A 1153433-nucleotide genomic window follows, 5' to 3' on the forward strand; every position below is an offset into this window, starting at 1 on the left:
CTGCGTGGGGGGCTGGCGAAGGAGGGAGGAGGGAAACCGGGGGAGGAGGCTGCAAGGCTGCACGGGGGGGGGCTGGCGAAGGAGAGAGGAGGAAAATGGGGGCAGAAGGAGGCTGCAAGGCTGTAGGGGGGGCGGTGAGGCTGCGCCAGGGGCTGGCAAAGGAGGGAGGAGAAAACCGGGGGAGGTACCATGGGGGGCGGGGGGAGGCCGAATTGGGTGCCCCCACCCTGCCGGCTGTGGTGCCGTGGTTGGCAGGCTGGCCCTGGGGCTGGTCCCGGGGCTGGTCCCTGGGGTGAAAAAGGTTGGGGATCACTACTTTAGATGCCTGCAGATTGATCCCTTTAAAATCGGCTCCAGTGTCTTCTCTGGGACAGAGGTCAGAGTGACTGGCCTGTAGTTTCCTCGGTCATCCCTCCTCTTTCTGAAATTGAGATAACATCTGCCCTCCTCCAGTCTTGTGGCACATCTACTGTCTTCCAAGAGGTCTAGAGAAGGGAAAAGGCTCTGCAAGCTCTCTAGAAAGCAAGTGGCTAGATTGTCCTCCTAAAACAGCATGAGTTATTACCATGAGTTATTTTGTCTTGCACTGAGTGTCACATGTATGACTATTTGCCCACAGGACAGAAGTCTTGGGTGTGTGATCGATGCAAGGAGCTCCTGGTCCTCAGGGAATGAGTTCATACCCTTGAGGCCGAGGTGACTGACCTGGAGAAGCAGAGACAGTCAGTTAGGCACTCGGGGAAGACTCTTGGGGACGTATTAGATGAGCCCTGCTCTGAACGTGGCAGCCCCGTTGCTGCCAGGGAGCTTGAGGGTCGAGAGGGAACACGGCACCGTGCTGAGGATAAGGGGAATGTGCCCTCAGAAGGGACCTTTCACGCCAAGGAACCATCCCTGGGCAGGGAGGGGGGGGCGGTCTTGGTAGTTTGTGATTCGATCCTTAGGCAAGTAGACAGCTGGGTGGCAAAACCGTGCATTGACCATATGGTGACTTGCCTGCCTGGTGCGAAGGTAGCAGACATTACGCGTGTAGTAGATAGGCTGATAGACAGTGCTGGGGAGGAGCCAGTGGTCGTGGTGCATGTTGGAACCAACGATGTGGGGAAATGCAGTCGTGAGGTCCTGGAGGAAAAATTTAGGCTGCTAGGCAGGAGACTTAAGGTCAGGACCTCCAAGGATGCAAGCCAGAGAATAGACTTGTTGCTTCCACAAGGTTACCAGGTTCTCAGAAGTGCTACCTGTTCCACGTGCAGGGCTGGAGAGAGAGGCACAAATTAGAAGTCTCAATGTATGGATGAGAGGATGATGTAAGGAGGAAGGGTTTAAGTTTGTTAGTCACCGGGATGCTTTCTGGAACAAGCGAGAGCTGTACAAAAGAGATGGTCTCCACTTGTCCTCAGATGGAACCAGGCTGCTGGTGCTTAAAATCAAAAAGGTGGCAGAGCAGTTTTTAAACTAAATCTTGGGGGAAAGCCGACAGGAGATGAAATGTTCAGGAGGACTCATCTCAAAGAGATGAAGGGTTAGCTGTTACTTTTCTACCAGGTAATGGATCAGAGTTATCCACTGAGATGGTGACAAACAGTATGGAGTGTCTGCCAAAGTCTCGAGGTGACAGGAGGAAGGCCACAGGCCTAACTTGCCCGGGAAATTATAGATGTTTGTATACAAATGCTAGAAGTGTTCAAAGTAAAATTGGTGAGTTGGAATGTTTAGTGTTGGGGGAAAACATAGACATTGTGGGAATTTCAGAAACTTTGTGGAATGAGGAGAATCAGTGGGACACAGTGATTCCTGGATATAAATTATATCGGAAGGATAGGGAGGGAAGGGTTGGAGGTGGGGGAGGTGGTTGGAGATGGGGTGGCTCTGTATGTCAGAGAGGGTTTACAGTCCAGTAAAACTGAGGTCAAAGAATTAGATTCCCTTCTAGAAATGCTTTGGGTCGAAATAGAGGGCCCAAAAGTAAATTTAACTATGGGAGTTTGTTATTGCCCACCAAATAAAAAGATAGAGAACGATTATAATATGATGGAAGGATTAAAGATAGTGGCTAAGTGTAAAAACTGTGTCATAATAGGTGATTTTAACTACCCGCAGATTGATTGGTTCAATATGTGTTCAGGTCGAGAGAAAGAGATTTCGTTTCTAGATGCTCTCAATGACTGTGCTATGGAGCAGATGGTAACAGAACCTACCAGGGGTGGGGCGATCCTGGATTTGGTCCTAAGTAATGCCCAAGACTTGGTGAGAGATGTAAAAGTGATCGCACCGCTTGGGAGCAGTGACCATAACGTTATTGATTTCACCATTTGAATAAATAGAAAGTTGCCCCAAAAGACCAGCACAACCACATTTAACTTTAAAAGGGGTAAATTCTCTGAGATGAGGAGGCATGTGAAGAGGAAACTGAAAGGAATAGTAAATACAGTCAAAACTACAATCCTGGAAGCTCAGATAAAATATATACCACAAGTTAGGAAGGGCACAAACAGGTATAAGAAAAGGCCTTCATAGTTAACAAACAAAGTAATGGAAGCTGTAAAAGGTAAGAAGGACTCCTTTAAGCGGTGGAAAGCTAGTCCAAGTGAGATTAATAAAAGGGAACACAGGCTGTGGCAAATCAAATGCAAGACTGTGATCAGGCAGGCAAAAAGGGACTATGAGGAGCATATTGCAAAAAACAAACAATAAAAATGTCTTCAAATATATTAGAAGCAGGAAACCAGCCAGGGAGGCAGTGGGGCCCTTGGATGACCAAGGGGTCAAAGGATTACTGAAGAAAGATAGGGAAATGGCTGAGAAGCTGAATGCATTTTTTGCCTCCGTCTTCACTGTGGAAGATGAGAAGTGTTTGCCTGCTTGGAAGGGGTGTTGAAAGACCTGAGTCAGAATGAGGTGATGAGAGAGGAGGTCCTACATCTGATTGACGAATTAAAAACTTCTAAGTCACCAGGTCCGGATGGCATACATCCAAGAGTTCTGAAAGAACTCAAAGTTGAACTTGTGGCTCTCCTGACAAAAATATGTAATCTTTCACTGAAATCTGCCTCTGTTCCTGAGAACTAGGAGGTAGCAAATGTCACCCCCATCTTTAAAAAGGGTTCCAGAGGAGATCCGGGAAATTACAGGCCAGTCAGTTTGACTTCAATACCGGGAAAGTTCGTAGAAACCATTATCAAGGACAGAATGAGTAGGCACATTGATGAACACAAATTATTGAGGAAGACTCAGCATGGGTTCTGTAAGGGAAGATCTTGCCTCACTAACCTGTTACATTTCTTTGAGGGGGTGAACAAACATGTGGACAAAGGAGACACAATAGATGTTGTTTACTTTGACTTCCAGAAAGCTTTTGATAAAGTTCCTCATCAAAGGCTCCTTTGTAAGCTCGAGAGTCATGAAGTAAAAGGACAGGTCCTCTTGTGGATCAAAAACTGGCTAATTAATAGGAAACAGAGAGTGAGTATAAATGGGCAGTCTTCACTGTGAAGGACGGTAAGCAGTGGGGTGCCACAGGGCTCAGTACTGGGTCCCATGCTCTTTAACTTATTCATAAATTATTTGGAGTTGGGAGTAAGCAGTGAAGTGGTCAAGTTTGCAGATGACACTAAATTGTTCAGGGTGGTGAGAACCAGAGAGGATTGTGAGGAACTCCAAAGGGATCTGTTGAGGCTGGGTGAGTGAGCGTCAACGTGGCAGATGAGGTTCAATGTGGCCAAGTGCAAAGTAATGCACATTGGGGCCAAAAATTCCAGCTACAAATACAAGTTGATGGGGTGTGAACTGGCAGAGACTGACCAAGAGAGAGATCTTGGGGTTGTGGTAGATAACTCGCTGAAAATGTCAAGACAGTGTGCGATTGCAATAAAAAAGGCCAATGTGGAGTTACATCCTTGAGGAAAGGAAAGGTCCCCTGTGCAAGCACCAGTCGTTTCCGACTCTGGGGTGATGTTGCTTTCACAACGTTTTCACGGCAGACTTTTTTTTATTTTATTTTTTTTTATTTATATTTACATTTATATCCCGCCCTCCCCGCCTAGGCGGCTCAGGGCGGCTAACAACATTTCACATATTTAACAAAGGATAAAACTTTAAAATTTAACAATTAAAGAAATTAAAAATAAAAACCAGTTAATTAAGTTAAAATATTTAAAATACATAATTCATTACATAGAATAAATCTGGCAGCAGTAAACTTGTTTGGCGCTGGTTCTGCCAGTTTAGATGGTTCCATAATCGTATAGTAGATGGCGGCTCCTTATTCTTAGCAACTCAGCAGATATCAGCATAGGCTTGCCTAAAAAGAACAGTCTTGCAGGCCCCGCGGAACTGGTCAAGGTTCCGCAGGGCCCGCACTTCCTCCGGGAGCTGATTCCACAATACAGGAGCCGCGGCTGAGAAGGCCCGAGTTCTGATATTTTGAAGTTTGACCTCTCTCGGCCCAGGGATAGTCAATTTATTTTTGCCCATCGACCTCAGTGCCCTCTGGGGTTCATATGGGGAGAGACGGTCCCTTAGGTAGGCTGGTCCTCGGCCATATAGGGCTTTAAAGGTAATAACCAACACTTTGTACTGGACTCGGTAGGTAATTGGCAGCCAGTGCAGTTCGCGCAGTCCCGGCCGTATGTGCTCCCATTTTGGGAGCCCCAATAATAGCCTGGCCGACGCGTTCTGCACCAGCTGCAGCTTCCGAGTCCGGCACAGAGGTAGCCCCAAGTAGAGGGCATTACAGTAGTCCAGTCTTGAGGTGACCGTTGCATGGATCACTGTTGCGAGGTCGCGACGCTCCAGGAAGGGGGCCAACTGCCTTGCCCGCTTCAGATGGAAGAATGCTGACTTGGCAGTGGCTGCTATCTGGGCCTCCATTGACAATGAAGGCTCCAGTAAAATGCCCAAACTCTTTACCTGGCGCGCGGGTTTCAATAGCGCGCCGTCGAAGGTTGGGAGAGCTATTTCCCCTCCTAGAGCGCCGCGATCCACGCAAAGGACCTCTGTCTTCGCTGGATTCAACTTCAGCCCACTCAACCTGAGCCACGTCGCTACAGCCTGTAAAGCCCGATCCAGATTCCCCGGGGCGGAGTCGGGCCGGCCGTCCATTAGCAGATAGAGCTGGGTGTCATCAGCATATTGATGGCAACCCAGCCCAAACCTCCGGACAATCTGGGCAAGGGGGCGCATATAAATGTTAAATAACATTGGGGAGAGAACTGCCCCCTGAGGCACCCCACAATCAAGTGTGCGCCTCTGGGATCGCTCCCCCCCAATAGCCACCCTTTGTCCCCGACCGGAGAGGAAGGAGGAAAGCCATTGCAAGGCCAACCCCCCAACCCCTATGTCGGCGAGGCGGCACTTTAGCAACTGATGGTCGACTGTATCAAATGCCGCCGACAGGTCTAGTAGCATCAGTACCGCAGTGCCGCCCCGATCCAGATGTCGCTGGAGGTCATCTACCAAGGCGACCAGCACCGTCTCCGTCCCATGGCCCGGTCGGAACCCAGACTGGCACGGGTCAAGGGGTGGTTTGCCTTTGCCTTCCCCAGTCATCTACACTTTCCCCCCAGCAAGTTGGGTCCTCATTTTACTGGCCTCGGAAGGATGGAAGGCTGAGTCAACCTTGAGCCGGCTACCTGAAATCCCAGCTTCCGTCGGGGATTGAACTCAGGTTGTGAGCAGAGCTTAGGACTGCAGTACTGCAGCTTTAACACTCTGTGCCACGGCGCTCTTGAAGCCATAGTCAAAAGAAAAAATTCTGGCCTTCATAATGAAGAATGATTTATACCCAGACCTTCTCTTTGAATCAGAGACTCAGAGTGGTTTACAATCACCTATATGGCTAATCGAAGGCCATTCCAGCAGGTGTAGGTGGAGGTGTGGGGAATCAAACCCAGTTCTCCCAGATAAGAGTTTTCACACTTAACCACTACACTAAACTGTGGCAAGAAGCTTGAATGAAAACACTGATATTTCAAAGCTACAGAAGCTAACAACAGGACTGAGGCAATTCAGGGTTTTAAATCAAACACATTTCCAGACTGGCTCATCCCAATAGCTCTTGGCTTTGTATTGAAGCTGGGATCATAACGATATCTACACCCCGATCCTCCACATACTTACTCACAGATAACCATACTTGGCTCATTGGGACTTATTCCTTAGTTCAGTACACTCAGGAAATGTCCCGTGAAAATTAGTGAACTTATTCTTAAGCAACCTGAGTGGGAGGGGCTGCTCCAAAGCAGACAGGACAACCTAGCAGAAACCCCTAGCCACCAACTCTTCCCTCTTCGCTGATTTACTTATACGGCGGACGACTGCCCTCTTCTGACTTCCGCGGGCCGTTTCACGTTGCTCTCAGTGCCCACCGTTGGCTCCGCCCCGCTGGTCTAGGATTGGTTGGAGGTTCCGCCCTGCTGTTATTCAGCTGTCAGTCACGCGTCGCCTGGTTCTTCCCGGTGGGGGGTGCGGGGCGTGAGCTGCTGGGGGTGCAGGTGAGATGGCTTGCTCAGAGGTACCAGGGTGCGGGATGAGAACTGCGATAATTGAAACAATGGGCTAACCGGCTAAGGACGTAGAGAATCCCGGGAGGCGTAGGCGTGGAGCATCATAGCTTCTATCTGCCTCCTGCTTCTTGCTCAGATTCGGGTAAAGATGTGTGGCCTGGCGGGAGGAGAATGGCTCCATCTGGGAAGTGATTCTGCGGGGAGCGGCTGTTGCAGTCCTTGAAAGCGCCGAAGGGTAAGCTAGGCTTGTGCTTGGAGCAGGAGAGCAGGTTTCAAATCCCGACTGGACTGGATTGGCAAGGATGGCAACCTTTAGCTTTCCCGGCGTCATATGATAATTCAGGCTAAACGCGGTTTTCTGATGCGTAGCTCAATCATGGGCATATTTACTTGGAAGACAAACTGCTGAACTAAGCAAGGCTTATTCACAGATCCGCGTCCATAGAACTGGAGCCTTACAGCCTGCTTCTGTTGAATGCTTATCCAGAAGTAAACCCGATTTTAATGGAAATTACTTCAGTGCAGCCCTAATTTGTTAAGGATCACGCTGCCCAAGACAATAATAGGCCTGGAAATAAGGGGGTGAGTTAACATTTTTCAATTGCACTTGCAGTTGCTTTTAAAAGGGGTTCAGTTAATGATGGCTGGATTTGATGCAGCTTTAAAACCCAGTCCTGCCATAAGGAGTCACGGGGGGGAGGGGGGGCCCTGCCTTGATGAATAGTAGTGGGGGGGGCCCCTGCCTTGATGAATAGCAGTGGGCTCCTTTTAGCATAAACTGCTGAAGTAGTTCTTTATGGGAGCAGGGAAAGGGTAGTGTTTTTCTATCACAGCAACGTAGGAGGATGAAGTTCCTCCTTTCATTATTTATGCTTGTGCTGGTAGCTGGTTTGTCTTGGTGCTCAGTGACTCTGTGATGCAGATATTGTATGGTTCTTACATGGCAAGAGGAGAGGGTGTCCACTAATCAGGGGCTGGGTTCCTTAATTGTCACAAACATTCTGGGGAGAGTGGGATCCAAGTGAAAATTGTGATGTAAGAGAGGCTTGTAAAATTGCCAAACTGCTAAACAAATACAAATTTGTGTTTGAGAAGTATGCATTGACATTCTTAGTACCTCATGGGAACTTTTTTTGAGTTAATCCCAGAGGGCTTGTGGGTAGAGTGGTGGAAAGGCACTGTGGTATGCTGAGTAATGGAATGGGGCTGAGGAGACCTTAATTTAAAGCTATGCTCAGCCAGCAAGCAACTTGCAGGGTTGTTGTGTGAGCAAAACAGGGTAACCCTGGGTGTACCATCCTGAGCTCCTTAAAAAGCTATTGGCTTTCAAAGAGCCCTGTTTATTTCGTGTATTTTAATCAGTAGCTATCTGTAAAATTGTGTTTGGCCTTCCCCTAACCAGCTGCAGTCCAAATGTAAGGTTTCCATGACTACTCTGCATTAGTTCTGCAGTCCTGCTCCTGTTTTTCCCTACTTTGTCTCCTTTAACGGCATACAGTAAGGGCAATCTGTGGAAGAGTGTTCTTTTTCTCAACTTTGGGCATGGTCCTCTGATCCTTGCAGCCACAGTTTGTCAAAAGAAACAAGCTAGTAGTGAGAAACTGCTTGGTGTTACTTTTTTATATCAGTCTCATCAAGTTACCTGTTGTACAGGTAGAAGGTTACAATAACATGCAGACTTCACATAGGCATATACAAGATACTGCTCTTAGCAACTCGTCTAATTGTTTAGGGTGACTAGCCCTTTCTTCTGGATGGGGAGTAACTCATGAGACATCCTGTCCAATGCTAATCCTGTGATGCACAAGTACATACAGACGAGCAGATCGAAAGTTTTTACAATCAGATAAGATTTTGTTAATTGTTCTATCCTTACCTAGACTGTCGTTTAGTAGCAGTTTTGTACAACTGTCTCATGAAGATGTACAGAAAAAATTGGCTCCAGATCCCTGCCTCTAGCTCTTAGGTTTTAGAATAGCTGAAAAGGCTGAAAGAAAGTATTGCCTTAGGAGGTCTGTGTGGGACTTGAGCTAGCAGACTTCCTTGTTTTGCTGCTGCACATTAAAATGTCATACTCTTCTTTTGGTCTGACACAAGCCTGTATCTGAAGAAGTGAGCAATGACTCACTAAAGCTCATACCCTACCTCAAATATTGTTAGTCTTTAAGATGCTAATGGACTCTTACTCTTTTCTATAAGCCAGGGGTGGCCAAACTTGCTTAATGAAAGAGCCACATAGAATAAACTTAAACTGTGATGTTTGAGGGCTGCAAGACATGAATGTTAGATGTTTGCGGGAAGGCAGACAGGCAAATAGATGGGGGTAGGGAGAAAGAGGTGGAAAGAAAGCAACTTTAAATGCATTCTCCAAGCCCCCTTGGCTTGGTTTGGAAAAGTGATTTAAAGAGACAAATGATTTCTGCAAACAGCCGATGGGATGGTGGGGGTTTCGAGAGCCACACAATATGTGTGAAAGAGCCCCATGTGGCTCCTGAGCCACAGTTTGGCCACCCCTGCTATAAGCCTTCCAGTTTAGATTAGTAGGGATACTATCACTAGGATAATAAGGTTTCAAAGAACCAAGCTTTGGGAAAAAAATCCATGTAGATGTTGGGGTTACTGCTTTTGCACCTTAGGAAACCACTTAGGAATGATATAGAGGAGCAGCTTGAACAGCCTGGACTAGTTGGAAGCTAACCAGGGTGAACCATGGTGGGTACTTGGATGGGAGATCACTAAAGAGGATGGGGTTGCTATGCAGAGGAAGGCAATAGCAAACCACCTCTTCTCATCTTTTGCCTCAAAAACCCTGTGGGCTGAGGGTCTCCGTCAGTTGCAACTTCACAGCAGTTAACTGGAACAGAATGTCAGGACTGCTGTCTTAACTCTTTTCTCCTTGCTTCTTGTGCTACTTTGTGTTAGAACTTCTTGTTCAGAATTAGCATGTTTATTTGGAGAATGGTAAAAAAATCTTTTTTTTCTCACTTACTAAGCCTTATCTTGCAATGCAAGATCTGCAAGATCTGGCCTTGTGGCTAAATAAATACCATTGAAATGAGTTTTGTTCCCTGGAATTGTAACACTGAATCCAGTGTGAGGACATGTGACTAGTTTATGCTTCATGTGCCTGTGATTTCTCTTGCCCTGTCATGCACAACTGTAGTTAGTGGAGGAGAGGGGAGAGTGCGGAAGGGGGAGTGGATTATGGGAACTGGTTGAAACAAAGAATATGTGTTTTAATTTTAATGTTTGTTTGTTGTAAGGCAGGCTTCCTGATGAAGACAGAAGCTCCGTATCTGGTCCTGTGTGAGCGACAGTTTCCTATGCCATGAATAACACCACCCTGCCCACCTCCCCTGAACCAACCAGCGACTATTTGGTGGGCTATGTTCTGGTGCCGTTTTTCCTTATCACTGTGGTTGGGATCATCTTGGCTGTGGTGAGTGGCTTATTTTAGGTTGGAGCTTAACCTTTGCACCTTGGTACAATAAGAGAATATGTGGCACTAACATTTTCTTGGCCAGAGATTTCCATAGGAATCCCTGGTGGTCTGCTGAGGTAGAACTTGCTGATTTTGGTTAAGGTGTTGGACCAGTTTCTGCTGTTGCAATAGTTGATGCTTGGTTATAGCTGTATGTCTGTTTTTAGATTTGTTCCAGACAAGAACAATCCCTGTATGGAATAGTATGACACCTGCAATTAAGATTTCTGAGTTGCTTGACTTGTTGCTGCCTCTTTTGTGGCTAGAGGAACAGTTCAGAGGAGGTTAGGAGTTCCATGAAGAGAGATGGGAGAATGGCAAATTATTGTTTTAAGGAGACATGTTTGGTTGGTTGCTGGGGTCTGATTAGGCTTGTCTTAATTACATTCCCTGTTCCTTTACTTCTAGGAGCACTTTCTTCCCAAATAATTTCTCTTCTGTTATGCAAGAGGGGCCTAGCTGAGCATCTCCTCTTCTATCTCTCCCACTCCCTGCATTGCAAATATTTTCTGTTTACGCTAAAGGGGAATTCAGGTGGGATAACTGGCTAGAACTGAATTTGATAGCAGAAGATGCATAGTAATAGCTTATGAAAACTTCACCAGTACTAGCATCTGTGAGAGGGTTATAATGAATATTAAGCTGGCTCTGGAAAGTTATCATGTACCTTTTTGTTTGAAATCTGATACTGAGATCTTAGTGTTGCTTCTAAAGATTTTGTAATGAAGCTGAGACTGTTGCAGTGGTTAGTGTCAGGTTAGGATCTGGAGGGCCTGGGTTCAAATCCTGTCTGCTGTGAAGCTTGCTGGGTGACCTTAAGTTAGTCGCTGTCAGCCTAGTCTTGAGTCTGTATCAAGGGATTGTTAGGGTGAAAGGAGAACTATGTATGCCATCCTGAGCTCCCTGGAGAGAGCGAGAGAGAGAGCACAAGATGGAGTACACAGATTTTTGTAGTGGGTTTGCCGCCCAAGTAAAACTTTTATTACTGTTCTGCTTGCAAGAGCTAATGCAGTTGTAATGATTAAATGTTGGCCTACATCTGGGGAAACCTGTGTTCAAATCCACACTCAGTTCATGAAGCTTGCTATCTTTGAATAGTCCTTCTTTCTGCCCAGCTTACACAAAGATAACATCAAAGGAAGAGAGACTCTCATACACCACCCTGAGCTCCTTGGGAGGAAGAATGGCAGAAAAATGTATAGATAGGTTGTGTGTACTTTAATTGTGGTTTTTTTTCTTTAAAGTATGTGGAAGTAACAAGTGAGTAAGTCTTGGACCTTTTTTCCTGTGTACTTCAAAGAGGGCAGTTCTACTTGATTGTAGTGTCTATAAGTGCATTTAGTATTTGGATGTCTGTAGCAGACTACATAAATGCTCGTGAGGAGTATGCCTGATTGCTGGCAGTTTTTCTTCACAGAGGGAATTTGAAATATGTTTCTGTTGCAGGTTATATCGTGGGCCACAGACAAACTCACCCTTTTACTGCATTTAATCTGTCTCTTGTGACTGCCATTACTTCCAGAAACAGTGCATCTAAAATGATCAAATGTCCTGTTAGACTAATGCCTAGTTCACGACATTGATGCCAAAATTGGACCTTGATTCCAATGGAAAGGCCAAGGAAATGATACCCACAGATTTATCAAGACTGGACAATTGTAATTCCTTTTACATCAGTCTGCTTTCAAAGTTAGCTTAGAGAATTCAGTTGGTACAGAATGCCTCAGATTTGGCTGCTATTAGGAGCTAGGTGAAACTTCCGTATTCTATTTTACAGTCACTTCCTTTGCTGCCCATCAGTTACTGGGTTCAGTTCAAGCTATAGCATGTAAAGCCCTTCATAACCTTGAACTGCAGGACAGCTTCTCACCCTATGCTCCACCATGACGGCTTTGCTCATTTGAACAGGGCCTGCTCCTGCAATTGGGCAAAATTCAAAACTGCTTGTATGTGTGCATTATCTGTTGTGGCCCCGGCATTGTGGAATGCCCTGCCAGAGGAGGTCTGGAAGGTTCCAGCTCTCCTGGCATTCTGCAAACTATGAAAAACTGAATTTTCTGGAATGGAATCTTACATAGGTAATAGGGCTGAACTGTAATGGATTGATTCAGAAAGACGCTTCAAAAAAGGGAACATAAGGTTCCCAGGCCCCTGTTGGGGCAGCGGCCCCTCCTCCTGGACTCTGATTAGCTGGCTGGTGAGAGGACTTATTGGCAGCAAGAGGAGGCCTAGGCCAGTGTCACTAGTAATGTGATGATGTCACTTCTGGTATGCACCAGAAGTGACGGCATTGCATCACCAACTGTGTGCGGATGTTCTCATATTTAGGCAAAAACTCTATGGTAAAAACAGCTTCTACCATAGAAATTTTGCTCAAATACCAGAGCAGCTCCATGTTGCCAGTGATGTGATGCCAACACTTCTGTGCATGCAAGAAGTGATGTTGCTGGCTGTGTAGGTCTAGGCCTGTTTGCTTCCAGTAAGCCCCCCATTGCCTGGAAGTACCTGACAACCCCAAGGGAAAGGGACTGTGGACTATACCACTGTATATATGTAGATACTATCTTTTGCTGTATGTATTCTCCTACTATATAATTTCTGCACTGAACACAGTATGTTAATACTTATGGTTTGTCTCAGATTTCTACTTGATTTCGGATTTCTGTAGTCCTAATCCTATGTCCCATCCTATTAATTGTAGTGATTTATGTTGTGCAATCCACCTTGAGTCTCAGTGAGAAAGGCAGACTATAGATAACAGAATATAACCCATAGACAGTATCATTTTTGTTGCTCACAGATGTTTTCTTCTTTTCATACTGCAGATGATGTATATTCAGAAGAAGAGGAGGTAAGAGACTGTGAAGGGAGAAAAGTTGCATGTGGTTGAAAAGGGAGTTCTGGTCACATGGCTCTTCAGAACTAACTTCATTGATAGAGAATAGCTTTTGAGTCATCATAAGAACACTGGAGTTTTTGTAGCTTGTTGTCAGCTGTGTACTTAGACTGTTTCATCTGTGTCTATGCTTTGTGCAATCCATTAGGTAATCTGAGGCAGAATAATAGGAATTATTATTAGGGCAAGGGGGCAGGAATATGGCAATTCTAATGAGCATACAGTAACTTCCTGCCTATTTTGCTTTTGGCCATTGAATAGTCCTGGAAAATCACTTTTAGTAGTGTGGGGTTGCTTTCACTAGGTAGGAAAGCATTTTCCTACCATACTAGCCTGTATTTCCCTTCTTTATATTAAAGGTAATCTTTTATCTAGGTGTCAGGATTTATTTTTTACCAAAAAGTTTAAAAGCAAATTCTCAAATGAGCTTTATCTCTACCAGGTTTGTAAATAGCCACTCATCTAGTTGTTGGATGAGTAAAATTCTCTTTGGAACAAACAGGGGAAGTGTTCAAAAATTTGTTGTGCGGAGTCCTCTTTTTTAGGCTGGGGATTATTTGAAAGGAAGACAGCTCTGAAGTAAGATGATCCCCCTATGAAATTTAACAAAAGATTTATTACTGTAGATAATTAGCTTGTGTGCAAATTTAAGATACCTCCCTCCCATTTGTCCTGTAAAACAGAGCTCTAAACCAGAGCTCCAAGCAATGGCTTGTTCCTAGTTTGGAATTCTGATTTTCAGGGCAAGTATAAATTAGTTGGGATTTAATGGCGAACTAGGGTCTGCCATGAAACGAAAAGTAACAAATTATCTTGCCAGATATGGGGAAGGGAGAAGCAAAAAGGCTTTTCAGGGCTTATGCACATACCAGCTGGTAATGGTTATCTGAACCAAGCCAGTTTGTATGGACACTTGTGATGGTTGGGAGATAAACTGTGCTATCTGATCCATTGAGGTAGAAATAAGAAAGTCTGAACATTCTGTGACTAGCTCATGATAGCTAAAAGATCAAAGCCCCAGCATGAGTACTTGGTGGATAAACTGGGACTTTAGTGTGTCTCTATGTCATTTATATGCAGTGGATGTAATGAAATCTAAGCAATGTCTTGAGTGGGAAACAAAAAGTTGCAGGAACTTGCACAGTTAAAAGTGCAGAAGGACTTGCAAATGTTTCAAAAGCCATCAGCCTTAACAGTGTAGTACAAAGCCAACACTACAAAGCAAATATGTTGTAGATTCTCATAGGATATCAGAGTTCTTGGGATGGATTCACACAATTGTGTTTTGTGCATAATCTCACCCATCTTTAAAAAGCTTAGTTAAAGACTCAATTATGCTGTCATCTATCAGACTACAGAACTATATCCATCAGTGGAGTGATTTCGCAAGATTCCACCAATATTTAATAGCTGTGAAGCAAAGATCTTTCAGGTCTTTGCTGAGAGATTTGAGGGTGTCTTAGAGAAGTGGCTTCTGTTTACAAGAAAGCAAACCTAGTTTATAACCTAACAGTTGTGTGTCAGAAGGGTGACATCTGCCATTCTGTCTCTCAGGTATGACCGGCTACGTCATCACTTGCTGCCTATGTATAGCTATGATCCTGCAGAGGAATTGCATGAAGCAGAACAAGAGCTCTTGGTGGAGCCAGAGGACACAAAGGTGAGTTTTCCTGGGACCTGTCCCCCATTCTACAAAACAAAGCCTGGGATTAAGTTGTAAGGGGAGGTACTTTTTGAGTTAAGTATGAAAGATCCAAGGAAAGGGACAAACATGAGCCAAAGCCTTTAAACCAGGGGTGTTGAACTCATTTGTTATGAGGGCCAGATCTGACATAAATGAGATCTTGTTGGGCTGGGCATGTTGGGCCAGGCCATCTGTATACCTATTTAAGATTAGATAGCAGAGATATAAACTTTATAAAAGACACAGACAAACACACACACATATATATTTTAAAAACTTTAAATATGCTTAAAACATTAGCACTCATTGGTCTTAAAGGTGCTTTCTTTGTATTTCTCCCATGGGATCTAGGGAATGGGGCAAAGAAAGCTTTGTTTCTTTCCTTCTTTTCCCAGGGGACCAGGAAGAGGAGGAGCCACCAGCAATAGAAGAAAGAGAGGCTTGGTTCAGTAACTCTACTGTGCAATTGAGAGAGCCTCGCAAAGCAAGCTCTGCCTTCCCCCTTACTCCCCAAGGGAGGAGCCTCAGCCAATGAAGAAAATAGGTTTTGCTCTGTAGCTCCTACGCTATTGAGCAAGCCTTGCAAATAAGCTGTTAAGCAGAAGGAAGCAAGGGAGAGGGAGAAGGAAGCAGATGACAGCCAGTTGCTCGAGGGCCTGATAGACCTCCAGTGGCCTGATTTGGCCCCTGGGCCACATGTTTGATGCCCCTGCTTTAAACAGTCTCTGTTTTGTTTGATCCAGGTGGGCAGCCATGTTGATCTGAAGCAACAGAACAAAGTCAGAGTCCAGTAGCACCTTTAAGACTAACTTGCCTTTAAGACCAACAAAGTTTTATTCAGTAGCACCTTTAAGACCAACTTTGTTGGTCTTAAAGGTGCTACTGGACTACAGTTTTGTTCTGTTTGGTTTGCTCAATTTGGCAGTTCTTTGTGTCTAGCTATATTAAACAAGAAATATGTAGGCTTGGACTGATTCCCTCCCCCCAAACCCATTAGGTTTGCAGTAAGTCCTAGCTCATAACTTTGTGCCATGTCTGCTGAGCACAGGAATTCAAAACCTGCTCAAAGGATTCTAGGCAAAATCATGGCTGATTTCTTTAGTCCACAAGGGCCAGACCTTCCCTTTCCATGCTGTATGTTAGATTATATTTAGCCATGCTCGATCCAGTGAACAGGAGCAACTGATATGAGTTGAAATTCCTTTAAGCTGGATCCTGCAGTGTTTCTCCTGACCGAAGGATATTAGTAGAGCATTACTTTCTCACCTCCACCCTGCTGCTGCTGATTCCTGGGGGGTTTCCCCTTCTCCCAGGAGCAGTACAAGAAGGGCTTGCAAGGTGATCATGCTGTGCTGACAAATTCTTCCATCAGTGGGAGAGCTGCATGAGATTCAATCCCTTGATTTCCTTCTCTGACCAGTTTCAGTGAGTGTTTGATCGTCCGTTCCCGCTGCTGTACTCTTGACAGGGCAATTGAGCTGTGGAGGAGGAGGCCACTTCCATCATAATTACATAAAGCCAGAAAACTAGAGCATGCAGCCAATCGCTGTCTATGTGTGTTGCGCTTAATTCCACTCTATATTGATTGAGTTTAATTAATTTCTGACACAGGGCTGCTTCCACATGGAGGTGTTTTGCTCCATGACATGCTCCAATTGTCCTTGCCTCATCCAAATATTTTTTCTCCACAATGTTATGGTTTTTGCCCTTCCTGCTATATAATAGATTCCATCCATTCAATCCTCAGCAAGTTTTAGGAAGTACAGCAGTATATAGCAAGGACAGCAGCACTGGGAAGCAAAAGGTTAATTTCTTCTTTGTTGGTCACTTTTACTGGTGATATAGAGGGCAATGACCAGCACAGAGATTAGCACAGTTTCTGTGTTGCTTTTGTTTGTCAGGTGTTGTGTCCCTTGCAAAGGCTGCTCTGCCTGGAAATGTTCTAAGTTTTGCTCTGTTCTTGTATATTCTTGTATGTTCAAGTTATTTTGTTTTGTTAGGTGCCTGGGTGACCCTATGGGGGCAAAAAGTTCTGTTAAATAAAAAAAAGTTACAAAAATAGCTTAAGGAAGCTTACAGTAAGATACAACCATTCGTTTTCTCTTTACCTGGAGTGCAAGAAATGTGCCCTTGAAAATGGATGGGAGGGCAGTTTTCAGAAATTTGAGAACTCCTTGCAATCCCAAAGATGAATGCTGATATCTAGTATTGTAAGTGTCATGTAAGGAGTGTGATCAAGGCAAATTGATAGGAAGCCAAGCATTTTTTATGTTGATGGACCACACGCAGGTTGGTTGAAACCTGGGAAAATGTTTTTGGGGATTGTTAGTAAAGAAACATAATGTGCATAGCTTTTATTGGTGTGATCAGTGTATATGCAGCATGCATTAACCGTGAGCCTGATTCAAATGACTCCTACTGGGCGCTTAAACTCTGAAAAAAGGGCCTAGTTTGCCCTTTTGAGGATTATGTAATAGACAGTGACTTTTTAAAAAAACCACAAACATGCTTTACGCAACAAGCTTTTTAAAAACTATGTTAATCTACCGCAGTTGGAGAAATCCCAGATAACAGGCACTACAAAACAGGCAGCAGCTTCTGATTGAAAGGTTTGGTTTCCCCCCTGCTGCTGTTAGGTCTTAGATGAGTTGACTGAATCAAAACTGAACTGGAAGGAAAATACTGGCCCTGATGGTTATGGTAAATGACAACATACATATATGTTTGTTGCATGCTACAGGTGATGGGAGGTTGGGGAAGATACCAGCCCTACCGTGCTTCACTTACGGATGTGAAGGCTTAATACAACTTCAAGAGATCGAAAACGCGGCTTGGGGCAGATGATTTCACCTATTTGGTATGCGTGTCAAATTGAAGTGCTCCTGTTGATTCTGTGGTTGTTTTCCACTTCAATACTGTATCCCCTTTGTCTTGGCTCCTGGTGAAAGAACGCAAGTGGGTGCCTGCTCTGGGTTCTAACACAAGTATCAACCACTGAGTAGTTGGCACACAGAGAGCAGCCTATAAAGCTGGAGCCTTGCATGCTTGTGTTTGGAAGAGTTTTAAGAGGTATGAGAACACCTCCTCTTGGCTTGCATTTGGGATGGCTGCAGGATAGAAGCTGCCACTTCAGGGAGAATACCTCTGAATGGCTCTTATAGTAAGGGCTGTAAGTCCTCAAAGGCTCAGCTCCCTCCCTCCTTGTGCAAAGATGCAGCTGCAAAGACAGTGTAATGCATTTGCTAGTTGGCCCCACTCCTCATCTTGCTGCCTGTTTAGTTATGTTCATAATGAGCGTTGCCACTTTGCTGTTGGGTTCCCATGATGTGCCCCTTTGTTGATCCAGGGAAAGCAAAAACAAATGGTGAAATTGCCAGCTCAAACACTTGTCCTTTCCCCCGTGATGCAGATCAGTGATGGTGGAGGGAGAGGGCCAAGATGTACATGCAGCAGTGAGCATTAAACACATGCCCACCTGCCTGGAGGGGCCTTAAGGTATTTGTGAGGAGGAGTTTCCTCCAGCAAGGTGCTTCTTTCTATGATGATGACTTTTGTATTTGATGGGAACTTACCTGTACATTTTGTAAATAAAATGAGTCATGAACAGGAGCGGCTCTGGTGAAAGCTTGAGCTCTTTTATGTACAATGCCTGCCTTTGTAAGTCCAGCTGCCTATGCATAACCCAGTTGTGGGAAACCAAGGCCTTGCTGAAGTAGGGGCAAAAACTGCTGGACTGGTGATTTGGGCAAAAACACATACTGGATCTGTTTGGCATGTCCTTGACTCACCTACTTTTCTTCCTAATGTGAGAAAGCTTCTCAAAGAGCAGGCTTACTGCTTTGTGTCTTACAAGACCTGTCTGATTCATTGTTTATTCTAGGTAATGGCTGATTGCCATAAAACAAAGGCCTGGATGTGGAAATAAGATGACTTCAATTTGAATGCCTCAAAGAGATTACTGAAGAAACACTCATAAGACAGGCTGCAGCAGTTGCTTCTCTGCCTTGCTGGAGAACACAAAAGGCCAAATACATTTAAACCAGTGTAGTAGATATGTAGGTTGAATTCAGCTGGGCTGAGGTCATTGTACAGGGAAGTAATGATCTCATTCCGTTGGGCAAGCTGCTTGTAATTCAACTGGTTTTCTAGAATACAATGACTTTTTTTGTCTAAGCTATCCTACCTTTATTTTTGTGGTATACAGGCTGGCATTTCAGGCAGGATTAAACACTACTGAATGGGCTGTCCAGTTCTTCAGCAGCCTGCCATTGGTTCAGCTGCTCCGTACCAGTCACATGTGCATATCAAAGCATAAGACCATAATTGCAAATAATTTTTTTAAAAGGGGAGTCCCCAAAATGGTATCCATGCTATCTTCACCTGTAAAGCTACAGCAAAAAGCTCCAGTGCTATATTAGATTGCTGTAGTAAATCAGGATGCTATGTGAGGGGTGCCTACAAGCAAGAACAACTGAAGTTAGATTGACCCCCCCTCACCATGCTGGTGAATATGCAGGGATGAGGGAACAGGTGAGAGTAGAGCCAGAGGAGACCAAAGGTGAGGGGGGGAGCAGGAAAACTAACCTTTAACAATATGCCCAAAAGACCAAAGGGGTTCTAGTAGGGAGTCAGATTATCATCCTGCCTTTCAAGCATGCTGTTTATATGTAGTTACAGAACTTAGTTTAAAATACTAGCACAAGGTAGCTCAATAGCAGCTTCCTATTTAGTTACAATACAAACTGAAGGTTTGTATCTCGTTACCTCATCATTGGTATATAATGCCGCCTTGAAAAAACTGAGCAGACATTTTGGCTTTTGCCAGTTTACTCTGTCTTGCTCCCCAGTGGGGATCTAAAGTGGCAGATATTTCCTTATCTTCACAAATAGCCCTGTGAGGTAGACTGAGTGGCCTCCATCAAGTGAAATATACTCAGCAGAGCATGAATTTGAACCAGATTCTAGTCTGACACTCTCAGCTCTCCTGGTTCTGCCATTTAGGCCTTTGTGTATTTGTTACAAATCAGTGCTGGTGACTTGATTGTCCTTCCCTGTTGACAAGTTAGGTTCCACTGAGCTAACTAAACATCTAAAGCTAGCTGTTGGTCTTTCTCCATTTTGCTATTACAGATAATAGAGTCATAGGAAAATGTCAGGGTAGGTAGGTTCCTTAACTAGTAGTTACTTTTCTTAAAACGAAGTATTAAAAATATCCAAGGGCAACACTAGGCTTTTTTTTTTTTGGCACTGTGTTCTGCTCCCTTTCCCAACAAATGTAAACGGTATAGAAGTGAAAACAGGCCAGCCAATCTTTCTCTTTCATCCTGTCCAGAATCCAGTGGCAAAGGCTAAATAAAAGAGTGAAGAAGTGATCTTGTTCCCTCTACAGAACTGTATCAGAGGACTCTACACCATTTAGAGTGGCATAAGTTTCCAGCATTCAGGCTTCTTTACACCTTCAATACCAGTATGGGAAAAAAACGTAGCAACTACATCTTATGTCACAGTGATGCAACAGTAAAAAAAGATGCCACTTCAGATGTCTTCTGTGGAACTACTGAAGATGCTGGATCCAGAGGTTGACTCCAGTAGTTAAGTCTACAACTGCTCTTCTATGCCACTTTGAGATAAAGGAAAATACTAACTTTTGTGTGAATTTAGAGTGTTGTAAAACTGAATTTTATGGGACAGTATTCCCAAACAAAATGGAGTGTTCGTAATAGTACAATACAATATCCAAACCAAAATCACACAGACACTAGGCAATCAAAAAAAGGAAATAAAGTCCCACGTAGATAATGTCTTAGCCCAAGTTCTCCAAACGAAGACCCAGGTGCTTTAATTTCTCCATTTCAATTTCTTTTACAAATCTTCAACAGTGGTTAGGCTAAGGAAATTAATATTAATAATCAATTATTAAAATTATACAGAAATTAATTCAGAAATTTAGTAATATAATTATTAATCCAGGCTGACCTTACAATGATGTTGTAATTCACATCACAATGTGTAAATAATCAATTCTTCATCTTAATTTTAGATTTGTATTATATTTATGGTACAGACATCCCTATTTTTTTAAAAAATTGAGACTTCTTTAAATCTAGATTTTTAATTTAATTTTTCTAGTTTAAACAGGAACTGGTTCTCACCTTCCTTATTTAAAGGAGCTCAGGGACAATCACACATTCCTGTATGGCAGGGGTGGCCAACGGTAGCTCTCCAGAAGTTTTTTGTCTACAACTCCCATCAGCCCCAGCCATTGGCCATGCTGGCTGGGGCTGATGGGAGTTGTAGGCAAAAACATCTGGAGAGCTACCGTTGGCCACCCCTGCTGTATGGATTTGACAGTCCAGACTACTTTGGAAACAAGTAAAAACAATCACCAACTCCACTACCATCAAGCCACACAAGCGCAGCTCCTAAAGTCTAAATGTTTGCAGCTTCCATAGGATCTCCATAATGTCAGCCAGAGTTGTTCAGACTCTAACACCCACAGAGCAGTAATATTTGGTTGCTGTCAGATGTTGAGATCATAGAAGATGATCATCAGAACCAAGCTATTATCTAGATCCAATTTAAAGTGCTGGTTTTGGCCTCAAGCTGGCTCAAGGTTGACTCAGCCTTCCATCCTTCTGAGGTCAGTGAAATGAGTACTCAGCTTGCTGGAGGTAAAGCATAGATGACTGGGGAAGGCAATGGCAAACCACCTTGTAATGTCTGTCAAGAAAATGTCATGATGTTACATCACCCCATGGTTCAGTAATGACTCAGTGCTTGCACAGGGTACCTTTTACCTTTGGCCTCAATATATTGGTACCTAGTTAATTTGCTTTAGAGCACATATAAGGATTCTTATTTATACCTATCAAGCAAGCAGTGGTACTCTGGATCACTTTCAACTAAGTTTAAACATATTGTCCTTCACCTGTTTCTTATGATTTCAGACCCTGATGTGGGGATGTTACCATCCACTTGTATATGATGAAGAAAAACAGAATTTTAATATGCATTTACAAGCACAGATGTTAGGTATGAAGGAAAAGGATTTTTTTTTTTTAGATAGCATGGTTAGATATTCTGCCTCATGCCTTTTGAGTCTGAGCTTACCCATTTGGCTTGCTGTATACCAAACCACTAACCTGTAAGCTGCAGTCTCTGAATGCTAGCACAGAAGTAACATTCCCAAATGTTCCTTAAACAAACTTGAAATATCTTGAAATATCAATTAAGCTTGAAATATCAATTAAGTATTTTATTCAAGTAAACTGCTTGAAATATCAGTTAAGTATTTTATTCAAGTAAAATGCAAATACGGAGCAAAGAAGGCTTTAGCATGGACCAGAGATTCACATCAACCTATAAAAGCACTGGATACCCCCACCCTTTCCCTACTATTGCTTGTTCTTACACAGTTGCCTTCCCCTGGTCATACTATTGACAAACTACTTTTGGATCCATGGCCTTCCCTGTAATTCATAGCCCTTAGGTAGCTGAAAGATCAGGTTTAAGAGGCAGAAAGAAGAGCAGTCCCCCTCACCAATATGCATTGATTGTAACATTTGAACCAAACCCACAACTAGTTAATGTCAAAACAATGAAGTTTGTTTTCATACCAACATATTCACTCTCAACCTCAAAACTGAAAGGATTTGTTTAGCACTGTGCAAGACATGCCATCCTGGATTAGAAAGAGATCAAATCAATCTGAGCAAGAGAATCTCTGCTGCACATTTTTAGGGTACTTGGACAAATATACTCAGGGCTTTTTTTATAGCAGGAACTCCTTTACATATTACGTTGCACACCCCTGATGTAGCTATTCCTCCTGAAGCTTACAGTACGCTCTGTAAGCTTTTGGAGGATTGGCTACATCAGGGATGCATGGCCTAATATGCAAAGGAGTTCCTGCTACAAAAAAAGCCCTGAATATACTAGAAGACCCACTGGTCTTCACAGATGGAGAACCACTTTGTCCAGCAATCTTTAGGAGTTAGGCAGCAGTTTAACAGAAGGACTCTCTTAATGTTATGCTGGTTTTGGTTTTTAGAAGTTAGGATTGGATGGAAAGCCTCCCCCTTGCCCCCTAACTATGATGGTGTTGAGGACTGGGCTGCAACGAGTATCAGCTTTTTGGAAAAACTAATTTAAAAAGAGTAAATGTGTGTCAAGGATAATCAAGCTAAGCACTGCTATTGGGGGTGGTTACTCCCAAGCCTCTAATTTAGTGAAAATTAAACTGAGAGCAATCAGCAGAGATTGACACAATCCTTTGTGTGGCCTGAGGCTGTCAAGCATTGCTATGGTTCTGCCCAATACTACTTGTGCAGATTTGGGTGTTGTTTTGCGCACAGGGCCTACAGGAGCTCAGACCTGTTCTTCCAGAAGTAATGCATCATTGTGGGCATCATGGCAAGAACCCCAATATCCTCAATGTCTGGACTGTTGACGCTTAGAAATAATGATGGCTATGAACACAAAGCACCTCCCCTCTTCCCCGATCACTCAGTCTGACAACTGTAAGCTTTATCCCTTTTTAATAGCACAATAGTTTTAAAGTCAACTCAAACTAAATTATCTATAGTGTACAGTTTGTCAGTTCCAGAGAAAAGAAACCAGACAGAACCTGTTGGAATAATAAAACTTTGTAACCAGTACAGCAGCAGCAACAACAGCAGCAACTCCATGTTTAAGAGAATGAAATTTAAATTATCCAGAGGTAGTTGTGAATGAGGGGGAAAAAAAACCTGAAAAGAGGCCTGGTTTGGAAAGACAACTGCAGCTAAAAAATACTAACTGTGCTATTCCCAGTGGGGAAAACACCGAACTAGATGAGACATGAGAGGGCAGGAAGGGAGGGGGAAATTCTGCCATCCTGCTTTCCTTGGTCATGGCAATGTCTTCTTTGGATTCAAAGAAGATCCTTCTGTTTTTCTGTGCAGAATAAGCAGGCACCAAGGGAAAAGCTTTCAGATCTCCCTGCCCTGGGAACTGGCAGCTAAGATCATGATGGGTGAGTGGGACAGGACTCTTACACAATCACTGACACTCATCTGCCACTGGGAGAACTTTCCCAAACAATGCCACTGAGCAGCAATGAAAATACACTGCAAAGCCTATCTTGTCCTTAGTAACTCTACATGCTTCAATTCCAAGAAAGCTGGTTGAGGCTAGACTGCATGCTGGTCAACCAGAACAAACAGGCCTACTACAAGGAACCATATTACACCTGAACCATAGGAAGTGGAGGGAATGTGGCAAAGGAACAACCTCTAAAATCAGCCCTGGTACCCAGGCAAGTAGTACACAATAGGAAATCTCACAAGTTCCCCTTTCCATTGCTTTGGCTCTTTCTACTAAACTTGGTTTCTAGGAGGGGGAAATACAGTGCTCCCCTTTCTCCTCTGTGACATAACCTTTTTGCCACTGCCAGGTATCATCCTTTGGGAGGGTGGTATGCTCTCTCGAAAGGGGAGATCAGGGTTGGTAAAGGAACACTAGGCTGCCCACTCTTTTCAACATGAATAAGTGGTTAATAGAACATTTTATATACACACCTCTCTCTACAAGGAGTGTATTGAAAAGACAGGCCAAGAAACTGATGATAATATAGAACTACATAAACTGGTAGGCTAAAGTTTTAACCCTGTCGCATGAGAGGGGAAAACAAAGTACACTGTTCTCCCTTTAAACATTACACATCAACAAACGTGATGGCTGATTTGTTTTACACCGTATTCCAGTGTTGCTGTTATTTTAACTGTGAGAACATTGGGGATGTGGGGGGAGGGGCAGGAAAGGAAAGAGGATTCTTTGTTCCTTCTTCTGTCCCAAACTTTGACAAGAAATAGGAAACTGAGTTGTGAGGTAGAATCAGTTGACCATCTTCACTGCTCCTCTTCCGATGACTCTTGGGAAATGTTGACTTCCTCTTCCTCCTTCTCCTGCACAGTATGAAAAAAGGGCTGAAAAACTTGTCATGTTTTGCTTGGCTTGACTGACCCCACTCTATAGCATCATCAACAAAACCTACAAAGGACTCAGTTACTAGAAAGTAGGAAGGTACAGAAGTTTAGCCTATCTACAAGCCAAATCCTCTGATGTGGAATCCCACCACCTAGCTCCGATGCATGAGAATGTGTCAGATACATTCACTTTCTTTGGGAAACCAAGCAGTGGTATTAAAAACTGTTGCTCTGATGGAAATGAAGCACCAAGGCCATGTTCACAGGGGAAACCTACACTGAGATAGGAAGCAGATGAACAAGGGATTACATCCTTTAATCAAAGATATCACAATATTTAGTCAATTCACTGTGATCCCTGGTCTACCTTGCTTCAAAAGAAGGGTGTATGAGCACAGTGTACTTTCAGATATTATAATTTCTTACTCCTGCTTCCTTTGCAATAAACTTCAGTCCCCAAAAATATGACAGCTATCCTGCTAGCACTGGTGGAATAGTCTGTGAAAATGGGTACACATAAACTGCCTGCCCCCCAATCACATGCTGAGGATTTGGATTTGAGGTAGCAGAAATCCTTTACTAAAGGAGGAGTAAACCCTGTAGATATAGTGCAGAATCTATATCACCCTGCCCCCATCTAATCAATTGGAGGCAATGATCCTGTAGCATAAAAGCTACACAAAGTGAGCTCAACAGCCAGCACAATCAAGCTGCATGTGTTCTGGCTGTCCTACATCCATAATGCCACAAGAGGGACTCCAGTGTTAAAAACTCTCCTCCCAATTTAACCTCAAAACTAAAACCTTTTCTCTGTATCCCTGCACAACCACAATATGTTCACACAGTTAATAAGTGCACTTCCAACATCCACACCCTTCCATACTTGAAAAGCAATCCTGTGTATATGAGGGGGGACATATTTTTTGAAGAGGTCTCTCCCGTCCACTCTCTCCAAAGAAACACAAATGCTGTCAGAATTAGATGAGTCACGGCTGAGTGTGTGCATGAGTCAGCAACCTCCACTTCCTTGCATTTCATTCATAAAAACATATATTTAAGCCACTTTGGAATGTGCCTGCCAAGTCCGTACAGCGAGTTCCAGGATTACAGATCTCATTTAGTGGAGGAAGGAAATGACTGATACTACTCACTTAACCTTTTCCACTTTTAGGGGAGTGGACAGCAAGTAAGCCAGCTTGCTAGTAAAAGAAGAAATGGTCTGGCAAGCTAATTTAAAGACAACCAGGATGGCTGCATGCATGGTAATTTAAATGGAAGTCAGTTCACAGCAATGTTGAAGCGAATGAACATCTCTTCCTAGGTACAACAACAACAACAAAATTTTATTTGTATCCCGCCCTCCCCGCCAGAGCAGGCTCAGGTACTATTACAGAAGAACACACAGCACTTCAAAGCTGATAGTTGATGGTCACAGCCAGACATAACTCAATACTATCGTAAACATGATTGTTATGGCAAATATTGGCTGCTTTCTTCTGCCATTCTGCTGAAAAAATGTTGCTACAAAGCTGGCATGCTTTTTGCCCTGCCAAACTGGGTCTCACCTGTAACTCTGCTGAAGCCCCCTTCCCCCATCCTGCTGCTATTAGCCTCAACTTTCAAGCAAGGTTTGGGGGGGGGGGGAGGCAAGAAAAAAAGGCAGCGGCAGCAGAGAATGCATATACACTCAGCCATTACTGCTGACAGTCGTATTTGGGCAGAGACAGGAAAATGCTGCAAGCCTAACAGTTCAGTGATAGCCATCATCACTGCAGAAACAGCAGAAGTGGCCAAGGCTCTTATTCCCCTTGTCAGAAAAACCTCATTTTCTGAGAAATTAAAGGCCAAATGCGTCGGTTTGGGTGGATTGTTCTGTGTCAGGATTGCAAGGAGGAAAACAACAAACAACCAAAGCCTCATGCAACAAGGCTGCTGGCACATTTTGGAATGCTGCCTCTGCCGATTACACATTCTTCCAGTCAGCTGCTTCTGGCAGGGCTGTACTACATTTGGGACTACATGATTTCTTCTGTGGTGCCATCAGCAACATAGGGATGCTCTGGGTCTGTACAGAGTGGAGAGCATGGCTTATTTTGCCCTCAGCAACACACTTGGCCCGGTAGGTTTGTTTCAGGAATGGCAGTGCCTCCCATACCAAAGCTGGATTTAAAATACTCCTAGGGTGATAGTCCTGATTTTACACAAAAACTTCTCATTAGCCCTAGCAGAACAAGAACTACACAGCTAGGACCAAGGCTTTAAAAAAAAAGTGAGCTGTACTTAATAGGCAAGAATGATAAGGCCAAAGAAGTCCCTTTATAACATATCCCATGTTCTTGTATGTATTCCATTACAGGCAGAGACTACATGGGAAGAGTAAAGACTGCAGCTATCATAAGAAACATAGGTATTGTAATAAAGAAGTCTTTCGCAGCTGTAAGCAAACCCTTCCAAAGCAAGCCCTATACAACGTAATGCAAGATCTGTCCTGGTGTGAACTGAAAAGCTTGCATCCTTATGGAATGAGGATTTCCTATCAGAACAGCCAGTATAACCAGCAAGTATAGCTAGCAAGAGCACCTTTAATAGTATGAAATTAAGGGGCTCCTCTAAAAGAATGAGGCCAGATTAAGCTCCCAGAGTCTCACTCTGCAGGAATGCTCAAATGCCGCACTGGTAACACCAAGTCTGTGCCAGGTAACTACAGAGATCAAGCCACTTCCTGTTACTCACTTCTAGGCAAGTGAAAGACAAAACATTTTCACTATACTGTGGGGAGGGAATCTAAATGACTGCTTTGTTTCAATCAACTATGTAAGAAAGAAAATCACCAAAGACCCGTGACAGCACTTTGGACTTCAAGAATACACCCAATAACCTCTCATGTGCTGTATAACACCTTCAAGAAGTACTAGAATTTGCCACGTACTATGCAGCATTGGTTGTATCTTACAACACAGTACCCTGGCCTCAGTAGGAACCCTTACTGATGCAATACACTGGGGCCTATGGCATTTGAATTAAGGTTTTAGCAAACTGAGGTTAAAATACTTAACATGGACACATCTAGAAATAATGGGAAGGAAATGAGTCATTTGCACCAAAATTCAGGCTTCTGGTTAAACTGAGAAGTTACTAAGTAGGAACAAGGCTTTAGCTTGGATCCTACACCCTTTTTCTGCTTGTGTCCTCTTTGTCCATTATGGAAGTGGTCTTCTGCCATGAAGCATGTTCTTCTCACACTAGGTACATTTCAACTCCTTGAAAGACATTAGCCTTGCATGTGCAGAAGTGCCTAGCACTTGATGAAAGAGTGTTCTGCAAAGGAGGATAACTGCTGCAATGGACAAAGAAGAGAACAAGCAGGAAAATGTACAGGAGCCAAGCCTATGCTTTGTCATCGGAGATGTAGATAACCTAAAATTGACCTCTGAGAATGCAACCAGTTAGTTCAAAACACAGAATCATCTCTTCTCACTACCTTCATTCGGGCATGACCATTCCATGCCTAGACAGAAATAATCTTGTGCAGTTACTTCTTGGATGGGGAAGGAAGAAGAGTGCTCTTTTATTTCAACAATGCAACATCAAGTTTGGTTCACTTGTTTATTTTAAACAGTAGATTATACCAGTGATGCTGATATGATGGGCGTCTTCCAGTTTCTCAGCCTGTTGTGCAACCATTGTGCAGATGGATTATTGTATGTTCTCCAAATTAGTTGCAGCATCGCTTGCATTTACTTCTCCTGAAGCAAGAGGATCAGACTCCACATAGGAAGGCATAACTGGCTTTATCCTATGTCAGCATCTGAAGCCAACATCCGTAACCATGTCCTAGAGGCACAGTTCAGCATGCATGGCAGCCAATGACAAAGACTGAGATTGCAGCATTATAGCTCTAGGGTGACAATTTCAGAACAAAGTATCAGATTGATGATCAACTGTCAAAAATGTATTTGACCCTGACTAGAATGGATTCACATGAGGTTCAATACATTCATGACCTCTTTTATCAATTTTGTTTTTTATCCACTATGGCTTTAAAACAAAAACAAAAGGAACAATACATACTGATTTTTTAGGGCGGCCTCGAGGTTTCCTCCCAGGTGTTGCAGAAGTTTTCTGAACAGAAAAAGAAGAGGAAAGATTATCAACCATACCAAATCCAGAAATATTTCAGACCCTTCCTAGTTTCTATATCTTTTATCTCTTTATTATACTTTCTCAAGAGTTGTCCAGTTTATCACACTCTTCCTTACTACAACTATCACAGTTTCATTAAAACTAGTGGCAGCCTGTCACAAAATATTAGGAAAACTGAAGCAGCCTGGTTTTGGCTTAAGCAGACAAAGTACTTAGGGACCCATTCCTGAATTATTGCTCCAGGAAATTCAATGTGCCTTTAAGAAAGCCAGGAAAAGCATTATTCAGTTTTATTTAACAGACATCACATCCTTTGGAAGCGTGTTGCTTGAAATGGCCTGCAGGACACTTATCTGTAAATATTCTTCAGAGAAGAAAGTCTTGTTTCATTCTGAGACCCTGAACACACAGACTCTCTACAAGTGACATCATGTGTGTTGAAATAAACATACATAGTGGGACAGAGCATGAATTCACTGGCCCTGCCTATGTGCTACTGTCAGCATATATAGAAATGTTACACCTGTAAGCTTAGCTTGCATTACTGGAAATACTGCTTTTTCAAATGTTCCTAATCACCGGGACACAACACCTATGCACAGGTGTCCATGAGCTAGTGATTCTGTGTAGGTGAAGTGCAGGGCTAGCCTGCTCTCCCTCACACATTTTGATTTCAGTATGCATCATACTGTCTGTTGAGGTCTACAGTAGCATTGTAATCAAAAAAGGGTTAATGAAAGTTTTTTTTTAAAAAAATTAAATGCAATTAAATGCTGTGTTACTGATACAACCTTAAGTGATGTTCTTGCAGGGGGGTATGTGAATGTGAACCTTTAGAGAACAGCGATGAATGAAAGAAACCAAATTATGTCATCTGCCAAGAAAAACACACTTTAGTTTCTCAAATGTTCTCAATAGGAGAAAAAAGTAATAAAGTCTCATGAAGTCTAAGCCAGATCAGAGGATGTGACTCATGTGTCCTTTGGACACTTGGGGTTGGCAACAATGCCTCTTTCATCTGGCCTTCTGGGGGTCAATGCCACAAGACCTTCCCTTGTCATCCCTCCCCATCATAGCCTTTTCCAACTGAAGCCATCTGGGATCCCAACCCCATGACTCAGAAATGCAGGATATGAGTCGCATATTTTCAAAACAGGTTTGAAACAAACACACCCCATCCTCAGAGCCTTGTGTGCCTCCCCCTGAACATCTTCCCAAGTTGTTTTCACTTGTGTCTTTGAGGACAGGCCTTTAAGGACCACAGCCCAAATCTCAGCCTTCATCCAGAACTCCCTCTAGGCCCCCAAGACAGCAGGTGCTCTACCTGAACCCAGATTCCAGCTATAGCCATTACTACCCCAAAGGGGAGCAAAATCCTGTTAGCAGTAACGGGGGGTGGCATCACAGAGGCTGGGTGCTACACAACAGAATGTACAGTCTTTGTGTCCAAAACCTGCAGAATTTGGGGTGGGGGATGGGGACAGAATCTAATCTCAGCTAATCCAAACAGCAAACAAGGGGCTAGCATACAGAAAAGGTTTTTCAGATCTTGTGTGTACATCATTTTCATGGCATCTGTGTTCCATTCTGGCTTAATGAAAAATGAATGCATAAGGAAAACTGGCCAAGCAACAAAAACAACCTGCTGCCTTAATGTAGAGAAGGCCTGGAAGGTAAACCTAACTCAATTACCTGCTGTTCCTTTGGATCCACAGTACCCAAAGAATGCTGCCTAAGGGCTATGGATGAAATGCTGACCCCCACCCTTCCTATCCATAACATAGCTGTATAAGTAGCCTTACAAGTGCCAGTACGAAGATGATGATGATATTGGGTTTATATCCCTTCCTATACTCTGAATCTCAGAGTGGTCACAATCTCCTTTACCTTCCCCCCACAACAGACACCCCGTGAGGTAGGCGGGGCTGAGAGAGCTCTTACAGCAGCTGCCCTTTCAAGGATGACTCCTGCAAGAGCTATGGCTGACCCAAGGCCATTCCAGCAGGTGCAAGTGAAGGAGTGGGGAATCACACTTAACCACTACACCAAACTGGCTCTACACTACACCAAACTGGAAGCTACTAAACCCACGGTAACAACTGCTGCTATGTTCGATAGGGAGTATAGGCAGGAAGGCAGTTATCCAAGTAGATATCACAGGGAACACCATGTGAGTATGCCAAACACTTTTTCTAAAGTCCCTTTTCCAGAGCAGAGAACACAGCTTTAGGTCCCCAACTCTTATGTGAACATATTCAGCCAAGTCAATTCAGTATGACAGACTCCTGTTCTCGGCCTTTATACAGGTGGAAGAGCAGCTGTAAGGAGCCAGGTGCAAAACAGGCAGAAGCAACTATCCTCCACCACTTGTTGGGTGCTCTCTTCCCTTCACATTTCTAAGGACTGAACAGATGGTCAAAAGCTAGGGCTAAGCCAAGGTGTCCACTGAAATAACCCCAGCAGCCTGGCTGCCAATTCGAGAGGCGGCATCTGTTGCTCTAAAAGCAGCTGGACACTTAAAGATCCTTGTCTATATAATGGGGGAGGGAGTGGTGAAGAGTGTGCCGAATATGCTCAGCATGAATTAGTTCTGTGTTTTGCATTTAAAAAAACAAAAACAAGAAAGTCACAACAGCTGCCAAGTTACCAACTGTGGGGTTATTTATTTACTCACTTGTCGCCTTTCCAATCCCCACCTACTTCTGACTGCATGGCACCAGATGGCATCAAGGCTTCACTCACCACCAGCCTGGAGAAATGATATGGGTGGGCAGCTGCTATACAGGATGAAAGACTGGGGAAAAAAGGGGGCCAGGAATTTAAGAGCCCTGGAGCTGGGGAGGGGTTCATGCCACTCTACTCCCCTACATGAATTTCATATCTTCCTTTTACACAAATGAGCGGGACGTGTATTTCCTCCCCTTAAAGACACATGTAGGCCAGCTGCCAGGACACACTCTCACAAAAAGCAAATGTCACCAGCTGTCTGGCTAATTCAAATACCTTCCACACAAAACAAGTTAGGTTTCAATGTCTGTGAGACTCCTCTATTCCTTCTTTGCCCTCAAGATCAAAATGTAGACAAAATTCATACCCAATTCTCTTTTGAAATATGGCATTTTTCAGATGGAGACAGAGCCAAACTTGACACCATTTTAGATCTATGGTCTGCAGCCACGTTTGCTTAACAGAGAAGGCAGAAATAGAGGGTACATTTGGGACAAAGATCTGGGGTATATTTGGGAAAGATCTGGGTGGGAGCTTAATCCCTTCAGTACCTGCTCATTCTACCCTCTTCAGGCAATGCTGTGCCTGCATCCAGGCTCATTTTGGCCCATCAGAAGCATCTGTAGAAGAATATTGTGATAACACCATTATTAAGGCCAAAGACCAAAATTCATAGCTTTGTGCTTTTTAGTCAGTCATAACTGGAAAAAAATGCCTATGCACTATCCAAATTGCAGTTATTGCTGAGAGAATGCCTTTCACTCTTCATGTGGATTATTCATTTTTTCCATGGGAAGGGATTTTTTTTTTTTTTGCTAAGGGCATCAATCTAGATGCAGCCTTAGAGTTATTTCCAGGTAGTGTGCACACAGAAATGCAGACCAGAGATTAAGGCCCCACTCCCCCACTCCACTTACCCTTCCCTTTGAAGCAGCCTTGTTTTTGCTCCCCTTTGGTCTGCCACGTGGTCTCTTGGGGACTGGTGCCTCGCTGGGTTCCTGCTACAAAGAAAGCACATCACAGTCAAAAATAGGGGAACGAAGATCAACATGCCTGTTGCTTTGTCCCTACCTGCCTCAGTCTAAGCTCCTTCTGCTTCCCATTCACAGATGTGACAGAAGTACCCCATCAATCTGTGGTAGAGGAAAGACAGGTTGCTTACCTGTAACTGTAGATCTTTGAGTGGTCATCTGTGCATTCACACTCATGGGATAGAGTGCCTGCGCCGATTGGTACCTAAAAAGCCCGGGATTTTTTGCACTCGGCACCAGTGGGCATGCGCAGGCGTCCCAGTACGCATGCTCACCGGAGCTAGTGCGCGGATCCCGCCAGTTCCTTCTTGACCGCTGGAAGCCCCTAACATAGGGAGACCGTCAGCAGTGGGGAAGGAGGGCGGGTAGTGTGAATGCAAAGATGACCACTCGAAGATCTACAGTTACAGGTAAGCAACCTGTCTATCTTCTTTGTGGTCTCTGTGCTTCACACTCATGGGAGATTAGCAAGCAAGACATACCTGGAGGCAGCACCACAGCTCCCAGATGAGTCCTCTGCTTAGCATGCACATCCAGAGCATGCGGAGAGGACCAGGTGGCGGCCTTGCACACATCCGTCAAGGAAACCCTTCAGGAACGCCACTGACGTCGCCATCGCTCTAGTAGAGTGTCCACAAATGGGCCCAGGCAATGGCTTCTTTGCCAGCAAGTAACACAGTTTAATAGTCTTAGTGAGCCACTTCGAAAGTCGCTGAGATGAAATTCTGGAGCCCAACTTAGGAGCAGCATAAGAAACAAAAAGATGCTGGTCCTGGCAAAAACTCTTAGAACGACTCAAATAAAACAGTAATGCACGCTCAACATCCAAAGCGTGCCACTGACGTTCCTCATCCAAGGAAGGCGTGGGATAAAATGTGGGTAACCAAACGTCCAACTTAAGGTGAAACTGGGAAGCCACCTTAGGAAGAAAGAAACATCAGGAGCCAATGACACCCCAGACTCATGAAAAACTAAATATGGGTGGTCACAACATATAGCCATGAGTTCCCCTACACGGTGTGCCGACGTGATAGCCATCCAAAAGGCAGTCTTCCATGACAGAAGTTGAAGAGAACAGGTTGCCATTGGTTCGAAGAGACGCCAAGTCAACCTGTCCAATACTAAAGGCAAGTCCCACAACTGTGGAGATGATCTTGATGGAGGATGCAATCTGAGCAGTCCTTTTAGAAACCTCTTTGAATGAGGATGAGTAAAACCTGAATGCCCCTCAACAGGCTCATGGTATGCCTGATATTGCTGATAAATAAACTTTAACAGAAGAAAAGGAAAGTCCAGCATCCACCAAAGATAACAGAAAATCAAAAATCACTGACAGACCCACCCGTTGGGGTGAGACTGTAGGGTCAGCCAAAAACTGAAGAAACTTCCCCCACTTCCTGTCATAGGAAGCACGGGTAGCCAACTTTCTACTATTTAGAAAGACGTGTTGGACTCTGCTGGAGAACTCACAGGGTCAATGAACCATGCCATCAACTTTAGATGAGGCACATTGCGATGAAACACGTGTCCGTCCTGGGCCGACAGACGGTCCGGTTCCACCGGAAACTGATAGACAACCCCCCTCGCTAATTGAAGCAAGATTGGGAACCAGTTCTGCTGAGACCACCACGGCGTCACTAGAATGCACCGCGGTCTCTCCCTCGCAATTTTGTTGACAACTCTTGTCAGCAGTGGCAGAGGTAGAAACATATATAGGAACCAATCGTTCCACGGGAACATCAAGCCGTCTCCCAATGACTCTGGATCCATGCCCCCCCCGGAACAGAACAGAGGACACTTCCAATTCCTGGCTGTGGCAAACACATCCACCTGAGGATACCCCCAGAGCTGAAACGCAGGTTGAAGGAAGCACCACTGCATCTCCCACTCGTGTGGAGATGCTGCTCCTCTGCTCAACGAGTCCGCCTGCAGACTGAGCACCCCCGGAAGGTGCGCAACCTTTACATAGATGCCATGCTCCAGGCACTCCATTCACAGTTCTATTGCTAGCGCACAGAGCCGTCGAGAGACTGTCCCACCCTGCCTGTTGACATAACAAAGGGCTGTAGTATTGTCTGTCAACAGGGCCACAGCCTTCCCCCCCTACCATGGGACGGAAAGACCGAAGGGCGAAATGAATTCCCAACAGTTCCAGATAGTTTATGTGGCAATGAGTCAGCTGTGTAGGCCAAGGGCCCCCTACACACAGATAGTCTATGTGAGCACCCCAGCCCCACAAAGACGCATCTGTGGTGATCATAACTGTCGTCACAGGTAGATGGAAGGGAGCTCCCTGACAGATGTTATTTCTGGATTTCCACCATTTCAGGGTCCAGAGAATCGAGGGTGGAATTGTAAACCTCTTCCGAGGTGAGTCCCGTAAAGGCTGAAACTGTCTGAGGAACCACAGTTGAAGACCTCTCATTCTCAATTTTGCAAACAGCAGCACACTTGTAGTCGCCACCATCAGCCCCAGCATCCACTGCAGTGCTGTGCCATGCCCCATTTCTGACTTTGGAAGAGATGGATGAGATTGATAATGTCCATCGCTCTCTGCTGAGGCAGAAAAGTGCGGTGAGGGCTTGTGTCCAGCAAGGCCCCTATAAACTGAACTGTCCGTGATGGTGTAAGATGAGACTTTGTCATGTTGACCTGCAGACCTAAGGTGTGAAGAAAATGAAGAGTAGTTGCAATATGGCCGGAAAGACGTTCTTTTGACTCCGCCACAAGGAGCCAGTCATTGATATATGGAAAGACGACTATGCCTTGAAGCCGAAGATGCGCAGCTACAACACTCATCATCTTGGTGAACACCCGTGGTGCAGTGCACAGGCCGAATGGAAGGGCTTTGTATTGAAAATGGTTGAAACCTATTGCAAAACAAAGCCTGTATGAAGGATGGATGCTGACATGGAAGTAGGCATCCTTGAGATCCAACGTTGCCATCCAGTCCCCTTGGTTGATGAGGGGAAGGATTGTTTGCAGGGTTGACATCCTGAACTTCTGGTACACGATAAACTTGTTCAGATTTCAAAGGTCCATAATTGGTCTCAATCCCCCATCCCATTTGGGAACCAGGAAATAACGAGAGTAGAACCCGCCTGTTCTGGCCTCCACTGGGACTGCTTCTATGGCTTGTTTCTGCAAGAGGTTGCTCACCTCCGCCAGCAGAGGTGGGGAGGGATGTGTGGTGACAATCACTGACTGAGTCGGAACCTGAACAAAGTCTATCTTGTATCCTTCTGCTATGATGGAAGGAGCCCACCTGTCTGTGGAGAGGGAGTCCCAAGCCAGAAGATATTGACGGAGGCAGATATGTGACAAAGGAGGGGCGGCAATGCGTGCTGCAGAAAAGTCAAAGGCCCTGCTTCTGTGGGCAGGCACCCTTAGATTTGCCAGTAGTTTGAGATGCTGAAGCAAATCTGTTTTTGTTATTTCCCCTATAGGGGGACCTACTCTCTGGTTGCAAAGAGCGAGGTCTCCACTGCTGGTCGGGGGAGAATTTCCAGTAGGGCCTCTTGGGTCAAGATTTATGCCATTGCTTCGGCTTGCCAGCCCTGGAGGAAGCCGGGACACCCAGGTTTCTTGAGGTCTTAATACTTTTGTCCATCTCTTGAAGGACACTGTCGGTGGTTGAACTAAGCAGACCTTCACCTTCGAAAGACAGCTCTTCCACATAGGCCCTGGTGTCAGGCTGAAGAGCTGTAGACCTTAGCCAAGAGTGACGAAGCAGGGAAACGGCAGAGGTGATGGTTTTAGCCGATACATCCACCATGTGCTTTGCTGCAACCAGTTGTTGCTTAGTCACAGCAAAGCCCTCCTTTTGCAGCTTCTTAAACGAAGATCACTTCTCCTTGCTCAAGGAAGACAATAGCGGTGTGAGCTACTCCCAAATGGAGTATTGGTAGCGAGCCATGCACGCTGCATAACTGGAGACCTTTACTCCCAATGCTCCAGCTGAATAGAATTTTCTGCCTGCATTGTCTAATTTCTTGCCGTCTTTGTCAGGTGGAGAAGAATGGGTCTTGCGTGCCTTAGAGGACGAAAAAACCACCACCGAGTTGGGCTTGGGGTGGGCAAACAAACTCAGCACCAGCCTCCTGGACCCGATACATATGGTCCAGTCTCCGCGTAGAGATCGGCTTTACCCAGGGCTCCTTTACCGCCTGCAGGATGACTTTGGTCACTGGAAGGGTCACAGCTGTCTATGTGTCTCTCTGCATTATATCGAAGACGGTATCATCGATGTGAGGGAGAGGGAGTGTGAGGGAGAGGGAGTGTGCCATCCGCTTCACCAGGTCCCCATAAGTCTTCAGATCTTCCGATGGAAATATGGGAAGGTCCTCAGCAATATGTTACTCTGGCGAAGGTTCCACTGCCCAGTCAGGATCATCGGTATCGACCTCAGAGTCCGATGACGAGGAGTCTTTTCTCACCGAGTGCTCAGACAGTATTGGGGTCGAAGCTCGCTCAGGTGACCGCAGCGACACCGATGAACGCGCTTGCACTTCCTCCACTCGCTCTCTGCGTTGCTCGGGAGGGATCGACACCGATGCACGATGGAGTGATGTGAAACCCTCGAGAGATGCGAGGCTTCCGACCGCTGGTCCCATTCAGGGAAGTCACGTGGAGGGTACCGCTGGTATGGCGGGTATGGGTAACCATAGGAACAAGGCCACTGACGTTGATACCACAGCGGAGGTGGCGGGAAACGTCTAACCATAGCAGCTGGTTCAAGCTCTCTCCGTCCCACCGTCGGTGGAAGAGGTGCCAGAGGTTCGTTCGGCGCCGAAGCCTCTATCTCCGATACCAAACAACTGTCACTCCGACGACGCGATCCTGATCTCGATGAATGGGTGCACTGGGTCAGATCTATCTCCTGCTCAGATCCCGACAGATGGATCGGCTGCGAACTTCTGCTTCTCAACACTGAAGGACTCCGTGGACGCGGAGACGCCAGGATCTTCCCAGGTGAAGCAGCTTGCGTCAATACCGAAGCATCCCAAGAAGGAGAAGGAGTGTGGGAAAGTCTGTTCTTCCGCTTCTCTTTCGACGTTTCTTGGCCGGGGTCGCCACTAACCCTTCAGAGGGTCGCTTTGTGGGTCAGCCTCGCTCGGTCGGCATATCGGTCTGCACCGGTGATGATAGATTGACCGATGTAACCATCGGGCCTCTTCTCCCATTGATACCGACGGGCCCGTTGCCATTTTCAGTGGACGGAGAGCCGATTCTATGAGTGCTGCCGATAGCCTTGCCGCCCGGTTTTTGCAAGTTTGTTTAGAGAAACGCTAGCAATGCAGGCACGAGTCGACTCGGTGTCCCTTGCCCAGACACAATAAGCAGAGGGAGTGACAGGAGGTGCAATTTTGCTACCACACTTGCAATGTTTAAAAACCCCCCAATGGCTTTCCATTGGCGCCAGAACCCACACAGAACGATCTCTGAGGGAATGGGGGAAAAATAAAGCCTCAAAGAGCAATTCCAACAAGAGTCTCTCTCTTTTTTTTTTAAACAATAACTCTAACACTTTACTATACTATGAAAAAACAAACGGGCTATATAACAAGGAGAAAATCCAAAGAATTACCAAATACTGACCGCAGCAACTGAAAGGAGATCCTAACAACGCGGCGGACAAAAAGGAACTGGCAGGATTCACGTGCTGGCTCCAGTGAGCATGCATACTGGGATGCCTGCGCATGCCCACTGGTGCCGAGCGCGAAAAATCCCAGGCTTTTTAGGTACCGATTCGGGGGATTGGCGCAGGCGCTATATCCCATGAGTGTGAAGTACAGAGACCACGAAGAAGATCACAATTTACAGTTATGTCATCTGCCCCATGGCACAGAGTGTGAAAGCTGCAGTACTGCAGTCCTAAGCTCTGCTCACGACCTGAGTTTGATCCCTGGTGGAAGCTGGGTTTTCAGGTAGCCAGCTCAAGGTTGACTCAGCCTTCCATCCTTCCGAGGTCGGTAAAATGAGTACCCAGCTTGCTGGGGGGAAAGTGTAGATGACTGGGGAAGGCAATGTTAAACCACCCTATAAAAAGTCTGCTTTGAAAACGTTGTGAAAGCAACGTCACCCCAGAGTCGGAAACAACTGGTGCTTGTATAGGGGACCTTTCCTTTCCTTCCACCAAAATCATTATTAGGAATAATCTGTGGTACTATACTCTTGTTTCCAACTACTAATATCAAGAGCTAAGAAACCAAAAGACTTTGCTGCCCAGACATTTACCTATATCTCTCTCTCTCTCGGCTTGGCTTCGTGAACGAAGATTTAAGAAGGGTGCAATAGTCCACGTTTGCTGCAGGCTCGCTGGTGGCTGACAAGACCAATGTGGGACAGGCAGGTCCGGCCACAGCGGCTGCAGGGAAAAGTCTGATTTAGGGTTGGTCCGGTAGCAGTGCGATTCTTCCTCAATCTCCTTTTGTCCTCAAGACCAGCTATGCGTGCGTTCTCAAAGGAAGAGACAGCCTGGTGGATGGTGTGCCACCATGCTTTGCGATCTGAGGCTAGGTCAGACCACTGGTGATGGTTGATGTGACAGGTGCTAAGGGATTTCTTCAAGGAGTCCTTGTACCTCTTCTTTGGTGCCCCTCTATTTCGATGACCGGTGGAGAGTTCGCCATACAGGGCAATCTTGGGAAGGCGGTGGTTTTCCATCCTAGAAATATGCCCTGCCCAGCGCAGCTGCGTCTTCAACAGCAGTGCCTCAATGCTGGTAACCTCCGCCCGCTTGAGGACTTCAGTGTTGGTCACAAAGTCACTCCAGTGGATGTTGAGGATGGTGCGAAGGCAGCGCTGATGAAAGCGCTCAAGGAGTCGCAGGTGATGACGGTATAAAACCCACGATTCAGAGCCGTAGATGAGGGTTGTCATCACAACCGCTTTGTAAACATTGATCTTTGTGCCTTTTTTCAGATGCTTGTTGCTCCACACTCTTTTGTGCAGTCGGCCAAATGCACGGTTTGCCTTTGCCAGCCTGTTGTCAATCTCCTTGTCGATCTTGGCATCTGAGGAGATGATGCACCCCAGGTAGCTGAACTGCTGGACTGTCTTCAGAACTGATTCACCCACAGTGATGCAGGGGGGGTGATAATCTTCCTGGGGTGCAGGCTGGTGGAGAACTTCTGTCTTCTTCAGACTAACTTCTAGGCCGAATAGCTTGGCAGCCTCTGCAAAGCAGGACGTCATATGCTGCAGAGCTGATACCGAGTGGGAGACGAGTGCAGCATCATCAGCAAACAGTAGCTCTCGGATGAGTTTTTCCATTGTCTTGGAGTGTGCCTTTAGTCGCCTCAGGTTGAACAGGCTGCCATCGGTACGATAGCAGATGTATACACCATTGTCATCATTTAGATCTACTGCGGCTCTTTGAAGCATCATGCTAAAGAAGATCGTAAAGGAGTTGGCGCGAGAACGCAGCCTTGCTTTACACCTGTGCCTATTGGGAAGGGCTCCGAGAGGTCGTTGCAGTGTCTGACTTGGCCTCGCTGGTCTTCGTGTAGCTGGATGATCATGCTGAGGAACCTTGGGGGACATCCTAAACGTTCCAAGATTTGCCACAGGCCTTTCCTGCTAACGGTATCGAAAGCTTTGGTAAGGTCGACAAAAGTCACATACAGAGCCTTGTTCTGTTCCCTGCATTTCTCTTGGAGCTGCCTGAGAACAAATACCATGTCGGTGGTGCTCCTGTTAGCTCTGAAGCCGCACTGGCTCTCAGGGAGGAGTTCTTCTGCAATGGTGGGCACCAGTCTGTTCAGGAGTATTCTGGCAAGGATTTTGCCTGCGATGGAGAGCAGGGTTATCCCCCGGTAGTTGGAGCAGTCTGACTTTTCCCCTTTGTTCTTGTATAGGGTGATGATGATTGCATCGCGAAAGTCCTGTGGTAATTTGCCTTGTTCCCAGCAGGTGACAAGTACTTTGTGAAGTGAGCTATGCAGTACTGTGCCCCCATGCTTCCAGATCTCTGGTGGAATTCCATCAACTCCCGCTGCCTTGCCACTTTTCAGTTGCTTGATGGCTTTAACAGTCTCTTCTAGGGTGGGGATCTCATCCAACTCTGTTTTCACCGGTTGAAGTGGGGTGAGGTGGATTGCTGAATCTTGAACTACGCGGTTGGCACTGAAGAGAACCTGAAAATACTCTGACCACCGGTTCAGTATGGATGCCTTGTCTGTGAGGAGCACTTGGCCGTCTACACTATGCAAGGGACTCTGAGCCTGATATGATGGGCCATATACTGCCTTCAGGGCTTCGTAGAACCCTCTTAAATCACCAGTGTCTGCACACAGCTGGGTTCTCTCTGCAAGCTTGGTCCACCACTCGTTCTGAATGTCTCGAAGCTTGCGCTGGAGGTTGCTACATGCAGCGCGAAAGGTTGCTTTTTTCCCAGGACAGGAGGGCTGAGCAAGATGTGCTTGGTAGGCAGATCTCTTTTTTGCCAGTAATTCTTGGAGCTCTTGATTGTTCTCATCAAACCAGTCCTTGTTCTTCCTTGTGGAGAACCCGAGGACTTCTTCAGAGATCTGCAGGACGGTAGTTTTTAGGTGTTCCCAGAGTGCTTCTGGAGAAGGGTCTGTGGGGCAACTGGGGTCCTCAATTCTTGACTGGAGTTTTGCCTGGAAGGCAGCTTTAACTTCGGCTGACTGGAGGCTGCCAACCTGAAACTTCCTCCGAGGGATACCTCCTCTCCTGGGTGTGGGTTTAAAGTGAAGACGGAGATTGCAGCGTACAAGACGATGATCCGTATGACATTCTGCGCTGGGCATTACTCGGGTGTGTAAGACATCTCGAAGGTCTCTCTGGCGCACCAGAATGTAGTCGATAAGGTGCCAATGCTTGGACCGTGGGTGCATCCAGGTTGTCTTCAGACTGTTCTTCTGCTGGAAGATAGTGTTGGTGATGGTGAGCTGGTGCTCCATGCAGAATTCTAGTAGGGGGCGCCCGTTGTCATTGCAGTTGCCAATGCCGTGTTTGCCAAGTACTCCTTTCCAGGCTTCCGAGTCTTTACCTACTCTGGCATTGAAGTCGCCAAGGATGATCACCTTGTCCTCTGTAGGGGTCTTCCGTACGAGGTTGCGTAGATCAGCATAGAACTTGTTCTTTTCTGCAGGATCTGCTTGAAGGGTTGGGGCATACACACTGAAGAGTGTTGCATGCTGCTTGTTTTGAAGTGGGAGGCGCATGGACATGATGCGATCTGAGTGACCTGTTGGCAGGTTTTCGAGTTTGGAGGCAATGGAGTTCCTGACCATGAAGCCAACGCCAGAAAGGCGGCTCTCAGCCTTTGACTTACCCGACCAGTAGAGGGTATAGCCAGCACCGTGTTCTTGAAGACTACCTTCCTCAGGGAAACGGACCTCACTGAGAGCTGCTATGTCGATATTCAACCTGAGAAGTTCGTGGGCAACTAGAGCAGAGCGTCGTTCAGGGCGACCACTGCCTACTGTGTCAAGCATGGTTCTGATGTTCCAACACGCAAGCTTTAGTCTTTGCACACTTTGTGAGGCAGGTGCATGCCTTTTCTTTGTTGTTATTTTTCGACCGCAAGTAAGGATGCCCGTTGACCGCGGCTAGCCAACTGGGGTGGGGGAGACGAGCTTTGTTTAGGCCACCTTTTCTAGGCCCCTCTCCGTGTGGAGCAAGCAGTGCTGTCCCTAGATAAGGCTGCTTGGTCGTTCAGGGTGCTGCCGAAAAATGCTTTCGTCTCCGGGTTAGCATCAGGCGACCAATACCCTGAACCGCCTACATGCAGGATCGGGACTGCGGCTTCCAGTGGCACCTTCCACCTGCCGTTTCGCCCCTTGCCCATCACTGCAGGACTTGATGCGTTGTGTGTTGTGTGTGTGGATATGCCCTTCAGGCCTGCGCAGAGGAATTTTTTAGGTGAAGCGCAGTGTGCGCGGTACTGGCTCCACCCTTTCACCTGGGGGTCATCTGCCATGGCTCAGTAAGCCGGGACGCCGGCAGCGAGTCCTCCAGGTGGTAGGTGTTACATTAACGAGCTCTATCTGCCCGGGTTTGATGTTAGAGTTTTCCTTCTCTTAGGCTGGCGAGGTTGGTGGGCCCAGCCTGCCCATCCGGTTATACCGCCGGACATTTGGTCGCACCATGACGTAGCAAACTCTGTGAAAATGGGGGGGACCAGCGAGAAGGTGTTGCTACGGATGCAGTAATGCAGGAGAGGCCATTGCAGTGACCATCTGCCAGGCATAGCCAGACAGTGACCACGCGGTGTTCACTACACCGGGAGAGGAGAGGCTATGTATTGCGCATGCACTTTCCCTGGGGGGGTAGGATTCCCAGAGGGAGCCCACCCCCCACCCCTCCCCCTTATATCACAGTGTACAAAAATGCACTATCCAAGACACTTCTCAACAGACAACATGCTTTCTGACCCTTTATGGAAACCGACCTCTGAATAGGGAACATAAATATGAGTGTTTCTACTCTGGATCCTGTAGTTGCCCCAGAAAGGCAATTCCACCAAGTGCAAGGAAAGAAGCAAAAGGATCCACTCTAAAGTGATGGCTGAATGCATCTCAGTTTACAAAATCTTGAACAGCATAGAGAGTGAAACTCAGAGTTTTGACAGAATGTTTATTTTGAAAAAAGTGCAGAGATAAGATGAAAGTGTGCTTTTCAATAGAAATATGGAAACACTGGACAATGCTGTTAAAATGATATGTGAAAAAAAGCTTGGAGGGGGATGCTTGAAATTCTCCACCTAAGAAACTACAACCCTACATCCTAGCACTGACCTAAATATTTGATTCCTGGAAATTTTTTTAAAACGCTTGATTATATTATTGTTGAGTGTCAGTCAGTTTCTACTTCTTTGTCATATTCCATTTATAGTTTGTTATTAACCAGTCAACAATATAACACCATCAGGTCTGTCCCCACCTCCTCCAAAACAGGTGCCTCAATTTTTCAGCCCAGGGAAATGGAAGACAGTGGTAGCTGCAGTCTTTGGTTAGATAAGAGGTACCGAGATCCTGAATGTTCTTTTTTCACAGACAAATTGGAGTAAATCTACTATCAGAGGTCAGTAACTAGGGCCCAAAATGATGAACGATACCTTAGAAGAGAGTCATTTTATTTATTTATTTTATTGCATTTATATCCCGCCGTCCCCAAACGGGCTCAAGGCAGCTAACAACAGTCAAAATAGGGAGTGTTAAAATCAAAGTACAATAAAATCATTAAAACATTTCAACAGTTCATGCAATTTAAAATATGTAGTACAGTTCCAGGTTCACGCACCAGGATCCAGATGGTGGGTTTTAATTTTTATAGCGCGCCCCATGTAATGATATTATAAGATATTACTTGGCACTCTGGATTTGTACTGGGATGGCTCATGTGTCAGTGCTGTGGGATGGTGGAATAGTGGTCACCTCCCCGTTATTTGTTAAATGCTAGTTTAAACAATTCTGTCTTACAGGCTCCACAGAATTGTGGAAAGTCCCACAGGGCCCTGATGTTTTCGGGGAGGGCGTTCTACATAGCAGGGGCTGCCACTGAAAAAGCTCTTGCTCTGGTGGTGGCCAGCCATGCTTCTTTTGGCTCGGGGGTCATAAGGAGATTTTGAGTACTTGATCAAAGTGTTCTGAGGCTCGTATGGGGAGAGGCAGTCCTGGAGGTAGTCCAGGCCATACAGTGCTTTAAAGGTCATAACCAGCACCCTGAAGTGAATTCGGAATGCCACAGACAACCAATGCAACACTTCCAGCATTGAATGTGTTCCCGTAAAGGTAGCTCCATTAGCAACCTAGCTGCTGCATTTTGGGAAAAGCTGGAACCTATATGGATCCAGAAGCAGCATATTAAGTCTTCTGGTCCTATATTGGACTGTTCAGCGGGTTCTTACCAGAGGATGTGGACAGGATCCTGGCTGAAGTGAAGCCTACCACTTGCCCCCTGGATCTCTGTCCATCCTGGCTGGTGAAAGCCAGCCAGGATGGTATCAGGGACTCCCTGGGTGATATTGTCAACTTGTCCCTTTCAACAGGGATCTTCTCAGAGAAATTGAAGGAGGCAGTGGTTCATCCGCTTTTGAAAAAACCATCACTAGACCCTGGGGTCTTGGCCAACTACCGCCCAGTTTCAAATTTACCATTTCTGGGTGAGGTAGTTGAGAAAGCAGTGGCGGCGCAGTTACAGGTTTTCCTGGGTGAGACATCCGCCTTGGACCCATTCCAGTCCAGCTTTTGCCCAGGCCATGGGATGGAGACTATCCTAGTCGCTCTCACAGATGACCTAAGACGGCACCTGGATCAAGGCGGGTCAGCGCTACTGATACTTCTTGATCTCTCAGCAGCATTTGACATGGTCGATCATGACCTTATGACCCACCGCCTCGCTGTTGCCGGAATTCGGGGGATGGCCTTACAATGGTTTTCCTCCTTTCTCCAGGGATGGGGACAAAGGGTGGTGCTTGGCAAGCAGACTTCCTCACAGCATCCACTTATATGTGAAGTGCTGTGGGGAGCCATTCTCTTGCTAATATTATTTAACATCTATATTCGCCCCCTTGCCCAGATTGCCCGAGGTTCTGGGCTGGGTTGCCACCAGTACACTGATGACACCCAGCTCTATCAGTTGATGAATGGCCAGCCAGTCGCCGCCCCTGACCAGTTGTCTGGAGCATTGAGAGCTGTGGCTGGGTGGTTACAACAGTTGGCTGAAATTGAATCATAGCTAAGACGGAGGTCCTGTACCTGGGGTGGGGTGGGTATGGGCATCAAGCTCCCAGCTTTGGATGGTGCCACAATGGTGCCAACCCAACAGGTGAAGAACTTAGGAGTGACTCTGGATGCCTCCCTTTCCATGGAGGCCCAGATCACAATGGTTGCCAGGTCCGCCTTTTGTTATCTTCAGCAGATCAGGCAGCTAGTACCATAGCTATCTCCCCAGGACCTGGCTACAGTGATCCATGTAATGGTCACTTCCAGACTAGACTCCTGTAACTCGCTCTATGCTGGCTTACCCTTGAGACTGATCCGGAAACTGCAGCAGGTGCAAAATGCGGCGGCTTGCCTGTTGACTGCACCACCTTTACGGGTGGGCATTCGGTCGGCGCTCCGCAGTGTACACTGGCTGCCCATTGAGTACCGGATCCGCTTCAAGGTTTTAGTTCTAGCATTTAAAGCCTTACGTGGCCTGGGACCAACATACCTGTGGGACTGTCTCCTTCTATATATGCCCATGAGGTCATTACGTTCGGCTTCCCAACATCTGTTGGCCGTCCCCGGCCCACGAGATGCCCGTCTCACCTCAACTAGGGCCAGGGCTTTTTCAGTCCTGGCCCCAACCTGGTGGAATCAGCTCCCTATTGAGATCCAGGCCCTACCTGGCTTATTAGTCTTCCGTAGGGCCTGTAAAACGGCTGTTCCACCAGGCTTTTAGTTGAGGCCGCGGGCATCTATTCTTGATCTGGTTGGCCTCTCCAGTCAGCACTGTCATCTGTGCTAGGAAATGGAATAAAAACTGCCATGATGTGAGATGGCTAGGCTGGGCAATATGTGATGACATGGTAATCTGAGTGCTGTTGAGTTGACTGTTTATAGAATGTTTTATTGTATTTTATTGTTTTATCATATGTTGTAATCCGCCCTGAGCCCTACGGGGAATGGGCAGAATAGAAATATACTAAAATAAATAAATAAATAAAAATATTGTCAGACGAAGTCAGATCTATGGCTTATACTCCTAGCAGCCCTAAGCCCTAGCAAAAGGAAATCCAAGAGCAACTAAGCAGACAACTCAGTTTCTACTTTGTCTTTCAATATGAGCATTTGGAACAGTTTATAATAAAATCATGACTTGTAACAGGGCAAATACTTTAGCAGTCAGAACTGACTTTTTTCCTGAAATAGCATTACAGGTGACAATGTGGAGCACTTAAGTTCCAGAGCTAAGGCGTTTTTTCTAACTTGGGAGAGTTCTTTCTCCTTGGGACCAGAGTAGCTGCCTTTTAGGAACTCTACTGCAGTTCTAACGGCTGAGACAGTAATGAGTTCTACCTGCACCCAGAACCGGATCTACATGTTTTTTGAGGGGGGGCAAAATTAAAAAATGGTGCTCCCTTATGGGCCCATTCTACTTTATGGGCCCATAGAATAGACTCCATACCCAATTTGGTGCCCTCCCTCCGGTGGCGCCCGGGACAAGCACCCCCCTCTGCCCCCTCCCCTAGATCTGGCCCTGCCTACACCTGACATTCCTAGGTATGCTTTTGTAGGTTAAAGGCCTTCAGAGACAATGAGTTTCTGATGCTTACAGAATATCAGAGGGTACCCTGAGATTTTAGGCTGCTTTCACATATCATTGGATAATGCACTATGGCAATCAGTTGCAAATGGATTTTCATGTTTCACACAAAAAAACCAGTTTCAAACAATTGCTATAGTCATAATTTATTTAGCCCTTGTGACCAAAGGTCTCAAGCATAACTAAAACCAAGATTGCAAATAACCTTACATCAAATAATGGTACATAAAAATTATACAGCAAATGACAAAACAATTGAACAAAATCTAGACAGCAAGGAACCATAAAATCACAAGTATTGGAAGATTAAAATTGATTGCAAAAGGATTTTAAAAGTTTTAAAAATTGAAATTTATAAAAATCAAAGCCTAACGAAACAGGTAAAAATATCATTTTGTGAATAATTTTAGAACAATTTGCTGATGTTTCATGGAAATTACAATTCCTAAGCATTTTGCTTCCAAGCTGGTTATTTCAGGATCAACATCCACCAATAAATGAGAAATCACCCATGACTCCAGAGGAAGGTGGTATTTTGAAAAGATTGGACAAATCCAGTAAGACTGATTAGCTATCCATAGGGGGGCAAAATAGCAAAAAAAATGTGCCAGCATCTCAAATCACACCAGACGCATAACTGGTCTGAGTAGGAGGGCTGTGCAATTGACATATTAGCTCTGTGGACAGGAAAGCATTTATTCTAGGGGTTGTTAGAAAATATGCTGGAAGGGTCATAGGGGAAGGGATACCTAAAGCAAAAGAAGAACCGACATGCCTAGTGCGCAAAACTGTACTAGCTCTATCCAGATTAGATGCCCTCATCCTGATTAATCTCAAGACTTCTTGATAAATTGTAGCATTAAGTATCAGAGGAGGGAGGTCAAGCAATTAAAGCTTCTGTCTATCAGTCTTTCCCAGGTATTTCTATAATTGCCCTCCTTCAATAGGTGTAGAAGACTCCCAGACACTGATGCTGGATAAAAGGCCTTCAATCTTAATTTAAAAGCAGCCAACCAAACTCTCAATTCAATTAAACATTGCACTAACTCCAATCTGAGTGCACTTCCTGAAATACATTTAGGGACTCCTACTAGCCAGCATAAAAACGGGACCAGTATATTATCCATGAGTTCTGAAACTTCATTTATTCAGATGGCTACTCCATATAAAATCTGGTAAATTATTTTTGCATTAAAAACTCTAATGGTTATCAGTATGTAGAGCCCACTCATTGAATACAAGGACCTTAGAAGCGCATTGGAATTTGTTCTAGCAATGGTCCTTTGCTGATTGAAGATATGATATCCAAGATAAATTATGACTAGAAGTCATTCCCAGGTATTTGAATTGGGGCATTAGTTCTATTTTCCCACCCTTGGTAGTCCATATTTTCTGGCTATAAAAAACCCAAGTTGATTTAGTGCACTGAGAGAACATTACTCAATGATATGTGAAAGCAGCCTTAGAATCCATATAATGCAAGTACTCTGTTCTTTTCATCATTACTCATGTTCGTGTTTAATTCTGAACAGACAACTTTGGTGTGAAACAGGGTACTTCCCTTTCCCTGTACTCTCACTGTCATGTCAATGACAATGGTTATCAATAACCAAGGTGTTGGTATTAACCTTCAAGGCCTCGAGTGGCCAGGGACCAGCATATCTACAAGGACTGCCTCTCCTCCCCATATGTGCCCCATTGAGCCTTGCGCTCATTAGACCAGCCTGGCCCAAAAGACATCCGTCTAGCCTCAACCAGAAGACGACAACTTCAGATTTATACCCCACCCTTCTCTCTGAATCAGAGACTCAGAGCAGCTTACAATCTCCTGTATCTTCTCCCCCCACAACAGACACCCTGTGAGGTGGGTGAGGCTGAGAGGGTTCTCACAGTAGCTGCCCTTTCAAGGATAACTCCTGCAATTATGGCTAACCCAAAGCCATTCCAGCAGCTATAAGTGGAGGAGTGGGAAATCAAACCCAGTTCTCCAAGATAAGAGTCCACACACTTAACCACTACACCAACCTACACTACCTAGTGGAATGAGCTTCCACTAGAGAGCTTGGCCCCAACCTAGTGGAATGAGCTTCCACTAGAGAGCTTGGCCCCAACCTAGTGGAATGAGCTTCCACTAGAGAGCATGCCCCTGTGGGGACCTTTTACAGTTTCGCAGGGTTTGCAAGTTGGAGTTATTCCATCAGGCTTCTGGGTGAGGCAGCAGATGTCAAATACTACCTGGCCCCTCCTGCTATCACCAACTAGGAGGTCTTCAATTTTTGAGGACTTTGGATGACAACCTCTGCCAGAATCCCTCATGGGATTTAACCCTCTCTGTTCTCAATTGACTAATACCAAGACACCATGGAAACAGTCTGTAATAATTTGAACACCATAATTTTTAGGAGTTGAAGATTATACAGTTTTTAAAGTCTAATTTTATTGTTTTATAACCAGTGTTGTAACCTGCCCTGAGCCTGCACACAGGTAAGGGTGGGATAGAAATTGAACCACCAATATAAATATTGCTTTATGAAATTGCATTCATATGGGGGAGTGGTTCAGAGCATCATAATTGTTGTAACTGACATAATTGTCAATGACACTTTCCCCTCTAAGAGGCTTGCTTGCAATTAACAATGTCCTTTTCCTCCTTACTCATCTTCATGTTTCATTCTGAACAGACAACTTTGGTGTGTAAAAGGGTACTGCCCTTCCCTGTTCTCTCACTGTCATGTCAATGACATCGGCTATCAACAGCCAAGGCAATTATTATGGTTGCAAAAGCTTCCCCAGCAACATGAGTTGTCCACAAACCTTAGGTTGCTTCCTGGGCCGCCCTCGTCCTCTCTTCTCAGAGACATCCTTGTCTTGTTTGGCAGCCAGAGGTTGGCCGGATTTTGCACTGGATTCACTCATCTTTCCTTGCCTAAAAGCAGAACAAAAAACCCAAATTCACTATGTTCATCCCAAATGATGTAGAGGCCAAGGTGTGTGCTTGAAGACCACTGTCTTCTAGATATCTGTTGAGGTATTAAGCAAATTTTGCCACAATTGACCACCCCAAGGTAGTCAGGCTCTGTAATAAAGTAGATGCCTTCTAACCACAATGGGCTCACAGGTTTGGAACATGTACGTGCATGTTGCTGTACCATATAATGGTCAGATAGCTGGAATAGAAGGGAGGAGCTAGAGTCCAAATCACCATTCAGCCATGAAAAACTCACTGGCTGAAGAGAACCACCACATCTCCCCTTTCTGTCAGGGCAACACTGGCTATCTATCAAGGAACACAAGTTATTAATGTTATTTGCAGAAACCCATCCATGAATTACAGGTCAATGCATGTTATGGAACAAGAGAATGAAGTGGGGCCTCACAATGCTTTTTTCGAGTACTGATTGTCCTCTTGTGCCTACCCTCTCTTAAAAGTTCTGAAGTAATTGTTATATAATGACCCACCCAGGAGAAACAGAATAAAAGCCCACTGCATGAAGTGAAAACCTTTGACTCAAAGGAAATCTTAAGGTTTAACAATAATGCTGTTATTGTAGTTCAAACAGCAGAATTACTTCGTTCATGAAGGATTATGTCTCTAAGAAAACAGAATTTTGACCTTTTTTTTTTGTAAGGGACAGCTTACAGATGCAGCAGCTGATAACAGTTTTTTGCTATCTGCATTGCCCTAAGAACTTGGGTTTTTTCCTGCAAGAAAGCACTCTCAAGTGAAAGTCAATTTTGTATACCGTACTTGCATCCTTCATTATATGATAATCACCATGAGTTCCAGTCCCAAGATAATGAGAAAAGAGAATGAGAATTATCTTTTTCAATGTCTATGACAAATTCTTAATCCAATTTAACTTTTTAGCCAACCACATATTTGGTTTGCATTTTTACTGAAGAGATCCATCACACCTGGTAGTCCTTAGAAAAGCTCTGAAATTTAACACTATGTTGGTCTATTTCAGAGGTGGCCAAAGTGCGGCTCGGGAACCACATGTGGCTCTTACATACACTGTGTGGCTCCCAGAGGCTGAGGAGGAACTTAATGCAGGCTTACTCTCAAGTAAGCATGCTTAGTATCAGGACCTCAGTCAGCCCCATAGGTAGCTGATTATTTACGCTGTGTTTGAAGCAGGGAAGGAGGGGGAAATAGGAGGTCTGCAAGCTCTTTTCCTTCACCACAAAGGTTGCTCAGAGACCCACTAGCCTTATTCCACTCTTCTCTCCTCTTCTCCATGGGGGGCGGGGGGAGCTTCTGTCAGATTTTACACTATCTGCCCTGGCGCTGCAACTCGCTCTGCTTTTTTCGTGCAGCAAATAAGATCCTCTAAAAACCGGTTTCTGTTTGCTGCACGAAAAAGGTGGAGCGAGTTGCAACCCCAGGGCAGATAGTGTGAAATTCGATGGAAGCCCCATGGAGAAGAGCTACGTGAGAGCGGCATAAGGCCTAGAGTGGGAAAAGAGAGCACAAGAGCCAAGGGAGCCACTGGAAGAAGGGACAGACTTAAAGAGGGCAGTACAGGGTTCCCCCTTAGTTTCATTGCTCTTGTAGGTGCTGTATTTGCTAACCTTGGATTCAAGACAAAGACAGATGCATAATGATACAAAAGGTGGTCAAGTGATTTATACGGTACATGTGTGTTTCCTTCTGCCACTAGTGCCAAAATATAATTCCCTAACCTTTCCCTATGCTGGTCTTATGGGGACTGTTATTCCCAGCTTTTAAAAAATCTCATTCTAGCACAGTCATGTTGTAAAATGCATACATATGTATTTTATCCTTCTGTGCAAATAAAGTATTGAGTTTTATTAAAGATGTGTAATATTTGTTCATGTCTTACAGCTCTCAAACACCTGATATTTATTCTATGTGGCTCTTACATTAAGCAAGTTTGGCCACCCCTGGTCTATTTCATTTTGGGCACCCAAAATAAATTACAGAGTTATCAACAGCATCTGATGAAAGGCACTGCATGATAGAAACCTCACGTTGTTTTCAGTTCATAGTATTTCCACACATCATGTGGCTTCTTTAAAGCAGCCTGTCTTGTCCTGGAAACATACCCACAATACCAAAACCACTGGTGCAGATGTAAAAATTTTCAGACCACGTGGATCACAATGATCCCAGCACTGTCCTATGTGGCCTGGGTTAGCATTCTCTGAGCCATATTCTGTGGGTCTCTGATGCCAGAAGAGCCAGTGCCATGAGGCAAAAAAAACATTGCAAAGAATTGTGTTGGGGGGGGGGGTGAAGTAAGGGGAGTACTTCTGTTAGCAGAATGTCTATCAGCTACAACCCTGTGAGTTTTACTTCAAATATCCTGTGAACAAGCGATGCATTAACAAAACATGACCTTAGTCTGAGAACCAATGGAAATTTTGTCTATATGGTCACCAGAATCAGTTATCTGGGCCAGTTGTTTCAGCACTATGGGTTTTTAATGCTGCTTGAGAAAAATTTTCATGGAACATCCTTCTCCTTAACTTTCATTTTGACAGTGATGCATAAGGAATGCAAAAGAGATGTCATACAATATACAGGTCAGGGGTGTCATAAATGAGACCTTGTTGGACCATGCCATGCGTGTCATAAAATGTAATGCCAAGTAGCAAAGATATAAACTTTACAAGGGACACAAAAGATTTTTTTAAAACTTACAATAAAAACATGCTTAAGCGCTCTTGCAATATTTTGTTTCTTTAACAGTCTCTGATAACTGACACCTCTTGCTCTGAATTATTGCTTTAAATGTCTGTGCTGAAGCAACCCTGAATATGCTGTTTAGATACACACCTATTTTTGATTTACTGACAATCATTACAGAAATCTCATGGTTAGTGCTCTGAGCCTAGAAGGCCTCAGGAAAAAAAAAACATTAAATGGCAGGCATTGCAAGCTTTTATACACAGACTGCTTTGTGTACTGGTCAAGAACAAGTGAAGACATCATTATGTAGAATGAGGGCTGTGTGTCTATCTACAAAACTATAGTTTCCCCAGAAAAATAAATGCAACTCCTATGGCAGTGCAAGAATAGAGACAGCCATGTACAGTGGTCAGTATGAGCCTGCTATTTGGGAAGCCTAGGTTAAAAATCCCCAGTCCACAAAGGAAATGTGCTGGATGAACTTGGTCTGGAAACACACTCTCAGCCTAATCCACCTCACTGGCCTGTTATTCCTCATCTAAACACTGCTTTCCTATTGAGAAAGACTGGATCATGAGGACATGAATACAGTGAAAAAGGAGAGGCAAACCCAGTTACGTCCAGGAGATCCATAGCATAATTAGCCCAACAACACACACATATTCAGCATAAGGAGCCCAACAAAATACACACACATTATAGGAAGGCACACAAAAGCCCATACCTTGCATAAAGCTCCGTTGTCTTTCAGGTGCTTTGTATTTCTCCAGTGCAACTGAGGCATCCAAGCAAAAGTGAGGAAAGGGATGAGCCTCAGTCAATGGAAGGGAAGAAAGGCTTGTTTTTGTCTCCCATATGAATGAGGCAGCCTAGCCAGGAAGCAAGCTCTGGCTCGTTCTCTCCCTCCCCAGGGAGGAGGAGGAGGAAAAACCCCAGCCAATGCAGAAAACAGGCTTGCCTAGCTGTCTCTCCTGTACAACTGAAAGAGTCTGGTAAAGCAAGCTGCAATGCAGAGAAAGGAGGAACCAGCCAATTGCTCAAGAGATGGACAGGAGCCCTGTACAGGTCAGATGTAGCCCACAAGCTGCATGTTTGACATCCCTGCACTAGGTAGTACTTTACACCAACTTTTTCTACTTGGTGCTTTTGCACTTTCTTCGTCAAGTCTAAATTGCTACGATAATTAAAGGAGCTGTACCATATACAATTAACTTTTTTTTTGAATGGTCTATATTCTCGTAGGTACTCAGTGTCTGGATCTGTATTAAAGGTATATTTCCTTTAATTATTGTCACCAAATACAGAAGTTGGCATAATGTACTACCTGGTACATTGTATGACATCTCTTGCATTCCCTGTATGCCAGAGAGAGAACTGCCTGAAATATCAAGTGAAAACACCTGCAACACTGAGGTGAAAAATCCCCCCCCCCCCCCTACATTTGTTGCTGCAAAAAGAGGACAAGCTGGTTTATACACTGTAACCTGGAAAGGGAGACTTCATCCTTCTGGTATCTGTTGACATCCACAGCTGAAGCTCCCCAGCAACTGGGGGGGGGGGGGAGAGATATATTTACAGTGTGTGGGTTCACCAAGAGGTCAGGACTGGAGCCAAGCCCTTCTCCAGGTGGGATTGGGGGGGATTTAAGGGCTTCTGAAATGGGCTCAAGGGCCAGCAACAAGGAAGACAAGGAGTAACCAGTGGTCGGTCATGTGGAATCCAGATGCAAGAAGGGATAAACAGAGGGCTGCTCCATGTGGTCCAACTGCTACGCTGGATGTGAGGCTTGTTGGAACGTTTTAGGGGGAGCACGCCATACCATTAGCAAAAATAAATCACTCTTCAGCAGAAGCCCCCAGACGTTGCTTGATTTCTTGCCACATACAGATACAGTGGTGAGCAACTGAAAAATGTTCCTGGGCCACGATCTACACTGGGCCCTTAAAGCGGCCCCACCCTATTATATTGGCTAACAGTGAGAGGACTTGTCCTAATACTCATCCAGTCAAGGACTGTAGTTTCAGTGATTACAGTGATCCAACTCAGCAGAGAGGTACCGATTTCTGCTTGAGAATAGCCATTGCCTCTCAGTTCAGGCACAGGTATTATAGTTTCTACTAAACTGCAGTGTGTGTGGAAGGCCAAGTGTCTTGCAAGAGGAAAGATTCTCCCAAAAGCCATCCAGGCCTTTTCAGTAGCTGGCTATATTCTGCAACAGGAGCAAAGATTGCAGAACCAGGGATCAGCCTTTGGGCGGATACTGGCTGGGACTGTGGGCTATGGCAAAACAGACAAGGAGGAACCACAGTGTTGATAAACAGAAAAAAAGACTGCAGCAAAGACTGACTATATTAAGAATGGAACAAAGTTTGAGTCCAGTGGCACCTTTAAGACCAAGTTCAATTCTGGACACCAGCTTCTGTGTGCATGTACACAGAAGCTTATACCCAGAATTAAACTTTATTGGTCTTAAAGGAACCACTGGATTCAAATTTTGTTCTGTTGCTTCAGATTAACACAGCTACCCACATGAATCTATATTAAGAATGATTACAGTACTTGCAGAATAATATACGATAAGAAGAAACATAGTTCAAAGATTACAGTGGACTCACTGTATATCTGCTTGCAAGTATCACAATAATTGCAATAATCATTCTTAATATACGGTATTCAAATTTTTGTTGGAGCATTTTTGGTTTGCTATGGACCATCCCCCCACACCAGGTCAGACAGCATGCAGTAAGCATTCATGCAGCAGCAGGACCATCTGAAGTGAAGATTTGACAGATTTGATCCTGTCGGATCATTTAGCAATGCTCAAAGATTAATCTTAAAAAAAAAAAAACCATGCAATTATTTTGTTTTAACTTTTTGGAAAAATAGCAGAGTAGGCTGCCTTGGGCACCACTGTCATTAGAAAGGTGGGTATAAGCAAAGCCAAGTCTTACAACATATCAAGCAGAAGAACTACTGGGATATTCATAACACTAAGAGAACAGCATAAATACAGTATGTCACAGAAGTGAGTACACTCCCTCACATTTTGTAAATATTTAAGTATATCTTTTCATGTGACAACCCTGAAGAAATGACACTTGGCTACAATGTAAAGTAGTGAGTCTACAGCTTGTATAACAGTGTAAATGTGCTGTCCCCTCAGAATTACACAACACACAGCCATTAATGTCTAAACTGCTGGCAACAAAAGTGAGTACACCCCTAAGTGATAATGTCCAAATGGGGCCCAAAGTGTCAATATTTTGTGTGGCCACCATTATTTTCCAGCACTGCCTTAACCCTCTTGGGCATAGAGTTCGCCAGAGCTTCACAAGTTGCCACTGAAGTCCTCTTCCACTCCTCCATGATGTCACGTAGCTGGTGGATGTTAGAGACCTTGCACGCCTCCGTTTCAAGATGCCCCACAGATGCTCAATAGGGTTTAGGTCTGGAGACATGCTTGGCCAGTCCATCACCTTTACCCTCAGCTTCTTTAGCAAGGCAGTGGTCATTTTGGAGGTGTGTTTGGGGTCGTTATGTTGGAATACTGTCCTGTGGTCCAGTCTCCGAAGGGAGGAGATCAGTATGTCACAGTACATGTTGGCATTCATAGTTCCTTCAATGAACTGTAGCTCCCCAGTGCCGGAAGCACTCATGCAGCCTCAGACCATGACATTCCCACCACCATGCTTGCCTGTAGGCAAGACACACTTGTCTTTGTACTCCTCTCCAGGTTGCTGCCACACACGCTTGACACCATCTAAACCAAATAAGTTTATCTTGGTCTCATCGGACCACAGGACATGGTTCCAGAAATCCATGTCCTTAATCTGCTTGTCTGCAGCAAACCGTTTGCGGGCTTTCTTGTGCATCATCTTTAGAAGAGGCTTCCTTCTGGGATGACAGCCGTACAGACCAATTTGATGCAGCATGTGACGTATGGTCTGAGCACTGGCAGGCTGACCCCCTACCCCTTCAACCTCTGTAGCAATGCTGGCAGCACTCATACATCTATTCCCCAAAGCCAATCTCTGGATATGATGCTAACATGGACACTCAACTTCTTTGGTTGACCATGGCGAGGCCTGTTCTGAATGGAACCTGTCCTGTTAAACTGCTGTATGGTCTTGGCCACCATGCTGCAGCTCAGTTTCAGGGTCTTGGCAATCTTCTTACAGCCTAGGCCATCTTTATGTAGAGCAACAATTTGTTTTTTCAGATCCTCAGAGAGTTCATTGCCATGAGGCACCTTCCCAATATTCTACTGGGAAGGTATATTTAAAACAATTAAATTATCCATGTATTAATTCAAACATTTGTACCCTGCCTTTCCTTCTGGTTCAAGTGACCTACCTAAAGTTGTCTAGCTTCCTTTTTACATGTAGACAATTTCTATGCTACCTCTCCATACAGCCCACAAAGACAGCTTACAAAGTAAAACCTAAGAACAAATTACCTCTTAAAAGTCAGCTGAACTAGTCACTATCACATCAGGTGTCAGTGAGTTCCACAGGTTGTTTTACAATCTATTCTTTCATTTGTACTTAGAGACCAGTCTCTTTAGCCTAAGAAAACTAGACTAGGGGTGTCATACATGTGGCCCGGGGTCCGAATCAGGCCTCTGGAGGGTTCCTATCAGGCCCCTGAGCAACTGGCTGTCATATGCTTCCTTCTCCCTTTCTTTTGCTTCCCTCTGCATCACAGCTTGCTTTGCAAGGCTTGCTCAAACACACAGGGGCTACAGAGCAAAGTCTCTATTTTCTCCATTGGCTAAGGCTCCTCTCTTGGGGGGAAGGGAGGAGGGAGAGTTTGCTTAGCTAGGCTCTCTCAATTGCAAAGCAGAGCTACTGAGCCAAGCATCTCTTCCTTTTATTGGATGAGGCTCCTCTTCCTCCTGTTTCCAGCTTTGAACACAAGGACTGCCTAGTCTTTTACAAATATGTAAATTGACTCATGTTCACTTGTGGAAGTGACTCAGAGGTTTTAAAAAAAACATCCCCAAAATTTTTTTGAAAAGAAACCACAGACTCCTATAAACGCTCTTTAAATATTACTCACAACTTTAAGACCCTTTAAATATTTTCTTTTGGGAGCTGTCATATGAAACATGGTTTCAGTGGTATTGATTTCAGTACAGAGGAGCAAGTATGTTTATCTACAATTAAAACACCACCAGAGAAAACTGTTCCAGAAGTCAAAGTATATCTAATAGGACTATACACAGAGTTCCTAAAAGTCCAGGAGACACACCAGGGTGGGCTTTGGAAATACTGGTTTCATAAAGCCTTTTTCCTACACTACATTTGCCTAAGCAGGCTTAACACCTATAGCAAGTACAAATCTCAAGTCCTTGTTGATCAGTGGGAGCAGGAGGTCAGCTGTGGAGGATATAGTTTTCCAGACAGATGCCCAGTTGCTTCCATTTATTAGATGTACATCACTTCTCTGGATTTGCTTGGTAGCAAAATTAGCCTCACTCACATCTCACAATAACGTTCTTAGATCACTTGCTTTTTTATAACCCAGACTAGTATCAGCAATATCAAAACTGGGAATCCTGTGGCTTGTATAGAACAGAAGAGAAAAAAAAGCAACCTCTTTTAGGTACCTATATTCAAGACAAATTATAAAAGATAATTTCAATTCAAACACATCATATTATGCATGTTACTACCCACACTAAGGCAATTTAGATATCTTTTTGCTTGGTTTGTATTTTTTATCCAGTCTAATTAAGTTCATACTAAAGGGGGTGCGCTTTCAAGTATTTAAGAATATTTAATTAAAACATATGGTGATATAAATGTGTTATGTCACGCTTAGGAAAAGGATCTGGAATCAAACAGAAATTGAGGCTTGGAAGCTATTTGGAAGACACATCCCTCCCCAAATCAATTTCAGCTAGTGTAAGAGAGCATTCCTTGAAGCGATTTTATACAGGGCGCTTTACACCACTAAAACCTAAGCACATCTATAAAACATCTTCACATCATAATAATATAGGTACTTACTTCCATATGTGAGAAGCTGCTAAAATACATTTATATAAACTGATATATGATGGGATTAACAAAGCCACTTTTGAATCAACTATTAACTTTTAATTTCATATTTGTTAAAGAAGGGAATCTACTGGATAGATTATTAATGTCTCTTTGATAGCAAGAGACTTACCCTTATCTTTGAAAGAGGCAGTGATTTGTCTGGTAATAAAGACGCCTTCACAGGACAAGGGGATTCTGGCCAATTATGGGCTGATTGCTAATCCTCTTTTTGTGGAGAAAGTAACTGAGCATACAATAGCAAAGCAATGTCAGGGTTTTCTGGATGACTATCTGCCCTTGACGCTTTTTACTCTGTTTTAAGGTCTGGCTATGGCACAGAGACTGCTTTAGTTGCTCTGGTGGACAATCTCAGTTTTCAAGTAGATGGAGACAATGATTCTTTGTTAGTCACACTGGATTCTCCTTCAGGCAGGAGAATGGTGACTTTAAAAGCAGCAGCAGAATGCTCCAGAAATGTTCTTCAATGGTACCTGGATATTATGATTTTAATGTCAGTTACTTTCAAGTTACCATATAAAAACATACTACAAGCCATCAGGAATAGGATCTCTGATAGATTCAGGTGGGTAGCCATGTTGATCTGAAATGCAATACAACAAAATAAACCTGTGTATCTGTACATCTTCAGTCGAGACGCGTCTGGAGGAATTTTTTGGTGAAATATTCAAGACTGGCTTCTCTTTAGAGACGTTTTTCACTGGTTTGCGTTTTGTTAAAACGGTTTATACATGTAATTGATACTTTTTGATATGGCACTAACTGCTCATGGAGAAATCCTTTTTATCTATATAAATCATACATACCACTGATTTCTTGGAAATTGAAGGCCATTAGATTGATTTATATGCACAGATTTATTTTGTTGAACTGCAGTTTTTCTGTCTTCTCACTTTTGTTCTGTACCTTTTGGGTTGATCTGAAGTAGCAGAACAAAGTCTGAGTTCAGTTGCATCTTTAAGACCAACCAAGTTTTAATTCAAGATATAAGCTTTCATGTGAATGCACACTTGTTCAGATAACTGGAAATTACCAGTCCATACATATAGGTAGAGGGTGAGCAGTAAATTAGCATACAGCATAATGAAAACGTTTAACAGATTCAAGGACCAAACAGGAATAACAAGTTTAGTTCATATGGTTATCGTTTGGGTTTAATTCCAGAGGAAAACATAGTAAAATAAACAAACATGTCAAAATTGGAGATTAATGGGCAGATGTATCCTTAATTAAGGAACGCTGAGATTAATTAACTGAGACCTTGCCATTATGTTCCATCTGTCTCCTCTCAAGCATGGAGGTGACCTTACAGCATCTTCTTCTTTGAGGTGGGACTACTGGTTATGTAAGCAGGGGTGTCAAACTTTTGACACACAGGTCATAACCGTCCTACCCATGGCTTTCATCAGGCCTGCAGTTTTTTCTCCCCCTCTCCTCTCCCCTGCCTGTCCTCACCCTTTAAAGCTCCAGACTGCAAAAGTTCCCGGATCCCTTGGCTTTTTTTTTTTTTTTTTTGCTGCTTCTGCAAGAAGCTCTTCAGGGCTTGCAAAGGTGCAAAGAAAATGCAGAATGGATTTTCCATGAAGGTCTCTATGCCCAGATAGACTAGAAACAGTACTCTGGGACTGGAATGAGAGACCCCAGGGTAGAATGATGGACCCTAACAATAGAATCTGTGTTCTGGGACTGACAGCCCCTGGGAGTAGCAGCAGTGTTCTGGAAATGCATTTCCAATTCCAGAACGTTTCTGCTACTCCCAGAGACTGTCACTGCACTCTGGGGCTGTCATTCTAGCCCCAGAGTAGTCTATCTAGGCTCAGATACTTTAATGGAAAATCCATTCTGCATTTCCCTTGCAACCTTATCTGTGCCATGTGTATATTTCAATGGAGTCAAGCTCAAGTGGTTTCACTTTCCAGAGTTTGCTGAAGTTGTCTACTTGCAAATAAATGACTGATGTTTTGAGCCAGCTTGTCTCTACTGAATGGACATGAGACCATCTGTCTGACTGAGCACTCTAACTTGGGAACCCACAGCCAAAGGGGGACATTACACTGTAGAGTCACTGCCAGTCTGAGTGGGGGGAGTGGAGAAGCTTGCAATGCCTAGCCACTTCATGTTTTCCTAGGCTCAGAGCATTTTATATTTTTAGTTTCTGCTTTGATCATTGTTTTATTTTGAAAATTGCATTGCCAAATTCCATCATTCCCCCACACTTCAATTTTAAACAACATCTTGCAAAAGGTTTAAGCATCTTTGTATTTTAAGTTTTAAAAAATGTATATTTAATCGTGTTTGTATCCTTTGTAAAGTTTATATCTCTACTACCTGGCACTGCATTTTATGACATGTATGGCCCAGCTTCGCAAAGTCCCATTTATGGCCCTCGTAACTAATGAGTTCAACATCCCTGACGTAGAGTATCTCCCTCTCCCAAAACCAGAGAAATACATTCCAATGTACTGTTCCAAATTACATTACATGCTACTTTCATTATATTACATTACAACCTACTATTCTAACCTACTATTTTAATTATTTTAAATAAAGAGGACATATGGTCCTTCTGGGGGATTGGTGAGAATACAGATGTAAAGGCTGATGAATGAGGTTAGCATATATAGTGTGATAAGAAACTGAAATCCCTGAAGTCCTGGGGATTCCATTTGTTCTGAGTGTTGTAATAACTTGCAACTCAGTAATTTCTCTTTCTAGTCTGTTCCTGAAGTTCCTTTGCAATAAAACACCTACTTTTTACTCACAATGTCCTGGAAGGCTGAAGTGTTCTCCTACTGGCTTCTCAGTCTTGTGATTCTTGATGTCAGATATGTGTTCCTGATAATTCCACAGCACACCTTGCTACCAAGCTTTGTCACTCTGTCCTCACCAGAAGCAAAGACCCATATAGAAAACTTTTTCCAGAGGACTTTTTTTGAATTGTTTTTTTGAATGTGAAAAACTGGAAGAGCACTTCAATAAAACACCCATTAAATATTTTATTTAGAATGAGTAAAATGCTTCTTGAGGCGAGGTTTTCCCACAATGAACATGTATAACATGAAGAGTTTCAAGTAGGCTTCTCAATCTCCAGGTCCCAGTGGAGGATCCCCTGGTTTTATAGGCTTCCCCCCGCCCCAAGCAAGCTGGCCAGCAGGGGAAAGCTCTGCCCCCACAGCCACCATGTACCTCTAGAGCTTTGGCAGGTTTAGAAACCTGCAAACAGGTCCCCTTTTTAAAATGTGTGCCTTTAAAGTTGAGCAGGAAGCAGGAAACATGGGGAAGGGTCAGCAGCAGCTTCCGTTTGTTTTGCTTTCATTTTCAGAGCAAGTAACCAGACCCAGTAAGTGTGTGTGTGTGTGAGTGAGGGTTGCCAATTTCCAGGTGGGGGCAGGGGATTCCCAGGTTTGGAGGCCCTCCCCCCACTTTAGAAAGGGGGGGAGGGAAATATCTACTGGGCACTCTATTATTCCCTATGGAGAACAATTGCCATAGGAAATAATGGGAAATTGATCCGCGGGTGTCTGGGGCTCTGTGGGGGGGGGGGGGTTCTTTGAGGTAGAAGCACCAAATCTGCAGCATAGCATCTGATGCCTTTCTTGAAAATACCTTCCAAGTTTCAAAAGGATTGGACGGGGGAGGGGGCAATTCTATGAGCCCCCAAAGAAGGTGCCCCTATCCTTCATTATTTCTAATGGAAGGAAGGCATTGAAACGGTGGGCAGTCCCTTTCAATTTGATGGCCAAAATCCCCAGGTTTGGAGGCCCTCCCCCCACTTTAGAAAGGGGGGGAGGGAAATATCTACCGGGCACTCTATTATTCCCTATGGAGAACAATTGCCATAGGAAATAATGGGAAATTGATCCGCGGGTGTCTGGGGCTCTGTGGGGGGGGGGGCGTTTCTTTGAGGTAGAAGCACCAAATTTGCAGCATAGCATCTGATGCCTTTCTTCAAAATACCCTCCAAGTTTCAAAAGGATTGGACGGGGGAGGGGGCAATTCTATGAGCCCCCAAAGAAGGTGCCCCTATCCTTCATTATTTCTAATGGAAGGAAGGCATTGAAACGGTGGGCAGTCCCTTTCAATTTGATGGCCAAAATCCCCTTTGGAGTTCAATTGTACTTGTTCCAACCTTGCTCCTGGCCCCACCCCCAATGTCTCCTGGCTCCACTCCCAAAGTCTCCTGGACCCACCCCTAAAGTCCCCAGATATTTCTTGAATTGGACTTGGCAACCCTAGTTTCAAGACTTTATTTTTTTCCAATGAAAAAACTAGGAAATTTGGGGGGAGCACTAAAAAGCATACTGTAGACGTATACTGATTTTATAATGTTTTTGTTTAAATGTAAAAATAATTTGTTTAATAATAATACATTAAAGAGTTCAATCTTTTCAGGGTTATAGGTTAATAGCCAAAGGTGCTGGCAATCCTACCTACTGTGACTATGAGAGAGTTTCTGTCCAAATAACACACCCTTTGTTTACTACAGAATGTGTTTTATGCCATCAACTCCCCCCCGCCTTCTCAGATGGCAATAATTTATGGGTACAGCAGTTTGGAATTCTTTTCAAAATGGATATTAATACTTCTATCAATATATAAATAGTATTTTATACACTAACCAAATAGTTCAAAAAGTAATTAAGGTTTGATAAAAAAAGTATTAAACATACTACAACTTCTCAAACTTGTTTCTTTCCAAAAGAAAGAACATAACAGGTTTCCCCCTGTGGCTTCAGAATTTCCAGAAATTTTACATCTCTAGTCCTTGACCATAACTACATTTGGAAACAGCTTGAGTCTTTTTAAAATTTACTTTATTTATAGCTTGCCTTTCTCACTTCAACTTGAGGCATACTACAATTTTTTTTAATCAGTCTCAATATACTCACACAATCGTAGATCATTTACAACTTCATGGCTATTTACAACAATACTTCTGTAGCTTCTAACCAATAACACATTTCCTGAAGGTCATGGATCACATTTTCAGCATCTTGGAAGAAGGTTGAGATATCTACCATGACTTCAAGAGCTTTAACCTCACTATCAACCTGAGCCTGTCATGCTTCTGTCTTTCTCACCAAAAATACAGCTGGAACACATTATCACAAAGTCTACTCAGTCCAAACAGATATTTGCTGGATGTAAAACTACTTGATGGACACAAATTAAGCACTACATTACAACTGCATTTGCTTCAATTCCTTGGATAGGGACTCACACCAAAATGATTTACTAGTAGTGTTCCTGGAACTACAGTACCAAGACAGTGAAATGAAGAAACAGATAAAAAAAACTATCTAGAAACAGCCTATCACAAGGTAGACCCAAACAAGATAACATAACAATATTGGTTATAACTTACAGCTTTCAGCTCAGACCAGTACAGTGCATGAGTAATGTACAACCCAGCATGAATATGTCATACATTTTTATCTCTGCCTTCTTCAAAGGAGCTCAAGGCAGAATACTACATTCCTCTTTCCTCCATTTTATTCTCACAACAACCCTGTAAGGTAGGTAGGGCTGAAAGAATGTGACTGGATGAAGTTCACAAAGCAAGCTTCAGCATAGAGTGGGGAAATAAAATTGGGTTCCCAGATCTTAGTCCAACACTAACCATGCTAGCTAAAATATGCTATTTCTCCCATTTATCACTTGAATAATAGGCCTATCCTTGCTTACAAGACAACTTCCTAACCTCAAACATCTCAATTACAAGCAAGAATGGGAAACCCCTGACAAATACAAATCTAAGAATCAAACCCTTTAACAAACCAAGATACTAACTTGGTCTCTACATAAACTCAAATATTATCACAGGACCTAACAAAATCAGTCATATCCTCTTGAATTTATCTGGTCTCACATGCATCAATGTACTATATGACATCATAGAACAGAATCATAGATTTGGAAGGGACCTCTAGGGTCATCTAATCCAACCCCCTGCACAACATCAACCCCCATCACAAACCCCTTCTAAGATCTCTACATAAGATATGCAGGTCAATCTCTACAGAAAAGAATAAATGGACACCAAGAACCCTAACAGAAACCAGTGAGAACATTTCAGTCTTCCAGGATATTCTATTGCCACTTCAACATCAACATTTTCCTGCCCAAGGGAGAATTCAGCATGAATTAAGGGGAGCACACAGTGACTTGGGATTTCCTACACACAAAAGGCATTGATTATTTCAGCAAATTCCAGAATTCCCCACCCATTGCAGGTGTTAACTAGTGGCCTTACTTTTCCCAATCAAGTTTTCCCAATCACCACTCTGCCATGGAAACTTGCTGTAACCTTGGGCCAATTGCACACACTCAGTCTAGCCTATTTTATAGGGCTGTTGTGAAGATAAAATGGCTGTCTGTTTTCTGTAATCCTTCCAAGGAGCTGGTCATTGTACATGAAGAAATGGACTCTAGTCAACCAAAGTTTCTGCTAGAATAAAAAGCTGTTTGCCTTTAAGGAGCCACCAGACCCCCCCCCCCCTTTTACTGTCAACAGACTGTAAGTAAAGGACAATGAAATATTTCAGTTAACATTTTGGGGGCATAGGAGAATATAGATATAGATGTAACAGAGCTGTGTCTTTGAATATCTTCACTGTTGCAGTGTCTTGTGCCTCCCTTTGTAGAGAATCCACAGAGTTTATGTGCTGAAGAGCTTACTAGCAATGAAAATGCACATGAACACCATAGCTATATTGTGACTGGCTATGTAGAACAGGGCCTCATTAGTGTTTTGCTATTAGAGTATACTTTTGTTTGTAGTGAAAGGGCCAAGTGATATGCACAACAGATGCTAACAGCACCAAGATGGCAGATCAAATAGCTGCAGTTTGCTTAGAATCCATTACATGCATGCATGTATACACAACACCATTATTCAGTGATGCTACCAATTACAACTAAGCCAGTAAAGAATACTGCAGTAAAGACTCCAGAGAGAGAACAAAAATAACCCACTGTCTTGAAGCACCTTAACAGCCAACAGACCTGCATTCCAGCAAAAGCTTTCATGTGTTCTAGTGAACTGGCCTTTAATCCACAAAAAATCATATAGCGATGTATTTGTCTGTTTATAGTGCAGTGAGGACTGAAAGTTAAATTTCTAGCATAACAAGCTCAGATCTCAGTTATCTAGCCAAGCTGTAAAGTGTGGTCATGGTGTATTTATAAACAGCTGGTCCTCCTTTCTGTAAACCAAGAAGCAAAGCTTCAGATATGACACATAACTATATGCTTTCTGAGACACAGGGAATTCCTCTTATTATGGAATTGAGAACCTTATGGAATTTATTAGGTGTGCAAGATTAACTGGCTGAACCATACTTGAATGTGCGCATGTATAGAATACTACCTAGTAGATATCAGCTCTTACGACTGAGCCATGCAACAACAATTTCCTGACGTCTGACTAAGAACCTCCATTGAAATAATGTTATTTTCATTTTAACTTGAATCCACTTTCAAGCTGCATGGATTGATCTATCCCCAACACTGACTGTTTTCTACAATACTGATATTGATAATTAATGGTTAGCGATGATGCTTCTTCAGTGTGTATTTGTCACTGGGTTGATCTACTGGGTTGTTGCTCTAATACCAGGCTATATCCTCTTGTGAACAGATTTCAACATCCCAAGAAGTTAGAGAGCTATCTCAGTGCTCCAAAAGAAGTTAAATGCTAGAAACCACAACCTGCCACTCTGAAAAACAGCACTCCTCTGTCTTCTTTCAACATAAGAACTTGCTGGTTGCACTCACAGGTTCCCACACCCTTTAGATGTGCTAACAATTTACTTGTGCCATAACTTCTATTCCTCTGATTAACAAAAAAGTTTAGGAGACACAAGGTTCCTTAAGTCTAGTTCTCTTCAACCAAAGATAGCTGGCCTTTTTCCAAACTGCATAGTGTCCCAAGGGCCCCTCCCTGGATCAGTTTCTTACATGTGGTGTGGGAGGGGGGGGGAACACACACAAAACAAAATCAGAAACTTAAAGAGCCTGTTTGATTTAGAAGAATAAGACCAGCTGTGGCAGAGGAGATCCATTAATGGGTGCATTCCAAGGGGATTCTTGAACCCCATTAAAGCAACAAACCCCTTAAAAGCCAGGATAATAAGAGGAAGTGATAAAAGGAGAGCTGGTGGGGGAGCCACACAGGAAGAACAATAACCGAGGACCTCTGAAGCACTCTGTCCTGCAGGGGATATACATTCAACCCTAGGAGGCCTGGATTTCATGGGTGAAGTGTGGTCCCCTTGTCAAGAGGAAACAGCTAGTAAAGAATTCCTTTAAAGTGTACAGTGGGAGGGGGCATCTGCAAAGGCAGGAGGGGGGGTCTTTCTTCCCAGATTTGCTTGCTAACAACTAAAATTAAGCATACTTAAAACAAAAGGACAACACTTGGGAGGAAATACAACCACAAAAATTCCCTCCTTACCAGATAAAGCATGAAGGTCCTCCACCACTCAGCCACACCTAAACTACAAGTTAAGCACCAACCTTCATTTTTAATTTCAGCTCCGCAACATTTCCAAAGTGAACACAATCCATCTACCATTCCACACACATCCAACAAGACTTAACAAGAACTTGTAATTAAAAAGCGAGATACACGCCACATTCCATCGAGCTGAATTCACACACACATTTCATAATCAAATGTGACTCCCGACAAACACCCTAAATCCGAATCTATACCGGTTTTTCAAGTGCCTCGGAAAAGCTAATCCATAAAACCGAATACATATCTTTGAAGCCTACCAATCTCTAGACATCCCTAAAATCATAGCATCGATATACATCGATGTTCTTTAAAGGGAAACCCATGCTCTGAGACCTTCCCCTTTAAAAGAGCGGAAGGGGGTGTTTCTAGTAAGCCCAATGCACTACCTGCTATTTGCAAAAAAAATTCCAGATCTACATGTCTATTGGAAGACATATATTACCAAAAAAATTAATAAGTGGAGGAAAGTCGTGTCGCGCGATTTGAAATTGAAACAGCCCCGGCATGCATTTATTTCTAGACACCTCGGGAAAAAAGCTGGGGGGGGGGGCAGGGAACCCTGAAACATCAGCCTCCACAAGCACTAGCATTACCGAAGCCTTACCAACCACGGACGATTTACAGGAGGCGAGCCGGAGCTGATTCCAACCTTTCAGGCACAGCAATTCCAGCCCTTCCCACAGACTGTTCTTCCTCCTCCCCTCTTTCAGTGTTCGACAGCCGGGGAGAGGAATCCCAGCCATCGGAGCTGAGACCTGCTGCAGAATTGCGCCCGGCACGCCACCACCTCATCGAAGGAAACGGGATCAAGTGCCTTGGAATTTATCGTTAAAGAAGTGCCTGGCAGAACCACCTTTACAATTGCAAGGCCACTTCCCCCCCCCCCGGCCATTACAACAAGCAACTCCCCCCGAGGCTTTTAAACACACATACATACACCTCCCCTCCTTCCAATGTTCAATGAGAATAAAAGCTAAGAGGATGGATTATTCCGCATGCCTTGTTCGCTTCCAAATTCCAAACCCAGACAGAAGCCTCTTTTTTAAAATTTAAAATGACTTTGCAAAACGTATTTCTATATTTTGTAAAATTCAAATAAACGCTAAACTTTAAAAAAAGAAATCCGAAACTTACAATTGCTCTTACTCGCGAATTTCTGTTTTTTTTTTTCCTTGTGTGTTGTGATGAAATTAAAATAAACCCCCCTTCTGGTTGCTGATGGTTGCAAATGCAGATCAGTAATAAGAAGGCAGAGAGAGAGGTTCGCGCTGGAAAAAGAGAGAACAGGAGCACGCAGGCCCTCTCTTATTTATATAAATTTAAAAAAAATGCTCCAAGAGGAAGGAAGCTGGGTCAAAATCATTTGCAGAATTAAAAAAAAAATTAGGAAGGAAAAAATCCTTCGCCAAGTCTTTCTGGAAGGGATCCAGAAGCTAAAAATAGCAAAATCACACTCCAAATTAAATAAGGGCAGGCTGACTAAGGGGAGCTAAGCCCTTCCAATGGAAGAGAGCGAGCGCGAGAGGGTAAAGGGGAGAGGGGCGGAGTCAAACAGAAACTGCATCATCACCTGTGGGTGGAGGAAACGCAAAAAAGCCAGCAAGGGTGATTTAAAAGGACTGCTTCGTTTTACAGCAAGCACGGAAAAGGAAAGTGGCTGAAAACTGGCAAGAGTAGGACAATACCACTTCTCAGAAACAGCAGCGGCTATCTTTCTCCCAAAACTTTATGCATCAAGGAAAATGTCCACTTTCTTTGCAGGAAGACAGTTCAGTCTTCTGTAGTCTGGGAGAGCCTGGGTTGAAAGCATATGATCCTGAAGTTTTACTCCATAGTAAATTACACAATAGATGAACTTGCTAATAAGCAATATTTTTGGTGATTGCACTTGGTGCTGTGAAGTTGACAGACACACATGCCTGTCAATTCAATAATCAGTTTGCATTGCTGTCATGCAAATAAGAAAATATTTTCACAGTAAATAATACTCAATATAGTTAAGAGGAAGGACAGCTACTTCAATTTTCAACATTTATTCATATTCTGAAGCTTAACCAGTAACGAAAAGACAATGTCAATTTCCCCATTCTTCTTTAAATCCAGACACAGTCCCTTCAAAATCCCATTGATTTTGGCAGGAGAATTACAGTGTAGTCCTAAAAATCCTGGGAGTAAACCCCATTGAATAAACCTGAGTAGGATTCTAATCTGTTCAGGATTGCAATCTTAAATATGGTCTCAGCTCTCTCTCCTGAAAATCAAAAGTACTGCTTCAGGTGGATTGTGCCCTTTTAATATGTGATTGTTTTGATTGTCAGAACTGTGCTTAATTTGTACCTGTGTACCTATGTGAAACTCTGAGCCAAAACAGCTTTCTTGGAATCAGTCTGCCAATAACCAGGAGAGAAATGTTCTGTCTCTTTAACAGAAGCTTACTTATAGTTCCAAGTGGGCAGCCAGTGTTAGTCTGAAGCAGTAGAACAAAGTAGGAGAAAAGTGTATCTTTAAGACCAACAATTTTTTCCCCAGAATGTAAGCTTTTGTGTGCTCTATGCACACCTCATCAGACGAGGAATCAAGTGCAGTGAGCAGAACTACATATAGCTGGTAGGCAGTAGTTTAGAATGCAAAATGGTACAAATTTAAGATCCAATGACAGAATGTTATTTATCTCCATGCTATGAACAGTTTCAGCCACCCATTTTCACAATTTAAATCTCTGTTATAAAGGGCCAGGACATTGTTCTCTCTAGGTTGTTGGCACTCTTGCTTGGAAGTCTCAATGTAATTACATGTGAGCATGCATAGATTGCACCTTTTCTTTAAAAAAAAAGACATCAGGAGAAAAAGGGAAACAGCTTCCTTGATCCACTGAAGACAGGACAAGAGCAATAGATTTAAATTACAGGAAGGCAAATTTGGTTTGAACATTGGGAAGCTTAATAATTATAGATAGGACAGTAATAGAATAAACACAGCATGGGACTTGTGTGAAATATGCTTCTTTGAAAGTTCTCATGACAAAACTGGGTGGATGCTCTTTGGAGATACTGTACATATAGAATATGTTGCCTTGGAGAAGAGCTGTACTTTTATTTACACATTGGCCCCTTCCAGGGCCACAATCATCCCAAGCAAATTTGAAGTCCACCAGTGGCTTTTTTTTTTCCCTGTAAAAAGAGGTGCCAGAACTCTCAAGAGGGAAATGAAGGAGAAACACACGGGTGCGCCTCATTAATTTTTAAACACTTTTTAAGAATTCTGTTTCCACAAAGAGGTTCTGTAACTCCACTCTGTCACTTTCCCCCATAAGTAACTGTTATTAAACTTACTGGGAATTAATTCCAAGCAGGTATGATGAGAAATACACTGTGGTATATGGGGAGGGGGAGGGGGCAGAAGCAAAGAAAGTGTGAGGAAGACTAAGTGGGGAGGGGGAAGTGTGCGGAAGACTATAATGTAGCTGCTCTATTGTTGCTGCAGATGCCTCACCATTAGGACCTCTGTTACAGTGTGGAAGCAACCCTACTCAATGAAGTTAGTAAGACTGCTTCTGAGCAGATATGAGTAAGACTAAGCTGTCATATTTATACTGTGAACCTACACATATATATTTATAAGTAAGCCCCATTTATTTCCATAAGACTTGCTTCCAGGCAAGTGTGCTCCAAGTAGAAGCTATCATGATGTATGAAAATGCCAGACATCCAAACCTCTTTTAATGTGCTATTTGTCATGAGAACACACCTGTCCTTGGGGTGGTTTTACATACATGCTTTCTTTTATATATGTTCCATTTTATAGCATCCTGGTGGTAGCAGCAGCAGTTGTTTCCATAGAAAAGTAACATTGCAAATGTCTTTCATGAATTGTGGGTCTATATTTGAATGTGATTTTAGCAGCTGGAAATTAAGAGAAGTCAGTTCTACATGTCCAGCTGTTTCCCCATGGAATACCAACCCATGCTGTGAGGAATGGTTCTTGTAAAGAAATCTATGTGTTTTACCTGTGTTACTCTAATGTCAGAAATCTGTTGCAAGGGGTAGCATTTTTAGAACTGAGGCTGTGACCTACAATTTAGTTATGCTGGACAATTTGGATCTAGACATTTATACTAGCTTACAGCCTGTATACATCCATGCTACAATAGCCCAAATAATCATCTGGTACATATGGTGAGGTCCGGTATCTTACAAGTAGGGCAGAGCTGCCTCACTTTGCACCCTGTCTCACTTTGCACCATCCTACATCATCTCTTATTCTAGCTCTACTCAACATAAGTTTCATAGACCAATTATAGCCCCCTCCCTGATTATTTGCATATCCTAGAGGAATTTCAAATGCCTATTGTTTGTGATCTGTTCCCATCTATCAATGCCCTACACAAATTGATTGACAATGAAGGGAGAAGAATTCTTGCATTACGTTTTTTGCTTTCTTGTTCTCTGGAATCTTAAATGTATAATGGAGTTAGCTAGTTTTCCAGTTGTTGAAACTGGCCAGTAACATTTTGCTTGTATCTGAAGCTCTGTTAGGTGAATTTATATGGTCCTTTTCCCTAGGTGTATATTTAGAAGTTTTGAAAGATTACATCTCAGTTTTGTAATTTGTGAATGAGACAATGTTTGGAGATACATTAAATATATTGGTGAACTTGGCAGATAATCAAGGTTACAGTTCCTTGTCATGTATATGCAGGTTGCATTTCAATAAGTGCAATTCCCTGTTTTGCTGCCATTGCTGCAAATGCAAAGATATTTGCAGCATACATGGAGCTCCATCTTCCCTGTTTTTTCCCCTAATGCTTGCAATTTTCTCCCCTCACTGTTATAATAATAATAATAATAATAATAATAAATTTATTCTTATATCCCGCCCTCCCCCGCCAAAGGCGGGCTCAGGGCGGCTCACAAGCATGTTGGTGGGGTTTTGCCTATTGTAAAGTTGCCACTTTTTTTTTTAAATTGACAAGTAGTCCACCAATGGTGTGAGAGGAGATATGTGGAAATCTACCACTTTCCAGTCATACATTGCCTAAACCAAGGTTGTCACCCTCCCGGTGGGACCTGAAGATCTCCTGGAATTACGATTGATTTCTGGACTACATAGAACATGGAGGAAATGTCAGCTTTGGAGTATGGACTATATGGCAGTATACCTCTCTGAGTTCCCTCCCCAAACTCCAGCCCCTCCAGGGAGGGCGGCACTGTCTGTCCTCCTATCTCCTCCTCCTCCACCTGGGGAACAGTGCAGCATATTCTTTTTGACACCCTCCCTGCTGCCCACTTTAAATATCACACAGCAAGGTACACAAGTCCCATCAGGCATCCTAAACTCTCCCAAGATTACTTCCTTTTGCAAAAGTTTGACCATCATCTTCCTTTTAGAGGGAGAGCCAGTTTGGTGTAGTGGTTAAGTGTGCGGACTCTTATCTGGGAGAACCGGGTTTGATTCCCCACTCCTCCACTTACAGCTGCTGGAATGGCCTTGAGTTAGCCATAGCTATCTCAGGAGTTGTCCTTGAAAGGGCAGCTGCCGTGAGAGCTCTCTCAGCCCCACCCACCTCACAGGGTGTCTGTTGTGGGGGGAGAAGATATAGGTGATTGTAAGCCGCTCTGAGTCTCTGATTCAGAGAGAAGGGTGGGGTATAAATCTACTTCTTCTTCTCCTCCTCCTCCTGGTGGTTGAACTCTCACAAGAGGAAGGAATCTCATGAGAATTCAGGAAGCCCGACAGGGCATGTGTGTTTTGCTGTGCTATTTTTAAAGAAGGCTGTGGGAGAAAGGGAGTTTAGTTGCTGGGGGCCCCATAAGTAGGGTTGCCAACCACCCTGGAATCAGGAGTTTGGAATCAGAACTAATCTCTAGATTTCAGAGATCAACCCCCCTGGAGAAAATGACAGTTCCAGAAGACAAACTCTATGGTATACCATATATTCTAGATGAAATCCTGCCCCAGATTTCCTCCTCCCCAGGCACTGCCCTCCAAATCTCTAGGAATATTCCAGACTGGACTTGGCAACCCTGAGAGGCAAAGGTGACAGAAGTGGTAGTGAGTGAAATTGTTCTCAAGTGGCAAGATGTGTTGAGCAAGCAATATACCCACACCATTCCTACCTTGATAATTTGCTTCACAGCCTATGTGGAGAACCTATTCCCCACCCCTGAGAGGGTACCAATGTAGGAACAAAGCTGCAAGCTGCCTGGTGGTATCAAAACGAACACAAAGGGGAAGGGGCATGTTCTGGTGAAGGAGAATGGCCATTTCCCCAAGGATGTTCAGGGAAGGAAGCCAAGACAACCTGGCATAGACAGCAATGCTTCCGGCAAGCAGACTGCTGGGAATGGAGGCTTCAGAATGGGGATGCCAAGATGAAATCTTCCACAGTTGGGGGGTGGTAGAGAGTACTGTTACACAACTCGGGCTGGCAGGAAGCTGCAATTGAGGCAATCCAGGCCAGGCAAGCCCAGTCATGGCAACCACAGCATCTGCAGCAGCAAGCAACCCACAAAAGACAATGCTGAGAAGTGCTCAGGAACAGAACATAGATACACCCAGGACTTGGAGTGGGAAAACAGCATGCTGCAAACAGGGTCACTTGGTACAATGGAGTGAGGCCCCCTTCCATAGCACAAGAAAACAAAGATGTGTCCTTTTCAGGTTCTGAGATCATCACTGGAGGAATGGGAAGGTGATGCTGTGTCTGCCATAAATGGTCTCAGAGACTGAGGAAAGCCTATACAACAATGGGGCAGAAAATAATGTACTGGTAAGTCCAGGGTGAGAAGCATCCCAAGAGATGGCTTTGCCCCCATTGAGGTGTACTGCCTATAGATCCCACAAACAGGCAGTAGCTATGGAATAGGATAATGCAATGATCCCCAGCCTTTTCAGCCTGCAGACACCTTTGGAATTCTGACACGGGATGGTGGAAACAAGATGGCTGATGCAAGAGGCAGAGCCAGCCACAAAATGATTGCCATAACTTTACTTCAGTCACACAGTTAAGATATTTGTGCTGTGGTGGCAACTGGTTACAAAGCAACCTTTAACAAATCTGCTTAGTCAATCAAATCTCCAATAGCCATTCAGAGCTCTTGCTGGGCAAAAGCCTTATTTGTCCCCATCCACTTCCTAAAAAAAAAAAACACTTAGCAGGCTCTAAAGGTGTTAGCGAGTACCATGGTGTTGGCGAGTACCATGAGCACCACATTAGGAACCCCTTGGGTAATGGATAATTATTTGCATAAGAGGCCAGCTACACATACATACACCTTTGCTACCCACATTATGGGTAGTGAGTTTCCATGTCTGAAATTTCTAAAAGGACCTCCTGGCATGCCAACAATGTGTAAGCCAAATTGCCCTAAAATTAGGTTTGGGGAATTAGTTTGGTGGGCAACTATAGCTCACTATAGCAGGATCTAAACCTGTGTATAGAGAAGGACGTCTCCCAATAATTTCCCTTTAAATAATAGGAGATTTTGAGTAAACTAAAAGATATTTATTAAGAAATCACACATACAAACAGAGTAAATAATTCATACGACAATCATATAGTTCCTAAGAAAATTAGAGATGAAATTGATAGAGGTTACATGAGGGTAACAGACAGGGAAATACAACCTGATCCAGATGTGGTGAGGTCCAGTTACAACTTGAAGATGTAGACATGCACTACCATGTGCCATGTCTGAGCCCCCCCCCCCTTACTTAGAGTAATGGGGGACACCAATTACATGTTACATGTGCTCAGACTGAAGAGAGCAAGAGAAGAAGCCTTCTCTCATGTTGCAATCTTTTGGAAAGGAAAAGGTCCTCCCCAAAAGGGGCTGGCTTGTTGGTGGGCAGTGATTAGTCTTTTCTGGATACCTGATTGGTTGCTCACCTCAAGCCAATGAGTACAGCTGACTCTGGTCATCTGAATGGATCTCCAGGTAACAATAGATAGTGCTGGTTTAGTAATGTCTGCCCAATAGGTTACAAAAGATCAGGATATGTGTTAATTGTTTTGGAGGTTTAGCGAAGATACCCCTGGGGAGAGGCAAGCATAGAGATAGGGTTGCCAAGTCCAATTCAAGAAATATCTGGGGTCTTTCAGGGTGAAGCCAAGAGACATTGGGGGTGGAGCCATAAGCAAAGCTGTGACAAGCACAATTAAACTCCAAAGGGAGTTCTGGCCATCACATTTAAGGGGACAACATATTTTTAATAATGAAGGATAGGGGTACCTTCTTTTTGGGCTCATAGAAGTGGACCCCCTGGTCCAATCTTTTTGAAACTTGGAAAGCATTTTTAGGAGACCTATCAGATGCTATGGTGAAAATTTGGTACCTCTACCTCAAAAAACCGCCCCTCCAGAGCCCCAGATACCCCAGGATTAATTCTTCATTATAGCCTATGGTCCAGCAGACATTTCCCTCTCCCCCCCCCCCATTTCTGATGACCCTGAAGCTCCGGAGGGCCTCCAAACCAGGCCTCCTCTGTCCCCACATGGGGATTGGCACTTCTGCTTATGAGTTGCTGACCTTTCAAGTTTTTCACAGTAACACAGGGCACCAAAGGTTCAAGTTTACCTTCACACTATGCAAACGACCTCTGCAAAGATTGTGCAACAAACTGAGGGTCTGGGCTCCTTTCAGAGCCATGTTGTTCTGCCTCCCCTCCCCCCCCCCCGCTCCCCTTCAGCCTTAAAGATGCAAACACACCAAAGAGGAAGGTTTTCCAATAGAGATTGAAGCCTCTGGAGGTGGAAAGTCACATGATGGCTGTGGGGGCAGGGCTTTCCCCTGTCGACCAGCTGAATGGGGGCAGGAAGGAGCCTGAGAAAGTGGGAGAACCCCCGCTGGGACCTGGGGATTGGCAAGCCTACAAAGAGAGCAAAGAATTTGTCTAGGTATCATACATTACCATAGCATTAAACAAAGAAAAGCTGAGTTGCCGCAAAGAGCCAGGGAGGTGGCTGATTAATCAGTAGCTGAGGATTAGGGTGTGAACAATACTTACCAGTAGTCCCCATTGTTATTATGCACTCTGTTTGGGCGGGGAGGAGAGCCATTTAGGTGGGACTAGAACATAGGCTTCCCAATCCCCAGGTCCCAGCGAGGGATCCCCCCGGTTTTACAGGCTTCCCCCCTCCCCCAGCCAGCTGGCTGGCGGGGGAAGCTCCACCCCCACAGCTATTATGCACCTCCAGGAACGATTCCCATAGGGAATGATGGGGAATTGATCTGTGGGTGTCAGGGCCTCTGGGGGGGCTGTTTTTTGAGGTAGAGGTGCCAAATTTTCTGTATAGCATCTAGTGCATCTCCCCAAAATACCTCCCAAGTTTCAAAAGGATTGGACCAGGGGGTCCAATTCTATGAGGCCCAAAAGAAGGTGCCCCTATCCTTCATTATTTTCTATGGAAGGAAGGCATTCTAAAAGGTGTGCTGTCCCTTTAAATGTGATGGCCAGAACTCCCTTGGAGTTCAATTATGCTTGCCACACCCTTGCTCCTGGCTCCGCCCCAATGTCTCCTGGCCCCACCCCCAAAGTCTCCTGGCTCCACCCCCAAAGTCCCCAGATATTTCTTGAATTGGACTTGGCAACCCTACTAGAACAAGCTCTCTGCTTCACTCCATTTTGAATGGAATATTTCCTTGGCCTGTTTCTGGTCAGACTCCATTTTGTATAGCTTGAGGTCCTCTTAGCTCAAGTGGGGTACTCCTACAGGCAGGCAGTGTCTCCTGGCAACAAATGCTTTAAGTTTAATCTTAGCTACAACCATGCCTGCAGTCTTATTTGACAATAACATAAAGATATTTTGAAAAATGATCAACAGCTATAAGATAGGGCTGTTTATTGAGCTCAAAAATATCAGCTGCCATTTTGAATGAGGGCAAGTCTAGGATCTCACATGAGATCACTGGCTTTCTGCAGTTGCTAGGCTGATGTTTCTGGCATGGTGCCTAGTATGCAAACCATTGCTTTATGTGAGCTTAATGTTGATCTGCCAAAATGTGATTTTACGAACCCATGCTTTTGACCTCTGCATGCCTTGACCAAGGAAGAGAAGTAGGGTCAGGATGTGAGACTGTGTCCCTTTAGGAATAATTGTTTTAGGACCCATCATAAGCAAGTCACCTAATTTAGTCTCTGAGGGGTCAGTAAGGTCTAAGATCTGGTTTAATCTGCTTCTTTTTGTGTGGCCATCCTTGGAAATGCAGGGCTCTGAGGGTTTTGACCTTGTGTGGTTTTGCAGCTGTTTTAACAGTGAATCACTGAAATACTCCATGTCCACCAGACTGTAAATTAAAGGTAAAGGTAGTCCCCTGTGCAAGCGCCAGTCGTTTTCGACTCTGGGGTGACGTTGCTTTCACAACGTTTTCACGGCAGACTTTTTACGGGGTGGTTTGCCATTGCCTTCCCCAGTCACCTACACTTTCCCCCCAGCAAGCTGGGTACTCATTTTACTGACCTTGGAAGGATGGAAGGCTGAGTCAACCTGGAGCTGGCTACCTGAACCAGCTTTCGCTGGAATTGGACTCAGGTTGTGAGCAGAGGGCTCTGACTGCAGTACTGCAGCTTTACCACTCTGCGCCACGGGGCTCTTATAGACTGTAAATTACTTTCCCCTCTTTTTTAGGATCTGGTGCAGAGGGCAGAGGGGTTGTGGTAGCTCTGACAAGTATGTCTGCCATTAGTGTATGCTTGTCCTTAGTGTAAACAACCTGGATGTCATATTTTTGAAGCTGTAGGAGCATCTTTGGTAGGTAAAGAAGAGCTTTACCCATGTGCTTATAGAAGGTTGGCTGTAAAGGTTTATTATCTGACTGGATTAACACTTGGGTGCCAAAAATAGTCTGGTGGAAATTAGTAACAGCAAATACAATTGCCAGAAGTTCCTTTTAGATCTGTGCATAGTTTTGCTCATACTTTGTCAGTGCTCTAGCAGCACAGGCAATAGGTTGTTTCTCCTGAAACAAGCATGGTCCTAAGCCATCTGCTTGTACTCCCAGCTGCTGTCTTGGATCAAAGTATTAGAGTGCAGTGGCAGTTGTGATGGCCAGCCTGAGGTTGTCCAAAGTTCTGTGCTGGTCATGTTCTCATTGCCAGACAGCACCATTTCTTAACAGGCTGCATCAGGGTACAGTCAAACTTGAGTCATTGATAATGTCATCTGCAATGATATGAACACCTGTGACGTCACTGGTGATTCTTTTGTTGAAGTAGTTCACTTGCTGACTACATGCCAAAAGGAAGTGTGTTAAAATTATGTTTGCCCCAAGGGATGTTAAGGTACATACTTCTGCTGGTTCTTTATCCAGTTGTACCTGCCAATAAACATCTTTTTCATTGAGGATGGTAAACAACTTCTTCCCTGCCAAACTCTTTCTGACCTCAGTAAAGGGGATAGAGAAATGTTGCTTCATCACTGCTTTATTAAGATTATGTGGATAAAGGCAAATTCATAGTTATCCATTTCCCCACCCCTGAGAGGGTACCAATGTAGGAACAAGACTTGTATTAGTAATGCAAGCTGCCTGGCAGTATCAAAAAGAACCCAAGGGGAAAGGGCTGCTAAACCAAGGAGTGGGGTTAGTTATCTTTGTGATGATGCCCTGAGATTCCAGTTGTTGAAATATTGCCTTTAACTTTTCTAGTACAGTAACGCAGGGGTGGCCAACGGTAGCTCTCCAGATATTTTTTGCCTACAACTCCCATCAGCCCCAGCCACTGGCCATGCTGACTGGGGCTGATGGGAGTTGTAGACAAAAACATCTGGAGAGCTACCGTTGGCTACCCCTGCAGTAGGGAATTTTTCTACACCTGGACAACTGGAGCTATTGCTGTGCTCAAACAAATACGGCAAGCACCAGAAAATTGATCCAGTCCTTCAAAACATCTGGGCAGTCTTTGAAAACTGAATCTCTTGGTGCAGGTTCTATGTGAGGAACCATATGAATTTGCTGAAACAAATCTAAAGCAATGCACATATCTCTACACGCATGATGCTCAGTCCTCAGTTTGGTGTAGTGGTTAAAAGAGGTGGACTCTAATCTGGAGGACTGGGTTTGATTCCCCACTCCTCCACATAAAGCCAACTAGGTGACCTTGGGTCAGTCGTGGCTCTCTCAGAGCTCTCTCAGCCCCACCTGCCTCATAGATTGTCTGTTGTGGGGAGAGGAGGGGAAGGAGACTGGCAGCTGCTCCAGGACTCCTTTGAGTAGTGAAGTGTGGGATATAAAACCAATTCTTCTTCTTCTTTGTGTCACTTGTGTCTAAGTATGGTGCACTTGACTTGGCCCTTAACAGTTTGGGCTCTAGAAGTTGGGATGGTGTTTGTTTTTGTTCCACATAGTTGTGTTGTACCCTGCATTAGAATGATCACTGTCCTTTAAAAGTAGTTGATTGGACACAGCTGTTGATTGGACACAGGCCCTTTTCTAGCTGTTCATTGTTTTCCTTTGGCCTACATGCTTTTGCAAAATGATTTTTCCTGGAGCATTTATAAAAATTGTTCCAAAGCTGGATACTGCCTAGGGCTGTGTGCAGTTCCACTCTTCTTTTTTTTTTTTTTGCAAACCTTGTTTGTGCTTGCTTCGGTAGTTGCTTTCATTGGAAATGTTGCTGGGAGTTTGCATTCCCATGCAGGGAGCTGAACTGCATGCAGTGTTGCTTCTGCAGACAAAGCTCTAGCCTGGACAATGGTAAGAGATTTCCTTCTGCAAATATCCCTAGCCTGTTCAAGGATAAGTGCAAGTTTTACTTAAAAGTTTATTCTCATACTTACAATCAGGTAGACTGAACTCAGTCGTGTCCCTTAACAGGTAGGACAACACTGAAACTTGTGGACAAACTGAAACTTGTGGACAACACTAAAACTCAGTCGTGTTTTGCTTAGCTCAGTGACAAAATCATCAATTCCAGCAGCCTCATTTTATTGTAAGTGTCATAACTGGTCTTTCTTCAACACAGGATATCCCCAGGCTTCACAGTAAGAGCTGAAGACTGTTAAAGACTGCTAAAGTTTTATGATCAGGGTCTTCAAACACCCCTTGCATATTCTAAATCTCAAGGGCTTTTTCTCCTGTGCAGTGAAGCAAGACTGCAATTTTATAATCTTCACCAGCCTTTGTGACCGGTAGGTACATTTTAAATTTCTGTTCCCATCATCTCTAGTTCTCCACTAAATTCCCCTCAAAGAACAAATCTGATAGAAGTTCGAAATGCTCTATTATTGAATAAAGGGTATAATCAGATATCTTCTTTTGCAGTGCTTGAAGATCCAAAAGAAGCAACAGGACCACTTCTAACACAGTTTGGCTTGCAACTCAGAAATAGGATACTCCCTCAAGTTCCTGGTCTTGGTCTCACGTAGCAGAGACAGGTGTGTTTAAAACAACATGAGTTCATTAACAAGAAGATCCAGGGATAGGAGGACCAACTGGTTTCATTACAAGGGAACTCATTCAATCTACAATTCTAATAAACAGAACCCAGCAGGGACTCCATCCCATGAAACTAAACCAGCTCACACAAATATCAGAGGGGGAAAGCAGACAATTCCTTTGTAACATAAACAATATATTGACCCCAGTAGTATCCTTTTGTAGAGGCTGGCTGGGCAGGGAGTAGTAGTGTTCTTGCTTGATGGGCCAGTTCCAGAAGCTGGTGCTGGGGTTGCTGCTTCTGAGTCCTGGGAACATTTATGCTATGTGGTCTCACAGAGATCTGTCTTGTCCCTCATGCTGTTTTATATCTATATGAACCCACAAGAACAGATAATCAGGAATGTGGAATAAGCTGCCAGCAATATATGGATGCCACCCAGCTCTATTTTTCCTTAACAGCTTAATCAGGTGAGTTGTGTGGAGTCCTGAACAGGTTCCTGGAGAAGGCAATGGGATAGATACTGGCCAGTAAACTGAAGCTTAATCAACACAAGACTGAGGTACTCATGGTCAATGACAAAACTGTTTGAAGACAGAGTAGAGATGCCAGGCTGCTTCCTGGCACCCTGGAAGGAATTGAGGGGGGGCAAGGGCAGGCACACTGGCATCGTGCTGGCATACAATGTCACTTCTGGTGAAAAACTGAAACTTGTGGACAACACTAAAATTCTATGGTTAAACCATAGACTTTGGGGTACATCCTCAAGCATTGGGTAAATCCTGAGGACTTCCACTCTCAGCACCTCTCGGCTTGACTTCGCGAACGAAGATTTAAGAAAGGTGCAGTAGTCCACGTCTGCTGCAGGCTCGCTGGTGGCTGACAAGACCAATGCGGGACAGGCATGTCCGGCCACAGTGGCTGCAGGGAAAAGTCTGATTTGGGGTTGGTGCTGTAGCAGTACGATTCTTCCTCAATCTCCTTTTGTCCTCAAGACCAGCTATGCATGCGTTCTCAAAGGAAGAGACAGCCTGGTGGATGATGTGCCTCCATGCTTTGCGATCTGAGGCTAGGTCAGACCACTGGTGATGGTTAATGCAACAGGTACCAAGGGATTTCTTCAAGGAATCCTTGTACCTCTTCTTTGGTGCCCCTCTATTTCGATAGCTGGTGGAAAGTTCGCTATACAGGGCAATCTTGGGAAGGTGGTGGTTTTCCATCCTGGAGATATGCCCTGCCCAGCGCAGCTGTGTCTTCAACAGCAATGCCTCGATGCTTGTAACCTCCGCCCACTTGAGGACTTCAGTGTTGGTCACAAAGTCACTCCAGTGGATGTTGAGGATGGTGCGAAGGCAGCGCTGATGAAAGCGCTCAAGGAGTTGCAGGTGATGACGGTATAAAACCCACGATTCGGAGCCGTAGATGAGGGTTGTCATCACAACCACTTTGTAAACATTGATCTTTGTGCCTTTTTTCAGATGCTTGTTGCTCCACACCCTTTATGCAGTCGGCCAAATGCACGGTTTGCCTTTGCCAGTCTATTGTCAATCTCCTTGTCGATCTTGGCGTCTGAGGAGATGATGCACCACAAATAGCTGAACTGCTGGACTGTCTTCAAAACTGATTCACCCACAGTGATGCAGGGAGGGTGATAATCTTCCTGGGGTGCAGGCTGGTGGAGAACTTCTGTCTTCTTCAGACTAACTTCTAGGTCGAATAGCTTGGCAGCCTCTGCAAAGCAGGATGTCATATGCTGCAGAGCTGATACCGAGTGGGAGACAAGTGCAGCATCATCAGCAAACAGTAGCTCTCGGATAAGTTTTTCCATTGTCTTGGAGTGGGCCTTTAGTCACCTCAGGTTGAACAGGCTGCCATCGGTACGATAGCGGATGTAGACACCATCGTCATCATCTAAATCTACTGCGGCTCTTTGAAGCATCATGCTGAAGAAGATCGTAAAGAGAGTTGGCGCGAGAACACAGCCTTGCTTTACACCTGTGCCTATTGGGAAGGGCTCCGAGAGATCGTTGCAGTGTTTAACTTGGCCTCGCTGGTCTTCATGTAGTTGGATGACCATACTGATGAACCTTGGGGGACATCCTAGATGTTCCAAGATTTGCCACAGGCCATTCCTGCTAACGGTATCAAAAGCTTTGGTAAGGTTGACAAAAGTCACATATAGACCCTTGTTCTGTTCCCTGCATTTCTCTTGGAGCTGCCTGAGAACAAATACCATATCGGTGGTGCTCCTGTTAGCTCTGAAGCCACACTGGCTCTCTGGGAGGAGTTCTTCTGCAATGGTGGGCACCAGTCTGTTCAGGAGTATTCTAGCAAGGATTTTGCCTGTGGTGGAGAGCAGGGTTATCCCCCGGTATTTGCAGCAATCTGACTTTTCCCCTTTGTTCTTATGTAGAGTAATGATGATTGCATCGCGAAAGTCCTGTGGTAGTTTGCCTTGTTCCCAGCAATTTCCGTTCTACCCATCACCTATAAGCAACACAAAAAGACAGCATCCCTATCTTCCCCGGACTCCTTCGCCAAATCTCCAGGAGTTGATAATTCATATCATCAATACAAACAGATAATTCATATAGTTGAGCAAAAACCATCTAACAAGTGAGCAGATACAAAAATGTATCTGAACATCAATGATGGGACATGGAGAAGATGTCATGGAATGTGGGGTTTGGTAAGGTCATAGTTTAGGGAGTGGCCAGGAGGGGGACAGCAACAAATAGATTTCAAGCAGCGGTGTCCTAAGCAGACTCACACCCTTCTAAGTCTATCAAAGTCAATTGGCTTAAAACAGTGTGATAACTCTGTAAGGGGACAAAGTTATTGGGGGTGCTACTTAATATGGAAGCCCTGTAGGACCCTGATCTGTGTCTGTAGTTGCACACAGACCCAGCATGCGGAACTCTCCACTGTATTGTATTGTCATACTGGTATTGTATGACATTGGCTAGGGAAACTGAGCACTTGTTTTGCCTGGTTTTGCTTATCATTGTAAGTTTCTAAACCATCTTACAATACTAGCATAGAAACAAGTCTAAGTCAATATAATATCAATTATAAAATAACATACAGCACTTAAAAAACACTGAAAACATAGTAAGGTTCACAACAGCATGAAGAAGAAGAAGATATTGGATTTATATCCCACCCTCCACTCCGAAGAGTCTCAGAGCGGCTCACAATTACCTTCCTCCCCCACAACAGACACCCTGTGAGGTGAGTGGGGCTGGAGAGGGCTCTCACAGTAGCTGCCCTTTCAAGGATTACCTCTGTTAGAGCTATGGTTGACCTAAGGCCATGCTAGCAGGTGCAAGTGGAGGAGTGGGGAATCAAACCCGATTCTCCCAGATAAGAGTCCACACACTTAACCACTACACCAAACTGGCTCTCCTTTTTAAGGAAAAAAACACAGTGAACAAAAACCCCTGGCAAATGAAAGGTCTTAACCCAGTAGCTGAAGACCAGGGGTCAGCAGTAGAGAGGAAGTTTATTAATTCTTTTAAAATATTTATACATCACTGCCAGGGTCGGCCCTAGACTGTCTGGCACCCTAGGCAAGGCTAACTTCTGGTGCCCCCCCTTGCACTGATAACATCACTGAGTCATGTGGAGGGCGCCCAATTCAGTGCCCCCAGAAGGCTGGTGCCCCAGGCAATTGCCTAGTTTGCCTAGTGACAGGGTTGGCCCTGATCACCATCTCCCCAACAACAAGGGGACTGAAGTTGTTTTATAATCTGTTTCCAGTATACCAGCTGAACAGCATAAAAACATTAAAACAACCAAACTAAATGCTTGCAGATGGGATGGATTGGAATGGGATGAGATGCTGGAGCGATTACTTATGCACCCATGTACACTAGGATGGGATGCTAGTTTGGAAAAAGAAGTGAATGTTCTAGGGTTGCCAGGTCCGCCTTGGCCACTGACAGGAGATGAGGGGATAAGATTGCCCTGTTGAGACAATAATGTTAAACTTTGCCTTTTCTGAAAATGCTGCCCCAATAGTCTACCTGAATCCCTGTAGAAGCCTGACTTGCCTCACTCTGACCAAGAAACAAAGAAAAGAAAGAGAGAACCTACTGGGCTACGAATTGTGCTAATAAGTGAGATTCACAGTTTCCCCTTTCTCAATCCAGAGTGGGGTTCCCATTTTTAATTTTAATAAAGTATTTTATAATAAAACAATATAATAAAACAAAAAGTCTAGGTCCAGCTAACCAGATGAATACATCTCTAATTGTTCAAATGGTGGTGGCAGTTCACAGGAATCTGATACATGTAACAACAGGGTCAGGGCGTGTTCTTGAGTGTGTGTGTGTGTGGTAAAGCTGAAGAGTTCAGGGGCTTGGGAGCTGGACCAGCTCAAATGCCTGTGGGGCATTTCACCACATAGGCATCTCCAAGGCCACAAAGAGCTGGCAATCAGACCAGCGGGAGGCACACTGCTCTCTGCTGTTGGTCATACATGGCTTTTGGCTAAGAAGCTGCAACTGAAATTCTTGAAACTAGGAAGTTGCTAAGCATAGTGTGAGTAATGGCAGAAGGGTGCTGCTACCTTTGTGCTTTCCCTTTCTGCACATATATGCCTGAGCTTACTGGTCTGACCTGCGTCATGCTCATGTGTTGCAATCACTGAAACAGAATGTTCAAGAAATTGTTTAGCCTGGGACTTCCGGGTTCCATTGCCTTGAGCTCAGCGGGGGTCCGTGGAGCTTGTCTCTTGCGGCCCCCCTGAATCGGGCTTTTGGAGATGTTTTTTGCCTACAGCTCCCATCAGCCCCAGCCAGCATGGCCAATGGCTGGGGCTGATGGGAGTTGTAAGCAAAAAACATCTGGAGAGCTACCATTAGCCATCCCTGGCTTACATAATTCTTCTCTCCTTCATTTTATCCTCTCAGCAAGCCTGTGAAGTAGCTTAGGCTGAGAGTGTGTGACAAGCCCAAGGTCCCCAACAGGCTTCTATGTAGGGTTGCCAAGTTCCTTGGCTAGGCGGGGGTTCCCCCACCCCGGAGGTTCCCAACCAACCTGCCCACATTTATGTCATCATGCCAGCGACGTCGTGTGCTGGCCTCTCTAGGAGCTTCCAGGAAAACTCTATGGCTTTCCCAAATTGCTAGAGCATCTGGGAAAACCATAGAGTTTTCCTAGAAGCTCCTAGAGTGACTGGTGTGTGACATCACCGGCATAATGACGTCATGCAAAAACAGTCCCCCACCAGAGGCTGCAGGGGACTTGGCAACCCTATTTCTATAGCACAAATGGGGATTTGAACCTGGTTCTCTTAGATCCTAGTCTAGTACTCTAAACACTACACTACACTAGCAAGTGCATGCTGCTACCATGTCATTGATATAAATTTATTTTAACATTGAAAATAAGTGGCTTCTTTTCTTTCAGATTTATTGGTTTGTTCTAAGGTGCCTTTTTAGTTTAAGAGAGATGCCAACATCCTTAAACCACCAATTATCATGCAATGTGTTAGGTGCAGGTAATTTAAATGATGCTTCTTAGTGATCTGGCCACTGGTGCATGCTGTGGTTGCATCTACAATAGATTACTGCAATGCACTCTGTGTGGGGCTGCCCTTGGAAAGAGTTTGAAAACTTCTAGTAGCACAGAATGCTGCAGCCAGAATGCTGACTAGAGTTGGTCATAGAGACTATATCAATCTTGGCCCATGTACACTGGGCACTATTCAAGGAGATGGTGCTGATCTTTAAAGCCCTGTATGTCTTGGGACCAGCATACCTTAAGGATCACATAACCTTAACAAACCTTGTTTTGTAGAAAAAGCCAATCAGGAATTCATTTGCATATTAGGACACACCCTCTGATGTCAAGCTAGCTGGAACTGCATTCCTGTGCATTCCTACTCAGAAAAATTCCTGATTATGGTCATCTTTTTATTATGAGAAGAGCCCTGTGGTGCAGAGTGCTAAAGCTGCAGTACTGCAGTCGGAGCCCTCTGCTCACGACCTGAGTTCGATTCCAGCAAAAGCTGGTTTAGGCAGCTGGCTCCAGGTTTACTCAGACTTCCATCCTTCCGAGGTCGGTAAAATGAGTGCCAGCTTTCTGGGGGGAAAGTGTAGATGACGGGGGAAGGCAATGGCAAACCACCCTGTAAAAAAAAGTCTGCCGTGAAAATGTTGCGAAAGCAACGTCACCCCAGAGTTGAAAATGGCTGGTGCTTGCACAGGGGACTACCTTTACCTTTTTACCTTTTATTATGTATGTTTTTAATCTGCTAGCTGCCTTGGTGGCCCTCATGAGGGCAAAAAGATGGTGAATAAATTTTGTAAATCAATCAGTAAATACTGTGGAGGTTTAGAAAAGAAGCAAATTGAAAGGTCTGTGTACTTTACTATCTTGACTCAAGGATGACTCTGGGTGGAGGTTGATTTCATTTACTATCCAGAGGCAAAAGTGTCCTGGTTCAGTGCTTGAGTAGACAGTAATCAGTGAGGGCAGTAAACTGATCTGATGCTTGATTCACAAGCATGTTGGGGCAGTTATACCTGGTGAGCGTGTTCACTGCAAAGTTTGCAACATGCCTAATTCTTCATGCCTCCCACTGACATGCCATTCATATCTACCTGCCTGCTATTTCTGCTGATATTGCCTGTTAAATGTTTATCTGCGTAGATGTAACATTGCTGCCAAGACCATCTGCATCCACCCACTGGATTGCAGCCTCCTGCTGTTGCAGTATGACTTTTGCATGTGATCCTATGTTTTGGAGGCACATGCTTGGCCACCAGTAGTTATGTATACTCTCTGGAGAGGTAGTGTAACCAGTGGTCAATATTCACATATCCACTGCAGGAAGTTATATGGGAACTCTGTCTGCAGTTTGTTTGTACAACTCCATAGAGGCAGGCTCTGATCATGCAAAGCAAAAGTGATCACAAGGGTTTGGCTAGCAGGAGTGTCTCATGCTGCTTCCCCATAAAGATGGTTGTGCTCCCTTTGCCTTTGTCAGGTCTATATGTGGTGTCTTCCTATTTTTCCTTTGCACCAACAAATTAGTTGTTGGGGGAGGAAGGTATTGTTATGGGTTTGACCTAAGGAGACTTCATCCGTGCTCTACAGCTAATGAATGCCTTAACTATTGTCGATGCTTCTTGATGGGGGAAAAAGTGTTGGACGGTCCATTGCTAGCTTTGATAAAGCATCAGAACTTGGAGGAGGTGGTTACTCCGTGCTGATGGAAGGGGGATAATGTGTGTCTCTGTCTGTGAACAAGCAGCAGTTTAGACTCTGGAAGAGAAAGACAGATGGTAGACAATGCTGTGGTCCCTCTCTACCTCCTAGAGAATCTGATGTGGGTAGCAGACCTGCTGTACAAAGGAGTGTCTATGTTGTTCTCTTCTCCACTATTCTGTTGAGTAGGGCTGCCAGTTGCAGCTTGGGAAATACCCAAGGCTGAATTAACAATTAGGCCAATTAGGCACTGGCCTATGGGCCCCCACACCTTTAGGGGCCCCAGGCTGCCCCCCCTATTTTTCCCCTGCTTGCAGCCCTCCCACCCTACACATGCAGCCAGCAACTGAGCTGCTCTTTGCCTGACTTGCCTGGTGCAGCTGCTGCTGGTGTTGTTGCCAAGTTTGCCTCTTTCTGCCTCTCCCCCACAGCTTTGTCAAAGGGGCTTTTGGAAAAGTGCCTGCAAGCTGCAGTGGGGGCCAACAGGTGGTGGGGTGGGCGCTCCGACTCTGAGTTAATTTGCAAGGAGGCCCACAAGATTTTGACTGCCTATGGGCCTCCACAGGGTTTAATCCAGCACTGGAAATACCTGGAAATTTTGGGGGTGGCGCCTGAGAGCAGGCTTGGGTGGGGAGGGACTTCAGTGGGGTATAATGACAGAGTCTACCTTCCAAAGTGGTCATTTTCTCCAGGTGAACTTATCAGTTGTAATTGCAGGAGATCAGTTGTAATAGCAGGAGATCTTCAGCTACCACCTGGAGATTGGCAATAATATCTTTGAGGTTGGTTAGGCTGAGAGTGAAGTAGTATACCTCTGAATTTCAGTGCCAGGAGGATCAGGGGAAAGTCTTGGCTTCTATGCCCTGTTGTTCACCCTCTAAAGGAATTGGCTGGCCACTGTGTGAGACAGGATGCTGGACTAGATGGACCACTGGTCTGATCCAGAAGGGCTTTTCTTACATCTCAAGATGACCCAGTGGGGATTTGAAACTGGGTTTCCCTGAGCCTAGTCTGGCACTCTAACCACTACATTGTACTATATATAAGCCTTCCTTCCTAACTAGCTGAGATATATAAAGCATATTTAATTAAAATGAAGCATCTGATTTTTGTTTTGTTTTCTGTCACTGAACCTAATCTATTTTATGCATTTTTACTGAATGCTTCAGCTACTTTTTTACAGGTATACTGGACGGAATGGGACTGGACTGGCTTCCTTTCACACCTACTCCCCTGCAGAGGAAACCAACTCAGGTAAATGCTAATCCTTGAAATTTCTCACTGCTCTCAGAAGTGGGGAATACATAATAGGATAGATGCATGCATGATGGCTTACCTCAGCCCATTTCAGGGCATGAATTTTAGGAATCACTTCCCCAAAGGAACTGTAGATGGGGGAAGACTGATGCATTAATATTAATTAGCTAAATATGGGGTAGCGCTGCCAAGTCCCTGGGCTGGGTGGGGGTTCTCCCACCCTGGAGGTTCTAAACCCGCTGGCCCACATTGGGCCAATGAGGGGAACCTCCCCCAATGTCGCGGATGCAATGACATCACCCACAAGTGATGTCATCACGTCAGCGATGTCACACACTGGCTGCTCTAGGCGTTTCCAGGAAAACTCTATGGTTTTCCCAGACGCTCTAGCAATTTGGGAGGGAAAACTCTATGGTACAATAGGTACCATAGAGTTTTCCCTCCCAAATTGCTAGAGCATCCGAGAAAACCATAGAGTTTTCCTTGAAACACCTAGAGCAGCTGGCTTGCAACATCACCGCTTAGTGCATGCAGAAAAGCAACCCTGCCAGAGGACACGGGGGACTTGGCAACCCTAATATGGGGCAATGGTTAGCTACAGTTGAAACAAAAAAAGACAAGCAGCTAGGATATATGCTGTGAAATAAGGGCTCCATGGAGATAGAACTGCCAGGTTTATCTTGGCAAATTACAGATGGCTCATCCAGCCTTTCAAAAGGTCACTGAAGCAAAACAAGGCACATTATTTTAATTATTAAATGTTGAACTGGAGAACAGGGCACTAATACTTAATGATCATTATAGGTTTTATTATCCCACACAGCAATTTTTACTTGTCAGCTTCCAGAAGACAAATAAAACACTCTGTATTTCTAATTCTATATAAGAACTGATTTTATCAGTCCTCCGATATTTTTTTTAGAAGTGTGCTTACTATAGTTTCCTTCCCATTAAAGCTAGTTTTCTCCATCTCACAGGCTGGTATATGAAGCCAAAGGCACATCTTGTTGAAATTTGTTCAGATGTGTAATACTGTTTTTAGCAACATATTCCATACATTTTTGGTTATTTATAGTCAAATCTCATGAAATATGCACAATCCATAGTGATTATGAACGAATAAATGTCAAATGAAGAAGGTTCACAGTAAGGGAAAGAAAGATCTCTGTATATTTGTACATCTGAAAATTTCATTATCTCAGTAAAATGTGCTCCCAGTGAGGATGCACTGGGAGGCCAAATTGGAAAGGGGTGGGTGGGGAAATAGGGTTGCCAAGTCCAATTCAAGAAATATCTGGGGACTTTGGGGGTGGAGTCAGGAGACTTTGGGGGTGGAGTCAGGAGACTTTGGGGGTGGAGCCAGGAGACATTGGGGGCGGAGCCAAAAGCAAGGGTGTGACAAGCATAATTGAACTCCAAGGGAGTTCTGGCCATCACATTTAAAGGGACTGCACATCTTTTTAAATGCCTTCCTTCCATAGGAAATAATGAAGGCTAGGGGCACCTTCTTTTGGGGTTCATAGAATTGGACCCCCTGGTCCAATCTTTTTGAAACTTGGGGGGTATTTTGGGGAGAGGCACTAGATGCTATACTGAAAATTTGGTGCCTCTATCTCAAAAAACATCCCCCCCGGAGCCCCCGATACCCGCGAATCAATTCCCCATCATTCCCTATGGGAATCGTTCATGGAGGTGCATGATGGTTGTGGGGGCGGGGCTTCCCCCGCCGGCCAGCTGGCTGGGGGAGGGGGGAAGCCTGTAAAACCGGGGGATCCCCCTCTGGGACCTGGGGATTGGGAAGCCTAGGGGGAAAGAGTTCAGACTAAAACTGGGTTTCTACTTATGATGAATACTCCATAGGTTTATAAGAAAATAATTGAGGTCGAAGTACTCTCCTACCTTCTCCAAAACCAGCGAGGACAAAGTCCACACATATGCACCACCCTCATATTGCCTAGGAACATGTGCTATAGAAAACTGTGGCTGCCAGGCCTGGAAATTAGGCTTTCCTATTGCATCAGTCCTGGGCCAGAGGGATGAGGTTGAACTTGGGGATGTGTAAACTGAATTTCTGCCCTAAATTGCAAAAGGGATTTCCTATCCACATTTTAAAGGACTGTGGATCATATTTGTAAGACTGATTAAACTTGAACGCTATAATTCCTTTTAGGCTAATTCTATCTGTGACATTATTTTGTGTGGCACCACTCAGACATGCATATTTGTGTTTACCCAGGAATGGTGAACATTTCTACTTGTGGGAGGCTTGCATGAACTTCAGATAGGTTCAAGGATTCTCATGAGGCTGGATTGTTCCTATGGTGTGGTTACAGGAGGATATCAAGGCGAAAGCAATTGCTTTATAATAGGAGTGTCTTTATAGTCAATTGCTCATGATACAAGCATTTATTACCTTCATGTTCATCTAGCGAGTGAGTCATGTTAAGTGGCAATGACCATGGGGCAGCAGTGAAGATGCAACCTGGTGAGTCAACAGGCACAGAATAAAATGTGTGCAAGCCAAGCAAGGAGTGGGAAGTGTGTATTCCACAGCAGATACTTGTCTTTTATTAAATGGTCTGTCAAATGAAAAACTGGAAAACCACAAGAAAGCTCCATGTTGCCACATTGCTTTGCCTTCATTCCTTAGGCTTTAAACTTCCTTGGATATGTTTGTGTTTATAATGTGAGGTGAATGTAATACTGATCTAGTAAAGATGAAAACTTAGGGAAGGAGAAAAATTCTCAAAATAGAGTAGATCAAGAGGGAAGTTTAAGCAGGGCTTTCTTTTGATAGAAAAAGCCCAGTAGGAACTAATTTCCACACCCCTAACCTCACCATTGTTTCATACAGGACTTTTTTTGTAGAAAAAGCCCAGCAGGAACTCATTTGCATATTAGGCCACACCCTCTGATGCCAATCCAACCAGAACTGTGTTCCTGTGTGTTCCTGCTCAAAAAAGGCCCTGAGTTTAAGTCTCACTGATGAGTTCTAACATCCCTAATCTGTCTTTAACACTATTGTTAATTTTTGTTTTTTAAAGGTGTTCCAATCCTACTGGGGCAAAACTGTGTGGTTTGTCTCTCCATTTGTCTGACTGACAGCTTTCATGAAAGTATTCAAGCCTGGATCATGCAAAATTTGCATGTGCATATTTTTACACTGCTTTGCCTTTTCTGTCCCCTCCCCCATCTCTCTGTCCAAAGCACTCAACAGAAAAGGGAAAAATAAATCTTTAGATTGTTTGGATCCTGATTGGTTATTTCTCAGTTAGGTTACTTAATTAACTTCCAAAGATGAGCATGCTTGTCTTCAGGGCTTTTTAAAAAATTATTTAAATAATAGCAGGAACGAACAGGAATGCAGTTCTAGCGGGCTTGGTGTTAGGGGTGTGTGTCCTAATATGCAAATAAGTTCCTGCTGGGCTTTTTCCGCAAAAAAGTACTGTGTGAAACAATGGTGACATCAGGGTGTGTGGCCTAATATGTTAATAAGTTCCTGATAGGCTTTTTCTACAAAAGTCCTGCTTGTTTTAATCCAGTGTTCTAAACTGTATCAAAATACTTCATGCATTTCCCCAGCAATGCAATGAATACCCCCAACTGAATACCCCCAACTTTTTGCACAGGTGCAAAAAGAACACACATACTCAAAATGTAGCTGTTTTTGCCCTGACCTGGATATCCAGGGCTTTTTTTGAGCAGGAATGCACAGGAACACAGTTCTGGTTGGCTTGGCATTAGGAGGTGTGGCCTAATATGCAAATAAGTTCCTGCTGGGCTTTTTCTACAAACAAGCCCTGTGGATACCCCAGGCAAGCCCACTCTCATTAGATCTTGGAAGCTAAGCAGACGCAACCCTGACAAGTTCTTGGAAGAGAGACCTCCAAGGAATACCAGGGCTGAGACAAAGAGGCAGGTGATACAAGCCACCTCTCTGAAAAATGTCCTAGCCCCACTAGGGGTTGCCAGAAGTCACCATGACTTCCATGCGTGGAAGCATGCACACACACAAAAATGCTTTAATTTTTTTTCAAACTGGAGCTGTTTTTAAATTCTGCATTATCTGCCCATGATCCTGGAACAAACATAATCCAGTAAAGGCAAATTCTGCAACAGCTGTTTGGGCAATGTGCATGCTGAAGGCTACCAGTGCACAGATGCAAAATTACTCAAAATGCTGCTCATTTGTTATGTGCAAAATCATCAATATCAAGATGTTCAACTGAGTAGAAAAGGGGCATGAAGTAAGTTTGGTCAATAGGGATCTGTGCCCATTCCCTGTTTTTACTAACCCCAGCTGACTTCAGCATGAGGTTCATTTTCTCTGAGGTGCAACAAGGCTTTCCCCCACCCCACTAGGAACGTGCATAAACACAGTTCCGCCTGGCATGGCCAGGGCTCTGGCTCGGCCAGGGCTCTGGCTCAAAAAAAGGTCTCCAGCAGAGAGAAGGCATTAGGCAGCCATGCACTCCCAACCATGTGCTCCGTCCTCTCTGCTGCCGCAAGCCTCCAGAGGGCTTGAAAGAGAGTGAGAGATGTGGAGCCGCCCATGAGCATCCCCTCCTGGGAGAAGCTGCACCTGCTGATGCCTGCTCCACTGCATGTGGCTTTCTCTCTCTGGCTGTGTTGGGTGTGTGTGTGTGAACCAAGGTTTCTCATTGGGCTGTGTGAGAACACACATCAATGAAATGCAGCTGATAGCACTGTACTGTTCTGTGTCAATATGTGGAAAGTAACATACTGAATGGGTGATGTCACTTCTAGTGATGTCAGGAGTGTGGCCTATTTATTTATTTATTTATTTGTTCGATTTATATCCTGCCCTACCCCACCAAAGCGGGCTCAGGGCGGCTTACAATACAGAATGCTAACAGTAAATCAGTTTAAAATACATTAATGATGATACAATAAAATACATAAAACTCATATATGCAAATGAGTTCCTGCTGGGCTTTTTCTTCAAAAAAGGCCTTGGTCAATGTGTCATCTTCCTGCAGTCCCCTACACAAGGGGGTGTAAATAACTCCCTGTGGGAAAACTGCATGGGGTAGGGAAGAGAGGCTTATCCTCTTGCTGCACTGTAGTCCCAAACCAAACTGGGCTCTTTGGCAATTTGTCCTCCCAAGGAATTGGGGTATTTTTGACCCTGGAGTAATGGGGGAAAATTGGTTTACCCATTTAAAGCTTTCTACAGGCACCAACCTCCTGTTATGCCTTCTCAGTGAAGTGCAGCGCCCTGAAGTCCTTCTTCCCCCTCCCCACTACTTTTCTTTTTTAAATTTTGAGTTTCAACAACAGGGAAAATTGGGCCAATCTGGCCCCAATAGATTTGGCTTGAAAATGAAAGCACTATGCATAATTATAATTCGGGGTATTATTGACCCCAAATAATTGATTTTTTTTTAGCACTGTTCCCATGTTTAAATAGATGGACCAACACCTATTGTCTCCATTTTATAGAAAGCTGGAGCAAACTGAAAACAAAACCATTTCTCATAATTTATATATTTTTTTGGCTTTGAGGATTTAGAACACTTTTGGAATTGGGGGTTACAATGACCCCAAGGGAAAGCAGTCTTTGCAACCTGAATTGTTGAGTATATAGTGGTAGGAGATAAAAGCCCTGTGTTTGTGCTCTGTCAAAGCTTCCCTCATGCTCACAGCCTCATGGAAAAGCTAAAATTGAACCACCCGTCACTTTTGGAAATGGAGTCATTCCATACCCCATTGCAAGACAAGTCAGGACATGTTTGAACACATCCTCTAAACCTTGCATTTTCCAGACTTGAGGAGCTATGAAGCCTGGAACTCTAGATGACCCCTGGCCACCTGTTTTCTTAGCTCAGGAGTGGGGAACATCAGGCCCGAGGGCTGTTTATGGCCCTTGAGATCACTTGATCTGGCCCTCAGGGATTGCTGGTCCAAGCCGAGCCACATGGCAGCCTCCCTGGAGCCTGGCTGGCTGACGAGGATCATGGGACCCAGCCACATTGTGCAGCAGCCTTCCTGGGGCCCAGCTGGCCGGCAGGGATTGTGGGGCCCACCCACGCTGCGTAGCAGCCTCCTCGGGGCCTGGCTGGCCAGCCAGGATTGCTGTGGGGCCTGGAAAAGTCACTGTCATAGTTCAGGTAAGTTTCCCCCTTATTTCTTTATTTCCCATTCGTTCTATTTCTTCCCCCATTTCTTTGTTTCCCTTAATTCTCCTTTCTTCCCCCCATTTCTTTATTTCCCTATATTTCCCTTCCCCCTTTCTTTATTATTCTTTATTACCTTTTCTTCCCCCATTTTTATTTTCCTTTCTTCCCCATTTCTTTATTTTCCTTTCTTTCCCCCATTTCTTTATTTCTGTTTATTTCCCCTTCTTCCTCCATTATTTTCCTTTATTACCCTTTCTTCTCTCCATTTCATTTCTCTTTCTTCCCCCCATTTCTGTATTTCCATTCCTTCCTTCCTTGCTCTCTCTCTTCCTCTCTCTCTTTTTCTCTGTGGAATCTGAGTGGTGGGCATTGTGAAGGTCTGCTGCTGAGGTATGTGGGTGCCTTTAAAGGTCTGCTGGGAGCAGCTGCAGTTTCTGCATGAAGGGAAGGAGGGGTGGCAGGGGTGGGGGGTGGGAGCCAGCTACCACCAGTTCAATTTGCACTTGATTATATCAGATGGTGTGGCCTAATATGTTAATGTGTGTGACCTAATATATTAATATTAGGGGATGTGGTCTAATATGCTAATAAGTTCCTGCTGGACTTTTTCTACTAAAAAAGCCCTGGACCTAGGTATTTGACTAGGGTGGCATGCTAGGGGAGCAGTGCGCCAAATTAGGCTCGCCCCACATGACTTCAAATAGAAAAACAATTATTTGCATTAATTTTGCTGGCCTGAATCATTGTTCCTTAGCAGAGTACTGTTTTTTAAGTTGATAATTTTGTATGGCCCGCGAATGATGTTATAAATATCCAAATGGCCCTTAGCAGAAAAAAGGCTCCCAACCTTTGTCTTAGCTAATTGAAAGGGCAGCTGCTGTAATAGCTCTCTCAGCTCCACCTACCTCAGAGGTTTCTGTTGTGAAGGAGAAAAATAAAGGAGATTGTGAGCCACTCTGAGATTTGGAGTGGAAGGCAGGATATAAATCCAATGTCGTCGTCTTCTTCTTATTATTACTACATTGTAATATATAATTAAATAATTATACAACTCATGGCCTGGTGGCTAACAGGCCATGGACTGGTCCCGGGGGTTAGATGACCCAGCCACAACTGAGCTGATTGGCTTCCTTTGTCCTTCGTATTTTCCAAACCTCTGATTTGATCATCTCAGCTTTACAGGGGGAAGTTAGTCTAGATGACCCATAGCCAGCTATGCACTTAACTGTTCACCTTCAAACTTCCCAAACCTCTGAGTGTGTGTGTGTGAAAGGCTACAATGACTGCTTTCTTTAAAATAAACAGCTTTATAGATTCCCAACTGTGTCTTCTTTAAAAATGGTGAGGTCATTTACAGTTTTGTGGGATTTTGATATTTTCAATGAAGGATATTTTTGACCCCAATTCCAAATTTATTTCTCCTTTGTCCTGCATTTCTGAAGAAAGTTTTTCTTGAGGCCTGATTTTTTTCTTAGTAGCTAATGGCATGACTGAGAGAACTAACAGGTTTCCATTGCTTTTTGCTGTAATGTGGGGTCACTTTGACCCCTATGCCAAAGTAGTATAGCTGTTTTTTTTTAAACTTTGGGAGGGTTAGGGAAATAAGCTGTCTGCAGCTACTGTCTGGCAAGTCCAATTGAGTGAACCCTGACCTCACTCTTGGACTAATGCTGTAAGGAAAGCCCCCTACTTTCCATACATATGGACATCGTGATCACCAGTATGGTTGCCAGGGTGCCTGGAGTTTTGACTCTCACACATCTGCTCTAAGAAGTGGACTTTGCCCACAGTTTCTAAGGCTTATGTGGATACTATAAGCCTCAGCTTTGCAGCAGCATTCTACACCTCTGGATGGGTGTTAGCCAGAACTCTGCTCCTTGTGTGCCCAGTCTTGGCCGCTGCAGTGGAAGAAGCCAGGCCACCATGTTTCCAGCCTGTTTCCATGAACCAAAGGCTAACAACACCAGAATCCATCTTGCTTTCCTGACTCCATATCCAACAGCTGCTTCAGCTTTTGCATAAGGCAATCAAGCATATCCTGCCAGACCACTCAAGCCTTTGTCTAATGAAACCCAGGACAAAGACTAGTGCCAGGAAGAAGACAGAAAAAGAGGAAGACCATCTCCTGCCAGAGCCAAGTCTTTTGTCTAATCCGGGGGATACCTAGGTCAATATTTGATTCTCTATTGTCACCTTTTCAGATAAGTCCATCTAATCTTAAGTGTTCCCCACTCAGTAATCACTTCTATTCTTCTCAACTGTCACTTTGGAGCCTGCCCCACGGCCTGTTTCAATCTGAAAGTTCTTTCAGGTACACAGGACCCAGGCAAGTTCATTGGTCAAGACAGGTACCCAATTAGGTGTCACCAAGGAACTTTCTATTGGCTCTGCAATAGTCCAGCCCTCCTGGTCATTGCAGAGCCTCCCCTCCCTTGTACCTCCCATACCCTAAGGGTCTAAGGTAGCCTATTTAACCTCTGACCCAACTCCACTCATGTGTGCATCTAGCAGTACCCCAGTTCCGCTGTCTAGATCCATCCCCAATTCTGGCCACAGTTTTGGGTCCATTTCCCCTGTCCTCTTATGTCGCCATTGGAGCCTTCCTCGAAGACTACGATAGGTAATATTACCCTGTGTGTCTACCCTTATATGTTCCCCTATCGATCTATCTATATTTCTAGGACTGTATGTGTGATTGGATGTGTATTTTTATCTTGTATGGAAGACTATATTTTTCTTAATAAATTATAATTGGTTTTACTAAATTACAGTCCCATTATTTAAGCATCACTCTCTGGTTGGTTAATCTTGTATACATAGGTGAAAAGATTCCGAGTGAGCCAGGTGCCCACCTGACTAATTCCCCAACCTCGTTTTGAGGGCATTTCGGCTTACAATGCTTAGTTTGAGTCTCAGTCTAATCTGTATCACAGTTTGCTATGAGTGTAATGTGGAAGAGACAAGAGCTAGGTGTGCTGCCTTGAACTCTTTGAGGGAAGCGTAGGATAAAAATTAGACAAAGGAAGTTCAGTTTTTTGGGGGGGTTTCTGTATGGTCAAAGTGCATATGAAACTTCTGAGTGGAGATGAAACTGAGTCCCAGGCTCAGCTGTCAGTTCAAATTCATTCTTCTCTTTCCTATAGCATGAATTTTGCTATACTATATCACTACATCATTGCTTAGAAGGCTGAACACTCCATTATTTTGCTTTTTAGATCTTACTCCCAAAGCTTATTCACATGAGAATGAACTCTTGCCAGTTGTTACAACTGTGCATTTGACTGTTTGCTATAAAAGCAGCTGCCAGCTATTAATCTTTATGCTTTCATTGCAAATGAGGCTTACTCTACTGAGACAGTAATTTCATATGGAGCTTTAAAGTCCCATCAGGTTTAGACTGATATGCCACCCCATAGTAATTTTCCAGATTGTATTGACAATGTAATATTATGCTTATTCAAAATACCATCCAGATGTTAACAACTGTGGCAAAGAATAACTATCTATTGCTAATATTAAAGTAGCACCTTGTTATCATAGCCCTTGTGTACTAGGTAAAAGAAGAACATGAAATAAAGCCACAGATGCTATGCCAAGAGGCTCACAATGTATCTGTGTGAGATGGAATACATCAGGTGGGAGTGAGAAATGAGAGGGTAACAAGGAGAAGACACTGGCCAGTCTGATAAACAGGAGGCATGCTTCTACTGGCAGTGGAGCAGAGGCCTTGGGAGATATAAATAAATAGCAGCTTCCAATTCAACAGAATCTTACTAGTGATTCAAGAGGTAGTCAAAATGAAAACAAGAAGTGAAACCTCCCAGCTCATTTGCAAAGTAGCCAATACTATTTTTATTTCCACTGGGCCAATGGTAAAAACAACAAGAAGAGGTCCACAGAAAAAGACTGACACTGCTCTTGCTTCACTCCTTGTTTTGGAAGTCCAAATGCCTTCTAAGCACTGAATGGCATGACATACATTTTTAGGGTTGCTAGGTCTGAATCAAGAAATATCTGGGGACTTTGGAGGTGGAGCCAGGAGCAAAGCTGTGACAAGCATGATTGAACTCCAAAGGGAGTTCTGGCCATCACATTTTTAGGGACTGCACAGCTTTAAAATGCTTTTCCTCCATTGGAAATAATAGAGGATAGGGGCACCTTTGTTTAGGCTCATAGAATTGGACCCCCTGACCCAATCTTTTTGAAACTGAGAGAGGGGGAGGGGTTGAGGAGAGGCACTAGAAGCTATGCTGAAAATGTGGTGATTCTACCTTAAAAAAAACAGCCCTCTCCAGAGCCCCAGATACCTACAGTTCAAATTCTCCATTATACCCTAGGGGAATTGGTCTCTATAGGGTATAATGGAGTACCCAGCAGACATTTCCCTCCTCCTCTGCTTTCTGATAATCCTGAAGTGGGGTGGGAGGGTCTCCAGACTGGGGGATCCCCTGCCCCCATCTGGGGATTGGCAACCCTGTGTGACATTTTGTGTCTCTTGACCCAGGGCCACTGCCAGAGTTCCTGGCACCCTAGGCCACACCTGTGCCCTGAGCAGACCCAAGAAGGCAAGAGTGGTGGTGTCAGACACTGGAAAGCTTTACTGTTATGATATAACGCTGTGTTCAAACTGCAGTGATTTGCTTGACCAAACTGACTCCATTTTCTAGCATTTGCTACTAACCCCAAATAGAAGCCTTGCATATCAAAGTAGAAATGAAGCTGTTACTAACCCCTCTGTAAGTTCCTGTCCTTGGTACTAACAAAGGCAACAATCCTTTGAAGATAAAATGCCTCAGGAGCAGCTAGGAGAGCTATTCCTGTGAGAAAGGGAACCACAATAAGATAAGAGAAAACAAACATGTGAAATGTATCACTATAGTGTGGGAATGTAGTTTTGTTTAGAAAAGCCTTTGATGTGCTCCTAGTTAAAGTATCTATGCTCCAAGGGAAGAGTATCAGTTCCAATGTATCTATGCTCAGAACCTTTGGATTATCAAATAAAATCTTAACGTTGTAACCAATGGAAGTCTGCTTACTTTGAAGTTCCACTGTCTGACATTTTGGAACTGATCCAATATGGATTTATCTGAACCGGCAACTTTTGAGCTGGATGGCTGCCAAATTTCTGGATAATGGAGAACCCACTGAACTTGTAGAGGAGTCGAAGATCCTGCTGGGAGTCAACGTTGACAGACGGAGAGGGGGGTCCCCGCTGCACTTCTCGACCCTACTCTTCACCCCGCAAAAGTGGAAGCCCCACACCTCAACCACGCTCATGGACGAGAAGAAGAAGAAGAAGAAGATATTGGATTTATATCCCGCCCTCCACTCCGAAGAGTCTCAGAGCGGCTCACAATCTCCTTTACCTTCCTCCCCCACAACAAACACCCTGTGAGGTGGGTGGGGCTGGAGAGGGCTCTCACAGGAGCTGCCCTTTCAAGGACAACTTCTGCCAGAGCTATGGCTGACCCAAGGCCATTCCAGCAGGTGCAAGTGGAGGAGTGGGGAATCAAACCCGGTTCTCCCAGATAAGAGTCCACACACTTAACCACTACACCAAACTGGCACTACACCGCAGCAGGACGCTACGGAAACCTATTTACCGGGTCGGGGAATGGGGGAGAGGACGTCCTGGTCAGAGAGGACCGAAACGGCGGTCAGGGCAAAGATGAGGGCCGGACCCCACGGGGGGAAGAGGACGTCCAACTGCTGAGGAACGAGATGCGAATCTGGATACAAGAGATCCGAAATGAGATCCAAGTGAACACGGTGCACATTGTCCGTGAGGTGCAAAGGCAGCTGGACCAGATGTGGGAGCAACTGTGACCCCCGCCTGCCCATCCAGCACCCTGGTCCGACCCGGCAGTACCACAAACGGACCTGCCAGCGCTGCGACCGGACGAGCCAGCCGAGCCGCCAGCCCCGGTGGGGCCACCAGTGATCCTGGGACCCACCGTCCCGCCGATGCCGGCACTCCCACCCGCATGGCCGATGGCACCGCTCGGCCTACAACCCCTGATGCTCTGGGGCAGGGGCCGGGGGCTAGACATCACGTTTGATGGCGACCCGGAGGAAGCGGAGTACTTCACCATCCAGTGCAACAGCTACATGACCCACTGGGGAAACACCTTCCCGAACGAACTCAGCCAAGTGGATTACTTAGGGTCGAAGCTGAAGGGAGCGGCCAGGCGATGGTATGTTAGCCTATACGAGAGTCGGTCCCCTGAACTGACCGACGTGGCAGGCTTCTTGCAAGCAATGCTGTAGCAGTATGGGGATCCGCTGCAGGAAGTGAGAGCCCTGACCGCCCTATGTGAGTTGCAACAAGGATTGAAGACGGTGAGGGAATACACCACCGACTTTAGAGCTCATTGCTCTAAAGTCTGAGGTTGGAACGAGAGGATGAAGGTCAAAGCCTACCAGCGGGGCCTCAATGCAAGCATCCTTGATCGGGCTTTCCAGCAGGCCCGACCAACTACCCTAGTGGGATGGATACAATTGGCGGGGGAGGTCGAGACCAACATGAAGCACGTAGCCCTGCAACGACAACAGCAGCAGGGGGCGAAGGGGGGACGCGAGGCCAAGTCAGGGCCCAAAGCCGAGCCCAAGAAGGCGATGGCCCAAGGGGGGGCTTCTAAGCTGACCCTTGGCCGGAGGTGCTTCCGGTGTGGCGACCCAGGGCACCTGGCCGCCAACTGCCCGGAGAAGCCCCGGGGTCCCCCCTGACTCCGAAAACGACCGCCACGGGGCCAAAGAAGACGTCGGGAAAGCCCAAAGAGTCCAGTCGGGGCAATGCCGCCACATCCATGGCGCTTCACGAGGATTCTATAATCATCGAGGAATCGTGGGAGCTGGAGCCGGCGGGAAATGAGAGCTACCTGCACTGAAGGGTGCCAGACGGCAGGTCGTGGATTTGACGGCACTGCTACGGTCTTCTTCGGAAAGACCCTGGAGTTACGTCTTGGCACCCCCGCCCTCCAGAGCCCACTCCTATTCAAGTGAAGGGTCAGAGTCACCATGAGGTGCAGGAGGTGCTGGACTCAAAAGTGCAAGGGGGGTGTGGTACTATCTAGTCCGCTGGAAATACTTCCCTCCAAGCTGCGATGAATGGGTCAAGTCATCAGACCTGCGGGCCCCCTCCCTACTAAAGAAATTTTACCTACTGCACCCAGACAAACCCCGAGCAAGAGCTTAGGGGGGGCAGTATGTCAGACACTGGAAAGCTTTACTGTTATGATATAACGCTGTGTTCAAACTGCAGTGATTTGCTTGACCTAACTGACTCCATTTTCTAGCATTTGCTACTAACCCCAAATAGAAGCCTTGCATATCAAAGTAGAAATGAAGCTATTACTAACCCCGCTGTGAGTTCCTGTCCTTGGTACTAACAAAGGCAACAATCCATTGAAGATAAAATGCCTCAGGGGCAACTAGCAGAGCTGTTCCTGTGAGAAAGGGAACCACAATAAGATAAGAGAAAGCAAACGTGTGAAATGTATCACTATAGTGTGGGAATGTAGTTTTGTTTAGAAAAGCCTTTGATGTGCTCCTAGTTAAAATATCTATGCTTCAAGGGAAGAGTATCAGTTCCAGTGTATCTATGCTCAGAACCTTTGGATTATCAAATAAAGTCTTAATATTGTAACCAATGGAAGTCTGCTTACTTTGAAGTTCCACTGTCTGACAGGTGGGGGCAGTGCATGCTCTCCTTAGAGCCCACCTTTCCTTCCAAGGGAAGGTGGGCTTGGAGGAAAGCACATGCTGACTCCTCGCCCTGCTTCTCTTGCCTTCCTGGGTCTGCATAGACCTGGGAAGGAAAGAGCAGTGGGGTGGTGTGAGGGGGCACCCAGAGGCACCCCTGTAGGCCAGGTGGCACCCTAGGTGGCCACCTACCTGACATACTCCTATGTAATGGCTGTGCCTTGACTGTTTGGTCATTTTGAATGTTGCCTCTGATCCAATTACATGGGGAATATAAAGTTGCCAACTTTTTTCTGGCTGGGCTCTTGTGCCCTTAATGAGTATTTTTCTGTCACTTCAAGTCCCTGCTGGGAAAAGCTTCACTTGCTGAATGTCTGCCTATATAAAACTGTTAAAGGCACAGGACTTCTGTCAGCAAACTAAGTAGCACCTTGCTTGACTATGAGTTCCCAACTGCAAAAATTTGTTCAAGGTCATGAATTTGTTCAAGGCCACTATGAATGCTTTCGCCCAAAGTTTATTTTGATGTAGGTCTAGCAATGTATAGAAATATTCATGTTCCTGAGCACAATCCCCTTTTATTTTCCATCTAAGATGACAATTTCAAGTCCATGAAAAAGCACTCGGGCAAGTACTTCAGCAGGAACATATCTGTCTCTACACTGATGTTTGCAAAAAAGCAGTTGCCTGTATGGCCACAGATCATATAATTCCTCTAAGCTTGCTGGTTTGTTTTATAGGTTATTACACGGAAACATGACTTTGTGCCTATAGCTGGGATATGATACCTTAAGGACTGTGAGGGCTGACTGACACAGTTGAGCACCAACAAAGCGAAGAGATCCCCATGAGCGTAGTAGGCAATAATTTCCCTCAATGGGCATGGAGTGTGTAGGAGGACTAAGAAATAGCAGCTGATGACTAATAAGGTCTGTTTGCTGGGCAAATAGGGAATTTGTAGAGGCATAACCTTGATACCACACCTTAAAACATCTGCCTGTTTGTCTTCCTTTTTTCCTTCATCCTCCCTCTCATGCACAAACATGCTAGGTAAATCACCTGTTTCAGGTGCTGGCCCTGCTGAGATCTGCTGCTGGCACAGAAGCTTGTTTACTCAGGAGCTCTGCTTTGCTCTTCAACACCTGTGCACTCCTTGATAGGAATTTCCCCTGGGAAAGAGGAGAGTAAAGTTTCTGGAGGTGGTGCTGGGAAGAGTACCTGAGCTCTTGTGGACCAGATGTTGCCATTCTTTCCTTATTCCATGTTGTAACCTACTGGGGTGGCTAATCAGTGTATGGATAGGGTTGCCTCTAACAGAAACTTAATGTATGGAAATAGGCAGCTGAAGCTTTTAATTGCATCACCTGGTGAATAACATCCCATCAAGGCTCTGTTAAAGAGGGAGGACATTTTATGCCTCCAAGTTGTTGGTAAAGGTAGTCCCTTGTGCAAGCACCAGTCATTTCTGACTCTGGGGTGATATCGCATCATGACGTTTTCATAGCAGACTTTTCTACGGGGTGGTTTGCCATTGCCTTCCCCAGTCATCTACACTTTACCCCCAGCTAGCTGGGTACTCATTTTACCTATCTCATAAGGATGGAAGGCTGAGTCAACCTGGAGCCAGTTACCCGAACTCAGCTTCCACCAGAATTGAACTCAGGTTGTGAGCAGAGTTTAGGACTGCAATACTACAGCTTTACCACTCTGCACCATGGCGCTGTTAAGTTGTCGGTAAGTCTACATAATATCTGGTATGCTTTCCTCTCCAAGCCTCATCCCCAACAGCAGGGTGGTGGCAGCAGGTGAGGCTTGGAACCACAAGATTACTCCTACCCCCAATTTCTCCCAGGACAACTAGCAGGCTGCTGTGTGAAACACAATGCTGGACTAGGTGGATCACTGATTTGACTCAGCAGGGGTCTTTTTATGTTCTTATTTATACTGTATAATCTATAGTAATAATCAGAGCTTTTTTGTAGAAAAGCCCAGCCAGAACTCATTTGCATATTAGGCCACACCCCCTGACACAACAACACTGGGCTTTTGAGCAGGAATGTGTTCCCGTGCATTCCTGCTCAAAAGCTCTGGTAATAATTCTCTTCTTTCCAGGGCCAAACCAAGGATGGCCATTCACTAATATTTTGAGAACAAACAATTGGCCCATCACAAGTCAGTTAGTGTCTCTGGCATCCCATTGGCTGACTTCCTTGCCCTTCCTACTCAGGCCCAGGAATGTAGAACAAGCTGCCAGAAGCAGTCTTACCTCAGTAAGAAACACAAACATCTCTTAGCTCCTCTCTGTCAACCAGCTTCAAAAAGAGCTGCAGAGCTCCTGCGGTCTCACAAAAGACCCCATACAGACGGCCTCCCAGCACACTAGGGTTGCCAAGTCCAATTCAAGAAATATCTGGGGACTTTGGGGGTGGAGCCAGGAGACATTGGGGTGGAGCCAAGATCAAGGTTGTGACAAGCATAATTGAACTCCAAAGGAAGTTCTGGCCATCACATTTAAAGAGACGGCACACCTTTTCAATTCCTTCCATAGGAAATAATGAAGGATAGGGGCACCTTCTTTTGGGGCTCATAGAATTGAACCCCCTGGTCCAATCTTTTTGAAACTTGGGAGGTATTTTGGGGAGAGCCACTAGATGCTATACTAAAAATTTGGTGCCTCTACCCAAAAAAACAGCCCCCCTCAGAGCCCCAGATACCCGCGGATCAATTCTCCATGATTTTCTATGGGAATAAATCTCCATAGGGAATAACAGAGTTCCCAGCAGACATTTCCCTCCCCTCCTCTCCCCCCCCTGCTTTCTAATGACCTTGAAGCAGGGGGAGGGCCTCCAAACCGGGGGATCCCCTGCCTCCACCTGGGGATTGGCAACCCTACAGCACACACGGTCTCAGAAGGCCACTGCAATAGCCAGGGAGCCTGGCACCGCCTCAGAGGGCATGGCTGTCCCACCTTTACTGTCTTTCACTCCCTATCTCTCCCTCCTCAGCCTTGCCCCAAGATGGTTGTCTGAGAAGGAGGTAGGGAAGCTTTCACAGGGTTGTTCAGATCAAAGAGGGGGGGAGGGAAGAGAAATTAGGAGAATGATATCAGATGCTTTGGTCCCCCCCCCCCCCCACTGAAGAAAGACTGTCCTTTTCCTTAGAGGCTACAGGGGTGCCAACTGCAGGTCAAGAAATTGTACATGGCAGAGATCATCTCCCCTTGAGGTGGCAGGAGGGAGTGAATACCTTCACCTGGGTGGGTGGGAAGTCAGCCAGGCTGTGGGGGGGGGCACTCACCCAGAGAACTTTAGTAGTACCTTTCCAGGTTGGTGGGAAATTCCTAAGGGATCACTACAGGCCTCTGAGGGAAAGGCCTTTCCTCCTGGGGAACCACTGTTGCCAATCTCCAGGTGGGTAACACATCTCTGGATGGGTGTGCTTCCAGCTGCTCCTTGTGTGCCCAGTCTTGGCCGCTGCAGTGGAAGAAGCCATGCCACCATGTTTCCAGCCTGTTTCCATGAACCAAAGGCTAACATCACCAGAATCCATCTTGTTTTCCTGAATCCATATCCAACAGCTGCTTCAGCTTCTGCATAAGGCAATCAAGCTTATCCAGGCATGGATCCTGCCAGACCACTCAAGCCTTTGTCTAATGAAACCCAGGACAAAGACTGGTGCCAGGAAGAAGACTAAAGAAGAGGAAGACCATCTCCTGCCAGAGTCAAGTCTTTTGTCTAAATCCGGGTGTTACCTAGGCCAACATTTGATTCTCTATTGTCACCTTTTTAGATAAGTCAATTTAATCTTAAGTGTTCCCCACCCAGTAATCACTTCTATTCTTCTTCCCAACTGTCACTTTGGAGCCTCCCCCTGGTCCGTTTCAATCTGAAAGTTCTCTCAGGTATCCAGGATCCAGGCAAGTCCATTGGTCAAGAGCAAGCACCCAATTAGGTGCCACCAATGAACTTTCTATTGGCTACTGCAGTAGTCTAGCCCTATGGTCACTGCAGAGCCTCCCCTTTCTCCTCCCTCATACCTTCCAGCCCCGAGGGTCTAAGGTAGTCTATTTAAACTCTGACCCAACTCCACTCATGTGTACATCTAGCAGTACCCCAGTTCCACTGTCTAGATCCATCCCCAATTCTGGCCACAGTTTTGGGTCCATTTCCCCCGTTTTCTTTTGTCGCCATTGGAGGCTTCCTTGAAGACTACGATAGGTAAATATCACCCTGTTTGTCTACCCATGTGTTCCTCTATATCTCTCTCTATATTTCCTAGGACTGTATGTATGATTGTATGAGTATTCTATCTTATATGTATGCCTATATTTTCTAGAATAAATTGTAATTGTTTTACTTAATTAGAGTCCCCATTATTTAAGCATTACTCTCTGGTTGGTTAATCTTGTATACATTGGGAAAAGATCCCGAGTGAGCCAGGTGCCCACCTGACTAATTCCCCAACCTCGTTTTGAGGGCATTTTGGCTTACAATATATAGAAACCAGTCCAAATGTCCAAAACATGTACATTCAAGTGTGGTGACAAGAGAAGCCTCATACTGAGCTGTAGCCGATGTGAAATTGCTGTTGGAGATGCTCTGCATTCCCTTTAAAAAAAATTATGTAAAGAACCTATATAATTGAATCAATATTGGTCCCAGGTCTGATGAAGACTGGAAAGAAACAAGTCCTTAATCGATTGGCTTGTCACCACACTACTTTGGGACTTGAATGTACATGTTTTGGACATTTGGACTGGTGTCTATATATTTCTTAGTAAATTGGTCACTAGTTTGTATTTTTTGTTGTGTTATCCATTATAGTGACCTCTCTCGGTTTGTATTCAATCTCCAGGTGGGGGCTGGAGATCTCTCAGAATTACAACTGCTCTCCAGATAGATGGCAGAGTTCAGCTCCCCTTGAGGTGGCAGGAGGGAGGGAATACCTTCACCTGGGTGGGTGGGAAGTCAGCCAGGCTGTGGAGGGGGGGGGCACTTGCCCAGAGAACTTCAGTGGTATCTTTCCAAGTTGGTGGGAAATTCCTAAGGGATCACTACAGGCCTCGGAGGGAAAGGCCTTTCCTCCTGGGGAACCACTGTTGCCAGTCTCAAATGGGGGCTGGAGATCTCTCAGAATTACAACTGCTATTCAACTAGATGGCAGAGATCAGCTCCCCTTGAGGTGTGGGGTGGGTGTGGGTGAATTCCTTCACTTAGGTGGGTGGGAAGACAGCAAGGCATTCACCCAGAGGCCTTTAGTGGTACCTTTCCAAGTTTGTGGGAAATTCCTGGAGATTCTGTGGTGGAATTCGAGGAGGACATATGAGTTAGGGTTTCAGAGTGGGATCTGCCGGATTCAGGTTCTTGCTGTAGAAGCTGACTGGGTGATTTTGGACCAGGCGTAGACTTCCAGCCTAACCTGCCTCACAAGGTTGTTGTTCATATCACATGGGGGGAGAGGAGAATGATTCAAACTGCTTTGCCCGCTCCACACACTGTGAAGAAAGACTGTCATTTGCCTATGTAGAAGATGCAGGGAGGGGGAAGACAAAGCTGAAGTCAGAGGGGCAGAAAAAGGAAAGGCGATAGGGTTGCCAACTCCAGGTTAGGGGTGGGGCTTGGAGAGGGTAGGGTTTGAGAAGGGATAGGACCTCAGACAACTACAATGCCATTTCCTTCTGGGGAGGCACTAGAGATCACTCAGATTTACAACTGCTCTCTAAATGGCAGAGGTTAGCTCCACTTGGGGGGGCGGGTCAAAGCCTTCACTTGGATGGGTAGAAAGACAGCAAGGGTGGCAGGCACTCAGAGCCTCCTTCTAGAGCCCATATTTTTCTTCACGATGGGCCTATTACTCCTTTATAATACTCAACATTAGTATGTCCATGATAACGGGCAGCCGTGTTGGCCTGAAGCAGTTGAACAAAGCAGGAGTCAAGTTGGACCTTTAAGACCAATCAATTTTTATTAGAACATAAGCTTTTGTGTGCACATGAAAGCTTACATTCTAAATAAAAATTGGTTGGTCTTAAAGATCCAACTTGACTCCTGCTTTGTTCATGATAAAATACATCTACTACAAATGTCCACTATAGAGTGTGCACCATGTACCACTCAACAAGAGTAAGAGATTACAGGTAACACAAAGGATTAAACGGGAATATAGTTAACCATCTATAAAAGTTTCTATTAGAAACTCAAATCCTCAAGTAATGGTTCCAAGCATCTTAATCTAAAATGTAAACGTAAGAGGAGAAAGAGGTAGGGAGGAGGAGGCACTGAAGGGAAGCATGAGGTCATGATAGGATTTTGGGGGAAATTCCTGTTGGCCGGTATTGGGTCAGAACTTTTCTGCTGAGTATATTAGCGAACAGCATGAATGTTAACACAGCAGAATTCATTGTGTCTAAATGCATCTTGATCAGTTACTAAGAGGCCCTCATTAATGGTCTAGAGCTGGGAGACTGAGAGGTTTGTTTCCTAATAAGGCTGCCTTTGTTTCTAGTGCGTGCAATGAAATTATGTAGAATTATTATTGCTTTCCCCCTCATCACTGTTGGCTCTCAGCCTTTTTATTGTGGATGGCCCCAAACTCATTTTCTGGGTCTCTTATGACTGACAGAGAAGGACTGGTCTCTGTTGCAGGATGAAGGAGGAGGGAGGAAGCTTGATGGCAAGAAAGTTCTGTAAATATTGGAACCTTGTTGCACACAATATATTGTTGGGCTGGGACAATTACTTTATTTTTTTGTCTTACCTTATCCTTACTCTACTATCTTGACTTTTATGGTGGTTCTTTCATGATTCCATTGCCATTTTCAATATTTTATTTGTTAAAAGTGCAAAATTGTCCCACAGTGCAAGTGTTGGTTATCACCTTTAAAGCCCTATATGGCCGAGGACCAGCCTACCTAAGGGACCGTCTCTCCCCATATGAACCCCAGAGGGCACTGAGGTCAGTGGGTAAAAACAAAATGACCATCCCTGGGCCGAGAGAGGTCAAACTCCAACATACTAGAGTACGGGCCTTTTCAGCGGCTGCACCGGCATTGTGGAACCAGCTTCCGGAGGAGGTGCGGGCCCTGCGGGACCTCGGCCAGTTCCGCAGGGCCTGCAAGACCGCCCTTTTTAGGCAAGCTTATAACGACACTGACTGCTGAGTTGCCTGGTGTAAGAACCGCCATCTATAAGACTACCTAAACTGGCAGAACCAGCGCCATAACAGCTCAATCGCTGCCAGATACACTCATATATATCTAGGCTAACGAAAATCATGTATTTTAACTTAACTGACTGGTTTTTATGCTTAATTTTAATTGTTAAATTTAAAGTTTTATTATTTATGTTAATGTCTAAGTTGTTGTTAGCCGCCCTGAGCCGCCTAGGCGGGGAGGGCGGGATAGAAATAAAAGTTATTATTATTTTATTTATTATGAATGCTTTGATGCAGGATCTACCCACACACAGGAATATAGTAACTGCATTGATAGTGCAGCAGTGTCTCCATTTCCCCTGGTACCATGCAAACTCAGAATGAAGGTCCATGTATATTGTACCCAATGGCTTGCTGAAGTACCATCCACCACTAGAATGCCCCCTTTTAACCTCATCTGACTTGCAATGGCTTCTTGGTAGGTTCTTTCTAAACCTGGTATATAGGAAAACTAAGCATCTGGAGGAGCATGTTTGCAGGCATGACAGGGACTCAGTCTATACATGCCATATGACATTAGTGGACTGATGAGTTTTATCAGAATGATCACGAGGGGCCATACAAACAGCTGGAAACCGTCCTGTAAAGAGGAAATGCTGTTACTGATCAACTAGAGACGGAATAATGATTCTCAATGAGAGATGTGAAGGGCAATTACTAGGCACTGAGGCTGCAGGGAGTCTGCCTGCCTTGCTAGTGGATGAGACAGTTTGTCTTTCCACTACAAGGCAGTAGTAGCAAATACTTGATAGAAGAGCACTGACCACCTAAGTCATGGCAGCTGTCATTAGGGATCCTCCCCAAATAGATAAGGAAGCTTGGTGATAAGTTGTGGGGTGAGGATTTTGTACCTACTACTCTTATCTCATATTTTTAAAGCATAAAATAGATTACAATAAATAGTAAAATTGCAATGATTTGTTACAAATCAATACACATAATAATAAAACACCCCCCCCCCCCAAAAAAACCCCCTATGAAAGTACCTAGTAAAGGAAAAAAATCGTTCCCGTCAATTCAGTCAAATAGTCAAGCTCAACATAAACCCAGTCAATCCCTACAGAGAAGGTGGTGCTTACTGCAAAGCCCTTTAGCATTTAGGGGCTTCATTCTTGGGACTATCTTTCCCAATTTTAACATGTATTGCAGCTGTACTCCTTACAAGAAGGTCTCCTAGCAACCCTCTTCCTCTTGAGGATATGATCTGTTTTCCCTTGCTGTGGAACAGCCCCCAGAAGGGCTGAATCAGGCATTTATCCTTGGGGTCTTTTGGCAAGGCTGTTAAGATGTAACTATTTAAAAGACTTTATGGGACAGCTTGAACAGGCTATGGATCATTTGTTTAAATTCTCTGTTTTAGTTACTTGCTTTAACGATTTTAATAGATTATTTTTGTGTTTTATTTATCACTGTGACCCACCTTGGGGCCTGACTTTGTCAAGAGGAAGGTATGGTTTATTTATTTATTTATTTTATTTGTATCCCACCCTCTCCTCCGAAGCAGGCTCAGGGCAGCTATATAAGTACTTTAAATAAATAAATAGTCTTAAAACAAAACCTACCCTGGCTATAAGAAATCAAAAGCCAAAAAATCAGCTTTCCAAAGCTCCCTGGAACAAAATAGCTTTTCAAAACTTCCTAAATCTCTCTGGAGATGGCATCCCTACATAGCTCCTCTGGAAGGCAGCTCCAAAAGGCAAGGAATTGCTGTATGTAGAGGAAGTTGTATCTCTACAGATATCTTATGGACCTCCTGAAAGAAGGGCACATCTAACAAAGTGGACTGACTTAATCAAAACTGGCAAACATGTCTATATTAGAATGTACTTATATCAGGACCAGTGGTCCTTCAGTCACCCCCGCCCTTTAAAGTTGAAACCAGTGCCTTGAACTGAGCCTGTCAGAGGAAAAACATCAGCAGTGAATGGCAGTGTATTACCAAGTTTACAGTGTGCATCACTCATCATCTTCCATCATCATATTGTGCCACTTTTGCTACTGGGATCAGGGCCAGACTAACCCAGCAAGCAAAGATAGGTATGTACTAGTGAGTCGGTGTGAGCTAGCTAACAGATTTTTAGCCTCCGGCTCACCTATTTTTGTCTTAGCTCAGGAAGGATGCCCCCAGAGCAAACTAGTTTATGCAGTAGCTCACAGCTTTAATGCTAATAGCTCACAAAGTAGAATTTTTGCTCACACGACTCTACAGCTTAGAGGGAGCATTGGTGTGTACTACTTTGGCATTTCTAATGATCATTTCCATAGTCTGTATCTGAATCCTGCTCCAAACCACAGAGCGCTCTCTGATTGCTTGGTAGCCTACTCTTAAGGAACCACACGGAGACACAGAGTTCTGAAAAAAAGGCAGATCAATGGCCAGCACTTTGTTCCAGCATAGCCTGTGTGATTTACAAGTTACACTGACAGATGGCAGAATGACGGAGCCAGAACAAACATCTTGGGTTCCTATGGGGCAAAATGTAGCTTGAGAATAATTGTGAACGAAAAAGATGCAGATGGGAAGAGGAAGATGCAATTCTGGCTTTGTTAATCTGTTTCCTGACTTCATCAGTGGATACCTTAGTTCCAGAAAGGTTTGTTGTAGATCCCTCAGGTGGAATCCCTGTCTGTAGGATTGGAGCATGAGAAAAATTCAGGCAAACTGCAGGGAAAAGTCATGATAAAGTGAACAGGTTGAGAAGACTTGTGTAAGCTGACTGCTATATGGCAAAATTTTTCCCAGTATCTCATATGGAAATCTGTCAGACCCTAATGTCTCCCCATAAAGCAATTTCAAGAGAAATTTAAACTTCACATAATTGAGCAGTTTCTTCTTGATACTGGCAGTTCTTTGTTCCTCAGAGGACGTGGAAATAAGGAACTGGAAGGTGTCCAAGGATTTGAATGGGGAATCCATGCTGGCCTGTCAACTGCTGAACAGCAATACTGTTGCAGATGACAACTTCCAATACTGTCCCCTTTGGCTTTGTGAACACAGAATAAGACTCCTTAGTCTGAGCAATTCACTGCCAGGAGCAGATTCTGCCTGTCTCCTTTGCCTGCCCGACTGCTTGTGGATCTTTTTGTTGGCTACCAAGCCACCATGCCTGTCAAGATGCCTAAGATTACCATAATGACCTACAACTTGTGACCAAGGAATTTCTTTATCTACATGAAAATCTGAAGCTGCTTGCACTAAGTCAGACTGTTGGTTCATCTAGCTCAATATCATCTGACTGGCTGTGCCTCTTTAGTATACTGGACAGAGAAAGATCTTTCCCAATACTTGCTGTGTGATATCCTTTCTAACTGGAGATGCAAGGGACTGAACCAGGGTTTTCTATATGCTGAGCATGTACTCTGCTGCTTAGCAATGGCCCCTCCCCCTTAACCATATGTGTTTTCAGAGTACTGTAGAAGTCTTAGTGATATAATTGAGCTTCTAGGTACAATAATATAATGTTTTGCTCTATAAAAATGCCTTGTTTGCTTTCAAGCTGTCTCAGAATCTTGTTTCCTGGTCAGCTACTGATTTGTAATAAGGGCCATATTTTGAATTGTCAGCATGTTTATTGCAAATGGAAACCAACAGGCAAGCTACATGGGAGAAAATTCTCACAGATTGTGTGCTGCTGTCTGTATATGTATGTACCTGTGTGTGCTACACAACTGGCTTGTTTAGTGTTTGAGGGCTAGTGACCGAGGTACATAAAAGAGGGGAATGTCTGCTGCTGTTTGGGGCCAAAAGAAGCCTGTGGCCAAGAGGAATGCTATAAATATTTTAGGCAGAGAGTTTTGCCTGTATTCTGGGCCCTCATTAAATCCCATCAAGAGAAATATCCTTGGGAGCAGGGTCCTTGCTAGAGATCAGATAGGAATCAACTGGGAGCTGGACTAGTCCCCCTGGCCACTAGTTGCCTGCCCCTCTCAGCCCTAGATATCAGTGACCCATGTTAGACCAGCCCCCCCAAGGCAGCCTGAGCCTTCATTTTAGTAACCATATGAATACTAAGACTGGAAAAAAAAACTATCATCAATGTATTTGTAGAGTAATTCTGAACCTATCAATTGTCCATAAAAACTCTGAAAGCTTCCTCAGCTACATTTCTCCAGCTGTTCAGTCCTAGGCCTGCTGTTTTTCCTTGAGGATTAGAATATCATCAGTGGCAGAAGTTCACTGTGGCAAAGGGAAATAACTTGAGGATAGCAGAAAGCTTGTCCCTGCTCCAAGGAAACATTCTTCTGTGCCAAATTCCTTGATAACTTTCCCTTTTACTCAGCTCCGGTTTGAAAAGTACCCAGAGGAAGGGACTTCCCTCTCATGACTCATAGGCTGGTCATATGCAGCAGTGATTCAGCAATCTTGGCACAAGGCCAGAAGCTCTCACGGAATCATAGCAAGGAGACTAAGGGGAGGGGAAGGCAAAATCAAGGGCAAATGCCACAGGGGGAGCATCAGGAGAAAGAAAAAGAAAGGGACACAGACAAAAAAGCCTGTAACAGAGCATATATCCCCCCCCCCACTGCTTTTGTCTATTTCCAGTTTTCCCAGAACTCCTGGTGCCTATCCTCCGAGAGGCCCTAGTTATTTTAGTGCTCTGGTTACAGGGCTATGTCAAGCCCACCTCCCTCCCTAGCCATTGCCACATTGAGCTTCAGCCATCAGTGCTGCTGGTTCTAAACAGAAAATAGCTCATGGTTGCTTAGAAAGACTGGTCATTCTCCATATGGTGTTCAGCATCCCCGAGTGTGTGGTCTGGTTAACAGGGATAGCTCTGCACACAGAGCTACCAAGCTCAAGGTGGAGCCTAGAGTTCTCTTCGAATTATAACTGATCTCCATTACAGAGATCAATTCAATTGGAGGAAATATCATCTTTGGATGGGCATGTCTATGGCATCAGTCCTTCTAAATTAGCTCACCAAGCACTGCCCCCAAATATCAAGGTATTTCACACCCTGGAGTTGGCAACTCTCCTTCTTTGGAGGTTTTTAAACAGGCTAAATGGCCATCTGACAGCAATGCTGATTCTGTGAATTTAGGGGGAAGTATTTGTGAATTTCCCACATTGTACAGGGGGCTGGAATAGATGACCCTGGAGGTCCCTTCCAATTCTATGATTCTATGAACTATGTGTCCTCACTATGAATCACTTTAGTCTGCATTACACCATTCCTCCACTTATTCTCAGGGCCTCAAGATGCTTGCTGGTCTACTTTAAATTGCAAACACTAATGTGAACTAATCCTGCCAACTCCATGTATGTAAGTGCTGTCAAGTTGTAACTGATGATCTCAGCAAGTGGCTTTCATAGCAAGTGAGGTGCAGAGGTAGTTTTCTGTTACCTTCCTCTGCAGAGTCTTCCTTGATGGTCTCCCATCAACAACAAAAAATGATGTGACCAGTCCCCAGGATTGGGCCTATTTACCATTGTAAAGCAATGTAAAGCAGGTCAAAAAAGGCCAGGGAATTAACTGACTGAGAGAAATCCCTCAGACTCCTACTCAGACCTGTAGTGATTGATTAATCTGCATACATATAGCTCAGAATGTGGAAAAACAGGACAAATTTCACTTTGCAGAAATGTTTTCAGTGTTGATGGCAGCCAAGTGAGTAGGCCAGAAGTTCTACAGCTAGAAACTACCAGAGAGAAGTCCAGCATTCTGGTAGCCACTTGCCTGATTTTAGAAAGTGGGGACAACCCAGAGAAGAACTTCTGTTGACTATCATAAACAGGGCAGATTCACGTGGGACTAAATGATCCTTGAGACTGTTTTTTATATTTTTAACCATTAAGAATGAAAATATATTTTGTCATTGAATATGTTATTCTATGAAAGGAAGAAAGCTTGAACAAAGAGTTTCCTTTAAGTTCTTCAGATGATGGATAGAGTCTGCATGGGGGAAAACAAACAGAATCACAATCTTTTATACCAATTAGAATCTAACTCATTTGTTTCAAGAGAGCTATATTGATTTTACAGGGACTAGAGTTCTTGTCCATTGACAGAAATGGAGCTGTGCCGGTCTGAAAATTGAGAATATGGCCAGTATGTATGGCCGGTACAACTCCAGAAATTTTGGATTTTTTTTAAATAAACAATTTCTCTTTAGCCTTTCCCTCTATAGTCCACGAGAGTCCTTTCACACAAACATGCACATACTCTTCATATACCATGTTAAGTATCTCAGACTTTACAGTATTCTTTTGCATGCATCTGCTCCCTCCACAACACTTTCAAGTTACAGATTTCCCAGAGGGGAAGACGATTTTGTGAGGGAAGCCAGGTTGGTTCCCTCTGCCAGCAAAATTGCTTTGGCAGTTGGAAGGTGGGGCAGAGTATGAGAAAAAAGTGTCTATGGAGCGAAGCAGTTGTGTGTGTGTGTGTGTGTGAGAGAGAGACAGAGATGGGGTACAGAGACCATACAGCGTCCAGCTGCAGAAATGCTGGAATAGCCATATTTGTTACAAGAAAAATAAACAGGAGTCTTAAATCCTAACAAATTTCTATATACCACCATGAGATTTCATAGACTAGAGCCTAGTCACATATTATCACATATATAATCATCACTTGGTGCACATTTATATTTGAGGTGAAGGGGAAAAGTCATAAGCAGCAGGGTCAAATGGTTACAAAATATAGGGAGTACAGGGTAAGACATAATTGTGTAAAATCAAGTACAATAAAGTAAAAAACACAGACCATTCACAACAGTGGTAATTGCTGGTCACACAGTGCCCTTATTTGTGCTTAGCTACTTAGCACCTGTAATGGCTGAGGAATCTCAGGTCCTTGTTGAATCCTTGGGAGATGCTGTCAGTTTTCTTGATAAATTTTAATCCAGCAGTTTCATGCTGGAGTTTCCTTTGAAGTTCTCTCACTGGACAATGGTGACTTAAATCAGCAACAGTGTGTCCTAGGAAAACAGAGAGAATGAAAGAAGAAGGCATTTTGTTATTGCAGAGCTCACTGTGTTGGCTTTAACTTCTGCATATGATGCAGTGTTTGTGAAACCAAGTTTGTTCATCAAATAGTGGCAAATTATAGTGGTATTACTCTCACCAGTCCTACAGAGAACTCAGTTTATGAACAAAATGTAGGGTTGTTTCTAAACTGGCAATTTCTGCCCATTTTCTCTTTCTGCTGCATTCTTGAAATTCCTTGGCGCAGGAGCATCAGTTTTTCAAGAGGTCAGTGGACTGCAGAAGGAGGGGTAAATCAGAAAATTTGGAACTGCTAATAGAGAAAAGTTAGTCAGGATTCAGCCCATATGTATTTACAAACCTCCATGATGTAAGTTTGCTTCAGCACTGACTCAACTGACTGCAACCACATGTAGTGCTTGATCTGCACAACGCTTGGAAGATGTACTGTCATAATATTAAAGAAAAAGCTGGCCCTGACCTGGATAGTCCAGGCAAGCCCAAACTTATCAGGTCTTGGAAGCTAAGCAGAGTCAACTCTGACAGTACTTGAATGGGAGACCTCCTTGAAATACAAGCATTCGGAAGGACAGAGGCAGGTTTATTCAGCTACCTCTCTGAATATCCTGCATATCCCCCATAGAGGGTCAGTCACCAGAGGTTGCCAAAACTTCAAAGTGCACTCACACATGCACGCACACACAGATACCTAAAAATACAAAAAAACCTTTCTGCCCCCTCCCCCAAAAGGAAAAGTTAGAAATTGATGCTGCCATGCAATGACTGGGAGAGGTAGAGTAGTCAATGTTTAAAATGTATCTGTGCATTGTGACTTGCTGATGGAGAAGATGGTAGTGAGTTCTGGGAGCATATGAACACACGGAGATACTTTCAGAGGGTAGCTGAGTTGGTTTGCACTGCAGTAGTACACCTAAGAGACCAAAAAGATTTTCAGGGTTATAAGCGTTTGAGAATCAAAGCTCCCTTCACTAGGTACCATCCATTGGTCCATCAAGGTCACTGCTGTCTTCTGTTACTGGCAATGGCTCTCCAGAATCTCAGGGAGAAGACTTTCAGATCACCAATTTCCTTGTCCTTTTAACTGGATATACCAAGGATTAATTCTGTGACCTTCTGCATGCAAAGCGAATGCTCTACCAATGAGCCACAGTCCCTCCCCTGCTATCACTTCTGCTCAGCCTTGGTCCTGCACAGCTACTTCCCTTTACCTTCATTTCAGAGCAAATCCTTTTCTAGATATGACAGCTTTTCTGTTGTCAGTGTTAGCAATTAATCCTTTTTTAAAAAACAAAACCAATCTTTGTACTTTTTAGGAAGGTGTTACCCAAACTGGACCCTAGAAGGAAAAATAAGCTTATTACAGGGTTCTCCAAGGAATAATGCAGGCCCTTATAAATCTGTTTAGACCAGGGAGAATCTTGGTAATGGTACCCAAAATAAAGCTATGAAGGAAGACAGTGAGAAAATGACTGTGAACACAAACACATAGCTTTATTTTGTAGAAAATAAGCTTAAACCAATAAACATGTAAAGAAACTACTCTAGGCATCTGAGAACTGTTTCCTTAAGCAATCACACATACACACACCCCCATCCCAATGGAAGAAATTGGGAAATTTTAGGGAAGGGACATACAACATTTAGGGAAGGCAAACACAGTGAGGTCCAGGAGCAAATACAGAAAGGTCCAAAGAGAAGCATCAAGGGAGAAAAGGGGAGAAAGCCTGAAGAGCGTAGCAGGGGTTCTTGGGGACCAGAGTTCTAACCAGCAGGGATCTGGACCAGGGATCTGAGAAACAATTTACAATGGCATGGGGTCCTTCTTTTATGGACAGAAGACCCCTTGGGTAGGTGTGGTTTTGGTCATCCAATGGTCAAGATAAAAAGGTTTGAACCTCATTGACTGGTTTGACACTAACTGCTGTCAGAATTCGGTTGGGAAAATATGGCTATTGTGAGCCAAATCTTCATGGACAGAAAGAGCCTCGGTAAGGCAAGATGATTGCAATACTTTAATTAGGTTGTAGTGAGCCAGATCTGCATGGACGCAAAAGTTTGAGTGGGTAGCTCCTGAAACAGGGTGGAGTGCACATTAATGACTTGCGAGTACTTGATTTGGTAAAAAAGAAAAAGAAAAGGAATTAAGTGTTGGTTAATGAAATAGCAACTTCTTTGGGCTTGGCAGTCACCTCTGGGGCGTGTCAGGCTATTGGATGATGTCTCCAGCATTGAAAAGTCTTTTGTTATTGGGAGCAATATTCCTCTGAGCTGGAGGAGTTTGCACTTAATCAGTTTCTAATTCCAGCACATCTTTCCTCACATCTCCTGCCAGTTTACAATGTCATGGCTGTACCCAAGTGGTACCCAAACTCCCCAAATTTCAAATCTCTTTGGCACTTAGACTGTTGAAAGGATGCCTATTAAGTAAGTTCAAAATAAGAAGGGGACCCTACTATCCAAGGGGGTCTCAGCTGGAGGATGGGGTGCGGTCTTCACAAAGGCCTTTCATTTTCTGACAGCCTGTGACCCTCTTGCTTAGAATGAAGACAGATATAACGTTTTCAGAGCAGAGGCCAGGGTTTGAAACTGCCCATGCAGTGTTCAGACCAAAGACACCCTGAAGTTAAGCTATGAAGAATCTCATTCTGGAGGTTTTTTTAAAAAGTTGTTGCATCTGAATGGGAAAAAGCTGGCTGTGCATGTCACTGACTGGCTAATGCTTATAATCATCAACACACAATCCTCGCGACAGTTTCTGAAGTAGTTTCGCAATTGTTTTGGAAATATAATCCAGAAAATAGAGGAAACAAGGGCTTTTCTGGTGAATGAATTTATGCCAAACAACCACAAAGTGCCAAGGAAATGTAAGCTCTATAAACCACTTGTTAATGACTCAACAAAACACTATATTAGTTCATTACAACATCAAAATAACCCACACATATCAATAGTAACAACATGAAATTCCAACTCCAAAATGGAGGCAAATGTAATTCTTTCTCCAGGACTGAAATCACAATTTCCAAGAACACTGCACCCAAGAAGACCAGGAGATGGATGCAGATAACACTGAGGTCCCTTTGCCTGATGATCGTTTCAGTGTTCGAAGTAAGGATCTTTTTCAAGGGCTGGAAACCTGAATATACAAGCAATAATAACTACCTACCTATCTGGTCAAATACACATACACCCAAGTTAAGAAAATTTGGAAGAGATAACTTACATTGTGCTTTAAAGATTTATCACTTGAAACAATAAAGCCTTCATAATTACAAACAGGTTGAAGTCTACACCTTATACAGTCATAACAGGCTTGACGTTCTAATTCACCCAGTCATCTACAGACAATTATATACACAATGCCCACACAATTAGAAATACAAATTTAAAGGCACAATGCATCATGCTTAGACTATATTTTATCAGAAGCAGCTAAGGTCATTGTGTTGATTAAGACCTTCTGGTTCCGAGGAATTATATTTAAAAATAAAACATGCTTCAATCTGACATAACCTTTTCCTTACATCAGTTCTATTATAGGAATGAGTTTTTAAGTCATACAGAACCACCACCCTCATATCTTCAATAGTGAATAGCGTGCTTATATTTGCAAAATGAGAAGAAAGAGATGCATCTAAGTATCTGGCTTTAATATGGGACTTGTGTTCCAAGATACAGGCTCTTAAAGTATGTGATGTATTCCCAATGCACGCCTTCTGACGTGGGCAAAATATGTAGTGGATTAGTTTAGCATTTGAACAAGTATCAAAATATTTAATATTATGGGTCTGGCCACCTAGAAAAGATACAGTGGTAGTTTTCAAAGCATAGCAGCAGACGGCATAATGCCCACGTTTATGCATGCCAGTAAGGGAACACTCCTTTTATGGCCAGTTTTCAATGTATCTAACCTTATGAGTAAATTTTGTAAATTATCAATCCTTCTATATGCTACAATAGGAGCTCTCTGACAGGCTAGGAGATCTGCTACCATATGCCAATGTTGGTTCATTATACACTTTATAGAATCTGCCAGTTCTGTGTATTCCATACTCCAAAAGATGCCCTGGGTGTCAATTCTATTAGGAGTGGATAGTAATAAATCACTATGTTCTACATTCATGGCTCTGCTCTTAGATTGTGATAGCGTGTGTCTAGGGTAACCCGTGTTTCTTAATTGGCACTCAGGTCTATCTGATCCCCTTGAAAAGGAGCTGGAGCTGGTGGAATTTCCTTTAATTCTTAAAAATTGCCCATATGGGAAATTATTCGTAATGTGTGTCAGATGAAAAGATGCATAATATAAATAGGCATTACAATCTGTGGTCTTTCTATATAGTTTAAATGCAAGCCTATTTTCAGAAGATCTATACATTATTGTATCCAAATAAGGATTGACTGTGAATTCCATTGTCCCTCAAATTTTATGTCTCATTAAGCCATTCCACAAAAGCACCCATTTTTGTAGCATTTTTGAATACAAATACAAATAATCAATGTATCTCCTATACAATAATATGTTCATAAAAAGGATTATTGGTGTTCATAATCCACTGCTGCTCAAAGTTTTTCTTAAAAAGATCGGCAATCTCTGGAGCACAAGGGCAACCCATAGCTGTTCCTTTAATCTAGATGTAAAAGCTGTCCCTGTATCTGAAATAGTTCTGTTCCAGGACTATATCAGCTAAATCCAAGAGGAAATGTGTTGTAGGCTATAAAATATTCCTTTTATTAAATATTTTCTCTAAGCCCCTTCTTACTTCATCATGTAGTATATTGGAATAAAGGGACCTAACATCAAAGTTGGCCAGAACAGCATCAGTTGGCAATGGAGTGGCCTCCAGTTTGTTAATTAAATATCTGGTATCCTTAAGTTACAAATCCATTTGCTCCACAAAGGGCTTTAATATGGTGTCCAGGTACTGAGCCGGTGCCTCTAGTACTGAGCTACAACTTGAAACAATTGAGTGGTTGGGAAGCAATATGGATCTTTGGGACCATGTAAAAAATTGGGAAGGTGTTAAATAGAAAGCTAAATTGCTTCTCTGATATATACCCTAATGAAAACCCGTCCTGAAGAGTAATTTCCAAGATGTTTTTAATATGATCCTTAGGGTCCTGTGTCATCTTTCAATAATACATCTCATCCTCTAGCTGCCTGCAATTCTTCTTATCATAATAATCAATATTAAGAACAACTATACCTCTGCCTTTGTCAGTGGGGTAAATAATTTCAGTGTCAGAAGCCAACTTCTCTATAATCATTTTTTATGCAACAGTCAAATTATGGTGGTGTCTGTAGGGGGTCATCAAATGTTTAAGGTCTTGTAGGACTATTTTTTCAAACACTGAAATACACTGATTTATAATGGGGGAACAAAAGTGGATTTGGGATGTATGAAGGACAAGTTGTTAGGTGGCTCATTGTAAAAAAACACTCTTAGCTTCAAAAATCTAATTAACGTGATCAAATCCACTCTAGAGTGATAGGGATAAACATTTTTTAATCTATCCTGAGCAGGAAACAAGCCAATGAATTAGTGGGGTTTTTGGATGACAAAGGAATAAATTTATTGCTAAAGCAGGATGGGGAGATGGCAGAGAACCTTAATGATTCTTTCTTCATTGTGGAAGGTGTGGGGCATGTATCCATGCCACAGTCCCCATTTCAGGAAGGGAGTCTAAAGAACTGAGAATTGAGGTGACCAGAGATTACATTCTAAACTTACTGGGGAAATTAAAAATCAATAAATCTCCAGGTTCTTTTCAGAACAGAAAACAGTTGCCTAAGGGACAACATGAAGGAGTTTTGTAAAATTATGCATGGGTTGGAGAAAGCTAATAAAGAGAATTTTTTTCTCCCTGTTCCAAAATACTAGAACTTGAGGGCATCCAATGAGGCTGATGGGCAGTCCGTTCAGGATGGACAAAGGAAATACTACTTTACAGAGAGAGTGATTAAAATGTGGAATTCGCTGATGGAGTATGCAGTGCTAGCCACAAAAATAAACAGTTTTAAAAAGGAATTAGATTGATTCATGGAGGATAAGTCTATCAACGGCTACTAGCTATGGTGACTGAGGGGAAACTCCACATTAAGGACGGGCATTTTTATGGTTTGGTTAGGTTCATGGTTTGTGGCTGAACTACAAACTAAACCGCAAACTAATATGTCAGTTTGTGAACCAAATCAATTTATATTGGTTAATGACCCAGCTTTCTGCTCCCTGCTGCTCAGCTGTTTTTCATGAAGAGTGGAAAGATTTAAACTCCTACTTTCTGCTCTTCACAAACTGCCATGAATTGCCTTAAAATTGGTGGAAGAAGTTCATGGAAGCTCTTCAGTTCATGAATATGAACTGGTCAAAATTTGTGATTAACTTTAGTTTATGAAGTGGTTCATGTCCAGAGGCACCAAACCTCTGAATCCCAGAGCAAGGAGACAACATCAGGGGAAGGCCTAAGCTTCTATGCCCTGTTGTTGGGCATCCAGAAGACCTGGTTGGCTATTGTGTGAGACAGGATGCTGGACTAGATGGAAAACTGGTCTGATCCAGCAGGGACTCTTCTTAAGTTCTTATGTCTTTTCTACATACCAGTCCATAATGCTGCATTTTGGAAAAGTTCTTGGAGCGAGCAAACTTCATATCATGGAATCAACTTTTTGCACTTTAATGTGACTAGTCCTTCTGTGCCAAAAGCAGCTGATTTCTGGGCTGAATTCTGTTGAGTTTTTAATAATTGACTCATCCCAAGGTAGTACAGGTTAACAATAGTCATAGGTTGACTGAGAATTTCAGCTCCAGGAACTAAGTAACAATGTGTGCCTCTCTGGATATGGATGGCATGGCATTCATGTTTTGATCAATATATCAATATGACATAGTGGTTGGAGTGTTGGACTAGGGCCTGGGAGACCCAGGTTAAAATTCCCACTGGTAATGAAACTCACAGGGTGACCTGAGATTCTCTCTCAGTATAATCCATTTCACAGGTTATTGTGAGAATAAAAGGGTGGGGGCAGTGGTGGCCCAGCCTGGGGTGTGCGCATGCACGTGCGCCTAGGACCCCCAGGGGTGGGGGGTGGCAAATAGTGAGTCTGCCTGGGATGCCAAGCACCTTTGGGTCTGTCTGTCTAGACAAATTAAAATAATTTTAAACAGTAGATAAAACAACAATTTCAGAATGGCACTTAAATAAACCGCATTATAACTACTCCATGGGGGTGAGGAGAGAAAGGAGAGGCCAGGCAAGATGGAAGCCATTATCATCCTTAACCGTAAGCCTGGTGGAACATTTTGGCCTTACAAGCATTGCTAGGGTTGCCAAGTCCAATTTAAGAAATATCTGGGGACTTTGGGGGTGGAGCCAGGAGACATTGGGGGTGAAGCCAAGAGCAAGGGTGTGACAAGCATAATTGAACTTCAAGGGAGTTCTGGCCATCACATTTAAGGGGACGGCACAAATTTTTAAATGCCTTCCTTCCATAGGAAATAATGAAGGATAGGGGCACCTTCTTTTGGGGCTCATAGAATTGGACCCCCTGGTCCAATCTTTTTGAAACTTGGGAGGTATTTTGGGGAGAGGCACTAGATGCTATACTGAAAATTTGGTGCCTCTGTCTCAAAAAACAGCCCCCCCCCAGAGCCCCCGATACCCACGGATCAATTCCCCATCATTCCCTATGGGAATCGTTCATGGAGGTGCATGATGGCTCTGGGGGCGGGGCTTCCCCCGCCGGCCAGCTGGCTGGGGGAGGGGGGAAGCCTGTAAAACCGGGGGATCCCCCGCTGGGACCTGGGGATTGGGAAGCCTAAGCATTGCAGAACTGCATTAGCTCACACAACACATGGATGTCACTCAGCAGAGAGTTCTACCAGGTTGAGGACAGCCAGATATTTTTTAGGCCAGGGATCACCAGTAGGTTCTTCTCTCCAGAGTGTAATGCTCTCTGGGAGGATATCAGGAGAGATGGTCCTGTAGGTATGTTGATCCCAGACCATTTAGGGTCTTAAAGATTAATACAAAACCTTTGAACCCAATCTGGTATTCAACCTGGAACCATTGCTGCTGGAGGAGTGGTGGTTGAATGTGCATTACCCAGTAAGAACCTGCACCACTGCATACTCAGCCAATTGTAATTTTTCAGGTCAGTCTCAAGGATAGCCCTGCATAGAGCGAGTTACAGTAATCTAGCCTGGAGGTGACTGTTGGGTGGATTACTGTGCCTAGGTCAGGACAAGACAGGAAGGGGGCCAGTTGCCAGACCTGGCATAGTGAGTAATGTGGCTGTAAAGGGATATGAACCAATTTTTCTGATGGAGAAGGGTCTCCTGTGATGGAGAAAGGACTTTCTTTGTTGAAGGACGAAGACTTGGTGGAAGGGAATAATATCAATGTGATATTTGTATCATTATGATAATTCTTATTTATGCATTCAGGTTCCATACTTTACAGGTTTTTATGCACTATATTAATCTGTCTGTTTCCCCTACTCACTTACTGTTGCATTCTGTTAAAAAGGTCTATGGCTGATTACAAAGACTGATACATCTTCAAAGAACTTCAGACAGTACAAATATGCAAAGCAGCATCATTCAGTGACAGACCACAGTGACTGGTTTCTATTTTGGGTCTTGTGACAGGCTTGCAAAATGTCATTGGGCAACCAATTTCCCCTTCCTCCTCTTTTCAGAAATTCTGTGGGTCGTCAAAACAGACTCTCATGTCTCTGTCTTTAGAGCTCAGGAAAGATTCTTCAAAAATCCTGCTACCCATATTGTGAGAGTTTGCTGCCATCTACTGTACAGATGGATCATAGCAGCCAGGAGTGGGAGGATTGTATGTGTGATGGGGCAGAGTACAAATACAGCTGAATGATGGTTAATTTGAGTGTGCTTATTCTGTATTGTGCTTTTTTGTTTTTAAACTTGGAAGGGGGGTTCTTTTGTTGGTCTGCTCAGTGAAAGGTCATTTCACCACCAAAGCTGAAGAATGGAGAAATTTTGCAAATCCATTAAAAAAAATTGCAGCCAACTTTTAAATTTAAAACCCCAAGCAAAACCCTCTAGCCCAGAAAACAATTCTAATGTCTTTATTTATTTTGAAATGTGTCATTTTAGGTTGCATGTTTTCTGGTAAGTTACATGTGGAACTATACTCAAGCTTACAAAATGGTAGCATGTTGATGCATTTTCAGTGATGTACATGATCGTATCTTGTATAAACCAATGGAACAATCTAGGACATCAAATATGTTCAACAAATGACCATATTTATCCACAAGTTAGTTAACCAACATCTTTATGTTCAGATGAAATGCCTTAACAACTGTCTTCTTCAAGTGTATGAATTCATGTATACACATTTGAGGGCCACCAGTCTTCTTGTTTCTCTAAATAATATATCTTAATTCCACTCTTCCTCCAAGGAGCTCAAGGCAGTACATGTTGTTCTCCCATCCTATGTTTTTATCCTCACAATAACCATGAGAGGTAACTTAGCTTAAAAGAGAGTGTGCAAGAGACAGCCCATATGAATGTTAGAGCAGAAAGGAGATTTAAAGCTGGGCATCACCAGTTGTCTAACCACTACACCACAAATGCCCTTTCCACAGCATACCAGCCATCTCCTTTTAGAGACTGGAAAACTCAAAACAGTGCAGGCCTAAGCAGAGGTATACACTTTTATGTTCACTGACTTCACTGGTGTAAGCAAAACTGAACTGTTTCGACAGGCCTTCAACACCTGAACCGGGAAAGAACTGCCACCTCACGTCTCCAAGGAGCTATGAATATCATAGGATCATCAACAGAAAAAAGAAAGATCCCACCATATTCAAGTTGTATAGTACCACAAAATGTTTTAAAATGTATTTTATTGGTTTTAAATTGTATTATATAACTGATTGTTAGCTGCCCTGAGTCCACTTGCGGAAAGGGTGGGATAGAAATTTAAAGTAATTTAAAGTAAATAATAATGAATAAATAAATTCTGATTAAGATTATACTATACACTTTTATGTATAGGTACACTTTTATGTATGGGTATTATTGTGATGAAGTCTGTTATCTTTACTATATTGCCTACAAATTAAAACTTTATGTGCACACTCATCTTCCTTTTTTGAATAATCGTCTTTTATTTCAAAATTAACAAGTTACAAAGGACAAATGACACCACTGAATTTTACAATAATCCGTACAACAAAAAAGGCAAAATTTATCACAAACCTCATTGTTCCAAAACATACTAATTAACATCTACTGTTCATCAAATTTTGCTCAGTTTTGCCAATTATTTCTTGTGGATCTCTGATAATATGTCAATGTTGTCAACAGTGCACCATGCCAAATATGATTAAGCCAATCATTACCAGATGAATAATAATCTTAAGTGGAACAGTTATAGTCAAGTCCAGTACTACCTTAGAGACCAACAAGATTCCCCAGAGTATAAGCTTTGGAGAGTCATATGTCTCTTTGTCAGACACAAAGTGATATTCTTGGTCTACTGGACTCAAATTTAATTGTTCTTTGGCAGACCAAGTGGCCACCCTCTGAAACCATCTTAAGTAGGAATCCAGAACTATTGTTCCTAGGATATGATTAATTGTTTGTACAGCAGTTGATCATCTGTGTGTATGATGTTAACTGATAAAGCAGACAGGAGGGTTTGAAAGAAACATATTGTCTTATCTGGCGCAGGAGTGTAATGATTTGGCTAGACTTAGGAAGCATGATCTACAACGGGTTAAGGTTTTGGGATGGGAATAAACTGGGAAAGTGTGGTTTGGTTTGGGGTTTGTGGCATGCCCAATTCACAAACCAAGAACCATCATGGATTTTTAGGGGCTAAATGAATTGGTTTGGTTTGTGAGGTCTGTGACATGGTAGAATGGCCACTGGTGTGCTGAAAACACCAAATTTGCAGGAGATCTCCAGCTGACTACCTGCCCTCCAAGTCTAGTGAGTATTGGATTTATGGGGTCTGAATTACGTCCCCTCCAAAGAAGGGCCCCACAATCCTCCATTGTTTCCAACAGTGGGGGAAAAAGAGCAAAAAAAGGCAAGGGCAATAGAAGGCACACAGAACAATATCAAAGTTCCAGAGCATCTCTGCAGTAGAAACTGAAGGTGGGGCATTTTGCAAGCCCAACAGAACCCTGTGCCTCTGTGGCAATGCAAGCAAAAGAAGGACTAATATCAAACTAGAGAATACCCATAGTTACAATGTGTAGAATGCCCAGCAGAACCCAGTGCCACTGGCATTGCAAACTCAAAATGACTGCTCTCAGAGTCACAGCAAATCCAAGCAAGTGGGGGGTGGATTTTGTAAGCTCTATGCAAGAGAATGGGAAAGGAACACAGCAAAAGGGATAAAACCTTCTTGAAACTGACATGACTAGTTTGAAACTGACCACAGTGTTTTCAAGGCTGGAGAATTTCACCTCTCCTGTTGCTTTGAAGTTTGGTAAACTTTTTAATTCAAGGGAAACAGTCTGTCTGGAAATGTATCAATTGTGTAGTTTTCAAGATGAGATCCCCAAAGATAATATCACACTGACTAGATGACAACAAAAAAATAATAAAAAATTAACAAATTAATTTCAAAAAGAGGTGGTATTGTGGTCATTTTGAGCTGAGCCACTTTTCATCAGGGTGTATCTTTTAAAAACATGATTATACAAAGCTCAAACATGATGGCAGAACGTCATCCCACTCAGTTCTAGTTGGGCACTTGAATTCGTGAAAGGGATGCCCATATTTTCCCATGGATTACTCCACTCACCATGCTGCATTCCACACAGTCCAGATGGTCCCCTGACCATTGGGAGTGCTTTTCAATGGCCAAAAGGAACTGCAATAGAACTACTGTAACATGAAGGCTGCCTTTGAATATAATCTGGAAACTCAACTGGTTCAAAACACAGCAGCCAGAATAGTGGAATGCCACAATGTGCTTATTTTGATATTTAATGATGTTTTGATATTTAAGTCCCTAGAAACCTGTAGACTTTGTTGAGGGTGGTACTGCCTTCTTCTTTGTTGTTAGGCCAGAAAGCAGTGTCTGTTTCCTACCACGAGATGGTATCATCTATCTATCTATCTATCTATCTATCTATCTATCTATCTATCTATCTATCTATCTATCTATCTATCTATCTATCTATCTATCTATCTATCTATCTATCTATCTATCTTCCATCCATCCATCCATCCATCCATCCATCCATCCATCCATCCATCCATCCCTGTCTGTCTGTCTGTCTGTCTGTCTGTTGATTCCGGGTTTGATTCCCCCCTCCTCCACTTGCAGCTGCTGGAATGGCCTTGGGTCAGCCATAGCTTTTGCAGGAGTTGTCCTTGAAAGGGCAGCTGCTGTAAAAGCTCTCTCAGCCCTACCTACCTCACAGGTGTCTGTTGTGTGTGGGGGAAGGTAAAGGAGATTGTGACTGCTCTGAGACTCTGAGATTCAGAGTATAGGGCAGAATATAAATCCAAAATCATCATCACCATCTAAATAATTTTTGCTTAAAGCATCAGGGCTTCCTCCAACTGTGTATGCCTGCCTGTATCCTAAGAAAGTCTGTTTGGGCCACAACGTCCTGGCCCCTCTTGGTGCCATGGCAACCTTCAACCCGGCCTGCTCTTCCCCCGGCATGCTGGCAACACCCGCCTGACCAAGCCCTGGGGCCCAACACCCGCACTCCCAACACAAGGGCCGCCCCATACAGACTCTGCTGGAGGTGGGCTCAGTGGGGTCCTGCTGCGACCATGGGGGACAAAGACAGAGGCAGTTTCCCCTGGCAGGGATCTCCAGCATGGCCTGATTGGTTGGCTTTTGCAGTAGACCTCTGTCGTGGATCAAAGAGGCTTCAGGTGGCAACGTGGCTGCTGGCGGCAGGAGAGGAGGGAGGGGTCAGCTGGCTGGATGTGAGGATGAGGCGAAGGGAGGCAGAAGCAGGCATGACACAGGGGTGGGACAAACAGAAGGGGCCAGGGAAGCAGACCACTGAGGAAGCAGGGAAACGGAGGGACAGGAAGCTGGGTGAATGGGAGTGGGGAAACGCCCTAGGGACGGAGGTGTAAGGGTGATAAAAGAGGAAATATGCTGACGGCTGGGGAGGAAGAGGTAGAGAGGGTGTCAAACAGAGAGAGAGAGTGAACGCGATTCCACAGGAGGTGCCTGAGGGGTGCAGTTAACCCTGGGCCTCCATTTCTGAGGCCACAAGCACATCTGCCGCTCCTGGTGTCACAGAAACTGCAACCCTTGAGGGGGATGCAGAGGGGCTTCACACAGTCTCCGGAAATTCCACACACTCCGGGAATGCACAAATTGAGGCACATTTGGTGAAGACCCATCCCAGGGCCTCCTTGGGCAGCTCCATTGTAAAAATAATGTTCCTTTGGTGGCTGCATGTGAGTTTAACAATGGGGCCAATAGTGGCTCTGAGGAGCTGTTTAAGGATGGAAACACAGCAGGAGTGGGGATGGAGCTGTGGTTGCAAGCAGAAAAAAAGTTGGTGTGCATCTGGGAGGCACAAAACTTCCATGGCATGTTTACGAAGTCCTCATGTTGTTAAACACAACGAGGTTGCAATGTGTAGAAAGAGCCTTAAACATATTGCAACCATCTTGTGGTAGGAAACAGACACTGCTTTCTGGATTAACTGCAAAGAAGAAGGCAGTACCACCCTCAACAAAGTTACAGTCATCTAACCCTATTAGCTTCAATGGACTTAGGAAGCAAGCTTAAGCAGGTCATTTAAGAAATGAGTCCCAAGTTATTCAATGGGGTTTCAGGCAAGTAGGATTGCAGCCTTACAGCACAATGTTAAGGGGAGGGGTGTGTGAAAGGGCTGTAGACACCCTTATGTTGCCGTAAATTCCAGTTATGCGCATGTAAGTCGAGTTACACTAGTGCAAATGGGACATATGTTGGCACAGGGATGCCCAAGTGCTGGCCACCCATGGCTGGTGGCATAGGGGCACAGTGCCCAAGTGTTGGCCCAGCTGAGGCATAGACGGCCACACCAGCATAGGTGGGGGCAGTGTTGGGGTTGTGGCCAGAGTTAGTTTGCTTCCTAAGACCTTTCAGCCTGGAAACACCTCCCACAAGAGGTGTAAAGTTATGACAAGGAAAAAGTCATTGGCATACTCATTGGCACCCATAGCTCAAGAAAATAAAGTCTTCCGCTGCTGCTGGATTAGCCTCAAAGCTTTTCAGGGAGCTGACTACAGGCTGCAACAATCCCCTTGCACCCTGGACTGGCCAAGCCCCTTCTCCAGTGCAACACCCAGTCACAGCCCCCCCTTTCTGCAAAAACTTCCGCTCGGGCCTCGCACAACTCTTTAGGTAGGGCACATGGCATGGGACTCTGTCTCAGAGCTCTTTGCCATGGAGACTTAGAGCAAAGGGCAAGGCACTTTGGTGGTTGGCAATGCACAGAGAGGGCACTCAGCCAGTACGGGACAAGCTCTTTCACATGCAAGGAGGAGAGCGAGGTCTCTATTCTGTGGCTAACCTTTCCCATTTCAAAGTCCCGACAGATACCCGACCTCCGGAGGTTCAGCACACAAGGGCGGTCGCACATAAGCAAGTACATGCGAGCAAAACTTGCCTCCCCCCTCCCTCCCTGAAGGCTGGGTGGAGTGAAAGCATCTCTGGCACTCAAGCCTGGCAGTGAGTTCAGTCAGGGGGCAGCACAGGCCATGCTGCCCATCATCATGGCCCTTACATGCCACTGGAATGTTTTCAAGAACAGTTTTCAAGGGCAGGCAGTTTTCAAGAAGATGGTTTGTCCTTTGTCCAGTTCCCTCCTTCAGCAGGACACAGGGTGTGTGTGTGTGTGTGTGTGTGGTCTGGCAGCTGCTCTGCTGCCTGTGCTGAGCGACTGTCTCTTTAAAGCGACTGTCCTTTTAAAGCATTCCCTTGACAAAACACAGCCTCCTGCAAGCAATCCAGGAACACTTTACCTCAGGACAGGTATGATGTGCATTGGCTGGTTCCTTCATGTGCTGGGGGGAGGTATTGTGTTAAACTCCCCCCTTCCAGTGCTGCCTTTGCTAACCCAAGACATCCATGGCTACGGCTGGCATGGCACTCCTCCCTGGGCACTGTGGATCTGTTTCTGGTTCACAGGTGGTGATTGATCAGTGAGGATTCCTGATGTGGTGAGTCCTGCCCCCCCCCCCCACTCTACTCAGCCGGCTGTTCCAGCCCTCCTCTCAGAATGGAGCCTTGTGCCCTGCAAGCCTTTCCAAGTTCCACCTGCGATACTGTCCCACTTGATTCCATTGCAAAAAAGTCTTTGATGTGCCCCAACTTTGTCTCTCCTGCTTGGTTTTTGTTTCATGCTCCTCCCTGCCACCCATCTGCCACTCCCCCTGCGGGTTCCTCAAGGGAATGTCTAAGAGGGTGAGCTCACTCACCTCTCTCTGTGTGCAGAGGGTAGGGCCCAGAGGATGGTCGGAACAAATGAGGCACCTCTGTGCGCTGGACAGAGCTCAAGGCTGGACAGGGGAGCCTGAGGGTCTTTTCTCCACTCATACTATAGGAAGGACGGTGGTCCAGATGCATCCTCTTAGTCTGCATGACCCCATAGGGCTGTTGTGCTTGTGGCACGGAGAGGAGGGGTCTGATGCAACCGGGGGGGGGGTCGCTAATGGAATGGGTGCATGGCTGGGGCTTCAAGCTCTGTGTTCCTTTGGCACTGGTGGGGGGGTCTGTGCACAAAGCAAGGGGTGGCACTGAGTCACAGGGATTCCTGGAGTCAGTGTTGGAGGGAACCATAGCAGGGGGCAGACTCTAAGTATTTGCCGGGGGATTGCCCATGTAACATATTGGCATATAGAGAAAGCAGATGTCTTTGACATTATGCCTGGCATTGGCACAGTTCTCTATCAGAGGGCGACGTGGGAAAGGTGATAGGCTTCTCCAGAGCTGCCTCTCCTCACCCCCGACTGTCATGTGTGATGGCACCTGCCCCAGGACTGGCTAATTCCATGGGTCTGTGGTGCCCCTTCTCTCTACCACCCCCATCTTGGCAGTATACCAGGAGTCTGTGCTCCAGTGGAATTGCCATGGCAACAGCCTTGCAAGCAGCAAGCTACACTTTCTCCCCCACTCCGCCCCAGCATAACTTGCCCTTAGGAAGCTGACTAGCGCCACCTGAGTTACGTGGTGGCTAAGTGCTCAAATGTAGGTGTAACTCAGGATTGCTCTGCCTGAAACTTTGCTTAAGATTGTACAGTGAACCTGTGTGCTGGGTGTTTCACGTTCTTACTTGTAGAAATTTCAATAATGAAGAAAAAAATCTACCTTTGTTATATTTGTGGCAGTGACTTCACTATCAGACTACCAGATGAAGAGCTGGTTTATTATTCTGGCATCTTTTGTAGCAACGTTGAATTGAACTAGAAAGGTGGAGATACAAGAGTCTAGAATTCTACTTATGTTTTTAAAGAGTTTGCTTGATTGTGTATTGACACAAGTTTTGTCTGAAATTATTGTTCATTAGCATAATTATTCTGGAGTAGACGTTGCTGCTAAACTGTATTTTCTGTGCCTTCCTGCTTTGTGCCAATAGTTTTGGCTTTAAACAACATTTTAGTGCTAGACTGTCCCGGTAAACTGAAAAAGCGCTATTAATGCTTTTGGAAGTTGATGATGTGGTTGATAATGCCCTGCCATTTCCTGATTGCATTATCATTCTGAAATGTCTTTCCACATTATTTTTAAACGATTTTAATTGTGAAGAAATCAGGAAATGTTTAATTAAAAGCCAGGTTACAACAAGGAAGAAGGGGAACACAAGTTTGTAGATTTTTTATTTGTTTTTGCATGTGTGAATTTAAAAAAAATTATTTTCAGTTCCAGTAGTACACACTAAAAAACCTGGAACAAATAGTAAAATTATTATTATTATTATTTTGCTTTTATTTATTTATTTATTTATATTAAGATTTATACCCCGCCCTTCTCACCTAAGTGTCTCAGGGCGGCTTACAACATAATAATTAAAACAACTTCAGTTTAAAACATTTAAAAATACAATTAAACCATAAATTAGTAAAAAACAAGATAGAATAAAACCGGCGGCCTATAGATACATTTTGTTCCATCCAAGATGTTTTACATTGTCAGCTAATGTCATAGGCCTGCCGGAAGAGGACTGTCTTGCAGGCCCTGCGGAATTGCCCTAGATCCCGCAGGGCCCGCACCTCTTCCGGCAGCTGGTTCCACCAATAAGGTGCCGTTATTGAGTAGGCCCGATCCCTGGTGGATTTTAGACGGGCCTCCTTTGGCCCGGGGACTACCAACAGGTTTTGTGAACCTGAGCGTAGTACTCTCTGGGGAACGTGTGGGGAGAGACGGTCCCTAAGGTAGGCAGGTCCTAGGCCATATAGGGCTTTAAAGGTAATAACCAACACCTTGTACCGGACTCGGAATATTACTGGCAGCCAGTGCAGACCCTGGAGCCCCGGCCGAATGTGCTCCCATCTTGGGAGCCCTAATAACAGCCGGGCAGCAGCGTTCTGCACTAACTGCAGTTTCCGGGTCCAGCACAAGGGTAGCCCCATGTAGAGGGCATTACAGTAGTCCAGCCTCGAGGTGACCGTAGCATGAATCACTGTTGCCAGGTCGTCACGTTCCAGGAAGGGGGCCAACTGCCTCGCCCGCCTAAGATGAAAAAAAGCGGACTTGGCAGTGGCTGCTATCTGAGCCTCCATCGTCAATGAAGGCTCCAACAGCACCCCCAGGCTCTTAACCCTGCCCGACGCTGTTAATGGAGCGCCGTCAAAAACTGGCAGGGGGAGTTCCCTTCCCGGGCCGCAGCGACCCAAGCAAAGGACCTCTGTCTTCACCGGGTTCAGCTTCAGCCCACTCAGCCTAAGCCACCTAACCACTGCCTGTAACGCCCGGTCCAGATTTTCTGGGGCGCAGGCAGGCCGTCCGTCCATAAGCAGATAGAGCTGGGTGTCATCAGCATATTGATGGCAGCCCAGCCCATACCCTCGGGCCATCTGGGCAAGGGGGCGCATATAGATGTTAAATAACATCGGGGAAAGCACCGCCCCTTGAGGCACCCCACAATCAAGCGTGTGTCTCCGGGACAGTTCCTCCCCGATCGCCACCCTTTGTCCCCGACCGTCAAGGAAAGAGGAAAGCCATTGCAAGGCCAACCCCTGAATCCCTGCGTCGGCAAGGCGGCACGCCAGAAGCCGATGGTCGACCATATCGAACGCTGCCGATAGGTCCAGCAACATCAGCACCGCCGAGCCGCCTTGATCCAGATGTCGCCGAAGGTCATCTACCAGGGCGACCAGCACCGCCTCCGTCCCGTGGCCCGGGCGGAAACCAGACTGGTAGGGGTCAAGGACAGAAGCATCCTCCAGGAAGCTCTGTAGCTGCAATGCCGCTGCCCTCTCTATAAGTTTGCCCAAAAAGGGCAAATTCGATACCGGCCGATAGTGTGCCAATTCGGTCGGATCTAACGTTGTTTTCTTCAAGAGGGGACGGACCACCGCCTCTTTAAGCGCTGATGGAAAATGTCCCTCCAATAGGGATCTATTTATGATATCCCGTATAGGATATCTTAGCTCCCTCTGGCAGGTCTTAATAAGCCAGGAGGGGCATGGGTCCAATTTACAAGTTGTTGGGCGTGCAGATAGGAGGATCCTGTCAACTTCTTCCAGGCTGAGCGCGCCGAAGCCGTCCAGAACACAATCCGAAGACAGGCACGGAGCCTCAGGTTCACTAGCTGTATCTAATGTGGCAGGGAAGTCGGAACGGAGCGATGCGATTTTATCCGCAAAAGCCTCACAGCCAATTTCCAATTCATTAAAATTTGGTCTGCCCTGTGGCAGCGTTGTAAGGGTCCGAATTGTGTTGAACAGTTGTGCCGGGCGCGAAATTGCGGACGCAATCTCTGCCGCAAAGTAAGTTTTCTTTGCGGCCTTGACTGCCATCTCATAGGACTTCATAACCTCTCTATAAGATGTTCGAGTCGCTTCATCTCGGGTACGCCGCCATTGCCTCTCTAGTCGTCTGAGTCCTCGTTTCAACCGCCGCAACCCCTGGTTATACCAGGGTGTCGGCCTTGAACGAGGGCGCAGAGGATGCCTAGGCGCGATCTCATCGATGGCCCCGGTGAGCCTACTATTCCAAGACTCCACCAGGTCATCGAGGGAATCGCCAGGGGGCCAGGGATCCCACAGAGCCGTCAGGAACCGTTCCGGGTCCATCAGGCTCCGCGGGCGAGCTAAAATAAGCTCGCCGCCCAAACGGGGTTGGGGTGGGACGTCCACACGAGCCTTGAGGGCATAGTGATCCGACCATGGCACTGCTATGGAAGCAGGATCGTTCACTAAAACTCCCGACGCGAAGATCAAGTCTAACATGTGACCGGCCTGGTGAGTGGGTGTCGTAACTACTTGGGAGAGTCCTAGTGTCGCCATGGAAGACACTAGGTCCATCGCCTGATTGGAGGTCACGTCATCGGCATGAACATTGAAGTCACCCAGAATCAAAAGCCTCGGGTGCTCCAATGCCCATCCTGCTGCGGCCTCCATCAGTGATAGTAAGGCGCTGGCCGGTGCGTTAGGCGGTCGGTACACCAGCCAGATCGCCAACCCCTCCCCAACATCCCACGCCAGGCCGGCACATTCAATGCCCTTGATCTCCGGAGCCGGGAGGGCCCGGAAGGAGTAAACCTCTCGAATGAACAGGGCCACCCCTCCCCCCCGCCCGCTAGTCCGTGACTGGTGAAAGACCGAGTATCCCGGGGGTGCCATCTGGGAGAGAGCTACGGTCTCCCCATCGCGGACCCAGGTCTCGGTCACGCATGCCAGGTCCATATCCTGTTCAAGCAGGAATTCCCGGAGGATAGAGGTCTTATTATTAATGGACCTGGCATTACATAACACCAGTGACGGAGGCGAGTAATTTCGCCTTGCCCCACTACCTGTCACCATCGGGATGGGACGCAGGCTGGAAGGTGGTCGAGCACTATGTTGTCTCGATCTCCTTCCCTTCCATTTCTGCCTGTTCCCACCGTCATACCTTCCCCTCCCCAGGAGTACCGGAATCCCCAGGCCAATCATCTCTCACTGGTGCCACCAACCCTTCCACTGACAGGTGTTTGGATTTGTCTCTTCTCAGCCCTCCCACCTCCGATTGGCCTATCAATAAATACCCACTAATATCTGATAGTTACTTAATCTAATAGTTATTTAATCTACCCCCACCCAACCGATCCAATTCACCAGCTAACAATAATACTTTATAATTCCAATTGGCTTCTTAATTAAAAACTCTACCGTCATTATCCCTTTTTCTCCAGTTAATTTGCCATAAATAATTCCATTAAATTAGCTAGTCAATAACCAATTTTAAATAACCAATAATCAGTCCAGTCTTAACAATTTAAATAACCAATAAATTACACCAATCTTAATAATTTGGGAGATAGGATCCAATGGGTAGGAGGGAACAGTTTGTACCAGCTAAAGTGCCGGGAGCAGTAAAGTGCAAATGATCTTAATAGTCTTATTTGGCTAAAGTGCTGCTGTTTTAAATCCAGATGTTTTAAGGTGCTGATGACAATGGAGTGCAAATGGTCTTGATTTAAAGTGCGGTAGTGTCTTATAGAGTGCAGGTGACTTGGTCTGAGTCTTAGGCGCTGATCTCACATGAGGGTCAGCACGCCACCCAATAGGCCCGGATGCCTTCAGTCCTGACGATGGAAGGAGGGAGGGAGGGAAGGGGGGGGAAGAAACCAGGGCCGTCGTCCCGCCGGCAGACCCGCTGCCTCGGTACCTCGCCCCGTCCCACAGTTCTTTTACGCCGTCGCCGCTACCTCTAGGCTCTCGTCGGCGTCCTCTCATTCCGCTTCCCAACACTCCAGTCCACAGGCCTCCGGTCTACGTAGTGGGGGGGGGGGGGAAGCAGGGCCGTCGTCCTGCCGGTAGCCAAGCCGCTTGCTGGTAAGCTTCAGTGCTTGCTGGTAAGCTTCAGTGCTTGCTGGTAAGCTTCAGTTCCATTACTGTGCAACAGTGAAACAGCAGATGACTTTCCATACTGAAAAAATGTTTGGGGAAATCCACCATTATTAATCTGCTGCTGGCTGCGCGTCTTGTGGCTGGCAGGTATGTGTCTTGGTAACAAATCCTAAAGTGGTAATAATATTCCCCTCCACACACACTTTTGCCCAGTGGTGGTTGTAACTTATTGGAGCTGGTGGGGTGGAGGAAAGGAAAAGGAAAGGTCCCCTGTGCAAGCACCAGTCGTTTCTGACTCTGGGGTGACATTGCTTTCACGTTTTTCACGGAAGACTTTTTTACGGGGTGGTTTGCCATTGCCTTCCCCAGTCATCTACACTTTCCCCCCAGCAAGCTGGGTACTCATTTTACCGACCTCAGAAGGATGGAAGGCTGAGTCAACCTCAAGCCAGCTACCTGAAAACCCAGCTTGGGAATCGAACTCAGGTTGTAAGCAGAGCTTAGGACTGCAATACTGCAGCTTTAACACTCTGTGACATGTGGAAGAGTGCTCAATGGTAGCAAAGCTGGAACAAATTGTAGGGACAGCCAACTATTTCTGTTTTGGCCAAATCCTCCTCCTTTGCAGTGGCCCTTAAAAATAGCAATGATGCAGTACAGTTCCTTATCATTCTGCAAGTGCCAGCCTAGTGCCACCTCTCCTTTGACTACTGTGTTTGATGTAAGGGGAGGAACTGCCAGTACAGGAGAGCAAGTCTGCCCATGTCCTCCTTTCCTAAAACACACTACTCATCAGTCTCTTGACAACAAGCAGTCCAGTAGTCAGAAAATTTTGGGTGGAGGGATCCCATAGCTAAAAAAAAATGGTGGTGGTGGGGTCTGCAGGGCTTGGCTGCTGCTTCTCTCCAGCGGCCAGTTCACCCACCCCAGCTCTCTCTTGCATTCTCTCTGTGTCTGTAGCTCTCTCCCCCATCACTGGCGCTCTCCCGCTTTCTCTCTCACTGCTGGTCTCCCCCCCTCTCTCCCTGTCATTCTCTCTCTTGCTACCATTCTCCCTCTCGCTGTCTTGTCTCATGCTCTCTCTCTCTTTCACTGTCGCTCTCTCTAAGAAGAAGATATTGGATTTATATCCTGCCCTATACTCTGAATCTCAGAGTCTCAGTGGCTCACAATCGTCTTTACCTTCCCCCCAAAAAACAGATACTCTGTGAGGTAAGTGGGGCTGAGAGAACTCTTACAGCAGCTGCCCTTTCAAGGACAACTCCTATGAGAGCTATGGCTGACCCAAGACCAATCCAGCAGGCATATATGGAGGAGTGGGGAAGAGTACACGCACTTAGCCTCTACACCAAACTGGCTTTCTTGCGATACCGCTGTCTTGCACTCTCTCTCTTGCTTGCTCTCTCTCTCTTTCCCCCTTCCTTACACCACAGATACACCTTGTGGCTAGTGTGAAAGTCGGGCTGCTACTCAAGCAGCAGGGAGGGAGGGGTGAGGGGCAGCGGTAGAGCAGGAGGTTGCTGGTGCTGCCCCCAGAGCCCAAGTTCCTTGGCTTCTATCTTGGTGTGAGAGGGAGGGACATGCCTGTAGCCAACGGAGGGGCCCTACAGAGGGAAGGGTTTTTTAAAAACAGAGTGGCCTTCCCCCTGGCCTCCCATAGCTACAGGCCTGATAAGTTAATCAGATGAGTAAAGTTTATGAGATAAAGAAGGGTATGACCACTGCAAGTCTCAGTCCTACTGAATTCAGTAGAATTTCTACTCAGGGAAATCTGTATAGGATTAGAACTGCATCCCAGAGAAAGTTTGGTTTTCTTTGTTATTTCTTTGGTGGTGGTGGTGGGAGAAGAGCAGCTTTTTGTCTGTTCAGCAACCAAAGGAGTTACCTTCTGTTACCCTTCTTCAATTTTACATAGCTAGGGAAAGATTGAACAGCAATATTTTCCCACTCACACTAAGAGAGAAATTGCTATAACTGCAAAGTTAATTACGAGATGGATTCCTGAACCCTCTTCTCCAGGTTTCCCCCTCTTTCTTACATAAGATTTCTGCCTTCTAGGTCTACTTAAAAGGTGCAGGGTAAGATGACCTTAGTGAAATGGGCATGTGTAAAAAAATGCACCCTGGATTCATTCTGTTGTATACCCCAGATTTTGAAAAAGGTGGGGGGATGGAGGCTTTAAAGAGAAAGTACATTTGTTCATTTCAGCCTTGGTAGCCATAGCAATCCTCTATCTGAAAGAGTCCCTGATTGGTTACTTTTTTCTTCCTTCTCCCTGGGAAAAAGAAAGACTGACAGTCCTGGTCAATGGATTCATATGGGTCCATTGACCAATCAGGGACTCAGGTGGAGCCATAAGGATGGCACACTGCTCAATGAATCAGAATAGTTATGTGAATGGGCCAGGTTTAAAGAACATAATCTCTCCCTATATGTACCAGATGAGCCTTATAGTCCACCCATCAAGACTTGCTTTCCATTTTGTCTTTGAAAAGGTCAAAGCAACTGTAGTCTGGATGTGAATATACTCTGTGGTAGCCTCCTCATTATGGAATGGGCTGCCCAAGCAATTGAGGAACACATAATCTATTTTAGCATTCAAAAAGATTTAGTGTGATTGTATCCTGGAATCTGATTTATGTAAGCTGTTCTTAGGGGTTTTTTAATTTTAGGAAAAGCAATATAATGTTAAATAAATGCAACAAAATGTTAAAATATCTTTGTATGGAAAGGATCATAGATAGCTCACTGTAATTTGAAACTAAATCTTTGTTCTAAGGCTTGGACATAAGAATGCTACTAAAGGAATAAGAGTTGACCATTTGTGATTTAAACAAAACCCCCCAACAATTTGGGGTACTAAGAATTTCACTGTGATGGTGCTCACGTTCCAAACATATCATTGTTGATTGCTACAGTCCAACATACAGGGAACAACTTAAGCAACTGCAAAACAGGCTCATGGCTGCCCTTGTCAGAACTTGAAGAACTTCAAACGAGGCCCAGTATAGGTGTTTATTGAGAACTAAGTTCATGAAGGCACAGAATAACTCTGATAACGGGGTTAGCAATGGTTACAACTTTATGCGGTTGTTACAGAAACAATAAAGCCAGTTCTCACACTCCCAGAGACACTTGTCTGTTCCCAGAGTCTGTTATCAGGAAAGGGAGGAAGGAGTCCTGCTGTGATGTCCCGAGCGGCTGTCTTCAAAGGGCACCTGCAAATGACTCCCAGAGGCTATCTGTCATTCCTTCAGTGGTTACAGTTTGTTTGAAATGCACAGCACTTTGATTAGTGGCCTAGCTAAGAGTACATAGGGTTAGTATCAACTTACAAGATGGAGTCAGTTAGGCTAACATTGTTCAGCTTAGCAAGCATGAAAAGCACAAGTTCTGACAGCCCTATTGCTTCCTTTTAAAGCTGACTCTTAGATTATCCCTCAATTAGCTGAGAGGCAGCATTGATCCTTGCCAGACTTCTCCCTGCAAAGTGGAGATGCAGCAAGAAGTTTCTTGTTCCTGCTGTGAACAGGCCTAAGCAGCCTGTTGTTAAATTGGCTTCCTGATTGTGACTGGCAATCAGAACATGAGCTAAACTGGTGGATGCTCAAGCATCCCTAGCTGCAATACATGTTTGTCATTTTCCTGATATGATTATTGTCAAGGGGGTATTCTGTGTTTGTGTAAAGTGCTGTCAAGTTGCAGCTGACTTAAGGTGATCCCAGCAAGGGGCTTTCAAGGCAAGTGAGAAGCAGAGGTGGTTTGCCATTGCCTTTCTCTGCACCAGCCAAGTATTAACCAGGGAGGACCCTGCTTAACATCTGAGATCTGACAAGATTGTACTATATCATGCCACCTTCCCTCCCAAAGGGAGTATTGCTATCATATTATTACATTATTTCTTTCCATTAAATTCCTGATCAAAAATTCTTACAGGGGACGGGATAATTAGTCTTTCCCTTCGTTGAGGTAATTTACTGGGGAGGATGGTTGCCATGGCATCAGTTGGTCATGAAAGAAGAAGCTAACTGTGCCAAGCTTACTTTGCACTTGGATGTCCCTGCAGAATTTGAGTACACAGGACATTCTGAAACAACTACACCAATGGAGAACTGTGGACTGAATACATAGGCCGTTTTCGCACTAGCGTTTACTCCGGCGTAGCGCCCCATTTACCTCTGGATCTTTTCCTGGTTTTCGCACCTGTTGCTCCGGCGCTGCGGTTTGCTCCGGCGCTGCAGGGGTTTCACGCTGGAGTATCTTGATCCACCTGCTTCCGGAGTTTTTGAAAACCTCCGGATCCACTCTGCGGAGTTTGCTGTGGGAAATCCATCCACGCCGGATCGACTGCTGTGTGGGCGGCACCCTCTCCCTTTCCGTCCTCCCACCCCATCCACCCCCTTGGCCAATCATCAGCCTTTCGCGGCGCTTCCCCAAAGTGCCGGCACGGCCATTTTTTTTTTAAACTTCACAGTTTTGCGTAATAGCGATATTTCGAAATTAAAAAAAAAAATAATAGACCCCCCCCTCCCTCCTGGAATAGCCTCAATTGCAACTTTTTTTGTAGTTTTACGCTGTCCCTGCACTGTTACGCCATTTCAAAGGTGGATGCATTAGAATTTTTTTTATTTTTAACTTTAGTTGCGTTATTTCGCTAAACCGACGGGTCCGTTCGAGGGACGTTTCGGGTTCCTTTGCCGCAGCTGCATTATTTCGCAGTTGCATCACACATAACACATTTCGGCTGATACATGATTATTGATAATATGCATTATTATTGATAGGGTGTTAGGTTCGCGAGACTCTGATGGGTGCTATGGCGAGGGTCTCGCGAGATTTGCGACTGCTGGACGAGGATTAGGGAATTGCCCACACTTTGGTTGATTTAACTTTAGTTGCGTTATTTCGCTGAAGCGGCGGTCAATTTATTTAATTGAGGGACGTTGTTTGGATTGCTTTTACACTGTTGCGTTATTTCGCTGTTGCATTATACGTAATACATTACGGCTGATACATTATAGTTGAGGGTGTTGGGTCTTGCGAGAATTGCGACTGCTGACCTAGAATCAGGGAATCGCCCACATCACTAATGCTTGGAGGCTGCCAATGCTAGTGGCCAATCATGAGGCGAGAAGCAGCTATCGTCACAATTTGCATGAGCCGAACAGAACACTGGGAGGAAGAAGGGACAGATATTGCTGGCCGCCATTGAGCATCTTACTCCCGCCACCGCACAGCAGCTACATGCAATGGCATCCATCAGCAGGCCAATGGGGGCTCGTGGTGTTTCGTGGCGGGATAGCGAAACAGAAGCCTTGCTGTCCATTTGGGTTGAGGAAAAGATCCAGAAGGCGCTGGCCTCTAACCGCAAAAACATCTATGTCTACGAGGATATATCTAAGGCAATGCATGCCATGGGGCACAAGAGGTCGGCGCTTGAGTGCCGCACAAAGACCAAGGGCTTGCGTGCGGACTATCGAAGATGCGTTAGCCACAATGAAAAGACTGGAGCATCCCCAGTTTACTGCCCTCACTTTGATGTGCTGCACCGCATACTTAAGAACGATAAGTCCGCGCGTCCCCCCCTCATGAAGAGAAGCTGGACGGCGCGGTATTACAAGGCAAATAAGGAAAACATCCCGATTCAAGGATCAGATAGCATCTCTTCAGCTGACCTCCAAACAATCAACGCTGCTGATCTCCGGACGCACACCACTGAATCACCTCCTGGTGAGTATCCAGGCGATGCAGTGCCCCTCAGCCGTGTAATTTTTATGGTTTGGGGTCCCTTCTCACCCATAAGGAAACCCACGTAAAGGGTTCCTTAGTTTTTTCAAACTTTTATCGCAATAGCGATACTTCGAACTAACGAAACTACAAAACGTAAGTGGTTGCTGTGGGTTGGCCGGTGATAGGGAGCCATGGGGAAAACCTTAATAAAACCGCCCCTTAATGAAGGGAGACGTGGATGTTTGGCACTTATTATACTCGCAACACTCCTCTGCCTTCTGCCTCCCCCCCCCCCAGCTAGCGTAATACTGTTGATTTTTCTGCATTGCTATAGGCTCAAGCGCTGTGAACCCAAGCAATGCGTTACAGGAACAGGAACAGAGCCAGGATTTTACTGATGAACATCCAGGCGAGGAGTCATTTCGGGGTAAGTGCGGCCTGCAGTGCTTCTGATAAGTCTTATGTGGAATGTGAAAGCTTTCAGTGGAACTTAGATGCATTGCCCAGCTTACAATTGCTGAACCATTGACCCTGCGTTTCCTGCTTCATGTATGAGCAGAACTGCTCCTGAAGACATGTTATAGTATAGATTTTTAAGGTAAGCATGGGCTTTGCAGCACTAACCAGGTTGAGGAATGAGTGTTGTGTCAATTTCAATTCCAGGTGACTTTGAGGAGGAAGAAGGGTGCAGTATCCAAAGGGGAGGACCTGGAGATGCTGTCCTCTCAGAACAGGAAGCAGAGGAAGGAGGTATGCTCGTGGGCTTTCTGCTTAATCTACAGCAGCGATGCCAATGCCTGCAGTAGAGTAGTGCATGTCAGTAATGGGAGCTTGTACCCTAGCTCAAACAAGGGGTGTATTGCCAGAGTTTTCCAGGGAATGTAATCTTTCCATCCTTCTTCTTTGAGGAGATGCTTCAGGAGATCAGCTGCTGGTATCATCAGCACAGCAAATAAAGGAGGCGAGTGTGCAGAACGAAGCTCAACGTCAGCGAAGGCTTGCCATGCTGAATAATGTAGCTGAAAAGATGATGAATCAAAGCTGTCTGGATCATGAAGACGCAATGGAGCACTTTAACCGAATGCTAGCTTCTGAAGAACGCAGGTTCACTTTGCAGGGAGAGCGTGACACAGGCTTGGTAAAGGCTTTCGAACAGGCCACAAGGGAGACTGTGGATGTTATGAGGGCAGCTGTTGATATGCTAGGCAGCATTGCCCAAATTTTTAGGGAAGGTCGGGCACAGGGAAGGGTGGGTGAGGTACCAGCCACTACAACATCTCCACCATATGCAGCATCTCCACCATCTATACAGTAATAAAGAAGGAAGGGGTGTGTGTGGCGTTTGTGTGTTGTGTGTGTGTGTGGTGTTACTCACAATCATGATGACGGTCCTCCCAACGGGGCCGCCCCGCCAACTCCCAAAGACGCACCATGGTGTCATGGTAGGTCGTCCTTCCTGAGGCCCTGGGGATACCGCCCCACGCTTGCAGGCTAGCCATGAAGCTGCAGCGGAGGCGTTTGATTTTTGACCGGCACTGCGCAGCAGTCCGGTCAAACCCCCTCCGCTGCAGCCTCCTGGCTATCGCCTCGTAAATGTGGGTGCTCCTGAGGTGGGTGCTGGCCATAACCTCACGAGCGTGCCCGCTCCTCTCAGCAATCTCAAGCATTGCCAGCACCTCCTCCCGCTGCCAGAACGTCCCTCTCCTTCCCCTGGCCGCCATTTCGAAATAACGCTCTTTCGATTTTGCGAAATAGCAGCCTCCCCTTTCTGCTTTGATTTATCCAATCATGGGGAAGGCATATCCTGATCGACAAGGCAAAAACAGACCCAGGCCAGAAGCACGTGTAAGACCCCCTGGTGCACCAAAATATTACTCCCCCCCCCAACCACCACCAAAGTAAATGAAAGCAATGCAGTTTATAATGCTCAAAACTTTATTCGCTGTAACGGGAAGCAGCCTAAACAAACGCAGGCATAATGTTAAGAAATATGCAGTATTACTGGGTGGAAGCTGAAAAGAGGTTAAAAAAGGCAGACAGGGAACGTTTGTAATAGCGTAAGATCGTAATAACGAAACAGCAGTCTTTCAGTCGCAGGCGGCGGCAGCGAGAGACATGGTGGACAGGAAGCCGCAGAATCATCTTCTCCTTTGATAAATGTATTCTGCGACAGCATCCCGCACAATCCTCCCCCTCTCTAACTGCCTCCTGTTGATCACCCTAAAGTCTGGCTCTTCTGGGTCCGGGAGGAGTGTTATCCCCTTATCAGGAATATCCAGCGTGACCGCATGTCCCTTTTCCTCACAAATATTGTGCAGAGTCACAGATGCAGTCACGATGGAGAACACACTCCGGTACTGCGAGTTCATTCGCGGTAGCAGGACACGCCAGCGAGCCTTAAGCCGCCCAAAAGCACGCTCCACCACGTTCCTGGCCCTGGCGTGCTTCTTGTTAAAGTGCTTCTGCACGGGCCCGATGGGTTTCCTGTACGGGGACAACAGCCACGGCCTAAGGGGGTACGCTTCGTCGCCCAATACAAGCGCAGGGATGGTCACATTTCCAAAAGTCACCGTAGGGTTCCCTGGAACCCAGAGCCCTGCATCATTGCCGGTGCAGAGATGGCTGTTTGCAAAAACGAAGGCATCGTTGGTCCTCCCGGTGTAGCCAAACTCTGCATCCAGGAAGCGTCCTGTGTGATCAACCGTGCCTTGGAGGATCACCGAACAGAACATCTTCCGGTTGCAAAACTCCTCAGTTCTTCCCCCAGGCGCCCGTATCGGTATGTGCGATCCGTCCACAGCAGCCACCGTATGCGGCATACCGAGTTTACCGAAACCATCCATAATCTGTTGAGAAATGGAGTACAATGGATCAGGTCAAGGTTAATGCAGCGTCCACTGTATTAGCAATGGAGAATCGCATCATGGTCTTATATATCGATATTGCGTTATAACGCAAAACTAGGGAAGGGGGAAAAAATATATACACACCGTTCCAATGTCGTCACCGAGGCAGACGACCTTTGAAAACAGACGGGTCTCGATGGCTTCGCAGACCTCCATCACAATCCCATGGACGGTGGAAAGGCCGATTCCGAACTGCCAGCTGACTTCCCGATAGGCGCTTCTGGTTGCGAGGTACCATAGCGCTACCGCGAGCCGCTTCTCAGGGTGGACAGGAGACCTCATCCGTGTGGTTTGCCTTTCCAGCTTGTCCTTCACAGCGGCATAAATCTCCAGGAAGGTCCCTCTGGTCATCCGGAAGTTGTGAAGCCATTGCTCGTCACCCCAGTACACAAGCACAAAGTTCTCCCACCAGAGCAGTTCACAGGGGAACACCCAATACCTGGGCGAAAACCGCATTCCGGCAAGATAGTGCCATCTACGTTCCTGGCGGCGAGTGCCACCTCTAATCAGCCGAAGCCGGGCGTCAGACTTTCTAGAGGAGATCAGAGGATTCCGGGATCTAAATGCACGATGAGTGAGGAGTTTTCCTCCGGTGCAGAGGACTTGGCGCCCGGCGCAGAGGCACAGAAGCAGAAGCTCCAATGCTGAATAAAGCAGCGCCATAGTCTCGTCATCTGGATTCTCCATGCTTCTGACGATACAAGGCAGTGTGGATGATGCTGCTGCAGCAGCCAATACTTAACCAGAAGCGTCACGTGATGGTTTGCCCGCGAAAAGGGGATTCTCTTGTTACGTTGTTACGTTGTTACGCAACTGGAATTGCGCTTAAAAAAAAAAAGATTGACATGGCATCGAAGTCAATTCGATGCCAGTGCGAAAACGATTTGAGCCGGGGCTTCAGGGAACGCGACTCCGCAAAAGAGTCACTAGTGCGAAAACAAGGAAAATGAGCCGGACATAATTGCGCCGCGGAATAAGGGGAGCAAACGCTAAGTGCGAAAACGGCCATAGATTTTCAGCAGTATACCTAGAGTTAGGGGTACTGTTTTGCTGGATTTTTGGGATACCATTGTTTGTTTAACAAAGCAGCCAGTTTGTCATGTTAAGCATTTACTCAGACATACAGATTAATGCCCTAGGTTTTGTACATGGGAGGGGGGGTGGTTAAGCTAAAGGGGTTAGAAGCAAGAAGGTATTACAGTCACTGATTGTAGTATAAGGATTACAGGCAAGTCTAGTGCTTTAGGAGACATCCTCAGGATCTTCAAAAGCAGGAAATTCTTCAAGAGTACTAAACTTCATTTATTACAGTCCTCAAACTCCAAATCTCTAAAGCACATAACAATGACAAAAAGGGGAGAAAAACAAGTTAGTGGGGAATTGTAAGAAAAATGTATGGACCTGAAAGAATGAAGAACTTTGCAAGCTGTCTAAAGAACCAAATAACACAGCAAAAAAATTAAATTGGGGAGATTAAGATGGACTGGCCACATTTTAGGAATGCCTGCCAAAAGAAAACTGTTACAGATTTTAAATGCATCAAGAGAAGGTACAATGCCTCCAGGATTATCTTGACTAAGATACATTGATAGTATACCTCATGTTCTTAAAATGTCTGGTGGATTTATAAACTGGAAAAGAATACATCTAGAAAAAGAAGTGTTGGATGAAGAAGGTTGCTGCAGTAGCCAAGAGCCCATATGGCATATAAGACTTAAAATACATATAGCAGGAGGAAAGCAGTGAGAGTTGATTCTTATACAGACGAGTTCGTATAATCTCTTATAGAGACACGTGGCACCCTGTCACTTGTGCGTTACAAAAAAAAAGAAAAAAAGAAATGAGGAAATTCCCAGTTTTCATTTTTTTTAAAAAGTAAGACTCAAGCTAATTTCATTGTGGCGATATATGCCTTTCTCTGCAATTCATCTCTGCAATGAAAGAGGCTAGAGACTTTTTTTTTAAAAAAAATGAAAACTGGCAATTCAGAGCTCTTGATACACAGATCGTTATATTGTTATAATGATATTCAATTGCCAATTTACAAAAGGGCCCTTTACCACTGAACAAGAATATTTACAAAAAGCTCTTCCATCACTGGACAGGGAAAATCTAAACTTTTCCAGCCATGTGAAAGCCATATGTGCTGTGCTGTGACATTTCCTAGAACTCTGCACAAAGCAGGTTTGGGAAACTTTGGAAATAGCTGGGGAAACACCAATCATTGCACAAAAGCACCATGATGCTTTTTGGGAAGTGAAAAAAATCCACTTCCCAAAGCATCAAGCCTGGGGCAAATAACCTTGCAGAAATGGACTCTGTCTGAGCAGCCAAATCCCCTGATAATATAAAAGCCCAGATATATTGATCATAATTCACTGCATCAGCCATTGGCCCGTCTGTTGCATTCCATTAGCTGAGTCCACTCCTCTCTCCTGCCCACTGTCACCTACCCACTCTCTGTGGCATTCAGAAGAGAAAGTAGGCAGCAGTAGTGGGGAGACAGCAAAGAGACAGGGAATGAAGGTGGTAATGTGACTAGGTGGCAAGGCCTGGCCCAGCTGGGAGTGTTTCCTGAGAGGCCATGGCAGCCGCCTCATTCCTGTCACTCCCTCCCTCCCAATGAAGATTGGTTCTGTCAGTAAAAGGCAACCAAACTCGGTTCCATCAGTAAAAGGTGGAAGGAGGAGGCCCTTTCCAGGCTTATTTTATCCTTTGAGAGAGAACTCATCGGGGGCAGTCCTGACTAGGGTTGCCAGTTCCAGGTTGGTGGGAAATTCCTGGAGATTTTTTGGTGGAGTCTACAGAAGCCAGAGTTTCAGGAGCAGAAAGGCCTGAGCTGCATGTAATGCCATAGAGTTCACGCTTCAAAGCAGTTATTTTCTCCAGGGGCAGAGAGATCTGTTGTATAGAGTTCAGCTGTGATACCAGGAGATCTTCAGGCTCCACCTGGAGGTTGTCTACACTAGGTCTAGCTGCTTGCTAGTATTCATCAGCAGCTTCCCTTTGACAGTCAGTGTGGTGTAGCAGTTAGTGCTTCAGAGCAGGGTCTGCCAGACCCAGGTTCTTGCTGTGGAAGCTTATTAGGTGATTTTGGATTAGTCACAGACTTTCAGCCTAACCTACCTCACAGGGTTGTTGTGCATACCACAGGGGGGAGAGGTTGTTGTGCAGATCAAAACAGGGAGAGGAGAATGCTGTAAGATGCTTTGGTCCTGTCTGTGAAGAAAGACTGTCCTTTTCCTAGATAGAGGCTGCAGGGAGGGGGGAAGAGATGGAAGGCTGAAGTCAGAGGGGCAGATAAAGGTAGGCTGATGGTTGGCTGGGAAAGAGATAGGGTTGCCAACTGCAGGTTGTGAAATTCCTGGAGATTTGAGGGGTGGAGCTTGGAGAGAGTGGGGTTTGAGGAGGGATGGGACCTCAGACAGGTACAGTGCCATAAACTCCACCCTCCAGACCAGCCTCTTCCTCCTGGAGAACCACTGTTGCCAATTTCCAGGTGAGGGCTGGAGATCATTCAAAATTACAACTGCTCTCAGATGACAGAGATCACTTCCCATGAAGAAAATAACTGCTTTACAGGATGGATTGTGTGTCATTATACCCTGCTGAGGTCGCTTCCCTCCTGTTTTGGTTCCCACTGTGGAGAAAGATTGTATTTTTCCTAGGTAGAGGCTGCAGGGAGTTGGGAGGAGATGGAAAGCTGAAGTAAGATCAGTCCCCCTACAGAAAATGGCCACTGAGATGCATACTCTATGGTGTACCATAACACAACCATGCCAGGCCAAAAAACCCAGATGATGCCACAAGCTCATGCTGATGCTAAATGCTGCAAAGCTGAAAATGATAGGAAAAGGTGGCAATAATGTTCTGCAAAGAAAAGGAATGCAGATCTTCAGTGTCTCTGTGACAGTCATCATGCTCCCCCCATAACTATTCTTCCTTATCTCCATTCTGAGCCTCTTTCAGGGCTTTGAGCCACCACAAACACAGGGACACACACACGTGTGTGGGGGGAGCTGTGGGAAAACAGCATTGGTGGGGAGCAGGTGAATGCCAGTGGTTGACGGTGGGTGGAAAGACAGCAAGGGTGGGAGGTGAGTGAATGTCATGGGGGGGAGTAGTGGAGTGCCAAGGGTGCCAGGGTAGTTGAGAGGGAGGTGGTGGGTGGGTGGATGACAGTTGCAGTGTGGATGGGAAGACAGCAAGGGTGGGGGGGCACTCACCCAGAGTCTATTTCTATATTTTCCCTCACAATGGGCCTTATTCCTGGTTCATGAATTGTTGTTTTTCATGTTTTTGTATGTATTTTAGCTCTGGTTTTAATTTTTACAATGATTTTTAGTGATTTTAAAATATGATTTCATTATGCATGTTTTAATTTGTTAGTTGCCTTGGTGCTCCTTATGAAGGCAGAAAGAAAGGATAAAAAATTTGTAAAATAAAACTAATTAAAATTATCCTGGGAAGAAGACAATTAGTGTTGCTGTAAAGATGAAGGTTTCCTCTAGAAGGAGCTGCTGTTCTTTCCAACAACAGCTAGGAAATGTGATCTTTCCTAGTGAAAGATTTATAAAAAAAATGTGGTTATTAGAAGGACTAAAGGTAAAGAATATAGTATAAGATATTGGTATTTGGGATTGGCTTTGTGGTATTGCTCAAGGTGTTTGCAGATCGGTTGTCAAAGTCAAACATTTCAGATTCGCAGCATAAAACAGATTTTGAGAAAGGTATAAGTAATCTCCCCTTAAAAATCCTTTGCTTGAAATGTATTTACCTTATAAGAACTGTAAATGGCATTGATAAAAATTAATAGCTTTCAATTAAAATGAGTAAACTTCATCCTGTAGGACTCGATTTGTAAAAGCTCAAGATAACATAATCAGGTAGTGATACCATGAAGTTTGGAATAAATTTAATTGACTCAGTGAGAATTACTTCTGAATTAAAAGTTATAGATTTGTGCTGCAGAACTCTTTTCAGTGCTATGACTGGATGTTTGACCACTAATGTTTGTATTATTGTTTTATAATTGATAAAAATAGAGTGGAAAAGCACATTTTTAAGCCATAAAATAGAAAGGTTGAAAACAGAGACAGAGGTTAAAAATAATGAAAAAATTATTCATTAATTTGTTATTACAAGTGGGGACCTGAAAGACTTGCAGGGGGGATCCCATCTTCTAGAGAGCCAGTTTGGTGTAGTGGTTAAGTGTGTGGACTCTTATCTGGGAGAACTGGGTTTGATTCCCCACTCCTCCACTTGCACCTGCTGGAATGGCCTTGGGTCAGCCATAGCTCTGGCAGAAGTTGTCCTTGAAAGGGCAGCTGCTGTGAGAGCCCTCTCCAGCCCCACCCACCTCACAGGGTGTTTGTTGTGGGGGAGGAAGGTAAAGGAGATTGTGAGCCGCTCTGAGACTCTTTGGAGTGGAGGGCGGGATATAAATCCAATTTCTTCTTCTTCTTCTTCTTCTTCTTCTTCTTCTTCTTCTTCTTCTTCTTCTTCTTCTTCTTCTTCTTCTTCTTCTTCTTCTTCTTCTTCTTCTTCTTCTTCTTCTTCTTCTTCTTTTCCTGCTCCCTGGGCCATCCTGTGCCTCTGTCAGCCTGGCTGTGCCTCTGTCAGCCTGGGTGGGATGGTGGTGGGCAATAAATAAATTGGGATCATGGCAGATCACAATGTAAAATAATACAAAAAATGTCAAGTGCAAATTAACTGTACTTGTCCAAATAAATACATGACAAAAGTGTTTGAGCAAATCCTATGTTTTTATCCAATTTTTTTCAAATTATTCACATATCAAATATCACAATTATATATATATATATATATATATATATATATATATATATATATAGATGTGGAGTCCTCTGCAGTTCATACAATCATATTCATGTCAAGAAGGATGACACCATACAAAATATGAAGTCCATATGAATCCAGCTTCACTGAAGACAACCTCCTGGAGCTTGCAAAGTTGCTGTAAGAGGACATCTCACTATCATAAAAGTTCAAAAATATCTGCAAAATCACATCCCATTTTGAGTTATCTCTTTTTCAATAGCTGATAATCCTTGTATACAAGTAGACAAACTCCACTAATTACGGGATCTCTCTCTCTATAAAAGCCAAACCGTGTTTCCAGCTTCACCTTCCATTGGCTGAGCTGTGTGTTGCTCAGTCTTGACAGAGAGCAATCCAGCCCCAAGACAGATGAGGAATGGACCACTGGGGAAGCTGCTTTTGCCAACAACTCATTTTTCCTTTAGTCGCTGTTGCTAGGCTTCCACAGTATTCCAAGCTTGGTTCTGTCAGCAAAATGGGGAGGAGGCCCTTGCTGTCTTCCCCACCCCCCCACACTTGGCTCACCATCCCACCCTTGCTGTCTTCCCATCCACCTTGCAGCTGAAACAGATGCCAGCTCTCACCTTCCTTGTGTGTGTGTGTGTATCCCTGTGTCTGTGGTGGTTCAAAGCCCTGAAAGAGGCCTAGAATGGAGATAAATAATTATGCAGGGAGCATATGATGATGGTGACACAGATGCTGAAGCTCAGCATTCCTTTTGTTTGCAGTACATTGTTGCCACCTTTTCCTGTCATATTCAGCCTTGTGGTTGCTTTGGTCTTTACTATGGAGAAAGACTGTACTTTTCCAAGGGAAAGGCTGCAGGGAGGGGGGAGGAGATAGAATGCTGATGTCAGAGGGGCAGATAAAGCTAGGTTGATGGTTGGCTGGGAAGGAGATAGGGTTGCCAACTCCAGTTTGTGGCATGATCTGTTTTTTTTTGGCCTGGCATGGTTGTGCTATGGTATACCATAGAGTATGTGTCTAAAGGCAGCCATTTTCTGTAGGGGAACTGATCTGACTTCAGCTTTCTATCTCCTCCCCTGTCCCTGCAGCCCCTACCTAGGAAAAATACAGTCTTTCTCCACAATGGGGACCAAAGCAGAATGGAAGTGACCTCAGCATGGTATATTGACACATATAGTTGTATCTCCACTCCTCCAAACAGAAAACAGAAAAACAGCCTCTGCCTAGCAGTTTCCCCAGTGGCCAAATCCTCGTCTGTCCTAGGGCTGGAGGGTGGGGTTGTTCTTTCAGCAACACATGGCTCAGTCAAAGGAAAGGTGGGTGAGTCATCACCAATATTGCTAGTATTTTATATATATAGCAGGGATGGCCAATGGTAGCTCTCCAGATGTTTTTTCCTACAACTCCCATCAGCCCCAGTCATTGGCCATGCTGGCTGGGGCTGGTGGGAGTTGTAGGCAAAAAACATCTGGAGAGCTACCGTTGACCACCCCTGATATATAGGATTAAATAGCTTGAGGGATAAGATGGAACTCTATAGCACCTCACAAATCAGTGGCTATGGAGCAAAGCAAGAATCTCCCAACACTCCCCCCCCCAGGTCTAGTCCTTGACTAATGACTATCTGGCACCCTAGGCAATGTTAACTTCTGGCACACACCCCCTCCTGGCACTAATAACTAATGTTCGCAAACAGATGGATTGTCACCATGACTTCCAGGTGCTCTTATGGTGGAAGAGGCAGCCTCTAGTAGAATTCTTTGCAACCAGTCCCCCTCCATTAAAAACACCAAGGCGGGCAAAAGATGGGAAAAGCCAGGGGGATTCTGTTGCTAAGGCTTAAAAACACCTGTATAATTGTACTTAAAGTTAAAATGAAATAATGATTTGACAATTGCTGTACATTTTCATGATTTCATCACCTGGCATCTGAAAAAGTAAGCGAACTATTCCACTTGATAAATTCTTAATTTAAACCAATTATTTTTCATTGCACTGGAGTTAATCCCATTATCAGTATAACTGGAGAGCCAGTTTGGTGTAGTGGTTAAGTGTGTGGACTCTTATCTGGGAGAACCGGGTTTGATTCCCCACTCCTCCACTTGCACATGCTGGAATGGCCTTGGGTTAGCCAAAGCTATCACAGGAGTTGTCCTTGAAAGGGCAGCTGCTGTGAGAGCCCCTCAGCCCCATCCACCTCACAGGGTGTCTGTTGTGGGGGGAGAAGATATAGGAGATTGTAAGCTGCTCTGAGTCTCTGATTTGGAGAGAAGGGCGGTGTATAAATCTGCAGTCTTCTTCATTATCTATTGTATTCTGAGCCTGCTTCGGCGGGGAGGGCGGGATATAAATTTAATAAATAAATAAATATTCTACCTTGATGAAAGGCACCTTGAGCCCTGCTCAGATCCTCACTCTGCCATGAAGTTTACTGGCTGACCTTAGATCAGTCATTGTCTCATACTAATATAATTTACAGTGATAAGAACATAAGAGAAGCCATGTTGGATCAGGCCAATGGCTCATCCAGTCCAACAATCTGTCACACAGTGGCCAAAAATCTAGGTGCCATCAGGAGATCCACTAGTGGGGCCAGAACACTAGAAGCCCTCCCCTCTTGCCCCCACAAGCACCAAGAATACAGACCATCACTGCCAGGTAGAGAGTTCCATCTATCTCTCTCTCGGCTTGGCTTCGCGAACGAAGATTTAAGAAGGGTGCAATAGTCCACGTTTGCTGCAGGCTCGCTGGTGGCTGACAAGGCCAATGTGGGACAGGCAGGTCCGGCCACAGCGGCTGCAGGGAAAAGTCTGATTTAGGGTTGGTCCTGTAGCAGTGCGATTCTTCCTCAATCTCCTTTTGTCCTCAAGACCAGCTATGCGTGCGTTCTCAAAGGAAGAGACAGCCTGGTGGATAGTGTGCCTCCATGCTTCTGAGGCTAGGTCAGACCACTGGTGATGGTTGATGTGACAGGTGCTAAGGGATTTCTTCAAGGAGTCCTTGTACCTCTTCTTTGGTGCCCCTCTATTTCGATGGCCGGTGGAGAGTTCACCATACAGGGCAATCTTGGGAAGGCGGTGGTTTTCCATCCTAGAAATATGCCCTGCCCAGCGCAGCTGCGTCTTCAACAGCAGTGCCTCGATGCTAGTAACCTCCGCCCTCTTGAGGACTTCAGTGTTGGTCACAAAGTCACTCCAGTGGATGTTGAGGATGGTGCAAAGGCAGCGCTGATGAAAGCGCTCAAGGAGTCGCAGGTGATGACAGTATAAAACCCACGATTCGGAGCCGTAGATGAGGGTTGTCATCACAACCGCTTTGTAAACATTGATCTTTGTAAACATTGATCATTGATCTTTGTTCCATCTATACCCTGTAACTAATAGCCACTGATGGACCTCTGCTCCAATTCCGTCTTGAAGCCATCTATGCTTGTAGCCAACGCCACCTCCTGTGGTAGTGAATTCCATGTGTTAATCACCCTTTGGGTGAAGAAGTACTTCCTTTTATCTGTTCTAACCTGACTGCTCAGCAATTTCATTGAGTGTCCATGAGTGCTTGTATTGTGAGAAAAGGAGAAAAGTACTTCTTTCTCTTCCTTCTCTATCTCATGCATAATTTTGTAAACCTCTATCATGTCACCCCTCAGTCAACGTTTCTCCAAGCTAAACAGCCCCAAGCGCTTTAACCTTTCTTCATAGGGAAAGTGTTCCAACCTGTTAAATATATATGTATATATATCTTTTTTGAGGTGTGGTGACCAGAATTGTACATAATATTCCAAATGAGACCACACCATCAATTTATACAGGGGCATTATGACACTGGCTGATTTATTTTCAATTTCCTTCCTAATAATATCCAGCATAGCATTGACCTTTTTTATTGCAATTGCACACTGCCTTGACATTTTCAGTGAGTTATCTACTATGACTCCAAGATCTTTCTCTTGGTGAGTCTCCACCAGTTCGGACCCCATCAACTTGTATTTATATTTAGGATTTTTGGCCCCAATGTGCATTACTTTGCACGTGGTCACATTGAACCTCATTTGCCATGTTGACACCCATTTGCCCAGCCTCAACAGATCCCTTTGGAGTGCCTCACAATCCTCCCTGGTTTTCACCATCTGGTTGTTTTGAAGATAAAATGGAAGAGAGAAGAACCATGTAATCCACCTTGAACACCTTGGAGGAAGAGTGGGATAAAAATGTACGAAATAAAAATGTACTTAAACATTTATTAATTTGCCACATTGGCTCAGATTTCTTTTCCCCAATAAAGTCTCTATGGTGGTTAGATCTTGATCAGTGAACACTTTCGATTTACCAATAATCACAAGAGACAGTAAATGCTGCTCATTTCTGATTAATTCAAGTCAGCCTGAATCATTTGAATCTGTGGAGAACAGAACATAGGGTTGCCATGTCCAACTCAGAAAATATCTGGGGACTTTGGGGGTGGAGCCTGGAGACTTTCCGTTCCCTAAAATAAATAAAAATACAGCAGGGAAGTTCCCCTGAATACAATTCATTTCCTCATCCCCCCCCCCCCACAATAAAGAGTTTGCAAGCCCACATATTTGTGATTTCATTGGGGCAATTCTTTTTTTTATGTTAAAACAATTTTATTGGTAACATATGGTAATAAATCTATATCTATAACTTACAACTTTAAAAAAATTATTTACCCCATATATAACTTTCCACCCACCTCTCCCCCCATTACTTGACCCCCGCCAGTGTTATTTACTTAAAAAAACAAATATTAAAGGTACCCTTAACTATTAAACCAAAAACTTATATTCTTCTTTTTAAAACTTAATCATTATCAAAAATTGTCCAGTGCCCTTTTATTTTCCACTCTTTTTCTACATATCGTCTAAACTTTTTCCACTCCGCCTTAAAAGCTTCTAAATCATAGTCTTTTAATATTCTTGTTAATTTGTCCATTTCACTCCATGTCATAACTTTTATAATCCAATCCCATTTCTCTGGTATTTTTTCTTGCTTCCACAACTGCGCATACAATGTCCAAGCAGCTGAAAGCAAGTACTAGATTAAAGTTCTGTCTTCTTTTGGAAATTTTTCCATTTGTAATCCCAATAAGAAAGTCTCTGCAACTTTCATTACTTCATATCCCAATATCTTAGAAATTTCTTGTTGAATCATTTGCCAATACTGTTTTGCTCTTTCACAAGTCCACCACATATGGTAGAAAGAACCTTCATGCTTTTTACATTTCCAACATCTGTCTGGCATCTCGTTATTCATCTTTGCTAATTTTTAAGGAGTCATATACCATCTATACATCATCTTAAAACAATTTTCTTTAATACTTTGACATGTTGAGAATTTTATAAATTTCTTCCACAGATATTCCCAAGATTCCATCTTTATTTCTTTATTTACATTAATTGCCCATTTGATCATTTGAGATTTTACTACTTCATCTTCTGTAGACCATTGTAGAAGTAATTTATATACTTTTGAAATTAATTTATCATTGTCACCAAGCAGAACTTTTTCTATTTCTGTTTGCTCTTTCCTTATTCCTTCAGTTTTAATATCATTCTCCACCAAGCTCTTTATTTGTTGCATTTGAAACCAATCATATTTATGATTCAACTCTTCAGCAGTTTTCAGTTCTATTTTTCCACTTTGTATTTTTAATAATTGATTATATGGCAGCCACTTTTCTTCACCTATCTCAGCCGTTATTTTTATTACTTCAGCTGGCACTATCCATAATGGTCTTCTCTCATCTCCATATTTCTTGTATTTTATCCATGTATTCAATAAAGTACTTCTTATATAATGGTGAGAGAAAAAACCGTCCATCTTCTTTTTTCCTTAATACAAATATGCGTGCCAGCCAAATTTATTTCCGTGACCTTCCAGCACTAAAAGTTTTTTGTTTAACAGCGTTATCCATTCTTTCATCCACACTAAACAAACTGCTTCATGATATAATTTTAAATCTGGTAATTGAAATCTGCCTCTCTCTTTTGCATCTGTCAAAATTTTCATTTTAATCCTTGGTTTCTTCCCAGCCCACACAAATTCTGAAATTTTTCTTCACCATTTATCAAATTGTTTGCCATCCTTCACAATAGGAATAGTTTGAAACAAATACATTATTCTTGATAAGATATTCATTTTAATTGCAGCTATTCTGCCCAGCAATGACAAATTAAGTTTGTTCCATTTTAGCATATCTTCATCCATTTTACACCATAACTTCTCATAATTATTTTTAAACAGATCAATATTTTTCATTGTTATCTCCACCCCTAGGTACTTTACCTTAGAAGTGACTTCACAGCCCGTTAGTCTCTGTAATTCTTGTTGCTTGTTCATCTGCATATTTTTACATAGAATTTTTGATTTTTCTCTATTTATACAAAGTCCCGCCAACTCCCCATATTCTTGTATTTTAGCTAACAGCAAAGCTGTAACTTGTATGGGGTTTTCATTTATAAACATTATATCATCAGCAAAAGCTCTGTATTTGTAAGTAAATCCTTTTATTCTTAAACCTTCTATATCTTTTTCTTCTTGGATCTGCATCAGTAATATTTCAAGAGTCATTATAAACAACATTGGTGAAAATGGACAACCTTGTCTAGTACCTTTGCTAATTTTCATACCTTCTGTAAGATCTGCATTTATACACAACCTTGGACTTTGTTCAGAATATATTGTTTTTATCATTCTTATAAAACTTTCTCCCAGCTCCATTTTTTTCCATTACTGCAAACATAAAGTCCCAACTTAAATTGTCAAATGCTTTCTCTGCATCTGCAAAGAATAATGCTACTTCTTTTTCCGGGTGTCTTTCATAATATTCTACAATATTTACAACAGTTCTAATATTGTCTCTTATTTGTCTTTTGGGAAGAAACCCTGCTTGATCTTCCTTTATAAAGTTTATCAAATGTTTTTTAAGCCGTTCTGCCAAGATTCTTGTAAATATTTTATAGTCATTATTTAATAGCGAAATTGGTCTATAATTTTTTACATTCGTGACATCTCTATCTTCCTTGGGTATCAACGAAATGACAGCTTCTTTCCATGTGTTTGGTACATTCCCTTTTATTCTTTATCATATTCATCAACTTCTGCAATTTTGGTATTAATTCATCTTTAAAGGTTTTAAAATATTTAGCTGTATATCCATCTGGCCCAGGAGCTTTTCCATTTTTCATTGTGTTAATTGCTGCTTCAATTTCTATTTTTTTCAATTGGATCATTCAAAACTTTTCGCATATTTTCAGTTAAGGGTTCTATTTTTATCTTTTGTAAATACTCATCCATCTTCTCTTTCTTTATTTTAACACCTTTAAACAATTTGGCATAGTACTTAAAAATTCTCTTTTTATCCCCTCTTGAGTAACCACTTCTCTTCCATCTACCACAATTCTATTAATAATTCTATTTTCTCTCTTTTTCAATTGCCAAGCCAAATACTTTCCTCGTTTATTTGCTCCTTCAAAGGATTTCTGCTGAAGTCTTTTCAAACTCCATTCCACTTCTTTATTTAACAAATGTCTCAATTGAGTTTGTGATATTGTAATTTCCCTTAAAATTTTCTTTTTCCTTGGTCTTTTTCTCAACTCCCCTTCCTTTTTCTTTATTTCATTTTGAATGTCCAACAACTGTTTTTCTTTCATTCTCTTATCTTTATTATTCAAAGTAATCAACACTCCTCTCATTACTGCTTTATAAGCATCCCAGACCGTCTGAAAATCAATATCCTCTTTATCATTCACTTGGAAAAAAGCTTTAGTTTCATTTTCTAGGTATGTCACTTTTTCTTTATTCTGTAGCAAATCTTCATTCAATCTCCATCTTCTCAATTTCTTGGACAATTTTGTAATCCACATTATTGGGTTATGATCAGCCCCAATTTTAGGTAAAATCTCTATCTTCCTTGTTATAAGACCTAAATCTTTGGTTCCCCACTGCATGTCAATTCTAGAAAAAGTTTTGTGTCTTGCCTAAAAAAAAAGTATAGTCCCGCACTTCAGGGTTGAATTTCCTCCATATATCTTCCAAATTTTCTTGTATAACCAATTCAAAAAAAGACTTTGGCAAATTCCCTTCTTTATAGTTATTTTTTTCCCTCCAGATCTATCCAATGAGTTCTTAACTGTTCCATTAAAATCTCCCATTAACAATACTTGGTCATAGGTCAGTTCATCAAGCTGTTGTGTAATGTCTTTAAAAAAAGCATCCTTTGCACCATTGGGTGCATACAGTCCCAATAACAACGTTTTTTTCCCATTTAATATTGTCTCTACTGCTACAAATCTTCCATCTTTATCTTTAAACATTAATTTTGGCTCCAATTCTTGTTTAATATATAAAACCACTCCCCTTTTCTTCTGTTCAGCTAATGAAAAAAATTCTACTCCCAATTGTTTGTTCCATAAAAATTTATAATCCTTTTGTTTAATATGCACTTCTTGTAAACAAATTATATTACAGTTTTGTTTCTTAATCCAATGAAATGTTGCCCTTCTATTTTGTGGTGAATTTAGTCCATTAATGTTCCAAGACAATAATTTGTAATCCATCATGGTGCAAATTCTTTGTTTTCTTCAAAAAATCTGCGTAGCTCCTGGGCATTTGTAATTGTGATTCTTTTCCCCTGGAGTTCAAAGCTCAAGCCTTTAGGTATTATCCATCTAAACCTCATTCCATTGTGGCAATTTTCGCAGGAATTGGTGAATGTAACCATCTGTTATTTCCACCAACTCCTCCAGACTAACAGGAAAACAGAGAGCAGCCTAAGGGGGTGGAGTTTTACTCCAAACAAATGCTTTTCCTCCTTTTTCACACATGCTTCACAGGGCCATGTCACTCTTTGCTGCTTGCCTGGGCCATACAGCTCTTGTCAGTGAGATTTAAAGGCACACATACACCTTCCTAAACAACAAGCAGTTCCCAATTGTCTTCTAAGCCTTTCGAGTTTGAAAGGCACATGGGGGCTGTTGTGGCAGGGCTTCTCTCCACCCCAAAGACAGAGATGAGCAGTCAGGGCCGGTGCGTAGAAGTAGGCCAAGTAGGCAGCTGCCTCGGGTGCCACTTGACCTGGGGGCACCATGAGGCACCCCCTCTCTCTGCAGCCACTTGCCTGCCACTGTTTGCCTCCCCACGGTGGCCTGCAGCCCACTTCTGTTTGCCTCCTCATGGCTGCCCGCCACCATCCCCTCTCCACACCTGCCTGCCGCCACCCCCCTCCCCATGGCTGCCCACTGCCATTTGCCTCCCCAGCCACAGCCATTCGTCTCCCTGCAGCTGCCTGCCTGCCCTCTGGTCGCCCGCTGTCTGCCATCATTTACTTCCTCTCGCCTGCTGCCGTCCCCTGCCAGCTGCCGCCATCCCAGCCCACCCTCCTCTCTGGCAGCTGGCTCAGCAAAGTCCTGGGGGCACGTGGCAGTGACTTAATAATGACAACACTGCCACGTGCCCCCTGGACTTTGCTGAGCCGGCAGCCCGTGCAGGGGGTGGGCGGGGACAATGGCGGTTGCAGGCAGGGGACAGCGGCAGGCAAGGGGAAGTAAATGATGGCGGCTGGCAGGTGGGTGACTGGCGGGCAGGTGGGCGGCCGTGGGGAGGGCAGTGAAGTCATTATGATGTCATTGGTGTGCACTGTGCGCATGCAAAAAAAACCCCCTGGGGGGTGGAGCTTGGGGATTCGGCCTAGGGGCGCAGGCACCCCTAGCCCGAGGCCTGTGAGCAGTGTTAAGGTGCAAGCGAGTTTTTTCAACCTCCTGGGCTTTTGCATGGCAACAGACAGTCTGATCTCCTTTGGCTTCTCCCTACATGCCCTCTGCCTCCCTGCCTCCAATTCGGTGTTCCTCACAGGCCTGTGCCCTAAGCAAATGCCTAATTTGTCTAGCGGCAGGGCAGGTCCTCCCCCCCCCCCCCCAATTACTCAAAACAACAACAGTCCCAATGCTAAGCAGCTCAGTAGGTTACTATGAGGGATAATATCAAAGGCCTCTGAGACATCCAACAGAACTAGCAGAGCTACATCCCCCCTGGTTAGTTCTCAACAGAGATCATAAACCAAAGTGACCAAAGAAATCTCTGTTCCACATCCTGGCTTAAAGACAGAATGAAATGAGTTCAGAAAATTTGTCTCTTCTGAGAATATTTGAAGCTGAGAGGCAACAGTCTGCTTTTTCACCTTGACCAAGAATGGAAGATTAGAAACTGGCTGGAAATTTTCTACCATAGTAGGGTACAGGGATAATTTTTCAGTTGCAAATTTTGTCAGATTTGAGGCCTCTTTTGAGCTTGAGACCCAAGCCAAATGGGCTTCCTGCCCTCCTCCTCTCATTGACACTCGTCATCTTTCTTGGCATGAGTTACTGTAGAAAGTGACTTTTTGTGCATTTCACATTGAACAATTTGCTATTGTGCTGTAATCCTGCAGTACAGCAGGATATAAATAGAATAAAAAAAAATCACAGACACAAAAAGCGGCAGGGGAACTTGCAGCAGTGATTTCTTCAGTTAGTCCTCTAGCAGCTGTTTATGCTATCACACTGATGTGTGAGGGTACCACATCAAATGCCAAGACTATGACTTCCTGAGTCATCAGTCAAACTAGATAACATATTGACAGGACTAAGCTAAAGGACAAGAATCAGTGACACTTTGGCTTCTGTGCAGTATGAACAATAGTGTTGCCACTGATCCCAGGAGCTTCTGTCTTTTCTAAGCTTGCTGTCAGTCTGTCTGGCACCTGCCACCCTTTTCTCAGCTTCCATCACCAGGCATTCTCTTCTTAGATTCAATTGCTATCTTTCTAAGCCAAGATATAAGCAGTCACTAACTCCCTATAATGTGGGTTCAAAGCATCGAGGAGATATTGCATTGGTGATAACAGCTCTTTACTAGAGGCAGCATGTTAGATGGTTGCGCTAAAAAGACCGGAGAATGGACATACAGGCCAAACCTAACTTCTGGTTCCTGCGCAAGCATGCCATTGGTTTATTCAAACAGGCAGGGGGCCTGTGATTGGTGTAGGGCATCAGGTATTTGGATCCTACTGCCCATTGTTCCCCAATCCCCAAGCTCTGCTCTTCTGACTCCAATGAGCCTGGCAGGAATCATATATTACAAACCATATACATAACATTCCCCCCCCCCTAAATTCGCAAGCCTATTGCACATAATCCTGTAGGTACGCAGGCTTGCGGTGCTCGCGTGTCGACCATCTGAGTGCTGGGACTGTTGGTGGGGCGGTTGCAACCTCGGGTGCTGAGAGCTGGTGGGGGACGGGTGGTGGCATTGGTGCCTCGGCCAGAGGTTCAGGTTCTCCTGGGACCTCAGTTTCGGCCAGATGTTCCGGTTCTCCCTGTGACTTGGGTGGTGGTTGAGCTGCGACTGCGGGGGCTTCAGCTTCCATTGTCTCCAACTCCGGGATGTCAGCCGGTGGGTCATCTGGGCTCGCCTCTTCGCCCTCCAGTGCCTCACGTGAACGCAACTGGTCCACATGCCGCCTCATTGTGAAGCCCCCCTCTGAGGTGACCTCATACATTACCACCCCCAGTACCCTGGAGACTTGGGCCAGTATTCATGTTGTGCCCCCCCCCCAAAGTTTTTAGCAAACACCAGGTCCCTGTGTCGAAGCCTTGGGGGGGCCTGGGCCGTCTCAGCTACCTCCTGTAGGTTTGAGGCTCAGTCCAGGTGAATGCAGTCAAGTAAAGCATTAAGCCTCCTACCCATGAACAGTTCCACCGAGCTTTGGCCAGTAACTGTGTAATGTTGGGCAAGTAGGCTAGATGGGCTTCCCAGTCGCCCTGGATGATGTGGTGGAGCGATTCCTTGGTTGCCCGCACCATTCATTCTGCCTGGCCGTATGTGGCTGGATGGAAGGGGACCGACCGTATGTGTTTTATTAAATTGCAGTCGTAAAAGTCTTGACATTCGGCCAAAGTGAATGCTGTCCTGTTGTCTGAGACAAGGGTGTCAGGCAAACCTTGTGTGGCAAAAACCCTTCGGAGCGCCCCTAGCGCAGCCCGGGTGGAAGTGGATGCTACCGGGATTACCTCTAACCACTTGGAGTGGGAGTCTATGATTAAGAAGAATATCCGCCCCCCAAAAGGCCCCGCAAAATCTAGGTGTAGGCGGGACCAAGGGTTTTGTGTGTGTTCCTACTGTTGGGCTGGGGCTCTCAGTAGGAATGGACGGGTTTCCTGACATGGCTGACAATGAGCTACCCAGGACTCAATGGCATTGTCTACCCCCAGCCACCAGATGTAACTGCAGGCCAGTGCCTTCATGAGCACTATTCCAGGATGGGTCTCGTGCAGCGCATTGAGGACCCATTGCCTTAGTATCGTGGGTACCACCACCTTGTTTTCCCACAACAGGCACGCCTTGTATACAGATAATTCATCCTGGCAGGATATAAACACAGAAAATTCCCATCCCACCCGACCTGTAGGCCGTCCCCTCTACACCCAGTTTAGAACCCTTGAGAGGGTCTTGTCTTTCCTGGAACAGTGGGCATTGTCCATGGCGTGCACGGGGTGATCCGGAAGCGATTCCAATGACATGATCTGGTACACCGGAGCAGGATCAGGGTCTATGGAATGCAGCTGCAGCTGGCTCAATGCATCCGCTTGGCCCATTGCCTTCCCCGGTCGGTATTGGAGGTTGTACTGGTACCACCGCAAAGAATATCCCGCGGGTTGAGCATTTGCAGTGTTTGGCCATCAGAGGAAAATAGACAAAGAAGGGGCTTGTAGTCTGTGTGGATGGTGAAGGGCCGGCTGTACAAACAATCATGAAATTTTTTAACCCCTGCCACAATAGCCAGGCCCTCCTTGTCAATCTGTGCATAATTGCACTCTAGTTTTTGCAACGTCTAGGAATAGTATGCTACCGGGACCTCGCGGCCGACTGGAAGTACATGTGCCAAGACCGCCCCCACCCTATATGGCGATGCGTCACAGGCCAAGATGATGGGCAGCCACTTGTTGAAGTGTGCCAACAAGCTATTTGAAGTTAAAATGTCTTTTGCTGCCTGAAAGGCAGCAGCTTGCTGGTGCCCCCAAATCCATGGGGCCCTTTTGTCCAAGAGGCGGTGCAGAGGTTGCACTACTGCTGTCTTATGGGGAAGGAAGGCGTAGTAAAAATTGAGGAGTCCCAGAAATGACTGTAGCTCCGCCTTGTTCTTGGGGGCCGGCGCATCACATATCACCCTGATTTTGTACTGTGCTGGGTGAATTCCTGCCGCATCCACTGTGTACCCCAGGAAGTCAATGGTGGAAACCCCCAACTCACACCTTTCCTTTTTTACTTTCAACCCCGCCCTGTCAAAATGCTGCAATATGGCTTGGATTGAGGGATGCAAACCCTTCTTTTGTGGCTACGGTAATCAGCACATCATTGAAGAATGGCTGGACCCCAGAAATCCCGTTAAGGAGAGAGTCCATTAAGTTCTGAAAGATCCCTGGTGCCACGCTGACACTGAATTGCAGCCGTTTGACCTGAAAAGCCCCTCTGAGTGACAATTGTCTGTGCCTCTGTGGTGGTGGCATCCACTGGAAGTTGCTGGTATGCTTGAGCCAGATCCAGTTTCCTGAAAATCTTAGCCCCTGCTAGGGAGGCCAGCACGTGACTGACCACTGGAACCGGATAAGCATGGCCTTGCAGTTAATTGTGCATTTGTAGTCTGCACAAATGCGCACGCTGCCATTTGGCTTTACTGGGGTGACTATACGGGTTTCCCATTTGGCATTTTCCACCAGCTCCAGAACCCCTTGGGCCACGAGGCGGTCTAGCTCCTCCTCGATCTTAGGTCTCAGAGCTAGGGGCATGCGTTGGGCCTTCAGCCTTATGGGCTGCACATTTGTATTTAATTGTAAGGTCATGGGATTTACGTTCCCAAGGTGCCATCGAAAATGGTGGGAAATTCTTTGCACACTATCTGGAAGTCCTTCCGGGCGGGGGCTGGATGTATACCCATTACCCAGATTCCCAAGGCCTCAAACCAGAACTGCCCTAGTAGGCTACACAGATCCCCCTTCACTACAATAAGGGGAAGCTTGCCCCAAAACTTGCCGTATCTTACATGGACCTTTCCCACCCCCAGGATGGTGACCTCCCTTTTCTGAAAGTCCCAAACTACGAGCAGAGATGGGTGTAACTGGGATTCTCTCCCCGGGCACATTTCCCTGAAGGTGCGGGCTGAGATGACCATCTTGCCCGCCCTGGAGTTTACCTCCATTTTACAGGGCCTGCCCTCTATTATCATGGTTACTTTGTATTTTTCGGGAGAAGGTATGGGAAGCTGGCATACCCAATCCCCTGCCTCAGTGCGTGCCTGGATGTCTTCCACGAGTGCGACCTTTTGGCGGTGGCCATCTTTCTGTCGTGCGTTGCCCCCGTGGTGCTGCGACTTCGACTGACAGACTCGTGCTAAATGTCCGGTCCTCCCACACGTGTGGCAGACAGCGTTCTGAAACTTGCAGGACCAGCGCTCGTGGGCTTCCCCGTGGCTCGGTTGCATGTGGCTGTTGGTGCTTCGTGACCTGGTGTGTCTTTAATGTGTCTTCCTCACCAGAGTCTTCCGAGTTGGACCTGCTGGCAACCTGGTGTGCTCCTATTGTGCGCCTCTCTTTATGTGATTTTTCATAAGCGGTCGCCTCGTTCAGGGCATCCACCAGTGTGAGGGTTTTGGGCCTTGTCAGCTTTGCCTGTAGCTTCTCATCTCTGAGGCCGGTCACGAAAAGATCCAGAAGAGCTTCGTCAAGGCTAATGAAGGCGCACTTCTATGCTAGGTGGCGCAGCTCTGCCAGGAATGTGGTGGTGGGCTCACCGGCCTTTTGGTCCCGCTTTTGGAAGTCCAGACGTCTGGACATCCACGTTGGCTGAGGGGAGAAGTGCTCTGTCAGCCTCTCCATTATGACTTGGTAAGTGGCTGCGTTGTCGGTCAACGACGCTGGCGATATCAGGTTCTCCGCTAGCTTGAGTGTGTCTTCCCTGCAGAGGCTAAGCAGCAGTTGTTTCTTCTTTAGCTCGTTTGTGATGTCATGGTAGTGGAGTTAGAAGTTTAGTCTCTTCTCCCATCTCTCCCACCACTCTGGGTGAATGGGATTAAACTCTGGAATGTGCCCATGAGGGCTGGGCACCGTGGCATGGTCAGAGCTGGGCCAAGGAGGTGCAGTTGCTGGTGCAGAGATACTGGAGGAGCTGGATGCTTGGTCTTCACTCATCTCCGTTTCTGGCGTGGCGACCCTTCAGCAATGGCGGTGCGATGTGCGGAGCTGGAACAGCTGCTGCGAGGCACGGTGCGGTGTGGGTTGCTGGGGCACCTACCAGGATCCCACCCTTGTCGCCACTATAATATAGTGGGTTCAAAGCATTAAGGAGATGTTGCATCAGAGATAACAGCTCTTTACTAGAGGCAGCATGTTAGATGGTTGCACTTACAAGACTGGAGAATGGACATATGGGCCAAACCTATATACAACTTCAGGTTCCTGCACAAGCATGCCATTGGTTTATTCAAACAGGCAGGGGGCCTGTGATTGGTGTAGGGCAGCAGGTATTTGGATCCTATTGCCCATTGTTCCCCAGTCCCCAAGCTCTGCTCTTCTGGCTCCAGTGAGCCTGGCAGGAATCATATATTACAAGCCATATACATAACACTTCCCCCTCCCCCAGTGATAGATCCCCAGAGTTTGTTCACAGTTGTTAACTTCTTGCTAGCTGTTTTCTGTTCAGTGGAGTGGAGATACAAATCTTGCACAGCCCAGCAATTTACATGGGTACATTTCAACCTTTTCCTGAAAGTAAAACCGAGACTCCTTCTGCCTTGCTCTTCTATTACCCTGTGGAGGGCTTGTTCACAGTATTTTTAACATTTGTAGCCATTGCAGTTTTTGGCTAACTTCTAACCATGGGCTGTGCTGACCACCAGTTGAGTTGAGTCTGGACTGGCTTTTGATGTGGAAAGTGCCATCAAGTTGCAGTTGACTTATGATGCCACTGTAGGGTTTCCAAGACAAGATATGAATAGATGTGGTCTTCCATTGACTGCCTCTGTGTAGCAACCCTGGGCTTCCTTGGTGGTTTGCCATCCAAGTACTAATCAGGGCTGACCCTACTTAGGTTTTGAGATCTAATGAGATCAGGCAAGCCTGGCCTAGAGGTCTCTTACCTCTTACCACTGCTCACCTGCTAAGCAAATGCATAAATGCAAATGCGTCTCCGTCATTGGTGTTATGCAACGCCAGGTCCGTGAATAACAAGACCTCAACCCTTAGGGAGTTCCTGCTTCAGCAGGATGTGGACCTGGCTTGCGTGACCGAGACCTGGGTGCGAGATGGGGAGACAGTGGCTCTCTCCCAGATGACTCCCCGGGTTACTTGGTCTTTCATCAATCACGGACTAGCGGGCGGGGGGGGGGAGGGGTGGCGTTATTCATACGGGAGGGTTACTCCTTCTGGGCTCTCCCGACCCAACGATCGAGGGTATTGAATGTGCTGGCCTAGCGTGGGATGTCGGAGAGGGATTGGCAATCTGGCTGGTGTACCGTCTGCCTAACGCATCAGCCAGCGCCTTACCATCCCTGATGGAGGCGGTGGCAGGCTGGGCGTTGGAGTACCCAGGGCTTATGGTCCTGGGTGACTTCAACGTCCATGCTGATGACGCGGCCTCCAATCAGGCGATGGATCTGGTGTCGTCCAAGGCGACTCTGGGACTCTCTCAATTTGTCATGACACCCACACATCAGGCTGGGCACACGTTAGACCTGATCTTTGCATCTGGGATTCTGGTGAACGATATCGTGGTAGAAGCGGTACCGTGGTCGGATCACCTAGCCCTCAAGGCCCGTATGGGGATGCCGCCCCAACCCTGTATGGGCGGAGAGCCTATTTTGGCTCGCCCGCGGAGCCTAATGGACCCAGAACGGTTCCAAATGGCCCTGCAGGATCCCTGGCCCCCTAGCGATTCCCTTGATGACCTGGTGGAGGCCTGGCAAAACCGGCAGTCCAGGGCAATCAACGAGATCGCACCTCGATGTCCTCTACGCCCTCGTGTGAGGCTGGCACCATGGTACACCTTAGAGTTACACCAGCTGAAACAAGGGCTCAGAGGACTAGAGAGGCAGTGGTGGCATACTCATGACGAAGTGACGAGAACATCCTATAGATCGTTTATGAGGTCTTACGAGATGGCAGTCAAGGCCGTGAAGAAAGCTTACTTTGCGCCCAGGATTGTGTCTGCAAATTCGCGCCCAGCTCAATTGTTTAGAATAATTGGAAGTCTTACTACACTGCCTCAAGGCAGACCAAACATGAGGGAATTAGAGCTAGGCTGCGAGGCTTTTGCGAAATATCTTGCAGATAAAATCACGTCGCTCCGCCAGGACCTGCCTATCACATTGCATACAGTACAGGAACTTGAGGCTCCGTGCCTGTGTTCCGATTTCGCTCTGGATCGCTTCAGCCCACTCAGCCTGGAGGAAGTCAACGAAATTCTCTCTTCTGCACGCCCAACAACTTGTGATTTGTACCCTTGCCCCTCTTGGCTGATTAAATCTTGCCAAAGGGAGCTTAGATGTCCTTTATGGGACATCATAAATAGATCCCTCTCTGAGGGGCATTTTCCAACACCCTTGAAAGAGGCTTTGGTCCGTCCCCTCCTGAAAAAAAGTACAGGAGACCCGGCTGAATTGGCAAATTACCGACCCGTCTCTAATTTACCGTTTCTTGGTAAAATTATTGAGAGGGCAGTGGTGTTGCAGTTGCAGGGTTTTCTGGATGACGCTTCCATCCTAGACCCTTGCCAGTCTGGCTTTCGTCCAGGTCATGGGACGGAGACAGTGCTGGTCGCCTTGGTAGATGACCTCCAGCGGCATCTGGACCGAGGCAGCATGGCGGTGCTGATGTTATTAGATCTGTCGGCCGCATTCGACACAGTCGACCATTGGCTACTGACCCGCCGCCTCGCCAACATAGGGGTTGGGGGGCTAGCCCTACAATGGCTTTCCTCCTTCCTCGGGGGTCGGAGACAAAGGGTGGCAATTGGGGGTGAGCTGTCCCAGAGGCACACACTTGATTGTGGGAGCAGTTCTCTCCCCGATGCTATTTAATATCTATATGCGCCCCCTTGCCCAGATTGCCCGGAGGTATGGTCTTGGGTGTCACCAATATGCAGATGACACCCAGCCCTATCTGCTAATGGATGGCCGGCCTGACTGCGTTCCAGGGAATTTGGACCTGGCATTGCAGGCCGTGGCAACTTGGCTTAGGCTGAGTGGGCTGAAGCTGAACACAACGAAGACAGAAGTCCTTTGCGTGGGTCGCGGCGCCCTGGGGAGGGAAATACCTCTCCCAGTTTTTGATGGTGTGCCTCTGAGAGCGGCGCACCGGGTCAAGAGCTTGGGAGTTCTACTGGAGCCTTCACTATCAATGGAGGCCCAGATAGCAGCCACTGCTAAGTTGGCGTTTTTCCATCTGAAGCGGGCAAAGCAGTTGGCTCCCTTCCTGGAGCGCCGGGACCTAGCAACAGTGATCCATGCAACGGTCACCTCAAGATTGGATTACTGTAATGCCCTCTACATGGGTCTGCCTCTGTGCCAAACCTGGAGGTTGCAGCTGGTGCAGAACGTGGCGGCTAGGCTGATATTGGGGCTCCCAAAATGGGAGCACATAGAGCTGGGGCTACGCAAACTGCACTGGTTGGCAGTTACCTACCGGGTTCGTTACAAAGTGCTGGTTATTACCTTTAAAGCCCTATATGGCCGAGGACCTGCCTACCTGAGGGACCGTCCCTCCCCATACGAACCCCAGAGAGCACTGAGGTCAGCAGGGAAGAACCAGCTGACTATCCCTGGACCAAATGAGGCCAAACTCCAAAACACCCATACACGGGCCTTCTCCATCGCAGCTCCACACCTATGGAACCAGCTCCCAGAAGAAGTGCGAGCCCTGCGGTGCCTTGACCAGTTCCGCAGGGCCTGCAAGACCACCCTTTTCAGGATGGCCTTTGCTGGCTGAGAGACCACTGTTGGGTGACTTTCGCTATTATCATTTATAAATGGAATTAGCACCTGGAAATCTGTATAATACTTGGTTAACTGGAATGTTTTAAAGTTAATGTGATTTTAAACACTGTATAATTTTATGAAATGTTGTTAGCCGCCCTGAGCCCGCCTTGGCGGGGAGGGCGGGATATAAAAAAACTTTATTATTATTATTATTATTATTATTATTATTATTATTATTATTATTATTATTATTATTATTATTATTATTATTATTTGAATTAATTAAGCAGGGGTATTTTTGGTACAAAGTCATGTTCAAACTCATCCTGCAGAATAAACCAGACATTCTGCCTGGAGGAGGTAGCTATGTATTAAGACTTATTTCACCTGTGCCATGCTTAAGATAGAAGGAGCCAAGCAAAATCAGGAGTCATGCATTTGCCCACCAAGGTCGGAATAACGAGTCGGACACGATATATTGGATTGAAATTGGGCCACTTTATTAACTTACAACATGAACAGCAAGGGAACCCCACCAGCGGCCTGGCCAGGGCTAGGGGTCACCGCGACCGCTCCCCTGCCATTAACGGGCGAGGACCCAGCCCCCCTTCCGGAGCTGAGCTGCTCAGCTCCCTCCAGGCAGGCCCAGCAGGGAGGCCCGCACCAGAGGGCCCAAACCCAGACGCACGTCTCGGCGGAAAGGCACCCTCTAGCCGAGCCTCCTGGACAGTCTGCATTCTCCAACCCGGGTCTCCAAACCCCAAGGCCGATCATGCCAGACCCCAAAATTTCCCCCAAAGTGGGGGATGCTTCACAGTCCTCCCCTAGCCGCATAGTGTCCTAAACCCCTAAAACCTGCCAACTAAAGTGACCGCCTATTTAAAGGCACCTTCCCAGAGCCAATTCCACAATCCACTGCACTGCTATGCAGGGTAGGCGAAAAACACACCCCAGCACCAGCCAATCAGCTGGGGCGTAAAAAATTCCTACCCGGCTCCCCGAATGAGGCAACCAGCAATGCCCACATAGCAGACAGGGCGGGTGGGAGGGCCGATCGTCGAGGGACTGAAGAGAGGGACGGGGAGCTAGCCGTTGACTCGGCTAAACCCCGCCCCCTGTAAAGCGCGCCCAAACAGCGCGCGGTCCAACTCTCCCGCCCTGGAGGGCAAACAGCTCTAAGCAGCCTAGCAGCTACGCTGCAGGCTGCAAGATTACGATTGCCCACCAAGGTCGGAATAACGAGTCGGACACGATATATTGGATTGAAATTGGGCCACTTTATTAACTTACAACATGAACAGCAAGGGAACCCCACCAGCGGCCTGGCCAGGGCTAGGGGTCACCGCGACCGCTCCCCTGCCATTAACGGGCGAGGACCCAGCCCCCCTTCCGGAGCTGAGCTGCTCAGCTCCCTCCAGGCAGGCCCAGCAGGGAGGCCCGCACCAGAGGGCCCAAACCCAGACGCACGTCTCGGCGGAAAGGCACCCTCTAGCCGAGCCTCCTGGACAGTCTGCATTCTCCAACCCGGGTCTCCAAACCCCAAGGCCGATCATGCCAGACCCCAAAATTTCCCCCAAAGTGGGGGATGCTTCACAGTCCTCCCCTAGCCGCATAGTGTCCTAAACCCCTAAAACCTGCCACTAATAAGGCCAAGTCTCTACTTAGGGCTTAGTACCCACCGGGAGGCCCAAAGCCACCCGCAACCCTTGCTGCAAATCTCTCAGAAAAAGCACGTTACCCTTTTCCGAGAGATGCACCCCATCCCCTCTGTAGAGGTCAGGACATCTCGCTGAAATATCCGGATGGGGTAAATAGTGGCCCAAACCCTTTGCAAGTAACTTTTTAATTTCTTTATTGGCCTTATACCTAGCTCTTTCTAAGGCTGCAGGGTCCACAGCATGACGCCACACTTGGCGGGGCAGCATGGCTGACCAAACTATCGTGGTCTCTGGCCATCGCTCCCTGATGCGCTGGAAGTCATCCCGGGCTTGCCACACCAAGGCCTTACCCTTCAATAACCCCAGATCATTACCTCCCAGGTGAACCATTAAGACCTGTGGAGGAGGACCCGCTCTATCTTTGAATAACAACGGCAGCAAGCCTGGCCACTGGAGGCCCCGGCGCCCCTGCCATTCGATAACCGCATGCTGGCTGAGTCCCAGCTGAGAGCCGACCGCAGTTCTCCGTGCTTGAAGACCAGCCCAAAAGACGTAGCTATGGCCACAGATGAGAACTCGGCACCGGCTCCTCTGGCCAGGAACAGCAGCATCTAAAAAGAGAAAAACCGTTAAACACAAACGGAACCAACTCATGCACAGAATCCAATGCACTCATTGCCCGTAAAAGGGGCGGATGTATGCCTTGTAGGCTGAAGAACGCCAACGCCCCAGCCTCTGAATAGAGGTGGAAGGCAACCCCATAGCAGCCGCTGTCGAGGCCGCCCCAATTCTAAAGGAGTGTGTACCAAACCGCACCCCTGATAACCCTAACTCACCCAGCGCCCTAGACGTAACCGCCCAGAACTGGTGCTTCGTTAATGGCTTACCATCCATGTGTATAAACAAAAATCCGTCCTTGGGCCCGCGCACTGCCAAATAAGCAGCCAACGCATTAACTGGACACAACTCGAGCTCCGAACAACTACCCAGCTCAAGCACAGTACCCCGCTGCAACTGATCCGTCTTCGAGCGACGGACAGTAACAACCGCCTTAGGCCCCAACAACCTCAGGTCCCTCAGCTGCAAAGCCCTACCAGAAACATCGTTTCTAGACTGAGCAACCAGCTCACTCACTCTAAGCGCCCCAAAAAAGGCCAACAAGGACGCGGCATGAAATAAGCATGCCTCGAAAGGCGAGGCACACACCACGCCCCATACCCTCTTCAACCCCTGCAGAATCGACGGAGACACCGGATTCCGCGTATCAGCCCTGGGTCCGGCTTCTCTAGCCCACCCCTCCAGCATCTTTCGAAGACGAAAGTCTGCTGTATCTTCCCTATAACCGAGTGCCTTACTTGCAAAAGCCAATGCAGAAAGGCACCCCCTAATAGATCGCACGGCCAACCCCTTACCTCGCAAAGACACACAGTAATGGAGCAATTCCTCCACCGGGAGGGGCCAAACCCTGCGATACCCTACCTCAGCCCGAAAGCCTTCAAACTGCCGCACGGCCCGCTCATAAGACTTCCGAGTGCTGGGCGCAATGGCTAGGCCTATCGCTCTGCAGGCTTCGGCTCTCCAATCTGCCATAGCTCCTGGGGCATTGGCACCGGCTCTCCGTCTGCCTCCGGGGCCAGCTGACGAAACCTCTCCATCTGTTTACGAGATAGAGCATCAGCCACCCCGTTGCTCACCCCAGGAACATGCCTGGCTAAAAACAATATATTAAGCCGCAAGCAGCGCAGAGTGAAGGCCCTCACCAACCTCATTACCCTCTGCGATTTGGATGAAAGGGAATTAATGACGTGGACTACTGCCATGTTATCACACCAAAAATGGACAGTGTGATTGGCCATATCCTTCCCCCACAGCCAAACCGCAACTAAAATGGGAAAAAACTCGAGAAACGTAAGATCTCGGTTCACCCCTACCTGGGTCCAGGAATCAGGCCAAACATCCGCGCACCAATGTCCGCGAAAATAAACACCAAAGCCTAAAGATCCTGCAGCATCAGACATGACCTGTAGTTCGGCCTCAAGCATCAAGTCGTCCCTCCAAAAGGAGACCCCGTTAAACGACTCCAAAAATTCCAGCCAAACCCTCAGATCATCCCTCATGCTGCAGGTAACCCTAGTTCTATGCTGGGGCAAGCGTAACCCTGCCATAGCATCACACAGTCTCCTAAGAAAAGCCCTTCCAGGAGCAACCACTCTGCAAGCAAAGTTGAGGTGCCCCACCAACTGCTGCAATTCCAGCAGAGTGACCTTCCTCCTATGAAGAAATGCATTAATCCTATCCCTCAACTCCCCCAATTTCTGCAAAGGCACCCTAGACAACTGATCAATCGTGTCAATCTCAATCCCCAGGAAGGTCAACCTCTGGGTTGGACCTTCCGTTTTTTCCGGTGCTAAGGGTACCCCAAGTTCAGTAGTGAGCTCGGCAAAACCAGCCAGCAGCTGGCCACACTGCCCTGTCCCTACAGGCCCCACAAACAGGTAGTCGTCCAAATAATGAACAACGTCCTGCAACCCCACTTTCTTTCGCACAGCCCATTCTAAAAACGTGCTAAAACGCTCGAAAGCGGAACATGACACAGAGCAGCCCATTGGCAATGCTCTATCCATGTAAAATTGGCCCTCAAAAGAAAATCCTAAGAGATCAAAGTCACCGGGGTGGACGGGCAAAAGGCGGAACGCAGACTTAATATCGCATTTCGCCAACTCAGCCCCCACCCCGCAATGCCTCACCACGGCGATAGCCTGGTCGAAGCTGGTATACCTGACAGAGCATAAATGCTCTGGGATCCCATCATTCACTGACTGCCCCCTAGGAAAAGACAAATGGTGAATCAAACGAAATTCACCAGACGTCTTTTTGGGCACCACACCTAACGGCGAGACCCTCAAAGTAGGCACTGGAGGCTGTGAAAAAGGACCAAGGATCCTTCCCTCAGCCAACTTCTTAGCGATCTTGTCTCTAACAACCTGTTCCAAACCTTTAACAGACTTAAGATTTCTAGACATAAACGCAACTCGAGGCCCCTGAAAAGGGATCCTAAACCCAAACTTAAAACCCTCCAACAGGTACAAAGCGTCCGCCCTCCTAGGATACTCAGCTAGCCATCGCTTAAGCGGTCCCACCCTTATCGGGCTGGGGCCCTTTCTTGGCTGGAAAAGCTCCTCCGCCCCCGCCAGGCTTCTTTTGATTCCTGCGCCCCCGGGCTCTAGGGCAGCTGTCAAAGGCGTGGGATCCACCACACAAGGGGCAGGCGTGCTTGAACTGGCACGCCTTTCTATTACACACCCCCAGGGATCCAAAGTCCCAGCAGAGCAAGCGGGGTTGAACCGCCTGCCCCGCTGTACCGCGGGGAGAGCTCAACGAAGCGGATGAGGACGCCCTACTCACTAAGTGACCACTATCTGATCGGTCACCCAGGTTAGGCCTAGCCGGAGACATAACCTGCAGCCAAAGCTGCTGGTGAATCCGATCCCACTGGATGGACGGATATAGGGCAGCCCGCATTCTAAATTCCTGGTCGTACTGTAACCAGGCTGATCCACTAAAGGCAGTATAACCCTTATAAATAATGTCCAAGTATTGGAACAATGATGCCGCCCGCCACGGCTGAGCCCTGGCAATTACCCCGGCATAAATGCAGAACCCAGGCAACCAATTAGCCCATGTTCTGTCAACCTTTCGCTTCCGCAGCTTCTCCTTCTCCTTTTCATCTAATTCCTCTTTGTCTTTCTTTTCCATTTCTCGATAAAGAAGGGAAAATATGTCTACATACTCTCCCTTCAAAATTTTCTCCCTTGTGGCAGGAAGCAAATGGTCCCCGAGTGGCAGAGCAACCTCCCCAAAAGGCAAGTCTGTAAAAGGCACCATCCCGTACTGCGATGGTGCTCCCAAAATGGGCCCAGATAAGCTCATCTGCCCTATACCTGGATGCACACAAGGTATGCCCTGCCCCCCTGGCCAAGCCCAATTCTGCGCAAGCCCCACCCCAGGAGTAGTAGGCACACCTAAGCCTAACCCTGAGGCGCCCTGTCCGGCTACTGCAGCAGGTCCCCATGTTCCCCATGGCCAAACCTGCCCAGACCCAACTTGCAAACCATCACTAGACCTACCTCCAAGTCCAACTGGCACCACCGGCAAACCAATGCCCGACGTCCGCGCCTCCTCCACCGCACCTGCATCGGGGCCACTGGAACCAGCATCCTTGCCAGGCATAACTCCGCCAGACCTGCCCTCAAGAATGGACAACCTGGTAAGAATATTGGCCTGCCTTGCCTTTTTGGATTGCCTAACATCGCCCCCCACACTTAAGGAAGGAACACCCGCCGCCTGCTCTAAGGCCTGCAGCCTACTCAAAATATTATAACCCACCGCCCCTTCACCCTCCTCATCCGAAGAAGATGACGGAGGCGGTGGCCTCCTAGCAGGAGCTTTAGATGGTCTGGGTGCAGGCTTCTTACCCTTGGACTTGCCTGAACCTTTACCCCCAGACATCTTGCCCACCTTCCTTATAAAAAAGGGGGCACTTCAAGAATGGCCCAACTGTCTTTCTGCCCCTTTCTTAAGGAACCTAAAATGGCCGCCCGGACTGCCTAGCAACAGCCCCAGCTGCCCCTTTTCTAAAGGAACCTAAAATGGCCGCCCAAACTGCCTAGCAACAGCCCCAGCAGCTCCTTTCACAAGGAACCTAAAATGGCCGCTCGAACTGCCTAGCAACAGCCCCAGCTGCCCCTTTCACAAGGAACCTAAAATGGCTGCCCAAACTGCCCAGCAACAGCCCCAGCTACCACGCAGCCCAATGCTACTCTGCTATAACTAAGGTTCTTAAGCCCTTCACCTGGCCCAAGCTTCCCCCAGGATCTATCTCAGTTTATGAGTAGCTTAGACTGCAGTACTGCAGCTTTACCCCTCTGGGCTACCAAGCTCCTGCAATATATAATTGTGGAACACACCCTATGCAGGAGCAGAAAACTCCTTGCCTTTTTGCTTCCCCCAGGATCTATCTCAGTTTATGAGTAGCTTAGACTGCAGTCCTGCAGCTTTACCCTTTTGCCTCCCCCAGGATCTATCTCAGTTTATGAGTAGCTTAGACTGCAGTACTGCAGCTTTACCACTCTGGGCTATCAAGCTCCTGCAATATATAAAAGTGGAGCACACCATATGCAGGAGCAGAAAACTCAGGCGACCACCCCAACTCCACAGGCTAGGCTACGAACTGACCCTCAACCACATCAAACACCCAGCCCCCAGAGCAACTCAGCCAGCCAGCGTCCAACTCCACCCGGCTAGGCTTCAAATTAGCCCCAAACCGCGCCAAACACCCAGCCCCTTGAAGAACTCAGCCAGCCAGCGTCGATCCTCTGCTCAATGAAGCTGCCGCCGCCGCGCCTCGCGAGGAGCACAAGGATTCAAACACGCTCCCTCTGCGATGAAACGAGCCTCGGAAAAACACGCCGACACAGAAAGCCTCCCGAACACGCTCCCGATCGTCGAGGGACTGAAGAGAGGGACGGGGAGCTAGCCGTTGACTCGGCTAAACCCCGCCCCCTGTAAAGCGCGCCCAAACAGCGCGCGGTCCAACTCTCCCGCCCTGGAGGGCAAACAGCTCTAAGCAGCCTAGCAGCTACGCTGCAGGCTGCAAGATTACGAATGCCACAGAAAAGTCAACAGCTGTATCCTTTCCAGGGCTTTTTTTGCAACAGGAACTCCACATACCCCTGATGTAGCCAATCCTCCTGGAGCTTACAGTAGGCCCTGTACTAAGAGCCCTGTAAGCTCTTGGAGGATTGGCTACATCAGGGGTGTGTGACCTAATATGCAAAAGAGTTCCTGCTACAAAAAAAGTCCTGATCCTTTCAAAGGATGATATAAAGCTAGCTGATAGAGCTGCTCATGTCCCCTGATTTTTCATTGCTATTTGGTCATTCTCAGTTGCTCAGTAGTGTGCCTGAATACTCTATTTAATTTTCCTCTGCATAGTCCTTTTTATTTTGTCTTTGTTTATATGTAAATTTATAGCATGCTTCCCCCTTACAAGGCCCTGAAAACAACTTGCACAATACAATAAACATATAATTAAATTACATAACAAAAACCAATGAAACAAAACAGAACTAAAAAAATTAATAGATATTTAAGTAGAATCTAATCATAGATTTAATTCTGAATCTGGCCTGAATGGGCAGATTTAAAAAAAATTCACACATTTTAGCCAGGTACAGAAAGAAAGATGTTCCCCAAGGAACAATTTTTAACAGAAAAATTCCCAAAGTTAAAAAGGAGAGGAATTAGGCCCCAGTGGTGATGCAGTTTTTTCACTTGTAAACACACTGAAGTTTCAAACAAAACAAACAAACAAAAAACCCAAAATCAAATGCTGACTGAGGTCTTGTGAGACAGCTGTTTCTGAAGAAGTGATCCCTGCTGCAGACAAAAAGGTGGGGCTTTCTGGGCTCTTCTGAAGCATCTCTTGTTCCAATTATGTGGTGAAAAGCCAGGACTAGCGCATTGCTTTGAGCAAGTAGAAAGCTGGCACCAGAAAACACATTGGTGAGCACTAAGGTGCCCTCAGGCATCAGGATAGAGATCACTAGTTTAAGTAGTGGGTCTGTAAGATGGGCCCTCACCTGATCTCTGTAAGGCCAGTACAGACATGGCCTCATGTGGTACCGGATGCATTTTATGATTTCTCTCTCATTTGTGCCCACTAAGCTCCCTTGAATTGCCAAATGCTTACCTGTGCCCACTCTGCAAGCAAGAATTTTTAAAATTATGTTGACTTCTAAGAGGGAGAAAGTGTGATAGAAAGTTTAAAATAAATAGCAGCAAATAAATGGTGCTATAACAGGGATGCTTTTTACTTGCTTATTTGAATTTTTGCAGGGAGTATCCCTTGAAAGAGGGATACAATCCTTGAGGACATAATCCCAATTCAATACAAAGGTAGAAAAGAACAAGAGTCCAGTAGCATCTTAAAGACTAATGACAAGAGTCCAGTAGCATCTTAAAGACTAACAACATTTGTGGTAGGGTGTCAGCTTTCATGAGTTACTGCTCACTTTTTCAGATAAAAACTAGAATGTGAGCTCATCTGTCCTTACATCTTGGAGAGTAGAGTGATTTCAGATGCTGAATGACAATAGTAGGCAAATGACAATAGCAGGTGAATGACAATAGGAAGTGTGAATGGATTACAATCCCCATAGGATAGTACTGTTGGAATGAGTGACTCGGCAACTCAGCATATCACACCTAAATAGGTAAAGGTAGTCCTCTGTGCAAACACCAGTCATTTCCAACTCTGGGATGACATCGCATCATGTTTTCACGGCAGACTTTTTACGGGGTGGCTTGCCATTGCCTTCCCCAGTCATCTACACTTTCCACCCAGCAATCTGGGTACTCATTTTACCAACCTCGGAAGGATGGAAGGCTGAGTCAAACTTGAGCCAGTACCTGAACCCAGCTTCCACTGGGATTGAACTCAGGTCATGAGCAGAGAGCTTGGACTGCAGTACTGCAGCTTTACCACTCTGTGCTATGGGGCTCTTGTATCACAGCTAATCACACCTAATCCAATCACAAATACTATTGTCATCTGAAGAAATGAGCAGTGACTCATGAAAGCTGCCATGAATTTTGTTAGTATTTTAGGTGCTACTAGACTCTTGCTACCCATTTTGATCAATAAAAAAACACAGACAGGTATTTGTTTTCCATTGGGATCTGAGGAGATGAAAAATGAACCGGAGAACTAGATATAGTACCTTTATTATATTGTAATATAATATAACAAAACTGAATCAAGTTTTGAAAAAACTAACTATCCAAACATTACCTTTTATGTAACTTTCTAGACAGTGGCCAAATCTGTTGCTTCTACAAAAGGGTGCAGCTGTTGAATCATCTAAAGCTGAAAGAATGCACTCCAGGAGATAGGTGTCACCTGGGAGAGCCAGTAGCATTTCCAAGATTTGAACCAGCTCCATGAGCAGGAAATATCCTCCGTATCATGATCAGTGGCTCTGCTCACCACTGAAGGAATAATGACACAGGGTTGAGGTTCTATGCACTGGTCTCTGTCTCTCTGACAGTGGTCGTTTATTTTATATGCTTCTCTTTACACAATTATTTACTACAAGCATGCAGAATAAGGAGACAGATGTTTACCTTTAGCTCTAACACAATGTGTATTCCAGAAAGGAGGTGAAAGGAAACATTCCAAGAGCATGGGCAAAGTACACAAAGTCTTAAGACGGACTTCTAAATCTATAGATGAATTCAGGACAAGGCTGGTGTGCCAAACCTTTGACCTTTCCTTTATCCCACTCTTTTCTGTTTTTTAAAAGGCATCAGCAAATTTGTTAAAACATCCTGACCCCTCACCATCACTCTCTGGAATCAATTGTAGTAAAGGGGTATACTGTTCCAATTGTTTCGCTAATACATATGCATGATTGGCTTGCAAGGTATAGTCTTCTCTTGACAGTTTACATATTTTTGTAAACAAGACACATAAGAAAGGCAAGCATTGTATGAAGCAACACACCGCTACAGCTAATCCTACCATTCCCAAGCCCCACTGACACAAAGTGCCCAACCACCCTGTAGGCAGCCAGGACCATATTGCTTCCCACCAGGATGGTAGAATGTCCTTATGAATGGAAGCAGCCAACTGCCGTAGGTTATTGAGTTGATGGTTTATTCTTTGATAATTGTCGGTGATATTGAAGCAGCACATATTTTGTAATGATTAGCATCCTTGGTGGTGGAGGAGGAGCAGATAGTCTATGGCTGCGCCGTTGTCTAAAACAGCACGCCGCAACTCCATTTGTTCTGCATTCAAAGCAGCCAAGGCGATGGAGGTAGAATTAATAGTTTTTGCTAAGCTGTAAGCAATTTTACTTAATATTCTGTAATAAATAACAGCTAAGGCTGGCACCCTGATGAGTGAAGCAGCAAGGGACACATATTCAGCTTGGCTGAGGAGCTGAACATTGGAATCACAAGAAGAGTCCAACGTGGCAGAGGAGTCCCGTCTCCCCCGAGAGTCAGGCTCTCCAGCCACCTCTTCCTTTGTGGGGAGGACAATAGTTAAACGGCTCAAGCAACAAGTGGTTTCTGACAGGTTGGCAGGAATATAATTAAATGTACGAGAGCCACAGGTAAAAAACCATCCTGGCGGTAGGAAGACGTGACCATAATTAAAGGTTATATTGTCTATAGACTAACAATTGAAATTGGTTGGGCCAGTAGGTACACAATAGGGCTTGGAGGGATGACTACTACAATTGACAACATTGGCACATGCCGTGTTATTCCCCGCAGCAACAAAAGGGGTAAAAAAGGAGGCTGCATTCAGGGGAAGTTGATAACTGGTGCTTCCCCAATTAGGAGACTGTTGGTAAACCATGCTTTCATTGAAATTACTGAACAATGTGTAATTTTTTATCAGCAGGGGAGGTGTGCAGACAGGAATTAAACAAGTAGCTAATAGCATATGCATATCAGTGGACTCCTTTAAACAGAAAGAGGAAGCATTTGCTTGCTCTGTCAAATGCTCCCACAGATTATACTGCAACCGAGATTCAAGAGGGGCCACCCCTACCAGGGCTGCTTCCCCCTGAATAAAAAAACAACACAGCACACAAAGACTGAGAAGTGAATTGGCAGTGATAACTGCAAAGATGACAGCACACAGGTTCTCGGGTGTTTCCTGCTGGTTGTTGGCCCATTTCACAGCCTCCCATGTCACCAGCGGAGCCCTGGGCCCCCTCGGAAGGGGGTGGAATGGTTGCTGAGCTTTCTCCAGGCTGATCTTTTCCATTTCAGGCGCTGGATTGGGAGCTGCCTGATGCCACACCATGAGCAGGACGAACACACTTAGCCGGCACCCACAAATGACTTGTAGGGGTAAGAACAGAAGCAAAACCACGTCCCCAGATGATAAGAGGCACAGGTCCCAGCCAAGTGCAATCAGGCAAGGCTCAGTAAAACACCAACGGCTGGGTGAGTAATGGTCGAGCATGGAAATGTCAATCATAGGGTGACGCCAAACCTGAAAGAGAAGAAGTTCCCAAGCCTGGGATTGAAGAAAAATTTAATTGATTAAAAGTAAATAAAACTTTAGGGACTTGTGTTATGGAAGCCAAATTAGGGGTCCGGAATTTTCCCTGTTTTAATTGTTTTTCCAAAAGTGTTTTAAAAGAGCGATTGGCTTGCTCCACAATTGCTTGACCTGTAGGATTATAAGGAATACTATGACTGAGATTGATGCCCCATTGTATACAACATTCTTGGAAACCAGCAGAACAGTAGGCAGGGCCATTGTCTGTCTTGAGTTTTTGAGGTTTGCCCAGGACAGTGATGGCAGCAATTAAATGAGCAATAACATGAGTGGCAGACTCCCCTCTTTGAGGAGTGAACCATAAGACACCTTAATAGGTGTCTACAGACACATGAACAAACTTCCAAGGGGCCAATGAGGGAACATGTGTGACATCCATTTGCCACAGTTCATTAGGCCCCAAACCCCTAGGGTTCACCCCACCTTCGGAGATGTGGGAAAACCCTGCACAATGTGGGCAAGCAGAAACAATGGCTTGGGCTTGCGAAAGGGGAATGTCAAAGGCTTTAGCTAGCCCTTTAGCATTCTGATGGAAAAACTGATGACAAAATACTGGGTCAGAAAAAAGGGAATGCACAACCTGATCAGCACATTGCTTTCCCTCAGCCAGAGCTCCAGGCAGGGAGCTATGGCTGCGAATGTGAGCAATAAAGAACTCATGCGTGCATTGCTCCAAAAGTATTTGCAATGTGAGAAATAATGCCATCCAATTAGAATCAATGCGAGGAGCAAGATAGGCACCTGGTAGATTACTTACCAGGTGACAAGCATAATGTGAATCAGATATGAGATTAAGAGGTTGATTAGAAAAGGAACGAAAGGCTAAGATCACAGTGGCGAGCTCGGCACGCTGTGGAGAAGCTTGAGAGGCCAAATATTTAGTAACCCATTGTGAATCCTTTTGATAAACAATGGCTCCTCGATCGTGGCCACCATCAGAAAAAACAGTAATAGCAGACCGTAAAGGTCTAGAGGACTGGAGAGGTTTACAAGATTATGCATGGGATGGAGAGAGCAGAGAAAGAAGTACTTTTCTCCCTTTCTCACAAAACAAAAACTTGTGGGCATTCTGATGACTGAGAAAGGGATCAGTAAATACAGAGGTAACACCTTTTAAACCTTATCAGCATGCATTGCCCTGAGCAATCACACCAGGAAGATTAGAATGGCTTGGAATAGTAGTGAAACAAAAATGGGTAACGCACCGCAAGAAATTAAAGACTGCAAGGTTAAAAAAATACAGCCAACAAATCAAGGTCAATTTGAGAAGTGATACATGCACCAGGAAGTTGATGAATCAAATTAAATGCATATAAGGTGTCAACTATGAAGTTGAAAGGCCTTTGTGAATAGAGTTGAAAGGCCATTGTTATAGCAGCAATTTCAGCCTGCTGCACTGAGCGCTGTTGCAAAGTAAAGTGAGTCTTTTACACTTTCCCTGCAGCAAACTGGATACTCATTTTACCAACCTTGGAAGGATGGAACGCTGAGTAACCTTGAGGCAGCTACCTGAAATCAGCTTCCGCCGGGATCAAACTCAGGCTGTGAGTGGAGCTTAAGACTGCAATACTGCAGCTTTAACACTGCGCCACGGGACTTTTTCTGAATCCAAATTTGCATTTTCCTTGGCCAATTTCATCATCAATTCTCCTGCTGTGTCAGGATTATCAACCTGTCTTCTGATTGCTGCCTGAAGACAGTTGATAAAGTCTAAATAGGGTTCTTGTGGCTTTTGACAGACAGTTGCAAAACTATGGGCTGGTCGCCCTTCTGTAAGTACCTTGGCAAAGACCTGTAAAGCACATTTAGATATTATAGCAAGGGTTGCAACAGGGAGCAAAGTTTGTGCTTTAATAGTGCTGAACTGTCCAGATCCATATAGTTGTTCAGCAGTATAAGCCCCATTGGAGCCACGCCCTTGAACATCAGCCAAATTATGATATCCACTGTCCCATACCACATACTGTCCAGGAGTTAACATCATCCTCATCATAGTTTTCCAATCCTCTGGGACCAAGGTATGATTTCTCATGGTAGCTTCTAGCATGCCTTGCACATAAGTGCTGCTAATCCCCATGTCTCTAATGGCTTTTTGAAGTTCAGTAAGCATTGGGTAAGATAGGGGTTTATACTCCACAATGCGTCTTCCTTGGTTGTCAACCTGATCTGTCAAATGTACAGAGCAAATAGACAACATTTCTGCCAATTCTGGGACATCTTCCAATTTAGCCTGACCAAGTTCCTTATCCAAAACTTCACGAACCATTCATCCCGGGGCATTAGATGGAGCCGTTCGTGAAGGAGGAGGGGCAGGGGGCACAAGTTGGACACCAGTGTATTTTGGGGGACAATCTTTGGAGAGCTGGTTTGTGTTAAAAACGGGCATAAATTTCTCTACTGCATGCTGACATTGATGCCAGGCTTGAAGAAATTCGACAGAAGCTCAGGGCTCTGTATGAAAGGTCTTCCCTGTCTTCTCCCAGTCCTGAAGTTTAAGAGAAGCTCCTTCCGGGTACTAGGGGCACTGCTTACTGATCTCTTGTAACAGAGTCGTAAGTTGTCCAGAAGTCACAGACCCGCCGAACTTATGGATGAGGAACCGCTGCTCCTCCAAATGTTTGTGCTGGGTTTGCAAGAACTGTCTTCCCATACTCACCAATGAAAGGGTCGTTGAGAACAACTGAGTGCACTCAAGGGGCCTATGCCAGGCGTTGATGAGAGGGGTCCCTGTTCAAGGCGCCAGTTGAAGGAATCACGACACAGGGTTGAGGTTCTACGCACCGTTCTCTGTCTCTCTGACAGTGGTCATTTATTTTATATGCTTCTCTTTACACAATCATTTACTACAAGCATGCAGAACAAGGAGACAGATGTTTACCTTTATCTCTAACACACCTTTAGCTCTAACACAGGAAGGAGGTGAAAGGTAACATTCCAAGAGCATGGGCAAAGTACACAAAGTCTCAAGACTGCCTTCTAAGTCTATAGATTAATTCAGGACAAGGCTGGTGTGCCAAACCTTTGAGAAGAAGAAGATGATATTGGATTTCTATCCCGCCCTCCACTCCGAAGAGTCTCAGAGCGGCTCACAATCTCCTTTACCTTCCTCCCCCACAACAGACACCCTGTGAGGTGGGTGGGGCTGGAGAGGGCTCTCACATCAGCTGCCTTTTCAAGAACAACCTCTGCCTGAGCTATGGCAGACCCAAGGCCATGCTAGCAGGTGCAAGTGGAGGAGTGGGGAATCAAACCTGGTTCTCCCAGATAAGAGTCCGCACACTTAACCATTACACCACACTGCCAGCATTTTCAGCTTGCCTGGATTGAACCTGAGTTTGCTCAAAACTGAACTCAGGCGATCAGTCCCAGAAGACTCTGCTACACCTGATGCTAAGTGAAAGGAGAAACAGACCTGAGCGTCATAGCAGGACACAGAGCTCTAAATCTCCATATTACTTCAATGAATGGTTTTTGCATAGATGTTAAAAAGCATGAAAACAAGATGAAACCCTGTAGGATAGTACTGTTGGAGTGAGTGACTCAGCATGTCTGCACATTGTGTGCGTGGGGGTGTGTGTGCTATATCACTCTAAGTGTGTATAGGTGTTATCTCCTTGAATGGGATGCCTCTCTTTGTCTTAACCTGGGAACTGCCTCTGACCCCTCTTCTCTCCCTTTGTTCTCTCACTCACTTTACTTGGCCTTCCATGGAGGCAAATGTCTCTGCAGATCTCTCCTGTAGATGCAATGTCCTCATACTCCCACACATGATACTGGGCAAGCTGGCCACTTGCGATAGGAAAAGTGCTCTTTAGATTAGACTTTCCCCCCTCCTTTGACAGCAAGCTGAATGTGAACTGGATCTCCTTGAATAAATGTAAGTTTACCTGTTTTGCAATATACTTCTTGGGAGATTTATTTACTGCACTCAGTATCACATTTCTATGACTGTGCAAATTCTGCTATATTAACCAAATATCTCAATAAGTACTTCTTGGGTGTGCTATCCTGTAAGAAGGAGCGTAACCACTGCAAAGCAGTGTCCCAAACTCCCAATCTATGCAAGTGATCCAAAATAACCCTGACTGATGGTATCATAAACAATTGAGATTCAGAATAATCTTTATTTCCCCTATTTATCTTCTGGTCTAGATGATCAAAGCAGTTTCCATTATTAACTCTAGCTAGGAGCTCATCTGCTTTGTTCAAAATGCAAAACAACAACAACAAAAAATAACAAAACAAAAATCCCAATGGAGCTAAAATACCATCACTTGCTTGCCCACCTTGCCCATGAATTTTCCCACCATCATAGGACTGATAGAAGGTTATTAAAATTAATATGAACACAGTAAGAGTTTAGCTGGACTGGACCAAGAAACTATCTAGTCTAACATTCTGTTATGATCAGTGGCCAGTTTACAAACAGAGAACAAAGAGAGTATGAATTTGTTTCCCAGAACATCTGGTGTTCAGTGGTAGACTGCTGAATATAAACATTCTTACTCAGTGCACAAGAATTTTTAATCCTAAAGTATTGCTTCTGAAATGGGATAAGTTTGGAGATGATAGTGTGAGGTTTCCCCAGTGGGACTGGGCACCCATGAAATGGGATGGCAAGTAGAGCTGCTGATTCAGCAACACCAGTGGTGTTGCTACAAAAGTGACATCTGTTTCAGCTAAATTCTTCTCCTGCAACATTTAATTTTACTTCTTAAAATGAAAGATCTCCAGATGTTTCATGCTTAAAAGGATTGATTTCTGTTTTCCTCTTATGTACCATCTGCTGTTTAGAGAGGCCCTGAAGTCCATCAAAGAAGGAAGATGAAAGTATGTGCTGGGTTTAGGGCAGAATTTATGGCAGAATTTATCAGGGCTCAGTACTGGCATTTATTTTCTGTTCTACAGTTCAGCCATGGGCCCTATGAAGTAGAAATAGACAAAAATGCCCACAAGCAAGTACAGATAATATTCTCCTATACTAACTATAGGGGATGTTCACATGTTAGAGATTAAGGGGAAGATTTTCTGGATAGGACTGTTATTCTAAAAATTAAGCATAATTTGGACCCACTAGCAACTACGACATGAGTTGACACAGATATCTACTGGGAATGAAAGGAAACTGGTTAAATGAAAAGCATAATTTGTCAAACAGTACCCACATGACAGTAACACAGAGAGTGAATGCATTGCTATAGGAAGGGCATACCCAATCCATGCAGGAAATCTTTGCAATCACAGCATTTATACAACTGATGAGAATCTGCTAGTAGTAATGTCTTTGACCAGGGATCACTCTTTTCCTCAAACTGGCTATTACCCACTAACTCCTACCATAAAATCCTTTCTTGGCTTCTTGGATCCAGAAAATTATTAACAACAACAACAACAACAAGCCTTTATTGGCATAAAACAGATTTAGCAGTACAAATAACAATGTAAGTAATATAAAATCCTGGAAAATAGAGTACGCAGGGAAGCTAATGTACATAAAATGAGTAAAATATATGTACCTTGCAGTATTCGCTCCTTAAGACGCACACACTTTTCCCTCCACTTTTTTGGGGGGGAAAAGTGAGTCTTATGGTGCAAAAAATACGGTAATTTCAAGTTTAACAAAATTAAATGAATAAAACAAATGAGATATGATCATTCCAGAGCCGGTCTCTGTTGGATTTCCATGACCTGTTGAAGAAATTCGGCAACCATTAAAGTTAACTCAGAGCAGGTGTCATTTAAAAGTCTGTAGACTTTGCCTAAATCAGCACAGCTCAACATATCTGCTAAAATATCTTTCAAATATATATGACGAATATCATCATAAAGGGGACAATTCAATAATACATGGGAGATAGTTTCGATACATTTGGGATTACAAAGACAACGTCTGGCAGAGTAATCAATCCTGTTAAATCTGCCAAATAAAATAGCAGATGGTAATGCATTGCATCTCGTTAATGAGAAAGCACGCCATTGTTGTGGTGCTTGCAGAGAAGAGAAATATGATGCTAATTTCCCTACAGAAAGAGGAAGTTCAAAATTCAGCAGGGAGCAGGTTTTGTTGGCCAGGCTATATAATGTTTGCATTTCAATATCCAAGATTCTAAGCTTAAGTTTCAAGAATGCATCTTTTAGGGATAGCATAAAAAGTGAATCTATATCAATGCCCATAGACTTAATTTTCCTCTCAATAAATACTAACCAATTTGACATATTGGATTCTGAGAGCAGTTGATATAGAAGGCTCTCCGAATCAGAGTAGAAATGTAGCCGTAACCAATATTTAAATAACATTAGCCATGCTTGTGTTTCCACAAGATTCATCCCTGTTTCTAAACATAGAACTGCATATGGTACGCACTTCGGGAATCCCAGGATTTTCCATAGAAATTTTGATACTTACCTGGCAGGGGAGACACCTTGATCAGAAAATTATTAGCCAGTCTTTCCCTCCAGGGAGCAGGTTTGCAGTCTTGTATTCTACGGTCCAGTGATACTCAGGCTTCATAGACAGAAAATGTTGTTTTTTCCATATGCATGGTCTTTGAAGGAAATAAACAAATAAATGAAAAGTAATCAAATAGGGTTGCCAAGTCCCCTGTGGGCTCTGGTGGGGGACTTATTTTGTGTACACATTGCACACGCGGCATGGTGCCATCACCTGGAAGTGATGTCATTGTGCCAGCGATGGCACTCATCGGCCACTCTAGGCATTTCCGGGAAAACTCTATGGTTTTCCAGGACACTCTAGCGATTTGAGAGGGAAAAACTCTATGGTACCTTTTGTACCATAGAGTTTTCCCTTCCAAATCGCTACAGCATCTGGGGAAACCATAGAGCTTTCCTGGAAACGCCTAGAGCGGCCAGAGAGTGATGTTTCCAGTGCAATGACATCACTTCCAGGTGACGTCATCATGCTGGTGACATTGGGGAAGGTTCCCCCCACTGGCCCAATGTGGACTGGCGGGTTGGGAACCTCCAGGGTGGGAGAACCCTCGCCTAGCCTGGGGGCTTGGCAGCCCTATAATCAAATTACCACAGACATCTGGAGAATATGAATCTGCCACATTCTAGAAGAGTACAGAGTTGATATGACTAACATGGGCTATACTGAATATTAGACATTCAGAACTTAAATTTATCTTATCTGAAACCAGGGCTTTTCTTGTAGCAGGAACTCCTTTGCCTGTTAGATCACACACCCCTGATGTAGCTGATCCTCCAAGAGCTTACAGGGCACTTCTTATGGGGCTTACTGTAAACTCCAGGACCCATAAGTTCTCCATTTACCTGTGGAATCATCATAAATTTAGATTTAATATTCTGGGTACTTTTCTCCTTCAACTAAGAGTAGGTCAAAGGTCAGCCTGATAGTAAAATGGGATTTATTTAATGTGTTTAAATTTATTCTTCCTATTATTATTTTGCCAGTTATTATTAAGATGCATGATAACTTTTGGGAGGCAAAGATTTCTGAAATAAGCATCTAACACCCTGCTATTGGAGGCTGAATCTTCATTCTACCAACAGAATACACGTGGATCAGGTGAAATACAGTTGACTTATTTAAACAAGATAAATGACACTACAAAAAACAACAACGATGTGACAATAAACCTCCATGTTGTATCATTCTCAGATCATACCTTTGGCAGACTCTTGTTGTTAAATTACTTGTAGCCAAGTAGTTTTCAAGGGCTGCAATATTTGCATTTCTTCTGCTGGGGGTTCTAAATTTCTATCTTCAAATGGAAGAAAATTTTAGAAGAAGCTGCTGGTTGATCTGCCCAAACATCCAGAAGTCTACTCTGCAATATTTGTACTAGGAAAAGGAGCTGGCAAGCCATTGATGGACTGCTTGTCTAAAATAATATTGGAACAATCTGTTTTTAGGTGGTAGGATAAAAATTGAACTTAGCACTAGAAGAATCCAGGGATAGAGCATGATTATTTATTGAGCCTTCTTTAAGAAATGGTTGCAGATTGGTATGTGAAGCAAAATTCTTTACTTGTAAGGCTTTTTTGACCCTTTTTGAAAGTTTTCTTCATGACTTTAATTTCCGAGCAATTACTCTGGAGATGTCAACATTTCAAGGGTAATCATTTTACTAAAGATTATTGAAGGCTGCTTATAAAGCATTGAAGATGATAACCTAAGGTCTTTTCTTGGTGGCAAAGGAATATTGGGCATCTCATAATATGGAAAACTCACACAATGCATTTCTAAGAACAAAAGAGGATCAATAGATTGATCAGGTAGTAGTTGAAAACATTCTTCAACTCCTGCAATGTGATTTTGAGACAGATCAGAATTCTGTGCAGCAGTAGAGATATCAGGGAGCGGATGCTATGTTGTTTGCCAGTGAGACACTTCTGCTGTGAAAAGGAGTGATGATTTTCCTCTGTTTCCCTCTCCCACTACAGACCCCACCCCCCTTCTGTTATTGGAGGTCCACTGACCATGAATTTTGTGGATGGCTGTAGTGGGAGGTAGGAGGCAGAACATTCACTTATACAAATGCCACTTTTCTGGTAAGAAAAACAAAATCGGTAGGCTCTGATTTATCATGAGAGGAAATAGATTTTTGAGAGAGATACAAAACTGATATTTTAGGTTGGATTTATGCCTTTAGACTGGATATAGGCCTTTATGAAATAAATGGAACACTCCTCGGCTATTGTGGAGTTTTGAGTGAGTACTATTTTAAATTAAGAAAATATTAGTCTTCTCAAATTACATACAAATACTACGTCTCCTTATCCTCTTCCTCATGAATTCCCACAAGGAAATTCAAAAGAGGGGCTGTGAAGTTACTTAAAATTTAGCAGTGGAAGATATGCTTCCTTCACATCCAGAACTATAAGTAGTAGATAGGGGGCCCCTATCATCATCAAAGTGACAGCTGCCCTGCCCACACATGCGCATGCACACACAAAAAACCAATGCCGTATGTTTCCTTATGGGGGAGTAATGCAACAGTCCCCGAGGGGGCGGCTAGGGATCCGCCCACCCCCAAGGAATGCCGAATGTTTCCTAAGGGGGAAAGGAGGGTCAGCCACAGGTGTAGCAGGCCTCATATTGTTTGGGGAAAGCGTGTTTTGCAACACAGACGTTATTTAGAGAATTGTGCAATAGTTCTAAGTAGACATAGTTTGGAGAGGAGATATACCCAATGGATAAAATGATGGCTTTAAAACTAAACACGGCTAACCTTATACGTGTAATATGTCCCTTTAACATCAGGTTGCGCGTCGATACAACTCTTGCTCTTTAACTTGTTCATTAATGATCCGGAGTCAAAAGTAAGCAGCAAAGTGGCCAAGTTTGCAGATGACACTAAATTGTTCAAGGTGGTGAGAACCAGAGAGGATTGCGAGGCACTCCAAATGGGTCTGTTGAGATGGGGTGAGTGGGCGACAACGTCCCAGATGAGGTTCAATGTGGCCAAGTGAAAAATAATGCACATTGGGGCCAAGAATTCTGGCTACAAATACAAGTTGATGGGGGTGTGAACTGGTAGAGACTGACCAAGAGAGAGATCTTGGGGTCGTGGTAGATAACTCACTGAATAATTGTCAAGACAGTGTGCGATTGCAATAAAAAAGGCCAATGACACGCTGGGAATTATTAGGAAGGGGATTGAAAACAAAGCAGCCGGTATCATAATGTCCCCCTGTATAAATCGATGGTGCGGACTCATTTGGAATACTGTGTACAGTTCTGGTCACCGCACCTCAAAAGGGGTATTATAGCATTGGAAAAAAGTGTAGAAAAGTGTAACTAGAACGATTAATGGTTTGGAAGACTTTCCCTATGAAGAAAGGTTAAAACGCTTGGGGCTCTTTAGCTTGGAGAAACGTTGACTGCGGGGTGACAAGATAGAAATTTACAAGATTATGCATGGGATGGAGAAAGCAGAGAAAGAGGTACTTTTCTCCCTTTCTCACAATTCAAGAACTCATGGGCATTCAATGAAATTGCTGATCAGTTAGGTTAAAACAAATAAAAGGAATTACTTCTTTACCCAAAGGGTGATTAACATGTGGAATTCACCGCCACAGGAGGTGGTGGAGGCTACAAGCATAGCCAGCTTCATGGGCGGCGGGGGGGAGAGGGTTAGATGAAAATATGGCTATTAGTCACAATGTGTGTGTGTGTATATTTGGGGCAGTGATGCTCTGTATTCTTGGTGCTTGGGGGGGGGCAAAGTGGAAGGGCTTCTAACACCACTTGTGAACCTTCTGATGGAACATGGGTTTTGTTTTGTTTGCCACTGTGTGATACAGAGTGTTGGCCTGATCCAACACGGCATCTCTTATGTTCTTATTATGATCTGGAACTTGTGTTTCACAACTTGGTGCACACTTAAAGTCAGTGTTAATTACATGATCCCTTTTTAAGATTGGCAATGTGTGGTGATTAACATGTGGAATTCACCGCCGCAGGAGGTGGTGGAGGCTACAAGCATAGCTAGCTTCAAGAGGGGATTGGATAAAAATATGTAGCAGAGGTCCATCAGCGGCTATTAGCCACAGCATTTTATCGGAACAGTCTGGGGCAGTGATGATCTGTATTCTTGGTGCTTGGAGGGGGGGGCAAAGTGGAAGGGCTTCTAGCACCACTTGTGAACCTTCTGATGGAACATGGGTTTTGTTTTGTTTGCCACTGTGTGATATAGAGTGTTGGCCTGATCCAACATGGCTTTTCTCATGTTCTTATTATGATCTGGAACTTGTGTTTCACCACTTGGTGCACACTTAAAGTCACTGTTACTTACTTGATCCCTTTTTAAGATTGGCAATGTGTGGTGATGAACATGTGGAATTCACTGCCACAGGAGGTGGTGGCAGCTACAAGCATAGCCTGCTTTAAGAGGGGATTGGATAAAAATATGGAGCAGAGGTCCATCAGTGTCTATTAGCCACAGCATTTTATCAGAACAGTCTGGAGCAGTGATGCTCTGTATTCTTGGTGCTTGTGGGGGGGCAAAGTGGAAGGGCTTCTAGCAACTCTTGTGAACCTTCTGATGGAACATGGGTTTTGTTTTGGTTTTTTTGCCACTGTGTGATACAGAGTGTTGGCCTGATTCAACATGGCTTCTCTCATGTTCTTATTATGATCTGGAACTTGTGTTTCACAACTTGGTGCACGCTTAAAGTCACTGTTACTTACTTGATCCCTTTTTAAGACTGGCAATGTGTGGTGATTAACGTGGAATTCACCACCGCAGGAGGTGGTGGAGGCTACAAGCATAGCCAGCTTCAAGAGGGGATTGGATAAAAATATAGAGCAGAGGTCCATCAGCGGCTATTAGCCATAGCATTTTATCGGAACAGTCTGGGGCAGTGATGCTCTGTATTCTTGGTGCTTGGCGGGGTGGCAAAGTGGAAGGGCTTCTAGCAACTCTTGTGAACCTTCTGATGGAACATGGGTTTTGTTTTGTTTTTTTTGCCACTGTGTGATACAGAGTGTTGGCCTGATCCAACACAGCTTCTCTCATGTTCTTATTATGATCTGGAACGTGTGTTTCACAACTTGGTGCACGCTTAAAGTCACTGTTACTTACTTGATCCCTTTTTAAGATTGGCAATGTGTGGTGATGAACATGTGGAATTCACCGCCACAGGAGGTGGTGGCAGCTACAAGCATAGCCTGCTTTAAGAGGGGATTGGATAAAAATATGGAGCAGAGGTCCAACAGTGGCTATTAGCCACAGTTTATATATATGTGTGTGTGTGTACACACACACACATATATTGGGCACTGTGTGACACAGAGTGTTGGATTGGATGGGCCATAGGCCTGATCCAACACGGCTTCTCTTATGCTGTTATGTTCTCAATGTGTTTTACGGGGGGGAACTGTTGCAAAGACATTCATGACTAGTTCTGCAACCCATTCTAATAACACTGGCCCGTTAATTATTAATTGCAAACACCTACAATTTCTTATTAACATTAAAACCTATCTTTCTAGCAGCTTCAGCAACCTGTTCTCAGACGATCATGAAAACTGTCTCTTGTCCTCTGCAAGCACAGGGAGGTTACCAGTCTCCAGGCTGGAGAGTCTAGCTCTGGCTAGAGTTCTGGCTAGAGAACAAGAGTTCTCACAGAACTGTGTCTGGGAAACTGGTCTCTCCCAAGGTATTGTTTCCCATCTTCTAATTTGATCGATCTTATATATTGCTAATTGTGAGACAAAAGTATTTAACCCCACAAACTGTCCTAAAATGTCAACTGCTCAAGGCCAGTGATTTTATGGTGAGAAGTGTAGAAATGTATACCTCTCAGACGTAGGAGAGTATACACCTGCGGTTCAACAAGAATGTTGACAAAATACGGATATTATTAAAGCTGACACAGCTTATCTTTTTCACAGAGTACTAAGGTGTGTCAAAATGTTATCAAAACCCCCCTAAAATCTGTCGATAAAACCTTCTACAAGTCTTGTGCCAGCATTACAATTTGTAAAAAACTAAGCAGCTTTAAGTGCTAAAATCGTTTATACACAAACCATTACTGTAACATCCAATTTCTAGTAATCCCCTAAAAAAGCCCATACAGCTCTCATTAGTTTCATATAAAATGCAAAAGCTGCCACATTACAGTTGTGCAATATTGATTTTGAATCCCATATGCTGTTAAAAGTGACTCTTTCTCTCTTTCTCTCTCTGTTCTGTTTTTCTTTCTGTATTCTTATAATTCTTTTTTTAAAATGCACATTATTGTTGTTTTAAGCAATAATTTTGATAAATAATGATACAGTTCAAAACTGTATAGCTGTATAGTTGTGACCAGACACACTGTTCATTTTTCATTTAAAGGGGGGAGACGCCAACATTAATACAAAATTAAAAATTGAAGCTGTAATACCATTTATGATATGCAGATAGTCATAATAATTTGCAATGTTATAAGCAAATATTACTAAGGTAGTGTTGTGAATGCCTAACTGCTTAATAAGTACTATACATTGTGTAAAAAATAACATTTCTTTATTGGGTGATTCACATTGTGGCAAGCCCTCTCAGACCACAGAACTAAAATTTTTAAAAAATGTCCATTGCTTTGAAGAGTGAGGGAAACTAATTACTTTAAAACATATAACAAACAGACACAGCCAATACAAACTGGGGCTGCCAACAGTGCTTATAAAAACTTTCCCTCCTCTATTTTCTCCTCATAACAACCCTGTAAGGTTAGGCTGAAAGAGAGAGTGATTAGCCCCAGGTTACACCCTGAGTCCGTTTGTGAAGAGGGTGGGATATAAAGCCAAAGTAAGTTAATAAATAAAAAACAAAATTACCACCTGGCAGGGTTTCTTAGCAGAGTGGGGGTTTCAAATCTGGATCTCCCAGATTCCAGTCTAACACTTTAACTGCTATGACACACTGACTCTAAAAATTCTGTCAGTGGATTTCTCTGAGCTGGATATATTTGGAGATCCTTAATAAGAATTATAAGGCTTTCCTGTTTAGGGCAATGTACAGAAATCTTTTTCTAATTTGCCAAGATTCTTAACAGTGACTTTAAGCATGCACCAAGTTGTGAAACACAAGTTGCAGATCATGATAAGAACATAAGAGAAGCCGTGTTGGATCAGGCCAACACTCTGTGTCACACAGTGGCAAATATATATATATATATACACACACAGAGACATTGTGGCTAATAGCCTCTGCTCCATATTTTCATCTAACCCCCCCCCCCTTCTTGAAGCTGGCTATGCTTGTAGCCTCCACCACTTCCTGTGGCGGTGAATTCCACATGTTAATCACCACACATTTCCAATCTTAAAAAAGGATCAAGTAAGTAACAGTGACTTTAAATCTTTTTCTAATTTGCCAAGATTCTTAACAGTGACTTTAAGCATGCACCAAGTTGTGAAACACAAGTTCCAGATCATAATAAGAACATGAGAGAAGCCGTGTTGGATCAGACCAACACTCTGTATCACACAGTGGCCAATATATATATTTATATACACACATTGTGGCTAATAGCCTCTGCTCCATATTTTCATCTAACCCCCCCCCCCCTCTTGAAGCTGGCTATGCTTGTAGCCTCCACCACCTCCTGTGGCGGTGAATTCCACATGTTAATCACCCTTTGGGTGAAGAAGTACTTCCTTTTATTTGTTTTAACCTGACTGATAAGCAATTTCATTGAATGCCCATGAGTTCTTGTATTGTGAGAAAGGGAGAAAAGTACCTCTTTCTCTGCTTTCTCCATCCCATGCATAATCTTGTAAACTTCTATTGTGTCACTCTGCAGTTAACATTTCTCCGAGCTAAAGAGCCCCAAGCGTTTTAACCTTTCTTCATAGAGAAAGTGTTCCAAACCTTTAATCGTTCTAGTTACCCTTTTCTACACTTTTTTCCAATGCTAAAATACCCTTTTTGAGGTGTGGTGACCAGAACTGTAGACAGTATTCCAAATGAGCCCACACCATCGATTTATACGGGGGGCATTATGATACTGGCTGCTTTGTTTTCAATCCCTTTCCTAATAATTCCCAGCGTGGCGTTGGCCTTTTTTATTGCAATCGCACACTGTCTTGACATTTTTTCAGTGAGTTATCTACCACGACCCCAAGATCTCTCTCTTGGTCAGTCTCTACCGGTTCACACCCCCACCAACTTGTATTTGTAGCCAGAATTCTTGGCCCCGATGTGCATTATTTTTCACTTGGCCACATTGAACCTCATCTGGGACGCTGTCGCCCACTCACCCCATCTCAACAGACCCCTTTGGAGTGCCTCGCAATCCTCTCTGGTTCTCACCACCTTGAAAAATTTAGTGTCATCTGCAAACTTGGCCACTTTGCTGCTTACTCTCGACTCCGGATCATTAATGAACAAGTTAAAGAGCATGAGTTGAACATATGAACCTATGAAGCTGCCTTATACTGAATCAGACCCTTGGTCCATCAAAGTCAGTATTGTCTTCTCAGACTGGCAGCGGCTCTCCAGGGTCTCAAGCTGAGGTTTTTCACACCTATTTGCCTGGACCCTTTTTTGGAGATGCCAGGGATTGAACCTGGGACTTTCTGCTTCCCAAGCAGATGCTCTACCACTGAGCCACCGTCCCTCCGAGTTGTATCAACATGCAACCTGAGGCAACCTGATCTTGGTTTAAAACAATTTTATTGGTAACATATGGTAATAAATCTATTTCTTACATCTTAAAAAAACTTTTTTAATCTACCCCATATATTACTTTTTACCCACCCCTCCCCCCGTTACTTGACCCCCGCCAGTGTTATTTACTTAAAATGCAAATATTTAATGATGCAACCTGATGTTAAAGGGACGTGTTACACATATAAGGTTAGCCGTGTTCAGTTTTAAAGCCATCATTTTATCCGTTGGGTATGTCTCCTCTCCAAACTATGTCCGCTTAGAACCGTTGCATCTCCACAATTCTCTAAATAATGTCTGCGCTTTCCCCAAACAATATGAAGCCTGCTGCACCTGGGCCATGAGTTGTACAATTATTTCATTATATATAGGGGAGGGACAGTGGCTCAGTGATAGAGCAGCTGCTTGGGAAGCAGAAGGTCCCAGGTTCAATCCCTGGAATCTCCAAAAAAGGGTCCAGGCAAATAGGTGTGAAAAACCTCAGTCTGAGACCCTGGAGAGCCGCTGCCAGTCTGAGAAGACAATACTGACTTTGATGGACCAAAGGTCTGATTCAGTATAAGGCAGCTTCATATGTTCTTCATATGTTCATATTACAATGTAATAATAATAATAATAATAATAATAATAATAATAATAATACAACATTGGATTTATATTCTGCCCTCCTCTCCAAATTTCAGAATCTCAGAGCATCTCACAATCTCCTTTACCTTCCTCTCCCACAACAGACACCCTGTGAGATGGATGGGGCTGAGAGAGCTCTCCACAGAAGCTGCCCTTTCAAGGACAACACTACAAGAGCTACGGCTGACCCAAGGCCATTCCAGCAGCTGCAAGTGGAGGAGTGGGAAATCAAACCCAGTTCTCCCAGATAAGAGTCTGCACACTTAACTACCACACCAAACTAATAGAAATAAAATGCACAATTGTATAATCCTGAAACCATTGCGCCCCCCCCCCCCAGTCCATGGAAAAATTGTCTTCCACAAAACCAGTCCCTGGTGCCAAAAAGGTTGAAGACCACTGCGCCAGAGTATGGGAGTATTTTGGATTTTATCAGGTCTTCTTTTGTCTTTACTAAATTTGGGGATATTTTGAGCTACAACAGGAGGCGGCGGTAAGAAATTCATGCTTTGCAGGTGGAACTCCTTCTATCTGTTGAAATGTCTGGTGGATTCAAGTGGTGGCCTTCATGGAATTAGAAGGATGTCTTACTGGCATGTTGAGAAACTTGGAAGACTCACCAGCCTTCTAGATGGATAGCTTCTGCCCTAGGTTTTCTGCACTTTGTTGGTATGTCGCTTGGAAATTTGTACAGAGGAATCTTCACAAAGGAAAAGATAAAGGGCTAATATAATGCGTTGATATTAGGTCTGCTAGATTGCCTTTGTGTAATGGTTGCAGCATGGCAGACCTGCCAAGAAATATTGTTTTCCTCCTAGATATAATGGGTTGGGGAGATCCACGTACATAACAGTACACCCATCCATGTTTAAAGCAAGTGGTTGATGGATATGTACTTTTTAAATGGTGTGTATGGATGAGGGGACCTCATCTGTGTATATATATATGGGTGTATATGGGTGAGAGGTGATAACCTTTCTCCTCTCTCCTCCCTTACCTCAGTGTGCCCTGGTGCACTATGGTATTTTTCTTTCAACACTGCTCTGACAATGGTGAACTGACCTAGGAGAAATGTGTGAAAAGCAATGGAATGAAGTGAGACAGCAGTAGGGGCAGGGTTTAGCTCTTCTTACCTGCATTCTGCATTTGTGTTAAAAGGTCACCCCCATCTGCCTCTTTACAGATGAATAGGTGGATCCATCCCATCCTGTCTAGCTTGGTCTTAGGTATCCAGGCAAAATCATGCCCTTGCAAGGTATCTCCCATCACTAATGGCAGGGACTGCAGGTAGTCTCCAGTCCTCCAGATTGGTGGCAAATAATGTCTTCTTCTGGTGATTTGTTGGCTGATAAAAATCACCCTTCTAGTGCTTCTTTCTTTCTTTTCCTGCTTATCAAAGTAATAGAAATGATTTATGGATTTCATTTCAGATCCAACTATAGCTTTACATTCAAATCTCAAAATTTTGATATGCTGCATAATACTGGAAGTGGCCGACTTCAGCTAAATGGCCAGGGTACTCTGGCACCACATTTTGTCATTTGCCTTCAGGGGGGCTGAAACTTAGCTCCTCCACTTGAAATGCAAATGAAGCAGATGGTGGCAAAATAAATCCTTACTTTCCTTCCAAACAGTCATACCTATTGCTATAAGTCCTAGAGCTGTGGAACTACTTGATCAGGAAGTTTCAATCATGTTTCTCCCTGGCTTATTATTTTTTCTTAATCTTCATTTTTTCTGGATTTTTTTGAAATATTAAATAGAAACATTAAAAATTTTCTTTGTATCTTTCTCTCTAGGTACCAGTACAAACACCTGATAGGAACCAGGTGAGTGATAGGATACCAGTCAGTACTATGAAGAATGAAAGTGCAGTATGTTTGTAAGTGCAGTAAGTCCAGAGTGTTTGGTGAGACTATCAGGACTGTAAAACAATGTAATATAATCCTGTACTGTTGTGTCATTGAGTTTTGGATCCTTCAAGTACATTTTCTCTATGTGATGATTAGGGAAACCATGCTGTCTCCAGCTGCTGTACCCACTCCATGGGTCTGCTGCTCAACTTGTGCAGTATCCCAGGTTTTCATATGCATTTTGTTTATAGCTAGCGACTTTTCTTTATTGGCTTCTAGAAGGCAGATTAAGAATATTTCTTTTCAGAAAGCCTTTATCTCACCATGTCATCATTTTTAGGCTGGAGAATTTTTGTATTTAATTCTGCCTTACGGAATTTTTAAAAGGCTTATTAGGATGGTCTTAGGGGTTTTAATATGCTTTTATTGTTTAGTTTGGTCATGTAAACCACTCAGTGGAATAAGAAAGAAATCTAAGAATGAAAGCTGAACTCAATGAGATGACACTGTATAAATGGGGAATGAGAGCTTTAAACCCTTAAAATCCAGCTTTCCCAAATGCTGGGAGTTTGTGGCCAGTATTTGAATTTCCTTGGAACATGGAAAAATTTCAGCAGTTTCTTTTGCTGTCACATGGGTGTCTTCTCCATGTAGACTGCATCACCTGGAGCATTATATTCTGCCTCTGAAATTTGAGTTGTCTGGATGAATGTACCTTGAATTTTGGTTCTGCTTCTTAGAGTGGGGTGACGGGCTTGTTTAGACATGCATGTTCAACAGTTGAAGATGTCAGCATCAAATAGTTCATGCATGTATGATTGTGTCATTATTGATCAAATACCCCAGCTAGAACCTTCAGGTGCACTTGTGTAACCTTGTAATAGGATTGGCTCATATTTTCAATCATCAAGTGATCGCTCAGAGACCAAGTAAAGTACATGAATAACTGATTACTGATTACTATGGGGAATGTCCTGTAGAACAAAGCACATTTATCAATAGAAGCAAAAAGAATGACAGTATGCAGTTCTGTCTGTTCTCAGGATTGAAATATATGGTTCAAGCTGTGGATGTTATTTTTTTAACTTCTGAGATGCCTCCATGCACAGCTCTGAAGAAATTTCTTCTCCATGATGCAATCCCAGATGGTTGGGGACTGTGTGTGAATCATGAAAAGGAAGAATTTATGGGTCTTGATAGTGACATCGAATGTTAGCTTCATAGGAGAAGATTATATCATCTGCCCTGTCCACATGGTTGCATCTGTTGGGGCCTGCCAACTCTCTTAGCCTGAGGGGACCTCCTTGGAAGAGGAGATAGAGTTCACAATACATCCGTTCCCCAAAGAGCTCAGGGTGGCATACATCTTCCCAAAAACACCCTGGTGAGATAAGTTAGGCTGAGAGAGAATGACCAGCCCAAGTTCAGTCAGTGAACCTTGACCTCGCCTTTTCTTATTGCCATGACTGTTCAAGTGTCAATCTGGCTGTTGCAAACTGTTAAACACTTTCCTTCACTCTTTCCAGTTCCCTTGACATCTGTGAGTTGTACATTGTACATTGGAAGAATGCCAAGCCCATGTCAAGACTTGGTTTTAACTTTGGGGTCACACAGTGTATCAGTTTCTCCAGATCATTTTTCATTGTTTGGGAGGAAAAACTAAGCCATCAAACTGCTTTTACTTATTGCCTGTGGCATTGTCCAGTTTCATGCTTCCTTGTCCTTCTTGTATCATCTTAGGGGCAGATGGGCAGGATGCCATGGCAGTATCTTGGCTCTAAATAACTTGCTTTAATTTGATGCAGTTTCTGTCATCTGTGTCAAACATGTGGCCTGGGAGCAAAATCAGGCCCCCAGAGGGCTCCTATCAGGCCCGCAAGCAACTCACTGCCGTCTACTTCCTTCTCCCTCTCGCTTCCTTCTGCATCACCACTTGCTTTTTCAGGCTTGCTCAATCACACAAGAGCTACACAGCAAAGCTCCTCCCCTGGGAAGGAAGTGGGGGAAGGAGAGCTAGCTTTGTCAGGCTCTCTCAATTGCACAGCAGAGCTACTGAGCCAAGCCTCTCTTCCTTCTGTTGGCTGAGGCTCAGCAAGCTAGCGATGTGGATTAGGATGTGTGTGTGTGTTTGTCTGTGTCCTTTATAAAATGTATATCTCCCTGACCTGGCATTACATTTTATGGCATACATGCCCCAGTCTGACAAGGTCAAGATCCGTTCTTCACAGCAAATGAGTTCAACACCCCTGCCCTAAGCGGCATCATAGTGCTATGGCCTATGGTTGGTTGTTAACATTGCTAATGGGCTGCAACCATGGACCCAACCATGGATGCTCTTGTCTATTTGAAGTTCTATGTGCAAGCTGTCAGGACACCACTGACCTTTACATTACACTGTTTTGTTGTTTAAAATTTGTGGTGTCTTTTAGCGGTTTTTTAATTTACACAGTTGAACGCTAAGATCCTATAGTTTCACTAATTTGCTGGTGGCTATTTAATTTGTGTGGGAGTCATTTCAGCATAAGGTAGGGATGAGTGGAGCATAGGATGCAGATGTGTGCATTTGATTGCACCCATTTGATCTGGAGGGGAGGAGTGGCTATGTTGGGCCAAACTGCTTATATGATCACACCCATAGACAGACCTGTCCTTCTTTTGTTTTTCACTCATTGAGTCTCAGAAAGAACCCCTTCATTTCATGAGATGATGGATCTTTCCCATCACCTTCTTGCATCAGAGGCGTGGTGGGGCTGATAACCTGTTGCTGGAAGTAAGCCCAACACAGACTGCCTTTCTTTGAAGATAAGCCCCTGTCCCATGATAAGGTTGAAGGGTAGCAGATCATGTTGTTGGCCTTTGTTTACATACATCCATGGCATGTAAGGAAGTGAAAAAGAGGAAGAAAGATATGATATGATTTATACCCCGCTCTTCACTACCCAAAGGAGTCTCAGAGCAGCTTACCATCTCCTTTCCCTTCCCCTCACCACAACAGATGCACTGTGAGGTAGGTGGGGCTGAGAGAGCTCTAACAGAAACTGCTCTTGAGAGGAACAGCTCTGCAAGAACTTGTGACTGACCCAGCAGGTGAATATGGAGGAGTGGAGAATCAAACCCAGTTCTCCCAGATAAGAGTCCATGCACTTAACCATTACACCAAATTGCTTGGTCAATTATGGCAGGCCTCATGTCAGTGGCACTTTTTAATTGTCTTGTGTGTGAAATCTGGGTCATGTTTTATTATAGTTCCTATAGCACAAGTTGGGAGTAACTACACTCATGCTGTCATTTTTACTCAGCTCTGTTCAAAGCAGGGTTTATTTTTAAACATTTATAGATGTAGCACAGGCTTCTCACACTGAGGTCAAGGCTCTTTTTGGGTACATGCTTCTATTCTTTGCTATGACCTGGATGGCACAGCTGCCTCTATGCTAAAACAAATGAGAGCTTTAGCCTTCACTGGGAGTTTCGTTAGAGAAGAATTTGCTATTAAGCTGGGTATTTCCAGCATGAAGAGTCACTTTGCAGCTGACAAGAAGACTTATCTTCGGTTAGTATAATATTTTTGTTCTCCTTGCTAAGGCTGTGAGGAGTATGTACTTAGAAATGCAATGCTGAAGGTGAGGATTTAGTGTCTTACTGCTGTGGAAGATGGCAATAATCTTTCGTGGAAATAATCTGAACTAGGGCTTTTCAATACTGAACCCTAGGATTAGCTCTGAATGCTACAAAAATGTCAAGGTTTATGCTGAGAATAACAATGAGTGCCTCTGAGTATGTGCAGAATGACTTTCCCTTGCCACTGAACATCAGATTCTCACATATTAAGCCACATAGTTTCCAGGTAAGTGAGTGTATGGGTCAGACATAGCTTTGGTAGGAATTGTCCTTGAAAGGGCAGCTGCTGTAAGAGCTCCCTTAGCCCCACCTACCTCACAGGGTGTTGTGAGGGAGGGGGAAGGTAAAGGAGATTGTGACCGTTCTGAGACTCTGAGATTCAGAATATAGGGTGGGATATAAATCCAATATCTTCATCTGCAATATCTGCCCCAATACATATTTTTCTGGAAACGATCATTGCTGATACTTTCACAGAAGAAAAGGACACACTTTTACCGTGAATACAGTGGTACACTGATGCCCCAACAGTGGTGGTAAGCATACAAAATATGTGAATCACTTGTGTGAACAGATAACCATGTCTGATTGAAGTGTATTTTAAATAACTTCAAAACAGACATTTCTATACAAGCCAGAAGGCATGTTTTCATATTTACATACCAGTCTTTTAAATGGAAGTGAAACAATAGATGCTTGCTGGCTTAGCTGTTCCTCTTAGTCATTCAATTTTTGCTTAGGGAAGATGTAGGACTGCACAATGAATACTGTTTCTGCACCCACTTTTATTATTTAACTTAGCAGCCTTTCTTAGCAGTCAGTAGAGTATCCTATCTGAATAGCATAAGACCTGGTAGAGTGTCACGATTAAGTATGCTCTTGTGTGGAATCAATCCAATCAAGGCCCATTGATTTTAATGTGTGGGAGAAGGGTTCTAGCCTTGTCTTCTCCATGACATGCTTCTTTTCTATGTGTATGGAGAAACATTCAGACATATGAGTCCTCATGTGCAATCTGAAGTATTACAGATCAACCATAGACATTCCTCCTAGAGAAATAGGCCTATATATTTGAGGAGGGAAGTTCTTGGTTCAGAAATTTGCCTCACCCATGGATTTAGTGGCCAGTCTGAATCAAGAAACTGTTTTTCAGCCCTCTGCTCTACAATATGAACCTACAATAACAATATTCGCAACCACCAGCCTTACAATGTGTCATTCTCACAGCTGCTCATTGACTTGTTGTCAAATTGGGTTGGTTCCTCTGATAGCCAGTAGATGGTGCTAGTGTGTCATACCCAGTATTGAAGGCGGGCAGGCAGAATTCTTTCAGAGAAGGACAGAAATATCTCCACATTACTATTAATTTGGTATCCCACCACCACTCTTTTCAGCAACCACACACAGCCTGTGTACTCTGTGGAATTATTCTGTATGCTTATATGACATATTTTATTTTAAAATAAAAATCCTAGATGAGAAAATCCAGGCTTGAACTTGGACTCAAACTGGTTCCCCCTCACCCCCCAAGCTAAGAAAAGAGCCAGACAAAAGGGAGCAATCAATCCTGGAGATTCATAATAGAGAGGAAATCTCACCATTAGCAGCATTTATCCAACAAAAGCAGAATTCCTGGTTTATAGCTAATGAAATGGTTTCATATCTTACCGCCAGTGGGTTTGAAAGAAGGAAAGAACCAGGGAAACAAAAAGGAAGCTTCTGGTTTTATTGGTAAGGAAATGGCTCTGTACTTAAATGAAATGGGGTTGAGGAAAGGAAGCATAAGAAATAATTTTAAAGGCACATGTAATTTCTGTTTGATCTATAGCAACTCTCACATGATGCTATTGTGCTCAGTGACATGAAATGCTTCAGCTTCTCAATTATGCATGTTAAATTAAATCTTTTTTCCTGGCCAACTGGCAACCTTATCTGAATATGAACCAGGGCTTTTTTTTGTAGCAGGAACTCCTTTGCATATTAGGCTACACACCACGATGTAGCTAATCCTCCAAGAGTTTACAGGGCTATTAGTACAGAGCCTACTCCAGGAGGACTGGCTACATCAGGGATGTGTGGACTAATATGCAAAGGAGTTCCTGCTACAAAAAAAGCCCTGATAAGAACAGTTTACTGAAATTCCCTTAAAAACTCACTTTAGTATATTACGTCTCTTTAAAACTCAGTCCAACAGATCCAGGACAAGGAAGATTTTCTCTGGCTGAGCATAGGATATTTTTGGTTCCTAGAGAGCATGTGAAAAATATGCCAATTTATATTGAGTCCTAAATACATGTATAAGACCTGGGTTATCCTATCATAGAACAATCCTTGAGTGTGTTTGTCCTTTACAGTATGTGGCACTCATCCTCTGTTTTTAGGGCCAGGTCTTGAAAGCCATATTACTAAAAAGAATGTCCACACACCGTACTTTTAAAATATTGCACCCTCCCAAAAAACCCCAAATTGCTTAATTGATTGCATTCCTCTAAAGGGCTTTGGGTGGCCTACCTGGATTTCCCTTCCCTATTTTTCTCACAGCAACCCTGTGAAGTAGGTTAAAAGTAGAGCTGGGAAACTGAGGCCCTCAGGATATAGTCTTATTAACCTAATGGATAATCTGGTCCAAAGTCCATCGCATGATGAGCCTGCTAATGCTATCTAGCAGCTGGAGGGGGGCCCTTCTCACAGTGGTCTATAGGGCATACAGTGCTGCTGCCTGCAGCCAAGGATTATGATTTCTTTCTGTTTTAGGGAACAGGTTTACCTGTTTGCCTATCTGTTTGCAGCTGCTAAGTGGAATGTTGATCCCTGCAAGTGTTATGTGTCATGAAAAGGGGGTTACATAGAAGTTACAAAGCAAATAGGTAATTTTATTGTAACCATAAAGGTGCATCCAGAGAAAATTTTGAATTGAACTGGCAAGTGCTAGCAAGTGCCAAATGGAACTGGAAACTGGAAAGTTAATTCCAGCATTTCTCAATATAATAAACTAGAGAAACCCACACACTGCATTTCACCCTGAACTGCTTATTGTGTCTGCTGGAGGAAGGTCTGCTTGTTCTAGCCTCACCTTTTCCATTGGGATTAAGGCTACAGCTTAATCATTTTTTTTTTTTATCTCTGTGTGACTACTGGGGCATCATTCTGTCTCTTCAAAATCTATAGAAGTCAATGGGCTCAAAAGGCTGTAATTCTGTTAAGGATTGCACTAACTCTCTTCACACATTCCCCCTTCCCTTCTTATTTATTTATTTAATTTGATTTATATCCTGACCTCCCTCGCAGGCTTATCTTTCCACTCTTTTCTTCAGGCTTTAGCTGTTGAGCAAATCTCCTTCAATGATCCAGTAGGGCTGTCGCTCATCCCAACATGCCTCTAGACCGGATGTCTGTTTTCCTGTATGCCAGGCTAGCAGAAGAGTTCAGTTCAGTTTTATTATTATAATCAGCAACCAGATCCCACTGACAAAAACATTGTAACAGCAGAAGAGTTAGGAGGCATGAGGCATGTCATAAATGACTTGGACTATGATTTAGAAGTGTCTCATCATCATTGTCATCATTGCTCCCCTCCCCCCATCATCATCATCATCATCATCATCATCATCATCATCATCATCATCATCATCATCATCATCATCAACAACTGGATTTAATTAATCACTCTATCCCAGTCATGACCAGGCTCTGGGTGATGAACATCAGATAAAATACACAAAAATTAAAACAGTGCTTAGTTAAAAAAATAAGTTTAATCTTTGATGATGTTCTGCCAGTTTACGTTCACTTTTGTCAGACCATTGGTTTGTATGGTGGGGGGAGGGAGAGGAACTTCTGGAGAGGTAAAGGGTGGGATAAGAGGCACCAACAGTTACTGTCCTCAGTCAAAGGCCTGGTGGAACATCTCTGCCTTATAGGCCTTGTGGAATTGGAAGAGATCCCTCAGGGCCTAGACCTCATCTGGCAGAGAGTTGCACCAAGTAGGGGCCAGTACCAAGAAAGCTCTGGCCCTAGCTGAGGACAGTCAGGCTTCTTTAGGGCCAGCAATTACCATCAGATTGTTTCCAGAAGAGCACAATGCCCTACCAGGTAGAAGGTCTTGAAGGTCGAAACCAAAACCTTGAACTTGGCTTGGTACTCAACTGCAAGCCAGTGTAGCTGGTGCAGCAAAAGTTATATATGTGCTGTCTGTGGTGCTCCTGACAGGACTTGCACCACTGCATTTTGGACCCATTGGAGTTTCTGTGCTAGTCTCAAGAGTAGGCCAGCATAGACTGAGTTACAGTAGTCTAGTCTGGAGGTGACCATCTCATGGTTCACTGTGGCTAGGTCTGAATGGGGCAGGAAGGAGCCAGTTGCTGGGTTTGGCATAGTCGATGGGAAAAAGCCACTTTGGTGATACGCATGACTGGTCTCCATTGAAAGAGCAGCATCCAGTGTCACACCCAGACTTTTGATGGATGATGCAGGTGTCAGTGGCATCTTTTCAAGGGTCTGTAATCTGCTCTCCAGCTCCTGTTCCAGTCCTCCAAGCTACAGGACCTCTGATGGGTTCAGCTTCAAACTGCTCTTTGTAGCCAGCCCACCATGGCCTCCAATCCCTCAGCCAGGTTTTGTGGGACCATAGCCAACTGGCCATTCAATAATAGATATAGCTGGGTGTCATCCACATATTGGTGGCACCTGAGCCCCAAACTCATAGATGTTGAATAACATCAGAGAGAGGAGTGCCCCCTGCGGCATCCCACATAGCAGAGGGCGCCTGTTGGACACCTCCCCCCTGTGCCACCCTCTGTCCTTGCCTGTGGAGAAAGGAGGAAAGCTATTGCAACACTACCCCATGTATTCCCATGTCAGCGAGGCAGTGAGTCAACAAGTCATAGCTGACTGTGTCAAATGCTGCCGTAAAGTCTAACAGCAGCAGCAGCGTCTACCCGCCTCGATCCAGCTGCCTATGTAGATTGTCTGTCAGGGCGATCAGTTTAGTCTCATCCCATGGCCAGGGTGGAAGCCTAACTGGAATGGGTCCAGTGCTGATGTGTCCTGCAGGAAGCCCTGGAGTTGCTCAGCTACCACAAGTTCAATTACCTTACCCAGGAACTGTAAGTTCAAAACTTGGTAATTTGCCAGATCTGATGGATCCAGTGATGGCTTTTTCAAGAGCGGTACAACCACTGTTTATTACTTATTTAAAGCTCTGTGCTTCAGGCTAGGTTTTCTATCATAGACTCAAAATGCAGGCTTGAGAGCCAGTTTCGCATACTTAAACTTCCACTCGTACATGCATAGTTCTCAACTTGTTGGAGAAACCATAGGATTCAAGTGTGGTGGGTAAATAAAACTTCTCTCTGTGTTTGTGTGTGTGTTCTGCATTTCTCTGTGTGTGTGTGTTCTGCATTTCATAGAATTTCCTTCTGTGTAAGAATTTGCTGTGTGAATCAGTCCTGACACCAAACGAGGGCTCCACAATGGGTTAGAAGATCTTGCTGCAAGCAAATGTTGCATTTTACTTGTTAAAAAAGAATATTTAATTAAAGATTAAGTGGAAACAAGTCTAACTATTAAAATGGCAGAGAACTCTAAATAATGGATAGGATTTTAAAGTGCTACTTTGAAACTGCCCAACAGAAACATGTGTCTGAAAACTGGAGTTTTATGGGTCATGTATTAATTATTCTTGGTATGAGTGATGTGTTCTCCCTTTCCTGCTTCCATCTTATAAAGAGCAACCTCTCTAGGATTTGTGTGTGTCAATGGGTTAGTGACAGTAGATTAGAACGGTCCTCTGCCTTGATCTGGGATGGGCTGTTCTCTTTGGTGCTACACTGGTTGGTGTTTTGTAGTAGCAGCAAAAACAGGTGTCCTTTTACAAATCTCCATCCTGAATCTGGGTAGCTTTCTGGCATGATAAAAGCACAATTAAGTTTCATAAAAGGAATGAGATGTTCAATGTGTTGTATTTATAGTAGTTGATTATTGTGTAGCTAGACATACACAGTAATGCTGTGCAACATGGACTCTGGGAACCAAACAGTGCAATCCTGAAAAACACTTTCTTGAGAGTAAGCCCCACTGAGTAAACATCAGTAGGATTCAAAGTAGACTTGTTTAGGATGACCCTGAGAGATTATCCAGTGGTCTGTGGAATTACCAAGTCTTTTTTTATGTAGTAATAATTCCAGAATAGTAATCCCCAACATGGTGTCCATGGGTGCCACAGTGCCTATTGATGTGTTTTCTGGGGCCCGTTCCTTTCTTTCCCAAGGCATATGTGACGGAAAGCAATGGGTTAACCATAAGATGAAGACGCACAGGGCTGCGTCAGGTGACCTGAGGGTGGGGGCAGAGTGCTCAGAGCTCTCAAGGAGGGAAAGTAGTGAAGGAGAGAAACTGCTGAGGCAGGAGTTCAGTCAGTTGATGTCTGACAGAGTGGAGGCCTGTCAGAGAAGTCTGTCAGTGGGGACGTGACAGAGACTGAGAGGGTCAGTTAGTGCCAGCCAGAAGGGCTGAGAGGGCAGCTGATCCCGTGAAGAAGCTGGAGACGGAGACGGGGAAGTCTTCCAGAGACTGCCAGCTGGACAAAACCAGCCAAGAGGGCTGTGTGTGTGTGAGTCAGTTAAGACCGGAATGGTCACAGACACCAGGAAACTACTCTAAAGATCTAGTGAGGAGGTTGAGGGAGTGGATGTGGGTCTGAGACACCAAGAAGGGCTGAGAGGAGAGACTCCAGTCGAGGGGTGAGACTAGACACATCAATCCCAAGAGGCCAGACCTTGGCTAGAGGTGGAGAGTGAGTTGAAGAGAAACTGTGAACCGTGTAACTGTGAAAGACTCAAGAAAGTAAAAGTGATTGTAAAGCCTGAAACAACAGAACAAACGTACTAGCCTATGTAAATATCTCCCATATCCCCAGTTTAAGACTTTTTGTTACAATAAATCTGTGGTTAAAGTTAAAGTTCTCGTGAGCCTATATTTTGTGGGAAGAATAAACAAAGCGGCTGTGGTCCCATCAAAACAAAACAAGTAAAATACCCCGAAGAGACTGAAATATAGAGATCCAAGTGAGGCCGTGAGGCTGGCGCTGCTATAATTGGTTGCCAGCGTCGGGATTTCGAAGAAAAACCCCAAAATAAGTGTCACTAAGAGACACAGAAAGTAGAGGGACACTGCAGTAAAGGAATTAAGACAGATTTGTGAAAAATTCCTGTCAGAAATGGCTCCTCCTAAGAGAACTACCACAGCCACGGGGGATGGGCAGACACAAGAAGAGATTCCTGAGGCGAATCCTAGTCAGAGCATAGAGGCTATGAAAATACAGTTGGAATTGGCCAGAATAGAGGCAGAAAAAGAAATTCAGATGGCCAAGATTCAAGCAGAACACAGAGAAAGGGAAGCAGAGAGAGAGAAAGAATTGCAAATGGCTAGGCTGGAATCAGAAAGAGAGGACAGAGAACGCAGAGAAAGGGAAGCAGAGAGAGAACAAAGAGAGAGGGAAGCGGAAAGAGAGAGAGAAGATGAGGAAAAAATGTACAGTTTGAAACTCCAGGAGATTCAGGGAAAGCCAGAATTTCAACGTGATACTAGAAATGAGAGGCGCCTCACAGTAGAACAAAAGAAATTCCCCAAGTACCAAAAAGGGGATGATGTAGAAGCTTTTTTGTTTAATTTTGAAAGAACATGTAAAGATTTAAGAGTTGCTGATGAGGACAGAATGATTTATTTGAGACCTCAGATCTGTGGAGAGTTGAGTGAAATCTACTCTGAACTGAGGGATGAGGAAACTTCTGATTATCAATTGTACAAGGAAAGGGTCAGAGTCCGCTTTGGCTTAACAGCAGAGCAAAGCAGGAAAAAATTTAGAGAAATCAGAAGAAAGCCTGGGGAAACATACTCTCAACTAGGTTGTCGGTTAGACAGAGCCCTGAACAGATGGGTAGAAGGGAGTAAAGTTTCCACTTTAGAGGACCTGAAAAACTTAGTGGGCTTGGAACAGTTTTATAACCAAGTCCCCCCTCAGTATAGGTGGGTTCTGAGAGACAAGAAATTGAAGACAGTAGAAGAAGCAGCTGTGATTCTAGATGAGATTGAATCAGATCTAGGGAGATCAATGTGGACTGCTCCAACTAAAAAACCCCGAGTCTGGAACTCTCCAGAGAAGTCTGGGGCGGGTAACAACAACCCTGCAAAGCGGTACAGTCCACCTCCATACAGGAAGACCCAGGCTGCTTGCTTCCAATGTGGGGCAATAGGGCACTATGCCAGATCTTGCCCAGAAAAAGGAAAAAAGACCCCACCAACTAAGACAGTTAAAATGGTGCAAGGTCAACAGAAAGAAGTAGAAACAAACCCCTCACTTCCAGAGAACACACCACCAGAAAGACCCACTAGTGTTCTGAAAGTGTGGAAAGTACAGGAAAGCTTGAGTGAGGAATATACTGAGACTGTGACAGTAAATGACGAGGAAGTCAAGGCTTATAGGGACACAGGGGCGCAGGTTTCCCTAGTACAGCCAGAATTAGTAAAAAGTCATCAGTATTTGCCTGGGAAATCTTACACCATAAAAGGCATTAAAGGACCTACATTTGAAGTGGCCCTGGCAGAAGTTCCTATCAAGTATAGAGAGTTCCAAGGTGATTGGATTGTGGGAGTCCTGAGTGACATAGGAACATCGCTTTTATTGGGCAATGATTTAGCTTCTGAGTTAAAGAGACAGCAAGCTAATCCTGTCAACATTGTTACAAGAAGCAGGCCAGAGGCAGCTCCTGAGGTGTGTGTACAGCAACCAGCAGAAGAAGAGGAAACAATGTTGCAGACCATCCCTGCTGCAGAATTCCTCAGAGAGCAGCAACAAGATGACAGCCTGAAGGAACTATGGCAGAGAACTGGGGTGAGTGATAATGAGATCACAATTGAACACCCATGCCAATTTAAAGTGATAGACCAGAAACTATACCGGGTGGCCTTAAAAAGAAAACATAACATAGTATTGGAAAGAAAGAAGCAATTAGTCCTGCCAAGAAAGTATAGGATGCAACTGTTGGATTTGGCTCATGCATCACCCATGGCCTCTCACCTTGGCATCAATAAGACAAGGGACCGAGTGCAAGAACGGTTCTTTTGGCCAAATATGGGCAAGGACATAAGGGCTTTTTGCAAATCGTGTCAGGCCTGCCAAATGGTGGGGAAAGCTCTAGACAAAACTAAGGGTCTATTACAGCCAGTCCCTATAGTCACAGAAGCCTTTGGGAAGATAGGAGTAGATATTGTTGGTCCTATCTCCAGAGTGACCAGAAGGGGAAACAAGTACATCCTTACCATCTTTGATTATGCCACCAAGTTTCCAGAAGCGGTTCCACTTAAGGACATTGAGGCAAAGACAGTAGCGGACGCCCTATTGAATGTGTTTTCAAGATTGGGTTTTCCAAAAGAGATGGTGACTGATTTAGGCACCACATTTATGTCAAATGTGATGCAAGAATTGTTAAGAGCTTGTGGAATCCGGCATGTGACCACAACAGCATACCACCCACAAGCAAATGGACTCAATGAAAGGTTTAATGGCACCCTGAACCATATGCTAAAGACTTACGCATACAAGCATCCCAACGATTGGGACCAGAGGTTGCAACACCTGCTCTTCGGGTACAGGGAGGTACCCCAAGAAAGTTCCGGGTTCAGTCCATTTGAACTGTTGTATGGAAGGCAAGCCAGAGGACCCCTTGATGTTCTGAAAGAGGCGTGGTCCGGGAACGAGGACATCCAGGAGACAGATGTCATTTCTTACCTACACGAACTACAACAGCATCTGCAGGAGGTGAGGACGGCTGCTGCAGACAACATGAGAAGATCGCAACAACGGCAGAAGAAGTGGTACGACTCCAAGTCCAGAGACAGAGAGTTCAAGCCAGGAGACAGAGTACTGGTGTTGAAGCCCAGGAAGAAGAACAAGTTAGATGTGGCCTGGGAGGGACCTTGTACCATCGCCCATAAGGTCTCCAACGTGAACTATGTAGTGAACTTAAGTGAAGATGGGGAACAATGTAAAGTGTTCCATGTAAATATGTTAAAACCTTATTTTGACAGGGGTAATTTGGTTTTAATTGATAAAAAGGGAGTGAGTGAGGGAACTGAATTGTCGGGTTGGGGGAAAATATCCCAGGAAGATACCCTTAAGGAGGTTCAGTTCGCCCCTTCTCTTAATGGTGAACAAAGAGGCCAGTTACAAACAATATTGGGAGGGTACAAAACAATTTTTTCAGATGTACCAGGGAAGACAAACTTAGCGTGTCACAACACAGTGGCGCTGCAGCTACAGAAGTTCCTAGATGACGCTTCCGTTCTTGACCCGTGCCAGTCTGGGTTCCGACCGGGCCATGGGACGGAGACAGTGCTGGTCGCCTTAGTGGATGACCTCCAGCGGCATCTGGATCGGGGCGGCGCTGCGGTACTAATGTTATTAGACCTGTCGGCAGCATTTGACACAGTCGACCACCAGTTGCTAAAGCGCCGCCTCGCCGACATAGGGGTTGGGGGGTTGGCCCTACAATGGCTTTCCTCCTTCCTCTCTGATCGGGGACAAAGGGTGGCCATTGGGGGTGAGCGATCCCAGAGGCGCACACTTGATTGTGGGGTGCCTCAGGGAGCTGTTCTCTCCCCAATGCTGTTCAACATTTATATGCGCCCCCTTGCCCAGATTGTCCGGAGGTTCGGGCTGGGTTGCCATCAATATGCAGATGACACCCAGCTCTATCTACTAATGGATGGCCGGCCTGGCTCCGCCCCAGGGAACCTGGATCGGGCCTTACAGGCTGTGGCGATGTGGCTCAGATTGAGTGGGTTGAAGTTGAATCCAGCGAAGACAGAGGTCCTTTGTGTGGGTCGTGGCGCTCCGGGAGGGGAAATAGCTCTCCCAACTTTCGACGGCGCGCCATTGGAACCAGCGCACCAGGTAAAAAGTCTGGGTGTTTTACTGGAGCCTTTGTTATCAATGGAGGCCCAGATAGCAGCCACTGCCAAGTCAGCATTCTTCCATCTGAAGCGGGCAAGGCAGTTGACCCCCTTCCTGGAACGCCGCGACCTCGCAACAGTGATCCATGCAACGGTCACCTCAAGATTGGACTACTGTAATGCCCTCTACTTGGGGCTACCTCTGTGCCGGACCCGGAAGTTACAGCTGGTGCAGAACGCGTCGGCCAGGCTACTATTGGGGCTCTCGAAATGGGAGCACATATGGCCGGGGCTGCGCGGACTGCACTGGCTACCAATTACCTACCAAGTCCAGTACAAAGTGTTGGTTATCACCTTTAAAGCCCTATATGGCCGAGGACCAGCCTACCTAAGGGACCGTCTCTCCCCATATGAACCCCAGAGGGCACTGAGGTCAGTGGGTAAAAACAAAATGACTATCCCTGGGCCGAGAGAGGTCAAACTCCAAAACACCAGAGTACGGGCCTTTTCAGCTGCGGCACCTGCACTGTGGAACCAGCTTCCGGAGGAAGTGCGGGCCCTGCGGAACCTCGACCAATTCCGCAGGGCCTGCAAGATCGCCCTTTTTAGACAAGCCTATGGTGACACTGACTGCTGAGTTGCATGATACAAAGAACCGCCATCTATTAAATATAAGAACACTCATATAAGATTGTCTAAACTGGCAGAACCAGCGCTATAATAGTTTTATTACTGCCAGATATATTTATATATATATAGTGTAATGTAAATTATGTATTTTAACTTAACTGACTGGTTTTTATATGTTTAATTTTAATTGTTAAATTTAAAGTTTTATTATTTATGTTAACGTGTAAATTGTTGTTAGCCGCCCTGAGCCGCCTAGGCGGGGAGGGCGGGATAGAAATAAAAGTTATTATTATTATTATTATATTATTATTGACACAGGGGATTCGAGGCCTGTGGCACTCCAACCATATAGAGTGACTGGCCCGAATGCCAAGTATGTACAGCAGGAGGTAGAAGAAATGTTGAAATTGGGTTTAATTGTACCATCAGAAAGTCCATGGGCCTCACCTGTAGTCCTAGTACCCAAACCGGACAAAACCATGAGGTTTTGTGTGGACTACAGGAGATTGAATAAAATAACAGTACCAGATGTGTATCCAATGCCTCGCATAGATGAGTTGGTCGAGACAATTGGAGCTGCCAATTTTATTACCACCTTAGATTTGACAAAAGGTTATTGGCAGGTAGCTATGGATCCAAAAGATCAGCAGAAAACAGCGTTTGTAACCAAAGAGGGACTCTTTGAGTTTACTGTGTTACCATTTGGGTTAAGGAATGCTCCTTCCACATTCCAGAGAGTAATTGATAAGATGCTAGTAGGACTGAAAGAATTTGCGCTTGCATATATTGATGATATTGCTATTTTCAGTGCTACATGGAAGGAACATTTGCAGCATGTGGCCATTGTGTTACAGCGAGTGAAAGATGCGGGTCTCACCATCAAGGCATCTAAGTGTCAACTAGCCATGGCCGAGGTTAAGTATTTAGGGCATGTGCTAGGAGGAGGTAAGATCAAAGCAGATTGGGGAAAGGTGCAAGCCATACATGAGTGGCCTAGACCCCAAACCAAGAAACAAATGGGCGTAGTAGGATACTACAGGAGGTTTATACCTGAGTTTAGCACGATAGCAGCACCGCTATGTGAGTGCACGAAGAAGAAGAACCCTGATCCAGTAAACTGGAATGCAGAGTGTCAACAAGCGTATGAACATCTGAAAGTGGTTCTGACCACTGAACCAGTGTTGAGAACTCCAGAGTTTTCAAAGGAGTTTACCCTCTTTACTGATGCATCTAATGTTGGGGTAGGTGCAACTTTAAGTCAGCAAGGAGAGGAAGGACTGTATCATCCAGTTCTGTATTTGAGTAGAAAGTTATTGGACCGAGAGCAACACCTCTCAGTAATTGAAAAAGAGTGTTTAGCGATTGTGTGGGCAATAGGTAAACTGAAACCATACCTATGGGGAAGGAAGTTTACATTATGTACAGATCATTCTCCCCTGAAATGGTTGAACCAAGTTAAAGATACGAACAGCAAACTGATAAGATGGAGTTTACAACTCCAAGATTACAACTTTGACATCCAGCATATCCCTGGGAAGCAAAATGTGATAGCAGATGCACTATCAAGAAGAATGTAAAGTTTGAAAAGTCTGTTTGTATGGTAATGTTAAAGAAAATTAGACTGTGTAAACGAGGAAGAATGTATATAATTTTGAAGTTGGTGTTATGACAAAAGTGTTATAACTTAGTGTAACCCAAGCAAGTGTGCCCATGTCCCATTGCTCAGCAAAAGGCTGAGACCTTTCGCCTTGCGCAATGTCTCAAAAGGGGGAGGGACATGTGACGGAAAGCAATGGGTTAACCATAAGCTGAAGACGCACAGGGCTGCGTCAGGTGACCTGAGGGTGATTATCAGCCATCACGCAGATCTAGGAAAATTGATAGGGACATATAAGGATAACACAGACAAGGCAATACTATACGTATCAACAACGGATGAAGAATGATCCTCCAGCAAAGATGGGAAGGGGAAGCAAGAGACGACCAGTGTCACTTGCAATAATAAGCCCAAAACTGATCAGGAATTGGGGGTGGCTCCGGCAGCAAGGTAGGGGTACTGTCAGAGACACACCTGAATGGCCAAAAATCTGACCTTCTTATAGCCAATTTCGTATCCTGAGGCAGGATCATGTGATGGGTAACATTTACCTAGAGATGGCTCCTAGGAGAGGAGACAAAAGAATTTGATGGGTGATGATGGTTTGCAGCATGCAAACCATATTCTACACAAAGAAACTAGAGTGATCAATTTCGTTCCAGATCTTTTCCTATTATAACACCTTGAAGGGAAACAATGATAAAGCAAATGAAAGGGGACATGCTGTAGGATGTGGCTGTTGACAATCATTCTCAATGATGCTGTATTGTGCAAGAAGCTTGTCTTGATGGGCAACAGGAGGATTCTTTTGTTTGGTGAGGAGATGTTGCAGCAGTTCACTGTTAACAGTTGTACCTCTACATTTGCATTTTTTCCAAGGCATTGGCTGTGCTTTGGAATGTAGTACTTGGTGAAGAAAACTTCTCTGCATGGCAAGAGAGAGTGTTGCAAGAGAGAGTGTTGTCTTCTTGGGACATCTCAGGAACATGGCTTCTCTCAGTGCTGCTTCTGGTGCTGTCTTCTTGATGACAGGGATGCAGTTACTGCTCTGCAGGGCTGAGCAGCTTTTCAGTGAAGCACAGTCTGATGTCCTTTTAGCGTGGCAGGCATAGGCGGTTCACATAATAACCAGCACAGGTAGGAAGCTTGCTGAGGCCTGGCTTAAAGCATTGCTGTACAGTCCATGGGAAACAAATGCCCATAGTGAATCTGGTGTAAGAGCCAGATGATTATAGTCCATATCAGTTCAGAGTAATTGGAGAGGGGGTCCAGGGCTAGCACTTTGGATCAGAAAATGTCACATTGGTTTATCTGTACAGAAAGTCTTGGTTCTGTTCTCAAATGTGGATGAAACTGTAGTCTATTTTTGGTTCTTTCAGGTCAGAATTTTTTTTGGAACACACACATTCAATATGCCTAACATTTGCAACATGCCTAACATTTGCAAATCCCTAACATAGGGATTGTGTTGATCATTGCTAGTCCACATGGCACAGCTGGGGGAAGAGCAGGATCACTAAAAAGGTAAAGGTAGTCCCCTGTGCAAGCACCAGTTGTTTTTGACTCTGGGGTGACGTTGCTTTCATGTTTTCATAGCAGACTTTTTATGGGGTGGTTACTGACCTCTAAATGTAGCCATAGCTGCTGTGCGCTTTGGTCACTAGAGGGGGATAGAACCACAGTTTCTGTGGCAGACTTCAGAAAAATATCTGTTCTTGCAGGCAGAGGGGGTTTTGCTATTGAAAGTGGGTTAGGAGTTGGTCAAGAGGAAAACAGAATGGAAACCAAGGGTGGGTGTACAGCTACTATGCTCCTGAGGATTTGGGGGCAATTGGGAAAAAGTCCATACTGTTTTCTTTCTAGAAGGCCACTTCAATTCACCTGGCAAGTTGAGTCAATACTCAACATAATTACTTTAACAAAATAAAATCAATTCAATCGTTCCATTCATTACAAACCAAGATCAACCAATATCAGCATGAAAACACATGTTAAACACCAACAAAGCATAAAAAGACAGTAAAAATTCTTAATGTTAAGCACCAAAAAAATCCATGCTAGTCTTGAATTCTCAACCATATGCTAAGGAAGCTGATGTTGTGTTATGAAATACTGGGGCCTAATTTAACTGAGTGGAACCATTTCTAATCATAAACTCTGCATGGAAGAGTTAACTCACCTTTCCCAGTACTCTGGCCCCACTGCATAGTGCTTCTTCCACTGTGGCTGCTTTTTGTTCTCCAGTTATACCTTTGGAAGTCTGAAGATGGATCTCTGGCATCACATATGGTTTGGCCCTTAGTTAAATCCTTCGTGTCCCAGGGCTTTCTCATGATCAGCTAATTTGCAAATAACTTTGCTTTTGTTTCATGCAGGGCTTTTTTGGTAGAAAAAGCCCAGCAGGAACTCATTTGCATATTAGGCCACACCCCTGATGTCACTATTATTTCACATAGGGCTTTAGGGCTTTTTGTAGAAAAAGCCCAGCAGGAATTCATTTACATATTAGGCCACACACCCTGGCACTAAGCCAGCCGGAACTGCGTTCCTGTGTGTTCCAGCTAAAAAAAAAAGGCCTGGTTTCATGTAACATACAAGCTTCCCTTTATAATTACATTCATATTGTAGAGATTAATGTATTTGCCAGGCATTCAGATTTCAGCTTTTGTTCATAATACAAGTCTTCCTAGACTTCATGACCTCATATTTGTGTGTGTATGATTTTTTAAAAAGATTGTCCATCGACTCATCACTTCTCCCACTAGGCAGTTCTGGAACAGGAAGATTCATCTAGCAGTTTTTTTTTTAATGGGGTGAACAGTGGGAATACGCTGCTGTTTTTTTTTAAAGCTTTAATTTCAGCATTTTATTTTTAAATGGTAGTTCTCAGTAGTTTCACTGGTTGTTTGCACTCAAGGTAATACAGTCCACTGTTTTATGACCTTTCCTAACATAGCATCTGCCAACGGTAGCTCTCCAGATGTTTTTTGCCTACAACTCCCATCAGTCCCAGCCATTGGCCATGCTGACTGAGGCTGATGGGAGTTGTAGGCAAAAAACTTCTGGAGAGCTACTGTTGAGCACCCCTGTGCTATTTGACAGGACCCACCAAGCTTGCAAGCAATGGCAGGGAGACTCTGAAGTGAACCAGTTTGGTGTAGTGGCTAAGAGCCAGTTTGGTGTAGTGGTTAAGTGCATGGACTCTTATCAGGGAGAACTGGGTTTTGATTCCCCACCCCTCTACATGCAGCTGCTGATGTGACCTTGGATCCGTCACAAGTTCTTTCAGAGCTGTTCTGCTTAAGAGCCGTTATGGGAGAGCTATCTCAGCTCCACCTACCTCACAGGTGTGTTGTGGGGTGGGGAAGGAAAAGGAGATGGTAAGCTGCTCTGAGACTCCTTTGGGTAGTGAAGGGTAGGGTATAAATTCAATCTCCTCCTCCTTTCTCAAACAGAAAAGCCACATCTGTTCTGGAAGGGAGCAGACACAATGGTATCATATCAGCAGTGATTCTGTCCCCATCACTGCAAGCATTGACAAGGTTGTGAAAGTAAGTGTCTCTATGCCTCCAACTCCTTCTTCAGAGCAGCCTTTGCTTGGGCATTGGAGGAAGAGCTGAAGAGTGGGGAGGTGAACTATTCATACAGATTATCTAATGGTGCATTTGTTTTCTTTGCTCTTGAAATGGTTTTTGTGTTGTGCAAAAAAGGATGTATTTGCTGTGCTGCTTCATGTAACTTAATGCAATAAATAGCGCCATGTTGCTCTAAGAACTGGAATTATATGATTTCATCAGTTTATCATCATGCAGAGCTTGAATGCTTCTGTTTTTATCAAGACAGTCTCCTGGCTTGCCATTGGCCAAGAGACTGACTGTATAGTGGTTAAAGCTAACTGCATCTCGATGAGTAGCAAAGAAGAAGTGGCAAAACAGCTTGCAGCATTTTGCCTATATAGGTCTGAAAAGTTCTATCTCAGAGAAAAGCTTCCAGAGATAACAAAGATTTACTGTATCCACTGCATCTTCTTTTTGACAATGTTGCTTCCAACAGAGAAAGAAATGAGGTCAAGGTAAATGAACAGGCAGACTTCACACATGGTCCCTTGGTCCCATTATATTAGTCTAGTGGTCCAGACCATTATAAAGAAATCAGAGAATGTGGAGATCTCCAGACAACAGCTTAGGGATAATGTGGTTGCTTTAGCAACTTTTGTGCAATTCATTCTACTCTAGGTAGTTAAAGGGCAGCTATCACTTGTATGCCATTAACTGAGACAGGAGACTGTCATGGGGTGGTACCCTATGTGCCACATGTCTGAATACCTTTGTGACTAGCAATAAATTGTTCACAAGGGGTGACTGCAGTTTAAAAGCCTTCAAGAATGAGAATCTGCTATGGACCAAGCTAGCAAATGTGGGATTTCATCAGAGATGATCTTTGTTTTATTGATTTGGTTACTATAAATTGTTTAGCAGAAAATGACTGTAGATCTTTATCAAGCAAAATGGAAGTTGGTTATGAAATATATAAATAACAGACTATGTTTGAGTTTTGCTCGGGCCTAATTTTCAAGATCCATATACCCATCTGGTTACCCATCTGTTTCTGGGCGCAGTTCAAAGTGCTGGTTCTTACCTGGGGTCAAGGTACCTAAAGGACTGTCTCCTCCCATACTATCCAGCTTGCCAGTTAATATCAACCTTTCAAGTCCTTGCCTCTGTCTTCAGAGGTGAGGCAGGTGGTGGTAACTAGAGATAGGGATGTTTCTATGGCAGAACCTCACCTTTGGAATGCCCTCCCAACTTGAAGCTTGCCAGCCAAAATGCATCTTTTTACCTAGCTCCTAATCAGAGATTTTTAATGGCCCATTTTTGTTTTATGGATAGTTTTATGCTGTTTAAATCCAGAGGCTTATTTTAATGGCTTTCCCCCCTATTGTTACATTATTTTAATTGTAAGCTGCCTTAAGCAGGTCTCTGAAGAGACAGCACAGAAATAGCCTAAATAAATAAATGTTAACAGGTGTGTAGAAGCTGGATGAAAGGCAAATCAGACTAAGAAGATCTGGGACTTCCGGGGGAGGAAAATGTTGAGCTGAGCTGCTTCTCATAACGGGAGCAGGCTGGAACTTCTGTTTGGGGTAGTGGAAGGCAATTTAATGCTTACTGCCGACTTTTCTCAGTCAGAGATTAGTCCAAGATATGCACAGGAAACTTTGAGGAGATTTACCTTGGCTAAAAGGGAGTCCCGGGGGGGGGGCTTTGAGGGGTCTCCGGAAGAGTTGCATTTTCATCATCTGCAGAAGTTTTCAGAGTCATTTATTTGACATAAGCTCGACAGGATCCTAACCTTCTTGGACATTGCTAAACAACTAAAGCTTTGCAAGACCAGTGGGAACTTGGATAATTGGAAGAGAAGGTACAAATTACTATCTTTCATTCCGGAACTATTTACAGCTTAATGGAATAAATTTAAAAAGTGGGAAAGGAAAATCTAGAAAGTCTTGAAGAAGAGGGGAGGAAGAGGTGAAATTTGGACTTTATAAATATAAAAGACAGTGTTAAAAAGTGCTAAAAAGTGGAAAGGAATTTATTGTTTAGTCTGCTTGCGGTTTTGAAAAAAGAGTACCATCGTCACAGACCTGCAGCACATTCAAGCAAGACAGGAAGTATGTCAAGTATTGTGAGATCTCTTTACCAGTGTGAATGAGACTTCGTGGCAACAAAAGCAGGAAGTAGAGAAGGAAAACCTACTCTAGGAATTTACTACCATTGAGAAACATCGGCGGCCATTGCTGGGAGGTCAAAATAAAAACAATGTTTTTAAAGAATTTGGGACATTAAAAATTATTGGAGTTAACTGAGAAGAGGGTAAGAAGTTAAATACTATTGACCATATTATTGGTGTGGACCTCGGATGTTTTTAAAAGGGGAAAAAATTGTAAGGAGCAGTAAAAAGTTGTGACTGCCATTTTGGAAGATTTAAAAACTTTAAAAATAAATATCTTGACTTTGGGAGCTCCAAGGATGGCAAAATTGGGCTTGTTATGATGGGCAAGTCCTACTCTTTTGAATCTGATAGTCAAATTGGAAATTGGTGAGGTCCAAATTTTTGTTGTATTTTAAATGTCTAAACACAAGCAGCCCCGTACAAGGGCTACTTCATTGGAAAAAATGCAGGACCAATTGAAGGCAATGGAGGCCAGAATGATGAAAGGGGTGAGAGAGATGATAAATGAATTGGAAAAAAAATTATTGCAGAGATTAAAAAAGATATGGAAGATCTCAGAAAGGAAACTGAGGAAACATCTAAGAAAGTGCAGGAGGTAGAAGGCAGAATGAAAGTATATGCTTCCACCTTGTTGAAAATGCAAGAAAAAGTGACAATCCATGACTGCAAATTGATGGAGACTGAGATACGTCTGAGAGGAGTACCTGAGAAGGAGGATGGTGATTTAAAAGAATATATAATAAAAATAATTGCAGAATTTTTAGAGGAAGACCCTGAAAAGACTAAAAACATGTATGACTATATGTATAGAGTGAAGTCACTTTATGCCAAGAAAAAAAAACTTAGCAAGAGATGTTGTCATAAGATATATGACAAAGGAAATGGTGGGAAGGATCATGAGTAAAAACTTTGAAAAGACATTGATAATGGGAGGCAGTAGAGAGAGAATCATGAAGGAGCTGCCAAGGCAAGTGATAAATGATAGAAGAATATATAAAAAGTTGACAGAAAAATTGAGAGACAATGGAATTAGGTTTAGATGGATAATACCTGAAGGCTTTTTCCAGGGGAAAAGAATCACAATTACAAATGCACAGGATATGTGTAGATTTTTTGAAGAAAATAATGAATTTGCACCATGATGGATTACAAATTATTGTCTTGGAATGTAAATGGACAAAATTCACCACAAAAAAAGAAGGGCAACATTTCATTGGATTAAGAAACAAAACTGTAATATAATTTGTTTGCAAAAAGTGCATATCAAACAAAAGGATTATAAATTTTATGGAACAAACAATTGGGAGTAGAATTTTTTTCATTGGCTGAACAGAAGAAAAGGGGAGTGGTTTTTTTATATTAAACAAGAATTGGAGCCAAAATTAGTATTTAAAGATAAAGATGGAAGATTTGTAGCAGTAGAGATAATATTAGATGGAAAAAAACCGTTGTTATTGGGACTTTATGCGCCTAATGGTGCAAAGGATGTTTTTTTTAAAGACATTATACAACAGCTTGATGAATTGACCTATGACCAAGTTTTGATAATGGGAGATTTTAATGGAACAGTTAAGAACTCATTGGACAGGTCGGGAGGGAAAAAAAACAATAGTAAAGAAGGAAAATTGCCAAAGTGTTTTTTTTGAACTGGTTAAACAAGAAAATTTGGAAGATATATGGAGGAAATTTAACCCTGAAGTTTGGGACTATACTTTCTTTTTCTGCAAGACACAAAACTTTTCTAGAATTGACATGTTGTGGGGAACTAAAGATTTAGGTCTTATAACAAGGAAAATAGAGATTTTACCTAAAATTGGAGCTTATCATAACCCAATAATGTGGATTACAAAATTGTCCAAGAAGGTGAGAAGATGGAGATTGAATGAAGATTTGTTACAGAATAAAGAAACAGTGACATACCTAGAAAATGAAACAAAAGCTTTTTTCCAAGTGAATGACAAAGAGGATATTGATTTTCAGTTGGTCTGGGATGCCTATAAAGCAGTAATGAGAGGTACGTTGATTACTTTGAATAATAAAGATAAGAGAGTAAAAGAAAAACAGTTGTTGGACATTCAAAAAGAAAAAAAGAAAAACAGTTGTTAGACATTCAAAATGAAATAAAGGGGAGTTGAGAAAAAGGCCAGGGAAAAAGAAAATTTTAAGGGAAATTACAATATTACAAATTCAATTGAGACATTTGTTAAATAAAGAAGTGGAATGGAGTTTGAAAAGATTTCAGCAGAAATCCTTTGAGGGAGCAAATAACCCGGGAAAGTATTTGGCTTGGCAATTGAAGAAAAGAGAGAAAATAGAATTATTAACAGAATTGTGGTAGATGGAAGAGAAGTGGTTACTCAAGAGGGGATAAAAAGAGAATTTTTTAAGTACTATGCCAAATTGTTTAAAGGTGTTAAAACAAAGAAAGAGAAGATGGATGAGTATTTACAAAAGATAAAAATAGAGCCCTTAACTGAAAATATGCGAAAAGTTCTGAATGACCCAATTGAAAAAATAGAAATTGAAGCAGCAATTAACGCAATGAAGAATGGAAAAGAGCCAGATGGATATACAGCTAAATATTTTAAAACTTTTAAAGATGAGTTAATATCAAAATTGCAGAAGTTGATGAATACGATAAGAATAAAAGGGAAAGTACCAAACACATGAAAAGAAGCTGTTATTTTGTTGATACCTAAGGATGATAGAGATGTCATGAACGTAAAAAATTACAGACCAATTTCGCTATTAAATAATGACTATAAAATATTTACAAGAATCTTAGCAGAACGGCTTAAATAACATTTGATAAACCTTATAAAGGAAGACCAAACAGGGTTTCTTCTCAAAAGACAAATAAGAGAGAATATTAGAACTGTTGTAAATATTGTAGAATATTATGAAAGACATCCAGAAAAAGAAGTAGCATTATTCTTTGCAGATGCAGAGAAAGCATTTGATAATTTAAATTGGGTATGTTTGCAGTAATGGAAAAAATGGAGTTGGGTGAAAACTTTATAAGAATGATAAAATCAATATATTCTGAACAAAGTGCAAGTTTGTGTATAAAGACAGATCTTACAGAAGATATGAAAATTAGCAAAGGTATTAGACAAGGCTGTCCGCTTTCACCATTGTTGTTTATAATGACTCTTGAAATATTATTGATGCAGATCCAAGAAGAAAGAGAAATAGAAGGATTAAGAATAAAAAGATTTACTTACAAATATAGAGCTTTTGCTGATGATATAATGTTTATAAATGAAAACCCCATACAAGTTACACCTTTGCTGCTAGCTAAAATACAAGAGTATGGGGAGTTGGCGGGACTTTGTATTAATAGAGAAAAATCAAAAATTCTGTTTAAAAATATGTGGATGAAGAAGCAACAAGAATTACAGAGACTAACGGGTTGTGAAGTCACCTCTAAGGTAAAATACCTATGGGTGGAGATAACAATGAAGAATATTGATCTGTTTAAAAATAATTATGAGAAGTTATGGCGTAAAATGGATGAAGACATGTTAAAATGGAATAAGCTTAATTGTTGGGTAGAATAGCTGCAATCAAAATGAATATCTTACCAAGAATAATGTATTTGTTTCAAACTATTCCTATTGTAAAGGATGGCAAAGAATTTGATAAATGGCGAAGGAAAATCTCAGAATTTGTTTGGGCTGGAAAGAAACTAAGGATTAAAATGAAAATTTTGACAGATGCAAAAGAAAGAGGTGGGTTTCAACTGCTGAATTTAAAATTATATCAGGAAGCAGTTTGTTTAGCGTGGATGAAAGAATGGATAACGTTGTTAAACAAACTTTTAGTGTTGGAAGGTCACGGAAATAAATTTGGCTGGCATGCGTATTTGTATTATGGAAAAAAGAAGATGGACGGTTTTTTCTCTCACCATTATATAAGGAATAATTTGCTAAATACATGGATTAAATACAAGAAATATGGAGATGAGAGAAGACCATTATGGATAGTGCCAGCTGAAATAATAAAAATTATGGCTGAGATAGGCGAAGAAAAGTGGTTGTCATATAATCAATTATTAAAAATACAAAGTGGCAAAATAGAACTGAAAACTGCTGAAGAGTTGAATCATAAATATGATTGGTTTCAAATGCAACAAATAAAGAGCTTGGTGGAGAATGATATTAAAACTGAAGTAATAAGGAAAGAGCAAACAGAATTGGAAAAAATTCTGCTTGGAGACAATGATAAATTAATTTCAAAAGTATATAAATTACTTCTACAATGGTCTACAGAAGATGAAGTAGTGAAATCGCAAATGATTAAATGGGCAATTAATGTAACTAAAGAAATACAGATGGAAACTTGGGAATATTTGTGGAAGAACTCTATGAAACTTTCAACATGTCAAAGTATTAAAGAAAATTGTTTTAAGATGATGTATAGATGGTATATAACTCCTAAAAATTGGCAAAGGTGAATAATAAGATGCCAGACAGGTGTTGGAAATGTAAAAAGCATAAAGGTTCTTTCTACCATATGTGGTGGACTTGTGAAAGAGCTAAAATGTTTTGGCAGATGATTCAGCAAGAGATTTCTAAGATCTTGGGATATGAGTTTAACAAAGTTGCAAAGACTTTTCTTTTGGGATTACAAATGGAAAAATTTCCAAAAGAAGATAGAACTTTAATCTGGTACTTGTTCTCAGCTGCTAGGACATTGTATGCGCAATTGTGAAAGCAAGAAAAAATACCAGAGAAATGGGATTGGATTATAAAAGTTATGACATGGAGTGAAATGGACAAATTAACAAGAATATTAAAAGACTATGATTTAGAAGCTTTTAAGACGGAATAGAAAAAGTTTAGAAGATATGTAGAAAGAGTGGAAAATAAAAGGACATTGGACAATCTTTGATAATGATTAAGTTTTAAAAAGAAGAAGAATATAAATTTTTGTTTTAATAGATAAGGGTACTTTTAAATATTTGCATTTTAAGTAACACCGGCGGGGGTCAAGTAACGGGGGGAGGGGTGGGTAGAAAGTAATATATGGGATAGATAAAAGAATTTTTTTTAAAAGATGTAAGATATAGATTTATTACCATATGTTACCAATAAAATTGTTTTAAACTAAAAAAGAATAAGAAGATCTGGATTTTTCAAAGAAGAGCAAAGTGGGTCTTGTGGCAAAGGCATGTAGACAGATATCCAAGAGTGTTTTCAGGAAATAGAATGAAAGATTGGCTAGGACTGTATAATCACAGGGAAGATTGGCTAGGACTTTATAATCGGGAACCTCCATCGCATATGAGTTCTATAACTTCCAGGGATGGCCAAAACATGGAATCTGAAGGTTCTAGTCTCCCTAGATGAGAAGTTAAAAGAAATCTGACTGTAACATTTTAAAGACAATACACTTGTTTTAATAAGAATTGGAAAAATGTGGGGCTAAAATATGAGTAGCTAAACCTCCCCTTGGTAGCATTTGTTCTTGATAATTTGTAAAGATTTTTCTGTAATTGTCATATTGGGAGCAGAGGGAACATCATGCGCTCACTGGCTTTCACAGTTAATTTAGCTAGCAAGCATTTTCAAAAAGGAGTGAAAGAGAGAGGGAAATTGCTGTTATCAAATAATTCTGTGGGTTAAAAACAAAAGGGCACGTTTCAAAATATAAACTCTAAGAATGTCTGTTTACTCTCCCCCTCAGGAAATCTATGATTTTGATGTTTGAGATTTTAGGAATGGTGTGTGTCAGTCAAAGGAACCAGGGCATAACTTTCCCTCTAACTAACTGTAGAATAACAGATGGGGAACAGTGAAAAACATTCAGGAAAGGGGAATTTCCTGGCCTGAAAACTTCCTCGTGTACATGAGAGACTTTTATATGGGGTCTTTGTCTTATTCCATGGTCAAATTTAGAATGAGTCTCCAAAAGAGTTTATTATGTGGAAGATAAAATTGTTGGCAGAGTAATTAACACAGCAAGGGTGAAGGGGGAAAATGCCCTAAGAATAGCAATCTGGAGACAGATAAGTCATGATACTTATCTGTTTCTCGTAAACAGGAGAGAAGGTGCTGACCTCGCTATCCTATCTAATTGTCTTTTTGCTGCCCCCAAAGCGTCTTCTCTTCTTCTTTGTACACCAGACATTGCCTTTTTCAACAAAAATGTCCTCATAGTCCCATTTTTAAAATTGGGAATTCATTGACTTTTGCCAATATTATATGAAATAAAAGGCAGGAAATCCATGAAAGCCTTCTTTGAGACCCAAACAGCAGTTTTACAAGTCTATCCTTAGATAACATAATTTCAAGGCATCCTTAGAGGCCTAATCATAAACTACTTCTTAGATTGGGATTTATTTTAAGTGTTTATTATTGAGGAACACAACTTTTGATGTAACTGCCTCTGGTGACCTGTGTGGAGAAAGGTACCCCTCATCTATTATATAATATTATCTGAATTATCCTGCCTAGAGTGATTGCTTCTTCTCTGCCACAGGGCAAGGTAAACAACTGATCTGTAGCATATCCCTAGCATGAATTTGGAGAATTTAAAACTAGCGTCTCCTTCTTTAGTCTCCTTGAAGGGTAAACATGCTTGGCTGGCTGTCTCATCATTTTTCTCTTCTTACAGCACATCTTGCAATTTTGTTAGGCTTTAAAGATGTCCCTGCAAACAGGAGTGGGCAACATTTTTCTGCTGCAGGTTAACTGCAGCTTTTCCCTGCCTTCACACAGCCGGTGGGTTAAATACTGTTCCTTCCTCATACTGGGGTGGGAGGGGAGATGTGCCTGCTCTTTTTATTTTAAAACATTCAGCATGTTTTACTGCTCAAATATTTGTTTGGTGTATTGAGCAGGGAGGAGTTATACTGGATTTTTATGTTTTGAAAACTGCTCTAAGAAGAAAATAGTTTCATAAATGACATAAGAGCCAGCCACTCACTGCTGTGCAAGTACAGCTTCTGCTGAAAACGGGAACAGCGGATTTGTCTCTAGAGTGATAGAGAGTGAAAAGATGGCATATCTGCCTGAAATGAAAGGTGGTAAGAGTACTTACACAGGTGGCCAACTGCTCTGATTATTTATGTCTGTACGGGCCTGTAACCTTTCCTCAGCTCATTTACTTTGTTTATTGTAGTTCCAAAATGCACATGATACTGCAAGAACTCCTCTACTACTGGTCTTAATAGTGTAGTCCATGTTTTGTATGTGGTTAACACATCCCAGAATAGTATTTTCTGTTCTTTTCTACATTTTCATATTTCTGACTTCTAAATAATTAATGTGTTGTTATGTATGGGGGCTGGGTGCTATGTGGAAACATGTTAACTAGGTTGCTAGGCTTATGACAGCAAGCATGGGGAGAGTTCAATACTTAATGCACACATGGGAGAAATACAGGTGCTCAGACCGTTAGGAGGGACATCCTCTGATGTAGAAACCTCCTAATTCTAGATGCATGTGTACTGGTAATGGCTATGCCATGCCATGGGAGCAATTCAGCCTACTGTTAATGATAAAATAATTAGCATTTATAAATTTCAAAGTGATTCACATACATTATAGTATAGTTACAACAACCCTGTAAGATAGGTCCGTACTATTGTCTCTATATTGTAAACAGAGTGCTGAGCTTGAGGAAGACTGAGCCTGCCTTTGGTGGGGAGGGCAGGATATAAATTAAATAAATTAAAATAAATAAAATAAATCTAATGAATTCATGGCTTCCTCAAACCAGGGCTTCCTCATTCATTGTTTTAACTCCAAGCAGGTATTCTATGCCTGCTGTTACTCAGTGGTATTCTCATCAGTGGGGGAAAAAGAGCGACAATAACTTATCAGCTAAATACATGAGACAGAATGTGCAGACCTTGCTATTGAAATTCGCTTCAGTGCGAAGTCTTTGTCTGGGCTCCCATCAAGAGCTGGGAGTTGACTACTTGACCATGGCTCTCCACCCAGCCACAGAACCTCCATCTTGCCTGGATTCAGTTTCAGCCAGTTCTGCTATTAACCACCCAACCATAGCCTCCAGACCCTCAGCTAAATTCATAGGAATGATATCTAGTTGGCTGCCCAGAAATAGCTGGGTGTCATCAGCATATTGATGACACCCCAGCCTGAAATTCCACACCAACTGGGCAAAGGGGCACATGTAGATGTTGAATAACATTTGGGAAAGAAGTGCCCCCTGAGGAACCCCACATTCAAGCAGGCACCTTGGGGGCACTGACCTTCCCAGTGCCGCCCTCTGTCCCCGACCATGGAGAAATGAGGTAAGCCATTGCAAGACTACCCTGTGAATCCTCATGTTGGCAAGGCTGTGAGTCAAAAGATGATGGTCAACTGTGTTGAATGCTGCTGTGAGATCTAATAGAGTCAGCAGCACCGACCTGCCTCAATCCAGTTGCCTGCAAAAATAATCTGTGAGGGCGACTAATTAGGCATTTTAAGCTGCGCCTTGCCAAAGGCTGAGCACATCTCACAGAGGTCTGAGAGGAGCAGAACAGAGCAGAGCAGCTCTGATAGCTGAGACAGCTGGAGAAGTTGCTGAGAATTTCTGAGTTTTGAAAGACTTCATTCTGAGGTTTGTGGGGCTGCCTAAAATTCTGAGTTGTGATAGCTGGGGAACTGCTGTTTGTTTGGTTGAGTGGGCTAAAGGTGAAAGTGATTGAGAAAGATTGCTGCTGATTGTTTAGGAGTGTCTTTGCTCCACCCTCTTTGCATTTTAAGCTGTGCCTTGCCAAAGGCACGAGTCGAAGGGCGAGAGCTAAAGTGCTCTTGGCCTGTGGCTCATCGCCTAGGGGCTCTGTAAGGACCAGGAACCCAGATCCCTGATTTCCTTGTTCTCCCAATAAGGTAAGTTGACCTTCCAGAAGGGGAGCCACTTAAACAAACAGCATTTAAAGAGGACTGTATATATATATATATAAATATAAAATAAAGATAGAATGCCAGCAGGCGGGTGGGGGCTTTCCAGTGTTTTGCACTGAGTGTCACATGTATGACTATCTGCCCAAAGGACAGAAGTCTTGGGTGTGTGCTCGATGCAAGGAGCTCCTGGTCCTCAGGGAACGAGTTCGTACCCTTGAGGCCGAGGTGACTGCCCTGGAGAAGCAGAGATGGTCAGTTAGGCACTTGGGGAAGACTCTTGGGGGTGTATTAGATGAGCCCTGCTCTGAACGTAGCAGCCCCATTGCTGACAGAGAGCATGAGGGTCGAGAGGAAACAGGGCACCGTGCTCAAGATAAGGGGAATACGCCCTCAGAAGGGACCTCTTCTTCGGTTGGTGAGCGGGAATCCTTTTGCACCAAGGAACCATCCCTGTGCAGGGGGGGGGGGGGTTGGTAGTTGGTGATTCGATCCTTAGGCAAGTAGACAGCTGGGTGGCGAAACCATGTACTGACCGTATGGTGACTTGCCTGCCTGGTGCGAAGGCAGCGGACATTACACGTGTAGTAGATAGGCTGATAGACAGTGCTGGGGAGGAGCCTGTGGTCGTGGTGCATGTTGGCACCAATGATGTGGGGAAATGCAGTCGTGAGGTCCTGGAGGAAAAATTTAGGCTGCTAGGTGGGAGACTTAAGGCCAGGACCTCTAAGGTAGCCTTCTCAGAAGTGCTACCTGTTCCACGTGCAGGGCAGGAGAGACAGGCACAAATTAGAAGTCTCAATGTGTGGCTGAGACGATGGTGTAATGAGGAAGGGTTTAAGTTTGTTAGGCACTGGGATGCTTTCTGGAACAAGCGGGAGCTGTACAAAAGAGACGGTCTCCACTTGTCCCTGGATGGAACCAGGCTGCTGGCGCTTAAAATAAAAAAGGTGGCAGAGCAGTTTTTAAACTAAATCTTGGGAAAAAGCCGACAGGAGATGAAATGTCTCTGGTTTGGGAGGACTCGTCTCAAAGAGATGAAGGGTTGGCTGCTATTTTTCTACTGGGTAACGGATCAGAGTTGTCCACTGTGATGGTGACAAACAGTATGGACTGTCTGCCAGAGTCTCGAGGTGGCAGGAGAAAGGTGGCAGGCCTAGCTTGCCTGGGAAATTATAGATGTTTGTATGCAAATGCTAGAAGTGTTCAAAGTAAAATTGGTGAATTGGGATGTTTAGTGTTGGGAGAAAACATAGAAATTGTGGGAATTTCAGAAACTTGGTGGAATGAGGAGAATCAGTGGGACACGGTGATTCCTGGATATAAGTTATATCGGAAGGATAGGGAGGGAAGGGTTGGAGGTGGGGTGGCTCTCTATGTCAGAGAGGATATACAGTCCAGTAAGACTGAGGTCAGAGAATTAGATTCCCTTTTAGAAATGCTTTGGGTTGAAATAGAGGGCCCAAAAGGAAATTTAACTATGGGAGTTTGTTATAGCCCACCAAATCAAAAGAGAGAGGACGATTATAATATGATGGAAGGCTTAAAGATAGCGGCTAAAGCTAAAAACTGTGTCGTAATAGGTGATTTTAACTACCTGCAGATTGATTGGGTCAATATGTGTTCTGTTCGAGAGAAAGAGATTGAGTTTCTTGATGCTCTCAATGACTGTGCTATGGAGCAGATGGTAACAGAACCTACTAGGGGTGGGGCGATCCTGGATTTGGTCCTAAGTAATGCCCAAGACTTGGTGAGAGATGTAAAAGTGATTGCGCCACTTGAGAGCAGTGACCATAACGTTATTGATTTCACCGTTTGTATAAATAGGGAGTTGCCCAAAAAGACTGCCACAACCACGTTTAACTTTAAAAGGGGTAAATTCTCTGATATGAGGAGGCATGTGAGGAGGAAATTGAAAGGAAAGGTAAATACGGTCAAAACCCTTGGGGAAACTTGGAGACTATTTAAAACTATAATCCTAGAAGCTCAGATAAAATACATACCACAAGTTAGGAAAGGCACAAACAGGTATAAGAAAAGGCCTGCATGGTTAACAAACGAAGTAATGGAAGCTGTAAAAGGTAAGCAGGACTCCTTTAATCGGTTGAAAACCAGTCCAAGTGAGATTAGTAAAAGGGAACACAGGCTGTGGCAAATCAAATGCAAGACTGTGATCAGGCAGGCAAAAAGGGACTATGAGGAGCATATTGCAAAAAACATAAAGACCAACAATAAAAATTTCTTCAAATATATTAGAAGCAGGAAACCAGCCAGGGAGGCAGTGGGGCCCTTGGATGACCAAGGGGTAAAAGGATTACTGAAGGAGGATAGAGGAATGGCTGAGAAGCTGAATGCATTTTTTGCCTCCGTCTTCACTGTGGAAGATGAGAACTTTTTGCCCGCCCCAGAACCACTAATTTTGGAAGGGGTCTTGAAAGACCTGAGTCAGATTGAGGTGACAAAAGAGGAGGTCCTACAACTGATAGACAAATTAAAAACTAATAAGTCACTGGGTCCGGATGGCATACATCCGAGAGTTCTGAAAGAACTCAAAGTTGATCTTGTGGATCTTCTAACAAAAATCTGTAATCTTTCATTGAAATCTGCCTCAGTTCCTGAGGACTGGAAGGTAGCAAAAGTCACCCCCATCTTTAAAAAGGGTTCCAGAGGAGATCTGGGAAATTACAGGCCAGTCAGTCTGACTTCAATACTGGGAAAGTTGATAGAAAGCATTATCAAGGACAGAACGAGTAGGCACATTGATGAACACAAGTTATTGAGAAAGACTCAGCATGGGTTCTGTAAGGGAAGATATTGCCTCACTAACCTGTTACATTTCTTTGAGGGGGTGAACAAACATGTGGACAAAGGAGACCCGATAGATGTTGTTTACCTTTACTTCCAGAAAACTTTTGATAAAGTTCCTCATCAAAGGCTCCTTAGAAAGCTTGAGAGTCATGGAGTAAAAGGACAGGTCCTCTTGTGGATCAAAAATTGGCTGAGTAATAGGAAGCAGAGAGTGAGTATAAATGGGCAGTCTTCGCAGTGGAGGACGGTAAGCAGTGGGGTGCCGCAGGGCTCGGTACTGGGTCCCATGCTCTTTAACTTGTTCATAAATGATTTAGAGTTGGGAGTGAGCAGTGAAGTGGCCAAGCTTGCGGATGACACTAAATTGTTCAGGGTGGTGAGAACCAGAGAGGATGGTGAGGCACTCCAAAGGGATCTGTTGAGGCTGAGTGAGTGGCCGTCAACATGACAGATGCGGTTCAATGTGGCCAAGTGCAAAGTAATGCACATTGGGGCCAAGAATCCCAGCTACAAATACAAGTTGATGGGATGTGAACTGGCAGAGACTGACCAAGAGAGAGCTCTTGGGGTCGTGGTAGATAACTCACTGAAAATGTCAAGACAGTGTGCATCTGCAATCAAAAAGGCCAACGCAATGCTGGGAATTAGGAAGGGAATTGAAAACAAATCAGCCAGTATCACAATGCCCCTGTATAAATCGATGGTGCGGTCTCATTTGGAGTACTGTGTGCAGTTCTGGTTGCTGCACCTCAAAAAGGATATTATAGCATTGGAGAAAGTCCAGAAAAGGGCAACTAGAATGATTAAAGGGCTGGAACACTTTCCCTATGAAGAAAGGTTAAAACGCTTGGGACTCTTTAGCTTGGAGAAACGTCGACTGCGGGGTGACATGATAGAGGTTTACAAGATAATGCATGGGATGGAGAAAGTAGAGAAAGAAGTACTTTTCTCCCTTTCTCACAATACAAGAACTCGTGGGCATTCGATGAAATTGCAGAGCAGTTGGGTTAAAATGGATAAAAGGAAGTACTTCTTCACCCAAAGGGTGATTAACATGTGGAATTCACTGCCACAGGAGGTGGTGGTGGCTACAAGCATAGCCAGCTTTAAGAGGGGTTTAGATAAAAATATCGAGCAGAGGTCCATCAGTGGCTATATGTTCCTATGTTAATGCAGTCTCTGTTCCATGACCAAGGTGGAAGCTGGATTGGAGTGAATCCAGCACCGATGTCTCATCAAGAAATTTCTGGAGCTGCTCAGCCACCACTCTCTGTTACCTTACCCAGAAACAGGTAAGGTAATTAAATTCTGTTGCTGTATTTGAACCTGATCAAGGCCTTCTTTCTTGTCAACTTGTATTAGTTCTTTGTCCCTAGATAGAGGAGTTGTTCCGGTAAATTAGTTCTCCTCTGAGGTAAAAAGTCCTGGCCTTGTATTGCATGTTTGCCTCATCAATTCTGTTTATTCCTTCCATTATATTGATTCATATTTCTTCAACAGCCAGGAGATGCAGGGGGTGCCAAGACTTTGTGACCAGCATCATACTAATTCTGTGAAACCACTTCCAGTGCAAGTCTGAAAGTGACATTACCATGTTGGGGTAACTCTCTAGGATTCTCCTGAAACTCTATAGAGTTTTGGATGAATCCTAGAGCATAAATCAACATGGTGATATCATTTCCCAGATTTGCACTGGAAGTGACATCAAGGCATTTTCTCCTGCTACTCCACTGAACAGCAGTGGAAGCAACAGTACTAAGGGTAGGAAATCATAAACCCAACATGTGGTGAAGCCAACACCTTCATCTCTCTTTCCCCCTATGACTCCCAGCTGTTCTCCAAAGTAGCAACTAAAGTAGGGTTTGCCTGATATATGACCGGATTGGCTCTATGTCACCTGCTATCAGAAATCTGCCAAGATTCACTAGGAAATCCTGAATGTTTACATTTTGTATTGTTTAACTTCTGAATAAAATATCTGATTAAGATATATAAGCAGGAACTTGCAACACCTTACAGGTTAAATTTTATTTGCTCTTTCCCTCCCCTGAAAGCTTCCATAGCCTCTACCCCTTTCCTGCCTCCTTCTCTCCTTCCCATCCACCAACCAACCTATCTTTATTTCCTCCCCATCTTCAGTTTTCCAACCTTTCTTACCCCTGGTACCCCCACCTAGGAAAACTGTGACCCTTGTGTGGCTGTAGGGATAGGCACAAACCAAGAAAATGTGGATTAGTTTGCGGTGGACTCATAAACCAAACCATGAACCATCGTGAGTATAAAAGGCTTCATATAAACTGAACTGATTCGTGAAGTTCATAATGTGATAGAATGCCCCCTGGCAAACTCACAGGGGATCTCTGGTTGACTCTGCTCTACCTGCACTCTAGGTTTGGTGATGATTGGATTTATGGGGTCTGAGTTATGTTCCCCCAAAGAAGGTGCTCCCAGGAAAGTGCTTTCTGGCAAAATGACAAGTGCAGGTTCAGGAGGTTCAGGAGTATATAGAATGGATCCTGTGCAAGTTAGGGACACCGAACTTGCAGCAGACCTCTGGCTGACTCTCCTCTACATGCCATTCAAGTTCGGTGCAGATTGGATTTATGGGGCCCTCCAAAGAAGGTTACCCCATCCTCCATTGTTTCCAATGGAGGAAAAAGCCAGCAAAAAAAGCAGTGACAATAGAAATGCCAGAGAATCTCTGCAGTAGGTACTGAAGGTGGGGGGACTTTTTTGTGCCCAGCAGAACCAGTGCCACTGTGGCACTGCAAACCCAACAGGACTAACGTCAAGCCAGGAAAGCACTTTTGAGGAAATGTCAGGCACAGGTTCAAAAGTGTATAGAATGGACCCCCTACAAGTTACACACACCAAATGCATAGGGAACCTGATTCTGCTGCCCACTCCTCTACAGTCTTTCCAAGCTGTGGGCAGATTACATTTCTGGGGTCCTCATTATGGGGCCCTCCACAAAGGGTCACCCATCACAGTGCTGTCTCTGGAAAAGACAGCTGCAGTTACAGCCAGGAGTCCATGGAATGGCTCAGGAACAAGCCAGTGACACCAAACTCACAGGGAAACTTTACCTGGGCAGAGTCCTCCCCCAGCCAGACACTGGAAGCAAGGCAAGCACCTCGCCCCTATGCTAGCAGTCCCTACTAATTTTCCAAAGATAAGTTCCAAAGGACAGAAAGGCAGACCAGGTATCCCCAGAGTTTCAATGTGGGATCCCCAAAATAACTCCATGGCAGCTTAGCAGACACACCAGCCAGATACCACAAGGAAAGGAAGCATGTTCACAACCAGGGGTCATTTTGTAGGGAAATAGGTGGTGGAGCTCATTAGCATATGCCCCCTACACCAGCCAAAAGCAACCCGATGCAAGAAAGGAGAGTCCCAGGCGAGTGAGGCCTGCTTGGGCTGGCTAGAGATCCAGCCAGCCCAAGCAGGTCTCACTCACCTGGGGCTCTCCTTGGTAACCCCAGTCAAAAGGCCAGCAAGCCACCCACCACCCAAAATCACATAAGAAGTGGTGAAAGGGTGGTATGGGCTTCTCCAGGGGTTAATGAGGGCTGCTGGGTATGTGGCAAAGCTCCTGGTGGCTGGCTGGCTGCCCACTCTCCTAATCCATGGATTGTTATGCAGCTGCACCTACTATTCAATGGACAAAGTAGGAAGGTGGGGAGGAGGAGGGGGGCCATCAGAAAGGCCTGCTCACAACTGACACAGGCCCTCCCCCCTGTCTGAAACACACAGGTCCAGAGCACACTATATTATTACTTCAGGTGTATTCTTTTACTCTGCAAAGGAATGGAAACCCTTCCCCACCAAGTCTCCAAAGGCAAGCTCCGAAAGTCAGATAGACAGAGTGTGGAAGTGTTTCCAAATGATGGCCTGGAAATGGGGCCCCATGACTGGAGAAGGTGAGAAGCACAGCAGCTGTCACAGCCCTGAGTCCACCCAAGACCCAAGCCTGAAAGGGGGAAATGACATATGTAGAAGTGGTGGCCTGAAGCCTGGAGTCCACCTTACAGCCAAAGCTGAAAGCGTGCAATGATGTGTATAGACATACTGGCTCAAAGCCTTGAGACCACATGAGACCACAAATCTGAAAGGGTGCAACAACATACATAGATGTGGTGGGTCAAAGTCCTGGGACCAACTGAAACCCATACCGTTTTTGCACACAGCTTACCTCACAGTCACAATCCTGTTCCCTCCACAGCGTCCAGTCGGATTTCCCACCATCTGCGCTGGAGTTACAGGAAGTGCCGCAGCTTCTGCGTAGCAAACGTAAACTGGTTTTAGCAGTTTACGTTTGCTATGCAAAAGCCGCGGCACTTCCTGTAACTCCGGCGCAGATGGTGGGAAATCCGACCGGACGCTGCGGAGGGAACAGGATTGTGACTGCGAGGTAAACTGTGTGTGAAAATGGTACCAGACTTGAAAGGGTGTAATGACATTTGTAGATGTGGTGACTTGAAGCCTTGAGTCCATCTGAGAGCCAAACCCAAAAGAGTGCAATAACACATCCACGTTAGAACATAAGAACATAAGAGAAGCCATGTTGGATCAGGCCAACGGCCCATCAAGTCCAACACTCTGTGTCACACAGTGGCAAAAAATTTTATATACACACATACACTCTGGCTAATAGCCACTGATGGACCTGTGCTCCATATTTTTATCTAAACCCCTCTTGAAGGTGGCTATACTTGTGGCCGCCACCACCTCCTGTGGCAGTGAATTCCACATGTTAATCACCCTTTGGGTGAAGAAGTACTTCCTTTTATCCGTTTTAACCTTTCTACTCAGTTCTTGTATTGTGAGAAAGGGAGAAAAGTACTTCTTTCTCTACTTTCTCCATCCCATGCATTATCTTGTAAACCTCTATCATGTCACCCCGCAATCGACGTTTCTCCAAGCTAAAGAGTCCCAAGCGTTTCAACCTTTCTTTATAGGGAAAGTGCTCCAGCCCTTTAATCATTCCAGTTGCCCTTCTCTGGACTTTCTCCAATGCTATAATATCCTTTTTGAGGTGCGGCGACCAGAACTGCACACAGTACTCCAAATGAGACCGCACCATCGATTTATACAGGGGCATTATGATACTGGCTGATTTGTTTTCAATTCCCTTCCTAATAATTCCCAGCATGGCATTGGCCTTTTTTATTGCAGACGCACACTGTCTTGACATTTTCAGTGAGTTATCTACCACGACCCCAAGATCTCTCTCTTGGTCAGTCTCTGCCAGTTCACACCCCATCAACTTGTATTTGTAGCTGGGATTCTTGGCCCCAATGTGCATTACTTTGCACTTGGCCACATTGAACCGCATCTGCCACGTTGATGCCCACTCACCCAGCCTCAACAGATCCCTTTGGAGTTTCTCACAATCCTCTCTGGTTCTCACCACCCTGAACAATTTAGTGTCATCCGCAAACTTGGCCACTTCACTGCTCACTCCCACCTCTAAATCATTTATGAACAAGTTAAAGAGCATGGGACCCAGTACCGAGCCCTGCGGCACCCCACTGCTTACCGTCCTCCACTGCGAAGACTGCCCATTTATACTGACTCTCTGCTTCCTATTACTAAGCCAGTTTTTGATCCACAAGAGGACCTGTCCTTTTACTCCATGACTCTCAAGTTTTCTAAGGAGCCTTTGATGAGGAACTTTATCAAAAGCTTTCTGGAAGTCAAGGTAAACAACATCTATCGGGTCTCCTTTGTCCACATGTTTGTTCACATGTTTGTCCACATGTTTGTTCATCACACAGGTTGGGGAAGGGAAGGGCATCAGCCCACCAGGAGGCATGCAGGTGCTCTCAATGGCCATTCCTCCTTGCCTATGGGATAGATTAGGCTGAGAATGTGGAACTGACACAAGGTCACCCAGAGAATTTCCACATCAGAATGAGAATTCAATATCCTTGTCTAAAACTCTAACCACTACACCACATTGTGCTTCATATGGGGGCTGCTGTTGAACAGTAGCAAACAACCAGGCCTAGGTAAGTAATGCAAGTTTGGTCATAGCAAGTTGCTTGGTGATTGCCACTGGGCCTAGTCCTAATGAGAAAGGCCAAAATATCCCTGAACAGGCCCCTCCCCCTGCCTTTCACTGGCAGAAACCAAACCTGTTGTGGTAGCCTATTAACAGCCATTGAGGCAATCTGTTTCTTAAAGCTACAGGTGCTCCTTTTATCATTTTGTATCTTTTAAACACCCCAATGCAATTTTTTTAAAAAAAGATTTTGGATTTTTCTGCAAACCTAGGCTGTTTTTCAGGTTTACAGAAAGATCTGTCTTTCCATTCACAGGTCCACAGGTCCAGATTTAAGTACCCTCAGTTTTGGCTGGTTTGGCTATTAAAATATACAAGTGATGACTCACAAGAAATGTGTGTAGGGGAGATTTATCCCCAGACCTCCTGATCTCAGCTTTGCCATGGCAGCAGCCCCCCCGCCCCTCAGTACACATGACCTTAGATTTGCTGCCTTAACAAAGGTGGCAATGACAGTGGCAGCTCTCCCCCAGCTGGCTCCCCCCAGCCTACCTGTCCCTAGCTTCACTGCAGCTCCATGTCCCCTCACCATTGCCATCACCAGCACCGGTATGGTTCCTGGTGTCACTGCTGCTGTACACCAGGCCAAGTGCAGCACCCAGTGGCTCCCTCTCACCATGCCAACAGAGATTTGTTTGGGGTAGCATGGGCAAAGACCGGGAAAGCCTGGTCTGGGGCTTGCAAACTGGGTGTCCCTGGACCAAATGCCCAAACAAAAAAACCTGCCTGAACTGGTTCAGGTGGCATTGGGCTTAATTACCAGCATGCCCACATATTCCAGAAGTGATAAAAGCATGCCAGCCCCTCTGATGTGCTTATGTCACTTCCAGGTGGCATTGGGCTCACCACCAGTGCACCTGCTTTATCCAGAAGTGATGTGAGCACATCAGTGATGCACTTGCATCACTTACAGATGACGCAAGCATGCTGGAGGTGGGGCCCAATGCCACTTAATAGCAAGCTCAACCAAGCAGAAAAGCTTGGTGAGTGCTCGGGGGAAGGTGCCTTCCCCAGACCTTGACTCATGAACTTCAAACTGGGCAAAGTACAGCCTGGGTTTGGTCTGTGTCCATCCCTAGTTTGGGATCTTTAAATCACCTCACTATTTTTTCCAGTTTTTTTTTTCTGCAGTCCTGGGTGCCTCCCCCAAGTTTGAAGGAAAGATTCCTGCTCTCCACCTGATCTTGATACACAAATCAAGGGAAGGTATTTGTGATGGAGGGAGGTATCTGTGAATTTCCTGCATTGTGCAGGGGGTTGGACTAGGTGACCCTGGAGTTACCTTCCAACTCTATGATTCTATGAATGTAAGTATCCACAGATTGGGGTACAGATGGCTATTAGATATATTTATGATGAAATAAGATACAAAATGCTGAGGGAGAGATCTTTGCAAGAGAGAGGAATGATTTCTCTCCTTCCCTCTTCCACTTTTCCTGTTGTGCTAATCCTGAGACACTACTGACCCCCCAAGAACAAAATTTCAGGGGGAATCAGTGAACTGAAGTGGGGAAATCCTGCTGTGCAAATACCACTCTGTGAGAGGATCTCATTGAATACAAGCCACTATAATGGACTTGGTACTGGGTTACATTTGCATAAATGGAGCTGAGATAAAGTCACATTCAGATAAGCTCCAGTCCTGATCCAAGTGGACAACCAGAATTTAATATTCAAATATGAAAAAGTGATAGTATTTTGAAAACATGCAGTGGTTTCCTTAAGTGCTCAACACACTTTCTGTACACTGTGTACAGAATCTGTCATTCTAACAATTATCTTACAAGGTAGGCCAGCATTAGAATTCCTGAGAGGCAGGTTGAATGATTGTGGCTTGCACAAGGTGAGGTTAAACTAGAAACTTCTTGGCTCACAGTTTGTGCTTTTAAGCATACTTTGATTCCTCTTTTTTGTCTTCTGAAACAATGAATAATGCAAATAGTGTAGAATTCAAAATTCAGAAATGGACATCTGGGCAGAATTATTTAGGTAACTCCAAGACTGAGAAAGGACAGAAACAGCTGGCTAAATGAGCTACAGTTTTAGAGCAGACAAAAGAATTGCACCTAAGCTAAGGAGAAGTATAGGGTCCTTCAATGGTGTTATAATTAGATGTTGGTTTGGGAACAATGCTAGATGAAATCTGATCTCTGCTATCAATTTACTATTAATTTGGCCCACTCTGATTTTCAGCCCCAAGTGAGAACAAACCATTCAGCTTCCTTTGCCTAGAAAGCACTGTAGACTCCCCTTCTATCAGCACGTGCCAATCACCATGCAAAAGCTTTTTTAGAAGCATAAGGCAGCTCTCAGTGGAATTTTGGCAACCAGTGTGTCTAAAAGATTATTTAAAAAAACACAGACTGAGGAAAGAGGCCCCTAGCGACAGCCGCAAACCCATTCTCAAGTGGGATTAAAACGGATTTTGCTTTGTGGAACATTTAGCCTAAAACAAATGGCGCCACTAATGACATTAGCATGGCCAACGTTTGCTGCTTATTAGGCAGCTCTGTGACTTGGGCACTGCAAAGAGAATTCCTCCAGGGCTTAATAAGCCTCATTGGCCTTGCGTTATTACTGTAACAGCATGGCTCCGAGGGCTCCAAGTCTAGGAGATCAGAGAACAAAAATCGTTTCCAGGCTCAGCAGGATGACACGAACAAATTTATTTAATTTGTTTTAAATTTGGTTCTACACATGACCTTGAGCCAGGCTGTTTCTCCATTTTTCAGACTGAGAATGATTATGCTTCCTTGACCTGTCTTGTGTGTCTAGTTTGTAAGACTTTGGGACAAGGATTTTTTTTCTCACTGGAGCTGAACTAAGCATTCATAGCAAAATTCATATCCATCCAAATTAGCAATTTAAATAGTCTTAATCAGGATGTGAGGCTCTTCTTTGTGTCTGAAAGGACTGCTGGCAAAGTTCTGGCTACCACTTAATGAATAAAAAAGGCCAGTGGATGAGACATAATATGCTGAGCTGAACAAATGGCCAAACAACATTGGCATGATGTGTAAACCACAAAACACAACTGTGAATTACTTGGTTGTAAATCAGAAGTCTAATACATTCATTCTATTGCTGAATTAAAATATGATTGAACTACCTCTCACCAACTGAAGTGGTTTACAAGTTGAAACAATCAATAATATAAACAACAAAAATCCTGAAATGACAGTTGAGAAACCAGCCTTAACCCCTCCCCTTCAGTAAAATCCAGTATAAAAATAAGATGGGAGAGAGATTAGCAGTAAAGTCAGCATATCACATTGGAGTAGTCAAAGCAGCTAGTCCACTTTTGCATGAATTTATTAGTTACATAACATAATTAATGAGCACTCAAGGTAAAAGAAACATAAGTGGTCAAAGTGGCATTCTCAAAAAGGGAAAAACTGAAAAATCCATCAGTTTTTCATGTTGACAAATACTTCTCAGTTATGGAAAAGTTATGCCAACTGTGGTTTGTACTAATTCTTACACAGTGGGAATCTCTGCTTGGCTGTGGTATACAGCAGGTACTTTTAAGGCTACAGCTATGTCAAGAGTGTACATCAACAGACTCAGTTAGGGGAATATACTTGAACCAAAAACTATACCATGTAAGAACATAAGAGAAGCCATGGCCCATCCAGTCCAACACTCTGTCACACAGTGGCCCAAAAAATTATATATATATATGTGTGTGTGTGTATGTATATACACACACACACACACACACACACACTGTGGCTAATAGCCACTGATGGACCTCTGCTCCATATTTTTATCTAACCCCCTCTTGAAGCTGGCTATGCTTGTAGCCGCCACCACCGCCTGTGGCAGTGAATTCCACATGTTAATCACCCTTTGGGTGAAGAAGTACTTCCTTTTATCCGTTTTAACCCAACTGCTCTGCAATTTCATCGAATGCCCATGAGTTCTTGTATTGTGAGAATGGGAGAAAAGTATTTCTTTCTCTGCTTTCTCCATCCCATGCATAATCTTGTAAACCTCTATCATGTCACCCCGCAGTCGACGTTTCTCCAAGCTAAAGAGTCCCAAGCGTTTTAACCTTTCTTCATAGGGAAAGTGTTCCAGCCCTTTAATCATTCTAGTTGCCCTTTTCTGGACTTCTTCCAATGCTATAATGTCCTTCTTTGAGATGCGTTGACCAGAATTGTACACAGTATTCCAAATGAGACCGCACCATCGATTTATACAGGAGCATTATGATACTGGCTGATTTGTTTTCAATTCCCATCCTAATAATTCCCAGCATGGCGTTGGCCTTTTTTTATTGCAAACGCACACTGTCTTGACATTTTCAGTGAGTTATCTACCACGACCCCAAGATTTCTCTCTTGGTCAGCCTTCTGGAAGTCAAGGTAAACAACATCTATTGGGTCTCCTTTGTCCACATGTTTGTTCACCCCCTCAAAGAAACTTAACAGGTTAGTGAGGCAATATCTTCCCTTACAGAACCCATGCTGAGTCTTTCTCAATAACTTGTGTTCATCAATGTGCCTACTCATTCTGTCCTTGATAATGGTTTCTACCAACTTTCCCGGTATTGAAGTCAGACTGACTGGCCTGTAATTTCCCGGATCTCCTCTGGAACCCCTTTTAAAGATGGGGGTGAAATCTGCTACCTTCCAGTTCTCAGGAATGGAGGCAGATTTCAATGAAAGATTATATTTTTGTCAGGAGATCTATAAGATCACCTTTGAGTTCTTTCAGAACTCTTGGATGTATGCCATCCGGACCTGGTGACTTATTAGTTTTTAATTTGTCTATCAGTTGTAGGACATCGTCTCTTGTCACCTCAATCTGACTCAGGTCTTTCAACACCCCTTCCAAAATTAGTGGTTCTGGGGCGGGCAAACACTTCTCATCTTCCACAGTGAAGAAGGAGGCTTCTCAGCCATTTCCCTATCCTCCTTCAGTAATCCTTTTACCCCTTGGTCATCCAAGGGCCCCACTGCCTCCCTGGCTGATTTCCTGCTTTAATATATTTGAAGAAATTTTTATTGTTGGTCTTTATGTTTTTTGGAATATGCTCCTCATAGTCCCTTTTTGCCTGCCTGATCACAGTCTTGCATTTGATTTGCCACAGCCTGTGTTCCCTTTTATTAATCTCACTTGGACTAGCTTTCCACCGCTTAAAGGAATCCTTCTTACCTTTTACAGCTTCCATTACTTTGTTTGTTAACCATGAAGGCCTTTTCTTATACGCGTTTGTGCCTTTCCTAACTTGTGGTATATATTTTATCTGAGCTTCTAGGATTGTAGTTTTAAATAGCCTTCAAGCTTTCTTAAGGGTTTTGACTGTATTTACCTTTCCTTTCAGTTTCCTCTTCACATGCCTCCTCATCTCAGAGAATTTACCCCTTTTAAAGTTAAACGTGGTTGTGCTGGTCTTTTGGGGCAACTCTCTATTTATACAGATGGTAAAATCAATAACGTTATGGTCACTGCTCCCAAGCGGTGCGATCACTTTTACATCTCTCATCAAGTCTGGGCATTACTTAGGACCAAATCCAGGATCGCCTCACCCCTGGTAGGTTCTGTTACCATCTGCTGCATAGCACAGTCATTGAGAGCATCTAGAAACTCAATCTCTTTCTCTCCACCTGAACACATATTGACCCAATCAATCTGCGAGTAGTTAAAATCACCTATTATGACACAGTTTTTACATTTAGCCGCTATCTTTTATCCTTCCATCATATTATAATCATTCTCTTTCTTTTGATTTGGTGGGCTATAACAAACTCCCATAGTTAAATTTCCTTTTGGGCCCTCTATTTCGACCCAAAGCATTTCTAGAAGGGAATCTCATTCTTTGACCTCATTCTTACTGGACCGTATACCCTCTCTGACATACAGAGCCACCCCACTTCCAACCCTTCCCTCCCTATCCTTCCGATATAACTTATATCCAGGAATCACCGTGTTTCACTGATTCTCCTCATTCCACCAAGTTTCTGAAATTTCCACAATGTCTATGTTTTTCCCCAACACTAAACATTCCACCTCACCAATTTTACTTCGAACTACTTATTAGGGTTTGTAGAATCTTTCGGGATCAAGTGCCGTGTTCTACTGGAGAAAGTTTTCCTTCCAGACATTTCGTTCTCAGCTGCGGAGAACATCCTCAATGGCGTTGCAGCCGGAGCAGGTGCTCAGACCTTCTTGGCTGCTGTGCATTGAGTGGGCACTCAATGTGGACGTCCACCCGACCCAAGTGACTCCTGTTCCTCTTCGCCGCAACTGACTAACGGCCATTCACACACGTCACCTAAACGGTCTCTGGGGCTTCCGTGTTCGAAACGCCTTTTTAAATGCTGCTCAGACTGCTGTGAGGCTCAGGACCCGGGGATCCCCAGAGCATGTCTGAGCGGAGCTGGGCCCGGGAGAGTGAGAACCCACGCATCTCCTCACCTGTCAGGCTGTCGGTCTGCGTGCAGACGCTGCGCACCCCATCCCCGCCAGGCTCCTCCGCTGCCGCGCTGTTCATGAGGGGAAGAGAGGTCCCACTCGGGCAGGGAGCGCCGTCCCGGGAAGGCCCATCGCCTGGACAACCCGCGGCAGGAGCCGCCCGAATTGGCGCGCTGGGCCGCCAGTGGCTGCTACGGCGAGCGCTAGGCTTCAGGCCTGAGCCTGGGCCCTGCCTGCGTGAGGCGACGGCGGGGGCCGCTTCTGCCACCGGAGGAGCACCTTGTGATGTGTGCTTGTAGCGGGGAGGTAATAGGTCCCTCCCCCTGCTATCCCACGATAACTGCTAAGGCCCTTTTGCCAAAAGACTCTGGAAAAAGGAAGAAAGGCACGAAACTCCCCGGTGAGCCGGCTTCCCTGGCCCGGGCCAATGAGCGCGGCCGAGAGGGGAAAGTGAGGTGGGATTTTGGCGAACGTGGGACTTCATTGGTCCCGGGTTAGCCAACCCGTGAGGCGGGAATTTGGGGGCAGGGGCGGGACATTCCCGGGTGGTCGGGACGATCTGGCCACCCTACCTGTTGGTTAGCTGTTGGTTAGACCTTGACTGGCAAGTGGATCTATAGAAAATTTAGTCCTTCAAGTATGTGAGTCCCAGATAATGACTCTCAAAAGCTTATACCAGGGGCATCAAACTCATTTGTTATGAGGGCCAGATCTGACATAAAAGAGACCTTGTTGGGCCGGGCCATGTCTGGTTGGGCTGAGCCATGTCAGGCCTGGCCATGAACCTATGATTTAGGTAGTAGAGATATAAATTTTATAAAGAACACAGACAAACAAATATATGTATATTTTAAAAAAATTAAAACATGCTTAAAAAGTTAGCACACATTGGTCTTAAAGGTGCTTTTTTATTTCTCCTATTCTCAGTAGCTCTGCTGTGCAATTGAGAGAGCCTGGTAAAGCAAGCTATTCCTCCCCAAGGGAGGAGCCTCAGCCAATGGAGAAAACAGAGGTTTTGTTCTGTATCTCCTGTGCAATTGGGCAAGCCTTGCAAAGCAAGCTGTGATGCAGAAGGAAGCAAGATATAGGGAGAAGGAAGCAGATGACAGCCAGTTGCTCGGGGGCCTGATGGGAACCTTCCAGGGGCCTGATTCGGCCCCCAAACTGCATGTTTGATACCCCTGGCTTATACCCTGAAACTCTGGAATCTCACCAGTACTGAAATCTAACCAGATCATGCTCAATTTTATCGCTCATTACACACACAATGCCAGCTGGGAATCGTTACTGCTCTTTCAATGTCTCTATCTATGCTTTAATTAGGTATGTCACAGATGTACTGCATTTTGCAGCCTTTTGGGACCATTGTTCACCATTTTAAAAGATCTATACCGAAACATATGTATATAATATCTATTTAGGATACTTTTCAGGATGACCTGATAAAGTGGGCTCTAGTTCATGAAACCCTTTTTCACAATAAATTTGGTGCTCTTCAAGATCTGAAGGCTCCTTGTTGGTTTTACTTCCACAAGCACAGCTACTCCCTCTGGTATCTGTAAAAGGTTGTGTGTGAAAGGAAGTCTTACTTATGTATGTAGAGGAGGGTCCTGTGCAAATGAGTCTCTGGGCATTTGAGGTGGCTAGTGCGTCCAAACAACAGCGTCTTGTGGCACTTTAAATATCATTGGGTTTGTTGTGGCATAACTTTGCATCATTGTCTGCTTGACAGTGGCAATTGCTCTTTCCTCTATACATGTCTGTTTTAAGTTGGAATACAGTTCAGTGTTAAACCAAAACAAAACCAATAGAAACAGCATTACAAACTATGCCAAACTATCCTAGCACCTGTCTCTCAAAGCAGGGCAAAGAATATTGCTGGGGTAGTCAGCAGTTTTTAATACTCAGTGGGTTTCCTGATTAAGTGGACTTTACACAGTCACCTGAAAACTAGGAGAGAGGTACACAACTGTGCATCTCACTGCAGTGTTTTATGTTCTACGGCCACAGGTATTTCTGGAGGAATTCTGAAACTTTCCAAATTATTGCCTAGCTAAAATGTGCAGCCCCCAAGCAATCAGGTCCTTGATTGTATTGCAAATATTTGGGTAATGTTACTGCCTGCCAATTATGTGTTTTCCATAATTTTATGCAATTTTTACAAACTCCAGTGCTATGTAAAGGGAGCAGTCAGATCTTCTGTGACTGTCTGTGTAAGTGGAAACCAGACCCCTTTTATATCCAATATGTATGATGCCCTGGGCAAAGCATGATCTGCCTTTCTTTGAACATGACAGAATAATCAGCAGCTGAGTTGGAAATTGTTCTAATTGCCCATTTCAGGCTTTCCCACTGAGCACAGTGTTAGGGAGACACATCCTCTCCCGTCCTCTCTCTGTTGCTGGGAAGGTTAATTAGTGAAAGAATGAACATCATCTCCTTTGATCCTCTAGCCTTGATTCATTAGTTTTTAAAGAGAGCCAATGTGAGGGCCAAAAGGATCCTTAAATCTCATACCAATCAACTTCCCCCTCATTCCTCTCCCCCATCAGCTTTTGCTTGTTGAGAGATGGATGGGTAAATGTGGCATTACTACACTTTTATCAGTAAAGTGCAAGGCGGGATTCCATGGAAGATTAATTTACTTTCTTCTCTCACATAACAGGGAGGGAGTGTGCACACATCTGTGAGCTGCTGGGCACAGCAGCATAAAGGATCCTGCCAAGAGGGAAAACCCAATATCTTTTTGATACTAGGTGAAAGACCCAATCATGAGGCACCTTTTTGTGGGTGTTATTGCAACAGGCATCAATTTCCTTCCTCCTGTGCAAATAACACCTGAATGTCAAGTGTTTGGAGGACATTCTTATTTGCTCATCTCCTAAATTGCAGTAGTTGGCAAAAGAGAGAGAGCACAGGTTGCTGCCTCCTTGATTCTTAGTGGGTTTCATATGAGCCCCCCCTTCTCAGGTGATTTACAAATCTTGATGTGGCAAGTGGCATTCAGAATTTTGGGAGGGTTTTTTTTGGATTTTAGAAGTCCTTTCTTCCCATTTGCAATAGATTCTGGTAGCCAGTGGGGAGGAGGTGTTTTCTACTGCTCATCTTGCCATGGAGGTAAAATCCCAGATCTTCAGTTTCTCCCCAGGATGCTCAACAAACTGGAATCAGACTCAACATTAAGGAAATGGCCAATGACTATCGGACACAAGGGTTGAATGTATGCCTGGGTATTGAAGCCTTGTATAATAAGTATGTCTATAAGTTGCTATAACCATTTAATGCAATGGCCGCCTATTGCCCGCCTTTCTCTATGACTGAGCAAGGACGTATAATGATATTAGTCACTTCAGGGGTCCTGTTGATAGCTAATGAGGGGATCACTGCTGAATAGATGTCTCTCCCAAAGACTCAGGCACCGAAGATCGAAACAATCAACCACAGTACTTTATTTACAGATAGGCTTGAACTGGGGGTGATGGGATGTTTATACAGAGGATAGTTTGTATCTTCGTATGAATAACAGTTTATATACAGGTTGTAGGCTTGACACCTTCAGTAGGGCACTGAGGTTTTTCAGGGTTCACAGTCCTTTTATTATTCCCTTCTCCAAAACTTTACTCAGGCTGGCCTTTTTGGGCTTTATATGCCTGGTCCCTGGAGTCATCTGGTGTGACAGCCCCCAGCTCTCCTGACTCCCTCAGACCCGCGGCTCTCCCTCCGCCACCTTATAAGTTCTTAGGAGCAGTGTAAAATATGTCTGTGACCACTATTGTTTTCCACCTTGACACTCTCTTGTCACCCTCCTCTTTCTCTGAGGGCACCCGTGACCAAGAGATATGCCCTCCACAGCCACCTGGCTGATTTCACTGAGCCGACCGAGAGCTTCCCTCCCCACGAAGTCTCCTTCACAGCACTCTGTCTCCAACTCCCCGTTTTTGACAGTTAACCCCCCACACCAGAACTGAGAGTTCTGAGCGCACCTGGCCCCCACCCTCAGGTCACATGACTCAATGCTCTTTGAGTCCTCAGCTACTACTTTAACCCTTTGATTCCGTCACAGTTGCCTTATCTAGAGTGATGTTTTTATGTCCTTTTAATAAGAAAGTTCAATAATAAGAGCATTCAATGGTGATGTTGCATACTTAGAAGCTAAGAACCACTATACAAGCTATAGTTTTTTTTGGAAATGTCTCCACTGCTGAGATAAAGTGCATGTAAGTGCAAGTGTTGTACCTTCAACTAAGATGGTCAGAATGCTGCCTCTTCCCTGCTTCAACCATCCATTGACATATGAGAACAGATGGTAGGAAACTGAGGACTCTTTTCTTATGTTTCCCAAGCAGCTGGTAATGGCCACAACTGGAACATAAAGGTCTGGACCACTCACTGATTTTGAAGGAGTGTTCTTGTATGTTTATCTGTACAATATTGACATATGGCCTTGTGGCAGGTGGTACTTACCCTTAATGTGTGTCTTTTAAGGCCTTGGGTAATCATTCTTGAAAGATCCCAGCTAGAACTGGTTGGTGGGGAAGCAGTGGGTCATTTTGGTGGAACTAGGCCATAGCTGAAATAGACATGGATAAGTAAAGTGGCCACTTGACTGGCATAGTAAACATTCAGCTTAGCTTTTATTTGGGAGCCACCTATTGTCAGGGCTTCTTCCACATGGTGGTTTTGCTACAGTTTGGTGTTAAAACCAGAATGTTGGGATTTTTTTATCATCCACATGATACCATCCCCTAATATTCCACTTTTTGTGTTTCTCCTCACTTTGCTATGATGTTTCTCAAACCTGCTTTGGTGTGATCTTTTTAGAAAGATCATGCTCACAGTGACTTTGTAATCCCTGTGGATGGGAAGGTGCATATCTTGCAGGTCCTGCCCACATAACCACCATTTTCCTTCTCTCTATCTTCCTGAGGCTGGCATTTTCCTGTGCCACCAGAAGGCTTTTTTAGCCTTTAAAAATGGACATGTTGCTATGTATATAGCATTATATAGCATTGCTATATTATAGCATTATAATGAGCCATTTGTTCCTCTGAATTTCCAAGGTTCAATTAAACAGAGAGTATGTCTCTAGCTCTTTTAGTTACAGAGATGTGTCTTTCCCCTTATGCCTCTGCATGAAAGGATCAAGAGACTTAACCCCCCCCCCCCCCAAAAAAAAGCTGGGAATTCAGAGGAACTATAATAGATCATTATAATGTTATAATGCTATGGCTGATGAAGCCCAACAGTGACTTGGGCCTGGGGAATGATTGCCATGGGGACCAGGGCAAGGAAAGTACAGGGGAAAACTGCTGTGTGGATGCTCTGTTGCCACTGTGACTGGGTCTCCATTCACAGCAGCAATAAAAGTTACATGCCGGGCTTTTTTTTGTAGCAAAAACTCCTTTGCATATTAGGCCACACACCCATGATGTAGCAAATTGTCCAAGAGCTTACAGGGCTCTTAGTACAGGGCCTATTGTAAGCTCCAGGAGGATTGACTACATCAGGGGTGTGTGGTCTAATATGCAAAGGAGTTCTTGCTACAAAAAAGCCCTGGTTACATGAAATATTGTTGCTATGCAGAGGCTGTCAGAATAGATTAGTATTTGAATACATGGCCTTCTTGTCTCTGTGCTGGTGCTTCCTTGTGGTTGCACTCAAAGCTGCAAAGTGGAAGTTGAATGGAGCACTATTGCGCTCTCAAGTCTAGCACAGCGTTGTCTTGCTGTTAGCTCCTCGGTACCTGCTGGTCAGTACTTTTTCTCCAAAAGGCGGGCTTTTTGAGGCAGCTGAATGACAGCCAAGGACAAAGTAAGGGCAGGAGTGAGGCAGGACCCAGATGTAACTTGCTGGATTTCTTTTATATACAGTTGCAATATTTATTAATGTGTATTAATAACTAAGGTTTTATCTGTTTTATCTGTTTTATCTGTTTTAAATACGGATCCCTTTATATGTTTAACTATTGTAATTTTGTTGGATCTACTATTGGAAGCCGCCCTGAGCCACTTGTGGGAAGGGCGGGATACAAATCTTAAATAAATAAATAAATAAAATAAATGTGTGCATTTGAATTTGCCATTTAAGTCTGGATGTGGGCCATTCCTGTGTTGGCCCAAATTGGCCGTCTGAATTCAACCCATATCACTGGTGTTTATCCTGTCTTGACTTCCACTTCATCTGCCATGTATTTGGCTGCAGGTGGAGAATCACTGAAATTGGTATATATCCTTTATGATCTGCCAAATCAAATATATTTGAAGGGAGAAGATACAAGGAACAGGAGTAGACTTTGAGTTTCTGAGAGGTTAATAGTTTGATTTGTTTAACAACTGCATTTAAGCATGACTTGAAACAGTGACAGGCAACTGCCTGACTGAGAGGGATGTGTGGATATATTGTCAGATAGAGTGTAATTCTGATGACTCCATGAATGGAGTGAAAGACTGATTTCTCAAGCTTTCTTTCTTTGTTACCAGATCCAGCCACTAGAGAGAGACAAGAGACCACACACATTCAGCCAAAAAAGTACTGTGATTTGCATGCATATTCTGATTGGCCAGCACCAACCTAGACCTTTTGAATATAACTTATTCCTAAGGAGGGGTAGAATATGCTATTAAAAACATTGGTGTGAATAGCAATTTGATTTACCTGCCAAACAAGGAGACAACATGATGAAAATAAACGGCAATGCATAGATGAAAGGTCATATTGTTTTGTGATTTAGGCTGATGGTTCTGTGGTGTGTACTTACTCAGAGACAAGATAGGAAAATATTGATGTATATAACGGAGGGGGAAGAGAAAGGAATGCAATAGTTTAGAGAATTGTACTGAATTGCATCCTGATCCTCCTCTCGCCCCTCCCAACTAATGTGAGAGCAGATCAGGAGGAAGGGATCACAGGGGCATCTACACTGGATGCAGCTGGGACAAAGGTGCAACCTGGGCATGAAGCATCATATAATATTTTTACAGTTATTAAATGAACATAACATTATAATAATGTAATCTTTTCAGTATGAAAAAAATCAGACACATTTCAAGAGAATAGATGAAAAGTTGGTTTGAGTCTGATTAGATGGTACATTAAATGTGAGTTGTGTTTCCCAGCTTGATTTCAACATATGACCTGGGATTTGCCATAAAAATGGTGATCGGGGGGTGGGGGGTGGGATCAGATCCCAAATGGGCTTCAACATCCCCTCCCTTCTACCCCACATACTTCTGCTTTTGTCATGCAGTGGTGGGCTATTTGTCCCACTGCAAGTTCCACGTGTCTGCCGAGGTGAGGTGTAGAACTGGCAGTGAGACAAAGGCTCCCTCCCAGCCATTTCTTCTTGTGAGAACATTTGGGGTAGAATGGAAGGAATAGTGAAGGCCCTCCTGCTGTTGCACCATGTTTGGGAGCTGATTTCCTGCCCACGTGCACCCCATTTTTAATGGCGAGCCCCAAGTCACATGTTAAATATGAGTTGGTTTGGGTTTTTTACCAATGCAACTTGCTTTTCATGTGTCAAGTCAAGTTAGCCTTTATTGGCACATATATATGTGTGTGTGTGTGTGTGTGTGTGTTCAAGAATACCTCTGGCTTTTCCTCAATTTCTGAGCAAAGGTTTTCTGAGGAAAAGGATGAGTTTTAGTGAAGAGTTTAATGTCACCAGGATTAAGAGGAAGAGGAGGAGATTGGATAGTTACTTTGACTGTTACTTTTCTACCGGGTAATGGATCAGATGTCCACTGAGATGGTGACAAACAGTATGGACTGTTTGCCAAAGTCTCAAAGAAGCAAGAGGAAGGTTTCAGGCATAACTTACCTGGGAAATTATAATGTTTGTATACAAATGCTAGACGTGTCAGAGGTAAAATCGGGCAGTTGGAATGCTTAGTGTTGGGGGGAAACATAGACATTGTGGGAATTTCAGAAACTTGGTGGAATGAGGAGAATCAGTGGGACATGGTGATTCCTGGATATAAATTATATCAGAAGGATAGGGAGGGAAGGGTTGGAGGTGGGGTGGCTCTGTATGTCAGAGAGGGTATACAGTCCAGTAAGATTGAGGTCAGAGAATTAGATTCCCTTCTAGAAATGCTTTGGGTTGAAATAGTGGGCCCAAAAGGAAATTTAACTATGGGAGTTTGTTGTTGCCCACCAAATCAAAAGATAGAGGATGATTATAATATGATGGAAGGATTAAAGATAGTGGCTAAATGAGATTGAGTTTCTAGACGGTCTCAATGACTATGCTATGGAGCAGATGGTCACAGAACCTACCAGGGGTGGGGTGATCCTGGATTTGATCCTAAGTAATGCCCAAGACCTGATGAGAGATGTAAAAGTGATTGCACCGCTTGGGAGCAGTGACCATAACATTATTGATTTCACCATTTGTACAAGTAGGGTTGCCCCAAAAGACCAGCACAACCACTTTTAACTTTAAAAGGGGTAAATTCTCTGAGATGAGGGGGCATGTGAAGAGGAAACTGAAAGGAAAGGTCTTCATTGTGGAAGATGAGAAGCGTTTGCCCACTCCAGAACCACTAATTTTGGAAGGGGTGTTGAAGGACCTGAGTAAGATTGAGGTGATGAGAGAAGTCCTACAACTGATAGACAAATTAAAAACTAATAAGTCACCAGGTCCAGATGGCATACATCCAAGAGTTCTGAAAGAACTCAAAGGTGATCTTATAGATCTCCTGACAAAAATATGTAAGCTTTCATTGAAATGTGCCTCCATTCCTGAGGACTTGAAGGTAGTAAATGTCATCCCATTAATTAAAAAGGGTTACAGAAGAGATCTGGGAAATTACAGGCCAGTCAGTCTGACTTCAATACCGGGAAAACTGGCAGAAACCATTATCAAAGACAGAATGAGTAGGCACATTCATGAACACAAGTTATTGAGGAGGACTCAGCATGGATTCTGTAAGGGAAGATCTTGCCTCACTAACCTGTTAGAGTTCTTTGAGGGGGTGAACAAATATGTGAACAGGAAAGAAAAGGTCCCCTGTGCAAGCACCAGTTGTTTCCGACTCTGGGGAGACATTGCTTTCACAAAGGGGACCCAATAGATGATGTTTACCTTGACTTCCAGAAAGCTTTTGATAAAGTTCCTCATCAAAGGCTCCTTAGTAAGCTTAAGAGTCATGGAGTAAAATGACAAGTCCTCTTGTGGATCAAAAACTGGCTAATTAATAGGAAACAGAGAGTGAGTATAAATGGGCAATCTTTGCAGTGGAAGACGGTAAGCAGTGGGGTGCCACAGGGCTCAGTACTGCATCCCATGCTCTTTAACTTGTTCATTAATGATTTGGAGTTGGGAGTAAGTAGTGAAGTGGTTAAGTTTGCAGATGACACTCAATTATTCAGGGTGGTGAGAACCAGAGAGGATTCTGAGGCACTTCAAAGGGATCTGTTTAGGCTGGGTGAGTGGGCATCAACGTGGCAAATGAAGTTCAATGTGGCCAAGTGCAAAGTAATGCACATTGGGGCCAAGAATCCCAGCTATAAATACGAGTTGATGGGGTGTGAACTGGCAGAGACTGACCAAGAGAGAAATCTTGGGGTCGTGGTAGATAATTCACTGAAAATGTCAAGACAGTGTGCGATTGCAATAAAAAAGGCCAACGCCATGCTGGGAATTATTAGGAAGGGAATTGAAAACAAATCAGCCAGTATCATAATGCCCCTGTATAAATTGATGGTGTGGTCTCATTTGGAATACTATGTACAATTCTGGTCACCGCACCTCAAAAAGGATATAGCATTGGAAGAAGTCCAGAAAAGGGCAACTAGAATGATTAAAGGGTTGGAACACTTTTCCTATGAAGAAAGGTTGAAATGCTGGGGGCTCTTTAGCTTGGAGAAACATCAACTGTGGGGTGACATGATAGAGGTTTACAAGATTATGCGTGGGATGGAGAAAGTAGAGAAAGAACTCGTGGGCATTCAATGAAATTGCTGAGCAGTCGGGTTAGAGCAGATAAAAGGAAGTACTTCTTCACCCAAAGGGTGATTAACATGTGGAATTCACTGCCACAGGAGGTGGCAGCGGCTACAAGCATAGACAGCTTCAAGAGGGGATTGGATAAGCATATGGAGCAGAGGTCCATCTGTGGCTATTAGCCACAGCGAATTCTGTCTGGGGCAGTGATGCTTTGTATTCTTGGTGCTTGTGGGGGGTGGGGGCAAAGTGGAAGGGCTTCTAGCCCCACTTGTGAACCTCCTGATGGTACTTGTTTTTTTGTTTTGTTTGTTTTTGGCCACTGTGTGACACAGAGTGTTGGACTGGATGGGCCATTGGCCTAATCCAACATGGCTTCTCTTATGTTCTTATGGATTTCTACCCTGCCCTCTCAGAGTGGGTTACAATCTCTTTTCCCTTCCTATCCTCACAACAGACACCCTGTGAGCTAGGTAGGGCTGAGAGAGCTCTTTTGAGAACTGCTCTAGAGAGAACAGCTCTGAGAGAATGTGACTGACCCAGGGTCTCTCAGCAGGTGCATGTGAAGGAGTGGGGAATCCAAACCAGTTCTCCCAGATTAGAGTCTATGCACTTAACCACTACACCCAAGGCCCCAGAACCATTTTTAACCATCATGGTGCTGGTTTCTAAGAAATATGTGTATAGAAATAAACCCAATTCAGCGGAAGAAATTACCAGTAATGGTACTGGAATCTGTTACGGCCAGGCTTCATTTTGGGCAGGAACTTACAGGAGAGGAGCTCCAGAACCTCTAAATTTTATTGTGTTCTTTCTTTCTTAACTCCCCCCTCCAATGTTTTTGGTTTCCTTAGAGGGAACTTCCTAAATTTTATTTTCCAACTTGCTGTGGAATGAAAAATGTTACCAGCAGTATGGCATTTCCCATGTTGTGGGGAATCTGGTTCTTGAATGATCCTGATGAAAACCTCTATTAGGGCTTTTTTTTTTTTTTAGCAGGAATGCACAGGAACACAGTTCTGGCTGGCTTGGCATTGGGGGCTATGGCTTAATATGCAAATAAGGTCCTGTTGGACTTTTTCTACAAAAAAATCCTTGACTCAAAAAGCTCCAGGCTTGTAGAATGACTTATAGCGAGGGCTTCTTGTCACAGAAGAAAGCAATCTTGTTCTCTGTGTATTTAAGATTTGTGTTAGCCAATGGAGGTGTATGGAGGAGCTACACATTACAGACGATGGAAGGATGTTGCCAATATATAGCAACACTTTCTGAGGTGTTTCCCTGCCTTGCTCTGTATTATTGGTTGCTGGCAATGACAAGACAAAATGTAGCATGATGATACCACAGCTTGGGTAACCATTGTTCCGTTTGAGGGTGTAGTGTATCAGTAACAACATGCGCCCCGCGCAGAGGCAACTGGGCTGTCCCAGAAGCCTCCAGCGCAGGGCGCGGAATCACCCGCCAATCAACAGTCGCGGCGGGTAGTTCAACAGGTCAGGATTGGCCTGACCGACCCAGTAGGCTGTACCGGGAATTGTATATAAGCGGGGCCCGGCCCACGTGCTCTCTCTCTTGCAACATGTTCCTAATAAACTATGTTGCCCTACTCTCGTCTCCGCCTCGAGTACGTTACACTGGCGACGAGGATGGGATCTTAGCCTCAGCGGCTACCACGGAGATCTAGGGCAACCACAAGTCCTGACCGCCGCCGCCATGGCCACACAGAACGGAACCACCGGCTACATCGAGACATTCGACCCCGCCAATCCCGAGGGCTGGGAGTCCTACGCGGAGCGGGTCGAGCTCTACCTCAGGGCCAACAAGGTCACCGACGCCGGCACGAAGAGGGACGTTCTCCTGAGCGTCTGCGGGCCAGCCACGTTCGAGATCGCCAAGGGTCTCTCGGCTCCCGTCCGCCTCACGGAGAAGTCCTACGAGGAGATCATCAGACTCCTCACCGGCCATTTCTCGCCACAGCCTTCGCGGGTGGCCCGTCGGTTCCTGTTCCACAGAAGGGACCAGGCAGTGGGGGAATCGGCCGCCGACTACCTGGCGGCCCTCCGCAAGATCGCCGGGAACTGCAACTTCCCCCAGCTGGAAGACACCCTGGCCGACCGATTTACGTGGGGCCTCCGCGACGAGAGGCTCCAGCAGAAGCTCTTCGCCAAAGAAGAGCTCACCCTCCAGAGTGCCTTCAGCGAGGCGGTGGCGTTCGAGAGGACCTCCAGGACCTTCCCCAAGGCCCGGACAGAAGCCGCCCACCACGAGGAGCTGGACCACGACTGCCCAGAGGAGGAAGAAGCCCACCAGCTGCGCCACCCAGCCGGGCCACCCAGCAGAGCCGCCCAACGCCCCCGAGCGGCCGAACGACCCCCAGCGACGGAGAGGGTTCCGGCCACCAAGTGCGCCAGCTGCGGCGACCTCCACGACAGGCGGGACTGCCGGTACCGGACCTGGGACTGCCGGAGCTGCGGAAAAACGGGCCACATTGCGAGGGCTTGCCGAGCCAAGCCCAACCGCCGGAGGCCGACCACGCATCACGAGTCGGCAGAGTTCCACTCCACGGACTCCACGTCCCTGCAGGTACTGAACTTGCCCCTCTCCACCCCCGATAAAATCAAAATGGCGGTCCTCATCGAAGGGAACCCCTGCCAAATGGAAGTGGACTCTGGTTCCTCCATCTCCATTATAGCGGAGGAAACCCTGAGGAAGCTGTGTCCCCCCCAGCGGCTGCAACTAAGGCCGGTGAACTTCATACTCCGGGACTTTCAGAAGAATCCGGTGCAAATCGCGGGGTGGGCGCGGGTGCAAGTCGAGCGGGGGTCCTTCTACGGCCCGCTGGACATCCTGGTGGTAAAGCGCCAGCTTACCACCCTGCTAGGACTGGCGTGGTTCAAACCCTTGGGGATCCGGGTGGAAGGGGTGGGGCAAACCCTAACACCCAGGGGGTTCGGGGAGATATGCCAAGAGTTCCCGGACGTGTTCGATGGTTCTCTAGGGAGCTACAAAGGGCCGGCCATCTCCCTACCGCTAGACCCCACGGTCAGGCCGATTCGGCTCAAGGCGAGGAGGGTCCCGTTCGCTTTAAAGCCAAAAATAGAGGCCGAACTAGACCGCCTCACAGCCCAGGGAGACCTGGAGCCCATGGACTACGCCACCTGGGAGACTCCCATCGTAACCCTTATCAAGCCAAACGGGGAGGTGCGGATCTGTGCAGACTATAAATGCACGATAAACAAGGCACTGCAGGATAACCCCTACCCAGTGCCGGTGGTGAGCCACGTTCTGGCTGCCCTAGCGGGGTCCAAGATCTTCGGGAAGCTGGACCTGGCACAGGCCTACCAACAGCTCCCGGTAGATGCTAAGACGGCGGAAGCCCAAACTATAGTGACACACAGGGGGGCCTTCCGGGTGAAGAGGCTTCAATTCGGGGTTAGCGTCGCTCCTGGGATCTTCCAGAGTATAATGGACGCTCTCCTGAAAGGGATCCCCGGAGTCCAGCCATTTTTTGATGACGTGCTAGTCGCCGCCCCGGACCCCGAAGAATTCGGCAACCGCCTAAGAGAGGTACTCCGCCGGTTCCAGGCAGCGGGGCTCAAAGTCAAGAGGGAGAAATGCCTGCTGGGGGTCCCACGGGTGGAGTTCCTGGGGTTCGCCGTAGACGCAGCGGGAATCCACCCAACGGAAGAAAAGACCCGAGCCATTGTGAAAGCACCAGCCCCCACCTGCAAAGCGGAGCTACAAAGCTTCTTGGGGGTGCTTAACTTTTACCATTCATTTCTCCCCCACAAGGCGGCCCTAGCAGAGCCCCTGCACCGCCTGCTGGACAAAAAAGCCCCTTGGGTTTGGGGCAAACGCCAAGCAGCCGCGTTTCAGGCAGTCAAGGATGTTTTGGTGTCTAATGCGGTGCTCCACCATTTTGACGAGGGCCTCTCCGTCATCCTGGCTTGCGATGCGTCGCCATACGGGGTGGGAGCAGTCCTGGGGCACCAACTCCCCGACGGGAGGGAGGTACCGGTCGCATACTACTCCCGCACACTGACACCAGCCGAGCGCAACTACGCGCAAATAGACAAGGAGGCTCTGGCAATCGTGGCGGGGGTCCGCAAGTTCCATGAATACCTGTATGGGCGGAGGTTCACCATAGCTACGGACCACAAGCCCCTCTTAGGTCTGCTGGCCCCCGACCGTCAAACCCCCCAAATACTGTCGCAGCGCGTGTTGAGGTGGAACCAATTCCTCAACTCCTACACTTACACACTGGTACACAGGGCCGGCAAGGCTATGGGTCACGCGGATGCACTCAGCCGCTTGCCGCTTCCGGAAACGGGTCCAGACCCCGCCCCCGCACACCAGGTCATGCTAATGGAGAGCCTCCCGGAGCCGCCCCTACATGCAGCGGAGGTCGCCAAGGCCACCCAGAAACACAAGACACTAGCACGGGTGCTCAACTGGGTGGTGAGGGGCTGGCCGGAGGGGAACATGGGGGAAGAATTCAAGCCATATAAGACCAGGAGGGAGGAACTAGCAGCCCACAAGGGGTGCCTGTTATGGGGAAGTAGGGTGGTGATTCCGCCCCCGCTGCAAAAGCGTGTCCTAGAATCCTTACATGAGACCCATCCCGGCATAGTCCGAATGAAGGCCTTGGCCAGAAGCTACGTCTGGTGGCCGGGGATGGATGGGGAGATAGAGAGCTGGGTCCGACGGTGCCAAACATGTCAAGAGTTGCGGCCCGAGCCTCCCAGCGCCCCCGCCACTAGGTGGGAGTCAACCCGGAAACCATGGTCGAGACTCCACCTCGATTTCGCGGGGCCATTCCAGGGGCAGATCTTCATGATAATAGTGGACGCCTACACCAAGTGGTTGGAGGTCATCCCCGTAGGGTCCACCTCATCCGCCGCCGCAATCCGAGCGCTGCGCAGGGTCTTATGCACACACGGTATCCCGGACACCATAGTCTCAGACAACGGGACCGCGTTCACGTCTGCAGACTTCCAGGCGTTCCTCCACAGATACCTGATTAGGCACATAAGATCTGCCCCCTTCCACCCAGCCACCAACGGCCAGGCGGAGCGGATGGTCCGCACCACGAAAGAAGCCCTTGGCCGAATTGTGCAGGGTGACTGGGACCACCGATTAGCGGCATTCCTTTTCGACAATAGGGTCACCCCCAACCTGGTCACAGGGGTGAGCCCGGCAGAGCTCCTAATGGAACGCAAGCTGACAACCCGACTGGACAGACTACACCCCGACCGGGCGTCAGACACCCGCGAGAGCCCCGAGGTTCGGGACGCAGTCAGGGGGTTCTTTGCGGGCGACCCAGTTTACGCCCGGAACTATGCAAGGGGGCCTGATTGGGTGGCGGGCCGAGTGCTACGAGTGACGGGGTCCCGCCACTATGATATATCAACCGAGGGGGGCCAGGTATTACGGCGGCACATAGACCAGTTGCGCCGCCGCACGCTACCGGAGGAGCCGGCGGACACAGAAGAGGCGTGGTCCGGGGAGGGGCCAACCGAGAGCCGACCCGAGGACGAGGCCCCAACGTCCATCACGCCGACGCAGGGAACACCAGAACGGTCCGAGCCCAAAAGACCCGCTGAGCCAGCCCCGCCGCCTCCGGCCACACCACGGGCCGCCGAAGCACCAACCGCGGAAGCAGCGCCTCCCCCACCGGACCCCCCTAGACGGTCCACCCGGGAGCGCCGACCTCCCGCGTATCTCAAGGACTATGTTCCTTAACTAGGGGGGGAGGGGTGTAGTGTATCAGTAACAACATGCGCCCCGCGCAGAGGCAACTGGGCTGTCCCAGAAGCCTCCAGCGCAGGGCGCGGAATCACCCGCCAATCAACAGTCGCGGCGGGTAGTTCAACAGGTCAGGATTGGCCTGACCGACCCAGTAGGCTGTACCGGGAATTGTATATAAGCGGGGCCCGGCCCGCGTGCTCTCTCTCTTGCAACGTGCTCCTAATAAACTATGTTGCCCTACTCTCGTCTCCGCCTCGAGTACGTTACAGAGGGAGAGAGGAAGAACATGACTCGGGGCACCTTGTTTCAGCAGTATTGCCATGTCCTCCATAAAGCTTCATCTAAGTTCCCCCAAACCAATGAATATTTCATATTTCTCTCTCTCTCTCCCCTTTTTTTCGCATCGAGGTTACACTTCAGTTTGAGACGACATCATTTATAAATATATTATTCATCTTCCTGAAATGATTGCTACATGCAGTTACGCTGGTTCTTTAATAATGTGGCATCCGACATGTTATGGATTGCATGGGTAATAAATGCTGAGCAGATGACACTGTGAATGACAAAGAGTTCTAAAGCAAGATGTAAGCACCATCCATCCATACACAATGTGTATGAGCTTACAGCCTGTGTTTGATATGAGAAAGCTGCCATTATAAATTGAGCACTTGTCCCATCACTACAGGCTCTCCACATGGTAAAATAATTCCTGGATATTTTTGGCTTTCTGATGTTTGAGAATTTAACTTACTGGCAGAGTTAAAAGGCAACATGAAATAAATAAATGCCTTGGATGGGCATTATTACTGTACAGAATTTCAAATTGTATTTGTGCTTGCTATTTCCATAATTTGTTTCTATGGTATGTTGTTTAATTATTTTATTTACTACAATATTTGTGCCCCACCATTCCTCTTGGATCAAGGCAGTTTATGTGTGTGGGAAGCTGTCTTGAAGGTCTGATTTGGGTCAGAAGTGGGGATAAATGCATAGGTGGTGGTCTGTGGGAGGTGTTTGCCCTCAGGCTGAGGTGAAGGAGGAAAGCTGAACAGGTGACCTCCTATGAACTAAGGAGGTAAAAGGTGGGTGCTGCTGCCACCAGCCAGGATGTAGCTTTTAATCAGTCCAGATACTTTTCTTTACACCTGTTCTCTCTATCATGAATTTGGAAATGCTCAGCATGAGCCTCTAATGGGGTGTGTGTGTGTGAGAGAGGGAATGGAGGGTTAACCCCTTCTTTCTTTTGGTGTAGCAGCTGTGTTGAGAGTTCTCCTGGAGTGTACTGAGCTCAAAAGGAAAATGTAGCCGCGCTCATTTAAGTTCAAAACGTATTAAGTTTATTTGTGCACAAACAAAAGAGGAAGGATAAAAGGGGGTGTGGGGATCTGGGCAGGCTTGAAAAAGTCCTGACCTAACTTGAGAGCCAGTGGGGACTCAGGCAGAAATCCACACAAGCAAAAGAGAAATCAAACAAAAATACATTAGGTATTTAGATTAGGGTTGCCAAGTCCAATTCAAAAAATATCTGGGAACTTTGGGGGTGGAACCATAAGCAAAATTGTGACAAGCACAATTGAACTCCAAAAGGAGTTCTGGCCATCACATTTAAAGGAACTGCACACCTTTTAAATGCCTTCCCTACATTAGAAATAATGAAGGATAGGGGTGCCTTCTTTTGGGGCTCATAGTATTAGACCCCCTGGTCCAATCTTTTTGAAACTTGGAGAGCATTTTGAGGAGAGTCATCAGATGCTATACTGAAAATGTGATGCATCTACCTAAAAAAACAGCCCCTCCAGAGCCCCAGATACCCCCAGATAAATTCTCCATTATACCCTATGTGAATCGATCTCCATAGGGAATAATCAGGGCCGGCATGTGGGAGTAGGCAAAGTAGGTGGCCGCCTGGGGTGCAATTTGGTCTAGGTGTGCCATGAGGCGCCCCCTCTCCCCATGCCCGCTGCGGTCTGCCCATCACCTCGCACCTGCCACTGTCTGCTGCCGCCTCCCTGCACTCGAAGACGCTCCTCACCAGCGCTCAGGCTCCCTGCACCCGAAGACGCTCCTTGCCAGTGCTCAGCCTTCCCCTGTTTCAAAGGGAGCCAGCTTGGCTTCGCTCTCAGGCTCCCTCCCCTGCAGGAAAAGCAGCCCGAGAGCAGAGAGGAGGCCCTGCCTGCCAGCTCCTTCCCCTGCCCGAGGCTTGGACGGGGCAAAGAGGTGGTTCGGCTTTGGTCTCAGGCTCCCTCCCCTGCAGGAAAGGCAGTCTGCCGTCCCCTACCCTGCCTGTTGCCACCTCCCCACCCCCACCATTCCCTCCCTGCAGCTGCCGTCACCTCCCCACCTCTCCCCCCCACTGCCTCCTGCCTGCTGCTGCCTCCCCACCCCCACCATCTCCTCCCCACAGCCGCTGTCACCTCCCCGCCCCACACCCCTGCCACTGCCCCTTGCCTGCTGCCAACGCTGCCGTCCCTTCCCCGCCCCACCCCGTGCTGACTGCCGGCTTGGCAGTCGGGGGGGGGGGTGCGGCGTGCCCTGATGATGTCATTGGAGCAGGTGTGGATAATGGAGAATCCGGGGGGGGGGGAGGCACAGGTAAGCCATTCGGCCTATGGGCGCCGGCACCTCTAGCGCTGGGCCTGGGAATAATGAAGTGCCCAGCAGATATTTTCCTCCCCCTCCCCCCATTTCTGATGACTCTGAAGTGAGGGAGGGCCTACTCCTACCTGGGAATTGGCATCTCTACTCCCGAGTTGCTGAATTTCCAACTTCTTCAAAGTAACACAGAGCAACCAAAGGTTCAAATTTACCTTTCCTATGCAAACGACCTCTGAAAAGATTGTGCAACCAATGAAGGGTCTGGGCTGCTTTCACAGTCCCTGGGAGCAACCATGTTGTTCTGCCTGTTCCCCCCACCCCCATTCAGCCTTAAAGACACAGACACACCATCCCAAGAGGAAGCCTTTCCAAGTGGAGTCTAAAGCCTCCAGAGGTGGAAAGGCACATGATGGCTGTAGGGGCTGGGCTGTTACACCCTCAACCAGCTTTTTATTGGGGAATATTAATTTCTCTTAGCTCAAAATGGCAGGCTGTGAGAGGTGAGGGTAAAGCAGGATCCCTGTCAATGTTTTCGGAGATAGACCACTGAAAATCCTTTGGTTAATTAATGAATTTATTATAGGAAATGATTTTCAAATAGTTACATCCCAATCAAACAATGTTCAGGCATACAAGAGGAAAATACAGATGTTAGCTGAATAGGTGTGGATGGGGGAGAGGTAATACAATACCAAGATCTTGCAGAGTAGGCTCAGTCAGAGGAAACATGAGGCCTCTGGAGAGAGATTTCTCTTGAGAAGAAAGGGGGGGGGGAATGAAGGCAGGAAGGGATGGATGGAGGGAAGGATGCCAGGGAGAATGGGAGGATGGGAAAATTCCTGGATGGAGGGGAAGGTGGAAAAATCTAATCCTGACAGGTAGAGTTGCCTGTTTTCTTGGATAAATTACGTCACATCAAGAGGTTCAGTTGTCCAATAAGATAACAGAGTGTCAGAACCCAAATGCCCAATGGAAAGTCGGGGTGTCATACGTTGAGTATACAATCAGAGATCATAGTGTCATACACCCATACCCCAAAAGAGGAATTTTAATTACACTGGCCAGATGACTTTATGGCTCTGTTGTGGCCAATCAGGTTCCTTTCAAGCTCACCAAAAGTGATAGATTTCTCCCTTAATGTCAAAATGGATAGCCATCCATCAAGTGTTCAGGAGATTGGTTGACTCTGATGGCCTTAGCAGTAACTGAAGAAAAATAAAGATTCTGTAGAACTTCAGATTCCCTGGCAGAAATGTGAGACCAGATTACAGTTATAGCACACATTCACACAATAATATGGCTCTTGGACTTTGTGTTTCTGCTATCTTATGAGGAATAGCAGACCATACATACATGCAGACCATTGTTTATGTTGCAGGGGTTCTGGTAGCCCTTATATTGTTTTTATGTTTTGAGAACAGCATTTGAAAGGTTGCCAAGAGGAGTGAAGGAATTTTTACAGCTTTGGCCCACCATTTCCTCTCTGAGCCTGGGTCCCTCCATTCCCAAGATCAGAAAATGGAGGTTCTTTTTAGCCTTTTAGCACAGCCACTTGTCTTTCCAGCCTGTGAACCAGACTTGACATCATTCCAGCCTGCCTGGGGCCTAGATTTGAACCGGATTTGCCTCTCTCCTTCACAAGAGAGACCATTCCAATTCAAATGGGTGTTGCTGTGTCATATTAATATTCTAGGGTTACATGGCAATATCACATTCCAGGGGTGCATTGTGTGGGTATCAAGCCAGGGGTCTCTTTCAGGTTTGCACTGGATTACAAGGCTTTCCCCCACCGGCCAGCTGACTGGGAGCGGAAAGGAGCCTGGGAAAGTGGGAGAACCTCCGCTGTGACCTGGGGATTGGCAAGCCTAATTTAGATATACTCAATTTCTGTCCTAAAATACCTTATTATTGGAGTGACAAGCTTCAGGATTCAGTCCTCATGCATAACTATTCATGGTTAAGTACAGAACAAAGGATAACAGGTAGGTTTAGTAGTTTCTTTGTCTTAATTCCAATCAGAAGGCTAGGGTTCATTCCCTCACCCAAGGCTAGTTTCATGTCATTCCATTAGATGGCCTGGCTTTTAGTCACTCCACAGTCTGAATGTTCTACATCAAACTTTCAGGGATGTGGCATTTACCCCAAGTACAGCCTGTCTGCCAGTGGCTGTTTCTTGGAGTCTGGTTACACAGACAAGCCATTCTGTCTTAGTTCCAGAGGGAAAGGGGGATTTAAGGGAGGAATGACTGGTCTTAAACCATAACATATAAATATGGTTCTGGCCTAGTAGGGATTCCAGTCCCCAGGTGGGGGCAGGGGATTCCCCAATTTCAGGGGCTTCTGATTACTGACCCACCCCCAAGCTCAGCCCTCATGAGAAACCTCTGGCGGCCACCTCTCTCCTGCAAGATTTAAAGGGCTCACCTATGAGATCCTTATGTGCATGGTGAGTTGCCTTTCTGTGGAGACTTGCTACAACTTCCAGTAATGTCCTGTAATGGGAATTTCTGATGATATGACCGATTCCACTGGAGTAGCTGTGTGTGTTTGCAGCTAAAACAACAAAGGGCCTTGAAGCCTCCTAAAGACAAACAGATATATCATGGCACAAGCTTTCATGGGCTAGACTTTTCATACCAGAGCTTCTTTTAAAATTTTGTTATTGATGATTATGAAGGATGACTTTTAGGTCGGCAGTAGAGAGTCCTGAGGGATTGCAATGTTCTCTCAATAGTTTCTGCCACTTTTGATGTTGTATTAGTGCCCATTTGTGCTTTTAGAAAGAGAGTGATGTCTTTGTTCTCTTCAGGCAGCAGCTGGGCAATGCTAGCAGGTGATACCACATATCATGCTGGGGAATGATAAGGCAGAGCTCCTTTTGTAGACAGTTTGTAGACTAACATTGGATGTTCTTTCAGGAATGTCAAGGAAACTCTTCATGTCAGTCAGAGTTTCCATATTGCAATGGGCACTACATGTTAATACAGCTGTAAAGTATTATATCATGTCAAAGTGTCTCACCATGGACTAGTGGAATCATTGGTAATTAATCCCAGATCTGACATTGCAGGTTTCCCATGAATGTGTATACTCACTTTTCAGATTTCAAAGGCATAAGATGGTAAGCTTATTCCTGCAGGAACTACACCACTAATAATAGTCAATCAGGGTAGATATTGGAACAGTCCAGAGAAGTTCTTTCACTGCCCCACTATAAAGACTCCTGTCACTTTGATACAAAATGATGTGGGGTGAGGCAGCAACTGATGCAAAGAGTAGAAGGTGAAGCTGACTAGATATATACAACATTTGCTTATGCTTCCAGGATATATGTAATGATTGCAAGAACCTGCGTGTGAGTGGTGGGTGTGTGAGTATATGGTGGGGGAGACTTTCTTCTTATGTCTGTGGTGTCTCAGAAACCAGTGTGATCCTAAGCAATGTCTTTTCACTCCAACCCCATGAAAATAACTGGGCATAGTCTGGAGTTAACTCTGCATAGGATTGTACTGGTAGTCAGTTTCTCCTGTGCAGTGAAAGGGTGTCTTCCTTTTAGCTCCAAAGATACAAATTTTGCCCCCTGCTTCTGAACATAACATTGTACATTATGACAACATATGGTGCTAGTGGTGGCATTGGCATGATTTTTTCCTTCACTTCTGCAGCCAGCAGGAAGAGTCTTGCCAATACTGATGGATAATGCTTGTCAATTTAAGTTCTTCAGCAAAGTTGCTTCCCATTCCCCTCTATGGGCCTTGCCAACTTTACCCCTTTTGCAACTTTTGTGTATAGTTTTTAGTTTAAGCAAGAGGGTAAGCAATGAGTGGCAATCACAAGCACCAAAAGGGGCATCAACAAGGTGCTCTGCTGAGGTTCTTTGCCTGGAGAGCTAGCCTCACATACCATAGTAGAGTAAGTGCAGAGCAAACAGAACATACACACATGAACCAAATGCTCATCTCAGACTGCATTATATGAATGCTGTCACAAGACAGGATGAGACCTTTGGTTAACTAAAACTTGGTGACAAAATTGTTGTTGTTACTGTTGTTGTTACTATTATTTATCCACAGCTCACATTTGTCAGGGAGATGAAAAATGTGAAATATGAAAATTAATTCAACCTGACAGCAAAGACTTCTAACAAACAATGCAGTAGGACAGGATTACAGAACTGAAAAACAATGCAAATTAAAAAAATGTCTAAGGCAACAAAAATGTTCTGAACCAAGACAGACTATAATGAAGAAAGGGGATTACAAAGGTAGAGGACATTATAACATAAAGGGAAGTGATATGTACAATTACATATAGGAAGACCTTTTCACAAATGGCATTATATAAAATGAAAGTGAATGGATCCATGTGACATCCATAGCATGCAAGGTGACAGTCCACAGGACAATAGTGGCTCCCTTGTGGGTAGTGATTATGTCTAGCAAAAATATGCTTTTAATAGGCACAGCTTTTTCTAAAACGCTTATAACAAAGCAGGACAAATAACAAAATCAAGCGGAAGTTTAAAGTGCAAATGCCCTTGCCTTTTTCAGTATGGCTGAAAGCAAACTAAGAATGGATGATCCTGGAAATTGAATCTGAGCCCTTGCAGTGTGTCATAGAGAATGTGCTGCTATTTAACTTGCAATTTTGCCACTAGGGGGAGGTGTTGGAGAAAATACACCATTTGCTACTTTCTGCCTAGCCCTGTACTTCCAGATAATAGAAGGATGAAAAAACCCCTCCTCTGTGCTTGTCTTTTGAAATAAATGCAGCTATTGGCATACACATTGCAATAAATGAAAATCAGCAAAAAGGTGGCTCTTAAATTGAATACAGTCCAGCTGTTGAGATTATGGAAGCTATGTGGTCCTCTTGAAGAGTAAAGGGGAGTGGTGGCTATTTCAAATTAGGAAAATGTTTGTCATTGAGACAGGTGGGATGTGTGTGTGCCTGTGTAGGTTGCTCTTATATACTGAAAAGCCTTGAGAAGTACAGTGCAGCTCTGTCACTGAAGGTAAGTTACAGGCTTGCCCTTGTAGGATCCCTGTCAGTGGGGGCTGGGCCATCCAGTGTCAGAGGTGGAGGTTTGTACACATAAAGCAGTAGCATCCCAAATGCAGCCCTTTGCTCTCAAGAGTAAATTGTAATGATAACTGCATGCACTCAGGGACCCAACTGGGGCTATACTTGCTTCTTGCTTCTGATAACCTCAGAATTTGGGAATCAAGTCTGGTTTTATCTTTGTATCCTCATTATTTTCATAGCCTGACCCAGGATTCTGCTTTCTGACTGTGCTATGGTGTTGTCATATGGAAGCAGAGAGTTCCTGAGGTCCATTGTGCCTTGGTTTTCTCTGGTTTCCTTGATCATGGGCACTTCTGTGATTTAGGATTTACCTGTAACAAATTTGTTTTTAATGCTGAAAACTCATTATTTCCATTAGAATTTCTGCTTTTACTAACTTCTGTTAAGGCTTTCTGAGGACAACTGTGTAATTTCCATATGGAGTATCTCTGACACAACTGCATTTCCCCCCTATGCTGTGAGTCTCTAGGACAAGAAGCATGTATGTGCCTGGGCCTCTGAATAGAACATTCACTTGAGCAAATAAATCTGCAAAAGACCTTTCACTGGATGTTATTGTAATGCCTGTTCTTTTTTTCTCTTTGGTATTTTCACCACTACCATGTGGCTTTTGATTTCTTATGCCCCTCAGGAAGCTATAACTTTCCATTCCATCTTTCCTGCTGCTACTCCTGTGACAGAAATGAATTGGTTCCCTGTTCTGGCTTCAGGAAGTATAGATTATGTACCAGTGTTTCTTCAGATTATTTTCTCTGAATGGAAACTTTTGCAGAAGGGACAGCTGCAGTGGATTGTCAGTGTGTGCCTAGAGCTTCCCGGACTGTCTGTGCTGCAGGCTTTGTGCTCACTTGAGCGAGCCAGCTCTCCAGGCAGTCACATAGGCTATGCTCTAGCACTAGACGGTGCCTCAGTCTACCAAAGAAATCTTTGCACAGCAAGCTCCATTGAGTTTGGCAGCATTAAGATATTGCGAAGTAACATAAGCCACGGAGTCAAGGAAAATAAAACCTCCCGGGGGTTCTCTGCATGGCCCCTTATTGCTTGCTTGGCGGAATGTTGGCACAGCAGTTTACAACTAGCATTGCCGGAACAGAAGGTGTTTCAGCCTAATAGGAGACTGTCATGTCACCCCTCTGTGTTGTTAATTCCTTCTTACTCATCTCTATGTCTTTTCACAGAGCACAGTAGTAGGCAAGTAGGCAGGAGACATATAATGAGGTGGTGTGTGATCTAGAGTATAAAAGGCCTGACAAGCACCATCTGACTTTTCCTGGGGAAGCACTTTTTCCAATTTTGACTCACTGAAATCTCATGCCTATTATTGGCAACCAGCAGCTGCTGGTGTCAAGAAGGGTTTTGTGTGTGTGTGCGTGTGTTTGCACGTGCCTGCATGTGTATGTGTAAAAATGGAATATTGAGCTCTGGCAAATAATGCTTTAACGGGGCAAGTCACCCCACACTGTTCCACTCACCTGGGCTGCTGCTCCTTCCTCACTTCACAGCCACCACTTCTCTCTTTGCTGCTTGGAGCTGTTTTATTTCTGGAATCTCTGTGCTGATCATAAGCCCTGCGGGAGCTGAGTGCAACATACAGCCCTACTTCTCCCTGGCTTAGTGCTGAAGTGCTTCCAAGGGTGTAACTAAACAATACTCCTGGAACGTTTTGGGTCTTGGATGTGTGATGAGACATGCAGTCAGATGTACATAAAGAGAGCTCACTTTAGAAAGAACTAGTTAGTTGGGCACTGTACGGTCGGAAAAGCAGCTTCCAGTTTCCTTCCCACTATTGCCAGCAGAAAGGGCAGCACATGAAGCCAGAGAAAAGGCATGAAACCCCCCTGGCTGCATATTCCACTGGTAAAAGCTGGGTGGGAAGGAGCCTGAAAGCTGCTTCTCCCTTGTCGCAGTGCTGAGCAAACAAGTACTTTTTAAGGAGATTTACATAGGACTATTTACATAGGACTATGAGTCCAGTCATGCACCTGTGATGCAACACATGTCAGGTGTATTGTGTAGTTTGGCCCTCAGGTTTGACTCTAGGAGATGACCACCTGAGCTGAGCAGAAGGCTGCCAGTGCTCTGCCACATGAAGCTTGCCTAAGGGATGTTTATTTGAAGGCAACTGCTTCATACTCAGGCAAGTAGCCAATTTACAAGATGGTTACTTTAAATAAAGTTTGTTGTGGAACTTTACCCTTGACTTTATCAAATACAAAAATGCAGAGTCTCATCGTGGAGCTTGGCTTGCAGTTGGAGAGTCTAATATTAGTCATTCAGACAGGAAATGTATCTGGGGATGATTATACCAGTGAAATGACACAGGGCACCAGGCCTCATTTCGGGCAGGAGCGCCCAGGAGTGGAGGTCCAGAACCTCTAAATTTTATTGTGTTCTTCCTTTCTTACCTCCCCGCCCCCCCCCCCCCCGCCTACTTGCTTCTGGGCTCCATTGTTCAAACCTCCTGTGATAATTTTGCTAAACTCTAAGATTTGACAAACTTTATAAAATTTATACAATATGGGCATTCGATGAAATTGCTGAGCAGTCAGGTTAAAACAGATAAAAGGAAGTACTTCTTCACCCAAAGGGTGATTAACATGTGGAATTCACTGCCACAGGAGGTGGTGGCGGCTACAAGCATAGACAGCTTCAAGGGGGGGTTAGATAAAAATATGGAGCAGAGGTCCATCAGTGGCTATTAGCCACAGTGTGTGTGTGTGTGTGTGTATATATATATATATATATATACACTTTTTTTGGGGCCACTGTGTGACACAGAGTGTTGGACTGGATGGGCCACTGGCTTGATACAATATGGCTTCTCTTATGTTCTTATAACATTTCCCCCCACAAAAAATGGGGAAATAACTAAAACATATAATGCAGATGGGAGGGACGGTGGCTCAGCAGTAGAGCATCTGCTTGGTAAGCAGAAGGTCCCAGGTTCAATCCCCGGCATCTCCAAAAAAGGGTCCAGGCAAATAGGTGTGAAAAACCTCAGCTTGAGACCCTGGAGAACCGCTGCCAGTCTGAGAAGACAATACTGACTTTGATGGACCAAGGGTCTGATTCAGTATAAGGCAGCTTCATATGTTCATCATGCCACTGTTGGCCACATAGGAGAAAGTAATTTAAAAAGTATGATGGGAGTAAGTTTTATTATGACAGTTATAATTCAAGAAGCATTTTAAGGCAGATGCTGAGCTGATATAATTTTGTACAACTTCTGGTGATGTCTGGGGTGTGTGGCATATGCAAATGAGTTGTGGTAATGAGCTCCGGCACCTCTTTTTCTATGATATGACTCCTGCAGGGCACCAGAAAAAGCTGTGACTTGGGATGGAACCTGAGGCTTGTGATGCTGATGGTGGAAAGTGCCATCAACTCACAGCTGACTTATGGCTGCCCTGTGGGGTTTTCAAGGCAAGAGACATTCAAAGATGGTTTGCCATTGCCTGCTTCCACATTGTGGCCCTGGTATTCCTTGGAGGTCTCCCATCCAAACACTAGCCAGAACCACCCCACTTAATTTCCAATGAGGCTGGGCTAGCCTGAGCTATTCAGGACAGGGTGACTTGGGACCAATTCTCAAGCTCTGCTGAAGCTTCCTATGCCTAGTAGTTCAAACATGACTTTAAGCAAAAGGACAAGTAAGCCTGCTTGAAGTGTGAACCACTATCTGGACACCTCAGATGCTGAATTTGCATGAGGTAAGTGGCTGCAAAAGTTGTTATTTCAAACGAGGAGCCTAAAAATTAGAACCCCTTTCCTTCCATTACTCTCAGCTTTGACCACAGTTGTTCATAGCCATTTTTCTTGTGATCTGCTGCTACTTGAGGTGGTAGGCAAAGGGAATTTGTCCCTTTTGCTAAAGGAACTGGACTGGTGCTCCCAGTATAAGTAATGTAATGCAGGGGAATGACATCACTCTTCAGATGTACATAAGGGAGCTTCAGCTAGGCTGATTCAGCCTTATCTTGTCCTCTGGTATCTGCTCTCTTCCTTTCATGGAAGGAAGTGAAAAATGGCTGAACTGGAAAGATTCATTTTGCAGGGGGTGAAAAGATTGATTAAATGGGCCCCATGTTTTCTAGTTTCTAGTGTTTCTATGAAAGTCAAAGGAACGTAAATGTTTATTTTTATTAGTTTGAAATATAAAAACAAAAAGCCGCAAAACAAAAACAACATAGAACTGCAAGGGCTTATCACAATATTTTATCTAAAAACATTTAAACTAAAATGTCAGTGCTTGTACAGATACAGAAACTGGAGAATTCACATGCTAAAATAAATGACAGAAATGCCATTTGCTATACAGGAAAGTAACCATTCAGAATACCTGCAAAAAAAGTTATTTCCACCAACCATTATCTTTCATATTATTTTTTTCTAAGAATAAACAATCCTTCAGGAACAGACATTTTTTTCTCATGAGTAGGAAAACCCCAGAATTAATTTAAAGAGGAAGCCCTGTTGATAATTAATGTAACATTGCAAGTGATCTCCTTTAACAACCTATACATTCCAGGAGAGAAGTTTGATAGTATCTGAACCACCAAATTGGGCTTCTGCCATATAGTGTAATGTATTAAAAAACAAAGTGCACTGTCAACTTCTTTAAGCCATCAGTATACAGTATGTATCAGGGACATTTAATTGGACCAGTGCAATAGGATTTTGATTTAATTGTTAAATTCACTTTTTCCTTGTAAGTCTGATAATTTATCTACTTTTTAAATGAAAGTAAGCCCCCCCCCCCATGCAAGATCAGAATTCCTATATTTTTCTCTGGAGCGAGAAAGCAGCTGGGGTGTGTGTGTGCATTTTAAATCAGAAAAATGACCTGTAGGGAAAGAGTTAAGTACCTCCTCTGACAGCAGTGCTGCAATCAGCTTGGCAACTGCTCAAGATTGTATTTCAGTTAAGATAAATTAAAAGATTCTTCCTAGGTCTTTCCATACATCCTCTGCATGATGTGAAATGATATGAAAATGTTCTCCCCCCACCCCTGTGATGACTGTTTCACCCCTGCAAGCCATCTTTTGATGATGCTACTATTGTGATGCCCTGACCTGGATTGCTCAGGTTAGCCCAGTCTTGTCATATCACAGAAGCAAAGCAAGGTCAGCCCTAGTTAGTATTTGGATGGGAGACCACCATGAAATTCCCTGGTTACAATGCAGAGGTAGGAAATGGCAAACTATCTCTGAGCACTTCTTGCCTTGAAAACCCTGTGAGGTCAGCATAAGTCCACTGAGAGCCAGTGTGGTATAGTGGTGAAGAGCAGTGGACTCTAATCTGGAGAAATGGGTCCCCACTCCTCCACATGAAGCCTGCTGGGTGACCTTGGGCTAGTCGCAAAACTCTCTCAGCCCCACCTACCTCACAAGATGCCTGTTGTGGAGAGAGGAAGGGAAGGAGATTGTAAGATGCCTTGACACTCTTGGAATAGAGAAAAGCAAGGTATAAAACCCAACAATCTTCTTCTGCTATGACTTGACAGAACTTTCCACCACCACCACTGTGATAAATGTGTATTTCAACTCAACCTAAGTCTGCATCCATCCCCCCAAGGTGAACCATACAGTTAAAAAAATTGCAGGAAGTTATGCTGAAGCACATGTAACTCTTGTGCTGTCTGCTATCTGTACATTATCAACATCTGACTGAATACACCTTGGCAATAGGGATATTACACTAATGGACTTTCTCTCTGCTGATGTGTGTCACTGAAGATTTTGGTGGAAAACATCATTACATCTTCTAGAGGTGTAAACTGCTACAGTTTAGTGCTTTAGAACAGCTGAAGATCTATTCTCTTTTTTATTTTCTCTATTAAATGGAGAACAGGATAGAAGAGTCTTTCTCCCCACAACCCACCCCCCAGTCTTTTTTACTTCTATGGGAAGATGTCCTTTGATGCCTGCTTCTTCATTGTCCTGAAACATGGACTTTGAACAATGTCAGTTCTTCCCCATTCTTATACTCTTTTTTTTGGTGCCTTGAAGGTGTGATGCTTATAAAGTTTTGTTTTTGTACTGATAGAGAAGAAGAGTACAACCAAAGGACTTTGAATTTTTTGTGTGCACTTATTTTCCCCACGGTTTTTTTTTCACTCCTATGTGTCTTCTTTATGGCTTTAGCTCTGGAGACATTACAGCTCCTTATAACTATACTGCTATTTCAGCTTGATGTATGAAAGATCTCCAGCATCCTTTCTGTAACCAGCAACAAACTTCCTATATGTTGGATCAAACTTTGTAAAAGTGCATTCTGCAAATAGAAGCCCATACTGATTCTTAGTGAAGCAGTGCCAGATTTTGTGGCAATATGTCTCTTAATCCCAAATGAATGTTTGTTCATATTTTTCATTAAAAACATTCAGTTCAGAAGTTCAGTTTCTGTTCAAAAGATACAATTTGAATGTTTATTCTTTATGAAGACATCCAGTTGGCAATAGGCAAATTGACCTTCATGACTAGAGTAAAGCTAGCAAACTGGAGTCTTTGAGAAGATGGCTAATAAAGGCATATCTGTTTTCTAAAAAAGAAACTGAAGGGTTTCCAGCAGGAAATCTGCACACTGTAAGGCTAAGGCAAATAATCAACTAGAGGGAGTTTTGGTGCAATGATGCTCTATGAGCAAGAGCCATAGGTCAGTATTGATTTGAAGTAAACAATAGACGCTCCTTCACTTTGTATCAACAAGGGTATGTACACTGGAGGAAGAACAGGACTATCCAAAGCATTTTGAAATGTTCTATTTCCAGGGAACTTTTTCATATCATCCCTCCCCACCTTCCATTTTATCCTTGCTGCAATATTAATTACCCTATGTAATTCTTACATTTAGAATGCGCCTGCTTTGGTGGGGAGGGTGGAATATAAATCAAATAAAATAAAAAATAAAATGTGTGATGTGATTGGCTCAAGGTTAACACCAGTCCTGCCTAACTATGACACACTGGCTTCCTAAGAACCTCTGCACTCCTACTTGTTGTTGAGGATGTGAGGAAAAATCCTAAGGTGCATACTATGTTTGAATGGTGTCCTGGCTAAGCTTTTTGGAATTTGCTATCAACCTGTATGAATAGGGCATGCCCTAGAATGTATCTGGTGCTTTCCTGTGGCTGCACATTTAAGGGTACTGTGATTTGTAGAGGTGCCAACAAATTATCATTCTGGGAATCATTTCTGTTATTACTGATCTTATTGAAGAACCCCCAAGAAGCCTCTAAGGAACCTCAGTTTGACAATTATAGTACTATTTCTTCCTATTTACTCTTCTGTTACCCATGAATTCATTTCCATTTTTGTTAGTCTGCAGGCAATCTGGGCCAAGCCTAAAATCCCTCTTTGTCATCACACAACATAAAATACAATTACACTAAATGTGTGGGGAATAGCATTATTAGCAACATGTTGTATTAGCTGAGTTTTACCATCCATCCCTGTGCTTAAAGGTGGCACCTTTAAGACCAACAAAGCTTTATTTAGAATGCAAGCTTTCATATGCATGTAGACTTCATCAGTCAATGAAGTGGGGTACAGTGAGCAGTGCTACATATAGTTAGTGGGCAGTGGTTAAGAATGTAAAGAATGAAAGCTTACAGTCTGAATAAAACTTTGTTGGTCTTAAAGGTGCTACTGGACTCCTACTTTGTTCTGTTGCTTCAGACCAACATGGCTGCCCACCTTGACTGGTTATTAGAGATGATCAACTATAATGCTGCCTGCAGGAGTTGAGATATCTGCATGGGTGCTGTGTTGTACTGTGCAGAGGGCAAGAATTGGTAGTTATGAATTTAAGCAATTATGGGAATGATCTAGCTAAAATTAAGTACATTTAATTCCCAAAGAGAACATACAAATGTAAGAATTGCTTTCTGTAACAAGCCAAAGATAATCTAGTCAAGTATTCTGATTCCAACCAGTGATTAACCTGTTGCCTTGGGGTACATGCAAGAAAGGTATGGACATGATGGCCACTGCTTGTTCTTTGTCTCCAGCATCTGGATACTTAGAGGTAGAATGCCTCTGATTTCAGCAGGAAGGCTATACACCTGCAACTTTTCTTACAGAAATCATTTAAATAGTACTTACCTTTAGCCAGATCTTGCTCAATAGCTTAAAACTACAAAGAGGAAACTTTAGGTTATATACATACTGGGAAGACAGAAGGACTTTCTGACAATAAGAGCAGATGACTGATGGTACAAGTTGCCTAGAAAGTCCTGGATGGTTCAGGATGACCATGCTTCATATATCAGATGATTTGTGTCAGGGTAATTGTTCTGTTCCCTTCAGTGCTGTGATTTGAAGGCTCAGGAACCATGTTCTAATTAAAATATTGCAAATGGACCAAATGGTGTCCACACCGTGAGTTGAATCCAAATAAATGCTCTTCCTATATCCAGGGCTTTTTTTTTGTAGGAAAAGCACAGCAGGAACTCATTTGCATATTTGGCCATGCCCCATGATGCCAAGCCAGCTGGAACTGCATTCTTGTGTGTTCCTGCTCAAAAAAAGCCCTGCCTACACATTCATAAGCAGAACTTCCATTGGTGGAACAAAAGGGCAATACTTCTTTTATTTTCCCCTCCCTTCTGAGCTCCCATTCTCTTCTCACAGGCTGTGAGGGCACTGTGACTCCCAGGAGCAGATATATGGGGGGAGCTCCATAAGTTTTAATGGGATTGGGGAAGTGGGAATGTCCTATTCCACAAGCTTTGCTCTCCTCATAGTCCCTTGGATTCCTGTGTTTTAGCCCTGCTTATGAGTGATACCCATTGATAATAAGGGTGTCAAAATTGTGCACTTATACAGACTGATATCCAGATAAGTGGACTAACCTAATATAATTAACTGGAAACAGTAAAACAGATTCCATATCTTGACTGACTAGGCATCCCCCAGTTACTGAATACAAATTTTGTTATTGTGTTCAGCAGTGCTAGGAAACTATTTCTAGGGTTTTTAAAGCCCCACTGAAACCATCTTGTCTTCCAGTGACTGTTCCTCTCCTTTGTAAGACTGGGGCAAGAGGTGATTTGTTCAAATCCCTCTTGTTTGTCTATGATGAAGCTGTATTGATTTCAGCAAATGATAAATATTGCATTATGTGCTGCTTATGGCAAGCCATTTGCTGACAGGACTGAATTATCTTTGTGTATTTCATCCTGCCCCCCTTTCCCCCTGATGATCAGCTGTCTGAAAAATCAGATTCTCCACAGCCTTCTTTAGCAAGCTTTTTTTTTTTTTTCATTCTTTGATAAATGTCTGCAGTTTGCAGCAAATGGTGGAGGAAACAAACAGTGTGCGGAGCGAAGGACAAATGGGATCTTAAGCCACTGCCACTCAAATTGCTTGAGTTGGCCCTAATGAAGCAAATGCACTCCACTGTTAGCACCACACAACCAATCTTGTTCCTCCTCCCCCTGCTAGTCAATCCTTAAACTGAACACCATTCCCTCCTTGACTGTCACACACAGATCTCTGCTGGGGAGGCACGGTGCCATTCAGCTGTACAGCGTTGGCTGGGATGAGCCAGGTTTTTAAATGTTAATTGTATTGTGACATTCCTGGTTCTGACACATGTTTTGATGATATTTGGCTCCTGGCTGACAGTAAGAGGTGCATGTGGAGAAGGATAAGCCACAACTATTGTAGAGGGAATTGCCTTGACCAGGAGAAAACAAGGAAATGGCACTCATATATTCAGCTGCATACTCAGAAGGGGCTTCTAATTATGAATGGCACTGTTTCTAGGAAACTAAGAAGCTAAATCAACACCTGCATTACTCCATAGCTTCAGCTAGAGAAGGTGTGGCAGCTTCTCTCTGAAAATCAGGCTCAAGGGGATTCAAAGGGGCACCTTGAGCCAGGAGCAGATCCTTTAAGATGTAACCCTTGGTGAACAAACCACAAAGGACAGGATTGATGGAATGGAGAAGGGATTAAAGCTGTAGGTCTCAATCCTGTGCAAAGTCTTTTTTTATTTCAGTGGGGCTTTACATAATTGTAAAGAACTACATCCTTAGAAACCTACATGCTATGGGTTCCTTGCACACATTCTCTGTTCACTTTATCCAGGAAGCTAGCTGCAGATAAATTGCAGGATTTTCTTTGTGTTTGATGGTCTGATCCAGCAGTGCCATACTTCTGGTAGTGGGATGTATCTGCTTCTTTGAGAAAATAAAGTATTAACTATTTCTTAAACATTTGGCCCAGCTATTGCATCATGAAAATGGAACTCTTCCTTCAAGCCCTTCAGAGCTCGTGGCTCAAACTGTAATATTTCCTAGGATTATTTTTATACATGGGAATCCTTTTCATGTGTGTCTTTAAATAGCACATTGGCACAACTTTATATTTACACTCTGCACCAGCTGGTGTCAAAGCCCTCAATTGTGGTAGATGAACACTGACTTTCTGACTTTGTCAATCATATTTTTGCCTATCTTTCCCTTACAATACTCCTGTGAGGTAGGTTAAGGCTGATGGAAAGAGTGACTAGCTCATGTTCACTAGTAAGGTTCATGGGTGGATGGATAAGGATTTAAACCTGGGCCTCTGCAGTGCTACTTTGATACCACTATGCTACATAGATGCCAGCTTGGCATCAGTGATAGTAGGGGCAGTAAATAATTTATTTTATGTATTGAAAATATTTCTATCCTGCATTTTCTATGCAAACATGCACAAGGCAGCTTATAATTTATAATCAAAGCAAGACAACAGGAAAAAAGCTGAACTAAAAACTAATTAAAAACAGCAACAAAAGGTAAAACATAAAACCAAACTACTGACCGTAATAAAACTTCATTGAAAGTGATCCCATTTGAGAGAGATCCCATGGAACATATGCAAAGTTGTATCTGTCAGAAGTGGTTATTTATGTAACTTTTCTAGAGAGTAAGATACTATTTTCTGCCTGGAAACTCATCATGGATTTGTTAATAGATAATGCATGCAGAAGGTGTCATTTTTCCACAAAGCCTTCCAATGAAAATCTAATTTTACCTTTCTATAGGGATAGGAAAACCGGGTCCTTTGGAGCTGAGCACATTTGAACCAGACTGAGGCCAAATTTTCCAATCACACCTGTCTACTCTCACAGCATCATTTAGGAGACTGTCACTGTTCAAAGGAAATTAAAAGTGGTTCCAGTTCAAACAGCTGCTGACTTTTGTAGCTGATGGTCGAACCATTAAGAGCTTGACACTTTTTTTGTTTTTTTGTTTCTTATCCATCTTACAATCCTAAACAAAAGCATACCCTTCTAAGCCCACTGTTTTCATTCACCTTTTAGACCTAGAACTTTAATGACATTGGTTCCATACAGGGGTCATTTTGTAGAAAAATAGGTGGTGGAGCTCATCCAGGGATTGTTATGCAGCTGCACATACTATTCAATGGACAAGGAGGTGGAACTCTCAGAAAGGTTCAGGAGCTGTGCTCCTGTGAGCTCCCACTGAATCTGAGGCCTGGTTCCATTTATTAAGGAGCAAGTAAGTTCCGCTGTATTCAACAATAAAGTAAATTCCAGAAATAAGGTCCGCTTTATTCAACAATGAAGTGTTGTTAGGATTGTAGCCTAAATAACTTACTCTGTGGGTCTAGGTCTTCCTTTTCCTTCCTGCAAAAGAACTGTACTGAAGATTTTTGCAATACTCATCATGAGTATCTTGATCACCTTAGAGAAACATAGCCTTACAATTGTTGCTCTGCAGTTGCACAGGCAATGGGTAATGACTGAATATATTTTGACCAGCGTGAACTGACAAGGCTGGTCCTCAGTCAGGTTGGTGGATGGCAAGCAGCATTTGCCCAAAGTGCCTTGTTAATGGTTTTCTTTAGACATGCCAGTAAGTGAATGGGAGTGGACAGGGAATTATTCACTGACCTTTCAGAGGAATTCTTTATCTGCTTCCAGAGTTTAAGGACACTATGCAAGGATGTTATTGGTTTAGATCTTGTTTTCTGCCACTGGCTTAGATAGTCAAAGGTGAGCCCCTATCCCCCAGGCAAGAGTTGACTTCTCCAAATGAGAGCATAGGGATGCCTCCACTATGTCTTGTAGGCAAACATTACACTTGAGGCTCTGTAGCTGTCAATCTGAGATCAACATCTCAGTGGGGTGTTTACAGCGGTTCTTCTATAGGACCAGTCATGTCTCCTAAAATTTCTTTTCAATTGAAAACTATTGTTGCTTTGTCCACCCCCCTCCTTCTCCTTACTTTGGAAAATTGCACTTGAAAAATATGGTTGAGAAGAACTTGAAGAAGTATAGAAGGTGATTGGAAAGGACTATTTGCAATGCATAAAACTTTTATTTGGCCTGCATTTATCTCAGATGGACAGGAATAATTGACAAGTATTTAGCCCTCTGATTCAATGCTTCGCTTTTGGAGCATATGGCATCCAGCATGAAGACTCCTAGTGCTGGGGGAAAGGGCAGCATTTTCTTTCATGCTGCTTTGGTCCTGGTATCTAAAGCTGCCACCTTCTTCCTGACCTCTGTGTGACTCTTCTGCTGCAGACAGATTTTGATGTGAGGAGGGAGGGAGGTTTGCAAGACAGAAGAGTATCTTCAATCCCTTGTGCATCATCTAAAGATATTTTCGGTATTTCACCATTTGGAAGGATTTGGCCCTGTAATATCAGCATTAACATTTAAGAAGAGGTTTTGGTCTCAAGTCAGGGTTGACTCAACCCAATATGCAATTTTTATTTATTCATTGCTTATTTAATTCATTTATACCCTACCTTTCTCCCCAATGGGAACCCAAACCGGCTTACATAATTCTCCTCCACTTTGTCCTCATAACAACCATGTGAGGAAGGTTAGGCTGAGAGAATGTGACTGACCCAAAGTCACCCAGTGACCCTGAGAGCCAGTTTGGTGTAGTGGTTAAGTGTGTGGACTCTTATCTGGGAGAACTGGGTTTGATTCCCCACTCCTTCACTTGCAGCTGCTGGAATGGCCTTGGGTTAGCCATAACTATTGCAGGAGTTGTCCTTGAAAGGGCAGCTGCTGTGAGAGCCCTCTCAGCCCCACCCACCTCACAGGGTGTCTGTTGTGGGGGGAGAAGATATAGGAGATTGTAAACCTGAGTCTCTGATGCAGAGAGAAGGGCGGGGTATAAATCTGCAGTCTTCTTCTTCTTCTATGGCACAATTTTTGGAGATGGCAGAATCACAGGGGCTCAAAGAATTATGGGATATATTCTAAGGGGAGCAGAATTCACCACTCTGGATCCCTGGGATAACAGGGTCAAATGTGTGTAGACAACTTTGTTTCCCTCTCATTTTCTCAGCAGCACTCCCTTTCCTTCATTTCAGCCAAGAAAACAGAGTGAAAGCTTTTTTCCTTCTCTCTGTTTTTTTGTATAGAGCAGGGAAAGGAGCTGTAAAAATCTCAATGAGGAAACACAAGCCCCACCCCTATACAGCAAAATGCTGTATGTTTATGTGAATTTTTGCCTAAGGCAGCAAAATTGCTTGAGCCAGCCCTTGCTCAGATAAGTAAAGTAATGACCTTGGTGATGCTGCATGGAGATGACTGGTCCATCTGCATCTATTCCCTGTGCACAGTTATTTGTTAATTCCCAGGGAATTCCTTGCTTTTCAATCACAGTTGAAATAACCAGTCTTGATTACGTACCATGTTTCTGCAGGAGTGCTATAATGTGAACAGTTGAGAGAAACCCTGAGGGGACAATCAATATCTTTAATCTACTGTCTGTGGTGGTGGGGACTGCATGGAAGAGGAATGTGATTACTAGTTTCGGAAGAGAAGAAGTTAACAGCATCTTGTACTGTTGAACTGTGTGAAGGAACATCAAAGGATTAGAATCTGGTCCCTTCCCCTCCTTCAAGATCATTGCAATACTTACTGATCTTGCTTATGTACTCTTTTGTAGGCACCACCCATTTCCATAATATCAGTGGAACTTCCGCCATTTAAGTCAATAGGAGGTAGTATATTGATGACGATCCTTCTTCTTGAAAGTGGTTTTACGATAGTGGGTATGGGATGGTCAAAAGTTAAATATTCAGCTCTCCTGGGATGCAAATGGACACAGAGGTAGCTGCTGGTATTTTTCTGTAAACCTGAAACTGTTGTTTCAATTAGATCAATGCTATATCTGCCAACACCAATGTACAACACATGGCAGATGGGTTTTCATGACCAATTTATGTATCAGTCATTACCTTGATGGAACAGAGCTGTTAATTGTGTCAATGATGATTACTAGAGGGGCCCCTCTTATGAGTTTAATGAATTGATAGACCATGATGTCTACTTCAGAGCCACTAGAGCCTGCCAGTGAATTTGCTTGTTAACACAAGGTGTGTTTAAAAAGCATAAGCTATGCTGAACAGGTAGGGGAGGCACATGGTTACTTTTATTATTGGTTGTTTTATGTATCCTGTAACCCAAAATTCACAGAAGAGCCATGTTATTTAATCCTATTTTATCCATAATGAAACAAAAGCATGATTGGGATAAAATTCTTTTTTTTCAATACTGTTTATTTTAAGTAGTGTAGGGCCCTGGAGAGAATTCAAGAGGAATCCCATTTTAGGATTATTTACACTGGTCATATCTTTCTAAAAATTTAAATTATAGATGGTTAATGAATGAATGATAGTATAATAACTGAATGAATGCTTTATTGTTTCATTATCTTTACATCAGTGTATTAAAAAACACAGTGCTCACACGTATAATACTGTGCTTATAAATACATTCCTCTAATCTTATGTAATACCTGATCTCAATATTCATACTGCTTCCTACCATAGCTATAAGCTTTGCATTAAAAAGTCCATTTCCAAAAGTATGTGAAGCAGTTTCTCTTCATTCCTGTGTGTGTGTGTTAATTTCATTGTTTGCATGTAAGTTTCAGTATTTAAGGATTATGGGTGCATTTTGCTTTGCATTACACTGTATGCCTGCAAGAAAAAGCAGTCCTATATAGAAAGGCATGCGTTTCTTGGATCTTTTTTTGGCTCCGACTTCCACAGTACCAAAGGTGTGCTACTACTTTAAAAGGCTGGCAGAATCAAAGCCTTGAGCTTCGCAGCAGCTCCTATGCAAAACTTCCAAGCCACCCTCCTTTCCAGCTTCTGTGCATGCTGTTCAGCAGATGTTATCAGACTGAATTTAGTTTAGCGTGACCGTAGATTTCCCCACTCTTGTCTCCCGTCTGTATATCTCTCTCTGTGTAAGGACCATTCTCCTCCTGCTGATATTCCCAAATGCTGAAAGAACAAGAGGGGATCTTTCAGGGGCTTTTCCATCACCAGTGAGTTGACAAGGGAGGACTGCGCTTAGCCCAGCACCACACGTTCTCTGTCTCTCCCAGCAGGACTTCTGTTGCTTAATGTGTTAATTTTGGGGATTTCTTTGAAACTGAAAAGGCAGCTGGATGGTGTGTACAGTGAAGCCTGTTTCAGCTCCGTTGACTCTGGAATCCAGCTTTTCTTCAGCAAGATCCGAGAACGATAAAAGACTCTCTGTCCCCCCCACCTCTGGAGCTTCCTAGTGACTGCCTCTGGAACGAACGACTCTTTCAGCACCATTCCAAACGGACAGCTCGCGGCCAGCATTGCTTTGCTAAGGCACTTCGAAAAAAGCCTGTGTGTTTGTCGGGGGGAGGGGGACGGCAACGACGAGAGACTCCACGCCCCAGATAGTCAGGTTAGATTGTACAGTCTTCATTAATTATCAGGAGGTGGAAGAGAGAAGCAGGAAATATGCTGTAGCCACAGAAAGGGCTTGCTGAATACGGTACAGAAGAAGGGCTGCAAGCCTTCTGGCTATGCTTAGGTGAAAAAAAGGATCACCACTCCGAACTGCCTTCAGAACTATGCAAGACCCACACCCATCCTGATTTCGGAGAGAAGGAAGAGACTAGTACAACTGTGATCCATTTGCTATTAGGCAGAAAGCAAGACAGAGTTGTTTTTAGAACAAACCCTACGGAGTTTAGCACCACAAGTGTTGGGAATAGCTTCACGCTGAGATTCTCAGGAAAGTGAGGCTTGTGGGGAACAGGGAGACATGGATTTTTAAAACGCTGGGATGGGAAGATTTCGCCCAACTTCACCTGGGTTCTGAGGGTGAGTTTTCCAATTTGCCTTGATACTGGTGAATGGGGTTTGGAGGGGTTTCTCCCTTTGCCTTGATGGGGAGTTGATTTCCTTTCCCTCCTCCTTATATGTTTCCCAGTAAAAGTGCACACTTGAAAAGCAGGTGGTCGTCCTGTTTTACAGGAAGAGAAATGCTTTCTCTGAGTGGGGGGAGGACCCAGACTGTTAAAATTGCAGTTAACAAGGGGCGTGTAGTTCTGCATGCCGCTGTGTCTGTAGCTTGCTTGCCATTGTCCCGGCTTTATTACCTATTGCAGCGATAGACAGAAGAACTCATCACATGTGATGAACTTTGCCGTGGGCTGAGGGCTTTGATGTCTGAAAATATGCTAATAGACATACCGGCACTGCCGGGGGGGGGGGGGCGGGGGATTGCATGCGCGATGAAGGATGAGCACAAGGTTTCTGCTAATGGCTGGTAATGAATCATTGGGATTGCAGGGCTGAACAGCGAGGGGAGAGGTGGGAAAACATCCCCTTTATACAGTGGTCAATATAATAGGATTCAGATATCATGGAGGTTAGAGGCAGAGTTGCAGCAAAAGCTGAGCATTAGACCATATGAGTGGCCAGCCTGGCATTTTCTCCATTCATTTTTATAAAGCACCACTATGGAATATTTAGGTGTTATTTTGTTTGAAACACTGGAGTGGTTTGGTAGAGCTGAGGAGAAAGACTGCATCAGTTCAGGCTGCAGCAGGAAAGGCTTCTAAGCAAAATAGAATATTTGAAAAGGAAAGCAGCACAGCTGAAAGTGATGTTTCCTCTTTGCTGTTGAGAGAGCAAATGAAACGCGGTGGGGGAAGGAAGAGGTCGTTAAAAGAGATCCTGATAGTGCTTGGATGAACTAGGGCTATGAGATGTTTACTCAAGATGGTTTAGATGCCTGGTGGGTTATTTCAGTTCCTCTCTATTCTCAGCTAATTGCATTAATAGTTTTCATCTGCAAACCTGACAGCAGTGTGGACTATCCCCCCTTGGCAGTCTGCTTATCTTCCCTTAGATCAGCTTCCTTTCTGCACCTCCTCTGCTGTAGGCTACCTCTGGAGTTTGAAAATACAGTTCTGCTGTTTTGTTGCCTCAAAGATATGTTCTGACACGTTCCTAGGCTATGAACCTTTAAAATTTTGTTTCTGAGGGTGAACTACAGAATAATTTTGCTTAATTCCTGCCCATCTAGCTCAGGAATGAATCCATCTCTTTGAGGAGGTGATGCATTTTTAATATCCTCTGCAGAAGAGAGAACACGCGGGGGCTACATTTTTTAAAAAATATCTTACAGCAAATAGTTACAGGCAATAACAGCCCAAGCCTGGAGCTGTTTAGGGTAGCTACTGTTTGGGTTTGATTGTTAAGTGTGCATTTCTGAGCAGAGGTTTCTGAAACCCTACTGCCTTCCTAGGGGGAGATGGCCATAGTAGTTGGCAATGGGAAGAGAGGAGTGACTAACTTCTACTTGTCTCTGGCTTCACCAGCAGCATAAGTCAAAGGTCTGTGCTTTCACTGCAGGCAGTAAATAACAGCTGCCTGTAGTGGGTCAATCTAACTGTGTGTTGCAAATTGAGTGTGAATTAGTGTGTGTGGGGGGGGAATCTCAGTTTGGTGGCATTTTGAGATTCGGGGCATAAAAGGAAGGCTGGACCATATCCCCAGCATCCTCTCCATTTTAAATTAGCTGAAAAAAGTGATGCTGCTTTTGAAACACTCCTCAGAACACCAGACTACAGCTTTGCCAGTGCAGGGTAATCAAGCATAATCTTGTATAGTTTTCCTTTGGGATATTTGTTTGAACAGGGCTTCTATAAAAAAGATCTGGGATTTCTGCATAAAAGGAAAGTTGATGGGACATAAAAACCAAAACAACAGTTTCTAGTCCCTTCTGAATTAAAGCTCCCACACTCATTTGTTTTGCTGTAATAAGTTTGTCATGCCCATTTCAGACCTGGCAGGGAGTCGCTTCCTCTCAGAAAACCACCACTATCAATTTGATTATCTCAGCGCTTAAAAGACTCAAGTATGAGTCATTGCTATTGTTGATTCACCTTTGGATCTGGGTTGAAGAGGATTTACATGGTAGCACTGAAGAAAAAAAAGAGGATTTCATGTCATAATAGATTATCCTAAGCACAACCCATGAATAAAAGGGGCTATATGATATCTTGACTATATACGCTAGTTGTTAGTTTCCATCTTTTTCTCTAAGAGATAAAGCCCCAGATCTATTCAACCAGTTTTCAAGCAAAAGCAGATAAGCTCAAGCTTTCCTTTATGTAGCAAGTCCTATGTTTTCAAGAAGGAAGCTACCCAGATGATATGGTGTGGAACTATAGAATGGTCACACCTGCATTATAGTTGTGGACCTGGAGTTCTACTGAACGAAAGTAAGGTTGTGTGACTCTCCAGCATTAGCTGTACCCTGTTGTTCCAGGACTTGTGGATACCAAATACCTTTGCAGATAAGTTGAAGCTTCAGTTCCTCTTTTTTCTGCCTTCAGATCCCTCATTCAGGTGATCAAATAATTTCTTCACATTTTCTCACCAATGTTGTTGATCACTGAATGATTCAGGGAGTAAGATATAATGTTCAAAGATTTCCATGACCATTCTATAACAAATCTTGTCCCCACATACTTGCATTCTGTAGGGAATTACCATTCTCAGCAAAATGTGAGGAAAGTATAGGAAAGCCTCATATGAAATAATTTCTTTTTATAAGTCCTTTTGTTCTAAAATTGGTTTTAGGCATGAATCAATTCCTGACATGAGTAATGGACATTAACACTATCAGATATGTCATATTTAATATAAGTCCAGTAGTTTAAAGCTCCCATCAAACTCTTGACAGTATTTACAGACACTTTCTTGATAGCATTATTTGGCTGGCATCTGGTCAGTGTTGAACTGGAAAGCAACCAGGAACTAATTCTTGGTATGTTTCACATGGAAGAAGCCCCAAACCACTGCCACTAAGCACCAGAGAGATGCAAAGCCTTGTTACTTTTCTACTGAGTAGCTAAAGCATTTTTCTTTCAAACCTTTATTTCAGGGGAACAATACTGAAGAATAAATACCCATTTCTAAATCATTATTCCTTGCCTACCCCCATTTCCAACTGTATAATATATTTCTGGTCACCTGAGTATGCTTATGACTGCTTCGATCATTCAGTCCCTTTTTGTCTATCATTATTTTGTAGCAACATGAAAGTAATCTCTTTGAAATTAATTACTTTGCATGTACATTCATTATGCTTCATAGCCCAGTATGAAACCACTCTGGGGACATCAGGAATTGCTCCACTGAAAATATTTTGCCAACAGTTTCCAATAATGGCTGGCTGGAAAAGAAAGAGTGCCATGTGTTCAGCATGTTGATATCATGGTTCATAGGCATACAGAAGGGAAATAAAAGCTCTCTGTTTAAAGATCCTGGGCACCTGTTCATGTATGGTAGTTGTGTATAATGTAGGCATCACTTTCATTTGGGTATTGTGTTGCCCTAGTTAGAAAGAGGCTATCAAAAATTAATTTCAAGATTTCATTGCATTTGACAAGAGCAAAAATAAAGGCTGACTTTCCTTGTCTTCCTTCCTTTCGCTCCCATCTGAAATGTGTTGGATGAGTTTGTTTATAAACTCATGTTCTCTGCTGGTACAAATCTGATACTTGCCTTGCCTTTCTGCTTGTCACTCTCATTGTGAAATCCTGTGATCTGTCTATCATGATTCCCCAGTTCTCATGGCTTTTCATTTTCAATGTGATATAACACTGATCTGATTTAGAAAGCTGGAAGGAAACCTTGTGTAGAGTAGACAGAGATAGTGACACTGTGATCAACACCACCACTGGGGAAGTGTAATTCTTTCCTTCCGAGTTCTGAGCCAAAGTATTTGGTAACCATCTGACTCCAGTTGTGCAGACTCTGCTGTAGGTAATGAAAGTGCTCCTTTTAAAAAAATCTTCACTGTGAAGTTAATTATTATTAATTGCCAGCCTTATGATTAGTAACAAGCACCCTCCTGTGGCCCTGAACAGTATTAGGAGCATTGGGAGATAACTGACATTAACTGGACCACATCCAGTGCTGATAATGGTTAACTGGCTTTTAATTGGGTCATGATTATATATGAGTTTATAGTACTGACCATACTAATTCAGCTAGGTATTTTAATTCTAAATATTTGGTGTGTTGGCTTGCTACTAAAAACACACCATCCATAGCCAGAGAACTAAGGTTATATTTTTTGAATAAACAAACATGCAGCAACTGAATACATTAGCTTTGTTTTTCACAAGACAGTTTAGAAAATAAACTCCACTTTAGTTTTGTTTTGCTGTACTTAAAACACTTTGCTTTCATTGTGGATTTTTTATTACGAAGTCTCCTGTAATAACCTCTCAAGTGAAGGGAAAAACCCAGTGTAAGCTAATTGGAATATTATGCTGTGATAAGATTGCCCTTGCTTTCCAAAGGATTAATGCAGGTTGAAAAAAACGGTCTAATTTAAAGGAGGGGGGGGGCACTGGCACAATTCACAATGGCCACAGCAACAGAAGCAAGGTGGTAGCTTTGCCCATTTGAGCTAGCAGCCTGGGAAATCAAGAGGTTAGGATTAATGGATTTTAATCACTTTATTGGCAGGTTCTGTTTCTTGGGTTGAAAAAGTAATACAAAGAGAGATGGCAGCTGTTTGGTTTAGGCTGTAGACAGAAACATAAGATGTCTGGAATCTATTCCCTGCTTTATTTGGAGGGAGAGCATGGGATGAAGGCGATAATGGTCTGAGGGCCTCATTAACCTTTTTATATATGCATGCCATTTCACCTCTATATATTTTGCCGTGGGTACACAGCCAGAAGGCTCCATTTGAGACAGGTTTCTTCAGCAGGTAGAGACAATGAAACTAACGTGTTCATTCAGTGAACACATGAATGGTCACATGGGATGCATGTAATTTACTATACCGAGGCAATATCTAGATGGGAGATTTTGCATGTGTGAGTGCAGCCTCCAGTGTGAATTGTGTGATCCACCAACTTTATGCCTTCATTTACTCCACTTTGAAATAATCAAAGATTTCTTCCCATTTCATATGGATTTTCATGATGCAGGATTTTCACCCCTATTTATGTAGAGAATGGCACTCTACCATTATGAGAGGCTGAATTTTTTTTTATTTGGGGTTAACTGTGTAACACTCCTGAAGCAGCAAATGAGTTGTCATAATCCATATGAAATCCTTAAAACTATTTCCCCCAAAACATATGCAAACCAAAGCATCCTATCAGAATGTTTTACTGGTACTTGAACATTTGTCTGCCCTGGCCACCCAAAATACTCTTAATGACATCTGTTTAAGTTATACAAGGTATTATAGGGTCATTGTGTTTGTGAGTTCTACAATTTTTGCTGAAAGGATGGGCTTCCACCTGGCACAGATGAGTGTCTCTGTGTTACTGAGCTGTCTAACATTGCAACAGTATTTGAGAGCAAGGTACACACCACACTTTTATTGATGAGTTAAGGAATTATGAGCATGTTTTTTATTTTGCTTGAACATGGCTTTGAGTGCCTTTTTTCAGTAAAGGCTTATAAATGCTTAAATAAATAGATGACCCAATCATTTATTGAGCGCTTCCTCCCTCTTTATCTGTCAGGCAACAAAATGATGTCTTCTGCTTACTGTTAGGCAAGGGAGATGGTCACAATGGATTGGATTCAAAGGTGTCCTTCTGCCAGTGTAACAGCACTTATTACAGCAGAATGGCACTCCCATTGGTGGAGGAAAGAAGCAATTTTTGTTGATTCCACCTAAACTGCAGATCCCCATCTCACCCCCCACCCCCCAGTGTTTATGAAAATGCACTGACTTGGAGAAATGGAATTTGAAGGGGCTAGTGGCTTGAGGGTGGAGGCAAAAATACCCATTCTCACTTTGTTGTGCTTGCAGTGTTTCTGAACCAAACCAATGTGTTGGATCCATGGAAATATTCATGGAAGAAGTTGACAGAGCTGATCTTTTTCTACTTTATCCCAAGCAGCCTGCCCTGAAGCTCCTCTCCGAGGATCAGGAGAACCTCACAAGCAAAATGTGCCACAGGATGGGGAAGGCTGTAGTAACAAAGAAATAAAATAAAATCACCTCTTTCTCCATCATCTGCTCATAGTTTGCTTTAGTGGAGGAAGAAGAAACAGGTGATTTAAACTGATTCCGTGATGTTGCCCCCATGTCCTCTTCTGTAGCATATTTTTCTTGTAAGGCTCTCCTGATCCTGAGAGAGGAATTTCAGAAAGAACTAGTGCATAAACAAGGATCAACCCAACTGGTCGATTTTATATAAGAAAAGAGTATATTGTGTTCTCATACAACCATGACAGCCCTTATGCAAATCATAGCCGCTTATAGACAAAATTAATGGTAGCAAGAAATTTCAGGTATTTGATCTTTTGTGATCTCTCAGAGAAATCTCAGATACTTGATTTCTCATAATGAAAGCTGCTGCCTCTTATAAGAGGAAAAATAATTTGCTTTTATCCTCCTCAATCTGCTGTAGCCCATCTGCATTCAGAAAAAAGTATTAGCAAAATGTTTGCCTCTCTCGCCTGCTATGTATGTTTCCCATTGCCTCCAACTTCCAAGTCTGCATTCTAGAGAGATCAAGTGACATGTTTGCCTTCCTTACAAGTCCAGTGCTACTGCAGATGCAGAGGGGATGTGGGTGAAGCCACTGACAATCATCATTCCTTCATAGAGTTCAAGAAAAAGGCATGCCACTGGTTCCAGAACAGACAATGGAATGACAAGTAAAGAGAAGCTATTTATATTTATAGTGTAAAGAAAGGCTTCAGTGCAATCACTGGTGGAAAGTGAAACACTGTACATAGAAATGCCCTAGATAATCCTCAGTAATGGGAAAATCTACTAACTCTTTTGGTTAGAGATGCCCCGTTGTATTATTTGCTGAAGCTCTTCTCATTCTCCTTCACCCTTCTCTTGCCTTGTGCAACTGTGGAAATCAGACAGCAATACATTAGGATAGCAGTTTATTAATAAAGCCTTGTGTAGACTGTAATTTTCATTATTTTTAGCAATCTGATCTCTTTACAGCAATCCAAATCAGCCAAAGAACAGAGGTAATTCTGCTTGGATTTTGATTAGCTGGAATGCGGTGTGATTTATATGACTTCACAATAGCTGTGAAAAATGCCCTCATGGTAGCTGAGTATTTAGTTTAAAGAAGACTGGTACAAAGGCAGTCTTTTGTTTGTCTTGTGGCTGTAGTTGGAATACAGGAGATGCTTTGGAAGAGTTGTGGTGTGCGGTTTGCAGTCTGAAAAGTGACACTGTTAAGTTAGACACTGGCATAATATTTCGTACCTCATTGTGACTCCCAGATAATACCATTAACATGTCAAAGTCATACTGCAACTCCACCTGACACCTGAATAACTCACTAGAGAGTTTTCAAGCTAGTGCATAAACACTAGGATTAAAGATGCTGCAAGGGGAACCTGGTGAATGCTTGATTGATGGCACTCTTCTATGAGTAGAGGCGACACAAATTATTTTCCTGTTTATGGGTGTAGTGATTCAAAGGGCTAATGATGACTAAAGTAACTGATGTGGAAAGTGTCATAGTAGAGGATGGGTGCAAAAGGTGAAGCCAAACCATTTTATAGTGCCTTCCTTTAAACCACAGATGCTGATGTGACTCAATAGTTGTATTCAAGTCAATACAGCTCCACTGGCTGGATGGACTTGCCCGTAATTGTGTATTTTTTCACAGTGTCATAGACTTCAGAGGGAAGTGAAGCTGCAGAAGAGTTAAAAAATGGCCTGACTTTTACAGAAGTACTGCTGAGGTATTGAGGCTGAGCCCTTAAATATATGGTTCACTCTGAAAAGGCCACTCTCATCTCTCTCTTGCTTTCTCAGTCTGCCTCAGCATTCTTTTACTGTTTCAGCCCACACCAATCTGAAATAACTTTTGGCATCTTCCCCTCTTCATTAACTTTATATTGTTTTTAAATTAATAAATGCTGAAATTGCACAATTATATTCCTGTACTTATAGCCCTTCCTATTGGTTTTATGCAACGTATAGGAAACATATGGTGGTCAGGGGAAGAGAAATTCTAGAAATTTCCTTCCTTGCCCCACAGTGTGCATTTTAACTTGGATTACTTTTTTGGAGTTATTTGCTTTGAGGGCATTTTTTTCTGATGTAGCTCTTCTCTGCTTGTGGTATGGTCTTGGAAGTTGACATTGGCTGGGATCCAAAGAGTTTCTTTATGTGGGACTGAGGATCACATGATAAAATTTCTTACATGTAGGAAAGTAGATATCAGATGGAAAGCTGTAACCTTTCCCTTTGTTTTCTGTGTACAGATATTTTTGTTTGTATGGTGGAGAATTCAGGCATGTGGCATACCCAAGTGGTATTATAACTTGAGTATTGGTACAAAGGCAGCCTTCTGTTGATTTGAGCTGGCCAGTGGGGGACTTACCAGTAGAAAGAGGAAAGCCCAGACTGCATCACTGGCATTGCACAGGAATTGATGGCATCTCACCAGCAACTTCTAGGAAACGCTCTGGTATTTGGGCAAAACTCAATGGTAGAAGCAGGTTTTCACCACAGAGTTTTGCCCAAGTACCAGAGAATCACCTGAAAAATCACTGGCATGATGGCATCACTTCATGTGTGATGCTGGTAACATGGCCTGGACCTTTCTTTTTTTCCAGGTAAGTCCCCCACCATACCCTGCCAGTTGCCAGAAGGGACTTAGCAACTCTATATAGCTTACTTTGTATTTGTGAGAGTTCTTTGGATCCAGGCCATTTCATTACAAAGCTGTTCTTTTTTAACATAATGGTGTTCATGGAGTGGAGTGGACAGGTTGAGCCCAGAAGGATATCTGGGTTATCAACAGGAGAGGGAACAGAACCAGCAGCCAGTCAAAGGTCACCATTCCAGTTCATTAGTGATTTTGAACAAGAGCAAGGAGGACCAGAAGTTGTGACTGAAATGACTGATTTCAACAAGTAGATCCATTTGAGACTCTTTATCTTCTTTAGCCACAGTATCTTTCTCAGACTTAGATACTTTTTCAGCTCTATGGACTTTATTTAAGGGACCTTGACATATGTGACCTGCACAGGCATCATCTTAAGCAATGTGACTTTCAGATTATCTACTAATGTCAGCTCCATGACACAGGTCCAGTTTCAAAGAAGTGTAATTAGATACTCTTGAGCATCTTCTGGGTGCCGGCTCAGCAAGGTTCCATGCAAGAAAGAGATGCCAGTGCTCTGTCTAGTCAGCAAGGAACAAGTTTGTGGAAAAAAAATAAATCTCATTGTAGCATATATTTGTCTTTGTTAGTAGATCTATAATTTTTTTTGCTTCTAGCAGGCTGAAATTATATCCTACAAAAGTGCAATGTGCTCTGATAACTTTTCTTGTCCTTGCAAGATTAGTGTTTTCCCTCCCTGGGTAGATCCTGCAGCCCATTCATTTTTGAAGGAAAATTTCAACTCAAGGTGCATTAGAAGTAAGTGGGACAAGCTCTGGGGTGTGTGTGTATGGGATATTATTTTATGTCCAGAAAATGGTGCTGGGTTTTAAAATGGGTTTTAAGGGAGGGAAAAAAACTTGCTTGGGATCTTATTCAGGTAAAATATTTTCCTTTTTTTCAACATGTGGTAGCCATTGTGCCCACTCTGTTTTAGAGCTGTGTCTGTTAATCTTCGTGGGGCTTTTTTGCAGGGGCGGGGGAGGGATTATGCCAGCTTTGCCTCTTCAGAACAGGCATTTGCTGCAAACTGACTCATCCACCGCATTTTGAATAATGTGAGATTAAATGATCACCAGATGTGGTTAAAGAAGAATTTTCTTTGGGGGGGGGGGAGGGCGGGATAGAAATCTAAAATAAATAAATAATTTTTAGGATTCTCTTCTAATTGGCCTGGATGACAGCCTTTGTTTGGCCAGCCCCACATTTTTATCGGTGTGGGATGGGTCAGTTGGGATGAGATTGGCCTGGTCTTTGACTGGTCTAGGGAGGGCAGGAATAATACAGGTTGTTAGAGCTATGGTAGAGCTATTTGGTAAGCACCTGGAAGCATCCAGGGATGGCGGCCTTTCCCAAGAGAGCCCATCATTGACTGGAATGGCCAGATGGGTTGGAGAGGGGAAGGTTGTGATGCTGAGCATCATCAATGACACCCTCAGTTGCTTAAATTACACCTGTGGTCATTGTAACGTACTGAGACGGGAGACGTTGGTAGGGCAACATGCTTTAATGGAGACACGTTACAAGAGAGAGAGCACGCAGGCCGGGTCCCGCTTATATACATTCCTGGAACTTCTTCCCCGACAGGCCAGCCCAATCCTGGCCTGTTGAACTTCCCGCCGCTGCTGGTGATTGGCGGGCTCAGCGCTTCCCGCAGAGTCGCCTGGGTGTCCCCAGTCGCCTCCGCTGTCCGGCTACGCGGACTAACGCTATTGCGTCATAACGAAATGGTTGCTGTATTGCGTTATAATGAAATGGTTGCCGCCTTATGCTATCGCAATACGCTACAGTCATCTTTGCACAGGTTGGCCGTCTAAGGCTGCAGTCACACTACAGACTCAGTGCAATGTGGCTGCACCTCTAATTATACCATTTTATTTTATAACAGGAAGTTTTGATCAGATGTCCTACCCTGCATGCTTGCCTGTAGTTGTGGCATCCTTTTTTTGGGGGGGGGTCAGTTTGTTGTGGCATCCTTTTTGGGAGGGTTGTCTTTCACTCATGCGCATAAGCTCTGACTCCTTTTTTGACAGCTCCACAATCCCTCTGTCAAGTACTGCAGCTACTCTCTACCTCCCTAATACTTCTCTTCTGTGGAATACGTGGTGGTGGTGGGGAGTATAAGCATCATGCAATTATGTGAGAATAGCCCCACTGACTTCAGTACATTTACTGTTGTGTCAATCATGGGATGCTCTCCAACAGCAACACTTTTTCTGCTAACACAGTTTATATGAGGGAAAGTGGGATGGTGAATAGGGTTGTCAACCTCTCTGGTTTCCCTGCTAATATGGGAGCCTAGTTAGGGACTATTTTCATGGCTTCCAAGAAACAGAAGGGTTTTTTTTGGGGGGGGCGGGGGGGTTGTGGAATTGTCACTCAAAAACAACTCCCCTGAGGTCTGCTGATCCTGAAAGAGTGCTGGGTGCAGAAATGCACATGTTTTGATTCAAAACCCTGGGTCAAAGATCTGCTTATTGTTACCTGATCAAGTGGCAGAAGGGAAGGTTCACACTGCCCAGCTGCCTTGCATTTGCAGTAGGGGAGTTCAGCCATCTGTGAACAGGATGCTGGTGAAAGTGCTGACATCCATAAAGACAAGACTTTCCTTGGTGTCTGAAACTCTGCTTTGAAGGTGGGCCAGAACAAGGGGCCAATGACTGGCGAATAGAATGCAGATGTTGCCATCTGGTTGAGCATTTTAAATCCAGAAGGGATTGTATCAGGCCAACTATATCAGGGATTGTATCAGGCCAACTATTTCTCTTTATCAACTCTCTCCACCTCATGCATAATTTTATAAACTCTATTATGCCTCCCTTAGTAATCTCTTTTCTAAACTGAAAAAGTCCCAGACTCTTCAGCCTTTCCTCATAGTTAAGGTGCTCCAACCCTCTGAACATCTTGGTTGCCTTCCTCTGTACCAGTTCTGCAATGTCCTTTTTGAGATGCACTCTACACCAGGGGTGTGAAACATGTGGTTTGGGGGCTGAATCAGACCCCTGGATGGCTCCTATTAGGCTGCCCAAGCAACTGGATGTCATCTGCTTCCTTCTGCATAACAGTTTGCTTTGCAAGGCTTGCTCAATTGCACAGGAGCTACACAGCAAAACCTCTGTTTTCTGCATTGGCTGAGGCTCCTCCCTTGGGGAGGAAGGGGGGAAGGCAGAGCTTGTTTTTCCAGGCTCTCTCAATTGCACAGCAGAACTACTGAGCCAAACCTCTCTTCCTTCTATTGGCTGAGGCTTCCCCCGGTACCCTGGGGAAAGAAGGAAAGAGCCACAGCTTCCTTTGCCCAGTTCCCTGGATCCCATGGGAGAAATACAAAGAAAGCACCTTTAAGACCAATGAGTGCTAACATTTTAAGCATGTTTTAAGTTTATGCACACACACTTAAAACATGCTTAAAATGTTAATATATATAATTGTGTTGGTCTTTGTCCTTTACAAAGTTTATATCTCTGCTACCTGATCTTAAATAAATACACACATGGCGTGAACTGCCATGGCCTGGTCTGACATGGCTTTGCCAACCAGGTCTCATTTATGTCACTTCTGGCCCTTGAGTTTGACACCCCTGCAGTATTCTAAATGTGGCCACACCATAGATCTATACAATGGCATCACAATACTGGCCATTTTATTCTCAATCCCTTTCCTAATAAACCCTAACACAGAGCTTGCCTTTTTCACTGCTGCAGCACAATGGCTTGACACTTTCACTGAGAAGACCTTTTCCCCCTCTCAGTCTCAGCAAATTCAGACACCATTACTTTTATTTGAAGTAGGAATTTTTTTTGTCCCAACTTACATCACCTTACACTTATCAGCACTGAACTTAATTTGCCACATTGTTGCCCACTCACCCAGTTTGTGGAGGTTCTCTTGGAGCTCTTCACAGTCAGCCTTGGTTTTCACCATCCTGAATAATATTGTGTTATCTGCAAATTTGGCCACTACAATACTCACCCCCTAGTTCCAGATCAGTTATGAATAAATTAAATACTACTGGCCCCAATATTGATCCTTGTCAAACCCCACTGCTTACTTCCCTCCATTGTGAGAACCATCAATTGATTTCTACTTTTTGTTTCCTGTAATTTAACAAGTTTTTAACTCATAAGAGAACTCATAAGAGAAAACCTCTTTTGCACCCCCAATTGGAATAAAGAGGCTGACACATAATTAATTGGGAAACGGGCCACTTTATTAACTTCAAACTCAACATGGCAAGATAAACTACAATTGGACAAGCCCTGGGGTCTTCCACCGACCCCACCAAGTCCATAAATGGGTGAGCCACCCCGCCCCCAGTGCGAGCCATACCACTGTGGCTAGTGCCGTGCCGGCAGGCCACAAATTACCTCCCCTTACCCCTGAGCCCCGATTACCAGAAGGAGGCTAATAAGGGGAGGAGTGAATACGTTCTGCATTATACGACATTGAGCTGTAAAACCCATCTGCCATTCATGTGGATTGACTGCACTAAACAGGTGCAGAGGCCTGGATGCTCACCGGCAAGGAATAAACCCATTGCTCCTTCTGCCACCGCAAATGCCAAGCCTCTGCTTAGGCACTTGCACCCACTGGGTGGCCCAGAGCTGCCCACAGGCCTTGCTGTAAGTCATTAAAAAAGGCCCGGTTCCCTGCATCGGACAGATGAACACCATCCGCCCGATATAAATCCACTACTTGGCGAGGGGGGGCCCCCATATGGCAGAAAAACGGACCATGGGCATTCCCACGGACAGCAACATACTGCTGTAACACTTGCACCGGGCATAAACCAGCCTCAGTGCAAGGACCAAGTTCAACTGTGGTGCCCTTCTGCCTATGGTCAGTTTTAGATCTCTGGACTCGCAATAGCACGCAATCGCCCTTAAATGTTACGTCGCCATGCCATAATGCGCCATCAGACTGGTCACTCCTTGAGAGCCTAACCAGGTCACTTACCCTTAAGGCACCAAAAAACGTGGTAAGTGCTGCTGCATGAAACAGCGCCACTTCATAATTTGAACTACACACATCCGGCCAAATACTGCCAAGCCCACTAAGTATAGAAGGGAAAATAGGTTGCCTGGCGTCGGCCTGCACCCCGCGTTCCCTAGACCAGCCCTCGAGCATCTTCTTGACCCTAAAATTGTCCACTGACGCTGGTACCCCTGAGCCTTACTAATAAAGGCTAAAGCAGTCAACTGACCACAGATAGATTTAACCGTTAATCCCCTACTTTTTTGTTGCACACAATATAGCCTCAAGGCTCGGCCCCACCCAAAAGCACCCGGATGCCCGGGAAGCCCTAAGTGAGCCTCATATCCATCCGGGGCTGCAAAAGATGGCGCCGTGGCGCACAGCCGCTTTTGCGGTGCGGCCGGGGCAGGGCTGGATTCTCATGACTGCTAAATTTACTCAGGAGTCTTTGGTGAGGTTCTTTGTCAAAAGTCCTTTTCAAAGTCCAGGTATATCTACTGAGTCACCATTGTCTACATGCTTGCTCACTTTCTCAAAACACTCCAAAAGTTTGGTGAGGCAGGACTTCCCTTTGCAGAAGTGATGCTGGTTTTCCCTCAGCAAACTTTGTTCTTCTGTGTGCCTTTCTGTCTTTGATTGCAGTTTCTACTAATTTGCCTGGAATAAATGTTAGGCTGACTGGACTATAATTTCCTTGTTCCCATCAGGATCCCTTTTAAAAATCAGAGTCAAAGAAGAGTTGAATTTATACCCTTACCCTTCACTTGGAGTCTCAGAGCAGCTTACAATCTCCTTCCCTTCCTCTCCCCACAACAGACACCCTGTGAGGTAGGTGGGGCTGAGAGAGTTCTGAGAGAACTGTGACTGACCCAAGATCACACCAGCATGTGGAGAAGTGGGGAATCAAACCCCACTTCTTCACATACACCAGATTAGAGTCCACTGCTCTTAACCACTACACCAAACTGGTGTCGTGTACACCACTACATCAAATTTTGCTCAGTTCTTCAGACTCCCTTCCTGAAAATAGTGGCTGTGGCATGGGTATGCACCCCACACTTTCCACAGCAAACACAGAGGCCGATTTCGCACTCACCTTACGCCACTCTCATGTCCGTCTTCTCAGTGCGGCGTCCTCTTGATTTCCCACTATTTGCCTTGGGGCTGCAGCAAACATTGCGGTTTTCATGCAGCAAACAAAAAATGGTTTTTAGCAGTTTCTGTTTGCTGTGCGAAAACCGCTATGTTTGCTTCAGCCCCAGCACAAATAGTGAGAAATAGGGAGCATGCTACGCTGAGAAGATGGATGTGAGAGCGACTTAAGAGTGAGTGCAAAATCGGTCAGAGCCTTTCTAAGGGATCACATCCTTAGTTCTCAAACTGCCTGCAGGTGTGTTCCTGAGCCCTGGGTGCCAAACCAGGTGACCCCCTGGCCCCACCAAACAAAAATCTTGGCTATGTGTCCCACCACACTTTAAACCCCAGCTACAGGATGTATATTTGCTGTTTTATTCTCTGTCTCTTTCCTAATAATCCCAGCAAGCTCAGATCCATTAGCATATAATTAAAACTGAAATTTTTTGTTCCAAATGTGTATCACCTTACGCTTACCTACACTGAACTTCATCTGCCACATTTCTTGTCCCCTTGTGGAGCTCCTCCTGGAGCTCCTCACAGTCATCCTTGGTTTTCACCATCCTGATTAATTGCCCACTACACAGCTCACCCCCAGTTCCAAATCATATATGAACAAGTTAAATAGCACTGCCCACAATACTAGTTCTTGTGAGAACCCCATAGCTTACTTCATTCCATTGTGATGACTGTCTGTTTATTCCTTGTCTTTGCTGCCTGTTGTTTAATCAGTTTTTTTAAGATATAAGAGGACTTGTCCTCTTATCACATGATTGATAAGCTTACTTAGGAGTTTTTGGTGAGGTACCTTGTCAAAAGGCATTTGAAAGCCCAAGTATATAATTTCTACTAGGTCACTATTATTTACATACTTGTTCCCTTTCTGAAAGAACTTCAAAAGGTTGGTGAAGCATGAATTCCCTTTGCAGAAGCCATGCTGATTTTCTCTCAGCAAGCTTTCCCCCCTCTTTTTGTCTAATAATTCTACCTTTGATTACAATTTCTGCTAATTTGCCTGGGACAGATGTTAGACTAAGTGCCCTGTAATTTCCTGGTTCCTTTCTGGACTCTTAAAAAAAATAGGTATAACATTTGCTACTCTCCAATCTTTTGGTACAATGGCTCATTTTAATGATAGGTTACATATATGGGACAGTAGATCAACAATCTCGCCTCTGAGTTCCCTAGGACTTGTTGGTTTTTATTTTCCCCAGTATGTCTAGAACTTTATAGAATCATAGAGTTGGAAGGGTTCTCCAGGGTCATTTAGTTCAACTCCCTGCCACACTGTGATCCCTGCTCCATGCTCAGAAAATGGCAAAAAATAAAATAAAAATAAAATAAAAACCTTCATCTTTTCAATTTGGTTCAGTTCTTCAGACTTGCTTCCTGAAAATATTTGCTGTGACTGGAAAAATGCCCCACACCTTCCATGCAAAGAATTCATTTATCTTTTCTGCTATCTCCCTATTGTCTTTTATCAATGCTTTTATTCTTTGGTCACCAAAAGACTCAACTATGTCTGTTATGTATTGAACATAAGCGGCCTGGCCGCATGGTGATGGCTACTGAAGGCGACCCTCGGGTTCCCGGATGTGGCTCGCCAGATGCCCCGCCCCTCAACATCTGTGGTGGGAAGTTTGTCCGACCAGGATTGGCCTGGTTGAACGAGGGGGGCCGTCCGGGTAATGTATATATGCGGGGCCCAGCCCGCGTGCTCTCTTTCTTGTAATGTGCTTCCATTAAAGTATGTTGCCTTCAACCTGTCTCGGTTCTCAGTACATTACAGTGGCAACGAGGATGGGATCCTAGCCCGCTGACGAAGTAGACGGGCTTAGCAGGTCTGACGGAGACAACCAAGGCAACCCGTTGAACGATCACGGCCGCCGCCACAGCCACCATGGCTACCCAGAGCGGGACCATGGGCCATCTGGAAGAATTCAACCCCGCTATCCCGGAGGGGTGGGAGACCTATACGGAGCGGGTCGAGTGCTACCTGCGGGCAAACCGCATAACTGAAGACTGCATGAAGCGGGACGTCCTCCTGAGCGTCTGCGGGGTGGCCACATTTGAGATCGCCAAGGGTCTCTCGGCCCCCGCGAGGATCACGGAGAAGTCCTATGAAGAGATCGTCTGGCTCCTCACCGGTCACTTCCTGCCACAGCCCTCACGCGTGGCCCGCCGGTTCCTCTTCCACAAGCGGGACCAAGAGGCAGGAGAGACGGCTGCCGACTACCTGGCGACTACCTGGCAGCCCTCCGCCAAATCGCGGGCAAATGCAGTTTTGCACAGCTGGAAGAGACCCTGGCAGACCATTTCGTCTGGGGCCTGAGGGACGAGAGGCTGCAGCAGAAGCTGTTCGTGAGAGAAGAGCTCACCCTCCAGAGCGCTTTCAAAGAGGCAGTGGTGTTCGAGCGGTCCACGAGGACCTTTCCCAAAACAAGAACCGACACCGTCCACCAGGGAGAGATGGATCCCTATGGACCGGAGGAGGAAGAGGCACTCCAGCTGTGCCGCCAACCAGGGACAGGCCCACGAGTGACCCAGCGACCCCGGGTGATGGAGAGACCAGCCTCGACCAGGTGTGTCAGCTGTGGGGACCAACATGAGCGAAGGGACTGCCCCTACCGCCACGTGGTCTGCAGGGGCTGCGGCAAGATGGGCCACATCGCAAGGGCCTGTCGGTCCAAAGTCACCCGCCACCACCAGGCGACAAACCAGGAATCGACCGGGGACTACGCGACAGCATCTACCAGTGTACAGGTAATGAACTTGCCTGACGAGACCCTCCATAAGGTTAAGGTCTCAGTCAAGATAGAGGGCAAGCCCTGTCTGATGGAACTGGACTCGGGTTTCTCCATCTCCATAATATCGGAGGAATCCTTGAGGAAGCTGTGCTCGCGGGGCCAGCCCAGACTGCGCCCGGCCGGTTTCGTGCTCCGGGACTTCCAAAAGAACCCTGTGCAAGTCCTGGGCAACGGTGGGGGTGGAGTACAAGGGGTTCAGGGGCAACCTCGACATACTGGTGGTCAAACGGCAGCTCACCACACTCTTGGGGCTAGCCTGGTTCCAGCTGCTGGGGATAAAAATTGTGGGGGTGCAGCAACTGGGTACGTGGGGATTCGACGACGTGTGTAAAGAGTTCCCAGAGGTGTTTGATGGGGCCCTGGGGTGTTATAAGGGGGCCCCCATATCCTTACCCCTCGACCCCCAAGTGCAGCCAGTAAGGCCAGGTGGGTTCCATTCGCACTGAAGCCGAAGATTGAGGAGGGCTAAACCGCCTCATGGCCCAGAGGGTGCTTAAACCCATTTCCCATGCTGAATGGGAGACCCCGATTGTGACCCCGGTTAAGTCGAACGGGGACGTGCACATATGCGAGGATTATAAGTGCACTATTAACAAGGCACTTCAGGATAACCCCTACCCGGTCCCGGTCATCAGCCACGTTTTGGCTGCGCTGACGGGGTCCAAGATTTTTGGGAAACTGGACTTGGCCCAGGCATACCAACAGCTGCCCGTGGACGCCGCCATGGCAGAGGCACAAACCATAGTCACCCACAGGGGGGCGTTTAAGGTGCGGAGGTTACAGTTTGGGGTAAGAGTGGCCCTGGGGTTTTTCCAAAGTCTGATGGATTCTCTCCTCAAAGGGATCCCCGGGGTTCAGCCGTTTTTCGATGACGTTTTGATCGCTGCCCCGGACACGGAGGAATTCTGCAACCGGCTGCGTGAAGTGCTCCGCCGTTTCCAAGAAGCCGGCCTGAAAGTAAAGCGGGAAAAGTGTTCCCTGGGGGTGCCCAGGGTAGAGCTTTTGGGGTTTGTGGTGGATGCAGCAGGAATCCACCCGATGCCCAACAAAACCACAGCTATTGTGGAAGCCCCAACCCCGAAAAGCAAGGCGGATCTCCAAAGTTTCTTGGGATTATTAAATTTTTACCATTCGTTCTTGCCCCACAAGGCCGCCATTGCAGAACCCCTCCACAGACTCTTGGATAAGAATGCCCCCTGGGTCTGGGGACAGAAGCAGGCAGCGGCATTCCAGGCAGTAAAGGACCTGCTCGTATCGAACGATGTGCTCCACCATTTTGATGAGGGCCTGCCGGTGATCCTACATGTGAAGCGTCGCCATACGGGGTGGGCGCCGTCCTGGGTCACCAACTCCCGGATGGGAGGGTGGTCCCGGTAGCCTACTACTCGAGGACCCTAACTCCAGCGGAGTGGAACTACGCGCAAATAGACAAAGAGGCCCTAGCTATTGTTGCAGGGGTGCGCAAATTCCACGACTACCTGTATGGGAGGCGGTTCACAATAGCCACGGACCACAAGCCGCTCCTGGGCCTCCTGGCCCCGGATCGCCAAATGCCACAGATTCTATTACAACGCATTTTGCAGTGGAACCAATTCCTCAATTCTTACACCTATGCCCTGGTCCACCGGCTGGGCAAGGCCATGGGTCACGCAGACGCCCTCAGTTGCCTACCGCTCCCCTCCATAGACCCCGATCCGGCCCCAGCCAACCATGTGATGCTAATAGAAATGCTGCCAGAGCAGCCCCTACACGCAGCAGAGGTAGCAAAAGCCATGGAGCGAGACAAAACTCTCGCACGGGTCCTCGACTGGGTGGTGAGGGGCTGGCCAGAGGGAAAGCTGGGGGAGGAGTTCAAGGCATACTCCACGAGAAAGGAAGAACTAGCCGCCCACAAGGGGTGTCTGTTATGGGGGAGCAGGGTGGTGGTTCCCCCCCCCCGCTGCGGAGACAAGTGCTGGGGCCCTGAATGAAACGCATCCGGGGATTGTCTGGATGAAGGCCCTAGCACGAAGCTACGTATGGTGGCCAGGGATGGATGAAGAAATAGAGGGTTGGGTCCAGAGGTGCACGGCCTGTCAGGAGTCCCGACCTGAACCATCCAGCGCCCCCGTCCAGCACTGGGAAACACACAGAAAGCCATGGGCCAGGCTACACATAGATTTCGCAGGCCCCTTTCAGGGACAGATCTTCTTCATATTGGTGGATGCATACACTAAGTGGCTGGAAGTCATCCTGGTGGCTTCGACGTCCACGGCAGCAGCAATTCGGGCATTACGCAGGGTCCTGAGCACACACGGGATCCCAGACACCATTGTCTCGGATAACGGAACCGCCTTCACCTCCCGAGATTTCCAGGAGTTCTTGCAGAGGTACCTGATCCACCACATAAGGTCCGCCCCATTCCATTCAGCTACCAATGGCCAGGCAGAACGGATGGTGCGCACCACAAAAGAGGCCCTGGGCCGCATAGTACAGGGGGACTGGGACCACCGCCTAGCCGCATTCCTATTTGACAATAGGATAACTCCCAACCCCGTCACGGGGGTCAGCCCTGCCGAGCTGTTAATGGGACGGAAACTCATAATGAGACTAGATCGGCTGCACCCCGACCGGGCCACTGACATCCGAAGCTCCCCCGAGTGCAGAGAAGCAGCTAGGGATTTTTTCCCGGGGGACCCCATGTATGCTAGGAACTACGCGAGCGGTCCCGAGTGGGTGGCGGGACAGGTACTTCGAGTAATCGGGTCCCGCCACTACGATGTGTCCACGGAGGGGGGCCTCCTTTTGCGGAGGCATATCAACCAGATACAGCACCGCACCATGCAAGAAGAACCAACGGAATGGCAGAGCACAGAGGTGGCCGCTGCCCTGAGTCCACAGCGATTTAGCCCCGATCCACCGTCCGCTCCGGCCGAGCAGGGAGCGGTGCCCAACCACGGCAAGAGCAACGCGGCGGCAGGGGCACCGGCTGAACAGCCAGCCAAGGACCACCACGGGCCGACGGTTCTTCCCAGCGGGGAAACCGCCATTCCAACCGGCCCGGCAGCCACGGTCCCAACGGTGGCGGCCACCACTCCCGATCTGCTGGCCAGCCTAAGGAGGTCCAACTGGGAGTGCACGGCCCCCGCATACTTAAGGGACTATGTGTCCTGAGCTAGGGGGGAGGAGTGTTATGTATTGAACATAAGCGGCCTGGCCGCATGGCGATGGCTACCGAAGGCGACCCTCGAGTTCCCGGATGTGGCTCACCAGATGCCCCGCCCCTCAACATCTGTGGCGGGAAGTTTGTCCGACCAGGATTGGCCAGGTCGAACGAGGGGGGCCGTCCGGGTAATGTATATATGCGGGGCCCGGCCCGCGTGCTCTCTCTCTTGTAATGTGCTTCCATTAAAGTATGTTGCCTTCAACCCGTCTCGGTTCTCAGTACATTACAATGTCTCTGACTGGTTTCCTGCTCTAGATATATTTAAAGAAATACTTACTGTTTGTCTCTATGCTTTTAGAAATCCACTATTCAAATTCTCTTTCACATGCTGAATTATTAACTTACAGTTCTTTTGTCAGCTCCTGTACTCCCTTTTGTTCACTTCTTTGGGGCAGACTTTCCAGTTTTTGCTTTTTATGGCTTCCTTTTTTTGGGTCATTAACAATGCAGGCCTTCTTTTAGACTTGGCAGGGCCTTTCCTGACCTGGGGAATGCATTCTGTCTGGGTTTCAGTTAATGTGGTTTCAGATAGCTTCCAAGCATCCTTTAGAGATTTGACTCTCTTGTGTTCCCCGTTCAGCTTCCTTTAATAAATGAGAGGAACAGTTAAAAATTCCCTCTTTTGAAATAAAACATTACTGTTCTGGACATCAGGGGTAAGTTCCATAGACAATAGATCCAGGTGGGTAGCCATGTTGGTCTGAAGCAACAGAATAACATTAGAGTCCAGTAGCACCTTTAAGACCAACAAAGTTTTATTCAAGGTGTAAGCTTTCATGTGTAAACACACACTTCTTTCCATCAACAGTGCTAAACATAATACCACAGTGATCACTCTTTCCAGCTGGTGCAACAATCTCTACACCTCTCACCAGGTCTTGAGCCCCACTCAGAACCAAGTCCAAGAGCTCTGCTCCTCAGTTTGGCACTGTCACTTATGATTTCCAGGAATCTCACTATACCAACATGACTTGAGCATGTTTTCCCTGTAAGTGTGAGGGTAGTTGAATTCACCAATATTATCTGCTTAATCACCTCCCTTATTTCCTTCTTTATTTCAAGATTGGCCTCAAGGATTTAATCACTTAAGTGACAGCACATTGCTACTTTTAAGTAGCCCTTCAGGCCTAGTATTCCTGCCCCTATTGCTTCTGCTGGGGAGTTCATTCCCTTAATGTTTCCTTACTTATTTGATTCTATGTCCTCTTTGATATATATACTGCAACACCTTTCCCAACCCCGCCATCCCTGTCCTGCCTATAGACCGTATATGCAGGGATGACTGTATCCCTTTGATTTCCCCATTCCACCATGTTTCTACCCATCATCTAAAGTGTCATTTAGCACTAAGCACCCCAGCTCCTCCATCTTTGCTTAGAGGCTTCTGGCACTGACATATAGACACCTAACATTCATTTCCCTCTCCAACAACTTTCGTCTGCCTTGGACCCTTGTCCACATGATCCTCCTTTGCTGTCCAGCTCTGATGTCCAAGATTTATTGTGCTCCTACAAATAATGTTTTGAGTGTTTACACTATCATTGCTTTGGGGTGAGTTGTCCCAAACCAGAGGCTCTCCCCAGCTCATATCAGCTTTTGCACTGGGATTAGTTTAGAAGTTGCTCTGCCATCTTTTTGAAGAAGACGACATTGGATTTATATTCCGCCCTCCGCTCAGAGTGGCTCACAATCTCTTTTATCTTCCTCCCCCACAACAAACACCCTGTGAGGTGGGTGGGGCTGAGAGGGCTCTCACAGCAGCTGTCCTTTCAAGGACAACCTCTGTGATAGCTATGGCTGACCCAAGGCCATTCCAGCAGGTGCAAGTGAAGGAGTGGGGAATCAAACCTGGTTCTCCCAGATAAGAGTCTGCACACTTAACCACTACACCAAACTGGCTCTCAGTTTTTTTATTTTAAGTGCTTGCAAGCATGGACCTCTCTTCATTCAAGTGAAGCCCATCTCTTTTGAACAGGTTCAGCTTGTCCCAGTAACTTCCTTGATGCCTGTGCACTGCTTTATTACCCATACCCTTCATCTGTGCTTGTCTAGTTGTCCCTGCACATGAAATCAGCAGCAGTCCTGAGAATGCTACTTTTTAGGTCCTTACTTTTATGCCTAGTGACTTATATTTTCCTTCCAGGACCTTTCCCAACATCACTGGTGCCAACAGGCACCATGACCACTGACTCCTCAGTATCATCTGTCCATCTAATGAGGCAGTATGTGATGTCAACAAATGTCACACCATGTAATCAAAACTGTCACAGACCCTGCTCTCTGTATTCCTAATAGTCATATCACCTGCTATCAAAAGTCCACATCCCTCCAACCCCAAAGAGGTATCCTTGGTACAAGAGGTCATTGGTCCATCATCTGAGGAAGGGGGTCCCATCTAAGCAAATGTGTTCTTCCTTCTGAGCCTGATGCTCCCCAACTTTGAGTCTCTATCTCATGAACAGCAGAAGAGCAGAGTGGGACTGTTCAGAGTCCCTGAAGATCTCATCCACACACCTCTCATTCTTCCTCTCCTGTTTGGCATCCCTAGCCTCAAAGGGACAAACTTGTTCCCTCAGTGCAAAGAGCTCCATGCGTTGAACACACCCACACCCACAATTTCTAACACTAACTGCCTCTGTGTACACAAGATATTCACAAAGCAGAAGGTATGCACAAATTGTGACTGCCTGCTTGCTCTTATACTGACAGGGGCTAATATACACAAGGAGCGGCTGTTTCACCTTGCAGAAAAACAAAAAATGGGTCTTGCAACAACTTGAAAGACTTAACAGAATTTATAGGCTTGAAGCATCTGTGGGCTAGATGAAAACTCAGATGATGCCTCTTGCATTCAGTGGCCTTTTGACCCCCATGGTTCACATTTTCCACTGTCCACTTACTGAAGTTTTACTTTACACATCTAATGGTGGTTTGTCCACAAAACTTTATGCTACAATAAATCTTATTAGTCTTGTTAAATCTTGCTACTCTTTAACATGCTACAAGACTCCTTTTATTGTGTAGGGCCAGTCAAAACTAGTACCTTGTTTTGTATCTCTTAAATAGTCAACAACTGTTTTGTGTGTTCCATATGTACACAGATAATTCTCCTTCTGTGGCATTTGCCCAGTCAATGTGGTTTATATTTTCTACTCTAGCCCTGCTATCAAGCAATCTTCTCTAGCACTCAGTTGGGTTTACAGAGAATAGTAATCAAGGCTAATATGTAGATTGGCTAACGATTATTTCCTTCAGATAAATCTCTGCAAGGGTAGCAACCACAATAAAATCAACAGGATGGATAACAGTTTATGTAAAACATGGTTTTGGATAATTGTAGGCCATGTCCCATTTGTCCTTATTGAGCTAGCGGTATCAGATTTTAGGAGCTCAGGCCTGTCATCTGGGTCAGGGTACTGAAGATTTCAGAACCGTTGTAAGCACTGTGTGCTTCAAAAAAAAGCAATTGGGCTATGTGGATCAACTGGTCCCCTTTATAAAATTCAGTGAACACAATAATCTGAGAAGTAACACATTTCCCATTGCAGTCAATGGCAAAACTCTTATTAATCCTAATAAATTAGGATTTATCTGTGCTCCAGGAATTTATACAGATTCTAGCAATATAACTCACAATTCCTTGGTACCCCCTTCAAGCCTTTATTTCTAAAATGAAATGGGACTGGAGCCTTAACAGCTGGCTGGATTTTGTCAATTGTCACAGCTATTTAATGTGAAGAATAGAACACAGTCTTTTCCTTCGCATTAGTTTCTCAAAAGGGCAATCTGCAATCTGCAGTAGTAGAATATTTTAGTTAATATTTAACAAAACTCTACTTTTCTTAGTGTTCATTTTTATTGTTTGCCATTTTTTTATTGTGGTTCATTAAATATTTGATGACAGAGGGTTTTTTTGCTGAAGTTCATAAAAAAGCGGACTGTAAGTTAACTCAAATATTTCATTTCTGTTCAGAATCATGTCTTAAATTCTTGCAGCCGTAGTGAAGTCTGCAATGCATTTGACTCTGAATTTCCTCCTGGACCATGACATTTTAGTTAGTTACACTTACATTAATGAGGATTATTTGATCTCACAGTTTATTTGTCTCCACAATGTCTTAACCCCCTTCTACCAATCAGCACTTTACAGAAGAGAAAAAAGTACAAGAGGAGAGAGTCATGTAAATTCCTTGAAGGAAGGACAGAATAATTCTTTAGTATTCTCCTTTGAGAAGTATCCTCTTTGAATGAAGTGAGCCCACATATATAGAGGCTTCCTAAACTCTATATAGCATGCCTCCCAAACTCCCACTTGTGCAGCAAAATTTACATCTGGAATTATGGGGAGATGTCCTAGAAAAAAGAGGATAACTCAGATGTTCCTTAATCACTATGAGTCAAGTAGCACCTTTAAGACCAACAAAGTTTTATTCAGAATGTAATCTTTCATAAGAACATAAGGGAAGCCATGTTGGATCAGGCCAGTGGCCCATCCAGTCCAACACTCTGTGTCACTCTGTGTCACTCTGTGTCTGGCCAGAAATTTTATACACACACACACACACACTCACACACATATATACACACTGTGGCTAATAGCCACTGATGGACCTCTGCTCCATATTTTTATCTAACCCCCTCTTGAAGCTGGCTATGCTTGTAGCTGCTACCACCTCCTGTGGCAGTGAATTCCACATGTTAATCACCCTTTGGGTGAAGAAGTACCTCCTTTTATCCGTTCCAACCCAACTGCTCAGCAATTTCATTGAATGTCCACGAGTTCTTGTATTGTGAGAAAGGGAGAAAAGTACTTCTTTCTTTACCTTCTCCATCCCATGCATAATCTTGTAAACCTCTATCATGTCACCCTGCAGTCGACATTTCTCCAAGCTAAAGAGCCCCAAACGTTTTAACCTTTCTTCATAGGGAAAGCGTTCCAACCCTTTAATCATTCTAGTTGCCCTTTTCTGCACTTTTTCCAATGCTATAATATCCTTTTTGAGGTGCGGTGACTAGAATTGCACAAAGTATTCCAAATGAGACCGCACCATTGATTTATACAGGGGCATTATGATACTCGCTGATTTGTTTTCAATTCCCTTCCTACTAATTCCCAGCATGGCGTTGGCCTTTTTTATTGCAATCACACACTGTCTTGACATTTTCAGTGAGTTATCTACCATGACCCCAAGATTTCTCTCTTGGTCAGTCTCTGCCAGTTCACACCCCATCAACTCGTATTTATAGCTGGGATTCTTGGCCCCAATGTGCATTACTTTGCACTTGGCCACATTGAACCTCATATGCCACGTTGATGCCCACTCACCCAGCCTCAACAGATCTCTTTGGAGTGCCTCACAATCCACTCTGGTTCTCACCACCCTGAACAATTTAGTGTCATCTGCAAACTTGGCCACTTCACTGCTTACTCCCAACTCCAAATCATTTATGAACAAGTTAAAGAGCATGGGACCCAGTACTGTTCCCTGCGGGACCCCAGTGCTTACCATCCTCCACTGCTAAGACTGCTCATTTATACTCACTCTCTGCTTCCTATTAATTAGCCAGTTTTTGATCCACAAGAGGACCTGTCCTTTTACTCCATGACTCTTAAGCTTACTAAGGAGCCTTTGATGAGGAACTTAGCCTTACTAAGCTTACTAAGGAGCCTTTGATGAGGAACTTCTGCATACTTCTTCAAACAAGGGAATGGGGTACAGTGTGTAGAAATTACATATAGATGGTGGGTAGTGGTTAAGAATGTAAAGTGATACAAAGTTAGGATCCAATGGCAAAACAATGTAATAAACAAATTGAAAAACCATTTGGTCTGGATAGCATTTGTGTGGGAAACCAATAAAAGGTCATAAAAGTTGCCTGTTAATTGCTCTTGTTACAAGTCTAGGTAAAACAAAAGGACATGTATTTCCTAGTGATGTTTTTGTCCACTTAAGTTGCTTTTTAACATGTATACATTATAAACATCATTCTAGTTTGCCATTAGAAAAAAAGAATACATTAAAATATAGTGAGAATGGGTTGTATATGTAATGAGACAAACAGCCAATATCCCTTATTTGAGTACGACAATACAAAAAACATTTTGATACACTGGAATACTGTGGATATATAGCTATACTCAGTGAGAGTGGGTTTAGCATAAGTAATGAGATAAAAAACCAATATCCCTGTTCAGTCCTGGGGAGGTGTTTGTTCCAAGTTTCATAATAATTTGTAATTCAGCAATTTCTCTCTCCATTCAGTTCCTGAAGTTCCTTTGCAGTAAAACAGCTACTTCAAGGTCACCCATTGAATACTCTGGAAGGATCCTAACTTTGTATCACTTTACATTCTTAACCACTACCCACCAGCTATATGTAAGTTCTGCTCACTATACCCCATTCCCTCGACTAAAGAAGTATGTTGTTGTTGTTCAGTTGCGCAGTCGAGTCCGACTCTTTGCAACCCCATGGACAAAGTCAAGCCAGGCCCTCCTGTCTTCCACCATCCTCCGAAGTCTGCTCAAATTTATGTTTGTTACATCAGTAACGCTGTCCAGCCATCTCATCTTTTGCCATTGCCTTCTTCTTTTGCCTTCTGTTTTTCCCAGCCTCAGGATCTTCTCCAGTGAGTGCTCCCTTCTCATTTGGTGGCCAAAGTATTTGAGATTCAGCTTCATCAACTGACCTTCTAGGGAACAGTCTGGGTTGATTTCCCTTAGGACTGACTGATTGGATCTTGCAGTCCAAGTGACTCTCAAGATTCTTCTCCAGCACCACATCTCAAAAGCATCTATTCTTCTGTGCTCGGCCTTCCTTATGGCCCAGCTCTCACAGCCATACATTACTACTGGGAATACCATTGCTTTGACTATACAGACTTTTGTTGGCAGGGTGATGACTCTGCTTTTTATTATACTGCCCAGGTTTGCCATAGCTGTCCTCCCAAGGAGCAAGAGTCTTTTAATTTCATGGATAAAGTCACCATCTGCAGTGATCTTGGATCCAGAAATGTGAAGTCTGTCACTACTTCCATGTCTTCCCCTTCTATTTGCCAAGGTGTGATGGGGCTGGATGCCATGATCTTAGTTTTTTTGATGTTGAGTTTCAAGCCTACTTTTGTGCTCACCTCCTTCACCCTCAACAAGAGATTCTTTAGGTCCTCCTCACTTTCTGCCATTAGAGTAGTGTCATCTGCATATCTGAGGTTGTTGATGTTTTTCCCAGCAATCTTAATTCCAGTTTGTGCTTCATCCAGGCCAGCATTCCGCATGATGTACTCTGCATATGAATTAAATAAGCAGGGTGACAACATACATCCATGTCGAACTCATTTTCCTATTCTAAACCAATCAGTTGTTCCATATCCTGTTCTGACAGTTGCTTCTTGACTCTTATACAGGTTTCATATATGAAGTATGTGTGCATACAAATGCTAACATTCTGAATAAAACTTTGTTGGTCTTAAAGGTGCTACTTGACTCCTACTTTGTTCTACTGCTTCAGACCAACACAGCTGCCTACCTGGACCCTCACGAATCACTGTGAGGAATCAGCCACAATGGGAAGCGTATTCCTCCCATTTGTCTGCAGGGACCAGTCAGGACTGAAGCACTTGGCACATCTAGAAAGGAGACCAGCAGTACCAAAATAGTTCTTATTACAGTGCAATTCTAAACAGAGCTACAACCTTCTAAGTCCATTGGATTTAGAACAGGACTTCCAGCTGGGCTCTTCACTCCAGTTGGAGGAAAATGAGAGGCAGACATCACTTGTGGTTGTTCTTAGAAGGGACATTGTGATACTCTCGGAATTCCCTGATCTCTGTTAAAAAACCATAGGAGTTTGGGGAATTCCTAGAGCATAATGCCCTCTCTTCTGGGTGCAACTGAAAATGATGCCATGCCATCACTTCCCATCCCCTATTTTTACATCTGCTGAATTAAAAAGTGAGAAAGACAGAGAGAATCACAGAATGCAGAGCAACCATGGCAAAAATGACTGATAATACCACTAAAGATCCTTACAGCCAAAATTCATAGAAAAGTCATATGTAATTCATGTATAATCATATCATGACACCCACTGTACAACAAACAGGTTTACAAACACATACAATGATTTTACAAAATTCCATCAAAAGTAAAGAACCAAAATATGACATAAGTCTCCTCTTTGGTCTCTTCAGGCAAAACGTTATTCAGCTCCTCCAAAGTGGTTTTGCTATATGACATAAGTTCTTTTTTCAGTCTCTTCAGGAAAATTGGATCCTTAAGGCAAATAGTCATTCAACTCCTGAAAAGAGGTTTCACAATACGATGCTACTTCAAGGCTTAACACTCTGATAGTTCCACAATCTAATGATGTTTGTTTTCCATATCTATGCATCCAGTCCTGGAGATGAACAGATAGCTTGAGGTGCTCGTTTCACCCAAAGGTTTCTTCAAGGACTGGAGAACATCTCCATCATAACAAAGTGGATCATTTGCAGAGTTTTACAAACAGGTGCCAACTCATGAGAAATCAATGGATTTTAGGTTTTTGATATTTGATGGAATTTTGTAAAACCATTGCATGTATTCAGAAACCTGTGTTACTATATAGTGCAGGGGTGGCCAACAGTAGCTCTCCAGATGTTTTTTGCCTACAACTCCCATCAGCCCCAGTCATTGGCCATGCTGGCTGGGGCTGATGGGAGTTGTAGGCAGAAAACATCTGGAGAGCTACCATTGGCCACCCCTGATATAGTGGGTATCTTGATATGGTTATGCATGAATTACATAGGAATTTTCTATCCATTTTGAATGTATGGATCTTTAGTGGTATTATTAGTAATTTTGTCATGGTTTTTGTTTGCTATTGAAAGAAAAGAGTGAAGCAGAGGCCTGGAGTTAGGGGTGGGAATCACTTGCTCTGTTGGGCGATGTGGTAAACCTAGACCGATTTTGCACTCAGCTTTCCCCATGGTCACGTTCCTCTTCTCTGTGCAGCGTCTGTCGGATTTCCCACTACCTGTGCCGGAGTTACAGGCAGCACCATGGCTCTCATGAAGCAAATGGAAATCGCTAAAAACCAGTTTCCATTCGCTGTGCGAAAGCTGCGACACTTCCTGTAACTCCGGCGCAGATAGTGGGAAATCCGATGGACGCTGCGCAGAGAAGATGAACATGACAGCGGGGTAAGCTGAGTGCGAGATTGGTCCTAAATGAGAAGGGCATAATTCTGTTTAGGATTGCATTGTTAGCCCCTAAAATAAGAACTATCTGGATGTTCCCTGAAATGTTTGTCTACAGCTTGCCTCAAATGGGTGCTCAAATCAGAGCTGCTGCAAGTGCCATCTCTCCTTTAGTCAGATATGATATAATCTCCTTATTTCTCAGGCAAGGGCATCTCATCAACAGGAACTAAACAGGACTAGCCGAACCATAGGCAGCTAACTAGAGTATTCACTTTCCAGGGGTGCCAAAAAGGCTAGGGCTGGTGGGCCTGCCCTGTGCTGAACTGTTCTTCCTGGGGCTGTGGTTAGGCCCTCATCATCCTCTTGCTATTACCAGCTGCAGCTGCACCATGGCCAGCATGAGGGAGTGAGAGAGGGGAGACAATGCTCTAGACCAGTGGTGGCCAAACTTGCTTAATGTAAGAGCCACACAGAATAAACATCAGGTTTTTGAGAGCCACAAGATATGAATGTCAGATGTTTGAGAGTCACAAGATGAAGGAAGGAAGGAAAATAGATAGGGAGAGAAAGGTGGAAAGAAAGCAACTTTAACTTTAAATGCATTTTCCAGGCCACCAGCCAGGGTGTTGGGGGCTTTGAGAGCCACACAATACATGTGAAAGAGCCTCCTCCAGGCACTGACCAAGCCAGCTAACTTCAAGCAAAGAAAAACAAAGAAACAACTTCAAGCAAAGAAAAACAGCACTGCCAAGCATAAGGGACAGAGCAGGCACCACATGGGGTTCTTCTAGGATATGAAAAACCCTTGGGCCAGCTTTGTACCTGAGCTGTTCCCTCTGTACCTAAGGAAGCATGGCACTTGAACTTTTATACAGGAATAAATTATGGACATAAGGACTGCTGGGTGGGCACAGACAAGGATGTTGCCTGTGATCAGGGTCAGTATGTCTCTCTCTCTCTCGGCTTGACTTCGCGAACGAAGATTTAAGAAGGGTGCAGTAGTCCACGTCTGCTGCAGGCTCGCTGGTGGCTGACAAGACCAATGCAGGACAGGCAAATCCGGCCACAGTGGCTGCAGGGAAAAGTCTGATTTGGGGTTGGTGCTGTAGCAGTGCGATTCTTCCTCAATCTCCTTTTGTCCTCAAGACCAGCTATGCGTGCGTTCTCAAAGAAAGAGACAGCCTGGTGGATGGTGTGCCTCCGTGCTTTGCGATCTGAGGCTAGGCCAGACCACTGGTGATGGTTGATGCAACAGGTGCCAAGGGATTTCTTCAAGGAGTCCTTGTACCTCTTCTTTGGTGTCCCTCTATTTCGATGGCCGGTGGAAAGTTCGCTATGCAGAGCAATCTTGGGAAGGCGGGGGTTTTCCATCCTAGAAATATGCCCTTCCCAGCGCAGCAGCGTCTTCAACAGCAGTGCCTCGATGCTTGTAACCTCCGCCCTCTTGAGGACTTCAGTGTTGGTCACAAAGTCACTCCAGTGGATGTTGAGGATGGTGCGAAGGCAGCGCTGATGAAAGCGCTCAAGGAGTCGCAGGTGATGACGGTATAAAACCCACGATTCGGAGCCGTAGATGAGGGTTGTCATCACAACCGCTTTGTAAACATTGATCTTTGTGCCTTTTTTCAGATGCTTGTTGCTCCACACTCTTTTGTGCAGTCGGCCAAATGCACGGTTTGCCTTTGCCAGCCTGTTGTCAATCTCCTTGTCGATCTTGGCATCTGAGGAGATGATGCACCCCAGGTAGCTGAACTGCTGGACTGTCTTCAGAACTGATTCACCCACAGTGATGCAGGGTGGATGATAATCTTCCTGGGGTGCAGGCTGGTGGAGAACTTCTGTCTTCTTCAGACTAACTTCTAGGCCGAATAGCTTGGCAGCCTCTGCAAAGCAGGACGTCATATGCTGCAGAGCTGATACCGAGTGGGAGACGAGTGCAGCATCATCAGCAAATACTAGCTCTCGGATAAGTTTTTCCATTGTTTTGGAGTGAGCCTTTAGTTGCCTCAGGTTGAACAGGCTGCCATCGGTGCGATAGCGGATGTAGACACCATCGTCATCATCTAGATCTACTGCGGCTCTTTGAAGCATCATGCTAAAGAAGATCGTAGAGAGAGTTGGCGCAAGAACGCAGCCTTGCTTTACACCTGTGCCTATTGGGAAGGGCTCCGAGAGGTCGTTGCAGTGTCTGACTTGGCCTTGCTGGTCTTCATGTAGCTGGATGATCATGCTAAGGAACCTTGGGGGACATCCTAAACGTTCCAAGATTTGCCACAGGCCTTTCCTGCTAACGGTATTGAAAGCTTTGGTAAGGTCGACAAAAGTCACATATAGAACCTTGTTCTGTTCCCTGCATTTCTCTTGGAGCTGCCTGAAAACAAATACCATGTCGGTGGTGCTCCTGTTAGCTCTGAAGCCGCACTGGCTCTCTGGGAGGAGTTCTTCTGCAATGGTGGGCACCAGTCTGTTCAGGAGTATTCTGGCAAGGATTTTGCCTGCGATGGAGAGCAGGGTTATCCCCCAGTAGTTGGAGCAGTCTGACTTTTCCCCTTTGTTCTTGTGTAGAGTGATGATGATTGCATTGCGAAAGTCCTGTGGTAGTTTGCCTTGTTCCCAGCAGGTGACAAGTACTTTGTGAAGTGTGCTATGTAGTACTGTGCCCCCATGCTTCCAGATCTCTGGTGGAATTCCATCAACTCCCGCTGCCTTGCCACTTTTCAGTTGCTTGATGGCTTTAACAGTCTCTTCTAGGGTGGGGATCTCATCCAACTCTGTTTTCACTGGTTGAAGTGGGGTGAGGTGGATTGCTGAATCTTGAACTACGCGGTTGGCACTGAAGAGAACCTGAAAATACTCCGACCACCGGTTCAGTATGGATGCCTTGTCTGTGAGGAGCACTTGGCCATCTGCACTACGCAAGGGACTCTGAGCCTGATATGATGGGCCATATACTGCCTTCAGGGCTTCGTAGAACCCTCTTAAATCACCAGTGTCTGCACACAGCTGGGTTCTCTCTGCAAGCTTGGTCCACCACTCGTTCTGAATGTCTCGAAGCTTGTGCTGGAGATTGCTACATGCAGCGCGAAAGATTGCTTTTTTCCCGGGACAGGAGGGCTGAGCAAGATGTGCTTGGTAGGCAGATCTCTTTTTCGCTAGTAATTCTTGGATCTCTTGATTGTTCTCGTGAAACCAGTTCTTGTTCTTCCTTGTGGAGAACCCGAGGACTTCTTCAGAGATCAACAGGATGGTAGTTTTTAGGTGTTCCCAGAGTGCTTCTGGAGAAGGGTCTGTGGGGCAACTGGGGTCCTCAATTATTGACTGGAGTTTTGCCTGGAAGGCAGCTTTAACTTCGGCTGACTGAAGGCTGCCAACCTGAAGCTTCCTCCGGAGGATACCTCCTCTCCTGGGTGTGGGTTTAAAGTGAAGACGGAGATTGCAGCGTACAAGACGATGATCCGTATGACATTCCGCACTGGGCATTACTCGGGTGTGTAAGACATCTCGAAGGTCTCTCTGGCGCACCAGAATGTAGTCGATAAGGTGCTAGTGCTTGGACCGTGGGTGCATCCAGGTTGTCTTCAGGCTGTTCTTCTGCTGAAAGATAGTGTTGGTGATGGTGAGCTGGTGCTCCATGCAGAATTCTAGCAGGAGGCGCCCGTTCTCATTGCAGTTGCCAATGCCGTGTTTGCCAAGTACTCCTTTCCAGGCTTCTGAGTCTTTACCTACTCTGGCATTGAAGTCACCAAGGATGATCACCTTGTCCTCTGTAGGGGTCTTCCGCACGAGGTTGCGTAGATCAGCATAGAACTTGTTCTTTTCTGCAGGATCTGCTTGAAGGGTTGGGGCATACACACTGAAGAGTGTTGCATGCTGCTTGTTTTGAAGTGGGAGGCGCATGGACATGATGCGATCTGAGTGACCTGTTGGCAGGTTTTCGAGTTTGGAGGCAATGGAGTTCCTGACCATGAAGCCAACGCCAGAAAGGCGGCTCTCAGCCTTTGACTTACCCGACCAGTAGAGGGTATAGCCAGCACCATGTTCTTGAAGACTACCTTCCTCAGGGAAACGGACCTCACTGAGAGCTGCCATGTCAATATTCAACCTGAGAAGTTCATGGGCAACTAGAGCAGAGCGTCGTTCAGGGCGACCACTGTCTACTGTGTCAAGCATGGTTCTGATGTTCCAACACGTAAGCTTTAGTCTTTGCACACTTTGTGAGGCAGGTGCATGCCTTTTCTTTGTTGTTATTTTTCGACCGCAAGTAAGGATGCCCGTTGACTGCGGCTAGCCAACTGGGGTGGGGGAGACGAGCTTTGTTTAGGCCATCTTTTCTAGGCCCCTCTCCATGCGGAGCAAGCAGTGCTGTCCCTAGATAAGGCTGCTTGGTCGTTCAGGGTGCTGCCGAAAAATGCTTTCGTCTCCGGGTCAGCATCAGGCGACCAATACCCTGAACCGCCTACATGCAGGATCGGTACTGCGGCTTCCAGTGGCATCTTCCACCTGCCGTTTCGCCCCTTGCCCATCGCTGCAGGACTTGGTGTGTTGTGGGTTGTGGATGTGGATATGCCCTTCAGGCCTGCGCAGAGGAATTTTTAGGTGAAGCACAGTGTGCGCGGTACTGGCTCCACCCTTTCACCTTGGGGTCATCTGCCATGGCCCAGTAAGCCGGGACGCCGGCAGTGAGTCCTCCAGGTGGTAGGTGTTACATTAACGAGCTCTATCTGCCCGGGTTTGATGTTAGAGTTTTCCTTCTCTTGGCTGGCGAGGTTGGTGAGCCCAGCCTGCCCATCCGGTTATACCGCCGGACATTCGGTCATACCATGACGTGGCAAACTGTGTGAGAAACGGGGGGGGGGGACCAGCGGGAAGGTGTTGCCATGGATGCAGTAATGCAGGAGAGGCCATTGCAGTGACCATCTGCCAGGCATAGCCGGACTGTGACCACGCGGCGTTCACTACACCGGGAAAGGAGAGGCTATGTATTGCGCATACACTTTCCCTGGGGGGGGGCAGGATACCCAAGAGGGAGCCCACCCCCCATCCCCACCCGGGTCAGTATGTAATGGGAACAAATCCAATTTAGTAAATAGCAGGTGTTAAAGTCAGAACATATTTTTTTGGAAGCAGCTTCTTGCTATCCTGCTTACAGAGCACATTTTGAGAACAGAATTGCAGTTCATCGCTTTCTCTTGCTCTTTCTTCCTCTTTCTCCTTAAATCCCACTGTTTCCAGTTCTCTCAGGAGTATGTACCTGTACATGTTTACATACTTTTGTAGGAATTCTTCAATGTGTCTTTATGCCAGGCTTCTGGAACCTTGATGTAGTACTGTGATTTATCAGTCATGAACTTTCCATATTTCCTTCTGAGGCTTCCTTCCCACCAGTCCCTATGAAACTGTGCATAACAAGCAGTAAGGTGCAAAGTGGTTTGTCTCAGAGAAGGAGGAGGAGGAGATTGGATTTATACCCTGCCTTTCACTACCTGAAGAAGTCTCAGAGTGGCTTACAATCTCCTTCCCCATCCCACAACAGATGTGTGGTTGGTGGGGCTGAGAGAGCTCTCCCATAACTGTTCTTGAGCAAAACAGCTCTGAGATAACTTCATTTACACACTGAGAGAACTTGTGGCTGATCCAAGGTCACATCAGCAGGTACATGTGGAGGAGTGGGGAATCAAATATGGTTCTCCTAGATAAGAGTCCAAGCGCTTAACGACTACACCAAACTGGCTGTAATGTCTCCTTGTAGAGAGCCAGTTTCCAGTGGAGGCCTCATGGGATTGTGAACGTTGTAGGCTAGTGAGCCTCTGCTCAGGGGTTCTATCAGAAGGCAGGGCTCACGGTTAACACTTTTTCAGCAGGTCAGCTTTCCTCCCTTGATGTAAGATTACAGGACTTGAGTGCTCTGCATTCGTTTTGAGTGTTGAGCTGAAATACCTAGTCTAGATGTGTTATGTCAAGTAAGACCAGAAAACAAATGAACATTTCAGTTGCACCAGAGTTGCATGGAGATTGACATAGCTCCTACCATCTACATGTTTTGCTATAATGAGGGGTATTTTTTCAGTGCAATAATAATATGTACTATCTGAAGTAGTTTAACTTATTGCTGGTTCTTTCTAGCATTCAAAAACTGCAGTTTAAATTACTGTACCATCAACAAAAACATGCTTCCCCCCTGATTATTGATCTTTCTGTGCAGTGGTTGATTAACTCTGAGAATGATGTTATGGAATATTTTGGGTTCTCATTTACATTTAACTCTGAATTCTTTAAGACTTTGGCTTTCATTTTTGTGATACCATTTACAGCAAAAACAAATAGCAGTCTTGTAGGCACAGATTTTCCTCCCCCGGTTTAACCTGGGACTTGCTGAAGAAAACACACATTCCACTTTCAATGCACTGTAGTGATTGTTTGTAAGTGAATTTTGCCATTTCACCTAGGAAAATTCACTGGTAAAGTGCACTAGAAGCATGAGATTCAGCCTGTATGAAAGCGCCCTATGTAAACCATCTAAGAAAACCTGGTTCTCCCTATGCATTAAAGTATTAACTAGCTTAGTGTAACAACTGAATGGTCTCTATGTTTGTGATTTGAGATGTGAATTTTACATCATTATATTGCACATATATTTCATGTCCCCAGGGCCTCCTTTTTAAAAGTACCTTCTACATAAAATGGATACATAGTGAGGATGGATTCATTACATTTGCATGGAATGAACTCTAGTCCATGCAAGCTTAAATGATGTGTTGGAATAAAACTTTGTCAACAAGACAGAAGTCTTATTTTTATTTTTGTGATTTGACTCCATGGACTTATCTGGAGGAACCAACACACTTCTATCACTCATCAGAACTGAAAGGCTTAGTGAACAACTGCTCTCATCAGCCTGGTGAATTCCTAGACCAGTTAGTTAGTGGCAGCCTTACTTTCAGGATCTTTCTAAGTTGCCTCTCCAGGAACAGCTCACAAAAAGATTGGGTTTGTAGCAGTGGCCATTCTGTTGCAGGAGTTTCCAGGCTGGCTGTGCAAACTTGCATCATCATCGTCGTCATCAATCATAATCTAGATTCATAAGACCCTGATGCTGGGAAAGACAGAAGGCAAAAGAGGAAGGGGACGGCAAAATATGAGATAATTGGACATAAATAGATTAAGACAATAGTTGGTTTTAACACAATAAAACAATAAGAGTTCCAAGCCACTCTCTAGGAGTCAACTTGAGAACCTCTTTATTGAGACAGTTCTCTCAATAAGCCACCTGCATGAATGCAGACCTGTGGAAGGATCAGCTATTCTACAGACCCAGACTCATTCCTGGGTTCAGTAGGTACACAGAAGTATGGATGGTGGCACCTCTAGAGGATCTCACTAGATCATCGCTATGGAGATGGTTCACACAGGCACCTGTGAGTGGAAGCATACAGGAAGAGACATGGGGTTGGCTGGGGAGAAAAAGGTGTAGTTCAAGCCCCAGTTCAGTACAGGATCTTCCTCTTAATTAAAACCACTTAACAATTGCTATCAGCTCACAAAGCTTGTGTCTTTTCAAAGATGATAAGGAGCAGCTTTGTTCAGTTAAGCAACACATGCACATTATCTGACCTATGACATCTATACCTGGCTGTGTTCAAGCTGAATCTTCAATCTGAGAGCCAGTTTGGTGAAGTGGTTAAGTGTGCGGACTCTTAACTGGGAGAACCAGGTTTGATTCCCCGCTCCTCCACTTGCACCTGCTGGCATGGCCTTGGGTCAGCCATAGCTCTGGCAGAGGTTCTCCTTGAAAGGGCAGCTGCTGTGAGAGTCCTCTCAACCCCACCCACCTCACAGGGTGTCTGTTGTGGGGGAGGGAGATAAAGGAGATTGTGAGCTGCTCTGAGACTCTTGAGTGGAGGGCAGAATATAAATCCAATGTCTTCTTCTTTTTCAATGGTCGTTTTCGCACTCACCTTCCGCCGGCGCGACCCCCCTCTTCACCGCGCAGGATCTGCACGGATTTCGCACTAAACGCTGCGGAGCAACCAGAAAAGCCGGAAGCTCCCGGCGCAAAAGCCGCTCAAACTGAAACCACCAAAAAGCAGTTTGGCGTTTGCGCGGCTTTTGCGACGGGAGCTTCCGGCTTTTCTGGCTGCTCCGCAGCGTTTAGTGCGAAATCCGCGCAGATCCTGCGCGGTGAAGAGGGGGGTCGCGCCGGCGGAAGGTGAGTGCGAAAATGAATCTTCAGTGGAGCACTTTGTTACCTGAAGAGCTGATCCTTTAATCCTCACCATGCCTCTTGAGGATGGATCGGTTTTATCTCTACCTTTTTCTGAGGGGGAAATCCACCCAGCCTGAAGTCTTTGCAACACACACAGGCAAAGCTGGCATCAGGATTGTTTCATTCCATGTCCTAGACCATTCCATGCCCTAGACTGCTCTCCTCTATTTATCTGAAAAACAAGAGCTCCTTAGTTGTACCCCTCCCCAGGATTGTTTCCCCAGAAAGATGCAAATGCTGGAAGATAATCCACTTTGCAACACAATGTAGTTTACAAATGTGAGCTCAGCAGCAGCAGCTTTCCCATGTAACGGATTGCCCTGTGCTAATGTGAATATGCTCTTTCGCTCTCCCTGCACGAGCAGAGGCAGTCACAGATTCTAGATCTTCATTTAAAACCTGTCAACATTTTGCATGAACTTTCCAATGAATTGTTTACTGCACTGTCTGCAGAAAACACCACTGAACTGCACACTGGAGGGAACCAAAACTGCAATCTGGGGGTCGTTTTGCTGAGCATTTAATGAGAGAAGTTAAAAAACCATAAGCTGACGTTTCCATGGCCCTTACTTCGAGGGTACTGTCATCTACTCTTGGCAGCCAAATGCCATTCACCTACTGCTGTGCCCAGTAGTTGGAATGCGGTCTCTGGCACACACAGTGCTCTCAAGGAACAGGCAGAGCCAAATGTGTATGGTTCAGCATTAACTCTTGCATTTCTGCTTGAGCAGGTTAATGGAGTGAGGCTGATAACAGTGTCCTAGAAATACTGTTGGCCTGTGGAGTAAGACAATGGAATGGGAGTCAGAGAGACTGGACACTTTTTTTTCATACAGCAGGTCAATTGCTTCATTTATTTTTGTGAAATATTTTGCATCAAGATTCTGTCTCATTATTTATGTCAGGCCTGCACAGCTTGTGACCTATAAAAAAGAGTGCATCTTAATAACCTTGTATGGCAGCTCAGAGATATGATTATTTTCTTTCTGCCTTCTGGGGCATCCAAAAGTAGAGGGGTACATAAACAAGTTATGTAGTTCTGACTTATGTTACACTGCTCCTTACACACTAGGGTATCAGCTCTGAGTTGGAAAACCCCTGGAGATTTAGGGATGGCATTTGGGAAAAAAGGGACTTCAGTAAAGTGTAATGTTGTACGGTGTGCCCTCCAAACCTGCTATTTTCTTCAGGGAGAACTGATCTCTGTGGTCTCAACACCAGTTGGAATTTTGAGCCCCACCTGGAGGTTGGCACTCTTACCTGGGACCTGCACACATAGCTTGCATATCCAACAGATATGACTAGTGGGGGAGCTGAGAGATTGCATGCGTGTGGTTTGGTGTACGTGCAAGGGAAATAGCTATTAGCTGGGTTTTTTAGTTGGTTTCCATTAATGTTTTAGACAAAGCTGCAATAAAGCAGAATACAATTCTGGGGTCCTAGTCATTGCAGGGAGTAAGACATGGATTTATGTGCAAGCCAAGTAAGCTGTAGGTTAGGGACTCCTATTGTAAGGGTCACTGAAATACAAAACAATTACTAAATTTCAGTGTTAACATAATGCACCTGGGGTGCGGTCACACGTACCATTAGTGACGACACAGCTCCGTCTGGCTGACGGATTAAATGTGTTCGTTCAGACAGCCACATCTGGCAATCAAGCGTCATCCAGGCTCATCCAGGCTTGCTACGCATTAATTTGAAAGTACATAAAGTCCGGCCCATTGTCACGCGCGATACTGCCTCTCACCTTTTTTTTTTTTAAAGAAAGCCCCAGCAGACATGCGCATTGCTAGATCATCCGGGAATCTGAGGTGATGCTTCTGCTTCTCCAATCAACACAGGATCGGGGGGGGGGGGGGGACGTTATCCCACTATTCAGAACAGGAAAAAATTCTTTTTTTTCAATGTGGAGGATTTCAAGATATCATTGTCACTGCCAATTTCTAGGAAAATAATTCCTGGCTGTTCTGTGGTTTGGATCGGCAATGTTAATTCTGGAAACTTTCACCCTTCTCCCCTGCCTCTGAAGAAAGTTTTGATTTCCCAGCTCCAAACAGTTGGGTGCATGTTCAATGGACCCCCTCCCCTCCCAGAAATCACCATCTGATTACGCATGCTCCAAGAAAGGAGCGTGATAGTGTTGGATGTCTGATCGTGCACAACAGAATGAATCGCATTCTTGGATACTCGTCTGAACTGCCCTGCATCGATTCAATATTCAGCAGTTCAGATTTGAGCGCTATACACCCGCTTTTAATGGTAGGTGTGACCGCACCCCTGTTTTGATAATACTACGGGACTTATTAAAATTGACATAGCTGAGGGTTCAACATGGCCTCTCTGGATTTTGTGATTAATGGTTCAACAATAAATTGTACAATATAACTGAGTTCAATTCTTTTTTACAAGGTTCATCAAGATTTGTTGTGTAGCCTTGTGGATGCTTGTTGTATGTTCAGAAGACCAAAACATGCAACCCGCTGAAAGCTCACTAAATCCCTTATGTAAAAAAGGTAAAGGTAGTCCCCTATGCAACCACCAGTCATTTCCGACTCTGGGATGACGTTGCTTTCACAACGTTTTCATGGCAGACTTTTTACGGGGTGGTTTGCCATTGCCTTCCCCAGTCATCTACACTTCCCCCCCAGCAAGCTGGGTACTCATTTTACCGACCCTGGAAGGATGGAAGGCTGAGTCAACCTCGAACCGGCTATCTGAACCCAGCTTCCGCTGGGATCAAACTCAGGTAATGAGCAGAGAGTTCAGATTGCAGTACTGCAGCTTTACTACTCTGTGCCACGAGGCTCACTTTCAATCCCTTATGTGTACACACACACACAATCCCTTATGTAGACATATAAAAGTAAACAAAAATTTTGTGGTACTTTTAAAGATTAAGGAAAGTCATCTATGTATATATTGATTTTTGCATGAGTTTTCATGAACTAGAGGCTAGCCCACATCTTCAAATGCAATGAATGGATCCTTACTATGCTGTCATTTTATGTAGTAGGTATGAAAAAAATGTGCACCATGGTCTAGGGGCTTTGAAATACAGGAAGGAGAGTCTCTTGACCATGCAGTCTGTTTGCTTTCCCCACACCTCCTATATAAAAGTTTTGCTTAGTGAGGAGCCACTCATTACATCTGGAGACGTGTGTGTGTGTGTGTGTGGGGGGGTGTTATTATAGTGGGCAAGGAAGGAGTGTATGTGACACTGTAAGCTGCAATGGGATGCTGTTCTGAGATGGAGAACTCTTTTTTCTAGGCTCCCCATTTAATCAGAATTAATCTTTTTTTGTGTCTAGGTAGGCAGTTTCTCTTGATTGTGTTTCCCAGAAGGAAAGGAAAGAAGAATCTGTCACCTATTTCCAGGGAGCATAAATAAGTGTGTAAAGGTGGCCTGGGTTTACAGGGCCATATATCTGGCTCCAACACTACCTCATTAGCTAAAACATTTTATGTTGCTATCAATAATGCAGCCAGCTAGTCAGGTATTAAACCAAAGTGCTATGGGATGGCATTAGAATCTGCTGAGATGGAGTATCTAGGGGTTTGGCAATACTGCTAGATTGGATAGGATAGGACTGGGACCTCAGACTTAGTTTCATGCCATTGTAGGGTCTGTCGCTTGACTTTTACAGCTGTTGCCTGCTTCTTGAATCAACTACCCCCCTCCCTGCTTCCAGAGCAGTCAGTGGAGAAGGATTTTATCAGGGCTTTTTTTGTAGAAAAAGCCCATTGGAAACTCATTTGCATATTAGACCACACCCCCTGTCACAATTGTTTCACATAGGGCTATTTTTGTAGAAAAAGCCCAGCAGGAATTCATTTGCATATTAAGCCACACCTCCTAATGCCAAGCCAGCTGGAATGTGTTCCTGCTAAAAAAAAAAAGCCCTGGGTTTTATACTCAATGGCCGTTTTCCCACTGAGCTTACCTCGGAGCGACGTCCCTCTTCACCACGCAGCGTCTGCGTGGATTTCCCACCAACTGCTCCGAGGCTGCTCTGAGTAACCAAGTAGAGTCGCGGCTTTTGCGTTGCTAATGTAAACTAGTTTTTAGCGGTTTCCATTTGGGACGCAAAGGGTCAGGAACTTCCTGGTTCCTTGGAGCAGCCTCGGAGCAGTTGGTGGGAAATCCGCGCAGACGCTGCGCGGTGAAGAGGGACGTCACTCCGAGGTAAGCTCAGTGGGAAACCTGTGTGTCCTAGGACTGCTAACTCTGGGTTCAGAAATATCTGGAGATTTGATGGTGGAGCCTGAGAGTGGAGTTTAGGGAGGGAACGGACCTTGGTAGAGTATAATGTCATGCAGCCCACCTTCCAAAGCAGCCATTTTCTCCAGGAGAAGTGGAATAAATGTTTTGAATAAATGTAGTAAATAAATGATTTATGTAGTCTGGAAATCAGTTGTTATTCTGGGAGATCTCCAGCCTCCACCAGGAAGCTGGCAACCCTAGCACTGTGCCTCAGAATATATTGGAGGGGATACTGCAGGGAGATGAACTTCAGGAAGAAGCATTCTATTTTTAAATGATGCAAGTGGGTTTGGAGCTGGTGGTGATGAGAATGTTACAAGGGTCTTTACTGTACTTTACACTTGAGTCTTACTCTAGTGCTTTTGCAATATTGATTTCATTATAACAATGGCAGGTATGTGAACGGAAAGGTGGTCTTATGGATGGTGATCTGGGGTGGAATTCTAGCAGGAGCTCCTTTGCATATTAGGCCACACGCCCCTGATATAGCTAATCCTCCAAGAGTTTACAGGATTGGCTACATCAGGGATGTGTGGCCTGCAAAGGAGTTCCCGCTAGAATTCTACCCCTGATAGTGGTTGTTCCCGTCTGCAAGCCCACACTACGGATGGGATCACACTTGGCAAGTTGCTGTGGTGGCCTCTTGGCTTTGAAAAGACTGGTGCTTTTTGAGGCATGCTGCAGCAATCACACAGCCTCTGCCCAGTTGCTGGGAGAGGCACAGTCCTCCTGTGCACGTGTGGCACATGCATAGCACACCCCAGTCATTCAGACAGCTGGAAATGCACCAGGAAGGCGCAGCAAGCAGTTTGTCATTGGGAAGTTCTTGGTAGCTACTTATTCCATTGTTGAACCATCATAGCATGAGGTAGATGTGAGCAGGACTTTTTTTGAGCAGGAACACACAGGAATGCAGTTCCGGCTAGCTTTGTGTCAGGGTGTGTGGCCTAATATGCAAATGAGTTTCTGCCACACTTTTTCGACAAAAAAGCATTGTGTAAGACAATGGTGACATCAGGGGGTGTAGCCTAATATGCAAATGAGTTCCTGTTGGGCTTTTTCTACAAAAATAGCCCTGGGTGTGAGTGTGGCTTGGGGGCAGATGTGTGCATTTGAATGTGCCTCTATGATCTGGGGTGGGGGTGGCCATGGTGGGGCAGAAGTCTCATCTTATTGCACCCTAAGCTTTGACCATTCATTTCCAAGTAGAACTGAGCTGAAATATGAACTCTAAATAAGGCCATTTATCAGTTGTTTGAGGGCAGAACCAAAATGGGGGGGGGGATGCCCATTGTCGGAAGGGAAAGGAACATGTGCCTGCACTGCGCAGCCAGTATGGGGATGCTTTCTTCTCTTCCTGTAATGCACTGAAGCATGGCAGCCCAGCACCAGGTTATAGTGAGAATCCCCAAGTTGCCAAGGCAGGTTAGTGACACTCCCTGTCTTCCCAGCACAGCTTGCAGCACTATGCGTGTGTGTGCATGTGTGTGTGCATGCATGTGTGGTGTTTCATGGTTAGGTAATTCCACAACAGTTCTTATCTGATATTGTGATGCAACTTAAGTTTTTTTGTGGTTACAAAGTTTGCAAAGAACCATCAAAGAAGCAAATTAAAGGTATGCTGATCAGAGATTTGGGGCCATTGCATGCCTCCTCCCAATCCTCCGCCATGTAGGCTAAGTAATATATATATATCCCCAAAGTACCAGCCTGGTAATGCTTCAGTCAGCCCTATTTCCTACCCTGTTAAACAGTATAAGATATGTTGGTTGCTAAGCATGGGAATAGGTCTGATGAGATCAAGGGTAAATTGATGTAGTGACTGCAATGTCACAAAAGAAGTTTCCCTAAAGTAGAGGAAAGTGATATTATCCAATACAGTTTGTAGGAGGAAGCGATATTTCTCCAAGGTGAAAGACTGCAGGTTCACTAACCATCCTCTTAACTTCCTTTCCTATTGATACCTTTCTTTTCTGCTGCAGCCAAGTCTCCTAGCAGCTACAAATAGACATGTGGGAAATTATTTTAAAATATTTGGTTGGAGATGTGAGAATGCACATGCTTGTATACATAGAATTAGACAGCTAGGATTGTGTCTGAATAAGAATAAATGTACATTTTTGTGTAGGAGATATGACTCACCTTCCTGTTTGTCCATTAGCATAGTGAGTTTGCCCTTCTGACCTTGGAAGTGAAAGGGGAGGGGTTTAGGCTGACATCTGGGTTCATCCCCTTTCTCTTCAGCTCTGTCCTTGTTAGGATTGCCAAATCCAACTCAGAAAATATGTGGGGACTTTGGGGGTGGAGTGCAATTCCGCTGAATGCAGTCTTCATTTCTTCATCCCCAGCAGCTACACTTCTACTAAATGAAAGTGAACACACACACACACACTCATAAAGCAGCCAAAATAAACCCAGTTTACAAACACACTTTTGTGATCTCACTGTCGCAATTTACTCATGTTGCTGAATATAACCATCTGCTGTATTTCAACCAACTTCTTCAGACTATTAGGAATATTAAAGAAAAGCCTAGGGAGTGGAGTTTTCCTCCAAACAAACAGAGGGACTGAGAGCAATGTGACTCTGTCTGCTCACCCCTCACTCCTGCAGCTTTCCTCTTGCTGAAATGTAAAGGCACACTCACATTCAGAAACACAAACAGTTGCAAACCTCTTCCAAACCTGCTGAGGTTTGAAGGCACATGGTGCCTTTTGGGGTGGGGCTCCCCCCCCACTGGCCAGGTAGCTGACAGTGGGGAGGAGCCTGAAAAACTGGGGGACCCCCCACCCAGACGTGGGGACTGCCAAGCATAGTCCTTCTCAATCAGGAGAACACAACCAGTGTGCTCTCATTGGCTGGGCCCTTCCTGCTGTTTTCATGGCAGCCTAGGGTTGCCACTGCCAGGTCTGTGTTGGAAAATACTTGGAAACTTTGGGGGTGGATCTGGGAGATGGTTGGGTTTGGGAAGGGAAGGGGCCTCAGCATGGGACAATACCATTTTCTCCAGGGTAGCTGATCTCTGCCAGCTAGAGATCAGTTGTTAAAATGGTGATCTCCAGGCCCCACCTGACCTCAAAGGCCACACAAGCCCTGTGGAGGTTCTTGCTCCCTTACAAGAGGAGGGCCTCTTGTGAAGAGGTGTGAGCTTCCAGATGCCAGTCACAAGGAACTGCTTCCCCTTGCTCCTTCTTGACCTGGCATTACCAGGGTTGCTCCAGATGCCAGCTTCCAGTCCTCCTGCATTCCTCACTTCCTGATGGGAGGCATCTTCCCTGAAGCCCCTGCCCCCCTAATCAGTGACCAAGGATTTAAAAGGCCCTGCTGCCATGCTTCCCCTCATGGCCCCTGCCCCGACCCTTCTGACTATCTGTGGGGCAGGCAGGAGTTTAAAGAGTCCCACTGTTGCTGCTCTAGCTTGGTTTGGCCTTCAGCAATGGATTGGGTGTTGGGGAGGGCCTGCAAAGCCTGGGCTACCAGGCAAGCCCCAACTTCTCCCTCCCTCCCTTGGCTCCTGCTTGGGTGGAGGTGAGCCCTCAACTGACTTGTTTCTCCTAGCAGCACTGGGAGACTTCCCAGCATCAACACCCCGGAATAGCTGACAGTCAGAAGGGTTGTGCTTATGACAGCTTCTTCATATATTCTTGAATGGGTGAGAGTGCTTTTATATTCTTGGCATATAGTAAAATAATCTGTGCTGTAGGGCAGCATCCCAATGCTGTGCTTTTCTGAGTGGATATTTCTGAAGATATGGTAGATTTCCATGCCCTTCTCTTTTAAGTCATTCTGCAAATGCTTCTTTTTAATTTGTGCAAGACCCTTGTCTTTCCTCCACTGGTGTGCTATAATATAAATATAACTGGGGTGAGCTTGTAGTATTTCGGTACTCTGTATAGATCCTTTAGCACTGTAGGGACCACACAAGTATTTAGCAGTGATTTTTAATTGCCGTTCTGAGTTGATTTGGTATGATTCTGAGCTAGTGTTTGACATGCTTTGAGTAGTGTACTTGAAGAGCATTCTTTCCTTAATGTTTTGGCATAAATTAACATGGATTAACTGAACCTTTGTTTTCAAGACCAATTCATGTGATAAAATTGGCAAATTGAGAATGTGGCTTGAAGGGACTGGTGCAGCAGTTGCTATAAAGAGGGGTGGTTGAGTAATGCATTCAGCTCCTCATGAGTTCACTTTACCAACACAGTGATACTGATCGAATAATGGGTTGAGTTGCTAGTGTAGTGCACAGTAAAATGATAGCATGACCCAACTTAAGCAGGTGGCAAACTCTACTTCTGTCCCCTGAACTCACAATCACAGCACACCAATGAAGGCCAGTTCGCACACCTAACATTATGATGAGAGAGAGATGATGCATGCAAAGAGGGAGAGAGAGAGTCTTGAAAATTTCATATTATTAAAGCGATACACATTTTTAAGAATGTTGTCTCTAAAATTGGTAGAACTGCTGTCCTTGGGAATGGAGATCCCCACATCTTTGGGAATTGCTCCCATCTTTGGCACCATTCACTGCAGCTACTTGCTTCTGCTTTCCATGCAAACAATGACAGTAATGCATGGTAATGAACAGATCAATAGTATTAAGGTATTAGTGTCTGAACATATATTTGACAAGCTGCTTTTGGGAAGTCTGTGCTGGGCAGCACTGGATTTCTCAGAGGTGGGTGAACAAAGTTGGCAGCCTGCTTCAAGCATCATATCCACAAGAATTGCCTGGTTGGCAGAGCACATTTTTAGCCCTGGAATTCTTGCAACTCTTTATTTTGGCTTGAGGCATGGAGGGCAAGATTAACTATGGCCCAGGATTTATTACTGAAGAACTAGTAACACACTGTAGTTATTGCTCTGTTTGTAAGGTTCCAGCTCTAGTCTTTCAGCTTGGCAGGAGGTGGGTGCAAATTACCTTCTATTAGAAACAGAACAGGCTGTCAAACAGGGCTAATGCATTGCTTTCCAGGCACATGAGATGTGAGGGAAGGAGGGGTGTGTGTGGACTGTACAGTCTTCCCAGTGAGAGGTGAGAACAGTTCTCCAGCTTGGTCCACACAGTTCAGCAATAGCAGCATGTGCTGATGAGACTGCAGAAATGTTTAGCCAAATGTTCTTGCCACACTGACTGCTATATATTTGTTTAGGATAAATATAGCACAGTGGTGATGATTGGGAAATAGGAGAAAGCAATACAATGTGGTAGCCCTATCATCTTGGTTTATGCTGCCTCAAGGCCTTAGTTGAATCCTGCCTTTTGACCTCTGCTGTATGAATAGGAAAGGGATTCAGGGCAGCTGTATGTAGGTATAGTACAACTTCAGGGCCACAAAAGCACACAAGGATTTACTTTTTCTAATATATTTAATACTGAGGCCCATTGATACAATCACACCAGCATCTCTGGAAGTCTTTGTAATTAATTTTGGCAGCTTGCTGTAGGATTTGCACATTTATAGGAGGAGTAATGAGAAGGTACAGTAACTCAGTAGATAATCTGACATAGAGCCATCTTCTAATAGAGGGTGCTCTTTCCAAAGTTCTCTCATCCTAATAGTCAGATTGGCAGATTTGTAGGGGCCTAGCAATATTATGAGGTCAGCCTAGCTGGGGGTGGAGTCTACAGTCATTCTCTATCTATCCGAATTCAGACAGCAACCGAGCACAAGAGAAGTGGCCAAGCAGACAGCAGAAGAAAGAGAAGTACACAAGAAACAGACACTCACTGTGATTCATTCATATAAGAGAGACAGTCAGAACCTGCTTTGCTTGCCCTCATGTGCTGATATAATTACACTTACTGTTTATAGATTAATATAGCATAAAATGAGTCTGGTCCTTAGAGTCTGCCACATATTGGTTACAGAACAGAGCAATTAATTGTCAGGAGTATGATGCTCACTTCATTCCATATTTTCTAATTTTTTTTTACTTGGGGGGTGAGAAATGATAAACCATGGTAATTTTGTGGATAGAATGGGTAAATTAGTAAGAGTATGGAGACACTGGAATTTCCCAAGTGAGGGGGACATTTTCCAAGTAATCTGTAGCTGTAAAAAGTACCTTGGAACATTTAGCAAATCCTGAGCCACTACTGATTGTTGTTGTTGTTCATTGTTGCATGGTTCTGAACTATCATCTGGAGCATCTGAGCTATTATCTATGGGAGTTTTCGCACTGACCTTACTCCGGAGCGACGTCCCTCTTCACCGCGCAGCGTCTGCGCGGATTTCGCACCAATTGCTCCGCAGAACCCGGAAGAGCTGCAAAGTCCCGCGGCTTTTGCGGCACAAATGTAAACCGCCAAAAACCAGTTTACATTTGCGACGCAAAAGCTTTGGGACTTTGCGGCTCTTCCAGGTTCTGCGGAGCAATTGGTGCGAAATCCGCGCAGACGCTGTGCAGTGAAGAGGGACGTCGCTCTGGAGTAAGGTCAGTGCGAAAACGCCCTATGTGTTTACTGTATCATGGTGTCTGATCTGATCAAGATTCTTGCTGTATTTGTTTCTACAGCCATGATATAGTGGATAGGCATCCTTCACTTTTCTCTCATTAACTTTGCTATGCAGCTTGATGAGTCTGTTAATTTGAATGCTTTCTAGGCTCATCAGAGAGTAGTGTTTGCCACTTCTTTCTTTGCTTCTCTGCACTTCTTTGCACTTTTCTCAACTATTTTGTTGGGGCTTTTATATAAAAACACCAATAAGCCAGTTCAGTTTAGAAATAACTGATTCAAAAATTTGTACTGTCCTCAGCCTCATAGAATATTGAGGATGCTGCTGAATTATACAGGAATTGAACAGTTAGATTTACCCCAATGGATTATAGCAGGATATAAATTAAATGGGTCTATGTGTTAAGATGGGGTTCCAAGTAAGAACATAAGAGAAGCCAAGTTGGATCAGGCCAATGGCTCATCCAGTACAACACTCTGTGTCACACAGTGGCCAAAAAATTTATACATACACACACACACACACACACACTGTGGCTAATAGCCACTGATGGACCTCTGCTCCATATTTTTATCTAACCCCCTCTTGAAGCTGGCTATGCTTGTAGCTGCTACCACCTCCTGTGGCAGTGAATTCCACATGTTAATCACCCTTTGGTGAAGAAGTACTTCCTTTTATCTGTCATGGGTGCTGGGGACCCTGCAGAGGAGGTGGAGCATGCAGAAGAAACTGTGCCCCTGCCACCTGCACCAGTGCCCCTGCCTCCTGCTGGAGAAGACCCCAGCCCCCCTGCCTCGCCCTCTCGGGTGGCGCGTGTGCGTGACCGCCTCCGTCAGGACCTCAGGGATCGGAGGAGGGCGGCACGCTCACAAACAAAACGCTCCCTGAGCCCTGAGTTTTGAGAGGATTCTGGCCCTTCTAAGAGCAAGGATGCTTGAGTTGAAACAGGATCCTGGCTGCCTCTCTGAGCCAGCAATTAGCCCAAATGGGCAACAGCCAGCAGAGGGCTATATAGCTGTAGGCTTTGGGAGGAGGCTTTGTGGAAGCAACTAGTCATCTCCCTGACGTTGTAGCATCCACTCCGGCTTGACTTTGGTTTCTGGACTCCCTGACTTTGGCTTGTGACTTCTGGACTCCCTGACCTCGGCTTCTGGACCTCGGACCTGCGATACTTGTACAGTGATTCGGATTTGGCGCATCGGACCGTCCTGCTTACGGTCTACAGACCTCGGACTGCCCCTGGACTTTGCCTGACCCGGCCCCAGCCGTGACATTATCCATTTTAACCTGACTACCCAGCAATTTCATCGAATGCCCACGAGTTTTTGAATTGTGAGAAAGGGAGAAAAGTACTTCTTTCTCTACTTTCTCCATCCCATGCATTATCTTGTAAACCTCTATCATGTCATCCCGCAGTCGACGTTTCTCCAAGCTAAAGAGCCCCAAGTGTTTTAACCTTTCTTCATAGGGAAAGTGTTCCAAACCTTTAATCATTCTAGTTGCCCTTTTCTGGACTTTTTCCAATGCTATAATATCCTTTTTGTGGTGCGGTGACCAGAATTGCACACAGTATTCCAAATGAGACTGCACCATCGATTTATACAGGGGCATTATGATACTGGCTGATTTGTTTTTAGTTCCCTTCCTAATAATTCCCAGCATGGCCTTGGCCTTTTTTATTGCAATCGCACACTGTCTTGACATTTTCAGTGAGTTATCTACCACGACCCCAAGATCTCTCTCTTGGTCAGTCTCTGCCAGTTCACACCCCAGTAAATTGCTGAAAAACACATTTCGTCAATAGTGTGGGATAGCATATTTGTTATGATGGTATAAGACTATACCTTTGTAACTTTTATTCTAAGCCATCTCTGACAAACTGAAAGTCCACAACTCTGTTCATTCAACAGCCACTGGACACAAAGTCCCTCTTTCTTAGGATCAAACTAAATGTGACATAAATTATCCATGATGAAGCATGATCTGAAATATTCCTTTGGGGATGAGTGATAAGAATCATTTGCTACCTTGCTGTACCTAGTTGGCTGATTTTGGCATTTTTTCCTCTCAGCCTGGCTCCAATATCAGAAATTAGCCAGATGGGAGCAAAATGATAAAATCTAGTGTAAGATTGTAAAGAGAAAGGCAGTGGGTGTTGGAAATATGACAGCATTTGAACAGTTTCCTTAATGCAAATACTGATACAGGGCATGTTATTTGAACTCTATGGTTGTGAAATTCCTGACGATTTGGAGGTGGAGCCTGTGGAGAGCAGGGCTTGGGGAGAGAAGGAACTTTAGCAGTTTATAATATTGTATTATTTGTTATGAACCCATTTAATTTATATCCTGCTATAATCCATTGGGGTAAATCTAACTGTTCAATGATATTAACCTCTCAAACAGCCTTTTTCTTCATGGCAACCAATCTTTGTAGTCATTGAAATTCAGGAAGATGTCCAGCTCCCCCCCACCCCCGAGGCTGCCATGTCTTTTGTGATTCCCCTCTGCTTGTAAGTTAGTTTATGTATCTCAGTGGTCTCTATGCTTTTGAAAGGCCTACAGTTAGTTACTGCTTTTTGAAAATCCTGTTCTTATAGTAAACTTTATTGAAAGCAGCTCTGCATGTGTGGGATTAGATTATTTTACTGACTCTGCTAACAGTGTGAGGGAATGGGGGAATTTAGCTGCTTGCAACTGCACACTCCATTTTTCCTTTTTGAAAGAATCCTCTGCCTCACTGCAAGATCCCCAAAAAGGAAGAAAAAAAATCACATGCCAATGTTTTTGTGCCTCCATGTTCTCTCTCTCTCCAGTGTTAATTGTCTATGATAGGGGACCATTTCTCCTGTCTGCCTGAACTTTGGCAGGAAGGAGGATGTATTCACCCTCCCAAGAAAAAAACTATACTACTTTGGCATAGGAGTCAAAGTGACCCCACATTAAAGCAAAAACCAGTGGAAACCTGATAGCTCTCCCAGTCATGGCATTAGCTACTAAGAAAAAAAAAATCATGACTCAAGAATAACTTCCTTCAGAAATGCAGGACAAGGGGGAGTAAAATTTGGAACCAGGGTCAAAAATACCCCTCAATGAAAATATCAAAACTCCACAAAAATGTAAATGGGGTCAAATTGACCCTACCATTTTTAAAGAAGACAACACAGTTGGGAATCTATAACACTGTTTATTTCAAAGAAAACAATTTTTAACTGTTACAACACTGAAACTTAACGTGATAATAGTGGAGCAACAAATAAGGACAAAGGGAAGCAATTTGCTCAGAAAACAGGTGGCCAGCGGTACAGGTGAACATTTCAGTGCACAGGTGGCTATGGGTCATCTAGAATAACTTCCCCCTGTAAAGTTGAGATGGTCAAATCCAAGGGTGAAATTCTAGCAGGAGCTCCATTGCATATTAGGCCACATGCCCGTGATGTAGCCAATCCTCCTGGAGCTTAAAAAAAAGAGCGTTGTCAGCTCCAGGAGAATTGGCTACATTAGGGGTGTGTGGCCTAATATGCAAAGGAGCTCCTGCTAGAATCCCACCCCTTGTCAAATCAGAGGTTTGGAAAATCTGAATGTGAACAGTTCAGTGCAAAGGTCAGCTCAGTGGACAGGTGGCTGGGGTCATTTGAAGTACTTCCCCCACCCCAGATATGTAAAGTTGAGAAGATCACTCTGAGGCTTGCAACATTTGAAGTACAAGGGGGAAGCGATTAGTTCAGAAACAGGTGGCCAGGAGTCATCTAGTGTTCCAGGCTTCAAGTCTGGAAAATGTGAGGTTCAGAGGATGCCTTCAAACATGTTCAGGCTTCTCCTGCTGGGGGATAGAATGACCCCATTTCCAAAACTGCAGTGCATTTCAGTTTGAGCTTTTCCAGCTTGTGGGAAGCTTTGTCAGAGCACAAACACAGTGTTCTTACCTCCTCTTCCTATATACTCAACAATTCAGGTTGTAAAGACTGGTTTTCTTGGGGACAACCCCTGATTCCAAAAGTGGTGTAAAACCTCAAAGTCAAAAAATGCCTACAGATATAAATTATGAGTCCCGCCCCCCCACTGCTTGCTCCACCTTTCAGTAAAATGGAGATAATAGGTGTTGGTTCATCTATTTAAACATGATAACATTTTTTCCAGTATTTGTTGGGGGAAACCCCAGTAACAATTGTGCATAGTGCTTTCATTTTCAAGCCATGTCTATTGGGGGCCAGATGGACCCCATTTACCATTTTGATGAAACTAAAAGTAAAAAAAGAAAGGAAGTGGGGAGGGGAGATTGGGACTTCAGGGAAGTGCAATTCATTGAGAAAAAGGCTCAAAAGGAGTTTGACTCCTGTAGAAAGCTTTAAATTGGTAAACCATTTCCCCCCCATGACTTCCTGGGTCAAACTGTCCCCCCAATTGCTTGGAAGGGTTAGGTGAGAAGGAATATAATCACTGAGAAATTCTTTGGATGGGAAAAAAATTGCAGCCAAAAATATCATTGAAACCAACAAAAGCATGAAAAGGCCATAAAACAAAGAAACAGATGTGACAACTATAAGAAAGACCCCCACCCTCCAAACTATGGTAAAACAAATAGCATTTCTGTGTACCTTCACATAATATGCTTCCAGATGGATCTTTAAAATTAACTCATAGCTTTTGGTATCTTTGAAGAACTAATCTCAGTACTTCAAAGTGTTGCTGGAGCTCCAGTTTGGATCACAGTCTTTTTTTTAAACTGGACCACAGTTGCTAATTCTATTCTAAACTGTCAGGAGGTGGGACTGGATTGTGGTTTATGTGTGAACCTGGTAGTCCTTTTCAGATGTTATGATAGTGTGAGCTAAGAGCTGGCCAGTTGTGTTCATTGGGAGTGCATGCTGCCTGTGATGATTCTCCCAACTTACACATAGATGCCATGATGTCTGTGAGGATTTTGCAGCCACACAGACCCTTAATTTTGCAGGGTTCTGGTCTGCATGTACTGAAGCTGAAAATTCGTGTGTTGTCCCTCTCAGACAACATGGTGATGACAAGGAGGCCTCAGATTCAGCAGGAGCTCACAGGCTCACAGCTCCTGAACCTTTCTGAGAGTTCCCCCTCTTCCTCCTCACCTACCTTGTCCATTGAATAGTAGGTGCAGCTGCATAACAATCCCTGGCATTAGGAGAGCGGGCAGCCAGCCAACCACCAGAGGCTTTGCCATGCCCCCAGCAGCCTTCATTAACCCCTGGAGAAGCCCGTGCCACCCTTTCTCCATTTCTTATGTGATTTTGGGTGGTGGGTAGCTTGCTGGCCTTTTGACTGGGGGGGTGGCAGCCCAGGAGAGCCCTAGGCAAGCGAGGCCTGCTTGGGCTGGCTGAATCTCTCTCACCCATGGCTCTCCTTTCTTGCATTGAGTTGCTTTTGGCTGTGGGGGCAGCAGCATATGCTAATTAGTTATGCTAATGAGCTCCACCACATATTTTTCTACAAAATGACCCTGATGACAAGTATTTGGAGGATCTACATGTGTCTGTTGGCCTCCTGGTATATCTGTAGTGTAACATCTGAAAGAGGTCAGAAGTGTACGACTGTGTCTGATCATGGCAGAAGAACCTGCAGCCTGTGAGATGGATGCTGTATAAAGGGTTAACTTAGAGCTTGCTTCTTCCAAGTAATTTGCCCAGTGAAAACAATGATCCAGGTGAAACTTTTTTCAGTTCATTTTTGAAAGAGAGGATTTTTCTCTCTTTCTCACCCACATCTACACATACCCCAATAGCCTTAGCACAGGCAGCCTGAGAAATATTATGCTTTGTATAGTTCTAAAACTGGCACTATTCTTTGCTTGGTGTCAATGTTGGCTAAAAAACTGTTCCTTCTGCAAAACCTGGGGTTTTCTTTAGCAGATATAGTCAGATTGTATGTATCTCTTGCCTCATGCAATCCCAGAGGCACTTCATGGAGCCTTACTGTCTTGCCTCTATTGGGGGAAACAGGTAGATTTCTGTGGGGAAGAGACTCTGAACAAAGTGCATTAGCATGAAAGTAAGACAGGAATATGCAGAAGGATAACCTAACACAAGGAAGGATTCCCCAGGCAGAGAGGATGCACCAGAAAAGTCATTAGTAGTTGAATTATTCATCTGCCAGGAAAATTTTCATCTCCCCATTCCCCTTCCTTCCCACAGACTGGTGGGAGCAGGCTGGGGAGAGAGGAAAGCAATGAAGAGAGATTCAGGACATCTCGAGGGGTGGGGGAGAGCTGGAGAGAATTGGCTGTTCTTTTCTTCAGAAAATAATTGGTAGTGATAGATCTGGGGATCATTTGTGTTGGGCTCCAGGAAGGAAGTCTGGATTTTCAGACTTGAAGAGGGCACATTTTCTCCAAAAGAAGTGAAAAAGTACCAAGAGGAAAAGGAGCCAGCCCTGCCTGTGTAAGGAGAACACATCCATTTGTCCTTCTCTGTCCAGCTGTTCAGAGCAGAGATCAGCAGGAATTCTTTATATTATCATGACTTTCTGGTTACTTGCCACGATGTTTTTTCCTGCTGCTAGCTCACATTGCAGCATGATCAAAGGAGGGAGAGGCATGAACAAAGGGAAGCATCTTAACAAAGGGGAAAAATAGGCTGCCAGCTCTCTCGGGTGCTACATGGACTCCAGACTTCGCTGACTCTTCCTTTTGTGTCCAAATCCCAGGGCTCCTGTAACTGATGCCACAAGAGCCCAGGAGCAGATACATGAACAGGAATATTCTACACCCCCCTCCCCAAATTGCAGTGTTCAATGACATATGGGTTTAATGCATTTTTTGCTCTAAACTAGAGACACCTTATTTAACTGACTCAGCCCCCCAAAGGATGCTGTGACAATGCTGGATGTTGTATATGCCTTTGATAAAAGATCAGACAAAAATGTTCCTAGGCACCATGCAGGTGAACCTAAGCAGAAACCATATTAAGGCAATCAAGAATTCTAGCTGCATCTCTACACAGGGAGTGGTCTTCCCCTCAAGCAGGTACAGCTGTCTTAAACTCTACCTGTTGGGACTGTGGAAACTGTGCACAGACTGGATCCACTGTCCTTCACTGAGCATTGTTTCCTGTCTACAAAACACCATTCATGCAGCAGGAAAATTGTGTGCATAAGCACATGTGCGACACATATTTTGGATACAAAGATTCCATGAAGGAAAAGTAGAATTGCGCATAGATTTTGAACATGTGCCTTTGTTCATTTGTGTGTCAAAACTATCACTGTGCTGAAACCAGGTGGTTGATGATGAATGCAGTCAGTATCAGAGTAGGGTTCCCCTCTGCTGCAGTGTTTTGGGAAGGCAATCATTACAGTAACTGCAGGAGTCTTTACTTAAAATATTCCTACTCCACCTTTTGACAGTGCTGTCTTGAAAGCTGCATTCTTCAGTGCATGAAATCTTCTGTTAGGTCAGCTTGTCAGACAGATGTTCTTTCTCTGTTTGTGTGCGTTAATGAGATAAGAGCCTTGTCCTAAGAAGGCACTTACTTATTCATTGATTGTGCTTGTATCCCATGCTTCCTCTAGAGATCTCAGGGCAGTTTGCCCAGGATTATCCTGTTGGACCTGTTTTATTCTCTGAACACCCCTGCACAGAAAGTTGTTGAGATACAGTGAGTTGCCTAAGATTATCCAATTTGCTGTTAAAACCAGGTCCGTGGCTTCATGGTGATAGTTGCTGTCCACCGTACCACACTGGCTTAGTGCCTACGATGGCAGTGGGCTCCAGGGAGCTGTTATTTTCTTTCATACACTATCTCAGCATTTTGCAGGATGTCTTAATCCCATATTACCTCAGCCAAAGGGAACACTATTATTTATGTTCTTTATATGTTTTTTAAAAAATCGTACGGCTTTTAAAGCTTACTGTTTTGGTAGTCCTGCAATCTAGTGGCCATCAGGGTCCAATGGGAACTCTTATTTCATTCTTTGAGTGTTGATGGAATTGTCCTCCTCCTTGTTGCAGTGGTACACCTGCTACTGTTCCAGGAATTTACTGGTAAATAAATTATATCCATTTGCATAAGCCATAGTGATCTCATTCCAACATCAAAACTGACATGAGAGTACAGACTGGCAGTCCTTCTCTGAAATGTGTGTACAGTGCATTTGTCACCTCCCAGGCTGGCATACTGCAGTGAGATTTGGGGAAAGAGCATTAACATATTTGAAGGCAGAGTTGCCAGCAGACCTAGCGAAAAATGTCCTGTCCCTTCAATAGAAGCTTAATGTGGCGGGAATGGGCAGCTGAAGCTTTTGGTGGCATGGTTACATCACCTGGAAAATAACATCTCATCAAGCCTCTAAAAAAGGGGTAGGCCATTTTTTTCCTCCAGGCAGTTGGTAACCCTGTTTGAAAAAGAGCTTGAGCTTCTTGCCCCACTTGCTTAAATAATCTGAATCTGGGCTGGGAACATACTAGGCAAAATTCTAGTCCCCTTTCTTTGTAAGGGTGAATTCAATTAATATTTTAATGTGTCAAAGTCACCACAGCTTGTCAGCCTATGGGTGTTTTTACATTCAGTTTGATCCAAAGTTTTAGAGTCTTCAAATCGCCTGCCACCGTTCTGCTTTAATTATTTTCCTTTTACATTTGTGGACTTGCTGGGCTCATTTTGCGTAGCCAAGCGTCTATATTTCCTGCTGAAAGTGTTTCAATTTGGGAGGGGGGGGTCTCTGTTCAGAGGGCATACGGAATACCGGTGCTGAGTTAAATGTATACGATTACTTGGAAATGGTGCCAACACTGCAAAAACAATATATATTTAAATTACAAGATGAGGCAAGCAATGATATGTAAAAATTTCAAGTGCTGTCAGTTCTCATGCAAATTACTGCACCTTGTGGCTTTTGGAGGAGCCTTTTAAAATGCATGAAAACTTCTACAATACAAGTTTGAAACGCTTGTAGAGAAATGACCGGATCAAAACTAGTTTTGAGGAAAACGTTGTACCAGCAGTGCCAGAACTCATCTCACCTAAACAAATGTGGTTGCTTCGGGCAGCAGCAATGCAAAACAGTTGTGAGAACATTAGGTAATGTAAAAGGTGAGTTTCCAATGTGGCGATAGTCACAAACTGTCAGTGTAAAAACACCCTTTGCTGTGGTAGCCTGAATGCTTCAATATGATTTAAGATCACTTTTCACATATCCTGGCTCAAACCACATTTCAAAAGTTCTTTTGGAAACTATGCTGAAACACTAACAAGACGTGCTACCGCACTGAAAAGACTTAATGCCTATATGATATTCTTAATTTTAAAAAAAGAATTTCCATAATGCTTAGATAATACCTTGCATCTATGCAGAAATACCGTCTATTTGCACAAGTATCACCAAATGCAAATACTTCCTTCTGCCAGAGGAGTACTAAGGCTGAGGAATCTCTGCAAGCATCTTTTGCAAAGAGCCATGGGAACTCCTTCTCAGCAGCCATGAGTCCCCCCACCCTAGCTACTTGCAACCAGGATTTGCGGCACCCAGAAGGGTCATAAGGCTAGACTTCTTCCCCAACCTGACCAATGATTTTGCATCTCACAGGGAGCAGGCATGCATATGTGACCCAGAAGATGAGCAAAGCCCATTCCAAATACAAATCTAAAATGTGGTGCTGTTGTTGCCCAAAATGTGATTACAAGTGCTCTGACAAAAGATTCATTCTGGGAAAGAGGCAGTCTTGTGAAATCAGTAACCAGTCTTGTCTCCTAGAAGTTGGGCTGTTCATTCTCTGCACCTAGGAAACCCAAACAAGTTGAAGTGTTTAAAGTTATATAAAAATTTGTCAATTCTGATATTATGGAGGAAGAGGCCTACAAGGCAAAAGTGCCTAAGGCCCACAGAAGTCATCATGCGGCCCTGACTGTTTCATAACTCAAGTTGACATTCTGCCTGTATTACGCCCATATTAAGCCCATCTGCGCTATGGAAAGTCAGCAATGATGGGATCTGTATGTGTGTGTAGAAGTTTCAATATTTACAGCAGAAAAAATTGTGCTAAAATGGGCTTTTCCCATTCTTTTGTAAGTTTTTAAAGACTTTTGGCTACACTCTTATTTTGGTGCTAATGTATCAAGGATGGATAATGGGAAAATCCTGTGCTGGTGCCCCTTAAACAATCCCCAGGGCAGGAATCATGTAAGTTCTGCATTCTGTATATAGCACATACCTAGTGCACTGGCTGTCAATAAAACATTAAGTGCTAGTTGCAATGGCTGTATTCAAATACATCTCTAAAACATGAAGAGTAGAGGCATATTTAATAATTATGGATTGCTAACCAAGGTTTTAGGAACCCAGATTCTGTTCTAAGGTCCCAGATTCACAAGGAATTTAGGATGAGTGTATGTTGAAAAGCAAGGAAGTAGACAAACTTCAAAAGAGGGAATAATAGGATAAGTATAAAGCCATATTTTAGCCTAATAATATTTGGGAACTGGGACCAATTGCCAAGAGAACTTGTGAAATCCCTGTGGTGAATGTCAATGAAAATAGATACAGCTGCTACTACAAATTGTTTGCATGTAATTGACTTTCCCACAGGGTAGGAAATAGATCCATCTGTTCAGTTACTATATAGACCTAAAGTTCTTTGATCCGTAATCTTAACTAGGGGTCAAGCTTTTGACTAGACGCACATCTAGTTTCCAGCACAAGTGGGGATTGGGGCAATGAAGGATGATTTTGAAAACAAGTGTTGAGTTGTACAGACTTTTGGATCCCTTTCCTCACTTTGTGATCCAGGGTTTGTATGACTCTTAACAACACAATTCTAAGCAGAGTTACACCCTTATAAAGATATAACTGCTTAGGATTCCACTGTAAACTTTAGTTGTACCTGCGGAATGGGATCATATGTCTTGTTTAATTCCCAGGTTTCCACAGTTGCTCAATCAGCCTTCTATCATCTCTGACTGATCAAGCAATTTGTTCCCTATCTCACTTTCCAGGATCTAGCTACAGTGATCCAGGCAATTCTAGACTTGATTATTGTAACTCTAAGAGGGTCAACCCTTAAACTTGACTTGGAAACTGCAGGTGGTGCAGAATGCAGCAGCATGTGTGCTGACTGCTGAGCTCGTTCGGGCACACATTCAGCTGGTGCTCTGTCAACTGTACTGGCTGCCTATACAGTACTGGATCTAGCTCAAGGTTCTAGTGTTGACTTTTAAAGCCCTATGCATCCAAAAAGCTGCATATCTCAGGGACCGTCTTTCCCTGTATGTGCCCCACAGAGCCTTGAAATCAATTGACCAACATCTTCTGGTTATTCCTGGCCCAAATAATGTTCAGCTGGCCTCGACTAACCCTGTCTTTCCCAGGCTCCACCTCCAAATCTCTAGGAATTTCTCAACTTGGCAATGGCCAGGTTTTCAACCTTCCGCAACAGGGAGGTGCAAAACAAGCCTTCCTGCTGCTTTCATCAGCAGAGTACTACCATTTCTGTCCAGACTGCACCCTCCTGGCCTGGTTGGAAAGATCTGTTACTGAGAGGTAAGGTTGCCAACTCAGGGTTTTGAAACTCTTGGAGATTTGGAGGTGGAGCTCAGAGAGTGTGGGGTTTGGGGATGGGAGGGGAGGGGAGGGTCCTCAATTTGGTATAATGCCATAGAGTCCACCCTTCAAAGCAGCTGTAGTCTCCAGGGGAGCTGATCTCTATAGTCTGGGGATCCACTGGAATTTCATGAGGTCTCCAAGTTCCACTTGAAGTTTGGGAACCATAGCAGGAGGAGAGCATGCATGGGAAAGATCCACCACAATCCTTGCATCCATTGATTATTGCTGGATCTAATCCACTATGTATAATTATTTCTATTATTCTGCTTGCCTAGATTGGAAGTGCTACAGCTTTTTGGATGGGAGTATATGGGCTTCATATATCAGGTAGGGTGGGATGGGAGCAAGTGGCCTAAGAGATTTTCTTGCTGCTCTGTTTTGAGGTCCCTTTCCTTTAAGCAAACAGCTTGGCTTTTGGTAATTCTGATCGCTTAAAAGCCCCAGCTGTCAGAAATACTTTGGAGTTTGGCTTTCAAAGCAGCTTCGACAGGTTCAGATGTACATAATTTATCAGGGTGAGTTCAGACCGGGCTCCTCCCACTGAACAAAACCATAAATCTCTGGAGTAGCAGGGAATGGCTCCTCAGGTGGTGTAAACCATGGAGTCAGCTTAATTCCTCAACCAGTGTTACTGGCACCTTTGATGGCAATACACCACTGAGATGAGGTGAGGATCTGGCCCTTGTGCTCTCATGTTCTGTACAAAATAAACTTCAACTAAACTGTTCTTCAGCATGAAGTACTGCATAGCCTCCCACTCTGGGAATGCATTTTGCCTCCACCTCCTCCTCTGTAATAATTTTCTGTAGCTTGCATAAATAATACAGTGCCTTTCTATAAAAATACTCACTGTTGTTCATCCTTAATTCTCAGAGGCAGGTGAGAACTGCTCGTGCCCACTGCCCAAATGGGAAAAGGGAGAAAAGAAGGGCTCCTAGAGTCTGAGAAGGAAAACTGCTGCATTAGGCTGAATTCCACTCAGCTCTGCTTTTGTGCTTGGGCTCTGAAAAGTGGTTCTCTGCTTTCATCATTTTGGGGACTGGACCAAGGGTCAGTCAGGCTCAAGGGCTTAAGGAACACTTCATTTTTCTGTGCTATTACTTATGTAGTTACTGCATGATATTTTGCTTCAGTTCAATGACATGCAAGGCACCAAACACAGGATGTACTGGATGTTTCCAGTCTAGGTACTCATCAGATCCATATAGACTTAGCTTTAGCAGAGCTCCTCTTTCATAGGTTTGTGACCATACACTGGAACTTATAATAAGAAGCAGAGTCTACCAGTCATTCTAGACATCTCAAGTTTTCTGTTGTATAAAGTAGGAACTTAGAGCAAGTAGACATGGTGCTCCCCACTAGGGATGGTTTCATAGTCATTGAAAAATTTATAACATAGAAATTTAGCTTTGGATATACCGAGGACGTTCGAAGAACCAGGGGCCAGTTAGACACTACTTTGCTTATATTTAAAAAGCACAGAATGCATTCATATGCCTCAGGTAAAGAAGGTTAGATAGGGTTACTCTGCAGCATCATTGTCATGTTTAGGAAAGTGAAGAGTGCAAACAGCCTCTAAATGCCAGTGTGTGGGTACAGAAGGGTCTGAGTAGGGCTATTGCAGCTTCCTTGCCAATGCTAAAATCCAAACCAGTCCCTCCATAAGAACATAAAAAGGACCCTGCTGCATCAGATCACTGGTTCATCCAGTCTAGCATTCTGGTTCATTCTGGGGCTAACCAGTTGCCATAAAGGGTCAGCAAACAGAGCATAAAGACCAAGGCCTTCACTTTATGTTGCTGCCTAGCAGTGGTGTTCAGAGGCTTACTGCCTCTAAAATTGGTGATCCCCTTTTGCCACCATGGCTAATAGCTATTGATGGAGCTATCCTCAAATAATCTGACTAATTCAGAGTCTGAATTCCTGGTAGCCTCCCATCTGGCTTTGCTTATAGACTTTTGCTTGCTGCTGTGAAATCTCAACATCCATTCCTTAAGGTTTCACCAGTGTGTTTCTTGTTTCTAGGTGATCATATCAGCTGTACAAATATAAGAAAGTGCTCTAGACTTGACAGCCCAGTGATCTGGGCTCTTGCAGGAGGAACCACATGTGAATGAAATGATTAATAGCCATGGGATTTGCAGAGGAGATTGTGATTTGAAGTTGGTACAATGTTTTGATATATGTAGTTCAGCATGGAGGATTGAACCCACCCTTTGGGAAATCAAAACTGTGTAGGTGTGTGTGAGTGTGTAACAGGAGAGAGTTGAAACAGAACTTGCTGTTCTAAGTCTTGGTTGAAAAAAAATTCTGATGTATTACTCAGACCAACCAGCCTCCCAAGTAATTTCATGCTCCAATCCTCACACCAGCATGCTGTTTCTGACTTATTTTTCATGGTAAATTTAAGAGCACCAGTACCTGATTTTTCTGTACCTGATATTGCTGTGAAAAACAACTGGAGGAAAGAAACTTCAGCTGACTGCACTAAAAGGGAAGATCCATATGTATGGCTTAGAACAATCATTCTTTGGATACATGAGATTCAGGAGAGCAAGGCAACAGAATCAGGGAAGAGATGCTATGTAGTGCAGTCCTATGCACAGTTACACCCTTTCAGTGGGCTTAGAAGGGTATAAGTCTGCTTAGAATTACAGTGTAAATGTATTATCATTTTCACTGATTTTGGTGGTAGGTGTCAAGCATGCTATTTCTGTACGTTATTGGATTCTGAATTCTTCCTCTTTCAGTCCTGACAACTGCCCTTTCTCATGGCTGCATATCAAAGCTAAACTCCCCTTACTTTCTCACCTCCCTTTTCTCTTTCCCACCTCTGGGTAGCAAATGTAGGAATACTGTAACTTTGATGATAGAGAGAAAGGAGGTGCCTCCCCCGAGCAGTTCCCATTCATTGCTTATGACCAGGGACAAGAAGACATGAGACCAAGGGAAGTTTTAACCACAAGATAGTATCTGCCTAACTGTAACAATTCACACATGCTTGTTATGTCTTGAAGCTATCTTTCCTATACTCTTTGATGTAATCCTTAAAACACCATGCTCTGAGCAACATTGTATCACTCTCAAGGCGTTGCACTTTGAGTAACAGTGGATTATCAATAAACCAAGTCTTTTATCCAACAATTGCTTGATTACTTGTGTGGAGAAACGCCATTTTAGTCAATGTTGGTGCTTCATTGGGAGGGAAAACATGAAACTCCTAAGCAGGCTTTAGCCTAGCCTTCCCCTCACTCCCTCCTCCCTTCCAGAGCCAAACCAACAACTCTAGGGGGAAAGTCTCCTAGAGAGGCAGGAAGTTCTTTTGTTCTCTGCATGTGAGTTAGGCAGGAAGAGAAGTGAGTTCTCAGCTAGCACTCAACGGAGAAGGATGTGAGCCTGGGAGCTCCTGCCTGGGAAAAGGCCTATTTACGCAGGACAAGGCCCCCAGGTAGTCAGACCAAGTAAGTCGTCCACAAGACAGGACCAGTTTAGACCAGGGACAATAGGATGCGTTTATAATCAACTTTTCTTTGTTATGCTGTTTGCTGTGCGTGTGCTGTGCTGTGCTAACCATTTACAAGCAACTGTTTTTGTTTTGTTCTTCTTTTCTTTTCTTTTTCTCTTTTAATTAAATATTTTTGCTGTTTTAAATGCTGGCAGTCCATCTCTGTACCACATAGATCCCCAACCGCTTAGACCACGCTGTTTTAAGAAGGGGGCCCCGGGGAAGGGGGAAGGCATGCAGTTGGATAAGGTGCCAATCCTCCAGGGGTTCCCCAAAGAAGTGCTGAGGTCTCTGTGATACCCAAGTACAGGGTGGCAGAGGACCTTGAGGCCTGGCCTCATAGCTGGAGAGGGGGATTGGGAGTCCTGTTCCTCTCAATCGGAACCCCGAGACTGAGCAGGTGGTGGCAGCGAGCCCAAGTGGCAGGAGGAGAAATAGCTCCCTCCAGGAGTTGGTGACTCCATAGGGAGTTGACGGGACCGGGTCTGAAGGCAGAATCGGGCCGGTTCCATCACATTTGGTGGCAGCGGTGGGATAAGAACAAACAGAGAACTTGATTGGCCAGGCATTTTTGGTTTTTGATACGTGCAAGCACCCAGAGGAAGCAACAGAGGTTTTGTTTTATTTTCGGGTCAACTGGAATAGGGAAAGTTTAGCTCGTTAGGATGGAGCGTGCTAAGAGACTGGAAATCCTGAAGATGTCAAAGCCACAGCTCCAGGAAGAGTGCGCAAAGCAAAAGCTGGAGTGTGACAACATGACTGTAGCAGATATGAAAGACCTCCTGTTGGAGCATCATCAGCATGCAGGGGCACCAGCAGAAGTGCCCCCCACCCAGTCAGAAGCAATCTTGCGGCTACAGTTGGAACTGGAGAGAATGCGTATCGAGGCGGATCGAGAGCGCAGACAGGAGGAAAGAGAGAGAGCTGAGATCCGCAGACAGGAGGAAAGAGAGAAGGAGGAAAGACGAGCTGAGATCCGCAGACGGGAGCAGGAAGAGCAACGTCGCCATGAGCTTGAGGTGCTACGTCTGAAAGCTGAACAAAGCAAAAAGATCATAGTCACCCCCAAAGACTTTGCAGTGTACCAAGAGGGAGAAGACCCCTCCATATACCTCTCCAACTTTGAGAAGGCAGCCAAACAGTGGGGGATTGCCGAGGAAGACTATATGTCTTACCTCTGTAGCAACCTGACTGGAGAACTTTCAGCCATCTATTACAGCATGCCGATGGAAGATGGGGGGATAACTTTTGCAGCCTATAAAGCCACTGTATTTAAAAGGTTTAAACTGGGGCCAGACCACTCCCGAAAGCAGTTCAGGGGTTTAGCTCCACAAGAATGTAAATCCTATTCTGAATTTGGGGTAATGAAGGAACAGACAGTTCCAGTGTTATTGGGCCGGGATTTGTTGGTTGGCCAGTACTCTATAAATGCTGTAACCCGCAGCCAAACCCTCAGAGGAAAGTGGGAGGAGGAAGGCAACTTTAGGGAAGCCACCTCACCACCAACCAGGGAGGGGGGAATAGCCCAGGTTACTGAGGATGAAGAGAGGGCAGTCACCCAGGAGGGGGAGGACCAGCCTGTCTCAAGCCCTGGAGGAGGGTGTTCCCAAGGGGAAGAGGGGTGTAGCTTTCCCCAAGTGCAGCAAGAGGCTGTCGATGTTCCTAGCGAGGAAAGGAACCTGTCTAGCATAAAGGATGTGCATGCTGAAGAGACCGAGGTGGAGAGTGGAGGTTTCACAGGAGGTTCTGAGAGCAGCAAGGCTAATGTGGGCTCAGAGGAGCACATAGCTGAAGGCTTGGGGGAATGGGAGTGGTTCCAGAAGGGGGTCCTGAGCGGCCTTAGGTTGGAACCGGTTCACCAAGTAGCTGTGGATCAGGAAGTGGGATCGTCTGAGACGCTCTCAGAACAGGTTGTCTTGAAGCAGGGCAGACAGGAGTCCTGGGAAGCTGTGGGACCTTCCAGGCAGGAAGGGGGTCAGTTGGGTAGTGCTGAAAAACCAACCGAGGGGACTGAGAACCCAAGCCAAACCCTCAGGGGAAGGTGGGTGGAGGAAGGCAACTTTAGGGAAGCCACCTCACCACCAACCAGGGAGGGGGAGGACCAGCCTGTCTCAAGCCCTGCAGGAGGGTGTGCCCAATGGGAAGAGGGGTGCCAATTTCCGCAAGGGCAGCAGGATCCTGTGGAGCCTTCCAGGCAGGAAGGAGCTCAGTTGGTTGACACTGAAAAACCAACTGAGGGGGCGGAGAACCCAGATCAAACTTTGGCTGAGTGTCCTGGAAACAGTGGGACTAGGGGTGGCTTGAAGGAACAGATGATAGAAAGTCTGGGGGAGCCAGAAATGTTCCTGTCTGAGGTTCAAAGTGACCCTAGGGTGGAACCACTGTGTGAGGTGGCAAGGGACCAGAAAGTGGAGTTCTCAGAAGCTGAGACGGTGGATAGGGTGATGGTTTTCCTGCCACTTCATACTGGTGAACGGAAAGTGGAATGGGAGGGACCCCATGTGATGGTGGATGACCTGGACGATGCTACTTATGTGGTGGCTATGGAGAAGACGGGAAAGGCAGTTAAAGTGGGGCAGGTGAATATACCACAGCCATTCTCTGCGAGGTCCATGGTGTTGCATATAGGTAGGAAGGAAGGAGACAAAAAGAAGCTGGGACAGCAATTGTTTGGAGCCCCAGAGGTGGTTTTCTGGGAGGTCAGAGTGGACCGAGGGAACATTCCACCAATGAGGGATAAAGAAGCAACTGTGTGGGAACTGGGCAGTTTCCAACCTCATATGTGGGGCCAGGAATGTCCTCCTTTGATGGGCCACTCACCCCAGCAACAGCAGCAACGGAGGGAGAGCACCAAACTCCAGAGGTGGTCCTGGGAGATGGAGGAGTACATCTTAAAGACTGGACATTCCTTCCGAATGCAGCAATGCGACTTGTCCAGAAAGGACATGGACACCTAGGGTGTTGGACTTTGTGTATTGTTGGGAAAATTCCTAATCGTGGTGTATGTTCTGTTTGGATTAATGGGTTTCTCCTTGTTTGGTTGGATTCTGCTACGGGGTCACCTCTGTAGGAGGCAACCCCTCCGGCTCAGAATTTAAGGAGGGGGACGTGTGGAGAAACGCCATTTTAGTCAATGTTGGTGCTTCATTGGAAGGGAAAACATGAAACTCCTAAGCAGGCTTTGGCCTAGCCTTCCCCTCACTCCCCCCTCCCTTCCAGAGCCAAACCAACAACTCTAGGGGGAAAGTCTCCTAGAGAGGCAGGAAGTTCTTTTGTTCTCTGCATGTGAGTTAGGCAGGAAGAGAAGTGAGTTCTCAGCTAGCACTCAACGGAGAAGGATGTGAGCCTGGGAGCTCCTACCTGGGAAAGAGGCCTATTTACGCAGGACAAGGCCCCCAGGTAGTCAGACCAAGTAAGTCGTCCACAAGACAGGACCAGTTTAGACCAGGGATAATAGGATGCGTTTATAATCAACTTTTCTTTGTTATGCTGTTTGCTGTGCGTGTGCTGTGCTGTGCTAACCATTTACAAGCAACTGTTTTTGTTTTGTTCTACTTTTCTTTTCTTTTTCTCTTTTAATTAAATATTTTTACTGTTTTAAATGCTGGCAGTCCATCTCTGTACCACATAGATCCCCAACCGCTTAGACCACGCTGTTTTAAGAAGGGGGCCCCGGGGAAGGGGGAAGGCATGCAGTTGGATAAGGTGCCAATCCTCCAGGGGTTCCCCAAAGAAGTGCTGAGGTCTCTGTGATACCCAAGTACAGGGTGGCAGAGGACCTTGAGGCCTGGCCTCATAGCTGGAGAGGGGGATTGGGAGTCCTGTTCCTCTCAATCGGAACCCCGAGACTGAGCAGGTGGTGGCAGCGAGCCCTAATGGCAGGAGGAGAAATAGCTCCCTCCAGGAGTTGGCGACTCCATAGGGAGTTGACGGGACCGGGTCTGAAGGCAGAATCCGGCCGGTTCCGTCACAACTTGAAATACCTATGCTTGACAGTAGGTGATATTGCTTAACACTGTGAAGGAGTGGGAACAAAAAAGTCCAGTATACATTTGAGGGTATCTCCACACCAGCTCTCCTTTTGGGATTTGTTTCATTTTTCATTTGGGGTTTATTTCTCATTTTTCTGGTACTGTGCATACACATTCTCCCTTTCCAGAACTGGATGCTCCCCCTCCAATTCTCATTAACTGCTAAATTGCACCCAGGCAGCAGGCTGCAAAAAAACATGTGTGCATCATTACACTGAGATAAAATCATGAAGCAGGCCACTGCATTTTTTGCAAAGAGGAATAAACTGACAAAGTTAGCACTCTGCTTATAGTGAATGGATACATGAAAGCAGTGGCATATATTAACCATAACATTTCTGTAATAAAGAAGGAAGCAGATTCATTGGTAAAATAGGAACCTCAGCACAGGTTACCTTGTGGAAAATACTTCCTTAAGAGAGTACTGAAGGGATCTCCAACGTGGTGCCCACGGATGCCATGGTTCCTGCTGGCAACTTTTCTGGTGCCAGCCAAATGTCTTTTAAAGAGGCCAGGGCTAAGTGGGGCTTTTGAAGCCTTTAATAGCTTTGTTGACTTCTGACTGGCCATTGGATATTTGATTGGCTGTGCAACATTTTAAAAATGTTGCTTTGGCAGCAGCTGCCACCACACCACAAGGATCTTCATTGTGTGACTGAAGGTAAGCCATGGAAGCCATTTTGTGGCTGGCTTTGCCTCTTGAGAAAGCCATTTTGGGTGCTGCGCCCATTACCCTGTGCCAGAATTCTAAAGGTACCTGCAGGATTAAAAAGGTTGGGGGGTCCTGGGTTACATCATGATTTTACACATAAAATACTAGGAATTGGAAAGCTAAATTATTGTGGATTGTTACAATGACAATTGCCTGCAGATGCATTCTGAGTGTATGTAAGTACATACATATATTCCAAGAAAGAGACCATCTTGTGTAGTGCAGCAGAAGCCATGTACCTCACCCCCTCCTGAGCTAATTACATATAGCATCAGATGGGCAATTTAAACTATAGAAGAGACATAGAAAGAAAGGGGGTAGACAGCCCTTCCCCAATCTTCAAAACAGATTGTGAGGTTGCTAAATCATGGGTCTCTCATGTCTCATCTAGTTTGACCTGGTCAGAAATTGATACAATGTCTTGATATATGTAATTCAGCAAGGAGTGGACTCACTCTTTGGGAAATCTAAATTTACCTTAAGAGAAATGCTACACCCAATGGAAAGGAAGAATTTGGATTAGGATACACAGGTTTTAGCTTCACCTCTGAAAAAGGGAGATAGAATGCAGCCTCATTGGTTAATGGCTGTTTCTTGTGGCAGAGGAAAGCTGGCTTTGACTCAGACTTGCCAGATTCAATATGGAAGAGCACTCTGATGCCTTTAATAGTTTTGTTGATAGCATCCTTTCAGGAGCTTTTCTCACCACTGCAGTCCTATGGCAAGTAAAGGCACCTCTCTATACATATACACTTATAATATGATCTCATCTGCTACAGTATTATGACACACTACTCCTTTTCTGTAGTGAAGCTGGCAAGCCTAATAGTGGTTCCCTGTGATTTTAGTCTGTCTCCACTTCCCATTGGTGACATGCGGATAATGCCCCACTCTACTCTGCAGAGGCGATTATGAGAAGAAATGGATATGTGATTGTGATGTACTCTCAGGTATATCAATAAAGTGGGCAGATAAGTGCACTTGAAAAAGAACCTGATGTCCTCCAAGATCTTCTGATGGGTTATTATCTTGCAGCTGTAGATCTAGCTTTATGGAAGGAACAGGGAGAGGCAGAGTTGCTTTGGATTTTCTTGTAGGACAATAATTGCCAGTCCCTTAGAGGAAAATCCTGGATCCCAAGAATGACACAAAGAACACCCATACTGCCTTACCTGCTGGTATTTCTTTGGCTTCCACTTTCTAGTTGTCATGCAAAAGAGAGGGTTGTCTCTCTATAGATTTTGGCTGATACTTTAAACAAAAGGAAGGGTCAACATCATGGTTTAGAGATGCAGGTTGAGGTCAACTCCCAGAAGGCAGTCTGGCCAGGTATGTAGAGTGGAGTAGAACACACTCATTCATACTTTCAAGTATGAAATCCAGGACCCCTGTTCTCTGCAACAGTCAGTTTGGTGTGGAGAGCCAGTTTGGTGTAGTGGTTAAGTGCATGAACTCTTATCTGGGAGAACCGGGTTTGATTCCCCACGCCTCCACTTCCACCTGCTAGAATGGCCTTGGGTTAGCCATAGCTATTGCAGGAGTTGTCCTTGAAAGGGCAGCTGCTGTGAGAGTCCTCTCAGCCTCACCTACCTCACAAGGTGTCTGTTGTGGGGGGAGAAGATATAGGAGATTGTAAGCTGCTCTGAGTCTCTGATTGAGAGAGAAGGGGGGGGTATAAATCTGCAGTCTTCTTCTTCTTCACTGTTGTGAGTTCTCCTCTCTTCATGCCCATATTATTTTTGATTTGGATTGTGACTATGGTATGCATGCTTCAGCTCCCCCCAACATTTTCTTGAGCAGAAGTGGTCCTGGGAGTGCTATTTGGCCTGTTGGGAAAACTCACTAATGTACACTGGGGCACAAGGTACACACCCAAGACAACTGGAGATTGGGAAAATGGTACAGAGAGGAGGGCTGAAACCCCTTTTCTGTGAATGTCACAATCACAATTCAGATCATGCACCATATGGATGGGAACTGGGAAGGACCTGCAACTCACATGTGACAATTGCACAGGACACAGGGTGGGTACCCTGAACCTTTGTATTCCATAATCTGTTTTCTGTATGTGGAGCTGCTTTATTTCATAGTCAAAGTCTGTGACCACCAAGTTGTGGAAACTGCATAAAAATAAGAAAGGGCAAGGACCAATCACAATGTGGAATAAGTAAAACAAACAAACAAACAATCACCCAAAGCTACAGGGACTCAGGGAGACCCAACCCTCCCAGCTACTTGGGCCTGAGAACCATGGTTTCCTGAAGAGCTGCAGTAATTCAAGAGTCAGAGCTTCAGTCACACTGTTGGAAACAAACCCTAGCTAATCTTATTCCTAATGCAAGACCTTCCCCTCTACTGCCAACCTGAGCCTCAGAATGGGATAGAAAGCCCCTTTTAACTACATGACAAAAGATTCTGAACAGGCACAATACTTCTGATCTCCTTACTCCTCTCAGTGTCTTTACAAATAACCATGTTAACTGGGGCAGGAACATGATCAGAAACATGGGATAGGAACATCATCATGTTTCTGTCCCTTGGACAAGGGTGGATTTTGGATGACAGGAGATAAAACAGTTTGAAAAGTTGACCGTTATGGGAAGATCTCAGTGCTGGGATTTTAATGGATGTGGAAAAAGAAAGAGTAGATCTCCCCATAATAGTTAAAACTGCTTTATCTCCTGGCTGATGTGTACTTGTGGCAAATGCTTTGCTAAGAAAAGTGGAAAGGAAAGCTTCAATTAGTTGATGGTTGGACCAGTGGACTACAGCTGCATTGATAATAGCAAGGTAGAAGACTGGAATTTGCTGGGTGGACCATTATAGGATGGTCTTATTCTTCTTTTTGTACTTTATTGCTTTTAGCATCTTTCCTTCATAGGTAAAGGTGTCACCACATAAGTAAACATACATCAGGAATTAAAATATCTTTCTCTCTTTTTCCTAAAGCAGGGGGTAGACCCATTAGAGTGATGTTTCAACCAAGCTCATGATGGCTCAACCCTGTTGAAGTTAACTAATACAAATACCTTGAGACATTTTCTTCCCTCTAGAAAGAAAATAGTCTTGCTGGTAATTTATTATGAGCAACCCTGTAGAGAGGTCACATGCAAACAGTTCAAAGTTAATTAAATTTGTCCTTTTCAGCTATGCTGGAAGACCAATTTAACAATCTGAAAGGTAGAATTAGAAATTCAACATCTAAAGGAGACCTTATACATCTTAATAATCCTAGGTTCAGCTGTTTATCAACATATTTATTTTTAAATGTATGGTCTAGCTCTTTAAACAACAATGAAGACTACACTGGGAGGCAGGTGCTAGGTGAGCTTCCTTAGTATCTATCTTCTCCTTAGAAACAGAACCTAAAGTGGTAGCCTATAAAAACTAAGGGAGGCTTGTCCTCTGGAAATGTGATGCCACTCCAGTATTTTCACTGTCATTCAAGGGAGAATTGAAAGCAGCTTGTCTAAGAGAGTCCTTGTGTGGCTCCTTCCCATGCTGCTGTGGTAATACAGAAACCAAAATATCTTGAGTGAGGAATTGCTAGCGTGGATGCATCCCTTATCAATATTGCTTTAGCTTGGGCATGAACCAGAAAAATGTGGCGTGGTTTGGTTTGTGGTATGCCTGATTTGCAAACCATGAACCATCACAAACTTTTAGGCTCCTCATGAACTGGTTTGGTTTGTGAAGTGATAGAACATCCCCCTTCATGCTAGAGGCACTAAACTCATAGGGGATCTCAGGCTGACTTTTATGTACCTGCCTTCCAATTTTGGTGAGGATTGGATTTACAGGGTTTAAGGTACAGCCCCCCAAAGAAGGTGCCCCCAGATAAGTGCTTTTTAAGGAAATGACTGTCTGTTCATGGAAAATAAGTTAAATGGAAAATTGGTGCCAGTTGACCTGCCACAAATGGACCCTGTGCAAGCTACAGACTCCAAACTTGGAGGGCATGTAGAGGAGCATCTGGGGGAGGTCTGCTTTGAGTTGATGTCTCTAGCTTGCACTGGATCTATTTTATACACTCCTGAACCCCTTGAACCTGTGCCTGTCAAAATAACCATCTTTCATTTTGACAGGCTCAGGTTCAGGATTGTATTGCAACAGCACCCATGCTGTTCAGGTAACAGTACCGGACTTTTAAAAATAAACTACATCTAGTGTTGCTACCTGAACAGCTACAAAATAAGGAACATACTGTGATCCTGTAAAAAAAAGATCAAATTACTAACTTCATTTTTAAATAAAATTTTTATTTTGCTTTTCTGCCCTTACAAGGACCACCAAGATGGCTAACAATTAAAATCATACATGATAAAATTACATTATAAAACCACTAAAATCAACTGCCTTTTCAAACTTACATAATTAAAACAATTTTAAAAAGAGTTAAGAATGGTTAAAATACATTTAAAAAAATGAAAACATTGGTTAGGAAAGAGGGGATGCCAAACAAAACAATAACGTCGACATCTGCTGGTGGAAGATGGCAACAGAAGGGAACAGACAAATCTCTTTGAGGAAAAAGTTTCAGAGCTTTTGTGCCGTGACTGAGAAGGCCCTCTCATGGGTTGCCACTTGTCTAATCTCAAAAGGCAGGGGAACCCAAAGCAGGGCCTCTGAAGATAACTGTAATAGTTAGGTAGGTTCATAAGGGAGAAGGTGGTTCTTAAACTAAATTAGCCTAGGGTTGCCAAGTCCAACCGCAGAAATATCTGGGGACTTTGGGGGTGGAGACAGGAGACTTTGGGGGTGGAGCCAGGAGACACTGGGGTGGAGCTAGAGGGGAGGGGGGGAAACGGCGTCGGGGAGCATGGCGAGCCGCCCCGTCTCGGAGCGGGCGACGCCGCTGCGCAGCTGCTGCCTCTTCTCCGCTCGCCATGGCTGCTCTTCCGAGATGGGCTCAGCCTGAGCCCATCTTGGAGGAGCAGCCACGGTGAGCGGAGAAGAGGCGGCAGCGGCACGGAAGGAAGCAGAGAGTGAGTATAAATGGGCAGTCTTCGCAGTGGAGGACGGTAAGCAGTGGGGTGCCGCAGGGCTCGGTACTGGGTCCCATCCTCTTTAACTTGTTCATAAATGATTTAGAGTTGGGAGTGAGCAGTGAAGTGGCCAAATTTGCGGATGACACTAAATTGTTCAGGGTGGTGAGAACCAGAGAGGATTGTGAGGAACTCCAAAGGGATCTGTTGAGGCTGGGTGAGTGGGCGTCAACGTGGCAGATGCGGTTCAATGTGGCCAAGTGCAAAGTAATGCACATTGGGGCCAAGAATCCCAGCTACAAATACAAGTTGATGGGGTGTGAACTGGCAGAGACAGACCAAGAGAGAGATCTTGGAGTCATGGTAGATAATTAACTGAAAATGTCAAGACAGTGTGCGTTTGCAATAAAAAAGGCCAACACCATGCTGGGAATTATTAGGAAGGGAATTGAAAACAAATCAGCCAGTATCATAATGCCTCTGTATAAATCGATGGTGCGGTCTCATTTGGAGTACTGTGTGCAGTTCTGGTCGCCGCACCTCAAAAAGGATATTATAGCATTGGAGAAAGTTCAGAAAAGGGCAACTAAAATGATTAAAGGGCTGGAACACCTTCCCTATGAAGAAAGGTTGAAACGCTTAGGGCTCTTTAGCTTGGAGAAACGTCGACTGAGGGGTGACATGATAGAAGTTTACAAGATAATGCATGGGATGGAGAAAGTAGAGAAAGAAGTACTTTTCTCCCTTTCTCACAATACAAGAACTCGTGGGCATTCGATGAAATTGCTGAGCAGACAGGTTAAAACGGATAAAAGGAGGTACTTTTTCACCCAAAGGGTGATTAACATGTGGAATTCACTGCCACAGGAGGTGGTGGCGTCCACAAGCATAGCCACCTTCAAGAAGGGGTTAGATAAAAATATGGAGCAGAGGTCCATCAGTGGCTATTAGCCACAGTGTGTGTGTGTGTGTGTGTGTGTATATATATATATATATATATATATATATATATATATATATATATATATATATATATATATATATATATATATATATATATATATATATATATATATATATATATATATATATATATATATATATATTTGGCCGCTGTGTGACACAGAATGTTGGACTGGATGGGCCATTGGCCTGATCTAACATGGCTTCTCTTATGTTCTTATGCCTCTGGGGTGAAATTGGAGGGGGGGGATGGAGGCGGGCTGGGGGCATGGCGAGCCGTGAGTCCGGATCCTAGAAGGGCCCAGATTCGCGGCTTGCCATGCTCCTGGGCTGCCTCCGCCCTTCCCTTCTCTGGTTTTGCCTGCCGCCTCTTGGCTGCTCCTCCGAGATGGGCTCAGCCTGGGCCCATCTTGGAGGAGCAGCTGCAGTGGGCGGGGAGGGGGCAGCAGTGGCGCGGCGCGGTGGCCTCGCCCGCTCCGGGATGGGGCGGCTCGCCATGCTCCCCGGCGCCGTTTCCCCCCCGCTTCCGTTTTTTGGGGGAACGGGGGAAGAGGGTGGAAATCCTGGGGTCCCCCGCCAGGGCGGGAGGGTTGGGAAGCCTATATTAGCCCCAAACCATATAGGACTTTAAAGGTCAAGGCCATCACCTTGGATTGTGCCTGGAAAAAAACTGGAAGCCAGTATAGATGACTAGAATGATATGGTTTCCATGACCCCTTCCAGTTAACATCTTGACTGCAGCATTCTTTACCAGTTGAAGCATTTCAAGGGCAATCCCACATAGTGTGCACAGCAGTAATCCAATCTAGATAGAACCAAGCCATGCACCAAACTGGCCAGATTTTTTCTGCCCAGAAAGGCCTGCAGCTGGCCAAACACTTGAAGCTGGTAAAAACACTCTTGGCCATAGCTTACACTTGCTATACAGCAGTAGGCCTGGATCCAAGAGCAACCCCAGTCTACAGGCCTGTTTCTTCAAGGGGAGTGCAATTCCATCCAGAATGGGTGACAAGTGAAATTCTGGGTCAGACCTTCCACCCACTAGTGGTACTTCCATCTTGTCAGAATTAAGCTTCAGTTTATTATCCTACATCAAACCCAGAGCTGCCTCCAGGTAATGGTCCAGGGTAGGGATTGTTCTGCTGGGTGCCCCACTTTGCTTGAGATTGTTCTGCTGAGCTTCTGTGGATTGTCAGTAGTTCTACTTTGCTTGCAAAAGTGGCCCCCTTTGTCTAAATTTGTTCTGTTGGGTTTCTCTTGTTTGACATTGGTTATGTTGGGCTTGCAAAAGTGCCCTCCTTTGCTTGAATTTGTTATGCTGGGATTCGCTGGTTTGACATTAGTTCCATAGGGCATGCCGCATTGGCTTGTCATTGTGGTGGGATTCCTGGGTTCTGCATTAGTTGTGTTGGGCTTGTTGCTGGTTCTTGACATGAGAGGCATTGGCCAGTGGAGAAAAAAAATCTTCCCTCTCCGGAAACAATGGAGGATGGATGGGGGCACCAATTTGGGGCCCATAGAATCCCTTTGACCCAGTCTTCTTCAAGCTTGGGGGTTCTTCTGTAGACAGGCATCAGCAGCTGTGGAGCCTCTAACTTAATAAACAGCACCCCCTCTAGCCTCTCAGATAGATTCTCCATAGGCTATAATGGAACCAAATAATATCAGATTCCCAAATAAATCCAGGATCGAAATACCATACCAGTATTGGGATCCTGAACAATCAGAAATACCACTTTTTCTCATCTTTGGTATACATGGATCTGGGAAATTTGATTGTATTATGCATACCCCTAGTTCAGGATTTCTACAGCTCCCTGGATCAGCTAGAAGCATGAGATAGAGTTATGTGTCATCCACGTATTGGTGATGATCCAGCCCAAACTTCTGGATGACCTTATCCAGCAGTTTCATGTAGATATCGAAGACTATCAGGAACAAGACTGAAGTTTACAGGTCCCCATAGGCCAAGGGGCTGAGCAGCAGTCTCCCAACACCACCTTCTGAACCCTGCCCTCCTTGCAGGACCAGAATAACTGCAGAATGATGCCTCCCAATCTCAGTCCAAGTAGATAGTTCAGAAGGATTCCATAATTGATGGTAACAAATGGCACTGAGAGGCCCAGGAGAATTGACAGAATTGCACTCCCTCTGTCCATCTCCTAGTGCAGATCATCCACTAGGGTGACCAAAGCTGCTTTAGTCCCATAGCCAGGCTTAAACCCAGACTGAAAGCATCATGAAAGCCTGGAGGAGTCCAGCCACCACCCATTCAATCACCTTGCTCAAGAATGGAACATTTGAGGCTGGTCAAAAATTATTGAAATCTCTTTGGTCTGGGGGAGGCTTCTTTAGAAGTGGATGCACCACAACCTGTTTCAGGGCTAGGGCAATCACCCCTAAGGAAGTGCTAAATACCTTGCTCATTTTTGCAGGGCCTGCAAGACTGCTTTAATTGATGCGCAGCCAACAGCGTAGGAATCTGGAGAAATGCTGTCACCACCGAAAATATACAACACCTAGTGAGATTAGCACCAAACCAATTTTGAATTGTTTTAATCTGTAGAGCTGTGATTTTATGATATAATTGTTTTAATTGTTACTATGATCTTATACTGTGAGCCGCCCTGAACCTGCCTCCACAGGAGGGCAGGATATAAATAAATAAATAAATACCTGTCAACTCAGTCTCTCTTCCCCAGGTGATTTAAATAACCAGGAACGGCAAGGTCATGCAATCTGGTGGTAGGCCACAAGCTTCCAAAGATCCTGTCCACATCCTGAGACTGAATAAACCGGAAATGATCCTACATATTTGGACAAGTTGAATTGTTATGTATGTCAGAAAATGGGGCAGTACTACTTTAGAATATACCATCCTTGCAATGCATTACATTAAAGCTGGTTTTTGCAGTTATGATGCATCCCTTTGTTTTCATGAGAGTTTCTAATAATACCAAAAGAAGGAACAAGTAAGGCCTAACTAGACACTCAGAAAATATTTTGCAAAATGAGAACCTTGGAAAAATCATTTTGCTTTAAAGCTGAGGATCAGGAATTGCTGAGGAGACAATAAGCAGGAAACCCCATGACTGCATATTTAGAGAGCCACTTTTCAGCATTGTTCAGCACAGAACTGTTTTTTAATTGCTGCTCTTCAGGGGAGCAACTGCTAATGCTAACATGTTTCCAGTTTGAGATCCCCTCTTCTCCTTAACCTTTCTGTGCCTGGAATACTAATATTTCAAATCCTGCCTCTCTTTTCTTTTGAGAACAGATACGGTGCCATGTACAGTCCTCATCCTAATAACTCTGTCTCCTATCAGCTCTTGTCCTACATTGTGTCTGGTTTCCAGCCCTAGTGGGCTTTCTCCAGATGTTAGCATCCTTTTGGAAGCTGACAGTTCTCCTTGGGAGTTTGTGGCAAGGCAGATGTTTTGCTTAATTGCTTGTAGTTTTTTTTCTCTCCTGACAGCATAGCTATAGCTGTTTCAAGCAACCCCTTTAAGTCTGATTCACTTTAGAGCTTCATTTTTACTTGGGCACCGTAAACAGCATTATTCCAGACAGTGGAAATGAGCTTGAAGTAAGAGAAATGATGACTGAGGCTTTAATGTGCTATTGGTTTATCAGATGTTGCCTCTAGTAGTTCAGTTTCCAGTTCACCTGGCAGTTTTTCCTGTTACCTTGCTCTGGTTGTCTGTGCAGTGATGATTGTTCTGAGGTTAACCCTGAAGACTTACTCTGATGTCTTATCCAAATGCCACACAATTCAGCTGGAATATGATTGGTATTTCAAAGCCTGGACAATTTCCGTTTGGTTTGCAAAAGTAGGATTGTCAACTTTTAAACTGATTTGTCTGGTTATCCCTTTAATATCAGTATACCAGATGAGGTTATTTAGTTCCATGCCATGGAAGGCTTCAGCTGCCTGTTTCTGCAAATCAAACCTCTATTAAAGGGACAGGGCATTTTTTTTCCTGGTCAGCTGGTAATTTTTTCTGCAGACTTTCTGTGAGTATAGTTGTCTTCATCTTGAATCTGATTGTGAATTCAGTAAACCATCTCCATATCATTTGCCAAGCTATTTCCTGTTCACTTTAACACAATGCCCTGAGTATTTATGCATCATAAATTCCTGGCCTACCTACCAATTGACCCTTAATTAAAGCTTTGGATATCTTCTGGTGCCATTATTAAGGGATCATTTGCATATTCAAGAGTTCCAGTGTTCGTTAAAAGGTTGTTAACTTGGGTTTGTCATTGAAAATTAACAGCTGCACCTTTGACTCATGACCTGTGGGGCTTCTACAGCCTATCCTTGTCTTGGAGTAATATCCTTGGCTTGCCCCATGGTATCGGTATTAGAATCCACCTAGCAGCACCACTGTACTGCTCTGCAGATGGAATGTGGGAGGCACTTTGCTTTATAGGAAATCCTATTGGCTGTCTTTCTATCACTTTCTCTTCAGTGATGTGCACTCTGAGGATAGAAAGGGAGAGTGGCCCATCCTAAAAAGGAATGGACAATCATTTTCATTGCCTAGGCAAAGGCTCCAATAAGAGTACATCTTACATAAGAAGACAGCAAGGAAGGAGATAGTCCTCTGTGACGCTATGTCCTGTTCACTTGTTGTTCAAGAATGGGATGCTGTTTTATGTTTGGCAATTAATGGCAGGCATACAAAGGGAAGAGGCTTATTCTGAAGCCCTTTTCATTGTATTAGAATCATAGGGTTGGAAGGGACCTCCAGGGTCATCAAGTCCAGCCCCCTGCACATTACAGGGAACTCGCAAAATACCTCCTCTTAAATTCACAGGATCCTCATTGCTGTCAGATGGCCATCTAGCCTCTGTTTGAACACCTCCAAGGAAGGAGAGCCCACCACCTCCCAAGGAAGCCTGTTCCACTGAGGAACCACTCTGACTGTCAGGAAGTTCTTCCTAATGTTGAGCTGGAAACTCTTTTGATTTAATTTCAACCCATTGACTCTGGTCCTACCTTCTGGGGCCACAGAAAACAATTGTGTACCATCTTCTGTATGACAACCCTTCAAGTACTTGAAGATGGTGATCATATCACCTCTCAGTTGCCTCCTCTCCAGGCTAAACATGTACAGTTCCTTCAACCTTTCTTCATAGGACTTGGTCTCCAACCCCATCATCATCTTTGTTGCCATCCTCTGGACCCATTCCAGCTTGTCTATATCCTTCTTAAAAAGTGGTGCCCAAAACTGAACACAGTACTCCTGGTGAGGTCTTACCAGAGCACAGTAAAGTGATACCATCACTTCACATGATCTGGACATTATACTTCTGTTGATACAGCCCAAAATTGCATTTGCCTTTTTAGCCACCACATCACACTGTTGAATCATGTTCAGCATATGGTCCACCAATTAATGTCACCACATGCTGATATAACCCACACATATGTTAGTACTGGCAAATTTCCTTAATTCATATGCTTGGGGCAAGCCTGTGGTCCTGGGTGATGTCTGGAAGGTGTTTAGTATGATAGCTTGGGTAAATCAGCTTGTGTCGTTGTCCAAATGGGAAACCTCTTGGGAATCCTATGTATGCTGCCCTGAGACCCATTAGGAAAGAAAAGGGAATTGCAGTAGTGTGTTATAGTAGCAGTAATGAATTGTAGAGTAGTTGTAATTATAGTAGTGAATTGTTTAGAGATAGCATGGTGTAGTGGTTAGAGTGTCAGACTAGGATCAGGGAGACTATGCTTAGAATCCAAACTCAAACATGGGAGCTCCCTGGGTGACATTGGGCTAGTCATACATTCCCAGTCTAGCCAATCTCACAGAATTGCTGTGAGGATAAAATGGAGAAGATGATAATGATATAAGTCACTTTGGGTTCCCTGTGGGGAGAAAGGGAGGATATAAATGGAAGTAAATAATCTAACCTATAGATATAAAAGCCAAGCCATACTGGTGACAGCTCACCTGTCCTCCCTTCTGCTGAGCTGTGTGTCACTCAATCCCTCCAGCCCCAGGACAGAAGAGGATTGGACCACTGGAGAAGCTGCCTTCATATCCTGGCCCATCCCGTCGGGTCCTCCATTTCCCCTCAGTGGCTGTTTCTAGGCAATCATAATATTCCAAGCTTGGTTCTATCTGTAAAAGGCAGGGGGAGGAGGCCCTTTCCAGGCCTTTTTTGGCTTTTGAGGGAGAAGTAATTGGCACCAGTCCTGACTAAAGTTGCCAGTTCCAGGTTGATCAGAAATTCCTGGAGCCCATTCTATTTATTCTCATAATGAACCTTATTCCTAGTAATAAATAATTGTAGTAATATACAGGGCTTTTTTTGTAGAAGAAGCCCAGCAGGAACTCATTTGCATATTATGCCACACTCCCTGACATCACCATTGTTTTGCACAGGGCTTTTTTGTAGAAAAGGTCCATCAGGAACATAGTTGCATATTAGGCCACACCCCCTGACACCAAATCAGCTGGAACTGCGTTCCTGTGTGTTCCTGCTCCCAAAAAAAAGCCCTGGTAATATATGTATACTTATAATAATAAATTAGTGAACCAGTCATGTGGGGTTTGCCCTAAACGTAGACCATTATTTTGAGTGATATCAAAAAACTAGAATGATTAAAAGGCTGGAGCACTTTCCCTATGAAGAAAGGTTGAAACGCTTGGGACTTTTTAGCTTGGAGAAACGTCGACTGTGGGGTGACATGATAGAGGTTTACAAGATAATGCATGGGATGGAGAAAGTAGAGAAAGAAGTACTTTTCTCCCTTTCTCACAATACAAGAACTCATGGGCATTCGATGAAATTGCTGAGCAGACAGGTTAAAATGGATAAAAGGAAGTACTTCTTCACCCAAAGGGTGATTAACATGTGGAATTCACTGCCACAGGAGGTGGTGGCGGCCACAAGTATAGCCACCTTCAAGAGGGGTTTAGATAAAAATATGGAGCACAGGTCCATCAGTGGCTATTAGCCACAGTGTGTGTGTATATATAAAATTTTTTGCCACTGTGTGACACAGAGTGTTGGACTGGATGGGCCGTTGGCTTGATCCAACATGGCTTCTCTTATGTTCTTATGTTCTAACCTTGCTAAAGTGGGTAGGTCAGTGGCAAGCAAAATCTTTGTATGCTCATACTGGAAATAGGCTTGTCATAAACACCAGTGTTATGAATGCTGACCTTGATCAAGTGGAAGGGAGTTAAGGGAGTTAAAGAACTGACATCTCAGTAAGTGGTTATGTAAGTGAGTCACTGTTTGTTTGTAGATCAATGGGTGGTGTTGGTGGGAGTCACAGATTGGATTCATTATTGGAATCATAACCTGAAATACTTGCATTAGGGATTCTTTCATTCATCTCCTTTTTGCTAAGTGATCTTGACATTTTACTGGTTAGTACTGAAAAGTTATTTGTTTCCCTAAAATAATGTGACAGAGGGCCTTTTATTTTCAAAGTGCTTTGCATACAGTGTGCAATTAATCCTCACAACAGCACTTGTGAGAACGGTGTGTAATGAACAATTATCTCTCATTTAGGTGGCTATTTTTAATTTTTTAAAATTCAATTAGCTCTCCTTGCTATTGCAGGCCTTAACATATTTAGAATACAATAATAAAAATGACTTGCCCAAAGCTGTAGCTTGTTTCAACATTAAAACTACATGAAAGTCTGAGGTTGAACAAGTCTTGTACAGTGATATTATGTGTGGCAGGCTTGTAGCTATGGGGGGTTTGGGGGGAAAGGCCACTCTATTAACCTCCTTTTCCTATGTAGGGCCCCTCTGTTGGAGGGCCACCAGGACCTGCAGAAAAGGGAGGGAGAGCGAGTGAGAGAGCACATGAGAGAGCAGCGAGAGAGAGAGAGAGCACAAGATGAGAAAGTGGCAGCGAAAGCAAGCAAGTGGGAGAGCGGCAGAGAGAGAGAGAGAGCGTGATAGTGAAAGTGAGAGAGAGCACAAGATGAGAGAGGGACAGCAAGGTGGAGAGCAGCAGCGAGAGAGAGGCAGAAAGTGAGAGAATGGCAGAGAGAGAGGGACAGTGAGAGAGCAGCAGAAAGAGAGATCAGCGAGAGAGTGGAAGAGTGGTAGAGAGAGAGAGGGGGCAGCAAGGGGGAAAGTGAGCATGCAACAGCGAAAGCAGGAGAGCGCCAAGCCCCATGGCCCCTCCACCAATTTTTTAAGCTCCCAGGCCCCTCCACCCAAAATTTTTCTGGCTACAGGGCCGAGGTGTGGAATGAAAGTTAGAAAAGAAAACTGCCACAAAACTCTTATTAACAGTAACACTTAGAAAAGTAGCCAAACTCTTCTTAACTCCTCCCATACCAGATATGGGGATTCTGCTTCCATTATGAACCAGGCCTCAGGCCACCCATGATCAGGGTACAATGTGACATCAGCACCTCTAGGTCCAGGTCTTGGAATATAGCAATGGTGCCTGTGGAGAAACGCCATCTTAGTTGGGAGGGAACATGAAACTGCTAAGCAGGCTTTGGCCTAGCCTCCCTCCAACCCCCCCTCCCTTCCAGAGCCAAACCAACAACTCTAGGGGGAAAGCCTCCTAGAGCGGCAGGAAGTTCTTTTGTTCTTGGTATGTGAGTTAGGCAGGAAAAGAGGCAGTCCTCAACTGGCGCTCAAAGGAGGAGGTTGTGAGCATGGGGGCTCCTGCCTGTGGAAGAGGCCTGTTCAAGAGGAAAAGGCCCCCAGGTAGTCAGACCAAGTAAGTCATCCACAAGACAGGGCAAGGTTAGACCAGGGACAGTAGGATGCGTTTATAACCACCTTTTCTTGGTCATGCTGTTTGCTGTGTGGGTGCTGTGCTGTGTTAACCTTTTACATGCAACTGTTTTCGTTGTGCTTTTCTTTTCTTTTTCTTTTTTAAATAAATATTTTTGCTGTTTTGAATGCTGGCAGTCAAACTCTGTACCACATAGATCCCGACCGTTTAGACCACGCTGCTTTATGAAGGGGGCCCCGGGGAAGGGGGAAGGCATGCGGTTGGATAAGGTGCCAATCCTCCAGGGGTTCCCCAAAGAAGTGCTGAGGTCTCTGTGATACCCAAGTACAGGGTGGCAGAGGACCTTGAGGCCTGGCCTCATAGCTGGAGAGGGGGATTGGGAGTCCTGTTTCTCTCAATCGGAACCCCTAGACTGAGCAGGTGGTGGCAGCGAGCCCAAGTGGCCGGAGGAGAAATAGCTCCCTCCAGGAGTTGGCGACTCAATAGGGAGCTGACGGGACCGGGTCTGAAGGCAGAATCGGGCCGGTTCCGCCACAGTGCCATTTCCCCCTCTCTCATAATACTAGAATTTGGTACACCCAATGAAGTTGATGAGCAATAAGTAATGGACTGGCAAAACAAAATACTGGAATGTACTGCCACTGCAAGTAGTGACAGCCATGAGCACAGATTACTTTAAAAGGGGTTGGACAGATTCATGAAGGATAAGTCCACTGGAGTGTAGCCAGAAAATCTGGGGTGGTGGGGTGTTTGGAAATTCTGTGGGGCAGAGGAGCTGGGGGAGAGAGAAAGAGAGAGCGAGTGAGTGAATGAGAACTTGGCTTCAAGGGGGCAGAAGGCTTCTGTCTGCTCCTCCCCCTCTACCCTTGTGACTCTACCACCTTCCTCATCTATATAAGTGTGTGTGTGTGTGGGGGGGGGGGAATCTCCAACTCTCTCTCTTTTGCATTTAGCAATTATTTTTGCAATTTTGTTTTATTTTGCATTTTTAAAAATCTATTTATTTTTCAGCCCAGAAAAAAGAAAATGAGACTGAAACTCCTCTGACTGTGCCTGGAAACCCCATGTGCATCTTGCATTTTTGAATTTTTTGAATTTTTCTGCAGGGGTGGCACTCATCTATGGGGACACCCACAATGATAGGCTGCTCCAGGGAGCCCAAGACAGATGGGCCAGCAGAAAGAAGGGGTTGAAATGCCCCCCTGGGAGGCGCTTCACCCCATATTTAACACCCTGGATTTGCTCCCCCTTTGAAGAGGTGGGGAGCAAAACTGAAGGATTAAATGGTTGCCAACCATTTAAATCTAATAACTGAGCAGCAGGGTCTGCAGCTCAGCTGTTATTTATTTATTTAATTAATTACATTTGTATCCCGCCCTCCACTGACTGGCTCAGGGCGGCTAACAACAATTAAAATGTTAGGTTTAAATGGCTGTCAGCTCCCTGCTGCTTTGAACTAGAGGGTTAAATGAAGTCCCTTCTTGGGAGATCCCCCCTTTCTCCTGGCCACAGTGAGGGGGAAGGGAAATCCCTTCCTGAGAGATTCCCCCATTTGGTCCATGTGAGGCTGGTTGGGGGTTTAGTCTGTGGCCCACCACAGACCCCAAACCAAATCTCTTTATTTTGGTCCATGCCCATCCCTATTCCAGGGCAATTGGTTGGCCGCTGTGTGAAATAGGCTACTGACTAGATGTGCAGGGGTGTTGAACTCATCTGTTATGAGGGCCAGATCTGACATAAATGAGACCTTATTGGGCTGGGCCATGTTGGGGTGGGCCATGTGTGTTCCTATTTAAGATTAGGTAGCAGAGAAATAACCTTTATAAAGGACATAGACAAACACAATTATATATATATAATAAAAACTTAAAACATTAGCACTCAATGGTCTTAAAGGTGCTTTCTTTGTATCTCTCCCATGGGATCCAGGGAAGGGGGCAAAGGAAGCTCTGGCTTGTTCCAGCCTTCCCCAGGGGATTGGGGGGAAGGAGCCACAGCCAATAGAAGAAAGAGGGACTTGGCTCAGTAGCTCTGTTGTGCAATTGAGACAGCCTGGAAAAACAAGCTCTGCCTCCCTCCCCTTCCTCCTCAAGGGAGGAGCCTCAGCCAATGGAGAAAACAGATTTTTTTCTGTAGTTCCTATGTGATTGGACAAGCCTTGCAAAACAAGCTGTTATGCAGAAGGAAGCAAGAGAGAGGGAGAAGGAAGCAGATGGCAGCCAGTTGCTTGGGGACATGATAGGAGTCTTCCGGGGGCCTGATTCGGCCCCTAGGCTGCATGTTTGACAACCGTGTACGAGCATTTTATACATCAAGGCTCTTCTTATGTTATTAAACCTCCAATGACCTGAACCTAGGATAGCTTGAGCACCCTTGTAACACTTCCATTCCACATGTCAAAATGAGTTTTCTGTTGAATATCTTCACCATTAGAGACAAGGCTGGCCACTAGGCTTCTATTTGCCTGCTGAGATCTCCCACCCTCAGCTCCCATTGTCTGCTGACACTCTGGTTGTCAGAAAAAAAATGCTGTCAGGTAATTACATCATTTCCAGTGAATACCTGGAAATGACATCATACATCTCTAGGAATCACCAGAAACGTTGTGGTTTTATCATAGAATCTCTGTTCCTAGTGAGGCATGAGGTCACTTCCAGGTTCTCTTGCCAGGTCACTATGGTCACTACAAATGGTCACTGGTATAGTGGTTACTATGAGGATTCTCCCTGATGTGCCATCTTCTTATGGAAGTTCCTTCCTAAAGAGGACTGCCACGCCTGTTTTGTCAAAATTTTTAAAAAAATGGTGAAAGCTTGTCAGGCCTGGGAGGCAGTGAGGCTGACAAAGAAAATGTTTTGTCATTGTGCCATTTCTTGTGTTTTCTACTTCCACTGATGCTCGTTGTTGAGATGTTAATGTGTATTAGAAGTGTCAGCACATTTTAATCAAACAGCTGCAGGGGGTTCTTGTTTTCTTGAAGAGGAAGGCCAGGAGGTTATGCCCCCAAAGTTGAACTCAACTGTTAATAACAGCCTCCCATCAAGGAAGATTACCTATGGATGGAAACCGTGTCAGCATTGAATCTTGGCTCTCTTCCTGTGATTTTTCTGGCACTTTATTGAAATTTTTGTATGCAGTTTCTGTAGGAAGGGAGGATCATATTTTATAGGATGATGTCATGTTAAAAAGATAAAATGCCAAGATAACAGGGCTATGAAAACTAAATTTGGTACCCCCCCCCCCCACTGTTCTTAAATGGAACCTTATAAAATATTTGAAGACCTGTAATGGGGATACTAACGTCAGCAATTGTTTTACTCCAAAGAATGGCATGACTATGGTCATGCTGGTCACTTGTGGTGTAGCAAACCAAACAAATACCGTGATCCAATGATGAAGAAACCATTAATTACACTTATACAAATTTATCAAAAATACCATAAGTATAGTGATATCAATCACTTCGACATTATTATAGTAGAGTCAGTAATTCATACAATTAGAATCATACACATAAACTGAGCACATACAAAATGTCTGGAGAATATACATCTCATGAATAAAGTGCTGAGTGCAAAAGGTGCTTGTATAGTAAGTAGTAACAGTTCATTCTTTGAAGACTCCACAGGTCCACCTCCGACGGAGCCTGAAGCCGGCTGACACTTGCTGCACCGTTTCAAATGCTTTTGTCAACGAGGGGAAATAGAAGTTCTTCCAACAATTTACAACAAGAAAATATTCAGAAGCACATACAAGCATTTGCAAAACCTTCCAAGGGCGTTACACCCTTGGAAGGTTTTGCGAGTGCTTGTATCCATGGTCATTTCTGGTGTAGCAGGCAGGATATGCGGAGAAGAGCAAGAAAGGTTGGCAGGGCCAATGCATGTTGACTTTACAAATGAAAACAAGGACTTAGTTAGATGTGGAGTTTAAATCACATATTCTGCTGTACGTGCATTAAATTTCACACATAGAAACAAAACAAAACAAACACACATACAAACAAAAATCAAGTGTGCATTGTACATTGTACACTGGAAACAGAGCTTCTGCTGTTAGAGAAAGAGGAAGTTTCAGAGCTGTTGGGAATGGTGGTGGAACAATCATATTAGTGAGAGATGGAGGAAGGCATAGGACTGGTAAAGCTCCATGGGGCATGTGGCCCTCAGTTTCAACATAAAAAATGGTGATCAGGAATTCTGGTTCTCAGAAGGCCCTTCGCTCAAGAGTTTCTGTATCTGGTAGTCCTAACAAATGTGTGGATTAGTTTCTAGTATGATAACTACAGAAGCTATATGGTTCAGAGAATCTTTTTATACTCATCACTGCAATTATACTCATCACAGCTCAAGCAATTTGGGAGGGAAACTCTATGGTACCAGAGGGACAGCAGAGATCCTGGGAAATATAGAGGGTACCATAGAGTTTCCCTCCCAAATTGCTAGAGAATCTGGAAAAAACATAGAGTTTTGCTGGAAGTTCCTAGAGCGGCTGGTGTGTGATGCTGTCAGCATGATGACATCACTTGCGAGTGACATCATCGCTCCACACACATGTAGCTTGCGTGGAAACAGTCCCCCACCGGAGACCACAGGGGACTTGGCAGCCCTAGAAAGGGGGAAAATGGAGTGCAGAAAGTGGATATGGAGAACATTTTCTTCCTTCTCCATAATATTAAAGATCAGGGGCACCCACTGATGGGCAGTAGAGTTAGAGTAGACAAAAGAGAGGATTTCTTGACTCAGTAACTGTATAATTTACTGTCAGTGGAGACACTGATAGGGTTGCCAGGTCCCCTCGTCATTGCTGCTGGGGGATTTGGAGAGCATTTCAGGGGTGGCAGGATGTCCCCAATATGATGACATAATCCAAAAGTGACATCATCATATTGCTAGCATTGCACACAATGCTCTGTCTTTTTGGCAAAACTCCATGGGCTTTTTGCCTTCGAAACCATAGAGTTTGCCCAAAAACCAGAGTGTTGCATGCAATGTCACTGACACAATTACATCACTACTGGGTGATGTTATCACATTGTGCAATGATGTCTCTGTTTGCGGGTAGGGTTTTCCCCACTGGCCAGCAGGCCAGCAGTGGATTGAAGCCCCCAAAAGCAGGGGAACCACCACTAGACCTGGGGGCTAGGAATCCTAGACACTGATGGCTACTAACATAAATGGTTTTAACAGGGGTTAGATGGATTCATAAAGACGGTCCATCCATGAATACTAGCTTGATGACTGGAGGGAATTTCTATGTCCAGAGGCACTAAGCCTCTGAATGCTACAAAGCAGCATCAGGTGAAGCCTTGGACTCTATGCCTGGTTGTTAGCCATCCAGAGGAACTGGTTGGCCACTGTGTGAAACAGGATGTTGGACTTGATGAACCAGTGGACTGATCCAGCAGGGCAGCTGTTATGTTCTAATAGCACATGAAAGTATGAAGCCATAAATAGGAGTGACATTTCCTTCTGCTCTTGTATTCTTGCAAGTAGCCATTTCACCCTCCTTCCTCCAAATAGACCATCAGAAGCTGAACCCCATAGCTCAGTGAGCCATGGGATTTTTTACCTATCTCTGTCTCTCACCTATTAACAACTGGATTCAGCTGCTCTGAGGATGAGCAATGCCTACTGTACTTGGTGCCCATTTAGACCCCCAAAGAGTATTACTTCTGCACCAGTTTTCTCTTTGTTCTTATCCTGCACCTAATAGATATGTATTGGTTCAATGAGGTTGTGTATTTCCCTGCACTTTCACTGTGTAGTAATTTTGAAGTTCAGTTCTGTCTGCCAGATGGAACAAGCAACTTTCTGAAATCCACAAAGTAGGTAAACATTTTCTGTTTCCCCTTGATTTTTTTTCATAGGGTTATCACACATTTGTAAGATAAAAAATGTGATCATTTATCCTTCCTCTTCCAGGCAAAATGCTAGGCTGATTTTCATAGATCTGGGAATGTTATCTCAGTGAATTTCCACTGGTAGAAACCTTACTGAAATCCATGAATGAGTTAAAGTTTTCAAATGTGATTCCTTCTCCTCATTTGTTGCTTTTGTACAAATATTGTATATCTCAAAAGCACCCTGAAACAATAGCAATGAAATTTTGATCAAGTGAATCCTGAAAACTTTTGCACACTAAGTTATACCATTTTGTCAAGTTCCCTGATAAAAGATCTGAATAACTAATGTTCTTTTTAATGCTTCCATTTGATTTTCTTTCTCTTTCTCTTTTTCACTTTCAAGGATTGTGGAGAAAGGAACAAAGGAGGTTTTGTTTTTGCCTCTCTGCTCTTCTCCTTCGTGTAAAGTTATGCAAAGCCTTGAGCCTTTCTCTAACTGTGCTACTACAATCCTCCAGAGGGCTGCAAAAAGGACCTAGTAAAAGACTTGGGAAGTCTCTCCTTCCTTTACCCACCTGTCTTGGAATAGATACTGGAGTGGACTGGGAATCTTGATGGAAAAGTGAAAGGGGAATAGAACCATGGTTTTTCCTTTTCAGAAGACAACTGATTGTTTTTTGCCTTCAATCTCAGCCCTTTGAAGTTTCTTCTTTCCTTTGGTGAGCTTTCAGTGTGGAGCCAGCTTCCAAGCCAAGAAAGCTAAGAAGTTGGGTGAAAAGTCCTTGATTTCCATGGCTCTTTAGATTGATGGGTTTTAATTTCAAGGTGTTGTTGGCAATGACTGGGAAGAACAGGGGATCTTTGTGCATGGAGCAACTCTCTTTCTGCCTGCTCTTGAGTATCTGCTGTGGCTGGTGGTATCAGCCAGCTAACTCAGCCAAACCCAAAGGCCAGGGACACCCTCACATGAACTCCATCCGCCTTGATGGGGACATCACCCTAGGAGGCCTCTTCCCTGTCCATGGGAGAGGCTCAGAGGGCAAGGCCTGTGGGGAGCTGAAGAAAGAAAAGGGGATTCACCGACTAGAGGCCATGCTTTTTGCTTTGGACAGAATCAACAATGATCCAGACTTGCTCCCAAATATCACCTTGGGGGCTCGCATCCTGGACACCTGCTCTCGAGATACCCATGCCTTGGAGCAGTCACTCACCTTTGTCCAGGCTCTTATTGAGAAGGACAGTACTGAGGTGCGCTGTATTAATGGTGGGCCACCTATCATCACCAAGCCAGAACGTGTGGTTGGGGTAATTGGAGCATCTGGCAGTTCAGTCTCCATCATGGTGGCCAATATCTTGCGCCTCTTTAAGGTAAGGCTTTTATTGTCATCTACTCTTTCTGTCTCAGATTCTCTCATATTTCAACTGAGCAGGATGATTAGTAGTTCAACCTCTTCCTTCTTGCTGTAGATGCTCAAATAAATTCCAATGACTGCTAAGTTGGGGCAAAAAAAAAAGTAAGTAGTTTTAACAATAGTTCATGCTTCCTGGTGGGGAGAGAGGAGGCAAACTGTATGTCTCAGTGGGTGTTTAAACAGCTCCCTGTCTCCCTTGGAGAGGGTGGGCTATGACCCTTCCTTTCCATTACAACCATGATATTTTGAACAGGTTTTTTTTTCTTTTGCTTTTCCCACTTATGTGAGGAAAGCTGGCAAATTGATTCTGATACCATTAGATATTATGGGGAGGGTGTTCCTCCATGTGGAGAGGGTTGGGGGGAATTATACAGTTCAGTTTACAGTTGAAGCAAATGTTCATACAGCTTGTGTCCCAGAAACTGCAGTGGGAGGTTGAGGAGGTGGGGAAGAATTAGAGATTGGCTCCGTGAAAGCATTTATAAACCAGCATGAGAAGGAAGGCCCTTTTCAAAAGCACATGGTAATTTCCAACCCTAGAGGATGCAGTTAGCTCTGGGTGCATGCAAGGGAAAGGCCTCTGGCCTAATTCACCTTTCAGAGCTACAGTATCAGGAGAATTCTCCTACCCTGACTTCCCAACACCCTCCAAACTGCAATTGGTGGCAGACTGTTGTTTCTGATACCCAGGGGATAGTGATACACTTCTATGCTATTTTGTTCAAAATACTCTATTACTGAAACAGAGTATGTGTTAGTTTTGATACAATTTTTTTTATATTGCTAGACTGTCTGAGAAACGAACGGGGTCAGTCTTTCTGGTGTAGGATATTTACTGTAAATGACAGTGGTACAGAAATCACTTTTTAAAAAAATCTCAGTTAAAACAATTATTTTAGAATTACAATCCCATGTACGGTTGCCAATCTCCAGGTGGGGCCTGGAGATATCCCGCTTTTGCAACTGATCTCCAGCTGGCAGAGATCATCTCCCCTGGAGAAAATGGCTGCTTTGAAGGGTGGACTTTATGACATTGTCCCATTCTGAGGCCCCTCCCCTCCTCAAACCCCTCCCTACCTACCTTGTCCCAGATCCACTCCCAAAGGCTCCAGGTATTTTCCAACACAGACCTGGCAACCGTAAACCCCAGTTGTGTGACATAGCTCTTTGGTAATTTCAAATTCAATATGATATTGTTATATTATATAGTCTGGCTCTGTGTATGGTTATAATTTCCAAACCAGGGCCAGTCTTTCACCCCATCACTTGGAAATAGGGTTGCCAAATCCAATTCAAGAAATATCTGGGGACTTCGGGGGTGGAGCCAGGAACAAGGGTGTGACAAGCAGAATTGAACTCCAAGGGAGTTCTGCCCATCACATTTAAAGGGACAGCACACCTTTTAAAATGCCTTCCTTCCATAGAAAATAATGAAAGATAGGGTGTGACAAGCAGAATTGAACTCCAAGGGAGTTCTGCCCATCACATTTAAAGGGACAGCACACCTTTTAAAATGCCTTCCTTCCATAGAAAATAATGAAAGATAGGGGCACCTTCTTTTGGGGCTTGTAGAATTGGACCCCCTGGTCCAATCCTTTTGAAACCTGGGGGGTATTTTGGGGAGAGGCATTACATGCAATACTGAAAATTTGGCACCTCTACCTCAAAAAACAGCCCCCCCAGAGCCTCCGATACCCGCAGATCAATTCCCCATCATTCCCTATGGGAATTGTTCATGGAGGTGCATAATGGAGGTGGGGCTTCCCCTGCCGGCCAGCTGGCTTGTTATTAATTAATTAATACCCTGTAAGCAGGGCTCAGGGTGGCTGACATCAGAATAAAACACAGTGATCCTAGTTAAATCAGCATTAAAACACAATACAGCTCAATGTAAAAACAGATCCAAGATGGCGACTAGGACTACCAGACTCCAGGTGGGGCCTGGAGATCTCCTGCTTTTACAACTGATCTCCAGCTGGCAACCCACTCTTGCTTCCTGTGTTGCAGTCTGTTTTCTCAGGCAGTTCAACCCCATGGCTTGCCTAATCACTGACCCTGACTCAGTTGCTAGGACAGAAGGCCAGTTTGCTTCACTTTTCAGCTGTTTGCCATCTTATCCTATAAACTGGAAGAGAAATAATGGAAAGAAGTATTGAGGAACATGAAGATAATATTAACATTAATTCAATGAATGGCTTTCCATTTCTACCCTTGGAGGCAAATAAGAGCATTCCGGGTTGGGAGGACAAAAGAAATGTTCATGCATTCATCCATGTGGACATGAACACACGGAAAGGGGGAATGGCTCAAAGGTGAATATTCAAATTGTAGGTTTACATGCTCTATATGCACATATATGGAAAAAGCCAACATGTGTCCAAACTGCATTCACATAGGCTGATTTTACAGGCTTGAATGAACATAGGGGTAGGGGAGTATGACCAGTGAATGCATCCTCAGTCACCCTCCCTTATTCATGTTTATGCAGATTAATATGTGAATCATCCTATTAAGTAGGATAAAGACTGAATATAGTTATACCACCACACATTCTTTATACTTTTGGCACGGCCTTCTGAGCCTGCATGGAAGTTGTAAGGAAACCATATCAAAAAGGACAAATTTGCCCTGCTCATCCCAAGTAGGGAAAAGGGTGTTATGTTTGTACCAGTTTTTGAATGATGCAGTGATTGGATCATTTGTCCATTTGGGCTGGGCTGTTTGCCTTGTGGAGCCCAGCGGATGGAAAGGAGGTAACAAAGCTTCTATATATGAGGGCTGCTTTATGCAGGGTTTTACTGTGAGCTGATGCATCTGCCCTACATGTGAAATTATATGGATTAGACGACAAAGATGACGACTGCAGATTTATACCCCGCCCTTCTCTCTGAATCAGGATCTCAGAGCAGTTTACAATCTCCTATATCTTTTCCCCCCACAATAGACACCCTGTGAGGTGGGTGGGCTGAGAGGGCTCTCACAGCAGCTGCCCTTTCAAGGACAACTCCTGCGATAGCTATGGCTAACCCAAGGTCATTCCAGCAGCTGTAAGTGGAGGAGTGGGGAATCAAACCCAGTTCTCCCAGATAAGAGTCCACACACTTAACTACTACACCAAACTGGCTCTCAAGTCACCTGTTTATAGATGGAGCAGGATTTTTTGGGGGGATTCCCTGTAAACTGGCTATTTGAAAGCCTTTTCTGCATGTTCCATGTTACTCTGGTGTTGCTCTGGCACCACAAAACAAATTCTTTGGACACGTGTGTGTATTCATCTGAAGAAGTGAGTTCTGAGCCACAAAAGCTCATGCTGGAATAAGTATTGTTATTCCTTAAGGGGCTACTAGTTTTCTTGGTTGGGAGGGTGGGGTATAAATTGAACTAATAAATAAATAAAATTATGCAGAACAGTAATAAACAAGCTAATTTAATCTAAATGCTTGGTGTTTGATGTGGGCACACATTTAACTCTGGTAAGAATCCCAAGCTAGACTGAGCAAAATGGGTTGAATGTTATATCCTTCTGCCCTTTCCATAATATTGCCTGGCTGTAGACATGCCATCTTGGGCTCTAATTCACCTTTGGGAAGGTGGTTGGCACATGCTGCCAACTGGAGTATGTGAATGTATGTGAGACCTCTAGCATATCACTGGGACTGGTCTGGATAGTAGAAAGTAGAGCCGTTTTTAACAAATCTTTTCTGAAAATATTCTAGATATACCGAGCCATGATTTTGCCAGATATCTGAGAAATAGCAGTTCGTCATAATAAAATCATTTGGAAAGTCAGCTTATGGGATGTCAACACTTCAAAAAATGTCCCCTGTAAAATGTGTCTAGAGTAGAATTTCATACCATTAGAACTGAGAAATCTGAGAAAAGTATTGGCCATTATTCCTGTGTCTTTGACTTGCTTCATATGTTTTGCATATTCTTCCTATGTGGAAAACACTCTTGTTTTGCAGATAACATTCAACCTACATTTAGAGCATACCATACTATACTACCTGTCTACTGTGTGGGTGGCAATGGTGCAAATTATTCACATTTTATCATTTATATGCAGATATTATATCATTTCCTACATGGATATGTTTTGCTGTCCTTATATACAGTTTGTGGTTCAGGAGCACTAACAGCAATCATTTTGACCATTTTAGTCTGACCTAGCTACACTAGTTCTATCCTGATGCATGCAAGTCTCCAACTATGAAGAGGATGCAATAATAAGATAAGCCCAGGTGAATCTCATGCAGTGGGTTATTTAGAGCATTTGAAAGAGTTCTGGTAGGCAATGGAGAGAGATGTTCAAGTCAACTCTTCGTAGTGCATTAATTCTGTGAAGGTCATTGGCACTGTTGAATAAAACATTCCTTTTCATTCTGTTCTCAGAATTGTTTGGCAGGTGGGGATACTTTGTAAAGTCTCTGACCCTTTGTGGGAGAAAGAGCAAATATATATCAAGCTTTCCCCACATAACAAGATAGATTACACTTGTTATGAATGTCATGGTAGCCTGGCTAAGTCAGCACATCTTTGCACAACTTGAAGCAAAGGAAAATAGCAACAGATCAAGGATGTGTCCAGATGGAGGCTTTTTTGAGTTTTAGGATCTAATGCATCATACTGGATACGTACCAGCCTTACAGGAACTATGTCCCCATTAATCTTATATGGCAGACTGACAGTTAGGAAGATCATTGTGAGTGGCAAAACAGGGTTATGGAAGGGTGGCCAAGGGTAGCTCTCCAGATGTTTTTTGCCTACAACTCCCATCAGCCCCAGCCAGCATGGCCAATGGCTGGGGCTGATGGGAGCTGTAGGCAAAAAACATCTGGAGAGCTACCCTTGGCCACCCCTGGGTTATGGCATGAAACCTTATATTCATGGTGGTACCTTTTTAGCTGCTTCTGGGGGTGGGGGGAGACACACTTCCCTTCTTTGCACTAAGCAGCATTGTGGTAGTTTGGTATAATGGTTAGAATGTCTTCACAATGCATCCTGGTCCATGGGTCATCTCTTCCGTAGCTTCTGTGCTTTCTAATGAGGGCTAGTCATGGAGCCTTCTTATAGATAAACCTGTGCATTATTTGTCCATTTGTGTCCTATTCTTGTATACCATGTTATTCTCTGTAGCCATTAATACATCTAATTCTCAACATGGCCCTATCCAGAGGCTGGAGCTATGAACAGACAAGACAGATCTTTTTATAAGAATGAGTCCCAGGTCTGCAGGAAAGAAAGAAAGAAAGAAAGAAAGAAAGAAAGAAAGAAAGAAAGAAAGAAAGAAAGAAAGAAAGAAAGAAAGAGAAAGAAAGAAAGAACCCCCCCTGAAATCTTAAAAAAAACCTGCCTCCACTTAGCTGAGTTAAAACCAATAAAGTAAAAAGCCTCAGTGTAACAAAGTCTCAGTGCACACAAATTACAAAACCAATCAAATATTCTATTGTAAATTGTGCAAATGATCATGAATAGTTCATTCCACAAAATACTCTATATTAAAAAGTGCATAGAAAAGAACATCCACCATTCATATAAAGAAGAACAGAGAATCCACATCAGTCCAACTTGTAAGTCTTTTTGTCCTTGAACCCAGTCAATACCTTCTTTACAAGTAGATCTCTTCTTTACAAGTGGTGAATATAGGAGTGGAGGTAGTCTTTAAACTTCAGCCCAATGATTCCAGCAATGAGCAAAAGCAGTATTTTGTGTCTCATTTTACTGATGCTTTATCCAAGCTTTAAATGGTCCAGAATAAATTAAAGAATAAAATAAGATGGGAACATCTGTCTATTTATTTAAGGTTACAATTTTAGCTGAGCAGTAGGGGAAAATACAGGGAGAAATGGGGTGGAGTCAGAATTAGCGTTGCTGGGGACACTGCATTGCCACTTCTAGCATGACTCAGAAGGGATGTCATCATACTGGATGCTAGAGCATCACCAGTGACCCAATAACATCACTTCCAAATCATGCTGGAACATCATGACATGCCAGTGAGGCCCCCACTGGTTGCTAGCCTCCAAGTTTAAGGAGGATATAGACAAGCTGGAACATATCCAGAGGTGGGCATTGAAGATAATGAGGGGTCTGGAAACTTAGTCCTATAAGAAAAGGTTGAAGGAGCTGGGTATGTTTAGCCTGGAGAGGAGACTACTGAGAGGTGACTTGATAGCCAGCTTCAAGTATTTGAAGGTCTGTCATATAGAGGATAGAGCAGAGTTGTTTTCTGGTGCCCCAGGTCAGACCAGAACCAACAAATTGAAATTGAATCAAAAGCATTTTTGGTTAAATATTAGAAAGAACTTCCTGACAGAGCAGTTCCTCAGTGGAAAAGGCTTCCTCAGGAGGTGGTGGGCTCTCTTTCTGTGGAGGTCTTTAAGCAGAGGCTAGATGCCATCTGACAGCAATTCTGATTCTGTGAACTTAGGCAGATCATGAAAAGGAAGGCAGGAAGGGATGAGCCAGTTCTTAGCTTTTGTGGACCTTTTTATATGCCCAGGGTAATGCTGATCACCACATTGGGTTAGTAAGGGATGTTCCTCCAGGCCAGATTGACCTAGGGATCCTGGAGAAACGTCGGCTGAGGGGTGACATGATAGAGGTTTACAAGATTATGCATGGGATAGAGAAGGTAGAGAAATAATTACTTTTCTCCCTTTCTCACAATACAAGAACTCGTGGACACTCAAAGAAATTGCTGAGCAGTTGGGTTAGAATGAATAAAAGGAAGTACTTCTTCACCCAAAGGGTGATTAACACATGGAATTCACTGCCACAGGAAGTGGTGGCAGCTACAAGCATAGCAAGCTTCAAGAGGGGATTGGATAAACATATGGAGCAGAGGTCCATCAGTGGCTGTTAGCCACAGTGTATTGTTGGAACTCTCTGTCTGGGGCAGTGATGCTCTGTATTCTTGGTGCTTGGCGGGAGTGGGGGGCAACAATGTGAGGGCTTCTAGTGTCCTGGCCCCACTGATGGACCTCCTGATGGCACCTGGGTTTTTTTGGTCACTGTGTGACACAGAATGTTGGACTGGATGAGCTATTGGCCTGATCCAACATGGCTTCTCTTATGTTCTTATGGAGGTTTTTTGCCTTCCTCTGGTCATAGTGCAGGGATCACTGGGAGAGTGCATGGGAGGAAGGTAGTTACAACTTTCCTTCTTTGCACAGGGTGCTGGACTAGAAGACCCTTGAGGTTGCTTCCAGCTCTATGTTTCTAAGTTGTGAGAGCAATTTGGTACTCATAAATGATTTAGAGTTGAGAGTGAGCAGTGAAGTGGCCAAGTTTGCAGATGACACTAAATTGTTCAGGGTGGTGAGAACCAGAGAGGATTGTGAGGAACTCCAAAGGGATCTGTTGAGGCTGGGTGAGTGGGCGTCAATGTGGCAGATGAGGTTCAATGTGGCCAAGTGTAAAGTAATGCACATTGGGGCCAAGAATCCCAGCTACAAATACAAGTTGATGGGATGTGAACTGGCAGAGACTGACCAAGAGAGAGATCTTGGGGTCATGGTAGATAACTCACTGAAAATGTCAAGACAGTGTGTGTTTGCAATAAAAAAGGCCAACACCATGCTGGGAATTATTAGGAAGGGAATTGAAAACAAATCAGCCAGTATTGTAATGCCCCTGTATAAATCGATGGTGCGGTCTCATTTTGAGTACTGTGTGCAGTTCTGGTCACTGCACCTCAAAAAGGATATTATAGCATTGGAGAAAGTCCAGAAAAGGGCAACTAGAATGATTAAAGGGCTGGAACACTTTCCCTATGAAGAAAGGTTGAAACGCTTGGGGCTCTTTAGCTTGGAGAAACGTCGACTGCGGGGTGACATGATAGAGGTTTACAAGATAATGCATGGGATGGAGAAAGTAGAGAAAGAAGTACTTTTCTCCCTTTCTCACAATACATTTGATGAAATTGCTGAGCAGACAGGTTAAAACGGATAAAAGGAAGTACTTCTTCACCCAAAGGGTGATTAACATGTGGAATTCACTGCCACAGGAGGTGGTGGCGGCCACAAGCATAGCCACCTTCAAGAGGGGTTTAGATAAAAATATGGAGCAGAGGTCCATCAGTGGCTATTAGCCACAGTGTGTGTGTGTATATATATATAATTGGGAGAAAGGTGTGTATAAATTATGTAAATAAATAATTTTAAAAGCTACAGATTGGAAAGGGGCAGATAAAAGAGAGGTTGGTTGGTGAATAAGAAGGAGAGAAGGAAGCAGAGGAAAGGGAAAGATATGGAGGCTGCCAGGAGGACAGAAAAAGGATATGGAGTGGGAAAAGGATACAGAGGAAATGAAACAACAAGTCATTGTAGTTTCGCCATTTCTGTGTAATGTTTTCTTATTTCTTATTTTCTTGCCTTTCACTATTTATTAATGTATCATGGATTTAATTATTATGCATTCATTGTATGTTATGCATAGTACCTCAATGACCGCTTAATTTGTATCGCTTAAATTTTGGAGCCTGTCCCTTTCCTCACCTGGTGATAAGAAGGTGAAGTAACAGGTTACTCTGATAAGGGGAGTCTACCTAATTAACAAGACCTGGTCTGAGAAGACCTCCTCCCCAGATCCCTAGAGGTTATGGATCAGCCATTCTTTCTCAGCCTGATGCAGCTCTTTGGTTGTTTTTGGGGTACTATAAAAGAGAGGAAGACTATGTATGCCGCCCATAGCTCATTGGAGGAAAGGCAGGATAAAAATGAATAGATAGCAATGGCAATGAGGTGGATAGTTGAGTTTCTCTACCAGCAATGACTGGCAGGGGTGATGAGATAGAGATGGCGTAAGTGTATAGAGATTTATAGAGGTAGGGGTAAACTGTAGCTGGCAGACTTTAGGTTGAGGTAGAAAGACTTTCTCTTAAAAAGACAAAATAACTACATTGTGTATTAACAGTGGTGGGCATACACGTGCTTTTCTTTCTTTCTTTCTTTCTTTCTTTCTTTCTTTCTTTCTTTCTTTCTTTCTTTCTTTCTTTCTTTCTTTCTTTCTTTCTTTCTTTCTTTCTTTCTTTCTTTCTTTCTTTCTTTCTTTCTTTCTTTCTTTCTTTCTTTCTTTCTTTCTTTCTTTCTTTCTTTCTTTCTTTCTTAAGACAGTCTTCTCTGGAGCAACCACAGTCACAGTGCCAGGAACAGGAGTGTGTAGGTGAAGCTCCCTGAGAAGCAAAAGTTTGTGTGTGGACTTGTTATTGCTAGACATGCTGTGAACTTTGACATAAACTTGATTGCCACTGAACATATCTTGCTTGTCTCCCTCAGTTAGATGGGAGGCATGGTCCAGACTGGGTTGCTACAATAGTCATTGTTGAGCATCTTTGCACCTTTGAAGTAGCTGCTTATTCTAGAGGGTCAAGGTACAGTTTTCTTGGAAAATGCAGTAGAAGAAGCTCTCTAATGGGAGAATATGCAAATGTGGGGATGGCTTCTCTGAAGAAAAAGCCCATGGCTGAGATGATGAGAGGTGTCATAGAAATCATGGTTTAGGGAAAGATCAGTTTGCCACCCACTAATGAACATGTGACAGTGCAGCAGCTTCCTAACCTCATTCCAAGAAGGTGCTTGTTCAGTTCCTTCAAAAGAGATGAGAACATATTGCTAAAATGGAACAATTTTGGCTTTAGTGAGATAACTGAGTGGGTACTTAACTCTTCTCCACTAAAACCAATAGAATTTAGAAGTGTTTAACTTTAACTGGATTATACTCATGATATATATAACAGTGATGGAGCCCATAAACTGCAGATTGGCTAGGGATCTCTTGCTTATTAACTTTCTGTTGTAAACAGCTGAGCCCAAACCATCAAAGCTGTTTAATGGGTGTATACATTTTACATATAGATGGAACTAATCTTCTTGACTGTGTCTTCACTTTAATGTGCAGAGGCAGGCATTGGCAAACCACCTCTGAACATCTCTTGAAAACCGCACAGGGGCTCACCATAAGTCACTTGAGCCCTCTTCTTCAAGTAGCTGCCACTGCTAGATCCGCCTTCTTCTATCTCAAGAGGGCAAGGCAGTTGGCCCCCTTCCTGGAACGCGCCGACCTGGCAACTGTGATCCACGCAACGGTCACTTCGAGGTTAGACTACTGCAATGCCCTCTACATGGGGCTGCCCTTGTACCGAACACGGAGACTCCAGGTAGTCCAGAACGCGGCGGCCAGGCTGCTGGAGGGACTACCACGGTGGGAGCCTGCACGGCCTGGGCTGCGCAATCTGCACTGGCTGCCGGTTGTCTACCGTGTTCGCTATAAGGTGCTGGTTATTACCTTTAAAGCCCTATATGGCCGAGGACCTGCCTACCTAAAGGACCGCCTCTCCCCATATGTACCCCGGAGAGCACTGAGGTCTGGTTCTCAGAACTTATTAACAATCCCTGGGCCAAGAGAAGTTAGGTTGAAGGCCACTAGGGAGCAGGCCTTCTCGGTGATAGCCCCTCGCTGGTGGAATGATCTCCCAGAGATGGTGCGAGCCCTGCGGGACCTGAACCAATTCCGCAGGGCTTGCAAAACATTTCTTTTTCAGTTAGCATTTGAGTCACCATGTGGTAACTAAGACAGAACCTGATTAATGAATGAATAGACACTTAGCCATCTTAAATACATCATTTTAGCACCTATTTTTATATCTTATATGTTTATATGTTTTTATGTATTTTAAATAATTTATTGTAATTAATGTTTAAATTGTTATGTTTTATGAATCACGGGACTCCCATGTCTATTATTGTTTAATGTGAATCATGAGACTCCCGTGTCTGTTAGCCGCCCTGAGCCCGCCTAGCGAGGAGGGCGGGATATAAAAATAAAATATTATTATTATTATTATTATTATTATAACAGCAAAAAAAAAAAGGAAATAGGACATTAATTATATATACATGTACAGTATACCTATGCAGGAGGCAAACACACTCCATATAGGTTTTAGTTTTGACAGCTGACACATGGCAGCTCTGTAGTGACTGTGGTGATTATTATTTGGGGTGCTGGAGACTTTTGAATTAGTTGTTAGGTTTTTTTGCTTGCTTTATTTGTAAACTCAGATTTCTCTTTTGATTTCTTATTCTGTGTCAAGGGAGGAAAATATTGGGAGGAACATCTCTGCCACCTGTAATCTCTTTTTCTGAGTGTTTACTTCCCCCCTGTTAGTTATAAAGCTTGGATGTGGGCAGAGGCATGAGTCAAAGGACAAGACGAGGGAGCCCTTCACCTTGGGTTGCAACCTGCACCTTTGGATGAGTCAGCTGCTGAATGCAGGACCTGCCCAACACATAGTTTGTTGCTTTGTTTGTTCAGTGTATATTTTGTATATTGTTGTAATTTACTTTGGGTCCTATTCTTGAGAAAAGTAGGGTAGAAATATATGGATTACTAAATAGTAAAACTGATGCTGTTGCCTGCTAGAGCTAGTCCAGTTAAGGATATTGTGTAATCTATTCTGCATCTCACTCCAGGGGGTCAATGCAAGAACAACATTCTATATTCGACTGAAAGATACACAGAGAAGTTTTAGCACCTATTTCAAAATGCCTGCCCAATAGAATGAATATTTAAATAGTTGGCTGTGTCCAACTGAAGAAGAGGGCTCAATTTATGCTATAGTAGTGTGAAGAGTATTTTAAGGTACCAATGGAGAATGAGGACTTCCTGTTTTGATAAATGTGGGCTGAAGATAAATCTCAACCATCTTTCAGTTTTGTGATAAAGTTAAGATATGCTCAGAAGCCTTGGCAAGAGACTAATGTTCTTAACGTATCTGCTTTCCAACAGTTAATAGAGAATATATAGAACCATATTAATATATATCATCCTGACACCAGTTGTTGTAGATGACTGGATAATGGGGCTGTGGATTACATACCCAAAATGTGAAACCACATCTTCACTCAGTTCTTAATGGATGAATGATTGCTAGAGCTTGACACATTTATCAGCAGAACACATGCAGCTACCTGCTAAACAGTCATGGTATAGTGTTAAAATGAAATTTATTTAAGGGATATTGACTGGACAATGGTCACTAAGGCTTTCAGCATACAATCACCCTGTGCCATGCTTTGTAGTTCCCTTTGGCAAAGAGATATAGAAACAAAGTATGATTGTTCGATGCTGTTGGAAATTTCAGATCTGTAAAGCATGCTTATGTGGTCCTTGTCCTCTTATCTTTCAAAAGATTATTGATTAATCCTCACAACTTGATGGTAGAAAGGCAAGAGACATTTAGAAGTTGTTTGCCATTGCCTATCTTTCTGTAGCAACCCTGGGTTTCCTTGATAGTTTCCCACCCAAATACTAACCAGGGCCAACTTCGCTTAAACTTCCAAGATCTGACAAGATCAGGTTAGTCTGGGCCATCCAAGTCAGAGCCCTCACAAAATGCACCAGGTAGTGCCTTAGGTAATGGATAACCCAGACTAGCCTGAACTCATCAGTTCTTAGAAGCTAAGCAGGGTCAGCTCTAGCTAATATTTGGATAGGAGACTTCCAAGGAACACCAGGGCTATGATATGGAGGCAGCCCATAGTAAACCCTGAGTGTCTCCTGCCTTGAAAACTCTACAAGTCATAAGTCAGCTGTGATTTGATGGCACTTTCTACCACCACAGTGCCTCAGTATTTTATTCTATGTTATGGGGTAGGAATTGTACCAATACAAAGAGCTAGGATGTGGTTGTGGCAGAACAGAGAATATCAATCATGCATTCTTTGATGACTCTAATGCATTTTTCTAATTGTTAGGTTGCTCTGTCTTCCAAATGGTTGGCTTTTTGTTGTTGTTCTTTGGTCTTTGCTTTTGAAAGATACAAACCTTAAGAGTTCTCAAAATCTTGACCTCCTTGGAGGAGGGAGGAAATGAATGATAATAACAACTGGGATAGAGACTATACCTCCTTTGCTGATATAGCTCCTTTGCTGACATAGTCCATGCTTTTAAATACAGTTCGATCTCTGGCTTCTCATACTAAAAAGACCAAAAAACAATCTTCAGATAGCAGATTAAGTATTTGAAAGTACTGCCAGGCACAGTGGATAATATAAAGTAGCTTCATATGTTCATACATTTAGGTAATGGGAATCACAGTCAGTACACACAAACCTTCTTTTAGTCTTATAATAGTTTTAGAGGATTTGATTTTTCTTAATATGTCTGTAGGGATGGACACAAACTGAACCACAAATCAGAATTCATGACAAATCAGGCTGATTCATGGTTCATGAACCAGGGGTTTGGGAGACCTTGTCTCTCCCCCCCCCCCCCCCCCAATCTATCCACAAACCTCTATAAGGTTTGTGTGGGCTCCAAAGGCATTTAAATATCTTTGGAGCTTGCTTCCAATTCCAGCAGCCTAAATAGCCATCAGAGTCTTCCTCTGGGTTAGGCTGCCCCAGCCCCACTGAGCTCTGAAAGTGAGCTCCAAAAGCCTTTATAGGGAGCTCTGTTGAGTCAGGCCACATTTATAGGTCTTTGGAGCTTGTTTATGGGTGTGCTTGGCCTGTAAATGGACTCTGAAGGCCTATAAATGCCTTAGAGCTCAGTAGGGCTAATCTGACCCAAAAATAAGCTTCAAAGGCATTTAAATGCCTTTGGAGCTCACACAGGTCAGTTCATGGGCCTGTGGTGGGCTTCAATGGCTCACTTCCTGCCCACAAACCCATGAACTATGAACTAAGTTGTGTAATGGACCAGTTTGTGAAACTTCATGGTTCATAAAAACCCCTGAACCACAAACCACTGTGAACCTCCATTTTCCCAGTTTGCGCTCATCCCTACATGTCTTTCCTTTCATCACATGTTGTCTCTTTAAAAAAACACAAATAGATTTCCAATGGATTTTTTTTTGGTTTATTTGATTTAGGTTTGATTTAAGCATTGAACTGTGGTGGTGGGAAAAAGGAAAGGAAAGGTCCCCTGTGCAAGCACTAGTTGTTTCCGACTCTGGGGTGACGTTGCTTTCACAACGTTTTCATGGCAGACTTTTTACGGGGTGGTTTGCCATTGCCTTCCCCAGTCATCTACACTTTCCCCCCAGCAAGCTGGGTACTCATTTTACTGACCTCAGAAGGATGAAAGGCTGAGTCAACCTCGAGCTGGCTACCTGAAAACCCAGCTTTCGCTGGGGATTGAACTCAGGTCAGGAGCAGAGCTTGGGACTGCAGCTTTAACACTCTGCGCCACAGGGCTTTTTTATGGTGGTGGGAATGCTATATAAATAAGATGATGTTGATAAAAGCAACATACAAGATAGAAAGCAGGTAGCTAGAGTTCTGATCAGTTGGTTGGTTGGTTAGTTGACTACAAATATGATCAAGTGTTACCAAATGGTGGTGACAGTACACTGCACAGAATGTTGGACTATGATTTGGGAGACCCAGGAATAGTCCAAATGAATGGAAAATGTTGGTTAAAATTAAGTTTTGCCAAGTTTTTTTTGTTGTTCAGTCGCACAGTTGAGTCTGACTCTTTGCGACCCCATGGACCAAGTCACACCAGGCCCTCCTGTCTTCTACCATCCTCCAAAGTCTGCTCAAATTTGTGTTAGTTATATCAGTAACGTTGTCCAGGCATCTCATCTTTTACTGTCCCCTTCCTCTTTTGCTTTCTGTCTTTCCCAGCATCAGGGTCTTCTCCAGTGAGTGCTCCCTTCTCATTTGGTGGCCAAAGCATTTGAGCTTCAGCTTCAGCATCCTACCTTCCAGGGAACAATCTGGGTTGATTTCCCTTAGGACTGACTGATTGGATCTTCTTGCAGTCCAAGAGACTCTCAAGATGCTTCTCCAGTACCACAGATCTATTATTCTGCACTCGGCCTTCCTTATGGTCCAACTCTCACAGCCATACATTACTACTGGGAATACCATGGCTTTGACTATATGGACTTTTGTGGGCAGGATGATGTCTTTACTTTGTATTATACTGCCTAGGTTTGCCAAAGCTGTCCTCCCAAGGAGCAAACGTCTTTTAATTTCATGGCTACAGTCACCATCTGCAGTGATCTTGGATCCCAGAAATGTGAAGTTTGTCACTACTTCCATGTCTTCCTCTTCTATTTGCCAAGCTGTGATGGGGCTGGATGCCATGATCTTAGTTTTTTTGATGTTGAGTTTCAAGCCTGCTTTTGTGCTCTCTGCTTTCACCCTTAACAAGAGGTTCTTTAGGTCCTCCTCACTTTCTGCCATTAGAGTGGTGCCATCTGCATATCTTAGGTTGTTGATGTTTTTCCCAGCAATCTTAATTCTTATGAATAATTCTGGTTTGTGCTTCATCCAGGCTGGCATTCCGCATGATGTACTCTGCATATAAATTAAATAAGCAGGATGACAATATACATCCTTGTCGAAATCCTTTTCGTATTCTAAACCAATCAGTTGCTTCATATCCTGTTCTGACAGTTGCTTCTTGACCCTTATACAGGTTTCTCAGGAGACATGTTAGGTAGTCTGGTACTCCCATCTGCCATAGTTTGTTGTGATCCATATAATCAAAGGCTTTAGCATAGTCAATGAAGCAGAAATAGATGTTTTTCTCGTACTCCCGTGCTTTCTCTATAATCTAGCAAATGTTGGCAATTTGATCTCTAGTTCCTCTACCTCTCTGAAACCCAGCTTGATCTTCTGGCAGTTCCCACTCTACGTACTGCTGAAACCTAGCTTGTGGGATCTTTAACATGTGAAATGAGTGCAATGGTGCAGTTGCCCCTCCCAGTCGGAATAAAGAGGCTGCCACAATATGTTGGATAAACTGGGCCGCTTTATTAAAGATAACAACTAGAACGGCAAGGGGTATAGGCCTAACAGGACAAGCCCTGGGGTCAATCACAGGACCCCGCCTTGTCCTTAGAGGGCGAGCCACCCTGCCCCCAGCACAAGCCCAATATTCTGACTGGTGCTGAGCGGCCAGGCCCAAACGCCACCTCCACCTAGGCCAGCATCAATCCCTCTGGAAAGATCTGCACCGGTGAGGCTTTGCCATGATCTGCACTCCCCACATTGAGCCGTACAGCCCATCTGCAGTTCATACAGACCACCTGCACCTGCTGGTGCAGAGCCATAGGTGCTCCCCTGAACAAACACTGTAGCCCATACCTCATCTTGCCCAGCGACCAAACTAATAACTCTTCCCCAACTTCCTAACACTATCAGGCAGTACAAGGTAGGCGAAAAACTAATTCACATGGGCCAATTCTGTGAAAATGAAAAAATTCCTACCTGGCCCCTAATAAGGCAACCGGTGCTATCCTGTACTGCCACAGCGTGGGTGGGTGGGCCGAGAGCCACAAAACGTGCATGGAGCAGGGCGGGGCCGGGGCCTTTATAGCCCCGACGCCATGCCCTGCAAGAAATCCCCAGATGACGGGGGGCAGCCTTTCCTCCTTCTGGGAGGGCAACAGCAGCCCCCAGCCTCTAGCCGGCAAAGCCGGCCCGGCTGGGAAGGGGCTGATCTAGTTTGAACATTCCTTGGCATTACCCTTCTTTGAGATTGGAATATAAACTGATCTTTTCCAATCCTGTGGCCACTGTTACGTTTTCCAAATTTGCTGACATAATGCGTGCATCACTTTAACAGCATCATTTTTTAGGACTTTGAATAGCTCAACTGGGATACCATCATCTCCTCTTGCTTTGTTGTTAGTAATGCTTTCTAAGGCCCATTTGATGTCACACTCCAGGATCTCCGGCTCAATGTCAGCGATTTTACCGTCATGGTTGTCAAGGACATTGAGATCCTTCTTGTATAATTCTTCTGTGTATTCTTGCCACCTCTTCCTAATCTCTTCTGCTAGGTTCCTACCGTTTTTGTCCTGTATCATGGCCATCTTTGCACAAAACATTCCCTTGATTTCTCCAATTTTCTTGAAGAGATCTCTTGTCCTTTCCCATTCTATTATTTTCCTCTATTGCTTTGCATTGTTCCTTCAGGAAGGCCTCCTTATCTCTCCTTGCTGTTCTCCGAAAATCTGCATTCAGTTGGGTGAATCTTTCCTTTTCACCTTTGCCTTTCACTTTCCTTTTTTCCTCAGCTTTTCTAAAGCCTCATCAGACAGCCCCTTTGCTTTCTTGCATAACACACAAAATTTAAATGTGACTGTGAACTTATGTGCAGGTTAAGGGATGCCTATTTCTAGATGCTAATGTATATCCTGTCTTTTGCCACTGAATTTTTTACTTCATTTATGGCCAGCCATTCTCCCCAAAGTGGCTTACAATATGCTCCCTTTTTTCGTTTTATTTTCATGACAATCCTATGAAGTAGGTTAGGCTGAGAATATGTGACTGGGTCAGGGTGTGTGACGGAAAGCAATGGGTTAAGCATAAGCTGAAGACGCACAGGGCTGCGTCAGGTGACCTGAGGGTGGGGGCAAAGTGCTCTGAGCTCTCAGGGAGGGAAAAAAGTTAGTTTAGTGAGAGAAACTGCTGAGGCAGGAGTTCAGTCAGTTGATGTCTGACAGAGTGGAGGCCTGTCAGAGAAGTCTGTCAGTGGGGACCTGACAGAGACTGAGAGGGTCAGTTAGTGCCGGCCAGAAGGGCTAAGAGGGCAGTTGATCCTGTGAAGAAGCTGGAGACGGAGACGGGGAAGTCTTCCAGAGACTGCCAGCTGGACAAAACCAGCCAAGAGGGCTGTGTGTGTGTGAGTCAGTTAAGACCAGAATGGTCACAGACACCGGGAAACTACTCTAAAGATCTAGTGAGGAGGTTGAGGGAGTGGATGTGGGTCTGAGACACCAAGAAGGGCTGAGAGGAGAGACTCCAGTCGAGGGGTGAGACTAGACACATCAATCCCAAGAGGCCAGACCTTGGCTAGAGGTGGAGAGTGAGTTAAAGGGAACGGTGAACTGTGTAACTGTGAGAGATCCAAGAAAGTAAAAGTGACTGTAAGCTTGAAACAACTGAACAAAGAATAAGCCTGTGTAAATATCTCCCATATCCCCAGTTAAGACTTTTTGTTACAATAAATCTGTGGTTTAAGTTAAAGTTCTCGTGAGCCTATATATTTTGTGGGAAGAATAAACAAGGCTGCTGGGGTCCCATCAACAGAACGAGTAAAAATACCCCGAAGAGACGAAAATATAGAGATCCAGTGAGGCCGTGAGGTGGGCGCTGCTATAATTGGTTGCCAGCGTCGGGATTTCGAAGAAAAACCCCAAAATAAGTGTCACTAAGACACACAGAAAGTAGAGGGACACTGCAGTAAAGGAATTAAGACAGTTCTGTGAAAAATTCCTGTCAGAAATGGCTCCTCCTAAGAGAACTACCACAGCCACGGGGGATGGGCAGACACAAGAAGAGATTCCTGAGGAGAATCCTAGTCAGAGCTTGGAGGCTATGAAAATACAGTTGGAATTGGCCAGAATAGAGGCAGAAAAAGAAATTCAGATGGCCAAAATTCAATCAGAGAGAGAACAAAGGGAAAGGGAAGCAGAGAGAGAGAAAGAATTGCAGATGGCTAGGCTGGAATCAGAGAGAGAACAAAGAGAGAGAGAAATACAGATGGCTAGGCTGGAATCAGAAAGAGAGGACAGAGAACGCAGAGAGAGGGAAGCGGAAAGAGAGAGAGAACATGAGAAAGAAATGTACAGTTTGAAACTTCAGGAGATTCAGGGAAGGCCAGAGTTTCAACGTGATACTAGAAATGAGAGGCACCTCACAGTAGAACAAAAGAAATTCCCCAAGTACCAAAAAGGGGATGATGTTGAAGCTTTTTTGTTTAATTTTGAAAGAACATGTAAAGATTTGAGAGTTGCTGATGAGGACAGAATGATTTATTTGAGACCTCAGATCTGTGGAGAGTTGAGTGAAATCTACTCTGAACTGAGGGATGAGGAAACTTCTGATTATCAATTGTACAAGGAAAGGGTCAGAGTCCGCTTTGGCTTAACAGCAGAGCAAAGCAGGAAAAAATTTAGAGAAATCAGAAGGAAGCCTGGAGAAACATACTCTCAACTAGGTTGTCGGTTAGACAGAGCCCTGAACAGATGGGTAGAAGGGAGTAAAGTTTCCACTTTAGAGGACCTGAAAAACTTAGTGGGCTTGGAACAGTTTTATAACCAAGTCCCCTCTCAGTATAGGTGGGTTCTGAGAGACAAGAAATTGAAGACAGTAGAAGAAGCAGCTATGATTCTAGATGAGATTGAATCAGATCTAGGGAGATCAATGTGGACTGCTCCAACTAAAAAACCCCGAGTCTGGAACTCTCCAGAGAAGTCTGGGGTGGGTAACAACAGCCCTGCAAAGCGGTCCAGTCCGCCTCCTTACAGAAAGACTCAGGCTGCTTGTTTCCAATGTGGGGGCATAGGGCACTATGCCAGGTTTTGCCCAGAAAAAGGAAAAAAGACCCCACCAGCTAAGACAGTTAAAATGGTACAAGTTCAACAGAAAGAAGTAGAAACAAACCCCTCACTTCCAGAGAACACACCACCAGAAAGACCCACTAGTGTTCTGAAAGTGTGGAAGGTACAGGAAAGCTTGGATGAGGAATATACTGAGACTGTGACAGTAAATGACAAGGAAGTCAAGGCTTATAGGGACACAGGGGCGCATGTTACCCTAATACAGCCAGAATTAGTAAAAAGTCATCAGTATTTGCCTGGGAAATCTTACACCATAAAAGGCATTAAAGGACCTACATTTGAAGTGGCCCTGGCAGAAGTTCCTATCAAGTATAGAGAGTTCCAAGGTGATTGGATTGTGGGAGTCCTGAGTGACATAGGAACATCGCTTTTATTGGGCAATGATTTGGCTTCTGAATTAAAGAGACAGCAAGCTAATCCTGTAAACATTGTTACAAGAAGCAGACCCCAGCCCGTGCCTGAGGTGTTGGTACAGCAACCAGCAGAAGAAGAGGAAACAATGTTGCAGACCATCCCTGCTGCAGAATTCCTCAGAGAGCAGCAACAAGATGACAGCCTGAAGGAACTATGGCAGAGAACTGGGGTGAGTGATAATGAGATCACAATTGAACACCCATGCCAATTTAAAGTGATAGACCAGAAACTATACCGGGTGGCCTTAAAAAGAAAACATAACATAGTATTGGAAAGAAAGAAGCAATTAGTCCTGCCAAGAAAGTATAGGATGCAACTGTTGGATTTGGCTCATGCATCACCCATGGCCTCTCACCTTGGCATCAATAAGACAAGGGACCGAGTGCAAGAACGGTTCTTTTGGCCAAATATGGGCAAGGACATAAGGGCTTTTTGCAAATCGTGTCAGGCCTGCCAAATGGTGGGGAAAGCTCTAGACAAAACTAAGGGTCTATTACAGCCAGTCCCTATAGTCACAGAAGCCTTTGGGAAGATAGGAGTAGATATTGTTGGTCCTATCTCCAGAGTGACCAGAAGGGGAAACAAGTACATCCTGACCATCGTAGATTATGCCACCAAGTTTCCAGAAGCGGTTCCACTTAAGGATATTGAGGCAAAGACAGTGGCGGAAGCCCTATTGACTGTGTTTTCAAGATTGGGTTTTCCAAAAGAGATGGTGACTGATTTAGGCACCACATTTATGTCAAATGTGATGCAAGAATTGTTAAGAGCTTGTGGAATCCGGCATGTGACCACTACAGCATACCACCCACAAGCAAATGGGCTCAATGAAAGGTTTAATGGCACCCTGAACCATATGCTAAAGACTTACGCATACAAGCATCCCAACGATTGGGACCAGAGGTTGCAACACCTGCTCTTCGGGTACAGGGAGGTACCCCAAGAAAGTTCCGGGTTCAGTCCATTTGAACTGTTGTATGGAAGGCAAGCCAGAGGACCCCTTGATGTTCTGAAAGAGGCGTGGTCCGGGAACGAGGACATCCAGGAGACAGATGTCATCTCTTACCTACACGAACTACAACAGCATCTGCAGGAGGTGAGGACGGCTGCTGCAGACAACATGAGAAGATCGCAACGACGGCAGAAGCAGTGGTACGACTCCAAGTCCAGAGACAGAGAGTTCAAGTCAGGAGACAGAGTACTGGTGTTGAAGCCCAGGAAGAAGAACAAGTTAGATGTGGCCTGGGAGGGACCTTATACCATCGCCCATAAGGTCTCCAACGTGAACTATGTAGTGAATTTAAGTGAAGATGGTGAACAATGTAAAGTGTTCCATGTAAATATGTTAAAACCTTATTTTGACAGGGGTAATTTGGTTTTAATTGCAAAGAAGGGAGAATGTGCGGGAACTGAATTGTCGGGTTGGGGGAAAATATCCCAGGAAGAAACCATTAAGGAGGTTCAGTTCGCCCCTTCTCTTAATGGAGAACAGAGAGCCCAATTACAAACAATATTGGGAGGGTACAAGACAATCTTTTCAGATGTACCAGGGAAGACGAACTTAGCGTGTCATAAGATTGACACAGGGGATTCGAGGCCTGTAGCACTCCAACCATACAGAGTGACTGGCCCGAATGCCGAGTATGTACAGCAGGAGGTAGAGGAGATGTTAAAACTGGGTTTAATTGTACCTTCAGAAAGTCCATGGGCCTCACCTGTAGTCCTAGTCCCCAAACCAGACAAAACTATGAGGTTTTGTGTAGACTACAGGAGATTGAATAAAATAACAGTACCGGATGTGTATCCAATGCCTCGCATAGACGAGTTAGTCGAGACAATTGGAGCTGCCAATTTTATTACCACCTTAGATTTGACAAAAGGGTATTGGCAGGTAGCTATGGATCCAAAAGATCAACAGAAAACAGCGTTTATAACCAAGGAGGGACTCTTTGAGTTTACTGTGTTACCATTTGGGTTAAGGAATGCTCCCTCCACATTCCAAAGAGTAATTGACAAGATGCTAGTGGGACTGAAAGAATTTGCACTTGCCTATATTGATGATATTGCCATTTTCAGTGCTACATGGAAGGAGCATTTGCAGCATGTGGCCATTGTATTACAGCGAGTGAAAGATGCGGGTCTCACCATCAAGGCATCTAAGTGTCAACTAGCCATGGCCGAGGTTAAGTATTTAGGGCATGTGCTAGGAGGAGGTAAGATCAAGGCAGATTGGGGAAAGGTGCAAGCCATACATGAGTGGCCTAGACCCCAAACCAAGAAACACATACGAGCATTTTTAGGTGTAGTAGGATACTACAGGAGGTTCATACCTGAGTTTAGCACGATAGCAGCACCGCTATGTGAGTGCACCAAGAAGAAGAACCCTGATCCAGTAATCTGGAATTCAGAGTGTGAACAAGCGTATGAACATCTGAAAGTGGTTCTGACCACGGAGCCAGTGTTGAAAACTCCAGAGTTTTCAAAGGAGTTTACCCTCTTTACTGATGCATCTAATGTGGGGGTAGGTGCAACTTTAAGTCAGCAAGGAGAGGAAGGACTGTATCATCCAGTTCTGTATTTGAGTAGAAAGTTATTGGACCGAGAGCAACACCTCTCAGTAATTGAAAAAGAGTGTTTAGCGATTGTGTGGGCAATAGGTAAATTGAAACCATACCTATGGGGAAGGAAGTTTACACTGTGTACAGATCATTCTCCCCTGAAATGGTTGAACCAGGTTAAAGATACGAACAGCAAACTCATAAGGTGGAGTTTACAGCTCCAAGATTACAACTTTGACATTCAGCATATCCCTGGGAAGCAAAATGTGATAGCAGATGCACTATCAAGAAGAATGTAAAATTTTAAAAGTCTGTTTGTATAGTAATGTTAAAGAAAATTAGTCTGTATAACGGAGGAAGAATGTATATAATTTTGAAGTTGGTGTTATGACAAAAGTGTTATAACGTAGTGTAACCCAAGCAAGTGTGCCCATGTCCCATTGCTCAGCAAAAGGCTGAGACCTTTCGCCTTGCGCAATGTCTAAAAAGGGGGAGGGACATGTGACGGAAAGCAATGGGTTAAGCATAAGCTGAAGACGCACAGGGCTGCGTCAGGTGACCTGAGGGTGGGGGCAAAGTGCTCTGAGCTCTCAGGGAGGGAAAAAAAAGTTTAGTTTAGTGAGGGAAACTGCTGAGGCAGGAGTTCAGTCAGTTGATGTCTGACAGAGTGGAGGCCTGTCAGAGAAGTCTGTCAGTGGGGACCTGACAGAGACTGAGAGGGTCAGTTAGTGCCGGCCAGAAGGGCTAAGAGGGCAGTTGATCCTGTGAAGAAGCTGGAGACGGAGACGGGGAAGTCTTCCAGAGACTGCCAGCTGGACAAAACCAGCCAAGAGGGCTGTGTGTGTGTGAGTCAGTTAAGACCAGAATGGTCACAGACACCGGGAAACTACTCTAAAGATCTAGTGAGGAGGTTGAGGGAGTGGATGTGGGTCTGAGACACCAAGAAGGGCTGAGAGGAGAGACTCCAGTCGAGGGGTGAGACTAGACACATCAATCCCAAGAGGCCAGACCTTGGCTAGAGGTGGAGAGTGAGTTAAAGGGAACGGTGAACTGTGTAACTGTGAGAGATCCAAGAAAGTAAAAGTGACTGTAAGCTTGAAACAACTGAACAAAGAATAAGCCTGTGTAAATATCTCCCATATCCCCAGTTAAGACTTTTTGTTACAATAAATCTGTGGTTTAAGTTAAAGTTCTCGTGAGCCTATATATTTTGTGGGAAGAATAAACAAGGCTGCTGGGGTCCCATCAACAGAACGAGTAAAAATACCCCGAAGAGACGAAAATATAGAGATCCAGTGAGGCCGTGAGGTGGGCGCTGCTATAGGGTGTTACCAACTAATAGAAAGAGTAGAATTATTGTCAATTTCATACTGGTGATTGGTGCCTTGAACAAGCAGTACTGGAACTCTGTGAGGAGTTGGATTTGAGATGTTTTTATTTGATCCAAATGGCTGCAGAAGAAGAACCCAAAATGTCTGGCAATTTAATATCTAGGTGCTAGGTGTCTGTTTTTTGGAATGAAGAGACCTCTGGAGTGATTTATTTCTAGCCTCCTTTGTCCATTTACCTTGTTAAGACTGTGTGGTATTGCCTATTGACTTTGAATTCTTCTGAGACCCCACAGAGACTTTGTAGCCTTTTTTGTTTAGTTATAGGTATATGAGACTGTTTACATGGAGTAGTTTCTTTTTGGACACAATTTTGTATACTGTATGTGTTGTTTCAATACTGTTTCACTGTAGTAACTTTTGCATCGTTGTTTAGAAGTTATTGCATAAATGATACCCAGGAAGACACCCCTGTACTTATTCCTAAACCATGCACCCCTGGAATGTGATATTGCAATGTAACCCTAGAATATTAATTGGATACAGCAATGCCCATTTGAATTGGAATGGTCTTTCTTGCACATAAGGGAGACAAATCCAGTTCCTTCTTGACCCCAAAGCAGGTCTGTAATGTGATTCTGGTTCATAAGCCAGAACAACATGATGCCAGCTGAAAGGTTGAGAAGCGTCCATCTTTCTGCTCCTGGGAATGAAAAAGTTTCGGGCTCAGAGAGACGGGTGGGCAGTGCCATAAAAATTCCTTCACTTTTGGCAGCCTTTAAAAGTCCTGTTATTCAAAGCATAAGGAAATAAGAATGACCCAGGAAACCTCCAACACAAATAAATGGCTTGTATCTGGTAATCCTCATGACAAGATGGCAGGAGCACAAAGGTTAGAGACTAAGCACTCCTCTTGTTGTGAATGTGTGGTATAACCTGTAAACTGATCTCACAATTTTGACTCTTAACAAAGTTTCTATTTTTCTTTAATTAATTGCTAAGGCCATCAAAGTCAGCCAGTCCCCTGACCACTTGATGGATGCCCATCCATGGTTGACACTAAGAGAGAAATCTATTACTTTTGGGGAGCTTCAAAGGAACCAGTTTTGGGAAAAACAAGGCCATAAAGTCATTTGGCCAGTGTAATTAAAATGCCTATGTTGGGGTATGGATCTATGATGCGAATGGTCTCTGATTGGATATTACACATATGACACCCCGACTTTCCATTGGTGTGACACTCTGCTCCCTCATTGGGTAGTGGAATTGAGTGATGTGACGTAATTTATCCTAGAAAACAGACAACCCAACCTGTCAGGTTTAGCGAAGAGCGGGTTCGTGGATGCTGGTTGCAGAAGAAGAAAAAGGAAGGAAAAAGGGAATCCCTTCATCCTCTCCTTCCTCCACCCCCTTACTACCCTCACCCCCCCTTCCTCTCAAGAGAAATCTCCTTCCAGAGGCCTTGCATTTCCTCTGACTGAGCCTACCCTGCAAAGATATAGGTATTGTATCACCTTCCCCCATCCTGCTTATTCAGCTAAACTCTTTGTAATTCCTCTTGTATGCTTGAAATTGTTTGATTGGGATGTAACTATTTGAAAACCTATGCTATAATAAAATCCATTATTAGCCAAAGGATTTTCAGTGGTCTATCTCCGTAGACAAAGACATAGATCTTTTTCACACAGCCTAAGTATTCCGGTATGGCAGCTGGTCAGTTACTGAACAGTAACGGGTTTCTGTTGGCATTTCAGACAGACCCGATTCAGTAACTGGCTGCTGCCGAAATACTCTCACCCTTTCACACAGTCCCGCGGCTGTCCCGGTAGTGAGGCATGCCTGAGTCGTTACTAACAAAGAGCAGCTTCTTCCACTTTTCAACCCCTCCTTCCGGGTTGAAATCGCTATGGGGCGCTGTGTGAAATGTCCAGTATCTAACCCGGGAGCAGTTTTTGCGCCCTTTTTTGCCCGCCGGCGCACGATCTTCGGCTTTTTTTTTTTGGAACGTTGGCTAAGATCACTATAGCGCTATAGCACTATAGTGACATATCACAACAGCATCACCATAGATCGCCGCCGCTGAAACTTGGTAACTTATCTCAATGGAGTCTAGCCATCTCTATGGTGGTGCTGTTGTGATACGACGCTATAGTGCTATAGCGATCTTTGCCCGACGTTCCCCCCCCACAATAATAAGCCGGAGATCGCGCGCCGGCAGGCGAAAACGGCTGGCGCTGGTGGAAGCAAGATAAAAGCGGAACAGTGTGAAATGGCTTGCTTCAATCACGGAACCCTACCGGGAAAAAAAAAACATGTGTCTGAAAACTCCCATCCCTGTCTCGGATTACTGCAAGGCGGCACAATACCGACTCCCTTCCGGCTTCCACTGGTAAGTGTGAAAAGGGCCATAGATCCTATGCACCTCACCTCTCGTAGGCCTACCATTTTGAGCTAAGAAATATTAATATTCCCCAATAAAAAGTTGTTTGAGGTGTAACATAAATGTACATATTAATTTCTTTTATTCAAAAGTTACATACAGTAAATCTTTATTACAGTATATATTTTGTTGTGGGACATTCATTGATATTGCGATTGTTAATATCTGTTTAGCAAGCTTCCATGGCAGAATGGGTTTTTGAACCTGGTCTCCCTGATCCTAGTCCAGTTCTCTAACCACTACACTAGGAGGCAATTACAAAGGGAAGCTGTCACTTAAACAATGACAATGTTGGCTTAATGAAATTTTTGACTGTATGTAATTAGACAAATACCAAAGAGCCCCGTGGTGCAGAGTGGTAAAGCTGCAGTATTGCAGTCGGAGCCCTCTGCTCATGACCTGAGTTCGATTCCAGCGGAAGCTGGTGCAGGTAGCCGGCTTGAGGTTGACTCAGCCTTCCATCCTTCTGAGGTCGGTAAAATGAATACCCAGCTTGCTGGGAGGAAAGTGTAGATGACTGGGGAAGGCAATGGCAAACCACCCCATAAAAAGTCTACTGTGAAAACGTGAAAGCAACGTCACCCCAGAGTCGAAAATGGCTGGTGCTTGCACAGGGGACTACCTTTACCTTTTTTTAAATTAGACAAATACCATTGGATCATAGGCAATGAATTGACAGGTGGCCAAATTCTAATGCCAACATGGCTAAGCTGTAGCATAAGAGATGTCATGAATTGTAAGACAATATTTTTAAAAATTCATGGCATCATGCCCCACTTAGAACAGCAAGGAGCATAAAATTTGGTGAATGAAATGTAATATTAAAATTCCAATGGGGAGGGAAATAATGTGGTATTACAAATCACATTATATGATATAATAAAATGATAGATTCTTTAAAAAGTACATTAGATGTAAAAAAGCTGCAGGAGAGTTGCTGTAGCTGTGATTAAAAACTGCACTCGAAGATAGTTACACTATAGCAAAAGTAAATGAATTCTTTGCTTTGGTTTTTTTCTGCAAAAGGCATTGGGGAGAAACACACCTGGGTTATTCTTTTGAAGTGATAAGTCTAAGAAATTGCCACAAATTGATGTGTCAGGTTTTAGAGAAAATTGATTAAATGAACAATGTTAAGTCACCCGGAGCACTTGATATTCATCCTGGAGTTCTGAAGAAATTCAGATACAAAATTGCTGAACAACATACCATGTTGTAACAAATCCCTAAAATCAGGCTCAGTACCAAAGTCTTGAAAGGGAGCAAATAGGACTCTCAATTATGTAGAAGCAAGTCAATGTGGCTGAGTTGACACTCCAAATGGGCCTGACCTGTGTCCAAACCCCACATTGTAAGGCTACCTAAGTGGCAGTGCTCACACATGCTTATTTTTCTGGTGGTCACACTGAATTACAAGGTGCAATACAAAAATAATGACAATTGCTTGTTGTAAAAGGGGTATCGCACTGTGACAATGCAGATGTTTTTGTGTGAAAGGGGAGACTATTCCTGACAGTTTGGTGCAAATAGGTTTAAATATTGTGAAGATGCAGATAATCGAAGAACACATACAGCTTAATGATGCAGCTATAGTGCCCAGATAGATTAATTGAGAATATGTTGGCTTTGCCGTGATTTTTGCATCAGGGTTCAGATGCAATGGGACAGCAACCATAGCCATTTTTGAAAATGCTACTGTCAAGTTTAATCTGTTCCAGTTTCATCCATATCCCAATAACAAGATGTATGGAAATCAGAGGACTTTATAATTTCCATATTTTCTTGCTGAGTACCTACATAGGAACCTCCGTGGGCTAGAAAGTTTGTTTGAACAAAAAACCCCTTAGCAGCAGCACAGTTACAGGGAAGAGCATAGAAAAATGTAAATATAATGCAAATGCTGAAGCAGCTGCAACATAATATCCACAAAGCACAAGCACGTTCTCTGCCCAAGGTGCAGCATTTCTGCAAAAGTAAATGGTATCTGTTTCTTTCTATGGCATCTTGAAATTCAGATTTTTTTCCTTCTACAATTATCACTCCCCCCCCCACTCCCCAATCCCTTTACCCAGCAAGCAGCAGCAAAACTCCCAGTCTCTTGGGAGAGCTGGAGGCTGTTAGCTGAGACAGAAAAACAGATCGCTGATGGAGTTTGATTTTCCTAGGTCCTTTTAAAAAATGCGTTAATGTTCCAGGCGATGAGTGAGAGGGCTATTCAATAATTAAAATAATATAAATTAGAGAGAATGAGAGGAACTTTAAAAGCCATTTGCTGAGACAAAAACTATTGAGTATGCTTGCTTCATTGGGGGGTGAAGTGGGGGAGTGCGAAAGAAGGTATGAAAGTGTGAGAGGAGGAGGAGGATAAAAAGATGGGTTAACTGATTTGCTTTAAATATCTTTTTAAGGGCTTAGTTTTAATCTCATTGAGCTAATTTTTATTTCTGAGCAAATAATCTTGTGCAGTTTTCATGGCTGGTGGCCTGCATTAGTAAACTGACTGAAGGCCTTTTGTGAGGAACAGAATATGTACCATAAACAATAAGGATCTTCTTGTTTTAGGATTGCCAATTTTGAGTTTGGAAATTCCTGGAGATTTGGGATGGAGCATAGAGAAGGGGAGCTGGCAGAGGGGGGAATCTCAGCAAGGGGTATTGCCATATAATCCATGCTCCAAAGCAGCCATTTTCTCCAGGGGAACTGATTTCTGTAGCCAGGAGATCAGTTGTAATTCTGGGACATCTCCAGGTCCCTGTCTTGTTTGTTGCAGTGGCTAGGGCCACTTTCTTTGGAGCTAGGTCCAAAGATGAATAAAATACTACCTGTTGCTCAACCCATACAGAAGACAGCTTTTAAGAGCCTGATATATACAAAAGATGATGGATTCCCAGTTTGTAAATAATGTGGAGGAACTGCATCCAAAAATAACAGTTCTGGTGTTCTCCTTTGCCCCCCCCCCCCCAGTCAGAATGAAGAGGCTGACACAGTGTTGGATGAAAACCAGGGCGCTTTATTAACATAACTTGAACGAGCAGGAATGGCAAGAGGTCTAGGCCTAACAGGACAAGCCCTGGGGTCAACCCAGGACCTTACCTTGTCCTGGGAGGGCGAGCCACCCTGCCCCCAGCACAAGCCTAATATCATCTGGCTGGTGCTGAGCAGCCAGGCCCAAACTCCACCTCCACTTAGGCCAGCATCCAACCCACTGGAAGGATCCGCCCCGGTGAGGCTTTGTCGTGATCTGCACTCCCCGCATTGAGCCGTAAAGCCCATCTGCAGTTCATACAGACTACCAGCACCAGCTGGTGAAGAGCCATAGGTGCTCCCCTAAAATACTGTAGCCAATACCTCATCCTGCCACTGCCACCGCCAATGCCAAGCCTCTGCTTAGGCATTCGTGCCCACCAGGCGACCCTGAGCCGACCGCAATCCCCTCCTTAGCTCGTCCAGAAAGGCCCGGTTTCCCTGTTCAGATAAATGAACCCCATCTGGCCTATACAGGTTGGCATTCTTGACCCGTATTGCTGGATGGGGAAGGAATATGCCCAAGCCCCCTTCCATGACCTTTTGCAAGGATACAGGGCAGACCGCCAGACCCTACGTGGCAAAATTGCTGACCAGATCAAGAGGACCCCTGGCCATCTCCACTTGATGGCTTGCAGATCCTCCTGTGCTTGCAAGGAAAGGGCCTTCCCCTTCATCAAGCCAAGGTCGTTACCGCCCAGGTGAATGACCAGGAGGGGGCGCTCCCCTTTCTCGGAAAAGCAGCGGCATGAGGCCTGGCCAATGCAGGCCACGGCTACCAAGCCATTCCACTGTCGGCCACTCGCTGAGACCCTGCTGTGTACTAATTGGGGATCTCCTAGCCTGGTGGGCTGCCCAAAACACCATACTGTGCCCGCAGATGAGGATGCGACGCCTTGCACTACGAGCCACAGCACCTGAAAAACAGAAAAAAGGTCAGATCCCGGAAATAACATGCCAACGGGCAACAACTGCAATACATCCCAGAAACTTATCTAACCAACGGGCGCACATAAGACTTATAACCCAATGACCGCCACCGGCCCATCCGCTGTATGGCGTGTGTGTGTGTGTGTGTAACCCATCGCCGCCACTGTAGATGCAGCCCTGATTCAAAATGAATGGGTCCCAAATTTGACACCCCCCCAAACCCAGCTCAGCCAGGGCTCTACTGGCCACTGCCCAAAATTGGTACTTTGTGAGGGGGGGGCCCTCCAGATGCTGAAACAAAGGGCCATCACCCTCGCCCCTGAGCCCAATATATTGCTCCAAAGCTTGAACTGGGCACAGCTTAGCTGCGGCACATTGGCCGATCATAATGACTGTCCCTTTCTGATGCTGGTCGGTTTTAGACTGCCGTACCGTCAGCTTAACCTGCCCCCCTACAAACTTTACATCACCTACACACAGGGCCCGGCCCGAATGGTCTGCCTTTGACTGCACCACCAGCTCACTGATCTGTAGCGCCCCGAAAAAAGCGACCAAGGAGGCCGCGTGGAAAAGAGAGGCCTCAAACGAAGAGGAACACACCTCTGGCCAAACCCTGTGAAGCCCTTGCAACACTGAAGGAGAGATTGGCTGCCGTGCATCTGCCCTGGGTCCCCGCTCCCTTGTCCAGCCCTCTAGCATCTTTTTAACCCTAAAATCGCCGGTGCCCTCGGGAAAGCCCTGTGCTTTACTAATAAAAGCCAGTGCAGCCAATTGCCCCTCGATGGATTTCAATCCCAGCCCCCTTTCCTTCTGGTGAACACAAAATTGAATAATGTGGGCCACCGGTACCGGCCAGCTGTCAGGGAGTCCTGCAGCCTCCTTGAAAGCCTGGAACTATAATTCTGCCCTCCTATAGGCTTTTCAGGTACTAGGTGCTAGAGCTAGTTGCATCGCTCTACCGGCTTCTGCCTCCCAAGCTGCCAAAACTCTGGTGGCATTCGTGCTGGTCGCTGGTCCGCTTCCGGAGCAAGCAGGCGAAAACGCTCCATCTGTCGACGAGATAGTGCATCCGCCACCCCATTACAAACTCCCGGAATATGCCGGGCAAGAAAAAGTATATTCAACTGGAGGCAACGCAATGTAAATGATCGCACCAAATTCATTACCACAACTGATTTTGATAACAAGGAATTGATAACATGTATGACAGCCATGTTATCACATCAAAAATGCACAGTATGGTTAGCCAACTGATCTCCCCAAAGCCAAACGGCTACCACAATGGGAAAAAACTCCAAAAAAGTTAAATCCCGACATAACCCACTGTCTAACCACGCCGTGGGCCATTGCTCCACGCACCAGTGCCCTCTGAAATATACTCCAAAACCAGTGGCCCCGGCAGCATCCGAGGATATTTGGAGCTCCGCTTCTATCCTCAAGTCATCACGCAAAAATGAAATTCCATTGAAGGAACTCAAAAATTCCTCCCATACTTCCAAGTCCCTTTGCATACTGGCGGATATTCACACTCTGTGGTGGGGGAGCCTCAGGGATCCCATTGCATCACATAGGGGTTGCAAGAACTCCCTACCCGGGGCTACAACTTTGCATGCAAAGTTGAGATGCCCCACCAGCTGCTGAAGTTCCAATAGTGTCACCTTGCGCTGCTGATTAAGAGAAGCCAACCTGACCCTGAGGCACTCCACTTTGTCCGCCGGCAGCCTTGAGGTTTGCTGCGTGGTGTCCAACTCGATGCCTAAAAAAGTAAGAACTGAACTGGGGCCCTCTGTCTTCTCATGCGCTAATGACACCCGAGTTCCTGAGCAAGATACTCGAATGAACGCAGTAATCTGGCGCATTGTCCCGACCCAGCGGGGCCCAAGAAGAGGTAGTCGTCCAGGTAATGAACGGTGTTGTTTGACCCCGACCTAGCCCTCAATGCCCATTCAATGAAAGAACTTAACCTTTCAAAAGCCTCACAGGACACCGAACAGCGCAAAGGTAGGGCCCTATCCATGTAGTACTTCCCCTCAAATGCGAAACCCAACAAATCAAAGTCCTCTGGGTGTACTGGCAGAAGATGAAATGCAGACTTAATGTCGCATTTTGCCATTTCGGCCCCCACACCACAACCCCGAACCACTTGGATCGCTTGATCAAAGGAAGTGTACCTAACGGAACAAAGAACTTCCGGGATGGCATCGTTCACCGATCCTCCCCTGGGGTAAGACAAGTGATGTATCAGGCAGTATTCCTTCGGCGCTTTCTTAGGCACCACTCCTGGGGGGCGGTACCCATAATTTGGGTAATGGTGGGTTCTCAAATGGGCCAATGACCCTCCCTTCCAAACATTCCTTTGCTATTTTGGTCCTGACCACGTCTTCCATCCCTATCACTGAGCGGAGATTGGGGGCCAAACCAGGGACCCTAGGTCCCTGGTACGGAATCCTAAATCCATAAGTAAAACCATCCATCAGATAATCCCTATTGGCCATCAAGGGGTAACTAGCCAACAGCCTTCTAAGTACCCTCAGATGAATGGGACTGGGCCCCTTTTCCAGACGGCTGCTGGCCCCCCCCCCCGGGCGCTTGGTACCAGCCTTTGCCTTTGATTTACTGCAGGCTGAAAAGGCGTGAGGCCCCCCACACAGCAGGCACTCATGTTTGAATTTGCAGGCCTTCCTGGAACATACACCCTTGGACGTAAATTCCCAGCAAAGAAGCCGGGGTTGAACCGACTGGCCCGCCACACTGTGGGCCCCTGCGCTGTCCTGCTATCTATGTACCAGGTGCCCGCTATCAGCCCTGTCCCCTGTATTGGGCTTCGCAGGGGACATCAACTGGAGCCAAAGCTGCTGGTTGATTTGATCCCACGGGAGCCCCAGATTAACTGCAGCCCTCATCCTGAAGGCCTCATCGTATTGCACCCACGCTGCACCCACGAAATCCGTGTATGCACAGTGCACGATGTCACAATACTGAAACAATGCTGCAGCCCATAAAGGCTACGCCCTTGCTATGACTCCCGCGTAAATCAGGAAACCTGGCAACCAGTTGGACCAGGTCCTGTCCACCTTACGACATTTCAGCTTCTCTTTCTCCTTATCGTCGAGCTCCTCCTTGTCTTTCTTCTTGAGCTCTCTAAAGAGGAGACTAAACACATCTACATATTCGCCCCTCAAGATTTTATCCCGAGTTGCCACCGTCAAATGATCCCCTAGTAGTAGGGCAGTGTCACTGTATGGCATGACATGGAAGGGGATGGACCCATACGGATTGGGAGGATAATGCCAAGTACCCCACTGATAACCCGGCCACCCACTTTGCTGAGACAGCTGATGTTGGCCCCTCCACGGTAGTACCCCCGGCGTTGCCGCCGAAGCAGAGGTGCCTTGTGATGAAGTTGTGGCCATCCCTTGCCCGGGGGGGTTGTGAAACAGGCCCAACCAAACCCTGGTATTGAGGTGCTGCACAAGGCGGGCCCCAAGCCCAGGAGGGTCCGGCCTGCACCTGTTGCCTGAAAGGCCCCACCTGTCCTGACAATGTCACTACCAGACCTGCCGAGCCCTGCGAGGCACCAGGTTGGACTGGGCCTCATGGCCAGCTTGGCAGCTGGGGTTGTGCTGGGGGCTTACCCATTACCCCCGAAGGGCAAACCACCATGGCTGGAGCTGGATGTGCTACTTCCCCTTCCGGTCCCTGACCGCTGTGCTCCCCGCTGCCCACCGCCTCCATATCAGCCTTGTCTTCCCGGTCTGGCTCCTGCCACACGTCCGCCGTTGTACCCTGTAAAGCAGAAAGGCGAGCCAGGACTTCTTTTTCAAATGTCAGTTTGGAAGACTGCCTGGACGCCCGGCGACGGCCCTCCCAAATAGGAGCCCCAGCGTGCCCCGCTGCTGCTCCAGTGCGTCCAGCTGCCCGATAATGGCCTGCCTCAGATGGCGTCATGTCTCTTTCCCTGCCTGGCTTCAAGCTTCTCCCTTCCTCCGAGTTACAAAGACCCGCCCACCGCCGGCCTGCTATTCGCTCCAGTCTGGCCTCCCTTTGCGAGGTGCATGCTGGGACTTGTAGTCCTTGCATCCTCTCACGTCTGCTGAGCATTATTCTCTATGTGGAGATTGATTCTCATAGGGTATAATGGGGAATTGATCTGGAGGTTTCGGGGGCTCTGGGGGAGCTGTTTTTTGAGGTAGAGGTACCAAATTTTCAGTATAGTATCTAGTGACTCTCCCCAAAGTATCTCCCAAGTTTCAAATCGATTGGACCAGGGGGTCCCATTCTATGAGCCCCAAAAGAAGGTGCCCCTATCCTTCATTATTTCCTATGGAAGGAAGACATTTAAAAAGGTGTGCGGTGCCTTTTAATGTGATGGCCAGAACTTCCTTTGGAGTTCAGTTGTGCTTGCCACAACTTTGCTTATGGCTCCACCCCCAATGTCTCCTGGCTCTACCCCCAAAGTCTCCTGGCTCCACCCCCAAAGTCCCCAGATATTTCTTGAATTGGACTTGGCAACCCTACTGGGAAAGCGAGAGAACCCCCGCTGGGACCTGGGGATTGGCAGGCCTAGCCTGGGAAGAGAATATATAAAGGCCAAGCCCAGGAAGTGGGTGTTCTTTTCCTAGGAGGCAGAGCTGAGGAGGATCTGCCACCAGGAAGAGACCCTTGCCCTTAGAGGAAGGGTGAGTAGGCTAGGTCTAACTGAGACAGTGGAGACAGTAAGTTCAGATGTGTTAGGGCATTTGTTTATTTTTCCCTTCACCCCTTTACTCTTTAATGCACCTTGTTTGTTTATATTGCACTGACCTTAAAATAAATCTTTTTGTTGTTGTTCACTCTGCCTTCTCCTCACACCTATTATTTGGCCTAAGCTACAGGAGGCCTGAAGGGCTTTGGAGGGTACTCTGGGCCTTCTCAAGGGGAACCCTTAACCCAGAGTGGTGGCAGCACTTGGTAATACCCCCCTGAGTCATGACACCCCCCCCCAAAAAAAAGAAGGTGCCCTGAGGAAAGTGCTATCTGTGGAAATGACAGGTCAAGAGGTTTAGCTCAAGAGGTCCAGGAGTGTATAGAATAGACCCTGTACAAGCTAGAGGCATCAAACTTGCATAGAATCTCCCTCTAATGCTCCTTTATAAGCATTCCAAGTTATGTGGAGTTTGGACTTCAGGGTTCAAGTTATGTGGAGTTTGGACTTCAGGGTTCCAAGTTATAGCCCCCCAAAGAAGATGCCCCTGGAAAAATGTTAGGAGCAGGTTCAAAAGTGCATAGAATGCAAGCTACAATTCACAACAAATTCACAGGGAGCCTCACCCTGCCATGCACTCCTCTACAATCTTTCAAAGTTGGGGGCAGATTACATTTCTGGGGTCCCAGTTACAGACCCCTGAAAAGGTGTCCCCATGGATACCTATGGAAAAAGACAGCTGCAGTTACAGGAGTCTATGGAATGGTTCAGGAACAAGCCTGTGTCACCAAACTCACAGAGACCTGCCCCCCCTCGCCAGACACTGGAAGCATGGGAAACCACTCTGCTAGGCTACTGAAGCCTGGCCCTAGCAGAGCATCACCAGGGGTTTTGGAGCCTCCTTCCATTGATCTGTCTCCACAGCAACAAAAGAGTTGTTATCCCTGCCCCAGGACACCAGCAGTTGCTAACCCAATTCCCTGTTGAAGCCTCTGCCTCGAGTACACCCCTCCTAGCCCAGAAAGCAGCTGTGCATCTCACCTTTTCCAATTCTGGAATCCCAAGTTGGAAATATTTCTGGACCCTCCCCAGTGACTCCTGTGTGGCAGAGTGCCAGGTGTGCGACACCCATCACCCCAACACTTTTCCTCCTTCATCCTCCCCAGGCACCTGTAAAGGGTGCACCCAACTATGTTGCTGTAGGAAGAAAGAATGGTGGCCATTGGGAGGAAGAGGAGGCCCACTCCCTCTCAGCAGGGAGAAGAGGAGGGGGAGCAAGAGGCCCCTCCAAGAATGCATCCTACATGGGGAAGAAGAGCACACCATCAGCTCCAATGACTGGCTGACCCTCTCCCAAATGGTGCATATCCTGAAGCCCTTCCAGGACATCACCAATATGCTGGGGCAAGTCATCCCCAGATTTGAGGGCTGCACCAGGTGCTGGCCACTGTACCGGAGCCAGCTGTTCTCCCATGACTCAGGGTCTTGGTAGAGTGGTTGCAGGTGGGCATCACCACTAGGTTGCCTCCTCTCTGCAATAAAAGGGAGTACAAGTTGGCCTATATCTGTGACCCCCATATAAAAGGCAGCATTGCTCTCCTGAATGTGGAACTCTTTAATAATAGTAATAATAATAAATTTTATTTATATCCCGCCCTCCCCACCTCGGCAGGCTCAGGGCAGCTAACAACATTTTATAAAAACATACATTAATAGATAAAAACCTTTAGATTTAACAATATAAAACATTAAACTTAATAACATTAAAACCAATCCAATAAGTACAGTTATTCAGCGGTATAGGTCTTCAAACCGCATTGGCGGATCTTTAATTACCGATCTTCTTAGCAGTCCAAGTGTGCAAGTTTAAAAAGGGTGGTCTTGCAGGCCCTGCGGAACTGATCAAGGTGCTTTCAATGGAAGCATAAGCTCTGTGAAGAAGAGCAGAGACTACAGGCCAACAGACATGGCCAAAGTGAACAGTGAGTAAACGAGGCTGGGGAGGAGGAGGAGGAGCAACAGCAGTCACAGCCCTGCATCTCTATCTCAAAGAGTCCAACCAGGGAGAAGCCCAATACTGGTTGTCAGTGGTGAACTGTGTAATGAAATGGTTAAAGTGCTGGCAATTGGCTGGTTTTAAAATGGCTGTTGTTTGTAGTTTTAGATTTTAAAATGCCCTCCTCCTCTGAACTACAAGGCCCAGCAGCCATTGGGCCTAAAAAATGTGGGGAAAAGGAGAACTTCCCCAAGGGGCAGGACAACCTTTATATATTCCAGGGGTAGCCAATGGTAGCTCTATAGATTTTTTTGTCTACAATTCCCATCAGCCCCAGCCAGCATGGCCAATGGCTGGGGCTGATGGGAGTTGTAGGCAAAAAACATCTGGAGAGCTACCGTTGGCCACCCCTGATATATTCCTATCCAACCAGGAAGCAGGCAGTCTTTGTTCTACTGGAGAGTGGGAGATACTCCTGTGGAAGGGCTGTGCAGGGTGACCAGGCCACAGAGATGGAGAACCCTGCAAGTCAGAATTGGAAACCCAAGGGATTCAGCTGCAACCAGTCTGGGGCGGATTGGAAATTTCTCTGCCCTCTCTAGAGAGAGAGAGAGGTGAAGGAGAGCTGGAGGCCTGTTGGAGAAGAGACCCTGTCCTGCACTGCAACTAGGGTTGCCAATCCCCAGGTGCGGGCAGGGGATCCCCCGGTTTGGAGGCCCTCCTCCCGCTTCAGGGTTGTCAGAAAGCGGGGGGAGGGGAGGGAAATGTCTGCTGGGAACTCTGTTATTCCCTATGGAGATTTATTCCCATAGAAAATCATGGAGAATTGATCCACGGGTATCTGGGGCTCTGGGGGGGGGGCTGTTTTTTGGGGTAGAGGCACCAAATTTTCAGTATAGCATCTAGTGCCTCTCTCCAAAATATCCCCCAAGTTTCAAAAAGATTGGACCAGGGGGTCCAATTCTATGAACCCCAAAAGAAGGTGCCCCTATCCTTCATTATTTCCTATGGAAGGAAGGCATTGAAAAGGTGTGCCGTCCCTTGAAATGTGATGGCCAGAACTCCCTTTGGAGTTCAGTTATGCTTGTCACAGCCTTGATCTTTGCTCCACCCTTATGGTCTCCTGGCTCCACCCCCAAAGTCTCCTGGCTCCACCCCCAAAGTCCCCAGATATTTCTTGAATTGGACTTGGCAACCCTAACTGCAACCTAGAGAAGTCAGGGAAGTGTGCACACCTGGCACACCTGCAGTTTTCTTATGTTTTATTTGTGCCCTGTTGGTCCACAGTAAAAGTTTTCCCCTCTAGTGTGGCTTCCCCAAGCAATATATTTGTTCCCTGTTTATAGTTAAATAGTTTGAGTAAATACTTATATATTTTTGCAGTTAACTACTGGAGTCTTGCTCTGACCATTTAGTCTCCCTCACTCTGCACGTCACCAAGAAGGAAAAGGGGATCATGGGAATAGAAAGGAGAGACCTGTTTTTGGATTGCCAACTCTCCAGGGCCACCCCAAAGATTGGAGATTTCACCTCCAAACCAGGAGATTCAGCCAGAGGGGTCTCACTGTCCCTCTAAGATGGCAGTGACAAATTCAGTGAGTGGTGGCAGCAAACTAAGGAAAAGTTACACTCACCAGGGGGTGGGGTAGGGGTAGCAGCGGGATTTGCAAGCCACAGACAGCTGCACAGTTGCAAGGACAGGCAGGTGCCCATTCTGCCACAAACTGGAAGGTCAGCAGTGGCAGGATGCCAGGCATGCAATGGCGGATGATTCTGCAGAGGTGATGGTGAGGGAATACCTCACCAAGTCCCTGAAAGAGCCTACGCAGATCCCCTGAAGTACTGATCAAGCAAGGCTGTCATCTGGTCTGACCTCTCTTGTGTGGCTGTGAGCCCTGAGTCCACCTAACATCCAAACCCCAGCAGTGGAGAGGAATTCACAATCAGGAGAGTATAAAATGTGGGTCCTCAGCCGAGGCACTTGGTGTGACCAGCAAATGGCTTCTAAGCCAAGTTGATAGGTGTTTTGAGCATCCCTCCATTGGCTGCTCCTCTGGGAGTTGGAAAACATGTACTGTATTGATTTGAGGTTATAGGGTGAATGGAACTAAAGTCACTTTACAGAGGGAAGGATATTTGACATGAGGCTTCTGTGTTTGGTGGCAGCTCTGCGGATTCTTTATCAGGGCCTTATGGCTATTTTTTCTGACTTTCATTTCTATTATGTGAATTAGGCTTCCTTCATAACATACCCTTTGAAAGGTATATTCCTGCTTCAATTCTCATGGCGAGATGCATCTCATACCATGCTGAGTGAATGTCTTAGAAGAATAATCATTTCCTAAATTTTTGTGTCATTATTTGGTTCCCAAAGATTTCGCTGATCAATGAGCATATGTAGTATTTGAGGTTACTTGTGCATCATGGGAGTCATCAATGAAGCACTTGTGACCTGTATGATCAAATGTGTGTCCAAGTCTGTAATGGCTCCCACCAGGGCCAGCTCACCCACTAGGCAAACTAGGCATTTGCCTAGGGCACCGGGGGGGGCGTGGAATTGGGCTCCCCTTGTGCCCAAGACAAATGCCTAAGTTTGTCTCTCTCCCCGCCACCACCACCACCTGCCCCCTCCCTCCCACAGCGCAGCGCAACGCTCCATCCCCCCTAAGTTCTTTGAAGAGTGTGCTGGAGGAGATTCGCTCCCCCCTCACTTCGGGTTCTGGAAGTGGGGGAGAAGCCTCCTCCAGTGCGCTCTTCAAAGAACTTAGAAGAAGCCTGGGCCTGTTGAAGTGAGTAGGGCTGAGCCTTGTCGCAGCACTCCTCTGATTACGCCGGGGGTGGGGGGTAGGCAATGGAGCGTGGTGCCGCATTGCAGCACTGCGGACGGCAGGTGGGGTGTGTGTGGCACCTGCGGGGTGGTGGTGGTGGTAGTGGTGGCAGGCAGGAAACCTGCTTGTGGCACCATGCACCCTAGGGCCAGCACTGGCTCCCACAGTGACTCAGTATACAGAAGGACTCAAACTCATGTGTGTCATGGAAGAAGTTCTAGATCCTTTCTCCAGAGAAGGACTATAGGACTCATTCAGATGATCAGTAGTTGGGAGGATGCTCATGGATTAATTTACCAATTTCCTTGGGATAAATTAGTCTCCACAAAATCAGAGCATATCCCAAGGCTAATCACCCCCAGAAAAAACCATGATAGACCAATTCCCTCTCCTCTGGCTTGACTTTCCCTCTGCATTCAAGATGAGCACCCTTTTTTTCCCAAAACCCTTTAATGGTCTTTGCCCAGCCCACTCCACCTACCTTGTCTCTTACAATGAGGCTTTTAGTTCTACACATTTGAGCTTTCATTTACCCCAGGGCTGTGACTCAGACCTTGAATAGTGACTCAACTGGGGATTGCTGTTACTATACCCTGTACCCCTGTATGGAAATCAGCAATGGGGAAAAGCAGAAAACTCTGCCAGCATCTCAACCCAGGAACTTGTGGCCTGAACAGATGGCAGAAATGCAGAAAGGATGCAAGACTCCAACAGTTCTCTGGTCAATGGATGCCAGAGATGAAGAGAAATACATCATTTCATTTTGCAATGTAAAGATCCCAAGTGCTGAATGGAAAACAGATTCCTTGTCAGGTGAGGCCATTTGACAGCTCAAGGGTAGCAAGAAGACATCAGCACAGGCTCCTTTGATGTGCCCCCTGAGCTCCTCATACACTGTGGCTCATATAGTGACCTAAGTTAGCAAGGTAAAATAATCAAAGCATTTTTTGTATCTCACTTTGCAAAGCCTGTTTCAAGAGCAGTTATCTGCTCAAAAGAGCCATTTGTCCACCTCCTGAGTCAAATCAAGGTAAAATGATATCTGTGAAAATAAGGACATAAGAGAAGCCATGTTGGATTAGGCCAATGGTCCATCCAGTCCAACACTCTGTGTCACACAGTGGTCAAAAAAACTAGGCACCATCAGGAAGTCCGTCAGTGGGGTCAGAACACTAGAAGCCCTCCCACTGTGGTCCCCCCCCCCCAAGCACCAAGAATACAAAGCATCACTACCCCAGACAGAGAATTCCAACAATACGTTGTGGCTAATACACTGTGCCAAGTGGTCATTTCATAAATATTCAAGTACCCTTTCCCTCATAGGTTAGCTCAGTTAGCCACTCACAGCCTGCGTCCTTATCTTCACATATATAGAGGCTCAGGTTTTCACTTGCACCAAATGAAGTGGAGCTGTGAATCCACCAATGGGCACCCTAAGGTCCACCAATGGGCACCCTTAGTCCAATGGAATTACAACAGCTCATTTTGACCAATCACAAGGCTTTATCATTGAAGTCCAGGTAAAATCAGTGCATTAGAAGGTATGAGTTAGCCTCCCAATTCTGATCATCTTTCAAATTATCTTCCCCACCAACATGGACACACTGGGGGCCTCTTCAAAGTCAAGTCAAGTACTAGCTACTTTCTTCACCACCATGTTTTCAGCTGCCCAGTCTATCACTAACATCTGGCTTCATCCTTTGCTCTCCTCCTCAAATGAATGTTGTCTCTGGAAGAAAAATACCCTTATTTCATTTAGGTACTTGGTGTTAAGTTGCAACTATTGGTAGGAATGTGGGATGTGGAAAGGTATGGTGTATCCTGACCTCCTCCGATCACAGAAGGTAACCAGAGTTAGTACTTGGATGGGAGATTACCAAAGAAGACTCTTTAGAAGGTGTTGGTAAACTGCCTCTGCTTCTTCCTTTTCAGCTCAAGCCTTTTCAGCAATGGCCCCTCGATGGTGGAATCAACTTCCAGAGATGGTACGAGCCCTGCGGGATCTGAATCAATTCCGCAGGGCTTGCAAAACCACTCTCTTTCAGCTTGCTTTTAAGACAGAACCTGACTAAACTGACTTGTAGCTACCTAGCCATCTTATGTACGATTGTGATCTATAGCACCTTAACTAATTTTAATTCTATAATAGCTGTTTTATTTATTTTAATCAACCTATGTAACTGAATTGTATTTTAAATTTGCCTGTTTAGATTGTATTTTATTTAAATCATGGTATTCCATGTCTGTGAGCCGCCCTGAGCCCGCCTTTGGCGGGGGAGGGCGGGATATAAAAATAAATTTACTTTATTTTACTTACTTCTTCCTTGCCTTGAAAACCCCTTGCAAAACTTGCCAAAAGTTGTTTGTGTCTACATACATACATACATACATACATACATACTGATAGGATTGTACTGGTTTTCATGGCTTGTTATATTCCCCCCCTCCATATATCTTAGGCTAAAAAAAATCACTTGCTTAATATCTATCTTGTCTCTCCTCCATCCCCCCACAAGGTTTATTGCATCAGAACTGACTGCTATGTAGACACAGACCAAAAGATTCTGTGAATTGCTCCCGTGTCATTGGCTTAGGCTGTACGTATGTGAGAAAGCTGCTTTTACCACAGCATACTGGACTGATTTGAGTAAAATTACTGAAAGTTAGGAGGACATCATCCCAAAGCTTTGGAGCATTCATACCTGACTGTAACTGAAATGGAAGGGAAGGGAACAAACCAAGAACCTCCCTTATTTCTGGATTACAAAATGAGACTACATACAACAAAGGTGATAGATTGCCATATTATATCTTAATGCTTTTATTATGGTTCTTAGATGCCAGTTGCTGCACCTCCTGCCCTTCATAATTAAAATCTTTGCCAATGCATATGTGGCTTTAAATGTACATATTTCTCCAAGCTGAAGCGCTGTCCAAAGAAGGCACTAGCAATGAGAGAGAAAAGGAAGTCCACTGGGAAATAGCTAATGTGTTGCTTGCTTCTGTCAGTATCTGTTTCAGCTTGTGATGATAAAGGGGCCATTTATGCAGATAGAGAAGTTGGTATAAGAAGTAATTGACTTGAAAATAAAACAGAAAGGAGAACCTGGAAAATGTACTTCTAAATTGAGCTGTAAAAACCAATAAACAAAAGCCCAGTCATTGTGCAGCTAAAAGGGTGATCCCAAGGAGGCAACATCCGTCTTTTGTTCCAAGGAGAATCCTTTGTGGTGCTTTAATTAAAAACAAACATTTGGTTTTGTTTGTAGTAGAATGTTGTGCAGTCAGATCTCTCTCTCCTGCAAGTGGTTTATGGTGATTCCTAGAGAGGCATGACATAATGATGATGATAACTTTTTAGTTTATTTTTTTCTGGGCAGCCAACAGAGTGGTAGTGGAGGTTGCCAGTGGGTGACTTGGCAACCCTTACCTGGATACACTTGCTGGGAAACCAAATGTATTTTTGGATTGTTTCCACTAGCCTAGAGTAGGCCTTATCAAGGCTTTGCATTGTACATAGTAGGAAACATGACACTTCATGAAATCATTTAGATCTACTTGAGCCAAAGATATATATTTTCAACATGCCAAATGCATCTGGGTTTTCTCAGGAAAATTGAAAAAAAAATCCTCAGATATATTTGTGAATTACCATTAGATCTGAAAACAGGAAGAGACAGGAGGAGACTGCTCCCACCTCTCAGTTGTTTGTTGGGCTTTCACAATCCTTTTACACTTTAAAGAGGCTGCAGAAGACAGCCCCTGCTGGCTCCTTCTGCAGCCTGGTTTAAACCGTCTGCAACAGAAGCCAATCCAGGATCAGCCTCAGCTCGGACTGGCTCTTTTTGCAGCTTTGCTTAAATTGAGCTGCAAGAGAGGTTCAGCTGGGGTTGCAGGAGCTGAGAGCTCCATGCTGCCTTTGCTGGGGCTGGCTCCTTTTGCAGCTCAGTTTAAACCAAGAAGTCAGCTGAGGATTGACCAGGTTGGTGGAAGCTGAGAGCTCCATGCCACCTCAGCTGGGGCTGGCTCCTTTTTGCAGCTAGGTTTAAACTGAGCTGCAAGAGAAGTCAGCTGAGGACCGGCTGAGGTGGCAGGAACTGAGAGTTCCCCTCTGCCTTGACTTAGTGTTGGCTTCTTTTGCAAGAAAAGTCAGCCCAGGATCAGCTGTGTCCAAGGGGAGCAGGTTGCTAGTGGTAGCGGAGCTCATTGCTCCCCACTAGCACAGGTCCTGGTGTACAATTCCCACTCCCCCCTGTATTTTTCTTATTGGGTCTGTTACACCCCAATTCCTCCCCTCCCCCCCTCTCATGGATCTGAATACCACATCAGTACTGGGATTTGAGATTTTTTTTTTGGGGGGGGGGGGAAATGTGACATTTTTTCTGGTTCAATATATTTAGAAAAAAAATGGGGAAAAATTGCACACCCTTAAACACTACTATAGGATTCAAAATCCTAGAGAGGCGTGATGTCAATTCTGGGCTTGGCCTGGAAATGCCATCATGTTGCCATGGTAGTGCTCTGATGTCCCACCATTTTGCCTTTATTTATGCCCTGCTTTTATCCCCAGTTCAGATTCAAATTGCCTTTTACCACATCATTCTCCCCTCCTCTGTTTTCTCATAGCAGTCCTGTGAGGTAGGTGAGGTTGTAAGCCTTTGAGAGCCCAAGGTCACCCAGTGCACTTCTATGGCAGAAGTGAGGATTTGAACTTGGGTCATCCAGGATCCTAGTCCACCACCTTATCTACTACACCAGATTGACTCTCCCACTGAGTACCAACTACAGTAATCAGGCAGCCATCTGTTGGCTACCTACCACCTGAGGTGGCCAGTCTGGCATTGACCAGACCCTGGATCTTTTCAGTTGTGGCTCTGGGAAATGAAGTCCCTGAAGAGGTGGGGGGAGGACCCCATCTTTTTGGAGATCTTCAGGAGGCATAACAAGGCCTGCTTGTTTGCTGGGGCTTTTGAGGGAGTTTGAATGGCAGGCATCTCTTATGGGAGGGAGAGATGGAGTGATCTGGGGTTTGTTGTTATGTTTTGGATTTTAACTGAAAATGTTTTAAATTATTATTGTAAGCTGCTTTGAACCATGAGAAAAGTCAGGGCATAAATATTTTATACTGCTGGCTGACTAGGTAGTAGTGCGGTTGGGAGTCAGGAACCTGGCCATATAGACTGTGTTACAATAGTCCAGTCTGGCTGTTGCCAAGGTATGCATGATAGTGACTAGGTTTGCTTTCTGCAGGAATAGCCATAGTTGGTAAACCAAAGATACTTCTGTCAAGTTCTGCCAGTTTCTTCATGGACAATGTCACCTAACTGCACATCTGGTCCTACAAGGGGAGTGTCACCCAATCCAAAACAGGCTGTGCAAGTATTCTTGCATCAGTTCAAATAGCTATTTTGCTCATAAAGTGGCTTGTGTTAAGCTCTTATGCCTATACTGCCATCTCACTGCAGTAGTGGTAAGAGTTGTTTATTGAATATATGAAAGAATTCACTTTGTCTTTGTTCTCAATGGAAACTGGGATGGGAGTTAGTACTTTGATTAGTTTGTAGTGTTACATTATTTGATTTTGGTCTCTAATAGAGAGAGGAGATGAACCTTTGGTCTGACACATTGAAGCTGTGGGTTTTTTCCTTTGCCTGTTGCTACTCCACTATCTCTCTGTTGGTTCCTCACAGCAACTAGAATAAGAGCCATTAATTGAAATGAGCTAAGCTCAGCAAAATGAGCTCTTGTTTTACATGTATGATAGCTTGGTGATTCCATTGATCACTGGATGTGTGGCTCCAGTGTCAGACTTCATCAAGGAAGGTAATCCCCGAATGAGTCATTAGTGAAACTCTGTCCTCTGGAAAAGCAGAAAAATGAGACACAGGCAAAGTTGGGCTGAGAATCAATGCCTTATAACTTGGTTTGGTTTGTTCTAGAAATGTGCACCTTGAAAAAAAAATGGGTATTTTTCAGATCCAGATATCTCAAGTTATCTGAGTTCCAAATACCAGTTTGGTATTCAGATCTGGGTTTTTCAGGGGGTGGGTTGGGGTGGGGATTCCAATATTATTTGGCTACATTATTCCCTATGGGGAATCTATCCAGGGGACTGGAGGGGCTGTTTTTTGAGCACATTGCACCAAAACTGCAGCAAACCCAGTGGTGTTTGTTCTTTATACAACCCCCAATTTTCAAGTGAATTGGACTAAGAGGTCCAATTCTGTAGGCCCCTGAACAAGGTGCCCCAGCCACCCTCCATTGTTTCCTATGGGGGAAATTCTATGCTTTCTGTACAACCTGAGAATCCAAGCCAATGTCAAACCAGAGAATCATCTGGCCAAACCTAGTAGAAATGCTGTTGTAACTCCTTAAATGTAAGATCAGAGAAACTAACTCAATGTACAACTCAAGAATCTAAGGCAATACAAAACAGAATCTACCAGAAACAACATAAACCAACTTGTATGGAGAACACAGTGTTGCAAGACTCACAGAACTAATTTCAAAGCACAGAATCTAAGCCAAATCACTCTGGCAAGTTGCCAAGTCTGGAAAGAAGACACTGGCAGATGCACCATGAAATCCAGGGTGGGGAAAAAAAAATCAATCCTGAGATCCTTAAAACTGTGGCTCCCAATATTCCTGGCTGCTCCTGAATTGTTCCAGGAATTTTTGGGACCCATTATCTGGTATCCTGGAAAATCCCAGATACCATCCAAAGACCTGAATATATATGGTAAATGCCAATAAGATTTTTTGGGGGGGATATATATTCAGACATGATATATCTGAATGCGAGGTCCCAATCTGCAGATATCTAAATCTGCAGATACGGGAATATCAAAGCTAAACAGATTTTCTGCAAACTTGGGGGGGGGGGGGGCTCTCAGGTCTGCAGAAAAATCTAAGTTCTTAAAAATACTTATTGGGGTTTAATTTCTCTCCAAATAAAGTAGAATTATGTGCATATGTGCAGACTATGCACTAATGGTGATTCAGGAGAGCTGGCACTGGTCAGAGTTCTCTCTAAACGGAGTTAGTGTGCACCAGCTCGCAGTTATTTAGCCTCTGGCTCACATATTTATTGTCTTAGCCCAGGAAAAATGGCCCCAGAACAAACTAATTTATGCAGTAGCTCACAACTTTAATGCCAGTAGCTCACAAAGTAGAATTTTTGCTCACAAGACCACACAGCTTAGTATTGGTGGATGCAAGGAGTTACTCTTGATCCAACCACAGTGGTAGTAGACTCCAAGAACCATGCCAGGTAATGAATGCCAGAAGCCATGCTGGGAGCTGCTTTGGCAGTGGTGGCCACAACCCTAGAAACTGCTCTAGGCCTGGCTGCAGTGGTTACCACAAAACAAAAATATCTAGCCAGGAATGCTGTCAGTTCAATCATGACAAAATTATCTGTACCCAGATTACAATATACTAAATTTATGTCAACAGGCAGAGCTGGTTTAAATGTTAAAAGGTGCGCACAGGTGCACAAACACTTTTCATTCAATTTGAAAACAATATACATAAGCAGCTGGCAGCAGCAACTAAATCACTGAGATGCACCCACCAGCACACCAAAACATGTAATGCCACTTGGATGTAGTAACATAAACGAACAGTATTTTGTAACAAGAGGTTCAAAATATTATATTTCCAGCAAACTATTCCATCTCAGAGATGAATTTCATGAATAATGAAGCCTATAAGTCGTAACAATGCTTGTCCTGGTGTACTTTGCATTTCAATGTCTTCTTTGTCAAGGTCAAAGGCTTTCTTTTTGGAACCTCAAATCCTGTCAACAGTATCCTGAACCTTTCCATCAAGTCAAGACTGAGCAGCTGACCAGTGTATTGTTGATGGGATTTGATGTTCCAAAAGAAAGCCTTCAGCCTTGAAAGGTGTATTCCTCTGAGCAATTGGACTGAAGAAAGGATGAAGCAGTGCTCTCCCAGCTCCCTCTGAAGTGGGAGAGGCCTGGGCAAGGGGTGGCCAAGCTGCATGTTCTTTCTGAATGCATGGCTCGGCCCACCCCTTGCCCAGCCCTCTCTCACTTCAGAGGGAGTAGGGAAGAGGCTACTTCCTTCTTTCCTGGCTCCCCCTGAAGCAGGAGAGGGCTGGCCAAGCTGTGTGTTCTTGAAGAAAGAACATATGGCTCAGCCTGCCCCAAGCCTGGCCCTCTTTCACTTCAGAGGTACCTGCGAAGAGGCCGCCTCCTTTCTTTGCAAGAAAGAAGGAGGCTGCCTCTTTCTGGCTCCCTTTGAAGAGGGAGAGAGCTGGATATGGGGTGGGCCAAGTGTTCGCACTTCACGTGTGCCCTGATGATGTCACTTCCAGTGATGCCACTGAGCTGTGTATGCGAGTAGAGTCCTGGAGGGGATAGGGGCACAGGGTTCTGCCTGGGGTGTCAGAACCCCTCATGCTGGGGCTGACTAAAACAACACTGAATAGTCATGACCTTTTCAGATGAACAAATGTATGGTCATTCCCATTGTCTCAGCATTCAAGGCACAATGACGTGACTTCTATAGAAATGAAGGTATTGTGACATTGGCATAGCATACCTTCTCATTTTTAGCATGGCTTGCATAGTCTGTGTGCACCTCTCCAGATGAATCTGATTTCATACCATAACTTTTCTCCCCAACAAGCCTTTCTAATGACACGTTGCCCCTTGGGGTACATACTCATGATGATTTCATGCTGATTACATTCACTCAGCATTTTAACAACTCTTCATGAAGCCTGATGCTGGAGCCAACCATCCAAGCATTAGTCAAGTCAACAAGCTGGCAAACATGTAAAACAAGAGTTCATTTTGCTGAGCTCAGCACAATCAATTTAAGTAAGTGATTAAAGCAAATAGGCTCCCCCCTATCTTTGCATGCTTGTTTATGGCTGAAGTGGACATTTTCATCTGAGTTAGTGATTGTGATTAGGGAATACAGGTTTGGTAATCAGTCTGGATTTATTAACCTGGAACGCAAGGTTGTAGTCTTTAGATCTCAGCTCCATTCTGAAGAAGTATAGAATCTGGGGAGACCTTTACCAAAGTCACCTAGATTAAGCAGTTTTAAAATTCTGGACCCAAAAATGTGTCAGAAAACATCTTTGCACAAAGTCCTGTTCATGGGAGTGTTTGATATTATTGTCTGGCTGATGATGGGATGTACCTTCCAGAAAATGTTCTTTCAAATACTCTACAGAAACCTTACAGAACAACCTCTGGGCTTCAGACAGAACAAGCCACTTAATTCAGAGCTATCTACATGTGTACATTGCTATTGCAAACCATTAGGTTTCTCCCTGAAGCTGAGTGAGATTGTTTATTTTGCATCAGACTTAGCTGTATTTTCATTTGAGATGAGGTGATGATATTGGCTTTTAAATGCACAGTCCTGGCTTTCATCTTATTCTGTATTTAGTTTAGAGGCAAAGTTGCAAGCTCCTTTGATGGCAGAATGAATATCCTCCAGAGGGTACTGTAGTCATGTCGTCCCTCTCGGCCCATCTGGTCCTGCATATGTTGTTCCATTCTCTAGAAATGCAACTCTCAGTCTAGCCTGAGGATCAGAGTGCTTGGCTGGGAGTAAGAAAATTGTTTAATTCAGACTTAAATGATTTACTCACAGTGCAATGCTAAGTCTCTTTCCTGGGATTTAGCTCCGTTGTGTTGACTTGAGTAAGATTCTGAATAGATCTGCATTTGAAATGCTAAAAGACCTGAGTTTGGAATAGGGATGTGCAAAAAAAAAAAAAAAAAAAAATCGGAAAAAATCGGATTCGGAAATATACGGGGCCAAAAATTTGGAATACCATATATTTCCGAATATCGGTACTCAGAATAGCCGCATATACGGTAGATGCGTGGCTATTTCCTGCCCCATTATACCCTATGGCCATTGAAATCAATGGCAAAATAGGGTGTATTGGAAGCCGCCTGGATGGAAGGGGGTTTGAGGGAGAGCCCCCAAATTTGCAAGGGACCTGCAGTGGACTCTCCCCTACAAATCCCCCAAATCCCAAAAAGATTGGGCCAGGGGGTCCCATTCCAGGGGCACCCAAAGAGGGTGCCCCTATCCCACCATTATACCATTGAAATCAATGGCAACATAGGGCATAATTAGAGGCTACTGGGGGGCAGGGAGTTTGAGGGAGAGCCCCCAAAACTGCAGGGGACCTGCAGGAGACTCTCCCCTACAAACTCCCCAAGTTCCAAAAAGATTGGGCCAGGGGGTTCCATTCCAGGGGCACGCAAAAGGGTGCTCCTATTCCACCATTATACCCTATGGGCCATTAAAATCAATGGCAACATAGGGCATAATTAGAGGCTACTGGGGGGCAGGGGGTTTGAGGGAGAGCCCCCCAAACTGCAGGGGACCTGCAGGAGACTCTCCCTTACAACACCCCCAGGCCCAAAAAAGATTGGGCCAGGGGGTCCCTGTCTTTGGGCTCCCCAAAAGCCCATTGCCACTAATGCTGGGGAAAGCCCAATTAGCCACTTCCTCCACTATAATTGCTGTGGGGAAAGTGGCTCTGGCCAGAGGGGGGTTTGAGGGAGAGCCCCCAAAACTGCAGGGCAGCTTCAGGGGACTCCCCCGCATGCAACCCCCCTGGCCCAAAAAAACTGCACCCATCTGTGGGCACCCCAAAAGGAACACTGTTTCCAATGGTGAGAAAAAACCAATTAGAGCCACTTCCCTCGCTGTAATTATCGTGGGAAAAGTGGCTCTGGGGGACAGGGGGTTTTGAGGAGAGCCCCCCAAACTGCCGTGCAGCTTCAGGGCACTGTCCCCCACAAAACCCACAAGGCCAAAAAAAAAAAAAAATTGGACCAGGGGGTACCCAAAGCCAAACTTAACTTCACACCAGAGAATCTCTATAGGACCCAAATGCACTACATCCATCTATCTATTCTATGAACCCTGCTGGCCTGGAACCAATATAAACCCAATTGCCAACGTCACTGATGCCACACAAAACACAATCCTGGCTGCAGCAAACCCAGATGCCAGCTCTCCAGCCCTGCCCCAAACAACACGGGGAGAGCTGGCCAAGCACCACAAGCATGCTAGTTCTGGGTCTCTCACTCAGATGCCAGCTTCCCTGCCACAGAACACACAATCTATAGATGTCAGCTCTCCAGCCATGCCCCAAACAATGTGGGGAGAGCTGGCCAAGCACAGCAAGCATGCTGGTTCTGGGTCTCTCAACCAGGTGCCAGCTTCCCTGGCACAGAACACGCAATCTACAGTTGCCAGCTCTCCAGCCATGCCCCAAACAACGTGGGGAGAGCTGGCCAAGCACAACAAGCAGGCTGGTTCTGGGTCTCTCACCCAGGTGCCAGCTTCCCTGGCACAGAACACGCAATATACAGATTCCAGCTCTCTAGCCCTGCACCAAACAACACAACTCTCAAACAAGAGAAGCGGTGGACCACACCTAGCTCCACATCATTCTGTATCTGACACAAAGCAAAAAGCATTTAGACTCACCTTGAGTGATGGATGGTTGGCTGGTCCAGGCTCTTTTGTGTTACCCAGGGTGCATCATGCGGAGGCAAGCCAGAGTTGCACCCCAAATGAGGAAGATCACTGGCAGGGCCTTAGATTGTGTGAGAGGAAGGGAACCATTCCTTCTCTCTCAGCTCAGCAGCAACACACCAGCTATCACTCTCCCATTAGAGGGACCTCAGCATTAGTATGGCTGCTGGCTGCCTGTCATCATCACTGGCACCTCCTTCTTTCTTCCTCCTGCCCGGAAAAAAAAACTGGGTTATCCTGGCTGGGCCTGTGGGTGCTGTCGGTTACAGTTGGGGGCTGCAATGGCCCTTTCAGTATTATTAGGCATGTGTGGATGGGGACTGGGGAAATGTGGATTGCTTTGCAGATTTTAAACCAGCATTCACTTTTGGTTTGGGGATGGATGAGGGGTGGGGGGGGGCGGGGTGCACTGCCAATCAATTTGTGAGTGAGTTTTTGGGCTGTCTTTGGACTCTAGTCTATGTTTAGTGGGAGAGCGTTTTACAAGAGCGGGCCAAGAGAGGATGCAGGCACAAGTAGGTGCTCACTTCATTCACTCTTAAAGTCTATGTTCGGGGGCCGAACAGAGGCAAGTTGACCTTCAGGAAGACCAACTGCTCAGCTGTCCAGGATTGCGGGTGATTGCAATGTGGGCAGACAATGTCGCCCATATGCGAAAAGACGCGCTTGCTCTGCACGCTCATCGGTGAGCATGAGAGGAACGCCTTGAACACGGAGGAGAGGGCTGGCCAGACGCCCTCCTTCATGACCCAGTAGTCCAAAGGAGATGTTTCCTGTGACTCATTAGGCTCCAAAAGATAGTCCCTAACAATCACAGCACCTGTCTCCGCTCTCAGAGGCCTACTGCTCCCAGAGGGGCCAACAAGCTGCCCGATGAGTGTCATCTCGGGACTTTTTGTGGCATGAGTCTGGTGGGAAACACTGTGTAGCTGGGGAGGTTAGGGATGAACAGCAGTGGAAGTGGCAGACGAGCTGCTTCCACCCCCCTCCTCTTCAACTACCGGCACTGGGCCCGCCCTGACTCTGCAGAGCTCGACCTTCTGGGAGCCAGCGATCGAGGTCGTTGGCCCACTCGGCGATCATGCCCTTAAGGCGCGGGTTTAACATGGTCGCCATCATGTAGACCTTGTCCTGGGTGAAAGTCTGAAAGCGGGCCTCAAGCCCTTCCTGCAGCCTAACAACCAGGGCGCACACCACTGGAAAAACGTCTGCATGGCCTTGAGCTGGCACTAGAAATGAGGCCAGGTCCTCACGGGCCATGTGGACCATGGGGACAACCAGTGCGATGCTCGCCGTGTCAGACGAGAGCATTTCTGTGTGGGTCTTGAAGGGCCCAAGAACCTCCACAGTCTGAGAAATGACCACCCAATCCTCTTGGGGGAGATGGTTCTCATCTTGAAAGACCCTTTTCTCAGAGACAAAGGCATCCAGGGCTGCTCTCTGCTCCACCATGCACTCCAGCATGGCACAGGTGGAGTTCCAGCATGTGCTGACGTCACTGATCAGGCGGTCCCCTGGCACGGCTGTTAGTGTCTGTTTCTCATGCAGCAGATACGAGTCCGTATTGCTGCATGAAAAGTGACCCGTGATGTGGCGACACTTCTGGAGCAGAAGTCGGTACTCACGGGTCGAGGCTAGATACCAACAATCTTGGCTTTTCATCTGGCCCAGTGCGTCCTTAACCATGAGGTGGAGAAGACAGGCCACATAAGGAAGGCGTTGTAGGCCCTGATGCTTGACAGCCATCTTGATGTTGGGGCCACCATCAGTCAACACGAAGACTGTGGTGACATCCCCGCTGCCTACCCAGCCCTCTAACTGCCGTGAGAGGATGGCTCTGAGAGTGTTCGCCATGTGCGGTGCATCGACTGCTTTGGCATGCAGCAAGGCCCAGCGATAGCCGACCTGGTGGCCCTGACCCTGCCTGCCGCTACTGCCACCCCCACCCTGCAGCTCACTGGGTTGCCACAAATGTGCAGTCAGGAAGAGATACCCCTCGAACACATGTTGGGAGCTCCAGATATCCGAGGTGAAATGAACAGTCCCCCCGGCAGCACGGGACAAATGCGCCTTCACCACAGATCTGGTCACCCTGAAAACAGATGGCACAATGGTCCTGCTAATGGTGGTTCTAGCATGGAAGCCCATGGGCAACCAACCTGGCAAGCTTCCAAGCGATCACCCTCCTGCCGTACCTGATTCCCCCTCTTGGCACACAGGTGCCACCCCCACCAAACATCTCAGGCACTGCCATGGAACTCTCCTGGAGAGCTCTGGAGGTAGTTGCAATGGGACGGACCTCCTGGCTGGGTGGTGTTGGCTGCTTGGGCACCCCAGCACCAGGCTGCTTCTCCCCCTTAAGAAGCACCACCTGGTGTGCTTCCGCAGGTGGTTTCACATCCCCCCTGGAGTTAGGTGGGCAGGGTCCCGCCCACGACTGATCCAGGCCCTGCACAGCTGGCACTGCGTATAGTGTGGATCCTCCATAAGTTGGAAATGCTTCCAGACTTTGGAGGTGCATGGATGCCCAAGCTGACCAGCAGCTTGGGTGTCTGGAGCCATCTCCTTTGAGGTGCTCGGGGCAGACACATCGTGACTCAGTGTGGCAGAAGGGGCTGGCCACCGGGGGGAAGTGGGCAGAGATGGAGGCACCTCATGTGTCTTCATTTCTTCCCCCTCCACCCCATGCGGCCTCCCCTCCTGGCCATCCCCTGAAGGACTGCTGGTGCCTGAAGGAACCAAAGAAGGGGGCTGGTCCTCCTCCACCAGCTTCTCCTCCAGCTCCTGCACGACACTCTGCACCCTCCTTGGGGTGATCATTTGGACAGAAACTGTCCCCAAAGCTCATCTCCAAGGAGGGCTGCTCTTGCTGCCCCTCCTCTGACTGCTGAGGCTGAGTGACATCAGCTGGAGGAGAGACTGCCCGAGCAGCAGACCCCTGTTCAGTGCCAGCACCTAATGGCACCTCTGCTGGGGGTGCCCCAGCAGCAGCCTCGATGAAGAGCCCAAGGTGGGCCTTCTTCTTCATCACACTCTGGCCAGAGGTCGGAGTGCTGGAAGGTGGCTGTGGAGTGGCCCTACACACAGGTGTGGGGGGGAGACCTGGGTCTTCTCCTTGGCCTTGCCTCCAGGGCCCCTCTTCTGCTGCCTGTCACTCATGTCACCCTTGGCCAGTCTCACACAACCTGAACCGAGAGTGGGGTTTTTTTACAAACCTAACTCACTGTACCCTGAACCGGCACTGGGCCCGCCCTGACTGTAGAGCTCAACCTTCTGGGAGAGCTCGTCTTGCCAGCGATCGAGCTCGTTGGCCCGCTCAGTGATCGTGCCCTTAAGGCGCGGGTTTAACATGGTCACCATCATGTAGACTTTGTCCTGGGTGAAAGTCTGAAAGCGGGCCTCAAGCCCTTCCTGCAGCCTAACAACCAGGGCGCGCATCGCTGGAAGAACGTCTGCATGGCTTTGAGCTGGCACTAGAAATGAGGCCAGGTCCTCACAGGCCATGTGGACCATGGGGACAACCAGTGCGATGCTCACCATGTCAGATGAGAGCATTTCTGTGTGGGTCTTGAAGGGTCCAAGAACCTCCACAGTCTGAGAAATGACCACCTAATCCTCTTGGGTGAGACGGTTCTTATCCCAAAAGACCCTTTTCTCAGAGACAAAGGCGTCCAGGGCTGCTCTCTGCTCCACCATGCGCTCCAGCATGGCACAGGTGGAGTTCCAGCGTGTGCCCTGACTTCTTTTTTAAAACCCTCCCACCAAAACTTGTTTGTTGGTTTTTTTGGTCCCTAACCTGTCCTTCTTTGGGTTGGGGTAGTAGTAGTCTGGTAAAGTTTAGGAGACTAGGTGATCCTGCCTCTACCTGGCTACAGTTTTAAAAAGGCTACCTTGAGATGAAGGCAATCCTTGTTATATCCTCCTAGTTAAACTTCTCCTAACTAGATTCTGGGACAAACCAGATTTCCTTGCAAACTAGAAATCAGGTGTCCCCTGTAACTTGAGAGAAGCTGTAGTTTACCCTATGGAAATCTAAGGATTCACCAACTTTCAGTGGCTGAAATCAAGATGCACTGCAACCCTAGTCTCTTTAAAAGGGAGCCTGATGTGGCCTAGTAGTCACGCTGCCTTTTATGAGAAACCTAAAATCTTTTAAAATCACCCCTATCTGGCCTAGTTGAGTTTTGAAAGAAGATGGGGCTTCCAGTGTGAGAATCCAACAGAGCTGTTGTCTCCTGAATAAGGGGAAAACTTAATTCTTTGTTCAGGGTAGTAAGAAGCCTTTATGGACTTCCTGCCTGCATTCCTCAGACAGAGATTTGCCCAGGATAACGCACAAAATACTTTGAGCCGTGTGACCTTAGCTGATGATTGATCTCGGAGGGGGTTTTTCTGAAGCTTTGAGGTCCTGCATAGAAAAGTGGTGTTGTTCAGCATCTACAAAGGATTAAGAGCCATTTAATTGGCATAAGCCTGTTTGGATCTCACTCTCTTTTGGGATTGATAAACTTCTGAGAAGCGACAAGACCGAAGTTTAAGAGGCATAGCCGTTAAGGTACTTTGATTGTAATCTCTCGCTCCGTGACTCTTCTAAACTAATCTAAATAACATTGAAAGGTGGGAAAATCTGAATAATAAAGAAAAAGAGGGGAGGAAAAGGAAACTTGAAACTTGGACTCTGTTAAATTAAAGACTTTGATAGAATCTGGGAATGAAAAGAATTGTTTTGAATACCTGAGGTCGCTGACGTATGCTTCGGTATTATGGCTCTGCACTTGAAATTAACATAACAAGCATCTAAAGACCGCGATATTTGGAGAACGAGAACTGGGCTCAGTGAACCAGGAAGTAAAAGCTGAAGGTGCCTTTGCTATCAACATAACAAGTACTTTAAAGACCGCGATATTTGGAGAACGTGATCTGGGCTCAGTGAACCAGGAAGTAAAAGCTGAAGGTGAGAGGAGCAAGAAGAAGGTCTTTGCTAGGGATTTTTAACCATAGAGAAATTGCGATCGCCATTTTGAAGAGGGAAAATTGCCAAAAACTGTTAAAAATCAATACCTCAGCCCAGGAAGGTAGGAGAAGGACGAAAATAGTCTTATTTTAAAGAGCAAGTTCTAAACTACTGGACTTGGTGCTAGATTTAGAATTGGAGTTTTTGGATTTTTTGAAGGTTTTTTTTATGTCAGAAGAAAGACTAACTCGTGCAAGATCTCATTCTTTGGACAAAATGCAAAGTCAGTTTGATACCATGGAGGCCAGGATCATGAAGGGTGTGGAGAAGATGTTAACAGCTTGCAAAAAAGAGCTTAAGAAAGACATTGGAGACCTTAAAAAAGAAGTTGAAGACTTTAAAAATGAGCTGGGTATGGTCACAAACAGAGTCAAAGATGTTGAAGAGAAAGTTGATGTGCATGCTTCCATCTTATTAAAACTTCAAGAGAAGGTAACAGTTCATGACTGCAGATTAATGGAAACTCAAGTGCGTCTGAGAGAAATACCTGAAGGGGAGGGAACTGATTTAATGGATTATATGGTGAAAATAATTGCTGACTATTTAGAGGAAGATCCTGAAAAGTCCAGAAACATGTTGGACAGTATCTATAGAGTTAATTCATCATATGCAAAAGATAAAGGCTTACCAAGAGATATAGCTATAAAACTAAGGACAAAAGATATGGCAGGGAACATTCTAAATAAAAGTTTTCAAAAGGCTCTGATAGTGGAAAGGAGCAGAATCAAAATAATGAAAGAGCTGCCAAGACAAGTGATAAACGACAGGAAGAAATACAAGAGATTAACAGAGAAGCTATGTGCAGAGGGAACAAGATATAGATGGATACTACCCAAAGGTTTGGGCTTTGAGCAACGTGGAAGAAGGATTACAATAAGGAATGAGCAAGAGATGTGAAGTTTTTTTTGAAGAGAATAAAGACTTTGCATCATAATGGATTACAAATTATTATCTTGGAATATAAATGGACTAAATTCACCACAAAAACGAAAAGCAACATTTCATTGGATTAAAAAAGAAAAATGTAATATAATTTGTTTGCAGAAAGTTCATATACAACAAAAGGATTACAAATTTTTGTGGAATAAACAATTGGGGTTGGAATTTTTTTCATTGGTGGAGCAAAAGAAAAGGGGTGTGGTCTTTTACAATAAAGAACATTTAGAACCAAAATTGATATTTAAAGATAAAGATGGAAGATATATAGCAGTGGAAGTGATGATGGATGCAAAGAAAACATTGTTATTAGGACTATATGCACCAAATGGTGCAAAAGATGCTTTTTAAAATGACATTAATCGACAGTTGGATGATGTGTCCTACGACCAGATCTTGATGACGGGTGACTTTAATAGAACAATACAAAACAATATAGATAGGTCTGGCCGAAAGAGCAATAATAAAGAAGGGAGACTGCCAAAATCATTTTTTGAGTTGGTTAAACAAGAAAGCTTGGAGGATATTTGGAGAAAATTTAATCCTGAAGTAAGAGACTATACTTTCTTTTCAGCAAGACATAATACTTTTTCCAGAATAGATATGTTATGGGGCTCTAAAAGTTTAGGCCTCAAAACTAGAAAAGTGGAGATTCTACCAAAGGTATGTGCAGATCATAATCCAATATTTTGGGCTACAAAATTGCAAAAGAAAACAAGAAGATGGAGAATAAATGAGGATTTGCTACAAGATAAAGATATTGTGACTTTTCTAGAAAAAGAAACTATAGCGTTTTTCCAAATAAATGACACTGAGGATATAGAATTCCAGATGGTTTGGGATACTTACAAAGCAGTAATGAGAGGACTATTGATTACATTGAATAATAACGATAAGAGGGCTAAAGAAAGGCGGATGTTGGATAAACAAAATGAAACAAAGAAAAAAGAAGGGGAACTAAGAAAAAGACCAGGGAAAAAGAAATTAATAAGGGAAATTACTATATTACAAGCCCAAATAAGACATTTGTTGAATAAAGAATTAGAATGGAATTTAAAAACTTTGCAACAAAAATCATTTGAAGGTGCGAATAAACCTGGGAAGTATCTAGCTTGGCAACTGAAGAAAAAGAAAGAAAATAAAATTATTAATAAAATTGTGGATAGCGAAAAAGAGATAGTAGACCAAGAAGGAATTAAAAGAGAATTTTTTAAATTTTATGCAAATTTATTCAAAGGTGTGAAAATTAAAAAAGAAAAAATGGAAGAGTATTTACGAAATATTAAAATAGCACCCCTGATTGAGTATATGAAAAAGATTTTGAATGATCCAATAGAAAAAATTGAAATTGAAGCAGCAATAAATGTAATGAAGGTAGGTAAGGCTCCCGGGCCGGATGGATATACAACTAAATTTTATAAAATTCTCAGAGATGAGATAGTACCAAAATTGCAAAAATTGATGAATACGATAAGAATAAAAGGGGAAATTCCAAATACTTGGAAAGAAGTAATCTCGTTGATTCCCAAGGAAGATAGAGATGTCACAAATGTAAAGAACTATAGACCAATTTCATTATTAAACAATGACTATAAGATATATACAAGAATCTTGGCAGAACGACTTAAGCAATATTTGATCAATTTTATAAAGGAAAACCAAGCGGGATTTCTCCCAAAAAGGCAAATAAGAGAATATTATGAGAAGCATCCAGAAAAAGAGGCGGCTTTATTTTTTGTAGATGCAGAAAAAGCCTTTGATAATCTGAACTGGGACTTTATGTTTGCAGTAATGGAAAAAATAAAGCTGGGAGAATATTTTATAAGAATGACAAAAGCAATATATATGGATCAACACGCAAAATTGTGTATAAATGCAGACCTTACAAATGAAATGAAGGTGAGCAAAGTTACAAGACAAGGATGTCCGCTTTTACCATTGTTGTTTATAATGACTCTTGAAATTCTCCTAATGCAAATACAAGATGATAAAGAGATAGAAGGATTGAAAAGTAGAGGATTTTCTTATAAATATAAAGCATTTGCAGACGATATTGTGTTCATAACTGAAAATCCGATACAAGTGGTACCTTTGTTGCTAGCTAAGATAAAAGAATATGGAGAAATGGCAGGACTATATAAATAAAGAGAAGTCGAAATTTTTATGTAAAAATATGCAACTAAATAAACAGAAAGAATTGAAGAGTTTGACGGGATGCGAAGTCACTTCTAAAGTTAAATATTTAGGTCTAGAAATAACTATGAAGAATATCGATTTGTATAAAAACAACTCTAAAAAGTTATGGCGTAAGATGGATGAAGATATGATGAAATGGAATAGACTTAATTTGCCCTTGTTGGGTAGGATTGCTGCAATTAAGATGAACATTTTGCCAAGAATAATGTATTTGTTCCAAACTATTCCGATTGTGAAAGATAGTAAACAATTTAATAAATGGCAAAGGAAGATCTCAGAATTTGTATGGGCTGGGAAAAAAACAAGGATTAAGATGAAAATTTTAATGGATGCTAAAGAGAGGGGAAGATTTCAACTTCCAGACTTAAGATTGTATCATGATGCAGTTTGTTTGACGTGGATAAAGGATTGGATGATGTTAAATAAAAAGCTTTTATTGTTAGAAGCTCATGGAAATAAATTCGGCTGGCATGCTTATATGTACTATGGGAAAAAAAAGATGGATGGCCTTTTTTCTAACCATTATATTAGAAATAACTTACTAAATACATGGATAAAATATAAGAAATATGGTGATGAAAGAAAGCCGTTATGGATAGTGCCAGCAGAAGTAATAAAAATAACAGCTGAATCTGATGAAGAGAGAGGGGTGTCATATAATCAACTGCTAAAGATTCAATGTGATAAAGTTGAATTAAAATCTGCCGAAGAGCTAAATAACAAGTATGACTGGTTTCAAATGCAACAAATAAAAAGTTTGATGGAAAATGATATTAAATCTGTTGGAATTAGACATGAGCAAATGGAATTGGAAAAGGTTCTCTTTGGAGATAATGAAAAATTAATATCGAAAATATATAAATTATTGTTGAAATGGTCTACAGAAGAAGAAGAAGTAAAATCTAAAATGATTAAATGGGCAATTAATGTAAATAATGAAATACAGATGGATACGTGGGAATATCTTTGGAAGACTATCAAGATGTCAGAGCATTAAAGAGAACTGTTTCAAGATGAAAAATTGGCAAAGATGAGTAAAAAGATGTTGGATAGATGTTGGAAATGTAAGAAACATGAAGGTTCTTTTTATCATATGTGGTGGACTTGTGGAAAAGCGAAAAAGTTTTGGCAGATGATACAACAAGAAATATCTAAAATTTTGGGATATGATTTTAAGAAAGTTGCAGAGACTTTTCTGTTGGGACTACAAATGGAAACATTTCCAAAAGAAGATAGAACTTTAATCTGGTACTTGCTCTCAGCTGCTAGGACATTGTATGCGCAGTTATGGAAGCAAGAAAAAATACCAGAAAAATGGGACTGGATCGTGAAAGTTTTATCATGTAGTGAGATGGATAAACTAACAAGAATTTTAAGAGACTATAATTTGGAAGTTTTTAAAAGGGAGTGGAAGAAATTTAGAAGATATATAGAAAAAGAGTGAAACCTAAAAGGACATTGGACAATTTTTTAATAATGAGTATGAGAAAAGGGAGAAATTGAATTTTGATTGGTAAGGGTACCTTTATAAGTGAACTCAAGTATATAACTTCGGCAGGAGTCTAGTAATGGAGGTAGGGGGGATTAGAAAATATCATATGGGTTATTGATAGTAATGATATAAACAGACATTGTTACCATATGTTATTAATAAAATTGTTTAAACAAAAGAGTTTTGAAAGCAGATAAAGCCTTAAACTGGATTTTTTTTTTAAATTTCAAAAAACACAATCCCTAAAAACACCTTTATTAGTGGGGCAGCCTATTTAGTGGCCCTAGCCAAACCGAAAGCACCCTCAGACTCCAAAAAAACCTCTATAAAAACATGAAAGTGACCCACCCCACACAGCCCACACACCAACCAGAGGTAATTAAAAAAAAACAAAACGTGACAGAAAGAAACTTAAGTTTTAACCCCCCACCACCACCACCAAACCAGAACCAGGAAAAGGGACAACAGGACAGGATGCAAAACCAGCAACAACAGAGAATAAATCCAAACAGATCACTGAGAAAAGGCCAACAAACTCAACTGTTAAAAAAGTGACCTTTTTAACAATGAAAATTAGCCCCTCCCCCCAGAACCAGAAGAGAAAAGGAACAACAGCAGCACAACACAGCAGCAACAAAACAAACACAGAATCCTTTTAAAACAATAAAAAACTTGACTTTTAACAATACAGGAACTTTACCAACCCCTCCCCCCCCAAAAAAACTTTCACCCTAACCGCAAGATATCCAAGCCATCCAAATCAGGAAAAGTAAAAGGACACTGCACTTTTAAAAGTCCTCTCACTAAAGTAAGATATGGGCAAATTGGCATCTCCCCACCCCAGGCGCCCACCCCCAGCAGAACTTCCTACCCCTAACCCCAAATAAGCTACCCAGTACTCACCCGCCCAAATCTGGATAAGAAAAGGGACTCTGAGTCTTAAAAAGTCCTTTTACTAACAAAAATAAAAAACAAGAACCCCAAGACTGTCTTACCTTAGATGTCTTCTCTTCTCCAGGCAGGCTAGGCAAGGCTGAGAGAGAGCAGCAGCAGCTGAGGCCAAGGGCCAATGCAGCACAATCTCTCTCACACACCAACACAGCAGCAATGGAATTGAATCCAGCCAGGCAGATGCCTTAAAAAGGTTCTCTGGCCCTACAGTTTCAAAAAATACCACTGCTCTGTGATTGGCCAGAGAACACTGTTTACTTGGATACCCAAGTAAACAAAAGAACAACAATGTTGCTAATGGCTGGGGGATTAGCGCAGCCATCAGCTACACAACAGCCCTGCAAAGCATGCATTTGCAATGCATTTTGCAAATGCATGCTTTGGATTGGCTGCTGGGGCTCCTCTCCCCCTCCCCCTCCCTCCCTGATCCCGGGATAAGGCTTCCAATGGCGGGAAAGGAGGCAAGCAGTTCCCCTGAGGCTGCAGAAGTTCCTTTCCCGCCTTTTCCATGGAGTTCCATATACTTCTGAATATGTATTTGAAAGTATATTATGGTTGCAGATTGGATTATTATGTATTATGGTTGCAGATTGGATTTGGAAGTATACGGCGCTGTATACTTCCGAATCAGGGGTGATTCGGTGGTTTCTTCAGTTCAGCCGAACCGAATGCACACCCCTAGTTTGGAATGCTAAAAACAAAGGATTCTTTGGTTTGGAATATACACAGCTGTAATATCCTTGGTGGAGTTTATGAGGACACAATGCCAACTCTTGCCAAGATCAAGAAATTTTTCAGCCTGTAGCTTAAGTAGTAGCTTGGTTCACAATTTTAGGGCCTGGATTCTACATTCCTTGGGAAATGCCTTCTGTTATCTGTACCTGTCATTTCCCCACTTGCAGATGTGCCCCAGATAAAACTATCTCTGCTCCCCTTGTTTTACATTTAAGAGAAAGAACTGAAAGAGTGGCCCTTTCTGCACTGAGTTTTTCCTCACATTCACAGCTGTTCTGCCTTGTGGCAAATTTTTCATTCTGCATTGCTTCCTGCTTTCAACTTTCTGTATATTTTTAATTCTGTGGTGCCTCTGAGGTTTCTTCTGCATTTCTGCTGAGTTATTTTAATTTTTTGCATTGCTCAGCTTGCAGTTCAGTTTTCCTCTGCTTTTTCACTGGGTTTTCTGAATGTTTTTTTGCTGTGGACTTTCCTCCCCACCTGGTTCAATGCTGGAGTAATTCTAATGCAGAAGAAATCCTTTTGATTTATCATCCCCACCCCCTCAGAGGCTATTTCTCCACCCAGCCCCTTCTGTGTCCTCTTGGGGAGTCCTTTGTTGTGCTTGCAACTGAAGGGAAAGTATTGTGTAGGCATGGCACCTGTTTTGAATGGGACTTTTCCTCAAGAGCTTCCAAAAAGACTTTCATACAGAAAGAAAAAGGGAAATAGGCAATAGGGAAAAGTGTATGTTAAGTGTATGTTGATGAAAGCTGGAGATACGTTAACCATCGTATCTTTTTCCTTCTTTGGTAATTACTTGCCGGGATTTGGTTAACCCATTTTTATTGATCAAATCTTGATGGCCCTTTTCACACTTACCAGTGGAAACCGGAAGGGAGTCGGTATTGTGCGCTTGCAGTAATCCGAGACAGGGATGGGAGTTTTCAGACACATGTTTTTTTCCCCGGTAGGGTTCCGTGATTGAAGCGAGCCATTTCACACTGTTCCGCTCTTATCTCGCTTCCACCAGCGCCAGCCGTTTTTGCCTGCCGGCTCGCGATCTCCAGCTTATTATTTTTTTTGGAACGTCGGGCTAAGATCGCTATAGCGCTATAGCGACGTATCACAACAGCAACACCATAGAGATGGCTAGGCTCTATTGACATAAGTTACCAGGTTTCAGCGGTGGTGATATCTGGCATCTTAATGGAGCCCAGGCATCCCTATGGCGATGCTATTGTGATACGTCGCTATAGTGCTATAGCGATCTTAGCCCGACGTTCCCCCCCCCCAAAAGCCGGAGATCGCGCGTGCCGGCGGGCGAAAAAGGGCGCGAAAACTGCTCTCGGGTTAGATACTGGACATTTCACACAGCACCCCATAGCGATTTCAACCCGGAAGGAGGGGTTGAAAAGTGGAAGAAGCTGCTCTTTGTTTGTAACGGCTCAGGCACGCCTCACTACCGGGACAGCCGCGGGAGTGTGTGAAAAGGTGAGAGTATTCCGGTAGCAGCCAGTTACTGAATCGGGTCTGTCTGAAATGCCAGCAGAAACCCGTTACTGTTCAGTAACTGACCAGCTTCCATACCGGAATACATAGACTGTGTGAAAAAGCCCGATGTCTTATAAAATCACTGTTTTTCCTCTTAGGACTTGATTAGGACTTGATCTCCAGACTCCTCACCATCTTCGGCACCCTCTTCTGGACTCATTCCAGCTTGTCTATATCCTTCTTAAAATGTGGTGCCCAAAACTGAACACAGTACGCCAGGTGAGGTCTTACCAAACCAGAGTAAAGCTATACCATCACTTCACATGATCTGGACACTATACTTTTGTTGATACAGCCTAAAATTGCATTTGCCTTTTTAAACACTGCATCACACTGTTGACTCATGTCCACTATGACCCCTAGATCCTTTTCGCACATACCACTGCTAAGACAAGTCTCCCCCATAACCATGCATTAGATTTTTCCTACCTAAATGCAGGACTTTACATTTATCCCTGTTAAAATTCATTTTATTGGTTTTACCCCAGTTTTCCAGCCTGTCAGGATCATTCTGTATCCTTTGTCTGTCTTCTACTGTATTTGCAACCCCTCCCAATTTAGTATCATTGGCAAATTTAATAAGCATTCCCTCTATTCCTTCATCCAAATCATTTATAAAGATGTTGAACAAAACAGGTTCCAGGACAGATCCTTGAGGCACTCCACTTGTCACTGCTCTCCAAGAGGATGAGGAACCATTCACAAGCACGCTTTCGGTGTGATCTGTCAACCAGTTTCAGATCCACCTAACGGTAACAGGATCCAAACCACATTTTACCAACTTGTCAACTAGGATAGCCTTAGTGAAATCAATATAAATTATGTCTACAGCATTCCCCTGATCCAGCAAGGTAGTCATGTTCTCAAAAAAAGATATCAGGTTAGTCTGACATGACTTGTTCTTGAGAAACCCATGCTGGCTCTTAGTAATCACAGCCATCCTTTCTAAATGTTCCAGAACTGACTGACTGATTATTTGCAGATGATATGAAATTGGGAGGTGTTGCAGACCCAGAAGAAGACAGAAACAGGATACAGGATGACCTTGACAGGCTGGAAAACTGGGCTAAAACCAATAAAATTAATTTTAACAGGGTTAAATATAAAGTTCTGCATTTAGGTAGGAAAAATCCAATGCATGGTTATAGGATGTGGGAGACTTGTCTTAGCAGTAGTATGTACGAAAAGGATCTAGGGGTCTTAGTGGATCATACGCTGAACATGAGTCAACATTGTGATGCAGTGGCTAAAAAGGCAAATGCAATTTTGGCTGTATCAACAGAAGTATTGTGTCCAGACCACGTGATATGATGGTATTGCTTTACTCTGGTTTGGTAAGACCTCACCTGGCGTATTGTGTTCACTTTTGGGCACCACATTTTAAGAAGGATATAGACAAGCTGGAACGGGTCCAGAGGAGGGCAAGAAAGATGGTGAGGAGGTGATATGATCACCATCTTCAGGTACTTGAAGGGCTGTCATATAGAGGATGGGGTGGAATTGTTTTCTGTGGCCCAAGAAGGTTGGAGCAGAACCAATGGGTTGAAATTAAATCAAAAGAGTTTCTGGCTCAACATTAGGAAGAATTTCCTGACCGTTAGAGCGATTCCTCAGTGGAACAGGCTTCCTCGGGAGGTGGTGGGCTCTCCTTCCTTGGAGGTTTTTAAGAGCAATCTTCCGACATCTCTCCTGTTCTCCAAGAATTCTCAAAAATAAAAGCCAGGCTCAGAAATTACATCCTCGAGCTCTTTCAGAACCCTTGGATGCAATTCATCTGGTCCTGAGGACTTAGTTTCATTCTGAGGACCTAGATTCATTCAGCTTCAGTTTGTTCTGCCTTAGCCACCTGACCACAGCCTCAAAGTGCTGGTTCAGAACCAAGATGGAGGCATCTGGAGACCTGGATAATGAAATATAGACCTGGGTGTCATCTGCATATTGATGACACCCATCTCAAAGCTCTGAAAAATCTCATTCAGTGGCCTCATTAATAAACATGGGTAAGAGGATAGAATCCTGTGGCACCCTACAAGATACATTCCACCCAGATGATTCTTCACTTCTTTCTGTCCAGTCAAACAGAAGAGAGTGAAATCACTAAAGGGCTACACCCTTAATACCAACTCCATATTCAAGTCAGTGGATAAAAATGGAGTGGTCAACTGTATCAAAGGCTGCTGAGAGGTCCTCCAACTGAAGTGGAATCCAGACAACCCAGAGGTAATACTAATCAGGAAGTCTGATATTCTAGAGGGACTGATTCCCTTGATCCTAGATGTAGTGATGCTGGCATTTTCAGAGCAAGTAAAGAGCTTGGGGGTGTTCATGGACCCTGCCTTATTGTTTGAAAAGCAGGTTGGCATGGTGGCCAGGAGGAGTGCCTTCTATCAGCTGTATCTGATTCGCCAACTCAGCTGATCTGGCCTTATTGATTCATGCCTCTGTACATCATGACTGGATTGCTGCAACACAACCTAGAGACTGCATATTGGCCAGAATGTGTCAGCTTGACTGCTGTAAGAGGCTAGCTGCTGGGAATATATATTGCCCCTTTTGAAACAGCTACATTGCCTATCAGTCTGTTTCAGAGTTCAATTCAGTATGCTGATTATTGTCATGGGTGCTGGGGACCCTACAAAAGAAGCTGAGCCTGCAGAAGAAACTGTGCCCCTGCCACCTGCACCAGTGCCCCTGCCTCCTGCTGGAGAAGATCCAAGCCCCCCTGCCTCACCCTCTCGGGTGGCTCGTGTGCGTGACCGCCTTCGTCAGGACCTCAGGGATCGGAGGAGGGCGGCACGCTCACGAGCAAGACGCTCCCTGAGCCCTGAGTTTTGAAAGGATTCTGGCCCTTCTGGAGTGAGGATGCTTGAGTCTCAGCAGGATCCTGGCTGCCTCTCTGAGCCAGCAATTAGCCCAAATGGGCAACAGCCAGCAGAGGGCTATATAGCTGTGGGCTTTGGAAGGAGGCTTTGTGGAAGCAACTAGTCACTTACCTGACGTTCTAGCATCCACTTCGGCTTTTGACTTTGGCTTCTGGACCCCCTGACTTCGGCTTCTGAACCTCTGACCTGCAATACCTGGACTGTGATTTGGTTTTGGCGCCTTGGACTCTCTTTGCTCACCAGCTACAGACCTTGGACTGCCCCTGGACTTTGCCTGACCCGGCCTCAGCCCGTGACAATTATGACCTTTAAAGCCCTTCATGACCTGGGACCCACATATTTGAAGGACTGTCTCCTTCCATATATCCTTGTGCGCCAACTACAGTAATCAGGCAGCCATACAATGCCTGTCCCACCAATTAGGGTGGCCTGTCTGGCATCAACCAGAGCCTGATCCTTTTCCATCATGGCTCTAGCTCTGCACTATGGTCTCCTTGAAGAAGTGAGAACTTCAGGAGGTGCTGCAAGACCTGCCTGTTTGCCAGGGCTTTTGAGGGGATTTAAACTTCAGGCATCTTTTAAGTGGGGGGGAGGGATTTGGGGCTTGTTTTATATTTGGTTTAGCTGGAGATGTTTAACTATTATTGTAAGTGTAGTGTATCGAGATAACGATACAACGCAATAACACAATAACATAAAACCAGCCAGCGCGACCCTGCGCGGAGCGACCGGGCTGCTCAGTGCAGGACCCGAACTCCCAGCCAATCACCAGCTGTGGCGGGAAGTTCAACAGGCCAGGATTGGACTGGCCTGTCTGGAGGGAGGTTCCCGGAGTTGTACATAAGCGGGACCCGGCCCACGTGTTCTCTCTCTTGTAACGTGCCTCCATTAAAGCATGTTGCCCTACCAACGTCTCCTGTCTCAGTACGTTACAGTGGAGATGAAGGTGGGATTCTAGCCACGTCGGCTACATCGGAGACAGGGCAACCCACGGGCCACGACCGCCGCCATCGCCACCATGGCAACCCAGAGCGGTACCACCGGTCACATCGAGCCGTTCAACCCCGCAAATCCCGAGGGCTGGGAGTCCTACGCAGAACGGGTTGAATGCTATTTGAGGGCCAACCGAATCACAGAGGACAGCCTGAAGAGGGACGTTCTCCTGAGCGTCTGCGGGGCGGCCACGTTCGAGATCGCCAAGGGTCTCTCGGCCCCCGCAAAACTCACCGAGAAGTCCTTCGCAGAGATCATCAGGCTCCTCACTGGCCATTTCCTGCCACAACCATCTCGGGTGGCCTGCCGGTTCCTTTTCCACCGGCGAGACCAAGCAGCAGGAGAATCGGCCGCCGACTATCTGGCGGCCCTACGCCAGATTGCAGGAAACTGTGACTTTCCTCGGCTGGAAGGGACCCTTGCCGATCGGTTCACGTGGGGCCTCCACGACGAGAGGCTCCAACAGAGGCTCTTTGCGAAGGAAGAGCTCACTCTGCAGAGCACCTTCAGCGAAGCCGTGGCATTCGAGAGAACCGCGAGGACCTTTCCCAAGGCGAGGGCCGACGCGGTCCACCACGAGGAGCTGGACCCCAACCGTCCGGACGAGGGAGAAGCGTTCCAGCTGCGCCGCCCAGCAGGGGCAACCAACCGCGCGCCACAATGACCCCGAGCAGCCGAACGATCCCCAGCGGCGGAGAGACCGCCGGCCCCCAAGTGTGCCAGCTGCGGCGACCCCCATGACAGAAGGGACTGCCAGTACCGGACCTTCGACTACCGGAGCTGCAGAAAGACCGGCCACATTGCAAGGGCTTGCCGAGCCAAGCCCAACCGCCGGAGGCCGACCATGCACCACGAGTCAGCGGAGTTCCACTCCACAGCCTCCACTACCCTACAGGTACTGAACTTGCCCCTCGCCACCCCCGATAAGATCAAAATGGCGGTCCTCATCGAAGGGAACCCCTGCCAAATGGAGGTGGACTCAGGTTCCTCCATTTCCATTATAGCGGAGGAGACCCTGAGGAAACTGTGCCCCCGCCAGCGGCTTCAATTAAGGCCGGCGGACTTCATACTCCGGGACTTTCAGAAGAACCCGGTGCAAATCGTGGGGTGGGCCCGGGTGCAAGTCGAGCGGGGGTCCTTCTACGGCCCGCTGGACATCCTGGTGGTAAAGCACCAGCTTACCACCCTGCTAGGACTGGTGTGGTTCAAGCCCTTGGGGATACGCTTGGAGGGGGTGGGGCAAACCCTAACACCCAGGGGGTTCGGGGAGATATGCCAAGAGTTCCCAGACGTGTTCAACGGCTCCCTGGGGAGCTACAAAGGGCCGGCCATCTCCCTACCACTAGACCCGACGGTCAGGCCGATCAGGCTCAAGGCGAGGCGGGTCCCGTTCGCCTTGAAACCAAAAATAGAGGCCAAACTAGACCGCCTCACTGCCCAAGGGGTCCTGGAACCGGTAGACTACGCCACCTGGGAGACTCCCATCATAACCCCGATCAAGCCAAACGGGGAGGTACGGATCTGCGCTGACTATAAGTGCACAATAAATAAGGCACTGCAGGATAACCCCTACCCAGTGCCGGTGGTGAGCCACGTCCTGGCTGCCCTAGCGGGGTCTAAGATCTTCAGGAAGCTGGATCTGGCACAGGCCTACCAACAGCTCCCGGTAGATACTAAAATGGCGGAGGCCCAAACTATTGTGACACACAGGGGGGCCTTCAGAGTGCGGAGGCTACAGTTCGGGGTTAGCGTGGCTCCGGGGATTTTCCAAAGTATAATGGACGCTCTCCTTAAAGGGATCCCCGGAGTTCAACCGTTCTTCGATGACGTTTTAATCGCCGCCCCGGACTCCGAAGAATTCGCCTGAGAGAGGTGCTCCGCCGGTTCCAGGCAGCGGGGCTCAAGGTCAAGAGGGATAAATGCTTGCTGGGGGTCCCACGGGTGGAGTTCCTGGGTTTTGCTGTAGACGCAGCAGGAATCCACCCAACGGAAGAAAAGACCCGAGCCATCGTGCAAGCCCCGTCCCCCACCTGCAAAGCGGAGCTACAAAGCTTCTTGGGGGTGCTTAATTTTTACCATTCATTCCTCCCCCACAAGGCAGTCCTAGCAGAACCCCTACACCGGTTGCTGGACAAAAAAGCCCCTTGGGTTTGGGGCAAACAACAAGCTGCCGCGTTTCAGGCGGTCAAGGACGTCCTGGTGTCCAATGCGGTGCTCCACCATTTTGACGAGGGCCTCCCCGTCATCCTGGCTTGTGATGCATCACCTTAGGGGTTGGGAGCAGTCCTGGGGCACCAACTCCCGGACGGGAGGGAGGTACCGGTAGCGTACTACTCCCGCACACTCACACTGGCCGAGCGCAATTACGCGCAGATAGACAAGGAGGCTCTGGCAATCGTGGCGGGGGTCCGCAAGTTCCATGATTATCTGTATGGGCGGAGGTTCACGATAGCTACGGACCATAAGCCTCTCTTAGGTCTGTTGGCCCCAGACCGCCAAACCCCCCAAATACTCTCACAGCGCGTGTTGAGGTGGAACCAATTCCTCAACTCATACACGTACACACTGGTCCACCGGGCCGGCAAGGCTATGGGCCACGTGGACGTGCTCAGCCATTTGCCTCTACCCGTCACAGAGCCTGACCCAGCCCCCGCACACCTAGTCATGTTGGTCGAATCCCTCCCGGAACAGCCCCTCCACGCCGCGGAGGTCGCAAAGGCTACAGGGAGGAACAAAACACTGGCAAGGGCTCTCGACTGGGTGGTGGTGGGGTGGCCAGAAGAGAACATGGGGGAAGAGTTTAAGCCCTACAAAATGAGGAGAGAGGAGCTAGCAGCCCACAAAGGGTGCATCTTATGGGGAAGCAGGGTGGTGGTTCCCCCCCCCCCACTGCGGAAGCGAGTCTTGGAGTCACTCCATGAGACACACCCTGGCATAGTCAGGATGAAGGCTCTAGCCAGGAGCTACGTCTGGTGGCCGGGGATGGATGAGGAGATCGAGAACTGGGTGCGGAGGTGCAGCGCATGTCAGGAGTCACGCCCCGAGCCACCAAGCACCCCGGTCACACGGTGGGAAACCACTAGGAAACCTTGGTCCAGGCTCCACTTAGACTTTGCGGGGCCCTTCCAGGGACAGATCTTTCTGATCATGGTGGACGCCTACACCAAATGGCTGGAGGTCATTCCAGTAGCGTCCACTTCATCATCAGCCGCCATACGGGCACTGCGCCGGGCCCTTAGCACCCATGGTATTCCGGACACTATTGTCACAGACAACGGGGCAGCTTTCACCTCTGGGGACTTTCAGGCATTCCTGCAGAGGTACCTGATTAGACACATAAGGTCTGCCCCATTCCACCCGGCCACCAACGGACAGGCGGAGCGGATTGTCCGAACGACCAAGGAAGCCCTGGGCCGGATAGTGCAGGGTGACTGGGACCACAGACTAGCCGCCTTCCTGTTCGACAACTGGGTAACCTCCAACCCGGTCATGGGTGTAAGCCCGGCAGAGCTCCTCATGGGGCGCAAACTCATCACGAGGCTCGACAGGCTACACCCCGACCGAGCCTCGGACATCCGAGGCTCCCCGGAGGTCCGGGAGGCAGCCCGAGGGTTCTTCGCGGGGGACCCTGTGTTCGCACGAAACTACGCCCAGGGACCCATGTGGGTAGCGGGTCGGGTGAGGCAGGTAATTGGGATCTGTCATTACGAGGTATCCACAGAGGGGGGCCAGACTCTGCGGTGACACATCGACCAGCTGCGCCGCCGCACTCTACCGGAAGGGCCGATCGACGTGGAGGAGGAAGTACCCGGGGGAGAGCCGGCTAGGGGTATGCCAGAGGCCACAGCGCCAGCACCGACCCTGCCCGCCAGCGAACTCCCCGGACCAGCAGAGGCCGAAAGGCCCACAGAGATCGACCAGCAACCCACAGCGGCCTCGGCCCCCGGAGAGTCTCCCGCGGCTGAAGCAGCGCCGACACCACAGGCCGCTCCTAGACGATCCACCCGGGAGCGCCGTCCTCCCGCCTACCTAAGAGACTATGTACAGCAACTAGGGGGGGAGGGGTGTAGTGTATCGAGATAACGATACAACGCAATAACACAATAACATAAAACCAGCCAGCGCGACCCTGCGTGGAGCGACCGGGCTGTCCCCGGGCTGCTCAGCGCAGGACCCGAACTCCCAGCCAATCACCAGCTGTGGCGAGAAGTTCAACAGGCCAGGATTGGACTGGCCTGTCTGGAGGGAGGTTCCCGGAGTTGTACATAAGCGGGACCCGGCCCGCGTGTTCTCTCTCTTGTAACGTGCCTCCATTAAAGCATGTTGCCCTACCAACGTCTCCTGTCTCAGTACGTTACAGTAAGCCACCTTGAACCAAGAAAAAAGGAGGAATATAAATGTTTTAATAATCAGGGGCTATTTTTACTAGCCAGATATGTGGTAGAAAAAAAATATATATCATAAACACTGGAGATACGTTTTTGAAAAGCAATGTCTGCTGTGAAGGTGGAAACAGAACTAGAACAGCCAGTTCAAGAAATCCACTTGACTTTGTGCACTGTAGGTTTAGAAAATAAAAAGCAGGACTTGTGGGCGGCATCTGATTTTCCTTTCCTCCTCTATTTCCTCTTTCCCTTCCCTAACAAACCCCATAGCCCGTCCCCTTTTTTAATTTCCTTCTCCTTCCCACATACCAACCAACCTATCTTTTATCTGCTCCCCTGAAGTTTGGGTAGAGATTTTCAGTATGTTGATGGTCTTTTCATGGGTAGGCACAACAAACTATGAGATTCCATTCTCCCCCCCTCCATAAGGATACTGAAAAGATGGGCCTAGAGAAGTGACTGTTGTGTTTTCTTTTGTTGTGCTATGCAAGTAATTCTGTTCCTCCTCATTTCAGATTCCTTGTAAGTCTCTCTCTCTCTCTCTCTCTCTCTCTCTCTCTTTTCTCAATAAACATATTTTAAATATAACATAACTGCACTTAGAAGTGCTGTATACTTAAAGGTGGAGTACAGAGATGGTTAACAGGGTGGAGAGGTTCAAACCGCTCTCAGTGGAGGTGTATTACTTCAGTAGTCATGGGATAAGGGGACAAGTTCTCTTGTAGATTAAAAACTGGTTAATTAACAGGAAACAGAGAATGAGTATAAATGGGCAGTTTTCACAGTGGAGGATAGTAAGCAGTGGGATACCGCAGGGCTTAGTACTGGGTGGGTCTGATGCTTTTAACTTGTTTATTAATGGTTTGGAGTTGGCAGCAAGCAGTGGAGTGGCTATGTTTGTGGATGACACTAAGTTGTTGAGGGTGGTGAGAAACAGGGATTGTGAGGCATTCCAGACGGATCTTTTGAGGCTCTGTGAGTTGACATCAACATGGCAAATGACATTCAGTGTGGGCAAATGCAAAGTAATGCACACTGGAGCCAAATATCCTAACTATAAATACACATTGATGGGGTCCAAACTGGCAGTAACTAACCAGGAGAGAGATCTTGGAGTCATGGTAGATAACTCACAAAAAAATGTCGACTTAGTGTGTGACAGCAATAAAAAAGGCAAATGCTATGCTGGGAATTATTAGGATGGGAATTGAAAAAAAATCAGTCAGTATCATAATTTCTTTGTATAAATTGATGGCGCGGCTTCATTTGAAATATTGTGTACAGTTCTGGTCACCTTACCTCAATAAAGATATAGCATTTGAAAAAGTGCAAAAAGGGGCAACGAAAATTATTAAAGGGATGGAACACTTTCCCGATGAAGAAGAGGTTAGGCGTCTTTTGCTTGGAGAAATAACAACTGAGGAGTGACATATCAGGTTTACAAAATTATGCATGGGCTAGAGAAAGAAGTCGTTTTCTTCCTTTTCACAATACAAAAACTTATGAGCACTCAATGAAATTGATGAGCAGTAGACTTAGAACAGATAAAAGGAAGTACTTTTTCACCCAAAGAGTAATTAACACATATAATTCACTGTTGTGGGAAATGAGGGCAGCTACAAGCATAGACAGCTTTGAGAAGGGGTTAAATAAACAAATGGGGCTAAGAGTGGCCATAAGTGGCTATTAGCTGTAAGGTATAGATGGAACACTATGTCGGGGGCAGTGATGCTCTGTATTCTTGGTGCTTGGGGAGCAGCAGTGAAAGGGCTTCTGGAGTCTGACCCCACTGATGGACCTCCTGATGGCACCTGGTTTTTGGCCACTGTGTGACACAAAGTGTTAGATTGGATGCGCCATTGGCCTGATCCAACATGGCTTCTCTTACATTCTTATGTATTTGAATTTTTCTTAGTCACCCTATCAGGCTCTATGTCTGGAGTGACTGTGCAATTTCCTGGACAATAATTGCCAGAATGGTAAAAACTTGAGACACTAGCTTATACCTTGAAGTGGCTAGGGTCAAGCTCCTAATGTAGAAGAAGAAGAAGATATCAGATTTATATCCCGCCCTCCACTCCGAAGAGTCTCAGAGTGGCTCACAATCTCCTTTACCTTCCTCCCCCACAACAGACACCCTGTGAAGTGGGTGGGGCTGGAGAGGGCTCTCACAGCAGCTGCCCCTTCAAGGACAACTGCCAGAGCTATGGCTGACCCAAGGCCATGCTAGCAGGTGCAAGTGGAGGAGTGGGGAATCAAACCCGGTTCTCCCAGATAAGAGTCCGCATACTTAACCACTACACCAAACTGGCTCTCCTAATGTGCACAGGAAGGCAAATTGCAGTCGACTTGTGCCAGTTTGGGGAATCGAAAAGCTCTTTGTACTATTGGCTCTTACCATTCATTCACTGAACCTCATTGATTACTCATATTAAGAGTATGTCCATGATTACATGCATAATTATGAGCATTTGGAAAGGGAAACGTATTTCAAACACTTGGCAGTGAGGGGATGTCCATGAATGCTTTATTTTCTGTGGTCCTTCATCTTCCTCTACATTCTTCCTTCTGCCATCTTTTGCTGATGAACAGAAAGTATAATGGTAGGCTGGGGAGATAAATTCCATTACTATGCTTACCATAATACAGAGGAGCTCAAGTTTCTATCTCTGTGCCAGCAACAGCTTGTGTGGCTTTCATAGCAACAACTGTGGAGTTGGGGGATTAGGTGGGGGATGCCCTTGCACCTATTGACTGCTGCCACTGGGAGGTGACTGCCAACTCTGGCTAGGGAAATCCTTGAAGATTTTGGGGCTGGAGAGGGAGGGAATATGGGGCTTAGCAGGGAAGTGGAGCCATAGAGCCCATCCTCCAAACTGACATTTTTTCAAAAGACATCTGTAGTCTGCAGGCTCCAACTGAAATCTAATAAGCAAGGCACATGTACACACATAGATGTATGTGGGGGTAAGGGTTGGTCTTTCCTCAAAGCAGGTGTAGCTATTCTGTGCCTGCACAGTAGCTTGTGCCAGCACGCATTGTAGAAACCATCAACCATTGCAGATTGCTGGTTATCCAGCATAGTTATCTACATTCCAGGTGAACAGAGCAACCACTGTTCTTCCCCTCCAGGGTTTAGTAACAGTCTCATTAACAAAGTGATAAAGTTTTACTTCAGCAAAGGTATGGGTGCTACTAATTCTCATTGCTCAATCCTACTTATCACTGTTGGCATCTCAGTACACTTCAGTGATGGCACAGTATTAATTATGTTAAATTACAGTGATGGTGTTTGTTTGTCTGGATTTGAGGACTACTCTGAAGTATGGGGAGAAAAAGAGAGAAGCATGATGTGTGTCACGGGCTGGGGCCAGGCCAGGCGAAGTCCAGGGGCAGTCCAAGGTCTGTAGCTGGGTAGCAAGCAGGGTCCAAAGCGCCAAAACCGAATCACAGTCCAGGTATCGCAGGTCAGAGGTTCAGAAGCCGAAGTCAGGGGGTCCAGAAGTCAATGCCAAAGTCAGGGGGTCCAGAAGCCGAAGTCAGAAGCGGAAGTGGATGCTAGAACGTCAGGTAAGTGACTAGTTGCTTCCACAAAGCCTTCTCTCAAAGCCCACAGCTATATAGCCCTCTGCTGTCTGTTGCCCATTTGGGCTAATTGCTGACCCAGAGGGCAGCCAGGATCCTGCTGAGATTCAAGCACCCTCACTCCAAGAAGGGCCAGAATCCTTTCAAAACTCAGGGCTCAGGGAGCGTCTTGCTCGTGAGTGTGCCGCCCTCCTCCGATCCCTGAGGTCCTGACGAAGGCGGTCACGCACACGAGCCACCCGAGAGGGTGAGGCAGGGGGGCTTGGATCTTCTCCAGCAGGAGGCAGGGGCACTGGTGCAGGTGGCAGGGGCACAGTTTCTTCTGCAGGCTCGGCTTCTTCTGCAGGGCCCCCAGCACCCATGACAATGTGCAACTTACAACAATTGCATTCTCATTTACATTGAAGGCATCTCCTTTTGCACTTTTGAAGCATAGTAAAAGGGCTTTTGCAGTGAGAAAGCTGCAAAAGATATGCGGGGAGAGATATAAGAATAATTGAGAGTACAGGTGAAAAACCAGAGAATAAGCAGGAAGCCAGTGAGTGAAGTGTTCTGAATCATTACTATCTCTACCATGAAGTATATCTTCAGAGACAAACCCCACCCTCTCTACCTTCATCAGAAGGTTTCCCAATGACAGTCTTGTTTGCCTGAATCTAGCATTTGGGGTGGGGTATTTTGTACAGATTGCAAAAGGTTAGAAAATGTTAAGTGGCTTATAAGTACTTTGATTAAATTGCTTAAGTGGTTTTGTGAGATGGTCCTAACACATCCCCATAAGTGGTACAGGCACAAAATCAATTATAAAGTACAACAAAGTAATTTAAAGAAAACAGGGTTTTTCTCCTCCTTTCTTTTTAAGTATTCAGGAGCCTCTGAGCAAGGCTGGAGGGAGTGGTTTTAGTCAGCATTTTTCCAACAGACTCTTGGCCTTTGGGATTTAACCTGAGTCCAATCAATACCTAAAACAAAACTGCAGCCTGCAGTTTTCTTTCCCTCTACTGAAGGCAGATACATTGAAGAATGAAAGGAACGAAAATTCCAGACAAAACTTTGCTAAAAAGAAATGTCAGTTTTCCAGAATTAATTATGGATGAACTCCCTGGTCCAGATTGGAACTAATCTGGTTTGGATTATTTTGCCAAACATCCTCCAGATGTTCTACAAAACAATTTGGGACTCACCATAGGTCCCAAATAGATTTGATCTCTATCTGGGCTCCTTTACCTTTTACCCTTACAGTGGTTATCAGTCCAGAGGCATATGCTGTAGCAAATTCTGGGTGGGCAACTATGGGCTATGTAGTTATTATTTCTGAGGAACGTTCTTGAAGACTGTCTACATATTTCTGGTAGAATATAAGGAAGCAAGGAATTGTGTGAACTGTATTTCCTGTGGTTTTCACCACTGCCCCCATTTCGGACCTAAATCCTGAGGCCTGTTATGGCCACAGTGTCTGGGGCTCTCCTCATCATCCCCAATGTCAAAATAAGTTTGGGAAAGCGAGAGAGTGACAGGGAAGTGCAGGGTTATATGGATCAGCCTGTACACCAAAGGTAAATTGAAATAAAACTGCATCTAAACTCCCTAACCATTATTCCATATATTCTTTAAATATTCAATGAGATAACCTCAACTGTGCAGACTGCATTCTGTCATTTTGCTGGTCTATAAATAAAGTGCCCTTCATTAGAGGCCATAGACTAATTAAAGTTGTACATCAGTGGATCAATTTGCAGATCGGGCGCCTTCTCCAAGCATTAGTTTGCTTTGGGCTGAAATCTACTTCAGGATTTGCAGCAGTCTGTCTGTGGTGCCAACAGGCTCCTAGCATTCTTTCCCCAAAATTAATCTTATTTCACCCTATGCAGTCTCCTTCAAGCTTTTGAACCCACTTTTTTATTTATTTCCTTCCCAAAACCATTCACCAGGGCAAAAGTAATATAGCTAAAGGATGAAAAACAAACAGGAGAAATTCCTATGCTGGAAAGCTGTTTGCACAAGTTGGACATGTTACACATACTTTAACATGTCAGCCTTTCAGAGGAACTGGTTGGCCACTGTATGAGACAGGATGCTGGACTAAATGGACCACTGGTCTGACCCCACAGGGCTCTTTATGTTCCTATGTTTTAAAACAATTTTTATGAAAGTTAGGTTATAATCCTGGATAGGTAGTTTAAATCCCACTGGAGTCAATGCAGCCTGGCTTTACTGGACTGCAGTTGCATCCAACAAAGTACCTTTACAAACCAAGTTGACTCATCTTTCTGTGGAAATAAACCAATTACTCCCATACCTGTTGAAGACTAGTAAGAAGTGGAGGATATGGAGAGAGACAATCCATTGACTCTGATTACCAGGAAATATTTTGTAGTTGTACTGAAAACTGTGGTGGTTGTGGGAGTGCTAACTGTGAATGAATAGATATTCTCTTTTGTATGTGCTGTCTGGACTATGATTTCTGATATATATCTACTTGCAGGGCCAGCCCGCCTGCTAGGCAAACTAGGCGTTTGCCTAGGGTGCAGCAGGGCAGGTGTGCTGAATTTGTCCCTTGCCCCCGCCCTGCCTCCTAGGCAAATTCCTATTTGCCTCCCCCTCCCTTCCTCACAATTTTAATGTCTGGGAATGGGCAGTGAAGCGCCGCGATCCCTGGGCTCTTTAAAGGCCTCCCTGGGCTCTTTAAAGGCAGCTCGGTGGGTAAAACTATGCCAGAGACTGGTGGCTCCTATGCCAGCCCTCAGGCATGCTCATGATCAGCACATGGGCAGTGGCAGCAAGAAGGATGAGTGAGCCACTGCTGCTTCCTCCTCCCCACGTGATCCAGGAAGTAAGTGTGGAGGAGGCAATGGTGGCAGCTTGCTCATCCTTCCTGCTGCTGCTGTCCCCAAGCTGATCACGAGTGCGCCTGAGCCGGCATAGGAGCTGCAAGCCTCTGGCATGGTTTTACCCACCAATCAGTTGATCAGTGGAGCCGGCCTTTAAAGATCCTGAGAGTCTGGCACTTCACCGCCTGTTCCCAGGCATTAAAATTGTGAGGGAGGAGGAGGCACTGCGGGAGGGGGGGACAACAGGGCATGGCGTGTGGGGGGCAGTGGGCACCAAGGCTTCCTGGGGCATCATGCACCCTAGGGCTGGCCCCATCTACTTGAATATTGTCAGAAACAAAAAAACAAAAAAAGTTTTCACAAATCAGTTCATGTGTGCCAACATTCATCCCCCGCAACTTCAAATATGCACAGCTATCAGTCTACTACTTAATTCAATTGCTACAGAAGTAGGATATCACTTATTCCCAAGTATGAAAAACAGCTGATTATGATAAATTGTAGCTTAGTTTTCTCTGTAACTAGATAGCTACGATGCGGAAATGTTATCCTCAGAGCTATCTCATTTCACACATAAAGTCAAATAGTAGGTGTGTGGAGTGCCCATTAGAGTTTCTGGCAGGCTGATAAAGATCCCTGAGCAGACTTGGGTTAACCACTCACATACCTGGCATGCCTGTCCTCTCATCTGGCATAGGTTGCTGTATGGATTTGAATGATGCAGAGACAATGCATGCAATTACTTGGTGTTAATTTCCTACCCGAACTACATGCTAACTCCAACGGCTGGAGCTTGAAGGTGACATTGACTAGATCAGTATGAGTAAAACTCTTGATGCTAGCTAGGATGTTTTCAGATGCTCCCAGGGAGGCTGGCCTACCCACCCATTTTGATAAAGAAATCAAGTACTAAATTAATGAGAGGAATATAAGAAGTTTTATTTTAGTGGCGAAACTATAGAGCTTTATCCTGGTGATTAGCAGAATAAAAAAATAATCATGACCAGGCTGGGTTGTTGTTGTTTTTTTGCCATGAAGGCAAGAAACACTTAGAGGTGGCTGGCTATCGCCTGTTTCTGTGTTATGATCCTGGTATTCCTTAGTGATCTCCCTCCCAAATACTGACAATGGCCGACCCTGTTTAGCTTCTGGGATCTGATGAGATCAGGCTAACTTAGGCTATCCAGGTCAGAGCTGTTTATGGAATTTATTTTTAAATGATTTAAAATCGGGAAAATTGCAGCTAAATTATGTTTGCACAATAGCATATGTAATTGTTTACAATTCAGCAATATTTTTCTCTTGGAGTAGTTGGTGATTCTACATATGTGACATTTATTGGTCCAACAGCAAAAACTGGTAAGCATGCAAATGGTAGGAGAAAGTGATTCTTCTCTGGAGAGGGCACGGTTGTGCAGCTTACAGGTTTTGCTTATGGGAGCTGGCTATGTCCCCCCCCCCCCTTCAACAACAGGCAGTGAATGAGACCCATCAGGCCCTCCAAAGTTTCTGGATTTGAGACCTTTGACCATTTTCAAATTTTATTAAGTTTGAATATAAAAAGGGAAAGAAACGCAGGGTTACAGAAGCAAAAAATAAAGGGGGGAGATACAAGATAGAGAGACAATAGAAAGAAAAAAAAGAACAACCCCCCCCCCCAGCAAATATATCTTACATTTCTGCCTCAAAGCATAATACCAAGTTCCTTCAACCTGCAAATCTTTAAATTTTACCCAGTATAACCATTAAATTCTATAGTCTTATTATTTAATTATATACTTTTAACTAACTTGTTCCTGGCAGAGAAAAGAGAGAAAAAACAAAAACACACAATACTTTATCTATTTCATTATAAACAGTTTTTCCAGTCAGAAACATCAAGGACAGATCTTTAAGATTACAAAATATTTGTGTTGCCTGCCTTGTTACACATTGACCCAAGTTAATTATTTATCTACTTTGAATATTTAAAATTCTTTAAAGATTTTTGGAGACTATAACTCCTATTTTCTTATTACTCTAAGAAGCACAAGTTGATATGCAATAACTTCCTCATCTCCCACACTTGTTTGTTTTTACCTAGAGAAAAAGTCATACAATCTCCATAACCCATTCTCTATTACCTTGCTATATTTAGCTTCCATAAATGACAATAACAAACAGAAAAAAGACTTCCAAATTCTGAAAGTCTCACTTGCCATTTCAAAGTTGCTTGCCAGTTCCCTTTTATTGATTCTGTGTTAACCAGTTACATGCAAAACCCCCCAAAATAGATTATAATCCCTTCTTCTTGAAGGCTTTCCAAGCCTTGATCTTTTTACTGAAATCTGCCTCTTCTCCCTTTGGTACATTCATCCATTTTGCTGAAAATGATAAGGGCCCCAAGCTGTCACTTCCTCCTGTGAAAACTTCAATCGGTCTTGATTTCTGCTTCATCTTTGTAACTATGCACTTTGTCTCCATTTTGATTTTTTTCGGCACCTTCTCCAATGTGTCTTTATCCATTTTTCTAGCTTCAGCAGATATCATTGGGGTCTCTTTACTACTTTGCTCATACAGATTTTCATTTTCACTGTATTTCAAAATAAAAGTTTCCGTCTGCTGCCGAATCAGCTCTGTTAACAGACCAATTTCCTGCTTTAAGGAGATTATGTTAATTGTAATATCATTTTTGTCAAATGCTTCACTTTGGAACACTATTTTCTACACAGAAAAACTCAGTCTGATAATCAAAGTTAAAAAGCCCAAAGTCCCAGTTGGCCTGTCTCCTTCAGCCATAGGCTTTTCTCCTGCATTTCAATTGTAGTCGTTTGAGTCCTGATCAAGCATCACATATCTTTCTCTTAAAAACACATCCCATTTTTATTCAGACTGTATTGTAACCAAGTAGTGATCTCATTATAGCTTGTTTAATTGTAAACCAAATCAGTTTGAATATCTTTGCTCAGTTCAATTTAAGCTATTGAAAGTTCTCAAATTTGTTTTTTATTTTTTTGAAGCCTCCCTTTTGGAGAAGGGGGGTGGGATTTTTCTCCTCTTCCCCTTCCTTTTTGAACAGTCCCAATTGTTGTTATGTTAAAAGATCCATTAGCCAGTAGTGTTAGAAAGCAGACTTACTTGCATAGTAGAATTTCAGTGATTAAGGTAGAAGAATGATGCATCAGAAGTTTGTTAAAAGAAGAAAGCAGTCGGGCATTCACCTCTTGCTGCCATAATCGCAATTGTGATGGCGGAGCGCCGGAGCAAACAGGAAGAACAGGGAACAACTGCCATTGTTTCCCTGGATCCTATAGAACTCCTTGCTGTCAGGAGACCCCTACAGGACCCCCCTTGAGATGCCGCAGCTGCGGCACACCCCCTCCCCCCCCAATTCGGGAGGATCGTTGGAGCTGAGCTCCATGACCATCATCGAGCTTGAAGTGCTGAAACCCGGAAACCACCTTTGACTTTTTCTTCTACACTTTGTATTGATACTGTAACCATAGTTCTCTCTGCTGTACATAGTGGCTGCTGGAATTGTGTTTCAGATAGGGATGGACATAAATTGAACCCTGAAGCAAAATTCATCATATATTTTGTCCTGTTTGTGATTCACGAAGTCAAGTTCATGCCAGCATGTCTGGCATGAACTTTCCGTGAATTTTGAAGTTGTTTGTGGAGGTTCATGCTGGTTTGTGAGCAGATACATTCCCAGCAGACTGTCCCTGCTCAATCAAAATATTTGCAACACATCAAAGCAATAACTTGGAGGGCATGTAGAAGAGCATCTGTAGTCATATCCCCAGAAAGCACTTTCTTGGGAGCATCTTCTTTGGGGCTGCCATAACTTCAAGCCTGTAAATCCAATCTTCACCAAAATTGGAGGGCAGGTAGAGGAGAGCAATCTGGAGATCCCCTGTGACTCTGGTAAAGGGGGGGGGGGCTGTTCTATCACCTCACAAACCTCATGAACCAAATCAGTTTGTAAGATGGCTAAAAATTTGTGACAGTCCATGGTTTGCAAATGAAGCTGTTTGCAAATGAAGCTGTTACCCAAATTGCCTGGGTCTGGCTATTGGCACACAGGGCAGTTCAAGTGCGTAAGGGTTCTTTATACTCTATGTATACAAGGGTCAGATTGCAAGGGATACCAATGGAAGAAAGAAGTCTTAATTGAATAAATGGAATTTTATTGTTTATAAATGTATAAATTTACACTAAACATTCATGCAAAATAAACACAGATCAACACACACACAGAACTAAGAAACAAAGGGGTGATCAATAGTGAGAAGAAGAGGGTTGGTTTGTAATAGGGTGATATTCACCTGATCCTGAAGTCTGGAACCCATGTAGAGGAAGGGGGAGAGACATGGCCAACCAGTGGTTTATGTCAGAGGCTCAGACAGCATCGGAGGGTACACTCTTCTAGCCACCTCAAGAGATGTACAATTTTGAGGTGCAGAGTGCCAGTTTAAGTATGTTCTGGGGAGTCAGGGATGGGCTGGCCCAGATGTAATGAGTAGCCAGATTAAAAGTTATGTACAACAACAAAAAACATATGGAATGCTTGGCTTGTGCTTCCAAGGTATGGAAGATTGCCAGTGTTTGTGTTGCTATGTGTCAGTGGCTCAAGTTGAGTGGGGAAAGGTGCTAGATCTCCAAAATTACTTTGAAGGAGACAATACAGGTTGCCAGAGTCAGGGAAGATGGGATTATGGATTAGTAGGAAAACAAGACTGGCTGTCTCTTATTGATTGTATCCCTGCATCCATGCTTGCTTTCAGAAGTCCTTTTTGGTTCACCTTCCCCTGAGTCTGTGAGGCTGGTTCCAAGATGGAGTCTGTGCTGGCTTCACATAGCCTGCTTTTGACAGACCACTGTGCGATGGGAGGCCTGGTCTCATTGCCTTTCTGGCTGCCAGGTCCCTCCACATTTTGGAGAGAGTGAGCTTTATGCAGGTAAATTAGGAGGAGGGTAACAAGGCACATAATGAACCATGAACCAAACAGCATTTTCTTGGTTTGTACACATAGAATCATAAAGTTGGAAGGGACATCTATTCAAAGATGCTGTAGGTTGAAGGCTTTCCCTCATCATTGTAAGTCACTTCTGCCAGTCGGACAGGCATATATATAATTTTGCTGATTTCTTCATCCTGCTTCAGCCCTATGACATTATGTTATTGCAAGGGTGGGGAGTGGATCTTGGGGAACTGTGTAATATTGGGTCTGCAGTGGGAATCAACAAAAGAACTTCTTTCCATTGGTTGAAAATTATACACCTCACTGATACATTTGTGTTATTGTGTGCCTTTGTAGCATATGATGAAACATTTATAAGGATGTTTACAATTGTTTTTGTTGCTGTTTTCTTTTTCAGAATACTTGATTTGCAGTGCCATTCTAAACAGAGTTACACCCTTCTAAGCCTGACTTCAGTGAATTCAAAAGGGTGTAACTCAGTTTACGATGGATGTGTTGTTTTCATTACATTTTAATAATATCAAAGCAATTAGTTTTAATTATTCATTTTCATGTTAATTGGTTTTAATAAAAGGCACATTGTACCTGTGACCTTTCTCCCCATCTAAGTGAAACTGAATTCTTGACTACTGTATTCCCCACATAAGGTATTCCCGCTTTCACATTTAATGTGAATAGGTAAATTATTTCAGTGTTAAAGTTTTCGTTTTCAGAGTAGGTAGTGGGAGACATTTGGCAACTCAAGAAAGGCAAAATGGGGAAATGTGCACAAATAATGTGTCATTGGCTGTGGTTAGATGACAAGTTTGGTGTGGTTTGGTTGCATATCTGATTTTCCCTGAACTATTTGTTCCAGAGAATTTTGACTAGACATGCCAGCCTAATCTCGCCTCACCCCATGGTCAACTGATCAGACTATTACTGCACAATCACCATGAAATGGGTGGGCAGGAAGCATCTTTTTAAAAAAACTACTTTGCTCATCTGCAGAGCCACATATTCAACAGTGGTGAATATGCAGTTATGCACATATCACTAACTGAAAAAAATGGTGGTCAGAGAGCAGAAGCCTCAGACCTCCCAGATGGCTTGAGTGTGCAACAGAGATCATAAATATTGGACTTTCTCTGGTATTGAGAATGGGGGTGCGGGGGACAACTGGTGAATGAGGGACAAATGATGCACATGTTGAATCCAGTAGGGAGAAGTGATGACATTGGATCATAGAGCTCATCTGATTGCACCCTTCAATCCATAAAATGCTATTAAGTTCTATACTTAGTAGGAGCATGGAGTCATGTCTGTACTGGGCATGCAGGATCAAGTGATGGTGCAGCCTGCAAGAAAAACATCTGCCCCTGTCCACCATATTGTCAGTACTGCCCATCTCAGCATGGGTGGGGGAAATATAATATTTGCCTTTTTCTCTAAGGTACAGCCTCTCTCTTTGCCAAGGTATGAAGACAAAACAGTTACTTTTTTGCCTAGGAGGTACAGAACCAAAGCACAGATTAGCTTGAATAAACAGTAGTCACTGCTTGCATACAATCAAATCCGACCTCCACAAGCCAGTGAATCAACACTTTGGAAAGACAGGCTTGTCAGAGCAATCCACATTGATGGCAAGAGTAACTGATGACTAATAAATACCATAGTCACTCATGTTACCAGTCAGCTCACTATCTGATCCCCATGAACTCTTGACCAGGTGCCAGAATAAATTTTAAGATTTTTAACTATTATCAACTGTTGATAATTTTTATCCTTCCTTCCTCCCTCCCTCCCTCCCAAATCATAATTAAAAATGCCATACATTAAAAGTAACAAACTAAAAACCTCAAATAACCCTCTCTTCCAAGATATACCTAAAATTATATTCCATTAAAAGCTCTGGCAAATCAAAGGGTCTTCTAGTGTCTCATAAGCATTTCTAAAGACAGTGCCCACCTTATCAGACAGCCCATTCCACAGAATGAGAATAACAGTGGAAAAGAAAAGTGGACTGGCTGAGGCCAGGTGGGCTACCTTGAGTGGGGGAAATGCCTGTAGGTGACAGTTTGGGAACCACAGTTGGTGAAGAAGGATATATGGGTGGAAATGGTCCTTTAGATATGTAAGTCCTTGGCCATGAATGGCTTCAAAGGTCATAACTACTACTTTGATCTGAACTCAGAAACAATCTAATAGCCCACTATAAAATCATTTTAACAGAATTTGGGGCTTGGGTTATAATTATGTAGCTTTAGTGGCCAATATTGGAATGCTGAGAGCTATTGCAGCCACATAGTACTGAGATACTGGAAAATAATGACTTGTGACTTCTCTTATATCTTTTGCTGTATTCTACAAAAAATAAAACTGGGGAAAGCCACTTGTAAGCCACTTCATGGCACACATAGTTTGAACTTCAATAAGAGTATTTGTCTTGTTTCTCTTGATGCATGCTGCAAATCACAACTGTGGTATTGTTGCTGTCTTTTGTAGATGAGTGACTCTCCTCTTATGTTTATTTGTGTATAATTAAACCTGTAATTTAGATTTCTCTCTTTCTCTAAAGAGGAAGAAGACAAAACTGATTCCAGTTTTTCAGCTGGTGTCCACTGCTGTTAATGTAATTTAGCTCCAAAATAGAACTGTGTATGGGGCTTCCAGGAACGTGAGGCTGAGCAAGGATGCTGGCTGTGGTCCTGAAATAGCTTTTGCTCTGCTGGTGTCACTGCCATGAGGCACAGATGCAAGCTGGAGGGCTGTCAGCCCAGCTGGAAGAGGGCAAAGATCCATGGATGTCCGGAACATTGTTGTGGGTGTTGAATGTGAAGCTGGAGCAGAACATGTTTGACAAATAGGCACTTGTGATGTTTTAATCGTATAGAATAAATAATTTAGTTAATGGAGACATTTGCTTGCAGTTCTCATCATGAGATACGAACACAGAAAATATATTGTTTGAAGGTTTTATATAGCTATAGGGTACAGGCTAAAATGAGCAGAGTGGAATGTCTGGGTTAAAGATCTAGTACTTAAGAGAACCAGATCTTTTCTGTTGCCACTTGTGACACCATGCTATTTTTCTCTCTTTAAAATGCCCAAGGCAGATTGCAATAGTATGATTAAAACAGCATTAAACAGCAGCAGATAATATAATGGTAAGGAACATATTTGCTCTCTCTCTGTTGAGATCAGAGTAGTTACAGAAAACTTTCCAAGGTAAAACAATACCACTAACAGAAGACTCATCCCAATATAGCTACATAAGAGCCAGATCACTTTAACCTCATTAGCAATGTCTGAACTCTCTCCAGGGCAAACACACACACACACACACACACACACACACACACACACACACACACACACACACATATATATATATACAGAGAGAGAGAGAGAGAGAGAGATAGAGAGATAGATATAGATATATAGATATAGATATATAGATATATATTGATATTGATATATATTGATATATATGTGTGTATGCTCTGGAGAGAGTTCAGACATTGCTAATGAGGTTAAAGTGATCTGGCTCTTATGTAGCTATACTGGGATGAGTATCTGTCTGTCTGTCTGTCTGTCTTTGTCTGAACTCTGACATATGTGTGTGGAAGGCACATAGTGTATTCCCACATTCCCCTCCAACATTGTAGTTCTATCCAATCTCAGAAAGATTACTTCCAAGGAACAGCCATGAGGATGAATGGGTTGGAGAGAGAAGGGACAAGGGAATGAAATTGCTCCCTCTTCTCCATGGAGCTTCATGTAGTTAACAGGAAGGAGGAACACCAGCTCCCCCCCACCCACAACCCACACAGTTGTTCCTCTGTGTGAGTTCTGTGCTCTTGGGAATGGTCCTTCTAGGGATCAGAAAGAGCTGCAGCATGGGAGAGAAATGCAAGAAACCTATACTTTCTACACACAGAGTGGTATGATAAGAACATAAGAGAAGCCATGCTGGATCAGGCCAATGGCCCATCCAGCCCAACACTCTGTATCACACAGTAACCAAAACCCAGGTGTCATCAGGAGGTCCACCAGTGAGGGCAGAACTCCACCCCCCCCCCCAGCACCAATAATACAAAGTATTGCTGCCCCAGACATAGACCACTGCTCCATATGTTTATCCAATCCCCTTTTGGAAGTTACCTATGCCTGTAGCTGCCAATTGGTGTAGTGGTTAAGTGCATGGACTCTAGTCTGGGAGAACCGGATTTGATTTTCCACCCCTTCCACATGCAGCTGCTGAGTGACCTTGGGTCAGTCACAGTTCTGAAAGACCTGCTCTCTCAAGAGCAGTTCTTGAAAGAGCTTCCTCAGATATTAAACAAAATAGGTTCCAGGACATATACTCAGGACACATAGAGGCCTGCCCTTGGAGGGGTGGGTTTAAGAAGCAAAGTAAGATAAGGGAACCCAAAGAATCTAACACAGAAACTGTGGCTTAGTGGTAAAGCATGTAATTTTCATGAAGATCCCAGTTTTAATCCTTGGCATCTCCAGTTAAAGGATATCAGTTACCTTCCCTGCCTGAGTCCTTGGAAAACTTCTACTATTCAGAGCAAATAATACTGAGTTAGGTAGACCAATGGCATGACTAAGTATAAGGCAGCTCCTTTCCTTTCCTTTCCTTTCCTTTCCTTTCCTTTCCTTTCCTTTCCTTTCCTTTCCTTTCCTTTCCTTTCCTTTCCTTTCCTTTCCTTTCCTTTCCTCCTCTGATCAATAGATCTTGAGCAATGACAAAAAGGAAAATATGGTACATAGAATTTAGCAATAAATGAGATTATATTTGGATCACTGTCTAGCAACAGGTAGGGAATTAACATCCCTTTTAATATTATTGAATGGTGAATGTGATAAAACAGGTTAAATCCATCAGTTCCTTAAAGCAGTATAAAAGGTGCATTCCAGTATTTTATGAGACAAAGTGTAAATTTTACCTTGGCCACAAGGACAAAGACAATATGAATATGAACTATTACAAAACCTCCCATGCAATGTTTCAGAAGGGTTAGCATTAAGATGAGCTAAAGCAAATTCCCCAGCACAAAGAGGAATTGTTAAATACCCTGTATAGGAAGGGAAGGATTGAGATGGTAAAATGTCAAAGAATTGGGTCGAGCAAACTCTATGAACATGAATTACATGCTATCATAATCAATCTTGGTAAGATGATGCTTGACAATAGAGAGGGTCTTTGCCTTACCCAGCTAGAGAATTTCTTCTAATGTAAGCCCCAGCTGCTGTAATCTAGTATCAACAGTTTTCATCCATGCTGAATAATAAGCATCTTGTTTAAGAGAAAACAGCAATCCATCCACTTCTACAGCAATGACAGTCTTTATTCTTAGTTTAAAAGTACTAAAACATCTGAAGCTTTTGATAACCAAAATTCCTCCAAGTTAGGGAGCTTTTGCCACAGAGCTTTATGAGAAGAGAGACAGTGTTTGACATAACTTCTTGATTAGGCTAACTGCTATTGGCAAAACCATTTTATTGAATAGCACATGTCTTTTTGTTCTGTTTTGGCAAACATAATCTGCATTTATTTTGCACAGAAAAGGGCTTACAATGATCTAAAAGATTAGAATGGGAAAGCTAGAAATGAAATTATATCCTCTTCCTCCTTAAGATACTGAAGTATGTGGGCTGAATGTACCCCTTCAATAAGTGTCTTTAGTAATTCATGAAGTACTGTCCTCCATGGACGCTTATTCCTTTCTTTTATGGGTAAGGATGGTGTTAGCTATCAGAGACACTATACAGTCTTCAGAACCTTGATTGGTGGTCTAGAAAGCTGTGGAGGCTGCTGTGCTTGCATCCATTGTGGATTTTGAATTCTGTGGAAAATATGGTGTTACGGAACCAGCCCAATTCAGCCTTCAGACCAGTCCTGTCAGCTCCCTCTTGGGTTGCCAAGTCCTGGAGGGAGCTATTCTTCCTGCCACTAGGACACGATGCCACCACCTACTCAATTTACGGGTTCCTGACTGAGAGGAACGACTCCCAATCCCCCTTTCCAGTTTTGAGGCCTGGCCTCGAGGTTGTCTGTCAACCCAGCACCTGGTTATCATAGAGACCAAATTCCTTCTTTGGGAGATCCCTGGAGGATTGACACTCTTGCCAACTGCATGCCTTCCCCCTTCCCAGGACTCCCCTCTTACAGTAGCGTGGTCTAAGGCGGTTGGCGAACTAAGTGGTACAGAGCTTTGCTGCCAGCCTTCAAAATAGTAAAAGGTTTATTTTTTTAAAAAAATGTAAGGTTACAAGCATATTCTTAGCACAGCACACAATCAGCAACCAGAAGATCAAATAAAAGTTGGTTTGAAATGCATCATTCTGTCCCTGGTTTTAAAACTTGCCCTGCCAGGTGTTTAAACAGAGCAGGCACATCTAAATAGGTTACAAAATCTTCTGATATAGGGCTGCCAAGCCCCTGCTCCGGGTGGGGAATCCCCCGCCCCGGAGGTTTCCAACCCACCAGCCCACATTGGAACCTCCCCTTGTGGCGCCAGCACGAGGACATCACCTGGAAGTGACATCATCAAAATGGTGGCACACATACAGGGCCACTCTAGGCGTTTCAGGGAAAACTATATGGTTTTCCCGGACGCTCTAGCCATTTGGGAGGTAAAACTCTGAGGTACAATAGGTACCATAGAGTTTAAACTTCCCAAATGGCTACAGCATCTGGGAAAACCATAGAGTTTTCCTGGAAATGCCTAGAGCACCTGCATGCATGCCACCATTTTGATGATGTCACTTCTGGGTGATGCGCAAATGTCCCCCACCAGGGCTTGAAGAGGACTTGGCAACCCTATTCTGATACCTCATTGCTTCAGGCTTCCTGCATCCAGCCAGGCCCAGTCACATGGTCAAATATGGCTGCTGGCTACTGGCTGGAGAATAGCAGTCTGTTATCTTCCAGTCCCAGTTCCAAGAGACAAGAGGCCCCCATACTTTTCAGAGCAAGCACTTTTGTTAATCCTCTGACCCCACCCACTTTACATCATTCTCCACCCCTTGATACCTGGCCTGCCCAGATTTAAGCTTCTTTTCCTATTGTCCCCCTGAAGCCTCTTTTCTGGGAGGCATTCTGGGAAACCCCCATGTGTTCTGGGAAATCTCCAGCTCATTCCTGGAGATGGTCTCTGGGGCTGCTCTAGCCTAATGTCCTCTCCACTCTGTTTCCTGCCAGGAGGAGAAGGATGCCGATTGTCTCTTCAAGTAGCTCCATTAGCATATCTTAAAAGGTAGCCCAGATGCTCCTGTAATGCCAAGGGCTACCTTCCTCCACCGCCCCCTTTCTGCTTGTCTCGAGCTCAGAGACAGAACCTTTTAAAGCTGGCTTGCCACCTCTCCAGGAGGCAAGGCATTTTTCCATACATGGAAAATCCCAAACTGCAGGGAGTTCTAAATGGCATCTTTCCAAATGGTATTGTAGCCTGTCTTTTTCCAGATATGTTTAGAATATTTAGTAACAGGCTCAAGAGACTTTTGTTTAAACAAATTACTGTTTGTCATCCTTTTGGACTCTCATATAAAAATGTCAAGAGCTCATCAAGTAGGCTCAAGGTCTCCACAATCTAGACATTGTATAGAGATATAATTCAGCCAGACACATGGTTTTACTAAGTGGTGTGGAAGAGACAAAAATCACTTAATTCGATTCCACATTTTATCACTTAGTGAATAAATAACCTTCATTAAGATGGGAAGATGGCAATTGGACTGGGAAAACTTTGATTAATCTCTAACTCTGTTCTCACTTGTTAATTTCCTGGCTGTTTGCTGGGATTATTAAAACAAATTACAGCTGCATTTCTCCCAAGAGCCACTCACGAGATCAGACTTTCTCACTCCCCACCAGATTCCTTGCAACTTTTGCCAGCTTTTGTTTCCCTGTCTTCCTCCCAAATACTTCTGACAAACAGAATCAGCTGTGTGCATTTGAAAAGCCCTCTCTTGCCTACCAACAGCATTCCATGCCTACTATTCCACTTGAGATCCTGTGGTGGATAATCAGACAAAGAAGAATAAGAGCTTGATTAGACATGAAACAAAGCAGATGGATACAGTGCTCTGGATGCATGTCACATGCTGTACACCTTCCCGGGTGGCCTGGGTATCCTCTTGCTGCAGAGCAATGGAGGCAGACAGAGGTGTGGGAAGGGGATTGCATACTGAGAGAGAATACTACAGACTAATATCAATTCTGTCTGAAATTGAAATCATATTTAGAATCTCATCTTCCAGAATTGTTTGCTTCAGTCCTTTCTTCTCCTTCTCCACCACCTCCTCTAATTCCATTAGCTTGGTTTAGCAAGCTCTCAGACTTCTCAGCATAGTTTACATAGGTTGCTGGCGGTGGGTATTTGCCTTGCAATAATCTGTTTTGGGCCACAGAATACTACAGATACCACAGAAGACTCTGACTTTCAATGGTGAATGTGTCACTGCATAGGCAGAGGGTGGGTCTCGTGTGTCTGTAAAGTGCCTTAAAGTTACATCTGACTTTATATGGTGACCCCAGCAAGGGGCTTTCAAGGCAAGTGAAAAGCAGTGGTGGTTTGCTATGGCTTTCCTCTGCAGAGTGTTCCTTGGTGGTCTCCCTTCCAAGTAGTACTGACCCTGCTTAGCTTCTGAGATCTAGCGAGATGGGGTTACACTATGCTGCCTTCCCTTCCAAGGTTAGCTCTTACAGTCAGTGAAATAGTTAAGCATTAAATCTACACAGGGAAAGCACAACCTTCTGAAATTGGAGAATCTGAGTCAGGCTGACAACCTCTTCACAGGCCTTCACTTAATTAAACAGTACAAAATAAAGCAAAACAAAACCAAGACTTGGATACTGCATTTCCCTACTTTGCGTGTGTGTAAAAGTGCCATCAAAACACAGACAATTTATGGGAACCCTGTAGGGCAGAGGAGTAAAAAATATGGCCAACATGATGGATCAGGTCTGTCCAGGGCTCTTATTCAGCCCATGAGCAGTTTCCCTCCTCCTCCCTGCTGGTGCTCTGCTCCACAACTGCTGATCTCCCAGCTCTTTTACTCCTTGACCTGAGCTCCTTTGCTTCCCTTTATTCTTCCCAGTTGGGTCACACTCCTCTCCTTCTTCCCAGTTGGTGGCTTCTTCCCACCCACTGCCGCCCCCTCCCCACAGCCGCCCCCGCCCGCCATTCACCTCTCCAAATGCTGCCCTCTCCTCCCCTCCCCTCTTTTTGGCTGCCCGCCTGCCTGCCGATGTTTACTTCCTCTCACCCACTGCGGCCCCCTCCCCACAGCTGCCTGCTGCCGTTAGCCTTCCTGGCCACTGCCCTCCCCTCCCTGCGGCTGCCCACTGCCATTTACTTCCCCTTGTCCGCCACCACCCGCCGCCCCTACCCACCCCCTGCACTGTCTGCCGGCTCGGCAAAGTCCGGGGGTGTGTGTGGCAGTGCCTTAATAATGATGTCACTGCCATGCACCTCCTCCAGACTTTGCTGAGGCACCAGCCAGTGTGGGGGGATGGTGGCAGTGGGCAGTGGATGGTGGTGGGTGAGGGGAAGTAAACAGCGGTGGCTGGCGAGCAACTGACAGGCAGGTGGGTGGCTGCAGGGAGGAGAGGGGAGGGGAGTGACATCATTATAATGTCATTGGGATGTGTGCATACGAAAAAAAAACCTGGAGGGGGCAGAGGTCGAGGGGGCTGATTAGGGGTGCATGCACCCCTAGCCCCGGGTCCGGCTAGGATGAGCATGCTGCTGAGAGTGATAGGAAGAAAGCTTGTTCCCAGGTCTTCATTCCTCTTTGCCTTGTGTTATGTCTTGAAACACAAGCTGATGTACCGCATGGCGATCGGTACAGAGGCGACCCCACGGGTCCCTGGATGTAGCTCGCCAGACGCCCCGCCTATCAAGATCTGTGGCGGGAAGTTTGACTGACCAGAATTGGACTGGTCAGACTGGGGGGCAGTTCCGGGAAATGTATATAAGCGGGACCCGGCCCGCGTGTTCCCCCTCTTGTAATGTACCACTGAATAAAGCATGTTGCCTTCAACCCGTCTCACAACTCAGTACATTACACCTTGCTTCTTTCAGAGAAGCTTTTTGAATGCTTGGAGCTGCTGCTTTGAGGGTGCCCCTGCTGCAGTAATGCCTGTTGGTCTCTGCATAGGGAGTCAACCCATGCCCCAGATGGCTGCCGGCTCAGGACTGCCACCACCATGGTGCGCTCACTAGATCCTGCCCCCTTGGGAGGTTTCCACTCCAGCCCATTTGGGCACACTTTGCTCTCTCCTCATTTGGCTTCAGGCTGAAGGTAGGAATTGGTGGCAACTATGTCAGTTTTTTTTGTGGGCACCCTTTCTGGGCTTTCCCTCTTTGTTTGTCCCCCTTCCCCACCAATTCCCACCCAGTTTGTTGCAGCATGGCAGCGGGGAGCCTCCCAAGTGGGGATGTTCCTGGCCATCTAGCTTTGGCCATCTAGGTTACAGGTAAAGGTAAGTCCCCTGTGCAAGCACTAATCGTTTCCGACTCTGGGGTTACATTGCTTTCACAACGTTTTTGCGGCAGACCTTTTATGGGGTGGTTTGCCATTGCTTTTCCCAGTCATCTACATTCCACCCTCCCCCCCCCCCCCCCAGCAAGCTGGGTACTCATTTTACTGACCTTGGAAGGATGGAAGGCTGAGTCAACCATGAGCCGGCTACCAGAACCCAGCTTCCAACAGGATTGAACTCAGGTCGTGAGCAAGGCTTAGGACTGCAGTACTGCAGCTTTACCACTCTGCGCCATGGAGCTCTAGGTTAGGGCTCCCTATTTTAGAACTTCAGCAGGTTATGTACTGCTCCTGGGAAAGTGCTTCCATTACCCAACCAAAAAAGTTCCAGGATGCAACTTTTTATCTTGCACATGTATTTACATGCCCAGACCACCTCATACTACCATGCACTATATTTGTCTGTGAACGGGTAGGAGCATAAAAGTTCCTAAGAAATAAAATCCACCTTTCATGCTTGACCCTATTAATGCTCAGAAAATATCCCGAAACTCTTCCTATGCATAACTTCACATATAGTTTTAGCTTGGGTAATAAAAGGCTTATAAAAGGCACTGCTGAGGAGGTTAATGGGCCCATTGGCCTTCTAATGGGAATTCTTCTTTAGCATGCTTCTGAAATATGAGTTGGTTTGATGCACCAGAAATGTATCTCTTTGCTCAGAGCAATTATTTTAACTGGCTGGCTTCTGTCATAGTGCTTTTTGCTTTGGTGCATTGCAAGGGAAATGTCACAATGTTTTTTATTCTTTCATCATTCACTGGTTTAAATGGGGCTATATGTCATAAGGTTTTATTTGGCTATCATATAGTGCATCTGGTGTTTCTTTATTTTTTAAAAAAAGACTGAAATCACCCAGGCTCTTCCCAAGCTACTGGACTCCCTCCTGTAGGACACATCCTGTGCTTTGCATTGTGATGATGGCCATGCTGTTTTGTAGACTCACCAGCCACAGTATCTTGGTAGATGTTTCAGATCAAGAAATTAAGTGAAAAAGGCTTTGAAGAATAGGAGAGGTAAACGTGAGAAGCAATCAGATGAGAACTTACAAGCTTTTTCCAAAGAAAGAAGAACCCCAGAGTGTTTTCAGGATTATTGGCAAAGGAATAATAGGCTGACTTCAGTTTCCAATTACCTTAGCTCTTAATTATAGATCAGACCACATCGAAATCAAACCCCCACAGACTAGCAGTGAAGCACTGGTGCATGGTAAACTGAAGAGGAAATTGACAGGGCATCTCAGGAGACAAACTGATCAGGAGTTTTGACGGATGCCCACAAATGACTGAAAATATGGAGGTAAATGAGGGAGAGGTAAGAGTTCTTGTCTTTCTTTCACTGAACCCTTCCTGATCAAAGCTTCATGTAAAGTTGTAAGTTGATTGTCTCATTTCATTTGACTTCCCAAGAAAAAGTTTGATAAATCCGTTCTCCTGTCTCTGAGACATAAAGTTTTTTTGTGCACTGTGGCTCTGTCTGCTCTCTCAACAACTAAGGGTGAGCAAATACAAACTTGATCCTAATTTTCTGATAATTTTTCATCCTCCTTAGTTTTACTTTTTCCTCTTGAGCAGTGAACATAGAAATCTTAACTTTCCCCTGCAGTGTCACATGGCTATCCAAAAAGTCAGGTCCGCCATAATAATATCACTGGCTAATAAATGATGGCCTGAAGAAAGAGGCAAACTGTGGCAAGAAGGGCTCATGGAAGGGATCAGGTTTTAGCATTTCCAGGAAATCTCTTTCCTTCTCTACCTTCTTGCTGCATGTTGGAAACTTAGCCACACATGATACAATTAATGCTCAGCACTTTGAAAATCTAGCCTCTATGTTGGTTCTTAATTGGGTGCTGACCTTCTTGAAATCTGACCCTCTAGGGCCTAGCACATATGCTGGCAGCTGGCGCCTCCCAACTGGGGAAATAATTATGTGATGCTAACACCTGCTGGGAAGTCACCACCTTCACATTTCTCATGCAATAGTTTGCTTTTGCTCTTCGACTTTTTTCTCACTGTGTCAGATGATCGCTGAAATGCACTTTTGCAATAGATGCCATCAGCAGAAGCTGAGACCAGCAGATGGCTGGGTGCCCTGCTGCAGGTATGCTGGCGGCTGGAGAGATCCTTTTGTGACTGCTATAATTGTCTGGTATTTTATTTTGTTAATAGCTCCCATATAATTCAATGACTTTCAAGCCCTCAGGTGGCTAAATGAGGTAGCTCTGTGGAAGTCAGCTTTGTCCCAGCTGAGGTTCGGCCTCTCAGATCCTCAACTAGAGAAAAGAAAATAACAAAACAAATCAGTGGCCTCCAGCGCACGTTAAAGAGAATTGGATCAATATCTGCAATAAATTGGGCAGAAAAGATGTAGTTTTCTTTGTACATCCTTTCAGTCAACTTCTTGGCATGCAAACCTAGACTTGGCTTGACCCACAACAAAGGCAAAAAAAAATTTAGTGATTGATTGCAAAGGAACTAGCTGTTTTACTGGGGGGGGGGAGGAGTATTATGTCACCTTAAAGAAAATCAGATTTGTTATGGCATATGTTTGTATGGATTAGAGCCTGCTTCATCAGAAATGTGAATTGTGTCTTCAGTTGGGAGATGTACATGCACACAGGCAAATTGATTTTTGAGATCAGCAATTTATAAAGTTGAAAGGACCCTTCAAGGTCATTTAGCCCAACCACCTGCACCGTGCAGAAAATTTGAAAGTACCTCCCCCCCACACAGCCAGTGATCCCTGCTCCAAACCTAAAAGATAGCAACAAACCCCAACAACAACATCCTCTCCAGGATCCTTGGCAAAACTGGCCTGGAGAAAAGAAATGTCTGCACCATTGTAAATGGTGATGTAAAAGGCCATGAAATGCAAGAGGTACCTTGACATTTCTGTGTAATGGCAGTAACATTCTAAGGCAAAGCTAAAAAATAAATATGACAACTCATAACTTTCTGTTGGCATGACTGATATTATTCACTCATGTAGTAGTGTTCCCTGAGAAGATATGGGAGACAGAATTGCCATCTGGGTTGTTCAGGTCCTGCCACCCAGGCTTGTATCTATGTTTGGTGGCCTATTGCTGCTGGTGAGAGGTTTTAAATGGGGCTGTGAACAAGAGAAGGCCAACCAGCCAGGGCCTGTGTGAGAGAAATATTGTCCAGGATGGGCTGTAGCTCATTGATTGATAGCTTATTTGAAGCTTGAGGTAGAAGCTGTTGATGACAACAAGCAATATTCTGTCACTTTCCTTTTTTTTCCTGTTATGTAGTAGGCTACTCCTGAGTACCAAACTGACCTTGTCAATCTCACATACATACACACACACACTCACAAAGCAGCCAACATAAACAATTTGCATGCCCACACTTTTGTGATTGCCCTGGGGCAATTATATAGATAGCTTTACTCACTGGAATTGCTGAATGTAACAATCTGCTGTATTTCAACCAACTTAAAGAGAGAGAGAGGTGTAGGGTGTGGAATTTTCCTCTATCCCATAATCAGGTTCTAGTTAACTCTTCACTATCGCTTTTACAATACAAACAGCTCCTGAAAGAATTGCAGAATGAATAGAGGGACTGTGCTGTCTGTCTTCTCTCTCTGCCTGCTTGCCCCACCCCCATGAGCTTTAGTCTCACTGAGATATAAAGGTACATACACAATCCTTCCAAACACAAGCAGTTTGCTAACTTCTAGACCTGCCTGAGATCTCCTTTACCTTCCTCCCTCACAACGGACACCCTGTGAGGTGGGTGGGGCTGAGAGGGCTCTCATAGCAGCTGCCTTTTCAAGGACAACCTCTGCCAGAGCTATGGCTGATCCAAGGCCATTCCAGCAGCTGCAAGTGGAGGAGTGGGGAATTAAACTTGGTTCTCCCAGATAAGAGTTCACACACTTAACCACTACACCAAACTGGCTCTCTGGCTGAGATAAAGGCTGGGATAAAAACATGATAGAAAGATAGAAACTTCCCATAGTGTATGGGACCTTAAGTGGCTTCCACATGGGAGCCATAACATAACAGAGATTTATCATTAGTTGCCATACAGTTGTTTCAAGTCTCTGTTCTTATTAACAGCACTACTACATTGGCATTTATTCCAATTTATGTTCAGATAGTTTTTCACAAGGTTAACAAGTTGATTGTTCAAAACTTAAACATACATTTGGACCCAAACCTTTTCTGATTTCTTTAATCCCATTCAGAAGATACAGATAATTTATATTTCACCTCCCCCCCAGGTAACAATCCATTGAGTTTTAAGATATATAGAACCATTTTAAATCTTTTCCTCCATCTGGAGGGCTGACCAATGACTTTAGATTCTACAGGCTTCCTTTTAGGCCCTCAAATTTTTAGTTTTCTTTTATTAATCTCACTTGGACTAGCTTTCCACCGCTTAAAGGAGTCCTGCTTACCTTTTACAGCTTCCATTACTTTGTTTGTTAACCATGCAAGCCTTTTCTTATACCTGTTTGTGCCTTTCCTAACTTGTGGTATATATTGTAGTTAGTTAGGACTGTAGTTTTAAATAGCTTCCAAGCTTCCCCAAGTGTTTTGACTGTATTTACCTTTCCTTTCAGTTTCCTCTTGTGCTGGTCTTTTGGGGCAACTCTTTATTTATACAGATGGTGAAATCAATAACGTTATGGTCACTGCTCCCAAGTGGTACGATCCATTTTACATCTCTCACCAAGTCTTGGGCATTACTTAGGACCAAATCCAGGATCGCCCCACCCCTGCTAGGTTCTGTTACCATCTGCTCCATAGCACAGTCATTGAGAGCATCTAGAAACTCAATCTCTTTCTCTTGACCTGAACACATATTGACCCAATCAATCTGCGGGTAGTTAAAATCACCTATTATGACACAGTTTTCATCATTTAGCCGCTATCTTTAATCGTTCCATCATATTATAATCATTCTCTATCTTTTGATTTGGTGGGTGATAACAAACTCCCATAGTTAAATTTCCTTTTGGGCCCTCTATTTCGACCCAAAGCATTTCTAGAAGGGAATCTAATTCTTTGACCTCAGTCTTACTGGACCGTATACCCTCTCTGACATACAGAGCCACCCCACCTCCAACCCTTCCCTCCCTATCTTTCTGATATAACTTATATTCAGGAATCAACGTGTCTCACTGATTCTCCTCATTCCACCAAGTTTCTGAAATTCCCAGTGTCTATGTTTTCCCCCAACACTAAACATTCCAATTCCCCAATTTTACTTCAAACACTTCTAGCATTTGTATACAAACATCTATAATTTCCCAGGCAAGTTAGGCCCGCAACTTTCCTCCTGCTGCCTTGAGACTTTGGAAGACAGTCCATACTGTTTGTCACCATCTCAGTGGACAATTCTGATCCATTACCCGGTAGAAAGGATTGTTATTAGGCTAGCTAAGACATTCCTTAGTTATTTTCATGTGAATGCATGCCCTTTAGTTCTCTTTGTTATCTGGGAATGAGAGCAAATTACACAATGCATATATGTGTGGTGCATGTTTTCATGTGTGTACAAATGCACAATCATGCTTACAGTGTTTACTATTCTAGTAGCAAACCTTTACTGTGGAGATTGGTCTTGAGTATATATTTCTGCTAGGACTATATTCAGAAATCATAATTAACCACTGTTTTTGTAATATACTCTGGTTGATCTATCAAACTAAGTAAATAAATCTGGCTTGTCTATAAATCTGGTATTCATACTTCTTACCTCCATCTTGGTTCCCAGCAAGGAGGATATCCTCCCTATACAGCCATCTCTGTAGATGGACAGCTGCAGAACTCAACATATTGTGCCCTGTAAATTAAAATATCACAACAAACTACAATTAGTATAAACTGTTATTAGCAAAGCAGTTATGTAGTGTTTGAAATCCCAGTTTGATGCCAACCAACATACCTCAGTTTGTTGGATCATTTGCATTCAGATCTTGATATCCACTCAGCCTGGAGGAAGTCGATAGAATCCTCTCTGCTGCTCGCCCAACAACATGCGATTTGGACCCTTGCCCCTCTTGGCTGATTAAATCTTGCCAGAGGGAGCTTAGATGTCCTTTACGGGACATCATAAATAGATCCCTCCTAGAGGGGCGTTTTCCAACACCTTTGAAAGAAGCCTTGGTCCGCCCCCTCTTGAAAAAGTCTACAGCAGACCCGGCCGAATTGGCAAATTACCGACCGGTGTCTAATTTACCATTTTTAGGTAAAATTATCGAGAGGGCAGTGGCGTTGCAGCTACAGAGATTTCTAGATGACGCTTCTGTCTTAGACCCGTGCCAGTCTGGTTTCCGGCCAGGCCACGGGACGGAGACGGTCCTGGTCGCCTTGGCAGATGACCTCCAGCGGCAACTGGATCGAGGCGGGGTAGCAGTGCTGATGTTATTAGATCTGTCGGCTGCATTTGATACAGTCGACCATCAGCTGCTGATCCACCGCCTCGCCGACATAGAGGTTAGGGGGTTGGCCTTACAATGGCTTTCCTCCTTCCTCATGGGTCGGGGACAAAGGGTGGCGATTGGGAGTGAACGATCCCAGAGGCGCACACTAGATTGTGGGGTGCCCCAGGGAGCAGTTCTCTCCCCGATGTTATTCAATATCTATATGCGCCCCCTTGCCCAGATTGCCCGGAGGTTTGGGCTGGGTTGTCATCAATATGCAGATGACACCCAGCTCTACCTGCTAATGGATGGCCGGCCCGCCTCCGCCCCGGGGAACCTGGACCGGGCCTTATAGGCTGTTGCAACGTGGCTTAGACTGAGTGGGCTGAAGTTGAATCCAGCGAAGACAGAGGTTCTCTGTGTGGGTCGTGGCGCTCTGGGGAAGGAAATATCTCTCCTGACCTTTGACGGTGCGCCACTGAAGGCGGCGCAGCGGGTGAAGAGTTTGGGTGTTTTACTGGAGCCTTCATTATCAATGGAGGCCCAGATAACAGCCACTGCCAAGTCAGCATTCTTCCATCTGAGGCGGGCAAGGCAGTTGGCCCCTTTCCTAGAGCGCCGGGACCTAGCAACAGTGATCCATGCGACGGTCACCTCAAGACTGGACTACTGTAACGCCCTCTACTTGGGGCTGCCTCTGTGCCAGACCCGGAAGTTACAACTAGTGCAGAATGCGGCTGTTACTTGGTCTCCCAAGATGGGAACATATACAGCCGGGACTACGCGACCGCACTGGTTACCGATTGTATACCGGGTCCAGTACAAAGTGCTGGTCATTACCTTTAAAGCCCTATATGGCCGAGGACCGGCTTACCTGAGGGACCGTCTCTCCCCGTACGAGCCCCAGAGAGCACTGAGGTCAATAGGAAAAAACAGATTGACTACCCCGGGGCCAAAAGAAATCAAACTCCAGAACACCCGCACACGGGCCTTTTCATCTGCAGCCCCACACCTTTGGAATCAGCTCCCAGAGGAGGTGCGGGCCCTGCGGAACCTCGATCAGTTCCGCAGGGCCTGCAAAACTACCCTCTTTAAACTGGTGTTTATGAATAGCTGAACTACAAGTGCATAATAAGGAAACATCCGCCATCAATACCAACGGATAGATATAGCGTCAAAGATAATACCACGGTTAGATTTAATTCAAGGTAATTAGATTAATAATGTTTTTTAATTAATGTATTAAGTGGTTTTAAGACTAATTTAATGTCTACTAATGGTTTTATTAATGCATTGTATTTTTATGTTGATGTTAGCCGCCTTGAGCCCGCTTCGGCGGGGGAGGGCGGGATACAAATAAAATTTTACTTACTTACTTACTTACATTACTATCTGAATTGAAACCTAGTCTTTAAAAAAAGTTTTTTCCTTACTCAGTTCAAGATGCTTTCACTTTAGTCTGTTTTTTGTACTCTGGGCTGCCATGATTTCAGTGCAGCATGGTATGGAAGCTGTGTGCGGGATGTGATACCTTCACTTTTCTAGTTGGTTTTTATCTACCATTTGTGCATTAGACAAGCCAATGCACAAATAACCCATAGAGTGATGTGTAGCAAATTAGTCACAAATGAATTGCTGGCCTGGGGATCTTTGACCACATATGTTCAGATCTTTTGATGGTTCATGTATAACTCCAGCTGAATCCTCTTTGTTGGTTTCTAAAACAAAAGTTTTCATTTAACCCCTATATTCAGGCATCATCATCATCATCATCTGTTTATTTAGATTCTGCCCATTCCCCAGAGGGGCTCAGAGCAGAGCACAACATAAATGATAAAATCATGATAAAATCACAACAGCATAACAATAAAAAACAATTACCATTTTCATTCCAATGGAAAGGTTCAGCAGGGCCATATAGTAAGATGGTGTAACAATGCAATACAGCGAAACAGCACAGTAGGATAGTACAGTAAGGGAGGCCAACTGATCTAATGAATAGATGCCCGTCGCCTTGCCCAAAAGCCTGGCAGAACAGCTCCGTTTTACAGGCCCTACAAAAGGCTAACAAGCTAGGTAGGGCCCAGATCTCCATAGGGAGCTGATTCCACCAGATTAGGACCAGGACCGAGAAAGACCTGGCCTTGGTAGAGGCAAGACGGGCATCTCTTGGACCAGGGACAGTCAGCCTATCTTGGGAGGCCGAATGAAGTGACCTCTGGGGCATATATGGGAAGAGACGGTCCCGCAGGTATGTTGGTCCCAGGCCACGTAAGGCTTTAAAACGTTTACAGAAATAAATAAATAAAAGTCAGAACTAACTCCTTGAAGCGAATTTGGTACTCTATAGGCAACCAGTGCAGGCCGCGGAGTGAAGCAAAGAACGACTCGACAGTCCGACTTTAGGTCGCAATCATGAGCTGAGCTGCTGGGATCTTCCCTAGCCTTTCATTGAGTCATATCAGATAATCATGAGACATAGTCTGAGGTGGATAGCTGAGTTGTACAAAACTGTTTGGTCAAGGCATGGGACATGCTCAAGAGCAGAGAGCAGAGAATCATGTTTACTATGTTTACTGACCTTAGTATTTTTCCATGGGCAAGCACCAAGTCTGCTGTGCCTGGTTCTCTATTAACCTGTCAGGTATGCCTAAAAGGTCAAGGAGCAAGGCAGAGCCACTTTGTTCTATCCTTTTTTGTTTTATAAACTGGTTGTCCATCTGCGCAAGAGCTTTATACACACATGATAACTGTTGTCGTGAAATAGGATTTGTGGAAACCGTGTGGCAAATAGAAAGACATTGCTGTAGTAAGGAGCGTACACACTGAATTAAACAGCAACATAAAATCAATATGACAAAAACTAATATTCCATACATGCAAAGAGTTCAGAGCCAGGCTCCTGAAGGAAGCCAGGACCATAAGCTGCTCCACCAGGAAGGGAGGATGTCTTGCTTGATTTGCTGTGTCAGCTGTTTGAGGGCTTGTATTTTCTTTTCGGTAACATGACTATTGTCAGACAAATTAAAGCAGCTTCTGCTGCACAGCTTCACAGCCTTGATGATGTAATAACAAGTAATCGATTGCAGCTCGATTGTCTAAAATAGCATGGCGAGCTGTTGCTGTTCTATGTTGAGAGCTGCCAGAGCAGCTGAGGTATAGTTCAATGCTTTAGCAACTACACAAGCAAGTGCATTTATGTTACGAGAGTTGCAGGTGGCGAGGCCGGGGACACCTACAAGCGTGGCAGCGAGGGCCACATATTCAGCCTGAGATAATAATGCCATATCAGAAGAATCACAGTTAGAGTCTAAGGGGACAGTTTCCCTGCAAATGCGTAAGGCAGAGGGTTCCACAACCCAGGATCTTTGAGGCAATACCACAGCAAGGCGACTTAAACAACATACAGAAAAGGATATATTAGCAGGAATATAACTAAAAGTCCGATGGCCGCAAGAGAAAAACCACCCAGGTGGTAAGGGAATATGGCCATAATTACTGGTTACATTAATTGTTGTATTACATTTCCACAAGGGGGTATCTGTTTGCAGGCAACCATGCAATGGCTTATGGTGGGAGCAATTTACCATCTGTGCACAAGTAAGATTTTCATGGTTAGCCACATATGGGGTATATAGAGTTAAGGCATCCGCTGGAAGTTTATAGGTGGGAATGCCCCAGTTGGGCAAAGTTGCATAAGAGATCTGGGATTCATTTAAAAATTTACCAAGAACCATATTATTTCCTACAGTTCCTAGAACCTTGCAAAGGGAATTAAACAGGTCCCTAATAACATGTAAATAATATGTAAATCAGTGTGTTGTGTCAAACAAAAATGTGAAACGTTAATATTAGCTAAGTGTTCCCAAATATTAAACTGAAGATGATCTCCAAAACTAATCGCCTTGACAGGAGACAAAATACATAAACACAAACAACAAAGAACAGTCATGGAGTTCATTGTGAGCTGTGCAAAAACAGCAGCCACCAAGTTCTCTAGGGATGGCTCTCGCCCAGCTTCTTCCAATGTTTTTTGAGCTTGATTAGTTAGACACTTCACATCCCCCCATGTGATATCACGAGTCATCTGGGTGTGCGGGTATCGCACCATCTCCCGTTTGAGGCTGAGATTGAAATTGGGAATCGGATTCGGGAGACCCTGATGCCATGCCATCTTTAGCCGGGCGAACACAACGTGCCGGAGCCCACAAGGGACCTGCAAGAGAACACAGCAGCATGCCTGCGCCCCCCAGGTAATAAGGGGAACCGGACCATGCCAAGTAAATAAGATCAAATTCAATTGTTCCTGAACCTGCATTTGGGTAGGAACCCTCATTTTAACTCCTTTTAATAGTTTTTGAAGAGTGGTTTTCAGTGTCTGATTAGCGTGTTCCACAATAGCTTGACCCGTGGAATTATATGGAATGCCATGCTGGATTTGAATGTTCCATTGTGTACAAAAAGCAACAAATTCAGAAGAACTATATGCTGGGGCATTATCAGTTTTCAGCAGTTGTGGACGACCCATTACTGCAGAGGCAGAAATAAGGTGAGCCAGGACATGTTTAGTGGCTTCACCACGGTGGGCAGTAGCCCAAAGATATCCAGAGTACGTGTCTACGCAAACATGGACACAGTACCAGGGTTTCAAGGAAGCTATATGGGTAACATCCATTAGCCAAAGCTTTTTAGGAAACATTTTCCCTATGAAGAAAGGTTAAAACGCTTGGGGCTCTTTAGCTTGGAGAAACGTCAACTGCTGGGTGACATGATAGAGGTTTACAAGATTATGCATGGGATGGAGAAAGTAGAGAAAGAAGTATTTTTCTCCCTTTCTCGCAATACAAGAACTCGTGGGCATTCAATGAAATTGCTGAGCAGTCAGGTTAAAACGGATAAAAGGAAGTACTTCTTCACCCAAAGGATGATTAACATGTGGAATTCACTGCCACAGGAGGTGGTGGCGGCTACAAGCATAGCCAGCTTTAAGAGGGGATTGGATAAAAATATGGAGCAGAGGTCCATCAGTGGCTATTAGCCACAGTATATATATATATGTGTGTGTGTGTGTGTCCACACACACATATATTGGCCACTGTGTGACACAGAGTGTTGGACTGGATGGACCATTGGCCTGATCCACCCTGGCTTCTCTTATGTTCTTATGTTAGCTTGCAAACCACGCGGGTTAACAGCATAATCAGGAATATGATTAGTAGAAGCACAATGTGAGCACGAGCAAACAATTTGCTGAGCCTGATCAAAGGGTAACAATATTGGTTTGGCAAGTGTAGGGTGGCCATAATGTCTGAAGGCCAGCCAGGGACACCTTTGGGGGGGGGGGGAAGGTAGGGGTGCGTGCGCGCGGAGCACGCGTGCCGGCGGAAACAGGAAGTGACGTCACTTCCTGTGACATCATTCCCCCGCACCACCTGCCGGAAAACAGGAAGTGACGTCACTTCCGGTGATGTCACGCCACCGCCGGAAACAGGAAGTGACATCACTTCCTGTGACATCATTTCCCCTCACACCACCTGCCGGAAACAGGAAGTGACGTCACTTCCAGTGACGGCACTTTCGGTGATGTCATGCCACCGCCGGAAACAGGAAGTGACATCACTTCCTGTGACATCATTTCCCCCGCACCACCTGCCGGAAACAGGAAGTGACATCACTTCCTGTGACATCATTTCCCCCGCACCACCTGCCGGAAGCAGGAAGTGACACCACTTCCTGTGACATCATTTCCCCCAAATGACATCATTTCCCCAAAATGCCACTGCCGGAAACAGGAAGTGACTTCACAGCACTTCCTGTGACGTCCCCAAAAATCCCCCAAATATCACCGCCGGAAACACCAAGATTATTTATAGAGAGGGAAAGGGGGAAATAATGTTAAATAAAACTCTTTTTTTACTTTTTTCAAAGTGAGAAGACTAGAGAGAACGGGTTCCATGCTGAGAAGCCAGTCAGATTCCAGTGAGATTCCAGTGAGACTGTGCTGCATAATGCAGCCTATTTATTTTGTCCTGTTGGCTCTGTTGGCTCTATCTGCGCCACCTTCATCACTTTCAGGGTGTGGATCCCCCAGTGGGGTGGTCTCCCGACTCCCTCCGCTGGCTGTTTCTGATAGCCCTGCGCCCCCTCTTTCATTTGATATGTGTCCCGTGCGGGTGCCACCCTCCCGCCGAGAGATGCCGCAAAATGAGCCCCCTTGAGGCTTATGGTGGCAGGGCTCGGGGGAAGCGAGCTAGACTGCTGTTCTTTTGAGGGGTTATAGAGTGTTTCGAGCTCGTCCCTGTGGCATCGGTCCCATCGTTGTGGGACCCAGGGGGCCGGCGCAGCGGCACGCCGAAGCAGCCTGTCACTAATAACACAGGTCGAGATGCAGGACAGGAACCCGGAAGTGACCGACAGGCTGCTTCAGCGTGCCACTGCGCTGGCCCCTGGGCCCCACAACGATGGGACCGATGCCACAGGGACATGCACAGCAGCCAAGAAGGTCAGAGCGCCTGCTCCGGTTGCAACGCCACTGAGGATGTTCTCCGCAGCCGAGAACGAAACGTCTGGAAGAAAAACTTTCTCCAGTAGAACACGGCACTTGAGCTCGAAAGATTCTACAAACCCTAATGATGTTACCAGCCGTGAAAACCTGAAATCTTTGATAATTAATAGTTAATCAGTTTGGATGATCAGATCTCCCCCCCCCAACCTATTCTACCCCTCCAATTAAGTTCCTTCAATTTAATTAGCAGCTATTACAAGGTCCCAATTGATATTAATAATGTATTTATTTATTTAATTTATATCCCACCCTCCCCACCAAAGGCAGGCTCAGGGCGGCTCACAAACCAAGGGTCGACACAAACACATTAGTGTGACTGATACAATAAAACAACAATTAAAACATAAAAACAATTTAAAACAATTGCATGTGCTACAATCATAATTTCAGGCAGTGATTTAAATTCTGGTCGTTAGCTATAACACAGTGTAGGATCCAGAACATTAGTCCAGTTCTCTCAGCTAAAAAAGATAACCCCCCCTCACCTTCAGCTAATTAATTAATTTGACTAATCATGGACATTTGATTTTCTGCTTTTGTGTTCTGCTGTTGGGAGTTGTTCTGGTTTATTGCTTTGGGTGGTATTGTGTTGTTTTTATTTTTATTGCCATTTAAATTGCAGTTGCCCAGTCTCGCTGAACCAAGTGGGAGCTTTTTCTTGTTCATTTTGCCAAGGAATCCTGTCTTTGTTCCCCAGAAAATGGCTGAAAGTTCCCTTCCCTTGGATAATGGAGATGACAGATGCATTAAAGAAAGAGAAGGGGGGGGGGAATAAAAGAGGACTAGGTGTACTAAGAGCTCTGGAAAAAGAAAATCCTGAAGTTAAGTGTTTAAACTGCCAGCTTATAGATTCCAATGGGAAGCTCACTATCTTTGTAAATAGGGCTTTCCTTTCTCCTCCAATCTTCCCATATGTTTCTCTTCAAACTCTATGCATTTTCCTGGCTTGGCATCTTGCTTCCTTGGCTGATGGATCACACTTGACAAGGTTATGGAGTCAGCATGTTAAATCTTGAAAAGTGAGTGTAATTTATTGATCTACATTTTGCTTATGAAATAGGACAAGTGCTGATTTGAGAATCTTGTTTCCTCTCTTTTCCTTCTAGCTCTCTCCTCTCCCTCCCTTGCTTTCTGCTTCTCTTATCTCTGGTAATTCCTCTGAGCTTGCATCAAAACTCTCCAATCCTTTGTTAGCTTTTCGAAGCAGCCGTACAGGCTCAGCTGCCTATTTCTTTTCCTCCACATTTATCACTTGTCTTCCTTTGCTCCTAAAAACACAAAGGGCCAGATATATCCCACCATTCACTTTATTAACTTCAGTGAAAATTACACTTGGGACAGATTTGGCCCATAATTCCAGAAAGGGAGACTACAGAGCAGAATGGTTTCTGGCCCCATGCTTCAAATTTGTACTCATGTGAACAGTCCTTGCTCACAAACATAGACACAAAAGAAACAACAGTATTACTCTAATGTGCAAATGCTGTGCAGCTAGATAAAAAGTCACAGGATTAGGCCTATTCTGGGAAATAATTGGTTCCTTGGAAGAAAACATAATTCTTCATTTAATTTGAGCCAAAGACCTGAACTTTAACATTATTACTTGGAATTAAGTCCCATTGGTTTCATTGGAACTTACCTCCAAGTAAATAGGCTTAGGACTGCAGCCAAAGGCAGCCATCTGTTTAAACATTGGAGTAATGGTAGCTAAGAAGTGATGTGATGCCCATTTCTTATGCAAGCTGGCAGCCTAGCAAAGTCAGACTCTGAGCTGCTGTACACATCTGCTTTGACAGTCTTTCTGTGGAAGTAAGTGGAGTTCTAATTTTGCAGCTGTTGATATTTTGGTTCTTGACCTATGTGGGTTCCACTGAAGACCAGCCACATCTTTCACTGAAGGGACATAGAACTGTAAACTTCTCTCCCTTCAAGCTCAGAATTCAAGGACCATTCCCCAGAAGTATCTAAATTGTCAGTGAATGTGCAGTTGTTGTTCATATATTGCTGAGTTACCAGTCATCTTCTTTCAAAAAGTGTTTCTGTTAAAGGAAGTTGGAGCTTCCAAAGTACAGTATCATGTAGCATGGAAAATACTATTGTTTCCGAAACAGTGTTTGCTTACTGTTGTGGCAGCTGTTTTATTTATTTAATTTATATCCTGCAGCCTCTTGGGGCAGTTTACAACATTTAAAGATACAAGAAGTACAAATTAAAACAATAAATAGAATAATAAAATCAATTAAAATAATAGAACAACAAATTGCTTGGAGAACTGAAACAACTGGCCATCAGTTCATAACATTAGCTAAAGGCCACACAAAACAAAGCTGCCTTATGTGCCCTATGAAATGCTGAAAGATCCCTCAGGGCATGATCTTTCCTGGGGAGCTGATTTAGAGAGACAGGGCAGTCATGGGAAATTGAATGTGACAAGCAATACAATTTCCTTTTCAAAGCTTGTTTCATTTTATGGAAATATTTAGTTGTTTAATGACACTACAGTCCTCTCCAGTTGCTGGCATATACATCAGTCCCTTCCCCCCCTCTCTTTTTTAAAGCTGGAATCTCCCCACAACAAGATGATTCCCAAAACATTCATCATGTGCATACAGAAAATCATATTTGTTTGTTTTAAATTAGGGCCTGGATTACTAATGTTCATAAAATACGTTACATCCTGATTGAAAAGAAAGTGATTAAGAACTCTTTTAAGTGATGTTCTGAAAGGCAAAATATAAAAAATAGTTGCACATTGCGGAAAGATCAGTGATGGTGAACCTTTTAGAGAGAAGAGGAGATTGAGGGGGGATACATGATTGCTCTTTTGAAGTATTAGAAGGGCTGCCACTTAGAGGAGGGTAGGGAGCTGTTCCTGTTGACAGCAGAGGAGAGGACTGGCATAGGAAAAACTTTTTAGCAGTAAGAGTTGTTCAACAGCGCAATTGACCCCCATACTGGCAGTCGTTAAGCAGCGGCTGGACAAACACTTGTCAGGGATGCTCTGAAAAACCAGAACAGTGGTGCAACAGTTCAAAAACAGTTTATCAGCCATTTGCCTTATGGTCCCTGTAGCTTGAAAGAGCTCTGCTCAGATACTGCTATCAGAAGCATTGTATTTGAAAGCAAGAAAGCCTGCAGTTCCTCCCTTTCCACTCCTAAACCAGAGGCGATCCCAGCTGCTGTTTCTGCCAGATTAGTGGGATCCAACATTTCCTGAAATAAACCCACATCCCTTCAAAAAAAGCGTGCTTGATTCAAGGTTCTGATCTCCCATCCCCACGCACCCATACTCTCGTCTTCCCTTCGGCTTGGACCGTGCCACAACAGTTTTGAAATATGAAACGCAACCAGGTCTTGGCCACATGAAAACGTGAAGCTGCCTTATACCCATCTCTCTAATGCAGGGGTGGCCAAGCTGTGGCTCAGGAGCCACATGTGGCTCTTTCACACACATCGTGTGGCTCTTGAAGCCCCCACCAGAGAAGGCATTTGTCTCTTTAAACCACTTCTTCAAGCCATGCCAGCCTCCCCACCTATCTCTCTCTCCCCACCTTCCTCCCTCCCCACCTTCCTTCCTTCCTTCCTCCCTCCCTCCCTCCCCTCCCCTCCCCTCCCCTCCCTCCCTCCTTCCTTCCTTCCTTCCTTCCTTCCTTCCTTCCTTCCTTCCTTCCTTCCTTCCTTCCTTCCTTCCTTCCTTCCTCCCCTCCCTCCCCTCCCTCCCTCCCTCCCTCAGACATCTGACGTTCATGTCTCGTGGCTCTCACACATCTGACATTTTATTCTATGTGGCTCTTATATTAAGCAAGTTTGGCTACCCCTGCCCTAGTGGGTCCCATCTAACCCCCTCCCTAAAACTGCAGGAACACCTGCAAGGAATTTTCCTCTGTGTGTTGTGCTTGGGGGCTGCATTGTGGTTGCACCACCCCCACATCAGAATTCCAAAGGTGCCCACGAGCTGAAAAAGATTGGAGTGCCCTGTTGTGTCTCTGAAGGAGGCCCAGTTAGGGTTGCCCGGTTTGGGTTGGGAAATACCTGGAGATTTGGGGGAAGGAGCCTGAGTTTGGGGAGAGGAGAAGCTTCAATGAGATATGACTCATGCGTGGGGGGGGGGGCAGAGGCGTGTGTGTGCCTACAGAGAGAGCTCTGAGTGCCACCTCTGGCACCCGTACCATAGGTTTGCCACCACTGACCTAGATATTATACAACAGAGATGTGAATACTAGCTGCTTCTGCATGGGGATGTTTCCCCATTTGCTCTCATTGCTTCTGTGAATGCCTCCACATTCACAGAGACAATGGAGCTTCAGCATACCAGTAATCACCATGGTATCCTGGAACCCCCTCCCCCAGCAACTAGAGTGTTTTTGTTCACTGTATTTTTTCCACTGGTAGGTCTGTCACTGTAGCATAGCAATGTTATCATGATAGATCTACTACTGATAAATAATTGTAATGTACTCGGAGACGAGATGTGTGGAAGGCAACATGCTTTATTGGATGGTACATTACGGAACTGGAACACGCGGGCCGGGCCCCGCTTTATATACATTCATCCCGGAACAGCCCCCCAGCTGGCCAGCCCAATCCTGGCCAGTCAAAGTTCCCGCCACTGATCTTGATAGGCGGAGTCTTTCCTGCGCTGTGCTGGGTGACCGTGGGACTTCCCCTGGTCGCCCTTACTTGCGGGACCTCGTGGTGCTTTGTTTAAGCACAAGACACTACACTCCTCCCCCCCTAGTGTAAGATACATAGTCCTGCAGATAGGCTGGCGCACTGCGTTCCCGGGTCGATCGCCGCAGGGTTGCTTGTGGTGCGGACGCGGGCTCCGGGCAGGGGGCCGCCTCTTGGGGATTCTCCGTCGGTTGCTGCTGGGTCGGCTCTGGTGGCCGTTCAGGATCGGCCGGCCTCGAGGACTCGTACATCGGCAGGCTTGGTGCTGGCGGGGCCGCTTCTGGGGTTTCCGATGCTGGTTCTCCCTCGCCCGGCGCTCCCCCCGCCTTGGGTGGTTCCTCCGGCAAGGTGCGGCAGTGCAGCTGATCGATGTGCCTCCTCAGCACCTGGCCCCCCTCGGTCGCTACCTCATATGATCTGGACCCCGTCACCCTCAGTACCCGGCCGGCTACCCAATCTGGGCCGCTTGCGAAGTTCTTCGCATAGACTGGATCGCCTGGGAAGAACCCCCGCACCGCTTCCCTGATCTCTGGGGAGCCGCAGACGTCAGTGGCTCGGTCCGGGTGCAGCCTGTCCAGCCGGGTAGTCAATTTCCTCCCCATTAGCAGCTCAGCGGGACTGGAACCTGTTGTTGGGTTGGGGGGGATCCTGTTGTGGAACAGGAAGGCTGCGAGGCGGTGGTCCCAGTCCCCTTGAACAATGCGGCCTAGGGCCTCTTTGGTGGTTCTCACCATGCGTTCGGCCTGGCCGTTGGTGGCCGGGTGGAAAGGGGCCGACCTAATATGCTTAATTAAGTACCTCCCTATGAACTCCCGAAACTCCCAGGAGCTGAACGTGGTGCCATTGTCGGTGATCAGGGTATCAGGTATCCCGTGCGTACAGAAAACCCTCCGTAGGGCTCTGACAGCTCTGACAGCTGCCGCCGTGGAGGTGGACTCTACCAGGATTACCTCCAGCCATTTTGTATAGCCATTTTGTATAGGCATCGCCCAGGACAAAGAATATTTGCCCCTGGTACAGCCCGGCGAAATCTAAGTGGAGGCGGGACCATGGCCGCCTGTTAGACTCCCATCGGTGGACCGGTGCGGAGGGTGGATCGGGCCTGGACTCCTGGCATGGTTGGCACCTTCTCACCCACCCCTCTATTTCCTCATCCATGCCTGGCCACCACACATAGCTTCGGGCCAGGGCCTTCATCCTTACGAACCCCGGGTGGGTTTCATGCAGCGCTTTGAGTACCTGTTTGCGCATGGGGGGGGGAACCACCACCCTGCTGCCCCATAGTATGCACCCCTTGTGGGAGGATAGTTCTTCTTTACGGGATGCGAATGGCCTGAACTCGCTGTCTACCCTGCCCGCGGGCCACCCCCTTCCCACCCAGTCCAAAACTCATGCGAGGATGCAGTCCCTGCCTGTTGCACGAGCTACCTCCTCGGCGTGGAGTGGGCGCTCGGGCAGGGACTCGATGAGCATCACCCTGTGGGCCGGGGTGGGATCTGGGTTTGTCGAGGGCAGAGGCAGGTGGCTGAGGGCGTCGGCGTGCCCCATGGCTTTGTCCGGGCGGTGCACCAATGTGTACGTGTACGAGTTCAGGAATTGGTTCCATCTCAGGACCCGCTGTGATACTATTTGTGGGGTCTGGTGGTCAGGGGCAAGGAGACCCAGGAGTGGCTTGTGGTCCGTGGCGATGGTGAAACGCCTACCATACAGGTAGTCATTAAATTTGTGCACCCCCGCCACGATTGCCAAGGCCTCCTTATCAATTTGAGCGTAGTTCCGCTCTGCCGGGGTTAGAGTTCGGGAGTAGTATGAGACCGGCACCTCCCGCCCGTCCGGGAGTTGGTGCCCCAGGACGGCCCCCACCCCATAGGGGGATGCGTCGCAAGCCAAAACCAGCGGCAAGGCTTCATCGAAGTGATGGAGCACTGTGTTTGAGACCAGGAGGTCCTTTACTGCCTGGAACGCCGTGGCTTGGCACTTGCCCCAAACCCACGGGGCTTGTTTGTCCAGCAACCAGTGCAACGGTTCCGCTACAGCAGCTTTGTGGGGCAGGAACAAGTGATAAAAGTTCAGCAAGCCCAAAAAACTCTGTAGCTCCGCCCTGCATGTGGGGGCAGGGGCCTGGACGATGGCCCTGGTCTTGTCTGCAGTCGGATGAATTCCCTCCGCGTCCGTGGCGAACCCCAGGAACTCCACCCGCGGGACTCCTATCAAACATTTCTCCTTTTTAACTTTCAGCTCCGCCACTTGGAACTGACGGAGGACCTCTCGCAGGCGGCGGCTGAACTCTCCTGCGTCGGGGGCGGCGATTAAAACATCATCAAAGAAGGGCTGAACTCTGGGGATCCCTTTAAGGAGAGAGTCCATTATGCTCTGAAAGATCCCCGGAGCCACGCTAACCCCGAACTGCAATCGTTTAACCCTGTGGGTCTGAACCTCCGCTGTCTTAGCGTCAACCGGCAGTTGTTGGTATGCTTGCGCTAGGTCCAGCTTCCCAAAAAACCAGTACCCTGCTAGGGCTGCTAGGACGTGGCTGACCACCGGGACTGGGTAGGGGTTGTCCTGGAGAGCTTTGTTTATTGTGCACTTGTAGTCAGCGCAGATTCTCACGTCCTCATTGGGTTTAACCGGCGTTACTATGGGGGTCTCCCATGCAGCATACGCCACGGGTTCTATAATGCCCTGGGCTGTGAGGTGGTCCAATTCCACCTCTATCTTGGGCTTTAAGGCGAACGGGACACGCCTCGCCTTGAGCCGGATTGGCCTGACCATGGGATCGATCGGTAGGGTGATGGCCAGACCCGTGTAACTCCCCAGGGACCCGTCAAAAACTGCTGGAAACTCCCGGCAGACCTCTTCGAAATTACTGGTCTGCACGTGTCCCACCCCCACTAGCTGGGTCGCCAGTGGTTGGAATCAGGCCAGCCCCAATAGGGTGGTAAGTTTACGCTTGACCACCAGGATGTCTAGGGGCCCCTTGAAGTCCCCTCGTTCTACTCTCACCCAGGCCCATCCCACAATGTGTACTGGGTTCTTTTGAAAGTCCCTCAGTACGAAGTCTGCCGGCCTCATTTGGAGGTGGCGGCGGGGACATAGTCTTTTAAGGGTTTCCTCCGAGATAATGGAGATGGAGGAACCCGAGTCCACTTCCATGACGCAGGGGGCGCCCTCGATGAGGACCGACATTTTGACTTTGTCTGGGGCTGCGAGGGGCAAGTTTAATACCTGCAGGCTTGTGGATGCCATTGTGTGAGCATCCGTAGAGTCGTGGTGCGCTGACGGTTGCCGGCGGCTGTTCTTGGCCCGGCAAGCCTGAGCGATGTGGCCTGTCTTTCCGCAGCTGCGGCAGTCCAGGTTGCGGTACGGACAGTCCCTCCTCTCGTGGGGGTTGCCACAGCTGGCGCATCTGGTGGTGGGGGCCCTCTCCATCGTTCGTTGCTTCGTGGGGGCCCTTGGGTCTGTCCTTTGTGGTCGCCGGAGCTGGAAAGCGTCTTCCTCTTCTCGGTCCCCTGGCTCCATTTCTTCTTGGTGTACTGCCTCTCCACGTGGGTGGCTGTATGCTCTTATGGCCCTCTCGAAGGCCGTCGCCTCGTTGAAGGCTTGTTGGAGGGTGAGCTCTTCCTTGGCGAACAGCTTCTGCTGTAGCCTTTCGTCTCGGAGGCCCCAGACGAACCTGTCCCTCAGGGCCTCTTCCCTTTTGTCGAACTCGCAGTTCCCCGCGATCTGTCGGAGAGCGGCCAGATAGACCGCCGCCGTCTCGCCGGACTCCTGATCCCTCTTGTGGAAGAGGAATCGGCGGGCCACGATGTATGGTTGGGGCGCGAAATGCCCTGTGAGGAGACTGATGACCTCCCCGTACGTCCTTTCGGTGAGCTTCGCTGGGGCCGAGAGCCCTCGGGCGATCTCGAAGGTTGCCTCTCCACAGACGCTCAACAGGACGTCCCTCATTCTGTTGTCGTCTGTAATTAAGTGGGCCCGCAAGTAGCAGTCAACTCGTTTGGTATATGTTTCCCACCTCTCGGGGTGGTCTGGGTTGAACTCAGCAAGATGGCCCGTCGTTACGCTATTGTTTGCCATGGTGGCGGCGGGCTTCTCGGTTCTTGCGGTTCAGCGCCTTCCTCGTCTTCGGCTAGGTCGGATTCCTCCTGCGGACGCCTCCCTAGCTAGATCCCACCTTCGTCGCCAGTGTAATGTACTCGGAGACGAGATGTGTGGAAGGCAACATGCTTTATTGGATGGTACATTACGGAACTGGAACACGCGGGCCAGGTCCCGCTTTATATACATTCATCCCGGAACAGCCCCCCAGCTGGCCAGCCCAATCCTGGCCAGTCAAAGTTCCCGCCACTGATCTTGATAGGCGGAGTCTTTCCCGCGCTGTGCTGGGTGACCGTGGGACTTCCCCTGGTCGCCCTTACTTGCGGGACCGCGTGGTGCTTTGTTTAAGCACAAGACACTACATAATAATGTGACTAAAAACCTGCCAACAGTGGAAGACAAACAGCAGTCAGAAGGGGAAATGGCACTGACTGTGGCTGAGGAGGTGAAGGAATCTTCACCTGCCCACCCACACCTACCATTAATACACTTTGTGTATGGCCTTTAAGGAAAGAATGTATGAAAGTAGGTTTAGGAAAACATGCAGTGGAGGCTAGATTTGGGGAAGACCCAGTAGGAAGATGACCACATAAGAGCTGATGTCGTTGGAGGCAGCATGAATGGACACAGAGCAAGAGATCCATGGGGAAGAAATTGGTTTGCCATTTTTTTCACAGTGAAAACCAGTTTGAATAGAGGAATGGCAGGCAGGGAGAAGCTGCTTAACTCTTCTCCTCCAGTCATTTTTCCTCTCAAAAATTGCTTTTCCACATGCTGAGAAAAAATATGATTATGTTTAACTGTGGAAACATGCCCTCCTCTAGAGCCCCTTGAGCAGTTGCATGGCCTCATCTGTTACACGGATTGCCTGGGTCTGATTACAGATCTGCAGGGTAATACACATGTACACAGTGGCGTAGCTAGGGCTTTGTGGGCCCGGGGCCCAAGATTTATGAGGGCCCCCCTATGTGTGTGCACGCCTCCAGAAACAGGATATGATGTCACTTCCGGTGATGTCACTTCGGCAAGATGGCCACCACTTGCGAGGGAGCCCTGCTGGAAACAGGAAGTGATGTAAGTTCCCCGAAATGGCCACCACTTGTGTGGGGGGGGAACAGGAAGTGGTGTCACTTTGGGGGTGGCACCCCCCCCCCAAGATGGCACTGCTGGTGCGATCTAGGTCATGTGATTGATAACCTGATTACCCCACCACACCATGTGACAGGGAGAAATGCCACAAGCAGCCTGCTGGCCCAGCTGTTCCCCTTGTGCCCTGAACTTGTGGGACTTCTATATTAAGCAAGCTTACAAGAAAAACAAGGAAAACAAAAACAGGCATACTGATGTGGTTTTCAACAAGCAAAGCTATAAGGAGGTCCCCATGGAACGTCTAATCACTTAGATTTTCTCCCAAGCTAGGATTTCCCTTGCCTTTATGCTAGTTGCTACTATCAGATCTTTCCAGGGATCCCTGGATGTCCCATAAGTAAGAATAAGCCAGTCAGCTATTTGTTAAATGCAGTTCTTTATCTATAACTTATAAACATATAGATACACACAATGCAGGTTAAGATGAAACACATTACTGTTTCAGATGTTATGGAATAAGAATCAATTAAGGAGCTATCTGAGGGGTAGCTCAGACAGTGTCAGGTGACCACTAGCCAGAACTCCAAAGTCCCTTAGTAGCTCTGCCCTTTTATACTGTTCTGTCCAATGGGGTCCGGGAAGCCCTCTTGACTGTAGTCTATCAGGTACTCCTTGGCATATCTCTGGCTCAGTGAGTATTTTATACTGACAGTACCAACTCTATGTGTTGCTTAGGAGGCCTAGGGACTTAAAAGGGGCCTTTCCTATCCTTTTAGAAGGACAGGCCTATATGATTTTATATATGGCTGTATAATTTAAATGGCTATATCTGTTATGTAGGTGCATATAGCTTCGATTTACTCAAAGCACTTCAATGTATATGTAAGGCAAGGCTGAGACTCAGTATATCTCTATACCATAGCTGTAATGTAGATAAGCTAACCTAAGAGTATGGTGTTGCCCTTTCAACTTTCAGGCACTTCCTGGCTGGGAGACTACTTCCCTGTATCTGATTTCTCTGTAGGGGAATTCTAATGCTTAGAAAAAACCCTCTGAAAAGCATTCAGGAGTCTCTCTTTGTATTTCAGTGCTAGAAAGATAGATTAGTGAAATATAGTTTAGCTTCTGCTTGAGAAGCCTTCTTAAAAGTCACCAGCAAGAAGTTACCAGCATTTACCAGCATACATATTTCTATGAAAAGTCCATTTCTCTCAAAAGCTATGAGAAAGCTTTTAGCAGAAGGCAAGCAGGCAAGCCTTTAGCAGGGATGCCTAAGGGGCCTTTTCTTCAGTACGCATGTATGAAGCAGTTATGGAACCTTTACCTACATGTTTAATCAGAAACAATGCCTCTTTATTTTCGCTGCAGCTTCTTGCAGTGTATTGAGCGTAGGGGGTGGGAATAAATTATGGCATGGCATTGTGGGTAGAATAGCCTGGAGATCTGAAGATGGTTTGGCAGCCGCAAGTTCTAGCCCCTAACTTATGCTAGTGGTGAGCTAGACTTGTTTTTTAGGGGCTGGGAGCAGGACAATGGGGGCAAGAAGGCCCTTGCGGGTCCCTTCCTTGGAAATAAGGAGAGAGGGGCCCAGCCACTGATCCCCAAAGCATTTGGGCCGCGGCTCTTGGTCTTTAGCACTTTGTTGATCCACCCGGCTCCTAAAGGCCTCACCACGGGAGGGGGGGGGAGAGCGGAAGTTCCCTGTGGATTTCAAGGGAACTAGAAGGCCTTCCAAGCCAGCCTCCTTCTCAGCTCCTGGAATCCAGGAGCCTTGTTTGTTTGAAGCCACGGATTTTGGATGGGGGCGCAGGTTTAGGGGCAGGGGCCAGGACTCCCTCTGAGCTGTGGAGTCTTGTGAGCAGCAATTCTGCTTGGTGAGCTGTTGGCATTAAAGTTGTAAGCTGCTGCATCCATGAGTTTGCTCTGGGACTATTTCTCCTGAGCGAAGAGAAAAAATGTGTGATCTGGCAGCTAAAGAGCTGTGAGCTAGGCTCACACTCACTCAACATAGAGGGAACACTGCTTACAATGTTCCCTCTAAGCTGTGGAGCCTTGTGAACAAGAACTCTACTCGGTGAGCTACTGGCATGAAAGTTGTGAGCTACTTCAGAAGTCAGTTTGCTCTGGAGCCATTTTTCCTGAGCTGAGGCAAAAATGTGTGAGCTGGAGGCTAAAAACCCCCCAGTGAGGGAGGCTCACACTCACTCAGCTTAGAGGGAACACTGGCAGGGACTGGGCTGATGTGGGTGTATCCTCAGCGACGGATGTCCCTCCCCTGTCGATTGCGATTGGAAACAAAGCAGGGCCACTTGACCAACCAGACCAACCCAGTTGTATTCAGAAGCACACTTCATCAGACGATGAATCCAGTACAGTGAACAGAGCTACCTATAGCTGGTTGGCAGTGGTTCAGAATGCAAAATGGTACAAATCTGAGATCCAGCGACAGAATAGCAAAATTAACAAATTGAGCAAACCTTTGATCTGGGCAGCACAAGCGTGAGAAACCAATAAAAGTGTGAAAAGGTCTGTAGATCCAGGCGGGCAATCGTGTTGGTCTGAAGCAGTAGAACCAAGCAGGAGTTCAGTGGCACCTTTAAGGCCAACAAAGTTTTATTCAGAATGGAAACTTTTGTGTGCTCCAAGCACACTTCATCAGACGAGGAATCAGGTACAGTGAGCAGAGCTACTTACAGCTAGTAGGCCGTGGTTCAGAATGCAAAATGGTACAAATTTAAGATCCAGTGACAGAATAGTAAAAATTAACAAACTGAGCAAACCTCTGATCTGGGCAGCATGAGCGTTAGAAACCAATAAAACAATAACACGTCAAAATGTGAGAAGGTCCGTAGATCCAGGCGGGCAACCGTGTTGGTCTGAAGCAGTAGAACAAAGCAGGAGTCCAGTCCTACCTTTAAGACCAACAAAGTTTGATTCAGAATGTCAGCTTTCGTGTGCACACGAAAGCTTACATTCTGAATCAAACTTTGTTGGTCTTAAAGGTAGGACTGGACTCCTCCTTTGCGAGAATGTCTGTTCATCTCTCTCCTGGGCCAAAAAGAGAGCATTTCTGGCTGTGTGTCCCCCTCTCCTTTTTTTTTAAAAAAAATCCTTTTTCGCTTTGCCAATGGGGCACTCTTGGGTCGCTGCTGCTGCCTCGGACGGCTGGTGTCTTGGGCTGGGCGGGAAGAGCCAGGGAGAAAGAAAGTGTGTGGGTGGGGTGGGGAACGTAGGCTGAGTTTTTCTTCCGGGCTGCCAGCCGTCCTGCGATTGAAATGCATGGTGGGCTCTTTTTTACTTTCCCCTTCTCCTTTTCGGCCCCCTCTGACTCGGCCTGGGTGGGCAGCAGCGAGCAATTTGGGAGGCGCGGGAGCGGGGCCTTACCTGCGCGGGACTTTCACCTGACCTTTGGCGGCTCCGGCTCTGACGCCCCTGCGAAGAGAGAGAAAAAGTCCCGCCCGCGCCCTTTCTCTCCACAAGTCCTGCGGAAGAGGGGAGGGGAGGGGGAAGAGCGCGGAAAGGTCCCCCTCGCTCGCCCCTGGGGAGAAAGCAGGAAAACCAACACATTTTGGGAGCCATTAGCTCTTCAGAGGCGAATCTCCTCGGTGGCTTTTGCGCCTCGCAGGACGAAGGGGAGGGGGGGAAGGGAAGGGAACAAGGAGCTCCGACGTGCGCGCGCGCGCCCCTCCCCGCCACACCCCCTTCCTCCGCCGTGTGCGCGTGCTCCCCCTCGCTGTCAGGCGCCTCCATTCTTTTTCTCCCCCCCTCACAGCGCAGCAACACGGTCATTGTTTGGGGGGCCCCCTTGCCAATGCGGGGACCCCCCAGACCTGGAGCGGCCCGCCCCCCTCCCCCCCCTCCCTACGCCACTGCATGTACAAGGGTTCTTTGATATTCTATGTATACAAAGGTAGATTGAGAGAGACACCAGTGGAAGAAAGAGACCTTTGCTTTAATAAATTGAGTTTTTATTGTGGATGAATGTAAAAATTACACCACTCACTCATGTAAATAATAACCACAAATCAACACACACACAGAGAACTAAGAAAAGAGAGGTGATCGATAGTGATAAGGAGGTTGGGTTTAGATTAGAGTGATATTCACCTGATCCTGAAGTCTGAAATCCATGTAGAAGAAGGAGGACACAGCCAGCCAGTGGCTTGCAGACCAAGGATACACTTTTATGGGCACTCAAGAGACGTACAAAATTGGGATGCAAAGTGCCATTTTAAGTATGTTTTTGGGGAGCCAGGAATGGGCTGGCCTGAGGTGTAATGAGTAGCCAGATTAAAACTGGGTGCATGTAGGATGCTTGGCTTGAGCTTCTGAGGTCTGGACCAGTTACCAATATTTGTTTTTCTATGTGTTGGGTTGGAAAGAGTGGCTCAATGTTGGGTGGGAAAGAGTGCTAGACCCTCAAATATGCATCAGAGGAGACAGTACAGTTTACCAGGGCTGTGCCAGAGTTAGAGGATGTTGGAATTAGGGATTAGTAAAGAGATGAGGATAGCTCTGTATCTGTAGCAGTCATATGGATCTGTGCCTGTTCTAAGTACTTTTTGGCTCAGTTCTTCTTGAGTCTGTTAGGCTGGTTCAAAATGGAGTCTTTTCTGGCTCCATGTTGCCTGCCTTTGACAGTCTACTGTGAGATGTGGGACCCTGGTCTTACTGCCTTTCTGCTTGCTGCGTCCCTCTGAGTCTTTGGGGAGAGTGAGTTTAGCGCAGGTATATTTGGGGAGGTAACATGTCAGAATTGGTTTTCAGGCTAGATCCCAAGGCCTTTTTAAAGCCCAACTTTTAGTAGCAGAGATGAAGCCGGTAGTGGAGTAGGCAGTCAATCTTTGGTTGGATTTGATAGGTTTTCACTTTATTTCATATATATTTAGTTTTTAAAATGTGGCTGCAGTGAAGCCTACCACTTGCTCCCTGGATCCCTGTCCGTCCTGGCTGGTGAAAGCGTGATGGGATGGTATCAGGGACTCTCTGGGTGATATTGTCAACTTGTCCCTTTCAACAGGGACCTTCCCAGACAAATTGAAGAAGGCAGTGGTCCGTCCGCTTTTGAAAAAACCATCACTAGACCCTAGTGTCTTGGCCAACTACTGCCCAGTTTTGAATTTACTGTTTCTGGGTAAGGTAGTTGAGAAAGAGGTGGTGGAGCACTTACAGGTTTTCCTGGATGAGACATCCGTCTTGGACCCATTCCAGTTTGGCTTTTGCCTGGGCCATGGGACAGAGACTGTCCTAGTCACTCTCACAGATGACCTAAGACAACACCTGGTTCAAGGTGAGTCAGAGCTGCTGATACTTCTTGATCTGTCAGCAGCATTTGACATGGTTGATTATGATCTTATGACCCACCACCTTGCCATCGCCGGAGTTCGGGGGAGGGGGGGTGACCTTACAATGGTTTTCCTCCTTTCTCTGGGGATGGGGACAAAGGGTGGTGCTTGGCGAGCAGACTTCCTTGTGGCATCCACTTATATGTGGAGTGCCGCAGGGAGCCATTCTCTCGCCAATATTATTTAACGTCTATATGCGCCCCCTTGCCCAGATTGCCCGAGGTTTTGGGCTGGGTTACCACCAGTACACTGATGACACCCAGCTCTATCTGTTGATGAGTGGCCAGCCAGTCGCTACCCCTGACCAGTTGTCCAAGGCATTGGGAGCCGTGGCTGGGTGGTTACAACAGAGCCGGCTGAAGCTGAATCCAGCTAAGACGGAGGTCCTATACCTGAGTTGGAGTGGGGTCGATATGGGCATCGAGCTCCCAGATTTGGACAGTTCCACATTGGTGCCAGCCCAACAGGTGAAGAGCTTGGGAGTGACCTTGGATGCCTCCCTTTCCAGATCACGATGGTTGCCAGGTCTGCCTTTTGTTATCTTTGGCAGATCAGGCAGCTAGCACCATATTTATCCCCCCAGGACCTGGCTACAGTGATCCATGCAATGGTCACTTCCAGACTAGCCTACTGTAACTCGCTTTATGCTGGCTTACCCTCGAGACTGATCCAGAAACTGCAGTGGGTGCAGAATGCGGCAGCCTGCCTGCTGACTGCTCCGCTTTTATGGGTGGACATTCAGCTGGCGCTCTGCAGTCTGCACTGGCTGTCCATTGAGTACCGGATCCACTTCAAGGTTTTAATTTTAACATTTAAAGCCTTACGCAGCCTGGGACCAACATACCTGTGGGACTGTCTCCTTCCATATATGCCCAGGAGGTCATTATGTTCAGCCTCCCAACATCTGTTGGCTGTCCCCGGGCCAAGAGATGCCCCCCTTGCCTCAACTAGGGCTTTTTCAGTCCTGGCCCCAACCTGGTGGAATCAGCTCCCTATTGAGATCCGGGCCCTATCTGGCTTATTAGGCTTCTGTAGGGCCTGTAAAATGGAGCTGTTCCGCCAGGCTTTTAGTTGAGGCTGCGGGCATCTATTCGTGATCTGGTTGTCCTCCCCTATTGGCACTGTCACCTGTGCTATAAAATGGACTAATATCTGCCATCTCTATGCGATATCATGATGTGAGACAGCCAAGCTGGGCAATATGTGATATGGTGAAGTTTACTGAGTGCTGTTGAGTTGTCTGTTTATAAATTTATTTTATTTTATTTTATTGTTTTATCATATGTTGTACTCCACCCTGAGCCCTATGGGGAATGGGCGAAATAGAAATAGACTAAAATAAATAAATAAATTGCATATATTATCCTGAGCCATCAATAAAAAACTGATTTGTTGATATACTTTGAAAAAAAAAATGCACTCAATGTTCTTAGTGTTGATCACTTAACAGAAGGTATAGATAGAGGATGCCAGAGGAATAAAGGTGATGCGCACCTTCTTCTGTACTGGCTCCTCTTTTAAACTATCAGTGGAAAACCACCATAGTCCAAAATTGTGGACAGCATAAAATGTTTCTTTTTAGTATTCATTTGTATGTGAACTGTGCTTTTTAATATGTTACATTGTGAATGATTTTAAGATGTGACATTTGTGTTCTTTTGTTGTTGTTAATATTGCTCTTCTACTAGTAATTTTTAGATTCTGATCTGTGGTGTGGAATATTTAATGTTATGCTGATATACCTTTGAGGCAGATATGCACTAGGTTGGTTAGAAGTATTTTAAATAAACGGTAGAGGCCAGCAAACCATTCTGCTGTCTTGTTTGCCTTTTTTGGGAAAATCTGGTTGAGATGTGGAAAGGGAGATTTTCTTCAGAATCATGAGAGCAAGCTTACCTAAATACCAGTGTTTAAGCTTGTAAGTAGAGGATCCCTGATAGCAATTAGACGGCAGATATCTGTTCTTAATTTGGCAGGGGCACTACAAGCTTTCTTTGCACCCAGTCCTTCCTTCTTCCCATAACCTATTTTTCAGGAGAGGGTTTATGTGGCTGATTCTGCCAAAGGATACTTTGCCTCCCAGCACAGATTAAAAAGGCCAGCAGGCATCAATTATTTTTTAAAAGGCAGTCCCTAGTGCTGGCAGCCCATACATTGTTTTTTTAATACTCTCCTAATTAAAAGCTCCAGCCCAAATGGCCTGGTAATGGAAATTCTAATTAAATCAACCCATCTTTTTTTTGCAAACTGAGGTGTGTAAAATAAAGAATGAAATTCATAATTATTTTTTGGGGGGATCAGCTGCTTCCAAGGCAATATTTTAGTGTATGTCTTCTCGTTCTATTTTCCATAGATCAAAAAATAACAGAGATAATTGTAGCCTGATGGGGCACAAGTAGAAATAGATGGGGAGGAGCTGTGGCCTGGTAGTTGCTTTGCTTGTCAGCAGGCCTCATTTTGGGCAGGAGCTCACAGGAGTGTAGCTCTGGAACCTCTAAATTTTATTGCAACTTTTCTTTCTTACCCCTTGCCTCCCTCCAAATCCTTGCTTTTGGGCTCCATTGTTCGAACCCCCTGTGAGAATTCTGCAGAACTCTTAGATTTGACCAACTTTCTAATATTTGCCCCCACAAAAAATGGGAAAATAAGCAAAACATATAAAGCAGGCAGATGGAAATCTTCATCATGCCACTGTGGCCACGTAGGAGAAAGTAATTTTAAAAGTATGATGTTAATAAGGTTTTATTATGACAGTTATAATTCAAGAAGCATTTTAAGGTAGATGCTGAGCTGATATAATTTAGTACACCCTCCAGTGATGTCAGAGGTGCGTGACATATGCAAATGAATTGTGCTAATGAGATCCAGCACCTTTTTCCCTGCAAAATGACCCCTGTTAGCACTGAATTGTGATTAGAAGCGGATAACTTTGAAGAGAATAGAAATGCTCGAGGAAGACTTTTGATGAAATGAGTCTACATCCAGGTGCTCATTGGATGGACTTTTCTTTGCAATCTTGTAAAGCTAAACTTCTTTAGAATGTGGTTTAAAGGATTTGTATGACTTTTAAAAAATGTTTTACTAAATATTGTTATACTGGCTAATTGCACAGCTGTTGTTTTTCGTATTTTCTGAGCAGGAGCAGGCAGCCAGGTGTAGTTCAGTCATGCCAGTCAGGTGGCATCAAGTCACCCAGGCCTAGAGTAGGAAACTACCAGGAGGAGGCTGAAGATATCCTGGTATCACAACTGAATTCCAGACAACAGATCTCTTTCCCCTTGGAGAAAAAAACTACTTTGGAGGGTGGAGGGTGTCACGGCTGGGGCCGGGTCAGGCAAAGTCCAGAGGCAGTCCAAGGTCTGTAGCCAGTAAGCAGGAGGGTCCGAGGCGCCAAATCCGAATCACTGTAGAAGTATCGCAGGTCTGAGGTCCAGAAGCCGAGGTCAGGGAGTCCAGAAGTCCAAAGCCAAAGTCAGGGAGTCAGGAACCAAAGTCAAGCCGGAGTGGATGCTAGAATGTCAGGGAGATGACTAGTTGCTTCCACAAAGCTTCCTCCCAAAGCCCACAGCTATATAGCCCTCTGCTGGCTGTTGCCCGTTTGGGCTAATTGCTGGCTCAGGGAGGCAGCCAGGATCCTGTTACCACTCAAGCATCCTTGCTCTTAGAAGGGCCAGAATCCTCTCAGAACTCAGGGCTCAGGGAGCGTCTTGCTTGTGAGCGTGCCGCCCTCCTCCGATCCCTGAGGTCCTGCCGGAGGCGGTCACGCACACGAGCCACCCGAGAGGGCGAGGCAGGGGGGCTGGGATCTTCTCCAGCAGGAGGCAGGGGCACTGGTGCAGGTGGCAGGGGCACAGTTTCCTCATCAGACTCAACTTCCTCTGAAGGGTCCCCAGCACCCATGACACTATCCCCCCCCCCAGGGCCCCCCTCCGTCGAGGGACCTGGAAGGTCGGGGTGGTCGTTGTGGAACTGGTGCACCAAGTCCGGGGCATGAAGATTGTCCTCGGGCTCCCAAGACCGGTCTTCTGGGCCGTATCCCTCCCAGTCCACCAGGTACTGGAGGCCTCCACGATGGTACCGGGAGTCCAGGATCTGGCGCACCTCATATTCTTCCTCGTCATCCACCAACACTGGTGGTGGCGGCGGTGGGGAAGGAGTCCGAGCTGGGTCAGGGGGTGCAGCCGGAACAAGGAGGGAGCGATGAAACACGGGGTGAATGCGGAGGTGGGGTGGCAACTGGAGCCTGAAGGCGACGGGGTTTATTTGTTCAACGACGGGGTAGGGTCCAATGAACCGTGCATCCAGCTTGTGAGACCGACCAGGCCGGCGCAGGTAGCGAGTTGAGAGCCACACCTGATCCCCCGGCTGCACTGGAGGGCCTTCTTGCCTCTTTCGGTCCGCAGCCCGTTTATATGCCTCCTTGGCTTGCTGTAGCTGCTCTCGGAGCAAGTCTTGGCTGGCACGGAGTTCTTGCAGGTAGGCATCGACGGCGGGGACATTCGTGGGTGGTAGGATCGCTGGGAAGAACCGAGGGTGGTACCCGTAGGTTGCAGCAAACGGGGTCATTTGGGTGGATGAATGGACCGCGTTGTTGTATGCAAACTCCGCTAGGGGCAATAGAGTGGTCCAGTCATCCTGCTGGTAACAGGTGTAACAGCGGAGATATTGCTCTAGCGTGGCATTGGTGCGCTCTGTCTGGCCATCTGTCTGTGGGTGGTAGGCCGAGGACAGGTGCACTCGAGTACCCAGGCTGGAATGGAGGGCTTGCCAGAACCGAGAGGAGAACTGAGGGCCCCGATCGGAGATCAGATGGGCTGGGAGTCCATGCAGACGAAAGATGTGTTGCAGGTAAAGCTGGGCCGTCTCCTGAGCTGTGGGGAGTTTCGGGCACGGAACAAAGTGGGCCATCTTGGTAAATAGGTCGACGACCACCCAGATACAAGTCTGACCCTTGGAGCGTGGAAGTTCCGTGATGAAGTCCATAGAGATGGTATCCCAGGGTCCTGAAGATGTGGGCAAGGGCTGCAGCAACCCTGAGGGTTTGGCTGGGATGTCTTTGGCCCGTCGGCAGACGTCACAGGAGCTGACATAGCGGGCAACATCAGCGCGAACTCGTGGCCACCAGAATTCCCTTGTCAGCAAGTGGGTGGTCTTATGCTGTCCAAAGTGCCCGGCGGGTAACGAGTCGTGGGTCAGGCGTAGCACTTCTGCCCGCAAGGGCCCGGGCGGCACATAGAGGCGTTCGCGGTGTAGCAAGAGGCCGCCTCGAGTCGTGAACTCCCCTGTTGGGTCATCTTGGAGAGCCTGGAGGTGTTGCTGGACCCAGGGATCATTGGCCTGGCTAGCCCGAATGTCCTCCACGAGTGCTGGTGAAGTGGAGGTGGCTGCAAATACTGAGGGCGGCAGGATTGGAGCAGCGGGCGCGGTCTCAGTTGAGGCAGGGGCGTATTCCGGTTTCCGGGAGAGCGCGTCTGCTTTCCGGTTCTGGGTATGGGGGATGTAGGAGATCCGGAAGTCGAAGCGAGAGAAGAATAGGGACCACCGGATCTGGCGCTGGTTGAGACGGCGGGTGGTCTGGAGGTGTTCCAAGTTCCGGTGATCGGTGAGCACTTGAACAGGGTGGCGAGCCCCTTCGAGGTAATGTCGCCAAACCTCAAACGCCGCCTTGATCGCGAGCAACTCCCTCTCCCAGATGGTATAGTTCCTCTCTGCAGCAGTGAGCTGCCGCGAGTAATAGGCGCAGGGCTGTAGTGGCTGGGACGGCTCCTCGCGCTGGGACAGCACTGCTCCCAGGGCCACGTTGGAGGCATCAGCTTCCACCGTAAAGGGAAGCTGGGGGTCGGGGTATCTCAGGAGTGGCCCGGTGGCAAAGCGAGTCTTCAGGGTGGAGAAGGCGTTATCGGCCTCTGGGGACCAGTGGAAGGGTTCTTTGGGGCGGAGTAGTTGAGTCAGGGGTGTGGTCAGGGATGCGTAGGCCGGGATGAATTGCCGATAGTAGTTGGCAAAACCGAGGAACCGCTGCAGGTCTTTGCGATTCTGAGGAGCCTGCCAGGTCAGGACCGCTTCTACTTTTTTCGGGTCCATGAGGATCCCCTGCGGTGACACGATGTGCCCAAGGAACTCGACGGAGCGCAGGTCGAAGTCGCACTTCTCCAGCTTGGCATAGAGACCATGGGCTCGTAGGCGCTGCAGGACCTGGCGGACGTGCTCGGCGTGCTGGGCAGGATTGCTGGAGTAAATTAGGATGTCATCCAGGTATATGATCGCGAAGCGGTCGAGCAGGTCCCGGAATATGTCATTCATGAACCTCTGGAAGACAGCGGGGGCATTGGTCAGTCCGAAGGGCATTACCAGGTGCTCGTACTGCCCGTATCGGGTCCCAAACGCGGTCTTCCATTCGTCTCCGGGCCGTATGCGCACCAAATTGTACGCTCCACGGAGGTCCAGCTTGGTGTAGATTTGGGCCCCCTTTAGGCGATCCAAGAGTTCAGGGATCAGTGGTAGAGGGTACCGGTCGCGGATGGTGATCTTGTTCAGGGCCCGGTAGTCATTGCACAGCCGGAGCTCCCCACTTTTCTTCTTCACGAAGAGCACTGGAGCAGATAGGGGAGAGGTTGAGGGTCGGATGAATCCGCGTTTCAGGTTCTTGTCCAGGAAGTCTCGCAGAGCTGCCAACTCCGGCTCCGACATTGGGTACAGACGCCCCACCGGGAGTGGTGCCCCAGGTACCAAATCAATGGCACAGTCGTAGGGCCGGTGAGGGGGAAGCTGATCAGCTCCTGTCTCTTCGAAGACATCAGCAAAGTCCACATACTTCTGAGGGAGCTGAGGACCACCACTCGGGATGCCAGCTGCTAGAGTGGTGGGAGGAGTCAGATGGGGGCATGGGTCTCGGAAGCGTAGTTCCTGCTGGGCCCAGTCCACGATGGGGTTGTGCAGCTTCAGCCAGGAAAGGCCTAGAATCAGCGGGAAGCGAGGCATGCGGGCGACATCAAACCGCAGCTGTTCTTGGTGCTGCTGGACGTGGAAGGTGATGGGACAGGTCTCCTGGGTGACGGGGCCAGAACGGAGGAGGCGCCCGTCAATAGCCTCCACCAGCGACGGAATCCCTTTTGTCTGCACAGGGATCTGGTGCTGCTTCACAAAGGCGGCATCTATAAAACAGTGGGCCGCTCCCGAGTCCAGCATGGCATACACGAACAGCCAGCGTTCGTCAGGCAGACGGAGTTTGACTGGTAGCAGGAATGGCCCTGGGGTATCAGCCCGCTGTTCGGAGGACCCAGCTAGTCGCCCCAGGCTGGGGGGTCCACTTACGCCTGGGGCTGCCCTTTTGGCGGCGGTGGCAGCGAAGGTCCAGGTATCCGATGCTTAGCAGGGCAGCCAGAGGCATAGTGGCCTGCCGTGCCGCAGTAGAGGCACAGATTCTGCGTGCGGCGTCTGGTCTTTTCCTCTGGGGTCAGGCGGGGTCGAGCAGCTCCAAGCTGCATAGGCTCATCCTTGGTGCTGGTACTAGCTGGGGACGGGCGAGGAGCCAGGTAGCACGGCGCAGGGAGCTGGCGCCCTCTGGTCTTGGCTTGGCGGCGACTTTCCAGGCGGCCATCGATGCGGAGGCAGAGGGTGATAAGTTCTTGGAGCGTGGGTGGCTGCTCCACCCTGGCCAGTTCATCCAGGACCTCCTCTGCCAACCCCTCAGTAAACTGGTCCATCTGGGCAGCCTCATTCCACGCCAAGTCCTGGGTCAGGAGCTTGAATTCAGTGGCATATTGAGCCACCGAGGAGTTGCCTTGTTTCAGTGCCCTGATCTTCCGGTTGGCTGTGGCTGCTTGGACTGGGTTTGAGAAAGCAGCAGACAGGTGGGCCTCAAACCCCTGGTAATCAGTCAGTAGGGGAGAGGACGCGACCAGTAAGGGTGTGGCCCATTTGGCCGCCTGCCCCTTTAACAGACTGATGACGAAACACACCTTGGTTTTGTCATTGAGGAAGTCCCGTGCTCTCAGTTCAAAGTACAGCCGACACTGTGCTAGGAAGGCAGGAAATTCTTCCACGGCACCCCCAAATCTGTCAGGTGGGGGAACTGGGCACTTGGCTGGAGCACTGGCCGCAGGTTGTTGCTGCAAGTGCACTACTGCCTGTGTTAGCTGCTGTACCTGGGCTTGGAGCGCAGCCAGTAGTTCTGTGGTTTCACTTGCTTCAGCATCCATCCTGTGGAGTGGGTGTTTGTCGGTGGAAGCAATCTGTCACGGCTGGGGCCGGGTCAGGCAAAGTCCAGAGGCAGTCCAAGGTCTGTAGCCAGTAAGCAGGAGGGTCCGAGGCGCCAAATCCGAATCACTGTAGAAGTATCGCAGGTCTGAGGTCCAGAAGCCGAGGTCAGGGAGTCCAGAAGTCCAAAGCCAAAGTCAGGGAGTCAGGAACCAAAGTCAAGCCGGAGTGGATGCTAGAATGTCAGGGAGATGACTAGTTGCTTCCACAAAGCTTCCTCCCAAAGCCCACAGCTATATAGCCCTCTGCTGGCTGTTGCCCGTTTGGGCTAATTGCTGGCTCAGGGAGGCAGCCAGGATCCTGTTACCACTCAAGCATCCTTGCTCTTAGAAGGGCCAGAATCCTCTCAGAACTCAGGGCTCAGGGAGCGTCTTGCTTGTGAGCGTGCCGCCCTCCTCCGATCCCTGAGGTCCTGCCGGAGGCGGTCACGCACACGAGCCACCCGAGAGGGCGAGGCAGGGGGGCTGGGATCTTCTCCAGCAGGAGGCAGGGGCACTGGTGCAGGTGGCAGGGGCACAGTTTCCTCATCAGACTCAACTTCCTCTGAAGGGTCCCCAGCACCCATGACAGAGGGTGGATACTATGACATTATATTTAGCTGGGGCCTTTCCCCTCCCCAAAGTCTGGCTTCCATAGACTCCACCACAAAATCTCCAGGAATTTCCCACCAACCTGGAGCTGACAGCACTTGTCAGGACTGGCCCCATTGAGTTCTCCCTCCAAGGCCATAAATAGGCCTAGAAAGGGCCTCATCCCCCTGCCTTTTACTGACAGAGCCAAGCTTGGCTGTAGGGTTACCAGGTCCAACAATGCCATTCCCCTGAATACAGTCTTCATTTCCTCATCCACCAGCAGCTGACTGCACTTCCACTAAATGAAAATTATCTCTCTCTCCCCCCCAGCCCCTGCTAAGACTAACAGGAAAATGAAAGCAAAGCAGCTCCAAACAAACAGAGGAGCTCTGCTCACTTCTCTTCCTTTTAAATACTCACCAGGAAGACCCAGGAGCCCTCAGCCAATTGGGGGAAGACTTTCTATGGCTGTTTCCCTCCACCCCCAGCCTCAGCCAATGGAATGCAGCAGACCTTGATTGTATGATTGTATGATGGGTCAAAGGTTGATGCACTACAGTATCCCTCCCTCCCTCCATCCATTTGATGCTAATTTGCTGTTATGATTATTAGGTTTTTTGCACTGAAGATTGAAAACTTTATGTATTTGCTGCATCCCTGAATTAGTTATGTCTAAAACCAAAATGCAATGGGAAGACTTTTGAGGGACTGGTGAAAAGAAAAAGCATCAGTGCTGTCTTTCTTATCAGTTAAACATGTATATGTCTCCCTGAGCACTGGTTTCCTGAAGCTGAAATTGAAATCTGTGTGACTGAAGACAATGTCTTGTTTTTATTGACAGGGACTTCTAGGTACTTGCAAGCAGTTTTCTTTGTGTTACTCCAGTTTAGTGAGTAGTTGGACCCGACATAGCCACCCCTCCACTCTGGATCAAATGGACATGATCAAACATCCACATTTGCCTTCTATGCCCCACTCATCCCTATCTTGTGCTAAAATGACTTCCACGTGAATTAAATGGCCACTGGCAAATTCCAGCAGCTACCTCAGTGAAGTGCTTCCATGGTGGGTTTCCGGGTTTCTGATCTCCTGAGTGTGCTATGGAAATGGTTGTGGCATGTTAGCAATGTGAACAACCAACCACAGGTCTGTGGCACTATGATGCCAGCTTGGGGTGCTATCTGATCAGCAGAAACTGCCCGAACTCATGCAGCTTATTTAAAGCTGAGATACTGCTGTGGCAACCTGCCTATCTAACTGCACCCATTGTGCTGATCTGGCTGATGGTACCCCCAGATAGAGAAAAGGAGGTGGCACATGGGGATCTCTTGACCATTGCTCATTTGTGCTGGATACTGCTACTTCTCCCTGAAACTCCTTAAAAATCTTCTGAACAGGGGTTGTTTTGTAGAAACATAGGTGGTGGAGCTCATCCAGGGATTGTTATACAGCTGTACCTACTATTCAATGGAGAAGGTAGGTAGGTGGGAAGGAGGAGGGGGAACCCTCAGAAAGTTTCAGGAGCTGAGCTCCTGCTGAATTAAAGGCCTGCTTCTGATACTTCTGTTTTGGATAATCATGCTGAGACTCAAATTGATGGTTTAAGTTCAAGAATTCCATCCTGTGCTCCTCAACTAATGGGAAAACACAAAATTGCTGTCATTGTCTAATTTTCTCCAATCTGAAATTGATTTGATTAAATTGGCACCTTCCACTGCTATTAATGAAAATACTGCATTGGTTCATAAATTGGAAGTCAAAGAAAGATGCACAGAATGTGGTTTAGGAATCTGGGGAGGGGGAAAATTGATGTGTAACAGACTTTGATAAAAATATGACCTTGCCATTCCATGTGGGAAAAGGCAAGTGATGCTGCTAAATCATGGGGTCTGAATATGAATTTACTTAGCTTGTAATGCCTGGATATATTATGGGAAGAAAGTGCCCTAGAGGAGTTGATCTGCTTGTGATTTTGAACTAAGAATATTGTAAGTGCATGCTCCATCTTTGCACCTGCACAGTAAACATTCCTCAGTCTAGGTGCTCTGAAAGGCAGCTGCTGTGTTGGCACATGTTTATTGATTGATGGAAGTGACTTGGGAATTCAGATCAATGCATGTGATCTGTAAAACAACATGGTGATTCCTGTTTAACTATGCCTTGCTCCCCAGGTTGGAGGTAAGTCCCAGGCCACAACAGGTCTGCCAGCAAGGATTCAGTGGCATAATATAAAATCATGGTCCAAAACCAGTCCAAGGTCAGGTAGCAGGGTTCCAAAGGCTAAGCATGTCAGGCAACTGCTAGGATCATCAGCATGGTTGCTTCGGGAGACCATGGCAGACCTGGTTGGGGAGGTGGCTCCATGCTGGGGTCTCCATGCCAGAGGGACTGTTTAGTACTGGCTCAGGATCCTTTCGGGAAGGCATTGGAGAGTCTGCCTCACTGAGAGGGTCTGCCAAGGTGAGGTTTAGGGGGCAGGGCTCCTCTTCCTGTGCAAAACCAGGGCAGTCCATAACTGACCATTTCTGAAATCTTCCCTAAGGAATGCAAAGTACAAGTCTGGCTGCTGCCAAAGGGGAATGTCTAGAACTATTTCCTCATAAACAGCCAGTGAATCTAAAATTTAGGCAAACAAATAAATTGATTTTGCATGTCAGCCAGGGCTACAATATATAAAGAATCACATCCCCCTACTCCCATAAATGTAACTCTTTGGACATTTTTAAAATCCTATTTTTATAGTTAATTGGTACATTTCTGGAGCAAACCTACTATTCCCATACAGTAGTGTGAAAACACGCATGCCTCTTTTTATGGTTTATGTTTAAAAAAGGCAAAAAGGGGAGAATTTAGTGCTCTCAGGGAAAACTATTTTCCCTTCTGAACATTCTCTGTTGATGCCTGATGCCTGTAATTGAAGATCTACCTCTGAACTGAAATGGGTGGAAGAGGGTGTCATTCATGAATAGAAATGATTTAAAAAGAATTATATGCTGCACTGCTGAATGTAAGTTCACAAAAGGCTCCATTGAGAAGCGTAGCCTGCCATGATTATTTACTTACTCGCTTTATGACAGGGAATAGGTCTTGTCTCCCCTCAGGCTACTTCATATTTTATGTTTTTCTAACAAGGATGTGGAAAAACTTTTACAAAACTCCACTAATATGTGTGAAAATCATGCACATGTTTGTTTTGTTATAATTACTTGCAGCAAAATAGCCCTCTGCATGACTTCAACTCACTATAATTGTATATGCTTTGTAGATTCCACCCCCCCTAGTCATGGTGAGAAAATGCCAAACATGTCATTGATTTCAGATACATGAATAGGATTGTGTGCCAAGAAAAAAATAATTATACTTTCATATTTGGGGTTCAGGAGGCAGATCCCCCCCCCCCCCCCGTACTTGCACATGTTCATGTAGGACATTGCTATTTCAGGATTCAAATCTGTGGGTTTTTTGGGTTACAGTCTTCAGGACCATTACTTTCAATGGAGAATCTATTAGAGAATCTGGAGCAGCTGTTTTTAAAGATAATGATACCAAATTTGCACAGAACATACTCTGCCCTCTATTCCAAGGACTAATCTCCATTTCAAGTGCACTGAACCAAAGGGTTCAGTTTTACAGACCCCCAAAGTAGGCCCTTCTCAGAGCAGGAATAGTTTTCTCCACTGATTCCTATTGGGGGGAAAGGGCACCAGACACCATATTTTCTTTTTTAAAAAATGCACACACCCTGTCTGCATTCATTGCCTTTTACTATTCTTACAGTGACTGACAATAAAATTGTTTTATCTTCCTGCTGAAAACTGCTTTTGCCATCCTTCCTTGTTGTGGTCTGTTCTTTTTTCTTTTCACAAAGTGAAAAAGTTTTTTTTCAGAGGGGAGCTGTGCTACCCAAATTGGCAGCCTCCTAATTAGTGGGGGAAATTAGCTTTATTGGAGACAAAGCAAGAGAGGGGTAACTTGGGATCTCCACAAATGTATACCAGGATTTTTCCTTAGAAAACACTCAAAATAAACCAGTCAGATGTTCAACTGGAAATATGTTTTATTAATAGAGAAATAAAAGAATTACACACACACTTAAACATATACAAGCGCCACCTAAGAAATAAGGGAAGAAAGAAGGAAAGCTTTTGGGGGAAGCATAATATTTGACAATCTTGTAGAGGTCCAGGAAGCAGCAGTAAAAACAGCCAACATTTTGCAAAGAGAAGAGAACCCACAGGGTATAGATCATCCTTGGTGATCCTTTGAGTATTAGACCGGAAAACTACCAGGTTTTATGAATAGTGTTAAGTACTATAAATTGATGTAAACAGATGAGGGAAATGAGACTGGGCATGTGATAAGGTTGATCCAAAGTGAGGGAATGTTTTCTTGGGAGTTACATTTATGCATTTCTTTAGGGTGGGGAGAAGGATGATTAGCTGGTCAGCCTCTATGATTCACCTATCAAAATATTTTCCCAGACTCTTACCTGACTGGCATCCATTTTAGTTTCACATTTAGACCAGGCAGTGCCCTGCACATATGATTTTGGGGTGGTATTAAATAAGGGTGTTTAGCACTAAACAGCACTAAACTGCCCTTCAGCATGAGGAGGGGTGTGACTGCTAACAGCTGGAGTTTCTTGGTTTTCAATCAAATGGCATCAACATTGCAGCTGAGCTAGTATTGCCAGTCTATAAAAGAACCCCCAAGTTTCAAGCAAATTGGACCAAAGGTTCTAATTCTTCAGGCCCCTGCTCAAGGTGCCCCAGCTATCCTACTTGCTGAGAAAAAAAGGATTCTGCCCTTAAAAGGAGGGAACAAGGGAGAACAGCAATTCTCCACTACTTGTTCCCAAAGATGATTGGCTGGAAAAGCTCTGTGCTCTTCCCTTGCAAGGATCTGATTGGAAGGTAGAAATGCCATCATCTGGGAGATTAACAGATTCAGAAAAAGAAAAGAAAAGAACATGAGCTCATGTTGCATTGCTGGTAAGCATCCAAACTCAAGAAAATACCCATTGATTGTTCGGGGAGGGGGGATTTTGCCATTCCCAAGAATCTGGGATTTGTATTGCCATTCCGGAAAATCTTGGTAACAATGCAAACCAGTAATTTCCATGTATATCTTCATTTTGGTAATTTCATTATGCACACCCCAATACCTGAGTTCTGCTGAGGTTATTCCATTGTCTTCAATGGCTATGCCACTCTCTTTGGCCACTTCACCATTGGCATCACACTATTAGGCCCACACTTTCTAAGTCCTTCCTGTCTTACCTAGGTTTAGAGTAGAGGAACTAGGGTGTACAGATACTCAAATATCTGTATGCATACAAACCATGTACACTGTGCATTTGATTTTCCTTTATATGTACATGGAGTAATTCTTATGTTATTTTCAATGCATGTACAGTTCAGTGTGTGATTGAAACCGCATATCTATCAGGTACTGGTCCTTGGTTGGATTTATTAAGTAAATTAGTGTTGGCTCTTTCTTACAAACAGGCAGGATGTATATGAGTTCACTATAATATGAATGGGGCTTGTATCTGTGTTTCTTAAAAATATTTCATATGAATTCGTTTTATAATACATGTGAACTCTGCATACAGTTACAGGTTCAGTCTTTAAAAATGCAGACATCACTCATGCATGACGTTCACCTTTGAGATGCATAGAAGTGGCAAGCAGGAAAAGATCAGGTCCCTGCTTTCCCGTAATAAGGAGGAAACATATTTGTACACCAAATTGTTTTATATTTGCTGTAGTATGTGTCTATTTTTGTTTGGGTATTTTTGGGTACCTTTGGTACAACACATATTGTAAGATGCATCCACTAGTGTTTAAGGAGGGAGATCAGGATGCAGCATTGCCACTACAGCATTGCCATTACAGCATTGCTCAGCTGTAATGTGATATGTAGTCTGTGGAATATCTTGGTTGTTCTACATAGTTTTTTCTTGCCTTACAGGAGTCTCTGGTGTTGTTAATAAATTTCTTATCATGTCTTTCCATAGTCTTCTGAAGCCCTATTCTGTATGCCTCTACCTACAGAGTTGAGAAGGGTGGGAAACAGAGACAGTGCTTCTTTGGTGGTGGTACTTTGGTGATGCTTTTCCCTTGAAAATTCCCCTACTGCCTACTTAGCTGTCCTTTAGGTGTTAGGTAAAGATAATTTTATTTACCTTGGATTTTAGTCGTTGGCAATTTACCACCCTGTATTTAAGCTATAAGGGCCGTGTGCTGCAGAGTGGTAAAGCTGCAGTACTGCTGTCCAAACTCTCTACTCACGATCTGAGTTTGATCCCAGTGGAAACTGAGTTCAGGTAGCTGGCTCAAGGTTGACTCAGCCTTCCATCCTGCTGAGGTCGATAAAATGAATACCTAGCTTGCTGGGGGGAAAGTGTAGATGACTGGGAAAGGCAATGGCAAACCACCCTGTAAAAAAGTCTGGTGTTGAAAGTCTGCTGATGCGACGTCACTCCAGTGTCGGAAATGTCTGGTGTTTGCACAGGGGACTACTTTTACCTTTATTTTAGCTGTAGTAGTTTTACTGAACTGTTCTTGTTACTATTTTATGGCGTCTTTCTTTCTTTCTTTCTTTCTTTCTTTCTTTCTTTCTTTCTTTCTTTCTTTCTTTCTCTCTTTCTCTCTTTCTCTCTTTCTCTCTTTCTCTCTTTCTCTCTTTCTCTCTTTCTCTCTTTCTCTCTTTCTCTCTCTCTTTCTCTCTCTCTTTCTCTCTCTCTTTCTCTCTCTCTTTCTCTCTCTCTTTCTCTCTTCTTTCTTTCTTTCTTTCTTTCTTTCTTTCTTTCTTTCTTTCTTTCTTTCTTTCTTTCTTTCTTTCTTTCTTTCTTTCTTTCTTTCTTTCTTTCTTTCTTTCTTTCTTTCTTTCTTTCTTTCTTTCTTTCTTTCTTTCTTTCTTTCCCATGCTGGTAATAATTCAGTACCACTATCTAGTTATTTTAAATTGTCTGTTGATTGCTTTTGTTGTTTTATATTGTTCTAAACCTATTGTCAGCCACCTGGAGCAGTACTCTGAAGAAGTGGTTAAGACATAATTTAAATGAATAAAGAAATTTCATCTGATTCCTCCAGTCTCTTTTAAGGTCTTTGATCTGCAAGAGAAAGTTGTAGGGTTATTGAGTTTTAGCAAGAGAAAAATGGAGAACCACATCAAGTCAAGTTTATTACAATACAAGATCAGAATTCAGAATCAAAGTTGTCAGCAAACACTTACACTAGTTCCATATCTTAAATACACTAGATACACTAGTTACATATGTGCCCTTTTGAGCTTTGTTGAGCTTTGTGCTCATTAGATCAGCACTTACTGGTGATCCCTGGTTCAAAAGATGTCTGTCTGGCCTCAACCAGGGCCAGGGTGTTTTCGGCCCTGGCCCTAACCTGGTGGAATAAGCTCCCATTAGAGATCAGGTTCCTGCAGGACCTTACATTTCCACAGGGCCTGTAAGATGGAGCTATTCTGCCAGGCTTTTGGATAAGGTATAGGGTTGGCAAGTCCAATTCAAGAAATATCTGGGGACTTTGGGGCGGAGCCAGGAGACTTTGGGGGGTGGAGCCAGGAACAAGGGTGTGACAAGCATAACTGAACTCCAAGGGAGTTCTGGCCATCACATTTAAAGGGAAAGCACACCTTTTTAAATGCCTTTCTTCCATAGGAAATAATTAAGGATAGGGGCACCATCTTTTGGGGCTCATAGAATTGGACCCTCTGGTCCAATCATTTTGAAACTTGGGGGGTATTTTGGGGAGAGGCACTAGATGCTATACTAAAAATTTGGTGCATCTACCTCAAAACATAGCCCCCCCCAAAGCCCCCAATACCTGTGGATCAATTCCCCATTATTCCCTATGGGAATCGTTCTCCATAGGGAATAATAGAGTGCCCACTGGACATTTCCCTCCCCCCACCCACACTTTCTAAAGCGGGGGGAGGGCTTCCAAACCAGGGAATCCCCTGCCCCCTCCCTCTCTCTCACACACAAATACTTACTGGGTCTTGTTTCTGCAGAACTTTACTTGATCTGAAAACAAAAGCAAAACAAAGGGAGGGGCCATTCTTTGAAGCCCTTCCTGTTTCCTGCTCAGCCTTAAAGGCACATATTTTTAAAAAGGACCTGCAGGAGCTCTACAACTACATGCTGATTCTGGGGGGCGGGGCTTCCCCCACCGGCCAGCTGGCTGGGGGCAGGGAGAAGCCTGTAAAAACGGGGGATCCCCTGCTGGGACCTGGGGATTGGGAAGCCTAGTAAGGCAGCAGATATCAAATACCATCTGGTCCCGCCTGTTACCATCTGTTATCATCTATTACCATCTGTTATTATTTCTTATATGGTCTTATTACCACTGAGAGTAAAGCAATTACCATCTTTTCTTTTGATTGACTACCATTGAGACACCATAGAAATAACTTAAATAGTCCAAATGCCACCTTGTTAAGGGTTAAAGTTTCATAGTTTTTAATGTTTGATTTATTGTTTTAAACCAATGTTGTAACCTGCCCTGAGCCCATTTGTAGGAAGGGTGGGATAGAAATTGAACCAAAGAAATAAACACTAAACATAAGATACAATACTGGGTTAAAATATTAAGACTGGGTCATACACTTCCATCTAATTAAACATGGCTGAGTACAAAGTCTGAATACTTTAAGGTTGCTTCATCACAACATTCTCCAAGAAGGAGAGAAATATAAAATTGGTTCTACCTGGGAAACCGGATGAAGTTGGAGTAATATAAATATTTCAAATATTCTGGTAAAATCAACAGTATAATAAAATATGCTTGATTGTCTCTACCATATCTGAGTGGCATGGACAGAGATGTGTCTTATACATAATTCGAGCAAATCTCCCTTCAAGAGAACCATATTAAAAATGCATCAGTGAGACTAGCATAAAGTGAGGAGAGCCCTGGAATGTATCAAGGACAATTCTCACAATTATATGCCATATATGGTAATTCTGTATGGGAATCATAATAAACTGAGATTTTCAATGTGATGGCTGATTTTGAAATACAATGACATGTCTTAATAAACTGTTGAAATGTAATTATACGATGATTTCTCCATATGATGGGCAATTATTAGTTATGCTGAAACATTTTCTGGTTTGTCTCACGTCCTGTTCACCAGTCAGAAATAAGAAGCTGATTATTGGTGAATTGTTCAGATACATCCAAGCAAATTTGGATACATCTGATTTGCACAATTGTATGTTTTCTTGCATAACTAGATGGGGTTTTTTTTTGCAGCTGCTGCCCTCCCCAACACTTGCCTCCTGCTGCCAGCCCCAATTTTAAAAGACAGATGGTGAAAAAAAAAGTTTGACATTTTCAAGTTGAGACTTGCTACATGTGTGCCTTCAGTATCTGCCTGTAAAGCCAGTTAATCTTGTATTCATTTCTTGCAGTCACTTCTCAAATAGATGCTGCCAATGGCACAGGCTCAAAAATGGGCAGTATAACCTAGCTGATGTTGATGGTGCTGCTCATTTAAAGGATGCATCCAGCTGCACGGGTGCAAAGAGGAGACAAACAGGAAGTGATTCTATGGTTTACCAATACTATGACTATGAGCCTGTGGGCATACATGTGTTTTCTCCAGCAATTAAAGTTTAGTTTTTGTACTGGGCAAAACCAGACTCAGGCGGAAGTAACCTACTCTGTAGAACTAATGGTTCCTATGCAGATGCAAAGTTGCTTGGCCTGGTGCTATGCTTAACATGTACTTCTCCAGGGAACACTGAGGCAATTTGATCAGGGACTCACCTCACATAGAATCAAGGAGTAGTTACTGCAAATCACTTTAAGTGAAAGCAGCATTAGTTGACACGTAATAACTATGGATTAGTATGGATGCCTATGGATACCTATTTGCTATTTGCCAAGGAAGGGCTATGGCTCAGTGGTGGAGGAAAGGTCAGTCCTTAGCATCTCCAGTTCAAGGATCTCAGGTAACAGCAGTACATTTGGGAAAGAGTATTTTTTTCTGTGAAAGCTGATTCCAGGGTACAACACTGAGCTAGATGGCTGATGGTCTAAGTTAGCATCACATGTCATATGGTGACTGAGAGGGTACAACCACATAACATGTTTGGGTTAGCTGAGGTACATGTTACCATGTTCATAGAACCAGCTGGCAAAGGGAGAAGCTTGTGGTTACATTAATCCCAGTAAAAAGGCAACCCAAGCTTCCAATAAAGCCATCACAGTTCTCATTTTTCTGCTTATTAACCCAATACCAACTGATATATGCATTTTATTTTGTTTGTAATTGACTCTTGATAATCTAATAATATTGTCTTTCTCACTCTCTAGTTCAATTTATTGTTTACATGTAGCTCAATCTTTCATCCCTGGTGCTTTTTTTGCGTGTTATCTATGGTTTTAAAGTTTGTATTGTTCTATTGAAAATGGAATTTGGAAAAAAAACCCCAGCATTAATCTCAGCATATGGCATGATACTGCAGGTAACTGTCTCTCTGTGTGCTTGCTTAAAAGCAGCCTCTATGTGATAGTCATTTATTGTCACCATGTGCAAAGCAGTGCTGTGCACCTGTCTTCAGTGTTTATCAAATTTTGAATAAAAAGACCTGGGTTTGGGAAAGGGTATATTTGGATTTTATTCTGATTTCATGATCTCTTTGGCCAACGCACAGGAGATGTTTTAATTCATTCATTCTTTCTTAAAAAAAAAAGAATACCCACATTGTATTTGCTTTTATGTATCTAAAAGCACTTTTTGTCTTTTATCTGAGAAAATAGCTGATGTAGAGAGTTAGGCTATTGCAGAGTAAGAGATCAAAAAGACCCGAGACAAAAAGATAAAAGAAGAAAAAGAATTTTTGGTGAAACCCGACATTTTGGGAACTGGCATTGTATTTAGTCTCTATCCAAAACAGAATGGAGGAAAGCCCCCTACCAAGAACAAAGACAGATGCTTGCAAACCAACAGGGGTTTCTAAACTGAACTGAGATGGCAGCCTAAAATAAAATCTGCAGAATACATTGATTCTCATTATTTTTTGCATGAAGAAACCCTCCTGATAAGTCAGAATGATTCACGCAGATACTGCCTTCTTACAGGATCTTAGGCTGCTCTACCATCTCTTGTGTTCTAGAACTGCCCTTTTTTCCCAGTGCCTGTCAAGTGCAGACTTGTAATGGGAGTCTGTGTCATTTCTGCCTTCCATGTACTGCTGTACACACTGACTATATCTGCTGACACCCTTCAGCCTCTCTGGAAGCATCCATGATGGCCAGTCTGCTGCTGGTTACTATTGAGCTCTAGGTTCTTAGGCAGCATTTATATCACTTGTTTTACCTGAATATAGTTGGTTCTGGTTTCACTCTTGTAAGAAAGGGAATCTTATATTCTAGAGTGACTCACTTCTGAGTGACAACTGAAGAGACGTCCTGAGATGCATTGCAGTTTTTTTTCTGGAGATTAACTGGCTCCACTGCTTGAAGTCCCAGTCCAGAGCCATTCCCAGCTATAAGATGTGCTCCTGTGAAAGGGCTGTGGTTTATTACTGAGGTCCTTCATTGCGAGTATAAGTAATTGTTAGTTAGGAAAGCATCCATCTTGTCACTTCATGTGGCAGGCCAAATCTAATCTGCCATTTCACATGACAGGCTGGGCTGCTTCATCACCAGTTGTTGTTGTGCTGCTCCTCGCTGGTACAAATAATACACCTATAAGTAGTAGTAAATAGTAATGATCAAGGAAGAGGGACAAAGGGGTTGTTTGTCCATTCATCTGGAAAAGAACAAGATGATGTGAGCACAATCCCATCTCTGCAAGTAACTCCCTGTTGTTTTCTAGATGATGATGATAATAATAATAATAATAATAATAATAATAATAATAATAATAATAATAATAATAATAAAGATAAGATTTAATTTAATTAATAATCAATTTGGCACAGTTTCATGAAACTCAGTACCATCACATAATAAAATCTATTTTTATATGAAAGAAGTGAGAGTTAAGAAGACACTAACCAAATGAGAAGAGAGCACTCACTGGAGAAGATCCTGATGCTGAGAAAGACAGAAGGCAAAAGAAGAAGGGGATGGCAAAAGATGGGATGGCTGGACAGCATTACTGATGTAGCAAACACGAATTTGAGCAGACTTTGGAGGATGGTGGAAGACAGGAGGGCCTGGCATGACTTTGTCCATGGGGTCACAAAGAATCGAACTTGACTGTGCGACTGAACAACAACAAAAAACCAGGAGAGGGGCAATCTAGAGAATAAGGAGATATTTAGGTATATTAGGAAGATGAAGGTGGAATAGACATATCTTGAGGGAGTGAGTTGAACATATGAAGCTACCTTATACTGAATCAGACCCTCGGTCCATCAAAGTCAGTATTGTCTACTCAGACTGGCAGTGGCTCTCCAGGGTATCAAGCTAAGGTTTTTCACGCTTATTTGCCTGGACCCTTTTTAGTTGGAGATGCCAGGGATTGAACCTGGACCTTCTGCTTACCAAACAGTTGCTCTACCACTGAGCCACCATCCCTCCCCTTCAGACAGAACCCTACAGAAAAGTCTGAATGGTCACCAGTGTATTGGCAGGATTCAAATATAGAGGAATCCAGAGATATAGCAACAAATAGGACAGTAGCCACTATTGGTGCACACTTGCAATTTATTGTCTCTCTGGGCTTATATTTGGCCTGGGGTCATCATGGGCAGGTTATGCAAGATTTAAAATCTGCTACATTTTTAATGTCTATACTGCTTTTGTGCCTGTGCTGTCAATGGCATGAATTACTTGACCACATTCATCATATGGGGGAATACTCTGAACTTAGTGGATTCAAGTACAGTCCTTAAGTGGCCATGTGAGAATGCATAAAGTATCACAGATCCAATTTAGAACACTCAGCATGAACCTGCTAAGATCTGTGAGTTGGGCAGGCAGAATGGGCAAATCTGTAATACGGGAGAGAGAAGCCATGCAGCTCGCCTCACCCATGTAGGTTTGAGATAGCCAAGGTAAGCCCTTTATAAGTTGTTTCTCCCCGACTGATGGATTGGGCCAAGGGCAGATGGGGAGTGACAGTGAAAGCTTCCAGAAAGCCATGCAAAAAAAAAAAAGTGCATATTCCAAATCCTAATGCTAGGAAAAGCTGAAGGAAGTAGTAAAGAGGAAGACTCAACATGAGATGGATCGACTCAGTATAGGAAATCACCACTTTCTGAGCATGACTGCTAATGATAGGACATTGTGTGTGTGTGTGTTTGTGTGTGTGTGATTAATTTGTAGAGTTGCCATAAGTTGAAAGCAACATGACACCACATCACACATATGCACACACACACACAATCCTGTGTGATTCAATTTAAAATTTTTAAATAAATAACTAGTACAATTTTGAACATTTGAGGCAAAAAAAGTGAATCCCCCACCCCTAGTGTTTGAGAGTGCTGCTTGCCATATGCTGCAATCAAATTGAGATTTTAATGGTGGGATTTAAACAAAGTTACCGTAATAGCCTAGGTGGTGGTGTGGTTAGAATGTTGGACTAGGTTCTGGGAGACCCAGGATTGAATCCCCACTCTGACATGCAAGTTTGCTGGGTGATCTTGGACCAATCATACACTTTTCAACCTAACCGATTGTCTCAGGGTTGTTGTGAGGATAAGGTAGAGAAGAAAAGAACAAATTAAGCTGCTTTGGGTTCCCATTAGGGAGAAAGTTGGGGTATAAATAAAGTAAATAAACAAAGGTAAATTTGTTTCTGGTTTGTGAAATGGAGAAAGTGAACCAAGTGGGTGTTCAGTACAGCCCTTGAGCTACAGTTTCCTTGCACAGCATTTGGTATCACCTGTGATATGAACAGGCAGAATCAGAATGAATCCTAGGGCAGTATGGAATCTTGATTGTATGATGACTGCATGGGCAACAGGTGTTATTCCATCTCCTTCCTAGCTACAGCTGTGACTTCTGATGTGCACACTCCTGCTAATAGAAATGCCAAATATGGATACACAATCAAGCAGCCAAGGTGTGCATTCACATTGTCCTTTTGCCTGCCTGTCTCTTTAGTCCCAAGCATTCACTCTGGTATAGTCTGCACCCTTGTTATCAATTCACCCTAACTTTCCATGGCTTTTTTTTTGTGGAGGGGTGTGTGTGCATATTCTCACTTGTAGATCCTCCAATATTCCAGACACTTTAAGAATGGCAGAGAAAAGAAATGAAGGCAGAAAACATGATGCCCTCCTGGAAATATTCATTAGGACATGGGAGCTTTACTTGCTGAGCAGAATTTTAATCAACCATCACATAAATAGTCTTGGTCACAAGATACCTAATAAGCAGATCACAGCCCATTGGAAGAGAGCACAAAGCAAATTGTCACATATAATAATCCTATTTGTGTCTTGATAAAGTCTGTGTGTGTGTGTGTGTGTGTTTGTTTGCTGTGCTGGCTCATGCCTCCTTCCCCTCCTTTCTCTGCAGGTAGTTAAAAGAGAAGATACCACTTTACAAGCCTCTCTTAGCATTCAGGTGCAGTTGTGCACTTACAAGACTGCCATCACATTTAATAGAGAGAGGGAGAGGGAGACAGAGTGAAAGAGGAAAATAAATAAGAACGTGAAGTTAAGCAGCAATGGGAAAATATAGAAAATGTTCAGTTGGAGAATGGGGAGACAAAGAATCAACTTAAATGAGATGGGGAAAGGCAAGGCACTGTCTGCATTCCCCAGGGAGCTTCTGTGCCCTGGAGATAGAATGCTAACATGAGGTTTGATCTCAGGGCTTTGCTGACTTGGGAGTCACATGAAGGAGCATCTCTGCACACCCACAGCTGGAAAAGAGTTCAATTGTGTGAATTAATTGGAATTTAAAATATTAGTTATTTCATAGGACCATTCACTACATAATATTTTTCAAAATTCATTTTGACAAAGGCTGGGCTGCAGATAATAGTCATTTACTCAACAGAACTTTCCCATGTTCCAACACAACTATCTTTGCCCTGGCCAATGGACCTACTGAGCACTTTCCCTCAGTCTGCTGATGTCAGACCCAGAGATAGTCTTGACCAGTCAAATAGAAAGGTTTTGCTAAGCTAAAGGCTGTGGTTTTTTATTTCGCCATTCCTAACAGTCTGGAGCCTGTCTCTGCTGTTCATTTCTAGTGGGTCGCAAATACCTGGAATCTTTGTTTTCAATGTTTATGATTCAGGCAACAAGCAGTTCCTATTCACCTATCAAGGACAACTGAAGTACAAGAAAATGTTAGGCTTCTGCGTCCTTAATTCTCTGCTGAAACTGTGTGGGCTTCCATATTGATTTAGGACGGCTGCTCTTGGGCTCTATGCAAGAATGGTTCTTAGTATCCTCTCTCTGCCAAGGGCTTGGGTGGGTGGATGAAGACCTAGTTGACGCACCTTGCAACAACTGACTCATTTGCAAGGTAGTTTAGCAATTCCTGTTTTTCAAATGCTTGGGCTGGGATGTATAAGGTGTGATTATGCTGAAGCAGGTTACAATAATATCTTAAACAGCAGCCAAATGCTGTATGTAAATCACCATAATTAGGAGAGTGTATAATTAACTTGAGGCTGACAGCACAGTTGGAATAAGCTGTAGCTTTGATCCCAGCCTAACATAGCATTTCATAGTGTACACTGAATCTCCTTAACCCTTTTTACCTTCCCTTCCATGTTTTCCTCCTTTGTTTTCAGATGGCTACTTCATTGGCACATATTGCAAGACTCCCATTGGCTACGCACAGCCAGAGCTAATTTAGTCTGCATATTTCTACATAGTTGTTGTTAGGATGGTACCATTGCTGCATATATTTTTGAAGAGTTGCTCCTTATCCATGAATATTGTGGTAAATAGGAATAAAAAGATCCCAGAAGCTGTAGCCATGAACTCTATTGCATCAGAGTGGAGTCCCCCCCCCCCCCCAAAAGGACACCTCATGAAAGTTTTCTCCTGTGCTCCAGTGAAATCAAAGAATATGTTTAGGCCCTACTGCATTGGTAAATCCACTGCCATTTGGCCAAGATCCTCATCCATATTGTTTAACTCAGAATACAGCCATAACACTTTCAGTTTGCTAAACTGAAGAACTCCTCAACTCACGGCCAGTTTGCCCATTCTAATCATGAGATCTTTGAAGTGTAAAATGACTCAGTTGGGTGCTGTTATTCTTCATCAGCTCTTTTACTCAATGGCCACACAGAATCGTTGCACATTGATAATCAGCAATCATTTTCTGCCCCAGAAGAGGCTGTGTGCAAACTTCCAGTAGTTGTGCTCTTCCTGAATGTCTAGGTTGCCCCAGCCTTTTGTAACGTATGTGCTGAAGACATAGAAGAATGAATAGAAGACCATTCAAGCAAAGAACTTATTGCCGCTTTAATAATCTCCAGGATGGCTGTGTGTGTGTGTGCGCGTGAGAGAGACTAATGATTTAATGCATTGTTTCTGTCTCTGGAATTAATATGCCTGCACAGCATTATGAAGATATAAAGTGCTATATAAATGTTTACTAGTGTAAAATTCTGTGGTACTAAATCATTTTAATGCACCCTTCAGTGTGGGACAGTACTGATTAATTTTAAAGGCTTATTTATAGCTTCTATTTAGAACCAATACCCAGCAAGGGGTAAAACAGGGTCCTTATCTGTCAGATAACTGCACTAGAGTTGCCATAAGAACATAAGAGAAGCCATGTTGGATCAGGCCAATGGCCCATCCAGTCCAACACTCTGTGCCACACAGTGGCCAAAAAAATTATATATATATACACACACACACATACATATATATACACACACTGTGGCTAATAGCCACTGATGGACCTCTCCTCCATATTTTTATCTAACCCCCTCTTGAAGCTGGCTATGCTTGTAGCCGCCACCACCTCCTGTGGCAGTGAATTCCACATGTTAATGACCGTTTGGGTGAAGAAGTACTTCCTTTTATCCGTTTTAACCCGACTGCTCAGCAACTTCATCAAATGACCATGAGTTCTTGTATTGTGAGAAAGGGAGAAAAGTACTTCTTTCTCTATTTTCTCCATCCCATGCATAATCTTGTAAACCTCTATTATGTCACCCCGCAGTCGACATTTCTCCAAGCTAAAGAACCCCAAGCGTTTAAACCTTTCTTCATAGGGAAAGTGTTCCAACCCTTTAATCATTTTAGTTGCCCTTTTCTGGACTTTTTCCAATGCTATCATATCCTTTTTGAGGTGCAGTGACCAGAATTGTACACAGTATTCCAAATGAGACCGCATCATTGATTTATACAGGGGCATTTTGATACTGGCTGATTTGTTTTCAATTCCCTTCCTAATAATTCCCAGCATGGCATTGGGATTGCCTTTTTTATTGCAATCGCACACTGTCTTGACATTTTCAGTGAGTTATCTACCACGACCCCAATATTGATCTTAAATGTTGATAGATGTATAGATGTATCAGTAAGAATTTCAATCCAGCCAAAATCAAGGCTTCATCTCCCACTCATCAACTAGCCCAGGTAACTGGCTGGATTGAAATTCTTACTGATACATCTAACAGCATTTAAGATCAATATCGGCCACAGGACTGTTGGAGCACACAAGCACTTTAATCCACCGCAAAAGGAGAGGCAGGATCATTTTTCTAAACTTTTGGAAGTCTTCTGGAGCAACGACGTACTTTAGGACTTTAATGAACTGTTTGTTATGATTTTTGAGTGACATTATCAATTGTATTGTTGTGTATATGATCTTATAGATGCTGTAGTAATAAGTGTTTTGTAAATTTTCTATGAAATTAATTTGACTCTGCTTTTTGAATTTTGTTCATAGTATTGAGAATCAGTATTCATTGCTTTTCTTGATTTCCCACCTGAGAACTGGCAACCCTAAGCTGCACATATGATAGTAGAGTCTGCACGTACGATAGTAGAGTGGCTAGGTCTGTCTTGCTTTTTCAATGTTAACGTATCTGGGTGGGGTTTCCTGGCACCCTTTGATGTCCTGTTGACCTTTCCCCCACCCCTGCAGTGCTTTCTCTCCCTATATTAAGCTTCCTTTTGGATTTTTATGGTCTCTCACCTGAGCAGGACTTTCCTGGACACCAAACAGAGGCCAAAGAGACTAATCCCTCCTTTTAGCTTGGTAAAAAGGTAAAGGTAATCCCCTGTGCACGCACCAGTCATTTCCAACTCTGGAATGACATCGCATCATGACATTTTCACAGAAGATTTTTTAAGAGGTGGTTTGCTATTGCTTTTCCCAGTCATCTACACTTTACCCCCAGCAAGCTGGGTACTCATGATAACCACCTACAAATTTCAATTTGGCTCATTATGTTATGCTTGTCGTTTTCCTTCTTCCCCCTTGCCAAACATATCACCACTAGGGAGTAGGAAGAAAGAAAAAATGGCAACAGACCAGCTGAAGTTGAGGATTCTTCTTCTTGGTTCTTTGTAATAAAGACTTATGATGGTGTTTTGAAGCCTTCATTACTGACAACAGTCCTGAGAATTGTAGCTTTTTAATAAGTACTGATCAAGAACTTTTCCTTCTTGCAATTTAGTAAATTTGGGAACACAGGGGAGGACAAGAAGGAAATGGACAGATGAAAGGACTGGCAGCTGTGGAGGACTGGCCTTAGACTATGACTTTTCAGGCTTTGGGGGCGGGGAATCTCAGACTTAGAATAATAAAATCACAGAGTTGGAAAGGACCTCCAGGGTCATCTAGTCCAACCCCCTGCACAATGCAGGAAACTCACAAATACCTCCCCCTAAATTCACAGGATCTTCATTGCTGTCAGATGGCCATCTAGCCTGTTTAAAAACCTCCAAGGAAGGAGAGCCCATCGCCTCCCGAGGAAGCCTGTTCCACTGAGGAATCGCTCTAAAGGTCAGGAAGTTCTTCCTAATGTTGAGTCAGAAATTCTTTTGATTTAATTTCAACCCACTGGTTCTGGTCCTACCTTCTGAGGCCACAGAAAACAATTCCACCCCATCCTCTATATGACAGCCCTTCAAGTACTTGAAGATGGTGATCATATCACCTCTCAGCTGCCTCCTCTCCAGGCTAAACATCCCCAGCTCCTTCAGCCTTTCCTCATAGGACTTGGTCTCCAGACCCCTCACCATCTTCGTCGTCCACCTCTGGACCTGTTCCAGCTTGTCTATATCCTTCTTAAAATGTGGTGCCCAAAACTGAACATAATACTCCAGGTGAGGTCTTACCAGAGCAGAGTAAAGCGATACCATCACTTCACATGATCTGGACACTATACTTCTGTTGATACAGCCCAAAATTGCATTTGCCTTTTTAGCCACCGCATCACACTGTTGACTCATGTTCAGCATATGATCCACTAAGATCCCTAGATCCTTTTTGCACATACTACTGCTAAGACAAGTCTCCTCCATCCTAAAACCATGCATTGGATTTTTACTACCTGAATGCAGAACTTTACATTTATCCCAGTTAAAATTAATTTTATTGGTTTTAGCCCAGTTTTCCAGCCTGTCAGGGTCATCCTGTATCCTGTTTCTGTCTTTTACTGTATTTATTATTTATTTATTTATTACTTTGCATTTATATCCCGCCCTCTCCGCAAGCGGACTCAGGGCGGCTTACAGTATTTGCAACCCCTCCCAATTTAGTATAATTGACAAGTTTAATAAGCATTCCCTCTATTCCTTCATCCAAATCATTGATAAAGATGTTGAACAAAACAGGTCCCAGGACAGATCCTTGAGACACTCCACTTGTCACTACTCTCCAAGAGGATGAGGAATCATTCACAAGCACTCTTTGGGTGTGATCTGTCAACCAGTTACAGATCCGCCTAACGGTAACAGGATCCAAACCACATTTTACCAACTTGTCAACAAGGATAGTATGTGGAACCTTATCAAAAGCCTTACTGAAATCAAGATAAATGATGTCTACAGCATTCCCCTGATCCAGCAAGGTAGTCACTTTCTCAAAAAAAGAGATCAGGTTATGTGTGTTTATGACTCTATTCACTGCACTTTAGCACTCTCCCACTGTATTATACTTCCTTCTGACTTTTTTAAAGAGTTCTCTAGGTTCATAAAGACTTGAACTATCCCAAACTGCTATGGAAAGGCTTCATCCATCAGTACAAGAGACTAGTTGTTGCCATCTATGGATTGTGCCGTTTACTCAATTTGTTTTGCTTTCTTCCTTTCTGGAAATGAATAAATGTCTTTCTGAGTAGTTGCTATTTGTGAGGGCAGTCCCTTCCTCTCATCCAGTTATGGTGCCATCTGAGGTTGGATCACTTTGTGAAGTTTTTTTTAACCATCTTCAGCAATTCTGAAACATTTTCTTTTAAAACACATTGTGCTTCAGTAACGGAAATCTTCAGTTTGGGGGTCAAAACTTGGACTGGTGAACTAGAGTCGGACTTAGGGGCACTGTTGCACATTGAAGACACTGTGAGCAGAGGGAAGAAAAAGGGAGGGTGCCAATATGTCAGTCTTTGTACTCAAGTACATGTGCTAGATAATGTTGACTCAAGGGATGGTGGCATGCAGGTTCTCAACTGTTATGTATGTGGACTCTTGTGAGAACTGAACTGGGTGTTCCTGCCTGGTTTATGGGAGCCAGAGGACCAGAGCTTGGGGACTTGGGAACAATCGGCAGCAGGATCCTAATTTCTGCTGCCCCGCTTCAATCACAGGCCCCCTGCTGGTTTGAATGGACCAATAGAATGTTTGCACGGGAACCCTGATGTGTATATAAGTTGACCCTGTGGGCCAAGTCTTCTGTCTTATGCTTAGTCTTACTATGTAATCAATAAAGAGCTGATGTTCACTGTCACCTCGACTCATCGATCCATAGAACCCACTATATTATATCAACAATTCCAGCTTTCATTTCCAGGTAAAATCAAGTGTCAAGTTCTCAGGACAGCTGAAAAAAAATTATGGGACTCAAAAAGCATCGAGAGACTTACGGTTACAAGGGTCCAAAAACTTCTTGCTTTGCTGTTCCTTTCCCAAACATCCTTTCTATTCCCTCTTTCTCTGTTTCTACTGACACTCCTTCCACACAATTTACACCAATGTTCCCCTGCCTACAAAGGACTGCAGTTTATGCCCATGCAAATTATGCATGGAAAGCAGAATCACAATAATCTGCACTGGGTGGCCATCAGCTGGTTACTTAAATATCAGCTTTACAACTCGGTCAGGGAACTGGGAAGTTTAGATGTACCTTTGTGGGTGAGGAAAGATATTATCTGATCTGAATTGTCACAGTTCAGGCTGAGTTATAAATCTAAATAAAGGCAATAATAATTTAGACTCTGGCAGAAAAGAAATGCTGGTTTCATATTTTATTATGCATTATAATTGATGAGTCTAGGAGTCTCTAGGAATTAGAGATAAGACAAATTTGCCTCCCCAAAGCACTGCAAAAATCTTCTCTGCCAATTTTGATGGTGATTGCTGAATGGTTCTCCAGATACTATCCAGCCATCTGATATCTCCCTTTGATGGTTTATATTTGATTTCAGCATTTGATATCAATTATATCAAAGATCAGTAGTAAATATTTTTCAGCATTTTTGTTTACTTTCTGTCAGCTGTGGTTCACATTGCATAGCTCCTGTTAAGGTTCTAAAGAACTCAGAGAAGATTGGGAAGATTGTTTGAAAAGCATAGTACATTGGATGACTGGCATTCAATAGTATTTAACATTAGATAGTACTTGATCATTTATTTATTTATTTATTTTATTCGATTTATATCCCGCCCTACCCCACCGAGGTGGGCTCAGGGCGGCTCACAACACAAAAAGCTAACAAGGATCAGTTTAAAATACGTTAATAATTATATAATAAAATACATAAAATACATAAAAATACATAAAACTCACATCAATATGCACTATGCTACCTTTTCCTTAATCAATCCTTCAAATTTTTCCAGTATTCAATAATCTGATGTTCGAGATTTAATATTCAGGCATTCTGATCACAATTAATTATATGCCAACCGGAAGAGGGCTGTTTTACAGGCCCTGCGGAACTGTTCAATGTTCCGCAGGGCCCTCACCTCCTCCGGGAGCTGATTCCACCAACAGGGAGCTGCAATCGAAAAGGCCCTGTCTCTGGTCGCTTTCAGACGGGCCTCCTTTGGCCCAGGGATTGTAAGGAGGTTCTGAGACCCCGACCTCAGCACTCTCTGGGGAACATGTGGGGAGAGATGGTCCCTAAGGTAGGCAGGTCCCAGACCATAAAGGGCTTTAAAGGTCATAAACAGCACCTTGTACCGAACTCGGTATGTTATCGGCAGCCAGTGCAGTTCCCGAAGCCCCGGCTGAATGTGCTCCCATCTAGGGAGCCCTAACAACAGCCGGGCAGCGGCATTCTGCACTAGCTGCAACTTCCGGGTTCAGCACAGGGGCAGCCCCATGTAGAGGGCATTGCAGTAGTCCAGCCTCGAGGTGACCGTTGCATGGATGACTTTTGCCAGGTCACCGTCCTCCAGGAAAGAGGCCAACTGCCTTGCCCGCCTAAGATGAAAAAATGCGGACTTGGCAGTGGCTGCTATCTGGGCCTCCATAGTTAGAGTAGGCTCCAATAGCACCCCCAGGCTTCTAACCCTGTGCGCCGCTGACAGAGGCACACCATCGAGGGCCGGTAAGGGAATCTCCCTCCCCGGACCACGGCAACCCAGGCAAAGGACCTCTGTCTTCGTTGGATTTAGCTTCAGCCCGCTCAGCCTGAGCCATCTAGACACGGCCTGCAATGCCAGGTCCAGGTTTTCTGGGACACAGGCAGGCCGGCCGTCCATAAGCAAATAGAGCTGGGTGTCATCAGCGTACTGGTGGCAACCCAGCCCATATCTCCGGGCAATCTGGGCAAGAGGGCGCATGTAGATGTTAAACAACATCGGGGATAGAACTGCTCCCTGAGGGACCCCGCAATCCAGCGGGTACCTCCGGGACAGTTCACCCCCAATCGCCACTCTTTGTCCCCGACCCTTGAGGAAAGAGGTAAGCCATTGCAGAGCCAACCCCTGAATCCCCACGTTGGCGAGACGGCAAGTCAGCAACCGATGGTCGACCGTATCGAACGCTGCCGTCAGGTCTAACAACATCAGTACCGCCGAGCCGCCTCGGTCCAGATGCCGCTGGAGATCATCCACTAGGTCAACCAGCACTGTCTCCGGAAGCATCCTCCAGGAAACTCTGTAGTTGCAACGCCACAGCCCTCTCAATGAGTTTACCCAAAAAGGGTAAATTCGAGACCGGCCGCTAGTGTGCCAATTCGGCCGGGTCCAATGTTGTTTTTTTTAAGAGGGGGCGGACCACTGCCTCCTTAAGAGGTGTTGGAAATTGCCCTTCCATCAGGGATCTATTTATGATATCCCATACAGGATACCTAAGCTCCCTCTGTACAAGTAATGGTATTTTTATCTGACCACGTTTGAGGGATAGCTTGCCATAGTATGTAGTATTTCACAGCTATAAGATTTCAAGTTTGAAGCCTTCCAAAATCAGTTCATCTGAGAATGGAAACAATCCAAATAATTTGTATTTTGAATTTTGAAAATCTGAATTTGAATTATGCATTGAAAAGGTTTTGAATGAGAAATATGGAACATTTAGTAGAGTTCAAATATTTGCAGAGATTCATTTCAGCTCTGTTATGAATGTATGAAACTAATAAGGAACTAATAACAAGATTGGTTTGACTTCCCATTTAAAACTGATATGGAGAATTCACTATGAATTTCAGGTCTGGAAATAATTTGTGGAATAATGGAAGTCTGAGTAGTGTATATGGCAGTGCTGATCTTTCTTCTACCAAATGGGCTTCTGAAGTTGGGGTTCAAAACAGCGGTGCCAGCATGAGGCTGGGAACCTGTCAGAGACTCACCAGGAGGGGTGCCTTGTCACCAGCAATGTACCAGCATTGCTGGCAATGACATCTTTTCTGACATGACTGGAAATGATGTCATCACACTGCTGGTGGCACTCTAGCTTTTGACTCAAATGCTAACCATATAATGTTGGTTGAATGCTAGAGCATCATCAGTGACATGATGTCACTTCTGGTTATATTGGAAGTGACATCATTGCAGCACCAGTTATTGGTGATGCGATGGCGTGGCTTGGAAAGGCATTTAAAGAGACCATGGTTTCTTTAAACACTTTCAAGCCCCACCAGTGCAAGTGTGTCTGCTGACACAAACCACACTAATCTCCTAAAACCAGCTGGGATGTTTGTGGGAGGTTTGTGAGGGGTGGGGTGGGATGGCACACAGCAAGGTTTCTGAACCACAAACCATGCCCAATTCATGCTGAATTTTGGTTTATAATTTGGTTCATGCTCATACGTACCTATTGCCCAGCCTGGCCTAGCAAGCAGCAGAAAACTGGGGGGGGGGGGGGAAGGGGAGCACATGGGGGGCTTACCATAGAGTTTTGACCAGTTCCTAGAAAGGTATGACATAATGTCTGACACTGATGTCATGCCACCAGCCAACTGGCATCCCTAAGTGGAAGTAGTCCCAGAGATTTGGAAGGTTAGAGTGGAAAATGTATATTCTGAGGCTTGCAGCCAGCAGCAACGCTGCTAGGCTGCATTAGCCTGTTTGCCGCCCAGGGCAGCAGGAGTTGGCACGTGCTGTTTGGGCGCTCAATTCTGTGGGCAGGGTTTGGCATTCCCAACTGCCAGACCCTGCTCTGCCTTCAAGTCCTTTGGACGTTTGGGAGGTGGCTTGAGGGCTGCTGAGGCCTTTAGGGTTGCGTTGGGAGCTTCGCAGTGGCGGCGAGCGTCGGAACGGGATTTGCGGCGGCGGTGGCAGCAGTGGCGGTGGCTTGTTTGAGGCTGAGTTTGCTTGGGGCTGGGCTGCCAGGGGCCTGGGTGTGCCTGGGGCAGGGGCTGGTCTTCCAGGAGCCTGGGTGGTTGGAACTTGGGGGATTGGCCTCCTTACTTGTCGGGAGCAGGCGTAGTGGAGTCCCAGGTGAGTTTTTTTTGGGTGGCTGGAGGATTGAAGGTTGCCTTTTTTCGGAAGGAGGGGGTGGTGTTGCCTTTTTTAGTCCCTTTATTGGAAAAGGTGGCTGCCATTCCTGTGTCCCTGAGGGGCAAATCCCTTTGGCCCCTGAAAAAACGGAAGGTCCGGTCCAAAACTGACATTTTATGGATCGAGATAGATACTGTTGCACAGCAGTCTAGGGTACCTTTTCAAAAGATAGTTGAGTTGAGAGCTAGGGTTTCTGCCTTCCTTCTTAAAAAGAAGTTTACCTCGCTGGAGTTACAACAGCTGGTGGGGCACCTCAACTTTGTGTGCAAAGTGGTTGCTCCAGGGAGGGCTTTTCTTAGAAGGCTTTGTGATGCTATGGCAGGGTTACGCCTGTATCAGCATAGGACTCAGGTTACCTGCAGCATGAGGGATGATTTGAGGGTTTGGCAGGAATTTTTGGAGTTCTTCAATGGAGTCTCCTTTTGGAGAGACAACATGAGGCTCGAAGCTGAGCTTCAGGTCATGTCTGATGCTTCGGGGTCTTTGGGTTTTGGAGTCTATTTCCATGGACACTGGTGCGCAGATAGTTGGCCTGATTCTTGGGTGAAGGTGGGTGTGGACCAAGATCTTACGTTTCTTGAGTTCTTTTCCATTTTAGTCGCGGTTTGGCTGTGGGGGAAGGATATGGCCAATCACACTGTCCATTTTTGGTGTAATAATATGGCAGTAGTCCACGTCATTAATTCCCTTTCATTCAAATCTCAGCAGGTGATGAGGTTGGTGAGGGCCTTCACTCTGCGCTGTTTGCGGCTTAATATTTTGTTTTTAGCCAAACATGTTCCTGGGGTGAGTAACGGGGTGGCTGACGCTCTATCTCTCATAAACAGACAGAGAGGTCTGTGCCAGCTGGCCCCAGATGCTGACAGAGAGGCAGTGCCAATGCCCCAGGAGCTGTGGCTGATTGGAGAGCCGAGGCCTGCAGAGCGATAGGCCTAGCCATTACGCCCAGCACCAAGAAGTCTTATGAATGGGCTGTGTGGCAGTTTGAAGACTTTAGGGCCGAGGTAGGGTATCACATCATTTGGCCCCTCCCGGTGGAGCAGTTGCTCCACTACTGTGTTTCGTTTCGAGGTAAAGGATTGGCTGTGCGATCCATTAGGGGGCGCCTGTCAGCATTGGCTTTTGCCAGTAAGGTGCTGGGTTATAGGGAGGAGACAGCTGACTTTCGGCTTCGAAAGATGTTGGAGGGGTGGGCCAGAGAGGCCGGACCCAGAGTGGACACATGGAATCCTATGTCTCCGTCAATTCGGCGGGGTTTGGGACGTGGTGTGTGCTTCTGCTTTTGAAGCATGTTTGTTTCATGCTGCATCCTTAGTGGCGTTTTTTGGGGCCTTGAGAGTCAGTGAACTGGTGGCGCAGTCCACAAATGGGCTCTCTTATTGAGGGATCTGAGGCTATCTGAGGGTAAGGCAATGATTACGGTTTGTCGCTCTAAGATGGATCAGTTGCAGAAAGGTGTGGTACTTGAGTTGGGTAGTTGCTCAGAGCTTGAGCTGTGTCCGGTTACTGCGTTGGCTGCTTATTTGGCAGCCCGGGAGCCCGGTGAAGGGTTTTTGTTTTGCCATCACGGTGGTAGCCCGTTGATGAGACATCAGTTTTGGGCGGTGACGTCACGGGCTTTAGGTAAACTGGGTTTGACAGGAGTGCGGTTTGGGACCCACTCCTTTAGGATTGGGGCAGCCTCAAAAGCTGCCGCCGTGGGGTATCCTTCCTCTTCGATTCAGCGCTTGGGCCATTGGCGTTCCTCGGCTTACAAGTTTTATGTTCGACCATTTCTTAGGCCTTAGGTAGCTTGTTATTTGGTTGCTACTGGTTATGTGCCTGTTTAACTGTTTTTTCTCTTTAGATGCTGTTGTTCCTGGCCAGAGGAGCCAAGTTCTCATCTGTGGCCATAGCCACGTGTTTTGGGCCGCTCACCAGGCGCGGAGAACTTTGGTCGGTTCTCAGCTGGGACTCAGCCAACATGTTGGTATTGAATGGCGGGGGTGCCGGGGCCTTCAGTGGCCAGGCCTGCTGCCTTTGTTATTTCGAGATAGTGTGGGTCCTCCTCCCCAGGTTTTAATTGTTCACCTGAGAGGCAATGATCTGGGGCTTTTAAAGGGCAAGGCCTTAGTTTGGCAGGCCCGTGATGACTTTCAGCACATTAGGGAGCGATGGCCTGGGACCATCATAGTGTAATCAGCCATGCTGCCCCACCGGGTTTGGTGTTGTGCTTGGGACCTTTGGTGTCCTTTGCTGTTGTGCAGCTGTTGAGAGGGCCCGGTATAAGACTAATAAGGAAATTAAAAAGGTGTTAGAAGGGGGGTTGGGCCACTATTTGCCCCATCCAGACATTTCAACGAAATTTCCTGACCTCTACAGAGGGGATGGGGTGCATCTCTCAGAAAAGGGTAACATGCTTTTCCTGAGAGATTTGCAGCAAGAGTTGCGGGTGGCTTTGGGTCTCCCGGTGGGTGCTAAGCCCTAAGTAGAGATGTGGCCTTAGTTGTGGCAGTTTTGGGGGGTTTAGGACACTATACAGCTAGGGGAGGACTGTGAAGCATCCCCCTTTTGGGGAATTAGGGGTCTGGTATGACCAACCTTGGGGTTTGGAGACCCGGGTTTGGAAAATGCAGACCGTTCTGGAGGCTCGGCTAGAGGGTGCCTTTCCGTCGAGATGTGCGTCTGGGTTTGGGCCCTCTGGTGCGTGCCTCCCTGCTGGGCCTGCCTGGAGGGGGCTGAGTCTCTTGCCCGCTAATGGCAGGGGAGCGGTGACCCCTAGCCCTGGCCAGGCTGCTGGTTGGGTACCCTTGCCATGGATTATGTTGTTTAATAAAAGTGGCCCAAGTTTATTCCAATACATTGTGTCCGGCTCTTTATTCTGACCTTGGGGGGCAATTGTGTTTTCTCACTTTTCTCTAACAGCTACTACTTCTGCCAAAGTAACTTGTTGATAGCTTCAGCTGCCATGTTTTATAAAAAAAACACCCTTCCTTGCTATCCCTGGAGTTCCTGACTGCCCTTTTGAAGTCTGTCATAATTAGACTCAAATCTTGGGAGGAGATGAGACTGGTGGGTGGTGACAGCTGCACCAATTAAGCAAAATATAAATCACAACAAGGGTAAAATTAAAGCAGCAGATATTCATTTTATCTGCTTCTTTTTTTTTTTGGTACATTCAAACCTGGTGCTGGGAGCCCTTCAGATCTCCATCAAGTAGCAGTTCCAGGGCTTCCAATCCATCTGAAATCTCTCTTTTTCCTTCTGTATCTATTCTTTAGATATGAAAAGGTGAAGCATTTGTCTGACTGCTTTTGTTTGTTCTTGGGGAAGACTCCAGTGTTTCTTTCATCCATCATTTATTTATTTATTCTATAACTTATATCCCGCCCTTCCCACAAAATGGCTCAGGGCGGCTCACAGCAAACAATAAAACAGAGTTCAGAATTATTACATTTAAAAGTTAAAACATTTAAAAACCTAAAAACCTTAAAATTTTAACATTAAATTTATACCGTATGAGTCACAGAAGTCTAATAAGCTACATTTATTTCCCAGTCAGGCGTAGGCTAACCGGAAGAGGGCTGTCTTACAGGCCCTGCGGAACTGAGCAAGGTCATTCTATGTTGTGTTGCCAAATTTTGTGGGAGAAACATAGAGCTACAACAGCATTATATCTGATGTGTCCCAAGCTCCTCATCTGGGACAATCAAATGGAATATGTTCGGAAGGAAGGGAGGAAGGGAGGGGAAAAAGCAAATATTATTTTAACTGCTGCTGCTGCTGTTCTCCATCCTGTGAATCATACCTATCATATTAAAAGTTGAAAAAGCTCTTGGGAGAATCTGAAGGCATCTGGAGATTGACATCCCCCATTGTTCATTCTTCAGAGTTTCTTTCTTTGCCTACTACCCCATTGTGTGTAAAGGATCTAAGGAATAAATCATGGGAGCAGACTGGGATTTTGGATTATGAGATATGGGGGCCTGAAGCATCTATATGTTTACTCATTACGTTGTAATGTTTTAATGTGTCTTAAGGACTGTGTCTTAAGGGCTGTTAAGGACTGTGTCCTGATTTGTTCTTTGCTAGATCCAGTGATCATTCAGATTTCTCTCTGAACTGTGCTGCTCCTTGCCTCCTAATGTTGTGACATTATTCAAGCTGAACCCCATGGATTATCAAACTGCTTGTCCTGGCATAGATAGTCAGCAAGAGTTTCCTCCCATTTCCTTTGTAATGAGAAAGAGCAGCAATTTGTTTGTGGCTTCATGGAGCAGTCAGAGATTAGATACTCAGATGCTAATCTATGTTTTATGGATTTTCCCAGTTTAATATTGTGATCTTTTGCTTTGTTCTTACAGATTCCCCAGATAAGCTATGCTTCCACTGCCCCCGACCTGAGTGACAATAGCAGATATGACTTCTTTTCCCGTGTCGTCCCCTCAGATACCTACCAGGCCCAAGCTATGGTGGATATTGTCAAAGCATTCAAGTGGAATTATGTTTCAACCTTAGCCTCTGAAGGCAGCTATGGTGAGAGTGGAGTGGAGGCTTTCATTCAGAAATCCAGAGAAGATGGTAAGTACAATTCTATTCTTATAAAGGCATAAGCCATAAGATAGAAATAGTGTATACAACTGCATGGAATAAACAATAAATAACTCCTCCTGTGTGATGAAATATGGACCTCTGAACTTCTGTGAACGATTGAAGTCTTGATGTAAAGTGATGCATTTATCTTTCAATTCATATGTCAGACTTGGAGGTCATGAAAGGTCATTTGAAAATTCTACTATGATATGCATATATCCATAGTACTGGAGGTACCAGATGTTTAAATAGTGACTTTCCTTTGGCTACATTGTCTAAGCAGTAATGTCTAATAGAGAGTTATTGCTGATGGTTGGTGTTGTTTTCAAAGGCCAAGGACCATGTTGTAACAAGGCAGTGTGACAAAAAGGATCACTACACAAATGCTGATCTAGCTGCATGTCTGCTTTGACCTGTCAGCAGGAATGTCATCAGATACTTCCTTTGATGAGGGATAAGGGGAGCATAAAAGTTCTAATAATTGTAACTAGAAAAGTTGTAACTATAGAATGGCCATAGAATAGGCAAGCCACAACAGTACATGTTGTGTTTCTGTTTCTACTGAGGAATCTGTAAGTTCAGCTTTGCTGATCCTGCAAAAACAGAGATGGTGTGAGGGTAAATGAAAATGTAATGATATGCTTTGTACATTTCTGGCATGGAGACAATGTTTTTCTAGCATGGTATTAGGTGGACCATACCATAGTTTTAGACAGAACTACATTTAAAATACAAACCCACTGCACACTATCTGATGCCAACAATGGGCAGTGACACTACTTCATTCACAGGCACAGCTGACTCATGGATGATCCTAACATGTGTGCAGCGCATGCTTAATTTTATTCTGGCTCAGAGAAGGATCAGTTTTTCTCTGTTTCAGTGGAGGGCTTATGGGAGAATAATATACATGTAAATAGAGTTATAGCTCAAATGACAGTAAAGCTAGCAAGGTCAATGCATTTTGTTTGTGTGTTTGATGAAGGTAACTTTGACTCTTGAAAGCTTATGCCCTGTGAAAATCTTGTTGATCTTGAAGGTGCTACTGGACTTAAATCTAGTCCTCACATTTTGACTGGCTGTGCTCTTTTGTCTTTGGGATCAGCTTAACAAGTGCACATTTAGAAGTAGAAGCTTTTCCAAGTGTATCTCCATGGTGGAAAAGTTTTACTTGAAGGATTTCTCTGTGCTAGGCAGCTGTTAAAGGCCAGGTGACTGGGCAAGTAAAAATGATGTGATCCTTACAGAAATATGCTGAAGTGTTTCCTAGATTCCAGACTTTCATGCACAAAGCCGCAAAGATCGGGGCCTTCAAAACTTCCCTTGGCAGATAGATTTCCCTGTAGTGTTTCTGTCTGGACTGGTTTGTGACCCTTCTGTCCCTCTGTCAGACTAGCTGTAGAAGGCTTTCCAACCTTGGGCAAGAGCCTGAGTGTTTATGTGTTTATCCAGCACATCAAGCTTATTGTAATTGCATATTTCTAAGGTCCGCACAGTGTCCAAATGTTAGATTTTGGTAATGCCCTACTGATATAATCCTGCTATAAATCTCACTTAAGTCCTTTTAATTGCACATCCTAGGCTGAATTCATTACTGTGACTGTTTGTGGAGGAATGGTGGTTTGTAGGGTCTTGTTGATACTATCATTTGGTCCATTTGGTGTCTATATAAGTAAACGAGTACATAAGAAGTACTGGTGTCAAGCGCCGATATTTCTCAATAACCAGTTTTTTGTTTTAAATCAAAGTAGTTTTATTGTTAGAAACTCGGGAGCTGTACCAAGGACACAAGCCTTGGGAGTAATGACATACACACAGTTACACAGTTGCTATATAGGATATCATCAAATAAAGGTTACCATACAGATGCATACTTGAGTCACGGGTTCAAAGGTTGCTAAACCACTATCTATTTTATTACTAAGGAATTTTAGGCTATTGGAAACATCAAACATTCTCACACTACTCTGGGAGAAGATAAGGGTTGTCTCTGTGAAACTGTGGGAGAGGCGACATGAAGGTAATGCCAGCCAGGCTGTAGCATAAACATCCTAGGGCCAGATGGATTTATTACTTGCCCACTGGCTGTAAATAAGGAGGGGGCAATAGAGAGCTGGTGACCTGCTCTTTCTCTAGAAAAATACATTACAGAAATGAGCGCGCTTGACATACTGCCCCCCCCAAAGCCCCCCTTCTGGGCTTTGAAGGATATTTAGCATAGAATTGTTTAATCAGCACTGGTACTCTCACATTTGAATTAATCACCCATTCGTCGTGTGCTGTTGAGAAATGCTTCCATCTAATCAGAAAATACAATACACCCCGCTTGTAGCACTTCTTTCCGGAGGCTCTCTGGCACTTAAAGCTTATTGTCCTTGTACCAGAAGCCCCCTTCCCCTTTTTTCACTCCATTGGGTACTGCATCTCCTTCTCTTTCCACCTCTTTAATCAGTCTCCCCCCTTCTCTTCGGTTTTTTCGTGCTTTGCTTGTGAGTGGGTGGTTACAGCTCCCCCCAAGTGGTTGGGGGAGATTAACGAATCAATCACCTCTCTTTGGCTGTTGTGCTGGGGGAGGTGAGATAGCGCATCAGCCAGGAAATTCTTAGACCCCGGAATGTGTTTCAATTTGAAATCAAATTTGGCGAAGAATCCCGGATCTGCTTCTCCATTAGTTTTCTACGCCCTGTTAGGGCTTTCAGGTTTTTGTGGTCTGTCCATATTTCAAACAGGACCCTTGCTCCTTCTAACCAAGACCTCCATGTCTTTAACGCGAACATCCTCGGCGTCCTCTGTGCCCCCACTCGAAGTTGGCACCATGGTATAACATGGAGTTACGGCAGATGAAGTGAGGACTCAGATGACTAGAGAGGCAGTGGTGGAGTACTCGAGACGAAGCGACTAGAACATCTTATAGAGAGTTTATGAGGTCCTATAAGATGGTAGTCAAAGCCGCAAAGAAAATGTACTTTGCGACCAAGATTGCATCTGCAATTTCGCGCTCGGCACAATCGTTCAATACAATTTGGACCCTTACAACGCTGCCACAAGGCAGGTTAAATTCTAAGGAATTGGAGATTGGCTGTGAGGCCTTTGCGAATTTCTCTGCAGATAAGATCTCGTCGCTCCGCCACGACCTTCCCACCACACTGGAGATAGTATGCGAACACGAGGCCCCATGCCTGTCTTCTAGTTTTATCCTGAATTGCTTCAGTACTCTCAGCCTAGAGGATGTTGACAGGATCCTCTCTACTGCACGCCCTACCACTTGTGATCTGGACCCTTGCCCCTCCTGGCTTATTAAAGCTTGCCAGAGGGAGCTTAGATATCCTATAGGGATATCGTGAATAGATCCCTTATGGAAGGGCGTTTTCCAACACTACTTAAAGAGGCTGTGGTCCGCCATCTCTTGAAAAAATCAACACTAGACCCGGCTGAAATGGCACACTACCGGCCGGTCTCGAATTTACCCTTTTTGGGTAAAATTATTGAGAGGGCAGTTACAGAGCTTTCTGGAGGACGCTTCCATTTTAGATTCCCACCAGTCCGGCTTTCACCCAGGCCATGGGGAGGAGACAGTGCAGGTTGCCCTAGTAGATGACCTCTAGTGGCACCTGGATTGAGGTGGCTCGGCAGTACTGATGTTGTTAGACCTATCGGCAGCGATCGATATGGTTGACCATTGATTGCTGACCTGCCGTCTTGCTGACGCGGGGATTCAGGGGTTGGCCTTACAATGGCTTTCCTCTTTCCTTGATGGTCAGGGACAAAGGTTGGAGATTGGGGGTGAACTGTCCCAGAGACATGCACTTGACTGTGGGGTGCCTCAGGGGGCGGTGCTCTCCCCGATGTTGTTTAACATCTACATGTGCCCCCTGCCCAGATTGCCTGGATGTATGGGCTGGGTTGTCACCAGTACACTGATGACACTCAGCTCTATCTGCTGATGGATGGACGGCCTGGCTGTGTCCCAGAAAATCTGGACCTGGTGCTGCAAGCCGTGGCTGGATGGCTTAAGCTGAGTAGACTGAAGCTAAATCCAGCGAAGACAGAGGTCCTTTGCCTGGGTCACGGGGGTCCAGGAAGGGAAATTCCCCTACTGGCCTTTGACGGTGCGCCACTAACAATGGCACGCAAGGTCAGGAGCTTTGGGGTACTACTGGAGCCTGCCTTGACAATGGAGGCCCAGATAGCAGCCACTGCTAAGTCCGCATTTTTTCATCTTAGGCAGGCAAGGCAGTTGGTTCCCTTCCTGGAGCATGGTGACCTGGCAACAGTGATCCATGCAATGGTCACCTCGAGGCTGGACTACTGTGATGCCCTCTACATGGGGCTGCCCCTGTACCGAACCCAGAAGTTGCAGCTAGTGCAGAACTCTGTGACCCAGCTGTTATTAGGAGCACATTCAGCCGGGACTGTGGGAACAGCACTGGCTGCCAATAGTATACCGGGTTCGTTACAAGGTGCTGGTTATTACCTTTAAAGCCCTATATGGCCTAGGACCTATCTACCTTAGGGACCATCTCTCCCCACATGTTTCCCAGAGAGTACTTAGATCTGGATCACAAAATCTGCTAGTAATCCCCGGGCCGAAGGAGGCCCGACTGAAATCGATCAGAGATAGGGCCTTTTCAGTCACAGCCCCCTGCTGGTGGAACCAGTTACCGGATGAAGTGAGGGCCTTGTGGATCCTTGAACAGTTCCACAAGGCCTGCAAGACTGTCCTCTTCCAGTTAGCATACAACTGACTGGCATTTAAGAACTTCGGAGGAAGCCCGTCACCATCAGATTAACACCAAATTAATAGACTGTTTCTGTTCCTTTGTCTTAACTGTCTTAATTGTTTTAACTACTGTAAATTATTGAATATGTATTTTAATATTTATTAATGTTATTGTTCTATGCTTTTATGTTGTAAGCCACCCTGAGCCCGCCTCGGTGGGGAGGGTGGGATATAAATCAAATAAACGTTACAGCGAATGCTTCCTTGTCCCACACCGACCAATTCCTCTGATTTTAGGAGAATTTTTTAGAGATGTAAGCGCAGGGTTTTAGGGACCCCCCCCTCATCTGGTTGCATTAAAATTGCCCCCATGGCGACATCACTGGCGTTGCATTGGACCATAAATGGTTTTAACTCATTGGGGTGAATCAGAATGGGTTCACTGGTGAACAATCTCTTTAACTTGGTGAATGCCTCTTGACAGCTTTCCATCCAATTTAATTTTGCTCCCAGCCGCTTGGCCTCAGGACCTCTTCCGTTTGTTTTAAGGAGGTCTGTCAAGGGGAGCATGGTGTGGGCGAACCCTTGAATAAAATTACAGTAAAAATTTGCAAATCCGATAAAGGATTGGAGCTGTCTACGTGTCCTTGGGGGCTTCCAATCTAGCACTGCTTGTATTTTAGCTGGGTCCATTGGCAAACCCCTCCCCGACACTCGGTAGCCTAGGTAATCCAATTCTGTCTTATGGAACTCGCACTTGGATAGTTTCGCATACAGTTGGTTTTCATAGAGGGTTGCTAAGACTTTCCTCACCAATTTCACATGTGAGAGGAGGTCTTTGGAATAAATAATTATATCATCCAGGTACACCAGTACCCCTCGGTACAAATACTTTCGTAGTACTTCATTTATGAAGTTCATGAAGACTCCAGGGGCCCCTTGCAACTCGAATGGCATGACTAAGTACTCAAATTGCCCCATCGGCATGTTAAACGCCATCTTCCATTCGTCTCCCTCTTTTATGTGTACCCGGGAGTAAGCATCTCTCAGATCCAGCTTGGTAAAAATCTTTCCCTCTGACATGATGCTTAATAGGTCCTTTATGAGGGGTATGGGGTACGCATTCGATGTCGAAATTGTGTTGCTTCCCCTAAAATCCATACATAGCCTAAGCCCCCGTCTTTCTTTTTCCTAAAAAGCACTTGGGCAGCGTGGGGGGCCGTGGTCGGCCTAATGAACCCACATTTTAGGTTCTTGTCTTAAAACTTGTGGAGCTTTGCTTTTTCAGCCCACCCCATGGAGTAGAGTTTGGCTCTGGGGAGGCTCTGCCCCAGAATCAGCTCTATGTCACAGTCAGTGTCCCGATGGGGGGGGGGAGATCATTACCTTCTTCTTCACTGAATACTTGTTTTAAGTCTCTGTACTCTTTTGGGATCGATCTCACCTCTTCTATAGTGAGGCATAGTTTTTCATTCAAGGGGGGGCGGTTCAGGGCCCCATTCCACGTTCCATTTGTGAGGCTCGCATCCTCCATCTCTAAAGTATATGATTTGGTCCCCCCATTTTATGTTGGGTTCATGTTTAGCCAGCCATCCCACTCCCAGGACAATGTCCAATGACGATGAAGGGGCCACGACAAAAATCTCTGTATCCCAGCGGTCTTCTATCCCCATTGGCACCCCTTGGGTTTGTTCCGTGCAGGGTTCCCCTTTCATTACTGTCTCATTCATCTGTTCAAATTGTATGGGATGCTGCAGAGGACTCGTAGGGAGTCCAAGAGCCTCCACTAGTTTGGGTGTGGTTATGTCTCTGGTGAACCCAGAATCTAGTAGCGCTCAGGCATGTATAAAACACTTAACTCTATGGTTCAGTAAAGTCAATGGGATGAAGAACAAAGTTCCCGTAATTCTCGCCCTCAGTGGCGCCGTTAATTCCACGACCTGTTGCTCAGCACCTCTCAGTGCAGGTTGCTCTTGTTTCCTGCCGGCTCGTCTTCCCAGGCATCTTCTCCCATTTCGTCAATGATGATGATCTCCTTTTCCCGTGGGGTTGCGGATGCCGAGCTGCCCTTTGCTGGTTCTTTTGCTTGTCCCTCCACCTTCTTCGTTTTGGGTGTGCTGGTCTTCAGGGTGAGGGGGGGCTCGAGGCCGCTCGGGGCAGTTTGCCGCCATGTGGTTGGGGTTGCCACAGCAAAAGCAGCGTCTGGGGGTGGTTGGTTTAGTTGTCTCCCCGGACTGGCCTGCTTTGCACCCTTCTGCCTTTACCCCCAGCCGAGACTCATGTCCCCCCTTACCCCCTTGCTACTGTTGATGCTGGAGAGCCACTCTCTTCATGTTGGTTTCCACTTCCCCCACCAGTTGCACCTACCCTACCAGTGAAGTAGGGTGAGCTTGTTGGAGGACTCAATCCAACACGCTTGCATTCAGGCCCCTCTGGAACTGCTTGATCTTCATCTGTTCGTTCCACCCCCTTCGGTTTGGAGCCTAAGTAATCCACTTGGCTAAACTCATCGGGGAAGGTGTACCCCCAATAGAACATAAAGCTATTAGCTTGTATTGAAAAGTACTCCACCTCCTCGGGGTCCCTGTTGAAGGTGGCATTTAGCTCGCGACCCCGGCCGTAATCCCTCGGTGGCGGCGGCTGAGGTTGCTGGGGTTGCTGCAGTTGTTGGGGGGGGGGGTGTTGTTGTGGTTGCCCCCCTCTCAGCGCTGGAGGTTGCAGTGCCCGGTCTAAATGCCTTCTCACTTCTTGGGTCATAAAGGCGTTATTTGCCCACATTTCTTCTCTGAGACCTCTAGCCATCTCTGCCATCTCCAACCTCATCATTTGGAGGAAGTCCCGTGGGTTGGGATTTTGTTCTTCCTCCTCCTCATCATTTGGGATCAGATTGGGACCTCGTTCTTTTCGACCATCCCCTCCACTTGCCTCAGAGGTGCCTTGGTCGCTGTCGTCCCCCATCCGTGTGCATAGGGGGGGTAGCGCTAAGATCGCCTCTCTCCGAGCGGGTGCTTCATCCATCAGGCTAGTGGACCTGCTGGGGCCCCAATCCATTGGGGTTATGAACAGTCACTGTATGTGCAGTGGAGACCCTCTCCCTGCCGGCCTCCGGACATTGAGTACGTGCCACGTAGGTTGTCTTGGGGCTGTGTCAGGTCCTTGATCTTCGCCAATCGGTCATTCTGGGTTGTCGGGAGCTTCTCTGTTATCTGGAGCCTTCTCCGCCATCGTGGTAGAAAGTTTCCAATTTGGTTATGTCCCCAAGTGGGATTACTCGCAAAATGTCAAGCACTGATATTTCTCAATAACCAGTTCTTTGTTTTAAATCAAAGTAGTTTTATTGTTAGAAGCTCGGGAGCTGTACCAAGGACACAAGCCTTGGGAGTAATGACGTACACACAGTTACACAGTTGCCATATAGGATATCATCAAAGGTTACCTGTAAATAAGGAGGGGGCAATAGAGAGCTAGTGATCTGCTCTTTCTCTAGAAAAATACATTACAGAAATTAGTGCGCTTGACAACTGGTTGCCTCAAGAAAGTCAAACAATGAAAGTATTTCTCTTGAGAGAGATTAAACCAAGAGTTCTTAAAATATGAATCAAGCTAGCCTAAGAGACTCATGGACAGATGTCAAGGGGAAGATAATCACCTCTGTGAATGTATAATGTTACATGAGCCAGGAGCCAGGAGCCAGAATATTGCACTCCTCTACACATGCATGAGGTATGAATAATGTTACCATAAACTTCATCATTTAAGGGACTGCAGTTATTGGGACACAAGGGAAAAGGTGACGTCCATGGACAAGATGAGTTCTTATATATCTCTAATAACTATACACACCTATTTTAAAGACATGTTTACTTGCTGGGCCAATGATTAGTACCATTCTTGGCTTTGCTACATTTGCGAAAGTTGAGGTAGCTATTTCTTAATGAAGTTGGGTTCACTAGGACCAGATTTCAGGATTAAATTTTATTGCTACCAACTTCCAAAGATGCTGAGAGCTTGAAAATAAACATTATTGGCACTATACTGTGATAAATTTTTGTTTTACGTGCAAGTTGAGTCCCCTCACACCATTACGTTGACATTTTTGTTCAAAATACACACTGTGTACCATATCTGTGCAATAGCTATTTCTGCAGGGTTTCACACAAGTTGCTTCATACGCTAGAAGGTCATGAACACATAAATGCAGCCAATCTGAGCAGCTTTTCATCATGCAGTTGCCTAGGAAAATGTGCATCGTCCTCTGAGGGACTACTACTGCTCTCCAGCATCAGTATAAGAATGTACAAGTGTGAATGTCTCCCTATTTGAAGAGTTCTATCTGTCTTATTAACAACAATGAGTTATGTAAACATGCTTCAAACATGATGGGCCCTACCAATCTGCTCAGCTAACTCTGAAGCCTTTCTCCAATGACAATGGGTCCTCTATTGGTGGAAGAAGCTGCTTGGACTTCAGACTTGGCTGGGCAGAGTGATAGGATACAAGCAGTGAAGCAACAGGCTGCACATCCCTAAAGTATATATTTTTGTTAGTCAAACATGTCTTAATAGGAAGAATTTGGCAAACATAATGCCTTTGTGTACATATTAAAGTACAAATCCTATGAGGCAGTGTGAGAACATGTTTGTGCAATTTGCTCCAAATCTGTCAGTTCACCTGCCTTTACCAGTAATGATTACTGAGTTGGGCAGCAATACAGGACACTGGGAGACACCTTGTAAATGTGAACACCAGCTGTGAGAATGTCTCTGCTTCATGCCTTTAAAGACTGTAGCAAAACAACAGAAAGGGAGGTGGTGGTGGTGGCAGAAAAAGAAGCTTGTGGGGGAATCTGTGGGAGAGCAGTATGTGATTGTACATACATAATCATGTTGTTGGTTGCACAACCAAGCATATGTGAAGAATATGAACACAAGTAAACACTTTGGCTGATGTCTGACTGTGCTGGTTGCTACTAGAAGAAAACAGAGTCTGGGTTGACCCTCCTTGATTGCAGTTTCTTGCTGATTTTCACAAATTCTGTTCAATAGAAGTCAACTCTTACTTTAAAAACCAAAACAACTTACATGTAGGGCATAATATGAGGGCTGCGAGGAGAAGCCAATTTTCCCACAAGATGACGGAGAACAGTTTCAAATTCCTTCCTTGCTTAAACCTTATACTGCAATGTTACCCAAAGAGGCAGTCTCTTAGTTAGCTGGTGGAATTAGCTTTTAGAAGATACAGTGAGAGGGGGTAATCGTGATTCTCCACCTATGTTTTTGGGGATTTTTCCCTTAAGAGAACTCTTGAAGTAAACCAGGCAGGTGTTCAACTGGAAAGATTTTTATTTAAAAGACAATAGAAATTAACTGAAAACACTTAGGTAAGTGGAGCAACAGGAGGAAAGACGTCTTAGGGTAGGGTGATAATTACCAATCTCAAGGAAGGGTCCACAGAAGCAGCAAAATGGCCAGCATTTAATGAAAAGAAGATAGAACAAAAAATGGGATGTTTATGGATAATGCAAGAGACATACACACAACACAGACACTGCTGGGCAGCAGAGTGCTTCTGACATTGGACAAAACTTGCACTCTGGCAGTTATGATGCATTTGCCAGAAAAAAACCCAATAACTTAATGGGTTTTTCTGAGGTGGGGTTTTGGCATATGAGAGGTTTAATGACCCTACACGTACCTGGCAGGAAGGGTTAATGGGTTAGGTGAACAGAATTAAGCATTGATCAACTGTTGCTTAATTAGGGTGAGTGGATGCAGAGGTTGGACTTGATGGGATTAGTCCAACCTTACTTTCTCTACACCCACTTACCCATTGTCTTAAATTATATATTTCTCCATGGCATGCAGGGGCAGTAGACAGCTGCTCTGACTCACCTTCCAAATACTTGCCCAGGCTTGTTTCTGACTGGTATCCATTTTGTTTCTATTATATATGTGATCAATAATGTGTCTTTTTTATGGAGTTCTTGCCTGGCTCATTGGAGCCTGTAGGACTGAGCTTGGGGACTTGGGAACAATGGGCAGTAGGATCCAAATCCCTGCTGCCCTGCTCCAGTCATGGGCCCCCTGCTGGTTTGAATGGTCCAATAGGATGCTAGTGTGGGAACCTGGAAAGTATATATAGTTGGCCCTGTTGGACCAGCAGTTAGTCTTTGAGTGCAGCCCTGTATGATGCTGTATTGAATAAAGAGCTATGTTCACTACCATCTCACCTCTTCCATGAGTTGAATCCACTATATTATAGTTTCATTTTGGGCTGGGCAGTGTCCTGTACTTATGATTCTGGGAGTGATATTTTAAGACCAGTGTTTCTGGCTCTGTGAGCTATAAACCACCCCTCTGAGAGAGGATGGGATTGACTGCTAACAGCATGGTAGGTACAAGGGCCTGATTCTCTATTAGCATGAATGGGCAGCCATCTTGTAGATGAAATTCTGTCCCTGTTCATTCTTTTATGTTCTTCTGGAAGATACTCTAGAACTTGCCTGGTAGGTATATTCTTTGTCTTTTAATGGATCAACAGGGCAGGCATTTTATTCCATTTGCAATCATGAGAAGGTATTGAGAAAAAAAATGAGGCTAGGCAAGTCATGGTAAAAGAATGCTGAGATGAATGCCTGATGGGTGTGAATACTTACAGCACCAGTAGATGGTGCTTCAACATTTGCAGCATAATTCCTTTGATTTTCATTGTAGGTCAAATAAAACTTGTTGCTGAGCATGTCAAACAGCTCTTGCAATGCTGGCATAATATCATGGTGCAGCAGTGGCTATTCCAAGAATGTATTAGCTGGTGGCATAAGACTGCATAGCCTCTCCGTACCTTTAACTCTGTGCTTTGTAGGCAGAAATCAACAGATAAAGTTTTCCCCATCTCTGCATTATTCTGCCAGAAAAAAACTTCACTGTTTTGAATTTGCTTGTTATGCATTTGTTAAATTCACCAAACTTTTGTCCACAAAGGAAGGAACCATGGAGGTGGACAGTGCACTTCCTTGCATAAAGCTTCAATGGATCCATGTCAGAAAATTCATCCTTTGGCTTAGGTCACTTTATCCATATGGCTATTTTTTATGGAAATTGCTATGTAACATCATGCTCAGATAGGGTTGCCAGCTGTCTTAAGAAAAAAAAAAATGTCCTGCCTAGGGCTGCCAGGTCTCCTGCTCTGCTGGGAGGCCTCCCATTTGGCAGCCTTGGTTACCTGCTGCTGCTTGGTAGATCAGGGGCAGGGGATGTGGGGAAACAGGAATTGCATAGATGCTGTGATGTCACTTTTGGTGTGACCCTGGAATTGATGTCATTGCACCAGCATGAGTCATGCTGATGCAATGCCATCACTTTTGGGGACATGCCAGAAGTGATGTCATGGTGTTGGTGTGACATCTGTTTGCATGTCCCTGTCTCTTAAAGCTCTGTGGGTGCCCAGTGCTGGGCTATCCCTTTGTCTTTTAATAGATGTTCTAGGTGTTCAATATAAAGCACCCTCCTTTCCTCTAGGTCAGTAGCAGCCCAACATATTTGGCCTTCTGAGAAGGCAATGGTGGCAGTATTTATATATTTAAAATATTTTTAAACCTGCCTTTCTTCTCACCAAGTCAGGACCCAGTAAATGCCCCTGTCCCTCACTGCTGCCACCACTGCCCACACCTATCAACCAGAGGAGACAACCTTCCTTATGTCTTGGCTGCTGCAAGTCTCTTACAAAAATAACATAGTAAGCCATGTGTGCCCTATAGGGCCTTTTGAACTCTTGCAAGATTACTTCCTCTTGCAAGAGTTTAGCCACTATTCTGGGTGTCCTAGCAACAGGCAACCAGAAATGATGAATAAAGCCTTACAGGAAAGTATCTTCTGGAAGAACAGGTAATGGCATGTGTGGGTTGCTCTGCTGCTTTTAAAGAGGCCCGGGGAGGAAGGGGGTAAAGAGGAGTCTCTCTTCTGGTTGTTAGGTAGGGGCAGCAGTTGGGGGCATAGGTAGAATTTCCAAAATCTGCTTCTTTTGGTGACTGCCTCATGTCACCTCATTACAGAGCCTGCCCTAGTACATGAATACAGTCTGAAAGTACAGCATTATCAAGGAATAGAGAGGCAATGCATTGCATTTTACTTCAGGCACAGAGATGCATTGCCTCCACTTATAGCAGGGTGATAGCATGTCTGCCGGCAGATCTTCATTTCTTTTCATATTTGGCTTGTTGAGCCATCCCCTGTCTAACTTTGATCTGACTTCACACACCCAAGGCTAACCTGGCTTTGGCCAAGCTACTCTGTGAGGAGGAGAATGTCTTCTTTTCTCCCTGAAGTGGGACATGGCCTCTACCAGGTAAGAATGCACATTCAGAGACCACAATGCAGCTCATGAAACTGATGGCATTTTGATAATATAGAATAAACGGCTAACAGATTACAGAGGAATTCACTCACTGTATGAAACTGGATGTCTTGTCCATCCTTAATTTTAGAAAAAGAAAGGAAGGGGAAAGGGGAGTTATGTAGTGGGAAGGGAAAGGAGAAGGAGGGAAGTCTTTCTCTAGCTTTCCAAATTGAAAACTGAATTGAAAAGCTGTGTAGTGCCGCTGACATCCCCTTGCAGCCTAATCCTTCTGAAAGATTAAAGATGTCTCTGGCCATATATTGTATTGATTCATTCTCTGAAGTATAAATCATTTGTTCAGCAGCTGGCTGGCAACCAACCAGTGCTTACAGTTGATGTTTAAAGGGGAGGACTAGTGCATAAGTGTGTGTGTGTGTGTCCAGGAACTATACACATCTCAAACCCTCAGTTAAAAATCTTGCAGCAAGAGAGCTCTATATGGGTGTTTTTCCCATCATGCAAGCATGGGTGGGCCCACAATGTAAGCTTTAAAAATCCACAAGGAGAACTTGTTTGGTGTAGTAGTAAAGTGTGCAGACTCTTATCTGAGAGAACCGGGTTTGATTCCCCACTCCTGCACTTGCATCTGCTGGAATGGCCTTGGGTCAGCCGTAGCTTTCACAAGAGTTGTTCCTGAAAGGGCAGCTTCTGTGAGAGCTCTCTTAGCTCCACGCACCTCACAGGGTGTCTGTTGTGGGTTAAGAATGTAAAGGAGATTGTAAGCTGTTCTGAGATTCAGAGAGAAGGGCAGAGTATAAATCTACAGTCTTCTCTTCTTGTGCAGTGGTAGGGTATATGCTTCTGCGAACCCAGGAAAACCCCAGATTTGCAGAAAATTATATAACATTTAATAAACAATAAAAGCAATGTCTACATGTGTGCAGATGAGGTTGCGGGGGTGGGGAGAAGCTCTTTGGATTGTCTTTTGGGTTGCCAAAGCAACTCATCTCTCATGGGTGCTGCTGGTTGTGAGACTACCTCCTCTTAGGCTCCCCTCCCCCTTCCCCAGTTTAGTGCTCTTAAGCTGAGCTGTTGGTGGCTGGCAGCTTTGGCAGAGGCTGCCTAGTGCCTACTAAGGACTGAATGATAACATTAACAGACTTCTTTCCCATTCATTTTTCCACTCCACATTACTATCTCTTTGTCCTCTTTACCATCTCCTCACTTCATTTTTTCCTCACTTTTGGATTCTTTTGTGAATCCATTTTAGATCAGAATCCCGCTTCCATCTTTATTCCTGTTTTGTACATTTCCCCATTCAACATTTTCTTCATTTCTGACTCCCCTCTTTTTAAAAAAGACTTTTCCAGCTTTGTATTTCCTTTTTAATTCACTTCCCAAATTATAGTTCCAGAACCACTTTCAATGATGGAGCTCAACTCTGAAAGGTTGTAACACTAATGAGTAGAGTTGCCAATCCCCACGTGGGGGAAGGTTTCAAAAAAGTTGGATTAGGGTATCAAATTCTATGAGCTTCAAAAGAAGGTGCCCCTGTCCTTCATTGTTTCCAATGAAGGGAAGGCATTTAAAAGGTGTGCAGTCCCTTTAAATGCCATGACCAGAACTCCCTTTGGAGTTCAATTATGCTTGTCACAACCTTGCTCCTGGCTCCATCCCAATGTCTCCTGGCTCCACCCCCAAAGTCCCCAGATATTTCTTGAATTGGACCTGGCAACCCTACTAATGAGAAGAGTAACTATGGACATGCACAGAATGCTTTTATATTACCACTAAGTAGTCAGAACTAGCAGCTGCTTACTGACAAACTCTCACAACTGATTAGGGTATACCAGGTGTCCTCAACCTTTTTATGCCTTTGCAAAGGGTGGTGAGTGCCAGTCCAAAATGACTGTCACAACAGATGGAGCAAAATAGAATGCCTCCCTCTTAACTTTGCAAAAAGAATTACTGAATGGGAATAAAAAAATCTACTGAAAGCCTGTGTTGGAGGGAGGGAAAAAGAGAAAAGGGAGTAAGAAGACGGGAAGCCTGAAGGAGAAATGGAACAAGCCGAGCTGCTTATCAGTCCTCCTGATCTTGCAGTAGCAGCTGCTGCTGCTGCATCCATGGAAAACAATTTCATTTGCATGAGGGCAGCCACTGACAACCCCTGCCTTACAAAAGCCCTGCACACTTTCTGAAGAGCTCAGGAGGCATCAGGGGCAGTGTTGGCAGGCACCTGGGCACTGAGTGCCATGCTGGAGAACCCTGAGCTATAATTGCCAGGAAACCTTCATCCCATCACCTTTCAATCAAGCACTAGTTGAAAAGAAAGTAGAGATTGGAACAGACCATAAGGCAACAATGAGAAGGGGATGTGTGCTCAAGCATCTATCCCCTCCCCCAACTGGCTTTTTATTATGGCAAGCTAGAGAGACTACTTAAATTGTCCCTTATTTCTCTGTCTCCATCAGTAACCTGGGTATTTTTCAGGAGAGAGCAGACATTTATAAATACCACTAGCTTTTAACTGAGCATAAAGTTGGCACTATTGCTCGGCTCACCCAATTTAGTGAAATTATCCCTGAAGGCAGATACTTTAACTTGTCTAGAGACTTTGGAGTCCTAAAATTTCATGCTCAGCAAAACTTAGCAAGGATTTGTCAGGAAGGAGAAAGCATTTTGCTGACTGTTGCTATAGGATGCTTAGAAGGGATTACAACTCTGGAAGCAGTGTGAGCTGCACGCTTCTCCCTTTGGAGGTCACTGTAGGGAGCAGTGTTGAACAATCAACTACATAAGGAGGACTGGAAGACTCTGTGCTCTGAATCAACATCTTTTGAAAGTCACAACAGTGGAAGATTAGCCCTTTGCTTTACCAGGAAAGTTTCTATTGGGCTGCTGTCCTGAAGAGCTGCTGGTGGCCATCCAATGCCCCTCCACCCTCAGGAGTCACAGCAAAGAAATAAATGGAACTGCTGACTGTACTGAGATGGATGAGCCAATCTTCGCTATGCTAATGAAGGAGAGCTGGCTGTGGCAATGTTTCCAGTCACTGTAATAGCAGCATTTCTAAATCAGAGATGATGGGAAATAAGGCTGCAAAATTCAGAGCTCAAGCCCTCTGTTCCCCCTTCAGAAGCATTTGGTTACTACTGGCTCTGAGCTCAAAACCAGTTATCTTCTCACTGCTCAAGGTGTGTAGCAGGAAGTGAGGGTGGATACAGCTTGCTGCTGTCTCTGTGCTGGTTCTCCCCCCTCCCACCCCGCTGCCTCTTTGCTGCATAAGGCATTGAGAGAGTGAGAGAAAGAGAGTGAGAAAGAGAGCTTTCTGAGGCAGCAAGAGCCCCGTGGTGCACAGACTGCTGTCTATTACTAATTTAACTGCATCTGAATGGTACATTAAGTTCTGGTGAGATCCGTGGGACACCATGCTATTTAGCTCAAGTCAAACTGTGTTATGGCCTTATAAATGGATAAAGGGAATAAAAACTTCGAGGTGACGAGCTTCTAATCAAAGGGCTATAAATAGGAACTGTGTTAATTTTAGGCTTCTCTACCACTATGGTTTTTGAGAACTGGCTGTGCTTTTAATATACAAAGAAGCCCTTTTGAGAATTTCTGCTCTTCATAATTTTTACTTGACAAGCAGGTCTCATTTTTGTGTGTGGATTTCTAGACAGATGGGTGGGAAAGAATTAGGATGCATTTGGCATGATGAGGAACAGTATGTATGTATGGCTTGGATTTACACAGGTGTGACTCATGGCTATATATAGACCAGCTGGTTGAACACACATGGATCTTTTTGCATTTACCTGTAATAAACTTTCATATATGTAAGTGTGCAAATGTGACTCCATTCTTCATTACATTACAGTTGTATGACAAATTTATGGCATACAGTAACAGCCATTAGTTTGTACTCGGATGAGTCCATTTGTGAAGTGCTAAGTGCTTTTTTAAGTAACAGGGTAAGATTAAAATCTTATGTACAGATGGATGTTTGTACAGATAAAGGATAGTGCATTCTTTGTGCTTTTGTTCATGGTCATGAACAGGGCTGTATGTATGTAACAACCATGAGAACCAGGCTAGTTATTGGGACATACCTTATAGCATGCCCTTTGAATATTTATTTATTTATTTATTTATTTAATGGACTTATATCCCGCCCTTCTCACCGAAGTGTCTCAGGGCGGCTTACAACATAATGATTCATATAATTCAATTTAAAACGTTTTCAAATACAATTAAAACCATAATTAATAAAACAAGATAAAATAAAACCAGCGGTCTATAAGAGCATTTTTGTTCCATCCAGAGATGTTCTCATTATCAGTTAGGTGTTATAGGCCTGCCGGAAGAGGGCTGTCTTACAGGCCCTGCGGAACTGCCCTAGGTCCCGCAGGGCCCGCACCTCCTCCGGCAGCTGGTTCCACCAATAAGGTGCTGCTGTTGAGAAGGCCCGATCCCTGGTGGATTTTAGACGGGCCTCCTTTGGCCCGGGGACTACCAGCAGATTTTGTGAACCGGAGCGTAGTACTCTCTGGGGAACGTGTGGGGAGAGACGGTCCCTAAGGTAGGCAGGTCCTAGGCCATATAGGGCTTTAAAGGTAATGACCAACACCTTGTACTGGACTCGGAATATTACTGGCAGCCAGTGCAGATCCCGGAGCCCCGGCCGAATGTGCTCCCATCTTGGGAGCCCTAGTAGCAGCCGGGCAGCAGCGTTCTGCACTAACTGCAGTTTCCGGGTCCGGCACAAGGGTAGCCCCATGTAGAGGGCATTACAGTAGTCCAACCTTGAGGTGACCGTAGCATGGATCACTGTTGCTAGGTCGTCACGCTCCAGGAAGGGGGCCAACTGCCTCGCCCGCCTAAGGTGAAAAAAAGCGGACTTGGCAGTGGCTGCTATCTGAGCCTCCATCGTCAGAGAAGGCTCCAATAGCACCCCCAGGCTCTTGACCCTGCCCGACGCTGTTAGCGGCGCGCCGTCAAAAACTGGCAGGGGGATTTCCCTTCTTGGGCCGCAGCGACCCAAGCAAAGGACCTCTGTCTTCGCTGGATTCAGCTTCAGCCCGCTCAGCCTAAGCCACCTAGCCACTGCCTGTAACGCCCGGTCCAGATTTTCTGGGACGCAGGTGGGCCGGCCATCCATAAGCAGATAGAGCTGGGTGTCATCAGCATATTGATGACAACCCAGCCCATACCTTCGGGCAATCTGGGCAAGGGGGCGCATATAGATGTTGAATAACATCGGGGAAAGTACCGCCCCTTGAGGCACCCCGCAGTCAAGCGTGTGTCTCTGGGACAGTTCCTCCCCAATCGCCACCCTTTGTCCCCGACCATCAAGGAAAGAGGAAAGCCATTGCAAGGCCAGCCTCTGAATCCCAGCGTCGGCAAGGCGGCATGCCAGAAGCCGATGGTCGACCGTATCGAACGCTGCCGATAGGTCCAACAACATCAGCACCGCCGAGCCGCCTTGATCCAGATGCCACTGAAGGTCATCCACCAGGGCGACCAGCACCGTCTCCGTCCCATGGCCCGGGCGGAAACCAGACTGGTAGGGGTCAAGGACAGAAGCATCCTCCAGGAATATGTGTGCATTGTGTGTTTTTGGGCACATGACTGGTATTGGGGGGTAGCCAGAGACCTATGGGCACCAATGCAGGACAAAGCTGCACTATTGCCATAATCTCTGCAGCTTCTAAATGCTTAGTAGCAGCAGTGCATCACAATCATCACTACATCACAGTGATAATAGCATGACGTGTCTGACGAAGAGGCAGGAATAAAGGGGAAAGCAACCTTTTTTTGTTGTGACTTTGAATTATTGCTATGCAGATTTGCTAACCTGAAGAGTAGTTGTTATCCCCACCACCTCCACCTGGCTTGCACATGTAGGGGTTGCTGGGAAACTTGCTCTTTTAGGATTGAACAAGCTCCCTGTGCTGGTAGACTAAGTGACCAATGCAGAGTGTTAGACAAACGTTAGGGAAGGTGAGCAGAATACTGAATTTGCCTTACGTAATCTACTGGGTACTAGCAGTGGCTATTTTCTGATCAAAAGCCATTTTTAGAACATAAGAACAGCTGTGCTGGATCAGACCAGTGGTCCATCTAGTCAAAAATCCTGTGTCACACAGTGATCAGCCAGTTGCTCTTGAAGGCCAATAAATAGGGCATAGAGGCCAAGGCCTTCACCTGATGTTGCCTTCTAGCACTTATATTCAGAAGTTTACTGTTTCTGGGCATGGAGACTCCCTTTAGTCATTATTTCTAGTACCTACCGATGGACCTATCTTCCATTAAGCTTCCTAATCTCTTTTAAAGCCATCAATACTGACAGTGAATTCCACAACATAATTACTTATTGAGTTGCAAAAGTACTTCCTTTTGCCAGTTCTGAATATGTTGTCTAAAAACTTGACTCTCAGTTCCGGTATTATTTATTAATTACTATTATATCCTGCCTTTCTACTCTGATGAAGGGCCACCAAGACAGTTCAAATATTAAAATTACATTTTAAAAACCATTTTAAACCAATCCTCCTTCACAAAAACACCCACACCATTAAAACAAATCAAAACAGCTAAAATATGTACAAAGACAAAAAAACAGCAATTGAAATATTGGGCAGGAAGGGAGGAATCACTGAGGGAATGCCAAATGAAACAAAAAAGTTTTCGTTCACAGGTGGAAGATGAAAAAAAAGGGGACAGAAAGACAAATCTACCTGGAGAGAATTCCAGAGTTTTGATGCCATGACTGAGAAGGCTTTCTTCTGTGTTGCCACCTGCATAATCTCAGAAGTCAGGATCACCCAAAGCACAGCCTCAGAAGATGACTATAATGGTTGGTGGGTTCAAAAGGGCATAATGGTCCTTCCGTTATAGGAGTACAAACTGTACAGGACTTTGAAGGTCCAGACCAGCACCTTGAATTGTATCTAGAAGCAAATTGGGAGGCATTGATGGGCTGAGACTGAAGTGCTATGGTCCCTATGACCATCTCCAGTCAACATTCTATACCAATTCTAATCTAGATGTAACCACGGCATGCATCACAGTGGCCAGATCATTTCTGCCCAGGAAAGGCCACAGTTGGCTAACCACTGGAAACTTTGGTGCTCTTGGCCACAATTGCAACCTGCTTATTTATCAGTGGGCCTGAGTCCAAGAGCACTCCCAGACTACAGACCTGTTCCTTCAAGGGAAGTACAACTCCACCTAAAACAGTTGTTGTTGCTGTTCAGTCGACTCTTTGCGACCTCATGGATAAAGTCACAGCAGGCCCTCCTGTCTTCCACCATCCTCTGAAGTCTGCTCAAATCCATGTTTGTTACATCAGTAACGCTGTCCAGCCATCTCATCTTTTGCCATCCCCTTCTTCTTTTGCCTTCTGTCTTTCCCAGCATCAGGATCTTCTCCAGTGAGTGCTCCCTTCTCATTTGGTGGCCAAAGTATTTGAGCAGCATCTGACCTTTCAGGGAACAATCTGGGTTGATTTACCTTAGGACTGACTGATTGGATCTTCTTGCAGTCCAAGGGACTCTCAAGATTCTTCTCCAGCACCGCAGCTCAAAACATCCATTCTTCTGCGCTCGGCCTTCCTTATGGTCCAGCTCTCACAGCCATACATTACTATGGGGAATACCATCACTTTGACTATACGGACTTTTGTTGGCAGGGTGATGTCTCTACTTCTTATTATACTGCCCAGGTTTGCTATAGCTGTCCTCCCAAGGAGCAAACATCTTTTAATTTCATGGCTACAGTCACAGGTGACACCTTAAATCCCAGGTCAGTAATACTTACATCTTGTTGGGATTAAACTTTAGCTTGTATTCACCCCAAAATTACATCCAGGCATCAGTTCAGGGTTTCTACAGTCTCCCTGGGATCTGTTGGAAGTGTGAGATAGGGCTGAGTTGAATCACATATTGATGGCAACCCAAATCTTCAGATGACCTCACCCAGAGGTTTCATGTAGATTATGAAGAGAACAGAGGACAAGATGGACCCTTATAGAACTCCACTGGTCAAAGACCAAAGAGCTGAGTAACAGTCCATCAGCATCACCTTCTGAACCATATCTTTCAGGTTGGACTGGAAACACTGCAGAACAGTTCCTCCCAATTCCAATCTATAGGTCCTAAGTTTAGAACCCCTTCTCTAGCATTGTGCTGCAATGGCATCATGATCCCTCCATTCTCTCCCATGGGCCCCAGGAGAGAATGGAATACATTCTATCATATAGACCCATAAGATAGAATGGAGTCCATTCTATCCTATGAGCCCATAAGATAGAATGGTTTGCATAACACAGAGACCATTTTTAATGTTTGAATTAGCAAAGTATTGTAAAATTTAAAATATACATTGGTCAAACTCTGGCTTCTGTAGTACATGCTTGTAAAGATCTTCAGTAAATCTGAAGCAGATTGCTTCTGCTGACTAGTGCCGAATTGAAATGGTGCAAAACTGGAAATTCCAATGAGTTTTCAAACGTTGCTGGTGCTTAAATTTGACCTGAACACTTGACATTTCCATTTCAGAATTCAAATGTAATATCAACATTTCCCTGTTTTGATTAGCTAAATGTACCAAATTTTATTGCTACTGTCAAATTATGCTTGCTACTGCGTGTCTGCTGTCAAATTATTAAAATATTGATATTTGTCAGATGCCAGCATCTTCTGTGTCAGCTGCCAAATATTGCCAAATGCTGAATCCCAGAAGCTAGACTTGTTCATTGCCACTATATGCTTGCTGTTTGATATTATCAAATACTAATAGCTGCATGATAGTATTTCTTTCCTTGAAGAAATCCCTTAGCACCTGTCACATCAACCATCACCAGTGGTCTGACCTAGCCTCAGATCGCAAAGCATGGAGGCACACCATCCACCAGGCTGTCTCTTCCTTTGAGAACGCACGCATAGCTGGTCTTGAGGACAAAAGGAGATTGAGGAAGAATCGCACTGCTACAGGACCAACCCTAAATCAGACTTTTCCCTGCAGCCGCTGTGGCCGGACTTGCCTGTCCCACATTGGTCTTGTCAGCCACCAGCGAGCCTGCAGCAAACGTGGACTATTGCACCCTTCTTAAATCTTCGTTCGCGAAGCCAAGCCGAGAAGGCGAGAGAGAGAGTATCAAAAACAGACTTGTACTTCCTATTAAACATTGTTAGATCAAATGATATTATTGCTGTGTAGCAAATACTCTCAGATCCTGACTGCTATGGCATGCTGTCTGTCAGAGGTTAACTGCTACTGCAGACTCTTTGGAATAGGCAAGAGAGTGTATCTAGGCCTTGTATTTTTTGTTGGGAACAGGGTACTTCAAGAACTACCTCCTCCTCTGTCCATCCTACCAGTTTAGATCTTCATCTAAAGCACTGTTTTTTGTATTTGAGAGGTGGGTGGTCTCTAGAAATAGGGCGTTTTCTGTGGTGGCACTTTGTCTTTGGAATGCTTATCACTTTGAGGTTTACCTGATCCTAGGCTGGATTCAGTGGTCTGTAAAGATCTTACAAACTCTAAGACTTGGTTTAGATATAACACAAAACCATGATTCTTTTAAGTATAGTTAGCTTGTGACACCAGGATTAATCTCACAAACAATCACTTGACTCCTAGTATGCCAGGAAAAAGGCTGGTTTTATTTCCTTCACTCTGGTGCCTGGGAGGACATCACCAGTTGGGATGGGCATGAACCAGGAAAATGAAATTTGTGTCAGTTCATGGCTGAACCCCAAACTGAACCCTGAACCAGGAGCTAATTTGTGAAGTGAAGCAGTTTGCAGTTCATGGCCCACAAACCCCACTGAAAGGGATTGCAGTCCCTTTCAACCAGGCTTGCAGAAAGCTTGAAAAACAGCTGAACAACAGGGAGTAGCCTGCTTTCCCCAACAGTGAGCTGTTTCAGGCTGTCTTGTGCAGTCCCTTTACAATTTTGTGGCTTTTGCAAGGAACAGAAAGTGGGGGTTTAAAAAGACTTGAGGTGTGATCACATGTCCCATTAAAGGTGGGCATGCAGCGCTCAAATTTGAACAGCTGAATATTGATTCAACATGGGGCTGATCAGATGAGCATCCAAGAATACGACTTGTCCTGAAATCATCCTGTTGTTGTCTTTCCTTGGAGCATGTGCACAACCAATCAAGCAGATCCAAAGTTGTCTCACTCTCATTCAGTTGCTGAGCAATCATACTGTGATTCCTGCCATGGGGTTTTCATTGAACATGTGCCCAACCATTGGGAGGTGGGGAATCAAACATTGCTTCAAGGGCGGGGGGGAGTGCAGTTCCGGGAATTAATGCTGCCAATTCAAACTAGAAGACTGCCAGGAACTACTTTCTTGGAAATGGGCAGTGACGATGATATCTGGAAATCCTCCATATTGGAAAAAAAGATTTTTTTCTGTTCTTCCGAAAAGTGGGATAATGGTTCTGTGGATCTTGTGTTGATCGGAGAAGCGAAAGTTTTACCTCAGATTCCCAATGATCTGGTCCTGCACATGTCTACTGGGGCTTTAAAAAAAAAATATGAGAGGGGCAGATGGCAGGTGCCAAACATCCCAAGTGGCAGTATTGCACATGAGCTGCCCAAGCAGGAATAACTCAAATGTGTGCCACTTCTGGGGAAAAGGGCCAAACTTTTTTTGGAGTCCAATAACCCTGACATCAAACCGTGACAAGTCAGGATTCTGATGAGTTGCATTCAAGGGACAGATGTGGTTGTCTGGATGTGCTCATAAAATCCGAATGGGAACCATGCATCTTTAGACGCAACTAAAGGTGCATGTGACCACACCCTTGGAATTCTTTTAAACTCTGGCTTTCTGCTCTGTCCATGAACCACCATGAACCACCACAAACTGCTCTAAAAGTTTGTGGAAGTTTGTGATGGTAGACCTGTCACAAACTTTGGCAAACAGGCCAAAATGTTTCATGGTTTGGTTTGCTCCCATCCCTAATTACCAGAGGAGCTGCGCCCATCCCTAATTACCAGAAACGCTGCAATATCTGCTTTCAGAAATCATATGGGACCACAGTTCTGATTGTGGTGAATAAACCAACTTCAAATTCTGAGTTTATGGACCTTAACTAACCATAGTTAGCAAAGCAGCATACACTAATAGTAGCTCATTTAATTAATAGTGACCACACTGATAGTAGCTCATTTAATTGAATCATGGTGATTTAAGTGAGTCTGTGGATGGCCCAGGCTAACCTAATCTTATCAGATCTAGGAAGCTAAGCAGTGTTGGATGGGAGACCACCAAGGAAGTCACTATGCAGAGGCAGGCAATGGCAAACCACCTCTGAACATCTCCTGCTTTTATGTATTTTAATGTATTTTATTGTATAATTATTAATATATTTTAAACCGACTTACTGTTAGCATTTTGTATTATAAGCCACCCTGTGCCCGCCTTGGTGGGGTAGGGCGGGATATAAATCGAACAAATAATAAATAAATAATAAATAAAACCATATGGGGTTCCTATAAGTCAGTTGTGACTTGATGGCCTTGGAATTCTTTTAAACTCTGGCTTTCTGCTCTGTCCATGAACCACCATGATTTTATGGTGTGGCTCCCATAAGTATGGAAGATTATCTCAAAGGTACCTGTGTCTCAGAATATTATGCATACTGGCTCCCTTCTCTTTGCAGCTTCATTCCAGTTTCTGTGTTGTGCTTCATCCTCCTTTACACAGCTGTGCCTCTATTCTTTATGCCTGCCCCATATTTCTGGAGTGAATGTTTATTTTCATAATATAATGTTTATTACTGTAGTTACCAGTTTGTGTTCAAGCTGTTTGCTATCTGATACTCTATCAAGTTGACCTTCAAGCTACAATATTTTCTGGAATCTCATTTTAAAGCTTAACATTTTTGCAGAGTAAAATATTTCTGCTTCAGGATACAGCCTTTATCTAGTGAGGAATTACTAAAAAATATACATACCTTTGCACCTTAAGCTGCTCCATACCTTAAGCCTATAGCTAGGGTAACTTTTACTGAACAATGCTGGAGATATAACACTGGAAACATATTCAGTGGGTGAAGTTTGTCTATTTTTTAATCTGCGTGATGGGGAAAAGCTTCACCTGCAGAATTTTTGTTTATTAATATCGCAGGAGCCTGGCCAGAAAAAGGGCTAAAAACCCTTACTTTAATGTACTCTGCATTCTCAGAATGGAGTGATACAGAAATTATGGCTGCCAACAAAATCTAACCTGCCTGCTCTTGTGCCTTCAACAACACTTTAATCAATGCAAATCAGCAGGTAAAGATTTCACAATGTAGATACTAATGTTTTCACCAGTGCTTTTTTGGTGGAAAAATCCCAGCAGGAACTCTGTTGCATATTAGGCCACTCCCTCTGATACCATGTCAGCCGGAACTGCGTTCCTGCTAAAAAAAAAAAAAAAAGCCCTGGTTTTCACCTAATGTCATCAGGCTGCTATGAAAATCCAAGAGGTCATTGAGTTGAAAGCTGGCAACTCTTTCAGAAATCCAAATGAAGAATAATTGAATCCTTGCTGAAAGACAAATGCCTTCTCCATGTAGAGCTTTGTGTCACTCAACTATGCCTTCTACCAATTTATTTTTGTTACAGCACCCAATAATCTGATAAGAAATATTCTCTCTCTCATATATGTGTGTTGCACACAACTGTACAAATATTGCATGGAGTGTTATAATGAGGCACTCTCAATTTTGTGAGACAAGTAATATTTCTCACAGAATGCAAGGTTCCTTAGTCATCTGTCTGCATCAATCTCACAGTGTCATTTTTCTCCCTCCATTCTGTTATATCCTTTGTTGGGTTCCCCTCCTGCTTTGCATTTTTAGTTAAGGGAGGCTGATACATATTTGTAATGTATTTGTTCATTACTGTATGACATTCATGTCAGTCTGTTTCTCCCTCAGCTGGGTTCATTACATTTTGATTGGTGCCGTAACTGTAGCAGAATGTGACTATATTAGGAAAACTTCAAAGAAATTTCAAGATGGGTAGCCATGTTAGTCTGTAACAGGAGCAAGAGTCCAGTAGTACCTTAAAGTACCTTAAATAGGGAGTTGCCCAAAAAGACCGCCACAACCACGTTTAACTTTAAAAGGGGTAAATTCTCTGAGATGAGGAGGCATGTGAGGAGGAAACTGAAAGGAAAGGTAAATACGGTCAAAACCCTTGGGGAAGCTTGGAGACTATTTAAAACTATAATCCTAGAAGCTCAGATAAAATACATACCACAAGTTAGGAAAGGCACAAACAGGCATAAGAAAAGGCCTGCATGGTTAACAAACAAAGTAATGGAAGCTGTAAAAGGTAAGAAGGACTCCTTTAAGCGGTGGAAAATCAGTCCAAGTGAGATTAATAAAAGGGAACACAGGCTGTGGCAAATCAAATGCAAGACTGTGATCAGGCAGGCAAAAAACATAAAGACCAACAATAAAAATTTCTTCAAATATATTAGAAGTAGGAAACCAGCCAGGGAGGCAGTGGGGCCCTTGGATGACTATGAGGTAAAAGGATTACTGAAGGAGGATAGGGAAATGGCTGAGAAGCTGAATGCATTTTTTGCCTCCGTCTTCACTGTGGAAGATGAGAACTTTTTGCCCGCCCCAGAACCACTAATTTTGGAAGGGATATTGAGAGACCTGAGTCAGATTGAGGTGATAAAAGAGGAGGTCCTACAACTGATAGATGAATTAAAAAATAATAAGTCACCGGGTCCGGATGGCATACATCCGAGAGTTCTGAAAGAACTCAAAGTTGAACTTGTGGATCTTCTGACAAAAATATGTAATCTTTCATTGAAATCTACCTTTGTCCTGAGGACTGGAAGGTAGTAAATGTCACCCCCATCTTTAAAAAGGGTTCCAGAGGAGATCCGGGAAATTACAGGCCAGTCAGTCTGACTTCAATACCGGGAAAGTTGGTAGAAACCATTATCAAGGACAGAATGAGTAGGCACATTGATGAACACGGGTTATTGAGGAAGACTCAGCATGGGTTCTGTAAGGGAAGATCTTGCCTCACTAACCTGTTACATTTCTTTTGAGGTAGTGAACAAACATGTGGACAAAGGAGACCTGATAGAAGTTGTTTACCTTGACTTCCAGAAAGCTTTTGATAAAGTTCCTCATCAAAGGCTCCTTAGAAAGCTTGAGAGTCATGGAGTAAAAGGACAGGTCCTCTTGTGGATCAAAAACTGGCTGAGTAATAGGAAGCAGAGAGTGAGTATAAATGGGCAGTCTTCGCAGTAGACTGGCAAGGAAAAATTGAGGAGGGATTGGTATCTAGCAAACACTACAATGTCTGTTCTGGGAGAGGGTCACTTTTTCTTTCCCTCTCAATTTCCTTCTGGAAAAAAAAATGTGTTTACTTCTTCTGGGGAAATTTTTACAAATACTCTTATTTTTAAAAATAGTCTTTTAAATATTTGTTAGACTATACATATTGGCAGGAGAAAAAGCACTGAAATTAATGAACTTAACACAGGGTTCAGGTCACAGAGTGTTTCTGCGAGCAGGGTTTAGTGCCCCTTTTTGCCTTGAGTGAGGGCTATGGTTCTATAGAACTTCATCCCAAGAAGAAAGAGTTGTTGGTGGGAACACATTTCCTTTAAAGATCAATGTGGATGCCACCCAAATAAAATGATCCTGCACACATGGTATATCGAAATTAAAGAGCCCAATCAAATGTTTAATGAACCAAGCACCCCAAGAACATTTTAGTTTGCACAATCCTGCCTGACATGCAGATGCTATCCAGGAAAGTTAACATAGTAATGCTTGGAATAGATTTTGACAATCACTCTAATTAGGGAAGCCAGACTCCAGATGGGACCTGGGATCTCCCAGAATTACAGCTCATCTCGAGAATAGAGAAATCAGTTGATTTCTAGAATATCACTGATCTGGAGGAGAGACTCCATGGCTTTGTATCCTACTGAGGTCCCTGTCCTTCCCAAGATCCATTCCTAAATCTCCAGAAGTTTCCAAACCTGGATCTGGCAACCTTACCTCCATCTCCTGCTGGTGGCCAGGTGAAATCTGGCAACTCTGCTCTATATACTAATTAAGTGCATGATTTATGTTCATATGCAAGAGCAAACAATGTATGCCACTGTTTAAATGATCCTGGATGATCCTTGGTCTTGCACACTCCTATCTTTTAAGGGTTGCCAAGTCTTACCTGGCAGGGGATTGTTTTAGTGCATGTGTGGCACAATGATGTCACCCAGAAGTGACATCATTGTGCCAGGCATGTTGCAGCATGCTGGAATTCTTCAGGGGTCGGGATCCCCCTGCTAGCCCATTATGGGGTGGCAGGTTGGAGGCCCCAAAAGCAGGGGAAACCCCCTCCCTCTGTGGGAACTTGGGAAGCTTGTATCTTCCTCTTGTACTTCCCACCTGATTAGAGAATTCGGATTTTGATGCAAACCATAGTTTGTTTTTTATCTCCAAACAAGCAAACTGTGGTTTGGATCCAGTGTATAAATGGACTGATTTCTGTACACAGGGTATGCTTTTTTAACTTACACTGACATAGTGCTTCTAGAGATGCCATATCCCCAGGCTGTCATAAAATGGCAATCAGACATCAGTTCTTAATTAAACACAATAAACCATTTTTTGAACAAGATGCAAAACAAAATGCTAGTATAACTTGTTTCTTACTATCCCAGTCATATGGTTCTTACAGCATCCTGAAATAAAATAGGTGAAGCAGGAGATGAAAGCAATGAATAAGTAGGTGATGTGAAAGACCTCTTCCTGAGACCCCGGAGAGCCATTGCCAATCTAAGTAGGCAATACTGATATTGATAGACTGATTTTCTAATTCTGTAGCTTCATGTGCCTGTGTGTTCATTTGTGACCATAACAAGCTGGCGAACTTACCTTGTTTTGATGTTGCAATTAGTATTTTAAACACTTAGATTTCTCCCTTCCAATAAGCTTGACAGCTAAAAAGAAAGAGGAAATTTTTTTATATTTCAAGAAAAAATACAGAAGGCTAAAATTTACCACATAATGAAGGATTCACCCACTTGCCATTTCCAGTTATGCAGATGTATAACCTCATCTCAAAATCCAGAAAACAACAGCTATTGACAGAAGGGCCTCTCTGGAATGGCCGGGTTTTGCAGGCTTTTTTTTTTTAAATGGAGCTGGCACAGGGAGGCTATTCCACAACAGGATGCAACCACAAAGACAGCCCAATTTTTGGTCAAAGTCAGAAAGGCTACCTTGGATGAAGGGATGCTTAGAAGTATGGTTACCAACCTTAAGGTGAGGCCAGGAGTTCTTCCAGATTTGTAGTTGATCTCTGGATTACAGAGATTGGTTCCCTTGGAAACAATGGAAGCTCTGCATGGTGGACTGTATGATATTACATCCCTGCTGAGCTTCCTCCACTCACCATACTCTGCCCTCCAGTAATTTCCAAAGCTGGAGTTGGTACTCTAGTTAGAACAGATTGCTGGCCTGATTTAAACATGCACTTGGGTCTATAACACACAAGAAAGGGGGGGGGGGGAAGAAAAAATATAGAAGCATTTTAAAAAGAAAAGATCTCTATACCACTAATCCCACTCCCTGCAAGAATCATTGCTTTTAACTTTTTAAACATATAAAATATATTGCATTTCACTTGCCAGCATCCCTAACAATAAAGACAGACTTGAAGTTATAGGCTTCTTCAGATGCTGAGTAAATGAGAAATTTAAAACACAATTGCAGCTGTTACTGTAGAAGCAGAGCTAAATAGGCAGCATTCTCTGTAGTCAGGGGTTCCCATGTGATGCAGGATAAGGTAATTTCCACTTAGTCCATTATACTGTGTTTCCCACTCAGTGTAAGCCAAGGTGAAGCTGCCTTTTAACTCTGAAACCATAAAATAAATGAGCAGGTCCTGCATTCAAGCAAGAGCTCATGCTAATTTATGGGCAAAGGGGCAGACCGACAGAGGCCAGGGGAAAAGCACTGGAAAGGTTAAGATGCTACAATATGCTCATATATCTTGCTAAGCATTTCTCCAATTAATATGCACAGCAGCCTGTCTGTGCTTGGGGAGATGGGAGAAAAAGCAGATGTACAGCAATCCCTAGACAGTGCTGGTAATAAGAGAAAGTGAAGTACAAAGGGAAGGCGTTCTTTTCCAAGCTCTCAGGATCTGGTGTAAATACGATGCTGGTCTTGTTAAAAAAATTCTGCGGGGGGAAGTGGTGGTGGTGGTCCTTGTACTTGACATTTAAGGTTGCCATTCACCAGGTACACTCTGGAGATCTTCCATAATTACAACTGCTCTCCAGACTATAGTGATCACTGCTCCCAGAAAAATGACAGTTGCAGTGGGATGATACTATGGTATACTATAGATTTGATGTGAAACACTTTCCCAAATCCTCCCCTCTGCAGGCACTGCCCCAGATCTCCAGGAATTTCCCAGGCTGGGGTTGACAACCTTATGCATATATGCTTTGTCACTGGTGCCTATATGTGCAGTGTTTAGCTGACAAATAGAATACAGAGGCCTGGGATGCTCACACTGCATGTGTAGATGCCAGGAGCCTAATTTATAGGCAACAAGGGATGCTGCAAAGGGAGGGGAGGTGACATGGTATAGCCTGATCTTGTTAGGTCTTGGAAACTAACCAGGGTCAGTACTTGGAAGGGTGACTACCAAGGAAGACTTTGCAGAAGAAGACAATGGCAAACCACCTCTGCTTCTCGCTTGTCTTGAAAGCCCCTTGCTGGGGTCACCATAAGTTGACTGCCACATGATGGCACTTTGCACAAACACAGAGGGATGCTGCAAACTTCATTAAAAATTGGCATTGGATTTACTATGTGTCCAAAATGATTGCTATCAGATTGCCTCAAGTTTTTCTCCAAGTTTGAACTGGATGCCATGTTGAACAGCTTTGGATCTTGGTGGTTTCTGGCATCCAGTCTGGCATTATCTGGGTAGATATTTCTATAGGGTTTTCTTTATAGTTTTTTTTTCATAGGCTCCAGGACCATGGGCAGGCTATGCCATGATAACATACCGTAGTTTGGTAACAATGTATGTGTTGTAGCTGGCAATAGCTTTTATACCTTCACAGTCAGCAGAAAGAGTATTCTGGTTTGTTGGTGAAGACACATATTCCTTCAGGATCATATTAAAGTGATTTAATTTTAATTTTAGAGTACTCACAGTTTGTCCTCTCTTACTAAGACTCAAAGTGAATTACAGAATTTAGCAGTGCAATACAAATAGTATGGGATATATAATACACATTGGAATGGATTACTAAATTGGAAAGTGTAATACAAACAGCATAGTGTATTATATAAGCAATGCAAAAACTAGATTACATAAATTAGAAAACAACACAATAAAAGCAAGAAATGTATTAAATAATAGTGTCATAAACTATAGCCCTTGTCCTTTTATAAAAGCATCCTTTTGAACAATTCGATTTTACTACAACCTTATGCCCCTTGTAAAAACGTCCTTGTGGTGGAACCGGCCCAATTCTGCCTTCAGACCCGGTCCCGTCAACTCCCTTTTGAGTTACCAACTCCTTAAGGGAGCTTATCTTCTTTCTTCCACTAGGACACGCTGCCACCATCTGCTCAATTTAGGGGTTCCTGACTGAGGGGAACAGGATTCCCAATCCCCCTTGCTAGTTCTCAGGCCTGGCCTCAAGGTCCTCTGCCAACCCAGCACTTGGTTATGGCAGAGACCAAAGTCCTTCTTTGGTAGACCCCTGGAGGATTGGCATCCTTGCCAACTGTATGTCTTACCCCTTTCCTGGACTCCCCTCTTGCAGTAGCATGGTCTAAGGCAGTTGGGGAAACTAGGTGGTACAGAGGGACTACCTTTTAAAAAGACAAAACATTTATTTAAAATTTACAACTATATACAGGCATTTTAAAATAGTGAACAGAAGAAATAAATCAAAGTAGGGAAAAATGCTCCTTCTTCCCCTAATATAATACTTGCCCTGGTCATACCATCCAGAACAGACAGACTCACCAACCCAACTGACTGAACTCAAAGCCCAACTCAAACTGAACTAACTGTCAGCTTCCCCTGACAACTTTTAACTAAGGGCTTTCCCACCCAAAATCTTCAATATAAAATCCAGTTCCGGCCCAGGAACTGGTTTACCTTCTTGCAGCATTCTGGGAGACCAGCCTGACAGACTTCCTGTCACTCTAGGATGTCTCCTCAGAATTGCTGTTCCCAAACAGGAGGGGAGGGGGGAGGACGAAGAGACTAGGCCCAAAGCCTGTCTCCAGTTTGACAACCTCTTTCTAGCCAACTCCCAGACAAACACCAGCCAAAATGGCACAGTCCTCTTGAACAACTACATTTTACTGAGAGAGAGAGTTTTGTTGGGCTTGTTATGGGTGCAACTGGGTTCCCGTCTTTTTCATTGTATTCATGCCCTCCAGTCTTTCTCAACAGGAAAGCATGTGAACTGTTTAGAAGAGCAATAACAAGAAGTCAGGATTAGATTGAGTGTGTCCAGCCAAGCTTTACTCAGCAAATTTCCATTGATTTTTCTTTCACATTTTCCTTTGGTGATCTTGAACTTAGACTTCCCAGATAGTAAGTAGGCTGATACTGACCACTGTACATGGCTGTCTCTCTGTTCTTGCACTGCCACATAGGAGTTATTGTTATTTTTTGGGGGAAGCCTATAGTTTTGTAGACAAGCACATAGCCCTCAGTCTGTGCCGTGGTGCCTTCATGCACATGAAGAAAATTCTTTACAAAAGCTCACAATGCCCAGCTGTTTCATGTTTCCCTTTGGGTTTTAGGCTCAAAGCTTTGATCATGAGATCTCTGTAATGAATGTCAATAAATCAAAAGTAGGTTTGCAACTTACAGATGTGTACACCTGAAAATCACCTGAACAGCATATTCAAGTTTGGTACAGCACAGACATTGTCTGCAGTTTTTGATGCAATAATTCATAGCAAGAAGTGACATTTATCACAGATTGTAAAACAAAATATTGCAAGCATGCTAATGTTTTAAGCATATTTTATTTTAAGTAAAATATCTTTAATTGTGTTTGTCTGTGCCCTTTATAAAGTCTATATGTCCACTACCTGGCATTACATTTTATGACACACATGGCCCGGCCTGACAAGGTCTCATTTACGTCAACAATTACGTCAACATTATGTCATAACAAATGAGTTTGACACCCTTGTGATAAAAAATAAATTGTACATGATATGTAAAATCTTCATGAAACCACTGAGAGAGGTCAAGAGACACACAGAGTTAAATGTGATGAATGTGCTTATGGTGCCTTCTCTTCTCCTCTATGCCAAATGAGGCAACTTATGCATGATATTGACAGAGGCAGAAGATAAGTTGGACAAGTTGATGGTAAGCAATTGAGTTGATCTAGTATGAAACGATTAGTCTGTTGTGAATGGAGTCATATTCCTACAGAAGGAGCAGATTGAAAGTTTAGCCATTCCTTTAGACCCAACATTTGATGGGCAGGTGATGAGTGTGTTTGACTACTCCAGTGTTCTTTATGTGTGTGGGTGTGGAAAGGTTTTGAACTGTGCTCAGAAAGAAAGGAAGGTCCCCTGTGCAAGCACCAGTCATTTCCGACTCTGGGATGACATTGCTTTCACAACGTTTTCACAGCAGACTTTTTATGGGGTGGTTTGCCATTGCCTTCCCCAGTCTTTTACACTCCCCCCCCCCCCCAGCAAGCTGGATACTCATTTTACTGACCTTGGAAGGATGAAAGGCTGAGTCGACCTTGGGCCAGCTACCTGAATCCAACTTCCGCCAGAATCGAACTCAGGTCATGAGCAGAGAGTTCAGACCACAGTACTGCAGTACTGCTACTTTACCACTCTGCGTCATGGGGCCACTATGCTCAGAAACTTTGGGTTAAAACACGGTACCATTTTTATTTGTAAGAAGGGGCTTCAATCACTGGGGCAAATATCTGTTTATTGTATTATTTTAGGTCTCAGTTCTGATTTTTGGTTTTGTTTTGAAATGTTTCTTTTAATATTTAGTAAGCCAATCACAAAATTCTTCAGACTGTGGTATCAAAATGTTAAAATAAAATAAATACAAAACAAATAATAAGGTGAGTGGCCTGAAGAATGGTATGTTACTTATAATCCATGTTAGTGCACTGGAAGCCAGGGCACTGAAAACAAAACTGATGAGATTTATTTCAGATAAAGGCCACAATCCAGAATGGAGGTAAGGTTCCTTAAGCTTATTGATTTTAAGGAGCATAAATGGATTGGATTCTCTGTTAAATTGTGGTCAAATTAATTTTGGATGAAATAATATTATTATTTTCAAATCTTCTAAAAACAAAGCTTGTTAAGACATTTGCTGCACAAATTTAGCATTTAATACATCCCTTTTAACAAATAAACAACTTTCAATTTCCTTTCCTGTGATAGTGGCTGAGGCTTGATGCTTCAGGAAATGCAAGAAGCTGATTAAAGAGTGTACTTCAAAATAGTGCCTATTAAGTTTGGATCCAGATTTCAAGGAGGGTATTAGTTTCATTATCCTGTTTTTGGGGAGCGTTCTCACTGTTTCAGGATTTTGTTTTGAGGTTTTCCCTGGATCCTAGGATTTTAATCCCATCCACCCCTAGACAGCAGGAGGGAGGGAAGGAGAGAAAAGGAAACTGGCCCTGGCAAACAGCTATTGGTCTGTCTCTGTTCCCCTTACATTTTAAAGGGTCATTTAAAAGGGCTATCATACTGTATCTAGGAAGACCTGGCATCCAGAATTCCAAAGGCCAGCTCTACTGTTATAAAATTTAAAGGGATTAGAGAGGTAGACCTACAGCTGAGTAGAATAACAGTTGTTAGTGGGTTAGATCTGGCTTCCAGAGGCCAGTCTACCAGCCATTAGTTCCTATAGGGGTGGGTAGACCAGGCTTATTGAGAACAAATCTACCCCATGTGTCTTTAATGTTTAAAAGGAAATATTAAACCAGCCTGGGTTTACCTGATTGGCATCGGCTTCATTGGTGGCTCCAGGGCCATGTTACAGTCCTTCCTCCTAGTTAGACTCCCTGTTTACCTGACAGCCAAAAATAGGCAGGCAGGCTCATGGACTCCTGTGAAGTTTGGCTGCCTAGGAAGACTCCCTGACACTGTCTCTGTGGTAGTAATTTCCTTCCCTCACCTCCAGGGGGCTTTTTGCTTTCATTTTAAAACTGGGAGTTGAATATTGATTGTATATCATACATTACAGTAACATGTATAAAAGATTCTTGGTCAACTTTCATGGTGGTGCAGGGACTGGAGAACATATGCCTGTTCCTCACTGCCGACTCAGTGTTTGATACTGACTTAACCCAAATCTTGGAATGTATCGGAGCTATACTGTAGCATTCACAGGATTTGCCACATTCAAAAATGACACCTCGAGGTAGCTTTGGCACACGTGAAAAAGACTATGTGAATGAGTCCAATCTGCTCTCATCTTGCCTTTTCAGTAAAGATCACTTGAATTATTTGTTGTTGAAAGTGGTAGTTCTGTCCAGGGTGCTGAATCAAAGTATTTATGTGAGAAGAGGTAACTGAACACCAGCTGTACAATCTCCCCCTCCCCCCCCCCCCCATGTTTAGAGATGACAAGGAGCAGGAGTAGCTTGGCTCCATCCTGCTTGCCCATCCACCAATGCTGAATGCATTACAGCTGATCAGATTTTCCTTTCATCACAAGCAGTGGGTTACGAAGTCTAATTAACTGCTTTCTGTCTCAAGGGACTGTAAAATGTTGCCACAGGAAATAAAAGGCTCTGTGCAAATCATTAAGGAGTTAGCAAGGGCAGGTGATCTCTCCTGGTTCCTGTCTCCTCATTCATCCCTAGCTGTCCTATCTGCTTGATCTACAACTGCTGTTATTATTTTTATTAGCATTGTGCCAGATTAGAGGAGGCACTCACCAAGGTCAAGTTTTGTTTTATCTCGACTAGAGTTATCCACCAAAACAAACCTCCACACTTATGCGATTAGATGGATAGAGATTTCACAGCTGTGGGCAGCACAGTGAAACACTTTTAAAAGTCAATTTGATGATGAATTCCTGAATTACTGTTGATCCATAGAACCTTTCCAAACTAGAGTGATATCACACTCAGAGTGCTCATAAATCAGGATAACAGACCTTTCTTCCCAGTATGAGATTAGATATTTCATACTGTTGTCCCTTGCATGACACTTGACAGCACATTACTTTGTGTGATGCAAAATGTTTTGCCACATGGAATGAAATGTAATATACAAAATTCCTAACTGCACAATTTCTCTGATTATTCCATTCTAAGATTCATAATGACCAAACAGTGTAGAAAATGTTTAGAAAAGAAAGTTCAGTGCTGTGTACATAAAGGGTTATTGATGACTTTATCATCATGTGTCTTTTAGTAACTCAGGGCCAGATCTCATGACCCTATTATATCCTAAACAGAATTTCCATATCCATCAGAGGACCCCTCTTGGAAAGTAAGTTTCAGCCTTGGCTGAAGTTCCTTTGGCAGCACCTGTGCTCTCTTTCCTGGCTGCAGCCATGAATTTAGCAAGGAGGTTGGCACCTCTTGCCCAAGCTTGGCGGCTTTCTCCACTAGAGTGTATGTTAGGACATGCCAAGCTATCAGTGCATTCCTTTATGACTCCAAAGCTAGGCCTACCATTTTCATTTATGATCTCACAAAAGCTGAGCAAAAGTAGGTTGGCAGTTAAAGGTTGGGTTACAAAGGACTACTGCCAGTATGCTCACTTGGAAAAAGGGAGCACAACAAAAGCCATTTGGCTGGTGGAGAGACTGGTTTTGCCAAGAGAGGCTGGTGGAACAGAGCTTCTAATGGTGTGTCCTTTGCAAACGGATTCTTTATCTTCCAGGTGCCAGCTGAGTGATTTATGGCTTGGCAAGAAAATAATATGATTAGTGGCAGCTTTGACACAGCTTGTTTGGCCTTAGGTTTGCATACTTAAGAATGTCACACATGCAGGGACACCAGGTGCAAGGCTGCCCATTAGCTGGAATTATATCAGGGAAGGAAGAATTGTAAGTCCCAACCCTGTTTTGTGCCCCTCTTCATTTTCATTGCCAAGGTATGATTGACTAAACACTGTTTAGTAGCTTATGTGCTAGCAAGGCTGATGCTAGGGAATATAACATGAGCATGGTAGTGAGATGGGGGAAGGGCTGTCTGACAATCATAGTCATATTCTGGCTTTGTTTATATGAGTTTGCACTGATAGAGGTTATAAGTGAATGGTAGTTGGGATTATGCATGATCAAACACATTACAACCTTTCCTTCCCCAACTTCCTCCTGAAAACATTAGTTGAAGAAATTAAAGGTAAGGTCACCCATTCATTCTCCTCTCAGTGACTACAACATTGCAGTGATTTGCAGGTGTGAAAAAAGTAATCACAGACTGAGCTTTCATAGTGTCTGGCATCAGCTCAATACAATACTTTTTAAGGAAGGCAGTTTATATGTTCAGCTGTAGGTGGTTGAATGATGAGACAGCGAGCAATGAACATGCATATGTGATTCAGCCCTTATTAACGTGTCTATGGCGAGTGGGAGGATTTGTGTAAAATCAGGATTTTTTTTTCAAAACAACTGATTCAAATAAAATGAGGGATATCTAATAATGAAAAACAAGAGACAGAAAATGAGGAAACAAAAGGACTTTGTCCCTACTGTTCAATGGAAGGCTGTATCTGTATACTAAAGCACTAGCTTTTATTCATACCCCAAAAGTTGAGTAGTAGTAAGGGATAGTCAGGAACAAGATATATATTGAGGTGCATCAGATCCCCCATAAGTGATCATGTGAATCAGCAGGTGCCAAGGTATGTTTAAATAAAAGCCTTAAAAGAAGGAACATAAAATCATATCCTTATGTGGTTAGACATCACTCAATGAGGTATAAGTAGGTGGGACTGTTTTATGTTGACAAAATGTGCAATCACTGTACTTTGCATGTATTGGCATCAGATTGTCCTTTGAAGTGCTTATTCAATATCAAAGACATCCAATCAAATGTTATTTATTTCATATATTTATACCAGTTTTCCTTGTTGCTCAAAGCAGTTTATGATAAAACAATGTGATTATAAATGTTAATCATATCCCCTCCTTCCCCCAGTTTCTAATATTAGTCCCAATTGTCGAGTGTTAAGACTAAAGCAGTCTGTGTCACCTCTCCCCAAATAATAAAGTTAGAAGTATTTTTGTAACTCACAGTAGAAGAATGGGAAAAAACACACACAAATCAAATGAGGGTAGAAATAAATTTTAAGGGACTTTTATGTCATCTACAGACTCAATATAGAACTGGATCTTCAACTATCTGCTTCCTGTAGTATGCAGTAGTTTATTCTGGGACTGATAACTAGGGAGAGTGCAGTGGCAAAAAATTCGATCCTTCTGCCTGCAGGTTGCAGCCAAGTGGTTAGATTGGAGATAAATATGCTAAGAAGGGGAGAATGGGGAAAAGAATGTAGGCCTTCATGAAAGTGGAGAAAGTGGTATCACTCTCTCAGTATTGTTGTTTTACATAAGTGCTAGGAAGTTGTGGTATGGGGTCATGGGAGGTCAGAGCCTACAACAAAACCATATCTTTTAAAGTTCCATTCCTTCATAGCACTTTTATAGTCAGCCTGTGGGTGTCACTGACTCTACCTCATTGTCTAGAAAAACAATTCCACTGCCAATCTCAAGCTGGCATTCTATTTTGTGGAGCTCAAAGAGGCCCAGAATTGAACTAGTTTCTGATGTGATGTAGCCATTGATCTCTCAACTGCAGATAGTGGCTGTTGAATTCATGTCTCCAGGTTAGCATCTTCCCTGATGAATCACACCAAGAGACAGGCCAGCATATTGTTGCCCTTGTAGCTTTGTGGGCTTTCATCCAGCAAGGCTACCTTTCCCATTTTTCTTTCTTTAGGCCCTCTCATATTTTTTGAGAGTGAGTTACAAATCGATCCTGTACTTACTGCAAATTGCTCTTCACACATGAGAGGCATTAACAAGTTGGCACCGGCTGGCAGTACCCAGCCTTGAGTCCTTACAACGTCCAAATAATAAAGCAAGCTGACTGCTGCTCTCCTGCCCTTTCTTTTGGACAGCTGTCTACTGTACTTCTGCTCCAGCTTCTTCAATTATTGCCAAGCAAATATTGTTGCCACATATCTGAGGCTAACCTGAACCAAATGTTCAAAACAACACTTCATGCAAAGTTAAATACTTGTTCTTTTAAAATTTAGTGGATTGGATCCAACTAGCTTCTCCACTGGTCAAATGGGAGGAAGGAGGTGTCCCCTTTCAACATGTCAAAAGGCTAAGCTGGGAATCACATCAACTGTGATTGTTTAAATCTGTAGTATAGCAGTGGAAATAATGAATCTGCTGCAACATTTGCTGAAACAACCAAAGCAAGTCAATAGAAGTCAAGTTTCAAAGGATGTCGATTTGAATTCAAGTATTCATTACAGGAAATTAATACTTAGATTGGATAAACACCGTTTGTTTCCACTGCAACAAAGTGTTGTCAGCTTGTGCTTCCCAGCAATATGTTGTTGAAAGCATATTATTAAAAAAGGGTCAGTATCAAGATTTCCATTTTGTTGATGGCAAAATGTAGCTGCACAAAACTGAAATCAGAGTGCATTGGCTTCAAGTTAACATTATTCATTATTTGAGTATACACCACACGAGAACTTACACATTTGAATATTCAGACATTGAGCAGAGGTCTGTACACATGAAAACTGTAATGTGTGATAAATACAGAAATGGAATTTCCCATTATAATGTTGAAATATGAGGTAAATCTTGAAAGATCTGTCTTTTGTTTCTAGAATTTTCAGGACTTTGGCTCATCTTTCTTTTGTCTTTTTTTTAGTCCTGGTGTTTGAAAATCTTTCATTGTTATCTTTAATCTGCTGATTACATGGAAGGGTGAAAACACAGCCACCTTTCTTACTTGTGTAAGCATGAGCCCCTTCTTTCATCTTTAATGGATTATGTTCACCCTGGCCCTGGTGCCAGACTCCCTGGACCACTCCCCTCACGATTTATAGACTGAGTTTACTCTGGCCTAGTGTCAGAGATACAGGATTCTTATTGCTATGAACTTACAGTATGAATTTATATTGTGTGAGCACAGGCAAACTGCTTCTATGAACATTCAGTGGAAAGCAGAAAACATTGGGTATGTTCAATATGGACACTAATACCAAATACCCACTTGCCTACTGTCTATAGGCAATGAATCCTGCTCAACTTTAAGCATTTGGCATTTGTGCCAGCTTCCATTTGGACATTTGCTCTGTGAATCATGCAGCAGTGTTCCTTGCCAGTCTCCAGCCAGCTCCCTGCTTGTGCCTATTATTTGTGTCTGCCCTGCCAAGAAGGACTCCAGATCACGCTTCTCTCCTGAACTGCTCAGCCATGCAGATCCTTACTGCATTCCTATCATGGAAGTCATTATGCAGTCTCTCTGCAGAAGGCATTTTCCTGTGTTGTCCTGAAACAACAATGTCAAGCCTCTGTGGACTCCATGAGAGCCAAGCAGGAACCCCACATACTCAGGATATGTCTTGGATATGCAAATAGGGGAAGCCCAGGTGAACCAGGGACTTGTTAATTTTGTCTTCTCACCTGTTCCTGTCAGACAAAAGCAATTACATAAGCAATTACATACACAATACAACTTCAGACAGGACAAAGACCACCTCCAGCCATGGAGACCATCCCCATTGTGTTTAGCTTTGGTGTCACAATAGGAAGCAATTTGGCCACCGATTATCCCATCGTGTTTCTTTGTATAGGCATGGTTTCCAAACAGGTAAACCCATCAATCCCCTTAATCTTTTTTGTAGACGTTCCTGGGAGCCTCCCAATTCTATGACATCAAGTACCACGCATTGCAGTGTCACCAGTCAGCTGACAGCTATGTCATGGGTCACCTGATGTTACTGCCTGGGGATAGGAATTAGGGTATAAAAAACCATGTGCTTTACCACTCAGGTGTATTTCTTACAGTATCCCCACTTTGCTGTCTGAGCCATTCCCAATTACCTAATTGGGCCCTATTATGGTGAGTGATGCTGGTCGTCTCTTGCTCCCCCTCCCCTTATTGTTTTCACTACTGGACCATTCCTTTTGCAGTCTTCAAGACAGGTAAAGCATAAGTCCCGTATGTCTTTCCCTTATATGTTTCTCTATGTAATTTTCATCGCTCTTTTTCTTAGGAACTATGTGATTGATGAGTGATTTTATTTTCTTGTATGTTTGAATAATTTTCTAATAAAACCAATTATAGTTTACTAAAATTCTCCTCAGTATTTAAAAGGGAAGTTCTTGGGAGTCCACCTCCTGTATAAACAGGTTTTGACCCCACTTAGTTGATCATCTTGCCCACCAAACTAATTCCCTTATGGCATTTGAGGTATTATTTTACTTGCATTGGTATGCTTTTTGTTATTGTAATTATTGCTGTTCACTTGGTATTGAAGAAGAAGAAGACTGCAGATTTATACCCTGCCCTTCTCTCTGAATCAGAGACTCAGAGCAGTTTACAATCTCCTATATTAGGGATGGCCAACGGTAGCTCTCCAGATGTTTTTTGCCTACAATTTCCATCAGCCCCAGCCATCAGCCATGCTGGCTGGGGCTGATGGGAGTTGTAGGCAAAAAACATTTGGAGAGCTACCGTTGGCCACCCCTGTCCTATATCTTCACCCCCCACAACAGACACCCTGCGAGGTGGGTGGGGCTGAGAGGGCTCTCACAGCAGCTGCCCTTTCAAGGACAACTCCTGCAATAGTTATGGAGGGCCTCCAGGGACCAGCGGAGGCCGCGGGGAGGCCTTTGCTGGTCAGCGCTGGTCCCGGAAGGCCTTCCAGAGGCTCTGGAAGGCCTTCCGGGACCAGCACCGGGTGCTCCGCGGCGTCCCCGCGGCCTCCGCTGGTCCCCGGAGGCCCTCCAGAGACTCTGGAGGGCCTCCAGGGACCAGCGGAGGCCGCGGGGAGGCCTTCGCTGGTCGGCGCTGGTCCCGGAAGGCCTTCCAGAGGCTCTGGAAGGCCTTCCGGGACCAGCGCCGGGTGCTCCGCGGCGTCCCCGCGGCCTCCGCTGGTCCCTGGAGGCCCTCCAGAGACTCTGGAGGGCCTCCAGGGACCAGCGGAGGCCGCAGGGAGGCCTTCGCTGGTCGGCGCTGGTCCCGGAAGGCCTTCCAGAGGCTCTGGAAGGCCTTCCGGGACCAGCGCCGGGTGCTCCGCGGCGTCCCCGCGGCCTCCGCTGGTCCCTGGAGGCCCTCCAGAGACTCTGGAGGGTTTCCAGTGACCAGCGGAGGCCGCGGAGAGGCCTCCGCCACCACTGCCGGCCCCGCGCGCGGGCGGGGAAGGCGGCGAGTGAGGGAGCATCCCTGCGCGTGCGCAGGGGCCCTGCGCAGGCGCAGGGACGCTCCCTCCCTCACTCGCCGCCTTCCCCGCCGGCGCCCGCGGCCCACCGCCTCCGGGGCTGGCTAAACCGGGACCTTTAATGGTCCCGGTATAGGCAGCCCGGGAGCCGGGATTGGGTGGCCAGAACCGGGAATGTCCCGGGAGACCGGGACGGTCTGGCCACCCTATGCAGAAACCATCAAGAAGCATTCAACCATTCTCCACAAGCTGCAGCTGGTGCAGAACGCGGCTTCCAGACTGTTGTTGGGGCTCCCAAAGTGGTAATAACTGCACTGGCTGTCAGTTACGTACCGGATTCATTACAAAGTGCTGGTTATTACCTTTAAAGCCCTATATGGCCGAGGACCTGCCTACCTTAGGGACTGTCTCTCCCCGTATGAACCCCAGAGAGCACTGAGGTCAGCAGGGAAGAATCTGCTGACTATTCCCGGGCCAAAAGAGGTAAAACTACAGAGTACCCGCACTCGGGCCTTCTCTGTTATGGCTCCACAGCTATGGAACCAGCTTCCAGAAGAAATGCGGGCCCTGCGGGACTTTGAACAGTTCTGCAGGGCCTGCAAACCATTCTTTTCCGAATGGCCTTCACCGACTAAAGAGAGAGACTGCTAAGTAAGCTTACCATCTGTATAATAGCATCAATATATTAATATTAATTTTATTATTTTAATAGAATTTTAATTAAACTCTTAAATTAGTATTGTTAAATATTGTACAATGTATGTATCGACTTGCGTTGTTAGCCGCCCTGAGCCTGCTTCGGCGGGGAGGGCGGGATATAAATAAAATTGATGATGATGATGATGATAGTTAGCATATTTCATACCATATTGCCTCCAAAATGTAGATATTTAACAGATCTCACCAATGATCCTTGAAAAGTTTTCAGTGTTTCATAAGAACATGACTTGGGACTGTTTGTGATAAATTGAAAGCATCAGGCAGGTACTGCCTATTGTGCTCAATACAAAAAGCTTTAGCAAGGTGATTGGTAGGTGTTAGTGCAGATGTGGATTATAACCAGCATTTACAGTTTTAGACTAGAATGCTGAGAACTTTGGTTCCGATTTGATCACTAGCCAAAATGACCATGATTGAACAGCTTGCTTACATGTGAGTTGAGGCTGCCTTACCAGACCTCTTTGATGTTACTGTTCAATGAACTCTTTGAACTCCATGCCAAACAGCTTTGGGACCCTGGTGCTATAAGATTATGACTTGAACATGCTTTGTTAGTTAAATTGCATTTTCTTCTGTGTCACTGCTTGCAGCTATGTACCTTCACCATTGCCAAACTTAAATCTTCTCAGTCACTGAGGGCTGGCAACCTCCAGGTGGTATATAGTACCAACACAGAAGAGGATATAGCAACAAAAAAGACTCTGAAATTATTATTGACACCATTTAATTTTCCATGTGAGTGCTGAGTTCTCCAGAAGAGAATTCCCCATTATTCCCCATAAGAGAATTCTCATATCTCTGTTGGGGACTAGTAAATTGTGTGGAATTCTGCAGTTGGTTGACTATGGAAATGACCACATTATGTACAGTGAACTGAAAATTCATGCTGTACAAAAATGTGTTCCCAAGGACCAGTTCCTATTCATTTCAACATGCTTTACACATAGGATGATGGTCTATTCTAAGACTTTCCTGTAGGTTCCTTGAATTCCATTTGCTAAGAGAAACATTACCTTGCTGAGAACAAGTAAAAGCAACTTAAGCAAGTTCTGTTTCTGTGTAATAAGGAATTCAATTCAGCAAAAAGCAACTACTAGACAAAAAGCAATACTTTTCAAGGTATCTTGTATTATGCATCTCAAACACTGATGTCTGAGCTCCTCAGATGTATAAAGGGGTAGAATGGATACATCTGAGGAAATAGGATAATGGTGCCAAGCTCCACTCTAGTCGACTCATGTTTATTTGAATTCCTCTCTCTCTCTCTCTCTCTCTCTCTCTCTCTCTCTCTCTGTGTGTGTGTGTGTACACACATATGGTTTTCTCTTTGTGATTGGAAACCCAGAACCCCCAATAATATATCAAGAATACATGTATAGACTTTGTGCATGTTTAAATAAAAGTGTGTGGGTCAAGGGAGGAGTATGCATCAACAATCCTGCTCTCCTCCATGCATATTTATCTGAAGGAAGCTGTTGTGCTTGAATGGAATATAATCATGTGCCTGCAATAACACTGAATCTTTTATTGTTCTGGTCACTTTTGTATATTTGTAATTCATTGTAACTGTATAGTGGTATATAGTGTTTCAAAGTTCTTGTATGTTTACCTCTCCTCAACTGTTTTCTTTTCTCTTGCTAATTCCTTTCCATTGGGTATGGAAAGGCCTTTGGCAATTCTTGATGGGTATTTTCTCTACAAGAGGCTATTGGCTCTGTTTCTGTTGTGCTCAGATGTACAACAAACATGCATCATAACCTTTGCTCAGTGTGGATACTTCTTAAGGCTTGCGGCATGCTTGGGGGAGGGGTCATGGCTCATCTGCTTGGCATGCAGAAGGTCCCAGGTGCAATCCTTGCATCACCAGTTTAAAAGATCAAGTGGCAAATGATATGAAAGACTTGTGACCCTGGACAGAAGCTGTCAGTCTGAGTATACAGTACTGCCCTTGATGGACTAATGTTTTGATTCCATATAAGTTAGCTTCCTGTGTCCATGTGAAATTTCTCCCATTATACATAAATCTAGAACTGAAATTTCTTCCATTAAATCTAGATCAGTTACTTTTAAGAGGAGATTGTAGGTGATGTCAGGATTGCAGGTGATGTCAGGAAGGATAGTTGTTCTGGAGTGCAAATGGGTAATTATTAACTAAATGGGTTAATAATTATTATTAAATGGGTAATTATTAACTGTTTCAAAGTTTGACTGTAGGCAAATACTCTCAAGGTTTTTTTAGATAAATTCACTGATATCCTTGTGATCAGCCAGTTCTCCTGCCTGGCTTAACTCCTCAGCTGTGGTGGGACATTTGCTTTGAACCAGCATGTAATCAGCTTTTAAAATACTGTTTGAAAGTCTCTTCAGGCAGAAATAAACCCTAAGTTGTAGAGCTTTCCAAATGTAGGATAGGCTGTTCACAGAAATTACATTTAGCAGAACACTTAATAAACCAGGACACAATTTGAAATGTGGTAACATTTCAGCTTCCTGCCAAAAAAGTGAGATGGATTTGATAGCCAGGGAAGGGTTGCACAGGACATCTCGATTCTCAAGAACTTGAACAGCACATTGGTTGTGAGCTAGATCTTGTTATGGTGGGCACTATAAACTATGAGCGGGTATCACTTTTTTTAAGGACAACATAATAGCAACCCTGGTCCATTCTAACACAGTATCATATTTCCAGAAGTGATCAATAGGAAGTGCTTCAGAGGGAGTTTACTGGACACTTTGGAAGTAATTGTCTATCTTTTGTCATTCATTCCTAGTCTTCTGCTAAGCACCTTGAGAATGAGATTGCACCTCCTGAGCACCACAGTTAAAACAGGGCACATCTATCCAAGGAGATTCAATAAAGAAGGATCTAATGGGCAAAGTCTTGGAGAAACAGATTATGTTTCATCTCTGGGTTGTTTGAAACTGAAGTTCAGAGAAGATTTGTGCTGCATCTGTGGTACAGCTAAGAGATGACATTCCCTGAATCTCACTCCACTAATAAAGTTGGGAGATCAATTTGTCATATTCAATTGCCCATGCAGAAATTTCCACATTAAAATCCAGTTCATTTTGTGACTATGCAATTCACCCAAATCCAGTTCCTTGTACCCTGTTCAAGTCTCAGCTGCTTTTTGCTTTGCATTTTGCTCTAACCTTTTGCAGAGGCGAGTTTAGATTTCTGTTCAAATCCTTTTTATTACAGCAAAGGCATTAATTACTGATTTAGCAGCACATCACTGCTGGCTGAAAAGCAGGCTAAATTACCCAGATACATAATGTCTAATGAGATTTCAAAACACTAAAGAGCAGCGATTGAACCTTTTCCAGAGTAAGATGCAGCCTGCCAACAGTTTTTGAGAAAATAGCATGGGGGAGATTTTTAAGAGAGGGAGAGGGTGGTCTGAGTAGCAAGGCACTTCAAATGTGTGGGAAGGAGGGAGCTGTTTTCCAAGGCAAAGTGTTTTAGATATTGTACTGAGGTCTTAACTCTGCACTGTTCTGGCACCAAACTAATGTTTATTCTGCTGCTCCACTGTAAGGTTGCCAGCTGACCAGAAAAAATCATGCTCTTGAGCTTTTAACATCAGCTTGATATACAGCTTAATAAGCTTTTCCCAGCATAGAGATACATATTATCACTTTATTACTGTAGATCAAATGGCTATTAAAGAGCTTTCTACAGGGACAAATTCAAAAGTTGGCAAAGTTAACCTCTAGTTTCAGCCTCATCCTTTGGATGCTGAATGCGATGAAATTTTATGACTAGCCAAGAAGGGCCTGTCCAATGGAAGTTAAGGTATACTTTGCCATCCTTCTTAATATCAAACAGGAGAAACTTGCTTTGCCTGCTTCAGCTTTGTTATAGTGTACTAAATCCATTCGTCAGCAATAGAATTATTTGAAGCATAGTTTAGAGACTCATCTTTCTAGCTCTGGAGCAGAGAAGGTAGTATTGTCTAAAGTTGCACAAGGACACAGATGCAGCAATTTTGCTATTCAGTTGTAAGCTAAACCCTCTTCCCACCCTTGTTTACTTACTTACAAGAGCAGAGCCATGTGTAAATTTAGTTCACATTTCCCCCCAGGCTGAAACAGGGACTGTGCTTCATGAACATGTTTGTCCAGTATGAAAAACCACCCCCCATTACAATGGGGCGGTGGTACTGAAATACTAAAATGTTTTTATGCCCTCATTTTTTATATCTCCTTGCATGACTTCTTACAATGATGCACATTGCAATGTTGTGCATTAAGTGGTTAGTTTGTGGCCTCCTGGAGCCTGATGCTGCCCTAGGATGTTTCTATAGTAATGACCACAATGGAGGCAGCAGAGAAGATGATAGTGGTTCTTCAGCAGTGGCTTCAGAATATCCCTAAAAGTGGATAGGGTGAGATCTCCTTGGTGAGGCAATGTTGGGGGTGGGGTAGGGGTGAGTCAAGCTCGATGGGAATAATTAGAGGTGGGCGTATCATAAGTGACTCTTCTTTTGGGTATTAGGCAGACTGAGGTGGAGGGGATGTGGCGGTGTGGGGATGTGGCGGTGCAGAGGCCTGGCATGGATGGGATGGGCAGGAGATAGATATGATCTCTACAGAGAGTCAAGACGAGTCACTTGGGTGCAGTAATTCTGGCATAAGTATTTTGTGGACTGGGAAGGGTGAGACAGGTATCTTGAATCCAAGTTTCAGATATCAGAGTCACATCAGTGGGCATACTTGAAGTTTGAAAGGTAATGCTCTATAGGAGATTTTGGAAGGCAATAAATGAAGGTGGGCACTTGATTCTACACCATGGGGGCAGCCCCGTAGCCAGAATTTTTTTGGTGGAGGGGCCCAGAGATAAAAAATTTGTCGGGGGGGGGGGCCTGGGGCCTGGCTGCTTCTTTCCTCCAGAGGCCAGCCCTCCCTGCCCCAGCTCTCTCTTGCCCCCCCCAAAAAAAGAGGAGGGGGGAGAGTTCCATTAATAAATAAAAAATGAGGTGAAGGGGTGGGGTGGAGGGTTATTTTACAGTGTGTCTTACAGTTGCTGTTTTCTCTCTCTCTCTCTGCTGCTCTTTCTCACTGTTTTCTCTCTCTGCTGCTGCTGCTCTCTCCCTGTCCCCGTTGCAGTCATTCTCTCTCTTTCTGCCTCTCTCTCTCTTCCTGTTTCTCTCTTTCTGCTGCTTTCTCCATGTCCCTGTTGCAATCACGCTCTCTTTCTCTCTCTGCTGCTCTCTCTCCCTGCTGCTCTCTCACTGTCTCTCTTGCAATCTCTCTCTCTCTTGCTCTGTCCTTGACTTAACTAAACTTGACTTAACTCTCACTGTTTCTCTCTCTCTGTCATGGGCTCTTTCTCCCTCCCTTTCTGCAGGCCAATGGAGGGGCCCTACAGAGAGAAGGGGAGGTTAAATACAGCAGCCTGCCTCCCCCGCCCCCTCATAGCTATGGGCCTGCCTGGGGGCATCCCATAGTTGTATATGTATAAGATTCAGGTGGGTAGCTATGTTGGTCTGAAACAGCAGAACAAAGTTTGAGTCTAGTGGAACCTTTAAGACCAACAACATTTTATTCAAGATATAATAAATATACAAACTTATACCTTGAATACAAAATATGAAAGTTTATATGTTGAATAAACTGTTGGTCTTAAAGGTGCCACTGGTCTCAGACTTTGTTCTGCTGACAAAGGGGTTAGCCAGGGCTTTGTTTGAACAGGAATGCACAAGAACACAGTTCTGTCTAGCTTGGCATCAGGGTGTGTGGCCTAATATGCAAATGAGTTCCTGTTGGGCTGTTTCCGACAAAAAAACCGGTCCTTGACTTAACTGTACTTGATACCAAGAAATAGCAAAGGCAAAGGAGCCTGGGTTTGACTGGGACCATGGTGCAGGGGAAAGTGAGGTTTAACGCCCCCCCTCCTCCAGTGCAACTCTTCTAGCTATTTGCTCCATGGGAAAAAATATACAAGCATCCATGATACTTCATTCCCCTTGCCCTCAGCCAAGGGGCAACAGCATGTAGGAGTAGTTAAGATCAAAAAAACAGCATGGGGGGAAGATTACACCTATGAACCTATCTGGGATAAACATGCAGTGAACACGGTTTAATTTGCAACACTTTGAACAAATTAAAATGTATTGAACCACTGTAGCTTCTCTTTGAACAGCTTAAATTTAGTTTAATTTACATTTGAAAAATATCACACAGCTGAGCAACATTCACCTGCATATATTGAACTAATTATTTATTATTGCATGGATAGAGGCAACAATTGTTCTCATGTTTTCCAAGGATAACTTTGAAAAAAGTGGTAAAGAAACCTGTTTGTGAACAGAAAAGGAAGAGCCGGCTACAGTGAAATCACTGAAAGTGTTTGTATGATGGTGGGACATGTCCTAGATTTGCAGGGGCAACTTATCTTGGCCGAGACAAGTCACATATGACTGGCAGCTGCAGCAGCTTTGCCCGGTAATGTGGCCTTAACTAGAGGGAGCATCACAGAAGGTTTTATAACCAGGTTTATTATTACTTTTAAACATGTAGATAAGTTTCTACATAAAAGTATTTTTGTACAATTTCCATATTTTTTTACTTTTCTGTTTATCATATTTACATGTGTATTTTTTGGGTAATGCACTGTTTTTTATTTGTATATATTTCCACTGCTAATTGCATTTCTTTCACAGACAGGTAATGGATAAGTATCTTAATTATTATAATAGTACAATAAGACTTATAATTTCTAGTAATGTATTATGTAATTTGCTGCACATTTTTGTACAGAAATAAATTATAATTTCCAGTTAATTATGCAATTTTAAAATTACAAATACAAAAAAGACACGGCCACCAAATTAATAGAGTGCTATGTGTAGCACATGCTGAATCTCCTAGTCACATTACAGCATTCATTACATTTCCATCATTATTTACTGCTGCATATTCCACCCTCTTGTATGATACAATACAGGCAAGAAGAGGCAAGCAAGATTTTATTCTTCTGTTCTCCTTATAGCCCCTGATTGGTCTGTTTGTCTCCATCTTTCTTTCCTCCTCCTCCTCCTCCTCAGCATTTTCCTTTCAGTATCATGAGCTTGAGCCTGCTCAGCAACAGACGGCAGTCTACCTAATGGGACAAACTTCTATACAACAACAATGAAACAAAATACAACTATCAAAATAGAAGACATACATACACACAAGCCCCAGGGCCCACAATCTCATATAAGTGGATGATAATATGGAATGAGATGTGAGTTTTTGAAAAGGCAGGTGGATAAAGAGGACATTTCTCCCTGCTGAGTGCTTGTACCTATTATATAAAGGTGGGGCACCTGATCCTACATCTTGGCTGTAGGATACATTTTAATGCTTTTTAATGTTGTTTTAATCTTATTATGTACTGTATTTGCCCCTGATATAAAGCCACCCTGCCTGCAGGGAAGGGTGCCTAGAAAGTAAAAGATGATAAATAATCCAATGTGCAGTCACATACACATTCACTACTATTGTCCCATATAGTCCATCCCACCAGTTAAGATCTTCTTTCTAAGCCTTGCTCTTTGTTCCCCTGCCTCCGGAAGTGAAGCAGCTGGCAACGAGAAACATGTCTTTTTCAGCAGTGGCATGGCATCTTATCTTTGAAATGCTCTTTCCTTCAGATTGGGTTGCCAGCTTCCAGGTGAGCCTGGAGATCTCCCAGAATAAAAGACTATGGAGCTCAATTCCCTGAAGGAAAATGACTCCTTTGGACGGTGAACTCTATGACATTATACCCTACTGAAGTCCCACCTGTTCCCAAACCCCACCCACTCCAGGAATTTCCTAACCCAGATTTGGCTTTTGGAGATAGTACTTTGGACTTTGCCTGGCACCTAGCTTACTTTCCTTTAGGCACCAGGTGGAAACATTTGTCGTCACCTAGGCTTTTAATGAAGGGGGTCTATTTTTTATGATTTGCTAAGACTTTTCAAATTAACATAATTCTGCTGCTTTTATGCCCTGGTATATTTTTACTTGTTTTTATTGGCTTGTCTTATTAGTTTGACTTGTTTTTATTTACTTTTTGGAATTGTTTTAGTTGTGAGCCATCTTAACATAAGAACATAAGAGAAGCCATGTTGGATCAGGCCAACGGCCCATCCAGTCCAACACTCTGTATCACACAGTGGCCAATAATTTATACACACACACACACACACTGTGGCTAATAGCCACTGATGGACCTTTGCTCCATATTTTTATCTAACCCCCTCTTGAAGCTGGCTATGCCTGTAGCCGCCACCACCTCCCGTGGCAGTGAATTCCACATGTTAATCACCCTTTGGGTGAAGAAGTACCTCCTTTTATCCATTCTAACCCGACTGCTCATCAATTTCATGGAATGCCCACGAGTTCTTGTATTGTGAGAAAGGGAGAAAAGTACTTCTTTCTCTACCTTCTCCATCCCATGCATAATCTTGTAAATCTCTATCATGTCACCCTGCAGTCGACGTTTCTCCAAGCTAAAGAGCCCCAAGCGTTTTAACCTTTCTTCATAGGGAAAGTGTTCCAAGCCTGTAATCATTCTAGTTGCCCGTTTCTGCACTTTTTCCAATGCTATAATATCCTTTTTGAGGTGTGGTGACCAGAATTGCACACAGTATTCCAAATGAGACCGCACCATCGATTTATACAGGGGCATAATGATACTGGCTGATTTGTTTTCGATTCCCTTCCTAATAATACCCAGCATGGCGTTAGCCTTTTTTATTGCAAACTGTTTTGACATTTTCAGTGAGTTATCTACCACGACCCCAAGATGTCTCTCTTGGTCAGTCTCTGCCAGTTCACACCCCATCAACTTGTATTTGTAGCTGGGATTCTTGGCCCCGATGTGCATTACTTTGCACTCGGCCACATTGAACCTCATCTGCCACGTTGATGCCCACTCACCCAGCCTCAACAGATCCCTTTGGAGTTCCTCACAATCCTCTCTGGTTCTCACCACCCTGAACAATTTAGTGTCATCCGCAAACTTGGCCACTTCACTGCTTACTCTCAACTCCAAATCATTTATGAACAAGTTAAAGAGCATGGGACCCAGTACTGAGTCCTGCGGCACCCCACTGCTTACCGTCCTCCACTGTGAAGACTGCCCATTTATACTCACTCTCTGCTTCCTATTAATTAGCCAGTTTTGATCCACAAGAGGACCTGTCCTTTTATTCCATGACTCTCGAGCTTACTAAGGAGCCTTTGATGAGGAACTTTATCAAAAGCTTTCTGGAAGTCAAGGTAAACAATATCTATCGGGTCTCCTTTGTCCACATGTTTGTTCACCCCCTCAAAAAAAATGTAACAGGTTAGTGAGGCAAGATCTTCCCTTACAGAACCCATACTGAGTCTTCCTAAATAACTCGTGTTCATCAATGTGCCTACTTATTCTGTCCTTGATAATGGTTTCTACCAACTTTCCCAGTATTGAAGTCAGACTGACTGGCCTGTAGTTACCCGGATCGCCTCTGGAACCCTTTTTAAAGATGGGGGTGACATTTGCTACCTTCCAGTCCTCAGGAATCTTGAACACATTCTGGTGAGGTGGCATACAAATTTTCTAAACAAATAGATGAATAGTGTGTACACTGAATGTGCACAGGGGGAGCTGGAGCACACACCTTTTGAGCCTATCCCTGTTTTTCATGTGTTGCATTGAAAACTGCAAAGACATAGATTCATGCAAGGTATCTAAAATAAATGATTGTAGCCTTTTGTGTACATTTTAAGTGTGTACTTAACTCTAGAGAAGTCTCATCCAGTGCATATAAATTCTTAACTTTGGATCATGAATTAAGAGCTTAGCAATAGACTGGGGTTCAAGGGTCAGGTGCATTCTGTCTTTTTCTTTGAAAGGGTTATATACTTTCAAGAACACAGTTGCTGCTTTTAATAAGTTATGATTCTTTACTAAGTGAAATGATATGCACATTCCCATGCAGATCCTTCCATGCAAAAAATATAGTTCCCAATCACATGCAGACAAGTGTATGCATGCAGATCTCTATATAGCTTCTGCAGAATGTATGAAGATAGGAGTGAAGCCAGAGGGTACAATATCATGTCCTTCTTTGTATGTCTAGTAACATGATTAACAAATGTTTTCAGTAATTGGGAGTTTGACTGCATAAGAATTGAAGTGCATATGCTGGACTTCAAGGGCTTTGGTGATCTCATCAGCCACTACTGAATTCTAGTATACCTTTGTTTGGAAGTAATATCTGGGAGGGGGCTTCCATCTAGGTCAAACATGTGGCATCCAGCCTGCCATGTACTGAGATCCAGTCCCTGAGCAACTTCCTTCTTCCTTTCCAAGGCTGCTACCTCAGCTGCACCATAGCTTGCTTTTTCCAGCTCCATCAGTGGATTTTTGATTCCTGCTTCTTGTCTGCTGACTCTTGCCTCCCTCCCCCCACCCCCTCTCACAAATTGCTCTGTGGCTGCTTCCTGTTGGGAGAGATTTGATGATAATCCTCTCTCACATACACTCAGAGAGCAAGAGCTTCTGCTTCTTTCTCTGGGGCTTCATTTCCTCTTTTGGGGAGAGGTTGTGTAATTAGGATTGGATTAAGTAAGGGGGAGGAAAGAGAGAGAGAAAAAAAACCCAAAGTTGGGAGTCCCATGGCAGGTTTAAGACCAACAACGTTTTATTCCAGGTAGAAACTTTTGTGTGCAAGCACACTTTTTTGGAGGAAAATTAATGAAGTATAGACTTCCTTAAAGTCAGTTCAGTGAGTTGTATCTTTGGGAAAAGAGTTGGCAAATAGGATGGAGAAGGACAAGAAAGGAAATTATTTTGTCTTATTCTGATATATTTTTTAAAAAGATTGCATTTCTCTGTTCCTACCCGGATCTATTTTCTTTCGAAAAGACTGTGACTAGGAATTAGAACACTTGGATTGGTCCTTATATCTTGGAGAGAAGAGTGATTTTAGATGCCAAATGATAAGAGCACACATTGGTAATGAGACAGGAAGACTAGCTCTCAATTCAGTTCAGAAGGATGCATTGTCTTGAGCTTCATTATCAATTGCAATTCAGGAGTCTGTCTTTCTAACCTCCCTTTGAAATTCATTTGTAAGAGCACTGCTCCTCTTATGTCAGCAACTGAATGCTGTGGTTTCTAATGTCAGATTTATGTCCATTTATTCTTTGCATCCTTCTGGACTGAATCCTCCTGGCAGGAACTGTGACCTAGGTTTCTTGTCTCTTTACCAATGTCACACTTAATGCAATCAAGCCACTATTGTCATTCAGCATCTGAAATAAATTTAGAAGGTTTCTATCTCTGGTGCCTTGTTACGTTTTATGGCACACAGGGCCTGGCCCAATGAAGTGACACTTATGTCAGAGCTGCCCCTTGTAACAAATGAGTTTGACACCTTTACCCTAAGGGGTCATTGCCATAATTCAGCTGAAACTTGACAGCACTTTACACACAGAGATGGTTAAGGAGGGGGATCTGTTGCTGAGTGCTTTGTCTATGGGTGCCTCCCAAGGATTCTTTGTGCTGAATATCTCAACTGAAACCTGCTGGCTTTTTCTTTGCTTAGGGTGGCCATCTTTATTTACTGAGCTTGTTTCTGTGCTTTAAACACCTGCCTGATGCAAACTTAGCATGTGAGACATTTCCCTTCACCTTTTCTCTATTATGCAAGGAAGATCTTTAGTTTCTACATTTCTGCATGACAACCTGCTGTTAAGGGCACATAGGGAGTGTGAGTACAGTTGCTGTCTTCTTTTCTGACAGAGGCTCTGTGCCATTAATAACAGCATAACAAGAAGCAATCAACAGCTAAGTGAAGGATGGGACGGGAAGAAGTGGGGTGCTGGAGAGGGGCAGAGCCTGTTGGGCAGGGTTAAGATGGAGATTGGGAAGGTCAGAGCTTAAGGAGCATGAGAGGAAGGAAAGAGAGACAAGGAATTAAGGATCAGGGTAGGAAAGCAGAAGGGGAGAAGTTAGGTCAGACTCTGCTTGTCTGGAACTGGGATTGTCATCTCATGTAGGTTGTGGAAGAAGGTCTGGAAAATAAAACCAATTTAAAATGGTGGGATTAGTGAGACCTTTTTTTCTTACCATGCCAGGAAAATGAAACTCAAGAGGTATTTCAGCCACTAAAACTAACATGTAATGGGGAAGGAGATGAAGTTATCCTCTTGAGTAAATACTCAATTGTGTTACAGGAAACATCTGTGTTACAAAGAATGCCTGTGAGTGGAAGGGAATGCTGAGTTACTGTCATGTAAACACAGGTCATTCAACATGGCTTGAATATATAGAGTCCCAAAGAATAAATGAAACGACCCTTGACTGGTTGTTGGGGAGTCTTCTCATTGGAACCAGGCAATTTCCTCTTGCAGTCACATTTTTTGGCACTTGGTTTTTTTTTTATTGTTTTAACCAGGGCTTTTTTTGTAGCAGGAACTCCTTTGCATATTAAGCCACACACCCCTGCTGTAGCCAGTCCTCCAGGAGCTTACAGTAGGCCCTATACTAAAAGCTCTGTAAGCTCCAGGAGGATTGGCTACAGCAGGGTGTGTGTGGCCTATTATGCAAAGGAGTTCCTGCTACAAAAAACCCCCTGGTTTTAACTGTGAACAATCTCAAACAGATTTGGAGAGGCAGCATAACTTCAGGAGGATAACTTCATCTCCTTCCCCATTACATTTTTTTTGTAGAAAAAGCCCAGCAGGAACTTATTTGCATATTAGGCCACACCCCCTAATGTTACCATTGTTTCACATGGGGCTTTTTGTGGGAAAATCCCAGCAGGAACTTATTAACATATTAGGCCACACCCCCTGCCAAGCCAGCTGGAACTTCATTCCTGTGTAGTCCTGCTCAAAAACGCCCTGAGCATATGAATTTCCTAAATAATGTAATAAATAGCCTTGATCAGAATTCTTGATCTGATATAAAATGGATTTTCTTGTACACATGGCTTCATAAGGCCCCAGGATCTGGGGAGCTTCATGATTCCTCACCAGGGAGGAGGGCTTAGCTGAAATTCAGAAACTGTGACATCCTAGGAGTTTTTGCAGTATGTTTCATGGAAAATTATACCATGTCTTCTCCAGGATGTCAATTTATGGTTGCCACTGAATTGACTAGAACAACCAATCCTTGTGCCTTCAGAGGTAACCTGTTCTTGTGTCTTTATTCAACTAGAAGTAATGTGGTAACACTGCAATAGCCACTACACACCATTTTCCCCCCTGCTGCTACATCAAGCAGCAGTAGGAAGCTGGAGACCAGGTGCAGAAGGTCTCCCACTATAGTGGAGTCACCATAGAGTTTTCTTTTTTGTTGGTGACTCCTCCATTTTCTGTGGTCCAAAACCCATAACATTTGATGTTTATTCTAGGCAGTCCCCCCCTTTCTCCATCTGTGTGTGTGTGTTGGGAGGGAACTAGCTGGTGGCCATAGCGCAAGGTAATTATCAGTAGAGAAATTCCATGTAGAAGACCACCATTCTGCAAAGGTCAGGCTGTATCGTAAACCTTTGCATCCACAGTACTTCCTTTCTTTCCTTTCTACCCAGTAACAAAATGCTGCTATTCTAAGTGCTTTCACAGACCCCTACCCTTTTTACCCTTGGGTAAAAAGGCTAGGTAGGCTGCACCTACTAGCCTCCTCTGCATAGTGCTAATCTGAGTATCATTCTCATAGGGGCTTAGATAGGACAAAGGAAAGCTTAGAGCCTCAATGAATAAAGGACTTGGACAACTCATTGGTATCCCCCTTCCCACTCAGAGAGATGAAATGCGCACATTCTCTGGGAAACAGCAGGGGCAGCAGCCTGCTTGCTTTGCTTGCTCTTTCTTTAATCCTATGCTAAATTTGCTGCAGAATTGCTTTCAGCGGCTTCTGTAATTGCATACAGCAGAGCAAAATGGGTCCTTTTCTTACTGGGCAATAGAGGCTGTAGTTTAAGGGGCTTTGTAGAGGCAAATTGATCCATAAAAAATAACAAACTTCTACTTGCAAACCAAACCTATCAATATTAAACTGTGGAAGCAGGTTATGGACAGTGCAGCAGCCTCATTCTGTGCTTGCTCTTACCAATGTTTCATGTTTTGTAATACACTCAAGGAATATTGGCCAAAGACAGGCAGCAGGATCCGGCCCACCTTTTCTAATGATTTAGCCTCCCAGGACCTATGCAGTGACATGAATAATGAATATGTCCAGGTATGGGAGTGTTAATTCCAACCTGACAATTAAAACATCTCAGGCTCAGCCATTTCATGTTGACTCATTTGGGAAGAGTATGGACCAGAAAGGGTAGGATAATAGTAGCTAGAAAAGAGAGTGTCTACACTGGAGAAATTAAATTGAGGTTATTAGCTGCTATCTGATTTATATGCTGAGATGGAAATGACCTTATGCTATTGAGGGAGCAGCCAGCTATTCCTAATTGAGGCATATTACTGTGGTGACTGCTGGTAGAGCACTGCTAGCTCTGGGTCTGGGGGTATATTTGAGTGTAAATAAGATATCCAGCCAATGCAACTCCAGGCTCTATTTTTACTCAGCAGCATAGTAATTTGCATATATTTTCCTCATCAGAATGTGCATATTTTGGGAGGAGCATTCTCTTTTCTGTTACCATGCAATATTGTCTGACAGCACTGTTCTGTGCAGCTTTATTTCTTTGGCCCTGGAAAACTGAATTGAACTCCCAAAAGCAGGGAAGGAAAGCCCTCTCTTTTCTTAGGAAAAATATGCTACAAGAGGCGGACACCTGCTGTGACTAGCAATGAATGAATATCCAACTGCTCAAATGATAATTTGTTTCAAATTGTGAGCAGCATCCCCAAATGCTTTAAGAGGGAGTGATGCTTAGTGTTTTTTTTAGAAGAAGATGAAGAAGAAGATATTGGATTTATATCCCGCCCTCCACTCCACAGAGTCTTCGAGCGGCTCACAATCTCCTTTACCTTCCTCCCCCACAACAGACACCCTGTGAGGTGGGTGGGGCTGGAGAGGGCTCTCACAGCAGCTGCCCTTTCAAGGACAACCTCTGCCAGAGCTATGGCTGACCCAAGGCCATGCCAGCAGGTACAAGTGGAGGAGTGGGGAATCAAACCCGGTTCTCCCAGATAAGAGTCCGCATACTTAACCACTACACCAAACTGGATCTTTTAATTGAAGTGCTATTCTAAACTGGATTGCAAATACTTTATCAATGTGTTCTTTTCTACCCACTTAGGAACTGTGTATAAAGGTAGGCACATTATCTCAGTCTGAGGTCATTTGGCTTCATTCCTGTCTCCTTTCCTCCCCAAACACTCCAGAGAGTCTAGAGAAAAATAACCACATGTGCCTCAATCCTTCTGTGGTGGTTGCTTGGCATACTAATATTGCCAAAATTAGGCATTTTTTTCTTGGCATAGGGAGCTGGTCATTTTCACTGTTTAATGTTTTTGTCCAGGTTTCCTGTTTGGCTCACCTAAATCCCAGTTCTGCCAGGAGGAGAGATGAATATTCTTTGAATGTTCTAAATTGAATTGCCAGTACTATGTGGATGCTCCCACTTGGGAAACTGTTTTGCTTTTAGGGGAAGACTTTTAATTGTCTATGCAATTGTATGATGCTCCATGTATAATAAGTGTCATGACATCTTGGGTTGGCTGTTGGCATGTGAAATAATAATAATAATAATAATAATAATAATAATAATAATAATAATAATAATAATAATAATAATAATAATAATAATAATAATAATAATAATAATAATAATAATAATAATTTAATTTTACTGTCAGTATTCTGAAGACAGATTCCAAGAGAGCATATCAATAATCCATCCTGGACCTTGCCCTACCCTTAGAGAATGTGAGTTTTGCCATCTATTTAGTACATTCTAAACATGTGCCAACAGTGGCTGCTAGCCAGCTGCTTAGTATTATGATGAATGCTGCCAACTGTACAGACAAAGGACAACAGCATATACCCTGAAAAAACAAAGCAGCAGTTCAAAAGAATATGCATTATGAGATTAAGTTTACTGTTCAGGTGCGTTGTGTACAAGATCTGTGATATCACTTACTATGTGTAGGGTGACCACATGTCAGTTTGAGGGAAAGTAGTTGAAAAGAATGAAGGAGCAACAGCTGCATCCCCTTTTGCTGCTGTAGATAGTGCTATAGAAGAACACAATAGTATTTATTTCTAATTGTTTATTTAAAATATTTATATTCTGCTTAGTTTAAAGACCTTTCAGGATGGTTGAACAATTAAAATGAATAATAGCATCAATATAAATAAAATCAATTAAATGAGCAGTAGCTAAAACAGCAATCACATAATCAGTCAATCCATTAAAAAGTATAGGTGAAGATAGTTTTTACCTGGCACTTAAGGGTCAATAGAGAAGATACTGGGTGAGCTTCTTTGGGGAGGGAATTCCAGAAGAGTGGTGCCACCATGGGTGAAGGTCCTATCTTCAGTAATGACATTCTTTGCCTCTGAAGTTAGGGACACTCAGAGAAGGTTGCTGAATGAGATCCTAAACTCTAGAGTTTATTTATTTTACGTCATTTATAATCCCTGTCCCAAAGAGGGCTCAGGGTGGATAACAACATTATAAAAAACAATATGAATAATAATTAAAACATGTGAATGACATCATATAGAGCTTCATGCAGAGTACCGATGGTCACCATCAAACTTTCAGAACCGCGATACTGTACTGTGCCATTAAATGTTTTAAATAATTTAAATATGTAATTATGTTTTATATGTTTTATTGGTTTTTAATGAAAGTAATGTGATGTTGTGAGCCACCCTGAGTCCGCTTGCGGAGAGGGCGGGATATAAGATTAATGTAATAAATAAATAATAATAAATAAATGAATAAAATAAAAAGCAATACAATCATAAACAGTTTTTGATGGCGGCTCAGTTGGCACATGTTGTACAGCCTAGGAATCAGTTGGCACATGTTGTATGGATTACAAATCAGTCCTACATTCTAAGAATCAGATATAGCATAGATGGTACTACAGTATAGGGCTGGCCAATGGAGCAGAATGCCTGATAGTGTAGGGCACATGCTGCCTCAACTAAAGGCCTGGCGAAATAGCTCCATTTTGCAGGCCCTATGAAAATGTAACAGTTCCGTAAGGGCCTGAATCTCAAGGGGGAGCTGAATCTCAAGGGGGAGTCTGGGGCCAAGGCTGAAAAAGCCCTGGCCCGAGTTGAGGTGAGACGGGCATCCTATGGGCCAGGGATGGTCAGCAGATTTTGTGTGCCAGACAGTAATGGTCTCCAGGGCATATATGGGGAGATTCAGTCCTGTAGATATGTCGTTCCGAAGCCGTGCAAGGCTTTAAAAGTTAATACTAAGACCTTAAAATGGATCCGGTACTCAATTGGCAACCAATGCAGTTGCTGCAGTGCTGGCCAGATGTGTGCCCGGCTAGGCACTGTTATCAACAGCCTCATTACTGCATTTTGCACCAGTTGAAGTTTCTGGATCAGTCTCAAGGGTAGAGCGAGTTACAGTAATCCAACCTGGAAGTGACTGTCACATGGATCACTGTGGCTAGGTCCTGGGGAGACAGGTAGGGCGCTAGTTGTCTGACCTGTGTCAAGAACGCTATTTCTGTATGTTATATCAATACATTTATTGGCACCCAATTCCACTCACTCTGTGTTAGAAGCTTCTCTTTCCCACAATTGCATTTCAAAGCTGGCTTCCCCCCCCACACACACCTCTGCTTTTCTCGCCTTTCTTTTCTTTTCTCACCTCTGGGTAGAAAACATAGGAATGCAAGTAACTTTGATGATAGAAAGAAAGGAGGCGCCTCCCCCGAATGGTTCCCATTCATACTGTCACGGCTGGGGCCGGGTCAGGCAAAGTCCAGAGGCAGTCCGAGGTCTGTAGCCAGTAAGCAGGAGGGTCTGAGGCGCCAAATCCGAATCAGTGTACAAGTATCGCAGGTCCGAGGTCCAGAAGCCGAGGTCAGGGAGTCCAGAAGTCAAAAGCCAAAGTCAGGGAGTCAGGAACCAAAGTCAAGCCGGAGTGGATGCTAGGATGTCAGGGAGATGACTAGTTGCTTCCACAAAGCCTCCTCCCAAAGCCCACAGCTATATAGCCCTCTGCTGGCTGTTGCCCGTTTGGGCTAATTGCTGGCTCAGGGAGGCAGCCAGGATCCTGTCATAACTCAAGCATCCTTGCTCTTAGGAGGGCCAGAATCCTCTCAGAACTCAGGGCTCAGGGAGCGTCTTGCTTGTGAGCGTGCCGCCCTCCTCCGATCCCTGAGGTCCTGCCGGAGGCGGTCACGCACACAAGCCACCCGAGAGGGCGAGGCAGGGGGGCTGGGATCTTCTCCAGCAGGAGGCAGGGGCACTGGTGCAGGTGGCAGGGGCACAGTTTCCTCGTCAGACTCAACTTCCTCTGCAGGGTCCCCAGCACCCATGACACTATCCCCCCCTCCAGGGCCCCCCTCCGTCGAGGGGCCTGGAAGGTCGGGGTGGTCGTTGTGGAACCGGTGCACCAAGTCCGGGGCATGAAGATTGTCCTCGGGCTCCCAAGACCGGTCTTCTGGGCCATATCCCTCCCAGTCCACCAGGTATTGGAGGCCTCCACGATGGTACCGGGAGTCCAGGATCTGGCGCACCTCATATTCTTCCTCGTCATCCACCAACACCGGTGGCGGCGGCGGTGGGCAAGGAGGCCGAGCTGGGTCAGGGGGTGCAGCTGGAACAAGGAGGGAGCGATGGAACACAGGGTGAATGCGGAGATGGGGTGTCAACTGGAGCCTGAAGGCGACGGGGTTTATTTGGTCCGTGACGGGGTAGGGTCCAATGAACCGCGCATCCAGCTTGTGAGACCGACCAGGCCGGCGCAGGTAGCGAGTTGAGAGCCACACCTGATCCCCTGGCTGGATTGGGGGGCCTTCCTGCCTCTTCCGGTCCGCAGCCAGTTTATAGGCTTCCTTGGCCCGCTGTAGCTGCTCCCGGAGCAAGTCTTGGCTGGCGCGGAGTTCTTGCAGGTAGGCCTCGACGGCGGGGACATTCGTGGGTGGCAGGATCGCTGGGAAGAACCGAGGGTGGTACCCGTAGGTTGCAGCAAACGGGGTCATTTGGGTGGACGAGTGGACCGCGTTGTTGTATGCAAACTCCGCTAGAGGCAACAGACTGGTCCAGTCGTCCTGCTGGTAGCAGGTGTAACAGCGGAGATATTGCTCTAGCGTGGCATTGGTGCGCTCTGTCTGACCATCAGTCTGTGCGTGGTAGGCTGAGGACAGGTGCACTCGAGTACCCAGGCTGGAATGGAGGGCTTGCCAGAATCGAGAGGAGAACTGGGGGCCCCGGTCTGAGATCAGGTGGGCTGGGAGTCCGCGCAGACGAAAGATGTGTTGCAGGTAGAGCTGGGCTGTCTCCTGAGCTGTGGGAAGTTTCGGACATGGAATGAAGTGGGCCATCTTGGTAAATAGGTCGACGACCACCAAGATGCAAGTCTGACCTTTGGATCGTGGGAGTTCTGTAATGAAGTCCATCGAGATGGTGTCCCAGGGTCCTGAGGGTGCGGGCAAGGGCTGTAACAACCCCGAGGGTTTGGCCGGGACGTCTTTGGCCCGCCGACAGACGTCACAGGAGCTGACATAGCGGGCAACATCGGAGCACACTCGTGGCCACCAGAATTCTCGCGTCAGCAAGTGGGTGGTCTTATGCTGTCCAAAGTGCCCGGCGGGTAACGAGTCATGGGTCAGGCGTAGCACTTCTGCCCGCAAGGGCCCGGGCGGCACATAGAGGCGTTCGCGGTCTAGCAAGAGACCGCCTCGAGTCGTGAACTCGCCTGCTGAGTCGTCTTGGAGTGCCTGGAGGTGTTGCTGGACCCAGGGATCGTTGGCCTGGCTAGCACGAATGTCCTCCACAAGTGTGGGTGAAGTGGAGGTGGCTGCAAATACTGAGGGCGGCAGGATGGGAGCAGCGGGCGCGGCCTCAGTTGAAGCAGGGGCATATTCCGGTTTCCGGGACAGCGCGTCTGCTTTCCGGTTCTGGGTATGGGGGATGTAGGAGATCCGGAAGTCAAAGAGAGAGAAGAATAGGGACCACCGGATCTGGCGCTGGTTGAGACGGCGGGTGGTCTGGAGGTGCTCTAAGTTCCGGTGGTCAGTGAGCACTTGAACAGGGTGGCGAGCCCCTTCGAGGTAGTGCCTCCAAACCTCAAAAGCCGCCTTGATCGCGAGCAACTCCCTCTCCCAGATGGTGTAGTTCCTTTCCGCAGCCGTGAGCTGGCGCGAGTAATAGGCGCAGGGCTGGAGTGGCTGAGACGGCTCCTCGCGCTGGGACAGCACTGCTCCCAGGGCCACGTTGGAGGCATCAGCTTCCACCGTAAAGGGAAGCTGGGGGTCAGGGTATCTCAGGAGTGGCCCGGTGGCAAAACGGGTCTTCAGGGTGGAGAAGGCGTTATCGGCCTCTGGGGACCAGCAGAAGGGTTCTTTGGGGCGGAGTAGTTGAGTCAGGGGTGTTGTCAGGGAGGCATAGGCCGGGATGAATTGCCGATAGTAGTTGGCAAAACCAAGGAATCGCTGCAGGTCTTTGCGATTCTGAGGAGCCTGCCAGGTCAGGACCGCTTCTACTTTTTTCGGGTCCATGAGGATCCCTTGCGGGGACACAATGTGACCGAGGAACTCGACAGAGCGCAGGTCGAAGTCGCACTTCTCCAGCTTGGCGTAGAGGCCATGGGTTCGTAGGCGCTGCAGGACCTGGCGGACGTGCTCGGCGTGCTGGGCAGGATTGCGGGAGTAAATTAGGATGTCATCTGGATATATGATTGCGAAGCGGTCGAGCAGGTCCCGGAATATGTCGTTCATGAACCTCTGGAAGACAGCGGGGGCGTTGGTCAATCCGAAGGGCATCACCAGGTGCTCGTACTGCCCGTACCGGGTCCCAAATGCGGTCTTCCATTCGTCTCCGGGCCGTATGCGCACCAAATTGTACGCTCCACGGAGGTCCAGCTTGGTATAGATTTGGGCCCCCTTTAAGCGATCCAAGAGTTCAGGGATCAGTGGTAGAGGGTACCGGTCGCGGATGGTGATCTTGTTCAGGGCCCGGTAATCATTGCACAGCCGGAGCTCCCCACTTTTCTTCTTCACGAAGAGGACTGGAGCCGACAGGGGAGAGGTTGAGGGTCGGATGAAGCCGCGTTTCAGGTTCTTATCTAGGAAGTCTCGTAGAGCGGCCAACTCAGGCTCCGACATTGGGTACAGACGCCCCACCGGGAGTGGTGCCCCAGGTACCAAGTCAATGGCACAGTCATAGGGCCGGTGAGGGGGAAGCTGATTCGCTCCCGTCTCTTCGAAGACATCGGTGAAATCCGCATACTTCTGAGGGAGCTGAGGACCACCACTCGGGATGCCAGCTGCCAGAGTGGTGGGAGGAGTCAGATGGGGGCATGGGTCTTGGAAACGTAGTTCCTGCTGGGCCCAGTCCACGATGGGGTTGTGCAGCTTCAGCCAAGAAAGGCCCAGAATCAGTGGGAAGCGATGCATGCGGGCGACATTAAACTGCAGCTGTTCTTGGTGCTGCTGGACATGGAAGGTGATGGGACAGGTCTCCTGGGTGACGGGCCCAGAACGGAGGAGGCGCCCGTCAATAGCCTCCACCAGCGACGGAGTCTCTTTTGTCTGCACCGGGATCTGGTGCTGTTTTACAAAGGCGGCATCTATAAAACAGTGGGCTGCTCCCGAGTCCAGCATGGCATACACGAACAGCCAGCGTTCGTCAGGCAGACAGAGTTTGACTGGTAGCAGGAACGGGCCCGGGGTATCAGCCCGCTGTTCGGAGGACCCAGCTAGTCGCCCCAGGCTGGGGGGTCCACTTACGCCTGGGGCTGCCCTTTTGGCGGTGGTGGCGGTGAAGGCCCGGGTATCTGATGCTTAGCAGGGCAGCCAGAGGCATAGTGGCCTGCCGTGCCGCAGTAGAGGCACAGATTCTGCGTGCGGCGTCTGGCCTTTTCCTCTGGGGTCAGGCGGGGTCGAGCAGCTCCACGCCGCATAGGCTCGTCCTCGGCGCTGGTACGAGCTGAGGATGGGCGAGGAGCCAAGTGGTACGGCGCAGGGAGCTGGCGCCCTCTGGTCTTGGCTTGGCGGCGACTTTCCAGGCGGCCATCGATGCGGAGGCAGAGGGTGATAAGTTGTTGAAGCGTGGGTGGTGGCTCCACCCTGGCCAGTTCATCCAGGACCTCCTCTGCCAACCCCTCAGTAAACTGGTCCATCTGGGCAGCCTCATTCCACGCCAAGTCTTGGGCCAGGAGCTTGAATTCGGTGGCATACTGAGCCACCGAGGATTTGCCTTGTTTCAGTGCCCTGATCTTCCGTTTGGCTGTGGCTGCTTGGACTGGGCTAGAGAAAGCAGCAGACAGGTAGGCCTCAAACCCTTGGTAATTAGTTAGTAGGGGAGAGGATGCGACCAGCAAGGGTGTGGCCCATTTGGCCGCCTGCCCCTTTAACAGACTGATGATGAAACACACCTTTGTCTTGTCATTGAGGAAGTCCCGTGCTCTCAGTTCAAAGTACAGCCGACACTGTGCTAGGAAGGCAGGAAATTCTTCCACGGCACCCCCAAATCTGTCAGGTGGGGGAACTGGGCACTTGGCTGGAGCACTGGCCGCAGGTTGTTGCTGCAAGTGCACTACTGCCTGTGTTAGCTGCTGTACCTGGGCTTGGAGCGCAGCCAGTAGTTCTGTGGTTTCACTTGCTTCAGCATCCATCCTGTGGAGTGGGTGTTTGTCAGGTGGAAGCAATCTGTCACGGCTGGGGCCGGGTCAGGCAAAGTCCAGAGGCAGTCCGAGGTCTGTAGCCAGTAAGCAGGAGGGTCTGAGGCGCCAAATCCGAATCAGTGTACAAGTATCGCAGGTCCGAGGTCCAGAAGCCGAGGTCAGGGAGTCCAGAAGTCAAAAGCCAAAGTCAGGGAGTCAGGAACCAAAGTCAAGCCGGAGTGGATGCTAGGATGTCAGGGAGATGACTAGTTGCTTCCACAAAGCCTCCTCCCAAAGCCCACAGCTATATAGCCCTCTGCTGGCTGTTGCCCGTTTGGGCTAATTGCTGGCTCAGGGAGGCAGCCAGGATCCTGTCATAACTCAAGCATCCTTGCTCTTAGGAGGGCCAGAATCCTCTCAGAACTCAGGGCTCAGGGAGCGTCTTGCTTGTGAGCGTGCCGCCCTCCTCCGATCCCTGAGGTCCTGCCGGAGGCGGTCACGCACACGAGCCACCCGAGAGGGCGAGGCAGGGGGGCTGGGATCTTCTCCAGCAGGAGGCAGGGGCACTGGTGCAGGTGGCAGGGGCACAGTTTCCTCGTCAGACTCAACTTCCTCTGCAGGGTCCCCAGCACCCATGACACATACTACTTATCAAGAGACGCAGGGATGTATGGGAACCAGGGAAGTTATAACCGTATAATAGCAATGGGTAGTATTTTGAATATCTGTAGCAATTTGCAATGGTATGTTATGACTTGAAGCTATCTTTTCTATTGCCTTTAAAGTAGCCCTTAAAACACTATGCTGTGTGATTTCCGGTCTGCGGCGGAGTGGAATGGCGGCGTCTTGGAGAAGCTCCTCCGAGGCGAGCTAAACAGGGCTCTATAGGGGGGCCTGAGGGTCCGTACAGACCTCCAGTCGAGGAGGCAAGTACACTGAGGGGGCGAAAGAAGGTACCGGAACGGAAGATTCCCGGAGGTGCCGGCTCTCTTACCCTGTCCCGGAGCCAGGTGCGCCCTTGGGCGGTTCAGCTCCTGCCACCGGAACACCAAGGCTGCTTGTTGGAAGGTGGGGGCGATTCCTCGGTTGTTTTTGTTCTGTTGGTGTTTTTTTTTTTTTTTTGCTTAGCGTGCTCATTTACTTGGTCTTTTCTCTTTAACCCAACGTTTTGGGTGACTCTGAGACTCTGCTGAGAGGGAAAATGCTGGCTAGAAGCTGAGGGAGAGGCACGCAATCAAGCAGAGCCGGCTGGTGATTTTGGAGGAGGAGGAGGCGTTGCGGCTCTCGGTGAAGAAGGGGAGGCGGTGCAACAGAAGAGGGTTGCAAGAACTGGAGGCGGGTTTGAGCTTTCCAGCTGGTTTTTGGATTGTGATTTACGCGAGATGTGTTAAGCTGAGAGAAGAGGAGAGGAGAGGAACCACGCGGAAGAAGAGAGAGAAAGTGTTTTGGAGGAAGGGTCTTGCTGCTGTGGGATCAGCTCGAACGAACTTGCCATTCCAAAACGACGGAGTGTTTGAGTGGCTGGGGTGATTGGAGTGACTGAACTGAACTGACTGAACTGGAGCAAAGGGGTCTCAAGGAGTGCAGCTGTGGTTGACGAAGAGGGCTGTGAAATTTGTTTGCACCCCTGTTTTTTTTGGGGGGGGGGGTTGTATATTATATGGTGTATATTTGGTCTAACTGGGGGAAAACTGTTAGGGGGGAAATAGGCTGAGAAGAGTGGTGGTTAGGTGGACTTTTTGAGATTCCAGAACTTAGGAAGAGTGATTAGAGTTTGCTGGTCACCCCTGAGCTCCACAGAGGAGAGAAAAGAAACTAGCTAAAATTAATAGTAAAACCAACGTGTAAAAATAGTTAGCAAATATGTCCCAGCAGGCTAAATCAAAATTTTCCCCTGGACAGCCAAAGTCGGTGGGGTCATTGCTCTCTCAAGATTCTCTCAAAGAGATCCAGCAGTCTTTTTTGGATGCCCTAAACCAGGTTCAAATGTCTCTAAGTAACCAAATAGAGGGGCTGGCAAATAAACTAGAGGCACTTGACAATAAGTTTAAAGATACAAAGAAAGACATCACGGAGGTAGTAAAAATTACGAGGTCCATAGAGGACAAACTCAGACTAACAGAAGATAGGGTAGTTGAAATGGAAATAAAACAAGAGGAACAGGATAGTAAATTGATAAAAATGGAAATGGGTCAGGCTGATTATATGCTCAGATGTTTGAATATTCCAGAGGAGAAAGTCGAGCATTTAGTTAATGTTCTGGCTGAAGCTATGGCCGAAATTTTAAAGATGAGAAAGGAAGATGTAGAAAGAGAGTTTGATTATATCTATAGAGTTAACTCGCAATTTGCTAAAAAAAAAATCTTCCAAGGGAGGTGCATATAAAGTTTGTTCGAAAATATATAAAAGAACGGGTATGGAGGGAAATAAGGGAGCAACCTCTCATGATTAAAGGGATCAGGATAAAGGTTAAGAGAGAAATCCCATGGGCAGTCAGATATAAGAGGAAAACATATATGAATTTAGCACTGATGTTGCAAGAAAAGGGAGTAATATATAGATGGCTGACTCCTGAAGGATTAATGTTCACTCATGCAGGTGTCAGATTTAAGATTGATTCATCGGAGAAAGTTGAGGAATTTATAAGAGACCATACTAGGAACTGGTCCAAGAATACGAATAGAGCGAACTTAAAATCAACTCAGGTCAGAGAGAGTCAGAGTGAATTTAAAGAGACGGGGGATCCGATTCATACTAAAGAACGAGAGGAAGGTGAGGTTGAGCAAGAAGAGGAGGTAGCATATAGAGAAACAAGGTTACAGAAAAAAAAGAAAAATTTTCAAGGGGAGCGCAAAGACTTCTAAAATACAAACATGACAAATCGAATGAAGATCTTATCAGTAAATATTAATGGTTTAAATGCACCAAAGAAAAGAAATCGTGTTTTTCTTCAATTAAAAAAATTAAATGCGGATATAATTTGTTTGCAGGAGACTCACATGAAAAGGAAGGACAAATTTTTATTGGTTAACAAGAAGTTAGGGAAAGCGTTAATAATGTCAGAGATAGAGAAGAAAAAAGGAGGACTTGTAACTTATATTAGAGAAGGTATAGAAGGAAAATTGATATTTCAGGCAGCTGATGCGAGGTTTCAAGGAATTGAAATTATTAATGAGCGACAAAAGTTTTTATTGGTTAATATTTATGCGCCCAATGACTGTCAGGAGAAATTCTACAAGCAGTTGTATCAGGAAATAAGCTCTTATGATTATGAGAAGATTTGTTTCATTGGGGATTTCAACGCAGTAAACTGCGCGAAATTAGATAGAAGCGCTAGAAATAACAAATCCAAGACACCAAGAAGTAATACCCTGCCTGAGCGTTTTTATAGAATGGTGGATGAATTTACCTTAGTAGATGCTTGGAGGACCTTGAACCCGTCTAAAAAAGACTTTACCTTTTTTTCTAGCAGACATAGTTCATGGTCCAGAATTGATATGGCATGGGTCACGGCAGGGCTAATGAAATCAATTGAGGAGGTAGAAATTTTACCGAATACCTTAGCTAACCACAACCCAATCATGTTGTATATGACAGTGGCTAAAAAGAAATCAGGTTGGAGAATGAACCCCAAACTGATGGAAGATATTTAATTTTTAAAGTATCTCAAGGATGAGATGAATTTTTTTTTCACTCAAATATACAGAAAGAGGTATCTTATAGGACTATCTGGGAAACAAGTAAGGCCTATCTTAGAGGCTTAGTTCTAAGTTACAATGCCTATAAGAGGCAAGAAGAGAATAAAAATTTGCTAGATTTAACAGAGGCAATAAAAAGAAAGGAGAGACAATTAAAAGAAAAAACCACATTACAAGAAATTAAATTAGAACTAAAAGTCCTGCAACATAGAATCCACGTAATGTTTTTGGAAGAGATGGAGAAAAAGGTTCGCTATGCCAAGCAATTCTTTTTTGAATCAGCAAATAAGCCGGGGAAATGGCTTTCTTACAGAATTAGGAAAGAACGGGAAAGAAAAATAATAAGAGTCCTGAAAGATAAGGAGGGCAAGCAAAGATCCTTGTTAGAGGAAATGAAAACGATAATAAGGGACTTTTATTCACATTTGTATAGTGCGAAGGAGCTCGACCGGGATAAACAAAAAACTTATTTAGACAAAAAACTACCGCAAAAATTAACAGAAGACCAAAAGAATATATTAAATAGCCCGTTTTCGATATTTGAAATAGAAGAAGCCTGGGGTAAACTAAAGAGTAATAAAGCGGCCGGACCAGACGGCCTTCCGGCAGAGTATTACAAGGCCTTTAAGGAAAACATTATAACTCACTTCAAAAATTTAATTGATGAGGTCTGGATCTCAGCAAAAATTCCGGATTCATGGAAACATGCTAATGTAGTGTTAATACCAAAAACCATAGAAAATTCTGACAAAATTGGAAATTACCGACCAATATCATTACTAAACGTGGATTACAAGATATATACCACTATCTTGGCTAACAGAATAAAGAAAATAATGAGAACTATAATTCACCCAGATCAATCAGGATTCCTCCCCAGGAGGTATATGAGGACTAATATCAGAATTTTATCCAACCTATTGGAATATTATGAACTACATAGGGAAAAACAAATGGTGCTATTTTTTATAGACGCTGAAAAAGCATTCGATAACTTAAACTGGGAATTTATGTTACAAGTGTTAAAAGTAATGGATTTCGGTGATGATTTTACTAAAAATATTCAGGCAATTTATAATGATCAGTCAGCTAGAATAATTGTCAATGGTGCACAAACAGAGGAGGTTAAAATTTGTAAAGGAACGAGACAAGGGTGCCCGCTCTCGCCGTTATTGTTTATTTTAACTTTGGAAATTTTGAATAACAGTATAAGGAATAATGAAAAAATTCTAGGTTTAAAAGTCAAAGGGGAAACATATAAGGTATTATCGTATGCAGACGATATGGTCATGATATCTCAAAATATCTCAGAATCAGTAGAGGAGTTGTTAAAAGAATTAGAGGAATACGGTCAGGTTGCAGGATTAAAAGTAAATAGGCAGAAATCCAAAATACTTACGAAAAACATGTCACCACAGGAAGCTCAAGATCTTGAAAAAAAAACGGGGTTTACTTGCGAAAAAAAAGTTAAATATTTAGGGATAAATATGTCAAATAAATGCAGTAATTTGTACGAAAATAACTTTGATCCATTGTTAAGAGAGATAGACTATTCTTTGAAAAAATGGGCTAATATGAAGCTATCGTTTATGGGAAGGATTGCAGTAATCAAAATGAATATTCTTCCCAAAGTTATGTTTCTATTGCAAATGATTGGTTTTGCGATTAGGAAATCTTTTTTTGTAAAAATAGACCAACTGACTAAATCTTTTATCTGGCAAAACAGGAAGCCCAGGGTTAAATGGAAAATTTTAAAGGATACAATGGAAAATGGGGGCTTAGGTCTCCCGGATTGGGAAACATACTATTTTGCCTGTGTGACAGTATGGATGAAGGATTGGATAACTCTAGAAAACACGCGTGTGCTGGCTTTAGAAGGTTTTGATTTGCAGGCCGGATGGCACGCAAACCTCTGGTATATCAATAAGGAACAAAGATATTTTAAAAATCACCTAATTCGTAAAGCTATTTTTGAGGTCTGGCTAAAGTTTAAAAAATTAATATATACTAAGACACCAAGGTGGCTGTCTCCAGAAGAAGCATCAACACAGCCGCAGTTATGGAATCGTTCCAAGAGGACAAGGTATCAGGACCTCTTAGATGAAAAGGATGGCTTGAAAAGTAAGGCGGAATTAGAATCTCTGGGTATAAAAATGGACTGGTGGACAATGAATCAGATCGTAGCTAAGTATAATAAGGATAAGATTCAAGGCTTCACAAAAGGTAACTTTGATTTCGATAGATTGTTACTTTTGAAGGAAACTAAAGTGATTAAGTGGGTATATAACTATCTGATCCAAATAAAATTGGAGGATGAAGTAGTCAAAGAGACAATGATCAGTTGGGCAAAAAATTTTCAAAAAAATATTGATTTAGAACAATGGCTTACTCTCTGTAAATTGAATTATAAGATCATGAAACCAGTTAATTTCTGAGAAAATTTCTTTAAAATGCTCCACAGATGGTATATTACCCCACTGCAATTATCTAAAATTAATAAACCTTTCTCGGCTAAATGTTGGAAGTGTGGAACAGCAATTGGCTCCTTCTTCCATATTTGGTGGAGCTGTAAAATTTCCAAAAAATATTGGATAGAGGTACATGAAATGTTAAAGGAAATATTGGAAACAAATGTACAATTAAATCCTGAGGTGATGCTTCTCTCCCTAGTGAAAAAAGAAGTGTGTTTAGACGATGAATATTTAACGGTCTATGTGATTACCGCGGCAAGGATTGTTTTCGCCAAATACTGGCGGCAAAAGAACTGCCCCGAAATAAATGAGGTGATCGATAAAACGCTTCAAGCCGCTGAATTGGATATACTCTTCAAGCTATTAAGAGGAGAGTCTAAAACCGAAGCTAGCAGAAAATGGGAGAAACTTTATAAATGGCTTGGGGAAAAAAAATCGTAAGAATTATAAGAACTACATGGAACACAAGGTTCTACGCATATTATCCAGATCCAGGTTTATTTGTATTACTGTTATAGCGTTATATAATATATTGTTATTATCCACTGGCATCCTCCTAGAGGAAGACTGATATATGTATCATGTGACTCTTATACTGCTGTATTGCAATTTTTCGTTACTTATTTTATTTTGTATTAGAGACACTCGATCAGGAGTTTAATAAAAATCATAAAACGAAAAAAACAAAACACTATGCTGTGTGACACACTGTATCACTCTCAAGGTATCCCACCATGAGCCAACAATGGATTATCAATAAAACAAGTCTTTGTATCAAACAACTGCTTGTTTATTCGAAATACTGATGCTTGACATTTTGAGAGTGATCTTTTTGGAATTCAACTGAACTGGCAACTTTCTGACTGAATGGCGGAGAGAGCTCCAGATAACAGTGAACTCCCGAACCCTCTGGAGAGAGGACGAGGCGACCGAGAGGAAGAGATCGAAGTGCAGATCCCCCCCCCCCCCGTGGCACATACTAGATACTCGACGAGCCACGGGAAGAGGGTCCTCCCTGCATGTGCAGCAGCTTCTCATTACACCCCATAATTGGGAACCACGAACCTCCACTACCTTGATGGAGGAGGCACCAGCCCGGAGGGAGGCCATCCTGACGTGGCATTCCCATAGAGTAAGAGTAATCATCGGGGAGAGCGAGCAAGAAAGCGTTTGCGAAAGCGCCCAACCCGGTGGCGGCGGAGAGCAAGAAGAACTGCAACCTGATGAGGGGGAAGAAGGTGAGACTCCCAAGCAACCGAGCCCTGATGGGGAGGAGGAGGTTGAACCCGATGATCGAGGAATACTCCAGACGGTGAGAAATGAGATGGCTGACCTGGTGAGGGGCTTGAGGGACAAGATTCAAGCCAATGCCACCTTCATGGTGCAAGAAATTAGGAGGCAACTCGATCGGGTACTAAGACCCGTCGACCCAAGGGGAGCACCAATGCCTCCCCTGGTGAGACAACCCGCTGCACCATCATTGCCGGCCCCGATGCCACCACCGATGGCGCCGCTTCAGGTCCCTCAAGCCTATGGTCAAGGACGAGAGCTAGATGCGACATTTGACGGGGACTCCGAAGAAGTCGAATACTTCTCTATCCAAGCCAATAGTTACATGCACCACTGGGGCAATACATTTCCTGATGAGTTCAGCTGGGTAGACTACCTGGGGTCGAAGCTGAAAGGAGCCGCCAAACGATGGTACGTGAGTCTGTACGAGACCAGAAGCCCCGAGTTAGACACCGTGGCCGCTTTCCTCCAAGCTTTACTCACGCAGTACGAAGACCCACTTCAGGAAACTCTGGTATTGACGGCACTATGAGACATGCAACAAGGGTCGAAATCGGTGTGTGAGTATGCGGCTGAGTTTCGTGCAAACACGGCCAAAGTCCAGGGTTGGAACAAGCTGATGAAAATAGAGCAGTTCCAGAGGGGCCTGAATGCAAGCGTGCTGGATAGAGCCCTAAAACAAGCTTTCTCACCACGCTGTGTGGACGAAGTAGAGACCAACATGAAGAGAGTGGCCCTACAACGTCAACAGCAGCAAGGGGGAAAGGGGGGACGTGAGTCTTGGTCTGGGGCAAAACCTGAAGGGAAGAAAGTGAATCCCCCCAGGGGAACCAGCAAACCGACTACCCCACGACATTGTTTCCAGTGTGGGGATCTAAATCATCTGGCGGCTAACTGCCCGGAACGACCTCGAGGCCCCCCCTTACTCTGAAGCCCAGTGCATCAGCTCCAAAGAAGACTACCAGCTGTCCTAAAGAATCAGCAAAAGGGAGCACCGTGGCTGCCACCTTGCTGGATGAGGAAACCATCATCATCGATGAGCTGAGCGAGATGTCCTGGGAGGACGAGCTGGTGGGAAATGGGAACGACCTGCACTGAGAGGTGCCAAGCAGCAGGTCATGGAACTAACGGCACCATTAAGGGTGAGAATAACTGGATCTTTATTTTTTGTCCCATTGACTTTGCTAAACTCGCAACTAAAGAGATTTGTGCATGTGCGGGCCCTGATTGATTTGGGATGCACCCGAGAAATAATCACGCCCAAATTAGCGTAAGTGTTGGGTCTCCCCAAAACCTCATTGCCACAACCCATACAATTTGAGCAGATGGACGGGACAGTAATGAAGGGGGAACCCTGCATTGATCAAACTCAAGCAGTGGGCATAGAAAACCACTGGGATACTGAACTCTTTGTAATAGCCCCTTCCGCATCTTTTGACGTGGTCTTAGGAGTGAGTTGGTTGGCGAAGCATAAACCAGACATTAAATGGGGAGACCAAATCATAGACTTTACTGACAGTAAATGCAAATGCCACCAATGGGACAAGACTTGGGGTGCGGAGCCACCCCCCAGGAATGAAAGACTATGTTTAAGTATGCTCCATCCCCAAGGAGTATAAAGATTTGAAAAGGGTGTTTAGCGAAGAGGAAGTGAACAAACTTCCTCCCCACCGGAATACCGACTGTGCTATAGAACTGATCCTGGGGCAAGAACTTCCTAAGGCCAAACTGTATTCCATGGGGTGAGCAGAAAAGGCCGAACTACGGAAGTTTTTAGATAAAAACCTAAAGAGGGGTTTCATCATACCTGCAACCACCCCACATGCCGCCCCAGTACTGTTTAGAAAGAATAAGGATGGGATGGCTTAGACTTTGCACAGATTTTCGAGGAATCAATGGGATTTCCACCTCGAATGCCTACCCCATACTCCTAATTAAGGATTTATTAAGCACAGCGTCTGGGGGAAATTTTTTTTACAAAATTAGATTTGCGAGATGCTTATTTTAGAGTGAGCATAAAAGAAGGGGATGAGTGGAACCAGAAGGAGATACCCCAGAATTAGCATCATCCTTTGAACATTGGTGGGGGAACTTAGGGAAAGTATGGAAAATAATACAAGAAAACCTGGAAACAGCTAAAGATACTTACAAAAGACACTATGGTAAAAATCATGTTCCAGTATGGGACTTAAAAGTAGGGGAGACTGTTTTCCTATCAACTAAGAACTTACCAATGTCTCAACCTTCAAGGAAACTAGCTTACAAATTTCTGGGTCCGTTCAAAATAAAGAGAGTCATCAATAAAGTTACCATGGAACTAGAACTACCAAAAATGTTTAGTAAAATCCACCCTGTCTTTATTACGCCAGGATCCTGGAGCTACGTCTTGGCACCCTCGACCACAAGCTCCACAACCTATCCAAATTGGGAATCAGAGTCACCACGAAGTGCAAGAAATTCTAGAAGCCCAATTAAAAAGAGGGGTGTTGTACTTTTCAATTAGATGGAAACATTTCCCACCAAGTCACAACGAGGCTTTAAATGTGAGAGCAGCAAATTTGACAAAGAAATTCTACAAGTTAAACCCAAATAAACTCCAGAAAAAATCTTAGAGGAGGCAGTATGTCAAGCACGCTATTTCTGTATGTTATATCAATACATTTATTGGCACCCAATTCCACTCACTCTGTGTTAGAAGCTTCTCTTTCCCACAATTGCATTTCAAAGCTGGCTTTCCTCCCCCCCCCCTCTGCTTTTCTCACCTTTCTTTTCTTTTCTCACCTCTGGGTAGAAAACGTAGGAATGCAAGTAACTTTGATGATAAAAAGAAAGGAGGTGCCTCCCCCGAATTGTTCCCATTCATACTGCTTATCAAAAGATGCAGGAATGTATGGGAATCAGGGAAGTTATAACCGCATAATAGCAACGGGTAGTATTTTGAATATCTGTAGCAATTCACAATGGTATATTATAACTTGAAGCTATCTTTTCTATTGCTCTTAAAACACTATGCTGTGTGACACACTGTATCACTCTCAAGGTATCCCACCTTGAGCCAACAACGGATTATCAATAAAACGAGTCTTTGTATCAAACAACTGCTTGTTTATTCAAAATACCGTTGCTTGACAACTGCCAAAGATGATAAAAGCAGAGCAAGCAACTGCTGTGACCTGTACCTCCATAGAAAGTGAGGCATCTAGTGTCACCCCCAAACTCTTCACCTTCTGAACTGGCACAAGAGATGCACCGTCCAGGGTTGGGAGCTGGATGCCCAGACCTAATCCCTCATGGCCCAGGTAAAGGACCTCTGTCTTAGCTGGGTTAAGCTTCAATTGACTTTGTCTCAACCATCCTGCCACAGCTTCTAAGGCCAAGGTCAGATGTCCTGGGGTGGAGTCTGGGTGGCTGTCCATCAACATATAGAGCTGGGTATGTGCATATTGATGACAACCCAGCCCAAAACCTCGGGCAATCTGGGCAAGGGGGCGCATGTAGATGTTAAACATCATTGGCGAGAGAATAGCTCCCTGAGGCACACCACATTCCAGTGAGTGCCACATGAAGATCTGCTCGCCAAGCACCACCCTTTGTCCCTGACCATGGAGAAAGGAGGAAAACCACTCTAAGGTGACCCCCTGGACTCCAGTGTCGGCAAGGTGGTGGGTCATTAGGTCATAATCGACCGTGTCTAATGCTGCTGATAGATGTAAAAGCAACAGCAGTGCTGACTCACCTTGATCCAGATTCAGTTGGGTATCATCAATGTGCAGATGACACCCAGCTCTATATTTTATTAGTCAAGTCTTCAGATGCATCTGTTTTGGTTCTAAACTGGTGCTTTGAGGCTGTGGTCAGGTGGCTAAAGACAAAACAAACTGAAGCTGTGTCCAGAAAATAGAGAGTTAATGCTGATTGGGAAGGCTGATATTCTAGAGGGACTGAATCCACTTTTCCTAGATGGAGGGATGTTGCCTTTTCCAGAGCAGGTTAAGAACTTTCAAACTTATTGTTTGAAAAGCAGATTGGCATGGCGACCAGGAGAGCCTTCTATCAGCTGTATCTGATTCACCAACTCTCTTGTTACCTAGACTTGACCTAACTGGCAATGTTGATCCATACTTCTGTAACCTCATGGTTGGATTAATGCAACAGGCTTTACTTGGGGATGCCTTTGAAATCTGGAACTACAACTGGTCCAGAATGCAGCAGCCTAGCTCCCAGGAACATATGTTGCTCATATTGAACAGCTACATTGGCTGACAGTCTGTTTCTGAGTTCAATTGAATGTGCTGGTTTTGACCTTTAAACCCCTTCACAAACTGAAGTGAAGAATGTCAGGCCAAGTGCAATGGGAAAAAAGGTGGAAAGGGAAGGCAGTTTCTTTCTGGTAGTTGGTAGTTTGGCATTGAATTAATTTAGCCTGAGTTTGGCCAGTAAACTCACTCCAATTTATGTAAAAAACAAAACTGTTTACAAAAGAGAAATAGACATACAACCTGCTCTGGAAAAGGGGGATATAGGGGGGGAAAGACGTACAGTTCAGCAAGGAATGCAAACAAAACGAAATAAACCCTAGATGGCTCAATTTACTCACTGTTGTTCCCATCAGGCATCTAGCTCTGATATCTCAGCAGGTGTTCCAGATGGACAGAGTCACCAGCAGCATAACCACATGGCAGGGTGGAAATTGAAGCCAGTAGCAGTTCTCTCTGAGCTTTTCTTCTCAATCTACTTCTTCAGTTTACTGAGTATTCTACATGAGCATTCCTATGCTAGCGATGCTGTCAGCCCGTTAACCATCTGACCAATTAGGAAGCTGTAACTAGGGTGGATCCCTAGATTGCTGGCTGTCAAACACTTTAGATGATAGTTCACAGTTGCTGGCAGTTATTTACTTTGACCAGCCTAAGTAACAGTCCTGATAATACACTGACATGGGAGTAATGACTTTTACAGACATGGGGTAATCACTTTTACAAACAAGAAGGTTAACACTTAGGCAAAAACGTCTCCTAAAGGAGACCAGTTGCTTGGCACCAGGGACCCAGTTTTTTGAGGGACTATTTTCTTCCATATGTCCCTGTGCACCAACTACAATAGTCAGGCCACCATCTGTTACCTATCCCATCACTTAGGGTGGCCCATCTGGCATCAATCAGAGCCTGGGCTTTTTCCATTGTTGCTCCGGCTCTGTGGAATGGGCTCCCTGAAATGGTGATAGAGGGTCCTCTCTTTCAAGATCTTCAGGAGGTGCTACAAGGCCTGCCTGTTTGCCAGTGGTTTGTATGTGTGTGTGTGTGGGGGGGAGGTTGAGTGAAAGATTGCATAGAAAAAGCAGGTTTTAAAATGCTATCTCAGAGAGACTGGGAGATCAGGAGTTAATCTGCCCTGAAGTGGAGAGCTTCTGTGATTGGCTGCTCTTCACATTCCCTGATTGGCCAGCAGCAGCTATAAGCAACTTTAACATCAGGTGTTCCAGAAGGGAAAGGGTTGTTTGTCTTTGGGTCTGGAGTGAGCATAGCAAAAAGACGGCTTCTGACAAAGAAAGGGTTTAGCGCAGTCAGTGTTTTGACAGGGTTAGTCAGAAAGGTTCTTCTACAGGTAGAAGAAAAGAGACTCCTTTGCCCTTACAGTGTTAGAATTACTCTGAGGGCAAATTGTGATTCTGAGTCCAGAAAGCTAAAAAAATTTCTGCTTTACACAAAAGTTACTAGAAAAGAGATTTAGCCACAAGGAATGGGTTGTTAAGCAGTAACTCCCAGTCAAGTCAAATAATAAAGGGTTATCGCTTCTTGAAAAAAGGAAGAATAATCCCTATCAATAAAAAGAGGTTGTGCTCTGAGGAAACCTATGGTAAAGGGGAATAAGCTTTAGACACCTCAAGAGCTAGTGGAAGGCTGTAATTTTTCTAAGGGGAGAAATCTAAAAACCCTAAAAAAGAGCTATTCTCCAGGGAACATTATTAAGGTCTTGTGCTATTGCTGAATTATACTAATAAAGATACCTCTCACTAAATACCAGAAACCTCTGAAAGGTAGCTACAACAACACTCCCGTGTATGTTTTAAGACTTCAGTTCTGTACATAGAACTGTTTTACCTCAGAGTTTCTAGTCATTGATTTCTCTGATATATATGTATATATATTTCCCTGCTGGTTAAATAAAATCTTTATTCGGTTTCGAAAGTTACTCTGTCCCAAGTGCCATCTAAAAAGAGTTTTAAAAAAGATAGCCCTTGCATTTTCCTCAGGTTCCTCTGCTAAGTCATAAGCCTAAATAAATATCTGTATCAGGGTGGGACAGTTTGGTCATTTATGTAAAAGAAAAAGGAATACACGCTACTTGGGGGCAACTCAGTCACTGAAGGGAACTAAAAGGTTTTGGGAGGAAAATCTGTATTTGAGTTGGGAAGTGACTGGGGTCTGTCATAAGTATCTTTTAAGGGGGCAGAGATTTGGCGATTTCTATTTTATTTTTGGTGTTACCCTTAAAATGTATTTAACTAATGTTTATTGTAAGCAGCCTTGACACATGAGGAAAGGAAGAATAGAAATGTTTTAATAAATAAATAGGGGCCTTGTTAGATGACATCAATCAATATCAATATTATACCTTTATTGACATAACTAATTGATGGGAAGATTTGTATGGCAGAAAGTTTGTAGCAAGAAAGGCAAGATTCTTAACATTAGGTTTAAGTCTTTCTCTTATGGTTCCTACCCTACTTTCTCCTGTGATTGTTTTTCCATTCTGCTCTGTATAGAGGGCCCTGGTATGCCCAACAACTTGGGTTGCCAGACATGGCCTGGCAACAAGTGAGAGATGGGAGGAGGTGGGTACTTAAGGGGGGCAGTGATTTTCATCACTGTGCAATGGCATCACTTCCATTGAGCACCCCAGAAGCCTCAGCATTGCACCAGGGTAGGCTTACCAGCCCCCAGGTCCTGGTTGGGGATCCCTCAATTTCAGAGGCTTCTCTCTGCCCTGGACCAGCTGGCAGGCAGGGGAAGCCCCTCTCCTATGACATCAGCTGGAAATGATGTCATCATGTTGGGGACATTGAGGGTGAAAAACCATATAGTTTTGCCCAAATACCAGAGTATCCCCCCTGCATGAGATCCCTGCCCACTCCTGGAATGCCCTCCAAAGTCCCCTTCTGGAATAAAATATAAGTCAAGGCAATCTGACAACAGGGCAACCGTCTAGCAATCACTCCAAAACTCTATGGGATTTCTGGGCAAGTGCTACAGCATTGCCCTAGTGCAATACTGGTGCTTCCAGGTCATGGCAGAAATGACATCATTGTGTAGCAATGAAAATTGCCACCTAACCCCCTCATTTTGCTGGTCTGCTTTTACCTGCTGACCAGATGAGCATCAGTGGGCATTAGCAACAATTACCAGATGTTTGCCCTCTATTAGAGGACACCAGGTAAGCCTACCAGCAACAGACTAAGATCTCTCTAATGGGACAAACTTCTAAACTTCAACAATAAAACAACTTGCAAAAGACAACATACCCCTTTCCTTTAAAATAAAATAAAAAGGAATTACTAACTAGGATTAAAAGTTACAAAATCTTCAAGTCTTTTTAGACAGCCTTCTTTGTCTTGTGTTCCTTCTAAATGGGAGGAATACCTGGAATGTCTCTTTCTGACTCTGTATGGTAGTTTGACACAAATAAAGCCCCCAGTTTGAAACTTGTGAGGTCTAGGTCCCTTTTTATGATCAGTGTTTATACTTACCTTGTTTTTAATTTAACATGTTCAGAGCTAAGTGAGGTGACTTGCAGAAAAGGAAGAGTCCTGGGCAGGGCCAGATCTAGGAGGGGCAGAGGGGTGTGCTTGCTCCGGGTGCCAACGGAGTGGGGCGCCAAATTGGGTATGGAGCCCATTGTATTCTATGGGACCATAAGATAGAAAGGCCCATAAGAGGGTGTCATTTTTAAATTTTGCCCCCCCCCCTCAAAAAACATGTAGATCCGGTCCTGGTTCTGGGCAAATTGTTAATCTGGCATTAGCCTACTGTCCTCCCAGCAATTCAAAGGATGTTAACACCTATCACAGAGTGTGAACAGAGTTCTGTAAGCAAACAGTATCTCCTGTAAAGCTGCTGGCCATGGTTTTTCCTCCTTCCTGGAAAGTTGTAGACACTTATTTATCAATCTGTTCATTCTTTCGACAAGACCATTGACTTTTAGGTGTTATAAAGAGATAGTTTTGTGCCTAATGCCATTGGTGTGAATGTACACTTGCATTGTGGCATAGATTAGTTGTATCCCATTATCTGTCACAGGTTCTTTAGGGAATCATCCCATGGAAAAAGCTGAAATGTGCAAATGTAACTTCAGGCCATTTTGGATTATAGTCCATCATTACTATGGTAAATCTGTGGGTTAGTGACTGATTTTCTAATGGTCAAGAAATAATGTCTCCAACAAAAAGCTGGATAGCCCATTGGTGATATACAAAAGGTTTTCTGTGACTTGCCACTACTGGCACAGGCTATACAATTCTTAACCATGTCCTTGACTTGTTTATTGATCCCTGGTCACCAGAAATCTTGTGGTAGTCACTTTTTGGTCAGAGTCATATCCAGATGACCCACAGATGAATCAAATATTCTTGCAGTTTTGTGGGAACAACAAGATAGTGATTTCTAAGAATCCACTAATCAACTATGGACAGATCCTGAAATACATATCTCTTTATTTCAAGGCAGCCCATGATTATGTAACTTTTCAGCTCATTCAGTACTTGGTCTTCTCACAAAGATTCTGCCCATTCTGAAGCTGTAATTATCCCTTGAGTTCCTGCTTCTCTATCATAATCAAATTCTGATCTGTCCACAACTCAAGGTATACACAAACAAGACAAACAGTTTGCAGTCACATTCTTGCATTCCTGGAAGATCCACAGTTTCAAAGTCCATGAGATTTGCATCCATTTAGCAATCCTTGGAGTGGCCCTTCCAGAATCTTTTGTAGTGAACAGGGCTGACAGAGGTTGTGGTCAGACCACAAAATGAATTTTCTACCCCACAAATAAATTCAAAAATGTCTTACTGCTCCAAAGTATGCCAAAGTCTCCTTTTCAATAACAATATATTTTTTCTGAATCTGTCAGGGTTTGGGAAGCAAGCACAATAGTAACTTCCCTATTTTTTAGTTGCATCAAAACAGCATCAAGTCCATAATCACATGTGTTGGTAGTTACAATTGTTTGCTTATCAGAATGAAAAAGGATTAGAGCCTGGCTGGTGGAAATAGACTACTTGATCTCCTTAAAACTTTTTTAACACTGTGTATTCCATTTAATTTTGCACCTTTTAAAAGAAGCTGGTATAAAGGAGTTACCTTTGTGGCAAACTGTTGCACAAACTTTGAGTAATAAACAATTTGAGAAAAAACCAAAGTTTGTCCTTGTCTGGTTCTGGTGCTTCTTGAATGGCTTTTACTAAGTCTGATTTTGGCAGCATGCTCTTCTGTGATGCTGTATGTCCTAGATAAGTTACTGAGTCTGTCTGAAATTGGTATTTATTTTTGCTGATGGTAAATCCATGTAGCTATAGCTTTTCTGTAAGTTTTTTTTGAGAATACCATAATGTTCAGACTGATCCCTCCAGTACTCCAGAATGTCATCTTGGAAATATGTAACACCTCTGGTATCTCCAAATATCACACACATCATTCTTTGGAAGATGACTGCTGTAGAAGCCAACTCCAAAGACATCTGTTTAAATTTGAATAAGCCTTCTGACATGATAAATGCTGTGTACATATGGAATTATTCTTCTAAAGGAATCTGGTGGGAAGCAGAGGATAAATCCAGAGTGGTAAAATCTGAGCATCTTTGAAAATGAGCAGCATTTCATTGACAATGGGCAGAAGATGACAGCCCACAACAATGTTTGAGTTGAAGTCTCTCAGATCCATACACATATCAACTGACTGGCTGATTGGCCTTCCTGGGTCAAACAGTTGGAGAAACCCACTGTAGGTTCAGTGAAGACAGCTTTGCATAATTTGAGAATCTTTTCCTAAAGTGCAATGGGTACATTACATTAATACTATATTGGTACAGCAATTTTTGTTCAAGCTTGAATTTTCTGGCCACCAAGAGTTATCACTGAAGACGCCTAGAAACTCTGTAGTAATGTTCACGGGTGAACTTTCCATAGTTTGCAAGACAGGTTCTGTATTATTAGGTTCCAGAAAAATTTGTAGATCCTTTTGATGACTCCAACCTAGTATGGAAATGCCTTTTTGGGCTACATATACCTTACAACCTTTGTATTGAATATTAGCAGAAGAAGCCTTTTATAGCAATGGGAAACTCACCATATCCTCCTAGGCATATATCGAAAGAATGCAATGATGGGCCATTAGCAGTAAATAACACTGTGTGTAGGTGAAGAGAAATTATACTATATGGGAAACCAGAGTCTGCTAGTATCCTGATTTCATGGTCATTGACTTGCACCAGATTATGTGGTGAAAGATACACTTGGGTAACACTCCTCAGTAGCATTTTTGACACACTGTTAACTGCACACTGTTAACTAGAAAAAATGTCCTTTTAACTGCACTTCTTCCATGTTACTGTCCTTAGAATCATAGAGTTGAAAGGGACCTCCAGGGTCATCTAGTCCAACCCACTGCACAATGCAGGGCATTCACAAACACCTCCCTCCATATCCCCAGTAACCTCTGCTCCATGCTGAAAAGATGAAAAAAACCCCTCCAGGATCCCTGGCCAAACTGGCCTTGAGAAAATTGCCCAAAGTGGCAATCAGCATTTCCTTGGGCATGTAAGAAAGGGCTATGAGAACTAAGCATTGATGCAACCCTTCCTGCCCTCCCTCTCATGAATAAGCTCACAGAATCAGTATTAGGGATGGACATGAATCAGAAAAATGGAGGTTTATGGTTTTCGTGAACCCTGAGCCATATACCTCCAACAAACTCCTCTGTTGGATGAACCGGTTTGTGGTTCATCCAGTTCAACAATCTGGCCCCATCCTGAGTGAGCTCTGAAAGCATCTTTGGAACCCACCTCAACTGAGCTCTAAGAGTGAGCTCCAAAGGCCTGTATAGGCTGCCTGACTTAACTGAGCTCCCAAAGCAAGATCTGAAGGCTTTTATAGGCCTTGTATACCCTTATGTGGGCAGGATCCACCCAGAGATGGGCTCTGAAGGCCTATACAAGCCTTCAGAACTCACTGTGAGAGCTCAGTTGAGTTAGGCCACCTGACACAGCTGAGCTCCAAGAGTGAGCTCTGAAGGCTTTTAAAGTACTTTGGAGCTCAGTCAGGCTGGCCTGACCCAGAGGTGGGCTTTGAAGACATTTAAATACCTTTGGAACTCATTTCTGGTTGGGTAGCCTGACCTGAAGTCAGTTGTGAAGGTATTTAAATGCCTGTGGAGCCACCCACATGAACCCTCCTCGAACCTCACAAACCATGAAGTGGGTTCAAACCATGGTTCATGGTTTAGTTTGTGCCCATCCCTAATCAGCATTGCTGTCAGATGGCCATCTAGCCTCTATTTGAGAACCTCCAAAGAAAGTCAGCTAACTACCTCCCAAGGAGGAACTGTTCCACTGAGGAACTGTCATCTGTCAGAAAGTTCTTCCTAATGTTTAGAAGAAGAAGATGATATTGGATTTATACCTGGCCCTTCACTCAGAATTTCAGAGCAACTTACAATCTCCTTTACCTTCCTCCCCCACAAAAGACACAAAAGGTGGGGCTGAGAGAGCTCTCACAGAAGTTGCCCTTTCAAAGACAGCTCTGCAAGAGATATGGCTGACCCAAGGCCGTTCCAACAGCTGCAAGTGGGGAATCAAACCCAGTTCTCCCAGAAGAGTCTTTGCACTTAACCACTACACCAAATTGGTTCTCTTTCAGCTTTAGCTGAAAACTCTCTTGATTTAATTTCAACCCTTTGGTTCTGGTCCACCTTTCTGGGGCAATAGAAAACAACTCTGCACCATCCTCTATATGACAGCCCTTCAAATACTTGAAAATGGTGATCATATCACCTTTTAATCATCTCCTCTCCAGGCTAAACATACCCAGCTCCTTCAACCTTTCCTCATAGGACTTGGTATCCAGACCCCTCCCCATCTTTGTTGCCCTTCTCTGGACATGTTCCAGCTTGTCTATAGCCTTCTTGAATTGTTCTGCCCAAAACAGAATACAATAGTCTAGGTGAAGCCTAACTAGAGCAGAGTGAAGTAAACACATCACTCTTCTCCAGGATGACGAGGAACCACTAACAGGCACTCTTTGGATGTGATCTGTCCTTGCAGAACACCCAGTAACATCTTGTGGCTAGTATGATGACACTGATAATAATGATAGGTAGGTTGCAAATTAGATGTATTAGGTGGTGTTTTCTTTGGAGACCTGTTGCTAACATTTCTGTTCTGTAGAGCCTGAAATCTACTGGCTCAGGGTTACTGACTGGGAAGACAATGACCGATTTTGCACTTCGGCTTGTTCCAAGTAGAGAGCCCTTTTGCCCCTGGGACTTCTCTCCATTTTCGCATAAGCTGCCATGAAGCTGCTAGTTGGCGCACCGCTTTTCCACAGCAAGCAGAAACCGCTTGTCAGAGGATCTTCCTTGCTGCGGAACAGCAGAGTGCCAACTTGCAGCTCCAGGGCAACTTGTGCAAAAAATGGAGAGACGCTCCAGGAGCAAAAGGGCTGTCCACCCGGAACAAGCCTAGTGCAAAATTGGTCAATGATTCAGCACAATGGAGAGCACTTTCTACCCTTATTTCTATGGAATTTGCCAAAGTCAGGCCCTTTGTCATATGTAGCTTTTCTTGGATTTTAGAGTTATTTGTCTTTATGACCTCTCGGCCCCTGATCATGTCATCTGTAAAATTAATAAATTCACAAGTTGTACTTACCTCACACAATGCTGCTATGTATTGTTCACTGGGCTCATGCATCAACTGTGAGCATGAAAAGAACTTGGAACATTCTGATACAACATTTAATAATGAGTTAAAATGATCATCTAGATGGCAGCATCATATGGAGTAGAGTCTTGTAGTGATACAGTGACTGGAGAAAGATGCCTGAAGTTTTTCTGTCTTTCAGGACCTGAACAATGTAGAAGCAGTGAGGGTTTTTTTACCCTTTCAAGGGTAAGGTTGGTTGTTACTAAAGTCAGCAAATAGTTGCTGAAATAGACTTCAGTTGTTCCCATGGAAATGGATGTTCTCTGGGGACAGACATGAAGAAAGGTGGCAGAAGAATTTGTGCTATTGTAGTATTATGGAGAGCAGCCTGTGAACTTTCAAGGAGCTGAACACTTGCAGGACAACAATAAATGGAATTTCTGGGCCCAGGAATAAGTGGCTGTTTTTTTAAAATACAATGCTTAGGTAATTAGAATTGTATTGGAAGTTGTCAGCATCAGCATCAGCATAGGAAAATAAACTCCATATATTAATTTGTTCTCTTCATAAAGACAGTAGCAATTAGGCAGTGGGAAAAGGAGACCTCCAGGAGCTTTCTGAAACCTTGCAGCAGCAAATCTGAAGAAGGTCCGTAGTACCCGTGAGGCTCATCTGTGCCCTCCCCCACCGGGGGCGCTGTCTCCATGGCTCTACAGGGGGAGGTGTCACTTGTGGCCTCAAAAATGGAGGGTAGAGCAGTTAACTGCACCACTGCAACACCTCCTGTGGTGTAGGGTTGAACTTCTCTCTCTCTGGGTGCAATCCTCTCCACCTCTTCCTCCCTAGTCGGTAGCATGCTTTCCCCTTTTATCCCCTTCACACCTCAGTTCCCAGTGCTCCTCCCCACTTACACTTGTCTAGCCCCCTGTCACTCAGCCTCCCCTTCCCCCCATTGGCCTGTGCCTCCATCCCTGTTGGTTCTCCCTGCTCCTGGGCTGTGTCCATTTCCACCCTCCGCTGCCCCTCTGTCCCTTCCAGACATTCAGCAGCAGCCTCTTCCTCCACCGATGCCGGCGCTGGTGGAATCTTCAGCCATCCCTGGAGTTTGGAGATGGGCAGGGGCATGCCAGGCCTCAGGGGCTTCGGCCTCAAAGTGGGAAAGGATGCTTCCCCCACCACTTCCAACCAGCTTGTTGGAGCCCCAGCAACCCCATTACCAGCACCAGAGGTAAGGGGCAGCCTTTGCTGCATGGGCGCGAGCTCTAGGTGCTCTGGCGGGTCCTGCACTTCCATGGTGGGTGGGGGAGCTCAGGTGGTTGTTGCGGCGCTGGCAGAGGATGGGACGACTTGGCCCAGACAGTACCATGCATGAAGAACTGAATGAAATCTTTCTGTGGTTCACTATCTTGTGGCCAATTTGTTTTGTAGCTTTATGCAGGCAATGAGACTAAGCATAAAGCAGGATTCTTAAGAACAGGCTTTATTCTTCTGTCCCTCTTATAGCCTCTGCTCTACTTTCTCCTCCATCTTTGTTCTTGCGTTCTTCTCTGCTTTCTTCCCTCAGTATAGAGAACCCTAGTCTGCTTAGCAAAAGACTAGTCTCCATAATGGGACAAGCTTCTAAACTTAACAATGAAATAACTTGCAAAACAGTTGTTAAAACACAAGAAGCTAGTACTGCCTCCTTCAAGATGGATGGAACCGAGGCTTTTTTGTACAAAAGCCCAGCAGGAACTCATTTGCATATTAGGACACACCACCTGACATCACCATTATTTCACACAGGGCATTTTTGCAGAAAAAGCTTAGGACAAACTCCTTTGCATATTAGGCCACATCCCTTGATGCCAAGCCAGCTGGAACTGCATTTCTGCTCAAAAAAATTCCTGGCTGGAACAATCTCTCTGTGAAGGAAGCATTTAGTGAACTCTGAACTAAAATGTCACAGTCCCCCAGCAAAATAAACTAAGGGCAAAGTTTAAGTACACAGGTGGAAGGTTGTTTTTCTAATCCATATATTTAGACAGCACAAATATGTTCAAAGAACAAAGACAAGGTAGCTCCAGATGAGGCTGACCTCCCCACTCACAACTAGCATTCAGCTGCCCTGGATGGCACAGCCATTAGAGTGACAGGATGTAGTGAAGCATCCTTCTACCACATTTTGAATCAACTGCAGCTGAGAGATGTCTCTATAGCAGGGGTGTCAAATGTCCAGCCTGTGGGCCAGAATTGGCCCACTCAGGGCTTAAATCAGGCCCACAGGGCTCTTTTCTTCCCTCCCCCTGTCTTCACCCTTTGAATCTCTGAGGCTGCCAAATTTCCCATCTCCTTCTTTCTTGTCTTTGCAGGCTGAAGCAGGAAACAATTCTGGACTTGCAAAGCTGCAAAGAAAATGTGGAATGGACTTTCCATTAAGGTTTCTATGCCCAGAGAGACTACTCAGGGAGTAGTTTATCTGGGCACAGAGACCTTAATGGAAAATCCATTCTGTGTTTTCCTTGCAGCTTTGTCTGTGCTGCAATGTATATCAATGAAGTGGAGCTCAGTTTCACTTTTCAGCATTTATATGGCCAGTTAGAAGCTGTTCCTTGCTGGAGTTGTGTGACCTTGCACATAAAGAGTTGATGCTTTGAGCCAGCACATCTCTGCTGAATGGACCTTAAAACTGGTGTGTAGTGAGTACTCTAACCTGGGAACCCATAGCCAAAAGAAAATGATACACTGAAGAGCCATTGCATGCCCACCTGTCATGGATCAGTCAGATCTTGGGGCAGGGGGAGAAGCTTGCAATGCCTGGCCATTTCATGTTTTCCTAAGCCCAGAACATTTTATATTTTTTGGTTTATATTTTTAGTTTCTGCTGTGATCCTTGTGCTTTTTCTTGATGTGTTATTTTTAAAATTGCATTGCCAAATTCCACTATTCCCCCTTTCCATTTTAAACAAAACATCACAAGAGTTTTAAGCATGTTTGTACTTTAAGTTTTTTTAAAAAAACAATCTTTGTATTTCTGTGTAACCGTTATAAAGTTTTTATCTCCACTACCTGGCATTCCATTCTATGATATGCATGGTCTGGCCGCAAAAGCCCCATTTATGTCAGATCTGGCCCTTGTAACAAATGAGTTCAACATCCCTGCATAGATTCAGTGACTACAGATGAGGCCATTGTGCTGCCATCCAGCTCAGAATCTCCTCTCCATGGAACATGTTTAATGCCAATTAACTGCTTAGCAGATAATTTACCCACAACATACCTTACAGTACTAAAACAAATCTCCACTGGGTAGTACTGTGAGTATTCTGTTTTTGCTGCCATCACTGCCATAGGGTAGGCAAAGCTGCTAAAATCTACCATGGATCCTCAGAATATGACCAACAATATATGTTGGATAAGAACATAAGAGAAGCCATGTTGGATCAGGCCAATGGCCCATCCAGTCGATGAATGACATTGTGGGACAGCACCTGGGACGTTGTGGCAGCTATGAAGTCCTTATTCACTCCTGAGAACTCAGGCACTTGATAAATAAGAGATGGGTAGATTTCAGACTTGGAACCAGTCATGGAATGACAACCAGGAAGGACGGGTGCAGGTGTAAACAGTGGTAGCCTAGTAGAGTAAGACAGAACTGTTAGAATCAGCATTCAATAAACTGTATACTAGGATGGCTTGCCCACACAGTACAAATCCACATCTCAATGATGACAGTTAAGTGGTTTTAACATCAAACCCTGAAAACATTCTAGGAGTCTTACTTAGGCATAACTTCAAAAAAAAAAAAGCCACAGCCTCTGACTTTCCATGTTACAACAGTTAGCTCAGTTTCTCCTTGGAAAGAGGGTATCTCTACAATGGCTTGCTGATACAATGTGCAGTGACTACATATTCTTACAGGTCTGCTGTTGAGCGATATTATCCAGGTATAGCATCCTGTTTGCATCACAGCACAATTAAAACAACTGTATCACAAGCAGGAAGCATGAAAAGCAATGAGCAAAGCTTTAGAATGCAGATCAAGTAACCATATACAGTTAAGGAATAAAGCATGAAGTAAACTAGCAGAACTCAAAAATATTTGGTAGGATAGAGAAAGGGACTTATTGTCATTATCTCTCTCCTCCCAAGAAGAAACAGTTTCTGCTTCCTCCTTTATGTCTTGCCTGGCAGGACACCTTCCCAGGTTGTTTGATTCTGAAGCCTTTGCAGCTGTTGTCTCAGTAGGGAGCCCCAGTCAAACTGGTCCCTGATTGATGCTAGAGGCAGTAAAAGCTTATTATCTACCTGCAATCAAGAGGGCATTTTACTGGTGTGCTTCTGTGAGCTTCAGCAGCTCCCACAGAGCCCTTAATGCTGGAGATTAAACCCTGACCCATGTTTGACAACATACATTAACCCCACCATAACAAGAGGACTCCCAAGAGCCCTGCATTGCCAAGTCATCTGCAGTCTAACAGAGCCTCATTGTAAAATCTGGGTGGAAATGTTACAGGAGTAGCAGTCATATAAATGGTTGCTTGGATATCACTCTTAGAACAGCTTCAAATGTTACAGATTCTGCAAACAGGCAGTATTCCCTTAACACTAGAAGACACTCTTAAGTAGAGAAAGATTATAAAGTTCTCATGGCAAGGCCTCAGTGCTGCTTAACCTCTACCTATGGCTGCTGCTCAGCTGAGGGGGTGGCAGCAGTTCAAAAGCCTCTGCTACTGCAACAGAATCCCAAGAGTCAGGCAAGTAAGTACTTAGACATAGGTGATTTTTAATTGTTTTTGTTCTCTTATGTTGTCATTGTGAGCTTCTTCATTTTGCCCATTTTTGTGTTCCCAAGAGCATTTTAGAGCAATTTTCATATCATATGTCATGCTAAAATAACACAAAAATAAAAGTGAAACCTCACACAGAAAAATGGGAAAAATCCCTAGTTGGGATGCTGCCATTTTTTTTTGACATCCTTTTATTCCAGTTTTGGCCCTCTTCTGTTGCTACACAGAATAAGAATAAAAAATAAGAATTCTTTTTCAATAAGAATAAAAAATAATAAGCAATAATAAAAACATAAAACTATGAAATCAAAACTTACAACACTCAGACATAACAATGTTAATAACTATAACAGTTGGTCAAAGCCATGAGTAATCATATACAAAGTTAGGAATACCACAAGCCAAATTATATCAAACCAACATGTGTTGAAAATGGGATAAACAAAGTTAAAGCAGCCAGCTAGTTTTTATAAAATGAAAATATTGATGTCCTTGAGAAAGTTTATAATTGTCAAGTAATGAGTCAAACTGTTCCAACAAGGGAAATCAGTGTTCATAAAAAGTAGAGCTATACGTTAGCTACCTTTTTGAAAGACTAGCTAGTCTTGCCCACAGGAGCAATCTGTAAATTAAGCATTTTTTTAAAATCTAGTGGATTATCTCATGCCTGGGATCCTTTGGAGCTAGTTTAGCAAAAGGTACTGATAATTAATTACCAATCAAATACTTAAGAAAGGGAGTTCTGAAAAATGAAATTTAGTAGTAGTAGCAAAAATGGGGTGGAGAGAAAGACAACTGAGGAGGAAAATCTTTTATAATTAAAGTTTCATATAGGACTACTTGTGCAATTGTAAATCAGCTGTCAACAAATTCAGCCTCCTGAAGTCTAGATTAGTTAGTCTCGCTGTGGTAGAATTATTTTTGGCATACAAACACTGAGAGCAGATTCAAGACTCCCATCATTCCTGATTATACCAGATAGCAAGGCTTGTCTGCTGGATCCACTGGGTTAGCTCCTACGCTCACATAATTGTCTTGGATTCTCAAATGTGAAAAGGGGGAAAACAAATTAGAATATTCATCTTCCTGCCTAGCCTCAACTGTCACCATGGGGGGAAAATGTCTCCTTCACCTTGCTTTATTTCTCTCTTCAAAGCTGTGTTGTGACTAAATGGATTTTGTGTTAAGATATTAGGAATATCACTCAGATATTTCCCCTTCCTACTATAACAGCTGAGAGGACATGAATAATGTAGGTGCTAAAAGCCTTGGCTGCAGCAGATAAATGGGCTGACATTGAAGGAACAGATAACTACTTGGGTCTGTCTAGATGACTCCATCTACACAAGCCTTTCAACCATCCTCAGTCCTGACATCCCAGCCATCCATGCTGCTTGCTAGTTTTGTTTCAATGTGTTTGACCCATTTGCAGCCAATTACTGTTTCATCAATCAAATTTTCTTAAGCCTTATATTTTGCTAGCACAAAGAAAGATGCATATTAATCAATTTGACCACCTCCTGTTAATCTTGGAAAGGCAATTGATCAAAACCAACTTCCTTCCCAGTAGCTGACCATGTTGCCTGCCATCAGCCTCAGTCTCCTGTTACCACTCCACAAGTCATGGGTGGGGGGGAAGCAGAGATGGTATCCTATGACACTAGGATGTCACTTCCAGCAGTGTAACTGACACCATCGCATTGCAGGATGTTCTAGGATTTCCCTGAAACTGTGGCAACTCTACTTTCATTTCATTTCATTTCATTTTATTCGATTTATATCCTGCCCTATCCCACCGAAGCGGGCTCAGGGCGGCTCACAACACAGAGGGTTCTAACAGTAAAATTCTAATTTTAAATACAATAACAGTTTACATCATTAAAACATTAAAACACATTAAAAAACATTAAAATCAGTACTTCAGTCCAACAATATACTATCTATGACTTTCTTTGATGTTTCAAGTTAGGGATCAGAAATGACAAGGCCTAGTGAGATTTTTTTAGGGGGGGTGCAATTTGTGCAACTGCACTTTGTTTTCAGTTTCCATGACAAGTGGAAGGGGCAGCAAATGGAGAATACAACTCTGCAGATATGTGCTGAATAGCAGAGATGCTTAAGCACCTATCAGTTCAATTAACGTTGTGATTGCATGTTGCAGTAATAGGAGCTGAACATTCACCAGGCTGCTTAAATATTACCAACAGCTCAAATATGTCCAAAAGGGAACTGCCTTATCTTCATACAGTATGTGCAGAAATGCAATCATCCCCCCTGTGCTACGGCCACATACTGCCACTAGTTATTCAAATAAAGAATTATAAAGCTGACATTTGGGGAAGAAAAGAATTCTCAAAACAGTCTTTTATGCTGTCAGTTCTGATTCTGACCACTTGAATATCAATGACTGCCAAACTGTCCAGATCCAAAACAGTTTGCACCTGTGCATTTCTGCACAGTCTCATGGAAATAGTTCATTTCCTCCATATCATTTTTTTTAAATGACTTTTAACAGTTTATTAGCTATAAAAATAAGAAAGGCATACCTTTAACATGGCACTCACACACAGCAAGTAAAGTAAAAACATTCTAATTGTCCTCATTAGGGATAAAGTCTCATGTGATTACTGCCTTCTATGAGTTCTCAGCAAATCCTGTTGTCTATGCACAAAGAAAGGAGAAGCTGAATGATCTGCAGTTAAGAAGTATGTCACTTCAGCACTCTAACTATGACTCTCCCTGAAGGAGTTAATTTCCATTGCTGCACTTATGCAAAAGAGGATGCTTGCTGTTAAATGTAAGCAAAGAAGGAAACTTATCTATAAAGCCTACTATGTACTTATGTGCCATCAAGTTGCAACTGACTTATGGTGACCCTAGCAAGAGGGTTTCAAGAGAAGTTAGAAGCAGAGGTGGTTTGCCATTGCCTTCCTCTGCAGAGCCTTCCTTGGTGGTCTCCTATTCAAGTACCAACCCTGCTTAGCTTCCAAGATCTGACAAGATTTGGCTATACTATGCCTCCCTCCCTACCACAAAGTCTACTGCTCAGCCACACATATACTTTAATAATAATAATAATAATAATAATAATAATAATAATAATAATAATAATAATAATAATAATACCTTTTATTTATATCCCGCCCTCCCCGCCGAGGCAGGCTCAGGGCGGCTCACAACATAAAAATACATTATACATCGACAGTTATACTTATAAAATCATGATTAAAATAGATTACAGGTTATATTAAAAGGAAGTACTTCTTCACCCAAAGAGTGATTAACATGTGGAATTCACTGCCACAGGAGGTGGTGGCGGCCACAAGTATAGCCACCTTCAAGAGGGGTTTAGATAAAAATATGGAGCACAGGTCCATCAGTGGCTATTAGCCACAGTGTATGGAGCACAGGTCCATCAGTGGCTATTAGCCACAGTGTATGTGTGTATATAACATTTTTTGCCACTGTGTGACACAGAGTGTTGGACTTGATGGGCCGTTGGCCTGATCCAACATGGCTTCTCTTATGTTCTTATGTTCTTATTAAATTAACATTATGGTGCTATAAACATTAAATCTTCAATAGGATTCAGTAGCTAAAAGCAATTCCAGCGGCACTTTCTTAGCTTGTCATTAGTTGAAGGCTATTTTGAAGAGGTGGGTCTTACAGGCCCTGCGGAATTGATTTAAGCATCGCAGGGCCCGTACCTCCTCCGGGAGTTGATTCCACAGCAGTGGAGCTGCAATAGAGAAGGCCCAATCCCGGGTGGCCTTCAATCTGGCCTCCCTTGGCCCAGGGATATTCAGCTGGCTTTTTCCAGCTGACCTCAGCGCTCTCTGGGGCTCATATGGGGAGAGACGGTCCCTCAGGTAGGCAGGTCCTCGGCCATATTTTAAATTTTAAATAGTGACATCAAGGAGAGCTATCCAAGGCTAGTGCATGTGCAGGTTACAGAATCTGATTAGGAGTAAGTTTGCTTGGCCAGTAGGTTCACCACAAAGTTATCAACATGCCTACCAGACAGGAACACCATGTAACCAAAATAGCTAGCCATGGTTGTATTGCACATTATCAACTATGACTGGAATTTCTGTGCAGTATTCCTTACAATCACATTGCTAACATACTGCTACATCTCATTCTCTGTGGTACAGGGTATTTAATTTAATTTACTTTTGTGATTTATACCCTGCCCTATCTTGCTAGGCAGGCTCAGGGCAGCTTACAACATTAAAACATTGCAGTAACAATAAATAAAACATCCAATTAAACATAACAAATTTAAAATATCTCATAAGCATAATACATAAAATAGAGGGTCACAACTCCAACAATAACACAGCCAGAAGCCACCGTTCAGCAGTTGGTACAACTTCAGCTGGTTAACCACTTAGCACAGCTTCAGGTCATTGACACCACTCAGACCCTTGACCAACTCAAGGACAAGAATAGTAAAGTGTTGGGGGAAGATTTCAGAGGACGCCCAGTAAATTAAAAGCCTGTGGAAGAACTCCGTCTTACAGGCCCTGTGAAACTTAGATAAGTCCTGCAGGGCCCAGATCACAAACGTGGATTCTCCATCAGAACCATTCTAGCTACTGGATGTTAGTCTGAAGGCAGAACTCTACAAATGCTTTATTTGTATTCACTTGGAGAGGGCAAAGGTGGACAGAAGTTGAGGTTTTGGTCTTGTTACTGTGTCACATGTACAAACATGGCACCATCAGCACATATAAGCCAACATTATGAATCAGGAAATAACCTATGGGAAATGAGTGAGTTTTTTCAAAAACACTTGTAACAAGGTAACCTTTTCTTTAAAAATCTCACAAAAAACCAATAACCCTAACTGAACTAATTCTGAAGGGAGCTGGGGAGAGGGAAGGATTTGCCAGTCACAAATCTAATGATCAGTCTCCTATATTCTAACCCCAGCTGCTTCATATACATCTGTGGACAAGATCAATACAAGAGGTATATGGGGGCATTCCATTATCATCTGAGTTCTTTTCTTTTGCAGAAGTGGTTGTCACAGTTTACATTCATCCTCTTGGAAACAAGGCTACAGACTGATCTATTTATTTTGATTCTTTTTCCCAGCAAGCATGTGGACTTGGTACATTGGTTATTGCAAACAGCTGGGAAGCATGTAATTTCCATTGAGAAAATGTGACCATTTCTCACCTAGCGAAATGCTAAGGGACCAGAGCATATGGTATTATTGCAAGTTTTTGCACTCCAAACATTTATTAAATGGATGTGACTTCAATTTCAGCACTTGTCCTTCTAATAAATTCCAGTGCTTGTTTACCTGACTCTTAGGAGAACTGTTTTTCTTAAAACATAGCAAAACAGCAACTTTTAGAAAATGCCAAAGAAACCAGTCTTGGTAGCTTTGATGTATGACGACAGTAGATGACAAAAATAAACCCTATTGGCAGGAGAAAATGAAAAAAGGGCCAAACTGTATGGACTTTGTACTTATGATCTGCACTATTGAGCTTTATTGGACTGCCTGAACTTGGCTCATCAGAAAAGTTGCTTGAATAATTCAGGATTCTGCTGAGATCAGAACATCAAATTATAATGGTACCCAGTAAGTTTGCCATGCTTGCTAGAGCTATATCGAATAATTTGCTCTGTGAATAATTCAGAAGATTCCTGAAACATCTTACCTCTGTGGAACTGTTGGTGTGTTTGAGACTCATAAATGATATAACACTGCAGGGGACAGCTGGGAGTTGAAACTGAGGGACCTGTCAATTTTCCCCTTCCCCCTATGCTTTTCATCCTAACCTATTTCTGGCCAACTTAACTGATATAGTGAACACCATGGCTCCAATGTGACAGATGAGATTCTCAGATGGTGTGGTTGAGGTTAACTACATGCTGTTGGATCACATAATTCTCACAGGCTCTCTCTCTCTCTCCAAATTTTAATTCTGCTATAAAGTTCACTGAGTTACTGTGAGATTAATATCTGTTGCTGTTTCTTCCCAGGGTATTCGTGAGGATAAAATGGCTGGGGGGGAGGGGGGAAGAGAGAATAATGTATGAAATCACTGAATGAAAGGTAGGATAAAATTAACATAAATTAATACCTCTATATCAGTTTCCAATATTCTGTCTTACTTTTACATGGCAATGAAACAGAACCCAAGATGGGGATATTGAGTGTGAGGAGACAAGGTGTAGAGTATCGGACTCTGCACCCGCGCCGCGCAAGCCGGGACGTCCTCGGGTTACCTGGCGCAGCGCGGGAATAGTCACCGCCAATCAAGACCAAGCGCGGGAAGTTTAACTGGCCAGGATTGGGCTGGCCAGCAGGGGGGTTGATCCGGGGTGCATGTATATATTAGCGGACCCGGCCGCGTGTTCCCCAGTTCTGTAATGTACCAGCGATTAAAGACCAATGCCTTAACCACGTCTCGTCTCCCAGTACATTACACTGGCGACGAAGGTGGGATCTAGATAGGTCCGGCAGGAGACGAGGACGGCGAGAGACCGCAGGATCGGGCAGCCCGCCGCCACCATGGCGAACTCGAGTGTAACGACGGGCCATCTTGCGGAATTCAACCCGGAGCACCCCGAGAGATGGGAGACCTACACCGAAAGGGTCGAGTGCTACCTGCGGGCGAACCTGATCGACGATGACGAAAGAAAGAGAGACGTCCTGCTGAGCGTCTGTGGCGAAGAGACCTTCGAGATCGCACGAGGTCTCTCCGCTCCAGCTAAGCTGACGGAGAGGACCTACCGGGAAGTCGTGAGGCTCCTCACGGGCCACTTCTCACCCCAACCGTCCATCGTCGCCCGCCGATTCCTCTTCCACAAGAGGGACCAAAAGTCGGGGGAGACAGCGGCGGTCTACCTGGCGGCCCTTCGGCAGATCGCCGGAAATTGCAACTTTGATAAAAGGGACGAAGCCCTGCGGGACCGTTTCGTCTGGGGCCTCCGCGACGAGCGATTGCAGCAGAAACTCTTCGCGAAGGAGGAGCTAACGCTACAACAAGCCTTCAACGAGGCGACGGCCTTCGAGAGGGCCACCAAGGCGTTCGGCCAGCCACGAGGTGAAGCAGTCCACCAAGGAGAAACGGAGCCAGAAGACCGAACAGAGGAAGAAGCGTTCCAACTCCGACGGCCCCAAAGAACGGACACAAGGGCCCCCGCTAGACAGCGAGCGACGGAGAGGGCCACCGCCACCACCGGTCCCAGGTGCGCCAGCTGCGGCGACCCCCACGAGCGCCGGGACTGCCTGTACCGCAACCTGGACTGCCGCAGCTGCGGAAAGACGGGCCACATCGCTCGGGCTTGCCGGGCCAAGAACAGCCGCCGACAACCATCAGCGCATCACGACTCCCTGGACACCCACACGACGGCATCCACCACTCTGCAGGTATTGAACTTGCCCCTCTCGGCCCCAGACAAGGTCAAAATGTCGGTCCTAATCGAGGGCGCCCCCTGCACCATGGAAGTGGACTCGGGTTCCTCCATCTCTATCATTTCGGAGGAAACCCTCAAGAAACTATGCCCCCGCCGCCGCCTTCAAACGAGGCCAGCGGACTTCGTGCTGAGGGACTTTCAGAAGAACCCAGTACACATCGTGGGGTGGGCCCGGGTGCATGTGGAAAGAAGGGGTTTCAGGGGGCCCCTGGACATCCTAGTGGTCAAGCGCCAACTGACCACACTTCTAGGGTTGGCTTGGTTCAATCCCCTGGGGATCCAGCTGGTGGGGGTGGACCACTTGCAGGCAAGCAATTTCGACGGGGTCTGCCGGGAGTTCCCCGAGGTCTTTGACGGGTCGTTGGGGAGCTATAAGGGTCCGCCCATCACCCTACCGATTGACCCAATGGTCAGGCCCATAAGGCTTAAAGCGAGGCGCGTCCCGTTCGCCCTTAAGCCGAAAATAGAGGCAGAACTGGACCGCCTAACGGCCCAGGGCGTCCTAGAACCGGTAACATACGCGGAATGGGAAACCCCCATAGTAACGCCCGTCAAACCCAATGGGGAGGTGAGGATCTGCGCTGACTACAAGTGCACGATCAATAAGGCGCTACAAGACAACCCCTACCCAGTCCCGGTGGTCAGCCACGTCCTAGCAGCGCTAGCCGGGGCGAAGGTTTTTGGGAAGCTGGACTTAGCACAAGCATACCAGCAACTGCCGGTCGACGCTAAGACAGCGGAGGCGCAGACGATTGTGACCCACAGGGGCGCGTTCAGGGTTAAACGGCTGCAGTTCGGGGTCAGTGTGGCTCCGGGGATATTCCAGAGCATAATGGACTCTCTCCTTAAAGGGATCCCCGGAGTTCAACCCTTCTTTGACGACGTTTTAATCGCCGCCCCCAATGAAGGAGAGTTCTGCTGCCGCCTGCGCGAGGTCCTCAGACGGTTCCAAGCGGCGGGGCTGAGAGTCAAAAAGGAGAAATGTTTGTTAGGTGTCCCGCGAGTGGAGTTCCTGGGGTTCGCCGTGGACGCGGCGGGGATACACCCGACGGCGGACAAGACCAGGGCCATAGTCCAGGCTCCTGCGCCCAAATGCAAGGCAGAACTACAGAGTTTTTTAGGATTGTTGAACTTTTATCACACGTTCCTACCGCACAAAGCCGCCGTAGCGGAACCGTTGCACCGTTTGCTGGATAAACAGGCCCCGTGGGTCTGGGGCCAACGCCAAGCCGCGGCGTTCCAAGCAGTGAAGGACCTCTTGGTCTCTAACGCGGGTACTTCACCACTACGACGAAAACCTACCCCTGATCCTAGCTTGCGACGCCTCCCCCTACGGAGTAGGAGCGGTTTTGGGGCACCAACTCCCGGACGGGAGGGAAGTGCCAGTCGCGTACTATTCACGGACTCTATCCCCAGCGAGCGGAACTACGCTCAAATCGACAAGGAGGCCTTGGCGATCGTGGCGGGGGTGCACAAGTTCAACGACTACCTCTACGGTAGGCGTTTCACCATCGCCACTGACCACAAGCCGCTCCTGGGCCTCCTAGCTCCAGACCGTCAGACCCCCCAAATCCTATCCCAGAGGGTCCTGAGGTGGAACCAGTTCCTGAACTCCTACACGTATGAACTGGTCCACCGCCCGGGTAAAGCCATGGGACACGCCGATGCCCTCAGCCGCCTGCCGCTCCCCATGACAGAACCGGATCCCGCCCCTGCACATGGGGTAATGCTCATAGATTCGCTCCCCGAGCGCCCCCTGCACGCGGCGGAGGTGGCTCGGGCGACAGGGAGGGACCGCATCCTGGCACGGGTCAGGGACTGGGTGGGGAGGGGGTGGCCATCAGGCAAAGTCGAAGACGCGTTCAGGCCGTTCACGTCCAGGAAGGACGAGCTATCAACCCACAAGGGGTGTGTGCTTTGGGGCAGCCGGGTGGTAGTCCCCCCCCCCTTGCGCAAGCAGGTACTGGAAGACCTCCACGAGACCCACCCGGGCATCGTGAGGATGAAAGCCCTGGCCCGTAGTTATGTGTGGTGGCCGGGCATGGATGAGGAGATAGAGGGGTGGGTGAGGAGGTGCCAACCCTGCCAAGAATCCCGGCCCGATCCCCCATCAGCCCCGGTCCACAGATGGGAGTCTAACAGGCGACCATGGTCCCGCCTCCACTTAGATTTTGCAGGCCCGTATCAGGGCCAAATCTTTTTTATACTTGTGGATGCCTACACAAAATGGCTGGAGGTGATTCCAGTAGCCTCGACCTCCACGGCAGCAGCCGTCCGGGCACTCAGGAGGGTCCTATGCACGCACGGGATCCCAGACACCCTGGTGACGGATAACGGAACTGCATTCACCTCCCGGGAATTCAGGGAGTTCACGGAGAGGTACCTCATACGACACATAAGATCCGCACCCTTCCATCCGGCCACCAACGGCCAGGCGGAGCGGATGGTGCGGACCACCAAGGAAGCACTGGGGAGAATAGTACAAGGGGATTGGGACCACCGCCTCTCAGCCTTCCTGTTCCACAACAGGATCACCCCAAACCCTATAACGGGATCCAGCCCCGCAGAACTGCTTATGGGGAGGAAACTGACAACACGCCTAGACAGGCTGCACCCCGACCGGGCCCCCGAGGTCCGCGGGTCCCCAGAGGTCCGGGAGGCGGTGCGGGGGTTCTTTCCGGGTGACCCGGTATACGCGAAGAACTTCGCAAGCGGTCCCGAGTGGGTCGCGGGGAGAGTCCTTAGGGTGACAGGTTCCAGGTCATACGAAGTGACCACGGAAGGGGGCCAGGTACTAAGGCGGCACATAGATCAGCTGCGCCGCCGCACCCTACCTGAAGAAACAGAGGAGGTAGGGAATAGGGAACCGCGGGCAACCGAAGGTCCGGAGGGGCGCTCGCCAATACAGGAACTACCCACGTATGACGCACCCAGAGACACCGAACCAGAGCCGGAGCCTGAAACAGACCCCAACATCCCGCAGCCAGAAGCAGCATCGCCCACAACGGAACCAGCCTCCGCACCAAGAGCGACCCCGAGGAGATCGACACGGGAACGGAGAGCACCTGCGTACCTCCGGGACTATGTGGTTTAAACTAAGGGGGGAGGAGTGTAGAGTATCGGACTCTGCACCCGCGCCGCGCAAGCCGGGACGTCCTCGGGTTACCTGGCGCAGCGCGGGAATAGTCACCGCCAATCAAGACCAAGCGCGGGAAGTTTAACTGGCCAGGATTGGGCTGGCCAGCAGGGGGGTTGATCCGGGGTGCATGTATATATTAGCGGACCCGGCCGCGTGTTCCCCAGTTCTGTAATGTACCAGCGATTAAAGACCAATGCCTTAACCACGTCTCGTCTCCCAGTACATTACACAAGGTTAGCTACTAACCCTTTACATCCTTTTTGCCATCTTTTTTTCAAAGTAAAATGCTACCCTTAGGGGTACTATAGTGCAGGGTTCCCCATGTGGTGTTCAAAAAGGTTGGAGTCCCCTCTATGGTGAGTTAACAGCAAAGCTTCGGACATGGTAGCCTAACTCTTCATGTGCAGGATTGTATAATGAATTTCTATTCATGGAACATACACTGCACCTCATGGTACCCCATACATCTGCACCCCATGAGTGATAATGATAGGCAGTTTTCTCATCTTAAATAATCATTAGAAGCTAAGTGATAGCCAATGAAATAACCATCCTAGGTCTCAGCTTTAACCGAAAACCAAAAGCCTATTGTGATAAGAGATTGTTTATGATGCTTGATCATGTGATAATTGATACAGCAATTTCACATATTCAGGTTATCATCATTGCAGTTATAATGTAACCTCAAACTTCAAAAATGTTCTTCAGTGTACCAAATCTGAGAAACTGTTTGGATAGGTTAGTGAATCTCTATGAAACATTTGAAAATATGCCTAAAAAGTTGCTTTCTCCATTCTTTTCTGCATGAAAAATTTCTTCAGGGCAGGTAAGTACTAGATGTGAAAGACTATCTATTCTTGCCTCTATAGTTGGACACTTATGTAAACAAATTTGAAAGAGAGATAACAATAGAAAAGAAGAATAAAAGGTTCTTTCGACATATTCTTGTGTAGAGACATGAGTGTCTGCTAGATAAAGATGGGTGAAAAACTCTTCTCAGCTCTTTTGCTCTGCTTCTTAGACCCCCTTCCCTCCCCTTTCCATGGAGATAAAAAGACACATTTTCCTGCAAAGTTTTCCCCATTTTTCAAAGCTCACCTACTTCTGTTCCAGAAAAGATGACTCATTTCAGAACAATAAGTGCTACAAATCCATGCTCCTGCATTCTAGGCATTGTTGTTTCTCAGTCCAGCTAAGGATCTGAACAAATTATCAGGGCTTGAACCTGGATTGGAGATCTCCACATTACAGGGTCAGGAGGTTAGTGTGAACTTGAAGACATTGTACCTCTTCATAAAGATATGGAATACTTGCGAAGTCTGAATAATTATTTACTAAGTGGTGAAGCTATTAGTAAGCATTGCACAAAGAATCAAAGAACAGAATCTTGCCAGAGTGGCTTAGAAACAGAAGAAGGGTTGGAGTAGGCACGAACTAATTCAGTGTCCATCTAGCTGGACTAAACTAATTGTGACATCCTAGAAAAGACTAGGAAAAGAGAGGAAAGATTAATCCTTAGAGAACTGGATGGAGGGAAGGGCTGTGACCCAATAGTAAAAATCATGTATTGCATATATACAAATACCATTATATGTCAAAGTAGCAGGTGCTGGGAAAGACCTTTTGCCACCTGAGATTCTGTAGGGCTGCTGTCAGGGCTTTTTTTGGTAGCAGGAACTCCTTTGCATATTAGGCCACACACCCCTGATGTAGCCAATCCTCCAAGAGTTTACAGTAGGCCGTGTACTAAGAGCCCTATAAGCTCTTGGAGGATTGGCTACATAAGATGGGTGTGGCCTAATATGCAAAGGAGTTCCTGCTACAAAAAAAGCCCTGGCTGCTGTCAATCACAATAGTTAACACAGTGCTAGATAATCTGAAATACTAAAGTCACCCAAAGTAACTTTATGTGTTATTTTCGTATAATTAGGTGTTGGTTCATAAGAGCTTTGCATGTTTTTCAGCATATCATCATGGAGAAGCCAAGTGCTAATTGTTTTGGTAGCTGTTTGAAAAAGTTCTTAGCTAAAGCCAGAATACTAACTGATGGAAAGTAAAAGCATGATGATGATCATTATTTGGAGAGGGATTGTGCTATATGACTATATTAGTTAAACACCAAATTGGATCCAAAAGTGCTCTTCCACTGGCATAAAGGTACCTATGGTGACACTCCCACTGGTGAGTGTTTCACTGGCCTCCATCTTGTCCTCCATGCTATTCCCTAGAAGCAGAATTTAGTGGGCAGGAGGAGGCAGGAAGTCCCATTATACAAACACATAACACACAACCAAATTTTGGAAATAGTTTTGAAAATCAGGATAATTGTAGCTATGTTCCAAATTCAGTGATCCAGCCTGAAAATAAACATCTGTATCAGTCTCGTGATAAATGTTTTCTTATTCTTAAATAAAAATTGAATTAAATTATTTATTCCATGCTGAAATTCAACATGCTTCAGTGTATGAATGATCTGAAGGAGGTGTTATTCTATGAAATGGATGCTAACCAAAGGAACTCCAATCATTTGTGAGGAATGGACACATGCACCTGGTTGCTATAGAACTTCTGTATTAAATAACCTGGAAGGGAAAGTAAACATCAGGAAATTAAGTTTACAGATGATATTAAACCTAATGATACTGCAAATAACAGAATTAACACAAAAACTAGTCTGGGTGGAAATAACCAAGGGTAAAAACAAGATTTCTAAAGTTTTGATATAAAATTCATAACAAACAAGAAAAGGTTAATTAGGTTAAATTTTCATAATTAGAGAAATTTTAAAAATGCCTGATCACCCTGCTGTTCCTCCTCCTGCTTCCTGGCTTCTGCTGACACAGTGCTGGCTACACATGGCTCCTCTTCTCCTGAGGAGTCCCCTTCTTCTGAGGAGTCCTACCTGAGCCCCAACTGACCCATGACAGGTGGGCATGCAGGCAAAGCTTCCGCCCAAATAATCTGCCCCAATGCTCAAACTACTACAAGAGATGTGACAAATGAATAACAACATAAAACTGAAATGCAATCCAAAACCAAATCACAGGGAGGGTGGGAGGAAAAAGCCATGAAAAACCATGGAGTGTGAGGACCACATCAGCCAGATAAAGAGAGGAGAGGTGGGCTCGGAGTAGCTCTTAGGACTGCCCACAGCTCCACCCCGAATGCAAGCTTGATACACAAGAGCCAGCCTCTGGCTCTTGCTGGACCCTGCCCCAAGTCTGCATGACTACCTGCTCTTCAGTTTAGTTTAGTTTATTTAGTTTAGTTTATTTATGATTTATATCCCACCCTTGCCACCAAGTGGCTCAGGGCGGCTTGAGGCTGCAAAGCTGCAAAGGCAGCTTCAGATGAATCCTTCCCATGGCTTCTACCCACAGCGTAGATAAATCCCATTCATATTCATCACATTCTATCTTAGGTAGGGCCGGCTCAGGAGGTAGGGGGTGCCAAATTGGGCTCTCCCCCCCCCCGGTGCCCATGGCAAATGCCTAGTTCACCTCCCTCCCTCCCTGCTGCTGCAAGCCCACCGCCATTGCCCTCCTTCCCTTTGTGGCGCTGCCAGGCAGAACCACGCTCCAGCACCACCACCCCATCCCTCCCTCCCCACTGTTACTAGCCCACTGCTGCCGCAGCCCTCCTTACCACTCCGTCACTGCCCCCCCACATGCCACCCCCCCACACACACCACACTGAGCTGCATCGAGGCTGGTCCTTACTGGCTTCGATGCGGCTGGTGCGGTTTCTACTTCTTTGAACAGCCTGTGATGCGAGAGGAAACTTCGCTCTCCTTCACTTCCAGTTTTGGGAAGGAGGGGGAACAAAATCTCCCATCATGTTGCAGGCTGTTCAAAGAAGTAGAAGCTGTGCCAGCTGCATCGAAGCCAGTAAGGACCAGGCTCGGTGCAGCGTAGCATGGTGGTGGTGGGACGGTGATGGAGCGCGGTGCTACCTGACTGTGCCATGAAGGGAGGGGGTGGTGGCGGGCAGGGAGCCTGCCTGGGGTGCCAAGCACCCATGGGCCAGCGCTGATCTTAGGGTTGCCAAGTCTGACTCAAGAAATATCTCAGGACTGTAGGGGTGGAGTCAGGAGACTTTGAAGTGGAGCCAGAAGCAAGGTTGCGACAAGCATGACTGAACTCCAAAGGAAGTTCTGGCCATCAGATTTAAAGGGATTGCACACCTTTTAAATGTCTTTCCTCCATTTGGAATAAAGAAGGATAGGGGCACGTTCTTTTGGGGCTCATAGAATTGGACCCCCTGGTTCAATCTTTTTGAAACTTGGAGGGTATTTTGAGGAGAGGCACTGGATGCTATGCTGAAAATCTGGTGACTCCTCCTGAAAAAACAGCCCTCCCCCCCAGAGACCCAGTTACCTATCGATCAATTCTCCATTATACCCTATGAAAATTGGTCTCCTCTCCATAAGGTATAATGGAGTTACCAGCAGACATTTCCCTCCCCTCCCACTTTCTGATGACCCTGAAGTGGGGGTAGGGCCTCCAAACCAGGGTAACCCCTGCTTCTAACTAGGAATTAGCAACCCTATTCTGTCCATACATAAATGCACACCATACAGTAGCATAAACTATATTATAGATTGCAGTGAAGAGGAGAAGAGAAAGATGTGACAAGGAAAGAAATGGCAGTAATGGTGTGAAGTTTGCTACTCCTTCTGGGGTCTGACTACATGATAACACTTTTCCTGGGTACCTGGATCAGGTCAACATATATGATTTGGGAGTCCTTGCTTGGAGTTTTATTGCCATGTGCATGGGGTCTAATTCAGATCAGAGCCATGAGATAAGAGAATAAGAGGCTTGATCCTTCTCCACCATGCCATTTTCCTAAGCTGAAAAAGCCCCAGGAAATATAGTTTGACCTATTTGGGAAACTTAATGTATATTGATCTGGTACATGTTAAAGTTTCTCCAGCATGGCAACTGGTGCCTCCCTGGAGCTGTTTCAGGTTAGGAAAATGTTAACAAAAACAATGAAAAGACCATGCACTTTTCAATAAACATATGTATAAGTGTATTACAGTGTAGAATAATCAAACAAATTATATGAAGTTACAGTCCATGAATGGTGAAAAACCTTTTATGTTCAAAAACAGGTGTTCTACAAATATAGTCCCATAAAGAGAACAAACAGCCTAAGAATACTGGTGAAGCTTATGCGCTGTGTGATTGCTGGAGGCTACTGTGTTCCATTTGTAAGAAATTTAATTGAAACACTAATTGAGAAAGGATGGAGCTCTTGAGGAAGACATAAAACTGCTAATATTCGAATAGCAAGTTGGGCTCAGGGATCCTTCTCTCTTATTTGGAAGCTTCTCTTGTTCAATAGAAGTCCCATTGGCTAATGGAAGAAAGGACTCTTTATGGGACTATGTTTGTAGAACACCTGTTTTTGGACTGAAAAGGTTTTTCATCATTCATGGACTGTAAGTTCATTTAGTTTGTTTGATTATTCTACGCTGTAATATACTTATTCATATGTTTGTTGAAAATTGCATGGTCTTTTCATTGTTTTTGTCTAGCTTGGAGACATTCTGTTCTTGTGTTCTGTTAGGAAAATGTTGAGGTAGGAGATTTAAGCTTCCTTTCCTCATACACCATAGTCCTAATTGGCCTCTCATGTGGCCTCCCATGTGCCTGGGAATCACATTTCCCTCAATTTCTCAGAAGTTTTAGCTGAGGGGAAGTCTACAAACTCCAAATTTAAGGTAGATGACATCTTATCTTGTATGGAATTTCTTTCTGAGAAATTTTATGATGTTGCCAAAACTGTTTTCAGTTCCCTTGAAATTCCTCAGATATTGTGCTTGAAAAGTAAACCTTCTGAATTAATTTATTCTGGTGGACAAAGGCTTCTTGTTTAAAAACATTATTCAACTGAAGTCAGTGTTCCTTATGTTCCATACTAGGAATAAGGCCCATTGTGAAGAAAAATGCACAGGCTCTAGAAAGTGGCTCTGGGTGAGTGCCCCCCACCCTTGCTGTCTTCCCACCCACCCAAGTGAAGGCATTGGTGGTGGCGTCCACAAGCATAGCCACCTTCAAGAAGGGGTTAGATAAAAATATGGAGCAGAGGTCCATCAGTGGCTATTAGCCACAGTGTGTGTGTGTGTGTGTGTGTATATATATATATATATATATATATATATATATATATATATATATATATATATATATATATATATATATATATATATATATTTGGCCGCTGTGTGACACAGAATGTTGGACTGGATGGGCCATTGGCCTGATCTAACATGGCTTCTCTTATGTTCTTATTGACCCCACCCAAGTGAAGGGATTTCTTCCTCTCCCCCCCCCCCCACCTCCAGGGGAGCTGATCTCTGCCATCTAGAGAGCAGTTGTAATTCTGAGTGATCTCCAGTCCTCACCTGGAGATTGTCAACAATGGATCCTCAGGAAGAAATGGCTGGTTTGGGGGGTGCAGTGTATGGCATAGTACCTGTTTGAGGCCCCACCCTTCCTCAAACCCCACCCTCTCTAGGACCCAGGTATTTCTTAACTTGGAGTTGGCAACCCTATCTCCTTCCCTTTATCTGTTCTTCTGACTTCAGCTTTCCATCATCTTCCCCCTCCCTGCAGTCTCTGCATAGGAAAATACAGTCTCTTATCTCCAGTTGCGGGGGGGGGGGGATAAAAGCACCTTACATCATTTTCCTCTCCCCTCTTTGATCTAAACAACAACCCTGTGGGGCAGGTTAGGTTGGAAGTGACTGCTCTGAAATCACCCAGTCAGCTTCCATAGCCAGAACCTGTGTCTGGCAGACCCCACTGTGAAGGGGTTTTATTACATTAAGATTTGTAGTTGCTAGTGTCTACTCTTTGCTGTCAAAGAAGGCAACCTCTGCTTCTCATTACTTTCCCATCACTTTATCATCTACAAAAAAGTTTTGACACACTTCAGCATAAGCATTTGCCAGATTTACAAGCAGGAAAAAAGGGATGTTTTACTCCATGCTTTTGTCTCCAGTAGTCATGGAGGGGTCAAAAGAATTTTGCTCCCTCTCTGCTGCAGCGCTGGCACTGTATATTAGCTAGAGTTCAGGGATGTACATTAGTCCAAGAAATGTGACTGGGTGTGCTGCTGGGCTATAAATTTCGAACGAGTTGAGGGAAATGAATAGGGGGATGAAAGGCAAGTTGGATTTAGATTTCAGAGACTGTTAACAAAGTGTTCCTGTCAGCATGCTTCTGGGTTATTAAAGACTGCACCAAGCCTGATGCCTTCAGTGCCAGCTGATGATAAGTGGCAGAGGTGGCAGCCGTCATAGCCAGGGTCCAGACTCCAAGCAAAATACTGGCAGAAGACTCCCATGATGCTCTAACTTTCAGGGAAGAATATTACTAATGACCAGATGGCTCTGACTAAGCTGCATATCTGACAATAGGACAATCTTCAGAATCCTAATGGTATCAGATTATTTTTTCTGTCTCTCACAGGAGACACAGAGAGAAAAAAGACAGAGAGCCAGTTTGGTGTAGTGGTTAAGTGCACAGAGTCTTATCTGGGAGAACTGGGTTTGACTCCTCACTTTTCCACATGCACCTGATGATGTGACTTTGAGTCAGTCACAAGTTTTCACAGGGCTGTTCTTCTCAAGAGCAGTTTCTGTCAGAACTTTCTCAGCTCCACCTACCTCACAGGGTGTCTGCTGTGGGGAGAGGAAGGGAAAGGAGATTGTAAGCTGCTCTGAGACTCCTTCAGGTAGTGAAGGGTGGGGTATAAATCCAATATCTTCTCTTCTTTTCTACCGCTACATATTTCTTTGAAGAACAGGCACTGTGTAGTTCTCTTTCCTTACAGTGCTCAGGGCCAATTCATGCTGCTAGATTTTTCTGGAACATAAAATTAATGCACAAAATTCACTATTTCAAGAACAAAGTTTGATAAAGAAAGTCTTAAAGGCGCCACTAGACCCAAACTTTGTTCTGTTGCTTCAGACTAACATGGCTGCCTACCTGCAACTATCATAAGAAGCCAGTGCTTTTAAAAAGTTTATCCAAATTTTAGGTGGGACAAGTTTATCAAAAGCTATTAACCATAATAATTTAAAAGATCTTCCATATATATATATATATATATATATATATATATATATATATATATATATATATATATATATATATATATATAATTCAGAGCCATTAATGTGACAGTATTTCAAAGCATGACATGGAATTTTGTCACTTTGACTGTATATGAACTCAATTAACCACAGAGGGAGGAGAGAAAGATAGAGTGAAGGGTAACACAAAGAATGTGTATTAGTTTAGTTATGTGTGCCATGAGACACCTTAATGAAAAACACATTTATTGTAGCATGAGCATTTGTGAAATAGATGCATGTAATCCTCATCAGGTAGACATTTATATGTGAGGTTATGCAAGAAAAACAGAACCAAAGGACCAGGAAGTGCAGGAAGTACTGGCTGAGATGTTATGACAAAAATAAATCAAATATATATGGAGCTCCCTTATACTGAATCAGACCTTTGGTCCATCAAAGTCAGTATTGTCTTCTCAGACTGGCAGTGGCTCTCCAGGGTCTCAAGCTGAGGTTTTTCACACCTATTTGCCTGGACCCTTTTTTGGAGATGCCAGGGATTGAACCTGGGACCTTCTGCATCCCAAGCAGATGCTCTACCACTGAGCCACCGTCCCTCCCAAATATAACTAAGAAAAACACACCAGGAATTGAGCATATATCATACTGGAGAATGAGCACGTAGATGAGTCCAAGATGGTACAGCTGATGTTATTAGGTATGCAGTGGCATCACCTGAGTGGATATGGGGCAGAGTTGATAAGGGATGAGCATGGACTGGCTTACAGACTAAAGTTAATGATTTATTTTGGCCAGTTCATAGTTTGTGAACTGAAGTTGATGGCAGGTCAACTAGCACAAACTTTTCATGAACTTTCAAGATGTTTATGGCAGTTCAGGAATGGATATATTACCAGACAAACTGTCTCTGCTCAGTCAAAATATTTACCAAACTTCAAAGCAACAAAGCAATTTCAAAGCAACAGGAGAGGTGGAATTCTCCAGCCTTGGAAACACAATAGGTTTCCTGTGCATTTGATGCGTGTAGCGTGCACTTTAAAACCTTTTGTTGTTGTTATTCAGTCGCACAGTCGAGCGGGGCCGGATTAAACCCTATGGAGACCCCTAGGTAGTCAAAATCTTGGGGGCCCCCCTCACAAATTATTTCTGAGTTGGAGCACCCACCCCGCTGCCCGCGCCCCCTGCTGCAGTCTGCAGGCACCGGTGGCTAAAAAGGCAAATGCAATATTGGGCTGTATTAACAGAAGTCCAGTGTCCAGATCATATGAAGTGATGATATTGCTTTACTCTGCTCTGGTAAGACCTCACCTGGAGTATTGTGTTCAGTTTTGGGCACCACATTTCAAGATGGATATAGACAAGCTGGAATGGGTCCAGAGGAGGGAGACGAAGATGGTGAGAGGTCTGGAGACCAAGTCCTATGAAGAAAGGTTGAAGGAGCTGGGCATGTTTAGCCTGGAGAAGAGATGTCTGAGAGGTGATATGATCACCATCTTCAAGTACTTGAAGGGCTGTTATATAGAGGATGGTGTGGAATTGTTTTCTGTTTCCCCAGAAAGTTTAACAAGAACCAACAGGTTGAAATTAAATCAAAAGAGTTTTTGGCTCAACATTAGGAAGAACTTCCTGACCATTAGAGCAGTTCCTCAGTGGAACAGGATTCCTTGGGAGGTGGTGGGCTCTCCTTCCTTGGAGGTTTTTAAACAGAGACTAGATGGCCATCTGACAGCAATGCAGATCCTGTAAATTTAGGGGGGGGTGGTGGTGGTGGTATTTGTGAATTTCCTGCATTGTGCAGGAGGTTGGACTAGATGACCCTAGAAGTACCTTCCAACTCTATGATTCTATGATAAGAACCACATAGAATAAATGTCAGATGTTTGAGAGGCACAAGACATGAATATCAGATGTTTGAGAGCTGCAAGACAAGAAGGAAGGAAGGAAGGAAGGAAGGAAGGAAGGAAGGAAGGAAGGAAGGAAGGAAGGAAGGAAGGAAGGAAGGAAGGAAGGAAAATAGATGAAGGGGGGGAGGTGGAAAGAAAGCAACTTTAAATGCATTCTCCAAGCTTTTGGGTGGCTTGGTTTGAGGAAGTGATTTAAAGAGAAATGCCTTCTCTAAGCTGGCTGATGGGGCAGAGGGGGCTTTGAGAGCCACACAATATGTGCGAAAGAGCCACACGTGGCTCCTGAGCCACAGTTTGGCCACCCCTGCTATAAAGTAAAATTAACACAATCCTTTTCAGGGCATCAGTATCACATGTCTTGTGTGGATTCAGCTCAGCTGGCCAAAATAGATGTCATGAAAGAACCATGCTGCCTTATTTTTAAAGTGTGTAATACACTTTTTAAAAAGTGGTTAATACAAATCTGATCTCAAATCAGTGGGACAATAGAGTTCAGCAAAATATAAGAAGCCAGCATGGTGACAATGTTAGATGAACAGTGGAGCAGAGAATGTCAAGGGTGGAAAGCTCAGCAGAACCATAACAGCAGATGTACTACAAAACAAATGGTACACAGTTGCTGGAAATAGAAGAGGGGATGGGTGGGTGGAGGATGAGAACCAATAGGGCGACTAAATGCATATAGTCAGAGGCATACAGTGGAGGGAGGGATTTCATAGGTGTACAGTGCAATAGAACAAAGCTGTTACTACCCACAAATCAGATTGATATAAGCACCCGAAGTTTAGAAATGTAACCAGAGAAATTCAGAGGAAGAGGAGGAGGTAGAAGAAGAGCAAGAATGGCTGGTACCAGAGCAGCTGGTTGGCTTGCACAGATTCAGCAGAGCTATGGATGTCAGCCTACAGGTGAGATCTGGAGATGCCTTGGAGTTGCAACTCATTTCCAGACTACAGAGATCAGTTATTATGGAGAAAATGGATAATTTGAAAGGTGGACTCAAAGGCATCGTAACCTGCTGAGGCCCCGCACTAAGCATTTATTCTAGCTTTCTATTGTACATCCTTTAGTAACAATAGATTTCAGGCTTCCATGCATATTTTTAATTTAAAACATCTCTACACCCCCTGCTTTTAAAGATTCAGCACAGAAAAAAAATCATTCGGAGTACAGAATATCACAAGGAGAAATGAGATAATAGCACTAAACTACATAACTGAAAAGTCAGACTTTGATAGGAATATACGTGTGTACATATGTACACACACACCACCACCACCACCACCAAGTTATTCTGCAAAAATACAAGAGTGTTCCCCAGCATGGTTGGATTCATCATTTGAAGCCCAGCCTCTTGGGCCGCAGATCAAAATCAACCAGGGGCTTTTGAAACATTCCTGTTTGCTTTATATTATATTCTGTATGCAGTCAAGCAGGAATTTTGCAGCCGATGAAGGTTACTTGAGAGACAATGTACTTTAGAGCCACAGTGACTTTCTATAGTGTTAAGGATGGGATGTACTAATCTCTTCTAACTCAGGCTTCCTTGGAGGTGGGGGGCTCTCCTTCCTTGGAGGTTTTTAAACAGAGGCTAGATGGTCATCTGACAGCAATGTGGTTCCTGTGAATTTTAGGGGGAGGGGATCACTACAGGCATCTGAGGGAAAGGCCTTTCCTCCTGGGGAACCACTATTGCTAATCGCAAGGTGAGAGCTAGAGATCACTCAAAATTACCACTGCTATCCAAATAGATGGCAGAGATCAGCTCCCCTTGAGGGGGGGGTTAGTGAATGCCTTCATTTGGGTGGGTGGGAAGACAGCAAGGCTGGGGGGGCACTCACCCAGAGGCCTTTAGTGGTACCTTTCCAAGTTGGTGGGAAATTCCTGGAGATTCTGTGGTGGAATTTGAGGAAGACATACAAGTTAGGGCTTCAGAGTGGGGTCTGCCAGACCCAGGTTCTTGCTGTGGAAGCTAACTGGGTGGTTTTTGATCAGGCATAGACTTCCAGCCAACCTGCCTCTCAGGATTGTTGTTCAGATCACATGAAGGGAGAGGAAAATGCTTTGGCCCCTCCACTGTAGAAGCTGCAGGGAGGGGAAGGCAATGGAAAGCTGAAGTCAGAGGGGCAGATAAAGGAAAGGAGACAGGGTTGCCAACTCCCGGTTAGGGGTGGGGCCTGGAGAGGGTGGGGTTTGAGAAGGGATAGGACCTCAGACAGATACAATGCCATTTTCTTCAGGGGAGGCACTTAAAGATCACTCAGATTACAGCTGTTTTCTAGATGGCAGACATTAGCTCCCCCTGAGATGGGGGGGGGCGTCAATGCCTTCACTTGGGTGGGTGGGAAGACAGCAAGGGTGGCAGGCACTCACCCAGAGCCTCCTTCTAGAGCCCGTTGCATTTTTCTTCACAACGGGCCTTACTCTAGTTTTTAATAATTTACTGAGCATAGACATAGTCTTTGAAAACTCAGACTAACTGAAATCAATGCAAACTGAAGCTAAAAGTAGACATTGCTGAAAACAGTGGTGTTTTATGTGCAGCAAAATGTAACATCTGACTTAGGTTTCCTAAAGTACTTACTGTGTAGATACATGAATGCTTAAAGTTAAAAGAAAGGAATTACTAATATTGCAGTCAAATAAGACTAAAGTTTGCTATCCGTTATTAATACAGTGTCAAGATATATTACACACATACAAAAACTCAGGTGAAGCATTTTTTTGGACAATTACCAAGTTCTCTTCAACTGAATCTTACATAGCCTTGTCAAACCAAGAAATGAACTGTTGGAACTTCCCAGAACAGAAGTGAACCAGAGGAAAACCAAATGCCCATAAACTGGAGCACAGCAGTAGCTGCAGACAACAGACATGGGGAACCAACAGTTAATTAACAGCCCAGTTTTATCCATAAAACAGTCTCATGGTTACTTATATTCTTACAGATGAAATACCTAGGATACTCTCTGCTGCTCCACCGCTAAGATGCTCAGCACAGCAGAGCCGCCCCTCCTGCATGGGATTCCATGGGTGGGGGCTGGGGGGAAAGAGCGAGACTCAAGGCCAAAGTGGGGAGGGACGGAGGGAGGGGGAGCGAGCCAGGCCAGCCGAGGAAACAGGCTACCTGCGCAGAGCCTCTCAGACTCCCAGCTAAGCCAGTCAGACTGAGCCAGTCAAGGAAACAGCTGCTGCTGGCTGCACAGAGGTTTCTCAGTTTTAATTTGAAAACAGCTGCTGCCCGCTGTGTGTGTCTGCTTTGCCCCCTCCGGTGCCACCGTCAATCACCAGCCAGTCTTCACAGGATGTCAGCAGGATGTTGGGAAAGAGCACTGCCTGCTGGGAAAGTGAGTCTCAGAGTCACGCAGCCAAGGACAACAAAGGGATGCACGAGGAACATGCTGGCCATGAAAACAGGGCGGGGGGTGGGAAGCTGACCCAGGACCCCCCCAGAGATGCAGGGCACCTAGGCAAGTGCCTATTTTGCCTAATTGTTAATCCGGCTCTGCAGTCAAGTCCAACTCTATGCGACCCCATGGACAAAGTCACGTCAGGCCCTCCTGTCTTCCACCATCCTCCGAAGTCTGCTCAAATTCGTGTTAGCTACATCAGTAACACTGTCCAGCCATCTCATCTTTGGCCGTCCCCTTCTTCTTTTGCCTTCTCTCTTTCCCAGCATCAAGGTCTTCTCCAGTGAGTGCTCCCTTCTCGTTTGGTGGCCAAAGTATTTGAGCTTCAGCTTCAGCATCTGACCTTCCAGGGAACAGTCTGGGTTGATTTCCCTTAGGACTGACTGATTGGATTTTCTTGCAGTCCAAGGGACTCTCAAGATTCTTCTTCAGCACCGCATCTCAAAGGCATCTATTCTTCTGCGCTCGGCCTTCCTTATGGTCCAACTCTCACAGCCATATATTACTACTGGGAATACTATTGCTTTGACTATACAGACTTTTGTTGGCAAGGTGATGTCTCTACTTTTTATTATACTGCCCAGGTTCACCATAGCTGTCCTCCCAAGGAGCAAACATCTCTTAATTTCATGGCTACAGTCACCATATCCCATTCTGACACCATATCCCATTCTGACATGGCTACAGTTGCTCCATATCCCATTCTGACAGTTGCTTCTTGACCCTTATATAGGTTTCTCCCTTATATAGGGAGACATGTGAGGTGGGCTGGTACTCCCATCTCTTTAACGACTTGCCACAGTTTGTTGTGATCTACACAATCAAAGGCTTTAGCGTAGTCAATGATGCAGAAATAGACCTTTTTCTGATACTCCTGGTCTTTCTCCAAAATCCAGAAAATGTTGGCAATTTGATCTCTAGTTCCTCTACCTCTTTGAAACCCAGCTTGAACTTCTGGTAGTTCCTGATCTACATACTACTTAAGCCTAGCTTGTAGGATCTTTAACATGACCTTGCTGGCATGTGAAATGAATGCAATGGTGTGATAATTTGAACATTCTTTGGCATTACCCTTCTTTGGGATTGGAATATAAACTGACCTTTTCCAATCCTGTGACCGCTGTTGCATTTTCCAAATTTGCTGACATAATGTATGTGTCACTTTAACAGCATCGTCTTTTAGAACTTTGAGTAGCTCACCTGGGATACTGTCATCTCCGCTCGCTTTGTTATTAGTAGTGCTTTCTAAGACCCATTTGACTTCACACTCCAGAATGTCTGGCTCAAGGTAAGCGATTTCACCATCATGGTTGTCAAGGACATTGAGATCCTTCTTGTATAATTCTTCTGTATATTCTTGCCACCCTTTCCTAATCTCTTCTGCTTCTGTTAGGTTCCTATCATTTTTGTCCTTTATCATGGTCATCTTTGCATGAAACGTTCCCTTGATTTCTCCATTTTTCTTGAAGAGATCTCTTATCCTTCCCATTCTATTATTTTCCTCTATTGCTTTGCATTGTTCCTTCAGGAAGGCCTCCTTATCTCTCTTTCCTATTCTTTGAAAATCTGCATTCAGTTGGGTGAATTTTTCTTTTTCACCTTTGCCTTTCGGTTTCCTTCTTTCCTCAGCTATTTGTAAAGCCTCATCAGACACTTTGCTTCCTTGCATTTCTTTTTCTTTGGGATGGTGCTGATTGCTGCCTTCTGTACAATGTCACGAACCTTCGTCCATAGTTCTTCAGGCACTCCATCTGTCAGCTCTAGTTCCTTAAACCTATTCTTCACCTCCACTGTATATTCATAAGGGACGTGATCATGGTCAAACCTGAATGGCCTAATGGTTTTCTTTGGTTTAAGCCTGAATTTTGCAATGAGTAACTCATGATCTGAGCTGCAGTCAGCTCCAGATCTTGTTTTTGCTGATTATAAGGAGCTTCTCCATCTTTGACTGCAGAGTATATAATCAATCTGATTTCTGTGTTGTCTATCAGATGATGTCCATGTATAGAGTTGCCTCTTAGGTTGCTGGAAGAGAGTGTTTGCTATGACCAGCTTGTTCTCTTGACAAAACTCTATTAGCCTTTGACCGGCTTCATTTTGTTCTCCAAGGCCAAACTTGTCAGTTGTTCCAGTTACTTTTAACTTTTAAACTTACACGGGACATTTTCCCCAAAAGCACTTTCCTGGGGGCATCTTCTTTGGAGGGACATAACTTGGAGGAAATTCCTTGTGAGTTTTATATCTCTAGCTTGCACTGGTTCTGTTCTAAACACTCTGAACCCCTGAAACCTTCACCTGTCAGTTCCACAGAAAGCAATTTCCTTGGTGGCAACTTCTTTGGGGGGACATAACTCAGACTCTGCAAATCCAATCCTCACCAAGACTCAGAGTTTCCGGAGATCCCCTGTAAGTTTCGGTTCTCTAGCTCACTGGGGGCCCCGTTCTACTACATCATGAATGTCACAAACATAATTAATTTGTTTGACACTTAAAAGTTCATGACTTTTTTTTAAAAAAAATCCCTGACCTGGATAGCCCAGGCAAGCCTGAGTTTGTCAAATCTCAGAAGTTAAGCAGGGCTAATCCTGGCAGATATATGGATGCTGGGGTCATGTTATAGTCAGTCAGTCAAATATTTATTTGAGGTGTCACATTATAATTAGTAAGAATGTTTTTTGGTGGGGTTTTGCCATCAAGTTGCAATGGTGACCCTGTAAGGTTTTCAAGGCAAGATATGTTCAGGGGTGGTTTGCCATTGCCTGTTTCTGGTGTTCCTTGGTAGTCTCCCATCCAAATACTGACCAGGGCTGACCCTGAGATTGGGCTAATTTAACCTATCTGAGTCAGGGTTGTTTTAGATGAAGGGACTGCCCCCCAAAAAAGGCCTACCAGTCAAGGCCTGAATTGGGAAAGTATTGTTGTCCAGAATAGGCACTTGGGTTGCCAATCCTCAGGTGGGGGCAGGGGATCCCCTGATTTGGAGGCTTTCCCCCCACTTCAGGGTCATCAGAAAGTGGGGGCAGGAGGGAGGAATGTCTGCTGTGCTCTCATTATTTCCTATAGAGACCGACTCTCATAGGGAATAATGGAGAACTGATCTGCAGGTATCTGGAGCTTTGCGGGGGCGGGGCTGTCTTTTGAGGTAGAGGCACCAAATTTTCAGCATAGCATCCAGTGCCTCTCCCCAAAATACCCTCCAAGTTTCAAATGGATTGAACCAGTGGCTCCAATTCCTTCATTATTTCCTTCATTATTTCCAATGAAGGGAAGGAATTTAAAAGGTGTGCAATCCCTTCAAATGTGATGGCCAGAACTACCTTTGGAGTTCAGTTATACTTGTCACAACCTTGCTCCTGGCACCACCCCCAAAATCTCCTGGTTCCACCCCCAAAGTCCCCAGATATTTCTTGAATTGGACTTGACAACCCTAATAGGCATAAATCATTAACTGGACAGGTTTGATCTGGGAGCAATATTCCTTTTAAGCTGCAGTCTTGTGAGCAAAAATTCTACTCTGTGAGCTACTGGCATTAAACCAGTCTCGTAGCGCAGAGTGGTAGAGTTCTGGGGCCATTTTTCCTGAGATGAGACAAAAATGTTTGAGCTGGAGATGAAAAATCTGGGAGCTAGCTCACACTAACTCAGCTTAGAGGGAACACTGTCTGGGAGCTATAGGGGGCAGCCAGAAATGTTCCTGGAAAACAAGCCTTTATGTCTCCGATCTAAAGGCTCCAATGAGCCATGCAGAAACCTGGTTAATAGCAACATTAGTCCACATACACAACAAATATATATATTTTTTATATTTGTATTATTTTGGTAGGTTCTCCCTGAAAGCTGCATGCAAAATGCATAGGGGCTATACAATAATTAAATATAATTTCTTGTGCACCATTTGCCTTTTCATCTTCATTTTGCATTGGTTCAACACCCACTTTTCTCCATAGATTAAACTAAGATTAAGAAAAACCATGGAGGGAAATAATTATCAAATGCTATTAGCCAGAATACCTGGATGGAGCCACATGCTTACAGAAAGATACCCATGAATACCAGGTGTGAGGGACAAAACAAGGAGGGCTATTGCATCAATCCATTTGTAGGTTTCGCAGAGGCAGCCACCCACTGCTGAAAACAGAATTCTGGATTAGGTAGAGGGATCTGTGGTCTGAGCCAGCATGACTCTTTATACTTTCTTACATTTTCATAGAATGGGAATGACAGCTGGGGTTTGCTTTCCAGCATGTCCTTTCTCTTGGAATAAATTTCTAAATTAAGTGCTAGGATAAACAAGCTGCTGTGGACTGAGAAGGCAGGATAAGGAAGAGGGCAGACTAGGAGAATGTTGCAGTGGCAAGCTTGCCTAGGATTTATCTGTAAACTAGATCAACATAGTGAGTTGTACATTATCCACTGATTTATCTATAGACTTGCAAAATACTCAAGCTGCATCCACATGAGGGATGTGAAAAGGCACCCCTGTCATGGCAGCAGCAAGCAGCATGGAAACAGGCAGCAAGAGAATCCACACCATCCCATGTCCAGGCTGATCACTGGTTTTACTGGCTCCCATTCCGTGCTCCTCCCCTCTTTTCATAGACACTACTACAACTTTGCTGGGACCCCCACAGCCTAAAAAAATCTCTCTCCCTTCACTGTCTTTTCCTCTACTGAGCCATGGTACTATGTTTTCCTTGGCCCCAGTGGGGATTTCGCCACCCCAGTGCCAATCTCCCACCATCAAGAAATTAAACAATAGGAGGAAAAAGTGGCCTCCATAGTGACACTCTAGGAATTTACTCTAGTCTCTACTGTCTTTACCAGCAGTCATTTTGTAGAAAAATAGGTGGTAGAGCTCATCCAGGGATTGTTATGCAGCTGCACATATTATTCAATGGACAATGAGGTGGAACTCTCAGAAGAAGGAGATGGAACTCTCAGAAAGGTTCAGGAACTGCGCTCCTGTGAGCTCCCACTGAATCTGAGGCCTGGTCTTTACTATATTTTATTTAGTTATTTAAAACATCTTCCTGCCACATTTCCACTCAGTCAGGGTCCACAAGGTAGTGAACATAAAAACATTAAAATGTTTAAACAATTAACATGTAAAATTCAGTTAAAGCCACATAAACAAACAACACTAAAAGGAGGGGCAATTACTATTATTGAGGGTATGTCAGATGAAAAAAAAAGTCTTAATTTGCTGGCAAAAGACATTGACAGAGGGAGACAGATGAATCTCCCTGGGGAGGGGGTTCTGAAGATTTGGTGCCAATCCTTTCTCAAATCACACACATCTAACCTCAGATGATGGGGGCAACTGAAGCAAGGCTTCCATAGATGATAGGAGTAAGCAGGTAGGTTAGTATGGGAGAAGGTGATTCTTAAGGTATATTGGTCCCAAGCTGCCTTGAATTGAGCTTGGAAGCAAATTGGAAGCCAGTGTCAGTAGAACAAGATTGGAATGAAATTGTTCCTATGACCCATTCCAGTCAACACTTTGACCACAGCATTCTGTACTAACTGTAGCTTCTGGATAGTCTTCAAGGGCAGTTCTATGTAGAGCAAATTGCAGTAATCTAATCTAGATGATACCATCACAGTAGCCAGATCTTTTCTGCCTAGGAGAGGCCACAGCTGACTCAAGATCTGAAGCTGCTGAAAGGTACCCTGCTTATCCAACAAGAAGCCCAGGTCCAGGAGCACGCCTTAGCTGCAAATCTGCAACCCAATCCAGAACAGGGCATAACACATTTACTGGGTCAGACCTTCCCCTCAGACAGTAGCATTTCTTTTTGTTGGGATTAGGTTTCAGTTTGTTAGTCCTTATCTGTTCAAAAACAGCTTCTATGTACCTGTCCATGGTTTCCACAGTCTTTTTGCCACAGAGAACAGCCAGAAGTTACATCACATCCTCCTCAAACTTCACCCCCCAGGCGGAGTTTACCATTTGCCAAGTGTTTGAAATTCTAGCTGTAACATGGCTGAAGGAGGGGGGGGGGGCAGAATGTGGAGTTTAGCTCTGCTCCACCTGCAGTTGCCCTACAGTTTCCACTATTTGGAGAAAATTAGGTTTATATTTTCTGCAGAATAAAGGCTGGGGAAAAGGGCAGATAAGACATGATGTTGTATGGATACTCCCCATTTACCGCATAATTTTCCAGCTGTGTATGGAGAGGGGAACTCCCTGTGTGGATGCAGCCTCAGAGTCTTTTCTTTTTCCATCATGCTGTAGTTTCCTAAGAGGTGCATATGGCATGAGGGATTCTCAGTTAAGCTGATAGGCCTATAGAAGGCATGTTAAACATGATGCTGCAAAGGATTTTCCTATAAGACATGCCTGCATCCAGCATCACATTTAAACTGCATTCTGCATCCAGGTCTTTCTTTCTCTATTGAAAAAAAATATAGCTTCGCATATAAGCTTTTAAAAACCATCTAAATCTGACTTCACAGTTCAATATAGAACTATGTTAAGGGCTTATATCTTAACAAGTGGATGACAAAACACACACACACACACACACAACACAACCCTGAAACCCATTGTCATTCACTAAGTACAGCATTTTTACAGCAAATAGGATCCTCTTATTATTTTGTGACTTAGTGTCCCTATAGTAGGATACTGAGAGTGGGGAGTGGGGAAGGCAACTCCAAGAGTTTGAGCAGAGCCAGTAAGTGTTCCTTATTATTCTTGGCTTTATTACTCTCTCCTCTGCAAGTCTATCAGCCAAGGTACTGTTCTGCCTGGGCTTGTTGGGGTGGGAAAGAGGAGAAAAGATTTCAGTGGCCTGTATGCTGGTTAAATTTAGAGAAGGACATTAAGAGCCCATCCCTCTACAGTGAACTCATGGTATAGAAATTACTTCTGGTCCCAAGGTTAGATTTTCACTGATTAACTGTGTTAGAAGGCAGAGGATATGACAATTTAATTTTAGATTTATATCCTGCCCTATCCCGCAAGCGGGCTCAGGGCAGCTTACAACAGTAAAACAACAGAGTTAAAACAATACCATAAAAAACAGACATTATAAAACAGGAGCAGCACAGTCCCGCAGGGCCCAGATCTCCAGCAGGAACGCATTCCACTAGGTAGGGGCCTGGACTGAAAAGGCCTGGCCCTCGTTGAAGCGAGCTGGGCATCCTTAGGACCAGGGACTATGAGAAGATGTTGAGCAGCAGACCTCAGAGCCTGGGGGGAGGTTTTCATATGAGGAGAGGCAGTCCTTAAAGGTAAGGAACAACACCAGATCTGGAACTTGAGAGGTAGCCAGTGCAGTTCATGCAGCACCGGATGCATCCGTGCCCACATAGGCATCGATGCAGACAACTCGACTGATGTGTTCTGCACCCACTGGAGTTTCCGGAGCAGGGTCAAGGGAAGCCCCATGTAGAGAGAGTTACAATAGTCTAATCTGGAGGTGACCATTGCATGAATCACTGTGGCTAGAGGTAAGGTAGGGGACCAATTGCCGCGCCTGCCTCAGATGCAAAAAGGTGTCCCTTGCAGTGGTGGTAACCTGTGCCTCCATAGATAAAGATACAGACCAATCCAGACTTTGGTTTAAACCCATTGGTGCCATTGTTCTTAGGGTGTGTATCCAGTAACGTTCTCATCTCAGAAGAGGTTTTTGAATATCTGTCCTGACATAGGGGTGTGCCTCAAACTTTTCCAGAACCAAAAAAACAAAATCAGAAGGCGAATGATTAGCTTCTTGTAGTGTATCGGGATAACGTAATAACACAAGGACATAAGCTAGCCAGCGCGGCCCTGCGGGGAGTGACCGGGCAGTCCCCGGGCGTCTCAGCGCAGGGCACGAACACCCCACCAATCACCAGATGTGGCGGGAAGTTAAACAGGCCAGGATTGGACTGGTCTGTCTGGTAGGAGGTTCCGGGCATTGTATATAAGCGGGACCCGGCCCACGTGCCCTCTCTCTTGTGACGTGCCTACATTAAAGCATGTTGCCCGACCAACGTCTCCTGTCACAGTACGTTACACTTCTCAAAATGTTAAAGGGACGTCATTTTGGACATTCCTTAAACGTGAATGATGTTCACAAATCCTTGTCTTAATGGTCCTAATTGTAGAGCCCACATATAATTTTGAACATACACATTTTATTAAATATATGACTCTTTTACTTCCACAGGTTGTCAATTTCTTCTTAAAATGTGGTAAAATCAATTCATCCATATGCCATGCCAATTTGCATACAGAGCAAGCCCCGCACGGGAAGTGCCCTTTTAGGGCTGTGGTTTCCTTCTTAATATCAGTTTTCATATCAGCTCTAATCAACATATGCCGTGATGTGCTGATACTTCTGGAGCAGAAGTTGGTACTCATGGGTTGCAGGTAGATACCGACAATCCTGGCTTTTCGTCTGGCCCAATGCGTCCTTAACCATGATGTGGAGAAGGTGGGCCACAAAAGGAAGGCATTGTAGGTCCTGACGCTGGGCAGCCACCTTGATGTTGGAGCCACTATCAGTCACCACGAAGCCTGTGGTGACATCCCCATTGCCTACCCAGCCCTCTAACTGCCATGAAAGGATGGCTCTGAGAGTGTCCGCTGTGTGCGATGTGTTGACTGCTTCGGCATGCAGCAAGGCCCAGCCTGGCATCTGTGACACTGCTTGCCGCTACTGCCAGTGCCACCCCCACACTGCAGCTCTCTGGGTTGCCACCAATGTGCAGTCAGGGAGAGATACTCCTCGAAAGCATGTTGGGAGCTCCAGATATCTGAGAGGAAATGAATAGTCTCCCTGGCAGCACGGGACAAATGCTCCTTCACCACAGATCTGGTTGCCCTGAAAACAGCTGGCACAATGGTCCTGCTAATGGTGGTTCTAGCAGGAACTTTGTACCAGGGCACCAGGTACTCAAGCAACCCTAGCACCCCAGGATTCTTGACCCCTGAAAAAGGAAGCCCATGGGTGATCGATCTGGCAAGGTTCCAGGCGATCATCCTCCTGCCATACCTGATTCCCCCTCTTGGCACACAGGTGCCACCCCCATCAAACATCTCAGGCAGAGATGGCTGGCATCCCTGCACTGCCATGGAACTCTCCTGGAGAGCTCTGGAGGTAGTCGTGATGGGACAGACCTCCTGGCTGGGTGGTGTTGGCCGCTTGGGCACCCCAGCACCAGCCTGCTTCTCCCCCTTAAGAAGCACTGCTGGGTGGTGCTTCTGCAGGTGGTTCCACATCCCCCCTGGAGTCAGGTGGGCAGGATCCCACCCACAACTGATCCGGGCCCTGCGAATAGTGTGGCGTAGCATAGCATGGAGGTGTACAGAGGTGTCCGGAGGTGTCCGGATGCCCAAGCTGACTGGCAGCTTGGGTGTCCAGAGCCACGTCATGTGAGGGGCAGACACATCGTGTCTCAGGGTGGCAGGAGGGGCTGGCCACCGGGGGGAAGTGGGCAGTGATGGAGACACCTCATGTTTCTCCATCTCTTCCCCCTTCACCCCATGCGGCCTCCCCTCCTGGCCATCCCCTGAAGGACTGCTGGTACCCCAAAGAACCAAAGAAGGGGGCTGGTCCTCCTCAACCAGCTTCTCCTCCAGCTCTTGCACGACACTCTGAACCCTCCTTGGGGTGATCGTTTTGGGCAGAAAACTGTCCCCAAAGCTCATCTCTAAGGAGGGTTGCTCTTGCTGCCCCTCCTCCGGGTGCTGAGGCCAAGCAACATCAGCTGGAGGAGAGACTGCCCGAGCAGTAGACCCCTGCTCAGCAGACCCCTGGAAGGTGGCTGTGGAGTGGCCCTATGCACAGGTGGGGGGGGAGACCTGGGTCCTCCCTTTTTCCTTCACCCCTCTAGTCTTCTCCTTGGCCTTGCCCCCAGGGCCCCTCTTCTGCTGCCTGTCACTCATGTCACCCTTGGCCAGTGTCACACAACCTGAACTGAGAGTGCGTTTTTTTATAAACCTAACTCACTGCACTGTACTCTGAACCAACAGGTGCCCTGACTTCTTTTTAAAAATCCTCCCACCAAAACGTGTTTTTTGGTTTTTTTGGTCCCTAACCTGTCCTTCTTTGGGTTGGGGTAGTAGTAGTCTGGTAAAGTTTAGGAGACTAGGTGATCCTGCCTCTACCTGGCTACAGTTATTAAAAGGCTACCTTGAGATGAAGGCAATCCTTGTTATATCCTCCTAGTTAAACTTCTCCTAACTAGATCCTGGGACAAACTGGATTTTCTTGCAAACTAGAAATCAGGTGTCCCCTATAACTTGAGAGAAGTTGTGGTTTACCCTATGGAAATCTAAGGATGCACCAGCTTTCAGTGGCTGAAAACAAGATGCACTGCAACCCTAGTCTCTTTAAAAGGGAGCCTGATGTGGCCTAGTAGTCACGCTGCCTTTTATGAGAAACCTAAATTCTTTTTAAATCACCCCTATATGGCCTAGTTGAACTTTGAAAGAAGATAAAGCCCTAAACTGGATTTTTTTTTAAAAAATTTCAAAAAACACAATCCCTAAAAACACCCTTATTAGTGGGGCAGCCTATTTAGTGGCCCTAGCCAAACCGAAAGCATCCTCAGACTCCAAAAATAACTCTATAAAAACATGAAAGTGACCCAGCCCACACACCAACCCCCACACCAACCAGAGGTAATTTAAAAAAACCTAAACATGACAGAAAGAAACTTAACTTTTATCCCACTCCCCAAAAAAAACAGAACCAAGAAAAGGGACAATAGGACAGAAGGATGCAAAACCCACAGCAACAGTGAATAGATCCAAACAAATCACTGAGAAAAGGCCAACAAACCCAACTGTTAAAAAAGTGACCTTTTCAACAAAAACCTCAGGCCAAATCAGTGAACAACATCCCCTCCCCCAAAACCAGAACCAGGAAAAGGGACAATAGGATAGGAGGATGCAAACCACGCAGCAACATAGAATAGATCCAAACAGATCACTGAAATACGGTCAACATACTCAACTGTTAAAAAAGTGACCTTTTCAACAATGAAAATTAGGCCAAACAGCCCCCCCCCCCCCAAAGAACCAGAACTAGAAGAGAAAAGGAACAACAGCAGCAAAACACAGCAGCAACAAATCAAACACAGAATCCCCTTAAAACAGTAAAAAACTTGACTTTTAACAATACAGGAACTTTACCAACTCCTCCCTCCCCCAAAAAACCTTCACCCTAACCCCAAGAAATCCAAGCCACCCAAATCAGGAGAAGTAAAAGGACACTGCACTTTTAAAAGTCCTCTCACTAAAGTAAGATATGGACAAATTGGCAACCCCACCACCCCAGGCCCCCCCACCCAGCAGAATCCCCTAACCCCAAATAAGTTACCCAGTACTTATCGACCCAAATCTGGATAAGTAAAGGGACTCTAAATCTTTAAAAAAAGTCCTTTGACTAACTAAAATAAAAACAAGAACCCCAAGACTGTCTTACCTTAGACTTCTTCTCTACTCCAGGCAAGTCAAACAAGGCTAAGAGAGAGCAGCAGCAGCTGAGGCCAAAGGTCAGTGCAGCACAATCTCTCTCTCACACCAACACACCAACACAGCAGAAATGGAATGGAGTCCAGCCAGGCAGACTCCTTAAAAAGGTTCTCTGGTCCTACACAGAGCAGTTTCAAAAAATAGCACTGCTCTATGATTGAACAGAGAACACTGTTTACTTGGATACCCAAGTAAACAAAAGAACAACAGTGTTGCTGATGGCTGGGAGATTAGCCCAGCCATCAACTACACAACAGTCCTGCAAAGCATGCATTTGCAATGCATTTGCAATGCATTTGCAATGCATTTTGCAAATGCATGCTTTGGATTGGCTGCTGGGGCTCCTCTCCCCCTCCCTCCCTGATCCCAGGGAAGCTATGGGAGAGGCAGGAAAAGGCTTCCAAAAGCAGGAAAGGAGGCAAGCAATTCCCCTGAGGCTGCAGAAGCTCCTTTCCCGCCTTTTCCATGGACTTCCGTATACTTCCGAATATATACTTCCAAATATATTCGGAAGTATACGCGGAGCTGTATATGGCTCCCATATAATGGGCCCCAATTGGATTTGGAAGTATACAGTGCCGTATACTTCCGAATCAGGGGTGATTCGGCGGCTTCCTTGATTTGGCTGAACCGAATGCACACCCCTAATCACCATCTTCAAGTACTTCAAGCACTCATTGGTCTTAAAGGTGCTTTATTTGTATTTCTCCCATGGGATCCAGGGAACTGGGCAAAGTAAACTGTGGCTCTTTCCTTCCTTCCTCAAGGGAGAAGCCTCAGCCAATGGAGAAAACTAGGCAGCTGAGAGGTGATATGATCACCATCTTCAAGTACTTGAAGGGCTGTCATATAGAGGATGGTGTGGAATTGTTTTCTGTGGCCCCAGAAGGTAGGACCAGAACCAATGGGTTGAAATTAAATCAAAAGAGTTTCCGGCTCAACATTAGGAAGAACTTCCTGACCATTAGAGCAATTCCTCAGTGGAACAGGCTTCCTTGGGAGGTGGCGGGCTCTCCTTCCTTGAAGGTTTTTAAATAGAGGCTAGATGGCCATCTGACAGCAATGAAGATCCTGTGAATTTAGGGGAAAGTGTTTGTGAGTTTCCTGCATTGTGCAGGGGATTGGACTAGATGACCCTAGAGGTCCCTTCCAACTCTATGATTCTATGAAAATAATGTTCTGTAGCTTCTGTGCAATTGAGCAAACCTTGCAAAGCAAGCTGTTATGTGGAAGGAAGCAAGATATAGGGAGAAGGAAGCAGATGACAGCCAGTTGCTTGGGGACCTGATAGGAGCCCTCTGAGGGCCTGTTTTGCCTCCCAAACTGCATGTTTGACACCCCTGAACTAGACTATCTAATGGGCCAACTGGGGGAATCAGATCCCACAGAGCCCTTTGGAATGCATTTGGGTCCATCAGGCTCCGCGGGCGAGCATAAATGTGCTCACTGCCTAAACTGGGAAGGCTAGGTGTGTGTAGCCAGGCCTTCAAGTCAAAGTGGTCTGACCATGGCACCACATCCATGGTAATACAGTCCACCATAATCCCTGAGGCAAAGATAAGATCCAGCGTGTGTCTCGCTTGATGTGTGGGAGCCAAAAGAAACTGGGAGAGCCCCAGTGTTGCCATGGATGACACTAGGTCCTTAGCCTGCAAGGAGGCTATGTCTTCAGCATGGATGTTGAAGTCCCCCAAAACTGAAAGTCTGGGGTACTCCAGATTGTTTCAGATATTAACATACAGTACTGCTTGTGAGTACTGATGTAGCTTTCTCTATGTATGAGGTTTGGGGCGATTTCTCTTAAAAAGACCTGCATCCATAGCTGAAATGAACACCTAGATCTCCAACTTGTGTTGTTGCCATACCAAAATGCCTTATTTACAGAGTCAGAAAAATCATTTGCACACTTTTAACTATGCCATTTGAGACATATATTTAATGGGTTTGTAAAGTTTAATAAAAAGACCATTTTCTTTTAACCGTTGAATGTTGACAAGGAAAGTATGCATTCTTGTGTATTTACATTATATGACTTTGCAATTTGCTATTTACATTTGGGTAATTTATATTGCATTAATTTGATACATGCTATCTGCAGACTGTTACTAGGCAATTCACAACTCCATAATTCATTAGCCAGTGTGAAACTCACATGACTGTATTTAGAGACATCAAGGGATTAATTCATTTGGGAGTTCTTTATTGACTGAGTGCATTCTCCCATATCTCTTTCAGAGTTTAATGTTGAAGTTCATTCAAAGTCCTTGGAGTTTTGCATTGATTGAGTGCCCTCTTGGGTATTCATAAATTCATATTCATAAATAGGGAATTATGCAGATTGTATGACTTCCACCAAGTTTTAGGAAGGTATGAATAAGAACATAAGAGAAGCCATGTTGGATCAGGCCAATGGCCCATCCAGTCCAACACTCTGTGTCACACAGTGTCCAAAAAATTTATATATATATGTATGTATATATATGTATACACACACATATATATACACACTGTGGCTAATAGCCACTGATGGACCTTTGCTCCATATTTTTATCTAACCCCCTCTTGAAGCTGGATATGCTTATAGCCGCTACCACCTCCTGTGGCAGTGAATTCCACATGTTAATCACCCTTTGGGTAAAGAAGTACTTCCTTTTATTCATTTTAACCTGACTGCTCAGCAATTTTATCAAATGCCCACGAGTTCTTGTATTGTGAGAAAGGGAGAAAAGTACTTCTTTTTCTACTTTCTCCATCCCATGCATTATCTTGTAAACCTCTATCATGTCACCCCGCAGGCGATGTTTCTCCAAGCTAAAGAGCCCCAAGCATTTTAACCTTTCTTCATAGGGAAAGTGTTCCAACCCTTTAATCATTCTAGTTGCCCTTTTCTGCACTTTTTCCAATGCTATAATATCCTTTTTGCAGTGCGGTGACCAGAATTGCACACAGTATTCCAAATGAGATCGCACCATTGATTTATACAGGGGCATTATGATACTGGCTGATTTGTTTTCAGTTCCCTTCCTAATAATTCCCAGCATGGCGTTGCCCTTTTTTATTTCAATCGCACACTGTCTTGACATTTTCAGTGAGTTATCTACCACGACCCCAAGATCTCTCTCTTGGTCACTCTCTGCCAGTTCACACCCCATCAACTTGTATTTGTAGCTGGGATTCTTGGTCCCAATGTGCATTACTTTGCACTTGGCCACATTGAACCTCATCTGCCGCGTTGACGCCCACTCACCCAGCCTCAACAGATCCCTTTGGAGCGCCTCACAATCCTCTCTGGTTCTCACCACCCTGAACACTTTATGTCATCTGCAAACTTGGCCACTTCACTGCTCACTCCCAACTCTAAATCATTTATGAACAAGTTAAAGAGCATGGGACTTAGTACCGAGCCCTGCGGCACCCCACTGCTTACCGTCCTCTACTGCGAAGACTGCCCATTTATACTCACTCTCTGCTTCCTATTAATTAGCCAGTTTTTGATCCACAAGAGGACCTGTCCTTTTACTCCATGACTCTCGAGCTTTCTAAGGAGCCTTGAATGGAATTCTGTTATTTATTTATTTCCATTATCTACACACTTATTAGAACCACATTAAAAAACACCTTGAAGGATCTAGGTCAGCCTTCTTCCAAGTCATTCTGCAAAAGGGTGAGGGAGGCAAGGGGTAGGTGTGGGTGTAACATTCCACACAGCACAGGACAGAGGCCCAAGAGGAGGAGCAGAACAACCAAGACTCATTCCCTGATATTTGGAAGACCAATCTTCTTCCTGTTGCAACAAAAAAGACATGCAATCTGTGTATGCCTCTCAATCAGCTGTGGTGCTAGGCATGTGCAAGACCATAATGCATTAAACAAAGGCAGAATTTCCCACCCTGATTATCTGCTTATTTGGATCCCACTAGCCAGCATATTCCTGGCATCAGGCTGGAGCATCTTGTAGTTCCCAGTTTTAAAGAATTATCATGAGGACTGAAACAAGGCCAGTGGGGGACTCTGTATACATACCTTTTGCTAGTGCATTTCACTCCAAAAAAGACTGAAATATGAAGAAGCTGTCTTTACTGTAGGCAGGACAGTTCTTTTCCCCTAACCCTTTTCATTCCCTTCTCTCTTCCATGGTTGAAAAAACAGGAAAGGAGAACAAAGATAAAGAATATCTCAGCTCTCTTTCAAATTATGTCAGAACTGCACACTTATACATGAAAGGGGCAGTGTGATATAATCCATTTATTTATTTTAATTTTATTTTATTTGTATCCTGCCCTCCCCGTCGAAGCAGGCTCAGGGTGGCTCACAGCATAAAAACATTACAATAGTTAAAACAATACATATTATAAGTCAAACATTCTATAAAATTATTCATTCAATAATTAAAGCAGTCAGCATTTAATTTGGTTCTAAGATCTAGATGTTATATTATTCAGTTATTCAATTTTTCAGTTTTTCCATTGGAAGGGTGTGAAACTTAATATGAGGCAAGGTGTGCATAATGGATAAAGAAATTCAATTAACATAACTTTAAAAAAAAGATGTACAATATACAGTTGAATCAAAATGCAGTGTTAGCTGTACTTGCTAATTATGCCCCTGAGCATATGCAGAGTTCTTTCCACTTACCAATATGTAGTGACAGCAAATAGGCAAACATCTGGGGATACAAATCAGGGTTTTCTTCTATGTCATTGGGTGTAATGTTTATGCACTAATTCCTTAAATGGGAAGCCCAGTAACTCTATCATATGGGACTGTTTGTCTCCTGCCACACTATTAAAACCCAAATGCTTGCTTCTGTTTGGTAAGGTCACTGTTGCATTGATCAGATGTTCGGTTCCTTCATAACTACCTAATTGGCTGCTACTTTGTTCTTATGACTCTCTCAACTTGGGACCTGTGTGATAACTTGTAATAGTTGGCTCGAACAGCCACAGGAAGATTCATTGGGGCAGAAAAAGACCTTGACATATGGGGAAAAAATCCAGTATTTCAGGACTACCTGCAGAACGACTATTGGCACAATTTTCTGTAAAACCATCATTTATTGAAAGTCTAGCAGCTTTGGGGATTTTGAATCCATCCCTTTCTGGCAGGTACATTGATGTAAACCTCAGGAGTCCTTGCAGAGGAAAGTGAAAAAGCCATCTGTTGGCCCTCTGCCAAGAAGGATGGTAAGCCAGCCTGTGAAGGAATCTTAGTTGGAACCAAGCCTGTATATATAGCAGTGTAAGAAAGGCAAAATAGGAGAGGTTAATAAAATGACTCTTTCGGAGGAAAAATGAGGCTAATAGGAGATATAAACAATATTTTGTTTTTGTTTTCATTTTTATCTGTTTTCCACTAAAATAATTTTCTTTATTCTTTTTCATTTTATTTCTGAGCAATTATTTGTGCCAACCTGAAACAAATGTCTGGCTGCAACTTTCCTCCACCTCATCGGAATGGGATGGAATCTGCACTAATTGTACCCTCATCCATAGGAACCTGTTTGCTAAATCTCAAGCGGATAAGAGAAAGCATCCCTATTCTATAAACAGCACATTTCTAGCTCTAATTCCTTCCCCCTGAAACCAATTGGGTGATATTCTCAGGAACCGAATCCCTCATGCAAGAGATATTCCTTGCCAAATTTAAGACAGATAGGAGAAGGGTTCCCCGTTTTATAGACAGTTTAAATTCTCACTAGCAGAACAGACACAGGGAGGCATTTGGGAACCCCAGAAGGCTAGTAGCAGACAAAGCAAGCAGAGGGAGGCATTCAGGATTTCAAACAGGCAAATGAAGGTAGCAGGACACAAAGGTTTGGGGTTTTTTTTAAGGAGGGGCATTCCAGGAAAGCAGGTGGTATTACTTGGAGGTGTTTGGAAGGTAAGCAGTAGGAGACATTTGACACCCTGAGGTAGCATTACAGAACAGGTAGTGCTAGCACTTGGAAGCCCCAAGCATTTTCTCACGCATTAGCTCACTAATGCAGTAGCAATTATAAGAGCAATGCACACTACTGAAGTCCTGATAAACATAGTCTTTAAATGCAAAATGTACTTAGTACTTAATGCATGTTGGAAAGGCATGTTGGGAGGGCTCACGCTTATACAGAATTCCAAAGATTCTTCCCAGTCAATTGAAACAGAGGAATGAATGGCAGAAATGCTGTACAGAGAAACCTATCAGTGATATTCTGCTTTCATTTACATTACTGTCTGATTCAAGTGATCCGTTTCCTCTTCCTGCCCTGCTCCCACTATTCAGATCAAACTGTGAAATAGTGTCATCAAGATGTTAATGTTAATAACAAGTCTCAATACATTTTTCTGATTATTTCCAGAGGAAGTTATTGTTTAAAATTGCATTACATAGGCCTTGGCCTCTTGCCTGGATGCAGTGGTGGAAAGGCTAGATGACAGTAGGTTGAGCTAAATCCATCTAAGACAGAGATCATGTAGCTGGAGAAACCTGGAACAATGGGGTCTGACTTTCTGTGGTTGCCTCTGTCAAGAGTCTTGGAGTGTAGCTTAGTTCTTTGCTCTCCATGGACAAACATGTGTCCTCAGGGCCAAAGACTGCATGTTAGCATCCATGTCGGGTCCACCAACTGGCTCGCTGTCTGGGGCAGACTTGGTAATTCACACAATGGTCACCTTGAGACTGAACTACTGTAACATGCTCTATGCAGGGCCACCTTTGAAGATGCTTCAGAAACTGAAAGTGGTCCAGAACACAGCTGCCAGCTTGCTGACAGGAGCATTCTGGTCAGTGCCTATAACGCCTATCATATGGCAGCTGCACTGGCTCCCAATTAGTTTCTGATGCTGATTCAAAGTCTTGGTACCTTTAAAGCCCTAAGCGGCCTGGAACCCTGATACTTGGCATGATCCTCCCTGTCTTCTCCAATCTTAATCTCGGAATTTACTTAATGTCCCTGGTCCATGGACTGTTTGCCTTGTGTCAACAAGGGCAAGGGGCTTCTAAGTAGTTGTCCCCATCATGTAAAACTAGCTGCCTGAAGAGATGCATGCTTTGCATCTAGGTTCCACTTCAGAGGAGTTAGCTGTGTTAGTCTGTTGCTGTAAAATAGTAAAGAGTACAGTAACACCTTTATGACTAACAAATTATACTATAGCATAACTTTTCAAGAAACATGTCTCTGTATCTGATGAAGAGAGCTGTGTTTCTTGAAAACTTATGCTACAATATAATTTGTTAATCTTAAAGGTGCTACTGGACTCTTTACTCTTTTTTTAGGTGACCTTTGGGTGAATGAAATCTGCCAGGCAGCTGGTAAATTATACTTCAGCTGTCTTCACCATCTATGCATTCTACCTTACTTAATAGTGGATAGATTTTAACAAGGATAGATTTTTGATCATTTTACATTTTAAAAGTTTATTGTATTTTTGTAATGTTTCTATGAAGTGTATTTTATATGCTGGTAGCTGCCCCAAGTCCCACTCAGGAGAGAGGAAGCAGCTAGGGTTGCCAAGTCCGCTGCGTTCTCTAGTGTACCATAGAGTTTATGCCTCCCAAATGGCTAGAATGTCCAAGAAAACCACAGAGTTTTCCCAGAAACACCTAGAATGGCCACCGCGTGATGTCACCGGTATAATGACATTACTTCCAGGTGATGTCATTGCACTGGCAATGAGGGGGAGGTTCCCCCCACCGGCCCAATGTGGGCCGGAGGATTGGAAACCTCCTGGGTGGGGAACCCCTGCCCAGACCGAGGGCTCGGCAGCCCTAGAAGCAGCAGGGGTCATTTTGTAGAAAAATATGTGGTAGAACTCATTAGCATAACTCATTAGCATATGCTGCCCCCCCCCCCGCAGCCAAAAGCAACACAATGCAAGAAAGGAGAGCCCTGGGCAAGTGAGGCCAGCTTGGGCTGGCTAGAGATCCAGCCAGCCCAAGCAGGTCTCACTCGCCTGGGGCTCTCCTGGGCCACCCCCCCCAGTCAAAAGGCCAGCAAGCCATCCACCTCCCAAAATCACATAAGAAGTGGAGAATGGGTGGTACAGGCTCCTCCAGGGTTAATGAGGCTGCTGGGGGTGTGGCAAAGCCTCTGATGGTTGGCTGGCTGCCCGCTCTCCTAATCCAGGTATTGTTATGCAGCTGTACCTACTATTCAATGGACAAGGGGGAGGAAGAGGCAGAACCCTCAGAAAGGTGCAGAAGCTGTGCTTTTGTGAGCTCCTGCTGTATCTGAGGCCTGGGAAGCAGGATATAAATTTGATAAATAAATAATATTTGAATATCCAGTGAAACAACTTCTGTATTTCATGGGGTCACAAATCTGCATCCTTTCCATGAGCTGAGGTTCCACCTGGCAATAGCTGTGCCTCCTCTTTTACCAGCTTCATCTGGCACTGCAGCTTGTTCCCTCCCTCTTGACAGACATCATCTTTCTCAGTTTAATCACTCTCTTGTTGCATCTATTTGTGTGAGACCGCCTTTAAGGATTGTATGTAAACAGCACCTGGTTCAGAGGCTTTTCACTGGAACTAGGCATTGCCCCCAAATCGGAATGAAGAGACTGACAACATAAGTTTGGTAAAATGGGCCTTTCATTGAAGATAACCATACTGTAACTAACACGGCAAGGGTTATCAGAAACCGGACAAGCCCCAGGGTCATCCCATGACCCTTCCTTGTCCCTGTGTGAGCGAGCCACCCTGCCCCTGACATGAGCCACAGGTTTGGGACATGGCAGGCTGGCCAGCCCAGATCATCCTACCCTACACTGGCATAATCACCCAGGAAGAGCCAGTCTTGTGGGAAGGGATCACACAATCGGCATTTTGCAACATTGACCCGTGGAGCCCATCTACCGCTCCTGCCGATCGCTTGCACTCAACTGGTGCGATGCCCTGGGTGCTCCCCTGGGCTTCCATAACCCCTTGCTCATTCTGCCAATGCGAATGCCAAGCCTCCGCTTAGGCATTAGCTCCCCACTGGGCGGCCCAGAGCCACCCGAAGCCCCAGCTGAAGCTCATCCAGAAAGGCCCTGTTACCTGCATCGGATAGATGCACTCCATCGGGTCTATACAGCGTGCCACAGCCAACTTGAATTGCTGGGTGTGTCAAGAAAATCCCAAGGCCACCCTCCATTGCCTTTTGAAGGGCCCAATTCACTTTCCTCCTGGACCTTTTTATGCCTGCTGGGTCCTACACCCCCCGCCAGACCTGCCGAGGCAGAATGGCAGACCACACAAGGCGGACCCCAGGCTACCTCCCCGCGATGACCTGCAGGTCCGCTACCGCCTGCAGAGAAAGGGCCTTTCCTTTCATCCACCCAAGGTCATTCCCCCCTAGGTGCATGACCAGAATATCTGGAGGAGAACCAGTCCTCCCCTGAAATAAGAGAGGCAGTAGGCCGGGCCAACGAAGCCCCTGGCGACCCTGCCACTCAACCGTGGCCCATTCACTGAGGCCCAATTGAGAACCAACTGAAGACCTCCGAGCAAAGTGTGCCACCCAGAACACAAAACTGTGCCCACAGACGAGGATATGCAGCCTCTCCTGACGAGCCACCGCACCTAAAAAGAAAAAACAGTCAACCAAGAACCAACCTTGTTAAGAAAAGGTTAGCCGAGCCTAAACTGAAGGAAGCAAAGGGCGTACATATGAGCAGTAGGCCGCAGAACGCCACCTACTGACCCTCTGTATTTCAGGACCCAGGTACCCCATTGCCGCCGCTGTGGAGGCCGCTCCGATCCTGAACAAATGGGTTCCAAATTTGACCCCCCTAAGCCCCAGCTTATCCAAAGCCCGAGCAGTCACCACCCAAAATTGAAATTTGGTAAGCGGAGACCCATCTTGATGACAGAATAACGGACCCTCTGCGTCCCCCCTTATTGAAACATACTGCCGTAGCACACTAACCGGGTACAATTCAGACTCACTACACGGACCGAGTATCACAGCTACACCCTTGCCCGCTTGATCCGTCTTGAACCGCCTGACTATTAGCACCACCTGTTCCCCTTTAAAAGTGATATCACTGGACCTCAAAGCACCGCTGGACTGATCCCTATGAACCAAGCCACCAGCTCGCTAACTCTCAAGGCCCCCAAAAAGGCTGTTAGCGCTGCTGCATGAAACAAAGCAACTTCGAAGGGGGACATGCACACCTTTGGCCAAATCTGACCCAACCCCCTAAGCATGGCAGGTGAAATAGGCTGCCGTGAGTCAGCCCTAGACCCTCTCTCCCTAGAGCAACCCTCCAGCATCTTCTTAATCTTGAAATCGCTGGTGTTGTCCATAAATCCAAGGGCCTTACTAACAAAAGCAATTGCCGCCAGCTGCCCCCTTATAGACTTAACTGCCAAGCCTCTCTCTTTTTGAAATACCAAGAACTGCATCAAGTGGGCAACAGACACCGGCCAACTGTCCTGTAATCCTGCGTCGGTTCTAAACCCCCTGAATTGCCATATGGCCCGCTCCTATGCCCTTCGGGCACTTGTTGCTAAGGCTAAACTGATTGCCCTACCAGCTTCGACCCTCCAAACTGCCACAGGTCCTGAGGCATCCTGACCGGCAATGGGTCGGCTTCCGGTGCCAGCTGGTGAAAACGCTCCATCTGTTGGCGAGCCAGAGCATCCGCCACACCATTACTAACACCTGAAACATGCCTGGCTATAAACAACAGGTTCAATTGAAGGCAGCACAATGTAAAGGCTCGGACCAGGTTCATTACTGGGGCAGATCTGGAGGACAATGAGTTAATCACCTGAACCACTGCCAAATTGTCACACCAAAAATGCACAACATGGTTGGCTAATTGGTCACCCCAGAGCCACAATGCTACAACAATAAGAAAAATTCCAAGAATGTTAAATCCCTGCAGAGCCGACCAGCCAACCAATCCCTGGGCCACCTTTCGGCACACCAAAGCCCCCTAAAAAACACCCCAAATCCAATGGAGCCAGCTGCATCAGAATTTATCTGGAGGTCAGCTTCAATATGCATGTCCTCCCTCCAAAAGGAGATCTCATTGAACGATTGCAGAAACCTTTCACAAACCTCGAGGTCCCTGAGCATACCTGCAGTTATCCTCATTCTATGATGAGGTAAGCGGAGGGAACCCATTGCATCACATAGTTGCCGAGGGAACACCCTCCCTGGGGTGACTACCCTACACACAAAATTCAAATGCCCTACAAGCTGCTGTAGCTCAAGCAAAGACACCTTCCATGAATGCAGCAATTCGGGCCCTCAGACTCTGTACCTTGTCCTCCGGAAGCCGTGACGATTGCCTACAGGTGTCCAACTCAATGCCCAAAAATGTTAAAACCGATGATGGGCCTTCAGTCTTTTTGTGCACCAGCGGGACCCCTAGCTCAGCTGCCAACTGAACGAATGCCTCCATTAATCTGGCGCATTGCCCAGAGCCCGCTGGGCCCACGAAAAGAAAGTCGTCAAGGTAATGAACCATCTCGGTCAGCCCTGACTTAACCTGGAGCGCCCATTTCAAAAATGAACTGAAATGCTCAAAGGCAGCGCAAGAAATTGAACAACCCATTGGCAGGGCCTGATCCATTAAATACTTACCATCAAACATAAACCCCAACAACTCAAAATCCTTGGGGTGGACAGGTAATAAGCGAAATGCCGACTTAATGTCGCATTTCACCATTTCAGCACCCAGACTGCACCCACGCACCACTTTGACCATCTGGTCAAATGAGGTGTATCGCACTGAACAAAGTTGGTCAGAGATGGCATCGAGCCACCTATGGGGTATGACAGGTGGTGAATAAGGCGGAACTCCCCTGGTGCCTTTTTCGGCACCACCCCAAGGGGGGATACTTTCAAATTAGGCACCGGAGGTGAATCAAAGAGGCCAATTACCTGACCTTCCCTACATTCCTTGGTGATTTTTTCCCAGACAACCTGTTCCATTCCTTTAACTGAACAAAGATTGGATGCCATACTAGGCGCCCTAGTACTCTGAAACGGGATCCGGAACCCATGGGTAAAGCCTTCCAACAAATAGGTACCGTCCGCCTCTAAAGGATACCCCTTCAATAACTCCCCAAGTGCTTTCATCCGAATGGGGCGGGGACCCTTTACCAGGTTGCAAAAGGTTACCCCCACCCCCAGCTCATTTGGCACCACTTCTGGTTTTGGCTTTTGTGCAGGACGAAAATGCATGCGACCCGCCACACAACAAGCACTCATGCTTGAACTTACATGCTTTCCTTGAGCAGACCCCTTGGGAGGTAAACTCCCAACATAACAGTCGGGGTTGAACTGACTGGCCCGCCACAGTGCGGGCTCCCAGCGTGCTCTGCAATTTCTGTACAACGTGACCGCTGTTGGCCCTATCGCCCACGTTGGGTTTTGCAGGGGACATCAGCTGGAGCCATAGCTGTTGGTTTATCTGGTTCCACGGAAGAGCTGGGTTAATTGCCGCCCTCATACGAAAGGCTTCATCGTACTGCAACCACACTGTGCCCACAAAATCAGTGTATGCCCGATAGATAATGTTGCAGTACTGAAATAGGGGTGCAGCCCTAAATGGCTGTGCACGCGCAATAACACCAGCATAAATCAGGAAACCAGGCAACCAGTTGGCCCAGGTCCTGTCCACCTTCCTACACTTCAGCTTTTCTTTCTCTTTCTCATCGAGTTTGTCCTTTTCCTTCTTCTCAAGCTCCCTGTATAACAAACTAAATACATCCAAGTATTCCCCACGTAAAATTTTTTCGCGAGTAGCAGGGGTCAAATGGTCCCCCAAAGGCATTGTCGTATCACCGAAGGGAATGGCCTTAAAGGGAACTGACCCATAAGGATTGGGCAAATAGCCCCATGTTGTCCACTGGCCACTGGGCCATCCCCCAGGCTGGTGTGGCATCATCTGTCCACCCCATGGAAGGACCCCAGTAACTGCCTGCCCTGAAACACCTTGCAAAACTGCAGGTGCCGTAACCCCCATGTGAGATTGGGGACCCCCGGATAGTCCCACTTTTCCCATGCCCTGCTGAGAAGGTCCAGGCACTGCCCAAGATGGACCGGGTTGACCGGGATACGACCACAGCGCCCCCTGCCCTACCAAGGGGGAAACCCTGCTAACCGAGCCACCACCAGTAGGTGTTGTAGGGGGACCCCGGGGCCATGTCTGCCCTCGATGTGGCTGCAAATACTTACCCTCAACTCCGGGTGGCGCCACCACCACAGCTACCGGTGCCAACTGTGCCGGCTGCTCCTGGTCCACCATAAGCTTTGGTACTTGCGCACCGCCGTCCAACTCATCTTCAGAGTCAGGTTCCCTCTCCAAAGGTTGCACTCCAGACTGCTCCCTGCCGCCTCCACTATCCTGCAATGCAGAGAGCCATGCAAGTACCTCCTGCTCAAATGTCATAGTGCCCAAATGTCCAGTGACCGTAGACCAACCAGTCCATCCAGAAGACTCCCCAGCAGCACCATTTTGCCTTTCCAAGGCCCCCAGCTTGTCTATGATTGCCAGCTGCAAGCGCTTCACCTCCTCAGCACCAGCATCCGGGTTAGTTTTCTGTCCCCTCTTCCCAGGTGCCTTGGCAGGCTGCTTCCCCTTGGAATTTCCCTGCCCCTTCTTCGGCTCCATATCAACTGAAAGGGATGGGGGGGGAGAGAAAAGGCAAGCGCTCAAAGAGAGGGCTTGCTTCTTAGCTAAATTCACCCCTCTCAAAACATAAGGGGGGGATGGTTGGGAACAGGTAAATTGCCCAGCAACCTCCTTGCGAACGGGCCGTCAGCCTCTCCGCACTACCCCCTGGCAAAGTGCACCAGATGCCCAAACGTTCCGCTGCCGCCCCTTTCAATGCTCCACACCCCCGCACAAGCCTGATGTCCCAAGGGAGGGACCAACTCTGCTGCCAAACAATGCTAGCCACCAGCTGCCTGTTCCCGCTCCCGCCCCCACACAGCCGCAATGAGGCTCTCGTCCGCCTGACGCTCTAGCAGCGCCGAGAAGGGAATAGCCCTGCCGAGAGCCAAAAACAACTGCGTGGCCCAGGGCGGGGCCGGGACTCTTATAATCCCGGTGCTCCGCCCCCAATAAGCCCCGGATGCCCGGGAAGCAATGCAGTCTCCTCCTCCGACAAGGAGGCAACCGCGGCCCCACAGCCTACGGCCGCTGTTGCGGTGTGGCTGGTTATGGGTCTAATTATGAATGTTTTAAAAAATCTGCATTGGCTCCTCGGTTTTCTTTCAGAACACAGTTTGAAAAAATGGATTTGAGCTTTAAAACCCTGGTGTCATAAGAACATAAGAGAACATAAAAGAAGTCATGTTGGATCAGGTCAATGGCCCATCCAGTCCAACACCCTGTGTCACACAGTGACCAAAAAAACCAAATGCCATCAGGAGGTCCACCAGTGGGACCAGGACACTAGAAGCCTTCCCACTGTGCTTCCCCCCCAAACACCAAGAATACAGAGCATCACTGCCCCAGACAGAGAGTTCCAACAATATGCTGTGGCTAATAGCACTGATGGACCTCTGCTCCATATTCTTATCCAATCCCCTCTTGAAGCTGTCTATGCTTGTAGCCATCACCACCTCCTGTGGCAGTGAATTCCATGTGTTAATCATCCTTTGGGTGAAGAAGTATGTCCTTTTATCAGTTCTAACCCGACTGCTCAGCAATTTCATTGAATGTCCACGAGTTCTCGTATTGTGAGAAAGGGAGAAAAGTACTTCTTTCTCTACCTTTGCTATCCCATGCATAATCTTGGAGACCTCTATCACATCACCCCGCAGTCAACGTTTCTCCAAGCTAAAGAGCTCCAAGCCTTTAAAATACATCTATTGAATCCCTGCCTCTTTTGATAGCCCTCATTAGCTACTTATTTTAGAAGACTCAGGGGAGTTACAGTTTAGCCATTTTGGTGTAGTGTGAAGTGTTCAGACTCTTATCTGGGAGAACCAGGTTTGATTCCCCACTCCTCCACTTTCAGCTGCTGGAATGGCCTTGGGTTAGCCATAGCTCTCACAGAGCTGTCCTTGAAAGGGCAGCTTCTGTGAGAGTTCTCTCAGCCCAACCCATCTCACAGAGTGTATGTTGTGGGGGAGGAAGGTAAAGGAGATTATAAACTGCTCTGAGACTCAGATTCAGAATTGAGGGTGGGATATAAATCCAATGTTGTCTTCTTCTTCTTTTCAAGGGCTCGCTATGGTCTCTCAGCCTGGATTGCTCCATCACCTCTATTTGGAACTATGTGCCTAGCTAGTGAAATGTGATAACAAATGGAGAGAACACTTTGGTCAGGGGTAGAGAAAAGGGTTGTAAAATTGCCAGGCTTGAAGGGGGACTTTCTACAATCATTAGGGGTACCCTAACTCATGCAGTACCCTAACTTCTAGCCATTTTGCACAGAGCAATTAGAAGTGAAGTAATTGACTCTTTGATGGCTAGTTCACAATACTGGACTCTTTGGCATCTACATCAGTTCCCATGTGTTGTTGAAAGGCACAACACTGAGCAGATATTCAGCATATGCTTGTTATGACAAGTATCCTCTGAAACTAGAACTGACTGAAACTAGTAAATGCACAGCACAAAATGGGCCTTTGAAATCTTGTTCACATCATCGGGACCCAATGTAGAAAATCACTGAATAGCTCTTGGGGTTCTTCAGGATATATTTGGAATGTGAAATGTCTCATTGGTGTGAAGGTGCTATTCTGAACAAGTCCTTTTAGCTGGAAGTTCTTGTACAGAAAGATTTAAAATTTCCCCTGGAAACTTGTATGGTCTTATATATTCTATGCGACATTTAAAAGAACAAAGATATCAGCATTCAAAGTATCTTATTTGTTTTAAATGGATTTCTTGCTCTTATGGCTGCAAATATGACATTATTGTGGTGGTAGAAAGCGCCGTCAAGTCACAGCTGACTAATGGTGACCCCTGCAGGGTTTTCAAGGCAAGAGACATTCAGAGGTGGTTTGCCATTGCCTATCTGCATGTCACACCTTGGAAGTCCCCCAACCAAATACCAGCTAGAGGATGTTATTAGGCAATGCCAAATGAAATCTTTGAAGCCAGGTGGCCTCCAAAAATCCAAAAAGGGGTAAGCAATCCATGCCCTGTAACTCCTAGCTTATTACTGTTATTAGCCAATGTAGACCAAACTGGGCAATACAATTGTCCGGGCCACCGCGCTCTGCTGCCTTCCGGCCCCCTAGTGGCCCGGACCTCGCCAGCCCCTGCCCCCATGGAAGAAGATGGGAGAGACCCCAGCACAACCCACTGCCCGAAGACTGCCCCCGCCACACCCCAGAGCCCACCTACTGTCGCGCCTGGCGTTGGGCAACCTGGGGTCTTGGCGGGGGAGCAAGCTGGCCACTGCCAGAAGGCCCGGCCAAGAACAGGCTGCACGTCAGCACCTTGGCCCACCACTAGGGCAGGGCTGACGCTCTTCCCAGCCACCCGGGAAGGCAGGAGGGGGAGGAAGACACAGCCAGATGGCCCTGAGGCCTCCAAGCTGACTGCGGACTACGTGGACGGTGCCCCACCCCTTGGTACGGGCTTGGAGGGCGGGGTCGTCAATGGAGTGGGGAGAAAGGGGTGAGAGGAAGGAGGACGTGAGCGAGCCACTACCAATGGCCTGGGGAGGCTGGTGACGGGCAGGCTCACCCGGGAATGGGGAAGAGAGGAGTATGAAGGCACAGAGGTGTAAAGGGGATAAAAAGAGAAAAGTGCTGATAGCCAGGAAGGACAGACAAATGGAGAACTGACAGATGACCACAGAGAGAGAGAGAGAAGTCCCATGCCTGACTCCGTAGATGAGGTGGTGGCATGCAGTAACATCCACACTCCTCCTGTTCTGAGGCCACAAGTGCTCCCTTTCCTCCCTCCACCTCCTGCATGCCATGGCTGCCCCCCGAGGGGCAGGGCCACAGGGAGAGGAGTTCACAACAATTGGTTTGGTTTTCGTAATGTCTCTAGTTTAAAAAAATTCAGCTTTCCTCCCTAAAACTATATCGTGTAGCATTCAAAGGACATTCAATAGCAAGCTAAATGTTTTAAAAATATCTCTCTACCCAAAGAAAACATGCACCTTTAAATATACAATAATTGCATGCATGGCAGAAAGAATGTATATGTGTGTGTATAAGATCAATTTCTACACTGTTATGTGCATGTTTGCATGATGCTTGCATCTATAGAAATACAAATGTCCACAAAGAGGAAATGCTGGCATTTCTCTGCACACAATGTTTGCAAACTGCTGCTGATGTGGGATTTGCCTCTTTATTGCCATGGAAACAATCATTAAGCTGCTGGAGCTCCTTAAAGAGCTGCCATCTCTGGGGGCTGAGGTGATGTGAGCCCCAACATGTCCCAAGCTGTGCAAGAAGATTGTTTACCCTTCTTTTGCTACTCAGGTTCTGTTCTTTTGCTCCCTTTGGCCTATCAATTTTGGAATCTGTTGATCCAGTTGCCTCTCTCTGTCCATCTGCTTCCACAGATTTGCAAAGCAGCAAATCTGGCCCAGCTCCCAGCCATTAAAAAGTATTAGCTACTAGCTAAAATGTAAGTTATATAGCACGGACTATCAGGCAGAATTTGTGACATTAGGCATCAGCAGTTCTGCTCTTTAGATTTTGGCTGTTTTCTTGGCTTAGACATAGATACTTGTGTTTTCGTTTTTTAAAAGGCTGTAAGGTCAAGACCTGTCTCTGAATATATGTCTATAAATTATAGTACAACACCCAAAATCCCAGGGAACCAACTGGTTGGGGATGCTCAGGGTTATAGCTTACTCCTTTGGAACTGCCACTTTTGCTGCTGTCCAAGTGCTAGTTATTAAAAAGCACACAGCAGGAGGGAAGGCAGGAAACACGAATAACAGCCAGAGTCTCTGGAGGATGGTTTTGAGCAAACGAGCTATTTCAGAAAATAGGAAAGAGAGGGGGGGCAGATAAATATTAGAGTGAGACACTATTAGTGGGAGCCACGCCTAGTTTGATGCTGGCTCTCTCCTCAACTGCAGCTTAATAACAGTACAGGGTATTCTTTCTTTCTCTCTTTCTCTGCATACACACATCCATGTGTGTAAATGCTTATTTCCTTTGGGAACCACCAAATACTTATAGTACAATAGGCTAATTTAGCATTTCCATCTTTGCAAAATTCCTTCCTTCCTTCCTTCCTTCCTTCCTTCCTTCCTTCCTTCCTTCCTTCCTTCCTTCCTTCCTTCCTTCCTTCCTTCCTTCCTTCCTTCCTTCCTTCCTTCCTTCCTTCCTTCCTTCCTTCCTTCCTTCCTTCCTTTGAAAAGAGAAATACCAAAGCAGCAGGCTGAAGTTAAGCATGCAAATCTCATTATTTGTGAGTGGATTTCATCTCCTGTCTTCTTTTCTTTACCTATTCCCAACAGCTAATAGGATCTTCCAATACCTGACCTGTAGACTGGAACAGTCATTCAAATTGGCAGTGGTTACTTTTCTTTTAACTGTAATTGGATAGCCACTGTAATGGTATTTGAAAATTCATATCCTGTATATTCTTTAGCCCAGTATGGGCAAAAGAATCTTAGTTTTACAGTTTAGTCTCACTGCTTGGTCTGGAATCTCATTATTTTTTCTTTACATCTCAGTTCATGACCATCTGAGAATCACACACATCTTGGTTTTTTTTAATGTATACTGAGAAAATCATGGGAAAAGGAGCTCCTTAAATTCAGTATCATTATAACTCAAATATATTACTGTTAGAAATGAATGTTTTGATTCTGAACCCATTTTATAAAAATGTGGATACAATGGACAGTTCTGGTAACCACCAAATGAGCTACCATTTTCTCTGTATATTTTCCCCTACCATGCCACCAGAGGGCTTTTTTTTTTTTTAAAAAAATTGGTAATTGCTATTGCAGTATTATGAGCTAACATTTGAATGATATACACACAGATTTTGCCAACAAAGCCAGTTGTATTGATGGATCTGTCTTTCCCATTGCTGGCTCACTGGGATGAAGAAGATTTGATCTGATCCTGTATGAGCAATAGCTCTTGCTTGCATACTAATCTTTTGGTGTTGCACCTGCTAGGTGGTGCTATGGGCAATAGGGGTAGGTATGGATGCATTTATCCTCCCCCCCCCCAAGTTGATGAGCTGAGGTTCTCTTCTTTCCTCCCACCTTTTCAAATGCCAAAACACATAGCCATTTTGGCACTTGAAAAGGCATGGCAGGGATGATACTGCCTCAGCCCACCGTGCTGCAAGTTTGATAGCGTTCATGCCCTTGAAGCATTTTAAAATCCCTTTAAAATGGTGACAGCATCCATGGATTGAACCTACATGGCCAGTGGAAAAAGACCCCCTAAGTTAAGCTTGTCAGTTTCTGAGTGGGATGAGGCACCACAATAGAAACCTATGAAAGGTGCAGGGTTTTTTTTTGTTTCCTATGACAGTGTGATAAAAATGTCCTGATACATTTCAGTCATCAGAAAACTCTTTATCAAGTGAAAGAATGTAATGTACTTTGCTTGAAGCCTGCAGTGCTAAACACTGGCTGACAACTCATAGGTCACTTTTTGATGTTCAAATTGTGTTGGGACAATTTTAGCACATTGTTGTAAAGACTGTTGTATCTTTTGTAGGTTTTCACAGTGATGCTTCTGTCCCAGCTGCTGACAATCAACCATTGCTCTCTGCACAACATAAGTTTTTGTGAGTCTAACCTTACTTCAGCAGATGCAGGAAGTGCCTATCCATTATAAGAAAAAAATACATGTTACAAGAATAAAATATTAGGCAGAAGTATTATATCAGTTTAGGATCTGAAGACATATCTGGCACCTCTAGTAGGCATTGTCGATATTGTGACTCTGTTTCCCTAACAATAAACTGAACTTGAATAATTTTTTTTTGTCTGGGTCAAAGGCAAACTAGAGATGAGATGGAAACATGGACCACAGAGAAAAGAAAAGTGTCCATGAAGAATTCCTGCCTATCTTGTCCACATTCTCATTGGTTATCTTCTGGTTGCTCTTGGTTTGTAATTAGAGAGTACATGCAACTCAGACAGCTGTCTCTACTACATGATGTTGAGACCCAGGGAAAGTAACACTTCCATTGACTACACTAGTCTTGGAAAGGTGTAACTGTTTAGGATTGCTCTTAGGGATGGGCATGAACTGGCTCACAAACTAAAGTTCATCATGAATTTTGACAAGTTCATGGTTCACGAAATGAAGTTTGTAAAAGGGCAACTGATGTGAACACTCTACAGACTTCCATGCTGTTTGTGATGCCTCATGAATAGATACATTTCCAGACAGACTTTCTCCACTCAAGGAACTATTAGAAAGCAGAGGACATTAATTTATTCCTGATTGTGAACTCCTTTCCCCGGCTGGGGTTAGGTGGACTCAGGGCTGTGAGCCACCCCATCTTTCTGCTCATGCTGTGTGGTGAGGCTTAGCAACTGGGTACCTTGGCTGAGGACCCATATTTATATCCCATCCCTCCTGACTGTGAACACCTCTCCTCTATTGGGGTTTGGGAGTTAGATGGACTAAGGGCTCTGAGTCACCCTGTCTCTCTGTTCATGTTGAGCAGAGGGGCTTAGCTTCTGGGTGCCTCAGCAGAGGATCCATATTTTATATCCTCCCACCTCTCCTGATTGTAAAGTGGTGCAAAGGGTGCTCATTGTTGTGGGAAGAAGTCCTTAACCCCTTGTAGTACAGGCCCCCATCCCTGGGCACCAAACCCATCTTGTCAGCCCACTGGGGCCTTGCCCAAGCAGGGAATCACCAGGGATCTCAGAGCCTCCTTCCCCTGATCTGTTTCTTGGGCTCTCCACAGAGGCAACAGAGTTGTTAGCACTGCCCAGACATCAACAGTTGCTAAAACTCTTTGAAGAGGAGGACTCTGACAGCAGTGATTCAGAGAGGGAGGGGAAGCATCCTCCCCTTCCACATCACAACTCCCTGTTGTTGCTTTCACCTCAAATGCATCCCTCTTGGTCCCTCCCAGTTCACTGCCAGAAAACACCTGTCCATCCTTCCACCTTCTTGAATCCTGGGGCCCTATTTCTAGCCCACAACTTGAAAACATTTATGTGCCCTCCCCAGTAACCCCTGTGTGGAGAGTGCCAGATGTACCATGCCCATGTCTGGAGGGGAGCAAACTTCCAACATTTTTCTTCCACTGTCCTCAACAGGCACTTAGAAAGGGTGTGCCACATTATGTTGCCACTGGAGGAAGGAACGATGGCCACATTATGTTGCCACTGGAGGAAGGAACGATGGGCCAAAGAGGCCCACTCCCTTTCAGCAGGGAGCAGAGGGGGACAAAAGGCTACTCCAAGAAGTGTTCCCTGCAGTTGGGGTGTGGTGGATGGGACACCAAGGCAGGCCACCCTCCAAGAAGTTATTCCCCTGGGGGACACTGGCAGTGCCACCCAGAAGGGCTATGTGGAGGGCCCAGGAAGCAGTCAGTCACCTCATCTGCAATATGATTGCTGTGGATGGTCAACCCTTCTCTCTCATGGAGGACGTAGCCTTTCACTGGCTGCTGAAACATATGGATCCTTGGTATTCCATTCTCTCACAGAGAACAATGAATCAATGAGCCTTGCCCCCCATTCACCACTCTGCAGTGATGGTGGTCAAGGTCAAGGCAAAACCATGCACTTCATGGCAGACCTCTGCAGCAGACAGCAGCATGGCTACCTCTGGCAACCAGAGGACTTTTTGTTTGGACTGTTGGGGTATGGCCCAGGCTCCAGGAGGGGATGGGTGCAAAGTGGTTTTGCTCCATGTACAGGGGATGAATGCAGACCACACAACACAAAACATCACTGCTGTGATACCAAGTAGCCTGAGGGAGTGGATAGGTAGTGGCAATATTATCTGTGGCTACATGGTCATAGATGTTGTCAACAGTGTCCTGGCTGCACTGAAGACTGTGCACCTCAAGGTCATCTGCCTAGTGTGAATGCTTCAGCTGGTGGTAAAAGATGGTCTGGGGTTGTGGAGCACTGTTGAGACCACCTGAGCTACTGCCCTCCTTGAGATGTGGTCCTTGCTTGAGACCTGCCAGTGCCTTGCTGCTGACTTCTTGCACAGCATCAAGTCTGCCCATCTTCTGTGTGAAAGGCAGAGGGTGGGGAATCAGTCTGAACACTGGCTCATCCTGGACTTACCTACCCACTGGCACTCTACCTAAAAAACAGTAGTCCTAAAGTTTTTTTTTTAATTTTCACACGTAGACATGCTTACGACTGTTACTCCATTCACAGTTTGTGTCCATGTGTCAACCAAAAGGGAAGGGAATCTAAGGGGATCCTAGGAGGCCTAATATAGGTATTGGAGAGGAGGAGAGATGATGCAATCCCATTGATGAATGTAAAAGCCAGCTGAAAATTCTGGAAGGGAAGCATAGGGAAGGAGGAGGGGGGGAAGGAAAAATAAAAGAATCAAAGCAATGTCATCAATGTCATTCAGGGCACATCATGGATCAATATATACATAACAATTAAATCCCTGTGGTGATAAGTTCCCAAAGTGAAAATCCAGAAAGTCTCTCTTTCCCTCAACTGTTTCTGAAGTTGGTGCAGAGGAGCTATTTTTCTCTCCAGTGAGCACCTGCTTGAAAGCTAGTTCTCACAAGCAGGCTAGTGCCTCCTCCTTTTCATCCAGATGGTTTTCTGAGCAAGGTTGCTTGGTCATGCTCTAGTATGACAGCCCCAGAGCATGGCATAATTCTCAGAACTGGCTTTTATATACACTAAGAATGATAAGGAGTATGAAAGCCCTCCCTGTCTGTGTTTCCTCATGCACAGCTAAATCCCTATACTTTTGAAACTTTTGTACTAGTATACCAATTAAGAAAACATAAAGTACAAACACAGAAAGCAAACAGATTTACATAATATATATATCAAATCTAATAAATGCTAAATCTCCAGAGCTGCCAGTCTACCTGAACAGATTTCTGCATTATCCCTGCACTGCATTCCTACCATGCACTCCTACCATGCTGTTCTTGTCTTTGTGTTTTGTCCATCCTTGCTAACATGCAGGGATTAAGCCAAGGTGTTGAGATGGATAGCTACGGACTCTTAACTTGTAAAGCCTAAAGCCTAATATAAGGAACACACTGTCATGCTATGAGCTGATTCTCCCTTGAGAAAACTGCTTGGGAAGCTGCTGTGTGAGATAGGAAGGCCTTGATTCTTCCTTGTGTACATGGAAGTGCAAATGTACAGTGTACATGAAAGTGCAGAATGTTCACCTCTCTCCTGGACTTGCCTACATGGCTGGTGCCCCTGGACTTTTGTTTTACATGGCTGGTATCTTCCTTCCAGTTTGGATGCAGAAACACACAGTTTAGGGTTCCCTTTCCCCAGGCGGGAGCTGGGGATCCCCCACTTTTTGGGAATTCTATCCCCAAACCCTGCCCCAAACAGTGACATCATATGGCAACATCCCCAATATGATGACATCACATGGAAGTTATGTCATCATGTTGGGGACATTGCATGATGATGCTCTAGTTTTTAGGCAAAAGTATGGTTTGAGGGTGATTTTACCATAGAGCTTTGCCCTCAAGTCAGAGCATTGCTGCGTGATGCTGTTTGAGGGTCAAACCCCACCCCATTCCTGGAAGGCTCTCTTCTACCTCCCACCAGTGTGTCATGGATACCTGGCAACTTTAACACAATTGCATCCCTGAGAAATATTGCTGGGGGAACTCAGGTACTGGACATCTCTGAAAACCTGCATTTTCCTACAGTCATTCCCAAAAACTATAGATTTGCAGTGAGATTTGGGAACTGAGGCACCAGCACAACCAATCCCTAAAATAAGTACTGTGCTGGCATATGCTGTGACTGTGGCCTTAAACTGAGGTTCGATTTACAACTCTACATTTTTCATTTGATAATGTAGTAATTGTACTAGTTCTCAAGGATACAAACCTAGTAATTATCAGCAACTGGTATCTGGCAATGGGATGGCAATGTGCATGAGGTAGTATGATAACAAGCCACTTAAATAGATCTCCTCTCTACTTGGTCTTCAGTTGATAAGCTTGAATTGTCTCTGTTAATGATTACAGTGGTGCAATGATAAGAAGTCTCTGTGATAGCTTTGGTCTTTCCGATTGTCATTCTTATAGTTGGCTGTTCTTTGATAGAACTTAGAAGGAGACTGTTAATTGATGATGGGGTGCTGCTTTCCTTCCCCTACCTATTGCCCCTCATTTAGCCTGTCACCAAAATAATTACAATATCTGATATTTCAAAACTTATGTCCCCTTCCTACAAAGCTGTTGCTCATGGTTATTCATGAGTTGCTCTCCATTAACCTCCTACCTCCAGGGGTTCCTTCCTCTCACTATGGAAAAACCATCTCCCTGCTCACTCTCTGGTTGTTATAATAACAAGGAATTATTTTGTTTAGTTTGAATTTGTGCAAATGATGTTTTGACAGGGAGACCAAGGCTGGGTGTACTCCAACTGGAGCTGCAGCACTGACATGCCAGAAATTGGGACAGATTATTGGAGACTTGACCCAGAGCTGCCGCCATTACTGAGTCTTCTGAGGGGCTGAGTGTGGAGGTGGAAAGTGAAAGCCCTGGAGATTATTGGGGGAAAAGGGTGGTTTTTTGATAACTGAAATAATTGAAGTTGATAACTGAGGTTGTAGGAATCCTGTCATGCCAACTAAAAAGCCATGTTCATCAGCAGCTAGAGCACAGAGGATGAAACTCTCTTCCATTGTTTTCTGGCAGTCCATTTCCAGCTATGCATGTCCCTCCTGTCCTGAATTCATGATGAATTGCTCCCAAACTACTACAAAGTGTAGTGAGAGCGGAAAGCTCTCTATTCATTGCTTTGGCACACAATCCATTTGTATTCTGCTGCAATAGTGGCTATTCTGGCAAATCAATTCAATGTCATGCTGGTACAACATCTGGGATGGATTATGCTACTGATACAATGTCAAAAGATGGGACAGCTGTAGTATTTCATGAGCTTGGTCCTCTGCAATAATTTCCTTGTGCAAGATGTGACTATAATCAAAGAATTCTCTGGTGAAATTCACAGAAGTCTACCTGGTTGTCAAAAGGCTCCTCTTTACATTTGATAGAATCACCAGACATGACTGCCCTTCTAATATAAGCAGAAGTTAACTGAGCAATGGTTGAGCCCTAGCATAGGTTTAAAGATGACCACTGTTTCCCATAGATAGCAAATAGATTCAGGTGAGTAGCCATGTTGGTCTGAAGCAACAGAACACAGTTTGAGTCCAGTGCTACCTTTAACGAAGTTTTACTCTGGATATAAGCTTTTGTGTATCTGAACATGTGTGTGCACACAAAAGCTTATATTCAGAATAAAACTTTGTTGATCTTAAAGGTGCCACTGGACTCAAAATTTATTGTGCAGATAAAAAGGTAGCCAGTTTCTTACCTACCAAAACCAGCTGTCCAGTCTTCTCTCAGCTGTTGCTGCCTGAATGGCCTTGCACTCATTTGTGATCTTTGGAAGGCTTTTTAATGTATCCTGTTGTGTACATATTGATACCAGTTTCTGTAATACTGTGAGTGTGATGGAAGGAGTATTTCTGAGGAGGAGAGGTCTAGTGTCTGTAGAACTTCCATCATTAAAGGTTTCTTTAAAGATATTAACATAAAACAGGCTTCACTGGACTAGTTCAGGTGAAACAAAAAGGCATAGACTCCTTTACAGAGACATGAGTGCTCTTGTGTACGTATAGAGATCCAATCAGTTATTGCAAACCTGTTTTCAAGCCAGAGAACATGGTTTGCAGACCAACCTGAACTTGGGGCTCTTTAGCTTGGAGAAACATTGACTGCTTGGAGAAACATGATAGAGGTTTACAAGATAATGCATGGGATGGAGAAAGTAGAGAAAGAAGTACTTTTCTCCCTTTCTCACAATACAAGAACTCATGGGCATTTGATAAAATTGCTGAGCAGTCAGGTTAAAATGAATAAAAAGAAGTACTTCTTCACCCAAAGGGTGATTAACATGTGGAATTCACTGCCACAGGAGGTGGTGGTAGCCACAAGCATAGCCACCTTCAAGAGGGGTTTAGATAAAAATATGGAGCAGAGGTCCATCAGTGGCTATTAGCCACAGTGTGTGTGCCACTGTGTGACACAGAATGTTGGACTGGATGGGCCATTGGCCTGATCTAACATGGCTTCTCTTATGTTCTTATGAGGCTAGATGGCCATTTGACAGCAATGAAGATCCTGTGAATTTAGGGGGAAGTATTTGCAGTGTTCCTATAACAGCTCACCTAGCTGTCTTGTTCGCTTCTGTAAGCGGCTTATGGCTACCCCAGCCCCTCTTCAGCCTCAGTTCTTCCTTTTGGATTTTTCCTCATGACTACTGAACTCAAGGAGAGGGGTATAATATGAATTTCTCAGTACTAGTCTCTTCGGGGTTTTTGTTTTGCTTTCAGATGAATGGATAACTCAATATGTAGGGGACCACAGCAGCTTCGATGGTTTTCCCAATATACAGGCACCAGAGAACTTAAAAGTAAACCACAGAAATTTATTTACACAAACAGTCTTCAACTGGGGAATGGGAGATATTTACATGGGCTATATTGTAACTCAGATAGATAACAGTTTCTAAATAGTTCAGGCTTTATAGTACAGATTTTTCTTAGGTCTCTCACAGTTCACAGTTCATATATTCTTCATTCTCCAACACTAGTTTAGGTTGGCCCCTTGGGCGTAATGTGCCTGGTCTCTCTTGAGTCGACTGGTGTCTCTACTCCCAGCCCTTCAGACTCTGCTAGACCCACATCTTTTCCCTCACCCATCTCTTTAGTTCTTAAGAGATTCTGTGACCTCTCAGGTCTTTCACTGTGACTCTCCTTCTGTCACACACAGCTCCTTGGCTGTCTCTACAGAGCTAGCAGTGAGCTTTACTTCGCTCGAAGTCTCCCCTCAGCTCCTGTCTCAGCTCCTTCTCAAAGCCAACTGCTCTCCTCAGCAGTCTCCCTCAGACTGTTAGTCACTGACCACTCCCAGCTGTTAACTGTCAATCACCCCTACTGAGAGTTCTGAGCACTCCGGTCCCCACCCTCAGATCATCTGACTCAGGCTCTCTGAGTCCTTAGTTTTTCCATTAACCCTTCCATTACCATCACAGTTCCCTCTGAGCTGAGTTAGCATGAGCTAGCTCACAGATTTTTAACCTCCAGCTCACACATTTTTGTCTTAGCTCAGGAAACATGACCCCAAAGCACAATAATGTATGCAGTAGCTCACAACTTTAATACCAGTAGCTCACAAAGTAGAATTTTTGCTCACAAGACTGCAGCTTAGAGGGAACATTGGGTATTTGTAAGTTTCCTGCATTGTGCAGGGTTTGACTAGATGACCTTGGAGTTCCCTTCCAACTCTATGATTCTATAATCAATAAATGGTCAGTAGTATTAGTAAGGGCTATGAACATAATCACAACCCTTACTAATACTACTGACCATTTACTGATCATAGAACCATAGGATTATGTGCTTTTTGCTGTTATTATTTTCTTATTTTCCTTTTCCCTTTCCAAGTAGAAAAGGGCCCCTTTCTTCAGCTAAAGAGGGCTGAGGGATAGATCTCTGTAACAGTAGTCCTGTGCTAATTACTTTGATCTTTGTATAAGTTTGAATCCTTTTGTGGCACTGATATTACTATTTCACATGCAAATTGAGACCATCAATTATATCTGGAAGCTCCTGAAACATTTTATCTTTTTTTTTTTGTACCTGATTGACCTCTACAGAGGTTTGCATGGAGCAGGAGCTGGTGGTATTTCTGAACAGACCAGAGCAAACAGATGTTGGGGGTTGAGTCTCAGCAAGCCAGAACAGTTACTCATCCAATTTTCCTTTGGTCTCTCTTCGTCTTAAAACATTATTTTTAATTAGCTGCTTCTACAGCTCCCCAGGAGTTGGCTCAGTGATTAGGTTTAAAGGTTCTCACTGTTATGGTCAGGAGGTCAAACTAATTCAGGAAAGACTACAATAAAGTTGGCTGTGGTGGAATGCACGTCATGCTCCATCTTGGCCAACAAACACAGCCAGATCCTTTAAGGGGAGATAGTAAAAACTCTGAAGTATCTTTTTTTTCATCCAGCAAATGCGTATGACTGTTTTTTCTCTGTGAGGGACTTCTCATGGGAGAGAGCCACACACAGAACAATAGCATAGGAAATACAACAACGGTTGGTGTTGTAGTTCAGCAAACTTCAGAAACCAGCCAGGCAAAACCCCAGTAAATTCATGCCCCCTGTGCCACAATTATAGTTAGGTTAACTTGAAACATGTCCTACTGTAAGGGCTAGAATTGCACTTGTGGATTCATGTCTAATATTTTTTGCTTGGATACACATTTCTGTAATCCTACTGATTGCATGGCTTGTTAGATATCACATCCTACTCTGATTGCATGGTTTTACACTGTGTAATCTGCCTTCAGTCTCAATGGAAAAAGTGGACTATACATTTTTTTTAAAACCCAGAAAAATAAATAAACCTGCCTTTTTCAAAAGCAGCTCAGGACCCAAGGCAGGTAACAGCAATGTAAAAACAATTTTATTAAGTAACAATTAAAAAGCAGATACAAAACCAGATACAACATCTAATTTATGCCCTCTCAGAAATGGGCATTCCTTTTTTGGCCAGGCTCAGGCTGCTCTCAGAGCCCTCTAGAACTACTGTGTTTTGTAGCCTCATCAGTAATCCAGGACAGAAGTCTTTCCTGACCTCTTCTGAGAGATTGTTCCAGAGGCCTGGGGGCTGACACTGAAAAAGCTTGTGGCCTCATACCCTGGACGTCCCTGACAATAGGCCACATGGGAGAGAATGAAGCTGCTACCCAGGAACATGCAGAGAGAAGCAGTCTCTCAAATATGTGGACCCCAGGTCATGAAGGCTTTAAAGGTGAGCTCCAGGTAGCACTTTGAACTGATCTTGAAAGTAGTTGGCCAGTGAAAAGACCTCAAGATAAACGATTGCATAGTCCTGCCACCCCTGAACTTCCTCCTTTCCCCAAGTTAGCATGTTTTAATAAATTATGTTTTAATCAATCATGTAGGCTGCCATTTAAAGAAATGAGTTAAACCCATTGTTATGTACTGAACTTTATGCTTGATGGGAAGCTTTCACACGTGCCCGGGTAGCAGTGGGAACACTAGAGACGCTTTGATACATCTATAGATCTGGACGCTAAGCAATAACCAATGAGTAGTCTTGGTATGATCTCCTAGGGGCCCAAAATGACAATTCTCAATTTAGGGACTGGATATATTTTTCAGATGCATTGCTAGATCATTCCCTAATCCTAAAATCTAAAGTAGCCCCCTGGTTCAGACTAATCAAACCTGATCATCTGAGATCCCCATATCATATCTCCAGATTTAACTTCAGAACATTCTTCACAGCTCTCTGCTTTCAGACTATGCAAACAACTCTGTTAACTGGTCGATATTCCCACAGCCCAACAGAACAATGTTTTTGCATTTGTGGTTCACCTATGATAGAGGACCTCCCCCATTATATTCTATCCTGTCTACTCTGCAATGCCCCCAGAATTAAATTTCTGTCTGGAGTACTAACCTCCTTAAAAGCACATTCAGAAACTGAAAAGATTATATTTCTGTTATCTGACAATGATGTTCATGTGTCCTATAGAGTCTCTTTGTTTGCCCTTGCAGCTAAGAAGATAAGATCAAGAGTAATATCAAATTTTTTTATTTATTTATTTATTTATTCGGGATTTATATCCCGCCCTTCCCAGGAGTGGCTCAGGGCGGCTTCCAACAATAACAATTTAACAATTTAAATAGAACAATTAAATACTTCACATTTAAACATTAAAACCAATACATTTCAATTCGTAAAAACAAAGCAGCTTAAAACCAATAACATATCATTTTATATAAACAGATGGCAGGCCAGTTACGTCAAGTTCCATCCCGGCTAGGTGTAAGCTAGCCGGAAGAGGGTCGTCTTACAGGCCCTGCGGAATTGAACCAAGTCCCGCAGGGCCCTCACCTCTTCCGGCAGCTGATTCCACCAAGTGGGGGCCATAACGGAGAAAGCCCTATCTCGAGTGACTTTCAGGCGGGCTTCTTTTGGCCCGGGGATAGAGAGGAGATTTTGTGTTCCTGACCTCAGTGCTCTCTGGGGAACGTATGGGGAGAGACGGTCCCTCAGGTAGGCAGGTCCCAGGCCATATAGGGCTTTAAAGGTAATAACCAGCACCTTGTACCGGACTCGATACATCACTGGAAGCCAGTGCAGAGTCCGAAGACCCGGCCGAATGTGTCCCCACTTTGGGAGACCCAATAACAGCCGGGCCGCGGCATTCTGCACCAGCTGCAGCTTTCGAGTCCGGGACAGGGGCAGCCCCATGTAGAGGGCATTGCAGTAGTCCAACCTCGAGGTGACCGTAGCATGGATCACTGTTGCTAGGTCGTCGCGCTCCAGGAAGGGGGCCAGCTGCCTTGCCCGCCTAAGATGAAAAAATGCGGACTTGGCAGCGGCTGCTATCTGAGCCTCCATCTTTAAGGAAGGCTCCAACAGCACCCCCAAGCTCCTGACTCTGTCCGCCGCCATCAGCGGTGCACCGTCAAAAGCTGGCAGGGGGATCCCCCCCCCCGGGCCGCGGCGACCCAAGCAAAGGACCTCTGTCTTCGTAGGATTTAGCTTCAGCCCACTCAGTCTGAGCCACTCAGCCACGGCCTGTAATGCCCGGTCCAGATTTTCCGGGGCGCAGACCGGCCGGCCGTCCATCAGTAGATAGAGCTGGGTGTCATCAGCATACTGGTGACACCCCAGCCCATACCTTCGGGCTATCTGGGCAAGAGGCCGCATATAGATATTGAATAACATCGGGGAGAGAACCGCCCCCTGGGGCACACCACAATCAAGTGTGCGCCTCTGGGATAGCTCCCCCCCTACTGCGACCTTTTGTCCCCGACCTTCCAGGAAAGAGGAAAGCCACTGTAAGGCCAACCCCTGAATCCCTGCGTCGGCGAGGCGGCACGTCAGTAGCCGATGGTCGACCGTGTCGAACGCCGCCGACAGGTCTAACAGCATCAGCACCGCCGAGCCACCCCGATCCAGATGCCGTTGAAGGTCATCTACTAGGGCGACCAACACTGTCTCCGTCCCGTGTCCCGGGCGGAAGCCGGACTGAAATGGGTCAAGGATGGAAGCGTCCTCCAGGAAATTCTGTAATTGTATCGCCACTGCCCTCTCAATAAGTTTACCCAAAAAGGGCAAATTAGAAACCGGCCGATAATGTGCCAATTGGGCCGGATCTAAAGATGGTTTTTTTAGGAGGGGACGGACCACAGCCTCTTTGAGTGGCGTTGGAAAGTGCCCTTCCGTTAGGGATCTATTTATGATATCCCGCACAGGATATCTAAGATCCCCCTGGCAAGATTTAATAAGCCAGGAAGGGCATGGGTCCAATTTACAAGTTGTTGGGCGAGCCAATAAGAGAATCCTGTCAACTTCCTCCAGGCTGAGGGGTCTAAAGCCATCCAGAGTATAGTCCGAAGACAGGCTCGGGGCCTCAGGTTCGCTAACTGTCTCCAAACTGGCAGGGGGGTCGGGGCGAAGTGACGCGATTTTATCCGCAAAAAATTTCGCAAAAGCCTCACAGCCGATTTCCAATTCAATAGAATTTAACCTGCCTTGTGGCAGCGTTGTAAGTCCTCTAATTATATCAAATAATTGTGCCGGGCGCGAGGTTGCGGACGCAATCTTAGCCGCAAAGAATACTCTCTTTGCGGATTTGATTGCCATCTCATAGGCCTTCAAACTCTCTCTATAAGATGTTCGGGTCACTTCGTCTCGAGTACGCCGCCATTGCCTCTCTAGTCGTCTGAGCTCCCGCTTTTGTTGCCGCAGCTCCCGGTTAAACCAGGGCGACGGTTTCGGGCGGGGGCGCAGAGGGCGCCTGGGTGCGATCTCCTCAATGGCCCTGGAGAGCCCATCGTTCCAGGACTCTACCAGATCATCCAGGGAATCGCCAGCGGGCCAGGTATCCCGTAGAGCCGTTAGGAACCGTTCCGGGTCCATCAGGCTCCGCGGGTGAGCTAAAATACGCTCTCCGCCTAAACAGGTTTTGGGTGACACCTCCATACGGACCTTAAGGGCAAAGTGATCTGACCATGGCACTGCTTCCGTTGCAATATCAGTCACTGATATTCCGGCCACAAAGACCAGGTCTAACATGTGTCCCGCCTGATGGGTGGGTGTTGTAACAACCTGGGAGAGTCCTAGTGTCGCCATGGATGACACCAGGTCCATCGCCTGGCTGGACGCCGCGTCGTCGGCATGGACATTGAAGTCACCCAAGACCAAAAGCCTTGGGTGCTCCAGCGCCCAGCCCGCCGCGGCCTCCACCAGGGATGGTAGGGCGCCGGCCGGTGCGTTAGGCGGTCGGTACACCAGCCAGATTGCCAACCCCTCCCCAACATCCCACATCAGGCCAACACATTCAACGCCCGGAATCTCTGGAGCCGGAAGAGCCCTAAAGGAGTAAGCCTCTCGTATGAAAAGTGCCACCCCACCCCCCCGCCCGCTAGTCCGTGACTGATGAAAGACCGAGTATCCTGGGGGGGCGGTCTGAGAGAGAGCTACCGTCTCCCCTTCACGCACCCAGGTCTCGGTCACGCAAGCCAGGTCCATGTCCTGTTCGGTCAGGAACTCCTGTAGGACAGAGGTCTTATTATTAATGGACCTGGCATTGCATAACACCAGTGACGGAGGCGGGTGATTCAACCTGGCCCCGCTACCTGTCACCTTCGGGATGGGGCGAAGGCTGGAAGGGGGTCGAGCACTATTATGTCTCAACCTCCTTCCCTTATAATTCTGCCTCGTCCCACCGTCATATCTTCCCCTCCCCAGGAGCACTGGAATCCCCAGGCCGATCATCTCCTGTTAATGCCACCTCAATTTGATGGAGCCGTCAGATCTACCCCCTCCTCCACCCCCTCCTCCCAGCTGATCTATCTATTTTAATCCAATCTGCCAATTTACTAATCAGCTATTTAACTAAATCTCTTCCAAGCTTCCCACCAATTGTTAGCTAAATTTAAATTAGTATAATCTAAAAGCTTATTAACTATAAAACCCTCCCAATAATTATCCCTCCTTAGTTAATTTGCCACAAGTCAATTATTAATTCAAAAGCTCATTAATCATAAAAAACCCTCCCAATAACTTCTTCCTTAATTAATTTGCTATAATTCCAACTCTCACTTTAGCCAGTAACAATCTCTAATTAATTTAAATAGCCTATAAATCACAACCAATAATAAATAAATGTCACTCAATTGGCAGCTAGATCAGATGGGCGGGGGATAAGACAGGGGATGTAAACAGTTGAGTAAAGTGCTATGATTTTTAAAGTGCTAGTGCCTATGGGTGCAATGTTCTCATTTTTGCCATGTCCTTATCTTTATCTTCTGGCGTACTGATATCCATGTGGAGCTTGCTTCTTGTAGGGTGATGGGGGGGGGGGAATGCCGAGAGGTGGATAGTTGGGTAAGGGTCATTGAAATGTTCTTATAGTACTTGTATGGCCGACTGGCCGACCGGCAGACTCGGACAACGCCCCGTGCAGACTCGGGGAGCTCGGGGGGTATAAGCCCCCCGCGTCCCTTTCGTCACACAGCCTCCGCCCTAATCTGCCCGTCAGCAACTCAATTCGGCCCCTTCCAGTGTTCTTCCAGACCCTTCGGTCATCAGTCAATGCCGTACTCTCCCCGATCAAGCCCACTCCCGTGTAGGAAAGAGGGGGGGGGTAAGGGGGATAAACGCACAGCTCGCCCAGCGTTGTTGCTATCTCCTCGGCTCCCAGTTCAAACTCGGCTCCTCGAACCCCCGACTCCACTCCTCAGCCTCCGCGACCGCCTCAAAACGTCCCGTTACGGTCCCGGCCGGCTCGGCTCCTCAACCTCCACGTTCGCCTCAGTTACGCCCGACCACGGCCCCGGCCGACTCAGCTCCTATCTTCTCCTGCAAGCACACCGCCCACAGCAGGTCCCGTCGCCGCCGCTTTTCCACTCAACTGTAACTTCTTGAGGTTGGCCTTTCTGGGGAACTTTTTAAGGTGTTAATTGGAAACTTCGTTGTTCGGGTTCTGTTCTGTTTTGTAACGGCCAACGGCTATACACAATAATTTTTTGACTGACTGAGTAGTCTTGGTGTGAAACTTAACTGCTGTGATTTGGTATGGAGAGCTGGGTGTGGTTCTTTTGCATGCATATAAGTTGGGTCATGCCCCTGCCATTTTGCCTTAGTATGTAGTTACCAATAAAGCATGTTCTTGTTTGAACTCTAATGCATCAAACCCAGTATTTAACACCCATACTGTTATTTCATGCCTTCATGGGGTGTGGGGGGGAGCTTGCCCGGGGCAAATGAGAACCTTTCCCCACTTCTGGACATGGCCTCAATTTTTCAGTCTAGATTAGGGTTGCCATGTCCAATTGTTGTGCCAGTGTGTAGATGGGGGGGGGGCATTGTGTGATGTGCATATGTCACCTGGAAGTGATGTTGAAGGAAATGCTCTGGTTTTTGGGCAAAACTCTATGGTAAAATTGCTCTCAAATCATAGAGTTTTCCTCAAAAAACAGAGCGTCACCCCCCCCATCACTGATGTGCCTATATCACTTCTGGGTAGTGGCAGTAGGGAGGAGATTTCCTCCCCCCAGCCAGCAGGCTGCCACTTGGCAGGAGCCCATGAAAGCAGGGGATCTCCCATCTCGGGGTGTGCATTCGGTTCGGCTGAGTCGAATAGACCGCTGAATATCCGTTGATTTGAAAGTATATGGCATCGTATACTTCCAAATCAATATTCGGAAGTATACGGAACTCAATGTAAAAGGCGGGAAAGGAGCTTCTGCAACCTCAGGGAAGCTGCTTGTCTCCTTTCCCACCTTTGGAAGCCTTTTCCCATAGCTCCCTGGGATCAGGGAGGGAGGGGGAGAAGAGCCCCAGCAGCCAATCCAAAGCATGCATTTGCAAAATGCATTGCAAATGCATGCTTTGCAGGGCTGTTGTGTAGCTGATGGCTGGGCTAATCCCCCAGCCATCAGCAAAATTGTTGTTCTTTTGTTTACTTGGGTATCCAAGTAAACACTGTTCTCTGGCCAATCACAGAGCAGTGGTAGTTTTTGAAACAGCTCTGTGTAGGGCCAGAGAGCCTTTTTAAGGAGTCTGCCTCGTTGAACTCCATTTCATTGCTGCTGTGTTGGTGCTGGTGTGAGAGAGAGATTGTGCTGCGCTGGCCCTTGGCCTCAGCTGCTGCTGCTCTCTCTCAGCCTTGCCTGACCTGCCTGGAGAAGACATCTAAGGTAAGACAGTTTTGGGGTTCTTGTTTTTATTTTAGTTAGGATAAAAGTAAAAGGACTTTTTAAGACTCAGAGTCACTTTACTTATCCAGATTTGGGTGGGTGGGTGGGTAGCTTATTTGGGGTTACGGTTAGGGGTTTCTGCTAGGGGTGGGGGCCTGGGGTGGGGGGTTACCAATTTGCCTATATCTAACTTTAGTGAGAGAATTTTTAAAACTGCAGTGTCCTTTTACTTTTCCTGATTTGGGTGGCTTGGATTTCTGGGGGTTAGGGTGAAGGTTTTTTGGGGGGAGGAGTTGGTAAAGTTCCTGTATTATTAAAAGTCATTTTTTTTACTGTTTTAAAAGGATTCTGTGTTTGATTTGTTGCTGCTGTTGTTTCTTTTCTCTTCTGGTTCTCGTTCTTGGGGGGGGGGTGCTGTTTGGCCTAATTTTTATTGTTAAAAAGTTCAGTTTTTAACAGTTGAGTTTGTTGGCCTTTTCTCAGTTGGATTTGTTTGGATCTGTTGTTGTTGGTTTTGCATTCTGTCCTGTTGTCCCTTTTCCTGGTTCTGTTTTTTTTTTTGGGGGGGGGGGTTAAAAGTTAAGTTTCTTTTTGTCACATTTTGGTTTTTTTAATTACCTCTGGTTGATGTGAGGGGGTTGGTGTGTGGGCTGTGTGGGGTGGGTCACTTTCATGTTTTTATAGAGCTATTTTTGGAGTCTGAGGGTTCCATGCAGTTTTGGGGGCTCTCCCTCAAACCCCCTGCCACTCAGTAGCCTCTGATTATGATTAATGGTGGGATAGGGAACCCCTGGCCCAATCTTTTTGGGACTTGGGGGGTTCGTAGGGGAGAGTCCCCTGCAGGTCCCCTGCAAATTTGGGGGCTCTCCTTCAAACCCTCCCCTCCAGGCGACTTCTGATATACCCTATTTTGCCATTGATTTCAATGGCTCATAGGGTATTATTGGGCTGTATATTCGGAAATAGCCATATATCTCTTGTATATGCGGCTATTCTGACTACCTGTATTCGGAAATATATGGTATTCCAAATATTTTGGCCCCGTATATTTCTGAATCCAATTAATTCCAATTTTTTGTTTTGTTTGCACACCCCTACCCCCATCCACTCCTGGGGAATGTTTACTCTAGTCTAGATGGGAATTCAGGGATTTGAGTAAAGAAGCTCAATAGTGCATTAATGGCTGTTTCCTTCCACTGGCAAGTTTGGTATAGTGATTATGAGTGGTGAACTTTAATCTGGAGAACTGGGTTTGATTCCCTACTTCTCCACTTGAAGCCAGCTGGGTGACCTTGGGTCAGTCACTATTCTCTCAGCCCCTCAAAATAAATCTAGCTGCCACAAAAAGAGCTAGAGTTTCAGACTGCCAGACAATCTTCAGATCTCCTGGCTATATTATACCCACTGCCATACGATAATTATTTAATTCATCCACTGGCAATTTACCTGCTGAGGTGTGGTGTGCAGGGTGTGAGGCAAGGTATGAGGATTTGATTCAAGGAGCTGCAGTTGGCAGTTTTGAAGATGCTATGAGTTGGCTGAATATCTATTACTTTGGGGTGTAGGATCCCTTTTTAATAATCTGATACAGGGTAGTAGTTCTGTAGCCTTTGGTGAGTTCTTATTTACCTCAATATGCTCAGTTTGTATATTTGTAAAAGAGGAATATTTGTAATATTGGCCTCAAATAATATTCTCCTTAAGTCTCCAGTGCTCTCTGTTATACAAGTAAATTAAATCCTGCAGTGTGGCTACTGAAATTTCTCTTGACTCAGAGAACTGGGAAATGACTAATACATCTAAGTTATGCAGGCATTTAAAAAACATTTACCAGTCACAGAATGGTAATATAGGATTCTGCAGAAGTGAAAACAATGAAGAGTATGCAGAAGTGAGAACAATGAAGAGTATGCTTAAGAATGCACTGCTTGCCTTTCCTACTTGTCCCAGCTCATTTGATACCTGGAAGACTCCTTGAATGGCATAGTAATGGCCTTCAGGGAAAAACCCCTGGGACTGCTGTGCTGTTGGCTATACTGGGGATGAGCTGTCTGCTTGAGTTGATCTGTGTTTCAGAATGTTCAACCTGATAAGCTGCTTCCTGAAGTTCGCCTTGTAGTCTGATTTGATGCATGTTGCCTGGGATTAAGACTTCACACAGGTCATAGGTACAGAAGAAGCTTTGCAGTGCAGGCTCACAACCAAGGAGAATCTTAGGAAGTGATCTGGCAGCCCAACACTGAAAGCAAAACAGGAGCTGAATTTTTCATATTTATTCGAACTAAATATCCAGGTCTGTTGCCTATAGGCTCTCACAAATCAATCATTTATGAAAAAAATCAGAAAATATTGGGGTTGCCACCAGCAGAAGATGCGGGGTATGGTTGCCAAATCTGGGCTGGGAAACTGCTGGGGATTTGGGAATGGAGCCTGGGGAGGACAGGGATCTCAGTGGGGTACAATACCATAAAGCCCGAGTCCACCTTCCAGAGCATCCATTTTATCCAGGAAACTGATCTCTGTAGTCTGCAGTGAGGGAGCTGTAGTCTGCAGTGAGGAATCCAGTCCACCTAGAGGCTGGCATCCCTAGGTGATATGTATGCATTAATAAACCAGGCTGCATGAATGAGACCCACAAACAATTACAGATCTTTTGTGTGGGATGAAAACCTTGTGTGGGATGAGAATCCTGCCATTTTATGTTACTTCCAATATTTCAGCCACAGCTGTAGCCATGGATATACTATTTGAAGTTAGCTATTTACCTAATCAATACTTTTGGAGCTGATTCCTGGAGTTATTAACTGCCCTGAGTCTGCTTGTGGAGAGGGCGGGATAAAAATCTAAGGTAATAAATAAATAAATAATAAATTCACACATACATACTCATCACTTGATGCCAATTTAGTTTTCTCCAATGTTTGAATCACAATTGCTTCCATGCAGAAAAAGAGAAGGTTATGAAAAAGGGACCTTGGGCTACATCAGGATGTGACTTTGTTGGCTTTCTTGAGCTATCCCAGGCAATCTGTGGTAGAGGAGATCAGACATTGGGTTGTTTTGGTGCTTCAGTTCAAAGGCTTCTCTGACGTTGCTGTTTTGTCCAACCATAGGGAGCATGTGTGTGGCACAATCAGTCAAGATCCCACGGGAACCCAAAGCAGGAGAGTTTGATAAGATCATTCGGCGCCTCCTGGAGACATCCCATGCTCGAGCTGTCATCATCTTTGCCAATGAAGATGATATCAAGTAAGAGGGTAATGGTCTGGTTTTGAGGGACTGTGTGGGAAGGAGAGAATGAGAGGAAGGGTAAGGTAATGGGAAGAAGTCAATTGAAAGTTCCTAGGCTGCCTAGCATGTCAGTGCTTCATAGTGCATTCGTTAATGTGAGCATATGTGTTAATGAATGAGGTGGGAAGAGTGTGTCTTCATTGTTCTGCATTTTGGTGAGCCAGTTTGGTGTAGTGGTTAAGTGTGTGGACTCTTATCTGGGAGAACCGGGTTTGATTCCCCACTCCTCCACTTGCACCTGCTAGCATGGCCTTGGGTCAGCCATAGCTCTGGCAGAGATTGTCCTTGAAAGGGCAGCTGCTGTGAGAGCGCTCCCCAGCCCCACCCACCTCACAGGGTGTCTGTTGTGGGGGAGGAAGGTAAAGGAGATTGTGAGCCGCTCTGAGACTCTTCGGAATGGAGGGTGGGATATAAATCCAATATCTTCTTCTTCTTTTCTCTTTTTCTGTTCTTAGAACTTCCACCTTAGTATAGCTACATGCTGGCTAATACAACTAGAAATGCCTTTTGCACATTTGGCCATTTGTTGCACATTTAATCCACATCAGATGAACCTGAGGTGTGTTTGAGCCCTAAATTTCACTCTGCACTCATTTTCAGTTTGCACTGATCCCCTGCTCATTGGTACTGCTGTCTGTATCTCTGCGAGAGCTAGCATCACATTTGCTTGGCCTATGTCATTCTATCCATTTATTACGTCTTTGTCCTGCCTTCCCTAAGGAAACTCAGAGTGGTATATCTGGCATTTCATACAGCAGGAGAGAGTGGGGCAAGCTCATCCTATGAGTTTCTTGTCTGAATTGGGATTTGAATTTGGGCAGAGCCAGATTTCTGAACAATCTAAGTAAATCACAGTTTAGGGCTTCAGATTATGACATGCCTCCAAGCTCACATGCACACAAAAATTTACTAAATTTCAATGTTAGAATAAGATAGATAGATAGATAGATAGATAGATAGATAGATAGATAGATAGATAGATAGATAGATAGATAGATAGATAGATAGATAGATAATGCTAGTTGGCCTCTTAAACTTTACATAGCTATGGGGCCTCAGCATGTCTTGATGCGGCCCTGAACCTGGAGGGGAGGTATTTGTGAAGTTCCTGCATTGTGCAGGGGGTTGGGCTAGATGACCCTGAAGGCCCCTTCCAACCTTATGATCCTATGATCACAGTCCAGTGTTATAACTACTCAACGACACTAGCTCTGCTCTTACATATATAGTGTCACAGGGCTGATGTACCTCTCAAAAGTCTACAAACATTTCATTCCAAGTGTCCATGACAGTGCCAACATAGCTACAATAAAGGGTGGATGGGGGGGGGGGGTGGAGAGAAAGTAATGGTGAATAAGGACTGTTTCAAAAGACTGAGAGTGTGGGAGCCTGGCTTTGCTTCCAGAAATTGCTAGACTGGAATTTGATTGGAAGAACTAGGCAGAAATTTGATCATGCATTCAAAAGCTCTTAAGTTTCCAGTCATTGTTTTGTTTTATAGGATCAAAAAGATACGAATCATACTGCAGTTGTTTGAAATTTTAATAACCTGGCCATTACTGTGAAAAAGATTGGGGTGCTTTTTTTAAAGAAGTATTGCTCCAAAAATATAATTTTCAAACTCTGCTTTCAACATTTCCCACAATGATTATAATGTTTTGATTCTTATTCTTGATCTACTGTGATTTTCTGACTGTGGTACAAAAATGTCGTTTAGGTACTCTCCATCAGTCATGTGGAAGCGAAGCCTGGTCCATTCCCACAGAATCAGTGCAGCTGTAATGCAGCGCTAAAAAAGGAGAAAACACAATGCTGCTGTTTGTATTTGTTTTTTTGAGCCAACCAATTTACAGTGTGTTACACCTGATTTCGTAAGTGTCTGATTTATTAATCAGCAAACATTATGCAAATATGAGTAAACTGACATTTTCAATCAGTTTACATCAAATATGCAAACAATCTAAGTTTCTGGGAAGCTGGCTAATAGAAATGTCTGAAACTCAGACATTTACTCTCATTTCCTTCCAGCAACATCAAGGATTTGACATCCAGTGTAAATGACAAGCTCTATTAAACAAGAGTTTGTAAACATTTACCTATCAGAAAACATTTACCTATCACTCAATGCACAGCAGCCAAGAAGGTCTGAGCGCCTGCTCCAGCTGCAACGCCACTGAGGATGTTCTCCGCAGCTGAGAACGAAACGTCTGGAAGGAAAACTTTCTCCAGTAGAACACGGCACTTGATCCCGAAACCCTAATGATGTTACCAGCCGTGAAAACCTGAAATCTTTGATATCAGAAAAGAGTTTGTAAACTACAGAACTGCACCCTGTTGGCAGTAGTTGCACACAATTGGAAACTATATTTTTCATGCAGTGAAAGGCTGACATTTGCTGCTGAGACAGATGCACCCATATGATCATTTTTAAGTCAAAATTATTGTGTTTTTTAGAAGGGGGCATATATAACACGATGCAGATAATTAGAGCTTGAATTATTCTTCAGTTTGAACATTTTTTCTTCTCATATTGACTTCTTGAATAGTGTTCATGAACACTGCATGGCTGTGGCCAGATTGTACCATGAGAATGCAGAAATTCACAATGCTCATATTCTTTAAGTGAGCCCGTGTCCTGGTGCAAGAGAGGACAGCATGTAGGCTTATCCTCTTGTTCATTCTTCTCTTTATCAGATCCTTAGTGCCAGGTTGTGTACCTGAGGCTCTGAAAGCTTCAGGAGAAGGGTGAGTGGGAATCATAGGCAGGCAGTGGAATGTGCAGACTGCACACACATTTTAAAGACCCCATAGTCCTCTCCCCTCCCCCAACACAGGATCAGTCTGCATTTGAAAACAGGAGGCCACTTTGGGGGAAAAGTCGGCTGAGAGTCCTTCATGTGAGAGAGCCTTTGGAACTAACTCACAGAAAAAGAATCCAGCATCTTCTTATCAACAAAGAATGAACTGCAGCCAATTTTGCCTTCACACATAATCCTTTCTTCAGCACTTGGTGCTCTAAACCATTCCAAGGTACCCACCATTCGGTGTCACTAGTAATTTTATTCTTTTCCTTTTTGTTTTTTGTTTGGAACCATCTAAGATAAGTGGGGCCAAATCTCCTGCATGTATAAAGCACTCTAACAGTTAATAAAGCCATTTGGTGTTGCCTAGATCTATTGCTTTCAGTGGTGAGGTGCTGATTAACACAGCTAGGAAATCTTCTTTGAGAAGGACTAAGGCCTGGATGGATGATGGATGAAACCTGTGTCCTTCAGAATACAGGACATGCAACTGCCTGACATCATCAAGTCATCCAATGAACCCATCTCAAGACTAGCAATATCACTGTTCCCTCATCCTTACACATCTTCTAGGATATGCTGAGCCAGCTCCTTAAACAAATTCCTACACAGAGACTGTACAAATAGGCAATTCAATCTATGTAGTGGTTGGAAAAGTACTCACACAGTACATCTCCTGTATCTCAGATATACACAATGAATCTCCATGAAGCCAATTGTATGAAACCACCTCAAGTATTTTCTAAGACTGAGAGTTCATTCCTCTTTATTTTTCATCAAGAGGTTTCAATGTTTTCACAGATTTGACGGTATCTTGAAACAGTATCTTGGGCTTTTCCTTAGTGCTCCAGCTGTTAGCTAGCATTCTTTGTTTTCATTCCAAAAAGCTGCTCACATATAGGGAGAAGAGCCTCTGTCTAATTTAGGTGACTAGTAAAGACCCTGTGCTAAAGACAGATGAGTCTGGCCCTTAGTTCATGTGTGTGTGGTATAGCATCAATGAAGACCAAGAATTTTGCTCAAAAGAGAAACTTCTAAACAGAATGTACTTGGTAATCAGGGGCTGACTGGCCACTGTAGCTGGCAGGAAATTTCCCAGTGGGATGATAGCCTGCTGCCCCACTGGCCTAGTCCAGGGTAGAAGAGCTGTGGTCAGCCTGCTGAAGCCTGCTCTCAGCCTGGGGAAATCTGCTTGTGGCCTGGGATAGGCTGCTTCTGGCCAGCACAAGCGTTGCCTGGCCTAGCAAAGGGTGTTCCTGGTCTAGGCAAGCCAGGTGCAGGGCCTGGTACAGCTGTAGAGCAGGCTGGCTCCTTCTCCCTCCCTCTTCGTTCCCTCCTTTGTGGAGGCAGGACCTCGGTGGGCTGAGCCCTTGCAGGGCCAGTTTTTGCTCCCAGTTCACCCCAGCTAGTAATGCTTACATGAGCCACAGCACTACTGTTATTTTTTCCTTCCTCTTTGTTCAGTGATTCTGTGACCTAGTAGGTCCAGCACTGGCCTCATGTTTGACCCTTTGGGACCCAGCTCTGTAATGACCTGTTGGGTACCCATAAGCAATTTCCTCTTGCTTCTGTTCTCCCTCCCACTCACATACTTGAAGTTCATCAGGCCAAAGAATGGTTGTTATGAAGTATCACAACAACACAATGGTTTTTAAAGATGCTGCTGTAATAAAAATAAATGATGCTGTAATAATAAGAGTTGAAGTGAGATTGGAATTGGGTTTGGGGCCAAAATGTATCTTTTTGTATCAAGTTCACAATCAAGTTCACTTGCTCTTTCCCTTTGTCTGATTCAGTTTTTTCCTTCTCCCCTCTGTTCTCCATGCCATTCTGAAAACACTTGCTGTTCCCTTAGGGCACTGGGGTTGCCTGTCATTCAGTCTTGCTGCCACTACTTCCTTAATCGCTTTTTAATCAACCTTGCTATTGACAAAGTCTCCATTAATTACCCTTGTTTTCTTGTTAAGGGCTCATTTTAAAACTCACACACATGGCAGCTCAGTGGCTGCATACTCCTCACTGATTTCAGCCCTTTCTTCTTATTCATTACTAGCTCTGCACACCTGGCGGTACCACTTTGCCTAAGGCATACGTGTGATCCCCTTCTGCCTATTCTTTGCGTTGTTTTGCTTCTCTGAAGCAAGAGAAAAACCATGGTTCTGCAGCCTGAAAGCTCCAGTAACGTAGCTCACCATGCTTCTTTCATGTTCTCCTGTCCCACAGTTTGATTTCATGCTGATGAAATCCACATGGCACAAAGCTCCCAAAATTGAGTTATTTATTTAAACTGGTATATGGCCCTCTCAGGAGCCCCATGGCGCAGAGTGGTAAGCTGCAGTACTGCAGTCTAAGCTCTGCTCACGACCTGAGTTTGATCCTGGAGGAAGCTGGGTTCAGGTAGCCAGTTCAAGGTTGACTCAATCTTCCATCCTTCTGAGGTTGGTAAAATGAATACCCAGCTTGCTGGGGTTAAAATGTAGATAACTGGGGAAGGCAAGGGCAAACCACCCCATAAAAAGTTGGCCATAAAAACGTTGTGATGTGACATCACCCCAGAGTTGGAAATGACTGGTGCTTGCACAAGGGACTACCTTTACCTTTTACTGGCTTTCTCTCCTCGGTGTTCATGGCAGTATTAAATAAATAAATAAATGTGTGGACTTATGATTTTGGATTTTCCCAATAACATATTGTGGCTAACCAACAGTGATGATTACCTCAAGACCACCCAGTTAGGTCATGGCAGAATGGGAATTTGAACCCAGCTCTCCACAGTCTCAGTCCAGGATGGTTTGATTTCTTTCTGGGGTGGAATTCCTTTCAGTTTGTCTTCTTCTCCACCCTCACTAAAGCATCTGAAATACGTTGTTGCCATGTTATGAGCACATCACTGCAGCAGAAGAGTTTACTAGAGATCACTGATGCAGGGAGGCCCATAGGGTGTTGTAGAATGAAGGATAAAGCACTTTACTGGGTCACAAAGGAATCAGACAACCTTGCAATCCATTTGCAAAGCACTTCCAGCTGTCTTCCTTGGAAAGGACAGAATTTTGACACTAAAGTGCCAATAAAAATGCTTAGGACCCTCTTAACTTTTCTCAGATTTGTTCCTTTGTGGGTCAAATGTAAAAAATATCTTGATTGCTGTTTACCTTAATGATTCCATCTTCACTGAAGCCGACCATGAAATAGACAAAAGAGGGTAAATGGGCTGCCAGAGTGAACATTTATAAAGAATGCTAATAACGCAAGCAATTTACAGCCACTGCAGTAATCCCTGCAGCCTTTTCTTATGATTCAGAAGTATTTGAACTTTTATATGTGGAGAAAATGGAGGCAGAGGATAGATATGTTGCTAAATTCTGGAATAAATGAAAAAAAATGTTGCCATTTCCAGGTCACTGTGATGGATTTCCTGGACAACTGAATAGAATTCTAGTTTTCTGAAATCTAGTGATAGTCCCATCTGAGCATACAAACAGGCATTTGGGTGGGCTTATGCAAAGGGGCTCTGCTATACATTTGTGGATACTAGACTTTATGTGCTAATATGCTCCATCCATTTGCAACTGTTTTTGGAGCCTTCACTGTCAATGGAGGCACAGATAGTGGCCACTGCCAAGTCCGCGTTTTTTCATCTTCGACGGGCGAAGCAGTTGGCCTCCTTCCTGGAGTGCCGGGACCTAGCAACGGTGATCCATGCAATGGTCACCTCGAGACTGGATTACTGTAACACCCTCTACATGGGGCTGCCCTTGTGCCAAACCCGGCGGCTGCAGCTGGTGCAGAACGCGGCGGCTAGGCTGTTGTTGGGACTCCTGAGGTGGGAGCACATACAGCCGGGGCTGCGCGGGCTTCACTGGCTGCCAGTGGTGTACTGGGTTCATTACAAAGTGCTGGTTATTACCTTTAAAGCCCTATATGGCCGAGGACCTGCCTACCTGAGGGACCGTCTCTCCCCATATGAACCCCAGAGAGTGCTGAGGTCAGCTGGAAAGAACTAGCTGAATATCCCTGGGCCAAGGGAGGCCAAATTGGAGACTACTCAGGAACGGGCCTTCTCTATTGCAGCTCCACTACTGTGCAACCAGCTCCCGGAGGAAGTGTGGGCCCTGTGGTGTTTGGACCAATTCCGCAGGGCCTGCAAGACCTTTCTCTTTAAAATGGCCTTCACTTAATGCTGAGCCAAGATAGATTCGCTGAAGATGTTTTTAGCCACTGAATTTTATAGAAGATCTGAGTTATAGCACCATAATGTTAATTTAATATGTCGATTTAAATGATGGTTTTATCTAATTGTAATTACTGTGTATTATGGTTTTACTGTGTATTGTATTTATGCGTTGTGAGCCGCCCTGAGCCTGCCTTGGCGGGGAGGGCGGGATATAAATAAAAAGTTATTATTATTATTATTTTGTGTCCAGAAGGAAACTTCAGATTGGGAAAATTTTTGAGATGTATTCCTGATGTCCAGCAGGATACAGTTTGAAAATTTGGTCTGCCAAAGTAATTTTGGAATGGGTCTAGCTGTTATATCATTACCAAGGTCACAAAATATATTGTCATTAATATTTTAAATAAGAAAAGTATCCTTTGTACAGACTATGCATTGTGGAGACATGGCCATTACTAGATACATCAGAAACCAGCATGCCTGTGAGGAATAATGATCCAGGGCTTGCCAGCAACTTCACAAAAAGTAATAGGCTTGGAAAGGTGATGTGGAACTGCAAAGGCAATTTCATTAGCCTTGTGCTAGAGAGCATTCCATCAACATTATGTACCTGATCCTGTCTGATTGACAACCATTATACTTCTTTCATGCTCATCCATTTGCACTGCGAATATGGAGTGTGGAACCATTGCACATGCAACTTATGAGAGATGACTGGCATAGTTGTACCTTTAATGTACTGTATCCCTAAGTCAGGGGTGGCCAAACTTGCTTAATGTGAGAGCCACATAGAATAAATGTCAGATGTTTGAGAGCTGAAAGACATGAACATCAGATGTTTGAGAGCCGCAAAGAAAGAAGGAAGAAAGGCATATGGAGGGAGAAGGGAGGGGGAGAGGTGGAAAGAAAGCAACCTTAACTTTAAATGCATTCTGCAAGTGATTTAAAGGAAAATGCCTTCTCCAAGATGGCCAATGGGGTTGTGGGGGCTTTGAGAGCCACACAATATGTGTAAAAGAGCCACATTTGGCTCCTGAGCTACAGTTTGGCCACCCCTGCCCTAAGTGCTGATCCCTAGTATGTTTGGAAAAAGGTAAGGGCCAGCCAATGCAAAACATAGAGCACAATCTATGTCTTAATTTTCATCTTTCTACATCTACCTGAAGTTCTAGCCAGGCCCAAGGAAACAAATATCTGTGATGCTTTCTGAGCTGCTTTCTGGACCAAGCTTGCCTGCACTGAACACATGTACTATTTATGTATTCTGTGTTTATTAATTTCCTTTTTGTTCTGTTGCCTATATTAATCTGAACATGATGATTCCATAGAAGGGCTCTTTGATCTTCTCTCTACAGGAATGTGCTGATGGCTGCCAAGAGGGCCAATCAGACTGGACACTTCATCTGGATGGGCTCTGACAGCTGGGGCTCAAAAATTGCTCCCGTGAGAGATCTAGAAGAGGTGGCTGAGGGATCTGTTACTATCTTGCCCAAAAGGGCATCTGTTAGAGGTACGTCTAGCAGCATGCTGCTGTTTGGAGTTTTGAGGAATGCTGAGATTTTAAAAAATGATATTTGGGGTGAGGTATATGATAGAGCTGATACATTGTTATACAGTCCTTTTGTCCCCTAGCTATGGGCTACATTCAGATACTGTTGATATTTTGGTATTATTGCTCTGTAACAGTAATTTGTTTACTAACAAAAATCCAGTTGTGGATTATTTTGGTATTGCGGATGCAGCCATAGTCTCTGATTGAATAGGTTCTGCCTGTTTTTTTGAAGTATTACAAAACCTGGCAAACCTTCTTTGATCAAAAACAATAGGGGGATGAATGTGCACACCATGGGCTACACTGAAAGTGTTTGTCTTCCAGTCATAATGTTCCTTTGGGTGTCTCATGCTGATAATGAAGTTGTACTGAATTTGAACTACCCTATTTTCTAAACCAAATAATGACAACTAGACAAGAATGGCAATAATGCTTACCTAGACAACCTCACAGTAGTTTCTCTTTATCACTTTTTTCATAAAAACAATGACCAGAGAACATTTTGAAATTTTTTAGATCTTCTAAGCTGTAATGCCTGTGGAGGAACATGATGTGGAACAAGATTCTGATATACTGCACCACACAGCACATCTCCTTTTTACTAGCAATCTCTCTCTCTCTCACACACACACACTGTGTTTGGAAAATTCTTCCTTAACAGCCTAATAATTATGAAATTTTGCTGAGAGTGACAAATCCCAGCTAAAATGGATGAAAGGTTAGCAAATGAAGTCAATATCAAGGCTGTTGTTGTAAATTTTAGGTGATGGTGTCGGAGATATCTTTTTTGTGGGTGGAGAGCTCATGTGCATTAGCTGAGGGCATTGCCATGAGGACGGTAAACGTATAATTAACAATACCTCTTCCCTTCTGTAGGAAGTTTGGGATGTCACTTCTTGATATGCCCAGTTGCTATGGCCAGTCTCACATGACAGCTTGCTAAGAGCGGGGACTCATTTGACTTCCCACTCTTCTCTTGCTTGGTGGCATGTCCCAGATACTCATGTGGCATGTCCTCGGGTGCGGTCACACGTACCATCTGAACCGCTGAATATTGATTCGATGCAGGGCAGTTCAGACGAGCATCCAAGAATGCGATTCATTCTGTTGTTGCGCGATCAGACATTCAGTACTATCACGCTCTTTTCTTGGAGCATGCGTAATCAGATGGTGATTTCTGGGAGGGGGGGTCCATTGAACATTCGCCCAACTGTTTGGAGCTGGGAAATCAAATGTTGCTTCAGAGGCAGGGGGGAAGAGGGAAATTTTCCAGAATTAACGTTGCCGATTCAAACCAAGGAACTGCCAGGAATTACTTTCCTAGAAATTGGCAGTGACAATGATATCTGGAAATCCTCCACATTAAAAAAAATGTGCACATATGTGCACATTTTTTTCAAAGTTTCTTCAAAGGTCATCTCCTTCTCCCAAATGGTGTTCAAATATCACCTAGATATCTTCATTGATTCTGGATCTGTCAGTGAGCACATCCAGTGGGAAATTCTCTTGCACAAGCCTCATTGAAACAAATGGGAGCAGCAGGAGAGATTTGAAGTAGAGTCTTACTGGCATTTTCCCCCATCTACCTCCCCCCCACCACACATTTTGAATCGTCTCTGCTCTGTCTGAATTGTATTCTAGCCCATCATATTATTCCTTGGCCTTAGTTCCTTACTTTGTCCTTCCTTGCCTTGTCTAACCTAAATATTTGTCATCTAAATTAACTTCTGAGGGAGGGAAAGATTACTTAGTATCATTTGAGACATTTTGAAGTTCTCTTGCTACCCACAGAGACAATTATTTCAAGGCCCAGACCAAGTACTTACTCTTTTCTACTTGTGTCCACCAGCTTATACTCATCACTTGTTCATCAACAAGTTCCATCTAAAGCCGTTATGATGAACTTCAACAAAAGCCTATTGTAAATGTACAAGCTTTTTCCACAACATCTGTAATGTAGAAAACACTCCCTGCCTGTGGAGAAAATTGGTTTATCTGTGCTCTCTTACTTATGTGAGCATGGATGGTCGTCCACCCATCTGTCTTTTAGTGAAAAGCTTAGGACACCAATGAACTGATCTCTGTTAACAAGGTGTACTGAAATAGTGGAGGGTCAGTTTCACCTTGGTTCCTCACAAGATTCAACATTCAGGTTGTAAAGATTTCCAAGTGCTTCCTCCCAACCAGAGCAAAGACAGGCAAACATTTTGATGATATCAGAGAAAGTAAGCAAATGGCATGGGGTGGGGGTGAAGAATGAACTCCTGAGGATGTGCAGAGTTTTTTCCTAGCTTCGATTCCTGCTCTGTACTGCCAGTCTATCTCCTCGCCCAACCAATTTCTCAAAATCTATGAAAATAATAGAAACAGTTATGGTACCCTGTTCACTAGGTGCTGAAGACAATTATGAATCCTTTTTCAACAAGAGCCAGATAGTTGAGGGAACAATAATGGTACCATGTAAAAGCGACTATGTACCATGAGCTAAGGCAAGATGTAGATAGGCAGGAGGGTATTATGAAACCTTATAAGCATAGATTTATACTTAAAAGGGATCTCATTTACCTTTAAAAAACCAGAATTTACGTAACATTTACAAGTAGAATACAGAAAAATTCTAAAATTTCCAAATGTTATAAAATAAAAAATGGAAGCTCACAAACATTATCTTTAACTGTCCAGATAGGTTGTTATCTAGGCAAGATTTCTGGAAACCTACTTTTTGTTAAAACCCAATCTCTAGGTTGTTTTCAAAAAGGTACTGACTTGTCTCTGAACAAAAGACAATAAGAATCAGGAAGTAAAGTACACACCTTCTAGCCTCAAGCACACACCTTCTAACATCTGAAAAGTTCAGAAAAATACTACAAAAATAAGACCTCTCCAACAAAACATCTAACACTTCCTTAGGGGCTGAAAACTACAATCAGGATTGTTGAGAAGGCCAGTCCTTTTATTTATTTACTTACCTCATTTATAGTCCACATTTTTAATAAAAAGGGTCAAAGACTGATTATTAATGAATATGCAGCTCAGCTTTTAAAAAATAATGTAAATGAAAGTACATTTGAATCACGCACCTGAGAACCACTAGACTTTAATTCATCGTATATTTTACTTCAATCAAATAAAGATACAGTCTACTATACATTACCCTGTGATGTTATTTGGCCAAGACAGAAATGGAAACTTCCTGTTGGGTGGCAGTAACATTTCTGAAGCTAAGCAGGTACAAGACTGTACAGTGCCTGGAGACCTGCACTGAACAGTAGGTTGGATTGATAACCCTTAGGGTCCCTGCCATTTCTAACAATCTGCAACAAAGAAATTCCACATGCACATATCAGTGAATGTGTTTCTAACACAGGGGCAGTGGTCACACTACAAGCTTGGCACTATCTGGCTGCACTTCAAATTATACCATTTTATTTTGTAACAAGACTTTTTAATCAGACATTCCACCCTGAACTGGCTTCACCGCTTGCTTGCCCCATGGTAAATCATTCAGATTGTTGTAGCATCCTTTTTTTTTCTTTTACCCATGCACATAAATGTGTATCTGAAGCTCCAGCTCCTTTTTGACAGCTCCGCAAGCTCTCTGCCAAATACTCCCACCCCTCTCAGCCTCCTTCCTTTCACCTCTCTTCCTTGGAATACATGGGGAGGGTGAAGTGCAGATTTACATGAGGGTAGTTCCATTGACCTCAGCACATTTACCTTTCTGTCAATCATGGGATGCTCTCCAATAGTAACCTTGACACAGAAACAGGAGAGAGGGTTTTTTTTTGGGGGGGGGGATTTGTTACTCAAACACAACTACCCCAGCGACTCCCAATCCAGAATAACTACTTGGCTGTGGTGATTGACAGTGCCAAGGGTGATTATGCACTTATGCACACATTGATCAGAGAGAGAGGGAGAGAGAGGGGCAGAAATGGAAGGGAAGGTTCAACTTCCCAAACGACTTGACTTCACAATGGGGGAGTTCTGACAGCCAGAAATGCGGAGTGAAAGCACTGTCATTTGTAAAGGCCGGATTTTCTCTGGTGTCCATTAACTCCTCATTGAAGACAAGGCAGAACAGGGTGATGATGACTGAGGCATGGATGGCAGATGTTGCTGTCTGATCATGCTCTTTGAATCTGCAACGGTATTGCAGTGATATCAGATCAAACTGCTCGTGTGACTGCAGCTCGTGTGACTGTGAATCTAATGCTTACTAAAATACAGCAAATAAAAGATGAGCTTCACCAGAGGGCCTATGGCAAATTTGCATAGCCAGGATCACTTCGACATCAAAAAATTATTCATCAGGAGTCAAGGAAAGGTTAGAACTTAATGAGTGAAAGAGTATTGTGGTTATTTGCCCATTCTCATGAGCCACCATATTGATAAGCCTTAGTGACTTATTAATAATGGTATGACTTTTTTTCTATTTAACTAAATGACATCCATATTCCTGTACTTACGGATTTAGCTCACAGTCATAGCTTCATTAGTAGAGGTGTCATTCATTAGAAGGGAAAGAGCTATCAAGTGCCCCAAGCCCATTAAAGGATCCATTCAATTAATAAGGCTATGTCAGACAGAACTCTAGTGGGAGACATACAAATTCACCATCCTTCCTGCCTATTCCTTACCCCCTTCTGATATCCACTTATACCAAGGAAATTGGGTTTGTATTCTACGTGACTGAAATCTGTATAGTTAATTAAGTCTTTCATATCATGGAAATTGCAAGGGAGCAACATATAGTGAAGTCATAGAATCATAGAGTTGGAAGGGACCTCTAGGGTCATCTAGTCCAACCGTCTGCACAATGCAGGAAACTCACAAACACTTCCCCTAAATTCACAGGATCTTCATTGCTGTCAGATGGCCATCTAGCCTCTGTTTAAAAACCTCCAAGGAAGGAGAACCCACCACCTCCCGAGGAAGCCTGTTCCACTGAGGAATCGCTCTAATGGTCAGGAAGTTTTTACTAATGTTGAGCCGGAAACTCTTTTGATTTAATTTCAACCCATTGGTTCTGGTCCTACCTTCTGGGGCCACAGAAAACAATTTCACACCATCCTCTATATGACAGCCCTTCAAGTACTTGAAGATGGTGATTGTATCACCTCTCAACCGCCTCCTCTCCAGGCTAAACATGCCCAGCTCCTTCAACCTTTCCTCATAGAACTTGGTCTCCAGACCCCTCACCATCTTTGTCGCCCTCCTCTGGACCCGTTCCAGCTTGTCTATATCCTTCTTAAAATGTGGTGCTCAAAACTGAACACAATACTCCAGGTGAGGTCTTACCAGAGCAGAGTAAAGTGATACCATCACATCACATGATCTGGACAATATACTTCTGTTGATGCAGCCCAAAATTGCATTTGCCTTTTTAGCCACTGCATCACACTGTTGACTCATGTTCAGCGTATGATCCACTAAGACCCCTAGATTCTTTTTGCACATACTACCGCTAAGACAAGTCTCCCCCATCCTATAACCATGCATTGGATTTCTCCTACCTAAATGCAGAACTTTACATTTATCCCTGTTAAAATTCATTTTATTGGTTTTAGCCCAGTTTTCCAGCCTGTCAAGGTCATCCTATATCCTGTTTCTGTCTTCTGTGTTTGCAACCCCTCCCAATTTAGTATCATCTGCAAATTTAATAAGCATTCCCTTTATTCCTTCATCCAAACTATTGATAAAGATGTTGAACAAAACAGGTCCCAGGATAGATCCTTGAGGCATCCACTTGTCACTCCTCTCCAAGAGGATGAAGAAGCATTCGCAAGCACTCTTTGGGTGCGATCTGTCAACCAGTTACAGATCCACCTAATGGTAACAGGATCCAAACCACATTTTACCAACTTGTCAACAAGGATAGTATGTGGAACTTTATCAAAAGCCTTACTGAAATCAAGATAAACGATGTCTAGAGCATTCCCCTGATCCAGTAAGGTAGTCACTTTTTCAAAAAAAGAGATAGGTTAGTCTGACATGACTTGTTCTTGAGAAAACCATGCTGGCTCTTAGTAATCACATCCATTCTTTCTAAATGTTCCAGGACCGACTGTTTGATGATTTGTTCTAAAACTTTTCCAGGTATAGACGTCAAGCTGATGGGTCGGTAGTTACCCGGATCATCTTTTTTCCCCTTCTTGAAGATGGGGACAACATTCGCCAGCCTCCAATCTTTCAGCACCTGTTCTCCAAGAATTCTCAAAAATAATAGCCTGAGGCTCAGAAATTACATCTGGAAGCTCTTTTAGAACCATTGGATGCAATTCATCTGGACCTGAGGGCTTAGTTTAATTTTAAGAAACTGGGTGTTTATGTACTACCCCTATGCTGATCTTAGGTTGGAATTTCATACCCTCCTTATATGTTCTGTTTTTGCCATGTTGAGCACCGTTTCCCTCAGAAGAGAAGACTGAGGAAAAGTAGGAATTGAGCAGTTTCGCCCTCTCTTTATTACCTGTTACAATTTCACTTTCTTGCCCTCGCAATGGGCCTACCATATCCTTGCTCTTTTTCTTACTCTGAACATAAGAAAATAACCCTTTTTGCTGTTTTTAGCATCTTTGGCCAGCTTAAGCTCATACTGAGCTTTAGCTTTCCTAACTTTTTTTCTACAAGCACTGGTGATTTGTTTATATTCATCCTTGGTTATAAGGCCCTCCTTCCAATTCCTGAAGGAGTCTTTTATTTCTCAAGTCTTTAGAAAGCGGTTTATGGAGCCACTTCAGCTTTTTTAGGCTTTTTCCATTTTTTCTTCTCATAGGAATCGTCTGTGTTTGCACTTTCAGTATTTCGCTTTTAAGAAACTCCCACCCCTCCTGAACCCCCTTCTTCCTAAGTATGTCTGACCATGGGGTTTTACCCAGCATAGTTCTAAGTTTACCAAAGTTTGCCTTTCTGAAGTCCAACCTGTAAGTCTGACTACATATAGCTTTTCCCTTCCCTAAGACTGTAAATTCCAAAATCACATGGTTACTACTGCCCAGGGTGCCCACTATTTCTATTCCTAGTGCTCCTAGTGACCATATTCATTTGTCTTCCTTTACAAAGAGATGTTGTTGGGCTACCTGCTATTCTTTGTGCATCTGTCAAGAAACTGATTTCAGTTTCTGAAACTCATACTGCACCTGGGCACAGAAAGTGTGGCTTGGTTTCAGGCCTGAGAAAGAAGCTGTCTGATGGGCACAGTACTAAACCAAGTACTCCAAGTTGAACATGTACTAAACCAACCAAGTAACTAATTCTGAATATCTTGCCTTTTTCTTTCCAATTTTTGTCAGTGTTAGATAGCCGTTATATTTTTGTGGTAATGTTGTCATGAGCTTGCTAATGTCAGTCTTTTCTCCTCCATTTTTTTTTGTTAGTTAACCCTGGGAACACAGAAGGTTCTGACCCATGTTTTTGTTTACTAGTATTACAACACTACTTTTTGACAGGTAGAGTGGCTGGCTGGAATGAATTTGAGAAAAGGGTGCCTAGGCACCCCTACCAATTTGCATGCCAAGGGCTAGGTACTAGATCCCCTATCAATTTGATGGTATTTGGTGGCACTGAAAAATCTCTGATTTGAGACCCCATTAAGACTGGGTTCCTTAATTTCTTCAGTGATGTCTTGAAGCGCTGAGCCACAAACTCCGTTGCCATACAAAGTCCCCTCATCTCCTTTACATTCAGGGCCTGAGTCACTGGTTGCTGCATTTTGAAATAAGAAGAAATTTCTTCCATCTCCTTCCCCTGCCCACTCTGATTTGTATTGATCCTGGAGGGCTTGGCCTTCTGCTGAAAAGTGTGACTCAGTTCTGCTTCTGAAGCCACCTAAGTATATTATTTACTCCAAGGCACCTTTGGAATAATGCATTTCATTTCTGGCTGTTTATGGCACATTATAATCTGAATGATGTAAACTAATCAAGTAGAGCCATGTGCTGGTAGAAATCTTGTTCTAGAGCAGGGCACTCGGTTAGATGGTCCACAGCTCTGAACTGCAATGTCTTTGTATCTACATAAAAGAAATCAAGGAATGTTACTCTGTATAGTGATCAATATTTTATAACACAATTCTGAGAGAATAGCATGAAGGCCTGTGGTTAATATGATGCAGGCCTGGTCCTGATTAAAGTCTGATGGTAGATCACTGGGGTATAAATGATACTAGGTTTGAGCTCTTTGTGGGAAGAGATGGGTACACATGTATAAAAAACACTTTTTAGAACTATATTGCTAAATGAGTATATTGAGGTACTTACCTGAGAAGTTTGACAACTAAAAAATAGTCACATGAGATAATTCCCCTCTACCTAATGCTTTTGTAAAACAACAACAAAACAAATCCAGATCCTCACAGATTTAGAAACCATTTTTGGTTAGATGGGTAATATTAAAAGCCCAGTTTAAATGAGTTGAGGATCTAGCCCAGAATGCTCCCTTTATCTTCCTTTGAAATATTGACACATATTCTACTTCGGATAGAATCTGTATTGCAAATTAACTGAACTAGCCATTTAATATGTGACTTATCCTTCAGAGATACCAGTAGTCCTCATAGTTCATTACAGTCAATAAATCAGGCTTATAACAGTAATTCTTTTCTCACTAATCCTTTTTATCTGCATGGTATTTCAGAGGCAAAAAAAAAAAAAAAGCCTTATACCTTTGCAGACAGCCAAAATGGTAGGTTTCCTTTTCAGAGACATTCTTACATATGTTTTGACTTCCAGCTTTCATGTTTCTATCATTTCTCTTTTTCAGGTTTTGATCGGTATTTCTCCAGTAGGACACTGGATAATAACCGTCGGAATATTTGGTTTGCTGAATTCTGGGAGGATAATTTTCACTGCAAGTTGAGTCGCCATGCTTTGAAAAAAGGAAGCACCATCAAGAAGTGTACAAGTAAGAGGTTGTATGATAGTGGGGAGGACATATGGAAGGTGAAGGAATCTCTTTGGATATTGCATCAGTCAGTGGGAAAACCTTAGCTACATACATGAGCTTCTTCCATATTGGAGCTTGCAGGCAGTTCTCATGTTGAAGGAGATCATCGTTGCTATTATAGAACAGATGCAAGCACTGAGTTTCCTGGAGATTTCATCACTGGGCCTGGTTGCTGAATGGAGAGAATATTAATATATATTTTTAATATTTCTATGCCACCTCTTCAGAGTCCTGCTCAATGTGACTTACAATTAAAATCACAAAATTAACCTATTAAACAAGCGGTTAAAAACAAGCCATTGGACATAAACAGCATACAAACTATGCATAAATCAGAAGCATGTCATAAAAAACTTGATGAGATAAAACCTCTAGTTAAAAGCTTGAGTGCAAAGATGGGCTTTGTCCTGGCACCTAAAAGAAAGAAAAGTAGGTGCCAGGCACACCACAAAGGGGAGGGCATTCCAAAGGCAAGGTGCCACCACAGAAAAAGCCCTGCCTCTAAACCACCTACCTCATGTCTGAAGGCGGGCTCACAGAGAACAGGATATGAGAGGCAGATTTTAACTGGTGGCAGGATAGTAGGGGTGAAGATGGTCCTTCAGGTACACTGCATAATTTTGTAAACTTTTATAACATCCCTCATTAGTTGTCTGATTTGAAATATCTACTACAACCACAAGATGTTTTTCCTTCTCAGTGAGTTTTGACCCCATTAGCATATACCTGAAGTTGATTTTTTTTTGCTCCAGTGTGCATCACCTTACACTTACCTACACTGAACTTCATTTGCCACATTGCTGCCCAGTCACCCAGTTTGTAGAGATCCTCCTTGAGCTCTTCACATTTGAATTGGCTTTAAGCTTCCTGAATAATTTTGTGTCAGCTGCAAACTTGGCCACTACACTGCTCACCTCCAATTCCAGATCATATATGAATAAATTGAATAGCATTCTATGCCAGGATCCAGAAGTAAACCAAGTTATAAAACCACTCATTTTGGGGGAGAGCAACCTCCTTTAGGACAGGCTGACTCTACAGTCCCTGAGCAGCTTTTCCACTGACCAACATCACCTAGTGCCATGGACAACCCTGGTGTAGTATGAAAGGATGAGTTCTCATTGGACAAGCCATCCCCAAGCCTCATCTTGGCAATCCCTTCCTGTGAGGCTGTGGTCTCAGGGCCTCATCAAAGGGACCCTGGGTCAGCACTAATACTGTCCCCTGACACAACAGGACCCTTAGGCCTGGAGGCCCCAGCATGGACTCACCTGGAAGCAGACCTGCCAGTCTCTCAAAGTACCCCACAAGCAGACAAGACAAAAGGCTAGGGCTGAGGCATGGATTAGATGGATTAGTGTGCACCTAGCAACCCACATCCTCACCTCTGCTAAGGAAGTACTAGAAAAGACCAATAAGTCACTATAGGCTCTTGAACCTGGTACTTCTCATTAGAGGAGCTGACTCAGTTTATAGGAAAGAGCATAATATGGGAACCAGCAGCTCCAGGAGGGAAACTCCCTATATAAGGCTGCGGAGAGGCTGCAGCCAGTGTGGGAGCAGACTGTCAGCAGTTTTATTGGTGATCTTGCCAGTCATTGGGCCTGTTTTCTTCTTGGCTGGTTACAGACTGGCGGTTTAAGACACCTCGGGGATTGCAGGCAAGCAGATCTAAAAAGCACGTTGAAATATGCACATCTGCCTGCCGTCCCCATCCCATACTCACCCTGTCGTGGCCCAACAGGAAGCTGCCTCAGAAAGGTACCACTTCCAAAGTATCTGAATGGTCAGGAAGCACCCTGGGAGCTCCTGGGGAGTGGCAGATGGGTGCATGAGTGCTCTGGATACTCCTCTAGGGTGCACATAGCCCATTGGTGTAGTGGTTAAGTGTGCGGACTCTTATCTGGGAGAACTGGGCTTGATTCCCCATTCCTCCACATGCATCTGCTGGAATGGCCTTGAGTTAGCCTTAGGTTAGCCAAAGCTATCGCAGGAGTTCTCCTTGAAAAGGCAGCTGCTGTGAGAGCCCTCTCAGCCCCACCCACCTCACAGGGTGTCTGCTGTGAGGAGAGAAGATATAGGAGATTGTAAGTTGCTCTGAGTCTCTGATTCAGAGAGAAGGGTGGGGTATAAATCTGCAGTCTTCCTTGTTCTGGGGTGGGCCACACACCGTCTGAATGCTGCTGGGAGCTTCTATTTCTGCCAGCTCACTTCTGAGTCAGCTTGCTGCTGCCCTAAGCCAGCAGTGTGGACTCAGCCCTTGTTACCTGATTCTTGGGCTGCTTTTGATTCTGCCTTTTGGAATGTGTAATATGAAAGTATAGACTGCCTTCTGGCTTTCCCTTTGATTGTATTATTAGGCTCTAAACTGTGACCTGATAGCCTCTCCTGTTACATCCTGTGGTTAATGGGGTTTTCCTCCTGCCTTGTGGTCAGGATACCTCAGTCTTGTATGGACTCAGCTTCAGTTTATTGTCCCTCACCTTTTTTTTTTGCTTTCTGTAGGTGCCTATTTAGGAAATCAGCAGACCCAGAGCTCTTTTTTTTTGTAGAAAAAGCACAGCAGGAACTTATTTGCATATTAGGCCACACGCCCTGACATCACTATTGTTTCACACAGGGCTTATTTGTAGAAACAGCCCAACAGGGACTCATTTGCATGTTAAGCCACACCCTCCTGATGCCAAACCAGCCAGAATTGAGTTCCTGTGCCAAAAAAAGCCCTGAGCAGATGCACCTGGCTTAGTTGTTAAGGAGGAACAGAACAGAGTGTCATCTGCATATTTGTTTATTGAGAAAGAAATCCTTAGTGGTAAAGTTCTGAGATAAGGTAATGACGACTGGACCAAAGTAGGTTGTGCTGAAGGTGCTCTTTATGAAGAAAGAAATCTGAGAAAGCAGGAGATCTTTTGGAGCATGATGAAATACCAGATTTATATTAAAGGTAATAGAGGACAGGGCTTGAAAAATAGGACTTTCATAGAACAAGATTAAAACAGGTCTGTAGATCTTGTATAATACATCAGCAGGGCTGTCTGGGAGAAGGGATGGTGAAGCAGGGGTGTCATTTTGGATCATGATTTGTGGTGCATAAAAGCAGAAGGCAGAACTTGGAACAAGAGTGGATGCTGGAAAAGCCCAGAGGGACTATTTAAGAAAAAGAGTAGATGAAGCACTAACCACTTTATTTTTCATTGTGATTATTAAATAGCACCAAAACAACATTTGACTAAACTGACCCACTGGGTATGTTCCCCAGTTCCCTCTCTACAATCTCCTTGAGTTTGCCATTTCCCCTGCCAACCATGCATCTCCCTCCAGTGCTTTCGTTTCCCTTTGGATTGTTTACTGTCATTCCTCTTTCCATGCCACACTAATTCTTCCCTCATTTGCTCATAAATTTCCATTACACCATTGCAGCATCAGCCAGATCTATCTCAGCAGCTCTTTTCTCTGTATTTTTGTGTGCATCTTTGCTCCCCTGAGAAAACACTTTTGAAGCAACTCATTTTAAAAAAATGTATTCCAACAGGTTATAGAACTATGCTGAGTAGGGATGCAGTATGGTGGAAATGTACCCCTAACCCCCACTAGATGATTATATAAAATATTCAAGGCATTCATATTACTTGAGGTGGCTTTAAAAATGTTTCATTTGGTTTCCTCTTACAGGCTCTCAGATCAGCTGAATTTCTTTCCTTATTGCTGTGTTTGTTGCCTTTGATTCTTCCCTGAAACAAAAACTGACAGTAGGGAAGTGCTCCAAGTCCCTCTGCTTGGTACCTACTTGGCAGTTAGTGTTTTCCCCTCAGCTGGGAATGCTGGCATGTTCTGTGTGCTGGAACCACATAAAAACAGTTATAGGAACAGAAGGCATGTACATTCTGGCAAAGAACGGCTGTTGAGTGATAGGGATCACAGGTGCATACATACTACCACCAGCAAGTATGAACTCATACATAGAGCCCATGATGTTCATACTGTACTAGGCTTCCCAAACCTCCCGCCCTGGTGGGGGACCCCAACTTTAGCCCCCTTCTCTCCCGCTTTCAAAAAAACTGGAAGCGGGGTGGGGGGTATGGCATCTGGGAGCGATTCCGTTGTGAGCAGTTGCTTAAGGTGGAGAGCTTAGTTCCTCTGCACGAGAAGAGCCAAGCCGAGTCCAGGAACACCTTAAGAGACCACCAAGATTTTTAGGGTTATAAACAGCTTTCAAGATTCAAAGCCCCCTTCGTCTGATCTTCTGAAGGGAACTTTGGTTGCAGTCACGCACACAAAAGTAGGAGGGCCTCCTGGAGTGGGGCAGGGGGAAAGAGGTAAGTTAACTGCATACTGCCTAGCCCTTGTAGGATTGCCGCCCCCCCCCCCCCAGCTTTCTGGCTGCTCTTTCACTTCCCAATCCCGGCGTTTACACAGAGAACCTGCTGGGATCAATTTGCAGCCGCTTTGCATTCCACAGGCTTCAGTCATCCCACTTCTTCATAATCTTCTTCTTTTTGCACATTTACTTGGAAGCAAATCCCAGCGTTTCAGCTGAGCTTACTCCCTACTAGGCGCAAGAAAGATCGCAGTGCCTCTGTTTCCTGCTGAAGAGAGCTGCCCCAACCTTGTGCACGCTGATTTGGGAGCGCTCTTTGAAGTAGGCATGCTGAATTAATACCCTCCAAGTTTCAAAATGATTGGACCAGGGGGTCCAATTCTATGACCCCAAAAGAAGGTGCCCCTATCTTTCATTATTTCCAAAGGAGGGAAGGCATTTAAAAGGTATGCAGTTCCTTTAAATATGATGGCAAGAACTTCCTTTGGAGTTCAAATATGCTTATGCTGCTGGCTCCACCCCCAAAGTCTCCTGGCTCCACCCCCAAAGTCCCCAGGTATTTTTTGAATTGGACTTGGCAACCCTATACTGTACATGATCACTTTTTCTACCCATATACTTTTTAAAGACAGTTTTTCCCTTTTACAAACTCATACATAGAGCTCATGATGTTCATACTGTGCATGATCACTTTTTCTACCCATATGCTTGTTTTTAGACAGCTTTCCCCTTTTTCAGGCCTATACCCAAGACACATAAAAAGGAGCTTCTAGGTATACACATACCACAAAGGTATTTTTGCCAGGCCCAGATTAAAAGAGATAGAGGGTATATAGGCTAAACTCAATTTACTGCTTTAGTCTTTTACTAGTATTCATGCATATTAGCATTTAAGAATGCTCCATTAAACTTGGTAGTCTGTATCCTACCATTCTACTCATCCAAGTTCAAAACCTTTTGCCAGCCTAAGGAGATTGCCTGCCACCTAAGTTGTTTTCACAGGAAGATTCTTCCTCACATGTATAACAGAAAACCATCATATTAAGGGGGAATATAATCCATATATGATTGTTATTTCCCCTTTGGACCACAGAAAATAGAAACCCCATTTCCTGCAAAATAAAAGTTAAACTGTGGGGAGGCTGTGGTTGCTCCCCCATAGCCACCCCAGGGAGGAGGGGTGTAATTAAGCTTTGCCTTTGAAATGGCAAAGGTAAGTTCTGCAGCCCCACCTTTTCAACCATTTAAAGGACTTTTGTTGTTTATTTACCAAGCTGCACTGCACTGCACAGCTTTGGAAAAAGTGCTGCCAGATCCAACTCAGAAAATACATGGGTTTTTTGGGGGGGTTGAGCCAGAAGGCTTTCCCATTCCCTAAAATAAATAAATAAATAAAAATACTGCATTGCAGTTTCCCTAAATACAGTCTTCGTTTCCTCATCCCCAGGAGGTGTCTTCACTTCCACTAAATGAAACTGAATGCACTCCCACACATTCACAAAGCAGCCAAAATAAATGCAGTTTACAAACCCACACTTGTGTGATCTCACTTGGGAATTTACTCACAGGAGTTGCTGGATGTAACCATCTGCTGTATTTCCACCAACTTCTTCAAACTAACACAGGAAATGAAAGGTTCTAGTTTACTCTTAACCATGCAAACAACTTTTGAAAGGAATGTAAAACAAACAGAGGGACTGGGCTCTCTTCCTTCCTCACAGATTCACTGGGAAGTCACTTGGCTCTGCCGGCTCACCCCACCCCCATTCAGCCTTGCTCCCACTGAGATTTACATCTTTCAAGCTTCCAAGCTTCTTCTAAGCCTTCCAAGGTGGAAAGGTAGATTGTGATTGTTGGGGTGGACCTTCCCCCACTGGCCAACTGGCTGGTGGTGGGGAGGAGTCTGAAAAACCAGGGAATCCCCTGCCAGGACCTGGCAAGCCTATTTGGAAAAGAAAGGGAAAGGCCCTTTCAAGAGGTGGTTGTGGGCTTGTGTGTGTGTGTGTGTGGGGGGGGGGAGAGGCTACATAATGTGCAGTGGTGACACAGAGGGGCAGGGGTGGGGTGTGAGGCAGTAGATGAAACAGTGAGGAAATGGGAATATGGATGCTGTTGAGAATTGCCTGTTCTGGGTTGGGAAAATCCTGGAGTTTGTGGGGCATTGCCTGGGGAGGGCAGAGTTTGGGGGAAAGACCAGCTCAGTGCTATAGAGTCCACCCTCTGAAGTTGTCATTTCCTCCTGGGCAACTAATCTTTGTGGTCTGGAGATCAGTTGTAATTCTAGGAGAACTCCAGGCCCCACCTGGAGGTTGACAATTGCCTGTTCCCACACCACTTTCTGCTGCCGCCACTGTAGTGGGAACATGTTTTCATGGTCCCATCTGTAAGTAGACTTACAGAAAGGCTCTTGCCTTTCACAGACCTGGCTAGTTTTGGTTTCTTCCCAAGTAATCCTTCCTTTCCACTCCAGGGTCTGTTTACAATCCCAACATCTCTTTGGCATATTTGTTAGCAGAACTCATGACTCTTCATACAAGCCTCTACTTGCACAGCCTCATATTCAGTGCAGGCCTTTAAGCAATGACTGTGTTCTTTGGATCCATCGTGGGTGGGAGGGCAAGAGGAGAGGCAGCCATTGAATTGTGTTACTCTCTCTGACACTCTATCTGTTCTGCCCTCTGAGCTGCTGTGGCACCCATAGATTCCACAGAGCCACAGTATCTGGTGAGGATGGTGAATGGATGTGACAATACAGAGATAAAGGAGAGGTTCCAGTCACTTTTTGTACTCCGGTATTGAAGACTGGGAGTCATTTACATGGCAGCCAGTTTCTCTGGAGTTTCTTCTCCTCCTTTTAACAATGATTTTGCACTGGATTTTCCATGCAGCTGGATATTTTATGGAGTGAAATGTTTTAATTGATGCTGGAGGCAAGAGGTGCCCAGCACCAGGGCTTCTGTCATTCCAGATCAGAGGCAGAGTCGCAGTGAGGCTGGGGGCAGGGAATGAACCCCTCTCCATTCACTCTGTGTCTGCATCATTTCCCTTGCCACGCTGAACCTGAGTTCTGCACTTAGCAGATTTACTTTCCCTCTAAATCTTCAGCCTCCCTCTCTGTAAAAGCCAAACATTATTTATGATTCATTGGAATCAGACTTTGTTATTGTTATTGAGTCACAGAATTTATCATTTTATGCTGGCAGGAAATAATATATGGACTTGGGGTGTAATAAACACATTGTCCATGGAGATACAATGTAATGGCTTCACAGTCTTGAGCCATGATGTGCTGAAGCAAGCACTATGGCTTCTGTATCAATTCCATTGCTTGATCCAGGCTGGTATTTTAGACTGGCTTGATTAATCACATGCTATTGATCTCTAGAATTCATGGAGGACTAGAAGGGCTCAAAAGGAAGTTCTAGAAGCAAATTAGCTGAACTTTTGCTGTAGTTCTGTGGTGAGAAGGAACCTATATTATTACATTCTATATTTGTTTCAAACTGTGCTACCTCCTGATTTTCACACCTGGTCTACTAGGCTTTTAAATATACTTTCCCCCCTTTGTTTACATATCAGAAAAGAGATTCAGACTTGCTGCCCCACCCCCCTTGACACCCTTTCGTTCCTGGGTTGACTGTAAAGAAGTGTGTGTGTGTGTGTGTGTGTGTGAGAGAGAGAGAGAGAGAGAGAGAGAGAGAGAGAGAGATGGATGGATGGTGGGCTCAGTCTTGTTATCATCATGTGGTCATCCATATTTTCAGCTATTTGCAGCTAAAAATGACTGGGAGGGATCAGACCAGCAAACAAGGCATACAGGGAATCTGTCTTGTTGACAGCCACGTTGTAGAGGTGATGGTTGCAGGTGACATGTTTACTGAAAGACGGGAGGGATTTACTGCCTGCTTCTCGCTGGGAGAAGACAGATAAAGGTGTCTGGGCTTTCAGGCTGAGAAGACGTGGTGAGGCTGAGGGTTGTGTACTGTCTGTTAAGTGTTCCTCTTCCCTTCTTTGCATTTGTGGAGAGCTGAGCACAACCACTGATATCTGGTGTATATCTTAGTCATCATTTGTTCATTTCTGCTGCTCCAAGGCCAGAGGAGGCTGCACTATTTATATATTTTATTTACATGGTGCTTTTGAGCAGTAGTGCATGATGCAGTGTTAGAGTTGCCAGGTCCAATTCAAGAAATATCTGGGGACTTTGAGGGTGGAGCCAGGAGCAAGGCTGTGGCAAGCACAATTGAACTCCAAAGAGAGTTCTGGCCATCACATTTAAAAGGACTGCACACCTTTCAAATGCCTTCCCTCCATTAGAAATAATGAAGGATAGCGGCACCTTCTTTGGGGGCTCATAGAATTGGACCTCCTGGTCCAATCCTTTTGAAACTTGGAGGGTGTTTGAGGACAGGCATTGGATGCTATTCTGAAAATTTGGTGCCTCTACCTCAAAAACCAACCCTCCCCCCCAGCCCCAGATACCTGTGGATCAATTATCCATTATACCTTATGGGAATCGGTCTCTATAAGTAATAATGGAGTGCCCAGCAGACATTTCTCTACCCCCCTCACACTTTCTGATGACCCTGAAGTGGGGGGAGGGCCTCCAAAACTGGGGATCTCCTGCCCCCACCTGGGGATTGAGCAAACCGGAAACTGCAGTGTGCTGATTAGCAAACACTAGAAATAAACCACTGCTTTTTTATGTTGCAAATAAATGCTTAAGCAATTTCTTTCATAATGATGCAATTATATTATTATCATCACAAACCAAAATTCATTAAATGTTCATAGAAAAATCAAAAAGTTATTTCATACCACTCTTGTAATGTAGTACTTTACAGTCCACTGTCTCAGTTCTCCTTTGTTTGAAAGATATAAACAGTACCACACTTGTATATGATTCCTCCTATGGGTAGCAGACCAAAGTCTGACAGGTGTGGCGGCTACACAGGTCTTAGGTTCAGTTCTGTGTTTCGTTCACCTTCCACTGGCTGCTTTCTTTTAGCTTTGGAACCCGTGCTAAAGGCAATTGCTCACACAATTCCTATTTGCCTCCCCTGTAAGCCAAAATGCCCTCAAAAGAGGTTGGGGAATTGACAGGTGGGCATCTTTGGCTTAAAAAGGGATCTAGAACCTATGTATACAGGATCCCACCTCCAGAAATTATTACTGAATTTACCAAGGACACTAATTAAGTAAAACAATCATGAATTTATTACAGAAAAATATAGAACACACATACAATGTAATGAATATATACAACACACATACAGTCCTAATAAAAATAGAGAGAAATGCATAGAGGTAACATAAGGATGGACAAACAGGGTGATAATTACCAATCGTAGTCTTCAAGGAAGGCTCCAGTGGCGAAAAATGAGGACTAGGGGGAAGGGACCCTCAACTGATCAGGAATTGGGGATATATCTAAACAGCAGGAATGGGGTACTGCTAGATGCACACCTGTGGGGAGCTGGGTCACAGATTATAAGGACTACCTTGAGCACTTAGGGGATGGGAGGTACAGGGGCGGATGAGAGGTGGTCAGCTGGTACATGACCTCAGAAAAAGGGGAGGCTCCGCAATGACCATAAGGGCTGGCGTTATGCGGTAGCCAATAGCCAGTTTATTGGGGGCACCTGATTCGATGCCCATACCTGGCCAATGAGCAGACCTGGCCCTGGTTACCTGATTGGACTTCCAGGTAACAATGGGCCAAAGGGAGAGGCTCCAGGATGACCATTAAGGGAGAGAATGGGAAAAATTATTGGAGTGGAGGTGATTAAGGCTATCAAAACTTATCTGAAAGGTGACAATAGATGGCCAAATTGCTACCTAAGGTAACACACGATCTATACAAAGAAACTTGGCTCTGGGTGAAGATGTTCTTCCTCTTCTTCATTCCTCTACTGGCACCATCCTTTGTCTTGGGTTCCGTTAGAAAAAGGTTTAGGCATTCTGACAGGATCCACGCCTAAGATAAGCTTGATTGCCTTATGCATAGGTGATAAATGTTGAGTACGTGAGCCTCCCGCTTCGCTGTAATGGAGTCTGGCACTGCAGGAAGGTAGCTGCTGGTGATGTTAGCCTTCCCATATGGATTCTATGGTTTGGCTGGAAACCGCTTGTGTGGACAGTTCCTGGCAGCGCACCTTCTTCTGCTGCAACAGCCGAGATGGTGATCACACAGAGCGAATGGAAACCCAGCTGTTCTCCTGGTTAGCACTCTTCCGGAGACACGGAGTGCTGCTGCAACATTGTGGCTGTTTGTACTCACATAAGTCCCTACATTCTGGTAGACAAAATCTACGTTCTCCTGGCAGATGTGTGTGAGTTGAATCTCCAGGCACCCTGACAACCAGGGTCTTTTAGGGTTCTTTTTCTCACACCCCCTCCCTAGGCAAATTCCTATTTGCCTCCCCCTCCCTCCCAATTTTAATGCCTAAATGAAGCGCCATGCTCCAGGGGCTCTTTCAAGGCCACCACCCTGCTGATCAGCTGATCGATGGGCAAAGCAGTGCAGAGGCTGGCAGCTCCTCTGCTTCAATTGGGAGGGGTTGCAAACACAGAAGAAGACAGAAACAGGATATAGGATGACCTTGACAGGCTGGAAAATTGAGCTAGAATCAATAAAATGAATTTTAACAGGGATAAATGTAAAGTTCTGCATTTAGGTAGGAGAAATCCAATGCATCATGATAGGATGGGGGAGACTTGTCTTAGCAGTAGTATGTGCATAAGGAATCTAGGGGTCTTAGTGGATCATACGCTGAACATGAGTCAAGAGTGTGATGCAGTGGCTAAAAAGGCAAATGCAATTTTGGGCTGTATCAACAGAAGTATAGTGTCCAGATCACGTGATGTGATGATATCACATTACTCTGCTCTGGTAAGACCTCACCTGGAGTATTGTGTTCAGTTTTGGGCACCACATTTTAAGAAGGATATAGACAAGCTGGAACGGGTCCAGAAGAGGGCGACAAAGATGGTGACGGGTCTGAAGACCAAGTCCTATGAGGAAAGGTTGAAGGAGCTGGGAATGTTTAGCCTGGAGAGGAGGCGGCTAAGAGGTGATGTGATCACCATCAAGTACTTGAAGGGCTGTCATATAGAGGATGGTGTGGAATTGTTTTCTGTGGCCCCAGAAGGTAGAACCAGAACCAATGGGTTGAAATTAAATCAAAAGAATTTCCGGCTCAACATTAGAAGAACTTCCTGACTGTTACAGTGATTCCTTAGTGGAACAGGCTTCCTCAGGAGGTGGTGGACTCTCCTTCCTTGGAGGTTTTTAAACAGAAGCTAGATGGCCATCTGACAGCAATGAAGATCCTGTGAATTTAGGGGGAAGTGTTTGTGAGTTTCCTGAACTGTGCAGGGGATTGGACTAGATGACCCTAGAGGTCCCTTCCAACTCTATGATTCTATGATCCTATGCTGGCCTTCTGGTGTGCTCACCAGGATCAGTGCTGGGGCAGCGATGGTGGGAAGGACAAGGAGCCGTTGAAAAAATGGCTGCTTCCACTGCCTCTTCCCCACTTCCTCCCTGGATTGTGTGGGAAGGAAGTGGGGAGGAGCAGAGGCTATGGCCGCTTTTTCAGCAGCTCGCTCATCCTTTCCACCACTGCTGCCCTTGTGCTGATCCTAGTGAGCACATAGGAGCTGCCGGCCTCCGTGTTGCTTTACCCATCGATCAGCTGATTGGTGGGGGGGAGGGCAGCCTTGAAAGACGGCAGCACTTCACTGCGCTTCACCTGGGCACTAAAATGAGGATAGGTGGGAGGGAGGGGGAGGCACCATGGAGGGGGCGCGGGAATTCCACAGGCGTGATCTCTTAGTCTGTTGACACCAAAACAACAAAGAGGCCAATGACACTTTAAAGGCATATTTGTGATGGCATAAACTTTTGTGAGTTTGAGCCTAGTTTGCAAGATGCATGAAACAGTATTCTAAAAACAGGAATTTAAGCATGTGCATATACAGAGAAAGGAGAAGGACAGATCAAAGCAGGCCTCGGATTCAGCAGGAGCTCACAGAAGCACAGCTCCTGAACCTTTCTGAGGGTTGCCCCTCTTCCTCCCCACCTACCTTGTCCATTGAATAGTAGCTGCAGCTGCATAACAATCCCTGGATTAGGAGAGTGGGCAGCCAGCCAGCCACTAGGAGCTTTGCCACATTCCCAGCAGCCCTCATTAACCCCTGGATAAGCCTGCACCATCCTTTCTCCACTTCTTATGTGATTTTGGATGGCGGGTGGCTTGCTGACCTTTTGACTGTGAGGGGGCGTGGCCTAGGAGAACCGCAGGTGACTGAGGCCTGCTTGGGCTGTCTGGATCTCTAACCAGTCCAAGCATTCCTTGCTCACCTGGGGCTCTCCTTTCTTGCATCAGGTTGCTTTTGACTGATGGGGGTGGCAGCATATGCTAATGAGTTATGTTAATGAGTTCTACCACCTATTTTTCTACAAAATGACCCCTGGACCAAAGTAATAATGTGTGTTTAAATTGAACAAAAGTTAGAGTACAGTGGCCCCTTTGTATAAACAAATTTATTAGTAACATATGGTAGCAGAATTATATCTACAACTTATAAAGAGCTTAAAATAAAATTAAAAAAAAATCGTTCTACCCCATATCTTACTTTCCTCTCACTCCTCCCTCCGTTACTTGACCCCCGCCAGTGTTATTTTTTTAAAAAAACAAATATTAAGGTACCCTTAACTATAAAAATCTTAATCATCAAAAATTGTCCAATGTCCTTTTATTTTCCACTCTTTCTCTACGTATCTTCTGAATTTCTTCCACTCCGCATTAAAAAGTTCTAAATCATAGTCTCTTAGTTTTCTTGTTAATTTGTCCATTTCACTCCATGACATAACTTTTGTAATCCAGTCCCATTTTTCTGGTATTTTTTCTTGCTTCCATAACTGCGCATACAATGTCCTAGCAGCTGAGAGCAAGTACCATATTAAAGTTCTATCTTCTTTTGGAAATTTTTCCATTTGTAATCCCAGCAGAAAAGTCTCTGCCTCTTTGTTGAATTCATATCCCAGAATCTTAGAGATCTCTTGCTGAATCATCTGCCAAAACATTTTAGCCCTTTCACAAGTCCACCACATATGGTAGAAAGAACCTTCATGCTTTTTACATTTCCAACACCTATCTGGCATCTTATTGTTCATCTTTGCTAATTTTTTTGGAGTCATATACCATCTATACATCATCTTAAAACAGTTTTCTTTAATACTATGACATGTTGCGAGTTTCATAGAGTTCTTCCACAAATACTCCCAAGATTCCATCTTTATTTCTTTATTTACATTAATTGCCCATTTTATCATTTGAGATTTCACTACTTCATCTTCTGTAGACCATTGTAAAAGTAATTTGTATACTTTTGAGATTAATTTCTCATTGTCTCCAAGCAGAACTCTTTCCATTTCTGTTTGTTCTTTCCTTATTCCTTCGGCTTTAATATCATTCTCCATCAAGCTTTTTATTTGTTGCATTTGAAACCAATCATATTTATAACTCAGTTCTTCTGCAGTTTTCAGTTCTATTTTCCCACTTTGTATTTTTAGTAACTGGTTATATGATAGCTGTTTTTCTTTAACTGTTTTAGCCGTTAACTTTATCACTTCAGCTGGCACTATCCATAAAGGTCTCCTCTCATCACCATATTTCTTATACTTTATCCACACATTTAGTAGACTACTTCTTATATAATGGTGAGAGAAAAGACCATCCATCTTCTTTTTCCCATAATACAAGTATGCATGCCAGCCGAATTTTTTTCCATGGCCTTCCAACACTAAAAGTTTTTTATTTAACAGCGTTATCCATTCTTTCATCCATACTAAACAAATTGCTTCATGATACAGTTTCAAATCTGGTAATTGGAATCCACCTCTCTCTCTTGCATCTGTCAAAACTTTATTTTAATTCTTGGTTTCTTCCCGGCCCACACAAATTCCGAAATTTTCCTTCGCCATTTATCAAACTGTTTAGCATCTTTCACAATAGGGATGGTTTGAAACAAATACATAATCCTTGGTAAAATATTCATTTTTATTGCAGCTATTCTGCCCAACAATGACAAGTTAAGCTTGTTCCACTTTAGCATATCTTCTTCTATTTTACGCCATAGTTTTTCATAATTGTTCCTGAACAAATCAATATTTTTCATTGTTATCTCTACCCCTAGGTATTTAACCTTAGAGGCAACTTCACAACCCGTTAGTCTTTGTAATTCTTGTTGTCTATTTATCTGCATATTCTTGCACAAAATTTTTGATTTTTCTTTATTTATATAAAGTCCCGCCAACTCCCCAAACTCTTGTATTCTCGTTAATAACAAAGGTGTAGCTTGTATGGGATTTTCATTTATAAACATTATATCATCAGCAAATGCTCTATACTTATATGTATAGCCTTTTATTTGTAATCCTTCTAGATCTTTTTCTTCTTGAATCTGCATCAGAAAAATTTCAAGAGTCATTATGAACAGCAATGGCGAAAGCGGGCAGCCTTGTCTAGTACCTTTGCTGATTTTCATTTCATCTGTAAGATCTGCATTAACGCACAACCTTGCCCTTTGTTCAGAATATATTGCCTTTATCATTCTTATAAAACTTTCTCCAAGCTCCATTTTTTCCATCACTGCAAACATAAAGTCCCAGTTTAAATTGTCAAATGCTTTCTCTGCATCCGCAAAGAATAATGCTACTTCTTTTTCTGGGTGTCTTTCATAATATTCTACAATATTTACAACAGTTCTAATATCGTCTCTTATTTGTCTTTTAGGAAGAAAACCAGCTTGATCTTCCTTTATAAAATTTATCAGATATTGCTTAAGTTGTTCTGCCAGAATTCTTGTAAATATTTTATAATCATTGTTCAAAAGCGAAATTGGTCTATAATTTTTCACATTTGTGACGTCTCTTTCTTCTTTGGGTATCAAAGAAATAACAGCTTCTTTCCATGTATTTGGTACATTCCCTTTAGTTCTTATTACATTCATCAGCTTCTGTAATTTTGGTATTAATTCATCCTTAAAAATTTTAAAGTATTTAGCTGTGTAGCCATCTGGCCCGGGAGCTTTATCATTTTTCATCGCGTTGATTGCTGCTTCAATTTCTACTTTTTCAATTGGGTCATTCAAAACTTTTCTCATATTTTCAGTTAAGGGCTCAATTTTTATTTTTTGTAGATATTCATCTATCTTTTCTCTCTTTACTTCAGCACCTTTAAACAACTTGGCATAATACTTAAAAAATTCTCTTTTTATTCCCTCTTGAGTAACTACTTCTCTTTCATCTGTCACAATTCTACTAATTATTTTGTTTTCCCTCTTTTTCTTCAGTTGCCACGCCAAATATTTCCCCGTCTTATTTGCTCCTTCAAACGATTTCTGCTGAAGCCTTTTCAAATTCCATTCCACTTCTTTGCTTAACAAATGTCTTGAGTTTGTAATATTGAAATTTCCCTTAGAGTTTTCTTTTTCCCTGGTCTTTTCCTCAACTCTCCTTCTTTTTTCTTTATTTCATTTTGAATGTCCAATAGTTGTTTTTCTTTTTCCCTTTTATCTTTATTATTCAAAGTAATCAACAACCCTCTCATTACTGCTTTATAAGCATCCCAGACCGTCTGGAAGTCAATATCTTCTTTGTCATTTACTTGGAAAAATTCTTTAGTTTCTTTTCCTAGAAAAGAGTACAGTGGCCCCTTTAAGACAAAAAAAGTTTTTTCAAGGTATGAGCTTTCATCTGCACACACACTTCTTCGGATATAATTGTGTTTAAAATGTATGGCTCAAATTCTGGAAAAGAATAGGACAGTTCATTGCTATGGCTAGACAGAGCCAAAAGGCACCTCTACACATCTTATTTGTTAGCTTTAGCTGGGCTAGCTGGGTGTTAGGCATTGTTGGTGCTCAAGTTTGCTGTCAAAATGTCCGGAGTGATGAATGTCTGTAGCACAGGTGGCTTGTCTCTAAACACCTTGCAAGAATGCAGCTTCCTATGTTGTTGTGAAAACTGCCTGGGTAGTGATAGCACTATGTGAAGAGCTATCTTTCCATGACATTTTCACCAGTAGAAATACCTGAGGGGCCTCCTTCCCCCTCACAGCACTCCGAAGCCCAACAGAGCAACACAACACTAATGTGAAGAACATCATTTTTTTCTGGAGTGAAATCAGAGGTGGACTCCAACACCAAACTCAGGAAAATGGCCCATTACCTATAGGCACCATGAAAAAGAATGTCTGTGTTTTTTATTTCCTGTTGAAGTATGCCCAAAAGATATTGGGCGTTTCCGCACTTACCTTAAGCCGGAGCGACGTCCCTCTTCACCGCGCAGCGTCTGCACGGTTTTCACACTAATTGCTGCGGAGCACCTGGAAGAGCCCCAAAAATCGGTTTACATTTGCGCCGCAAAAGCCGCGGGACTTTGCAGCTCTTCCAGGTGCTCCGGAGCAATTAGTGCGAAAACCGTGCAGACGCTGCGCGGTGAAGAGGGACGTCGCTCTGGCTTAAGGTAAGTGCGAAAACGCCCTCTGTCAATAGAAGGGGGGTTATAACTGCTTTGTCTTGTGCTTTGTAAGGAATGAAGGGAGGTCAGTGCACATGTCTGGCAACTATCAAGACTTCAAGGGGAAAGATCTTAGCTTTATACAGCAGGCATAGATGCATAACAGTGAATGGAAGTTTCCTCTCCAGGCTGACATGCAGACCTATATTTAGCTGTCATATGAAATTTGTCAGTTTGTCATTGGTCCAGTTTCAGATGAGAATCTCTGGACTTGCAGAGAAACTCATGCCTACCTTATGTTTTGATGGCCTTGCACTGTAATACATTCTAAAGGCCAAAATACACAATCTGTGTGTCATAAGTCATGTCACAGGTGCCTGACCTGAAATTACAGTCACACTCATCTTCAAAGTGTTGTGTTGCTCTGTTGGGCTTGGGAGTGCTGTGCGGGGGAAGGAGGCCCCTCAGGTATTTCTACTGGTGAAAATGTCATGGAAAGAAAGCCTAAAGCCCCTCCTGCCCTTTCAACATGCTCCTGAGCAAAATAGAGCAATGGAATGCTTTGAAGATGAGTTCTCCCAATCAACTGTGTTACTACAAGTTGGACTGGGCAGACTCATGGCACACACATTGTGTATTTCAGTCCTAAGCATCTCATGGTTCTAATGTATTCAGTGTCAGCAGATGAAGGCTGCGGCAAATCTACACTTGGCCCCTCCCTGTTTGCACAAACACATGGAGATGAAAACACTTGTATGTGTTGTATGTTATTCAGGTCATTTTGGGGACTAGCAGTGCTATTTATACAATTTCCCTACATCTACCTATGCTAAAGTATATTAGCTTTCTTACCTTGGATGGGTTACCATTTAAATATGGAATTGAAGCTAGACGAATCATGAGTTAATATAATTAACTGTGTCATCATCCAGCAGAATGTTTCTGATTCAAATTTCAGTGTTACTTCCAGTCACTTGGTGTCATCATTATTAGTTCTTGCTATACCAGCAGGCTGACAAAAGTTAAGGGAAACAGACCTACCTGCATGCTTGTAAACAATATAAGGCAGCACCCAAAGAAAAGGAATCAGGAGGAAAGAGTAATAACAGACAAACCACAGTCTCACAGCCACCCATCTGCAATATGGTGGCCATGACCAGGGCCGGATCTGGGGGAGGGCAGAGGGGGGTGCTTGCCCTGGGCGCCAACAAAGGGGGGGGCACCAAATTGGGTATGGAGCCCATTGTATTCTATGGAACCATAAAACAGAATGTCCCATAAGGGGGTGTCATTTTTTAATTTTGTCCCCCCTCAAAAAACATGTAGATCCAGTCCTGGCCGTGACTTGCTTTATAGGACCATTGAAAGGTTACTGAGCTAATTATTGTAAAGTATTTTAAATGCTCTCTATTATCTATATAATGATTTTAATATGCCTACACTGATCCACTATTTTCTCATTCATGCATATCCTGTAATCCAACTCCTCTGTTGTCCTTTTTATTTAGAAAATTTCATGTTATCTTTTAAAAATAATAATAATAATAATAAAAAACACAGATTGGGGCCAAACAATTTTGGAAAGGTGTTTTAAATGATGGAATATAATCTCATTATTACATTGTTATGCTGCTTTTCCTTTAAGGAGTTCAGTATGGTGTACACGGTTCTCCCTATCTCTATATTATTAACAAAAAAACCTCTTGAGGTGGTTTAGGCTGAAAGTGAGTGACTAGTTCAATAGTTATACATTGAGCTTCATGGCTGAGTGGGGAACAACCAATAATCCCTGACTCAATCAGTAGTAGAATAGAAGGAAGGAGTTTAACATCCTGAAATTTAAACTTGGCCCTCCATCATTCCTGTATCTCATCCATTGTCTCTTTCTTCGTTCTCCTTTTTCTATTAATGATAGCCTCCCCAGCTCTGGAACTGTATTCTTATGTTAATATTTGCATTTTGTCTTCTTCACCTTCGTGGCTTGGGAAGCCTGTTCATTGTGAAATATATTAGCACTAGCATCTTCTGGAAATCTCCAATGATACAAAGCAACCCACTGGCTCCATTACTAGTTTCTACAAGCCGCTGATCGCTTCATCTTAATGATAACATAGTATTAAATGAGAATAATTTAAGAGCATTGTTTCTGCAGAGGCAGGTGAAATTCAACAATCTGAGGAGTGTCTTTAAATTATTTGAGTTTGTCAGCAAATAAATTATCTCCACAATTGTCTGAGGATTGTTTGCTTACCAAATAGACAGGGGGGAAATTGCATTTTATTGCTGCACAGATTGAAATAAATAATGCAACCAGATGGAGCTTGTTGATTTTGCTTCCCGGAGGGTTATAGAAATACTTTTTCCATCATCAGTGTGGGGAGGGTCCTGACCTTTGGTGTTTCCCTTTAGGGCTTTGAATTCTAAACCCAGCAGCAGAACTTGGCCTGAAGGGCAGTTCCAATTTTACAGTTTTGCTGGTCTGAAAACTGATAACATGAATTGAGGCTTCCATTTCACTTGTACATGCAAACTTTTCTGGTACTGCTGATGAACCACCTAAAGTTCTCTGCAGACTAGTGTTGGTCTCCCAAGACTCCTGGTGCAGGGAATTTCTGTATATAGAGATGGGCACTCTCTGGAGTCTACAGACCCAGCCATAATAATACTATCCAAATTGAAGGCCAGTGCCTGCCATCCTCCCAGCCCTTGAAGGAGCAGAACGGTGGATGCCTCTTCTGGGGATTCTACATTGATGTTTGAGCCAGATTTTCTGAGAACTAAAGCCGGTTTATAAAAATCCAGATTATTTTTATAGCATTTGCACTGTTCTCTCATTTGCTACGGTTCTTGTCTATGGCGGTTCTTTTGATGTGTTTCATCCACAAGGTGGTACTATTGCTCTCAGAGTAATCACTACGACCTTCAATAACTCACGTGGTAATCACATGGTTGCGTGTTCAATCCCCACTTCCCACTGAATTCAGGAGGCTGAAGATAATTCCTTATTTGCAGTTCCTCATTCATTCCTTATTTGTTACTTATTTGTGAATTCAACCAAAAACACTGAAGAGGGTTTGAAAGCTCTGAACCCCAAAATAAGGTCTGGACCCCCGTATATCATACACCCTTTTGTTCAAGGGACTCTACCCTTCAAGAAGATATGTGCTGCCTCATGGTCCAATGAGCGGTTATTGTGCCAGCTGCTGCAGAGCAAGGTGCCCCCTGGGAGACAGACACTGGGGCCAGGCTGTACCCCAAAACAACGTTTGGACCACCCCAAGTGACACATACCCACACTTGGGACACTGTCCCCTGCAAGAAGATATGCAATGCTGCCCAGTCCAAACACTGCTTCTGGCACCACAAGCTTCTATTTGGAGTGCCACCAAGAAGCCTGTATTTCAGAGGAGAGTTGAATAAGGAACTATTTTGATTGATTGCCCTCTACACCCCAAAAAGCAATATGGACCACCACATGCCATACACCCCCATGTTCAGGGAATACCAAAATTAGAATTCCAAACAGGGTTCTCAATTCTGGGGTGGGAAACTCCTGGAGATTTGGGGGTGAAGTCAGGGGAGAGTGGGGTTCAGGAAAGGGTGCAAGGAGGATAAGTAGTTTTATACCTGAGACGCTTCAGCAGGGTATAATGGCATATAGTCCACCCTCCAAAATCTTTGGAGATCTGTTGTTAATTCTGTAAAATTTCTAGGCCCCCTGTTTTCTGTAGAAGGACTGATCTCTGCAGTCTGGCCTTCCTCTGCAGAGTATTCCTTGGTGGTCTCCCATCCAAATACCAACCTAGTTTAGCATCCAAGATCTGACAAGTTTGGGTTATTACACTGTAACATTCCACATCCCCCACAGTAGAACCTATACCAACCCCCTCCCCCCCAAAATGTACTAACAATTATGTGGACAAGAACATCACTAGAAAATACATGTCCTTATGTTTTACCTAGCAATAGCAATTCACAGGCAATTTTTATTACCTTTTATTGGTTTCCCACGCAAATGCTATCCAGGCCAAAAGGTACTCCAGTTTGCTTGTTACACTGTTTTGCCATTTGATCCTAACTTTGTATCAATTTACACTCTTAACCCACCAGCTATATGTATTTCCGGGGACAGGGTAAAAGCCGTAATGGGCCGGAACAGCCTGTAACAGGCATAAAACAATGTAGACTGTCACAAAAACCACTGGGATGCATCACAGACACTTGAGAACAATGTTCTACAGTAGAAAAAGGAGAACTCACACGTCCTTATTACCCCGTTCCGGGCCAAATGCCTTCAGAACACCATGGAACTGGCTGGAAAGGGCATCAAACAACCTGGGCTGCCACAAAGAACACTGGGATGCATCACAGGCCCTCCAGAACAATATTCTAGAACAAATAAACTGGAACTCAAACATCTTTATGAGCCCGTTCCGGGCCAAAAGGCCTCCAAAACAGGCCGGAATGGGCATCAAACAACCTGGGCTGCCACAAAAAAACCTGGATTGCATCACTGGCCCTCCAGAACAACATTCTAGAAAATAAAAAGTGGAACTCACACATCCAGAACAACATCTTTATTATCCCATTCCGGGTCAAAATGCCTCTGGAACACCCTGGAACAGGCTGGAATGGGTATGAAACAATCTAGGCTGCTACAAAAAACACTGGGATGCATCACAGACAGTCATGAACAATATTTTACAAATGAAAAGGACTAAGAATACAAATGAAAAGGAGGAAATCACAAGTCTTTATTAATCTGTTCCAGGCCAATATATCTCTGGAACACCCCAGAACAGGCTTCAAACAATCAATGGAAGAACATTTTGGAAATACAAATACAAAAAGGTCATTCTGTTAGTTTCCTGTTCCAGGCCAAGATTACTCCAGAACACCTCCAAACTGGTTGGATTGGGCATTTAATAAGAAAGCATACCACCTTATGTCTTCCTAGCATCAGGATCTTCTCCACAGATTATCGAGGGGATGGGGAGAGAAGAAACAGAAGACTCAAGACTATGCGGTGACTAGGAAACCTATGTATTAGAAAACTTATAGAAAAATGATGAATTAATCAAACCTGTAATCATGAAATCTGATGTAATTATATATCATTGCATTTAGGCATTGATTTAAAGGTTTACTTAGCCAATCTGCAGGCTGGAACCCTTGCTGGGATTCCAGGAGATCTCCAGCTCTCTTTTTCTTTATTTACTTAATACAAAGCCAGGTTTCTCCATTCTAAGAGACATTCAAGTTTAAAAGTTAGATTTTCCTTGGGGGGAGGGGAGGTTCACAGACAAAGGAACCTTGCCTGCCCATGTGGGAATGCCATTCCCTGAAGTTCCACAGAATTCTGGCTTTCAAGTTCCCCAAATGGGATGAGCTAAGGACCCTTGCTAAAAGGAATACCTTGTGCCATGAGTGTGGACCTATGTATAGGCTCAGAGACCACTTTTCCTTCATGATTCTGGGGTAACAAAACTGAAACAGGGACTGTTTTCTCATTTTCATTGGGAAAAGAAGTCTGGGGCTGCACAGCTGGGTTTGCCCTTTCTTTAATACTAGCTTCTAACTTTTCCTGGAGTTCTTGATTTTTCTTAGCAAGCTGTTTGATTTCTAAATCTTTTTCATGGGTAGGATTTGTAAGCTCCCCTATTTTTCCTTTAGGGGGAATATTTTCTCATTTCTCATGTTCCCTTTGCTGTAGCCATTCCTGCAGTTGCTTAATAACAGCAGAGCTATCTCTTAGGGCTGTGAATAATCCCCAAGATGTGCAGAGGGCAATCAAGCTCACCCCAGGAGGAGACAGACTGCCTAAACCTTTGTCCCACGGAACCCAGAACATTGGTGCCAGCAGAAAAACAGCATCTTTACCTGAAAGTCAAGTATCTTTGTGTAGACCTGGTGTCGCCTAGGTGTCAATTTGGCTATCCGTTGACATGTTTAACAGCTTTCACCCCAGGAGTTTTCCTCTCCATTCTTTCTATTAATGGTTATCCTGGAGCCTCCCCCTTGGCCCATTGTTACCTGGTAGTCCGATCAGATAACATAGGACGTCACATAGGACCAACCAATGAGGATTGCTGCGGAAAACGCCACCTGCTGGTGGTAATGAAGAAAAGCAACAAAAAGAAGCAAAAGATGCCAACTCCGCTTAAACTCCGCTTGATAAGTGGTCTGGGAAAATGAGGCGCAACACAGAGCCAGATACGGCTTCACTGCTGTTCCAGGATTTCAATTGTAAATGGTAACCAAAACGCCAGAGCAAGACAGTAGTGAAGCCAGTTTGCAATGTAGATTGTCACATCTGAAAAGGTAGTATTACTGGGTCTTTTACCCAGTGTTGAATCCCCCTTCATCTCACTGGGAATGGAAGCTAAGAATACGATGTGCTAAGACACCTGTGTGGAAACCTTCATTGGCAAACTTAGTTTTCCCCTCAAATCCTCATTGACAGGTAACCCCACCCTTCTCCTCCACTCTGCTATTTGCAACAGGGTATCTCATCATATTTTACAATCAGTATATCTAAGATAGACCCACTCATCTTTCCTTTCAAACTTTGTTAGTCTTTGTTAGTCTTCAGCTACATCCTCATATTATTGTTAGTCTAACTTTGTTAGTCTTCAGCTACATCCTCATATTATTGGGTATTGCAATATTATTGTGCTATGGCAATCATTCAGCTTCTGGATTACCTTGTCCATCACTGGAAAATTCAGCTATGAACATTCACTATTGTGCAATGATAACACAATTTTAAATGATGTGTGGTTGCAGTTTCCATCTCCTTGACAATAGCATCATCCATTCTGTCAACCAGGTATGAAGCCAATTTGATTTCTGCATTGCCTCAGTGTGCCACATTCAATTCATTGCCAAATCTAAAGGTTTTTCTCCCTGTTGTCAATAGGGTTGCCCACTATCCCTGGGCATCCAGCAGGGGTGTGGGGGACTTACCAGCAATAGGGAGGCTCAGCACATGCTAGAAGTGGGATTGCATTAGCAATGATGTAGGGATGCTCTGAAATTTGGGCAAAAATTCTATGGTTGAAGTATGATTGCCAGATCTAACTTAAGAAAAATCTGGGGACTTTGGGGGTGGAGCCAGGAGCAGGGCCAGCCCTAGGGCACATGGTGCCCCAGGCAGACTTACTGCCCATGTGTCCCCAGGCTGCCCCCCTCCCCTCTTCTCTGCAGCACCGCAATGCGGCACCACGCTCCACTCTGCCGCCTTTTCGGCACGCTCAGAGGAATGATGCCAGCCTCATGCTTACCCACTTCAGCGGGCATCTGTAGAGTGCTTTCTCTTAATAGAGAGCAGAATGAGGCTTTGCTTCCCCTCCCTTTCTGTTCCAGAAGAGAGGGGTGAGCGAAGCCTCTTCCTACTCTCTATTACGAAAAGGGTCTATTGTGATACCCGCCAAAGTGGGTAAGGACGAGACTAGCGTTACTCCTCTGAGTGAGCCAATGAGGGGGGAGGGTGGAAGGTGGCCTGCCTGCCCCCTCCTGGTGCGCTCAGAGGAATGATGCTTCTGGAACAAGAAGGGAGGGGGGAGTGAAGCCTTGTTCTGCTCTCTATTAAGAGAGAGCATTCTACTGATGCCCGCTGAAGCAGGTAAGCATGACGCTGGCGTCGCTCCTCTGAGCATGCTGGGGGGAGCAGCAATTAGGCACTTGTCTTGGGTGCCGGGAGGGGGGGAGAGCCCAATTCAGCACCCCCACTCCTGGCACCCTAGACAAATGCCTAATTTGCCTAGTGGACAGGCTGGCCCTGGCCAGGAGCAAGGATGTGAAAAGCATAATCAAATTCAGAAGGGGGTTCTGGCAATCACATTTAAAGGGATTGCACACTTTTTAAATGCCTTCCCTCAATTTGGAATAACAAAGGATAGGGGCACCTTCTTTGAGGGCTCATAGAATTGGACCCCCCCGTTCCAGTCTTTTTGAAACTTGAGGAGAGGTGCCTTTTGAGGAGAGGCACCAGATGCTGTGCTGAGCCCCAGATACTCACAAATCAATTCTCAATTGTACCCTATGGAAATCGGTCTCCAGAGGGCAGGGGTGTCAAACTCATTTGTTATGAGTGATGGATCTGACATAAATGGGCCAGGCCATGTATGTCATAAAATGTAATCCTTGGTAGCAGACACGGACAAACATAAATATATTTTTAAAAAACTTAAAATAAAACATGCTTAAAACATTAGCACTCTTGCAATATTTTGTTTATTTAACAGTCTCTGATAACTGACACCTCTTGTTCTGAATTATTGCATCAAAAATTGCAGACAATGTCTGTGCTGTAGCAATCTTGAGTATGCTGTTCTGGTGTTGAGCTGTAAGTTACAAACCTACTTTTGACCTGCTCACGGACCTGATAGAACCCCTCTGGGGCCCTGATTTGCATGTTTGACACCCCTGCCATAGGGTATAATGGAATGCCCAGCAGACATTTCCCTCCCCCCTGGCTTTCTGATGACCCTGAAGTGAGGGGAGGACTCCAAATCAGGGGACCCCCTGCCCCCAACTGGGAATTGGAAACCCTAGGTTGAAGCTACTTTTACCATAGAGGTTCTGCCCAAATACCAGAGCTTCCCGCGTTGCTTGTGACAAAATAACATCAGTTCCAGTAAGCACATGAAATTATGGCACCACATCACCAGGAGATGGTGCTGAGATGCAGAGTTAGGCCTCCTCCTGGTGTCAGTAAGTCCCCTTGCTGGCAAGCTGATTGGCAGTTAAAGTCTGCTTCCCAAGCTCTGTACTCTGTGCCCCCCCTCCCACCAATCTTAATATGTGAGGTGGGTGGTGGCTAGAGTTAGAGCATTTTGAATAGTGGCAACTTCTTTTGGATTGCCCTTCAGCTTGAGGCTCACCTGCTGTCTGTCATATAGTCTTTTCAGCCCCAAGCCAAAATGTTTCTTTTTACCCAAGGGTTTTACAAAGGGGTCTTAACTTTTTAGTTGTTTTATGGTATACTTCTGGTCTGAAGTCCATCTTATAGCTGTTTTATGCTTTTTTTATGTCCCTGGCTTCTCTGTAATGGTTTGTTATGGTTTTCCATTGATAATTTACAATGCTTTTATGGTGTAGTTTTTACTTTTAAGCCACCTACAGCAAGACTCTGGAGAGGCAGTATAAAAATTTCCTAAAGAAATAAAATTTCTTTTCTTCAAACCACTGTGACAACCCATCACTTCCTCTTTTTTTTTCTTTCAGCAAAAACTCTGGTTGATACTTTGGCTATTTCCCACCTTGACTGTTACAACTTTTTTCTCTGGCTTTCCTTTGTCATATTCAAGCTCTCTCACTTCTATCCAGAATTCAGCGACCAGGATATTATATCTCACACTCAAATATGTGACTCCCCTAGTGGTGACTAGTACTCTCCAAAACGTCAGTACCCAAAGCTTCACCCAGCCCTGCCCTTTAACCAGTCTGGTCCAACTCTTCCCCAATGCCCCTTTTACTTGACAGAAAGTGACTTGAGAAAGACCAGTTACTAACACTGTGGCAGAAAATCCTTAAACAAGCCCCAAGTCTAGTTTTCTAGTTGGCAAATATGCCAGACTCTCATCTCTGTATCCTGCAGAGTCTGTAGCAAAGGATATAGCTTACACTGCTCAGTAAGACATGTACTGACTGTAATTCTTTTATCCAGCATTTATTTCCTTACCCTTACTTTGGCATAGTATAGTGTATGTAGGATAGGTCAAATAGGGCTTTAAGTGGAGAGAGCACTAGATATATATGTGAGGTGGGAATTCTGGGGTGAGACTATCTGGCTATAGAAGAACTACATGGACATATGATGCTGAATTGAGCCATTTTCCCATCTTCTAGCTGGCAGTGGCACTCCAAGGACTCCAGCAGGAGCCTTGCAACTTAAGATCCTTTAGCCAGTCATTCCAGAGAGAGACCCTGGGACCTTATTAATGCAGCAAATGTGCTCTGAGACTGGGCTGCAGCCCTTTCCATCTTCTAAGGGAATGGAGAAGGATGACAGGGGAATGATGGAAAAGGAGGGCAAGAGAGAATGGAGGAGCTGGTGAAATATTTCCCAAGTAAATGAATCAATAGAGAGATTATATTTCTGTAAAGAAGCATATTGACAATCTACTCACTTCAGCAACATTCGGTTGTTTCAGATTGCTGCCTACCAGCTGAATAGCTTGGCCGCGTTATTTCCTTTTAGGACAGGCAGAGGGAGGAAGGAAGGGGTTAGCACTTGATTATTTCAGCTTTGAAAATTCATTTTAGTTATAGTTTACAACCTGCAAACAACAAGTGTGCATCTCTGTAGTAACGGCAACTGCTGTGCTTTGACGAGTTCTGCATCAGTTTCCCAATTGGCACTCCTTTCTATTGTCTAGCTCACGGTGCCCCAGGACACAATTAGGACATCTTCAAACTGTTATGCTCTCATCAGTACTGTGTGTTGCTTGAATTAATCTCGTCTTCTAGCTACAGGAGTCAGTACCCTTCATAGACTCATGTACCAGCAAAGTCCTCTGTCTACCTCTCTTTCTGTTCTTTTCCTTCAAGCAATTTCCTCATTCTTCCAGCAAACAAGAGAAATATTGCTCCAGTCTTACAGATCTCTTTGACCTCTCCCTTTGCCAGCCCTCACCTGGAACAATTATTCCATTTTTAACTTTCTCTATATGAGAGCTATTAGTCACCTCGCCAGGATTCTCCTTTACAATGTGGAAGAACAAGGTGACCAAGATCTTTTTAATTTATGGAACATGTATACCTCCAAGTTTTGACCATGTAGTTATGAAAAATAAGGGGGAGGGATTTAAACCATTATAAAATCCACATAAACAATTAAGTCAGAGGTTTCTTTCAATGTGACTACTTCTAATACTGTACTGCCTCACCATCATTACTCAACAGGTAATCAGAGACCCTTTTTGTAAGAAGGTGGAAATTGTTTTGCGAGTCAGATGCTCTGACTCATAAATCATTAGTGCTATGCTGACTCTGTACTCATCTGAACATGAATGCTTGAAACTACCTTATACCAAGCCAGAACATTGGTCTATTCAGGCATATGTTGTCTACTCTGATTGGCAGTAGCTCTCCAGGGTGTCAGGTAGAGGTCTTTCACATCACCTACAACCTGATATGATTTTTTAAATTGGGGAAGTCAGGGATTAAACCTGGATCCTTCTGTATGCAAAGCAGATGCTCTACCACCAGGAGCATATTGGGAGGCCAAAGTGGCCCTGAAAAGGGTCATGCCCCTCCCATTACCACACACCCCTCACCTAAAGGTGGGCTAAAGAACATGTTGGGGGGGAAAGGATGTGCTACAATGCCCTTCCTCACCAGCCCCACCATGGGAGTGGATGGTAGCTCTAACACAGGTGGCCTCCAGGGCAGAGGCCTACTGGGATTTTCCCAGAAAAGTAAATGTCCAGTCCTCCACTAAACCATGGCCTCTCCCCATGCATGGTAGTGAGGACAGCAGGTGGGTAGATGGAGAGGGCATTGGCTTCTGTCTGTATCTCTGGATATTTATTATTATGGAGTCCTTCTAAACCACAGTGCAGCTAATACAAGTTCCTAGTGTGTTCCAGCACAACTTGTTGCTCCTATGAAAGGACTGTCTGGATGTATGTGAAAAATGTTTTAGCAGAATTCATTAGCCATTCACCTTGCTTCAAGGTACGCCTTGGAACTGGATTCTAGGTTCCTGCTTGAGCCAGCACGTGATTACCTTTAACAAATGTAGAAGAGTTTGAACTGAAATTTTCTCCTTGAGTGCCTCCACAGGATGCTACTCCATGGATAGAATGTCTTCTCTTACACCTGCTGCTCAGGTAGTGTCCGCAGACATTTATTAATCCATGGTGTGACTCACAACAGACAAGGTCACAGTTCAAAAGTCCTGTGGTGGTCTGGAGGGGCCATCAGTTGCACTCTATTGAGAATGACATAGTGTCTGAGTTTGATTAACTTTACTGAAGGCCTCTGCCAGAGTTGGGATGTGATCAGAATTGATGCTAATCCTTTCTCATCCAGAGTCTGAAAAGATAGCTGCATTTATTCTCAGAGGGGTGCCTGGCAAGGCTCATTGCGTACTTGAAAATTAATTATCAGATGGGTAGAACGATGCACGACCCTGCCATTATAATCAGCAGGGTCACATTCCCTCTGCTGGCCTAATCTGTTGCGAGTTTCAAAGAGATTTATTGTGTTCCTGTTAGGAACATGCCATTGCACGACTCTGTTTTCTGATATGCATTTTCTCTCTGCTAGGGCCAACCTAATTTCATCCTTAAAAACAGTGTTAAGTAGGCATCGGCATCTTGCAGAAAGGCATTAGACTCTGCATTATGTATGATGCAGCCCTGAAAACTTTTTTCATAGGCTCCCAGCATATTTGCTGGAATTTGCTGCTCTGCATCCAAAATATGGCAGGGCGGTTCATTCCCTTTAGCCCATTCAGAGACTGAATTTGGTGGTCAGCCTACTCAAACTGCACCAGATAGCATTAATGTAGTATGGTTGAAATATGGGGGATTTTAGCATTTAAAGTCACAGTTCAAAGGCCATTTATATTTTCCCTGGAGGTACCAAATAAACTTGATTCTATTATATGTTTGTTTACTGTTTCATTGATTATTTTGCTATCTTATGACACTACACTGTTTTATAGTGATTAATAGACATAAGTTGCCTTGGAAGTTTGGACAGAATGGTGGAATATTAATGTTTTAAATAAATAAATACAAATCAAATATTAAACTGATTTTTGAGTGCCTTGTGCATGGAGCTGCTTCCAATATAAACAAAAAGGGTAGATGTATGTCTCCCTCAGCCCAGGGATAGAGGGTCTGAAGCTATGTTGTCCTCCAGGGTGCCACTTTTTCTTGGCTGGCGCCCTGAATTGCAAGGGGGAGGGAGGCTTATTCCATTCAGCTCCCTCTCCCCAGCACATGCCAGACCTCTTTCTTGCAACCTGGAAGTGGCCTTGCCTTTCTTCCCTGGCTCTCCTTTTAAAACAGCTCCCTGGGTTGGAAGGGGTAGAGGTCAGACAACTCTGGGCTCCCCCACCTTCTTTATTCAGGGAGCTGGGCCTTCCCTGGTGACAGGGCCTAAAACCAGTGGGACATCTGTGTGGTTGTTGGGTCTGGCTTAGGATGTCTGGATTGGCCAAGCAGCTGTCCTTTACCTTCACTTAGCAGAATCTCCTTCTGAGCTTCAACACAGCAGCGTGGCCTAGTCTAATGGTTACCACACTATCCAACAACTGTACAGAGAATCTTGCTTTTAGTTAATAAATCAATACTGGTATATTTATTAAAAGAAAACATAACTATAACTTTAGTGGAGAGAAATCTAAACTGTTCTAACTAACTGGATAGTAGTAGGCTATCTGCCTAGTTTAGAGCAGGAGGAGAGAGACCACGTTACTCCTCCCAACACATGCAGGGAGGAAGAAGAGGGGAACAGGAAGAAGGAAGTTCCCTGAGACTATTTATTTATTTATTTTATCAAACGTATATCCCACCCTCCCCTGACATCCTCAGGGCAGCTAACAACAACAAATTAAACCACATAAACATTAAAAACAAAATACACAATAAAATCATTCATACAATTTACAATCCTAAAACCAAGATGTGCATTTTTAATTTCTCTGATGTTCTTGTTTCAGTTATAATAATGCAGTGGGATTATCGGTGCCATGGAGTAATAGCTACCTCCCTTCAACCGTTAAAAGTGAGTTTAAATAATTTGGTTTTACAGGCCCTGCAGAACTGTGGCAGGTCCCACACGGCCTTCGGGGAGGGTGTTCCATAAAGCAGGGACTATTACTGAGAACGCTCTGGTGCTGGTGATGGACAGTTGAGCCTCTTTCGGTCCGGGGATCTTAAGGAGGTTTTGAGACCCGAAACAAAAGTGCTCTCTGGGGCACATATGGGGAGAGGCGGTCCCGAAGGTAGGCAAGTCCCAGGTCATATAGACTACATTTTACCAGAGAGGGTGAGTGATAGTATAGACAGAAAGGAGACTGATATCAACCTATCTATCCATCTAACTCTATAATGTTTGTAGTCTTGGAGGACTGAGCAAGAGCCATTGTCAGTCTGTTCTTCTAACATGGGTCTCATCCTTTCTCTCACCCCCTTTGCCTCTCCTAGTCTAAGCTATAAAACCAGTTGGGCCTGAGGAGGCTGAGGCTGCCTGCCTCCTTCCCTGCCCTTCCTCCTGGCTTTGTGTCTGGCTGCCAACCTAGCCCTGGCTGAGTCTCCTCAGCCATCACTGCTGCTCCACTGACTGTAGGGCCTTAAAATGTGCTGACCATGTACTCCTGGGGTTGGGCATCTTGCTCTAGTCCCACTGGTTGCTGTGTTAAACCTGGCTGGGGTTGCTGTCCAGCTACTCCCCCAGTACTGTGTTTCCCAGTGTCTGGGACTCATAAAGATCTTTAATAGTCTGAGGTGCATTGCCTACTTCTGCAACCCTGGCCTCTGTTGTCCCTCACTGCCTGTCAGGGCCAGATGGTCAAAGGATTGATTCTGCTGCTGTGGTGAGTGTGGAGGATGGTGGAAGCCACCTCAAGACAATTATTATTTCCACAATTGGATCTCTGTTCACCTTCTAGAAAGCTGTCCACATGATATCAGCTCATATTTTAGTGTTGACATCCAAGTATAAAATTACTAGTCTGAGCCAACTCTTCTAGCTCCCAGGTTTGGACACTTTTCCCTTCCATGCTTGAGTCCTGCCTACTCCATCCCCTAGGGATGCCAGCCTCCAAGTGGGGCCTAGGGTTCCACCAGAGTTACAGCCATCCCCAGACTACAGAGATCAGTTCCTCTGGAGAAAATGGATGCTTTGGAGTTGGAGGACTCTGTGGCATTGTACCACTGAGGCTCCTGTCCTCCCAGACTCCATCCCCAGATCTCTAGCAGTTTCCCAACCTGGAACTAGCAACCCTTCCCATCCCTTTCTGTTAGCCGTGGAGGACCTGGCAACTCTACCTTAAAGACTTGTATATCATCATATGGAAGAAGAAAAGGAAAGGTCCCCTGTGCAAGCACCAATCGTTTCTGATTCTGGGGTGATGTTGCTTTCACAACGTTTTCACGGCAGACTTTTTACGAGGTGGTTTGCCATTGTCTTCCCCAGTCATCTACACTTTCCCCCCAGCAATCTGGGTACTCGTTTTACCGACCTTGGAAGGATGGAAGGCTGAGTCAACCTGGAGCTGGCTATCTGAAAACCCAGCTTCCACTGGGGATCGAACTCAGGTTGTGAGCAGAGTTTAGGACTGCAGTACTGCAGCTTTAACACTCTGCACCATGGGGCTCTTTCTATGGAAGAAGGGACTTGTCAAAATAAGGTACTAAGGCAGAAGTGCATTTGATTTCCTATGAGACAATGCAAAGCAACATGATTTGTATTTTGGCTCATTGTGCTAGATTTAAAATGATATGGGAAACTGTCTGTGATCAAATACTTTTCAAATAGGAATTACTAACATCAAAGTTATTTGGAGATGGCATTAGATTTGAATGATAGGAGAGCACGCTGGTTTCTGTAATGAAACAGAAGTCTGTCCTTAAAATATCTTCACATAAAAATATTTATATAGCAGAACATGATTTTGCATCATTTTTATAACACAACAGAAATATTATATTTTATTTTTATTTGTTTTGTTTAACTTGATTCATGGTTTTAATTTGTGAGTATTTGAGGTAATATTCAACACAAAAGATATACCCTATGAACCATGAGTGCCACAGAGCTTCTGGAATATGAATGTCCCACTGCCTTTCTCTCACTGTAGCTTGCTGAGTCCCTGAAATTCTTTTTCCGAGGGTCAGGATATCTTCAAAAATGGAATTGGGGCAAAATGGAAATCTTCAGAGAGAGAAGAAAATTGACAAAAACTACCCCATCCCCTTTATCAACAGAAGTGATCTTCCATCCATGGAAGAGGAGCCAGAATGATTACTGTGCCAAGAACTAGGTTCCAAAATACATCATATTTTATATTGTTGCTTAATTTTGGATTAATTAGGTGTTTGCTTGCCTGTAAGCCAAAATACCCTCAAAAGAGGTTGGGGAATTGACAGGTGGACAACTTTGGCTCAAAAGCACCCAGAATCTATGTATACAGGATTCCACTTCCAGAAATTATTGCTAAATTTACCAAGGACACTAATTAAGTAAAACAATTATGCTTTTATTACAGAAACTTATAGAACACACATACAATGTAATGGATACATATAACACACGTACAGACCTAATAAAAATAGAGAGAAATGCACAGAGGTAACACAGGGATAGACAAACAGGGTGATAATTACCGAGCATAGTCTTCGAGGAAGGCTCCAATGGCGACAAACTAGGGCGATGGGGGAAGGGACCCTCAACTGATCAGGAATTGGGGATGTATCTAAACAGCAGGAATGGGGTACTGCTAGATGCACACCTGTGGGGAGTTGGGTCAGAGGTTATAAGGACTACCTTGAGCCCTTAGGGGGTAGGAGGTGCAGGGGCAGATGAGAGGTGGTCAGCTGGTACATGACCTCAGAAAAGGGGAGGCTCCGCAATGACCATAGGGGCTGGACTTATGCGGTGGCCAATGGCCAGTTTATTGGAGACACCTGATTGGATACCCATACCTGGCCAATGAGTGGACCCGGCCCTGGTTATCTGATTGGGCTTCCAAGTAACAATGGGCAAAAGGGGGAGGCTCCAGGGTGACCATTAGGGTAAAGAATGGGTTATCATTAGGGTAAAGAGATTATTGGGGTGGAATCATTAGGGTAAAGAGATTATTGGGGTGGAAGTGATTAGCAAGCTATCAAACTTATCTATGGGTGACAATAGAGAGTCAAATTGATACCTATGGTGACACCTGATTTATACAATAACTATGGCCCTGAGTGAAGCTGTTCTTCCTCTTCTTTACTCCTCTACTGGCACCATCTTTTGTCTTGGGTTCCACTGGACAAAAGCTTAGGTAGTCTGACAGGATCCACGCCTAAGATAAGCTTGATTGTCTTATGCATACGTGACAACTGTTGAGTACGTGAGCCTCTTGCTTCGCTGTCATGGAGTCTGGCACTGTAGGAAGATAGTTGCTGATGATGTTAACCTACCAACATGGATTTCATGGTCAAGGGTGGAAGCCGCTTGCCTGGACGGTTCCTGGTGGTGCAATTTCTTCTGCTGCAATGGCCAAGATGGTGCGCGCACGGAGCGGCTGAAAACCCATCTGTCCTTCTGGCTAGCACTCCTCCAGAGATACAGAGTGCTGCTATGATGCTGTGGCTGTTAGTATTTACATAATTCCCTTACATTCTGGTAGACAGAACCCACGCTTCCCTGGCAGATGTGCGTGAGTTGAATCTCCAGGCACCCTGGCAACCAAACGGGTGATTACGATGTCTGTATATCACTGAATTTAGGGGTCTTTTTCTCACATGCCAGGGAACGGGGGGGAGGGGGACAACTGACAGGATGTTGCCTTGGCAGGATGGGCGGGATATAAATCCCATTAATAAAATAAAAATAAATAAAATATCTGATGCTGTGAAGAGATTACACCATTTTCTTTTGGTTTTATTAGTTTAGGCACTGATTGGCTACTCTGAAGCATTAAAAAGTGAAATGGAAAAACTTGATCCTTTTCTACTCCTGAAATCCTACTCCAATAAGTCTGTTAATGTTGAATTATAATCTTGATCCTATTCTGAGTAGGGTTGCCAACTGACCTCGAGAAAAATGCTCTGTCCCTTTAACAGAGACTTAATGTGTGGAAATAGGCACTTGAAGCTCTTCGTGGGGTGTGGAAGTAAATAACACCCCAGTAAAGCTCTGTTAGAGGTCCAGGACATTTTTCTCCAGGCTAGTTGCAGCCCTAATTCTGAGTACAAGTTCTGATTGTGGAAGGATTTCTTATTGGGCTTTAATAAACTGGATTTAAATCTTAATTTGTCAGGGCTTGCTCTGTTAACTTGTTGGATCTTTCTTAGTAGTCCCTGCACTGTCAAGAATAGCTGGGCCCCAGAGTAGCATTTCTGTGGGTGTAGAGTAAATTCTGCATGCAGAATGTGACTTTCTTGGCTCTCCCTCCTGAAGAAACCCAAAATGCCCCTCAAGATCCTGAAGCACCCCAGGAAAGGGATTTTAATGGGCATTTTAGGCTGCTGCAGGAGGGAGAGCCAAAAAAGTCATGGGCCATTTTTGCAGTTATCTGCTTTAGGTCTAATATTTGGGGAAGTGGAGTTTTCTTTTTATTGCCTCCCCACAGCATAGTAGCTAACACTTTCTGGGGTTTCCTCAGCTTTTCTTCAATCTTTCTCAGACCTGGATCCAACCAAATCTTCCTTCAGAGATTGGAATGATTTCAGTAAAGCCCTAGATAGTTGCTCTGTTGGTCAGAAAATCTACCCACATGGCAGCCATTTTCCCTAACCTTGTCAACATAGTGGCCATTTCTTCCCTCTGCCGCCAAGGGCTTTTATGGCATTAGAATATCATTATATGGATATAATGTACCAGTATGTGTACCTGGTTCTCTATATTCCCAGCTTTCATTTAGAAAAAGAAAAATCTTTAGCTCCTTCCATTGCAGCGATGTAAGAAGAAAGACATATTTCTGCAATAGGGCAACTGGCTTAGGGGGACTTACTGGTGTGGGGTGGGGGATAAAAGCTGGGAATTGGTATACATATGGCTATAGCATTATATCAATATGAAAATATTCTAGTGCCATTAAACAAATTAAGAAGCCACAGTGACCCAGAAGAAAGGGATGGCTGCTGTCAAGGGAATTGCTGTTGTGTTTTATCAGCAATCTCACCAGTAATGGAGAATTTATAAGCCTGTTCCTGTGTGGAAAGCTTCATGCTCTGTGGGTGAAAGTCCTTGCACCCGCAGAAACTTTGTGCTGGATTCAACCCAGCATTCATAGCTAAGCCAAGCGCTAGTCATCATTGTCCTGTGGCTGATGTTCATTGTATTTTATCACCTTTAAAAAGTTTGACAATACAAGGTATTGTCTTCATCTTCCTAATGTTCTCACTTTTTTCATTGGTCCTGCTTTTGACCAATGTAGATTCTGAGAAAAAGATATGCTTTTTTCTATTTTGAAAGTGAAAAAGGAAGATAGTAATCATTCATATGAGAGGCTTACTCCTTCCGGGCTCTCCCGGTCCCGGAGATCAAGGATATTGAATGTGCCGGTCTGGCGTGGGACGTTGGGGAGGGGTTGGCGATCTGGCTGGTGTACTGACTGCCTAACGCACCAGCTGGTGCCTTACCGTCCCTATTGGAGGCCGCAGCAGGCTGGGCATTGGAGCATCCAAGGCTTCTTATCCTGGGTGAATTCAATGTCCATGCCGATGACGCGACCTCCAGTCAGGCGATGGACCTGGTGTCATCCATGGCGACACTAGGACTCTCCCAAATTGTTACAATGCCCACTGACCAGGCAGGGCACATGTTAGACTTGATCTTTGCGGCGGGAGTTTCAGTGGACGATATTACTGCTGAAGCAGTGCCATGGTTGGACCACTATGCCCTCAAGGCTCGTGTGGATTTCCCACTCCAAGCCTATTTAGGCGGTGAGCATATTTTAGCTCACCCGTGGAGTCAGATGGATCCGGAACGGTTCCTGACGGCTCTACGGGATCCCTGGCGATTCCTTAGATGACCTGGTAGAGTCTTGGAATGATAGACTCTTCAGGGCCATCAATGAGATCACACCTAGGCGTCCTCTGCGCCCCCGCCCAAAGCCGGCACCTTGGTAATAATAATAATATAATAATAATACTTTTTATTTATATCCCGCCCTCCCCGCCAAGACAGGCTCAGGGCGGCTCACAACACATAAATACAATGTACAATAAAACCATACACGATAATTACAATTACAATTATATAAAACCATCATTAAATCAACGTGTATTAAAATTAACATTATGGTGCTATGACTCAGATCTTCTATAAAATTCAGTGGCTAAAACATATCCAGCAAAACCAGGAGCTGCAGCAATTAAAGCGTGGACTCAGACGACTAGAGAGGCAATGTCGGCGTACTTGAGACAAAGCAACTAGAACGTCTTATAGAGAAGTTATGAAGTCCTATGAGATGGCAGTCAAGGCCACAAAGAAAACATACTTTGCGGCTAAGATTACGTCTGCAATTTCGCGCCCGGCACAACTGTTCAATACAATTTGGACCCTGACAACTCTGCCACAAGGCAGACCAAATTTTAATGAATTGGAGATTGGCTGTGAGGCTTTTGCAATTTTTTTTGCAGATAAGGTTGCGTTGCTCCGCCACGACTTCCCTGCCATATTGGAGACAGTATGCAAACCTGAGGCTCTGTGCCTATTTTCGGAGTGTGTCCTGGATGGTTTCAATGCTCTCAGCCTGGAGGAAGTTGACAGGATCCTCTTGTCTGCTCACCCTACAACTTGTAATCTGTACCCCTGCCCTTCCTGGCTCATTAAAGCTTGCCAGAGGGAGCTTAGATATCCTGTACGGGATATCATAAATAGATCCCTGATGGAAGGGCATTTTCCAGCACCTCTTAAAGAGGCGGTGGTCCGCCCTCTACTGAAAGAACCAACGTTAGATCCGGCCAAATTGGCACACTATCGGCCGGTCTCGAATTTACCCTTTTTGGGTAAACTCATTGAGAGGGCAGTGGCATTGCAGAGCTTTCTGGAGGATGCTTCCATTCTCGATCCCTATCAGTCCAGCTTTCATCCAAGTCACGGGACAGAGACAGTGCTGGTCGCTCTGATGGATGATCTCCAGCGGCATCTGGATCGAGGCGACTTGGCAGTGCTGATGTTGTTAGACCTATTGGCGGCGTTTGATACGGTTGACCATCAGCTGCTGACATGCCGTCTCACTGACGCAGGAATTCAGGGGTTGGCCTTACAATGGCTCTCCTTGTTCCTTGATGGTGGGGGCAAAGGGTGGCGATTGGAGGTGAGTTGTCCCGGAGGCACACACTTGATTGCAGGGTGCCTAAGGGGGCAGTTCTTTCCCCAATGTTGTTTAACATCTATATGCGCCCCCTTGTCCAGATTGCCCGGAGGTATGGGCTGGGTTGCCACCAGTACGCTGATGACACCCAACTCTATCTACTCATGGACGGCCGGCCTGTGTCCCAGAAAACCTGGACCTGGCATTACAAGCCGTGGCTAGATGGCTCAGGCTGAGTAGGTTGAAACTAAATCCAGCTAAGACAGAGGTCCTTTGCTTAGGCCGCCATGGTCCTGGAGGGGAAATTCCCCTACCAGCTCTTGACGGTGTGCCACTGACAATGGCGCACAGGGTCAAGAGCCTGGGGGTACTACTTGAGCCTGCCTTAACCATGGAGGCCCAAGTAGCAGCCACTGCTAAGTCTGCATTTTTTCATCTTAGGCGGGCGAGGCAGTTGGCTCCTTTCCTGGAGCAGGATGATCTGGCAACAGTGATCCATGCAACGGTCACCTCAAGGTTGGATTACTGTAATGCCCTCTACATGGGGCTGCCCCTGTGCCGAACCCGGAAGTTGCAGCTAGTGCAGAACGCCGCCGCTCGGCAGTTATTAGGGCTCTCTAGACGGGAGCACATTCAGCCGGGCCTCCGGGGGCTGCACGGGCTGCCAATAATATACCGAGTCCGGTACAAGGTGCTAGTTATTACCTTTAAAGCCCTATATGGCTTAGGACCTGCCTACCTTAGGGACCGTCTCTTCCCATATGCCCCCCAGAAAGTGCTGCAATCCGGCTCTAGAAATCTGCTTGTAATCCCCGGGCCAAAGGAGGCCAGTTGAAGTCAACTAGGGACAGGGCCTTCTCAATCACAGCCCCTTGCTGGTGGAACCAGTTACTGGAGGAGGTCAGGGCCCTGCGGGATATTGGACAGTTCCGCAGGGCCTGTAAGACAGTCCTCTTCCAATTAACTTATAACTGACCGGCATTGAAACATTGAAATATGGAAATATTCTGATGGAAGACTATAAGATAGCACACTGAGACCGATTGATGTATTGATATATGTGTTGTTTTAATTTTGTAAATTATTATTGTATTTTAATTCTTGAATTTTATTGTTAGAACTTTTATGTTGTGAGCCGCCCTGAGCCTGCTTTGGTGGGGTAGGGCGGGATATAAATCAAATAAAATGAAATGAAAAAAGATTCACATGCAAATTGCTTATCTACAGGATGGGTATGCTTGCAGGGGCATAGACTTTTCAATTTTCCGGGGGGGGGGGGGCGGTGCTGGGGCCCAGCCAGAGGCATTTGATCCAGTAACATCATAGGGAGGAGCCAGTGACATCACAGGGTGAGGCCTCCCTTATCACTACCTATGAATTTATGGAGAAGCTCCCTCCCCATAAATTTAGGGAGCACCCCCCAACAATGCCCATGGACCGGGCCAAGCCCAGGAAAAGGTGGGAGTTGGCCAGTGGTTATAGTGGAATCTCAGAGCTCTCTTGCTGTGTCTTGTTTTTGAAATTCACTTTTAGAATAGTCACTTTAAGATCTGCAAATATACATATCATGTGTTCACAGAACTGGGTCCCCTGGTCCAATGCTTTTGAAACTTGGATGTTGTTTTGAAGAGAGGCACCGGATGCTATGCTGAAAATTTGGTGCCTCTACCTAAAAAACCAGCCGCTTCAGAACTCCAGATACCCACAGATCAGTTCACCATTATATCCTATGAGAATCAATCTCCATAGGGAATAATGGAGTGTTCAGCAGACATTTCCCTTCCCCCCACTGTTTTCTGATGACTGAAGCAGGGGGACGGCCTCCAAACTGAGGGATCCCCTGCCCCCAATTGGGGATTAAGTAACCCAATATGAATAGAGAATCACAAATAAATGACTAGCAGGGAAGCCCCTAAGGGTTCTGTGATTAAACCAGTCTCCAATATAATCAACAAATGTTCATTGAAATTTATAAAGGAAACATAAACAACCACTTAAAGCAGTGAATTGTACATAAGGTGAAATATTACAGTATGCACTGTCCTTTATAAAGACAAAATTAGGTGAAGTTATATAGTATGCACAGTCTTTCTTGGGACCAATAGGCCTCCAAATGGTTACAGTCAAGAACTGGCAAAGTAGAGTCTTCTTCACAAGTCAAACTGCTGTAGAAAAAAGCCAACAGTAGCAGGCAGCTACGAAGGCGGTGCCTTTCTGCCTCCGTTTCTCTGAAGCTTCCACAGGCTGAGTGAAGAAGAATACAAACTGAGTATACAAATAATCCATACAAAAATAGTTTCAAATACAAGTAGTTAAACAAGCCTTGAATAAATCTAATAGGATTGAGAGATCTAAATTATTATCCAGCAATCAAATTAATAAGGATAAGACTGTTTTAAGTTGTGCTTTTCAGTTTAACTCTTTATGTTATCAAATCCAGAACATTATTAAAAAACATTGGTTTTTAGTTAAGAATTTACCTGGCTGCGAATTACCACCTAGGATTGGTTACAAAAGGAGTAAGAACATTTATAATTTGCTGATTCATTCAGATTTTACTGACCATAATGAAGTAACACATGGTCATCATGCACCTTGTGGGACCTGTTTGGTATGCAATTTGTCTTTAAACATCACTGAATTTGTGCATCCACAAACAGGTTTTAGGATCAAGCTGAGGTCTGTTACTACATGTTCCACTAGGGCTTGTATATATTTAATTTTATGCCCTTGTTCATTGGTGTATGTGGGAAGTACTACACGGGTAGTACGTACACGCTTATTGGAACACAAGAGCAGATTAAAACATCAATCAGCTCCTTTGGTGGAACATTTCACAGCAAAAAAACATGTTCCTGAGTCTTTAAGATTTTTTGTTATTGAAAAATTCAACTCCAGTGCATATAACAGAAATGATGTTACTAAATGGTTATTACAACGTGAGGCATTCTGGATTTTTAAATGTAATTCTCTTCAACCAAATGGTTTAAACAATGAATGTGATTTGTCCTGCTTTATATGAGTGTTTGCAGCATCTGTAGACTTGATGTGGCTCCTTTAAATGAATATGTTAACTTTGAACACCTGTAAATGTGTTTATATTGCATGAATGTATGGTGGGTTGAATGGTCTCTGGAGCACCTCATTATAAACATAACTTTCATTGTGCTTGAAGGATTGATTTCCATTATCAACTTTGTAATCTTTTGCATTAAGGTAAAATGGTTCAATTGGTTATTTGAAACTATTTTTGTATGGATTATTTGTATACTCAGTTTGTATTCTTCTTCATTCAGCCTGTGGAAGCTTCAGAGAAACGGAGGCAGAGAAGTGCCGCCTTCGTAGCTGTCTGCTACTGTTGGCTTTTTTCTACAGCAGTTTGACTTGTGAAGAAGACTCTACTTTGCCAGTTCTTGGCTGTAACCATTTGGAGGCCTATTGGTCCCAAGAAAGACTGTGCATACTATATAACTTCACCTAATTTTGTCTTTATAAAGGACTGTGCATACTGTAATATTTCACCTTATGTACAATTCACTTCTTTAAGTGGTTGTTTATGTTTCCTTTATAAATTTCAATGAAAATTTGTTGATTATACTGGAGGCTGGTTTAATCACAGAACCCTTAGGGGCTTCCCTGCTACCCAATTGGGGATTGGCAACCCTATGCCTAGGTGGTGAACAATTGTCAATACACACCTACTTGACCAAGTCCTCAAGAGTTTAGTCATTTTGAGAAGAAGAAAAAAGGCTTGCTGGGGCCATTAATTTTCAAAAAGATCTGGTTCAGCATTCATTTAAATGAATGCCAACAATCACAGGCTTGAAGAAGACACAAAATATCTATCTGCCAAAGAACCCCCAAATACTATAGCAATATGTATGCAACATGGCAATACAGTGTTATTACTCACCCCGATCATTAACTAGTTGAACAGCATTTGAGTCCAGTAACACCTTTAAGACAAACAAAGTTTTAGCTCAATTAGCATTTCTAAGAAGCTGGGGTTGTAAAGTCATTAACACCACTAACTTCTTTGCAGCCCAGAGGGAAAATCATACATGGATTCTACCACCCCATTCATGCCTTTGAAGATAATGATCTCTCCTCCTTGAAAATTTAAATTGAAAGCCCCCAAGTCCTGTGTTGGTTGCCCAAAGGGGGCTTAGCCCCCGTCGGGAAAATCCAGGAGGGCCTCAAGCCCCGGAGCCCCCGCATAGTTTACGCCTATGTATGCTTGGCTTCAGTAGACATGTCCTGATTATGCTTATGGTCCAGGTTGTGAGTGCCACATGGAATACATGAACAAAGTGTACTACAATTACAAAATTATATAGGTACCTATATACATTCAAATGACAACATACATTTTTTTGGGTACTATTAGACTGTATAGCAGATTGGAGCCCCACACGGCTAAAGGCTGGGGAGAAATTCCCAGAGGTTTTTGTACAGGACTAAAGTATATTACAACCTTATTTTAAAAATATGTAATTATCTTGACAAGATAGAGTGGCTTGTCTGCTCATTGAAAGACGAATGCGGGAAGGCCTCTGAGCTGAGGGAGAAGATTAATAGTCCCTGTCAATAATGGGAAAGAAAGGATAACTTGACGGGTTTCACATGAGTAATCTCCATGTAGTCCAAGAGCATTTTTATAACTTTGAAGGATGGGCTGTAAATTTACCGCCTTGATATAATCTTTTCTTGTTGGTCAGTTCTTTGTCAATTTGTTATAGTGTCTCCTCTGCCTGATACATTAGCTGCTGAGCATGGTGCTCCCACCCTGAAGTGAAGGTTGCAGGAACTGAGAATGAGAATGTAACTTGGTCTCATCTGTGCAGCTCTCTCTTTCTCATACAGCTTCAAAGTCATCTGGCTGCTTGCAGAGGGATTGCTGTTTTGTGCGTGAATGTGGTATAAGGGAGAAGATGCACACACACATAGTGCTTGCATAGTATGAGTCAAACTACCCATTATAATTTTAAAAGAGCTGAGTCTGAGTTCTCCAGATCCAACTCGTATTCTCTGCAACCACACAGCAGCTGTGGGGAATGGCTTCTTAAAAACAAGAGATGGAGCCGTGAGGGGAGGAAGAAGGGCTGCTGTCTCCCCAAAGCTATTCTTCCATCCAAAATTTGCTCTAGGAGGTTATTTTATCTATTTGCTGCTTCATGTGGAATATCTGTGCATATGTAACAGCAAAATTGGCAAAATAACTCCCTTCAGCATGATTTCTTGTACAGGAAAATGGTTTGGGAAGGGCAGCAGCCATTCATCTGCCTAAGGTACCATTCCAAGCCTGTTTGAATTCTCTCTATCAGCTGTTCCACACAGCTGCTGTGTCACTGCAGAGAACATGAATTAGGAAGCCTGTCCCTTTAAAAACCATAATGTATAGTTTTGCTGTATGTTACCAGTATAAACTTGGCACTTATTAGTTTAGGCCTAACTTTTTGGATAGATTTGTAGCTGTGATGTTCTGAAGTTGAATCCTGCAGTCTCCCTGACTAAGCCAGACACAGGACCAGTATGGAGTATGGAGTTGTCCTTAGAAGATGGACAAGTATTGTAGCTCAGGATGCACAAAGTCCCAGATTCAATCCTTAGAATCTCCAGCTAAAAGATTCTCAGGTAACAAATCTGGAAAAAGAGCATGAGATCTTGAAGACTCTCTCATCTTCCTGACTTCGTCAGAAGGGATGCACTGCTGGGCTAGAGGAAATAGTGACCTGATTCAGTTTACAGCAGCTTCATGTTCACCATAGGCAACCTGATTAAGACTTTAAATCACCTCTTGGTTTGTGTGTGTGTTTTGGGGTTTGTATTTCTAATCCCTATCTGATGGCTTCACATATTAAAATATTTGTACTCTTAGAAATATCTTGACTACTATTTTATATAGCAGGAAAGATCTCACCTTTGTAGAAGCACCCAGACTCCCTCTCTGCTCCAGAAAAGAACAAACCATGTGTATCCTTAAAATTGTATATATTCATTGGGACCAAACGATACTTGATATGATGGAGTGTTTTTTGCATATTCTGGTAATGGAGCAGGGGTTACTAGGGTTGTGGAGGGGAGGTATTTGTGAATTTCCTGCAGTGTGCAGAGGATTGGACTTGATGACCCTGGAGGTCCCTTCCAACTCTATGATTCTATGATATGAATAATGAACCACCCAGTTCATTTGAATTAATTTGCCACATTTCTGGGAGTTATCCTTCAATTTAGAAATGCCAGGTTGTCACATTGTATCTACATCTAACTCAGTCACAACATTTTTGGAAAGTGTCAAAAGGGTATTTGGTGTCATTTATGATAATGCTTCATGTGACTTTGCAGGTAGTATTTATTTGAACCATTTAGAATAGCCTCAGCCAAACCCATATGATTCCTTGAGCACAGTTCATTAGCAAAGGTGTGTGTGGGGGGACATTTTTGCAAGCCAAACAAAACCAGTACAATGTGCCCAGCAGAACCAGTGCCACTGTGGCAGTGCAATCTAACAGGACTAAGATCAAGCCAGGAAAGTGCTTTTGAAAGAAATGTCAGGCACAGGTTCAAAAGCGTATAGAATGGACCCCCTGCAAGGTACACACACTGAATGCACAGGGGACATCACTCAGCTGCCTGCTCCTTTACAATATCTCCAAGTTGGGGGAAGATTATTTTCTATGGTCCCCATTATGGATCCACCCCCCCCCCCAAAAAAAAAAAAAAAAGGTTTCCCCAGTGCTCTATCCGGAAAAGACAGCTAAGGAGTCTATGAAACAGCTCAGGAACAAGCTAGTGACACCAAACTCACAGACTGGTCAAGATCCCCAGTCAGACACTGAAAGTAGGGCAAGCATTCCCCCCATGCTTGCAGCCCCCCCAAATCTCCAAAGGCAGATTTGGAATGACAGAAAGGCAGACAAGACTTCTGACAGGGCTCCCCAAAGTAACTCCACAACAGCTTGGAAGTCACTCAGCCCCACTAGGCAAGGAAAAGAAGAATGCCCACAACAGCCCTCACACATACCCCACTTGGGCTGAAACACCACAGTGTTCTACTGTGCACAGGAAGCGCCTATCATGCTGGCTGGACCACTCCCAGTTCTTCAAGGACAGATTTGGAATGACAGAAAGACAGACATGACAAAGCTTCTGACACGGGCTTCCCAAGATAACTTGATGGGCACCTGAGACCCACCAGACAAGCAGGGGAAGCATGCCTGCAACTCTCACAGCCCCTGCCCCCAGGGATGAAACACACAGGTCCAGACCACACCCATTAACTGCAGTAAATTCTCCTGTACAGAGATATGGAAATACATGTCAAGCCAGCCAGGCCACTCCCAGAGTATCCAAAGGCAGGTTCAGAATGAAAGAATGACAGATATCCCCAGTGTTCCACCAGGAGCTCCCCAAAGTAACCCCAGGACAGCTTGGCAGGCACTCCTGACAATCACTGGAACCCAGCAAGGTGTGTCAGCAACAATTCCAGGACCCCTCATGCCCAAACACATAGATCCCTAGGTGAGATTTCTGATTATTCACCATTAGCAGAACACATTGTGCAGATAAAAGATCACCTGTTATGAATTGTACAAATGTAGTGGAAAGGGGTTGTCAAATGAGATATTTGTTGAGGAAGATATTTGCTAAGGTGAATGTTGTTCCAAGAGGTATGTGTTGTATTATGAGGTAGGTGTTATTTCATGAGATAGGTGTTGAGTGAGGGAGCCCACCCCCACACAGCAGAGGCAGCCATCCTTCCACCAGAGGATACAACCCACAGGCTGGAGTACCAAAGAGAGGTGTTGCATTCAGGGCTAAGCCTGGTGCTGTTGCTCTGCTCAAGATTTCTGGGATATGCAAATACAAAGACAACAAGTAGCAAGATACAAAAGCAAGGTCCACAAACCAGCCCAGAGATTCTAAGGTCCAGTCCAGGGGTCAGGTTCAGAATACAGGGTCTGGGTCCCACACTTCTAGAGTAAGCCCAGGTTACCAGTGACATGGTGCAATAATAAGAAAGAGAATATACTGGATTTATACCCCACCCTTCACTTGGATTCTCAGAGTGGCTTACAATCTCCTTTCCCCTCCTTTCCAGGGGTCAGGTGCAAGATACAGGGTCTGCGTCCCACACTTCAGGAGTAAGCACAGGTTACCAGTGACATGGTGCGATAATAAGGAGAATATATTGGATTTATACCCCACCCTTCACTTGGAGTCTCCTTTTCCCACAACAGACATCCTCTGAGGTAGGTAGGGTTGAGAGAGCTCTTTTGAGAACTGCTCTTGAGAAAGTAGCTCTTTCAAGAACTGTGACTGGCTCAGCAGGAGTTTGTGGAGTGGGAAATCAAACCAGTTCTCCCAGAATAGAGTCCACACACTTAACCACTACATGAAACTGGCTCTCAAGGCAGCAGGGTAGAGCTGTTTGCTAAGCAACCATCCCTCAGAGAGGTGACAGACAAACGTGCTTCCATGTCAAGCCTTGCTCAGCATATTCTTTTTATCTGCCTCTTTTGCTGACTCATCCTCTGAGATGCAGGTGCTACTCCTTACAGTTACAGGTGCAGGTCTTTACTGTTTCCCTATCAACCTGCAAGAACTCCACCCCAGGTATTAATACTGATTGCTGCTGAGCAGCCAGATGGGCACTTTGTTGTCTCTCCTGAGCTGTCAAGCACTCTCTCCTCCTCCTCCGGTTTGCTGTCTCAGCAGAGACTGGTGGGGACACCAGCCTCAGTGGTGTCTCTTTCTTCTCCTGGAAAAAAGAACAGCCTGGCTGTGACTGGAAAGTACTCTTGCTTCCTCTGCTGGGTTTGCTGCTGGATCTGGCTGCTCAGGTGGGGATTCCATTAATATAGGGCCTAATTCTTCCGATTCCTCCACCAAGGAGGCGGTGGCAGCTGGCTGGCCCATGACAAGAGTGGTAGCCCAGCAGGGGGAGGTTGACCTTGAAGAAAGTCAACTTGTCTACCCTGGCTAGATCCAGGTGGGAGTGGTGGGAGCTAGGAATGACTCTCAGGTGGAAGAACACCAGCTTGTTCTGGGCACTGCTAGGAGGGCAGGAGAGTAGACTCATGACCACACAAGAGAGGTTGGGCCACATGGCAGCCTTACATGACCAGTACTCCAGGGGGGTTCATGTCAGCAGGCTCAGAGTACTCGCTTACCATCACCTCTTCCACCATTGCATGCCTGGAATCCCTGCTGCAGTTTACACTGCATTGTAGTTTACCACTGACAGGCAGTTGTGATGCTTTTCCCTGATTGGACTTTTTCAGTTAGAACTGCTGGGCTATGGCTCCTCCCCACCTATTCCACCTGTTGTTCCTTCGGGTCATGTCTGCTTGCCTGTAGCTTCCACACCTCTTTACAGAGCTCAAACTTCCATTGCACAAGATCTGCATTCTGAAGAGCAATGCTGCTTTTATCCAGAGGTCACAGATACAGGCCAGCCCATAGTTCCCTTTCTTGCAGAGATGATGCCCAATCTCTCTGCCAAGGCACTGACTCATGGGAGAACAGCTATCCCCTTGGGGCCTGGCTCCAGGGTAGAGGCCAGTACCTGGTGCATCCCTTGAATCAGGGGTGTGATTTGTGCCAGGCTGGCAGTAGCAGAGCACATTGATGGTGTCCTGGAAGGACTTGATGACAAATACCATTTGGGAGAAGTTCAGCCAGTTATTAGAGTCAATGCTGAACTGGCTATGAGAGAGATGACATCTTGCACTGTGCTCTTCTGCCCCACCAAACACACAATCATGGTGTAGATGGAGTTCTAGCAAGCTGGTAAGTCCAGAATAAGCCAGTGTTCAGGCTCTTCCCTCTCTCCCTGCTGTCATGCAGCGGATAGACAGACGATGCTGCATGAGAAGTGAATGGCCGGGCACCGGCAGGTCTTGAGCAAGGGTCACATCTGGAGGGTAGCAGCATCCTAGGGTGGCCTTGACAGTGCTCCCCAATCCCAGAGCATCTTTCATTGCTAGGCAGGACTGGATCTACATGTTTTTTGAGGAGGGGGGGGGGCAAAATTAAGAAATGACACCCCCTTTTGGGCCATTCTGTATTATTGTCCCATAGAGTACAATGGACTCCATACCCAATTTGGCGCCCCCCCCCTCCGTCGGTACCTGGGGCAAACACCCCCCTCTGCCTCCCCTAGATCTGGCCCTGTTGCTAGGTGAAGCATGTGCACCAGGCAGACAATGCCCTCGAGGCACACAGCCTTCACCACTGCCAGCATGTTGGTGCCAGTGTCTGTGACCATAGAGCCATGGATGATGTTGCTGCCACCACCCACCCACTCCCTCAGGCTACTTGATATCAAGGCAGCAATGTTTTGTACTATGTGGTCTGCATCCATCCCCTGTGCAAGGAGCAGAACTACTTTGTAGCCCAGTGGCAGAACAGTCCCCTCCTGGGGCCTGGACCATGTCCTGACATTCTGGACAGAAAGGTTCTCTGGTTGCTGCCAGCGGGTGTTGAGGAAGAGGTAGCCATACTGCTTGCTGGCCCCAAGGTCTGTTGGGAAGCATAGAGTTCTGCCTTGTGCTTTGGAAATCTCTGCCTTGAACATTGCCAATGTGGAGTGATGCATGAAGGGCAAGACTTGTTGGTTCATGGTCTTCCATGAAGGGATGGAGTACAAGGGAGCCAGGTAGTCCTCCACAAAGGAGATGTGTTGGCCATCCACAGCAGTCATGGCACATAGGTGTTCACAATTTTGCCGTCTAGGTGAGTGTCTGCCTCCTGGGCACTCCACATAGCCCTTCTGAATAACACTGTTGGCATCCCCGGGAGACTAACATCTTGGAAGATGACCTGCCTTGATGTCCCACCCACTGGCACCTCAAGTTTGGGAAGCCTTTCTTGGAGGGGGGCTCCTGCTCTCCCTCCATTTCTCCCTGTTGAGAGGGAGTGGTTCTTTTTCCTTTCCCACTGGCCACCATCTTTGCACCAGTGGCAACATAAGGAGTGCTCCCTTTGGCATTGCCTGTGAAGGAGTACAAGTGTTTTAGGTTTGTTTCCCTCTGGATGTGGGTGTGGCATACCTGGCACTCTGCCATACAGGAGTCAGTGGGAAGGGTACAGAAATGTTGCTGAAATGTGGGCTGGGAATGGGCCCTCAGGATTGAAGAAGGTGGGAGGAGGGTCAGCTGTTTTCTGGAAATCGGCTGGGAGGGGCCACAGAGGGATGCATTTGAGGTGAAAGCAGCAACAGGGAGTTGTGTGGAAGGGGAGAATGCTCCCCCCTCCATCACTGCTATTAGAGTCATTCTCTCCAAAGGGTAGTAGCAATTGCTGGTCTCTGGGCAGTGCTAATAATTCTTTTGCCTCTGTGGAGAACCCCAGGAACCAATCAGGGAAAGGAGGTTCCAAGACCCCCTCTAGGGGCAGGCTGCATTGGGCTGGCAGCATGGGTTTGATGCCTGGGGATGGGGGCCTGTGGTGTGTGTGTGGGGGGTGGTGGTGGAAGACATTTTACCCCCTTGATGACCACCATTTGCATCCACTTTCATCTTCATGGCACATAGGTGTTCACAATCAGGAGGGATGCAAGGATATAAAATCTGGGTCCTCACTCAGCCAAGACACTCAGTAGCTAAACTAATTTGCTCAGTGAGAGCAGAGAGACAGGGTGGCTCAGAGCCCTGTGTCCACCTAACACCCCCAAACGCCAGCAGGGAGAGGATTTCACAATTAGGAGAGTGTGGGGTCTCAGCTGAGGCACCCAATAGCTAAGTCCCTCAGTTGATGTGAGCAGAGAGATGGGGTGACTCAGAGCCCTGAGGAGAAGCGTTCAAATCCTCAGCCAAGGAACCCTGTAGCTAAGCCCCTCTGCTCAGTGTGAGCGGAGAGATAGGCTGGTTCAGAGCACTGAGTCCACCTTAACAACCCCAAGCCCCAGCAGTGGAGAGGAGTTCACAATCAGGAGGAAATGTGCTCTGCTAGTCTGATTTTAACAAGTTCCCTGCCTCCCTGTGTAACTTCCAGCAGACAACAGAGAAGAGGGTGTGAAGCTGAGCTTGAGCATATGTATAGCATTCTGATCCCATGGAGCAGAATGGGAACTCTGGTATGGGCAGCCAGCAGTGCCCATTAAGCTTTGGAGGGCTCTTATTTTGTGTTTCCAAGGCTGGAGAATTACACACACACACACACACAATCACAGTAGTCTTGGAGTTTTGTAAATATTTTGATTGAATAGAAAGTCTATCTGGAAATGTATCCATTCATAAACCACCACAAACAGCACCAAGGTTTGTGAAATGTTTGTGCTGTCACCCTTCCACAAATATCACTTTGTGAACCATGAACCAGCCAAAATTTGTGATGAACTTTACTTTGTAGACTGGTTTGTGCCATCCCTAGCCCTGGTCTCAATGTAGCATTGTGGCTATAGTAAACTCTAGCAGCAGGAGCAAATCAATTTTTAATTCTTAAAACCTTCCTCCAAAAGTCTTCAAGCACTTTATTTATGGGTTTTTTTCCCACTTGATATTGTTATGAGATTATATAAGGCATTCTATTAGTTTTGGGTGACATCCCTGTTCCTTCAAGACACTGTGGCTTCTGAGTATAGAAGCAGCCCAGTAGAATAGTAAGTGTAGAAATCTCTCAGCTTAAATACAAGCATAAATAGATTTTTCAGATACCTGAAAATATCTAGAGTCCTGTGCTATGAATTTGATTTATGTTTTGAGGAAATCTACGGCACAAAATCTTGCCATGGGGATGTGGATGCAAGGATCTTGCTCATATTTGAAGAAAAGAGTAATCATTATCCATCATTATTTCAATGGCCAAGTGGGGTTTATCTCCACTTGGGCTTTCACTTGAATGTGCAGCTTCTGGTGATAACTTACAGTGTTTCGGTGATGATGCTGGAGGAACTTGTGAAAAAAACATGTCATCATTTCTGCGTTAAGTCCAGGCTTCTGAAATGTAATCATTCAATTACTTCCAGGTGGGTGATTGAAAAATTGCAGCTAAACTGTGTCAACTGCTCTTGAATCACTAAAAGTCAGTGAGCTCCTCTTCTAACAGTTTCTATTAGGAACCAATGAAAGTCACCTCTCTTGGTTGAGTTGGCTATGGGTAGTGTGTTGCTGTTGACTGTTTGTCTCCATTAGGCCATAATAAAGGTCTTTTCTGGCAGTTCTTCAAGTAATCTGTGTGTGCTACCAGTAGCTGAATCACCAAGAAGACCAGACAGACAGAGCATATATTACTTTTACTTACTTATTTTAATAATACTTTTCTCCAAATATGGGCTCTGCTTGAGCTCAGTGCACAAAACATAAAATCCACAAAAACTTAAGAACTTAAGCAGAGCTCTGTTGGATCAAAGCAATGGTCCATCTAGTCTAGCATACTGCTTCACATAGTTGCCTAGCAGCAAAAACAAAACAAACAAACAAAAACCCAGCAGGAACTCCCCCTGCTCCCCCCCCCGCCGCTGTCCTCTGCTATGGCCTTTCCAGGGCTTCCAGGCCAAGATGTGCCCTTGCTAGCAGGAGTATGGTCACCTTTACTAGCCCACTGGGAATGTGGACAGTATCTGGCCAAAGGTGGGCTGGTATCTTGGCAGAGGCAGCAGCCGGGGCGGTGACCCACTTGCCTGCTCATGAGATAGGGCATATCCCAGTTGGCCTGGCAGCTGCACAGGTGATTTGGAGGATAACTTTGCTGGAAACACTGCCAGAAGCTTTTTCTGTTCATACTCCCATATTTTCATATAATTCCAAAGTAAAGGAATAGGTACTATTCTTTAATGTGGAACATGAGGAAAACAAGTTTCTTATTCAGGATTTGTGTTAGGGAAACTGCTCTCAAAATGAGATTGGGGAATTAGATTGAGAGACAGCTGGCCCCAAAAAGGAATCTTTGTTATCTGTGTATACCAGGCTCAACCGTTCAGATAGTCAATGCTTAATAAAGGACTCTAATTTAATGAAAACCAATTGTAATTTATTTAGAATAATATTTCTTTCATACAAGGTAAAAATACAAAACACTCACACATTCACACAGGTCTAGGAAATATAGATAGATCAATAGGGACACATATCAGGGTAGACATACAGGGCGATATTTACCATCGTAGTTCTTCCAGGAAGGTTCCAATGGCGACATGAGAGGACAGGGGAAATGGACCCAAAACTGTGGCCAGAATTGGGGATGGATCTAGACAGCGGAAGGTGGGTTGCTGAATAGAAGCACACATGAGTGGAGTTGGGTCAGAGGTTAAATAGACTCTCTTAGACCCCTTAGGGACTGGGAGGTCCAAGGGAGGAGAGATGGGAGGTTCAAGAAGGCTGGACATTCCTTACTGACACCTAATTGGATGCCTGCTTTGGCCAATGAACTTCACCTTAGTCCAGTGAACCTGGAAATTTCCAAGCTGCAATGCTGCTTGTGTTGGCCCCAGGGTACTTAGACTGGAGTAAGAATGGGAATGGCTGGATACTTAAGTTTAAATGGGATTAACTAGGAGGGTGACAATAGGTAATCAAATGCTGGCCTAGGTACCACCCGGGTTAGACAAAAGACTTGATGAAGACAGGAGATGTCCTTCCTCTTTCTCATCTTCTGCTGGGCAAGATTTATTGTTCTGGTGTTGCTGAGCAATTAGGATCAACAGTGGAGCTATTAATCCATTCTTAAAACAGATGGGTTGCTTGCAGGCTCAGGGTGTGTACGTGTGACTTTCCCACTAAGAAGGAATGAGTTCAGCCTGGCAGGGTAAGCTTGGGTCAGGAAAACAAGCTGGATTCTGCTGTTGTTAGCTCTAGGTCCATGGAGCCAGGCTGGAAACATGGTGGCTTCTTCCACTGCAGTGGCCAAGACTGGGCACACAAGGAGCAGCTGGAGCATGTCTGTATTTCTGGCTCACACTCTTCAGAGATGTAGAATGCAAAGCTGCCATATAAGCCTTAGAAAGTGTAAGCAAAGTCCACTTCTTAGAGCAGATGTGTGAGAGTCAAATCTCCAGGCACCCTGGCAACCATGCTGGTGATCATGATGTCCACATGCATGAAAAGTAGGGGGCTTTTCCTCACAGTTCCCCCCCTCAAGACCTACGTCACCATCTGGTGGCGAGGTCTTGCAATAACACAATGTCCATATCTGTAGTTGACAGGCGGCGAGTCCACGTAGCTTCAGGTGTCTATCGGGGTGTACCGTCTTTCTAAAAAGGTTGGAGCCACTATCTAAACTACTCAAAAATTAATTTGGAAAAATATTCCAATAGGCCAAAGGTTCCTTCCTTTGAATACTACGATGCAGGGATAACAGGCATTGGCAACATTGTAGGGCATACAGTATTAAAACACAGGGTTACAATCATTGAAATAAAAGTTGAGTTCATAAAATCATTACTGCTATTTAAACCAGATAAATAACAAGAATTGATCTATAAATCACACACAATCATGACAATAATTGATTAGGAAAACACACAGGTACGTTAGAGTTTATGGTTACAACTGAATCCATATCTTAATCTTGAGTCTTCTTTTCTTCTTCTCCCCCCCTTGATAAGCTTCTTATACTGGGGTTTGAAGAGGATCTTCTTCCATGTACCTATTGGGTATGTGAAAGTCCTAGTGGAGGGTGAACTAAAGAGTCTTCCCACCCCCCCTAGCACCCAGCGAAATCTGTCTTTATGGTTGCTAAAAGGGAATTCTTCCTGTAACCCAGCATGGACTTGGCAATGGTGCTTTTCTGCCTGTATCACTGATGGTCCATAGAGCAACAGTGGGCTTTGAGGAAAGAACCAAAAAGGAACCAAAAACATTCACACATGACAACATGGGGGATGATTCTGTACCATTGTAGGGAGCAGTGAAAGCAGATCAAAAATGCATACATTCAACCATGAAGAAAGGAGTTTTAAAAAGCTATTAGTGAAGTGTCCTCCTGTCCAAAGTATGGTGACCAGTGAGCTTTTACGTCACAAGCTTACATATGTCATGTTAGGGGCCTGCATTGGGCAGGTTTGCCTATCACATTAAGCATTCAAGACTTTAGGAGGCTTTTTCCTTGTCAAGGAAGGAAAGTAACATACACAATTCAGAAAACACAACCCCAAATATTCTTTGTTGCAACATAAAACTTAAAATAAAACATTGTGCACAAGCTTGGCGCTCCAGGAAACTGACCATAGTTTGGGGCGTCCCCCATATAATGAAAATAGTTCCACAAAGAAGAGAGGAGACCAAAATAAAACCTTTGCTATAGCTTTGGAATATAATAAATTGTCAAAACAATAGAAAAACTTCAAAACAAAAACTGAGGCCTCAATAGAACAATGCTAGCTAGCTTTATATGAGAGGGATCATACCCCAAATGACAGGTGAGCTAGAGCAGAGAAATTAAAACCTGGACATAAGTGAGGTGATCAGGTCCCACTAAATCCAGTTTTTCTCTGGGCTAGTTCAGCTAAAACGATCTTGGCATGGGGGTCTCACATGTGAGCATAGATTTCAACAAAAACTTAACAAAACCAGAACTCTGAAAAGCAACATAATGGTTACACATACATAAAACAATTCTTAACAGGACTATCAACAATTAGAACTACTGAGCATGCATTAGACTTGATTTGCAGGTCCAGATTCCCTGCACATCTATGTTGAAAGAAAAGATGAGCAAACTTAACAAAACAGTTACAAAATCCTAGAAATCAAATTATGGTTAATTCACCTTGACAAACAAATTAAGCAATTCATAAAAAGAGAAAAGATGGGGCAAGGCATCTGTGGTACCAAGAGAAAAATGCTGAGTTGTTGCAAGGACAAGTCAAAAGAAAGACTTGAAGCACGAAAGCATATCCCCTGAAGAAGAAGAAACCTTTTATGGAGTAAAAGGTAGAACTAGGATGATGGCACAATGCTCCAGGTTTAAGGCTTGTGCCAGAGAACGATTCTCCTCTGTGCATACACAGAGTGCAAAGAATGTGTTGCTGGAAGGCAACATGCTGTCAGAAATACCAAGTAGACCAAAATTTGAGCATAATACAAGAAGACTTAATTTGGAAAACCTTGATAGGCTCAGCCAACTGGTTATAGATGCAAAAATAACACAAAAGGATATTTAGTAGCAAGAAGAAAATCATGATTAGAAATGAACCCTGAGGAATCTACGTTAAGAATCTAACAGGTTATTGCTCATTTCCTTGAGAACATGGGAAAATAGAAAAGGGTTTTCACTCAGAAAGAGTCTAGTTCTAACAAAATATACAGTAGGTGGAGGCAGAACCATTCAGTGGTCATTATATTGCTTAAGACCAAACAAAGATACTGAGCCCACAAGGTGGGGGCCTCTTAAGAACATGTGGATACCTCTTTCCACAGGCAGACTGGATTAAACTAAAATTAAAACTCAAGCTTCACCAAATAGCAAAAAGGGAAGGTTGATGATGCACATGGCATTCAGAGAGAAAATGAAGATATCAATAGTTGAAGTACATTTGAGGAATCCAGATTTCTAATGGAAACCAAGAGCTTTCAGGAATTCTGCCAACACAAGAGTGTTAGTTCTTGAGGCTTGAGAGAGAAAAAGCACAGGGAGAGGGTAATTTTACCCCAAGGAAGTGTACAGATGTCCTATACTTCTTGTAGGAACCAAAATTGGTGAGATAAAGTTTTCTTAGCTCTAATGTTTAGCAAAGGGCCTATAGATTGTAAAGCATTTTCCTTTTACTACAAAGCACTGGGAATGCCCAATAGACTTTGAGGAGCAATTTCTTAAAAGTGTTTCCCTTAAAATTAAAGCTACAAAATCTGAGTATAGGAGAGATTGGTACCAGTCACTAGAAAAATATTTTAAGACTTAAAAGGTGCAGCAAAAATAAATAACAGAAAGAAAGCTTCTAATCTAAGAGAACTCTTAGTATTAGGGCAGTTTACAGGCAGAGGATTTTCTCTAGCAGAGAAGGATTGGCTGTAAGTAGAGCTGTGGGATGCCAGCTCCAGGCTGGAGATTTCTAGAAATTTGGGTCAAATTTGAAAATCACAAGGCATGCAGTCCATTTCCTTGGACACTTATTTCCTCCAGAGGCTTAGCCTCAATGTACTGGGGAAAAGGCTATGATTTTGGGAGAGACCTCCAGGTCTCACCTGGAGACTGGCAACCTTACAAAAAACAAAGCAGTATGCACATCTTCCATCCAGGTATTTCTCTGGCTGGGAAGAGGCTGTCTCTGTGAGAGACTGCAATATTAAAAAAAAAGTTTGGTAATGAAAAACTTTTGAAATTATATCTTTTTGGACCCAAAATCAGGAGATGGGAATTCAAAATAGCACAAAAATACCTCAACTGTATTTCCACCCTATTTCCACCCTCCCCCCCTAGATGAAGAAGGTGGGGAAGGTTTTAACAGACCAAAATTCCTTCCCTCTTGGATTAACCTTAACAAAAGGCTAAAACAGACACAATGGATTTGGCCAGTACTCTCTTATCTGACCCTGATAAGTTTTTACAAAGAAAGGTGGAGGAGGAGAATGATGAGCTTTCTGCCTGGGTGGGGCTCAAAATTGTAACTCTTTCCAGTTTCTTTACTCAAGCTGAGTTTGGCTGATTTTATTTCAAGAGGGTCTGCATGAGATTTGCCAATCAGTACTACATTAGTTGTTGCTGCTCCTGCAGCTGGAGGTTCTACTTTCTGTACTTTCAAATTTAAATGACAGACTTGCCCATTTGAGGTTAGCTGTCTTGTGTTGCTGTGACCTTTGAGAAGGAGAGGCACCACCTCTTATAAGACAATGAGGCTCTCTCTCTCAAAGACACTGAGTTGCTTGTGCCTTAAGGAGACCTGAGATAGACAAAAAATTAATTTCTCAGGGCAATGCATTTAAAACTCCATTCCTTTGCCTTAGTTACTTATCAAATCTTTACTGCTACAGATTTCCATTGAGCAAGAGGGAGAACAATTAGCATTTCTTCCTGATGGCAGGAGTGCTGAGCATTTGCAATACTTTAGCCAGCTCTATTTGGACTAATCTGCAGGCACTCTGTACAAGCTCAGAGGCTATACCATTTAACATTCATAGAACTGAGGAAATAAATATTTTTTTTGACTTTATAAGCAAGAGAGAGAAAGATGAACTTGGGAGTTTCACAGATTTTCATTCAGCCAATTTGAAAGTTAAAACAGTTTCTTACATCTTGCTCTGAAAGCTTTGAATTAACAAAAACTAGTTCAGTCTCTTTCTCAGGTGCTTGATGCTGGCATCTTTAAAGGGTTAAACTAAATACATACTACATCAAGCTCCCATTACCCTGCAGAGAAAACTAACTCTTCAGGCTGGAACCCTTGCTGGGATTCCAGGAGATCTCCAGGCCTCACCTGGAGAAATGGCCTGGTCTAATTGTAGTCCAAGTCATTGCTTGTATGTTTTCTTATTTAGTCAAGGGAAAAGGTGCCCTTGTTACCTTTAAACCTAATAAAGCCAGATCTCTCTGTTTTAAGAGACATTCAAGTCTAGATGTTAGATTTTCCTTTGGGTGGGGGGAGGTTCAGAGACAAAGGAACCTTGCCTGCCCATGTGGGACTACCATTCTCTGAGTTCCACAGAATTCTGGCTTTCAAATTCCCCAAATGGGATGAGCTAAAGACAGAAAATTTCTGGCGTAAAGGGCTGAGGCTTGCTCATGTAGGAGTGTCTGGAGCAAGTCCTTGCAAAAAGGAATACCTTGTGCCATAATTGTGGAACTCTGCATAGGCTCAGAGACCACATTTCCTTCATGATTCTGGGGTAAGAGAACTGAAATAGGGACTGTTTTCTCATTTTCATGGGGGAAAGAAGTCTGGGGCTGCACAGCTGGGTTTGCCCCGCCATATTTCCTTTTATCCTGCACTTCCAGAATTTCCAGTCTCCTCTCTGTGGCCCTGCAAGACTCCAGGACATGTTGCAGGAGACTGGCAGTTTCCTTTTCTTTACTAGCTTCTAACTTTTGCTGAAGTTCCTGATTTTTCTCAGCAAGCTTTTGGATTTCTAAATCCTTTTCATGAGTAGGATTTGTAAGTTTCCCTACCCTTTCCTTATTAGGGAAATTTTCCAAAGCAGTAGCTTTGGGGAAGCTACCTCCATTTTCTGCAAACCCTGTGGCATTGGGAGCCATGTGCCCTGGTGGCTTCATGGCTTCTGAAAGTGCAGCAAGTAGCACATGTGTGGGCTGCTTATCAAATTGCTTCATGTCTGCTCCAGTGGCTCTAAGCTGGGACCAAGCTGCCATTCTGACTTTGTCTCGAGGGGTCCGCTGAGGCCAGGGTTGCCCAGAGGCTGACTGCGTCTGCCTAGGAGCATAAGCCTGCTTGTGAAGGGGAACCTTTGGGGCAAGCTGGGGATGGCAAGAAGAGCTGGAACCAAGGCCATTGTTTTGGAACTTCCAGTTCTGGCTCTCTTTTCCATGCCCACCCTGCTCTTGATTATATTGTGCCTGAGTGAGCTGTGTTTCTAAAACAGCAACTCTTTGTTCAGAGACTTGGGCATGCTTTAAAGCATTCTCCAGTCTCCATTTGACCTCATGGAGAGAGTGGGTTAAATTTGCTATCTCCTTCTCATGCGCACTTAATCTAGCTGTGTAGTCTTCATGAACTATTTCCCTTTTTGCATAGTCAGCTTTCATTCTACTCTCTCTTTCCATAAAATTGCCAACTCTGTCAAGATTAGCCTCTAGATCTTTCCAGGTGGTGTTTACCAGGGCTGTTATGCCATAGCACCTCAAGGTGGGTATATTGAGACCTCTGATCACATCGGATATGAAATTTTGATTCTCATAATCTGGTTCCCCATTGTCTTTGGGTGATACTACCTTAGCTGCTTCTGCTAGGAATTTCTTCCTTATTAGATAGCTCACTGGACGCTCATCATGACCTTGTAAGGTCTGATGGTAGAGATCTTTTATATCCTCTCCATCCCAGGTGGCAAATAGTACCTCAGCCATCCATTCTAAGATGGTGGCATTAGACAGGTTCAGGCGATACATTACATTTCTTACTTTGTCTAGTTCAGGGCCTGAGGCGCATAATCTCAGCACATGGTTTAATTCAGTTAAGGAGGCTTCTTTGTAGTGAATTCTAGCGCTGGCCATCCACAACACTGAGGTGTCTATGTTATAGGGGCCAAGGAAGCTGGCAGCCATTTTAATGTCCTCTGCTCCCCAAGATCTGGTTTCCTTCACTACTTTTACAGATTCAGCTTCATTCTGTTTTCTGGCTGTGGTCTTTTTAGTGACCACAGGACGGACTGGGGCTGAGCTGTTTTTATTTCCTTCTACCACCTCTTCATCCTCACTCTCCTCATCTGATGTGAAATCATAGAGGTCAGGGGCCGAAACAGTGGCTATGAAAGTTTTCTTAAGGTCTAATTTCTTTCGTAGGGCCGCTATCTCCCTTTTACATGCCTCATGGCTGGCTGCGTCTCTCGCCCTTCGGCTCTTTTCTGAGGCATATTCTATGGCATGTTGCAGTTTTTCATTTCGGGCTTTTGTTTGTTCCAGCTCTTTGTCCAATGCTTTTAACTGCACTTGGGCCTTTTTCAGAGCGGACATGGTGTCTTGATGCACTAAGTTTAAGGTGTGTTTCTCTGCCTTAATCTCCTCTATGGTTCGACTTGCATGTTGCCAGTCGAGGTCCAAGCAATTGTTTTCCGCCGCCAGTCTATTTACCTCTGCGGCATGTTTTCTATGCAATTCTGCTTTTTCAGCCTCATGGGTCTGGAGTATGAGTTCCTTTTCCGCTGTATGCTTCCGGAACTCATCCTCCAGCACCTCTGCATGTCTCTTAAGGCTTGCCTCCAATTCTTTTCCCTTCTTTTCTGTCTGCACCTCTTTTAGTGTAAGCTGTTCCTTGAGTTGTTTAATCAAGGTAGTGCTATCCCGTAGGGCTTCAAACAAACCCCATGTCGCAAAAAGGTCTCTTTTGCCCGAACTTATTGTTTTGTTGCTACAGTTCTCCTCAAATATATCTCTAAAGGACTGAAGGGGATCAGAGCCTTGGTTAAAGATTCCCTTGTGCCAAGGGTTGTCCCCTTTCTTTAACAACCATTTTTCCAACTTGGGGACTTCCTCTTTTTTGGCAAAAATTTCCATAGCTTACAATTTAGTTCCTTTCAAAGTTCTAACTTTACTTGCAGGGCTGGTTTTCCTGCACTATTAGGTGCCTAACCACAGGCCACCAAAATTAACTGATGCAGGAGCCTTCCCTGGCACTTTTCCTGCTTATTGGGGAGCAAAGAACTTGCAGGACACCTCTGTGTGTCTCACAAGTAAAGGAGAGAGTTGCAGGACCTTCCTTAGTTCTCTGCAACACTAACAAATGTTTGTGGCATGGGCTTATGGCCTTGCACACATTGTTGAGCTCCTCAGGAGGGGCTTTTCTCTAGCCTCTGCCTCCAAACAAATCAAAAGTTTTAAAAGTCTCAGAGCCTGAGCTTTTCCTCTGTTGGCCCTAAGCAAAAGGGAAATTTTTCGGCTGGGAAGATTGCCTATCTCCTCAGACCCGGGACAAATTTTTAACCCCAAGGGAGAGCTTCTTGCTCCTTCCACTAAATTCTCTTAAAGGCACAGCCAAGTGAGAGAACTAGCAGCATATTTCCAGATGCTTCCTGGCTCCTATGTGCTATTTTACACTTGGGCTGGCAACTTTACTTATGTTCCCTTTTTTTGTTTTGCCTACTGCCAATCTCTGATTGCGCTTCGGCTTGGGTTTAGGGGGCAGTGAGCCAATCCTATGATTGCGTCTCGGCCAGAAAAGGGAGCCACGAGCCGACCCAACGATCGCGTCTCGGGCGAAATTTTAGGCAACGAGCCGACCCAACGATCGCGTCTCGGCCAGAAAAGGTTGCCACGAGCCGACCCAACGATCGCGTCTCGGGCGAAATTTTAGGCAACGAGCCGACCCAACGATCGCGTCTCGGCCAGAAAAGGTTGCCACGAGCCGACCCAACGATCGCGTCTCGGGCGAAAGGGAGCCACGAGCCGACCCAACGGTCGCGTCTTCGGGCAAAAGGGAGCCACGAGCCGACCCAACGATCGCGTCTCGGGCGAAAGGGAGCCACGAGCCGACCCAACGGTCGCGTCTTCGGGCAAAAGGGAGCCACGAGCCGACCCAACGATCGCGTCTCGGGCGAAAGGGAGCCACGAGCCGACCCAACGGTCGCGTCTTCGGGCAAAAGGGAGCCACGAGCCGACCCAACGATCGCGTCTCGGGCAAACAAAATAAAAAGTTGCCCAGCAGTCAGATTGCAGCGGTCCTACGACCCACCTGCCTTCTTGACTGTCGGGTGCCTTAGACTAGCCTTGGCCTAGACTCGTGTAAGGACTTGGGTGTGTGTGTGCAAGTGTCTGAGTGTGTATGTAGTGTGTGTGCACTACGCTCTAAAGAAAAGGGAGAAGGGAAGGGTGCTCTATCCAGATCTTAACAGCTCTGACCTATCCTGACATTCCCTCCCACGATAGACGCGTTTAGAAAGGCCTCGGGACGGCGGCCAGGCTTCACGGGACTTCCCCCTTGCGTTCTATCGGGCTCAGTCCTCTTTCGAGGGGTCTGGCCTCCTAGGGGCGGCTGAGAAGTCCAACGCTGAATGATAGAAATGGGAGTAGCCCAACCCACAATTATATAGAGATGCTCGCTAGAGCCGTTCACACAGAACTCATTCACTCAATCACTCACACAATAGCCTCCCTAGCAAGACTGTTTGAACGGTGCAACCCTACGTCTGTCTGTATGAAGACACGCGTGTCGGCTCGCGTGTGTTCCTACAAACAGGATAATGCCAACGCTTTCTCCACCAATTTCTGTTAGGGAAACTGCTCTCAAAATGAGATTGGGGAATTAGATTGAGAGACAGCTGGCCCCAAAAAGGAATCTTTGTTATCTGTGTATACCAGGCTCAACCGTTCAGATAGTCAATGCTTAATAAAGGACTCTAATTTAATGAAAACCAATTGTAATTTATTTAGAATAATATTTCTTTCATACAAGGTAAAAATACAAAACACTCACACATTCACACAGGTCTAGGAAATATAGATAGATCAATAGGGACACATATCAGGGTAGACATACAGGGCGATATTTACCATCGTAGTTCTTCCAGGAAGGTTCCAATGGCGACATGAGAGGACAGGGGAAATGGACCCAAAACTGTGGCCAGAATTGGGGATGGATCTAGACAGCGGAAGGTGGGTTGCTGAATAGAAGCACACATGAGTGGAGTTGGGTCAGAGGTTAAATAGACTCTCTTAGACCCCTTAGGGACTGGGAGGTCCAAGGGAGGAGAGATGGGAGGTTCAAGAAGGCTGGACATTCCTTACTGACACCTAATTGGATGCCTGCTTTGGCCAATGAACTTCACCTTAGTCCAGTGAACCTGGAAATTTCCAAGCTGCAATGCTGCTTGTGTTGGCCCCAGGGTACTTAGACTGGAGTAAGAATGGGAATGGCTGGATACTTAAGTTTAAATGGGATTAACTAGGAGGGTGACAATAGGTAATCAAATGCTGGCCTAGGTACCACCCGGGTTAGACAAAAGACTTGATGAAGACAGGAGATGTCCTTCCTCTTTCTCATCTTCTGCTGGGCAAGATTTATTGTTCTGGTGTTGCTGAGCAATTAGGATCAACAGTGGAGCTATTAATCCATTCTTAAAACAGATGGGTTGCTTGCAGGCTCAGGGTGTGTACGTGTGACTTTCCCACTAAGAAGGAATGAGTTCAGCCTGGCAGGGTAAGCTTGGGTCAGGAAAGCAAGCTGGATTCTGCTGTTGTTAGCTCTAGGTCCATGGAGCCAGGCTGGAAACATGGTGACTTCTTCCACTGCAGTGGCCAAGACTGGGCACACAAGGAGCAGCTGGAGCATGTCTGTATTTCTGGCTCACACTCTTCAGAGATGTAGAATGCAAAGCTGCCATATAAGCCTTAGAAAGTGTAAGCAAAGTCCACTTCTTAGAGCAGATGTGTGAGAGTCAAATCTCCAGGCACCCTGGCAACCATGCTGGTGATCATGATGTCCACATGCATGAAAAGTAGGGGGCTTTTCCTCACATTTGAATACTTAATATCTGGGGCTCTGGCCAGGAACTCCAGGTTTGCAGAAACCCCAAAGAAAAATATGTAAGATCCAGGTTTGCTTACAAGGATATTTCAAAAGCAGTGATCAAGCTTAAAGAAATAGCAGGTTTAAGCTCCCATCTTTTGGGTCCCAAATGCAAACATGCAGTGAAACTTAGACCATGAGACAAAATACATAGCTATAACTAAGCATCTTATATCCTAAGTGCTGGTTGTCGATCAAGAAATCATTAATCAAGCTATCCCAGGCCATCTCACACCTGGCATTTGGTGGTGAGAGGAAACAAATCAGGCTTTGAAGATAAGAGTTCTAACAAGCATGAGAGAGAGAGATTCTCTTGGGAGCAGCCTGACAGCTGTCCCCTCACAGAACTCAAGGCAACTAGAAGGTCCCTAGTATCAGCCTGTAACAAAGATGGAGTTACAAAGACTATACACTTAAAAATAAAAATATTGAAAAAAAACTTGGTCTGCATTTTTCATACTTTTAAAGCTAAGATTTACATGCACCTATATTGCAGAAACCAAACACTTGCAAATTAGGAATGTTGTGTATACATCCACAGCTGCAACTGTAATCACTTTAGCCTATAAAGGGAGCTATTACTTAAAACGTTGTTAGAGTGTTAAAACAGTCTAGTCATTTAAAGCTCTTGGCATTTATTCAAGAGTTCTGCCCTTACACTAAAATGTTGGGATTCTAATATGTTTTCCCCAAACTCTGTTTGGTCTTGGCTTTGCAGCACAGGTTTCTTGAAAATATGTCTCACTGAATTCAGTAGGGCTTATTCCCAGTTAAGTATTTTGTGACTGCAATCTTGGCTACACTTCAGGGGTTACTCCAATGCCTGTTTCTGAAGGCGACCCGTAGGTCTGAAGAATTCAGGTAACAAATTATAAAGCTTACATGTTAAGGTGTTACAAGAATCCTGGCTCGGTTTGTTACAACAAGCTAATACAGCAATGGCACTGTACTGGATCATATTGTATTCCAGACAGTTCCAGGTGCAGGATTTGCCAGTGCTGCAAAGTGAAGCAAAAACCTTCTCTTTAAGCTGTTATATTGCTTGGTTGCTGATGGTGCCTCCTTAATGACCTTTGATGTCTGGAGGCTGCTGCATACTGCAGGAATATGTTATACTGAACATACTTGAATAGGAACTGAGTTTTGGAAAGAATGGAAGCCTGAGTTTTTGAAACCAGTGCGGGGAGGAAGAAGCAGCCCTGAGTACCTGCAAGGATCTGCTGTTGCACTGTAGGAACTGGTACTGTTCCAAGACACTCACTGCTTGTCAGGGTATCTACATGCTCTCCCTTGCTCAGCAAATCCCTTCTGGTCCTCAAACAAAGACATTTCTAAGGCAAATTACAGTGTAATATTGCTGAGCTTAATTCACAAGTTCAGAAGAATGGACACCCCCAAGGCTGAATAGGGATGTAGGATTCTTATCTCACTACAGATGCTAATTTTCTGGGGGGCCCTAAGCATTTCCCTTCTGCTTTAATCAAGGTGATTACAATATACATTGTACCTCCCACATCTTTTAGAATATTCTTTACAATACCCCTCCCACCTTCTGTCTAGAATAAAAGAACTCAGATCTCCACTTCTGTTTTGCTGCGTCTCACAAAGGGAGCCTTGACTTTTGAAAGTTTACACCCCAAAACTATTGTTGGTCTGTAAGGTGCTCCTGGACTCAAATCTAATCACTCAGCTTGTATATTTTATAAGGAAGAAGATATTAAGAAACACCAACTCTCCAGTATTCTTCCCACAAGGAAATAAAGCCAGTTGTGTCTCACTGTTTGAAAAATGGAAAATAAAACATCTAAAGCTGTAAATAGTCTGAGGCTTCTATAGCTGAGAAATGGCTCCCTCTCGTATATCATATTTAAATCACTATGGTCCGCTGTCACTTCTATCCTGCGGCCAGAACAAGCAATGACTAATGATAAAAATTGATTTCAGTTTAGTAAATAAGCTATTTTGCTGTGGGGAGGAATCATACAGTGCCTCCCTGCCCCATTCTGAATTTTGAAATCCCAGAGGCAATCCTTTTTTTAAAAAGGAGGAGGAGGGTTGGTTCTTGTACCCCACTTTTCTCTACCAATAGGAGTATCAAAGTGGGTTACAATCACCTTCCCCTCCTCTCCCCACAACAAGCACCCAGGGGCAATCCTAATGAAGCATCAGGAATATTGAAGTTTCTGACTCCCATGAGCTTCCTGCCATTCAATTAGTCCCTCACCTCCCTCAGGCACTCTTCCCAAACCTATTACGCTGGGTTTGGCTGTTGCTGTAGCAACACGGGGTCCTCAGCCTCCTTCCTTCTCCCCAAACACCTTAAACATTGCCAGGACCAGCTTCCCTGATGCCAAGCTGTCTGGGAAATGCAGTTCCCTAGGTACCTGACATCCTAACATTCAAAGATCCTGGAGGAGGGCTGCAGTCAGATAAATAGCTGGCTGAAGGATGCGGGGAGGGAAAGACAAAGGAACAGGAGGGGGAGAGGAGTCATTCCTCTGCATCTCATATTACAATATAAACTAGATGAAAATTGCACTGTCATTGTATTGTAGGTCCACATTATGAGACACCAAAGTTTGTAGTCTGAGCCTATTAGAAACTTCAACAGTATGATTAACAGTGAATGAGGCACTCTTCTGCCCTTTGAAAACTCTCTTTCTCTAGAGCTTCAGCAAACTCTCAAGCTGATGCAGAAATGATACAAGACTTCTCAGAAATGTGGGCAAGCATTTATTACTAAAGAGTGAAGATGGGTGATTTTGCAACTATGTTTGATTTCTAATATCCTCTAGATAGTTGACATTTTAAATAACAATTTTAACACTTTAACACACCTTGAGTGTTATGGTACAATCCTAGGTAGTGTTATGACCATCTAAATACACTGATGTCTTAGAGTTATGCCCATCTAAATGCACTGAAGTCACTGAAGTCTTAGAAGAATGTAACTTTGGTTAGGATGACAATGTTAGAGACAGGAAACTTAGGTTTGAATTGCTAATGAATCATTTCCTTGGCTGTGTTTGTCTTTTCCTGCATCAAAGTGAGAGTGGGTCTTTTTCCTCTAACATGAATCACCACACATCACAGGGTAGAATCAGGGCTACACACACCACAGACACATTCTGCACAGTTAGTATAACCTGTGAAATTGCTGCAAGGAGCTTGCTGGGTATGCAGAGCACTTGCTAGACACATATGTCCCCTGTCACTGTTAAATGTAGAAACTTCTTAACAGGAGAGGAGATTGGAGGGAGGACAAGAAAGTCCATGTTTGACACTGTAGCAGATGCTGAACAGCAAATTCACTTTAATCAATACAGGCCAAAAGTACACAGAAGAGTGCCGGCTCATTTTAACCCGGCATAGAGAGACATCCCTGAGCTACACTTGAGAACCAAATTTTGAATATAAAATTCATATGTATAGTGTGTTCTTGAATACTGGCCAGGTGTATAAATTGCAGGTTTTGTCTACAAAAATAACACACTCAGTAGCCCAGCCCTTCCTCAGTGGTTGCTCGTATATTTTGCAGACTGAAGCTGCATTTTAACACATGTGGCCACTGTTCACAACTTGCTTAGGCATTTTGTACTAGAATTTGAAACTAATCAGATTTGAAGCTTGGATATTTGTCATCAATCTTCCTATCCTTTAAAAAAATAGAAATACCAGCTGCCAAGGGACACCCATCTGGATTTGGGTCATATGTGAGGGTGGAAGGTGAGTTTATCTCTTCCATGCCTACCATTTGAGCCTCCTTTCTACCCACTATTATTAGCCTTGGAAGGTGGAAAAAACCAGTGTACAATATGTATGTGAGAGAGATTGGGTGGTGGTGGTGGAACTGGTGAAATTTATGGGGGAGAAAGAGTTAAACACCTTCCCCTTTCCTGCATATCTCTAGTCTGAATCTGAGCATGTGTAACTCCTACATCTATTTTTTTAAATGCTGGATAGGTCTGATCATGGGTCTCCAAATTTCATCTCTATTAGTTCCTCAGTTCCCAACAGATGATCATCATAAATCCTTCAGAATAAAAATCCTTTGCCTCACTTTTGCTAGGTCGGTGCCTTCTTTAATTTCAGAATGTTTCTTATTTCTGAAGTTTCTGCTCCCCTATGAGGCATGTTGCTTCATGCACAAACACCTGCCCTTTCTATGAACTTCTATGGAAAGGGAGTCTGTTGAAACTGCTCTGGCTATTGCTTCCTGGCACAGTACTACTATACCACACAACACCATAGCACAAGGGGTCCCTCTTTTAGGTCTAATTAACAGTGTACAATATTAATCGTACCTTCTGCTGAATGATTAACATGTTTCAATTCCCATTAAGAACAGTTATGACAGGGAAAGGCAGGCAGCTGTCTTGAGTAATTACTATATACTTGAATGATCCTGTAATCCAGGGCTGGCTGGGCTGGTGGTGGGGGGGAGGGAGATAGGGATGGGAGGAAAACTGACAAAGTGTCTGGCAGTGGCAAGGACTTGATAGAGCACATCCTGGAACTGATGGATGTTGTACAGACCATCCTATGACACAGCTGATAGTGCCTGAGAGACTGAGCAACTGGTGGTGAGATGGATGATGCCAAGTTGCAGCTTGGACCGTGACTGGGGCATATAAATTGGGGACATTGAAGGGAAATATGCTGCATGGCTGACTACAACTCTTTTACAAGTTTGTGTGTGTGGAGGGGGGCGGGGACAGTCTACAGACAAAAGATTGGTGTGGTAGAATTTGGGATGAGGTTGAAAAGGCGTTGTGGAAAGGCCTTTCCTTTGCATGCAAAAAGTCCCAGGTTCAACCCCTGGCATTTCCAGTTACAAGGACCAAGTAGTAGCTGTTGTGAAAAACTCTACCCTGGAGATCCACTGCCAGTCTGAATAGATAATATTGATCCTGATGGATTGATGGTCTGATTCAGTAAAGGCAGCTTCATGCATCTGTTCCAATATCCTCAGTTCACATGGTGAAAGTACTTTAATTATCTGTTGCTCCACTAGGAAACTTACTAGTAAGATGAAAATAAGCTTTCCGCTATTCATCTTACTTAATTTTATGAGTTATCTGAAAAACTGCTTTCATTCTGGACCACAAAAAGCATACTAAAGGGCTATTATATATGCCTCACTGTGCCTTCTCTGTGAATTAGTGCAGTATGGAAGCTATTGGGTCACAAGGCATGAATCTGATTAAAAAAGAGACAGCATAATGCCTGATGATGTGCAAATGAGGATAAGCTTAGCAGGCCCAAGCAGAACACACACACACACACACGTTTCAGTGTTCAAGGATCAAAGCAGTATGAAACAAACAGTGCTTAAGTGAAATGTGGGGCAGGGCATTTGTGTTCCCAGTGATGTGAAATAAAATAAGTTAAGACAATGTTATGTAGTGGAGTCCCATCTCCGTTGGACTCCTTGGGGGCTGATAGCACAAGATCAAGGGCAATTTGTCACCACAAAACAAGGGGCTCAGTTGTTAGATGAAGGCCAGTTGCTAACTTGCTAGAGGCACAGCAAAGTCACCCTGGCAGTGGTATAATTTTGAGGAAATTGAAATCCTGCAGTCAGTACAATAAAGTAAATAATACTGGTAGCACTATAACTTCTATCAGAAATATGTCACAGAACCCAGCGCTGTGTCTTTTTGTTGTTGCAGACCGTGAGCGGATTGGCCAGGACTCTGCCTATGAGCAGGAGGGGAAGGTGCAATTTGTCATCGATGCTGTCTACGCCATGGGCCATGCACTGCACAACATGCACAAGAACTTGTGCCTGGGGAAAGTTGGCCTCTGCCCCAAGATGGACCCAGTAGATGGTGCAGAGCTGCTCAAGTACATCCGTAGCGTCAACTTCTCAGGTCTGTCCAAGTGGGTGGGATTATCCTCAAGGTTAGATAATTTCCAGAGAAAAAAAATGTATGCAGTCATAATGTATCATTGGAGCTCCATGGGGTATCATGGCACCCTTTTCTAGGTTAAATATATGAATCTGAATTTAATGTAATTGCACATTTCTCTCCCTTTCTCTGAAAGGAAACATCTCAGACTTCACTGGACCTTCTGAATAAATCCATGCACAAAATTGGAATCAGAAATAATGTGGGATTTAAATAATACGTAGTTGACTAGGCACCCATGATTTTCTAGCCCTGCCCAGGGAGGACTTAGCCAAGCCGGAACCAAAGTAGCTATGATCCCCATTTTAATATTGCACATTTCCATACGCTCCTTCAATTTTTGCTTCTTTTTTTTAGCAGACTATATTCCCTTTCCCCTGATTAGTGATTCTTTAACTTCTAGAAACTCATCACTTTCTCACATTATATCTCTTTAATATACATTTTCTGTTCCTTCTTTCTTATTACATCTATTTATCTCCCCTCTGTAATCTCACAATCTGTCTCTCTTATTTATTTCTTCCCTATCATGTTGTTTGATTTTCTTGCTTTCTTCTGTTATTGGGATTTATTTATGCAATTTGTCTGAATTTGTTTTAAGATAAAGTTTTTTGGGGGGAAATGGAAAAAAAGCCTTGGTTTGAGGCAACTTGCTAAATAAATCACTGTAATTAAAGATTTTGTAGTACTTCTCATCTGATCACATCCCTCTCTGGATAAATATATTCTGAAGGCATTTTAACCTTTCCATGGTATGCCAGATTGGTTATTTGTAGTAAGCCAGTGGGGTGTATTTTCTTAATTGGCCTGACTTTAAAATGGTTTGTGCTTTAGGATACCTCAGTACTAATTTGATTTCCCCCCTTCTTATTAACAATTCTCCCCTCAGTGTTATTATGGGGTGGATATATTCTGGGATGTTTTGCTGTGTAAAGAGACTTCAGTTCACCATTTCTTGGAAGATCTATGAAAAATGGCAAAGATGCAACTTTAAGAGATGTGACCTCACTATGTGTCAGGGTATTGCTTCCCTAGAAGACTGGATTTTGCTGTCATAGAGAAGCCCACTGAGATCAAATTACAGATAGTCTAGCACTATGTTATAGAGGTTGTACAAGTGACAACACAAGAAGCATATCATAGAGCTCTATGGGATGCCTGTGTTTGATTTTCCAGCCGTTGCTTATACACTCCAAATCCCACTCATATCTGGGCAAGGTTTGGAAAGAGCTATCAAAATCTAGAATGTTAAAATCCTACTGGAGGTCGCTTCCTGCTTCCCTTGTGCTCATTCTGTGAAAAAAAGATAGGCCCCTGTTCTCTAGGTGGTTAAAATCTTGTTCTCCTTCAGAGGGGGATAAATACAGGAGAGGGAAGGGTTTGTTTCTGCCTCCAGTTTTAGAAAGACTCCAGTGCACTTTGAGTCTATTTGGTGCAGTCCTAAGAATAGCGTAACCCTGTTTGCATTGTTTGTGTTTGTGTGTGTATGTATGTGCCAGCCCAAGGGAAGGGACAGAGAACTTTCAAATACAAGCAAAGCCCAAGGGGGAGGGCAAATTAAGCTGTCCCCGATGTCTGCCCACTTATTTCTGGGCACCGAGCATCTGGTGCAGATGCCTGATCAGGCACTGATTGCTGCTGTACTTAAGAGTTGTGTCCTGCTTTCCACTCCCTCTCCCTCCCAGGCTGCATCCCTCAGCAGTCCTCTGTGACTGTCCCCTTTGCTCATGAATGGCAGGGATGTCAATGCTAATAATTCTCTGTGTATATCAAGTGTTATGAGCTGACTGCAAGTCATTCACAACTGGAATAGGAAAAAGCAGCAGTCCCTGCCTTTCAGCTTGCCTTTAAACCTGCCTGGGTCCGCCTGTGGCTGCAGGTGTTGTGGTGGGGAGCAGGTCAACCTAACAGCTTGGAGAGAGCAACTGGCCTCTTCAGGACTGCCTGCCACTGTCTGTGGACCATAGGTGTTGGCAAACCTACACAACCTCTGTTGAGCACAACCTTTGATCCTTTGCCTGGAAGCTGTGCAGGGGAGTAAACAATGCAGACCTGTGTACTATCCTGCAGCTGCTGAGCAGGCTTACTGTCAGGATTGTAACAAGGAGGTTCTTGAGCATATATAAAAGGTAGGACTGCCATCTTTTAAAACTGTAGTTGTGCTTTTAAAGTAGCTTGTTCTGCAGTAGTCTTTTTCTCATAGCCAGCTTCAAGAGGGGATTGGATAAACATGGAGCAGAGGTCCATCAGTGGCTATTAGCCACAGTGTATTGTTGGAACTCTCTGTCTGGGGCAGTGATGCTCTGTATTCTTGGTGCTTGGGAGGGGCAACAGTGTCCTGGCCTCACTGATGGACCTCCTGATGGCATCTGGGGTTTTTTTGGCCACTGTGTGACACAGAGTGTTGGACTGGATGGGCCATTGGCCTGATCCAACATGGCTTCTCTTATGTTCTTATGTTCTCAATGCCCTGAATAGCTTCACTTACTAATCCCTAAAGACCAAATCTCTGTTTAACATGGGGGGTGGCATCGAAAGGTATCCTCAAGCTTATCAGGTGCTTGATGCTCTTTCCACCTATTTTGGCAGCCTCGGGCAGGCAGGAAGCATAGATAGATTACGAATATAACAAGAACCCTGCTGGATCAGACCAAGGTTTTATATAGCTATCGTGGCTAGTAGCTGTCACCAGACCTAACCACCATCTGTTTGTCTAATCCACTTTAAAAGTAATCTGAAGTCAATGGTAGCAGCAAATTCAAAAGTTACATGCTGCCTGCAGGGCCAGCTCACCCAGCAGACAAATTAGGCATTGCTTAGGGTGCCAGGAGGAGGGGTGCCGAATTGGGCTTTCCCCCTCTCCTGGTACCCAAGACAAATGCCTAATTCCCCCCCACTGCCACTGTTGTCACCACCACCATTTGTCTGCGCACCCCAAACCAGGCTGCCCCCCACTGCTGATGTCTCCTCCCCCCTTCCCTTCTGCAGCGCCGCAATGCGGTGCCACATTCTACTGCCCCTTGGCGTGCTCAGAGGAGTGCTGCTAGAATCAGTCCTACCTGATTCAATGCAGGCATTGGGAAGGAGGGGGAGCAAAGCTCTCTTAAGAGAGAATGCTCAGACGCCCACATCAAAGCGGGTAGGGCCAATTCCAGCAGCACTCCTCTCAGCGTGCTGAGGGTGGTGGCGGAGCACATGCAGCACTGCAGTGCTGCAAAAGGAAAGAGGGTGGGGGGTAGAAATGGGCAGCCCAGCCTGGGGTGTGTGCGTGCACACACCTAGGGCCCCCAGGGGAGTGGGGTGGCAGGCAGTTAGTCTGCCTGGGGTGCCATGTGCCCTAGGGCTGGCCCTAGTTGCCTGAAGAAGGGCTTTCTTTTGTCTGCTCTGAATCTACTGCCTGTAGAGTTGCCAGTCTCCAGGTGGTACTGGAGAGCAAGCATAGGCACCGTGTACCACTGACTCCTGTAACAGAGTTAACCCTTGACAAATCAATTCAAAAAAATTGAAAATATGTCCAAAATATTTATTAATTCAGATGGTGAACATCAACCACAAGGGTATAAAAAATTCTTCAATATCAAATATCGGTTTCCCACAAGGGAGTAAAGCTGACAGGCAAAACTGGCTATTTCCCCCTGTTTCGCTGTAAGCTTTATCTAAGCCATTGCTTATTCAAATTTCAAAACAACTTCCACTCTCAAAGAACATGTCATTGTAGTACTTCCAAGAATCAATTGATTGTGGTTGATGTTCACCATCTGAATTAATAAATATTTTTGGACATATTTTCAGTTTTTTTGAATTGGTTTGTCAAGGATTAACTCTGTTACAGGAGTCAGTGGTACATGGTGCTACTCTTGCTCTCCAGTTCCATATCCTGTGTGACTGTTTTTGGTTGCCTAGTCTCCAGGTGGTGGCTGGAGTTTTCATGGTATTACAACTGGTCTCCAGGTGACAGGGATCAATTCCCCTTTGGAGTGTGGACTTTATGGCTTTGTACTCCACTTTGGTCTCTCCCCTATTCAAACACTGCTCTCCCACAGGCTGCAGCTTCAGAATCACCAGGTATTTCTCAACACCCATCCTTTTTGAGCCTGCAAACACATGTGGAATTCTAGCACAATGTGGTGGGTGCAGGCACAACAGGGGTGTAGCAGGGAGCAGAGACAGATATAAAATGGCTGCCTTGGCTTACCTTCAGTGACACAGAGAAAATCCTTGTATTGTGGTAGCAACTGCTGCAAAAGCAATAGTTTTAAAAAATCTGCACAGCCAATCAAGTCTCCAATGGCCAATCAGAAGCCTTGATGGGCAAAAGCCCCACCCACTTTCTAAAAACACTCAGTGGGCACCAGAAAAGCTGTCAGCATGTGCCATGATGCTCACAGGCACCACATTGGAAACCGCATTGAAAAAAGGGGGGCTCAAACCCTGTAGTATTTCCTTAGCAGTTTATTTGTGTTATGTTATTGGATTTATATCTCACCCAGGGCCGGCCTGCCCATTAGGCAAATTAGACATTTGCCTAGGGCGCCAGCAGGGGGGGTACCAGACTTGACCCTCCCACCCACCCCCCTAGGCAAATCCCTATTTGCCTCCTCAGCCTCCTCCTCCCTCCCTCCCCATTTCAATGCCTGGGAAGGGGCGGTGGAGTGCTGCACTCCCTGGGCTCTTTAAAGGCAGCCCCACCCCGATCAGCTGATTGGCAGGTAAAATACGCTGGAGGCTCGCGGCTCCTATGCCGGCTCTCCGGCAATCAAGATTGGTGTGGGGTTGAGGGGGCAGCAGCAATGGGAAGGACAAGCGAGCTGCTGAAAGAACGGCCACCACTGCTGCCTCCTCTTCTCTTCCTTCCCCTGCGTTCCAGGAAGAATTGTTTTTATACCCCACTTTTCTCTTCCCTCAAGAGTCTTAAAGCAGCTTACAATTTCATTCTCTTCCTCTTCCCACAACAGCCACCTTGTGAGGTAGGTGGGGTTGAAAGAGCTCTGAGAGAACTGTGACTGGCCCAAGGTCACCCAGTAGGCTTCATGTGGCAGAGTGGGGAATCAAACTCAGTTCTCCAGATTAGAGTCCACCACTTTTAACCACTGCACCACTCTGGCTCTAACTGGGAACACTATCACCATTTTAAAGCCTAATGAGATAATTTTAAAATTCTATGAAGGCCCATTCCTGATTAGCCCCATGCTGCCTAAATCTCTTTGAAGGAGAGGCAGGTTCTAAACGTACTTGAGAGAGACAGAGAGATGAATAGTGCTTTCCCAGTTTTGTGGGAAGAGCACTTGGTCTCCTGGATGCCCACTGTGGGTTGGGAAAGGAAAGTCCAGTAATACACAGAAGAAGACAAGATGCAGCAGCATCACTCTCAGGTCCTGCTCTGTGCTCAGCCTACTTCCAGCCTTGCAGCTTTCATGAAATGCATGTTTCCCTGGCTGTATATAAATGTGTTGTTATTTTCCATTGCAAGCACTGTTGTTGAATACTGAGAGGGAATTACTGCTCTTGGTGAATGAATGATGCAGAATTATGATGTAGTGCCAGGATGTATAGACTCATTGCTCAATGACTTCAGATAGAATATGCTTGAACATCCCACAGAGGTGTAACAATATGTAGGCAGATTAGGAGAGAGAGGAAAAGAGGGCTGCCTAGTGACTTTTGGAGTTGATTGGGCAAATGACAAGGGAAAGTCCTTCTCTCTGTCCCTTTTGTAGTTTGTCCCAAATACCTTTTGTAAGCCTGTCATGAAGCTCTTTTTCCTTTGTTCTGCTGCCTAAAAGAAACTTCACCAAGTTCACACGGTTAGTGCCTAAGATTTTAACTGATAAGATTTAAGTTTAGATTTATGGTTACTGTGTCTGTCTCTTATTTTGTATGCAGAATATTTAGAGATTTGTGTGTGCTCTTTATACATGCCATCAAAAAGCCCATTTCAGCCCTTCTCATCTATCATGTGCTAATTATGAATGTTAGCATCAGAGAGAGTGTGTGTGTGGGGGATGAATGTATACTATACCCAATGGAAGTTTTAACACTGATTTTTGGAGCTGAATTAATATAAAGACCATTTGGGTCTCATGCTCACCAATTGTTTCTCTTCTGAGAATGTACAGCACCTAACCTGGTGTGCATCTGGTCTCTAGCTCAGCACAAATATCTAATTCTATGTATTATCACAAATGTTAGGACATCACTTGGCAATACAGGAATTTAAAACCAACTTTGTTGTTTTTTAACTTGCCATTGGTAAAGAAATAACTGTATCAGTACCAGAAATTGTGGGCTAGATTTTCACAGCGGTAGAACTAAGTCAATTCAGTGGCTGGGCAGTTGACCTCTTGCATTCAGTAGAAGAAAAGCAGTTTAACTGGCATGCAGATCTGGCCCTTTTTAGCAGCTGAGTCTCTTTCTTTCTCTACCTATATCTATCCTCCCTAAAACAAGCAGAAAAGTTGAGTTCAATGTCCCACTTGTGCAATTCTGCAAGGCTAGTTTATTCACTCAACTTGATTTACTGAGAAGCTGCATTTACTGGTCACGTAAAGTAGGCATAAAACAACTTTGCCCCACTGGGGTATGATCCCGTTAAGCATGTTAAAGACCTGTTGATTTTATTTGGAAATTTGAGTACCTGATCTTCTGTGCTTATTAACCACTGAAATCAGTAGGACTTAACATGGGCTTATTATTGCACTCAGGTTCCCCACTGATTCTATACAAGTGAGAGAGAGGGAGAGAGAGAGCTTCTTTGGAAGATCAGAAACACAAACCGATTCCTCACTAGCAGTTGCTCTGCTCCCAGGCTTCTGCTTTCCCCAAGCTCAAGCAATCAATTCCCCACCAGTTGCTGCACAGGAACATTTTGATCTGTGGCTCACAGCTTCTGATTTTCTCACAGCTTCTGGATCTCCAGAAACCAAGAGTAAGAAGCCGTGAGAGTAATTGTAGGGCGCCATGGATCAAAATATGCCCATGCAGCAACTGGTGAGGAATTGATCACTTGAGCTGGGGAAAGCAGAAGCCTAGGGGCAGAGCAACTCCTAGTGAGGAATCGGTCACAGTCCAAGTCAGCAGTGCTTTTTTTTCTCCAACAAAAATGCTTTGTGCCTTGCAGGAATTGCTGGAACCCCTGTGACGTTCAACGAGAATGGAGATGCCCCAGGCCGCTATGACATCTATCAGTACCAGATCAAGAATGTTACTCCTGAGTACAAAGTTATTGGGCACTGGGCTGATCACTTGAATTTAAAAGTAAGCAAGCTCTGAACCAGAGTCTAGGTTTGCCTAGAGTCTCCTGGGAGACCAAACTTGAAGCTCCCGTAAGAAATGTAGCAGGGCTCACTTGAGGTTCCAGTACCACTAGGGAGTATCCCACTCAAAATGGAATAGGTCTTGACTTAACCTATTTATATACAAGCACTGTAAAGATCATACAGGGTGATATTTAAAAACAAAAACATTTTGCACTGGTTGCTCCCTGATCCTTATTCGTGCAGTAGTAATATATGTAGGCCAGAACTGGGGGCTCTAGAGAAATAAATAGTATAAAAGTGTTTTACTTGACAAGTTGATGCTTATGTTATTACCTTTATTCACAAATGGACAAGAGCACCATTTCAAGGGAAAAGAATTAAGAACATGTTTAACATTCTCAATGAATGTAATGGGACTTAAAAGTGCTGAACCATGGCTGTGCTTTCTTTAACCATTCTACAAAGTTGAATTTTGAAAGCAAAATTTGAAAATATTTGCCCTACAAAAACTATAATCCCAACAATGAAATGTTATATAAGTCTGAATTTGTTCATAATTTCATTTCAGTTCTAATTAATTGATGTTAACAGAGCTGAGTGCAACTCAAAACAAACAAACAAAAAATTAGCCTTTCACAATGAGGGGTGGGGGGAAGAGAGAGATTGTACATGAGGGCCAATACTAGGGTTGTCAACTCCTGATTGGGAAATACCTGGAGTGGAGCCTGTGGGGGTGGGAGGTGGGGGTGGAGCCTACGGAGAGCAGTGTTTGAGGAGGGGAGGGACCCCAGGGGGGTATAATGCCATAGAGTTCACCTTCCCAAGCAGCTGTTGTCTCCAGGGGAACCAATCCCTGTAGTCTGAAGATCAGTTGTAATTCTGAAGGTCTCCAGGCCCCACCAGTAGCTTGACAACCCTAGGCAATACCAATCTGTAAGTTTGTTATATCAGTGTAGCGGTGAGAATCACAGGCAGCCTAGACTATTAGCCATAACAGTGGCATGGCTAGAATATTTATTGTAGGTATTATTTAGACTACTTCTATCCCATATTTCCAAAATCTTGCCCAAAGCAACCAGAAAAAAGAAATAAAATAAATGCAGTTAATTTAAAACAAAGACATTCTAGATAGTAAAATGATAAGCAATTAAAACAGCAGTCAATAAAATCAGCAGCACAACAAATTATTGAAAGCAGGCAGGCTGTAGAGAGTGGGGGTACAAATGCAAAAAAAAGTTTTAAAAAGGAGGGTGAAAAATAATTCCAGCTGGCACCTAAAGCCCAATAAAATAGATTCCAGAACAGCTTCAAGGGGAGGACATGCCCACCTCTGGCCAGTGCTTCTCTCCATGTTAGTAAGGCCCCTGAGAACAGAACTTGTGATGATCATCTTAGGTGGTAGGCTCCTGCTAATCAAGCTGGTGTAGTTTAGTGAGGTCACTTAGGGATCAACATTTTTTTGTAAGCAATTTTGTGTGTATGTGTGTCTATGCCTGGATGTCATGGTGATCTCTGGCGACTTCTACTGGGGCATGGAGGACATTCAGATAAGTGGCTTGATACAGTCTGCCTCTGCCTCCCAACCCTGGTATTCCTTGGAGGTCTCCCATCCAAATACTTGCCAGGGTTGGCTCTGCTTAGCTTTCAAGATCTGACAAGATCAGGCTTACCTGGGCTATCCAGGAGCTCTTGTGAAGAATATTGCAGAACAGGGAGAGACTACTTTAAAATTAGCAGGGATGCTGCAGAGGTGAAGGAGAAGCGCTGCAAACCTGCAAAAGTGAGAGATTAAGGAAGCAAGCCTAAGCTGTTTAGTCTGAAGTCCCATTTTATTTAGTGTGAAAACATCTTTTAGTGGCCAAAGTTACCAGGGGCCACTGCCAAAATGAACAGAGCAGTGCCAGAGTGATTGGGAAGTGTCTTGATTAGAAGCCGGCATTCTAGCAAAGTCAGTGGTCCAGCCCTTGCTTCTACTGTGCTGAGTTCATGTGGGCTAGTACAATTCTTTCTATTTCTACTGCAGATGGAGCGCCTGCATTGGCCTGGAGGAGGCAACCAGGTGCCCACCTCAATCTGCAGCCAGCCATGCAAGCCAGGAGAAAGGAAGAAACTAGTGAAAGGTATCCCATGCTGCTGGCATTGTGAGCGCTGCGATGGATACCAGTATCAGCACGATGAGTTCCACTGCAAAGTGTGCCGCTTCAATGAGCGCCCCAATGAGAACCACACAGGCTGCATTCCCATCCCCATTGTCAAGCTGGAGTGGAGCTCCCCTTGGGCTGTGGTGCCAGTTTTCATTGCCATTGTGGGCATCATTGCCACTCTCTTTGTTGTGGTGACCTTTGTGCGCTACAATGACACACCCATTGTCAAAGCCTCAGGGCGAGAGCTCAGCTATGTGCTGCTGACGGGCATCTTCCTCTGTTATGCCACCACCTTTCTGATGATTGCTGGGCCTGACATGGGCACCTGTTCACTGCGGCGTGTCTTCTTGGGGCTGGGGATGAGCATCAGCTATGCTGCCTTGCTGACTAAAACCAATCGCATCTATCGCATCTTTGAGCAGGGCAAAAAGTCAGTCAGTGCCCCTCGCTTCATCAGTCCTGCTTCCCAGTTGGTTATCACCTTCAGCCTCATCTCCCTGCAGCTTGTGGGGGTCTGCATCTGGTTCATTGTGGATCCCTCACACTCCATCATCGACTATGAGGACCAGCGGACTACAGATCCCCGCTTTGCCCGGGGAGTGCTCAAGTGTGACATTTCAGACCTGTCCCTCATCTGTTTGCTTGGGTACAGCATGCTGCTCATGGTGACCTGCACTGTGTATGCTATAAAGACCCGAGGGGTTCCCGAGACCTTTAATGAAGCCAAGCCCATTGGGTTCACCATGTACACCACCTGTATCGTCTGGTTAGCCTTCATTCCCATCTTCTTCGGGACATCACAGTCAGCAGAGAAGGTAATGGAGGTGGAGCATGGGGGAAAGGGAGTGGGAATGACTGACATGTCTACTGATTTGTTTCCCAGGTACACATGTGATGAAGTATCTCTGGTATGTGAGACAATGCAGGCCATATAACCCTGCATCTGACATAAGGACTTGCTGGTTTTATGATGCAGTAGATAGTGTTGGATTTTCCTGCTTTTTCTGTACTGCTTTTGGTTTTCTTACTCTTTCTTTCTTTTATCCTCTGCAGTCCTCTTTTGCTATTTCCCGCTCTTTTTTCTTATTGTTCTCTTTATTTTCATTGCTATTTTATTGCAGAAGTTTCTATCTTTTTGTCCTTATGCCTTCCTGTCATATGGAAAGCAGGCACTGTAGGCACTGGCAGCAAATGGAAATGTGTCCCATAGAACTATCACCCATAGGCAGAATCCACTTCTGTGACTGGTTTTTTCCATCACACCTGGAGTGGTTTTTCTCCTACTTTTAAGTAGCTCGCCACCACCACATGACTTGTCAGAATTACCCACTAGGGGAATCAGGACTCCCAGCTTTCCTTCCAAGTTCTGAGGCCTTGCCTCTGTGTCTCCTGTGTCCCAGCACTGATCACCACATGCCCTTGGAGGAATGGCCCCTTGCCAACTGCCTTCCTTTCTTCTGGTGCTCCATTTTAAAATAGCATATCCAAGATGGTGGAGGTCTATGTGGTACAGAGCACCACTACTCTCATCAAACGTTATAAAGTATTTATTAAAAAGGAAATGTTTACAAGCATACTTTTAGTACATCACCAGATTGACCAAGAGAGTCCAAAAGAAATGGGTAAAATGCAAATTTTCTGGGCCTTTCTCTATACATGCCCTATCAAAGGTTAAAATAGGACAGGCTCCTTTTGCTTAGGATGTTACAGATTCCTATATCTCACCTTGAAGCTTGCTCCAACTCTTGAGGTGAACACATGGTCAATGGCTGTCTTCCTAGTGGAGAGGTCTTTGTGCGCTCATAGATGCACCACCCAAGGAAAAGAGACCTCCTTCCTGCTGCAAGAAGTTTTTTATTGTATCTATTTCTCCACTCACTGACTTAGTCAGGCCAGGTCAAAAAAGCTTTTCCCTGAAAATTCTAGACATTTCCTTCTTGGTATCCTTTTAGCATTTCATTCCTCCAGCTATCTGTTCCTTATTTGAAGTGGGGGAGAAAAGGGAAACTTGGCCAGCCCATTGTCTCCAGCTAGACTTCCTCCTTCCCAACCTGTTCTCTGCTTGGGCGGGAGGGGGGAGCTGTTAAAACACAAAGTGGATGTTTGGCTCATTTCAAACCTCCCAGGAAAAGTGCCTTTCTTCACGCATTGTTGTAACAAAATCATTATTTCTGGTCCTCGTGGTTCAGAGATCAACAGGAAAATGCATTGTTACTGCTTGGCATTTCTTTTTTTTCTTTTCTTTTTTCCATTTTAAACAATTTTATTAATATTATACAAAACATATAACAAACAAACAAAAACAAGAACTTACAACTATAACATTATCCATAACTTTAGCTATCTTGCTTTGATTACAATATTGAGGTAGGAATCTTAATAAAATACAAAGTTTAGATATTTTTCCGGTAGTTTACATAAAGCATTCTGCTGTTTTTGTACAAATTCAAAGAAATAAAACCATTTTTCTACAAACATTTCTAAAAAGCCAGAGAGAGAGACAGAGGAAGTTAAGCGATCTGATAGGGAAACTTCAGTGTTTTGCATAATTGCTTACCCCTCAGGCTATCAAAAGCAGAATAAATCATGCAAAAAAAGCAAATGTATGCAAATATGACCTATATTTGGCTACTCTTAGTGAAGAATTTGAATTACCGTATTTTTCACACCATAAGACGCACCCCCCCCCCCAAAAAAAGTGGGGGGGAAAGTGTGTGCGTCTTATGGAGCAAAGGTACCAGTACCTACCTTCCTGGGGGGGGGGGGGCGATCCACTGCCTCCACCTCTGATCCCGGCGCTTCCCCTGCGCCTACCTGCCTGGCTCCAGCTCTGACACTTACAGCAAGCACCAGGATCACTCCCTCTGCCCTCCGAACCCAGCGCTTGCTGTAAGCATCAGAGCTGAAGCCAGGTAGACAGGCACGGAGGAAGCACCCGCCCCCTCCGCAAACCCAGCGCTTTGCGAGCGCCGGCTGTGGAGAGGGCAGCGTGCTTCCTCCGTGCCTTTCTGCCTGGCTTCAGCTCTGATACTTACAGCAAGCGCCGGGATCAGAGGGCAGAGGGAGCGATCCTGGCGCTTGCTGTAAGTGTCAGAGCTGGAGCCAGGCGCCGGGATCGGAGGCAGCGGATTGTCCCCCAGGAGGAAGGTGCGTCCTATCGTCCGGAGCACCTTATGGTGCGAAAAATACGGTACCTTTTCCACCAAGCTACAGAAACAGCTCCAGAAAGAGAGAGAAGCTTGTTTTTGCTTTTAAATCCAATACTGACAGAGCATTTTGCAGCTCTTCCTAAATTATGAAGTTCCTGAAGTCTTGATGGGACATATAGATCTTGTAGTTACTATTCTATCTCATGCTTTTTGAATAATCTTAGTTCAGAACTTTGCTGCTCTCATTTCTGAAGGTTCAGAGGATCATGCATCTAGATGGAACAAGTTGGCTGCTTCCCCAAACTCCCCTGCCTTTTGGAGGCTTTACTGTTAGTAGCAGGAGCCACAAAAACATGTAATGTGAGCTGTGGATGAATTGTCTAATATCATCATAAATGCAGATGTGCGGTCTTGCCCATTACATTGAATCAGTATTACTGTGATATCTGGCAAACAATGGTGTGGGAGCAAGCATGGCCTTAGCATAGCTGTAAGCCACCCTGAGCCCTGCATGCAGGGAAAGGCAGGGTAAAAGTCTAACATAAATAAACAATTGTAATTGGTTTCATTATGATTTTATTGTGATTTTATTTCTATTTGCTGTACTCCACTCTGAGCCCCCAATGGGGGAATGGGTGGAATATTAATAAACTAATAATAATAAAAATAAAAATAGTTGCATTGTTGAATTAGTCAGAATCCATATTTGTGGATCTAGAATTAGGCAGATCCATATTTGTGAATCTAGTCTGTAGAAAACCAGACCAGACCAGACCAGACCATGCAGACAAGCCCTTATAAGCTGCAACAGTCATGCCTAATGCTTGAAAAAACACTGCTAGCCATCATCCACCACTTTTAGGCCACTAGGTCTAGGAACAGAAGCTTACAGCTACAGTAGCAACATGTTACTTAAAAAAGATTGTCATTGGTAGAGAAACAGAGGGATTGCCCCCCCCCCCCCCAAGGATGAAATAACGAGACAGACACCAAGTGATTGGAATAAAATTGGGACACTTTATTAATTAATCTCATAAACAGCAAGGGTACCCCACCAGCAGCCTGGCCAGGGCTAGGGATCACCCCGACCACTCCCCTGCCATAACAGGCGAGAGACCCAGCCCCCCGGCCAGAGCTGAGGGCCTCAGCTCCCTCCGGGCAGGCCCAGCAGGGAGGCCCGCACCAGAGGGCCCAAACCCAGACGCACCTCTCGCCAGAAAGCACCCTCTAGCCAAGTCTCCCGGCAGTCTGCAATCTCTACCCGGGTCTTCAAACCCCAGGGTTGATCATGCCAGACCCCAAATTCCCCAAAAGGGGGATGCTTCACAGTCCTCCCCTGGCCGCATAGTGCCCTAAACCCCAAAAAACCTGCCACTAAAGTGACCGCCTATTTAACAGCACCTCCCAATAGCCAAATCCACAATCCACTGCAATGCTATGTAGGGTAGGCGAAAAACACAACCTGGCAACACCAATCAGCCAGGGTGTGAAAAAATTCCTACCCAGCTCCTCAAAGAAGCAACCAGCAAATGCCTACAAAACATACAGGGCGGGTGGGAGGGGCCGAAGCAGCGCCCGATGCCCTCCAGCCTGCATGCCTAAACGGGCGCCCTCTGTCTCTCCCTGTCCAGGGAGGCAAACACGTGCCTCTGCAGCCCAGCCGCTGTGCTGAGGGCTGCAGGCACATGATAAGCAAGGGCAGTTTGTAAGCCCAAGAGTATTCAGTCTGCTGCATATGAAAAGGAAAAAAAAAATCTTAGCTGGCATTTAGCAAACCTAATCACAGACCAGAGGTGAGTAGTGAATATACAGGTATTTTCCCCAAACCGAAAAACTCCAAAAACAAAAGAAACTGCATTGCTCCTTTGTGCCCATCATGTGTTAAACATGCTGAAAACATCAAGCTGCTGTATACTGAGTCAGACCATTGTTCTGTCAAAATCAATATTGTCTACTCTGACTGACAGCAGCTCTTCAAAGTCTCAGGCAGAGGTGCTTTGTATCATCTACTACCTTTATAATATAGTGGGTTCTATGCATTGAAGAGGCGAGGTGGTAGTGATAACAAGCTCTTTATAGAGTACAGCATGTTAGGTGGCTGCACTAACTCAACTCGCTAACAGAGGCCACTGGGCCAACTATATACAACACTGGGTTCCCGCGCTATCACATTATTGGGTCATTCAAACCAGCAAGGGGCCTGGGATTGGATTTTACTGCCCATTGTTCCTAAATCCCCAAGCTCAGTCCTTCAGGCTCCAATGAGCCAGGCAAGAACATCATTAGGTAATACATAGATTCACATACATAACAACCTTAGATTTTAACTAGAGATGCAGAGAATGAGCTTGGGTCCTTCTCTATGCAAAGTTGATTCGCTGATCCACAACCTCTGGTCACCAAACATACCCATTTCCTGCAGTTCCTTGAGCGGCTTAGTGTATTTTATCCTTGCTTCCTTTCAGCCCAGTGCTTTTGAAATCATTAAGTACGCAGTCACTTTCAGAATGAATCAGATGTTGATCCTATCTTGCTTGATACCTTCTCTTCTCTACATGACACCCTTACTGTTACATGTGTTTCAAAGTAAATGAGAATGTAATGCTTGTTTAATGTGGGGTAAAAGTGATTGTAGAAGCAAAGGCATATTAGTGCCTCAGGTGGGAAATCCAAACTGAATCATCTCCTAAAGTCCTCCTGCACAAGCCTGATGGGAATGAATGAGACATCTACAAGAGCACTGCCATCCTTTTGCATTGATCTGTCATTTTGATGCTTCTGGTAGAGAAGAACCTTCTGGTGAATGCTGCTCCAGGTCAAAGATGTCTGTCTTCCACTCTGCTATTCCTTAATGGCATCTTGTATCCACTACTAGAGGCTGTGGGGAAGGGCCACCCTGGGAGGTGAAGGCAGCGCAGGACAAATGGAAATCAAAGTGGGATACCTTGCAAGGCAAATGCATTGAAAGAACAACCCATACAAGATGCAATCCAGGACAGGCATAGTAAAAAACAAAACACCAAACCAGACAATTCTATTCATTTTAAAATTATGATTCTATCTTCTAAAAAGGTTACAATCCTTCCTGAATAGCACTTGGATGTAAATTTGTATATCAGTTGTGGGAGGCAGCAACAGGGAGAGTCCCTGGTCTCTGTGCCCCTGCTTTGGGCCTTCTAGCAAATCTGCTTGGCTACTGAGGAAATGCTGGGCTAGATAGGTTTGATACCCCAGAGTCCTTTATATGAACATATGAAGCTGCCTTATAGTGAATCAGACCCTCGGTCCATCAGTCGGTATTGTCTACTCAGACTGGCAGCGGCTCTCCAGGGTCTCAAGCTGAGGTTTTTCAAACATGTTTGCCTTAGGCTTCCCAATCCCCAGGTCCCAGCAGGGGATCCCCCGTTTTGACAGGCTTCTCCCCGCCCCCAGCCAGCTGGCCGGCGGGGGAAGCCCCGCCCCCACAGTCATTCTGTAGATTTAGAGCTCCTGCAGGTTTAGAAACCTGCAAACAGTTTTTAAAATGTGTACCTTTAAGGCTGAGCAGGAAGTAGGGAACAGGAAGGGCTTCATGGGAAAGGATCAGTAACAGTTTCCTCAGAGAACGGCCCTTCCCTTTCTTTTGCTTTCGTTTTCAGAGGGAGTAAAGTTCTGCAGGAACAAGACCCAGTAAGTATTTGTGTGTGAGAGAGATGGAGGAGGCAGGGGATTCCCTGGTTTGGAGGCCCTCCCCTTGCTTTAGAAAGTGTGAGGGGGGAGGGAAATGTCTACTGGGCACTCTATTATTCCCTATGGAGAACGATTCCCATAGGGAATAATGGTGGTCCCAGACCACTCAAGGCCTTAAAGGTCATAACCAAAACCTTGAATCTAACCTGGTACTCAATTGGCAACCAGTGTAGCTGGCACAGCACAGGTAGAATATGTGCTGTCCGTGGTGTTCTTGTCTGGACCCGTTGGAGCTTCCGGATCAGACTCAAGGGTAGGCCAGCATAGAGCGAGTTACAGTAGTCTAGTCTGGAGGTGACCGTTGCATGGATTACTGTGGCTAGGTCCAAGTGAGATAGGAAGGGAGCTAGCTGCCAGGCTTGATGAAGATGAAAAAATGCCACCTTGGCAATATGCATGACCTGGGCCTCAATTGAAAGTGTCACTCCTAAGCTCTTGATATTAGGCTCTGGTGTTAGTAGCGCCCCATCAAGAGTCAGCAGTCTGCGCTCGAGCTCCAATCCCAATTCCAACATGCGGGGATTCAATCACACATTCAGTAGTGCATGTGATCAATGTAACATGAGAATTACTCAGTTCACATATAGAGAAAATCCATTGTACAATGTGCACAGATGGTACATGTGTTCACTGTCTGTAACTGTGGAACAGGGCTTCTGCATCATACTGTGCTGGCTCATTAGAAGAGGGAGCTGTTGAACTGCCCTTTCCTCTGCTTGAGTTCTACTAATGCACTTGATAAATAAATGCATAAAGGAACAGTAGGGTCCCACCTTGCCCTGACTCTGATGATGGACTCTGGCCTGGTTCTTGTTGCTTGTATGAAGATCAGACTGTAGTGGACTGTCTATAATGTAGGTGGCAAGATGCCAAGTGACTTTACCAGCTACAGCAATACAAGTCTTCCTTTTATCGTCCATGATGACAGCAAAAAGCCAGGGCAACCGTTTTGCATCACTGGCCAGGTTGTCCTCTGTTGGGATGGCAGCACCCTGTCCTTGCTTAGTTAGGAGTGAGGCTGGCCTGGCATCACCCACCTGAACCACAACACAATCAGGATGGGCTCATAGAGATTAAGGCTGTGGGCAAGCTGCAGGGATGGCTCCAGATGAAAGAAGCAACATAGCAGGCCTCTAGTGAGGGTGTGGCTATAAGTGGTGGGTGGGGTTTGCCTAGGGTTGCTAGGTCCTACCTCACTGCTGCGGGGGAGGGATCCTGGAGCTGCTCTGGGAGTCTTTTTGGCTGCAAAACTATAGAGCTCACCCTAAACCGAAGTGTCATCATGCAGCATCAGAGATGCAATGATGTCACTTCTGAGTGACATCATCATGTCAGAAACATTGCATGACAAAGTCTCTGGTGGGTTCCCCCCCTCCCTGCTGGCAAGCTGGCTGGCAGTGGATTGGCATATCAAAGACTGGTGGATCCCCTGACTGTACCAGGGGTCTGGAAACCCTAGGCTCACCTCTGAAGTACGAGGCAGCCATGCAGACAGGTAGTAGGGAAAGGCATCTGGAAAAATGCCAGATGGATGGGATTGGGAAGAACCTGGCCAGGCCAATGAGAGTTCTTGCTATCCCTACCAACCAGCAGCCCTGTTGTAGAAGGCTGTGCAAGGGAACCTGAATCAAATTTTCATTTCCTCTTGTCCAAAAAACTGCTTAATGTCTGTTTTTTCTGCTCAGGTTATTTGCATTCTGTCACCATCCCGCTTCAGCAAAGGTCTCCCCCTCCCGCATTCTAGTTAATTAGTTAGGATTGCAGTAAAGTGTGTGGAAAAGCAGCCTCTCCTGTCCCTGCTGTGTGCATAAAAAGAGACCACCATCCTCTAGAGCCACCCAGCACCATTCATCGGCACTGCACTCATTTAGTTCTGAGGATTCCTTCTACACAATCTAGCTGTGCTTGTGTCAGCCCAGAAAATCTGGGCAAGGGAGACAAGGAAGCTTCTGCTTATTCACTGAGCAGTGGAGTTCCTCATTCAATTACTGTGTTGCTGGGATTTTAATTAACACCTGGGTGTTTGGGCAGCAATGAGTTCCTGTAACAGAATTGGATGCAGTGGGAGAGATGGCGCATCATGCAGCAGTGAGGCCAGCAAACAAAATAATTCCATCATTCTGGTCACAAGCTCTCCAGGGCCTTGTCTTCAGTGGCAGATCAGGTTGTGCTAGAATGTGACCTGGAGGAATCACATTAGCTAATCCAGTGTTAAACACTACTTGGCAGGCAGTGGAGAAGGGAGCACGCTAAGCTTGATTCACAGCTGGTGTAGATCAGCATAAAGCCAAAGACTGTGAGGCCTGTTTGGGCCTTGCTAAGAATCTGTCCCTTCATGCTCTATTAGCAATACAAGGAAAAGCATTCTTTGGGACTCTGAGCAACTTTGACCTAATGTCTCTTGACATCTGTATAAATCCATTGTAAATACAGGTTTAAGGACAGTGTGTGTGTAGCCCATCAGTTATGGATGCTGCACACGCTCTGTTTTTACTGTCAGAGTTTGCAAGGGGTTCCCATGGTAGTCTGTTTTGGGTAAAGGTGGCAGAGCACCCATTCCTAGTGTTTCAGTGGCCCTTTTATTCACATTTTCTGCAGCAGCCATGATGGAGTGTATGTGTTCTCTTGTTAAAACAGTGTCATTTCCCCAATCTTTAAAAAATGGTATCTTCTAATTTTCTATGGAAAGATTGGAAAGCTTGTTTCCATTTTGGCGTTTGCACACTGCAGCTGTGATCCCAGGAACAGGTCACTCAGACAGCATCCTAGTTAAAGTTCTTACCACATTTTTCAGTAACTCTGTGCCTACTTCTGTGGTGGCAGCAGTGAGTACAGACCAGTAGCCTCCACTAGGGCTGCCAACCTCCAGGGGACACCTGGAGATCTTCCACTATTACAATTGATCTCCAAATCTCCCTTGGAGAAAATGACTGCTTTGGCATTATACCCTGCTGAGATCCCTCTCTCCCCCAAACCTCACCCTACCCCAGGCTGCACCCCCAAAAATCTCTAGATATTTTCCAACTCAAAGCTGGCAACCCTAGTCTCTAAACTGTTCTGTTTTCTTTCTTCATACATGCTGTTATGTATTGAATTGGCTACCCTGAGTTTACTGCACTGAATTTACTGCTGTGCAGTAGCTTTCACGGGCATCTGGGAAATCGAGGGATTGCCTATAGACTCCAATTGATTTGAACTCTAAACAGCAACCAATGAGCAGTCTTGGCACGAAACTTGACCACTATGATTTGGTATGGGACTTGTGGGGAGCATTTCTATTGCATGGATATAAGCAGGGTCTCGGCCCTGCCATGTTGACTTTTAGTATATAGTTGCCAGTAAAGCTAGCTAAAGTATCAAACCCAGTACTTAACACATGCTCTCAGTCTAGGTCTGCAGCAACCTCCTACATGCGTGTATGCATGATCAGAAGCCTCCAGAGGTCTCATAACTGGTACTCACAAAGCCTGGCCTGAGCCCTTGTTTTAGCCTCATGACTGTGCAGAAGTCCTGTAAAATGAGTTGATAAAGATTGAGAAAATGCCCATATGTATGTCCAAGGCCCCTTCGCAGTTCACAATCTCTCCATGTGCCCCCATGACCATCACTTCTACTCCTTCTCACCCCTTCTATATTTCTATAAACTTATCCATAACCTCCAAAGATGGAATATATATTTAACAAAATCTGTTCTATCAGCAGTAGCTATGCCTTATGGTTGCAGGATCCTAAGCTGAATACAAATCAAAATAAAGGATAGGAAAGGTCCTCTGCACATACAGAACATTTTTATTGTGATGTGTTTCAGGACACTATCTAGAGTTACTTTGGATTTTCCAATCAAGCAGCAACTCAAAAGACGTGATTGGCTTACACTTCCCTTTTCTCATACCTCCTGGATAATGTGCAAAGTTGGGGAAAGCACATCTAATCTTAGAATGCTTTTTAATTACAATGATGATTAATTTTATAAATGTTTGATTTATAATATGTATGTATGTATAATATGTATTGTTTTAATTGTTGAAATGCCTGTGTTGTGAGCCGCCCTGAGCCTGCTTCGGCGGGGAGGGCAGGATACAAATTAAATATTATTATTATTATTATTATTATTATTATTATTATTATTATTATTATTATTATTATTATCTACCCTGCTGTGATGTGCAGATTACAAAAATACATATAAATTGTGCATCCTCTCCAGGAAAGATATGTGAGTTCCTACTTTGTAGATTACACTGGAAACATGAAAAGCCAGTCTGGTACTGCTTGAGTCTAAACAGCTGGAACCCATAGCTATTCCATAGCATTTTGTTGTCTCAAATAGCTGCCCCATACAAAACAAGAGATGTGCCCCTGGATGTTTTTCTTTCATTGCACATGCTATTTAATTAGCACCCCTAAAAACATTGTTGCCCTAAAGTAGTCACTTAGGTTGCTTCTGTGGTCAGTTTGCCCTGCTGAAGCAGTGTCCTAAAGAAGCATCTGATGAAATGCAGGTAAACACATGACACATGAAGCTGCCTTATACTGAATCAGGCCCTTGGTCCATAAAGGTCAATATTGTCTACTTAGACTGGCAGTGGATCTCCAGGGTCTCAGGCAGAGGGCTTTCACATCACCTACTGCCTGGCCCTTTTAACTGGAGATGCTAGGGATTGAACTTTCTGCGTGCCAGATGCTGTTTCTCTCACAGATAAATGTCTGTATAAAATGAGTACCCAGCTTGCTGGGGGGAAAGTGTAGATGACTGGGGAAGGCAATGGCAAACCACCCTGTAAAAAGTCTGCCATGAAAACGTTGTGAAAGCAACGTCACCCCAGAGTCGGAAACGACTGGTGCTTGCTCAGGGGACTACCTTTTAAAAAAGATAACAGGTTATGACCACCCTTGTTGCTGATCCTCAGCTCAAAGAGTGCCCATTGGTAGCTAGTGTCACTGAACTGAAATCATTTCTGGAAAGTAGGAAGCATGTAAACAAGAAACAGGGTTTACTCTTTAACTTTGTAATGCATATATCATAGGCTTCTGTTTGAAGGAACAGAATGAAGAAGTTTCAATTGCTCTGCATGCGTGTTTGTGTGTTACCCAGGGTTTCTCTTATCCTTTAGCAGTGTCATTTTGTGAGCAGTGTGGGTGAGACACACTCTTCGAAAAGAAAAATAGAGTCTGATATAGTAATTATCTGTTTCTCTGTAGTATCTATGGTATCTCTGTCTCTTTTCTATATTGTCTATGTGACACTTAATGATCTGATGTTTTCAAAAGAGCTTTGCACTAAATATGCCCTTGGTGTGCTCAGCTTTCATGGAAGCATCTGCAGCTCTGGGAAATCTCAGCCCTTAGAATTCGTACCACTCAGAGAGAGAAGTGATTAGTTTTGTTTTGTTTTTGTTTTCAAAAAATATGTGCAGTGTTGAGGTCTATCTTGGAGGCACTTCAGGTGTTCTTTGCCAGCCATCCTGGGTGTATAGCAGGAACCTGATGTGACAGCAGCTATTTTACACATTACAAGTTAGTAAATACTGACTTGCCACATTGCGTATACAAGACTTTACATTTTAAATGTATGCATTCTCCCTATTCATCTAGAACACATAACAGTGTAATTCTAAGCAGAGATAAACACTTTTAAGCCAAGTGACCTCATTTATGTGAGTAGGGTTGCCAGGTCCCTCAGCTGAGCAACTAGAAGAGTCACACAGAAGGAGATCCGGAGAAAAAGCCCAAGCTCTGTGTCTGTCAGTTTCTACGTAATAAAGTTCTTAAAGCAACATGATCCAATAAAGGCAAGTTGTTAACAAAAATGTCTCAGTTTATTATATTCAATGGCAATTTTTCAAAAATACATGTGGAAGAATATACAAACTCAGTTATCCACAAAAGTAATATTTTCCAAACAATTTGTATGCAGCAAATAGCCAATAGTGTGACAGGATTAACCAGTTTAACTTCCTGTTTCGCTTTATTGCTTTATCCAAGCATCAGCTTGCTCATTCCAAAAATATTTTTCATATTCAAACCACTTCACTCTCACAGTCAAAAAACATATTGGTTTTGACTGCAAGAGTGAAGTGGTTTGAATATGAAAAATATTGGATCATGTTCCTTTAAGAACTTTATTACGTAGAAGCTGATGGACACAGAGCTTCTGCTTTTTCTCCAGAGGTCCCTCAGCTGAGCAGGCAGGGAATGGGGGGGTGCACTTACTAGGAGGGAAGGAAGAAGCAGAATAAGAAAATAAATACAATGTGCCTGGTGGGGATATTGGGGAAGATGCTGTGGTTTGTGGGCAAAACTGTATGGTCGAATTAGGTTTAAATCATAGAGTTTTGCCACCCCCCCCCCCCCCGAGCAAATCACCAACATGCCTATGTCATTTCTGGGTGATGAAGGCATGTCACATTTACTTTTTGGTTTTTGCCTGTTTTTTTTTTTGGGGGGGGGGGTTGTAGGGTTGCCAGGTCTTACCTGACACAAATTGCTAGAGTGTCTTCCATGTGACATGTCCAGTGCGACGATGTCACTTCCAGGTGATGTCATCATGTCGGGCACATCAGGTGTGACAGAGCTCCTTGAGGGCAGGGATCCCTCTGCTGGCCAGCTCCATGCTGGCAGGTTGGGGCCTAAGACTAGGGGAACCCCCAGGACCAGAACCCTGGGGGGGCTAATTTCCCTGGTTTCTGATAGTTCTGAACTGGGAGAGGGAGAGGCTCCAAACTGGGGGATCCTCTGTTGTAAGCCAAAATGCCCTCAAAACGAGGTTGGGGAATTGACAGGTGGTCACTGGCTTAAACAGGATCTTTTAACCTGTGTATACAGGATACACGTCCAGAAATTATTGCTTAAAATTACCAGTGACACTAATTAAGTAAAAACAATTAAAATTTATTCCAGAAAAATATAGGCATACATACAAGACAAGTAACTCATAAAAACACACATACAGTCCTAGGAAAAATAGAGAGAGAGAGACAACACATGGGTATACAAACAGGGTGATAATTACCGATCATAGTCTTCAAGGAAGGCTCCAATGGCGACAAGCGAGGACTAGGGGGAGGGGACCCTCAACTGATCAGGAATCGGGGATGTATCTAGACAGCGGAACTGGAGTACTGCTACATGCACACCTGTGAGGAGCTGGGTCACAGGTTATAAGGACTACCTTGAGCCCTTAGGGGATGGGAGGTACAGGGGTGAATGACAGTGGTCAGCTGGTACATGACTTCAGAAAAAGGGGAGGCTGTGCAGTGACCATAAGGGCTGGACTTCTGCAGTAGCCAATAGCAAGTTAATTGGTGGCACCTAATTGGGTGCCCATAACTGAACAATGAAAAAGCTTGGGCCCTGGTTAATGATTGGACTTCCAGGTAACAATGGGTCGGGGTGGGAGGCTCCAGGATGACCATTAAGGGAAAGAATAGGAAAAATTGTTAAGGTGTGTGGGGGGTACTTAAGTCTATCAAACTTATCTAAAAAGGTGACAATAGATGGCCAAATTGCTACCTAGGTAACACCTGATCTATACAATGGAACTTGGCTCTGGGTGAAGATGTTCTTTCTCCTCTTCGATCTTCTATTGGCACCAGTCTTTTTCTTGAGTTCCATTGGACAAAGGTTTAGGTGGTCTGACAGGGTCCATGCCTAAGATAAGCTTGATGGCTGTTATGCATAGGTGACATCTGTCGAGTACGTGGGCCTCCCGCTTCGCTGTAATGGAGTCTGGCACTGCAGGAAGATAGTTGCTTGTGGTGTTAGCCTCCCAAAGTGGATTCTGTGGTCAAGGCTGAAAACCGCTTGCCTGGACAGTTCCTGGCTACACAACTTCTTCTGCTCCTACGGCCGAGATGGAGTACACACGGAGCGACTAGAAACCATCGGTTCTCCTGCATAGCTCTCCTCCAGAGGCACGGAGTGCTGACGCAACGTTGTGGCTGTTAGTACTCATGTCCCTTCCAGTTTGGTAGACAAAACCCACATTCTCTTGGCAGATGTGTGTGAGTTGAGTCGTGAGGCACCCTGGCAACCCAGCGCGTGACTACGATGTTCTGGAAATAGGGGTATTTTCCTCACACTTTTCCCAACTGGGGGCTTAAAATCTTATGTGAAACAATGAGGTAAATGGTCATGTTCAGAGCTATTCTTTTGCATGTTTTCTAGGTCCAGTCTTCGGGCATTAAATATAGGTTCTGGCACTAAGACCTGGCTCAGAGGAAGCTGAAATCTTTCTTTCTAAGAAAATGAAATGAGACTTTCATGGCTTTCCCTTTCAGAAGGGTCTACCCCTATTTTGGAAAAAAACAGAACCCCCATCTTAACAAGATGATATTTTGTTAGGTCTGGATATCACTTCCCATCTTTGTAAGTGGCTACAGCTGCTGATCAGTTTCATGGTTCAGAGACAAAGCTGGTGCTAAGCTACAGTGGTCTACTTAGAATGGCCTGGAAAATTTAAATAAATGTGAGCCTTTAGCAGACTTTCCATTTTGATAAAATGGCAGGGGAGATGCTAATAAGAAAGAGGTTTCATAAGAAATTATTTCAAAAACAAAAGCTCCCCTTAAAGCTAGTTTAATGTGTTCAGCATACTGTGGGTAATAAAGATGGAAATGATAATGACTGTAGATTATGCGCAAGGTTGCTCACCTCCTCACTGCAGCTTGTCATGGGATAATTTAGGGCTGCCAAAAGCAGGCTGTCAAGTTGCAGTTCGACAGGAAGCTTTGCCTCACTTTGGGAGTGTGTAATATGCAGGACTCCTCTTCTATTAAGCTGCTAACAAGCTGATTAGAGGCAAGCATAGTAATGTTCCCAGCTCCCTTTGGAGTCCACACAGTGGCCCTCCCCCATCAAGGATTCCTCCAGCACTTTGTGCAGTCAGCAACCAGGAAAAGACAGTATTCTCAAGATTGCCAACCAGCCCACTTCTCCTCCAGGGACATACAAACTTAGATTGTGGTTATATTTTCTTGATATAGTTATTACTAAATTGCTGTGAAGTTGGGCGATTTACCATTGTTTGCTGTTGCAAGGGTGAAAACCTTAAAACTAGAGTTGCCATTGATTTACTGATGTAATGAAATTTGGGTTGAAATTTTAAAGGAGGATTCAAATTTTAAAATTACCAAATGCTCTTCGTAAAATCTGTAACAAGGTTTGCCCACCTTCATATGATATGTCTCCCAAAATTACAACTGATCTCCAGGTTACAGAGATCAGTTACCTTAGAGAATGTGGCTGGTTTGGAGGATGGATGTTATGGCATTATACCCAGGGCTTTTTTTTTTTTTTAAAGCAGGAACGCACAGGAATGCAGTTCCGGCTGGCTTGGTGCCAGGGGTGTGTGTGGCCTAATATGCAAATGAGTTCCTGCTGGGCTTTAAAACACTGTGTAAAACAATGTTGATGTCAGGAGGGTATGGCCTAATATACAAATGAGTTTGTGCTTGACTTTTCCTACAAAAATAGCCCTTATTATACCCCACTGAGGTCTCCCCTCCCCTCCTCAAACCTTGCCTTCCCCAGGCTCTATCCCCAAATCTCCAGGACATTTTCTGAGCCAATGTTGGAAACTCTATCCTTAACACTTCCATTGTGGAAATCTTTGTTTTAACATCAGGGCAATGAGTGTTCTACATTCTTATCTTAATCGATTGCAAAGTATTTTAATCATCTGGTACTTTGTGGATAAATGCCTTTCTATGAGACTCACTTAAAATTGTAACCATTTTTTCAACCAATTCATTTTTTTGTACAATCTCAGAAGATTGTTCATTGTTTTCAGACTGGTTTTAAAACCGTTGAGGTTTATTCTCTAAGATGTAGTGCAACAAGCAAAAGAACCAAAAAACTAAAAAAAGACAACAATTTCCCCCAAATACTAAATGTTCATGCAGTCTTTTATTTATTTAAATACTTCTAGACTGACTTTTCAAAGAATTTAATGACAAGACAGACAATTCAAATACAAAACAAATCAATACTCATTAAATTAAAAACAGCATCAATAAGTAAGCAGCAATAAATCAATTAAAATGCTAAAACCAGCATTTGAAACAAGGTTTGATCCAGCAAAGTAACTGCCAATGCTAATTATGCATAAAAACCCTAAATCCCCATATAACTTTGGGTGCATAAATGTCCTCATGTGGCACCTAAAATGTAAAAAACCAAAGTTGGCAACAGATTAATTGTTGCAGGGAGGAAGTTCCATAAGTGGGATGCTACTATGTAGATATTGTAGGCATTGTAGCTTTTGTAGCTATTGTAGCTATCCATTTTATTTCAGATGATGAGGTTATACAGAAGAAGGCATCTGATAATGATCTTAGTATAGGTTCATATATGAGGAAGTACCCTTGTCCAAGGCAGTTGAGAGTTTTAAATGTGAGCACCAACAAATTGAAATTTACTTATAAATAAACTGGCAGCCAATGAAATTATTTTGTAACTGGTTTGATATTCTCATGATAATACACTCCTTTGCAGTCTAGAAGTTGTATTCTGCACAAACTGGAATTTCCAAAATGTCAGAGACAACCCCATATAATGTTTATTATAACAATCTAACCTTGATTTTTTGAACTCCAGTACCCATGTTGCAGTGCAACTGAGTGATTCTAAACTTCTAGAATATGTCCTTAAGGTGAGCAATTAATATCAGAACTATAGCTAAATAAGTGTAAATGCCTGAAAGGTAGATCAGTTTTTAATAGATATCCACTGATAATAGATTTGGAGTATCTTTTACAAATTTCTCAAATTCCTAGTTGGAAATAGGATATAGGCTTATAACTAGTAATTAGATTTGCTTTCCCATGTAGTGCTTGGTTTGGCTTGTTTGAGTGCCCTCCTGGAACTAACTGCTCTGTAGGCCTCTGCATTCCATGCATCAGTTTATGTTTTGGCTCATTGTGGTTTGTATTTAATTTTCATCAGAGATAATTTAGTGATAGTTCTAGGCTGGGGGCAGAAAAAGCCTCCCTCTCTTTTGTTTTTGCTTTAAATAGTTTTTTTGGGGGGAGTTTTAAAGCTCTTTGATTCTCTGAATCTATGGGATCCAATGAGAAGTAAGTTCCAGACAATTTATAATCCATATACTGAGAAAATGTTTATAATATTTATTAGATGATCTTTTATCAGGATCTGGCGAATTCATTCACATGGGAAACCAGATGGGAACTGGCATTTATATACATGTTCTGAAGAAACGCAACCCAACCTGTTGACAGATTTGTCTCTAGGAAGGGTACAAAGTAACCAGGGCTAATTGAACATTTCAAAAACCCATCTCATGAATTTTACATCAGAATTCATCTGTGTGGTCTTTTTATGTTGCCTACCTGACTTCCCAAATGAATCCAGGAGGGCTCTAAAATCCAGTTTGCTCCTTTAAACAATGTGTCCACTCTTGTATTTCATGGCATATTAATGACATCATGCTCATTCCAAATACTAGGAAAGTCTAGGACTCCTTTCATTTCAAGAACCTAAATAGCAAGTCTCTAATTTGTCTTCTGGTTAGTTCATTTTTAACATAGGAAAACACTGTAACTGGAATTGCCAGCTTTTGTGTGAAGTATTAATGTGATCATAGAAAATGTATACTGTGAAAACTAGTTTTGCAAGAGAATGTTTACTGCAAAAGTACTTGCATACCATTGGTCAGGATACTACGACATCTCCCCAAATAATTTCCCCAAAATATGTGGTTTCTGGGTCATTTGTTTTTATACATTGAAATTTGTCGAATGATTAAAATTAAGATTTAGCTAAAGACAAAAATATCAGATAGACTTTAGGTAGTCTATGTAGCAACCTAGCCAGTGCTGCTGAGGGAATAGAACAGCAGAAAACATTTGCACAACCAGCCACATTTAATTACCAGCAGAGAGACGGGCGCTCTCTAAATGAGACACAAGGGACAAACACCTTGAAGTGAAGGACTGAGGAACCTCAAACATTCTATTCACAAGGAAATAAATTGCTTCTTTGGGGAGACTGTTGATTTTTAAGTGAGAAGAAGGGCATTGTGGCAGATGGGCACTGGAATTTTGTAGGAGTTAAATTCCAAAAACAAAAGTTGAGTAATACCTTTTAAGAGGACCGATCAATACAACAAAAAAAGTGTGCAAGTTTATAGATGCTCTGAAACTCTTCTTTAAGTGGTATGATCAGTAAATAAAACAGATTAAAGTTGTGGAGGGGGAGGTAGAAAAAGTAAATTTGTTTTTAGCTATGGCTGCGAAGTCCAAAGTCTGCAGTTGTATTCTTAAAATGGAGAACAGGTGTCAGCAGATAATAAAGCAGGTGGTGATCTGTAGATTTCTAATGATTTGGCCTTTGTGAACAGCATCTTGCAGATACGAGAAGTTCTTGTTTTGAAATAAGATGAATTCCCTAATGTTTGACCGCTGCCTAGAAAAGATATTGTTACACACTCCCTATTTCCCCTAGGAGTGAGAAGTTCCAGGACTACATTATCAGATTTGGTTTCTTTTGGATGACAGAGCTGTGGAGTATTTGTAATATTTGTTTTATTACAAATATATAAGTGGGGTGGGGGTGGGGGTGATGACCCTACATCTTGCTGTGCTTCCCTTCCAGCAGTCACACAGTTCTGTCTCTGGTCTATTATGCACAAGTGTTTCCCCTCACTTTCACTGTGCATGCCTGTCGGGTTTTCTTTGCCATTCTTCATTGATTTTTCTTCCTTCAGTGCTCAGTTCGCTTTCTGTCACTGTGTCTCCAGGTTTTCTGAGAGTGCTTTTGTGCCAATTTTCCCCTTATTTTGCTTCCTAGATGAAGGTAAATCAAAAGGGTACAAAGTCCCTCAGATTTTCCCCCTGCCCTTTTGACAGCTTTTGAAGGTTACTCCACACCCACACTGAGGTCATTCCATTCACTTTGCACCTTCTAACACCTTCCCCCCTTCATCAGTGTACAAGCTCAATTTTCCCCTCATTTTAAAAATTTAAATTTTTTATAAGCAGCATGAGCCTAGTGATATGAGACTGTCACTAGTTTGGATCACTGAATTAAAAAAAAAATATTAAAACAGTGGAGGGAGTTTAAAAGGAACTGCATGAAGTTTTGTTTCCTTCTGGTATTGAGTAGAAAGGGGGATCAAAGAAGAGGCAAACAGCAGCATCCCCAGTGCAAGGGGGAAAAAAAGGATTTCAGTGCTGCATACAAACAAAATAATGGGGGGGGGGGGAAATCATCAGCTCAGAAGGAAATTGGCATGGTATTTAAAGAGAGAGATACTGGAATGGGAAGCCTATAGCTTTGAACATATTTTTATCTCTTAATGCTTTAGTGAATGAAGTTTGTGGGAGGGGAACTATTTTGGCAGTCTCCAGAAGCCTAACATTAAAATAGCGGCTGAGCCACATGGACCTTTTGCAAACTGCCAAATTTAAGAATCACTTAGAATCTATTCATTTGGAGGCCAGAATGTAGTCCACACAGGGCAGGCTTTAAAAACTGCCAAGATCATAACCAGTGTGCAGGATCAAATTAGAGAATGACAAAGAGAAAAGCACGCACATTTGTAAGGCAGGACAGGAAATTGCTGTTACTATGCCTCTGCACTAGTGCACTAGCAAAAATACCTCCCCCCCCAATTTAATGCAGAAGACTAAAAAAGCTCTCTAGAGCATCTGCCAGAGGACTCCTTCCTCATACAAATTGCAGCCTTGTAAAAAGCATGATGGAGTTGCAACTGACTTTGTACAGATGCACATGTGTGTGCGCGGTGTGCGCGCGCACATTGCCAACTATCACAGCTTGCAATGCCAGTGTCAGTGGGTTATATTGTGCATTCTATACACTCAGTATGTTCCCCGCTATCATGAGTTCATGTGACTGTTTTCTATTTTCCAATGTGGTCGATAGCATCTAATAACACCACAGTAAAGAGTGCTAATCAAGAACTAATAATAATGCCATCTAGGGATTAGGATTGTATATGTTTGAGATGTTTTAAGGATTGTATTGTGATTTTATTGTAATTATTTAATTCTATGTTATTTTAATTGCTGTTAGCCACCCTGTCCCTGCCAGGGGAGGGCGGGATATAAGTATAACAAACAAACAAACACAGCAGAGAATCCATCAGAGTTTAGCCATTTGGAAATGAGACCTCACACCTGCTTGTCAGTTGCAGAAAAAGTCTGGTCAATTTCAACAGTGGGTCTTTCCTCCTTTGCCTGCCTTCCTTTTTGTTCCCTTTCATTCGATGACCTAATGCTAAAATGCTTGTGCAAAGCCTCAACCACGAGGATTTAAATGGAAGGTGGTTGCTGGTTGCTACTAGGCAGCTGTGATAGTGCAATTGTGTAATTTTTTTTAAAAAAAAAACTTTGGGACCCCCCCCCCCCACATATCACAAGTGACATTCTGCCCCAATGTAGAAAAAAAACACATTTTTTAAAATTGTAGCTGCAGCATGAATTTCAGCATCAGGTCCCCCCCCCCCCCCCCCGTTTGGTGTAGCTAGCTTGGTTAAAAACAGCAACTCTAATCTAGAGAACTGGGTTTGATTCCCCATTCCTCCCACATGTAGCCAGCTGGGTAACCTTGGGTTAGTCACAGTTCTCCTGGAACCGTTCTCTCAAGAGCAGTTCTCTCAGCCCCATCTGTCTCACAGGATGTCTGTTGTGGGGAAAGGAAGGGAAGGAGGTTGTAAACTGCTCTGAGTGAAGGACAAGGTATAAATCCAACTCCACTTCTTCTTCCTTTGCCTACATTTCTTTCTGTTCCCTTTCATGGATTGAACTAACACTAAAATGCATATACAGAACCTGAACCACAAGAATTTAAATGGAAGTTGCTTGCTGGATACTACTGTGCAGCTGCAATAGGGCAGTTGTGTAAATACTTTAAAAAAAAAATTGGACAACCCCCCACAGGTCACATGACATTCCACCCCATTTTAAAAAGTGTAGTTTTTTAAACTGTAGCTGCAGAATAAATACACCAGAGGAAGAAGAATGGTGCATAAGGTGGGCACAGAATCAGAAGACAAAATTAAAGGCTTATTCCTCTGAAAATCTGGAGTAATATGAATGTGCTTAATAGGTCTTTGTCTCCCCGCAACTCCAAACTACATTTTACTAACAGACTCACACATGTCTTCATCACTGAACTGGGAGAAAGAGGTATCTTCACTAAGTTCTGGTGGATTCTTGAACAAGACAGCCAGAGAACATCTTCTGACACTTAAGTGCCTCTGGGAAAGCATCTACAGTAGGGTTGTCAGCTTTGAGTTGGGAAATACCTGGAGAGTTGGGGATGGGTGTCTGAGGAGGGGAGGATTTAGGAAGGGGAGGGACTTCTATTATTATTATTATTATTATTATTATTATTATTATTATTATTATTATTGATGATGATGATTGTGATTCAATTTATGAATCACCCCATCCCTGTAAAGACAGGTTTTTTGGGTGATATACATCAATAATAAAACAGCAGGAAAAAACCATACAGTGATTTAAATATATAGTTAAACATGTAATTAAAATGCCTAAAGTCCAAGATGGTGCACTAAAAAATCTTATTCCCATATCAGACTATGCCATTGCCCCATGGACAGGGCAGAAGGAGGGAAACAGATTAAACAAGGAGAAAGAGCGGGGAGGGTACAAGCCATGGTCACACCATCACTGGTCTCAACCAAAAGCCTGGTGGAACATCTCTGCCTTACAGGCCCTGCAGAATTGTAGTAGATCCCACAGGACCCTGATGGTGCTTGGCAGAGAGTTTCACCAGGTCGGGGCCAGGACTGAGAAAGCCAGACATCTTTGGGGCCAGGAATCACCAGCCAATTATTTTGCACTGATTGAAATGCTCTCCTGGGACATACCTGAGGAGACATTCCTGAAGGTACATGGGTCTCTGACCACTTATAGCCTTAAAAGTCAATACTAAAACCTTGAATCTGACTTGGTATTTCACTGGAAGCCAGTGTAGCTGACACAGCACAGGTTGTATATGTGCTATCTATGGCAGGATATGTGCTGCTGCTTTCTGGACCAGTTGGAGATTCCAAGTAAGTCTCAAGGGTAGACCAATGTAGAGTGAGTTATGGTAGTCCAACCTGAAGGTAACTGTTGCATGGATTACTGTGGCTAGGTCAGGGGTGGGCATGACAAGAAGGGAGCTAATTGCCATGCTTGGCATAGATGAAAGAATGCCAATCTGGCAGTATTCATTTCCTGGGCCTTCATAGTCAGGGAGGCATTCAGAGTCATGCCCAACCTCCTGGCAGTTGCTGTCTCCCTGTCAATAGTGGGATGTCTGAGCCCCAACCCTGAGAGCCCCCCTCATCACAGCACCTCTGTCTTTGTTGGATTCAATCTCAGCCTGCTCTTCTTTAACCCACCATGGCCTTGAAGCCCATAGCCAGTTTTTGTAGGGCGGTATCCATGTGATCATCTTAGTAGCAGATATAGCAGGGTGTCATCTGCATACTGATGGCACCCAAGCCCAAAACTCTGTGCCAGCTGAGCGAGGGGGGTACATATACCAGGGGAAAGATTGCTTTGTGGAGGACCTCACATAGTAAGGAGTACCTGGTGGACATATAAGCATAAGCAGCTGGATCGAGGCGGGTCGGGGATGTTGTTATTGTTAGATCTTACAGCAGCGTTTGACACAGTTGACTATGTTGACTCACCACCTTGCCGATGAGGGAATACGTGGGGTGGCCTTGCAATGGCTTTCCTCCTTTCTGCACAGTCGGGGACAGAGGGTGGCGCAAGGTGAAGATGTGTCCACTAGATATCCCCTTTTATGTGGGGTTCCACAAGGGGCACTCCTCTCCCTAATATTATTCAATGTCTATATGCGCACACTTGCCCAGCCAGTATGGAGGTTTGGGATGGGATGTCATCAATACGCAGATGACACCCAGCTATATTTGCTGTTGGACGACCGGTCGGCTACTGTCCCACCAAATCTGGCTGAGGGTTTGGAGGCCATGGTGGGCTGGCTATGGAAGAGCAGGATAAAGCTGAACCCATCAAAGACGGAGGTTCTGTGGTTGGGGTGAGTGGGGTTGGAGCTGGAATGTAGACTGCCAATCTTGATGGGGCGCTACTAACACCAGCGCCTACAGTCAAGAGCTTAGGAGTGACAATGGATACCTCACTTTCAATGGAGGCCCAGGTCACATATATTGCCGAGGTGGCATTTTTTCATCTCTGTCAAGCCCGGCAGTTGGCTCCTCTCCTATCTCGCTCGGACCTAGCCACAGTAATCCATGCAATGCTCACCTCCAGACTAGACTACTGTAACTCGCTCTATGCTGGCCTACCCTTGAGTCTGATCCAGAAGCTCCAACGGGTTCAGAATGTGGCAGTATGAGTCCTGACAAAGAACACCATGGACGGCACATATTCTACCTGTGCTGCTCAGTATACTGGTTGCCAGTTGAGTATTGGATCAGATTCAAGGTTTTGGTTATGACCTTTAAGGCCTTGAGCGGTCTGAGACCAATGTATCTATGGGACCGCCTCCTCCACTATGTCCCTGGAAGGGCATTGCGCTCCAGTAGTCGAAATCTGCTGGTGATCCCTGGCCTGAAAGAGGTCCGGCTGTTCTCTTTTCAGTCCTAGAGTAATGACCTGGGACTCTAACCCAGAAAGAACTGTTCCCCTGACAGTAAACACTCACACGCCTGGGTCCAGCAAGGATCGTTTATTGAAAGCGTATTCTGCAGAACACGGAGAGCCGAGGGGAGAGAAAATCCCACCCGCCGACTCTGCCCGCTGTGACGCAGCACAGCTGTTAAATAGTTTTTGCCAAAAGCCTAAAGCCTGTGAGACCATCCAATTGGCTGATCCCCTCACAATCTTTTCTAACAGTACCGCGCATGCCCCAAACCATGAGTACATTTCCCCCCTCCCGTTTTCCCCCTTATCTATTTCCCTGCATAGCAACCCTTCACCCACTTTCCAGCTCCTGCTACAAGGCCTCTAGCACAGACATCCTCCTGCTCCAACACATTCCTTTCTTCAGACTAGAGATAAACAAGAGACCCTTCTCTCAGTCCCAACTTGGTGGAACACTCTGCCAGAAGACATCAGGGCCCTGCAGGATCTTTTACAGTATGTAACTGATTTTACTGTTGTACATCACCTTGAGCCTGGCGCTGACCAGGATAGGGTGATTCATCAAATATAATAATAAATACTAATACTAATAATAATATCCTTTCCCAGCACCACCCTCTGTCTGCAATCAAGGAGAAATGAGGAGAGTCATTTCAGGGCCACCCCACATATCCCCAGTTCAATGGTGTATAATACTGTAGAATCCACTTTCCCAAGTGGCCATTTTCTGTTATAACTAGGGCTCCCAGCTATAGGTTGGGAAATTCCTGGAGACTTGGGAGTTGGAGCTTGGGAAGGCTGGAGAAGGAGCTCAACAGGAATGTGATGCTGTAGAATCCACCTTCTGAAGTTGCTGTTTTATTCAAGAGAACTGTTTATTTCTGGGAATCAGTTGTAATTCCAATAGGGCTGCAGGTCCCACCTGGAGGCTGGCAACTGTACCTTTACAGGATAATGAATACAAAGTCAGTGACTGCAAACAGAGATGGATTGGCTTTTTAATTTACTGGGAAGGTTTTGGAAGGCCCATAATCTGGGACTTGGCTGTTGGCAATGCTTCCTGCCATAGGACTGGTGGCTGGGCCTAGGACTGTTTGGCTCAGACCTGGCCAGCACTGATGGGTTCTGGTTTGTCCATTGCCTCCTTTCTGTACTACCTCCTCCTGGGTGACCTGAGTTAGGCACAACTAACTGCATCATGTGAGTTGACAGGTGAGCCTTGTTATCTGAGTCTGAATTGCTCATCTGCTAGGTTTGCCAGCTCCCAGGTGAAACTGGAATCCTCTTGGAATTACATATGATTTCCAGACTATAGAGAACAGATCCACTGAAGAAAATGGAAGCTTCAGGGAGCAGACTCTGTGGCATCACATCCTTGCTCAACTTCTTCCACTTCCTAAACTCCACCTTCCTCAGACCCCACCCCCAAATTTCCCAACATGAAATTAGTAACCATATTCTTTAAGGACCACTCAGCTCAGATCCAAGCAACAATGGCATGCCTGATGATGGGATGAGCCTTTGGCCATCATCAGCACTGGCCAGATTTGACTTGACTGGCCATCAGAGGGCCACTATGCTTCACATGGTCCAGGAGCATGTGAGCACTTAAATCTGCCTCAAACTCTTAGAGTCCATATCTACACATTCTTCAAACTAACCTCCTGTGATGAGATTTGTCTCTGGTTGTTGTGAATGGGTCTGCTGTTAATATCTGGCCTAAAAAAATCAGTGGGAGATGGTGACAGAAGGCAAAGGAGCCAAATAAACCCAGGGAAGATGTGGGGGAAACTGAGAACATGCAGAACAGGGTTTTACAAATTAGGCAAAAGTCTGGGATATTCCTGTTGGTCATGGAGACTGCAAAATACAACTTTGGTTAATAACACCAAGTTGACTACTGATTACTCTTCTGGCTAATTGGACATCCCCTTTCACTGAAAGACAGCTTCATGCCTGTTCTCCGTTGAGACTGAAAGTTCATTTCTTTCTTGTCTCTTGTAGAAGGAGAATGTAAAATATTCAAGGCAGGTACTGCATCTATTATTATCTTCATACATAGCAAATAGCTCAGAGCTCATCTGAGGCCTCAAGGTGCTACTGTAGTACAAAGATTATTACATTCCCTGGTCTGACAGTCCTCTATCTAGGTCTTCTTTTAAAACCCCTCAGGATATGTGTGTGTGCCCTCTTATAAGCAGGCACTGCACTGCCAGAAGCTAAAATTACACTCCAGTTGTTTCCTTTCAGCATTTGTGCAGAAGCACTGCTTGATCTGTGTGCCCGAGTGAAATTGCCTTATTGTTTGCCCCTGAGGGAGCAGCTGATGAGATTGCAGTGTTATTTTAATTTTTCCCACCCTGTGTCTACAAGTTTACATGGAGGCAGCAGATTATTCTAACAAGTCCCCCAAGCCTTTCCTCAAAGGAGCCTCTTATCCTAACAGATCCCGATGGATTATGGAAATAGCAATAACTGAGGATCTAAAGAAAGAGACAATTTCCTGTGCTGATAAGGCAGAAGCCAAATAGCAGCACCATTGTCTGTTTCACTGTTTATCGCCTGGGCTTTCACAGATATGGAAGGGGAGGGAAATTCATTTGTGCTTCTGGACCAATTTGTTTCTTTAGTAAGGGCACTCATGATAATAAATAATAAAAAAGGATAGCTGGGCACTCTGCCTAGGTAACCAAGACCCCCTATGGTGTTTTAACACAGAGAGATGAAGGAATAGAGGCATAACATCAACTGATGGGAATATAGGTTTTGATTACACAGGGAAATTTAACCCAATTACGATTATCTGCACAGGGAGGGATTAAACTTGATTAACAAATATTTTTTAGTTAAGCAAAGCACTCTCCCTGCCTCTGTATATCTGCATTCTTGTTTGACACCCCCACAGCATATACTCAACACATCTGGAGACAGCAGAGCATTTTCTTGAAACAGATTTAATAGTGGTATTGAGATAGCAGAAGAGAGAGGTACACAACAGGATATATGTAGGAATTTGTCAAAGGGTTATGTGGACAGTGTACTGTAGCAGTTAGGATGATGCTCTCGGATCAGGAAGACTCAGGACTGAATCCCCCCTCTGCCATGAAAATGCACTGGATGACCTCAAGCTATTCTACTGCACAGGGTTGTTGTGAGGATAAAATGAGGAATTGAGAATCATGCCTACAGAGGCCCTTAATAGAAGTACAGAATGTACTCAATACTCTACAGTAATGTGTGTTACCAGTCTAGGTGGTGACTTCAAGGACCAAACTAATTGTAATATTTTTTGGTGAGTTGTGTCTGAGTGCCTCTAATCTAACTCCTGTTCTCTGCAGTCACATGGCAGCTAGAAGGAATGTCATTTTAAAGATCAGAGGGGAAGCCTTTTTAGATTGGAACTGCAATATGGGGGAAGAAGGGGCCCCTGACTTCCCCAGATTAGGAATGCCAGCCTCCAGGTGGGACCTGGGAATGCCCTGGAATTACAGCTCACCTCTAGACTACAGAGATCAGTTCCCATTGGAGAAAATGGATGTTTTGGAGGGTGGACTCTATGACATTGTGCCCCACTGAGGTCCTTGTCCTCCACAGGCTCCATCTCCAAATCTCCAAGAATTTCCCAATTGAAATCTGGCAACCTTACCCCCATCCCTTGTCAGTGCTGGGGGGGCTTGCAATCTCACCCCAGCTGTTTTCAGGAGCAGAAACACCCTCCATTTATATAGCTTTGGAATTGTGTATACTCTACTCAGAATACTCCATGTACTATTCGAGAGTTATGTAAATAGCACCCTGACAGGGGACATTTCAGCTTCTCAGAATGGCATATGGGGAGGCAGGAGCTCCTTCAGAAAAGGGGCTCCCTCTGATCTTTAAAATGATATTGCTTGCAGCTGCTGTGTGACTTCAAGGAATGCAGGTTGGGTCAGAGGAACCCAGGCACAGCTTGCCAAAACAGGAATGCCTAGTTTAGTCCCAAGAGGAGAGGAAACACTGGAGCCATCTCTGTCAGAGGAGAAAAGGGACAAATAATAAGGTGTCCTGAGGGTTCTGAGATAGCCAGAGCTGATGGGCTCCCTGCAACAAAAGAGAAAATGGCAGGTATTATTTGTTTGTTAATTTCTATTTCTTAAATTTTTATCCTAGTTCTAATTACACCTGAAGTGGTTTCCAGTGCTTGATAAAAGTCTACAATGAAACACAGAAAAGAACAGCAGTAGGGCAATTCACAGAAATAAACCCCCGCAAGAACTGTACAAATCAGCAAATCACACCAACCTGTACAGAAACCATCACAGGGGAAAAAAATCACCTGGCAAATGCCTGATGAAATAAAACCATGTTACTACAATCTGTAGAACCTAACCAGAAAATATGTTTGAAATTACTCCTGTGGGAAGCCTTTCCATAGGCTGGTGCCTCCTGCTAACAAAGCTGTTGCTTTTACTGATGCTCCCTGCAGTAGAGAACCTCCAACAGGAGCTTGAGATGAGCAGTATTGTTGAACAAGTACGTATGGGGAGAGACAGTCTATCAAGTGTGAGGTTGTAAAGAGCTCAAAGCTGGAGCTATCAACCACAATGTAATATGTTACAGGCCAACGTGCATTTCATTGTGATCAGCAGCAACAGTATGAACCATGGATAGCTATGGAGGACTCACAGCCTACCAACAGCTGCCCTTGCCCTAGAAATGTTGCATCATGTTCAATGGATGATTGTGAATTCAAATGAGGCAATGTTATTGTTTTAAATAGAAGGCTTTGGAAAATGCTACTGTGGGAGCATCATGACAGCGGCTGCTGCCTACACAAACCCATTAGCATCCACTCTGCACATCCTTCTTCCTCCTCCAGCTCTGCTCATTAAGAGGCACTTCTTGCCTTTCAGCTTTTATCAATATCCCAGAGCCTGTGACAGAAGGTCCCCAAATGCAACCCGCTCAGCAGCACATTATTAGTAGTATTTCTCTTTTTTAATTAAATTTTATTAAGCAATTTCAGAATGTGATTTTTCAGTGTATTTCAAATTTGATTTAGAGCAATGGGCATATCAGAATTGCAAAATATATAAAATACTACATGTGCTGTAATATGACCCAGAAGGAAATCATCAATTAAATTTTAGCAAATGACTGAGAAAGAAGGAAATGCAATACATCCAATTTTCACTCTTCTCCACTACCTTTTTCTGGTTTGTGTTAATGCGACTTAATATATAGTAAATACATTGAAGTGAAAGTTCCTATTCATTTTCAGCTGAAAGATATACCTTTTAACTCAGTGAGCATAGATGCTTTAGAAGGGATTAGACATATTCATGGAAGATAGGTCCATCAATGGCTACTAGCCATGATGATTAAAGGAAGCCTTCAAAGTCAGAAGCACTTGATGTCTGAATACCAGTGTTAGGAGGCAACATCAGGAGAAGGCTGTGGCCTTTATGCCATCTTTGTCTGCTCTCCAGGACAACTAATTGGCCACTGTGTAAAACAGGATACTAGACTAGATGAACCATTGATCTGATTCAACAGGGCTCTTTTTATGTTATTCCTAGTAATAAGGCCCATTGTGTGTGTGTGTGTGTGTGTGTGTGGTGGGGGGATACAACGGGTGCTAGAAATTTGATAGAGGGAGGAAAGGTATGTCAAGAAGGCAACTTGACATTCCTTGCCTGTGTCCAGGAAACAGAAACAGTGGGAAAATATGGGGTGTATTATCAGAGAAGGGGGTAGATTGAATAAGAAGGGATGGAGGCAAAAGAGAGGGGGTAGATTGCTTTCCATCTTCTCCCTAGTCTTTCTCTGCAGTGGGGACCAAGGCAGCTTTTCCTCGCCCCCTTTTGATCCACACAACAACCCTGTGAGGTAGGTTAGGCTGAAAGTATGTGGGTGGTCCAAAATCACCCAGTCAGCTTCTACAGTAGGAACTTGGGTCTGATACACCCTGAAGTCACAGTGGCTGTCATGGGGGGCTGCTGTTGAACAGTCATGCCAGTCAGGTGGCATCAAGTCACTCAGAGGGTGCTGCCAGGCCTAGGGCAGAAAACCTCCAGGTGGAGGCTGAAGATCTCCTGGTACCCAACTGAAATCCAGGCAATAGATCTCTTTCTCCCTGGAGAAAGTAAGTACTTTGGAAGGTGGAAGGTTAAGCAGCCTAAGGGGTGGAGTTTTCCTCCAAAAAAACAGAAGAACTCTGCTGCTTGCCCCTCCCAGTCGGAATAAAGAGGCTGACACAATACGTTGGATAAACTGGGCCACTTTATTAAAGATAACTTAACAACTAGAACGGCAAGGGGTTTAGGCCTAACAGGACAAGCCCTGGGGTCAATCACAGGACCCTGCCTTGTCCTTAGAGGGCGAGCCACCCTGCCCCCAGCACAAGCCCAATATTCTGGCTGGTGCTGAGCGGCCAGGCCCAAACGCCACCTCCACCTAGGCAAGCATCAATCCCTCTGGAAAGATCTGCACTGGTGAGGCTTTGCTGTGATCTGCGCTCCCCGCATTGAGCCGTACAGCCCATCTGCCGTTCATACAGACCACCTGCACCTGCTGGTGCAGGGCCATAGATGCTCCCCTGAACAAACACTGTAGCTCATACCTCATCCTGCCACCGCCAATGCCGAGCCTCTGCACCCCATCCGGCCTATACAAGGTGGCATCCTTGACTCGTACGGCCGGATGGGGGAGAAATATCCCTAACCCCCCCTCCATGACTTTCTGCAAGGCCCTATTGGCCTTGCGCCTGGCATGTTCTATCCCAGCAGGGGACAAAGCATACCGCCAGACTCTGCGTGGCAGAATTGCTGACCACACCAGCATAACTCCTGGCCATCTCTGCTTAATGGCCCGCTATCATCCTGCGCCTGTAACGAAAGGGCCCTCCCTTTCATAAACCCAAGGTCATTACCACCCAGGTGGATGACCAGAATGTGTGGAGGAGGCGCATTCCTCTCACGAAACAACAGTGGCATGATCCCTGGCCAATGCAGGCCACGGCGACCCAGCCACTCCACAGTCGGCCATTCACTGAGACCCAGCTGGGTACCAACTGGTGATCTCCTGGCCTGGTGGGCAGCCCAAAATATCATACTGTGCCCGCAGATGAGGATTCAATGCCTCTCTGCATATGCAAAGAATAAAGGTTTGCCAAGAGACATTGTTATAAGACTAAGATCAAAAGAGATGGCAGAGAAGATTGTGAGTAAAGGCTACCAGAAAGCATGGGCTATAGAAGGGAGTAAAGTCAAAATAATGAAAGAGTTACCAAGACAAGTGATCAGCGACAGGAAGAAATACAAGAAGTTAACCGATCAGCTACGTGCAGAGGGTACAAGATATAGATGGATAATACCGGAAGGTCTTGGATTTGAACAACAGGGAAGAAGGATCACAATAAGAAGCGAACAAGAGATGCATAGCTTTTTTGAAGAAAATAAAGAATCAAAATCATAATGGAGTACAAATTACTATCTTGGAATATAAATGGACTAAATTCACCACAGAAAAGAAGGAGAACCTTTCATTGGATTAAAAAACAAAAATGCAATATAATTTGTTTACAGGAAGTTCACATACAACGCAAAGACAGTAAATTTTTGTGGAATAAAAATTTGGGGTTGGAATTTTTTTCACTAGCAGAACAAAAGAAAAGAGGGGTAGTCTTCTACATCAAAGAACAACTTGAGCCAAAATTAATCTTTAAAGATAATGATGGAAGATACATCGCTGTTGAGGTGATGATAGAGGCGAAAAAAACGCTATTACTAGGATTATATGCACCCAATGGAGCAAAAGATAAATTTTTTAAAGATATAAATCGACAATTGGATGAAAAGACATATGATCAGATTTTGATGATGGGCGATTTTAATGGGACAATACAAAATAAACTTGATAGATCAAGCCAAAAGAAGAATGAAAAAGAAGGGAAGCTACCCAAATCTTTCTTTGAATTGGTTAAACAAGAAAATTTAGAAGACATATGGAGAAAATTTAACCCTGAAGTAAAAGACTATACATTTTTTTCAGCGAGACATAGCTCTTTTTCGAGAATAGATATGATATGGGGTTCCCAAAATTTGGGCCTCATAACAAAAAAAATTGAGATTCTACCAAAGGTTTGGGCGGATCACAACCCAATATGTTGGTCTACAAAACTGCGAAAGAAAACAAGAAGATGGAGAATTAATGAGGATTTACTACAAGATAAAGACATTGTATCATTTTTAGAAAAGGAGACTGCAGCGTTCTTCCAAATAAATGAAACGGATGACATCGAATTTCAAACAGTATGGGACACTTACAAAGCAGTAATGAGGGGACTATTAATTACATTGAACAATAAAGATAAAAGAGCAAAGGAAGAAACGTTGGCAACATTGCAAAAGGAAATAAATAAAAAAGAAAAGGATTTGAAAAAAAGACCAGGGAAAAAGAAATTACGATATTACAATCCCAAGTTAAGCATTTGCTGAACAAAGAGTTAGAATGGAATTTAAAAAATTTGAAACAGAAATCGTTTGAAAGTGCGAATAAACCTGGTAAATATTTAGCCTGGCAATTGAAAAAAAAGAAAGAAAATAAGACTATAAATAAAATTACGGCAAATGGGAAAGAAGTAGTGGATCAAGAAGGAATTAAAAGAGAATTTTTAAAATACTATGCAATTTATTTAAAGGTGTAAATATAAGCAAAGAAAAAATGGAAGAGTATCTACGGAATATCCAGGTGGCGCCTTTGACGGAATATATGAAAAAGATATTAAATGACCCAATAGAGAAAATTGAAGTAGAAGCAGCAATAAAAGCAATGAAAGAGGGTAAAGCCCCTGGGCCAGATGGATTCACATCAAAATTTTATAAAACTCTTAAGGAAGAAATAACACCCAAACTGTTGAAACTGTTAAATACAATAAGAGAAGAAGGGAAGATCCCAAAGACATGGAGGGAAGCTGCAATTTCTTTGATTCCTAAGGAAGATAAAGACATCACAAATGTAAAGAATTATAGACCAATTTCATTGTTGAACAACGACTATAAGATTTACTCAAGAATCTTAGCAGAGCGATTGAAACAATATTTGATCAATTTTATAAATAAAGACCAAGCCGGATTTCTTCCTAAAAGACAAATAAAAGACAATGTGAGAGCTGTCATTAATGTTGTGGAATACTATGAGAAGCATCCAGAAAAGGAAGCAGCCTTATTTTTTGTTGACGCAGAGAAAGCCTTTGACAACTTGAACTGGGACTTTATGTTTGCGGTAATGGAAAAAATTAATTTAGGGGAACAATTTATAAAAATAACAAGAGCAATATATACAGATCAATATGCAAAATTGTGTATAAATGCAGATCTTACTAAAGAACTGAAAGTGAGTAAAGGAACAAGGCAAGGATGTCCGTTGTCACCACTGTTGTTTATAATGACCCTGGAAATATTGTTACAACAAATTCAAAAAGATGAAGAAATAGAAGGTTTAAAAATTAGAAGATTCTCTTATAAATACAAAGCTTTTGCAGACGATATAGTGTTTATACTGGAGAATCCGATTCAAGTGTCACCATTGTTGGTAGCCAAGATAAAAGAGTATGGAGAACTAGCAGGATTGTATATAAACAAAGAGAAATCAAAATTCTTATGTAAAAATATGCAACCAAATAAAATAAAAGAACTACAAGAGGTGACGGGTTGTGAAGTCACAACCAAAGTTAAATACCTTGGAATAGAGATAACAATGAAGAATATTGATTTATTCAAAAATAATTATGAAAAACTGTGGTGCAAAATGGACAAAGATTTGATGAAATGGAATAGGCTTAATTTGTCCTTATTGGGTAGGATAGCTGCAATCAAAATGAATATTTTGCCAAGAATAATGTATTTATTTCAAACCATCCCGATTGTAAAAGATGCAAAACAATTTAACAAATGGCAAAGGAAAATCTCTGACTTTATATGGGCCGGAAAGAAACCAAGAATAAAGATGAAGATTTTAACAGATGCTAAAGAGAGAGGAGGTTTTCAACTTCCTGATCTAAGATTGTATCATGATGCAGTTTGTTTGACATGGATTAAAGATTGGATAATGCTGTTAGAAAAAAAACCTTTATGGTTAGAAGCTCACGGAAATAAATTCGGCTGGCACGCGTATATGTATTATGGGAAGAATAAAATGGATGGTCTTTTCTCTCACCACTATGTTAGAAACACTTTACTAAGTACTTGGATAGAATATAAGAAATATGGGGACGAGAGAAAACCGCTGTGGATAGTGCCAGCAGAAGTAATAAAAATAACAGCTGAATCCGACGATAAAAGAGAAATGTCATATAACCAACTGCTCAAGATTCGAGGAGATAAAATTGAATTAAAATCTTCGGAAGAGCTAGACAATAAATATGATTGGTTTCAAATGCAACAAATTAAAAGCTTTTTGGAAAATGATATAAAATTGGAAGGAATTAGACGAGAACAAACAGAATTGGAAAGGGTCCTGCTTGGTGATAATGAAAAATTGATATCAAAAGTATATAAGTTATTATTGAAATGGTCTACAGAAGAAGAAGTAGTAAAATCTCAAATGGTCAAATGGGCAATCAATGTGAATAGAGAAATACAAATGGATGCATGGGAATACCTTTGGAAGAACTCAATGAAGATATCAACTTGTCAGAGCATAAAAGAAAATTGTTTTAAGATGATGTACAGGTGGTATATGACCCCGAAAAAATTGGCTAAGATGAGCAAGAAAATGTCGGATAGATGTTGGAAGTGTAAAAAACATGAAGGTTCTTTCTTCCATATGTGGTGGACATGTGAAAAAGCGAAAGAGTATTGGAAGATGATACAACAAGAAATCTCCAAAATATTGGGTTACGATTTTAAGAAAATTGCAGAGACATTTTTGCTTGGATTACAATTAGAAAAATATCCAAAGGAAGATAGGGCTCTAATTTGGTACCTGCTATCAGCTGCTAGGACATTGTATGCGCAGCTTTGGAAGCAAGAAAAAATACCGGATAAATGGGATTGGACTATGAAAGTTCTATCGTGGAGTGAAATGGATAAATTAACTAGAACATTAAGAGACTATGATTTGGAGATATTTAAAAAAGAGTGGAGGAAGTTTAAAGAATATATAGAGAAAGAGTCGAATGTAAGAAGACATTGGACAATTTTTTAGTAATAATGGGGGGGGGAAAACGAAGAAGCAAGAAGGGGGGGAAATATTTATATAACGAATTTTGATTAGTCAGATGTATCTTTAGTATTGAATTAGAATCTATAACCTCGGGGAAGTCTATATTGGAGGGAGGGGGGATTGAAAAGTCATATGGGCTAGTATTGAAGCAACAAAGGGAAATTAAGTTCTGTAACCATATGCTATCAATAAATTGGTTAAAACAGGATTCAATGCCTCTCCATGCGCGCCACAGCACCTGAAAAACAGAAAAGAAGTCAAAAACCCAGGAAAGACTTGCCAACAGGCAACATAGCTACTACCTGTCCATCCCTCGCGACTCACTGAAAGGCCAACGGGCGAACATATGACTGATAGGCAGCCGACCGCCAATGGCCCAACCGCTGTATGGCAAGAGGGGTGTAGCCCATAGCTGCTGCAGTGGATGCGGCACCAATTCGAAATGAATGTGTGGCAAATTTAACCCCCCCAAACTCAACTTTGCCAGTGCCTTACCAGTCACTGCCCAAAATTGATATTTAGTTAGGGGAGGACCCCCACTATGGCGAAACAAGGGGCCATCGCCCTCTCCCCTGAGCGATCTATACCGCTCCAGTGCAGTAACGGGGCACAGCTCCGATGAAGCACATAGCCCAATTGTAATAACTGTGCCTCTCTGATGCTGGTCCGTCTTGGACCGCCTAACTGTCACCCGAGCTTGCCCCCCCCCCTCGAATTTGACAACCTTGGCCTGAAGCGCCCATTCAGAGGTATCCTTCTTCAACTGCACGACCAGCTCACTGATTCGCAGTGCACCGAAAAAGGCCACCAAAGAGGTCGCATGAAAAAGCGTGGCCTCAAGGGAAGATGAACATATGTCAGGCCAAACCCTGTAAAGCCCCTTCAACACTGAAGGAGATATGGGCTGTCGGGTATCCACCTGTGGCCCCCGTTCCCTTGCCCAACCTTCCAGCATCTTCCTCACTCTAAAGTCACCAGTGCCCTCAGCAAGGCCTTGCAATTTACTTATAAATGAAAGTGCGGCCAATTGTCCCTTAATCGACTTGAGCCCCAACCCTCTGCCCTTCTGATGAATGCAGAATTGCAATATATGGGCCACCAGGACCGGCCAGCTATCCGGCAGCCCAGCCAGGTTCCTAAAGACCCGGAATTGCACCACCGCCCTATCATAAGCTTTTCTAGTGTTCGGTGCAAGAGCTAATCGAATTGCCCTACCGGCTTCAGCTTCCCAAGCTGCCAAAGGTCCAGTGGCATGCAAGCTGGCTGCAGATCCGCTTCTGGAGCGAGCTGGCGAAAATGCTCGATCTGTTGACAAGATAGAGCGTCCACCACCCCATTGCACACTCCCGGAACATGCCCTGCTAGAAACAGAATGTTCAAACGAAGGCATCGCAACATGAATGCCCGCACCAGATTCATAACCGCTGGAGATTTAGATGACAAGGAGTTGATAACATGTACAACAGCCATGTTATCACACCAAAAATGAACTGTATGGTTGGCCAGCTGCTCTCCCCAAAGCCAAACTGCCACTACAATGGGGAAGAACTCCAAGAAGGTGAGGTCTCGACAGAGTCTACTGGCCAACCAAGCAGAGGGCCACTGCTCAGCACACCAGTGCCTCCGAAAGTATACTCCAAAACCAGTAGCCCCCGCTGCATCAGAGGAAATTTGAAGCTCCGCGTCTATCTTCAATTCCTCCCGCCAGAATGAAATCCCATTAAAGGATTCCAGAAATTTCTCCCAAACTTCCAGGTCCCTCAGCATACCTGTGGTCATCCGAATCCTATGATAAGGAAGTCGCAGAGACTCCATGGTGTCACACAGCCGCCTCAAGAAGGCCCTACCGGGCGCAACAACCTTGCATGCAAAGTTGAGGTGCCCCACTACCTGCTGCAGCTCTAAGAGCAACACCTTGCGCTGCTTCCTAAGAGAGGCTAAACGATCCCTCAGACCCACAACTTTATCTGCAGGCAGCTGTGAAGCTTGCCGAATCGTGTCCAGCTCGATGCCTAAAAAGGTAATCTTCTGGGTGTACTGGCAACAGGCAGAAATGCTGACTTAATGTCGCATTTTGCCATTTCAGCCCCTACACCACAACCCCGTTCCACTTTGACCACTTGGTCAAAGGAAGTATACCTGACCAAACAGAGAACATCCGGAATGGCATCATTCGCTGAGCCACCCCTGGGGTATGACAAGTGGTGTATCAAATTGTATTCCCCCGGTGCCTTTTTTGGCACCACCCCCAAAGGGGACACCCTTAAATTCAGCACTGGCGGCACATCAAAGGGGCCACGTACCCCCCCCCCCGAACATTCTTTGGCTATTTTTGCCCTAACCACGTGTTCCATCCCAACCACTGAATGCAGGTTAGGGGCCATACAAGGGACTCTAGGTCCCTGATACGGAATCCTAAAACCCAGACTAAATCCCTCCCATAAGTATGCCCTGTTGGCAACCAAGGGATAGTTATCCAACCACCGCCTAAGTACCCTCAGATGTATGGGGCTGGGTCCCTTTTCCAGGTGGCTGCGGATTGCTCCCACCTTCGGGGCGCTTGGCATTCCCCTTGGTCTTTGACCTGCTGCAGGCTGTAAAAGCATGCGACTCCCCCCCCCCCCCCGCATAGAGGGCACTCGTGTTTAAATTTGCAGGCTTTTCTAGCACACACACCCTTGGAGGTAAATTCCCAGCATAACAGCCGGGGTTGAACCGACTGGCCCGCCGTACTGTGGGCATCAACCGTATTCTGCTGCCTGTGTACCAAATGCCTGCTATCTGCCCTGTCACCTGTATTGGGCTTTGCTGGGGACATCAACTGCAGCCAGAGCTGCTGATTAATCCCAGGGCAGCCCGGGATTGACTGCGGCCCTCATTCTGAAGGCTTCGTCATATTGCAACCATGCAGCCCCGTCGAAGTTCGTATATGCATGGTGCACTATGTCGCAATATTGGAAAAGGGCTGCAGCCCGTAAAGGTTGCGCCCTTGCTATCACTCCCGCATAGATCAGGAAACCTGGAAGCCAATTGGCCCAAGTCCTGTCCACCTTTCTACGTTTCAGCTTCTCCTTTTCCTTGTCGTCTAGCTCCTCTTTTCCTTTCTTCTTTAGTTCTCTGAATAGGAGACTGAAAACATCCACATATTCACCTCTCAGTATTTTTTCCCGAGTGGTCACTGCCAAGTGATCACCCAACGGCAATGCAGTATCACCATATGGCAAGACTTGGAATGGTATGGACACATAAGGATTCAGTGGATAATGCCACATACCCCAAGGATGCCCAGGCCATGCCCCTTGTTGCAGCAACTGTTGCTGCCCACCCCACGGCAGCACCCCCAGTGTTGCCTGTGAAGTGGAAGCGTCCTGTGATGCTGGCATAGCCCCCGACTGCAGAGGAGGCTGTGAGGCCAACCCTGCCACATCCTGGCTTTGAAGAGGGGCACAAGGTGCACCCCATACCCAAGAAGGTCCAGCCTGACTGAATTGCCTGGCGGGAGCTAACTGCCCAGGCGATGACACCACTGAACCCGGTGCATTGTGGGTAACTGACGGCTTGGGGAGGCCCCATGGCCATGTCAGAAGCTGATGTTGCAATGGGAACTTACCTGCTACCCCCGAAGGGGTAACAGCAACCGCCACCGCCGGGGTTGACTCCACCGCTGCCCCTACTGCACCAGGATCCACAGGCTCCCCACCGGGAGCCTCTCTCGTGTCCTCCTCGCCTTCTGGCTCCGATTTCTGCTGCACATCCGAGCCAACGACCACGCCCTGCAATGCAGAAAGGCGAGCCAGCACCTCCTTTTCAAAAGTCAGCCTGGCCGAACGGCCTGTCCTGCTACGGCGTCCCTCCCATGTAAAAGCCCCTACAGCACCCCTCTGCTGTTCCAAAGTGTCAAGCTGACCAATGATGGCTTGCTGTAGCTGGGCCTCCTTACCCAAATCACCAGGCAGCCTAGCTTGCTGCCCCCTTTTTTTAGCAGGTTGTTTTCCCTTGGAGGGGCCCCAACCCTTCTTGGGAGCCATCCTTCCTTTTTTTAAACACCCCTCTACTCAACCACCCCTTGCGTAACCCGGGCAACCCGAAAGTAATATGAATGAGACCTAGGCCTCGCTACTGGAGCCCGGCTTCCCCCAGGATCGACTCAGGGCATAATAGAGTTATAAGACTGCAGGCCTGCAGCTTAACCTCCCTACAACAAAGGGCTGTTATATGTGTGCTGGGGGGGGGAGGGGGGAGCAACTAAGCCCCACCACCCCATTAATCAACAAGAGAGGGGGGGTGAAAAGGAGTACACCCTCCTGCCCCCTAGAGAGGGGGGAATAGGCCTCCGCCCTGGGTGTTCATTCACCCTGACCCCTCTCCTGCCTTCTCAAACACACACACCCCAACTTGCCAAGCCACTAAAAACTCTCGCCTCCACGGAGGGGAGGGGGGGGAACTAGCCGCCCGCCGATGTCCGCACCTAACCCCCCCCTCTTCGCCTAGAAAAGAAAAACACCCCCACTTGCGTCCAGGCTGGAACACCAGCCTCGAAGAACAAATCGCCTGCCACTTGTGCGAAGAAGCCGGCTCACAAGCGTCTCTATGGCTCGCAAGCATCTCTGCACCTTGCTTGTGCTGCTACGCCCCGGCCCCCGTGCGATCGACAGCCGACAAGGTGCTCTCTCCCCGAGAGCCACAAAACAAGTGTGTGGAGCAGGGCGGGGCTGGGGCCTTTATAGAAATCCCCGGATGCCGGAGATGACAGTGGCCAGCCTTCCCTCCTTCCAGGAGGGCAACAGTGGCTCCCAGCCTCTAGCCGGCAAAGCTGGCCTGGCTGGGAAGGGGCCGATGTTCTCTTCCTTTTACACACTCATCAGGAAGATTCAGGATCCCTCAGTCAATTGAGAGATGGCTTTCTGTGGCAGTTTCCCTCCTCCCTCTGTCTGCCAATCAAGGGAAGGCTTTCTTTCTCTCCTTTGTGAAGCAGTGTCTCAGTTCTCAGCCAATGGAACACAACAGTCCTTGGTTGATGGTTTGATGGGCCAGAGGTTGATGCAGCAGTCCCAACCAATCAAGGTGCTCCATTTTGCCACCACAAAAGGGCTTTTATTGTATAAAGGCTTCCTATGTTGATTTGTTTTAACAGGTTCTCTTGCTGTTTGAATTTGCTTAGTAAATTTATGCAGGATCGCAGATAAAAGTTGCTGGATATTTTTAATGTTATGCAATGAGCAGTTTTCCTCCAAATAGCATCTGCATAATTAATTTCTGAGTCAGAAATGGAATTTTATTGTCCACTGCAACACAAGATGAAGATCCAAAGGAGCAGAGTGGCCTGTAATTGACTGGATGACCTTTACAAATTCCTGCTCAAAGACCTTAATATAGATACATAACCACCAGATTCCACCTAACCTTTCCAGTACAACCACATCCAGTCTTAATGATATGTTTAAGCTGGAAGAGTACCAACTAGATATAAATTTTATCTGTTCTCTTAAATCTGATTATAGATTGATAACTTGGAATTAATGTCCTGGTCTGTATTTCTGTTCTTTCACCTGCATCCACATTCTTACCCACATCATTAGGGTTAAACCTGACATTGTTCTATGTTAAGATAATATTAATTGATGGTGACACTGGGGGTATGCATCATGAAGGTGCAGGTCTAACACTCTGACCATGCAGCTCCTTAAAAGGCAGGATATAGTTATGTTAATTGCCTTTGCAGTGTTCATTTCTAGCTTCTTTGCTGGTGCAATTGTACGGGCTCCAGATTTACACAAATAAGGCATTAGCAGAGCACTATGATAGTGTAACTCCCAGTTATGCTGGTGTGTGTTTTAGTGATTTAGTTGCTATCCTAAACAGTATAAACCTGGATCTAGGATCTTAATATCTGCATGGCTGTTATTTTAATGCATCTGTTGTTGTGAGGTTAAGACTTCTGAATGTGAGCCAGTTTGGTGTAGTGGTTAAGTGCACAGGCTTTAATATGGGTGAACCAGGTTTGATTCCCCACTTCTCCGCATGCACCTGCTGAATGACCTTGGGTCAGTCACAGTTCTTGAAAGAGCTGCTTTCTCAAGAGCAGTTCTCAAAAGAGCTCTTTCAGCCCCACCTACCTTACAGAGTGTTTGTGGTAGAAATGGAAAGGGAAAGGAGATTGTAAGCTGCTTTGAAGCTCTGAGAGAAGGATAGGTATAAATCCAGTCTCCATCTCCTCCTTCTGTGCAGAGAAGGATAATACAAGGATTTGTCCCTAGAAGCAGTACCTTTGTTGCCTTTCCTTGACTAATTTTCATCTCCCTCTTGTGTCCTAACCTTCTACTTGTTATAGAGCAAACTGGCAAAGATGATTAACTCTCTACATTTTATAGAGTCCCCAATAGGGATGGACACAAACTGCAAAAATGTGATTCATTTTGTTTCATGGTTTGTGGTATGCCCAGTTTGTGAGCCAAAAACCATCATGAATTTTAGGAGCTAAACTAACCAGTTCATGAGGTTTGTTGACATGGGAGAATGGCCTCCAAATGTGCTAGAGACACAGAAGGTCTCCAACTGACTCTCCTCTACCTGCCATCCAAGTTTGGTGAGGATTGGATTTATGGGCTTTGTGTTATGGCCCCATCTTCCATTGGAGGTGGGGGAGCAAGGACAATTGAAACCAGCATAATAGAATCAAAGTCCCAGAGAATCTCTGCAGTAGAAATTGAAGATGGCAGAGGCATTTTTGCAAGCCCAACAGAACCAATGCAATGTGCCCAGCAGAACCAGTGCCACTGTGGCAATGCAAGTGCAACAGAACTAAGATCAAACCATGGAATCTTTACAGTAGAAACTGAAGGTGGGGGACATTTTTGAAAGCACAGCAGAACCCAGTGCCAATGTAGCAACAGGACTGATGTTAAACACAGAATCACAATCTAAGCAAGAGAGAAGTTGGAAGCCCACCAGCACCCAGTGCCACTGTGACAATGCAAGTAAAAGAGGAATAAAGTCAAAGCAGAGTCACAAGAAATTCCAAGTCCAAGGCGCTCTCTCCGCCCCTGTTCAAAGCTGGCGCTGTGGTATACCCCGGAGCTATGGCTGATGAAACAGGGCTGAGATGGCTAGAGAGGCAATGGCAGCGTGCCCGTGATGAAGTGACAAGAACATCCTATAGATCGTTTATGAGAACCTATGAGATGGCAGTCAAGGCTGCTAAGAGAGCTTATTTTACGGCCATGATTGCATCTGCGAACTCATGCCCAGCACAATTTTTTAAAACAATTCAGTCACCAACTACCCTTCCACAGGGAAATGAAAATGCTAAGGAATTGGACATAGGCTGTGAGGCTTTTGTGAGTTTTTTCACAGATAAGGTCTTGTCACTCCACTGCAACCTCCCAGCCACTTTTGAGACAGTCTTCGTCAGCTTTTGGATTACTTCACTCCACTCAGCCTGGAGGAAGTTGGCAGAATGCTGTCTACTGCACATCTGACTACTTGTAGTCTGGACCCATGTCCATCCTGGCTTATAAAGGCTAGCCAGGATGAACTACAGGTTCCCTTGGGGGAAATTGTAAACTGGTCCCTATCTGAAGGGACCTTCCCTCAGCCTCTTAAAGAGGCAGTTGTCCACCCCCTCCTAAAGAAACCATCCTTGGACCCGGCCGTATTGGCAAATTATTGGCTGGTGTCAAACTTTCCTTTTTTGGGCAAGATCATTGAGCGGGCATTCACAGTGCAGTTACAGAGCTTTCTGAATGATGCTTCCGTACTGAACCCTTTTCAATCTGGGTTCCACCTGCGCCATGGGATGGAGATGGTTTTGGTCGCTCTTATGAATGACCTCCAGAGGCATCTGGATAGAGGTAGCTCAGCAGTACCGATGATTTTAGACCTGTCGGCCGCATTTGACATGGTCGACCATCAGTTACTGACCTGCTGCCTCGCCAACACTGGGATATGGGCGTTGGCCTTACAGTGGCTCACCTCTTTCCTTCAGGGTCAAGGACAAAGGGTGGTGAGTTGCCATCTGTCTCGACGGCACCCACTTGTGTGTGGTGTGCAACAAGGGGCAGTTCTACCCCTGATGTTGTTTAACATCTTCATGTGCCCCCTTGCCCAGATTGCCCAGAGGTTTGGGCTGGGATGTCATCAGTATGCAGATGACACCCAGTTTTATCTATGGATGGGTGGCCAGTCCGATTCCTCCATAGAAGATCTGACCATGGCGCTTCAAATTGTGGCAGGGTGGCTCAGGCTGAGTTGACTGAAGTTGAATCCGATGAAGACGGAGGCCCTGTACCTAGGTCGTGGTGGTCTTGGAGCTGAGGTCTTACTACTGACCTTTGATGAAACACCACTTACACCGGTGCCCAAGGTCAAAAGTTTAAGGGTGCTCCTGGATCCCTCTTTAAATATGGAGGCTCAGGTGGCAGCCACTGCCAGATCAGCCTTCTATCATCTGTGGCTGATAAGGCAGTTGGTCCCCTACCTCGAGTGCAGCGACTTGGCGACAGTGAGCCACGCCACAGTCACCTCAAGATTGGATTACTGTAATGCCCTCTACATGGGGCTACCCTTGTCTCAAACCTGGAAGCTTCAACTAGTGCAGAATGCAGCAGCCAGGTTGTTAATGGGACTTCCTTTACGGGAACACATTCAACCTGTGCTGAAAGCGCTGCACTGGTTGCCTATTGCATACTGGGTGCATTTCAAGGTGTTGGTTCTCACCTTTAAGGCCCTATATGGCCAGAGGCCTGCATACCTTAGGAACTGCCTTTCCCCATTTGTTCCCTGGAGAGGACTTTGGTCTGGATCACAAAATCTACTTACAATCCCCGGTCCTAAGGAGGCCAGGCTCATGACAACTAGATCCAGAGCCTTCTCTGTAGTGGCTCCATGCTGGTTGAATGAGTTGCCAGAAGAGGTCAGGGCCCTGCGAGAGCTCATACAGTTCCGCAGGGCCTTTAAGATGGCACTCTTCCACCAGGCATTTGTAAACTAGACTGCTGGCCACTACAGTCCTAGGTAACATATGAACCATCCCTTGAAATCCGCTGTACAGCAGCTGCGGAAAAGACAATTTAAGATCGGCTTACAGAGAATCAGAAACTAAGATTATAGTGCCGAAATATTTTTATGTATTTTATGTTTTTATATTATTCTATGGTTTATGGTTTTAATAATAATAATAGATTTTATTTGTATCCCGCCCTCCCCGCCTAGGTGGCTCAGGGCGGCTAACAACCTTTTATACATTTACATAGATAAATTAAAAAACTTTAAATTTAACAATTAAAAATTAAGCATATAAAAACCAGTTAATAGAATTAAAATACATAATCCAGTTAAGTTAAATGTATCTGGCAGCAATAAAGATATTCTGGCGCTGGTTCTGCCAGTTTAATGGATCCATAATAATATAGATGGCGGTTCCTTTATTCCCAGCAACTCAGCAGTCGAAATCAGTATAAGCTTGTCTGAAAAGGACGGTCTTGCAGGGCCTGCAGAACTGGTCAAGGTTCCGCAGGGCCCACACTTCCTCCAGAAGCTGGTTCCACAGTGCAGGAGCTGCAACTGAAAAGGCCTGGGCTCTGGTGTTTTGGAGCTTGACCTCTCTCGGCCCAGGGATGGTCATTTTATTTTTTCCAGTTTTAAAGTATTACTGTATTTACTCATACACATGCATGTCTATGTGAGCTGCCCTGATCTCGCCTTGGCGAGGAGGATAAAATAAATAAATAAATAATATTTAACTTTGTGTGAGGTAATGCTGTTAATTAGGGTTGCCAACAACTTGGAGAAAAGGCTTAATGGGATCTTATAACTCCCTGCTTTGAAAAGCTTCACGTACCCATTTCAGCACATTGGTGGTGGAAAGTGCTGTCAAGTTGCAGCTGATTTATAGCAACCATCAGGTTTCAAAGGCAAAATCTGAACAGAGGTGGTTTGCCATTCTCTGCCTGGGCATAGCAATCCTGGACTTCTGTGGTAGTTTCCCATCCACGTAATCAGGGCTGACTCAGCTTAGCATCCAAGATCTGATGAGATTGAGCTAGCTGGGGCCATCCAGGTCAGGGTGCATTAATTCTCAATTAATAGAACAGGAGATTTACACACACACACACCACTCCATGTTGTTGACAACCATGCTATAATTCAGAGGAAGATCTGTAACAGAATACAGATTTTTTTTTAAAATTATTTTTGAGAACAGGGTAGCTGTTGCAATGTAGCAATTTCTTATAACTTTCTCTTTAAAGAACTTTACTTGGTGATAGATTGCATCACCTTATGCCCTGGCTCTGTTTCCTTGAGTCATTGGCATCTTATCTTGTCTTGATCAAGGAGGTTATAGCTCTCCAATGAATACACTGCAGAAAGTAGAGTGAAGGTTCATCTCCTGTTAGCAATTTGAGGTATGCATCACCTAGAACATATATTTCTTCAAGGAAAATTTAATTGTAGACATACTATTTTTGTTTCCAAAAGAAAAAAAAATATGGGAAATGATTCATCAAAAGATTTCCCACCAGTCCACAGAACAATTCCATTATTAAACTTGTCAGGTTCTCATCCTGACCTGCATTTTGATTGCCACTCTGCTCTTCTCTTTATCATTAACGCACCGGAAAAGCCAATAACACATATTTAATGAAAGATGTCAAATTAAGATAGAGGAGTAATAGCTCATCTCCTAGAAAAAAGAGGCATTACAGTACTTATCTTATTTTCACAACAATCCTGTGAGGCAGGTTAAGTTGAGAAAAATGTGAAATCTAGTTTATTTCAAGGCTGATCTCCCCCCCTCCCTATTGGACTCTAGTGCCTGTAACAGCTGAGCAAAACCTGGAAGTTCATAATTCCACATGCCAGGAGAAATATTATATGCTGGATTTCTGTTTGTCATGCAAGCTTTCAATGCACAGAAGAATAACCAAGAGGAAAAAGAAAAATTAGCAAATTTGCGGCAAGATTAACAAGCTTGAGATTTGGACTTGTGTTATTCCACACAAAATTTTCTATCCATTGTTCCACAGAAGCCCTCATAATAGAATGATAGAATCAGAGGGTTGGAGTGGATCAAAGGCTTTAAAATCTGTGACTTGCCTGAGCCCTCAGAAAAGGATTGGTCAGGCCATACTGGCCATCCATCAATGCTTTTGTCAACCGTTTTTTTGGGCAATGCCCCTTCTTCCAGATACCAATTACCAGGCTGGAGGCATGTTGTTCAGAGAAAAGCAGCTTTATTTTCACTTCTGCAGAAAGTGGAGAGAAAGACAAGCAAAGGAACGCCTTTCTCTGCCAATTTGGCCAAGCCCCCGCCTTTTTAAACAGTTCCCGGTGTCACTTACTTCCTATCTTGCTCTGTGGCTGTTTGCCATTGGTCAGAGCTTACAGTCTACCTCGACCGGCCGTCAGGTGAGGGCTTTAGCCATATAAGGTAAAAGTTACAAATATCTCCGCCCAGCAACACTTCCTCTTGTCAGAACTTGTAACTTCTTTATCTATATGCTTAGCTAGAATGGTACTCAGTTAGCACAACCGACTCCATATTGTGAATTTTACTAACCCTGTGATTCTGCATTTCAAACAACCACTAACCACTGAAGGGTGACGGATAACCACTCACAAACATCTGCAGATGCCCTTTGAAGATCCCACTTCTAACACCTCTTATCTATGCAGTAACAGTGCGCATGACTCAACTGAGTATACAGCTCTAAAACCAATTTTGCCCTAGTGGTTGATTAATATTCTTTGTTGTGCACTCTACTCACTATTTATGCTGAATATTATAAACCACTATACTTATAACAGTTGTCTTGTTAGCATATAAAAGAGAAAGAAGCATTTTACTTTTGCAGGCTTAAGATAGGAAAACGGTGAGGGAGGGGGAGTGGGTCCAATACTAGCAAGCTTTTGAGAAGCTGCAATAGGAAATGGCCTAACCACCAAGCCACATCAGGAAGCTAGCAATTCGAAAATAATTCAACTGTCAGACAGGTGTTGAGGAGAGTGTGGGGGCTTCTAGATTTTCTTTTCTATTGAATAAATGAATATTATTTCTTCCTAACAATCCCCCCTTTTCTTTTTATACCATCTTCATTTATTCAACCCCATGCCTGTAAATCGATGTATCTTCTTGCTGTCCAGCCACAGATAGTTGGTGGTTTTAACCCTATAGTAGGTATGACTTCTGAATCTATGTCCAATATTTTCTCTGGGTCCCACTCACTGGCCTCCCACTCCCTCCAGTCTTGTGGTTTCACCTCTAGCAACCCCTTTTACAAATCGGACCTTCTCCTTATACTTCTTCAAGATAGGGTCTCTTATCCATAAAACACCAGCTATGAAATCCTCAAGCCCTGCAGTAAATGGTTCTGGAGATGCTTTAAACCTTAAACCCCAAATGGTTGGTGCAGTATCAATTAAATTTACCCAAACCTCCCACTTTTCCTTTTCACCCTTCTTTTCTGCAGGAAAGTGCACAAGTTTAAATTGCCAGTGATCTCCCACAGGACCCGGTCCACCCACAAGTTTACAAAACAATACTTGTCCAGGCATTTATTTATCTGCTCGCCGTTTGAAAGTAATTTTTAAGTCTTTTCCAGGTACTGGATTCGATTCCCACTCAGCCTCTGGGGAAACCGCGTGCTTTGCCCTGGTGTGATGAGTCCACCCTGCTTCTTTCGTCTGGATTGCTGTCTCTGTAGTTAGAAGGATTTGGTAGGGAGTGGACCCAACCACTTGGCAGAACCAGGGACTCTGTCTTCCACGCCTTGATGTATGCCCACTGGCCTGGCAGATAGGAATGGACCGGGGTTTCAAGTGGAGCCCTTTGAACAGTCACACCAGCCACCCTACTTTGAGAAAGAATAGAAAACAGTGCCAGCAAATATTTTCTTAAATAGGCATCTTTCAGTAGGTGCAAGTCGGGATTTCCAGAGCCTGGGATTACGTCCCAAACTCCCATGCCATACAAGCACTCAAATGGTGAAAGGCCAGTGAACTGATAAGGCCTCGTCTGGATACCAAATAATACTAAAGGTAACATTTTACATTCTGGTTCATACATTTGGTTTTTTCCTGAACTCTGGGGTTGCCAGGGGGTGTGGAGCTTCCACTTTACTCCCAGAACCTCCAGAACTTGGTACAGAATCCTTCTGGGAGAAGAGAGAGCTCCTATAAGAAATAATCTGTTCCAATAATATTTTAGTCACCACATTAGCAGTTGCTCTGGTTGTGGGGAAAGCTTCTACTCACCCAGTCAATTGGTCAGTGAGGACCAGGCAGTGTTTAACCCTTCCCACCTGAGGCAAATTAATGAAATCACACTGGATACATTCGAAGGGATGCACTGCCAACGGTCTCCCACCCATCTCAGTTTTCTGAGAGTAATGTTTTGTTTTCCCACTGGCAAGGAGTACATCTGGCCACCAGAGTGTTGGCCTGGAACCACACCCGTCGTCCCACAAATTTTTCTAGAAAGGTCTGGACCAAAATTCATGTTTCCCAATGTCTTTCCTCATGCAAAACTTTTAAAACCTCTCTGACAAGTCCTTCTAGCAACCATTGCCAGCCATCTGGCAGAATTAACACTCCCTGTTTTAACTCTGCCCCCCTGCTTTTTGCTATTTTCATTTCCTTTTTCTGATAAGTAAACGGAGGGGAGGGCCCTATGCCCAGGGGAACCCCCCCCCCTTTTCTGATGCCCTGGTACATGTATGACAGCAACCTGTGCAGGCAATGACAGGGCCTGCAGGGTCTTCTTAACTAGATTATGGTGGGCAAGGTTCTTTCCCTGGGATGTTAGCAGACCTTTTTCACACCATAGTTCCCCAAACACATGTACAACCCCACTTATCAACCAGTCATCTACATTTTCCATTCTTGTAATACAGAAGCCAATGCTTCCCCCAAATTGTGGGGGATTCTGTGTACCCCTGGGGCAGTACTTTCCATTGAAACCTGGTCAAATGGCCAGTGTCAGTGTGAGGCCACTCACTGGCCAGGGGAACACAGAAAAAAAGATTTCAAATCAATCACAGTATACACTTATTTTACTGGGGGGGGGGGGGCGTTCTGTAACAGTCCTGGGTTGCCTGGGCACACCCAAACTTTGGGGTCAATTTTTTTGTTTCATGCACTTCTTTCAGCGCAGCCATCCTGACTGCACAGACCCAATTTGCACATTACATCTCTAACTCCCAACAGGCAAATGCCTGTATTAGGCATTCAAAGGAACCCATGCAGCTCCACACCTGCCCTCCCCTTGCATTGAACTTGAAGGGGTTTTAAAATGGGCACTGAGCCCTCACAATTTTCTATTTTCACAATTTTACAATGCCTTCCCACACAACTTTCCAGAGTTTCAAATTTCCCTGCCCCCAACATTCCTTCTGACACAACATTTGTATACATTTTCCACTCCTTGCTCCTGAATCCACCAAAAATTCCACATCTATACCTAACTCACCCATCCTTAAAGTTAACAAAGGCTCAGCTAAGGGGGGGACTAAATATCAGACAGCCCTGAACCCCCTCCATGCCAAATCCTCATAACACCTTGCCTGCCTCACCAATTCTTCTGTTTCCCAAAATAACCCTAATTGGACCATAGTCTTCTCAATGGACTATCTCTGGGAATTCCTGACTCTGGCCCCTCCAAAATTTGGGCAACCTTCTCCCAACTGACCGTCTGGGCATCCTTCTCCCAGTTGGAGATCAGCCTACCTGACGAGCTGTCCCCGGGAATTCCTGACTCCGGTCTTCCTGAAGTCTGGGCGTCCCCAACGGAATTCCCTTTCCCTTTGGTACCTGTCCTTTTAACCTTTGACGTCTTATTGTCCATCCCATTACCAAAAAAGGACTCACACACACCATTCACACCAACAAACACCCTCAATACCCAAAACTATTTTAGTTTCCCCAAACTATTTTATTTTCTACTCACCGGTTCCACACAGCAGACTCCTCCGGTGGGCTGTTTTCAACTGAACGTCTCCTCCCTCACCGTTTTCCTATCTTAAGCCTGCAAAAGTAAAATGCTTCTTTCTCTTTTATATGCTAACAAGACAACTGTGGGTTCTTGGGGAGCAGAGTGCCACGCCTCAAACAGTGAGCTGGCAGCTGAACTCAGCTGGGGCGCCCTCCAAAATCACAGGAGAGGAGTGTTCGCCCTGCTAAGTATAGTGGTTTATAATATTCAGCATAAATAGTGAGTAGAGTGCACAACAAAGAATATTAATCAACCACTAGGGCAAAATTGGTTTTAGAGCTGTATACTCAGTTGAGTCATGCGCACTGTTACTGCATAGATAAGAGGTGTTAGAAGTGGGATCTTCAAAGGGCATCTGCAGATGTTTGTGAGTGGTTATCCGTCACCCTTCAGTGGTTAGTGGTTGTTTGAAATGCAGAATCACAGGGTTAGTAACTCCTCCTAGATTTACAGTTGAACTCCAGGGTACAGAAATCAGTTCCCCTGGGAAAAAATGACAGCTTTAGAGCAGTGACTCCCAACCTTTTTGGCCCCAGGAACCGGCCACAGGGGTGGCCCACCCACCACTGCCAGCAGGGTGGGGGCACTGAATTCAACCTCCCCCTTCCCCCTGCAGCACCTCTTCCCCCCCCCCCAACAGTGCCTCCTCCCTGTCCCCCTATGGCACCTCCTCCTCCCCCCTCCATTTGCACAAGTTTAAGGCTGGGGAAAGGGTAGTGAGGTGCCTCCCCGACTCTTTAAAGGCCAACCCCCTCCACCGATCAGCTGATCGGTGGGGGAAACTGCAGCAGCAGCGTGAGCGACCTGCTAAAAAAGCTGCATTGCCCTTGCCTCCTCCCCACTTCCTTCCTGAGTGTGGGAATAAAGTGGGGAGGAGGCAGGGGCAGTGTGGCTTTTTGCTGCTGCCTCTTCACCCCCCCCCTTCCCCAGCCTTAAACTTGTGCAAACGGAGGAAGAGGAGATGCTGCTGGGGGGGGGGGGTCAAGGCAGCGAGGCTGTGCAGCCCAGTTGCTAACAGGCCACAGACTGGTACTGGTCCGCAGCCCAGGGGTTGGGGACCCCTGTTTTTGAGGATGGACTCTATGATAGGAATGTGCACCTAAAAAAAGCCGGGGTGGGGGGACGCTGGTTGGATTCAGATTTCAGGAATGATATAAATGCCAGTATTCAATGGTATTTGGATCCCCAGATATCTTTTTGAGAATTCAGAAAGCTCTGCCAGGCCTTGTGCCTGGTTCGTGTTGATTGGGATTCACCTTCCCTGGGCTGGATGAGATTTGCACTGTCTGTAAGTTACTTATCTGACCCAGGTGAGGCTCACATTGGCCAGGAGCTGATTTTCACAGGCTTGGAAAGACATGTGCTATCCACAAGTCTCCATCCCCAAGCCAGGCAAGACTTTCACCATCTGCTCATTGGGCCTGGCCTGGCAAGAGTGGCACCCTGGGCCTGGCAAGAGTGGCACCAGCCATGAGCCACCTTCCCATTGCCTAAGAAGCTTGTTAAAAGGGAAAACTCTGACCTGGGGTCCTTAAAATAGTGGTCCTACATATTTATGAATATTTCCAGAAATATACCTGACTTGGATACCTAAGAATCCTGAATACAGCTTTGGATACCTGAATATATCCAGAAATTTAGGTATTTAGGGAGTATATATTCAGACTGGATATATCCAAGAACACTTCTTTGTTTTATGGCACCTACTCTCCACTGAGCTTTCTTCTCTCCCCAGATTCCACCCTCCACAGGTACAGCCCCCAGATCACCTGGAATCTCTCAAGCCAGAGTTGAAACCCTAGGTTGGCACCATTAAACATCACTTTTGTGGCCCTATTCTACCCTCAATCTCTCATAGTCTGTATGATTCACTATAGGAGACATAGGTCAGAGTATCTACCTCAATAGCCACTCTAGGGCTGAATTCAAATGGCCAATTTGAGCCGACATAGGCTCGACCCCCAGGTGGATTAAAAAAGCAAGGTCAGACAGGCACAGCTGCCGCCCATCCCACTCCCATACTCACCCTGTTCTCTGACATCACTTAAATCAATCAAATAGCTACCACTTGGGAAGTGGTAGCAAATTCTTCTGCCTCACTCCATCTGTGTCTGAACACAGGAGCATGCAAGCAAGGTGGATTGGCTGTGTGAACCCGCCAATCTGCTCTAGAAGTGCACAGGCACATGTGCATGAGGACATGGCCACTAAAAATGTAAAGGGGAAAAAAAGAACCCCAAACTCAGTAGAGTGGATGGTGCACAACCACTGTGTGAACACGCCAAAGCACCCCCTGCACAATATATAGGCATATTGTGCAGGAGTGTCTGACTGGGATTTGATTGCTCCATTTTGAGGTGGCATAGTTTGGGGTGTCTCCGATGCACACACAGCTGCCTGTCTGTACCCAGCCTAGGACTTCCATTTCTCCTATATTCTGTGGTATAGCTTAGAGCAGGGGTGGCCAAACTTGCTGAACGTAAGAGCCACATAGAATAAACATCAGGTATTTGAGAGCCACAAGACATGAATTTCAGATGTTTGAGAGCCGCAAGACAGGAAGGAAGGAAGGAAGGAAGGAAGGAAGGAAGGAAGGAAGGAAGGAAGGAAGGAAGGAAGGAAGGAAGGAAGGAAGGAAGGAAGGAAGGAAGGAAGGAAGGAAGGAAGGCAAATAGAGGGGGAGTAGAGTTGGAAAGAAAGCAACTTTAACTTTAAATGCATTCTCCAATCCGCCAGCTGGCTGATTAAAGAGACAAATGCCTTTTTCAAGCCAGTCAACAGGGCAGTGGAGGCTTTGAAAGCCAACACAATATGTGTGAAAGAGCCACATGTGGCTCCTGAGCCGCAATTTGGCCACCCCTGGCTTAGAGTCTGTCCTTCCAAGCTGCCATTTCCTCCAGGGCAATTGATCTCTGTAATCTGAAAATCAATTGTAATTCTGGGTAAACTTCTTGTCCCAGCTTGAAATGGTAACTTTAGGTAAGACTAGGAGACTAAACTGTTTTTTGCCATCAAATATTTTTACAGAATTACCCTTAAAAAAGGCAACCTAAAGACAAGCAGCTCCCAGGACAAGATACAAGCAGGTTTGTCCCAGTGAACAGCAAGTATCTATTAGTGGCCCTTTACTTAGTAATGTGCCATGCAGGTGCAAATTTTATAGAGGATTATCTTTTAACTGAAGCAATATAAAGCAGAGTGCAGCTAACTATTTAATGATACCCATGTTACTATAAGCAGAAGACTGTTGATGGAGTAAATAGCTCCAAATTGCTCAAAAGAAAGCCAAGTCATTCGCTAAAGAGAAATGAAGAAATGTTTCCTACACTGCCCAAGCTAACCCAAACTTTTTACTTTATCCAAGCAGTTGAGGAGGAAATTCTGTTCTGTAACCCCACACTGCCTAATATTTTGTTCCTAATCGCATCAGTTTTGGACAGCCATGCAGAAGGAGGAAATATGATTTCCCCACAACATAGAGGAAAGAACCACAAAAGCATTATCTATAGGAAATGACCGATATCTTCCAGAACAACTAAGTAACCACAGCAAATGTATTGCAAAGTAAAATTATTGTCTGGACAGATGTTTAGTGAAAAGGTGTGACTAGGGTTGCCTGCACTGCCTCAACAAATGCCATGAGTGTGGAGGCTGTACATAACTTCTGGATAATGCTCTAGATATTTCCCCTAATCTCTCTATTAAAGAGAGAGAACATAAAAAGAGAACATGGGGAAATTCCTAAAACATCACTATGGAGGTCATTTTTCTCTTGCTTCTCAGTTTCTCAAGGATATGGGTCTGGAGCCAAGGACAGGGGTTTACTTACTAAAGGTGGGCAAATGGTAAGCCTAGGTTCAATAAGGGAGAAGTGCGCTCAAGAAGATTCCCAGCTGGACTATATAGACCATTTAGGACAATTGGGTTACCTTGGCATATAAGGTCTGCATTGAGTAGCGGCTTGGGGAAAAAATACCTCAATTTCTTCTTGCTCATATCTCTGGCAACAGGACTGTCCAGCCAACCAGCTTTCCCCAAATGATGTTTGTGATTGTTGTTACATCTTCCTGTCAAATCATAACTGATAGCCTAATTGGAGCCTGGCAGGGTAGATAATCATCTCAACATGAGTCCCCTTTTGTAAGCAATTCAATTATTAATTCCCCACCACCACCACTTGTGGAAAGGTTGAAATGGTGTGTGTGTGTGTGTGGGTGGATTGTCTGCCTTGTAGAGATGTAGTAAAACTGCTAAGAGTTTTTCAGTGTCAGGAAATCTTTTAACACTGAATACACTCCTTCTGACAGGGATATTCAGCGCATTAATAAATTTCCCTCTCCCTTGACATCTTAGTTGAATAAGATAGAGGGTTACCCAGGGCTTTTTTTGTAGAAAAAGCCCAGCAGGAACTCATTTTCATATTAGGCCACACCCCCTAACACCACCATTGTTTTGCACAGGGCTTTTTGTTGAAAAAAGCCCAGCAGGATCTCATTTGCATATTAGGCCACATACACACACACACACACACACACTAGCCAAGCCAGCCGGAATTGCATTCCTGTGCGTTCCCACTCAAAAAAAGCCCTGGGTGTACCTATGAATTTCTTTAATGTTTAGGATTTTTTCATTTCAAAAATTTACTTATTTGCATTTCAATTTTTTCCATCCATTTTGTTCTCATTTCCGCTAGTTTCAATGGAAAGCACATCTGGCTATAATCTCAATTTAGATGACATTTTTAGGGATTGTACCACTGCATGCTTGACACGAAGGGATCCTTCTTGCCAAATTTTAGAATGAGAGAACATTTCCAGCTGTGGTCTTTGTTTTCCATTCAATCTGTATATAATTATCTGGGACTGTACCCCTCACACAAAGGTTGATCTCTGCCAAATTTTCAAAAGAATGGAGAAATGGTCCTTGTTTCATGGGATGTTAAAATTCTCATATGGCAACACAAGTACAGCAAGGCCAGTATATGAACTAGTAGGTTTGTCATCATTGACATGTATACATTCTCTTGCAGAGAATGGACAGGCTAAAATAATCTAGTCTCCCATTGTATGGTGTTTTCCACATCAGGGTTTGGCTCCAGTTTGGCTTCTTCACTGATTTGTTTTCTCCTCTTCCATACACATAGTATTGTTTGCTGGTCCTTGCTTTTTCATTTCCCTGCCCCACCCCAGTTTTCTCTGTGGTTTTTTAGATCACTTTAGCAGAAGTCTAAAAATGCAGGAAAAACTCAGGGGGGATGAAATGGGAGAACAATGAGTGGCAAACAATGAGTGGAGGGGAAAACACAATGTAGTTAAGAAGCCAAGTTGGAGCAAAAACCCAGTGTAGAAAAGCCCTAAATGTCAATACTTGCAGTCTGAAACTCAGACGTTACCTCTTACTCGGATTGGGACACAGGGACTAGATTCCCCTACCACCAGGGTCCACTACCTTGCTGCTGATAAGTGGGCCAGCAGAGGAGGGACTAATTTGGAAAAAGAGCAGGCCTAGCTGACATTGCTGTTATGTCACTTCTGATATGACCCAATAATGATGTCATGATGTTGGAGCAACACTGTGGTATTTGCACAAAAATTCTATGGTTGAAGCCAAATTTATCATAGAGTTTTGCCCAAATACCAGGGCATCCCTCTGATGTTGCTAAATTATGACATCACTTCTGGGTCATGTTGGAAGTGACATAGATATACCACTGCATCATTGGCTGGGTCTTCCCCCCACTCCTAATAAGTCCCCCCTACCCCCCACCAGTTGCCAGGAGGGATCTGACAACCCAAGCAGGGAGGAGGGGCTTTTGGTTCCCCTTTTGTGCCATTTTTGTCAGTGGAAATGACCATAAGGGCACTCTGTTTGCCGCTTTCTCTGGCTCTATATGTCTTTAAGCAAAAGAAAGGGGAAAACAGGACTTCCCATTGGTATTTCTGCTGGCAAAAATGGTGCCGTGGGGAAGCCAAAAGCCTCTCTTCTCCCCTCTCAGCTTTCCAGAGCTAAACAGGGCAAGGAAGCTCTGTTAATGTAAGATATCCTGTTCTTCAATGTGACAGCCAGGGCTTTTTTTGAGCAGGAATGCACAGGAACACAGTTCCGGCTGGCTTGGCACCAGAGGGTGTGGCTTAATATGCAAAATAGTTCCTGTTGGGCTTTTTCTACCAAAGAACCCTGTATGAAACAATGGTGATGTCAGGGTGTATGGCCTAATATGCAAATGAATTCCTGCTGGGCTTTTTCTACAAAAAAAGTTCTGGTGACAGCAAGTCGGATGTGTCCTCCTGACCCATGTAAGATATAATATCTAGTTTGAGCCTACGTTAGGAGGAAATGATATGGTAAGTTCCATTTGCTCCCAGTTATCTGTCACCTCATTACCATCTCACGGAGTTTTATGTGCAGCTGAAGTCTAGACCTAGAGTTGATAGAACAATATTCTCAAGGTTCTTCCTATCCAGTTTCCTTGAGGGCTCTTAGTAAATGTGTAAATAATATTTTAATATCCAGAAGCACAGCAAATAAGGTTTTAGAGCTGCCTTTCACAACTACTATCTATTGTTGACTTTTCATGCAATAGTATAAACACAATGCTAGTGCCGGAGGGTGACTGTCTGACTAGGTTTTCTCAGACCTCAAAACACTGTACTTTGTGACACTGTGCTAGCATAGCATGGTGGTTGTTGCATCAAATTCCATGCAGTGAACAGGGAAGGTTTTGTATCAAGTCTAGTAACTGGAGCTAACTCCAGTTTTACTCATTTGCATTTCAATTTTTTCATCCATTTTTTTCTCATTTCCATGGAAAGCGCATCTGGCTCTAATCTCTTTGTTTTTCATCCAATTTATATGACATTTTTAGGGATCAGTGTTCCTTAATGTAATAGAGGCACATGCTCATAGCCAGCAATCAGTCATTAAAGGAGATAACTAGGGTTGCCAGCTCCAGATTGAGAAATACCTGGAGATTTGAGGGGTGGAGCCTGAGGAGGGCAGGAATTGAGAAATGGAGGGACTTCAATGGGATATAATGCCATAGAGTCCACCTTCCATAATGCAATGAATTTTCAGGGATAAATATAAAGTTCTGCATTTAAGTAGGAAAAATCCAATGCATCATTATAGGATGGGGGAGACTTGTCTTGAAAAGGATCTAGAGTCAGTTTGGTGTAGTGGTTAAGTGTGCAGACTCTCATCTGGGAGAACCACTCCTCCACTTGCACCTTCTGGAATGGCCTTGGGTCAGCCATAGCTTCCATAGGAGTTGTCCTTGAAAAGGCAGCTGCTGTAAAAACTCTCTTAGCCCCACTTACCTCACAGGGTGTCTGTTGTGGGGAGGGGGGAGGTAAAGGAGATTGTGACCACTCTGAGACTCTGAAATTCAGAGACTAGGGTGGGATATAAATCCAATATCTTCATCATCTTCTTCTTCTTAGTGGACCATACACTGAACATGAGTCAGTGTGATGTGGTGGCTAAAAAGCAAATTCAATTTTGGGCTGTATTAATGGAAGTATAGTGTCCAGATCATATGAAGTGATGGTATCGCTTTCCTTTTCTCTGGTTAGACTTCACCTGGAGTATTGTGTTCAGTTTTGGGCACCACAACTTAAGAAGGATATAAACAGGCTGGAATGTGTCCAGAGAGGGCAATGAAGATGGTGAGGAGTCTGGAGACCAAGTCCTATGAGGAAAGGTTGAAGGAGCTGAGTATCTTTAGCCCGGAAAGGAGATGACTGAAAGGGGATATGATCACCATTTTCATATAAAGGAAAAGTGCTGTCATATAGAGGATGGTGCAGAATTGTCTTCTGTTGCCCCAGAAAATTTGACCAGAACCAACAGATTGAAATGAAATCAAAAGAGTTTTCAACTAAACATTAGGAAGAACTTCCTGACAGAGCAGTTCCTGACAGAGCAGTTCCTCTGAAGGTGGTAGGATCTCCTTCTTTGGATGTTTTTAAGTTGAGGCTCAATGACCATCTGACAGCAATACTTACTCTGTGAACAGGCAGTTCTTGAGAAGGAGGGCAGGAAGGGTTGCATCAGTGCTTAGTTCTTGTGGCCCTTTCTTACACACCCAGAGAAATGCTGATTGCCACTTCGTGGTCTGTCAGCAGTTTTTCTCTAAGCCACTTTGGCAAGGGATCCTGGAGTTTTTGCCATTTTGGGGGCATGGAGGAGGGGTCACTGGGAATGTATGTGTATGGGGGAGGTATTTGGGAGTTTCCTGCATTGTGCAGAGGTGTGAACTAGATGACCCTGGGTGTCCCTTCCAGCTCTGTTTCTGTTATTCCAAAGCATCATTTTCTCCAAGTGAACTGACCTCTGTCACCTAGGAATCAGTTGTAATAGTAGAAGATCTCCAGCCACTACCTGGAGACGAAACCCTGAGAGATAACAGGCTCTCTAGTAGTTGAGTTCTTAGTCTGCAAAATTCCCAAACTATGAAGATGTCTGCTTAAATGATCACATGCATACAGATTTGTTCACCTGCACACAGCTTTGTTCTGGGTTGTCTAATCTTTTCATGGAATCCTGTGAATTTAGGGGGAGGTATTTGTGAGTTTCCTGCATTGTGCAGGGGGTTGGACTAGATGACCCTGGAGATCCATTCCAACTCTATGATTCTAAGTTAGACAAAAGTCATCCAGTAAGCTTCAAGTTAGGACAAAGCCACCCAGTAAGCTTCATAGCTAAAGAAGAATCTGAAATTAAATGATTTCCTTAATCCAAATACTGTCCATATTGAAAAACACTGGCATACAAGTGGGGATTTGGAATAATTCATAAAAGGTTCTTATCTGTTATCTTCTTCAGTGTCTATTGCCCCTTTTATTTCCTTTTCTTACACATCTTCACCACCCTCACACACATATGACACAACCAAGCTCTACCACTGCTCTTCCCGCTTAAGGGTTTAGGTGTTATCATACCAGCTCAGGAGGGGAGGGGGGACATCTAGAAATTTATGAAGCAGCTTCATTTTGCCATTTGGTATTCTAATGTGGGACAGGACAGTAGAAAAATCAATGCTCCCATCTCCCCAGCATTCACACTCCTTCTTATGTTCTAGTGGCTTTGGCTTTCCCTCCATATATCTGCATATCAGAATCCAACTAGTTTTAAGGCCTTTTCAATCATCATGTTCATGCATACCAGGACCCTGACAATTAGGGATGGGCACAAACTGGGAAAATGGAGGTTTGACTCGGCTTGTGGTTTGGGAGGTAAAATAAACAACAAACCTCCCTGTTCAGTGAACTGGTTTGGCTCATGAGGTTATCTGTCCTTTCTGCTGGGGGTGGCTCCCTGAGGCCAGCAGAATAGAGGGGGGCGGGGGGAAGAGATTTTGCAAAAGTGATTTAAAGGAAATGTTTGAAAGCGGACAGGGAGAAAATGGGATTGCTGATGTGGCTTGCATCTATTTCAGAGATGCTGATGTGGTTTGCATCTATTTCAATGTGGCTCATTGCTGATGTGGCTTGCATCTATTTCAGCCTATCAGCTGATTTGTGCACCAGCCTGGCTGTTAGGCTGAAATGGATGTAAGCTATTTCAGCATTCCCTCTCATTCCCTCCACTCTCCACTACAAACCCCATGAATCCCAAAACCAAGTGGAGGGTCATGGGAGGGTCATGGATAGGGATGGGTATGAACCTCAAGTTTGTGAACCACAAACCAGCAAATTTGTCAGGAAATTAGGTTCATGATGAGGTTAATTCTCATCCCTACAACCATGCCTGTAGGGAGTGTGTTACGATGTAGTCTGAACAAGACCACAATAAAATATGCATGCACGTACAGTTTTGGTACTCATAAACCAGAACCCTGGAAAATCAAGTGGCCAGTTACTGACCTCTCAGTACTCCCAAATATGTCTGAGAAGCTATTGAAGCCCAGGATAGTGCTGTGCATTGGCCCTATTCTGTTGTTAAAGCCACCACTGCCTTGGTGCTGATACAGCAGTTGAGGGACTTGACTTCCAGAAAGTTTGTGGTAAGTTCCTCATCAAAGGCCCCTTAGTAAGTTCGAGAGTCATGGGGTAAAAGGACAAGTCCTCTTGTGGATCAAAAACTGGCTAATTAATAAGAAACAGAGAGTGAGTATAAATGGCAATTTTCGCAGTGGAGGGTGGTAAGCAGTAGGGTACCTCAGGGTTCAGTACTGGGTCCGATGCTTTTTAACTTGTTCATTAATTATTTGGATTTGAGTGTAAGCAGTGAAGTGGCTAAGTTTGCAGATGACAGTAAATTGTTCAGGGTGGTGAGAACCAGGGAGGATTGTGAGGCACTCCAAAGGGATCTGTCAAGGCAGGGCGAGCGCACAGCCAGATTAACAACTAGGCAAACTAGGCATTTGCCTATGGGCCCCATGTATTTAGGGGCCTCGGGCCAGCTCCACCCTCCCCCCAGTTTTCATAGCCAGAGGGTTCCTTGCGCCTCTTCCTCCAGTCAAGCAGAGCTCCTTGCTGCCCCTGCAACAGTACTTGCTGGCCTCCTTACGTCAATGTGTTCCTCTGTGTATGTGAGAGAAAGAGAGAGGGGACGGGAGGCGGACAGGGCGCTTGTTTGGAAAGGCGTGAAGAGACAGAAAGATGTTGGAGGAGCACTAGGACCCAGCACCTGGCATGGCACGAGTGGAGGGGTGCATGAGCTCGCCAGCAGCAGGTTCCTTTCATGTGTTGTGGAGAGGAAAAGTCGGCTGCTTTCTTCTGCTGACTCCCTCGCAGTGTGAAAGGGAAACTTAGAGGGGCCCTTGGAATGCACCTGTCCCTTGGGCTTGGCGCTCTTTTTTGCCCTCCTTGGAGTTCGAGGATGGCTGGGACTTTTCTGCACCTGTGGCTCATTGACCAAAACTGTCATGAAAAAGGGCCAATCTAGCCTGCCTGGGAATATTTCATTAGTGATGGGGCAACAGGGGAAAAAAGATGCCAAAATTAGGAATGAAAGGTTGACATTGTAAAATAAAAAGTGGGAGGGCCAGGACTTAAAATGTTCAGTCTGGAGTTCAGCAGGAAGCAATCCTCTCCCCCTCCCCCCCCCCCAAATTCATGTGGGAGTAAGCCCTAGTAGGTTTGCCAGTTCCAGTTTAGGAAATTCCTGGAGACTGGGGGCTGTGCCTTGGGCAGGGGGGAGCTGAATGGATCCCTAGATCCACCCTTGAAAGTGGCCATTTACTCTGGGTAAATTCTGGAAATCAGTTGTTTTTCCCAGAGAACTCCAGCTCCCTGACAGCAGCCCTAATTCAGCACTGTGACTTTTCCCCCAGTCATTACTTACTGTAATATATATAGCTTACCGCCTTTCTCCCCAGTGGGGATTCAAACTGGCTCACAACATTGTTCTTCCCTCCTTCATTTTTATCTTCACAACTTCCTTTATTTATTTTTATTTACTGCAAGTGTGCAGTAGTGGTTAAGAGTGTCAGGCTAGGTTCTGGGAGGCCTGGGTTCAAATCTCCACTCTGCCATGGAAGCTTGCTGGGTGACCTTGACTTGGCCCAGTTACACACACATTCTCAGTCTAACCTAATTCACAGTACTCCAACTCACTGAAATGTTGAGACAGTGTGCAACTGCAATAAAAAAGGCCAACGCCATGCTGCAAATTATCAGGAAGGGAATTGAAAACAAATCAGCTAGTATAATGCCCCTGTATAAATCGATGGTGTAGCCTCATTTGGAATATTGTGTACAATTTTGGTCGCCGCATCTCAAAAAAGATATTATAGCATTGGAAAAAGTGCAGAAAAGGACAACTAGAATGATTAAAGGGTTGTTGGAACACTTTCCCTATGAAGAAAGGTTAAAACACTTTAGCCTGAGAAACGACTGAGGGGTGACATGACCGAGGTTTACAAAATTATGCATGGGATAGAGAACATAGAGAAAGAAGTACTTTTCACCCTTTCTCACAGTATGAGAACTCATAGGCATTCAATAAAATTGCTGAGCAGTCGTGTTAGAACTGATAAAAGGAAGTACACCCAAAGGGTGGTTAACACATGGAATTCACCGCCACAGGAGGTGGCGGTGGCTGCAAGCATAGCCAGCTTCAAGAGGGGATTGGATAAACATATGGAGCAGAGGTCCATCAGTGGCTATTAGCCACAGCTTATCACTGGAACTCTCTGTCTGGGGTAGTGATGCTCTGTATTCTTGGTGCTGGAGGGGCACAGTGGGAGGGCTTCTAGTGTCTTGGCCCCTCTGATGGACCTCCTGATGGTGCCTGGGTTTTTTGGCTACTGTGTGACACAGGGTGTTGGACTGGATGGGCCATTGGCCTGATCCAACATGGCTTCTCTTATGTTCTTATGGAGGAAGGATGCCCCTTGGTAGTACGAAAGATCATGGGTAATGTGTCCTTTTCTTAGGACAGTCATATGTGATTTCTTGTGTTATCTGTGGCTCTGTTCCATAGCACTGGTCTCCTAATTCTGAGATGCACAGGCATGCTGGTAAAGGGGCAGTGTTAATTGGTTTGGAAAATATATTCAGCAAATGACAAGTGGTCAAAAACAGATGGAGCTGGAGGTGGGTTGAAACCATCAGGTTGAATGAAACCAACACTGTTCTCAGCAAGAGTCTTTTTTCTTGGAGTCTGAAGATAACATGAGTCATTCTTGTTGCCCTCTGGATGTCAGACCTCCTGCTATACCAGCAACCCTTTTCATTGCCTGTTGGCAACTTGGATGTTGATGGGAGGAATGGAGGGCATGGGGAATGAGCATCAGTGCACTTATACTAAGGTAAAAGATAGTCCCCTGTGCAAGCACCAGTTGTTTCCAACTCTGGGGTGACGTTGCATCATGACATTTTCATGGCAGACTTTTTACTGAGTGGTTTGCCATTGCCTTCCCCAGTCATCTACACTTCCCCCCAGCAAACTGGGTACTCATTTTACTGACCTCCGAAGGATGGAAGGCTGAGTTAACCTTGAGCCAGCTACCTCAATCGAACTTAGGTTGTGAGCAGAGAGTTCGGACTGCAGTATTGCAGCTTTACCACTCTGCACCATGGGGCACTTATTCTACTTCTGGTTAAAACTAGAAGTGACATAGGAGATGCTCTAGCATTTCTCAAAGACTCTATAGTATCTTCGAGTTTTTTGTGAAATCCTAGAATGTCTCGTATGTCACTTCTGACTTTAACTGGTAGTTACATAGGGATACTGTGGTGCCAGGCTCCACCCCCTTTCATGTCATGCTACTTCTATGAAATTGCTGGTTGAAGTTTGGTAACTCTACCACCCCGTGAGGAGACAAAGACCATATGGGTCTTTGCTAATGTAGTAAAAGTGAAGTTGGGAGTCCAAGCCTGCTGCCCTTTGTGCCACAATTCCTGCAGCTGCCTAAAACTGTTTCAGCATTCATAGTCATTAATCTGACAAAGACCCACATTTCCTGTTTGGTTACATAATTTAATGTAATAGTTCTATTTCTAACTAAGTAATATTCTAGAATGAGTGGAGGCAAAGGAAGACAGTGTTCCTAAACTTTTGAATAAAAGTTTGCAATCCAGGAATGAGGAAAACTTTCTTGTTCTGCACAACAAGAATATAAACAGGAGTCCCACTCTCCTTTGCATCCAGTGAAAACACAATAGGAATATTATTCAGATTCACAGTCTTCCACTTGTAAGCTTAGGAGACTCTCCCAAGGCTAGAGGATTTATGGTTTCTGTCAGTTTACCATCCCCAAATCCCGCTGCTTTTGAGAGTGGCAGAATACATTTAAATCAACAGGAGAAAAATGAAGCACACCATGTATTCTGGACTACTAAATACAAAGGGCCAATTCATAGAAAATGTTGTGATGTGATTATGTGCTCAACCATGCAGTCAAACTGATTGCATGACACCAGCAATAACAACACTAGCAATCATGCAGGGCCCACTTGCTAATCTGAACAACACTGCCTGTGACCTGTTTGGAGATGTAAATTCTTCACAGATTTTGAAACCATGGAGGAAAACAACAACAGGTGGGGGGTAAAGATCAGAGAAAAATATTGGTCAATATATGCAAACCTTGCCATTCTTATCAAATGTAATTTAAAAGACATAAAGTGCATCATGAATAATTTTGTTAGCATGTAAAATTGTACTGTTCTGAATATTTTATACATTTTAAAAGCATTAGTGCCTTAATTTTGTTCAACACAATTGCAAATGTACCCAGTGATAAAATGAAATAAGTACAAGCTTTTGCACCCATTTTCATATATGTCTCAGTTTTTGCAATTTGAGAAGTAGGGTAACAATGTTGAAAATTCAAACCCATACATTTTGTAGTAAACCAATTGTTTATTATTTGAATATAGGGACAGTTTTCATACAGCCACAGCATTAAGGATTATTAACAGATTGGGAAAAATGTACTGTAACAGCACTGAAAGTGAACAAGTTGAAACTAAACCCCCCAAAATCATAAATAATGCTAGTTTGGAAGGAAGAGGTCTTGAAAGACATTGTTATTCCTCACTTTTGATGGAGTTTAATCAGGGCTGGGTAACAATTAGGCCAAGTAGGCACTGGCCTATGGGCCTGCATGCCTTTAGGGGCCCCAGGTCAACTCCCCCCCCTCCAGTTTCCCCCCTGCTTGCAGCCATGAAAGCCTGCATGTAAAGCCAGCAACTGAGCCACTCTTTGCCTGATTTGCCCGGTGAGGCTGCTGCTAGTGTCATCGCTAAGTTTGCCTCTCTGCCTCTTCCCCGCAGCTTTGTCAAAGGGGCTTTTGAGAAGATGCCTGCAGGCTGCAGCAGGGATAATGGGCGGCAGGATGGGCACTCCAACTGAGATAATTTGCAAGGCCCCCCCTCCAAGATTTTGACTACCTGGGGGCCTCCACAAGATTTAATCCAGCAGTTGCCTTGGGGTTATACTGGATCCAGCTTTTTTACAGGAGAAGCAAGTAACTGCAGCTGCAAAAAATGCTTTCTATCAACTCAGCCTAGCTTGTAAGGTGGCCCTTACCTTGCTATGGCTAATCTGACCACCTGGATCCCCACCACAGTAACATTGAGACTAGACTACTCCAATGCACTGTACTTTGGCCTCCCTTCAAAACCATCTGTATCTGTGTATGGGGGTGTCTGCCTACTGCCCTTTCAGTCTTAAGCATTCTTATAGACTTCTGAGTCAACTGAATTTGTTAATTATTGTATTGCAGAATTGTTTTATTGTTTTATTCTAATTACTAGGAATAAGGCCCATTGTGGAGAAAAATACAATGGGCTCTAGAAAGAGCTTCTGGACGAGTTCCCCCCTCTGCTGTTTCCCCACCCATCCAAGTGAAGCCATTCACTCCCCCATATCTCCAGGGGAGCTGATCTCTGCCATCTGAGAGGAGTTGTAATTCTGATTGATCTCCATCCCTCACATGGAGATTGACAACAATTGCTCCCCAAGGAGGAAATGGCTGGGTTGGAGGGTGGAGTCTGTATCATTGTACCTGCCTGAGGTCCCACCTAGGGATGTGCATTCAGTTCAGATGAACCTAATAAATCCCTGAATATCCCATGATTCGGAAGTATTCAGCACTGATTTTAAACCATTACATGGGAGCCGTATATGGCTCCCCTGAATACCTCTGAATCAGTATTTGGAAGTCAATGGAAAAAGCGGGAAAGGAGTTTTTGCAGTTTCGGGGAAGCTGCTTGCCTCCTTTCCCGCCTTTGGAAGCCTTTTCCCACCTCTCCCATAGCCTCCCTGGGATCAGGGAGGAAGAGGGTGGAGGAGAGAAGTCCCAGCAGCCAATTCAAAGTATGCATTTGCAAAATGCATGCACCTTTGCAGGGCTGTTGTATTGCTGATGGCTGGGCTAATCCCTTCCATCAGCAACATAGTTGTTCTTTTGCTTACTTGGGTATCCAAGTAAACACTGTTCTCTGGCCAATCACAGAGCAGTGGTATTTTCTGAAACTGCTCTGTTTAGGGCCAGAGAATCTTTTTAAGGAGTCTGCCTGGCTGGACTCCATTGCTGCTGCTGCTGGTGGACTGCTGCTGTGACTGAGAGATTGTGCTGTGCTGGCCCTTTGGCTACAGCTGCTGCTGCTCTCTTTCTCAGTCTTGCCTGGCCCGCTTGGACTGGAGAAGACAGCTAAAGGTAAGTCTTGGGGTTCTTCTTGTTTTTATTTTACTTAGGATATAAGTAAAAGGGCCTTTTAAAACTCAGAGTCCCTTTACTTATCTAGATTTGGGTGGGTAGCTTATTTGGGGTTAGGGGGTTCTCTGGGGGTGGGGGCCAGGGTGGGGGAAGGAAGGGGGTTGCCTATATCTTTTAAAAGTGCTGTGTCCTTTTACATTCCCTGATTTCTGTGGGTGGTTAGGATTTCTTGAGGTTAGGGTGAAGGTTGTTGGGGGGAGGTTGGTTAAGTTGTATTTGTTAAATTCAATTTTTTAAGTTAAAGTTAAGGTTTTAATAGATTTCCTGGTTGGGTTTGTTCTGCTGTCACATGCTTCCTGTTGTTCCTTAGCCTTGTTGTTCTGTATCTTGAGGGGGGGGGGGTGTTTGGTTTGGCTTGAGGTGGTTTTTTTTTTGTAAAAGTTAAGTTTTTAATAGATTTTTTGGTTGGATTTGTTCTGCTGTTGTTCTGTTTCCTGAGAACCAGCATGGTTGGTGTGCTTGGCCAGCTCTCCCCACATTGTTTGGGGCAGGGCTGGAGAACTGGCATCTGTAGATTGTGTGTTCTGTGGCAAGGAAGCTGGCATCTGGGTGAGAGACTTAGAACCAGCATGGTTGGTTTGCTTGGCCAGCTCTCCCCGTGTTGTTTGGGGCAAGGCTGGAGAGCTGGCATCTGGGTTTGCTGCAGCCAGGTCTGCAGAGCAGACCTTGCACAGATTGTGTTTTGTGTGGCACTGAAGTTGGCAACTGAGTTTATTGGTGCCAGGGTGCATATAGAGTAGATAGATGGATTTAGTGCATTGGGGTCCTATAGAGATTCTCTGATTTGAAGTTAGGTTTGGCTTCGGGTGCCCCAGGAATTGGACCCTCTGGTCCAATTTATGTTGGCCTTGTGAGTTTTGTGTGGGAAAATCCCTGAAGCTGCACAGCAGTTTTGGGGGCTCTCCCCAAAACCCCCTGCTCCCCAGATCCACTTTTCCCACGATAATTACAGTGGGGAAAGTGGCTAACTGTTTTTTTTTCTCACCTTTGGGAACAGTGTTCCTTTTGGGGTGCCCACAGATAGGTGCAGTCTTTTTGTGCCATGGGGGTTGCATGTGGGGAAGTCCCCTAAAGCTGCCCTGCAGTTTTAGGGGCTCTCCCTTAAACCCCCTTCTGGCCAGAGCCACTTTTCCCATGGCAATTATAGTGGAGGAAGTGGCTAATAGGACTTTCCCCAGCATTGATAGCAATGGGCCTGTTGGGGAGCCCACAGACAGGGTCCCCCTGACCCAATCTTTTTTGGACTTTGGGGTTTTGTAGGAGAGAGTCTCCTGCAGCTTCCCTGCAGTTTGGTGGCCTCTCCCTCAAACCTCCTATCCCCCAGCAGCCTTTGATTATGCCTTATGTTGCCATTGAGTTCAATGGCCCATAGGGTTTAATGGTGGGATAGAGGCACCCTCTTTAGCCCAATCTTTTTGGGACTTGGGGGTTTTGTAGGGGAGAGTCTGAGGACTGAGGCACTGATTCACCATCTTCAGGCTCCACCCCTCAAATATCCAGGAATTTCCCAACCTGCAGTTGGCAACCCTATCTCCTTCCCAGACAACCTCAGCCTACCTTTATCTTCCCAGCTTTCCATCTCCTCCCCCCACCCTGCAGCCTCTACCTAGGAAAATGACAGTCTTTCTTTACAGAGAGGACCTAAGCAGCTTCCATCATTCTCCTCTCCCCCCCTTGTTGATCTGCACAACAACCCTGTGAGGTAGGTTAGGCTGAAAGTCTTTGACTGGTCCAAAACCACCCATTCAGCTTCCCAGTATGAACCTTGGTCCAACTCTGAAGCACTGACTGCAATATCACACTGACTGTCATAGGGGGGCTGCCGCTGAACAGGAGCAAGCAGCCAGGCCTAGTTAAATCATGTCAGTCAGGTGGCATTGTCACCCAGATGGTGCTGCCAGGCCTAGAGTAGCCAGCCTCCAGGTGGAACATGAAGATCTCCTGGTTTTGCAACTGCAGACTTTGTCACCCCCTGGAGAAAATAACTCCTTTGGAGGGTGGACTCTATGGCATTATATTTGACTGAGGCCTCTCCCCTCCTCAAACCCAAGCTTCTGTGGACTCCTTCACAAAATCTCCAGGAACTTCCCAACCTGGAGCTGATGACCCTAGTCAGGACCAGCCCCAATTAGTTCTCCCTCAAAGGCCAAAATAGTCCTGGAAAAAGCCTCCTCCCACTGCCTTTTACTGAGCAAACCAAGCTTGGTTGGTTAGCAACAGGCACTGAAGGGAAAGTGAAGGCAGCTTCCACAGTGGCCCAATCTTAAACACAGGTCTCCATATTTTTTCTTTTTCTGTCTCTCTTTCTCTTTCCCTTTTCCCCTTTGTACCGAGAATAAAATGCCATTGTGCTGCTGCCGCCAAGAAATGCCATTTTTTTTCTCTATGTCTCTCTGACTTTGGTTACTATGAGGAGGAGGGGAAGGAGCCCTCAGCCAATTGAGAGAAGGCTTTCTGTGGCTGTTTCCCTCCTCCTCCCTCCCTCAGCCAATTGAAGGAAGGTTTTTTTAATCTCCTCTGCAAAGCAGTGCCAATTGAGGGAAGGCTTTCTGTGACAGTTTCCCTCCTCCTCCCTCTTTCAGCCAATCGAGGGAATACTTCACCCCCTCTCCTCTGTGAATCAGTGCCTCAGTCCTCAGCTAATGGAATGCAGTAGATCTTGAGTGGCAGTTGACCAGACAATGGTTTATGCAGCATACCCCTCAGCTAATGGGAGATCTGGATTTGGCCTCCCCACAGGGCTTTTATTATAGAGAGAATTATGTGTTAAATTTGTTGTGAGCGGCTCTGAACCCTGCATGCAAGGAAGGGTGGGATACAAATTTAAATAATAAATGAATAAATCTCCCAACTGGTCCAAAATGCCATGACTTGGCTGTAAACTGGAACTAGATGGAGCATGCATATTACTCCCATTCTGCAGATGTTCCATTGGCTACCCATCCATTACTGGGATCAGTTTAAAATATTGGCTATCACATACAAAGCCATTCATGGCTTTGGCCCCTCTTATTTGTGGTACTGCCTCTCTCTCCTTATGTTGCACCATGTCAACTTTGTTAAGTCAGCAGGGGCTTCTGCAGGTGCCAAAATGCAAATAGGCAAAATCAGCATCAGTCTGTACATGTTCTGTCTCTATTGTGTCTTCTGCCTTGTGGAACAGTTTTCCTGAGGAGGTCAGGAAAATTCCCACTCTTCTGGCTTTCCACAAACTGCAAAACTGAACTATTTTGTTCAGGTAATAAGATTGCACTATACAAAATAGTGTTACAAACATATTAGGGACTATGATCTATAATAGGGGTGTCAAACATGTGGCCCAGGGGCTGAATCAGGCCCCAGAGAGCTCCTATCAGGCCCCTAAGCAACTTTGTTTTCCCTTCGTTTGCTCATTTCTGCATCCCAGCTTGCTTTGCCAGGTTTCTGCAATCACACAAGAGCTACAGAGCAAAACCTCTATTTTCTCTATTGGCTGAGGCTCCTCCCTTTGAGAGGAAGGAGGGGAAGCAGAGCTTGCTTTGCCAGGCTTTCTCAATTGCACAGAAGAGCTTCTGAACCAAGCCTCTCTTCCTTCTATTGGCTGAGGCTCCTCCCCTTCCTGGTCCCCTGAGGGAGGGAGGAAAGAGCCAGAGCTTCCTTTGCCCAGTTCCCTGGATCCCATGGGAGAAATACAAAGAAAGCACCTTTAAGACCAACAAGTGCTAATGTTTTAAGCATGTTTTAAGTTTTTTTTTTTTTAAAAAAATCTTTCATTGTGTTTGTCTGCATCCTTTGTAAAGTTTATATCTCTGCTACCTACCAGCCCGACAAGGTCTCATTTATGTCAGATCTGGCCCTCATAACAAATTAGTTTGACACCCTTTGTCTATAGTGCTGCTGTATATGGCTTATTGTGAGTAGGATCCTGTTCGTGATTGTTGTACTGCTTAATGTGTCATATGAATACTTCAGTTCTTTCTGGGGTTCCAGACTTCTAAAATCCTAATGCACTGGTTATTGATGCATTTTGTAGATTGTACTGAGTCACTATGTGTAATCTGCCTTGAGTCTCTGTGGGAAAAACAGACTATAAATAAACACATATATATAGTTTAAAAATTGAGCAGTTTGGTGTTGTATTAACATCATACACACCAGATGGGGTATTAACTGGGGATAAAATTAGGCACATTAATTTAAACAGTTCTTGAAAATACATTGTGTAGGTCTGCAGAATATGCGGGAATTATCATTTTTTAATTATGTAGTTTGTCTTGCATAACAATATCTTCAGATTGCACAGTTCTTAGAAAGCAGAGTATACAGACCTTCTCTTATAAAGCATTTTACTCATTCCCCAAAAGAATATTCCATAGCAGTTATTTCTCAGTGCTTCCAAAATTTCCATTTTTTCTGTTGGAAAAATTGAAAAGAAATTTTTAAAGGAAAAACTGGGTGGTGGTGGGGGGATGGGACCATTAGTATGTTTTTTTCTCAGGCCTTTGAGAGTGGTTTCTCCCACTATCCACCTCAGTTTGTATCTCATTGTTGCTGCTTAACCATGAAATCTTTGAGCACAGGCGTATTGAATAAATGCTCTGAATTTTGAGATCCAAGACAATTGTATTAATCAGTACAAAGACATCTTCATTGCAAAGGTCTCCTCCACATAAAGCCAGCTAGGTGACCTTGGGTCTGTCACAGTTCTCTCAGAGCTCTCTTAGTCCCACCTATCTCACAGGGTGTCTGTTATGGGGAAAGGAAGGGTAGGTGATTTTAAGCAGCTCTGAGAATCCTTTGAGTAGTGAAGGACTGGGTATAAAACTAACTCTTCTTCTTTAGATACTTATCTAATTCTTCCAGGAATCCTTACAATTTTCTGTATTCATTGTTAGGTTCACCTAGATAGCACTAAAGATCACCAGCAGTACTGTATTGGCAGATAGTGATAAAAAATACTATCGTATTTTCCCACCTAAGAATAATGCACAGACTATAGCAAGGACCTCACATTTCATCATATTGTGCTACTCAAAGCTGGGGTGGGGGTGTAATCCTTTTGGTGCATGTGAGCACCAAAGAACAGTGACCTTTAGAGTTCCAATTGCTACAATAGTTAACAGGAGACTCCTGTGACTTGCACTCTTTATCTTGTAGTTTATAATTACTTCATTAAGAGATCATTTTTGTATTTATCTTTACATTTATCTTGTATTTAGCTTGTTCCTATTTATGTGTATTTATTTTGTCAGCACTATTAAGATTGCCATATCCCCCAAATCTATGTAATGTAATATGCACATTATGCACATTGTTCATTATGCAAAGCAAACATATCAATTAGTGTGTTATCTTATAGTTGTTTTGCATTTCCATGCTGGAAACTGCCACAAATACAACAGAGAAGGAACATAGAAAACACTTCTTTGTCTGACCTTTTGCTTATGTCAGAATTTTTCAAGCACTCTTCTTGACATTACAGTGAAGCTTGCTTGGGAGAGAGATGTTCCCATTGACCAGCTCCTAACGATAATCTGGCTGCCACATTCTGGACCACCTGCAGTTTCTAGGTTATCTTCAAGGACAGCCTAATGCATTACATGAATCCAGTTGTGAGGCTACATAAGCATGGATCAGCTGATGAGTTGGGTCTAGACTCAAATTGCTTCCTTTACAATTTCACACAGCAGCTGTGCGGAAAGTAGGGTTGCCAGGTCCTGGAGATTTGGGGACGGTGCCTGGGCAGGAGAAGGACCTCAATGGGTACACTACCATAGAGTCCACCCTCCAAGACATCCATTTTCTCTTGGTTATGCAATAACAATCTTGCCAAGTGTGAGCTGAATGTCCAATTAATGGCACCCTATGTACCTTGGCATTTACACACAACCTATGTACATTGGCATTAGCTTAGAGTGGACTTTGAGCTATAAACACTATCTTGACAATGTAACAGTGAAAATATATATGTGAAACAACATTCTCCAAAAATTATGTGGTACAATTTGCAGTGCATCTGCTACAACAGTTAGATGCTCAGCTTTGGAGTTGGTATATAGTACTGTGGAAAATGGTTCTTAAGTGTTGCTCAACAGCTCCCATGTCCATAAACTTGATGTTGAACTCAATAAAACAATGAGAGCCATCAGTGGATGTATTGAACCCACTCCAACTTATTGGCTACATACTTTGTGCCACATCACTCCCCACATCTCCACAGGCAAGATGCTCTTCTTCATAAATATATATATAAAAAAATCATTGCAAACAGAGTTGTCCATCCACAAAGACATGGCTGTCACAGCATATCCAGACTAAAGTACCAACACCCAGCAATAAGATGTGCATTCTGTACAAATCCTACAATCACAAAATTTCAATCTAGGGCAGTAGTGGCTAACGTGCCGGAGGGGGCATTCAGAGCCCTCTCTGTGGGTGCGCACACTTCCTCGTCCCCCACCCCGCACATTAGACTCGGCTCCCCTCCGCAGTCCTCCCTTCCCTCCCACACCGGAGCTGCAGTGCAGCCGCATTGAAACCTGCACGGGAAAAAATTTCACTCCCCCTCACTTCCACGTGCCCACAGAGAGAGTTCTGAGTGGCTTGGTTTGGAGAGGGATTTAAAGAAACAAATGGCTTCTCCAAGCTGGCTGATGGGGTGGTGGGGGCTTTGAGAGCCACACAATAGTTGCAAAAGAACCATCTGTAGCTCCCCAGGCATGGTTTGGCCACCCCTGCTCCAGGTGGTAGCTGGAGGTTGCTGGCTTTTACAACTGATCTTCAGGTGATGGAGATCAGTTCACCTGGAGAAAATATCTGCTTTGGAAGGTGGACCCTGTGGCATTATACCCTTCTGAGTATGGGTGCAGAACAGGGTTGCCAACCCCCAGGTGGTAGCTGGAAATCGGAATTACAACGAAGCTGCAGGCAATAAGAGATTAGTTTTGTTGGAGAAGATGGCTGCTTTGGAAGGTGGACTCTATGGAGTCATATGATCTCATTGAAGCTCCTCCCTTCCCCAAACTCAGGCTCCTTCCCCCATATCTCCAGGTATTTCCCAACCCAAACTTGGTAACTCTAACTGGACCTCTTTCAGAGAGACAACAGGGCACTCCAACCTTTTTGAGCTCGTGGGCACCTTGGGAATTCTGACATGGGAGGGAGGTGCAACCACAACACACAGAGGAAAATTCCTTGCAGGTGTTCCTGCAGTTTTAGGGAGGGGGTTAGATGGGACCCACTAGGGCAGGGGTGGCCAAATTTACTTAACAGAAGAGCCACATAGAATAAATGTCAGATGTGTGAGAGTCACCAGACACGAACGTCAGATGTCTGAGAGAAGGAAGGAAGGAAAATAGATGGTGGGAGGGAGCAGGGAGAGAGAGGTGGAAATAAAGCAACTTGAACTTTAAATGCATTCTCCAAGCCAGTGGCTGGCTTGGCTTGAAGAAGTGGTTTAAAGAGACAAATGCCTTCTCTGGTGGGGGCTTCAAGAGCCACATGATGTGTGTGAAAGAGCCACATGTGGCTTCTGAGCCACAGTTTGGCCATCCCTGCATTAGAGAGATGGGTATAAGGCAGCTTCACATTTTCATGTGGCCAAGACCTGGTTGCATTTCATATTTCAAAACTGTTGTGGCACGGTCCAAGCCGAAGGGAAGATGAGAGCATGGCTGTGTGGGGATGGGTGTGTGTGTGTGTGTGGGGGGAGAGATCAGGACCTTGAATCAAGCATGTTTTTTGAAGGGATGTGGGTTTATTACAGGAAATATTGGATCCCACTAATCTGGCAGAAACAGCAGCCGGGATCACCTCTGCTTTAGGAGTGGAAAGGGAGGAACTGCAGGCTTCCTTGCTTTCAAATACGATGCTTCTGACAGCAGTATCTGAGCAGAGCTCTTCAAGCTACAGGGACCATAAGGCAAATTATTGATAAGCTGTTTTTGAACTGTTGCACTGCTGTTCTGGTTTTCCACAGCATCCCTGACAAGTGTTTGTCCAGCCGCTGCTTAAAGACTGCCGGTGAGGGGGTCGATTGCACTGTTTAACAACTCCACCTTCATTTAAATGTAATACAGCTTTCCTTTTTATATATTCTGCATATAGATTGAAGATATAAGGAGATAAAATATGTCCTTGTCTGACACCTTTACGAATTAGAAACCACATTTTATACCTTCATATTCTGCCCTAATAATAGCCTCTTGTCCAGAGTATAGGTTGTGCATCAAAGCAACTAGATGTTGTGCCACACCCATTTCTTTTAAAACCAACCATAGTTTTTCATGATTAATACAGTCAAATGTTTTTATGTATTATTTATTTTAGCTGATTTATATTCTACCCTCCTCGCAAGCAGGCTTGGGATGGATTACAACATATAAATAACATAATTGGTTAGAACATAAATATATTAAACAGTTAAAATAAAAGTTAAAACAGACAGCCATTGGCCAGGAATACACAATCTGTGTGGTTTTGTCTATAATGTGAAAAACAAACTGATTTTCTTCTGAAATACTCTCGCATGTTCCAGTAACCAATGTAAATTTGCAATATGATCTCCAGTGCCTCTTCCTTTTCTGAACCCAGATTGAACATCTGGCATTTCTTGTTTCATATACAGTAACACTGTTGTAAGATTCTAAGCATAATTTTATTTATGTGAGAAATCAATACAGTGGCCCAATAATTCCTGTGGTCTTTGACATCTTTTCTTAGAATTGGAATTTACATTGAGCATTTCCAGTCTGTGGATCATTGTTTTCCTTTCCACATTTGTTGACATATTTCTGTTAAAGTTTTGAAGTACTCCAATTCTATGGCTTGGAATAGCTCTGTTGATATCCCATCTACTTCTGGTGACTTGTTTTTTCCCAATTGCTCTCAGTTCAGCCTTCAGTTTCTAAAATTGCAGGTTCTTCTTCAAAAGATTCTTCTTGAAAGGGACCTGTCATCTTTTCATCTCTTCTGTATAGTGCTTCAGTGTATTGTTCCTGTCTTCTTTATTTTGTTCTGTTAATATATTTCTGCGTTGATCTTTCAGTACGTCTAACTGTGCTTCAAATTTTCCCTTGATTTCTTGGATTTTATTAAATAGGTCTCTTGTTCTTCCTTTTTTGTTGTTCTTTTCCATTACTTTACACTGGTTATTATAATACTTCTCTTTGTCTCTGTGTGTCAGTTGCTCAAATGCTGCATTTAGATTTCTGATTCTATTTCTGTCATCTTTTACTTTTGTTTCTCCTCTTATCGTTAACAATTTTATCAGAGTTTCATCAGTCATCCATCAAGGTTTTTCATTTCTTTTGGCTACAGGAATAGGCTTTATGCATTGTTTCTTGATATCTCTGGTTCCAACCCATTTTTCTTCCAATTCCTGTTCATATGAAGTTAATAATGCAAATCTGTTCTTTGAAAAGGTAAAGGTAGTCCCCCGTGCAAGCACTAGTTGTTTTCGACTCTGGGGTGATGTTGCTTTCACAACATTTTCACGGCAGACTTTTTACGAGGTGGTTTGCCATTGCCTTCCCCAGTCATCTACACTTTCCCCCCAGCAAGCTGGGTTCAGGTAGCCAGCTCCAGGTTGACTCAGCCTTCCATTCTTCCAAGGTCAGTCAAATGAGTACCCAGCTTGCTGGGGGGGAAGTGTAGATTGACTGGGAAAGGCAATGGCAAACCATCCCATAAAAAGTCTGCTGTGAAAACGTTGTGAAGGCAATGTCACCCCTGAGTCGAAAACGACTGGTGCTTGCAAAGGGGACTACCTTTACCTTTTTAAAGAACAGATTTTTTTACATGGTCTTTAAACTCATCAGAACTGTTGCTTATATTGTATTTTGGCACTATGAACGTTTTGGGTTTTTTTTCTTCAGCTTTGTTCTAATTATCAGTATTAACAATTCATGGTCTGTACTACAATCAGCTCCTGGTCTTTTCCATCTTTTGCTTCCAATTATGTAATCTATTTGATTTTGATATTGGCCATCCTGTGATGTCCACCTATCAAATCATCTGCTTGGTTCCCTGAAACATGTTCACAATGAACAACTTGTTGTTGTTCTCCTGCTTCATTTTGTGCTTCTCACCCAAATTTTCTAACAATATTTGATTCTGCTTTGTTTCCCACTTTTGAATTCCAGTCACCTATGGTTGCCATCACATCTTTTTAAGGTGTGTAATTATTTTTTTCCTGGACACTTGTATAAAAACTTTCAATTCTGTCCATCATCTGTAGTTGAGGTGTAATTTTGAACGATGGTTATACAGATGCATTATAGCCCCTGAGTGCTTGTGCTACATATAGAATAATAAAGTTGGAAGGGACCTCCAGGGTCATCTAGTCCAACCCTCTGCACAATGCAGGAAACTCACAAGTACTCCCCCACGCCCCTAGTTACTCCTGCTCCATGCCCAGAAGATGACAAAACAAGCAAACAAACAAACCTCCAGAACCCCTGGTCAAACTGGCCTGGAGAAAATTGCTTCCTGGTCCCAGCATTTCCTTGGGCATATAAGAACAGCCCAAGAGAACTAAGCACTGATGCAGCCCTTCCTGTGCTCCTTCCCATGGTCTATCTAATTCACAGAATCAGCATTGTTGTCAGATGATCATCTAGCCTCTGTTTAAAGGTAAAGATGAAAGTACCAGTTGTTTCTGACTCTGGGGTGATGTCACATCACAATGTTTCATGGCAGATTTTTTACGGGGTGATTTGCCATTGCCTTTCCCAGTCATCTACACTTTACCCCCAGCAAGCTGGGTACTCATTTTACCAACCTGGGAAGGATGGAAGGCTGAGTCAACCTTGAGCTGGCTATCTGAACCCAGCTTCTGCCGGAATCAAACTCAGGTTGTGAGCAGAGCTTGGACTGCAGTACTGCAGCTTACCTCTCTGTGCCATGGGGCTTCTCTGTTTAAAAACCTTTAAAGAAGGAGAGCCCACCACCTCCTGTGGAAACCTGTTCCACTGAGGAACTGCTCTGTCAGGAAGGTACTCCTAATGTTTAGTTGAAAGCTCTTTTTGGTTTAATTGCAACCTGCTGGTTCTGGTCCAACCTTTTAGGGCAGCAGAAAATAACTCTGCAACATCCTCTGTATGACAGCGCTTCCTTAAAATACTTAAAGATGGCGATCATATTACCTCTCAGTTGTCTGCTCTCCAGGCTAAACACGCACACACACACACACACTTCTGATTGTGAAACGTACTATAGAAAAGCTTCCCTCCCTCATCTGACACACACCTGAGCAATGCATATATTGCTACTTCTTTGCCTAACATGACTTTTGTTTGCAGCGTCACACCTGAAGCCTTGCAGATAGGGTTGCAAATTCCAGGTTTTGAAATTCCTGGATGTTTGATGACAGAGCTTGGGAATGGCAGAGTCTGAGGAAGGGGAACAGTTCAGCAGGGATGGGATTTTATAGTTTCCAACATCAGAAGCTGCCATTTCATCATGGGGAACTGATTTTCATGGTCCAGAGGTCAATTGCAGTTGTGGGAGAACTCCACTCATCACCTGGAGGTTGACAGCGGTACCTGCAGAGGATGACTGCTGTTGGCTCTCACGGACTATGGAGAGAGTTGGCTTCTGCAGAGTGAAACTAACTCACTCTTTGGTTAATGATTGGGGGGGGGTGCATATACCCATTCTGGGGTGAGCTTCTGTGCCCTTATTAGTAAGATGTAATATGGATCTCATTTTCTAGAAAAGACAAACAACATAGAATAAACTGTGGATTTTGTATGATGTCCTTACTCAGCTAAAAAGAGGGATGGGGCAACCTATGGCCAAATTAGAAGGATGACTTGTAATTTGGAGTGCTGAAGGATTATACTGCCTTGCCACATCACTTTGATTAGGCAAAATGAAGAAAGCTTCTCTTTCTGATACTATCTGATTTACACATCCCCCTACTTGCAAGATGCCTGCCAGGCCCTTTCCATAGAAAAATGGATTATTCTACAGTCAGATTAATGGGCTTTCATTTTGCAAAACATCTGTCACCGTTAGTCCTGGACAGTGAGCGTGAAATTAGTTTTGACTGCAGAAAGGCTATGTTGGTGTGTAATATGTGACTAACATTACAACGGCTCAGGAAGTGAGCTGGTGAATGCGAATTACCTGTTGAAAGGAGAACAGACTTCTTCTACACACCTACCTATTGGGCAAGGAGGAATGAAGTGTGGAAACTGGAGAAGGGGTTGAAATGCACATCTAGGCATTCGCTATCCATTTCTGTGACTGCAACCTATCTCACTGTTTTATTTGTGGCCGGTGCTGCTAGAATGAAGGCAATCAGCTGGGTGGAGTGAGGGTAAAGTAGTAAAGTAAAATACATGATAGAAGTATTTCCATAGGCATCTGTAGGGAAGAAAGAAGCAGAGATGCAGTGCAGCCTGCAGGGGACAGAGTGATTATGTATGTATTTGGAAACCTCCCCTTCTGTTAATGTCTTGCTAACATATCAACCTGAGATGCCTCTAAAGATCATATGGAATGTCATGCAAAATACCCACTTATCACAGTGTATGACAGCAATCTTAAGCAGGTTTGTTCAAGATCTTGTTCCGGTCTATTTTATAGAACTTACTCCCAGAAAAGTGTTTTTTGGATTGCACTGTGTCACATTCCGCAGTACATTAAAGGATAATGAAAGGTAATGGTTGCTTATTAAAATGTAAATTGTCTTGCATTTCCTTATATATATTAGTAAGACACCTGTCTTGAGAGTTGATAATATGCAAGAGTATTTAAAGTAGACAACCTAAAAAGTGATGACTAAGCAATTCATGAAGTTTTCTTTCATCAGCGGACAGCCCTACTATTTTCTCTTCAGGAACTATAACAATTCACTGCTGGAGAATTCAGTGTCCATTTAATCCAAAGATTTGCTGTCTGGAGTATGGGGCTCCCTTCCTCTTGTGACTTGCAATTTGTTGAAAGCTGTGGCCTTTATATTTCAGCTGTTGATTGGTGATGGTAGTTACTGCTGGTGTACTTTTATTTATTTGTATCAAAATGGCTATTTAAGTGTTAAATGTCTTTTAAATCATTTCCCCTTTGGATTGGAATGGGATGAAATAATACATTCTGGCTTGGGGCTACCAGACTGTTACTATGGATGGAAGAATTTTACTTGTAAAGGGTGACTTTCCATCTCCCTCCTTCTTTTGCTGTCCAAAATTCCACACACCACAAATGCTTTGCTGGGGAGCACTATCCAAGTCACTCTCCTTTGTAATGTATGGTGAAGAGTACCAACCAGAGTCAGTCACCTGTCCTTTCATTGCTGTATCATATTTTTGCTCTCAGTATGTGAGTGAAGGGGGCTTTGGGAGTGAACAGTAAAATAATTATATAAAACTAGCCAGCCCTGGGATGCACATTTCCAGTTGTATCTGTTCTGTTAATTAATTCTTTCACTCAAATTCATTGACCCATGAACTCCAGCATGTTTTCACCTCATCTCAGGCTTTGGGACTATGCTTCTTTGCTCCAAACATTTTCACAGAGAACAAAGAATGTTGCCATGATTTTGGGAATTGATTTCAAAGCTGATTTTCTTTCCTTGTGTCTTTCAGATGTACATTCAGACCACAACGTTGACCATTTCAGTGAGCCTAAGCGCCTCTGTCTCCTTGGGCATGCTGTATATGCCCAAGGTCTACATCATTCTCTTCCACCCAGAGCAAAATGTGCCCAAACGGAAGCGCAGCCTCAAAGCAGTTGTGACAGCAGCCACCATGTCCAATAAATTCACTCAGAAAGGAGGCTTCCGTCCCAATGGAGAGGCCAAATCGGAACTGTGTGAAAATCTTGAAACACAAGGTAACCTTCTGAACCCACTTATGCCTGTGATTCTCTCTCCCTTTTCAAATATCCCATATAAGACATAAAACATTCAGGATGCAGCAGAGATGGAGTAACTCTTCAGCAATAACTGAAGCAGTTGCAGAAGAAGCCCTTAGAACCACACTAGTTCCCATTTGTTTTTTCTTCCTAAAAGAGCTTATTTTCCCATTTAAGCTGTGGAGATGCTTACAAAATCTTCATTTTCCAGATCTCAACTCCCTGTATTACTGGGAATGCCATACACACACACACACACACACACACACAAAGGCAGCATTCTTAGTGTCCCAATCTTCTGTTGTTGAATTTGCAGTGATCATTGAAGTAAAGTTAAATAGAAAGTCAAAGGAATAAAAGAATTACATCCCCATGAATCTTCTTTTTAAAAGTTTTTATTGTTTTTCTGCTGCCCAACAACATGCAATGCAGCAATAAACAAAAAACAGAAACAATTTTATGCAAAAATATTTTATCTTTACTCATTGTAATCTTGCCAGAATGTGTGTGTGTGTCAATGAAAAAGGTGAATAAATTATTTTTAAATATTTTTAAAATGTACAAAATTTAGTTTGGGACACAAAAAGGCTTAAGGATATTTTTAGTTGCCTTTTTGAAATAGGGCAAAATTTTGCTGCACTTAGTGTTTAGAGAGTTGAAAGAAGTGAGCAAGTCATCATCCCCTAAGCACACCAGGATGTTATCTTGATAAGTTTTCCTTCCCATTGGGCTCTCTTTGCCACCTCCTTTGTCACACTATACAATCTAGATCATAGTGTGCCCACAGCAATACATGAGAGCATGGGAGAGCCATAACTGGGTCTCCAGGTGTCTTTACTTTTTTAAAAAAGTGCCATACACTGGATTTGGAGGGCTGAAATCTTTCTATCTACCCTGTTTCCCCAACAGAAATCCCCTTCTGTTGTTAATCACAGCTTAAGTGGGGGGGGGGGAGTTTCCTCTCATAGAAGCAGCATAGGATGAAAGGAGACCCGCCACACACAAACCATTGCATGGCCACAGTCTAAATTTCCTTGTGGCTGCTTTTCAAGAAAATGACAGATGTCTGGAGTGGAGACCCAACCACAGATCTCCAGCTTCTCATCTAATTGTACCTGCAGAAAAACCCTTAAAGGGCAATTTTCGCAGTGATGCAAGATGCACATTATAGGTAAAAAGCAAGAACTCATCTATCTGTTTAGCTCCAAGCACTTCAAAGTACAGTAAAAATCTTCCTGCGGGCTTTTAATTTTCAGTTAAATAGTTATTGTGTTTTCTGGCATTTACTTCATAGGTATCCCACTGTTTCCCAGACTTGCATTCTATTCTTTGGATTTCTACTTGTCACTGTCCACCTCCACATGCATTCCTGGTAATGTAGGAATTCAGCATGATCCCATAATTTTTTTAATTTATATTTTATTATTATATTTATATCCTTCCCTTCCCAGACAGGCTCAGGGTAGATAATATCAGAATATACAACATTAAAAACCAGTCAGTATGTAATTATTAAAACAGATAAAACAACAATAAAAGATGGCAAAATAGATATCATAGTTCTAAATTCAGGTCCCCCCCCCAAAAAAAAAACAAAAAAACCAAAACCTGGGCAGATGATAGTAGGAGTTACTCCAATTCATATTACATCAAGACTTCATATGGGTGCATGGTCAAGGCAGATTCTATGCAGGAAGGCCAGATAATTGGTTGGATGTCCAATGCCTCAACCCAAAGCTGGTGGAACAGTTCCATTTAGCAGGCCCTGTGGAGTGGCAATAAGTTTCACAAGGCCCTGATCACAGGTAGAAGCATGTTCCGCCAGATAGGGGCCAGGACAAAAAAAGCCCTAGCCCTGGTTGAGGCTAAGTGGACATTCTTTGGGCCAGGGATGATGAGTAGGTGTTGATCACCAGACCACAAGGCTCTCTGGGGGGAGTATGGGAAGAGATGATCCCTAACATGTGCTGGTCCCAGGCTGCTCAGGCTTTAAAAGCTAATACCAGCACCTTGAAATGGATCCAGTAAATTGGTAGCCAGTGCAGCTGGTGGAGCACCAGCTGGATATGCACCCATATAGGTGTCACAGTCAGCAGGCAAACTGCCATGTTTTGCACCAGCTGGAATTTCTGGGTCAAGTTCAAGGCTAAGCCCATGTAGAATGAGTTACAGCAGTCTAACCTGGAAGCACCCATTGCATGGGTCACTGTAGCCAAGTCCTGAGTTGAGAGGTACAGAATCAATTGCCTGATCTGCCTGACCTGATGCAAAAACAAGAGTGCTGGTTCCATGGAAATAGATTCAGGTGGGATAGTTGTGTTGATCTAAAGTAGCAGAACAAAGTTTGAGTTCAGTGGCACCTTTGTACGCTTGGGACTCTTTAGCTTGGAGAAATGTCGACTGCGGGGTGACATGATAGAGGTTTACAAGATAATGCATGGGATGGAGAAAGTAGAGAAAGAAGTACTTTTCTCCCTTTCTCACAATACAAGAACTCGTGGGGATTCGATGAAATTGCTGAGCAGACAGGTTAAAACGGATAAAAGGAAGTACTTCTTCACCCAAAGGGTGATTAACATGTGGAATTCACTGCCACAGGAGGTGGTGGCGGCCACAAATATAGCCACCTTCAAGAGGGGTTTAGATAAAAATATGGAGCACAGGTCCATAAGTGGCTATTAGCCACATTGTGTGTGTGTATATAAAATTTTTTGCCACTGTGTGACACAGAGTGTTGGATTGGATGGGCCATTGGCCTGATCCAACATGGCTTCTCTTATGTTCTTATGTAGTATTCCTGTCTATGCTTGTACCCATACTTTGCACCCAAACCCTGCCTCAAGATTCTGGTGTGTCATCAACTTAAACAATCACCCTACACCTGTAAATGGAACAGGGCTCAATTTCAGGGGGAAAAATAAAGATATTTTGCATTTGTACAGTGCTTTCAATGGTTCATACATTATTTTAGTAATCCCTACAAACACTCCTGTAATATAGATCAGTATTATGGAAGGTGCTTAAACTGAGAGGTAGTGGCTTACTTGAGGTTGCTTAGTGGATCATGGTTGACGGAAGATGTAAACAGAGGACTTTGATGGTTTCCTTTATAGCTGAATTTCTTAGCTACTTTGCTACATGAGTTAGTCACCTATAACCCCTACAATTATTTATTTATTTATTTATTTATTTATTTAATGGACTTATATCCCGCCCTTCTCACCGAAGTGTCTCAGGGCGGCTCACAACACAATAATTCACATAATTCAGTTTAAAACATTTACAAGTACAGTTAAACCACAATTGATAAAACAAGATAAAATAAAACCAGCGGTCTATAAAAGCATTTTGTTCCATCCAAGATGTTCTCCTCTTCAGTTAGGTGTTGTAGGCCTGCCGGAAGAGGGCTGTCTTACAGGCCCTGCGGAACTGCCCTAGGTCCCGCAGGGCCCGCACCTCCTCCGGCAGCTGGTTCCACCAGTAAGGTGCCGCTATTGAGAAGGCCCGATCCCTGGTGGATTTTAGACGGGCCTCCTTTGGCCCGGGGACTACCAACAGGTTTTGTGAACCCGAGCGTAGTACTCTCTGGGGAACGTGTGGGGAGAGACGGTCCCTAAGGTAGGCAGGTCCTAGGCCATATAGGGCTTTAAAGGTAATGACCAACACCTTGTACTGGACTCGGAATATTACTGGCAGCCAGTGCAGATCCCGGAGCCCCGGCCGAATGTGCTCCCATCTTGGGAGCCCTAATAACAGCCGGGCAGCAGCATTCTGCACCAACTGCAGCTTCCGGGTCCGGCACAAGGGTAGCCCCATGTAGAGGGCATTACAGTAGTCCAACCTCGAGGTGACCGTAGCATGAATAACTGTTGCTAGGTCGTCGCGTTCCAGGAAGGGGGCCAACTGCCTCGCCCGCCTAAGGTGAAAGAAAGCGGACTTGGCAGTGGCTGCTATCTGAGCCTCCATCGTCAGAGAAGGCTCCAATAGCACCCCCAGGCTCTTGACCCTGCCCGACGCTGTCAGCGGCGCGCCGTCAAAAACTGGCAGGGGGATTTCCCTTCCCGGGCTGCAGCGACCCAAGCAAAGGACCTCTGTCTTTGCCGGATTCAGCTTCAGCCCGCTCAGCCTTAGCCACTGCCCGTAACACCCGGTCCAGATTTTCTGGAACGCAGGCGGGCCGGCCGTCCATAAGCAGATAGAGCTGGGTGTCATCAGCATATTGATGACAGCCCAGCCCATACCTTCGGGCAATCTGGGCAAGGGGGCGCATATAGATGTTGAATAACATCGGGGAAAGTACCGCCCCTTGAGGCACCCCGCAGTCAAGCGTGTGTCTCTGGGACAGTTCCTCCCCAATCGCCACCCTTTGTCCCCGACCGTCAAGGAAAGAGGAAAGCCATTGCAAGGCCAGCCCCTGAATCCCTGCGTCGGCAAGGCGGCACGCCAGAAGCCGATGGTCGACCATATCGAACGCTGCCGATAGGTCCAACAACATCAGCACCGCCGAGCCGCCTTGATCCAGATGCCGCTGAAGGTCATCCACCAGGGCGACCAGCACCGTCTCCGTCCCATGGCCTGGGCGAAAACCAGACTGGTAGGAGTCAAGGACAGAAGCATCCTCCAGGAAACTCTGTAGCTGCATCGCCACTGCCCTCTCAATAAGTTTGCCCAAAAAGGGCAAATTCGAGACTGGCCGATAGTGTGCCAATTCGGCCGGATCTAATGTTGTTTTCTTCAGGAGGGGACGGACCACCGCCTCTTTGAGCGCTGATGGAAAATGCCCCTCCAGTAGGGATCTATTTATGATATCCCGTATAGGATATCTTAGCTCCCTCTGGCAGGTCTTAATAAGCCAAGAGGGGCATGGGTCCAATTTACAAGTTGTTGGGCATGCAGATAGGAGGATCCTGTCAACTTCTTCCAGGCTGAGCGCACCGAAGCCATCCAGCACACAATCCGAAGACAGGCATGGAGCCTCAGGTTCGCTAGCTGTATCTAATATGACAGGGAAGTCGGACGGAGCGATGCGATTTTATCCGCAAAAAAATTCGCAAAAGCCTCACAGCCAATTTCCAATTCATTAGCATTTGGTCTGCCCTGTGGCAGTGTTGTAAGGGTCCGAATTGTGTTGAACAGTTGTGCCGGGCGCGAAGTTGCGGACGCAATCTCCACCGCAAAGTATGTTTTCTTTGCGGCCTTGACTGCCATCTCATAGGACTTCATAAACTCTCTATAAGATGTTCGAGTCGCTTCGTCTCGAGTACGCCGCCATTGCCTCTCTAGTTGTCTGAGTCCCCGTTTCAACCGCCGCAACTCCTGGTTATACCAGGGTGTCGGCCTTGAACGAGGACGCAGAAGACGCCTAGGTGCGATCTCGTCGATGGCCCCGGCGAGCCTATTATTCCAAGACTCCACCAGGTGATCGAGGGAATCGCCAGGGGGCCAGGGATCCCGCAGAGCCGTCAGGAACCGTTCCGGGTCCATCAGGCTCCGCGGGCGAGCTAAAATAAGCTCGCCGCCCAAACGGGTTTGGGGTGGGACGTCCACACGAGCCTTAAGGGCATAGTGATCCGACCATGGCACTGCTATAGAAGCAAGATCGTTCACTAGAACTCCCGACGCGAAGATCAAGTTAGAAAGCATGGTAGGGGGATCTAGACCATGTAATATGTGTTTGGCTTCCTAATAGGGTTGCCAGTTCCCCCACCCCACCCCAGCTGCTAGAGAGGGATGGAGGATAGGATTGCCAGATTCAGGCTGGGAAGTTCCTGGAGATTTGAGAAGGAGCCTGGGGAGGACAAAGAGCTCATTGGGGTACAATGCCATAGAGTCCACCCAGGGCTGGCTCTTCCACTAGGCAAACTAGGCACTTGCCTAGGGTGCTGGCCCTGGAGGGGTGCCAAAGTACCTTTTTGTTTAAAAAAATTTCTTCCCCTCCCTTCCCAAATTGCTGCTTTCCTTTGCCATCGCTTCTCCCCACCTCCTTCCGCTCCCTCCTTGCCCCAAATCACTGCTGCCTTCTTCCCCCTTTCTTGCTGCTTCTCCCGCCTCCTTCCCCTCCCTCCCTGCCACAAATCGCTGCTGCCTTCTTCCCTCTTTCTGCCAGTTCTCCTGACCTCCTTCCTCTCCCTCTGTGCCTCAAATTACTACTGCCTTCTTCCCTTTTTCCATCGCTTCTCCTGGCCTCCTTCTCCTCCCTCCCCACCCCAAATTGCTGCTGCCTTCTTCCCCCTTTTCACTGCTTCTCCCAGTCTCCTTGCCCTCCCTCCCCGCCCCAAATCACTGCTGCCTTCTTCCCCCTTTCTGCCGCTTCTCCTGGACTCCTTTCCCTCCTTCCCAGTCCCAAAGGGGCGGCGTGGAGAGGGGGGGGGGGAAGGCAGCAAGGTTGCCTGGGGTGCTGTGGGCCCTAGGGCTGTCCCTGAGTCCAAAGCAGCCATTTTCTCCAGGGCCTCTCTGTAGTCTGGAGATCTGTTGTGATTCCATGGAATCTCCAGGTCCCACCTGGAGGGTAGCATCCCTACTTCCTAGGGAATTGATTGAAGAAGGGCTGATATTTTAAAAGAACCAAACATAAGGATCTGGGCCCTTGACATAGTAGTTTGAAGAAACTGTTATTTGGCATGTTTTCTTGCTTGTAACATGGTTGATGTGGGAGGAGAGCACTGTCCGTGAGATGCATGAGATGATAGGGGCGATGTTCTCTCCTGCTTATACAGTCTCCCATCTATACCCAGCATATATTTGCAGCACGTGCTGCCAAACCTAAAACAAATGCAAAGGGAATGAGGCATGCTTTTCCGTAGAAATCTGTTTCCATGGCAACTCTCCCTCTTTCCCCACTGGGATGGGAACCCTTGCAAAATCCAATAGTTCTTAGAAGAATAGCAAATCCAGCTAGTCTGAATGTTTTGAGGCACCAATTACCTGGAACTCTCATTGCCTTCAGTGGAAGCTGTGGGACTTATTGCCTTTGTAAATCTGCTTCTGCACACTTGTACATGCAAGTACTAGATTCAGTTCTCCCTTCTGAAAGGCAAGCAACATACGTGAGAACTCTTTGTAAAGCATAATTGATTTTGGAAAAATTAAACCTTTTTACAATTGTATTTGCACACAATATCATGCTGTGAAAAATGGGATGGGACTGCTTTAATTTTTTCTTGGGCTTGAGTTGTACCCGAAGGGAACAACTTCTCATAGTAAGAAGTACATGTTATTCATTCATTTGATTGTTCAAAATATTTGTTCGTTGTTGTGAGCCGTCCTGAGCCATTCTGTGGGAAGGGCGGGATATAAATTACGGAATAAATAAATAAATAAATAAATAAATAAATAAATAAATTTATACCTCACATCCTCATCACACAGGCTGAAAAGTCTGTTTCCAGTCTTGTTCAATTCAAACAATAAAGCCAAGAATCATTTTAAAACAACAATTAAAAGTCCAGTGATAAAAGCTGCATTAAAATATGATCACAAAACTCCAGTATCTTTAAATCACACCATACCTCATGATAGCACAAAGTCATAACATTGTGATAAAATCATAGCAATGAAGAGAGTTTCAAAGTCAAGATACCATAAGATAACCGATGGGGGCCTTGGAGCAGCCGCCTCAGTTGCCCACCCCCACTTCCTCAAATGGAATCACAAGGGGTGGGATGAGTCTATTCAGGCTCAGTGCAGGAGATCAAGCCAATCCAGGATGGCTGGCCAGCCAGGTAAGGCAGTGGCCACCATACTCTGACCAGTCCCAAAGTCAAGATACCATAACATAAAACCATCTCTGGTAGCCACCATATCAGAATAGGATCTCTGTAGCTTAGAAGGTCATAACTGATTGTCAGGATAGTTATGGGAAGAGGCAACTCTTCAGACACCCTGGTTTCATGAGTTTTAGGCCTTTAAAGGCAAACTTCAGCAGGTTAAACTGCGACTGCAAACACACTGGCTTTGTCACCAAAGTGTCCACTTCTGTTTATCCAGTGTTCTTTCAAAACTGGCACACTGTTCTTCATAGCTCATGCAGCCAACAGTCGTGCTGCTCTGTTTTGAATCAACTGAAGCTTCTGGTTAGTTTTCAAAGGCAACAACATGTAGAGAAAGATCCAAATGTAAGAATGAAAGTCCAAGTGTCCAGGTGCAATAGGGCATTTCAGATGACTCTCCTAATGAGATTTGCACATATTATGAGACAAAGGTTTTAGAATGTGTTCTTGGGAGAACAGATGAGGTTAAATAGGGATGTTTCCAAAATTCTCCTCATACATATTTCTTTCCAAATTTTAGGATTCCATATTACCAAGTCTGGTTTCCTATGAGTAGCCAATGCATTTGGAATCCTTCAGTATTCTGTTTTTTTATTTATTTTAGATTTCTATATTTGGCATGGAGTACTTGCACATGTGCAGTTTACCACAGCTTTAGTCCCTTCAGTTCTTTTATGTCTTACCACCATTGCCATTGATGTAACTGTATGACTATATGGAGGTCTGTATGAACTGATGCTTCATCATTCTTTTTGTGTATTGTTGTGCCAGTAGTTAAGAGTATAAATGTGCATCAGTAAAATACTGCACAAAAAGAATCCTGCTTTCTTGAAAAGCTTTATTAATGCACATGTGCACCTTGGTAATATAGAACAGGAAAAATACTTAAATGACCTTGAAGGAATAGAAAGCTGCAGAAAACTGTATACTCCAATTCTAGGATTCATTCTTCCAGTTAAATTGGAAGTTGGAGACCGTGGAACAAAATGTCCTTTGACCCAGAGAGAACTCCAGTTTTCTGGGCTATATCCCTGAGGATGCCAGTCACAGTTGCTGGCAAAATGTCAGGTCTCATAATGCCAAGACCATGGTCATACAGCCCAGAAAATCTACAATAACTAAAATTCATTGGCCCATTATGCACGCACAGTTTACTGCAGATTTTCCAAGCAGTAAGCCTTTAAACTTGACTTTAGATGCTGTTTCCACCCTATCACAGTTGCCTATTAGCAACCAGCAAGCACCTTCCATTTAAATCCTCGTGATTCAGGTTTCGCAAATGCATTTTAGCATTAGTTCATTGAATGAAAGGGAACAGAAAGGAAGGCAGGCAAAGGACGAAAAAAATTCACTGTTGAAACTGACCAGACTTTTTCTGCAACTGACAAGCAGGTGTGGAATAGGAAATGGCTATTTGTTGAGGGGAAGGGTGAGACTGGAAGATGGACCTTACATAATTCTTGTGCCTTGATCCAACTCAGTGCTTCCATTAAGAAGTTTATTTGTGTGTGAAGAACAAAATAAAACATAAGTAAAGAAGCAAGGATGGAGTATAATTTAGGGCAATCTCAAGATTTGCTGCACCTCTATGAAACCACAGTTATACGTTTGCATAATTCCCATTGTTATCTTAAGCAGAATAGACCAGTTCAGTTGGCTTATACTAGAGAAATGAGGCATAGGATTATACTGTCAGTGGCTTGGTTTACTCTGAATAAGCAAGGAAGATAGCTGTATTTTGCATCTTAGAAATATGAGATCATGCATGGTTTTCCTGTGTTATCCAAATACTTCACACAGGGGTCCTTCACATTATCTTAAAAATCCACTTGCATCACCCATTGTAATCATGTTTTTCCCCATGTTCCCACAACTTCATAAACATCCCAGCACTCTCTCATATCTTCCCCATTCCCCCCCCCCCCAATTCTTAATAAAACTGATACCTCTCCCACTTCTTTTTGGGAAAGTGATATGTATTCACAACAAAGCCTCTGCTGTGTAATCTGAACTAGATTTTTGCATTGGCAAACCTGCCATCCCACCGAAGCCTACCCAGAAAGGACAGACTGGGGTGGGTGTTTTTAAACTTTGCATCTCAGTGGCAAAACATTTCAGTCATCCAAGGTGCCTATGTTGGGGTAGCTTCCTCTGCTCTGCCTTGTGAGTGCACAAGTCTCTCTCTCAGTCAGGTCTAGTCTGGTCGCTGCCTCTCTCTGCAGCATCAGCCACATAAGGCTGGAATCACAGTCAGTACCAAAGAAAGAATAAAACAACAAGCAGAATTAATGCAGAAGAGAGTTATACTCAATCCTCTGGTGAACACTTTTAACCATCTGGGCTTCTGATTGTGATGAAAAATCTTATTTTTCTTTTTTAATTGACTGATAGTAGACAAAAGTGAACAAAATAGCTGCACGATGCAGGCCATAAAAGCTCAAAAATATAGATCTCCCAAAAACTCTTGGGTGTTAAACATTTTGCTATTTGGAAGTCACTAAGCCAAGGTGGTATCAAGCATTTCTGCTCTCAGAATCATAGAATCATAGAGTTGGAAGGGGCCTCCAGGTTATCTAGTCCAACCCTCTGCACAATGCAGGAAACTCACAAACACCGCCCCCTAAATTCATAGGATCTTCATTGCTGTCAGATGGCCATCTAGCCACCACCTCCCAAGGAAGCCTGTTCTACTGAGGAACTGCTCTAATGGTCAGGAAGTTCTTCCTAATGTTGAGCTGGAAACTCTTTCAATTTAATTTCAACCCATTGGTTCTAGTACTATCTTCTGGGGCCACAGAAAACAATTCCACACCATCCTCTAGATGACAACCCTTCAAGTACTTGAAGATGGTGATCATATCACCTCTCAGCAACCTCCTCTCCAGGCTAAACATCCCCAGCTCCTTCAACCTTTCCTCATAGAACTCGTTCTCCAGACCCCTCACCATCTTTGTCACCCTCCTCTGGACCCTTTCCAGCTTGTCTATATCCTTCTTAAAATGTGGTGCCCAAAACTGATCACAATACTCCAGGTGAGGTCTTACCAGAGCAGAGTAAAGTGATACCATCACTTCATGTGATCTGTTGATACAGCCCAAAATTACATTTGCCTTTTTAGCCACCACATCACACTGTTGACTCGTGTTCAGTGTATGATCTACTAAGACCCCTAGATCCTTTTGGCACATACTACTGCTAAGACAAGTCTCCCCCATCCTATAACCATGCATTGGATTTTTCCTACCAAAATTCAGAACTTTACATTTATCCCTGTTAAAATTAATTTTATTGGGTTTAGTCCAGTTTTCCAGCCTGTCAAAGTCATCCTGTATCCTGTTTCCATCTTCTACTGTATTTGCAACCCTTCCCAATTTAGTATCATCTGCAAACTTAATAAGCATTCCCTCTATTCCTTCATCCAAATAATTGATGAAGATGTTGAACAAAGCAGGTCCCAAGACAGATCCTTGAGGCACTCCACTTGTCACTCGTCTCCAAGAGGATGAGGAACCATTCACAAGCACTCTTTGGGTGCGATCCATCAACCAGTTACAGATCCACCTAATGGTAACAGGATCCAAACCACATTTTACCAACTTGTCAACAAGGACAGTATGTGGAACCTTATCAAAAGCCTTACTGAAATCAAGATAAACTATGTCTACAGCATTCCCCTGATCCAGCAAGGTAGTCACTTTCTCAAAAAAAAAAAAAAAAAGATATCAGGTTAGTCCGTCATGATTTGTTCTTGAGAAACCCATGCTAGCCCTTAGTAATCACATCCATTCTTTCTAAATGTTCCAGGATCAACTGTTTGATGATTTGTTCTAAAACTTTTCCAGGGATAGATGTCAAGCTGACGAGTTGGTAGTTACCCAGATCCTTCTTTTTCCCCTTCTTGAAGATGGGGACAGCATTCGCCCGCCTCCAATCTTCTGACACCTCTCCTGTTCTCCAAGAATTCTCAAAAATAATAGTCAGAGGCTCCGAAATTACATCTGCAAGCTCTTTTAGAACCCTTGGATGCAGTTCATCTGACCCTGAGGACTTAGTTTCATTTAAAGAAACTAGGTGTTTATGTACTACCCCTATGCTGATCCTAGGTTGGAACTTCATATTCTCCTTATATGTTCTGTTTTTGCCATGTTGAGCACCATTTTCCTCAGAAGAGAAGACTGAGGAAAAGTAGGAATTGAGCAGTTCTGCCCTCTCTTCATTACCGGTTACAATTTCCTGCCCTCACAATGGGCCTACCATGTCCTTGTTCTTTTTCTTACTCTGAACATAAGAAAAGAACCCTTTTTCTGTTGTTTTTAGCATCTTTGGCCAGCCTAAGCTCATACTGAGCTTTAACTTTCCTAACTTTTTCTCTACAGGCACTGGTGATTTGTTTAAATTCATCCTTGGTTATAAGGCCCTCCTTCCAATTCCTAAAGGAGTCTTTTTTATTTCTCAAGTCTTTAGAGAGCTGTTTATGGAGCCAACTCAGCTTCTTTAGGCTTTTTCCATTTTTTCTTCTCATAGGAATCGTCTGTGATTGTGCTTTCAGTATTCGCTTTTAAGAAACTCCCACCCCTTTTGAACCCCCTTCTTCCTAAGTATTTCTGACCATGGGATTTTACTCAGCATAGTTCTAAGTTTATTGAAGTTTGCCTTTCTGAAGTCCAACCTATAAGTCTAACTACGTATAGCTTTTCCCTTCCTTAAGACTGTAAATTCCAGAATCACATGGTCACTACTGCCCAGGGTGCCCACTATTTCCACTTCTTCAATCAAGTCTTCCTTGTTGGTGAGAATCAAATCCAAGATAGCAGATCCCCTTGTTTCCTTCTTCACTTTCTGGAAAAGGAAGTTGTCAGCAAGACAAGTCAGGAATCTATTTGACCTTTCATTTTTAGCAAAGTTGGACTTCCAACCGATGTCCAGGTAATTGAAATCTCCCATGATCACTGTATCCCTTCTCTTGGAGAACTTTGCAATCTGTTGTAGGAGTATCTCATCCAAGTCCTCTGCCTGGCTTGGTGGTCTATAGCAGACCCCCACAATAATATCTCTGTTATTTCTTACTTCTTTTATTTTTACCATAACCACTGGTTCTATGAAACAATATCATTTCCACAACCACTGGTTCTATGAAAAGTAGAAACCAACACAATTTATACATGCTCCATTTCTGAACTGCCAGTCAGAACATAATCCATCATTAGTCGATAGTGCTTGGACATTACTGATACACTTACAGCTTCATAAGGTACTGTTTGCATAGTCTGACATTCCTGCTGGAGTGTTATGGATCTGTCCTGCTGTTACAGACACCAGAGGAAACAAGGTTGGGCCAGCACAATGTAAGGCCTGTGCTTATTCCAGCCATGAGACTCCAGGCTGTCAGCATGAAAGAATATTCAAAGGCTTTTTCCAGACCTTTCCTAGGCATAAGATCTAATAAGAAAAGCATAACAGTCAGTGAACATTGCTCATGCAAAACTCACTGTGTGTCTTTCTCTACATAAACCAGCTCTAAAGGGAAGGGAGTAGTCTAATTGCTTCGCTACTTTTTAAAATAGCTACATTTCCATCGGCTTAATTTTCAGTGTCTGTCCCTCTCTTCTGTCTCTTTGCAGTTTCTCTGACAGTCCACAGGTAAATTTCCATTTAATAAGATTATGAGTCACTTGTCTCTCTAGGCTTGCCTTTACCTTGTCCTTTGACATCTGGAGATGAAAAGTGCTTAGTGTAAATTACTGTGACAGTTACAAATGCATTCTGATTTCGACCTGCTTCAGTGTGTATCAGACCAGCACAGTCTGCATGGGAAATATTTTGTGCATTAATACAGACACATAATACAGACATAATACAGACACATCAGTGCTTCCTACTGTATATGCTTGCAAAGTTACCCATTTACCTATTCAGATTAGTCATGATTTAAACAGTGGGCAAAGAAAACAGAAATCATAAACTGTTGTCCATTTACAAAGCTGAATATATTCTTGTTCCTTTCTTAGTCGTACAGCTGTTCCTCAGTCCTGTACCCATATCATAATGCAGCTATTGTGAATTTTTAGAATTGTAATAAAAGTCCAGTTAAAAGTAAACCAGTCCATTTGTTAAGAAAAAGCTAGAGCATCAATGACATTTTAGTTTAGGCTTTGGGTGTTTGTGGGTCAGGGCTCTGATCCACACAGCCTCTCCACTCTCACCAGGTGCTGGGGTGGGTGCCTTGTGGGTGCCTTGGCTAAGGGACCACATTAACACAAACCCCTCATCCCATCCCTCTTTTTCTGATCTTCTGTCTCTACTGTGGGCTTTAGGTGTTTGTGGCAGTCAGGCATAGCTGGTGGGTGACTCGGCTGAGGACCCACATTTATACATCCCCCTCACCCAACTCCTCACCCTACCCCCTCCTTTTTTGATCTTTTATCTCTCTGTGTGCTTTGGGTGTTTTTGGGTTCAGTATCATGAGGATGAAAGTGGGTGGAAGGAATGGTCGTAGTGGGGGGAAGAAGCCCCCATCCTCCTGTGTGCCAGAGGGCCCCGTCCCTGGGCACCAAACACAGCTTCCTTCCTGGCAGACATCCCCAGCACATTGTCACTGAGGGTCTCAGAGCCTTCTTCCTCTGCTCTGTCCATGGGGTTCTCACACGACATGAAAGAGTTTTTTGCACTGCTCCAACAGCAGAAGTTGCTAATACTGCTTGTGAGCCAGTTCATGCCCATTCCTATTTAGAAGCCTAGTGCCACTACCTGTTGGGAGGTAAGCAATTCATGAAGGCTTTTGCCCTCATGCCTAATTTTTCAGCTTCTTCAGGTGGGAAACAGGATGCTGGATCAATGCCTGATCTAGCAGAGTTCTTCTAATTCTTAACATTTGAAATAATAACCAAGTTTATACAAAATGCCTCCCCAATTTCAACTAAACATAGCTGGTTCCTCTGTATCTAATTCTGCAGGAAAAGGCTACTAAGCAGAGATTAATTGTAATACACATACACAATGCACAATGCAGCATGTGCAGACACAGGGAAAACAAAATTCACATTCAGAATAGAGCAGAGGTTAGAGATACATAGGCTGCAGTCGCACACACACTAAATAATGCACTTTCAATCCACTTTCAATGCTCTTTCCAACTGGATTTTACTGTGTGAATTGGTATAACCCAGTTGGAAAGTGCACTGAAAGTGGATTGAAAGTGCATTATTTAGTGTGTGTGACCGCAGCCATAGTGATATAAGAATGTGAACATGACCTTATAAGTTATTAAAGTAGAACCAGAACTGGCAGTGTATTATATCAAGACCAGAAACTTATCCCTATTGGATAGCTTTTGAGGCCTCTGCAAGTGGTTTTAGTTCTTTGCGACCATATCTCAGTGTTCACATATATGTATCAAATGTTATTTTGTACATCATCAGTAAATGCAGTGCTATCTGCCATGGTGGATGAAGCAGTCCTTCTTTGAGAGCCACCTCATGAATTACATGTGAGAACTGTCACTGAAATGATGCTTTAATTATTTAGATGTTGACCAACTCCCAGTGTTTTTACTAAGCCATCAAGACTTCAGTGGCAGAACAGAGAATAGAGGTCAGAGACCAATTTCACACTAGACTTTTAATCCTGGTTTAACTCTGTCCCCAAGCTGACATTTTACACTAAAATCATAAAATCATAGAGTTGGTTTCTCTGAATCTCTGTGAAAGTGCGAAATTAGTCAGACACTCTGTTTCTAAATAAGCATAATCACTTAGCTAATCGGTGGCAGGGCAATGAGTCCTGGCAGCAGGAGACCCCTGCCTCCACTAGGAGGTCTGGTAATCATGGTAGCTCTCTATAGGGCAAGCCCTGAACCTTGGTCAAGCCATGATCACCAGCCACCTTCAACAAACTTCAAAATGCTTGGTCTCAGGAAGAGACCTTTGTGTGATCCATTTCCCTACTTCTGGCAGTATGTGCCTCAGACAGAGAACCACAAAGAGAAAGAAGCCATCCACCAGTCTGTGTCACCTCAGACTCTCAAGTGCTTTGCATTTTGAATGTGACAACTCAGTCCAAATGGAAGGTGGCGTTGCTTGTTACATGAGTGAGAAAGCAACGTGGGGAACATATCAGACAGTGATCGCATGGTTAATGCTGGGGACAGGAGATACCATGGAATTGTCAGCAGGGGAAGGAAGGAACATTTTTCACTCTGTCAATGGCAGGTCACGTATCTTTAAATAAACAAGAGAATAAATAATTTGCAGGGCTTGATTGCAGGCAGATTGGCTATGAAAACACTGTGGCTAACAAATAGTGCTGTCAGCTCTAATTTCTTATGGCCCATCTAATCGTTATCTGAGGGTAACAGTGACTGAAATCTTCAATAAGATTCATTTGTCAAGAAGGCATCATCACAGGTGGAGAAAAACCAACACCATTCAGCTTCTGTTTTCTGCCTTAGACTTGCCAGACAAGGCTGGGGCAATCCCTCAAATGCAGTTTATGGAATGTACTGTCAGATATTAAACAGCTGTCCCATTCTCCAAAGTCAGTAATACAGAGGGTGACAGCAGCCTAGTCCTATAGTGCTAACTGGGTAGGAAGAGGGAGAAGTTGGAGCTTGAATGTGGAAATATCATTTCAAGGGGAAAGATGGCATTATGCTAAACTTTTTGAAATCACTGTTGACTTTACATCTACCCAGAGAACATTCTTTAGGTTTAACACACTCCATCAAAAATTGTTTGTACCAAATGTCTAGTTTACATTTTTATTTTGGAGTCGTGCTTTTAAAAACTGTACCTGGTGGATGTTTGTCTTACTTCTTCTCCCTCCTCCACCTTTTAAGGCTTCTTAAAAGTATATCCAAAACTCAAATGTTTTGACACTAGTTGACTCTGGCTTTCCTGGACCCAACTCTGATGATCTCACACTCAAACATGGCCTGTGTGAATCAAGTTCCTAAGTATACTGCGGCCCAATTTAGATTGGAATCACAGTGCATGGAGAAAGGGGCTTCAGCCTTTCCCTGCACCAGCTTCCCAATCCAAAACAGCCCCAGGACAGCACCAGTTCCCTCATTGTGGGATTGCAAGTGCACTGAATACTGTGTGTTGAACCAGGGTTCAGTTTATTCATAGGCTCTGAAATTGGGTGGCCAAAGGGCCATTGGTTCTACCCTGAAATCTTTGCCATGTCTTCTTTGTTGGAATAAAATGCAAACACAGAGCAAGTAAGTTGATTTTTTCCTAAACCAATTAATATTTAAAATGCTTGAATTGAGCCTTTAGCTTTCATAAAAGAACCTTCCTTCAGGTGTTCAAAGAAAAATGAAGCTAAAACTAAAAATGCAAAGCTAAAGTAACATGCCAAGGCTGATGGTAATCCAATAAAATTCAATGTTCTATAATATCAAAGAGCAAGAAGATTTAAAACTGAGTGGCATTGACCAGATTACAAGCAAAATATAAGGAGTAGAAATTCAGCAAGGAAATACACAGCAAACTACTTTGCCAGATACTTCCATTTCTAATGCTATCTTAGCTTCACAGAGTCCTTGGAAATTAGAAAGTAAACAAGTTAGAGTTTATATTAAGAGAGCAGGGAAAGAATTTGGGAAGGACACCAGTAGGTAGAGATTGTTCATGTCAAATTGGGTGGAGTTACCTAATTGTTAGAAGGCCTGGTACTATACTCTTTCAGAACAAAATCTCAGAGCTGCAGGTCTTAGAAAAGTGTACATCTGGCCTGAAAACTCCTTTCTTGTCTGGCTAATATGTCAAATCCTTTCCCTGCCCTGAGGTTTCTCCATCCATCCTTTTAAAAAGCTTTCCTGTAGTCCAAATGTGACCCATTTTCACCTTCATTCCTTGGACAAATACAAGGAGACTGGCTGTTCTGTTCTCATGTCCATAAGGGAGGTTATCCATTATCTCACAGGAGTCAGCTTCCCATCTGGAAGTGGGTATTTAATTAAGAGCAACTCATCACAGACTTCAATGCCTGAAGTAAAACCAGGGAAATAATTTCTTTTTTTCTCTTCTTCTTTCTTTTATCTCTTGCAGTTTAATGCATACTACACCCCATGGGAGAAGTAAATTGCTCAGTGCGAGCCCTATTCTCCAAGCACTGCTGCTCACTTGTATCTTATATTGTCTTTTCTCATTTCTCCCTAACTCTCAGATTGTTCCCCCACAGAATGGGTGCAGTCTATGTCAGATTCTCCCCAGGACTAAAATAAGCCACTTTCTCCCTTCAGATTTCCCTTATGTTCCAAGCACAATGAAAAGCAATTCAATTTAAAAGAGACAGGGTTGGGATTCAGTTGGTACACTGCCCAATTCACTGTCTAAAACAGGAGTATCCAATGGTAGCTCTCCAGATGTTTTTTGCCTACAACTCCCATCAGCCCTAGCCATTGGCCGTGCTGGCTGGGGCTGATGGGAGTTGTAGGCAAAAAACATCTGGAGGGCTACCGTTAGCCACCCCTGGTCTAAAACTCTTCCCGCCAGAGTTGACAGAGATGGTCTTAGGAGTGGTATTGAGGATTCCTAGGCTAGTTGTCTTGAAGGACTTCAACATTCATGATGAGTTAGTCCTGTCAGAAGCAGCTCAGGATTTCATGGCCTCCATGAAAACCATGGGTCCATGTCAGGTAATAACTGGGTCCATTAATTGTTTAGGTCACATACTTGCTTTTGTATTTTGTTCTGGACAGGAAGAATGAGGTCTTAGGGTATAGGAATTGATGACAATTTCTTTGTCATGGACAGATCACTTGTTGCTTTGGTTTAGACTTACAGGAATACCAAGACTCAGTAAGGGTGATCTATTAAAATGATTTTCTCACAGTGCCAGATTGGTCCAAATGGCTTTTTGACAGCTCATGGGGATTTTTCTGTTGTTATGGCTCATTTTTTTGTTGATGCCTTAGCTGATCTCTGGAAATCCTGGGTGGTTGACACAGTTTTTCACAAGCTCTCTCTCTCAAGTGTTAGAACCCAAGTGTCCCCTTTGTTTACTGAGGATGAAAAGACAAGGGAGATGGGTAGAGGAAGAAAAAGAGAGATTGGATTTATACCCTAACCTTCACTTGGAGTCTCAGAGTGGCTTACAATCTCCTTTCTCTTCCCCTCCCCACAACAGACACCATGTGAGATAGGTAGGGCTAAGAGAGCTCTCCAAGAACTGCTCTTGAGCAGAACAGCTCTGGGAGAGTTATGACTGACCCAAAGTCCTTCCAGCAGATGCTTGTGGAGAAGTGGGGAATCAAACCCAGTTAACCACTACACTTAAACCACACTTAATCACTACACCAAACTGGCTCTAAAGCAGGGGTGTCAAATATGCAGCCTGGGGGCTGAAACAAGTCTCAGAGGGTTCCTATCAGGCCCCTGAGCAACTGGCTGTCATTTGCTTCCTTCTCCCTCTCTCTTGCTTCCTTCTGCATCACAGCTTGTTTTGTTAGGTTTGTTCAGTCACACAGGAGCTACAGAGCAAAGCCTCTATTTTCTCCATTGGCTGAGGCTCTTCCCTTGGGGAAGAAGGAAGGAAGAACAGCTTGGCTTTTCCATGCTCTCTGAATTGCGCAGCATAGCTACTGAGCCTCTCTTCCTTCTATTGGCTGAGGCTCCTCCCCCTCCTGGTCCCCTGGGGAAGGAAGGAAAGAGCCAGAGCTTCCTTTGCCCAGTTCCTTGGATCCCATGGAAGAGATACAAAGAAATCACCTTTAAGACCAATGAGTGCTAAAGTTTTAAGCATATTTTATTTAAAGCTTTTAAAAAATCTTTGTGTTTGTCTGTGTCCTTTACTAAGTTTATATCTCTACTACCTGACAGTACGTTTTATGACACACATGTCCTGACTTGACAAGGTCTCATTTATCTCACATGGCAAAGACAGAACATATAAGGAGGGTATGAGTTCCAACCTAGGATCAGCATAGGGGCAGTACATAAACACCTAGTTTCTTTAAATGGAACTAAGTCCTCAGGGCCAGATGAATTGCATCCAAGGGTTCTAAAAGAGCTTGCAGATGTAATTTCTGAGCCTCTCTGGCTATTATTTTTGAGAATTTTTGGAGAACAGGAGAGGTGCCAGGAGATTGGAAGCAGACAAATGTTGTCCCCATTTTCAAGAAGGGGAAAAAGGAGGGTCCGGGTAACTACCGGCCCGTCAGCTTGACATCTATCCCTGGAAAAGTTTTAGAACAAATAATCAAACAGACGGTCCTGGAACATTTAGAAAGAATGGATGTGATTACTAAGAACCAGCATGGGTTTCTCAAGAACAAGTCATATCAGACTAACCTGATCTCTTTTTTTGAGAAAGTGACTACCTTGCTGGATCAGGAGAATGCTGTAAACATCGTTTATTTTGATTTCAGTAAGGCTTTTGATAAGGTTCCACATACTATCCTTGTTGACAAGTTGATAAAATGTGGTTTGGATCCTGTTACCATTAGGTGGATCTGTAACTGGTTGACAGATTGCACCCAAATAGTGCTGGTGAATGGTTTCAATTTCAACCCATTGTGTTCAGTTTTGGACACATTTTAAGAAGGATATAGACAAGCTGAAGCATGTCCAGAATAGGGCAGCAAAGATCATAAGGGGTCTGGAGACAGAGTCCTATGAGGAAAGGTTGAAGGAGCTGGGGATGTTTAGCCTGGAGAGGAGGCGGCTAAGAGGTGATATGATCACATCTTCAAGTACCTGAAGTGCTGTCATATAGAGGATGGTGTGGAATTGTTTTCCGTGGCCCCAGAAGGTAGGACCAGAACCAATGGGGTGAAATTAAAACAAAAGAATTTCCGGCTCAACATTAGGAAGAACGTCCTGACAGTTAGAGTGATTCCTCAGTGGAACAGACTTCCTCAGGAAGTGGTGGGCTCTCCTTCCTTGGAGGTTTTTAAACAGAAACTAGATGGCCATTTGACAGCAATGAAGATCCTGTGAATTGGGGGGGGGGGGGGGGTTGGGTTGGGTTGTGAGTTTCCTGCATTGTGCAGGGGGTTGGACTAGATGACCCTGGAGGTACCTTTCAACTCTATGATTCTATGTCAGTCTGGCCCTCATAACAAATGAGTTTGAAACCCTTTCCTATAGTGACAGTGGAGGAAGACTTGGGACAAATCTGATAAGACACTGGCATAAATTCATTTTAAAGTTTACTCTGTGGCATTGATGATGGCAAAGAAACAACACTTTTCTGCCACTATTTCATTTGCACAGCATAAGCGAGTAGAGCTTTTCTGGGTGGTCAGAAGCCTGCTGGGGTCTGGCCTGCAGGAGGAGATGGACTACTTGGTAACCCACTGTTAACTATTTGTTCAGATAAAATCTCTTACATCTGTTCCACCTTGGACTTTACATTAGCATTGAGATGGTCATATAGTGGTAGAGTATATAATGCTGCAGCCAGGATGTTGACTGAAATGGATAATGGGACTATATCACTCCAGTCTTGGTCCATCTACACTGGCTCCCAACTTGTTTCCAGGTGCAATTCAAGGCGCTGGTGCTGATCTTTAGAGCCATTTATGGTTTGGGACCAACATTCCTGAAGGACCACCTATTTCTCTTATAAACCTACCAAACCATTACAATCGCCTTTGGAGGCACTGCTTCAGGTACCTTCACGTTTTGAAATTAGGCAAGTGGGAACTGGGAGAAGGCCTTCTAAGTTGTGGCATCAAAAAACTGGAACTCTTTCTCCAGGGAGATTTATCTGTCCCCTTCTATTGCCATCTTCTGCCAGCGGGTGAAGACTTATTTTTTTCATTTAGTGTTTCCTCAGTGATCCTTCTTCCAGCCTAATATTCTAATTATTGTTTTTATGTTTTTGCATGAATTTGAGCTCTAGTTTTAATAATGTAGGGATTTTGTTGGTTTTAATATTTTTTAAGATGTAATGTTATTAGATATGTTTTAATTTGTTAGGCACAGTGGTGGCGCTTAGGAAGGCAGAAAGGCAGGGTATAAATTTTGTAAAAATTAAAAATTTAGGGGGAAAGTCAAAAGCACATACTAAATCCTTGTCACCTCTATATAAAGGACCTGAATCAGCAGGTGCTGGGAAGACCTTACTCTCCCTACTATCTCAGCCAGCCATTGCTAGTTAAGATAGACAATGTTGAGTTACATGGTCTGACTTGGTGTAAGGCAGCTTCCTTGTTCATACATGTTCAATGATAGCAAGCATGAACATGACTCATAAAGAGCAGTTTCCATTTGTAAAGATCAGCTTGTGTTCAGTGTCAGAACTCTGCAAGAAGAAAGTCATAGGCTAGAGATTAACAAAAGCCAGGATTTTGATTAGTTACCCTTCTCCTGCTTCTTGCCATGTACAGACAGCCTAAGTACTGGATTTTCCATTGGTCTAAGTTAATCAGTTCCATAGATCAACCCATTAGAAGCACTATGAGGGTAGTGGTCTTCGGTTATGGTTAAACATTAGCTTCAGATTCCATATTTGGAAAGGAGCCAGTACAATAATGCCACTGTATAAATCTATAGTGTGGCCTCATTTAGAATACTGTGTACAGTTTTGGTCACTGCACCTCAAAAAAGATATTATAGCATTGGAAAAGGTGCAAAAAAGAGCACTGAAGAAAGGTTATGAAGAAAAGTTAAAGAGGTTAGGGCTCTTTAGCTTGGATGAACAACAACTGAGAAGTAACATGATAGAGGTTTACAAAATTATGCATGGGACAGAGAAAGAAGTACTTTTCTCCCTTTCTCACAATACAAGAATTCATGGACACTCAATGAAATTGATGAGCGGTAGGTTTAGAACAGATAAAAGGAAGTACTTCTTCACCCAGAGAGTAATTAGCACATGGAATTCACTGCTGCAGGACATAGTGGCAGCTACAAGCATAGTCATCTTCAAGAGGGGATTGGATAAAGGTATGGAGCAGAGGTTCATCAGTGGTTATCAGCCACAAGCCCCAGCTATGTCTGGGGTACGCACAAGGTACCCACTATGTCTGCGGCCATGATGCTCTGTATTCCTAGTGCTTGGGAGAGACATAGTGGGAGAGCTTTTGGAGTTTGGGCTCCACTGGTGGACTTCCTGATTACACCTGGGTTTTGGCCACTGTGTGACACAGAGTGTTGGACTGGATTGGCCATTGGCCTGATCCAACATGGCTTTTCTTATGTTCTTCTGAATAAAAGGATTGATTAATAATACCTGTGTGGTTTCTCTCTTCTTCCAGCTCTGGCTACCAAACAGACTTATGTCAGCTATAGCAACCATGCAATTTAAATCCAGCTAGTGGCAACTGACCACAGAAAAGGGCTGCTGAAGAGGAAGAACCAGAAAATGGATTTGAGCCCTTCCACACAGATGTTGCGGTGCTAGGGAGGGAGAGAAGCAAAACAGGATTCCAAGAAGGCATCATGGGTGCTCGGTTCTGATGGCTGGGCTGTTGGAAGGCAGCTCTTCAAGAAGATGGCCACCAACAGCAGCAGGAAGAACAAACCATCCTCACATGAATTATTCGCCTTCTACTGGAGGAAGAGGACAGGCCAATAGGGTGAACATCACACCCAGGGAAAGAAGATGACAGATCTTTATCAACTTTTTGGGTTTTTTTGTTTTTTCTATATCTTCGCAAAAGGGAAAAAAATAAAAAAAAGAATAAGGATAAGTTTCTCTTTTCCCCAAAAGTTTGTGAGATGGTTTGTGGTTGTAAAGAGTCTTTCTTTCTCCCATTTTTTCCTTTCTTTTTTATTTTCTCATTCCTGTCTTTTGACTTCTTCATTCTTTTCCCACCTTGCTTTCCCTTCTGTCTTCCCCCTCTCCTCCTTACCAAATTCTGTGTGTTGCAAAAATAGTAAAAATTCCTTTAAAAAAACATCAACAACAACAAAAATGAAAACAAAACCTAGACTGTGTTCAAGTGCTGATTTCTATAGGTGGTAAATTAATGTATGTGATGACCATATGGATTGAAATATGTCTGCTTTAATGTACTGACCAATCAAAAATGATAAAAAACAAACAAAAAAAACAAAAGTTCAGTGCCTGGATGTTTATGACTTATTTAATGACGATGTGTAGAGCATGATCATTTTTATACCAGATTATTTCTAATAAAAACCATGGTTTTGCACTCAGGAGTTGTATTGTCATACTTGAAATTGGTTTGTAAATCAAAGGCTAAGAATGTGTTGCTTTACAAAAATAAATACTGTGGTCATATAAAGAATATCATAACTTTATCACCTTGGCTGTATTTTATCTCTAGCCCCGAGCCTCATATGTGTATGTATACAGGAAATTTCAGAAAGCATCCACAGAGGGAATAGATCAGCATGTGCAAAGAAATGGAAGAACCTATGTGTTCAGGAGACTGAAAATTCTGGTACCCATAAGAAATTGTTCATATGCACAAAAAATGGTACAACTCAAAGATCATTTATCCTTAAGGGGTAAGACTGTATCACTTCTGTTTTATGGACTGAAACTAAGTTAATGAAATTGGTACCTAAGAGGGTAGCCATGTTGATCTGCAGTAGAACAAAGTGTGAGTCCAGTGGCACCTTTAAGACTAACAAAGTTTTATTCAAGGTAGGTGCTTTCATATGCATGCACACTTCTTCAGATACAAACAATAGAACAGATTTGAGTTCAGTAGCACCTTAAAGACTAACAAGATTTTTGGGGTATATGTTCATAGGAGTCAAAGCTCCCTGTATCAGATACATCACCTTAACAAGGGTAACCTTATGTGGATTTACTTGTTGGATTCACTCCGTGTACCAAATTGGGTGATGTGTAAAGTTCAAACACAGAAACCATGGATTCCCAACCTTATTGAGACTCTGAGCATCTTTGGATTTTTAAACAGCAAGTGAGTGCCTCCACAAAATGGCTACTGTGGGGCTGGGGCCAGTCACAAAATGTTGTAGAGTTCATAGTCAAGCATCCTTCTGTGATAGAGGCAGCTGTTTCCAAATGTGTGCTCCCTATAGACCCAAAGGTTTCTCCTCCTGGACTCTTCTGAGCATCTCCTGCTCTAATGAAGTAGAGGACAATCAGGGCTAGATTTTTGCTTTGGGGAATTTTAACAGGGATAAATGTAAAGTTCTGTATTTAGGGAGGAAAAATCAAATGCATAATTATAGGATGGGGGAGACTTGTTTTGGCAGTAGTATGTATGAAAAGAAACTAAGGGTCTTAGTGGACCATACACTGAACATGAGTCAGCAGTGTGATGTGGCAGCTAAAAAGGCAAATGCAATTTTGGGCTGTATCAACATAAGTATAGGGTCCAGATCATGCAAAGTTATGATATCACTTTACTCTGCTGTTGTTAGACCTCCCCTAGACTATTGTGTTCAGTTTTGGGCACATTTTAAGAAGGATATAAACAAGCTGAAGCATGTCCAGAGGAGGGTAACAAATAAGGGGTCTGAAGACCAAGTCCTATGAGGAAAGGCTGAGGGAACTGAGTATGTTTAGCCTAGAGAGGAGATGACTGAGAAGTGATATGTTCACCATCTTCAAGTACTTGAAGGGCTGCCATATAGAGCAGAGTTGTTTTCTGTTGCCCCAAAAGGTCAGACCAGAACCAACAGGTTGAAATTGAATCAAAAGAGTTTTTGGCTAAACATTAGGAAGAACTTCCTGACAGTTAGAGGAGTACCTCAGTGGAACAGGCTTCCTCAGGAGGTGGTGAACTCTCCTTCTTTGGAAGTTTTTAAACAATAGCCATTTGTAGTGTATCGGCAGCCAGACGCGTCCACGCGCAGAGGCGACTGGGCGGTCCCAGGCGCCTCCAACGCGGGGCGCGGAATCCCCCGCCAATCACCAGCTGTGGCGGGAAGTTTAACAGGTCAGGATTGGCCTGACCTGTCCAGTAGGCTACACATCCAACAGCAATGCTGATTCTGTGAACTTAGGCAGATCATGAGAAGGAGGGCAGGGGGGGTTGCATCAGTGCTTAGTTCTTGTGGCCCTTCCTTATATGCCCAGGAAAATGCTGTTTGCCACTTTGGGGTCAGGCAGCAATTTTTCTCCAGGCAGGTTTGCCAAGGATCCTGGAGGTGGTTTTTTTTCCCTTTTTTTTGCCATCTTCTGGGCATAGAGGAGGTGTCAGTGGGGGTTTGGGGGAAGGTATCTCTGAGTTTCCTGCATTGTGCAGGGAAGTGGGACTAGATGACCCTGAGGTCCCTTCCAACTCTATGATTCTAAGTATGTTTTGGGCAAGAAAGAAATGTGCCCCATCAAACATAATAGTGGCAAACACCTTTCCTTCTTCCAAATGTAACAGACAATTGGCATGCCAGTGTCAGATTTTGAGAGCAGAGTGCATGCACAGGGCCCACAGGTACATTATGATTTGTGAACTGAGGCAAACATATGTTTGCCATTTATTTTAGTGGAACTTGGATTGCATCTCAGCTATATCTTAGGGTACTGCTTCTGCAGAGTGCTAGATTCTGTGGTCCAGTCCAGCCAAATATATAAGCCCTACTCTGATTTTCAACCAAGTAGTGAGTCCAGTCACAGTGGCTATTTAAAATTATCACCAACATTACCCCCCCCCCAAAAAAAAAACCCCACCCCTGACTACCTTAATTATTATTTGGCTATTCACCACTGCCTACCATTTGGATGAGTGTTTGATGACCATAAATCTGATTAGTCAAAGGATTTTACAATGATTATTTTGAGCTAGATTGGGGGGGGGAGTGTTACCTATTGCACTATTGTTGCAGTGTAAATTCTTCAATGGTAGTAAGTGCAAAATATAGCTAGAAAAGAAATACCTAAATGAAAAAATTTCTAGAACTCAAGCTAAGACAAATTATTACTATTAATATTGAAATTTTCCCTGTAACCTTCAGGCTGGACTACTGTGACACATTGTACAGGGGACAGACCTAACTAGGGCTTTTTTTGTAGAAAAAGCCCAGCAGGAACTCATTTGCATATTATGCCACATGCCCTTACATCACCATTATTTCACACAAGGCTTTTTGAGGGAAAAGCCCAGCAGGAACTCATTTGCATATTAAATCACACCTTTTGGTGCCAAGTCAGCTGGAACTGAATTCCTGTGTGTTCCTGCTTAAAAAAAAAAGCCCTGGTCCTAACAATAATCTAGAAGTTTCTAGTGCAGAATGCAGCAGCCTGTTTTCTGTAGCTTGGTGCTTTGAACATATTACACTTGTTCTCAAACATTTCATTGGTTGCCTGTTTGCTTCTGCATTTGATGTAAGGCTGATTCTTACCTTTTACAGCCTTTTATGACCTGGGAACCACAGGTCTGAAGGGCTGCATCTCCCTGTATGAACCTATGCACCAGTTATGGACTTCTAGTTATCACCTTCTCATTCTGCTGTTGCACACACTGGTTCATTCCTCCCCTGCCAATTCCAGGGCAACTTAAGTCATTGCACAATTTTGTTATTTATTTTGATTTATATTCTGCCCTCCCTGCAAGTAGGCTCAGGGCAGATTACATTGGATGGAATAGTTTAAATTACATTAAGATTACATCAATTGTAATAATTTTATGGAATAGTTTAAGAGTGCTAGAGATTGTTTGAAAGGTACCATCACACTGCATTTTTAGGGAGAGAGGTTCTGCAAATAGGTTCTGTTCAAATGGACTTCATCTGAAATGGATGGCAGTATGATTCTATAGAACTGTGTAGGAGGGCTGAAATGGATATTTATGGTAGTTATTTACAGAGTGATTTGTATGTTTTATTGCATGTTTTAATGTATCCTTTGCCTATGGACACTTTAAAATAAGGCAGCGGCCTAAAAACAAATTCAATTTCCCTCAAGCCATCAGTTGTTTCAGAATACAAACATCAAACACATTGCCAAAATACAAAGCTGTGACTCACAGTAAAATGTCTTTGCAAGGAGAACTGTTTTACAAGTCTTTCTAAAAATGGATAAAAACAAGGCCCTCCTGAGTCCCTTCCAGTGTGTCACTTCACAGATAGGCCTGTGAAGATCAGTTGTTTCCTTTTTGCTTAACAACATCAGCCATTTCCTGACAAAACACTTGTTCTCTATTTTCTTTGTGGCTCCTGCTTCTGCAGCTGAAGCATTCTTATGGCTCTGTTTCCTGATCTGGGTTGCTTTCCTCTGCTTTTTCTAAGTTGGCAAGTGTAGCTATCCCTTGCACATGATCTGGTGAAGGATCACATTTTAGTTCTATTATCTGTTTCATCACCACAAGAGGTGGTAATGCATTATCACTTTTATTATTATTATTTTTTTGCACAGACACTATATCAGCAAAACAGAATAATGTGATATGCTGTTCCCAGAGCAATGAGAGGGTTCCACCTTTTCTAGACCTGGAGCTGGAGCTTGCCTGTGCAGCTCAGCTATGCAGGCTTACCGAGATTTCTATTAAAGCAGGAACAGGCTGGAAGAACCAGCTCTACTATGTTTCTCTCTTTCTTTCAGTCACATACAGATGCCATGTCATACACCCTCATTCCTGTCTCACCTGCTGTACCCTTAATTCTTGGCTATGGGAATGCCCCCCCCCCCGCTCCAAGCCATTTGGATTGAAATTCAGCCTTCCAAGAGCTCCCGCCACCATGGATGTTATCTTACTCTCCTCCCCAACCCCATTTCCCACTACTCTGGCAGTCCCTGATGCCCCAGTGAATCAAGAAATGTATTTGTGTGTGAGTGGAACAAACAAGTGTGGAGCTGAGCCCCCCCCCCCCCCAACTTGACAACTCACTTATCTTCTTTGTCTGATGGGCTTGGAGCTGTCAGCACTCAACAGCTTAATAGAACATAGGAACATTATTAGCTAAGGATACCATTCTACTTTAAGACAAGAGACTTCTCCCAAGAAACTCAGTTTATTATCATCTGCTACACTGTATATCAACATGGTTGCAAGGTTTGTTTGTTTTAAAATAATGGCAAGGACTACAGGGGAAATGGCAGCAGTGGGGGGGAAAGGAGGGGCGAGGAATTGGGGCTTGGAAGTAGTTGAATGTGTGCAAGAGCTTTAAGAGGAGCAAACTGTACAGACTCCACAGAAAATGCTTCAGTTTTATCCCTTCCAGAAACCTCAATACAAAGGTGGTCTGAAAAGACATGGGGGAAAGTTGAGAGGAAGTCAACAGAGCAACAAGTGCCAAATGATACTGCCTGTAAGGTGGAGGGGTGGGGGAGCAATGTTGTTAAGGAGCCAAGCTGGAGCAAAAACTCTATGCGGAAATGACCACTACCTTGTTCTTTGTTGGATTGCTTGTCAAAGCTCTTAGCAATGGTTAAAACTCGGGGTCACCCTCAACAGATGATAACTTTGCCACTGCTGCAACATGCTGGCACCGGAGTGATCTGTGAGAATAACGCATGCTGCCCCTGCTCCCCAAAATGGGAAACGTTATTTGGAAGGTTCTTTTTCTTTGCCCCTGTTTACAGTCAATGCATCTCGTTACCGTTTCAAAATGGTACATGCATTCCCTAGGTGGGCACTGAGAGAAAACGTCTCTGAGTCAGGTTTATTAGCATTTTAATTATGTTCTCACCCCAGGTGGTCTTTTTGTCTCCTGGATGACTATACACAAAGGTGCAACATAACAGTTTCCTGTTTGCAAGGTATATATAGTTGGAGTACCACAGCTTTTCTGGCATGATTTTAGCAACACTCTCATCATCATTCATGAGGGTTAATGCATGACCTAGCCTCTCTTCCTGCTGGCATTTTAAAATCCTCTTACATCAGCAGGGGGTTCCCAGCCTAGCAGGGCAACTCTCCCAGGTGACTGAGCTCCATCTCCTCCCACACCCCCAACCCTGGCTGGCTTTACTTCAGCTGTGCAACTTGCTTTACTATAAGACAGATTCACAGCACTGATAAACTTCACAGCACTCGAAGGGCTGAAGGCCGAAAGGGACCCCAAGGTTTCATCATTACCTTTAGATGTAGTGTATTAAGAATGGTGGTGCCAATGGCTGGGGACAGAGTGACCTCAGCAGAATATAAAGTCATAGAGTCTGCCCTCCAAAGCAGCCATTTTCTCCGGTGATCTCTCTAATCTGGAGATGAGTTGTTATTTGAGGGGAACTCCAGGCCCCAACTGGAGGCTGGCAACCATGGAACACCTTCCCCAACTTATTATATGCATGCATACACAAACACATGTCAGGGTTCTAAGCAAGGCTATCCATTCAAAGTTCGACTCAGTTTTATTTATTTGCATTCTTATATCATCTAAAGTCCACCTTTCTCATTGACACTCAAGTTAAATTACACAGTTAAAAATTCAACAGAACATGATAATGCATACAATACATAAAAGACCAGAATAATTGCATACAGTAACTGGATCTCCAACATAAGAAAGCAATGGAATAAAAACAAGATAACACAAACAATAGAAAGTGAGATAAAATTACCTTTACTTTTTCATATACATCAAAACTACAATCTTATTCTCTTATAAAATTAAAATTTAAACTTCCTGCAAGTCAGTTTTACTATCACATTCCCACTCAGATATTGTATTTTATGTATAATAAGACCTTTCATACATCTCCTAGTCTCTTTCAAAGACAATACAGTAGTCCCACAACTGCTGACAACTTTGCCATGCCAGCTGAAAAAGCAGTGAGACTACATTGCTGCAGCAGAAACCCAGTTAGAACTGCCACAACAGCCATGAGACATCTTAGCTGCTTGTTAGGGAGGAAGTAACAAACTGAGATTAGGGTCAAAGGGCCATTAATAGAAATGCCAGGACCAATTGGACACAGATGGCACAAAGCCTGCAAAATATTCTCACTGCAGCTAAACTGCCAAGGCCACACAGAGTGCCAATGAAACTGTGCCAGATTTGGCCTTCACTGGGTATGGAATGGATAAACTAGTTGGAAGGGTGCCAAGGACTGGCCCAGAATGATTGAGGTTTGGATATACTAAGGAAACTAAGCTGCCCTCATCCTGTACTAACCAGAAAGATGCAATCTCTCAAAAGCATTTACATACAGTTGGATATGGTTTAAACCAAATCCATTGAACAGCTCCATTGCCTCGCCATATAGGATAATTGGCTCTGGCTAGAACTAGAACAATGGGAACTGATTAATACAGCCGCAGTCTCTGCAAAGTCTGATTCATAATTTCACTAGAGCCAGCAAGTCATCTGTGCAGCAGGAGCATAATTTATTATCTCTGTCACGTTACCTTTTTGCTTACTTGAGCAGCACCTTAAGCAGACAGCTAAGGGCTGCTTGCACCACCATGAGCAAGTTGCTGGCATAAGCATGGAGTCTCTAATCTGCCCCTTAAAGACTTTCAGCAGAGATCAGGAGACAGGAAAAAGACAGAAGCAGGGCTACATAGGCTGCAACCACATCAGCATCCCCAGCAACCATGCCATTGTGTCTCATACAGATAATGAAGTGCAATGGCAGGGCTGTGATAGATAGGGCAGACAGAGTCGATCACAGGCTGGCAGGACCAGGGACCCTGACTTGTCAAAAGGTGGGAAGGGGCAGGCCGATGGGCTGCAGGGCCTAGTCCATGGCACACACACACACCCTTGAAAAGGAACAGATCACTCCCTATCAGTAACAGGACAGCTGACAGAGTTGGCAAGGGCCCCAGCAATCTCCCACTGGCAGCAGCAGGTCCATGATCCATATGGTCTAAAGGCTACAATAATCAAGAAAGAGGCGTGGGGAGAGGACAAGGGGAGGGCGCCCAGCCAGCGGTATCCACCACTCACCCCAACATGGGCACCCCCACGAGTAGTGGAATAAGGGACCTCTTTCTTGATGATTGCAGCCTTCAGACCATTACAGCATCCAGGATCTGAGGCAGCTATCCATCACCCCCATCAGCTCCTTGTCCATTTTCTGCTGTCTCCCCCAGTCCTCTTCAAAGACATTGAGTCTCCCTGCTGCATTGTCCCCAGCCATTCACTTTGGGGACCTCACAATCCACTGTCCCCTCATCATATCCCCCCAGATGTCTTCCCCCATGAGACAGACTCCCTCTTTTCTTAGACCAGCCACACCCACTGGCCCATCCTCCCTTCACACAGATCACCCACTGGCCCATCCTCCCTTCACACAGCAGCCAGCAAGGAGAATGGGGGTGGGGCCCAGGTGTGAGGTCAGGCCAGCCTGGTGGTGCTGCTGCCAGACCCTTGCTATGTTTGGTGGTTCATCATGAGAGGAGATCAATGGCACCAGCACAACCAACCACAGTCACCCAAGCATGGACATCGCTTCCTCTAACGGGTCATCGGGCAGCCCTAAGGGGAGTCACAGATGCAGTAGGGAGGGAGTGGGGCAGGGAGGGGTATGGTGCTCCTGTCAGGCAATCAGAATCAAAGACACAGAGACACAGTTGTGTCATAATGCTGACTTTATTGAGCTGAAAATCATGCCAAGGTCTGATGACTTAAATTGCTCCCTCCCTGGAGCCATAGGGAGACAGACTGCGCCTCCCCTGGCACAGCATGCATCTAGGTGGGGTGGAGTTGCACGTGGAAATGCTTGCTGGGTGCAATGGTCCACTCCAGGAGGTGGGCTGGGACTGCAGATGGAGCAGAGTTGAGAAGGGAACAGTACTGGCCATGCCCAGCGGTCTCCCTGTTGAATCATCACCTACAGGAAAGCAAAACAAATGCATGTGCCGCAATGGCAACTGGGGATAAGTACCATGCTGGGCCCAGCCAAATCTGTGACACCCTAGGAGAGTCTACAATCCTGGCCCCATGGGGAGTGAATTTGCCTCAACCCGCCCACCCCCCCTTGAGGCAGATGACACTCACCTTATTTGGTACTGAGGTGCTCAATGACTGCTATTGATCCTTCCATCACTCTACCTGCAATAGCTGCAGGCTTTGATCCTGCAAGGGAAATAATGAAAGGGACATCTCAAAAGCTGCTCCACCAAGTAAAGTAAAGCAACTGCCATCCTCAAAAACCATTGATGACTCCTGATCTGTTTGCAGGGGGGTGGGGAGGCATCCAAGTAAAAGAAAGTATTACAGCCTAATGTAGGGCTGAAGATATCCTCCCCACTACCAGTTCACTCAGAAAACCCTCCTGGGATCCTTTCCCATTGAATGACAGGGGCAGTGGTGCCAGGAGGCCATCGTTCATGTTGCCCCCACATGAATACAGTCCTGTCACCATATGGAGCTGTTTAGCCTGGAGAGGAGGCGGCTGAGAGGTGATATGATCACCATCTTCAAGTACTTGAAGGGCTGTCATATAGAGGATGGTGTGGAATTGTTTTCTGTGGCCCCAGAAGGTAGGACTCGAACCAATGGGTCATAATTAAATCAAAAGAATTTCCGGCTCAACATTAGGAAGAACTTCCTGACCGTTAGAGCAATTCCTCAGTGGAACAGGCTTCCTCAGGAAGTGGTGGGCTCTCCTTCCTTGGAGGTTTTTAAATAGAGGCTAGATGGCCAATAGACAGCAATGAGGATCCTGTGGATTTAGAGGGAATTTCCTGCATTGTGCTGGGGGTTGATGACCCTGGAAGTCCCTTCCAACTCTATGATTCTATAACCCTCTGAGTTAAGCCTCCAGAGATGTGGTACCAGTTAGGATTCTGAAATGATGCATGTTGGACACACAGTATGGACTTTGTTCTCCCTCACTAGTGCTAAATGCTTTCTCCATGCTTTCCCCACCACCAAAGTTCCATGCTGCTTGCTCTATGTTTGTACAGTGGGGAGCTCTGTGACAGAGTCCTGTGCCACACTCCCTTCTTAAAGAGTGCTGGCCAATATTTTTGTAGGACTGTGGGCTGGCCTGGCCAATATTTTTGTAGGACTGTGGGCTAGCAGTAGGGTGCTGAGGAGGAAGTTTGACTGCTGCAGGGTGGGGAGGTGATTGGTTGTGCTTGTAATACGAATCTTCTGCTTCTTTAGGCCTTTTGGTGGGGCTGCATCAGTGGGGGAGGGACTTGAGTTTTTTGTTTGCATAAGCACCTATGGGCTACACTGTGGTTTTTGCTAGTGTAACTTTCCAACACTGATTGGTGGTGTTCCCAGGCTGCAACAGTTTAGGAGCCAACTACTTCCTGCCTTACCCTCTAGCCTTCCACTTCCATGCTGAAACAGGGACCTACACCACTGGCCCACCAATGTGTGGCCATTAAAGGACTGCAATTACAGCTGAGAGTGGCAGAGGGGCACTGTGGCTCTGCACCAGTCTAACTCTGACTTACAGTGGCATATCTCTGAGATATACTGGTGTAACTACTAGTCTGAGATACACCAGTATAACTACTAGTCAGCTACCTGAGCACTTTTGACCCCCAACCATTAGAAATGCACTGGCAGTGTTGCTCACTGTCTGAATTAAACATAAGAGTTCTTATAGCTGTGTGTAGTTGTGTGACTGATAGCAGAAAATGAGCAATCTTAGCTAACTGTTTTCCTCATGGAGGACTGACTATGCCTAGGCCCCTATCATGTTATTTCTTGCCCAGCAGCCAATGTGAAGGCATGTGGATGGTGATACCTCAGGTGAGGGGGGGTGAGGCATAAGATCTCCAGCTAGGTTCATAAAATAAATGTGTGTGTGCCATTAAGTCACAACCAACTTATGGCAACCCCAGCAAAGGGCTTTCAAAGCATGTGAGAAGCAGAGGTGGTTTGCCAGCACTTTCCTCTGCAGAGTCTTCCTGGGTAGTCTATTGTCCAACTATTGTCCTTGCTTAGCTTCTGAGATCTGACAAGATCAGGCTATACCATGCTGCCTTCCCTCCCAGCCACAAAATAGAATACTTGAGAAAAACCATTTCAGTAATGGCATGCGGTTGAACAAGGTGGAGGCTTACATTATTCACCATAATTGACCTATTCCCACAAGGTAACCCTTGCATTACCACAATCCATACTGCAATTATGACAATAATAACAAATGCTTTTCTGGGAAATCCATCATGTTCTCCCCTGTACTAATTATAGCACTTATGGGACCTTGAAGGTTCCTCTGCAGGGCAAATAGTAGCTGAGTTTGGGAAACTGGCAGTGTGCGTGTCTTGGTGTGTGGGGGTAAACTCTTTCCTCCATGCCAGGGCACTAATTCTTATCAGCCTCCCTGCCAGTTGTTACACTTGCAGGAAAAGCCTCACATGAATTTGCTCTACAGCAAACTTAACTGGAGAACCGGAAACACGAGCACATTCACTTCTTAAGGAAAAATATAGGTGGGTAAGAATCTTTTTCTTCAATATGAGCACAGGTTAAGATAGGTGGTAGTTGAGCAGAGCTCATTAAGAAAATCTGTTCCTGCTGGGCATGTCTATGAATGATGAGACTCACGTTCCTAAGTTTGCTTTCACTCCTCACACTGATGGGCTTGGAAAGGGCAGGCTGCAGTTCTTCTGAGACATTTCTTGTGATATATTTTTATTCAGTAGAATAAGATAGGAGTTCAGCAGTGCCTTAAAAACTAACTAAATTGATTCCAGCATATGCTTTTGAGAGTCAGAGGTTACTTCATCAGAAGCATAAAGTATTAGGCAGATGCATTTATATGAAAATCTGCAAACAACAGAAGTGCATGGAACAACATGGAATGGCTCAAAGGCTGATTTAAGTTTAACCAGCCTGGGCTTAGTCAAGTCTGTGTTTTATTAGTATGGATTTTGTGTTCCCCTGTAAAGAAACACTATAGTATTAAAAAAAAAATCAGTCAGAAAAATCAGTTTAAAAAAAAATTATCCCCGCAGCTATGAATATTGGAGATGTAGTGATCATAGAAACCAGAAGGAAATAAGAATGAACTTCAGATGTAAAGTTAAATGTCAACTTTTGTTTATAAGGCAGATTTTTCAAATGAAATGTCCTTTTGCTTTATGGCAGCTATAGGGGTGGGTGGGATCCCCCTTGAAGTTATACGTTCAAGCCCTTCCCCATGGGACAAAAGGACAGAAAGTACATATTAAAATATCTGTGGTTCTTGTACAAAAATTAATTATCCTAAATTCACTTTATTTGAGATTTAAAAGCATAAGATCCAGCTTCTGTTTTGGCTTATTGTTGTGCTGCAATAAAACTACAACATGTAGGGCAAGAAATTTATAGCACATAAACTATTTTCAAAGCTTGGGCTGGGCAGTATTCTTTCCGATATTACCTTCTGTTATATTGTGGCAAGTTGTGAATTTGGTGATGTTCCCTTTTTGCACTGTTTAGTTCTTTTCCCTGGTCCCTTAGGGTGGAAAAGCCTGTGCTGTGGGTTTGGTTTAACTTCCCTGCTGGTTGTTGGTTGTTAGTTTTTGTTCCAGCAGAGTCCAGAAAAGGCCCTGCCAATAAAACTTAAAATCTTTGTGGAGGGGGATGGGGTTTGGTTTTCAGGAATGCTGGCTTAGACCAGGAATCTCAAGAACTAAAACTTGGTCTTATAAATAGCAGCTAGCTGGTAAACCTGTTTCTGGCTTGTATTATCTTAGAATTATGGTAAGGCTCAGATGACTGAATGTTTCTCAATACAAAAAATATCTCTACATAGAATATCAGATGTCAGAAAGCTTCTAGCTTTCGCCTCAAAATGCTAGTTTTACATGTAGAGAAATCTGGAAAAAGCTGGAGGTCTTCCCTTTACCCCATTTTCTTCAGCCAATCATCTTCTCTAAGGGACTGAAGAACAAGGATAGCATGTGAGTCTGGGATGCAGCAAACCCCAGCAGAGTTTTAAAAGCTTGTATTAAACGATTGCCCTTGAGATAGAAAAGTGATAGGTGCAGACTATAACTTGCATGAAAGAAATTACGAGAAGCTTGCATAAAAAGTCATGCCAGGACAAAGAGTTTGCCCAAGGTTAGTACAATGGGATGGACAGTTTGTGTTGTCCCGGCTGGGAGTGGCTGGGACTTGCTCCACAACCACCCCATCCTTCAGGCACGCCTTATGGCCATGAAACTGATGGCCCCACTCCCCAAACACCCACCAGGAAGGGAGGTGAGGGGGTGAGTGAGTGAGCTGGGAGTCAGTAGTGACATCCAGCTGGCTGAAGAGGAAGTGAGCTCCCACTGAAGAGCCAAAACTGGAGCCACCCGCTATAGGCCACCAACCTAGGCCTCTGGCACTGGCAGAGTGGTGCCTTACCCCCAGGTGGCCACAGGGGACTAGGGAAGCAGCACACCATCTGGAAACCCAGCTGACATTGGTACTGTGGCCCTGGCATGAAGCAAGCTGGTGTTCCCAGGCCATGACAGGCTTACAGAGCAAAGGAAAGCACCCTGACAGCCCAGAGCAGATCCAGCAAACAGAGCTGTTCTCAGAGCTCAGGCTGGGGGTCCTTGCATGTTAAGGGGGAAGGGCAATGCAGGAGGACCAATGGGGGGAGGACTAGGGAGACAGGTATCAGACACTCGGTATCAGCTCTGCAGCATATGACGTCCTGCTTTGCAGAGGCTGCCAAGCTATTCGGCCTAGAAGTTAGTCTGAAGAAGACAGAAGTTCTCCACCAGCCTGCACCCCAGGAAGATTATCACCCTCCCTGCATCACTGTGGGTGAATCAGTTCTGAAGACAGTCCAGCAGTTCAGCTACCTGGGGTGCATCATCTCCTCAGATGCCAAGATCGACAAGGAGATTGACAACAGGCTGGCAAAGGCAAACCGTGCATTTGGCCGACTGCACAAAAGAGTGTGGAGCAACAAGCATCTGAAAAAAGGCACAAAGATCAATGTTTACAAAGCGGTTGTGATGACAACCCTCATCTATGGCTCCGAATCGTGGGTTTTATACCGTCATCACCTGCGACTCCTTGAGCGCTTTCATCAGCGCTGCCTTCGCACCATCCTCAACATCCACTGGAGTGACTTTGTGACCAACACTGAAGTCCTCAAGCGGGCGGAGGTTACAAGCATCGAGGCACTGCTGTTGAAGACGCAGCTGCGCTGGGCAGGGCATATTTCTAGGATGGAAAACCACCGCCTTCCCAAGATTGCCCTGTATGGCGAACTCTCCACCGGCCATCGAAATAGAGGGGCACCAAAGAAGAGGTACAAGGACTCCTTGAAGAAATCCTTTAGCACCTGTCACATCAACCATCACCAGTGGTCTGACCTAGCCTCAGATCGCAAAGCATGGAGGCACACCATCCACCAGGCTGTCTCTTCCTTTGAGAACGCACGCATAGCTGGTCTTGAGGACAAAAGGAGATTGAGGAAGAATCGCACTGCTACAGGACCAACCCTAAATCAGACTTTTCCCTGCAGCTGCTGTGGCCGGACCTGCCTGTCCCGCATTGGTCTTGTCAGCCACCAGCGAGCCTGCAGCAGACGTGGACTATTGCACCCTTCTTAAATCTTCGTTCGCGAAGCCAAGCCGAGAGAGAGAGAGAGGGAGACAGGAGGGATATAAAAAGCAGTCAGAATGGGGGTGGAGGAGGAGTTGTTGGAGCTGGAAGCTGCTGAAGCCCAGAGATAGGGACAAGATAGAGCAGGACCCAGCTGGGGAGAAGGCAAAGTTGGTGACCAAAACCTGGCCTCTTCCATTCTGAGACTCCTGGCCACCTTCAAAGGGGTCCCCTAGGAAGGTGAGGCAGCAGCCACCAGAGGGGGTGACCAACCAGGGAGCTGGGGTGCAACATCTGTAAATACACAGGAAGACAGACCAGTTCATCAATTTGCACTGGAAGGGCTGGGGTATTAAATTTTTCCCCAGGAAAATTCACACCTGAGCTTGCAAGAGGAGTTCTACAGATTTTGGTCAGGGCCCCTTTGGGAGCTGTGAGTGGGCTCATTTCCCCACTGAAGCACGGGAGTTTGTAAAAAATGGGAAAAGTCATAATGAATCAGTGGCTCATGATTTATTACCAAAGACATTGAGTATGAGAATTACCTAATGACCCTGAGGAGCGGCATCCTGGCACATGTTGCTGCCTTACAGAATGGAAAACAATCAGGTGACAAGTGGTTAGCAACTGTATGGGTCCAAAGTAAATTTAAAAACCCCCTCCATAATAACTTTTATTAGGACCAACCAAAGGAACCAAATTGATGTGAACTTTCCACCTCACCAAAACTCTTCATCAGGCTTGATGTTATTAAAAGAAAAAGAGAGGTGAATCATGTTGGTTGTCAGTCAACAGATGGCAAATATGTGTATGTTCATGTGTCTGGACTTGATAGAATGTGTGTGTGAGTGTGTGTGAGAAATGCCTTCAGGTGCCATTTACAATACCCCTGTAAATGTAGATTACATTTCACAAGCTTAATCCACACTTTTGTGCACATATATACAGTTGTAAATTGTACAATTCACAACTAAATGCTTGGAAGGGAACTCTTATGCTACCCCCAGCACAGCATGCTCTCTGCTGATCCAAGCTGGGTGTTCAGAATGCACCAGTTCTGAAGTGCATTTCTGCGACTGGGATGAAAAACAGCCTCTCTTCTTTCCTGAATGTTAGAGAGAGGAAACAAGGTGCTCTCTGTTCTACTGGCTCTGAGAGGGAGGGCAAGTCTGGCTGGGCCAGCTAATGCAATCAATCAGTACAAGAAAAAGTGAATGTTCCTCTGCCAGGAAGGCAAGGGGGGAGCAGGGCTGGGAGCAACCATGAAAAACCCCTGAGATAATGAAAAGCCTGAAACTTTGATAAGATCACACTTGTCAAAAGAGCTTCAAAGAAGAAAAATAATCACCCGTCCCTCCAAATTCATCATTTTCCAATTGGGTGTGATAGATCAGTTGGTTCAGAAGAGCCATGGAATCCTGCCGTTTTTTCTCAGGTGTTAGATAATATTTCCTTACATATGATGAAGTGATTCACAATTACAGCAGAGAATATTAGCATGTGCAAATGGTGATTAGGTGCCCTCCCTCTGACAATGATTATCCTGATACCTAGTAGCTGCACATATTGTTCATCTGTCTTTGACGTGTATGTTAGTTAGGAATATGAGAAAATATAAAAGCTTTTGCAAGTTTTGTGTTCCAAGATGTTTTCTCTCAACCAGCGGATTATTTGTTCGGTTTCAGGTAACCTAAAAGACCCTCTGTATTGTCACTTCACTTTGATAACTCTCCAAGCAATAATGCATTTTTGCATTGATATCTTGTCCTTTTTTCTGTGCACTTAAGGATAGAAATGGCATGCAGGGGTTGGTTCCATTTGTCTGTATTGAAGGTTTGGATTGGCTCCTGGCTCAGGAAAAGTTTGAGCCAACACCTGTCTCAGGGTAGGCTTTTTTTTTTTTTTTTTGTCTGCATGGCTAATACTGCAAAGTCAACTCCTGAGTATGCTTATGCACTGGCAAACAAAAAGGAGCAGGGAAATGAGGGTTGTATTCGGCCAGATACACTGGGAGCAAGCCTAGCTCCAGTGCTGCTGCCAGAACCTCAGGGATTCTTCTTGAGCTTGATTGGAAGTTGCGCAGGTCCAGGAGGTAGAGATAGACATAAGCTATGTCCATGGTTTTTTCTCATGCCACCAGCCCCACTGCCAGCACCTCAGGGCTTGCTTCAGTTGCTTAGGCAAAGAATTGGCTTCACATGTCAATCAAAATGGTCTGGCATTCTGCTCTTTGGCACATGGACTGAATATTGCATGTTTTGTTCTATATTGTTTGAGCACCTTTGTAGGAGAAATGATAGGAGCCCTGTTATTTTTAACTTTTTATATGGTTTTGGGTGTGTGGTGAAGGAAGAAAGAAAGAAAGAAAGAAAGAAAGAAAGAAAGAAAGAAAGAAAGAAAGAAAGAAAGAAAGAAAGAAAGAAAGAAAGAAAGAAAGGCAAAGTATCATCTGGAAGCGACATCTCATCCTTCCCAAACTCTACCCTCAGGCACTCCCCTGCATATCTTAATAGTGATTTACTTATCTGTCTCTCGGTCATTCTTTGTACCCCACATTTCTCTAAGGAGTTGAGAGTAGTGCACTGGTTTCTCTTACCCTCCATTTTAACCCCACAACAATACTGTAATTTAGGTTAGGCTGAGAGAACGTGGCTGAGCCAAGGTCACCCAGGGAGCTTCATGGCTGAGTGGGGACTGTACATAAGAAAGTAACTTTGGAAACTGTGTAGTAAGATGAAATTGCAAGTCTGTCAGTGCCCTGCGGGAATGCATAAACATTTGATGAATATCAAAGAAATGGAGGGAATAGATGATGGATGTCCAAGGGAGGCAGAAACATCCATCTATCTGCACCTTGCTGAGATGGGACCCTGTCAGGCTGATGAAGGTATTGGAAGTGGGATGAAGCAGATGGCAGGAAAGCAACACTCTGATTTAGTAGCTTGTCCTGTAAGTTACTGTTCAACCAGCCAACATCCATCTTGCTGCTATGGGTTTCATAGAGTGTGAGCTGCATATCATATCTAAGGAAAGTCTTTTCAATAGGGGTCCCAGAAACCTGGCAGGTGACATTCTTCTTAACTAAACATACTTCATAATTTAATCTGTGATATAGCCAGCATTCTTCCTTCTAAACAACTTTTTATATTGCAAACCTCACACAAGAGGCTGAGGATCCATGCTTGGAACCCCAGATGTGTAACTGGATGGTGAAAAGCAGTCATGGGCCATTTGCCTGACTGGAAATCTGCCCCACCAGCAGCTTTACATTTTTGGAAGGGCAAAAAGATAAGCACAATGCATGTTCCTGTATTTTTTTCTACACTGTTTCAAGTAGCCATGGGAAAGGTGAGTATTTCTTATTAGATATCATGTAGTGGGAAAAGTGAAGCTCTCTTCCTTGGTTCTATGGTCCTGATCCATAACCTCTCTTCCCAAGGCTGCTTTGTGTGGTTTAGTTGCATGTCTTCTGATCTGCACAGAGATCCCAGACATTTCATGGGGCTTAACCCTTATACTTTCAGCAACTAAGCAGATACACAAAGTAGCACAAACAAACAACCTATATTGTATTTCTTTAATAAATCTTGCTCAGCAATATTGGAGATCAGGGTTTTCAATTCTGGCTTGGGAAATGGGAGATTTGGGAGGTGGAGCCTGGGGAAGTAGATTTTTTTTGGGGGGGGAGGGGGAGAGAATTCAGCAGGGATGTGATACCATGGAAACTGCTCTCCAAAGCTGCCATTTCTTCCAGGGAAACTGATCTCAGTAGTCTAGAGGTCAGTTGTAATGCTGGGAGAACCCCAAGCCCCACCTGGAGGTTGGTAACTCTAGCAGAGATGGAGATAGATATAGGCCATTTTCCCACTGACCTTACTCCGGAGCGACGTCCCTCTTCACCGAACAGTGTCTGCGCGGATTTCCCACCAACTGCTGCGCACAACCAGGAAGAGCTGCGGCTTTTGCGTCGCAGATGTAAACTGGTTTTTAGCAGTTTACATCTGCAATGCAAAAGCCGCAGCACTTCCTGGTTGTGCGCAGCAGCTGGTGGGAAATCCACGCAGGCGCTGCGCGGTGAAGAGGGACGTCGCTCCGGAGTAAGGTCAGTGGGAAAACAGCCATAAATAAGAAAATGAGAAGCTAAAGCTATGCATGCAGCATATGTTAAAGACTAACATGAGGTTAGACTGCAGTACACCTTTGTCAGTCTGTTAGCTCTGAACAGCATATGAGCAATCTCTGTGTACAACTTTGAAATGAGCTCTTCCAGCCAGACCTTCAGGAATCTGCCCAGGGGATATTATTATTATTATTAACAGTTGATGAATCATCCTATCCTAGCTAGTACCAGGCTTGGGACAATGTACAACATTAAAAAATACATATATATATATATATATATATATATATATATATATATATATATATATATATATATATATATATATATATATATATATAATCAGTTACATTAAAAAAATTACAAATCCTGATGGCATCTTTAAAGTGCTCTTATTCAGTCATTACATCATATAAGAGGTGGGGGGATCCCCCCAAAAGGGGGTGAAGGGAGAAAGATGCCAGCACGGCAACCATCGCTGTCCTTATACAAAGACTTGGTGGAACATCTCTATCTTACAGGCCCTGCAAAACTGTAAAAGATCCCACAGGGCCCTGATTTCTTCTGGCAGAGTGTTCCACCCTGGCCCTTGTTGAGGACAGCTGGACCTCTTTTGGGCCAGGGGTCACCAGCAGATTTTGACCAGTGGAGTGTAACACCCTTCCAGGGACATAGTGGAGGAGGCGGTCCCATAGATACATCGGTCCCAGATTGCTCAAGGCCTTAAAGGTCATAACCAAAATCTTGAATCTAACCCAGTACTCAACCAGCAACCAGTGTAGCTGGTGCAGCACAAAGAGAACATGTTCCGTCCATTGTGTTCTTGTTAGGACTCGCACTACCTCATTCTGGACCCACTGGAGCTTCCGGATCAGACTCAAGGGTAAGCCAGCATAGAGCAAGTTACAGTAGTCTAGTCTGGAGGTGACCGTCCCATGGATTGCTGTGGCTAGGTCTAAGTGAGTTAGGAGGGGCTTGACGAAGATGAAAAAATGCCACCTTGGCAATATGTGTGACCTAGGCCTCCATTGAAAGTGAGGTATCCAGTGTCACTTCTAAGCTCTTGATGGTAGGCGCTGGTGTTAGTAGCACCCTGTCAAGGGTTGGCAGTCTACGCTCCAGCTCCAAGTCCTCTTCCCCCAACCACAGAACCTCTGTCTTTGATGGGTTCACTAGAATGGTTTCTGCCTGTTGAGAACACAAAAGATACTCTGGTCCCATTTAATCATGGATTCAAAGTCTTCATTTGTTTGACTTGTTTTCAGTATAGAGTTTTTAATAATTTTTTTGATGATGATGTTTCTATGATATTTTGGTATTGTTTTCATTTATGAGTTACCTTGAACAGATCTTTGGAAAAAGGGCATATAAAATAAATAAAGAAAGAATAAAGAAAGAGAGAAAGAAAGAAAGAAATATGTCCCCCTCCCACAAAGGTCCACTAATTCCCACTAACACAGGAGTCCAGTGGTTGGATAAAATAGAAAAACAATGGGAAAGTTCAATTAGTGCAAGATGAGATGGCCTGTCTTTTGATCACTTAGCCCCTGTTGTAAAATAACTTCAATAGTTGCCTATTTGTTCCCAGAGTCAGTTCAAAGTAATGGGACTTTAAAGCATTGTACAGACTTGGACCCACAGGCAGGCTTCCCCACAGTCACTTAGCTGGTTGGCACAGGGAGGGTCAATGGCAGGAAATGAGGGGGAGGGATGCCAGCAAAATCCTGATGTGTTGATATCACACTCTGTGTACCTGGAAGTGACATCATCCTGTTGCCGGGTGATGCTGGGGATTCTTTAGGATTTGAAGAAGAATTGCAGATTTATACCCCGCCCTTCTCTCTGAATCAAAATTCAGAGCGGCTTACAATCTCCTATATCTTCTCCCCCAACAACAGACACCCTGTGAGGTAGGTGGGGCTGAGAGGGCTTTTACAGCAGTTGCCCTTTCAAGGACAACCTCTGTGATAGCTATGGCTGACCCAAGGCCATTCCAGCAGGTACAAGTGGAGAAGTGGGAAATCAAACCCAGTTCTCCCAGATAAGAGTCCATGCACTTAACTACTACACCAAACTGGCTCTCTTTGGGTAAAACTATATAGTTAAACTATAGAGTTTTACCCAAATGCCACAGCAACCCCCCAATCAGTATTCTAGTGCTGATTAAAAACCCCCAGTAAAAATCCCATTGGAGAGAGATTGGGGCAGGAAAATTACAGGAAAATCTGCCATGTGGAAGCCTTGTTGTTGCTACATTTTATCTGCAGCTGTATCAGCAATGGGAAAACCACAAAATCCACCTAAATGAAAAAGCTGGTTGAATCCAACCCATATATTTGAAAGATGGTCTCAACCTGTATTCTGATATGTATGTACCCGTCAGCTTCATTTTTTCCGCATCTATTACCCTTTTTGTACCATATTAAAGAGTACTGCATTCATCAGTACTGAATTTTCAGTTCACATCTTTGGACTGATCTGTCTGAGGAGGTAAGAACATCCTGTCTGATGACTTTTAGAAAACTCTACAAGACACGATCCTTTCAGAGGGCTTTTTGCTAGCCTGCTCTATAGACATGGGATAGATAGATAGATATTTTCTTTGCATGCTGAATTTTTTTTTAAAGATGTAAAATTGTCCACAGGAGTCTTGGTAGAACCTTAAAGATTAGCAAAATTTATTTCAGCATGCGCTTTCATGAATCAGAGAGAGCTCACTTGTTATGTAGTTGGTTGTTGGTTTTATTTGTTGTTTTTTATTAATGTGTTATGTTCTTAAATTTCATAAAGAGCCCTGGGGCTTTTTTTTAAGAGGGAGATAAACATTTAAAATAAATAAAAGGACTGAACACAGATATAGTCTGCTTGGGATGAAGCGGAGACTGTGCATAACAACATGTGCATTTCTCTTTGTTTAGGACCCATGGTAGGGTTGCTAAGAGGCCTGAAGGAAAACATCTTGCTTCTTAGGATAGTTAGGATTGCAGTTAGCTGTAGTACCTCTTATAATAAGGACTTATTGTATTGAAATAGGCTGCTGAAGCTTTTCATGGGCATGGAGGTAAACAGTATCACCTGGGAAATAATATCTCATTAAATCTCTGTTAAAGGGGCACGACATCCCCCCCCCCCAAAAAATGGGCAACTGTCTGCAAGCTTTGGAGTGTGAACTCTCCACTAGGCATTTGCAATGGCTCTTGCACCCAGAGAGATAAGATTCAGTTAAGTTACCACCCCGTCTACTCTGTGTTGCTTCTTGTTTGGGAACAATAGTGTGATGACTGCCAGTACCAAGCTGGATTCATTTCAAATGGATCACAGCTAGGCTTCCCAACCCTCCCGCCCTAGCAGGGGACCCCAGAATTTACAGCCTCCAGCGGCGGCATGGAGCATGGTGAGCCACCCCATCTTGGAGGAGCAGCTAAGGTGAACCGGAGAAGAGGCGGCAGCAGCGCAGTGGCATCGCCCGCTCCACTCTGCCTCTGAGGTAAAATCAGAGAAGGGGAGGGTGGAGGCAGGCCAGGAGCATGGCGAGCCGCGAATCTGGGTCCTTCTAGGACACTTTGCGGAGCCTGAGCAGCCAGATGGGAGAGAAGCACCGCTGGCGGCAGCAGCAGCAGGCGGCGCCCGACACAGCCAGCCTGGGCGAGCGGAGCCTCATCACCGGCGCCGAGTCATGCTCCAGCCTCACGAGTCAAGCTGCGGCTGGTGGCTGCGCTGACCTGGAGCGGGCGGCTCGGCGCCAGTTCCAGCAGGATGAGATGCCAGCCTTCGTCTATGTGGTGTCGGTCTTCTCGGCCCTGGGCGGCTTCCTCTTCGGCTACGACATGGGCGTGGTGTCGGGAGCCCTCCTGCTCCTCAAGAAGGAGTTGCACTTGGACGCTTTCTGGCAGGAGCTGCTCGTCTCCAGCACGGTGGGCGCCGGGGCCCTCTCGGCTCTGGCCAGCAGGGCGCTCAACGGCTGCTGCGGCCGCCGAGCCTGCATCCTTCTGGCCAGCTGCATCTTCACGGCCGGCTCGGCTTTGCTGGCCGCTGCCCAGAACAAGGAGACTCTGCTGGGGGGACGCATCGTGGTGGGGCTCGGCATAGGTGAGCCGGGACGAGCTTGGCGCGCGGCTGGAGCAGCCCGTGGGGCTTCGGCAAAACTTTCCGCGCAGCCTGCGTTGCCTGAGCGAAGCTGCCTGGGCACCCCCCTTGCCTGCAGCTAACTCGGGCTTTCTTGTCCTCTTCTGTATGCGCAGGCGTGGAGGTGCCTGGGGGATGTGGAGACAGAAAGCAGGCATTGCTCGAGGCTGTATGAAGCTCAGCTTGCCCAGCTGTGAGGGAGTTGAGGAAGGGAAGGTGGGCTTTGGAAAGTTTGTACCCATGCTTTCCCTAGGAAGAAAGGTTGAAGAAAGGGAGGGATGGTGGCTCAGTGGTAGAGCATCTGCTGGGGAAGCAGAAGGTCCCAGGTTCAATCCCTGGCATCTCCAAAAAAGGGTCCAGGCAAAGAGGTGTGAAAAACCTCAGCTTGAGACCCTGGAGAGCCGCTGCCAGTCTGAGAAGACAATACTGACTTTGATTCTGAGGGTCTGATTCAGTATAAGGCAGCTTCATATGTTCATATGTCACACCCTTGCTCCTAGCGCCACCCCAGTATCTCCTGGCTCCACCCCCAAAGTCTCCTGGCTCCACCCCCAAAGTCCCCAGAGATTTCTTGAATTGGACTTGGCAACCCTAATCACAGCCGTTCCTTAAAATGGGTAAATTCTAATACAGATCTTTAAAAGAAGACTTTCTCTCACTCTGGAGCTATTTGCAGATATTTCTGCAGATATTCCCCCCCTTTTACAGCTCAAAGCAGTTATAGCTGAATGGAAGTGATGAATGAAAAAAACAGGAAGTTGTATAATCCTCGAAGTGGTTGCTAAAAGAGAGGATGCCTCCTATGGGGAGGTTTCTGCAGCCCGTGGCTCTTGGCTGCTCTCCCAGGATTGGAGTCAGTGGGCTGCTGCAAGGAGACGAGTCACTAAGAAGGTTGGCTTTCTTAGCAGCCCGGCTTGCCTGCACTGGCAGGGCTTTGCTGCAGGTTTTTGTTTGAGCTGAAGCACAAGGGGAGGCTTTAATTTGTGTGATGAATAAAGATGCTCATCATGACTCATAGCAAAAGCAGATGATCTGAATGCTGCCAGCTGAGCCTGTGTAAGGTTCAGTGGAAGTTAAATATAACCAGGAGGGTCATAAGCAAAAGCATAAAGGAAAGAATAGGAAATGAAGAGGCAGGGGAGAAAAATCTGGGGTAAATTAAATTGTATGGGTTTTTTTTGTCCTGGTAACTTAATGACACTTGGCATTTAGAAAGCACATTTACAATTTGATTAACATGACATATATCATCTTAGGATTTCTTACAACAAACCAGTAAGGTAGGTCAGCATTATTGTAAAGCATTTTGAAGTCCTATATGGGTCAGAACCAGAACACCTGAAGGACTACTGACTCTTGTACAACCCTACCCAAATGCTAAGGTCATCTTCAAAGGCCTGCTTTGGGTGACCTCACTTTCTGAGAATAGGCTGATGGCAACTCTAGAGAGGGACTTAAGGAACAATTCTAAGCAAGTCCCATGGTATTCAGTTGTGCTTGCTCCCAAGAACGTGTTGTTAGATTGTACTATGTTACGAAAACTCTGGAACTCTTTCCTGAGAGAGACTGCTTATCTCCTTCTGTTGCTGTCAGCAGATAAAGACTTGTGTTTCACCAGGTACTCCCTCAGTGATCCCTCTTTCTTGCTCTGTGTTTAAACTCTTGTTTTATGCTTCTCTGTACATATTTCAACTTGGTTTAATCTATTTTAATGGCATGTTTTGGTTTTGTTTTAATAGTTTTTAAGATGTGTTCTTTATGTGTATTTTATTATGCATGTTTTTCACCTGTTATGTGCCTTGGCATCCATGATGAGGGAAGAAAGGCAAGGTATACATTTGGTAAATAAAAATAAATGTTGTTACATTGTAGAGGGGGCAGGACTGAGGTTTGTTTTCTTATCTTGTTACCTTTCCACCCAACTGAGGTGGCAAACATTAAAAATATTTGAGAGATTAAAAACATTTAAAATGCATGTGTGTGTTAATAATGAAACAAAACATTATATAAACAAAAATAAAAAACATACAAACATACAAACATACAAACAGAGAAGAGGACTAATAAAAGTTAGTGTGGGGATGCCCAAACAAAACACAAAAGTATTAAATGAAGACAATGATAGAGGAATACAGGCAAATCTGCCAGGGGAGTTTCAAATTTTGACACTATAACCAAGTAGGCTCTTTTCTTGGCCTCAGATGGTGGCAGCACTCAGGGCCTCCAAAGATGACTGGAGTGGTTAAGTTAACTTGGAGTAGGCAGTCCTTTAGGTATGCTGGCCCCAAACCATATAGGGCTTTAAAAGTCAATACCAGCACCAAATTGAGAGAGAATAGCTACTCAACTCACCTCAGGAGTTCATAGCCTAAATCAGGGTGTCAAATGTGCAGCCCATGGGATGGATCAGGCTCCCAGAGGGCTGCTCTTGGGCCTGCAAGCAATTCACTACCATCTGCTTCCTTCTCCCTCCAGCACCGTAGCTAAGAGTCAAAGAGGGAGGGGGCCACAGGGGGGCTGTAGGAAGGGGGGCATGGGAGTGAGAGCAAGAAGCTGGAGAGGCTGGGGGCCACCCCCCTCCCTCCCCCCTCCAGTGTGATTTAAATTGCATGCAAGCTCCAATTCTCCTTCTACCTTTTCTGGAACTCAACCTGCAGTGATCAACTTCCAAAATTCAAAAGAAGGCCGATTTGTATCTCTGCACTCCCTCCCAATTTCCCTGTTTTCCTGTGCCCTTTCCCAACCAGGAGCAGCAAGGAACGCACGTGGCTTGTACACACTGGCTGGGGGAGACATGCCCTGGTTGCCTCCCTTCCTTCCCACCCTGAATGTACTCTAGCTGCCCTTTTAGCCTGTGCAATCTAGGGGCCTCTCCTCCCATCCACCCAAGAACTTACCATTCAGGCTCATGGTGATAGAAAACAAGGCAGTACATGGAGCCCCCAGGTCTTCATGGCCAGAGTAAGGACTGCTGGTAGCAGGGGGTGGGGCTGGCTGCCCACATACCCACCCAACTTTCAGAATCTACCCACCCACCCAACTCTGCTCAGAGTGCTTCAGGGGAGAGCTACCTGCTTCATGTGCTGAGGCGATCAGGGGGAGGGGGCCTGAGGGGGAGGGGGGAAGCAAAGCTTGGGGAGGGGGCCTGTAAAATACACAAGGAGGTTGGGCCCTCTGGGCTCCATGGGACACTATGGGCCTGTCTCCCTCTCTTGCTCCCTTCTATGTCTCAGCTTGCTTTCCCAGGCTTGCTCAAGCACACAGGAGCTACAGAGCAAAGCTATTTTCTCCATTGGCTGAGGATCCTCCCTTGGAGGGGAGGGAAAGTTTACTTTGCCAGGCTTTCTCAATCACACAGGAGAGCTACTAAACCAAGCCTTTCTTCCTTCTATTGGCTGAGGCTCCTCCCCCTCCTTGTCCCCAGGGGAGGGAGGGAGAGATACAAAGAAAGCAACTTAAAGACCAATGACAACTCCTGCGAGAGCTGTGACTGACCCAAGGCCATTCCAGCAGCTGCAAGTGGGAAATCAAACCCAGTTCTCCATGCACTTAACCACTACACCAAACTGGCTAAGGAAGGTGTGGGCTCTAAATAGGGTTGCTAATCTCCAAGTGGGATAATCAACAAGAAGGGATCACAGTCGATAAGACAGGCAATGAAAGAAACAAATACTGTGATGTACTGGCTAATAATGTTGATAAAACCATTTAAAAACCTTTTTAATATCTTTTTGTACTTCACTAGAAATAACAATTTCACATAACAATATTATCACAGAGGTCCATTCTCACATTCCAATATTACATTTGCTAGTAGACTCTGAGCCCACCTCGGTGGGGTAGGGCGGGATATAAATCGAATAAAGTAAAGTAAAAGTAAAAGTAAAGACGTTTTTGCATTCAGTTATAAAAGAGGCACAGGACTGGCCTGCTTAAAATTTTATACAAGTGTTTTTGAGCTAATTTGCTGTCAAAAGAATGGCTTGCTCAAAATTAGGAATGAATGAATAAATAATTATTATAGAGAGTATAAGAGCAATTGGCCATCTATAAGAACAGCTTGCTTCTAATAAATATTGCAGAGAACTATTGGCCAGCAAACTACAGAATTGTGCATCTAGTTAAATTAATAAGTTTGGTCTGGCTTAAGCTCCTAATATAAATATATGTACTTAAGTGTCATTGAGTGGATGAGAAAACATAAGATAGAAGATGTTGCAGAAGACGATTAACATTGGGTTGTTACAAGAGGCTGGTAACCCTGGAAGAAATATAGGAAGGATTACTCCTGAGGAAGTCCATTGATGAAATGAGCCCATATCTGGGTGCTCATAGGACCTTTCTTGTAATATTGGAATGTGAGAATAGACCTCTGTGATAACATTGTTATGTGAAATTGTTATTTCTAGTGAAGTACAAAAAGATATTTTAAAAGTTTTTAAATGGTTTTATTAAACATTGTTAGCCAGTACATCACAGTATTTGTTTCAATCTCCAGGTGGGGGCAGGGGATCCCTGATTCAGGGTCATCAGAAAGTGGTGGTGGGGAAATGTCTGCTGGGGACTCCATTATTCCCTATGGAGACCGATTCCTATAGGGTATAATGGAGAATTAATCTGTGGGTATCTGGGGCTTGGGGGGGGGCTGTTTTTTGTGGCAGAGGCACCAAATTTTTAGCATAGCATCCAGTGCCTCTCCCCAAAATACCCTGCAAGTATCAAAAGAATTGGACCAGGGGGTCCAATTCTATGAGCCCCCAAAGAAGGTTCCCCTATCCTTCATATTTCCAATAGAGGGAAGGTATTTAAAATGTGATGGCCAGAACTCCCTTTGGAGTTCAATTATGCTTGTCACAGCCTTGCTCCTGGCTCCACTCACAATGTCTCCTGGCTCCACCCCCAAAGGCCCCAGATATTTCTTGAATTGGACTTGGCAACTCTAGCTCTAAAGGATAGGAGCACTAACCCAAGGTCACAACAGGTCACTCCTGCTACTACACATTAGTTGATACATCTTGACTGTATTATTATAATTCTCAATGGTAATGTTTTGTTGGCAGGATATCTCAGCAGGTTGTTCTTTGCCTTACAAGGAGAGCAAACAAAGGCAGAGAGAAAGAAAGCCGCGAGCAGGGATCAATTATTGCTAGCATGGTCTTCCCTATGATCGCTAGCTAGTAAGTCCTGGGATGGCACAGGCTGTGTGTACATGTCTGCACACTCATCTGTCAAAAAGGAGGGAGGCAACAGCATGGGGCCTATCATTAACTTGGCTCTGTGAGAGGCAAATTACAGACTTAGCGACACAATTAGGCCAGTGCTATAGGAAATGGAAAAACAAAATAATTTCTCTGTGAATTTGTTCCCCCTGCTTTGAATACGACAGTTTGGGTACAATTAGCTTCTGTTCCTCTTTGACAGAAGGTGATAGACACCGCTGGCAAGGGATTTGTGTGTGCAAGGGAAAGAACTGGCACAGCTAATGAGAGTGACAGCAAAATCATTATTCCATTAGTTGGCAAATCTTGGCCAGAAAAACTGAAGCAACTGAGATACAAGTGGAGGCTGGTCTCTAGCTTTTCCCAGAACTTCCTTTGATTGGAATCCTCTTTCATTTTTTTAAAAACCTTGGATTGCAATGGCCATCTAATGCCATTGAGAGCTAGCATGGTGTAGTGGTAAGAGCAGAGGTGTCAAACTCATTTGTTTACGATAATGTCACTATGTTGAACTGGGCCATGTGTGCCATAAAATGTAACATAAGGTATCAGAGATATAAACTCTATAAAAATTATTTCAGATGCTGAATGGCAATAGCAGGCTTGATTGGATTAAATGTGATATACAGATGAGTAGTAGGTGTGATATCACCATTTGTAATGAGTCAGGAAACATAGGTCTCTGTTTGCTCCAGGAAGATTCAGTCCAGGAGGATGCAAAGAATGAATGGACGTAAGTCTGAAGATGTGAGCAGTGACTCATGAAAGCTCATACCCTACCACAATTTTTGTTATTCTTTAAGGTGCTACTGGACTCTTACTCTTTCTTATTGCTGTTGGAAACCACAACATTTTGGCCCCTACCTGCAGCTGGACATCGTCATGCTGCTTGAGGGCTGCCTTTGCCTCCTCAGAAGGAAGAAGAGCAAGGCTGCAAGGTGCAGCCTGGTTCCTTACATGGGGCGGAGCCAACATTGAATCAGCTGGCTTCACCCCCATCCTCTCAGTCTTGCCTCCAGCCCTGTCTATAGTTCAGGCTTTTGCTGGTTGCCCAATTTCAGTGGGAACTGGGTAGGAATTTTTTGCCCTTTCCTGTTTGGCTGGTTGGAGGCTGTGTTTTTGCCTACCCTGCACTATGGCTCAGTGGCTTGTGGAATTGGCTGGGGTGGTGTATTTGAATAGGCCAGTCACTTTATGTTGGACACTATTCTGGTTGTTATTGAATTTTGCAGCTCAATGAGCACAGCATCCCTTTATGGGCTGAGGAGTCTTGCAGTATTACTCCTGAGGCTGTGTGGCGGGGCGGGGTGGGAAGAAATACAGACTGCCTTTGGGATGGCTGACATAGATCTCCATTTAAGCTGTGTGGTGGTGGGGGATCTTTTGGGCTTATCCTGAGCACTGTGCCAGCCAGATGAGAGCCACTTGGAGTTGGCCCCACTCCGGGGCAGGGTGTCTCACCCACAGTTCAGCAAGGGAGGGGTCTAGGAATGACCACTGGCCTTGATTATGCCACCAGTTAATGCTGGCCCTTGCTGTCTGAGTTTGAAATAGTGGCCTTTAGTCCACCCAACTCATGGTTGTCTGTCTCTTTATTCTGATGGGGGGGGCGGAATTGAAAACCAGTGGAGGAACTTTCAACCTTCCAGGACATTCAGTTGCTGACCTAAGAGTAGCAATTCTCTTACAAAGGAATTTCAAAGGGAGATTAGAAAGAGGGACTGCTGAATTTAGGGTGACCATAATGTCTGAAGGCCAGCCAGGGACACTGGGGGGTGTGGGGGGGTGTGCGCGCGCGAAGCGCGTGCCCGCCGGAAACAGGAAGTGATGTCACTTCCGGTGACGTCATGCCACCACCGGAAACAGGAAGTGGCATCACTTCCTGTGACATCATTTCCCCCGCGTCACCTGCCGGAAACGGGAAGTGACATCACTTCCTGTGACATCATTTCCCCCAAATGACATCATTTCCCCCAAATGCCACTGCCGGAAACAGGAAGTGACTTCACAGCACTTCCTGTGACGTCCCCAAAAATCCCCCAAATATCACTGCCGGAAACAATTTTGTTCTCAAATCCTGTATATACTTCATCAGTATATGGGATAAGGCACTTTCTCAACTGTGCTGCATAATGCAGCCTATTTATTTTGTTCTGTTGGCTCTATCTGCGCCACCTTTATCACTTTCGGGGTGTGGATCCCCCAGTGGGGTGGTCTCCCGACTCCCTCCGCTGACTGTTTCTGATAGCCCTGCGCCCCCTCTTTCATTTGATATGTGTCCCGTGCGGGTGCCACCCTCCCGCCGGGAGATGCCGCAAAATGAGCCCCCTTGAGGCTTATGGCGGCAGGGCTCGGGGGAAGCGAGCTAGACTGCTGTTCTTTTGAGGGGTTATAGAGTGTTTCGAGCCCGTCCCTGTGGCATCGGTCCCATCGTTGTGGGACCCAGGGGGCCGGCGCAGCGGCACGCCGAAGCAGCCTGTCACTAATAACACCGGTCGAGATGCAGGACAGGAACCTGGAAGTGACCGACAGGCTGCTTCAGCGTGCCGCTGCGCCGGCCCCCTGGGCCCCACAATGATGGTGGAGGGTGGGGGTTTAGAGGCGAAGGACAGCGGGGGGGTGGGGGTGTAGAGGCCCGGGGAGCGTCGGAAAGGCCCGCGGGGGTCGCTGGAGGCCCTCCAGCGACCCCCGCGGGCCTTTCCGACGCCCTCCCGGGCGAAGGACAGCGTGGGGTGGGGGTGTAGAGGCCCGGGGAGCGCCGGAAAGGCCCGCGGGGGTCGCTGGAGGGCCTCCAGCGACCCCCGCGGGCCTTTCCGACGCCCTCCCGGGCGAAGGACAGCGGGGGGGTGGGGGTGTAGAGGCCCGGGGAGCGCCGGAAAGGCCCGCAGGGGTCGCTGGAGGGCCTCCAGCGACCCCCGCGGGCCTTTCCGACGCCCTCCCGGGCGAAGGACAGCGGGGGGGTGGGGGTGTAGAGGCCCGGGGAGCGCCGGAAAGGCCCGCGGGGGTCGCTGGAGGCCCCCCAGCGACCCCCGCGGGCCTTTCCGACGCCCTCCCGGGCGAAGGACAGCGGGGGGTGGGGGTGTAGAGGCCCGGGGAGCGCCGGAAAGGCCCGCGGGGGTCGCTGGAGGGCCTCCAGCGACCCCCGCGGGCCTTTCCGACGCCCTCCCGGGCGAAGGACAGCGGGGGGGGTGGGGGTGTAGAGGCCCGGGGAGCGCCGGAAAGGCCCGCGGGGGTCGCTGGAGGCCCTCCAGCGACCCCCGCGGGCCTTTCCGACGCTCTCCCGGGCGGAGGACAGCGGGGGGTGGGGGTGTAGAGGCCCGGGGAGCGCCGGAAAGGCCCGCGGGGGTCGCTGGAGGCCCTCCAGCGACCCCCGCGGGCCTTTCCGACGCCCTCCCGGGCGGAGGACAGCGGGGGGTGGGGGTGTAGAGGCCCGGGGAGCGCCGGAAAGGCCCGCGGGGGTCGCTGGAGGCCCTCCAGCGACCCCCGCGGGCCTTTCCGACGCCCTCCCGGGCGAAGGACAGCGGGGGGTGGGGGTGTAGAGGCCCGGGGAGCGCCGGAAAGGCCCGCGGGGGTCGCTGGAGGCCCTCCAGCGACCCCCGCGGGCCTTTCCGACGCCCTCCCGGGCGGAGGACAGCGGGGGGTGGGGGTGTAGAGGCCCGGGGAGCGCCGGAAAGGCCCGCGGGGGTCGCTGGAGGCCCTCCAGCGACCCCCGTGGGCCTTTCCGACGCCCTCCCGGGCGAAGGACAGCGGGGGGTGGGGGTGTAGAGGCCCGGGGAGCGCCGGAAAGGCCCGCGGGGGTCGCTGGAGGCCCTCCAGCGACCCCCGCGGGCCTTTCCGACGCCCTCCCGGGCGGAGGACAGCGGGGGGTGGGGGTGTAGAGGCCCGGGGAGCGTCGGAAAGGCCCGCGGGGGTCGCTGGAGGCCCTCCAGCGACCCCCGCGGGCCTTTCCGACGCCCTCCCGGGCGGAGGACAGCGGGGGGTGGGGGTGTAGAGGCCCGGGGAGCGCCGGAAAGGCCCGCGGGGGTCGCTGGAGGGCCTCCAGCGACCACCGCGGGCCTTTCCGACGCCCTCCCGGGCCTCCGCCGCCACCGCCGGGCCCCGTGCGCGGGCGGGGAAGGCAGCGAGGGAGGGAGGGAGCGTCCCTGCGCGTGCGCAGGGCGATCTGCACACGCGCAGGGGCGCTCCCTCCCTCACTCGCTGCCTTCCCCGCCCGCGCGCGCGGCCCCCGGCTCTCTGGCTGGCTAAACCGGGACCTCTAATGGTCCCGGTATACCCAGCCCGGGAGCCGGGAATTGGGGGCCAGATTCGGGAAAGTCCCGGGAGACCGGGACGGTCTGGCCACCCTAGCTGAATTGCAAGTGATAATGAATCTCAAGACAATGCATTCTCTTGGAGTGAACTGAGACTTAGATTTCTTCTCTCGTTACCAATGCCTGCAATTGTCATTTGATGTCTGAAATCTCTTCACTGTCCAATATATGAGGAGAGATGGACTCACATTCTAGCTGTATCTGAGGAAGTGAGCAGTGATTCATGAAAGCTCATGCCCTACCACAAATTGTGTTAGTCATTAATGTGCTAATGGACTGTTGCTCCCTTCCACTAATAAAGACTGCAAGCCGTACTGTTAGGTTCATTTTTCTCTCCCCCCCCCTTCCCCCCATCTGTTAGAATTAGAAAGAGGGAACTCTCCAAGTGAAATAATGTGTGGATTTCAGATTGGACAAAATCCACTCAGTGCTAGTGGTGATAATAAAACAGTTCAAAAAGCAAGGGGGGGGGGGTTAATGTGAAGAAAGGCAGCCAGTGAGGTGGGAGGGGAGAGAGGGAGACCACATATTGAACTGGATTAAGTGGTGCAAGAAGTCACATACTGAGCTGTAGTTGATGTGAAATTGCTGCTGGAGACACTCTGCGTCCCTCTGTTTTGAAAATTGTGTAAATAATCTATATAATTGAATCAATGTTGGTCCCAGGTCTGAAGAAGACTGGAAAGAAACAAGTACTTAATCGATTGGCTTGTCACCACACTACTTTGGGACTTGAATGTACATGTTTTGGACATTTGGACTGGTTTCTATATATTTCTTAGTAAACTGGTCACTAGCTTGCATTTTTTGTTGTGTTAATACAGTAGCAGCAGCAACCTGGGAGGATGAAGCAGAAGACAGCCAGTTGCTTGCAGACTGGATACCAGCCCTGCAGACCCACTTCAGTCCTAGGGGTGCATGCTTGATTCCCCTGGGTTAGAGTGTTGGATGAGGATTTGGGAGAACCAAATTCAAGTCTACTCTGCCATGGAAGCTTGCTGGGTGACCTTTGGCCAGTCACAAATTCTCAGTCTAAACTACCTCACAGGGTTGTTGTGAGGATAAAATAAAGGACAGGAGAATTATGTAAGCGACTTTGGGTTCCCATGGGGGAAAGTGGGCATAAATGAAGTAAATCATAGAGTTGGAAGGGACCTCTAGGGTCATCTAGTCCAAGCCCTGCACAATGCAGGAAACTCACAAACACCTCCCCCTAAATTCACAGGATCTTCATTGCTGTCAGATGGCCATCTAGCCTCTGTTTAAAAACCTCCAAGGAAGGAGAACCCACCACCTCCCGAGGAAGCCTTTTCCACTGAGGAATCACTCTAATGGTTGGGAAGTTCTTCCTAATGTTGAGAAATAAATAAAATCACTGTTGAGAACTGAGGACATAAGAACATAAGAGAAGCCATGTTGGATCAGGCCAATGGCCCATCCAGTCCAACACTCTGTGTCACACAGTGGCCAAAAAAAATTATATATATATATATATATATATATATATATACACACACACACACACACACACACACACACTGTAGCTAATAGCCACTGATGGACCTCTGCTCCATATTTTTATCTAAACCCCTCTTGAAGGTGGCTATGTTTGTGGCCGCCACCACCTCCTGTGGCAGTTAATTCCACATGTTAATCACCCTTTGGGTGAAGAAGTACTTTCTTTTATCCATTTTAACCTGTCTGCTCAGCAATTTCATCGAATGCCCACGAGTTCTTGTATTGTGAGAAAGGGAGAAAAGTACTTCTTTCTCTACTTTCTCCATCCCATGCATTATCTTGTAAACCTCTATCATGTCACCCCGCAGTCGACGTTTCTCCAAGCTAAAGAGTCCTAAGCGTTTCAACCTTTCTTCATAGGTAAAGTGTCCCAGCCCTTTAATCATCCTAGTTGCCCTTTTCTGGACTTTCTCCAATGCTATAATATCCTTTTTGAGGTGCGGCGACCAGAACTGCACACAGTACTCCAAATGAGACCGCACCATCGATTTATATAGGGGCATTATGATACTGGCTGATTTGTTTTCAATTCCCTTCCTAATAATTCCCAGCATGGCGTTGGCCTTTTTTATTGCAAATGCACACTGTCTTGACATTTTCAGTGAGTTATCTACCACGACCCCAAGGTCTCTCTCTTGGTCAGTCTCTGCCAGTTCACATACCATCAACTTGTAATTGTAGCTGGGATTCTTGGCCCCAATGTGCATTACTTTGCACTTGGCCACATTGAACCGCATCTGCCATGTTGACACCCACTCACCCAGCCTCAACAGATCCCTTGGAGTTCCTCACAATCCTCTCTGGTTCTCACCACCCTGAACAATTTAGTGTCATCTGCAAACTTGGCCACTTCAATGCTCACTCCCAACTCTAAACAAGTTAAAGAGCATGGGACCCAGTTCCGAGCCCTGCGGCACCTCACTGCTTACCGTCCTCCACTGCGAAGACTGCCCATTTATACTCACTCTCTGCTTCCTATTACTCAGCCAGTTTTTGATCCACAAGAGGACCTGTCCTTTTACTCCATGACTCTCCATGACTCCATGGCTTTCTAAGGAGCCTTTGATGAGGAATTTTATCAAAAGCTTTCTGGAAGTCAAGGTAAACAACATCTATCGGGTCTCCTTTGTCCACATGTTTGTTCACCCCCTCAAAGAAATGTAACAGGTTAGTGAGGCAAGATCTTCCCTTACAGAACCCATGCTGAGTCTTTCTCAATAACCTGTGTTCATCAATGTGCCTACTCATTCTGTCCTTGATAATGCTTTCTACCAACTTTCCCGGTATTGAAGTCAGACTGACTGGCCTGTAATTTCCCGGATCTCCTCTGGAACCCTTTTTAAAGATGGGGGTGACATTTGCTACCTTCCAGTTTTCAGGAACGGAGGCAGATTTCAATGAAAGATTACAGATTTTTGTTAGAAGATCCACAAGTTCAACTTTGAGTTCTTTTAGAACTCTCGGATGTATGCCATCCAGATTCGGTGACTTATTAGTTTTTAATTCGTCCATCAGTTGTAGGACCTCCTCTTTTGTCACCTCAATCTGACTCAGGTCTTTCAACACCCCTTCCAAAATTAGTGGTTCTGGGGCGGGCAAAAAGTTCTCATCTTCCACAGTGAAGATGGAGGCAAAAAATGCATTCAGCTTCTCAGCCATTTCCCTATCCTCCTTCAGTAATCCTTTTACCCCATGGTCATCCAAGGGCCCCACTGCCTCCCTGGCTGGTTTCCTACTTCTAATATATTTGAAGAAATGTTTATTGTTGGTCTTTATTTTTTTTGCAATATGTTCCTCATAGTCCCTTTTTGCCTGCCTGATCACAGTCTTGCATTTGATTTGCCACAGCCTGTGTTCCCTTTTACTAATCTCACTTGGACTGGTTTTCCACCGCTTAAAGGAGTCCTTCTTACCTTTTACAGCTTCCATTACTTTGTTTGTTAACCATGCAGACCTTTTCTTATGCCTGTTTGTGCCTTTCCTAACTTGTGGTATGTATTTTATCTGAGCTTCTAGGATTATAGTTTTAAATAGTCTCCAAGCTTCCCCAAGGGTTTTGACCGTATTTACCTTTCCTTTCAGTTTCCTCCTCACATGCCTCCTCATCTCAGTGAATTTACTCCTTTTAAAGTTAAACGTGGTTGTGGCGGTCTTTTTGGGCAACTCCCTATTTATACAAACGGTGAAATCAATAACATTATGGTCACTGCTCCCAAGTGGCGCAATCACTTTTACATCTCTCACCAAGTCTTGAGCATTACTTAGGACCAAATCCAGGATCGCCCCACCCCTGGTAGGTTCTGAGACCATCTGCTCCATAGCACAGTCATTGAGACCAATTTGGTTGTTCCTTTTCAATCATGTTATCAAAGGTGAAGCAAAAGAAATAGAGTAGCAAAGCTTGCCTGAGGGATTTCCCACAACCTGGCGTAGACATTGACTACCACCATCTCAAAATCAATAAAAATTCAGGCCTAGGCAGAACACCTGAGGAACTATGAAGTTAAACCTGTCAATGGGAGGAGTGAGGTTTTTCAGGGAGCCTTCAAATATCTCCAGTATGACTGAAACTTGAGGTGGTGGCCAAGATGTAGCCTGATCATGACAGCTCCAATGTCATGGCTTATATCTGGAATAAAGCGTTGTTGACCTTAGAGGTGCCATGGGACTCCCTCTCTTTCTCACACATGCTCTGTCTTTCCTTCCCATCCAGTTTGTTGTAGTGGTTAGGAGCGTGGATTCTATCTGGGAGAACTGGGTTTGATTCCCCACTCCTCCACATGAACCTACTGAGTGACCTTAGGTCAGTCACAGTTCTCAGAATAGCTGCTTTCTCAAGAGCAGTTCTTGAAAGAGCTCTCTCAGCCCCACATACCTCATAAGGCATCTGCTGTGGGGTGGGGGAAGTGTAGCTAAGAGGCACTGCCTGACTCATGGAAGCACCCCAATACCCAATGGGGTCCCCTTGCTCTGACCCAAACCAGAAATCCTGTAAAAACAGGTCAAGTGCGAACACTCTGCTTGGGCCAGAAGCCTGTCAAGGCTCTCCAAAAGGGATTTCAGTCTAAGGTTGCAAAACAGGCACATTAACATAGGGTAACACAAAAGGTGCTTGAGTGGGATTTGGAAAATGACAGGATTAGACATATGCTGACAGCCAGCTATAGAAATGCAGATACTGTACCTGGTAGAACCCACTGTTCTGACATTCCATTGCAGGTGGGGAGGAAGGAGACTAGTTCCATGAGAGCAAGCTTGGCCCCATCCTCCAATCTCTTGGTGCCAAGATAGGTTGTACCTCCTGTTACTCTTAGTAATTGGGCCTCTTTGATGTGTCATGCTGATCGTGCATCTCCATTTTCTAAATGGAGGTGTGAATCAGCAGAACTAGTTAAATGCAGGAAATATGAAAGTAGATTGGAACAAGCATGATAAAGGCTGGGGTTTATTATGCAATCAGGGAAGGCAAAGGAGAAGAAAATTAAGGGGGAACACTTTGGGGGGGGGGTGGTTGTTATGGTATTGTATTTGATAGGTGATGGAGCTGGTTGGACACACACACACCGGATCATGTGGAAGCAGAATTTATTGTTACTAAATACTATCTGAGACAGCTAAGTGGGATTCATGTATACAGATTAGACTGAAGTAGATAAACACCACTTGACTTCTCAGACTGGGAGGACTGTGGGCTGCTATGATAACTAGGGTTGCCAAGTCCAATTCAAGAAATATCTGGGGACTTTGGGGGTGGAGCCAGGAGACATGGGGGGTGGAGCCAGGAACAAGGGTGTGACAAGCATAATTGAACTCCAAGAGAGTTCTGGCCATCACATTTAGGGGAGGGATGGTGGCTCAGTGGTAAAGCATCTGCTTGGGAAGCAGAAGGTCCCAGGTTCAATCCTGGGTCCCAGGTGGCATCTCCAAAAAAGGGTCCAGGCAAATAGGTGTGAAAAACCTCAGCTTGAGACCCTGGAGAGCCGCTGCCAGTCTGAGAAGACAATACTGACTTTGATGGACCAAAGGTCTGATTCAGTATAAGGCAGCTTCATATGTTCTTCATATATGTACATTTAAAGGGACAGCACACCTTTTTAAATGTCTTCCTTCCATAGGAAATAATGGATAGGGGCACCTTCTTTTGGAGCTCATAGAATTGGACCCCCTGGTCCAATCGTTTTGAAACCTGGGGGGTACTTTGGGGAGAGGCACTAGATACTAAATTGAAAATTTGGTGCCTCTACCTCAAAAAACAGCTCCCCCAGAACCCCCGAAACCTCCAGATCAATTCCCCATTATACCCTATGAGAATCGATCTCCACATAGGGAATAATGAAGACGTTTCCCTCTCCTCCCCTCTCCCCCTCCCCCTGTTTCTGGCAAATCTGATGCAGGGAATTGGTCTCTCTACTCAAGAGTTGCTGCCAGCTTCTTCACAGTAACACAGACACACCATCCCAAATTGAAGCCTTTCAAGTCAAGCCTCTGAAGGTGCAAAGGCACATGGTCCTTTGTGGGTGGGGCGCCCCCCCCCCGCCAGCCAGCTGACTGGGGGCAGGAAGCAGCCTGGGAAAACGGAAGAAGCTGCTGCAATCCGGGGTGGGAAGGGAAGGGACGAGGAGAAGCATCAGGGATCTGTGAGAAGGGAAGGGCAAGGAGAAGCTTTTGGGATCGGGGCTGGGTGGGAAGGGCCGCCATTACCCCTCCCCCCCCGCTTTCTGAATTTTTGGCGAGCAGGGGGAGGAGGCTCCAAATCGGGGGTCCCCCACCTAGACGGGGAATTTGGGAGGCCTAATGATAACCACCTGGAAAATCTGGAAAACTACGCAACATTTCTCTTTTGTTTAGAGACCTAGTGGTTGTAGGGACCCAATGCTTGATCCACAAAGGGCTCCTAGTATGAAAGTTACAGAATCTAATGTGATTGTTTCCATAATGGATAGGCAGAGATGCTGAAATGCCCCAGAGATTCCCTTTGCCCTCCCAGCACCACATTTGGTCTTCTTAAACAGGTTATGTTGCTACAAACCTCTCAGTGGAACTTTGTCTTGCTCCCTGGGCAAGATGGGAATGGGGGTTTTGTACTCTAGTCCTTTGTTTTGGTGGTCTTAGGGAAGAAGATGAATTTAGTTTTATAGAAAACAGTGCGATCTTTTTGATATTAGAATAACCTCTTTCCCCTTCCTCCTCCTTCTTTATTTTCCTTCTTAAAAATGAAAAAAATGAGAAAAATGCAGAATTTATTTTTACATATGCAGAAAAATTGTGTTAGCAGACAACATGGAGAAGACTTGTGCTCCTTGTGTCAGTGATATATCAGAAGGCTTCAGAATGTAGCATGTCTGTCATCTGGATTCCATTTTCCATACAACCACAGGCTAGCCTATGGATAAACAGGTATGCTAACCAAGGCAACATCATCTAAATATTACTATGACATGTAAGTAACTACTATGCAAAGCTGTGCAAACCTAGCATCATCTGGAGAGACTCTCTGTCTTGGTTTGCAAACCAGATTTTCACAAATACTCTTGTAAATGGCCAAATGATTCAGAGGCAAATTGTGTTAAAATTTCCCTTTAGTGGCAAAAGATGCAATTAGTTTTTAATGAGACTTCTTCCTTTTATTTTTAGGTAACCTCAGATTCCCTGGCTGTGTAATTTAGTTCTCCATTGCTCAGAGATAATTAAAGTATGTCACTATAATTTGTTAGGATTTTTTTTTTTATAAAAAGGCTTGTAATTATGTTTTTACTGAGTTTTTCTTTAAGGGGGGGAATTACAACAATGTTACAGCAGGGAAGGCATTTAGATGGCTAAATGGGGTTTTTCTCTTGACTTTGATTTATGGGCACTTTTCTAGGATGGATGAGGTTAGGATAGCAGTAATCACCAGGATAGGATTTAAAAGCTACTCACTGAAAGCTCACTCACTCACAGTGTAATCTTGAACACAGCTAACACCCATCTAAATTCACTGATTTCAATTGACTTAAAAGGGTGCAACTGTTAGGTTGCCCTGTTACTCAGAATCTGCACTATGGGATCAAGCTAATGTTCACATCCAAATATGTTTAGCAATTTAAAAAAAATCCATAGTGGATGAAAGGTGGTGGTGGGGTGCAGCTTTTACCCATATTCATTGGTTCCTGGTTTTAAAAAGTCAACAGGAACATCTGAGCTTGTTTCAAAGTGTTGAATTGAGGCAGATTTTCTAAATCAGCAGTCTGTGTGTACACAGACAGAAAAATCCCAACTATGCAAACAGCTGGGATAACTTAAGAACTCCTATTAGATCTCAGAGATACAGCACATTATTTGCATCTCCTTTAAAAAGAAGCTCAAGCAATTCTGTTTAAAGAATCCCTAACCAGAATGTTGAGAGCTGCTGCCGGTCAGTGTAGACAACACTGGGCTACATCTGGTGGAACAAAAAAAAAGAAAAGAAATGGGAGCTTTTAAAAAATATTTATAAAATTATGCTGGTAAATGCTCTGATTCATATAATGCAATTTCATCTTTCTGTAGTGATGCATGCTTTCCTGCTTCCCTGAATGGTAAGAATTTCCAGGGATAGTAGTGGTTACTTTTGGAGGAGAGAATCCTGAAAATATAAGGCTACTCTAGTTTTTTTTTTTTAGACAAACAGCCTGGTCCTAATAATGTTTACTTCCAAATATATATTATTTGGATTTGCTTATATTTATTTTATAATATTATTCTGCCTTTCCCTTGAGGAGCTCAGAGTAGCAGTATGTATCATCATCCTCATCTGATACTTACAAACCCTCTGTGAAGTAGATTAGCCAGAGCAATAGCACTAACCCACAATTATCAGGTCATTGTCATGGCTGAGCAGGGATTTAACCTGACTCTCCTCTTTCTGTCTAGCTTTATACTGCACTGGCCTTTCAGATTCTATTTTCTCCGTGAGGGTCACGCCATGTTTTACATTTTCTGGTATGTGAATTAACACACATGAGCAATGTTAGAAGAGAGTTATATTATGTAATGACTACATGTTGTTTTCAATTTTAGTAAAATAGTATGTAAAGATTCTTCATTAAGACACATACCATTTTTTGCAGCTGGATCCTTCACCTTCAGGGGAGAACAATGTTGTATGCTGCTTTGTATCCACAGTGAGGAGAAAAACGAGGTATAAGTATTTAAATAAATCAACACACTTTCCTGTTGAATATGCCTTAAACTGATTCAGACCATTTATCTGTCAAGACTAGTATTGTCTATATTGACAGGTAAGAAGAACAATATCGATAGAATCTCAGCCTAGAGGTCTTTCATATGCTCTATGACCCTTTTAGCTGAAAATGCCAGGGGCTGAACTAGGAACCTTTTGAATGCAAAGCAGATTCTCTAACATTGTCATGACCCCTCCTCTCATAAGATAACATATATTGTTTTGCAATAATAAATCATTCAATGAATCTTCATCCTGGTGGACTGTAATTATAGCAATTAGATCAGTCAGTATTGTCCTCATTCAAATCTGGAACTTATATAAAATAACATGATAGCATACTTCCTACACTCCACACTGAGAAAACGTTAGGGGAGCTAGTAGGGTTGCCAACCTCCAGGTTGTATACATGTGTTGTGGCGTTCCTGCCCCAGGTATTATGTCAGGTCTACCATAAGGAATTTAAAGACCCATGTTTTGGAGCACATGTCATGGGTCAGACTGAAAAACCAAGATGCCCCTATCATGGGCCGCTATCTTGATATGAGCCATGACTGTAAGGACATTAGGTGTATGACAGTTTATAAGATCACCAGTTATAATTCATATGACATTCTAGACATGTGCAGGTTATTCCTCCAAAAGGAGGCTTTTTATTTTTATTACTGTATCACCGCATGGACTTAATGCCTCTTTGGACCTCAGTCCTTTTCTGTAATTGTATCTCTTTAATTATTGTATGATCAGAGATTGTAATATGTAGTTTTAAGTGTATGAATTTTGGGTGTGTGGTTCCTTTAATTGTCACCAGGATTGTGGGCTGCAGCTGCTTCGTATATTAGAGCAGCAGGTATTGGTCAGTTTCACGGGGAACCGTGGAAACCACTTTTGAATGTTTAGACTCATGCATGCCTAAAATTGTGAGCTTCGGGTGAGAAAAAGAAGAAGAATTGCAGATTTATACCCCATCCTTCTCTCTGAATCAGAGACTCAGAGCGGCTTACAATCTCCTATATCTTCTCCCCCACAACAGACACCCTGTGAGGTGGGTGGGGCTGAGAGGTCTTTCGCAGCAGCTGCCCTTTCAAGGACAACCTCTGCCAGAGATATGGCTGACCCAAGGCCATTCCAGCAGGAGCAAGTGGAGGAGTGGGGAATCAAACCCGGTTCTCCCAGATAAGAGCCCACGCACTTAACCACTACACCAAACTGAGTGTTTACACACAACAGCATTGTTTTTTCTCTGTGTTCAAGGTTTTAATGCGATTTCTGCAATTGTATTTATTATTTAGTTCCAAGATAATAGTTGCCTGAGGAAGAATTGTTATTGAAACATGCAAATTTTGCCTAGGGTGCATGTTGTACTTTGAGATTGAGACAAGGTATTTCTGTATTGCAGCCTCTTTTCAAACTTGGCATTTTGGACTCTCATAATGGACTTACTCTTATGATGGACTTATCGATTGTTCACTATTATACCTTGGTACAATATATTATGCTCACAGTAACGTTTTGCATGATTATGTCACATTAGAGAATAATCACTCAGAAAAATTTTGCTGATTATAAGCCTTGTCTTTTTTGTATTCATTATAGCATGGTTTCCTCCAGTTTTGCTCAACCTCCAGGTGGTGGCTGAAGATCTCCTGCAATTACAACTGATCTCCAGGTGACAGAGATCAGTTCATCCAGGCAAAATGGTTGCTTTGAAAAGTTGACTGTATGGCATTATGCCCCATTGAAGTCTGTCCGTTCCCCAAACCCTGCTCTCCTCACACTCCACCCCCAGAATCTCCAGGTATTTTCAAACCCAGAGCTGGCAAGCCTAGGATCTAACAATGCAATAATTATGTTCCATCTGAAAACTAGAAATTAGGTTGACTGAGATTTTTACCACCTGAAGTCCTTCTGTATAAATGTCATTTTAGGCTAGCTGTTTTTTTAAAGCTGGAGGAAAGTAATGTGGTATTCAGGGCTCTAGTGTTTAAAGGTAAGCTACCACATACCACCTATTCCAGCTAAAGAGAACCTCAAATCCATCCCATGTGTTTATTCAAGTCTTGGCCAGACACTCCTATTGCTGTTTACATTACAGATGCCTGCTGCTATCCAGCAGAGTGGACCTGCTCAATAAAGCTAATAGTTAATTTACTCTAATGCTGGGTGTTAGTGCATTAATTCTAGGCTCTTAGCATCCAAGACACGGCATGCAGTTTTCTGCAGGGTTTGCAGAGATGAGCTATTTATTTCTTTTCTGTTTATTCCCAAGTCCTGATAGGTATTGCCAGCAGGAGGAATGATTCATACTTTTTGAATGGGTAACCCTAACCACCTACAGGTATGTAGTTTTGCAAGTGTTTCTCAGCTCATTTAAGATAAGGATGCCAGAAGGTAGAGAGCAGGCTGCCCAGACCCAAAGGAAGAGAGGCCTGAGGAAACCCTGCAGAGCCACTCCTAGTCTTAGAAGACAATGGTCTGTTTCAGCACAGGGCTGTTTCAAGAATATGTGTGTTAGGATGGCTGCATTTTAACAGGTACATTAAAATGTCATGCAGAAATGATGAAAGCTGAATCTGCTAAAATTCCTTCTTTGATTCATCTATTAAAGATAAACTCTATCTTTCTTTGCATAAGCTTCAGCACTCGAAATTATCCTGATAACTTGATGGGGGCAGGAAAGGAAGATTTGTTTTTGTCTTAGACAGAACTGACTATGCATTCACTACCTCCAGGATTTGGGACAATGAGAATTCCACATTTTTAAATAATGGCACTCCTCCTGCCATCTGACTTTACTAGCCATCTTTTCTTTTAAAACAATATGCCAAAAAGAAGGGGGGAAGTTATTTCACTTGTTTAAATGTTGAATAAATATCTGTCATATGTTGAATTTTTGAATTCATGGCAGCTCTTCTCAGGCCACAAATTATAGAAAAGAGGGGCAACAGGTAACAAACTTATAGTCATACAGATAGGTCATCAGCATTCATCCTGATCAGCTTATCAGCTGAAACCACTGCGGCTGTGACAAGACAAAACATACAATTGAGAGTTCATCTCAAGGAGGTTTTCAACAGTCTGGAGACAGGGAATCCTCTGGTGAATAATCTTCAGATAAACTGAGGAGAATTCTGCTTTGCTCACAAGCAATTCACAGCTGGAAAGGGCGAAGTCTGTCATATTGTTTATGCCACACTAGTCACATCACTCTGCCTTTGGAAAGGTAGAAAATATTTCACTGGAAATATTCTTCAATAAAGAGCTTTTTATATATATCTAAAAGGAGCCTTCATACATTACATTTTTTCAGACAGAAGCATTCATAAAGGATGAAGCAGGGCAGCTGTTACTTTATTGTGATGGCTATTAGCTAAACCAGGAAAAGATTGAATCTAATTATCTAGGACATGTGATCAACATAGCTGAAAACTGCACAGTGATCAAAAATGTGATTTGTTCTGAGAGATCTTTTCACAGTCTACATTTTGTTACTTGCCTAGATCTTCAGGGATAAGGTAAATCATCTTGTGGCATGAAATGAGGTAAGCAGGTATTATATTTTTAAATTAAAAATATTAGCCTTAGCTTCATGTGCAGTGTCCTCATTAGAAAGATGGGAATGCTGTGGATATGACATGCACATAGCACAAGGATTTGTGTATGTGGAGCTTACACAAGTTCTTTAGTGCAAATTGCCCTTTCCACTTTTTTTTAATAATAAAGATAACTTTATCGAAACTTTATCATGGATTACAAACCAACAAAGTAAAAAAAAAGCCCTAAATAAATAGATAAATAAATAAATAAAAATCCTAAGCAGAACATAGTAGCCTTACATTCGAGATAAACTGCATACAACATAGGCTGTTAAAGTTTTATGAAGCAAGTCCCACAAAAAAGAACAGGCAGAATTTGTGAAAAAGCTGTTTTTACACAACACATCCTTTCAAAAGGCATTTCTTGGTCAGTTGTAGGCAATGCTGTTTATTTAACATATGTATATGTTGCTTTCCTTTTGGATCACAGGACTTAAAATAGCTTATAGAATTTAGAATAATAAAGAATCTAAAATAATATAAAAGGCAAATATTTCAAATATGACATCCCTTACTTCTGTTATTACAAAACTCAAACTGTCATCCAGTCTCTAGAGCAGCAATTGATCATGGATGGAAATATCCCCCCCCCCCCAAAAAAAGCAAACCTACTAAAATGAGAAGCCTGCAGTGGTAGCAACCTCTCCCTTCTCAGTCCTAGGCTGCAGGTCTTTATACCATCTCTAGGCAGAAGATGTACAGGTGGCAGTGGTGTTCCAAGGGTGGGGGCTAAGGAGTGCACTCCATCCTGGGGGCAGCTTGAGGAAGGTCCTTGAAGGGGCCCTTGAAGTTAGCATCATGCTGTGTCCAGTCTTTTTAAAAATAAAATAAAATAAAATGCAATTCTGGGTGCAGCCATTAGGGGGACAGGAAATTCTGAGCATAGCAAAAAGCACTCTAGGATCAGCTAGAATTCCCTTTCTCCAAGACTGAAGTAAACTTGCTTAACAGAGTGTACAACCAAGTGAGCAAACTGATAACTACTACAGCAATTGCCAGCTTCTAGGTCATTTTCTCCAGTCTTTCCATCTTTCTGAGGTTTAAACAGAGGTTTTCAGGTAAAATAGGAATGGGGGTTAGAAGGGAAAAGGGTGGGGTACATGAATTAAAGCTCTGTAATATTTCTACTTATACATCATTCATTTCATATCTTCATCAGTCTTTCTTTCTTTCTTTGCACCCAGCTCAGCCAGATCTTACACTGCAGTAGTTAGGGCATAGCAGCAAGATAAAACAACTTTTTCCTGTTTTAATTCCTCTCCTTCTTGTCCACACATTTTTCATTCATTTATGTTTCCTAATTTTTCACTGTTCCCTGCCTTTATTTTCACTTCTTGATCTCAAGACTTTCTCATCGCTATCCTGCTCGGTGACAGAATGTATTTAAGAATAGTGTAATGGGAGAACTTTGTTAACATTATGAACATAAGCCACAGGGTTTGCTGGCCACTGTACATTGCACTGGTTCTGCTGGGCTTGCAAAAATGCCATCCTACCTTCAGTTTTTACTGCAGAGATTCTCTGGTTTGACTTTAGTCCTTTGGAAACAATTGAGGTTTGAGTATTATAAGGGAAATTACTATATTACAAACCCAAATGAGACATTTGTTGAATAAAGAAGTAGAATGGAATTTGAAAAAACTGCAACAGAAATCTTTTGAGGGTGCAAATAAACCTGGAAAGTATTTAGCCTGGCAATTGAAGAAAAAGAGAGAAAGTAAAATTATTAATAAAATTGTGGCTGATAGAAGAGAGATAGTAGATCAAGAAGGAATAAAAAGACATTTTTTTAAGTATTATGCTAATTTATTTAAGGGTGTGAAGATAAAAAAAGAAAAGATTGAAGCATATTTGCAAAATATTAAAATAGCACCCTTAACTGAATATATGAAGAAAATTTTGAATGATCCAATTGAAAAAAATTGAAATTGAAGCAGCAATTAATGCAATGAAAATGGGAAAGGCACGTGGACCAAATGGATATATGGCTAAAATTTTCAAGACCTTTAAAGAAGAATTAGTACCAAAACTGCAAAAATTGATGAATATGATAAGAGTAAAAGGAAAAATACCAAACACTTGGAAAGAAGCTGTAATTTTGTTGATCCCCAAGGAAGATCTCTCTCGGCTTGGCTTCGCGAACGAAGATTCAAGAAGGGTGCAATAGTACACGTCCGCTGCAGGCTCGCTGGTGGCTGACAAGACCATTGCGGGACAGGCAGGTCCGGCCACAGTGGCTGCAGGGAAAAGTCTGATTTAGGGTTGGTGCTGTAGCAGTGCGATTCTTCCTCAATCTCCTTTTGTCCTCAAGACCAGCTATGCGTGCGTTCTCAAAAGAAGAGACAGCCTGGTGGATGGTGTGCCTCCATACTTTGCAATCTGAGGCTAGGTCAGACCACTGGTGATGGTTGATGCGACAGGTGCCAAGGGATTTCTTCAAGGAGTCCTTGTACCTCTTCTTTGGTGCCCCTCTATTTCGATGGCCGGTGGAGAGTTCGCCATACAGGGCAATCTTGGGAAGGCGGTGGTTTTCCATCCTAGAAATATGCCCTGCCCAGCGCAGCTGCGTCTTCAACAGCAGTTCCTCGATGCTGGTAACCTCCGCCCGCTTGAGAACTTCAGTGTTGGTCACAAAGTCACTCCAGTGGATGTTGAGGATGGTGCGAAGGCAGCGCTGATGAAAGCGCTCAAGGAGTCGCAGGTGATGACGGTATAAAACCCACGATTCGGAGCCGTAGATGAGGGTTGTCATCACAACTGCTTTGTAAACATTGATCTTTGTGCCTTTTTTCAGATGCTTGTTGCTCCACACTCTTTTGTGCAGTCGGCCAAAGGCACGGTTTGCCTTTGCCAGCCTGTTGTCGATCTCCTTGTCGATCTTAGCATCTGAGGAGATGATGCACCCCAGGTAGCTGAACTGCTAGACTGTCTTCAGAACTGATTCACCCACAGTGATGCAGGGAGGGTGATAATCTTCCTGGGGTGCAGGCTGGTGGAGAACTTCTGTCTTCTTCAGACTAACTTCTAGGCTGAATAGCTTGGCAGCCTCTGCAAAGCAGGACGTCATATGCTGCAGAGCTGATACCGAGTGGGAGACGAGTGCAGCATCATCAGCAAACAGTAGCTCTCGGATGAGTTTTTCCATTGTCTTGGAGTGGGCCTTTAGTCGCCTCAGGTTGAACAGGCTGCCATCGGTGCGATAGCGGATGTAGACACCATCGTCATCATCTAGATCTACTGCGGCTCTTTGAAGCATCATGCTAAAGAAGATCGTAAAGAGAGTTGGCGTGAGAACGCAGCCTTGCTTTACACCTGTGCCTATTGGGAAGGTCTCCGAGAGGTCGTTGCAGTGTCTGACTTGGCCTCGCTGGTCTTCATGTAGCTGGATGATCATGCTGAGGAACCTTGGGGGACATCCTAAACGTTCCAAGATTTGCCGCAGGCCTTTCCTGCTAACGGTATCGAAAGCTTTGGTAAGGTCGACAAAAGTCACATACAGAGCCTTGTTCTGTTCCCTGCATTTCTCTTGGAGCTGCCTGAGAACAAATACAATGTCGGTGGTGCTCCTGTTAGCTCTGAAGCCGCACTGGCTCTCTGGGAGGAGTTCTTCTGCAATGGCGGGCACCAGTCTGTTCAAGAGTATTCTGGCAAGGATTTTGCCTGCGATGGAGAGCAGGGTTATCCCCCGGTAGTTGGAGCAGTTGGAGCAGTCTGACTTTTCCACTTTGTTCTTGTATAGGGTGATGATGATTGCATCGCGAAAGTCCTGTGGTAATTTGCCTTGTTCCCAGCAGGTGACAAGTACTTTGTGAAGTGAGCTATGTAGTACTGTGCCCCCATGCTTCCAGATCTCTGGTGGAATATAGATCTTCCAGATCTCTGCTTCCAGATCTCTGGTGGAATATAAGGAAGATAGAGATGTTACAAACATACAGAACTACAGACCAATTTCATTATTAAATAATGATTATAAGATATACACAAGAATCTTGGCAGAATGACTTAAACAATATTTGATTAATTTCATAAAGGAAGATCAAGCAGGATTTCTCCCTAAAAGGCAAATAAGAGACAATATAAGAACAGCTGTAAATATTGTAGAATATTATGAAAAACATCCAGAAAAAGAAGTTGCATTATTTTTTGCAGATGCAGAGAAAGCCTTTGATAATTTGAACTGGGACTTTATGTTTGCAGTAATGGAAAAGATAGAACTTGGAGAACACTTCATAAGAATGATAAAAGCAATATATATGGAACAGCGAGCAAAGTTGTATAAATTCAGACCTCACAGAGGATATGATGATCAGTAAAGGTACAAGACAAGGTTGTCCGCTTTCACCATTGTTGTTTATAATGACCCTTGAAATTTTGCTGATGCAAATATTAGACGATAAAAAAATAGAAGGGCTGAAAATTAGAGGATTTTCTTATAAATATAGAGCGTTTGCTGATGATATAATGTTTATAGCTGAAAATCCTATACAAGTAATACCTTTGCTGTTAGCCAAGATACAAGAATATGGAGAGTTGGCGGGACTTTATGTTAATAAAGAAAAATCGAAATTTTTATGTAAAAACATGCAAGTAAATAAGCAAAAGGAATTGCAGAGACTGACGAGGTGTGAAGTTACTTCTAAAGTAAAGTATTTGGGCTTGGAGATAACAATGAGGAATATTGATTTGTTCAAAAATAACTATGAAGAGCTATGGCATAAAATGGATGAAGATATGGTGAAATGGAATAAACTTATTCTGCCAAGAATAATGTATTTGTTTCAAACCATTCCGATTGTGAAAGATAGCAAACAATTTAATAAATGGCAAAGGAATATTTCAGAATTTGTATGGACTGGGAAGAAACCAAGGATTAAAATGAAAATTTTAACAGATGCTAAAGAGAGAGGAGGATTCCAGCTACCAGATTTAAGACTATATCATGATGCAGTTTGCTTAGTATGGATAAAAGACTGGATGACGCTGTTGAATAAAAAACTTCTAATGTTGGAAGCTCATGGAAATAAATTCGACTGGCATGCTTATATGTACTATGGGAAGAAAAAGATGGATTTTTTTTCTCACCATTATATCAGAAATAATTTGTTAAATACATGGATGAAGTACAAGAAATATAGTGATGAGAGAAAGCCATTATGGATAGTGCCAGCAGAAGTAATAAAAATAACAGCTGAAACCAGTGAAGAGAGAGGATTGTCATACAATCAATTACTAAAAATACAAAGTGGCAAAATAGAATTGAAAACTGCTGAGGAGTTTGACAGAGTTTTGATACGCGTAGGGAAGTGCCTCTGTTGAGTAGGTAGTAAAGTGCAACTCCAGAACACTGTGGTAAAGAAAACAAAACTCCAAGACAGCCGAGTAATCAGTTGTATTGGGTTAACACGTAAGAAGCAGTCTCAGGCAAGCCAATGGGTCATACACATTAAAGTCAGTCAGTCCAATATACAGTACCAATTCTTTGTCCAAGTAGAGAAGTCAGAAATCCAGTCCATACATCAAATTCAGTAGCTAAGCAATCCTTCAGAGTTTCAGTATGCAAGCAAGATGTTCCTCCTTCACACACAACGTCTGCTCCTTCTCTCTCTCCATCAGCATCATCAACCACACCCACACAGGGCTAGGCTTTTTACTAATATAGTATAGCCCACCAATCATAACACTGATTGTTTTCATTAGCTGCACCTGAGATTCTCGTGACTCCTGTATAGCTTAGTTACATAACAAATGATTCAGCAGTTTTTAGTTGTCTTAAAGCAACTCAACACTGACATCCTCCCCTTTATGGAACTAAACATTCTATACAGTCACATTAAGATTCATAGTTTATATACAGTAGTATTGCCAGCCTTTTCACCTTTACTTTAAACCTAGTTTCAGACAGTTCTCCTTGTGTTTAACAGGTGTCTGAGACTTTGTAAAGATATCAGCAATATTTTCAGCTGTAGCGCAGTACTCAAGATTGATTAGCTTGTCTTCTAAGCATTGTTTTACGTTGTGAAACCTTACATCTGTGTGTTTTGATCTAGATTTTACTCCTAGACTGTTTGCTAGCTTGATAGCCACTTGATTGCCCTCGTACACAGTTATAGGTTCTACATGAAATAAACCAATGTCAGATAATAGCTGCTTGTACCAAATAAGTTCGCTACACACTGTGCTAAGTGCTGAGTACTCTGCCTCGCATGATGAGAGGGCTACATGTCGTTGTTTCAAGGATTTCCATCCTATTAGTGCACCACCAAAGAAAATTGCCAATCCGGTAGTGGACTGTCGGGTGTTTTGGTCACTGGCAAAACTTGCATCTGCATCTGCATATATTCTTAGGTCTTTAGTTGGTGTAATAAACAAACTGTATTCTATAGTATGTTTTAAGTACCTAAGGATGTGTTTCGCCGCAATCCAATGGCTCTGTCTTGGCTGCTTCACCGCCCTGGCCAATTGGTTGGTTGCCATTGCAATATCAGGCCTTGACCAGTTTGCTATATATAAAAGACTGCCAATCAAGGACTGATAAATACTTTGGTCAAACAGTGGACTCTCATTGTCATCTATGTCAAAATTCTGTAGCATAGGGCATTTAACTCCCTTGCTTTGGTCCATTTTGTAACTTTTCAATAACTGAGTTATTTTACCCTTTTGTGAGACTCGGTACCCTCCATTTACACATTCTATGTCTAAGCCAACATATTGTCTGATGTTGCCCAGATCTCTCACTGTAAACTGGTTCTTTAGAGTTTCAACAATGGTATTTAGTATTTTTGCATTTCTACAAATTATGGCTAAGTCGTCCACAAAGACAAGTATTAAGCACTGCTGCTCCCCTTTTCCCTTGACAAATATACATTGGTCAGCTATACCTTGTTTGAAACCAAGCTTTTTCAAACATTCAGTTAAATATTGATTCCACTGATGCCCAGATTGTTTTAACCCGTACAAAGATTTTTTAAGTTTCCAACATAAGTTAACATTGCCATTTTCACCAGACACACCTGGTGGCAATTTCATATAAATTGTATGTTCTAGAGGTGCGTGCAAGTAAGCGGTTTTGACATCAAGGTGTTTAATTACACAATTGTGTTTTGCTGCATAGGATAATGCGCAATAGATTGATGTGGCCTTGAGTGTTGGTGAAAAAGTTTCGTCATAGTCTAGTGCTGACTGTAAGTACCCTTGTGCCACAAGTCTAGCCTTGTATTGCACCTGCCCATCTGATCCAGATTTTAACTTAAAAACCCATCTACACCCAATGAGTTTTTGGTTGGGTGGTATTACAGACTCTTCATACACTTGCAGACTTTTCAACGACTCAAGTTCCGCATTCATGGCATCTGACCATCCAGTCTGCTCATCTTGCATTAGATGCTTGATGCTCTCATAGCTGGAAGGTTTAGCAAGAACGATGCACGCTTGTCCCGGACTGTAGCGATCTGGAGGACGTGTTTCTCTCGTAGATCGTCGTAGAACCGGTGTTGTTGCCTCATCTGGCGCTTTATGCTGGACATCTGGCTGCTGCTGCTGCTGCTGTGACACTCCCGTTCCCGAAGATGGAGGTGTTACAGGTTCTGGCTTGATGTCTCTGCTGTTGGGTGAAGGACTCCGCCTCTCGCCTCTAGGTGGTGGCGGCGTACCAGTTTTCTCTGCTGCAGGCAGGAATACTGTAGAGGACGTTCTCTCCCAACCCACAGAGGTTTCCAGAAAATTTGCAGAGCATGAAGTTGTTATCTTCTTTTCACCTGCTTGAGAAAATCTGTAAGCCTTGTGATTATTCGCATAACCAAGAAATAACAACTTAACAGCCTTGTTGTGCCCCTTTCTCTGGAGCTGCTTTGGGATATTTACATAAGCTGGTATCCCAAATATCTTTATATGGTTAATTGTAACTTTTCTGCCATACCATATCTCAGCTGGTATTTTGCCAGTAGCAGAAGACCAAGAGTAGTTTAGAACATGGGAAGCACACATTATACTTTCCCCCCAATAACACATTGGTAGGTTGCTGTCTCTCAACATAGATAAGCACATATTATAAAGGGTTTGATTTCTCCTTTCACAAAATGAATTATGTTGTGGTCGGTACGGTGCCGTCCGTTGATGACTGATTCCATATCTCCTGCATAGGGAAAACATTTTGCCATTGCAAAATTCTGTACCATTATCAGTAATGATAGTGCGTGGAACCTTATCTGTTTTCCTCTTGATGAAACGAAGCCAATTGCTGAAAGTTTGATACGTCTCAGCCTTTGATCTAAGTAAAAAACAAAAACCATAGCGAGAATGATGATCCTCTATATGCAAACAGAATTTAGCTCTGCCCAAACTTCTGGTTGGAAAGGGTCCAATCAGATCTAGGAAAACGAGGTCCAGTATTGCATCAGACTTGAATTTTGTTGGAGATACAGTTGGTGCTGCTTTAGATTTTGTTGCCTTGCAGATTTCACAGTCAACAAAACAATTGCAGGCCTTGGGGGTAATGTCAGCTGCTTGTAAAGTTCTTTTAACAGCATGGAAATTTATGTGCCCCAACCGTCTGTGCCACATGTGAATGCACTCCTCGTGAGGAGGCTTATTCATACTCACATGGTGGATCATATCTTCACTCTCTAGGAAATATAAATTGTCTTTCCTTTTGGCCACAACAGAAATGTCATCTGCATTAATCAGGCAGCTGTCAGCTGTAAAAGAGACTTTAAAATTTTGCTCAGTCAAAGTAGATACAGATATCATATTATACCTTAAACTTGGCACGTGAAGCATTTGAAGTGTTCTTTTAAGGCTAGGAATTTTAACAAGACCATTTCCTGCTACCCGGGAACAAAGCCCATCTGCTAATTTGACACACTGACCTTTGACTGGTGTGTAGGTGTCAAAGAGATTTTTGTTCTTAATGATGTTCACAGTCGCACCACTGTCAATTAAGAACTGGTTGCTATAGGGAGAATTGTTAACAACAAGGTTCACGTGCTTTCCTCCCTTGGGAGGTACTGTTAACTGTTTCTCTTTGAAGCGTTTACATTGGTGCTTGAGGTGTTTTGAGCTGTTACACAAAAAACATCTCCTCACTGAGTAAATTTTATCATTTGCTGCATGATTATCTGCCCCTTTAAATTCCTCCCGTCCGGGAGACTTGACTGCATGAGCTGGAGATGGCTGAAACATAGCTGCATTCCTCCTCCTCATGTCCTCATTCATTAAACGGTGGGTGATGTTAGACACTGTTATCTCAGTTCTTGGTAATATATCCAAGTTGGCTACAAACTGATTGTAATTAGCGTCCAGGGAGCAAAGGATTATGTAAGCTTGCTGTTGCTCAGAAAAAATCACCTTTTTTTCTTGCAGCAGCTGCAAATTCCTTTTCATGAATTCTAGGTGGCTATTCATGTCCCCACCAGCCTCATATTTTGCTGTAAGGAGTTTCTTCATTAGGTATATATGGGACCCCACACTGTCACTAACATAAAGAGACTTTAGGGCATCCCAACTTGCTTTTGCACTGTTTAAGGATTTTATGTGGATAAGCTGGCTGTCTTCCAAAGTGAGACCAATTAAAGCACAAGCCTTATCCTCGTTGCTTTTGTGTTTAGCAATTTCGGCTGCATCATTAGCAGCGTCTAAACGGGCTACGTCGGGTGGATTCGTCACGTACTCCCACAAGCCTTGGTATTTTAGAAGCATAGTGACCTTCTCAGACCAGGTGCTGTAATTATCTCCGTTCAGTCTCTTAACAAGAAAACCGGAGACTTGGATACAGGACTCCATTGTGCCTATGTGCAGACAAAAACTGCCACGCCCAATAAACGGCTGTTACTCACGAGTAGACCACAGGACTGTTGGCACTTATGTTGCTCTTACTCTCCAGGAGACTGGGCCCATAACCGATGACAGAGTTTTGATACGCGTAGGGAAGTGCCTCTGTTGAGTAGGTAGTAAAGTGCAACTCCAGAACACTGTGGTAAAGAAAACAAAACTCCAAGACAGCCGAGTAATCAGTTGTATTGGGTTAACACATAAGAAGCAGTCTCAGGCAAGCCAATGGGTCATACACATTAAAGTCAGTCAGTCCAATATACAGTACCAATTCTTAGTCCAAGTAGAGAAGTCAGAAATCCAGTCCATACATCAAATTCAGTAGCTAAGCAATCCTTCAGAGTTTCAGTATGCAAGCAAGATGTTCCTCCTTCACACACAACGTCTGCTCCTTCTCTCTCTCCATCAGCATCATCAACCACACCCACACAGGGCTAGGCTTTTTACTAATATAGTACAGCCCACCAATCATAACACTGATTGTTTTCATTAGCTGCACCTGAGATTCTCGTGACTCCTGTATAGCTTAGTTACATAACAAATGATTCAGCAGTTTTTAGTTGTCTTAAAGCAACTCAACACTGACAGAGTTGAATAAAAATATGATTGGTTTCAAATGCAACAAATAAAAAGCCTGGTGGAGAATGATATCAAAATTGAAGAAATAAGACGTGAGCAAACAGAAATGGAAAAAGTTCTGCTTGGAGATAATGAAAAATTAATTTCAAAAATATATAAGTTACTGTTAAAATGGTCTATGGAAGATGAGGTAGTAAAATCTCAAATGATTAAGTGGGCAATCAATGTAAATAAAGAAATACAGACGGATACATGGGAGTATCTTTGGAAGAACTCTATGAAATTATCAACATGTCAGAGTATAAAAGAAAATTGTTTTAAAGATAATATATAGGTGGTATATGACTCCTTAAAAATTGGCAAAGATCAAATAAAAAGATGCCAGACAGATGCTGGAAATGTAGAAGTCATGAAGGCTCTTTTTACCCTATGTGGTGGACTTGTGAAAGAGCAAAAAAGTATTGGCAGATGATTCAACAAGAAATTTCAAAGATCTTGGGATATGAATTCAAGAAAGTAGCAGAGACTTTTTTATTGGGATTACAAATGGAAAAGTTTCCAAAAGAAGATAGAACTTTGATCTGGTACTTGCTTTCAGCGGCTAGGACATTGTATGCGCAGTTATGGAAGCAAGAAAAAATATCAGAAAAATGGGATTGGATTGTAAAAGTTATAACATGGAGTGAGATGGACAAACGAACAAGAATCTTAAGAGACTATGATTTGGAAGTGTATGAAAGGGAGTGGAAAAAGTTTAGATGTTATGTAGAAGAAGAATGGAATATAAAAGGATACTGGACAATTTTTTGATGATAATACTAGAAAAAAGTAGAATATGAATATAGGTTCTTATGGTTTAAGGGTAGCTTTAAATGTTAGTATTTTAAGTATATAACTTCGGCGGGAGTCAAGTAACGAGGGGAGGGGGGACTAGAAAATAGCATATGGGATAGATAAAAAGAAGGTATTAATGGATATGGTTACCATATGTTATCAATAAAATTGTGTTTACTCAAAAATTGGTGGAGCTGACAGAGGTGACGATTATAAGGTAAAGACTATTGGACATTACTGTTAACAACTATTTTAGAAGCCTCTAGAGGAAAAAGGAAAAAAAAATAAAGTGAAGCAGAAAGTCGCGACTGCCATTTTGTAAAAAAATTAAAAACTTTAAAAATTAATATCTGAGCCCAGGAGGCTCTGAGGACAGCGAAATTAGGCTTATTGGAAAGAGCAAGCCTCACTCTTTTAAATCTGATAGTTGAAATTTAATTTGGTGAGGTCAAAATTTTCGGTGTTCTTACATGTCAGACCACAAGCAAACCTGTGCAAGGACTGCTTCACTGGAGAAAATGCAGGACCAATTAGATGCAATGCAAGCCAGGATAATGAAAGGGGATGAAAGATGATAACTGCTTTGAAAAAAGAAATTAGAAAAGATATTGAAGAGCTAAAAAAAATATATAGAGGATCTCAGAAATGAGACTGTGGTAACATCAAAAAAAGTGCAAGAGGTGGAAGGGAGAGTGAAAGTACATGATTCCACCTTGTTAAAAATACAAGAAAAAATGGCAATTCATGACTGCAAATTGATGGAGACCCAGATACATCTGAGAGGAGTACCTGAGGATGAAAAAACTGATTTGAAAGAATATATAATAAAAATAATTGCAGAATTGTTGGAGGAAGCTCCTGAAGGGACTAGAAACATGTATGACTGTATGTATAGAATGAACTCACTATATGCCAGAAAAAAATAATCTACCAAGAGATGTGGTTATAAGATATATGACAAAAGAAATGGTGGGAAAAATCATGAATAAAAACTTTGAAAAGACATTGATAGTGGGAGGCAGCAGAGTAAGAATTATGCAGTTGCCAAGACAAGTGATAAATGACAGAAGAGCATATAAGAAATTGACAGAAAATTACGGGACAATGAAATGAGGTATAGATGGATAATACCTGAATGTTTGAGCTTTGAGCTACAAGGAAAAAGGATCACACTTACAAGCACACAGGAACTGCGTAGATTTTATAAAGAACATAAATAATTTGTGCCATGATGGATTACAAATTATTATCTTGGAATGTAAATGGACTAAATTCACCATGAAGAAGAAAGGCAACGTTTCATTAGATTAAAAAACAAAATTGTAATATAGTTTGTTTACAAGAAGTACATATCAAACAAAAGGATTACAAATTTTTATGGAATAAGCAATTGGGACTAGAATTTCATTCATTGGCTGAACAGAAGAAAAGGGGAGTGATTTTTCATATTAAACAAGAATTGGACCCGAAATTAGTGTTTAAAGATAAAGATGGAAGATTTGTAGCAGTAGAAATATTAAATGCAAAAAAACAAACAAACACAACATTGTTACTGGGACTGTATGCACCAAATGGACCAAAGGATGCTTTTTTAAAAGACATTATACAACAATTTGATGAAGTGACATATGATCAAGTTTTGATAGTGGGGGACTTTAATGGAACGATTAAGAACACACTGGATAGGTCTGGGGGGGGGGAATAATAAGGAAGGAAAATTGCCAGTCTTTTTTGAATTGGTCAAACAAGAAAATTTGGAAGATATATGGAGGAAATTTAATCCTGAAGTGCAGGACTATACCTTTTTTTCCGCAAGACATAAAACTTTTTCCAGAATTGACATGTTGTGGGGTACTAAAGATTTAGGCCTTATAACAAAGAAAATAAAGATTTTACCTAAAACAGGGGCTGATCATAACCCAATAATGTGGATTACAAAATTGTCTAAAAAGTCTAGAAGATGGAGATTGAATGAAGATTTACTACAGAATAAAGAAATAGTGACATATCTAGAAAATGAAACTAAAGCTTTCTTCCAAATAAACGATAAAGAAGATATAGAATTTCAGACGGTGTGGGATGCTTATAAAGCAGTAATGAGAGGAATACTGTTTACATTGAATAATAAAGACAAGAGGGCAAAAGAAAAACAGATGCTGGACATTCAAAATGAAATAAAGAAAAAAGAAGGGGAACTGAGAAAAAGGCCAGGGAAAAAGAAAATTATGAGGGAGATTACAATATTACAAACACAAATGAGACATTTGTTAAATAAAGAACTGGAATGGAATCTGAAGAGATTGCAGCAGAAATCTTTTGAGGGAGCAAATAAACCTGGAAAATATTTGGCCTGGCAACTGAAGAAAAAGAGAGAAAGTAAAATTATTAATAAAATTGTGGTGGAGGGAAGAGAGGTGGTAGATCAAGAAGGAATAAAAAGATAATTCTTTAAGTATTATGCCAAATTATTTAAGGGTGTTAAAATAATGAAAGAAAAGATGGAAGAGTATTTACAAAAGATTAAAATAACAGAAAATATGGGAAAAGTTTTGAATGATCCAATTGAAAAAAAATAGAAATTGAAGCAGCAATTAATGCAATGGAAAATGGAAAAGAACCTGGGCCAGATGGATATACAGCTAAATTTTTTAAAACCTTCAAAGAGGGTTAATGCCAAAACTTCAGAAATTGATGAACATGATAATAAAAGGGAAAATACCAAATACGTGGAAGGAAGCTGTTATTTCATTGATTCCAAAGGAAGATATTAAATAATGACTATAAAATATACACAAGAATCTTGGCAGTACGGCTTAAACAACATTTGACAAATTTTATAAAGGAAGATCAAGCGGGGTTTCTCCCCAAAAGGCAAATAAGAGACAATATTATGAAAGACATCCAGAAAAGGAAGTAGCATTATTCTTTGTGGATGCAGAGAAAGCATTTGATAATTTAAATTGGGACTTTATGTTTGCAGTAATGGAGAAAATGGAGTTGGGGGAAATCTTTATAAGGATGATGAAATCAAAGTATTCTGAACAACGTGCAAGTCTATGTATAAATGCAGATCTTACAGAAGACATGATAATTAGCAAAGGTACAAGACAAGGCTGTCTGCTTTCCCCACTGTTGTTTATAATGACTCTTGAAATTTTACTGATGCAAATCCAAGAAGATAAAGAAATAGAAGGATTAAAAGTAAAAGGATTTATTTACAAATATAGAGCATTTGCAGATGATATAATGTTTATAAATGAAAATCCCATACAAGTCACACCTTTGTTGTTAGCTAAAATACAAGAATATGGGGAATTGGTGGGACTTTGTATTAATAAAGAAAAATCAAAACTTCTATGTAAAAATATGCAAGTATATAAGCAAAAGGAATTGCAGAGGCTAACGGGTTGTGAAGTTACCTCTAAGGTAAAATATTTGGATGTGGAGATAACAATGAAGAATGTTGAATTGTTCAAAAATAATTATGAGAAGCTATGGCGTAAAATGGATGAAGATATGTTAAAAGGAAATAAACTTAATTTGTCATTGCTGGGCAGAATAGCTGCAATTAAAATGAATATTCTACTAAGAATAATGTATTTGTTTCAAACTATCCCAATTGTGAAAGTCAGTAAACAATTTAATAGATGGCAAAGAAAAATTTCAGAGTTTGTGTGGGCTGGGAAGAAACCAAGGATTAAAATGAAAATTTTAACAGATGCAAAAGAGAGAGGCGGATTCCAATTACCAGATTTACAATTATATCATGAAGCAGTTTGTTTAGTGTGTATAAAAGAATGGATGATGCTGTTAAACAAAAAACTCTTAGCATTGGAAGGTCATGGAAATAAATTTGGCTGGCATGCTTATATGTATTATGGGAAAAAAAGATGGATGTTTTTTTCTCTCGCCATTATATAAGAAATAATTTGCTAAATACATGGGTGAAATATAAGAAATATGGAGATGAGAGAAAACCATTATGGATAGTGCAAGCAGAAGTAATAAAAATAACAGCTGAGACGGGTGAAGAAAAGTGGTTGTCATATAATCAACTGTTAAAAATACAAAGTGGCAGAAGAGAATTGAAAACTGCTGAAGAGCTGAATAATAAATATGATTGGTTCCAAATGCAACAAATAATGAGCTTGGTGGATAATGATATTAAAATGGAAGGAATAAGAAAAGAGCAAACAGAAATGGAAAGAGTTATAAAGACTATATAAATTACTTTTAAAATTGTCTACGGAAGATGAAGTAGTGAAATCTCAAATGATTGTGGGCAATAAATGTAAATAAAGAAATACAGATGGAAACTTTGGAATATTTGCGGAAGAACTCTATGAAGCTTTCGATGTGTCATAGTATTAAAGAGAACTGTTTTAAAATGATGTATAGATGGTATATGACTCCTAAAAAGTTGGCAAAGATGAACAATAAGATGCCAGACAGATGTTGGAAATGTAAAAAACATGAAGGTTCTTTCTACCATATGTGGTGGACTTGTGAAAGAGCAAAAAAGTATTGGCAGATGATTCAACAAGAAATTTCTAGGATCTTGGGATATGAATTTAAGAAAATTGCAGAGACTTTTCTGTTGGGATCACAAATGGAAACATTTCCAAAAGAAGATAGAACTATAATTTGGTACTTGCTTTCAGCTGCTAGTACACTGTATGCACAGTTGTGGAAGCAAGAAAAAATACCAGAGAAAAGGGATTGGATTGTAAAAGTTATGACATGGAGTGAAATGGACAAATTAACAATAATTTTAAGAGCCTATGACTTAGAAGTTTTTAAGATGGAGTGGAAAAAGTTCAGAAGATATGTAGAAAAAGAGTGGAAAATAAAAGGACATTGGACAATTTTTGATAATGATTAAGTCTTAGATTTTTGTTTTTATTAGTTAAGGGTACCTTTTAATATTAGTATTATAAGTAAATAACACCGGCGGGGGGTCAATGTAACGGGGGGAGGGGTGGTTAGAAAGTAATATATGGGATAGATAAAAAGAAGTTATTAATGATGCAGGAATAAGATATTGTTACCATATGTTACTAAATAAAAATTGTTTTTTAATCCCACTATGCTGGCTCTTTTGACAGAATGGCATGTTGGAATCTGAATCTTTTTTTACTGGCATGATTATATATACAAAGTTAAATAAAATAAAGCTTTAACTGTCTACATTTCTTTTCTGGCCATTGAAACAAAGTTTGAGTCCAGTGACACTTTTAAGACTAAACTTTGTTCTGCTGCCTCAGACCAACAGAGTTACCCACCTGAATCGATTTTCTGGCCATTATTCATTTTATTTCATGATTATTATGGAAAATAATTTAGTTGTATAAAGAAGGGGCCCTGACCTGGATAGCTCCAGCCTAACTTGATCTCATCAGATCTCAGAAGCTAAGTAGGGCTGATGCGGGGGCAGGCTAGCAAACCACCTCTGAACATCTCTTGCCTTGAAAACTTTTTGGGGTCGTTATAGTCAACTGTGGAGGAACTAATAGAGTCAGCCAGAATGCATCTGTTTAATTAGGCTGCTACAAGGGGGAGTGTGCTATCCATTGCCTCTTTGTTGCCATCCAAACTTCTGTTGCAAATGAGAGTACCCTGGGTATTTTGAAACATTTGTCTGTAGTGTTGCAGCCCCCAAAGCATCCTTCACTTTAGTGTCAGTATTTTTATTTCTGTAATAATTGATTAAAGTTGCCATCAAAATGCCAGAAGGGTATACACCAGTTGTTTACACACCAATGAACTCAGTTTATATATTTTCAACATATGTAGTGTACTGGTTAGAATGTCATACTATGCAACTCAGGCTCAAATCCTCCTTCCATCAGGAAGTTCCTGGGGTGGCCCAGGGCCCAACGTTTTCTTTCAACTTAACTTATCTCACAGAGCTATTGAAAGAATGGAGTGTTAAAATTACCTGTTCCATGGATCCAGTGAAACATTATGCAGGAACCCAGCCCCTTGAACCCAAATACCCTGTAATAGGGCTACCACCACAAAAAGATTTTAAGTATATTGACAGGCTGCTCTAGGGCAGCCAATAATTCTCTTCCTGATGTAGATTCCATGCATCTTTGAGGTATGGGAAAGGATCCCACCTTCCTCTGTACTTTCTTAACTGGAAGAGTGCAGTCAAATGGCAGGATTCTGAGGAAAGAAATGCAGGAAAAATGGGGTTGTATATTCTATGCATATATAAATAAACCAGTCAGAGAAATGTAAGTGGCGAACAATACAAAAAGTTAAAACAGAAACCACATTTTTCTTTGCTGTCTAAACATTTAGAAGACTTCATATACCCTTGTTTTCATGGATCACTTTTCTCACAGCAGGCACTTGAAGGTCATGACAAAAGAGGAGCTGAAGCCCCTGTGGCGCAATTTGAAAGCTGCGACAGTGGGGACCGGGACAGAGCTGAGGAGGATGCTGATACAGGGGCCCTGAGTGGGTTGTGAAGGCTGGTTAGAGCTCTCCCTGTTATTAAGGGGGTGGTGCCCTCTGTGTCCTGCCATCGGGGGAGGCTAGTAACATCTGAGGGAGAAGCAGGAGGTCAGGCTTAATTTTGGGGCTGCAACTAAGGACTTGACATGGGGTCTAAAAAAGGACAAGGTCCTTCCAAAGGGAAGCAGCCTGCTAAGAGGCCCCTTAAGAGGCCTCTTCCTGTTCAGCCCCCGGCTGATGAAGGGGATGATGTGAGGACTCGGCAGGCCATTTTAGACTGACTGGCCATTTTGGAGGGTGAAAAAGGGGTGGCAGGCGCATTGCGTAGATTCACAGGGCTTAAGGGTTTCGGTAGGGCTGCCATCATATCCTTTCAAAAAGAGGTGCTTGCTTGGCTTTCTGCCTTATAGAGTGGCGAGGACGGCAGTATGAGTGAGGTGGTGCTGTTGGACGAAGAGTAGCAGGAGGAGCCTGAAGCGGTTGCGGTGGTGCCTCTTGATGTGGAAAGTAAATCACCGGCCCAGCAGTGGGAGATGGTGTGGCCTTGGGGCCCCTGGGGCCTGGTTGTGGCACCAGGTTCAGGAGCGGCAGAGATGCCCTCGGCTACAGGGTTGCCCTATGTGGGCGGGGGCCCATCCACAAGTCACCAAGTGTCGTCGGGTTTGACACCTAATCAGTGCAGCAGTCCACTTACTTTTCCTGGCCAGGGTGGGGTCTGGTCACCATGGCCCTCATCTTCATCTGGAGGAGGGCAGGCTGGAAATCCGGGGGCAGTAGGGTCTTCTGCGGCGGGGTGTGTGTTACCTTGGGGATGGCAGCAAGCTGCTTCTTTGCCTCCAACTTGGTCCCCACAACAGTGGGGGAGTTGGGGATTTCCATCTCATCCCCTGGTCCCTTACAGTACAGTGGCTTTTCCCCTTCAGGGATCCAGCCATGTCACTAGGTGATCATCTTACAGTGGCAACTAGGGAGACGATATTAAAAGGGGAATATGTAGACATTTTCAGCCTTTTATACAGGGAGTTGGAGAAGAAGTCCAAGGAGGAGCTAGACGAAAAGGATAAAGAGAAGCTGAAGCGGAGAAAGGTTGAATTGGTTACCGGGATTTCTCATATATGCTGGGGTTATTGCCATGGCCCAGCCATGAAGGGCAGCCCCCCTCTTCCAGTATTGCGATATTATTTATTGGGCATACAATAATTTTACAGGGGGTGTGTGTGGCTGCAATATGTTGAGCAATTCCGTATGCGAGCAGCCATTAATCCCAGGCTTTCTTGGGACCAGATCAATCAGCAGCTTTGGTTGCAGCTTATGGCACCTGCAAAACCAAATGTGGGAGATAGATCTGATAGTGGTCATCTTGTGCAGAAGACAGTCCATTCTGCTGGCACCTGCATGGCTGTGGGGCAGTCGGTTCAGCCACGGCTGTTTTGCTGGGAGTGTGCCAGAAAAGCCTGCAGGTACAAACATGAATGTCCACTGTATGGCGGGCCGCATGCCTTCACAGCCTGCAACAGGTCCAAGCCAACAAGCGATCTGGGGGCAGGCCTAGTCAACAGGCTGGAAAAGGAACCCAGCCCCATTCATCTGAAGGTTCTTAGAGAGTTGTTGTGGGACTATCCACGTTTGGATGAGAGATGTTATTTGTGGGATGGGTTTTCCCGGGGGTTCAGAATTTCTTATCAAGGTCTGCAGACCCCGTTTTCTTGCTCAAATTTATGGTCAGTGCATGGGTTAGAGCACGTTGTGAGGGAAAAAGTTAAGAAGGAATGTGCAGAGGGCCGAGTGTTGGGTCCTTTCGCGGTTCCTCTCGTGCCCAATTTGCGGGTTTCTCCCTTGGGGGTGGTACCTAAAAAAGCGGCGGGAGTTTCATTTAATCCATCATCTATCCCACCCGAGGGGGCGGTTGGTCAATAATGCCATCCCTGCTGAGCTGTGTTCTGTTAAATATGCATCTTTTGACCGGGCAGTGCGGATAGTGCATCGTTGCAAGGTTGGTGTGGAGCTGGCGAAATGTGATTAAGTTGGCTTTTTGCATCCTCCCCGTGCACCCAGATGATTTTGAATTGTTAGGTTTTGCTTTTGAAGGCTGTTTTTATCTAGACAGAGCTCTGTCTTTGGGGTGTTCCATATCCTGTGCAGCTTTTGAGTGGTTTAGCACATTTTTTGAATGGGCATTACGGTTCAGGACAGGGGTGCACCATACAGCGGATTAACTGGATGATTTTCTCTTTGTGGGCCCTGCATACTCTGGACAATGTTCACACTTGTTAGCAGCATTTGAGCAGTTGGCTGCGGAGCTAGGTGTTCCATTGGCTAGGGAAAAGACAGAGTGCACAACTATAGTTTTGACTTTTGGGGGGATAGAGCTTGATACTGTGCATCAGCTATCTCGGTTGCCGCTGGATAAGTTGGAGAATCTGTGGGCCAGAGTGATGGCCGTAAAGGTTAAGTGTAAGGTCACTCTTCTTGAGCTACAGCAGTTAGTGGGCCACCTGAAGTTTGCCTGCAAAGTGGTGGCCCCAGGCCAGGCGTTTCTGCAACAATTTTGTGACGGCATGGTGGCCCTGCGTTTACCGCACCACTACACCCGAGTCACCAGGGGGATGCGCAGTGACCTTGAGGTTTGGGAGACTTTTTGGAAAGATTTTAACGGCATCTCCTTTTGGTGGGGTGTGATGCAGTTGGAAGCCGAGCTTCTGATAGTTTCGGATGCTGCCAGCACCACTGGTTTTGGAGTGTACTTCCAGGGGCATTGGGGCGCCGGACCTTGGCCAAGGGAGTGGTTGGGCTCCAAGTTATGTTGTAACTTGACTTTCTTAGAGTTTTTTTCCCATCGTGGTTGCTGTATTTCTTTGGGGGCACTCCCTTGCCAATCACACGGTGCACTTCTGGTATGACAATATGGCGGTCATCCATGTTGTCAATAACCTTACCTCTAGATCTCAGCTGGTTATGAAGCTTGTTTGCGTTGCCTTAAGTTAAATGTTTTGTTTTTGGCAAGGCATGTACCAGGCATTAGTAATGGCGTGGCGGACGCCCTGTCTCACCAACAGATGGTGCGTTTCCGTCAACTAGCACCAGAGGCCGACCTTTACCCGTGTGCATACCAGCAGAACTGTGGCAGATTGGAGGGATGAAGTTAGCCGGGCAATTCACCTCTCCATAGCACCTAGCATGAAAAGGTGGTATGACCGAGCGGCTAGTCAGTTCTCTGTTTTTCGGGAAGGGGCTGGGCTTACTGAGGCTTGGCTGGTTCCTGTGGAGCATCTGCTTCAGTTTTGCATTTGGCAGAAAGGGAGAGGCCTCTCTGTGAAATCCATTAAGGGACAGCTGGCAACATTGTCCTTCCTTAGTAAAGCGCAAGGGTATCCAGAAGTGACTAGGGATTTTGGCATTTCAAAGATGCTGGAGGGATGGTCACGGGAGGCCGGGCGACAGGTTGACCATAGGCAACCAATTTCCCCATCTATTCTTCGAGGGCTACATGCCACCTGGGCTTTGGTTTGCGTCTCAGTTTTTGAACAGGCGCTATTTCATGCAGCCGCCTTGATGGATTTTTTGGGGGCTTTTTGCGGGTGTCTGAGCTGGTGGTGCTCTCCCGCAATGATGCTTCAGCTAGGGCTCTCCAGGTTGGGGATGTCAAGTTTGTTGAGGGTCAGGTGGCCATACGTGTCCGTCGGTCTAAGACGGATCAGAGGCAGAAGGGTTGCACAGTTACTTTGGGACCTTGCTCTGAGAGAGTTGTGTCCGGTGGCTGCCCTCGCGCATTACGTGGACTTGTGAGGCCCGGCGGATGGTCCTTTGTTTTGCCATAATGACACAACCCCCTTGACTAAATTTCAATTTTGGACTGTTACTAGCTGGGCCTTGGCAAAATTGGGTCTTGGGGGTGTGAAATTCAGCACTCATTCCTTTAGGATAGGAGCTGCATCTCCAGCCGCAGCTATGGGTTATGAGGGTGAGGCCATTCATCGTGTGGGATGTTGGAAGTCTGGGGCTTATCGGGCCTACATACGGCCTTTACGGCTGTAAGGTGGTTCCCCACTTTTGGCAACTTTCCCTCCAAGATATTTATGTGTTTGTTCTGTTACAATGGAATAAGTTCTAATGGTTTTTCTTTTATAGGTGCTGTGGCTGGCATGGAAAGGAGGAGGATCCTCATTTGTGGCCACAGTATCATTTTTTTGGGTGGCACATCAGACCCGATGGACGTTGGTCGGCTCTCAGTTGGGCCTGAGTGAGTGGGCCGTCAATGAGTGGCAAGGCTGACAGGGCATGAGGGACTCCTTTCACTTCTTTTTGAGGAAAGGAGGGGCCCTCCGCCACATTTGTTGGTGATTCACCTGGGGGAGAATGATTTGGGCCTAATGAATGGTAAGGCCCTTTCACTTCAGGCCCGGGATGATATCACCTTGATCGGTAAAAGGTGGCTGGGCATCCTTATCCTGTGGTCAGCCATGTTGCCACGCCGGGAGTGGCGGGCGGCTTGGGACCCAGCAGGTTTGGAGCTGGCCAGGAAGAAGGCCAACAGGGCCTTGAGAATAGCCCTTGGGAGGGGGCTAGGAGTTTATGTGCCACATCCATCCATTAAGGCTTGTTGTAAGGACTTGTACAGGCTGAATGGGGTCCGTCTTTTGGTAAAGGGCAACAAGGCCTTTTTGGCTGATTTACGGCAAGGGCTAGAACATGTTCTAGGTGTTAGTGTGGATACAGTGGCCTAAGCTGAGGCTTGGCTCTGTCTGTGGCTGTTTACTGTTGGGAACATGTTGTGTGGGGTATTGGTGAGCTCCTGTGGCACCGCACCATTGGGGTGAATGGTGTCCGTGGGGCGACCGTTAAGCTGTATGGCCCAAGGTTGGCTCCAGGGAGCCTTGAGATGCCATCACTTGGAGAGTTGTCCACATCCCAGGCTGTATGGCTTGGGGGATGGTGGAGCTCAGGTGAATGGGATCTTGTGCCTCGCTGGCTGGGTCTGAGCCATTGGGTTGGCTCACACCTGGGGCCTGGGGCTCGCCCAGTTCCGGGTTAAGGAGGTGGTCTGGTACTGACCCCTGGCTTGACCTGTTCCCACTGTTTTCCCCTTGCCGTTGAGTTGTTAAATAAAGTGGCCCTTTAATCCATACCTGTGTCTGTCTCATTATTCTGACTGGGTGGGCAATTTCTCTTGGTCTAATAAAAAAGCAGCATGCTCATTCAGCCTTTCTATCAAGGGGGGACTTATCCAGTAAACTATTTCCCCAGGATCATGGGGTTCTTGGAGCATGGGACTTATCCTGTGGAGTACAAAGGAAGCAAGTACGATGCAGAAGGGAATTAATGTATGTCAGACCAAAGAAAAAATTCTTCACTGATACACTGAGCTGTCCTTGAAAGGGCAGCTATTGTGAGAGCCCTCTCCAGCCCCACCCACCTCACAGGGTGTCTGTTGTGGGGGAGGAAGGTAAAGGGGATTGTGAGCCGCTCTGAGACTCTTCGGAGTGGAGGGCGGGATATAAATCCAATATCTTCTTCTTCTTCTAATGTCTGGAAGGTCATCTGGGATGGTTATTGCTTTGTTCATCTCAGTATAATGGTATTTGTGGTACAACTGAGAACCTGCACTGGAATTATCCACCCACCCATCCACACACTAGGGGTGTACCATAATAGATAGAATCAGATATTGCTGATTTCCTTGGAGAGTGGGATAAAAATCGGATAATAACAGAGAGGGGAAGGAGTCAGTATACAAATGTACCCAGATGTTTCACATAATCTGAAGATAAAGCCTGTGCAAATTTGACTGAAGTACAACAAAAGGCATGAGAATGAAATCAATCTCTGTAGAATGATGAGATTCAAATGCAAAGGTAGACAAGATACATAGAAGCATTTTTGGATGGCACAGCAGCTTTTCTCTACTCTCTGTATGACAAACCACATCTATCCAAGCTCCTTTTTTAATACAGACCTAAAAAGTATCTTGCCTACGTTTGCATTTGGTCTCCCTTTGCTGAAAGACAGTCATAAGGAAGCACGTGTCTGCATTACATCCCCTTTGCCACATGCCTCTTATACCTTGTTCTGGTTTCTCATTCCATAGCTCTCTGGTCCCCTTCTTGGGTAGCAAACCTCCTTGATTACAAAGCCTTTGCTATCTTCACAGAAACAATGGGAATGTATACACAAAGGGAAGAAAAGGCATTGAAAACACACATGAGTTTCTTTTGTGCCAGTTTCTATGGGAACAACTCATACACCATATTCACAGACCAGAAACACTATAGTATGCAAATGAGTACCTTAATTAGTTCTTCTCATTCCTTTGGGCCTATGCTACGGCAATTTGATCATTAGACTAACGTGCCATTTAATTATTAGAGGTTTAGCCAAACATGAGAGAGGTTGACCTATGGGTGGGTGAGGATTGGGGAGCAGAAAACAGTGGGCACTTGAGGGGATATATAGTAAAACTCATTTGGGGGCTTAGTTTAATTTTAGCTGCTGTCACAGTTAGCAACATTTAAGGGATGCTTCTGAGTCTTCACTCTATTGATTTAAATGAGATAGATAAGAAGAGCAACAAGAGCAGGCACAGATAGGAAGGCACTCTGTCTCTTTGCCCAGCAGTCCAAAGCAGACAAATATACGCTCCAAAATAAGCTCAAGGATCTGCTTCACATTATCTCCCTCTTCCCAGTAAGTTTACCAGGTCTCCTCTGGCCACTGACAGAGGATGGTGGAGTACGGTTGCCAGATCCAGGTTGGGAAACTTTGGGAGATTTGGAGATGGAGCCTGGAGAAGACAAGGGCCTCAGTGGGGAATGCCATAAAGTCCACCCTCCAAAGCATCCTGTTTCTCCAAGGGAACTTGTCTCTGTAGTCTGGAGATGAGCTGTAATTCTGAGGGATCCCCAGGTCCCACCTGGATGTTGGCAACTCTGCTTCCTGATGCCTTCCCCTCCCCATTCCCCCACCATGTACAGGCCTAACTAGGGTTGCCAAGTCCAATTGAAGAAATAGCTGGGGACTTTGGGGGTGGAGCCAGGAGATGTTAGGGGTGGAGCCAATATCAAGGATGTGACAAGCGCCGCAGCCGCAGGTTCCCGCGCCGTAGCCGCACTAGCAGCTGTCCCTCCCTCCTCCTCCCGCTCGTCCTCCCCTCCCCTCCGCGGCCACCTGAGGCTGGAGGCCTGGGTGAAGCAGGGCGGTGGCGCGGGCATGGAGAGCAGGGGCGGGGGCTCGGGGCCTCCTCCTCGGCCTCTGGCGCTGCCGCGCTGGTGCTGGCGGGCTGTGCTCCCTCACCGCCCTGGGCCACGCCTGGCTCCGCCGCCTCCGCTGCTCCGGTGCGCCCGATCTCCTCGCCGTGCTCCTGCTGCCCCTCTGCTGCGCCAACGCCGCCAGCAAGGCCCTCGGCCGACAGCTCCTCCGCTGCCGCTGCCTCCTGCTGCTGGGCGCCGGCGGGCCCGCCTACAGCTTCACTGGGCGGGGAGGGGGCGGCAGCGGCTCGCCATTTCCCCCCCTCCCCCAGCTTCCGTTTTTGGGGGGAGTGGGGGAAGAGGGTGGAAATCCTGGGGTCCCCCGCCAGGGCGGGAGAGTTGGGACCCCAGGCCTAACAGGATGATGGATATTTGAGAGCAGTCCACAGCTTGGCTGTTCTTCATCATTCCTGGTTCAAAGAAAACACAAATGGTAAGCACTATCTCTGCCCATTGCAAGGGCCAGTGCCGGATTAAACCCTTTGGTGGCCTCTAGGCAGTCAAAATCTTTGGGGGGGGGGGGAAATTACAAATTATCTCAGAGTCAGAGTGTTTGCCCTGCTGTCCATGGCCCCCACTGCAGCCTTCAGGCACCTTCTCAAAAGCCCTTTTGACAAAACTGCAGGGGAGAGGCAGAGAGAGGCAAACTTGGCAACAACACCAGCAGCAGTCACATCAGGCAAGTTGGGCAAAGAGTGGCTCAGTTGCTTGCTGTGCTTGCAGGCTCTGAGGACTGCAAGCAGGGGGGAAACTGAGGAGAAAGCCAGCCTGGGACCCCTAAAGGCATGAGGGCCCATAGGCCAGTGCCTACTTGGCCTAATTGTTAACCTGGACCTGGCAAGGACCAAGGCTATCTCCTGCCATGCTGCTGTACCATGCCAATGAAGGAGTCTAGAAAACCTTTGGAATCTGCATCATTCATTTATTATGACTTAGTAATTTTTTAAAGATTGCCAAATCATAACTCAGATAACATGGATTACTTTAAATTCCAAATGCAGTGTGAGAAAATGCTTCTATTATTTGTCCCACTTGTTATTTCCCTGGTCCTATCTTCATCCTCATAAGATCTAGATCTTTTGGATCCAAAACATGCTGAAAATTGTACCAGAGTGAAACAGGTTTCCCTGTTTTCATAGAATAGTAGAATTGGAAGGGACCGCCAGGGTCATCTAGTCCAGGAGTCCCAAACCCCCGGGCTGTGGACCAGTACCAGTCTGTGGCCTGTTAGCAACTGGGCTGTGAGTTGTATAATTATTTCATTATATATTACAATGTAGTTGTAGTAGTAGTAGTAGTAATAATATGACATTGGATTTATATCCTGCCCTCCTCTCCAAATCTCAGAGTGGTTCACAATCTCCTTTATCTTCCTCCCCCACAACAGACACCCCGTGAGGTGGGTGGGGCTGAGAGACGTCTCCCCAGAAGCTGCCCTTTCAAGGACAACTCTGCAAGAGCTATGGCTGACCCAAGGCCATTCCAGCAGCTGTAAGTGGATAAGTAAGAAATCAAACCCAGTTCTCCCAGATAAGAATCTACACACTTAACCACCACACCAAAATAAAGTGCACAATTGTATTATCCCGAAATCATGCCACCCCCCCCCCCCAGTCTGTGGAAAAATTGTCTTCCACAAAACCAGTCCCTGATGCCAAAAAGGTTGGGGACCACTCATATAGACCATATACCATGAGATATACCATACTGCTAAAAGGCATGTGGTTTGTTTGTGCTGCTTAGTCACCTAATGCATCCCCACAGTCTTTTTGAGAAACAGAATAAACTACTGAACAATAAGGAATGAGGATCAGTAGATTACCATGAATGTCCAGATAAACCGTTTTCACTAGGCCTTTAAAAGAGTTAATAGGTTTGTACAGGGAAAACAACATGTTACATGCCAATGAGGGTAAAAAAAAACCCTTATTGTTTCCTTCTTTAAGGAAAGGTAGGGCCTGACATGACTTTGTCCATGGGGTCACAAAGAGTTGGACTCGACTGTGTGGCTGAACAACAACAACAAAAGCCTTAAGAGCAAGCAAATATGGAGTGCAAAGCAGTAGGGGAGGGTGTCTGTAACCTGTTTCTGCTGATAGCATTTTCACTGTAGGTCCATTGTCACAACCACTACCCACAAACTACTTTTCCAGCTCTGTGCTGAGTTGACCCTCAGAAACGTGTGTATACTTTTAGGGAAGTATTTTGTGGGTCAGTTTTTAGCAGAAGTGCAGTGGACAAAAAGGGCCTAAGAACATTTCCCCTGCTCTACTCCACTTCCTAAATACACAGGTTGGGATCCTATAGCTTTTTTTCTGTTTACATTCCTCTTTGTCCAGTGTGGAGGTGGTCTTCTGTTGTGGAGTACATTCCTCATGCACTAGTTAGTGCACATTTCAGCTCCTTGAAGAAGATTGATCTTGCCTTGCACAAGAGAAAGAATGGCTTGCCATAGAGGATCACTTCTGCAAGGGAGGAGGAGGTGTGTAAGTGGCAAAAAAGCATAGCATCCAAGCCACTATACATGAATGTGTATGTGTAAAGTACTGGGGTCAGCGCAGTAAGAAACCAGAGTCGGAGAGTGATTTCAGCAAGCTTTACTTCAGGAACACACACACACAGACAGAGCTCTGTTCAAACTTCCCGCTCCTTTATACAATTCTTGCCCCCTTCTGATTGGTCCTTAACTATCTACACGGATTGGCTATTTACAGGGCCCTAAGGGCCTATCAGGGTACAGTATGAGCTTGGATGTTGATTGGCTACTTATGTTTCAATCCTTCCCCTGATTGGGCACGCTTAGGCCTTCTCTGGAACCCTGGTGTGGAGTTCAAGCTCTGGCTTGTTCGGCTTCCCTCCAAAAGTAACAGTTCCCTCCAAAAGTAACAGTTCTCCCATTTGAGCCTAGGACACAACAGTATGCATGCACGCACTCATGTCCCTCTCTCTGCAAACAAAACTAGCATTTCAAAGAGAAGGGTGAGTTTTAAGGATCTCCCTGACATGCTTCTTTATCATATGCAGAGAGATCCCCCTCCAAGCTGAAACATATACTCCACAAAAGGCTTTACTATCAAATTCTGCTGATTGTATAAAATGGCCATATATAGGCAAACTGACATCCTTTGGCACATAAATCCTTCATCAGTCCTGTGTTAATTATTAGTCTGCAAACCAAAGCCAAACTCTTTGAATATTCAGCCTTTGATTTCTAAGTATTGCTTCCAGTGCTGTGATTTTGAGACAAGGATGAACAGCTCCATTTCTAATAGGAATCAAACATTCAAAAAGTCTACAGCATGCTTGCTCCCTAGTGAAGGCATACGTTTTACAAAGTTCTCAAAGCTGGCTAGAAGAATGTGCACTTACATAGTAAGAAAGCAAACTATGGAATTCTTACTATGATGTTTGCAAGCAACTGACAATACAGTTGAAATTGGTCCCAAATGTGGCCCCTAAAAGGGAGTGAAAATGTGGACAAAATCCTTGATGTAAATGTGGACAAGCTCCAGTAAAATTCTAATTCAAAATGTAAGGAAGTCAGCGAGAGAACCTTGAAGTGTCACACTGTTTCCTAGGCATAGCCATGGAATAAACACACATGGAGGCCTCCCTCTCCCCAAACACTGTGATTTTCTCACCAAACAAGCTTCATTAATTGTATAATAACCGGATTAATTAAGGACACTGAAAGCAAACAGCAAGAATGTAATTTGACTCTGATTGCCATGGAATAACTGGAAGGATGGTCCCATTTACACATGCAAAAAGCTCCATCAACAGAGGCAATGTGATCACAGATAACAATTCATGGAAAAGAAATGTTCTCCTGGGGCCCTTTGACTCCCCCCTCAACTTCTCTTCAGGCTTGGCTGTTGTCAGTTCCCTCTCATAGACTCATTTACGAGTCTCTTATCTAATTAAGCAATGAAGGCATCTTTATATATGTTTGCACCCCTAGTGTGAAAGTTAATCCACTCAGGTAGAAACCATTGAATAGGCAGAAAATAATATAAACTGGATCTTCCTGGACACCTCCACTGGTTGCCTTTGCTTAGGGTTCTTGTACTTCTAATTCCTACACGGGTTGAACTGTGAATCAATATATGGGATTCCCATTCTACACTGGACATTTTAGGATGGTCTATGTAAGAATGTACGAGTCTTGCTGGATAAGTCCATCATCGTCTATGATGTAATCAGCATTACAAAGGATGGAGCACACACCGGCAAGGAGAGCATTCTACCTTCCATCATCATCATCAGAGATTTGCTGCTTAAGTAGTCTGCCCAGCAGTTTCAGTACACCATCAGATCTGGCCAACTTAACTTCAATGCATGCCCTTTCTTTTACCCAATAAGGTAACTGTAGTCTGAGTTAGGTTAACAATATTCTCTCTCAGCTTCTCTTTATGGATACAGGTTTACAATGGAAGCATTGAAAAATGTGTCAAGAAAGGACTTTTAATCATAAAACTATTCTGTGGGAATCGGTCTAATCTCCTCTTAACTCCATCTAAGCAAGAGATCACCACCACATTTTATTGCAGTGAATGCTTTAAGTCAATTCTATGTTGTATGAAGAAGAATCTTCTTCTTTGTGTTGCATTTATTGCCAATCAGTTTCATTGGTTGACTCCAAGTTCTTGTTTTACAAGCGAAAGAGGAAAATGTCTCCTTTCTCCATACTGTTCATGAAACTTTTTCCTGTCTCTTCTTAGTCCTCTTCTTTGTAAACTGACAAGGCCCAAGAACTTTTTAGTCTTTGGGTCCAACTGTTCTGCTTCTGCTTTTTTTTTTTTTATAAATCTACAATGTCTTTTTTGCAGTGATCAATGGTACACAGCATTCCAAATGCAGCTATAAATGTATGCTGCCTAAGGAAATTTTTATGTTGAGCATCGGCATTAAAGAGTTTTAAATTTTTAAAAAGGTTGATATATTTAGATAAGGAATTTAAATATCACTAACTGTCCTTGAAGAATAAGATTGGTCTTTATTTCTGTGGCAAACATTTTTAAATACAAGGGTTTTTTTCAAATGTTTTGAAGGCATCCAATAAGTAGACTAAAGGAAATAAAAATTGGAGCATTTTGAAGACATATATTGGGTATTGTCCTTGTACATACATCATGCTGAGAACTTGGTGCAGGCTCTCACCTGCACAGATTCCCTGGCTAGCTGTTAACCTGGAGTAGCTTTAAACATAATTTGCAAACCAGTTTCTACAATCAGGGCTTGTTCTATAACGAGATGAGGCCATTGCCTTGGCAGGTTTTCTTTTTTTGGGGAGGGACTCACTCCCAATCACTGCCAGCTTCCAGCCAGCAAGCCACCAACTGCCTGGCTTTTGTCTGCCTGCCACCCCTACCTAAAAGCTAGAGGAGATAATGGGGGTATGTATGACTAGCTGCCATCTTATTTTTAATAAGGGCTGAGGCAGCAAGAAGGTAAGAAGGATTCTGTGCTGCTGGGACAGTAGTGGAGGCAACAGTAGCGAGGTAGACAGCTGAGCAGGCAGCAGCTACTACTGCAGCAGAGGCGAGATGATGGTAGGGAGGTGGAGGTGGAAGTAGCTATTGCTGCAACTGTCTCAGGTGGTAAAAGATCTGGAGCAGCAGCTTAGTACAGATCTAATACTACACAATATGTAATGCTAACTAGAAAATGGAGTGGGGAGATTAGGTAAGATTGGGGAAGGAAAGGAAAGTTAGTCAAATTTTAACATATAATAGGTAGCCCAATAGGGCTGCCAAGACCCCAGTCTGGGCAGAGGTTCCCCCACCCGGGAGGTTCCTAACCTGCCGGCCCACATTGGGCCGGTGGGGGGAACCTCCCCCAATATCGTCAGCACAATGACGTCACCCAGAAGTGATGTCATTGCACTGGCGCACAGCAGCCGCTCTAGGCATTTCTGGGAAAACTCTATGATTTTCCTGGATGCTCTAACCATTTGAGAGGGAAAAACTCTATGGTACCTATTGTGACATAGAGTTTTCCCTCCCAAATGGCTAGAGCATTGAAGAAAACCTAGCGCGCCCATGAATGCCGTTGGTGGCACGATGATGTCACTTCCGGGTGATGTCATTGCATTGTGCGCATGCTTTGTGCACACGCGAAAGTCCCCCACCGAAGAGTGGAGGGAACTTGGCAACCCTATACCCCAGCCAGATCAACATAATGGCTGAACAGTGAAGTTCATTTGAAATTTTCTGAATTGGTTTCCCCAATCCTGGTTCCTTATCCAAGAATTCCTGAAGAGTTAATTGAAAAATTCCAGCTAGGTGAGCTTTTACACTGGGAGATCCAGTCATATCTATGGAACAAATCAAAGAACTGAATCAAAGGCCTGGCTCTTGTCAGAGTTGATAATGCCAGGACTGACTGTTGGTCTGATGTGGAGCTTCATATCCTGACTGGCCAAGTTCTTATGAACTTCAAATGTCATTTGGCCAACCAGATTTAACATGTAGTATTTCCACAGCAGAACAGAGCAGAACATAATAAAATGCAGGCCTTGGATTTCATAGCTGAGACTTGCCCTGCATGCCTCCATCTTTTTTATAGTACAGGTGGGCCAGTTCTTCTACATGATTTGCCATTTAGGCCTCCACAGAACATGAGGTAAATGAGGTATACACTGTTCCCCTTAGCTGCCCTGGCTATACAAACTCAACGTATTTCCTTGACTTCCAGTCACAAATTAGGGTTGCCAGATCCACATGGCCACCAGTAGGGGATGGGAGTAGGGTTGCCAGATCCAGATTGGGAAACTCACGAAGAGTTGGGGGTGGAGCCTGGGGAAGACAGGACCTCAGTGGAGTACAGTGCTATAGAGTCCACTTTCCAAAGCATCCATTTTCTCTAGGAAACTGATCTCTGTAGTCTGCATATACCAACCCATCCTATGGCAAACTATATGGATGTTATAATCTCTTGAATAAACATGCCCTGTATTTAAACTAACAAAGCCAGAATGTTACCTAGACTTATGGCACCCCTACGACAGCAGTCTGCTTTTTATCACCTAGTGTTTTTTCAGCCCTGTTTTGCCCTATACTGACAAACACTGATCCTATTTGTGATTCTTTTAATCTGCTAAAAACATTCCCATGATTCCACACTGCATACTTATATTAAGAATTGCGGCATCCATTCCCATTTGTCTGATGAAGTCTACTTAAGAGCATACAAAAGCTTACCTTCTGAATAAAACTTAGTTGGTCTTAAAGGTGCACTTGTCTACTGCTTTGTTCTATTGCTTCAGACCAACACGGCTGCCTACTGGGATCTATCTACATGGAGATGAGGTGTAATTCTAGGGGATCCCCAGGTCCCATCTGAGACTGGCGTCCCTATCACAAATTCTGGTTGCTACTCTGACATTCTTAAAATACCAGTTGACCAGTTGTTCTCCAACAAATGGACAATTCTGTTAAAAATGAAGGGTTAACACATACAAATTGGCAGGAACTCTCCCTCCTGCTGCCATGGACTAGGTAGCTGTGAACATAGCTGCATGACTAATGTCTTTCTGTAAATTAGTATACTCACCTGTAATTTAGCCATCTGCTACTACTCAGGCTACTCTGACAGGCTTCTCCACCTAACAAATCTAATATTCACTTCTGCCAGGGCTAGACTAGCTAGTATGGTAAGAGCTAGCTGCAGCAGGACCCCAGTCATACCGGAGCACCAGCATGACATTTTTGCATTACAAAAAGGACACACTTTCTGTTTCTTGGACTGAGTGCCTTTAAAATTGAACTGGCCCAAGAATGGTTACTCATAAGAAGGGAGAGAGCACCAGCCATGTTTTGAGCAGATTAAGCTATTTGTAGCACAATACACAAAGAGTGTGATACAGCCAAAATTAAATAGATGAGGTGCTAGAAAGCTGAGCTCTGAGAAGGGAGAAAAGCGGCTGGGGGGATGGTGCATATATCAGTTCCACTGTAGTACAGAAATGGCACATGATATGATACTGGGTGAAGCATTTTAAGAACCTCTCTTTTCAGCTTTTAAATCAAAGTTCTGTAATTTAAAGTTGCAAATATATACTTAAAAGCATATGGGGAATTACAACGGAATAAGAGTTCTAATGGTTGAGGATATTGGTTCATTGAGCTGCATAGCTGTTTGCTCCTCCCCTTGGCCCACAAAGTGAATAACAATTCTGAATAAATTATGTCGATCAAGACAGAGATTAAACAAATGTATAGTCAAAGTAAGCTCACTTTGCATAATATATGCGGGTTGCAAAATTTAGCTTTTCTCAGCATGAAATTTTGGTTGCTTCCATATTGAGGCTTTCTTCTGGTTTAGCATTCAAACTGAAGCAAGTCAACAAACAAACAAACAAACATCCATACAAGGTTGTCCTTTAATTGTCCACTTGCAAGGTGTTCCTCTGCTTTGATGTGCTCTTTGAAAAACCTGGTTTGATATAATCTCTTTAGAAAGATCACAGTCAAAACATGTCTCCATGCTGTGATTGGAAAGTGTGCATTTTTAAGGCCTCATCCAGATGACTGCCATTTGCTTTGCCTTAACTTCCAACAGCCGCCACCCCCCCACCCACCTCAGAGGTTTTTTTTCCCTCATGGGAAAATAGGTAATTGCTAGATTGCATTATCATTTCTTAATGATCTTTTGCTTTGATCTACTAGTTCCTTGACATTTCCAGTTTCATTTTTAAAGTATATTTTGTTGTACATATACAGTTTTTTTCGAATATATATACTTTTTAAAGAAGAAGATAAATAGAAATTTTTACTTTCCATGACTGTTTTAGGATTACAACAAAATAATGTGAGTGAAGCACCCCAAATGTTGAAAACACTGTGCACATGTCATGTGTTTGTTGGAGCAAGAATCTACATAAACCCAGTCTGACAGCTACAGTATGACAGCTGGTGATCTAGCTGCCAGGCTAGGTCACAGTGACCTGATCAGCAGACCGGCTTGAGCCGGCAGAAGCCAAGTGATGCAATCTGCTGAGTCAGCACGGCCAGGATTGGCTGCTTGGACTATATATGATCTGTGTGTGCATCACACAGGTCTCTCCCTGTGAGATGGTGGTTAGGCGAAGCACTTTGTCCGTGGAGGTGATATTGTATAGACTGCACAAGAGAGCACTTGTCGTGTATATATGTTAATACACCTTTTGGCACTAGTTGCACGTGTCTGCCTGATATTCTTTCCTGAAGCCCTGTGTCGGGCAAGTCATCTCCCTCACTCTGCTACTCCCGCTCCGACAGGGTTATGGGCCCAGCACGCTTCCGCTGCGCGGAGGAGAGAGTTGAGAGTTGAGCTGACTGTGAGTTTGGAAAGAGCCGGAGGCGAGGAACGCCGGTGAAGGACACAGAAGCACCACCGTTCTCTGTTTGAGAGCCAGAGGGACGTCGGCAGCCAGCCGTGAGGAGGAGTCGGCACGATGGCTCAGCAACAGCTTGGAGTAGCCGTTGAGAAGCTCACCTCAGCCAACTACGCGGTGTGGAGCCTGAGAATGCAACACTACCTCAAGCGTGAAGGGCAATGGCTGTTCGTGAGTAACCCCCCTGCTGACTTATCTCCTGCCGAGACTGTGTTATCGGATAAGGCACTGGCCAACATAGTGCTGTCTATAGGAGATGACCAGCTGGTTTATGTGCGAGGGAAGGACACTCCCAAGGCTGCCTGGGACGCGTTGAGTGCGGTGCATGTTAGCACCACTGCTGGTTCCCTCATGGCCTTGACAAGGAGGATGTTCCGCACCGTTATGCCGGCTGGAGGGTGTGTGAAAGATCACATCAAACGGCTAACGGACTGTTTCGTTGAGCTGGAGGCAAGAGGCAAGACTGTAGCTCCAGACGACAGAGTGTACATTTTGCTGTCGTCGTTGCCACCTGAGTACACTCCCCTGATAACTTCTCTGGAGACGGTGGACGTAGCGACCCTGACCATGGAATACGTCTGTGCCCACCTGCTTGACTTCCAAGAGAGAATTGCGGCCGTGAGCTGTCCGGGGGTGTCGGCCGGGCAGCGTGCTGTTATCGGTGTGTCCGGGAAGACAGCCAAGAATGAGCCAGCTTTTGCTGCTGGCAGGCGTCCGAAGGTGGAGGAAGTGGAGCCGACTGCGTTTGCAGTCCGTCGCTGCTACGGATGCGGGTCGTCGCAGCACCTGCTCCGAGCTTGCCCTGAGAGGGAGAAGAGGCGGGGGCGTGTGCGGCGAGAGCGGAGGACCGCCAGCCCGTGTGAGGAAGCAACCCGGCTGGTCACGTCTGCAGTAGAGAGCACAGGGTCTGCTTGGATTTTAGACTCCGGGGCAACGAGCCATCTCTGCTGCGAGAAGGAGTTGTTGAAAAACATTGACAGTCCTGAGCATAAGCATGTGAGATTGGCTGATGGGACCACTGCCAATTCTGTTTGCTCAGGCAATGTGGAATTTCCTGCACTGAACTGTATGTTGCAAAATGTGTTGTATGTACCCTCACTGCAGTCTAACCTGTTGAGTGTTAGTACACTGTTTGACCAGGGATACCAGGTGAGATTTGAGAAAACCTGCTGCAAAATCCTGGGAGGTGGGGGAAAGTTGCTTGTGACAGGAAAGAGGGAAGGTAAACTGTATGTGGTCCAGAGTGATTGTGCCCAGGTGGCTCAGGTGTCGAATGAGCCTGTGCACAATAATTGTATACATTTGCTCCATAGGAGACTTGGGCACTGCGGATTTAGGGCGTTAAAGAAAACCCTGGAGCTTGTGCCTAGTTTGAAAGTAAATCCTTGCAAATGTTACTTGGATTGCCAGGTCTGCAAGAAGACCAAAAGCAAGGCGTGTGCTGTTGCTAAAGAAAGCTCAAGGGAAAGCACACGAGCCCTGGAACTAGTCCATTTAGACGTTATTGGCCCATTGCCAAAGAGTCTGTCGGGGAGGAGATACTGCTTGGTGGCCACCGACGACCACACGAGGTACGCGTGGGTTTTCACCATGGTGCATAAGTCTGAGGTGTATAAGACATTCACCAAGTGGGTCAAAGCAGTGGAGAGACAATTAGGGGTTAATCTCCTGGCTGTACAAACCGACAGAGGGGGGGAATTCTTATCTAACCAGATGAAACGTTGGCTGGAGAACAAGGGCATCGCCCACCGTCTGACGAACCCGGCAACGCCCCGAGAAAATGGGCATGGGGCTGTATTGCAGAATGTGATGTATTGCATGTTAGAGGATGCACAACTGCCAATGACCTATTGGGCAGAAACCATACATGCAGCTGTTTTTTTGCAAAATAGGGTTTGGTGTAATACTGTGAAAAATGTGCCTTACAGGTTACTGTTGAACAAGACCCCAGATTTGAGTTCTTTAAAAGTCTTTGGGTCACGGGCTCGGGTTGGCATCCACTCCACGAGTAGCGGGGAGGGGGATGTCCGGGCAGAGAGCCTAATTTTTCTGGGCTACAAGCCAAGGGCCAGGTGTTATCGTTTCTGCAATAGCAAAAGCAAGATAACACTTAGTAAGAGTGCCCAGTTCAATGAAAAAAGCAGCTGGCCAAGGTTGCACTCCTTGCAGAAACAATTTGTCCTGCTGCCAAGTAGCGATAACGATGTTGGAGCGCAGCCCAGAACTCCAGCCCAGGAGGTGGCACCCAGTGGGGCTGGAGAAGGTGAGCCGAATGCTGGCACAGAGCCTGACGAGCAGAGTCAGGAGGCAGAGCCTCAAATGCAGGAACTGGAGGTAAAGTGTGAGAGTCAGGAGGTTCAACACCCAATTACAGGGGCAGAGCAACCAGCCCAGGAGGTGGGAACAGAGCAACCCGAAGAAGACAAAGCTGGTCCAAGCACAGGGCCACGGGTGTCTGCCAGGTCCACCAAAGGCCAACGTCCCGCTAGGTACAAGTGTCCCTATGTCACTCTGACTGTCAATCCAGACCCACCCGGATTTGAGGAAATGTTAAAAGAAAAGGCTAAGAAATGGAAAGCCTGGGTGGCAGAGTGCGAGGCAAGGGAGAAGGAGGCTGAAGCCAAGCGTCTGAAAGAGCTGGCTGAACAGGAACACGATGATGTGTTTTACAATCATGATGAGTTCCTGAACGAATTCCGGAAAGGGTTCCGAGCTACGTAAATATGAACTGTAATGTTGCTGGTGGACATGTATGTAAACTGTGTAAAGTGTTTTGGTGCACTGGGTTTAAATAGATTAGGAGGTGTGTTGGAGCAAGAATCTACATAAACCCAGTCTGACAGCTACAGTATGACAGCTGGTGATCTAGCTGCCAGGCTAGGTCACAGTGACCTGATCAGCAGACCGGCTTGAGCCGGCAGAAGCCAAGTGATGCAATCTGCTGAGTCAGCACGGCCAGGATTGGCTGCTTGGACTATATATGATCTGTGTGTGCATCACACAGGTCTCTCCCTGTGAGATGGTGGTTAGGCGAAGCACTTTGTCCGTGGAGGTGATATTGTATAGACTGCACAAGAGAGCACTTGTCGTGTATATATGTTAATACACCTTTTGGCACTAGTTGCACGTGTCTGCCTGATATTCTTTCCTGAAGCCCTGTGTCGGGCAAGTCATCTCCCTCACTCTGCTACTCCCGCTCCGACAGTGTTGTGGTTGTAGCAACTTGAATAGGCCCTGACTACAGGTTGGAAGATAAGCAGGGCCTGCTACAGTTAGTAATTGGATGGGAGAACACCAAGGTCAGGGTTGCTATGCAGAGGAAAACAATGACAAATCACCTCTGCTCATCTCTTGCCTTGAAAACTCCATGAAGAGTTGCCATGAATTGGTTGCAACTTTACCCATCTTCCATCCTATGTCAAAGCTTCATTGTCAGCATGGTGTCTTTATTTGCTGCACCACTACATTGATTCTTAAGCATCCCTTTTTGAATGCATGGGCATGCAAGCCTCCAGATTTGCCCTATTCCAATCTAGGAGAAGGAGTAGACAGGAAGATGAGGCTTACTCTTCTTTGGTTCTGTTGGTGTTTTTAAAGGGCAGTGTCTGTCCTCTGGGTTGAAATGACTCTTGCAAAACTGATCAAAGGCCTCATCCAGATGACTGCCATTTGCTTTGCCTCAAAACTGGTCAAAGCTGATTCCTGACAGATGCTGTTTCTAGGCTGTACTCCAGTCATTTCCAGACTGTCACGTAAAACCTGGAACTGAGTTTAGGACTATGTTTGCTAGACTCCTGTTCTCTGGTGCCATTCTGGAAGTGTACTGTAATATTTTCTTATAGCCATTTCAAATTGGTGCCTCCCATTCCCAATGATACAATAACCACAATGCAAGACAGGGCAGTTGCCCTTGGGCTTGAGGGTCTGTTGTTTCCTCATTGTGGTGGCTATGAAGGCGTTTGCTGCCTGCTACAACTGTACTATAAGCTCCTCCTTCATTGGAAAAGCCACAGACTAGTAGTGTATCTGCACTGATGTTTTAAAGCTACTCTTGACCACCACTAAGGTGGCTGTAGGTCCAGCTCCAGCTGCTTCAGAGACCAGAGATGAGACACTAAGCTGCTGTAGCTAGACCCAGAGGACTGATCCAGGCAACTTCTGCCAATGAAGGCCTTACCGTGGGTCAGGTTACAAAGAGCTGTCCTGGACTGCAGGAGCTACACAGCAACCTGCCAAAGGGGCATGGTTCATGTTTGGTATTAAGTGCACTGTGGAAATATTTAGTTACATTAGTATACTGTATTTTGTAAAGTGTAATTTGTTCTTCATGCTGTGCAATAAATTATGTAGTGAAAAAGGCTTTATAGCTTTTGATTGTTTGTTGTTTGCATAATGCCTGCAGTGCTTTTCTGGACCAAAAAAGTATACAAGAAATGAAAACTGTATGTGTGTGTGTGTATGTATATATGTATATATATATCAGAGGAAGGGAGAAAGGAAGCCTGGGTATAGAGTTAAATATAGACATGCCTTTGAAATAATTTATTTGCACAAAGGGTAAGAATGCAGAGGTGGGGAAATAATGTGCCTTGCCCTAGCCCCCAAATCCTAGCTATGCTACTGCCTTTCTGCCCTTGGCAGCCCCATTTTTAGCAAACTTCTAACCACACTGCTGTGGGCTGAGCTGGCCTTGTGGCAGCTGTGAGTTGCATTGAGCCCTAAGAAGCTGTTTGCATTCCACTGTTGTTTTTTAAATAGTTGTGATAGCAGAGCAAACTGAATCTGGGTTCAGCTCATCAAACGGCATGATGTCCTGCTGCCACAGGCTCAAATGGACCAGGGAATCAGCCCTGCACATAGCAGATGGTTCCCCCCAAGTGCTGGAGAGACAAGCCAGCTGCCTAGCAAGGCCAATGTTTACAACCAAAAACCCTCATAAATTTTTGACCCAGCTTTGTTTGGACTCACACAATGGGAAAGAGACCAGAAGCAGAGAGAGAAGGGAAGAAGGGATACATCTGAGGTCACAGAAACAAAGCACATCAATGCTGGAAATGGAAGGCACATCTTCCACTTTCCAGCATGCACTGCACCTCTTGTTATATTTATTTGATAAGTTTCTCTGTAGTATACCCTTGTCTGTGCCACGTTAACACTTTGGCAACTCTCTATATCCACCAGGTTTGAGTTTTCGAATTTGCTGTCTGTTCCTTTCCCTTCCTCTATCCCAAGACTCAACTGCTTTGGAATGAGCCTTTGTGTGTGGGGGTGGAGGGAAATCCTAGGAGAGAATTTATAGCAACAATTTACATGAGTGTTAAGAAGACCAGAGCAACTCGCCAGAAGAATGGATATCTTGGCTCAGACCTACATGGCCAAGGGAACTGACCTTTCTATAGCAACACAAGGAAACCAGCTGTGCGGTGACAAGAATTTTCCCCATGTATTAATTTTTCTCAAAGTAGCTTCAGGGTCATTGCACTTCATCTGTTTCTGCAATGTGTTGCAGAGTGTGCACTTTAATAAGGTCTGGTGTATATATTATTCACTCTTGACAAACACCTGTTCACTGGCATTTGTGAACACATCACCAGGGAAACACGGGGATAGTAACCCATTGACAAACAAGAATGAAGACATTATAATGTCAAAGTATGCTTTTGTCACTCATTGCTGGCTTTTTCATTCTTATCTATTGGTTCTGATTTTTTTTTGTCACCTTAGCCTGAAACAGGTGACAAAGAGACAAATTAAGAAATCAGTACAGTTTAAAATCTTACTCAAAGACAAATTCTCCTGAAATCCAGCTTGAGGTAAAGGGTTTTTGCTATGCTTCTAAAACCTGCTCAGGCAACTCTTACAGGATCTCCCTCATTACAAAATTTCTCCCCATTGTATTTGTGACTATTTCCATGTAATTGAATTGATTTGAACTGAATTAGGCACAAATGTAGACATGCAAGTTTCATGAAAGCAGGAATTTCTGATAAACTAGATTATATCTTGGTTTATTTTTTATTTTTATTTATTCTATGACTTGTATCCTGCCCTTCCCATAAAAATGGCTCACGGCGGCTCACAACAGACGATAAAACAGAGTTTAACTTAACATTTACATATATAAACAGTTAAAAAGTCAGACATTTAAAACCTAAAAACCTTAAAACCTTAACATCAAATCTTATACAATATAATTAACAGGAGTCTAATAAGCTACATTTATTTCCCAGTCAGGTGAAGGCTAGCCGGAAGAGGGTTGTCTTACAGGCCTTGCGGAACTGAGTAAGGTCCCGCAGGGCCTTCACCTCCTCCGGCAGCTGGTTCAACCATGTAGAGGCCATTGTGGAAAAGGCCCTGTCTCTAGTTGACTTAAGACGGACTTCTTTAGGCCCGGGGATAGTGAGAAGGTTTTGAGTTCCCGACCTCAGTACTCTCTGGGGAACGTGTGGGGAGAGACGGTCCTTCAGGTAGGCAGATCCCAGGCCATATAGGGCTTTAAAGGTAATGACCAGCACCTTGTACCGGACTCGGTATGTTATTGGAAGCCAGTGCAGAGCCCGGAGACCCGGCCAAATGTGCCCCCATCTTGGGAGGCCCAATAACAGCTGGGCCGTGGCATTCTGCACCAGCTGCAATTTTCGAGTTCGGCACAGGGGCAGCCCCATGTAGAGGGCATTGCAGTAGTCCAACCTCGAGGTGACCATAGCATGGATCACTGTTGCTAGGTCATCACGATCCAGGAAGGGAGCCAGCTACCTTGCCCGCCTAAGATGAAAAAACGCGGACTTGGCAGTGGCTGCTATCTGAGCCTCCATCTTTAGGGAAGGCTCCAATAGCACCCCCAGGCTCTTGACCCTATCCGCCGCCATCAGCGGTGCACCGTCAAAAGCTGGCAAGGGGATTCCCCCCACCCCCGGTCCCTGACGACCCAAGCAAAGGACCTCTGTCTTCGCAGGATTTAATCTCAGTCCACTCAGTCTGAGCCACTCAGCCACGGCCTGTAGTGCCCGATCCAGATTTTCTGGGGTGCAGACCGGTCGGTTGTCCATAAGCAGATAAAGCTGGGTGTCATCAGCATACTGGTGACACCCCAGTCCATACCTTCGGGCAATCTGGGCAAGGGGTTGCATATAGATGTTAAATAACATCGGGGAGAGAACCGTTCCCTGGGGCACTCCACAATCAAGTGTGCGCCTCTGGGATAGCTCCCCCCCAATCACGACCCTTTGTCCCCGACCTTCAAGGAAAGAGGAAAGCCACTGCAAGGCCAGCCCCTGAACCCCAGCGTCGGTGAGGCGGCAAGTCAGTAACCGATGGTCGACCGTATCGAACGCCGCCGATAGGTCCAACAACATCAGCACTGCCGAGCCACCCCGGTCCAGATGCCATTGAAGGTCATCTACCAGGGCAACCAACACCGTCTCCGTCCCAAGGCCCGGGCGAAAGCCGTACTGAAGTGGGTCAAGGACGGAAGCGTCCTCCAGGAAAGTCTGTAGCTGCCTCGCCACTGCCCTCTCAATAAGTTTGCCCAAAAAATGCAAATTTGAAACCGGCCGATAGTGTGCCAATTGGGCCGGATCTAGAGATGGTTTTTTTAGGAGGGGACGGACCACAGCCTCTTTAAGCGGCGCTGGAAAAAGCCCTTCCATCAGGGATCTATTTATGATATCCCGTACAGGATATCTGAGATCCCTCTGGCAAGATTTGATAAGCCAGGAAGGGCATGGGTCCAATTTACAAGTTGTTGGGCGGGCAGATAAGAGAATCCTGTCAACTTCCTCCAGACTGAGGGGGCTAAAACCATCCAGAATATGATCCGAAGACATGCTAGGGGCCTCGGTTACGCTAACTGTCTCAAAATTGATGGGGAGGTCGAGGTGGAGTGATGCGATCTTATCCGCAAAATGTTTTGCAGAAGCCTCACAGCCTATTTCCAATTCAATAGAATTGGGTCTGCCTTGTGGCAGCGTTGTAAGTTCTCGAATTATATCAAACAATTGTGCCGGGCGCGAAGTTGCAGATGCAATCTTAGCCGCAAAGTGTGCTTTCTTTGCGGATTTGATTGCCATCTCATAGGCCTTCAAACTCTCTCTATAAGATGTTCAAATCACTTCGTCTCGAGTACGCCGCCATTGCCTCTCCAGTCGTCTGAGTCCCCGCTTCAATTGCCGCAGTTCCTGGTTAAACCAGGGCGATGGCTTAAGGCGGGGGCGCAGAGGACGCCTAGGTGCGATCACCTCGATGGCTCTGGAGAGTCCATCATTCCAGGACTCTACCAGACCGTCCAGGGAATCGCCAGTGGGCCAGGTATCCCGCAGGGCCGTCAGGAACCATTCCAGGTCCATCAAGCTCCGCAGGTGAGCCAGAATACGCTCTCCGCCTAAACAGGTTTGGGGTGACACATCCACACGAGCCTTGAGGGCAAAGTGATCTGACCATGGCACTGCTTCCATTGCAATATTGTTCACCAATACTCCCACCGCGAAGACCAGGTCCAACATGTGTCCCGCCTGATGAGTGGGCGTTGTAACAACCTGGGAGAGTCCTAGTGTCGCCATGGATGACACTAGATCCATCGCCTGGCTGGAGGCCACGTCATCGGCATGAACACTGAAGTCACCCAAGACCAATAGCCTTGGGCACTCCAACGCCCAGCCCGCCACGGCCTCCACCAGGGATGGTAGGGCACCAGCTGGTGCATTAGGCGGTCGGTACAGCAGCCAGATCGCCAACCCCTCCCCAACGTCCCACATCATGCCGGCACATTCAATGCCCGGGATCTCCAGGGCCGGGAGAGCCCTAAAGGAGTAAGCCTCTCGTATGAATAGTGCCACTCCTCCCCCCTGCCCGCTAGTCCAGGACTGGTGAAAGACCGAGTAACCTGGGGGGGTCATCTAGGAGAGAACCACAGTCTCCCCATCTCGCACCCAGGTCTCGGTCACGCATGCCAGGTCGACATCCTGCTCCAGCAGGAAGTCCCGGAGGACAGCGGTCTTATTGTTAATGGACCTGGCATTGCATATGCGTCCCCTCGCCCAGATTGCCCGAAGGTACGGGCTGGGTTGTCACCAGTATGCTGATGACACCCAGCTTTATCTGCTTATGGACGGACGGCCGGTCTCCGCCCCACAAAATCTGGACCGGGCGTTACAGGCTGTGGCTGGGTGGCTCAAACAGAGCGGGCTGAGGCTAAACCCAGCGAAGACAGAGGTCCTTTGCTTGGGCCGTCGTGGCCCGGGGGGGGGGGGAAATACCCCTTCCGGTTTTTGACGGTGCGCCGCTGATGGCGGCGCACAGGGTCAGGAGCCTGGGGGTACTTCTGGAGCCTTCCTTAACTGTGGAGGCCCAGATAGCAGCCACTGCCAAGTCCGCATTCTTCTATCTTAGGCAGGCTAGACAGCTGGCTCCCTTCCTGGAACGCGACGATCTAGCAACGGTGATCCATGCTACGGTCACCTCGAGGCTGGACTACTGCAATGCCCTCTACATGGGGCTGCCCCTGTGTCAAACCCGGAAATTGCAGCTGGTGCAGAACGCCGCCGCCCGGTTGTTATTGGGGCTCCCAAGGTGGGAGCACATTCAGCCGGGACTTCGGGCTCTGCACTGGCTGCCAATATCTTACCGAGTTCGGTACAAGGTGCTGGTTATTACCTTTAAAGCCCTATATGGTCTAGGACCTGCCTACCTGAGGGACCGTCTCTCCCCACATGTTCCCCAGAGAGCACTGAGATCGGGATCTCGAAATCTTTTGGTTGTCCCCGGGCCAAAGGAAGCCTGCTTGAAGATCACAAGGGACCGGGCCTTCTCTGTAATGGCTCCATTTTGGTGGAACCAGCTGCCAGAGGAGGTAAGGGCCCTGCGGGATCTCACCCAATTCCGCAGGGCCTGTAAGACAGTCCTCTTCCGGCTGGCCCACAACTAACGGCCCTGTATACCGACTACTGAATACTGTATACTGAATTTGTATCTGAATCTGAATAGAGTGTAGCTCCATGACCGCTGTCTGTTTTAATGATGCACATTTATAACAAATGTTTGATTTTACTTATATATTATGAAATGTTAATTTTAAAGTGTAATTTTATATTTTTATGTTAGTTTTATATATGTTGTAAGCCGCCCTGAGCCACTCGGTGGGAAGGGCGGGATATAAATCCCAGATAAATAAATAAATAAATAAATAAATAAATAAATAAATAAATAAATAAATAAATAAATAAATAAAAATAACTCCTATGGTTGCATAGGAGTCCAGATCCTAGCATGAATGCATAGAGCTGACCATTCTTTTAAAAGCACAAAGATCTTCTCAAGAGACATATGCATACATCTCTTTGTTTCTTAAAAGGAAAAATAAAAAAACCCTTCCTGTGATGAGTGGAAAAGTGGTGGGAAGAGTAATCCTCTGCCATGCCTGCATTATGGTGGCCAGTCACAGTGTAACCATGGTGCTGCTAGTCTGTTTCATATGGGGATCAGTTATACAGTGGTCAGGAGGAAATTCAGTGTTTTTTTTTTTAATAGTTTTGTCTGGGTGCTACCATGGTAGCGTCAGTTGCAACGGCACCACTGCATTCCATAGAAGCATTGTGGCAAAATGGAAGCACTATGATGGACAGGGCAGACTGAACCAATGAAGGATCAGCAGGCATGGGGCAGAGCCAATCACCTGTCATGGGCTGGGGTCAGAGAGGAGCAGGGCCTTGGAGTGTTGGCTGCTGTCAGCTGCAACTCCCACCCTCTTAAAGGAACCAAGACCCCTTGCAAGTGGAGAAGTCCCAGCATTTCCCCTCCCCAGATAACCAAAGTTAACTCCTTGATCACACACAGCAAAGGCTGCCCAAACCCTATAAGGGGAGGGAGTTGTTCTTGTCAGTAGTCCATGCATTGGTGGTTGTCCTCTGCTCACTGGTGGCTGCTCCATCCAGCAGGTCATTCATGCTGCCTAGAGCACCCTCCCCCTGCCAGTGCTGGAGACAGAGCAGGAGGGGAGTGGGCATGGAGGGGGATGCCTGAAGTGCCTCTGAAAGGTCCCCCAGCAGCTGCTTGATGAGCATCTGTTTCCCTCTTGTTCCTTGTGATGGCAAGCAGTTCCTCCAGATGCCTGTCATTGCAGATGCTGCCAGCCCCTCTATCCATTGCTAAAGAACATGAGAGAAGCCATGTCAGAGCAGGCCAATGGCCCATCCAGTTCAACACTCTGTGTCACATAGTGGCCAAAAAAACTCCAGGTGCCATCAGGAGGTCCATCAGTGGGGCCAGGACACTAGAAGCCCTCCCATTCCCCCCCCCCAAGCACCAAGAATACAGAGCATCACTGCCTCAGACAGAGAGTTCCAACGACATGCTGCGGCTAATAGCCACTGATGACACCTGGAGAAGGCTTGGTGCCACTCTAGCCATCTCTCCAGCCATTCCCACCAAACCCTAGTGCTGGCCTTTTCTCAGAGGTTTACCCCGGAACCAAACAGACTACACAGGGCAGACTGTGCTCCACTGAGTGCTGTTAATCCCATAGGCTTGTCCCTGGAGTTCTCCCTATTCAGTGGAAGTGTCTGTGAAACTAAATTCTGACAAGATCTGTCCCTTGGCTGTCTGGCCTGCCCCCTCAAACCTCAGCTGCTTCCGGACTTCCGGGGTTGAGTCATGGAGGATTGAACTGTTTCTCACAAGAGGAGCAGACCAGAGCCTCTGTTCTGGGCAGAGAAGGTGATCTTAACGCCTGCTGCCTACTTCTCCTAGGCAAGGAGAAGGCCAAGACATGCTTATTAAATTCTGAGGGGATTTACTTTGGCTGATGAGGGATCCCAGTGGGGTTCCATTTTGGCTTTGAAGAGTCCCCGGAGAAGGATTACATTCCAACGTCTACAGAGGACTACTGGGGTCATTAAATCGACTTAAATTCATCATACTTCAAAGCTTCTTTGGAACTAATTAACATCTACTCTTGAAGAGAATGATGCTTGAAAGGATCGTGATCTAAAGGTAAAAGATCTTTATCTATCACTCCGGGACTAAAATAAGACTTATTTGAAGTAAAAACAAAGGTCTGGATTCATCTATATTAGTTTAAAGTAAAGAAGATAAAGGAGGGGGTAAATTTGAGACTAATGAAATCAGAGAAACAAGGTTAAAAGAGGAAACACAACTATTGTTATGCATACCTGTGGTCAGGCTAGACAACCCCCTCCGAAACAGAACTGCTGATCAGAAGGATGTCACAGGAAGTGGTGTCATAGAAATAATGTGAGACTTCTCAACCATAGAAAAAGAGATTTCGTGGCAAGAAAGGAAGAAAGTAGCCATTAAGAGAAGGGAAAACTGCAAGCCTCCTAGCCCTCTCTAGGATTACAATCATAGAGAAACACCGGCGGCCATTGAAAGAAGGTCAAAAGACAACGGGACTTTAAAAATTAGCAGAGCCGGCAAATATCATCATTAGAAGGCAAGATTTATTGGACTATATACTTTAAATCAATTTTGGAGCATTCTAGAAGAAAAAGGAAATTTTTTTTTAAAAGGGGCAGAAAAGCTGCGGACGCCATTTTGAAGAAAATAAAATTAAAAAAAATTAATATCTCAACCTAGGAGCTTCTGGGAACGGCAATTTTGGGCTCATCTGAAAGGGCATGCTTCAGTCTTTAAGACTGTACACTCAAAAATTGATTTGGTGAGGTCAACTTTGAAGCCTATTTTTATAATGGGTAGGCAGTGATGTCTATCCATAAATCAGGAGCAAAGCAGATTCATACAAGGGCTAGGTCACTTGAGGAAACAAAAATGTCCAAAATGCAGGAACAAATAGAAGCTATGGAGGCAAGATTGGTTAAAGTGATAAAAGATTCAGTAACTGAGTGTAGGAAGGAATTAAAAAAAGACATTGAAGATCTTAGAAAAGACTCCCAAGCAGTGTTAAAGAAAGTTCAGGAGGCAGAAGAAAAGGTGAAAGACCATGATGCAAGAATTGAAACAGTGGATTCCACTATTAAAAAAAATGCAGGAGAAAGCAGTACTACAAGACTGTAAATTAATGGAAAATCAGATACGTATGAGAGGGGTGCCTGAATCTGCTGAGACTGATTTAAGCACATATATAATAAAAATCATTGCTGAATTTTTGGGAGATGATCCTGATGAAACCAGTTATTTTTATGATTATATCTACAGGGTTAATTCAGACTATGCTAGGAAAAATAAACTACCAAGGGATGTGGTAGTGAGATTGGTGACAAGAGATATGGTGGGAAGGATTCTAAGTAAACAATTTGAAAATACATTGGAGGTGGATGGCAGTAATGTAAGAATCATGAAAGAATTGCCAAGAAAAGTTATAAATGACAGAAGATTGTACAAAAAACTGACTGACAAGCTGAGAGAAAATGAAATGAGATACAGATGGATACTTCCAGAGGGTCTAAGTTTTGAATACAAAGGAAAGAGATTTACAATTACAAGTACTCAAGAAATGGGGGGGAGGGGGGGGGCTCCATCTTGGGTATCCTGCCCCCCCCCCCCAGGGAAAGTGTATGCGCAATACATAGCCTCTCCTTCCCGGTGTAGTGAACGCCGCGTGGTCACTGTCCGGCTATGCCTGGCAGATGGTCACTGCAATGGCCTCTCCTGCATTACTGCATCCGTGGCAACACCTTCTCGCTGGTCCCCCCCGTTTCTCACAGAGTTTGCCACGTCATGGTGTGACCGAATGTCCGGCAGTATAACCGGATGGGCAGGCTGGCTCACCAACCTCGTCAGCCAAGAGAAGGAAAACTCTAACATCAAACCCGGGCAGATAGAGCTCATTAATGTAACACCTACCACCTGGAGGACTCGCTGCCGGCGTCCTGGCTTACTGGGCCATGGCAGATGACCCCAAGGTGAAAGGGTGGAGCCAGTACTGCGCACACTGTGCCTCACCTAAAAATTCCTCTGCGCAGGCCTGAAGGGCATATCCACATCCACAACCCACAACACACCAAGTCCTGCAGCGATGGGCAAGGGGCCAAACGGCAGGTGGAAGATGCCACTGGAAGCCGCAGTCCCGATCCTGCATGTAGGCGGTTCAGGGTATTGGTCGCCTGATGCTGACCCGGAGACGAAAGCATCTTTCGGCAGCACCCTGAATGACCAAGCAGCCATATCTAGGGACAGCACTGCTTGCTCCACATGCAGAGGGGCCTAGAAAAGGTGGCCTAAACAAAGCTCGTCTCCCCCACCCCAGTTGGCTAGCCGCGGTCAACGGGCAACCTTACTTGCGGTCAAAAAATAACAACAAAGAAAAGGCATGCACCTGCCTCACAAAGTGTGCAAAGACTTAAGCTTGCGTGTTGGAACATCAGAACCATGCTTGACGCAGTGGACAGTGGTCGCCCTTAACGACGCTCTGCTCTAGTTGCCCACAAACTTCTCAGGTTGAATATTGACATAGCAGCTCTCAGTGAGGTCCGTTTCCCTGAGGAAGATAGTCTTCAAGAACATGGTGCTGGCTATACCCTCTACTGGTCGGGTAAGTCAAAGGCTGAGAGCCGCCTTTCTGGCGTTGGCTTCATGGTCAGGAACTCCATTGCCTCCAAACTCAAAAACCTGCCAACAGGTCACTCAGATCGCATCATGTCCATGCGCCTCCCACTTCAAAACAAGCAGCATGCAACACTCTTCAGTGTGTATGCCCCAACTCTTCAAGCAGATCCTGCAGAAAAGAACAAGTTCTATGCTGATCTACGCAACCTCGTATGGAAGACCCCTACAGAGGACAAGGGGATCATCCTTGGCGACATCAATGCCAGAGTAGGTAAAGACTCGGAAGCCTGGAAAGGAGTACTTGGCAAACACGGCATTGGCAACTGCAATGATAACGGGCGCCTCCTGCTAGAATTCTGCACGGAGCACCAGCTCACTATCACCAACACTATCTTTCAGCAGAAGAACAGCCTGAAGACAACCTGGATGCACCCACGGTTCAAGCACTGGCACCTTATCGACTACATTCTGGTGCGCCAGAGAGACCTTCGAGATATCTTACACACCCGAGTAATGCCCAGTGCGGAATGTCATACGGATCATCGTCTTGTATGCTGCAATCTCTGTCTTCACTTTAAACCCACACCCAGGAGAGGAGGTATCCCTCAAAGGAAGCTTCAGGTTGGCAGCCTTCAGTCAGCTGAAGTTAAAGCTGCCTTCCAGGCAAAACTCCAGTCAAGAATTGAGGACCCCAGTTGCCCCACAGACCCTTCTCCAGAAGCACTCTGGGAATACCTAAAAACTACCATCCTGTTGACCTCTGAAGAAGTCCTCGGGTTCTCCACAAGGAAAAACAAGGACTGGTTTGATGAGAACAATCAAGAGATCCAAGAATTACTAGCGAAAAAGAGATCTGCCTATCAAGCACATCTTGCTCAGCCCTCCTGTCCCGGGAAAAAAGCAATCTTTCGCGCTGCATGTAGCAACCTCCAGCGCAAGCTTCGAGACATTCAGAACAAGTGGTGGACCAAGCTTGCAGAGAGAGCCCAGCTGTGTGCAGACACTGGTGATTTAAGAGGGTTCTACGAAGCCCTGAAGGCAGTATATGGCCCATCATATCAGGCTCAGAGTCCCTTGCGTAGTGCAGACGGCCAAGTGCTCCTCACAGACAAGGCATCCATACTGAACCGGTGGTCGGAGTATTTTCAGGCTCTCTTCAGTGCCAACCGTGTAGTTCAAGATTCAGCAATCCACCTCACCCCACTTCAACCAGTGAAAACAGAGTTGGATGAGATCCCCACCCTAGAAGAGACTGTTAAAGCCATCAAGCAACTGAAAAGTGGCAAGGCAGCGGGAGTTGATGGAATCCCACCAGAGATCTGGAAGCATGGGGGCACAGTACTACATAGCACACTTCACAAAGTACTTGTCACCTGCTGGGAACAAGGCAAACTACCACAGGACTTTCGCGATGCAATCATCATCACCCTATACAAGAACAAAGGAGAAAAGTCAGACTGCTCCAACTACCGGGGGATAACTCTGCTCTCCATCACAGGCAAAATCCTTGCCAGAATACTCCTGAACAGACTGGTGCCCACCATTGCAGAAGAACTCCTCCAAGAGAGTCAGTGCGGCTTCAGAGCTAACAGGAGCACCACCGACATGGTATTTGTTCTCAGGCAGCTCCAAGAGAAATGCAGGGAACAGAACAAGGGTCTATATGTGACTTTTGTTGACCTTACCAAAGCTTTCGATACCGTTAGCAGGAAAGGCCTGTGGCAAATCTTGGAACGTTTAGGATGTCCCCCGAGGTTCCTCAGCATGATCATCCAGCAACATGAAGACCAGTGAGGCCAAGTCAGACACTGCAACGACCTCTCGGAGCCCTTCCCAATAGGCACAGGTGTAAAGCAAGGCTGCGTTCTCGCACCAACTCTCTTTACGATCTTCTTTAGCATGATGCTTCAAAGAGCCGCAGTAGATCTAGATGATGACGATGGTGTCTACATCCGCTATCGCACCGATGGCAGCCTGTTCAACCTGAGGCGACTAAAGGCTCACTCCAAGACAATGGAAAAACTCATCCAAGAGCTATTATTTGCTGATGATGCTGCACTCGTCTCCCACTCGGTATCAGCTCTGCAGCATATGACGTCCTGCTTTGCAGAGGCTGCCAAGCTATTCGGCCTAGAAGTTAGTCTGAAGAAGACAGAAGTTCTCCACCAGCCTGCACCCCAGGAAGATTATCACCCTCCCTGCATCACTGTGGGTGAATCAGTACTGAAGACAGTCCAGCAGTTCAGCTACCTGGGGTGCATCATCTCCTCAGATGCCAAGATTGACAAGGAGATCGACAACAGGCTGGCAAAGGCAAACCGTGCATTTGGCCGACTGCACAAAAGAGTGTGGAGCAACAAGCACCTGAAAAAAGGCACAAAGATCAATGTTTACAAAGCGGTTGTGATGACAACCCTCATCTACGGCTCCGAATCGTGGGTTTTATACCGTCATCACCCGCGACTCCTTGAGCGCTTTCATCAGCGCTGCCTTCGCACCATCCTCAACATCCACTGGAGTGACTTTGTGACCAACACTGAAGTCCTCAAGAGGGCGGAGGTTACAAGCATCGAAGCACTGCTGTTGAAGACGCAGCTGCGCTGGGCAGGGCATATTTCTAGGATGGAAAACCACCGCCTTCCCAAGATTGCTCTGTATGGCGAACTTTCCACCGGCCATCGAAATAGAGGGGCACCAAAGAAGAGGTACAAGGACTCCTTGAAGAAATCCCTTGGCACCTGTCGCATCAACCATCACCAGTGGTCTGACCTAGCCTCAGATCGCAAAGCATGGAGGCACACCATCCACCAGGCTGTCTCTTCCTTTGAGAACGCACACATAGCTGGTCTTGAGGACAAAAGGAGATTGAGGAAGAATCGCACTGCTACAGCACCAACCCCAAATCAGACTTTTCCCTGCAGCCACTGTTGCCGGATCTGCCTCTCCCGCATTGGTCTTGTCAGCCAGCAGCGAGCCTGCAGCAGACGTGGACTACTGCACCCTTCTTAAATCTTCGTTCGCGAAGTCAAGCCGAGAGAGACTCAAGAAATGTCAAAGTTTTTGGAGGAACATAAGGAGTTTGGGGGTACAGATTAAAAATAAGAAACCATGATGGATTACAAATTAATTTCTTGGAATGTAAATGAACTAAATTCACCTCAAAAAGGAAGGGCAACTTTTCATTGGATTGGGAAACAAAAATGTAATATAATTTGCCTACAAGAAGTACACATCAAAAAAATGGATTACACATTTTTATGGAATAAACAACTTGGTATGAAATTTTGTTCATTGGCTAAGGAGAAAAAAAAGGGAGTGGGTTTTTATGTGAAACAAGAATTAGACCCAAAAATGATTTTTAAGGATGATGATGGTAGATTTATTGTGGTGGAAGTGATGTTGAATAATAAAATAACTTTGTTATTGGGATTGTATGCCCCAAATGGAGCAAAAGACTCTTTCTTTAAAGACATTATGCAAAAATTAGATCAAGTGACATAGGAGCAAATTATGTTAATGGGAGATTTTAATGGAATGGTTAAAAATATTCTGGATAGATCTGGGGAAAAAAATAATGAAAGAAAACTACCAAAGTCATTTTTTGAACTAGTGAAACAAGAAAGTCTGGAGGATATATGGAGGGAATTTAATCCTAAAAAATGTTACACTTTCTTCTCAGCAAGACATAATTCTTTCTCAAGAATTGATATGTTATGGATTACAAAAAATTTGAGACTTATAATGAAAAAAATAGAGCTAGGGAGGGACAGTGGCTCAGTGGTAGAGCATCTGCTTGGAAAGCAGAAGGTCCCAGGTTCAATCCCCGGCATCTCCAAAAAAGGGTCCAGGCAAATAGGTGTGAAAAACCTCAGTTTGAGACCCTGGAGAGCCGCTGCCAGTCTGAGAAGACAATACTGACTTTGATGGTTCAAGTGTCTGATTCAGTATAAGGCAGCTTCATATGTTCATATGTTCAGATTCTTCCTAAAATAGGGGCAGACAATAATCCATGAATGTGGACTACAAAACCCATGAAAAAGATTTTAAGATGGCGGATAAATGAAGATTTGCTGCAGAAAAAGGAAGTAGTAGAGTCTCTGGAGAAGGAGACCAAATCTTTCTTTCAAATAAATGAAAATTAGGACATTCAATTTCAAACAGTGTGGGATGCATATAAAGCAGTAATGAGGGGCATCCTAATTACATTGAATAATAAAGATAAAAGTGTTAAAGACAAACAAATGATGGATATACAAAAAGAGATTGGAAAGAAGGAGAAGAAGGTTAAAAAGAGGCCTGGGAAAAAGAAAATTATAAGGGAGATTACAATACTATAAAGTCAATTGAGACATTTGTTAAACAAGGAATGGAACTTAAAAAGACTTCAACAGAAATCTTTTGAAGGAGCGAATAAGCCTGGAAAATATTTGGCCTAGCAAATGGGAAAAAAAGGAAAACAAAGTGATTAATAAAATTATATCTGGAGGCAAGGAAATTGTTGACCAGGAAGGAACCAAAAGAGAATTTTATAAATATTATGCTAAGTTGTTGAATCGTCAAGAGGTGGCCAAGGAAAAGATTGATGCATATCTATGGAAAATTAAGGTAAATCCCTTAACTGAAAATATGGAGAAAGTATTAAATGAACCAATTGGAAAAGAAGAAATAGAGGCAGCAATTAATTCAATGAAATTAGGAAAGGCACCCGGTCCAGATGGTTTTACAGCAAAATTTTATAATTTCAGCAAAATTTCAAAATTTTGTGGCGGCCCTACTACCAAAACTGCAGAAGTTGATGAATACTATAAGAACAGATGGGAAAATACCTAATACTTGGAAAGAAGCAGTAATTTTGCTGATACTAAAAGAAGATAGAGATGCCACGAACGTAAAAAATTACAGACCAATTTCATTATTCAATAATGACTACAAAATATATGCTAGAATATTAGCAGAACGCCTTAAACAGCATTTGAATAACTTTATAAAAGAAGAGCAAGCAGGATTTCTTCCCAGGAGGCAAATTAGAGACAATATCAGAACAATTATATTTGAAATATTTGAAAAACATCCTGAAAAAGAGGTAGCATTATTTTTTGCAGATGCAGAGAAAGCATTTGATAATGTGCATTGGGATTTTATGTTTGCAGTGATGGAGAAATTGAGATTGGAAGATTTTATGAATGGTGAAGGTGATATATACTGAACAACAAGCAAGAATCTGTATAAATGCAGATTTGATGGAAAAAATGATAATTAGTAAAGGAACAAGACAAGGTTGCCCTCTGTCTCCATTGATATTTATAATGACTTTAGAGGTATTGCTTATGCAAATCCAAGAAGATAAAGAGATAGAGGGACTGAAATTGAAAGGTTTTTCTTACAAATACAGAGTGTTTGCAGATGATGTAATGTTTATAAATGAAAATCCCAGTCATTTGACACCATTGTTGCTACAGAAGATACAAGAATATGGAGAATTGGCAGGCTTTTATATAAATAAACAGAAATAAAAAATTTTGTGCAAAAATATGTCAAGGAATAAACAGAAAGAACTACAAAGTTTAACACAGTGTGAAGTGACCCAAAAAGTAAAATATCTAGGGGTAGAAATTACAACAAAAAGCATTGACCTGTATAAAAACAATTATGAGAAACTTTGACAAAAAAATGATGGAGACTTATTAAAATGGAATAAGTTGAACCTGTCCAATTAAAATGAATGTTTTACCAAGAGTTATGTTCTTGTTTCAAACAATTCCAATAGTGAAAGATAATAAATAATTTAATAAATGGCAAAAGAAACTTTCAGAATTTATATGGGCTGGAAAGAAACCAAGAATTAAAATGAAAATTCTGACAGATGCAAAAGAAAGGGGAGGCTTTCAATTGCCGGATTTAAAGTTGTATCATGATGCAGTTTGTTTGGTGTGGATCAAGGAATGGATGACGTTATTAAATAGAAAATTATTGGCATTAGAAGGTCATGGGAATGTTTTTCGTTGGCATGCTTATTTGTGTTATGGGAAAAATAAGATGGACGGCTTCTTCTTACATCATTATATAAGAAGTAACTTGTTAAATACCTGGTCAAAATACAAAAGATATGGGGATGAGAGGAAGCCCCTTTGGATTGTGCCAACAGAAGTAATAAAGTTATATTCAGATATTAATGAAGAGAAATGTTTATCGTACAAACAATTGTTAAAAATACATGGAGGCAAGGTGGAATTAAAATTGGTGGAAGAATTAGAATATAAGTATAATTGGTTTCAATTGCAACAAATCAAGAGTTTGCTTGAACAGGATATTAAAAATGATGGAGTAAGACAAGAACAAACAGATTTGGAGAGAATGCTGTTTGGTGACAATGAAAAATTGATTTCAAGAATTTATAAATTATTATTGAAATGGCCTACAGAAGATGAAGTAATTAAATCTCAAATGATAAAATGGGCGATAAATATAAATAAATTAATACAGATGGAATAATCGGAGTATCTATGAAAGAACTTTATGAAGATATCGACATGTAATAATACTAAAGAAAACTGTTTTAAAATGCTATCTAGGTGGTATATGACACCTAAGAAATTGCCAAAAATGAACAATCAGGTGTCAGATAGATGCTGGAAATGTAAAAAACATGAAGGATCTTTCTACTATATGTGGTGGACTTGTGAAAAGGCAAAACAATTTTGGCAAATGATTCAGCAAGAGATTTCAAAAATTTTGGGTTACAATACTAAGAAGGCACCAGACATCTTTTTGTTGGGATTACAAATGGAAAAAATTTCAAAACAAGATATTTGGTACATGCTTTCAGCTGCTCGGACATTATATGTGCAGATGTGGAAGCAAGACAAAATGCCAGAAAAGTGGGACTGGATTATAAAAGTTATGCATTGTAGCGAAAAGGACAAGTTTACAAGAATCTCAAAAGAATATGATCTAGAGGTTCAAAAATGAATGGGGAAAATTTCAAAAATATGTTGAAAAACAATGGGAGGTAAAAGGTTATTTGGCAATTTTTGACAATAGCTGAACGTTAGAGGAATATTAAATGGACTACAGTTAAAAATGAGACTATGTGATTATATCTTTTTTTCAATTTATTTTGATAAGGATTATAGTTAAAAAATGAGACTACGGGAATATGTTATCTCTTCAATTTTATTGTTATGGTAAGGACTAAAAGATTATAATGAAGGATTATAATTATAGTATATGTTTTTTTCCTTATTTTATTATATTTTGGACATAAGACTTTTCATGAAGATTCTTAATTTGATAAAATTACCGTTTTTTATTATTTTAATTAAAATGCACCATCGGAGGTCACGAAAAGGGGGGGAGGGAAGAGAAAAATGTAATGTATTGGTACTAAATTTTTAATAATAGATGAATATTATTATAATATATTACAGAATAATAAAATTGTTTTCAACAAAACTCAGCTGCTTCCGCACAGAGATCTCTCAGCATCCTGTTGGCTCTTCATGCTGCCCACCCCACTTCTAGGTCTGTATGTGCAGATGTGTCACCATTACTAGTAGGATGAGAACCATCTGCTTTGCACCTGTGTACTGTTTCAACCTCCACACCCTCCCTCTGAACACACCTGGGCACAAACACATAGCCACAGGTGTGGCCACAGAGGGCACCTTTATTGAAGGGCTCCAAAAGCAAAGGAGCTTTGAGGAATCAATTCCACCTCCATATTGCCTCTGGCCTAATAGTTATTGCTCTCCAATGGCCACAAACAAGGGACCAAGGCACCAGCAGCATGGATATCAAAGCAGCCTTCTGAAGACAGGTTTCTTCTGTGGCAAGGGCATGATGTGGGCTTGGGACTCAGTGGTTAAAGCTGAGGCTTTCCCTGTTTGGTCTCCACCCGCAGAATTAATAAACACATATAGGATAGTCTGCAATGAGACTCCCATGGCTGCTTGGCGGACACTATGAAGTCCCACAGGGGTCACACTGGAGTGTAGTTAATGTCCTCAGAAGTGGATTTATACTGCATCCATGCCACCCCCCCCCACTCATAGCATCCATAGCTTTTTTACCTGTGAGGTGCTCATGTCTCAACAAGTGGCAAATAAAGGGTCCTCCTTGAGGGCTTCTGTGGCCCCTCTGGCTGCCATGGTCAGATGTGAGAGGAGCTGTTAGAGTTATGTTGGTGTAAGGGTCAGCCAGCTACCTGAACCAATTCCTCTCTGCCTTTGAAGTGCTGAATGCAGTTATACTGCTGATCTTTGGTGTGCCTGGCTTCTAGTTCATCATTCAGGAACCCATCCAGAGTGACTGACCAGTTACCTATTCAAAAATCATGACTAGCTTGCTTGTGCTCATTTAAGCTCCCACAGGGGGACAAGCAGAAATTACTCTCTTTTTCTACAGGATTTTCTGGAATATTGTTATGTGCCTGCTCTGAAAATGCTTATCCATTAAATTATTTTGTATCTTCCTTTCTGTCTCTCAAGTTTCCTTATCTCACTGATGTCATCCTATTAATTGCATAATCTCTCACTTGCTGTGATTTTCCATATGATAGATGCTGGAACCACTGCCTTCATTGTCAGTTACATTCTGTAGCCAAGGTCAACAGTAATATGATGACAGCTTTTTGACTAATCCAGAAAGGAGAAGGAAGACAGAGTTGGGAAATATTGCCAATAGTAGCATACAGAATCCAAATAGGTGAGTGTTCTTGTTTGGGGCTAAGCCCTTTCCCCAGAAAGATTCTCACCCCGCAAAAGGATGTTCTACTTAGTGGTCTTTAGGAGGACACTGATCACCGCAATTAGGGTAGCAGTTACATTTGCAGCAGTTAGGAGGCAATCCACAGCAAGATGCTCCATAGAGTCCTTCCTCTTCTATTGGCAAGTGCTTTGCCAAGAGAGAGAGAAGGATCCAGTTTTCTCTGGGAAAAGGTAATTTATTTTCCCCATGTGAATATCACCTTTCAGTGAGAAAACTGAACCCATTAAAATTTGGCTCAGTTCTATATATTTGCAAGAGACCTAATTCATATTCAAAACTTAGGGAATGGCATGATTTTCTAACTGATTAGAGTGCAGATTACATTGGCGCCTACCAGTAGTGCCTGTTGCTTTCCATTCTGTGTAAATCAATGCTATTTATCACATTGCTGTTCTCTATTATGGGAATTCTCTACCTTTAGAACAACACCTATTTGTATCCTTTCGAAGGGAACTTGTACACTGATAGCAGAGTCAAGAGGTCATTCTTGGTCAATTTGAAATTTCTTGATGGCATACATGAAAGAAAGTAGTATCATATGTATGCAAAAAATGGGGAGCGGGGTATATCATACTTACAGTATCCTTATGTCAGTAATTGTGTTACCATTTAACATTATAGGTAGTAATTGTGTTACAATTTAACATTATAGGTAACACCTCTGGTATCACTGTAACAGTAAATGTTTAGCAAGTAAATTAAAACATATTAAATACTTCTCATATAAGTAAATTTAGTGAACCTAGAACAAACAAAGCTTGGTATGAGATAAAAACATTTGATCTGACATTTAATTGGTGTTGTCAAGCATGGTGAAATTCCATTGATAATTGATTGTTATAGAGTCCTGCCTAACACTGGTCTGTGAAGTATCACGGAGGACCCAGCTTTGCTAGCCTTGTTATTCTTTCCCTCCCCCCTTCTTGCTTTATTGCCTGATAAGTAGAAGTAGTGAGAAATGAAACTAACTTGAGAAGAAGTAATCAGCACCTTCCCATACATTCCTGGTAGGGAGTGCGACACATCTGGGGAAAGCAAGGACAGAGTCCCTATAACGCTCTGAGAATGTAGACATTTATGATAGTTTATGTGTGAGAGCCACCCCGCACCCCCACCCTTTGGAATCCTTTGGATTACTGTAATGCCCTACATGGGGCTGCCTCTGTACCGAACCCGGAAGCTGCAGCTGGTGCAGAATGCAGCAGCCAGACTGTTGTTAGGGCTTCCTAAATGGGAACACATACAGCCTGGGCTGCGCGAACTGCACTGGCTACCAGTTATATACCGGGTCCGTTACAAAGTGCTGGTCATCACCTTTAAAGCCCTATATGGTCGAGGACCTGTCTACCTTAGGGACCGTCTCTCCCCATATGAACCCCAGAGAGCACTGAGGTCAGCCGGGAAAAACCTGTTGACTATTCCCGGACCGAGAGAGGTGAAGTTGCAATGTACCCGCAATCGGGCCTTCTCCTCTATAGCTCCGAGCCTATGGAACCAACTTCCAGAGGAAATGCGGGCCCTGCGGGACCTTGAACAGTTCCACGGGGCCTGCAAGACCTTCCTCTTCCGACTGGCTTTCGCTGATGAAAATGGAAATTGATAAGGAAACCGCCATCATAAAAGCAAATATAAAGTAAACATAGCATTAGCACTTTTATTAATTTAATTTAATTTAATTTTAAAACTTAAGCAGATTTTTAATTAAATGTTCATGTTGTTTAACTGTAATTTTATCTATCTGTATAGCTAAACTTGAATTGTGTTGTTAGCCACCCTGAGCCTGCCCCGGCGGGGAGGGCGGGATATAAATAAAATTTTGTTGTTGTTGTTGTTGTTTTGAAGTAAGCCTTAAAAGTATTGTATCAATGTATATGCAGCATTACTCTCAAGAATCTGTTGAATCAAGAATACACAGAAAGTATCGGTCTATCAATAAACGTAGTCTTTGTATCAACTTCGACTCGTCATTGAACCTGCATGCTAGACATTTTGAGAGTAATCTCACAAGGAGTTTAACCGTCCTGGCAACTTTATAACCGAATGGCTAAAAAGATTCCAGTGAAAAGTGAACTTCCAGAACCTGAAGAAGGGGCAAGAGCACCAAGTCCACCGTGGCACGTGCTGGATGCCCGGAGAGTTGCTGGGCATGGCTCCCCTCTCCACATTCAACAACTCTTGGTCACCCCGCGTCAGTGGCAGCCACGCACCTCTACCACCACAATGGATGAGGCCCCGGCACGGAAAGAGGCCATCCTAACCAGGCAAATGCGCCGGGTGAAGATGGCTAACGAGGAGGGCGAGGGGCCTGAGCCGGGAGAAGAAGAGAGTGCAGCAACCGCAGCAGTAGCCAGTGCAGAAGCCAATCCCCCTCTGGGCATGGTGGTGGGGACCCATGAGGTAACGGGCCCGAAAGAGGAGGAAGATGAGATTGCTCGAGAATTCAGAGTGATGGTCTGAAAGGAAGTCGAAGAGGTCGCCAAGGGGTTGCGGGATGAGATGTAAGTGATGACCACCACGATGGCTGGGGAGTTCCACAGGCAAGTCGACCGGATCCTGGGGACGACTGACCCGAGAAGAGCCCCACAACCGCCTGCGGCTAGAGCCTCGACAGCACTGCTAAGGGTGCAACCGGCGGTGCCTGTGGCCCCTCAAGAAGGGGGCCAAGGAAGAGAGTTGGAAGTCACCTTTGACGGGGATCCCGAGGAGGTGGAGTATTTCACGATCCAGGCTAATAGCTACATGCATTATTGGGGGAACACCTTCCCTGATGAATTCAGTCGTGTGGACTATCTGGGATCGAAATTGAAGGGGGCTGCCAAAAGATGGTATGTGAGCCTGTATGAGGCCATGAGCCCGGAGCTGGACTTTGTGGCCACTTTTTTACAAGCCCTACTAGCCCAGTACGAGGACCCCCTGTAGGAGACCCACGCTTTGGCTGCCCTGAGGGATATGCAACAAGGCTTCAAAATGATTTGTGAGTATGCGGCTGAGTTCCGCACCAAAGCGGCCAAGGTGAGGGGGTGGAGTGAGTTGATGAAGATCAAGCATTTCACCTGTAGTCTGAATGCGAGTATACTGGATCGAGCCCTGCAGCAAGCGAGACCAACCACCCTGCTGGGATGGATCCAGCGAGTGGCCATGCAATGCCAGCAACAAAGTAGTAAGTCGGGTCATGACCCGAAACCAGGGGTGAAGATGGAGGCGAAGAAAACCCAGGTGGGGGGAGCAGCCGGGAAGCCCCCAGCAACCCACAAATGCTTTCGGTGCGGGGACCCGAACCACCTGGCCAGCAGCTACCCGAACCCCCCTAGACCACCATCTAGCGCTTCCAAGATAAGCACTCCGGCTCCAAAAAAGTAGACCGGCTGCCCTAAGGACGCAGCGAAGAGCAGCACAGCTGCAAGTTCGATGCCCGACGATGACACCATCGTTACCGAGGAGCTGAGTGAGATGTCCTGGGAGGACAAGCCGGCGGGAAACGAGGACGACCTGCTCTAAATGGTTCCAGTCAGCAGGTCGCCGATGAACCGGCACCACTCAGGGTGAGAGTAACGGGGTCGCTATATTTTGTGCCAGTAATTTTACTAAACAGCAGACTCAAGAGGTTCATGCAGGTGAAAGCTTTGATTGACTTGGGCTGCACGAGAGACATAATCACCCCTAAACTGGTGGACGCATTGGGACTTCCCACAAACTGCATCCCATCCAGTTTGAGCAGATGGATGGGTCAGTGATGAGGGGGGAGCCCTGCATGTTAGAGACTCAGTTAGTACCGGTAGGCATTAAAGACCACTGGGACTAGGAGGCATTTGTAATAGCCCCATCCTCCTCTTATGATGTGGTTTTGGGAGTAGGGTGGCTGGCCAAACACGAGCCAGACATTCGGTGGGGAGACCAGATGATAGAATTCAATGATCCGAGGTGTTGAGCCCATCATTGGACTAAGGAGTGGGGCCCCAGTTTGCCGCCTCGAAATGAAAAGATTTGCTTGACAATGGAGGAAGTCTAGATGATCCCTAAAGCTTATCGAGACTTAAGGGGGGTGTTCAGTGAGCAGGGAGCCAATGAACTTCTGCCCCATAGGGACACGGACTGTGCTATTGAACTGATCCCGGGGCAGACCCTACCTAAGACTAAGTTGTATTCGATGGGGGTAGGCTGAGAAGGTGGAACTGAGGAAGTTCCTCGATAAGAACTTGAAGAGAGGCTTCATCCAACCTGCCACAGCCCCCATGCTGCCCCCGTCCTCTTTTGGAAAAAAAAGGATGCCTCGCTCAGACTTTGTACTGATTTTCGGGGAATTAATGGGATTTCCACCTCCAATGCCAACCCGATACCCCTCATCAAGGACTTACTCAGTACGGTGTCGGAGCGGAAGATTTTTACTAAACTGGACTTGAGGGATGCGTACTTCAGGGTGCATATCAAAGAGGGGGATGAATGGAAAACAGCGTTCAATACACCAATGGGACAATCTGAATACTTAGTAATGCCATTTGGGATACAGGGAGCACCAGAGGTGTTCATGAACTTTATCAATGAAGTGCTGAGAAAATATTTGTTTAAGGGGGTGGTGGTGTACCTGGATGACATAATTATCTATTCGCAAGATCTCCAGTTGCATGTGAAATTGGTGAGGGAGGTTCTCAGCACACTGTTGAAGCATAAGCTGTATGCTAAGTTGTCAAAATGTGAGTTCCACAAGACCAAACTCAACTATTTGGGTTTCAGAGTATCAGGGCAGAGGTTGGCTATGGACCCAAGTAAGGTTCAAGCGGTATTAGATTGGCCTCCTCCGAGGACACGTAGACAGCTCCAATCGTTCCTCGGGTTCGTACATTTTTACCGAACCTTCATACCGGGGTTTGCCCAAATAATGTTGCCCCTCACAGAGTTGCTGAAAACAAAGGTGAAGGGTCCAGACTCCAAAAAACCGGGGGCAAAGCTAAATTGGACACCGAAGTGTCAGGAGGCGTCCAATCGGCTCAAACGGCTGTTTACAAGTGAGCCAGTCTTAAGCCACCCCAATGAACTGAAGCCATTCATTGTGCAATGTGACACCTCCGATGTTGCTGTCAGAGCCATCCTCATGCAAAAAGTTGAGGAGGGAAGGTTAAAGCCCTGTGCCTATATTTCTAAAAAGTTTTCCCAGGAGCAGAGAAATTGGTGTGGGATAAGGAGGCTTTTGCCATGACTTATGCTTTAAAAACTTGGAGGTCATGGTTGGAAGGTGCCAAATTGCCCTTTGAAATTTGGACCGATTACAAAAACCTGGAAGCGCTCACTGGTCGTCGTAATCTCAATGAAAAGCAAATTAGGTCGGCGGGGTTCTTTTCCAAATTTGATTTCGTGCTGAGGCACATTCCAGGGACAAATAATTTTTTGGCTAACACCCTTTCGCACCTCCCTCAGCACAATAGCCAAAAAGAGGAGGTGGTGGACTCCCTAATCTCCCCTTCCCAAGTAGCCGCCATGGTAACCACCCAATCCAAAACACGGCGGAATCCGCAAACGGAGAAGTGGGGGGGAGAGTGCCTGGCCACAGAGACTGAAAAGGAGGGGGAAAACCGACCGGGTGAAGTGCAAAGGGGGGAGGATGGGTTTTGGTATAAAAATGGCAAGCTTTATGTTCCTAAAACCCTCCGGTCAGAGGTCTTGCAATTCTACCATTCCAACAAGCTAGCTGAGCACTTTGGATATGTGAAGACACTACATTTGATTAATAGACAATTTTGGTGGCCTTCTATGAAAAAGGACATTTCTGAATTTGTGGCCTCCTGCCCTATCTGCTTAATGGCAAAAAAGAGGGGAGGCAAGCCCCCCGGGCTGTTAAAACCTTTAGAAATAGCCACACGTCCTTGGTCCGTAGTGTCAATGGATTTCATTGTCAAAATACCAGTCTCGGAAGGAAAGACCGTAATTCAGGTAGTAGTGGACACCTTTTCCAAACAGGCACACTTCATTCCTTGTGCGCAATTGCCCACTGCTAAGAGACTAGCTTATTTGTTTTTCCACCACATTGTGAAGCTCCACTCGTTCCCCGATAAGATCATTAATGACAGGGGGCCACAGTTCGTTGCCAACTTCTGGCGGGAGTTTTCAAACTGATGGATATAGAACAGGGGTTGAGCTCAGCTTACCATCCACAGACGGACGGGCAGACGGAACGCGTGAACGCGCTGTTAGAACAATATTTATGGTGTTATGTGAACCACCAACAGTCTAACTGGGTGGATCTCTCGCCGTTTGCCGAGCATGGTTACAACAACAGCGTTCACAGCTCAACCCAGGCTTCCCCGTTTCAGATTGTAAATGGGTATGAGGGAAAGCTGGTTCTATTGTTGCCAGGGGGAGAACGAGCCCGAGACCCCACCTCGTTCGAGCAATGGTGGGGCAAATTAGAGAGCAGTTGGAAGGAGATCCAAGAGAACTTGAAAGTAGCCAATGAGGCTTACAAAAAGCAGTATAATATATCCCATGTACTTGTTTGGGGTTTCAAAGTGGGGGACTCTGTATTTGTGTCCACAAAAAATCTTCCACTGAATCAGCCTTCAAAGAAGCTGGCTTAAAGATTTCTAGGTCCTTTTAAAATCAAGAGGGTAATTAATAAAGTGACAGTAGAATTGGAGTTGCCCAAGATGTTTAGTAAAATACACCCTGTCTTTCATTGCAATTTTTTGCGAAGAGACCCGGGTGGTACTCCTTGGCACCCTCGACTACCAGCTCCACAACCTATCCAGATTGGCAATCAGAGTCATCATGAAGTACAAGAGATATTAGATGCAAAAATGAAACGTGGAGTGTTGTACTATTTGATTAAATGGAAACTTTTCCCAGAAAGTGAAAATGAATGGGTAGCAGAAAAAAATGTGTTAGCCCCTGATTTGATAAACAAGTTCCGTAAAGCATTCCCCCAGAAACCCTGAGGTTGATCTTAGGGGGGGGGGGGGCAGTATGTCAAGCATGGTGAAATTCCATGGATAATTAATTGTTACAGGGTCCTGCCTAACACTGGTCTGTGAAGTATCATGAAGGACCCCACTTTGCTAGCCTTGTTATTCTTTCCCTCCCCCCTTCTTGCTTTATTGCTTGATAAGTAGAAGTAGTGAGAAATGAAACTAACTTGAGAAGAAGTAATCAGCACCTTCCCATACATTCCTGGTAGTGAGTGTGACACATCTGGGGAAAGCAAGGAAAGAGTCCTGATAACACTGTGAGAATGTAGACATTTATGATAGTTTATGTGTGAGAGCTACCTCGCACCTCCACCCTTTGGAATCCTTCTGAAGTAAGCCTTAAAAGTATTGTATCAATGTATATGCAGCATTACTCTCAAGAATCTGTTACACAGAAAGTATCGGTCTATCAATAAACATAGTCTTTGTATCAACTTCGACTCGTCATTGAATCCACATGCTTGACAGGTATGAGGTAAAAACATTTAATCTGACTGTGTTAAACATTTCACAATTAAAATCCAAAATACAAAACTAACATAGCGATGTTAGAACTTTAGCACAAATTTTTAAAGTGTTATGGAAAAGTTATGGAGAAAGGAGTGAATGAAAGGAAAATGAAAGGAAGGAAGGAAGACAGGAAGATACAAAAAGGACAGGAAGACAGACAGACAGGCAGGCAGGAAGGTAGGCAGCCATTAGATGCCTCCCTTTCACCCTCTCCCACTTGCAGGTGAGGTGGGGGGGAATGCTGCCACCACCTGTTCAATTTAGGGGTTCCTAACCGAGAGGAACAGGACTCCCAATCCCCTTTGCCAGTTCTGTGGCCTCAAGATCCTCTGCCAAAACCAACACCTGGTTATGACAAAGACCAAAGTCCTTCTTTGGGAAATCCCTGGAGGATTGGCACCCTTGCCAACTGTGTGCCTTCCCTGGACTCCCCTCTAACAGTAGTGTGGTCTAAGGCAGTTGGGGAACCTTGCTGGTACAGAGGGACTACCTTTTAAACAAATAGAACATTTATTTAAAACAAACAACTATTTACAGGCATTTTAAATACAGGGTGAACAGAAGTAATAAATGAAAGTAGGGATAAACACTCCTTCTTTCCCTAATATATAACTGGCCCTGACCATACCATCCAGAACCGACTCACCAGTCACCAAGACTCAAATCAAACTCTCGACTGTCAGCTTCCCCTGACAACTTTTAACTGCCCGTTTCCCTCCAAAAACCTCTAATATAAAACCAAGTTCCCGCCCAGGAACTGGTTTTCCCTCCTGCAGTCTTCTGGGAGACCAGTCTGAAAAACTTCCTGTCTCTCTAGGAGGCCTCCTCAGAAGTGCTGCTTCCAGACACAACCCCCACCCAACAGGCTGGTCACATGTTAGACCTGATCTTTGCGGTCGGGGTCACGGTGGACGATGTAACTACAGAAGTAGTGCCATGGTCGGACCACCTCGCCCTTAGGGCTCGTATGGACGTTCCATCCCAAACCCGCTTAGGCGACGAGCGTATTATGGCTCGCCCGCGGAGCCAAATGGACCTGGAATGGTTCCAGATGGCTCTATGAGATCCCTGGCCCTCTGGCGGTCCCCTCGAGGGCCTTATTGAGTCTTGGAATAGCCGGCTCTCTGCGGCCATTAATGAGATCGCACCTCGGCACCCTCTGCGACCCCGGATCAGACTGGCTCCGTGGTATAACCCGGAACTGCGCCAGCTGAAACAGGGCCTCAGACGGCTAGAGAGGCAATGGTGACGTACTCGCGATGAAGCAACTAGAGCATCTTATAGAGAATTTATGAGGTCCTATGAGATGGCAGTCAAGGCCGCAAAGAAGACATACTTTGCGGCCAAGATTGCGTCTGCAAATTCGCGCCCGGCACAATTATTTAGAACAATTTGGACTTTAACTACATTGCTGCAAGGCAAGCCAAATGTTAAGGAATTGGAGATAGGCTGTGAGGCTTTTGCAAAAATTTTTACAGACAAAGTCCAATCACTCCGCCGCGACTGCCCCGCCATGTTGGATACAGTAAGTGGACTCGAGGCTCCGTGCCTGCCTTCTGATTTGATCCTGGATCGCTTCGACCCCCTCAGCTTGGAGGAAGTCGACAGAATCCTCTCTGCTGCACGCCCAACAACCTGCGACCTGGACCCCTGCCCCTCCTGGTTAATTAAAGCTTGCCAGGAGGAGCTACGATGTCCTATACGGGACATCATAAATAGGTCTCTCTCAGAGGGTCTTTTCCCAACTCCTCTGAAAGAGGCAGTGGTCCGCCCTCTCTTGAAAAAAACTACATTAGATCCGGCCGAATTGGCGCATTACCGGCCGGTCTCAAATTTGCCCTTTTTGGGCAAAGTAATAGAGAGGGCTGTGGCGTTGCAACTACAGAGTTTTCTGGATGATGCTTCCACCTTAGATCCTTTTCAGTCCGGCTTTTGTCTGGGCCATGGGACAGAGACGGTGCTGGTCGCCCTCATGGATGATCTCTGGCGACATCTGGATTGAGGTGGTGTGGCGGTATTGCTGTTGCTAGACCTATCGGCGGCGTTCGATATGGTCGATCACCAGCTGCTGACCCGCCGCCTCGCCGACGCAGGGATTCAGGGGTTAGCCTTGCAGTGGCTTTCCTCTTTCCTTGAAGGTCGGGGACAAAGGGTGGCAATTGGGGGAGAGCTGTCTCAGAGGCACCCACTTAATTGTGGGGTGCCTCGGGGGGCAGTCCTCTCTCCAATGCTATTTAACATCTTCATGCGCCCCCTTGCCCAGATCCCCCGGGGACATGGGCTGGGTTGCCATCAGTATGCTGACGACACCCAGCTCTACCTATTGATGGGAGGCCGGGCCGCTGATGCCCCTATAGATCTGGACCGGGCACTGCAAGCCGTTGCTGATTGGATCAAGCTGAGCGGGCTGAAATTGAATCCAGCGAAGACAGAGGTCCTTTGCCTAGGTCGCAGCGCCCCGGAAGGAGGGATTCCCCTCCCAGCTTTTGACGGGACACCATTGGCACCAGTGCATGAAGTCAGGAGCTTGGGAGTGCTATTGGAGTCCTCCTTGACAATGGAGGCCCAGATAGCGGCCACTGCCAAATCCGCCTTCTTTCATCTTAGACGGGCAAGGCAGTTGGCCCCCTTCTTGGAGCGAGGTGACCTGGCAACAGTGATCCATGCAACGGTCACCTCGAGATTAGACTACTGTAATGCCCTCTACATGGGGCTGCCCTTGTACCAAACGCGGAAACTACAGCTGGTGCAGAACGCAGCAGCCAGGCTGCTAGTGGGACTACCCCGGTGGGAACACGTGTGGCCTAGGCTGCAGGAACTGCACTGGCTGCCAATTGTGTACCGGGTTCGTTACAAGGTGCTGGTTATCACCTATAAAGCCCTATATGGCCAAGGACCTGCGTACCTCAAGGACCGCCTCTCTTCATATGTTCCCCATAGGGCACTGCGTTTCAGTTCACAAAATCTTTTGGAAATCCCTGGGCCTAAGGAGGCCAAATTTAAAACAACTAGGGAGCTGGCCTTCTCCATAAAAGCACCCCAATGGTGGAATCAGCTACCGGAGGAGGTGCGGGCCCTGCGGGCCCTCAACCAGTTCCTCAGGGCCTGCAAAACCATCCTCTTCCAAGAAGCCTTCAAGACGTGACCAGACTGAATATTACGCTGCCTGTATAAATAGAGACTGTAGCACCACCATATAGTTTTTAGCTTTTTAACATTAATTTATATTTGTATCTGTATTTGTATTTATATTGTGAATTGATTTTACCTGTATTGTCATATCATGATACTATATCATGACAGATTGTAAGCCGCCCTGAGCCTGCCCCGGCGGGGAGGGCGGGGTATAAATAAAACTTATTATTATTATTATTATTATTATTATTATTATTATTATTATTATTATTATTATTATTATTATTATTATTATTTTAAAGAGGAATAGACTAGGCCAAAGCCTTGCCTAGAGTTTAAGACTCCTCTAGCCAACTCCTAGACAAGCACAGGCCTAAAATGGTGTTTCTCCACATAGGTATTGTAGGGCACTTCCATTTCTGTGTGCATAATATTCTTGCTGCCATAGTCATACATAGAAATACAGTTCCATGGCTTCTTCCCAACCAATTGTCCATTAGTCCTAAAAAGGGGGACTCGGGCTTCAATAGTATATTATTCTTTAAAACCGTTTGTATTAATATTTGTATTTATGTCCAAGATTTTTTGGCTTTTTTACAAGTCCACACATGTGCAAAATGTCCCTTCATAATGAATATATTTCCAACATAACTAGAAGTACCTTTGTACATTCTAGACAATTTCTATGGTGATGTGTACCAATGATACATCATCTTATAAAAGTTCTCCTTAAGATTAGAATTTAAGGTAAATTTCAAAACCTTTGTCCATATACGTTGTCAGTATTTGTCATGTCCAATGTTTTTAGCCCCATTTCCCTCATTTATTTTCAAATTCAAAATGTCTTTGTTTCATATAATTCGATTTTCTTTCCATTTCTCTTACCATTCATAGATAATTGCAGCATCTAAATTGGTTGAGAAACAAGTTTCTTCTTAACTCTTCTTCTTTTCTTTTTATCTCATCCAAAATCTTTTGTACCTTCTCGTATTTTTTTCTCTTAAATTGGGTGTTATATTGTATCAAATGACCTTTGATAAAAGCCTTACTTGCATCCCAGTCGACTCTCATATCTGAAGGCTTATTCATATTAATTTCAAAGAATTATTTCAATTTCTTTTTTACAGTATTTAACAATTGATTCATTTTGTAACAAAACCTCATTCATTCTCCATCCAAAAGCTTTAGGTTCCCCTTTGTAGACCATAATCACAGGGTTATGATCTGAAAATGCTTTTGGTAGAATCTCTACTTTAAGAGTTTTAGTAGCTATATCTTTTGATGTCAAAATCATATCTACCCTTGAAAAGGATCTGTGTCTTTTTGAGGAATATGTATATTGTCCAGAATTATCATTTTTCTGTCTCCATAAATCGACTAACCCCAAATTGTCCATCAAATAAAAACATATTTTTGATAGTTTACCTTGAAAAATCTTTACATTTTCTCAACAACATTCTTTGAACCATTGCCATTATCTTCTAGATTTTCTGTCTTTCAAAAATGTTCTGTTTCACATTAAGAACCCAAGTGTTTCCTAGTCACATATCACCTGGGACATGAGAAAAACCTTGAAAATCTGACATCTTGAAGTTTTTCAAATATTTCCCTGCCTTCTCTTTATACCTTGGGCTAGGTGAGGTTTACATGGGCGTTTTTGTTGTTGTTCAGTCGTACAGTCAAGTCTAACTATTTGTGACCCCATGAACAAAGTCATGCCAGGCCCTCCTGTCTTCCACCATCCTCCAAAGTCTGCTCAAATTCATGTTTGTTACATCAGTAACGCTGTCCAGCCATCTCATCTTTTGCCATCCCCTTCTTCTTTTGCCTTCTGTCTTTCCCAGCATCAGGATCTTCTCCAGTGAGTGCTCCCTTCTCATTTGGTGGCCAAAGTATTTGAGCTTCAGCTTCAGCATCTGGCCTTCCAGGGAACAGTCTGGGTTGATTTCCCTTAGGACTGACTGATTGGATATTCTTGCAGTCCAAGGGACTCTAAAGATTCTTCTCCAGCACCACATCTCAAAAGCATCTATTCTTCTGCGCTCGGCCTTCCTTATGGTCCAGCTCTCACAACCATACATTACTACTGGGAATACCATGGCTTTGACTATATGGACTTTTGTTGGCAGGGTGATGTCTCTACTTTTTATTATGCTGCCCATGTTCGCCATAGCTGTCCTCCCAAGGAACAAATGTCTTTTAATTTCATGGCTACAGTCACCATCTGCAGGGATCTTGGATCCCAGAAAAGTGAAGTCTGTCACTACTTCCATGTCTTCCCCTTCTATTTGCCAAGGTGTGATGGGGCCGGATGCCATGATATTAGTTTTTTTGATGTTGAGTTTCAAGCCTACTTTTGTACTCTCCTCTTTCACCCTCAGCAAGAGGTTCTTTAGGTCCGCCTCACTTTCTGCCATTAGAGTGGTGTCATCTGTATATCTGAGGTTGTTGATGTTTTTCCCGGCAATCTTAATTCTGGCTTCTGTTTCATCCAGGCCAGCATTCTGCATGATGTATTCTGCATATAAATTAAATAAGTAGGGTGACAATATACAACCTTGTTGAACTCCTTTTCCTTTTCTAAACCAATCAGCTAGACAACAACAAGTATTGCACAAACCTTTAAAATACAGACATTAAAACAGAACATAGCAACTGATTTTAACCATATGTATTTATTCATTTATTACACAAGTCATTAGAAAAAGAAAAAGCATATTGCTGAGCAAAAATTGTCTAACAAGTACTGAAAGGGGGGGGGGAATTAGCAATTAAGGCAACAATTCCTTCTCTAATTTACCTTCTGTGATGTCAAGAGATGGATAGACTAATCTTAAACATATCATATTTCTATTTCAGGCTATGATTAGCCTTCTCTCTTTCCAGCCTTACTTTGCAGAGGTATGATTTTGACACAGATACCAGTAGCTGCAGTTTCATTTTACCACACCATTTCCTTTGGCTTGGAATTAATATCCATAGAATCTTTCCTTGTATACTGTCTTAATACATGATTGGTGATGCTGACAAGGAATTCTGCCACTCACAGGTGGGTCCCAAATCAACATCTGGGATTCATTGAACTAAACATTTTAGTTCAGATTTTAAAGAGAAATATTGAACATATGTGTGCAGAAGAAGAAACGAGCTTAGTGCTACATCTGGACAAATCATTGCAGAAATAATTTCCCTTTTGAATTCAAATCCTTATTTGTATTCTTTCCAGCAAGGTTTTCATTTGCCAGGATATATAGTAGAAAACACCAGAGGAAAATGGTTTCTGGGGATAAAGAATGGGAAAGATAGACACGTTGGGAAATTACAACATTTCAGTAATTTGCTTTCCCTATACCATTCATTTAAGATTGCCAGGAAGAACCATCATAACGCAAGAGAGGGCTATTAATGCCCCCTTATTTGAAAGTAAATGAGAATTGTACTTTTTTAGCAGTTTGAGAACACAGGAATTCAATCAAAAATCAATCTCTTGAAGCACTATTCTAAGTGAAGTGGGCCGTGTACCACGCCTATTACGTAGCAACACATGTGAAGCCTAATAATGTACTCTTGGAAGTTGCTAATATAAAATCAAATACTACATCAGCTGAAGCTGCAGCCTTGAGACAAATGACTTTAAATTAAAACTTCTGCATTTGGGAATTGGTATCCTGAAGTTTCCTAGAGTGTGTCATTCTATTTAATTTTTACTAAGCACTACTGTTTGACAAAAGAAAATCAATGGGTATGTAAATATTTATTTGCAACATAGTTTGCTTATAATTGGTGGGGAAAGTGTTAGCGGGGGTGGGAAGGAACAGAGACTCAGATCTGGGGAAAACTGGAGAGATTCTGCAGGTCTGGATGATGACAGTTATCTCTGTTTAGGGTGAAATGAACCAGTCTCTCTTCTGTTGCTCTTGCACATTGTATTTGGCAGTATTGCTCTCACTCGTATTTGCATTGGAAGGCTTCATCTTATTGAACATATCTGGTGTTTCTCTGCCTTAGGAAGCTGCAGAGAAAACTGCTGGTTGGCAGTGATTCTTTTTAAAATTATATTTCAGTTGCTTTGTAAAAAACGGTTTAGTGATTTACTCCATTAAAGGTGGTTGAGATTGGGATATGTTACATTGTACCACAGACTTCTTAAAGTAGCTGTTACAACATTATAGGCAAAAAATGTAGGTAGCCATGTTGGTCAGTGGAAAAATCCAGAAACAACAATAGTTTAATATCAACACATCACAAAATACTGAGTTCAGGATTTTGAGTTCCCCAGAACTCTTCATCAGGTTAGATGTTAAATACCAAAAATACCCCCCCCCCCAAAGTATGCATCTGGTTGTTTCAGGTCTCTGATTGCTTCAGCCTGTAATTCCAAGAAGAGTTTCTTGGGAGTAAGACTGACAGAATAAAATGTGAATTACTTCTGAGTAGATCTGATTATGCTTGCTCCTCCTGTCTCAGTATAGTGTGAGGCTGATTTACTGCTAAGGGAAAACCTCTACAGAGCTTCCTATCAGAGTTTCTCTTATCTTGGAGAACTGGGTTTGATTCCCCACTCCTCCACATACACCTGCTGATGTGACCTTGTGGGTCAGCCACAAGTTCTCTCAGGGCTGCTGTGCTCAAGTGCAGTTCTGGAAGAGCTCTCTCAGCCCCACCTACCTTACAGGGTGTCTGTTGTGGGGAGGGGAAAGAGATTTGTAAGCCACTCTGAGACTCCTTTGGCTAGCAAAGGGTGGGGTATAAATCCAATCTCTTCTTCAAAGTAGAATAAGGACTGGATCTACATGTTTTTTGAGGGGGGGAATTAAAAAATGATGCCCCCTTTTGGGCCATTCTGTCTTATGGTCCCATAGAATACAATGGACTCCATACTTAATTTGGTGCCCCCCCTCTGTTGGCGCCCGGGGCAAGCACCCCCCTCTGCCCCCCCCCCCGATCTGGCCCTGTCCATGCAAAAAATGATTTCTGAATATTTCCCTCTTGTAACAGCCCCTAAGGCACCATCTACACATCAAAAAATGCTTGCATTTGTTTGGGAACAATGCAAGAACTTTGTATTGCATGTGCAATAGGAGTTTCATGCCTCCCAGATGCACATTGGCCCTTTTTAGTTCAGAACTACAGCTAGGGTTGCCAAGTCCAATTCAAGAAATATCTGGGGACTTTGGGGGTGGAGCCAGGAGACTTTGGGGGTGGAGCCAGGAGACATTGGGGGTGGAGCCAGGAGCAAGGGTGTGATAAGCAGAATTAAACTCCAAGGGAGTTCTGGCCATCACATTTAAAGGGACAGGCTCTTTATGATGCCCCAAGCGCGGGGATCCCGTCCCCACCTGGGGATTGGCAACCCTAGGCCAGCACCGGCCGACCTCGCACGGCTGTGGAGAGGATGTGAAAACGCCGTGCATCCCTTTGCCTTGCGTGAGGCTGCGAAAGACAGGGTTGGCTTCCCCCCGCCACCACCACAAGAAAGGGGGCTCCCCTCACCCTCGCCACTCCCGCCGGCCATCCAGCTTCGTTGCCGCGGGGAGGCGAAAGAACCTCGCGTGCCCCTTTACCGGCTTCCCGCCGGCCGCAAGAGTTCGAAGGGAGAAGAGCCTCGCGGCGGCGGCAGGGAGAGCAAACAATCTGTTTCTCCTTGGCAACAGAATGCTCTCCTCTCTCTCTCGCCCCCCCCTTCCCTTCCTCGCGCTCCAGTAGCTGAGAGGAGGCGGCGCTGGCGAAGGGAGGTGGAAAAGAGAGCGGCGATTTAGTACGCGGGGCCAGGGAGCACCTCGCACCGCAGAGGCGAGGCTTGGTGAGGTGAGTGCCTTTTCCCGCGTGGTTTCTCCCCGCCCCCCTTTTGCCATACCCCCATCCAATCAGGGACGGGCTGCCGCTGCCCCTGTAACGGTCAATGGCCTTTCCCTCGCCAAGTTGAAGTCTTAGGCGAGGGGGAAAGGAGGTCTTAGGAGAGGGGAAAGGAGGGCACCCCGGCGCCGTTTCCCCCCCTCCCCCGCTTCCGTTTTTTGGGGGAGCTGGAGAAGAGGGTGGAAATCCTGGTTTCCCCCGCCAGGGCGGGAGGGTTGGGAAGCCTAACTACAGCATGCAGGGAGAAACAGCTATAGATCCCCAACAGCACTGCTGCTATTTTTGTGTCCTCAAACTTCCCCATAATTTCAGAAGGTAGCTATAGCAGCGCCCGCCTCACGGCCTCACTGGATCTCTTTAACTCAGTCTCTTCGGGGTATTTTACTTTGTTGTTTGATGGAAATAGAATTCTCTTCGTAGGGGACCACAGCAGCTTTGTAGTTTTTCCCAAAAATATAGGCTCTCAAGAACTTTAACTCAAACCACAGATTTATTATAACACAAAGTCTTAAACTGGGGATATGGGAGATATTTACACAGGCTAACACGTTGCTCAGTTGTTTCAGGCTTTACATTAACTTTTTCCTTCTTGAGTCTCTCAGGTTTCAGTTCACAGTTTCCCTATAACTCACTCTCCACCTCTAGCCAAGGTCTGGCCTCTTGGGAATGATGTGCCAAGTCTCACCCCTCGACTGGAGCCACTACTACCAGTGCTTCTGGTGTCTCAGACCCACATCCACTCCCTCAACAACCTCACTTCAGAGTTGTCTATAGGTGTCTGTGACCGTTCAGGTCTTGACTGACTCACACTTGTTCCTCACACACACAGCCCTCTTGGCTGGTTTTGTCGAGCTTGCAGTCTCTGGAAGACTTTCCCGTCACTGTCTCAAGCTCCTTCACAGGATCAGCTGTCCCCTCAGCCTTCTGTCAGGCACGAACTGACCCACTCAGTCTCTGTCAGGCCCCAACTCTGACAGACTTCTCTGACAGGCACCAACTCTGTCAGACACCAACTGACTGAATGACTGCCTCAGCAGATTCTGTCACTCAACCACGTTCCCTCCCTGAGAGCTCCGAGCACTTTGCCCCCACCCTCAGGTCACCTGACACAGGCCCTGTGCGTCTTCAGTTTCTGGTTAACCCCTAGCTTTCCGTCACAGTAGCCAAGTTAGTCTGCAGTAGAAAAGCTAGATTTGAGTCCAGTAGCAGCTTTATAGAGATGTTGAATTCATTTGTCATGAGGGCTGTATCTGACATAAATTTTACTTTGTTGGGCTGGGCTGTTAGCAGTCAGACAGACCCCTCGTGCCACAGGTGGGCAGTTTAGCAAGTTTAGCTAGAAAACCATAAATACCCTTCCTAATATATCATCTCAGATATCATAAGTGCAATACACTGCCTGGCCCAAAATGACACAAAATGGCCAGAGGCAAGTAGTTTAGAAGTGTAAGACATACCTGCAGGACTGCCTCTCCCCATATGAGCCCTGGGGATCGTTGCAATCAGCTATGCAACATCTTTTGGCCATCCCTGGCCTGAAGGACATCTGACTTGCCTCCATCAGAGCCAGGGCTTTTTCAGCCCTGGCCCCAGCCTGATGGAATCAGCTCCCCATGGAGATCCCGGCCCTATCTGATTTACTGCCATTCTGTAGGGCCTGAAAGGCAGAGCTATTCTGCCAGGCCTTTGGTTGAGGCAGCGGGCATCCTCACTCTATCTGCTTATTCCATCTGTTTGGCCTCCCTCGGTGTGATACTATTTTATCTTATTACCATCTGATTATTGCACTTTTGGGCTGATAGCTGTTTCTATTCTATAAAATGTGTCCTTGCCGCCTATGATGTAATGTATTTTATTGCTTCTTGGTTTTATTGTATTATGTTTTATGTTAACATGCAGGTTTTAATTGTTATCTAATTTATGCTGTGATATGCCCTGAGCTCATTTACAGGAAAGGGCGGAATATAAGTCTGCAAAATAAATAAATAAATGGTTGGCTAGCTAACAGCCCTCATGACGAATGAATTCAACATCTCTGCAAAGCTGCTACTGGACTCAAATCTAGCTTTTCTACTGCAGACTAACTTGGCTACCCTCTGAAATTATGGGGAAAGACATAATTTGGCACAATGGGTCTCTCAAGAATCTATAGATTCATTCAAAAAACAAGCAAAAGGAATAGATTCTAGGGAGTGAAAGCAATTCATTTACTGGGGAATCCATAAAACCCCCAATAAATGTATTTAATCATATGCAAGACTAGTTTTTCTCCCAAAGGATACCATAAATGGAGGGGTATTTTACATTCCATATAAATTAGCTTTATATTTGTATATATAGCTTTTAGGAGATGAGTTATCTTCCTTGCAATAAATAAATAAAGTAGTTTTTCAGCACTGCTCCATACTCCCAGCGTCAGCAGCTGAGCATGGCTATGATCTGCCTCTCACTCTTTGTTTCCTCTCTTCCCCTGTCCTACCTCTGATGATCTTAAGGAAACACACTAGATTTCTGCCTCCATCACTCCATCCTCACCACCAACAAAAATCCTCTAAGGTGGTATAGGCTGAGTGACTGGTCCCAGACAACCCAGACAACAAGGTCCTGGCTCTCCCAGATCCCCTTCTGCATTTCTCACAGAGGCAGCAGGGCTGATGGGAAAGCCTGACAGAGAGACTGCTTCCAAAACCGCTAAGAGGTGCTTTTTTTCCTCCCATGACCTGTTTTCCTTCATGGGCTGAGAACAGATGTGGGGAAGAAGGAAGGTCATCATCCCCTACCCTTGCCAATAGTCACTGTGCCTCTTGGCTCCACAGTGGTTCAGATGTGTGGCAGCAACAGTAGCACCTCCTTTTCCCTTCGCTCCTCTATTCACTATTGAGGCCAGGATGTCTTTCCCCTCAGAGTGGCATGTACCAGACAGCCCAGTGCCTTTCAATCCACATCCAGCCCTCCTCCTCCTCTCTCCCCTGCCAGCCTTATCCCTTCATCTCTTTTTCCACCTTCACTACCATCCCCCCCCCCCATTTTACCTCAGCCTCATTGTCCTGACCCTTAGCAATTGCCTTTCTTTTTCTTGACAGCTTCAACCACATGCACATCTTACTGTCACTATTATGTGTAAACAGACAGCTTATAGCATGTGCTGCAAAACAGAAAGTAGATCTGAGAGGCTTAGATGATCTACCTGACAGCAGGTGGCTGGCTGCCAGAAGTCTTACATCAGCCAGCAGAGTCAGCATGACACAGCAAGTTGCTGATTGGCTGTCCCATGTATAAATGTACAGAGCAACAGTGGTGATTGTGGGTTAAAGGAGTTGGAGTTGCAGCGGAGCATATTGTCAGTCAGGAGAGTGAGTTGGTGTAAATAAATGTATATAGTGGTTTTACAGCTACTGTGTACAGCCTTCATTCTTGCGTCGCTAAGCATCACCCTCTGGGTCTCTCTACGCGCATCGACAGGGTTATGGGCCCAGCACGCTTCCACTGCGCCTAGAACCTAGGAGTGGAAGACCTGAGAGAGAGGTGGTAGAGAAAGGACGCTGACTTGCTCGAGAGGCTGCCTAGGAGGTGAGACCAGCAGTGGCTGAGAGGAGTCTGAGCAGGATGGCTACAGCAGCAGCTACAGTGCTGGTGGATAAGCTCACCACTACCAACTACAACACCTGGTCGCTGAGGTTAGAGCATTTCCTGAAGAAAGAGGGGCTTTGGGACTGTGTGTCAGCTCCTCCAGCTAATCCCACAGCGGCAGAGGCCGTTCAGGATCAAAAAGCTCTAGCCAACATCATCCTAAGTGTTGCAGACGACCAGCTGGTGCATGTTCGTGGGCACCAGAAAGCAAAGGAGGCTTGGGAAGCTCTCAAGGCTGTGTATGTGCAAAAGTCAGCCGGCACGCTGATATCCCTATGGAGGAGGCTCTACAGGAAATGTATGCTGGCCGGGGAGTCGATGAGGGACCACCTCGACGGTATGTCTAATTGTTTCCAGGACCTTGAAGCAAGAGGGAAGGCCGTGGCTGACGAAGATAAGGTGTACATCTTATTGAGCTCTCTGGACGAGAGATATGACATGCTGGTGTTAGCATTGGAAGGGCAGGATGCTGACAAGCTAACTTTGCCTTATGTGACCGGCAAACTCCTGGCTGAAGAGCAGAGGCAGCTGGAAAGCAAGAGAGAGCAGACTCGAGCCAAGGAAGAAGCGAAGCCGAGGTCTGTTGGGGCTGGTTCCAGCTGGCAAGCCGAGGAGGAAAAAGCCTTACAGGTGCGGAGGAGGCGCTGCTATCTGTGTAATCAGCTCGGACATTTGAAAAGATTTTGTCCTCAGCAACAGCAGAGAAAGAGCCGGCAGCAGTCTTCAAGGACTCCCCAGGTGACTCTAGTAAGAACTGGTCCGGGACTGCAGAGTCTGCCTTGGGTTGTGGATTCTGGGGCTACTCAGATATTCTGCTGCTGTGAAGAAGAGCTGCAAGACTGCAAGCCAGCTGAGCAGAAGACTGTCAGCTTAGCTGATGGGAGACAAGCTAGCGTGCTTTGCCAAGGCACGGTCTATTTTCCGGGACTTAAACACAGGTTTGAAAATGTATTATGTGTGCCCGAGCTAGAAACTAACTTGCTAAGTGTCTCTGTTCTGGCAAAAGCTGGGTTTACCGTAGTATTTGATAAGCAGGGCTGTGCAATTTTGAAACAGGGTAAACAGCTGGCTAAAGGCACTCTAAAATCCAATGTGTATGAGCTCATGCAAAATGTGGGAAAAGCTCATACTGTATGGAATAGACAGCCCCACAACAGGTGCATCCACAGGCTACATAGAAGGCTGGGTCACGCCAGCTACAATACAATAAACAAAACTCTAGAAATACTAGAGGGAGTGAAGGTTGACAAATGCAATGCTTTTTTAGATTGCAATGTATGTAAAGAGTCCAAATCAAGGGCAGTTCCATCGACCAGAAAGAGTGTGCGTGTGTCGGAGAGACCACTCCAGTTAATACATGCCGACCTGGTGGGGCCGTATGCACCCAGTGTTTCTAAAAATAGGTTTGGCTTAATTTTGGTCGATGACCACAGCAGGTTTGCATGGGTATATGCCATTAAGCACAAAAGTGATGTCTGTGCCACCTTCAAATACTGGGCTAGGAGAGTGCAAAAACAGCTAAATGCTAAGATTGCCTCAATTCAGACTGACCAGGGGGGTGAGTTCCTGAATAAAGAATTTGCCAACTATTTGAAGCAAGAAGGCATAGAGCACAGGGTGGCCAATGTTTCATCTCCATGGGAAAATGGGATTGTGGAACGGAGAGGTGGAGTACTCCAAGGTATTTGCCATGTTGCAAGATAGTGGTCTCAGGCAAGCGTACTGGGGTGAAGCCTTAAAGGTGTCCTGTTATATTTCCAACCGTTTGTGGACAGAGGCTATAGACGATATACCCTACAGGGTCTTGTATGGGAGGAAGCCATCCCTGGATCACCTAAGGATATTTGGTTCAAAGGCTTGGGTGAACATCCCTCTGGATAAGAGAAGAAAGGGAGGTCCCAAAGCCAGAAAACTGGTGTTTATAGGGTACCAAAATGGCATGAAGTCCTGGAGGTTTGTGGACAATAATGATCTGGTTAGGCTGAGTAGGTCTGCCTCGTTTTGCGAGGATGAAAACTGGTCAAAGATTCATGCCAATGAAATGCCTGGGGAAAATAAACTGCAACTGTCTCTAGAAAGTGAGGAGGGGCAGAAGCCAGAAAGCTCACTGAAGCAGGAGATATCTGAGGCTGTAAAAAGGGAGCCGGTCAGAGTCTCTGCACGAGAAAATAAGGGTGTGCCGCCAAAAAGATATGGTGTTGACACTGATGTGAATTATCTGGGCAAGGGAAATAGTTTGCCAGATGGAAAGCCAAGGGGCTGTGTAAGTGCACCAGAGGTACACGTGGATACTTCCTTCACTAGGGAAGAAGGGGGATATACTTATGTATACGATGACCATCCTAAAGCTTATCCCAGTGTGCTGGAGCTATTGAATGAGATGTCTCTTGGAGAGGAAGGAGACACATGAGTAAATCCTGGAAGGAAAGGCTGTAAGCAATAACTGAATTAAAAAGGTTGCAATGTGCAAATGTAAAATGCTGGCAAAAGGAATGCTGTAAAATAAAACAAACTTACTGTTTGAAAATGTATGATAAACTATGTAACTAAACTATGTGACTATTGTAAAAACTGGACTGAGATGTAACAATTTCTAAAAAACTGCAAATGTTATGCAATGTGTGAAAAAACCTGAAATCTGTAACAAGTCTGTAAGCAAATGCAGCCTCCCAAGCCTTGGAAAGCTTTGGAAGAATAGTGGGGGCGGGCATGCTCCGAGCCAGCCGACTCAGACTCTTCTGAAGCCTCCCAAGCCTCAGGAAGCTTTGGAAGAGTAGGACTTCCGGGGAAGGAAAATGCCGAGCTGAGCTGTCTCTCATAATGGGAGCAGGCTGAAACTCTTGTTTGGGGTAGTAGAGGGCAAATTAATGCCTACTGCCTACTTTTCTCAGTGAGAGAAAGGTCCAAGACTTGCACAGAAACTTTGAAAAGAGATTTACCTTGGCTGAAAAGAAGCCCTGGAGGGGACTTCTTTGAGGCTTTGAGGGGTCTCGTGGAGTTTGCATAGCCAACGTCTGCAAGAGTTCTCAGAGTCATTGATTTGACATAAGCTCGCCAGGATCCTAACCTTCTTGGACATTCCTAAACAACTAAAGCCTTGAAAGACCAGTGGAAACTTGGATAAGTGGAGAAGAAGGTACAGAAGTTTTCTTTTCATTCCGGAGCTATTTATAGCTTAAAGGGACAAACTAAAAGGTGGGAAAAAGGAAAAATAGGAAGCTTGCAAGAAGAAGAAGGAAGGGGTGAAGTTTGGATTGTTTAAATATAAAGGACAGTGCTAAAAACGGCTAAAAAGTGAAAAGGAATCATCGTTCAGTCTATTTGCGGTTTTGAAAAAAAAAAAACCAGCCACGTCGCACTGGAATACATTGGAATAGACCTGCAGCACTACTGAGCAAGACAGGAAGTACGTCAAGTATCGTGAGATCTCCATGAGAGTTGATGGTGACAGAGGCAGGAAGCAGTAAAGAAAAAAGCCTACTCTATACCATAGAGAAACATCGGCAGCCATTGCTGGGAGGTCAAATCTAAAACATTGTTTTTAAAAGAATTTGGGACTTTAAAAATTGACAGAATCAACTGGAAAAAGGGTAAGAAGACAGGATCTATTGGCTACATTATTTGTGGGCTCCTAGGGTGAGTTTAAAAGGAAATTTTTTTTTGAAGAAGGAGTAAAAAATCGCGGCCACCATCTTGGAAATTTTAACGACTTTTTTGATAAATATCTTGACTTTGGGGGCTCAGAAACCAGCGAAATTGGGCTTGCTGGAAAGGGCAAGTCCTACTCTATTGAACCTGACTGTCAGATTTCAAATTGGTGAGGACAAAAATTTTGTCATTTTTTTAAAGGGGAAAAAATTTAAAAAAATTTATATCTGGGCCTGGGAAGCTCAGAAGAAGATAGAATAAAGTTTAATTAAAAGAGTAAATTTAGATCTTTTGAAATTGGTAGTTAAACTTGTAATTTGTGAGACTGAAATTTTTGGTATTTTTTTAAATTCCTTCTATCCCTTTGTTTTTGTTTTTGGTTTTTTTGCCTAAATGTCTGAACCCAAGCAGACCCGACAAAGGGCCCCTTCATTAGAGAAAATGCAGGAGCAAATGGATGCCATGGAAGCCAGATTAATAAAAGGAGTTAAGAGAATGATAGATGATTTAAAGGAAGAAATTATTACAGAGATTAAAAAAGAAGTGGATGATCTCAAAATAAAAACTGAGGAAACAGATAAGAAAGTGCAGGGGATGGAAGAGAAAGTTAAAATACATGACACCACCTTGTTGAAAATGCAAGAAAAAGTGACAATCCACGACTGCAAATTAATGGAAACTCAGATACGTCTGAGAGGAGTACCTGAAGCAGGGAAGGGTGATTTGAAAGGATATATAATAAAAATAATTGCAGAATTTTTAGATGAAGACCCTGATGAGACCAAAAATATGTATGATTACATGTATAGAGTTAATTCACTTTTTGCCAAGAAAAACAATTTACCATGAGATGTTGTTAAAAGATATATGACAAAGGAAATGGTAGGAAGGATCATGAACAAAAATTTTGAAAAGTCACTGATAGTAGGAGGCAGTAAAGTGAGAATCATGAAGGAGCTGCCAAGACAAGTGATAAATGACAGGAGAACTTACAAAAAGTTGAAAGAAAAATTGAAAGACAATGGCACAAGGTTCAGATGGATAATACCCGAAGGTTTGAGCTTTGAACTTCAGGGGAAGAGAGTTACAATTACAAACGCTCGGGAGTTGAGTAGATTTTTTGAAGAGAATAAAGAATTTGCACCATGATGGATTACAAATTACTGTCTTGGAACGTTAATGGACTAAATTCACCACAAAAAAGAAGGGCAACATTTCATTGGATCAAGAAGCAAAATTGTAATATAATTTGTTTGCAAGAAGTACACATTAAACAAAAGGATTATAAATTTTTATGGAACAAACAATTGGGAATGGAATTTTTTTCATTAGCTGAACAGAAGAAAAGGGGAGTAATTTTCTACATTAAACAAGAACTGGAGCCAAAGTTAGTATTTAAAGATAAAGATGGAAGATTTGTGGCAGTTGAGATAATATTAAGTGGGAAAAAAAACGTTGTTACTGGGACTATATGCACCTAACGGTGCAAAGGATGTTTTCTTTAAAGACATTACACAACAGTTAGATGAGTTGACTTACGATCAAATACTCTTAATGGGAGATCTTAATGGAACAGTCGAGAACTCATTGGATAGATCTGGAAAGAAAAAAATGATGGGAAAGAAGGGAAACTGCCGAAGTCTTTCTTTGAATTAGTTAAACAAGAAAATTTAGAAGATATGTGGAGGAAGTTCAATCCTGAAGTGTGGGACTATACTTTTTATTCTGCAAGACATAAGACTTTTTCCAGAATTGACATACTGTGAGGAACTAGAGACTTAGGCCTCATAACAAGGAAGATAGAGATTCTACCTAAAATTGGGGCTGATCATAACCCAATAATGTGGATTACAAAATTGTCCAAAAGATTGAGAAGATGGAGACTGAATGAAGATTTGCTACAGAGCAAAGAAACAGTGATATTTCTAGAAAAAGAAACTAAGGAATTTTTCCAAGTGAATGACAAAGAAGATATTGACTTTCAGATGGTCTGGGATGCTTATAAAGCAGTAATGAGAGGGCTGTTGATTACTCTGAACAATAAAGACAAAAGGAAAAAAGAAAAACAATTATTGGACATTCAAAATGAAATAAAGAAAAAAGAAGGGGAGCTGAGGAAAAGACCAGGGAAAAAGAAAATTCTAAGGGAAATTTCAATATTACAAACTCAATTAAGACATTTGTTAAATAAAGAAGTGGAATGGAACCTGAAAAGGCTTCAGCAGAAATCGTTTGAAGGGGCAAATAAGACGGGAAAGTATTTGGCGTGGCAATTGAAAAAAAAGAGAGAAAATAAAATAATTAGTAGAATTGTGATAGATGGAAGAGAAGTAGTTACTCAAGAGGGAATAAAAAGTGAATTTTTAAAGTACTATGCCAAGCTGTTTAAAGGTGCTGAAGTAAAGAGAGAAAAGATAGATGAATATCTACAAAAATTAAAAATTGAGCCCCTAACTGAAAATATGAGAAAAGTTTTGAATGATCCAATTGAAAAAATAGAAATTGAAGCAGCAATCAACACGATGAAAAATGACAAAGCTCCCGGGCCAGATGGATATACAGCTAAATACTTTAAAACTTTTAAGGATGAATTAATACCAAAATTGTAGAAGCTGATGAATGTAATAAGAACCAAAGGGAATGTACCAAATACGTGGAAAGAAGCCGTTATTTCTTTGATACCTAAAGAAGATAGAGATGCCACAAATGTGAAAAATTACAGACCAATTTTGCTTTTGAATAATAATTACAAAATATTTACAAGAATTCTGGCAGAACGACTTAAACAACATTTGATAAATTTTATAAAGGAAGATCAAGCTGGTTTTTTTTTCCAAAAGACAAATAAGAGACAATATTAGAACTGTTGTAAATATTGTAGAATATTATGAAAGACATCCAGAAAAAGAAGTAGCATTATTCTTTGCGGATGCAGAGAAAGCATTTGATAATTTAAACTGGGATTTTATGTTTGCAGTGATGGAAAAGATGGAGCTTGGAGAAAGTTTTATAAGAATGATAAAAGCAATATATTCTGAACAAAGGGCAAGGTTGTGTGTTAATGCAGATCTTACAGATGAAATGAAAATCAGCAAAGGTACTAGACAAGGCTGCCCGCTTTCACCATTGTTGTTCATAATGACTCTTGAAATTTTATTGATGCAGATTCAAGAAGAAAAAGATTTAGAAGGGTTACAAATAAAAGGATATACCTATAAGTATATACCTATAAGGATATACCTAAAAGGATATACCTATAAGTATATACCTATAAGGATATACCTATTATAAACATAATGTTTATAAATGAAAATCCCATACAAGTTACACCTTTGTTATTAATGAGAATACAAGAGTTTGGGGAGTTGGCAGGACTTTATATAAATAAAGAAAAATCAAAAATTTTGTGCAAGAATATGCAGGTAAATAGACAACAAGAATTACAAAGACTAACGGGCTGTGAAGTTACCTCTAAGGTAAAATACCTAGGGGTAGAAATAACAATGAAAAATATTGATTTGTTCAAGAATAATTATGAGAAGCTATGGCGTAGAATAGAGGAAGATATGCTAAAGTGGAACAAGCTCAATTTGTCATTGTTGGGCAGAATAGCTGCAATAAAAATGAATATTCTACCAAGGATAATGTATCTGTTTCAAACTATTCCTATTGTGAAAGATGCTAAACAGTTTGATAAATGGCGAAGGAAAATTTCAGAATTTGTGTGGGTCGGGAAGAAACCAAGGATTAAAATGAAAATCTTGACAGATGCAAAAGAGAGAGGTGGATTCCAATGACCAGATTTGAAATTGTATCATGAAGCAGTTTGTTTAGTAAGGATGAAAGAATGGATAACGTTGTTAAATAAAAAACTTTTAGTGCTGGAAGGCCATGGAAAAAAATTCGGCTGGCATGCTTACTTATATTATGGAAAAAAGAAGATGGATGGCCTTTTCTCTCACCATTATATAAGAAGTAATCTACTAAATGTATGGATAAAGTATAAGAAATATGGTGATGAGAGGAGACCTTTGCGGATACTGCCAGCTGAAGTGATAAAGATAACAGCTAAAACAGCCAAAGAAAAACGACTATCATACAACCAGTTACTAAAAATACAAAGTGGAAAAACAGAACTGAAAACTGCAGAAGAACTGAGTTACAAATATGATTGGTTTCAAATGCAACAAATAAAAAGTTTGGTGGAGAATTAAAACTGAAGGAATAAGGAAGGAGCAAACAGAAATGGAAAGAGTTCTGCTTGGAGATAGTGAGAAATTAATTTCAAAAGTATACAAATTACTTTTACAATGGTCTACAGAAGATGAAGTAGTGAAATCTCAAATGATAAAATGGGCAATTAATGTAAACAAAGAAATAACGATGGAATCTTGGGAATATCTGTGGAAGAATTCTATGAAACTCGCAACATGTCATAGTATTAAAGAAAACTGTTTTAATATGATGTATAGATGGTATATGACTCCAAAAAAATTAGCAAAGATGAACAATAAGATGCCAGATAGGTGTTGGAAATGTAAAAAGCACGAAGATTCTTTCTACCATATGCGGTGGACTTGTGAAAGGGCTAAAATGTTTTGGCAGATGATTCAGCAAGAGATTTCTAAGATTTTGGGATATGAATTCAATAAAGTGGCAGAGACTTTTCTGCTGGGATTACAAATGGAAAAATTTCCAAAAGAAGATAGAACTTTAATATGGTACTTGCTCTCAGCTGCTAGGACATTGTATGCGCAGCTGTGGAAGCAAGAAAAAATACCAGAGAAATGGGATTGGATTAGAAAAGTTATGTCATGGAGTGAAATGGACAAATTAACAAGAAAACTAAGAGACTATGATTTGGAACTTTTTAAGTTGGAGTGGAAGAAATTCAGAAGATACGTAGAAAAAGAGTGGAAAATAAAAGGACATTGGACAATCTTTGATAATGATTAAGGTTTTTAAAATAAGAATATAACTTTTGGGGTTTTTTGGGGTTTTTTTTAATAGTTAAGGGTACCTTTAATATTTGCTTTCTTTAAGTAAATAACACTGGCGGGGGTCAAGTAACGGGGGGAGGGGTGGGGGAAAAGTAAGATATGGGGTAGAAAGGTTTCTTTTTTATTTTAAGCTTTTATAAGTTGTAGATATAGTTCTGCTACCATATGTTACTAATAAAAATTGTTTATACTCTAGGAAGCTTTGGAAGAGTAGGTGGGGTGGACATGCTCCGAGCCAATCAGCTTGGACTCTTCTGAAGCCTCCTGAGCCTCAGAAGCTTTGGAAGAGTAGAGAGGGCAGGCATACGGGGAGGAGGTGGGTGTGGCGAGCGCAGGGAGTGGTGGCAGGCACAGCAGGCAAGCGCAGGGAGCACAGCAGGTGAGCATAGGGAGGCGGCAGCGGGCAGGGAGCGTGGGGAGCAGCCGTGGGCACAGCAAGCGAGCACAGAGGCATAGCAGGCAAGCGCGGGGAGGCGGCAGTGGGTGGCGAGTGCTAGAAGCGGCGGCGGGTGCAGGAGGCGGCAGTGGGTAGAGGAGGCAGCGGCCGTAGGGAGAGGGGGCGCCTCATGGTGCTCCTAGGCCAAGTGGCACCCTAGGTGGCTGCCTGCTTGTCCCATTCCCATGCGCCGGCCATGATGGTATCCACTTGACATAGTAAGGAAATACACCAGCAAAGCCAGAAGGATATCAAGGGGGTAACATGCTACAAGGTAACCTCAAATGAAGCAAGAGCAGAACTCCTCTGGTGATTGTATACAGCTGTCAACTCAAACTGGTTTAACATATCACTGATGAACTATATCCTATGCTGGATGATGATACTCTTCCCTCACAAGCAAGGCTCGGTCAGGGTGGCAGAGGGGGCATTAGCCCCGTGCACTGTGGGGGGTGCCAAATTGGGTAACCTTCCCAGGTGAGCAGGATAAAACTTTTGTTGCCTCTCCACAAAGCAAAAGCAACCCTCACTGGCCGGCAGGGTCTTTAAATGGGGTGGAGGGAGGCAGATTGTCTGCCTTTGCTGTCTCCCTGCAAGGCAGGGAAGTGGCAAAGGCAGGCCTATGGCTTCCCTCCCCATTTAAACACCCCACCAGTGTGTTTAAATGGGTGGGGGGGAGGCAGATCGCCTGCCTCCCATTTTTTGAGTGTGGGCATCATTTTTTTTGCTTTGCCCCCACTCAAAAAATATGTAGATCCGACCCTGTAAATGAAATAGATATGTATCTAAGGTCATTATAGAAGGGGCAAAGCAGCAGCATATGTCCAGTTGTTTTGATTTGCCCAGCAGTGCAAGGACATAAATGCTCCTGAAGTGGTACACACCATGATATCTTCCTTCTCATAAAGTGGATGAAAAACACTGGTCTGTATTGTCAAGCAGAGCCAACAGCAGCTCCATGGGATAGTTTAGAATATGAAAACAGTGGGGTTAACAGTTACTTTTTCTGCATGCTGTGGTTGCAACCAGACGAAAAGCAGTGTATGTCTGAGAGGCACAAAACTCCCATCACACATTCAACTGAAAGGCCTCTGTGAGACATGCTGATTATTAAAACATCTGAAAGGAAGACTTCTGCAAACCTTGTAATATACAGGACAAGAAAGATCCAAAATGGTTAAGGATTTTCCTGAACATTCAGAAAGTTGAAATCTGTTTATATACGTAATCTACATACTTAGATTGTCCAAAAAGTATGAAAGGTAAATCTTCATCAGCCTTTCCCTAGAAACAGAGGACAAGCATTGCACCTCAAAAGGATCATGATAACCAAACCACTGAACCTGGATTTGAGGGAGGAGGTGCTTATAGGAGCAGCTAAAAATACAGAGAAAGAGATAGAGAAGCAAAGAGAAATTTACAGAATATATACACAGAATACACACAATCTTTTATAAATATCATTTCCAAGTATAAACATCAACACTGTCAATGCTGGGGCATCCTGCACTATCCCACCACTGTTGTGATGATGTGAGGTGCCTCACAGCAATTTATCCTGCCTCCTGCTGCATCAAAGTGTCAGGAAGGTGATGTGCAGACATAGCTTAAGGAAAAACATCAATAATGTAATCTGACAGAGGATATTAGTGGATGGCGCACATAATTCAGTAAAAGTTATCCGGCTTGCTGCTCCAGTTTGAGTCTAGGAGGACATGGATATTTTCTCCCTATAGCTTTTTGGAGACAGAAATTAGACTTTGAAAACCCGGAAGAGTTTGGCAGCTTAGAATTGGTGTTTTCTTGATACAGGGTCTTTAAGAAGAGGCAGTTGGAATGTACTGATCAATATGTGACTTGAACCACACCCATTTGTAAATATTTATTTAAATAGTTTAAAAGAAATTTAATAAAAGAAGCATTAAAACAAAACTAAAAAAAACTTATGCCCTTACCAGCAAGATATTCCCCCCTATCATCAGCCTTAGGACACCCCATAAACTCTCCAGAACACCTCAATTTTGCAGCCTTACTGGAAAGTCAGGAGGGTAGGAGGGAAAAGAGTCCCCTCTTCTGGGAGGCTCTTTCAGAGGTATGGGGCAGCTACCACACAGGAAGACGTGTTCCTTGAATTATATGGGCCCCAGGTGTAGGGATTTAAAGATATTAAAGGTGATGTAAATAAATATAGTAAATCAGTAAACTCAAACATAAATTTTCTGTTATATTTTTTATTATTAGAATCTGGGCTCTTTTCTGGGGGAATGTAGTGGAATGGAGTTACAGAACCTCTTTGTGGAACAAAATTCTCAAAAAAGGTTTAAAAGTTCACAAGGGGCACCCATGTGTTTCTCCTTCATTTCCTCTTGAGAGTTGTGGCACCTCTTTTACCAGGAAAAACAAAAACAAACCCTGATTAGAATTTTAAAAATCACAAAAGAGTATGCAAGCTTTTGAGTTCTCTAGAACCTTTCCTGATGCTGAATATTTAGTTCAAAAAGTCAAAGGAGGTAGGTGTCAGCCAATGTAACTTTCCTGAAATAAAAGTCTTAGCTGAACTGTTGCCATCTTGAAACGCTGTTACTAACCATGAGAAAAACCTTGCATATCAAAGTAGAAGATTGTAGATTGTTGCCAATGCTTGGTGTGAACATTTCTTCCCCTTGATACTAACAAAGGCAGAAAATTCCCCTTTGAAGATAAAGCACCTCCAGGGATAGCTGCCTGGCCATCCCAGGAAGACTAATAGTAACAATAAGATAAGAGAAGGGGACCGTGTGAATCTTTGCACCTCAACTCAGCAATGTTTAGAATTGTGGCTTTATATAGTTCCCTTTGATGTACCCCAATATAGCATGCCTTCTACTGCTACAATGTATCAGTCTCAATCTTCCTTCGTTCCGATGCTTATGGATTATCAAATAAAGCCTAACTTTGCAACGATTCAAGATCTGGTTAATTTGAGATCCCATCGTCTGACAGTAGGTAATAAATGGTTTCAAAGCTTGGTGGTGCCATTCAGAAGCAGATGGAAGTTTCTTATCTAACAGCACATCTCTGTCTAGTTTCAGTATCCTATGCAGCAGGAAGTCAAGCTAGGGGAGAAAGTGACTAGCAGACATGAATGTCATCCAAATACAATTAGCTGAATTGGAAAGCTGCAGGGCTTTTTTTTTTTTTTTTTTTTTGAGCAGGAACACACAGGAATGCAGTTCTGGCTGGTTTGGAGTCAGGGGGTGTGGCCTAATGCAAATAAGTTCCTGATGGGCTTTTTCTACAAAAAAAAGCCCTGGAGAGCAGCAAGAAAAGTTGCAGGAAGAGGTAGAATTTAGTTCCCCACACCTGTAGACTCCACTTCTGTAAAAAACAAAGCCCCAAAACCTCTTCTCCACTTGAACATTCTAGAAAGGATTTGAATTCATGTACCAATACACACTTCTGCTGCACAAGTGAGAATATTAATTACCTGCAGAAAAGGGACATTTTCTCTTATCTGTTTGAAATTTGGGAGGGAGGATCTCTTTGGTGAAAGGTACAATTCTTGAGAATTTTATTACAAACTGGGTAGGGGGATGTTATATCTGGAAATGTATTCCCAAACCAATGGAAGCGACTATTTTAAAGAGACCAGTTCAAGTTTCTCAAATAACAAATGGTCTGAATTTTCTGCCCAGCCCTAATGAGTTGAATAGCCCCATATATTTTGGCTAGATGACAACTATGGACCAATGCCAGATGTAAGGACCTGTGTTATATTCAACCAAGCAATTGTTCCATCACATATAGCAGTCAGACCCCTCCTCCCGCTGAGGGGCAGTTTAGAGGTTAAAAAAGCCAGAAATACCCTTCATAATATTACCACAATACTGTAAGTACGGGATACAGCTTGGGTCAGGCATTAGCCTGATAAATCAGTTTCAAGGGACAAGTTAGAGGTGCTAGCTGTCTATTACCACCTTCTTGTCCTGGAGAGATGCAGGACTTTTGGGCAATGGGTCACCCAAAACCTATTGATTCACTCTGTGGCAGAATGTGCCTGCTCTGGCCTGCAGGTCTAATTCTGACCTGCCCTCCTAGGTTTTTCTTCCACTCTCAGGTAATCTACCACCACCATCTGGCCTTTGTATGGGATTGCCCACTGGGAGGGTCAGGACTCCCAGCTTCCCTTCCAAGTTCTGAGGGCTTGCCTCTGTGTCTCCCACTGCCCAGTGCCTGGTCACCACAGGGACAGTTTATTGCCATGCATACCCCTGGAGGAATAGCTACTTGCCAAATGCCTGCCTTCCCCCAGCACTTTTTTATAAATAGCATTTCAAATATGGTGTATGTGGCACAGAGAACCACCACCAATCTTATAAGTTATAAAGTATTTATTAAATAGAAAACATTTCCAAGCATACTTTTAGCACAGCACCAGACTGAGCAAGGAATTTCAAAAGAAATGGATAAAACAAAAATCCTCTGTTCCTCTTTCTATACATGCCCTATTAGATGTTAGCATATAGGACGAGCTCTTTGGTTTAGGAGTTCTAGATCTCTACAGAATTACAATTACCTTGAAGCTTGTTCTAGTTCTCTAGGTGTGCACATGGTCAACATGACTGCCTCCCCCAGACCTCAGTTAAGAGAACTACCTCCTCTGATGGAACCAGCATCCTTTATACTGCAAGGAGGTTTTTTAATCATATATGTTTCTCCTCCCACTGACCAGGTCACATCAGGTCAAAGAGTTTTTTTCCTGGAGATTTTCAGGAATCTTTTTCCTAAAGACTTTCTAGCATTCTATTCCTCCAAAGCTCTGTTCCTTGCTTGGAGAAGGAGAAGAGCTTGACCCCCCTATTAGCATTTGTATGACGATGAGCTGAGGTATGTCTGGGAAGTAATTGAACTAACTTCCCTCCTTCTGCTGCCTGTTCTCTGCCCAGAGGGGGAGAAAACTGCTAAAATGCAAAGTGGAGGTATTGCTCATCCCACATCTCCCAGGGGAAAATGCATTTCTTCACACACTCAGTATAATCCCATCAATACCCCAGCCTAACATCCCCTTCACTCATTACTCTTCATGAAGCAGTGATTAATCAATGCTTAAGTCTATTCACCTTCCCAATTACCATTCCCATCTGGTGCTTGTAGAGCAATAAAATCTCATCCACCTTTTTGTCTACTTCCAGTAGAACCATCAACTCATTGTCCTCTGGCAGAGAGTCAACCTGCCTCAGGATACATTTTGCCCTATAAATATGTCATCCTGCTGCCCCAGCAGTGTGTGTGTTCTTGGATCCTCTGCAGTCCTCCACTTGTGTGTGGTTTCCCCCACTTCCTGAAATGCTGGCTGTTTATTCCTTGACCTGCTGCTTGCATGGACCTCTTCAGAATTGGTAAAAATCACTCTTCCCTTAAATAGCTTTCCACTTTCCTCCTTACTTTTCTTCATTAGCTCTTGTATGTGTTTATTGTGCATCTACTCATTTTATTTTTTAATAAAAACCCTACCAGTTGAACACTTGTGTGGTTATTTCCAAGAGTTCTCATAGGGACAAATCCCTGTATACATAGGTGGAAATTCTAGTTACCCACCTCTTGCTTTGTCTCCAAGCTAATTTCCCCAGATTAAGTGAAGTCTGCCTATTTTGGGTAACAAGACAAAGATCTTCACAGTTGTGCTACCCAAGATTTTTTAACTGGATTGAACCAATAATCTTATATCTGCAAATATGTGCTATGCTAATGAGTGAGCAGGGAAGAAAGGTGGCATGGTATAACCTGATCTCGTCAAGTCATGGAAGCTAAGCAGGGCCAGTACATGGAAGGGAGACCACCAAGGAAGACTCTGCAGATGAAGACAATGACAAGCCACCTCTGCTTTTCACTTGCCTTGAAAGCCCCTTACCGAGTCACCATAAATTAGCTGCAACTTAATGGCACTTTATGTATACAGTGAATGAGCACACATGCCTATGTTGCTTTTGGAGTTCTCTGGCCTGCACAAATTCATGTTCTTTATATATCTTACCTCATGTTCTTTATATACCTACCCACTAGAAATTGTACTGTTGTGCCCTTAGCAACACCTGAGTTAGGTAACAGTGGTTTCTGGGCTCTGTCATGGCAAGTGATGAAAATCCCACATGTACACTATGCCAAAGGCCTCCAGTTATTTCAATATTGGGCCTAGAAGTCACTAAAACAATAATTCTACCCCATGTTGCACCCTGATTCTGACCTGATGCCATCTGGACCAACGTATGACTGTTTGTTTCAATAGATTTTTTATGCCAATTATGTTCTTCACATTGTGGTCCACCTTTTGAATGTTGTCTCTATCTTATTAATAGCCTAAAAAGTTTGACCAGTTTAAACTTCACAATCCCTTTGTAAAAGTACCACTGTGCTTTTCAATTTCAGTTTGATCACACCAAATTTTCTGAAGAAGCCTGTGAGATGGCATGAGGAAAGATGGTGTAAGTTAACAAATGAAGCCAGCTATATATTAGCTGAGTGAAACAGTGGAGGTTTTTAAAGATTTGACAGAATGAAGATATATAATTTTTTTTTTTGCCACTGTGTGACACAGAGTGTTGGACTGGATGGGCCATTGGCCTGATCTAACATGGCTTCTCTTATGTTCTGAAGAGCTGCAGACTCTTATCTGGAGAACTGAGTTTATAATCTGGAGAACCCCAGTCCTTAGGGTTGCCAAGTCCAATTAAAGAAAAATCTGGGGACTTTGGGGGTGGAGCCAGGAGACTTTGGGGGTGGAGCCAGGAAACATTGGGGGTGGAGCCAAGAACAAGGATGTGACAAGCATAATTGAACTCCAAGGGAGTTCTTGCCATCATATTTAAAGAGACAGCACACCTTTTAAAATGCCTTTCTTCCATAGGAAATAATTAAGGATAGGGGCACTATATTTTGGGGCTCATAGAATTGGACCCTCTGGTCCAATCGTTTTGAAACTTGGGGGGTATTTTGGGGAGGGGGACTAGATGCTATACTAAAAATTTGGTGCCTCTATCTCAAAAAATAGCCCCCCCAGAGCCCCCAATACCCACGGATCAATTTCCTATTATTCCCTATGGGAATTGTTCTCCATAGGGAATAATAGAGTACCTAGTAGACATTTCCCTCTCCCCCCCCACGCTTTCTAAAGGGGGGGAGGGTCTCCAAACTAGGGAATCCCCTGCCCCCTCCCTCTCTCTCACACACACACACACTTACCAGATATTCCTCCGGACAACTCTACTTCCTGTGAAAACGAAAGCAAAGAAAGGGAGGGGCTGTTCTCAGAAGCCCTTTCTGCTTCCTGCTTCCTGCCCAGCCTTAAAGGGGCAGACATTTTGCAGACGGCTCAGGAGCTCTACAACATGCAGCCTAAAGGTATGTTCTCCCCCCCCTCCACCCCCGCTTCCAGAGTTTTGAAGAGCGGGAGATGAGGCTGCGAACCCAGAAGTCTCCCGCCAGAGCGGGAGGTTTGGGAAGCCTACCAGTCCTTCACATGAAGCCTACGGGGTGACTTGGGCTAGTCACAGTTTCTTAGAACTCTCTCAGCCCAAACTACCTCAAAAGCTCCTGTTGTGGGAAGAAGAAGAGAAGGTGAGTGTAAGCCTCTTTGAGACTCCTTAGGGTAAAGAACACCCAGTATCCAAATACTGATCCAAGCCACTATTTTGGGAAGTCCTGGATTAACAACCTGTTTATTAAATTCTGCATCTGTTTAAAACTGTGCCACCTCCTTATTTTCAAGACTGGTCTTCTCAGTACAGCAATCAGTACTTCCAGGGCTTTTTTTCTGCAGGAAACCACAGGAGCAGAGCTCCACTTGGGCTGTACAGAGCTCTGGCTGGCCATGTGGCAGCCACATGCTCCCAGGCCAGGCGGTGTGGCCTAATATGCAAATTACCTCCTCCTGGGCTTTTTCTACCAAAAAAAAGCACTGAGTTCTTCTAAGAATTTGAAATAGAGTTAGCCTGTGAAATTGTCTGTGTGTAGCTCTATTCTTGAAGGATGAAAATAGAGCACTGTTGCTGACCAAACAACTGTTTCTTACCATAGCAGTAAGGTCCCAAAGAACTGCTGTTTATTCTTTCAATGCATATGTCTGAAAACACCATTCATGATAGGGACTACAAAGCCAAATTATGCAATAAGTGAGCCGTCAAATATAAAAATGAAAGCAATTCTGCAGTCGATGTAATGTGACTTCAGGTTAAATAAATGACATCTCAATGACAGTAATTGTAAAATGATACTATTTCCTCCTCTAAGGACATGTGCTTAAGGTCTGTTCTTGTTAGTTCAGACCAGATGCTTTGGCAAGGAGAAAACAAAACTTAAAAACAAAACCTTCTATATGCTTGTTAGGATTATACTGTTATTGCTATATACTATGTAATATAGATCTTGCAAGTGTTGAGGTAGATAAATAACAAAACCCAAGAGCAATGCCTTTGCAACATAAATAGGCTTACTTTTCAGATTTTCAACAGAACAGAAGAACTCTGCCTGACTTGTGGCCCACCGGTGGTTGGGTGGGTGGGTAACTGCTGCTCTTAGGGATCACTACAGCAGTCAGTGGGCAGGATCTAATTTGGCAGAGACCTACAGATTGCTGCTCAGGTGTAAACCTTATCTATCTAGTACATGCTAGACAAAAGAGGTTGGCAATGTATTTTTAAATTTTTATCATTCATTATAAAATTATTATTAAATTTTTATCATTCATTTTTGCCCCACAAAGCGGCCATCACAGAATCCCTTCATAGGCTCCTCGATAAAAACACCCTGTGGGTCAGGGGAAAGAAGCAGGCTGCCGCTTTTCAGGCAGTCAAGGACCTCCTAGTTTCCAATGATGTGCCCCACCATTTTGACGAATCCTTACCAGTGATTTTGGCTTGCGATGCTTCCCCGTACGGGGTGGGCGCCATTCTGGGGCACCAACTCCTGGACGGGAGGGAGATTCCCGTGGCCTATTATTCGAGGACCCTGACCCCCGCCGAGCGCAACTATGCCCAGATAGACAAAGAGGCCTTGGCAATAGTGGCGGGTGTGCATAAATTCAACGACTACCTGTACAATAGGTGTTTCATGATCGCCAAGGACCATAAGCCGCTACTGGGCCTCAAATTCTGTCACAGCGCGTCCTGCGGTAAAATCAGTTCCTCAATTCATGCACATATGCCCTGGTCCACCGCCCTGGCAAAGCTACGGGACACGCTGACGCCCTCAGCCACCTGCCGCTGCCCTCTATGGACCCGGACCCCGCCCCTGCCCACCATGTGATGCTTATAGAGACTCTACCAGAGAGTCCCCTCCACGCCGCCGAGGTAGCTAAAGCCTCGGGTAGAGACTGCATCCTCACCCGTGTTTTAGACTGGGTGGGAAGGGGATGGCTAGCGGGTAAACAGGATGCAGAATTCAGGGCATTCGCACCACGCAGAGAACTGTCCATGCACAAGGGGTGTCTTCTCTGGGGAAGCAGGGTGGTGGTTCTCCCCAAATTGCGGAAACAAGTGCTGGAAGCCCTACACGAAACACATCCGGAAATAGTGCGGATGAAGGCCCTGGCACGTAGCTATGCATGGTGGCTGGGAATGGACGAAGAGATAGAAGGGTGGGTTCGAAGGTGCCAACCCTGCCAAGAGTCCCAGCCTGATCCACCCAGTGCCCCTGTCCGCCACTGGGAGTCCAATAGGAGGCCGTGGTCTCGGTTACACCTAGACTTTGCAGGGCCATACCAGGGCCAAATATTCTTTATTCTTGTAGATGCATACACCAAGTGGTTGGAAGTGATTCCCGTAGCTTCAACCTCCACTGCGGCGGAGCCTTGCGTAGGGTCTTTTGCACTCATGGGATCCCTGATACCCTCGTCACAGACAATGGGACCGCTTTCACCTCCCGGGAATTCCGAGAGTTCTTGAATAGATACCTCATCCAGCACATTCGGTCCGCCCCCTTCCATCCGGCCACCAACGGCCAAGCAAAGCGCATGGTACGCACCACTAAAGAGGCCCTGGGTCACATTGTACAGGAAGATTGGGACCAATGCCTGGCAGCCTTCCTATTTGATAACAGAATCACCCCCAGCCCCGTCACTGTGTTAAGCCCTGCTGAGTTACTAATGGGGAGGAAGTTGATCACGAGGCTAGACAGGTTGCATTCTGACCGGGCCACGGACCTCTGCAGTTCCCCTGAAACCAGGGAAGCCGCTAGAGGGTTCTTTCCAGGGGATCCGGTGTACGCTAAGAACTTTGCAAGCGGCCCGGAGTGGTTAGCCGCCTGGGTGATGCGGGTCACCAGGTCCTGCTCCTATGAGGTCTCGTCGGAGGGGGACCAGATCCTAAGGAGGCACATCAACCAGCTGCACTGCCGCACTTTGGCAGAGGAACTGACAGCAATCGGGGGAGAGGGGAGCGGGGGAGAACTGACAGCAACAACCCCGGGAGCTACCCAGCCTATGCCGGCCGCACCGACTATACGGGCGGAAGAGCACCACAGCAGTGGGAGCGACCCCTCCAGAGAGGAGATTCCGGAAGAGCAACAAGCGGCGGACAGTCCTCTTCCGGCGTCACCCCACCACGAGGAAACAGCCGCCCCGCCAGCTACAGCGGCTGCTCCAACTCCCCAAATAACCCCGAGGAGGTCGACCAGGGAACGCAGGGCGCCTGCCTACTTAAAAGACTTTGTGTCCTGAACTAGGGGGGGAAGAGTGTTATGTCTTGCATTTCAGTCCTGAAGTTACAACACAGTGAACGCTACAGAGGCGACCAATCAAGATCTGTGGCGGGAAGTTTAACTGGGCAGGATTGGACCTGGCCAGATGGAGGGTTGTTGCGGGGTATGTATATAATCGAGACCCCGCCTGCGTTTCCTCGCCTTGTGATGTACTCGCCAATAAAGAAGAAGAATTGCAGATTTATACCCCGCCCTTCTCTCTGAATCAGAGACTCAGAGTGGCTTACAATCTCCTATATCTTCTCCCCCCACAACTGACACCCTGTGAGGTGGGTGGGGCTGAGAGGGCTCTCACAGCAGCTGCCCTTTCAAGGACAACCTCTGCCAGAGCTATGGCTGACCCAAGGCCATGCTACCAAGTGCAAGTAGAGGAGTGAAGAATTAAACCCGGTTCTCCCAGATAAGAGTCCACGCACTTAACCACTACACCAAACTGGCTCTCATAAAGTTGGCTAGTCCAGGTTCTCATAAAGCATGTTGCCTTCAACACGTCTCGTCAATCAGTACATTACACCTACAAAAACCCCAAGTCCCAAAAAGATTAGGCCAGGGGGTCCAATTCCTGGGGCACCCAAAGCCAAACCTAACTTCAAACCAGAGAATCTCTATAGGACCCAAATGCACTGCATCCATATATCTGCGCTATGAACCCTGCTGGCCTGGAACCAATATAAACGCAGTTGCCAATGCCAATGTCACTGCCACACAAAACACAATCTGCTCAAGATCTGCTCTGCAGACGTGACTGCAGCAAACCCAGATGCCAGCTCTCCAGCCCTGCCCCAAACAACTTGGGGAGAGCTGGCCAAGCACAACAAGCATGCTGGTTCTGGGTCTCTCACCCAGGTGCCAGCTTCCCTGGCACAGAACACACAATCTACCCTTGGTCCATCAAAGTCAGTATTGTCTTCTCAGACTGGCAGCGGCTCTCCAGGGTCTCAAGCTGAGGTTTTTCACACCTATTTGCCTGGACCCTTTTTTGGAGATGCCGAGGATTGAACCTGGGACCTTCTGCTTCCCAACCAGATGCTCTACCACTGAGTCACGTCCCTCCCTATCTGGCCTAGTTGAATTTTGAAAGAAGATAAAGCCCTAAACTGGATTTTTTTTAATTTCAAAAACACAATCCCTAAAAACACCCTTATTAGTGGGGCAGCCTATTTAGTGGCCCTAGCCAAACTGAAAGCACACTCAGACTCTAAAAATAACTCTATAAAAACATGAAAGTGACCCACCCTACACCAACTCCCACACCAACCAGAGGTAATTTAAAAAAACCAAAATGTGACAGAAAGAAACTTAACTTTTAACGCCCCCCCCCCCAAAAAAAAACAGAACCAGGAAAAGTGACAGTAGGACAGGAGGATGCAAAACCCACAGCAACAGTGAATAGATCCAAACAGACGACTGAGAAAAGGCCAACAAACTCAACTGTTAAAAAGTGACCTTTTCAACAATAAAAAACCTCAGGCCAAATCAGTCAACAACACCCCCCCAAACACAAACCAAAACCAGAACCAGAAAAAGGGACAATAGGACAGGAGGTTGCAAAACACGCAGCAACAGAGAATAGATCCAAACAGATCACTGAAAAAAGGCCAACAAAACTGTTAAAAAGTGACCTTTTCAACAAAAACCTCAGGCCAAATCAGTCAACAACACCCCCCCCCCAAAAAAAAACCCAGAACCAGGAAAAGGGACAATAGGACAGGAGGATGCAAAACACACAGCAACAGAGAATAGATCCAAACAGATCACTGAGAAAAGGTCAACAAACTCATCTGTTAAAAAAGTGACCTTTTCAACAATGAAAATTAGGCCAAACAGCCCCCCCCCACAAAGAACCAGAACCAGAAGAGAAAAGGAACAACAGCAGCACAACACAGCAGCAACAAATCAAACACAGAATCCTTTTAAAACAGTAAAAACACTTGACTTTTAACAATACAGGAACTTTACCAACCCCTCCCCCCCAAAAAAACCCCCTTCACCCTAGCCCCAAGAAATTCAAGCCACCCAAATCAGGAAAAGTAAAAGGACACTGCACTTCTAAAAGTCCTCTCACTAAAGTAAGATATGGGCAAATTGGCAAAACCTTCCACCCCAGGCCCCTACCCCCAGCAGAATCCCCTATCCCTAACCCCAAATAAGCTACCCAGTACTCACCCACCCAAATCTGGATAAGTAAAGGGACTCTTACTCTTACTAATAATAGTTAGTAAAAGTCCTTTTACTAACTAAAATAAAAACAAGAACACCAAGACTGTCTTACCTTAGATGTCTTCTCTACTTCAGGCAAGTCAGGCAAGGCTGAGAGAGAACAGCAGCAGCTAAGGCCAAGGGCCAGCGCAGCACAATCTCACTGTCACAACAATACACCAACACAGCAGCAATGGAATGGAGTCCAGCCATGCAGACTCCTTAAAAAAGGTTCTCTGTCCTTACACAGAGCAGTTTCAAAAAATAGCACTGCTCTGTGATTAGCCAGAGAACACTGTTTACTTGGATACACAAGTAAACAAAAGAACAAAAGAACAACAATGTTGGTGATGGCTGGGGGATTAGCATAGCCATCAGCTACAGCTGCAAGGCATGCATTTGCAATGCATTTTGCAAATGCATGCTTTGGATTGGCTGCTGGGGCTCCTCTCCCCCTCCCTCCCTGATATTCGGAAGTATACGGGGAGCCATATATGGCTCCCGTATAATCGGTCCCAATTGGATTCAGAAGTATATGGTGCTGTATACTTTCGAAGCAGGGGTGATTCGGCGGCTTCCTTGATTCGGCTGAACCGAATGCACACCCCTAGGTGCAGCCTCATTTGGAGTACAGTGTACAATTCTGGTCACTGCACCTCAGAAAAGATATTATAACATTGGAAAAAGTGCAGAAAAGGGCAACTAGAATGATTAATGGGTTGGAACACTTTCCCTATGAAGAAAGGTTAAAATGCTTGGGGCTCTTTAGCTTGGGGAAACGTCGACTGAGGGGTGATATGATAGGAGTTTACAAGATTATGCCTGGGATAGAGAAAGTAGAGAAAGAAGTACTTTTCTCTGTTTCTCACAATACAAGAACTCGTGAGCACTCAATCAAATTGCTGAGCAGTCAGGCTAGAATGGATAAAAGGAAGTAATTCTTCACCCAAAGGGTGATTAACACATGGAATTCACTGCCACAGAAGTTGGTGGCAGCTGCAAGCATAGCCAGCTTCAAGAGGGGATTGGATAAACATATGGGGCAAAGGTCCATCAGTGGCTATTAGCCACAGCGTATTGTTGGAACTCTCTGTCTGGGACAAATGATGCTCTGTATTCTTGTTGCTCGGGAGGGGCAACAGTGTGAGGGCTTCTAGTGTCCTGGCCCCACTTATGGACCTCTTAATGGCATCTGGATTTTTTGACCACTGTGTGACACAGAGTGTTGGACTGGATGGGCCATTGGCCTGATCTAGCATGGCTTCTCTTATGTTCTTAGGCTTGAACCTTGTCCAAAGCATGATCAGCAGCCCTTTTTTCCTCATCACACTTCAAAATGCTAGGTCTCAGGAGAAGATGCTTGTTTAATGCATTTGCTTATCTCTGGCAGTTTGCCAGCTCAGCCATTAGGATAAAGAAGCCACCCACAAGTCTGTGTTACCTCAGATTCCTTTTACATGGAGTGAGGCTCCTAGGTTGGATTTCTTAATTCCATTGATGGAATGAGCTGGACTGCAGCTAAACCTCAACAGGTCTAGAAATTGAAAATTAGGAGAAAACAAGTGGAAAATAGCACTCAGGGGAAGGCAAAACATTAGGATGGAGCAACATGAGCTGGAGAAGTAGAATTTCAACAGCAAAAATACTGCAATAATAATAATAAACACCTGAGTTTTTATTTGCACCTGTTGAACTATTTCTCTTCTTAAAGCAAATAACTTTTAGGAAGCCAGACTGGCTTGTTATTTTAACAGCACCAAGAAGCGTCATTTTGGCAGAAAAATCGACCAATTCATTTGTGTGTCCCATCAAACCCAACTGTCTTCATTCAGTATTTACTTAAAATATTTGTATTCCATATTGTGGGCTAACAGATGATGGAACAATTAAAACACCACAACAATCAAATAATCAAGTAAACAAAAGCAGTAAAACAAATAGAAAATAGCAACCACAGAAAGACAAAACAAGAGGTACCTATTGGTATGTAGCCAACTACACCATTCTTCTAATAGAACATTTTGCTTTGTGAAGGAGGGGTAGTGATTTCCACCAATTTGCCTCTCCCTCTCAGTCCATCACTTTGCCCCCTATGCTGTTATTGAGGTCCTCGGTGGGCTGCAGCAGGAGGGGGGGCACACAAATTATACAAATGTCTAATTACATACAAGCAAGCTTGGGACCCAAATGCTGTCTTAAAAGTCTCTAATGCAGCCTTGTTTAGAATACTACATACAGTTCTGGTTGGTGTATTTCAAAACAAAACAAAAAACTCTGAAGAGCTGGGAAAAGTGACCAAGATGATTAAGGGGTTGGAGCTTCTTTCCTCTGAGAAAAGAATAGAGTTTGGGGCTTTTGAGTTTAGAAAAGAGATGACTAAGGGGAAACAAGATTGAGGTTTATAAAATTAAGCATGGGGTAGAGAAAGTGGATACAGAAAGCTTTTTCTCGCCTCTAATACTAGAACTTGGGACCAAACAATGAAGTTGATGGACAACAGATTCAGAAGAGATGAAAGGAAATACTTCTTTACTTAACAAGTAATTACATTATGTAATTCATTGCCATGGGGCATAGTAAAGGCCACAATCATACATGGCTTTAAAAGCTTAATGGAGGACAGGTCCATCAGTGGCTACGAGCCATGGTTACTGAGGGGAACCTTCAGAGGCACATCAGGGGAGGGCCTTGGCCTCTATACACTGTTTATTGTCCATTCAGGGTAATTGGCTGGGTAGTGTTACCCTAAGTGGTTGTAAGGAACTCCTGAATTTGTTGAGGGAATTAGCCAGGAGACCCAGACAAGCAAGAGGCAGTAACAAGCTCTATCTCCACCTATCTGTTTAGTTTAGTTTATTCACAGCCTAAGCCAGCATTTAAAACAGGATCTCCACCTATGTTTATAAGTTCCACCCCCCCCCCCCTCAGTAGCACTCTCAAATGAATCAGGTCTTAATTAATGAAATGGTTTTTATTAATGAAAGTAAATAAAAGAAATAAAAATAAAAAACTTATCGCTTGAAGAGCACTCTAAACACACATACAAGTTCATAAAATAAAGGTAGTATCTTATAGAGACAAAAGGGAATTTATTCTGTGGGACTATATTTAACTATCAAAGCATAGATCTAAGTAGAAGGATGAGCAAGTATTCCACTCAAGTGTACCCAACTTTGTTACTGGGAGTGTAACTCAGTGGACATCCAAACACACACACACATTCTCTTGGGTAGAGGGTAGTTAATATAACCTTGAGCAATAACGTGATTGCTCCTAGAACAATGCTGTGATGGTGTGAATGAAACAATGTTATTTGAACCAGGGAAGCTGTATAGCTTTCCCATGGGTTGTGAATGCAATGTAACATTCATGTGAAAATGTCTATTATGTTTGGTGGCTCCTATTAGACATAGAAAGAAAACAAAGGGATGTTATGGGATTAAAATTGGTTTTAACTATAGGCTCACATAGGATGAATCAGGTAAGGAAAAGTCAGGGAAGTAGGGGAATGGGTTAGTTGTACTGCCTTTCCTGGAAATTAATCTTTGGATTGATGGATTTAAAAGAGGGAAGAGAAGTGTCAAAAACTAGACCTTTGCATCATTAGGATCACTTTTCCCAGATAAGCCGCTGGGCAATATTTGATTATACAATCAGGCCCGGTGCTAGGGGTGCCCCAGGCTGAACCTTGCACCTCCGATGACATCACCGATGATGTCACTGCCATGCCCCCGACTTCGCTGAGGCTTCCCGAGCGCCAGGAGGCCTCAGCAAAGTCCAGAAGGCAGTGGGCGCGATCAGAGCTGGGCTCTAAGCATGCTTGCTGCCACGCCCCCTGACTTCGCCGAGGCCTCCTGTGCCTTGGGAGGCCTTGGAAAAGTCTGGAAGGCAGCCGGCATGCTCAAAGCCGGGCTCTGAGTGTGCTTGCTGCCATGCCCGCTTGACTTCGCTGAGGCCTCCCGAGCCTCAGGAGGCCTCAGCAAAGTCCAGAAGGCAGTGGGTGCGGGGCATGAGGAGAGGGGGTGCCTTGTGGTGCTTCTAGGCCAGGTGGCATCCTAGGCGGCTGCCTACTTGGCCTACTCCCATGCACCAGCCCTGGATACAATAACATAATGAAGATGTTTTAACAGATGCTGGTCTCTGAGTATGCTTACTGATGCACCCCCTGACTTCGCTAAAGCCTCCTGAGCCTTGGGAGACCTTGGTGAAGTCTAAAAGGCAGTGGGCATGCTCAGAGCCGGGCTCTGAGTGTGCTTGCTGCCATGCCTTCTTGACTTTGCTGAGGCCTCCCGAGACTCAGGAGGCCTCGGCAAAGTCCAGAAGGCAGCGGGTGCAAGACGTGAGGAGGGGGCGTGCCTCGTGGTGCCCCTAGGCCAGGTGGCACCCTAGGTGGCCGCCTACTTGGCCTACTTCCATGCACCAGCCTTGGATACAATAACATAATTAAGATGTTTTAACAGATGCAAACAGGAATAACAAGCTAAGTTTATAAGATCACCATTGTTGGGATTTAATTATGGGGGGAAACAGTGAAGCAAATAAATATGTCAGAATTGGAGATAGATGTTTAAATGTATCCTTTTTAATTGTGGAGTGCTAAGAGTTAATTACCTCCATGCTTGAAAGGAGATGGAGGAGACAGACGGAGCATGGCAGATGGAGCATGACAGAAAAATACTCTTACAAACCATGAACCAATTCAGTTCATGAACAAACCTCCTGGTTTGGTTCATGGTCCAGTTTGTGGTTTGGCCATGAACCATAAACCAACACAAATTGCATTTTCATAATAATAATAATAATAATAATAATAATAATAATAATAATAATAATAATAATAATAATAATAATAATAATAATAATAATAATAATAAATTTTATTTGTATCCCGCCCTCCCCGCCAAGGCGGCTCAGGGCGGCTAACAGCATCTATACATGTACAACAATGTACAGTACATGCCCATCTCTATGAATGAGCCTGAGATGGTGTAGCTGATGTTAGGTTAAGTGATTGTGTTGTCTGCATGCATATGGCAGCAAAGATAGCATCTGAGTTTATTGTGAGATTTGGTACCAGTCTCAATATTCAAATTAGATGTTGTATTGTTGTGGGTGAGGAATTGTTTAAGATTGGGGGCTATCTGTGGGCAAGAAAAGGTTTGCCCCCTAGTACTGGTGAAAGAGAACTGTCACTATCCAGTAGAAGTTGTAAGTTGCTGATGATGTGTTGAACTGTTTTGAATTGAGAGCTTTATTTTACCACTAATGGTATTCTGTTATTGATCCTTTCTGGCCTGTCTTGCAACAGGATTTTTCTGGGTACCATCCTAGCCTTTTTAATCTGCTCCTTGACTTCATCAGGTGGATATTTCACCATGGGTTGGATCTACCGCAGCATTTTCATGGATGGAAGGATTGCCTCCTCCTTACATCTGCAGCTCCAAATGACCCCCAAAAGTCTGTTGCAGGAGGGAAGAGGGAAGAAAGTTGAGCTCTGTGTGTGGATATCCTTCTGTAGATACAATGCTATCTCTCTGTATAACTTACCTCACAGTATGGTTATGAGAATTATAACCAAATATACCTCCCATTGAAGGAAGAGCAGAATAAACATATCATAAATTTAAAAAACTAAATGCACTGAATATTGCAACATGCAGGGTTCCTCTTCTAACATGTTTAACAAATTTGCTTCATTAATTCCATTTACAAGAAAAGGCCGAGTGAGTTATTTAAAAATCAGTATTTTCTAATAATACCCACCTAGCTCAGATTCCATATAACTTAGACCTTCCCTGGTATTTCCCCTCTGAGAGTTTATTGGCATGGATAGCAAATATGTGACAGTGAATGTTCCAGTAATTATATTGGGAAGATTTTTCTCCGTGAGGAAATTCAGATTGAAATAATTTTGAAGGTATGCAGTTTAGTGGTCATATATGGTTCCTTAAGGATCCTAGGAGATGCAAAAGTCAAAATCAGGGTTTTTAATCTTCTATTAGGTCAATAAGTGGAGCTAGTGGGATGTACAATGTGTGTTCACACAGTTTGTGTAATAAGAAATCAATGATCTTTGCTATCATCTGGCCTATTGTTATATCTTGAATGTTATATCAGACTAGCATGATCTAGTTGCCCATTTTTTTTTTAAAAAAGGTTATTTGTCCTGGGTTTGATTCTGTTAGGGAAGTAGGGTTTTCTTTCTGCTTCCCCCCAGCTTTGAGGTATGTTTATGTTCCTCTGGGGTTTCTCTGGCTTTTTTTTAGCCCTGACCCGAATAGCCCAGGTGAGCCCAACCTTGCCAGATCTTGGAAGCTAAGTAGGGTTGACCCTGGCTAGTATTTGGAAGGGTTACCTCCAAGGAATACCAGGGTTGTGAAGCAGAGGCAGGCAATGGCATGTCACCTCTGAAACATCTCTTGCCTTATAGAACAAGTCTAGCTTGCCACTTAGTGGTGCATAATGCTAAAAGAGATAGAACTGGCTGCCAGACAATCTTAGGATCTCCTGGCTATTCTACACATACTGCCATACGACTACTATGATGACGACAACAACAATGATGATTGTGATGATGATTCTGGCTTTTCCCTGATCTTTCCCAATCCATTTTGGGAAAACATTGCAGCAAAGCCTATGGGTGGAAAATTTTGGATTTTCCCACTCTCACCCATGTTATAATGATATTCAGTTGCTAACTAAAAAGCCCTGAAAAAGTCCTGGTGGGGAAGGAACAGCAGGTACTGGAGGTAGAGTCTGGAGCAGGGGAACTATGGGGAAGCCTACCATGTGGAAGGACTCATTGCTGTAGTGTAGTCACAATGTGGAAACTACACAATGTGGAAAACAACTAAAACCCTTGTTAAGGGGAAGGGACTGCTTCTGGGGCAATCTGAATCACAGATTGCTTCCACTAGAGACTGTTCTGCCCAGTGCTTTTTATGTGGAAAAAGCTAAGCAGGAGCCCAAGAGACCCCCGCCTTGCCTCAACTAGGGCCCAAAGCTTTTTCAGTCCTGGAATCAGCTCCCTACAGAGATCAGGGCCCTACCTGGCTTGTTAGCCTTCTGTAGGACCTGTAAAACTAGGGTTGCCAAGTCCAATTCAAGAAATATCTGGGGACTTTGAGGGTGGAGCCAGGAGACTTTGGGGGGTGGGGCCAGGAGACATTGGGGGTGGAGTCATGAGCAAGGTTGGAACATGTACAATTGAAGTCCAAAAGGAGTTCTGGCCATCACATTGAAAGGGACTGCACACTTTTTCAATGCCTTCCCTCCATTAGAAATAATGAAGGATAGGGGCACCTTCTTTGGGGGCGCATAGAATTGGCCCCCCTGGTCCAATCCCTTTGCAACTTGGAGGGTTTTTTGAGGAAAGGCATCAGATGCTATGCTGAAAATTTGGTTTCTCCATCTCAAAGAACATCCCCTCCCCCAGAGCCCTAGATACTCACAGATCAATTCCCAATTATTCCCTATGGGAATTATTCTCCATAGGGAATAATAGAGTGCCCAGTAGACATTCCCCCACCCCACTCCGCTTCCTAAAGTTTTCTAAAGCAGGGGGAGGGCCTCCAAACCAGGGAATCCCTTGCCTCCTCCCTCTCTCTCTCTCTCTCTCACACACACACACACACATACACTTACTGGGTCTGGTTCCTCCACAACTTTGCTTGCTCTGAAAACTAAAGCAAAACAAACGAAGGGTCTGTGCTCTAACGAAACTGCTTACCCTTCCCCATGAAGCTCTTCCAGTTTCCTGCTCAGCTTTAAAGGCACACATTTTAAAAACGGACCTATTTGCAGGTTTCTAAACCAGCCGGAGCTCTAGAAGTACATGGTGACTGTGGGGGCGGGACTTCCCCCCGCCGGCCAGCTGGCTGGGGATGGGGGGAATCCTGTAAAACCAGGGGATCCCCCGCTGGGACCTGGGGATTGGGAAGCCTATGTAAAATGGAGCTGTTCCGCCAGACTTTTAGTTGAGGCTGCCGGAGTCTATTTTTGATCTGGTTGGCCTCTCTTATTGGCACTGTCACCTCTGCTATAAAATGGACTGCCATCTCTATGAGATATTATGATGTGAGAAGGCCAGGCTGGGCAATATGTGATGACAAGGTAAAGTTTTCTGTTGAGTTGTCTGTTTATAAAATGTTTTTATTGTATTTTATTGTTTTATCATATGTTGTAGTCCGCCCTGAGCCCTACGGGGAATGAGCAGAATAGAAATACACTAAAATAAATAAAATAAATATTAAGCCACACAGCCTGGCCTGGGAGCATATGGCTGCTACATGGCGGGTTGGACCATCCAGAGCCCTGGCCAGCCCTGGTAGAGCTCCGTTCCTATGGGCTCCTGCAGAAATATGCCCTGGTTCTGCCTATTACCAGATTGTGATTGTTCATATATTTGTCCATGCATGGATCATCTTTATGTAATGGATAACTGCAGTGTGTCTTCTGGATAATGCCTCTTCATTCCATCCCCCATCAGTTACAGTAAAATGAGTATTCTACATGGAGTCCCATAACGTGATCCCCTTTTGAGGAGAATCATTTTGAGGAGGACCATTTGCACATGCATACACTTCTTAGGAGTCTGGTAGAGGCAAGGCTGGTATGCACTCATTCCATGACTACACAAAATAGATAACCAGCTGATTCAGTGTATTAACCAGCCACAGAAATGACACTTCTGTACTGAAGCATGAAACGACACTTCTGTACTGAAGATAAGCAGTTCTAGAATAAATGTATAGATTGCTGAATAAGAAAACAATACTAAGGGGGTCTACTCAGACTCCTACTAAAATCTGCTCAATGGGGCTTACTCCCATGAAAGTGTCTTTGGATCACACTGTTAGTGTAAACCCATCTATCATCCATTGTTTGGCCAGCAAAGCTTCCATTAAAATGGCATAGTCATACCAACAAATTTAGTTGAGGCTTACAATGAATGCACCCAAGAAAGCATTGCAGTGTAACTCATGGGTTCTGTCTACCTTCTCATCTCATCTCTACTTTCACAAACTCTTCCAAGTCCTACCTTCTTGCTTCTCCATTTTAAACAAGAAGATAAGAAACAAGATCCTTTCATGCTTCCCTGTTCCTTCCATGGTTAATCAACTATTTAACTCTCAGTTCTTGAGTCCATGTGGGCATTTAATCAGACTGCAAGGTCCAGTTGAGAAATAGTTAGATTAAAAACTTTGATCAAATAAAAAGATACCCCCGATGAGCAAAGCTGCTTTATTTTTAAAAAGTTAATTATTTTAATACAAGTACTTACAAAACCCACAGATGGCAGGTGCTGACTTAGAAGAATTGCTTCTTCACTGACAGGCAGGAGGGAATGCATTTTCTAAGATGGTGCCATGCTGAGACAAATGTGTCACCTGAAAACAAAGGAAGAATGCTTTTTTCCTCTTCAAAACTAATGTTTTATTCATATGTAAATTTAAGTAGTGTTAAATGACTGATTGATGAATTCGTTACAACAATTAATAAACTAAGGTTTCTTTAATGAGATGATGGTAGCGGCATCAGCAGGAGAGAACTGAAGCCTACCATGCCTTGCTTTGGTGCATTGCTCACTTCCATCTTCTCAGTGCAAGCCTGATCTGAGCTTAATGGGTAGCTGAAGTAGCACACAACTGAGATGCAAAATGCCACATCCCTCAAACCTGCTCAGAATGATTCAGCTCTCTTTCCATCTTCTTTGATTTCTTTCACTTTCACTATTCTCCTTCCCATCCACCCACCTCCCCCGCCCCCCTTGCCAGAGCCAGGCTCCAATCTGGACTGTCTGGCTGACGGTAAATTGTTTTTTGATGGCTGACTCGGTATAACTGAACTCAATTTGCCTTTCAAAAGCAGCTAATAGTCGCATTAAAAAATCCATTTTCACTTGTGATTGAATTTGACTGGAGCTCAATCAATAAACGAATGGAGTGTTTCACACACTGTACAGAGCAGGCGTTACCACGGTAACCATGTAAGTGAGCACGGTTGGTTTAATCTCTTTGTACTAATAGTTCTGCTGGTATTGGCCACTGGTATCAAAGCCCCACTAGAATGCAGGTCAGGCCTGCCAGTCTAGTTGCTTTTCAAGGCAGGTAGGCTGTGAGCATAGCACTAAGAGAGCTTGGCTATGGGAGGGAGGGTGTAGCTGGATTGATGGAGTCCAGTAACCATCTGTAACAGTCACAATTCTTCAGGAATGCCAGTTGGACAGAACCAACTTTATTCCTTTCATCTATAACCTGTATGGCCCAGACTAGCCTGATGTGGTCAGCAGGATCAACCCTGGTTTGTACTTGGATGGGAGACCACCAGAGAAGTCCAGGGTTCCTATGCAGAGGCTGCCAATGACAAACTACCTTTGTCCATCCCTTGCCTTGAATCCTACAGGGTTGTCATAAGTTGGCACCACACAGAAGCTAATGTGATCTCTTATGAGGTCAGATACTTTAGGAGTGGATAAGCAGCATAAGATATTCTAACACTTGCATTTTCAAATGCTGGGGCTTTATATGAAAACAGTAGGATTATTGCCTGTTAGTAAACAGCTTCCTCCCTTTGTTCATTTTCTATTGGTCAATTGGATTCCTAGCCACATTTACAGTAAAATTCTATGCAGAGTTACTCCATAGCTTTAAACTGGAGTAACTATCCATAGGATTGCAATGTTTGTGAACTTTGGGTCATATAGCTTGCCTTTGACTTTATCATTTAAAAAAATGCTAAAATTTTACTCTGAATACACATCAAGATATTTTTATAGCCAAGCTAGCCCAACAGAATGAGATATGTAGACTAGGTTAAGTGATCTCTGTTTAACATTTAATGTTAAGTTTTTTCCAGTATATGCCTCCAATATATGATAGGATTTTATCTTTGCTTTACTTTTCATCAGAACTGCTGTGATTTGGGCTTGTCTTAAAAACATTTTCTATATTGGTCCCTCATATCCTGTCATCTGAAATAATATTTATACTAGGTATAAGTGCTAAAAATGTACTAGGCAATCTACAATTACTGAGTGTACCACCATCCATGACTCTGGTTGATGTTGCTAAGAAGAATGAGGTAACTGATATGGATCTGCAATCAGCTAGTCCAGTGCAGACAATGTCCAAATCCAGACAAAATTAAAGGACATATTTAGTTTTAGTTACTGAGCTGTTGATATAAAGGATATCTTGATATTATACATCTAGTTTATTGGTGCTTTGATAACACCTGCCAGTTGGGTAAGATGATATATTTTATTGGCCTAACTTGGTGAAGACTATCTTGGTGAAGATTTTGAATTATTCAGAATTTTTAGTCAGGTAGAACAAAAACAGCCTACATAACTCTGACTAGCCTGTTCTCATCAGATCTTGGAAGCTAACCAGGGTTGGCCATGGTTAGTACTTGGATGCAAGGCTTTTTTTGAACAGGAATGCATAGGAACACAGATCCAGCAAGCTTAATGTCAGGAGGTGTGGCCTAATATGCAGATGAGTTTCTGCTTGGATGGAAGATTATCAGGGAAACCTGGAATTACTATGCAGAGGAAGGTAATGGCAAACAGAACACAATTACTATTAGAGCAAAAATAGCTAGATAGTGATCCCCAATATGACACTTATGCTTTGCTGCCTACCAATGAGTTTCCTAGTGTGCATTTGCTTCCTCCCCAAAGCAATTTTTCTCCCAGAAAAATTACCAGTTCTGGTTTGGGTCTGCTGAGAGTCACTATGTGAGCGGAACACCCCTGGAAAAGATTCTACCTGGGCCCCTCCTGATATGACCCTAATTTTGTAATTTTATATACCGTATATAGGACACACTTCTTACATTTGATAACTTGGGCTGCAGTCCATAGAAGCTTTATATCAATAAATCTTTAGTAAGTAAATCAGTAAGAAAACTATTTTTTCCTTGTACCTTCAGCTAGCATAAAAGCAGGGGCTAATTGGTTAGGCAGTGGTGTCGGATGAAAAGTACTGATGTAATTGGGACTGATTTTGGAGAAAGAATTCTGTTCTACATATGTGACCATTAAAACAGATTAACATTCAGTTACTATGTATGTAAAGGTGGTGGTGGTGGTGGGGGATCAGCCTTTTACTACTTTGATAGATGATGGGGAAGTATTAACTCCTTCACACACTTCTGTTCTTCACATTAACAGTGGTTTGCTGCTAAACACTTAAGTAGCCATCCAGGGATGAGAAATTGAGACTAAGACTAACAAAGAGTGGGGGAATTAGAATAGAGGGAGAGAGAAATGAAGAGAGATCATGAAACGAAGAGAGTGAAATAATGGAGAAAAGTGTGGGAAAGATGAAGATAAATTAAGAAAAGAGAAGAGGTTGTTTTATTTTCTGCATCACACTAACAGGGAAGATCTGGCTGAACAATCTATGGAATAGGGTGGCAGGAAAGAAAGAGGAAAACAGACTGCTGTAAACAACAACCTGGATGCAGCCTGGCAATGACTTTAGCAACCATGAACTGTGCTGGCTGATCTTGCCTTGTTTCACTGCTATATTACAGCATTCCAGATTTTATTCCCTAGCAATGGCAAACCACTCCGTGAAAAGTCTGCCATGAAAAAGTCGTGATGCGATGTCACCCTAGAGTATGAAACAACTGGTGCTTGCACAGGGGACTACCTTTACCTTTTTAAAATTATTATTATCTACAGATACCCTGAGGGCAAAACTAGATACAAATACTTATTAATTATATCTAGCAATTATGCTTTCCATCTTGGCTAATAACATCTCAGCAAGTAACAGCCTGGTGCTTTCCAACCCAGTGGTCCCAGGATTCTGGGTATATAAGAAGGGCACCATAACTAGGGGGAGAAATGGACAACATGTCAGATTGTTAGTGGTTCCATGAGCAGAAATTTAATTTCCATATTTCTATTCTTCCTTTTTGGGCTGTGCCATCGCCTGATGATAGCGCTTTAAGTCAAATGGTGGAAAAAAGAAGTGGGTGGATGGTGGAGGAGTTGTTTGTGTCTCCCTAGCACTCTTCACTTGTGGATTTATCACCAAGGGAAAGGAAAGTGTTCCCATTAATCTTGCAAGCCATTTCTGTCATCCCCAGATTTCTACCTGCTGGGAGCTGAGTGGGAGGAAGGGGAAATTCTTGCCTTTCATCTCTTCAAAAAGAAACAAAAGCTGCTACACTAATGCCTAAGATATCAGCAGCACTCCTGAGACAGCCTGGGGGTCATGGCTTTGTTTCTTGATAGGTTTGGGTCTTCTCAACACTGTAATTTCAATGTCAATTTCCACTAAAATCCATTTATGCACTGGGAGAAATTCACAATAGAGCTGGTTAAAATGCACTAAAGTAAATCATTGCATTGTTCCCCAACTGCACAAAATCTATTGCAGGAAGTCTACCTCAGTTCCAATGAGCCATGGAAGTCTGAGTGGAGATGATCAAGCAGTGCCGAAGAGGCAGGGTTGGCCAGTGGTCAGGGGCTCAGCCTAGACCTCACAGAGGTGAGATTAACATGCAGGAAAAAAATTCCCAAAGCCCCCCAATTCAAAGGGAAGTAGAATGATGATTTCTTTTGTTGAGCTGTAAAAACAAGTCTCTTTTTTGTCTCCACATCAGAGCTATCTGAGGAACATAAAGAGCCATCCCTAGGGCACAGAGAATCAGGATTATTGTTCCAGACCCCATACTATGAGAAGACCCATGCTTCCCTGAAGAACCACTGTTCACCTGGATAGCAGGATCTGTAAACTGTCCAGATGATCAACTGTAATATGGAATAGTCTTGTGAGACTGGAGGGAGGTGAGAGGTGCTTGTTCTGGGTCCTGTACCTTCCTAGGGTCAACCCTGTTGCCACCTCCATGACTGGATCTCCCATCTTTAATCAGCACAGAGGCACCTGGATTAGGACAACTGGGTAGGATTGAAAGGTTAACTATTTTGTGTACATACACATGCAGGAGCCAACTGACATCAGGAAAGGGCTAAAGGAAAGGGTAAGACCACTCATATTCTCCACCTTACCACAGTCTGATTTTTTTTTGGTGGGGGGGCCTCCCACACTACTAGAAGTTTAAAGAAATGGGAGATATGGTCATTCTGTCTGAACAGGAGACTCACAGATCTGACACCAAGACATTTTCTAGCACAGGCTCCATTGAAAAGCGTTGGAAGCTGAGCAAAATCACAGAAATGCTTTAAATTTAAGTGAGCTTGCACAAGAGAACATACAGGTGAATGTTGCCTTTAGGTAATGAACAGGAGGGATGCCATTTGCATTTTCCTCTTCTGGTGCCCACATCTCTTGGGCCAGCCCTGCGCTGTTTGTTTTGTCCCATTTCTTAAATGTGAAGGCAATGAAGTAAAGAAATGCATGCCACTGGCTCTGCCTTATGTATTTCAGTGACCCACAGAACTATCTAATGCAAAAAGTTAGAACCTACAACAAAAAGCAGCTAGATAAGTTGGCCTCTCAGTGATCACTGAAGTGGTTCCTGAAGTAAAATTGCTTATAAAGTACTCAGGGCAAAATTAGGGTAACTGCTCCAAGAGTTACCCTACCTTTGTAGGCTCCAAGAACAGAATTTTTGTCCCACTCACCAGGCTGCTGTAGCTTCTCAAAGACTGATTTCTTAAAATCTGCATTGAGGCAGGCTCTAATACTGCTTTCCACTAGGAAGGGCTTTTTGAGGATGCTGAAGGTAATTGACTGTTGCTATTGTGAATGGACCTGATTTCTGTGCTCTTGGTGAGAGTGGAAAGTGTTGCTTCCTTTGGGAGTTTGGTTTTCATGGAATTAGTGAATAGGACTTTGTAGGGGCATCTTTTTGGATTTTTAAAATGATTGTCTTTACTTTCTGTTTGTTAGCCTCCTTGATACCCTTGGGGATAGATGGGTATAAATTTTCAAATATATATATATATATATATATATATATATATATATATATATATATATATATATATATATATATATATATATATTCAGTCAAGAACCAGTCACTGGTATGTACCCAACTAGATATATGGATTTTCTCATAGGGCTCATGCCCCATAGCTTGGCAATTGTAGCAAAAAGAAAGCAATTTTATTTTTTTTAACTCCCTGCTTGAAAAATCAAACCAACAACCCTGCAGTTAATCGTATTGCATTTTGACCAACTGAGCTGACTGGCTGTTCCTGCAAACAAAGGCAATTACTTTCCTAGACCAATTTCACACTCACCCTACGTCGCTCTGATGTTCCTCTTTTCAGCGCAGCATCCTTCTGATTTTCCACTATCTGCCCCAGACCTTCAGCTTGCGTTGGCGCTTTTGTGCGGCAAAGAGAAACTGCTAAAAACCAGTTTCCCTTTGCCATGCAAAAACGCCAATCTTTGCTGAAACCCCGGGGCAGATAGTGAGAAATCAGAAGGGCCCCGTGCTGAAAAGAGGAATGTCAGAGCGGCGTAGGGTGAGAAATTGGCCTTAATCTCCTATTTTAAAAAATACGCCTAGTGCAAAACTGACCAGTAAGGAGAGACCAACTGGGCTCCACAGGGAAGAGGGAGGAAAAGTCCAAGGAAATGTGTATGATTTTAAATTACTTTTGGCTTGGAAGTGAATGAAAGGGATAAATTATCACAAAAGGAGTTTGAGAAAGCTCAGGGGGAAAGCAGACCAAAAGTGGGTTCAGAGCTGAAGGGGGGAAATTAATGCAGAAATGAAAATGAAAATGTGATTGCAACATGCAGAAGAATGCAGAAGGGAAGAAACCCCCCCAAGGGTAATGCACAGTGAAAGCAAAGGAAACAGGAGCAGAATGACCCTTTATTTTTGGGTAAGGACAAATCAAGGACAGCTCAATGGGAAAATTTGTTTCAGGGCCTGCCATGCTGATCTTTGCTCACTTGTATCAAAATCTGTTTGCTCAGTTGTCGAATCTTGCCATATATTGTCACATCTTTAAGAAGTCAAAAACACATAAATAAGAATGTAGGGGCAAAGGCAGAGGTCCATCCATGGATCCAGTCATCCACACCTCAGATTCCCTGCTTCTGAAACCACTGCATCTGAGAAAGGGCAGCATAAGCCCTACAGTCCTATTAAGTTTATGAATAGGGTTTTCTTTGACTCTTAGATAAAGAGTGATGGATCAGTAGCTCTAGTTCCCTCAAGATGTAAAAATGTAAAAATAACAGCCCCATGAGCAGTTGTGACATCATAAACCAAAATGCTATCTAGAGTACTCTTTCCACCAGCAAATAATACAGGTTGTTTGAGGTAGAAAAGGAGACTTTAAAAACCAATCCATCAGCCAGCTGCAAATTTGCTTACAGAATCTTGACACACGAGTTGTATGCTTTTATGCCTTGTTGGCTGCATGATTAATCCAGGCACACTTGCTCCCAATGCTGCCTCTGCCCCCACCACACTGAGGGACATCTTTATGAGTTAGTCAACATTTTTGTGAAATTAAATTAAAAATACAATTAGCTTGAAGAGAATTCAAGGGCAATGCAGGGTTGAGCTAGCATGGTGATTAATTACAGCTGAGCTGCTGTTGTACCAATCACCATTCATTTCTTTTTTGCAAATAGGAGCATCTTTTAGGTTGAAATCAGGCATAGTGAAAGAGACTCTTCAGTAGAACCTGAAGCCCAGCGTCCATTGATTACACCTGCCCTGCACAGCACTGTTTACAGATTTGTTATGCCACCAGTTTTGTACATGTGGTGAAATGTGTTTAATTTATGTTAAAATATTTATATCCTCCTTTTCCAGAAGAATTTGCTCAAAGTGGTCGATTGTCAAGGAGTATTAATGTCAAACCACATATTTTAAAAAATGAATAATAAATAAAGCACAATCTGATTAGCAGCAGGATAAACCATTTGTTATAAACTGAAAAGCAGGGCGCAGGGCACAGGAAAGGTTCAGGATCAAAGCATGGTATTTAAATGCTAATAATGAAGACTCCAGGTAGACATCACCAGTGAGGGTGCTGCCTCATCTGTGATGTCTACCTGGAGTCTTCATTATTAGCATTTGGGATACATTGCATAGATCATGAAATGCAGGGATGATATATTCACTGCAGAGCGCCCCTGTTCATTCATTTTCCATAGAGTTTTGGAACAGCTGAAGTTTTCGATGCAAAACTCACATGAAGTGTGCAGCAATACAAGACACATGAGTGTTCACATGATGAGACTGTGCACACATAATACACTACCACTACTGACATAATATCAATATAGATGAATTATAAAGCACAGTCCATAAGTGAATGAACTAAAGATTTCAAGGATCTTGGTTTAAATATTGCCTCTGCTATGAACTTACTGGGATGAAAAGTTACTCTCAGTCTCAGAGCACCTATTTCCATCAGCAATATAGGGATTATAATATAATATAGGGATTATAATGTTAGGAGTATGCACAAAAAAATCCAGGATTTTGGATTAGGGTATATTGGACCCCCCAAAATTAGGACACCCCCCCCCCCCGAGCCTGAATTCCAACACTTTTATGGTATTTGGATTCAAATATTTTTTTTGTTTGAAATCCTGAATATTTTTGCCTCCATCATACCCTATGGTAATAGTCAATGGGGAATCTATCTGGGGGTATCCAGAGTTCTGGGGGGCTGTTTTTTGAGGTAGATGCACCAAAATTTCAGCATAGCTTCTGGTGCCTCTCCTTAAAAGACCCCCAAGTTTCAAAAAGATTGGACCAGGGGGTCCAATTCTATGAGCCCTCAAGGAAGTTGTTCCCATCCTACATTATTTCAAATAGAGAATCACTGTCACTGTGGCAATGCCAGTTAAACAAATCCAAGTGGCAGGTGCAAACACAGCACAGACAAAACATATGCAGAATGCCCAGCAGAACCAGTGAACATACAGAGTGCTCAAAGAAGGTGCCCCCATCAGTGGAGGGGGAAAAGGAAGCATTTAAGTGAAGGCACTGGGTTTTGCTGGACACTAGTACATTGCACTGATACTGATTGGTGTTCTGTACATGTATGGGCTATGCTGGGCTTGTATTTGTTGAGCTGGCATTGCCACAGTGGCATTGGTTCTGCTGGGCACTCTGTACACACACTGGCTGTGCTATGCTTGCCCACACCCCTGCTTGGATTTATTGAGCTGCTATTGCCACAGTGGTATTGGTTCTGCAAAAATGCCCCCCTTCAGTTTCTACTGCAGAGACTCTCTGGTTTGATATCAGTCCCTGCTTTTTTGCTGTCCCCACCCTCCATTGGAAATAATAAAGGATAGGACACCTTATTTGGGGGCCCCTAGTATTGGACCTGCTGGTCCAATCTTTTTGAAACTTGGGGGTCTTTTGAGTAGAGGCACTAGAAGCTAAGCTAAAATTTGGGTGCTTCTACCTCAAAAAACACCCACCCAGACCCCTTCACCCACTCAAAAAACAGTCATCCCAGATAGATTCCCCATTATAGCCTATATAGGGATCATTGACTATAATGGTCTCTATAGGCTATAATGGATCTGAAGGCATTTAAAGGTGCGGTGGTCCCTTTAAATGTGTTCCTGAAGCTGCAGCTTCATCTGGAACTGTATTTAAAGGCAGTGCAATCTCTTTAAACACTGTTTAATTGTGGCTATCCTGTTTTTCTGGATAATCCTGAATTTTTTCAGGATTATCCAGGATTGGCTATTAAGCATACCACCCCATATATCTGGCTGAAAGAATAGCTGAAAATACCAATAACGTATTTTGGGGCTTTTTCTTTTCTTGGATAGAGCTGAATGCACACCCCTCCTGATGTATCTGATTTACAAGGTAGTTGCAAAGATTGCAAGACTAATGTTTGTAAAGTGTCTTGTCTGCTTTAACATGCTATTTTTATAGCAGACTAAATGCTATATCACACTGGTCATCTGTCTATGATGGAGCCGCTAACCTTATTGAACCCATGGGCAATACTGGTATTTTTGAGAAAAGTTTCCATCAGCTGAGGGGACCAGCACAGCCTCCTATGATTTTGGGGAAACCAGTTTTAGTTTAAACTATAAACTTTCGCCTCAGATACCAGGTGTTATAAAGATAGTTCTAGGCATTGGATCTGCTGTTCTGAGGTAAGTTTTGTGGTGCACAAATAGAATATGAAGGTCACTGAGGCAGGAATTATATATTACCAACAAAGAAGATTTATTTATTTACAAGTAGGTTTCAAAATCAGCAGCACAGATCTCCAGATAGACTAAAGAGAAACCTAGCTGAGGCACACTAATTTAGTGAGTTTCAATTTTCTTTAATATGTCAAAGCATAAACAGCTTTTACCAATTAACCACTAACCTGGATTCTAACAAACACACAGGATTCTGCCCTTTCCCAAAAGTCAGACTAAATGGCACAAGGTCTGCTCATTGCCAGAGACAGGCTTGACAACTGGGTACTCTATTGCCTCCCCAGTCGGAATAACAAGACAGACACAGGTTTTTGGACCAAAGGGCCACTTTATTCAGCTTAACATAAATGGCAAGGGCAAACAATGGGACAGGTCAAGCCAGGGGTCATTACCTGTCCACCTCCTTGACCTGGATTTTGGCAAACACCAATGCCTCAGGTGTGAGCCATCCTAGTGGCTCAGACCCAGCCGGCAAGACTAACATGATCCCTGCTCACCTGAGCTCCACCCTTCCCCCAAACCATACAGCCTGGGATGTGGATGACTCCCCATGTGATGAGATCCCCAGGCCCCCTGGATTCAGCCTTGGGCTGTAAAGCTTAATGGTCACTCCAGAGAGACCATTCACCACGAACAGTGCAGTGGCACAGGTGCTCACCAATACCCATAAAAACAGATGCCCAACAATCAACAGCCACCATCAAGGCTAAGCCTCTGCTTAGGCCACTGTGCCCATATAACCCTCTAGCACCTGTAGCAGCCCTTGCCGTATGTCAGCCAGGAAAACCTCGTTGCCCTTTGTCGAAAGATGAACTCCATCCTGGCTATACAAGTCCATGAGGTTGGCTTGTATAGCTGGATACGGCAGGTAGATTCCTAGCCCCTTCTCAAGGGCTATTTGCAGGGCCCTGTTGGCTTTCTTGTGGGCTTGCTCCAACCCTGCTGGGTCCCATGCAGCCCACCATTCACAACACAGCAGCATGGCTATCCACAGGATGAGGACACTTGGCCACCTTTCACAAATTGAAGTCAGCCTGAACCTGTAATGAAAGGGCCTTCCCCTTCATCAAGCCCAGGTCATCCCCCCCCCCCCAGGTGTATCACCAAAATATGAGGTGGAGGATCCCTCCTCCCCTTGAAAAGAAGAGGCAGGAGCCCCGGCTACCGTATGCCTTGGCGTCCTTGCCACTCAATGTTGGTCCGCTCGCTCAGGTCCAGCAGCGAACCCACCAGCGTCCGTCAGGCTTTATGGGCCACCCAAAAGATGATACTGTGGCCACATATAAGGATCCTCCTTCTCTCAGCACCAACTACAGCACCTAGGAAAAAAACACAGTTAGAACTTGCTCCCAAAATAACTGTAACTACCATAACTTTATAACAAATTTGGTGTGCAGGGGGCTGCGGGGCGGGAGGGACCACCCTTCAAGACAGCACTAGAGGCTGCACATAGACATGGTAGGCCCCCGACTTCCAGTGTCCCATGCGATGGATGACTTCTCCCCGGTAACCTATGGCCGCCACTGTAGAAGCCGCTCCAATCCTAAATGAATGGGTGCCAAATTTCACGCCCCCAAGACCTAACGTTGCCAATGCCCGGTTAGACATTGTCCAGAATTGGTACTTCGTCAAGGGGGTCCTGTCCTCATGATAAAACAACAGACCATCCCCCACATCCCGCAACTCCACATAATGTGTGAGGGCAGAAACCAGGCACAACTCCTGATCTGAACAGGTTCCCAGGGTAACTGTACAACCATGCTGCCTTTGGTCCATTTTGGACCGACGGACGTGTAGCAACACCTGACCGCTGGAAAACTTGATATCGCCCACCTGCAATGCCCTTGCCAAAGCATCATGGTGGGAAAGCGTGACCAGCTCTGACACCTGCAAGGCCCCGAAAAAGGCTGTCAACATGGCTGCGTGAAACAGCGCCTCTTCAAAAACTGAAATGCAAACTGATGCCCAAGTGGCATGTAACTCCTTAAAGATAGTTGGTGAAATGGGCTGTCTGTGGTCCGTCTGGGTCCGGCCTCATGGGACCACCCCTCCAGCATTTTATGAATGTGGAAATCCCTTGTAGTTTCACTGAACTACTGGGCCTTGCTCAAGAACGCCAGTGCAGACATCTGTCTCCTAATTGTTTTTACCATTAGGCCCCTCTTTTTCTGCAACACACAAAAGTGCATCAGATGATCTACTAGTTTTGGCCAAGTGTCAGATAGCCCTGCCCCCTTCCTAAAAACATTGAACTGGCTAGCCGCCTAGTCATACGACCTTTTAGTGCTAGGTGCTATGGCGAGATGGATTGCCTGGCCAGCTTCATCCCTCCAACCGCCACAATTCCGTTGGGATGCACACCGGTAACAAGTCGGCCCCAGGGGCGAGTTGATGAAAACACTCCATTTGTAGGCGAGACAAAGCATCCACCATGCCATTGCAAGTGCTCAGGACATGCTTTGCCAAAAAACAAAATATTCAACTTGAGACAATGAAATGTGAAAGCCCTAACGAGACACATAATCGGTGGTGACTTAGAAGTCAAATTATTAACTACATGGACAACTGCCATGTAGTCACACCAGAAATGAACTGTGTTATTGGCTAGTGTGTGTCTCCAAAGGAAAAGAGTGACCACAATGGGAAAGAACTCCAGGAAAGTCAGATTATGGCAAAGGTATAACCACTCAGCCGAGCGCTGGTCTAACCACTCAGGGGACCACCGCTCGGCGCACCAATGCCCCCGGAAATACACCCCAAAACCTGTGGTGCCGGCTGCATCTGAAATAATCTGGACCTCTGCTTCCAATCTCATTTCCATTTGCCAAAAAAAATATACCATTAAAGTCTTGCAAAAACTCCTCCCGCACACTCAGATCGCTACGCATACCCTTGGCCACCTGAGTGTGGTGATGCGGCAGCTGCAGGGCTGCCTTACCATCACAAAAATGCCTTAAAATGCTTAACCTGGTGCCACCACTTTGCACACAAAGTTCAAGTGGCCCACTAATTGTTGCAATTCTAAAAGGGTAACCTTGCATTTCCCCCACACCATTGTCACCCTGCTCAAAAGATCTTTTAACTTGTCAGCAGGAGCCATGAGGAGTGCTGCACAGTATCAAACGTTATACCAAAAAAAAGGTTAGAACTGTGGTTGGGTCCTCCATTTTTTCCTGGGCCAATGGTGCCCCTAGGTCCCTGATCAGACTCTCAAACTCAGCAAGCAAGAAGGTGCATTGGCCCGATCCCACAGGGCCCACAAAGAGAAAATCAGCCAAGTAATGTGCCATGTCACGCAACGCTGTTTTGACCCAGAGTGCCTACTCCAAAAATGTGCTGAACCGCTCGAAAGCAGCACAGGAGACAGAGCACCCCATAGAAAGCACTCTGTCAAATTAAAACCTCAAATGCAAAACCTAACAATTCAAAGTCCTCAGGGTGGACTGGGAGAAGGCAAAATGCTGATGATGTTACATGGGATAATCCCATAACAGGTACCTAAGGACCTTCTGTCAGATGGGGCTGGGCCCCTTTTCCAGTTTGCTGCGCTACCCCTCAGGTTGCTTGACGGCCCCTTTGGGTTTGGTCCTATTGCAGGAAGTAAATGCATGGGGTCCACCTCACAACAGACATTTGTGCTTGTACTTGCAAGCTTCTCTGGCACAAGTGTCTTGGGAGGTAAACTCCCAGCAAAACAGCCGTTGCTGAACCGACTGCCCCATGGACGCGCGGGTGCCAGCAGGATGCACCACCCTGTGCACTAGGTGACCACTGTCAGATCTGTCCCCAGTGTTAGGCTTTGTGGGCACCATACATTGACGCCATAACTGTTGATTAATTTGGTCCCATGGGAGACCCGGTTTGACTGCCGCTTGCATCTGAAATTCCTCGTTGTACTGAAGCCACTCCCCTCAGCTAAACATCTGTATACGCCTGATATATAATGTCACAGTACTGAAAAAGGGGGACAGCCCACAGTGGCTGAGCCCTTGTAATGGCCCTGGTATAGATGAGGAATTCCGGAAGCCAGTTAGCCCAGGTCCTGTCCATTTTCCTCCGCTTAAATTTTTCTTTGTCCTTCTCATCCAGCTCATCCTTAGACTTCTTCCCTAACTCCCTATACAGGAGGCTAAACACATCCACATACTCTCCTTTTAATATCTTATCCCTGGTCTCCACCATAAGGTGGTCGCCCAATGGCATAGCTGGGTCCCCAAATGGTAGGACGTGGTAAGGCACCATACTGTATGAGACTGGGGGATGAAATGGAAATCCCCAGCCACCTCAATGCATTGTTGACCAAACAGGGGGCAGGGAGGTGGCCTGCTGCCAACCCCAAGGCAACACCCCGACTGCTGTCTGGGCCACCCCTGACCCAGCACTCCCACCCTGGCTTCCTGCCGCTGGAGACGGGTGCCAGGGAGACAAAGTTCCCACTGAGCCTTGAGCCTGCAGTGGGCTACCCACGTGAGCAGGACACAAGGAAGCACCTGCTGACCCATAGGAGGAACCAACCCCCTGAAACCTGAAAAGTTAGCCGAAGTTGTTGCTACTGACCCCAGTGAACTTGCTGCAGTGCTAGGTCTCCATGGGCCTCATGGCCAAACTAGACCCTGCTGTACTGCAGTTGACTTACCTTCCCCCTCAGGGGGCACCACTGCAACCACCTCAGGCTCTGCTGACTGGTCCTCTTCCATTGATCCTGTGTCCCTCACACTGCAGCTTTCCTCACTGGCACCCTGTAGGGCAGAAAGATGGGCAAGCACCTCCTTCTGAAACGACATGGTGGTCGCTCTCCTGAACCTTTTAAACCAGCAAATCGCTGTGAAGTGCCACCTACCCCCTTTGCCCCCTTTGCCACCAGCTGCTTCATAATGGCCCACCTTGTCCGAATATCATTCTCATCTTCAGACAGGGGTTACTTGGGAAGCCTCTGGGGAGAGGCAGTCTAGTGTAGTGGTTAAGTGTGCGGACTCTTATCTGGGAGAACCGGGTTTGATTCCCCACTCCTCCACTTGCACCTGCTAGCATGGCCTTGGGTCAGCCATAGCTCTGGCAGAGGTTGTCCTTGAAAGGGCAGCTGCTGTGAAAGCCCTCTCCAGCCCCACCCACCTCACAGGGTGTCTGTTGTGGGGGAGGAAGGTAAAGGAGATTGTGAGCCGCTCTGAGACTCTTTTGGAGTGGAGGGCGGGATATAAATCCAATATCTTCTTCTTCTTCTTAGCTGGCTGTTTACCCTTGAGCGGGCCTTGGCCCTTCTTTGGCGCCATAGCCCATATGATCTTGAACTGCCTTAATGGCTGCCCACCGCTGTCATAAACAGGTAGCCCTGAAGAACTAACCAAGGCCAACCCTGCTTAGCTTCTGAGATCTGCTGGGACTAAGCAAGGCTGGGCTTTCCTGGATGGGGTGGGAATTAAGGCCCCAGATTTTATGGACTGGGATGACTGGAGTTGGGTGGCTCAGCCATACAACTTTCCCTGAAATGCTCACAGCCTTCCTCCTCCTGCTTGGCCCTCTGCACTAAGCTGGGCCCTCACTCTAGCTGGCAAGCCCAGCCCTCACGACCCTCAGCCCGAGGCCGCCTGCAACACCCCCATGCAACCACCTCACGCTGCTGTGCTCCCCATTGCGGCCCTGTCACCGCCACCGTTGATGCCACTCCTCAGCCCACATCGGCGGTCTCCCGTTACGATGTTCTCCTGCTGCCACTAAAAGCCACCGCCTCAAGACACTGCCGCCAAGATCCCGCGCTGCTGAACTCCGCCGCTAAGTACTCGCTAGGGCTGCCAGGCCATGCCCTGACGCCTCGCCATTCCTCACAGCCGAGAGCTGCAGTAGCTCCTTTTTGGCTGAAGCAGCTTTTGAACTGCGCCACAGGGGCGGGGCTGGCCTTTTAAGGCCACACCTCACCCCCAGTGCACTCAGATGAGCTGGGAAGAGTCCACTGCCTCCTTTCCTTCTGGGGAGGCAATGGACGGCCCCCAGCCTTAGCGACCAATCAGCCGCTCAGACAGGATAGGGCCGAATTCTCTCTCAGAAGTATAGTCAAACCACTCTGCCACACTACCAAGCAGAGCTACCCTTCACTCTGCCTGTTCTTTTCCTGAGCCAGACCTGAGCTCTAGCTGCTGTATCTTTGATGCAGAACTGAACTCAACTCCTCCTGTGTTTCCCTCCAGCACCTTTCTCAAAGGTAATTGGATGCTGGAGCAGCATTCCCATAGGCTCAAGTGAGTGGCTGTTTTCACCTTCAGGGGAGGGATAGCCTTCTGTCCATCATAGGTACCACCACAGAAAATGAGTACCATGGAAAGCAAGACAAGTTTCAAAGTGGCTGTCATGAGGGACAATTAAAAATACTGAGATGTCCTAAGCCAAACATTTTCCTGAAATGGAAGCAGCTATTTTTGAATGGATGATCCCTGCAGACTCATGGTGATGCTCCTGGGAGGTCTCCTGAAATTCCTCCTGCTTCAATGAGGCAGGAGAAATTCAGGATTGGTTCTTAGTTTTGGAGAAAGCAACCAAGTGCCAGCAAACACGCTGGTGGGCAAGTATCATGTCAACCAGGGGTACCATGTTGGGCACGACCAGTTTATATAACTAGAGGACGCTCAAACTGGATGTTTAGGAATGTATTGCCTATTGGTTTAGAATTCTAATGTCTTAGAAATCTTTCTTCCACTGCAGAAGCTCAGATCAGTAGTCTAACACTAAACTTTTAAAGAAAACAGGTATAGCCATTTGATTATAGGGGAACATTGCATGTTAGATGATGCAAACAATGTAGCCTCTGCAGGCCCTGCTATGGTAACTGACTGTTGTGTGGACAGCAGTGGACAGCTGGGCTTGCAGTCTAGTTTTAGTGTAAGAAGCAAGAAACAGCTGAATGGACCTATGATATCTTAACCCTAAAATAATGCAGATGTCTCTGATATTGTTTGGACACATTTATGCAGGAATTCATTAAATTGCCTTTGAGATTTAGCTGGTGTTGTCACACTGCCACTATCACCACATCATTTCCTCCCATAAACTGTTATTCCTAAAAAGCAGCCACTGAGGTATAGCATAATAACAAATACAGCAGGATTGGCTCAAATAACCTCTGTTGGCTTTCAGACCAGCCCTTCAGAGGTTATCAGCTATCCTTACATAATCCAGCTGTCCCTTGTCTGTCAAGATTTGTCACAGACCACTGGAAAGCATGCTTCAAGAATCCCTTTCAGTGACACTTGCCTGACAGGTATGATCTATTGGCATGAAGGCAGACAAATTACAGACAACATATGCTTTCTGCTTGGCACAAATACAAATGACAGTATGCATGGTCTTTTAAATGTGCAGCAATTCTACAGGGCAGCTTACTAGCCTTATGTGAATCTCATCCACTTGGGGATTCAATTGGGTACCCACAGCACAAAGAGTGCATGCTGTTTGTGTTGGCAACTTGTTCTTTGCCAGGTTCCATGGCAATGGTCTGAATTCATTCTATTGTGCTCTTGGTAATTACTCTGCCTGTAAATAATGTCTGGTTGGTTGACATTGCAAGGGGTACTGACAGGTATTCCCTCCCTCCAAGGAAACAATTCAAAATGTTGTACTGTGAGGGTAGAGATTTCTAATGAATTCTCAGCAACATTATCAAAATACCAGTGATGGGCTGTCCTTATCTGCTTGAATCACAATTTAATTACAAACTGCAAGCAATACACTTGAACACACAGAACAAAAGAGTCAAGTGGTACCTTTAAAACCAACAAAGTTTTATTCAAGGTATAAGCTTTTATGTGCATGCACATTGCACATTTCTTCAGATACAGTAAAATGGAAGTCCATACATAGAGGTAGAGGGTGAGCAGCTCATTAGCATACAACACAATGAAGATGTCTAACAGATGCAAGGATGAAACAGGAACAACAAGCTTAGTTTATATGGTCACCATTTGTTTTCATTTAATTCTGGAGCAGCAGGAAGAAACATAGTGAAGCAAATGAATATATCAAAATTGGAGCCTGATGTGTAAATGCACCCTTCTTAATTGCAGAATGCTAAGAGTCATTAACTGAGACCTCATTGTTAACACTCCATCCATCTGTCTCCTCTCAAGCATGGAGGTAATTAACAGCATCCTTTTCTTTAAGGTGAGATGACTGGTTGTGCAGTGTTATGTTTCCTCTGTCACCAGACAAGAAATACATTCCAGTCTACCATTCCAAATTATATTACATTCCACTATTCATTACATTACAATCACTATTCCAATCTACTGTTCCAAATAAGAAACACAATCAAATAAGATTTTATTATTATTATTTATTAATATTATATAAAAAAGGATGAATAGCCCTTCTTGGTGAGATTACAGATGGAACAACTGAATGAGATTAGCATATGTAGATACCAACACTACTGTTAAGTCCTGGGTGGAATATTGTTTCTGTGTTGTAATAACTTGTAATTCAGCAGTTTCCCTTTCCAGTCTATTTCTGAAGTTCCTTTGTAATAAAATAGCTACTTTGAGGTCACCCATTGAATGTCCTGGAAGGTGGAAGTGTTTTCCTACTGGTCTCTCAATCTTGTGATCCTTGATGCCGTCCTGAGCCTGCCTCGGCGGGGAGGGAGGGGTATAAATAAAAATTTATTTTTATTATTATTATGATGATGATGATGATGATGATGATGTCAGATTTGTGTCCATTTATTTTTTGGTGTAGGGTTTTACCTATTTGCCCAATGTACAGAATAGAAGGGCATTGTTGGCAATGGCATATACAATGTTAGAAGATGAGCAAGTGAATGAGCCTGAGATAGTGTAGCTGATGCTATTAGGTCCCGTGATCATGTTGTCTGGTTGTCTGTGGCAGCAAAGCTGGCATCTTGGTTTATTGCAAGCTCTGGTACCAGTGTCCATGTTCAAGTCAGATGTATTATTGTTGGTGAGGAGCTGTTTAAGATTGGGGGGCTGTCTGTGTTTGAGGTTTGCCCCCCCCCAATGCTTGTGAAAGAGAACTGTCATTATTCAGTAGACCTCCAGGGTCATCTAGTCCAACCCCCTGCACAATGCAAGAAATTCACAAATACCGCCCTCCCCCCCCTAAATTCACAGGATCCGCATTGCTGTCAGATGACAGATATATATTATTGTCAGATATATATGGATTGGTAACTTCCATTTCACTGTGTGTGCACATAAAAGCTTATACCTTGAATTAAATTCAGGCGGGGCAGCCTTGTTGGTTTGAAGCAACAAAACAGTGTTTGAGTCCAGTGGCACCTTTAAGAGTGACCACTTTTGTACACAAAAGCTTATGCTGTGAATAAAACTTCGTTGGTCTTAAAGGTGTCACTGGACTCAAATTTTGTTCTGTTGCTTCAGACCAACACAGCTACCCACCTAAATCTAAACTGAACATATACTCACACATTTTGCTTTTTTTTTAATCAAATGTTTTAAATTGTATTGCAAATAGAGATGCTTTGATGAATTGGAAAATTAAGTTCATAAGCTATTCATGAGTTGCAGCCACTATAGCCAAAAGTCTGACAAACCATATTCATTCAGTTTGGATATGTGTTCAGTTCTGCAGTAAAATTCTACATATATGTCTTCATCAGTGTTCCCTCTGAGCTGAATTAGTGTGACCTAGCTCACAGTTTTATAGCCTCCAGCTCACACATTTTTGTCTTAGCTCAGGAAGGATGGCCCCAGAGCAAACTAATTTATGCAGTAGCCAAATCACTCACTCACAACTTTGATGCCAGTAGGTCACAAAGTAGAATTTTTGCTTACAAGATTCCACAACTTAGAGGGAATTGGTCTTCACTTTGCTTTTTTGGTGGCTTCCTTAATTTGTGATCGTCACTTCTCCCTATCTGTGTGCTGCTGTTTGCCACATTCCTTGAGTATGTACAAAACTTACATCTCATGAAGAGTTGTCTTACATATGTGAAGCTGTCCTTCATAGATACCTGACCAGGTGTTCATTAATACACAAGACATATGAACTATCCAGACTGGTAATAATTTTGGTGTGTGCGTTTTTCCAATATTTTGCTGCAGCTGTTCTCTACAGAGAACATTTTACTGTGCAAAGGGGGGGATGGATCAACTTACAAAACAGGTTCCTCCACTAGAGGTAAACTCTCCAAAGCCAGGAACATTTTTTTTTTTTAAAAAAAAATCTTTTTCCAGAAAATGCATACCACCAGGGCCAAGAAACCTTTGGTCAAATTTATTTCAGGTTCCTAGGCTCTCAGTTTAGCAGTTGTGCTCCTCCAAATTAATAAACTACCAATAGTCAACTAGAGAACAGAAGGTGAAACTGACCAAAGGTTATTTTGAATGAACTCTGTCAGTATCTTATTTTGGCAGAAAGGGGCTGACAACTTAATAATCTGAACACTTTTAAATGATTAGGGTTTGTATAATCTTTCGGGATCAAGTGCCGTGTTCTACTGGAGAAAGTTTTCCTTCCAGACGTTTCGTTCTCAGCTGCGGAGAACGAAACGTCTGGAAGGAAAACTTTCTCCAGTAGAACACGGCACTTGATCCCGAAAGATTCTACAAACCCTAATGATGTTACCAGCCATGAAAACCTGAAATCTTTGATAACTTTTAAATGAAATGAAACAAGTTTTTTTTTTTATAAGCCATGGAGGTATTCACTTTTGGAATATATACAAGAACCTCTACCACAAAAGGAAAGTGTCTTGGCTGTGAAGAGGATGAGAAATGGATGCTGTGCCTAGTGCTGCCTCTGTGCAGGTGTAAAACTATTTGCCATACAACTTGTGAGCAAATCTTCAAGACAATCAAAATATAACCTTGACCTGAGAAAAACTGGGCATTTCAAACAAATTACCAATGCAATCATATGGGATGCTTGACTTGAGGGAAAAGTTGTGTTGCATTTCTGATTTCTAAACATCTTATCTGAATGAAACTGCTACTCTTAAAGATACTAGAGTTAGGTAGGGAAATAACAGTGGGAAATCGGCTGGTGATCAGGCTTTTAGTTGTGTATATATATAACATTCTTGGCACAGCTGTAGCTGCCTAGATGAAGAGAATACCGTACAAAACCTGGTCTGTTTATGCCTCACTATATTTATCTGATGGCCCAAGGTTTCTATCTACAGTTTTAAGCTCTGTCAAGTTTTTTTGCACAGATCACCATTGGAAAAAGGTGTGAAAAAGGTAAGATATTATAACTCAGAAACTCCTGGGAATTTGACTTGCATTTATGTTGTTGATGTAAGAATCAACAGGTGGCAATGTGGTACATGACCATTTACATTCATTTTCCCAGGGCACTTGCAGACAGCCGCAATCAGCCTATATAGTGCCAAATCCTTTGGGAGCTGTTTACACACACTGTGCTCTTGGTTGACTTGGAAGAGACCCAGGTTGGCAGCATTTATCAGAAACAGCGAGCTGTCATGCTCCCTGACCTGCTTATGAGTGGGTCCCTGGAGAATTGGCTCATCACAATGCCGAGCACCTTTCCTGTCACAACTTTTTACAGATGTGCCTTGAAAACCCATGTTCAAGAGGATGGTCAGCTCTGCTGTCTCAAAAATGAAACAAATATACATCCATGCATTTCAGGAGAGCCAGTTTGGTGTAATGGTCAAGTGTGCGAACTCTTATCTGGGAGAACCGGGTTTGATTCCCCACTCCTCCACTTGCACCTGCTAGCACCTTAAAAGGGCAGCTGCTGTGAGAGCCCTCTCCAGCCCCACCCACCTCACAGGGTGTCTGTTGTGGGGGAGGAAGATAAAAGAGATTGTGAGCTGCTCTGAGACTCTTTGGAGTGGAGGGCAGGATATAAATCCAATATCTTCTTCTTCCAAGGAAAATTTATATACATCTTATGCCACAGGTATCAGGATGTCTCCACCACCACAAAAAAGGATATTGCCTATGGCCTTGAATTGGTTTTATCTAGACTAATGGTTGCAGCCTGCAATATAGTAGAAGGAATCAAGCCTTTCTTTTAAAATGTTCATTTTGGTTGGAATCCTTGAGCAGTGCTAATCCCTGTAGCCCAAATTTGATTTCAGAATGAATCAGATTCTGCAGCTCTGAAATCAGCAACCAGTCTGAGTTATGGTAGCAGAAGAGTGCCAGGATCTTTTCAAATGTCAAATCAGACAAAGAAGTAGATGGGATGTCATCAGGGCTACTCTTAAAAAAGCAAAAACAAAGAGGAAGCCATGTACAAAAGCACTGAAAGCCTTGTGCTTCTTTATCAGGGCTACTCTAGCATAAGTATTTTTTTAAAACAAACAAACAAAACCCTGCAACTGCTGTATTCTTTTGTGTGGGTAGAAACTGGACTGGTCCTAACCATTTGGGAGTTGAGGGCAAAGTGTTGCAGCTTCAAATCCCAGAAATCTGGTTCTGAAGCCATTCCCAATGCAGCTGTCTTGCCATAAGTGTTATTTTCCTTGTGCAACTGCAAAATCATTCCTCTGACTACTTAAGAAAAGTAACCCTTAGAGTCCCAGCAGTGGTCTAGTTTCCTCCCCATCACTCCAACCTCCTTTAACATACTTATTCTGAGACCCAAGCCCAGGAATTTAAGTACTTTCCTTCTATGATCATCATCCTTCTAGTATCCATGCTGATTTTCTTTTGGCTGAAAGAAAAAAGCAATTCATTTATGTGCCCTCATTTATGTGCCTTGCTTGGTGGACTTAAACTTGATATCTAGGTTTCATATGTCCAAAGAATGGTCTGCAAATTATACACACATTCAATGACTAACAACCAAAAACCTCCTTTATTTGACAAAAATCCTTCACTTTTTATGACTATAGCCTTCAAAACACAGTTTGATAGATGAAGTATCTTTTGATATTCTGACTTTTTGATATGCATGCTATGACTCTAATCTAGAGTGGCCTTGTAAATCTATTTATGACAACAGCATGAATGGAATAACAGCTTTAGCCTCCCGTCTCAGCTGTTTTGTTTCTGCAAACTGATGTATGGAGTTACTATTGGTTCTGTTGTGAAACTTATATGCAGCCACATAAGTAACATTATTTTTACAACAGAGCCAACAGCACCTGCAGGGGCTGGTTTGCAAGCAGGAAATCGGCAGGAGGAAGAAGTTAAAGCTACTTCTCCTTTCCTGCTTTGTTTGCAGACAGAAAAAAGCCGGTGCACCTGTGGGAGACATAAAATGCCCATTGCACATGTGATGCAAAATCCTTATGCTGTCCCCCAAGGACTTTGTAAGAGGATTTTATAATGCGTAGTTGGAACTTTATTTACTAAACATCCCCTAAAAGTTAAAGGATATTCCATTTTTCTATCATGCCAAAGTTCACCTTGACACTGTTCATTATATAGAAACATAAAATGTTTAAGCCAAAAGTACAGCTTCTCTGCTGAGGCTTAACAACATCAGGGTTTTCTGCATGTGAGTTCCAGGCTTGGCGTCTAGGGTGTTCCGCTGCAGTTTGTCAAGCATACAAGTTATTTCTAATATAAAGCTGTATTATTCCTATTGTTACTGTGGTATTGCTGCATATCAAAGCTATGTAAACCCTTCCTTAGTTCTCACCTTCTGTAACAAATGCAGGAATGCCTGCTTTAAAGACAGTGCCTCCCGAGACAGTTCCCAAGCTCAAGCCTGGGATCCAGGATGTTTCTAACCGCAAAAGATAGTCGAGTGCATAGTTGTAGTAATTCACAAGCTCATGATAGAATTCCTAGTTATCTCTATTGCTCCCTTTGATGTATCCTTTAAAGCCAGATACCATATACTGAAATGTGTCACTTTCAAGTTGTTCCATCCCTGAGCACAATGGATTATCAATAAACTAAGACTTTGTTTCAAATCATCGCTTGGTTCTTTTGAAACTTCCATGCTTGACATTTTGAAAGTGATCCACGTTAAAGTTCAACTGACCTGGCAACTTTCGGACTGAATGGCTGAGAGAGCTCCAAATAACAGCAAACCTATTAATCCACTGGAGAGAGGACAGGAAGACAGAGTAGAGGTGCAGACCCCCCCATGGCACATCTTGGACGTGAGGAGCGTCGTGGGGCACAGGTCCCCTCTGCATATACAGCAACTCTTCATCACCCCACGGAAGAGGGAACTGCAGACTTCAACCACCCTGATGGAAGAAGCCCCAGCCCGCAGGGATGCCATCCTGATGAGGCACGCCCGTGGGGGAAAGGTTGGCGGAGCCCCGGGAGGTGAGCGGGAGTGCAACCCACCCGGGGAAGAAGAGGAATGAAGGGAATGCTGACCTGACGGCAGCAGCGTGGTACCGGAGCTCTCCGACTCCGAGGAGGAAGACGGAGGTAAAAGACCGGATGAGCCAGACGTTCTCGAGATGATGGCCAACATGGCGAGGTGTTAGGGAAACTGCTCTCAAAATGAGATTGGGGAATTAGATTGAGAGACAGTTGGCCCAATAGGAATTTTTGTTATCTGTGTATACCAGGCTCAACCATTCAGATAGTCAATGCTCAATAAACTGGACTCTAATTTAATAAAATCAATTGTAATTTATTTGAAACAATAGTTCTTTCACGCAAGGTACAAAAACAATCACACATTCACACAGGTCTAAAGAAATATAGAGAGATCGATAGGGGTAACATATAAGGATGGACATACAGGGTAATACTACCTCTCGCAGACTCCAAGGAAGACTCCGATGGCGACGAATGAGGGAGTGGGGAATGGACCCGAAACTGATCAGGAATCGGGGATGGATCTATACAGCGGGATAAGGGGGTTGCTGAATAGAGAGCACACATGAGTGGAGTTGGGTCAGAGGTTAAATAGACTCTCTTAGACCCCTTAGGTGCTGGGAGGTCTCGGGGAGGAGCAGGGGGAGGCTCTATGATGACCAAGGAGGCTGGACATCCCTTGCTGACACCTAATTGGATGCCAGTTTTGACCAATGAACTTCACCTTAGTCTGGTGAAGCTGGAAATTTCCAAGCTGCAATGCTGCCTGGGGCGGCTCCAAGGTATTAGACTGGGGTGAGAATGGGAATGGCTGGATACTTAAGGTTAAATGGGATTAGCTGGGAAGGTGACAATAGGGAATCAAATACATGGCCTAGGTACCACCCGGGTAAGACAAAAGACTTGATGAAGACAGGAGATGTCCTTCCTCTTATCTCATCTTCTGCTGGGCAAGATTTATTGTTCTGGTATTGCTGGGCAATTAGGATCAACAGTGGAGCTATTAATCCATTCATGGGGTAAGTGGGTTGCTTGCAGGCTCAGGGTGTGTACGTGTGACTTTTCCCACTAAGAAGGAATGAGTTCAGCCTGGCAGGGTATGCTTGGGTCAGGAAAGCAAGATGGATTCTGCTGTTGTTAGCTTTAGGTCCATGGAGGCAGGCTGGAAACATGGTGGCCTGGCTTCTTCCACTGCAGTGGCCAAGACTGGGCACACAAGGAGCAGCTGGAGCATGTCTGTAGTTCTGGCTAACACTCTTCAGAGATGTAGAATGCAAAGCTGAGGCTTATAGTATCCACATAAGCCTTAGAAACTGCAAGCAAAGTCCACTTCTTAGAGCAGATGTGTGAGAGTCAAAACTCCAGGCACCCTGGCAACCACACTGGTGATCATGATGTCCATGTGTATGAAAAGTAGGGGGCTTTTCCTCACAGAGGGGCTTGAGAGATGAAATTCAAGCCAATGCCGCCTTTATGGCCTAGGAGATGTGAAGGCAAATTGATGGCTTGCTGAGGCCTGGGGATTCCAGGGGGAAGGCCCCCATTAGCCCTGCAGCCCCCAGCACCGCCGGTGATCCTGCCACCTCCGATCCCGGCCTCGCAGCTGCCAGCGCCACTGATAGTCCCGGCCCCACCGCCAGCGATTCCAGCCCCTCGTGACTATGGGAGAGAACTTGATGCAACCTTCGATGGAGACCCCAAAGAAGTGGAATACTTTTCCATTCAAGCCAATAGTTACATGCACTATTGGGGGAATACCTTTCCAGATGAATTCAGCAGGGTGGACTACCTGGGTTCGAAGCTTAAAGGGGTCGCTAAGAGATGGTACGTGAGCCTGTATGAGACCTGAAGCCTGGAGCTGGACACGGTAGCTGCATTCCTGCAAGCACTGCTCACCCAATATGAGGACCCGCTACAAGAAACCCGAGCATTGACCACCCTGCAGGACATGCAACAGGGGTCAAAATCGGTGTGTGAGTATGTGGCCGAATTTAGAGCCAACACCGCAAAAGTCTGCGGTTGGAATAAGCTGATAAAAATAGAGCAGTTCCAGAGGGGCCTGAACGCAAGCGTGCTGGATCAGGCCCTACAGCAGGCGCATCCCACCACCCTGGTGGGGTGGGTGCAGCTAGCGAGAGAGGTAGAAACCAACATGAAGAAAGTGGCCCAGCAGCGTCAACAGCAGCAAGGGTGAAAGGGGGGGACGTGAGTCTCAGTCGGGGGCAAAACCCAAAGGGAGGAAGGCCCAACAGGTGGGAGGAACAGCCAAACTACCACCGGCCCGCAAGTCCTTTTGATGTGGGGACCGGAATCACCTTGCTGTCAACTGCCCGGAGAGACCTTGAGGCCCCCCCCGACTCTGAAACCCATCGCGTCGGCACCCAAGAAGGCACTAGCACGTGCAAAGGAGTCGGCGAAAGGGAGTACCATCACTCCAACCATCACGGAGGAGGAGACGATCATCCTGGATGAGCTGAGCGAGATGTCGTGGGAGGAAGAACCAGTGGAAAACGAGGATGGCCTGCACTGAAAGGTGCCGAGCAGCAGGTCGTGGATCTAACGGCACCACTGAGGGTGAGAATAACTGGATCTTTGTTTTTTGTCCCATTGACTTTGTTGAACCTGAGGCTAGAGAGATTTGTACATGTGCGAGCCCTAATTGACGCTGGGTGCACGAGGGAAATAATCACCCCCAAGTTGGTGGAAGCCCTGGGTCTTTCACGAACCCCTGCCCCACCCCATCCAGTTTGAACAGATGGATGGCTCAGTAATGAAGGGAGAGCTGTGTGTAGAACAAACACAGGCAGTACTCTTGGGCATAGAGGATCATTGGGACGTAGAACTGTTTGTAATCACCCCCTCTGCATCCTTTGATGTGGTCCTGGGAGTCGGCTGGCTAGCCAAACATGAACCAGACATTAGATGGGAGGACAAAGCATAGACTTTATGGACAGTAAGTGCAAACACCACCAGTGGGATAAGACGTGGGGGTTGAATCCCCCCCCCCAGGAACGAGAGGCTATGCCTGGCCGTGGAGGAGGTCCGGTCTATCCCTAAAGAGTACTGGGACCTGAAAAAGGTGTTCAGAGAGGAGGAAGCAAACAAACTCCCTCCCCACCAGAGCACAAATTGCACAATTGAACTCATCCCCGGCCAGGAGCTGCCCAAGGCAAAACTATATTCCATGGGGTGGGCTGAGAAGGTGGAGCTGAGGAAATTTTTGGACAAAAATCTAAAGAGGGGCTTTATTCGACCGGCAACCGCCCCGCACGCCGCCCCTGTGCTCTTCAGGGAAAAGAAAGACGGAAGTCTAAGGTTGTGCACGGACTTTAGAGGGATCAATGGGATTTCGACCTCCAGCGCTTATCCTATCCCGCTGATTAAGGACCTAGTGAGCACTGTCTCAGAGGGGAAAATTTTTACTAAACTGGACCTGAGAGACGCTTACTTTAGAGTACAAATTAAGGAGGGCGATGAGTTGAAAACTGCTTTCAACACACCGATGCATCAGTTTGAATATTTAGTCATGCCATTTGGATTACAAGGGGCCCCTGAGGTGTTCATGAACTTCATCAACGAAGTACTGAGGGAACACCTGTACCAGGGAGTGGTGGTGTACCTGGATGATATAATTATTTATTCAAAGGACATGAACTCACATGTAAAATTGGTGAGAAAGGTACTCATGACCCTGTACAAACACAAACTGTATGCCAAATTATCAAAATGAGAATTCCATAAAAAGGAATTGGACTATTTGGGATTTCGGGTGTCCAGGAAGGGGCTGGCCATGGACTCAGCCAAAATCCAGGTGGTGTTAGATTGGGAACCCCTGAGGACACGTAGACAGTTACAATCATTTCTTGGATTCACGAATTTTTGCTGTAATTTCATTCAAGGGTTTGCCCAAACACTGCTACCCCTGACTGATCTCCTAAAGACCAAAAGGAAGGGGCCGGAAGCGAAAAAAACAGGGGCAAAATTAAAATGGACGCCTGAGTGCCAAGAGGCATTCAGCCAGTTAAAAAGACTATTTACCAGTGAGCCCATTCTAAGCCACCCTGATGAACTATGACCCTTTGTGGTCCAATGCGATGCCTCCAACGTGGCCATAGGGGCAATATTAATGCAGACTGATGAGGAAGGGAGGTTACGCCCCTGTGCTTATATTTCTAAGAAATTTTCCCAGGAACAACGGAATTGGTCCATTTGAGACAAAGAAGCATTCGCCGTAACTTTTGCCCTGAAAACGTGGAGGTCCTGGTTGGAAGGAGCCAGGGTTCCATTTGAGATTTGGACAGACCACAAGAATTTGGAAGCCCTCATGGGTCGTAGGAAACTAACTGAGAAACAAATTACGTGGGCAGGATTCTTTGCTAAATTCGATTTCACCCTGAAACATATACCAGGCTCAAAGAACTTTTTAGCAGATGTACTGTCCAGGCTTCCCCAGCATGATAGTCAGAGAGAAGAGGTTATAGATTTGATAATATCCCCCAACCATTTAATTGGGATGGTCACCACCAGATCAAAAAAGAAGAAAATGGAGGACAGTTGGAGAGGGCAATGTCTGATCGAGGAAGTAGAGGCAGAAGGAGAAGCAAAACCAGAGAGAGTAAAGAAAGGAGAAGGGTTTTTTTGGTACCGCAAGGGGAAGCTCTACGTACCAGAGAGCTTCCGGAAGGAAGTGTTGCAGTTTTGCCATAACAGTAAACTTTCTGGACATTTTGGGTACGTAAAAACATTGCATTTAGTCAATAGACAATTTTGGTGGCCACAAATGAAAAAAGACATCTCAGAATACGTTTCCACTTGCCCCGTGTGCATCATGGCAAAAAAGAGAGGGGGGAACCCCCCCCCCCCCAGCATGCTACAGCCAATAGAAACAGCAGAAAGGCCATGGTCAGTAGTCTCCATGGACTTTATTGTGGAACTACCCATATCCCAAGGGAAAACCGTAATTCTGGTAATAGTGGACACCTTCTCCAAATAAGCTCATTTTATCCCTTGTACCAAATTACCTAATGCAAAGAAATTAGCGTACTTATTCTTTCAGCACGTGGTCAAAGTATACTCATTCCCCAACAAGGTCATTAGTGACAGAGGCCCGCAGTTCGTTGCCAACTTCTGGCAGGAGTTTTGCAAATTAACAGGAATGGAACAGGGCTTGAGTTCCACATATCACCCCCAAACAGACAGACAGATGGAACGGGTGAATGCTCTCCTTGAACAATATTTAAGGTGTTATGTGAACCACCAGCAGTCAAATTGAGTAGAACTGCTGCACTTTGCTGAATATGGATATAATAACAGCATCCACAGTTCGACCAAAACTTCCCCTTTCAAAATAGTAAATGGCTATGAGGGGAAGCCTTTCCCTCTACTACCGGGGGGTGACCCCACCGAGACCCCCTCTTCCTTCGAACAATGGTGGGGGCCCTTGGGGAAAGAATGGAAAGTAATACAGGAGAATTTAGAAGCAGCCAAAGAGACTTATAAAAAAACACTGTGACAAGAAGCTATATATGGGATTTCAAAGTGGAGGAGACAGTGTTTTTATCCACGAAGAACTTACCCTTGCCACAAACATCGAAAAAGTTGGCTTACAAATACCTGGGGCCATTCATAATAAAAAGGTCATAAATAAAGTGACAATGGAATTAGAGTTATCAAAGTTGTTTAGTAAAATTCACCCTGTCTTTCACTGCAGCCTTTTGTGCCAGGACCCGGGGGCTACGAATTGGCACCCTCATCCGCCGGCGCCACAACCAATTCAAGTGGAGGGGCAGAGTCACCATGAGGTGCAGGAAATACTGGATGCAAGGTTAAAAAGGGGAGTGCTCTATTTTTTAATAAGGTGGAAACATTTCCCCCCAAGTCACAATGAATGGGTAGAAGCATCCAATGTGAGGGCGCCTAGGTTACTGAAGAAATTTTACCTACTGCATCCAGAGAAACCCTGGAGTAAAATTTGGGGGGCAGTATGTCAAGCATACAAGTTATTTCTAATATAAAGCTGTATTATTCATGTTGTTACTTTGGTATTGCTGCATATCAAAGCTATGTAAACCCTTCCTTAGTTCTCACCTTCTGTAACAAATGCAGGAATGCCTATTTTGAAGATAGTGCCTCCCAAGACAGTTCCCAAGCTCAAGCTTGGATGTTGGATTCGGGATGTTTCTAACCGCAAAAGATAGTCGAGTGCATAGTTGTAGTAATTCACACGCTCATGATAGAAATCCTAGTTATCTCTATTGCTCCCTTTGATATATCCCTTAAAGCCAGATACCATATACTGAAATGTGTCACTTTCAAGTTGTTCCATCCCTGAGCACAATGGATTATCAATAAACTAAGACTTTGTTTCAAATCATCACTTAGTTCTTTTGAAACTTCCATGCTTGACACAGTTAACATATTTCTAAGCTTTATTCACCAGCCATGAGGTTGGAATGTTATATTTTTCTTTAAATGGGAGATGAAGCTTTCATGTGTTTATTGCACACTTTGTTAGTTTTAAGCTAATTGAATTACACAGTAATGTTGCTCTTGCGAAACAAGAGAAATACACTTATCTTTTATAGCAAAGGAGTGGCAAGAACGGTCTGCTTTAAATCCATTCATTGTAATAACTGTGAAAAAGATACAGTGAAACTAGGATAAAGGAACACTGTTCTAAGTTAATAATGGTAAATGTGTCCTTTACAGTGTTATCTAATTAAATGAAGCCTGGGCAGCCCAAACCTATTGATTTTCATCAGTGGCAACCTTGATATGTTATCAGAAGTGAATAATCCTCTCTCTGTAAAACAGACTTTGATAGATCAATAGGAAGAACATGCTGCATTTCCTGGCAGCTTCATCAACCTTGGAGGGAGATCTATCAAGGGCAACCTTGTTTCTGACTTCGTGTTGTACTTATAGCTTCTCTTCCTCTTGATTGTTCCAATATGTTTCTTGTAGTTTTCAGCTTTGCATTCTTTTTTCATTCCCAGCCAGTTTTGAGTATCAACAAGTTAGATGCTGGAAAGTTTTAAAATGAACCTGAAAGGTTGAACAAACAACAGATAAGGTACTTTCACAGACCACACAATGAATATTTGCAAAGAGCACCATACTCTTACCAAATTCATCCATTGCTTGATAGTTTCCAAAAAATGGGGCAGGAAGCAGCTAAGGAGGCATTTGAAGTCAGAAAAGAACATAGTAAGGGGCCACATTCCATATGCTGCAGTCCTGATCTCACCCACTTCCCTAGTGCTTATCTATTTTAAATAGGCTTCCCAAATCCCCCGCCTGGGCGGGGGACCCCCGATTTGGAGCCTGCTCCCCCCGCTGGCCAGAAATCTGGAAAGCGGGGGGAGGGGGAATGGCGGCCCTTCCCACCCAGCAGCTTCTCTCCTTGCCCTTGCCTTCCCACCTAGCCGATCGCAGCAGCCTTTCTTCCATTTTCCCAGGCTGCTTCCGGCCCCCAGTCAGCTGGCTGGCGGGGGGGGGCGGGGGAAGCCCAAGGACCATGTGCCTTTAACAATAATAGTACAACCAAATCGCAGTGGCCAGGGAGGGGAGATTTTAGGCAATCTGAAATGCCCTCTACCAGAGTAAGTCTCTGCATTGGACTGGACTGTCCGCTTTGAAGCGGGTATTTCTTCCAAAAGGGCACAGAACTATGGAGCTTGGCTAAGGATTATTTGGCATGGTGAGGCCGCCCCAACTGAAAAACACGGGATGTACTTCTGAGTCAACATGAAGGAGTATTGGACTAGGACTTGCTTTTGTTGCATTGCTGAGGGGACGCTTCTGGATGCTGTTGCATTCAAAGACCCCTCTCCCCCCCCAGGGGCGGGGGGGGGATGTGCGTGTATCTTGAAGAAGTCGGTGGGCTGGGAAAACCAGGCGACCCCACCCCCTTTCCTTCAGCAAATCCCGCCCTGCAAGTTTTGCCTTTGCATTTATTGAATTGCATGGTTCTGTCCTAGCGACTTCGCAGTCCCAAGCAGAGAGCGTCGCGGGGAGGGGGGGAAGCCAGCTGGTGGAAAGGAAGCCGGTGGCTACCCCTTTCCCATAAGGAAGGCGGAGGAGAAAACGATCCCCCCACCAGCAGCCCAGTGGGAGAAACGGCGGAGCCAGGCAGAAGCCCGGGAAGGCCCTTTGGGGGAGGTGATCGCAGAGCCCCTAATGATCAAGCCGGGTAAGAGCAGCAGAGAGAAATGAGAAACTGAGCTTGGCCCAGATGGGGGCAGGGGGCTTGCTTGGCATGCTCGTGGTTGTTCTCCCCGGGACCACTTTGTGACTGTGTGCTGGGAGGCCGGGCTGCAAAGGCTGGGCAGAAAGCAGGGTTTCATTTCCATTCTGTCTCTCTCTTGGATTCCGGCGGGGGCATCTTCCCATTCAGCAGGTAATGCGCTGTGCTCTTCCCACTGGGATTGACGCTCAAGGTGGCGAAAGGGCGCCGCTCTCTCTGTTTTGGGGGTGACTGACTGCAGCCAGGAAGGGAAGGGCAGGGATGGAGCTGAGCAAGAGATAGTGCCCAGGTTCCCCCACCCCCACCCCTGTTCAACCCTTTCCTCTGCCCGGGATGTGGCGAGGTGGCTTGAGTAACCCTAAGCAGAGTTGCAGCAGGAAAGAGCAAGAGACTACCCATCTGAAACGGCTAGGGTTGCCAATCCCCAGGTGGGGGCAGAGGATCCCCCAGTTTGGAGGCTTCAGGGTCATCAGAAAGTGGGTTGAGGGGAGGGAAATGTCTGCTGGGAACTCTGTTATTCCCTAGGAAGATTTATTCCCATAGAAAATCATGGAGAATTGATCCGTGGGTATCTGGGGCTCTGGGGGGGGGCTGTTTTTTGAGATAGAGGCACCAAATTTTCAGTACAGCATCTAGTGCCTCTCCCCAAAATATCCCCCAAGTTTCAAAGTGATTGAACCAGGGGGTCCAATTCTATGAGCCCCAAAGGAAGGTGCCCCTATCCTTCATTATTTCCTATGGAAGAAAGGCATTGAAAAGGTGTGCCGTCCCTTTAAATGTGATGGCCAGAACTCCCTTTGGAGTTCAATTATGCTTGTCGCAGCCTTGCTCCTGGCTCCACCCGTAATGTCTCCTGGCTCCACCCCCAAAGTCTCCTGGCTCCACCCCCAAAGTCCCCAGATATTTCTTAAATTGGACTTGGCAACCCTAATTTTAAAAGCAGTGTTCTCAGCACATTGTTTAGTTTTACTCTCATTTTTATCTGTTCTGGTGTATGTCTTGTTATTGTCGTTATTTGTATATGTTTAGTCAGGGCTTTTTTTGTAGCAGGAACTCCTTTGCATATTAGGTCAGATATTCCTGATGTAGCCAATCCTCCAAGAGTTTATAGGGCTCTTAGTACTGGGCCTACTGTAAGCTCCAGGAAGACTGGCTACATCAGAGGTGTGTGGCCTAATATGTAAAGGAGTTTATGCTACAAAAAAGCCCTGTGATTAGTAACAGTAGTGGCATTAAGCTGACAGCATGTAAAGTAGTAAGTTTTCATTAGAGAAGGGTTGCCAACTTGGGCTTGGAAAATTCCTGGAGATTAGGGGGTGGGGCCTGGGGTGGCTGAGTTTGTGAAGGGAGCTCAGCATGTAAGTGGTGACATAGAGTCCACTCTTCAAAGCTACCATTTTTCCTCCAGACTCTGTAGTTAGGAGAGCAATTGAAAATCCATGAAAATCTATGACCCACTGGGAGACTGTCAGCCCTGCATGTGAGACTGGTCTGGATTTACGCCTTCTATGCCCTATTTGTGAATGCTGTAAAGGTGCGGTACAAATTCAGAAGAGCAGCAGAAAGTACATTCATGTTACAGAAAAAAATAATTTGACGCTGATTCACATATTAACATCATAATCTTAAGAACACTTTCCCTCTTTTGAACAATGTTGTGGCTGTAAATCAGGGAATCTGATACTATTTGGCACCTTTTCATTGACTGTAAGAAGCATGAATTCACCAGAGACAAATGGATCACAGAATACATTCAGACAGGGCTTTCTTTGTAGAAGAAACTTTTTTGCATATTAGGCCACACACCCCAATGTAGCCAATCCTCCTGGAGCTTATAGTAGACCCTGTACTAAGAGCCCTGTTAGCTCTTGGAGGATTGGCTACATCAGGGCTCTGTGGCCTAATATGCAAAGGAGTTCCTGCTACAAACGAACCTTTGCATTCAGAAATGGGAACATGTCTCAGAATAAGTAGTAGTTGCAAATCTTTTGGCTGATACTGATCCAAGTGTAACTCTTGCTGTGGCAAAATTTTTATCTATGGTTCTTAATGATCTTTTTTCTTAATGACACATTTTATATTTTGTATTTAGTCTCTGGTTGTTGTTGTTGTTGTTGTTGTTATTATTATTATTATTATTATTATTATTATTATTATTATTATTATTATTATTATGTTATTTGGTTATCTTATCTATTACTGGATTGTATTCAGGGCCAGACCTAGACTGTTTGGCATCCTAGGCAAAGTTAATAACTTGCCTCCTCCACACACACACTGATAACCAATTTTCAAAAACAGATGAATTGTGGGAAAAATGAAAAGCACAAAACTTGAAATTGCTCCCTGACCTGGATAGCCCAGGCAAGTCTGATCTTGTTAGATCTGGAATGTGAGCAGGGCCAACTCTGACAAGTTTTTTTTTTTTTAAATTTCAGTTTATGAACAAACATACAAACATGAAATATAAACGTAACCATAACCTTTTAAGAATCTCAGAATGAGTATCAGGCAAGAATAAGAGCAGCCTTCAAGTGCTGGCACAATCTCTTTTTTATTTCCTGAATATTTTCTTGAAAGTGAAATATTCTGGCAAGCAATATTCTCTAGTTCCAACTCTAGATACCACTTGCAAGAGGGGGAGCACATTAAAAACCATCCAGGGTACATTCACCCTCTCCCATCACAAGTATAAGTCAAACCACAAATCCAATGTGTGCCTTACAATCTGGGTAGCTGAGGATGAGAAAGGGTTGGGTTTGTGGGCCTCTGAGATGCTATTAGATTTGAATCTAGCTCTTCTATGCAAACCAATACACACACATCCTCTGAAAGTATCAGTAAAGTCACTTTTGTTGGTCTTAAAGGTGCCACTGAACTCAAACTTTGTTCCTTTGGTTAATGCTGATATTGTAAATTAAAACTAAAGCTATAGTGTAATTACTGGGGTGCTTTTTTTAAGCTGTGGTGACACCACAGAAAACAAAATATTGGGAAAATGGCAACAGCAAGAGGCTGATGGTGAGGAAAAGACATCAATGTTGGCAGGATCTTTGTAGCAGGAAAATGTGCCCCATTTCTTTCACATGACATGCAAATGTGCTTAGATTGAAGTAAAGCAGGTTGGGAGGGAGTCTCTTGCAAGCCCTCCTACAATGTCAATGGACCAGTATCCTACTTTGACACAATAGATTCCCCTCCACACACACACAAACGTATTTATTGCACCAGGATGCTCAAGAAAACCATGAAGCTGCACCCCTTATGCAAGGCTCCCAAAATTCATTCAAAGGACAATAGGTTCCCAGATAAAACTACATCCCCAGAGTTCCCTGCTGTCTGGGTTATGGTTGTAGTAATATTGAAAGTGCCAGGAAGGGAGAGAATGAGAGAGACCTCTCTCCCTGCTGCTCCATTTTCTTTGATGATGATGATGATGATGATATTGGATTTATACCCCGCCCTTCACTCTGAATCTCAGAGTGGTCACAATCTCCATTACCTTCCCCTCTCACAAGAAACACCCTGTGAGGTAGGTGGGGCCAAGAGAGCTCTTACAGCAGCTGCCCTTTCAAGGACAACTCCTACGAGAGCTATGGCTGACCCAAGGCCATTCCAGCAGCTGCAAGTGGAGGAGTGGGGAATCAAACCTGGTTCTCCCAGATAAGAGTCCACACACATAACCACTATGGCTAACTGGCTCTTGGTGAAATCACCAAAATCCATAATTCCAAGATACAGGGCTCCTCTCCAATTCAAGGAAAGCATTAAGAGTGGACCAATAATTCTTCTCTAATTTGGACTATAGCCATACCCTACTCCACCCCACCTAGTTAGCAGATGACTGCAGTGATGGCAGAGGAGCAGCCCTATAATAATTTATTGTCACTAACCTATTTCAAATTTTTGGTCCTCTAAATTTATTGCTTTTCATTTTTTTAAAAATGAAGTTGATAGCCTTTTTTGTCACAGCCTAGGAACGTGCATTGGGAGCCTTTCCTGCCCTCCAAGAGTGGCTGCAAGCCCTCCTCCCCCAGGAAGAAAGTCGGCTGTGGCTCCCCCAGCCCACCCACCCAGGGTTTATCTCTCCCTCCCTCCTCTTGGGGAGGCAGGGAAGTCCAGGGGCCGGCCAGATAGCTGTGGCCCAGCACAGGCAGCGGTGGTGGTGGTGGCAATTAGGGGTGTGCAAAAAAAAAAATTCGGAAAAAATCGGATTTGGAAATATACTGGGCCAAAAAATTCAGAATACCATATATTTCCGAATACCGGTACGAGGAATAGCCACACATACTGTAGATGCGCGGCTATTTCCAAATATATGGTCCCATTATACCCTATGGCTATTGAAATCAATGGCAAAATAGGGTATTTTGGAAGCCATCTGGAGGGGAGGTGGTTTGAGGGAGAGCCCCCAAATTTGTAGAGAACCCGAAGGGGACTCTCCCCTACAAAACCCCCAAGTCCCAAAAAGATTGGGCCAGGGGGTCCCATTCCAGGGGCACCCAAAGAGGGTGCTCCTATTCTACCATTATACCCTCTCTCTCTCGGTTTGACTTTGCGAACGAAGATTTAAGAAGGATGCAGTAGTCCATGTCTGCTGCAGGCTCACTGGTGGCTGACAAGACCAATGCGGGACAGGCAGGTCCGGCCACAGGGCTGCAGGGAAAAGTCTGATTTGGGGTGCTGTAGCAGTGCGATTCTTCCTCAATCTCCTTTTGTCCTCAAGACCAGCTATGCGTGCGTTCTCAAAGGAAGAGCCTGCCTGGTGGATGGTGTGCCTCCATGCTTTGCGATCTGAGGCTAGGTCAGACCACTGGTGATGGTTGATGCGACAGGTGCCAAGGGATTTCTTCAAGGAGTCCTTGTACCTCTTCTTCGGTGCCCCTCTATTTCGATGGCTGGTGGAAAGTTCGCCATACAGAGCAATCTTGGGAAGACGGTGGTTTTCCATCCTAGAAATATGCCCTGCCCAGCGCAGCTGCGTCTTCAACAGCAGTGCCTCGATGCTTGTAACCTCCGCCTGCTTGAGGACTTCAGTGTTGGTCACAAAGTCACTCCAGTGGATGTTGAGGATGGTGCAAAGGCAGCGCTAATGAAAGCGCTCAAGGAGTCGCAGGTGATGACGGTAAAAAACCCACGATTCGGAGCCGTAGATGAGGGTTGTCATCACAACCGCTTTGTAAACATTGATCTTTGTGCCTTTTTTCAGATGCTTGTTGCTCCACACTCTTTTGTGCAGTCGGCCAAATGCACGGTTTGCCTTTGCCAGCCTGTTGTCAATCTCCTTGTCGATCTTGGCATCTGAGGAGATGATGCACCCCAGGTAGCTGAACTGCTGGACTGTCTTCAGAACTGATTCACCCACAGTGATGCAGGGAGGGTGATAATCTTCCTGGGGTGCAGGCTGGTGGAGAACTTCTGTCTTCTTCAGACTAACTTCTAGGCCGAATAGCTTGGCAGCCTCTGCAAAGCAGGACGTCATATGCTGCAGAGCTGATACCGAGTGGGAGACGAGTGCAGCATCATCAGCAAATGTCTTCTCTTCTCCAGACAGATCAGGCAAGGCTGAGAGAGAGCAACAGCAGCTGAGGCCAAGGACCAGTGCAGCACAATCTCTCTCACACACCAACACACCAACACAGCAGCAATGGAATGGAGTCCAGCCAGGCAAACCTCCTTAAAAAGGTTCTCTGGCCCTACACAGAGCACAAAAAAATGCCACTGCTCTGTGATTGGTCAGAGAACACTGTTTACTTGGATACCCAAGTAAACAAAAGAACAAAAGAACAACAATGTTGCTGATGGCTGGGGGATTAGCCCAACCATCAGCTACACAACAGCCCTGCAAAGCATGCATTTGCAATGCATTTTGCAAACGCATGCTTTGGATTGGTTGCTGGGGCTCCTCTCCCCCTCCCTCCCTGATCCCAGATAGGCTTTGGGAGAGGTGGGAAAAGGCTTCCAAAGGCAGGAAAGGAGGCAAGCAGCTCCCCTGAGGTTGCAGAAACTCCTTTCCCGCCTTTTCCATGGAGTTCCGTACACTTCCTAATATCGATTCAGAAGTATACGGGGAGCCGTATACGGCTCCCGTATAATGGCTTCAAAATGGATTCGGAAGTATACGGCGCCATATACTTCCTTTGATTCTTTGATTCAGCTGAATCGAATGTACACCCCTAGTGGCAATGCAGGGAGGGGCAGTCAGCTCAGTGGCACTTGCAGAGCTCCTGGCACTCCCTGCTCCAGTTGTTTGCAGAATGCAGCCTGTGTGCAGCGGTGGAGTTGCCAGAACAAAGGCTTGTTGCCAGAACAAAGGCTTGTTCCACCACTCTTCCTATTCCCTCCCTCCAGTGCAGGTATAAAGGGGTGGCAGGTGCAGCCAGCTGGTGGGATTGTGTGGTGGTAGGCTTGCTTCCTGCGCAGGGGTGGAGGAGAAGCCACCCAACTGCCTCCTGCTGAAGGGAAGTGAGAGCTGCAGGCAGACACAAGGAGGTGGCTGACCTAGCATCCTTCTGACCCTGGGTGAGTCAAGGAGGGGACTGGGGAGCCCTGGCAGGACTCCAGGAGTTGAGGAGGCCACCTCAAGGGCGTGGGGGATGCCTGGGGAAGGGAGGCCACAGGCGGTGGCTCCAGGGACTAGGGCTCCTGCTGCTGCTTCGGGTGAGCCAGTTGTTATTGCCTGCACCCTGGCACTGCTCTCTGTCAGTAATTGAATCTATCTTAACACAGTTTGACAGCTCTGTTATGACAGCAGGTGATCTAGCTGGCATGCTAGGTCACAGTGACCTTATCTACAGGCCGGTTTGAGTCGGCTGAAGACAGGTGGAAAGGACCTGCTGAGTCAGCATGACTGTGGACTGCCAGGATTGGCTGACAGAACTAGAAATGGACTGTGCTTGCAATGCACAGGTCTCTCTTCGAGAGTACACTTGCTGGCGGAGCACTTTGGTCCTGTGATTAATGTATATCTATGCACTAGTGAGCACGTGTTGTATATACTGTAAATACACTATTTTAGCACTAGCTGCAGGTGTCTGGCTCACTTCTTTCCTGGGGCTCATCGTTGAGCACATCACACAGCTCTCTCTGCTAACACCCGCACTGACACTCTCTGCCACAGCGCAAACCTGAGAGCAGTGGATGAAGGGCTGGGAGCAGAGAGTCCAGGCAACACCAGCTGCACAAGGCCAGGAGGCTCCTGTGCTGTGCAGCCACTGCAAGCAGCTCAGCTCAGTTGCACAGGCTGCAATGAGTGGAAGAGTGGTGGCCAGCAGTGTGTGCTCTGTGTTGAGCATGTGTGTGCAGCCACCTTGCTGCCACCCTCTCTGGCAGTGCCCGGGGCAAGCAATGACCAGATCTGGTCCTCGCCATCCCAGGATCTGCCACAGCATGACACCTGCAATCCACATCATGCAGTTATGTGGGTGGTATCAATTTGATGCCCCTAGAAGGCTGTTGCCCTAGACCATTGCCTAGGGTTGCCTACTGGTTGATCCAGTCCTGATTGTATTATTCTGTATCTCTGAATTACTGAATTTGTCTTCTTATGCCTTGTTGGTCTTTAAGCATGAAGTATGGAATAAAATAACACTTTCCTAGGAGTAAGCCCTGGGAGTAAAAAGGAGTTACTTCTAAGCAGTCTTGCTTAGGATTGCTCCCTAAGTGTGAAGAAGACACATTGGCTAGAATGGTTTCATCCATAATAGAAGTTCATTTATTTGGAAAATGTGTATTAAACCTCTTTAGAAATTTCTCAAGGTGGTGTACAACATAGCATAATTAAAATTAAGCTGTAACAAGCAACCCAAGTACCCAGCTGGCCATAAATCTATCTCAGTCCAGTGGCCATAAGTCAATTGTTCATCTACAAGGGAGAAAAGAACACAAAACAACAGACAAACATATCCAACCCAGCATAATACAGGCCAAAGAATCCATGAAATATATCAAAATAAAATGAGATGAGGGACCGTACAAGAAATGAAAATGCCTTGCATGCTCTGTCTCCGTGGTTTACCATAGAAGTTTCCAATGCCAGTTACTGCTTTCATCTAACTCCCAATAACTTAGCTTATACCAGGACTCTGAAAGCTAGGGAGATGTGAAATTTCTTTTGGGAACTTGATGGAGGAGCATGGAAAGAGAATTTGTACATTGTAGTCCTTCAGATTGTAGTGAGAGGGCGTTTTCGCACTTACCTTAAGCCGGAGCGACGTCCCTCTTCACCGCGCAGCGTCTGCACGGTTTTCGCACTAATTGCTGCAGAGCACCTGGAAGAGCCGCAAAGTCCCACGGCTTTTGCGGCGCAAATGTAAACCGCCAAAACCCGGTTTACATTTGCGCTGCAAAAGCCGCGGGACTTTGCGGCTCTTCCAGGTGCTCCGGAGCAATTAGTGCGAAAACCGTGCAGACACTGCGCGGTGAAGAGGGACGTCGCTCCGGCTTAAGGTAAGTGCGAAAACGCCCAGAGTCAAAGCTGATGTCAGATATCATAATTTCTTTAAATAACCATTCAGGAAGTGCTTTTTTAGATGTGTGGAGGGGGAAAATGCTTTTTTTCAAGCATACATTTAGACATGCATGTGGCAAACTGGTCATGTGCATCAGTTATAACTTCCATAAACTGTAGCCAAAGCATCAGTTTGTGAGGTATAAGAAAAATTTATGCAGTTTACTGATTTGTGTTCATGGCAGACTGATGAATAAAATCGATTTAACACAGAGAGATATGATTTATGCAAGAAAAAATTGGTTACTTAGATTGAATTGAATTCTTGGTGCCAATTAGTATTTTTTTAAAAAAATTGTGTTCAGAATAAAAGATGGTTGGCATAAATGACATAAACTGAATGATTACCACAGAATGTACGTTATTTCCAGGTTGTCTGATATAATCAACAATTTATAAAGATCCCAGTCTAGCTCTAGTCTACAGTGCAACCTTAAACATAATTAATGTAGCTTGTGCTGGGTCCCAGGGACAATTTAGGGATGCTGCTGGTGTAGTGGCTGTCCACTTGCTGGTAGTAGCTCTGGCTGAGCTGACAAAGGAGGCTGTGTTGCAGACCCCAGTTCTTATAGCGTTGGGGAGCTGCAACATCTATGCAGCTCTTTGACTGATTCAGCTCAAGACTTCATGATCAGCATGGCAACCATGGGACTGACTCATCTTGTGCTGGGCATGATAAGTGAGGGCTCATACAGTGGATTTTTCTGCATCAGGGATGATCTGGTAGGATAGCTGATACTGCACTGCTTGTTGAAAGTAAAGGTTACAATGTTTAGCTCCCTCAATAAGGGTGGAGGCCAGGGCTCAGTCTTCCTTTCACTGACAGAGAAGATTAGAGAAGATTGGGTGGGATGCTGTAGACTCTATAGGGGGCACCACTCATATGCTCCCCGTAGGCTACAGCCCTGGTGGAGGCCCCATTAGGATGATTCAGCACCAGAGACTGGATCCAATAGGTTTCCAAGTGGCTCTGGAGACTTTTGGGAGCCTAGACAGTGATTCTGTAGAGGCCATGGAATGCTGATTTATAGGATGGTGTTGACAGGGTTGTTCTTTAGTAGTCTCTCCTCCTTTTAAGAAAGGCACTGGTCTCTTAGTTTACCAGGGATCAGTGGCTATGGAGAAGATGAAGGGATGGTTTGTGGTGGAAAACTCATGACCAATCAGGCAGAAACCACTACAGAGCCCCTTTAAGAGCTTGTGGGATAGTAGTGATGGCAGCAAAGGTGTTTTTCTTTTCTGCTATCATGTCCCATGTTAGGCTGAGAGTGTGTGACTGGCCCAAGCTTACCTGACAAGCTTCTATGGCACAGTGGAAATTTGAACCTGAGTCTCTCAGGTCCTAATCTCTATATTCAAGGCTGAAGCACCCTTGGAAAGTGTTCTCCCTTCCCTGTTAGTGACAGAAAGCAAGGATTGAAGGCAAACAGTACTATTGTGGTTGCCTAGCAACAGCCACTGAAAACATTTGTTTATTAAAGCTGCCGGTGCTATCTTTATTATTTGGGGAAGCTAACCTGCCAATGATTTTTAAAAAAAGATTTCAGGTTTTTCTGCAACCTTGGCCTTTTTCCTTAGATGTGTAGAAAGATCTGTCTTGTCTGTCCATGGTCCCAATCTCCAGATTTAATTATCTGCAGATGGGGCTATGATGAGAATTAGATATATTCAGGTGGGTAGCCATGTTGGTCTGAAGCAACAGAACAAAGTTTAAGTCCAGTGGCACCTATAAAACCAACAAAGTTTCATTCTGGTTATAAACTTTTTTGGCCTTAAAGGTGCAACTGGGCTCAAACTTTGTACAAGAATTCAATACATTGATGATGCCAGATTGCATTTTGTGGAGGGTGGACTTTTCTGGAAGATTTGGCCACGAGTTTGCTAATGCTGTGTGTTTTAACCTTTGTGTTAAATCTGAATGTCTTTAAATGGGAATATTATGTATTCTAATCTGTTACAGTGTTATTAATTTAGGACCTTGCAAATTGATTTCAGTACTGTGACCTGCTTTGAGTACAAGAAGGTAAGGTGGGTAGAAATGTTTTAAGTAAATAAATATTGTCCAGTGCTTAAACACAGCAACCAATATGATGCTGCTCATAGGTGTTTTCTGAGAAATGCAATTTTTATACATGCCTTAGGAAAACAGGAGTCAATAAGCCATCGATTTTCAATGAAATTTACATTTCTAAACTCCTGGGGTACTTTTAAAATATTCACTCCATGTTCAAAGGTTTCTATAGTCAAAGAAAAAAAAATATTATTGAATCGGACCTTCCCATGCTGTGTAAATTAAAGAATCCCATTCATAAGCAGAAGTCATTGAAGAAAGGCCAAAATAAGCCTTAAATTAAAAGCAAGGGATAGTTTCTACAACAACAGAAGTGAGATGTTCCTCTTCCCCTGAAAAAACTTGTGCAAGGGTGTACCTTACTTGGTTGCTTCAGAGAAGTGGTTTCCCATGAATAATTACCGTTGAGAACTGTGATGGAACCAGTCTGATTTGTCTTACAGACCCTGTTCTATCAGCCCCCTCCTGGGTTTGTGCCACTTCTTTGAGGGTGCTACACCCCTTCCTGCCACTAGGGCATGCTGCCACCACCTGCTCGATTTAGGGGTCCTGACTGAGAGGAACAGGGGCCCTGGAGGAGGGGGATGAGAATGCTCAATCCCCCTTCCCAGTTCAGAGATCTGGCCTCAAGGTCCTCTGTTACCCAGAACCTGGTTGCCACAGAGACCAAGGTCCTTCTCTGGGGGGCCTTGGAGGGTTGGCACATTTTGCCTTGGCTGCTTGTCTTCCCCCTTCTTGGGACTTCCCACTTAAAGTAGCATGGTCTAAGGCAATTGGGGAACTATGTGGCACAGAGATTTACTGCCAGAATTCAAAATATTAAAATGTTTATTAAAATTAGGAAACATTTACAAGCATATTCTAAGCACAGCACTAGATCAGCAACCAGAAGGACAAAGAAAAGTTGGCTTTAATTGCAGCCTTCTCTCCTTGGTTCTAAAAACATGTTCTACAAGATGTTGAAGTAGAGCAGGCAATTCTAAGCTTAGTAAATTATAAAATGTCCTAAGGATACCTCATTACTTCAGGCTTTCTGCTTCCAGCCACAAAGCCAGGTCCAGCCACATGGTCAAAATGGCTGCTGCTTACTGACCAGAGCTCAACAGTCTGTTCTCTTTCAAGGCCGAAGAGACATTCACCCCTTTGGGGCAAGCACTTTTATTGAACCTCTTAATCTAGCCATTTTATATCACTCTCTACCCCTTTTTCCTGGCCTGCCCAGGTCCAGGCTTCTTTTCCTGTTGTCTCCAGGAAGCCTCCTTTTGGGAAGGCATTGTGAGAAACCCCCATTCATCCTGGGAAATCTCCAGCTAATTCCTGGAGATCATCTCTGGGGATGGTGTAGACCAATGCCCTCCACACTCTGTTTCCTGGCTAGAGGAGGGAGATGAGCTATTGTCTCTTCAGGCAGCTCTATTAGCATTTTTTAAGAGGTAACCCAGGTGCTTCTGGAATGCTATGGGCTAATCTCCCCCCCCCCCTCATTCCTGGTTTCTGAGCTCAGAGACAGAAACTTTTAAAGCCTGCTTCCCACCAATGTTCCCTCTAAGCTGCAAAGTCTTGTGAACAAAATTTTTACTTTGTGAGCTACTGGCATTAAAGTTGTGAGCTACTGGTGTTGAAGTTATGAGTTACTGTATAAATTAGTGTGCTCTGGGGTCATCCTTCCTGAGCTAAGACAAAAATGTGTGAGCTGGAGGCTAAACATCTGTGAGTTAGCTCACACTAATTTGACTTAGAGGGAACATTGCTTGCCACCTGTCCAGAAGGCAAGGCATTTTTCCACAGGAACAAAAGAGGAAAGGCCTAGTCTATATACATACTTGTCTGTAGATGCTTCTGTGTAGGTTTGAGATTACAGAAAGTAGATCCTTTAATAAGTCATCTGCATGTGGCAGCTGAGAAGACCAAGACTGTGCCAGCAAAGAGCCTTGAACGATACTGTACATGTTTGATTCACGTTTGCACATCATGGGAACAGCCAATCAACTGTATGACCATCCATGATATTTCTGCACTGTATTTGTCATTTTTTCAGAGTCTAATAGTAGATATATTTTGACAATCTGACTAATTAAGGTTCCAATCAAGGCATTGTGCAATAGATTCCTTCAGTTAAAAGGAACTAAAAGAACATCTGGCTTGTTTTACTTCTTGCTTCTTACCAACACTAGATCAGTTTATACATTCTGGAATATCGTGCCATAAATCAGAGGTACACTAAATTTACCATATTGCATAAATCAAATATGTGTCAGGGGTATAGATAACCCAAGCATGTATATTAAGCTATATTTGCAAAGATGGCTTGGGGAAGCTTGCCATGGTAGAGGTGTGATGATCAGCATGGGTCTGCCCTATTGCCTATTGAGTCCTCTCCAGAAAAATATTAATAAGCCACATGCAGGTGACTTATTAGAGGATCTGCTTTCTGTAACCTCAAACCTACACAGTGCACACCAAATCAAAAGTAGATCACATATGTGGTGGTCTCTGTTGTCTAGGAAGAAGGGTCAAATTTCTCTGGATTATATTTATGGTCAAATTTGAGATGTTTGGATGTGAGAATGTAGCTTAATACTGCATGATTCCTAGTCATTTCTCCCCATGGAATTTATATTTATCACAGACAGAAAAACCCATTATTCAGTAGATTAGCATATTAAAGCAAAAGTTGCTGATCTAACAAGAGTATAGTTTTAATGCACACAAAATTGAAACAATATATTTGGATTTATTGTGCTTGTTTGCAAAGAAATAGCTTTCAGAATTACAAGGAAGGGGTGAGAAGACACGATAACAATAACAAACCAGATCTTTTCACTGTTGTGGGAATCCTACTAAAATCTGCACAGCTGAGCTGCCTTCAAGTGTTTTGCAGGCATCATAGCTGAGGCAGGTTTAAGGAGAGCTTTACAGAGGGATAATGTAACAGCTTAGCAGATTGTAACAGGATACCAGTCTCAAACTAAAGGTGAGAAAGGACATTCCACTCAATAGCAAATTGCCTGGATAGGAAAATAGCTCAGCTGTTAGCTGCATGAATAGGTGCTTTGTGCTTCTGCATCATAACCCTGCAGTGCCTAATACCCCATCATGAATACTATGATTATCCTTAACAGCAACATACTTTCCTTATAAATTAGCGTGGAAGGTAAGAACTTCTGGATATGAGCACCTGCAGTTGAATGTCATGCTTTTAGAATAGGGAAGAAACTTCCCTTGTGTTTGCAATGAAATATTTGAATACAAGATCCCTATAACATGAGATTTCAAAAGCCCCATGGTTAGGGTTGCTACGGATGTACAATTCAGAATTTCTACCTCTCACTTTAAGGTCATTGACTCTGTTAAAGAGTTCACAGCATTGCTTTTTAGCTGTTGTATTGGCCTTTTTAGCTACCACATCACACTGCTGACTCATGTTCAGTCTATGGTCCACTAAGACCCCTCGATCCTTTTCACACATACTACTGCCAAGAAATGTATTGCATTGCTTTTTTAGATAGGAGTCCATGGGGCTGCCAACTTCTGGAAAAAAAATTATTATTGGTAGTAGTAGATTTTATTTATAGACCACCCTCCCCTGCAGGCAGGGTTCAGGGAGGTGAACAGCATTTCAATAAATATAATTACAAGTTGGAATGAAATATTTAAAACAAACGTTCTAGGACTATTCCAGATGATGCTTAAAGGACCAATTATGTCCTTACCTCTTGGGGGAGGGCAGTGAGGAGGGAGCCAAGCTCCATGAAAAACCATTACTGTCCTCAACCATAGGTCTGGCAGAACATCTCTGTTTTATAAGCCCTGTGGAACTGCAGTAGGTCCTGCAAGGCATGATGTCATTAGGTAGAGAGTTCCACAAGGTCAGTGCCAGGGTCAAAAAGACCCTGGCTCTGGTTGAGAACAGGCAGATGTGCTTTGGGCCAGGGATCACCAGGAAATTCTTCTCCCCAGAGTGTAATGCTCATCTCTGAGCATACTAGGAGTGGCAGTCCCATAGATACATTGGTCCCAGATCATTTAGGGCCTTAAAGGTAAGTACCAAAACCTTGAACCTGATCAGATATTCAACTTGGATCCAGTGCAGCTGGTGAAGTGCAGGTTGGATGGGTGCTGTCAGTAGGGGGTCCAATAAGAATTCAAGCTGCTGCATCCAGTTGTAATTTCCAGATCAGTCGCAAGAATAGCCATGAGTTAGGGTTGCCAGCCTCCAGGTGGGGCCTGGAGATCTCCTGCTTTTACAACTGATCTCCAGCTTGCAGAGATCAGCTCCCCTGGAGAAAATGGCTACTTTGAAGGGTGGACTCTGTGGTATTGTACTATGATGAGACCACTCCCCTCCCCAAACCCCACCCTCTCTTGGATCCACCCCTAAAGTGTCCAGGTATTTTCCAACACAGACTTGGCAACCGTAGCTGTCAAGGTACACAGCCAAGAGCTGGGAGCTGGCACCCCAGCTCTGAATCCCTAGACTATCTGGCACCCTAGACAAGGCTAACTTAGAATCATAGAGTTGTAAGGGATCTCCAGAGTCATCTAGTCCAACCCCCAGCACAATGCAGGAAATTCACAAATACCCCTAAATTCACAGGATTTGCATAGCTGTCAGATAGTCATGTAGCCTCTGTTTTAAAACCTCCAAGGAAGGAGAGCTCACCACTTCCTGAGGAAGCCAGTTCCACTGAAGAACTGCTCTGTCAGGAAGTTCTTCCTAATGTTGAGCTAGAAACTCTTCTGATTTAATTTCAAACCATTGGTTCTGGTCCTACCTTCTGGAGCCAAACACACACACATACCCGGCACTGAGCGTGCTCACTTTTAGCACACACAATTTCAACACCAAGGCTCTCAATTACGCATTCCATATTCCCCTGGCCAGACAATCCCTGCACTCCACAAGTCAGTACCTAATGCACATTAATATCAGTCAGGTTATAACTGTGGCTCTTCCCCTTCCTGCCATGTGACTGATTTCCTGTGTCCTCTTGTCATATGGTTCTAGTGCAGTGGGTACTATGCTGCCACTTGGGTTTTAAAGACAAAGTAGAAGATCACTACTGTAAAAGCACCTTGAGAATTTTTTAAAAATGAAGTGCTTTTTAAAGGCTAAGAGGGACCTCTAGAAGTCAGTATCTTCACTGAGATGCCTGTCACAGAAAAGGCTAAGTCCTACTCATATTAATTCATGGGGTTCTTAAAGAAGAAATGAGGGATGCTTCCAAAATTCTCCTCATGTGACTTTCTTACCAAGTTTATAAGGTCTGAATTAAACAGTCTGGCTCCAAAGTAGAAAGAAAACATGAGGAATCCTCCATTTTAAAATTATATCTGAGTTTTGTATAGTGTGCTGTGAATGTGTGATTTGTTATCAGTTTCAGTTCCTTCAGCTCATTTTATTTCTTCTACATTACATTACATTAATAATGATTACATTAATTTTTCAAAAAAAAGTTACTACCTTACTGGATCAAGAGAATGCTGTAGACATAGTTTATCAATTTCAGTAAGGTTTTTGATAAGGTTCCACATAATACTCTTGTTGACAAGTTGGTAAAATGCGGTTTGGATCCTATTACTGTTAGGAGGATCTGTAACTGGTTGACAAATCACACCCAAGGAGTGCTTATGAATGATTCCTCATCCTCTTGGAGAGGAGTGGCGAGTGGAGTGCCTCAAGGATGCATCCTAGGACCTGTTTTGTTCCACATCTTCATAAATGATTTGGATGAAGGAGTAGAGTGAATGCTTATTCAATCTGCAGATGATACTAAATTGGGAGGGACTGCAGATACAGAGTAGAAGACAGAAACAAGATGATCTTGACAGGCTGGAAAACTGGGCTAAAAGCAATTTAAAAAATTAATGGAGATAAATGCAAAGTTCTGCATTCAGGTAGGAAAAATCCAATGCATAATTGTAGGATGGGGAGACTTGTCTTGGCAGTAGTATGTGTGAAAAGGATCTAGGGGTCTTAGTGGACCATAGACTGAACATGAGTCAGCAGTGTGATGTGGTAGCTAAAAAGGCCAATGCAACAGCTAAAAACAGCTAAAAAGGCCAATTCTGTATCAACAGAAGTATAGTGTCCAAGTAACATGAAGTGATGGTATTGTTTTAATCTGCTCTGGTTAAACCTAATCTAGAGCACTGTGTTCAGTTTTGGGCACCATAATTTAAGAAGGATATAGACAAGCTAATGTTCCCTCTAAGCTGCAGAGTCTTGTGAGCAAAAATTCTACTTTGTGAGCTACTGGCATTAAAGTTATGAGCTACTAGCATTAAAGTTGTGAGCTACTGTATAAATTAGTGTGCTCTGGGGTCATCCTTCCTGAGCTAAGACAAAAATGTGCATGGTGGAGGCTAAAAATCTGTGAGCTAGTTCATGCTAACTCAGTTTAGAGGGAACACTGGCTGGAATGTGTCCAGAGGAGGGCAATGAAGATGGTGAGGGAGATGGAGACCAAATCTAATGAGGAAAGGTTGAGGGAGCTGGATATCTTTAGTCTGGAGAGGAGACGACTGAGAGGTGATATGATCTTCAAGTACTTGAAGGGCTGTCATATAGAGGATGGTGCTGAGTTGTTTTCTGTTGCCCCAGGGAACTGGACAAGAACCAATGTGTTGAAATTAAAACAAGAGAGTTTTCAGCTAAACATTAAGGATGACTTCCTGACAGAACAGTTCCTCAGTGGAACAGGCTTCCATGGAAGGTGGTGAGCTCTCCTTTTTTGGATGTTTTTAAACAGAGGCTAGATGACCATCTGACAGCAATGCTGATCCTGTGAACTTAGGCAAATCATGAAAAAGAGGGTAGGAAGGGGTTGCATCAGTGCTTAGTTCTTGCAGCTCTTTCCTACATGCCCAGGGAAATGCTCAGGGCTTTTTTTGTAGAAAAAGCCCAGCAGGAACTTATTTGTATATTAGGCCACAAGCCAGCTGGAACAGAATTCCTGCTAAAACAAACAAACAAACAAAAGCCCTGGAAATGCTGATTGCCATTTTGGGGTCAGGCAGTAATTTTTCTCCAGCCCAGTTTGGCCAGGGATCCTGGAAGCTTTTTTGCCATCTTTTGGGCACAGAGCAGGTGTCACTGGGGGTGTATGGGGGATGTATTTGTGAATTGCCTGCATTGTGCAAGGGGTAGGACTAGATGGGCCTGGAAGTCCCTTCCAACTCTTATGATTCTACGTGCATCTGGATTGATCAAACAATGCATCAAGAAAAAGGCAATCAGTGTGACAGTCAGGGTCTTTTTTGTAGGAAAAGACCATCAGGAACTAATTTTCATATTAGGCCACACCCCCAGACATCACCATTGTTTAGTATAGGGCTTTTTTGTAGAAAAACCCCAGCAGAAGTTCATTTGCATATTAGGCCACATCCCCTGATGCCAAGCCAGCCGGAACTGCATTCCTGTGTGTTCCTGCTAAAAAAAAAAAGCTCTAATGGTGGTATATGTTTGTATGGAATTGCACTCAATTGAAGAAGCACTTCAGGTAACAGGAGCAGGAGGTCAAGAAATCCCTTATTTGAGATATGTAATTGTTTCTGTTAGTTTACTAAAGAGAATTGAGGAACTAAATGGAGCCAGATTTTTTTTGTTTTAATATGCCCTGATCAAAATCCTTCAAAAATAGTCCCAGTTTTTGTGAGTACAAATACTCTAGAAATTTAAAGATGACTGTGAACAAATGGCAGGCCCACAATTCCTGAAGGTTGATGAAGTATGGGCAAAAGCATATGCAGTGTACAAGATACAGAAGAGAACCAACAAGAGGATAGTAAGACCTATAGAAAGTCAGTCAGTAACAATATCTCCAGGTGAAGTAAAAGACATAGTTGGAAAAGTAAGAAAACTTCCAGAAGAAGAACAGCTTGAAATATTGTTGGAAGATGCAGACAGCAAATGTTTTCTGGGAAGGTTGATGTTGAAAACCCAGTTGGCTACCCCAACTTCAAATTCTTGCAACAGAATCATAGTACATCTACAGAATGCAAGTTTCCATAGTATCGCATTACCCCCAAAATGTGTTTTTGTAAGAGAAGTTGTAGATTGGATCAAACCCATGCCAGCTATAGGTGGAAGCTATAACACTTCTTTCTCTTTGGTGAAGTAACCTGTAAGTACTGACTACAAGCAATATCTAGAGAAGAGGATTCAGCAAGAAGCAGAAACAGTGTTTACAAAGCATGATTTAAATGTGGGCTGTGTTAAAGGAGTGAAGCATGCCATTTACCTTCGTCGTCATCTAAATCTACTGCGGCTCTTTGAAGCATCTTGCTAAAGAAGATCGTAAAGAGAGTTGGCGCAAGAACACAGCCTTGCTTTAAACCTGTGTGTCAGCGTAGGGTTCATTGAGTCTTCAACAATGAAAGAACTCTTTTCTTTTGAAAATAAGTTTCATTTATTGATTACAACGTTACTCTTGCAGAAGGTCTTTGAGAGTGATAACGTATAGGGAACAAACACTAGCATTTATGGGGATACATCAAAGCCTGGAGGATTTAAATCATTCTCATAATAAAGTTACATTCTGCTTTCAGAGGTGCTTGATTCACACGCTTGTTATCTCTTCCATTGGGCCATCCCCACTCCCCCTCCCAGCTGGTGTCCTTGCCGGTGCCTGGGAAGCGGCCATACTCCTCTGCACTTCAAAAGTCCTTTATGGCCTCTGGCGCCCAATTCCCTCCCGCCTTCCTCTTCCCCCTCAGGCATGCCTAAAGTTCTACAGGGGATCATTGGGGTTAGTTGCAAGTAAATAAACATTCTAGAAGGCATGGTTAGTATCAATGGAACACAAGCTGACATACTGCCCCCCCTAAGCTCTTGCTCGAGGTTTTTCTGGGTGCAGTAGGTAAAATTGCTTAAGCAGTTTAGGAGCGTTGAGGTCGGAGGCTTTCACCCACTCATCGCAGCTGGGCGGAAAATAGCGTCAGCGCACCAAGTATTGCACCCCCCCCCCCCGGTGCATTTCTAGAGTCAAGGATTTCTTTCACTTCGTGGTGCTTCTGATTCTGTACTAGAATAAGTTCCGGTTCGGGGTTTCGGGGATGCCACCTCGAACCACCCGGATCTCGTTGGATAAGACTGCAATAGAAGACAGGGTGTATTTTACTGAACAGTTTGGGCAAGTCCAGCTCCACAGTTACTTTATTGATCACCCGTTTTATCCGGAAAGGACCCAGGAATCGATAGGCTAGCTTTCGGGAAGTCTGGGGGAGTGGGAGGTTCTTGGTTGATAGAAACACAGTCTCTCCGACTTTAAAGTCCCACCCTGGGCTATGTTTTTTGTCAAATTGTGCTTTATAGTCCCTTTTTGCTTCTTCCAGGTTCTCCTGGATGATTTTCCAGGAACTCTCCAGAGTTTTCCACCATTGTTGACACTCAGGGGAAATCGGGGGAGTGTTACCACCTGGAAGGGTTGGGAAGGGCTTCCCCTCATAGCCATGCACCGCTCTGAAAGGGGAAGCCTTGATGGAACCGTGCAAGCTGTTGTTGTAACTATATTTGGCAAACGGTAGCAGCTCTACCCAGTTTGATTGCTGGAAGTTCACATAGCACCTTAAGTACTGTTCGAGAAGCCCATTCACCCTCTCGCTTTGACCGTCGGTCTGTGGGTGGTAAGCTGAACTCAACCCCTGCTCCATGCCAATCAGTCTACAGAACTCCCGCCAGAAGTTGGCAACGAATTGTGGGCCACGGTCGCTAATGACCTTATCAGGGAACGAGTGGATCCGGGCCATGTGCACAAAGAACAAATGGGCTAATTCCGTAGCGGTTGGGAGTTTTCGGCAGGGGATAAAGTGGGCTTGTTTGGAGAAGGTGTCTACCACCACCAGTATCACTGTCCGGCCCTTCGAGGGTGGCAGTTCCACTATAAAGTCCATTGACACCACCGACCAGGGCCGTTCTGCTGAGGGGAGGGGTTGGAGGAGGCCCGGTACCTCCCCCCCCTCCTTTAGCCATGATACATGTGGGGCAGGTCTGCACAAACTCCGAGAAGTCTTTTTTCATTTGTGGCCACCAGAATTGCCGGTGCACCATGTGAAGTGTTTTCACATAGCCGAAGTGGCTCGCTAGCTTATTGGTGTGACAATGTTGGAGAACCACCACTCTAAGGGATTTGGGGATGTAGAGTTTCCCTTCGTGGTACCAGAAGCCTCCCTCCCCTTTTTCTAGTCCCTCAGGTTCTCCCCTTCCGCTTCAGTCTCCGAAATCAGTTTGCTCCCCCCCCCCACAGGCTTTTGGTTTGCGCCGCCGTTTTTGAGCGGGTTTGCGCAGCTCCAGCTACGGCCTCGGGGGGAATGAGAGAGTCTATGACCTCCTCTCGCTTGCTCTCGTGTTGGAGCTGTCTAGAGAGAGCGTCCGCCAAAAAGTTTTTTGACCCGGGAATATGGCAGAGGGTAAAGTCGAACTTCGCAAAGAACCCTGCCCATCGGATCTGCTTCCTGGTCAATTTCCGGCGCCCCGTGAGAGCCTCTAGGTTTTTGTGGTCAGTCCAGATTTCAAACGGGACTCGGGCCCCCTCCAGCCACGATCGCCAGATCTTTAAAGCGAAAGTTACTGCGTAAGCTTCTTTGTCCCACACCGACCAATTCCTTTGCTCACTTGAGAATTTCCGGGAGATATAAGCACAGGGTCTCAAGCATCCCCCCTTGTCTTTCTGCATTAATATTGCCCCCACGGCTGTGTCAGAGGCGTCACATTGAACCACGAAGGGCTTAAGTTCGTTCGGGTGCACCAGCACGGGCTCGCTTGTGAAGAGGCGCTTTAGGGTGTCGAACGCCTCCTGACACTGGCTAGTCCAGTTCAGTTTCGCGCCCGGCTTTTTTGCCTCGGGACCCTTCCCTTTCATTTGTAACAGGTCTGTGAGGGGCAGGGCCACCTTCACGAACCCCTGTATGAACGTTCTGTAAAAATTTGTGAATCCGATGAAGAATTGGAGCTGTCTACTTGTCCTCGGGGGCTCCCAATCCAACACGGCCTGTATCTTTGCGGGGTCCATGGCCAGCCCTTTCCCCGAGACCCGGAAACCCAGATAGTCTAGTTCCTCCTTGTGGAACTCGCATTTGGACAGTTTTGCATAGAGTTTATTTTGATACAGGGTGTTCAGGACCTCCCGGACCAACTTTACGTGGGAGGGCAAGTCTTCTGAATAAATAATGATGTCATCCAGGTACACCACCACCCCCCGGAACAGGTACTTCCGTAGGACCTCATTGATAAAGTTCATGAACACCCCGGGAGCGCCCTGAAGCCCGAACGGCATCACCAAATATTCAAATTGTCCCATAGGCGTGTTGAACGCCGTCTTCCACTCATCCCCCTCTTTTATTCTGACCCTGAAGTAGGCATCCCGCAAAACCAGCTTGGTAAATATCGACCCGTCCGACACTGCACTCAGTAGGTCCTTGATCAGGGGAATGGGGTAAGCGTTGGACATTGAAATCCCATTAATCCCGCAAAAATCTGTGCAAAGTCTAAGGCTCCCGTCCTTCTTCTTGCGGAAGAGGACCGGGGCCACGTGCGGTGCGGTGGCCGGGCGGATGAAACCCCGGCGGAGGTTCTTGTCGAGGAACTTTCTCAGCTCCTCCTTCTCTGCCCACCCCATAGAGTACAGTTTGGCTTTGGGCAGTGGCTGGTCGGGGATGAGCTCTATGGCGCAATCAGTGGCTCAATGGGGTGGGAGTTCATCCGCCTTGATCTCGCTGAACGCCCCCCTCAAATCTCGGTACTCTTTTGGGATGGTTCTCACCTCCTCTATGGTCACACTCAGCTTCTTGTTTTTGGGTGGGGGTTGGGGGCCCCAGGACTCCTGCCATAAATGGGAGGTGCACCGCCGATCCAAAAAGTCTATCGTGTGCTCCCCCCATTGAATGTCTGGTTGGTGCCTGCCCAACCACCCCACCCCTAGCACGATATCGAAAGAGCAGGAGGGGGCAATTACAAACACTTCTAGGTCCCAGTGGTCCTCCACCCCCATTAGTATTTCTTGTGTCTGTTCTACGCACGGTTCCCCTCTCATTCGTGTCCCGTCCATCTGCTCAAACTCGAGCGGTCGGGGAAGGCGCTCTCTGGCTGTCTCTAACATGTCCACTAGTCGCGGGGTGATAAGCTCCTGCGTGCACCCAGAGTCTATAAGTGCTTGGGTATGCACAAATCGCTTAAGCTTCACATTTAACAAAGTCAATGGGATGAACATCAGTTCCCCCGAAACTCTCACCCGTAGTGGTGCCGCTTTCTCCGGGACCTGCCGCTGGGCACCATTTAGTGCAGGTCGGCCTTGTTTCCCGCCGGCTCAGCCTCCCACGGGTCTTCCCCCAGCTCTTCCAGCATTATAGAATCCTCGTCAAGCACCATCGACAGGGCGGTGCTGCTGCAGCCCGATTCTTTTGGCTTGCCCGGCTTCTTGAGGTTGCCCGGCACCCCTATTGATGCCAGGGTGCTGGTTCGGGTCTTCTCAGGGCAGTTGGCGGCCAGGTGGTTGGGGTCCCCGCACTGATAACACTTACGGGTCCCCGGGAAGGTCTTGGGGGTTGCTCCCCCCCGTCTTCCTCACCTCCGGTTTGGGCACGGGCTGTGCGTCGTGGCTTGGTCGGCTCTGGAGCCCCTGGTGCTGGATCGCCACCTCCTTCATGTTGGTCTCAATTTCCCCCGCGAGCTGGATCCATCCGACCAGGGTGTCAGGTCGCGCTTGCCCCAGGGCCCGGTCCAGTAAGCCTGGGTTCAGTCCTTTTTTATATGCTCGGATCTTCATGGCCTCGCTCCATCCTTTTATTTTGCGGCTGTGGTTCCGGAACTCCAGGGAGTACTCCCTGATGGATTTGTTCCCTTGGCGGAGGCCAGCTATGGCTGCGATGGCGAGGGTCTCCCTCAGGGGGTCCTCGAACTGCGATAGAAGTGCTTGCAGGAACCCGGCCACTGTGGCTACCTCCGGGCCCTTGATCTCAAAGAGGGTTACGTACCACAGCTGAGCCTCGCCCTCCAGCTTCGACCCCAGGTACACCACCCGGCTGAATTCATCATGGAAGGTCGACCCCCAGCAATGCATGTAGCTGTTGGCTTGAATTATAAAATATTCCACCTTGTCCGTGCTCCCGTCGAAGGTGGCGTGCAACTCTCGGGTTTTCACTTTCGCCCCCGGTGCTGGGGGGGAGGAGGCCCTGCCAGGGCTGGTGGTGCGGCCGGTGGGGCGAGGACTGGAGCCACAGGTCCAGCTGCCCCCCCCCCCCCGCGATACCCGCGATTGCTCGGTCGACTTGCTTCTGCACCTCACTCAGGGTTAGTTTCATCGTGATGTTCATTTCCCATCGGAGGTCGCACCCCAGTATTTCCATCTCCCTTCGGAGCTCCTCCATGGTGTTGGGTTTCGGGGAGGAAGCCCACGAATCGCCCTCGTCCTCATCCAGGGAATCTCCCTGCTGGCCGCTCGTCTTCTTCGGCTCCTTGCCCCTTCCAGGCCCTGTCGCTCCGGTGGGCTCCCCGGCCGTATCGGGCGAGCTCTCCTGGTCCTCCGGATCCCCGGGGTTGCAGAGGATGTTGGCGTGTCGTTGCACGGCTTCGTCCATCAAGGTAGTGGACGTGCGATGTTTCCACGTCGGCGGGGTAATGAAGAGCACCTGGCTGCTCACTTTTCTCGGCTTTCTCTGTTCGGTAACGTACCACGCCGGGGACCCTGGTGGTTCTGGAATGCAGGGCTCTCGGTCGTCAGGTGCTTCTGTAGCCATTCGCTAGAAGTGACTTGTGCCAATAAGCCCCTTTTTAAGGGATCACTCTCAAAATGTCAGCGTAGGGTTCATTGAGTCTTCAACAATGAGAAAACTCTTTTCTTTTGAAAATAAGTTTCATTTATTGATTACAACAATGTTACTCTTGCAGAAGGTCTTTGAGAGTGATAACGTATAGGGAACAAACACTAGCATTTATGGGGATACATCAAAGCCTGGAGGATTTAAATCATTCTCATAATAAAGTTACATTCTGCTTTCAGAGGTGCTTGATTCACACACTTGTTATCTCTTCCATTGGGCCATCCCCACTCCCCCTCCCGGCTGGTGTCCTTGCCGGCGCTTGGGAAGCGGCCGTACTCCTCTGCACTTCAAAAGTCCTTTATGGCCTCTGGCGCCCAATTCCCTCCTGCCTTCCTCTTCCCCCTCAGGCATGCCTAAAGTTCTACAGGGGGTCATTGGGGATAGTTGCAAGTAAATAAACATTCTAGGAGGGTTGGTTAGTATCAATGGAACACAAGCTGACAAGCTTCCTATTGGGAAGGGCTCCGAGAGGTCGTTGCAGTGTCTGACTTGGCCTCGCTGGTCTTCATGTAGCTGGATGACCATACTGAGGAACCTTGGGGGACATCCTACATGTTCCAAGATTTGCCACAGGCTGTTCCTGCTAACGGTATCAAAAGCTTTGGTAAGGTCGACAAAAGTCACATATAGACCCCTGTTCTGTTCCCTGCATTTCTCTTGGAGCTGCCTGAGAACAAATACCATGTCGGTGGTGCTCCTGTTAGCCCTGAAGCCTCACTGGCTCTCTGGGAGGAGTTCTTCTGCAATGGTGGGCACCAGTCTGTTCAGGAGTATTCTAGCAAGGTTTTTGCCTGCGAGGGAGAGCAGGGTTATCCCCCGGTAGTTGGAGCAGTATGACTTTTCCCCTTTGTTCTTATGTAGAGTAATGATGATTGCATCGCGAAAGTCCTGTGGTAGTTTGCCTTGTTCCCAGCAGGTGACAAGTACTTTGTGAAGTGTGCTATGTAGTACTATGCCCCCATTCTTCCAGATCTCTGGTGGGATTCCATCAACTCCCGCTGCCTTGCCACTTTTCAGTTGCTTGATGGCTTTAACAGTCTCTTCTAGGGTGGGGATCTCATCCAACTCTGTTTTCACTGGTTGAAGTGGGGTGAGGTGGATTGCTGAATCTTGAACTATGTGATTGGCACTGAAGAGAACCTGAAAATACTCCGACCACTGGTTCAGTATGGATGCCTTGTCTTTGAGGAGCACTTGGCCGTCTGCACTACGCAGGGGACTCTGAGCCTGATATGATGGGCCATATACTGCCTTCAGGGCTTCGTAGAAACCTCTTAAATCACCAGTGTCTGCACATAGCTGGGTTCTCTCTGCAAGCTTGGTCCACCACTAGTTCTGAATGTCTCGAAGCTTGTGCTGAAGGATGCTACATGCAGCGCGAAAGGTTGCTTTTTTCCTGGGACAGGAGGGCTGAGCAAGATGTGCTTGGTAGGCAGATCTCTTTTTCGCCAGTAATTCTTGGATCTCTTGATTGTTCTCATCAAACCAGTCCTTGTTCTTCCTTGTGGAGAACCCGAGGACTTCTTCAGAGGTCAACAGGATGGTAGTTTTTAGGTATTCCCAGAGTGCTTCTGGAGAAGGATCTGTGAGGCGACTGGGGTCCTCAATTCTTGTCTGGAGTTTTGCCTGGAAGGCAGCTTTAACTTCGGCTGACTGAAGGCTGCCAACCTGAAACTTCCTCCGGGGGATACCGCCTCTCCTGGATGTAGATTTAAAGTGAAGACGGAGATTGCAGCGTACAAGACGATGATCCGTATGACATTCTGCACTGGGCATTACTCGAGTGTGTAAGGCATCTCGAAGGTCTCTCTGGTGCACCAGAATGTAGTCAATAAGGTGCCAATGCCTGGACCGTGGGTGCATCCAGGTTGTCTTCAGACTGTTCTTCTGCTGGAAGATAGTGTTGGTAATGGTGAGCTGATGCTCTGTGCAGAATTCTAGCAGGAGGCGCCCGTTATCTCTGCAGTTGCCAATGCCGTGTTTGCCAAGTACTCCTTTCCAGGCTTCCGAGTCTTTACCTACTCTGGCATTGAAGTCGCCAAGGATGATCACCTTGTCCTCTGTAGGGGTCTTCCGTACGAGGTTACGTAGATAAGCATAGAACTTGTTCTTTTCTGCAGGATCTGCTTGAAGGGTTGGGGCATACACACTGAAGAGTGTTGCACGCTGCTTGTTTTGAAGTGGGAGGCGCATAGACATGATGCGATCTGAGTGACCTGTTGGCAGGTTTTCGAGTTTAGAGGCAATGGAGTTCCTGACCATGAAGCCAATGCCAGAAAGGCGGCTCTCAGCCTTTGACTTACCCGACCAGTAGAGGGTATAGCCAGCACTGTGTTCTTGAAGACTACCTTCCTCAGGGAAATGGACCTCACTGAGAGCTGCTATGCCAATATTCAACCTGAGAAGTTCGTGGGCAACTAGAGCAGAGCGTCGTTCAGGGTGACCACTGTCTACTGTGTCAAGCATGGTTCTGATGTTCCAACACGCAAGCTTTAGTCTTTGCACACTTTGTGAGGCAGGTGCATGCCTTTTCTTTGTTGTTATGTTTTGACTGCAAGTAAGGATGCCCGTTGACTGCGGCTAGCCAACTGGTGTGGGGGGGAGACGAGCTTTGTTTAGGCCACCTTTTCTAGGCCCCTCTCCATACGGAGCAAGCAGTGCTGCCCCTAAATAAGGCTGCTTGGTCATTCAGGGTGCTGCCGAAAAATGCTTTCGTCTCCCGGTCAGCATCAAGCGACCAATACCCTGAACCGCCTACATGCAGGATCAGGACTGCGGCTTCCAGTGGCATCTTCCACCTGCCGTTTTGCCCCTTGCCCATCACTGCAGGACTTGGTATGTTTTGGGTTGTGGATGTGGATACCCTTCAGGCCTGCGCAGAGGAATTTTTAGGTGAAGCGCAGTGTGCGCAGTACTGGCTCCACCCTTTCACCATGGGGTCATCTGCCATGGCCCAGTAAGCCGGGTCGCCGGCAGCGAGTCCTCCAGGTAGTAGATGTTACATTAACGAGCTCTGTCTGCCTGGTCTTGATGTTAGAGTTTTCCTTCTCTTGGCTGGCGAGGTTGGTGAGTCAAACCTGCCCATCCGGTTATACCGCCGGACATTCGGTCGCACCATGACGTGGCAAACTCTGTGAAAATGGGGGGGACCAGCGAGAAGGTGTTGCCACGGATGCAGTGATGTAGGAGAGGCCATTGCAGTGACCATCTGCCAGGCATAGCCAGACAGTGACCACGCAACGTTCACTACACCGGGAAAGGATAGGCAATGTATTGCACATGCACTTTCCTTGGGGGGGGGGCAGGACACCCAGAGGGAGCCCACCCCCCCACCCCCCACCCCAGTCTGAAGAAGACAGAAGTTCTTCACCAGCCTGCACCCCAGAAAGATTATCACCCTCCTTGCATCACTGTGGGTGAATCAGTTTTGAAGACAGTCCAGCAGTTCAGCTACCTGGGGTGCATCATCTCCTCAGATGCCAAGATCGACAAGGAGATTGACAATAGACTGGCAAAGGCAAACCGTGCATTTGGCCGACTGCACAAAAGAGTGTGGAGCAACAAGCATCTGAAAAAAGGCACAAAGATCAATGTTTACAAAGCGGTTGTGATGACAACCCTCATCTACAGCTCCGAATCATGGGTTTTATACCATCATCACCTGCGATTCCTTGAGCTCTTTCATCAGCACTGCCTTCGCACCATCCTCAACATCCACTGGAGTGACTTTATGACCAACACTGAAGTCCTCAAGCAGGTAGAGGTTACAAGGATCGAGGCATTGTTGTTGAAGATGCAGCTGCGCTTGGCAGGACATATCTCCAGGATGGGAAACCACCGCCTTCCCCAAAATGCCCTGTATGGCGAACTTTCCACCGGCCATCGAAATAGAGGGGCACCAAAGAAGAGGTACAAGGACTCCTTGAAGAAATCCCTTGGTACCTGTTGCATTAACCATCACCAGTGGTCTGACCTAGCCTCAGATCGCAAAGCATGGAGGCACACCATCCACCAGGCTGTCTCTTCCTTTGAGAACGCACGCATAGTTGGTCTTGAGGATAAAAGGAGATTGAGGAAAAATCGTACTGCTACAGCACCAATCCCAAATCAGACTTTTCCCTGCAGCCACTGTGGCCGGACCTGCCTGTCCCGCATTGGTCTTGTCAGCCACCAGCGAGCCTGCAGCAGACGTGGACTACTGCACCTTTCTTAAATCTTCGTTCGCGAAGTAAAGCCGAGAGAATAGAGGAATCAGATAGTCCATATGTTTTCCCTATAGCCCTGGTTAGGAAGAAGAGTGGTACAATGAAGATGTTGGCATCTTAACAGCATCACGAGGAAGGATGTCTATCTATTACCCAGGATAGAAGAAACTTTTCCTCTGTTTTTTGGATCCAAATGGTTTTCTGCCTTAGATTTAAAGAGTGGGTATCACCAAATCGAAATGGAGGAGAACGATAAACCCAAAACAACATTCACTATGCCGATAGGGAATTGGCAGTTCCACATGATGTCACAAGGACTCACCAATGCCCCAGCAACATTTCAAAGAATGATTGTATGTGTTATGGATATCAATCTCACAGCGGTAATAGCATTTTTAGATGATTCAATAATAATCTCAGCAATCCTAGAAGAGCATGAGTCAAGGTTGATGAAGATACTGGAAGGGTTGATAGAACATGGATTACAGCTGTCAGTTTCCAAGTGCAAATTCTTCCAAACATCAGTGAAGTACTTGGCATATATCATCTCTCAGGAAGGCATACAATCTGACCCACATAAACTATCTGCCCTGATGGACTAACCAAGGCCAAAAACTTTGAGAGCCTTCCTAGGTTTTGCAGGATATTACAGGAGATTTGTGAAGAATTACTCTACTATTACTTAGCCTTTGACTTCACTATTAGAAGATAGAGCACAAAGTAGAAACAATGGCCATGGCTTGGCAAGCATTCTCAAGAATTAGAGGCAGGGGTCATTTTGTAGGGGGGAAAGGTGGTGGAACTCATTAGCATACGCCACCTCCTCCCACAGTGAAAAGCAACCCAATGCAAGAAAGGCGATCCCAGGGCGAGCAAGACCTGCTTGGACTGGCTAGAGATCCAGACAGCCCAAGCAGGCCTCGCTCACCTGGGGCTCTCCTGGGCCACCCCCCCAGTCAAAAGGCCACCAAGCCATCCACCACCCAAAATCACATAAGAAATGGAGACAGGGTGGTATGGGCTTCCCCAGGGGTTAATAAGGGTTGCTGGGGTCGTGGCAAAGCCCCTGGTGGCTGGCTGGCTGCCCAGTTTCCTAAACCAAGGACTGTTATGCAGCTGCATCTACTATTCAATGGACAAGGTATGAGAAAAAGACCCCTAATTTCAGGACATCATAGTCACCTGTTTGGTTGCTAGGGCACCTGGAGATTCGACTCACACACATTTGCCAGGAAAGCGTGGGTTTTGTCTAAAAGAATGTAAGGGACTTATGTGAGTACTAACAGCCACAACACTGCAGCAGCACTTGGTATCTCTGGAAGAGTGCTAACCAGGAGGACAGATGGGTTTCCAGCCGCTCCGTGAGCACACCATCTCGGCCGTTGCAGCGGAAGAAGTTGCGCCACCAGGAACTGTCCGAGCAGACGGTTCCCAGCCTTAACCACAAAATCCATGTTGGGAGGCTAACATCATCAGCAACTATCTTCCTGCAGTGCCAGACTCCATGACAGCAAAGCAGGAGGCTCATGTACTCAACAGCTGTCACCTATGCATAAGGCAACCAAGCTTATCTTAGGCGTGGATCCTGTCAGACTGCCTAAGCTTTTGTCCAGTGGAACCCAAGACAAAGGATGATGCCAGTAGAGGAATGAAGAAGAGGAAGAACATCTTCATCCAGAGCCAAGCTTCTTTGTATAGATAGGGTGTTACCTGAGGTAGCAATTTGGCCATCTATTGTCACCTTTTAGATAAATTTTGATATCTTGTTAATCCCTTCCACCCCAATAATTTTACTCATTCTTTTCCCTAATGGTCATCCTGGAGCCTCTCCCTTTGACGCATTGTTACCTGGAAGTCCAATCAGGTAACCAGGGCCAGGTCTGCTCATTGGCCAGGTATGGGCATCCAATGAAGTGCCCCCCAATAAACTGGCCATTGGACACTGCAAAAGTCCAGCCCTTATGGTCATTGCGGAACCTCCCCTTTTTCTGAGGTCACCACCTGTCATCCGCCCCTGCACCTCCCATCCCCTAAAGGCTCAAGGTAGTCCTCATAACCTCTGACCCAGCTCCCCACAGGTGTGCATCTAGCAGTACCCCATTCCTGCTGTTTAGATACATCCCCGATTCCTGATCAGTTGAGGCTCCCTTTCCCCATCACCCTAGTTGGTCACCATTGGAGCCTTCCTTGAAGACTACGATCGGTAATTATCACCCTGTTTGTCCATCCTTATGTTACCTCTATATATTTCTCTCTGTTTTTATTAGGTATGTATATATGTTATATGTATCTATTATCTTGTATGTGTGTTCTATATTTTTATGTAATAAATTCATGATTGTTTTACTCAATTAGTGTCCTTGGTAAATTTAGCAATAATTTCTGGAAGTGGAATCCTGTATTCATAGATTCTAGGTCCTTTTTGAGCCAAAGTTGTCCACCTGTCAATTCCCCAACCTCTTTTGAGGGCATTTTGGCTTACAAAGGTTAGGTGGAGAGGAAGAGGGGGGACCATTAGAAAGGTTCAGGAGCTGTGCTCCTGTGAGTTCCTGCTGAATTTGAGGCCTGATTAGAGGAACAGTGGTCTGAAGTCTGGCAAAAAGCTTTTGAAGCTATTAAAGTACTGTTGACAACTGCACCTATTTTGGGTTTTTCCAGTTGGAGGCTTCCATATATATTGCATACAGATGCCAGTTTGACAGATAGTGGGAAATCCGAAAGACGCTGCAGGGAAAAGAGGAACATGACAGTGAGGTAAGCTGAGTGCGAAATCAGTCTGAGTGTCTGAAGTTCTGGCCTGGAACTTCAAGTATACCTGGACTTCACTCTAAAGATTGGAAGGACATACATTTGCATCAAGATATTTTAGTAGCATGTTTCAGTGATATATCTGTGCAGTCATATAAAATGATACAAAATAAAAAGCAATACTGGTGCAATCATTTGTACAATCACATCTATTGTTTTGGCAGTGTTTTATAACTGTTCATATGTGCATTAGAAACGTAGAGGACAGAAAAGATGCAATACAAGTATTTAGGGGGTACACTTTACCAGAGCCTGGGAGTTCAAGAGGGCTCAGGCTAGATTAATGTCTGTTACTATAATATAACCTATTTATGGAATTTCAAAAAATATTTTTTTCCTTTCATGATTCATGAGATTGTATGGGATGGGATTAGAGAGCCCGTGTTACAAATTTGTACTGGGCCCAGAGAAATTCTGCATAGGCTCTGACAGTGTATGCTCCAATACCTAGAATTAATTTTTCAGTTCTTTTAGTTCAAATTCAATTATTGAGGAATGAAGTTCAGAAGGCTGCACTGCCAAAACAATAAAGGGATGAAAATATGTTCATTTCTGCAGTGGAAGGAGCCAGGTCCAAATATAGGTCTTAGTTGTAGCTGCAACCAACTACACAGTTTTATAAAAGAACAGAGATGCTTCTACTCAAATTGATTTATATTCTCAATAACTCTGAGATTATATGTGTAGTGTAGATTCCTTAGGGCCTTGTTTACACCTTGGGGAATAAGGAATTTAGACTGCTAGTCGCTACTACACCTCAGAAGATGGTCTGTCCCTCTGTTATCCAATTAAATCTTTTTCCTTGCTCTCTCTGCTGCCACCACAGGCCAGAAAAAGAACTGCAGACTGATCCACAGTGTTTACTCAAGTCCAGTGGCACCTTAAAGACCAATGAAGTTTTATTCAAGGTATAAGCCTTTGTGCGCATGCATACTTCATCAGATATATTGAAATGGAAGTTATCAGTCCATAAATATAAGTAGAGGGTGAGTAGCAGATTAGCATACCACATAATGAAGATTTTAAACAGATGCAACAACCAAACAGGAATAACAAGCTTTGTTTATATGGTCACTATTTGTTTGGATTTAATCTTGTGGGGAAAACACAGTGAAGCAAATCAACATATCATAATTGGAGACTGATGTGAAAATGTACCTTTCTTAATGATGGAATGCTGAGAGTCATTAACTGAGACCCTGTTGTTATGTACCTCTCAAGCATGGAGGTAACTAACAGCATCCTTTTAACATCACACCCCCCCCCAAAAAAAAAATTAAATCTAAACAAGTGGTGACCATATAAACTAAACTTGTTATTCTTATTTGGTCCCTGCATCTGTTAAGAATCTTCATTATGTAGTATGCTAATTTGCTGTTCACCCTCTACCTATGTGCATGGACTGATAACTCCCAGTTCAATGTATCTGAAGGAGCGTGCATGTACATGAAAACTTATACCTTAAATAAAACTTTGTTGGTCTTAAAGGTGCCACTTGACTCTAACAGCTGCTCACCTGATAGTCTCTTTACTAGTATCAGAATCCTTTCCCTCTTTCAGCCTGCAAAGGAAGAAGGAGCGAATTGATACACAGAAAAATCCAAATAGTGAGTAGAACAAAGTTAGAGTATAATGGCACCTTTAAGACCAACAGTGTTTTATTCAGGGTAAGTGTAGTGTCTTGTGCTTTAACAAAGCACCACGCGGCCCCGCAGTAAAGGGCGACCAGGGGAAGTCCCTTGGTCACTCTGTGCAGCGCGGGAAAAGACTCCGCCTATCAAGACCAACGGCGGGAAGTTTGACTGGCCAGGATTGGGCTGGCCAGCTAGGGGGCTGTTCCAGGATAAATGTATATAAAGCGGGTCCTGGCCCGCGTGTCCCAGTTCCATAATGTACCTTCTAATAAAGTATGTTGCCTTCTACACGTCTCGTCACTGAGTACATTACAGTGGCGACGAAGGTGGGATCTAGCTAGGAAGGCTTCCCCAGTGGAAAGCAGCTGACCTGGCTGGAGACGAGGAAGGCACAGGACCGCAAGAAACTGAGATGCCCGCTGCCACAATGGCGAACTCTAGCGTAATGACGGGCCATCTTGCTGAATTCAACCCCAACCACCCCGAACGGTGGGAGACCTACACTGAACGGGTCGAGTGCTACCTGAGGGCCAACATGATCACGGACGACAACCGAACGAGGGACGTCCTGTTGAGCATCTGCGGAGAGGCAACCTTCGAAATCGCACGAGGCCTCTCTGCCCCAGCGAAGCTCACCGAGAGGACATACGGGGAGGTCGTCAGACTCCTCACGGGGCACTTCTCACCCCAACCGTCCCTTGTCGCCCGCAGATTCCTTTTTCACAAGAGGGATCAGAAGCCCGGGGAAAAGGCTGCAGCCTACCTGGCCGCTCTCCACCAGATCGCAGGGAACTGCAGTTTTGACAAGCGGGAGGAGGCTCTGAGGGACCGATTCGTCTGGGGCCTCCGTGATGAAAGGCTGCAGCAGAAACTCTTCACCAAGGAAGAGCTCACCCTCCAACAAGCCTTCAACGAGGCAACGGCCTTCGAGAGGGCCACCAAAGCGTACAGCCATCCATGTGGTGAAACAGTCCACCATGAAGAGATGGCACCGGGCGATCGGGAGGATGAAGAGGCTTTCCAGCTCCAGCAGCCACAAGGAGCGGACCCAAGAGCCCCCGCGAGACAGCGAGCGATGGAGAGACCTCCCACCATCAAATGCGCCAGCTGCGGCGACCCCCACGAGAGGAGGGACTGTCCATACCGCAACATGGACTGCCGAAGCTGTGGGAAGATGGGCCACATTGCTCGGGCTTGCCGGGCCAAGAACAGCCGCCAGCGACCGACAGCGCATCACGACTCCACCGAGGCCCACACGACAGCATCAACCAGCCTGCAGGTACTGAACTTGCCCCTCTCTGCTCCCAACAAGGTCAAAATGATGGTTCTCATCGAGGGCGCCCCATGCCTCATGGAGGTGGACTCAGGTTCCTCCATCTCCATAATTTCGGAGGAAACCCTAAGGAAACTTTGTCCTCGCCGCCACCTCCACCCGAGGCCGGCTGACTTTGTTCTGAGGGACTTCCAGAAAAACCCGGTGCACAGCGTGGGGTGGGCCCGGGTATGGGTAGAGAGAGGGAACTTCTGGGGGCCACTGGACATCCTGGTGGTCAAGCGCCAGCTCACAACCTTACTGGGGCTGGCCTGGTTCCAACTGTTAGGGATCCAGTTAGTGGGGGTGGAGCAAGTGCAGATGGGCAATTTTGAGGACGTCTGCCGGGAGTTCCAGGCAGTTTTCGATGGGTCCCTGGGGAGTTACAAAGGGCCGCCCATCACCCTGCTGCTCGATCCCCTGGTCAGACCGATCCGGCTTAAGGCGAGGCGAGTCCCGTTCGCCTTAAAACCAAAGATAGAGGCGGAACTGGACCAGCTCACAGCCCAAGGTGTCCTAGAACCAGTGCCTTATGCGGCCTGGGAAACCCCCATAGTCACACCGGTGAAACCCAATGGGGATGTGAGAATTTGCGCTGACTACAAGTGCACAATAAACAAAGCGCTCCAGGAAAACCCCTACCCCGTCCCGGTGGTTAGCCATGTACTGGCGGCACTAGCAGGGTCCAAAATTTTTGGAAAGCTGGATTTAGCCCAAGCGTACCAGCAACTACCGGTCGACGCCAAGGCAGCTGAGGCACAGACCATAGTGACTCACAGGGGAGCTTTCAGGGTTCGCCGGCTACAATTTGGGGTTAGCGTAGCTCCGGGGATTTTTCAGAGCATAATGGACTCTCTCCTTAAAGGGATCCCCGGAGTGCAGCCATTTTTCGATGACGTTCTAATCGCTGCCCCGGACGCACGAGAGTTCAGCAGCCGCCTGAGAGAGGTGCTCAGCCGCTTCCAAGCGGCGGGGCTGAAAGTCAAAAAAGAAAAATGCTTGCTAGGAGTGTCGCGGGTGGAGTTCCTGGGGTTCGCCGTGGATGCGGCGGGAATCCACCCGACGGCAGACAAGACCAGGGCTATCGTCCAGGCCCCAGCCCCCACGTACAAAGCAGAGCTACAGAGTTTTTTGGGGTTGTTGAACTTTTATCATTTGTTCTTGCCCCACAAAGCGGCCATAGCGGAACCGCTCCAACGGCTGCTGGACAAACAAGCCCCGTGGGTTTGGGGGAAGCGCCAAGCGGCTGCGTTCCAAGCGGTGAAAGACCTCCTAGTCTCAAATGCCGTGCTTCACCACTTTGACAAGGGCCTGCCGCTGATCCTGGCCTGTGACGCTTCCCCGTACGGAGTGGGTGCCGTCCTGGGGCACCAACTCCCAGACGGGAGGGAAGTCTCGGTGGCATACTATTCAAGGACCCTGACCCCCGCGGAGCACAACTACGCTCAAATCAATAAGGAGGCCTTGTCAATCGTGGCGGGGGTGCACAAATTCAATGACTACTTGTATGGTAGGCGTTTCACCATAGCCACAGACCACAAGCTGCTCCTGGGTCTCCTTGCCCCTGACCGCGAGACCCCACAAATATTATCACAGCAGGTCCTGAGGTGGAACCAATTCCTGAACTCTTACACGTACACATTGGTGCACCGCCCGGGCAAAGCCATGGGGTACGCTGATGCCCTCAGCCGCCTGCCGCTGCCCTTGACAGACCCAGATCCCGCCCCGGCCCACGGGGTGATGCTCATCGAGTCCCTGCCCGAGCGCCCCCTCCACGCCATGGAGGTGGCTCGAGCAACAGGCAGGGATTGTATCCTCGCATGGGTTTTGGACTGGGTGGGAAGGGGGTGGCCCACGGGCAAGGTGGACAGTGAGTTCAGGCCGTTCGCATCCCGTAAAGACAAACTATCCTCCCACAAGGGGTTCATACTCTGGGGCAGCAGGGTGGTGGTCCCCCCCCATGCGCAAACAGGTACTCGAAGCTCTGCACGAAACCCACCCAGGGATTGTAAGGATGAAAGCCCTGGCCCGAAGCTATGTGTGGTGGCCAGGCATGGATGAGGAAATAGAGGGGTGGGTGAGAAGGTGCCAACCATGCCAGGAGTCCAGGCCCGATCCGCCCTCCACACCAATCCACCGATGGAAGTCTAACAGGCGGCCGTGGTCCCGTCTTCACTTAGATTTCACCAGGCCATAACAGGGTCAAATATTCTTTATCCTGGTCGATGCCTATACAAAATGGCTGGAGGTAATTCCGGTAGCGTCTACCTCCACGGTGGCAGCCGTCAGAGCCTTATGGAGGGTGTTCTGCACGCATGGGATCCCCGACACCCTGGTCACTGACAATGGCACCGCATTTACCTCCCAGGAGTTCCGGGAGTTCATTGGGAGAAACCTCATAAAGCACATTAGGTCCGCCCCCTTCCATCCGGCCACCAACGCCCAGGCTGAACGCATGGTGCGAACCACCAAAGAGGCGCTGGGTTGAATTGTCCAAGGGGATTGGGACCACCACTTTGCAGCCTTCCTGTTCCATAACAGGATTACCCCGAACCCAACAACAGGGTCCAGCCCCACGGAACTACTCATGGGGAGGAAATTAACAACCAGGCTAGACAGGCTACACCCGGACCGAGCCACAGACGCCTGCAGTTCCCCAGAAGTCAAAGAAGCGGTGCGGGGATTCTTTCCGGGCAATCCCGTCTATGCAAAGAACTTCTCAAGCGGTCCAGAATGGATAGCCGGCCGGGTACTGAGGGTGACGGGGTCCCGATCATACAAGGTAGCAACCGAGGGGGGGCAGGTTCTGAGGAGGCACATCGATCAGCTGCGCCGCCGCACCTTGCCGGAGGAACTACACGAGGCGGAGGAAGCAACAAGCGAGGGAGAGCCAGCAACAGAAACCCCAGAAGCGGCCCCGCCAGCGCCGAGCCTGCCAACATACGATCCCCCGAGGCTGACCGATCCTGAACAACAACCAGAGCCGGCCCGCCAGCCACCAAGGGAGAATCCCCAAGAGGCAGCCCCCTGCCCGGAGCCCGCTTCCACGCCGCAAGCAACCCCGCGGCGATCTACCCGGGAACGCAGGGCGCCAGCCTACTTGCAGGACTATGTATCTTAGACTAGGGGGGGAGGAGTGTAGTGTCTTGTGCTTTAACAAAGCACCACGTGGCCCTGCAGTAAAGGGCGACCAGGGGAAGTCCCTTGGTCACCCTGCGCAGCGCGGGAAAAGACTCCGCCTATCAAGACCAACGGCGGGAAGTTTGACTGGCCAGGATTGGGCTGGCCAGCTAGGGGGCTGTTCCAGGATAAATGTATATAAAGCGGGTCCTGGCCCGCGTGTCCCAGTTCCATAATGTACCTTCTAATAAAGTATGTTGCCTTCGTCACTGAGTACATTACAGTAAGCTTTCATGTGCAGCCATACTTCATCAGACAATGAAATGGAATACAGTGAACAGTGCTATATATAGGTCAGGGGTGGCCAGATATACTTGTGTAAGAGCCACATAGAATAAACACCAGATGTTTGAGAGGCACAAAACATGAACATTTGATGTTGGAGAGCTGGAAGGGAGGAAGGGAGGAAGGAAAATAGATGGGGGAGGGAGGGAGAGGTCAAAAGAAAGCAAAATGCATTGTCAAAGCTCTGACTTGGCTTGGCTTGGTGGATTGATTTAACAAGACAAATACTTTCTCCAAGCTGGCCAATGATGGGGCCATTGGGGCTTCAAGAGCCACACAATATGTGTGAAAGAGCAGCATGTGGCTCCCGAGCCGCAGTTTGGCCACCCCTTATATAGGTAGTGGGCAGTGAATTAGCATGCAAAATAGTGAAAACGTTAACAGCTTTACAAAAATAGTAAGTTTGGTTTCTGGCTATTGTCTGCATGGGTTCAACTGGGGAGTGTGGGAACCAGCAAATGCAATAAAACATGTCAGAATTGGAGATTGATGCTGAGAGTCTATGTCATAAGGTTACTTAATTGTAAAGAGTAATAAATTTAGAGTCTGTTATTGTGCTCCATTGGTCTTCTCAAGGATGGCTTAAACTGACAGCATTTTTCTCTCAGAGGTGCTTCTGTCCACCTGATTTCATTCTAACATGTAGCTTAGCACTATAAACATTATTCCAGTACACTAACAGAAAAAAATACATTATAATACAGTGGATGTATAAATCTGTTTGGTGATAATGGATTTAGCATATGTAATGAGATGTTTAAAAACACTAATATCCCTGTTGAATCCTGGAGAGGAATTTGTTCCAAGTTTCATAATAATTTGTAATTCAGCTTGTGGAGAAACGCCATTTTAATCCAGGTTGGAGCTTCATTGGGAGGGAAAACATGAAACTGCGAAGCAGGCTTGGGCCTAGCCTTCCCCTCACTCCCCCCTCCCTTCCAGAGCCAAACCAACAACGCTAGGGAGAAAGTCTCCTAGAGAGACAGGAAGTTCTTTTGTTCTCTGCATGTGAGTTAGGAGGAAGAGTTCAGTTCTCAGCTGCAGCTCGAAGGAAGAGGTTGCCAGTGTGGGAGCTCCTGCCTGTGCATGCGGCCTATTCAAAAGAAAATGAGGCCTCCAGGCAGTAAGACAAAGTAAGTCATCCAAAAGGGCAGGGCATGTTTAGATCAGGGACAACAGGACGCGTTTAAAACCACATTTTGTTTGTCAGGCTGTTTGCTGTACGGGTGCTGTGCTGTGCTAACTTTTTAAATGCAACTGTTTTTGTTTTGTTTTTCTTTCCCTTTCTTTTTCTCTTGTAAATAAATATTTTTTCTGTTTTGAATGCTGGCAGTCCATCTCTGTACCACATAGATCCCCGACCGCTCAGACCACGCTGTGTTGAGAAGGGGACCCCGGGGAAGGGGGAAGGCATGCAGTTGGATAAGGTGCCAATCCTCCAGGGGTGCCCCAAAGAAGTGCTGAGGTCTCTGTGAAACCCAAGTGCAGGGTGGCAGAGGACCTTGAGGCCTGGCCTCATAGCTGGAGTGGGGGATTGGGAGTCCTGTTCCTCTCAATCTGAACCCCTAGACTGAGCAGGTGGTGGCAGCGAGCCCAAGGGGCAGGAGGAGAAATAGCTCCCTCCAGGAGTTGGCGACTCAATAGGGAGCTGACGGGACCGGGTCTGAAGGCAGAATCGGGCCGGTTCCGTCACACAGCTATTTCCCTTTCCATTCTGTTCTTGAAGTTCCTTTGCAATAAAACTGCTACTTTGAGTTCAGCCACTGAATGGCCTGGAAGGCTGAAGTGTTCTCCTCTAGGTTTCTCAGTTTTGTGATTCCTGATATCAGATTTGTTGAACAGTTTATAGCTCCAACATCTGAGCACAAGCAAATCAAATATGTAAAAATGTGCTACCTTCCCCTGAATCTAAACTTATTTCTGTGATATGAAAGGAACAGACAAATATAAGTTAATGGTTTTATCTTTTTAATTCAGACTCTGCAAAGCTATTCTCTCTTCTTACCCATTTGCCCGGTCATCTCTCATCAGGCATATGTCTGGATGTGTTAAAGCCTACCAGCTCTTCTGAAGCATGTCTGTCACCAATAATAGCTTTCCTTGCACTCACCTCAAAGAATGGCTGTTCTTCAAGGGAACCACTTCTTCTCACAACTCTCCTGTCCTGCCAAAATACTCCAAGGGTGGGAAAAGAAAAAGAAGAAAACTCCTCCACTGTTTACTGACCAAGTTAGCTTCCTCTTTCCTTTTGTTTTCTTGGGTTGCATTAATTAATTAATTAATTAATTATAGTTATGTTGCTTTACTGCCCCTTCTTCATATTGAACTTGGGAAAGGAGGAAGTCTACTGTCTCTTTTAACCAGCCTGCTTGTCTGGACAGTTTGAGCTTAATCCCAGAACATCCAGAGTGTAAATCTGACAGTTGCAAAGCAAAGTAGAAAAGTCTTTACAGATACTTGAGCAAAGTGTCATTTTATTGGAGGTAGGATTATGTTGGAAGAAGAGACCTTGCAAACTTTGCAAGGAATGCAATTGACATTTGAATGTATTACAGTTGAATAGCCCATCTGGTCACTTCACTGTTTGTCTGAAGTTCAGAACAGATGCTGTCTTGACCAGGTTTGCACTGCCACAGTTTGCAGTATTGAGCCTTGCAGCTGTCTGTTCAGCTGTCTTCTGGTACAAGTTGCTTTATATGGGTGAGGCTGTGCCTTGTTAAATAAGTGATTTTGTAACTTATGTGCTGTAGCCAAACAGAAGAGTTCCTCACCATGATTGCCTACAGGGCAAAAACATTATAATTCCTTTGAGGCTGTGTGATAACACACATGCACAAACTGTTCCAAATCCAAACAGTTCACCTGGTTTTGCCACTAACAAACACTAAGTTAGGCAGCCATATACTTCACAATTATCAGTCATCATGACATGTTACTTCTTTGAGTAATTAAAGAACATAGTGAACAGCAGACAGGGATGGGAGGAAGTGGTCAGGGGAGGATAAAGGGAAAGAACAAGAAAGCAATATGAGAATATATGTGTACTATCAGTTTCTTTGATATGCTTTAGCATATGTAAATTGTTAGGTCAATAGTAACATGCGGATGGTGGTCTGCAAATCAGAGTGGCGGGTGAGTGAGCATCCAGCTGATTACAGTCTCTAAATATCTGTTCAGACCTTATGCAAGAAGTCACGTGTCCTCAGATTGCTGCAGCACTCCAGAATGTCAAGCCTGGGGTCCATATTACCCATTCTGGATAAGGCCAATCTGCTGTCAGGTTAGTTTAACAGCTTTCTGTGAAATGTGGCGCTACACTGTTAGCCAGAAGCAGCAGAAATGTAGCCAATAGTAGAAGCTTTCCTTTTACCATGGGGCATCAACATTAATCAAATTTGCACTGCTTGCAAACATAAGAGGGAGAGCTGGCAGTGCTGGGTAAAAAAAAAAATATCCCAAGTCAGAGAATGAGAAAAAGCAAGTTGCTACTGAGTCATAATGTTCTATTATGCAAAATAGGGAAACAGCTGTCTGTCTAGGTTTGTCATTGGCTTCTGATTGATGGTAAGCAATGGATGCTAATTGATGGTTGATTAATGAAGAAAATCACCTTATCCTGTTTGGATGGTCATCTGTACAGAATGCATTTTTCATCATGGCCAGCTGTATGGCTATGGGGTGTTAGAACTGGTTTGCCAAAATTCAGCGTGGCAGAGTATGTACTGGGTGAGTTGCATGCAATAATTTTTTAAATTAGGTTGGGGACTGATGTTGCTTTGGGGTAACACTGTCTGCCAGTGTGCCTGCTTCTGCACCCCTATTAATCTGTCCAACTTGCACATTTATAAATAAACAGGTTATTATAAAGATTACATAACCCTCCAACTGATGCTTATTCTACAACAACTCTTGGAAGGGAAAGTAAAACAGTATTCCTAAACAGGTCTACTCAGAATCCCTACTCAGGTTTATTAAGTGGTGCTTACTCTCAGAAAAGCATTGAGGATTGCACTGAGAAATACACAGGTAAGTGGTATCTAAACAAGATTTTTAAGACTTTACCTACTGATAAATATGAACAAACTGATATGGACACACCCCAGAAACCTCAGCCAGGAACTTTCTATGTGTGACCCCCAAAACCTGGTAACCAGGGATGCCTCATTGTCCCAGCTATTGGCACTATTACTGGGGCAATGTTTAGCTAAGTGGGCTCCATCTTCAGGACTTATGCCATCACCCCCCTCCCCACAGTTAACTTGTTTTTTTTAATTATTTATTTATCTATGACTTGTATCCCGCCCTTCCCACAAGTGGCTCAGGGTGGCTTCCAGCAATTGATCAACATAAAAATTAAACAATATTTAAATATATAAACCATTAAACATTTAAAACAGTTAAAACCTTAAAAACCAGTAAACGTTCCAAATACATATAAAACATAAAACAGAAGTCTGGCAAGCTACATTGAGTTATCATCTTAGCTAGGTGTAGGCTAGCCGGAAGAGGGTCGTCTTACAGGCCCTGCGGAACTGGACAAGGTCCCGCAGGGCCCTCACCTCCTCCGGCAGCTGATTCCACCATGTAGGGGCCATAACGGAGAAAGCCCTTTCTCTGGTGGATTTCAAGCGAGACTTGTGAGACTCTGAAGAAAGTACAGTCCATTAAGAGCCTCCCAGAAAACACCATCTTAGTAACCATGAGTACTGATTCTTTATATACCAACATCCCCCACAAAAGTGGGCTACAAGCATCTGGAACATTATCCCAGATGATAGCAAAGAAAGTCTATTTAGTGAATGTGATGGACAAGAAGCTGTCTTGCCCCACAGGAAAAAAAACAGCCACTCATCTGAGCCTATGGGAGAAATGCAGCAGCATCCAGTCACCTTTCAGAGGGCAGATGGAATGTTAGAGGAAAGCACAGCAGGAGTTAGTTCAGATCAGCCTCTCGGAGAGTACAGTGATTATTTGGGTCTGCCTCAGTAAAAGAGCCTTGCCTTGTAGCGTGGTAGTATGATTTAACTCTACCTCTGGGAGAGCATAGGGCGTTTTCGCACTGACCTTCGAGTGGCGCGACCACCCTCTTCACACCGGAGGATCTGCCCGGATTTCGCACAAGAAGCGCCGGCGCACCCAAAAGAGCCGGCGACTTCCGTCGCGAAACCCGCTCAAACGGAAACCGCCAAGAAGCAGGAAAACGTTTGAGCGGGTTTCGCAACGGAAGTCGCCGGCTCTTTTGGGTGCGCCGACGCTTCTTGTGTGAAATCCGGGCAGATCCTCCGGTGTGAAGAGGGTGGTCGCACCACTCGAAGGTCAGTGCGAAAACGCCCATAGAGTACCCAGTTGTTAGAGTACCTGTCTTCTGGTAATGAGCAGACTTTGTACCATTTAGTTTGATTCTTGAGAAAGGGCAGGCTGGTGTGGGTGGTATCCAGTGTGCATGAAAGTATCCAACAGGCTAGTCAGTGAAAGCCTGTTTGTACCTGTTAGCAGAAAGAGACTTAGGCTGATTCTGCACCAGCCTTGCTCCATGCCAGGCTTCCGTTTCTCTCTGGAGCAAGCTAGAGATTTCGCACCAGCTGCTCTGCACCGCTGTTTTGCGTGGGGAAAACCCACAATTTGCTGTGCCACTGTGTAAACCTATTTTTTCCTAGGAGGAAATGACGTACCTGTCTGAGGTCCCACCTTCCTCAAACCCCACCTTCTCCAGGCCCCACCCCTTAAATATCCAGGAATTTCCTAACCTGGAGTTGGCAACCCTATCTCCTTCCCTTTATCTGCCCCTCTGACTTCAGGTTTCCATCTCCTTCCCCCTCCCTGCAGCCTCTGCATGGGCTGTCTTTCTCCACAGTGTGTGTGTGCGTGTGTGTGTGGGGGGGACCAAAGCAACTTGTATCATTCTCTTCTCACAACCCTGTGAGAGGAGTTAGGCTGGAAGTCTGTGACTGGTCCGAAATCACCCAGTCAGTTTCCATGGCAAGAACCTGGGTCTGGCAGACCCCACTCTGAAGCCCTATGCCCTTCTCAAACTCCACCTCAGAATCTCCAGGAATTTTCCACCAGCCTGGAACTGACAACCATAGTCAGGACTGGCCCCAGTGAGATCTGCCTCAGAGGCCTTTAGTGATACCTTTCAGAACAACACTGTCTCTGATAATATTGTTGATCATAAGTACCTTCCTTATCTGTCCACCCTGCAAAGCAGCCATTTTCTCCAGAGAAAGTGACTTCTGCTATCTGGAGATTAGTTGTAATTCTGAGTGATCTCCAGCCCTCACCTTGTGATTGGCAACAATGGTTTCCTTGGAGAAAATGGCTGGTTTGGAGTCTATGGCATTGCACCTGTCTGAGTTCCCACCCCTCCTCAAACCCCACCCTCTCCAGGCCCTATCCCTTAAATATCCAGGCATTTCCTAACCTGGAGTTGGCAACCCTATCTCCTTCCCTTTACTTGCCCCTCTGACTTCAGGCTTCCATTGCCTCTCCCCTCCCTGCAGCCTCTATATAAGAAAAGGACAATCTTTCTCCATAGTAGGGAGGACCAAAGCAGCTTACATCATTCTCCTCTTCTCCTGTATGATCTGAACAACAGCCCTGTGAGGCAGGTTAAGTTGAAAGTTTGTGACTGGTCCAAAATCACCCAGTCAGCTTCCACAGCAAGAACCTGTGTCTGGCAGGCCCCACTCTGAAACGCTGACTCCTATGCTCTCCTCAAATTCCACCACATAATCTCCAGGGATTTCCCACCAACCTGAAACTGACAGCCCTAGTCAGCACTGGGCCCAATGAGTTCTGCCTCAGAGGCCTTTAGGGATACCTTTCAGACCAACAGTCTGGCAGCCCTAGTCAGCGCTGGGCCCAATGAGTTCTGCTTCAGAGGCCTTTAGGGATACCTTTCAGACCTACAGTCTGATTTTCTCTACTGCTTCCCTCCTCCTTCCTCCCTCAGCCAATAGAAGGAAGGTTTTGTTGCCAATCTCAGGTTTTTTTCATCCATCAACCATAAGACCTCCGCTCTCATCATACCTATCTGACTCAGGTCTTTCAACATCCCTGCTGAAATCGGTGGTTCTGGAATGGGTAAGCACCTCCCATCTATCACAGTGAAGACAGAGAGCTTCTCTGCCATTTCCCAATCATCCTTTAGTCATCCTTTTACCCCTTGGTCAACCAGGCCCAGCCCAAGGGCATATGGCGTCCCAGGCAGCCTCACTGCCTGCTGCCTCCCTGCGCCCTGTCACCCCCCCCCCCCCCCGGCACCTCCTCTTCCTCCCTCCCAATTTTAATGCACATGGAACCAGTGATGAAGCACTGGCTCCTGGGGCTCTTTCAAAGCCGTCCCCCCGCTGATCAGCTGATCGATGGGAGAATAGTGGCTCCTATGCTGACCTTCTGGTGCTCTCAGCACTTTCAGCCTAGGGTCAGCAGTGGCAGCAGGCAGGACAGCAAACCGCTGAAAAAGCAGTGGCCGCCGCCACTGCCTCCTCCCCACTTCCCTCCAAAGCAATCCAGGGAGGAAGTGGGAAGGAAGCAGCAGCTGCCGCTTTTTCAGTGGTTTGCTGTCCTTCCTGCATCACTGCCCCAGTGCTGAAAGCACTGAGAGTGCTGGAAGCCCGGCATAGGCACTGCCGGCCTCAACGCAGATTTTACTGGGGGCAGCCTTGAAAGAGCGCCAGAAGCTGGTGCTTCACTGCCAGTTCCCCATGCAGTAAAAATTAGGTGGGAGGGAGGGGGGGGAAGGCAACTATGGATTTGCCTAGGGGGCAGGGGTGAGGGCCAATTTTGGGGCCCTTGTCCTGCTGGCGCCCTAGGAAAATGCCTAGTTTGCCTAGTGGATGGGCCGGCCGTGAGCTCCACTGATTCCCTAGATGGTTTTCTGCTTCTTGTATTTGAATAATTTTTTATTGTTGGTCTTTATGTTCTTTGCAATGTGTTCCTCATATTCTCTCTTTGCCGGCCTGATCACTGACTTGCATTTTATTTGCACAAGCCTGTGCTCCCTTTATTTACCACACTTGGACTAGCCTTCCACAGTTTAAAGGAATCCTTCTTACCTTTTATTAATTCCATTACTTTATTCATTAGCCAATTGTGGGCCTTTTTATACCTATTTGTACCTTTCCTAATCTGTGGTATACATTTTATCTGTGTTTTCAGGATTGTAGTTTTAGTCTCCAAGCTTCCTGAAGAAATTTGTCCCTCCTTATCTTTCCTTTCAGTTTCTTCTTCACAAGCCCCCTCATCTATGTTACTCCTAAAGTTAACTGTGGTTTGCGTTGGTCTTTTTGGGCAACTCCCTGATCAGTGTTCCCAACTGGTGCTATCACATTTGCATCTCTCACCAGGTTTTGAACATTTCTTAGGACCAAGTTCAGGATCACCTTCCCCTGGGAAGCTCTGTGACCATTTGCTCCATGACACAGCCATTGAGAGTATTTAGAAACCCAATCATTTTCCTCCTTGTTTTCAGAAACTTGGTGGAATGAGGAGAATCAGTGGGACACGGTGATTCCTGGATATAAGCTATATCGGAAGGATAGGGAGGGAAGGTTTGGAGGTGGGGTGGCTCTGTATGTCAGAGAGGATATACGGTCCAGTAAGACTGAGATCAGAGAATTAGATTCACTTTTAGAAATGCTTTGGGTTGAAATAGAGGGCCCAAAAGGAAATTTAACTATGGGAGTTTGTTATCGCCCACCAAATCAAAAGAGAGAGGACGATTATAATATGATGGAAGGCTTAAAGATGGCAGCTAAACGTAAAAACTGTGTTGTAATAGGTGATTTTAACTACCCGCAGATTGATTGGATCAATATGTGTTCTGGTCGAGAGAAAGAGATTGAGTTTCTTGATGCTCTCAATGACTGTGCTATGGAGCAGATGGTCTCAGAACCTACCAGGGGTGGGGCGATCCTGGATTTGGTCCTAAGTAATGCCCAAGACTTGGTGAGACATGTAAAAGTGATTGCGCCACTTGGGAGTAGTGACCATAATGTTATTGATTTCAGCGTTTGTATAAATAGGGAGTTGTCCAAAAAGACTGCCACAACCACGTTTAACTTTAAAAGGGGTAAATACACTGAGATGAGGAGGCATGTGAGGAGGAAACTGAAAGGAAAGGTACATACGGTCAAAACCCTTGGGGAAGCTTGGATGCTATTTAAAACTATAATCCTAGAAGCTCAGATAAAATACATACCACAAGTTAGGAAAGGCACAAACAGGCATAAGAAAAGGCCTGCGTGGTTAACAAACAAAGTAATGGAAGCTGTAAAAGCTAAGAAGGACTCCTTTAAGCGGTGGAAAACCAGTCCAAGTGAGATTAGTAAAAGGGAACACAGGCTGTGGCAAATCAAATGCAAGACTGTAATCAGGCAGGCAAAAAGGGACTATGAGGAGCATATTGCAAAAAACATAAAGACCAACAATAAAACTTTCTTCAAATATATTAGAAGTAGGAAACCAGCCAAGGAGGCAGTGGGGCCCTTGGATGACCATGGGGTAAAAGGATTACTGAAGGAGGATAGGGAAATGGCTGAGAAGCTAAATGAATTTTTTGTCTCCGTCTTCACTGTGGAAGATGAGAATTTTTTGCCCGCCCCAGAACCACTAATTTTGGAAGGGGTATTGAAAGACCTGAGTCAGATTGAGGTGACAAAAGAGGAGGTCCTACAACTGATAGACAAATTAAAAACTAATAAGTCACCGAGTCCGGATGGCATACATCCAAGAGTTCTGAAAGAACTCAAAGTTGAACTTGTGGATCTTTTTACAAAAATCTGTAATCTTTCATTGAAATCTGCCTCCGTTCCTGAGGACTGGAAGGTAGCAAATGTCACCCCCATCTTTAAAAAAGGTTCCAGCTGAGACCTGGGAAATTACAGGCCAGTCAGTCTGACTTCAATACCAGGAAAGTTGGTAGAAACCATTATCAAGGACAGAATGAGTAGGCACATTGATGAACACGGGTTATTGAGGAAGACTCAGCATGGGTTCTGTAAGGGAAGATCTTGCCTCACTAACCTGTTACATTTCTTTGAGGGGGTGAACAAACATGTGGACAAAGGAGACCCGATAGATGTTGTTTACCTTGACTTCCAGAAAGCTTTTGATAAAGTTCCTCATCAAAGGCTCCTTAGAAAGCTTGAGAGTCATGGAGTAAAAGGACAGGTCCTCTTGTGGATCAAAAACTGGCTGAGTAATAGGAAGCAGAGAGTGAGTATAAATGGGCAGTCTTCGCAGTGGAGGACGGTAAGCAGTGGGGTGCCACAGGGCTCGGTACTGGGTCCCATGCTCTTTAACTTGTTCATAAATGATTTAGAGTTGGGAGTGAGCAGTGAAGTGGCCAAGTTTGTGGATGACACTAAATTGTTCAGGGTAGTGAGAACCAGAGAGGATTGTGAGGAACTCCAAAGGGATCTGTTGAGGCTGGGTGAGTGGGCGTCAACGTGGCAGATGCGGTTCAATGTGGCCAAGTGCAAAGTAATGCACATTGGGGCCAAGAATCCCAGCTACAAATACAAGTTGATGGGGTGTGAACTGGCAGAGACTGACCAAGAGAGAGATCTTGGGGTCATGGTAGATAACTCACTGAAAATGTCAAGACAGTGTGCGTTTGCAATAAAAAAGGCCAACGCCATGCTGGGAATTATTAGGAAGGGAATTGAAAACAAATCAGCCAGTATCATAATGCCCCTGTATAAATCGATGGTGCGGTCACATTTGGAGTACTGTGTGCAGTTCTGGTCGCCGCACCTCAAAAAGGATATTATAGCATTGGAGAAAGTCCAGAAAAGGGCAACTAGAATGATTAAAGGGCTGGAGCACTTTCCCTATGAAAAAAGGTTGAAACGCTTGGGATTTTTTAGCTTGGAGAAACGTCGACTGCGGGGTGACATGATAGAGGTTTACAAGATAATGCATGGGATGGAGAAAATAGAGAAAGAAGTACTTTTCTCCCTTTCTCACAATACAAGAACTCGTGGGCATTCGATGAAATTGCTGAGCAGACAGGTTAAAACGGATAAAAGGAAGTACTTCTTCACCCAAAGGGTGATTAACATGTGGAATTCACTGCCACAGGAGGTGGTGGCGGCCACAAGTATAGCCACCTTCAAGAAGGGTTTAGATAAAAATATGGAGCACAGGTCCATCAGTGGCTATTAGCCACAGCGTATGTGTGTATATAAAATTTTTTGCCACTGTGTGACACAGAGTGTTGGACTTGATGGGCCGTTGGCCTGATCCAACATGGCTTCTTTTATGTTCTTATGTTCTCCTGACTTGAACATATATTAACCCAATCAATGAGTGGATAGTTAAAATCACCTGTTATGGCACAGCTATTTCATCTAGCTGTTTCCATAATTATTTTGCTGTTTTAAAATCATCCTCTAACCTTTGATATGGAGGGCAGTAACAAAGTCCCCAAGCTTTCTTTTGAACACACTGTCTCCACCTATAGTGTTTCTGTAAGCAAATCTATTTTTTCTTGTATTCTTAGTTTTGCTGGACTGTGTACTCTCTCTGACATACAGAGCTATTCTACCTCCAACCCTGTGTTAGGCTACTCACTACAGGTTTTTCCTGCTTTGCTTAGAGAAAGAGGAAAATTATATGTAAAGTGGGGGGAGTGGGAGGAAAGGTGGCATGAAGCTACAAAGGAAGACTGCAGAGGAAGGCAAATGGCAAGCCACCTGTACTTCTCACTTGCTTTGAAAGCCCTTTGCTGGGATCCCCATAAGTTGGCTGTGACTTGATGGCACTTTACATGCACATAAAATGGGGAAAGTGCCTTTTTCATCACTGCCGTAGAAATTCCGCAGTGAGTTTCCACCACTTCAGCTCCTGGAAATTGTTGGATTCCCCCCCCCCCTTACTTTCTTATCATTGTCTCCTCATTGCCTATCAAGAAAGATAGCATATCTGTTGGAAGCCAGATCAGCATTTTCAAGGAACAGTCCTAGAATCAATGGCAAAGATCCCATTAATGCTACAGGTGTGGATTGTACCCTTTTGCTATATTCCCTTATGATCGGCTTTATTCAGATTGATGAGTATGCATTCTGTTCAATTTGGAAATGAAGCATGGCAGCTAACCAGTTTTATTCCCATCTGAGGATACACTTTGAGGGCTTCTTTCCTGATATTCATCTTGTAGTCAAATTATTTTTTATCCCATTTCTGTTTTCCCTCTGGCATCCTGTGTCTTTGTTCTCTCTCTCTTTGTTCTTTCAGTCTGATTAAGAAATGTATGCAGTTCCAGGGGGTAACTCAGAAGAAACATCATCAACAAACCAGTACAAGCAGCATGCTTGTTTTCTTCCTCTAGAGTGAGTGCATAGTAATCTCATTTTATCACTCCGAATTAGGCATAGAATGGGATGAGAGTCCAGGGCAGTACTAAGTTCATAGTAAAATCTTTATGGGAGTAGTACTAAGGAGAATACTGAGCTGCTCCACTGCTTTAAGTGATTATCTAAGATCTCCAGATGGGGTCTGACAGCCGGCAGGATTATACTCTTCCTCCTAAATCCACATACAAAGCAGCTGGATGGAATAGGGACACAGGTGAGAGAGACAGACATGGAGTGGAGACACTTTAACTTGCACCTTCAGGAATTCAATAAAGTTGCCATCACATTTCTCCTAAAGCAAGAGGACCTAACTAGTCAACAGCCAGAGTTTTCTTACTATTTTACCAGGTACAGGAAGCTGCATGGTGGGCCAGAATAATACAAGCTACTACTTGGCCATCAGAACCTTTGGTGCTTAATGAGTCTGCTCTGCCCACTTATTTGGGAGTAAGTCCTATTGAAATTGGTGGGTCTTTGTTCTGAGACAAGCATGCACTAGATCAGGCTGTTAGTCTGCTAGCCCATCAAGCTGCTGGATGCAGAATGTGAGATCAACTTCATTGAAAGAACAGAAGTTATCTGGAAAAATTATCCTGGTAGTACCAAGCTTGGGAAAGGAATATAAAAGAAATTAAAAGATGCATGTAGATACTTTTTGGATGGAATGATTTCTTTCTTTTTCAACACACGAATGAACACATAAACACCTGAAACTGACTTGTATGGAACCAGACCATTGGTCTGTCAAGGTCAGTATTGTCTGCTTAGGCTGGCAGCATCTCTCCAGGGTCTCAGGCAGAGGTCTTTATTTATTTATTTAATTTACTTTATTATATTTATATCCCACCCTCCCCTATGGGGCTCAAAGCAGCTAACAAAAGTTAAAAATACATAATGCTTAAATAGCATATAGTAAAATTGTTAAAAATCATTGTACACATACAATACATTTAGACTGATTTTGCACTCACCCTTACGCCTCTCTCACGTCTGTCTTCTCAGTGAGGTGTAAGCCAAAATGCCCTCAAAAGAGGTTGGGGAATTGACAGGTGCTTTTTAAGCACCTTTGGCTTAAAAAGGATCTAGAATCTATGTATACAGGATTCCACTTCCAGAAATTATTGCTAAATTTACCAAGGACACTAATTAAGTAAAACATTTATGATTTTATTACAGAAAAATATAGAACACACACATACAAGATAATAGATTCATATAACACACATACAGACCTAATAAAAATAGAGAGAAATGCATAGAGGTAACATAAGGATGGACAAACGGTGATAATTACCGATCGTAGTCTTCAAGGAAGGCTCCAATGGCGACAAATGAGGACTAGGGGGAAGGGACCCTCAACTGGCCAAGAATCGGGGATGTATCTTAACAGTAGGAATGGGGTACTGCTAGATGCACACCTGTGGGGAGTTGGAACTGTGGTTATAAGAACTACCTTGAGCCCTTAGGGGGTAGGAGGTACAGGGGCAGATGACAGGTGGTCAGCTGGTACATGACCTCAGAAAAGGGGAGGTTCCACAATGACCATAAGGGTTGGACTTTTGTGGTAGCCAATGGCCAGTTTATTGGGGGCACCTGATTGGATGCCCATACCTGGCCAATGAGCAGACCTGGCCCTGGTTACCTGATTGGACTTTCAGGTAACAATGGACCAAAGTGGAAGGCTCCAGGATGACCATTAAAGGAAAGAATGGGTGAAATTATTGGGGTGGAAGTGATTAAAAGGCTATCAAAACTTATTTAAAAGGTGACAATAGATGGCCAAATTGCTACCTAAGGTAACACCCGATCTATACAAAGAAACTTGGCTCTGGATGAAGATGTTCTTCCTCTTCTTCATTCCTCTATGGGCACCATCCTTTGTCTTGGGTTCCATTAGACAAAGGCTTAGGCAGTCTGACAGGATCCACGCCTAAGATAAGCTTGATTGCCTTATGCATAGGTGACATCTGTTGAGTACGTGAACCTCCTGCTTTGCTGTAATGGAGTCTGGCACTGCAGGAAGATAGTTGCTGGTGATGTTAGCCTTCCCATATGGATTCTATGGTCAAGGCTGGAATCCGCTTGCCTGAACAGTTCCTGGTGGTGCAGCTTCTTCCGCTGCAACGGCTGAGATGGTGATCGCACTGAGTGACTGGAAACCCATCTGTTCTCCTGGTTAGCACTCTTCCAGAGATACGGAGTGCTGCTGCAATGTTGTGGCTGGTAGTACTCACATAGGTCCCTTACAGTCTGGTAAACAAAACCCACAATGTGTGTGAGTTTAGTCTCCAGGCACCCTGGCAACCAAACGGGTGACTACAATGTTCTGAAATTAGGGGTCTTTTTCTCACAGTGGTGTCCTCATGATTTCTCACTATTTGTGCCAGGGCTGCTGCAAACATCGCAGGTTTTGTGCAGCAAACAGAAACCACTAAAAAACAGTTTCATTTGCTGCACAAAACTCACAACGTTTGCTGCAGGCCCGACACAAATAATGGGAAATCGGGAGGATGTTGTGCTGAGAAGACGGACATAAGAGCGGCATAAGGTAAGTGCAAAATCAGCCTTACAGTTTCACTCTTAAAATCCAAGATGGCATCAGTATTATTAGTTCAATTTTAGTGCTGTTTACAGTGCTCGATCCCAGCAAAAGCTGGGTTCAGGTAGCCAGTTCGAGGTTGATTCAGCCTTCCATCCTTCCGAGGTTGGTACAATGAGTACCCAGCTTGCTGGGGGGGAAAGTGTAGATGACTGGGGAAGGCAATGGCAAACCACCCCGTAAAAAGTCTACCATGAAAACGTTGTGATGGATGTCATCCTAGAGTCAGATATGACTGCTGCTTGCACAGGGGACTACCTTTACCTTTACAGTAATGTTGTCAAATATTGTTTCACATCACCTTAACAAAACTTAAACTCAGGCTGGTTCAAGTCACTCCCCAGTAATTCACATAAAATGAAGCACAAAGGCTTTATTGAAGAAATTAATGAAAAGCTCTTTTAAAAAATAAAACAAAAAACCTTTAGTTCAGTGGAGTCCTAATACACATAAAAATCTCTGGGAAATCTCTGGAGATTTTTTTGGGGTGGAGCCTGAGGAGGAGAGAGTTTGGGAAGGGGAGGGACCTCAGTGGAGTATAATGCCATAGAGTTTACTTTCCAAAGCAGCTGTTTTCTCCAAGGGAACTGATTCCTGTAGCCTAGAGATCAGTTGTGATTCTGGGAGATTTCTAGCCATCATCTGGAGGCAGACAATAACACAGGTATTAACAATGGCAAAATTCAAAACCACACCGGTTGAATTATTACTCTCACACATACAGTGTGTAAATAAGTGTTTAGTGCGATATAAAACAATACATGCAGCAAAACATTAGAATGCACACCCTTTTGTCGCTCCCCCAGTCTGTTTTCCCTTTCAAGGTCTTAGAGGCGTCTCCTTCTGCTGCTTTTTGCAGTCTGGACCTCAGATGGAGTTGGGGGCATCATTCTGTGCAACTTCTCTTAGAGAGAACAAAAACCATATTTCCTGGATTATTTATGGATTCGTAGAAGTAACCCTTTGTCAGTCTTCTCTCAATGCTGCTTTTACTGGAGCCACAGTGCACAGTACATTGAATTCATTCATGAATCAATGCATGCGTTCACAAATCTCTACTACCGGCAGCAGAGACCTTGATAGGGAAAACAGACCGGGGTTGCGATGAGAGGGTGTGCATTCTAATGTTTTGCTGCATATATTGTTTTATATTGCACTAAACGCTTATTTACACACTTTATGTGTGAGAATAATAATTCAACCGATGCAGTTTTGAATTTGAATTTTGCCATTATCTGGAGGCAGGGCTGGCCCTAGACTGCCTGGCACCCTAGGCAAGGCTAATGTCTGGTCCCACCCACCCCCCCCGCAGTGGTAACATAACCGAGTCACATGGAAGGGTCCCAATTCGGTGTCCCTAAATGGCCAACACCCTAGGCAGTTGCCTAGTTTGCCTAGTGGCAGGGCCAACCCTGCCTGGAGGTTGGCTACTCTAGGAATAATTGAGCTGTGTGGGTTAGTGGTTAGAGTAGCAAACTTCCCTGAGAGAGCTGGATTTAAATGCGCACTCTGCAATGACTCTCACTAACGTAGTCTTGGGCCAGTCATTCTGTTTCAGCCCAACCTACTTACAGAATTATTCTGTGGATAACATAATGGGGTGGGATAGGGAAGCAGAACAATGTAGTCCAGTCCATGTCCCTGGGAGAAAAAAACACCAGTGAAATACATAAATAGTAGCTAAGCAGCAGCCTTCTCCACGTCCGTCCTTTTAGCTTTTATTGGCTTTTTGTTTTCCCCATTTAGTGTCTTTTAGCCTTGACTTCAATACTTCTCATATTTCGTGCCATGTGACTAGAAGCACTACGTTACAATGGTTCACTCAGGCAAACACATCTTCCTTTCTCCCAATCTGAAGTGCATGTTTTGTTGCCGGTTGTCTTTTTTTTTTTAAAAAACTTCAAACTGATGTGTGTTGTTTCACCAATTCCCCTAGAATCCCTGTGAACTGGTGAGAGAGCTTGAAGGGGTAAACGTAAGCATGTTTTAATTTTAAATTATCACTCCCTCAGTACTGCAGGAAGGTGAGGTGGAGGCTGAGTAATCGGAGGCCAAGAGGCACAAGTCTCTGACAGAACAGGATTGATTGAAGCTTTTCACTGGAACACTTGCAGAAATCAATGCCTATTCCCCAGATTGCACGAGTGTGTTTACTGTATTCAGCAGCTAACATTAAAAGTGAATTCCAGCAACTGCAATTACATCTTGCTGATCCTCCCACCCCCACCCCTTTCCCTGGCCCTTTTCTTTGCTTGACTTTCGTTTCCTCTTGCTTTGAAGCCTAAGGCAAAGCTAATGCAGTCGAACTGAAAGCAGCTTTATAAATTGCAACTCCCCCTTTCGCTCTCCCCAGGGACCCTCTTTTTCTTGAGCACTGTCAAACTCAATTCAGCTCAGAGGCATGGAGCTGCCTTGTGGAGGTGATTTCAGGGCTCAGAGCTGGGTCTGCAGCATGGCTCAGTAGCTAGGCACATGGCCAAAGTATGTTAATCCTAATGCTCTCTGATACCACCATTTGATTTCCTAGTGCCTGATGGCAGAAATTTTAAATGCAGCTGAAAGAGACTTCTTTGACAGGAAGTTGAGTTATTTAATATCATGGGAGGGGTGTGGGCTCATGCGCCTGCATGTTTAGGGAATTTAGATGGTTGTAAATGAAAAGAGATCAAGTCAGCATCCTAGGTTATAGTTTAAGAGGGTGCATCATGAGACAAGTGTACAAACCCTTGTGCTTGAAATGGGCTGCTTGGGGGATTCACACTCCATCTCAGCTCCATGGAGTATTTATACAGAATAAGAGATGCTTATATTAGTTTAATTTGTGGTATGTATGGCACAAACACACCATGCACATTTTTAAACTGAGAGAGAGAGAGAGAGAGAGATCTTAGCAAACACTTCAACAAAAATGTCCCACCAAACAGGCCCAAGACAATCTCCAAACCATGAGGCAGCAGCCACTATGACTCCCTATGGCGTGTGGCAAGCCCAATCTCTGGAAACCCTCATCCCTCAAAAGGGAGGGGCAATGAGCTCTGCACTCCAGGGACGGGAAGGGTAATGATCAGCCTGTGGGAGTGAGCACAAGAGGGGGTACCTTTTGGCCTTGGCCATCCTACACCTGGTGACCCAAAGTGGCACTTCAAGCAGCACCCAATGAAGTGGCCCTTGGTTCTTTGGGTGTTAGATCCTGCTCCTGACTTGATTACACTTCTGTTCCTTGCCCCCAGCACTACTATTCTTCACCAATATTCCTTAACACTGCTCTTCGCCACTCCATGCTGCTCCTACATAGCTGCTTTTAGTCAATGCTCTTCCTTCACTGATTTTGCTGCCAACAGAAAGCCATGAGGATGACTGAGTCCAACAGTGCAGCAGGGCCCTTTTTAGCCCAACAGGGGCAACCAAAGAGAAGACTCCCTCCCCATGGCTCACCTGCCTGAGCCCTGTTCCCAGCCATGTCAGGCTCTGCCTGATTGGCCAGGCTGAGGGGAAGATGACACTGAGGACCTGAACTGCTGCAGAGTCACCAAGCCATGTCTCCAGGATCAAACAGGCAGGCCACCTGTGTTGCTCTTCTCCTTGTCCCCTCAGGGACACTTTCATTCATGGGCAAATTCTATGCAATATAAACTGAAAATGTGAGGGGGATTTTTCCAAGCCCAGCAGAATCAATGCATGTACACAGCACCCCATAGAACCAGTGTCACTGTGGCAATTGCCAGTTCAATGGATTCAAGCAGGGGGAAGTTTACAAGCACAGCACAGGCAGTGTATGCACCTTCTTTGGACACTCTGAAAATGCATCGGTTCTGCATGTAGCTGCACTGGCTGTGCTAGGCGGGAACCATTCTCCTTCACTTGGATTTGTTGAGCTGGCACTTGTTCTGCAAAAATATCCCCTCCACAAACATATCTTCAGTTTCTGCTGCAGAGACTCTCTGGTTTGACATCAGAAGAAGATAAGAAGAAGAAGATATTGGATTTATATCCCGCCCTCCACTCCGAAGAGTCTCAGAGCGGCTCACAATCTCCTTTACCTTCCTCCCCCACAACAGACACCCTATGAGGTGGGTGGGGCTGGAGAGGGCTCTCACAGCAGCTGCCCTTTCAAGGACAACTTCTGCCAGAGCTATGGCTGACCCAAGGCCATTGCAGCAGGTGCAAGTGGAGGAGTGGGGAATCAAACCCGGTTCTCCCAGATAAGAGTCCGCACACTTAATCACTACACCAAACTGGCTCTCCTCTACACCAAACTGGCTCTCCATCTGCTTTTTTGCTGTTTTTCCCCTCAATTGAAAATAATGGAGTATGGGGTCATCTTTTTGAGACAAATAAAATTGGACTTCTTGGTCCAAAAATACATACACATACCCCTCTATATCCAGCTGAATGAATAGCCAATAAATACTGATAAGGTATTTTCCAGCTATTATTTCAGCTTAGATAGGGCTGAATACATACCCCTAAAGCGAACATCTACCTCAAGAAATATCTGCCTGTAGAGGACTTACGGGGGAGGAAAATGTCGAGTTGAGCTGCTTCTCATAATGGGAGCAGGCTGGAACTTCTGTTCGGGGTAGTGGAAGGCAATTTAATGCCTACTGCCTACTTTTCTCAGTCAGAGATTAGTCCAAGATATGCACAGGAAACTTTGAGATTTACCTTGGCTAAAAGGGAGTCCCAGGGGGGTCTCTGGGAAGAGTTGCATTTTCATCATTTGCAGAAGTTTTCAGAGTCATTTATTTGACATAAACTCAACAGGATCCTAACCTTCTTGGACATTGCTAAACATCTAAAGCTTTGCAAGACCGGTGGGAACTTGGATAATTGGAAGAGAAGGTACAAATTACTATCTTTCATTCCGGAAATATTTACAGCTTAATGGAATAAATTTAAAAGGTGGGAAAGGAAAATCTAGAAAGTCTGGAAGAAGAGGGGAGGAAGAGGTGAAATTTGGACTTTATAAATTTAAAAGACAGTGTTAAAAAGTGCTAAAAAGTGGAAAGGAATTTATTGTTTAGTCTACTTGCGGTTTTGAAAAAAGAGCACCATCGTCACAGACCTGCAGCACATTCAAGCAAGACAGGAAGTACATCAAGTATCGTGAGATCTCCTTACCAGTGTGAATGAGACTTTGTGGCAACAAAAGCAGGAAGTAGCGGAAGGAAAACTTACTCTAGGAATTTATTACCATTGAGAAACATCGGCAGCCATTGCTGGGAGGTCAAAATAAAAACAATGTTTTAAAAGAATTTGGGACATTAAAAATTATTGGAGTTAACTGAGAAGAGGGTAAGAAGATAAATACTATTGGTCATATTATTTGTGTGGACCTTGGATGTTTTTAAAAGGGGAAAAAATTGTAAGGAGAAGTAATAAATTGCGACCGCCATTTTGGAACATTTAAAATTTTTAAAAATAAATATCTTGACATTGGGAGCTTCGAGGACGGCGAAATTGGGCTTGTTATAAAGGGGAAGGCCTACTCTTTTGAATCTAATAGTCGAATTGGAAATTGGTGAGATCCAAATTTTTGCTGTTTTTTAAATGTCTGAACACAAGCAGCCCTGTACAAGAGCTACTTCATTGGAAAAAAATGCAGGACCAATTGGAGGCAATAGAGGCCAGAATGATGAAAGGGGTGAGAGAGATGATAAATGAATTGAAAAAAGAAATTATTGCAGAGATTTAAAAAGATATGGAAGATCTCAGAAAGGAAACATCTAAGAAAGTGCAAAAGGTAGAAGGCAGAATGAAAGTATATGATTCCACCTTGTTGTAAATGCAAGAAAAAGTGACAATCCATGACTGCAAATTGATGGAGACTCAGATACATCTGAGAGAAGTACCTGAGAAGGAGGATGGTGATTTAAAAGAATATATAATAAAAATAATTGCAGAATTTTTAGAGGAAGACCCTGAAGAGTCTAAAAACATGTCTGACTTTATGCCAAGAAAAATAACTTACCAAGAGATGTTGTCATAAGATATATGACAAAGGAAATGGTGGGAAGGATCATGAGTAAAAACTTTGAAAAGACATTGATAGTGGGAGGCAATAGAGTGAGAATCATGAAGGAGCTGCCAAAACAAGTGATAAATGATAGAAGAACATATAAAAAGTTGACAGAAAAATTGAGAGACAATGGAATGAGGTTTAGATGGATAATACCTGAAGGCTTGAGCTTTGAACTCAAGGGGAAAAGAATCACAATTACAAATGCACATGATATGCGTAGATTTTTTGAAGAAAATAAAGAATTTGCACCATGATGGATTATAAATTATTGTCTTGGAATGTAAATGGACTAAATTCTCCACAAAAAAAGAACGGCAACATTTCATTGGATTAAGAAACAAAACTAATATAATTTGTTTGCAAGAAGTGCATATCAAACAAAAGGATTATAATTTTTTATGGAACAAACAATTGGGAGTGGAATTTTTTTCATTGGCTGAACAGAAGAAAAGGGGAGTGTTTTTTTATATTAAACAAGAATTGGTGCCAAAATTAGTGTTTAAAGATAAAGATGGAAGATTTGTAGCAGTAGAGACAATATTAAATGGAAAAAAAAGTTGTTATTGGGATTGTATGCGCCTAATGGTGCAAATGATGCTTTTTAAAAAGACATTATACAACAGCTTGATGAATTGACCTATGACCAAGTTTTGATAATTGGAGATTTTAATGGAACAGTTAAGAACTCATTGGACAGGTCGGGAGGGAAAAAAAAACAATAGTAAAGAAGAAAAATTGCCAAAGTCTTTTTTTGGTTAAACAAGAAAATCTGGAAGATATATGGAGGAAATTTAACCCTGAAGTTCGGGACTATACTTTCTTTTCTGCAAGACACAAAACTTTTTCAAGAATTAACATGTTGTGAGGAACTAAAGATTTAGGTCTTATAACAATGAAAATAGAGATTTTACCTAAAATTGGTGCTGATCATAACCCAATAATGTGGATTACAAAACTGTCCAAGAAGGTGAGAAGATGGAGATTGAATGAAGATTTGCTACAGAATAAAGAAACAGTGACATACCTAGAAAATGAAATGAAAGCTTTTTTCCAAGTGAATGATAAAGAGGATATTGACTTTCAGATGGTCTGGGATGCCTATAAAGCAGTAATGAGAGGAATGTTGATTACTTTGATTAATAAAGATAAGAGAGTAAAAGAAAAACAGTTGTTGGACATTCAAAATGAAATAAAGAAAAAGGAAGAGGAGTTGAGGAAAAGGCCAGGGAAAAAGAAAATTTTAAGGGAAATTACAATATTACAAACTCAATTGATACATTTGTTAAATAAAGAAGTGGAATGGAGTTTGAAAAGACTTCAGCAGAAATCCTTTGAGGGAGCAAATAACCCAGGAAAGTATTTGGCTTTGCAATTGAAGAATAAGAGAGAAAATAGAATTATTAACAGAATTGTGGTAGAGGGAAGAGAAGTGGTTACTCAAGAGGGAATAAAAAGAGAATTTTTTAAGTACTATGCCAAATTGTTTAAAGGTGTTAAAATAAAGAAAGAGAAGATGGATGAGTATTTACAAAAAATAAAAATAGAGCTCTTAACTGAAAATATGCGAAACGTTTTGAATGATCCAATTGAAAAAATAGAAATTGAAGCAGCAATTAACGCAATGAAGAATGAAAAAGCACCTGGGCCTGATGGATATACAGCTAAATATTTTAAAACTTTTAAAGATGAGTTAATACCAAAACTGCAGAAGTTGATGAATACGATAAGAATAAAAGGGAAAGTACCAAACACATGGAAAGAAGCTGTTATTTTGTTGATACCTAAGGAAGACAGAGATGTCATGAACGTAAAAAATTATAGACCAATTTTGCTATTAAATAATGACTATAAAATATTTACAAGAATCTTGGCAGAATGGCTTAAACAACATTTGATAAACTTTATAAAGGAAGATCAAACAGGGTTTCTTCCCAAAAGACAAATAAGAGACAATATTAGAACTGTTGTAAATATTGTAGAATATTATGAAAGACATCCAGGAAAAGAAGTAGCATTATTCTTTGCAGATGCAGAGAAAGCATTTGATAATTTAATTGGGACTTTATGTTTGCAGTAATGGAAAAAATGGAGCTGGGTGAAAACTTTATAAGAGTGATAAAATCAATATATTCTGAACAAAGTGCAAGGTGGTGTATAAACACACATCTTACAGAAGATATGAAAATTAGCAAAGGTACTAGACAAGGCTGTCCGCTTTCACCATTGTTGTTTATAATGTCTCTTGAAATATTATTGATGCAGATCCAAGAAGAAAAAGAAATAGAAGGATTAAGAATAAAAGGATTTACTTACAAATATAGAGCTTTTGCTGATGATATAATGTTTATAAATGAAAACCCCATACAAGTTACACCTTTGCTACTAGCTAAAATACAAGAGTATGGGGAGTTGGCGGGACTTTGTATTAATAGAGAAAAATCAAAAATTCTGTGTAAAAATATGCAGATGAACAAGCAACAAGAATTACAGAGACTGACTGGTTGTCAAGTAACCTCTAAGGTAAAATACCTAGGGGTTGAGATAACAATGAAGAATATTGATCTCTTTAAAAATAATTATGAGAAGTTATGGTGTAAAATGGATGAAGACATGTTAAAATGGAATAAGCTTAATTTGTCATTGTTGGGTAGAATAGCTGCAATCAAAATTAATATCTTACCAAGAACAATGTATTTTTTTTCAGACTATTCTGATTGTGAAGGATGGCAAACAATTTGATAAATGGCAAAGGAAAATCTCAGAATTCATGTGGGCTGGGAAGAAACCAAGGATTAAAATGAAAATTTTGATAGATGCAGAACAAAGAGGTGGGTTTCAACTGCCGAATTTAAAATTAAATCAGGAAGCAGTTTGTTTAGCGTGGATGAAAGAATGGATAACGTTGTTAAACAAAAAACTTTTAGTGTTGGAAGGTCACAGAAATAAATTTGGCTGGCACGCATATTTGTATTATGGAAAAAAGAAGATGGATGGTTTTTTCTCTCACGTTTATATAAGAAATAATTTGCTAAATACATGGATTGAATACAAGAAATATGGAGATGAGAGAAGACCATTATGGATAGTGCCAGCTGAAGTAATAAAAATAACGGCTGCGATAGGCGAAGAAAAGTGGTTGTCATATAATCAACTATTAAAAATACAAAGTAGCAAAACAGAACTGAAAACTGCTGAAGAGTTGAATTATAAATATGATTGGTTTCAAATACAACAAATAAAGAGCTTGGTGGAGAATGATATTAAAACTGAAGGAATAAGGAAAGAGCAAACAGAATTGGAAAAAGTTCTGATTGGAGACAATGATAAATTAATTTCAAAAGTATATAAATTACTTCTACAATGGTCTACAGAAGATGAAGCAGTGAAATCGCAAATGATTAAATGGGCAATTAATGTAAATAAAGAAATACAGATGGAAACTTGGGAATATTTGTGGAAGAACTCTATGAAACTTTCAACATGTCAAAGTATTAAAGAAAACTGTTTTAAGATGATGTATAGATGGTATATGGCAAAGATGAATAACAAGATGCCAGACAGATGTTGGAAATGCAAAAAGCATGAAGGTTCTTTCTACCATATGTGGTGGACTTGTGAAAGAGCTAAAATGTTTTGGCAGATGATTCAGCAAGAGATTTCTAAGATCTTGGGATATGAGTTTAACAAAGTTGCAGAAACTTTTCTGTTGGGACTACAAATGGAAAAATTTCCAAAAGAAGATAGAACTTTAATCTGGTACTTGCTCTCAGCCGCTAGGACATTGTATGCGCAGTTGTGGAAGCAAAAAACAAAACAAAACAGAGAAATGGGATTGGATTATAAAAGTTATGACATGGAGTGAAATGGACAAATTAACAAGAATATTAAGAGACTATGATTTAGAAGTTTTTAAGATGGAATGAAAAAAGTTTAGAAGATATGTAGAAAAAGAGTGGAAAATAAAAGGACATTGGACAATCTTTGATAATGATTAAGTTTTAAAAAGAAGAATATAAAATTTTGTTTTAATAGTTAAGGGTACCTTTAAATATTTGCATTTTAAGTAAGTAACACCGGCGGGGTCAAGTAACGGGGGGAGGGGTGGGTAGAAAGTAATATATGGGGTAGATAAAAGAAGCTTTTTTTAAAAGACGTAAGATATAGATTTATTACCAAATGTTACCAATAAAATTATTTTAAAAGTAAGAAATATCTGCCTGTACAAGCAAGCCCCTGTTTGACTACCCCTTTTCATTACATTTGTACAATTCACTACAGGTGATCTCTTATCTGTACAATGTGTTCTGCTAGTGATGAACAACCAGAAATTTCACCTAGGGGTGGGCTGTGACCAGAAAATCTATGGGTTTGGGCCTGAGGGAAGCCAGGAGCATTGTGGACATGGCTTGCTGGGATTCTGTGTTTTCCAGGGGTGCCTGCCAAGCTGTCCAGGGTTACTTTGGGGAGCCCCTGTCAGAACTCCTGGGATGTCTGTCTTTCTGTCATTCTGAACCCGCCTTTGGCTGGCTTGATATGTGTTTCCATTCCTCTGCATAGTAGAAGAATTCACTGCAGTTGATGGGTGTCCTCTGGACCTGTGTGTTTCAGCCCTTGGGGAGGGGGAGGTTGTGAGACTTGTTGGGCATGCTGTATAAATCGATGGTGTGGTGTCATTTGGAATACTGTGTGCAATTCTGGTCACTGCATCTCAAAAAGGATTTTATAGCATTGAAACAAATTCAGAAAAGGGCGACTAGAATGATTAAAGGGTTGGAACACTTTCCCTATGAAGAAAGGTTAAAACGCTTGAGGCTCTTTAGCTTGGAGAAACGTCGATTGCGGGGTGACATGATAGAGGTTTACAAGATAATGCATGGGATGGAGAAAGTAAAGAAGGACTTTTCTCCCTTTCTCACAATACAAGAACTCGTGGGCATTCAATGAAATTGCTGAGCAGTCAGGTTAAAACGGATAAAAGGAAGTACTTCTTCACCCAAAGG

At 44.7% G+C, this 1153433-nt stretch overlaps 4 protein-coding genes across 12 annotated transcripts; 3 read left to right on the plus strand and 1 right to left on the minus strand.

The window, feature by feature from the left end:
* The first annotated feature begins 6387 nt into the window (after nt 1-6387).
* On the plus strand, nt 6388-18741 carry SMIM29 (small integral membrane protein 29). 5 transcript variants are annotated; one of them, XR_009555059.1, is made up of 7 exons: nt 6404-6491; nt 6640-6738; nt 9767-9942; nt 12810-12835; nt 14435-14540; nt 17305-17421; nt 18445-18741. XR_009555059.1 is itself a non-coding variant. In XM_060231483.1 (6 exons), exons 3-6 carry the CDS (start codon nt 9832-9834, stop codon nt 17365-17367), a joined length of 306 nt encoding a protein of 101 aa, XP_060087466.1. In that variant the 5' UTR covers nt 6404-6491; nt 6640-6738; nt 9771-9831; the 3' UTR covers nt 17368-18173. The 5 variants fall into 5 exon arrangements, 3 of the variants coding, with proteins under 3 accessions (XP_060087467.1, XP_060087466.1, XP_060087465.1); XR_009555060.1 differs by having other exon boundaries at nt 9771-9942; XM_060231483.1 differs by lacking the exon at nt 18445-18741 and having other exon boundaries at nt 9771-9942; nt 17305-18173.
* Nucleotides 18742-23084: 4343 nt separating this feature from the next.
* HMGA1 (high mobility group AT-hook 1) lies at nt 23085-68535 on the minus strand. Of its 4 annotated transcripts, none has more exons than XM_060231487.1 (5): nt 68081-68535; nt 49525-49636; nt 32317-32397; nt 28601-28651; nt 23085-24508 (listed from the first exon to the last, which is right to left on the minus strand). In XM_060231487.1, exons 2-5 carry the CDS (start codon nt 49624-49626, stop codon nt 24452-24454), a joined length of 291 nt encoding a protein of 96 aa, XP_060087470.1. In that variant the 5' UTR covers nt 49627-49636; nt 68081-68535; the 3' UTR covers nt 23085-24451. The 4 variants fall into 4 exon arrangements, with proteins under 4 accessions (XP_060087470.1, XP_060087471.1, XP_060087468.1 ...); XM_060231488.1 differs by having other exon boundaries at nt 23085-24505; nt 28597-28651; XM_060231485.1 differs by having other exon boundaries at nt 32317-32400.
* A 193451-nt stretch (nt 68536-261986) lies between these two features.
* LOC132567777 (uncharacterized protein K02A2.6-like) lies at nt 261987-262529 on the plus strand (the record flags this gene model as incomplete). The annotated part of the gene is made up of 1 exon (XM_060233466.1): nt 261987-262529. A coding segment is annotated over exon 1 (543 nt), but the record flags the coding sequence as incomplete, so codon positions are not given.
* A 23371-nt stretch (nt 262530-285900) lies between these two features.
* On the plus strand, nt 285901-904069 carry GRM4 (glutamate metabotropic receptor 4). Of its 2 annotated transcripts, XM_060231489.1 has the most exons (11): nt 285901-286873; nt 376716-377680; nt 538291-538507; nt 703582-703717; nt 712090-712244; nt 721050-721190; nt 789849-790049; nt 797206-797342; nt 799368-800303; nt 879921-880167; nt 903163-904069. In XM_060231489.1, the coding sequence occupies exons 2-11, from the start codon at nt 377120-377122 to the stop codon at nt 903210-903212; spliced, it is 2781 nt and encodes a 926-aa protein (XP_060087472.1). In that variant the 5' UTR covers nt 285901-286873; nt 376716-377119; the 3' UTR covers nt 903213-904069. The 2 variants fall into 2 exon arrangements, with proteins under 2 accessions (XP_060087472.1, XP_060087473.1); XM_060231490.1 differs by lacking the exon at nt 376716-377680.
* Nucleotides 904070-1153433: the final 249364 nt, after the last annotated feature.

This window comes from Heteronotia binoei, chromosome 2 (genome assembly GCF_032191835.1).
Source record: "Heteronotia binoei isolate CCM8104 ecotype False Entrance Well chromosome 2, APGP_CSIRO_Hbin_v1, whole genome shotgun sequence".
NCBI classification, from domain to species: domain Eukaryota; kingdom Metazoa; phylum Chordata; class Lepidosauria; order Squamata; family Gekkonidae; genus Heteronotia; species Heteronotia binoei.

Bases quoted from the DNA above. Each gene is read 5' to 3' on its own strand.
- SMIM29 (XM_060231484.1), top strand. From the start codon at position 9,832: ATGAATAACACCACCCTGCCCACCTCCCCTGAACCAACCAGCGACTAT. The intron at 9,943-12,809 runs GTGAGTGGCTTA...TTCATACTGCAG, and splicing joins TTGGGATCATCTTGGCTGTG to ATGATGTATATTCAGAAGAA. The intron at 12,836-14,434 runs GTAAGAGACTGT...TCTGTCTCTCAG, and splicing joins TATATTCAGAAGAAGAGGAG to GTATGACCGGCTACGTCATC.
- HMGA1 (XM_060231485.1), bottom strand. From the start codon at position 49,626: ATGAGTGAATCCAGTGCAAAATCCGGCCAACCTCTGGCTGCCAAACAA. The intron at 32,401-49,524 runs GTTTGTGGACAA...CTTTCTTTGTAG, and splicing joins GGCCCAGGAAGCAACCTAAG to CAGGAACCCAGCGAGGCACC. The intron at 28,652-32,316 runs GTAAGTGGAGTG...TTTTCTGTTCAG, and splicing joins AGGCTGCTTCAAAGGGAAGG to AAAACTTCTGCAACACCTGG.
- GRM4 (XM_060231489.1), top strand. From the start codon at position 377,120: ATGGGTTTTAATTTCAAGGTGTTGTTGGCAATGACTGGGAAGAACAGG. The intron at 538,508-703,581 runs GTAAGTACAATT...GTCCAACCATAG, and splicing joins TCAGAAATCCAGAGAAGATG to GGAGCATGTGTGTGGCACAA. The intron at 880,168-903,162 runs GTAACCTTCTGA...CTCTTCTTCCAG, and splicing joins TGAAAATCTTGAAACACAAG to CTCTGGCTACCAAACAGACT.